The 1,083,231-nt window shown below is 44.6% G+C and overlaps 7 protein-coding genes and 4 pseudogenes across 18 annotated transcripts; 7 read left to right on the top strand and 4 right to left on the bottom strand.

Annotated features, from left to right (window-relative positions):
- The first annotated feature begins 24,960 nt into the window (after positions 1-24,960).
- LOC311621260 (protein SGT1 homolog) lies at positions 24,961-26,047 on the top strand (annotated as a pseudogene). The gene has a single exon. The product of its transcript is annotated as a protein SGT1 homolog (transcript).
- Positions 26,048-37,469: 11,422 nt separating this feature from the next.
- On the bottom strand, positions 37,470-49,542 carry RSL1D1 (ribosomal L1 domain containing 1). Its single transcript, XM_084881138.1, has 9 exons — positions 49,339-49,542; positions 48,477-48,616; positions 46,082-46,220; positions 45,162-45,310; positions 44,709-44,810; positions 42,957-43,050; positions 42,746-42,871; positions 41,969-42,268; positions 37,470-39,945 (listed from the first exon to the last, which is right to left on the bottom strand). Exons 1-9 carry the CDS (start codon positions 49,456-49,458, stop codon positions 39,622-39,624), a joined length of 1,494 nt encoding a protein of 497 aa, XP_084737264.1. The 5' UTR covers positions 49,459-49,542; the 3' UTR covers positions 37,470-39,621.
- A 40-nt stretch (positions 49,543-49,582) lies between these two features.
- On the top strand, positions 49,583-172,146 carry TNFRSF17 (TNF receptor superfamily member 17). Its single transcript, XM_084881178.1, has 6 exons — positions 49,583-50,054; positions 100,299-100,396; positions 167,644-167,780; positions 167,920-168,043; positions 168,395-168,526; positions 170,485-172,146. The coding sequence occupies exons 4-6, from the start codon at positions 167,926-167,928 to the stop codon at positions 170,766-170,768; spliced, it is 534 nt and encodes a 177-aa protein (XP_084737304.1). The 5' UTR covers positions 49,583-50,054; positions 100,299-100,396; positions 167,644-167,780; positions 167,920-167,925; the 3' UTR covers positions 170,769-172,146.
- Positions 58,324-102,584, bottom strand: GSPT1 (G1 to S phase transition 1). Of its 4 annotated transcripts, none has more exons than XM_084881132.1 (15): positions 102,163-102,584; positions 84,669-84,710; positions 84,510-84,551; positions 83,552-83,770; positions 82,075-82,108; positions 78,560-78,637; positions 76,231-76,411; positions 75,328-75,482; positions 75,024-75,164; positions 73,870-73,963; positions 71,786-71,866; positions 63,505-63,678; positions 62,582-62,671; positions 62,246-62,414; positions 58,324-58,810 (listed from the first exon to the last, which is right to left on the bottom strand). In XM_084881132.1, the coding sequence occupies exons 3-15, from the start codon at positions 84,529-84,531 to the stop codon at positions 58,758-58,760; spliced, it is 1,491 nt and encodes a 496-aa protein (XP_084737258.1). In that variant the 5' UTR covers positions 84,532-84,551; positions 84,669-84,710; positions 102,163-102,584; the 3' UTR covers positions 58,324-58,757. The 4 variants fall into 4 exon arrangements, with proteins under 4 accessions (XP_084737258.1, XP_084737259.1, XP_084737256.1 ...); XM_084881133.1 differs by having other exon boundaries at positions 83,552-83,767; positions 102,163-102,199; XM_084881130.1 differs by lacking the exon at positions 102,163-102,584 and adding an exon at positions 101,489-102,130.
- On the bottom strand, positions 117,063-117,944 carry LOC311620847 (small ribosomal subunit protein eS4-like). Its single transcript, XM_084880540.1, has one exon. It carries the CDS (start codon positions 117,923-117,925, stop codon positions 117,134-117,136), a length of 792 nt encoding a protein of 263 aa, XP_084736666.1. The 5' UTR covers positions 117,926-117,944; the 3' UTR covers positions 117,063-117,133.
- Positions 172,147-173,977: 1,831 nt separating the features above from the next.
- Positions 173,978-593,886, top strand: SNX29 (sorting nexin 29; the record flags this gene model as incomplete). Of its 3 annotated transcripts, XM_084881120.1 has the most annotated exons (22): positions 173,978-174,089; positions 176,218-176,307; positions 200,306-200,370; positions 203,167-203,219; positions 221,322-221,446; positions 238,729-238,909; positions 241,476-241,546; positions 242,633-242,881; positions 245,363-245,729; positions 252,296-252,414; positions 256,172-256,247; positions 257,937-258,019; positions 297,137-297,200; positions 299,774-299,902; positions 349,104-349,186; positions 398,518-398,624; positions 448,273-448,389; positions 471,773-471,828; positions 475,789-475,870; positions 525,364-525,504; positions 549,913-550,052; positions 589,300-593,886. In XM_084881120.1, the coding sequence occupies exons 2-22, from the start codon at positions 176,289-176,291 to the stop codon at positions 589,427-589,429; spliced, it is 2,457 nt and encodes an 818-aa protein (XP_084737246.1). In that variant the 5' UTR covers positions 173,978-174,089; positions 176,218-176,288. The 3 variants fall into 3 exon arrangements, with proteins under 3 accessions (XP_084737246.1, XP_084737248.1, XP_084737247.1); XM_084881122.1 differs by lacking the exon at positions 589,300-593,886 and having other exon boundaries at positions 549,913-550,056; XM_084881121.1 differs by lacking the exon at positions 176,218-176,307 and having other exon boundaries at positions 173,991-174,089.
- CPPED1 (calcineurin like phosphoesterase domain containing 1) lies at positions 557,284-732,368 on the bottom strand. 2 transcript variants are annotated; one of them, XM_084881152.1, is made up of 6 exons: positions 732,194-732,368; positions 707,216-707,434; positions 659,724-660,146; positions 613,889-614,009; positions 558,759-558,876; positions 557,284-557,537 (listed from the first exon to the last, which is right to left on the bottom strand). In XM_084881152.1, exons 1-5 carry the CDS (start codon positions 732,261-732,263, stop codon positions 558,774-558,776), a joined length of 936 nt encoding a protein of 311 aa, XP_084737278.1. In that variant the 5' UTR covers positions 732,264-732,368; the 3' UTR covers positions 557,284-557,537; positions 558,759-558,773. The 2 variants fall into 2 exon arrangements, with proteins under 2 accessions (XP_084737278.1, XP_084737277.1); XM_084881151.1 differs by lacking the exons at positions 557,284-557,537; positions 558,759-558,876; positions 613,889-614,009 and adding an exon at positions 626,427-629,990.
- A 3,819-nt stretch (positions 732,369-736,187) lies between these two features.
- Positions 736,188-736,395, top strand: LOC311622234 (DNA-directed RNA polymerases I, II, and III subunit RPABC4-like; annotated as a pseudogene). The gene has a single exon. The product of its transcript is annotated as a DNA-directed RNA polymerases I, II, and III subunit RPABC4-like (transcript).
- A 44,109-nt stretch (positions 736,396-780,504) lies between these two features.
- LOC311621744 (tubulin alpha-1B chain-like) lies at positions 780,505-783,248 on the top strand (annotated as a pseudogene). Its single transcript has 3 exons — positions 780,505-780,788; positions 780,830-781,890; positions 783,177-783,248. The product of its transcript is annotated as a tubulin alpha-1B chain-like (transcript).
- An 18,276-nt stretch (positions 783,249-801,524) lies between these two features.
- On the top strand, positions 801,525-1,082,866 carry SHISA9 (shisa family member 9). 2 transcript variants are annotated; one of them, XM_084881141.1, is made up of 5 exons: positions 801,525-803,247; positions 814,712-814,839; positions 1,056,291-1,056,446; positions 1,063,595-1,063,642; positions 1,080,063-1,082,866. In XM_084881141.1, the coding sequence occupies exons 1-5, from the start codon at positions 802,556-802,558 to the stop codon at positions 1,080,440-1,080,442; spliced, it is 1,404 nt and encodes a 467-aa protein (XP_084737267.1). In that variant the 5' UTR covers positions 801,525-802,555; the 3' UTR covers positions 1,080,443-1,082,866. The 2 variants fall into 2 exon arrangements, with proteins under 2 accessions (XP_084737267.1, XP_084737268.1); XM_084881142.1 differs by lacking the exon at positions 1,063,595-1,063,642.
- On the top strand, positions 1,038,801-1,046,082 carry LOC311621045 (EF-hand calcium-binding domain-containing protein 14-like; annotated as a pseudogene). The gene is made up of 3 exons: positions 1,038,801-1,038,889; positions 1,044,611-1,044,732; positions 1,044,820-1,046,082. The product of its transcript is annotated as an EF-hand calcium-binding domain-containing protein 14-like (transcript).
- Positions 1,082,867-1,083,231: the final 365 nt, after the last annotated feature.

Genomic DNA, 1,083,231 nt, shown 5'->3' with positions numbered 1-1,083,231 from the left:
TCAGCTGCCTCCTGCACACTCCCTACTGGGCATGTGTCCGCAACCAAGGCACATGCCCTTGACCAGAAGAGAACCTGGGACCGTTCAGTCCGCAGACTGATGCTCTATCCACTGAGCCAAACTGATTTCGGCCTGGGTTTTTATATATTAGAATTACTGACTATATTCCCTATGTTATGTGGCAACTGATATTTCTTAATCCCTTCACCTTTTCCACCCAACCCTTCAACCTGTCCCGCCCCTTCCTACCATCCATCAATTTGTTCTCTGCATCTATGAGTTTGTTTCTGTTTTGTTTGGTCATTTATTTTGTTTTGGTTTGTTTTTAGATTCCACGTATAAGTGAAATCATATGGTGTTTGTCCTTTTCTGACTGACTTACTTCACTTAGCATCATATCCTCTGGTCCATCCATGTTGTCGCAAATAACAAGATTTCATTCTTTTTATGGCCCAGTAATATTTCATCATATATATGTATCTCTTCTTCTTTATCCATTTGTCTAACAGGGAACACTTAGGTTTTAACAGGGAATTCAATATCTTGGCTATTGTAAATAATGCTACAATAAACATAGTGGTACATGCTTCTTTTTGAATTAGTGTTTTGGATTTCTTTAAATACCCAGAAGTGGAATTGTGGGGTCATATGGTGTTTCTATTTTTAACTTTTTTTTTTTTAGGAATCTCTGCACTGTTTTCCATAGTGGCTGCATCAGCTTACAATCCCACCAACAATGCATGAGGGTTCCCTTTTCTCCACATCCTCACCAACACTTACCATTTGTTGATTTGTGTGTGTGTGTGTGTGTGTGTGTGTGTGTGTGTGTGTGTTTTATGATCCCCTGCCCTGGTGCCAACCAATCAGTCAGCGGAGACCAAAACCCTGAACGGACACATCCTTTGTGGTTACTTTAGGCCTCTGAGGATGCAAGGCTGCCATGCAGGCCTTTCCTGAGCTGGTCAGGTAAGTGAGTATGTAGCCCCCTTTTTGTCCACAACACAGAGACCAATGTCTTCTGTGGGAAGGAACAAATGCCCTAGGCCTTGCTTCTGAGATCAAAGGGACAGAGATCTGTCTGGCAGGTCTGCATGACAAGGGGCCAGCTCCAGAGCAGGCCGTGAGGAAAACGATGAACACAAGTTAAGCGCTCCGTGGGGCTGGCCCAGCTCTGGCAGAGAGCATGCTGAGGTGCGGTGCTCTGAAACACAGCGTGCCCTTGGAGGCCAAAGGCAGCCCATTACAGCTGTAAATGATCGGGGCTAGCCAAGGAGGTGTGCCAGTGCAAGGTTGCTGTGGATTAGACCACATTCAAATAGCAGTTTAATAGCATTTGCTGTTTGGCAAGCTGAACTGGCTGGTGTGGGCTGAGCTGGGCTGAGCTGGTTGGTTTGGTCTGAGCTGGGTTAGTCTTGTCTGGGCTGGTATGGGCTGGTGTGGGCTAGTCTGGGTTGTCCTGATCTGGTCTGGGTTGATCTGGGTTGGCCTGAGTTGGTCTGGTTGTGCTGGTCTGGTCTGAGCAGGCTGGTCTGGTCTGGTCTAGGCTGACCTGGCTCAAGCACCAGTGGTCAGTTGCTGGATCAGCGGGGCTGTCTGGTGTAGGAAGGCCTCTGTTGGATTGCTAAGCTATGTTCTATGGGGCCTCCCATTCTCTAACAGGGTGGCCTAGGCTTATTCTCAGGCAGAGATAGGCTGTGAGAGTGAGGCTTGTAGGCTTGGCACTGGCACAATGTCATGCCTACGGAATTCTACTGGCCAAAGCAAGTCATATTCACAGGGTGGGGAAATGGACTTCCCTCCTTGATAAAGGTGTGGCAGTCACATAGCAGGACAGGAGTGCACAGGGTGTCTGTGCAAAGCTGACCACCAGTACTCGGCACACAGCCCCGAGGCTGGGGGCTGGGACACAGTGATAAGCAGCGAGAAGACATGGCTGCTGCCCTCGGAGTGCAGTTTTTGGAGCTTGGGGGAGGACACTAATGCAGGCCCAGCGGTGGGAAAATAGGACCAAAGGATTTCTATGAAGAGGATCGGACTGGGGTTGGAAGTGTGTGTAGGAGTACACTTGTGGGCAGTAGGAGCAGGGCTCCTGATTCCTGGTCCCTCCTGAGCCTGGAGGCAGAAGGCAGAGCTGAGGAAGGAGGGGAGCTGGTGCTCATGCTGCAAGCATTCTGGAGCCCACAGTCCAGCACAGGCTCTGTGTGTTGATTTATTGATGACAGCCATTCTGACAGGTGTGAGGTAATATCTCATTTCAGTTTTAATCTGCATTTCCCTGATGATTATTGACACTGAGAATCTTTTCATGTGTCTATTGTCCATCTCTACGTCCTCTTTGGAGAAATATCTATTCAGATCATCTGCCCACTTTTAAATTGGATTGGTATGTTTTTTAAAAAAGTGTTAAGTCTCTCTGTCCCTCTCTATTCCTCTCTTTAAGAAATCAATAAAATATATTTTAAAAAAAATAATAAAATTTTAAAAATAAATAAATAAATAAATAAAAAGTGTTAAGTCACATGAGTTTCTTATATACTTTGGATATTAACCCCTTATTGTATTTATTATTGGTGAGTATGTTCTCCCATTCAGTAGGTTGTCTTTTCTTTTTAAAGATTTTTTAAATTGACTTTTAGAGAGAGAGGAAACAAAGGGAGAGTGAGAAAGATCAATGTGAGAAAGAAACATTGATGGGCTGCCTCCTGCATGCCCCGTACCGAGGATTTAGCTCACAATGTGCCCTGACAAAAATCAAACCCGGCAGCCTTCCAGTGCGCAGGATGATGCCCAAGGAAACGAGCCACACTGGCCAAGGCCACTAAGTTGTCTTCTCATTTTGCTGGTTTCCTTTGCAATGCAAATACTTTTTAGTTTGATGTTTATATTTTTTGTTTGTCTCCCTTGCCTGAGGAGACAAATCCAAAAAATTACCAAAAGCACCTCAGCCTGTTTGGCTTGGTGGATACATCATCGGTCTGTGGACTGAAGGGTCCCAGGTTCAATTCCAGTCAAGGGCACATGCCCTGGTTGCAGGCTCGATCCCCAGGAGGCAACCAATCAATGATTCTCTCTCATCATTGACGTTTCTATCTCTCCCTCTTTCTTCCTCTCTGAAATCAATAAAAATATATTTTTAAAAATAGAATAAAAGCAACATCAGAGAGTTTACTGCCCATGATTTCTTCTAGGAATTTTATGGTTTTGGGTCTTAATTTAAATCTTTAACCTATTTTGAGTTTATTTCTTTAAATGGTGTATGAAAGTTTTCTAGTTTCTTTCTTTCTTTCTTTCTTTCTTTCTTTCTTTCTTTCTTTCTTTTCTTTTCTTTTTCTTTTCTTTTTTCTTTTTTTTGTATGTGGCTGTCCAAAATTTATTGAATAGATTCTCTTGATCCCAATATTCTTGCCTCTTCTGGCATAGATTAATTGACCATAAAGATGTGGGTTTATTCCTGGGCTCTGTTCTAGTTTATTGATCTGTACCAAGCGGTTTTAATTACTATTGCCTTATGGTATAGTTTGCTATTAGGTAGCATGATTCATCCAACTTTGTTCTTTTTTCTCAAGATTTCTTTGGCTATTTGGATCTTTTGTGGTTCCATATAAATTTTGGATTATTTGTTCTAGCTCTATGAAAATTGCCATTGATATTTTACTAGGGATTGTACTGAATCTGTAGGTTGTTTTGGGTAGTGTGTACATATTAATGACATTAATTCTTCCTGTTTATGAGCACAGTATATCTTTCCATTTATTTGTATCTTCTTCAATATCTTACAGTTTTCCAAGTACAGGTCTTTCACTTCCTTGGTTAAATTTTTTCCTAGGTATTTTATTCTTTTTGATGCAATTGCAAATGGGATTGTTTTTTAAATTTATGATAGTTCACTGAAGCCGGTTTGGTTCAGTGGTAGAGCATCAGTCTGCGGACTGAAAGGTCCCAGGTTTGATTCTGGGCAAGGGCATGTACATTGGTTGCGGGCACATCCCCGGTAGGGGGTGTGCAAGAGGCAGCTGGTCGATATTTCTCTCATTGACGTTTCTAGAGCTCTCTCACTCTCTCCCTTCCTCTCTGTAAAAAATCAATAAAATATATTTTTTAAAAATTTATGATAGTTCATTATTGCTATTTTAAAAATGCGACTAACCCTAGTTGGTTTGGTACTGTCTCATATCAATGTTTCTATCTCTTCCTTTTCTTTCATCTCTCTCTAAAAATAATCAATGGAAAAATATCTTGGGTGAGGATTAACAACAACAACAAAAAATAACAAAACAAAAAAGTGACTGATTTCTGAATATTTTGTATCCTGTTACTTTACTGCATTAGTGTATTAATTCTGTAATTTTTTGGGTGGAATCTTCAGGGTTCTCTATATATGTCATCTGTAAATTACTGTATGACAGTTTTACTTCCTCCTCTTCAATTTAGATGTCTTTTATTATGTTGAGGTATATTCGCTCTTACCACTTTGTTGAGGTTTTTATCATAAGTAAATGTCATGCTTTGTTTAATGCTTTTTTTGCCTCTATTGATATTATATGGGTTTTATGTTTTATTTTATGTGGTGTATCATATTGATTTGTGGATATTGAACCAACCTTGCATTCCATAAATAAATCCCACTTGATTATGATATATTGATATTAACTTATTAATGTATTGTTGAATTTGGTTTGCTAATATCTTGATGAGGATTTTTGCATCAGGAATATTGGCCTATAATTTTTTTTATAGTGTCTTTGTCTGATTTGGGCATTAAGGTAATGCTGGCCTTATAAACTGAGTTTGAGTTTGAGATTTTTTTCCTCCTAATTTTTTGGAATAATTTCTTTTTAAATATATTTTTTATTGATTTTGTACAGAAAGGAAGGGAGAGAGATAGAGAGTTAGAAACATCGATGAGAGAGAGTCATTGATCAGTTGCCTCTTGCACACCCCCTACTGGGGATATGCCCGCAATCAAGGTACATGTCCTTGACCGGAATCAAACCCGGGTCCCTTCAGTCCCCAAGCCGACGCTCTATCCATTGAGCCAAACCGGTTTCGGCTTTTTGGAATAATTTAATTCTTTGAACGTTTAGAACAATTCACCTATGAAGCCAAGGGAGATATGATTTTAAGGCAATGTGCTTACAGAGGAATCTGCCTGGGCAGCAGGGGAAAGAGGAGGCACAGTAAATCGGAAAATGGCAGCGGGAGTGCCTGTTTGAGGTTAGTCGTCATGGTTTGAAGGAATCTTTACTGTGTCATTTCTCAGGAGGCTTGGCTTCTTGGCTTTGTAGTATACAGCTTGGATAGTCCAGTGAAGTTACCAGAATCTACAGGAGGGTCTGAAGGGTACGAAAAGTTAGGAGCCCATGAGGGACAAGAAGAAAGTGAAGGGCTCTGAAAAAGTAAAGAGGCAGTGGCATCTAAGGGTTGGAGAAGTCCATGACATCTGAGAATTGTGACAAGTGAAAGGCACAAGATATATTTTCTGAGTAAAAAGGGGGCTGTGTTGTAATGGCTGGGATGTCTGCAAGGAAGTTTTGGGGACCTAACAAAGTACAGGACACTATCATGGGAGTAAGTAACTGATGGGGAAGAGAAGAACAGGACTTTGCAGGTGAAGAGGGCCATGAATCAGCACCTGTTGTCTTGGCTTGGTCACCTCTCTGCACATTACAATGTACAGAAATTGATGTGAAGAGCCAGAGCGAGAGGCAGAGGCCAAATTTTCAATGATGGTAAGATGAGAGCAAGAAGATGGATAGTTGCAGCAACAGGGAAGAAGAAACTGGTTCCTTCTTCTTGAGAGAGCAAGAATTTCTGGAGAAATAGAGATTTCACAGAAGCAACAAGGAACAAGCACATTCCAAAACCAGATAATAAGATCTTTACAAGCCAGAGTTTATTTCTATTTAAAACAATGCGTACATGGGGTCTAAAGGCCCAAATTATTTGGGTTTAATAAAAGTTATAGTCTAGTGCCTGCTTCCCATGTGTCCATTTCAAAATCGATGTTTCTGTCCCTCTGAGTGTTTCTCAGGTTTGATGATTCTAAGGTGAAAGATGAGTTTTGGCGTGCTTCATACAAAGTGAACATTACAACAATAGCAGCAAAAACAACTCCAGTAACAGTCATTATCATTGCAAGAGAAAAAGGTATATAGCTTGCTAAGAAAGCTTCCACAGAAATTCCCAGTAGGAGTATGATCAATCCAATATTAAACAACCAGATGCATTTGTAAATATCCTGGGGAAACCACCCCTCCCATATTCTCAGCAACCAACTCCTCTGGTTGGAAGCTTCTGGAGAAGGCGGGATCATGATGAGTCTTATCTGCAGAAATTAGAAGGAAAAACAGAATAAAGTCAGGTAAGTCAGAGGCTGATTAGAAACCTATAACCCCATTTAGCATGACACTACTTCTAGCTGAAGTTTTGAAATCCATTCACTCTTAAGTTATCACGTATCCTGATGATGTCAAACAAAGGGCTATTAGCTAGGACTGTGGTCGGCAAACTGTGGCTCTTTGAGTGTGGCTCTTCCACAAAATACCACAACCTGGGCGAGTCTATTTTGAAGAAGTGGCCTTAGAAGAAGTTTTAAAAAATTGGCTCTCAAAAGAAATTTCAATTGTTGTACTGTTGATATTTGGCTCTGTTGACTAAGTTTGCCGGCCATGGGGCTAGGGTAACTGAGGAAGGATGCCAGGAAGTCAGGGATAATTGGTATATATCTTTTAAATATTTTTAAAAATTGATTTAAGAGAGGAAAAGAAAGGAAAAGAGAGATAGAAGCATCAATGTTGAGAGAGAATCATTGATCAGCTGTCTCCTGCAAGCTTCCCACTGGGAATTGAGCCCACAACCCAGGCATATGCCCTGACCAGGCATTGAACCTCAACCTCCTTGTTCATAGGTCGATGCTCAACCACTGAGCCATGCCACTCCTTCTAAAACCTTCATGAAGCTATCATAAATTTCTGAAACCTTTACAGAGAGACCAGTATTAAATTGGGGTATTGCCCATAGTCCAGAAGTTTGTCTGGGGATGTATAAAGAGTTAAGCTATACATTGCATTTTTCAGGAGTGTCAGAATTACCCAAGAGTGAGTATACTAAAGACTGTTATACTAGTTCTAGGATATGTGTTATGGAACACAGAAAAAGGGCCCAATTAATTCATTTAGATTCAGATATAATATAATAGAAGCTGAAAGCAACATGCACTTGAGACAAAGCCTAACAAGGGAAATTTAAACTCCCACCAAAGGTTCTGTTTTTTGTTTTGTTTTTTAAATATGTATATATTTTTTTTATTTCAGAGAGGAAGGGAGAGGGAGAGAGAGATGGAAACATCAATGAGAGAGTATCACTGATTGGCTGCCTCCTGCCTGCCCCACTGGGGATCGAGCCCATAACCCTGGCACGTGCCCTTGACAGAATTGAACCTGGGACCTTTCAGTACACAAGCTGACACTCTATCCACTGAGCCAAACCAGCTAGGGCAAAAAGGTGCGGTTTTAATAACCACATTCTCATCTGAATAGAGTTACTCCTTCTCCACTCTTGGAAATTAGCTGGCGTGTAACTCATCTGATCAGTGAATCCTGCTGCTGGGCACATTTTGTTACCCTTTAAGAGACATTTCAGAGGCAATGTGTTACCACAAGATCATGCAGTCCTATGTTGTTTTTTAATATGTTTTTATTGATTTCAGAGAGGAAGGGAGGGGAGAGATAGAAGCTTCACTGATGAGAATCTTCTACTGGCTGCTTCCCGCATGCCCCCTACTAGGGATTGAGCCAGCAGCCTGGTCATGTGCCGATTATGATTCAAACTGTGACCTCCTGGTTCATAGGTGGACACTCAACCACTGATCCACATGAAGTCCTAGGTTTTGATCTTATTGTTATTCATTTTAATATATTGAGAATTTTTCTATATTGCATGAATAACCAACTATTTCTCTACCGTCTTTCCCCATTAGTTTGAAATGCCAGCTGCTTCATATTAAACAAACCTATTCCCTTGGCTATGCTTTGACACACTACTTCCATTGCCAATTCCCAATTGTGCTGATTTAGAACTACTTTTATTGTCTGGTTTCAGGTGTTCCTCTTCAACTCATCTTTCAGACTTTCCGTGGCATTACCCTCAGCACACAGATATGTTGGGGGGGGGGGTGTTTTTTGAAATGTGGGAAAATAATTTCTTTGGAAGACATTATATTTTTATAATGCTGTTATCTTCCTTTTCAGAAAATGCTCTCTACTAATTGAGTTCATCTTTGTATTCTTCATTATAGTTTTATTCTTATTTTCCATTTACTATTTACAATTATGTTCATAGACCTTACATATGATATATAAATTTACACAACTGCAATTAGATATATCATATAATTTTATATAATTCATATTATATATTATAATAGGGGATTTTATCAGGTCTATTTCAACAGGTAATTATATTACACAGGAAAATTATTAAATTTGTTTACTAATATTTGCAGCTAGTCACTTTAATTTATTATAATAATTTAAAATTTTTAAATATGTTTTTATTGACTTTTTAGAGAAAGAGGAAGAGAGAGGGAGAGAAAATAGAAACATCAATGGGCTGCCTCCTGCAAGACCCTACTGGGGATCAAACCCACAACCTGGGCACATGCTCTGGGAATCAAACCAGCAACCTCTTGTGGGGATGACCCTTAATCCTCTGAGCCACTTTTTAATTAAGATTCTAGATTTTCTAATTGTACAGTCATTTCCACATACACACAAATAATTTTTCCAGTAGCCATACCATTTTGTTCCTCAATTTTATTACCTTATATTGGCATATAATTATAGACTTAACTTAAAAAAAAAACAAAAAACTTCACCAGAGGATATGTTCATTGATTTTTGGGGTAGGAGTAGCCGAGGTGGGGGAGGGGAGCAGAGAGGGTGAAACATTGATTGGCTGCCTCCACAGTGCCCAGATCAGGAATCTAACCAGAGTGATGTATGGGACAACACTCCAACCAACTGAGCTACCCAGCTGGGCTAGACTAACTTTGAAATAATTTTTTTATCTGACTATATCTCTCGTCTCGTTCAGGAAATGCTAATAATTTTTATGGGATTGCCATAAAAACCTACCACTTGTCACTTTTCTAAGACGTAGCTTTTAGTTCATTCCAGCAAGAGTGGATTTGTTATTTTAGGTTTTCCTTATTAAAGTCCTCCATTTCCAGGTGTGTGTGTTTTTGTTTTGTGTTTTTACTAATTCCTCAGATTAAATATATGTTTTATTTAGTTTTGGTCTTCTCAAAAATGTGAAATCCATATTTCATTTGGAAAAAATGAGACAGAGACACCACATGGGAAAAAGGGGGAACATTGTAATACTTTCAACAATAAAGATAAATTTAAAAAAGAATAAAAAAGAAACAGAGACACAATAAAAGAGAAATATTACTTTCATAATGTAAGACACATTACACAAAGTTTTGGTAGATGTCAGTCTAGAATTATGTATTTTATACACATAGAAGACAAAGAATTACTATGCTTATAGTTTTTAAAAAATACATTTACACATAATGAAATAAAAACAAGAGAAAAACAGAGTATACCGAGAAACCCACTTCTGAGGAATTGCAATGGTCAGTGAACCTAAAAAGCCATCCCTGACCTCACCTAGTTATAAGAAAAAGAGCATCTTTAATGACTTCCAAACACACCGCTACTTTTATATATAAGAAAAAAAATTGTAGCGTGCTTTACCAGGTATTAAATGCAGCTCTTGGACAACAGACACCAGCAAACACCCTTCAAGATGAAATGCCAACACAGCTCTTCGTGTTGCTTTTATAGGAGAAGGGATCTTGATTGAAAGCTGTAACAACCTGGGTCTCATGGAGAGGCATTTTCACCCGTCAGTGTAGCTTTCTCTCAGTTAATCCAATAATCAAGGCCTAGATGCTGGGGAGCTGAGAAAACTCCTTAAAGGAGAGACTGGTGACAAGCACTTGTTATATGGTAGTTAATGATCAGTGTCCATGTTAGAGAGAGATCTCATGAGCTCGCTAGGAAACAAATCCTCATTTGTTTTCCCCTAATGTCGATGGTGGAGGTTTCGTCTGGCTTCACCTGATGATAGTTTGGTCAAGATGAGGAAAGCCTCCTCCTCAGCTATCATCACTTTATACCAGTTTCCCAGCCATTCCGGGCTCGACAAATTTGGGGGCTCTTGTTGAAAGCACAGTTCTCCAGGTTCTTTCAGGGAGCATCAGCTTTCCACAAGCACCCCAGGAGGATCTCAATGCCAGCAAATACTGGGGGGATTATGCTTTAAGTCATTCACTCTGAGCTTCTTCAGTCACATCTTCACAGCTATATAAACAAGGTGCCCAAATAGCACATACCCTAACGGTACACTTCAGTGATTTTTGGCATATGTATATTCCCAAGAAAGCTATAGTACCATCAAGACCATGAGCACATATCACCTCCAAAGTTCCCTTTGTTCATCCAGGCCTTCTTCCCTCCAACCCACAGGCAACCACTGGTCTGCTTTCTATCCATTGCTTAGCATTTTAAGTATATTTTTATTGATTTCAAACAGGAAGGGAGAGGGAGAGAGAGAGATAGAAATGTCAATGATGAGAATCATTGATTGGTTGCCTCCTACATGCCCCCCTCCCCTGCTGGGGATCGAGTCTGCAACCTGAGCATGTGTCCTTACCAGGAAATCAAACCTTGACCTCCTGGTTCAGAGGTCGATGCTCAACTATGAGGCCACACTGGCTAGGCCTTTACTTGGCATTTTGTATAAAGGATACTGCCAAAACCGGTTTGGCTCAGTGGATAGCACATCGGTCTGGAGACTGAAGATCCAAGTTCGATTCCAGTCAAGGGCATGTACATTGGTTGCAGGCACATCCCCGGTAGAGGTGTGCAGGAGGCAGCTGGTCGATGTTTCTTTCTCATCGATGTTTCTAGCTCTCTATCCCTCTCCCTTCCTGTCTGTAAAAAAAATCAATAAAAATTTTTTTTAAAAAAGAGTACTGTTTAGTCTAGACACGTCTGTTTCTGACTTATTTCACTCAGCATAAATATTACGAGATTCATCCATAATATTTAATATAATTATGGATGAATCAATAATTTGTTCCTTTTCCCAAGCTTTTTTGAAATATATAATGGACAGATACAAATCGTTTATATTTAAGGTACTAATATATAGCTTGGTGATGTGAAATGTTGGTAGATGTAGACACAGCGGGGAAAAAAGCTGCTTTCTCTGTCCTGTATGGAGAGAGGCCTTCTCTGGAAGAGATTTCACAGAGGCAATAGAGGAGAACATTACAACCATCAGAGTAGCTTTTAAAAACCAGTGTTTATTTTGCAAGTAAAATGCTAAAAAAACTTAAAAAAGGTCCAAAGGTCTAGGGATATCCAAGTCTCAATAAGATTATAGGCAGGTGCTGACTGCTGGCTTCCCTTTACTAACGCCTAAATCTCTATAAACTCGATTCTGTAGTTCCAGGATTATCTTCTTGTTGGGAAATTACTTCCTCCGACTCTCGCCGGCGTACATCAACATCCACCACCATAAGAACGATCAGGAAAACAGTGGCGGTAGTCATCAATAACATTGCCAAGGGAAACATTCTCTGACCCAGGGAGAAACCTGCCACAACAATTCCAAAAATCAAAATCGTTAATCCAGTAAAGGAGGAAAAGCATTGTCTGCAGGATCTATATGAACACTTTCTTCGGGTTATTCTCTGCAACAGAGTCCGCTGATCATAAACTGGAGGTGTCGCCATCATGAAGGGTCTTATCTGCAGGGATTAGAGGAGAAAGAGGTTGAGGTTAGATAAATAGGTGGTTGGCTAAGAACTTATCCTTGCTCTTGAGGTGGCATTGCATTTATTTGTTTGTTTATTATTGACTTCATAGAGGAAGGGAGAAGGAGAGAGATAGAAATATCAATGATGACAGAATCATTAATCGGCTGCCTCCTGTCCACCTCCTACTGGGGATTGAGCCCGCAACCTGGGCATGTGCACTTGACCAGAATTAAACCCAGGACCTTTCAGTCCACAGGCCAACACTCTGTCCATTGAGCCACACCAGCTAGGGCTGGCATTGCTTTTAGATGAAGTTTCTTATTCCATTCGCTCTAAGTTATGGAGTGTCCTGATGGGCTCGTGGCTAAGATAATCTACCAGTTGACCTCCAAGGAAAAGTTGCTAGAAAAATCAGGGAAAGTTAGCATATATTTCTCATATACTTTAAGATTTTTCTTTCAATAACCTTCATGAAGCTATCGTAAAATTCTGGATCATTTCCAGAGAGACCACCACTGAATTAAGTATATCATGTAGCCCCAAGGTTTGCTGGGGGACATATAAAAACTCAGAATACACATTGAATTTTATGGAATATCACCATTACTTGGTGGTATACTTAAGATTGTTGTATTAATTTAGATGCAAATGAAAGGGGACAGAAGCAAGAGCTCTGTTCACTAATTTAGGCACAGATATTATGGAACACGTGCACGCCAACGCCTAACAAGGGGACTGTGAACTCCCCAGCACAGTGTCCTGCTTCCCCTCCTCTGCCAGTGGGAGGACCTGGGTGCAGTTTGACACTAAGAGGGAAGAAGCTTCCAGGTGTTTCCCACTGATGCCCTTGCCCTTGCTCTTGCCTGAGTGAACTGAGGGGGATTTTTAATATATAGATATAGATATAGATATAGATATATATGTTTTATTGATTTTTTACAGAGAGGAAGGGAGAAGGATAGAGAGTTAGAAACATCGATGAGAGAGAAACATCTATCAGCTGCCTCCTGCACACACCCCCACTGGGGATGTGCCCGTAACCAAAGTACATGCCCTTGACCGGAATCAAACCTGGGATCTTTCAGTCCGCAGGCTGAGGCTCTATCCACTGAGCCAAGCCGGTTTTGGCTGAAGGGGGATTTTTAAGCTCATCAGACTTGAAAAGGTCCACTTGGGAGGGGCAGAGACAGCCAGCAAGTAGCTCTTGTCTTGGCTGACATTTTCAGACAGATGAGCTGCCTGCTATCTCAGGATCATGCAGGACCATCTGCGGATGGACATGGTTTCTAATTAACATGGTGCAGAGCCACAATTTCAGCTAAGTCAAGGGGGTCACCTCTACCCTTTATTATTATCCTATTTTTCAGGCTTATGACCTTTTGATGAAAAAAATCCTGGTACTGGGCATGTTTTGTTACATTCCAAGAAGCATTTAAGAGCCAATGTCCTGCCTGTTCAGTGTGGCTCAGTTGATTGGAGCCTTGTCCCATACACCATGAGGTGGCAGGTTCGATTCCCAGTCAGAACACATACCTGGGTTACAGGTTTGTCCCTTCAGTCCCCAAGCCGACGCTCTATCCATTGAACCAAACCGGTCTCAGCTCCTTTTCCTATGACTTTGAATGTCATCTTTATCATATTACATAATTACACATTTGGACACATTTTGAAGTATTTTTTTCTTATTTATCCACTCTCGCCATTTCCAGATTGTACTGATTTAGATCTTGTATCTGGTTGGAGTATTTCCCCAACAACTTGTCTCACAGACTTGGCCCAGTACTGTCCTCAGTGAAAACAGGTAAATTGGGTTTTTATTGAAATCGCAGCATAATAATCTGTTAGAAGGACATTATATTTCCATTATACTAAGTCTTTCTCTTTGGGAAGAATTCTCCATTCATTAAGCTCATCTTTTTTTCCCCTTTTTCTTTTTTAAAAATATATTTTTATTGATTTCAGGCAGGAAGAGAGAAGGAGAGAGAAATAGAAACATAAATGATGACAGAGAATTATTGATTGGCTGCCTCCTGCACGCCCCCTACTGGGGATTGAACCTACAACCCAGACATGTGCCCTTGACTGGAATTGAACCTGGGACCCTTCAGTCTGCAGGCCAACACTCTACCCACTGAGCCAAATTGGCTAGGGCCATTATGCTCATCTTTGTATTCTTTATTATAATTTAAAATTCTTCAGTTACATCCTGGATTCTAACTACATGGTCATATCTGCAAATAGTGATTTTCCAGTAATTGAACTACTTCATTTTTCCTTTTTGATGATTGTCTAGAGAACAGTGGTCTACAAGTGGACCTACATCTACCCTGAGGGACACAGACTGCTCAGGTGGCTCATGGTCAGGGAGCTCCGTCAGGCTCCATATCCTCAGCTTCCTGCGGTCCTTCCTAGCGCTGCTCTGCCTGCCGTCAGGGCAGCTCTGTGCCAGGTGCCTCTCTCCCTCCTCTCAGAAAAAAGGCATCTCTCTCATTCTTATTTTGCTGTGGTGCATTGCACCAGGATATTAAAAAATATCTGGGGTGCCCTGACTGGTTTGGCTCAGTGGATAGAGCGTTGAAGGGTCTCAGGTTCGATTCCAGTCAATGGCATGTACCTTGGTTGTGGGCACATCCCCAGTAGGGGGTATGTAGGAGGCAGCTGATAGATGTTTCTCTCTCATCGATGTTTCTGACTCTATCCGTCTCCCTTTCTTTCTGTAAAAAAATCAATAAAATATATATTTTTAAAAATATCTGGGGTGCCAAATGTAGGGACAATTCAAAATATAGGTGTCTGTCTTAAGAAGGTGAATGACTAGCAACTGAATTACAAATAGTGTTACAAACAGTAAAAGTCTCATATTCTTTGTTGCTAGCAAAACAAAACTGCAGGAATTCATGCACTTGTCAGCTCAGGAAAAATAACTCATAAAATATCATTTTGTGATTTGATTTTTCTTGCATGAAATTAAAGAACTTCAAAGATCAGCCACACTAAAAATAAAACCCCTTCCCTTCTTTTTCATGTACGTGAACATGCTTTCTTTTGCTTTTGCCTGCGAAACCTACCAGAACTGTGTTATACCTCTTATTGCGGAGGTGATGGTTTACATTCTATGACAGGAGGTGCTGTTCTTAATAACTTTTCCTCTGCGTTTTTAATAACAAATTTGTAATATGTTTGCCTTCGACCCTTTGGACTGCTTTAACAAAACACCACAGACTGGGAGGCTTATAAATAGCAGAAATTTATGGCTCTCTGTTCTGGAGGCTGGGAGCCTGAGGTCAAGGAGCCAGCACCGTCAGGTGGGGGCCTCTTCCTGGTGGCAAACTTCCTGTTTTATCCTCCCTTGGGGAAAAGAGCAAGGGTGCTTTGTGGGTCTCTTTTAGAAGAGATTAATCCCATTCATTAGTGCTCAGTCCTCAGATTGAATCACCTCCTGAAGGTCCCACCTCCTAATACTATCACCTTAGGTGTAGGATTTCAACATATGAATTTTTGGGGGAACAGAAACATTCAGACCATAGCAATGTTGTTTTGGTCTCCTGTATATTAATTGTAATTGTAATCCAGTTCAGAAGAAATTTTATAGTTAGAGCATTATAGTTAAAGAATTTTCCTTAAGCAACAATTCCAAAAACCAAACTTATCAATTCAATAAACATTTGTTGTAGAGAAAATTACATAGATGAACAAAAAAACACTTTCAAGCATAACATATTAAGACACAATTCATGAGAGATTGGATGGAATAAAAAAACAGACTAAAGAAGAAATGAGGAAGGTGGGGGCGACCGGGAAGAGGTCAATGGGAGGAAAAGGAGACTTATAAGATACTTTAAATAATAAAGAATTTTTAAAAATGAAATGAATTTTTGACAATTAAAGAAGAGTTTATGTGTATCTTGGATGGTGGTGGTCAAGATTCAGATTCATACATACATTTAAAAGTGGAGAAACAGTTCTTTTGTTTTGTTTTTTTCTTAATCCTAACCCAAGGATATTTTTCCCATTGATTTTTAGAGATAGTGGAAGGGAGAAAGGGAGAGAGAGAGAGAGATTGAGAGGGAGAGAGAAAGAAACATTGATGTGAAATAGACACATCGATTGGTTGCCTCCCAACAGGGACCAGGAATGAACCTGCAACCCAGGTACACCTTGACTAGAAATCAAACCCAAGACCCTTCAGTGCCTGGGTCCATGTTCTAACCATTTAGCAACACTGGCCAGGGCAAGAAGCAGGTTTTGAAGGGTCAGCATTTGCAGTATATCAGAAAGTGCATTCTTTGCGACTATTTTAATATGATGGAAACCTATGGAAGTCTAATTACCGTGTTTCCCCAAAAATAAGACATCCTCCGAAAATAAGACCTACTTACAGGTTTCCTTCTGAGTGAAATATAAGGCATCCCCCAAAAATAAGCCCCCCACCCCTAGGCTAAACATGAGAGATCTGGTCCACTGATTCTGAAAGAAATGGAGTCATAGGAAATTCACGAGTTGGATTGTTATGATATTCCAGAAGATGATGACATGATTGTCATTGAATAAATGAGTAAATTCTTGATACTGTAGGATTCACAGTTTGTCTGGTTTGTGTTGACAACTACCGTACTACCGTACCGTATACAGGTGATAAATTTCCTTTATTTTCATTTAACAATAAATGTGTACCGTATTCTTCTTCATGGAAAAATAAGACATCCCCTGAAAATAAGACCTAGCGCATCTTTGGGAGCAAAAATTAATATAAGACACTGTCTTATTTTCGGGGAAACAGGGTAATATGGAAGTATTGAGTTGTCTCCAAAAATATTATGATGTTTGAGATGAGATCAAAGGATAACACTGAAAACCATCTGGCCTTTAGTGAAAGTGCTTTGGTTACTTCATTGTTTCTTATGTTCTTTGCTATTTGCTGATACTCCCTTTTAGAATCAGCATTTCTATCCTCTGAGAAATTGTTATCAGAAATTGCTATAGAATTTTGTGAAATGCATTTCAGCATTTACTGGTAAATGTGACTTTCTACTTTCTTTTATTAATTATGATAAAGTTCATTGATTTTTTTCCAACTTGAATCCATCCTTGTGTTTTTGAAAAAAACACTCATAGACATCTTTATTATATTAAGCTGTATAGATCATTTTTAAGCAAGGGTAGGATTCAGTTTTGGTAGGAGAATGAATACCTTTCTTTACAGGAGATGAAAGTTCAAGTATTTAGGCAAGAACTACATAAAGTCTGCCACTTACTCTCCAAAGATTCCGCAAACAATAACAGCAATAATAATAAATTACATTAACATGCATCAAGGTTTCTACAAAATGTTAGTTTGTGGAGACTAAGAAAGGTAAGTGAAGGTAGTGTTCTTTGGATTTTAACCTTTTACACACTTGCAAATTGTGATTAGAGGCTTTAAAAAGATAAGATTTATTTTCTCATTATGTTAGGAACTTTAACATGTATATTGTAAAGTTAGACCATGCCCCCATTTTGCTGAGGGGATTTTTAGGGTAACATTTACGTTGCCAAAAGGTACCTTTGCAAAGCTTCCAGAGCTCAAACCAACAGGCTATTCAGGCCCTCCTCAGGTGGAGGCATCAATATACTCCTCATCTAGAGTGATTTGTCTGCTCATTGCAAGTTTCCATCACTTTTTGATCCAATTTTGGCAACTTTTCAAGAAAACTATCCCTTTAACCTAAATTATTAAATATTTTTACATAAAGTTGTAGGTTACCTTTTTAAATAATTCTTCATGACTGACTATATTTCTTATATTGTTCACAAATGCTCTTTTAATTGTCTTAACAGAGTTGATCTATTTGTCAGTATTTCCAAGAACAAGCTTTTTGTTTTACCCATCAGTCCTAGATCTGTTTGATTTATAATTTAATTTAGGTTTTCTTATTAAATTCCTCCCCTATTCCCATTAATTTAATTTATTTATAGTTCCTGAGATTGAATGCATGTTTTGAGTCTTGCTAATATAGAAAGCACTTATGTTTTATTTAGAAAAATTAAAGAGACATGCCTTAAAGAAAACAAATCTCTTGAATGGCATCATAGACAAAGTTATGATAAGTGACAGATTAGGAGAACACACAGGGTGTCTCAAAAAATGCACATACACTAACATCCGAGAGCTCAATTTTGAAAATGAAATGCATTTTAGTAAACACTGTCTTTGTAATTATTCAAAGTGTGTGTGTACATTTTTTGGAATACCCTATATTTTACACAGATAGAAGAAAAACGTTAATATCCCTCATAAACAAAGAGCACAGACAAATTAGGAAGAAAGTAAGGAAATAGACAAAGGGCATAACAGGAAATTCACATCTGAGGAATTACAATATAATGGTCAGTGAATCTAAAAAGACATCCCTGGTCTAATTTAGGAATAAGAAAAAGAGCATGTATAGTGATTTCCAAGCACATATAATCACTACAGTTATATGTTAAAAAAGAAAAAAAAAAAGTAGATTCCTTTACCTAGGTTAATGCAGCTCTTGAATAGCCAGAAAAGTCAAACGCCTTTCAAGACGAGATGCCAAACACAGCTGTTTGTGTTTCTTTTATACGAGATAGGATCTTGGTTGGGTAATTGCGATAACGTGGGTTCTCATGAAAGGCCATTTTCACCCATCAGCATAACTTTTTCTCAATCAAGCCAATGATTATGATCCTGAGGGGCTGAGCAAACTCCTTAAGAGAGAGACTGGCCCTCGCCGGTTTGGCTCAGTGGTTGGGGCATCGGCCCGCAGACTGAAGGGCTTGGGGTTCAATTCTGTTCAAGGGCACGTGCCTCAGTTACAGGCTTGATTCCCCTGGTCAGGGTGAGTGTGGGAAGCAACCAATCAATGTGTCTCTCACACATTGATGTTTTTCTGCCTCTCCCCATCCCTTCCACTCTCTAAAAATCAATGAGAAAAATATCCTCATGTGAGGATTAAGAGAGAGAGAGAGACTCGTGGACACCTGTTAGATGATATCAATGATCATGTTGGATGTTGGTCTGGTCCAGCCTCCTCAGCTGCCGCCACTTTATACCAGAGTTTCCCAACTTCTCTCAGCCTGAGAATTCTCTGGACCCTTGTCCAAAGCACAATTCACCTGGTGCTTCATGGAGCACGCAGCAGCAGAACCAGGGGCATGTATTTCCCAGAGCACCCAGGAGCTTCTTTATCAGCAAAGGTTGGGGAAACACTGCTTAAACTCATCATTCTGTGCTTCTTTATTCACAGCTTCATGGAGTTGAGTTTTAAAAAACTGCAGATATAATGTGTACACATCAATGAATTTGACATCGTATGTATCCATAAAATCATCAACCTAATTAAAAAGCACATCCATCACCACAGAAGTTTCTGTGCCTCCCTCCTCTCTACCCCAGGCAACCACTAACAGGTTTTCTTTCTCTGTAGATAATTCATCTTGCTCTACCTACTTTTCTGACTGCTTTCACTCAGCATAAATATAGGGTGTACAAAAAAAATGAATACACACACTTTGAATAATTATAAAGGTAGTGTTTATTAAAAATACATTTCATTTTCAAAGTTGAGCTACCCTGGCCCTCACCAGTATGACTCAATGGCCACAGATTTGATTCCTGGTCAAGGGCATGTTCCTGGGTTGCATCATTGATCTCTGGCCCTGGTTGGGACTCGTGTGCAGGAGGCAGCCAATTGATGAGTCTAACTCATCTCTCTCTCTTCTTTCCTCCATCCCTTCCACTCTATCTAAAATCAATGGAAAAAATAGCCTCAGGTGAGGATTAACAAGAAGAAGGAAAAAAAAGCTACCCTGTATTTTGAAATTGGTCTATGTGGTTTTGAGTATCAATAGTTCATTTTCATGTTGAGCTGCATTTCATGTTATGGATATGTCACAGTTTGCTTATGCATTCTCTTTTTGATATTCAGTCTGTTTCCAGCTTGGACCATTACAAGTAATTTTAGATAATTAAAGAGATACAATGAGGGAGTGATTACTTTTTCTTTAAAACAGTTTTATTAAAAAACCTTGAAACTATAGATGGTAGGGGGGAGGAGGCAAATCCCTATGCATATAGAAAAAGATAGAAAATATACCATCTTTATGTCAAGAAGTGGGCCTTTGGCCCAGCCAATACGACTTAGTGGTTGAGCACCAACCTATGAACCAAGAGGTCATGGTTCGATTCCTAGTCTAGGCACATGCTCCAGTATGGGGCATCCAGGAGTTAGTCTAGGGGTGTGGAACTCAATCAGAGAAGGGGCCAAAATCTAAAATCCAGCCTAAATCGCGGGCCGAATGGTTTACTGAACAGTCATAAACTGACAATGTCATAAACTGACAGCGGAGTGCAGTGATGACAGCACGGTGCGGGCTACATTGCAAGGCCTGGCGGGCTGGATTTGGCCCGCGGGCCTTGTGTTTGACACATGTGATAGTCAATCAATGATTCTCTCTCATCATTGATGTTTCTGTTTCTCTCCCTCTACCTTCCTCTCTGAAATTAATACAAATATTTTTAAGGTATGTTTTTTCTGTTATATTGCTCCCTGCACTCTGTGTTCTGCAGTCCTCTGAGTGTGCAGATCATGGCAGATGCATTCCTCAAAGGCTCTAGTTTCTGGGCTCTCCCTTTATTTCCAGAGTGAGGCATGAGGGGGCGGGGGGCTGTTGAATGGGCTTATTAATGGGTAGAATGTCTAGGAGGAGTGGGAAGCATAGTAAGTCACATTTCATTATAGAGTTCCCAATGTCAATTAAGGGAGAAGGAAGGACTTTGGCTGGTTGTCTCAGGAAAGAATCTGAGCTGAAAGAATGAGAGAGCCAGCAAAAAATGAGGCACAGCCCTGACCAGGTTGGTTAGATAGTCTCCCAATATGCAGGTTATGGATTTGGGTCAATTCCTGGTCAGAGCACATACAAGAATCAACCAATGAATTCATAAATAAGTGAAACACTACTTGATGCTTCCTCTCTCTAAAAATCAATAAAAATTTAGCTCTGGCTGGTGGGGTTCAGTGGTTAGAGCAGCGGCCTGTGCACCCAAGGGTGGTGAGTTTGATTCTCAGTCAAGGGCATGTACTTAGGTTGCAGGTTCCATCGTTGTCCCCAGGTGGGGCTCGTGCCAAAGGATAACCAATTGATGTGTGATGTGTGTCCCTCTCTCTTCCCCTTCCTCCATCCCTCCCTCTCAAAAAGTCAATGGAAAAATATGCTTGAGTGAGAATTAAAACAATAAGACACATATTCTGCACATCCCAGGACCTGGTGCTTTTCCTGGGTAGCATTTTTGGCTCAGTAAAACCTTTCAGAAAAACTTTCTGCCTCAAAGTTTATTGTTTAACAAGCATGTGGCCCTGGCCAGGTAGCTGGGTTGGTTAGAGCTTTGCAGAGATACACTAAGGTTTCAGATTCAGTCCCAGATCAGGGCACATACAAGAATCAACCAATGAGCCGAAACCAGTTTGGCTCAATGGATAGAGCGTCGGCTTGGGGACTGAAAGATCCCGGGTTCGATTCCGGTCAAGGGCATGTACCTTGGTTGCGGGCATATCCCCAGTAGGGGGTGTGCAAGAGGCAGCTGATCGATGACTCTCCCATTGATGTTTCTAACTCTCTATCTCTCTCCCTTCCTCTCTGTAAAAAATCAATAAAATATATATATATATAAAAAGAATCAACCAATGAATGCATAAAAAATGGAACAACAAATCAATGTTTCTCCTTTTTTCCCTTCTCTCCTTTCCTCTTTCTCTAAAAATCCAGGAATAACATTAAAAAAAAAAAAAAAAAAAAAAAAGGAGGCATACTCACATGAGTCCATTCATATTAGAGATTGTGATTTTTATGGAAATCTTGTCAACTTATATGATTTATTCCAACACATTTACCTTCATGGACTCATGTACATGACAGTTTGTCATGTTTAAATGTGACCACACAGGTAGAATCTTAAGGGGGTAAAAGGTGAGTATTTCAGAGAGAGAACCCAAAGGGGACAAGGAGAAAGTCAAGGTGCTGTGAGATAATGAGATGAGCTTGGCATCAAAGTGTCAGAGAAATCCATCATATTGGAGAACTTTCAGGTGGGAGATATAGGAGGAAGGGATGAATGACAACTGCAGTGTGGTAAGAGAATGGGGTTCTGGAGCATGTTTTGAGGTCTCACAGATGGCAGTGGTGACAATGGACAGGATACAACCATGGAACTAGAAAACTTACGGGGAAAAGAAGAACAGAACACTGCAGGTGGGAAGAGCTGTGAGCTGGGGCTCCTGTGGTCACCTCTGTGCACGGTAAAATCTGCAGCAGTAGCCCAGCCGGTGTGTCTCAGTGGTTGAGTGTCAACCTATGAACCAGGAGATGGAGGTTCAATTCTAATCAGGGCACGTACCTACCCTGTTTCCCCGAAAATAAGACAGTGTCTTATATTAATTTTTTCTCACAAAGTTGCGCTAGGTCTTATTTTCAGGGGATGTCTTATCTTTCCATGCACTAGGTCTTATTTTCGGAGGATGTCTTATTTTCGGGGAAACACGGTTGTGGGCTTGATCCCCAGTGTAGGCATGCAGGAGGCAGCCAATCAGTGATTCTCATTATTTATGTTTCTATCTCTCTCTCCTTCTCCCTTCCTCTCTGAAATTTTATATATATATATCTATATATCTATATATCTATATATCTATCTATATATCTATATATGTATTTATATATAGATATATAGATAGATATATATAATTTTTTTTTTTAATCTACAGGAGTTGACATAAGAGGCAGAGTGAGACAGCAGCTGGATCTTCAATGATGGTAGAAAGAGAGCAACAAGGGTGGGAGGGGCAGCAACCAGGAGAAAACTACTGAGCCAAATGAATTTTTTAAAATTTTATTTAGAGGAGACATAGGAAGGGGAGAGAAAGAAACATGGACTTGTTGTTCTCCTCATCTGGGCCCTGACTGGGGATCAAATCGCTAACCTTGGTGTAGAGAGACGATGCTCTATAACCAACTCAGCTTATGTCTGTGGGTTATATCTGTGGGTTATATCCCTGTCAGGGCCATGACATGAGTTTGAAAGCAGGAAGAATTCTCTCAGAAGCAATAGGGAACAAACCAGAACATCCAAAAGCAGACCAAGTTTGTGAAACCCAACTTTATTTGTTTAAAAATGCTCAAGAGACTTTAAAAAGGCCCAAAAGCCCAATGGCGTCCAGGTTTAATTTCAGATCATCCTGACTTGGAGTACTTCCGCTTCTTCTTTTGTGCAGCATCGATTTGATCCTTGTCAATGAGACACCTTGGCAATTCTAGTTGGATCGTGGCGTCATCTTGTGACTCCCAGTATCTGTCATAAATGGCCATCAGGTTATGAACGATGAGAAACGTAATACCAGAAATAATCACTGTCAACGAAAGAAAGTTCTATGACTAATAGAAAGCCATCGCAACAATTCCAAAAACCAAACTTATCAATTCAATGAACAAACCGAGACGTCTGCAGATTTTACTTGAATATCCTTTCTGAATCATTCTTTTCAACCAGGCCCATTGATGATCAATTTGAGTAGGGGAGATCATGATGAGTGTCACCTGCAAAGACTAAGGCACAAAGGAAATTAAGGTCAGATAGGTCGAAAGGTTGACTATGGATCTCTCTCACCATTTGATAGCACGGTGCTTTTAGATGAAGTTTTTCATTCCACACATTGTGAGTCATCAAGTGTATCCTGACAGTACAATATAAAGGGCTAATGGCTAGACAACCTGGAGATTGACTTTCAAGGAAGATAGCTAGAAAATCAGAGATAATCAGTATATATTCTTAATTTACTTTATTTCATTTTTATACACATGTTGAGATTTTTAAAAATATATTTTTATTGATTTCAGAGAGGAAAGAAGAGGGAGAGAGAGAGAGAATCATTGATCATCTGCCTCCTGCACCCCCCCAAACCCAGGCATGGGCTCTTGACCAGAATCGAACCCAGGACCCTTTAGTCCACAGACTGATGCTCTATCCACTGAGCCAAACTGGCTAGAGCTTAATTTACTTTAAATACTTCTTTCAATAACCTTCATGATGCTGTCTCTTACAAGCACCTCGATTGTTTCCAGGGAGACCACCTCCGATTTGGGATATAACCCATAGACATAAACTCAGGAAAACATTGCATTTTACTGGAATATCTATCTATAATACTTGTAGTATTTTTAAGACTATTATACCAATTTATATATACCTGGACTGGAACAGAAAGCAAGAACTATGTCAATTTAGACACAGATATCATGGAACACATGCTAAAAGCAACATGCACTCCAAAGGATAACAAGGGGACTGTGAACTCCCCAGCACAGGGTCCTGCTTCCCCTCCTCTGCCAGTGGGAGGCCCTGGGTGCAGTTTGACACTAAGAGGGAAGAAGCTTCCAGGTGTTTCCCACTGATGCCCTTGCCCTTGCTCTTTCCTGAGTGAACTGAGGGGGATTTTTAAGTTCATCAGATTTGAAAAGGTCCACTTGGGAGGGGCAGAGACAGCCAGCAGGTAGCTCTTGTCTTGGTTGACATTTGCAGACAGATGAGCTGCCTGCTGTCTCAGGACCATCTGTAGATGGATGTGGTTTCTAATTAATGTGAAGAGCCACAATCTCAACTGACTCAAAGGAGTCACCTCTTCCCTTTATTATTATCTCTTATATTTCAAGCATATACCCATTGGACCAGTGAAGCCTGGTTCTGTGTAAGATTTATTTAAAGAAACAAAACATTTCAAGAACATTTCAACAAATTTTTTTTAAGTAGCAATGCCTCATCACAAGATTATAAAGTGCTGTGTTCTGATACCTATTTTGTTCATGTTAATCCATTGATATTTATCTCCAAAATAAATAATCAAGTATTTCTATCCCACTTATGAGGTTTTTTCCCCCCAGTATTTTGAAATGTCACCTGTGTCATATTAAAAAACTGTAATCCTTGAATACATTCTGAAATATTTTTATTTAATCATTTGCTAGCTCCAAATTGTGCTGATTTAGGTCCTGACATATATCAATATATATTATTGATTTCAGAGAGGAAGGCAGAAGGAGAGAGAAAGAGAAATATCAAGGATGAGAGAGAGGTAGTAGCAGCTGCAGCAACACAACATTGACTCGCAGAGATGGCGGCAGCTGCAGCTAAACCTGCAACAACCCAAAGGTTTTGCCCGAGCTTCTCAGATGCTCTGATTGAGAGGACCCCCAGGCGGCCTTAGAGGAGCTGACTAAGGCTTTGGAACAGAAACCAGATGATGCACAATATTATTGTCAAAGAGCTTATTGTCACATGCTTCTTGGGAATTACTCTGATGCTGTTGCTGATGCAAAGAAATCTCTTGAATTTAATCCTGATAATCCCACTGCTATGATGAGAAAAGCAATATGTGAATACCATTAAAAAAACAAACAAACAAACAAAAAAAAACTATGCTGCTGCTCTGGAAACATTTACAGAAGACAGAAATTAGATAGTGCGGATGCTGATTTTATTGTCTGGATTAAAAGGTGTCAAGAAGCTCAGAATGAGTTACAATCAACGGCATCTGTATCCCAGAGGAATTCTCAACCAAAAATCAAGTATGACTGCTATCAAACAAAATCTCAAGTAATCATTACACTTATGATCAAGAATGTTCAGAAGAATGACGTAAATGTGGAATTTTCAGAAAAAGAGTTGTCTGCTTTGGTGAAACTTCCTGCTGAAGAGGATTACAATTTGAATCTGAGACTTCATTCTATAAAACCAGAACAGAGCATGTTTAAAGTTCTTTCAACAAAGATTGAAATTAAAATGAAAAAGTCAGAGGCTGTGAGATGGGAAAAGCTAGAGCGAGAAGAAGTGCCTAAGCCAAAACAGTTCATAGCAGATGTAAAGAACCTATATCCATCATCATCTCTTTATACAAGAAATTGGGATAAATTGGTTGGAGAAATCAAGGAAGAAAAGAATGAGAAGTTGGGGGGAGATGCAGATTTAAACAAATTATTTCAACAGATCTATTCAGATGGTTCTAATGAAGTGAAACGTGCCATGAACAAATCATTTATGGAGTCTGGTGGTACAGTTTTGAGTACCAACTGGTCTGATGTAGGTAAAAGAAAAGTTGAAATCAACCCTCCTGATGATATGGAATGGAAAAAGTACTAAATAAATTAATTTGCTATTACTGTATTGCATACATTCACCTAATGCCCATTGTGTATTATTAATATTGCATTCTTGAATTTTGAACACTGAGTATCTTTTTCAAAGACTATACCTTTTTACCTCTCTGTGCTTTAGAAATTATTTTCCTTCAAGTGTTCAAAGAGTCTAATGAAGAATATAGGTCATATTTTGCTGAGACCGGTTTGGCTCAATGGATAGAGCGTCAGCTTGGGGACTGAAGGGTCCCAGGTTCGATTCCGGTCAAGGGCATGTACCTTGGTTGCGGGCATATCCCCAGTAGGGGGTGTGCAAGAGGCAACTGATCAATGACTCTCTCTCATCGATGTTTCTAACTCTCTCTCTCCCTTCTTCTCTGTACAAAATCAATAAAATATATTTTAAAAAAAGAAGAATATATAATAGGTCATATTTTATCACTCTATCCTTAAGGATTTTAGACTTGCTGAGATGGAGTGAGGTATCATTTGCTACTAGATAGATTAGTTCTATCTAGTTGTGGGAATGGAGAAATTGTTCATTGGGTATCTTGGGTCATTGCCCTATTTTTGATGCAGTGTTCTGTTAATAATTTATCAGACTTGGCAACTTTGGGTGAGCATAGATTTTTCAACTTCAGTGTTATATTGTTTGCTTTAAAATTGCTTTTGAATTGAATTGTAAATACAATTTTTTTCTGTGAAAAAAAAAAAAAAAAGGATGAGAGAATCATTGGACGGCTGCCTCCTACATGACCCCCCACTGTGTGTGCCCTGATCTGGAATCAAACCATGACCTCCTGGTTCATAGGTCCACGCTCAACCACTGAACCACCATGGCCAGGCGAGGCCCTGTTTTGTGATCTCATTGGAAGTGCCCCCATTACCTTGTCTTTTAAACTTTGCCTGCACCACCTACAGCATATTTAGGTAAGTTTCAGTTTAAATTGGAATTACAACAAAACAATTTCATAGGAAGACATAGTATTTTCATAATACTTAGCCTTTCTTCTCAGAAAAAGCTCTTCACTAATCGAGTTCATCTTTATATTCTTATTTACCTCTTTATGCTTATTACCCATTTAATATCTATGTCTCTGCTATTTATTTCAATTTATACTATATAATAATTTTATTATATAATCATAAGTATTATATAGAATAATAACTAGGAATTTTATAAGTTCTATTTTTTACTGATGATTTATTCCCATAAAAAAAAAAAAACTAAATGTTTTGTTTGTTTTGTTTTGTTAATCCTCACCCGAGGATATTTTTCCATTGATTTTTAGGAAGAATGGAAGAGAGAGAGAAAGAAATAGAAACGTCAATGTGAGAAAAACACATCGATTGGTTACCTCCTGCACAAGCTCTGAACAGGGCCCGAGTGGGAAAGGATGGGAATTGAACCCGGGACCCCTTAGCCCACAAGTCAGCGCTCTATCCACAGAGCCAAACCATCTAGGGCACTACTAAATTTTTATACATTATTTATCACTAGCCATTTTCATTTTTGACATTCTAAAATTCTTCAATTACATCCTGGGTTTGCAAGGTATACTGTCATTTCCACAAATAATCATTTTTCCAATAGACACTATTTTCCTTCCTTAACACATTATCTAACACAGCGGTCTTCAAGTGGACCCACACCTACCCTTGAGGGACACAGACTGTTCAGGCGGCTCATGGTCGGGAGCTCCGCCAGGCTCCACATCCTCAGCTTCCTGCGGTCCTTCCCAACACTGCTCTGCCTGCCTCAGGGCAGCCCTGTGCCAGGTGCCTCTCTCCCTCCTCTCAGAGGAAAGGCATCTCTCTCATTCTTACTTGCCTTGCTGTGCTGCACTGCACTAGGGTATTAAAACATATCTGGGTGCTGAAAGTAAACTACCTATATTTTGACTTGTGCCTCAATTAAATACCTAGCAACCAGATAAAAAGTTTGTCATTGGACATCTTATGTTTTGCAGTTAACAAAGTGGAGGAATTAATAGCGTTGTCAACGCATAAAAAAAATCTATAAAAAGCATTGATTTTTGCGTGTAACCTTGAAGAAGTTCAGAGAATTCAGAAACACTGGCCTAATGAGACTCCATTGTCATTTCTAATGCAATGTGACCAAGATTGCATTTGCTCCTGTTTGAAAAAAAATGAAAGTAGCGAGAATAGATGCTGCACCTGATCTCATTCTAACTGTGATAATTCTTCATGTACATGTGCACTAACAGAAAAGGAAAAAAAAAAAAAAAAAAGAATAGAGCAAAGGAAAGAAAAGAAAAAAGCAGTCACATCGCATGACAGGAGGAGCAGCTCTGAACCAAAATTTTTCTTTCATGTTTAAGAACATTTCTTATATATTGTTTGGATCACTCCACACTAATTGTAACTGTAACTTAGTTGAGAAGAAATTTAACCTTAGAGCAATATGCTCACAAGAAATTTTGAAATGAAAATGTCGCATGTACTTTTGTTACCAGAGACATGATATAGTGGTCAACAAGAACTTAAAGCATATTATATTAGGATACATTCTGGGGAGAGTGAATAGAATGCATCCAGGAAAGCAAGAAAAACAAAGGGATGAAAGTTTCAGAGTGTGAAAGAAGAGCTTGTTCAGGTGTATTTTAAGTGGATAATGTCATTAAGAGTCAGACTGAATGCATACATTTGAAAGTGGTGGAGCAGTTATCTATGAGTTTATTTCTGTTTATTATTTTTTAGATTCCACATATAAGTGAAATCATACAGTATTTGTCTTTTTCTGTTTGACATATTTCACTTAACATATACCCTCTAGGTCTATCCAAGCTGTCAAAAATGGCAAGATTTCATTTTTTTATGGCTAATATTTTTATATATCATATCTTCTGTAGCCATTCATCTATCAATGGACACATCTTGATGGCTGCCAGATGAAAGGGGATTGGGGGATGGATGAAAAGGTGAAGGGGTTAAGATGTATAAATTGCCAGTTACAAAAACAGTCAGAGGGCTGTAAAGTTCTGTATAGGGAATATAGTCAATAATTTTGTAATAATTATGTATGGTGTCAGATGTGTACTAGACTTATCTGGGTGATAACTTAGTAAGTTATATAAATGTCTAATCACTATGTTGTATGTCTGAAACTAATATAATGTTGAATGTCAAATGTAATTGAAAATTTGACAAGTAAAGAAAAAAAAAAAAGTGGAGAAGCCGTCACTTGGAAGTGTATTTACAATATGCCAGTATTCTATCCTTTTGACTATTTGAATTTATGATGAAAACCTTCAGAGGACAATATAGCACATACATAGTAATGAGTTGTTCCCTCGGAATATTATGGTCCCTTTGATCAGCGACCCTTGAAGGTTTCAAACAGAATGAAAACCACAGAGCTTTGCATATTTCTTTTATGGAAATGCTGGGATTATTTCACCATTTTTATGCTATTTACTATTTTTTATTCTCTTTTGCACATTTAGCAATTATTTATTTGAGAAATTTTAATAGGAAATGGCTAGAGAATTTTATCAAATGCATGGTCAGCATTTGTTATAAATGTGACTGTCTCCTTTTTAAATTAACATAGAGTTCAATCATTTTCCTAATATGGAACCATCCTTGGGTTCCTAAAATACACTCTTCTAGGTATGTATTTATTGATATTATATTATTTTTTAATTTTTTAAAAATTAAATTATTATCTTTGTACATATACCATTGCCCACCCCTTTCCATACATGCCCGCCCTCCCCAGAGTTTTATGTCCATTGGTTGTACTTATATGCTTGTATATAAGTCCTTTGGTTGATCTATTATCTCCCCCAGATCTCCCTACCCTCCCTGCTGCAATTTGACAGTCTGCTTGTTGCTTTATGTATTTATTATATTAAACTGTACAGGTAATTTTCTTACACAAAGGTGGTTCTGAATTTTTGTAGGAGAATGCCTTTCACTGTAGGAGATGCATATTCAAGAATGTCATGATGCCTGTGACTTACTTTCAAACAATTAAGCAAATTACAGTGATAGTAGATTATATGCATGTGTGCCAGTCACAACAAATGTTAACAATTTATTGCATCTGATTGGAGAGCAGGTAGGTGTGTGTGTTTTTTCTAAATTGTCTGCATAATTAAATATTGTGATGAAAGATTTGAAAAATTACAGGATTTTATTAGCTCATGTGTTAGGAATTTTTGCAGTCATGTATTTAATTTAGAAAAGACTCCAGTTTTGTTATGGGAATTTTTTGGGCACTAGAGCTAGGTAGCACCTTTGTAAGATGACTTAGAAGCTTCCAGAGCTCAATGTGATTGGTCTCTAAGGCCATTCTTATGTTGATCTGTGCATATGTGTTTTTGTCTTTCAGCAAAATTAATCTGACTGAAATTTTTATCTCTTGAGGTGATTTTGATAACTTTTGTTTTCAAGAAAGTTTCCAATTTTGTGTAAAATGTTAAGTGTATTGAAATGAAAATGTAGTCTTCTTAATAATCTTTTTATATCTAATGATATTTCTAGTTTCATTTAGAAAATGCTAATTTTTCTTGGTTTGTCAGAGATTTAGGTACTTGGCTTCTTTTCAACAACACACTTTTAGTCCTGGCCAGTTTGCTCAGTGGTTAGAGTGTCAGCCTGTGAACCAAAGGGCCAGGGGTTCAATTCCCGGTCAAGGGCATGTACCTAGGTTTCGAGTTCACTTTGCAACACAGGTAGGAGTGTGTGCAGAGTCAATGCGTCTCTGAAGGCACATAGATATTTCTCGCTCGCTCGCTTTCTCCCTTTCCTCCCCCTTTGCTTCCCCTATCTTCCCCTCAACTCTGAAAACGCAATAAGAAAAAAAAAATCTTCTGCTGAGAATTAACAACAACAAAAACACACCAACAAAACAAGCTTTTAGTTTTATCCACCAATGGAGTATTTGCTTCCCAATTTGTTTTTACATTTCCTTATTCAATTCCTCCTCCTTTTCTATTGGTTTTATTTTTTGTAGTTCCTTAGATTGAATGCACATTTTGTGTATTTTCAGACTTGCTAAATAGAAAATAATATTGAGTTTTACTCCTCTAAAAATGATTTTTTAAAAGGACATTTTTATCCCTTGAATGCCCCAAGACATCAGAAACAAGATATAACTTTGTCAGTGATAGATAAACATATTTTATATACAAAAAAAGACAAAAAACCCAGTTCACAAAGAACATTGACAAATTAAGAAGCAAGCAAGCCAACAAAAGTGCATAAGAAGAAAAATCTGAGAAAACGCAATGGTCAGTGATTCTAGAAAGACAAAAGGAATGTCTTTAAAACACACCATTACTATTATATCAATATATGTTTTTAAGAAATTATAATACTGTTTACCTGCTATTAAATGCAGCTTTTTCAGAAAGAAAATAGCAAACACACTTCAAGATGAAACAGCAAATACAGCTCCGTCTTTGTGTTGCTTTTATAGGAGACAGGATCTTGATTAGATAATTGCAATACCATGGATTCTTCATAGATTGGTTTTCCCTCAGATGTTGATGGTGCTGGTATCATCTGGCTTCACCCAATGATGGTGTGGTCATGATGAGGGAAGCCTCCTTCTCAGCTGACACCCCCTTCATCCCAGAGTTTTTCAACCTCCCTGACCTTGAGAATCCCAGGACACTTGGTGAAATTATAACTCACCTGGTGTTTCACGAAAAATCTGGCAGTAGAACCCAGCTTAAGTCCTACAACAAATGGGTGTTGTGAAAAAGTGTGGACTTTTCACAGCACCCAGGGGCTTCTTAATATCAGTAGAAATTGGGGAAACACTGCTCAAACTCATTCACTCTGTATTTCTTCATTCGCAAATTCATAAAGGCATATAGGAGACACAAAAAATAGCACATATTTAAAATTTACACACACACACACACACACACACACACACCAATGAAAGCATCAGCACAAATAAGACAAAAAATACACCTACTGCCCCCACAAAGTTTCCTTCTGCCCCTTTATAAGCAACACCTCTCTCCCTTCTATACCCAAGCAACTATTGATCCACTTTCTGTTACTATAGATTATTTTTCCTTTTATGTAAATAGTACCAAAGATAACATGCTTCTTTTACTTAGGGCCATGGTTGGCAAACTGCAGCTCGCGAGCCACATGCGGCTCTTTGGCCCCTTGAGTGTGGCTCTTCCACAAAATACAATGGCCTGGGCGAGTCTATTTTGAAGAAGTGGCATTAGAAGTTTAAGTTTAAAAAATCTGGCTCTCAAAACAAATTTCAATTGTTGTACTGTTGATATTTGGCTCTGTTGACTAATGAGTTTGCCGATCACTGACTTAGGGTATTCATTCTTTAGAGATTTGACCAGGTTGTTTGGAGTAGTAATAAATTGCTCCTTTTAATGTTGAGTTGTACTGCATGGTTTGCATATATCACTGTTTGTTTATCCATTCCCTCATTTATGAATATTTAGATTGCTTCCAATTTGGGGCCATTACAAATAATTTAGGTAATTAAAGAGATAGGATAAATGACGGTTTAGTCTTTTTTCATTGAAAATAAAATTTTTATAAACAATCCAATCAAAAAAAAGGGCAAAGGATCTAAATAGACATTTTTCTAAAGAGGACATAGAAAAGGCCAAGAGATATATGAAAACATGTTCAAAGTCACTAATCATCCAAGAGATGCAAATCAAAATGGCAACGAGGTACCATCTAATATCTATCAGAATGGCTATCATCAACAAATCAACAAATGGCAAGTGCTGGTGAGGATGAGGAGAAAAAGAAGCCCTCTTGCACTGTTGATGGGAATGCAGACTGCTGCAGCCACTGTGGAGAACAGTATGGAGTTTCCTCAAAAAATTAAAAATGGAACTTCCATTTGACCCAGTAATCCCACTTCTAGGAATACATCCCAAGAAAACAGAAACACCTATCAGAAAGGATATATGCACCCCTATATTCATAGCAGCACAATTTACCATAGTTAAGATTTGGAAACAGCCTCAGTGCCTACCAGCAGATGAGTGGATTAGAAAACTATGGTACATCTAACAATGGAATACTATGCGCTGAAAAAAAAAAAAAAAAAGAATTCTTACCATTTGCAACAGGGTGGATGGACCTGGAGAGCATTATGCTAAGTGAAATAAGCCACTCAGAGAAAGATAAACATCTCATGATCTCACTCATCTATGGAATATAATGAACAATATAAACTGATGAACAAAAATAGAACCAGAGACACAGAAGCATCGATATACTGTCCAATCTATGAGGGAAGGTAGGGGGTAAAAGGGTGAGAGACTAACCAAAGGACTTGTATGCATGCATCTGAGTATAACCAATGGACACAGACAATAGGGGGCTGAGAGTATGTGCTGGAGGATGGGGCGGCTGGGGAGAGGTCAATGGGGGAAAACGGAGACTCGTGTAATACTTTAAACAATAAAAAATTTAAATAATAATTTAAAAAAAAGAAAATTAAATTTTGATTATACCAGTTCTGTAGGATAAGGGATAGGAAAAGTTAACATCAGATAAATCAAAGGTTGACCAGGAACCTAGCTCCCCACTTGGCATGAACTGCTTTTAGATCCAGTTTTAAACTATATTCATTGTAGCAGAAACCGGTTTGGCTCAGTGGATAGAGCACAGAGTCGGCCTGCAGACTAAAAGGTCCTGGGTTCGATTTCAGTCAAGGGCATGTACCTCGGTTGCAGGCACATTCCCAATGGGGGGGGGGGGGGCCAAGAGGCAGCTGATCGATGATTCTCTGTCATCGATGTTTCTAACTCTCTATCCCTCTCTGTAAAAAATCAATAAAATATATATTTTAAAAAAATTACATTCATTGTGAGTTATCAAGTGTCCCAATGGTGTAATACAGAGGGCTACTTTCTGGACAACTTGAGAGTCAACATCCAAAGAAGATGGCCAGAAAATCCAGGAGGAATATATATCCTTAATTTCCTCTATTTCTTCATGAAGCCATCCATCACAAACTTCTGGATCATTTGCCAGAGAGACCAAGACTGAACTGATAAATCCCGTAGACTGGAGGTTTGCTAGAGGACATGTAATGATTCAAGATTGCACATTGCATTTTACTGGACTATCAGCATTTCGTGGTCCCCTATTTAAGATTATCATAGTAACTCAGGTATAGATAAAATGGAACACAGCCGAGACTGGTTTGGCTCAATGGATAGAGTGTTGGCTTGGGGACTGAAAGTTCCCGGGTTCGATTCCGGTCAAGGGCATGTACCTTGGTTGAGGGCACATCCCCAGTAGGGGGTGTGCAGGAGGCAGCTGATCGATTGTTCTCTCTCATCGATGTTTCTAACTCTCTATCCCTCTCTCTTCCTCTCTGTAAAAAATCAATAAAAAAAATTTTTTTTAAATGGAACACAAAGCAAAAGCTATGTTAATTCTGACACAGATATCATGGAACACATGCTAAAAGCAACATGCACTCCAGACAGAGGATAACCAGGGGACTGTGAACTCCCCAGCACAGGGTCCTGCTTCCCCTCCTCTGCCAGTGGGAGGACCTGGGTGCAGTTTGACACTAAGAGGGAAGAAGCTTCCAGGTGTTTCCCACTGATGCCCTTGCCCTTGCTCTTTCCTGAGTGAACTGAGGGGGATTTTTAAGTTCATCAGATTTGAAAAGGTCCACTTGGGAGGGGCAGAGACAGCCAGCAGATAGCTCTTGTCTTGGTTGACATTTGCAGACAGATGAGCTGCCTGCTATCTCAGGACCATGCAGGACCTCTAATTAATATGGTGAAGAGCCACAACCTCAACTGACTCAAGGGAGTCACCCCTTCCCTTTATTATTATCTCTTATTTTTCAAGGATATGACCTGTTACCAGCAAGTACTGGTGCTGGAAAGGTTTTGTTACATTTCAAAAAATATTTAAGAGGCAATGTTCTGCCTCAAGATTATGAAACCCTGTTTTGATACCTATCCTATTCATCTTAATCCATTGGGAATTTTTGTACATTGCTCAAATGGGAATCCATATTTTCCCTCAAATGAATAGGTGATTATATTAAGAAAGTGAATGACTAATGACTGGGTGACAAAGGCTTTTACAAGATGTGTTATTCTTTACTGTTAAGAAAAAATGGAAGAATTAATGGAGCTGCCAGCTCAATAAAAATAACTCAGCAAAAGATTACATAACTGCTGAAACCCGTTTGCCTCAGTGGATAGAGTGTCGGTTTTCAGACTGAAGGATCCCAGGTTCGGTTCCGGTCAAGGGCATGTACATTGGTTGCGGGTACATCCCCAGTAGGGGGTGTGTGTAGGGGGCAGCTGGATGATGATTCTCATCAATGTTTCTAGCTCTCTCTCCCTTCCTCTCTGTAAATATATTTTTTTTAAATATTATATAACCTTTGCATGTAACTTTGAAGAAGTTCAAAGAACTCAATGACACAGCTTTAATTAGAGCCTTTCTATAATAGTTTCATGTTTTGTTATGTGGACAAGATTTGCTTTTGCTTCTATAAAAATAAGAGCAATGGTCAGTGACTCTCTTTATCTGACTTAACTAGTAAAAAGAAAGGACACTTTAATAACTTCCAACACACCACAACTTATATTTATAAATGAAGTTTTCTATACCTGATTAAATGAATCTACTTAAAAACAGCCAAACAACTCTCATGATAAAATGTCAGTTACCTTTTTGCATTTCTTTTATAGGAGACAGAATCTTAATTGATTGAAATAACATTTATTCTCATTGGCAGCAGTTTTAATATAATTAATCCAATAAGGTGAATGCTTTGATTCTATAGATTTGGAAGAAATTCTTAACGTGGAAAGACTGGGGCCAAAAGCATATAGTTCTCTTGGAGGTCTATAAAAATCCTATCTAATAAAGAGGGGATATGCTAATTGAACCTCATGCCATCACAAAAGATGGTGGCACCCACAGCCAATAAGGAGGGAATATGCAAATTGGCTGCCACATCTTCAAAGATGGTGGCGCCCAGTCCCCTCAGCCCTGCTGGGGCAGCAGGCAGGCCCGGCCGCTCTGCGCACCTGCCTCTGGAGTCCCCCAATCCCCTCAGCCCCCCAGCTGCCCAGGGCCACCCAAGGCTCAGGTAACCAGGGCTGGCCAAGGCTTGTGCTGCCAGCAACAGAGGTGTGATGGGGCGTTGCCTCCTGCCCCTGAGGTCTCCTGGGCTGTGAAAGGGAGCAGGCAGGGCTGAAGGACCCCCCTACCCCTCCAGTGCATAAGTTTTCATGCACTGGACCTATAGTTTGAATAATAGAAAATAAAAGAACTGGTTTACCTACTTGCTTTTTATTTTATTTTTATTTTTTTTAATATATTTTATTGATTTTTTACAGAGAGGAAGGGAGATAGAGAGCCAGAACGTCGATGAGAAAGAAACATCGACCAGTTGCCTCTTGCACACCTCCTACCGGGGATGTGCCCACAACCAAGGTATATACCCTTGACCGGAATCAAACTCGGGACCTTTGAGTCCGCAGACCGACGCTCTACCCCTGAGCCAAACCAGTTTCAGCACCTACTTGCTTTTTAGTTGGCTGCTTCACTTGGTTTCACCAATGAATTTGATAAAGTTGTTACTAAATGGAGGCAACTTTGAGCTACCACAATTTATACTAGTGTTTCCCACCCTCCCTGAGCAAAGAACTCACTGGCTGCTTGTTAAAAAGATTCCTGCTGAAACCGGTTTGGCTCAGTGGATAGAGCGCCAGCCTGCGGATTGGGGGGCTCCCGGGTTCGACTCCAGTCAAGGGCATGTGCTTTGGTTGCGGGCACATCCCCAGTGGGGAGTGTGCAGGAGGCACATGACCAGTGTTTCTAACTCTCTATCCCTCTCCCTTCCTCTCCATAAAATTTAATAAATTTAAAAAAAAAAAAAAAAAAAAAAAAAAAAAGATTCCTAAGTCCCACCAACTTAGGTCTGCAGTGGGACCATGGCTGTGTATTTTCCAAAAGTGCCACCCTATCCCCACCCCAAGAATTTCTTAAAATCTTCTCTTTTCTTAATGAGAGACATTTAAAGGAATAAAGTGAAGGATGGCTGGCATGTGTTCATTACAAAATAATTTCATTAAGAACACCTTGGAGAATACAGACTGGAAGAAAAAAGGAATACTTATGCATAGAAGATATACTGATGGCAAATAAGCATATTCCTTATCAGTATCATCAGGGAAATGCAAAGTAACACACACCTATATGAATGGCCAACACCAAATGCTGGCGAGGATGTGGAGCAATAGGAACTCTCACTCATTGCTGTTGGGAATGCAAAATGGTAAGGCCACTTTGGAAGACAGGTTGGCAGGTTCTTACAAAACCAACATATGAGACAGTTGTTAGCTTTTTAGCCCCACAAATCATATGAGTATGTCCCATACTCATATGATTTAGTAATCATATCCTTAGTGTTTATCCAAAGCACATAAACCTGCACACAGACATTTCTAGCAGCTTTATTAATAATTGCCCAAAACGACAGACAATATTATTCTGTTTCCAGCACAAAAAAGAAATGTGCTACCAAGCCATGAGAAGAGATAGAGGAATCTTAAGTGCATATGACCAAGTGAAAGAAACAGTCTGAAAGGGCTACATACTGTGATTCTAACTATATGACATTCTGAAAAAGGCAAAACTATAGACAGTAACAATCTCAGTGGTTGCCAGGGGCTCTGAGGATGGGGTGAGAGGGATGGATAGCTGCAGTACAGGTGACTTTTTAAAGCAGTGAAAATACTCTGTATACTGTAATGGTAGGTACATATTGCTATTCATTTACGCATGTGCTTAGAATGTATAGCACTAAGCGTGAAACCTAAGGTCAGCTATGGACTTTGGCTAATAGTGATGTGTCAAGGTAAGCTCATCGGTTGTAAACTTACCTCTCTGGTTGGAGGATGTTGATGTGGGGGTAGCTGTGCATGGGCGCAGGTGGGGAAAATGGGAAATCTACCTTAATTTTGCCATAAGCCTAAAACTGCTCTAAACATTTTAAGTCTTAAAAACAAAAAACAGAAGGAAGCATTTGAGATCGTTTCCTAGCATGTCATTAGTTTGGCTCAAAGAAATTCATAAAAATTCTTTAAAAACACACACACAAACAGAACACCTACATTTAAGAATTGTCTATGTGAGCTGAAACCAGTTTGGCTCAGTGGATAGTCAGTCCGCAGACTGAAAGGTCCCAGGTTCGATTCCGGTCAAGGGCATGTATATTGGTTGCGGGCACATCCCCACTAGGGGGTGTGCAAAAGGCAGCTGGTCAATGTTTCTCTCTCATCCATGTTTTTAGCCGCCCTCTATCCCTCTCCCTTCCTCTCTGTAAAAAGTCAATAAATTAAAAAAAAAAAAAATTGCTATATGTAAAAATCACTTGGTGCTACAAAATCTTTTACTTGGCTAGAGGATGGAATTAGAAAACCTTAAACCCCCAAAGTTGTCACATAAACCACATTATCTGATTGTTTCTTTGCCCTATGCAAAACAGCACTTAGATCTTCACCTTTGAGTAAGTGAAACAAGTCTATCTGAACACCTTCCCACAGAACCTAGTCTCCATGGAAAATGTTTCCATTAAGCTACACCCCTACAACACACACTTCTATTCATTTTTAAAAGCTTTTATAAAGTCAGTGGACCTACACATTTTTTTGTATATTAGAGCCTTTCATGATTTAAAAAGTTAACATTAGTTTAATTTGTGGGGCTAAAAAGCTAACAACTGTCTCAACTTGCCAAGAACCATCTCAAGTTTTATTTTGTTTCTGAACCAGCTGATATTTGGAAGCATGTCTCATGCTGACCTTCCCATACTACAGTGAACCAATCACTTCCTACTAGCAATGTGTACCCCAACTCCTATTTACGGAAAGGCTGTGCACCTGAGAAGTCAACATATATTTAACAATCACCCAAATTTAAGTCTCCACTTCCAGGCTTCCTATCATAGAGGTGCCAAATCTAAGTAACTCTATATAGGGTGAGGAGTAACCTGGAGGAAGATTGGAAGGCTGAAGGATTTTCTTGCCTCTAGAAGGCAGGAATCAATTTGGTGCCTTTATGAATAAAACCATGTTAATTTTTCTCATTAAACATATGCTAACTGGTTTATAACCTTGGCCAACCACCACCTAAGACCCATCGAGATATACCAGCTCAGCATGATGAGCCAAGAAACTTGAGGTGTTCCATAAATTCCACAGTTGATTTGCATGTAATGAGCCCACCACTGACTTGAAGACAAGCTTCGGAAATGTTTGCACAAACTGCTGTTCTGGAGCCAGAAAAGGAAAAGGTTGACCACAGGCATTCAAGTAACAAGATACGAAATAATTTACTCAGAAGCAAATGTTACACTTTAATAAAAGCACTGTAATTTCTATTATATTAGGTAATACATAAAAAAATTTTTTTTTTTTTAAATGGATTTAAACTACTGGTTCTTACACACACGATACATCAGAGTCACTTAGAAGGTTTTAAGGCCAGGTCTCACTCATGGAAAAGGCTGTGACAGGGGTCAGGACCTGGGTATTTTTCAAAAGCTTTCCAGGCAGCTCCGATGTTTCCTCCTGGTCAAGTCACTGACTTTAGGTTGACTGGGGCACTTTGGGTCTTTGGCCCATTTTTTGGGGGGTACGAGCTTTTTTTGCAGATTTATTAGCTGTAGTGAAGAACTTGGCCTCTGGCTTTTTGGGCGTCTGTTTTGGGTCTTTTTTCCCCAAAGAAGAGTTTCTTTGCTTCTCCACTTCCTCTTTGACTCGTGGCTTCTTCCCTGGGCCTTTACCTGGGGTCTTGGGCTCTGGTGCTTTCGGCATCTCCAAAGCTGGACAGGCCTTTCTCTTCTTCCCACGAGGTGGGTTGGAACCTGGACTCTTTACTGGAGACTTCTCTCCTGTGGCATGTTTTTGCACCTAAATAAAAGAACAAAGTTAGATCTGGAGAAAGCCAAGTGACAATATGACTCTAAGAGTTACTCTTTTGAAACCCAAAGGTACACCTCGGCATGATGAAATGATGAAAGGCAGCTGTATTCCATTAGTCATATTATGCTAGTAAAGAAGATCCTGGCGGTATTCTGGTCCAATCAAAAGACAACCATCTTTCCCAATGGCTGAGTGTAGGGCCTCCTGGAAGCACCTTCCGGGAGCATAGTAGAGAAACATGTGACCCAATCCTGACTCTTGGTCACCTTCAGCTGTGAATTCCTTGCACATGGGTTAGGACATGAGGTTCCAGAACTGTGTGTGTAAAAACCAACTGGGCTGCCTGTTAGAAAACCCAGTTTGATTCAAGGCTCCCTGGGGCAATGTGTTACAGGCCAGGAATCCTGAATTTTCTAAGCACCCCAGACAACTGCTGAATATACAAGAACATTCTAGCAATGGGCTGTCTAATATAGAAGTAGGTTATGTAAACAAAAAACAAAAACCCCAACCACCAACAAAACTGTTTCCAATAGATTATGGAAAATCTGAAAAAACATCAAGATGCAAAAAAACTCACTAATAACCATCACACAATGTTTACTATTCTTATCTTTCCTCCACCCTATGTAATAAAGTGGAAATATGCTAATTGACCCTCACACTGTCCCAAAATTGGCGGCACCCTCAGCCAGAGGGAATATGCTAACTACTGCCCCGCCCTCAAAGATGGCAACACTCACAGCTAATAAGGAGGAAATATGATAATCACCACCACGCCCTCAAAGATGGTGGCCCCCCATAGCCACAAGATGGCAGTGCTTGGCCAGTACCAACAAATGGAGCAACAAGTATTGGAGAGATTGTGGAAAAAGGGAACCCTCATTCAGTGCTGGTGAAAATGTAGACCAGTACAACCACTATGGAAAGCAGTCTGGTGATTCCTCAAAAAATTAAAAATAGAGCTACCATACCAACAATCCCACTCCTGGGTATATACTAGAAAAATTCAAAATCATTTCTATGCAAAGATATATGCACCCCTATGTTCACTGCATCATTATTCATGGTGGCCAAGAGTTGGAAACAGCCAAAGTGCCCTATGATAGAGGACTGGCTAAAGAAGATGTGGTACATGTAGTGTACTTCCAGTACACCATGGAGTACTACATGGCCATAAGAAAGGATGAAACAGTGTCATTTACAACATGGATGGATCTTGAGAACATTATGTGAAGTGAAATAAGTCAAACAGAAAAAGCTAAGAACTATAGGATTTAACTCATATGTGGAATATAAAACTGAAACATATGAACACAAACAGCAGTGTGGTGGTTGCCAGAGGGGGTAGGGGGAAAAAAGGTTCCTAATATGAGGTGTTCATATTGACTAATGTCAACACCAATAAAATTTTAAAAATTAAAGTCACTTTGGAGGGGAAAAAAAATTAGTCTGCTATATTTGGTCAAATATTTAATTAACTCAACCCTAATACCTTGGCAGAACCAACCAAATGTTATTATGAGACTTAAAAGGCCTTTGGGGGCCGGAAATTCCCCACCCATTTTAAAGGATCCACTGCCTCCATTCACCTCTGGAAAAGCTCTCTGACCCTCCTCTTCTACTAGTTTAGGTTGGGTGTCTATTATATGTCCAAAAACCCTCAATTTCCTCTTTTGTGGAAAAAAAATAAAAACTCCAAGTATTATTCCCTTTTCCCAATTTTTTTATTAGTATTTTCTAAGAACTGTTAACTCTTACCAAACATTATTTCAAATAATTTTACAAAAACTATTGGTCTACCAAAAGGTCTATAATTCATGGTAACCATCTCCTGGGTCCTTAGAGTTAATCCTAGTATTTTTCTCTTTTAGTTCAAAATCTTTGGTAGAACACGTTTCCCTAAAAACAGTGTGCCTCCCATCTTACATTCACCACTCAGCAGTGCCTGCAGGACACACAGTGACCACTGAATCAATCCACTGTGAATATTAAACATTAGCAAGCATACCTCTACTTTTCCTTTGGCAGGAGTTTCTCCTATTGGGACCAGTAATGGAATTTCTTCTTCAGATTCAACTGGCACTTTATTTTGGGCTTTGATTTTGCAGGTCTCTTTCTTCTCAGGCTGAGGGGTCTCTTTCTTCTGGGGTCCAGGGCCCTTCACTGGAGAACCACGAGTTTTTGGGGCCGTCTCCTCTTTAGGTAGGGCTGATGTAGACTTTCTGCCCTGTTTCGTAGGCTTTCTGTTTCTTTTCTTTTCCGCTTGTTTCTTTCTATGTTCTTTTTGTTTTTGTAATTTCTTTGCTTCCTACCAAAAAAAAAAATGTAATTTTTGTAAGAGATATTTTCCAACTAAGGCCAATGTTCTAACCCTGAGCTCTGGGTAGGGCTCTTTCTTTTGCAATAGTATCTATTAGCACCAAAACCTTACAAACCAAAAACAAGAGGTACGTGTTAGCCTGATAGAATCTTAAATTTTGCCCATAAACACAAATGAACTAAATTTTGGGTTTCTTCTCTCTTAGCTCCTCTTGCCAATAAATAGGCCCTTTAAAAACCTAATTAGACCTTTGAAGAGAAATTAAAACACCTACCTTATCATACATGTATGTCCTACTGTACTTTATAAACTAATCTCATAGGTAAAGAGGGAACAATGAACATAAAACCAGTCACTAGAAAACTACTGCAAGACAAAAGCCAGGCAGAATGACAACCTAATTCTCTCTTCTGGGCAGCATTTACATCCTTGACTAGTCTACCCAGTACTTAAAGTTCTACTTACTTGTTTCTTCAGACTAGAAATGTTCACTCCTTTAGCTTCATCCCAACTGCTGACAAATGAAGAAAAGATAGGAAGGGCAACTGATCTCTCAGTTTTCACGTACAAGAGTTTCACACTCTCCCACTTCTGAAACAAACACAAAAAGAGTAATATAACATATGCTTTGTGTCTTTTAAATGAACGATCAATTGATGCATCTGCAAGACCATACCTCTGGCAATTTCTGTGAAAGCTTTTCCGTGACAGCAACAATGTTTTCGATGATGTGCTGAACCTGCATTCCAGTGTGACCAACGCGGATAGTGCTGAAATTTAAGAGTTTCAGACAAAAAAGATTTTAAAAAATAATTCTTCAAAATAAGGCATAGGCAGGTATGTGAGAAATAGAAATATACAGGTTCAGGAATCAATTCATGGCTTTTTCGAGGACAATTACCTCTAGTAGTGACTGTTTTGAAAGGAAATACTCCTGGAAGGGTTGCTTGCTTTGTTGATTTTAGAGTTCCACGGCCCTAACCCAGCTGCCTAAAACCAAGAGCTCTCCTCCCCACTACAGTATCAGTTTTCTGGCCAAGAGCAAGACCATGCCTTCATTTGAAAGAGTGCAGACGTAAGCCAAGTGGAAAGCCCAGAAGTGCCGGGTACTCAGCCACTGAGTCCCTTTCCCTGCCAGTCCCCATCCTCCCTACCATGGGAGCCAATAGGGAGGCGTCTCAGAAGCAGGATGAGACAGGGGCTGGTGCCCCCACTTCCCTCCAGCCAAAAGAAGGGGCTTTGATCACTCTCTCTGTCTGCTGCCACCTTCCTACAAGCATATTCTTGGCCTTACAGATGGAAAAATAGTAAGGAAGGAGGGGGAGAGGAGGGAGAAAGAGGAAGGAGGGTGGATGAAGAAGGGGAGGGTGGGAAGGAAGATAGAAAATAACTGTGTTAGGGAAGGGTAAGAACGGAGATAAAAGAATGATTGTTTTTGTATTATTTTTATTAGCTGTCCACAATGTTTCTTAAGCTCTGGATTTGGCTTGGGAAAACCTGAGAGGCAGATTTCTACTCCTTTATCTGGATGCATGGTGCTGTCCCCTTTTCATAGCTACTCATTAATCCCCTGAACCAGGCCTCAGACCTTCTAGCTAACTGCTTGCCATAAGCCACTACTCATGGCCTGATGAACAACTCTTCTCAGTTACCTAATGATACTCAAGTAAAGGACTTCTCACCTGAAAGCAGAGGGCAACACCAGAACTCACATGTTTTGCCCAAATTCCATTCTGCCCTCCCTGGAAACACTCTGCCAAGGACTGCCCTCCCTGGCATGTGGTCAAGAAACCCTGATGGTCCTATTTCACCCTGTGACCACTAGCTACACATGGGCTCCTGGGCATCTTTGGGAGAAAGGATCATACTCCACAGCTCTACAATACTGGCAGCGGCCCATCCCACACCACAGATGCCCAAATCAGCAGACTAAGTATTTTATGAAATGATTTTGAATATGTTTAAACCAAGACCGAGGTAGATCTTCACATTAAAGGATAATATGATGCTGGTCAACATGAACGCCCAGAACTACATGGATGTTTTCTAAGCATTAATCTTATTCTCTCTGCTATCCTTAACCTAGAGGTGCCCTATCCAATATGGTAAGCATTAGTCACTAGCCACACATTAGTGTCTATTTAAATTAATTAAAATCAAGTAAAATTATAAATTTGGTTCATCAGCTATAGTACCCACAATGCAAGTGCTCACAACCACATACGGCTAATGACTCCTATAGGAGACCATCTCCATCTCTGTAGAAAGTTCTATGGGATAGCACTGTTCTAGAGAACTGAATATGTCTAAGGAATGGATTTTAGTTTTAATAGAACGACCTGGTTTCATTAGCACTATCTTATAAAACCTTAAAAACGTTTATAAAATCATTAAGTATAAGATTAAATACATATATACATTTACCTACCTGCAAGAACCACTTTTAGAGATGTTTAAGACAGTCCCACCTATTGATGTGTTGATCTCTTTGGAAAGATTCTTGGCTTTAAGATTTACAGGTATTGGAACTCTGTAACGACACAGACATTTAGAGCACGCACAATGCATATACACCTATAAATTCTTCTTTTTTTAAAATTTTCAATCCTTTCTTTACAGATTACCTAAGACCTTTTTTTTAAATTGATTTTTTTACAGAGAGGAAGGGAGAGAGATAGAGCGTTAGAAACATCCATCAGCTGCCTCCTGCACACCCCCTACTGAGGATGTCCCCACAACCAAGGTACATGCCATTGACTGGAATCAAACCTGGGACCTTTCAGTCCGCAGACTGACGCTCTACCACTGAGCAAAACTGGTGGATAGGGCTATACTTATAAATTCTGTACTGCTCAAGTCCAGTCATTGATCAGAAACTTACTTCTTTCTCTTATAGAAATGTCTTCCGAGGTGTGAGGGTAAGAGCCGTCGGATTCTTGCATCAGAAAGGAACAAGTTGAAACTACCCAGGAGGCGGAGCTTGGCCTCATAGGCTTTATACTCCGTTTTTAAAGTTCGGAAGGGAATAATCTAGAAAACAAAGAGCACAATACTCAAGCAACAATTTGTATTCAGATTTTAAAATGTTCTGGAGCCAGTTTAGTGAACACTTGAGTGTCTAAAATGGACCAGACAATATGCTAAATGCCACGAACATGGAAACAAATGAGATGGGACAACCTCAGCTAAAGAAATGACACCAACAACTGTCAAACAGGATGAGAAATGCCACATCAGAGGCAAACACAGAATGCTCCAGAAGTTCAGAGTAAATGACCTAATAGAGCAACTGTTTGTAAAATCTTCAAGGAAGCTACTAGTGTACACAGTGAGCTTGTGGATCAACAAACCTGGACAGCTGAGCCATCAGATGAAAAATGGAATATGTCCTACCTAAAGCCAAGGAGAACTATGTTAAAAAGAAAAAGTTAAAATTAAAAATTAAATTCTTAGGAGAGGAGAGAAATACTAGGTGATACAGCAATGTATTACTTTTCGCTTCAAGTGAATCAAAACTTTTTAAAAAATATATTTTATTAATTTTTTTTACAGAGCAGAAGAGAGAGAGAAAGAGAGATAAAGAAGGAGAGAGAAAGAAAGAGAGAGAAGGAGAGAACCATCCAGCTGCCTCCTGCACACCCCCCACTGGGGATGCGCCCTCAACCAAGGTACATGCCCTTAACTAGATTCGAACCTGGGACCCTTCAGTCCGCAGGCTGAAGGTCTATCCACTGAGCCAAACCGGTTTCGGCATGAATCAAAACTTTTTAATTATCTTGAAAATATTAACCTGCTCCCTACCTGAGAAATGGTTTTTATTCCATGCTTTTTTAGAAGCTTCTTATAAAATTGTTCCGTCTTTTCAGGTGTTACATTGGGTTCGTCCTTAGTAAATAAACAGACATCTGCTAAATCTGACCGAATACCATGAGGCAAGGACCTGCAAAATACAGAAGGAACCACAGAATAAAGCATTATTATACAAAGAATGTGTTTATACTCCATAGAATATACAATCAATTTACTGTCATTTCAGGAAACTTCAAACAATTTAAGCAAACTATATATAGGTGCTTCCCCCAAATGTGAATAATTATAAAGGCAGTATTTATTAAAATAAATTTAATTTTCAAAATTGAGCTATCAGCTGTTAAAGTGTATATATGTTCTTTATATTGAGAACATTTAAAAAATGTCTGATTTTCGCCAAGACCGGTTTGGCTCAGTGGATAGAGCGTCGGCCTGCGGACTGAAAGGTCCCGGGTTCAATTCTGGTCAAGGGCATGTACCTTGGTTGTGGGCACATCCCCAGTAGAAGGTGTGCAAGAGGCAGCTAATCGATGATTCTCTCTCATCGATGTTTCTAATTCTCTATCCCTCTCTCTTCCTCTCTGTGAAATATCAATAAAATATATTTTTAAAAATGTCTGATTTTCAATGGCACAGAAGAGATTTAAGATGGAAGTCACCACAAATACACATAGGTAAATATCAATTAATATTTGGAACATAATAAGAGTTCAAATACAAAGACACTCAGAATAGTGCATATATAACTATTATTTCACATGTTACTATATGTGTACACATCCTATAATGTGCTAGAATCGATTTCCAACAAGGCAGATCTGACTTAGAACCTTACCTTGGAGAAAACTCTGGGCTCCATAAACACAGAGCTCTTAAGAACTGAAAAGAAAATATGGAGCAAACCAAAGGGACCAAGAGACATGCCATGATTACTAGGTTGAGTCTTAAAAAGAAAAAAAGATTTAATGCACTTTCTAGGCCTATATGTTCTAAGGAAACATTTCCTTTGTTTAAGATGATAGTAATACACATAGTAGCATGACCTGCCAAACGATGTGGGAAGAGCTGTGACGCTGGTAAGTGGCAGAAATCACCAAAAAGGTGAACAGCTGGCGAAAATATTCTGGAGAAAGCAAGAGGGCTTTCCAGAAGGGAAAACTGCCTGAGCAAAGGTGTGGAATACAGAATGCAGGAGTGATACATAAAGCAATAACTAAGGGAAGCTGGCTGAGGCAGGTTTGTAAAATTACTTATTGAAAGGTTTGAGGACCAAAAGGGTCTTTCCAATTTGTAATAATTCTTGGTCCCTCCTTCCGCCCCCCCCCCCCCTCCGAAAAGAAACTAACTACCTTATACACTGATTTACTTTTTTTTATTTTTTTTAACCTTTTCTTATATTTTATTAGCTTACAGATTCTGTCAGTATGTCTCACATATATATTATATATATTTATATATCAGTACAATGCCTCTCTCTAGGGGACCCCCCAGAGGCTTAAGAAGCCCCTCAAGAATGGAGTCCCTATACACTGATTTAGCATAGCTGGCTAAAGGAAATATACTCAGGAAATGAGGGACTCCACGGAAAGACAGTGTTATCAGATAGAACACCCAGTTACATTTTAATTATTTTTTAAATACGTCCCAAGTATTACATGGGACTTACTCATACTAAAAAATTACTTGTGTTTTTATTTATTAAATCTGGCAATTGCAGAGGTGCATCTCTGACCTAAAAGTCCTAGCAATAAGAATGTGTAATTGCCATTGGTTTCTTTAAGGAGTTCACTGCCAAGTTTTAAATAGTGTCTGTATAAAGAAGCGAGTTCAGCCTGGCTGGTGTTGCTCAGTGGTTGAGCGTTGACCCATACACTGGGAGGTCACTGGTTTGATTCCCAATCAGGGTACATGGCAGGGTACAAGGGGCTGCTGATCAATGTTGATGTTCTCTCCCATTGATGTTTCTCTCTTTCCAAAAACAATAAAAACATAGTTTAAAAGAAGCGAGTCTGGGATCTCAGGGGTTTTAGCTTGAAAGTAGTTTGACATGAAAAGATGACAGGTTCTATTAAAGTATAAAAGCTGTTTAATTTATTCTAACTTTTATTCTCTCAAAAAAACCCCCCACAAAAAACAGGTTTGTATTCAATAGAATGGCTTTGGTTAATTGTCCACCAAGTCCCAAGAAAACTGGTGAAATTTCTAAAAAAAAAAAAATGTAAGCTTGTCTGAATTCCTCTGTGTTTTTTTGTAAGGTACAACTATTTATATCAACTCAGATTTTTATTTTGAGTTTACAAAGTTTACACTAGAAATTAGATCACGACTGTTAACGCTACACAGAACTGACTGATTAAAACAGCTAAGGCAGAAAACCAGAACTTACAATCTGACCCTTAGTTCTTTACTTGGGATTTTCCACAATATCACCATTAAAAAGAAATTTTCGTTCTCATTCAAAAGCAATCCATTCGCGTTTTTCCTGGACTTGGAATGTGTCAACAGAGCTTCCACTGCCTTTTTGGCCTGCAAAATGAAGATAAACAGATTAAATCTCAATCCAATTTAGCATTTGCCCTCTTCCTTACTACTGCTTTTACCTTTTTTTTCTGCCCTATTTCTAGTTTAACAGGCAATCTCCAAAACCATTAACTATTAGGATCCTACTATTTGCAGTCACAGGAATATAAAACTCTTATCAGAATCACCTTAATGTATCCATTCGTCCGGGAAAAAAAAAGGGGGGGGGGGGGAACCAGACGGAACATGCTTCCCCTGCCCGCGATGTTCAATGAAGGCCGTAACCCCAGTAAACGCGCACCACACCGCAACTAGCATTGAGTGAGCGCTTACTGTATGCCAGGCCCTTGGCTACAGCGCTTTGCGCGCCTCACCTCCTCTAACCCCGGAGAGCGGAGGGCAGCAGAGGTAACCGAGGCTTACAAAATTAAACCACGTGGCCACAGTCAAACGTGGGGAAGTAGAACCAGGTACACTGCGCTCAAGAATCCCAAGCTAGACCTGCATTCTAACTCAAGAGCGCCAGGCCGCGCAGGGTTGGGGTAAGCGAGCACCTACTCGTGCGCATAAGAGAGCGGGCAGGCTGAGAGTGAACCTTCAAACCGCGAATCAGAGACCCTCAAATCTTCGGGAGAATCGAAGGAAGCGCGAGCCCGTCTCCCGCACCCCCGCGCATCACCGGGCCAAGGCCGTCTCGCTTCCCAATCCCCCTCCCAGAGGCCTCTCACCTGTTTTTTATCCAGCTGCCCCACGGCAGCCGGGGTTGCTTCCGTGGAGGCTGGAGTTGCTGCGGTGGAGGCTGGCGTTGCGGTGGAGGCTGCGGGCGGGGATAAAACGGAGGCCTCCATTTTTTTTCTCGCCGCGTGCGAACTCGCAAGCGGAACCCGCACGACTGGCTCCTCCCGCGCCTGCGCGAGCCCAGGCCTGCAGCCGGAAGTTAGGGAGCGTGGGGGCGTGTCCTTGCGTCACTTCCGGGCGTCGCGCCGGAGAGGTTTGGCGGGCGCGAGCAAACTGTGAGTGTGGCTCCGCCTGCAGTCGGAGTGTCTGAGGTGACAACTCCCCGTGTTTCCGTGAGGCTTGGGGAGCAACCTGGCGACATTTTGGCCTCTCTCCTTTCACAAAAGACATCGAGCAAGCTCCGGGAGGCGGGAGAGGAGGCCTGTCCATGCACCCAGCGAGGCCACCCGCTCTCCGTGGACCCCGCCTTTGGGCAGGCCCCGAGGGGCGTGAGGAGAGCGGGGAGTTCTGGCCCCACCACCCACCTGTCTGTCTGGTGACTTTGGGGGGAACCACTGACGCTGCCCAGCCAGCCTCCTCCAACGCGAAGGCCGCGGGAACCTCCCCACCGCTGGCGAGAATTCCGTGGAATCAGGCGCGGGAAACACCACGCGCGTCGTTAAACGGTGGGGGGCCCCGAGCGAGGAGCCAGAGCCTGAGGTGGGAGGTAAGCATACAAACCTGAGCGTGCAGGCTGGAATCCGGCGGAAAGCCTCCCTCCTGCCTCACTTCCCCAGAAGGGACCACTGTCACTTGGAACCTTCCAAGGGTATTCAAGGCATGTTTACGAAATAGTTATAATTTCTCTCTCTGGATACGGCTGGTATCATTTTTTTCTCTCTGTGTGTGGCTGGGTTTAAAAACAAAACAAAACAAATGGTAGCCAACTATACTTATTAGTCTGTACGTTGACTTTTTCTCTTTCTCTCTTTTTGCATTGATGTGAGAGACACATTGACTGGCTGTCTCCTGCGCGCGCCCCTAGAGCGAACAGGCAACCCAGACCCGGGTAGTGAGTTGCCCTTGACCTGGAAGACCCCGCGACGCTTTGGTGCGCGCAGCTACGCTCTAACCACTGGGAACACGGGCCTGCGCGGTTTTTCTCTCAATGTATCTTGGAGGTTGCTCTACCTCAACTGTTTTAACTCGGAATCTCCTTCCTGCATGTAGATAAAACAATAGTTTATTTGGGAGCTTTTCTTCGTTTTGTTTTGTTTTTTCTTTCTTTGTGTTTTTGTTTTAGGAGCTTTTTCAATGGACCTTCAGGATGGTTGTAGTCTTTTTGGAACCAGCTATGGAAATCTTTGAGAGACAAGGAATGAGAGGAGACTTAACCTATCAGTTGTTTTCCCCCAAAATGCTTCTTGCACATTGCCAAAGGTGGAGGAATGGGTATTCTGCTGATCTCTAATAATGACTTTGTCTTTGATCAGTTTTTTTTTTCTTTGATCAGTTTAAGAAGAAATTTTCTTAAATCTCTGTTGCTTACTCTCACGTATCTATTCTAGAATCTAGTATAAGGTGAAACTAGTTTTAGCACAAGATTATGAATTGTTACGTTCGGCTTCATTTATCATTTTTTCTAGTATGTGTTAAGAGCATTAGGAACTGTCAGATGTGTCACCTGAGTTCAAGTTTGAGAACCAGACTGGTAGGCCAAGGGAATGGTATGAATTCAGGAGAAGGTGCATGGCGATGTATGGTAGTAAGTGGCTAGACCAAGAATGTGCAGAGGGGAGGAATGGGAGATGAGGCTAGAAGAGTAGGTTAAGGAATTGATTATCTAGCTAAGGGTTTATACTTTGGAGAAATCGTACAAAGTTTTTGAACTGGTGCTAAGAAAAGGTGTGATGAACTGGGCTTTAGGAAGGTTAATAATTTGGATGTGGTATTGTGGTTTAAAACATGTCATGCTCACAGATTCTTTGATACTGAGTACGGGCTGGACTTAATGACTTGCTTCTATCAAATAGATTATAGCAAAAGGATGTCACTTCTGAGATTAAGTTATAAAGACTATAGTTTCTTCCCTGAGTGTTCTTCTTCCCTCCATCTCCTACTCTCTCTTGACTTCATATTACTTGCTCTAAGTGAAATCAGCTAACATGTCTTAAGGCTACTCAAGCAGTTTGCCAGCAACACGTGAGTGAGCTTGGAAGTGGATCCTTCCTCAATCAAACCTTGAGATAACTGCAAAGTTTTGAGAAACCCTGAGCCAGACCATTTAGCTGTGTTGCTTCCAAAAAAAAAAAAAAGTGTCATTGTAACTGCAGAATCAGTTCAGACATGCTCTGTCCTATTTCTAACAAGATATTGAGTTGCTTTTCAGAGACACAGACCAAAACCACAAGTCATGCAGCTGAAGCATGTTCAAAGGAGACAATTTGACCTCCAGTTGCACCCAGAACCAGAGCCGCCCTTCCCCCCATCTTCCAGAACAAAATGACTGGGACATGACCAAAACTTGAACACTGGAACCCTTTCAGAAGCAAAGGGTCAGTTGTCCCAGGAAGATCTGGTGCTGAAGCCCCTTTCCATATCTTTCCATAAATGGCCAAGGTCCAAAGCTCTTCAATCAAAACTTGCCCTGCCAGTGCTTTTATATACCAGTCTTTTTTCTCCTAACCTCTTAAAACTTACCTGGGTTAAAAGATATTTGAGCCTTGTTTTCCGTCTCCTTGCTTATGATTTCATAATAAAACCTTTTCTCAAAGCCAATGTCATAATAATTGGCTTCTGTATGCAATGGGCAGCCAGTCCTTGTTTAGCAACAAGATAAAGTTTTTTAAGCCATTGAGTTTGGGGTGATTTGTTATCCCTCAACAGATAATAGAAATTTGCAGACCTCCATCTTGAAACTCATCAACTGTTGATATAGAAGTTCTATTAGAACTTCACACTCAGCAACGCCCCACTATCTTGCCTTCAAACCTGCTCCTTCTGTTTTCTCTGTCATTGGCACCCACAACAGCCTAGTTGCCCAGAATATGGGAGTTATTGTTTTTCATTCCCCCAAATATAGTCAATAACAAAATCTTGTTTATTCCTTTTAAATATCTCTTGGATTTATCCAATTATTTTTATCCCTTCTACGTGGTAGTACAGGGTATCATTTTTTCCCTAAAGGTAGTTTTGCCCTACCTCCAGTTTTGCATCTTGTCCATTCTGTCCTTCAGTTGGAATGATCTTTGTAACATTCAAAGTCATAAACAGTGCTAGTAAAGGAATACTACAGATATTTTAGAGCCAATGGTGATAAAGGAAAATTAAATACAGGGAGTCCCCCCAAAAATTTACACACAATTAAGTGCTGATAGCTCAATTGATGCTTCTATCTTCATATTTAACCTGTTGGTATATATACATTTTTGGGGAGACACCCTGTATAAGTATCTTGAATCAAATATGTGAATTACTCTTGTTGTTATTCCTATTCTGAGGATATTTTTCTATTGATTATTTTCAGAGAGTGGAAGGGAGAGAAACACAGAGAAGAAACATCGATGTGAGAGAGACACATTGATTGGTTGGCTCCCACACACACCCCGACCAGGGCTGGGGATCAAGCCTGTAACTGAGGTACATAGCCTTAACTGGAATTGAACCTGGGACCCTTCAGTCTGTAGGCTGATGCTCTGTCCACTGAAGCAAACTGGCTATGGGGAAGTATTTTTTTTTAATCCTCACCCAAAGATTTTTTTAAATTGATTTTAGAGAGGGAGGAAAGGAGAAACATTGATTGGTTGCCTTCAAGATGTGCCCCCACCTGAGATCAAACCTGCAACCTGAGTGTGTGCCCTGAGTGAGAATAGAACACGACTTCAGTGTACTTAGGATGATGTTCCAAGTCACACCAATCAGGGCATGAATCACTTTTCAAAAATTAATATGTATGTATTAAGACTCTTGGGAAGAAAACAAGGTAATTAGAGCATACATTTCTAATGGCCATCATTTATTCTAGGTTGGGAGGTATATAGTTCTTCACAACAAATCTATAGTATCCAGCCGAAACCTGTTTGGCTCAGTGGATAGAGCGTCGGCTTGGGGACTGAAAGGTCCCGGGTTCGATTCCGGTCAAGGGCATGTACCTTGGTTGCGGGCATATCCCCAGTAGGGGGTGTGCAAGAGGCAGCTGATCGATGACTCTCTCTCATCGATGTTTCTAGCTCTCTATCTCTCTTCCTTCCTCTCTGTACAAAAATCAATAAAACTATATATTTAAAAACAAACAAACAAACAAAAAAAGACAAATCTATAGTATCCAGACTATTTTTCAGAAAAAGTCTCTGGGTCAAGAAGTATAAAATTATCTACCATCAGTTTTCTGCCCACTGCTATATATTGCCTATGTATGGTTGGATGCCCAAACACACTTAAGAAAGATGTTTTTTCAACAATGTTTGATGGACTGGGCTGGAGGGCTGGTGATTGAAAAGTGTGGGAAATGTCAAACCATTTATTTAGAACTTTCACATGAACCCCTGCTTTCATGTCAAACTTGCTCATAAAAATTCTGAATAGAAGTTTGTAGTTTTGGCAGAATCATTGGTGTTTCCTCAATTCTGTTCACATAAACCACATACTATTATATAGCTATTTATTGTTAAGCATCTATAACTTCCTATCAAGTTGCTGTTTTAAGAATCATGCACTGTATAAAGACCTTGTATACTATGATATATGCAAGCAGACCACGTTTGTAAATTTCTTATGTGACAGAGCTTATTAGATCCATCTAATTAGATCCATGCTGGTAGATGGTTCCAATACTTGATACAAAAATAAAGGATTGTACAGAAAATGGATAAATACAGGTAATTATAAACAAACAGACAAATCCTTCAAAAGGGTAGGTGACAGTTTTTATTATTACAAAAGCAAGTATTTTTAAACTTGTCATTTGAATAATTGCAAGAGCAGACTAAGGGCTTAATCCTCACACAGGCACCAAGTCAGGCACAGTAGGTAGCTACAAATCATAAGAAAAAAGTTTCTTTACCTTGGATTTCCCTAATTCCTACCTATAGCATTTTGCCATGCTTTGGAATTAAGTTTTTTTAAAAACCAGCAAACCTAATTAGGCCCCTACTCCACTCTTTTTTAAATGAGAACTAGGTATTAACCTGCTGTCTAGTGGAAACTAGACTACACCTTGGCCTGAGAGAGATCCGCATTTCCTTTAGAACAAACAGAAGAAACTAGCTAAGATGTGTTGATTTGAGAGCCCAATGCAAGTTCTTAAAATGCAGACCTCCTAAGCTCAGACCTGTTTTACCTAATTCATGTGGATGATCACCTGAGGAATGCAAGAGTTCCAGCTCCAGCACAAATACTCTCTCCCAGGGCAGCAGGAAAGGAGGTAGCAGGGACTTGGGTTGACATCGGAAGCACTAAGCTAATGTGCCTGGCAAAGGGGACAAACCTGAGGTTTCCACGTTAATTTTTAAATGGCACAGTGGCATGTGTGACAAGGCAGAAAAGGTAATTGCCACCCCAAGAGTTGTTTAAGAAATTCTGTGTAATTTTCTGCCTAATCAGACATGATGCCTCTGCTTTTCCCTTATGTTGGAGAACATAAAAGTTTTAATCTCCATTTCCTCCAGGGCCCTTGTAACATTCCTTAGTAAACAACTTGCTAGCATGTTATTGTTTCAAGGAAGCATAGGATTAGAGGTATGTGAAAGTGTATTTATTGAAGGGAAGACTTAATACATTCTAGGATATTGAAAATTAAGAATATCCTAGAGCCAAAACCATTACAAGTTGAACCAAATCTATTCTGTCTGAATTTCAACAGTAAATTGGTTCAAATGGGGTCCACCAAACTACTACAGGAATATAAGAACACTTCTATTCCATTTACTATCAAATCTATTATCACCAACTGACTACTAAATTTAAATCTAGTCTTTTTGAGTTGTGCTATGTAATTACATTTAAGTTGCTGCCATGGCGAGATTTCTAAAGAAACAAGATTGTGAATGTATTAGGTGCCATCTGTTAAAATCACTGAGAAATTTGCTGGAGGAAATAAAAGCTGTATTATTTGGAGACAGAAAATCATCCCCTAAATCCTATTGATTGCTATCTACCTTATATATGTCTGAGAGAGGATTGATAGCACAGTTTATTCTGATTAGATAGGCCAACACTGAACATAACACTTAACCTACAATCAGAGCTATAGTGCTGGAACCAGAATGTTCACAAAGGGTTTAAAGGTTGAAAGTTGCTTGGTGTTAAGAGCTGTAATAAAAACTATATTTGTCCCTTGACTACCTTAATCCCTACCGAAAGCAATGAAGCTACCATCCATGAAGCAGCAGTCAATGAGGAAGTCCATGCCAATGAGGAAAGGTGCTAGACTGCTGTCAGTGGAACAGCCATCAAAGATCACCGAGTAATTAGTTATAGTATTCCTGAAGATTGCCAGGGAGTGTAGCTGACTTTTTTCAAAAGTTCATCATGGAAGCAGTTTTTGACCATAGGTTCACCTTTTTCTTGGGTTACAAAACTGCATCTTGTTGAAACTATGACCCAAAATATCTGCAGCACTTCAGCTGATAGGATGCTGGTAATCATTCAATGGCATCACCTCAAAGTACATGCCGTATTGTAAAAGCAGTTCTTGTACTTTATATAACTAGCAGACAAGTATTAATTACCTTGTTACAGTGAACCTGGACTTTTTTACAATTTACAAAGTTTTTACATTCAATTATCACATATTTCAAGACTTTCAATTCAAACAAACAAATGTACATGGGCTTCATTATTCAACAACTTTACTATTTGTTTACATAAGTTCATGGCAGTACATACTCGGTTCAACTCTTGATTTTACATAGATTTTCACTGAATAAGTCTTTTTTGCAAATTAAAAGCAAGGACTAGTTACCATACCAGTCCCCCACAGTAAGAAATAAGGGTTTAGAATAGCAATTACTTAGACATTTATTTCAATATCTTTCTTCTCTTAAATTCAGTTAATTTAAAAAACTATAATTAAATAATCTAGAATGAAAGTTGTATAAACATCAGTAATGTAAAAAGATGCAAAGACAACTGTTCTAACACATCTATGCTAAAGATGCAATATTTAGTTCTGTAATCTCCCAAATCTATCAATTGTCCTCTATTTTTGCATTGTCAAACATATAAACAAACCTGCACTTGCAGAAGACAAAATGACAGCATAGGAATCTGTATTGCTTAAAGGTCCAAAATCGCCACACACTGCCAGTTTATTTCAGATATTTATTTCCTCATCTAAATAACTATTCATTGTAATTAATTTAAAATGCAGCAACTTTAAGAATAAATCTCTAAAAAAATGTCAAAGCACATAAAGCATATGGTATTGGTTAATTTAACAATGAGGTTGTTAAATAATTATTTGCACAAATGTGCAAGAATTCATGAAATTTTTTTCATAATTACATTTTAGATGTAGGCCTTTCAGTTGATAGCCATGTTTTACTTAAAAGTGTTGGCAACATGCACATAATCTAAAAATGTAAATGTCTTAATAGCAAGCATATAACTGGTTTTTAAAATGTGTTCAATTTAAAAATGGAACTCTAGAATTAATTTTAAAAACTCTTGAATTTTTAAAGATTCATTAAAATCCAAGCAATTACTAGTATTTTGTTATTAACTTGAAAGTACAAAAAGTTATTATGTACTGATTAAAATTCCCGTATCTCCCAGAAAAATAAAAGCCCAGAGATGTGCAGACATAATAGAATTAAAATTCATGCAATTTAATAGCCATGAGTATAGTTACAGGAAGCTGCAAGAGAATAATGTTGCTTTCCTCATAAAATATAGCCCATTCATGAAATGAATGGGATTTCTATAATTAAAAAAACAAGAGTTAAATTAAGTATCAGGTTTTATGATTGGAATTACAGTTTGACTAGGCTTTTCTTTTCTAGGGAAGACTACAGGGAATTAAGTGTCATTAAATAAATAATTACAGAGTATCTTATTTAGAGATAAATTATAATGTGAAAGAGGCCAAGTCTTTAAATGGCAACACTCAAAATCAAGGGGGGGGCTTCCAATAAACAGAAATTATCTTACCCATTTCCCATTTGTTCTCATTAAAAATTTCAAAGTCATGAGTTGTACCAGAAAGTCATCCTTCAATCTAAAACCATCATAATGCTACATTGTGGTTCATCCAAATCAACATTAACAAATTCCAGCTTTAAATTTAAGAACACAATTTCAAATAATTGAGAAAAGCTTATACTGTGCTTGAATCTACTTATCACTGTTCATTGTAATCTGTGCAAATTCTGATGGTTTCTAAGTATGTGTTCATTTAGTTGCTGGATAAAATTTATCGTTAACCAGCAAGGAACAACCAATGTTTAAAACCAGTGATACAAATATTAAAATGAGTAATTTGTAGATCTGGCACTTCCAATTGATAGTCTTCATACTAGATGCATGCAGCTCTTATAAATTCTAAAGGAGGCATTTTTGCCAGGTCTCAACATGCTTTCTTTATTGTAAATTCCACTAATTTAACATGGTAATGGAATTTTTTGTAGGGGTACAATTATGCTTTCTTATAAAAACTACAGTATGCTTTTATTTTAAAACAATTTACTGTGTTTAAGAAATCATGTTAAAATATAAATTGGCCAAAAATAACTGATCTAATAAAGCAGTGTCAGTTACAGAAAGTTATTTAATTATTATATGTATGCATTACCATCAAAAAGGGGTCAAACTGATTCTTTCCTTTAATACAAACTTGAATACTGTTTGTAAATGCCTCATTTAAAGTAGTGGATAGGGAAAGAGTTTAGAAAAGTCCAAGTAATAAAATGTATTCAATTACTTGGTAACATTAAAAAGCTAATGCAACAATGTTATATCCAGATAAAAAACATTATTCAAAAGCAATTCAAATACCGAAAAGGGTTTCAAATTGAATATTTTATTAACATGGTAGTTGTCTTTGTAACATGTGCACACACACTCGCACACTCAGAATGATCTGCCTTGGGGGGAAGACTATGTATGCCTAAGGGGAAAATGAAAAATTAAAAAATTTCTATAGGTTTTCATTATTGTAGGCAATTATGTCCACATCACTTACAAAGCTATTGCCAAATCTGTCCAAGGAAGCAGTTTGAGAGGGGAAGAAAAAAATATTGGGAAAAATTCAACAGTGGCATAGCAGAGCTCTCAATATGAGAAAGCTGACATAATGTGGACTTTTGCTGTGAATTTTGTCTTTGCAAAATATAGGGAGAGGTTTGTCAATGGGCAGAAAATAAGAAGGCGGTGTGAAGTAGGCTTTTGCAGTCAATTTTCCTCACAGTATTGTGCAGGGTCATCAAGAAAATGCTTAGTCTTTCTCTGGAACCAGTTTCAGAACTTTTCCAATTGCAATGGTCTTACCTGAAAAATGCAACAAAAACAAAAATTTTTGTAGTCAACAGCAAAGCCACGAAAGGTATTTAAAGCTTATTAATTTAAATCTTAATTTTTACAACATAAAGTATTAACTTCAGTTTTGGATCTGACAACTCTTTCATGCTGATACCTCAGCAGGACAAAAAATGTTTTGCTGACAAAAAGGCATGATTTCTGATTAAGAAGTCTTAATAAGTGGATCTTTTTTTGGGGGGGGGGGGGCAACAGAGGAGGAGGGCTGAAAAAAAACCAAACATGATTTCCTATATAAAAAATATCTTGCCCTGCATGGTTTGGTTCAGAGGATAGAGGGTTGGCCTGCAGACCTAAGGGTCCTGAATTTGATTGGGTCAATGGTGCATACCTCGGTTGCAGGCTTCTCCCTGACCCAGGCCCTGGTCAGAGAGCGTGTAGGAGGCAACCAATCAATATGTTTCTCATATATTAATATCTGTCTTTCCCTGCTGGCTCAGTTGGTTGGAGTGTCATCTCATACACCAAAAGGTTTGATTCCTGGTCAGGGCAGCACATATCTAGGTTGCAGGTTCTATGGGACAAATACGTGAGGCAAGTGACCTATGTATCTCTCTCAAATTGATGTTTCCCTTTTTCCCCTGTCTCAAAATAATTTTTTTAAAAGCCACCCTCCAGTAAAGATTTAAAAAACACACACACACCATAATAAGTGGAATATACTAGACACTGAAGACCACAAATTTTATGTTCTATTTATATGACTTGTTCAATAAGGCAAATAGAAAAAAAATGTTGTGATTGCCTAGGTCTGGAGGTAGGCGTAGGAGATAACTAAATAGGTATAAGGGCTTCTTTTTAGCTATAATAAACATTCTAAAATTAGAATGTGATGGCTACACAACTCTGTAAAGATGTTAAAATTCATTGCACTGCACACTTAAAAACAGGTCTATTTCATAGAATGTGAATTATCTCAAAGATGTTAAAAGGGGCTCTCCATCTTATGGGGGGGGGAAAAAAACTAAATACCTACCTACTACATTGAAGCCTAATTTCTTGAAGGTCTCCCATATTGAACAATTTGTTTCTCAACCAAGTTGTTCACAGAAAAAAAGTCTGGGTTTTCCACCTGACAATCCTTTCATATTGATACCTCAGCATGACAAAGAGTGCAAATGTTGCCAAGGGTCTGAAAGTGCTCATGAAACAGCACTCACAGGCAATTGAATAGGCAGAAAAACAGCTGATGATTTTGATAAGCAGTTAGCTGGTGATAGCATTTCACAGGCAGTGATATAGGAAAAATTTCTTTAAGGCTAGTAGGAGAAGGTTTGACAAATTTAAGATAAAAGGTATTTATTTACAAATTAAACATATACTGTATATAAGAAAAGTTGAAACAGAATCATTTGGGGGTTTTGAATGTATTGATTCAATTTACATAATTTCTAATGGGAAAAATAATTCCGTTTTTGAACGAATCGATTCTTGAGCAGCCTTTTGAAATGAATTAAATTTGAGAAACAAGGTTCCACTATATTTAGGAAAAAATAATTCTTAGAGTTAAAAATGTATGTTACATTAATTTCCTCTGTGACTTTATCAGGTTAATTCTGTTACATATAGGTATATTTTAAAATATATTTTTATTGTTTGAAGGAATAGGGAGAGAGAGAAACACTAATGATAAGAGAGAATCATTAATTGGCTGCCTCCTCCACTGCCCACAAAGGGGATCTAGCCTAAAACCTGGTTATGTGCCCTGTGTGGGAATTGAACCATGACCTCCTGGCTCATCGGTGACATTCAACTGCTGAGCCATGGGCTGGTTGGGTTAACTTTGTAATATTAATAGGACAACCCAGTAATCTGCGACTTTCACTAACACAAAGCAGATTTTTTTTTAATATATTTTATTGATTTTGTACAGAGAGGAAGGGAGAGAGATAGAGAGTTAGAAACATCGATGAGAGAGAGTCATCGATCAGCTGCCTCTTGCACACCCCCTACTGGGGATATGCCCGCAACCAAGGTACATGCCCTTGACCAGAATCGAACCCGGGACCTTTCAGTCCCCAAGCCGACACTCTATCCATTGAGCCAAACCGGTCCCGGCACAAAGCAGATTTTTAAAATAAAAAATTTTATGAACTCTATAGTGTCTTTATAAAGATTTCTCTGAACTAGAACTAAAGTGCAAAAACTATATCCTATCTAATAGAGAGGGAATATGCTAATTAACCCTCATGCTGTCACAAAGATGGCGGTGCCCACAGCCACAGGATAGCGGGCACCCAGAACACTTAGCCCCCCAGCTGCCCAGGGCCGGCCGAGATTTACACTGCCGGTAGTGGCAACAGAAGTGTGATGGGGCGTCGCCTTCCCCTGATCACCAGGTCACCCCTGAGGGCTCCTGGACTGTGAGAGTGGGCAGGCCGGGCTAAGGGGCCCCCCCTGACCCTCCACTGCAGTGCATGAATTTTCATGCACCAGGTCTCTAGTATATCATCATATTTCCAATGCTAAGCACAGTTTTTGACTTGCAATACAGTCAATTTTTTGCTGAATGGAATTAGAACATATAATTGTATTCTATATTTCAATTAAATCAAAGTTTCATGTAAATTTTCCAATCTTAAAATAGTTACCTAAGTTAACGACCCATAGAGAAATGTTTAGCAAAAGTCATTTTGTTTTCATGATACCAAAGAATTTCATGGCCACAAGACAGAAAAATTACAGCTGTTCAGATTAACTAAAGAGCATGACTATTAAATCTTTAAAAAAAAAAGTTTTAAAAGGCAATCAATCTATATATCCCTTTTATTCCCACCCTCATATCAGTGCAGTGAATATATTATATTTAATTTTTAAATTATTTCCTCTGAGGCCAGGACCGGTTTGGCTCAATGGATAGAGCGTCGGCTTGGGGACTGAAGGGTCCCGGGTTCGATTCCGGTCAAGGGCATGTACCTTGGTTGCGGGCATATCCCCAGTAGGGGGTGTGCAAGAGGCAGCTGATCGATGACTCTCTCTCATTGATGTTTCTAACTCTCTATCTCTCTCCCTTCCTCTCTGTATAAAATCAATAAAAAATATATTTAAAAAAATAAATAAATAAATTATTTCCTCTGACCACAAAAATGATAAGATATATACCTCAAGCCCACATTGCAAATCTTAAGAGGGCAAGATGAGCTTTAATCACATATATTACAAAGGATTACATCACAGAAATCTTGTTTATAGTAAATAAATGGCTCTCAAAACCCACTACTTACAAAATATCAAAATTCTTCTAGAGCATTACTGCCAAAATGCAGTTAATTTTACCAGCTGTCCAATTCATTTAACTTATAAAACATGCATCCAGTTCTCTATGAACTGTACTCAGGTGAAGAATCTATTTTAGACATACTACTAGACATCAATTTAAAGGCTTACCCTCATCTCTCAAAGTAAATCGACCCATCTGAGGGAAGTCTTTAAAGGTCTCAAGGCAGATGGTTCCTGCTGTCCTTAAGCGTGCAATGCATACTTGATCTTGTTTCACAAAACGGGGTCGAGTTTTACTTTTTTCTCCTGATTTTTTATCTACCAAGCAAATTAAGGCCTATCCAAGATAAAAGGATGAAAAGACATCAGAATAATGCCAAATAAAAGAATCATTAAATTAATAGACATGCAAATAAGAGTGCATCACTATTTTTGGTCAGAAATTATCAAGATGAAATGGTCTTAAAATACACAAACAAAACCCCCATTTATCTTAATACTCACTGTTATTTCAACTTCCTCAATACAGGTATGAATATGCAGCACCGCATTATAACCTGGGCAGATGATGGATTTGTGCTCTATAATCACTATCTGTCAAAAAAAAAAAAAAATTTCACACCTTTATACCAAGGGCAAAAAAATAATTGAATGTGCTAAAGTGAATATAGTATCACAAGAATATATAACTCACCATCTTAAAAGTTATTTTTGTGTTACAAGTGATAGGTCAGGTCACTTGACCTCGAAGAACGAACTCTGATATCCTTAACCTACTGATCTTCTTGGCAAGTGCCCAAACTTTCAAAACAGTAGGCAAACTCTTTCCCCTCAGGGAAACCGTTCCCTTAAACCTCCCCCAAGGAATCTTTCTGCTCACATGCTACTCCCCACCCCCACATATGAACTTATCATAGTTTTATCCATTTTTTAATATGTAAGGTCCAGTAAAGGTAAACAACCTTATACCTGGCATCAAAATTTAATTTCATTAGTTATTCTACCTTGTAAAATAATAGAAAAATCCTGTGAGCTACTCCAATAATTTACTGTCACTCTCCTGGGGAGGGCAGGTTACTAATATGAAAAAATTGGGCATGTTTTTCTGTCTGGAGAGTTATTTGTGCTAAAGGAGCAGACAAACCATGACTTCCAAAACAATTTGCTTTAATTAAAGTGAAAGACACTGAGTAATGATATAAACAGATTAGAAAATAAGGAATTTACAAAGAATACTATCTAATCAGTAAGAAGACCTTATGTTGTAAGATACCTTATGGCTGTTGTAACACACACACGATTTATTCTATTTCAATTCCCCTTCTATACATGATGACATGTCATCAATAACCTGGACAAAGGACATTTAAATTCATATTTCACTTGCACAGTAAAGGTCAGTGAGATAACTATAATAACGGGTTTACCTGGGCATCAAATGTGCGTCCAGAATGACAAAGATTATTAGGATCACAAAGTATAAATCCTGGAAGAATCTCCTCTTCTTCAATTCCTTTCAGTCTGATTTTAAGGTTTTCACCTGGTGCTACAGAATCAGTTTCTACATCATCAGAAAGGATTCCAAGAACTTCCACGTTGTGCTTAAAAAGAAACCGAGATTGGAGGTTTTCTGACACATTTGTATGATGTGAACTTCATTATTGAGTTGTGGCATTTTTCTGTGCTTGTTGATTATCCAAAATACTTACTACATTTGTATGATGTGAACTTCAATGAAAATCATAACTTGACCAACAACTGCCAATTAAAATGACCTGTTATCCATTTGCACCTCCTGGGTGCCTGGTGGACAGCTTCAGATCACTCCAGATTACAACTTTACTACATCCACCAGCATCACTCTCAAGGAGCAAACTCAGTGAGCACCAAAGCCCTACTGAACCAAGTCCTGATCCTAGGGGTGTTGTCTGCACAGCAGCTCTTCTTTTGTAGTCACAGCTGGTTCTCACATACAATTTGCTTGGGGGTCAATACCTCCCAGAGATAGTAACACCCATCAAGGCTCAACTACAACAGGGCAGTGCACACAGCCCACACTGGGGCATACCTAGTATTGCCCTGCTCAAGTGACTGAGTCACTGGACTCTACAGAACATCTACTACACAAGGCCACTCCATCAAGTCCAGGAGACATAGCAGTTCTCCCAATACTTAGAAACAAACACAGGGAAGCAACCAAAATGCAGAGATAAAGAAACATGTCACAAATGAAAGAAAAGAAATTCCAGAAAAAGAACTAAGTGAAATAGAAGCAAACTACCAGATACAGAGTTCAAAACAATGATTATAAAGATGCTCAAGGAAATTAATGAGAGTTTCAAGGAACTTAGTGAGAATATCAAAGAATTTACTTAGAACATCAAAAGCATGAAAAAGGGACCAGTCAAAAATGATGGATACACTAAAATGAAGAATAATTTACAGTGAATCAACGGAGTAGAGGATGCCAAGAATCACATCAGTGATTTGGAATATGAGGAAGCAAAGCACACCCAATCAGAAAAAAAAGGAAAAAATATCCTAAAAGAAGATAGTGTAAAGAGCCTCTGTGACAACTTTAAGTATAACAACATACGCATCACAGGAGTGTAGGAAAGAAAAGTAGCAAGAAATTGAAAACCTATTTGAAGAAATGATGACAGAAAACTTCCCCTACCTGATAAAAGAAATAGACCAGGAAGTAGAGAGAGTCCTAACAAACAAGATAAACCCAAGACACATGCCTGCAAAGGTATTATATTGAATTGAAAAGTCAGATAAAGAGCTTCACAGACAAAAAAAAACTAAAGGAGTTTCACCACCAAACCATTATTACATGAAATGTTGAAAGGTATTCTTTAAGAGAAAGGAGAAAGGGAAAAGAAGATAAAAAGTATGAACAATAAATATCAACAATTGAATCTAAAAAAAAAAATCAAACAAGGAATCTAATTAACAGAATAAACTGATGAGTAAAATAGAACCAAAGACATGGAAACATGGAACAGACTAATGAATCTCAGGGAAGGGGGGCAATGGGAAGAGATGAACCAAAGAACTTATATGCATACTAGAGGCCCAGTGCCTAGATTCATGCACCAGTGGGATCCCTCTGCCTGGCCTGGGCCCTCTCATAATCCGAGAGCGCTTGGGGTATATAGTAGTGTGAGAAGCGGCAGGCAGGCGAGAAAGAGCCCAGGCGGCATAGAGATTTGCACAGCCACAACTGCACTCGCCAGCGGTGAGCCTGGTGTTTGGTGCCTATCAGCTGAGGGGCGCTCCCACTGTGGGAGTGCACTGATCACCAGGAGGCAGCTCCTGCATTGAGCATCTGCCCCCTGGTGGTCAGTGCATGTCATAACTACCAGTTGGTCATCTGGTCCTCCAGTCTCTCAGGCTTTTATATACCCCGTTTCCCTGAAAATAAGACAGTGTCTTATATTAATTTTTGCTCCCAAAGATGTGCTAGGTCTTATTTTCAGGGGATGTCTTATTTTTCTATGAAGAAGAATACGGTACACATTTATTGTTGAATGAAAATAAAGGAAATTTATTACCTGTATACGGTACGGTAGTTGTCAACACAAACCAGACAAACTGTGAATTCTACAGTATCAAGAATTTACTCATTTATTCAATGACAATCATGTCATCATATTCTGGAACATCATCATAACAATCCAATTCCTGAATTTCCTGGTGAATTTCTTGTGACTCCATTTCTTTCAGAACCAGTGGACCAAATCTCTCATGTTTAGCCTAGAGGGGGCCTTATTTTCGGGGGATGCCTTATATTTCACTCAGAAGGAAACTTGTAAGTAGGTCTTATTTTCGGAGGATGTCTTATTTTCAGGGAAACATGGAATATAGATAGATAGATATGCATTACCGATGGACACAGACAAGAAGATGGGGTACATGCCCTTGACCGGGAACCAAACTCACAACCCTTTGGTGGGCAGGCCAACACTCTAGCCACTTAGCAAATATGGTGAGGGCAAGAGTATACTTTTTAGAAGTTGTTTGAAGTAAGCTTAAAAGAATATTGGTCCGCCTGGCCAGTGTGGTTCAGTTGGATGGACTGTCGTCCCATACGCCAAAGGGTTGCAGGTTCCCAGTCAGGGAACATCTCTAACCCGTGGGTTTGATCTCTGGTCTAGATATATAAGTACAGGAGGCAACCGCAACTACTTGATTGTTTCTTTTTCTTTCTCTTGCCCTCTCCTTTCCTCCCCCAAGATTCCTCTCTCTCTAAAATCAATAACCATGTCCTAAGGTGAGGAATAAACACAACAACAAAATAATATTGAATGTTTAGATAATATTTTGATGGTTGCAAGATGGGAAAGGACTTTAAATAAGCATACTGATTAATGATTACAGGTTTTCCTTTTGGTGTGATAAAATATTCTGAAACTAATGGTGATAGCTGCACAAAAATGTTTTAGAAAGATATACAGATGGGGAAGTGGTAAAAGCAATACCCACAAGTATTCCCATTTGTGCCCTTTGAGATAATTCAGATTTTTAAAACATCAACCAGAAAACTGCCCTAGTTGGTATGGCTCAATTAGTTGAGCATCATCCCATGTACCAAAAGGTCACTGGTTGGATTCCCAGTCAGAGCATGTGCCAGGTAGTAGGTTAGTTGGCTGTGGGCAGGAGGCAACTGATCAGTATTTCTCTCGCACATGTTTCTCTCTCTCCCCCCTCCCTTCCTCTCTCTAAAATCAAAATAGGAACAAAAATATTTTCAAAAAATATATACCAGAAAACCAAACAAAATAGCCCTTCAAGACAAAATTGAATTTCCTTATGACAGATGAACAGTGAAAAATGCAGAATCAATATATTCCATACCAGAATGCTACAGTCACTTGCTAAACTCTAGTACCTTTACCCCTCTCCCGCATAATGATATTCTTTCCCAAAAGGTAGCTTATGCCTTAATGATACCTGTTCTACTGAAATTCATCCTAAGAAGTGAAGTAGAGCCATATTTTGTTAGCTAAGTTCTTTATAGTAACATTAGGATAAAGGGGTAGAACTTAGCAGTTCCACCATGTACAAACTATTATTCATTATATTTTTGCCCTAATAACCCAACATAACAATCCGTATGGCCTTATATTGCTAAACACAATAAGAGCTGGTGTAAGATTAACTTAATCCACTTGGTAATCTCAGTCAACCTTTAAAAACAGAGCAGGCAGCCGAATCTGGTTTTGCTCAGTGGATAGAGGGTCAGCCTGCAGACTAAAAGGTCCCAGGCTCGATTCCAGTCAAGGTCATGTACCTTGGTTGTGGGCACATCCCCAGTACGGGGTGTGCAGGAAGCAGCTGATTGATGTTTCTCTCTCATTGATGTTTCTAACTCTATCCCTCTCCCTTCCTCTCTGGAAAAAAAAAAAAAAAAAAAAAAATCTATACTATAATAATAAAAGTGAAACATACCTCCATGATGCCCACCAGCCAATCAGGAATGAATATACAAATTAGCCCAACAAAGATGGTGGGTTAATTTGCATGCATAGGCACCAAGCAGCTGGGGGAGAGACACTTGTCTCACTGCCACGACGCAGGCATTTCGCACCACCCCAACCGCTCTTGGCTGGGACAAAAGCGGAGCCGGCAGCCAGGAGAGGGAAGGCCCATTCTCGCACGAATCTTTGTGCATCGGGCCTCTAGTAAAATATATTTAAAAAAAAAAAAAAAGAGCAGGTGGACTCTATCCCCTCTGGAAAGCCTTTCCTTTATACTCCCCCCCAAAGGAATCATTACTGTTCACCGTAACTACTCAAAAATTAAGATTAAGGCTAACAACTTTTCTTAGTTTATAGTTTATGAAAGGTATTAAAAATAACTAAACAGCCGAAACCGGTTTGGCTCAGCGGTAGAGCGTCAGTCTGCGGACTGAAAGGTCCCAGGTTCGATTCCGGTCAAGGGCATGTACATTGGTTGCGGGCACATCCCCGGTAGGGATTGTGCAAGAGGCAGCTGGTCGATGTTTCTCTCTCATTGACGTTTCTAGCTCTCTATCCCTCTCCCTTCCTCTCTGTAAAAAATCAATAAAATATATTAAAAAATAAAATTAAAAAAAATAACTAAACATTTCCTTATTCTCTAGAGATCCAACATGCAGCTGTGCAAAGGAGTGATTTTAGGCTATATTTAAGCAATTTGGCAGGGATAAGTGGTTAACATTTCTAAGTAAAGGATATCTGCAATTGTCTTCCTAGATAGATGCCCATTGTATTGACTGGGGTACGATACCCTGTCTTATCAGTTCAAAAAGTTTTGGAGACAAGCCTGCAATGTGTTTACCAATTATATAGCACATGATCTTAAATGGCTGAGTCCACATTCCTACTAACATATGAGCTGGAGTTTATACAATATCCTTTTGGTATCTCAAATTATCAGAAATGAGCATTCAGATTACTGCACTGAAGTGTGGGGGAAGCCACTTTGCACTAAACTTGCAGATTCAGTTAACTTTGCATACAAACTTAAAGCCAATTTGTAAATATTAGAGCAATATTCAGAAATTCCATCACAGAGTTTATCCTCCAACATGATTTATTTTGTTTTGCTTTACTGCTACAGCCAAGCATAGGATGTAGAAGTAATGCAGGCAATGGAAGCACACATAGGCTCCCAAAGACTCCTTAAGAACCAGAAGTTAACAAACCAGCAATCTAAAAAAGGTCTAAATATTAATCTGTACATTAGAACAATTTTGTAAATAGCAAAATAAAAAAAGACCAATTTTTAATTTTACTCATTAATTTTTAAATACTTTTTAAATATTATGGTAAAATTCAGATCATAAAATTTATCCTCTTGAACATTTTGTCAGTCCTGTAGTATTAAGTACATACTGTATACAACCAATCTTGAGTTCTGAAAAATTTTCATCTTATAAAATTGAAACTACACAATTAAACAACTCCCCATTCTTCCCTCCCCACAAACCCTGGAAACCACCATCTACTTTGCTTCTATGAAATCTGAGGACTACTCTAGGTATCTCATAAAACTGGAATCATTGTGACTGGTTTATTTCAGCATAACGTCCTCAAGGTTTATCCATATTGTATAGCATATGTCAGAATTTCCTTTCCTATGGTTGAATAATAATCCACTTTTACATATGTACATTTTGTTAATCCATCAGACACCTGGGTTGCTTCCACCTTTTGGCAATTGTGAGCAATGCTGTTATGAACATGGGTGTACAAATACCTCTTTGAGGCTCTGTTTTTAATTTGGGGTGGGGGGAGGTACATACCCAGAAGTGAAATTAATAGATTATATATATGGTTTTATTCTATTTTTATTTTTTGGGGGGAAACGTCATTACATTTCCCACCAATAGTGCATAAGGGTTCCAATTTTTCCATATTGCCAACATTTGTTATTTTCTGTGTTTTTTAAAAAAATGTTTTTTAGAATTCCCACCCGAGGATATGTTTAATTTTGAGAGAAAAGAAAGGAGAGAGAGAGAGCGCACGCAGTTGCCTCCCATACCCACCCTGACCAGGGATCGAATCTACATCCTTTTGGTATACAGGGTGACCTTCCTTCCAACTGAGCTATCTGGCCACAGCTAATTTCTGGTTTGTTTTCTTATAGTGGCCATACAGATGGGTGTAAAATATTTTCTGATTATGATTTTGATTTGCATTTACCTAATGATTAGTGATGTTGATCATTTTTTTCATGTACATCTTTGGAGAAATGTAAATTTAAGCTTTTTGCTTGTGTTTTTAGTCAGGTGGCTTGATTTTGTGAGTGTGTTGAGTTGTAGGAGCTCTTTATATATTCTGGATATTAACCTCTTATCAGATTTAGAATATGCAATTATTTTCTCCAATTCTATAGATTGCCTTATGCATTAATTTTCAAATGTAAAGCGGTATGACATCTGTATCTTTTAAATATTTAACTCTGTTCCAAAAAGACAAAAGTAAACTGAGTTTTTAAGGCTCACTTAACCAACTATAAGATATGCTATACCTGCCCAGTAAGTAATTAGTATAAAGTGACAGCTTCCACAGAGAACAGCCACTCTGTAACAGGGGTGGGGAACATTTTTCTGCCAAAGACCATGTGGATATTTATAGCATCATCTGTGGGCCATATAAAATTATCAACTTAAAAAAAAATTAGCCCGTTATATTTGGCCAAACATTTAATTAACTTGCCCCTAATGCCTTGGCAGGGCCAGACCAAAACTCACAGGCTGGATATTCCCCACTCCTGGTCTATAGCTAGTATGTTAAGGCTCTTGTCTATAGTGAATTGTACTTTTCTTTCTGTGGTGGTAAAATACCACATAACATTTGTCTTTTTAAATAATTTTACACTGTACAATTCAGCGGCATCTACAATAATACATTCACATAATGTCCTATAATCATAATTACTATCTAGTTCCAAAACTTTTCACCACTCCAAAAGGAAACCCTGTACCCATTAAGCAGTCACTCCCCATTCTTCCTCCCCCAATCCCTAGCAATCACCAATCCCACTTCCATCGCCCATGATCAGCAATATTTCTAATGACTACAGACAAAACTCGGCAAGAATTCAAACCGACTATTATTTTCATTCAGTTGTCACTGACTTACAAGTTGCAGAAAAAGTAGGCTTTAAAACAGAAACACTTTAGGAAAAAAAATACTATGGTGGAATACTCTAATCCGCAATGCATGAGGCATCAAGAAACCCCAGAGTATAATTTATAAGGTGTCAATTATACTTAAACACTACATTGACAATAGACATCTTTTCTAATTCACTGAGCCTGAAATTGAGCATAGTAAAGAAATTCTCATTTAAATCTAATAAAATCTCTGTCATGAAGATCTGATGATTCAGGTATATTTTCCTACATTAAACAACATATTTGGAGATTTTAGAGAAGTCCTCTCTGGAAAACGGGTAACTTTCTTAGTAACATGTCATCTATAAATATCACTAAGTGAGCAGTCACAAATAACACAAAGGAATAATTCAGAGATATTGCATGTTTTAATAAAACCCCCTCCAATGATGAAGAAATCACAATAAGTAGGAAAGAATTAAGACATATATATGCAAAGTGTCCCCTCGGGAGTTTGACCAACCGGGAATTCAATTGCTTGCTTAACTATGCTATTACTACCAGGAGGAGGCGCAGCTGGCAGCCACTAGGCACCCTACCCAGGCACAAATTTTATGCACTGGGCTCCTAGTTTATGATAAAGATAAACACTTTATGCTTAAAACAAATTAGGAACATAGCTTAGACATAATGTTATAGTATCCAATGAAACCACATACAAAAAGAGAAAGAAAGCTAACTGTATCGTAATTAAACCTGAGTTTTCATCCTTGGCTCACTTATTAATCCAGTATATTAATGGAAGCAAGTCACTTAATCACTCCAGATCTCTCCCATCTTGTAAAATAAAAGAGTTGAAGTTCTTTTGGTGCATCTTTTAGCTCTACCACTGTGCTAACATTGATCTCTCCCCATTTGTCAATGAATAACACCACATTTTTTTCTTAAGTTTTATATCTGACATTAATAAGTTTAATCCTGAATTTTAAAAGTTAAGTTTATTTTTGTGGAAATCCCTAAACTTTTGAAAAATTCTGGCTTCTTGCTAAAATTTTCAAGAGAAAAGCTAAATGAGAAAGAACATCTTTACTAATTCTTACCTTGTTTGGCATCATCACAAGCTGCTGGCCTTTACTAATAGATCCTGATTCCAGCTTTCCCAGGACCACAGTGCCCATATCCTGTTGAAATTGTAAATTAAAAAAGTTTCAGATTTTTAAAAAAATATATATTTTATTGATTTTGTACAGAGAGGAAGGGAGAGAGACAGAGAGTTAGAAACATCGGTGAGAGAGAGTCATGGATCAGCTGCCTCTTGCACACCCCCTACTGGAGATATGCCCGCAACCAAGGTACATGCCCTTGACTGTAATCGAACCCGGGTCCCTTCAGTCCCCAAGCCGACGCTCTATCCATTGAGCCAAACCGGTCTTGGCAAGTTTCAGATTTTTATTACCACTCTACAACAGTTCAACAAACCCCATATGAAATCTTGCAGGGCTTATTCATTAAAAAAAAAAATCATTAGAACAAGTGGTATAATATTTAAAATTAATCTTAAATACAAGATAGGTAAAAAGTAATCTATAATACCTGCATCATAAGCATGTGCACAACTATAGTACCAATATATAAGTATGCCTAACTTTTAAAAAGAAAGCATGGTACAGGAAATGGCACAGAATTTTGTTTGAAGATCTGAATTATTTGTTCAGGGTCTTGCAATCTCTGAGTCTGTTTCTTCATCTATAAAACTGAAAAAGCAATACTTGTTCAAGAACTCCTGTATGGAGCTCTAGCTGATGTGGCTTGGTTGGAGCATAGTCCTGTACACCAAAAGATCAAGAGCTCAATAACTGGCAAGGGCACAAACCCAGGTTTCAGGATGATCCCCCAGGAGGAGGCAACCAATCTATGTTTCACTCTCACAGTGATGCTTCCTTTCTCTCTCTCTCTCTCTCTCTCTCTCTCTCTCTCTCCCCCTCCCCCTCCCCACCCGTTCCTCTCTCTAAAATCAATAAAAACAAGTCCTCGGTGGGGAGGGGAGGAAGATCTGGGGGAGATAATAGATCAACCGAAGGACTTGTGTACATGCATATAAGTACAACCAATGGACATAAAACTCTGGGGAGGGAGGGTATGTATGGGAGGGAGGGAGGGGGGCAAAAAAAAAAAATAAATCAATAAAATATATTAAAAAAATAAATAAAAAATAAAAAAAATAAAAAATAAAAAAATAAAAACAAGTCCTCGGGTGAGGATTTAACAATAAAGTATTTGAGGAAAGGCAAAACATTACACTGACATTGCAGTTAAAAATAATGATGCTTTTTTTTTTTTTTTTTTTTTAAGTAGAACATCCAGTTAGGTGAGGTGGTAAAACTAGCACTCATATACTCCTGGTAACAATATAAATTAGCATAGTATTCTGCAAGGTTGTTTGTCAATATGCATAAACTTTAATGTGCAAATCCTTTTGAGTCTAGCACTTTCACTTGTATGAGTTTCTCTCTAAAAGATGATTGGCTCGCCCTGACTGGTTTGGCTCAGTGGATGGAGCAGCGGCCTGCAGACTGAAAGGTCCCAGGTTCGATTCAGGTCAAGGGCATGTACCTTGGTTGACATCCCGAGTGGGAGGTGTGCAGGAGACAGCTGATTGATGTTTCTCTCTCATTGATGTTTCTAACTCTTTATCCCTCTCCCTTCTTCTCTGTAAAAAAATCAATAAAATACTTTTTTTTTTAAACATATTTTATTGATTTTACACAGAGAGGAATTGAGAGGGACAGAGAGTTAGAAACGTCGATGAGAGAGAAACATCGACCAGCTGCCTCCTGCACCCCCCCCACTGGGGATGTGCCCGCAACCAAAGTACATGCCCTTGACCAGAATCGAATCCGGGACCCTTCAGTCCGCAGGCCGACACTCTATCCACTGAGACAAACCGGTCCCGGCAAAATACATTTTTTAAAATAATTAAAAACATAAAAGATTATCTGCTCATTGGGAAACAGATGAAATAACTTAAGCTGGTTGAATAAATTATCGTCCATACCACAAAATAATATGCAGACATTAAAAAAGAAACATCTATGTTGTTGTTAATGATTTCATAATTTAAAACAAAACACAAAACAATTATTTCATATCCCATAAAACGCAATTTCTTGAACATTTTGGGTACCTTGTATTTATCCACAATTGGCAGCCTGATTGGTCCATCAACTGATCTATTGAAGTTTGGCAAATTATCCAGATATGGAATAAATGGTAATCCACTGAGAACATAACAATATCCATTAAAGAGAGTCAATATAAATATCAAAATATTGTTACATGTCTGTAACTTTATGCAAAAAAATGATTATGTTTTCATTCCACCCATGTACTCGTCTCATTAATCCAATTTATTATTTAATTTGTTTCATTTTATTCCTGAGAAAATTAAAAATAACAAAGTAGCTGAATATAATATGAAAAACCTTCCCATAAACATGAGATTTAGAAAAATATTTTATAGCAAATAGCCCACATGCTGTAATAAATGACTGCACTCTTTTTCTTAAATTTTATGGACTTTTCCAGTTTTGAAAGGAAGATTCTATAAAATAATTTCCCCTTTAAAGCTACACTTTATAGGACACATAAAATACTGTCAAGATGGCAATGCTCTCCAAACTATCTACAAATTCATTTCCTGTTGAAATCCCAGGTGCCTTTTTTGCAGAAAATGTCAAGCTGATCCTAATGTTTATATGGAAATTCAAAGAACCCAGAATAAATGAACAATCTTGGGGAAATAACAAAATTCAAAGACACTTTCCAATTTGAAAACTTACAAAGCTATATAATAATCAAGAGTTTACCTTATTAAAAATGTAGGCAAAAGTGGGGGGGAGGGGATATGTACAAAAACAATAATTTAATTAAAAAAATATATTAAAAAAAAAAAAGTAGGCAAAAGTGAAATGCACACCTAAATGTCAATATTAGGGTTCTAACACTTCCTAACTGGATTAGGCAGTTTTCCTATGTCTGACACCAAATGTACACTCAGCAAAAGAAAAAATTTAATAAAAAATAAAAACCTTTTATGCTTCAAAGGACACCATCAAGAAGGTGAAAAGATCTCCCACAGAATGGGAGAAAACATTTGCACATCATATATTTGATAAGGGACTTGTACCCATACACAAAGAACTCTTACAACTCAATCAGAAAAAGACCCAATTAGAAATGGGCAAAGTTCCTGGTATTTTTAAAGCCAAAGTTACATTCATTATTTTCTTAAATTACTAATTAAGACATAAACTCTTAAAGGAAAAAAAGATTACTTACATGTACCAAGGACAGAAATCTGATTGCTCTTTAAGATTTGCTCCAGTCAGTCCTGAGCAGGGCATAAAGTGAATATCCTTTTTGGGATTGAAGCCAACTTTTTTCAAAAATGGCACTAGTTTCTCTTTACATTCTTCATATCTATAACATTTATAAATAATCCAATTTTAATATAAACCAGTTGAACTCTAGTTTCATTTTTAAAAATGAGGTTTAGAAAAACCACAGGAGAAAAACATATAACAAAAACATCCTTTATTTCACTAACAAGTCTATAACAAACCAGTAAGGTATGTAAGCTTACCTCTCATTGCTCCAATTCACTGTTGGATCATCCATCTTATTAATGAGTACAATTAAGTGTTTTACACCTGCTGTCTTTGCCAACATTGCATGTTCTCTTGTCTGTCCTCCTTTTTCAAATCCAGTTTCAAACTCTCCTTTCCTGGCAGAGATTACCTATTCCCAGAAGTCAAACAGTTTATTCTTCACACTCAGGTATACCCTTTTAGCAATAAAACGTCTTTCCTTTCAGTTTTATCAGAAGCTTTCTAACGATCAGGCCAGGAGTGGAGGGCAGTTGGGGGCGATTAGGCCAGCAAGGGGGGAAGCAGTTGGATGTGAGAAGGCTGACAGGCAGAGTGCTTAGGGGCAAGCAGGCAGGTGACCAGTTAGGGGCAAGCAGTCCCAGATTATGAGAGGAATGGCCAACTGCCAAGGATCAGATTTAAATTGGCAGTCAGACATCCCTCAAGGGGTCCCAGATTAGTGTGTGCAGGCCAAGCTGAAGAACACCCCTCCCCACCACGCACAAATTTCATGCACCAGGCCACTAGTATTTTCATAAGAAAACTAAATTATAGACTTCTTGCACAAATCAGCAAAAAAAAGTTAAAATTGTAACCATGTATATTACTGTTCACCACAACCTAAATTCCAGCTTTTACAGATAAACTCAAAAATTTAAGTGGGACCCAACCGGCATGGTTCAGTGGTTAAGTGTCATGGCACATGTCTGGGTTGAGGGCTTTATTCCCCAGTGTGGCGCATGCAGGAGACAGCCAATCAATGATTCTTTCTCATCATTGATATATCTATCTCTCTCCCCCTCTTCCTTCCTCTCTTAAATCAATAAAAATGTATTTTTTAAAAATTTTAAGTGGGGTTGCTAACAAATATGAAGGTGAATTAGAAATGTCTTTCTTACCAATACAGCCAAATCAGCTTGAGAAGCACCACCAATCATATTTGGGACAAAACTCTTATGGCCAGGGGCATCTAGAATCGTGAAATGCTTTTTTTCTGTTTCAAAATAGGCACGACCCACTTCTACTGTTTTACCCTTGTCTCGTTCTTCTTGATTTGTGTCTAAGGCCCAAGACAAGTACCTGAAATAATTTTAAAATAAGAATAATACTGATAAGAACAAGAAAATTTCCTAAGATATTCTTCTACCATTAAAGGTGTAATTGATGACATCTAGCTTTATGTCCAGCATACAACATTTAAACCAATAACAGAACTAGACAGAATTGAAAATTAAGAGAATAAAGTTTATGTTAATGTGGTTCAAACACTTGGAACTTTCACATATATCCACAGTCAACCATTTCTTCTAGAAGCAAACATTATTTATGAAAATAGCTGAAACACACACAGAAAGACTACTTTAAGTACCAATGTTAATATCACCATCTATAATAATAAAAGCGTAATATACTAATTAGACTGGACAGCCAAACAACCTTTTGGACGATCTTCCAAACCAAGCTAGGGCTGCGAGGGCTGAGGCTGCTTTGAGGGCCGAGCCCCTTGCATGGATTCCATACATCAGTCCTCTAGTCTATATATATATAAACAGGGAATATGCTAATTAGCTGGGTGTCACCACTCAGGAGGAGCTGTGCAGGCAGATGGGAGGGAGAGGAATGCATGCCGCCCCTAGCCCCAGCAGCCACAGGGAGGCTGGAGCTGGGGGCAGGACAGAACGGACACACAACACCTAGGAGCACCTGCCTCCACCCGTGGACACAACGTGGCGGCCGGCCCCATGCGGGGTGCTTCTTTGCACTATTTCAATCTCACATGAGCCTCTAGTAAATTAATAAGTTCCTCTATATTTCATTTTTATAATAATCTGTCACAAAATGTAATACAATTAATGGCTGTCTAAGGATGTCTTTTTAACATGAAGGCTGTTAACGTGCCACCTGGGAGCAACAGTTACTTGCTAAAATTATTTCCATATTATTTGCCATGTAAAAATTATTTAAGATCAATTCATCCATAATAGTAGGCATTATCTGTATTTCATAGTATATACTCATTAGGATTTTTCCCTTTACAGAGCAAGATAACAACTAAAAACACACCAATGCCCCATTCAGATAAGCTTAACTTTTTAAAATATAAAATAGATAAGGTTAGAAAACTGAAAAATGTTGACCTTTTCTCTCACTATTCAATGGAATCATTGTCAATAATTCCTTCAATCGTCAAAACCGGTTTGGCTCAGTGGGTAGAGCGTCAGCCTGCAGACTGAAAGGTCCCAGGTTCGATTCTGGTCAAGGGCATGTACATTGGTTGCGGGCACATCCCAGGCGGGTAGGTGTGCAGGAGGCAGCTGATTGATGTTTCTCTCTCATCAGAAGTTTCTAGCTCTCTATCCCTCTCCCTTCCTCTCTGTAAAAAATCAATAAAATGTGTTCATTTACATTTGAATGGCTATGCCTTTTGATAGCCTAAGGGCAAGTTTACATGTAAACAAGTTTGCTTCTCAGTTCCCAGGGCAGAAAAAACAAGGTTTAAAATTATTAGATTTAAAATTTATTCTTAAAAATATAAGTTTATTAATTAAAAACAAACAAACAAGGAAATTAAAAAACCTGATGAACAATATTAACTGTTGATTATAATAGAATCAGAGATACGGGAGGGGAGTGGACTGACAATTCTCAGGGGAAAAGGGGAGTGGTGGATGCGAGAAGAGACTGAACATAAACTGTGCACCTATGGATGAGGACAAGGTGGGGGGGTGGTCCGCTGGCAGCAGAGGGTGGGGTGGGAACCTGGTGGAGGGGGGGAAGAAATGAGGAACCTTTGTAATAATATGAACAATAAAGATTGATTTAAAAAATAAATAAATAAAATATATTTTAAAAAATAATAAAAATTAAAAATAATTCCTTCAATTATTTTTCTCAATTGTTTATTTACATAGTCAATGATCATGTCTTAAGTACTATGCTGTTTCCTGCTTTCTCTCCAAATTCCACTGTAACATATTCTATTCCTGGTAACTTTAAATGCAATTTTATAGTGGTTAGATAATGGCCCAATTAGAATATATTCAACAAGCCTTTTATTATTGGATGTTTCCAAACTTTCTCTGTGCAAGTTTTGAAGTCATTGGGAAATGATCTACTATGTAGTGTGAGGGGAAAGAAACTTCTTTGTTACACCATTTCAGTAGACTACAAAAACATTAAGTGGGCAGCATTTCCTTACAAGTAATTTATAGTATCATAAAAGTATACCAAGTTTCTCTGTTTTTCTCTTTAGCTTCTCTTTCATATTTCTCAAGTGTCCTTTTGTCAACCATTCCAGTCAAATACCTGAAAACATTTAAAGAAACACAAGATACTCAATGAAATCAGGAAAAATTTAAATCACTTAAAAAGGAATTTCAACTCTAAATATAATGAAGTAAAGGTACTTCTGGTGGATGCATGAATCAGGAAACTTTCAGTAGAAAAGTTATTTGCATAGTCTCAAATTATCTCCCACAAAATAAAGAGGGAAAATCATAACTTTATGGTGGAAAATCCTGGTAACACCTTAATTAAGTAATTTTTAGCAAACATCACCAGTAATAAATAAAACATACTGAATATTAATATCTTTTTTTTACCCTAACAGAATGCCCTAAGAAGAGCACAACATGTCTTTGATATTCTTGCCCAAAATGCCCAACCTCAGTGTGACTGTAAAAAACATCAGTTAACCCCAAGTGAAGAATATCTATAATAATAAAAGCATTATATGCTAATTAGACCAGACATCCTTCCAGATGACCTTCCATATGAAGCTGGGGCTGTGAGGGAAATCCTGGGTGCCAGAGGATAGCTGGTGCCGGCAGCTGGGGGAAGGAAGGCCTACTCTTGCACAAATTTTGTGCATCAGGCCTCTAGTATAATAAAAGAGTAATATGCTAATTAGACCGGACAACCTTCCTGACAAAGCTGGGGCTGCAAGGGAAGCCCGGGTTCTAGGTGCCAGAAGGAAGCCGGTGCTGGCAGCTGGGGGAAGGAAGGCCTACTCTTGAACAATTTTCGCCCATCAAGCCTCTAGTCCTATAGAATAAAAGGCTAATATGCAAATCAATTGCACGGCAGAACAACCCATAACTATGGCACGCACTGACCATCAGGGGGCAGATGCTTAATGCAGGAGCTGCCCTCTGGTGGTCAGCACACTCCCACAGAGGGAGTGCCGCTCAGCCAGAAGCCCTAAGCAGGGCTCACGGCTGACAAGCGCAGGATCAGTAGTAGGAGCCTCTCTGGCCTCTGTGGCAGCACTAAGGATGTCTGACTGAAGGCTTAGGCCTGCATCGGACATTCCCCGAGGGCTCCTGGTCTGCAAGACGACGCAGGCCAGGCTGAGGAACTCTTCCTCCCCTTCCCCCCATCAAGTGCACAAATTTCATGCACCAGGCCTCTAGTATCCTATAAAATAACTGAATAGCAATCTTCAAATTATGAAGTTTGGCCAAAACCCGTTTGGCTCAGTGGATAGAGCATCGGCCTGCGGACTGAAAGGTCCCGGGTTTGATTCCGGTCAAGGGCATGTACCTTAGTTGCGGGCACTTCCCCAGTAGGGGGTGTGCAGGAGGCAGCTGATCAATGATTCTCTCTCATCGATGTTTCTAACTCTCTATCCTTCTCTCTTCTTCCCTGTAAAAAGTCAATAAAATATATACTTTTTAAAATTATGAAGTTGGCAAGACTGAGAAAATGTTGCCAAGTTCAAGAGGACAAAAGAGACAAAATAATTAAACACAAAATAGAATTCTAGAACAGAAAAACATTACTGCAAAAACTGGTGTAATTCAAATAGATTTGTAGTTTAATTAATAGTATTATAGCAATATTAGCTTTCTAATATCTTAATGATGATATACTATAGTTATATGTTTCCATTAGGGCAGGCTAAGTGGAAGGTGTATGGGAACTGTGTATTGTTTTTACAACCTTTCTTTAAAGTCTGAAATTAATTCAGAATAAAAGTTTATTTATTTATTTTATAATAGTTTATTTTTAGAGAGAGAGGGAGAAGAAACATCTTTGTGAGAGCTCAACATCAATTGCCTCTTGTATGCACCCTACTAGGAATCCAGCCCACAACCCAGGCATGTGCCCTGACCAGGAATCAAACCAGCAATCTCTTTGCTGCATGGGATGACACCCAAACAACTGAGCCACACTGGCCAAAGCAATAAAAGATTCTTTTAAAAAGCAAATGTAGCCCAAACCAGTTTGGCTCAGTGGATAGAGTGTCGGTCTGCAGACTGAAGGGTACCATGTTTGATTCTGGTCAAGGGCATGTACATTGGTTGCAGGCACATCCCCAGTGGGGGGTGTGTAGGAGGCAACTGGTCAGTGTTTCTAGCTCTCTATCCCTCTCCCTTCCTCTCTGTAAAAAAAAAAAATCAATAAAATATATTAATTTTTTTTAAAAAGCAAATGAAAATGCTATATAAAAATGATTACAACAGTGTTGTCTAGGCAATTAAATCTTACTAATACACTTCAATATTTAATATTTTAAATATATTATTTCTCAAAGTGAGGTTATTTTAAAATAATTCCTTAGGAATTCCAGTTCTGGCTTTCATCTCTATGGGATTCTCTGAGCATGTTTAGTGTATATCTATAGTGCATGTTTCTAACCATTTGATTATAGAATCCCAATGAATTACCAATGAAAAGTATAGCCCATAAGCAAAAAACGTACATTCTTCTAAAACACATAATAAAATGGGCCAAACACATCTATCCTTAGAGCCTTAGAAGAGGACACTTGTTTTAGAGTCTGTTGGGGAAGCTTCAAAAGTGAGAATTGGCAAGATTATCAACAATTAAGATTACTTAACAAGGCAAGACAATGATATACCCTCTAGATTAGGGGTGTCGAACTCAATCAGAGAAGGGGCCAAAATCTAAAATCCAGCCTAAATCGCGGGCCGAATGGTTTACTGAACAGTCATAAACTGACAATGTCATAAACTGACAGTGGAGTGCAGTGATGACAGCGCGGTGTGGGCCACATTGCAAGGCCTGGCGGGCTGGATTTGGCTCTAGATCCTCTGATGTTTGACACATGTGCTCTAGATCCTCTGATGACAGCTTTAAAAAATGGATCTAATCTAAGAGGAATTAAATATTTAGGACCTGTGAATTTAAAAGATTTTTCAATACTAGAATATGTTCCTGGAGGCCAACCATAGTGTCTTCATACCTTAATAGCTTATATACTATGATAAAAAATTATCTTTGCATGTTAGCCAGACTAACTTAAATTTAATTAAATTTAAGGAGTTGATGATAAGGAAAAGCCAGTTCTCTTCATGAACCAGGTTCAAGACCAGGTTTTTATTATTTTTAAGAAAAGTAAAATTTCCTATAAGTGAGAGTTGGTTCTTTATTAGTTTTTATAAAAAATGTAAAAGGCAATTTTCAGAAATATATTTAATTCATGTTACATGAGAGTCTGACAGTGATAATGAGAGAATTTTAGCGATGGCTTATAATCCATCAGAAAATATTAATGATCACATTGCAAAAATTACTACAGCCTTCTCTACAGATAATGTCATTTTATTATTAATTTTTCTTTTTTTTTTTTTCATTAAGAAATTTTATTTCATAATACTGTTATTATTAATTTTTCTTAACTTGGGGTGATCTGTTTTATCTCCTTTGTATTTTATGAATGTTGACAATTCCCAAAGTTCATTCAATTGAGTTAACTCTATAAGAAAAAATATACTTACATTATTTGTCCTCCAATGGTTGACTTGCCAGCATCTAAAAGTAATAACATCAACAATATGCAAAGCATAGGTATAAAAAATATTTTAAAAAGCCAACCAATATATACACGTAACAGAACTATGAAGATATGGTTTAGCATATACTATATAATTAAATTGTGCAAAAGCAACAGAAACTGTAGGAAACTATTGGTTAGTTACCTCTTCTCTTGGAAAAAGGAGCTACTAAGTCCCCTAACAGCTTGATAATGATTTACAACTACTTTACTGATAAAGAACAAAAGAAACAATTTTTAAACAGCTTACTCCCTGACCTTCAACTAAGAGCCAGGCAGCAAATGAATATAAATTACCTAAGGGGAGCCCTGCCAGCATGGCTCAGTGTTTGAGCATCTACCTATGAAACTGGAGGTCACATGCCTGGTCAGAACACATGCCCAGGTTGTAGACTCAATCCCCAGTAGGGGGCGTACAGGAGGTAGCCAATCGATTCTCATCATTGATGTTTCTGTCTCTCCCTTCACTTCTGAAATCAATAAAAATATGTATTTAAAAAAACAAAAACAAAAAAAAACCTACTTTAAGAAAAAAACAAAAAAACCCAAGGGAGCTTTAGAGGACAGCAAAAATAGCCAAGAGCTGTGACTACATTTAAGTAGTCTGCCTTTCACTTTTAGTAGACAATGGTATTCCTATACAAATTTCAAAGGAGTTCTTGCTACTAAAAAAGTAGAATGGTGTATCATCATATTCAGGGGAAGGCAGGGATAAATGGAAGGAAAAAAAGGACACATATTATTTTCTTCTCAGAATGTTGAGGATAGATAGGTTAAATATCTAAGTAAATCAAATGGGTGGGGTTTTGGGGGTTGCTAAATCAGCAACCTATTACTAATTCTCATATTCCACAACATTAAACTACATAGTAAAGTTAATACAATAAAATTAAGTTCACACATAGAAAAGGCACATTCCCTAGGATAGTAAGATATAACATGCTCAGCTATCATCAAAGGCTAATTTACACATTATATAAAAACATACTGGCTTCTTTTCTTCCAGCTTCCATGCCATTACAAAACTGTTCATCTGTCCACCCTTTGAGAACAAAGTGTTTGTCGACAACTTTCTGCCAGCTAAATCTAGCAAATCCCGGTTCAGTTTCACAAAACATCTACAAGTTATTTTAAAAATGTTGTTTGCCCTAGCTGGTTTGTCTCAAGGATAGTGTCAGCCTTTGGACTGAAAGGTCCCAGGTTTGATTCCGGCCAAAGTCACATGCCTGGGTTGGGGCTTGATCCTCAGTAAGGGACGTGCAAGAGGCAGCCAATCAGTGATTCTCCCACATCATTGATGTTGCTATTTTTCTTTCCCTCTCCCTTCCTCTCTGAAATCAATAAAATATTTTTTTAAAAATAATAATTTTAAAAAAAGATATTCTGTTTTATGTACTCAATCATAGCTATGAGTAACTTACCTACATGCCCAATGAATACCACATTTACATGTTCTTTTTTAGGAGCACCTGGTGGTGCAACCACAGACTTAGGTTTTGGTATTTCCTCTTCCTCCTCCATCATTTCTTGGGCATTTTCTTCTGAGGGCTTTCCATCTCCACCCCCTGGCTCTGCTTCACTTATTTCTTCTTTGTGCTCCCATGATTCTTCTGGGGACATTTCTGTCTCTCCATTTTCTACTGAAAGAAGCCATTTTAATTCAGTATTCTACAGAAGATCTGTAACATATACAGGTACTTTAAAACATAGATACTTTCAATAAATGGAACTTTGCATATTTAGCTCCATTTCCTAATGTCTAGTGACACGTAAGCAAGAAAATCTCTTTCACAACAGAAATGGATAATAGCTTTCAAGCTGGCCACACTCCTGACATCACAGCTTGACTCAAGATATTATGAGAATTGCTATTTTACCAAAGTTTTATTTTCATTAGGACAAACAACATGTAAGCAGGAGATCTAACTTTCTCAACAGCCCTGTTATTCCAGTGTTAAGATGTCCAGACAGAAGAAAGATGGGAAAATTTTAAATCAGAACATAGGAAAAGTGTGGAAGAATTTAGAAGATCTTTTTCCTCTGCAAGTAATAACTTTGGCTTCAAGTTTATTAATCACCTTGCGAATATGAAACCCTTAAGAGTAATAAAGTTACAAAAAGGAGGAAAAATTTTCACCAACTAAATAGAAGAGATACAACTATTTAAACTGACTTTAACATTCCTCCATTCAATTTTTTTTATATTTGCAACACTAAATTTATCACAGCAGTATTAATGTCCAAATCTTCATAGCAAAGACTCAATGTCAGTTTTAAATGTAGACATTATAATAATCATAACACTTACATTTGCACCTTAAATCTTGAGAGTGAAAGAGTTTCTTATTACTGTATTAATATGGTCAGAAATTTTCTTACCAACAGGTTCTGAAAGTTCCATGCTAACAGCTGAATTTGAACCTAGACAAGAAATTGAGATATAATATATATTTACAAAACAATATCTAGCTTTACACACCATTACACAACTTGTTTTCTCAAATTAAATAGTACAAGAGTCATATCATAGAAAATTACCTTCACACAACAACTGTTCCTCTTGAGAAGGTTCCACAGGTGCTGTTTAATAGAAATAAGTTCTATTAAAAATTAAGATCTATGTATCCATTTTACTTACATTTTTTAAAATAAAAGTTCAAAACACAACAAAAATCTCAATAATTCAGATTAATGACTAACTCAGGTATTCCAATTAGACGTCTCTGTTTAACCTACTTAAAAAAAAAAAAAAAAGTAACTGATATATATTCATAAAAGAATACTTATTCTTGCCGAGACCAGTTTGGCTCAATGGATAGAGAGTCTGCTTGGGGGACAGAAGGGTCCCGGGTTTGATTCCGGTCAAGGGCATGTACCTTGGTTGCGGGCATATCCCCAGTAGGGGGTGTGCAGGAGGCAGCTGATCGATGACTCTCTCTCTCTCCCTTCTTCTCTGTACAAAATCAATAAAATATATTATTAAAAAAAAAAAAAAAAAAAAAAAGATGCCGAGACCGGTTTGGCTCAATGGATAGAGAGTCTGCTTGGGGGACTAAAAGATCCCGGGTTCGATTCCGGTCAAGGGCATGTACCTTGGTTGCGGGCAAATCCCCAGTAGGGGTGTGCAAGAGGCAGCTGGTCGATGACTCTCTCTCTCATTGATGTTTCTAGCTCTCTATCTCTCTCCCTTCCTCTCTGTACAAAATCAATAAAATATATTTAAAAAAAAAAAAAAAAAAAGAATACTTATTCTGTTACTTTGCTCCATAAACTTTTCCTTCACAGATATTATAAAAGCAATCTGTTGCCCAGGACAGATCAAATTTGTAAAATTTTGCTCAACAAATATACATTACTTCTCTAAATTCCCTTAGTAAATTCCTCTAGCCTAAGGCTATGATTAGCCCCTTTTAATAATCTATAATCACATTATCATCTAGATTCTCAAATAGAAAAATGAAACCAAGATGGTGGCATAGGTAAGCACCTAAACTGCTGCCTCACATAACAATCTCAAAACTACAACTAAAAGACAGAATAGACATCATTTCGAACCACAGGAAAGCTGGCTGAGTGGAAATTCTACAACTAGAAGGAAAGAGAAAAGCTCACGAAGAATCAAAGGAGCTGCAAAGGGCTGAGGTACGGAGACACGTGCGCAGAGAGGAAGGGTGGCTTTCTGTGGCGGGAGGGAGAAGGAAGATCCCGACTGCAATTGAACCCCAGTTCCAATTGCACTGAACCCCAGTTCTGGGTGCGACCCTGTGGACCCAGGCTCATATGGGGGGAGCCTGGACTGTCAGGTAGAGAGAAAGGCATACAGAGACTCGAGGGAGTCGCAGAAGGCAGGGGTCTTAAGGCACGCGTGCGAGTGCGTGCAGAGAGGACTGACTGCTGAGGTTGCCGCTGGCTTTCCCTAGCAGGAGGGAGTCAAAAGCTCCCAGCTGCACTAAACCCCAGTACTGGGCGAGCCCTGAGGACCCAGGCTCTTATGGGGGGAATCTGGACTATCAGGTAGAAACTCAGGGGAACCGAAAAAAGCAGAGGTCTGGAGGCGCGCATGCAAGTGTGCCACAGAGAGGACTGAATGCTGAGTGTGCTGCTGGCTTTCTCTAGCTGGAGGGAACTGGAAGCTCCCTACTGAAATGAACTCTAGTTCTGGGCGAGAATCTCGTAATCTGGATTCATTGGGAGAGAGAAACTGGACTGTCTTGGCAGTGGGTGAAACTTGAGGGCGGCTTTCTCTCAGAGGTGCTTGCAGCGATTACCAAGGGACAATGAGACCCAGGGGCCTCATAGGGCAGGGCTGACGGGAAGCCAAGGCTATCTGCTCAGCCCTGAGACTCCGCCCCATCCAATCTGAGCACAGAGGCTTTTGCAATTTTGCAAGTCTTCTCTCATAAGGCTGTCTCCAGCACAGAAGTTCTCCTGGCATAGACACAGCTGATCCTCACAGCCAACTAGCCTGTAGGTCAATTCCTCCCAGTGATACCAGCAATAATCAAGACTTAACTACAACAAGGCTGTATACACAGACTACAAAGGGGTACACCAAGAGTGTCCAACACAGGGAACTGGGGTGGCCGAGCCACTGGGTCATATAGGACACCTAGCACACAAAGCTACCCAAATGGAAGCAGCCAAAATGCAGAGACAAAGAAACCAATCACAAATGAAAGAAATGGAGGAAAGCAAACTACTGGATATAGAATTCAAAACCACGATTATAAGGTTTTTCAAGAATTTCCTAGAAAAGGCCAATAAATTTAACGAGACCCTCGAGGATATGAAAAAGGACCAACTAGAAATTAAACATACACTGTCTGAAATAAAAAAAAATATTATACAAAGACCCAATAGCAGACTAGAGGAATGCAACAATCAAGTCAAAGATTTGAATACAAAGAAGCAAAAAACACTCAAATGGAAAAGCAAAAAGAAAATCCAAAAATTTAAAGAAAGTGTAAGAAGCCTCTGGGACAACTTCAAATGTACCAACATCAGAATTATGGGGGGTGCCAGAAGAAGAGAGCAAGATACTGAAAACCTATTTGAAGAAATAATGACTGAGAACTTCCCCCACCTGGTAAAAGAAATAGACTTACAAGTCCAGGAAGTGCACAGAACCCCAACCAAAAGGAATCCAAATAGGACCACATCAAGACACATCATAATTAAAATGCCAAGAGCAAAAGACAGAGAATATTAAAAAGCAGCAAGAGAAAAACAGTTAATTACCTACAAGGGAGCACCCATTGTCAGGTGATTTCTCAACAGAAACTGCATGCCAGACTGGAGTGGCAAAAATATTCAAAGTGATGAATAGCAAGAACCTACAACCAAGATTATTCTACCCAACAAAGTTATCATTCAGAATTAAAGGTCAGATAAAGAGCTCACAGACCTAACCAGTGTGGCTCAGTGGATAGAGCATCAGTCTGTGGACTGAATGGTCCTGGGTTTGATTCCGGTCAAGGGCATATACCTTGGTTGTGGGCACATCCCCAGTGGGGCCTGTGTAGGAGGCAACTGATAGATGTTTTTCACTCATCAATGTTTCTAACTCCCTCTCCCTATCCCTTCCTCTCTGTAAAAAAATCAATAAAATATATATTTAAAGGTGTCTGTCCATGATCTCATACTTAAAAAAAAACAAAAACTAAAAAAAAAAACCCAACAATTCCCACCCCCACCCCCGCAAAAAGGAAAAAATAACAAAAAGAGCTTCACAGATATGAAAAAGCTAAAGGAGTTCATCACCACCAAACCAGTATTATATGAAATGCTGAAAGATATTCTTTAAAAAGAGGAAGAAGATAAAAATTATGAACAAATACATATCAACAAGAAAATCTAAAAATCAAGTGAATTAAAATTTGAGGAACAGAATAAACTGGTGAATATAATAGAATCAGGGGCATAGAAATGGAATGGACTGATAATTCTCAGGGTGGAAGGAGTGTGGGGGGTGCGGGAAGAGACCGCACAAAAATTATACATCTATGGATGAGGACAGTGAGGAGAGGTAAGGACAGTGTGGGGTGGGAACTGGGTGGAGGAGAACTATTGGGGGGGGGGGGGGCAGGAGGGGGGGAAGAACCAACTGTAGTAATCTGAACAATAAAGATTTATTAAATAAAAAAATCCTCAAATTATATTTGATAACAAAATAAAGTACTTCAGATAAAATCCTCCAACTATATACAGGCCTTTACATCTCAGAAAGGCAATTACAAGGACGCCAATTTTGCCCTATGTTAGATTTCTAAGGTCAAAGCACAATCCCATTTCCACACCACAAATCTACCTATGACATCACTAGAAGAGATATATACTGTTCCCCAACTATGCTTAAACTTATTTTACCTGCTAAACTTAAATGTTACTGTAATATGAAAGTACCCCTGCTTTAAAGAACCTGCAAAATACAAAAAAAATCAAAGAATTTGAAGTCACGTGAATCCTACACACTAAGTAATCTATATATATAAGGGAAGCTCAGGTCCCAGGTGCCAGAGGGAAGCCAGTGCCAGCAGCTGGTGAAGGAAGGCCTACTCTTGCACCATGGGGCCTCTAGTAAAGAAGAATTAGTCTGGCTGGTGTTGCTCAATGGTTGAGCATATCTTATAAACCAGGAGGTCACGGTTCAATTCCCAATCAGGGCACTTGCCCGGGTTTCGGGCTCAATCCCCAGTATGGGAATATACAAGAGGCAGCTCTTCGATGATTCGCTTCATTGATGTTTCCATCTTTCTCCCTCCCTCTCTGAAATCGATAAATATATTTACTTAAAAAATAATTAATTGGTTCAGTGGATAGAGCATCAGCCTGTAGACTGAAAGGTCCCAGGTTCAATTCCGGTCAAGGGCATGTACCTTGGTTGTGGGCACATCCCCGGTAGGGGGTGTGTAAGAGGCAGCTGATTGATGTTTCTCTCTCATTTATGTTTCTAACTCTCTATCCCTCTCCCTTCCTCTCTGTAAAAACTCAATAAATATATTTTAAAAAATAATAATTCATATCCAGCAAAACTCATTTTAAAAATCACTACCGGGAGGAAGGGGGTAGAAGGTAAAAGGGGGGTTAAATGGTAATAGAATCTTGACTTGGGGTGGTGAATACAATACAATATACAGATGATGCATTATAGAGTTGTACCTCTGAAACCTATACAATTTTATTAGCCAATATCACCCCAAGTTCTAATAAAAAAATAATAAAACCACTGCCAGAAAATATTAACACCTATAAGAGTCAAGAAAAGGTATTGGACCCAACCTTTATTAACAACAAGTGTTGAGCCGAGACTGGTTTGGCTCAGTGGATAGAGCGTCGGCCTGCGGACTGAAAGGTCCCGGGTTCGATTCCGGTCAAGGGCATGTACCTTGGTTGCGGGCATATCCCTGGAAGGGGGTGTGCAAGAGGCAACTGATCGATGATTCTCTCTCATCAATGTTTCTGACTCTCTATCCCTCTCTCTTCCTGTGAAAAATCAATAAAATATATTTAAAAAACAAACAAACAAAAAAAAAACAAGTGCTGAAGAAAGCAATTTTCTGTCCCTAAAAGGTAAAGGGCAATCAAGGCTTTCTGACAGAAGTGACATATGGAGTATCACATGGGAAGACTATTCTATGGTAGTATATAGAAGAACTAGAGAGGGAAAGACACTACTGGCAGAGAGACCAGCATCATTACTACAAGGAAGCATGCCATTATGATAACTGAGCAATAAAACTAGAGGCGGGATTAAGTGCACAGATAATGGATACAATATCTAACAGAATTAGGAAGAAAGAGGGAAAGGTTTAAGATGACCTCCAACCTATGTCACAGAAATGAAGTGGGAGTGGAGGGGAGCAGAAATCATTTCAATTAGGTTTAGAAGGGATCAGGAATTGTACTTCAGACATAAAAGAGATTAACTTTTGTTCATTTTCCTATTTTAAAGCAAAGTTTGTGGATAAGGAAAAAATATTCAATTTTGAGATGAAGCCAGGCAATGCTAAGTGAATCAAGTTCATATGCCACCTAGAGATGGAAGAGGTAGCAAGCATGTAGTAGCAAACAAGGCTAAAACTGAGCTGACTCCTCACTTAAATCATAGTTTGTCACTAACAAGTTGTAAGAAGCAATTATTTCATTGAAATTATGGAAATTACATGCCAATCACCTGACAGGATTATTGAACAGATTAAACTGAAAAAAAAGAAAAAGAAAAAAACAAAAAACAAAAAAAAAACCTTTGTTTAGTGACAAATAACTTCTGGCACCTATCAAATATTCAACAAATGACAGTTTTCATACCCTAACATGTATTGACTATCAACTAAATTTTACCAGCATATACTGAGTATCTATTATGGCCAGAACAAGGGATACCAAGCTCTCACAAATCGATACAATGCTGGATATTGGGGTGATGCTAACGCCAACTAATGTTTTTGTTTGTTTGTTTATCTTCCTTGTTGAAAGTATTACATTCCTGCCTTTTCCTCCCCTTCTAGCCCGCTTCTGTCCCCAACCCCAGGCCTTCACCACACTATTTGTCTGTGTCCCCACCCACCCACTTTCCCCCACCTTCTCTGAGATTCCAATCTGTTCCATGTTTCCATGTCTCTGGATCCAATTGTTCATAAGTTTATTTTGTTCATTAGATTCTACATTTGAGTGAGATCATGTGATACCTGTCTTTCTCTGACTGAATATCTCATTTAGCATGAATACTCTCCAGGTCCCTCCATGCTATCTCAAAGGGTAAGAGATCCTTTCTTTTTACTGCTGCATAGTATTCCATGGTATAAATGTAACACAGCTTTTTTATCCACTCATCTACTGATGGGCACTTGAGCTATTTCCAGATCTTGGCTATTGTAAATTGTGCTGCTTTTAACATAGGGGTGCAGACTTTCTTTCTGATTGGTATTTCAGGTTTCTTAGGGCACATTCCTAGAAGTAGGATCATTAGGTCAAATGGCAGTTCAATATTTAATTTTTGAGGATACTTCATACTGTTTTCCATAATGGCTGCACCAGTCTGCATTCCCACCAGCAGTGTACTAGGGTTCCCTTTTCTCTACATATTCGTCAACACTTGTCATTTGTTGATTTTTTTATGACAGCCATTCTGGCAGATGTGAGGTGATACCTCATTGTTATTTTGCATATTTAATTTGCATCTCTTGGATGATTAATGACTGAGCATTTTTTCATGTGTCTATTGGTCTTCTGTATGTGCACTTTGGAGAAGTGTGTATTTAGATCCTTTGCCCATTTTTTAATTGGTTTGTCTTCCTTTTGTTAAGTGGAATTAGTTCCTTATATATTTTGGATATTATCCCCTTATGCCTTATCAGATGTATCACTGGCAAATATGTTTTCCCATATAGTGGGCTCATTTTCATTTTGTTGATGCAGCAGCTTATTGTGATATAGTCCAATTTGTTTTCTCCTCTGTTTCCTTTGCCTTAGGAGATATATTAGCAAAAATACTGTTTCAAGAGAAGTTTGAAATTTTGCTATCTATGTTTCCTCTAGGATTTTTATAGTTTCACAACTTACATGTAAGTATTTTTTAGTTTATTCTTGGGTATAAGTTGGTAGTCTAGTTTCATTTTTTTGCATGTACCTGTCCAATTTTCCCAGCACCATATATTGGAGACTGTCTTTACTCCATTGTATGCTCTTGCCTCCTTTGTCAAATATCCTATCTAATAAAAGAGTAATATGCAAATGGACTGTCACTCCAACACACAAGATTGCTGCTCACATGTAGTCAAAGATGGCTGCCCCCATGTGGACACAAAATGGCCACCACAAGATGGCCAGCAGGGGAAGGCAGTTGGGAGGGATCAGGCCTGCAAGGGAGGGCAGTTGGGGGCGATCAAGTCTGTAGGAAAGGGCAATTAGAGTTGACCCAGCTGGCAGAGGAGAGAAGTTAGGGGCAATCAAGCCTGAAGGGAAGGGCAGTTGTAGGGGACCCAGCCCTGAAGGGGAGAGCATTTGAGGGGGTGGGGGGATCAGGCCTGCAGGGGATGCAATTAGGAGCAAACAGGCTGGCAGGGGAGCAGTTAGGCATCAATCAGCCTGATAGGGAAGTGATTAGAGGGTGATCAGGCTGGCAGGCAGAAGTGGTTAGGGGAAATCAGGAAGACAAGCAAGTGAGCAGTTGGGAGTCACCAGTCTTGGATTGTGAAGGGGGTGTCGGACTGCCTGTTAGGATCGGGCCTAAACAGGCAATTGGACATCCCCCAAGGTATCTCAGATTGGAGGGGCTGCAAGCTGGGCTTAAGAGACACAACTCCCCATGCCCGAATATCGTGCACTGGGCCTCTAAGTTAATTTATACGAATTAATATTGTTGGGGTGTGGTTTTGTTTTTTGTTTTTTTAACTTTTTATTAATCCTCACCCATGGATATTTTTTTCCATTGATTTTCAGAGGAGTATAAGGGAGAAAGATAAAGAGAAAAAGATAGCCAGGTCCGGTTTGGCTCAATGGATAGAGCGTCGGCTTGGGGACTGAAGGGTCCCGGGTTCGATTCCAGTCAAGGGCATGTACCTTGGTTGCGGGCATATCCCCAGTAGGGGGTGTGCAAGAGGCAGCTGATCGATGACTCTCTCTCATCGATGTTTCTAACTCTCTATCTCTCTCCCTTCCTCTCTGTATAAAATCAATAAAAAATATATTTTATAAAAAAAAAAAAAAAAGAGAGAAAAAGATAGAGAAACATTGATGTCAGATAGACGCATGAATTGGTTTCCTCCCTCATGCACACCAACCAGGATAGGGATTGAACCTTTGACCCTTTGATTCACGGGCTGACACTCTAACCACTGAGCAAACCAGCCAGGGCTCTATTGAACTTTTATGTGCTGTTTGCTCTCTCATTTAAATTCCATCAAAACCCTATGAAATACTGTAATCACCACCATCTAACATTCAGACATAACAGACTCAGCTGGGCTTTTCCAATTTATACAAGACCCTTTCCTCAAACAGCCTGTTGAAAAATCCTTCCTATATAATAAAAGGCTAATATGCAAATTGTACCTATGAGCCGGAGTCTGGCCAACCACGAGTTACATGTGTGCTGACCACCAAGGGGTGACAAGGAACATGGCAGGCTTTGGCGATGGGGCCCACAGCCAGGGGAAGGGAGGCCCCAGCCTGCAGCCAGCAGCCACTAGGGAACCTACCTGTGAATGAATTTCATGCACTGGCCCGCTAGTAAGTCAATAAATGTAAACTAAGTTATGATGTACAAGTATTTTAAAACAGGAAAAAGATTGAGACAGCTAGTATGGTGGGCTCCCCCTCCTCACCTAGTAAGATAGCCCCCAAATTGTAAGTGAACTTTTCAAAATGAAAAAGTACATACAACTGACCACCTAGTTCTAGAACCAACTCTTAGATTTACAAAAATGCAGTATTTTATACTTTACATGAATAAAGCTGTAAAGTAAAGTACTTCTTAGAACAGAGACATAGTCATGAGACCACCTCCACATGGCTGCATAATGCAGTATAATAAAAAAAATCTGTTCCATTTTATTTTCCAAAATATCCTACATTTATAATGTTTAAGTTTGTAAAACTCATAGAGGCAAAGAGTCAAGTAAGTACCACAAGCAATGAAATGCTTAATATACTGAAAAGTATACTGAAACATATATTGAATGTAAACTGTAATGGAAAAAAAATAAACCTTAGCCAGTTTGGCTGAGTGGATAGAGCTTTCGACCTACAGACCTAGGGGATTCCGGTCAAGGGCATGTCTTGGCTGGAGGCTCTTCCCAGAGCCCTGGTTGGGGCCATGCAGGAGGCAACTAGTTGATGTGTTTCTCTCACATCAATATTCCCCTGTCTTTCCCTCTCTCTAAAACTCAATGGAAAATACCCTCAGGTGAAAATTAAAAAAAGAAAAAAAGTTTAATTTACAGGTAGTAATGACATTAAAGGACTCAAAAGTAAGAAGTTAACCAGTTTCTTTATGTTTGAAAAAAGCTTTCCATGTATTAAGATGATGGATCACATTTATAAAACTTAGCAATATTTGTCAACTGATGTTTTTGGAATAATGAGCCAGAAAAATAACAGATACAGCCAAATTTTTTTAAAATGTAAACTTCTCAATATAGTTATACCCAGTATTCACAAATGCACAAGCAATCTTCTCTTGTTAATTCAACTATGGTCTTATTTCATAATGCATATGACATCCAGATTTTACTGCTACTAATGAGCAGGGGTGTTGAATTCTACTAAGCTCAAAGTCATTGTTCATGGTTAGCAAACAGATGACCACTCTAATATGAGATTAACCTACCAGGTCCTGCATGGTTCATATCTGCTAATGAAAGAGAAGTTAGTAAACCTCATGAGGAATGAAATTATGGTTTCACATTTCCAGTGGTATCTCTATGCTCAGGAACACATCCTTATCAAGTATTCAAACAGGAACAATTCTAATTAAGTGGAAAAGTTATCTGAGTGTGGCAGGTTTTATTTTTTTTTTAATGTATTTTTATTGATTTCAGAGAGGAATGGAGAGGGAGCTAGAGACAGAAACATCAATGATGAGAAAAATTGATCAGCTGCCTCCTGCACGTATTACTCTGTGGATAGAGCCTGCAACCTGGGAATCTGACTGGGATTCGAATTGTGAATGAATATGAACTCCTGGTTCATAGGTGAACGCTCAACCACTGCGCTATGCTGGCTGGGCTAAGTGTATCAGTTTTGAATAAGACTGCCATACCCCAAATTGAAAAGAGAAACTAATACTACTGTTTATGATAAAGGAAGACTAATGCACTGGCTATTACCAATGAACTAGGTATATTACCACAAATTTTAAAACAAGAAGTGCAAAAATTTTAACATAAGACAGTCAGATAGTAGTTTAATACAGATGGTAATCTGGATTTCTAAATGGTTAGTTAAAATTTGGTCATAGTGCCCTGACCAGTTTGGCTCAGTGGTAGAGCGTTGGCCTACAGACTGAAGGGCCCAGGTTCAATTTCGGTCAAGGGCATGTACCTTGGTTGCAGGCACATCCTCTGTACGTGCAGGAAGCAGCTGATTGATGTTTCTCTCTCATTGATGTTTCTAACTCTCTATCCCTCTCCTTCCCTCTCTGTAAAAAATCAATAAAAATATTTTTTTTTTAAAAGAAAAGACGCCCTAACCAGTTTGGCTCAGTGGGTAGAACATTAGCCTGTGGACTAAAGGGGCCCACGTTCAATTTCGGTAAAGGGCACATGCTCAAGTTGCAACTCGATCCCCAGTGGGGAGAGTGCAGGAGGCAGCCAATTAATGATTCTCTCTCATCATTGATGTTTCTATCTCTCCTTTTTCCTTCCTCTCTGAAATTAATAAAAATATATTTTGAAAAATGGGAAAATCCTTTTTTAAAAAAAGGAGGAAAATAGATAGATCCTTAGTTTATCATTAGGGTGACAAGATTGAAATTATTTACATAAGGAAATCTGTGAACAATTATTCTTTACAGCTTTGAAAGCCCTCTGCACCCTTTGTATGGCCCTCTTACCATGCTGTGTCTTCCATTAAGAGTAAATCTGATCCCTTTCTAGACTCCTTGGGAACAATTTATTCATCTTGGTGCTGTCATTTCAAGTGCCTAGAACAGCATCCTGCATTCTGTAGGCAGTTCGTTAATTGTTATACATATATCTGAGCAAAACCAGATTCACATCTCAAAAATTTCCATTCTAATACTGCTAACTCACCTAGAAGGTTATCCAGTCTCTTTTTTTCTTTTTCTTCAATCAGAAAAACAATACTATTTCAACACTAAGATATTTCCTCCCCAGCAAATAAAAGCAAGCAAAACAAAGCTTACAATCTGTCCTTTATAACATCTCCCTAACTTGCCCTGATAAACTTTAATTGCTGCCTTTTCATGCAATATGATTCAGAAAAAGTGAGAAATAAAGGACAAAATAATGCAAAAAGCTCTATACTCACTGCACTACTAAATAAAACTTGTTTCAAAGACAGTTTATTCTCAATCAAAATTTCTAACAGTTTAAACAACTGCTCAACATGGCGCAGCACTTGTTTCCTAAATCCTCCTTGCCCAAGTCATTCAAGCATATAAGGGGCCAAATTCAATAACCTAATAATCAGTAAGCCAAGATTGGGGGAGAGGGAGGGAGGAAAGGAGGGAGAGAGTGAGAATAAGAGTGAGAGGGAGAGGGGGGCGGGGGGAGGGAGAGGATGAGGGAGAGCGAGCACTGCCTGGGCTATGCAGTGGTTAGAGTCTCGGCCCTAGCCACCCAATGATTTGAGGATTCAATTCCCTGTCGAGTTCAGGTACCTGAGTTACATATTCGATCCCTGGCAGGAGATACCCATGCAGGAGGCAACCAATTAATGTCTGTCTGTCTGTCTCTCGCCTTCCCACCCTTTCTTAAAAAAAAAAAAAAAAAAAAAAAATCAATAGTAAAAATATCCTCAGGTGAGGATTAACCAACACACACACACACACACACACACACACACACACACACAGTGTCATATATACACATATGATACTCCAGGAGCAATAGTTTCCCCTGATCTTTTCTGTCCACTCTATTCTATTGTATTTACTGTCCCACAGAAACCTGAAAAATCCTGTATATTAGAACTGTTAATGCAGGCCATTTCAGTCTTAGAGGAAAAAGAAAACAAATCTAAAGTCAAGAACCTTATTTATCCAAACTTATCTATCAGTCAATAGGTAATGTTTAATAATAATAATTTTTAAGAGTTCTTCCGGAGGAAACAAGCATAACCAGTTTTATTCTGTATCTTTTCTACTCTAGGGCCCCAAAGACATTTTTTGAGACTATTGAGTGATTAACAAGCATCCACCAAGTAACAAGCCTTCCAGGGAAGGTGGATGACACTTTGTTGCATAACTTTGTGAATATACCAAAAACAACTAAACAGTATATTTTTAAAATGTGAATTTCATGCTATATTAATATCTCAATCATTTAAAAAAAAAAAAAATCCCTTCCCAACATACAGGCAGTCAGTGAAAACCAAGCACTACAAAACAAGTATTTCTTTTTAAAATTCAAGTTCCACAATATAATGTGCTACATTTTGGGGCTAGATCTTCCTCTGAAGCCTGCTGGTTTTATTCTATACTTATTTTTTTAATGGCAGAGTTTTGAGAAATGTTGAGGGTGGAAAAGTGGAAAGAGCATTACACCATTACTTTAGAAGCTAGGCTGCTCTTAAATCCAAGTGCTATAGTCTGAATATTTGTGTCCCACCTATACCCCCCCCCAAATTCTTAAGTTGAAATCCTAACACCTGAAGTGATAGTGGTAGATGGGGCCTTTGGAGGGCCCTTGGTCATGAAGGTGGAGCCCTCATGAGGGTGGAGCCCTCATGAATGGGATTAGTGTCTTTACAAAGAGCTCTCTTGCCCCTGCAGCGGAAAGAGGACACAAGAAGCCAATAGTCTAGAAAAGGGCCTTGCTCAACCAGGCTGGCACCCCATCACAGACTTCCAGCCTCCAGGACTGTGAGCAATAAATGTCTATTTTCTATCAGCTGTAATATTTTGTTATAGTAGCCCAAATGGACTAAGACACCAAGTAACTAACCCTGACTAGTAACTAAACCTGTTTCTCATTTACTGGGGGGAGACTGAACTAGATGCAAACTGGAGCTTAAAGTACATTCTACCATGGAAAACATTTGTTGTTCTGGTATATATAACCCTTGTCTTCATATTTTCATTCATTTTAGGACCTCTACTTTAAAGAGCAATTACTTAGCCAATTTACTTGGCTCTGTACAGAGTACTGAACTAAAATGAATTACACCTAATGGGTTCTACTTAGTCATGTTTTTGGAACCCTATATTAAATTTTCAAAGAGATCCTAAGTCAACACTGAAACCTAAGCTGGGATGGCTGGAAACAGGAATAACCAGCAGCCTTCTAGAGAAGGTGGATGACACTGTACAAGTGCTCTCTGGTATCTAGTTTAAACACACACACACACACACACACACACACACACACACACAGCAAATTTCAGCTATGGCTTCACAACAAAAAGAAATATGTTAGCCCTACTGTCCATTTCCTTAATATAAAAAAAATTGCAAACTTTATGATTCCTCCTTTGTAAACTCAATTTACAATTTACAAAAATGCTGTTCCCATTTTCTCCCCTACTTCTTCCAAGCATAGTTTCCTGCTCTGATGGTATTTTATGGACTTGAATGGGCTTGGAACATGCAATCCAACAGTCCCACATAAGTCAGGACCTCAATTTAGAAAATCTATTCTTTTTCAAATAAATATCCTACAAAGGATAATTTTTAAAAACATAACTCACATTTTGTAGAAGCAGCTGGTAAAGTCTGTAACATCAAAATAAGTCTCTGATAAAAAAGAAAAAAGTTGACCATAAGGTAGGGACTTCCCTTACAACCACTTCCCTACACATTTTTACATCTCTAACTCCCAGTAGGTCACAGAGAAAAGAATTAAAACTGCAAATGAGCAACTATCAGGAAGAGGAAAAATTCTCGTGGGTAAGAGTTAATGCCTAACCCAGAACTCATTGTTCAGTATGAGTTTTGATACATATAAGAAGGAACATGATACCTAAAATGCTGGTTCCTTCAGGACTATAGGATTAATCATTTAAAAAAGCACAGAATATCAGGGAAATATCAACCATACTGCTTTAGTATTTTAATTTTGATGTTGATAAAACTGTAATAAAGACGACTTCTTTTTCTCATTAGCGTTTTATCTTAAGAACACAATATCTGGATTTATGTCTTATTCTTTAGGTATTTTGTATATCCCGAAGATCTATACTGTTCTAGGGAGTGACAGCTTTGGAGTGAAGATGATTTTAACTTATTCGTGTTTAGAGGGTATCTGAAATTAAATGAGGCTGATCCATCTACTCAGACCCTAACCATTGCCTAAAGTAAATTTGCTTGAAGAAATCAGTTCCCAACGATTATAGGTGAAGAGGTTTTTTTTTGTGGTTTTTTTTTTTTTAAGTATTTTTATTGATTTCAGAGAGTAAGGGAGATAGATAGAAACATCGTTGAGAGAATCGTGGATCAACCTGCACGCCCCCTTAGTGGGGATCGAGCCCTCAGCCCAGGCAGGTGCCCTTGAACAGAATCAAACCTGGAACCCTTTGGTCCGCTGGCCGATATTCTATCCACTGAGCCAAACAGTCCAGGCCGGCCTAGGTGGAGAGTTTTTGATGTCCATATTCAAGTGTAGATCAAAGAAGCTCAACTACAAGGATTGTGGACTGAGTGAAATGACAACTGGATTGAGCAAAAAAGGGATGACAATTAAGACTCAAATTCAGGATTCCAGTGGAAGGACTCAGACAGAACATGTGAAATTCCTTAAATAAAAATTTATTAACTTAAAAAAATAAAAGTGTTAATCCCTAGTCTGCCTAGTTATTCAACAATTGACTACCATTCCAGACCACTGCTCTAAGGATAGCTGTCCCTGATTACTGATGGCTGTCCCTGGATGGCTAATAGGTAGCTAGGCTGGAAATAGGTCTTGCTATACTGTTGCTGATGGCTTCAGACTGAGGGAGGACCGAAAAAGAAAATGTCTGGATAACAGAGATCCTTATGATAAGGCACTGGAAATAGGCACTTTTAGGAGCTGTTAAGTGGATTTGTTTAAGTAGCCAAAATGGCTTGACATAAGCAAAGAAATAAAAGCTAAGTAAGCTTCCTTGTTCAAAAGGAAAACATCAAACACCCACACAAGCATAAGAAATACCAGTCAATAAAACAACCAAATCCAAACTGTGCTCACATATGTACATACTTGCAAAAGTATTTCTCCAAAGTCTCTTTTTACCTCTAGAGAGAAAATTGTAGCAGAAGTTTCTGAAGAAACTAAACTTTTATGGTGTCCACTTATCTAAAAAATACAATATAGAACTTTAAAGAGAAATCAACAATCTGCTCTCACAAATTGCTGGGAATAACTATGATTCAGTTCCATACCCTCACTAGAATGCAAGGACATTCAGCCTTTCCCTTTTTCTCTCTAAGCTCCTAAAATAAGCAACTTTTATTTATTTGTTTGTTTATTTTGTTAATCCTCACCTGAGGACATCTTTTCCTTTGCTTTTCAGAGACTGGGAGGAAGGGATGGTGAGAAAGACAGAGAGAAACCTTGGCCGGGAACCAAACCCACGACCCTGGAAGGACCAATGTTCTAACACGGGACAAGGTAATAAGCAACTTTTATATAAGAATACTTAAGTTCACTCATTTGATATTCCTACAAAATCAGTACCTGAAAGCATGCTATTACTGAAGCAGCCCCCTAAATACAGGAAGGTTATTAAAGACCGAACTGAACTTGAAACATCTGAAAGTTTGTCTTAATACCTAAGGTCAGAACCGCACATGACTACTATTGTTATAACAAATGCTCAAGTGTCTGAATAGGCTACTTAACTGACACATAACATTAAAAAAGTGAGTTATACCCAACAACCTGAATAAGGTAAACGATTTTGACACACTGAAAATTCTAAGCCTGTCACTGACGGAGAAAGTCCAAGTCCCACTTAAGAAAGGGAGCACACAAATTAATGTAATTTCCTATCCATATTAAATGAGGTACTCTAACTTTGTGACATTTTGTGAACTTTACAAGCTTACAAAATGCGAAGGGTGAAAAAGATCTTTGTATTGATAGCCAACAGTTTCTGTCGGATCACAAGACTGCAATGCATCTTGGGATTCCTTTAGCCGGTTCCGTGCCACAGATATTTAACACGTAATTACAGTTTCAATAACAGAAGTTGCAGCCAAGAGACACTCTCTCCTAGGCCTAAGGTGAAGAGAAAACTCGATTCGTCCTCCCCAACTCCTCGGACCTTTCAACGCCCACCTACCTACAGGCTCGGGATTCCATCTGCCCTCACTTCTGGGCCTCGTGTTACTGCCCTGCCGCCGCCCCTCTCCGTTCCATACGGTTCCCACCTTAAGTGGTAACTGGGGCCCCCGGCCCCGGCCCCAAGCCCCGCCAGTGTCCCCAGCGCGCTTCTCCCACCCCGCCCGGCCCTCCGCCGCCGCCACCCCATGAGGCCGACTTCCCGGCCCCGGACCGCCCCACCCAAGACTGCCGGCGCCCGACTCCGCTGTCAGCGCCCCACGTGCCGCCGGGCCCCACGTCCCCCGGCTCTGCGGGGCGCACCGCCTCATCCCAGCCCACCCCAGCCCAGGTGGGCCCAGACCCCCCCGCTGCTGCTCCCGCCCTCGCAGCCCCGCTGCCTCCCGCGTCTCGGGGCTGCCCCGAGTCCCGACCCTTTACCCGAAGAGCCTCCCGCGCCGCTGCCGGTCCCGTGGTTGTTGGCCGAGGCGCCGGCTGAGGGTGGCGGCGGCTGGGGTAGGCCCCGCAGGAAGGACGGCACGAACTCGGCGGCGTGGACATTGGGCACGAAGGGTTTGGCGTTGACGTTGAGTTGCCGGCTGAAGGCCGCACTGAGGGGTTCACCCTGGGCCTCGGCCGCCGCCGCCGCCAAAGGGCCGCCAGAGCCACCGCATGAGCCCGGCACGGGGGCTTCCATGTCCGCCTGGTCCCAGCAGTCGGGCGCCGAGTCGCAGCTGCTGCTGCCGCTGCTGCTGCTCCCGCCGCCGCCGACGCCGCCACCACCACTGCCCGGATCCATGATCGGGGGGGCCGTGTGTGTGGTGAAGAGAGGGCGGGAAATGGAGGCGGGGGCGACCGGCGTGGAACAAGCAGGCCGCGCTGACCCCGGGAAGCGGCGAGGCAGAAGGGCCGAGGGCTAGCGACCCAAACTCCAGCGGCGTCGCGGCGGCGGCGGCTCAAGTCCCGACTCCGCACTCGCGACGACGGCGGCGGCGGCGGCTCAATCCTCCTCGTGTAAGCGAGCGGATCTCCTCCCACCCAACCCCAACCACCTCCGACAGCCTCAGCGCCAACCCCACGCCCGGCACAGGTTGACCCCTCGCCGCCACCCGTACCTTCGCCTTGGTAGTTCCCGGCCCTGTGCGTTCCCGCTTCCGGCTATGAAGCGCAGCGAAGATGGGACTACGAGTTCCGGCAGCGTCCGCGCGACCCCGCTGCGGTTTTCCCGGGGGCTGACGGGAGTCGAAGTTCTGGAGCCCGGAGCAACCGGAAGCGGCTTGGGCTCCCGGCAGGCAGCGCGAGGAAGCTGCGATCTGGTGGCGGCTCAGCGGCCTCACCTGTCACGGAGTGGGGCGGCCAAGGGTCACCGAAGCAAGACCTGGCGCGACTTGGCGAGTGTCTCAGCCTGCACTCTGGTCCACTCGTCCTGTTAGGCACAGGATACGGAGGAGAAACTCAGCTCCTGAAAATTTCTTCCCTTTCATCACCTTGTCTGCCTCTCTGAATCCCTACCTGTTCTCTTTCTTTCCACCTTCCTTCTCCCCTCCCCCAGCCAGAACATCTGCATTTCAAGCCAACGCAGAGCGCGTTTCATTTTACGTATTCATTTGGTGGAAGAGGCAGTAAAACCATGAGACATTACAACTTAAACTGTGATGTGGCTCGTAAAGCTCTTGGGCCCAGGCTCTGCCCCGGCAGAGGGTATTATTAACTGGAAAGTTTCAGTGACTCACTGTTTGACTAGTCATTTAAATCCTTCACCCAAACTTTTCCATCCCCTCCTCCTCTGGCCGGCCAAGGGCTTTGCAAATTGAACGGAGGATTGCCATATTCCTTGATGTATCCAACTGTACCCAACTAATAGGGTTATTTTAGTACATTCAGCTTCTTTTATGCACCATTAGTTCACGTGGTTTTGTTTTGAATGGTGGGATTCGCTCAAGTTTATTTCCTTAGTACTTTGTTGACTGCATCTCACACTAACAGACAAGCATGTGAAAAGAAAAAGACAAAAGACAAATAACTATGAAGTAGGGAAGTAACAACATGGCTCTGAGGTCCAGTTAATTTTTCCTGTAATGCATCCATGTTCAAGCAGAGAAGAACATACTGGTGATATTTTTCTTCAAGGAGTCCAAGTGCACCTAATCTATTTAAAGAATAACGGCTCCACCAAAACCGGTTTGGCTTAGTGGATAGAGCATCAGCCTGTAGACTGCGGGGTCCCAGGTTCAATTCTGGTCAAGGGCATGTGCCTTGATTGCGGGCATATCCCCTATGGGGGGTGTGCAAGAGGCAGCTGATCGATGATTCTCTCTCATCGATGTTCCTAACTCTCTGTCTCTCTCCCTTCCTCTCTAAAAAAATCAATAAAATATTAAAATAAATAAATAAATAAATAAAAATAAAGAATAACGGCTCTGATACACAGAGACTAGATATGAGTTTTAAACACGTGTAGTTTAAAGACAAAAGAAAACTCAGCTTACATACACAAGGCCAAAAGGCTTATGAAAAAAATGCTCAAAGTTACTAATCATCTGAGGGATGCAAATCAAAATGCCAAGGAAGTATCACCTCACACCTCTCAGAATGGCTATCAACAAACAAGTGCTGGTGAGGATGGGGTGGAAAAAGGAAATTCTGGTACACTGCTGGTGGGAATGCAACTGGGCAGCTTCTGCGGAAAACAGTATGGAGTTTCCTCAGAAAAATTAAAATTGAATTGCAATTTGACCCAGTAATTCCACTTCTGGGAATATATCCTAAGAAATTGGAAACATAGGATACATGTATGTATCCCTATGTTCATAGCAGCACAATTGACAATAGCTAAGATTTGGAAATAGCCCGGGTGCCCATCAGCAGATGAGTGAATAAAAAGACTTTGGGCCAAAACCAGTTTGGCTCAGCGGTAGAGCGTCGGTCTGCGGACTGAAAGGTCCCAGGTTCGATTCCGGCCAAGGGCATGTACATTGGTTGTGGGCACATCCCCAGTAGGGGGGTGTGCAAGAGGCAGCTGGTCGATGTGTCTCTGTCATCGATGTTTCTAGCTCTCTATCTATCTCCCTTCCTCTCTGTAAGAAAATCAATAAAATAAAACAAAACAAAACAAAACCTTTGTTACATTTACACAATGGAATACTATGCAGCTGTAAAAAGAAAGAATTCAGGGGGATGGAGGGGTAATAAGAACACATGTAACACCTTAATAAAGAAATTAAAAAAAAAAAAAAAACCATTTGCAACAGCATGGATGGACCTGGAAGGTATTATGCAAGCAAAATAAGCCAGTCAAGAGAAAGTTAAGTATCACAGGATCTCACTCATATGTGGAATCTAATGAGCAAAATAAACTGATGTACAAAATAGATCCAGAGACATAGAAATATTGAACAGACCGAGGAACCTCAGAGGGAAGGGGGCAGGAGGAAGAGATCAATCAAAGAATTTATATGCATATATGCATAACCCAAGGACACAGACACTAGGGTGGTGAAGGCCTGGGGTTGGGGTAGGGGTGGGCTAGTAGAGATCAATATGGGCGGGGGAGGGGGAGAATGGGGACATATGTAATGCAACAATAAAGATTTTGTGTGTGTGTGTGTGTGTGTTTCAAGAGAGAACTCACCTTAATGAGACAGGTCAAAAGCAAAGCTGTCAGTTACCTTTTAAAACAAGTTCTACATTAATGTGATTTGAAATTGTGTTTAATGTTAAACTAGCAAATTTTCTGTGTGCTTTTTTCCTTTAACCCATAACATTTGGAAAATGTAAAGAAAGCAGATATCTCCATTATAACAAGTTTCTTATCAGGTCTGTGGTCCATGCTCCCTGAAATCTTTTGGACACTTCCTCCCCCCATCCTTCCCTCCCCCCATCCCCCAAATAATGTATTCTTCTGATTAATTCAAAGTTCTGGTTACAACCTAATATAGTTCTCTGAAGACCCAATTATATGTTTCTTAAATATGTCCCACTTTAAAGTTGGTATTAATTGATTGCCCTCAGGTTTACAGAGAACCTACATGGGAGACCTGCATTGCTATTGAATGATAAATATTTTTATCGTACATTCACAAGATGAAAATACAATGTGTTTGAAATAAAGTGCCTTCTCACTCAAGATTTGCACTCCCCAACCTATTCCTAAAAAACTGTCAATACAAGCAGATGGCTCAAGTAGTGAACTACTCTGTCCTCCCATCTTGTCATTGGATACCATAGGACACTGGATGATCGCTCCGATGGATTGATTCTTCACATCTAATTAAAGTTTCTTTGTACCTTGTGCTTTTCCCAGGGACACAGACAGAAACTGCCAAGACTGCAGCTTAGAAAAGCAGTTGATGTCATTAACTTGCATACCCTTGAATAGGATAATTATGGATATTCAGGAAAGAATCCACTCCATTGGTTTTCAAAAGCCTTGACCAGCCAGGGTGGAGGCACTGCTTCATCCAGAGAGTGAGAAGCTCTTCTTAATTACCATTGAGCTAAGACTGAGCAACTGAGGTCAGGGTCTTTTCTTCCTCTTTTTATATTCCCAATGCAGAGTAGAATGGCATTGAAGCTTAATAAATGTTTAATGAATGAATGGGTGAAGCAATAGGGGGTCTGGGATGGTACTGCCTTCTTTAAAAAAATTCATTTAGGGCTGTTGAGGACTACCAAGTTTTTCCAAGGACGTGATGCTATTCTTTGTGACACCCAGGGTGAGCTTAACAACAGCTGTACTTCATAAAGCGATGCTCAGTTCAAGGTCTGAGCATTTCACAACGGATAATTCCCACCTTCCATTGCAAATTCCACCAGCTGGCATTCCTAATGGTTTCTGACTTTTGTTCTCTGCTTTCTTATTCTTCATTAGTTATCCCTCCTTTAAGCTGATGTGCCTGTTTTAGTCAACTACACAGTACTTTCTTTTGTTCCTTTTAAGCTAAAAGTTTGTCTTTCATGCTTCCGACCATGAGGATGCTAAGAAAGTTCATGCCTCTCCCAGGGTTTTAGTGGGTGAAAACGCAAATGAACACTGATGTAGCCATTCCATTCCTGGAAATGGTTCTACCGAAATATGAGCACAAGTGTGAAAATCTGTTCTTTCCTGCATTTCTGCAATAGCTCCAAACTGGAAACATTCTAAATTTCACCAGCATGGAAATGGTTAAATAAGGGATGTTATATCAATATTATGGAATAATATGTAGCTATCAAAAAGAGTAAAGTAGCCCGGCCTGTTTGGCTCAGTGGTTGAACGTCGATCTAAGAACCAGGAGGTAACAGTTGATTCCCAGTCAGGGCACATGCCCAGGTTGTGGGCTTCGTCCCCAGTAGGGTACGTGCAGGAGACAGCTGATCCATGATTCTCTCTCATCATTGAGGTTTCTTTATATATATATATATATATATATATATATATATATAATTGATTTTTTTTTTTTTTTTTTTTTTTTTTTTACAGAGAGGAAGGGGAAAGGGAGAGAGAATTAGAAACATCCATGAGAGAGAGAGAAACATTGATCAGCTGCCTTCTGCACATCCCCTACTGGGGATGTGCCCGCAACCAAGGTACATGCCCTTGACCGGAATCAAACCTGGGACTGTTCCACAGGCCAATGCTCTAGCCACTGAGCTAAACCGGTTAGGGCATCATTGATGTTTCTATCTCTCTCTCTCTCTCTTCCTCTCTGAGATCAATAAAAATGTATATTTTTAAAAGAATAAAGTAGATCAGGTGCCAACATGGAAATTCATTTTTAATATATGGTAAAGTCATAGAAAAGCATGATATCTAGTGTGTGTAGAATATATCGTGGATCTATGCATCTAATACAATCCTATTTCTTTAAAAGTACCTATTTTTCCCTCTCCCTGGTATGTTCTTTTCCTGCATCAACTCTCTAGGTCCTTGTTATCATTCAGCTCAAATGTTGTGTCTTTATCTCAAAGTCACCCTGCCCTCTACCAACCCATATCCCTCTCTGCCCTCTTTACCCTGTCTTAGCTTTTCACAGCGCTTACCATGATCTGAAGTTGTTCATTCCCATACCAATCTCCTGCTACTAGACAATCAATCCCTTAGTCTGTTTTATTCACAATTGTGTTCCCATCATCTACAGTGTTTCCCAAAGTGTGTTACGTGTACCCCCAGGGGTACGGGAAGAGTTTGGTGGGGGTAGGCGTTGCACCAGAGTTTGGTGGGGATATGCACTGCACCGTGCTTAGCTGCACCTAATTCTACGTTCTCATGAGTACAAGGGGTACTCAGTGTTACAAAAATTATAGAAGGGGTACACATATGTCAAAAGTTTGGGAAACACTGATCTACAACATTGCAAGTGGATAAGGTGTTCAGTAAACATTTGGGAGAGGAAGTAACATATGTATCTCTTTGTATATTCTAAAACTTTAAAAGGTGTGAACAGTTACTACAATACATATCGAACAGTTAACAGGAAGGTATACATGCAGGGTGGGATTGGATAGGGAGAGGAAAGCAGCTGGGAGAAGAAATTGAATTTTATTTTACATTTTTTATGGCTGAATTTTTCTACAATAAGAAAATTGCTTAAAATTTCTTTTATTGAGATGAAATTCACATAATATAGAATTAACCACTTTCAAGTGAACAGTGGGATTTAGTGCATTCACAATGTTGTGTAACCACATGCTTCCCATTCTCCTCTTCTTCCTGCCTCTGTTAACCACTTTTCTATCTCTAAAATTTACCTTTTCTGGTTATGTCATATGAATGGAATTTTATAATATATAACCTTTTGTGTATGACTTTTTTCACTTAGCATAATATTTTCAAACTTCATCCATCTTGTAGCAGGTATATCAGTGCTTCATTCCTTTCCTATGGCCAAGTCATATTCCACTGTGTGGCTATACCCATTCTTGTTTATCCATCCATAGATGAGCAAATTGATTTTATAGCTTCAAGACATTAAAGAAAATAGAAAGGTTAGACAGATGAAATTCCATTAAGGTGTAGAGTCTACTTACCTGGATTGTAGCAATGGTAACTTTCTTGTTTTGTTGGTGTTACTATAGATATGTAAGATGTTACCATTGGGAGAAGCTGGGTGATGGATACATACATAGGATCTCTTGTAATAGTTTTGCAATTTTTTATGTCCAAAATTATTTCAAAATAAACAGTTAAAATGTTAAAAACTCTAATCTTAATGAAAAGCCATGTTTTCTGAAATTTTACAGCCCACTAATAATTATGCCCTGTTTCCCTGAAAATAAGACAGTGTCTTATATTAATTTTTGCTCCCAAAGATGAGCTAGGTCTTATTTTCAGGGGATGTCTTATTTTTCCATAAAGAAGAATATGGTACACATTTATTGTTAAATGAAAATAAAGGAAATTTATTACCTGTATACGGTACAGTAGTAGGGTAGCTGTCAACACAAACCAGATAAACTGAATCCTACAGTATCAAGAATTTACTCATTTATTCAATGACAATCATGTCATCATCTTCTGGAACATCATCATAACAATCCAATTCCTGAATTTCCTGGTGAACTTCTTGTGACTCCATTTCTTTCAGAATCAGTGGACCAAATCTCTCATGTTTAGCCTGGGGGGGGGGGGGGGCTTATTTTCGGGGGATGCCTTATATTTTACTCAGAAGGAAACCTGTGAGTAGGTCTTATTTTCAGAGGATGTCTTATTTTCGGGGAAACACAGTAGAGACTAAAGCCTTGGTTCCCATCTTTGCTAAAGGTTTTTTTTTCTGCCTTCCTTAAATAAATTTGTTTGGACTAGGGGTAGCACTGAGGAAGGATTTTTTTTTTCCATCTTTGAGAATTTTGTAAGTATAGAATAGTACAAAGAATCACAAACACTCACATACCTACACAGAGTCCCAATCCTGTAAATTGTTATCATCACATTATCTTGTTTCATGTTTTAAGATCAGAAATAAAACAATTCCAATACGTGTTGCTTCTTTTACTGCCATCCCATTGCCATCTACCCCCTCAAAAATGGCAACCACTATCATACTAGTATATTTAATGTGATCCATTTAATCTATTTAAAAACATATTTACACCTTAGCCGATGTGACTCAGTCGGTTAAGTGTTGTACAGTGCACCAAAAAGTTGCTGATTCATTTCCCGGTCAGGGCACTTGCCCAGATTGTGTCTTCTGTCCTCCATCAGGGTGTGTAGAGGAGGAAACCGGTTCATCTTTTTCTTTTTTTAAAAACATATTTTTATTGAATTAGAAAGGAAGGGAGAGGGAGAAAGAGATAGAAATATCAATGATGATAGGTTGAGGCTCAACCACTGAGCCACACCAGCCGGGCATCTAACCTCTCAGAGTCATTCCATCTATGTTTATACCCCTTTTTTATTTACCCATTTCCCTACAGATAGGCCTTTAGGGTATTTCCAAAATTTTGTTATACTAACAGTACTTGTACAAAGTGTCAGGATACTTTCAAAAGCAAGTTACAGAAATTTCCACTCAAATTGGATATAACTATAAGAAGTATTTTATCTTACATAACTCTACATTCTAAGGTAGGACTGACTTCTGAGACCATTGGTTCAGTAGCTTCATTACATCATCAAGGACCCACAGCTTTCTACCTGTCAGCTGCCCTGGCTGTCAGCTTTATCCTCAGGCTGGTCCCAAGAACGCTGCAGAGTTTCAGATGAAAGCCAACATTCCAGATGTTGGGCCCAGAGAACCAAGAGTGAGCATCTCATCCTGTAGTTGTCTTCTGAGAATGGGAAGTTCTCTTATGGTATCTCCTCCCGTATGGTTGGCCTGAATTGGGTCACATACCCATTCTTTTTTTTTTTTTTTCTTCTTTTTTATTTATTTATTTATTTATTTATTTATTTATTTATTTATTACATATTTTCTTGATTTTTTTTTATTGCCCCCCTCCCTCCCTCCCACACATCCCCTCCCTCCCCATAGTTTTATGTCCATTGGTTGTACTTATATGCATTTATACAAGTCCTTCGGTTGATCTATTATCTCCCCCTGATATCCCTACCCTCCCCACTGTAATTTGACAGTCTGCCTGTTGCTTTACTTTCTCTATATCTGTCTCTTGGTTCATCAGTTTATAAAGATCTTTATCATCCACCGTTGTGTGAGGTCATGTGGTGTTTCTCTTTCGTTGATTGGCTTATTTCACTCAGCATGATGCTCTCCAATTCCATCCAGGTTGCTGCAAATGATGAGAATTCCTTCTTCTTTATGGCAGCATAGTATTCCATTGTGTAGATGTACCATAGTTTTTGGATCCAATCATCTGCTGACGGGCACCTAGGCTGTTTCCAAATTCTGGCTATTGTAGATTGTGCTGCTATGAACATAGGGGTGCATATATCCTTTCTGATTGGTGTTTCTAGTTTCTTGGGATATATTCCTAGAAGTGGGATTACTGGGTCAAATGGGAGTTCCATTTTCAGTTTTTTGAGGAAACTCCACACTGTTCTCCACAGTGGTTGCACCAGTCTGCATTCCCACCAGCAGCGCACGAGGGTTCCTTTTTCTCCGCAACCTCGCCAACACTTGTCGTTTGTTGATTTGTTGATGTTGGCCATTCTGACAGGTGTGAGATGGTACCGCATTGTTGTTTTGATTTGCACCTCTCGGATAATTAGTGACTTTGAGCATGTTTTCATGTGCCTTTTGGCCTTCCTTCTGTCTTCTTTTGAAAATATTCTGTTTAGGTCCATTGCCCATTTTTTAATTGGATCATTCATCTTCCTTTTATTTAGTTGTATAAGCTGTCGGTAAATGTTGGAGATTAAACCTTTATCAGTGGTAATATTTGCAAATATGATCTCCCACACCGTGGGCTTTCTTGTTGTTTTATTGATGGTTTCTTTTGCTGTAAAAAAGCTTTTTATTTTGAAGTAGTCCCATTTGTTTATTTTCTCTTTAGCTTCCATTGCCCTAGGGGCAGTATCAGTGAAGAAGTTATTTTGGCATACGTCTGAGATTTTGCTACCTGTGGATGCTTCTAGTATTTTTATGGTTTCCCGTCTGATGTTTAAGTCCTGTATCCATTTTGAGTTTATCCTTGTGAATGGTGTAAGTTGGTGATCTAGTTTCATTCTTTTGCATGTGTCTGTCCAATTTTCCCAACACCATTTATTGAAGAGACTGTCTTGACTCCATTGTATATTCGTGCCTCCTTTGTCAAATATTAATTGAGCATAGTGATTTGGGTTGATATCTGGGTTCTCAATTCTATTCCATTGATCTATTTGTCTGTTCTTGTGCCAGTACCAGGCTGTTTTGAGAACAGTGGCTTTGTAGCATAGTTTGGAGTCTGGTATTGAGATCCCTCCTACTTTACTCTTCTTTCTCAGAATTGCTGTGGCTATTCGGGGTCTTTTATTGTTCCAAATGAACTTTTGGAGAATTCTTTCTAGGTCAGTGAAATATGTCGTTGGTATTTTAATGGGGAGTGCATTGAACCTATAGATTGCTTTAGGAAGTATGGACATTTTGATGATGTTGATTCTACCAATCCATGAACATGGTATGTTCTTCCATCTCCTTACATCTTCCTCTATCTCTTTTTTCAGTGTCGTGTAGTTTTCCGCAAATAGGTCCTTTATTTCTTTAGTTAAATTTATTCCTAGGTATCTTAATTTTTTTGGTGCGATGGTGAATGGAATTGCTTTTTTAGCCTCTGTTTCTGTAGTTTCACTGTTGGTGTATAGAAATGCCATGGATTTCTTGGCATTAATTTTATATCCTGCTACGTTGCCAGATTCATTTATTAAGTCAATTAGTTTTTTAATGGAGTCTTTTGGGTTTTTTATGTACAATATCATGTCATCTGCAAATAAGGATAACTTTACTTCTTCTTTTCCAATTTGGATGCCTTTTATTTCCTCCTCTTGTCTAATTGCAATGGCTAGTACTTCCAGAACTATGTCAAACAGGAGTGGCGAGAGTGGGCATCCCTGTCTTGTTCCTGTTCTTAGAGGGAATGGTTTTAGTTTTTGCCCATTGAGTATAATGTTGGCTGTGGGTTTATCATATATAGCTTTTATTATGTTGAGGTATGATCCTTGTACTCCCACCTTTTTAAGAGTTTTTAACAGGAAAGGGTGTTGGATTTTGTCAAATGCTTTTTCTGCGTCAATTGATATGACTATATGATTTTTATCTTTCAATTTGTTTATGTGATGTATCACGTTTATTGATTTGCGGATATTGTACCATCCTTGCATTCCTGGAATAAATCCTACTTGGTCATGGTGTATGATCTTTGTGATGTTCTTCTGGAGTCGATTTGCTAGAATTTTGTTGAGGATTTTGGCATCTATGTTCATGAGGGATATTGGCCTGTAATTCTCTTTCATTGAGTTGTCTTTATCTGGTTTTGGTATTAGGGTGATGTTGGCTTCATAGAAGGAGTTCGGAAGTGTTCCTTCCTCTTGGATTTTTTGGAATAGTCTGAGGAGGATAGGTTTTAGTTCTTCCTTGAATGTTTGGTAAAACTCTCCTGTGAAGCCATCTGGCCCTGGGCTTTTGTTTGCTGGAAGCTTTTTGATGACGGTTTCAATTTCTTCCCACGTCACTGGTCTATTGAGATTTTTAGATTCTTCCTGATTGAGTTTTGGCAGTTTGTATTTTTCTAGGAATATGTCCATTTCCTCCAGGTTGTTTAGTTTGTTGGAATAGAGTTGTTCGTAGTATTTTGTAACAATCTGTTGTATTTCGGTGGGGTCTGTTGTTATTTCACCTCTTTCATTTCTGATTTTGTTTATTTGGGTCCTCTCTCTTTGTTTCTTGGTTAGCCTGGCTAGAGGTCCATCAATCTTGTTTATCCTTTCGAAGAACCAGCTCTTGGTTTTGTTGATCTTATGTATTGTTTCTTTGGTCTCTATGTCATTTATCTGTGCTCTGATTTTTGTTATTTCCTTCCTTCTGCTTACACTGGGCTTTTCTTGTTGCTCTTTTTCTAACTCTTTGAGTTGTAGAGTTAGTTCATCTGTTACCATTTTTTCTAGTTTTTTGCAATAGGCTTGTAAGGATATGAACTTCCCTCTCAAAACTGCTTTTGCTGTGTCCCATAGATTTTGGATTGTTGTGTTTTCATTGTCATTTGTTGCCAGGATGTTTTTAATTTCTTCCTTGATTTCTCTGGTAACCCAGTCCTTGTTTAATAGCATGTTGTTTAGTCTCCATGTATTTGATTTCTTTGGATTATTTTTATTGTAATTAATTTCCAGTTTTATGCCACTATGGTCTGAGAAGATGCTTGATATGATTTCTATCTTCTTGAATTTGAAGAGACTTTGCCTATGTCCCAAAATGTGGTCTATCTTTGAGAATGTCCCATGTGCACTTGAGAAGAATGTATATTCTGTGGCTTTGGGGTGGAATGTTCTAAAGATGTCAATTAATTCCATCTGGTCTAGTGAGTCGTTTAGGATTGATATTTCTTTGCTGATTTTTTGTTTAGATGATTTGTCGAAGGGTGACAGTGGGGTATTAAAATCTCCTACTATGATTGTATTGCTATTAATCTCTCCCTTAATGTCCTCCAGCAGTTTTTTTTATGTATTTGGGTGCTCCTGTATTGGGTGCATATATATTTACCAGGGTTATTTCTTCTTGTTGGATTGTACCCTTTAGTATTATGAAGTGGCCTTCATTATCTCTTGTTATGTCCTTCACTCTGAGATCTAATTTGTCAGATATAAGTATTGCTACCCCAGCTTTTCTTTCCTTTCCATTTGCCTGGAAAACTTTTTTCCATCCCTTCACCCTCAGTCTGTGTGCATCTTTTTTTCTGAGGTGGGTTTCTTGTAGGCAACAGATGTAAGGGTCTTGTTTTCTTATCCAATCTGACACCCTATGTCTTTTGATTGGAGCATTTAATCCATTTACATTTAAGGTTATTATTGATAGGTACTCATTTGATGGCATTTTTATTCTATACCCATGTTCCTTCTTCAATTCCTATTTCTTTATTTTTACAGTAGACCCTTTAGCATTTCTTGCATTGCTGGTTTGGTGGAGATAAATTCCTTCAGTCTTTTTTTGTCTGTGAAGCTCCTGATTTCCCCTTCAATTTTGATTGATAGTCTTGCTGGGTACAGTATTCTTGGATTCAAACCCTTCCTTTGCATGACTTTGTATATTTCATCCCATTCCCTTCTGGCCTGATATGTTTCTGTTGAGAAATCAGTTGCTAGTCTGATGGGGGTTCCTTTGTAAGTAACTTTCTGTCTCTCTCTGGCTGCTTTTAAGATTCTTACTTTGTCGTTGTTGTTTGCCACTTTAATTATAATGTGCCTTGGCGTCTGTCTTCTGGGATTCATTTTGCTTGGGACTCTGCGAGCATCTTGGATTTGTGTGGGTTTTTTCTTCTCTATCTCAGGAAAGTTTTCTGTCATTATTTCTTGAAATACTTTTTCCACGTCTACCTCAGTTTCCTTTCCTTCTGGAACCCCTATTATTCGAATATTATTTTGTTTTGTAATGTCCCAAAGCTCCCGTAGGCTCTCCTCCTGCTTTTTAATCTTTTTTTCTAGAAGCTGCTCTAATTGGGTATTTTTTTCCATCTTGTCTTCTAGCTCACTGATGCGGTCTTCCGCTTCATCTAGTCTACTCTTGATGCTTTCTATTGAGTTCTTCATGGTAGCGATGTCATTTTTCATTTCTTCTTGGTTCTTCCTCAATTCCTGATGGTTCTTCCTCATTTCTTCTTGGTTATTGTCAAATTTCTCTTCCATTCTTTTTAGCCAACCAATAATCATTATTCTGAACTCTTGCTCTGGTAGGCTGCTTGCCTCTGGCTCGTTTACTTCCTTTTCTGGTGATGCCTGCTTTTCTTTCATTTGTGGGGTGTTTCTTTGTCTTCCCATGGTATCTCTTTTCAGGATGTCTGGTTATGTGGTGTTCTTTCTCTTGCGTTAATTTATAGGTGCAAAATACAACACTACCAGGTACAACACGAGAGGCACTTAACAGGAATGTATTTACAATATTAATAACCTATAATAAAGGTAACCCCTAGCGATAGGCAAATTAGGGTATAGGAGAGAAGGAAGGAAGGAAGGTAAAAATAAAATAAAGAAAAATTAAAAAAAAAAAAAAAGTCAAAGAAGAAATAAAGTAATGACAAAATGAAGTTAGAAAACAGGGAGAAAAAGAAGAGAGAGTAAGAGAGAGAGAGAGAAAGAGAGAGAGAGAGAGAGAGAGAGAGAGAGAGAGAGAGAGAAGAAGCAAACTAAAAAAATGGGAAACAAACTATATATATGTGGAGAAAATTGCCATAGATCAACCACTGAGCCCAGCCAATGCCGGTAACAATACTTGGAGATTAATACAAACTACAATACAATATCCACTATTATTAAGTAAGGTTATGATATACAGAAGTCAAAGAAACAAACAAAAACAGAGGATTTAAAAAAAAATACAAAGCAACAATAACAACACTGGAATAAGCATAACAATTTCACTGAAAAGCACAAATATTCACAATAATCAACCTTCACTCAAACAATGAGAAAAGGATAGAAAGTAGAACCGTTTTTTTTTTTTTTTTTTTTTTTTAAACTAGTTAATATAGTGCAGAGAGTGATATTTATACACTTGTATCAGGGGTTGGAATTTAGGTCTATGAGTATAGTGAGAGCTTTAGCAGGGGGTATACAGAAAGAATAGAGGAAAAACTAAAGCCGGAAAGGGATAGGATAAACTGGAGACTAAAAGGTTAAAGTTTAGTAAGAGAGTGATGGGGTAAAGGTCGAATTGAGATAGGGTTGAATGATGCTATAGTAGAGATTAAAATAGAATGAAGGTTACTCCCAATGTAAAATAAAGACGAAGTAAAATGGTACTGGGGAGGAAAAGAAAAAGAAAAAAAAAATTGCAAAATAGCAGTAGTAATAGTGAAGATAGAGATTGAAAAATGTAATAATTGAAAAGGTAAAATCAAGTAAGGAAAAAAGAAAAAAAATCGTTTCTGAAGTAAAAGATGTAAAAAATGAAAATTAAATAAAAAATGTAAAAAATGAAAATAAAATAAAGAATAGTATAATTAGCATAAAATTGTCCAGTAGAGTTCAATCACTTCCTCTGTTATTGTATTTGGTATGCCTGGTTCTTGGATCAGAGAGTCTTGCAGTTCCCAGCTTTCCACTGCACCTCAGTTTTGTAAGGTAGTCCTTAATTTTAGGTAGGCTATATCTTAGTTATTTGTGTCCATTTATTTTTGATTAATTAAAAGAAAAAGAAAAAAGAAAAAAAAAAAGGCAGTTTGTAGTTCAGCCCTTAGGTGTCAGTGTTACTGGTTTGACCTCCCAGTCTTTGGTTGTTCTGGCCTTCTTTCTCTCTGGGGGCGGGCCCTCGCAGCTCTCCTGGGCTATAATATAGGCGGGGCCGCGGCCGCACTGGGGGCGGGGCCTCGCGGCGCTCCGGGGCGCAGCGCTCAGGACCGCACTGGGGGCAGGGCCTCGCGGCGCTCGGGGCCGCGGCACTCAGGGCCGCTCTGGGGGCGGGGCCTCGCGGGAGAAATGGGGCTATTGCAGCCTGAACTCTCAGCCTAGCCACGCAAACTCTGACCTTTCTGTGGGTGGTTGAAGAGCTTCCTTGAATCCACGCGCTTGCTCCGATCGGGGCGCCACAGGTGCTCGATGGACTCCTCGGCTGTGGGTTTTCCAGGCCTCAGAGAAGCTGCTCCCTTCCTGGTAGGGTGACGCTGCCTTTGCGCCGAGCCCGGAGCTCCGGGAGAAGTTGGGAGTGCTGGCCGCTTGGTCAGGAAAAATTGTCCAGCGGACACTTCCTTACCTTCCTAGAGTGATCCGCTGCCCCTTAGCTGCTAATCAACATTCCCTGAGCGACTCAGATGTTGCTTCTATCTGTTTTGGGACCGGGGTCAGAACAAGTCCATCTGTTCGGTCGCCATCTTCAAGCTCCGCCCCCACATACCCATTCTTGAAAAAGAGATCTTTTTCTTTTTATTGTGGTAAAATATAGACTTACCACTTTAATAATTTTTTTTTCATGCTGTATTATCTTTAATAAAGTACAAAGACTTTTCCAATCATGTCACCTAGAGCTCACTTCACCCATTGCTCTGTTTGGCCACCAGTCTCTTGTCTCTCTCTTCAGCAATGGTGAGGCAGATACCCTTTCCACAGGGTAGGGAAATCCATGGTTTGTTGCCTTTGCCAATTACAAAAATGTTGGAGAGCCGGGTGGCAAAGCTGTTGCCATTGGCATCTTTCACACGAACTACGTCAAAAGAACCAGGGTGCCTCTCCCTGTTGGTGATCATGCCAATTCTTCCCAGGTTAGCACCCCCAGTTACCATGCACAAGTTACCAGTGTCAAACTTGATGAAATCAGTAATTTTGCCAGTCTCCAAATCGATCTGAATGGTGTCATTCACCTTGATGAGGGGATCAGGGTAGCGGATGGTGTGAACGTCATGGGTTACCAGATAAGAAATTCCTTTTGTGCCCACTAAGATCTTCCTCACTTTGCACAACTTGTACTTGGCCTCCTCAGGTGTAATACGATGAACAGCAAAGCGGCCCTTAGTGTCATAGATCAGGCGGAAATTCTCTCCAGTCTTGTCAATGATGATGACATCCATAAAACCAGCAGGGTATGTTATATCGGTTCGGACCTTACCATCAATCTTAATAAACCGCTGCATGCAGATCTTCTTTACTTCATCTCCTGTTAGAGCATACTTAAGTTTGTTCCTTAAGAAAATGATGAGAGGGAGACATTCTCTCAGCTTGTGGGGACCGGTAGATGGCCGAGGAGCAAACACACTGGTCAGTTTATCCAGCATCCAATGCTTTGGAGCTGCTACACGCTTCAGATGCTTCTTGGGACCACGAGCCATGGCTGCTCTAGGCAACGAAAGAGGCCACTTTAATAATTTTTTAAAAAATTCTCACCCGAGGATATTTTTCCTATTGATTTTTCAGACAGAGTGGAAGGGAAGGAGGAGTTGGAGAGAGAGAGAAAAACGTAGATGTGAGAGAGACACATTGATTGATTGCCTCCTGTATACATCCTGACTGGAGCTGGGGAGCGAACCTACAACCCAGGTACATGCCCTGACCTGTAATTGAGCCTAAAACCCTTAGGTCCTCAGGCCAACACTCTAACCACTGAGAAACTGGCCAAGGTTTAATTATTATTTTTTAAAAATATATTTTATTGATTTTTTACAGAGAGGAAGGGAGAGAGATAGAGAGCTAGAAATGTCGATGAGAGAGAAACATCGGCCAGCTGCTCTTGCACACCCCTACCGAGGATGTGCCCGCAACAAATGTTCATGCCCTTGACCAGAATTGAACCTGGGACCTTTCAGTCCTCAGACTGACGCTCTATCCACTGAGCCAAACTGGTTTCGGCTGGTTTAATTATTTTTTAAGTGTGTGATTCAGTGGCATGAAGTGCATTCACATTACAGTGTAACCATCACTACATCCATCTCCAGAACTTTTTCATCTTTCTAACCTGAAACTCTGTACCTATTAAACAATGACTTTCCATTCTCCTCTCTGCCAGCCCATAGAAACCACCAGTTTACTTTCTAGTCCATGACTTTGACTACTCTAGGTGCTTCATACTACCCTGGAGTCCCGTGGTAACAAAAACTGCATTTCACTTAGCATGGCTGTCCTCGAGATTCATCCATGTTGTAGCATATGTCAGAATTCCCTTCTTTTTAAGGTTGAATGATATTCCATTGCCTATATATACTACATTTCTGTCGTTGGACCGTTGGGTTGCTTCCACCCTTTGGCTATTATGAATTATGCTGTTAGGAAAATGAGTATACAAATATTTGCTCAAGTCCCTGGTTTCAATTACTTTAGATATATACCTAGTAGTAAAGTTGCTGAGTCATATGGTAATTCTATGTTTAATTTTTTGAGGATCTCATATATTATTTTCCACAGTGGCTATACCATTTTACATTCTCACCAGCAATGCACAACGTTTTCAATTTCTCCACAACCTCACTAGCACTTGTTATTTTCTGGTGTTTTTCCCCCCCTTCTTCTTCTTCTTCTTCTTCTTCTTCTTCTTCTTCTTCTTCTTCTTCTTCTTCTTCTTCTTCTTCTTCTTTTTTAATGTATTTTATTGATTTTTTTACAGAGAGGAAGGGAGATAGTTAGAAACATCGATGAGAGAGAGTCATCGATCAGCTGCCTCTTGCACACCCCCTACCGGGGATATGCCCGCAACCAAGGTACACGCCCCCGACCGGAATCGAACCCGGGACCCTTCAGTCCCCGAGCCAACACTATCCATTGAGCCAAACCGGTTCTTTCTTTTCTTTTTTTAATCATAGCCACTCTACTGGGTGTGAGGTGATATCTCTTTGTGGAAAAGGGATCTCTTTAACCGGTGGCTTGCACTATTGGCTGCACATTAAAATCACCTGGGGGAACTTTCAACCTAATCCATCTCTAGATTTTTATTTACAATAATTAGTCTTGGACAGGACCTGGGCATTGATACATTTTAAATATATCTAACGTGAGACCTCTATGTGAGGCCAATTTTGAGAACCACTGGTCTAGAGACAAATTATCCAAAGCAAAAACTGGATGTTGGAGAATCGATTCCAGTGTTCAATACTACTCAGAAGTGAAACTCCTGAGTCCTCAGTAGAGTTTCTGTACTTGCTAAGTACAGCCAACTCTGAATTATTCATAGAAATTTAGAATCAAAGTAGCATGTTAGCCCAAATAACTAGAATGGAGAGAAAATACTAGTACCATTGCTGCTTAATTTTTCACCCAGCACAACCAACACTGTGGATAATCAACTGCTTCTCACTTTGGCTAGACTTTCTTTTTGCGTGTGGTTTGTTTATTTTTTAAGTTTATTGAAATTTAATTCACATGCCATCCAACTGTAGATGAAAGAGGCCACATGTTAACCTGACAAGCTCAGGAAAGGCCTAGATAGCAGTCCTGCAAATTCAGAGACGGAAAGTAACCACAAAGGATGGTCTGAAATTAAATGTTAATTAAAAGCAGTTATGGTAGGTAGTTAAGTCCTAGGCTACTATCTTCACTGACAAGGTCAACCTTTACCTTAACTGAGCCTATCTGTCTTTTTGCATCTATATTAACACTAGTGGCCCGGGGTATGGATTAGTGCACATTAAAAGGAAATTAATTAGCCGAAACTGCCCACAACCAATGTACATGCCCTTGACTGACGCTCTTGCGACGGTCAAAGGCAGGCACATCCCCAGTAGGGGGTGTGCAGGAGGCAGCTGATCAATGATTCTCTCTCATCGATGTTTTTGACTCTATCCCTCTCTCTTCCTCTCTATAAAAAATCAGTAAAAATAGCCGAAACCGGTTTGGCTCAGTGGTAGAGTGTTGGTCGGCAGACTGAAAGGTCCCAGGTTCGATTCTGGCCAAGGGCATGTACATTGGTTGCGGGCACATCCCCGATAGGGGGTGTGCAAGAGGCAGCTGGTCAATGTTTCATCGACCTTTCTAACTCTCTCTCCCTCTCCCTTCCTCTCTGTAAAAAATCAATAAAAAATATATTTTAAAAAAAGGAAATTAATTAGAAGAAATATTTTAATATCGCTATTTGCCCTTTCTCTATAGTAGAAGTTTCAACCAAATTCACAATCGACAAGGACAGATCAAAACACACACGTGCAATTGGCGCCAGCGAGAGCTTTGTATGTATCATGCAAGCATGAATCAATTTAGCCTTTTATGTATATAGAATAAACTTGTTTAATTAGGTCTGCTTTCGGGCATAACTAAACATTTTCCCAGCCCAGTGAAGCACCCCAATTTCTCTTTCAGGTAATCGTCAGCAACTCAGCAGTAAATATCAACACAAAGCAGATTATTGTTGTATATCACACAGGGAGAACAAAGGGTAAAATATTTAACTGCAGCAGTGTTTGACTATACTCTGTGCAGTGAGAAAACCTGAAATCATTTTCTAGGTCCAACATTTCTTACTTCTTTTCAGTTGGGTCAAGTTTCTAAACTTTCTAAATCTCCATTTTTTGGTGAATGAAAAGAAAATAGGATTCCATCGAGTCTTCTATCTACCTACTCCAAGACTTCTGTGAGGATCAAATGAGATAAGGCAAAGGAAAACGCTTCACAGACATTTGGTTACAGTGTGTAACGTTCTCACCTGGTTATAAAGCAAGTCGTGTTCCTGGGCTGAAGAAACTGTAAGGAGGCTAGTTGTGGCTAGGAAGAGGAAGCCAGGCATTGCTATGTAACATCATTACCTGGTTCCTACAGTGACCATTTCCATGCTGGGGTGGGCTGGGCTGGACTGTGGGCCACATTTTGCACAATGGGGTCTTGGCAGCATTGGATGCGATTTGGTGGGCTGTCACTTCGGGTTGGTGGCGGGCCCCTGTTTCACTTGGGGGAAGCTGTTGCTTTGTGGGTGCTGGGTCCACAGTGCCATTTCTCTGTGTGCATCACGGCAGCTCCTGTGTTGAGCATCTGCCCCCTGGTGGTGATTGCATGTCATAACGGCTGGTTGGACAGTTGGGAACTTAGCATATTAACTTTATTTTTTTTAATATATTTTATTTATTTATTTATTTATTTATTTATTTATTTTTAAATATATATTTTATTGATTTTGTACAGAGAGGAAGGGAGAGAGATAGAGAGCTAGAAACATCGATGACAGAGAGTGATCGATCAGCTGCCTCTTGCACACCCCTTACTGGGGATATGCCCTCAACCAAGGTACATGCCCTTGCCCGGAATCAAACCCGGGTCCTTTTGGTCCCCAAGCCAACGCTCTATCCATTGAGCCAAACCGGTCTTGGCTTAAATATATTTTATTGATTTTTCACAGAGAGGAAGAGAGAGGGATAGAGAGTCAAAAACATTGATGAGAGAGAATCATCAATCAGCTGCCTGTTGCACACACCCTACTAGGAATGTGCCCACAACCAAGGTACATGCCCTTGACTAGAATCAAACCTGGGACCTATCAGTCCGCAGGCCAACGCTCTATCCACTGAGCCTGAGCCAAACTGGTTTCAGCATATTAGCCTTTTATAGATATAGATATTTTTGAAATGTCTGGGTAACTTGTAACTTCCCTTTTTCCAGACCCTTTGGAGCACAATCTAATGTGCCTAGCCACCAAGACAGATACCACAAATTCCTTCATTGTTATCATGTTAATTGTTTCTGTAATTAACATGATAACTATGTCTGTGTCCATCATTTTCCTTTTTATCCAATCCCAGGGTTTCCCTGCTTTGTTTTCTCCCGCCTCTCTAGTCTATCACCAATGGATTTAATGTAACCCACCTACATCTCTTTTTTGATCATAATGCCTAAAAATAGAGAAAAACCCACCATTCTCCAGAGCATTATCCTAATCCGTTGGGATTCTGCTTCCCTGAAATTGTCAATAGTTTGGCTTAAATTCTTTAATGTTGTGTTTTGTGGGGTTTTTTGTCATTAACACAATTCACCCATTTTTACTGTACAGTTCAAAGGATTTTCGTATTATCACTGTTGTGAAACCATCATCAAATTCGTGGCATTTGTTTGTTTGTTTTTTAAGTCTGGGTTAATGAAAACGCAGTTTGGAATGAAATGACTGAAGAGACAACATTCAGTGAAAAAGAAGTATGAAAAAGGGGTCTCCATGAGTCACGAAATGCATAAACAATTCTTCACACACACAAAAAAAGACTATTGGGCAAGATAAAAATGATAATGAAAGACAATCGCTAGCAGAAGATGCTGCTAATTGTGTTAAAGCTTGGTGATGCCAACGCGAGCACAGTGACATTCAGCCTGAGAGCTCTTTGTAAGAAAACAAAACATATTTTATTGATTTTTTAACAGAGAGGAAGGGAGAGAGATAGTTAGAAACATCAATCAGCTGCCTTCTGCACACTCCCCACTGGGGATGTCTCTGACCCGAATCGAACCTGGGACTGGAACCTGGGACCCTCCAGTCCCCAGGCTGATGCTCTATCCACTGAACCAAACCAGTTAGTGCCTGAGAGCTTGTTTTAAGGAGTCAATGGACCAGTTCTTTGGGCCAATTGAATTGGCTTCTTAAATCAGCTCCTGTGGGCTAACCACCTTTTCCCCCATGAATTGGAGATGTTTCCATGAGTAAATCTTGGTCACTTTACAGGCCTCATTCTCTCAGCCCACCCATCTGGAGGAAATGTTTAGCCAATGTAATCCTGAGTGCCCTCTGTGACTAAAATCCAGGTTTATTGATCGCTGACTCTGATGGGTTTCCCTGTAAATGGGTTTGTCTCCCAAAGTAGAGGGGAACCCCCAGGACCACCCTCAGAGCGGCTTCTTTGCTCAGCCAGCTCCCTCTGTTAGCACAGCTTGGCCATTAACAGTTGTCTAAATACCGCAGGCCCCAGGATCCATTAGCTTATTGATTTACATTTGAATTAACTGCCTCTTTGTAATGATTATCTCATTACATCCCTTTGTGAATGTAAAAGACCCATAATAAAGAGCACAGAGGAAGTCTGATAATAATCAGTTGACTCAGATGAAAATTTGATTCATCCTGTCAAAATCAGGGTTCATTATTCCTGAGCTATTAAGATATTGCTTATTATGCTTCACACCTAGGAACCTGGCACCTTTCTTTTCAGGGTCCGGCACATTTGTACAGACCACTTGATGGGGACGGTGGGCAGAGGAAAACTTCAATTAGGTTCAGTAGTGTTAAGCTGCATAGCTAGCCTATTAAATAATGTATAGATTATACAAATATATAATAATAATAATTACCTCATTACCTCTGTTTGTTTTACTTTAAGAAATTATGGTAGCCCTGGCCAGTATAGTTTGTTGGTTGGGCATCATCACATGTACCAAAAGGTTGGCTGTTTGATTCCTGGTCAGGGCTCATGCCTGGGTTGCAGGCTCAATCTCCTTGTAGAGGGAGTGCAGGAGGCAGCCAATTGATGTATCACTCTTATATTTTATGTTTCTCTTTCTCTCCCTTCCTCTCTCTCTAAAAGTCAATAACAAATATATTTTTTTAATTATTGTGAAATATGTCTAACAACATTTACCATTAATACATGTACAATTCAAGGACTTAAAAGTACATCCACATTGCTCTGCAACCATCACCACTGTTATCCATATGTTTCGCCCAGACTTCGTGATCTCCAAGGACCACCAGGGAGCCGAGTCCGATGCAATAAACAAAAGAGCCTTTTCCATGCTAGCATGGGCTCTCTCCCATTCATGCTGATAGCATGGCGGAAGAGCGTGAATTTCGCTAAGCCCTGGGGTTTTACTCTGGTGTTGATATCACTGCTTTGGCTGACCCTGATTGGTTGGTTGAGGGCCAGGTTCCAGTTACACAAAATGGAGGATAACTCTGCCCAGCCCCACAGTGGAGTCAGGAGTTTATCCTCGCCCCACCCTGCCCTCTCACCACCATCCATCTCCAGAGCTTTTTATCTGCCTAAACTGAAACTTTATGAATAAGAACTCCTCATTCTCTTTTCCCCAAGCCCCTAAACACACGAGGCCAAATGGGGTGCAGAATTATTAATTTACTAGAGGCCTGCTGCACAAATTCGTGCATGGGTAGGGTCCAGCCAGCCAGCCCAGATCTGGTTGATTGGGCCTGGCTGGCAGGGGGAGGGGCCGTGGGCAGTTGGTCAGCTGGCCCCACCCCCTGGTCAAACTCCTGGTCAAAGGGGCAATTTGCATATTAGCCTTTTAGTATATAGGCCATCTGGATACCAGATGGGCTGAGCCCAAAATGGCACCAGCCCCCAAAGACGGGGGAGTCAGAAATTTTTAAAGGACTCTAGGTGGGCTTTTTCTGGGCAGAGAATTCTCTGTGCAGGTCCAGATTCTAGGAAACTCTGGAGGGGAGAGATAATGGTCTTAGCAAGTGGAATGTGGTCTACACAAGTGGAATGTCCATTGTGAAGTTCCCAAAGGAGGAGATATCAATTCAATTATTTGATCAGACCTAACACTAGTAACCTCTAGTTTCCATTTCTATTAATTTGCTTATTATAGTTATATCACAGAGTATGTATTCTTTTGTGTCTGGCTAATTTTACTTAGCATGTTTTCCAGGTTCATCCATGTTGTAGCATGTATCTGAACTTCATTCCTTTTTGTGGCTGAGTAATATTTCATTGTAGGTGTATACCTCATTTTGTTTATCAGTTCATTCATTGGTAGACACTTGGCAGTTTTCACCTTTTGGCTATCTATATATATAAAAAGCCAGTGTCTGTGACGACCGTGATGACCAAATGACCAGTCACCATGAAGTGCATTGAGCACCTCTCTGTTCCCCCTGTCCCCCTCTGTCCTCAGGGTGGGGCAGGCCTGGAGACTGGTGAGCCGGCTGAATGGCTGACCTCTTGGTCCCTGCCCCAGGCCCGCAGGTTCTGATGGATCAGCAAGGGTGAACGAGGGAATCAGGGTGGGTAGCAGGTGGACCGGGCTGGCTGTGCGGCCATTGGTATCACCAGCTCATCCCCGGCTGCTCAGGGGTTCAGGCCTATGTGAAAGCAGGCACCGACGAATTCACCTCCTTGCACCAGCACCGGGCTGGCCACTGATGGAATGCGCTGCCCACTCAGGGCCACTCATGCCAGGGCAGGTAGGTCATGGGTGTGCCCTGTAGCTTCCATCAGTACTTTAAGCCCCAGCAGCAGTGGCAGCGGCAGCGGTGTGAGAGGCCCCAAGTGGGCAGTGCATTCCATCAGCGACTGGCCCAACACACGTGCATGGATGTATGTTTGCCAGTGCCTGCTTTCCCGCAGGCCTGAGCCGCCGAACAGCTGGGGATGAACTGGTGATCCCAATGGCCGGACAACCCGGCAGCAGAGGTGGTGTTCAGCTGGGGACTGGCGAACAAGCAGAAGATGGCCCTGATCAAGGAGGCTAGGCCCTGGGGACCCTACCTGCACTATTTTGTGCAATGGGCCTCTAGTTATAAATAATGTTGCTGTGAGCATTGATATATAGGTACCTTGAGTCCTTTCTTTCAATTCTTTTGGAATTACTGGATTACTTGGTTATTATCTTCAATGGAACTTGAAAATTTATCTACCGTTAATGTTACAACAGCCTTGGAAGTCTTTGTGTATTGTCTCCATTGTCAAGTGAGGAGGGAGGGGAGAGGGAGGAGAGAATCAGAAGTTCAGAGAGAATGAATGACTTGAACCTGAGGTCTGTCAGACTGCAAACCCAGTGTTCATTCTCCATATCCTCACACATAGAATCTTAACATTGCTGGTGTGTCTTGCATAGGATACACTCAGAAAGTGTCCGAGGCAGCACCTGTAAAGAATGTCTTCTAAAGCTTTATTTTAACAAATAAGGTGATTTCTGATCAGTTGGATTAAAAACAAATCTCTGGTTTAAAAATATCACCGATTCCATCAGGATGGCTGAGTGTTCTAAAATGTCACTGATTCCAACTCCTATCAACTTCCAAAGAGGATTGAAAGCATTTTTTAAATAGAACTCTAGAGACAATAATACTGAAAAGCATAAAACAAGAGAGAAATCAGAAACCAAAATATAAAAAGAGGAGAAAAGGGGGAAAGGATATAAGATTTCTTGGTTGAAGAAGGTTATATTGACTGATCACAACAATATTTAGTTTCAAGCAGGGAAAAGAGATTATATGCCTTTCTTTGGTACTAGAGGACACACTAATTAATCCATCCATCCATCCATCCATCCATCCATCCATCTATCCATCCATTCATTCATTCACCAGTTTAATCCTTTTAGATACATAATTCCTCACTCTTAGAACAGAGTTCCCCTTTCTGGTTCTCAAGGACTCTGTTCTCAACATACATTAGGGCAATGGCTCTCAGTTTTTGTTTTGTTTTATATATTTTTATTGATTTTAGAGAGGAAGGGAGAGAGATGTAGAAGCATCAATGATGAGAGAGAATCATTGATCAGCTGCCTCCTGCATTCCCCCTACTGGGGTTCAAGCCCACAGCCCAGGCATGTGCCCTTGACCAGAATCGAACCTGGGACTCTTCATTCCACAAGCCAGCGCTCTATCCACTGAGCCAAACTGGCTAAGGCAATTTTTGTTTTGCTTTTTAATCCTCCCCTGAGTATATGTTTAGAGAGAGGAAGAGAGGGGGAGAGAGAGAAACATTGATATGAGAGAGAAACATGGATTGGTTGCCTCCCTTATGTACCCCTACAAGGAATCAAACCTGCAACCTAGGTATTTGCCCTGACCAGGAATGGGACCACCCACAACCTTTTGATGTATGGGACAATGCTCCAACCAACTGAGCCACCCGGCCAGCCTCTCAGATTTTAATACTATCAGATTTGTCTGTAGGCTTGCTAGGTATACAGACCTGAGCCCCCCAAAGACACTGGTTTAAGGTAGCTCATTCTAGGGACAGAAATAATGTCAGGAAGGGAGTGGGGAAAAGAAGGGTGGGACAAGGGATAAAACGAGAGGAAAAGGAAAAGTCAAATCCTACAGAGCCTTAATGGTAGCAGAGGCTGTCTAGCAGAGCTCCCACTTCTATCCTGGCTTCCCCCATCTGATCTCTGCACCAAAGTTTTTGTCATCCTCAGTGATTCTTCTACTCAAAATGCTATCAGAGGTTGTTATTGGAGAAGAGGGGTATGCCTTTCCCCACTGAATGTTGGGGTTGTTGTCCATGCCTTCTCCTGGTGCTCCCTCTCCCAGAATCTCCACATTTCCACTAACCTGGAAGCTCTCTGAGCCTCATACTCTTGGGTTTTTATGGAGGCTGCATGCATAGTCATGATTGATTCAATCACTGGCCATTGGCTGCTACTTCAGTCTCCAGCCACTTCCTTCTCCTTGATGAATGGGGGATGGGACTGAAAGTTCCAACCTTCTAACTACAAGGTTGGTTATCCTGGCAGTCAGCCCCATCCCATGTGGTTCAGAAAGTCACCTATTTGCATAACAAAATACTAGTACACCTTCATTACTCTCAATACTTAGAACATTTCAAAGTTTTCTGAGCTGTGAGCCAGAAATTGTGGATCATGATCCAAATTTGGTGATAAATATATTTAGTGTCCTGAATAAGTATATTTCTTATAAATCACAAGATCACCCAGAGTCTGAACAGCATACCAAACATTCCTTTCACTTCCTCTCAAGGCTCTGAATCCAGGGGGAGCTGCCCATTGGCCACGCTCTTGTCACATTCTTCTCTCCAGCTGATGTAGAGTAGGGAAGGCACTCCTGGGGGCCGGTCCCAGCAAGAGAAAGATTACCCACAGAGGTATTTCCCCAACCAGGAACCGATGTGTTATTAGAAAGAGGGAGTGGATGTGGGATAGCCAAAAGAACAAATGCCAGGACAGGGACTCTGTGTGACAAGGACACAGCATGACAAACACCGGGGCATGAATATCACATGACAAATGCTAGGACATTTGCCCATTCCAACTAGAAGAACGTCATCCTTCCTGCTTAGTCATCCATTTAACAAATGCCATTTCACATCTACCATATTCAAGATTTAAATAGTGCCGAGGCCGGTTTGGCTCAATGGATAGAGCGTCGGCTTGGGGACTGAAGGGTCCCGGGTTCGATTCCGGTCAAGGGCATGTACCTTGGTTGCGGGCACATCCCCGGTAGGGGGTGTGCAGGAGGCAGCTGGTCGATGATTCTCTCTCATCGATGTTTCTGACTCTCTATCTCTCTCCTTTCCTCTCTGTAAAAAATCAATAAAATATATAAAAATAAAAAAAAATAAAAAAAAAATAAATAGTACTAACGTGCTTTTGGTTGCACAATGAATCCACTCTTGCTGTTTACAGACCTCAGAAATATTAACAAGTCCTAGAGACTGACTACTGATTCACCTTGTACAGGGCAAGGTATGGGGAACTTAAGTAGATAAATTACCCAGTTGTTTTTTATATAGGTGAATCAGGTTATTGTGACCATCCATAAAGGAGAGATTATATGTTTGAGAAGAGCCAGGGGAGGAAAGAAGAACACAATAGAAAGAGTCCATCTTGGAATTAGATAGACCTGTGTCTGAATCCTCCTGTAGTATACAGCTGTGTGACTTAAATATATATACTTTAAATTGACTTTTTACAGAGAGGAAGGGAGAGGGATAGAGTTAGAAACATCCATGAGAGAGAAATATCGATCAGCTGCCTCTTGCACACCCCCTACTGGGTATGTGCCTGCAACCAAAGTACATGACCTTGACTAGAATCGAACCTGGGACCCTTGAGTCCACAGGTTGATGCTCTACCCACTGAGCCAAACCAGTTAGGGCCAACTATGTGAGTATTGACAAGTTACTTAACCTCTCTCAGCCTTTTCCTGAATGCTCTTAGCATATTGCGTGTCCTCAGAAAGTGATAATGTGTTAAAGGACATGATTGTGATGGTAACTTCCTTATGTTATTATTTAAGTGAAGACAACAGATTTAGGTTACACATCAGGAAGAACTTCTACTGTTAGCAAGCCCAAAATAGAGAGAGAACAGGGTCTGAGCTCCTGGGGTAAATAGTCAAGACTACCTGGGAGGATCCAAATAGGTACAAGCTAAGGTAAGACCATAGGGATGGCTTGAAGGGAGCCCCTTACCTAGAGGAAGATCTGACTTTTATATAGATGATGGGCCAGTATCTGTGTGGACCTTCACGATCAGCCCACCAACAAATACCCTTCTCCCACTTCATCTTCTGCCTTTCTCCCCATCACTGGCTTCTCTGTACAATTCAGCTGCTCTGACCTCCTTTCTGATGCCTCAACCTGCCAAGCTTGTTTCCTCTTCAAATTCTGTATTGTTGTTGCTTTTATGCCCCGGCATGCCGTGCTCCCTAAACCTCACATGCTGGCTACTTCTCATCATTTAAGACCCAACTGAGATGTTACCTCCTCCTCTGAGAGATTCCCAATTGAAAATTGACCCCCTTCTTTCTCACTATTGCATCGCACTCATTTATGGTGGATCTTCATTATATTGTATTTGTGAATTCATCTACACCCCTGAATTTATTTGGAATCCCTGAATCAACACTTGCAGGGCTTTTCGAGGTCATTCTCAGATGTGTGCAGAGTGGCAAAAATTTCAGTTATCTGAGCTGCATGTTCCCTCTGAGTTGGAGCCACCTTACTCTGCCTTCTTGCTTTCGCTCTCATATTGTAAATGACTGTCCTTTTCAGGAGGAGCTCAGGCACAGACTATCTCGAATTGTCCCCTGTCTCTGTGTCTTGTTTATTATTGCCCATCTCTGTGCTTTGGAAGTGCAAATTCTCTGAGAGAGCCAGCCTGGGCTTCCACTCTCAGGGCTCTCTCCCCATCCCTGCCCCCTACCCACAATGGGCACTTCGTATTTATCACAACAATAAACGTAATGAATGAAAAGATCAGACTGTCAGAATTCAAGAGGGAGGGTCAAGACCTGGGGAGCCCAATCTAAACAAACATAACAAAGAAACAAAACCAAAACAGACTCATAGATACAGAGAACAAACTGAAGGTTGCTAGAGGGTAGGAGATGAAAGGAGGGGTAAAAAAAGTGAAAGGGAATAAGAGGTACAAACTTCCAATTAAAAAATAAACTAGATGCCTGGTGCATGAAAATTCATGCATTGGAGGGGGGTACCTCAGCCTGGCCTGCCCCCTCTCACAATCTGGGAGCCCTCAAGGGTGGGCGGTAATCTGGAAATTGGGGGAAGGTGATGCCCCCATCACACCTCTGCTGCTGCCACTGTCGGGAGCGTAAGCATTGCCCTGCCCTGGTTACCTGAGCCTCAAGTGGCTCTTGGTGGCTGGGGGGCTGAGAGGATTGGGAGACTCTGGAGGCAGGCACATGAAGTGGCTAGGCCTGCCTGGGGGTGGGCCCAGTCGTGCTGCATGCCTGACACCCCAGCAGGGTTGAGGGGACTGGGTTCCGCCATCTTGTGACTGTGGGCACTGCCATCTTTCAAGGTGTTGCAGTCAATTACCATATTCCCGCCTTATTGGCTGTGGGTGCTACCATCTTTGTGAGGGTGTGACAGTCAATTAGCATATTCCCTCTGTATTAGGTAGAATAGGTCATGGGGATATAATGTACACATAGGGAATATAGTCAATGATGTAATCACTTTGTACCATGACAGGTGGGTACTAGATTTATCATGGTGGTCACAATGTAAGTTATATAAACGTTGAATCATTGTGTTGTACAAGTGAAACTATTGTGACAAAGGAGGCCACATGCTAACCTGACAAGGTCAGGGGAGGCCTGCATGGCAGTCTTGCAAACTCAGAGACCTAAAGTAACCACAAAAGATGGTCTGAAAATTAAATATTTAACTACAAATAGGTTATAGTGGATAGTCATGTCCTAGGCCAGTATTTTCCCTGACAAAGATCAACTTAGATCTATACTGAGCCCATTTGTCTTTTTGCCTCTAAGATAACATATCTGTGAAATGTATGGGTAACTTGTAACTTCCTTTTTACCCCAGACCCCTCAGGGCTTAACAAATGGCACCAGAACATTCCCTCATTGTTATTATTATCAAGTTAATCGTCAACTTTAATTATGTTAAACTATCCTGTATCCCTCTATGTAAAAGAAGCATATGTCCATCATTTCACTTTTTTACCCTATCCCAGAGGCTTCCCCACTTTGCTTTATCCCACCTCCTTAATCTATCACCAATGAATTTCATGTAACCCACTTGCGTATTTTCCTTTTGATGGTAAATTTATGAAAACAAGGAATGAACTCCCCATTCTCTGGAGAATTATCTCAATTCATTGAGGTTCTGCTTCCCGGTATATGTCGACAGTTTGGCTCAAGTAAACTCACAAAAAATCTTTACAGGTTTTGATGGTTTTTTTATGTTTACACTACTATAATATCTATGTCAACTGCACAATGTATCGATAGTACTGATCTGGGAGCATCTTTTTCTGGGTTGGTGGGATGGACCCTTACATGGTGGCCTTCTGAGTGTTTACCAAGACACCAGTATGTCATCTGGAGGTAGGCGGGGCAACAGTCACATCAGTAACTCCCATTGAGTGGGCTGCTTTTATGAGTTAGTTGCTGAGCTTGGTGCTTCACCTCTTCTAACCCACACAACTACTCTGTGTGTGGGAGGGGGGATTCAGGGGAGGGGGGGTTATCACTCTAAACAATTGAAATAACTGGGTCACAGAGCTACCAAGTGGCAGAGACAAAATTCAAACTTAGGCCAGTCTGGTCCCTTACCAGGACTCCTTAGCTGCCACCGCTGTGTGTCGCAAGCTTCAGGCTTCCCATTTTTGTCATTTGAATTTATCATCTGGATTATTATTTACTTCACACTTTTTCTTTAAACTGACACAGTTTTTCCCCCCACCAACTTTATTTTCAAAGGAAACTTTATTGCTATAGTAAATGTAAATCAGGCATCCCTTACCTTGAAAAAAAAAAAAAGATAATTTTGAAAATAGATACCAAGGACACAGAATAATATTACATTTTGGCCAGATCCGGTGGCCTGCTGGAGGCCCACCGGGGCTTTGATCAGAATTCAGATTAGCAGGCATTGGAGATATGTTAGATAGTAGAATTCATCTGAGACCGTCTTCTAAAGTGAATAAAAGGGTGGCTGATCAGAGAGTGCTGTCTCACTATGTGACTCGACATTACTTGGTGTACCATGTCTCTTTACCACACACAATCTTCTCATACTCCTCCTAAAACCAACACATGTGCCACTCTGGTCTTTGGGAAGCAGACCTTTGTGGCCGTTTGCCCTGCTGAGCATCCTCTCTGAACACGTGAGAGGGGCAAAGCTTATGTTATAGAAAGTTGAAGAGGGAATTTAAGGAGCTGTAAATGCAACTTCTTCCCCCCACACTTGATCCCGTTCCAGAGAGCAGGGGGAGGGAGCAACAGCCCCAGACAATGAGAACGCTGCTGTGCTTGCTTTCTAGGGAGGCATGGAGGTCATGGTGTCTGGCTTTGTGCGGGTGATAAAGGTCCCTGGAGGAAATAAAAATTCATACCAAGGGCACAGTAGGGACGGTAGTAATTGTGGAGTGGTACACAGCCCTCCATAGGTGGAAAGCCAATTTAACAGATGGACATAATGAGTCTGGCTCCCACTGTAAGTTTTCTTTGCAGGCCTTCTGGAAAGCAAGTCAGTTATTTGATGTGCAACGAGGAAGTGAAAACATACCCAAACAACTAAAGCAGAGAGATGGGGGTGTCAAGCTGGAAAAGCTATAGGGCTCTTCTCAGAGCCTTAAGTTACAGCCTGATCGTAAGAAGTGATATGGGAGGATAAGATGCATTTGTTGTAATATACATGAGGTAGCCTGGGGCTTAAATCAAATGATATCTATGGCATCTCAGCTTTGGCAGGTAACTTGGATAATGGAAGGGAGAAATTGCTAAAGCAGCTATTTGGAGAGAAGAAGGAGGGTGAGTTGTGAAGGCATACACACTGTCTATCTTCCTACGTCTTTCTCTCTCTTCTGTACCCTTCACCCTTAGAATGAACATATCTTCAGTCAAAAGGTGGGATAAGGAGATTAAGGGTTCTCTATCAGTGTTCCATTAAAATTCAATTATTTAAAAAAAAATTCAATTATTTAGCAAACCATACTTGTCATTGTGCTGGGTACCAGGCCCCTGTAGATGAATGAGACATGCTCTCAAGGGCTTCATGTAAGACCTGTCTGAGTTTGGTTCCTGCTCTTGTTCTTCAAGTTGTGCAAGTGACTTTACTTCTGTGTCTCAGTTTCCTCATCTGTAAAATGGGGAAATCAATAGTGTCTGTTTCATAGGGTTGTTTGCAAGGGTTAAATGGATTTATCAAGATAGAGCACTTGGCACAAAGTCTGGAATACCATACGGAGAGCTCCATACCTAATTAGTACTATTACTAATATGTTAATAATTATTACTAACATTTTAATCAACAAAGTAAAACATGAAGTATATAGAGGAGGGAATAATTCTATGGGCAGCTGGGGAGGCTTTCCTGGAAGAAATTATGGTTTCTAGCTTGAGCTTTAAAGAATGAGGTTCTGCAGGGCCCGCGATGATTACAGGGCATGCTGGGCAGATGGTGCAGCATGCATGCAAATGCACTCTCTCTTATTAGAAGAGAAAATATGGAAAAGGCTATGTTGGTGCCTTTAACCTGATGTTTTTCATCATTACTGCATATAATTTCTCCAACTTCCCAGCTCCACTTCTTACCAGTGTTCTCCAAGGTCAGTCAACAAGAGAATCCATCAAGGTCTTAATGAACAATGCAGGTGCCTGGGCACCCATCCCGGAGGTTCTGGCTCAGCAGGCCTGGTGTGAGGCCCAGGATTCTGCTTTTCAAAATAAGCATCCTTTGGTCCAACTGTCACACTTGGTAAACCTCTGTCCTAGGGTTCCAATTCTCCACTGAGAAACAGTCCTCAGATCTATAATGTAGATCACAGCCAAGTCCCTGAGTAATATAATCAGACTAGGCTTTGCCTGTCTACTGAGACCATCCCTCTGAGGATCCACACACCAGGTCTCACTCTTAGCCCACTTTCCCTCCAGCAGCAGAAGTGCTTCCTGTTTCTTTAGTTCTGTACTTGGCTATGTTAGGGGCCCAAGAGGTAACCCCCAAAATGTATATTCACTAGAACTTTCTGTGATGATAGAAATGTTCTATATCTATATGGTGGCTATTAAGTGCTTGAAATGTGTCTACAGAGACTGATCATTTCATCTATCATCTATCTATCTATCTATCTATCTATCTATCTATCTATCTATTTATCTATTTTTAGAGATAGTGGGAGGGAGAGAGAGGGAGAGAAAGACAGACAGACATTGATCTACCACCTCCCACATGCTCTGATTTGGGATCAAACCCATCACCTCTTCGTGTAACGGTTAACACTTCAACCAACTGAGCCACACTGGCCAGGGCCTGATAATTTTATTTTGATTAATTTAAAAAGCCACATTTGACTTACCACATTGGACAGCTGGGTTCCAAACACTGGAATCAAGCTAAGCACAGAGCACTCACACTTTAGAAGGCCCCTGGATGGAGACTGCCTCAGGGACCAGCAGGTGTGTCTTCTGGCCTCACCCCCTGAAACCTATGTTTTGTTTTTTTTAAATATATTTTATTGATTTTTTTTTACAGAGAGGAAGGGAGAGGGATAGAGAGTTAGAAACATCAATGAGAGAGAATCATCGATCAGCTGCCTCTTGCACACCCCCACTGGAGATGTGCCTGCAACCAAGGTACATGCCCCTGACCGGAATCGAACCTGGGACCTTTCAGTCCTCAGACCGACACTCTATCCACTGAGCCAAACCGGTTTTGGCAGAAACCTATGTTTTTTGAAGAAAATGGAGGACAGAAACTCCTCCATTGTTTCAACAGTGAATCTCTCTTTCCTGTTTGCATGTATAATTGGGATTACTAAATTTACAAAGATGTAAAAATGGCTCCACTGTGTAGGTTTTTAAAAATAACGTTTTTATTGATTTTAGGAAGAGAGTGATAGAAACATCAATTGGCTGCCTCCTGCATGCCCCCTACTGGAGATGGAGCTTGAAACCCAGGTATTTACCCTGACTGGAGATTGAATCGTAGACCTCTTGGTGCATGGGACAACACGCAACCAACTGAGCCATACCGGCCAGGCTAAGTTTTTAAAGCATACATTCATGATCTGTTTCTTTCTGTAATTTATAAAAAATTTTTAGCCTAGCTGGTTTGTCTCAGTGGATAGAGCATCACTGTGTGTTCTGAAGGGTTCCGGGTTCGATTCTGGTCAAGGGCATATGCCTGGGTTGTGGGCTTGATCCCAAGTAGCAGGCATGCAGGAGGCAGCCAATCTATTATTCTCTCTCATCATTGATGTTTCTATCTCTCTCTCCCTCTTCCTTCCTCAATAAAAATATACAAACAAATTTAAAAAAATTTAAACCACACAGAAATGGAGAAACATATTATAACATCATATATTTGACATGTGATTTATATCTAGAAAATATATGGAACTCCTATAATTCAACAATATTGACATAGCAACAAAAACAATCCAATTTATTTTAAAATTTTCTATTTATTGATTTTAGAGAGAGGAAGAGAGAAAGAAGCATTGATTTGTTGTTCCACCTATTTATATATTCATTGGTTGATTCTTATATGTGTCTTGACTGGAAATTGAACCTGCAACCATGGCATATTGGGGTAATACTTTAACCAACTGAGCTACCTGGCCAGGGCAGAACAATCCAGTTCAAAAACGAGCAAAGGACTTGAATAAACATTTATCTCAAGAAGATATACAAAATGTACAATAAATACATGAAAAGATGTTGAACATAACTAATTATTTGGGAAATGCAAATCAAAACCACAGTAAGAAACTACCCCTTACCCAGGGTTATATGCCCAAAAACAGTACACCCAGAAAATCATAAGTGTTGGCAAGCATGTGAAAATTGGAACCCTTGTGCATTGCTGAGAATGTAAAATGGTGTTGTTATGGAAAATGGTAAGATGATTCTTCAAAAATTAAACATAGAGCCGAAACGGGTTTGGCTCAGTGGATAGAGTGTCTGTCGGTCTGCGGACTGAAAGGTCCCAGGTTCAATTCCGGTCAAGGGCATATACATTGGTTTTGGACACATCACCAGTGGGGGGTGTGCAGGAGGCAGCTGATCAATGTTTCCCTCTCATCGATGTTTCTGGCTATCTCTTTCCCTTCCTCTCTGTGAAAAATCAATAAAATATATTAAAATAAATAAATAAATAAATAAATAAATACACATAATCTTTAAAAAAAAAAATTTAAACGTAGAGCCCTAACTGGTTTGGCTCAGTGGATAGTGCATCTCTATCCCTCTCCTTTCCTCTCTGTAAAAAATCAATAAAATACATTTAAAAAAAATTAAACATAGAATCCTTATGATTCAACAATTTGACTTCTGGTTTATACTGAAAACAAGGTAAAGCAGGGACACAAACAGATGTTTGCTTTCTCATATTCATAGCAGCATTATTCACAATAGCCAAATGGTAGAAGCAACCCAAATGTCTATTGATGGAAAAATGGATAAGCAAAATGTGAAATATTATTCAGCCTTAAAAAAAAAGAAATTCTGACACTACAACATGGGTGAACCTGGAAGACATTATGCTTGAGGAAATAAGCCAGGGACAAATGGACAAATACTATATGAAGCCGCTTCTAGGAGATGTCTTGAATAGTCAGGTTCCATATAGACACAGGTAGAATGGTGATTGCCAGGCGCTGCGGGGAGTAAGGGTTGGGGAGCTATTGTTTATGGGTACAGAGTTTCAGTTTGAAGAGATGGATAGTGGTGATGGTTGCAGAATGATATGAATGAACTTAATGCCACTGAACTGTATACTTAAAGTGACAGATTTTGGTTATTTACCAAATAACCACAATAAGAATGATAAAAGAAAAAAATGAGGCAGTAAGATCTTGACGTTGCCTCCGTACTTTTTTTAGTTACCACAGCCAGCAGGAAGGATGGAGGAATCCTAGTCTAAAAATTCCCCCAAGTTGAAGTCCACACACCTTTCCCAGTCTCTGTCTAGGGTGGATGTTATTGAGTTACATCTCTGGCAGACAGAATGCATTACTGAAGATGAAAATCCTTGGAAATAACATTGCATAGAGTGGTTATGTTGACACTATTGATAAACTGTTCCCTATATAAGTAACATATGTGAATCTTGAAGTGTAGCCACAATCACAGTATAATCGTCTCATAAACACTGAATAGTCAAATCATTCTTGTGGCAACAACCTTAATTGACACTATTATTACTCAGCTCTACAGGTAGGCTGAAATTTTTATCTATTTGATGATAGCAACCACCTTCATTTGGTCCTAAGCCATATTCTGGTTTTGTTGAATTTTTTCTGCCCTGTCAGTTTCAGCGTGCTTATAGTAGCTGTAATGAGTATAATGAAATACTGTACCCTACTTTTTGCAAAAAAATATATGGTTGGCATGGCTCAGTTGGTTGAAGCATCGTCCCAGACACCAAATGTGGCAGGTTTGATCCCCCTCAGGGCACATACCCAGAGTTCAGGTTCCATTCCCAGTCCGGGCACATGCAGGAGGCAGCAGATCTCTCTCTCTCTCTCTCTCTCTCTCTCTCTCTCTCTCTCTCTCTCTCTCTCTCTCTCTCATATCAATAAAAATAAATAAATATTTATTGTTGAAAGTATTACAGATGCCCCATTTGTTTATTTGTTTTTCCTTTGACCCCCCTCTCCACAAAAACATACAAATGTCTTAATATTTAAGTTCACCCCGCCTCTCAGAGATTCTGATTCTTTTTTTTCTAGGGGGACTGGTGTTGACATTATTTTATTTTACTTTATTTTATTTTAAAAAAATATATATATTTTTATTGATTTTTTACAGAGAGGAGAAGAGAGGGATAGAGAGCTAGAAACGTTGACCAGCTGCCTCTTGTACACCCCCTACCGGGGATGTGCCCACAACCAATGTACATGCCCTTGACCGGAATCGAACCCGAGACCCTTCAGTCCGCAGATCGATACTCTACCACTGAGCCAAACCGGTTTCGGCATGGTGTTGATATTATTTTAAAGCAGGTGATTCTCAAATGGAGTCAAGGCTGAAAACCACTCTTTGAATGAGCCTGGTTTTACACTGCTCCCCGCCCACAATCCTCTCTTCTTGGCTGCTTATCATATGAGCTGAGGCTCAACTGTCACCTCTTCAGAGAGGCCTTCCCTGAACACACCATCTAAGGAGGCCTCATCTCTTTCCTTAGATTCTCTCTAATTACTCTCTTTTATTTTTATAGCACTTTCTCATCTGAAATTATAGCTGCTTTATTTCCTGGGATAGCTCTCTCCACTAACCCTCGAAAGCAGGCGTTGTTTCTGTCATTTACATGTGGCATCCCCAGGGCTTGAAGTGTTCCTCACACATGGTGGATGAATAATTAATTAGTAGTTTGTTCGTTTTTATTCTCAGGTGGATGATATTCCCTGATCACTTTATTAAAATTGGTATTTCTCAAGTCTTTATTAGCAACACATTTACAAACTATCTTGTGAGATTCTTTTATCTGGCTAATTTTATATGCTATATCTATATTATGTTAAATTTTAAAGGTTGTACAAATATGTGTTCATTATAGAAAAAATAGAAAGCAAAATCTCACAATTAAAAAGATTGTGTCCAACTAGCCTGGCTCACTGGTTGAGAACCGACCTAATGGGTACACCATTTTAGAGTCCCATCAATAGTGCATAAGGGTTCCAGTTTTAAATCCTCATCTACATTTGTTGTGTTCTGTTTTTGCTTGCTTGTTTGTTTTAAATAATAGCATACGTAATAGATATGAAGTGGTGTCTCTCTTTGAAGTTTCGATGTGCATTTTTAATGACTAGTGAGTGCTGTTAAGCATTTTTTCAAGTGCTTGTTGGCCATTTGCATATCTTCTCTGGAAAAACATTCTTATACACAAATCTTAAAGTGCCTCTTCAAGTCACATAACTTTGTTATGCGTCAGAGTGTCTAGTTCTGTAGCATCTTTTTCCATAGCTATGTATTACCCCACAGTATAGATGTTCTATGTTTGATGAAACCAATTTCTCATGGTAGGAGGCTTATAGAAAAGATTCTTATTGATTTTTAGAGAAATAGGAAGGGAGAGGAAGAGAGAAATAGAAACATCAGTGTGAGAGCAAACATGTTTCCTGCACAATCCCGGACATGTGCCCTGACTGGAAATCAAACCAGCAACCTTCTGGTGTAGGGGACGATGCCCAATTCACTGAGCCACACTGGCCAGGGCTCGTGGTAGGAGGCTTTTCACTATTTTTCACAACATGGTGATGAGCATGCTAATAACCAAATCTTTGAAGGCCTCCTTAATACTGTAAAATAATTTCTTGGATGTAAACTTTTGGATCAAAGAATATATATATTTCAGAGCCTTTCAATTTACATTGCCTAAGGTGCAGGAGTACTGCCTAAACTGCCACCCACGTTGTAAAAAAGAGCTATATTGCATTAGTTTAGTGGTCAGAAACACAATTTAAGCCTTTATCCCTTATAAATTATAATTATGTCCTGTTTCTTTGAGTTTTAAATTGCCTTTGCCAGATTAGCTCGGCTGGTGGGTGCTAATCCTTGCATCTGTTACTAAACACTACTAATATTACTAAGCTAATACCAGCACAGCATTATACTCAGGGCAGTTTGCCTTTCATATCCAGCCAGGCAATTAAAGTCTGTTTATAATTGCTTGGTGCAAGGACTGGCTGATTTCCAATTTTTTGTTCATGTACAATAAACTCGGTGTTTCCATGATTCAATTTCCAATTAAATATAAAGTCAGAGATCATTTGTCTGATACTTTGTGAATAAATATTTGCACGCTTGTTACTTAGTGATTCAATTTCCAATTAAATATAAAGTCAGAGATCATTTGTCCGATACTTTGTGAATAAATATTTGCACGCTTGTTACTTAGTGATTTTTAAAAATATATATTTTATTGATTTTTTACAGAGAGGAGGAGAGAGGGATAGAGAGCTAGAAACGTCGATGAGAGACAAACATCGACCAGCTGCCGCTTGCACACCCCCTACCGGGGATGTGCCGGCAACTAATGTACATGCCCTTGATCGGAATCGAACCTGGGACTCTTCAGTCCACAGACCTACACTCCACTACTGAGCCAAACCGATTTCGGCTACTTAGTGATTGTTTCTGAAGATGCACTCGATTGGTCCCTACTTTCCCATAGCCTTTCAGCCTTGAAGTGTTACACAGAAGACTGTTACAAATGGCTTGCATAGATCTGGGCAAAGATATTCAAATGACAGAGGCTTTATCACAGTGCATCAGCGAGCGGGGTGGGGGGGGGGGGGAAGAGAGAGAGGGAGAGAAAGAGAGATGAGAGAGACACACTGATCAGTTGCCTTCTGTAGGTGCCTGGACTGGGGATCAAACCTGCAACCCAGGTATGTGCCCTGACAGAGAATTGAACCGGCAGCCTTTCAAGGTACGGGATGACGCTCAAACAACTGAGCCACTCTGGCCCAGCATGCTCGCACTTTTCTTATGTCTATTCCATTGAGTTATCTATCATTAATGGATGTTCTAGTTCATGTGACTTAAACAAGTAATGAACTCTTTCTATGCATCAGCTTCATATTTAAAAAAGGCATAATAAAAATAATAATAGCTTCCTTTTAAATAAGAAAAGGAATGTAAAAAATGCTTAGCATGTGCCAGGAATATGACTAGTTCCTCAGTAAATATTAACAAATATTATTGTTGTCATCATTACATCATTTTTTTTTCATTGCCTTTGGGATCTTCCTGTGGAAATTTCCAGTAGAACATTTAAGAACAAAGCTGTATTAAGAGAATTATATTTGTGGAGATAAAAAAAATGTTCAGGTCTGTTAATGTTTTTGGGTTCTAGCCTCCCTAGGGCAGAGACAATTGAACTTGTTTTGAACTTTATCTGGGCTCTCAATTCTGTAATAAACGCATCTTACCGACACATAATCTTTACGGGGGTTAAGTAGAGTAGAGTAGATGCATAATAAATATGTATTGCATATTGCCCAGGAATTTAGCTATTGGCCCTAGGGGGTCATATTTATACCAATTTACTTCACCTACTTGCCAGGGATGAGTGGACCAAGGTGGGCACCTGGCTCAGAAACTGCGCTTCTTTGAGGGAGGAGCCCCTCTTGGCCGCCATGATAGTCAGCAGTCTTAGCCTTCCTTGGCTTGTAGATGCATCACTCCATCTCTGTCTTCACATGGCCTTCTCCCTGTGTGACTATGCCTAACTTTCCCTCTTATCAGGACAGCAGTATTAGGGCCCATCCTAGGACCTTGTCCTAACTCAATTTTATCTGCAAAGACCCTATTTCCAAATAAAGTCACATCACAGGTCCTAGGGGGTTAGGGCTTCAATATATCTCATTCTAGGGGGACATAATGCAACCCCTAATGAGGGGTTCACGCTGCTATTTCGGGTCAGGTGTTCTGTGGGGGGCAATTGACAGAGACGAGGGATGGGGGGCTCCAGTCCTGAGCTTATTCCGTGGTAGAGCAGTTTGAGTCCAGGACAGGGCTGAGGCCCTCCCGTGGGAAGGAGTTGGCTGTAGTTAGAAACAGCTAAGAGGACAGTGTGGCTGGAGCAGAGTTTAAGAAGGAGCTGAGTTTAAATATGTCATGGGATGAGGGACCCAGACAGGGGGTCTCAGGCCTCCTCTAATGGGGCAGGCCCTTCCCCTAGACCCCACTGTGGCCTAAGGGCAGTTCTTGCCCAAGACTACCAAAGCAGCCTTTTATTTTTTTAAGCACTTTTTTTTTTTTTTTTTTTAAAGAGATGCTAGAAATCCAGATTTTTAAAAATGTGCAATCTGCCCTAGCAGTTTGACTCAGTGGATAGAGTGTAGGCCTGTGTATTGAAGGATCCCGGTTCAATGGTTCAATGGCCCCTTGATGCCACCTCAGTTGCAGGCTCCATCCCTGGAACTGGTCAGGGTGCATGTGAGATGTGTCTCTCTCACATCAATGTTACTCTCTCTGTGTGTGTGTCATGTGTCTCTCTCCCTCCTTCCCACTCCCTAAAAAAAAAAAAAAAAAAAAAAATTAATGGAAAAATATCCTTGGGTGTGGATGAACAACAACAAAAAATGTGCAATTCCCCAATTTTTAAATGTTAATAATGAATTCACATTAAAACAAAATTTCTTTGAGGCTGCCAATTGTAGGGTGGATTTGGAGAAGAGAGGAGAGGGAGTCAGAAGAGGTCTCAGAGAAGGTTTCAGATGGTGAATAAAAAATAAAGGACAAGCCCTAACAGGTTTGGCTCAGTGGATAGAGTGTTGGCCTGCAGACTCAAGGGTCCCAGATTTGATTCTGGTCAAGGGCATGCACCTTGGTTGCAGGCACATACCCAGCAGGGAGTATGCAGGAGCAGCTGATTGATGTTTCTCTCTCATTGATGTTTCTAACTCTTTCTCCCTCTCCCTTCCTCTCAGTAAAAAATCAATAAAATATGAATGAATGAATGAATAAATAAATAAATAAATAAATAAATAAATAAATAAAGGACAAATAAAAATGTGGAATGAGGTGGCTACCCTCCTCCACCCCCACCCCCACCCCAGCAGTGGCCTTTTCTGTTTCCCTCTTTTTTGGACAGCTGGCGTCTTTTCAAGTATCACCACTCACCAGCTCTGTGATCAGGGTTAAGTCATCCAGCCTTTCTGTATCTCAGGTACCTTACCTGAGAAATGGCTCAAGTCTCTTAACTTCTCTGGGCCTCCCTTTCTGCTCTGAGAAATGAACTACCGTGGAGGTGGGTTAGGGGCAGCAGTTGTGAGGATTAAAGACTATTCAGTGTCTGATCCACACTAGGTGGTTAATAAAAGCCAGTGCTTAAAGCCCTCCTCCTCTTCACAACCCCATCCTCGCACCCCATCTCCCTACCCACTGTGCAGTGCTCATCAGCAACCCAGAGTCAGCCCCTGAATGGAGAGCAGCTGTCTCCTACCTCTGCCTCCTTGGGAAGCATTTAGGTATGACATGGGGACCCGGCATCCTTGGGCAGAAACTGGTGGAGGAATTTCTTAGCAGTGCCTTGATTGGCAGTAGTCCCAGCAGCTCCGCCTAGTGGGCTGAAGAAAGACCAACCCTTGCTGGGCGGGGGAAGAGGGTGAGACTGAAGAATGGATTCTCAATTACTCCTATTCTATGTGGATGACTCCTGGGCTCTGTGTGTGTACATGTATATACACGTGTGTACACTTGTGTGTACAAGTGTGTTACTCTGTCATTTAGTGAGGCTCCTAGATGTGGGAGGAGGAACACCAAGGCCTAGCCACAAAAAGGTCAGAAAACCATGCAAAAAACGGTTCTCAGTCATTAGGTCCCCCTCACTCCTATGTCTTTGAAAACTGTATTCATTGTGAAGGTTTCTTTTTTGTGTCAAACTGAGAGGACCGGATATTTGCTTAACCTTTGTTCTGAGCCCAGCTGGCGTGGCCCAGTGGTTGTGCGTGGGTAGGGTCCCTAGGCTGGCCGGGGGTCAGATCCGATTGGGGCTGTCCAGCTGCCAGCCACAGCCTCCCTTCCCTTCCTTTGTTCCACACCGCCCCCTGGTGGTCAGTACACATCATAGCGAGTGATCGGTCTCCTGGTCAAACTCCCATGGGGACAATTTGCAATTAGGCTTTTATATATATAGATAAACCAAAGCTTTGAAAGAGGTCCAGTAACTTGCTGGAGGTCGCACAATTAGTAACTATCAGAGCTGGGATTTGAACCCAGGTATCTGCAATGGATAGATATAGCCTGAAACCCAGGAAACAATAGTGGTTTTGCAGGGAGAATAAGGAAGATTTATTTATTTTTATTTTATTTAAAAATTTTTAAAAATATATTTCATTGATTTTTTTTTTTTTTTTACAGAGAGGAAGGGAGAGGGATAAAAGAGTTAGAAACATTGATGAGAGAGAAACATTAATCAGCTGCCTCCTGCACACTCCCTACTGGGTATGTGCCTGCAACCAAAGTACATGCCCTTGACTGGAATCGAACTTGAACCCTGAGTTCACAGGCCGATGCTCTATCCACTGAGCCAAACCAGCTAGGGCGATTTATTTATTCTTAAATCTTCACCTGAGGATAACTTTTTCATGGGTTCTAGAGAGAGGGATAGCAGGGGAGAGAGACAAACATCAATCGATTGCCTCTTATATGATCCCAGACTGGAGATTGAACCTGCAACCTTTTGGTGCACAGAATGACACCCAACCAACTGAGCAAAACCAGCCAGAGCTCCTTTGCCCATTTTATAATTGAATACACTTAATCTAGTTTTCTTACCAATTATACACTCCACCCACTGTGGTATCCTGATTCACAGTGGGTGCACTTCATGAAGTCCATGGCCTGGATATGAATCCCAGCTTGGCCACTTATTAACACACAACCTTGGCCATTCTCTCTGGAAATCAGTTTTTTCACCTATAGAGTGAGGTTAGAAATAGTAGGGTTGTTATGAGGATAAAAAAAAAAAAAAAAAAAAAAAGACAGTGTATGTCAAATGCTTTGTAAGGCTTAATAAGGTCTCAGTGATGACATCACTTGCTAAGCTTTTTATTTTATTTTATAATGTGCACATAGTTGATCTCATTTACTATACCTGGCAGCCTTGCAAAATAGGTATCACATCTCCATTGTACAAGTGAGAAAACTGAAGCTCACAGAGATGAAGGAATGTGTCCCAGGCTACATAGCAGGTAAGAGGGAGAACAGAGGTTCTTACCAGATCTGGATGACTAGCTAGTCTCTGGAAAGATTTTAGCCCGAAATCTGTGTTTCCTCATGCGGCTTCTGCTATTCCAATACAACTGTAATTAAGCAAAAGCTATCAGAAAGGAATCAGAGAAGAACCCAGTAATGAAATCGTCAACAGCAAGGGTCTCCCATCGCTCCCTCTTCCAGAACTATTTAGGGTTTCTGTGTAGTTCCCCATAGTGACATTGGGTGTCACCTTTGAGTTGCCTTTAGAAAATTTCCCCCAGATCCTGACAAAAGGCATTGTTTTCCAAGTTTCTGGCTCTCTAAGACCCACTTTGGAGATGTTTATTACTAGCAATTCTGCCCCCAACTCAACCTGGATAATCTGATTCTCCTTTATAGGGCCAAACGCTGTCCTGAAAGAGGAGGGCTCCTTGTAGGCAGATAAGCTTTGAGTTTGAAAATGGGCTGCATGGCCATGACTTTGCAACCAACTTCTGTGAAAGGGAGGTGATGCCATAAGGATGAGAGATGGCTTATGCAAAACCCCTACCAACTAGGAGCCTTTTTCTCCCAGAGTTCTCTGCAGTGTCCCTTTTCAGAAAAGTCATCTGCTCACACATCTGTGTCAACAGTAGTCTATGAGCCACTTGGGAACAGGGACTCCCTCCTTTCCTCCCTCCTTTTCTTCTTTTCCATATATATTTCTTGAGTACATATTATATACAAGACACTGGGAACAAAGGGAACAAACAGCAAAGTTCTCTTCCTTCATGGAAGTGACATTCTAATTTCTTATTTATCTGTATGTTCTCAACACCTAGCACATAGTAGGCATGTAATAGTTCAGTCTATTAAATGCTTTAATGGCTCAATCTATTCTCTTTTCCCCCCAGTTTTAAAAAATATATTAACATATGTATTGTATATGATATCTACATTTTAGATGGAAATAAAATCACCCCTTAATACTATTCTATGACATTTCCCCCCACTTAATGGTGTATTATGGCCATTTTCCAAGCTATTATAGAACATAAAACTGACTTCTGTGGCTCAGTTAGTTGGAGCATCATCCCATATACCAAAAGGTAGCAGGCTCGATTCCCAGTAAGAGCATATACCTAGGCTGTGGGTTTGATGCCTGGTTGGGGTGCCTATGGGAGGTAACTGATAGATGTTTCTCTCTAACATCGATGTTTCTCTCTCTCCCTTCCTTTCTCTCTAAAAATGCTCTGCTGGGCATGCCATCATTCCTATTTTACCTGAGAAGAATAGGAGGCTCTCAGAGAGATTAAGGAACTCACTGAAACTTATATAATAAGCAGGTCAAGAAACCATGCTTTTGAATCCAGGTCTTCAAGCTAGAATTTTGACTCTAAGGCCCTCATTCTGATGTTTTGATGTGTTCTCTCTGTGTGTGTGTGTGTGTGTGTGTGTGTGTGTGCGCGCGCGCGCGCGCGCGCGCGCGCGCGGGCGGGCGGGCCGGGGGGCTTTTTAAAGATCCAGTAAATCAGACAGAGGGGCTGCCTAATAAACCCACTTCTGCCAAAACCGGTTTGGCTCAGTGGATAGTATTGGCCTGCGGACTGAAGGGTCCCAGGTTCGATTCTGGTCAAGGGCATGTACCTTGGTTGCGGGCACATCCCCAGTAGGGGGTGTGCAAGAGGCAGCTGGTCAATGATTCTCTCTCATTGATCTTTCTAACTCTCTATCCCTCTCTCTTCCTCTCTGTAAAAAAAAATCAATAAAATATATTTTAAAAATAAAATAAAATAAACCCACTTCTGAGGCACAACCTGGGGAATCTAAGAAAAGTAAGATCAGGTGGGAGGTAACATGAATATTGACCAATGATACTTTTCCAGGTATGTGTCCAGGTGATGGAGCCTTCCAATAGGAAGATCTGTAAGCAGCAATGAGGAGACTTTCCAGCTCAGTGATGGGGAGCCTGGGGCCTTTGGGATGTTCTCACATCACAGCCTATGCATTTATGTAAAGTCAAGATGTTTGTCCAAGCAGAGATGCTGGGGCTGGGGTCTATTCTGTCTATACCATCAGCCCCTAGGGAGCTATAGAATGCTAACAAGGTAGAAAAGAACTCTTTGAAGGGTTATGTTTGATAACAAGAGAAAGGATTTTGTTATTTCCTTACTCTCTGACCCTCAGGTGAAAGGTGCCCTCCGTATACCTGGAGGGTAGAAAGCATCCTTATCACCTGAGATAGAGAATTTAGGGCCCAGAAGGCTATATAAACAAACCTTGTAAATTCTTAGTGTTTACTACCCCTAGCCTAAATCCTCCTGCCTTACCAATTCTTCTTCTAAAAGGTAAAAAAAGTCCCTGCTCTGGTCACATCTTGGAGTCACATGTCTTTGTGGTGCTCCCATACATACATACATACATAATTAAATTTGTTTTTCTTCTGTCAATCTGTATTTTATTACAGGGGTATCTCAGCCAAGAAGTTAGAAAAAATTTTTTCCCTCTTCTACAACATTTAGCCCCATTAAGTAAAGGTGGGTGATGGGGAGATTTCCATGTGCAAGCATTGACATGTGGCCATGCTCTGTCATCATTTTGCACAGAGCTGCTCCTCCCCCACCAACCTCCGTTAGTGAGTTTGTGACATCACCCTTCATCTGTGGCTCTTAAATAAAAACCTCAGGCTCATCTTCCCTCTCTCATACTCACCGTGGCCAATCACTTACCATTGACTTCTCCAATTAATTCTCTCTCTACATCATTTTAAACTTTCAGTAAATTCTTCAAACACATCTTATATCTGTTGACTCCCTGCATGACTATTTGACAACACCCTGGTTTAACCCCACCTTGAGGGAAGGTGGGTTGTAACCAGACAAACAATGGGTCCGTGCTGCCTGACACTACAGGAGCCAATTAAGCAGAGATAGGGTTGAATCACATATGAGCTTTTATTCCAATACTAGAGGCCCAGTGCAAGTGGGGTTCCCTCAGGGTGGCCTGCGGGGATTGGGCCCTCAGCCTCACAGCCCCACAGCCCTGCATGGCACCCCACCTTGGCCTAGCATTGCCTCCTCACTGGCTCCACCATTCTGCCTTTGGGGCAATTGATTGGGGCCAGGCCCCCTGCCCGGCTCCCTCACACCCTTACTGGGAATTGAACCTATGACCCTTTGGTGCATGGGATGATGCTCCAATTATCTGACCCACACTGGTCAGGGAACAATTCCAAAATTTAATGTGTGCAAGTTATTCATATGTTCATAATTTTATTATAGCACATGAGACTTTGGGAATCAAGAGCAGGGCAAAGGGAATATTCATTAGCTGCTTTAAAAAGCCCATAAGTAAAATGAATTTAAATATTTTAAAATATATATTTATTGATTTTTTTACAGAGAGGAAGGGAGAGGGAGAAAGAGTTAGAAACATTGATGAGAGAGAAACATCTATCAGTTGCATCCTGCACACTCCCCACTAGGGATGTGCCCACAACCAAGGTACATGCCCTTGACCAGAATCGAACCTGGGACCCTTGAGTCTCCAGGCCAACGCTCTATCTACTGAGCCAAACCATCTAGGGTATGAATTTAAATGTTGTAACTAATTTCCTATTAACTCATAGTTATTGCCAATACACCTATTTAATAAGATTGGAAGTTCTCATTGACTTGAAAGGCTGAATTGATGAGAACTTTCCTTTTTTTTTTTAAATTATTATCTGTGTACATATTTAACATTGTTCCCCTCCCCCCCCCCCCAGAGTTTTGTGTCCATTGGTTGTACTTACATGCATGCATACAAGTCCTTCGGTTGATCTCTTATTTCCCCCAGATCTCCCTACCCTCCCCGCTGTAATTTGACAGTCTGCTTGTTGCTTTAGTATCTTTATATCTATCTTTTGGTTCATCAGTTTATAATGGAGAACTTTCCTTTTTTTTAAAAGCTTTCCCCCCCCCCCCCAAAAAAAAAAAAGTTAGGCTTTCTGTAGAATTATTATTTTTTTTTTCCATTTTTTATTTTTTATTTTTATTTATTTTTTTTTAATAAATTTTTATTGTTCATATTATTACAAGTGTTCCTTCCCACCCCCCTCCCCTTCCCACCCCACCATCTGCCCTTTCCCCACTCCCCATTGTCCTCATCCATAGGTGCACAGTTTATGTTCAGTCTCTTCCCACATTCCCCTCTCCCTTTTTCCCCAAGAATCGTCAGTTCACTCCCCTTCCATACCTCTGATTCTATTATATTCAGCAGTTAATATTGTTCATCAGATTTTTTTTTTTAATTTCCTTGGTTTTTAGATTCACTTGTTGATAGTTACGTATTTGTTGTTCATAATTTTTATCTTTATTTACTTTCTCTTCTGAGAGAACCCCCTTCAGCAATTCATATAATTCTGGTTTGGTGGTGATGAACTCCTTTAGCTTTTTTTTATTAGTGAAGCTCTTTATCTGACCTTCGATTCTGAGTGATAGCTTTGCTGGGTAGAGTATTTTTGGCTGTAGGTTCTTGCTATTCATCACCTTGAATATTTCTTGCCATTCCCGTCTGGCCTGCATGGTTTCTGTTGAGAAATCAGCTGACAATCGTATAGGGGCTCCTTTATAGGTAACCACCTGCTTAGCTCTTGCTGCTTTTAATATTCTCTCTTTGTCCTTTGCTCTTGGAATCTTAATTATGATTTGTCTTGGTGTGGTCCTCTTTGGATTCCTCTTATTTGGAGTTCTGTGTGCTTCCTGGACTTGTAAGTCCAATTCTTTCCCCAGGTGGGGGAAGTTTTCTGTCACTATTTCTTTCAGTATGTTTTCGATATCTTGCTCTCTCTCATCTTCTGGGACCCCCATGATTCTGATGTTGGATCGTTTGAAGTTGTCCCAGAGGTTTCTTACATTATCTTCAATTTTCTGGATTCTCTTGTCTTCTAGCTTCTGCACAGGAGTGTCTTCTGGCTCTTTATGTTCCAAGTCTTTGACTTGATTCTTGCGATCTTCTATTCTGTTTTTAGGACTCTGTATAATATTTTTTATTTCGGACAATGTATTCTTTATTTCTTGTTGATCCCTTTTCATATCCTCATAGGTCTCATTTATTTTATCGGCTTTTTCTAGGATACTCTTGAAAAACCTTATAAGTGTGGTTTTGAACTCTATATCCAGTCGCTTTTTGTCCTCCATTTCTTTCGTTTGTGATCTATTTGGTTTAGGCATTTTCGCAGGCAGCTTTTCTGATGGGGCGGAGTTTCAGGGTGGAGCCTACAGCCTTGGCTTCCGTCAGCCCCGCCCTATGCGACTCCTGAGACTCAGGGTCCTTCAGTACATGTTGCAAGCACCTCTGAGAGAAAGGTGCCCTCGATTTTCGCCTGCTACCAAACAGTGTAGGCTCTCCCGCAATGGGCCCGAAACTGGGGTTCAGTTCAGTTGGAAGTGGAGTTGGAGATGGCGTTCAGAGCAGTCTGGAGCCTGTCTCCTTCCTGCCAGGGCAGTCCTACGGCACAGCCGGTCGGCCCTTCTCTGCGCACACGCAGTGTGCTCGCCGCCGGGACCTCCTTTCGCCACTTCCCCGGGTTCCGCCTTACAGCCCAGCTCCCTCTGTGTGAGCCTGGATCCCCGGGGTCTGGTGTAGAACGGGGGTTCAGAGCAGTCGGGGGCCCAGCACAGTCGGAGTTTTATCTCCTTCCCGCTAGGGAACGCCAGCCAGGCACTCGGCCTCCCTCCTCTCCGGCTCCTTCCTCTCCGCGCGCCGCGTGTCTCCGTACCTTGGGCTTTTACAGCTCCTCCGCGCTTCCTTCTGGTTTTCTCCTTGCTTCTCGTTGTAGAATTTCCAGTCAGTCGACTTTCCTGTAGTTCTGGGTAATGTCCATTTTATATTTTAGTTGTATTTTATTGAAATTGTTGCGTGCGGCTGCGGCTAGGTGCCTACCCGAGCAGCCATCTTGGATTCTCCTTCGGCTTTCTGTAGAATTAAACCAAACTGTGATGTGGTCAGCTGCTTTTCTGAAGTTGCTTCAGTTTGATTGGAAAGTTTTAAAAATAGTGCCAGCAAGGAAGGGAGTAAATGATTGAAAATGGAAATATGAACATGCCTTGATAGTATAGCTAGCCCCAGGGAGCTCCCAGCAAAATGAGTGTGCTGTTATTTATTAAAATTAGAAATTCTCCTCAAAGTTAGTAGGAGAAACAGAGAGGCTTTTGGTCAAAGTGCTATAGCCCGAGAGATAAAATTGATGACTTAGGCAGCTACCTCCCCAAGCAGCACACTCCGCCTGTGATGTATCTATTTCTGGACACAAACCAGCAGTAGTTACAGGTCCTTGGGATCTTAGAGTCACTCAGAGGAGGCAAAGACTGTTTGACAGGAAGACTCTGAGATGATGTTGCTAATCTGGGGAATGTTCCAAACCATGAGAATCAAATAATGACCTGGCCATGCCCGGTAGGAGAAGGAACTCTCTCTACTGTTTTAGTTTATGAGAAAGTAAAATCTTCTGAAGTGTTCTCTACACAAATATACCTTCCTTTGTCTCCAAAATCAATAAACATATTTATAAGTATGAATCTATTAAAAACAACTAATTTAAGAAAAAAAAAGTTTAAGAAAATACTATGTTTGCCAGGTTGGTGTGGTTCAGGGGTTGAGTGTTGACCTATGAACCAGAAGGTCATGGTTTGGTTCCTGGTCAGAGCACATGGGCTCGATCCCCTGTGTAGGGTGTGCAAGAGGCAGCCGAACAATGATTCTCATCATTGATGTTTCTATCTCTCTCCCTCTCCCTTCATGTCTGAAATAAATAAAAATATATTTTAAAAAAGAAAAGAAAGTACCATGTTGACCTGTGTTGCCATCTTGACTGGAAGCTCTATGCATTTCCTAGCATACATCCTATATAATAAAAGCTGGTCAACTGGTCAGCTGTTCAGCCAATCAAAGTGTAATATGCTAATGATATGCTAAGTTTACTCAACCACTCACTATGACGTGCACTGACCACTAGGAGGCAGACGTTCTGACCAGAGGTTAGGTTGGCAGCTGGGGAGGTTGGACTCCAGCAGCAAGCTGGATCTCTCCCCAGTACTGATTGTGCACCAATGGGTCCTTCAGCTTGGCCTGCGCCTCTTGAAATTTGGGGCCCCTCAGGGGATGTTGGAGAGCTGGTTTTGACTCAATCCCACAGGGGGTGTGCCACTGTGGGATTGAGTCAGCCAGAAGCCAGGCTCATGGCTGGCGAGCACAGCAGCAGCAGTGGTGGGAGCCTCTCCTGCTTCCACGGCAGCACTAAGGATGTCTGCCAACGGTTCCTGGACTGTGAGAGGGCAAAGGCTGGGCTGAGAGGAAACCTCCCTCCCTCTGCCCCCGCCCCCCGAGTTCACGAATTTTGTGCACCAGGCCTCTATATAGAGTTAGTACATCTTTAAAAAATTTAAATTATAAGATCAAATTGTTGTGCAAGACTTTTATGAAGAACAGCATCTATTGGGTCCTGAGTGTTAGGTACTGAGCTACAACAATGTCTGTGGCAATTGTCCACAATGTCACTGAATAGTCTTTCCCTCTGAGCGGATCACTCCCACCTCACAGCCCCCATTGCTGGTGTTCTAAGTATTATCTCATTTAACTCCCACAACGACTCCTGTGATAGGTGATATCATAATTTGTTTCTCTTTTACAGAGTAGGTCATCTGACAAAGTCATGTGACTACTAACAGGTGCTTTGCCAGGATCCCATGATGCGATGACTCTAGGCAGAAATACTGCCTTTGGTTAGAAGTTGCCCTTGCATTGAAACGAGATCAAAGGTTAGGAAAAGAAATGTATTAGAAGTTGAAGCAAAAGAAGAAACATGCCGTGTACCTCCGCCTCCTGTGTCCCAGAGAGAGGGACAGTCACCTTGAGTCAGGGCAGGAATTCATGCTGCACATTTGGTTGGAGGCATCCGTTCCAGGGTGCTTTGTGACCCAGAGGAAATTTTGAGGGAGTTGAGTGTGATAAAATCACAATGCAGACCCCATCACAGACATAGCCACAAACTGCTTGAGGCTTCAGAGTCCTTCTCAAGGTTAATTTCCTCACTGCGATTTCTTTTTAAATCTTCACCACAAAGAAAGCAAGAGTGTCTGTGGAAAATACTATTGCTTTCAGATGTTCGAATGACTTCACAAAAGACACTGAGTCTGCTTAGGGGCCTAAACAACAGAAATTTATTTTCTCACAGTCCTGAAGGCTGGAAGCCCCAGACTAAGGCCACACAGGCTGGTTCCTCCTGAGCCTCTCCTGGGCTTGCAGGTGGCCGCCTTCTCACTGTATCCTCCTCATGGGGCCTCACTGGTGTGTGTGCATCCCTGGAATCTCTGTTACTAATATGGCATCATTCACATTGGCTCCACCCTAATAACCTAATTTTACCTTAGTAACTCCTTTAAAGACCCATCTGCAGATAGTCACATTCTGAGGGTGCTGTGTGTGTGTGTGTGTGTGTGTGTGTGTGAAAACTTGAACATATAAATTTGAGGGACACAGTTCAGCCCATAACACTCATTATTTAGATCATTTCACATCCTCCTTTGCTTCACTCCCTCGTTTCTCACCCTTGCTGCCCTGTTTGCATGTTCCAAATAAAATATTAACACATTCATTCTTGCCTCAGGGAATTTAGACTAATGTAGTGTAAGAGGAAAAAAAAACAAATTCACAGTTTAGCCTCAGATCTACATTCCATGTCACAAAGGAGTTAAGCGAAATAGTTTCCATCCTAAATTGGGTCATAACATTTCCTTGTTTAAAATGCACTGATGAGCCGAGACCGGTTTGGCTCAGTGGATAGAGCATCAGCCTGTGAACTGAAAGGTCCCGGGTTCGATTCCGGTCAAGGGCATGTACCTTGGTTGCAGGCACATCCCCAGTTGGGGGTGTGTAGGAGGCAGCTGATCCACGTTTCTCTTTCATCAATGTTTCTAATTATCTCTCTCCCTTCCTCTCTGTAAAAAAAATCAATAAAAAAATTATTTAAAAAAAATGTATTTTATTGATTTTTTACAGAGGGAGAGGGATAGAAAATTAGAAACATTGATGAGAGAGAAACATCGATCAGCTGCCTCCTGCACACTCCCCACTGGGGATGTGCCTGCAACCAAGATACATGCCCTTGACTAGAATCAAACCTAGGACCCTTCAGTCTGAAGGCCGATGCTCTATCCACTGAGCCAAACTGTTCAGGGCCAAATGTAAGTCTTGAAGCACCTTGTTCCTTCCACCCTACTTAAAGGTATGCAGCCATGAAAATGAGCTTCTCAGATCTCCTGCTGTGGCTGAGGAGAGTGGCTACAGGTTCAAGCCTCGGACTAATGAGAGGGCACAGTCCTCTCATGGCAGAGCCATGTGCAAGTCCGAGGGCAAAGCCATCCCAGCACAATTATAGCCAGAGGCTGTAGTTGTAAGCTTGACCTTATGGTCTGAACCAGTGGTCCCACGTGGCTGAGTGAGGTGGGCTTGATAAGTTCAGGTGCATGTAATTGAGTAGATTAGAACATTGTTAACATCTTGACTACACCCTTACTTTACCTAGTGGAATCTGGCTATAAAATAAAAACTAGGCTTGCAGGCAGGGTTGCTGTCTCTTCATCAGAGAAGCAGTTTTTATTCTCTTGCCTGTCTTTTCTAAATCCTTCACCGCCCCCACTCAGGTTCACCCTTGGCGATGCTGGCTTGGCACAGTGGCAAGTGGGATTGATGGCCCTGCTGCCAGTGGGTCCTCACAGGGCCCAGGTTTATCCTGACTTAGTCTGAATATGACATGGCCTTTCCTACTGGCAGATTCTCAGTCAGCACCACTGTCTGGAGGCTATGGAATGCCCAATCCGTGGGCACGGAATCCCACATGACAGCATTTAACCTGGGGATCTGCTTGGCAGTGAGGGAGACCCAGGAGTGGGCCCAGGACCACTGATCATGATATATTCTGATTCATAGGTCGACACTCAACCATTGAGCCATGCTGCCAGGTGCTCATGTTATATTCTGTACCATCTGGAGCATATGGCTCGCGAGCTGCAGTTTGCCGCTCTGTTGACTGATGAGTTTGCCGACCACTGATCTGGAGCAGCTGTCCCATAGAGAGTTGCATGGCTGAGCCAGCTGACATGCTGTGCTCTGAACGACGGGCTATCATCCTCCAGGAAGCAGCACGTGCTTTAAACCAGAGACCGCTCTGTGGTCCAATAGGAGGAGTGCACAAGTCCAGGAGCCGAGGAAAAGAAGCAGGAATGATCCACTTAGCATCACTCGCAATGATCCACTGGAGATGCAGCAAGGGTCTCGTTGAAGTCCAAGCTGTTCCAGGACACGTGGGCCACCTGTCCCCAGGCCAGCAGGAGAAAAGGGAAAGCACCATACAGTGGGGGTAATTGGTGCTGATCAGCAGGCAGAGGCAGGGCTGCTCCTGAGCATCAGGGCCAGGGAGGAAGCCCAGGTGATCTACTTGGGGCCTCCTGGCTCTCCTTGCCCCATTGAAACTGTGGATGACCTGTGCAGTGACTGCTCCTTGGAGGACCCCCAACTAACAATGGGTTTCTTTTCCCTCCCCACTCACTGACCTTATTTCAGTTTGTATCTGCGTGCCATGCTTTTTCTGTAACAGCACTTTCATAATTGTCTGTACTTTATTAATTATTTCTTCTGTTTCCACCACCACACTGTAAACTCCATTAGGGCAGGAACTACATCTGAAATAAGCTCACTGTGGTACCTCGGTGCCTGGCATGGTGCCTCGTATGTACTGAGCACGCGATTGATTCACACTTACGAAATGGGAGTATTGGTCATCTAATGCTGCCGACACTGCTGTCAGCATGTTCTCTGTCTGTCTTGTGATTGTTGGTGTTTAGAGTGGAGACAACAAGTGTCACAGGGAGGAATCAGTGAACTGAAAAACAAGGAAGCAAACTTCCCTGACACAGTGAGCAAACACCCTGAGATCAGAAGGAAGCCACTTTGAAAAAGTCTAAAGAGCTGACTGAATGTGGCACTTGGGTTAGGGCCTAGAGGAAGCAGCTCAGAGGAAGCACCTTCAAAGGCAATCTTCCTGGAAAACGAGCAGAGGGCCTGAGACGAGGCCCCAAATCAAATTAGCCTTTTCATGTCCACGGGCAATCAAGGCTTCTGAGGGACGTGCAGAGATCTGAGTATCGGGGAGGGAAGGAAGGTCCCAGATGTTGGCATTGGAATCTGCCAGTGCAGGGCTCCTCAGCGGGGCTTCTGAGCTCTTTTGAGCTCTGCACTTTATTAGATTTTGGCTCTGAGCTGTTTCATCTCCTCCAGCTCCCCTTAGCACAAGGCCTGACTCCTCCCTCTTCCCCCCCACCATTTCCAGTTGAAGAAGAAACAAGACCATCTGCAGTTTATGGGTATACCCGAGGGCCAATGTTTCTGGCTTAGTGTTTGCTGTTCCTTTGTGCTCTTGTTAGTTCTGTGTTCTTTTGCGTTTCCTTTCATTTTGAACTGCAGTACACTAGAAAGGACTTGTTTGCTAATATCTAGTTCTCATAAAGGAGTTTTTAGTGGCAGTGAAGAGGCAGTGTGGCTTAGTGGTTAATACTATGGCTTTGGACTCTATCAGTCAGGATAGACCAAGTCATGCTGCAGTAACAAGTAACAACCAAATCTCATACACACAATGTGTCTGTCTTAGCTCAGGCTGTTAGACAAAATATCAAAGGCTAGATAGCCAAACAACAGAAACGTATTTCTCACAGTTCTGGAGGCTGGAAGACTAAGACCAAGGTGCCAGCAGATTTGGTGTCTGTTGAACGCCCTGCACCTAGAGCCTCTTCACTGTTTCTCCCAAACTGTCTGATGTCTCTTCTTGTATGGGCACGAATCCCAGCATGGGGCCTCCCGCCCTTCTGATCTCATCTAAACCTAATCACTTCCCAAAGGCCCCATTTCCAAATATCATCACATTGTGTGTATGTGTGTGTGTGGGGGGAGGGGTTGGCGCCTGAACATATTAAATTTTTTTTTGAAAAACAAACGTTAAGACCATAATGGTGTCCCTCCTGGGCCAGTCAGTTCCTCGCTTCATCCTCCTCCCATTGAAACCGAGGCCGACAGAACTGTCATCTGGGGCATTGCCGTTCACCATGACAGAAAGAAAGAGAATGTGGTGAATCAAGGACAGGTCCTGAAAGCTTCTGCCTTCACGTCAGACATGCCCCTCTGCTCCCATTTCCTTGACCAAAAAGCAGGTTGCACATCCACACGTAACTTCAAAGAGGGCCATGGGAGGAAGGTACAATCCTGCCCTGAGCTCAGGAGAGAACTGTATTATTGGGAACAGCTCCGGATCACCTGAGTCACACAGTATTGATATTGCTGTGAAGGTATTTTCTAGATGTGACTAATAGTTAAGTCAGCAGACCCTGAGGAAAGCAGATTGCCCTCCATAATGTGGGTGGGCCTCATCCAATCAATTGAAGCCTCAAGAGCAAAGACTGAGGCTTCTCAAGAAAGAAGGAATTTGGCCTCAAGACTGTAACATGAAGCCGAAACCGGTTTGGCTCAATGGATAGAGCGTAGGCTTGGGGACTGAAGGGTCCCGGGTTCGATTCCGGTAAAGGGCACGTACCTTGGTTTCGGGCATATCCCCAGTAGGGGGTGTGCAAGAGGCAGCTGATCGATGACTCTCTCTCATCGATGTTTCTAACTCTGTATCTCTCTCCCTTCCTCTCTGTACAAAATCAATAAAATATATTAAAAAAAAAAAGAAAAAAAGACTGTAACATGGAAGCCCTAGGAAGCCCTACTTGAGTTTCCAGACTGCCTGGCTTGCCCTGTGGATTTTGGACTCAAGATTGCAATATTAACTCTTTCCAGAATTTTCAGCCTGCTGGCTTGCCCATTATTTCAGAATTGCCAGCTCTCACAATTGCATGTGCCAGTTCCCTAGAATATGCCTGTCTGTCTGTCTGTATGTATCCATCTATCTGATCTCCAATGGGCTCAGCTCTCCTGTAGGACCTTTAAAAAAAAAAAAAAAAAAAAAAAAAAAATATATATATATATATATATATATATATATATATAATTGATTTTTTACAGAGAGGAAGGGAGAGGGATAGAGAACTAGAAACATCAATGAGAGAGAAACATAGATCAGTTGCTGGGGATGTGCCTGCAACCAATGTACATGCCCTTGACCGGAATCGAACCCGGGACCTTTCAGCCCCCAGACCGACGCTCTATCCACTGAGCCAAACCGGTTTCGGCATGTAGGACCTTGACTGGCATAGTTATATCCCAATTATAGAACTGCCCTCACACTATGCCAACATCCAGTCCAGAGCAAAGCCCATTTCCTTGAAACTTCTCCCAAATCACCTAACTCAAGTCCAAATCCTATAATAAGGACTTTCTAACCTCCAATGGATCACCTAGGATGCTTCATGACTTTTCAGGCCCAGGGAAAAATGAAAATGCAGGGCCCTTGTGAAAAAATTACTAAGAGTTTCAAGATGACAACAGCAGAGCATTCAATTTGAGTACAAGACCTGTGACCTGTTCTATTGATCCAGCCTGCATGCTCTCACAATCCAGGACTGCTGGCTCCCAACTGCTCACCTGCCTACCTTCCTGATCGCCCCTAACCACTTCTGCCTGCCAGCCTGATCACCCCCTAATCACTCCCCTGCCAGCCTGATTGATGTCTAACTTCTCCCCTGCCAATCTGTTTGCCCCTAACTTCTCTCCTCTGCAGGCCTGGTCACCCCTAACTGCTTTCCCCTGCAGGCTTGATCACCCCCAACTGCCCTCCCTTGCAGGCCTGGTCCCTCCCAACTGCCCTCTTCCACAATTGTGGGAGGAGCTGGGGAGGTGAGGACCAGAGGAGTCACCTACCAGTTGATCTGAGAGATCAGAAACATTCAGTTGCTAACATGGGGTTGTGAAGGGAACTTTTAGAATGGTCCAGGTTTCCATGGTGTAGCTCTGTGAATCAGGAACCAAGCGATTTGGTGGTGGGACTGGGGCCACTATTGGTCAGCAGGGCCAGCAGTTGGGAAGAAAGGCTGGAAGTGGAGCAAAGGAGGTTGAGCATATACTTGAACCTATGAGACATCTTCGTGACCATCCATCACTGCATGCAATGCTGTCCTTCAGAGAATAGTGGGTGCTGTTTCCCACTTGTTTTCCAAGTCTCACATGTGTTTCTCTTTGTCCAACTCTTTCCTGAAACCATACAGAGATGGCGATTTGGGGAGACACAATTCCAAGAGTACTTAAGTGGACATAACACAAATTAGTACAGAGGTTATTCAAAGAAACTAAAAGAAGGCAAGGCTTGGATGTGTAGTCAAGGGTCTTGGGAATGGTTAATTTTATATGTCTACATGGCTGGTCCATGGGCTGTCCCGTTAGTTGGCCAAACATTATGTTGGGTGTGTTTTGGATGAGATTAACATTTGAATGGCTAGACTGAATAAAGCAGATTGCCCTCCCTAAGGTGGGCGGCCTCATCAAATAAGTTGAAGACCTGAATGGAATACAGAGGTTGACACTCCCTTGAGTAAGAAGGAATCCTCCTGCCTGACTATAGAGTTGGGACATTGGTCTTTTCCTGCCTTTGGACTCAAACTAAAACACTGGCTCTTGGACTAGAAAATACACCATTGTCTACCCTGGTTTTTGATCTTTAGACTGAGACTGCAGCTACACCATGGACTCTCTCTCTCTCCAGCTTGCCAACCTTAGATCTGAGGCCTTCACAAGCCTTCAAAATTGTGTGAACCTATTTCTTGTAATAAATCTCATTCTCGCCGAGACCGGTTTGGCTCAATGGATAGAGCATCGGCTTGGGGACTGAAGGGACCCGGGTTTGATTCCGGTCAAGGGCATGTACCTTGGTTGCGGGCATATCCCCAGTAGGGGGTGTGCAAGAGGCAGCTGATCGATGACTCTCTCTTATTGATGTTTCTAGCTTTCTATCTCTCTCCCTTCCTCTCTGTACAAAATCAATAAAATATATTTAAAAAAAAAATAAATCTCATTCTCTCTCTATATATACATCCTATTTCCCCGGAGATCCCTAATACAGGCCTTTCTGAGTAAAAGAAATCTACTTGGAAGTTCTTGGAAGAAATTGTGTACTTTTGGTTTGGATTTAATTGCTAAAGGTCAAAGCATGCTGTTGTGGAAACTTGCTTGTAGTTGAGTCATTTTGGAAAAAGAATCTTTTAGTTGGATGGAATTTTCCTTGCAGAACATGCTAATGGCTTTGGACATTTGAGGCAGCATATCTTTGCTTCTTTGGAGCTGTGAGTGCGTGCTGAAGCTTGAAGATGACGCGGGAGGCTTTCTTTCCTCTCTGTTCTGTGAAGAGGGAGGTCAAGCCTCGCACCCTTTTGGTGATGTTATTACATGAACACACGCTTTCATGAAACATGTAAACATCATTTTTTTAAAAAACCAGGCTACTTCTGTTTTACTGTGGTTCTGCTAAGTCCCAAAATTACAGTCTTTGAGAACTGGAGGGAATCATGGAAATAAAGTTGTCAAAATTTTTCCAAATTGTGTTCCATAGAACACCTATTCCTAAAATGCTCATAGGTGGACCTTGAAAAAAAGGGATTCTATGACCAAGTAGGCTTGAGAAGGGCAGCGCACACTCCCCTTTTGGAGAATCAAACTGCACATTAATAAAGTTTGAATTGAGTCCGGCCAGCATGGCTCAGTGGTTAAGCATCGACCTGTGACCCAGGAGGTCACGGTGGGATTCCTGGCCAGGACACATGCCTCTGTTTCAGGCAAGATCCCCAGTGGAGGGCGTGTAGGAGGCAGCTGGTCAGTGATTCTCTCTCTCATCATTGATGTTTCTATCTCTCTCTCCTTCTCCCTTCCTCTCTGAAATCAATAAAAATATATTAAAAAATAAATTAAAGAATAAAGTTTGAGAGACCTCTTAGTCTTTGAGGTGGAGACGTCAAGTTAGGCCATGGGAAGTGGATCTGGATTTCAGGGGCAAGGTTGGAGTTGGATACATAGGTTTTGAATCTAACGTGTTTAAAACCGTGAGAGCAGATGACATTTCTCAGGAGAGTTTAGAAGAAATAAGAGTATGTGAGGTCTGGAGATGCCGTAGCTCGCAGGTGAACGTGAGGGAGGACCTGAGGATGGAGCCAAGACTCAGAAGATGGCATTGCTGAGCCAAGTGACCAAGAGAAACCAGGATACTGTTGGCCCTAACTCAAGCCACTAAAGCTGACTTTACCATTGAACGTGTCAGCTACAATGCCAGAAAATTCTTTACGTTTTTATGTCACATCTCATGGGAAGAGTTCTGACTACTAGGACATTTCCCAACCTCTTTTGCACCTTCATCTCTGTCTCCTCCTAGTGTCTGTCTCCCCATCCGCTTGCCTGTCATGGAGGAGAATCAGCTGAACCTAAGATGTCACCCCACCTCGAGGTGCAAGGGGAGAGCACATCTTACCCCAGCCAGCGTCGATTGTCAACATTTCAGGGATGAGTGGAGGAATCAGTTAAGAATTGGGTAACGCAGTTAAGGATTTTATTTTTACTTTTGGGTTGTTGGCAACCAGCCAAAACCGACTGGCTAATTTAAGCCAAAAAAAGGGGATTTTATTGGGTGATTCACGAGGCTGCCCCACAAAAATCAAAGACAGAGCTGAGCAAGCCGCACAGCAGACTGGAGATGGGCGGAGCCAGAGTCGCTTGGGGAAGCTCTCTGGGCCATTTCCAAATGGTGTGGCTATAAGGCCAGCACTCTCGGTGTTCAAGTTTGAGATGACCAGGACAGAGAATAGACTTGAGGGGTGACAGGGTATGGCAAGGAGAGAGAGAAGGCAAAGGCCTTTGGCCTGGCTCCTGCCAGTACACTCTGCATGTCTGAAAGGCTTAGGGACTGGCCAAGAAGGGTCTTCTATAAACTCTGAGGAAGGAGCCACCCCTGGGCCTCTCCAGGTTGCCTATGGCCTAGAGGTGATGAAGAATAACCTCTGTGTCCAGCCAGTGTGGCTCAGTGGTCGAGCATCAACCTATGAACCTGGTTACGGTTCGATTCCCAGTCAGGACCTATGCCCAGGTTGTGGGCTTGATCCCTAGTGTGGGGTGTGCAGGAGGCAGCCCGTCAATGGCTTCCTCCCATCATTGATGCTTCTCTCTCTCTCTTCCCTCTCCCCTCCTCTATGAAATCAATTAAAAATTAAAAATTAAAATAAATAAAAAGAATAACCTCTGTGGGCGTCAGTGTTCTTAAGGCCCAGTGAGTGCACCTGGGGAAAGGCTTCCTTCAGTGCTTTTGGTGTTCAGGCATCACGCTGTCCCAGATTCTGCCCAGGCTGGTGTTTCTGACATCTTTATTCTTTTTATTTTTTTATTTTATTGATTTTTAAAAATTTTTTTCAGAGAGGGAGAGGGAGAGAGAGTTAGAAACATCAATCAGCTGCAACTACTGGGGGTGTGCCCACAACCTGGGTACATGCCCTTGACCGGAATTGAACCTGGGACCTTTCAGTCCGCAGGCCAACGCTCCATCCACTGAGCCAAACTGGTTAGGGCGTGACATCTTTACTCTTTATTCTTTTTTCCTTAGTGTGTGCTTTCAGCCTTAGGAAACCTTCTGAATCCCGGAGAGAATCCAAGATGGCAGCATAGGTAACACCTAACTGCAGCCTCACATAACAATTTCAATAAAATACAACTAAAATACAAAATGGACATTACCCAGAACTACAGGAAAGTCGACTGACTGGAAATTCTACAACGAGAAGGAAAGAGAAAACCAGAAGGAAAATCAGACGAGCTGTAAAAGCCTAAGGTACAGAGACATGGTGTGCACTTGGGGAAAGGACAGAGCCAGAGAGGAGGGGGAGGCTCAGTGCCTGGCTGGCGTACCCTAGCAGGAAGGAGATAAAAGCTCCGGACTATGCTGAACCCCAGATACGACAGCACTGAATCCCAGTTCTAGGCCAGACCCTGGGGACCCAGGCTCATACAGGGGGAGCCTGGGGTGTTAGGCGGAATCTCAGGGGAGCGGCGAAAGGCAGTCCTGGAGGCGCATACATTGCACGCAGAGGACGGACCATTGATTGCTGCTAGATTGCCCTAGCGGGAAGGAGACAAAAGCTCCGGACTGCACTGAACCCCAGTTCCAGGTGCATTGGGGGAGAGCCTAGACTGTTTGGTAGCGCGCAAAACCAGAGGGCACCTTACTCTCAGAGGTGCTTGCAACGAGTACTGAAGGACCCTGAGGAATACTGAGACTCAGGAGCCTCATAGGGTGTGGCTGACAGAAGCCAAGGCTGTAGGCTCCACCCTGAAACTCCGCCTTATCCAAGCTGAACACAGAGACTTTTAAGGCTACCAACTCAGGGAAGCTGCGAAAATGCTGAGACAAGGAAACAGATCACAAACAAAAGAAATGGAGGACAAAAAGCGACTGGCTATAGAGTTCAAAACCACGCTTATAAGGTTTTTCAAGAATTTCCTATGGTAGATAAAATAAACGATACCTATGAGGATATGAAAAGGGATCAACTAGAAATAATAAGGGATCAACAAGAAATAATAAGGGATCAACAAGAAATAAAGAATACAATGTCTGAAATAAAAAATATTATACAGAGTCCTAAAAACAGAATGGAAGATCGCAAGAATCAAGTAAAAGATTTGGAACACAAAGACCCAGAGGACACTCCTCCGCAGAAGCAAGAAGACAAGAGAATCCAGAAAGTTGAAGGTAATGTAAGAAAACTCTGGGACAACTTCAAGCTAACCAACCTCAGAATTATGGGGGTCCCAGAAGAAGAGAGAGAGCAAGATACTGAAAACATACTGAAAGAAATAGTGACAGGAAACCTTCCTTTTTCACTCCACTTCCTTTTGTCCTCGAAGTTCCCACCCGCTAGAGCCTGAGTGTTCGTCCCCACCCCCCAACTCATGTGTTGAAAATTAATCCCCCATGTGATGGTAATGGGAGGTGGGGGCCTTTGGTAGGTCAGGGGGGTGGAGCCATGATGAACTGGATTAATGACCTTATAAAAGAGGCTCCAGAGAGATCTCTGCTCCTTCTGTCCTGGGAGGTTATAGTGAAAAGATGGCTATGCAGTGGGCTCCCACCAAACACTAAATCTGCTGGTACCTTGACTTTGGACTTGCAGGCTCCAGAACTGTGAGAGATAACTTTCTGTTATTTCTAAACCACCCAGTCTGAACAGACTAAGATACCCCCCTCCCCCCCTTTAAAAAAAGGATTCTTATTTTAAAAATAATCCTTATTATTAAAAAATAATTATTCAGCTGAAACCGGTTTGGCTCAGTGGTAGAGCGTTGGTCTGCGGACTGAAAGGCCCCAGGTTCGATTCCAGTCAAGGGCATGTACATTGGTTGCGGGCACATCCCCGGTAGGAGGTGTGCAAGAGGCAGCAGGTCGATGTTTCTCTCTCATCGACGTTTCTAGCTCTCTATCACTCTCTCCTCCTCTCTGTAAAAAATCAATAAAATATATTAAAAAAATAATAATTTATTCAGTCCTGGTCAGGCAGCTCAGTTGGTTAGAGTGTTGTCCTGATATTCCAAGGTTTCAGGTTCCAATGAATGCATAAATACCCTGTTTCCCCGAAAATAAGACAGTGTTTTATATTAATTTTTGCTCCCAAAGATGCGCTAGGTCTTATTTTCAGGGGATGTCTTATTTTTCCATGAAGAAGAATACGGTACACATTTATTGTTAAATGAAAATAAAGGACATTTATTACCTGTATACGGTACGGTAGTACGGTAGTTGTTAACACAAACAGACAAACTGTGAATCCTACAGTATCAAGAATTTACTCATTTATTCAATGACAATCATCTTCTGGAACATCATCATAACAATCCAATTCCTGAATTTCCTGGTGAATTTCTTGTGGCTCCATTTCTTTCAGAATCAGTGGACCAAATCTCTCATGTTTAGCCTAGGCGGGGGCATTATTTTCGGGGGATGCCTTATATTTCACTCAGAAGGAAACCTGTAAGTAGGTCTTATTTTCGGAGGATGTCTTATTTTCAGGGAAACACGATAAGTGGAACAACAATGTGGTGTTTCTCTAAAAAAAAATCAATTAAAAAAATTTTTAAAAAGTATCCAAATAGTACCAAAGATTTTTCAATGCAGTCTTTTCCCTGTGCTGCTTCCTATCTCTTGCCAGAAGCAATTACTATCAGTGTGTTGTGTATATTTCCAGATGTAGCTAGCCTATGTCTGTCTCTCTATATAAACCCAGCTATTTTATTTGTAAACACAGAAGAGCAGATTATACATACTGTTCAGTACCTTTCATTTTCTGCTCAGTAATGTGTCACTCATATTGATACACATCTGTCTCACCCTCACCTCTGTGGCTAAATAGTTAGAGTGTTGACCTGTGGACTGAAGAGTCCCAGGTTCAATTTAGGTCAAGGCCATCTACCTGGGCTGCAGGTTCATTCCCTGGTCCTTGTTGGAGTGGGTAAGGGAAGCAACCAATTGATGTCTCTTTCACGTTGTTGTTTCTCTCTCTCTCTCTCTCTCTCTCTCTCTCTCTCTCTCTCTCTCTCTCTCCACTTCTCTTTCTCCCTTCCACTCTCTAAAAAATCAATGGGAAAAATATCCTCAGTTGAGGATTAATAAAACCAAATGAAAAACCAAAACACTCTTGTCTCATTCTTTTTGATGGCTGTGTAGTATTCCACTTCGAGGCTCCCATTGACGGGCAGGCTTTTGAAAATACAAATGATACTGCAGTGAACACCCTTGTACCTGGTACATGTTACTTCAGGCACCTAAGTAAGCACATCTGTCTTACTTAGTATTACATATGTCTCTCTCTCTCTCTCTTTTTTTTTTAATTGTTTAAAGTATTACATAAAGTATCCTTTTTACCCCTCTTCCCCCAACAGTGCTTTCTTTTCCAAGAGTTATCAAAGCTTTGTTCTTCCAGTTTCCACCAGACTTCCCAGGCATTGCCCACATTGACTGCCTCCTCTTGTTTGTTTTTTTGTTAATTCTTACCCAAGCATATTTTCCCATTGATTTTTAGGGAGAGTGAAAGAGAGAGGGAAAGACAGAGAAAAACATCAATGTGAGAGAAACACATTGATTGGTTGCCTCCTGAATGAACCCTGACCAGGGCCTGGGCTGGGGAGGAGCCTGCAACCTAGATACATGCCCTTGACCAGAAGCGAACCCGGGACCCTTTGGTCTGAAGGCTGATGCTCTATCTACTGAGCCAAATCGGCTGACTGCCTCCTCTTTCTCTCTACTTTCTAAATATATACAATATGGTTTCTATCCGCTGACACCCCCAAAGGCTACCAATGACCTTAGAGTTTCACCTCTGACTTTTCTATAAACTTTGACCCTCACTACTCATCCTGACCTGAAACTCCCTTTCTGCCTGGCTGTTTTGGCGAGACAATCTTTGACCTCCTCTCCCTCTAATCATGCTTTTCCTGTGAGCCTTTACCTGCTTTCCAAAAGTCCCATTTTCACTGGTGCTTGAGGGAGGGGAACCTGCTGGGCCAGTTCTTTCAGCTTCTGGCTATCCCACACAGGCTTCTGCCTGGACCCCAGAGGAATGGAGGTTTTGATCAATGCCCAAGTCCAAACTCTCTTCAAGGCTCAAGTCCTTCATAAAAAAAAAAAAAAAAAAAAAAAAAAAAAAAAAAAAAAAGGTGCTATCCCGGCCAGTGTGGCTCAATGGTTGAGAGTCATCCTATGAACTAGGAGGCCTTGGTTAGATTCCCAGTCAGGGCCCATGCCTGATCCCCAGTAGTGGGCATGCAGGCGGCAGCTGATCAATGATGTTTCTCTCTATCCCTCTCTCTTCCTCTCTCTCTAAAAATCAAGAAAGAAATTTAAAAATACTCCAAACATATCTTTCTCTTCAACTCTCAGGCCAGTTTAGCTTTTTCCCGAGACTTCCCTCTTTCGGTCAGAATTCTGGAATTCTGCCTATGTTCACAACCTGGTAGGCATGCTTGATACCCCTTTTCCCCTTTCACACTCCATCAGTTCCAACTACGCATTGGGGTTCCATGTGTGAATTTCGATCTCCTCTGTGAGGGGCACAGGCTTTGTCTTACCCAGCACCCTGGGGCCTGCCACACAGCTCCGCTCATAAACAGATGCACCGGAACATGGTTATAGAACCTTCTGCCTGGTGCTTCAGGCTTATCTATGTCTTGCAACTGTCACCTGGCTGAGACCTTGTCGCTATAAATAAGCCGTTTCTGTTTCAGGTACGGCTTGCCCTTGATATTGACGCGCCATCTCGTCCCCACCCAAGCCTCAAACTATGAAAAGGGAATGAGAGTTGGTATTCAAATCCTTGGCTGCAGTACAGAAAAGCATCCCCTATAAGCCCAGAGCCATCGAGGTGAACTTCTTTTATTTCCTCGAAGTTGTTGGACATTGTAGCTACTCTCCTTCCACTGGCTGGGGAATTCTCCAAGAGATTCTACTTGTCTTTCCATGCGGTTCTCTCTGTGGTTTTTTTGTTTCTTTTTGTGATCAAGTTCCAGATGGCTCAGCAGTGCCTCCAAAATGAATATTTTGACAGATTGCTGAATGCTTGCAAATCGTGTCGCCTTCGGTGTGCTAATACCCCTCCTCTCATATGTCAGCGTTTCTGCAATACAAGTAAGTACCACTGCTTGAACAATTATTCGTTGGTGTGCAGTAAAGTATTCTCTCTATACTGAGTGCTTATTCAAAGAATAAACATTACAGGGAAGGGGGTGAAATATTGTGAATCCAAAAGGAGAAAGGTAATGAGGCCGTTATTTAAATGCCAACAGGAATGATTATTCAGAGCTGAACTCAAATTTTATTCAGCACTGTTAGCAACCCCGTATTTTATCAACTCTTCTAATTAAGTGTTATTTAGAATTGGAAAGTCAATGCTGATGAATGAGGGGGAATTGGGTAGCAAATAATCTTTACTTGATGTTACCAGTTAATTCTCTCTCTCTGACATTGCTTTTAACTCAGTGAAAGGAACAAATACCATTCTCTGGACCTGTTTGGGCCTGAGCTTGCTGTTGTCTTTGACAATTTTCGTGCTGATGATCTTGCTAAGGAAGATGAGCTCTGAACCTTCAAAGGACGAATTTAGAAGCACAGGTTAGTCTGGTGGCCAATCTTAGAAATCTGTTTCTCAGAGGTGGCTTTTTCGAGTTTCAGTTCCTCTTTCTTTTTTTACATTGAAGATTTTATTAGGTTGGAGCCCTTTTGAGTGTGTCAGAGGACAGATATGTCAAATGCACTTCTTGGTTGAAGGGAGCTGTCTTCTCTCCTTGTTTACACCTTCTTTGCAGGTGTCCTACAGTGTCAGTCTTCTCCCGCGTTCTTCCCTTGAAAATCACTCTTTTGAATTACCACAGCTTTCTTGGGAGACGTCCATTTTTTAAAAACAGTATATTTTATTGATTTTAGAGAGGAAGGGAGAGGGAGAGAGAGATAGAAACATCAATGATGAGAGAGAATCATTGCTTGGCTGCCTCCTGCATGCCCCCCACTGGGGATTGAGCCCGCATCCCAGGCATGTGCCCTTGGCTGGAATCGAACTTGGAGCCTTTCAGTCCACAGGCCAACACTATCCATTGAGCCAAACCATCTTTTTGATCAAAATTCACACATTGACTAAATGTTACTGCTAGCCAGGTCTGCTACTACCGTATCAGGAAAGGTGTATTTGGCACGCTCCGTGGCCACATGTTTAATATGAATATGTGCTATTTGCTTGGGTGAACATTTTACTGTTGAAAAATGTTAGAACTGAATAACCAGTTGCTCCTGGATTATGTAAGCAATCACCTCAAAGATTAGCATCTTTATAATCAGTAGAGAACCAGCCCCAGAGGACTGAATGTTCCGGAGAAGTGATTGTTCCTTACACCCTCAAGGTCTGAAGGGCTTCTTAAGATAAAACTACTTCTGCGGCACCTTTGCTGACAATCTGATTCTCAAACACTCTGCAGCCCTTGCCCTATTTCTTTCTGCATTTTTGTGCATAATCTGCAAAGCATCCACCTTATTCACTCTCCTGTGCATAAGGAGAGGTAAATGGTTGTCCTATATAATGTTACTCATTTTTATTTTTGTTTTGCTTGGAACTTGAGAAACAGGTGGGGAAGAACTTCTAAGTGTGGTGTTTTGGAAGATTGAATTACACTGTGGAAGGTTGGGGAAATAGTAAAACATCTTCACAGGCATATGGTGGGGGCATAATGGAGACTCCTTCCTTATGTGATCATGGAGAGTCATTACACTTTTTTATGTTTTTATTTTTATTTATTTATTTTTTAAAAATATATTTTATTGATTTTTTACAGAGAGGAAGGGAGAGAGAGAGTCAGAAACGTCGATGAGAGAGAAACACCGACCAACTGCCTTCAGGGGATGTGCCCGCAACCAACATACATGCCCCTGACTGGAATCGAACCAGGGACCTTCAGTCCGCAGACAGACACTCTACCACTGAGCCAAACCAGTTTCGGCTCATTACACTTTTTTAATCTGACACAAAATGTGAAAAGAGAAGCATCTTTACTTGGAATTCTAAGGTGTTCCTATAGGCTGATTTTGGTGTGCTGTAACAGATGGTAATTTGTGTAAAATAAGATCAAGGCCAGTCTAGATTTGTATGCAAAATCACTTGATTTTTTAAAATACTTTAATTTTTTTTTAATTCAAGAGCGAGATCGAGAAAGAGACATTGATGTGAGAGAGAAATATCTATTGATTGCCTCCCGCACACTGGGAATTGAAACTGCCACCTCTTGGTGCACGGACAAGACTTCTCTACCAGCTGAGCCACATGGGCCAGGGCAATCCCTTGATTTTTAAATGTGGGTCAACATAAGCAAACACATAAAAACACTCTATGCCCTAAAGCATGTCTTTGAGCCTCTTGTGTCCAGTGGCCTGTTAGTTCCTGACTTCTAGAGTAGGACATACTCATTTGTTTTGTAGGGAAAGATTTGTCTGGCACGGCTTTCGGCCTGAGGTGTACTACTAAGACTGCCATGACCACACCCCCTGGGAAGTTCAGGTTAACTTTTCTGTTTCTGTGTAATCAGGATCACCTCTTCGGAACGAGGCAAATGCTGACCTGGATGGTAGAGAAGATAGCAGGACCGGTGAGGAAATTTTTTCCAGAAGCCTGGAGTACACAGTAGAAGACTGTACCTGTGAAGACTGTGTCAAGAGCCAACCAAAGGTCGACTCTGACCATTTCTTTCCGCTCCCCGCAATGGAGGAAGGCGCGACTATCCTTGTCACCACAAAAACGAACGACTACTGCAGTGGCCTGCTAGCTGTTGAGAGTCTCACAAGGATGGAGAAATCCATTTCCACCAGATAATTAACCATTTTGAGCCATGCAGAGCTACTTTGAGAATCTTTTGTCCGAGGAAAGGATGGTGTATCAGGCCTCTTTAGGATGGTTATCAGTGGCCCATAGAGCTTTCTGTCCTCTAATTCTAGAAAATCATTGTGTTAGATATATTTCTCTGTCTTACTGTTGGGAGCTTAACCGCGGAAACATTATTGGTTTCGATGATTAAATTCTTGACTCACTGAAAAAAAAAGGACTGCATTGTGTAGATCCCATAGCGACACCTTTCTGCGGCTGGACCACTTCCCTCCTCTACAGGCACAGATGCACTTCAGAACAGACTGAATTTTTCTCTTTATGGTAAAGGCAAACAAGGTTATTTTGCGTACTTCTGTAGACAGGAGAAGCCTAGAGTCAGCTGTGCTAATTCAGTGTGCAATGACCTTGTGAGTTTCCAGCCTACTGGAGGCCTCAGGCATTATTATAATCATATAAATATGGGTAGAATTACAAACGGTGATAGGTATACTTTTTAGACCCAAATGCAGGTAATGATGATTGCTAACACTTATATAGTTGCTAACGTGCAGGGACTGTTCTAAGTGCTTTACCTGTACTCACTCATTTAATTGCATTCAACAAACTACAAGTGGGCGGACCACCATCATCTCTATTTTACAGATTATGACAGAAACGAAGGGAGAGCAAAGTCACATAGCCATTAAATGGCAAAGCCATGATTGAAACCCAGACATCTTGATCTATTTTTTTTTCTTTTTCTCTCCACATCAACCTAGTTCCATGTCTGAGTTCCCCATCTGTTTGGGTTACAGTCTTAGTCATTATAGGGGGAGGATTTCTCTTTTGGGGTTGAGCAAAGGTCTTGGGGTTGTGCACAGCTCCTTATGGAAAGGCTATCCAACAGGTGCTGCACTGTGATCATCGATTGACTTTGATCATTAACATGCCCACTGACACCACAGCATAGATCTTTAAGGTCTTGGGGCTCTGTGGCTTTTGTGTCAGGCTTGGGATATGGGGAACCTTGGCGGGATCTTTTTACCCATTTGGGACTCATCGTGGCTCCCTTTCAAGCCCTTGAGGGCCACAGGAGACAAACCAGTATAGTGGTTAAGGCTCTGGCTCTTAGAGCCCGACTGCCTGGGTTTGAATCCTGGCTCTGTTAGTAGAAGGTGATAGACCTTGGGTGACTATAAGAAAGATACTTAACTACTGTATGTTCCATAAACACACAACATTCCCCCCCCCATAAAAGTATTTGGTTTATAATAAGCAATTTGGTTAGTCACACTGCTCTGATGATTTTTATTAGTTCCTTTGAGGTTGAGTCTCTCTGAGGGCAGGCACACACTCCTTTACTATTATATTGCTCTTAATCCCCTCAAACCTGTTATAACCTCCTCAATGAATTTAGATTTTTCAAAAGTTGATGTTAGGCTTTTGATTCCTGGTCTTCCAGCACCAAGTTAAAGTCTGGGTCGAATGGGAGTTCCATTTTTAATTTTTTGCATCTAGATAACATACCTTTGGAATGTCACCAGTAACTTGTACCTTCCCTTTTTCCAGACCCCTGAGGGCACAATCAATGTGCAAACCCCTTCACTGTTACTGTTATCCTAATTGTTGACTTAACTATCCTATGCCCACCTATGTAAAAGAAACATGTGTCTATTAGTTTACTTTTTTCCCAATCCCAGGTTTTCCTGCCTTGCTTTCTACCACATCCCTAATCTATCACCAAAGGATTTCATGTAACCCACTTACTCTCCTCCTTTGATGGTAATTTATAAAAATTAGTGAAAAACTGCGATTTTCTGGAGCATTAGCCCAATACATAGAGATTCTGCTTCCCAGCAGTTGTTGAAAGTTTGGTTCAACTAAACTCATAAAAATTCTTTACAGGTTTGAATGTTTCTTGTGCAAATACTACTTAAGAGTCAGGTTGAAAAGTTCAAACAGCTTACAATGGCTTGCAAGGTCCTCCATCCAACTCTTTTATTTTTAAACTTTATTGTTTAAAGTATTACATAAGTCCCCCTTTCCCTCCCCCCCCCCATCATCCCCACTACCCGCAACCTCCGCCCCAGGCCCACACCTCCCCACTGTATGCATCCATGGATTATGCATACATGCATAGAAGGTCTTTAGATGATTACCTCCACCAACCCACCCGGCCCCACCTTCCCGCTGAGATCCCAGCTTCCATGTCTTTGGATCCACTCCCTTCATCAGCTTATTTTGTTAATTAGATTCCATAGGAATGAGATCATGTGATACTTGTCTTTCTCTGACTGACTTATCTCACTTAGCATACTACTCTCCAGGTCCTTCCATGCTGTCTCAAAGGGTGAGACTCTTCTTTTTTACTGCTGCACAGTATTCCACGATATAAATGTACCACAGCTTTTTTATCCACGCATCTGCTGATGGGCACTTGGGCTATTTCCAGATCTCAGTCTATTTTGTCAGATATGAGTATTGATACTCCAGTTTTGATTTTTTCCCCCCCAACTCTTGACTCTGACTACCCCTTACTCACTCACGCTCTCCCTCCAGCCAATCCCTCTAGGCAGGGCCTTTTGCACTTGTTCCTTTCCTGCAGATCTTCCCCGCTGTCTCCTTAATCATGCAGGTCTCAGCTCTAAAGTCGTCTCCTTAGCCGAAACCGGTTTGGCTCAGTGAATACAGCCTCAGCCTGAGGACTGAAAGGTCCTGGGTTCGATTCTGATCAAAGGCATGTACCTTGGTTGCAGGCACATTCCCAGTAGGGGGTGTGTAGGAGGCAGTTTTCGATGATGTTTCTCTCACATCGATGTTTCTAACTTTCTCTCTCTCTTCCTCACTGTAAAAAAGCAATAAAATATATTTTTTAAAAAATAAAGTCGTTTCCTTAGAGAGGCCCTCTGGGACTGCCCGTCTCCCCTGTCCCCATGCTTTGGCCCATTAGTCTTTCCCCTTCTCCGCTTATAGCGCTGTCTGGCTTTGTTCCCTCTCGGGCCTTCCTTGTTTACTGTCTGGCTTTCCGGCAGAGGTGTGAGCCCCAGAGGGCAGGGAGGCGTCCAGATCACCCGGCTGTACCCCAGCACGGATGGACCACCACGTGTCTCCGAGGAGGTTCCAGTCTGCCGGCCCCGCGCCGGCGCCGGTGTTTACGTTCCGGGTCGGGGGGCGGGGCCACAGCGCCGACACTCCAGTTCCGGGGCGGGGCGGGGCGGGAGGACGGGCCGGCGGGCGGGGCGGGGCGCGCAGTGGCCCGGCCTGTCGGAGCTCCGCGGCGGCAGTAGCGGCGAGGCGCTTCCACCGGCCCGGGGAGCGGCACCATGAGCGGTGAGTGGCGGCTCCGCCGCTGTCACCCGCCCCGCCCGCCCCGGCTTCCGCCGCCTCAGCTGCACACTCCGACCCCTGGTCCCCACGTCCCGCTCCCGGACCCCCGTCCCAGCGCTCCCAGGACACTGTCACCAGCCCAGTTCTTGCCTTGATTACCTGCAGTTCTCGGGCGTCCCGAGCCCAGGCACTCCTAGTCCCCTGCCTCCTGTCCATCTCTGGGAACCAGCCCTTCGACACCTGTACCCCAATCCGCCAGCCCTTCCCAGCCCCCCTACCCCTTGCCCAGTTACCAGACCCCCCGGTTCTCAGACCTCCTGTGTCTCAGTCCCAACTAACTCGTAGACTTCCTGAGTCCCGGTTCCAATTCAGGCTCCCCCTGCTCCTCGGTCATCCGCGTCCTCAGGCCCTCGGTGTCCAGTCACTGCAGTCTCCACACAGGCTGAGCGTCCTCTCCGAACACTTAGTTTGCTGACCCCTGAACCCCGTGTCCCCGTAGCTCCGATCCGCAGAGGACTAGGAATTCTCCAGCCTCTTTGTTTTCCCGGCTCCTCTTATTCCTCTGCCCCCTGTCTTTGCTGTTACAGTCACCGCTGTTCCCAGTTACTTTGTATCCCACTTTGGTCCTTGGTTCTTCTTCTTTTTTTTTTTTTTGTACTCCAGCCCCTTCATTTTCTTAGATCATTTGAGATCTCCCTTGTCCTGTCCTGCAAGCCTTCCCTTGTGCAATGTTGAGCCCATCTGGGGACCATTGCTTGCCCTGCCCAGTCCACCCCTCTCCCTCCCACGAGGGGAGGAGGCTGGTTTTGGTGGGGAGCTTGCGAGGGGGAGGGAGTTTCCCGGGAGGTAGTCCTCAGTGTTTCTGAAGTTTAGTCCTGAGACTTGGCCAGGGATCCTCAGTGGTTTCCTCTGTTGGTGTTTTGGTGCTAAGTCATTCCTGGGTGTTGCATGTGGAGATGGGAGTGGCTCGGGGAAGCCTCTCAGCTCACCCTAACTGGGATCTGGATTCACTTAGGAGGACTCTGTTTTCTCTTTCCTGAAAAGTCCAGCCCTTAGCCCTAGCCCCTTCACCCAAGCATTTTCTGGAGGTCAGGAGTGGGCAAGGCTAAGGCAATCCCTCTTTTCATCTGTAACTTTTAAATGATCTCTGTGGAATGTTTTCCAAGTAATGTGCTTTTGTTTTTGTTATTCAAGAGTAAGATTTGTGAAATTGATGGTCCTAATGAGCGAGCTGGGGGGGGAGGGGGGGGGAGGAAGCTGCGGGGGGTGGGGGGTGGGAAAGGAGTGGGGGAGGGAGAGATTTCCCTGGGAGACAGCCCATCTTCTGTGTCCAGATTGAATGAATTTTAATTAAACTTTCTGGTCCTTGGACATGAGTAATACCACAACACAGATGAGCTGGTTTCCACCCAGGAGGTAATCTAGTCTGGTGTAAGCGCAGGCCCTGGAACTGAACAGCCTGGGCTCAAACCCTGGTGCTGCCACATAAAGCTGTGTGATTTAGAGTAAGTTGCTTGATCATTCTGCAAGTCCTAGCAAAATGGGGATGAATAATGGTTCCTGTCTCTAGGCTTGTTGCAGTGACCAGATAACATTACTCAGACGAAGTGAGTGGTACTTTGCTCCTCCTTTCAGGGGTCTTCAAACTACGGCCCGCGGGCCACATGCGGCCCGCAGAGGAGTCTGATCCGGCCCGCCAGGTTTTTTGGGCAGTGAGCGCAGCCGAGGTGTTACAGTAGGAATTAGTAGTTCATATAGTCCGGCCCTCCAGCTCTCTGAGGGACCGTGATCTGGCCCCCACTTTAAAAAGTTTGAGGACCCCTGTTGGTATGTAGTCAGGAAATTAGCGCTATTATTGTTTCCATAAGGACATGGGGCTCAGGTAGGGTTGCTTTGGCCCTAAAAAAATCTCTGTGTTATTGTGACCAAGGAGGCTCCAAGGCTCACAGTTCTGCCTTCCTCAGAGGAGTAAGTGAAATTGACAAGCCAGGGGGAAATGAATCAATGTATCTTTTAAGGAGCAACTTAATATCACAGATGAGTTATAAAATGTACTTAAAAATAATTAGGTCTAAGGCAAAACAAAAGGAAACCAATAAATGTGTTTTTTGTTTTGTTTTTGTTTTTGAAGGAAAAAGCATTAAGAATGAAAGCCTTCTTTTGGAAAGATTGTAATTGAGGCAGAAAGAGTGGTTGCTGAGGATGGCGGGGGAAGTCCAAGGTATTTTTCAATCGTTTCTTTTTTTGAAAGCAAAACTCTTTATTTCCTCAAATTGTAAGTAATACACATACAGGTTTCCATCAATCATTTCTTGAGAATACAATTGAAATAGGGTTTTCCCACCGTTGAGATTGATATACAACAAAATAACATGACATGGAAATATTTTCTTTCTTCTGTTCTTTTTATTAAGAGAAAATTTCAAACATCAGGGAAGTGGGGAGAATAGTTGAATGAGCAATTATCAACTTATGACCACTTTACCTATTTACTTTCTACCTCTCTCCAAAGTTTATTTTGAAGCAAATCCTAGAAGTTGTATCGTATCACCAGTAAAAATTTTAATATGTATTTCTAAAATATAAGTACTCTATCTTAGCTGGTTTGGTTCAGTCTATAGGCACATGTGTCAAACACAAGGCCCGCGGGCCAAATCCAGCCCGCCAGGCCTTGCAATGTGGCCCGCACCGCGCTGTCATCACTGCACTCCGCTGTCAGTTTATGACTGTTCAGTAAACCATTCGGCCCGCGATTTAGGCTGGATTTTAGATTTTGGCCCCTTCTCTGATTGAGTTCGACACCCCTAATATAGAGCATCGGCCTGCAGACTGAAGGGTCCCAGGTTGATTCCGGCCAAGGGCACATGCCCAAGTTTTGGGCTTGATCCCCAGTAGGGGTGTGCAGGAGGCAGCTGATCAGTGATTCTCTCTCATGATTGATGTTTCTGTTTTTCTCTCTCCCTCTCCCTTCTTCTTTGTCTGAAATCAATAAAAAATATATTTTAAAAAATATAAAAAAATACAGGCACTTCTTTAAAAACACAATTTCATTTCTATAACTATAAGAAATTAGTAATAATTCATTAATATCAGAGATTCAATGTTCAAATTTCCATACTTGCTTTATAATTCTACTTTATAGTGTATTTTTAAAAATAAAGTTTACACAATGCAAATTGGTTTGTCTTTTAGGTCTCTCTCTAATTCTTAAGTTTGTTATTTTTTTAGTGTTCAGTATATATACAGAGTTCTGCAAACATCATCATAATCAATTTTAGAACATTTTCATTACTCCCAAAGAAACCCTGTACCCATTAGCAGCTATTCCTCATTCTCCCTCCCTTAAGCCCCAGGCAATCACTAATCTATTTTTTTTCTCTCTCTCTGGATTTCCTATTCTGGATATTTCATATAAATTAATCATACTGTGGCCTTTTGTGTCCAGCTGTTTGCACGAAGTATGCTTTCAAGGCTCAAAATGTAGCGTATTATCTGTACTTCATTTCTTTTTATGGCTGAATAATATTCCATTATATGGATATGACACTTTTTTTGTGTGTGCATTGAAAGGAGAGACTATTCAGGTGAATAATCTGCAAACCAGAGAAGTGCAGCCATGGGCAGAAACTGAAAGTGCATTCCACCGAGACAAAGGGGAGGCCCCTTATATAAAATGCCCACAATGGTCACTGATTGGTCCATTTTTATGCAAATGAGGAATCCAAATTTGCAGTTTAATTGGTTCAAATAGTACTGTCCAGTAAGTTGGAATTGCACATTCTGGTTGGTTGCTACGGATCTACTGATTGGTCAGTAAAGGTGCAAATGAGGCTCTAATTGTGCAGCTCTAATTGCATGGGGCAGGTCTCCGGCCCATTGGCCAACGTACCATCCCGGGAACTCCTTTATAAGTCCAACTCTGCTGGCAGAAACACAGTGCAGGAGGCTGGCCCCTCAGTCTGTGGCTTTTCCCTGAGATGCAAGACACATGTATGGCCTCTATCAGCAATGGCTACTAGACTCTGGTGAACAATTTGGACCCAATTAATTGCTAGGAAGTTCTTTTCTGCAGGTATGTTCCTTCTTGGGGTCAACAGTTGTAATACAAATAGTGAATATTTATTGAGTGCTTAGTCTGTCATGCACTAAGCTTCATCTGGATTACATTTTTAAATCCTTTCAAAAACATTATGTGGTAGTTATACTGTAATCCATCGTTTACAAATGATAAAACTGGATCACGGGAAGGTGAATAACGTGCCAAAGTGTACACACCCAGCATTTGAAAAGGAGTGTTGTGTAGGTGTCAGAGGGAAGCAGTAAGGCGGAGAGGATGTGCCATGCCAGCGCGGGTCACCTAGAACAGCAGCAGAGCTCTTTTTGGACTTCAGGGCTTAAATCCAGATATGCACAGAGCTTTCAAAGCCTGTTGGCGATAGTGGCACAATTTATTACATTGTTAGGAAGGTTTAGAGCCACCTGAAAGAGAATAAATAAGAGGATGGACTAGTAGTGACCAGGAAGAGGTAAACCAAAAGGAGATGCCCCAGTGGGGAGTGTGCAGGAGGCAGCTGATCGGTGTTACTCTCTCATCAATGTTTCTAACTCTCTATCCCTCTCCCAATAAAATATGTTAAAAAAGAAAAGAAAAAAAAAAAACAAAAAAAAACAGAGGGAAAGCAGTAGCTTAAAAAACCTGTTAAGTTTCCTCTTAGGATGTGTTCACACCACAGGTCAGTAATTGTTCCAAAAGGCCTTGAGCAGAGACCGGGAGAAAAGCATTTCCCAGTCTTCACCTGCTGCACAGGATTTGGCCAACAAACTGGAAAGCTTGCACATAGCAAGGATTGGATTAGCTTGACCACGCTGTGAATCTCCTGATGGCAGATGAGGTGATGGTGTGGATGAAAGCTTTTCCACTTACTGCACTGGGGAGGCCGCTCCCCGGAGGGCTTTCCCGGTGCTCCACACGAAAGGAGTGAGGAGCACCAACTGGCTTCTCTCCCCTGTGGGTTCTCTGGTGCTGGATGAGGCTGGCACTCTGACTGAAGGCCTTCCCACACTCATTACCTTCATAGGGTCTTTCTCCAGTGTGAATTCTTTGATGTTGAATGAGTCCTGATCTCTGAGCGAAGCTCTTCCCACATTCATCACATTCGTGTTGTATGGGGTTTCCCCAGGGCCCTTCAATCGGAGCCTTATGCTCACCAGCTTCTCCATGTTGGGCATCCTGGTGTGACACCTCCCAGGTGTCTCCATAAAATATCCTCCTATGTCGCTCAGGATTACTATCTCAGGACTATTTTCTTCGCACCACTCTCCTTCCTCAGTCCTGGTCAGTCTGTCTGTCTCTCCAATAGGGTAGGTAGGCTCCCATGTGAGTAGGGGCTCCTCCAGGGATGGAAGGCCCAGGGTGCCTGCTCCTCTGGAGCCACTGTCTCTCTTTTAAATTAAATATATGTTTATTGATTTCACAGAGTAAGGGAGAGGGAGCGAGAGACTGAAACATCAGTGATGAGAGAGAATCATTGATTGGCTGCCTCCTGCACACCCCCTACTGGGGATCGAGCCGGCATCCCAGGCATGTGCCCTGATGGGGAATCAAACTGGAGAATTGAACCGTGACCTCCTGGTTCATAGGTCAACACTCGACCATTGAGCCACCACGCTGGGTGCCAGTGTCTGTGTCTGCAGGCTGCCATTTCATGCTGCGGTTCATTGAGCTCTTTCTCCAGATCCCCCAGCAAAACCATCGCCTGCTCCCCACTCTGTGGGTGCTGCTCTTGCACCCAGGCCTTGGATATGCCACATTTTGCTTCTTCCTTTATTAGTAGATGGACATTTGACTTGTTTGCACTCTGGCCATTATGAATAATACTGCAGTGAACACTCACATACAAGGTTTTGGGTGGGAATATGTTTTTATTTTCCTTGGGTGTACACCTAAGAGTGGAACTACTGGGTCCATTTGAGGAACTGTCAGACTTTTCCAATGTGGCTGCACCGTTCTCCGTTCCCACCAGCACTGCATGAAGGTTCTGGTTTCTGCAGTCTACCCTTCTAGTGGCTGTCAAGTGGTGTCTCTTTGTGGTTTTGATTTGCATTTCCCTAATGACTAATGGTGTTGAACACTGTTTCATGTGCTTATTGGTCACTTGTATATCTTCTTTGGAGAAATGTCTGTTGAGAGTCTTTGTCCATTAAAAAAAATAAATTATATATATATATATATATATATATATATGTATAAAATTTGATTTTTTACAGAGAGGAAGGGAGAGGGATAGAGAGTTAGAAACATCCATGAGAGAGAATCATCGATCAGCTGCCTCCTGCACACCCCCTACTGGGGATGTGCCTGCAACCAAGGTACATGCCCCTGACCGGAATTGAACCTGGGATCCTTCAGTCCACAGGCTGATGCTCTATCCCCTGAGTCAAACAGGTTTCGGCTCTTTGTCCATTTTTTAAGAGGTTGTTTTCCTTTCTGTTGAGGTATAAGAATTCTATATAATTTGGTTATAGGTCCTTTATCAGATATGTTGTTTATAAACATTTTTTTCTCCTTTTATGGGTTGTTTATTCCTTTTATGATGGTATCCTTTGAAGCACAGTCTTTTTCTTTTCTTTTCTTTTCTTTTTTAACTACGGATTCCCCTTTCATCTCTCTCTTTTCTTTTTCACCTCTTACAGTTTTTGTTGAAGGAAGCATTTTATCCTGTAAGGTTTCTTTGCAGGATTTTGCTGATTACATCCTTTTGGTGTGGTTTGCTATGTTTCTCAGTCTCTTGTATATCCTATAAATGGGCAATTAGAATCTGCTGTATTTTGAGTTGGAAATGTTTGAGTGAAGTTTGAGGTCAAATAGGTTCAAGGCCAAATACATTAAGTGCAAATAACCAGGAAGTGGAATGGCTCTAGGAAATGCATACATAATATAAATGGGTATCATGAGGCAGAAACAAGATGACCATTAATAGGGGAGTGGATAAATGTATGTGGTATGATCTCATGATGAAAAACCTCAGAGACGTTAAAAGGAAAAAAATGGACTTTTACACATCATTAACATTAATGTCTTCTAAAAAAAATAGTGCAGAATGACACCTTTTAAAATATATACCTTGATGCACATCAATACATGCACAGAAAACTGTTTTTGGATTCATATATGTATGTGGAAATAAGCAAATTGTTAGGGTGATAGTGGCCTTTATTTATTTATTTATTTATTTATTTTCATTAAAAATAGTGGGGAAGAATACTTGATTACCAGCTTCTGCTAGCTAAGGAATTCTGATTTTCAGATAATACTTTTGCTGTTATTGGGAAAGTAAACTTGTAGGGTCAGAAAGGCAAGGTTCTCAGGCATTGTTTTTTGTAAGACTTAATCTTTGAAGTTCTTGATGCTCTTTTCAAACAATAATTATTCTGTAAAGAATTCTTAAGTTAGAAACACACTGAAACCCCCAGTTCAAGGATGGGGAAAGCCAGACCCAGGGAAGTCAGGTAATTTGTGGAACAGACAAGCTGTAAGGGCTTGATACACTAGAGTTTGGGATTAGTGGGAATTTGCTGCTGATCTTGCCGCATGTTTATGCACATTTTGGCAGCTTCTTATTTTCTGGAATGTCGAAGGTCATGTTTCCTCTTTGGCTTTGACTGGGTCATCTCCATCAGTGGCTTGTATTTGGAATAAAGAATAAGTGAGCCCTGGCTGGGTTGTTCAGTTGTTAGAGTGTGAACTGCAGGATTGAGGTTTTTATTCCAGGTCAAGTGCATGTACCTATCTCAGTTGCAGGCTCAGTCCCAGCCTGGGTCAGGACAAGTGTGTGGGGGGGCAGCCAATCAATCCCCCTCTCTCTCTTTTTCTCTTTCTCTCTCCCTTTTTCCTCCTTCTCCTTCCCCACTCTTCCCTCCCTTCCACTCTCTAAATATCAATGGAGTCGACCACTGCCCTGGCTGGTTTGGCTCAGCAGATAGAGTGTCGGCCTACGGAGTGAAGGGTCCCAGGTTTGATTCCGGTCAAGGGCTCAATCCCCAGTGGGGGGTGTGCAGGACGCAGCCAATCAATGATTCTCTCCCATCATTGATGTTTCTATCTCTCTCTCCCTCTTCCTTCCTCTCTGAAATCAATAAAAATATATTTAAAAAAATAAAAATCAATGGAGAAATATCCTTGGGTGAGGATTAAAAAAAATAGGGAAAAAAAAGAAGTTGAAAATCGAGTGAACGGAAAAAGGAATATTAGTGGTTTTCATTCAAAGCAGAAAAAGTGATGGTAGCACACTTTCTTTTGTCCTTGTTGAAGGCAATGGGTTGATTTGGCAGTTAGTGAGAAGTAAGAGCTCCACCACCAGCAGATATTTGACCATTTCCTTTGCGAGCCAAGTGGCAATAGACATTTGACATTGACATTGACCCTATTGACATCACTCTCCTGCTTCCTGTTGCATGACTGTGCCTGGGTAACCGATAGAAATCAAGTCCTCAGAGCTCTTAAAATATGCAACTAAAATGTAAGACTTTATGGGCTTCCATGAATTCTGGCAATGTGGACATAATTCCAGATAAAGCACCTTCCCTCCTGCCTGCCAGCATCTTGTCCATACGCATGCTCTGCATCCTCCACAGGTGATCGCGCCCCTGAGGGGTGTGCACATTTTGTTGTTTTGTATAAATCACAGATATGCAAGCAGTGTATAAACAGATGTAAAATATGTCTGTGGCACTAAATTTTTTTTTTTTTAACATAAAATAGAAACTAATTTTATTTCTCTGGAAGAAGCAGGTATCCATAGCTGGGGCAGCGACTTTGGTGACAGAGACTGGTGGGAAGAGGGAACAGCACAGGGGAAGAGCTGGGTCAGAGGAAGCTCTAGTATCCCTCCCGGGAAGCTACCCCTTTGGTCTCCTTCCAACCTGGGGCCGTGGGCCCTGGTCCCTGCCAGAGAACAGCTGGCACCGATGTTCTCTTCCTGGGCCACTGCAGTCTATTTCCAGGCACAGGATCCTGAGAGCAGCCAAGTCCCAAACACTGTCTACGGTGAGGCCACCGTTACCTCCTGTCCGACACCCCAGAACCCAGGGGCTCTCTGGACAAGGGCCCAGCCGCATGCTAGTCCACCTTTCAGGGTGGCCAACACACCCTCCCGCCCAAGGCCTAGCCTGGCTTCCCCCTGGGCAGGACGTGGGGACACACTCCAGCGGCAGCCCCACCAGGGTGGATGCACCAGAGGCACGCCAGCCGCAGGCCTGCTGAGGCCACCCCCGTGCGAGCCTTCACAGCAACGTCTTGCACCTCAGCCCGGCCCAGGGCCCGTGGGCTGAACCGAAGGGATGGTGCTGGGTGAGGGAGGGACAGGCGAGGCGGGGCTCCCAGCCGCCTGCTGTGTGGCACTAAAATTTCACTGAGGGGGTGATAAGAAAAAAAGTCTAAAAAGGACCCTAAGGGAGAAAGTAATAATTAAAAAAAGGTTACAAAACACCTATATAGGTTGAAGTAATTTTATTTTTATCGCATAAATTTGCACTTTATTTTTACCCATAGCATTTCTGGATAAAACTTGAACATGTTGCTAAGTGGTCTCCATATTATTCACTTTTATGAATTTCATAATCTATCATCAATCCATCATCTTGCGTATAGCATAATTTAAAAAAATACTTTTATTTATTTCAGAGAGGAAAGGAGAGGGGGAGAGAGAGATAGAAACATCAATGATGAGAGAGAACCGTTGATCTGCTTCCTCCTGCACGCCCCAACTGGGGATCAAGCTCGCAACCCAGGCCTGTGCAATCCTGTCTGCGTGGTTATAGCATCCACCCCACGCACTGAAAGGTTGTGGGTTCAATATTCCTGGTCAAGGGCACATACTTGAGTTGCAGGTTCAATCCCCAGTCAAGTAGGGCTTTATGCAGGGGCAACCAATTGATGTGTGTCTTTCTCCCTCCCCTACCTCCCTCTCCTTCCCCTCCCCACTTCCCCCCTTCCTACCTCTCTCCCACCTTCCCCTCCCCCCTTTCCCCCTTCCTTTCCATTCTCTCTAAAAAGCAATGGGAAAAAATCCTTGGGTGAGGATTAACAACAAAAAGCTACCCATAAGAGTGAAGGCTCTAGTGGCAGCAGAGCCAGGCCAGAAATTCAGGATTCAACATTCAGGAGACATTTCTTTGATGACAGTTTAGTGTGTCTTCTGTCACTTAGCAAAGGGCTGTACTGTTGATGTCTGTTGAAATGAATTGAATGAACTGACAAAAAGTGTTTTATTGGAGTAATGGTTGTGTTAACCAGGACTTTACAGTAGCATGTGGCAGAGGCTTATTTCAGGACTGCGGGGATTTAAAGTGTTTTATGATGACCCTGGCTAGGTGGCTTACTTGGTTGCAGCGTCATCCCATATACCAAAAGGTGGTGGGTTCGATCCTAGGTTGGAGTGTGTACAGGTGGCAACTGATCAATTTTTTTTTCCTTCCCTTCCTCTCTCTCTAAAGTAAAAACATATCCTTGGGTGAGAATGAATGAATGAGTGAATAAATAAATAAATGAAGTGTCTTATAATGGACACTGAACCAGATAGACTCAGGTGCTTAGAGAATCATCAGGACAACCTTTCTTCCCAGCTTACAGCTCTACTTTTTTCTCCGTTGGCTTCATATTCAGGCAGCCTCTCCTCTGTGGAGGCAAGATGACTACCAGCAGCTCTTGGATCACATCCTACAATGTAATAACACCCAAGCAAAGAGTGGACCTCTTTCCCAATGGCCCGGCATAAGTCCTAGGCTGATTCACAACAGTCTTGTTGGCCATGTGGTCATCCCGGACCCTACCACTGTGGCTCTGGTTAGCAAGGTCTAAATCTTATGCCCAGGCCAGGGCTTAATGGTGCATCGGACTTGTTTTCTGGATAGATGGGGTGGGGAACGTTTGGGAAATTATTTGGTCTGGCCCTGCCAAGGCATTAAGAGGGAGTTAATTAAATGTTTGATCAAATATAGCAGGGTAATTTTTAAGTTGATAATTTTGTATAGCCCACGAATGATGTAATAAATATCCAATTGGGGCTGGCCAGCGTGGCTCAGTGGTTGAGTGTTGACCTATGTACCAGGAGGTCACGGTTCGATTCCTGATCAGGGCACATGCCTGGGTTTCGGGTTTGATCCCCAGTGTGGGGCATGCAGGTGGCAGCTGATCAATTATTTTCTTTTATAATTGATGTTTCTATCTCTCTCTCTCCCTTCCTCTTAGAAATTGAAAAAGTAAAAACTAACTGAATAAATATTCAAATGGTCCTTGGAAGTAAAAAGGTTCCCCACCCCTGGGATAGAGGATAAATTGAAGAGGAGGGCTATAGTAATTTTGAATGGGGTAATCAGGGTAGACCTCACAGGAAAGGTGGTATCTGAACAAACCTGAGGGAGGGAGGAGTGATTCCTTTTTTTTTTTTCCCTCCTGGGCAGCTAAAAGGGAAGAACTGCCTTTTACTGAGGTAGGAAAGGCTGGGAGAGGAGCAGGTGTGGGTGTGGGGTGTAGCAGTGTGAAACCTCCAGGGGAGTGAGGACCCATTCCTTGGGCCTGATCTCTGCTTGCCCATCCAGGAGCCTTCTCTGACCATTGGGAAGCACCCTGCTGAGCCTGTGTTCCCAGCTTCCTGCAGGGAATCTTGCCCATTCCCATCTGATTTTTCCTTGCCTGCATCTGCGTATCTTGGAATTTGCTCTTCCCCATCTTAAAAAAAAAAAGTGAAGAAGACCCAAAATGCCATTAATGACTATTGTGAAAACAGAACATACATATACATATGCCTTCCTTGCACATTAAATATTTACATTTTTAGGTATTCTGCTTTTTAAAACATTTTTTAAGAAATATTTTTGTTGATTTCAGAGAGAAAGAGGGAGAGAAAGCTAGAAACATCAATGATGAGAGGGAATCATTGATCGGCTGCCTCCTGCACATACTCCACTGGGGCTTGAGCCCATAACCCCACATGTGCCCTGACTGGGAATCGAACAATGACCTCCTGGCTCATAGGTTGACATTCAGCTACTGAGCCACACTGAAAATACTGTATTTGTTCAAAGCATATGCATTTTATATAATTGCATTGAGTCTACATTTGAATCAGTGTTTTCAGTGAGGAAAGTAGGTTTATAGTTGTTTATCTGGAAAAATATATAATACTAGAGGCTTGGTGCACAGATTTGTGCATTGGTGGGGTCCCTCAGCCTGGTCTGGGCTCTCTTGCAATACGGGACCCTACCATGGCCAGGGAAGGACTGCGGGAGGGCTCTAGGGCATATCCGGCCCTCCTTGCCCAGTCCCGATCAGCCGGACCCCAGCAGCAAGATAACTACCAGTCGGAGCGTCTGCCCCTTGGTTGTCCATGTATGTCATAGCAACTGGTTGGACAGTCGAATGGTTTGATGCTTATCGGTACATCAAGAATCTACATATATAAAGCCAAGCAATTAGAACACTGGAACGACCAGAATGACCAGAATGACCTGTCGCTATGACACGCACTGCGGTGGCCAACTGGCCCGATCGGGCCCCCCCAACCTGACACGGCCCCTCCCCCTGGCCGGCAGTCCCGGGCAGGGCCAGTCATCCAACTGCCTGCATTCCCCTTCCCCCCCACTGGCCCAGCCTCAATCAGCCCTCATAGGGGCAGGCCGGCCTGACCCCACTCGTTCATGAATTTGTGCACCAGGTCTCTAGTAAACAGTAATACAAGAATAAACTATACTTGTTATACTTAAAATTGTCAACTTACTATATTATAGTGTTTATCCATGTTCCTTCTCTTCACAATGATTAGAAATGACCGCATAACATTTCATAAAATTGAGTTACTCCAATTATTTAACGTTTCTCCCATTGTAGGAAAAGAACGTAATTCCATTTAGGATGTTCTGGGATGAAATTGGCAAACATTTTCTGCAAAGGGCCAGATAGTAAATATTTTCTGCTTTGCAGGCCATCTGGTCTGTGTCCCAACCACTCACCCCTTTGTTGGAGGATAAAAGCAGCAAATGGAAAAACATGGCTATATTCCCATAAAACTTTATTTAGACAACAGGCAGCAGCTGGGTTTGAGCTATAGTTTGCCGACCCCTGCTCTAGGACACTAATGGAAAAATCTGCACAGCTATGACGCTATGCTTAGGCCGCCATTGTGGGAAAAACACTACTCTGGCAGTCCTGGCTTTCACTCCCTATAGAGCGAGGGCAATTCTCTGCCTCCTGATTCCCTGGTCAGAAGATGGAAATGAAAGAGAGAGATGCACATGGAGGCCTTACTCAGTGCCTGGAAGATAGAAGGGCTGGTGAAATATAGTTACTTGTTCCTTTTCTCGTTTCCCCCACTCCTCCTCCGCAGCTTAGTTTCCCATGCATCGAGAGTATTTTGTAGCTTTTGGTACGCTCTGCCACACTGTTTTTCAAGAACTTACTACCCCAGGATATTGTTTACTGGTGGTGTGTACCTTTTCTTCCAGCACTGCAGAATTTCTTTTTAAATGTTTCTCGGCCAAGTTAATAGTTACTTAATGATCACATGTGGAGGTTAATTTTAAGTAAGAATATAATTTGTATTTCTCCAGCCCTGGGGGAAGATACACATTCTCTTCTAAGTGTTTGCCAACCACTGCCATTTTAATGTTTTTCCTACAACAGAGATTGGCACACTAGGCTGGCTATCTATTTTGTAAATAAAGCTTTGTTGGAACACAGTCCCATTCATTCTTTTACTCTTGTCTATGGCTACTTTTACACTATGATGGCAGAATTGAGTAGCTGTGACAGAGCTGTAATGGCTTGGAATCCTAAAATATTTACTGTTTGATCTTTACAGAAAATGTCTGTTGATCCTGCTCTAGAGTAAACTATTTGCTCATTTATAAACCTGCTGTTGACTCCGCCTTAGACATCACACATCCACTTGGATGGCCTGAGTCTCTCCTTTCTATTGTGTGGTCATGGACAGTCTGTCCTTTTATCCCGGCCCAGCTGGGCCACTTTCCTCCACAATCCTGGGAACCAGCGCCCTGACTTTGGGGAGTGTGATTGTTCATTTTATCTGTTCACATGCTAGTGCTGAGCAGACAAAACTGCTGCTTCCCTCTGCAAGTTACACATGCGAGGCTGCTGCTGTGGCCTGGCTCGTCCCTGTCCCTCTGTTTAAAGCTCCTTGGGGAACCATGGAACGTCCCTTGGAGTCTTGATTCTATAATTGTTGATTTCCTTATGTTTGCAGAAGGCCTAGGGAATTTTGGACCGTTTGCCTAGGTGGCCCCAGTGTGAATCCAATTGGAGAAAGGTGTTATAATTAAGGTTCCACTCTGGGTCCAGATCTCCTGATTGTCTAATCTATATTGTGGCCATCCTGTATTGCAATAGAAAATGAGCATTTGGGTCTAATTTTGTCTCATAAATTGAGGGCCTTAACAGTCTTTAAAAGGCAGGTGAATTTTTGGGAGGGGTTGAGATTGAGTTGATTGTAGGAGGGAGAGCCACATAGTGAGAGGGAGAAACCAAGGATGGTTGCTGCCCCCTTCCGTGTGTGGAGACCTATTCTAGAGGGTGTCCCCACCAGAAAAGCTTAGTTTCGGGACCCAGAGTCCCCTGGAGGCTAGGGGCAAATAGAAACATCCTTACTATTAATTGCCTGGTAAACTGCTGGTTGGACCCAGTGCTGGGATTCATGGCGAAATCCTAATGTGACACGACCAGCCTGTGAGTGCGCTCTCTCCCCTGAAACGCCAGAATTGACAATGCCGAGACTCACAGTTCCCCAAATACAATTCTACAGGGTGTTTTGGGCCAAGGCTTTGCGCAAATGTGTGATTTTCCATAGTGTGCCTCAGTTGCTGGGACATTTGCTTGAAACCGGAGAGCTGCCTAATGCAAATGTGCCTGTTCCGAGCCTGGTGAGTCTGGTTTATCTTATCACCGGAGTCTTTTAGTGGCAGCCGCCCTAGTGGGTTGTAAGTGGTTGACCTGTGCCCAGAAGTGGTGGCCTGGGGAGAGCTGAGAGTCTTGTTCCCTAGTGCCCTTTTCCAAAAAATGAAGTGACTCACCTGTTAGTAGGAATCAGGAGGCCTGACCATCTGGCACTCCTGCCACTGCTTGGGAGTCCAGAAGGACTTGGTTGGTGCTGGACCCCAAGACTAAGAGTCTCTAGGGGTTGAGGAGGCAGCGAGGAGAGGAGTGGAAGCTTCTCTTACAGATATCCCTCACGGGCCACCAATGTGGAAGGTTAAAGTGGGTGGTGTGCCGGAAGGCTAAATAGCCATCAAGATGAAAGGAAATTGAATTTATTTAACGAAGATGGGGATATCTAAAAGAAAGGCCTGCCGGGACCGGTTTGACTCAATGGATAGAGCGTCGGCTTGGGGACTGAAAGGTCCCGGGTTCGATTCCGGTCAAGGGCATGTACCTTGGTTGCGGGCATATCCCCAGCAGGGGGTGTGCAAGAGGCAGCTGATCGATGACTCTCTCTCATCGATGTTTCTAACTCTCTCTCTCTCTCCCTTCCTCTGTACAAAATCAATAAAAAATATTAAAAAAAAAATAAATAAATAAAAGAAAGGTCTATGCAGAGAAAAAGGTGTTAGCCAGGGACAAGCTGTCATTGCCCATTGCTCCCTTACTTTCAAGTCTCATGGATTCCCCTACAGCAGTGGTGGGCAAACTCTTTAGTCAACAGAGCCAAATATCAACAGTACGATTGAAATTTCTTTTGAGAGTCAAATTTTTTAAACTTAAACTATATAGGTAGGTACATTGTTATTAACTTAATTAGGGTACTCCTAAGCTGGCCTTTGCTCAGGGCCAACCAAAGAGCTGCATGTGGCTGAGAGCCGCAGTTTGCCGACCACTGCCCTAGACGTTAGGGAATACGTGCCTGTTGGGGAATGGCACGGACATGCTCCTTGGAGGGAAATCTCTACTTGATCCTTTGTGCTTGAGGGTGTTTATCTCTCTCTTGCAGGTGGACATTTTAGGGGAGGTCTCAAGGGAAGGTCTTAGTAAAATATCCATCAGCTTTCCAGGTGCGCTCTTTCAGGGTCGTGGTCTCCACTGATTGGTCAGAGCCAGGTCACTGCAGGCGGTCCTGAGGCAGACATAGGGGCACATGTCTGGTTTTGCTGCTTTTCTGGGCCTGGAGCTAAAACACAACTGAGGCCTAGATGTTGTCTTTAGGGAGGAAAAGGTCTGGGAGTCCAAACTGCATGACCAGGCATATGCTGGGGAAGGAAGGGATACCCTGGGGGCAAGGTTCTTTAAAAAAAATTTTTTTTTTTAAATTGATTTTTTACAGAGAGGAAGGGAGAGGGATAGAGAGCTAGAAACATCGATGAGAGAGAGAATCATCGACCAGATGCCTCCTGCACACCCCCTACCGGTACCATGCCCGCAACCAAGGTACATGCCTCTGACCGGAACCGAACCTGGGACATTTCAGTCCACAGGCTGATGCTCTATCCTAGGTAATGAGCCAAACTGGCCCCGGCATGGGGCCAAGGTTCTTGTTTTCCCAGTTTCGCCCCTTGATACTCTCTGCTGTAGGCATTAGGCCAGGATGTGGTGTGGCTGGAAGGATGAGGAAGCACAGTTCAGGGGGCAGGTTATTGTGCCCATTGGGGATTCTCGGCAGGAGGGTTTCTCAGAGAAGGTGGCATTTGAGCCAGCCATTAGGAGGAGGAGGTTGGTTTGTCTTTGTTGGCCCTTCCCGAGGAAGCCCTTTTTCTGTCTGAAGTTGAACTGCCCAAGGTTACCTGGTTTTGTGGGGGTTGGAAGGCATGGGCTTTGGGTAAATGTTGGGTCTGTCACCTCTTAGCTGTTTGTTGGGCAAGTGATCAATGTCTCCAAGTTCCGTTCCTTTATCCTGCACCCAGCTTACAGGTGAATATAAAGGTTTACTGTGTACCTCAGAATGGAAAATGGGTAGCAGATCTGGCCTCTGGGTATATTATGTTGGTTAATGCAGAGTTGGCTGAAACACTTCCCTAAAAAGAGTATAATTAGGGGCTGTGGATAAAAGGGGCCATATGCTAACCTGACAAGCTCAGAGGAGGCCTGCATGGCGGTCTGCAAACTCAAGGACCTAAAGTAACCACAAAGGATGGCCTGAAATTAAACTTTAACTAAAAGCAGTTATGGTGGGCAGTTACATCCTAGTCCGGTATCTTCCCTGACAAGGTCAACCTTTACCTTAGCTGAGCCTATCTGTCTTTTTGCATCTATGATAACATGCTCTTGAAATGTCAGGCTAACTTGTAACTTCCCTTTTCTGGACCCCTTGAGGCACAACCTAAGGTAATGTGCCTGGGCCTTAGGACAGACACCACAAATTCCTTCATTATCATGTTAATTGTTCCTGCACCCACCTAAGTCTGTGTCTATCTTTTTACTTTTTGTCCAATCCCAGGGGATTCCCTGCTTTGCTTTCTCCCGCTTCTCTATCACCAATGGATTTCACGTAACCCACTTATGTCTCTTTCCTTTGGCTGCAATGTACACATACAGATGTAACCCGCCATTCTCCGGAGCATTAGCTCAATTTGTTGAGGTTCTGCTTTCTCATATATGTCAACAGTTTGGCTCAGATAAACTCACAAAAATTCTTTACAGGTGTCAATGGTTTTTTAATTTCATGTCAACTAATTGATATGAAAATCTGAATTTCTGGCTTTTTAAAAAAACCTGGGAGATGGAGCAATGCTGTACTGATGTTTCCGAGAAGTGCTGTCAGCTAGAGCTGAGTAGCAGCTGCCATCTCTACAGGGGCATCTGTCTTGGTCCTGCAGTCTCTGCCTCCCCCTTCTTCCCTGCCACATCACTCATTTGCATTCTCCACCTGATCCACAGGACTGGAGGGGTTCCATTTTGGTCAGTACATGCATGCCTCTGGAATATGTCGGACAACCCTGTCTGCTCCCCATTCACTCTGTGTTCTTTCCATCTCTAAATTCGAAACATGTTGGAAAACAATAGCACTAAACTCTCCATTGGGTGGAGAGCGCGGGGCATCCTAGATGCCTACAAATGAGACAGTACAAATTCTCCAGTGGTAAAAGGTGATGTGATGTACGTGACCCCTGCAAAGCTCTGAGACGGGGGTGTTGGTTATAGGGAAAGGGACGATGGCAACATGACTAAGATGTAGCCTGGTTTACTGCCTGCTGGGGGCGCAGAATATGTCATTGTCTACTGCAGGGTGGCTGTTTAATCTGGAAAGGTAGATAGTTTCAATTTTACTCCCTTCCCCCATTAGAGATGCTGGGCAGTGGTCTGCAAGCAGTGCTTGGGGTAAATCCAGCCCAAGGCCTGCCTTTGTAAACAGCCCTGCCGATTCATCAATGAATTGTCTATGCTGCTTTTGAGATACAAGTGAAGAACTGAATGGTTAGTGACTGACTGTATGAACCGCAAAGGCTAAAGGTATTTACTGCCTGGCCCTTTATAGCAGAAGTTTGCTGACTACTGTTCTGTGGTACATTAGAGGTGCATGTTTATTCAGTGAAAACCAGAAACAAATAATCTGAGATAGTGCACAACAAGTTTATGCAGTGAAAACCAGAAACAAATAATCCGAGATAGTGCACAACAAGTTAACGCAGGGCTTGATGAAAATGCCTTGTGAACTACAACATTGTGGGGTGCATTGAAAGAATCACGTAGTATCACTGAGTGCACCATGTGTTTGCTCTGTAATATTAATGATTCTCTATGAGTATTCCAGATGTTACGGCCACTGTGTAGATAATTCAGTGCAGGTGAAGGAGATGGGAGCACAAGGGCATGGGCCAAACTTGGAACAGTAATGCTGGCAGGGGTGGCTCTCAGAGGAAGCGCTGCGCTGGACAGGGCAGCAGAGAAAGGGATTGCAGTTGGAAGGACATGTGGGAACCAGGCACGGCTAATATTAAATTTGGGGGAGATAGTACAGTATCCTTGTATGCTGCAGGAATTTTGTAAATGAGGGGGAGAAAAAGTAGACAGTGGGAAAAAGAGGGACAGTTGCTGGGAGTATGTCCTTGAAAAGATGAGAGGAGATGTATTCAGAGCACAGTGGAGGTTTAAGTTATTTAGCCTTTCTGAGTCTCAGTCACATCATCTGTGGAATGGGATAATCAAACCTACTTTAGGGTAGAATTTTTTAATTGCCACTCTTGACATTTAGGCTAGATCAGTGGTCGGCAAACCGCGGCTCGCTAGCCACGTGCGGCTCTTTGGCCTGTTGAGTGTGGCTCTTCCACAAAATAACACGTGTGGGCGCGCACATACAGTGTGATTGAAACTTCATGGCCCATGTGCAGAAGTCAGTTTTCAACCTGGGCAAGTCTATTTTGAAGAAATGGCGTTAGAACACTCAAGGGGCCAAAGAGCCGCATCTGGCTCGAGAGCCCCGGTTTGCCCACCACTGGGCTAGATGATTCTCTGTTGTGGGGCTCTCTTGTACAGAGTAAGGTGCTTAGCAGTATTCCTGGACTCTACCCACCAGATGCCAGTAGCATCCTCCAGTTGAGCCAAAAATGTCTCCTGATATTGCCTACTGTCCTTAGGGGGTGTGGAGAGTGACATCACCCTGATTGAGAATTGCTTACCTATATCCTTTCTTCAGTAGAGCCCCTTAAAGTAAACCTCTTGAACTATCTGTATTTGAGTGTACCTGTTTCCTACTAGGAGCCTGACTGAGGCTGGAGTTAAGGACCTCCTAGTGTCAGACAGACTGTCCCCTCAGTATCATCAGAAATCTGAAAGGGAAGTGAGTGTGGGTCGCTTTTCTACTCGGTTGTTCAGGGTTGGGGCTGGGTACTATCTGGAATTGCCTTGTTACACCCACCCTTTGGAGAATCCTACCCTAGGTGTTGCTTTTGCTTGGGGGTGGGATTGAAGAGGGTGGTACTCTGGGCCAATACCTACCTGCTGCAGATATTTTTTATTGAAATTCACATAGCATAAAACTACTTATGGGTTTAATATAATTAAAGCAGCTAACAATTGTTAAATTGTAATTTTAACAATTATAAAAATAATCATTTATAAGTGAACAGCTCAGTGGCATTTAGTACATACAACCACCACCTCTATAGTTCCAAAACATTGTCATCACCCCAAAAGTAAACCCCGTGCCCATTAAGCAGTTGCGTTCTGTCTGTATGGGTTTACTTATTCTGGTCCTTCCCAGCATTTAAAGCACATTTCCTCCTTTTTTAGTAAACCCCCGACCCCCAACTGGATGGCAGTGTGGCTTGTGGAAAGAGCACTGGGCCGAGAGTCAGGCAGACCAGGGTTCAGCCTCCCAGGTAGCACTTCTTTGCTGTTTGACCTTGGGCAGAATTCCCGGGTCCCCAAAGAACGTTCGTTCGTTGCCTTTGTTTTCTCTTCTACCTTATAGTGCATTGCAAGGGTTAGCCGTAGACCAAAGAAATGCCTGGCTTCACTTCACTTCTGCCGTTGCATGGAGAGGCAGGGAAACCCCACAGTTTAAATGTATGTGTGGCCTTGATCAAGCCACCTACCTCTTCTGTGATTGGAAACAATGGCTACCTGGACCTCCAAGGATTATAGAGTGCCATTTGCTTGTTTTTCCCTCCCCAAATGCCATGGACCCTTTTCACATTTTTATCCCCCAGGGCAGTGGACACAGAAGCCTACACTGTATTGGTTTGCCTTTGCCTTGGAGAGAAGTTAGCCAGTTGAAAATAATTGTTAGAGCTGGAGGTCTTAACGCCAATAACAACAATATCGTAGCTAACATGTATGAAGTGCTTGGTCTGTACTTAGCACTGTGGTAGATGTATAGTAAGCAGCCACTATTGAGCAGACCTAGGAGGTGCAGAGAGTTTAACCTTTTGCACTCCGCTGTCTCCTCTCAGGGGACATCGGAATTCTAGCATATCACTCGGATGTCCCCTCTCAGGGGACATTGCAGTTTATTAGTGATTACGGGGAATTGAGTTATTTCAACGCAACTTTTTGAGACAGGCGTCAAACCACTTATTACTGTCAAACATGCACTAATCAGCCTGCAATGCATATTGGGGAGTGTTTCAAAACTTATCATACTGTACAAAATTATAAACAATAAAATATTATTTTTTTTGCAAATATATATTCCTCGATGTCACCCAATTCATATAAGTCCAATATCATTATAATACGTTACTTGGTTCCAAAATTATACTAAATAATACGAGGGTCTGTAAATGCCCGTTTCCGCTGCAAAGTAGCGTCGAGAGTAGCTGGTAGCCAATGTCCAGAATGGTTCGGAGTGCAAAGGGTTAAGTAACTTGCCCATGGTCATAGCTGGTGGCGTAGGATTTGAACCTGGGCTGTCCCATTCTTAACTCCCAGGGGCTTGTGGTAAAAATGAATCTAGAGGCCTAGGGATGTTAGACATTCCAGACCACAGGGATGCACCTGGACCAGGTGAATGATTTTCATGTGCACATGTGATTTCTGATTTTGAGCCCTAGGAGATCACTGCATTTCTGACAGGTTTGGGGCCTCTGGCAATATTTCCTTGGGTGGCTTTATATATTTTATTTTCACTCTGATGGGGAATCTCACAAATTCAAAAGAATCCTGCTCTGGCTGTTGATGAAGGAAGGAAGCAGGAAAGTGGGCTTTCACAGAGGAGTCATTCCTGGCCTGGCAGTGAGGCTGTAGCTGCAGGTTTGTTACGGGGGTGGAGAGTGAGTGAGATTCAGAGGTGGCTGAGCCAGGAGCCAGTGGACTTGAAATTGAATCCCTCCTCGAGCACTTCCCCTGGGACTGGCCTTGGAAGAAGATCTTTCCCCTCTGAGCCTCAGTGCTCTGGTGAATGGAGCCACCTTTCCTTCCTTGTTAAGGACCAAAGGATGAAATGTCAGTTGCTTAATGGCTTAGACCACACTTGAGGCTCAGCAGGTGGGTATGGGTTTGAGACTGGAGAATTCTTCCTGGCCCTGGCAGGGGTGCTGTGTTCTCTTTTTTGTCTCTTGAAGAAGATAAAGAGAGTGGTGGCTTTGAGTCTCTGCCTGCTTGTCTCCAGCTGCAGAGCGAGGAGGGCATGAGCTCATGTAGAAACCATGCACAGGGAAGGGAAGTGGCTGTCCCTGTCACATGCAGCCTGGCCGGGATGAGGACTCATGATACCTTGTGACTTCCCACTGGTGCTCCTCCCACTGTCGGCTATGAGCCTCTCCGACATGTTGAGTGCTCCAAACGCTGCCTGTGCTCCCTCCACCCTATGAGAGCCCTTCTCTTAATCCTCATTCACGGCTAGGATGGCCACAGGTGCCTGTCTGAGGTCAGGGTTGTCTCACTCAAGTGCGCTTTTCTCCTGTAGAGAGATGGCAGCCAGGGCGGGGGTGGTGGGCTGAGACCTGCACAATGTCAGGTTGTTTCTCTACAGAGAATGAGCTTTTCTTCCTGCCACAAGAGAGGCATTGATAAAAATTATAATCATGGCCCCACAACAACAACAAAAAATTAAAAAATTAAAAGAGCATTGCAAGGTAAGACAGGGCAGTCTGTTGACATCCAAGAAAAGCAATGGTGGCAAGATACCTTAGAAAACATCTAGGATCATTGTGCGTGTCATTAAGGGTAGGTGCTAAATCACATGTGTCAAACACAAGGCCCGCGGGCCAAATCCAGCCCGCCAGGCCTTGCAATGTGGCCCGCACCGCGCTGTCATCACTGCACTCCGCTGTCAGTTTATGACATTGTCAATTTATGACTGTTCAGTAAACCATTCGGCCCGCGATTTAGGCTGGATTTTAGATTTTGGCCCCTTCTCTGATTGAGTTCGACACCCCTATGCTAAATTCTTGCTATTCAGATGCTGGTCAGGAACCAGCATCAGCATCACCTGGGAGCTGTGAGAAATGCAGAGCCCAGGCCCCACCTCAGACCGGCTGAATCTGAGCCTGGCTTTTCACAACACCCAGGGGGTTCCTGTGCACAGGGCAGCTTGAGGATTGCTGCACTAAAAATGGATCCTAGTGAGATTTTTATTTTCTTTGTACATTTACGACCAAAAAAAAAAAAAAAAAAAAAAAAAAAAAAAAAAAAAACACACAAAAAAACCAGCAAAGGCATTTATTTTGGGGGTTGGGGGGGACCTTCTCAGGTTTCCAGCTGGCATTGCTCCAGGGCAAGTGGGGTTGTTGGGTGCAGTACTTGGGAAAAGGAAGAAAGCAAGCCTGACTTCCCTATTCTGGTGTTAGAGAAGAGTAGAAACTAAACCTTGTGCTGAACAGAGAGCAGGACTTACTGATAGACACAGGTGTCAGGAGAGAGGTTCCAGGGCCTTGGGCGGGTGGGGTCTCCGTCTTGAGTGACACTTCAGGATGGCCTCTTGTCTGGTGGGAATGATGTGTAGGCTGTCCTTCCTCAAAACCTCTTCCCATAAAATAACAGTGGCAACATTTGGGAATCATCTGTCTTACTGTGTCCACAGAGTATCTGGTTTTATCTCCAGGCCTGTGTTTTATCTTTAACTCGGGCTTTTGAGGGGCACGGTCTTGAGTCAAGGTCACAGTTCCACCAGTTAGTATCCGAACTTGAACAAAAACTGATCCCGTTATCATGATCCACAAGACCCTTTGTGATTGGCCCCTGCCCGCCTGTATGGCCTTTACTTCCCTTTTTTGCTTTCGTTACAGCAGACTTCCTTCTGGGCCTGGAAAGCCAGAATCCAAGTGTGTTCCTGCCTTCTGGGCTCTACTCTGGATGTTTGCTCTGCCTGGAACCCTGGTCGCCCATACCTTTCCATGGCTGCTCCTCTGCTTGCTCAATGTCATCTGGGCAGAGGGGCCTCCATGACTGCCGTGGCTGACATGGCCCTCTAGCTTCCTCCCTGTGTCATCAGCCCATTTGGTTTTTCTTCCTGGTAGGACTCTAACATCATCTCATATATGTCTTTACTTAGGTTCTACTTGTTCATTCCTAATAGAATTTTTGCTCCATGAGAAGATGGCTCTTTTATAGCATTTAACTCCTGTGTCCACAGCCCTATTGCCTGGCACACAGTTGAAGGTAAATACATACTGAATGAGCCAATGCACACAGTGGTTTGTCCTCTCTGAGCTCCAGTTTCCCCATCTGTGGTATGGGGATCTAATACCTGGCGCGCAGGGTGGTTGTGAAAATTATGACATAGTGAATGCAGAGTATTCAGTTGAGTGCCTGGTATACAGGAAGTGCTCAATAAAGTTACAGTTGTTATCCACCTGGTGGCCCTGGGATGACTCAGATGAATCGCTGACCACGTCTGAGGCGATGCCCTGCTGGTGCTCCCTGGTGAAGCCCGAGTGGAGCTGCCCAGGGAAGAAGCAGCTTGGTGGCAGCTCAGGACCTGCGATGGGGAGCATCTGCTCCTGGAACTCTGACTCTGAGCCTCCTTTGAAACAGCTGCATTCTGTGTGAGGTGTATCATATAGGCGGTGTGTCTCTGTTAGTTGGAGTCACTGGGTCTCCTGTGGAGGGTCAGATGCAGCTCTGACTATGTCCTGTCTGGGACTTGAGGAGTCCTTGCCCAGACCTCTCTGAATGAAAGTTCCATTTGTGCCATGTGTATCAGTTGTGAAAGCTTTTGGCTGCAAGTAACAGCCCAATGTGTTTTGAACAAAAGGAGGTCTTCCTTGTGTTAGAGTTAGTAGATTTCTAAAACAATGACATCAGGGCTGGTGTCTTTGTGATTCTCTTGGCTTTCCCTCCAGGATTGTTGTTTCATGGCAGCAAGATGCTACTGGGCCCCACCCAGTGTGTTTATGATTAGCATAAAGGATGGAAGAAGGAAGGAAGCCATTAGTATCTTTTCTTTTATCAGAAAGGCATAATTTTCTCAGAACCCTCCCAGTGCACTTCTGCTTACATCTCATTAGTAGAACTTCTTAAGGTCAGCCTTTGAGAGGCCTGGGAAGGAGTAATTAGGATTTGCAGTGGCTTGGGAAAAGGGTGCTGGAGATGATGGTGAAATCCACCAACAAGCAGTGCCTGCATATACTTGGAAATACACATATATTTCCAGGTATATGTATATGTATATGTATATGTATATGTATATATTTAAATATATTTTTATTGATATCTGAGAGGAAGGGAGAGGGAGAGAAAGACAGAAACATCAATGTTGAGAGAGAATCATTGACCAGCTGCCTCCTGCACTCCCCTTATTTAGGATCAAGCCCGCAACCTGGGCATGCGCCCTTGACTGGAATCAAATCCTGGACCTTTCAGTCTGCAGGCTGATGCTCTATCCATGAACCAAACCAGCTAGGGCAGGAAACCTATATTTTAAATTAACCATTGGTTCTCAACTGGGGATAATTTTGCTCCCCAGAAGCCATCTAGAGGCATTTTTAAAAAAGTAATATATATATATATATATATATATATATATATATATATATATATATATATATTGCTTTTTACAGAGAGAGGAAGTGAGAGGTATACATTGACCAACTGCCTCCTGCACGTCCCCTGCTGGGGACTGAGCCTGCAACCCAGGCATGCTCCCTAACTGGGAATCGAACCGGCAACTTTTTCGGGCAGGAGGATGACACTCAACCAACTGAACCACACCCACCAGGGCTAGTGACGTTTTTGTTGCCACAACTAGGGTGTGCACGTGTGTACGTGTATGTGCATGTGCACACTAATGTATTTAGTGGGTTGAGGCCAGGGATGCTGCTAGTCACCCTACAATTCATAGGGTAGCCTCCACCATCTGGCCCACATGTCAGTAGTGCCAAGGTTGAGAAACCCAGAGTTAGACTGTTCTAGACACATTCTTCAAATTTGGGGACCATGGTTTAGATCACATGTGTCAAACACAAGGCCCGCGGGCCAAATCCAGCCCGCCAGGCCTTGCAATGTGGCCCGCACCGCGCTGTCATCACTGCACTCCGCTGTCAGTTTATGACATTGTCAGTTTATGACTGTTCAGTAAACCATTCGGACCACGATTTAGGCTGGATTTTAGATTTTGGCCCCTTCTCTGATTGAGTTCGACACCCCTAGTTTAGATGCTTTCCCGGTTGCAGGGACCGAGAAATGGTGAAATTTCATTGTGATAATGTAGATTATTGGGGCCGGTCTAGATTTTATTAAAGAGAAGGTTGATCCTAGTTGGGGACAGCTATATACTATATGTCAGAAAGTCTTACTAGAAGTCTAATGTCAAACAGAACTAATTAATCTTGTTGTATTTCAGGATCACAGAACAATGACATGAAAAGACAATTTCTGCTAGAGCGACTGCTGGATGCCGTGAAACAGGTAAGAGGAAAGCTCATGTTTGACCTTGAGATCTAGTAATAGTGTTAGAGAATTAATGGAGTAATCGTTTCTGCCCTTATATGTAGACAGACTTACTCTCATGTTGTATCTGGGAACAGTGAGGCCAGTAGTTCCCCGCCGCCCCCCCCCCCCCCCCCCCGCCCCCAAAAATGAGAAAGCAGGGAAGGCAATCAGAGGTAGGGACAGAGAGGTTCCTCTCTACGCCCTCTGGGGACCCCATCATTTAGGGGTGTCCCTTAGAGTTGATGTGTGTTTCAACTCCTCTGGGTACGTACCAGCCATGGTGGTTGGGTTAGGACTTTGTGAGCATGAAACAGAGACGAGGAGGAATGAACCATGCCCAGGATCAATGGTGTGGATCCTTCAGGTGGGCTCTACTCTGGTTTGTTGATGCTATTTTAAAAAAAAAATATATATTTTGTTGATTGATTGATTTTAAAATATATTTTATTGATTTTTTACAGATAGGAAGGGAGAGAGATAGAGAGCTAGAAACGTCGATGAGAGAGAAACATCGGCCAGCTGCCTCTTGCACACCCCCTACCGGGGGATGTGCCCACATCCAAGGTTCATCGAACCTGGGACCCTTCAGTCCGCAGCCTGACGCTCTACCACTGAGCCAAACCAGCTTCGGCCTGTTGATGCTATTTTGATGCCTGGTTTTTGGCTGGGTGGGAAGTGAGCTTTGACATGAGCTGGCTTAAGTTTGCTTATCTGCATATACCACATTCATCATTTATTGCACATTCAACATGTGCGAGGACCTCTGCTAAGTGCTTTACATTTAATCCTTCCAACTACCCGTGAGGTAGTTCCTACATTTATTTCCATTTTATGGCTAAAGAAACTGAAGCTCAGAAAGGCCGAATAACTTGCTTAAGGTATCACAGTTAATAAGCAAGCAGAGCTAGGATCCAGTCCTGGGAATTCTGGTAGCTCACATTTCAGAAGGGGTGACTGACAATCATATGCATGTAATCACAGTATAGGGAGATAGGAGATAAATACTTTAATAAAGGTGTGTGTTACGTGTTGATTGTGTTAGGTGAGCTTGGGAGACTTCACCATCTGCCCAAACTTCAAGGTGTCCTGTTACAGTGCAAACAACACAGGCCCAGGTGTAGCTGAGTCAAAGGCCAGTTTCATTTCTTCCCAGCTGTGTGTGCTTGGGCAATTCATCTAGCGGCTAGATTCTAGCCTCTCTGGGCATTCTTTGCTATAATCTGCTCACTGATCTCCACAGGGCTGTTGAGCAAATTGCGTTTATTAAGTAGGTAAAGGCCTGGCCAGCTCTTGGTCCACTGTAAATTCAGAGCACACATATTTGTTTTTTCTTTCTTTACTCCAGAAATGGAAAATATGACAAGAAGCTACTAGCCAGTTTGCTCCATGGATAGAGCATCGGCCTTCGGACTGAAGGGTCCTGAGTTTGATTCTGGTCAAGGGCACATGCCTGGATTTCGGCTTAATCCCCAGTAGGAAGCATGCAGGAGGCAACCCATTAATGATTCTCTCTCATCATTGATGTTTCTATCTCTCTCTCTCCCCCTTTCTCTCTGAACTCAATAAAAATATATTTAAAAAAATAAAATATGACAAGAAGATGTGGAGGCAAGTGGAACCACTTTAAGTGTAGTTAAACAGAAATAAATTGGAGCTTATGCCCAGATCTGCCATGATTGGTATTATTATTTGGGGGGAGCGAAAGTGTTGTATATGTATGCCTTTTAAACATCAACTTTATTGAGGTATAATTTTCATACAGTAAGATAAACCAATTTTGAGCGCAAAGTTCTATAAGTTTTGACAAATGTATCATTGAAAAAAATATATAATAAGTTCAGAAATCTTGTAAGCCTGCTACCCACGCTTTAAAAGAGAAGAGTGGATAGTAGTGATGGGTGCACAATATTGTGAATTGAATTGTACAACTAGAAATGGTTAAACTGGTAATTTTATGTTTTCTATATTTTACTGTAATTAAAAATAAAAGGAGAATAGTTTGCTTTTGTTTGTACCCACCCTGAGAAAATTGTCACTCAGCACAATCAGACGACTTCTTTGGAGTGTAAATTTTTTTTTTTTATTCTCACCTAAGGATATGTTTTTATTGATTTTAGAGAGAGGAAAAGAAAGAGTGGGGGTGGGGGAATAACATTGATGTGAGAGAGACACATTGATCAATTGCCTTCTGTACATGCCTCGACCTGGGATTGAACCTGAAACCTAAGGATATGCCCGGACCAGGAACACACAATTGTGAGCACACAATTTTTTGGTGTATAGCACAATGCTCCAGCCAACTGAGCCACCTGGCTAGGGCTGAAGTGTGGTTTATACTGTCATAATTTCCTAGCCATTCATAACAACCTTGGGCCCTGTCAAAAGGGACCCATCATTGCAGATTTGTGGAAGTTTTAATTATTGCCTATTAAGAGCCCTGTGTTATGGACAGCCAGCTGCTGACACATAGAGTTTCCTAGATAATGTGCAAAAGTTGTGTGCTTCTGTTTTCCTCTTAGCATTGTTTTCCCACAAGGCTCACTCTGTTCAGTGGAAGGGAGATAAGGACTTCCTTTAAGTGGAGGCTGGAAGGCTGGGTGTCCACTGTCTTATGTCTTGGGCTGACACCCAGGGCAAAGGGACGCCCTGACTCTGCACCCAGAGTTTCTGGCCCTGTGTCTCCGGCTGACCCCGAGGCCTGTGTGGACTGTTTTATGACAGTTGAGGGCCCCATCCCAACAGCTGATCTCAGCGGCTTCTTTTTCTGTTCAGTGCCAGATCCGCTTCGGAGGGAGAAAGGAAATCGCCTCGGATTCCGATAGCAGGTAAATATGTTGCTTCTACAACCATTTTCCTTTAAGAGCATAAAGGTGGCTAGAGGTGACCAGCTTCTGTGTTCGCCTCTGCAGCCAGTGAGTGAGTAAGTCTGGGTGGCCTGTAGCCCGTCTGGGCAGTGATTGCTCTGACGTACTCCCAGCTTCCCACAATTCTCCTTCTTGGAATCCACTGAGGGAATTACTTGAAATACCTGCTGCATAAAGTTACTTGCAGGGAAATTTATATTGATGAAAACTTGGAAATTTAAATGCTTGACAGTTGGGAAATGGTTAATAAAGTATAGTGTATCAGTAGAGTAGAATATTATGTAGCCATTAAATTGATGTCTGCAGAATTTTTAAACAATGTATTTTTATTGATTTTAGAGAGAAAAGGAGAGGGAGAGATAGAAGCATCAAGAATGAGAGAGAATTATTTTTAAAAATATATATTTTACTTATTTTTTTACAGAGAGGAAGGGAGAGGGATAGAGTTAGAAACATCAGTGAGAAAAACATTGATCAGCTGCCTCCTGCACACCCTCTACTGGGGATGTGCCTGCAACCAAAGTACATGCCCTTGACTGGAATCAAACCTGGGACCTTTTAGTCTGCAGGCCGATGCTCTATCCACTGAGCCAAACCATTAGGGCAAGAGAGAGAATTCTTGATCAGCTGCCTCCTGCACACTGCCTACTGGGGATTGAGCCCACAACCCAGGCATGTACCCTTGACAGGAATTGAACCTAGGACCTTTCAGTCTGCAGGCTGATGCTCTATCCATTGAGCCAAACCAGCCATGGCTGTGCAGAATTTTTTTTAAAGCAGAAAATGTATAGGTAGAATTAAAGATGATATATTTAGTAAAAATAATGTGAGCAGGATACAAAATTATATGGATACAAAGTGAACAACTCTGGCAAAAAAATGTACCAACATGTGAACAGAGGAAATATTGGAAACCTTTATATTTCCTGATATTTTTAATATATTTTTTAAAAAGGAGAGTCATTTACTTATTTTTAAAATTTATTTGTTGATTTTAGAAAGAGGAAGGGAGAGAGAAAGAGAGAAAAACCCTTTGTTGCACTTATTTATGCATTCATTGGTTATTTCTTGTATGTGCCCTGACTGGAGATAGAACCCACAACCTTAGAGTATTGGAACAATATTCCATTTGACAACTGATCTAACCGGCCAGGATCTGTTTTTCATATTTTATACTGTGATTGTGTTTCTTTTATAATTTAAATAAATTCCTGAAAGTTCCCATTGACCTTCGTGATCCAGGAAAGGCTGACATAATCACATAAATTTATAACATTGGGAGGCGACACAGAGGTTTGGGCAGCGAGAAGAGGCATTTCCAGCATTTGCTGGAAAGGCTGTGTGAAGTCAGCCGCGCTGACGCATGCCCTGCAGCGTGGAGAGGCAGGAGGCACGATCCCGCAAAGGAAGCGAAGGGAAGGGGACGCCTTGCTCAGCGCTCATCTCATCCTGGAGGATTCCACACCCCGCACCCTCTTATCCCGACCCACCCAGCTCCCGCTTCTCTGTCCTCTCACACCCTTGTTCTCTGTGACACTTAGAGAGCATCCTAATAGAGCCGTGGGACCATTCGAAACTGGTGCATATTTAAGATGGTACCCTGTCCCTTATAAACCCGTCCCTCTTTGTTTCCCCCCATAACACGATGTGCTTTTCTATTCCCGTACCGTAACGTCAGCTCTGTGTGGGCGTGTTATTATGCTGTCTTGTTCACCGATGTAGTCGCAGTTCCTAGAAACATCTATTGGGTCGGCAGCTAAGTAATTGCGGATTTTTTAAAGAAAATCAAAGACAATTTTTTCATGGAACTAAATAACTTTATTCTGTAATGTATTGCCCATTTTGATCAATGACCTTTTGCCATCTTTCAGGCAGCATCATAATCCCACGTTCAAAAAACTTCTGGTTTTTATTAGCAAAAAACTGAATCAGGTACGATTTGACATCATCATCATTATTGAAATTTTTACCATTCAAGGAGTTCTGTAAAGATCGAAACAAAAAGTAATCAGATGGTGCAAGGTCAGGACTATATGGTGGATGTGGCAAAACATCCCAACCAAGCCCCATTAATTTTTGCCGAGTGACCAAAGATGTGTGTGGCCTTGCATTGTCATGATGGAATACAACACCTTTTCGATTTGTCAATTCGGGCCGCTTTTCTTCAACTGCATTGTTTAATTTCGTTAGTTGTTCAATGTAGACATCAGAATTGATCGTTCGGTTGGGTGGTAAGAGTTCAAAGTAGACAATTCCTTTGTAATCCCACCAAACTGATAACAAAACCTTCTTTTGATGAATATCAGCTTTTGATGTTGTTTGAGTTGGTTCACCTGGCCTGCTCCACGATCTTTTCCGCTTGATATTGTTGTAAACAACCCATTTTTCATCGCCAGTTATCAGTCGTTTTAAAAATGGATCATTTTCATTACGTTTCTTTAGCAAATCGTAGCTGCTAATGCGTTGCGTTAACTGTGATTCTTTCAGTTCGTGAGGAACCCATGTATCGAGTTTTTTTAACATAGCCAAGTTGTTTTAAGTGATTTTCAATGCATGTATGTGATACATGAAGCTTCTCTGCAATCTCACGTGTTGTACTGTGACAGTCTGAATTGATTATTGCTTTGATTAGGGCGTCATCAACTTCAACTGGACGACCAGAGCGTTTTTCATCTTTGAGTGAAAAATCACCAGAACGAAATTTGGCAAACCAATTTTGACACTGCCGTTCTTTTAAGGCTTCGTCACCATAAACAGCACATAACTTTTTATGAGCTTGCGATGCGTTTTCCCTTTGCGGAAATAAAAAAGCAAAATATGACGAAAATGTTCCTTTTGATTTTCCATTTTTCAACGAACGCCAAACAAAAACTACAAAACAGATCAAAAAACTTTTTTTACTGATTAACAGCTGAATAGCCAACTATCAAATACAAAATGTGTTTTACATTTGTACTACGTCTGAAAACCTAAAAATTCAACTGAAGCCATATATGTGTGAAATCCGCAATTACTTAGTTGCCGACCCAATAGAAAGTGCTCAGTGAAGATGCGTGGTCTGGTTGAGTGTGTACATTGCATAGCACCATAGTGAAGTGTTTAAATAACTGTGCCACCACAAGCTTTGAGGGAAGAGGGCAGCCTCTCCATTTTTTTAAATTTAATTTTTTTTTTTTACTTCTCAGCGTTTTGTACAAACATTTTATGCCTGTCATGCGTTAGGTTCACAGTGTACGTTGTGGCATTTAAATCATTAGGTATGGCGTCAGTTCTCCCGGCGGGCTGTTAGTGTGCCCTGGCAGGCTGGCACAAGAGTGCCTGGGCTCTCAAGGCCGGGCTTTGAATCCCGGCTCCTCCTCTCTTCAGCCGTGTCCCTTGCCTTAACCTCCCTGAGCCCAAGAATTATGTCTGCTGTGATACTGTGATTTATAAGAATGACAGACATTTGTTCTTTGTCCCCATTTCTGGTACTGAGGTCCTAAAACCCCTGGGATTTTCAAAATGATGATATCCATAAAGGTGTCCTATTCTTCACCATAGTGACTTTTGGAAAGCACTGAAGATTAGGGACTGGTTTCCAGGAGAACCATATAATTAGAGGGTTGGAACTTCAGTCCCATACCCCTCTGGGGGAGGGGAGAGGGAGTGGAGATTGAGTTCAGTTGTCAGTGGCTAGTGATTCAATCATTCATGCCTGTGTGGTGAAGCCTGGTGCGGGGAGAGGGTTCCTCTCTGAGAGAGCTGGTAGCTCCAGGCCCTTCCCACTCACTTCACCCTGTGTGCTTCTTCCATCTGGCTGCTCCTTTCCTAATAAACTGGTGATCTAGTAAGTAAGATGTTTCTTCGAGTTCCGAGAGGCCCTCTAGCAAATTAATCAAACCCAAAGACGGGCTCATAGGTACCTCTGAGGTACATAGCTGGTCGGTCAGAAGTACACATAATAATCTGGAGTTGCATCTGTCGCCTGAAATCAGGGGCTGGTACAGTCTTGTAGAACTGAGGCCTTAACCCGTGGGACCTGACACTGTCTCCGGGTAGATGTGTCAGAATTGAGTTGAATTGTAGGACACCAGTGATGTTGGAGAATTGCTTGGTGATATGGGGAAAACCCAAACATCGATATCTACCTAACCAGTTGTGAGGATTAAGTTACATGCTGTGTGTAAAATGCCAGAGACATGTAGGAGTGTTACTTTTATTCCATACTAGAGGCCCATGCATGAAATTCATGCACAGTAGGGTTCCTAGGCATGGCCGGTGATCAGGGCTGACTGGTGTCTTCCGGCTGTCAACCAGGGCCTTCTTTCATTCCGTGCAGTGCATGTTATAGCAGCGATCGAACTCTGGTCTCCTGGTCGAGGGGACACTTTGCACATTAGCCATATATATATATATATATATATATATATATATATATATATATATGTAGATAGATAGATAGATAGATAGATAGATAAGGAGGCCCTTGCCCCTCAGGGAGTGAAGTCTGGGTGGGATAAATGTTACTCAGCTTGTGACCCCTATCCATGCAGGTAGTAGACTGCAAATAGGTGGAAGGGCAAAAGTGAATTCTCAAGCTTTGTTACTGTTCTTTTTTGTTGGTAAAGGAACAATTGAAGATGGATTTCTTTCCATGTACCTCTGGGCAGAGTTCTCAGTCTTTGGAAAATGAAACTTGTTCACATGTTTCTTCCCACATTATGTCCTCCAGGAATCTAAGTCAGTGTGTCCACTAAGATGATAGAAATAACTGGAAGAGGTTTTCCAAGAAAGGCCAAGTGTTATCTTCGAACGCATTTCACATTTACTGCCTTAGGAAGAGTTTTAGGCAGGATGTGAGGTGTTGGCTAGAGAGCACAGCTGGTCGGATGGACAGCAGTAGGAACCTTTGAAAGAATGTCTGCCAGGGCTCAGTGGTAAAAAGCAACAGAAGTCTGCTCCTGTTGTGGATATTGTGACCTTAGGGAGTTGATGGCAGGCCAGGTTTGGGAACAGGAAGGAGTCAGGCAGCTGTGGAAGGCTAGAAGCTGGAAATAAGAGTCCAGAAATGGTCTAGAAGGAATGGTGACCCAATTAAGGCCACCATTGCTGTAGTGAACACCAGCTGTTTTCCGACTCTCTCCTACTGCTCAGGGTTGGCATTCCAGGAAGGAAGCACCTGATGGCTCAGTCTCATGTCACTTGGCCACCTCCTGGCCACTGGCAGAAGGATCCGGCTGAAGGAGTGTCTTGGGACCCCGATGGCTTGTGTAGTGCAAAGATGTCTACTTGGGTTCACCATCCCATCAAGATAATGTCCAGAGAAGAAGAAATTAATCTTCAAAATGACATCCGGGTGCTGTTAGGAAGGTGGATAAATACAGGGTGGCCAACATACCCAGCTGTTGTCCCCTGTTGCTGCTCTTACGGAATGATAATCTTTCTGTGACAGCCTTGTCTGGTTTAAAAATGCTGGTGTCTGTGTCACCAGTCTCATTTGTTCCTCAAAAGAACCCAAGGAGAACGAGAGGGGGGTTCGTTTTCGACTTTCACAGGCAGACAAGTTTGGAGGCTGGTCACTGGTGCAGCATTTGTTTGCCATTTCCTGGGCACATGCCTTGTTCGGTGGGTCGCATGGTTGGTAGGTAGTAGAATGGGACTTCATGTCCCAGTGTGGTCCTTGCTCACTGACACTATATCCCCTTTTGTTTTTCTAGCAGAGTTGCTAGCAAGTACTTAGCATTATTTTAAGTATTAAAAAAGTCACTGCATTAAATTCCTTTCAGTTGCCTAGTGGCTCAGTTACTAGTATTTTCCTTTAAATTCTCTTTGTCTTACTGATATTGGGGGAAAGACTTGGTTTGGTGTTGATAATATTAAATTGAATTAGATGAAATTGCCAGTATTTGATTGTTTTGACCTATAAAAATAACAGCATTATACAGTTCAGAATTATAATAATCTCTAACAGCCCTTTCTCTTCAAGAAAGTGTGTGGGTTCCAGGCTCAGTCTCCCTTTAGGGCTCTCTGGAGCCCATCATGTGGGCTTTCTATTTGCAGTAGCAGTAGTTTTCCTTGTAAAACAGGTATATGTGAAAAAAGTGTGTGAAATTCAAGACAAGTAACTAATACATATTCTGTTTGTGACTGGAGTTTGGGAAGAGTGCTGGTAGGACTGAAGCTGATGTTTGGTTTTCGGTCCTACGTAGTGCACATTATTTAGCTGCTAAAACCAAAATGGCAAGTGTGAGTGTGCAGGCCCTTGTGAGAGAAAGATTTCTTTGATCTTGCAGAGTATGGGGCAAGATGCAGCTGCCTTCACCTGAGTGTGAAACAACATTTGCATGAAGGGTAATGACAGGCAGGGCTAGCTTTTTCCTATCAGATTTTGTCCTTAGAAACCTCAGAGGAAGTGGCAGCAGGCGCTGGGCTCCATGATGCATGTTTCTCTTTGCCCTTCCCTTCTTTTCCCCCACCCTTCTTCTTCCCCTCCCCTCCCCCCTCTCTTCCCCTCACTTTTCCCTCCCCTTCCACTTTCCTTCCCCCTCCCTTTCCCTCCCCTCCCATTCTTCCCCTTCTCTTCCTCCTCCCCTTCCCCCTTTCTTTCTCCCTCCCTTTCCCCTCCCCATTCCCTTCCCTTCCCTTCCTCTTCCCTCTTCCCTTCCTTTTTTAAATACTGACTCTTCACAAGTTTGGTGTCATCCTTGTGCAGGGGCCATGCTAATCTTTTCCCTTTCGTTCCAATGTTAGTGTATGTGCTTCCGAAGCCAGCACTCTCTTTGTCCTTTTCTGTTGGCATTGTTTTCCCCTCAGAACAAAGGCCCATTCTTGTGCTTCATTAAAATTACTCACATTCTGTCAGTCAGCCTTGGCCTGTGGAGAGGCTGTACCATATCTCTTGATATAACGGCCCAAGAACTTAGCAGGCCCTGGGTATCCTCAAAGACTAGGTACTTATTGTTCCACAGAAGCATCTTCCTCCCACGTGGAATTACAGAATGTGATCTGGAAGTTTTCCTTTGGAATTATAAATAGCAACCCAAACTACAGGGCAGAAGAATGAGCGTGGACTTTAGAATGCAGACTGAATCCTGGCATTGCTGACCTGGTTCGTGTTGGACTGTGGGCAAGTTTCTGGCCTTTTTGTGCCTCAGGGTCCTCATCTGTAAGCAGGGATAGTAATACTAACATTTACTTCATATTGCTGCTCCGAGTTAGTTCACGTTGGAACAGGGCCTGGCAGCTAGTAAGTTCCAGCTATTGTTATAGTCATCAGAGTTTTATGTCTTGACACTTGGCAAATAAATATTCTCTGCACGCTGGGTCTCTTTGCCATTATGGCTTGGGGGATGCATTTCAGAGCATTTAGAAATTGTAAGTTTTTGTGACCCTTTCATTTTACTGTCGGAATAAATCAGAGAAGAGCATTTTTCTCCTTTACAAGCCTGCCAGGGAAGAGGGATTGTCTTGGTGATTTTTCTGTACCTGTTGAGGAATTAGGAACATTTTTGAACTTTTTAGAAGGAAACCAGCTGCCCTTTGCTGTTCCCTGATGTCATTCTTAGCTCAGTGTATTTGTTGGGAAACTTATGAAACCAGATGGCTTTTCCAGGCATTCCTTTGCCTGTGATAAATGTCTCTGGATCTTCATCATGTGATTTTTATCTTCGGTTGCTACAACTTCCTTTTTTTTTTTTTTTAAATTCTTTAAAAAAAAATATTTTTATTGATTTTTTTTTTTTTTTTTTTTTTTACAGAGAGGAAAGGAGAGGGATAGAGAGCTAGAAACGTCGATGAGAGAGAAACATCGACCAGCTGCCTCCTGCTCACCCCCTACTGGGGATGTGCCTGCAACCAAGGTACATACCCTTGACCAGAATTGAACCTGGGACTTTTCAATCCGTAGACCAACACTCTATCCACTGAGCCAAACTGGTTTTGGCGCTACAACTTTCTTACCAGCCTCTTATTAGTGTGAGGTGTTGACTAGATGTTCTGATTCTTCTTCGCCTGGTGGAAAATTCTGAGGGTCATTGATTAGATTCTTTATTCTCCACCCTGAGTACTTTATTTCCACTTCGAGGCTCTGTAGTAGATGATTCTATACTGCATTTTCTTTTATTTTACTATATTGATCAAACAAATTGACTTTCCTTTTTAGGAAAAAGAGTATTTTTAGCAATTAGGTAACTCTAGGGCAGTGGTCGGCAAACTCATTAGTCAACACAGCCAAATGTCAACAGTACAACGATTAAAATTTCTTTTTAGAGCCAAGTTTTTTAAACTTAAACTTCTTCTAACGCCACTTCTTCAAAATAGACTTGCCCTGGCCGTGGTATTTTGTGGAAGAGCCACACTCAAGGGGCCAAAGAGCCGCATGTGGCTCTCGAGCCGCAGTTTGCCGACCATGGCTCTAGGGCATTTAGCAAGTCTGAGCACATTTCCAGGCCTGAATTTTAATTAATATTTATATTGTTTATATTGATAGTTGTTGAGAGCAGTGCTTGGCCCATTGAAAACAATATTTAAGCACTGTCAGCACCACCCTGATAGTGGAGAGAGGCTGTGAGCATGAAGTGTGAGCTTTGGTATCAGACAGACTTGTCTATTGCCCACATGGCCACAAACCACCGTTACCAGCTGTGGAATTTGGGACTTACTTCTCTAGACCTCTGTTGCACCGTTGGAAAATCAGATGATGATCATGTTGCTTACTTCCTGGGGTTGGAGTGAGAATTAGATGTAATAATGTTTACTTGGCACACCCAGTAAGAACTTAATACTCAATATGTTTTCTTCCTGTGTCTAGACATAACCAGTGTTTTGGCTGATTTGGAAACCGAAGGCTAGAATGATTGCTCATGAGCTCCTCCATTCAACAGATAATTACTTATAGATCACTATGCTGGCATTGGGGATGCAAACTGGATGAGATGGTTGCTGTCTTCAAGGAACTCAAAATTGAGTCAGGGAAATAGACATGTGAATTGTGGGCAGTCCTGGTGGCCTGTAGTAATAATTCCACAGCCCAGATGTGAGAGGTGTGAACAGGGTCCTGCCTCACATGGGCAGAAGGGCATTCCAGGCAGCAGGAATAGCAAATGCGAAGGTACAGGGATGAGCAAGAAATTGGCGGGATCATAGGTGATGTGCCCTGTATGTTGAGGGATTGGCTGGAAAGTCATTACTAGATTCTTCTCTTCCTGTCATGGGAAAGTTTTGAACTTCATTCATTAGGCTATTCTTTATTTAAAAAAAATTCTTGAGGATATGTTTTATTGATTTTTTTTCTTAGGGAGGGAAGGAGGGGAATGAGAGAGAGAGAGAGAGAGAGAGAGAGAGAGAGAGAGAGAGAGAGAGAGAGAGAGAAAGGGAGAGAGAAACATTAATTGATTGCTTCACAGGGATCAAACCCATTACCTAGGTATGTGCCCTGACCAGAATCAAACTCCCAGTCTCTCAGTCTGACCAACTGAGTCACCCAGCCAGGGCGGAGTACTATTTCTTAAATTATGGTTATTTGTATACCGTTTTCACAATTTTTTGCCATATCTGTATACTATCTGAGCCGGAGATTGGCTTGAGGTGGAATTTCAAGGATTTGTTTTCTCTGGTCTTGCCATAATACCATCAGTAACTTCAAAGATTGATGGCTGGTTACAGTTTTATCTTTACACATTGAAATGATTAACACAAAAATTATTCATCTCTGTTCCCCCTAAAATCATGTCATGCACTGTATACACATAGCAAGGTGTGGTGTGGGTAAGTAAGAAACAAAGACAGATAAGGCCATGACTTTACATTTCAGGAGGCTAGCTTCTGTTGAGGAAGCCAGGGGGTTGAGAGGGGTGGGATGGGTCTAGGAGAGCAGCGAGAGGTGGCTGTGCAGTGGAAGTGGTTGTATTGGGGGAAGACACAGGACTGAGAAGCCTTAGGACTGAGCCCTGATAAGACTGAGTGGTGCTGGATTTGGCCAGAAATCAGGACAAGTGTCTGTTGTTTTGGACTTTTTTTTTTTAAGCAAGCTTTTGGTGTGGAGTTTTTTTCTCCTAGGCTATGGACTCCAGTCAAGCGTGGAGATATTGGCCAATGACTTAGTGTCACTTTTATGTGTCCTCATTTCCCATTTATTCACTCCTGCATCTACGACTCTTGCTTTTCTCTATGCTCTTTCCCCTTTGATTTACCAGTAGAACATTTATTTGATTTTTTTTTTTACATGCCTGTTGGCCGTCCTCTAACCTTTATACTTACAGTATCTTGAAAACTACTGCCTTGTGAATTTTCACTATTATCAAGTTTATTTTTCTGTCTACTTTTTGTTTTTTGGTCTTTTTATTCACTACCGTATGTTCTTCTTCCTTCCTTTGGGTAACTGAAGTTAATGATGAGGAATAGTTTTATTCCTCCCACCCCCCATGTTCTTATAGTCTCTTAAAAATAAGATATACATGTCTATACATACACAAATTTTATTGACCGTGTTTTATAAAACTTGAATTATGTTTATAAATGTTCTGCATCTGTTTTATTTCCCTTAGCATTACCCTGTCCAAATCTTTCCAAGTTACAGTTCTAATAATTATTTTTAAAAGGCTGCATTATATTATACAACGCACATGTGCAAACAGTTGCCAATGAAGTAATAATTTGTCTCCAATTTTTACTACTATAGACAATGATACAATAGACATTCTTGAGCATCTTTTCTTATATTTTGAGTATTTTATTTCTTTAGCTTACATTTCCAGGATTTTGGGTTGCTTTGTCAAAGAAAATATGTGTTTATTTTTATTAGTTGTGGTCAGGTATTTTTCTAAAAATTTCTACCAGCAGTGCAGGAGACTACCCTTTTTCTTTCTTGCTAAGGATAGTGTGGATGAAAGGAGCCACATGCTAACCTGACAAGCTCAGGGGAGGCCTGTGTGGCAGTCTTGCAAACTCAGAGACCTAAAATAACCACAAAAGATGGTTTGAAAATTAAATATTTAACTACAAACAGGTTATAGTGGGTAGTCATGTTCTAGGCGGATATTTTTCCTGACAAAGATCAATTTAGATCTTTACTGAGCCCATTTGTCTTCCTGCCTCTAAGATAACATATCTGTGAGATGTCTGGGTAACTTGTAACTTCCCTTTTCCTGGAGCCCCTGGTGCACAACTTAATTGGTGGGTTCCAGGACTGATGCCTCAAATGCCTTCTTTATCATGTTAATTGTTCCTATACCCACCTAAGTATGTGTCATTTTACTTTTTATCCAATCCCAGGGGTTTCCCACAGCTTTGCTTTCCTGCCTCCTTAATCCATCACCAATGAATTTCATGTAACCCACCTGTGTCCCTCCTTTGATTGCAATGTATACATACAAATGTAACCCGCCATTCTTTGGAGCATTATCTCAGTTCATTGAAGTTCTGCTTCCCAGGCGTATGTCCACAGTTTGGCTCAAATAAACTCACAAAATTCTTGACAGGCTTCAATGTTTTTTTTCGTTAACAATAGTTTTGAGTATTGTTTTGTTTAGCCTGTTGGGTAAAAAGTGTGGCTCACTGTTACTTTAATTTGCATTTCCTTGATTCTAATGAATTTCATTATCTTTTTTAAAAAAAGTTCTTTTCCTCTTTTTAATCCTCACCTGAAAATATTTTTTCCCATTAATTTTTAGAGAGAGTAGAAGGAAGTGGGGCTGGAAGGAGGGAGGGAGAGGGAGAGGGAGGGAGAGGGAGAGGGGGGGGGGGGGAGAGAGAGAGAGAGAGAGAGAGAGAGAGAGAGAGAGAGAGAGAGAGAGAGAGGGAAACATCATTGTGACAGAGACACATCGATTGGTTGCCTTCCACATGCACCTCAATGAGGGGTGGGTATCGGTGTGGCAACCCTGGTATGTGCCCTTGTCTGGGAATCAAACCCACAAGTCTCTGACACTCTAACCACTGAGCAATGCTGGCCAGGGCTAGATCTGTAGTTTTAAAAATGATTGTCCTAAATTGCTTTCTTAGTATTGTGGTACTTTCTTGGCCATTAGTAAGGTTGAATGTCTTTTCATATGTTTATTGGCCAACTACATATCCTTCTTTCATAGTTTGTTCATCTTCCTTAATTTATTTTATTTTTTGAGTTTCTTGTCTTTTTTCTTATCCATTTGTATAATAGAAAGACCTTCATATACTATAACTATCAATTATTTTTCAGTTATATGTGCTGTAAATGTTTTCTCTGTGTCTTTCATTTATTGTTTTACTACATTTGTATTATCTTTTTATGTGTTTGTTTGTTAATCCTCACCCTAGGATATTTTCAGTTGATTTTTAGAGAGAGTGGAAGAGAAGCGGGGAGAGGGAGAGAGAGAAACATTGATGTGAGATATACATCGTTTGGTTGCATCCTGCATGTGCCCTGATCAGGGCTGGGGATTGAGCCTGCAACTGACATATGGGCCCTCGTCTGGGAATTGAATCCGAGACCCTTCAGTTTCTGAGCTGACACTCCATCCACTGAGTTATTCTGCCTGGGTCATATTTGTGATATCTTTTGCTATGTAGAAATGTAAAAATTTTATGCAATTAATTCTATGAACCTTTAAAATTTTGGTTTTAGAGTATCCTGTCCTGAGATTCTTTTGTATTTTTCTCTATTATTTTAATACTTCATTATTATTATTATTATTATTTTTTAAAAATATATTTTATTGATTTTTTTACAGAGAGGAAGGGAGAGGGATAGAGAGCTAGAAACGTCGATGAGAGAGAAGCATCAACCAGCTGCTTCTTGCACACCCCCTACCTGGGATGTGCCTGCAACCAATGTACATGCCCTTGACCGGAATCGAACCTGGGACATTTCAGTCCGCAGATTGACGCTCTACTACAACTGGTTTCGGCCACTTTATTATTTTTTGATGTAGATCTGCCTGGAATTTAGATCTGTCTGTGCTTTGAGATATAAGTTTACTCTTATTTTCTTTCAGCCCTATAGCTACTGGTGTCAGTGCCATTGATTAAATAGCCTACTCTTGCCCATTAGAATTGAGGTGCTACCATTATTATTATATATAACATTTTTATATTTATTTGGATATTTGGGAGTCTCTGTACTGCTCCATTAATTTGTTTATCTTTGTACTAAAGCCACACTGTCAAGGCCTTCTTGTAATTATTTTTGGAATTGTATTAAATTTATACATTAATTTGGGGATAATTGATATTTTAATTTTATTTTTTTCCATTCACAAAAGTGGCATTTATATTTATTTTGATCTTTATACTTTTTTTTTTCTTTTTTTTATCATTTAATATATTTTTATTGATTTTGCACAGAGAGGCAGGGAGAGAGATAGAGAGCCAGAAACATCGATGAGAGAGAGTCATCGATCAGCTGCCTCTTGCACACCCCCCACCGGGGATATGCCCGCAACCAAGGTACATGCCCTTGACCAGAATCGAACCCGGGACCCTTCAGTCCCCAAGCCGACGCTCTATCCATTGAGCCAAACCGGTCCCGGCTGATCTTTATACTTTTAAAAGAACATATTATGGTTTTCTTCATTTAGGACTTGTATCTTTCATGTTAAAAATATGATTTATTTTAATTTTTTAATATTGTAAATGTAATTCTCCTCTCCCACTTTGTCTACATGAAAATGTCAATTTTTAATGCTATAGTTTTTTGAGTTGTAATATTTTTTATTCATGAGTTAGAAACATTTTTATAACTTTTTATAGGTCTGTTTTTTTATGTATCATTATAATCCAAGCTTTAAAAAATTGCTATTTCAGATTCTCTATAAACATTTTTAATAGTTGCATGATTTTTCCTCACCGTAACTTTTAAACCATAATTCTTCATTTTTTATCTATAGCTCAAAGTAGCAGTATTTCTGCTTCTTGAGTCGTGGATTCTTTTAAAATATTTGTTTTAGAAAAAGTGTTAATTTAGAAAGACATAGAGGTAAGAAAGATATCACCAGTAATTCTTTTACCAAGTAGCTCTTAATTTTTTCACATACACCCACAACATTTTGGAGCTAGTTAGGGGTAATGGTTGTATAGCACTTTTTAAATAAATGTTTTTATTGATTTTTAAAGGGAGAGGGAAGCGGGGGGGGGGGGGGGAGGGGCGGGGAGGGGGGAGAGAGAGACAGAGAGAGAGAGAGAGAGAGAGAGAGAGAGAGAGAGAGAGATGGAGAGAGAGGAGAGAGAAACATTGGTCTGTTGCCCTCCGTATGCATCCAGACCAAACCTGAAACCTGGGCATGCGCCCTAACCAGGAATCGAACCAGTGATCTTTCGATGCACAGGAGGACACTCAACTAGCTGAGCCACACTGGTCAGAGCCTTTCAGATTTTTTTTTAAACTTCCCTCTTTTATTATTTTAAATTTTTTTTTATTATTTTAAAATTTATTTCAGAGAGGAAAGGAGAGGGAGAGAGAGACAAAAACATCAATGATGAGAGAGAATCATTGATCAGCTACCTTCTGCACACCCCCACTGGGGATTGAGCCCGCAACCTAGGCATGTGCCCCTGTCTGGAATCGAACCTGGGACCCTTCAGTCCACACACGAATGCTCACTGAGCCAAACTGGTTAGGGCTATTGCATTATTTATCTTAAATATTTGTCTGACTTGTAGACTATAGCCTAGGATTGATTTCTGCCAGTAAAATTCATGGTTTAAAGGGTGTGAACCATTTTAAAACTTAATTTATATAACATAAATGTAGGCATGGTCCATTTCAAATGATCATAATGTAATGGCCTTGCTTTAGCAAGGCTATTCAATAATTGTACTCTCTTAAATCTGATTTTCATGGGTCCATTCCAGGTGACATTGGAGCTTCCACTGTGGGTAATCTAGTTCATTTTCATGCTTATACTTAGTTTTTCCCAAAAGGTTCCAGTAAAGCTGTAACGTAGAAAAAGGATTAATTTGAAACATACCCTTCTGTCACAAGATTCATGAGATGCAGTTCGTAAAAATACAGCATTTATTACTGATCCTGTCTGTTCTAAAAAAAAAGCAGATTGCCATAATAAAAAGCACAGTATCCTTCAGAATCTCATTACAGACTAATGTGGCAGATTTAGTAGTCTTAAAATATAGGACAACGCTCAGGAAAACCAGTGCTTACAGAATTTTATCAGTGAACTAGTTAAGCTCGTGCTGTGTCCAGCTGTGCTGGTGGATACTTTTATATTCAGCAGGAGGGCGTTATTTCATTTTTTTTGTTTGTTAATTCCTTCACTCCTTCATCAAACCTTTACTGGGGGAGTTTCTTTTTTTTTTTAAACAACTTTACTGAAGTCTGATTCGCATACCATAAAAATCTGCACTTTGTAAGTGTACGATGCAGTGATTTTTTAAAAATGGTAAACTTATAGAATTGTGTAACCATTTCCACAATCCAGTTTTAGAACAACATTCTCATCATCTCCAAAGTTCCCTGATGCCAGCTTATCCTTGATTTCATTCCTAGCCATGGGCAATTACTAATGGACTCAGTTTCTTATATTTACCTTTCCTCAACATTTCGTGGAATCATAGGGTCTGTGCTTCTGACATCTTTCCCTTAGCATAGTATGTTCAAGGTTCATCCATGTTATGGCATGTGTCAGTACTTTATTCCTTTTGTTGCCAATAGTATTCCATTGTATCGATACACCACCTTTTATTTATCCATTCCTCTGGGAAATAGCTGTATGCCCTAAAAACTTAAAGTGATTTCCTTGCTTTGGTGCTTTTGGAAAATATTAAAACATTCACTGTTGATTCAAGTGCCCCACTTAATTAAAAAACATGCCCCAATTCATTAATGTCTGTATAATAAATGCCACGGAGGCAGCCAACGCCCCACAGTAATGCCAGAGAGCGTTCTTGGAAATAGGAGCGTCTAAGATGAGGGAAGAGAGCTCCACAAAGTGGGTGCCCCTTTCATTGTGAGGAATTACCATGTAACTGAATAGATATGAGAAGCCCTGGCCAGCTTACTTTGTGGTTGGAGTGTTGGCCCATGGAAGGGTTGCAGGTTCAATTTCCTAGTCAAGGGCACATACTTTGGTTGTGTTTCAATCTGATCACATTGGGGCACATGTGGGAGGCAACCAGTTGAGCTCTCTCTCTCTCTCTCTCTCTCTCTCTCTCTCTCTCTCTCTCTCTCTCTCTTCTCCCCTTCCTCCCTTTTACTCTGTCTGAAAACCAATAGGAAAAATCTCTTCTAGTGAGGATTAAAAAAAAAAAAGGTGAGAAGAAATGAAAAACCTTAAGCTGACATGGTTATAAATCAGCACCTATAGCGTGCTCACCACAAGTTAAAGGACTGTAGATTCATGAGGTTGGACATGTGTGTTCTCCTTGATTCACTAGTCTTAATTGACCTGGATTTGTAACCCAAATCCAGGTCAATTAAGATCTGCCTAGGGGAGAAGTCACTTTGGCCACATTTACCACAGTCGCCAGCTTTGATCGTTGACTGGGGTGGATTAGTGATGTGTGCCACAGGCACAGAATTGAGAGGAAATGTTGGTACTTGTTGACTCTGTGCTAGTGTTTTCCGGTATAGACAGATGACCTGAGTAAAGGTTGGGTTTATGAGGGAGAGGACTTTTGTCATAGGAATAAAGCATGTTTGTCTTGGTGCTATGGGATGTAGCAGAAACTAGCTGGGGTCAGCATGGGGGTGGGAAGGGGTGGAATACAGATGGTGCTGCTAATTACATACTTTATGTATGCTGTCTCTTAAATGTCTTTAAGCCTCAGTTCCTTTATGTGTAAAATGGAGATGATAATACCTATATCAGAATGTTGATGAGAGGAGCTAATGAATCCGTGGTATGAAAATATTTTACCACCCACAGAACTAGAAACTCTTGGAATGTTATTATTACAGGTGTGGGGGTAGGCGGAGCAGGAAATGCCTGCAGTTAGGCAAGGTTGGAAAGGATGTGGTGGCCTCAGGGCCTTTGCATGGGGCCTCTGCCCAGCCTGCTGCCTCTTGCCACATCCAGGTTTTAACTCCAAAGTTACCTCCATTCAGGCCACATCATTTAAGCTGGTTCTTGCCCTCTCTCCAGTTACCACCTCATCCTGTTTTATTTTCTTCAAAGTTCTCATCAACTAAAATGGTTTGGTTAGCCTACTTGTTTGTGTGTCTTCCCGGTTAGAACTGTGCGAACGTGGTGAGGCAGAGACCTTGTGTGTCTCACTGTGTATCATCAGAGCCTAGAATAGTGCCTGGCACATGGAAGCTCAGGGTTTCTTAATGTTTGTTGCACAAGCAAATGGAAGAGTCTCTGAAGTCCACAGACCCAACTGGGCTGAGGGCCAAGGAGTGCTGGGAGGATTAAGAATAGAGTGTAGTTGCTCAGACCTCATCTCTTTGCAGACATGGTCTTGAATCTTCCATTTCTTTGGTTATTGAGAAATGAATTCAGTTAAGTCCACAGTAATTACAACTTTTTTTTTTTTTTTTTTTTTTTTTTGTAGAAAAGCAAGCAGAGTAATTGTAACTTAATTGAAAATTCCACTAACTCTGAATCTGATTTCAAATGTAACCTCTTACAACAAAATAAAGAACAAGAATCAGAATTCATATTATTTCTTTATTGTATGTAACAGGCCATGAAATTACACAATGTTTCCAATTTGTCAGGCTGGTGAATTCAATCTCTTAAAAGATAACCGTGTTCCTTAAACTACCTGTGATATGAATTTGAGTTGAAACGTGTAAATTGGATACAATTAACTCCCACCGCTCCCCACAACAAATGGATTTGCTTTGAAATTGGCTTTTTTCTCTCTCCTGCTGCCTGGCACCAATTCCATGTTCCCTTGTTTCTTGTGAATTGTTACTATGCTTCCACCAGTCTAATGACTATGGTTAGACTGTGTGGGCTTCCCTGAGTTATGTGAAATAAACAGACATGGGGAGGGGTGCGTGGAGCGGCCAAGGCAATTACCTGCCTGTAAGCCCAGGCGTCTCATGGGTTCCTTCACACCTGGTGACGTACTGGCTCCCGGGCGATGCGGGGCCACTCTGGTGGTTTCTCCCCTTCACAGTGGACTGATGATTCACTGGTTCTCTCACAGGGTGACCTGTCTGTGTGCCCAGTTTGAGGCCGTCCTGCAGCATGGCTTGAAGAGGAGTCGCGGGTTAGCACTAACAGCAGCTGCGATCAAACAGGCAGCCGGCTTCTCCAGCAAAACGGAAACAGGTACTGCTCGGCCTCAGGTGGTGGCCCAGAGGATGCTGTCTTTCCTCTCTCTGTTTATTTTTATTTAATAGCGAGCAAGGCAGTCAACGTGTGGGACTGCTGCGGGGGTGAGGTGGGGCAGGGCAGGGTGGTGCAGAAATTACGGGTAAGGATGTCTGACTTGTCGGTCATGGTGTTGTCTGGCACCTTAATTTAAGTGAAGTCATCCTTTGTGAGGAATCCCTAGAGCCATGTGTTTAAGGGCTCGGACGCCTGCAGCGGAGCTGCTTATTTCACAGTGTGGTGAGGCAGTTGCTGGGAAATTAATAATCTGTTTTAATATGATGCATGGGGATAGCATGATGTTTCATAATTAAATCTGTCTTTAATAGCAGCAAGAGACCACACAGGTCTCTGAGCGTATACGTTCTGCTGCCATCCGCTTTAAAGTTGCCAAAGCATTTCCCAAGCGCCATGCGCCTGTCTGAATGACAGAGGTGATGCTAATAATAATAATAATAATTGCTAACACTTGCAGGTATTTACCTAGTGCAAGCCTGGCACTTTGTCTGTCTTCTGTATAAATGAACTTGTTTAGTTCTGACAACAGCCCTGCGATTAGTAGGCACCTTTATTTTCTCCACTGCACAGATGAGGACACCGGTGAGAGTGATTTGCTTTGGGCCTGAACCTTACAAGGGATCCCATCATGTGAAAACCATCCCATACTGTTGTTCCAAACAAGATTTAAAATATTCAGACAGTTGCTTGTTAGTTGGTTTCTAACTAACCAATTCAGTGAATTGGTTATGGTTATCCAGCTACAAATGTTGCAGCCATGCAGTCACCTGGGCATGATTTAAAAGTATTTACTGTTAAATGTGATACCCACCAAGAATGAAATAGAACTTTATGGAAACTGTGCAGTTGTGTGCATGTGTGTTTTAAGTTCCTTTTAACGTTGAATATTGTCATTGAATGAAATGGGTCAATGGATTGAAGATGAGGTGTTAAATTCAACCATTAGAATCACTTTTGGCATACCAAAACATGACAAATTATGAATAAAACAAATACACATAAAAAACAACAACACCCCCCCAAAAAAACTGTCCTATGTCCCCCACCACACACCCCATTTTAAAGAGCACGCTCTTTTAGACTCTGCTTGTGGTTGTTACCTATAATTCCCAAATCTTTCTCGTTATTGTGATATTAGTGTAAAATGCGTCATTTTTGGCTAGTTTTCTTCTTTTCATAGCTAAAAACCACCTCACTGTGGTTGGTGAAGTTGTTGGTGGAAATTCTCTGCTGACTGAGCCTTTTGCCGTTCTTTCTTTCTCTTTTGTGTTGGCATGTCTCCCTTTTCTTTTCTGCCCTTCAACAAACCTTTGATTCCTGTTCATCTCACCGGTTGCTCATCTTCTCAAAGTATTGTGATTCCTGTTGGGGTCAGAGGAAGCTGCCAGAGGGATTCCTGTCACTGCTGATTTTTCTCCTGTGCTCCTGGGTTCCTCCTTTAAAATTAAGTCATGGACGTGCGGGGCTGGTCCAGAGAGACGTCAGCCTCACTGCTGTCACCTCAGATGTCAGTCCTGTTGTCTCATGTCCAGAATGCTTCCCTGGGCCCCTGTATGGGGGGGGCTGAGGGCTCTGGGCTGGTTGAGAAGCTGTTCAAGGACATTGCTTTTCCCACAGTCCCCTCGTTTCCATTGTCCGAGGGGCCGCTACCTTTCATGATCATATCTCCCCACCAGGTAAGTATGAGGGGGAGCGACTGTAATGGCACTGGCGAGGCTCAGGCTCTGCTTCCATCCAGTCAGTGGCAGCTGCCGGCCATGGCAGAGGCAGCCTTGGGTTTGGAGTCAGACTGTGAGGCTAAGTCTGGTAGGGCCCTGGAATATTCAGAGTTTTCCTTGTTTTCACTTGTAAAGAAGAGTAGTCTCGTCTATTTGGGGGCTTGTCAGGAGGATTCAGTGAGAATCTCATGTGAAGATCTGCTTCCATTCATAACCTAATAAATGTTGAACCAATTGCCATCTTTCCTCAACACTCTTACCTTTAACCTCTTCCTGCATCTCATCTCCCTTAAGGCTCCCTGACCTTTTAGCCATGAAGAGTGGCTCTTTCCATTCCAGCCAGACCAGAATTCTTGTCTTTTTGTTACTTGGTCCTGATAATCAGAGAGGTGCCAACACATTTGCATTTGCAAGGCATTTCCAGCACATGTTCTTGCTACTTCCCTGTATTTTAAGCATGATTTCTGTACGTGCTGGTACATCCCAAGGAGGTGGATGAACGGGTCTCTGGCTCTGTTCTCCTCTGAGGAGGAGGTGCTGGCCTGCCTCTTAGACTCTTAGAAGCGGGGAAAGACCAAACTGGGTTAGTGCTTGAGTGGCTGCCCCGGGCTTTTGCTGTCACTGTCAGCAGTGTTAATGAACCGTTCAACGGTGCAGAATAGTCCTTGACTGATGAAAACCTCTTTCCTGCTGTTGAACGTGTTGATTAAAAGCCTCACGAGAGAAGGGAGCCGTGGGCTTTCAACTAAGCGCTGGGAAAGATCAGATCGGTGGCTTCTTGAGGCTGTTAGAGCCACTGGAATGACCTTTCAGGCAGAGTGAAGCAAATGAGATCTGGTGGAAACGAGCATCGTTCTCTTCCTTCGCCCCTGCTGGCTGCTGGCTAGGCCCTTTATGTGGCTTAGCAGCTTATATCAGACTCTGCAGTCAGGCGACAGAGTTGAAATCTCTCTTCAGTGACTTGTCACACGTGAGGTCTCTGGAACCCCCTCCCCCCATGTTTCCTCATGTGCAAAATGAGGTTAATAACAGACTGCCTTGCAGGTGACCCCCTGAGAAAGTGCCTGCAAAGCCCAGGCCATGGTACAGAGCTGCTGGAGCTGGTGCTTGATGGGAACTTGGCAATTACTTTCCAGAGTAGATGACGGTGTCCTTATTTCTCAGAGGATGACAATGAGGCTCAAATAAGTTAATAAGCTGCCCAAGTTACCTACCAAGCTGGTAAATGGCAGAGCTGAGGATTCCAACCCAGGTCAGATTGATGTCAAGCTCTTGGCTCTTCCCAGCTGCCCCCTCCTCTGGTAGTGGGCCTGTTGCCCACTGTTGCTCCTCTGCAGACCACTCTAGCTCCCTTAACTGAGTTGAAAGTAACAGGAGAGAATGATAAGGGTGAATTAATCCACAAGGCTATTGCATTAGCTCTGTTTACAAACGGGCGACATTACCTTTTGAAGAGAGAAAAGCTGAAAAAGTAATGGCTGACTAAAATGATGTTGAAAATCACAGTACCGTAGATTGTGCTGAGTCTGCCAGAGGCATGACTGCATTTGGTCATCTGGGGTTAAGGTGCGTGCGGGACTGAGTTTGGAAACTGGTGCCCTATACAGTATACGTAAAAAAAAAAAAAAAAAAAAATTAAAGTTGCCAACGTTTAAAAAATATGAGATATTATGTTGAAATATGAATTTCTGACTTTTCTTACACTTGAAGATCTGTGACTCTGGACACACATGTGCTACTGATTTTGATTGGAGCCTGATACTCCTGCCCTCCATAGGTTGGGAAAAAGTACTCTAGTTCACCATGGTCTCCATCTCCCCTGATTGCCCTTGACACTTGAGATAAGAGTGTTGGTTGACATTTATTGTTGAACTTTTGTTCCTATTTCCATTGTTCCTATCTAAAATTCAGTAGTTTTTGAGTGTAAACATCTCTCAGATATGTCTTTGAAGTCAGTTTCCACAAATGTTTTGTCTTCGTTGTCTAGTTTTAAAGTTGCTTTTTGGGAGGGGATTTGTTAATCTCACTTGGCTATAGCCAGAAATTCCTTATTTTTTGTTATTGTCTGGATTTTGAATATATTGTTGTCTTTGTAGATGCCTGGTATTTTCGACCAAATACAGATGTTGGGTATGAAGGATTGTAGAGTGATTTTGAAGCTTGAGGTGGTGTTATCTTTCTTCAGAAAGGATTTGCTGTTTCTTCTCAGGCAGGTAGAGTAGAGGGAAATCAGTTTAATTCAGTCAAGGATTGGGCCAGTTCACACCTGGGCTTCCGCATTTGTGAGGGCTCCTGTATTTCTGCTTCTGCCTTATTTCCAGGATATAGTTCTTTGAGCTTTTCAGTTGTTCAGAGCTTCCGTACAAAATTTCCACACCCTGGGTGGCTTAAAAAACAGGGAGAAATTTATGCTCTCGCAGCTCCGGAGGCCAGGAGTCCAAAGTGTAGGTGTCAGCAGGGTTGGTTCCTCCTGGATGCTGTGAGACCGCACGTGTTCTCAGCTTCTGGTGGTTGACAGCAGTCCTTAATGCCAGCAGTCCCTGGTGTTCTTTGTTTGTAGCTATATCACTCCAGTGTCTGCCTCTGCCTTCACACGGCCTTTCCTCTGTGCCTGTCTCTCTGTGTCCTGCCCTCACCTCAGAAGAACACGAGTCAGATTGCATTTAGTTCCTACCCTACTCCAGTAGGACCACATTTTAACGAATTATATCTGCCTAGAGTCTTTTTTCAAATCAAGTCACATTCTGGGGTTCCAGGTGGACATGAATGTTTTGGGAACACAATTTAGTCCGGTGCACAGCTGCATCCTTGAGGCGATTACCAGTGCTCTTTCTCCTCGCATGCCCCAAACCTAATTTTCCTCTTGGCCCCTGTGGGAATATCGAAAGCTCAGCTTCCCTCCTCCTGTGGGGAGCTCTATGGGGAAAAGCCTCGAGGGCAAAATAAGGCTCTAAATGTAGGTCTCATGTCTATGGACTTCTCTTCCCTACTAGAAAAATGTTGTCTGGCTTTTTAAGTTGCTCTTTGTGTCTAATCCAGGCTAACCTTCCGTAGCTGAAAGATGTGCCACCTTGTGTGTGACCATCTCCAGTTCCTGCTCTACAAATCAGGCACCACGTTTTCCTTCGGGGAGGAACTGTAGCCTGGGAAAGGGTTTGCAGGCAGTTTCCTTCAGTTTTGGGATGATTTCCATCAGTGCCTGCAGATGTCTCCCATTTCCTGGTTTGTTGTCTGCTAGGTGTTTTGTTTTATTGGTTTTGGTTTTGGCTTAGCATTCAGATTTCTTTCTCTCCCTGACTTGGAGAGTTTTGTCCTAAGCATCCCTCACTTAGGAAATGTTGGTAAGGCAGACATGATTATAAGCAGATAGGTCATCAACTCAGCTTTGTCTTGTCGAGTGTTTGGTGGCCGGGGAAGCAGCGTCCATCCCAAACAGAGATCCCTGGAGCAGATTGCCCAGCTAGTTGGTTTCGAAGGACCCAGGGAAGTTTGGGATGAGGTCACCTTTAGGATTCAAGCCCCAGTAGTGAGAATCTGCCCTGTCAGCGTGCGAGCTTGTTTCCCCATGTACTTTTGGACGAGTGACTGGACTTGTCCATACAAGTGGTTGATTTGGTGATGGTGAGAGGGGATCTGCATTTTCAGAGTCTGGTCCTGCAGTTTGTTTAAATGTCCCCTTCCAGTTAGTGTGAATAATTACAGCAGACACTGGTTTTCCCCACCCAGCAGTTCTGTCTCTTCTGTCTTGCTCATGGAACTCTGATTTTGTAAAGATGCTGGGTGGCCAAGAGCTTCGGTGGAAGCTAGCCCCAGGGCAGTGAATCTGGGTCAGAGCAGCCCAGCCATCAGAATTATCCTGCCAGTAGCTGGTTTAGGAAAAGGCAGGAGACACAGTTCTGACCAAAGAGAAGGAAGAAGTCTGCTGAGGGACTTCTAAGATGGATTCTTACTATTCAAACAGAGTCACAAAAGAAGGCTTATTTTATGGCCTTGGGTTGTTGCCTGAGACGGAGATGCTAGGAGCTGTGGCAATGATCTTGCCACCTTGCTGGGAACAGATCTGAGGACAAAGCCAGTACAGCAAAGAAGGCAGCCCAGGGAGGTGGGGCGTACCTGGGTCTTTCCTAACATTATTGGAGCTGCCCTACTTCCGGACTTAAAGTGATGCAAAATAATACATTTCCTAAGGTTTTAAGCCATTTTGAGTTCAGTCTTTTACTTGGATCCCAAAACATACTAATTTAAACTATAGAGAAAAGTAAGACAACTTAAAAAAAAAAAAAAAAGTCAAGTGCGCAGGCCCACAGTGGGAGGATAAATGTGATTAGCATATCAGTCTTGGAAATGACACCTGGATGTTTTCTGCTCTTTCTGATTAATGGGCTGAACACAGATGGGCTTTCTTAGAGTTTGCTGGATACTCATATTGAGCAGCTCCTGTGACCCAGGGGATTTGTTAGAGTCTTCATGTTCATTATGCCATTTTATTTTTGAAATGACTCTGCATGGTGAATGATAGTGCCCCCATTTTACAGATGAAGCAAACAAAGTTCAAAGGAATGAAATAAATGCCTTCCTGTTTTAGAGCTAATGTGTGACAGAGCTGGGATTTCTACTCAGATCTTTATGATTGTGATTCCTAAGCTTCCACTTTTATTTAATAACTAGAGGCCCAGTGCACAGATTCATGCACTGGTAGGGTCCCTTGGCCTGGCCTGCAGGGGGAATGTCCGAGGGAGAGGCTCACACCACTGCAGCTGCGCTAGCCAGCCGTGAGCCCAGTGTCTGGCACCCGTTGGTCAACTGAGCAGTGCTCCCGCTGTGGGAGTGCACTGACCACCAGGGGGCAGCTCCTTCATTGGTCATCTTCCCCCTGGTGGTCAATGCACGTCATAGCTACCATCCAGTCGTCCTGTTGCATAGGCTTTTATGTATATAGACTAGAGGACTAGTGCACAAAATTCATGTATGGGTAGGGTCGCTAGCGGCTGCCAGCAGTTGGCCGGGGCAGGGCTGGCTGCGGGGGAGGGCGTGGGCTGTTGGCCGGCTGGCCCTGCCCCCTGGTCAAGCTCCCGGTTGAACTCCTGGTCGAGGGGACAATTTGCACATTAGGCTTGTATTATATAGGGTAATGGCACATTATTTCCAGAAAAAGGACTCTCTGAAAGATCAGGATTCCCCCTATTTGAATTCATGAGTAAACTAAGCATCAAATTTTGAGTGAGTTATGATCACTCAGAGCAGAGGTCAGCAAACTATATCCCCCCACCTAGTTTTGTAAAGAAAATTTTATTGGAACAGAGCCACATGCATTTATGTACCTACTGATTATGGCTGCTGGCTGCTGTTAGGCTGAGTTGTGTCTGAGATCATCTGGCCAAACCTGTTTTTTAAAAATATATATATTTTATTGATTTTTTACAGAGAGGAAGGTTGAGGGAGAGAGAGTCAGAAACATCTATGAGACAGAAACATCAATCAGCTGTTTTCTGCACCCCCCTCACTGGGGATATGCCCGCAACCAAGGTACATGCCCTTGACTGGAATAGAACCTGGGACCCTTGAGTCCACAGACCAACGCTCTATCCACTGAGCCAAACTGGTTAGGGCCAAACCTATTTTTTTTTTTTACTGTCTCCCTCGATGGTCAAGGTCTGAACCATCCTTGCTCATCCAGTGCATTGCAAGGTTGCTGGTAACTAAAAAACTATGTTCAGAATAATGACTCAAGGACCCAGACTTCAGGCCATGCTGCTCATTCTCTTGGGCAGTCGAGCCCCACTGTCTGCTTTCTGGACATCTTCACAGTCCATTGAAAAGCAGGTGATATTAACATGCCACATCTGTAAAATTAGAAAACCAACTTCCTTGATCGTCAGTGGGGATTTTTGAAAATGGTTGATTGCATTTCACTCAAAGCAGAATTTACATTTTGCTTCATTGGTTCACCTTGGGTAACAATTTCATTTCTGTAGAGAGTTAATTTTGGAGGAAGCTGCATGTGCCAGGGGAACCCTGGGCTCCTCCTTTTGATGGAGGGGAAGTCAACTCCCCACCCTCCCGTCCCTACAATGTTTTCAGTTCTCTCTTTGTGTTTCTCTGTTGTATTTGTGAACTTGCAAATCAGCTACTTCTGGTGAAAGAGCCCTTGGAAGGATGTCTGTGGAAGGTGCTGAGAAAATACTAAGTTCTGTCCAGGGGTGTGATGAACATGTTAAACAGCTGTTAGGGAACTGCTAGCCTTAGGGAGTGAGCCAGAAGCCAGAGCACCGTCCCCCGACTTCTGTGTTGACCTGGGAGGTGATAGATTATGGGGGTGTCCACAGGGTCCTGGAAAGATCCTTGGTAGCTGGGAAGCCTGAGGGCTTGGGCCAGTGGCTATTTACTAAGGGGCATGAAACTGTCCCAACCAACTTATTAGGATCTGTTATTGCTGGACTCCTGCCTCTTGGCTGAAGGTGACCTTTGGCTATTTCAAAGGTGTTTGATCCTGGTGTGTTGTAAATTGAGACCCAGATTTGGCCTCATAATTGTCAGTTTTCAGTCCATAATTATCCAGCTTTGTTGGTTCCATGGGTCCTTTGCTTTGCTCCTGACAGCATGAAATGGCTTTTCAGCAGAGGATGGGGTACTACGTCCTAGAGGGAAACAAGATACTTTAAAAGTCCTGCTTCTTTGGTGCTAGAGAAGATCCCTGCTTTTTTATAAAGAAGCTGCTGAAGATTCTCGTCTAATGTGGGTGAATACCAAGTGGGTTATCCTGAGGTATTAGAGTTAGGGACTCAGACCTCAGATGCTCACAGGGCCAGACAGATGGCAGAATGAGTGAGCCAGGCCTGTGACAGGCACCTGGGGGGAGAGGAAACTGGTAGAGCAGTCTGAGAAAATAGTCTGTCTGGTGGTTCAGGAAGAAGGGAGGGTAGATTTGGATGACCAGCTAGCAGTCTGCCACAGGTAGGAAGTTTTGCCCTTCTGTGCAGAGTGGCCAGACAGCCTCTTTCTGGGGACATTTGAATAGAGACCTAAGGAAAAGAGGGAAGAAACCATATTGTTATTGGGAGAGGAATTCCAGGTGGTTCACCAGTTCAAAAGCATGTACCAGCCTGATGCTCTCAAATTTATTTATTCTCCGTCCTTCCTTTGCGGACTCTCTTTCCCAGGCTCTCTTCCCATTGCCTTCCATTTTGGTTTGGCCTGTAGGAGGTGATGATGAGTTTAGAAGGTGGGACGAAGAGGGAAGCTAGACTATTTCTTCCTCTCACCTCTGCCTTAGGTGGCATCTCCAGCAGTGTCTGTGCTTCCTCCATGGTCCGTGGAGGTCCCACGTGACCTGCTGTTTAGGTCTCCTCTCCTCCCTTTTCCTCCCAGGTGCCTCTGCCATAGTCCAGCTGTTGCCTGACAACCCTACCTGGTAACACTACCTTTTGTTCCTCTGGCTTTAGGGATGGGTTGGCTTTCTACATTGTTGGTCTTTAGGTGGCCTAATTATCTCCTATTTGGCTGGGCAGGCCTGTCGGAGGAACAACCAGCCCAATGAGACTGTAGCAGGGTGAGTGACAGTGAGAGTGGAACGAGGTGAAAGCAGGGAGATAGGGGAGGAGCCAGGTGACATATGGGCCGGGCCATCAGTGGCAACTCATCCTTTTTTCCTTGCTTTAGTGATCTCCATCTGCTCCTACTAAGATAATTGGCCTTTGTTCTATAGAGTCCGTAGGGATGTTAATTTAAAAATTTAAATCTATTGAAGTCTCCCAAAGTAATCCAGTATTTCAGATTAGTGTGCCTTTATTCAATCTTTTAAAATATATCAAGTTTTGAATTACGTACTTTAAAATGATTAAGATGGTGAATTTTATGTTAAGTGAATTTTACCACAATTAAAAAGACAGAAGTGTGCAAGTTACCTATAATCGGCAAGTTTAAGTTTTTTTTTTTTTTTTTTTTTTTTTTTTGTGCAGACATAAGTTTTTATTTATTTATTTACTTATTTTTTTAAATAAATTTTTTTTGTTCATATTATTACAAATAAGTTTAAGTTTTATCTAAGTTTAAGAACTAACTGAAAGGGAATTTATTTTTTTTTATTTTTAAAATACCTTTTATTTTATTGATTTTTTACAGAGAGGAATAGAGAGTTAGAAACATTGATAAGAGAGAAACATCGATCAACTGCCTCCTGCACACTCCCTACTGGGGATGTACCCACAACCAAGGTACATGCCCTTGACCAGAATTGAACTTGGGACTTTTCAGTCCGCAGGCTGATGCTCTATCCACTGAAGCAAACTGGTTTCAGCTGAAAGGGAATTTAATAACACTTAATTTCAGTTGCAGAGAATTAAAGTTAGTTTTATCTCCACACAGACAAAAAAGTATCAATGTAAAATGGTACAGAATCTGTAGAAAATAGTTCGGTGGATCCTCAAAAAGTTAAACAGTTAACCACATGTTCCAGCAATTCTACTTCTAGATGTTTACCTAACAGAATTGAAAACAGGAACTCAGATAGTTGTATATCTATGTTTATCTGAAGCATTATTCATGATAGGCAAAAGGTGGAAATAATTAAAATTGTTCATGGCAGATGACTGGATAAACAAAATATGGTATAGACATACAATGGAATATTATTCAGTTATAAGAAGAAATTAAGTACTGATACACACTATAACATGGATGAACCTCGAAAACATGCTAAGTGAAAGTAGCCAGACATAAAAGGACAAATATTGTATTATTTTGCTTATGTGAATTACCTAGACTAGCAAAATTTCTAGAAACAGAAAGTAGAATAGAGGTTACCATGGTCTAGGGAGAGAGGAAATGGGGGGAGTTATTGTTTAATGGCTGTGGAGTTTCTATTTGGGATGATGAAAAAGTTCTGGAAATGGATAGTGATGAATATACTTAATGCCACTGAATTTTACACTTAAAATGATAAATTTTATTATGTATATTCTATAATTTTAAAAAAGCAAAAAAGTATCAAGTTTCTATATTTTGTACCAATCTTTATTATGCACTAGAGGCCTGATGCATGAAATTTGTGCAAGGGGCCCAGCTGTCGCTTTGTCCGGAAGGTCATCTGGTCTAATTAGCATATCATGCTTTTTTTTTTTATTATAGATGATTCATGTTTGTTTGTTTGTTTATTTATTTATTTATTTATTTTTATAGATGATTCATGTTTAAACCATAGTCCCGGTGTTCTAGTTCCAGGAGGCAGCCTTGTGGCTGGTTGGGAGATGGCCAAGTGACAAAGCTATAGTCCTGTTGAAGCTCTGCGCTGCCAATGCATTTGTACCTTGTAGTCAGGCTCATCCACTGTGGGAAGTGACTGGGATTTGGGAGTGCCTGTGCTCAGGTCTCAGGCTAGAATACTGAAGCACTTGGTTTGCTTTTTGTTCCTAGAAATGTTGGTTCTATTTCCCACCCAAAACCCGTTTCCCCTTTCTTCTTTGGCATGGTAGACCCTGATTTTGATGGTGGGTGAGATCTCCTTTTCTAGGTAATGGATTGCGAGTGATTAAGCCAGTCGACATTCTTTTCTTCACTCTCTCCTGGGTTTCTGGGATTACTTATCCCAGGGTGACAGAGCTGGCTTTATCTTGTTCTCTTTCTTCGGGCTTGATTGTGGTGACAGTCCTCTGAGAGTGAGGTGAAGGTCAAGAGTTTGGAGCTTCTGCCTGTGACAAAGCCTTTGAACCAGCTGTCTACCTCTAGGCTAGGTATGTGAGACAAACCAGCCTTTCTTTGTTTACAAGGATTCTAGCTCCTTTTAGTTTTGTAGTTTGTTTGTTTGTTTCTTGTTGAGCAATTATTTTTGATGTTGTTGTTTATTTTTGAGCAATGCATCTGCCCCTTCAGCGCACACAGGCATTGCTCAGTGCCTGGCCTGTTGTCAGTCTCCATAAATGATTGTTAGATGATTGAAGAACATACCCTCTCTCACTGCATTAGGCTTCTTCTTGTTATGAGTGACAGCAAGCCACATAGACAAAGAAAAAAAGGGCACGTATTGATTCGAGTAACTGAGAAATTGAGGGCTGGAGCTGGTTAGGGGCTCAGCACCACCACATCTTTCTGTCTCTCTGAGCCCATTTTTCTCTGGGTTGGCATCTTTCCTAGGTGGGCTTGCTCTCCCTGATAGGGGGAAAATGGTCCCAGGTAGCTCCAGGTTTACAAGATTATAGAGTCCTACTTCTAGAATAGTGGTTGGCAGACTTCTTCCTTAAGGGATGAGATAGTATTTCACACCATAGGTCTCTCACAGTCCTTAGCTCTGCCGTTGTAGCAGGAAAGCAGCCACAGATAATATATTAACAAATGGGCGGCTGTGTTCCAGTAAAACTTTACCTACCTAAATAGGTGGTAGGCTGAATTTGGCCCTTGGGCCATCGTTTGCTGACTTTGGTTTTGGAAGAAGAAATATTGGGAACTAGTTGTGGTTATGGGAAATATTAATCATGCTCTGTTAACTGTGATTGCTCTGTTCTGGTTAAAGAAAGGACAGTCTAACCTGGCTGGGGATTGTATGCCCTTGGGACCCGGAAGTCAACCTTGGGCCTGTGAGTTAACCTTGGAATGCTGTCCATCCTCATTCAGGAACTGCCTGTTACCATGGAAAGATGAAGAAATTTGATGCCCACACAAATGCGTCCCAACCCAGTCTGCATGTCCTACTTCCTCGTGCCTGTAATCTCTACTTCCCCATTATAATCTTTGTCCTACCCTATAGAAGCAGCTGGTTTATGGGATTCTGCAGAGCAGATTTTTGTGGATGACCTGCTGCTCTCCCATACTGCTGACATTATTGGAATAAATGGTCCTATATGAATCAGCCTTGTCTCTGCTTAATTGGCTTAAGTAGGCAGCCCAGACCCATTGGGTGTCTGGTTTCACTGTGACTGGGATGAAGCCAATCAGGCACTCACTTTAGCCACAAGATTTATGGGAGTGTTGTCAGTGGAAATAGGGTTTTTCCGCAGCCAGGAGAAAAGCATTTGAGGGACTCACACCTTGGAGAATGAGATGTAGTGGTAAGATTTATTGGAGTGAAAAACAAATGACTGTTCCCTATGTGCTGGGTGTCTCCACACCGGGTGGCCTAGCTCTATCTTGCTGAAATAAGTCTTGGGCCTGGGGAGCATAAGTATCAACCAGGAAGGCCAGGACCCAAACTATAATGTCATCGCCCAGGGCTCCTTCTGCGCTCAGGCCTGCTCTTGGAGCCCCACAGATGATACTCCCGCCGACGAATGGGTGAACACGTGCTACCAATAATTATATTACCTCAGGCTCAGGAGAGAGCAGGCTTTCTTTCAGACTAACCAGTCTCTTCCCCAGCCCTTCTTGGGCTTGTGCTGGGTCCTCCCCCATCCAGGTTGGTCCTTTTCTCAGAATTTCCAGTCTAGATGCCGCCCTTTATGTCACCATTTTGCCTACTGCTGTGTCTTCCTCAAAGTTCTGCTTCATCATCTGGTTTCTGCTGCCCATGCACTAATAAAGGAGTTTCTCCCACTCCGCCCTCAAACTCCCAATAGCGGCTGTCCCAGGGGGATTCTTCCTGCCTGCTCTGGAATTAAGTCCCCTTGGTGGAGGGTTCGGCGTTCCCTGGGGGCCTGGGTGTGCTGTGGCTTCCCAGTGAATCAGGCTTAACATCTGAGTCCATTTGTTCCCTTTCTTAACTAGCAACCTCGCTAACAGCAAGCAAGATAAGTAATATCTATCTTGCAATATTTTAAAAACCAAGATCAATACAATAGAAATCCCTATGCGCAAAATATCAAACAAGGCCTGGATGAGGGTGGGCTTGTGAGGTGTGCCAAGGCTTAGGGCCTGCGATGGCCAGGCGATTGCCAAGCCTGTGTTACCTGCTCATCTAGGTAAGGATGGGAAGGCTTATAGTGTCCGAAGGCAACTTCAAACAGTCCCTTAGGATAGAGGGGTGCTGCTTTTAGAAGAAAGGGGTATTGTTTGTCTGCCCTGGCACTAAGTGCTTTTACATGCATATTTTATTTTCTTACTCTTTTTCCCTCATAGCAAACCTCACTTTATAATGAGGAACATGAAGAACAAAATAAGGTGCCCAAAGTCACACAATCTTATGTAGAATCTGAGGCTAGGCTTTGGTCCTCTTTGGACTCCAGAGCATGAATTCTTAGATTTTTGGCATCATCTAAAGCCGTGGCCTGTTAGAAACTTAGCCAAAGGCCAGAGCTATTAGTTGTCCTCTGTTAATGAGTGGCCCCAGGTGGCTAGTCTCAGTAACCCCTTCCTGGCTCTTTGTTCTGGTTGACAGATGGCTTTCAGAAGTTGGGAGAGCCAGAAGCCCTCACCCACTTTTAGAATTAGCCCCTTGTTTCAAAGCAGCAAGAGATCGGTGCATATTTCCAAATTAAATTACAGACACTGCAAGCGTTAAGTGGCAGGTGAGCTGCACTTTAAATAGATCACATTAATTCTGGCAGTGGAAGCGGAGCCCTGCTGGGATAATTCTTATCATCAACATCGCCCTGGCAAGCTTTAGAAGGATTCTGTAGCGGTAAGCAATTTGGGAAATTGAGAGGTGAAAACACACCTTCAAGTGTTCCATGTGCATTCAAGGTCAGAGGGAGGTGACTGCAGTTTTCAAGAGAGATGGCGGTGAAAGTCACTTGATGCTAAAGGTGATGGATATCCGGATGGTTGTCTGGTGGGCCCACTCAGAGTACTGCTCTCACCAAATTCCCCCTGCTCCGGTTTCCGAGAGGCTTCAAGTGGAGAGAAGGCTGTTAGCACACTTATGCAGTTTGGGTTTGGGAAAGGGATTAGTTTCACATTTAGGCATCGAGACAGAAGATCGTCCTGAGTGAACTCCCCTGTTGGTGGTTTTTCCAGTCATTCTCGGGACATTTATTGTAAATGATCCCAGAGGTTGGCATGATCCATCCAAAAGTATGTATGCACACTCTTCCGTACATACTCATTTAGATACTGTTAACAGAAAAAGGGAAAGAAGAAACAACCCAAAGGCTCTCATATGAGAAGGGTAAACGATGGTTAGATATCATGGACTATGTACTGTGCTTAGTGCTTGACCGCCCTTTTCTCCAGTTTCCCCAGTAACCCGGGTATTCTGTACTTGGGACCTTTTGTTAAGGGAGAGGAATCTAAAACATATCATGTTTAAGTGACCTGCCCATGATTATTCAACTGAACAATCTTTTCTTTCTTTTTTTTTAATTTTTAATTTTTAATTTTATTGATTTTTTAGAGAGGAAGGAAGAGGGATAGAGAGCTAGAAACGTCAATGAGAGAGAGACATCGACCAGCTGCCTCTTACACACCCCATCCCGGGGATGTGCCCGCAGCCAAGGTACATGCCCTTGACCGGAATTGAACCGGGGACCTTTCAGTCCGCAGACCGACGCTCTATCCACTGAGCTAAACCTGTTTCGGCCTGGACAATCTTTTCACCTGTTGTTCTGCCCACTGGTCTGGAAGTTTGTTGGGGACGAGTCCTTCTAGGCTTTGCCTTGTAGGCCATCATCTCGCCTACTCCATGGCTCCTGGTTAAATGGTAGTCGATGCAGCTGAGCTGAAATATCAGAGTGAACATATTAACCCGACGCCCAGTGTGTGATGTGTATATGCGCATCCTTCTGGAGGGAAGATTTACAGACCTTGCCACATTCTCAGAGGGGTCTTGGGATCTGTTATGCTCCTGGATTAGAATCTTTGTCTAGTAGCAGACTCAGTATTTCCTCTCTTAGTATATTAAGCATTTGTGAACATGATCATTTTAAAATATATTTTATTGATTTTTGACAGAGAGGAAGAGAGAGGGATAGAGAGTTAGAAACATTGATGAGAGAATCATTGATCAGCTGCCTCTTGCACACCCCCTACTGGGGATGTGCCCGCAACCAAGGTACATGCCCTTGACCGGAATCAAACCTGGGACCTTTCAGTCCGCAGGCTGACGCTCTATCTACTGAGCCAAACCGGTTTCAGCGAACATGATCATTTTAAAGAATGTAGACACCCTCCTCACTTGGCAAGGCAGTGTGGTTTGTAGTTCGACAGCTCTGAGTTCCATTCTGCTGTATTGCTTACTGTATATTGCTGCGTGAGTTCCTTCACTTATCCAGGCCTTGGACCTTACCTTTGACGTGGACTTGACCTTGGTGGTTATGAGGACTGAGTTCAGATATAAAATGTTTACTACAATGGCTGGTGTATACTTAATGCTCAATAACTAGAATTGGCTGTTGCTGTTACTGTTATTGGCAGTAGGTAAAAGTGTTGATGTGAAGTAAAGAAAATTGATCACAACATTAGAAAATTGATCACAAAATTGATCAACAAAATTGATCACAACATTGATCACAATATACTAGAATTACAACTAGGAAAAAAATCTGTGTGGGCATGGATAAAAAAGGGGGGATGTGAGGAGGAACTATGACTATTTTATGGATAAAAACAAACTTTCTTAGCTTTCCCTTAAAGCCTTAAATCTGTTCCTTTCTCAGACCTAAGGAACTCTCCCCTAAGAAATTGGAAATGAGGACAACTAGTTATGTACAAGGATGTTCAAAGCAGTATATAGGAAAAATTGGTAATATATCATGTTCCCCGCTGTAGAGAAACAGTTAAATAACAGGGAAGCCATCAAAAATCATATTTCCAAAGATCTTTAAATGTTATAGGAAAATGTTCATGATATAGATGAAAAAAAATAAATGAGGGTACAAGACTATGTGTTTATTTGTATATATATGTATGTATACATATGCACCCATTTACCATACACACAATACAATGGTATATGAGTTATTTGCTATAACAAATTACCACAAAGCTGATGGCTGAAAACAACATAAATTAATTTTCTTATACTTACGAAGGGCTTAGTTCAAAGGCGATTTCACTGGATTAAAGTAAAGATGACATCAGGCTGGTTCCTTCTGGAGGCCACAGGGTAGAATCTTCTGGCTTCTGGCATTCCTGGCTGTCACTGGCTGCATCATTCCAGTCTCTGCTTCCCTAGCCCTGTCACCTGCTTCTCTTCTCTCCGACCTCCCTCTTATAAAGATAATTGTGATGATTATGGCCACACAGACTGCCCAGAAAATCAATGTCCTCTCTTTCTCAAGACCCTTAATTTAATCACATCTGCAAAGGCCCCTTTGCCATATAAACTAACACTCACAGGTTCCAGGATTAAAATTTGACTATCTTTGGGGGTTATAAGTCATCCTATCACAGATGTTGATTTTGTATAAAAAAGAAAAATACAGAAAGAAAGAGTGGAAGGAAATACTTGAAGATGTCAACAATGGCCATCTCTGGATGGTGGACTTGGGAGTCATTTTAATTTTCTGTATACTCTTTGGTATCTTTCTTTTCTGTGTTAAGGAAGTAGCTCTTTTACAGTCTTCAAAGATGCTCAGGGAACATTAATAAAGGTGATGTGCACCCAGGCAAAATGCCACAGGGCCTGTCCCGCTGTCTCCCCAGAGCCCGTGTTCTGGTTCTACGTGAAGGAGGTCCTCAGCAAGCACGAGCTCCAGCGCTTCTACTCCCTGCGCTACATCACCTCGGACGTGGGCCGCGGCCGGGCCTGGCTGCGCTGCGCCCTCAACGAACACTCGCTGGAGCGCTACCTGCACACGCTCCTGGCCGACCGCAGCAGGCTCAGGTACCCGCTGGTGGGGTTCTGGGAGGGGGAGAGGGGGTGTAGACGAGTGGTTAAAACCACAGAACCTGGAGTCAGAAGCCTGAATTTACATTCTAGGTGCCCCCGTCCCTCCCTTCCCCCTTCCCACCGCTCACCCTGCTCACAGTCCCATTTGTTACACGGGAGAAGGCCTGTAAAAGGCTCAGCACGGCCCCTGCATATAGCAAGCACTTAAATGCTTATTATTCTTAAGGCTGCGGTGTGGAGAGGTCTATGGTCATAGATCGCAGCCTGCTCCTCACTTCATGGAATTTGAATTCGGGCTCTTTTCAAGGTTCAGAATTTCTTTCTTTCTCTTTAGATATTGGATGTTTAGTGCCCAGTTTCAGGTTTTGTCTTACAACTCTTTCTGTTTTCTTTTTTTGTTGTTGAGGTTAATCAGTATCAGTACCAAACGGCTGAAAAAAATGTGGAAGTTTTAAGTTAGGAAGAGAAGTCATTTGTTATTAAAAAACAGGCCCTCCAATTTTATTGTATTTTCTTTTTTTCTTGATCATAAAGTTCACTCTGTCAGGTAGCACAGGCCAGGTTGTGCTGCCGTAACAAACATGAAGACCGAAGTGGCCTGAGACAGCCGAGTTTATTTCTTCCCTCTGCTTCATGTCTCTTGTGGGTGAATAGGGATTCTCATCGCAGGGACCCAGGCTGATGGAGGCTCCATCTTTTTAAAGATGTGGTTGAACTAAGCACTGGCTCTTAAAGCTTCTGCCCAAAGTGATGCTTCACCTCCTCAGGGTAGGGAGATGTGGTTATGCCACGGTGATGGGGAGAGGGCACTGAATATGCTCAATGATAATACAGTCAGCCACATTTTCTTCAGAAACATTGACATTCCTATAATTTTTCCTGTGCTCATGATGTTTATGATGTTTTCCTCTCTCTCCCAGTCTCTCTGACTTGGGCTATTGTTTTTCCTTTGAGAATGGTAGACCAGACTTGTAGGGTTGTGGTATTTTTTTAATTAATTTATTTATTTTTTATTGTCACCTGAAGATACAAAGGGACAGTGATCAATCCTGCCCTGGTCCCTTGAGTAACTTCTGCATCAGCAGTGCCCGCGTCCTTATCAGTGAAGTTCCATTTAGCTCAATAAGTTGGCATTTCATTAGTGCCGTGATGAGTTCCCTGTCTCAAATCTCTCCCCAGTTTCTTTTGCCCCTCGGGTCACCTCTCCTCTGGAATTTATTAGGCATTCAGGGATCGTGTGCTGGGGCCCTCACAGATACCTTTGAAGTTCTCCCATTGATGCTACCTGGGGTGCTTTGTCTAGTTCTGTGCTCAGACCCTGTGGGTCTGAAATAGGAGGGGTAGGGCCAGGACGCCTGGTGCTGCCTGCATCTGTGTGCTGCCTGGGTCTGAGTTGAATATCTCTATGTACCTCCTGAGCATTAATCAGCATTAATTAAGGAGAACATACTCATGTTCCTAAAAATGGATTCTAGTCAAGGTCTTTCCACCACATCATTTGAAAGTGGCTGAGTTGTACACTCCACATCAAAGTTGAATTAACAATGAGCAGTTGAAGTGAATCCAGATGTTAAGAATCATAGTTTAATTTACCTAAATCACTAGTCACTTTAATCTACTTCAATGTGGGAAAACCAAATTCATTTACATACATGAAAACTGACTCAGATATTTAAAGAATCAGAATTTGGGGGATCAGAGGTACTGTTGCCCTGCCAGCTTAGACCTGTGGTTTGTGCTTCCCCTGCCATCCTGCTGGCCCATGTACTGAACACACATGTCCTTTCTCTTTCTGTTAAGTTGTATTCAGTCACTTGTGTCCAGCCTCCTGCTGAAGTACAGCTCACTCCCAACTGACTGTTTTAGTGAAATTTAGCTCTGACTCCCCTCATCTAGAGTTCTCTGACCTGGCGGGAAGTCAGATGGTTAAGGGTATTTGCTTGTTACCGCTTAGCAGGGGGCTGGATAAAGAGCTGGGAACTGGAAGGGGAGACCTGCTTTTGAGCTGCATTTATTGCTGAATGACCTTGGACACACTCTGTAGGCCTCTCTGGCCCCTCCCCCACTTAGATTTGTGGGGTCTTTTTAGCTTCCCAGCCTATCTTGGGCTTTTGGGTCCATAGCCCAAGCAGATATTACATACAAATGCTGTGGTTGATGGACTGTGGGCTTTATAATTTCTTTCTGAAATGCTTTCTTCTTGTGTTAGCCCCGCCTGGACTTCCTGCCTGTCTTTTGGAGATCTTGCTTGAGTGGCAGTCACCCCTCTGTTTGTGCCCATCTGCTGCTTCATAAACACCACATTTACATCTCCTGCCTATTTCAGTGCTGTCAAGCTCTGGGGACTCTAAAGATCTCGGGGGACCAATGAGGAAGTCGTAGGGTCTGTGTAGTCAGTCCTTAGTTTATAACCAGAAGCTTCATCCCAGCAGAGACTCCTGTCTTCACTCTGCGGTGACCAGGCGTGGCTTTTCCAGGAAGCCAGATAATGGAACTGTCTGGCTAATGGGCACAGAGAGCCACTACTTAGAGCCTTTTCCTTTTCTCTTTCAATTTGCAGCACTTTTTATGAAGACTGGTCTTTTGTGATGGATGAAGAAAGGTCTAGCATGCTTCCTACCATGGCAGCTGGTAAGCCCGGGCAAGGCCGGGGTGATGGGTCCTGGGAGAAGAAGAGGGGTTTTCCTTATTCCTCAGCAACTTGAGGCGCTTGCCACCGTCCTTCCTCTAATGGCATTGAATTTGGTACCCTGGCAGGGAGAGCACGGGGTTGAGGGTTTTTGGCTGTGGCTTTGCAAGTGTAATAGAAAGACCTGCGGGTTGGAGACAGGAGACCTGCCTTTGAAGCCTGGTCTGACCCCTTACCAGCTGGGGACCTGGGGCAGATGCTGTTACTGTTACTTTCCTCCTCTGCAAGGTGGGGGTCCGGATGGCACGGCCATTGTCATATAGGGTTGTGAGAGAATCAAATGTGATAGTCATGTACACCATTTGTCAACATGCAAACCTGGAAAGATGCTTTTTTTTTTTGTGTGATTTATTAAATTGTTTATCATTTGACTCACTCAAAAGGTGAAACAATGCAACAGAAGTGGGCAACTTTTGCTACTTTCTTCTAAATCCTCTGTTGCCTCCTTTTTCTTTTTCTTTCCTCAAAGTTTATACCAAGTCCCAAATATTGAGAGTTACGTTAGCTTAGGCCATTGATGAGGAAGAGTCAGGGTTTGGCCATGATTTCCTGTGGGCCATAGGATACCAGTGCAAATTTTTCATAAGTAATTCTACTAATGATATTGGTGTACCTATTGTAATTGCTTACTGAGCTGAGTGTTTTTGGTGGGCGATGGTCTTCATAGTTAACCCGTGAAAGAGATATTGTGTCTCTATTTTACAGATAAGGAAACTAAAGCTCAGAGAGTTATAAATGGCTTGACCAAGGTCTCGTAGCTCGTACGTGGCAGTGCTGGGATTCAATCCAGGCAGTCTGACCTCAGAACCTATGACTTACCTTCCCTCTTGACAGAGAGGAAAAGAATTTGGAGTGACTCAGCTTCTGTGGTAGCTGCTGTTCACTGACCCCAGTTGTGGGAGGTTTCAATCAGCATTTAAGATCAGTGTGCGCCCTCCTGTGTACTGTACTGTCTGCAGCTCGTTTGTCGTGTTGGAGGCGTTACTGTCCAACAGCACACACTCCATGCTTTTCCTTTTGTGCGCAAGGTCTGAACTCCATACTCTTCGCGATCAACATTGACAACAAGGATTTAAATGGGCAGAGCAAGTTTGCTCCTACTGTCTCGGACCTCTTAAAGGAGTCAACGCAGAACGTGACTTCCTTGCTGAAAGAGTCCACGCAAGGAGTGAGCAGCCTTTTCCGGGAGATCACGGCGTCCTCTGCTGTCTCCATCCTCATCAAGCCTGAGCAGGAGACCGACCCCCTGCCCGTCATGTCCAAGCATGTCAGTGCAGGTGAGGCAAAGCGTTTGAGGTAGAGCAGAGGGGCCAGGTAACAGGTGTCAGGCCATGGCCGAGGTGGACACACCTCATCACCTGAAAGTGCCCAGGGGCCTGAATCTGACGCATTTGCATTCTCAACTCACATTTGTTCTTATTCTTTTATAACCTTTGGATAAAAGTGCTTAGAAGAACTGCTTAGAGGAACAATTTTAACATTTTCTTTGTGGCATATTTTTAAAATTACTTTTATTTTTTAAAATTTATTTTTCAATAACCCTTGACATACAATATTATAATAGTTTCATATGTATTGTTAACATGAAAACCATCGTGGCATATTTTTAAAATTATTTTTATTTTTAAAATTTATTTTTCAATATCCCTTGACATACAATATTATAATAGTTTCATATGTATTGTTAACATGAAAACCATCGAAACCTGTAAAGAGTTTTTGTGAGTTTATTTGAGCCAAACTGTCGACATATGCCAGGAAGCAGAACCTCAAGGAATTGAGATAATGCTTCAGAGAATGGAAGGTTACATCTGTATTTATACATTGCAATCAAAGGAAAGGGATGTAGGTGGGTTACATGAAATCCATTGGTGATAAATTGAGGAGGTTGCATAAAGCAAAGTAGGGAAACCTCTGGGATAGGATAAAAAGTGAAATGATGGACATATGCTTCTTTTACAGAGATGGATATAGGATAGTTTAACATAATTAACAGTTGAAAATAAACTTGATAACAATAACAATGAGGGAATACCCTGGTCCCATTTGTATTGCCCCTGAGTAGTTGGGGGGGGGGGGGGGAGGAGGGAGCGGGAGGAAGGGAAGTTACAAGTTACCCATACATTTTGCAGATATGTTATCTTAGAGGCAAAAGCAAAAAGACAAATGGGATCAGTAAAGATCTAAGTTGATTGTTGTCAGGAAAAATACTGGCCTAGGACATGACTACCCACTATAACCTGTTTGTAGTTAAATATTTAATTTTCAAACCATCTTTTGTTGTTATTTTAAGTCTCTGAGTTTGAAAGACTGCCATGTAGGCCTCTCCTGAGTTGTCAGGTTAGCATGTGGCCCCTTTCATCCACAATGTACAAAGTGGTTAGATATTTATATACCATAAAGTGATCCCCCCTCCCCCGTAAGTCTAGTACCTATCTGACACCATACATTGTTACTATAATATTATTGAGTATATTCCCTATGGTGTACTTTATATCCCCATGACTATTTTTATAACTGGCAATTTGTACTTCTTAATCCCTTTCATCATTTTCACACATCTCCTCACCTTTCTCCCGTCTGACAACTATCAATTTTTTCTCTGTATCTCTGAGCCTGTTTCTATTTTATTATTCCTGTTTTTTAGATTTCATATATGAGTGAAACCATATGGTATTTGTCTTTCTCTATCTGATTTACTTCACTTAGCACATAATACCCTCTAGATCTATCCATGTTGTTGCAAATGGTCATATTTCATTCATTTTTCATGGCTGAGTAATATTTCAATGTATATATGTACCACATCATCTTTATCCATTTGTCTGTTGATGGGCACTTAAGTTGATTCCATGTCTTGCCTATTGTGAGTGATGCTGCATTGAACATAGGGATGCATATATCTTTTCAAATTCGTATTTTAATTTCTTCATATAAATACCCAGAAGTGGAATTGCTGGGTGATATGGTAGTTATATTTTTTAAATTTCTGAGGAATTTCCAAACTTTTCCATAATTCCTGCACCTGTTTATAATCCCTCTAACAGTGTAAGAGGATCCCCTTTTCTCCACATCCTTGCCAGCACTTTTTGTTTATGGTTTTATTGATCATAGCCATTCTGACACATATGAGGTGATATCTCATTGTAGTTTTAATTTGCATTCCCCTGATGGTTAGTGATGTTGAGCATCTTTTCATATGTCTTGGCCGTCTGTATGTTCTCTTTGGAGAAATCTCTGTTCAGGTCCTCTGTCCATTTTTAAATTTGATTATTTGGTTTTTGATGTTAAGTTGTATGAATTCCTTATATATTTTGGATATTAGCCCCTTACCAGATATATCATTGGGGAATATCTTACTCCATTCAATAGGTTGTCTTTTCGTGTTTTTTTCTTCTTCTCTCTCTCTCTTTTTTTAATTGTTTGAAGCATTACAAATAGTAGTACATATGTCTCCTTCCCCCCCCCCCCCCCCTTGACCTCCCCACTGTCTTTTCGTTTTTTTATTGTTTCCTTCACTGTGCAAAAACTTCTTAGTTTTGGCTTAGTCTCATTTGTTTACTTTTTCTTTTGTTTCCCTTGCTTGAGGAGACACATACATTTTTTTCAGTCTTCTAACAGATATTTTTCCAAAGGATTTAAGAAAGTCTGAATAGTAGTAGAGTAGGAGAGGATTTTCCAAGATCTAGAGTCAATATGGCTTGATCACCTCTTTATCTTGCCTATTTTTTCTTATATCATATCTTGTCTTTTACTAGATGCCAAATGTAAAAAGGAACGGAAGAAGAAAAAGAAGGTGACCAATATTATCTCATTTGATGATGAAGAAGATGAGCAGACTTCTGGTGATGTGTTTAGAAAGATACCTGGGACTGGGGAGAGCTCAGAGGAGAACTCCGACCGCTCCTCGGTCAATATCATGGCCTTTGAAAGCCCCTTTGGACCTAATTCCAATGGAAGCCAGAGCAGCAGCTCATGGAAAATCGATTCTTTGTCTTTGAATGGGGAGTTTGGGTACCAGAAGCTTGATGTGAAAAGCATTGACGATGAAGAAGTGGATGAAAATGAGGATGACATGTACCTGTCGGGAAGGAAGCGCACGGGCCACTCAGAGTCGCCTGAGAAGTAAGTTCCACTCTAGGTCTTAACGAAGGTAGCACATTAACTGTTTTCTCTTCCTGCAGAATCGGGTGAAAGAAGGGTGCAAGGTTTATATTTGTTTAGGGCATCTTTCGTTTTTCAGATCTTGATTTAGGAGGAAGGAGCATTATTAGCTTGTCGAGAACTAAGAGAGGGGAAGGGAGTATATTTAAAGGTACGTATTCCAAAATTAGTGTCAAGATGCGTGCCTTGAAACTTTTGCTTTACATATCCAGCTTTCATTTTGTTTTCTAGCTTCTCCTCCCATCTTTAGCTTGCCGCTAGCATAGGGAGCTCAGGAGAAAGGCAGGGTTATTCTAGAAAATAGCCATGGGCTGGTGATGTTTGTGTTTATCCGCAGGATGGTGAACAGCAGTGATTTGCCTGCACCTGCTGCTTTACCACTGGAGCTGCTGTAGACTTATGCCTGTGGAAGGGGCTTGACACATGAAGGCATAAAGCAAACAAGTATAGTAAAGAGCTTGGATTTTGGAATCGAGACAACCTGGGTCCTCGAGTACTAGCTCCCTGGCTTAGATTGGAGGAGGTTGGACAAGTTACTTCACCTCCCGGAGTCTCAGGGCTCATCAGAGACCTGGGAGAAAAACAGTACCTTCTGAGTAGGGTTGTTGTCAAAGCAGTGAGCTGCTCCAGGTGGGCCGTCTGCACACTACTATTGTAATAATATTCCCGCGCTTGGTTTTACTCTTCATGCCAAATAAATCAGTTTTCATGTAGGCGTTACGGTGGTTAATGCTATCCTGATCACTCTGACTTCAAAACCAGCCCATAAGAGTGAAACAGAGATTTTGAGATCCCATGGTATGACTGAACAGTATGTCTTAGCCCTAAACTTTCCACTTTCATGCTTTAATAGGAGGTTTTTTTTTTCTTTCTTCTTTCCCTTTCTCACGAGATTGTGCCTGCTTTTTGTCTTTGATTGTTATCCTGGTCCTCATTCACATGAATACCTGTGTATTAGAAGTATCATCTGATTGACCATCTGTGTGACATGCCAGATACTACAAGCTATGTATATATTATCCTAATTAATAGGTTAGTGGATACCATCCCCACGGGACGGATGAAAGAATGGGATTTGTAGAGAGTTGAGATTTGTCAGAGCAATGGGCAAAGCTGGGTTAAGTTTAGATTAAGCTCATTGTACTGTTGAATACTTTCCATATCATTCTGAATATCGATTGGTTGATGTTCAATTAGATCAATATGTCATGTTTGTTAAAGGTTCCCCCATTGTTGAGTATTGGCATCTTCCTGATGGCAGCTTTGTCTGTTGTCACTTTTGGTTATCAGCCATTGTGAGAGCAATATTTTCACGAGGAGGTTTTGTTCTCCTCCTGGAGGATTTGTTGGAGTAGCGTCCCTGTGGCTTGTTTTGCTGACAGGCCGTGAATGTTTTGGTTCCTGGAATCCAGGTCTTGTGACGGGCTGTGTTAGTAAGGCTTTTCCAGAGAAACAGGATCAAGAGGGTGTGTGTGTGTGTGTGTGTGTGTGTCTCTCTCTGTGTGCATCTATCTGTCCTGAGAGACTTATTTTAAGGGATTGGCTTATGTGATGGTGGAACTTTGACAAGTTCAGAAACTGGAGGGTGGGCTGGCAGGCTAGAGACTCAAGGGAGAGTTGCTGTTTGAGTCCTAAGGCAGTCTGCTGGCAGAACTTCTCAATCTTTTTCTGTGAAGGCCTTTAACTGATTCGATGAGGCCCACCCAAATTATGGAGGGTAGTCTGCTTACTAGTACTCAGTGTCTGCTGATTTCAATGTTCATTTCATCTGAAAAATACTTTCCCAGGAGCATAGAATAACATTTGATCATATCTGGCTACTGTGGCATAGCCAAATTGACACTTAAAATTCACCCTCACACTTGCCTTTAGTCTTAATCTAGGCCTTTCAGGAAACGCCACTCATGTTCTGTGTCTCTGCAGGTGAGAGCAACTGAGTTTATTCACTTCATCGGTTCTCATTGGCCTCAAACACAGTCATTTCTCTCCCTAATGACCAGTGCCATTGAGGGAGTCTGGAGAGGAGGCCACCTTGCAAGCCAAGGCGGCTGCCAGCATTGTGATGTGTGAGGCACAGGACAGTGCAGGTGACCTTCACAGAGCTGGCCCTTCGGGGCCATGGAGCCTCCTGCAGATTCTGGACAGCCTCTCCTGTGTAAAGGGGGTCTTGAGTGAGCATTCGCAGAGCATCTTGGGAAAGAGCAGAGGAATGATGAGGTGGCTTATGAATAATGCTTTTCCTTTAAAAAATTTTTTTAAAATTGATTTCAGAGAGGAAGGGAGAGAGAGAGAGAAAGAAACATAAATGTGAAAATCATTGATTGGCTGCCTCCTGCACGCCCCCCTTCTGGGGGTTGGGAGTCTGAGCCCGCAACCGGGGTATGTGCCCTTGGCTGCAATCTAACCTGGGAGCCTTTAATCCGCAGGCCTTGGCTAGGGCTGATGCTTTCCTTTTGATTGTAAGAAAATGTTCATATGTACGGTCTCGGAACCTGAGGGACAGAACTTGAGCAGTGTCACAGCACAGCTGGGTTTGTGAGGGGAGTGGTGGGCCAGGCCAGGGGGGAAGCACACTGTGGTCTGTCACAGCCTCTGGCAAGGTTGGTGCTCTGAGGGCGTTGAGATGCTCCGTTGGCCAAAGGTTGAGTTTTATGCCTCTGTTTGCTAGCAAATAAACCACTTATTTGATGACTAAGGAAAATCTTGCCCCTCAAGATTTTGGCTTTGCTTTAAAAAATTTTTATTTTTTATTTTTAAGAGGATAATACCTTTATTATAGAAAGTAGTTTTCTGTCACTTAATATGTTTTCTGTGATGCCAGTAGGAAGGTAGAGTGAAAACAATTTCAAACGTGTGGGAAAATGTTGCACCTCTCTAGCAATTAAGCAAATGCAAAGTGAAAGCAGATAGTACCATGCTTGCCCGTTCTATTGATATTTGCCTAGAGCAGTGGTCAGCAAACTCATTAGTCAGCAGAGCTAACTGTCAACAATACAGCGATGGACATTTCTTTTGAGAGCCAAATTTTTTAAACTTAAACTTCTTCTAACGCCACTTCTTCAAAATAGACTCGCCCAGGTGGTCTATTTTGTGAAAGAGCCACACTCAAGGGGCCAAAGAACCGCATGTGGCTCGAGAGCCACATTTTGCCAACCCGGGGCCTACTAGCGTTAAAGTGAGAACTGGGAAAAGGCAGGCCCTGCTTAGTACCCCGGGCCTGGCCTGCACTTGGTGTGTCCTCAGGCTTGGTTTGCTCCAGGCACACAGTAGGTGCTAACTGTGAATGAGTGATGTAAGGCGTCCTCCGTTGCTGGTAGTGTTGGCAGCCTTCTAGAAAACACAGTGTCAGCAGCCTTAACATTGTCGACCTCACTTGATTTAGCAACCCCACTGCCAGAGGGATCTTCTCAAGGGCAGGCTCAGGGAGCAGGCTGCTGCGTCAGATAGCAAAGTCCTTACTTAGAGAAGCAGAACTTCAGAGCCAACCGACAGGTGCTACCACAGAGGAGGGGTTAACAGAAGATCGCATTGCGTGAACCTCAATGTCTTAATGTTTAGGACCTTAAACCTCTCACATGAGAAGTGTAAGAAAGAGCATCCAAGTAGTTTGAAGATTAACTTTGTGAGCTTATGCTGAATGAAAAAAGGCAAATATAAAATCATATTTAGTTTCATTATGGCCTTGTAGAGAAAACTGTGCAAGAAAGAAAAGACATACTAAGAGGAGATAGTGTCTAAGTCAGTTGTGCTTTGGGTAATGTGGTGTTGGGTGTAATTTTCCCCCATTCTTTTTAAAAATTTTTTTCTTGGTTTTACAACATGTTTTACTTTTCTAACAAAAAGCAACACCTGTTCTTACGTTAATAAGCCAGCGGTGGCACCATATCCTGAATTGGTCTCTGCCTCAGGAACCACTTTGGTATAACTCAGTTTTGAGGTGTGACCCGTGGCCCCGTTAACGTAAAAACATTGAAACCTGTAAAGAACTTTTGTGACTTTATTTGAGCCAAACTGTCGTATGCCAGGAAGTAGAACCTCAACGAATTGAGATAATGCTCCAGAGAATGGCGATTTTTCATCTGTTTTTATACATTGCAATCAAAGGAGGAGTCGTAGGTGGATTACATGAAATCCATTGGTGATAGATTAGGGAGGCAGGAGAAAGCAAAGTGGGGGTGGGTTGGGAGTGGGAAACCCCTGGGATTGATAAAAAGTAAAATGATGGACACGTACTTAGGTGGGTACAGAAACAATTAACATGATAATGAAGGAATCTGTCCTGGAACCCAGCACATTAGGTTATACCAAGGGATCTGGAAAAAGGGAAGCTACAAGTTATCCAGACATTATTCAGGGTACATTATTATACATGCAATGAGACAGATAGGCTCAGTTAAGGTAAAGGTTGACCTTGTCAGTGAAGATACCTGCCTAGGACATAACTGCCCACCATAACTGCTTTTAGTTAAAGTTTAATTTCAGATCATCCTTTGTGGTTAGTTTAGGTCTCCGAGTCGGCAAGACCACCATGCAGGCCTCCCCTGAGCTTGTCAGGTCAGCATGTGGCCCCTTTCGTCCACAGCCCCTTTTGCTTGGGTCCCAAACCTCAACTGCTAGAGCCTGGCTTCCCTTTGCACCCCCATGTGTTGCCGTGAAGTGGCAGGATTTCCCCTCAGGAACAGCAGCAAGAGCAATGGTGGTTGTGCTTCCTTCTGAGAGGTGCCCTGACTGACTCTGGGTGTCTGGGAGTCCCTCAGTCACCAGCTGCTGGACTGGAGCCCCAGGAGGGCAGCTCTCTACAGGTTCTAGGGCCACAGCCCCGTTCATTGAAGAATCAGCCTTCCTCTCTTGTGCCCTAGAGTGCCATCTGAGAGTCTCATTGTGTGTGTACCTGCAGGATTAAATGATACATTTTGCAAATTCTGTAGACTTCTGTTTGGTGCCAAATGCATGAGGACTGAAAGCAGAATTTCTACGTGATGATCTCTAAAAGAAGGGGTGTCCAACTACACCTGCTGGCCAGATCCTCTACACAGCTGAGAAGGGTGGTTAAACAAACAAACCAACAAACAAACAAACAAAAACAAGGCAAAGCAAACAAACAAAAACCAAAAGAAGAAGAAGAATGGCCACAAGGCTTAAACATTCTGCTATCTGGTCCTTTATAGAAAAAGTGTTCGGCCGAAACCGGTTTGGCTCAATGGATAGAGCGTCGGCCTGCAAACTGAAAGGTCCCGGGTTCGATTCCGGTCAAGGGCATGTACCTTGGTTGTGGGCACATCTCCAGTAGTGGGTGTGCAAGAGGCAGCTGATCGATGATTCTCTCTCATCGATGTTTCTAACTTTCTATCCCTCTCTCTTCCTCTCTGTAAATTAATAAAATATATTAAAAAAAAAAGTGTTGATCCCTGCTCTAAGGAATGAAAGAAAACCTCTATGCATCATGCCATGGTAGGCAGGAGCCAGGAGAACCATTGTATCTGGGTTTGGAAGACCTGTGCTTGAGCCCCCCAGAAGCCTTGGTTCTGTCCTTAAGGCTCATGACCTTGTACAAGTCAGAATCTCTTGAGTTTTTCTCCCTCTCTCCCTTCTTCCGTCCTCTCCTCCCCTTTCTTTGTTCTTTCCTCTCCCTCTCCACCCATCCCTCCCTTCCTCTGTTAAGTAGGTGTGATTATGATCTGCTCTGGTCCTCACAGCTGAGTTACAGAGTGAGTTTGTAGTCTGTGAAATGTGCTGTGGGCAGTACTTTCTCAAATCAGTTGAATTGAGCCAGCCTGGTACTACAAAGATCGTGCAGGTTAGTTCTGTACTTAGTGGATGCGGTGACAATATAACAGATCATATGAACTGGTTAATATTTGAGCTGACCCCCTTTCTTGGAAGGGACCCAGACATGGTCTGGTCTGATTCTGCTCTTTACTTGAGAGGGTTTGAGAACCAACAAGGCAAAGGGCCAGCCCAGGTCACATGGCTGCTGTCATTTCAGAGCTTGGAACACACCATGCTTCCTCCTTCAGCACTTTGCACATGATGTTCCCTCCCCTTCAGTCCCTCTTGTCCCTTCTCTTCACTCAGGTAACTCTTGTGCTTCCTTCAGCTGTCACCTCAAACCTCCCTTCTTCCAGGAAGCCTTCCATGACCTTCTGACCAGCTCTATGAGGATGAGCTACTGTTCTATACCATGTAGGGGGAATATTTGATTCATGTCTGAGCCCCCAAACAGGTGGTAAGCTCCATGAGGCTGGATAAACACTGTATGCTGCGTCTTTTGCCAGCACAAAATATATGTGCTGCACGCTGCTTGGCATATAGTAGGTGCTCAGTAAACAGTGGCAGAAAGAACAAATGCAAGGGGTCTGGCTCCAGTCTCTGTGCTCCCGACTCCCAGTCTGAATCTCCCACTGTGCCCAGCCCTGTCATGGTTAGTTGCCAAGAAGGAGCTTGTGGGAGGCCCAGCCGATGCGTGTGGTGACCTGAGTCCTCAGGGGCCCTTTGCCCTTTCACACAGCTTTATTCTTTCCTCACAGGCCACTGGATGGGAACACCTGCCTCTCCCAGATGCACAGCTGGGCTCCGCTGCAGGTGCTGCACGGCGACACCGATGTCCTCTTTCCGGTCAGCAGCGTGGGCTCCTTCAGCCCTGCAGGTGGGTGCTTCCTGACTGCTCTTTCCCTCCATTATGGCTCCGAGCACCGCAGGGGTGTCTGGGCCACTTCTGCCGGTGGGAGCGGGGGCAAGGAGGCCGGGCTCAGAGCAGGAGTGCTGCTGAGATTCGGAGGGACAGAGGCTTTAGCTTCACTTCCCACTGAACCTGGGTATTTTGAGATGCCCTCATCTGAATGAGTGTTGGGCAGAATGGCCTTGTAGGTCACCAGGGAGCCCCCAGTCTGCTTTTCTTCTTGCCAGTGATTTGTTGAACATGCACAAGCTGACTACAAAGAATGATCATTATTTTTGCCTCTTAGGAGAAGGGAGGTCACAGAACCCATAGCTGTGGAGGCCCTGGCACCCTTGGCAGCAGAGTGCTTGGGGTCAGGGAGCAGCTTGCTCAGTGGGTAGCAGTTCTGGCCCAGTCCCTGCTGCTGAGCACACTTATATGTGGTTTGTTATTGTTTTCTGTAGTGAGGGCAGGTCACGGGGAGAGCGGGGACGGATGTGCAGGATCCCAGCTGGCCTAGAGGAGTGGGAGTGCATGCAGCTGACTCTGCCTGGCATTTCCCTACAGCACCACCAGGTCCCCGAGGACTCAGAGCCTGGCACTTCCCCACAGCACCACCAGGTCCCCGAGGCCATGGTCCCCCCAACCCACCCCTGATGTCTTCCCAGGATTAAGAAACAGACTGGGCTGCCAGCTGCTCAGGAAGCTGCTGGCTTTCTGAGCTGGATGACACTGTTGTAATTGCCACTGTGCAGGGAGCACTGGAGTTTCTAGGGTTTGCTCGTGGCTTCCAGGTCACCACCCAGGTCCCCATTCACCTTGTCCTACTCCGCCTGGGGGCTCCTTTCGGTTGGGCTGTGAAGTATTGCTGGGCTGAGAGGTGCATGCACTGTGCAGTCTGTTTTGTTTCCAGTGGCTGTTTCATTTCCTAACTGGGCTCCTCTAAATGTCAGATGCTGGTCATTCTCCCTTCCTCCGGGCTTTCTGTAGACAGTGTCTCTAGGGGAAGTAGCCGCTGGCCAGTTCCAGCCTGGCGGATCCTCAGGGGAAGACATCCCCTGGCAGGTTGCCCACAGTCCCACCTCCGGCCTTTGTCCTCGCAGACCTGAGGCTGTCTTGTCACTGTTGACGGGACCCGAGCTCCAGCGCATCTGATTGCCCTCACTAGAGAGGCTGCCCAGGAGCCAGTCTGCCAGCTGTTTCCCCGAGCACAGTAATAGAGCTCTCAGCAGCCTTGGACGATGTGAAAGCCGAGGGACAAGTGCCACGGGAGCATGCATGGGAGGCAGATTCATCCAGGGCCACGTGGAGACACTGGGGAACCCATCACCCGAGTGTATGCCAGATTGCATCAAGTCCCTCCTGCATGATGCCCCGTTTCCATGGCAGGCATGTGGCCCAGGTAGCGCTGGGACCGGCCTACCTGCCTAGGTAACTTTCCCAGACTCCTTTTCTTTTCCTCCTTTTCTGACTAGTGCCCCTTCTAGTCAGTGAGTGATGCTAATATATTCTCTCAGTCAGGCCTGGAGCCATTTCATGTCGTTGGTGGTGAGTTTGCACACAGGAGCTCCTCCCTTAGACCTTCCCATCATCTTTGAAAATGTTAGTGCCTCTGCTGTCATCGCCTTTGGGGTATTAGAGAAAGGGAGGGAGAGCAGAGGATAAACGGAGAGAGGGACATGGTGGGGAAGATGGATGTGTTGGTAGCTAAGTCTTGGGAGGGAGAAAGCGGTGGAGAAGGGGACCCTGAACACAGAGTCATTATCCTTCTGGATCTTGGAAGGGGCGGTTCTATGGATCAGGGGCCGTGCATTGGGCTGCATTTCTGGGGTGAGGGAGGGGCTCAGCTCAGAGAGATGCCAGGCCAGGGCTTGGTCCCTAGTAGAGGGTGTGCAGTAGGCATGCTTCTCTATCCCTCTCTCTAAAATGAATAAAAAAGTCATTAAAAAATAAAATTAAGAGAGTAGTAGTGGCAGTATCAGAAGGGGTGTGGCAGATGAGTGCTCTGACTCTGCTCTGTGGCTCCAGGGCCTCAGCTCACTACAGCTGTCAGCCCATGGTCATGTATCATTAAGGGAAATCGGCTGGGGTCGTCGGTGTTGTATCCGGAATGCTGGTGGGTGATGGTGGCCTTCACTCCAACTACAGGTTTCCGTATGTTGGAGCCCCTGTCCTTGCTTCAGGGAGCATAATCTGACGGCTGTGTGAGTCAGGTTAGAGAGGGTGAGGTGACCTGAGGTGACCTGCTGCAGGACACCCCTAGAAGGTCTGGAGCCTTTGGATGAGGGTGAAAACGGTTGGAAAACAAGGAGTGGAAGGTAGCTAGTGGGGGCTGACAGGTCTGGGCACTACTAGCTCTGTGATGGGAGGGAGGGTGAATGCCAAGCTCTGAGGGTACTGCCAGTGGGAAGTGGTGACAGAAGAAGAAGATTGGCTTTGAAGGTTATGATCAGTTGGTGGCCCAGTGGGACATCCCAGTGGAGATTTCTGGTAGGCAGTGAGAAATGTGGGGCTGGGATTCAAGATTCACGTCCTAGCCAGAGGCAAGGGCTGAGCATGGTCACCTTCCCAGAATGGAGTCTGCAGCTAAGACCTGCTGGATTTATTGGGGACAGAAGCCACATAGCTGAGATTCAGGGACACCCTTGCTCAGGAATCAGAGAAAAAGACGGTATGGGAGGGGGACCACAGATAATTGCTATGAAGCCTGAGAAAGGAGTGCTTCAAGGAGGAATGTAGGAGGGGGCCGAAGGAAGTGCTCTTTGGGTCCTTTGAGGGCAAATCCAGTTTCCTGGGAAGATGAGAGCCCCAGGCTCACTGAGTATTCTCACTGAGTTTTACACATGTTACAGTTTAGTATGTGGTAGGCATTATGTGTTGTATGGTAGGCAGTAGAGTCATCCCATTTCATAGATAAGGAAACTGAGGCACAAAGAGCATAGGTCACTTACTGAGTTAAAGCTGGGATCAGGGCTTGAGCTCAGACAGAGCCCTCAATCTTAAACTAATCCCAATACTAACCCCAAATATGAGAAAGGGGAGGCGGTGAAGTAGACACTCTCTTTCCCCTTCGAACTTCTAGAAGGAAGTAGGAGTATGTGGAGTAGCTTGATGGTGTCAGCAGGGTGAAAAAACATTTTTTTCCTTTTAGAAGTCCCTTAGTTGAACTCCCTTAAGAGCTGGGGAGTCTTGAGCAGGACGACACTGGCATAAACGGAAGGAATGAGACTGAGGAGGCTGTCGTGGATGGCTTAGGGAACCAGAGATGTTCCCCTTACCTCTTCCAAATGCCTTTTCCACATGCCGCTGAATGCAGCAAGTGGCTTTTTAGAAATTGGCGGTCACTTCCTTTTGACCCAAGTAGACTCTGTCAGTAATTAGACTGTGCTGCCCTCTCGTGTCCATCTTGAGCCACTACAGGCAGGAGCAGTTTTGTGTAACAGAAAGCTTTGTTCCCCGATTCTGAGGTTGGCCGTGAATATGGAGTTGATGGGGAATTCCAGCTGGCTAAGGTAATAAGGTTGGGGCCTTCTATCAGTGACTGATGCAAAATCTGAGATGGAAAAAAAAAAGAAAAGAACTGGTAGCAGACAAAAACCCAGTGTAGTGATGAGGAAAAAATTTTAAAGTCAACTTGTCTAGCAGATGAGCCATTGTGCTGTCTGCCTTGTGTCCTCGCCTCATGGAGAAAGTGAGATGACAACAGAAACCTGACCTTCTCTCTGTGTTTGCTCTCTGTTCCCAGATGCCCCCCTCGGAAGCCTGGAGAACGGGACAGGACCCAAGGACCATGCTCTCCCGGAGCCCGGACCTCGGTACAGGTGGGTGGTCAGAAACCAGGTTGCCTTTGGGGTTGGATTTTATTCACCATTTTATTATTTTTTAAAGCTAGGAGGGCACCTGCGAGGATTGAAGAGCAAGGCCATATTGTGTTCAATTTTAACCTGACATCACAAAATGTGGGGTTGTCAGGTGTGGAAGGGCATGAGCGACTCTGTAAGAAATAGGATTTGCATATCATCTTTTCTTGTGCACTTTTGGGGCCAAATCTGGGTACCTGCTCTGTCATTATTTGCTAATTTTAATATTTGATCATGTTGAATAATTAATATTATATAATATTTAAGCCTCTTACATATTATATGTTTGTGAAGTGCTTACTTTGGCTATAGTAGTAAGCGCCGTATCAGTTTTCTTTTTTCAAATTAAATTATCTCAATACATTGAATTGCCCAAAGTCCTTGGCTGTGTGGTAGCACAGTGAAGTCTCTCTTATGTCTGGTCCTTGTTGCTGTTACTGTGTTTCCTTCTTTCTCATCGTGGTTTTAATTTGGTGTTTCATTTGTAAGCTCAGCTCCAGGCTGGGAGCCACGATGGCCCCACACCTTGCTTGGGGCTGTGGCCTCTCCCTGGGAGGCCGGGCTGTGCTCCCTGAGACCACACTGTCTGTAGGAGGTTGTACCCATCAGGACAGTGGCAGGAAGGATTGGCCTGACACATCCAGGACTTGAGTCATTTTTTGCTGTTTGTCTTAGAAAAATTGGAAAATGCAGCATGAAATGAAAAAACCACTTTTAACTCCCAACTCTTGTCTCATTGTTGATATTTTGGTTCTTTTTCTCCTAGTGGTGTGTGTGTGTGTGTGTGGATGCGAGCATATGTGTGTATGTGTATATGTGTGTGTGTGTACACGTATGTACATGCATGTGTGCTTTAATCACACTGTGGCCCTGCTGTTTTCATAAAAGATGTGCTGTTTTTCCACGTTGAAAATTCTTTGTAACTATACAGCCGGTCCTCATTATCTGTGGTGACTGTGTTCTATGCAGTCGCTGTGAAGGTGGAACCACTGCTCAGGAATTAGAAGACGGGGCTCCTGTGAGCCTCTAGGCCTTTTGTCAGCCCGCCAGTACATGCCTTTGTTTTCTGTCTGTTCCTGTTCTAAGACACCTCATTTAACATATATTGTTGACTTTTTGACATCGAACTCATGGCCAATAGCACTGTAACTCCTGCTTGAACAAAAGGTTACCTGACATGTACTTTCTCCACAGTGGCTATCCCAGCCTTCTCGTGGTTGGGAACACCAGACGGCCCTTTAACACCACCCTTAGGAGTCGTTTTAAATAACACAATCACCAAGAAGTGTGAAAATGTGGCGCTAAGTCACCCGCCAAAGGACACATTGGCAGTATGAGAGTTAAAGATGGAGGCAGAGCTCACCTTGTTGGTGCCAGCTAGGAGCACACACATCTGGAAACCCTGCCACATGCAGCAGTGAGCACCAAAGCACCGCGGTGTGGATTTTGGGGTTACAGATACAGTTAGTGGGCGGGTACATTTGCGGTCAGGAATTGCAAATAATGAGGACTGACTGTAAGCCCAAGGGCTGCCTTCTGTTCCTTGTAGTAGGCATAGCTAAATAAACTTAGCACCAGTTAGTGTTTGAATGGTGAGGTTGTGCGTTTGAAGTCACTGAGTGTAACCTCTTTCTGCCTGCCTTTTCCCAGCGTGGAAGCCATTCCTCCAGGCCAAGGAAGTCCTCTGAGCAGCCTGTTACCTTCCGCCTCAGTGCCCGAGTCGATGACAATTAGTAAGTACTTTCTGAGTCGCCTCCGGCAGTGCTGGGATGAGTCCTGGGCCTGTGCGTCCCCGTGGTGCCTCTGTGCCTGCTCCTACACGACTGTGCTGTGAAGTGTGGGGTCAGGTTAGGAGTGTGCATCCCTGGGGTGGATGTTGACTGTGGTGCGTGGTTGCATGCTCACTGAGCCGTGCTTGCACATGATGTGTGGACTTGTGCACACTTCCCAGGACACGCTCCAGGAGTGGGGCAGCGCTGGATTAGAGGGGCAGCCTTCTCTCATTCAGGGTTTTGGGGTTCGTCTCCTGGAAGGCTGTCAGCTAGAGCACCTCCTGGAAGGCTGTCAGCTAGAGCAGGGTTGATTGGTTGCATTTCCTTTGTCGCTCTGGAGGAGTCATTTTTCTAAGTGAGGAAGCCTGTGTCTCTCAAAGATTAATGAAGGTTGCTGGGATCAAGTTCAAACTTTCCAACCTCACCACCCAGAAAAAAGTGTCAGAGAAGTAGTAATTAGGAGGAGGTCTGAGTGGCTTTACGTAATCGAGACGAGCCTGCTTTGTCTTCATGAGCCAGGCAGGTCTGCCCAGAGGCAGGTGGGGCTGGCGTGGGCTCCGGGTGGGCAGAGGCTGGGACTCCCGCCCCCCTTTCTTGTCCCCGGGGCAGGAAGGAAGCGGGGGCAGAGGAGAAACCGCCTCCATTCCCACAGGTAGGATGCAATGGTATGAACTTACACGGGGAAAAATTACAGCTTTTCATCCTAGCCTATAAGAAATCTAGCATTTTCTTAATTGTGAAAGCAGCAGCAAATCATAGGAAGTGGTTAGATGCAAAATGTCACAGGCACCTGCAACAACTGTGGCATGAAAGAGTCTGAGTGTCATTTCTGCTTGAAAACATGGTAGTTTTTGAATGTGATAATAAAGAATCCTATATATTATTATTCCAGGTTTTTCTTTCTTTTTTTTTTTTTTGCATTTTCATAATTCTATTTCAATATAGTCTGTTTGCTTTGTAATCATGCGTCTTATTTTATGTAATTTAAAACATTTTTCCTGAGAAGAGGCCCTTGAGCATCACCAGACTGCATAGTGGGCCCATGGTACACAAAAGCTGCTGCCAGGACCCTTCCTAGAAGGTGCGCCGTATCCCACTCGGATGGCCACGTACCCCAGTGGCGTGGCCTGGAAGGCAGCGTGCCCCACCCGCTCAGGGCTGTCATTGCTAAGGAAGGAAGAGTGGCCTTTGGGGGCAGCCAGTGTCCTCTGACCTGGGGGTGAAGAAGGCCATGAGCAGATGCTGTGAGGTTGGTGTGGTGGGAATGACCTGCCTCCTTCTGTATAGAGAAAGCGTGTAGTTTTTTAGGACGCTCCGCAGCCTTAGATTCAGCCGAGCAGGTATTTATAGATCGCCCAGGATGTGGGACATGGGCTAGGACTGTCGTCGGCAAACTCATTAGTCAACAGAGCCACAGTTTGCCGACCACTGGGCTAGGAGAACACGAAGGTTGCTGGTTTTTAAATTTAAGTGTTTTTTTTTTTTTTTTAAACCACGGTACTATTACTTACCCAGTAATTCCTTTCTTTTTTTGAATGTACACTTGAAAAATGTGCAAGTCTTTATTTAAAGAGGTAAGTTTATATGATTAAGTGACTGGAGAGCCACAATGGGCTGACTTAAATAGCAGGTGGCTGTAAAGATGAAGACAGTGAGAAGGTAACCGTGTTATGAAGCTGACCTCAATGCTGCCTGTGCGGCTGGGACTGAGACCACTGTGGCAAAGGCAGGCCAGTGGGTGAGAGCATTGGGAGGGTGTAGGCTGTCCTCTGCTGACCTCAGACACTTCCTGGGAAGCAGTCGGAAGGCTTGGAGAAGTGAGGGGCTGGCATCTCTGATCACTGTTATGGGGCACCTTGTCCTTGCAGCACCGGATGCTCTCTGTTTCTGTGGGGACACCTCCATGTAGGGGTGAGGCGTGACTCTGCATCTAGAGAACACGTGTTTTGCCTTATTTCCATTTGTTTTGAAGAGGGCAGGGACCCCGAGATTGGGGACATGAATAGCAGGCTTCATGGCTCCTCATTCTAGGGGCCCAGTTGTCCCAGCTTTGGCTGCCAAGTAGGTTCCTGTTCTGCAGACCGAAGCCCCTCCTCTCAGGTACAGGGTTCGCTTTGTCACTGCTCTTTGGGGTGTACAGAGACCGCGGACCGTGGGTCTTCCTTCTGTCCCCGAAGGACTTGCTGGCCCTGCTCGTGTGTGTTCACTGAGGAGGCTGCTCTGAATGGTTTTGCTGATGGCAGGGCTGTAAGCCATTTTTCTTATTGTTACTCATGCAGTTTTCTAAAAACATAAACCCCGTTTTACTATTTCTTGCCATGTCCAGAGTGTACAGTTGAATCTCTGAGGAATAGGTCACTGTGTCCACATGTTGACACTCCATATCTGTCAGTGTGGTGTGTGGGGATTGCTATGTGGATTTGTGGGTTCTGTGTCCTAGGAGGCTGTGAATTTCAGGGAGCCGGATGGGGCAGCACTGTCGTCCATCCTGTGTGTGTTCTGGCTGAGAAATCAGGGTGCTTAGAAACTGTGAGTGGAGGGGCTTTTGACTTGTGTACCCCCTTCCTGCCCCACCTCCTGTGTCATCACAGGAAAAGAAAAGAAGAGCCGTCTGTCTGGGTAAGCAGGGGGCATTAGTTTGCTCGGGCCGCCATAATAATAAACCACAGACTGGCGGCTTAACCAGCAGACATCTGTTTCTCTCGGTTCTGGGGGCTGACAGTCCAAGATTGAGGTGTCAGTAAGGCAGGTTTCTGGGAAGAGCTGTCTCCTTGGCCTTTTCTCTGTGCACCTGCACCCCTGCTGTCTCTGCCTCTTCTTGTAAGTCCTGTGGATGAGGGCCCTGCCCTACGACCGTGTTTAACCTTAAAGACCCCTGAAGCCCCACCTCCAAATGCAGTCACATTGGGGGTGAGGGCTTCAACATGGGGATTTTGGAGGAATATGATTCAGTCCATAACATAGGGTGTCCCAGGATCGGTGTCCCAGAGTGACCCCAATTCAAATGACGTGCACATCCCAGCATGTGACACACAGGGTTCCACTCCAGAGATGCCTGACTCTTGCAAACCCCAGAAGAGCCAGGCAAAGAAACCTCGTAGCAGGGATTGTGACCCCACCTCCCACCAGTGGCTTCTCCAGGTCATTTAGCGCTCTGTGCCCGTGCCTGCCTGGGCACTGTCCTGCAGCTGAGCCTCTACCCAGCAACCCTCCCACCCCCGACATCTCTGAGCCGGCTCTGAAATGGCAGAGCACTTGGTCCTGGCGTTTGGGGCGGATAGTCTTATTAGCACCCAAAAGAGGATGGTTGAGCAGACCCCGTTACTGCTGTCTTTCTACCAGGCCCTTTGGTACTTAAGAGATCTATTTAGTGGAGCAGTCAAGACAGTTTTGAGCAAACCAGAACACCCACCCTCCTGCCTCAGAGGCACTTCGTTTCTGCAGTCTGGCTTTGGGTGTGAGGGTTGTGCCTGGCTGGAGTTGGCATGCCTGGTGCTCACTGGAGCAGCGCGCTCTCTCAGCCAGGCAGCCGGGTTCTGGGTTCGGCTGGGTGGCCTTTACCTCTCAGTGCCTTGCTGCCCTGTCCAAACGTAAGATGAAAACCCATCTCTGATGGCCATTGCGAGGATCAGTTGTGATGTTCTTAGAGTATTCGGATCAGAGCCAAGAGTCACTATTAGCTATTATCAATGTGCTTATTCTGTGTTCTGCTTTTTTTTAGAAATTAAATTTATTAGGGTGACATTGGTCAACATTAATGTGTAGGTTTCAGTGTGGGTTTCTGTTACAAGATCTCTATATTGACCGTGTGCCCATCACCCAAAGTCAAACCTTCCTGCTTTCTTACCATGACTTCAAAGAATCCTTTTCTTCTTCATCTCCTGCTTATTCTTTTGAATCACTACATAATAGCCTACTACTTTACTTATTACAATTTACCAGATTATTTTTTTGGGGGGGTCATCAGGTTTAAAAAATTTTTTTTTGCTGTGAGTTTTTTTAGTCATTGTAAATAAAAAGTGCGAAGCTCTAAGCTTGTAATAAGTGCATTCTAAGACTACCGCCCATCATCATTATTATTTTTTTGCACACCTGTTCCTCTGCATCAAATTCCTGGTTGTGGGCCAGTGGACCACAGTTCGGCCTGCCTTTCTGGGCTGTCTGTGAGCAGCCATTTATGCTCAGGTAATGTGTTGCCAGGAGTGTGACAGCTGCCAGTTTCTTTACTCTTCACCAGCCTTAGGTGCTAACATTTTATGCATTTTTGCTACTTAGAATCGGGAACATGGCACTTGGTAGCTGTGTGACTGCATTCCTGTGGGGTGTTCCCTGGTGTGAACTGTAGGTTTATATCCTCTGGTGTGGGGCCTTTTGCTCTCCCATCGGGTGTCCTGCTGATGTGGAGAGGACCTGAGAAGAGGAGGGGTGGGACTAAAGCAGGTGTTCTTTGCTGCTCATGTGGCTGTGTGGTTTGGCTTGGCGAGGAGGCTGAAAGGAGGGCCTAACACACCTTGTGTAAAAACAATACCTGGTAAAGTAATAATACTCTTCGGCAGAGTTCACAGGTGCCAAGGATTGTGCCTGGGTGTTTCAAGTTGCATTTTCTCATTTAGCCCCCAGCCATCTTGAGGTGCAGGTAATATTCTTTTTGTGTAAGAAAACAGGGACTTAGTGAGGTGAGGTAACTTATCCAAGACCTCACAGCTAGGATATCATTCAGCCAATATTTATTGAGCATCTACTATGTGACAGGCATGGTTCCCAGGTAGATTAAGTGGTGAAGTGTGTGAGGAACCTGGTTTTCTGATCTAAAACCTTCTGTTTTCTCCACTTCTAGATTACCTAAGGGGACATGCTTCACCATCACCCAGTCAGGGCATGCAGCCCTGTGCCAACAATGTGTGGGCATCCAGGCCTGGAAGCCTTACACTTATTGTTCCTTTTTAAAAAGTTATTTTATAAATAAAGGAAGGAATTCTCCTGAGTGAGGATGCTCGGCTCTCAGGATGAGCATACCAAACTTGCTTATTTTCAGGAGTATTTTTGGCTCTGAGTGTTTGTGTCCCTTCCCAAAATTCAGACTTTGAAATCCTAATACCCAATGTGATGGGATTAGGAGCCTTTGAGTTATGATTAGGTCGTGAGGATGGAGCACTTATGAATAAGATTGATACCCTGATAAAAACGGCCCCAAAGATCTCTCTTTTCACCATGTGGGGCATAGTGAGACGTGTGTGACCCAGAAGAGAGCCCTCACCTGACCACGCTGGCACCCTGATCATGGATTCCCGTCTCCAGAATTGTGAACAGTACATTCCTGTGGTTCGTTCATAAGCCGCTCAGTCTGTGATGTTTTGTTACAGCAGCTGAATAGACTAAGATTACACTGAGGAGTAGTGAGGCCAGAACCCTGCAGCCAGGCCTCCAATCCACACAGCCACTATATGCAAATGGCCGCATCTCCGCCTCCCAGTTCACCCCCTTCCACTACTCCAGAGATGCCGTCCCAGGTTACCGTGCCACCCGATAGATGGCCCAGTAGCTAGCCCTATAATTTCTCCCCACCACCATCTTTTCCCCGCTTAGGACACCTGTTTGCAATCTCAGTGTGTTTTTCATTGTATAATGGTTCAGGGAATTTTACCTGAGGTTGTCATTTCATATCTACATAAAACAAAAAGTAGTGATTATAATTTTTCAAATTCTTTTAACTTTCTTTTCCTTTTTTCATGTTTTATCTCAAACATCTGTATCTCTCTTTTATGAGACCAAAATATTAATTATAACGGGTAAATAGAAAATAAGTTTGCTTAATATTGAAACCAAAGAAAGTCATCTACTTTTGATGTGAAATTAGAGATAAGAAACCCACGTTGTTAGCCTCTAAAAACTTTGAAAATACCTGTGATTCTTCTCACGCCACCTTGGGATTGGCACAAAATAGCTCTTCATCATTTGCTGTTGACTTACTCTAAACATCATATGTTATGATGAATAAAAATTTCATTTTCTATTTCCCAATTCTGTTTAACTATTGGCATTCTTTTGAACTTAATTTATGGCAAAATTGTTTTAACAAAGTTTTGTATAAAATAGTCCCATGGTCCCAATCTGGGCTCCAGAGGGTGCTGATGGGGTGGGGGCGAGAGAAGTGATGTGAAATGCCATGGAGGAGGCGGATCCTGGCCCAGAGCATGGAGTCTTTTCAGAATAGCAAACGTGTCCACTTTTGGTTAGGAGTACATGGGTCTGTGTGACCAGCAGGCTGTGATAAGTCAGGGTAAGTGATCCTGAAGACTGACAAATGTGGTTCATGGGATGGCATTAGGGGGGCTCTTGGTGGCCGGTAATACTTATGCTAATGGTTAGTAGTCATGAGATGGTAAGGCAGCAGCCTTTGCTAGGTGCAGCTCCGAAGTCATCCTGGCTGTACAGGCACCCACAAGGTGCAGGCATCACTGGGCCTGTGTACAGATGGGAAAGCCTCTGAGGCAGAGGCCGAAGGTAGTGTTCAAGGCCGCACAGCCAATCTCCTGGGGCTCATCTCCCAAACCCAACGCTGTCCTTTCTTCCTCTTCTTCTCGGCATCCATGTGGTTGGGAAGCAGCGGTTTCTGCCGTTTGTGGGCTAACCTGGCAGCCTGGCTATTTTCGGTAGCTCTGCCACTGCCTTTGAAATGCTGGTGGAGGAGGAGCTGAAGGGCAGCGGCTCTAACGTCCTGCATTGGTGTCACCGCAGGGAGGTCTCTCTGGAGCTGCGAGCATTGCCCCAGCCTGTTCCGACCTTGTCCCTCGAGGCCTGGGATTGGGAAAGGCAGGTGACATCCCCACAGGCTGAGATGAGGACAGGCTGCGCCGAGGGGCATGTGCTTGGTCTTGGCAGCGGACCTGGTAGTGTCACTGTGCTGCCCAGCAGAAAGTCTCACGGGCTGCACCAGGTGAGTTGGTGGGGTCCATGCTGGGCGGCTGTGGGGAGAGTGTTAGTACATTGCCAGGGGGAGGTTTCATGTTGTAGGGGTCCCCTCTGAGGTCAGAAGGGTGCTTTAAGGGCCAGGGTGCTGCCTTGTGCTCTTGGACAGCCCTAGACACTTGTCCTGAGACCTAGAAAGGACGTCAGTCTTCAGTCTCCCTAGTTTGTATGGCAGGGCTTGTCCCCAGCTCTAGGGAACTGTCCGTGGTCATGTGGATGAGAGAGCCGATGCGTGGGAGAGAGGTGATGGCCTTTAGAATTCCCAGAGGAGTGCTTTTCTGCTCTTCTTTTAGACACTGATGGAGGTATGATTGACATACAAAATGCTGAGCATTTTTAATGTGTATAACTTGATGAGTTTGGAAATAAGCATACACCTGTGAAATCATCACCATGATCTATGCCATAAACATACACAGCCTCCTCCAAAAGTTTCTTCTACTGATTGACTGATTGATTGATTGATTGGAGCACCTAGCATACCATCTACCTTCTTAGCACGTTTTTGGGGAGTGCTTTTCTTGATGAAGAAGAAGTGCATTCTCTTTCTTTTTACTTTCTTTTTCTCTTTGCTGGGTCCTTTCTTCCATTCAGACACTGTTTACACCCCGTGCTTTCCAGGCCAATGGAGATGACAGGCAGCAGTGGTGTTAACAGGCATGTGAACTTGCCCTTGAAAATCTGTACAAGTGCTAGAAAGGCACAACATTGGGTGGGGCAGGGTGAAGGGTGGGGGGTGTTTGCTGCCTTAAGGTGTGTTACCAGGAAGGGTTTCTTTGGGTGACAGTGGAGTTGAGGCCTGAGGATGAGAGACTGCAAGTGTGGCTGGGCAGAGGTGAGAGGGAGAGCCGCCTGGGCGGATGCTGTAGAGGGCAGTGCGTTTGGACTTTATCCCGGTGCAGTGGGAAGCAGGCAGGGCCTGAAGCAGGAGTGATTGCTCTCTCCCAATGCTCTTGCCAGGCAGGCTGTTTTATCTGTTTCATAGTGCGCTCTTCAGGTTTCCTTCCTTCCTGCTGGCCTTCCTTGCACCAGTGGTTCTAGAAGGCCTCCCTGTGCCTCGCAGGTGGGGACTCCTGACCGTTTCCTGTTGGTGCCCTAAGTACCATGAGCTGACACCCATAGTTCATATAGATGTGCTAGGTGCTACAAGAGAGCAGAGGCAGGGAGGTTACCTGCGATGATCTGGACCCTGGAGCCACTGTCCTAGGATCAGGTCCCAGCTCCAATGCTTCCTAGGCCGGCCTCCCTCCCTCCCTCCCTCCATCCCTTCCTCCCTCCCTCCCTTTCTCCCTTTCTCCCTTTCTCCTTTCCTTCTTTCTTTTTTTCTTTTCAGATTCTGGGCCCTGTCTCCTTATTTGTAAGATGAAGACACACTGGCATCTTGAGTGCCATCCTGAGGGTTAAGTGCACTAACTCAGGAAGGCAGCAGACTTGTGTCTGAACCGGCACCATACGGGATTGGAGCCTTATCAAGTACTTAGAAGCTCCCACAGCTGGTGTGAGCATCAGCTCTCTTGTTCTTCAGAGTCAGGCCATCGCCCAGGGAGGCTGAGGACCAGGCCGAGGACCTAGGACAGTGAGAGAGTCAGTGCAAATGTCCAGTGTCCTCTCATCATCTTGGGGTGTGAGGCAGTGGCCTCATTCCAGGGAGGCCAGTTTTTCTGGAATCATTTCTGGAGATCCTCTTTGGAGATTAATTTTTGAGCCTGTTCAGTAGCCCTAAGGGTTCAAGCTGTGAGCCCAAATCCCTTGAACTCTAGAGCCTGGTATCACGTTTTCATCCTGGCTTTTTTCCAGATGACCTCTGCCGGTTCCCACATATCAAATCCACTACTAAGTTCATACCTATTTGTAGGGCAATTCCAGATTTTCCTTCAAGGACTGCTTGGAAGAGATGAATAATATGGACATCTCATTTAAAAAAAATACTTTTATTGATTTCAGAGAGGAAGAGAGAGGGAGATAGAAACATCAATGATGAGGGAGAATCATTGATTGGCTGCCTCCTGCATGCCCCCTCCTGGGGATCCAACCCACAACCCAGGCATGTGCCCTGAGCGGGAATAAAACCTTGACCTCCTGGTTCATAGATAGGTGCTCATTGCGCCACTGCAGCTGGGTGGGACATCTCATTTATTTTGCCTACTGTGAACCAGGCTTTGCCTATATTATCACTTAATTTCCACAGCACCCCTGCAAAGGGGGAATGTTGGCCTTGTTTTATAGTTGGAGACATGGAGGCTGAGAGAGGCTGTGGTAGAGGCTTTATGCTAGGATGTGGGGAGCTGGATTCAGACCCATCTCTCTGGAATGCTGAACCCTCAGGGGAGAGCATCCGAGTGAGCTAGAGTGTCCCTCTGCAAGGAAGTTTTCCTTCCCGAGCACTGCCCAAGAGGACTGGCTTCCCGGACCCTCATCACATTGCCCACTTAGTTCTTCATGTCGCAACTCAGGGCCCGAGGCCTTTATGACTAAGTATATTCCTTGTTTACTTCTCTGTCTTCTCGGGGATAGGCACTTTGCCCTCTATTCACTCTGTGTACCCGGTGCCTAAAATCCTGTCCGACATGGATTTGTTGGTCCAGAAACATTGATTGAAGGAATGAAGGGATACCTCAATGAACTAATGTTTATTCTAGTTCCAGCAAGCACGAAGTAATTAAAAAGTGTTCTGTGGGAATGAATTGAGAGTGAGCTCCTTGAAGGCAAGCTCACATCTGTTGTTCTTTAAATTTTTTATTTTTCAATTACAGTTGCCATACAATATTATATTAGTTTTAGGTGTATATCGTAGTGATTAGACATTTATATAACTTATGAAGTGATTATCCTAATAAATCTTGTACCACACATCGTTATTACAGCATTATTGACTATATTCCCTGTGCTGCACTTTACACCCCATGATTATTCTGTGACACCAATTTTCTCTTCTTACTCCCTTCCTCTTTTCATTTCCCAGCCACCCTTCCATCTGGTGACCATCCAAAGGTTCTCTGTATCTCTGAGTCTGCTTCTCTGAATATTTCTGGTGTCTTCCTGGTCTTGGTAGTTGTTCTGATGTCAGAGGCAGGCATCTTTGTCTCCCCTTGATGACTCTCTCCTGTGCAAACATGTTGACTGTTGAGTTGACTTTGGGTGACCTTTGGCAGGTGAGCTGGGTTCCATAAACACACTGGTTTTGACATGTGGCCCACACCGTTTTCTACTCTAGGCGCGGTGTTAGCCAATGTAGGAAGCACTGCTGGGTGGAAAGGGGTGGGATGGGAGTTGTGTGAGTGCCCGGAGGCTTGTGGCTGTCTTCCCGGAGTTCATAAAAGGGAATGGCCTTCTTTGTGAAGGCAAATGTCACCTTTGGGCTTTAATCCTCAGTGGCCAAACAGCTCTTACATTGTCACTGCCAAGTTTCTGTCCTCAGTGCTGCTACAGGAGTGACATGTACATCTTCTCTGTACTTTCTTTATTCTTTACTAGAGGCCTGGCACACAAATTTGTGCACAGGTTGGGTCCCTTTGCCTGGCCGGCGATTGGTGCTGATTGGGGGGAGGGACATAGGGAGGTTGGCCCCAGCAGCAAGCTGACCAACAGCTGATTCCATGAGGAATTGAGCTCCCTCCTTCCTCCTTCCTCCTGTCTGGGTCCGGGGTGCGGGTGAACCAGATTTGGGGCTGTCAGGGCTCCAGCAGCAAGGACTGGGTCAGTGCACATCATAAACTGCTGGCCAGTCATCCAGTCATTTGGTCATTCAGTTGTAAAGGCCCCTTAGACTTTTGTTTATATAGATGTTTGTAGGGCCATGGTGTAGGTGGTCATGGACACATTTGGTTGAGTAGGCAGCCTTTGGGATATAAAAAGCACTGGGGTCAGACATTCTATTCAAGAGCTATGTCACCTTGGCAAATGCCTTAACTTCTCTGAACTCAGTTTCCCTGTCTGTGAAATGGAGGTGACATTACCTGCTTGTAGGAGTCTCATGAGAGACATGGTGTGTCTGTTGTCAGGGGCTTCCTTGGAGGCCCACAGATCCAGAAACCTCAGAAGCTTTTCCCAGCTTTTAGAAATGCTTGTGTATTTGTGCTCACATGTGGATTTTCTTGGGAAGAAGGGCCTTTGCTTTTATTACTTTCCTTTAAGGCAGTGTTTCCCAAAGTGTGGTATGCGTTCCCCCAGGGATACTGGAAGAGTTTGATGGGGGTACGTGTTGCACCGGAGTTTGGTGGGGATATGCACTGCACCGTGCTTAGCTGTGCCTAATTCTACGTTCTCATGAGTACGAAGGGTACTCAGTGTTACGAAAATTATAGAAGGGGTACACATATGTCAAAAGTTTGGGAAACATTGCTTTAAGGGATTGGAGACCTTAGCAGAAGCCAGGAAACACTCCAGGCACTTGATTGGCAATAATTGCACAAAGTATCCTAGGAATTGGGCTCATTTTTTGTGGTTGCTGTTCTGCTCTCTGATGTTGCTACCAGCTAGACTGGCTGTGTCCTTAGCCACATCTCCACAGATGAACATTGGGGACTTGGATGAGTTACTAAACCTGTCTGTGCTTGAGTGTTCTAGTCTGTAAAATGGGGCTAATAATAGTACCCATTTAATAGGGTTGTGAGGGTTAAATTAATACATGAAAAGTACTCGATCCTTTATGTGTATTGTATATTGATAAGAAAAATGGAAAACACATACTCAGCAGCATGCCTCGCATATTAAATGCTCCCTAATTAGTAGGTGCTATTATTATTATTATTATTATTATTATTATTATTATTAACACCCTTGGAGGAGACATTGCTGAAAACAACATCCAGGCCTTCTTGTTGAACTGCATGTGGATAGACCTGGTTTACTGTTTCACAGACACCATCCCTCCTGGAGTTCCCTTTGTGAGGCCTCTATCCTCACTCTCCCCCAGTTAAGAGGAGGTTGATCTCCGCTCTCTTTCTGTGCCCGTGCGTGGAAGTATGATCAGAGAGAAAGTATTGCCACTGGACAGTGACAGTGTAAGGGCTGTTTGGCCATGGAGGATTACAACCTGAAGGTGACATGTGTTTCTTAGGAAAAAAACATACTAGTGAAGAGGCCTGTCTTCTCAACGGGGGTGATTTCAACCCCGAGAGGATATTTGGCCTTGTCTGGAGACATTTTTTGGTTGTTATATCTGGGATGGGGGTGCTACTGGCATCTAGTGACTGGTCCCAGGGATGCTGCCAAACTTCCTACTGCACACAGGATGGCCCTACAGCAAATCAGCCTCAAATGTCAGCAGTGCTGAGGGTGAGAATCCCTGAATAGGAGGGGGCGGCTGTTTTTCAGGAACCGTATTTTGTTTCAGACTTGTTTCTAAACCATCTGCCTCTTGCATGTCCCAGGGGATGAAATTTAGGAGTAAAACAAACCCAGGTGAAATGATAGATCCCAGGAAGTGTTTGTCCTCGTGTGTGTATTTGGTAGCTGTGTAGTTCCATCACCCCTGCAGTGAAGGTTATTTAGGGGGGCTGTAGGTGCTTAAGGATAAACACATGTAGAATGTATAGGAATAAGTGATCTCTACCTAACTGCGGCAGAAACATTCATATTCATCGTGTGAACTCATTGGTGCTATTTTTCTGGAACTTATTGAAAATTCCTTTAGTTGATATTTATTGGTATTCATGTAAGCCTCACATACCTTCACTTCCTCTTTCAAAATGAGTTTCTGTTCTTGAATTAATTTCTTTGTTTGACTCTATGATTATTCAGGAGCTGGAAGTTGTAGGCAAGTGGCTCAGCCTGCATTTCTACTGATTGCAGGAAGAGCAACATTGGGACCACCAGGGGGCGCTCTGGCCCTTTCTCTGCTTTGCTTCTGCAGCTGTGGGATTTTGCTATCTCAATTTTTGATGTCCAGCGCTGCTGCCCTGTTTTAACAGGGAGGTGAGGCAATGGTGTGGCAGGAGCAATGGTCTTTTCCAGGTGAAAAACATCAAGCCTGCACAGAACGCTTTATTCTCCACGAGCATAACCATCATTGCCAGTGGCTTTGAAGGGCAGGTACAGGTGTCTGGTCCCTTTTTCAAAAGGAACATATAGCTAATTAGAAAATATCTCTCCTTTGTCATTGCTTTTCATGAGCTGTAATTGATTGTCTGTGGATATTTACTCAGCATTGGAAATCTAATCATTGCTTTTCTCCTTTTTGTGGGGGTAGGGGGTGGATAGAGAGTGATGGGAGGTGGAGAAAGGTAAACCCAGATAATCACCCCAATTGTTTTCTTTTGATTTTGCTTTACTTTTGATCTTGAGCTAGAGCAGAGAGGGCCAGAAAAAACATCCTCAATGGTCAATAGGTCTTGTTGAACTGGTCCTTTTTGTTTCCGGCTATTATTGGAAGGGATTCTCAGTACTAGTGAGGATGTCTGGCTCGTTGCCTGGCAATGCAATTCCAAACATTGGGCAACTTGAAGAGTGCTGTAGTAATGCTGGAGGGAGGTGGCAGGGAGCTGGCATGGTCCAGCAGCCTGGCTGAGGGTGTTACACTGGTGGCACTGAGCCTCCTGTCCCTTAACAGAAAGGAGTGAATTGAGGTGATGCAGCCAACACAAATCCTCAAGTTGGGCAAGGTTTTTAAAGGGGAAACTTCCCACTGGGGTTTATCTACCAGACCTTCAGTGACTTGACTTGGTAATTGGAATGTTTCCAATGGAATTTAGATGAGCTCACTTCTTTATTGCTTTGTTTATTCAGTCCCAAAACATTTACCGAGCATCTGCCACATGGCTGGTACTGTTTTAGGTGAAGGATGTCCTGCTCTGCCACTCAGAAGTTCTGTGCCTCAGTTTCCCCATCATTAAAATGCAGTTATAAGAGCCAACATCAAAGGTTGTTAGGACTAAATGAGGTAATCCATACGACAGAGTGGGACAAAAGTAGGTTGACAATTGTGAGTAGGCGAAGCACAGTTTATTCTTGCATTATTATTTATTAATTCTTATTTTACATACAAACAACTGTAAACCTTCTTTTGCCTCCCCTGTCGAAAGTGCTTATGCTAATGCACTCAGTACTCTGTAGATGTGAGCTCTTACTATGCAGACCCTGCCCACAGGAGTTTAAGTCAAGTGGAAATAACATTGTGATAAGTACAGAAACAAAGGATGGTTGGGTGGGCAAAAGGAAGGCACCTGGGTCACGTGGAGTGATATATTCTTTGCTGCCAGTGGACAGACTGACCTCTGCAGTGGTCTTCGCACCCCCACTTTTCATGACTTCCGTGACGCAGAAATCCTAATTAGAGTTTCAGATCACATAGTGCAGCTTCACTCTTTATCTGGATCTACAGGAGACATCCCCCCACCCCCAACTTGATGCTGGGACTAACTGCCCAAGCCTGGAACCAGGACGGGGAAGGGATGAATGTAATAGAATGGGGGCTGTGCAGAGAGGTGTGGGAAGAGGGGAGAGCTAAGGTGTGGGTGAGGTGATTTAAGGAGCCATCACAGAGAGGGGGTGCTTGATAAGGAGAGAGGACACTCCCAGGAGAGAGGCAGCTGTGTGCAAAGGCTCCATGAAAAAGCAATCCTCAGGGCTCCTGAAGACACCCAGCTGGGTGGGGCAGGGGACTTTTCTTCTCCCATCAAGGGACCCCTGGGGAAGTGATGGTGATGCTGCCACTGTCCTCTGTCCTCCTGCCACGGTCGGTCACTGCTCTTCCTACCAGTCCCGAATGGGAGGGGTGCTCCTCAGTGGTGAAAGCACAGGGCAGAGCTGGGAGAGCGGGCTCAGCCCGGGAAGGCAGTGTTGAGCCTGGCCTGGGGACCCTGGCCCACAGTTCCCCGGGCACTTCCATGAGTAATTCTCTCTGGGTGACTGCCTGCTTTACGTTGGCATCTCTGCCCAGAGCTTTCCCTTGACTGGTCATGGGGTTGAATGAGCTCCCTAGCTCTCGGCATCATCTCTGTGCTTTCAGGATTTTTTTGTCTGACGTGATTTTACCACTTCTTTTTGGAATTTCATCCTTCCACTCAAGGCCTGTTACATTTCTGCTGACCACCCTCCCTCCCCCTTAAAAACTCAGATTCCTAATTTGCTTAGAAATGTTACAAATATTATCGCCTGAGCTAGGGTTGACTTTTGGTCACTTTTGGTCTTGAGCTTCCTGGTAGTCAGCCTCTGTGTCTTCCCCACCCCGCACTAGCCTGGCAGGTTCATAGGTAACAGTTTCATAAATTCAGAGCTGACCAAACAGGCTTCTTGCTCAGGGGACAAGGCACCTCCAAGAGTTGTTTGATTGAAATGCCAGCTTTGAGTGAAATGTCCCAGCCGAAGAGCTGGGCAGCTCTGTTTGTCGAGTTGCATGGGGGCAGTTTGAATTCCCCGGTGGGGTTGGGGGGTGGGAGGGGAGAAAGCTGGCTGGGCAGAGCATCCACTGAAACTGGGTTGGTCACCCTGTGCTGTGCTATTAAAGGGGCAGCCCCCGTTCCTGCAGCCTGACACATGGCTCATGTCATGCCTGCTTTCTGCTGGGTGCGCTAATCCCCCTCTCTGGACGCCCTGCTTTCTCACTTCTAAGAGAAGGTGAATAGCGCCCGCCTGTGAACTGCCGTGCACACTTGGCACAGATTGGTAAGTGGAGGGGGTGCTTACTATATGTCGTCGGTTCTAGTGCAGCTCTTCCTCTTCTTCTTCTTCCTCTCCCTTCTGTTCCCCCTTCTTCAACTCCTCTTCCTCTTCCCCTGCATCTTAAATATTAACTTTAAAACTTACTGTAAAATTGTTGTTTTGTATATGAATACATTTACACGGAAAAACTCAAAAGATACTAATGGGACACGGTGATGTCCTCATTTCAGCCACCTAGCTCTTCCCTCCCACTATGACTCTGACCTTTGGAGTTCAACATCTGGAAGAGCACAGCTGCCAGACTGAATAGGGGACAGAGTTTGCATCTGACTGCCCCTCACCTGTTGATGGACTGTCACTGCATCACAGCAGCCCTGAGCTCTCTGGGTCTCTCCACGCACCGTCAGGCTTCGTGTGCTCGTGCTGCTGTCCCCGCCAGTCCTGCCTGGAATGCCCGTTCCCCTCCTCCCTTTTGGCCTGGGTAGAGTCACCCATCCCTTTAAATTCACCTCTTCCAGACAGAGAGGTACCGATCAGACTGGCAGCTTCGTTATCAATAAAGTGACTGGAAAACAGAGCTTCAAACCTGTGGGCAGGTGGGGTTGCAACAACCGCCATCCATGAATTCACTAGTCAGGTGGAGACCCCCACTGGGCAGCTACTGAGCCTCCCCAGTGTCTGTGAGCAGTGGGTGAGCCCAGAGAGAGAACCACAGGGGCTGAGCTGAGCATGCCCCCATCCTCATGCTCCGGACTGGGACAGTTACCCCTCCCTGGGGACCCGCCAGTGAGGTGCAGAGACATGGGGGTAGGGAACTGGAGGGCACCTGTTCCATGTGGAATGGAAAGTCAGAGACTTGGCCATTCCCCTCTAAAACCGAGCACCCCGCTTGGGAAGGGAGATTTAGATTTCAGGCTGCTTTAGATACATGACCACAGGCTGGTGACTTTCCTGGGCTCTGTTTTCTCTTCTGCAAAATGGGATCAGTAGCCGCTCCTTCACAGATTCACTGGGAGCATTTGATAAAACAAAGCAGGTAAAGAATGGCTCCTGAACACACGAGGCGACCTGCTAAGGTTAAATCCGTGATCTGCACATTGATAGCGGGGCTTTATTTTATCGTGCCACCCTTCCAGATCTTTCTCAAAACCCACATCTCCTCTTCTCCTTGAAGCAAGAAGACCAGAGGCACATCGTCGAGTGGGGTGCATAGCTAGTAGCGGACTTGGGTTTGGTTAGGGAAGGGCCGGTGAGTTGGTGCTGTGGCGGCCTTGCAGCTCAGTATTCAGTGGCCCTGCATTCAGTGCCTCCTGTGTGCAGGTGCACGCGTGCTGGGTGTTTGTCGGGGAGAGAATGCCGTGACCTGGGTGGGTTTTGAACCGTTCCCCTCCCCACACATACACTCTCTCCAGCTGAGTTTTCTGACTTATTGAGCCAAGAATTCTGAGCATAGTGGAAACAAGGAGGCCCCAGGGAATAGCAGGAGATGCAGCCTGTCTGAGGTGGCTGTGCTCTTGCTTCCGGGTTTCTCTGGGAGAGAAAGCAGTGTCCAGATGTGCTTGTGCCTTCGGGATGCTGGCCCATCTGTCCTCCGCATCTCCCCCCTTCCTTCCCCTCCACCCCCTTTTCTCTTAGTGTCTTAATACCTTGGCACTTGAAGGTTCTGACGTGGGCTTTGATTGAGCTGCTAGTCATAGATCTGTCTCCGGAGTGGGTTCTGAGAGTGACCACAGGCACCAGGAACTGGAGGTTTCCTGCGTGCCAGCACTGTTGTGAACACGGTGCACTAACTCCCTTATCTAATCTCACATCTTCCACGAGGCAGGCCTCTTATCAGCCCTGTCTGAGTGATGGCGATGAAGGGGCTTGCCCAACATCACACAGGCGTACTTGATGGGTGTGCCTGGGACCTGTCCCAGGCTCATAAGCCTTGGGCACTACTGTTTCTGGCTGTTCATGATTTATTCAGCCATTCACTCAGCAAATTCTGAGAACCTGCTGTGTACCAGGCCCTGGGAAGGGCTCTTGGCCACGGGGTCTCGGCCTCGGCACTGTTGACCTTTGGGTTGGATCATTTTCTGATGGGGGGTTGTCCTGTGCTCTGAGGGGTGTTTACCAGCATCCCTGGCCACTTCCCACTTGATGCCGGTATCACCGCCACCTCTGTTCTGACAATTAAAAATGTCCCCAACTTTGCCAGATGTTCCTGGGCTGCAAAACCCCCCTTATATGAGAACTGCTGTTTTAGGGGTAGAGCAGGAAACATGGAGCTTACACTCTAGGGGGAGAGCAGAGGCCACAAACATACGTAAATCTATGAGGTGATGCTCTGTCCTCTGAGCAAAATGGGGGGAACCAGAGCATTGGTCAGAGGCTGACTGTCCTGCTGTCTGTGAGCCCCTCTGACCAGGGCACTCAGAAGGAGGCCTGCATGGGGAGAGGAAGGGAGCCAGGGGTGGGTATTGGAGGAAGAGTGTTTCCAGCAGAGGGGACCCCAGTGCAAATGGCCTGGGTGGGAGGTGCTGGGCTTGGCTTACACAGAATGAGCCAGCGTTAGTAGAGATGAAGGCAAAGAAGTCAGGGCTGGGGTTCACTTTAGCTTTACTCTGAGTGAGATGGGAAACCATTGGGGACTTTGAGCAGAGGAGTGACACAGTCTGACTTACTTCTTAAAAGGGCCATTCTTGCCACTGGGTGGAGTGTGGGTGGGGGGTTAGGAGGGTGGGTGGAGGACAAGCTGGGAGATGGCTGTTCGGTCCAGGCAGCAGATCCTGCCTCTGGGAGGAGGGTCTGGGACTCCCTGCTTATGAGGATACGTGCAGCATTTTTGAAATGTAAGTGATCGATACAGTACAGGTCCTTGGTTAAAAGACCTGGCCCTGCCCACCTCTCACTCCCAGTCCTGCTCCTCCTGGCACTAGGAGTGTGCCCCCAGATCTCTGAGCTGTTAGTTTTGCAGCTCAGAACTTTTCTTTAACCACCATCTCTTGAAGCAGCACTTTTCGGAAATTATTCATTGCTTTCTGCTAGAATGGGGAAGGATTGTGGCCATTCCACTGGGTTGAAGGAAACAACTGATTTTGTTCTCCTTTCTCAAGACTGTTTTTTCTTATCTACATCCAGCCGTCCTAAGGCAGTTTGCCCCATTTTGCCTTTCAGAACCTGTAATTGCTCTCTCCCTGTGTTCCTCCCTTTAGTAATCATGATTTATTGACCCCTAATTAATTTTAATCACTTTATATTGGCAACTTTAGTTAGTCATAGCTGTCCCTTGATAATAATGATAAAGGAAAGTGTCTCCTTAATGTGTCCTTGTTTCCATTTATCATCTCTCCATGGTGCTCTTGGGTCACCAGTAATGAATAAATCATTCATTTATTCATTCATTCTTAGAGGCCTAACCATGTGATTAGGGCGCTTCTAAAATTCACTGATAAAAAGGTGAACTATAGTTGAAAAAAAAAAAAGACCTCTACTCACTTCAGTTTCTTGGAATTGGAAACTCATATCTCAACCTCTCATTCCTGATGAAGCAACAAAAAAAATCAGAATTCATTTCCTTGAAACTATGGCTGCTACTTGGCCACAGACCACCCAACAGTTATGTGCCCTGTTCGAGGGTGAAGGTGTGGTTGATGCTTGTGGGCACCAGGCTCCAGAGAATCTTTTCCCGGGAAAGCAGACACAGACCCCCTTGCTGGAGTCCTCTGAGGCTGTGTTCTTAGAGAGTTCTTCCCTCCCTGCTTCCTGTTGCCTGGTGGCTGGCTGCATCCAGAATTGCTACGGTACCACTTTGGGTTGGGGTTGTCATTTTCACAAGGTTCTTTATAGCCCAGGAAATAGTGGTCGATCCTATCACCTGAAATACTGGAAATCTGCTGCATTTTTCTGTGCAAAACTTTGTTGCAGATAGTTGTCGATCCTTGTTTTTATTGCTGTATATGGTATTCAGAGCATTCTTTGCCTTCCAGAGATAGGTCCAAAAGACAGATTACACTGAGGAGGATGGGCTGAAGAGAATGCCAAAGGCTTGCCCAACTCCGCTGCCTCGAGTGTTTGCTGGGGACGTCTGCTGGTTGCACTCTCAATCCTCAGAGCCTGAGTCAACAGAATGACCAGTTAGGTAAACTGAAATCTGAGGCCAGACTGTACTAAGAATTGATTTGAAAGGAGCCTTTGGAAGGGGAAATCTACAAACGTACCTTTCATGAAGTTTGACCCTTTGGGCTAAATTAGTTCTCTTCTGGTAGCACTGAAGACTCAGCCCGGATGTCTTTTTTCAGGTAATATGTGAGCAATGGAAAACTCAGGAAATGGTAAACAATGCTGCCTGTGTTTGTGGGGACTCCTGTCCCTTCCCCCTCCCCTCTGGAAGCCCTCAGTATGGCCCTGTGTCTAGTGTGCCCCATCCCTGCAGTGCCGAGAGCCCTCTGGGGAGGAGAGCTCCGGATAGTTCTCTGTGCAGATATTAAGTTCAGGTGATTGAGCTGAGACATCCCAACCGTATTTCACGGAGAGCTCAGTGGTCGTGTGTTGTGTGGTCCGAGGGGAGGAGATGCAGAGTGATTGCTTTCCTGAGGAGGCCCTCTGTCATCCATCTTCACTAAGAGGGCACCTCTAGTGGGACCGAGCCTGCATCTCCATCTGTTTCCCGCCCAGGAGGGACACACTGCAGCATGGCTGGCGCAGCTTAATACGAGGTGCTTCACCAGAGACCCGAGAGGCCTCTCTTCTCTACATTTCATTTGCTCACCCCCGGCTTGTGTGGGCTGAGGGTGGGGCCTGAAAAGTCACCTTACATATGTGTTGGTGGCGTGTGGTAGGGTATTTATTAGGCAGGAAGTTGCTCTGCCTATTGTAACAAAGACCTGGAGTAAGACTGGTTTAAATGAGATAGAATTTCATTTCTTCCCACAAGATAGGTTGGAACTCAGTCCCCTTTTATCTGGTTGCTCTGTCATTTCTCAGGTGTTGCCCTTGTTCATGCTCCCATCACATTCACAGTTCTGCAGAGAGGAGCTCAACCCCAGCTTCCATGTCTCTTCCCGCTCTCCTCACTGTCACTGCATGTAATCACATGGCCATATCTAGCCGCAAGAGCAGGTGGGAAATGGTTTTTTTCTGAATAGTCATGTGGTCAGCTGTGAGGGGAGAGGAACACGGGTCCGAGGGTTGGCTGGGGCCGGCTCCAGGTGAAGACAGATCTCAGTATGATTGTGGCTCCTACTTTTCCCCCATATTATTTTTAAACTTTTTGTTTTGAAAGAATTTAAGCTTCACAAGGATTTGTAAAAAGTAGTAGAGAATTTCTGTATACTTTCCCCCAGCATCACCCAATGATGACATGTTACAAACCAGGGGGCATGGTCAAAACCAGGAGTGGACACTGCTGAGACCTTATCTGATTTCACCATTTTTACATGGATGTGTGTGTTCACGTGCATGTGTGTGCAGGAGTTAGACATTTTATAATTTATATAGATTCACGTAGCCACCACCATAGGTGACAACTTCAGAGGCTTCCCTTTCCCTCTGGGGTCTATTCCCAGGGTATTCTATGAACAGCCTCGTCCATGTGTAACTTCATCTCCTGCCAATCCTTGATCTTGAAACAAAATGTAAATAGTTGGCAGTTCTTGTGTGGTTACTGTGTGGTTCCTTCACACTCTGCATCTGCTTATACTCATAGTTTTCAAACTGGTGGTCCACAAAGGGTTTCGTTTGAGCTGCACAGTGGTTAAAACTTTTTTTTAAATTAGATGCCAACATTTAACCATCAGATGTTCTTGTTAAAAAAACAACAACTGAAAACACTCAACAATAAACCAAACCATTTGGCCTCAGTGGAAAAATCAGGACATCTGAGCCTTTTGTGTACAGCATTCAGCAGTAATAACCAAATAGTGGCTGCCCACTTTAAAAGGCCATTACCGGTCGCTCCTTGTCCCATCAGGCCAGTGTCCAGCCCATATCTCAGGCCAGAGCGGCAAACTACAGCTCTGTTGACTAATGAGTTTGCCGACCACTGCCTAGACCACATGTGTCAAACACAAGGCCCGCAGGCCAAATCCAGCCCGCCAGGCCTTGTAATGTGGCCCGCACCGCGCTGTCATCACTGCACTCTGCTGTCAGTTTATGACATTGTCAGTTTATGACTGTTCAGTAAACCATTTGGCCCACGATTTAGGCTGGATTTTAGATTTTGGCCCCTTCTCTGATTGAGTTCGACACCCCTAGCCTAGACTCTCAATTCCATTAATTACAGGATGTTGTTGTTCCTTGTGATTAAGTCCCTATCCCAGTGGTTGGAAAACTCATTAGTCAACAGAGCTGCAGTTTGCCGACCACTGCCCTAGGTAGCTGAGTGAGCAGTTTCGCATAAGCAGTTTCTCTGTTACAGAAGCATTACTCAATTTTGGGGGCCAGGTACCCCCTGTCAAGTCTGCATCACCATTTTCCTCAAAGGAAGCATTTCTTGACCCTGCCACCCCACAGGCATTTGGTGACATCTCTCTTCGCTTATCTCCGTTCAGCCGCACCAAACTTACCTGTTAGCCTGTCAGCATCCCTGCCGATCTGCAAGCTCTTTGAGAGCAGGGCAGGGTCACGGATTGTGTCTTTCCTCTCATCCATCTGTGTGCCTGGCACCTTGTGAGCAATCAGTAGTTGTTGGTCAAATGAACAGAGCAGAATCAAGGCAATTAGTAGGTGTCACTATATTGACTGCCCACTGCTTGACCTCGATCGCTATCCGAACTCATACTCCCATGACTCTGCAGGAGGCGTTCTTTTGTCCATCTTACAAATAAACTATGTCCCAAGCAATTAAAGAGCTTGTTTTCAGTGTAGAATTAGGTACTGAGCAAGCTATGAAATGACTTGGGCCATGAGCATTGTTTTTAAGGTCAAGGATTGATTGACAGCCCCCAAATGAAATGTGGAAATGTATTAGGAGTTGCTAGTAAAGCACAGGAATAGGGAAAGGTCAGTGTTGAACTACAGAGATTTTCCTGTCGATAAATCAATTGCTGTTTGCGCTCCTAAAGATGATCATTTTGCCATTCTGGCTGGGATGGCAGCAGGCTTGTTATTGGTGGCCAGCATCTTCCTGGATAGTCCTTGGGCACGAGAAGCCCTCTCAGTGGCCAAGGAAGTTGACCTGTGCTGACTCCCTGACACTCGTTGAGAAGCACTGATGGAAATGGGCTCTGGTGAGCCTGGGGAAACTGCCACCTTACTCTAGGCCATGGCAATGCCCCTCCTTCAGGGAAGTGCCATGCCAGGCCATGGTGAGACTTGGCCAGTGACTTCCATGAGAAAGGACCGCTGGCCTGGGTGGACCATGGCGACCAAGGCAGTTGAAGCACTTGAAGCACCTGGACGCCGGACCTGGCACCCCCTTACCTTTGGTCTTGGAAATGGCGTGTTGTCTCCTCTTTTAGGAGAGGGGCAGGAGCGTCCAGGCTTGCTGGGACCTACAGTGTCACTGTGCCCCTGTGTTGGCAGGAGCACACGGGTTTGTAGCCTGTGACTCACTTAGCTCCCCTGGACCCTGTGAGTAGACTGGTCATAACCTGAGTCCAGATGCCACCGCTGGGGTTCAGGAAAGCTCAGCGTGTTACCCAGAGTCACCCAGCTGGTGGTTGGTGGAGTGAGGATTTGAATGAGGCTCCATTCCAAAGCCTCTGCTTGGTCCGCCATGCCCAGCTGCTCCACAGTGGTCCTGACTGTGTTCACGCAGGTACCGGTGCACACCACAGAGCTGCTGCCAAGAGAGCACGGAGGGGGCCCCACAGGCAGGGAGCTGTCAGTTCTCCAGCTGAGAAGCCGAACACCAGACTCTAGGTTCCTGTGAGGAGGACGTGAATGTACTTGCAGGCCAGTCAGTTTCCAGTTTCCTCCTCTCTGAAGTGGAAGTGATCTCATCACTGCTTTCCTCCCAGGGCAGAGTGAATGTGGAGGCCCAGGGGCTGGGAGACACCTGGGAGCTGGAGTTGGCACCAGCGTGAGCCTGCCTGTCTCACCTGCAACAGATTTCAATGACTCTTCCTTCCCATGTCCCTGCGTGGGGACATGTTCCCCACAGAGGTTCCTGAGGCAGGATGGCGGGGAGAATTTTTTACTTCTGCTCAGCCAGTCCCTGTCCTCATGGGATCCTGCAGGCAGTCCTCCCCTGGGTAATATCTGTGCTGCCCACAATGGTGCCGTGTATTATTCTGAGAAAAGACTAATTTTCTAGCTCTCAAGATGGGCCTTGGCACCAACTTTTGTCTTCTTTCTAGATGAGTGGGTTACACGAACGCCTCAGCCGGGAGAGTATGAGGAACACAAACAGGCTTTCAGGGCCACTCCCCTGCCGACCCCAGCCCAGCGATGAGGACAGCACAGGGAAGCATGGGGAGGGGGGGGGTGTGAGAGGGAGGCTGGGCTGCTTCACCCCTCAATTGCCAGGCTCCCCTGCAAGACTAAGGCCCAGCCTTTAAAGAATAAGCACATGGCCCCATGTTAATAATTTTGAATGAGGCACTGGTGCCTAAATACAGCCTCTGTACTGTGACTCAGTTACACAGCAACTTCCTGTCTGATTCTGCAGACTCAGACCCTCTAAGACAGGATGCCAGCTAAGGAAGCAAACCTGGTGATTAATAGGAAACGGTATTTTTCCTTGGGGGCCACAGGCTTTAATAAAATGGGACCTGCACGAGGATTCCTAGAAAGTCAGACAGTGAAGGGAAGAACCGTAGTGAGACGTGGTCCATCTGGGGAGCAGGGCACAGGTGCACGTCCACGTCCTCTGCCTGCCTCACTTTCCTCCTCTGAACCCGGCAGGTGCCTGTTTCTCTACTTGGGCCAGTATCCGGGGCCTGCCACCTTCCTCCCTGTCTCCCCTCGGGCACTTCCTCCTCTATTGCCTGGAACGCTCTCCCTCCTCCCATGCCCTCTGCCTGCCGAAGAACTCCTATTTTGACATTTTACAATTTTCACCTTGGTTTCCTCTGCCTGTCCGACCATGCCCTCCACACTTAATTTGGTCTTTCTCACTCTTTTCCCTTCCTAGCATCTCTCAGTTTGTGACAGTTTCCTTTTAAAAAAAAATTTATTGATTTTTAGAGAGCAAGGAAAAGAGAGAAAGAGAAAGAAACATCAATTGGTGGTCTCCCACATGTGCTCCAACTGGGAATTGAATCCGAGACCTTGTGGTGTACGGGACAATGCTCCAAACCACTGAGGCACACCTGAGGGTCTGCACCTGAGAGAGGGACCCTGGGTCCCCACGGGCTAGTGCCATTTGTGGCCCCAGCAGGTGCTCGGAATAGCTGGTGAATGACATTGTGAACTGCCCAGGGCATGAAGGATTGAGATGCTGGAGCTGCCTCCTTGGAGAGGTGGTTGTGAACTTGCTCGTGAAGGAGGGCAGGGCTGGGAGGTGGAGGCAAGTGTGCAGGTCCAGGAGCACATGGTTTCTCCTCCCTCCTCCCTGGGTTTTAGGACCGGCCTGGGGCAGAATGGACTTGTGGCTGGCTGTGAGGAAGGAGCCTGGGCTGAGCGCTGACTAGAGCTCAGTTCTCTGTGTGGCATGTGCTGGGTGAGCCCCATGGCGTGTGTGCTGGGGTGGCACTTCCTCCTCCGTAAGGGTTGCTGTGCAGGTGGGAGCAGTGAGCACCCTCCTCCTGCCTAGTGATCATTCACAACACCTGGTTCCTGTCTCTCGAGTTTTTATGCGGGGAGGCCCACAGGCTTCAGGTCAGAGGCCTGAGTGCTCATTTGGCCTCTGTCCTACGGGCTTCATGGCGGTTTGGAGTCTCGCTGTGAGGAATCACTGTGAGCATTCAGTGTGGCCCAGGCTTTGTGACTCCTAACAGAGGGAACATCCAAACTGCAGGTTCCTGTGAAAAAGGGAGGCCTGCTGCCTAGCGGGGGATGTCCGCTAGCCCCTCGCTGGCACCTCCAGCTGGAGATGGGTGATGGGGCACCTGCTCCTGTCACCCCGTGAAAGCTGGACAGCCTTCCGCTGTGGCTTTGTAAGTCTTGGGAATGGGGAAGCAGCATGAGAGAGGGAGGGTGCTCTTTTGGATTACATTTGAGACTTTTGCTGCATCAGGGAGGACCATTTCTGCCAGGAACAGGATCTCAACCTGTTTACTCCGTGCCATGCTTTCCCTTCCTCACTTCTGTCGGGAAAGGAGGCTGAGAGGAACTTGGCTGCACAGACTTGGTGCACACGGGAGGTGGCTGTGTCCTTGTGCTTCCTGGGGGGATTTAATGTGGGGTGGTTTTCTCCCGGGTGGGGGCATGCATAGGAGGGAGTGGTTGACCTTCCAGTTCCTAGGGGTGCCTGGTGCGTCATTCATTCTCATTTAATCCCGTAACGGCCATAGGAGGTGAATATTGATTTCTCCATTTTACAGCGAGGAAACAGGTTCAGAGAGGTTAAATCATTTGCCTGAAGTAAGGAGCGGTAATTGACAAGAGCCAGTTGTATAAAACCTAAGCCCGCCTGACCAGCAAGCTGGAGTTTTTGTGCTGTGCTGCCTTCCAGGGAAATGAGTGAATCTTGAGGCTGTGCATGAGACTGTCCCACCCTTTCAAAGTACTTTATCTCATTTAGTCCCCGGGGCCACTCTGTGGTATAAGTAGTTTGATCTCTGTTGTAACAGGTGGGGACTCCAGAGCTTGGAGAGGACAGGTAACTTGGTTCTCAGTGAGATTTGGGTTCAGTGTGGGGGTGGTCTCAGGGCTTCAGAGGCAAAGAGGGTCAGTGTCATTGTTCACTTACAGGTGGGCCCGAGATGAGTGGGGGTGGTAAGTCAGTGAGGAATGCTTTCAGCTGCAAGTAATCAGAAACCCAATTAACAGCAACAAAGTATCTATACAGGCACACCTGGGTTCACTGCTCTTCACGGATTTTCTTTTTATAAATTGAAGGCAGAACCCTCTACCGGCAAACACTTTACAGCTAGCTTTATTGCACTACTTTATTAGTTTTTTGAGGTGGTCTGGAACCAAACCGGCAATGTCTCTGAGATATGCCTATATTTCTCCTATAACAAGGAGTCTGGAGGTAGTTGGTTGCTGGCTTGGTTTAGCAGCTCAGTGCCACTGAGGGTTCAGGCTCTTTTTGATCCAACTTCTGTAATTGTTGGCATTTATCCTAATGCTTGTTGCCTCATGTTTGCAAGATGGTTGCTGTTGTATCAGATACTAGATCCACTTTAGGCAGGAAGCAAGGGAGAGGGGTTGCACCTGCTCTCCCTTCTCTTTATCAGGAAAATAAAAGCCTTCCCAGAAGACCACATAGTGGACTTCCCTTTACATCTCAGGGACCAGAACTGAGGTGCATGGCCCCTCTAGCTGCAAGGAAAACTGGAAAGTGAGCTTCTGGCTTCCCAGCCTGTAAGGCAGGGGTCCTCAAACTTTTTAAAGTGGGGGCCAGATCACGGTCCCTCAGAGAGCTGGAGGGCCGGACTATATGAACTACTAATTCCTACTGTAACACCTCGGCTGCGCTCACTGCCCAAAAAACCTGGCGGGCCGGATCAGACTCCTCTGCGGGCCGCAGTTTGAAGACCCCTGCTGTAAGGGAAGGCAGCAAAGGAGAATGGTTGGGAGTCACTTTTGGCATAGCCACCCAATAGGCAGCTTAGTGTAGTGTGACAAAGATTGCTCAGACTGAACAGTGCAGGTGGCAGCTGGCAGGGCCATAATGCTGGAATGCCCTAGAGTAGGGGTGTCGAACTCAATCAGAGAAGGGGCCAAAATCTAAAATCCAGCCTAAATCGCGGGCCGAATGGTTTACTGAACAGTCATAAACTGACAATGTCATAAACTGACAGCGGAGTGCAGTGATGACAGCGCTGTGCGGGCCACATTGCAAGGCCTGGCGGGCTGGATTTGGCCTGTGGGCCTTGAGTTTGACACATGTGCCCTAGAGAGAAGCTTTAGACAATTTAGGAAAGCCCAGAGTGGCAGGTCTCATGAGTCTGCTGGAGGAAAGCAAGATCACCGAAGAGAGAGAGTTCAGGTTTAATAGTGTGGGGGTCACTCACTTCCCTGAGCCCACGTTTCCTGCTTCGGTTCCTCTGGAAGAGATGTGAGGGAGCGGGAGCGTCCAGTGAAGGTCTGGGCCATGCCCAGCATGGCAGGTGTCCAGTGTGCATTCTTTCTTTTTGGGGCTTACACAGCCACGCCCAGCCTGTGGTCACCATTCCCAGGGCTCTGCCAGCAGGGCGTGCACATAGGGCCTGAAGATCTTCGCAACGATTACAAGCTAAGGGACTTGGCCGAAAACGAGGAGTCCATGCAGTTTATTGTTCTTCCCTGCCCTTTGAAGCGTCTTGAACCAGAATAGGGGTGATAGCAAGGAGTTCTTAGTGAGGAGGCAACTTGGTGTTTTTTGGCCCTTGGGTTGCTGAAGCCATCTGTAATCAGGTACTGATTAAATCCAATTAGGGGCAACTTGTCAACTCTCCCTTCACCACCCATTGGGTCTCAGAACTCACCCTCTGATGGCCAGGTTGGGGGGGGGGTCTGAGAAGGGAGCCCCTGCTGCTGGTCCATAGTAAGTGCCAGTCATAAGGCCGAGGTACTTCCTTAGAGTTGGAACTGGGCTGAGAAAGCATCAGCTCTCCACCCTGCCTGGTGAAGCATCTTGAACTAAGAACAAAGGTTCTTGGTGAAGAGGCAGCTCAGTGTTTGTTGGTCCTTGGGCTGCCGAAGTGATCAGGTACTTACTTGGTCCCATCCACACACGTTTGCTAAGGTCCTGCTGTCAGGCACTGTGTTAGGCTGGGCATCGGAGGGAGACTCAGAGGTGATGGGTTGAATTCTGCTCACACAGAACTCTCCATTGAGAGGGAAGATTGTAAGATGGAGATCCTCAGGCTGCGTAAGGGGGAAGAATTGGCTTCATCTCACATAGCCGGAAGGCTTCCCGTGGGCAAGTGTCTGAGCTGCGTTTTAAAGGTAAAGTAGGAGTGTTAAATCCATGAATATTAAAGGGCACTGATGGTTCCATTTCCAATTACACACTCTTCCTCCAATATGGCTGGTGTAATGCAAAGAGCTGAGGTCCTAGAAAACCTCAGCGTGTTGCTTGCCAATTCCAAAGAAATAACCTGGAAGGACTGGCCATTAAAAACGTGGGTTTATTAGAATTTACGTGTGCACCAGTGTGGGGTGGGGTGTATGTGTGAAGTTTTCTGAAACAGAGGCTTTCTCAGTACAGAAAACAAAGCAAGCAATGCCTGCAGGAAGCACATGCTCTAGAGCAGTGATCGCCAACCTTTTGGACCAGGGGTCTTCAAACTACGGCCCGCGGGCCACATGCGGCCCGCAGAGGAGTCTGATCCGGCCCGCCAGGTTTTTTGGGCAGTGAGCGCAGCCGAGGTGTTACAGTAGGAATTAGTAGTTCATATAGTCCGGCCCTCCAGCTCTCTGAGGGACCGTGATCTGGCCCCCACTTTAAAAAGTTTGAGGACCCCTGTTTTGGACGGTCCACGGACCACCGGTTGGCGACCGCTGCTCTAGGGCACGCTGTGTGAGGTCAAAACCCAAGCTATAGACAGTGTGGACTCACATTGAGAAAAGTGTCTGTTTAGCCCGCCCGCTCGCCCTCCCTCCCTCCCTCCCTCCCTCCCTCCCTCCCTTCCTCCTCCCTCCCTCCCTCCCTCCCTCCCTCCCTTCCTTTTTATAGTAAAAGCTGGAAATGTAGTGAGGAACAAGCACAGACTCCCATGTGGGGAGAGGGAAACAGTTCTCTAACAGATGGCCATGATCATATTCCCACAGGGTGGGAGGGGCAGGTGGAGCTTGGGAAGGGGCCCTTCTCACCACACAGCTGGGCCTGAATATCCTATTCTTGGCTTAGGAATTGTCATTACCTGTGCTGGGGCGCAGTTTGATGACTCGTCTCCTTCCTGCTGCGTGAAGGGAACCCTCCTGTTTTCCATATGAGTTCTCAACAGTCAGGGCACCTGGAGGGGGTCCTTGTGGCACTCAGGGGCAGGGTGGTGGGCTCAGTGTCAGGAGAGCCAAGCGATTTCCATTGTCTCCTGGCCTCGTGTGTTCTGGTGTCTCTTGATTGTCATTCCCCCTTTCTTGGCCTCACTTGCCTTGACTATAAACTCGGGAGCAGCATTCTGTATTTCTTCCCTGATGGTCATGACTAAGTAGGTGATTGCTTAGCATTGCATCCTTTCTCTACAAGCACCTCATGCCCTCTCTCGAGACCCTTGACTCACCTGCATCATTTTGGCAGTAGATGGTAAGTGCCATCATGCCAATAGTAGAGGTGGGAAACTGAGAACCACACACATGGCTGCACAGGAGGTAAATAGCAGAGCAGGGACTAGAACCCATACTCTGTGTATCAGATTTAAAGCATCTAGGTGTAGCGCAGGAGAGCGTAGAGCTGGTGCCACTCAGCCTCGTGTGTGAGTTCTGCCTGTGTTCTCCCAGTGGCTGTGTGCTTCTAATTAATTGCAGATTATGTGTGTGGATCTGTCTGATTTAGAATTGCCCATACATATGATATCACAGCCTGAGGGTGGAAGAAAGCTGTGCAGCTGATGTCCTAATTATTTATGGGTATTTCACATGCAATTAATCTCCCTTACCATCCGTTAACCTCGCTACCCTGCTGTGTGTGAGGCCAATCGCAGCAGATGTTGGTGGCTCAGCCCTCGGGACCATGGCAGACCTAGGGCTTTAGGCAGGTCATGGTCACGTTTCTGCTGGGGCCCAGCCAGTGGATAGGTGCAGATGACGGGACGCCTAATATGCCACATTTGCTTGCAGGAGCCAGAAGCTAGACAGGCTCATTTGCTACTCCTGATGAGTCACAGCATCTCAGAGCTAGAAGGATCCTAGACAATCAGCTTGTCTAACCTCCTGTTTTACAGACTAAACATCTGAGACCCAAAGTGGGTGTGAAACGCTTAAAGCACCTTGCCAGTTAGCAGCTGAGCCAGCCAAGGACCTGGAGTCCTTATGGGTTACTTGCCGTCACATCGCACATCTTTGTGTATAATGTTATTTTCTCATCCTGTGTAAGCCCCACCTCGCTGGGCACAGTGACTCCAGTGCCAGCTTGGCGTGGGTCCCGAGTCACAGCATATGAGAGATGACACACTTGGTTGCAGGTGACAGGAATCCACTTAAGTAAAATAAGGGAGTGTTATCGCTCTCATTCCTCTAGCATCCAGGGGCACCATTGCGTTTAGGCAACACTGGGCCCCAGGACCCGTGGTAAGAGGTGTGATGAGGAGAAGCTGGGTGAAAGCATGCCCGTGCCCCCTGGCCAAGCTGACTCTGCCTGGAACCTGCTTAGGCTTTGTCTCTTGAGCATGTGATTTTTGGGGTAACATGCAGACCTAGCATGAAACTCTGGCAGCCTCTTTCTCAGTACCCACCATGGGGTTAGGGAGACAGTGTCATATGGGCATTATGGTTGTGGGTCTCAATGCCAAATGGCCTGTGTTCTGGTGTCTATGTCCTTTTCTATAAAATGGGTTTGATTCCAGCACCTCCTTCCTGTGGCTGTTGGGAGGGCTTAATGAGACAATTTATGTACAGATCTTCACCCAGTGTCTGGACATGGCATATACCTGCTGGCAGCTGTTATTAGGAAAGTCATAACTTCTCAGTTTTTTCCACCTGCAAAAGGGGAAGGAGACTACTTCCATGAAGTAAGGAACTCATTGGTTTCTGTAATACAGCCAAGCCCAGACCTATCCTTCAAGGTTGGCAGTGGGTGAACAATTGTCAGGTGTAACAGGGCAGCTAGAGCCCAAAGCCCTCTCTCTTCTCTCTTCATCTGCTTTTCCCTTTTGGCATGCTCCCCAGTCACTGAAACCCCAATCTCCTCGGGGGGCACTGTGTCCCTTTAATGCTCTAGCTCTGACATGATTCTCTGCTCCTCGTGAACACATCTGGGACCAGACTGGAGCATCTGATAAAGCTTATCTGAATGTTGGGGTACATGTATCAGTAACCTTTCCCCCATGGGGACGACACCTGCAGACTTCTCCAGAGAAGCCATTGTGGTAGATCAGGACCAAGGACAGAGGCTGCCTCCTCTGAGTGATCTAGGGACATAGCCTTTGTCCCTGCTTCCTGCTGCTAGTTAACGTCTCTGATTATAGTTTGGTTATCTGTAAAACAGGTATAGTGACAGCATGTACCTTGGGGTTATGGAAGGATTGACTGAGGTAACAATGTCTGTCAAGTTCTTTAGGCCAGGCCTGGCCCACAGGAGATTTTGAGTGCTCACTGCTGCTGTGCTGAGCCATCTTCAGCTCAGGGTCACCTGCCGCTGTGCTTCCCAGCCTGAATCAGCTGAGCAGCTTTACACAAAAACACTGGTGCCCTATCCCACCTTGACATTGAGTTAGCTTGTCTGTGATGTAGTTTGAGTATTAAAAAACACACATACGTGGTTTTAATGTGTAGCCCAGCCTGGCTGGAGAACCTACTGGTGTCTGGGCCATCTCTCTCTTTCTCATGTGGCGCTGCCTTACTCTGTCCAGACTGTGCCAGGTCCAGGCCCTGGAGAGGGAGACTGGGGAGAGAGTTTCTTTTTCCCCATGGCCGTAAGCCAGGAAAGTCACCTCCTTCAGCGCAGACGTCACTCTCTGTAGTCTAGCATCGGGCAGTGAAACCCCAGGCAGTGGTGGGGCCCGCCCCTCTCCCTTTTCTTACTGGTCAGAGAAGTCAGTGCTGTTTCTCTCCTGAAGCAACCTCTGAAGCTGTTTTTATTCTTCTGGAGATATCTCTTTAAGCTAAATGATGTGTTGATGACTTATCTAAATAACTTTAAAGAATAAATGTAGAGACTCCTAGACATAAAATACGTGGAACTGTCTGAAATTGAGAGATTCCCTCCCGGCCCGAGTTACTCCTAGTAACCTGATGACTTCACACACCCAGGTCTTTCTAGGCCTTTCTGAGGGGGACAGGGCGGGGTGCTTGGATCTTTTTAGTCCCTGAGTGAATCACTTTGAGCTGCCTTGGGGAGTTGCCCTGGGGAGCTGCCCTGGTGTGTCTAGCTCCCCCTTCTCCCCTCTCCTAGAGGTCTCGCTTCCATTACATCCTCTCAGGCTCCTTCCAACTCTGTGCTTTTGATGTTCTCTGATGTGGGGCAGAAAGCGGATTCTAAAAACAGCCATGCATGTGTGTGCTACTGTCTTGACATTTTGAAGCTGATGGGTGGTCAGAACTCAAACTTTAGGGCAGTGGGGTCTCGAAGTGGTGACCTAGCACCATAATCTGTTGTGCCTGCCTGGTAAGAACTTTAGTTAATACCTTTAAAAATTGATTTGTCTGAAAACATGGATTCTGGCTTGTCTTGAGGTGGGGGCAGCCTAGCTGGGTACACCCCCACCCCCTTCCCTCTGCCCCACATCCATCCAAGGACTGCAGTGCATCACTGTTGTTACTTCTGTGGCCCTGTTTGAATTTGCTTTTGGGACACCTGCCTTAAGGTTTGTACTGCAAATCACTGTAAGCACTGTGTTTGTGTATGTGTATGAAAGAGAGAGAGAGAGAGCGAAAGGGAGGGAGGGAGAGAGAGAATGATAGTGAGTGCGCACACAAAAATGAGCAAGAGAACCCAAATTACACATATGGAAAAGTTGATAAAAACCTAGAACTTTTCAAGGTAGTTTTCTTCTGTCCCTTGTGGTTTTCTTATAGTTCTCAGTCTGTACCCATGGGTTTTTCAAAACCTTTCTTCTCTTTCCAGGTCATGTTGAAACTGTAGCTTTAAAGCTGAGGGGTGTGCCAGGGGAGCAGATTGCTGATTTCCCCAAAAGAGGAGAAAGGTTGAGAGAGCGCTGAAGGCCATGCTGGAAGCTGGTGTGGCCTTGGGGGCCTTTCTCCTTTGGAGGGGACAGCTAGGCCTGGTGCTGCGAAGGTTGGGACAGGCTTTTGAGGGAGCCTGGCCAGGTGGGTCCTTGCCCTGCCTCCTGGCTGTGTGGGGTGGGGACTCACTCCCCTCCTCTGGGCCTCTGCTTCCCCATTCCTATGAGTGCAGTGATTCTTGTTTCTCAAGGAATCTTGTGAGAATTAAATGAGATTGTGTATCCAAAGTGCCTCTGCCTGGTGGGGCATACAGAAAACAGCTGACGCCTGGGAGCACTGGCCACCAGGCTCTTGGGGCATTTTTTTTCCATCCTAATACATTGCAAAGTTGAAATCCTGGGTGGACAGGGTGTTGAAGGGAGGCAGGAGAGAGAAACAACAAAAAGCTAGAATGGCCCAAGATTAGTTTTAAAAGTTACCCTTAGAGCTCAATATAGATTATCCTTTCTCTTGGAGATAAAAGGAAAGAGATTGGGTAGACAGAAAAAAGGAAGAAAAAAAAAGCAGACTGTTAAATTTGAAAAATGATGGTCTAGGTTAAATATATATCCACAGAAGAATGCTTTTATTTCTGTGCATGAACCCTCCTGAGCTCTCCCTTTAACTGTAACTGAGGATGGGCCCCAGGGGAATGTTTGTAAAGGCTCTTTTGAGGTTTTTGGAAAGTGATGCTATATAAAGCTAAAGAATTATTACCCAGTTCTATGTATATATAAGAGAAAGAGAGAGAGAGAGAGAGAGAGAGAGAGAGAGAGAGAGAGAGAGAGAGCGCGCACGCGCGCACACGCTTGCATACTTCCAGATGTATTCATCTCCCCCTCATTCTCATCTGGTCTCCTTCTTATTCAATTTGGAAAAGGAAGTTGAGATCAATTTACCTAAAAATAATTATTTGGCCCAAACCAGTTTGGCTCAATGGATAGAGCGTCGGCTTGGGGACTGAAAGGTCCCGGGTTCGATTCTGGTCAAGGGCATGTACCTTGGTTGCGGGCATATCCCCAGTGGGGGGTGTGCAAGAGGCAGCTGATCGATGACTCTCTCTCATCGATGTTTCTAACTCTCTATCTCTCTCCCTTCCTCTCTGTACAAAATCAATAAAATATATTAAAAAAAAAAGATAATTATTTGCCCTCCCTCGACTTAATATAGTACCTAATATAGCAGCCTCTGACGCCCATGGTCACTGTGTGAATGGGTGAAGGTTACATCTGTCGCGTGTGCTGTGGTGTGTTTGGGTCCCTGGGAGCTGGAGGTTGGTCCCTGGTCTGCCAACCCATTGGAAATCAGGGATTCACGATTCACATGGTGGGTCCTGAGGAGGAGGGGAATGGTGTGGTAGGCTTGTCCAGTTTTAGGTCATGGTAAAGCTTTTTGCCCCCTCCCTTCCATGTGTATCTATTCCCAGACACAGACTGGAAACAAGCTCTGTTTGAGTCTGACTCCGTCACCGGGACAGGAAATTACCGCTGTGAACCCGGTGGTTAGCATTCTCTGGTGTGGCCTTCGACTTACTAATAAGCGCAGCTGACATTTCTGTTCAGCCCATCTCACGCTCAGTTCCTGCCGACAAGGGGTACATTTTCCCAGTGGGTGCTAGTCATTCACTCGTTTGTTAGTTCACTTGTTCACCCAGTCTTGACTCCTGTGCAGTTTGTCTCCTCAAGGAACTCACAGGCCTGGGGGTGGGGCCTCAGTTGCCAGGCCTGCAGATGAACAGCTATGTACATGGTGGGTGGGAGCTTGGGCAAAGTGGGGTCCGGTGAGTTCTCCTGGCTTGTTCTGCTGTGAGGACTCAAGTTCAGATCACAAGGGCAGAGAGTGTCGATGGGCTCCCAGGCGCATGGGGGGAGTCTGGTGGGAGCCAGCAACGCTGGCGGCTCCTACGTTGCAATGCCTTCTAGTCCTGTGGCCACATGGTCTTGTGTGTTGCCCTCAGAGAGCTGTTTTGGCTATACTTGTGCCAGAGAAACCAAGTCAGCCAAAGGTGAGTTTACCTAATCGACAGGGGTGCTTTTCAGAGTCTGGGTGCCTCGGTGCTATTGCCCCAGGGTCAGGCCCATGTTTGACATTTAAGACACCAGCCAGACATTTTCTCTGCTAGGTGGGCTCCCCTGAGAGGTTTCACCAACTCCTGTCTTTGCTGGGCTTCTGCCCTGTGCCTGTACCTCATTTGTCGCAGCCTCTGCATCTGGTGATGGCAGAGCCCTGGCAAACTGTCCTCGGCCTGCCTTTCAGCAGGTGGATCTTGGTGGAGTGATGTGGACTGTGCTCTTGGGCGAGATGCACCAGCCCCCATCCTCCCTTCCATCTCTAGCATAGTCTTGGCCCATCCCAAATGCCTGGAAGACTCGAATGGGCCTCTGATGCAGCGAAATAGAGGTTGCTGGGGACTGAGGAGGGGATGAATAAGACAGGACAGGCCTGCTGGCTCCCTTATCTGCCACAGCCGGTGGGCAAAGATATTACAGAAGTGATCCCGACCCCGAAACTTGAAGGAGGCTCCAAGTAGGGGAGGCAGCCAGGCCTCCTAGGTGCTGGGACCAGCCTATGCAAAGGCACAAGAGAGAGCAGCGGGTTTGATGTGGTGGGAGACGAGCAGGAGGAGCAGAGGAGACAGCAGGTGGAGCCAGTGGAGGGCTGTGGTGCACACGGGCTGGAGCTCCGGTGTCTGCAGGGTGAGCCCTGGGTGTAGGTGCAGTGCTGCTGGAGGAAGAAGATCCAGGCAAGGAGGCTGAGCATGAGCAGGGGCCGCCGGAGGGACCAGAGGCAGGGCTGAGGGGTCTTGGGAGAGGTGTGAAAGGATCCATAGCGTCTGGGGCAGCAGCTGCTTGGCTGCCATTTTCTATCAAAGCCTGGTCTACAGTCTCCTGTTGGCAGCTAGCCAGTGGCCCTGCCCATTGGGCGAATGTCTGGCAGGCCCCGGGCCTCACCATAGAGAGCCACCCCCCTGAACTGGAGAGGGATAGCAGTGTGTGTGGGGGGCAGGGAGGTAAGAGCTTCTGGATTTCTCCTAAGACGGGTCGGTAAATCCTTCCTGCAAAGGGCCAAATGGGAAATACTTTAGGCAGTGCAGGCCACTCACTCTGTTATCACAACTCTGCTCTGCATTGTGGCATGAGAACAGCCACAAACAACTGAAAACATGGCTGTCTTCCAGGAAACTGCTGCTGACCCCTGCCCTGTCCCACGTGGTCGGCAATATTAGTACCATATTTTCAGCTGATGGAACTGAGAAGCAAGAGGTGGTCATTTGCTCAGGCAAGTGGTCGGCAAACTCATTAGTCAACAGAGCCAAATATCAACAGTACAACGATTGAAATTTCTTTTGAGAGCCGAAAACCGACTTCTGCGCATGGGCCATGAAGTTTCAATTGCATTGTACTCACGCCCTCACACGTGGTATTTTGTGGAAGAACCACACTCAAGGGGCCAAAGAGCTGCATGTGGCTTGCAAGCCGCAGTTTGCTGACCACTGGCTCAGGTCATCCCGGTGAGACTTGGGAGATCTGGGATTTGATTAGAAAACTTGTTTGCTACCCTGATGTTATTTTTGTTAGAGTGGCCCTTGATGTGCAGAAGTTATTTTCTTATCAGACTTGTTCTTTGCTTCATGGTAAGAAAGGCCTCTGCTGCCCCAAGATGGCATCAATGTTTGTCCACATAGTCATAGAGCTTTTATTGCTGCTTTTAACATATTTAAGTTATTTTGTGTGAGTTTATTTCGATACGTTGCAGAAGCAAAGGTTTAAGTCTTGTTTCTTGCTCCCAAAATGGTTTCTTGCCCTGGCAACATTTATGGAGGAATCTGTCTTTCCCACAGGGAATTAAAATGCTGCTCTGTATCCCATGTCGACTGCTTACAGTTAACATTATCCCATGGCCTTGACCAGATTGTTTGTTCCGTTCACTGAGGGCAAATCAGGAATGGAATTTGAGATGGGTGGTCCTTGGTGCTTCAGCCTGGAAGGTCGCCATGCAGCAGCCCTGCTCTGCTGTCACTTGCAATGTGTGCGGTGGCAGGTAACGAAGAAGGAAGTCACAGTGAATAGACTAAACAGATAATGGGATGTGTGGTGCTGGGGATGGAGAGAAAATTACAAGTTAGGCAGCGCCTCTGCCACTGAGTGTAGCCGCCTTGAAGAAATATAATATTTATATAATATATAGACATCAACCCAAACGTCACCTACTGGCTCTACTGCAAAGTGAAAGCATACAAAGTTAAAGTCTATTGAAACTTTTTTTTTTTTTTTTTTTTTTTGGGGGGGGGTGTGTGTGTGATACTAGGTCTGGGACCATGTCCTTTCCCACCATTCCCACCATTGTTCCAAAGGCAGCGTGGGGAAGGCAGAAGGGACAGTCGTCTGATATCCTGATTCCTGTGATGGACGTCACAGGATTCCTAGTATCAGAATACTGTTTTATTTGTGTCCTTGGTCATTTTTACGTTGAAGCAAATACAGGCTGTGGTCCTGGAGGCTGGAAATGCACAGCGTGGAAGGGAAAGGTTCTACCAGCATGATGGTGAGGATTGGTGTGTATTGGGTCATTGCTATTTCTGTGGCTTCTGTGGGCAGCACCATGAATTTCTTAGGTGTATATAAAGCATTAAGTGAGATAGTGCTAGTAGGGGCTTTGAACAGAGCTATACTTGTATAAGCGTTCAAATTTTAGCTAAAAGGAAGAAACCAACAATCCATACCGTTTTTCTAAAAAGGATTTGGAGCAGTGCATTAAAACAGATAAGAAATAAATTGAGACCAGTGGTAGGCAAATTGACACAGGTGGACATACAGGCTGGAGAAGATCAGAGCAGGGTTAGGGCACATCCTGGTTGGCACATGGCTAAGTACACTCATTAGATGTGTAAGTTTCTCTGTGAGCTTCCTAGTAGCCACACCAAGAGAGAAACATAGTTTATAGGGTTACTTAAGTGGAAAAATCCCAAATAACTCCAGGAGAAATGAGAAGCTTCTGGAATTGAAATCCGAGTGACACAGTGAACGATGTCTTGAGTGCATGAATGGGCAGTGAGAACAGTTGTGTGATATAGATAGGAAACTTGGGTGGTTATTTAATACAAAGGCATAGTTTCCTATGGGTGAATACTTCCTATGTAAAAGCTATCTAGGAGAGGAGCTCCTGTAAGCAATTATGGACTGTGTTTTGGGAATGCCCCTTTTCCCCCTGTGTCGCCTGTATGCTGACTATAGAAAACCAGATATCTTAGTAAACTTGAGGATTTCTATGTCAGTGTGGACCCAAGTGTCACTCGATTGGCTGTGTGATCTGCTGTTGATAGGCAGCTGTAACTGGGAATGTGCATTGTTCAGAACAGATGTGGTCCAGCAGCAGGGATCTGGAAGCACTTGGAAACCGCAAGCCTGCTATTTCCAGGCAGCTGAGGGTTTGGCAAAGAGACAATCCACACATATTTCATCCTGCCCTTCTGTTTTGTGTGGCTAATAAGAGTGAGCAGCTGAGCCCATTGGATGGATAAGTTAGGCTGTATAGTAATTACTTTTGAAGGGGAAAGGGAACTTGTGTAGACAAGTCACTATAAATAGCCCATAACCCAGATTGGTGGTTGGTGAGAGGACAGCAAATAGGAGAGTTCCCTGGACTAATGTGGATGTGCTTTCTTCCTAGGTGAACTGCGCCAAGCCATCGTGGCCATGATGAACCGGAAGGATGAGCTGGAAGAAGAGAACAGGTATCTGACCTCCAGGCTCAGGGCAGAGCCTCGTCCTTTGACATTCTAACTCTGGGACTGAAAAGATGAAAAAATTCTGCTTTATTGGCAAAATTGAATTGTGACCAATGATTTTGTATTTCTTTTGGTATGCAAATTACCACTTTAATATATATATATAGCAGTTTGAGTGAGCAAGGAATGAAAACCTCACATTCATGGCACCACCTTAGAATAAGCTTAAAATTTGGTAAAGCAATCTTTTTAAAACTTTAAAAAACAGCCTTACTGAGATAGAATTCATGTATCATATAATTCACCCATGTAAAGTGTACAGCTCAATGGTTTTATTATGTTCACAACTATATGAATCACCACCACAATTTTAGAACATTTTTATCATGTAAAAAGAACCCTATGTACCCTTAATGGTTATCCTCAGACCCAGTGAAGCAATCTTTTGAGTAATCTTTTTTTTTTAAATTTCTTTATTGATTAAGATATTACATATGTGTCCTTATTCCCCCATTACCTCCCATCCCCCCATTCATGCTCTTATTCCCCCCCCCCCCTATTGTCTGTGTCCATTGATTAGGCTTATATGCTTGAGTAATCTTTAATTGAGGGCCTAACTGCCATGTTCCAGGCACTTGGAATACTTGGCTTAAAGTTTTTTCCTCTAATGGGTACTTTGGGCAAGATGGTACTTGAATTTTTTTGACTTTCCCAAAAGCTCAGGTGCAGACATTGAGAGGGCAAAGGGCTATATCTTTTGTTCCCTGTTGAAAGCAGTGCTACATACTAGGCAGGCACCGTCTGTCTTGCTACCATCTGGCTGCCCGATGGGAGCCTCTCAACTGCCAGACCTTGTCTAGGCTGCAAGGTGGTCAGGAGAGGGATTTGCCTGCCTCTCTGGGTGTTGGGGTGGGTCAGGTGCCTCTATCTGTGCACGTCTGTGTGAACTTGTGCCCATGTCACTCTCTTATTATTATTATTTTTTTAATTAAAATTTTTTATTTTTTAAAAATTTATTTATTTTATTGATTATGGTCTCACATAATTGTCCTTATACCCCCATTCCCATCCCAAACCTTTCCCTACATATGCCCCTACCCTCCTGTTGTCCATGGACACTGGCTAGGCCCATATGCATGCACACAAGTCCTTTGGTTGATCTCTTCCCCTTACCCCCACCCTTCCTTACTTTCCCTCTGAGGTTTGAGAGTCTGATCGCTGCTTCTCTTTCTCTGGGTCTGTTTTTGTTCATCAGTTTATGTTGTTCATTATTTCTTCTAGATGTATGAGATTATATGATCCAAGAAATACCCTTGTAAAAACCTAAACTGCAACAAGCCATAATGGTTATGCTGAGAGGCAAATGAATCAGTCTGTAGTGAGTTCCTTTCTGGGCCAACAGTTCTTTTGAGTCCCAATTTCAATGTCAAATAGTTCCTTATGTGTACATGTCAGCCATGATATTTCAGATCTGGTTGGTGGACAAATGGTGGTAATGCAGGTCAGCCCATCTCTGGTTTGGTCCTGGGCATCCTTCAGCAACACGCAGTTGGTATTTGAGGCGTCATCAGCATCTTCCATCTCTGAATTGTGTCTGTTCTATCTTCATGGCTGGAGCGCTTTTGTCTATTCCTCTCTGTTACAGGATTCCAGATAGTCTCGGAGTTGTTTTAGCTGCCGTGATCAGAGTATCTTTGGATGTGGAAGTCTGAGAGTCTGCAGCTGGGGTAGCAGGATATTGGCTGGAATTGGTGCTGGGTCACGGGGCAGTTCCAAGGCCTTTCTTGGTGGTGGTGGTGATGGGTTTCTAAAAAAGGCAAGTGTCATCTAGATTGGGGAGAGAGATGCATCAGAATTAATAAATACTTCCCAGAAATATCCATTTGAGGTCAGTGAAGTAGGTGGTCAGCAGACCAGGCCTGGCTCACTCCGAGGTGCTAACTTAACAGTCATTTCTGGACAAGCTGCTGTCTAAGACCAAGCATGGCAGATTCACAAGTGCATGTGTTTTGGAGGGTTAACAAATTCCAGACATAAATCTAATATGACATGTGCAATGTCAAACTCTACAGCTCTATAAACTCTCTTTGTGCTTGTTTAACGTGGAGGTGGCTGGGGTCAGGGTCAAAGTGTGTTTTGTGAGTAGAATTGGAAATGAGGATAGACATCTGTCAGGTAACTGAGCCTGTGTTCTATTTTGATGGCTCAGGTTATTGTTTTGGTTTGAACTGCCATCCTTTCCAATGTGGCTGTGACACAGTGGCCTCTGTTAATGTGCTGCACCTTTGGGCGGGATGTCTGTGAAGGGGCTTGCCTGAGACTCGCTCAACTCACCATTTTTCTTTATTACAGCTGCCCACAGGTTATCCGGACATGGGGCTCATGCTAATTATTACTCTGAGGCTTTTGAGCAGAGTTTGGTGTCTCCTTAAATAAATTTATAATGAGATAGACTAGAATTATGGCTTATGCATAGCCTTGTGGAAAACAAATGATTAGGTCTTGACTAAATGACTGAGTCCTGGGCTCGATGGACTCTGGGTTCACAGCATCTGAACGGATGGGCCCTCCTCTTCCAGATCACTGCGAAGCCTGCTGGATGGTGAGATGGAGCACTCGGCTGTCCTCCGGCAAGAGGTCGACACCTTGAAGAAGAAGGTGTCAGAGCAGGAGGAGAGGCACATCATGAAGATCCAGGCCTTGGCAAGGTAGGAGGGCAGAGACACCAGGGGTGGGCCTGGTGGGCCTTATTAAAGCCCAAGCACACCTTTACCAACACTGTTTAATTAAAAGTGTTGTGACCAGTAGCAATAACATTTATGCATTTGAAATTTTAATATTTTATTGAATACATGTTGAATAATATATACACACATGATTCAGAATACAAAGCGTATAAATGGTTAAAGTGTGCAATCTTCAGTGACCACGTTTGCCCAAGAGATGGGCAATGTTACTGTTTCCAGAGATGTCCATGCATGCACACATCTCTGGATGTGTGTAACTTGCTTTTAATTTTCCTCCCTGCCTCTCTTTCTCCTTTCTCCCTTAATGCACAATGGTGGCGTGACTAATGCACACACACTTTACATCATGGAGATGGTTCTGTGTTGTGCACAGGGCTGCCATCTTTAGTAAGTCGTATTTCATTGTCTGACTGCACCAGAATTCATTTGACCGGTGTGCCAGTAGCCAGGCGTTAATGTGGTTTCCAGTCTTTTGCTACTTCTAATAATGCCACTGTGAGTAACCTCTGCGTTTGTTATTTTGCTCCTACATGACAATATTTGTTGGAAAATTTATGGAAGTAGAATAGCAGGTCAGAGTTCTGTGCTTTTCTCAGTGGAGAGATCCTCAACTTGCCCTCCACGGAGGCTGAGCCAGCCTACGTTCCACAGCAGCAGGGAGAGGGCGTGACCGAGCAGCCCACAGGGGGCGGCTCCAGCCTCTGGGCCTTTGATAGCATGCAGGTGAAACATGGTGCTGGCAGACTATTTTTCATTTGCATTTCCCTAATTAAGAGTATGGCTGAGCCTATTTTTATTTAAGAGCCATTTTATTTTTCTATGACTTTGTTTATATCTTATTATGAAAACTATATGGGGAAACTCCCAAAATCCCAGCTCCCATAAAAACACGCATCGCTACGGAATTTGTTCACATGGAAAGATACTTTTATGGGCTATATTTAACATCTATAGCCTGTCATTGCTTAGTTTGCCTCTTTCCCCCCACTTAAGCTTCTTGTTAACTGTTTCTGATGCCTGGATGTAGCATTTCACTGAATTAATGTCATATTAAATAAGCATTTGCTAGACATTTGAGTGGGTCCAGTTTTTCCTCCCATTTTAGGTAAGATAAACAGTTTATTGGTTGTTAATGTAACACTACTTTAAAGTAAGACCAGAAGATAAGTGTGTCTTGGGGACAGGCGAGGGAGGCTGGAGTTAGTACACTTGCAGCAGCAGCATTTATCATCTCTGTGCTGTCAGGGCGAGTGGCACTAATGTAATTGTTATGATGTGGAATCGAAAGTTGGCACCCTCATCCCATATTTAACTTTAATTTGAACTTCTCTCCTTTCTCTACATTTTAAAATGACACCTCAAGAGCATCAGAGACAGTTAAATGACTACAGCAAATGCCCAATTTGGCATTTTGTCAGCTGGGCCACCATTTCACCTGGCCCGGCAGGATTCTGTGGTGGAAGGTGTTTGCTCACAGTACAGGCTGCGGTCTATGGAGAGCGGTTCTGAGTCATCAGAAAGACAGACCTATATTCCCTGCCACTTTGGATTGTGTTAGGAGTCAGCTCCATTGTGTGAAGATGGTGAGCTCCTGGGTGAACTGCTTAATCTTCACAAGTGTGCACTTCCCCATTAATAACCTGGGGAGGCTAAGCTACCCACATGGGAGGATTGAGTGAGAAAGAGTTTGTGTGGAAGTATATAAGGTTCTGGACACCAGCGAGCTATTGTGAGCGTGTTTTACAAGAAGTGTATTTTAGCCTGTGATAATTCTTAGGAAAATTTTTTCCCAGCAATGGAGTAGAAACATTTTTCTTAACTAAGCAGTGTTATGACCTCAAGTCCCCTCATTTAAACAATGGGGGAGCTAAGCGTTTAAGGTGTCTGAAGGTTCACAGTTTGCAGGTAGAAGGAACATTTGTAAAAGAAGCAAATACTTCAGGAAAAAAGAAAAAAAAAAAAAGGAAGAAAGCAAACAGGGAGGCTGGATGTGTACGTTTTGAAAAATCCCGCTGCTGACGTGTTCCAGGCAGAGTTCATCTTTGCCACTTGCCAAGCTTTCTTCTTGCCACAGAAGGAGCAGCTGTCAGTGTTCTCAGGTGGTAACGGGTGGGGCATTGATGCTGGGCCAGGCCTTGAGGCTGGGCCAGGCCTCTGTGAGCACTGGGCCACCCTGTTCTCAGATCCATATGTGGCAGGTATCATAATGCCAGTGGTTTAGCCTAATGGTTAGTGGCGAGGATTCTGGCATTGGACTGTGGGGGTCTGACTGTGGCTCTAATGCTTATTAGTTGTGTGACCTTGAGCAAGTTACTTAATGTCTATTTCCCTAGTTTTAAATTTCGGATAAGAAAACTCTCTACTTTCTAGGGTTGTTGCACAATAAAATGAGAGACCATATGTCAGCTCAATAAATGTGCTTCATAAATGCTCAATAAGTGTTAACTATCATTATCATTTTTCTTTAGTATGGTAATTATATTACTAAGAAACCCTGCCACATTAAAAGTTACATTTTAACAGCAGGGGTGCAGAAAGAATTAAGTACTAGGCTATTTCGGACATAAAAAGTGAAATTATTTTTGCTGTAAGTATTCTAAGAGTGTGTTTGTGTGTATGAGTGTTTTACTGGTTCTGAGTATATGCCAGTTATAAAACTGAAACATCCCTGAACAAATGCATCATTTTATTACACATTTCTTTTCGCTCAGAATTAACAGCTTTCCTTTCATGCTGTCATGGCTTAACCATGATCAGGGCCATATATCCATATATCCAAGCGGCTACTTGTTTCTGAGGCAGCGGCGTTATAATCAGTGGCACCTCAGGGTGGGTGCGCCTTGCTCCCTAAGTAATTGATTGCCACATTTCCCATTGAATGAAGAGAACTCGGACTAGGAGACAGGTGTTCACAGAAAGAAGACACACGTTGACATGAGAGGTACCTTTGAGAGAAGTGGACGGGGTTGTGCATTACTGGGCAGTCATTTTTTCTTTCTGTTCATTGTATCAGTTATCTCTTGGTGCGTAACAAATTATCTCCAAACATGCACCTTAAAACAACAAACATTTATGATCCTCCAGGATTTCTGTGAGTTGGGAATCTGGGATGGCTCAGCCTGGTGGTCCTGCCTCTAAGTTTCCCACAAGGTTGTAGTCAAGCTTTGGCTAGAGCTGCAGTCACCTGCAAACTCCACTGGGGGTGGATGGGCCACTTTTTAATTTTCATTTTTTTTGATGTTCACCCGAGGAGTGAGGATATTTTGTCCATTGATTTTTAGAGAGTGGAAAGGAGGGAGGAGAGAGAGGAGCATCTGTGTGAGGGAGACATCTGAACAAACGAGAGGAGACCAATAACAAACTGGTTCAAGTTACAAAAGGAATTTATTGGCTCACATAACTGAAAAGCCCAGAGGAAAAATAGCTTCAGGAAAGATTGCATCTATTGGTTGCCTCATAATTGAACCCGTGATATTCTGGTGCTAGGCAGACACTCTTAACCACTGAGCAACGCCAGTTAGGGCTGGAAGGGCCACTTTTTAGTTCACTCGTGTGGCTGTTGCCAGGAGCTCAGCTCCCTGCCTTGTGGGCTTTCTTCACGTGGCTGCTCACAGCACAGCAACTGGTAACTCTAGAGAATACACCTGACATGGTAGCCACTGTTTCTTTTATAACCTGGTCTTGGAAATGAGACACGATTATTTCTGCTGCATTCCATTGTCACACAGATCAACCTTGTTCATGTGGGAGGGTCTGCACATGAGTGTGCATGCCAAGAGGTTGGGGTGGGGGGGTCATTGGGCGCCATCTTGGAGGTTGCCTACCACATCCACCATGCTTCTGTTTCACCTTGGGACAGACACTACCCTAATCTCTCCTGGCTGGTTCCTCCTCATCCCCATTCTGCACATGTAGTTTGGTGCAATTGACGCTACCACTGCCTGCCCTGGGTTCCAGAACAGGCCAGATGATCGAGGCCTGGCCGTCAGCTTGTCCCATCCCTTGACCATTATGATTGGGTTAAAGAAGGGTGTGTGGCCAGGCTGCTCTGAGGAGCCGATTTCAGCATTCTTGAGGGGATATGGTATAAGCCAGGAGCTGTTGGCAGCTGTCTGCTACTGTGTGGGAAGATGCTGGCCTTCCCATGGTGACAACATTGTGCAGAAATAGAAGGATAGATGGAGAGAGAAACCCACAGGTCCTGATCCCATTTGAGCTCCTGGACCCAGTCTTTCCTGAAGCTATTTTCCCCTCTGGACTTTGCAGTTATGTGAGCCAATAAGTTCCTTTTGTAACTTGAGCCAGTTCGTCACTGGTCGTCCTCTCTTTTGTATCTGGGGTCCTGACTAACGAGGCTTCCTAGTTGGAATGTTAGGGGATTGGAGCAAGTTGTGTTTTCTCTGTGCTTCCTCAGCAGCCAACCTGCCAGGTCCACAGAGAGACTTGCGATTTGTTGTGATTCATTATGGGTGTGAACACCCCCCTGGATTGTGCGACAGAGCACTGCTCAAGGCCTTTGCTTCCTGTTTCTCATGTCGGGACCAGCCTTACTGTCATTCTTTGTCACACTGGTGCACTAACAGGAACATGTCAGTTGTGTGACCATAGCTATTCCCTTTCCCCATCTGAGCCTCTGGGTCTTCGTCTGTTTAAAAATATAAGAGGAGGTGGGTGGCATGGGCTCCCTCCAAGCTTCATGAAAGGATGCTGTGCACTTGTGTCCTGACATAATAGTCTTAACTAATATGAAAATGCTTTTGGCAGTAGAAACCCAAACCAATTTAGCCTAGGTCAACAGGGGAATTTAGTGTTGCTATAACTAACTGATCTCTCTTCAGACGTCACTGGACCCAGGTGCTCTGTGAGGTCACACTCCTTCTCCCCTGCTCGTGGCTCTGGCTCTCTGCGTGTTGTCTCCTTCGTGGGCAGGGCCTCTGCACACAGCTGCAAAGATGGCCTTTGGTGGCACCTCATGCAGGATCCAGAGAGAAGAGACCCCCTTTCTCCTGACGCCTTCTAAACATTTAGGGAGGCTCCTCACTGGGCATGTTGTGGCCAGGAGGGAGCAGAAGGCATGGTGAACGGCCTCGCCAGGTCCCCAGGGCTGGTAAATCATGTGGGCAGATACATCATGCCGGTGTGCTTCCTCAGAGGATTGTGTGGAAGATTACATGAGCTGATGCTCCTCAGTCAGTGCAGCTTGGGTCTGTCATAAATGCTCAGAGGAAGGTCCCTCCTTCCCTTTTAGCCACTGCCTTGCCCGTGGGTGCCTAGCGATGTGGAGGCTAGGCCAGGTCTGTGGGTTCTTTCCTGTCCCAGCTTCCTTCTGCAACAAGCACGTTGGAACTTGTTGCCACTGGCCTTCATCTGACCTCAGCTCCTCGTGGTGTATTTTTCTAGTCCTGCCTGCCCAGCACATGTCCCTTTGTTTATATAATATTTCCCTGTTGGGCTGCTGAGCAGTGATCTGCTATGACAGGGTCCTGCATGTGAGACAGAACCATACTGCAGTTGTAAGGGAAGGCTGGACCAAGGGTCTTAGAAGCCCAGCGCACATCACTCCGTCCAGCCCCCTGGGAGGCCTTTATTGGCTTTCTATGAAGGCTTTAAATCTCAGTGTCTGCCCTAAGGCTCAGTCTCTGCCTTTAAAACATTTATTAGAGAAAAATGAAGGCTTGCCTTCTGTGAAAAAGGACAGTAAATTTCTCCAGTGTCCATCTATTGACATTGATTATGTTTCTTTTTTTATCACAAGAAGTGAATGGTCAGAGTTGAGAAAGTCAAACGTGGGAGATCCTGGCTTGGAATCTGAGCCTGTCCTGGGTTAGGGGGGGCCTTCGGAACCGAGAGCCTGGGCCTTTTCCCTGCCAGCTCCCCTGATGTAACACATGCTCCGCCGGGAGAACTGGTAGGCTTCATCCTGCTGCCAACGAAGACCAGAGTGGCTGCGGCTGTGGGGGTTATGGGACATCATCTGGGCTCAGCAAGAAGTGCACCCATTGATTAGCAATGTCTGCCGTGGACATGGGAAGAGGGAGTGGTGGGAAGAATGTACATCCCTGTGTTAGTGCTGGTGAGCTATGGAAATGGCTTGGAAGGCTCAGCGCCAAGGTGGCAGTGCTGCACAGGACACTGGAGAAGGGCGGGTTTGCCTTTTTTGAAAAGAAGTCCCCATTGTTCAGCTTTGTCTGGTGAAAGAAATGTGCTCTGGAGGAATACCTCAAACCTGTTCGTTTTGTTGTTATGTAAAACAAAATGAAACTTTGCTCTCAGGTTGAGTGGAGACCAGAAATAAGGCCCAGTTTTTATCTGTGTGTCTTTGAGAAAATTAACATTTGCTGTATTGTCTGATTCAAAAGCCCATGTTTGTGGATAGAGAGTTGGGGGGGAAGAGCAGGCTCTTCTGCTGGAAGAGGAGTTGCTGTAGTGGACACTGTACCGCCTTTCTGAAAGTCCTCTCCACATTTATCTCACACTGGGGGACCCGCCATAGCTTGATTTTTTTCTTCTTCAGTTTTCTTGATTGATGGCAGGGGTTGAAGTCTCCCAAGCACTGAGGTTCAGCCCTGATTTGTCTAATTTGGTCAAGATAATTCTGCCTCCTTTCCTCAGTGATTGTGGCCATTGGGCTCTCTTCAGACAAGGGGCATGTGGTCTAGTTCAGGCCAGGGAGACCTGTTTGGAGGTTTGCTGAGACTTTAGAGGAAGATGATCGCTTGGTCATGGGTGTCTGGGATGGCTTTATTTTCTGAACCAAAGCTGTGAGGGTGTAAAAGCTAGACCTGCTTTATTTATTTTGCCATCCTGAAATGAAATTCATAGCTAATATAACCTACCTACGTAACTAACTTTAAAAAAATGGGGAGAACACCCTAACTCAGGGGTCTTCAAACTACGGCCCGCGGGCCACATGCGGCCCGCAGAGGAGTCTGATCCGGCCCGCCAGGTTTTTTGGGCAGTGAGCGCAGCCGAGGTGTTACAGTAGGAATTAGTAGTTCATATAGTCCGGCCCTCCAGCTCTCTGAGGGACCGTGATCTGGCCCCCACTTTAAAAAGTTTGAGGACCCCTGCCTAACTCTAATATGAAAGAAAAGGAAAGTACTTTATAATAGAAAGCAGATTTCAGTATATATTGGCTGGGAATTCCTTTGTAGAAAACATGTGGAGGTTAATGGCTTGCACCTACTTATCATGCATAAGTTTGGATTTAAAGAAGGTAAGAAAATCGAAAGGTAAGAAAATCGAAGTTCTTTATAAGGAGTATAGAAAATGAAAGAGCAGAGTCTGGATGGACCCTAGGGTAAAAACTCTATAGTCAGTGTATAGTGAATGAAGTAGATTGTAGGCTGAGATTATGAATAAGTATTTCACCTACATGGAGAGCCATCAGGACAGTTGAAAGTATGGCAGGATGTAGGTTGCTCTTGGCTATGGGACTGCCTTGGCCTCTCAGGACAGTGAGTATTCCTGGCCGTACGCAGTGAATGCTGGGAGCACTCTGTCATCATTGTGATGTGCAATAGTGTCAGCACACCTCTGCCTTGCTTAGACTTTGCTGTGCATTACACTCACCAGGCGAACTTGTAAAATGACCTTGTCTACACCTGTAGAAGGCAGGATGGGTTTCCAGTGAGAATTCTTGCTTTTAGTTCTTTCCCCAGTGTTCTCATTTTCAACACTATTTGCAAATGTTTCATCAGAATTTTGTGTTTAGGAGCTTTCTGGTCCATTTTCTTTAATTTCATAGCTAATATAGCCTACCTACAGGGGACAGACATTTACACTAAAGGGGAAAATCAGGGGCTCCTGCCATCAGACAGGGCTGGATTGGCAATGGCAGCAGATGTTCCCTGCAGTGGGCTCATCTCCTCATCACTTTTTAAAAAAATGTGCTTTATTGATTTTTTTTTTAAGAGGGAGAGGGAGCCAGAGATAGAAACATTGATGAGAGACAAACACGGGATTGGTGTCTCCTGCAGGCTCCATACTAGGGATCAAACCTGCAACCCTGGGCATATGCCCTGACTGGGAATTGAACCGGCAGCCTCTTGGTGCATGGAATGATACTCAACCAACTGAACACACTGGCCGGGCATGGCATCTTTTCAGTTGCCTCACTCTTTTAGAGTTTTTAGTTAGAGACTGAACCCTGACCACATTATATTACCTGTTGAACTCCTATTGTGCATCCCAGCCCACTCTGATTCTCCAGTCTCTTACTTATCCTAGGGCCTGAAGCTTGTGCTCCTCTCAGGTGGCTGGCTCTCTTGCTTGGCAGAGTCTCCTTGTTGAGTGAGTTGTGCTCTTCATCACTGTCTAGCATGTCCTTCTCAGCAAGTGATGGGTCTCTAATGACTTACACCAGAACAGCCAAGGGGAGTTGAGTACATGGGGTGGAACTAGAATGAGTGCTAGACACATGTGGCAGGGCAGGAGACAAGATGGCTTCCGAGGTTTCCTGAAGTCTCATGCTACCCAAATTCAGTGAAATCAGATGGTTAGTTAATACTCACTTATTTAATGATCAAATACCTATTTCACAATAAACCTATAAAATCATAGATAAATAGGATGCAGCTGACTCTAATTTCTAGGTGTTGAAAGTCAAGAGAGGGATATATAAACACAGATTTTAATCGTTTGGCTGACAATTCCTTATGCTCCAGTTGAGGTGGTTATTGTTGAAGTGTAGTGTAATGATATGGGACAAGCCTTGGACTTCTCAAGGATGGGACCTGGGGAAAGGTGAGTGAGCCTGAGGGTGCAAAGTTTAAGGAGGCACTTTCTCTGAGGATCACGCTTGTGCTCCTTCGGGTTGTGTGGTGTCCGATGGTCATTTTTTCCCTAATGATTCTTGTCTAGAAAACTGGGATAATAGGTCTCTCCTTTATAGATATATGCAGGAGCTGATGCATGCAAAGTGCTAAACACAGGGAGTGCCCTGAGTAAGTGCTTAGTAAAAGCCAGCCATAATTATTATTGGTTTTGTGGAAGTAAATTATTCTTCTATTCAGGGCTGCAAAGACTCATTTTCTGCAGTTCATCTAGCCTGCTATTGCTCAGATGTAACTAACTTTCTAACAAAGAGTTCTCTGGGTTGAAGAACGAAAAGCCTTGCTTAGGCTTTGCTATACATTACAGACACCAGGGGAGCTTTTAAAAAGTATGTCTCAGCTGCCCTCCAGACCAATTAAGTCAGAATCTGTGGTGAGACCAGCGTATTCAAGTAATTCCAGTGTGCAGCAAGGTTGACAACTGGTGGTTTAGTGCAGCACTTCTCAAGCACACCTGGGATCCTGGTCCACTTCACACTCTGTTTCTGCAGGTCTGGGAGAGGCCTGGTAGGCATCTCTAGTTTAAGAGTGATGCTGGCACTGCTGGTTCCGAGACCACATTGGAGTCGAGAGGGCTCAAACAGAATGCTAATGATCTGAAAGGGTAAGTTCAATTATTGAGATCCCTGGGGCTCATAGGTGAAGGTGCTCGTGATATTTATCTCACAACTGAGTTGGTAGTTAGTGTTTGCTTGTTGGTTTGTTTGAAAAATATGGAAAATGCTGTGACCCAGTATAAGAATGAGCACTATTAACACTTGTCATTTTTATTTTCAACTTTATTTTCAAGTGGACTGTGAACAGCCTGTAGGCTTGCTTTTGGTGGGTTCCAAAGGATCTGTATGTGAGCTTTCAACACCAGCACATCATCCTGCACCTGGCTTTGCTCATCCAACACTTAGCTGAATACGTGCAGGTTAAGATCCACACAAGTGGGCTTTGAGGACAGAGGGCTGCCATGATTGGCCAGCTGGAGATTTCTCGAGAAAGCTCTTGTTTTCATGCTTTATTTTATTTTATTTTTATTTTTTATTCCAAACATAATAGTGTTTATTTTTCAAATAAATCTTTATTGTTCATATTATTACAAATGTTCCTCATTTTTTTTTTACTTCCATTGCTCCCCTCCACCAAGTTCCCACCCCACCCTCTGCCCTTTCCCCATACCACATTGTCCTCATCCATAGGTGCACAGTTTATGTTCAGTCTCTTCCCGCACCCCCCACTTCCCTTTTCCCTGAGAATCGTCAGTTCACCCTCCTTCCATACCTCTGATTCTATTATATTCACCAGTTAATACTGTTCATCAGATTTTTTTAATTCCTTGGTTTTTAGATTCACTTGTTGATAGTTACGTATTTGTTGTTCATAATTTTTATCTTTATTTTCTTCCTCTTCCTAAAGAGCCCCCTTCAGCAATTCATATAATTCTGGTTTGGTGGTGATGAACTCCTTTAGATTTTCTTTTATTTGTGAAGCTCTTTATCTGGCCTTCGATTCTGAGTGATAGCTTTGCTGGGTAGATTATTTTTGGCTGTAGGTTCTTGCTATTCATCACTTTGAGTATTTCTTTCCATTCCCGTCTGGCCTGCATGGTTTCTGTTGAGAAATCAGCTGACAATCATATGGGTGCTCCTTTATAGGTTGCTGCTTTTAATATTCTCTTTGTCTTTTGCTCTTGGGATTTTAATTATGATGTGTCTTGGTGTGATCCTCTTTGGATTGTTTTCATGTTTTAAACAATTACCTTTAACTTGTAAAACCAAGATAATAATCTGAAGTGGAGAAAAGAGCCCCGAATCTCACAACCTTAGCATGATGATTATTTCCACTGTTAGTCCATTTAACTACAATTTTTACATAATTACAGGACCATGAATGTTACATGCAATTTTTATTCAATTATTTTATGTTTTCTTTTTTAAAAAGTTAAAAATATTTTTATTGATTTCAGAGAGGAAAGGAGAGGTAGAGAGAGATAGAAACACCAGTGATGAGAGAGAATCATTGATCAGCCACTTCCTGCAAGCCCCCCACTGATCCAGCCCACACCCCAGGCATGTGCCCTTGACCGGAATGGAACCCAGACTCTTCAGGTCGCAGGCCAATGCTCTATCCACTGAGCAAAACCAGCTAGAGCTGGTGAGGGGTATTTTATCTTTTCTTGCACTTATATGTAGATTTCAAATTATGTCTAAATAGAGACTTTTTTCCCCCTCTCCAGAATATAAATGTACAAATTACAACCCACAACTCTGGGAAGAACAGTAAAGTTTAAAGAAGAAAATCATCAGGACACAATTATTTTTAAGGTGTTTTATTATTTATGATGCACTATATTCCAGCTTATGTATACATTCACTTATTCATATTACATGATCCAAGTCATTCTGAATCTATAAATTGATTATCTTCTTTGAAAAACAATATCATAAACCTTTTCTGATGTTGTTCTCTTGTATGGATATCACTTTGCATGGCCTTTGAAATTCTGTTCGGATATGTCTGTGTTTCTCACACAGTGGTTTCCTTAACGATTCCTCCCACCCACCCTTTTAGGAGAACTTTTCCTATGAAAACACACACACACACACACACACACACACACACACACACACACACACTTTAGTAAGTTTCCTTAATCTAGATTCCTAGAAGTGGAGCTCTTATATTAGAGTCGTTTGCCTCCTGTACACGCTTGGACCTGAGATCAAACCTGCAACCCAGGCTTGTGCCCTAATCGGGAATTGAACCTGCAAACTTTTTGGTGTATGAGACAATGCTCCCACCAACAGAGCCACTGGCCAGGACTAGATCTCATTTTAGTGGCTGACTAGCATACCACAGTTTACTTAGCAGTTTCCTCAGAGGTTAGTGTTTCTGTTGCTTCTGGATTTTGAGATTGTAGCAAAGGTTGAAACGCTCTCCTCATGTCTGTAGCTCGTTTTCCCTCTGCCAGTTTCATTCCTCAGTGTGTATTCCCAGCAGTGGGATCTCAGGGCTAAGTATGTGAATGCTTTAATGGCACACCCTGTGTGTGGTTCTGGCCCCAGGCTGAGGCTTGAGCCGGTTCTGTCATCATTCATCACCTCTTAGCTTCTGCTTTTTCCAAGTGTGAAAGGTGAAGGGATCCGGGGTCTGAATGATTTTCCTTATGTGAGTACAGATGTGGGAATCCCCTACAGGTAGGAGAATGGAAATGCCAGTGTGTTACCATCTGAACTTATATTTATGGAAGCACCTTCTCAAATGCCATGAACTGTGGAGAGCCGTATCACTTCCTCTACAAGCCTGTCAGCATTTTGCAACCAATATAAATTTCCTAGCTAATTTTTTATATGAAAGTGATGGACAGGAAAAGATAGAGTGGGGTCTCTTAAAGCAACCGTGTACAAGGGAGAAAGCCACGTGCTTGTTTATTTTCTCTGATTCCAGAATCCAATCAAAGACTCAGATTTTGTTGATGAACTAAAATTTTTAGAGAGTAAGCAGCAAGGTATATTTGCACGAACATCTGCATTTTGAAGCACGTGCCCACGCTGAGTGGTTAAGCGTCAGAGCCATTAGTAGTTGGTGCCAGATGTTTCCTGAAAAATGTGCACCAAACATGGACTTGGGTGGCTCATTAAGATGCAAAAAAAATACACAGCTGCTAAGGGAAGAGGGAGAAGGTTGTGTTTGAGACATTGTTTTAGCTCATCCTTTTCCCCATCAAAGCACGGAAGCAGGAGGAGATAAAATGATCAAAACCAATAAATATGATAAAGCACTCATTAAAAGGTTACAGTAAGTACCCATGGGGCAGGGAATGTGTTTATCATTCATTAATGCCCCATTTGCTGTCTTTTTCTAATGAGAAGTAGGTGAAGGAGTCTAGAGGAGTAAATAAAAACAGCAGAATGGTTTTGAGGGATAACAGAAGAGTCCAGGAAAGGAGGGCGATTAGAAGAGAGATGCTGCCACTAAGTGAATGTCGGGGTGTGTGCTATTTGAGAGAAATGGTTGAAATTAACAGCTGGTGTTAGCTGGGCCCAGGGCTGGAGCCCGTTGCTCATCTTGATGCCCCGGTGAGAGGCAGGATTTGTAACCTGGTTATTCGGAGAAAATAAGTTTTTAAACCTTGCCTTTCCGGGATGGTTCACAAGGTGGCAATTTCCATGTCACTGAACACGGAGCCTGGGTCCTAAATATAGCCAGCATGTGAATGCCCTGCAGGCGGTGACAGGGGCGATGACATCACTGCCAAGCAACTTCTCGTTATTTTGGAGCCAGAGCCGGAGCTGGGGAGGGGAACAACAGGAAGCTCGGCGGAGGGGAGATATTCTTGGCAGCTGCAGGAAAGCTGTTTAAAGAGCGACAACTGTCAAGTCTAGTGATTCTGGAAGTTTGCAAAGTTTTTGTTCACCGAGCAGACAAAAAAGTTCACTGAGTTCACACTGGGTGGCAAACATAGACAGTGCGCAGATATGTGAGATGCCCAGCCTACCGCCACACCACTGCCACTGCCAAACAATCTTCACATTCTTTATTTCCCGCAGCGGAACTGTTTCTTCAAATGCACTCTTACATGGATGCTCCAGGTGCCTTTACTGAGAGCTGAGGTGCGCAGGTCAGAGTGGAGAGGGGAGGTCCCAGCACACCCTCACTGAGCTGCAAACCCTCACTGCGGACCTGATAGAATAGGCAGTTTACTGTACGGTGATCATCTAGGGTGGACTGGTCTTCCTGTGAGTCCAGCTCTCTCATTTCTGGTGACGAGGAATAAGGAGCTGCTATGGCTTAACTCAACCCATGGTCTCCACATCTCGTCTCCCTCTCCTGAGGCTGTTCCCTCCCCAAGGTAGTTTCACTGGCGTGAAGTGAACGGCTCCTATTAGATGTTCCTGCACTCATCATTCACTCATTCGTTCCTTAAATTTTATAATGTGGTCCCTCCTTTTCCCCGCATTCTCAGCCCACTTATTTTTCTCCTTTTTTAAAATAGCATTTGTCATCTACTATGTTACTTAATACATTCACTATTACTGCCGTTTTCTCTTATGTTATAAGCCTCTGAGGGCAGGGACCTTTGCTCCTTAGTTTAGTGGTAGAGCTATCACAATGCCTGCCTGGTACATATTAGAGTTTAGAAATTTGTTGAGTGAACAAATGAGTGTTTGTCAATTACTTCTATGTTTTTGCTGTGCTGTGTTTGGCTTGTGTGTTTGTAAGGTCCTTTCATGGGCTAAAGACGGCTGCAAGAGCTCTAGCCATTCCATCTGCATTCTAAAAAGCAGGGAAGGGAAAAAGAAGTGTGTGCTTACGTCACTCAAAACAGTTTCTCTCACATTTTAGTGGCCTGAATGTCTCTACTATGGAGATGTGAGGAATGTATTTTTTGGTTTTTCGGGCACATTGTCACTCTAAATAAAACAGAAGAAGGGAAGAACAGGTCACCATGGTCACGGAATCAGCAGGCCCCAAGCCCAGAGTGAGGAGGTTTTCCTCGGGTCACCAGAAGGCTTATAGCTTGTGATTTTGATTTATTTGTGCAGATTGAGGCAAATCTGTTTTGACTCCATCTATGAAGTGGAAATTGCTCATCTGGGCAAGAGATGTGCCATTTAGCCGATTGATGCACTAGGATGGATGGGGTGAGGCAGGATTTGACCTGGGTTTCCTCCTGGTTCACTGCTAATAAGGATGTGACATTGGCTCCCAGAGGTCCTTAACCAGGCTAAGATGGGTTTCCCCTCTACCACATAGTGATAGAGTGAAACTTTAATATCTGTTTGCTTATATTTCTTTCTTTCTTTTTTAAAAAAATATTATTTATTGATTTCAGAGAGGAAGAGAGAAGGAGAGAGAGAGATAGAAACATCAATAATGAGAGAAAATCATTGATCGGCCACCTCCTGCATGCCCCCTACTGGGACCGAGCCTGCAACCCATGCATGTGCCCTTGACTGGGATTGAACCTGGGACTCTTCAGTCCATAGGCTGATGCTCTGTTACTGAGCAAATGGGCTAGGGCTGCTTATGTTTCTTATTTAACTTTTGTTTACTGTAGCATTTTCCTAATACATATGAAGTAGACAGAATAGTATAACAAATCCCATGTTCCCACCACCCACCCTTAGAAGTTATTAACATTTTATCACTCTCTTTACACTATTTCCTGCCACTTACTGCTTTCTTTTTTGCTAGTGTTTTTCAAAGCAAATCCTAGATATTATATTGTCTGTAAATAATTGGTTATATATAAAGCTCTAAAAGATAAGTTTTTTTTTTAAATAACCATATACAACACCATTCTCCCATTTAATAGAATTAGCAATAATCCTTGATATCATCTAGTTTCTAACTCCAAAGATCTTTAATTGTCTCACACGTTTACAGTGGTTTTGTTTGAACCACTTCTTAAAAGCATAAATCAGCCCATGCCACTCTGTTGCACTCAGAAAAGAAAGCCACGCTCCTTTCTGTGGCCTGTGAGGCGCTCGCAATCTGACATGCGATCTGACCTGCGCTGCCTGCCTCCTGCTGAGGCGCTTGCTGTCCCTTCTGCCTGGAGCATCCTGCCCAGGCCTCCATGTGGCCGTGCTCCTCACCTCTGCAGAGAGGGCCCCATCTCCTCTTCCTCCCCCGTTTTAAGTCTTGCACTATCTGTTCTTGTGCATTTCTCTGTGTTTTTGTTTGAAATAGACATCCTTCCACTGACTGTCAGCACAGTGAGGGCCGGAGCTAGGCCTGCGTGGCCACTGCTGTTTCCCCAGCGCCCACACACCGTGGCTGCTCAGCCAGTGCTCGCTCAGTGAGTGGCCAGCTGTGCAGCATGGCCCCCTGAGTCTGTGGTCTGGAGCCTGGGGCACACATCTCTTGGGGCAAAGTACTAACAAGGGGGTTTCTCTTCCTGTTTCCTTTCTCTTCTTTTTCTTCTTCCTTTTTTTCTTTTTTTTCTTTTTCTTTTCTTCAGTTGCATCATTGGCAGAAGTTCATGCTCTCAGAAGAAGGCATACCAGTGGTAGTTGTTATGTGTATAACCAAAACACTGTAGACTTCGCATTGTAGAATCCTAGGTTCATATAATTCTTTCCTGTTTAGAAGAGGTCCGAATCCTGTAGTTAAGCCATCACCTTCTCCATTCAAGCCAGGAAACTGGCTCACTGATTGGGAAGTCAGGACACCTCCAGGTGGTCAGGTCAAGGTTTTGCCTCCATCTGGAGAGGAGACTGTGTGGCTTAGTGGATTGTGCCCATGGCTTCAGAGTCAAACTCTTTGGAAACCCGGCCCTTTCCATGCTGTGTAACCCTGAGCCCATCACTTACCTTCTCTGGACCTCAGCTTGCTCATGTATAAAACAGGGGTGATTTAGCATCTCCAGGCAGTGGGTGGCAAGGCCTTCCCCCAGCTCCTTCCAAGGGTTCTGCACACAGAGACCGGTTTGTATTGGCGGCAATGTTTGGTGACAGTGCCGGGCTGAGAGGTAAACACAGCACACAGGCCCCTGGGACAGATGCTGCCATTAATTATGGGAAAAATGTATTTTTGTAGCTACCTTTCAATTTTCTTTTCAAAGGAGTTTTTGTGCCCTAGGAATTGTGCTGCCTCACATACATCAACTCGGGTAATTCTCCAGGAGCCGGTGAGCTGGGTACAGTGGTTTTCTCAGTTTACAGAAGGGTGATGCCTTGAGCAGCTTGCCCAGGGTCCACACACAGCGACAAGGCTGTCTGCCTCCAGACCCTGTTGTCAGGTCCCCTTGCCACCCACTCTTCATGGTCATCAGGAGGGTTTTGTGCTGTGTGATTGTCACAGAGTGCTCTGTGACAGTAGTGTCACATGGTGGTAAACTAGGGACATTCGGTTACAACTCCCCACATGGCTCATTAGCTCCATGCCTGTATGTTGATACATTCATTTTACAAAACGAAACTGAAACCTTACTTTGGAAATGACAATGCTTCTGTCTGTTCTTTGGGTTGCTGTGCGGACCTCTCCTGTGGGGTCAGCTGGTGATCGGACCTCTCCTGTGGGGTCATGATGGTGGTAAACTAGGGACATTCGGTTACAACTCCCCACATGGCTCATTAGCTCCATGCCTGTATGTTGATACATTCATTTTACAAAACGAAACTGAAACCTTACTTTGGAAATGACAATGCTTCTGTCTGTTCTTTGGGTTGCTGTGCGGACCTCTCCTGTGGGGTCAGCTGGTGATCAATGATGGTGGTAAACTAGGGACATTCGGTTACAACTCCCCACATGGCTCATTAGCTCCATGCCTGTATGTTCTGCTTCCAAGGGAACGTGTGACTTTATGGGGAACCTTATAATGAAGTCTAAACTTTGTTGGTGGAACCAGGAAAACTGCCCTCGTTGGCCAGCTCCATGCCTGTATGTTCTGCTTCCAAGGGAACGTGTGACTTTATGGGGAACCTTATAATGAAGTCTAAACTTTGTTGGTGGAACCAGGAAAACTGCCCTCGTTGGCCAGCTCTCAGCTGGTGAGGTCACTGTCCTCATTTGGAAATGAAAATGCTGTGTTGTTTTTCCCTGGCTCCCTGTCTCTCGAGAAATTGGATTCCAGTGGCCTGTGACTTTTTCTGAGAGCAAAAACAAGAGTTGCTTCAGGCAATGAGCCCTCTGGTTGTTGTTGTTATTGTTTTTGTCCCAGCCCTGGCTGTTTTCAGTCAAGGATAATGGTAGTTGACAAAGGGCCACATCCTTCATCTTCCTCTGTGAAGAGGGACTTTTCACCCTCTACACATCATCTGGTTCTGGGCCTTTATCTTGTTCCCGCTCAGTCTCTCAGCGGGCCTCACGCCAGGTCACAGCGTAGGCCAGAGCGGCTGCTCACGGACAGCCCCACCTGTTGCCGCTTTCTGAATCTCTGTGGGGAACTCCGAACGCAGCTTTTCCAGAAAGTTTTATGCAGCAGAACATAGTGACAGGAGGACAAATTGTGCAGCTCTAAGTGGAGGGAAACAGAAGGCAATTTGTCTGAGGCGCTCCAGTTCCGCCGCTCCCCTCCTCCAATGATGAGATGGTTTCCTGTTGCTCTGAAGGGAAGCTGCTGGGAGGTGTTTTATCGGGACCTGTATTATTAAAGCATTAAGAACAATTAGATGGAAAGCCCTTTTTTATTTTTTACAGATTTTGACATATGAATAACTGGAAGTTTGGCTCTCTCTCTTTGGCTCTTCCTTAGAAAAAGTCTAAAAGTACTGGGATAAAATGGATTTTAGAGGGAATTTGGCAGCAGGTTTACGGCAGTTGCCCGGAAAAGGAGAAAAGCAAATATCTTCTGGAGGTGGGAACTGATCCTCAGGCCTGTGTGGCTTGATAGGGCTGGCTTCCTTCCCTCTCGGAGACCCTGGAGATGGGGCAGGCTGTCCCTCTAGATCTGGCGGGCTTTTCCCCCTAGCATTCACTCCAGTTCGTAATCACAGCAGATCCTTGAATAGCGGTGCTGCTGTCACTGTCATGCCATCACAGCATTGATGAGATGCTGTAGGAACCTAACTTTTGTTGATGGTCTGTTGGCTTGTGGTAAAATGTCTCATTTTAAGTTTTTCTCCTCGAAGTCACAGGACTTACGGACAATGGTGAGGACTTGCTGAACAGACCTGCGTGCCTCTGGTTAGGGCCCGCTTCCCCTCCTGGACTTGGTGTCCCAGTGACAGGGAACCCTAGCTCTTTCTGTCATCTCTGGCTCTTTATCCTCAGGCCTGAACCCGCCGCTAACAATGGGCAGATGACTGGCATCTTAGAATTTGAAAAATGAGTGAATGTAACTTGAACAAAACTTGCCCTCTTACCCCCACAACCCACCGCTACATGCTCCCACTGCCGATTCTCACCGATGGCAGCATCCTGATATCCCCTCTTGTTGGTGCTGCCTGGCTCCCACAGACTCCACCGGAGGCCGTTATGGTCCTTGTTGCCACTGTGTTGATTAGAAGAGGAGGTTCTGCCCCGGGGGGAAGTGGATCTGGTTAGAAGGTGTATGACAGTGTAATTATGTGGCTGTGTGTGCTTGGAAATATTCTTCGTATCATGCTGCTAGAAAAATGTGTTAAGTCAGTGAATCTAGAAGAAGGTGCACAATTAGCAAGCCATTGGGAGGAACGGCTAACATGAGAGATTCCGAATGTTTATCTTGTTGAAAGCATGGGGATGAGACGAGCCAAGGATGAAGTCAGTCATTAACAGGTAGAGGGGAGGGCTGGCTTGGATTGAGGGACCCAGAACCCTCCAATGGCCCTTGAGTAGGGGCTTAGGTGGACTGAGCGAGGTGCTGAGGCACTGGACTTGGACTTGCTCTGGTTTGTCCTGCTGGAGAGGCCACACCAGCATGAAGAAACTTTGACTACAAGCCCTGTGGCCTCCCCTGTGCTATTGGAGATGCTGCTACAAGGAAGGCACCTGGGCCAACAGGCTCAATGCAGGGTACACTGAGTCCAACTGGGCTGAAAGGAGTCTTGTCCTCACTTCCTGCCATGTCACCTTGGGCCCTTTGAGCCTGTTCCTTCATTTGTGAAAGGTGTGTGTGGATGAACCGAAGCGAGCCCTTAGCCTCTTGCTCAGTACACAGTCACTGACCATAAGTCAGTGCCCAGCTGTTGTTGTTGATGTGATCCCAAGCAAAACAGTGGAGTTGTTTCCCCAGCCGGGGGGAGTGGATGGAGTGCCGCTGGCGACACGCCTCTCGCTGGTTTTAGATTAGCCCTCCTGCCAGGACAGCTCTGGAGTTAACAGCGTGTGAGTGTGGGTGGGAGCACATCTTGCTCATTGTCTTAGCAATTAGCCCAAATGCAGCTGCTACATGACCCTTGCAAGGGCACCAATCCAACAGAGGCCTTCTTTGGCTCCCAGCAGTGGCTGGCACCTCTGCAAGTATGTGACCATTCCCTGCCACGTAAATCCCAGGTTCTGCATAATCTCCAGTTCTGCTGTACTCCCCGCTGGCTCAGTGCACTGTGGGCTTGGCTGCTTCTCTGCACATAGGCCAGAGTGAATCCCGGCCACTGGAGCCCAGCCCTGAGCAGGCACGGAGGACCTGGAGCACTCACGCCGTTTCATTTGCTAGACTTGAGCTTCAGATGTTTTGGATGGAACTTTCTTCTCCTTGAAGATGATGCTGAAACTTCACCAAGCATGTTGGGCCACATCTCCTTGGAGACACAGTGATTGGAGTGTTGATTAGAGAAGGTGATCTCAGCACTGGGAAACTGAAAATCACTGCTGACTGGGAGGACTCCTGCCTGGGCTCATTGCCTGTGCTGAGCATCTGAGGGAGGGTGAAAGCACAGGGTCCTTTGCTGCTATTCCTGCATCCCTTGCTCATGGCAAGCATTATTCATCAATCCCCACAGTCTTAGATTAGCCCCAGAATCTTCCAGTTTGCTTCTAGGAAGCCACTTCAGAGTTGGTCTTTCAGCAAAAAGTCTATTCTTTACCTTTCCTGTCTCTAAACCCTAAGAAAGGCCCTTTCCAGAAAGGGTGGATGGGCCACCCCTCTTGAACATTTGGTTCTAAGGTCGCCTGGGACTGACCGTCTTTGCCACAGTGAGGAAGAGTACTGAGACTGGCGTGCCGGGCAGGCCTGGCAATGATGGCAGCGAGGCTGGCCATGTCCACTGCCGGCCAAGTTGCAGCTCTGCCGACCCTTTAAGTTCTGCCTCCGGGCGCTTCCTCACGGTGTTCGCACTTCAGGGGGCCATGCATCGCAGGAATAAATGTCAGGTTTTCATGTGAAGAGGCTCTTGTCTGGGTGGAGAATGTGTGGCCTTCATTTAGTTTGGATTTACAATCTGTTTTATTTTATCCTTGGAGTTTGCTTCCTGGGTTACGTTGCAGGGGGCTCACGCTCTCTGCTGACCAGCTTACCAACTTGGAAAGGTCCCAGCCAGAAGAACGGTCTTAAACAAAGCATTTAAAGCTAGCTTGATGCTCCAATATGATTCCATGCTTAGATGATGCCTAGAATTGGCAGGTGTATAGAGACAGAAGGTAGGTGACTGTGTGACTGTTATCAGGGACAGTTGGGAGTGACTGCCAATGGGTACAGGATTCTCTTTGGCGTGAGACAATGTTCTGGAATTAGTAGTGGTGGTTGTACACACTGGAGTTATACACTTTTAGTATATTGTAATCCACTCTTCAAAAGCGTATAACTCCATACTTTTAGTACATTCCCAAGTGTGTACAACCACCACTGATATAAAATCAAATGATATATGATCTATATCAATAAAAAAGGTGGATTTTAAACAAAGTCAAATAAAAATTTTAACAACAGCTGTCATTTATTGAGCTCTTAAACAAATAATGTGTGACGAGTGTCAGTGTCCCGTGCTCCCTGCTGTCTGCTCTCTCATTAGCGCATGGTGGTGGGTAGATAGTGGGCTTTCTCTTCTGGGTAATAGCAGACACTTTGCTTTCATTTCTGACCACGTGTAGGAAGCAGTTAATGTTTGTGGGATTTTGAGGTAGGCAGATCATTCTTTTTCTGGCTTTCCTAATTCCTTTCAGGATTGCTGACATGAAGGCACCCACCCGATTACACTTTGACAGAGAGGCAGGAATAATAATTTCATCCTTCATCTGCATAACATCTCTCTTCCATAAAGAGGAGGTGTATCTGGTACCTCACACATTCTGTGATGTTGATATTATTAACCCTGCCGATCCCCTCGCAGCTGCATTCTGACCCTCAGATGTACACAGGATGCCATGTAGACCGTATTGTCCTTCTGGTTTTATAATGTAGTCTCGTGTAGACCTTGTTCTGCACCCTGGGAAGTGCACTTGGTGAATTCTGTCACTGGTCTCCCTGTCCCGGCTCCTGGTGGGGTATGGCCTTTGTGGTCCATGTGAGGTCCTGGCAGAAGGCGGGCATGAGGCATTTACTCCACTGGCTCCCTCCCTGCCTCACCTCGGTTGGCGATGGCATGTTCCTGCTGTGGGGGCCACATATCCGTAATGTCCACCATGTCACGCTGGGTTCCGTACCTGCCGACTCCCTTCCCTCTTTGTTTCTGGAGGAGTGTTGGGGTGGCTTTCCACCATGGCCAGGCCCTGCGTCTGTCACCACCTTGCTAGTTTCTTGTCACCTTGAAGATCATTAGCCCATGATCTTCCCCTTCGATGGTGCCATCTGTTTTCTGTGGGCTGTGACTATAATGCTAGGCTTGGTCTAGCTTCATGGCTTTGCACTTGAGTGTTCCCTTCTTGGAATATTCTTTCTCCAGATTTCAGCTCGGTTGGTTCCTTTTCAGGATACCCAGGCTCATTGAAGGTGTCACCATTGAAGGAGGGACGTTGTCTATCTACCCTCCTGCTCCTTCTATCCTAGGACTGTGACATTTTTTTCTAACACTTTGACCTTGAAGGCATCTCTTACTTGGCTGGCCTGTTGGTCTTGTCCAGGGTATCTCCTCCCTCCTAAGTTGTTCAGGGGTTAGCAGACATTTTCTATAAAGGGCTAGAGAGTGACTAGTTTTCTATTAGTAGCCTATATCATCTCTGTTGCAGCCACTGAAGTCTGCCATCATATCAAGAAAGCAGCCACAAAGAATAAATAAATGAACAGGCTTGTCCATGTTCCAATAAAACTTTATTTACAAAAACAGACAGGGCAGGCTTTGTGGTAGGAAAATTATCTATAATAATAAAAGTGTAATTTGCTAATTAGACTAGACAGCCGAATGACCTTCCGTAAGTCATTTGGGACTTCCTTCCAGATGAAGCTGCTGTGGTGGGGGCCAGGGCAGAGGTGGTTAGGGGCAATCAGGCAGGCAGGTGAGCAGTTAGAGGCGATTAGGCAGGCAGCGGGGTTTGGGGTGATCAGGAAGGCAGGTGAGCAGTTAGGAGCCAGCAGTCCTGGATTGCGAGAAGGATATCGGACATCCCCCAAGGGCTCCTGGATTGCAAGAAGGTGCAGGCTGGGCTGAGGGACACCCCTTCTCCCTATGCATGAAATTCATGCACTGGGCTTCTAGTATCTCAATAAAGCTATTAAAGAATAACACAACAGGCAGCAGGTAGATCTGGTCTGTGTGCCGCTCCTTGAGGATATTGAACTGGACTGGCAGCTCCTGAGCTCTGTACCCTCTCTCCTTTACGCTGGGCTCTGTGCTCTGACTGGGGCCTGTTACACAGGTCAAGGTGTGCAGTACCTATTTCCTGTATGCAAACATGTATTGAATGCCTATCCATGTAGGTCATTGTGTCAGATGGGCAGCAATGGTAAAATAAGACGACATCCTAGCCCTTGGGGCTCTGAAGATGACAGATAGCGTGTGTTTATTGCACAATACTCTGTTGCTTCTGATGATAGATGGTCATGGCCATTTAAAAAAAATATATATTTTATTGATTTTTCACAGAGAGGAAGAGAGAGGGATAGAGAGTTAAAAACATCGATGAGAGAGAATCATCGATCGGCTGCCTCCTGCACACCCCCCACTGGGGATGTGCCCACAACCAAGGTACATTTCCCTGCCCAGAATTGAACCCGGGACCCTTCAGTCCGCAGACCGATGCTCTATCCACTGAGCCAAACCGGTCCTGGCGGTCATGCCATTTGGGCGCTCACACGTGAAGCAGCTCACCCCGCTGGGAAAGTTGAGGACTGGCCTCCATGAGAGGAATCCATGAGCCATATCTGGAAGGATGATTAGGGTTTGGCAGGTGGAACAAGGTGGGGTGGGCGGGGTGGCAGAAGGAAGGCCTGTGAGAAGGATGGGAAGGGTTAGAGAAGCGTCTTCATTTAGAGCCGTGGAGGGTGGGTCAGAGGGGCAGGCAATAGCAAGAGACGGGAAGACATTTGAGAAGCTACTTGTCCAAGAGTTGGTCTTGGTCTGGGGTGGGGTTTCAGGGGATGGGTATTCGTTAAAGCTGAATTTATGTTCAGTCAGGGCCAGGGACTGTTCTCTGCCTTGAATCTGGTGTGGGAGAGAATGGATGGCAGGCCGATGCAGTCTCTGTGTCTGGCTTTGTAGATGGTGTACTCTTCCCCGGTACAGTGTGAGCAGGTGCGTGTGTGGGGGTCGGCTCTGTTTGATTTAGACATTTGGGTGGGATGGGGAGGAGAGACAGACAGTAACAAGGAATTGAAAAATCAGCTTCAGCTAGCTTAAGGACCGGGAAGACAGGAAAAGATGTTTGACGTGAAGGTTGTGGGACATTTGGGGAGGAGCAGCTACTTTCCTAGTTAGGAAGGCCTTTTGGTGGGGGTGAGGCACAGAAGAGCAGAGGTTGGAAGGATGAGGAGGAAGGAAGGGGCAGACTGTGCCAGGTAGAGAGAAGGGCACACACAAAGGCTCTGAGATGAAAATGAGTGTGAGGTGTGTAAGCATGTCCCAGAGGCTGGTGTGACTAGAGCAGAGGCAGGAAGGGGAGGCGGTGAGGCTGCCAAGGCTGCCAGGAGCCTCACCAGCTAAGCCACTGGGAGAAGGTTGGGAAACAGAATTTTCAGCTAATGGAGGCTTCTAGTTAATAGGATTCTGGTTACACCAGTTAAGGAAATCTGCGATGGTGAGCTGGTATGTAAGGGAATTTACATTATGCACTTAGGAGTCCCTGCCTGTGTAGGTTGGAGGCCTTCAGAGGTTTAGCTGCTACACTTTCCCTTCCGGCTCAGCATCACAACGTTGAGAAGATTTAGTACTGTTTACAAGTGTGTTCCTTTCTGATTGATATTATTTTTTTAAACTTCACACTTCGAAATGGGCTGGCACTGAAAGCATATAAGCAGTCTGAGCATTTGCCTTGTTTTTAATCATGGGGTTGTCTTATTTTGGGCAGTAAAATTTGTGTGGAGTGTGTTGATTCCTGCCTCCTCCACTTCTCCCACGGCTGTTGTTGAATTTGCATTGTCACTCTCTGAATGAATTAAAACTTGCCGTGTCTTCGAGGGCCAGACAAGGAACACTTACCAGAACTTTGGGAGAGACATTAACTTCTCATTAAGTGGAAAAAGAGACGGTTTCACACTGAAGTGTGTGTGTGCACAGAGCAGGCCTGCATTTTTGCGGTGGCGTCTTTATCACTCAGCCTTGCAAACATGCCTAATGGGCCTGAAGCACAGAGCCGTGTGAGTGGCACCCTGTCTGCAAACGCCTTTGTCCTCATCACCCTGTGCTTTCTAGTTACTTGGTGGCGTGTGTATGGCTTGTCAGGCTACTCATCGATTTAGTGGCGTCAAGAGAGAACTTGCCTGTCACTTTTTGTTTCAGGTCAGCTCACTTGTGCCCAAGGAATGGGAGGAGTGATGCGTGTAGTCAAAAAACTGTCGATCCTTTCGTTTCTGGGTGCTGACTCAGCTAAGCAGTTTTCATCAGCCTACTTTTCTGGGCCTATTTTTATCATTCAAATATTAAAAATAAACTTTGATTCCCTGAGCACTTCAGGAGAGGCTGGGCCTCAAGTAGGACTCTGGATAGTGAGCACCAGAAAATTGGATGCAAATCGACTGAATCAGAAGGGGGATTCATGGGCTCAGAGGACCCAGGTAGACTGTGGCGTTAGGTATGGCTGGGTCTGTTACACTCTCTTCAAGGGTCTCGTTCCTTGACAGTTCCTCCAGGTAGCCATGCAGCTCCAGACCTCCTGTCTTCTCAGTTTACTGTCCACCGGGCAAGAAAGAGCATCCAGGCTCTCGGTAGTCAACTCTCAGGTTTGGTTCCATTGTCTCGTATTGGGGCCAAGTGTGTGCCCAGCCCTAGTTAATTTCTATTGCTAGGAGGCTGAAGGCCTTGTCAGCTTCAAACTGCACCCCCATTCTGGACGTGAAGGAGGAGTGAGGAGCTCCCAGTGAGCCCCCTGGGGAAATAGGTATGAAGGAAATACTTTTTCTGAGAGCAAAAACAAGAGTTGCTTCCTAATATGTGTCCCTCCTCCCCGCTGCACACTGCCTAGCACCCCCCACCTGTACTGATTAGATTTAGCAAATGTTCTTGCCATTCATTTGCAAATTTAAAAAAATTCCTTATTGTTTAAAGTATTACACATGTCTCTTTTTCCCATTGGCCTCTCCCCGGCTATTTCCACCCCCCAGCACATGCCCTCACCCCCCTACTGTCTGTGTCCATGGGTTATGTTCATATGCATGCATACAAGTCCTTTGGTTGCTCTGTTACTCCCTCTTCCCCTCCCCCACTTTCTCTCTGAGATTGTAATAAGTGGGTTAATTTAAAGAAAACTATGAAGGAAGTATTAACATAGAGCTTCAGGATATAGTAAACAGCTTGGGAGTGGCTCACAGGTGATCGATGTGTGCACAAACATGGTGCAGTAATGGTTTACAGTTTGGATCGTGAGTCTGGCTGCCCAGAGAAAGCCAGTTCTGCTGCACACTAGTGGTGTGAGCTTGGGCTCTTGTCTTGCCTCTGGGTCCCTGACCTTCTTGTGCTATAGGGCTACTTTGGAGGGTTGTTGGGACAAATGTAGCAGGACTGTATAAAGTGCTTACAATAGTTTATGGAACAGGTTTAATCAACATCAGCTGTCATTGTAGTAGGACAAGTAGTGGTAATATAATACACATGGCTCATAGGTAAAAACGTGGTTTAGAGATTCAACAAAGTAGATCTCTAATGAAACAAATGTTTACTGAGCATCTGCTGTGTGCCAGGCACTGAGCTGAGTAGTGGAGATGCAGAGGTAAACGGGCAGAGTGCTTGTTCTTGAAGGGCAGCCCGTCTAGTGGGAAAGACTCTAATGAGAGGAGGTAGAGTGGTGAGTGCTCAGAGGTGGTGTGGGAGCTGCTGAGGAAGACACCAGATGGTTATGGAGCCGGTCAGAGAAGGCTGCTGGGTGGGGCCTTGAAGCCGGGGAAGCCAGCAGATGAAGATGGTGAGGGAAGGGCTCTCCACCCAGAGGAGCTGGCATGTGATAAGGTGTGGGACACTGACAGCTAAATCTCCTGGCTGCAGAGGCGTGTGGCACTCCATTTGGTAGGGGCTGATTATGTCTTTTCATATAGTCACATCCTTTCCCCACCTACTTCCCAGGTGACTATCCTTTTAGGGGACCAGGACATGGGCAAATATTGGTGCAGCTACAGCTCATAGAAGCTCAGAGTCCTTTGTGCCCCTCCATCAGAGGCCCTCTGTTTATTTGAGAACTTCTATCAGTATCTTCAAACACCAGTGTGGGGTATGTCTACATATGTGAGAGAGTGTGTGTGTGTGTGTGTGTTTAAAACCTGGACATCATATTTAAAAAAAAAGACTTTTATTAAGTGATTTCAGAGAATCCATGGTCCAACTGAACACTGTGAATTAATAACTGCTGCTAATTATTGATCTGTGTGGGCTACTTGATACATTCATTTTACAAAACGAAACTGAAACCTTACTTTGGAAATGACAATGCTTCTGTCTGTTCTTTGGGTTGCTGTGCGGACCTCTCCTGTGGGGTCAGCTGGTGATCAATGATGGTGGTAAACTAGGGACATTCGGTTACAACTCCCCACATGGCTCATTAGCTCCATGCCTGTATGTTCTGCTTCCAAGGGAACGTGTGACTTTATGGGGAACCTTATAATGAAGTCTAAACTTTGTTGGTGGAACCAGGAAAACTGCCCTCGTTGGCCAGCTCTCAGCTGGTGAGGTCACTGTCCTCATTTGGAAATGAAAATGCTGTGTTGTTTTTCCCTGGCTCCCTGTCTCTCGAGAAATTGGATTCCAGTGGCCTGTGACTGTACCAGCTGCTTGACTGGCCCAGAGCTGGCCTCACCTAATGATCCTGTCAGAGCTCTGCCGTGGCAGCAGGCGGGCCGGCTGCTGAGAGTGACTGTGCTGGGCCACCTGCCTGGCCTTCCAGACTGTCCAGGTGTCAGATGTTATAGATCCTCTGTGGGCTCAAGTAGGGCTCTTGAATCTCCCACTCCTTCCCTGGGCTCACCCAGTTGCCTCCGTCCTTGTCATGGCTTCACCAAGGAGGGGAGCTGGGGCCATGTGATTGACAGGCCGACTAGAATCTTATGAAGGGCAGTTCCCAGAAGGAAGACATACGGGGTGCCCAAAAATAGAAGAGTTCTCTCCACCTGGAAACCTTGGCAAGTGCCCACAGCCCTAGGATCCCAGATTTTTCATGTCTTTGAAGCAAAGAGAAGAGAAATTTCTTCTGGCCAAAAGGGCAGGCAGCCTCACTTTTAGGCATTATACAGCACTTGAGTTAAATTCATGTTTCTCTAAAAACAGAGTTGTTTGACACCAACCTCTAATGTCTTTTGTATCCACAACTCATGGTGTGGTCAAGGACTTAGCTTTAATTCTGAGCTCTGTTCCTTTCCGGCTGTGTGTCTTCAGCCAAGCCTCTCTAGGGGTGTCCAACTCAATCAGAGAAGGGGCCAAAATCTAAAATCCAGCCTAAATCGCGGGCCGAATGGTTTACTGAACAGTCATAAACTGACAATGTCATAAACTGACAGCGGAGTGCAGTGATGACAGCGCTGTGCGGGCCACATTGCAAGGCCTGGCTGGCTGGATTTGGCCCCCGGGCCTTGTGTTTGACACATGTGCTCTAGACCTCTCTGGGCCTTAGTTTCAGAGGAGCGCCAACCCTGCCTACTTCATAGTCTCTTTGTGAGGATGAAATAAGAATCTCGACTCTTTAAATATATATTCTTGCTGCTGCTTATTAATGGTGTCATTCTGGGACACATTTTTTTCTAAATCACACCAAAAACTTTGAACCTTTTTTTTGCAAGTGTTATTCTCTCTGATTTGGAGGTTGGTTTGTTTGTTTTTTCTATGTAAATGTGAAGTTTTGAGTAAGAGTGAAATGCACATTGGTACCTGAAGTGGCTCTCATTTTGTTTGGCTTTGCTCACCAGCGGAGGAGAAGTAGGCTCTTGTTTGTTTCTTAAAGTGAACAAAAGATGACAGACTCTGCCTGGTGATCTAAGTGGGAAGAGAGTAGAAGGAAGAGGGGCAAGGCTGGAGGGGAAGTGTGGAGACCAGCCAGAAGGCGTCTGCTGGATGTGGGACTAAAATCTGCCATGTATTGCTCTAGTTGTCAACACTCTTAACACCCATGTCCCCAGGGCATGAAGAGAAGAGGTGGTGATGGTTAGGAGCTGGGATTGAACTCGAGCTCTACAGTTTTACTAAAGGTCTCATCTTGGTCAACATCCTTCACTTCTCTTAGCCTCAGTGTTCTCATCCATAAAATAATGTTAGCTTCATAATATTAGCTTCCTCATAGGGCTGTTGTAAGGATTAAATAAAATAATCCAGGTAAAGTGAAGGCATTAAGGGCTCAAAGAATTGTCTTCATCGTTAGTGTGATGCTGTAATTCCCAAACTTTTGACATATGTGTACCCCTTCTATAATTTTCGTAACGCTGAGTACCCCTCGTACTCATGAGAAAGTAGAATTAGGCGCAGCTAAGCACGGTGCCGTGCACATCCCCACCAAACTCCGGTGCAACGCATACCCCCACCAAACTCTTCCTGTACCCCTGGGAGTACACGTACCACACTTTGGGAAACACTGTGGAATGAGTTTGATTTTTATAACCCTTTGAGATATGAAGGACAGATGGTCATGCAATTCTCATTGTTAGGAGAATGGACACTGAGATTCAAAGATACAAAGTAACTCTGCGAGGTATCACAGGGCACATGAGTCAACAAACTTTTTCTGTAAAGGACCCGCTAGTAAATATATTGGCTTTGTGGGCCACGGTTCTCTGTTAAAACTACTCAACTCTGCCATTGTGGTGTGAAAGTAGCCATAGATGTCACATCAACTAATGATTGTGGCTGTGTATCAATAATACTTTATTTATAAGAACAGGTGGCGGCTGAATTTGGCTTGCAGCCACAGTTGCCAGCCCTGGCATAGCTGAGTTATGTCTTGCATCTGGGTTTTTCGGCTTTAAATTCTAGCCAGTCTCACTGTGACACAGCTTTCTCTACATGTGTATCAGGAGACGCTTGTCTGCCAACCAGGAGCCACACACCTGCCTCTGGAGCCGATTAGAGAAGGGAAGGCCTCATCTCCCAATTTGCCAGATGCCTGCAGTGATGTTTCCTCTCTGTGTCTTATGCCCCCTCCCTCTGCTGCTGGTCGACAGACCAGCAGACACGAGTCTGATCAGCTCCAAGTCTTTGTCTGGGATGGCCAGCTCCTGACAGGCCCATCTCAGGCTATAGAGGGGGGCCAGCAGCCTCCCTCATGCCCATTGCTACTGCACAGCAGCCGCCATCACCTCTGCCCAGGTAGTTGGACATCTGCTCTGTGCTCCTGTGCAGCAACGCAGTGGGAGGGACGGAGGAGTGAGACCCTCAGGAGATCAGGGGGCCCGCCATCCTCTGGCCATGCTGACTGCTGAGAGTCAGGGAGGAAGGAGGCCCCATCTTGGCAAGATAAGTCATTTGAGATTTTCAGCTGTGACCTCTGCTCAAAGGAAAGAGGGAGAGAATCCAGTTACTGCTGCCATTGTGAGCTCTGGGCAGATGGGTGGGAGAGAGACTTAGCGTTGGATTCAGCCAGCTCTGCAGCAACGCTAGCTCAGGTTGACCGGAGCGGGGTCGAGAGAGGACTTAACGATGACAAAACACCGCATGTTGCATTTATCACTGTTGACGGCAGCATTTGAAGAAGCACAAGAGGATTCTCCAAGCTCATTTAAACCCGAAGGAACAGGCTTATTTTCCACAGGATAAGGCTGTTGGTGCTTTATAAATAATGAATAACGAAAGATTAGGAGGTTACAAAAGGATATGTAAATGGACTCTGTTGAGTGGCCAGTTTGAAAGTTGCTAAGTTCTCCTCCTCTTAGCAATAAACAGCACATGTAAGAAGATTTTGTAGTTGGTGGTTTTGCTCTTTGGATTTTTAGGGGAGGAAAATGGTTCTATAAATTTAAAATATTGTTAATACTTTAAAAAAATATTGATTCTTTTGTTACTAAGGTAGGAGAGTTAGTGCATAGCTTAGTGTCCTCTCCTGAGAGGCCCAACAAAATTTAATTATATTTCATTTACTGCTTAGGTAAGTTCTAAAAGGAGATTGTTAGGAGAATAATCATTTGGGGATTATTTTATTTTTAGGGTTGATGTTCAAGGATTATCTAAATTGTTACTAATCTACTAATGGGCTGCATTTTGCTTGTTGCCTCTGTTACAGATTTGCAGCAGGCATTGGCCCCGTTAGAAGTGGGTCACAGTTTGTGATGGATTCAGTTACTAACTCCCCAAATTTGCATGCTAAAATCCCAACTCCCATGTGACTGCCTTTGGAGATAGGGTCTTTAAGGAGGTCATTAAGGTTAAATGAGGTCCTAAGAGTGGGGCCCTACTCCATTGTGCCTGATGTTCTTACAAGAAGTGGGAACATGTGTACCCAGAGGAGGGACCATGTGAGGACACAGAGAAAAGGCATTTACAAGTCAAGAGAGAGGCCTTAGAGAATTCAAACCTCCTACATTGCAGTATTAGGTTTCTAGTCTCCAGGACTATGAGAAATTTCTATTGTTCAAGCCACTGTGATCCAGTGGTATTTGGTTATGATAGCCCTAGGAGATGAATACACTATAACTGATGTCTCTTCTCCCAGCTTTGACAGGTGTAAGTTCAAATCCTGGGTCCAGTATTAGCTGTGAGTATTTGGGACAAGCTTATTAACCTTTCTGTGCCTCAGTTTCCTTTTCTGAAAAATGGGAATAGTGTATGCTCCAGAAATTGGGTATTATGTGTATATTGTGATGTTTTGGTGTGAAAGGGGTTGACTCTATGTCAGCCCTGCTGTGTAATTATAATTCACATGCTAATGTTCACGGTTCCTGCAGGATCCTGGTTTGTTATCAGCGACTCACATTTGTCATTGTTGAAGGCACATGTCTTACATAGGATTGGATTTGTGATCAAACTGGTGTGGTGTGGGGATAGATATGCTCAGGTTCTGGGGGCAGGCTACTTGGGTTTTTATCTTAGCTTTGGCTCTCTGTTGGGTGTGGCCACTGGCTACCTGTCTTCCTACTACTCACAGTCTCAGTTTGCTCAGCTGTAAAATGGAATAGGAATGGAGTTGGGCTGGATTTTCTTGGAAATGATACCAACTTGATTTTATGGCTCTGTTTTAGTAATCAAATGTGACTAGACTTCTCATGACTCTGTGGGTTTTCTAACTTAGTTTGTGCAGGGTCTTGATGAAAGCCATATTGGTCTTGAGAGGCAGACCTTGTTATCATTTTCTCATATCCTAGTGCTTTCCTCAGTGCCCGGTATACAGTAGATGCTCAATTACTTAATTATTTTTATTCTTTAACAACTTTATTGGGGTACAGTTGCCACATCATTATAATTTCACTAACCTAAAGAATCCAGGTTAGTGTTTTTTAGTACATTTACTGTGTTTAATTATTTCTCTGCCTTTGTGGAACTCACATTCTTGTCAGGAGAACACTGGGAGCCAAGACTTGGTAGTCTTGGCCTTCCTGCTCTGATGTAGCTCTCTCTAGTTATTGAACAGAGCTCCCCAGCGAAGATCCACAGTCCCTTTATCTTAGACTCATTGCCCCTGCCGTTCCCAGGTTGCTAACATAGGCTCTGTGTCATTGTAGATTTTCATCTGATGAGCTTTCTTTAAAAACAAAAACAATAAAAACCCAAAAAACTATTTTTTAAAATTGATTTTAGAGAGGTAGGGAGAAGGAGAGAGAGAGAGAAACATCAGTAATGAGAGAGAATCATTGATTGGCTACCTCCTGCATGCCCCTCACTGGGGATGGAGCCCAAAACCTGGCCATGTGCCCTTGACCGGAATTGAACCCAGGGCCTTTCAGTCTGCAGGCCAATGCTCTGTCCACTGAGCCAAATTGGGTAGGGCCATCTGATCAGCTTTTATCGGACATGGGAAGAGGACCACGGGCAGGAAATACAAGGCTGGAGGTTACATAGATCTGCGAGCTCCAGAGGAGGAGACATGAGGGGCCTCCCAGGAATGAACATCTCCTGGTCATAGGGCACTGTGGAGTGGTGGGTGACTCCTCTGGTCTATTCTGACACTGTTCCTCCCTTTCCCATGATCTGTGGGAAGTTGCTGTGTTGGAAGAGGGCTGGTGTAAGCTGTTAATTGCTGTGTGAAGAGATGGGAGGCTTGAGTGATACTCATTTAAGAGTGAACCTAGAGACAATCATTGGTCCCAAGGAACACAGCCCTCAACCAGGACACCAATCAGATTGCAAGATTCCACAAATCATCCCAACTGTCCTCTGCCTTTAAATCAATCCAGGACCACAAAGGGCTAAACCTCCTGAAGAAAGAGGCCTGTGGTCTAAAAACAAGATGGAACCCTGCACAAACAGGAAGTTCGTTTAAAAGGCATTTTTGTCTTTTTATTGTGGAGAGGATAACGGCAGGTACTCAGATGCACCAGGGACCCGTCAAAGCAGGACTATCCAGTGTACAGTTGATCCTTGAACAACATGGGGGTCGGGGCGTTGACCTGCTGCACAGTTGAAAATCCTTCTATAGCTACTGTAGGTGGGTTTGACCCTTGAACAACACATGAGTCAGTTGAAAGAAAACCACTTATAAGTTCAAACCCATGTTGTTCCTGGGCCAACTGTATACCATGGGGTCCTCTCCTTTACTTTGTGATGGGGGTTACCTGCCTTTATCGACCCTGAAATTACATCCAAGTCATAGGAAGGAATTTGCAAAGTTCAGACTAACTCGAATGGTGTTTAGTTTTCTTTGTAAAATTGGGTATTTGTATATGCATGTGTAACTTCGGTGGAGCATATTTGCCCTTGCTCTCTATCTATATGGGCACACGGACTTCTTGAGTCCCTACTCTTAACAGTATTGTTGGCATTCTGAGTCTGTTGTGTATACGCTGTGGTATAAAGCACCTGAGTTTTTTATGGTATATACTAATCATCCTGTATAATCTTAATGTCCTTCACGTGAGGAGAAAAGCACATACAAATGTAATATAAAAGAGGCTAAATAAAGAGCTCTGCCATAATGAATTGGCAATAGCATTGCCAATAGTGACATTTTATCTTAAAAATGTGTTTGTATAGCCTGGTTAGCATGACTCAGTGGTTGAATGTCGACCTATGAACCAGGAGGTCCGGGTTCGATTCCCATGGGGGGCACATGCCTGGGTTGGGGACTTGAGCCCCAGTGTGGGATGGGCACCAGACAAAGTACAAAACATCATTAATGTTTCTATCTTTCTCTCCTTCTCCCTTCCTTTCTGAAATCAATAAAAATATATTTTAAAAATGTTTGTGTGTATATCTATAGATGTTCCTATATGTAAATAATCTGTAAAGTCTCAGATAACACCAGTCATACTGCAACAATATAATTGCTGAGGATAGTTACAAATTTTCACATATGCTTTCCCCATTCTTCTTTATGCTTGAAAAATATTCACTCTATCTACATGACCTGAGAATATAGTCCAAACAGACTTTATTTTTTCCCTTTAGTCTTGTTTATTTTTAGTTCTGTAAGTTTGATATAAGTTATATAAGTTTTCCCACCAATTCTGTTGCTGTCTTGTTATCATTTTGACTACTTCAAGCTTATTTTTCTCTGATAGATTCTTTCGGGAGGGCTTATGGGAACATATTACCCAAGTTCTTACATGTTGTACTAGTTTGTGCTTTTCTTGAAAATCAATTTGGTGGTTCTAAAATCCTTAGCTCACATTTTCTTGAGTATCTTAAATATGTTACTGCATTTTGGGGAAGCATTGCTGTCAAAGTTGGATGATAATCATTTTTCCCCCCTTAGAAGTCATTTGCCCAAAGGAGTTCTTCTCTTTCTCTGAAGTTCAGGAATTCTGCTAGATTGTGTCTTGGTGTTAGTCCTTCAGCATTATTATTCTCAGGTACATGGAATGCTCTTTCAATATATAGTTTCAGATTTATTTCAACACCATTTTTTTTGAATCATGGTTTTATATCTGTTCCTTTCCTCTGGTTTTTCTCTCCAGGAGCTTCTGTTTTCTGATGTTGGATCTTATTTGCCTGTTTTTAATATTTGTCACTTTCTCTCAAGTCTTTTTTATCCCTTTTTTAAATTTCCTTTTAGTCTTTTTTTTTTAAGATTGTTCTTTTCACCTTCTAGGTGTTCTATCTCGGTTGGTCTTTATTTCTGAAATGTTTTCTTTAACTTTCCCGAGTTTTATCACCTCTTTATTGAGTTTTTCTAATTCTGGTTTATGTTGTTTCATATTTTGTATCATTTCCATATTGTCTTTTAGCTTGGTTTGAAATAGAAGGTTACAGTTACATGGGTATTTCTGGAATGCCCTCATTATCCGTAGATATATTCTACTTGTTATTCTCTTCTTCTTATAACTTTGTCTGGGATTTTATCTGGATACATCCTTGTTTCAATGTAGTAAAAAAGCTAAACTTTAAAAAAAATATATTTTATTAATTTTTTTACAGAGAGGAAGAGAGAGGGATAGAGAGTTAGAAAGATCAATGAGAGAGAATCATCGATCAGCTGCCTCTTGCACACTCCCTACTGGGGATGTGCCCGCAACCAAGGTACATACCCTTGACTGGAATCGAACCCGGGACCTTTCAGTCCACAGGCAGACGCTCTATCCACTGAGCCAAACCAGTTTTGGCAAGAAGCTAAACTTTTAAAGGGAGGTGAGTTGACGGCAGCTTTTACTAACTTCACAGAGCTTCCCTTCTGTTGTTTTCATGTAGTGATCAGGTTTATGGCAACCCATTTGCTGAAACTTCTGCCTCTGTTTTCCTCCTCTTCCTTTATCAATAACCTTTCTTTCCTTCACCTCTCGTGTCTCTGTACTTCACAGTTATGATTCCACTCAAGCAGTTTTTCCTCTTTCACTGAAACGACTTTCAAATAGGATGGAAAATAGTCCTGGATGTCCTAGCGGGCCAGGTTTGAGAATAATGGAGGCCAGCTGTGTTAGTCCCTTCAATGTTACATATAGGACCCTTGCACTCATCAGTAGTCTGACTGTAGTTCTTCACTTGGCCCAGCGTGTTTTCCTTTCAGGGAATACCTGTTGGTGATTTGGGCTTCTCTTCTCAGGATATCTCATCAGATGCCCTGTGGCTTCTGTATTCTCCTGCACAGATGGCAGTGCCATATAGACCGTGTGGCTATTGGTTTGTCCTTACTGGTTCTATTTTGGGGTTTGTGGGGATAACTTGTTACCTTATCTATAGGCTTTTGGTTAAATAGGAATTTAAAATAATGCTAATAAACTTCCCCATAATACCATCCCACCAGACAAAGAACAAAAGTAGAAAGCTACAGTGAGGGTGAAATTGAAGGTGAACTGTCAGCTGGTAATAGGCAGATTGGTTACTGTGGATCAGAGCTCATTTTGCTTCACAAAAGTGATTACGCTGATGGCTCCTAACAGCCTTCGTTCATTATGAGCAGAGCTTCCCAGCCAGACTGCTGGGGAGGCGCGTGGGCCCGAGAGTAATTGCCTCAGCCCTCGGGGCTGCCAGAGGGCCGAGGTGGCAGGAGTCTCCAGCCAGTTGCCTCCAATCTGAGTGGCTTCATCTGTTCACCCTCACTGGGGCATAGAATTGTCATTTTGAGCTTTGCTTATGGATTTATTTATTCATCAAACATTTTATATTTTTAAAGACATTTCCTAACTTTTTATTTTGAAACATTTCAAACCTACGCAAGACAATGACCTTGGGTACACGTACCCTTCACCAAGATTCACTTCATACTTTGCACACCTGTCTTTATTTCTAGTCTTTTATTATGAACACACACACACACACACACACACACACACAAAACTAGGTATTTTTTTCTGTACTAACTGAAAGTTGTTTCAGGATTTGTGATTCTTCACCCCTAAATCTCCCTATTTATTTCCCAAGCATAAGTCTCCACAATATTGTTATCATGCCCGAAAAATCAACAATCATTCCCTAATCTAACATACAGTCCATTTTCACAATTCCCTAATTGATCTAAGGTCTCTCTTTTAGCCATTCCCCCTACATTAATGGTCCAGACAAGGTCTGTGAACTTCCTTTGATATGGCGTCGGACCATCCTTCAGACTGAACACTGTGCCAGGCCCTCCCTCCGCAGGATTTGGGGAAACGCAGACTGCGCAGGGCCAGGTTCCTGTTCTGGAGGAACTCATGGCCCAATAGCCATGTTACAAATACAAGCAATCCGGACTCGGTCAGGCCTCCTAGACCTTCCTGCTTTATTCTTAGGAGTTTTATTCACCTTTGTAACAGCCAGCATCCAGCTCCCTCCCTCCCACACTCACCAAGCCCCGCCTGGTCAGTTTCCTGGAATCATAGGAACCCTTTCAGGTTTGGGCACTGACTTGATTTGCATAAAGGCAAGTGTGCTTTTTTGAGGAGGCCAGTGATAGTTTTGTCGTGGTTGCTGAACCATAAGCCACATAGATTTTTTGGCATGTGCTTGCATTGATCCTGAGGTTCTTATCCCATAGCTGTCTCTGGAATTTGTCAGAGTGTCAGGGTTCATGTGCAGTAGTGGGTCTGAAACTGGAATTCCTTCAGGGGCCAGGTGGGCAGTGGAAGTGCATAAAGGAAGCACCTGTGCAAAAAGGGGGTGGGGTTCTTGGGGAACTGGACAGCACTTGTCCTCTAGTGGCAACTAGTCAGTGCCAGCTGCTGCGACCTCAAGGGCATGTTGTGTGGTTAGGCACTAGAAGTTTTGACAAGGAGTTGGAAAACTAGGCCTTTAAGGGGAATGTCTTGATTTTAATTATTGTCACCTAATTAAAAGCCACATCACATCCACATCCACATTCAAACACTTTGAGGATCAACAGAGCACGTCTGCAAGCCAGACACTCCTTGGGGCTTGGAGGAGCGGTATCCCCCCTCCTGTAGTAGCCCATGTCTTGCTTTCACTCTGTTTATTGGCTTCCCTGTTGTTACCTTTTTATTTTTGCTTCATTCACAGTCCACATTTTCTGCCTGAGGTCTCAGGAGGCTGGGATTTGATGAGACTATTGTGACTTGTTCCAGAGCTAAATTGAGTTTTCAACTTGGTATTCAGATGTGGGATGTCTCTCTCCAATGCTGTGTCTGTAACAATAGCTCCTCTACAGCAGATCAAGTCCCAGCAGCAGGCCGCCTCTTTGGAAGAAAGGGGCCATTCTAGGCCCAACCCCCTTCCCTCCTGGGCAGGCGGCGGGTTATAATAGTGACTACACCCCTCACTCACAGACCCGAGTGGAGTGTTTTGGGCTCTGTCTCAGCGGTCCTGCTTCTCACAATGGAGATGGGCAGGTTTTGTGAGCTGCATCCCTCTGACTCTGGTATTTATCAAAGTAATAGTAGTGGCTGGGCCTTGGTGTTCCTGGGTACTATTTTATATGCTGTGTTTATATTTACCAAACTCATTTTCTTAGCTTTTCAGTGCCAATTACGAGCTATTTGGCAACCCTTTCAGTTTTCTCTGTGGGTTGTTATAAACCCATATTTTTGTTGAGTGGGAACCTTTCTTTCTAAAGAATTTATTTAAAAACTTTTTATCTTGAAATAATCTTAATTTTGCTGCAGAATTGTAATAGTAGTAAAAGAACTCCAATGTACCCTTTAGTCAGATTCATGAATTGTATTTTGCCACATTTAAGATGGATTTATCAACTTATATTTTTACCCATCTAAACCTTTATCCTATTCTATTTAAGAGTTGTAAACATCATGACTTTTTACCCCTAAGAACTTGTATTTCCTAAGAAGAAGGGTACTTTCTCACAAAGCTACAGTGCGATGGTAAAATTCAGAAAATTTAACACTGATGCAGTATTATTATGTAGAGTAGAGCCCATACTCATATTTCACCAATTGGGCCAATTAAGCCTTTTATGGCCATTTTCTTTGCCTGATCCAGGATCTGGGCCAGAACCAGGCACTGCATTAAATCATCCGGCTTTTTAATCTTTAATCTGGACCACTTCACAGCTCCGTTGGTTTTCACGACCTTGACTCTTTTGCATTTCTCTTCTGGCCAGGTGTTTGTAGAACAGCCCAAATTTGGGTTTGCCAGCCGTTTCCTCATGCTTAGGTTCAGGTTAGGTGTTTTATTCAGGATCTTGAAGGTTTTACCTCTATTTCCTCTTGGCCTAATAAAGGGACACTAGTAAGTAGATTTCTGGTCTTACAGATGGCAAAGCTTGATACCAAGAGGTGAAGGTTAATGGCGGAGGTGGCACTCGTGGCCCCAGGCAGAATTTGTCTCACAGATATAGTTATGTTAATCCGTGTTTTTAAGACCTCAACATTTCACAGAGAAACCAACATTTCCAGCTGGTCTTAAAGGATGTGAGAACGTGAGTCAGGGATGTCCCCTTCAGATGGGCACCCACTCTCTGCTTCACTGTAACTTCCACCCTCACTTGATGCCCAGTGTGCATTTCCCGGCCTGCTTCAGTCCTTTGTTGCCTGGCTGGCTCCTGCAGCCTGTGGCTCTGAAACCGCCGGGTAGGCTTGCAGCTCTGCAGTCTGTATTCTGCTCCTGTACAGCGTCTGGTTCTTCGTGGGGCCCATCAGGAGTCAGTTTGCGCGTCACATCTGCTCCTCTTGCCTGTTCTTTCTTCTTGGGGAGGTGGCCGCTGGGAGTCACTCTTATCTCCCCTGCAGGGATACTACTGCATGCACTCTTCCTCAGGGCAGGTGTCACTTGGAGGACCTTAAGGCGCTACACACTGGCTCTCATGGAAGCCCAGTTTGGTGGGAGGCTCCTTCAACTCCCAGTTAATGTGGGAAATGCTACATCCCTGCACCAGTCTAGGGAAATCAGACGAGTAATTCCTGAGGAGTTGAGGTTGAATTCTGGGATGCATCGAGGTGGCTAGGGGACAGGTTGGGGGAAGAGGACTCGGTATTGGTGCCAACCTGAAAAGACTTTCAGGGATCACTCCAGACCTTCCCTAGTCCTTCCCTTACCTGGAGAAAACAGACCTCTTTGGGTTGGACTACAGTGGGATCCTGATTTATAATTTATGACTAATGATAGCAGTAGTAGTGATTATAAAAAATAATAGCTAATATTAGTACTTACTATATGCCAGACACTTTACATGTATTTGTATTTATGTGCACTCACCAATATACATGTGTTTGAATTCTCCCTGTAATTTCTGAAGTAGGTATTTTTATCATCCAATTTTAAAGGTGATAAAACCAGGGCCCAGATAGGTTAAATGACTTGCAGAAGATCACACAGAGGCAGAGCCAGCCTGTCTGACCTCAAAGCAAACACTCTTTTTTAAAAATATATATTTTTATTGATTTTAGAGAGGAAGGGAGAGGGAGAGAGAGATAGGAACATCAGTGATGAGAGAGAAACGTATGACAGAGAACCATTGATCCGCTGCCTCCTATACTTCCCTCCTGGGGATCGAGTGCACAACCCAGGCATGTGATCTTGACCAGAATCACCCAGGACCCTTCAGTCCATAGGCCAATGCTCTATCTACTGAGCCAAACCTGCTAGGGCTCAGAGCAAACTGGGACGTTTTGGCACAAAGGACTGAAGCGAGCTGCCTTCTTCATATACAGATGCCCCAAGAAGTAACTTGAAGGAGCTTGGAGGAGTGAAATGACAGTCAAGTATGCTTCCGCCTGTTATTACTTGGAGCCCTGCAATTTTCCTGTTGTGTTCGCATATTTTGGGTGTGTGTCATCTGCAATTAATTACCCTCCTGCATTACTGGCGTTGTTTGGGCTGTTTCCTTGGCTCTTGATATGAAATGTGGGGGCCAGCATGCCATTCTGAGTGGAATTTACCAGGTGGCTAATGAGATGGGGATTATTAAATAGTGAAATGATGGGAATGGGGAGTGAGCACTAAAAATCAAACAAGCTTTTCATGGCTTCCCTTTCCGTCTCCTCTGCTCCAGTTGGCTGATGAGACACCACACAGCTCAAGTCACCTCACATCCAACTTGCACTGATCGTTTCTTTTGCAAAATGATTGAGTCCAAAGTGACTTGTTGCGTTTAGTTGTCACGTTTCTTCCGTCTGGAACTATTTCTTGCTTTCCTTGACTTTTGTGACCTTGACCTTTTTGAAGATTACGGGCCAATTTATTTTGCAGGATGGCCCCCAATTTGTTGGTTTACTATTTCCTTGTGGTTTGATTCTGCGTCTGCATCTTTGATAGGAATATCTGTCCTGGCGGCTGGTGCACAGTGGCTTCAGTTGTTTCATTACTCATCGTGTTAACTGGTTAAGGTGGTGTCTGCCACCCTTCTCCACTGTGAACTTAATCTCTTTTCTTTTACAGTTAAGTATTGTGCAGGGAGGTGGTTGAAGCCTTTGTAAATATCTCATTCTGCATTAGACTTTCCATTGATTATTTATGGATTTGTTGATTTCTATTATATTCAGTAGCTCATAACCCATTGTTGTCACTATTTTGAAGTTCAGATCGTCCCAGTTTTGTCCAGGGGAGCTTTGTTGCTGGCATCTCTGTCCTTTTGAAATGCCCTATGAGTTTACACTGAACCTTGAACTCCAATCTAACACCATAGTGTTGACCTCTGGCTTTCTCACCTTATTTGATCACTCTCCCTGGCTTTGGATGGAACTATTCAGGAAGGGGAAGAGCAATGCTGTGGGGGAGACGGGATCTTTGAATGAGCCCCCAGGGGATTCCATTGTAGGAGATCCTCCATCCTCTGACCACATAGGAAGAACCCTGGCCTTGTACTGAAGGTGTGGACTTTGGGGTCACCCAGACACTAGTCCAAGGTCCACTTCAGTCAACCAGCCCCACTGAGCCCCCATTCCTCATTGGATCAAGTGTGGATTATGGTAATATTTTATGATTATGGGCTAAAATGAGATAAGTAGGGCCTGAGACTCGGCATTTCTACCAAGTGCCCTAGGGATGCCAATTGTGCCAGACCTTGGACCACACTTTGAGTAGCAAGGTCTGGGCAAAGGAATGAGCCAGGGCAAAGGCCTAAGACCAGTCTGCACCCTGGAACTAAGGGAAGTCGCTAATGCTGGAGCGGGGCGGGATGCTGGAGCAGGGAGCGGATGTGGGGAAATCCTGAGGAGCCTGAGGCTTGGAAATTAGTGTAAAGTTTAAGCCTGAAGGGCACCCAGTTGCAAGGGAATGACATACTATGTGGGAAAAACAAAGAGTGGGGGAGGCGTGGAAACAGGCAAGTGTGCAGGCCAGAAGGCAGCTACTGTAACTGAGCACCCACCCAGGCAAGAAATGAGGATGGCCAGACTGGGAGGGCGGGTACAGGGGAGACGAAGAGAAGTATTCACACGTTCATCTGAGGATTCCAGAAAGCCTTGCCAACTCCCACCCTCGACCCAAACACACCTGCTGGCCACCCTGCCATTTTCTTTAAAAGCATCAGGAAAGGAAGCAAATCATGTACCTCTCAAACAGCTTCCAGTGACTGCAGTAATTAATGTTTGTAAGTCAAAGCAATTATGCCTGCCCCAATGTCAGAACAAACAACCCTTAATTCCAGACAGCACCACTCAAAGGATAATTACTCAAAACCAGCGACCCTGTGAAGTGCGTTTGGTAATTCACAGCCATCAAAATATTACAGTTAATTCACTGGTTTGGACATTATATTTTGCCAAGCAGTAATGTAAATTATAACTGGTTTTGATGATTCCAGGTGCATTGTTTTCTAATTTTTCATTAAGATTTAAACATTTAATAAAAGATGTTATGCTTGTGAAAGTTAAGGATAAGTTCTGAACTTGGGATCCTGTTACAGTGTAATAAAATTTGATATTATACACATTTTCACACATACATAAGTGACATTACTGAATGGTCATATACTGGTATAAATGTGGAGGAATCTGTGAATATATAATTGAGTTGAACCTCAGTTAACCAAATTAAGGTTAAAAGTGAATTATAAACTTTCTAAGTAGTGTTATTTACGGAAAACTATCCTCTATTTTGGCTCTTTAAACAGATAAGTTAAGTATAGAACCCCACTTTATCTGTTTTTTTTCTAGCTAGAACTCCCTCTCATTGTCCAGAGGGGTGAAGTTCTACAGGGCACAGCAGTTATATACAAAAATTATAAGATTGGTACTTGGTCCGTCTTTTATACATATTTCAAAAATTTATTGTCTATTGTGCCTTAGCTCCCCTTTCAGAACCACAATATACTTACACTATCCTCAGGGTCCCAAATTATAAATACCATCTAATTTCCTAGTCAAAATTTTCCTTTTCCTCAATTTTTATCTGCCATTTTCCCTATATCAAACCATAATGACAAAACAAAATAGTACTATTTTCTTGTTTATGCAAATGAACCTGAAATCAAGAGAGCAAAAAATATATTCATGTAAAATACGGATAACAACTAAACCTACTTCATAGGGCAGTCATAAGGATTAACTAAGTTAATATAAGTGTTTAGAAACAACACCCAGAATATAACTATATATCCAACTCTTAACATTATCACCCCAAAATGGAATTATTTTCAAATGATGCTAAGTATAACGTTTTTTAGAGGGATGCAATCTAAGGACTATAAGAACAGTAAAGGAATTCTAAACTTCAAAAACAAAACAGAAAACAAAAACAAAACACATCACAGTAATATACAACTACAGGAATTTGCTTTCCCAACCCAGACTCTGGCGCGAGGGAGGCACTATCCATAACTGCACCTGACCACTGTCAGAGCACGGCTAAGTGACCAGGCTGTCTGTAAAAGTGACTGTCTGTCCCTCGCAGCCGCCAACAAAGGCAGGCAGGGAGGCATAAATCTCCTGGCTTTATGGTATGGACAGCAACTCCCAAATATTCAAGGTCATGATCACTGCAAAATACAACAGTCAAAGCTGAAAAGTCATTTTCCCCAGACTGCGTGTTCCCCTCCCACTTTCCTCAGGCCGCCAGCTCCGGCCCCATCACTATTTCTGAGGTGTTTCACCTCTCAGCCCCGTGCCAGGATGAACGCTGCACTGTCTCCCACAGAATGTGTCTGCACTCGCAGCCTCATTCATCTTCACCACGACATGACACTCGCAGGAGCTGACTGTTCAGCGCTGACTGGAGAGAAGGGAGGGTCAGCCAGGTTTGTAGATACCCACAGACACAGGTACCTACAGGGAGTCTCAGCAATTCTCTTGGCAAATGACAAGGGTGACAGGTGGCTTTTTGGGAGCAGTTTTTAGATTTACAGAAACATGACCAAAACAGAGAGTTCCCTTATACTCACTCCTTCATTGCCTTCTTTCCCAGTTTTTCTTATTAACATCTTGCATTGGTAGGGCACATTTGTTATAATTGATGAACCAATTCTGATACATCATTATTAAAGTCCATAGTGTACATCAGGATTCACTCTTGGTGGTGTTCATTCTGTGGGTCTGGACAGATGTTTAATGACTTGTGCCCACCATTATTGTCTCAGATTAATTTCACTGCCCTAAAAATCCCCCATGTTCCACCTATTCATCCCTCCCCACAACCCCTAGCAACCACTGACCTTTACAGTTTTGCCTTTTTCAGAATGTCATATAGTTGGATTCCAAGTTTATAGTCTTTTCAAATTGAATTCTTTCATTTAGAAATATACATTTTAGTCTCACCCCCCTGTCTTTTCATGGCTATGTAGATAATTACTTTTCACCATTGAATAATATTCCATTGTCTGGGTGCACCACAGTTTGTTTATCCATTCACCTATTGAAGGTCATCTTGGTTGCTTCCGAGTTTTGGCAATTATGAATAAAATTGCTAAATATTGTGTGCAAGGTTTTGTGTGGACTTAAGTTTTCAACTCCCTTGAGTAAATACCAAGCAGCCAGGTTGCTGGATCACATAGTCAGAGTGTATTTGGTTTTGTAAGAACCCCCAGGCTGTCTTCCAAAGTGGCTGCGCCATGTTGCCTTCCCACCAGCAGTGAATGAGAGTTCCTGTGGCTCCACATCCTCGTCAGCATTTGGTGTTGTCCGTGCTCTAACAGGTGTGGCTTTAGCTTTTGTAGTCCTCCCGTGAGGCAGATGAGTGATTTGCAGCTGAAAGACGAAATCTATGGGGAGAGCACAGCCATTGACAGATGTGGGCCCCTGACTGGCCACAGAGCAGAGGGTGGGAAGTACATCAGCTGTCCCTGTGGCACTAGTGATGACTCGGGGATGGAGGTGGAGAAACGGGTTGAACCCTCAGGACTCCCAGGAAGCCCATTTTGGAAGGTCAGCACTGATGGTTCCTTGCAGTGTTTCCCAAACTTTTGACATATATGTACCCCTTCTATAATTTTCATAACGCTGAGTATCCCTCGTACTCATGAGAATGTAGAATTAGGCGCAGCTAAGCACGGTGCAGTGCATATTCCCACCAAATTTCATCGCAACACGTTCTCCCACCAAACTCTTCCCGTACCCCTGGGGGTACGCGTACCTCACTTTGGGAAACACTGCCAGTAACAGCGCCCCTTCCCCCAACTTTTCTGGATGGTTTTTCAGATGGACTCTTAATGAAATCACTCCGTTAGTTGCAAAAAGAGCCAGGTGTTGTAGGTGATCTTCTGCTGAGCCAGCACACCTTAGGGCCAGAGAGGAGGCAAGTCCTATGAAATAGGAAGGAAAGTTGCCCTACAGGGGTCCTCAAACTTTTTAAAGTGGGGGCCAGATCACGGTCCCTCAGAGAGCTGGAGGGCCGGACTATATGAACTACTAATTCCTACTGTAACACCTCGGCTGCGCTCACTGCCCAAAAAACCTGGCGGGCCGGATCAGACTCCTCTGCGGGCCGCATGTGGCCCGCGGGCCGTAGTTTGAAGACCCCTGCCCTAAGATGTAGCTGACAGGGCGCCAGCCATCTGTGCTTCCTTGTTCAGAGGTCTTGTCCTCACAGGCTCACTCACTCCCCTGCCACCAGTGTAGACGGGTGTAGGAGGGGAGATGCCTCACCAGAGAAAGAGAAGACCAAGGGATGGCTGCCCCCCAGTAGCTTCATAACCCGCCAGATGTATATAACCTTCTGGGCTCTGTTGCTCTCACTCTCTCATACATGTGCACATGCATGTAAACATCCTCCCCCTGACACACAGGTGCAGCACAGTGTATAGTGAAGAGGTTAGGCGCCCAGGCTCTGAAGACAGAGAGCTGGGCTAAGGTGGGTGCTGATGGCACCAGAGCCCTGGTCAGGTTTGGTCTTGTTGCTCACCTTGCCTCTCACCTATTTAGACTGACAGACTCCTGGCTCGTGACTTGTGCTGGGTCGAAGGGCTCTGATGAGATGGGCCTCAGTCATTATTGTAATTCTGAGGCCTTCCATAGGTAGGATGTGCTTAATTAATTGATCCATTCTGTTGTCTCATGAAGTATCAAATGAAAAGGCATTTTTCTTTGATAATCACAACAGAGACCTGGGTAATGATAAGAATGATGAATTCTGTACTTCTGTTTCCAAATTAAGTCTGGTTGCAGATTAGTTGTCTAGAGCCTAGGAATTATTTTCTTGGGGCTAAAATATCTCTTGATGGGGCTCTGTAGTTTGCCAAAGCCGCCCATCCCCTCTTCCCTCTTTTACTTGTTCCTGGTTTGCTTTACTCGTTGCTGGACCTGCAGTGGTCCTTTAAGTCTGTGTTCCATTGTATGGGTGTGCTGGGCAGAGGACTGTTATGCACTTGATAGGACCATGCACACACGTTGTCAGAGTTTCGTTTGCCATTGCCCCATAGTTACATAGGGTGTGACCATAAGGCCAACCTCTTGCTATTGTCTTAGCAATTTCATGTGAATCTAAAATTACTTTTTTTTTTTTTTTTTTTAAAAAAGGGCCTCATCCTGCTGCAGGATGGGAATCAGGAGCCAGTTGCCTTTTTGGAGCAGCCAGTGTGTCCTCCAGGTGTTTGAGTTTTATTCAGAAGCAGTTCCAGGCACCTGGAAGTGTTCATTTCCCCCAAAGGCAAACAAGTTCATTCATACAAACTGGGCTGGGATGAGTTTATGGCTCTCAAAGGTGTCTGACCCAGTGGTTTGATATATCCTACATGGTTCCTCCTCATTTTGATGGAAGTCAGATTTATATTAAAGATCTTGGGTTTTATCTGTTAGGTGTGATATTCACACCTTAAGACATTCAGATAGTCTTAAGACTCTATTAAAAAGATTGATCCAAACTGGAAGACAGCAGCCCTTTTTTATTTCAGTGCTGAGTCGAAGAAGAATAAGGGAGCCGAGGGTCAGCCTGTGTGGTGTGAGCAAATGAGACAGAGAAGCCAGATGTAGATGTGATGCACCTTGTCAGCCGACTGGAGTGAGCCTGCCAGCCTGCCTCTTGGGGGATGCTCTGCCACAAACCATGTTAAATTATACCACATAGAAGTGCATATAAATGTCCTTTCCTTAGTTTTCAGGTCATATGTGACTTGAATTCACATGAGGAGATTAGGGCTAGCCTGGGATAAGTGACAAAACTCTGGTTAAGGAACCCAAGGAAACAAGCTGTAAATCCGCATACATCAGGGAATATTTTTTTCTCCCACAGGCCTTTTCAGGGCCTGTTAGTTGTTGAGTTTCATATGTTTGCTATTCATATCACAGACGGAGAAAGTGCAGATACCTGTAGGAACACCATGGCAGGCTGTCTAGGGGGAGGAAGCTAATGAAGGGGCTCCTCTGTACTTTTCCTCTAAAGCTTCTGAGATGAATGTGGAGTTCTCAGGGGACCCCTGAGTATATGGTAGTGTCTGCAGTTGGTGCAGATGTTCTTTCTGCCAAAGTAGTGCAGAAAAGCAAAATGCAAACATAGCATTGTCTTTGCGGGCGAAGATATCATCAAGTGCACTGAAAGCAGACGGCAGAGCCAGCGATGGGCGGTCTCAGGCTTTCCCCTGAGTAAACTATGCTCTTAAATGAGGCAAACCCAGTTGTAGAAAAATTTATAATCCTGTTTTATAAAGGCAACTACCTGAGTATATCAGGTGTGTAGTTAGTGACTGAGCATGGAGGGCAGCATTAATATGTATATCAGGTTTTTAACATTGATTACTATGGGGAATGGTGAGTGGAACAGTAAACAAGGGAATAACACTTCAAACAGAAAAAAATTAAAGGAGTGTGAAAGATGTTTCATCCACATAAAATTATATTTAGGAGTGTGTGTGTGTATGTATGTCTAGTGAGGGGTATGATAGAAAAATTATAAAAATGTTGGGTTTATTTTCAAGGCTGTGGATTTTCAGCTGATTTTCGCATTTCTTTTTTAAATGTGTTCTAATTGAGTATTTTAAAGTGAGCATTTTTACTTTTAAATTTATTTTTATAAGCATAAAAGAAACCCAATCTTACAGCTATTTTGCTGTGAGGAAATGCTCTAGCTCATTCAAAAGCATTCAGGCATAAGGGCTTTGAGGGGAGGAGCAGAACAAGAAATGGGGAGGAGGCACCTCTGTCTGGGGTAGCTGGTGAAGCAGCCAAGTCCAAATCCTACAGGAGACAGAGAACAGCTCTCCTGAGCCTTAGGTGCCGACAGACCTGGGTTTGGATCTCTTTAGTGTGCCTTACTTGTGACTATGGTTGGAGACCTAATCCATACCCCAATTCTCTGCTATAACATGGGAAGAATATGATAGTGTCATTATGCCTGGCATATCATAGGCATTTAATAAACATTTTCCCACTGAATGAAGAATGAATAAATGAATGAGTGTGTGCTTGATTCATCAAGGTCATATATGTATAGTCTGAGCTATGTCATAAATACTCAACAAATGGTGGTTTTCTGCCCCTGATCCCCATATTCTTTTTCTTAGCCAGTGTACCTGGAGAGGAAATTGAGCAGAGTGGGGTCTTTTAGCCTGAATTCCATGCTTCACAGCATGATCTTACATGGGGGGTGGGATAGACTTTGTCCACTGCTTCTCCTCTTTATGCCTCATCTCTAAAATTGATGTCCTGATAATACTTGGAAGGATTAAATGAGATACCTAAAGACTTCATATGATGCCTGGCAAATAATGAATATCTTTTTTATAATATAAAAAACATATATTTTATAGTTAATAAAAATATTAAGAGTATTCCCCAGGTTGAATATACAATACTTGGCTTGTTCTTCTGTAAATGGAGAGTATATTACAGAGTGCCTGGCACAAAATAGTTACCTAACAGATTGATAGATTCAAATTACCTGAGCATAGCACATCAGCATCCTGATTTTATGTGCACTGGAACCAGTTAGCTCATTCCCATCATGAAAGAACAGTTCTTGAAGGCATTCTGCACATGTGCCTTTGCTAACTCATTTTTTCACACAGACCCCTCTCCTAACCCCGGCCTTCAGTCTAATTGCCAATTTTTAAAAATATCTTTTTAAACATTCTTCTACCTACAGGGAAAATGAGGTGCTCAAAGTCCAGCTGAAGAAGTATGTAGGAGCTGTCCAGATGCTGAAAAGAGAAGGTCAAACAGCTGAAGGTGAGGGGGAGACCAGCCTGGGTGGGAGGGGGCTAAGCCTTTGCATTTTATCACTCCTGTGCATGGCACATAGTAGACACTCAACAGGTAACCAGTGCATATGCAGATGAATTAGAAAAGCAGGATTCTGAAAAATTAATTAGATGGAAAACCCTGCTGTGTATTCTTGTTAAGCTAATATTGTAAGACTTATTTGCTAGATTATTAACAGTCATATCAATTTGTGTACTTAGGGGATTTTAAGTCTAGAGTCTTAGGACACCACTTATAACCTAGCAGCATGATTACGTTGCATTGGCTAGGGGTGGGAGCAGCAGAATGCCAACACGGCAGAGATCCAAGCTCTGGACTTAGGCTGATTAGCTTCCAGCCCAGCTCTGGTTAAGTTTCCTAATCTCTCTTCACCTCCATTTCTCATCTATAAAATAGGACTCATTGATAATGTCTATCTCATGAGGCAATCCATGTAGACAGCATACCATAGAGGAAGTTCTGAGTAAATGTTAGTCATTACTAATATTATTAATCAAGAATACAAGTAGATAGAAAAGTGATTAGCCTTTCTCCAGATTGTCAGTTGCAATGGAGGAGTTGTCCATTCACTGAACCATACTTCTGCCCCAGCACTACTGCCCTAGGACTGTTCTCAGGAGGCCCCTCAGTAGCTACAGTCATCACAGCTCTTGGTGAAGGGCCTCTATCCTGGGGCCATGTGCCTGTGAGGAGACCTCCACCACAGTAATGCCTTCAGCCTCATTCCCCACCTCCTACCTGATTGCTGAGATTCTCAATTGGGTAGAGTGATGCATTACAACAGCATCCTGATTTTATGGGCACTGGAACTAGTTAGCTTACTTCTATCATGAAAGAACATTCTGCAAATATGCCTTTGCTAACTCTTGTTGTAGTGGGCATCTGTGTCCTCTGTGGCACCTGTCCCACTTGCTCCGGTTTTCATATGACCAGCATCCTCAATCAGTGTCAGAGGTGGGGCTCCACCCTCTGTCCTGCACTTGATCTTAGCTGGTGCTCTCGCTGGGTCTCAGGCTCTGGTAGGCCACAGGAAGGGTTCTTCCTCTCTGTTGGGCCTTGGAGGCTGTGGATGAGGCCATCACATATAGAGAGGAGCTGAACTGAGAGGCAGAGAGGAACCAAGTCTGATCAGGTTCTTTGAGGCCTTGAATTCAGCTGTATCTGATGTGATAGTTCAACTCTGAACTTTTTATTGATTATAACTGATAGTTCAACTCTGAACTTCTTGTTGATTATAACAATAACTGCACCAATCCCCTGCCTCTGTTTTCCAGCTTGAGTTTCTTTTTGAAAGCTTATATGGTCCTGACCAACTGTTAGTTCCTTACTGGATATGGCATCCATTCTGTCCTCGGGGAGGGCGGTGTTTCTCCGGACTCTGTCTTTCCAAATGTGCAGTGTCTGCTGCTGCTGCTGCTGCTGCTATGTGAGGCTCATCCTCTCACCCTCCCTCTTGTTGGGTTCACTCCTCTGTCATCTGTCCCAGCCACCACAGGCCCATCCTGTAGTGATGGATTTAAGGCTGCAAGCTCCTGTTGGCGTTCCCCTTTAATTAATCTGCCATAGGCTCAGGGATAGTGGGAGAAGAAATGGCCTGTTGCCAGTGGTGATCAGAGTAATTGGGAGATTTACTGGAAGGAACTTGACATTTCAAATGAGGGAGGCTTGGGAACAAATTCTTTAACAGTTTGCCACTGCACGTACTTCATGCTCTCACTTCAGGGTCTTGGTTTTCCTGGGCTTCAGAAAAGATGACTTGACAGTCAAGGAAATGGTTGATCATGGGTGAGAGGGTTCTGGGGACATTGTTTCAGCCTCAATTATGTAGGCCTTGGGCTGTCTCTTCTTGGTCAGCCTCATGTTCTTGCCCCCAGTGTGCACAAAGGCAAGGACATCTTTATTTGAAGCCAGCTTCTTGAGTCGTAAGGAAAACTAGCTCATGACTGTGTGTGTTTGTGTCTGGTTCTAGAGGACTATTCAGCCTCATGGGATGATGAATCAGATCCAATCACTCCGCTGCTTAGAACCCCATTGCACACTCTTTGATGGTGGCCTCAGGCTCTGTGTGATCTGGGGCTTCCCCATGCTCTGGCCCCATCTCTCTCCACCCTCCCCTTGCTGTCACACCCCGTCATACTGGCCTTCAGGCTGATTCCTCCCTCAGGGCCTTTGTTCCTCCTCTGGCTGCTCCTCCCTGTCTCTGCATGGCTGAGCCTGCCTTGGCCAACAGGTCTCTTTCAGATGCCACCTCCTCTGCCCCCCCTGGCTGTGCCTTCTCCTTCACTCTTTATTCCATCACTTCCTTTATTGTCATCACAGCACTTGTCAGCACCTCAGAGGCTCCTGGTTGTGGATTCCCTTCTTTGCTGTCTGTCCCACCCTGACAGTCCACAAGGGCAGGGGCCTTGCCTGTGTTCCCTGCTGTGTTCAGAGAGCCTTGCGTAAACTTAACCCCATGGCACTCCATTCATATTTATAATTCGATGAGTGGAAACCTAAGAGCAGCTGTAGTAGGACCTGTCCTCCTGCATTCAGGTGCCTGAAGGTCCATGGTAGCTAGGAGAGCTCAGCAGTGCCACCCAATGATGTGCCATGATGTGCCCCTCATAACTACTGCTTTCTGCTGTGCCTCTGACCAGATTCTTCAGTTCCTTGTGACTACCCTTAGCACATGACTTTATTCTCCCATGGTTCCACTATTCTTTGGTGACAAGAGTCATAAGATTCACTTTACCCCTGCTTAAACAAAACAGAAGTCTTGTAGTTTCCATATGCAGGGACGGCTTGATCCAGCGGCTCAAACAATATCAGTATATTTCTCCCGCATTACTCAGTGCCCGTCCTCCCTCCCTCCCTCCCTCCCTCCCTCCCTCCCTCCCTCCCTCCCCCCACTCCCTTATGTATTGGCTGTGTGTGCTGGTAAATGTTTAACATCCAGCCCTCAGGGAGGAAAGGGTGCTTGCATGTTCCCATGGTGTGCATGCGCCCACTGTGCTGATTGCAGGCTCATGGCTGTGTCATGAGTGCAGAGTGGGAAGAGCTGTGTACACACACACACACACACACACACACACACACACACGGTTCCTTGCACTGATGCCCAGGTCCGTGCCCCACTGTGTGTTGGCTCAGGCAGGTGATCTCATGCTGGCAAGAGGCTGCCAGCAGTTCTGGTTTAATCTCAGCAACCTGTCAAGACAGGAGCTGCTCTTCCCACTAGTTTCCTTATAAACCATCTGCCCTCTCTCCCATGTAGAGCCCTGGTTTTTAATCTTGGCTTCACATTGAGTCATCTGGCTTCACATTGAGTCATTAAACATCCCAGTGCTTGGCCCTTGGAACCACAGCCTTGGAGGAAATCATTTCCGAATTAATGGCCTTTAGGGTCAGCCAATATGTTGCAAATGTGCCAACATTCTTCAATTCTCCGCCAGTAGTAGCTGTCTCAAGTCAATCAAGGTTACTTTTTTTTTTTTTTCCTCTCTTCTTAAATTCATATTTGGTCTTGGCACTTGCTTCTCTAAATAGGTCCCACCAATTAAGAGGACCGGGTAGGGCGGCAGGGAGTGCAGTGGAAGCTGTTCACCATCACTGTATGAGCTAATGCGGTGCGTTCCCTGGGCCCACCCACCATGGGATTCCATGGGATCTGAAGTGAGTGTTCACACATTTCGCCTCTTTACCTTCCACCGAAATGTGGCCTTTTCATCTCTGTCCAGCACCCTCTCCCTCCTCATCATGAGGCTCCATCGCAGTCACACTTGTCTCCCCACCTGACCACTTTCTGATCCTCTCTGCTCATCTGATTTCTTCTTCTGGAAATGCCACTCCCCTTAGCCTCATCAGCCCAGATGTTGCATCTATTGTGAGAGCCAGCTCTTCTCCTCAGTTAATCTAATCACCCTAGACCTTTCAGTTTCCTAAGCTCCTGTTACGATGATGAGTAGTAGCCAAGGTCTAGAATTCCACTGTTTGCTCTCACAGGGGAGTTTGCTGTCCTGTCTTGTGTAGGTAGTCTGACCACACAGAGAGGATGAACTGTCTTAGTGTGTGTTGGTCAAGTACACAGCTGGTGTTTAATCAAAACCTGTTGCCAGATTCTATCCAAGTCCTCTGAAGCATGATTTCAGAGTGATAGCAAGTTAATATAGATGGGAACAGCATTCTCTGAGAAGGAACAACATTTGGGGAAGTGATATGACAATACTACATAGGAGGAAGAGGATAATAATTATTGTTACTCCCCCCTTCTACCAGAAGTGACCCACACACTCTGCTCATGATGCTTCAGTGAGGACTGGTCATATGGTCCCACCTAGAAGCAAAGGGGTATGGGGAGGGCTGTGTTGGCTGGGGCGCTGCTTTCCAGCAAGAATGTTAATGCCATGATAGGCAGCCTGTTCATGCTGCTGTGCTGGGCACTCACTTCAATGCATGTGGTTTCTATCTTCTAAGCCAGTTGTGTGGCTCCTTAGACAGGAACCTCATATCTACCCAGTACTCTTATTTTTGGATTTGTGCTCTAGGGTCTCAGAAGGAACACCCAGTAGTTTGTAAGGGTCTGTAGTAGAAAGAGTGTCTAAGGATGTGGCAAAGGTATGTCTGTCAAAAATAACCAATTTTCTAGTCAGTCATTAATTGGGATGAAGAGACCATGTGGTCGCCAAAACTGGTTTGGCTCAGTGGATAGAGCGTCGGTCTGCAGACTGAAGGGTCCCAGGCTCGAATTCGGTCAAGGACATGTACATTGGTTGCAGGCACAAACCCAGTGGGGGGTATGCAGGAAGCAGCTGGTCAATGATTCTCTCTCATCCACATTTCTAGCTCTCTATCTCTCTCCATTCCTCTCTGTAAAAAAAATCAATAAAATATATTAAAAAAAAGAGACCATGTTGACCTTTTCCCTTTTCTGAAAGGCGTACACACATACAAACACCCCAATTCATACACATGTACATACACACACATACATGTATATACACACAAATATATGTATACACACATGTATATGTCTGTCTATTTATCTATATCTATCTATCTATATCTGCCTATCTATCATCTATCTATCTAGGGTTGATTGACTTTGAAGGAATTGGCTCAAGCTATTGTGGATGCTGAGAGCTCAAAAATCTGTGGAGTAGACTACAGACTGGAGTCCCAGGGAAGAGTTGATGTTGCGACTCAAGTCTGGAGGCAGACTTCCTTCTTCTGGGGACCTAAGTGTTTCTCTTAAGGCCGATTGAATGAGGCCCACCCACATTATGGAGGGTAGTTTGCTTTACTCCAAGTGTACTGGTTTAAAAGTTACTCATATCTAAAAAATACCTTCTTGGTGACATCTGGACTACTCAGTGACCAAACATCTGGGTTCCAAATATCTAGAAATGACCAGCCATATTGACACATGAAATTAACCATAGCAGTCATCCGCCTCGCCTAGAAGTCAAGCCAAAATCACCCCCTGATCTACATAGTACCTCAGAGGTGGTGTGTGACTGCTACCCAAGGGATGCTTGCCTGGGTGGGCGGACTCTGCCTGGGCCAGGTGACTTGACTGCCTACCATCTGCTCCTTGACCTGGTCTCAGGCAAAATCCATTCCCCTCTTCTCTTTGGGCAACTGAAATCTAATCATGTGCCAGCAGCCACATGGGGGCGAGGACTGGGTCAGTGTGAGGGACTCGGAACTGGACATCAGATTGGGGACACATTCCCAGTCGCAGTGTTGTATGTAGGCAAGTCATGCAGGTGACATTTTTTCTTCTTCCATGAAGGCTCCTCCTTCCACAGTAAATGCGAGAAGATGCCCGAGGAAGGGGCAGTAGAGCGTGGAGGCAAAGGCAGGCCCAGGTTTTCCAGTGGGTGAGCTGGTGGAATCTCAGCTCTGCATGTACTACCTCCCAACTCTGGAATAAGTTTTTATCTCTGAGCTCCAAAAGTTTCATTTGAGGAGCAGACATAATAATGCTGACTTGATAGAATTATTTGAAGTTTCAAAGGGATGACAGGCAAACGTTATTTTGGATTGGTGGTGCATTTTGAAGGGTGTCTAGGCCGTGGAAGGTTAAAGCACATTAACCGAACACCTGTACATCAATTTCTGAAAGTGAGTGAATAATTATGGTGGTAATTATAGAGTAAACCTCTTTGCAACTTGCAGTCTATTATCCTGGTGAAACAATATTTGTGTGATTAACTAGTTTCCTGATCTTTTAATAAATATCTGAACAGGTTGCCTCAGTCCCTGGCTCTTGTTACTGCTCAGGAAGGCACAGTAACCCATGCTCTGTATTTTTAAAAAATTAGAATTTACTGGAAAGGTCCAGGGAGTAATGTACTCAACACCCATAATGTGCTCACCACTAAATTTAACAGATAATTTTCCATATTTCTTTCAGATTAATAAAAAGTATTAAAAGTTATAAGTGCAGTTGAGGGTATCCTTCCTCCTTGCACCCACAGGTGTTTCCAGATTAACTCTGATTGGCCCAGCTTGGGTGGCATGTCTCACTTTTGCTAATCCTGGGATCAGAAGGGGGTGTAAGCCAGGCTCACGTGGCTTCTTCCTGGCAGGGGGTGATTGGGAGCAGCCCCATGCAGACACACTGGACTGGAAATGGGAGAGGGGCAGGCCCCCAGAAACGGGATGGGTTCTGACACGAGAAAAGAGGATGTTGGGAGCAAAAACGCAGGTGACCATGCAGCCAGAGTAGCAAGGGAAACAGTGGTGGCTCCAGCACTTTTATATACAAGAGGTTTGGTTGTTGTGTTAGATAGGGGGTTGGGGGGCCTTTTCTTGACACTGCCTCTCATAGCATGCCTTTGTTTTTATTGAATTTGTAAGTTTATTCAGGCTTGTGTATCAGGTGGACTAGGTTTGGCTGCATTAAAAAGAAAACCCAAAGAGCAGAAACAAGGTGTTTCTCTTCTCTAACGCTAGCCCAGAGGTAAGTACTTTAGTCCAGGGCTAGTGTGATTTTGTGGTCGTTGGGAACTCAGGCTGCTTTTCCCTTTTTTGCTCTAGCACCCTTAGTGCATGGCTTGTTATCCTCATGATTCCCTCATGGTACCCAAGTAGTGGCTGGTGTTCCATCCATCCCGTCTGCATTTCAGGGAGGTAGAGGGGGAAGTCGAAGTGCATTTCACAGGTGGATTCTATAAGGCTTTAACACTGTAAGGAAAATAAGCTCACTTTTAAGGAACTTTTTGGGACCTCCACTTCGTCCCCTAATGACTTCTACTTACATATAGCTCTTGGGGCTCTCAGTTAGCAAGGATGCTGGGAAATGTTGCTTAATTGGCACATAAGAAATTGGCTGTTGGATAGGTGGGCAGCAGTCTCTGCCCCAGGTGGCTTTGGGGAAGGTGAGGCTGATGGAAATTTTGTGGGAAGGATCCCCCAGCCACGACTTAGTGCCATCACTACTGGCTCTAGGGTCTTAGTTGCCAGAGAATCCACTCCGTGGCCCTAGAGGTGATCCTCTCTCTCTGGAGACCCTGACAATGGGTGATGTTCTATTCGCTCCACCCGATTCTGTCCCCCACAGCATGCTTTCCTCTCCTAAATCACTGCAAAAGCCATTGTCTGGAAATGCCAACTGTCAATCCACGATTTCTGTTCGTTTCCTTTTTATTGTTCTATTGTTCCGTAGGAAACAAAGACCCAGAGACAGAACAGGAGCACCTGGGCGCTTCCCATTCTTCTTGGGGCCTGGGCCAGACACGTATTTATTATCCGTCATCCTCACTTTAGAGCTGTCTCGGCTTTGTGCTGACTGTCATGCGTTTGTCAGTCAGCGTCCTGTTCAGCTTCCTTCCTTCCTGGGAGCAGACAGGTGGCCTGCTGTGTTAAATGCCACTTTGGTTCTGAAAACGGCTGTTTTAAGTTTCTAATTACAGCTTTCATAGGCGGCGGGTCGTTTTGCTTTGCTCAAGTGGGTAATGATGCTGGTTACCTCAGCTGACGGGGACTTGTCTAAGTTGTTTTCTTGGATTGAACTGAAAAGTAGACTTACTTACTATACAGAGAGAAAGCCTGTCTCTTGGCCTGAGGTTAAGGCCTCACTTTCCTTTTTTGCCTTTTGGTAGAAACACACTGCCTCTCCCCCTCTGTCTTCTGCTCACTCTGTCTGGAATCTCTGACTGCTCGTCACACTCCTGTTCACAGTTGCTACTGCCCCAGGAAGCTCTCTGTGGTTCCCACCATCATTCCCTAGGTGTCACTTACAGATCTATAGTGTTGCTGCTTTTTTTTTTTTTTTAATATTAATTTCAGAGAGGCAGGGAGAGGGAGAGAGAGATAGAAACATCAATGATGAGAGAGAATCATTGATTGGCTGCCTCTTGCACATCCCCTACTGGGGATTGAGCCCGCAATCTAGGCATGTGCCCTTGACCGTAATCGAACCCAGTCCCTTCAGTCCCCAGGCCAATGCTCTATCCACTGAGCCAAACTGGCTAGGGCATGTTGCTGCTACTTTTGTATATGAAATGTTTATTTCCCCTGTAGTGAGATATTTGATCAATATTGATCAGGATGTAAGCTCCATGAAAGTAGGGACTGACCTGGTTTTGATACTGTTGTGCACCCAGCTTCTGAAACTGATACCTGACAGCCAGTAGGAGATGGATGAGTCAATGAACAAATGAATTTGCTGAGTACTTTATATTGTAATAATTGATAATATGGATAATATGCCAGGCCCCGTGCTAGCTTCTTTTAATAGGCAACCTTCCTGTGAGGTCAGTATTATCATCATCCTCACTTTACAGTTGGGGAAATTGGAGCTTAGAAAGGTCAGTGAGAATGTGTAGTGGGGCCAAGTGGTCTGGATTGCAGTCCCTGCCATCCACTGTGTGAGTGTCAGCTTGCTGTGGCTGTCGTTGTCCAAGGCACACAGCTGGTGAGTGGTGGGCTGGTGGATGGTGGATGCCCTGATGCAGAGGTGAGTGACATACAGTATCTACACCATAGAGCTTACAGACTGCATGTCGATAGGGACTGAAACCTGTGCTCCTGGAATGGGTGAGCAGAATAGGTGAGGATGTGGACTTGAGCCATGCAATCAATGTGCTGCAGGGTGCCCTTGACCTGGGTTGGGGGAAGAGGGTCGGGCATTATAGGTACATGCTGTACCTCACACTTCTCACCTTGACAGCCTCCCCCTTTACCTTCCCATTTCTCCCTTCTCTTATAACCTCATCATTCAGGGTCCCAGTTCCTCCAAAAGAAGCCCCTCCTTCCTCCAGGTGGAGCCAGTTTGGCCAAACTCAACTCTACCTTTGATTCTTGTCATTTGCATCTGGTTTGTCTCATTGTAATGCCATTAGCAGAGTGCAGGGGTCCCCTTGCTGGGCAATCCCCTTGCCTTCTCCTGTGGTCTCGCCTTCTTTCTGAGTAAATGAAGGCTTGGAATTGGCAATAACCAAACACACCCAGGGACCAAAAGCAGTCTGCCTTGAAATTATTTTTCAGCATCTTCATTGTTGGGAAACAATTTGTGTTTACATTCCTTGTTAAAAAATGAAACCATATTCATTCTAGAGAATTAAAGATAGAGACAAGCAGAAAAAGGGGGAAATATCATTTACACACCCTCCAGCATTATTAGAATTTAGCACTATATTTCCCAGATCAGTATAGATCTTTGCTCTGTGAATTCTGTTGGGATAAACACCCCCAGCCTGAAGGGCTTGGAGACCCCTTACCAGTCATTTGATACATACACTTCATGAGCTAAGAAGAAAGCTGATGGCATAAAAAAACCCACAAAAAATTGTTAAGATTTTTAATAAGAAAATCAGGTACAACGTGAATGTAAATTATGTCAAGTGCCTGCTGGCAACATGAGCCAAGCTGACTGAAAGCGGGGTTTGATGGGATGTAAGGTGGCTGTTGCCTTTTGCCTCCTTCCTCACCTCTTTTCCAGAGGAGAAGGGTCAGCATTCGTGAAGGCAGCCTGCACTGGGAAGTGTTAGAGCATGAAGGTGTGTAGACTATGGTTTGGCTCTGCCCTTTGCCGTAAGTGTGACCTTGGGCAGGTTACCTAGTCTTTTTCTTTTCTCCCTTTTGGTATGTTTCATCTTGGATAGTTCTATTGCCAAGTCTTCAAGTTCACTAATCTTTTCTTCTGCAGTTTGCTTGTGACAGCTTTATGCAGCACATCTAGTTGCAGGGGATTCTGGGGAGCACAGTCTTGGTTTTCAACCCAGCCAAAATCTGGCATTTTTCTTGTTAAAGAGGAAAGAATGGCTACTAGAGGACACTAGCTGTTTCTGCCACACTTCTCAATTATAATAGCAGCTACTCTGCTTTTATTGGACAAGTGGGAGATGTGGTGCTGGCTTTGCTCGCGATGTTGGTAATGGAGTTCACTGGAGAAATGGGGAGAAGTAAAATGTGAACATTGGTGTCAACTCAACACGTTGAAGTTCTCTCCCTGTTTGGGTGATACAGTCATCCTTTTATTTTCAAGAGGTAACGTAATCAGTTTTTTGTATGTCCCAAGCTTAATTTTCCATGTGAATCTGGGGTGGCCTTGCAGCATAAAGGATTGGATTTAACATGGGCCTGTGCTCTGTTGATCAGCTACTGGTCAGTGCCCAGAGCATTTGATTAAACTAGATTCAGTCCCACATCTACATCTCTGCTCTCCGCTTCTCTGTCATGTTGTCTTGGGATGGCATGGACTCAGCCAGTCCACATGTAATGTGTGGACAGTAATGGAATGGCATAAACTCCGCTAGTCTGTGTGTAAGGTGTGGGCAAGTAACTCGATGGTATGGACTCAGCCAGTCTCTGTGTAAGGTGTGGACAGTAACCAGATGGTGTGAACTCCACCAATCCATGTGTAAGATCCACACGGACAGTAACTAATTACCTGGTTCAATTAACAGTGGAGCCCAGGCTTACAACCTTAAGCTTTAAGCTACTTTTATATGTCATTTGGTCTCCCAGAGGAGAATACAAATTTTCTTGGTTTTTCATGACTTATTACTTTTCCTACTTTGGACCATTTTCTAGGTGTAAAATTTTCTTTTAAAATTTTTAAATCTTTATTGTTGAAAGATTACACATGTTTCTCCCCCCCCCCGCCCCCCCCGCCCCCCCCCCCCCCCCACACGCACCAACCCTCTTTACCTCCTTGACCACCCCTCCTCAGGCTTTCACCACACTATTGTCTGTGTCCACAGGCTATGCATATATGCATAAAGTTGCTCGGTTAATTCCCTTCCCCCCAACTCCCACCTTTCTTCTGAGATTTGTCAGTCTTTTCCATGCTTCTATGTCTCTGGTTCTATTTTGTTCATCAGTTTATTTTGTTCATTAGATTCCACATATGAATGAGTTAGATCATGTGATACTTATCTTTAGCTGACTGGCTTATTTTCCTTAACATAATACTCTCTAGGTCCTTTCATACTGTCTCAAAGGGTAAGAGATCCTTCATTTTTTTTTAAAACACACACACACACACACACACACTGATTTCAGAGAAGAGGGAGAGAGAGATAGAAACATGAATGATGAGAGAGAATCATTGATTTGGCTGCCTCCTACAATGCTCCCCACTGGAGATGGAGCCTGCAACCCAAGCATGTGCCCTTGACTGGAATCGAACCTGGGACTCTTCAGTTCACAGGCCAGTGCTCTATCCACTAAGCTAAACCAGCTAGGGAAAGATTCTTATTTTTTATAGTTGCATAGTATTCCATATATAGTTCGTTGTATGATAATTGGAATCCAATTAAATATAAATTATATAAAGTCTCTTCTGTTATTTGCATGGGCAGGAAAAAAAGGTTAAATAACTGGTTGGTATGGCTCAGTGGTTGAGCATTAACCCATGAACCAAGAGGTCACTGGTTTGATTCCCCATCAGGGCATATGCCCGGGTTGCAGGCTTGAATCCCCAGTAGGGGGCATGCATGAGGCAGCTGCTGGATGATGTTTTTCTCTCATTGATGTTTCTATCTATCCCTCTCATTCTTTCTCTAAAAGTCAATAAAAACATATTTAGAAAAAAGGTTAAATATATGAGAAAATTGATGTTAGTGAAAGCAATCACTAGTTAGCTTCTATTTTATGTATTTTCTATTATTTAATATTTTATTGGAATTTTAAAATAGTTATATCTATTCTTTATAACAAGCCCTGCAATACAGAGATGTATAAAGAAGTTAATAATTTACCTCCATTGCTACCCATTTTAGACAACCAGAGTTAATTGATGTATGTAAACTTATGCAAATCTATATTTTATATACATATGTTTCCTTTCTTGTTCTACCTAATTCTCTCCCCACCCCCCAAAATGGGATTGCAGTTTCTATCAGAGTTGGCAAACTATAGCTTATGGGTGTGTCATCTGTGTTTGTAAATAAAGTTTTATTGGAACACAGTCATACCTATGGATGTATTGTCTATATGTGCTTTCTTGATACAAACAAAGAGTTGAGTACTAGTTCAACAGAGAACATGTAGCCTGAAAAACCAAAAATAGATACCATCTAGCTCTTCAAAGAAAAACTTTACTGGCCCCTGATCTATTTTGCCTTTTTCCAGTAATAGTGTATCACTTAACAGTCATGAATCTTCCTTCAGATCAATAGATACAGATCTAAATCAGTCTTTTTATTGTTATTTCATTTTTTTAATTTTTAAAAATTAGTCTTTATAATATCAGCATACTAGAGTCCATCATGGCTGTGCTCTCATTAAAAAACCATTCTCCTATAGATGCCCTTTAGTTTGTTTCTAGGTTTTTGCCACTATGAACAGCATTGCAATAAGCCCCGTATACCTGTCCTTATGTCCCAGGAGCTCCATTTTGGTGGGGAAAACGTTTGAAAGAATCATCATCACTCAGTGAAAGCATGGGCTCTGTGCCCATTTGTTGCCTTTTGGTTTGAAAACAACATGTCATCAAATGTCCTCTCTGATCTGATGTATAATATTTTCTTTTGATCTGATGTATTTTCTTTTGGTCTGATGACACCTTTTATAAAAGTGGTTTTCAGTCCTTTTTGCCTGTGGCTCACAGTAGAAAATAAACTTTTAAGCTCACACATTTGTGTATGTATCTAACTGGAACACAGTCTTCCTGGAATAACACTTAACCTTTATGACATGTAAACATTCTCAGGCTTTATATCTTGTTCCATTTTATCAAACATCTGTTGTGACTCACTGAGTTATTTTTGCCACCTTACTAAAGGGATACAACCTGTAGTTTGAAAAAAACATCATTTTGTTTTCTTCTGGAATCATGCGGTTTAGTTAGGAAGTTGGATCTTTTGTCTTTTGGTCAAGACCATTCCTCCCCTATTTAAGGTCTAAACATTATTTCTCTTTCTGAAGAATCTTTAATGCACAGTGTTTTACAGTTTGCAAGCTGGGACACAGACCTGTTTCCTTTGACATTAGGAGTGGTCCTTTGGTCATCGTGTTTTCCTGAAGAGAGTGCCCTTGGGGTTTTGCCACGATAGACACATCTCACAGGTGTGTTTTCCCAGGTCTAGCCCAATCGCTCATACACACATCCTGACCAGTGCAGGTATGGCTGGATGCAGGTGTGCGAACAGTTTATCAGGACGATGTGTCTCTCTCACTCTTGGTTCTGCTTCTAGAGTAGGTTTGTTTTACTTTTCAGACAGGTTTACTCCGTCAGAGAGAGGAAGAGGGGAGAGACAAGCCTGGGAGACAGGCAGGGATCAGATCAAGGAGCATCCATGGGACTTGCTAAGAGGCATGGGTTTATCCTCAGGCCTGGGGGGACCTGCTGAGAAACTTGAAGTGGGAAGTGATATGAGCCGATTTGCATGTTCCATCCCCTCACAAAAGATCTTCCCCTGTGTTGTGTTGTTTCTTGCACGTCAGAAGCTCCGCTCTGCCTTTAGAGGGATGGTTACTGTTCCATACCTAAAATATTTTTCTTTTCTTTTTTTCCCCCTGAAATTTCTGACATTGTTTGAATTTAATGATTCATATTACGAATTATTCATGAAAATGATCTTTTAAGCTTCTTATAATAGCTGAAATTATCCTTCATTAGATACTGACAGTTCCCGTGATGGGTGTAATTATAAAAAACATTCTTAGGCTAGCTATATTCTGCAGTGTTAAAATTACGCAAATGAGCAAGGGATAAGAATAGAAGCTGAGTAGGATGGTCAGATTTTATGGGGAAAGGAGGGTAGCAGCATTGAAGATTTTCTAAAAATGAATAAATATGTGCTGTACACATTACATTTTTATTACAGTCTGCCTCGATGCTCACTCTCTCTTCATTGGCAAGTTGGCAAGGGAGCGAATTAATTTTAGCGCCCTGAATTGTTTGTAGCTCCTGCCCATATATGACTCTCATAAAAGGGATTTTTTTTTTCCCCTTCTCCTCCTCCATTCCACTCAGCATTTTTCTGCCAGGAATGCTGTAGTAATTTCTAATAGTTCTGAGAATGGCAAGCTCTTCACTAACACAGAGAAGGGCGATGGGAGGGCTGTGGCCCAGTGCCAGGGCCGGTGTCTGGGTGACTGGGCCTTGGAAATCAGGGCCTCTTCACGTTCATGTTCAAAGGATGGACGTAAGGGATGTTCATGGCTTACAGAGGCCACACTTGCTAAGGTTAACCTCAGCAACATCATGGGGTAACACGGGTGAGAAGACTTGAGCATCATCTGTTATAAAGCCACAGAGTCCTGGGTCCCACTTGGCCTGGCCCTGCCTGCTTCTCTAGGACCTCTGTTAGTGGATGCCTCATTTCTACTGTTCACTCAGGGGGTCCTGTCCTTCCTTGGGGGCTCTAAGAAACCCTGAGAGAGAGGGTTGGTTAACAGGGAGCCATCACTGACCACAGAACTTGCAAGCAAAGCCGATGGAGCGGACTCTCCCATCTCCCTGTCTGAGCTGAACCACGCAGCAGCATGTTCGGTGGACGGGTGATAAAACAGCTAACGTTCATGGAGTGCTCACAGACTGTGCCAGGCACTATTTGAGGAACTGTCCACTTACTCATTCAATCCTCACGTCAATCCTATGTGGTAGGTGCTCCTATGAGCTCCCTCTGCCAATGAGGAAACCTTATCAGAGCTGGCCATTCGTCCAAGATCCTATAGCATGTTAGGGAGGGGGGCTGCTGGTAAGTGTCCATTGATTGGTGGCCGCAGTGCTGGGAGAAAGACCTGCTCTCCATCTGAGAGAGACTCAGTCAAGTGTGCATTTATTTGTGCAAACATCTCTCCTTTCCCTGATACCTGTTTTGATCTTGCCCTCTTTCCCATCTAGATTTCTGGGCACCACCTACTTCAATGTCCCAGTTTGGTGTGGACCCAGCACTCTTTGCCTAGCGTGTCACTGTAGCATGTGATGGCTTGGTGTTCTCCTAACTTGGTATCCAGGCGGCCCTCTTGGTGTTTGGCTTTCTTTCAAAATGTGCACAAACCTCATTATGCCTTCAAATGACAAGAAGTAGATGTTGACCTTTTATTATATCTTAGAGCCAGAGGTTGGCAAACATTTTCTGTAGAAGTCCAATTGTAAATATTTTAGATCTTGAAGAGGGTCTCGGTCTTCTCATCTTCTTTATTTCCTCCTCTTCCTCTGCTCTCTGCTTTCCCTTCACCATCACCATCACCATCATCACCACCACCTTTTCTTCCCAAAATGTAAGGTGATTACAGTAAAATAAGGTTCCACTCACAGAGTATAGTTTGCCAATGCATTGCAGATATTTTTTGGTCTTAAACTCATCTTAAAATATGTAACTGCCCTTCCTGTGGGCTTGATTTTCAGTTCAGGTTGTCCTTCCCGCAGCAATGATGTCTGCTTACTTGGCTCTGGATGTGCGTAAACTTTGCAGTCGGCGTCTGGGTCAGCCCAGGTGCAGAATGCGAGGCAGAGGTAGCATGAAAGGTTACAGGTCACTTTCTGAGTGTTTTGAATATCTGGAAAGCTGACATAGGGATCTGACCAGATTTCAGCAAAAAGTTGTCTTTTTCCTAGTTGTAAACTCAGTAAGCCATCCTCGATCTACTAAAAAAAAAAAATGCATTAACTTTGGCACCCTCATTGTAGTTGACTACAGTAAGACACTGGAGTTAACAAAAAGGTCCCTGGCTTTTAACTAACCCGTTAGACAGATGAAGCAATTGAGTTCAGTATTTTACACTGGGAATCCAGCTGGCATCCAGCCCCTATCCCTTGGCATTCTAGCAAGAGGCAGATTCACCAAGATATGGAATCCCTTGCATACAAACGACTTCTTTGCTGTCCCACTCATTCCTAGTAATTAATCCTGGTGATGATTAATCTTTTAGCTCTCACGTTATCTAAAGAACAGTCATGTTCAACATTCTGTGACCTGAAAAGCGCTGTATGTGTTTAATGTTAATAGGCAGCCACTCGGAAAGGTGCAGAATAAATTGAATTAATATTGTCTGGGAGTCTGGGATGCTGTAACCAGCAGAGGCCCACAAGTGAGGTGTATGCTGGGGGGAGCATGAATCACCACTCGGCAACAGGAGTGTTCTCATGATTTTTTAATGGCCCCCTGAAAATGAATGTGCACTATTAAGGTAAGCTCTTTAAAAATTAAGGCTTTGGTAATTCTGTGAGTTTAAAAGTGAGAGAGAGCGCGAGAGAGCGTGAAAAGAATTTGTAGCCTATGACTTCTAGGAGGCAGGCAGTTCTTGGGGTGACTGGGCCTGAATGCAGCCACTGCATGGGTCCCTGCTGACTTTAGAAAGGGAACCTTGGTGTCCAGTGATGCTGAATGCCTTGCACTGAGCCCTCAGGCGTTAGGCACATTTATTTAACACGGAGCCCACTGTCTAGGTGATTCCATCTGCAGGCAGCGGGTCTGGCTGCGATCCTTGATTCCAAGCTGATTGGATCTGTCTTTTGGAGGGAAATTTGAATTTGGCTGCTGCTCATGTTTAGTTGGGATTATAGATCAGGACTGTGGTGAAGAACAAACACTGGATGCAAACTCCCCTCTGGGGCTTTTGTAAGAGCCAGCATTGCTGTCATGATGCAGCACAGTGGGGGCCCAGCAGGGGGCGCAGTGCCACTCTTCTGGGGACCTCACAGCAGCAACTCTTTCCTTACCTTATTTCCCGCCATTCCTCAGAGCTTAACCCTGTCTTCAGTTCAGTCAGGATGAGGTTGAAACTCCATAGATGTACAACGCATACATGTGATGTTGGTCATATTCTACGGTGATGCTTTTTTATGGTCAGCCACCTGGGATTTTTGGAGTTCTTTTTATAGCAGTTGGTGCCTGAAAGTCACCAACACCCCTCCACCCACTCCCAACCCCAGCACAGTTCATGAACATTTGCTGAGTATCCGTCTGTGTCAAGCCCGGGAGTGATGCCCATCCTGTGCGAATCTTTGGGGGGAAAAGAGTAATCCTCTAGATCACATGTGTCAAACACAAGGCCCGCGGGCCAAATCCAGCCCGCCAGGCCTTGCAATGTGGCCCGCACCGCGCTGTCATCACTGCACTCCGCTGTCAGTTTATGACATTGTCAGTTTATGGCTATTCAATAAACCATTCGGCCCGCGATTTAGGCTGGATTTTAGATTTTGGCCCCTTCTCTGATTGAGTTCGACACCCCTACTCTAGATCCTTGCTGTCCACAGTGAGGTCTCTGGACCAGAGCATTGGTCTCAACCCTGGGAAAGTGTCAGCAGTGCAGACTCTCAGGCCAGCCCCACTCTTCCAGATTCTGCACTTTAACTAAAGGTCTCGGGGTGAGTTGCACAGATGATAGTGAGAGAAAGCATTGCTCGAAGTTCCTCTAGACAGACCGAGGACAGAGATTGACACACACTGCTGCTGTTCCTCTCCTGTTGCTGTGGCAGGCATCACTAATCAAACTGGATGCTTTCCTCCAGTGAGCCCTGTCTACACTTCATAATACATCTCAAACAGTGTTCTGGGTAATTGCTTAGAGCAGACACTTGAGATCGAGTTCAAGCACTTTACCGCACCTCCACCACAGCCCATGGTTCTTCCTACAGCAACATCCTGGTCTCCCTGCTTCCATTCTTGCCCCTGCTCTTCCCCATTCTCCACAACATAGCCATATTTTATTTTATTTTATTGTTATTTTTAATTTTTGTTAATCCTGAGAATATGTTTTCCATTGATTTTTTTTTTTTAAGAGAGAATGGAGGGAAAGGAGGGGAGAGGGAGGGAGGGAGTGAGGGAAAGAAATAGAGAGAGAAAGAGAGAAAGAGAGAGAGAGAGGTGAGAGAGACACATTGGTTGGTTTCCTTCTGTACATGCCTTGACCAGAGCTGGGGATCAAACCTGCAGCCCAGGTACCTGTCCTTGACTGGAAATTGAACACACTGACCCTTGTCTGCAGGCGGAAGCTCTAAACACTGAACAACTGTCCAGGACCAGAGCCATCTTTTAAAAATACAGTTGTCCTTCCATATCCACAGTTTCTGCTGTGTATATCTGTCCATTCCCAGACTCAACCAACCCCACAAAATATTTGAAAAAACAAACAAAAAAAAAACCCCAAATGAACACACCACTCTTAATGTTGCTGACATGTACTAAGCAGTTAGGCCTTCCATAGTTGTTCTTTGCCAAACATGCAGACTTTCTTTATCTTGTCGTTATCTACACTAATAAAAGAGAAAGATGTAAATTGACTGTACCTTCGTGATGACACCACCAAGCCAATCAGGAGTGAGTATGCAAATTAACACAAAATGGCAGGTTAATTTGCATACACAGGCGCTGAGTGGCCAGCGGTGGGACGCAGGCGTTCCACACTGCCCCATCTGCTCCGGGTCTCTGGGCAGCATGGGAAGGTGGAAAGGCAGCTCCGGGGCAGATCGAAAGTAATGTTGGCAGCCAGGGGAAGGAAGGCCCATTCTTGCATGAATCCTAGTGCATCGGGCCTCTAGTTCTGTAAATAATACGATATAACAATAGTTTATGTAGCAATTACATTATATTAGGTATTATCAGTAATCTAGATAGGATTTAAACTATAAGAGAGGATGTGTATGGAAATACTACACCATTTTACATAAGGTACTTGAGCATCTTAGATTTTGGTATTAGCAGGGGGTCTTGGAACCACTCCTTTGTGGCGTACAGAGGGACGATTCTACAAAACTTCCCTGCTTAACACTCTTCGGTGTCTTCCCGTTGCAATGAAAATAAAATCTGAATTCCTTCCCATGACTTGTATGACATGTTTGAGTTGTTCTTGCTCACCTTCTACCTGTTTTGTGCCTCCCTTGCCTCCTTGCCTCCTTACCAGCTATTCTCTGGCCTCTGGCCTCTTTAAAGTTCCTGGAGCAGGCCCAGCTCTTCCCTCCTCAGAGCCAGGACAGACCAAAATCACAGTCTCCCTGAGTCTCCCCACTGTGCTGTGAGAAAGCTGAGGAGCACAGAGCTTTGATCTGCCTGAGACCACATGGTCACTCAGAGCCAGAGCCAGTTCATTGCAAAGCCAGTGATAATCACATACATTACCAACCCCAGTGGACTACACCAGGGAGGCTCCAGTGAGTCCTCTGAGTCTTTCTGTATTTCCTGTGTTTAGAGTGCTCGGGGGCGGGGGCGGGGGGTGGAGAAAGAGGGGAGAACAGAGAGGGGACAGTACTAGCTTCTGCTCCTCCTTCCTTAGGACTGGCTTTGCGCCCATCACTTCTCTGGAGAGGCCCCCTCTGGCTGTCTTGCCCAAGCAGCCTCCTGTCTTCTCTGTCTCAGCATTCCAGTTAGGTTCCCCAGAGCACTTCACCTAATTTGTGATTATTTGTTGTTTGGCTTGTTTTCAGTCTCTCTGCTAATGCCTAAACTCCATGGTTGCAGGAATCCTATTTGTGTGCTATTGGCTGCACACCCAAAGAACCAGCACAGTGCCTGGCACATTGTAGATGTTCAATAAATATAATTTGGAGATGTGCATGAATGAATTATGGAATGGAGGGCAGTTTGCAGGCTCTTATTCTAAGATGTCTAAATTAAGAACCAAAACACTTTAAAAGTTAGATAGCTTTCGTTGTCCAAACTTGTTCGCAAAGTGCTCCAAAAGATGGCTTTGAAGCTGCTCTTTAGACTCAGGAAGTGGTTCTTAAACCTGAGAAACATTGTTTTTGGCTTCCTCTTTGGGCAAAAAGTCAAACAATGATTTACCAGTTGCAAAAAATAGTTTTTATTTTTCAAATAAGCAATCACATTTTCTTCATTAGTAATCCATCTGCTCAGCCCTCTGCAGTACCAAGGAAGATTCCTTTGTAAACACAGCAAGCAAGACTGCATAACTCAGAACAGCCCTCTTTCTGTATTGTGTACCCCTTTTCCCGGCACTGGCCTGTTTGGTTACCGGTCCCTAATCTTTGCCCAGGTGCTGGGAAGGCCCATTCCACATGAGTGGAAATGTCAGTATGCTTCAGCCGAATAAATTTGAAGATCTAAATAACTTTATTACAAGATTCATGAATTGGGCAGCATCCTATCATGCAACTAGAAGGCACTCCTAGGATTTGTATAAAACAGAAAGATTTTATAGGAAGAAGGATGGGCAAGGGAGCTATTAGTGAAAGAAAAGAAAGGGTTATTTTGGGGCCTGAATTCCCTCCCATCCTCTTCCCTATCCTTCCTCACATAAAGATATGTCTTTCATTGATTTTAGAGAGAGAGGAAGGAAGAGAGAGAGAGAGAAAGAGTGAGAGAGAGAGAGAAACATGGTTAGGTTGCCTTCCATATGCATCCTGACCTTTTGCTATTTCTCTGTTGCAACTTTTCTTGGAACCTGCAACCCAGGCATGTGCCCTGACCGGAATAAACTTGCAACCCTTCAGTGCACTGAATGACGCTCCAACCAGCTGAGCTTCTGACAGCTTTTCTTTGTGGAAAGAGAGAGAGAAACACCGGGAGCGGCTGGCACTGAGTGCATGACCTGTAACCTTTGTGTTTGGTCTTTTTCATTTAGCTGATATTTTCAAGATTCATCCATACTCTAGCATGTATCAGCACTCCATTCCTTTTTAAGACTGAGTAATATTCCATTGTATGCACAGACCACATTGTATTTATCCATCAGTTGATGGACATTTGGGCTGTTTTCACTTTTTGGCTATTGATAACATTGTTACAAATGCTCATGTACAAGTTGTGTGGACACATTTTGCATTTCTCTTGGGTGCATAGTTAGGCTACACTGTGGTCCAAAACCACACCTCCCAGCAGCAGTGATTCCACAGCCCCGCCACGTTTGTTAATCTGCCCTGTTGTGACAGGCACTCTAGTAGATGTGAAGGACACCTCACTGTGGTTTTAATTTGCATTTCCCTGGTGACCATTTTGCATGTGCTTACTAGCCTTTTGTATATCTTCTTTAAATCCTCTGCCCATTGTAATTCCATTGTCTTTTTTATTGCTGAGTTGTGAGAGTTACTTGTGTATTCTGGACATTAGGTCCTATCACATATATGATGTGTGAATATTTTCTCCACTCTCTGGGTTCTTTTTCCATTTTTTCTTTTTTCCACTTCTTTTAAAAAATATTTTTATTGATTTCGGAGAGGAAGTGAGCGGAAGAGAGAGAAACATCAATGATGGAAATCATTGATTGGCTGCCTCCTACGATGCCCCACAGTGGGGATAGAGCCTGCAACCTGGACATGTGCCCTGACTGGGAATCGAACTATGACCCCCTGGCTCACAGGTTGGTGCTCAACCACTGAGCCACGCTGGCTGGGCTTTTTGCACGTTCTTGATGGTGCCCTTGAAATATACATGGTTTTAATTTTGATGAAATTCAATTCAGCTATATTTTTCTTCTGTCACTTGTATTTTTGGTGTCTTACCTGATTTGTTTTTAAATTAATGCTTTTGTCAAATTTATGTCACAAAATGATTTGATATTTAGAGATTGAACACCCTTTGCTCCAACCTAATGATTTTGGGTGTCTTTTGGATAAAGAGCTATCTATTCCTTCTCTGGACTCAGCTCTGTGCTGTACTGAGACAGCTTTTTATTGAAATCACTTCGGGGATGGCCTCCCTACTAAGCATCATAGTAGGTGCTCAGAAAATATCTGCTGAGTGGATGATGGAATGACCAACTTCCTGTTTTGATTAAAAAAATGTTTTTATTGATTTTTAGAGAGAGAAAGGGAGAGGAATGGAGAGATAGAAACACCCATGAGAGAGAGAAACATCACTGGTCAGCTGCCTCCTTCACACCCCCTACTGGGGATTGAGCCGTAACCCTGGCATGTGCCCTGACCAAGAATCTGCGCCCTCTTGGTACCTGGGTGGACGTTCAACCACTGAGATGCACCTGCTGGGCTTGTTCTGATGCTTGATTTTCCATGATGCACGTGTCATTGGTTCTTTTGCTATTTCTCTGTTGCTACTTTTCTTCCCCTTCTCTCTTTGTCTCCCTGAGTGTGTATTTATGTGCATCTCTCTCTTACTCCCCTCTTCTTCCCCTCCTTTCCCCCCTCCCTCCTTTTGGGTTCTCTTTCTGTCTCTCTCTCTCATTCTCTCTAGCCCCTCTGGCAGTCTCTGTATCTCTCTCTCCTGCTTTCTTTTTGTCTCTGTCTTTTCATTTTTCTTTAACTTTTTCTTCTGAGCAGCTTACCCTGTTAAAGGATCAGAATTAGCCAAAGTAAAACCAATGAATTACTTAGGCAGTATGAATAAAATTTACTATGCACACATCAAAAAGACAGTTTGCAAACCGGGAGCACTGAAACCAAAAGATGGACTGAGATTCGAGGCAGAGATGTCCCAAAGCAGCTTGTATAGCGAGAAAGCATGACTGTTGGTTCTTACAGGGATTGACTACAATGTCAGAATTTTCAGAGATTACCTCATAGTGACCTTGGGAAACAGTTCAAGTTCTGCCATGCTTTCCAGAGGCATAAGCACGACATGACCAGGGTAAAGTTAGTCTTGTGAAATAAGTTCACTAAGCTTTGTATGACCAAACTGGTTTTTGCTCAGGGGACCTTCCAGGTTGGCCTCCATTGGTTCTTGATCCTCATGATCAACAGAGGATCTTTGCAGGTGATTGGAAGCCGACCTGCACCCTCTCTGTGTCTTTTCTTTCTCTCTCTCTGGTTGTCTTTGGTGTTTAATAAGCTCAGGGAAGTTATAAACAAAATGTTAAATTCCGCTTCGTTGGCAGACACCACCAGGAGCAGCTGGCACTGAGCGTGTTGCGGCTTCAGGTTTCCACCTTACTGGGTAGGAGCCTGCCCCTGCCTGCAGGATTCAGTTTGAATTTGGCTAGGAAGCCACAAAGAAGCATTATCACATTCTGAGGTACATTGTTGGCCTGTCAGATCGGAGCATTGCAGCTAAAATGTTCTCTGTGCACTCCTGCCAGAGTTTGGCAGGAGTTTTATTATGGAAATCACTACTTCTGCCTTTCCATTTTCCCATTACTTTCCTATATTGATATATTTCACCTGCTGCACGTTGGAATATTCTTCAGGGTTCTTGCTTTCTGATTCAGTAGCAAGACTCAAAATAATGCGGAGGAAGGAGATGGAAAAACCTCTGGGTAAAAAATATTTGCACTCCACACTTTTTTTATTGAAAGGAAAATTAATCAGCCTTTTGAATAGAAAACTGAAACACAATAAAAGGTGGATGAAAACATAGGTTATAAATTTGATCTGTGTGTGTATTTGTTTTTGGAGTGCAGATTCTGATTTATAATCACAGTTCTTTTTGACAGTGTCTGAATACCTCAGGGGACTGAATAGTAACAAGAAAGGATTCAGAAATAAATAACACTTTGGGGTTATTGGAAAGTACACTTTTCTGTTTCCGTGGGACTCGTTGCTGCCTGGAGAGGGGATGTATGCGACATAAAACCCGGCCTCTCTGTGTTTAGTATATGCAGCCTCTGGTTGCACAGAGAGCCCTGAACTGCTTTGCATGTATCTTTCCTAACACTGTACGTTTTGATTATATCTCTGGTTTCTTCATACCAATTTGACACAAATCTTGTTAAATAAATGTGCATTTCCTGGCCATTGTGTGTCAGTGGTTGGATGTCAATCTATGAACCAGGAGGTCATGATTTGATTCCCAATCAGGGCATATACCTGAGTTATGGGTTCGATTTCCAGTGTGAAGTGTGCAGGAGGCAGCCAGTCAATGATTCTCTCTCATCATTGATGTGTCTATCTCTCTGAAATTAATACAAATACATTAAAAAAATAAATGTCCATCAACTAACTGTTCCAAAAGTTAATAAATCCTGTTGGTTGAACCAAAAAGTTGGGTTGGAGAAGGAGGTCAGTAGGTTGCAGTCTTCAGGGACATGTTCAAAAGCCTTCATGTGAGAGCAGGACAAAGCAGAAGGGATGGAAAGGGCTGCTGTCTGACCTTCAGTCAAAGAGATTCCTGGAATTCTCATCTCACAACTTGAGTCTACATCAAGCATGTCAAACTCGCTGCTGGCGGGCCACATGCCTCATTTAAAGTATGTGGCCCGTCGGCTATGAGTTTGACATGCTTAGTCTACATCTTACTGGTTAGATTTAGTGGTGCCACTTGAATGTAAGGGGCATAGCCTTTCTGAATAAAACATGGCTTCTGGCGTGGAGGAATGAGGAGGGAGGGACGCCAGCAGGCTGCACCACGATGGTTACCTGGTTAGTGTCGGCAGCAGCTGATGGTCATTGAGTGGTCTCTACATAGGAAGTGCACCGCTAGAATTACACCCAGCACAGTAGGTGTATTAGAGATGGCATGTGGGTAAGCAGTAGAGCTTACGTCGCATCAGCATTTAGTGTTTGGTTGGCTTGTAGATTTTTGAATCATTCAGCACCTTTCCTGGGCTGTATCTAGCTCACTGGGCTGGAAACTCTGAGTACTTGCTTTTGTCCCTCCAAGTACCTAGCTCAGTGCCGTGTACCTAGGAGTTGTCCACCAAATGTTCACTTATGAAACCTAGGCTATTTCTAGTGAAAAGTGTGTGTGCACGTCTCTCGCTGTGTATATGTATTTTCTGATTATAAAGGGCTATATATTTATTAGAGAAAATCTTTAAAATAAGGACTAGGTCAAGGAAAGGGAGGGAAGTCACCTTTAATCTTATCAATTAGAAATTGCCACTGTTATGCTTTTTGAAGTATCTATTTTCCTTCTTTTCCCATTGCATTTGAATGTGTCTGTGTAAAACAAGTTTGGATCATTCTGTGCATATTATTTTCTATTCTCTCATTCCACTTGGGATTATGCCAGGAGCGGTTTACATGGTAAGTATTTTTTATTAGCAGCATTAAGGGCTTTGTAATCCTTCATACTTGGCTATGGCTGGGCACTGAGTTGTTTTTATTGCTATGCAGTGTTTTAGTCTGTGATTCTAATGACTTCTCTGGGGCTCACTCCTATACAGAGAAACATTAGGCCATTTAAGGCTCTTGACCAAGAGCGCACATGCACCCCTTTTTCTTCACCCTCGCTGGTTTTGAATGTTGCTATTTTAACTGTTTGCTAATTGGAGAGCAAGTTTTGTTTTATATTTCTGCAATGGCTGGATTTTTCCAGATGTCTTGATAATTTGTTGTTTTGTTTGTTTTTTACTATGAAGAGTTCGTTTATTGTCAATCTTGATTTAATTCCTCTCAGAATTTTATCGTTTTCTATTTTTGATGTGGTTGTGCCTCTTTATTTATAAGACCAGCAACAGTTGGCCATTTTGGTGGCAAATAATTTGTTTTCCTTTCATTTTTCTGTGTAATGTTTTTAGACCTATAACCGTCTTTAATTTCCACCAAATCAAATCTGTTGACTCCTCGTGATTTCTTCCATTGATTTGGAAACTTCTTACCTGTCCTGAGGACTAGTGTTTTCTGATTTGACTTATGTTAAATGCTTATGTCGCTGTAGTACATTTAGAGTTTGTTGTCGTGTAACGTAAAGAGAGGTCTGACTTGTCCCACGCCCCCTCCACTCACGCATTAGCCGATTATGTTGTTGGGCCTCCTTTAGTAACAGCTCTTCTCCCTCCGTAGTTTGTGACACTGCTCTTCTGTTTTTGCCATGACATGACTCTTTTCCCCTTACTCCCCACCCCAGCATTTTAGGGCCTCTCTCTGGTTGTCTTCTGTTGCATTGAATCTGTTGGAAGACCCTTGTATCAGACTGTTAGTTATTACAACTTTGTAGTAGAAGTATTGTGACAAGTCTCAATTTTTTCCCCCTTGTAAAAGTGTTACTCTTTATTTGCTCACTTTCTAGAGAAGCTTTTAAATTGGGTCAAATTAGAAACAGTTAACTAGGATTCCAATTGTAACCTCATAAAAATGCCTCCGTGGCTTATAAGAGGATTCATGATTATTGAGTAAAATTCTTATCTGGCTTGGCCTAGTGGTCCCTTTAAAGTCATGGTTGTAAACACAGGGACACAATAAGTTAATAGTGAGGCAAGGAATCCTAAAAATTAGTAATCGTATTTTACATCAAAAGGGAATTTGTTGATTAATGTGGCAAAAGTTCCTAGGATCAGGCAGTGCTTGATCAAGGTAACACAAAGACCTAATCTGTCTCTAGGTCTGCCCATCTGCCTCTGCCTGTGTGTACTTAGATGCCTGTTAGTTTCTCTTGGTTTCTGTTTCTCTCCTTTATGTCCCTGTCTCTTTTTCTTTTCAGTTTTGCACTCCTTGATTTGGCTCCATCATCAGACAGGTCAGTCTCCCTGCATGACTGCCTGTAGGATGGTCGCAGCAGCTCTAGGACTTGGATTTTGTATAGTTCAAGTCCAGTGTGGAAGGGGAGGAGCCCTGCACAGGGTTCCTGGAGTGGCACTGACTCCAGCATGCCTGTCTCAGAGCCAATGGCTGGCCAGGGAAATTGCAAGGCTCTCTGGCCGGACTCGGGTCACATGCCACCCTGGAGCTGGGCTGGAGTCAATCCTGGGGTAGAGTTAGTGGTGTTGGAAATTCGGGAGAACTTCCTTAACAGAAGTTGGGTGAATGGAGTTCAGGCTTCTAATATATAGCAAATGTCTACAATAATTTCTTACGAGTGGTGGAGGGCTCACAAGAAATGCACCATAGGAGAGTGAGGGGCAGGAAGGGGCGCTGTGGGAGGAAGCCACCAGTGTCCTGACTTTTTTCAGGAAGGGTTACATTTAGTCTTGATCTTGAGTCCTGTGAGTGTTGCTGTCTACAGGCCTTTGTGTGTGAGTGGTGAGCTCTGTCTCTATCTGTGGTTGGAAGAGCACGAAGCTGTAAGTTTCACAGTGAATCACACCAAGAAATGAAGGTCCTCTTGCCACGTTTGTAGCTAGCTCTTCAGCGGCTGACTTCGTGGAGGGTGAAGCAGAGCAGACAGTAGTTATCAGAATGTGGGTGGTCAGCAGGAAGTTACACTGGGGCCTGTGTGGGGAAGGACATGTGCAGGGCTAGGAAAAGCAGGTACTTTGAAGAAGATGGTAAATACATGTTAAAGCAGTAGGTTTAGTGGAAATATGTTCTGTTGTCAAAAAGCACTGCTCATCTTATTTTCTTATTGTTTGTCTTTCTCCCACACATCGTTCTATGGCCTGGGTGGCATTTTGTCTTCCGTGAGAGATCTTGCCGAGCTTGGAGTAAGTGGCCCTGGGATGGAGTCATCAGTGGGCCCCAGAGATGCCTCTTGTCTATTCCAGAATGCTGCTGGCCTTTTTGGGCTTTCATCCCGGCCTGGACATCTGTGGGGCATTTAATGAGTTGAGTAGTTTGGTTGGGTTTCAGGGCCAACCATTTAGAAAGCCTTCAAAGGCTTTGATTGTGGGCTGGGTTCTGCACACATGGGATCTCAGGGGGGTCTTCAGCACCCCGAGTACCAGGCTGTTCCTCTGTTCACATGTAAGAGGCCTGGTCACACCTGCATCAGTGTGCCATGTGTCTGTGAAGACTTCGCGTCACTACGTAAGTGCGTTCCACACACCAGTCAGTGCTCAGTGTCCAGCCTCAGGTCCTCTGCTGCTCTCATAGAGGCAAGGATGGGGAATTACTCTGGGAAACCCTTCAGGAAGGCACAATTCTGTAGAGGCTCCTTTCGCCAGCAATGCTGTTTCTGAAGTCAAACACCAGATGAAGTGGCTGTGGGTACTGAAGAAGGTTGTTTTCATTCTCTTTTCTCTCTCTTCCCCTCTCCCTCTTTCCTATAACCTCTAAGTTCAGCCATGGCTTCATGCTGGGAGAAGCCCTTGGCTGCTGGGACTCCCTGAGGTGAAGCTGCAGCTCCCACGTCTGCCTCCTCATGTCCAGGCACCAGGCTCCATGAACAGGACTGTGGGCCCCACACAGTATTGGTGTTTTTATCTCTCCTTCCCACCTCTTCCTGTATGTTTTGATGTAGGTCTGCTGTCTCTCATGCACACCCATGTGCATAGTTGAACATGAATAAACTAAATGTGCACTGATGTCATTGTAAGGCATGTGCCGGATGTGGCCTGGCTTCATGCACTGCACGTGCCTGAGCCCCTGTGCCCGAGCCTGGGCTGTCACCCGCTTGTAGAGGGAGTATCATCTGATGCCTTGGGATGAGTTTAACGCCTACAAGCACATTGGGCTGAGGGGCTCTGGGGTGTGAGGTTGCAGGATAACTGTCACTAGATCCTGGCTACTCCTGTCCCCTCGGGATGGAGAAGGGAGGGCTCATGAACCTCATGTGCTGAATGGAGGGTTCTTGTGCTCCTAGATGCAAAATCATCTTTTCAGCGCTGATCTGGGCCTGGTGTTACCTAAAAGGAAGAAGGATACCATCTTTGAAAGACCGTTCCCCTCCCTGAGAGCCGTCTTCCTCGGGTGGTTAAAGGGAGGATTGCTGGCTGGTGCTCAAGCACAGATGTGTGCTGCTCCCAGAGTCACATTTCTCACCATTTGTTACTGTTACCTAATTTGAAATGACAGTTTTGTGTTCTCAAAAGAACAGTCACGTTTCTGCTTCCAGATTTGTTGTGGCAGTTTATTAGTGGATCTAATTATAATGCTTGTTCAGTGAGGCCTCAGGTAGGACCCACCTAACTGGTAATAACACTGCTTTAAAAATAAGACTGAAAGGGCATGTTTTTCTTACAATGACAGAGAACATTGATTTATTTTTTTCCTATAAAAATTGTTCCTCAGTGGTAAATTGAAAAATGATGATTCCCTTTTTGTTGGATTGGTTATGTGGTGAGTGTGAGCCTGGGCTCTGGATTGGTCATCCTTACGGCAGAATCCTAGCACCGCTCCTTCTCAGCTGTGTGACTTTGGCAGAGTGGTGTGACATGGTCTGGTCACCAACTGTCAAATAGTGTAGAACAGGGAGCTCTTCACAGGGTTGATGGGATGCTTGCATGCTTGTGGTGTGCTGTGACATACCCGGTTCTCCCATGCTGTCGCAAATGTTGAGTTCTTTCCTTCTTTCTCCCTTTCCCTTTCCCTTTCCTTTCCCTTTCCCTTTTCTTCCCTCCCTCTCTCCCACATAGTAACCCATTGTGCAAATGTGCCATAGTTTAAAAAAAAAAAAAAAAAAAAAATATATATATATATATATATATATATATATATATATATATATATATATATATATATATATATTGATTTCAGAGGGGAAGGGAGAGGTAGAGAAAAATAGAAACATCAATGATGAGAGAGAATCATTGATTGGCTGCCTCTTGCTTGGCCCCTCCGCCCCCCCCTCCCCCTCCCCCCCGCCACTGGGACTGAGCCCGCAACCCCGAATTGAACCCGAGACCCTTCAGTCTGTAGGCAAACGCTCTATCCACTGAGCTAAACCAGCTAAATGTGCCTTAGTTTTCTAATCCACTCATCTGCTGATGGGCAATTAGGCTGTTTCCAAATCTCAGTTGTTGTAAATTGTGCTGCTATAAACATAGGGGTGCATATATTCTTTCTGACTGATTTGACTGATTTCTTTTAGGGCAGTGGTTCTCAACCTTTTTAATGCCGCGACCCTTTAATACAGTTACTCATGCTGTGGTGACCCCCAACCATAAAATTATTTTTGTTGCTACTTCATAACCGTAATTTTGCTTCTGTTATGAATCGTAATGTAAATACCTGTGTTTTCCCTGCCTGGGAACCTCCCCTCCTTCCTTCTGAGCATCTTTCTGTCTCAAAGCCCTTGCTTTTGCTGCCCCTTCACCTGGAAGGTTCTATTTCCAGACCTTTGTATGGTTTTCTTCCCCTCTTCCTTAGACCTTTGCTTCAGTAGCACTTTATCAAGAGGCCATCCTATCTAGAATGGCACCCCTGACATGACTTTGTTTTCCATGTACCTTATAACTCTTGACATAAAATTAACTTATTTGTTGGGTTGTCTGACTCCAATGTCAGCTCCCGGAGGGCCAGTCTTTGTCTCTTCCATTCTCTGCCAGATCCTGGGCTCAGACAGTAACCAGTGCGCATGTTCTCTGTGAGTGTCGGTTGATGAATGAGAAGCACCTAAGTCCTCCCAACATTGTCAGTGGGCTCTGTGACTTTTAGCAAAACAAGGTGTGATGAATAGACTAATGGATATGATAAACAGGAGTTAGGTTCTGTGGTATCAATGTTGTAATGAAACCACGATGAAATAAATGCCATTATTGGAGGCGCTGCTGTGCCCCACTGGGTTTGCCAGAACTGCCTCTGAAAGGGGGTATCGCTTCCATTACCTGCTTCTGTGCCAGAGATAAAAAGCAGATGGGTCTGTGCACAGGCGGTTGGAGCCGTGGACTGAGGCTGCTCCAGCTGCAGCACGTGTAAGTGGAGCAGGCAGAGAGGTGGGCTGTTGTGAGTAGTACAGGGCAGGCTTCCCGGAGGAGGTGACATCTGAACTCAGTGGGGGGAGACCAGCAATGATTTTTTGAAAGCATCCTGTCTGCTCCCAGAGACACTGCCGGTGGTGTGGCTTTCCTCCAGGAGAAGTCAGGGTCTCACAGTCAGCCTTAGGCGGGTGGACTGTCCCAGGAGACTGGTTACACCAGAGACCTGGGGGTGCTGGGCGGATGGCACAAGAGAGCCACCTGCGGCTCCTCCTCAGAGTTTCCTGCCTGACGTCCAGGGTGCTGCCTGATGACTGCTCGAATCTCCCCAGAACTCAGCCACAGCCCCCTTCATCACCAGCTGGCTTCTTGGCCTCTTGGGAATGTACTGTTCTTATCTCCAAAATGGGGAGTATCTGTACTAAATGGGAGTAATAAGAGAATTAAGTGAGAGCTAATGTGCCCTACTTTGGTCATAGTAAGTGTTCAATAGATGGTTGTGGAAACAATCCAATAATCCAATAATCAATAGTAACTTTTTTATGATTATTAACTCTCTCTGCGAACATGTGCTCATTTCCTGGCTCAGGACCCTTTGTTCTCCCTCCTGTTCCCAAGGGCCGCCTCCCTGCCCCTGCCTTAGCGCTGCCACATCCTGGTGCTGGCAGCAGGGCCTCAGTCCTGCGGGTTCTCGTTGCAGGGGATTCTCTGCTTCTCTGCTCACACCCCTGAGAGGCAGTCACCAATGAGGGGCGCTGGGTGCTCAGCCATGCAGAGCCTTCGGTGGGCCACCAGCTGCCTCTGCACGTGGCGCAGTGCCCCCGGCGAGGGAGCAGCTGCCTCGTCCAGCTGTCTAATTATTCACCAGATCCACATGAGCACCAGCTCAGCACATTCCTTCCTCCCAAGCCACCTTTCTCATGATCTGGGCCACCAAGCCTGGGTCAGGATGGAGGGTTTGTGTGTTGGGTTTGAGGAATTTTCAGACCCAGAAGGAGAAGCTGGTGGTGTTTGGGTCTCTGGGTCATTGTGGGCCTGGTGGTCCCAAAGGAATGGTCATTTATTTTCTTATTCAACAGATGTCTTCTAACTCCCACCCTGTGCCGGACAGATGTTGAGATGAGAGATAAAAAGATGGCAGCACACAGTGATTTGGCCATAACCCATTGATAATGGGCATTCACCTTGAAGTATTTCATTCCTTTTTTTAAAATAAGTATTCATTAAGCACCATAACATGGCCAGACACCATTCTTGGCATTTGGGCTAATAGTGAATAAGACAGATAAAGATCTCTGCCCTGGTGGAGTTACATTCTCGTTAGGGGCAGACACATGATAATCAACAAACATGATAAACAAGGAATGCATAGCATGTTGGAGGGTGGTAGTTGCTATGATGAAAAGTACAAGCAGAGCAGGATCGTGGGGGAGATTATGAGTATGGGTTTCACAGAGAAGGTGATATTTGAGCACAGACTGGAAGGAAAGGGCGTGGCCTCCAGGGGGGAGAATGTTCCAGGTAGAGGAACCAGCTTGTAAAGAGCTAGGTGGGCATGTGCCTGGCATGTCCTGGGAACACCCAGAAAGTGAGAGGGAGAGGAGGAGGAGGAGGAGGTAAAGTCACAGCGCTCCACGGGTCAGATCCACTGTTAGGTGCTTGGGGATCTGTTTCTGTGTCCTGAGTGGAGTGGGTCATCACAAGGATTGTGAGAGAGAAGGGATACCATTTGACTTAGATTTCCAAGCGTGGCTTTGACTACTCTGTGGAGACTAGAGTGTCAGGGGACAGGGCTAGAAACAGGGAGGAGAGTTAGGAGGTTATTCAGCCAAGAGATGGTGGCTGAGACCAGGGTGGGGCAGTGAAGGTGGTGAGAGGTGGCAGGGCCCTGGACTAATGTTGAAGTTGGAGCTGAAAGGATTTCCTGGAACATGGGTTGTGAGGAATTTGCATTTTAATACATATGTGGGATGGTTTCGATGCACACACCAGATGTGTATCAGGCAATGAGAAAATGTCCTAAGACAAAGAAACTGGGAAATGGGAGACCAAACTCAACAAGGACCCTCCTCTAGCCCACAGGAGGCCCTCCAGCGCAGACCCTTCCCACCTCAGCACTCCACAGCCTCTGGGCAGGCACCCTCTTTCACAGCTCTTACCAAGGCTGCTGGCACACCCACACCCAGCACCACCAGGGCCTGTCCAAGCTGCAGGAGGAAGGACGCCATGTCAGCCCGGGAACTAACCAACCCCACCAAGCCCACACTGCCCCCTCCCAAAGAGGGGATAGAAGAACCAGGAGGCCCAGCCTTGACCACGGTGTGTTCTGACCGAGTCCCTGGGCACCTGGAAGCTGAGTGTGCTTCCTTCCCACGTGAGAAAGGGACCTTGACATACGTGGAAAACATGATAAATGACTAACCACAGGCTGTTTCAAACAGCCCAGAGATACTTTTTCTGAGCATCTCACTGCTACGAGCTTGGGTCGGGCCACAGCCATCTCTTGTCTAGAATGTTGTAGATGCTCCTAACTGGGCTTCTGCTTCATTCTTCCTCTTTTATCTCACAGCAACTAGTGAGTTTAAAATAAGCAAACAAATCACGTTGCATATCTCCCCTGCTGAAAGCCCTCCAGTGGCGTTGCCTGCTTATGAGAATGAGATGGAAAATTCTCCCATGGCCCGAAAAGCCTTGTGGGATCTGGCTGCCACCTGCCTTACCATTCTCATCTCTCACCACCCTCTTCATCATGCTTCACCCACTGGTCTTTCTGTTCCTTGAAGATACCTTCCACAATCCTATGCCATAACATTCTCCAGCCCCCTTGCCAGAATATTCTCCCCTCTGATATTTCCATGACTGACCTCTCCTCAGAGAGGCCTAATCTCTTTTCTAAAGGAGCTCCCCAAGGCACTTCCTCCAGGGTATATTTTACATAGCCATTGTTTCCATCAGAGGTTATCTTCTTGATTCATTTGCTCATGTGCCACAAACCAGCTGTAAGTGCTTGGAAGGCAGCAGCCTAGCGTGTCCTGCTCCCCTTGGGATCCAGATGTCTGAGCCGTAGCACTACTTACTGTGTATGCGCTGGGTAAAAAAGCACAAGTGTGGCATCAGGATTCTAGAGCCTTTTTGGAAGGTGAGTTGTATTTCTAAAATAAAAATAAAAAAACAAACCACCTTCTTTTACTCTGCTCACACTTCTGACACCAAGTGTATGGAAATTTTTTCCCACACCAACCAGTTTTCCAAACTTATGGATGCCAACCAGGTGCCCTACAGTTCAGCACCATTCTTTTTTTTTAAAATATATTTTTATTGATTTTGTACAGAGAGGAAGGGAGAGAGATAGAGAGTTAGAAACATCGATGAGAGAGAGTCATTGATCAGCTGCCTCTTGCACACCCACTACTGGGGATATGCCAGCAACTAAGGTACATGCCCTTGACCAGAATCGAACCCGGGACCCTTCAGTCCCCAAGCCGACGCTCTGTCCATTGAGCCAAACCGGTCTCGGCTAGTTCAGCTCCATTCTAATACTGACTGGGGTAGTGCAGATCCTGCAGGTTAAGAGCACAGCCCCACAGGCCTGCTCCCACTTGGACACCATTGCAAGTTCTAGGTTACAGTTTGAATTTCTGACCAACCGGCTGTAAATCGGGGATTTCCACAACCTTTTCCTTAGGCTCAGCAATTTGCTGGAACTGATCATGGAACTCAGAGAAACACTGACTTCCATTTTCTAGTTTATTACAGAGAAGGTCCCAGATGAACAGTCAGGTGTGGAGGTACATGGGGGTGAGGTCCAGAGGGGCCCTGAGCCCAGGAATGGCTTTTCTGTGGAGTTGGGCTGCTTCGTCCTCCCAGTGTGAAGCTGTGCTCACCAGCATGGAAGTCCTCTGCCCTGTACGTGAGGGATTTGTGGAGGCTTCCTCGCAGGCATAATGGATCATTAACTCAATTTCCAGCCCCTTTCCCCTTCTAGGGTGGGGTGGGCTAGAAGTTCCAAATTTCTAGTCATGGCTGGGTCTTTCTGGTGACCAGCCCCCTCCCAGGAACCTACCTAGGCTCCTGGTTGGAACAATAGGCTCTCCTGTCATCCAGGAAATCCCAAAGGACTTAGGGGATCTGGGTCAGGAACCAGGGTCAAAGACGTGCACACACGTGTACATACATATAAATACACATACTTGGATATATGTTTATCGCATATATATTCCTTATTTCACAATTTTAGCTAGGAGAGAGAAATGCTTTCCATCTGCCCATGTCTCATGGGATTTGTAAAGTTTTGGGACTTAGATGTCTTCTCAGAGGTGCCACATGTGGAGAGAGTGGTTATTTTTAATCTCATTTACAGTCAGACACCTGAGAGGATGTCCAGCCTCCCTTGGGAAATGTCCTTGACTCTCAGGAGGAGGGGCCTCTGTCTCCCATTGTTATCTGGCTGTAGTAGTCAAGTGCAAAGACCATGTGAGCAGACAAGAGACAGCCCGTCAGCGCGGAGATGGAGAGGTGGACCCAATCCCCATTCGAGGCTCCACTTCCTTCCAGATTCCTCCTGCTCTGCGCCCTCCGCTCTTCCTTGCTTTGGCTTCTTAGATATAATTAAGATTTTTCTGGGGAGTTGTCAGAGCTGCCGAGTATCTCTGGGCTGTTTGAAACAGCCTGTGGTTAGTCATTTATCATGTTTTCCACGTATGTCAAGGTCCCTTTCTCATGTGGGAAGGAAGCACACTCAGCTTCCAGGTGCCCAGGGACTCGGTCAGAACACACCGTGGTCAAGGCTGGGCCTCCTGGTTCTTCTACCCCCTCTTTGGGAGGGGGCAGTGTGGGCTTGGTGGGGTTGGTTAGTTCCCGGGCTGACATGGCGTCCTTCCTCCTGCAGCTTGGACAGGCCCTGGTGGTGCTGGGTGTGGGCGTGTCAGCAGCCTTGGTTAGAGCTGTGAGAGAGGGTGCCTGCCCAGAGGCTGTGGAGTGCTGAGGTGGGAAGGGTCTGCGCTGGAGGGCCTCCTGTGGGCTAGAGGAGGGTCCTTGTTGAGTTTAGTCTCCCATTTCCCAGTTTCTTTGTCTTAGGACATTTTCTCATTGCCTGATGCACATCTGGTGTGTGCATCGAAATCATGCCAGATAATGTATTAAAATGCAGATTCCCACCCCCTCACTTCCACTGAAATAATTTCTGGGAACAGAGGCCCAGGAACCTGCATTCCAACACTTCCCACTCCTACCCATCCTTCTCCAAGTGATTCTGATGAGGATGGTCTCTCTCTCAGAACCATGATGATCTAATGGGCCTCTCTGCCACAGTCACCACCAGGTCCACGAGCCCTGTCCTCCATCCTGGCCAGCAGCCTTCTCGTTCCTGCCCCCTGCACTTGCCTCTGGCCTGGTGAATGCAGCCACTCCGACCTCTGCTCCTCCCCACCAGCATCCACTTTCCTTGTTCTTCTCTCCTGTCCCCTCTCCTTTGCTTCCATGTGGCCCCGTTTTTCTTTCCTTTATTACCTGACCCTGTGGCGTTCTTTAGAATTCATAATTGTTGTGGGCTTTGAGCTTGATTTCTTTTCTAACCCAATCTCTTCTCGCCCCTCTGTACCTTAAACGTCACCATGACCTTGGCTTCAGGGATGGTGATTTTTCTTTCCCTGCCTGGTCCTGGGGGCTCCGTTTCAGCCTTGTCAGTTCTTACCTGTGGGTCCCAGGAGCAGGACAAATTTCTAGTTTTCAACACGAATTGTGTGACCTTTATTTTAACCCCTCCTCTTGACAAAAATCACCCTTTTTAGTCTTAATCTCTCTGATGGCTGGCTTTCATTTACTGCCTTTGTGCTGTCTGGCCTGGCGCAGACAGATATGGGCGTCAGGTGGTGGCTGTCCTTGCATTTGGCCCCATGTACTTGTTGGATAAGCCACTTTTCAGGGTGCAGACCCCTCATAGGAGGGAGGGTGGGCATGTCTCTGCATGCAGCTTGCGAATCCCGTGGCTTGCCATCCTATGTTGTTGAGGGATTTTCTGCCTTCTGGTGTCTTTCTCCTGCTGGCTGAGCTCTCGCAGCCACACACCCTGTGCAGCGCAGTCCTGTGAGGTTTGTATATTTTCTCCAGTTCCTCTCGACCCGTTCCAGGCGTCCTCTCGATCTTGTGGTTTACAAAATGAATGTTAGAACTGAAAGTCCCCTTAGAAATCTTTGGCTGGGTTTCATCAGCGAGGATGCTCAGGCCTGTGGAAGTGAGGTGGCTATTCAGGTCATAGGACATCCTGGGGAAATTTCGGGCTGGGGATCATTTGTTAGCTATCCAGATTTAAACTGAGCAGGAGCGGCAGGTAGGAGCTGCAGGTGGTGTTAGACTGTGGGTTTTGGCCCAATCCATGCAGGCCACCCAGAGAGACTCTACTGTGCATGAATTCATGTACCGGGCCTCTAGTATATATAAAAGGCTAAGTGTCTGTCCATCTGACTGGTAGCTATGATGTGCACTGCCCACCATGGGTCAGACGCTCAACACAGGAGCTGCTATGATGCCTTCTGGTCACTTAAAAATAAACGGCACCACGGACCTGCTCCTTACAAAGCAACACTTGGCTTTCCCCAAGTGGGACACAGGCCCTGCCACCACCCCCATAGCAACACCCCACCAAATCTCAGTCAATGCTGCCAAGACCCCATGGTGCAAAATGCAGCCCACAGCCCAGCCCAGCCTGGAAACAGTTGCTGTGGGCACCGGGTAATGACATCATGTAGCAAAGCCTGGCTTCATCTCCTTAGGGACTATCTTCCTTGGAGTTTCTTTAGCCCAGAAACCCAATTTGCTTTATAGCCAGGTGGAAACATTTTACACTGTAACCAAATTCTGTGAAGTGTTTTCCCATGCCTCATCTTATTTGATCTTCACAGAAGTCCTGGAATATGTAGATAGGAGACTTGGTAGAATCCTATTTTCTTTTCATTAGCCAGAAAACAGAGATTTAGAAAGCTTAGAAACTGACCTGACTGAAAAGAAGGAAGAAATGGTGGGCTTTGAAAATGATTTTCAGATTTTCTCACTGCACAGAATACAGTCAAACACTGCTGCAGTTAAATATTTTACCCTTTGTTCTCCCTGCCTGATCTACAATAATAATCTGCTTTGCGTTTATATTTACTGCTGTGTTGCTGATAATTACCTGAAAGAGAAGTTGGGGTACTTCACTGGGCTGGAAAAAATTTAGCTATATCAGAAAGCAGGTATAATTAAGAAAGTTTATTCTATAGCTATAAAAGGCTAAGTTGACTCATGCATGTGAGATACATATAAAGCTCTTGTTGGCGCCAATCGCATACGTGTGTTTTAATCTGTCATTGTCCTTCGTGAATTTGGTTGACACTTCTATTAAAGAGAAGGAGTGAATAGCGATATTACAATATTTCTTCTAATTTCCTTTCCAATATGCACAAATCTGTGCACAGACACTAAAAATATAAAAATGGATTTGTCTTTTCTGCAGTGAGCATGCATTTTATTTCTTGTTAAAGAAATGAAGGAAAACATAACAAGGCCCTTGAGCCCTGCTGGCCATGCTCTGCCACTTAGATGGCCTCTCCAGTGAGACGGCACGTCTTTATTGACCAGTGTTCTCAATACGTTGATCCATTTCAGACTCAGAGTGGTATTGGTCAGTCAGGAAGTATAGAGAATCTAATTTATGCCCTTTTGATTCTAAACATTTTGTGGATTCAGAGAAACAAGAGGGAGCCTTTGATTTTAAGGTCCTTATAGTCTAAGTAGACAAGGTCGAGATTTTATGTTTTATTCGTTACCCCAACGGCCAGTACCACCATTGCCATGTACAAAGCATGCTTTCTGCAGAAGGCCTCTGCTACTGCCTCTCTGTTCCTTGTCGAATTATCTGTCCTGCAAGACAGTTGCAGTTATCCCTTCTGTATCGAGCAGAAATCCTTGCAGAAGGTGGTGGAGTTGGGATTTGAACCCTTAGGCACTGTGGCGTCCCTCTCATTCTTCTGACGCATTTCCTGCTTGAACCTTACCACATCCAGCTGCCTGTGGTATGGCGCAGCCCTAGGATTGAGGCAGTTGAAAGAAATCCTTCTCCCGGGCGTTTGAAATTCCAGAGCATCTTCTTATGGGCAGGCTGTACAGTGATTTCCAAGGTGGGTTTAGATTCCCATGAACCCAGGGCTTACAGATGACAATTTCTGCCTCTGATGTGGGTAGCTCTGCTGCTTTAGGAATGAATTGCAAAAGTCGCCCATGCTTGTTGTTTGGAACAAAATGATCCCAAGGTTTAGAATGAAAGCAGTGCTTGTTATCTGCTGCTCTCCACACCCAGGTTACCAAGGCCAACAGCTGGGGGTGCCCTTTGTCCTTGCTCAGACCTCTAGATACACATCTGGATTGTGTCCTCCTCCTTCCCTCCTTCCCGTACTGCCCCCCCCCCCCCCAAAAAAAAAAATAGAACCACATCACACACATTTCTGGTAGTAATTTCAATCTCGAACCTGAGCACATCTGCAGTTTGGAATGAGCAGTTTTACAAGCAGCATTTGGAACTGTCCATGCCACCTTGCCCCATTGTGAGTAAACTGCCCTCCCTAGGCTCAGAGGTCTGCTCAGAAAGCACTTTCCACAGAGCCTCTGCTAGGCTGGCCACAGGAGCAGGAGAAACGTGCCTGCGAAGGGAGTTATGACAGCTTTGGTTTTATGCAGCAGCCCTTCCCAGCTGTCCGTGTGTGTGTGTGTGTGTGTGTGTGTGTGTGACATATTTAGCTGATCTCTTGGAAGAGAGAAACGGATAAAAACAGGTAAATGCTTTTCCCTGGAAGAACGGGAGGAGACGGAAACTTCTAATGAAGAGGCTTTCTGATTTGAAAAAGAAGGTGGACCGTCACTTTGCATTTGTCTTTTAAAAATGATATATTTGAAGCTTGGAGTGAGAATAAGTAGTTTATATTCTCCTTGTGTAATCCTTACAAGAAGGCCTATCACCACCATTTTATAGATGAGGAAACTGAGGGTCAGAGAAGTAAAGTAATGTGCTAAGTTCTCACTCCTGTTAGTGACAGAGCCAGGGTTTGACCCAAGGATGCCTTGTGTCTCGGCCACACTTTTCATACCTGCATCCTCGTCAGTTATTAAAAACGGTCCCCTCTCGATCCTGGGTTCCTGGTTCTGTTTTTTGTTTTTTTTTAAAAAAAAATATATTGATTTTTCACAGAGAGGAAGAGAGAAGGGATAGAGAGTTAGAAACATCGATGAGAGAAAATCATCAATCAGCTGCCTCTTGCACATCCCCTAACTGGGTATGTGCCCGCAACGAACATCCATGTTCTTGATAGGAATCGAACCTGGGACCTTTCAGTCCGCAGGCCAACGCTCTATCCACTGAGTCAAACCGGTTTCAGCCCTGGTTCTGTTCTTGAGGAATGCAAGTGAGTCTGTAACTGTGGATAGGTTGGTGACTATCACCTGTTAGGACATCCTTCCGGTAACGTTTTCTTAGCTTGGCTACCACATGGCCCTTCTGGTAAAACCCAGAGAACTGTCTCCCTGTGAGATGGGTGGGTTTATATCCAGTGTTTAAAGAATTTGGTTTTCACTTTCTGGAGCGTTTGACATTTATGATGCTCTTATACTGTGCGTAGGCAACCCAAGCTGTAAGGGTCTGTGTGAGTGTGTGTGTGTGTGTGTGTGTGTGTGTTCGATGCATGTAGGGAAGTGCCATTCCTTTGGGGTCTTCACTTGTGCTTCTGGCAGCCTGTCATAAGTGGACATCGGGACTACATTGGAGAGTGGGCTTCAGACGGAAGGAAGGCAGTGTGGTGAGTTGGGAAGAGTGTGGCATTTTGAGGTCAGGCATACTGGGGCTAGTATTACTGGGTCCAAAATTTACAGTGTTAAAAAAATAGTCCAAACCTCTATTTTCTGCTCCCTGCAGTGGCGACATGGAGCCTTAAATAACATGGTCTGAATCCTAAAGCTCAGTGAGCAGTAGTTTGCTTGCCTCTTCATTGCTGCCCAGAGATGTGTGGTGTTGGAGAGTAAGACGTGGGCAGGGAGCTGCCTCCCCTTTTCCATGCCACAGTCTCTTGTGCGTTCTATCCACCTTATTCCCCAAGTATGATGGCCTGGCTTCTCCTGAGAACTCTAGGTTGAATGAAGGTGTCTCAGTGTTGGGGGACTCCCTTCCCCAAGGTCGAAGTTAGCTGAGGAGCAGCCAGAGTTCATCTGTTGCCCCTTCCCTACAAAGCCATACATGCTCAGTGCTAAGTCACAGGTGACACCAAGTGGGCAGGTGGCATGGTGTTCCATCCTAGGGCTCTTTGGAGTGAGGGCTGTCATTATTATCGTTTTGTGACAGGAGGAAACTCAGCTTCCAAAGGTTGGTGATCTCACCTAGTCCTGTGATTCCTCTCCTCTGGAGCTATTGACTTCTGGTTCCATACATCCAGTCCTAACTTCTGGTTCCATACATCCAGTCCTAACTTCCACTCACAGGCTCCAGCATTTGTGCTCTTTCTCAGATCACTGATGGTTGTACCAAACAAAACTTGTCTGAAAGCCATACTCCTCGTGGTCATCACCTCTTCTCCACCATACCTGGTCCTTCCCCAGGCTGCCCAGCCCGTGGAATGATAGCTCCATCCTTCCAGGTTCCTGAAGCCAAGAATCTTGGTGTTACCCAGATCCCTGTAAAACCTCTGGCTTTCTCTTCTTGCCTTCTTTCACTCCTTCTCACACCATTGCTGTCACCAGGATGCAGGCCAGCACCATCGCCTCTGGCCTGGACACTGCTATAGGGGCCTGACCAGCAGGGTATGAGGAATCCTCTGGGAAGCAATGCCAAGACAAAGGGAGGCAGGAGCTGTATTGGGGGTAGTGTCTGTGAGAGATGAAGGAGACATGTGGCTGTGGGCAGGGAAAGCTTCAGACTTTGTTGCAGATCCAACAGTTTTGCTCACCTGGCCCAGTGGAGAGATCTGGGCAAAGAGTGCCCATCAGCGGGGTCCCACATTGGGCAGAAATACCTTTCTGTGCTCAGGCATTGGCAAGGACGGCCCAGGAGGGCCCTGGACCTGGAGGTTGCCAACTACCTGCACTGTCTGTACAGAATGGCAAGTCCTTCCTTGCAGGGAGGCCTGAGCTGTGTGCCTCCCCTCCTAACCCCTGTACCTTCTCTCCCGGGCCTCCTACTTTCCCTTTCATATAGCTGGTAGAATGATCTTTAAGAAAATATGTCTGATCAGACTCTTCCAGGGGCTTCCTGTTTTGCTCAGAATAAAATACCATAGTCTGAAAACCCATGCCATTTTCTCTTAGGTCTCATTTCTTGTCCATCTCTCTCATCTGTTATCCTTTAGCCACACTGGCCTCCTTGCTGTTCCGGGAATACATTAGGCCTGTGCGTACCTCAGGGCTTGGCGCTTGCATTTCCCAGGAATGCTCTCTTCCAGGGCTTCGCATGGCTCACGTCCCCACTTCATTCTGGTCCCTGCTCAGATGGTATCTCTCTAGTGCGGCCTTTCCTTGCGTTTTATTTAATTAGTATTCTTCTGCCATCATTTTCTCATGCTTTCACCTTCCCTGAGCACTTCTCACAGCCTGACAGGATGAGTAGTTAGTTCTTTATTTTGAATTCCCCTACTTGAGTGTAAGCTTCATACTGGCATTCACTTTTTCCACCCCTGTCTCTAGCATCTAGTGCCTGGCATGTGATGAATCTTCAGCAGTAAGGTGTTGAGGCAGTAAATGAGAGACTTTTCAAGTCTCTGCCCTGGTGAGTGGTGGGCAGACTTTGGCCTGGTATCTGTCTGAGAGCAGAGCGCTCACTGTCTTGTTTGCCATGCCCATAGAAAACAAGGGCTGCTGTTATTGTGGAGACAGGGCCCTTGGCTGGAACAGCTATGGGTGCCTGCTGTCCTGTAGGGTCCCTAGTCATCTCACCAGGGGGAGCCTTTCTCCTCTGGAACCTGAAACTGCCCTAGATTTCCCACCACACCGAGCCTGGCCTGCTGTCACAGGACCATTAGGATATTCAAGGGAACTGTCTCTGAATTAAAAATGGTTCTTTATTCTCTTTCACCATTAGCACCTCCCACTGTGTGCATCTGGGGTCATGCTAAGCTTGTTCAAATGGAAAGCAAAACAGTAACCTTATCACACTGTTTGCCATGCTGCTCTCCATGGTATTTGAAGTTTTGTTTAAAAGAATTTAGGCAGAAAACTCCATGTGTTCTCTGTGCCTTGCTAGTGAGACCCGCATAGTGTCTACTTATTTCAGATGACTTATCGCAAACACCTCCAAACTGTAATGGCGGCTGCAAGGAGCTGAATAACTGTGTCATGTTCTCTGCATTTCAGTGACCTGCTCATGGTGCTGACAAACCCAGAGAACATGAGAAATGGTTCTGATTTAAAGTCAGTGTTTGTGCTGCTGCCAACCCAGTTTTAGTGTCTATTTGGATTTAAAAAGAGAAAGCTTATTGTTTCTGCCAGATTTTTCCATTTGGAATCTAACTTCTGTAATTATGCCATCTTGGAAACATAGGAGAAGATAGCTGATTAGTCAGAGTGTTTGCAAGTTAACCAAGTGCAGATTTTCCAGCGAGTTATGTGGATGTTAACCAGATGGGTTGGGTCAATGGAGCATCCTGTGTCAGACAGGTAAGATGGACATATTCACCTTGGGTAAAGCCTATGATGGCCAGGCTGAGTTCAGCAGGCCAGATTCCTTGTGATGGAAACTTGGAGGCACGTTAAGGTTCCATTGGAGAAGGTTCCTCCTGGGTCAGCGGACACTGATGCCTACAAGACAGCAGTTCACCAACAAAACAGGCAGTGTTCATAACAATGCTCCAGTGAGCTGGTGCAGTTGAAGATGCTTTGTAAACTCTGAAGTGCTATATAAGCTGAAGCAATGTCTGAGATACTAGCAGGGGAAGGTTGACTGGCTAATTTTTAAGAGATCTGCTATAAATTCCTGACTGTCCAGGTCTGTCCCCAGTTGTGAGGTTAAAAATCTGATCTATATATCTACCTCCTTCCGTGCAGAAGATCATGGATTTCTCTTACATGTACCCACTGAAGCCTGGGGCCTGAGGGCAGAGGCCAGTGGCTTGATTTCCAAAGACATGTGCAGACATCCCGCATGGCCGTCTCTTTCTGCCCAGCAGACCTGTGGTGGAGGAAGGAAGCCCGGGTCAGGCAGGATCAGAAGGTCTGGTGGGCAGCATACTGGTCTGTGCTGTGTGTTACACACCAGTTACTCCTTCGATGGGCCTTAGCACCAGGTTCTGCTCACCGACTGCATCCAGCTTCATGGTGGGGCGCTCTGAAGGGCACTGCTGTTATCTTAATGAACTTTGTAAATCTCATTTCTTTGTGCCGCCTCCTCTCAAATTCTGTTTTCTACTTGATGCCAAATTTAGTTAGCTCATTAAAAATCAAACCTTTGTATATAACTTATTGTAAAAGACTTGTTGCTTCTAGCCATCACCCTTTCCCATTTCCTACTCCCACAAGCAACTGCTATAAACTCTTTTTTGGTTCTGTTTTGTTAATCCTCACCTGAGGATATTTTTTCCATTGTTTTTTTTAGAGAGTGGAAGGAGCTGGGGAAAAGAAAACAAAACATCTATGTGATAGAGACACATACTGATTGATTGCCTTCCACATGGGCCCCCACTTGGGTCTGGGATCGAACCAGCAACCCAGGTACATTCCCTTGACTAGAAATCGAGCCCACCACCCTTCAGTGTGTGGGCTGAAACTCAGTATGCTCACACTGAGTCACACCGCCAGGGCACTGCTTTAAACCTTTCAACCAATTCTTTTGGTAGTTACTTTGATATCTCTGAATAACATGTCTGTGGCCACTTGTTGATTTCTCCACTGTAGGTGCTGTTTATCGATTTCTCTCTGTGGAAGATGACGATTAGCTTTCTTTGATCTTTCCGCCCCCACAAAACACATACACACACATCCTCCGGCACAGACATATAATCTTTTCGGTTCAATCCCTGGTCCATGATTACATTATTATGACTCTGAAAATGCCATCCAGCTGAGCTGTGAGGTACATAATCATTATTTTTGCACAGCTTTTTATTGCTTTTGAGTTAATACTTATCATTTTACTTTAACTTGGTTGATGTTCTATGTACTTAAAACTAATTCATCTCCAAATGCTCTCTTAGTTATGTAGATTTCCTCAGTATGCTCACACTGAGGCGGCTGTCACACCTGGAGTCCTCTGGTCTCTGTGGCTGGAAGCCTGGCCCCTCTGTAATTCTGCTCCCCCCACTTCACCGCTGCCATTGCCACAGGGGCTGCTGCTCCTCCCCCGCTGTATTCAGATACAATTCATATACCATGCAAGTACCCATTTGGGGGCTTTGGTATATTCACAAGATTGTGTAGCCATCATCACTCTCAAATTTCAAAACATTTTAACACCCCCCCCCAAAAAAAATGATTGCTAATGAGCTATGGTGCTCATTAGCAATCATTCCCCATCCCTTCTTCCCGTCCCGTCCCTGGAAGCCAATATTTTTTTTTTCTCTTTTTAAACATTTTGTATAAATGGGATCATGAAATAGGAGCTTTTTTTTATTTGGCTTCTTTCACTTAGCATGATGTTTTTAAGGTTCATTTGTGCTGTAGCATGTATTAATACTTCATTCTTTTTCATGGCTGAATAGCATTCCATCATGTGGCTAGCCCCTATTTTCTATATCCATCAGTCACCTGTGATGGCTGTATATGTTGTTTTTACTTTTTGGCAGTTATGAATGATTTTCTCACTCATGTTAGTGTTGGGTCCCCAGTTTCTTGGGATCTCAGATTTCCTGTATCTAGATTTCTTCTCTTTTCAAGTTTTTGAGAGGTTGTGTATCTGCAAGTGGGTTGACCTGCTTCTCACGTGGTATGGCGTGGGCATCCTCCTAGCTCAGAAAGTCTTCCCTGGAGAATGGCAACGTGTCACTCATTGCTTTTCAGCCCACGCCTGCTGTTCAGAAACCCTGTGCCATTTCTCCTTTCTCTCCGCTGCATAATTCCGCTTTCACGCTGGGCTCTGTGCCCTCTCTTTGTCCAGGCTGAGACTTCACCGAGAGGCATGAGAGCGCTGTGTGTCCTTCTGCTGGCCGCCCTCAGAGCTCCCCCAGCTCAGCTCTCCTGTCTCCTGGTTCCGGGGCTTTTCTGGAATTATATCTTTGTTTTCGTCCTCTCTGTGTTATGTCCTCCCCACCCCCACTTTTTATTAACTCTTCTCATGTGGTAACTCTTCATTTCATTTCTTCTTTTCCGTTTTGTACCCTTTGGCTGTATTTTCTGGACATTTTCTTACCTCCCCGTCTTTATGTCTAGTGTTCCTTTTGGCTATCACAGTTTTGCTCTCCGGAAGAGCTTTTTCGCTCTCTATTTTTTTTTCTCCTTTTAAAATAAGTGTCTATTATTGTTTCTCAGCTACACCATCTCCTCTCTCTCCGGGAATATTACCGATAGCTTGCTCTTGAAGTGTGCTTCTCCCTAAATTGTGTCTTTCTCCGGTGAGTTATTTTTCTCTGTCTGGTTATTCTTGTCTTTCCACCTTAGGCGCTCGTCTCAAGTGGAAGGTGATTCTGGCTGTCTGTCAGAGGCAGGTGTGGGGACTGAAACACTGATTTAGAATCTTTCATCATTTCCTGGGGGGTGATCTGGCTCTGCTCTTTCACAGGAGAGGAACCCGCCCCCCAATTGGTCTCCTCAGATCTTTCCCCTCCAGTTAGTTAGATTTACAGGAAAATACTTTCTCTTCCTTTACTTACAAGTATAGGTTGGCTGCCAGCTATTCTGGGAATGGGAGGCTGGGTAAGGGGGGGGAGAAAGTTGTAGAATCTTGAAATCTGTGTGTTTCATTTATATCCCTGTTTCCATAAGCTACCTTTGCCTTTAACTGGGTCCAAACCTATGGTTTTACCTTTCCTGGAGCGGGAACCCTTAGTCTCCGGTTACATTCCTTTGAGCCCATGCTCCTTCCCGCTCCCAGAAGAGCCTGGTGCTAGCGATCGCTCCGCCTTTTTCGAGTTTTTCTGTTTTTATCAGAGGGTGTTTGGTGTTGCCCACTCCCAGCTAAGGACATTTTCTCCGTTCCATCAGGTTACTCTCACAGGTTATCTACTTGCTTCTTAGCTTCTAAAATTCGATAGTCTTGTTTCCTCTCTCATTCTCTTTCTCCTTAAGGCCTTTAGAAAGGACTTTTAAATTGGTATTTTAGTGGGATTCTGAGAAGATGTGAATGTAAGTTAGTGTGTCAGTCTGGCAACTTGACCTGGAAGTCCTTTTCAGTTTTTTAAAGCACCTATTTCAGGCCTCAGGTTGTGGTTTGGTCACTCCCTATGGTAGGGGTGGAGCTGTAGTCACCACCCGGTGGGAACAACTTAGGACTTCATCCTTGTGTGCTCCCTACTGCCACTCAGGGACTTGCCGCCTCTGTGGGCTCTAACCAGCTGAGGTCCGGGGGAGGCTTAGCCAGGGGCTGGGGCGGAGCCACTGGGCAGTTCAGGCTCAGTGACCCCCATTGTTTTTTTTTGTTTGTTTGTTTTAATATATATTTTATTGATTTTTTACAGAGAGGAAGAGAGAGGGATAGAGAGTTAGAAACATCAATGAGAGAGAAACATCGATCAGCTGCCTCTTGCACACTCCCTACTGGGAATGTGCCCACAACCAAGGTACATGCCCTTGACCGGAATTGAACCCAGGACCTTTCAGTCCGCAGGCCGACGCTCTATCCACTGAGCCAAACCGGTTTCGGCAGTGACCCCCATTGTTGTTCAGCCTTTGCCCACTTTCACTGTCTCACTCCCTTGGTGCCACTGCCTTTTACCCATCCCCTTGTCTCTCAGATCCCGGTCACTGCAGGGCTGGCCTTAGATCTCCTTTTGCCTCACAGCCACCTCATCACACTGTGTTGGGCTCCCGAGGGCTTCACTCACAGACACCCGGAAGCTGGATCTGCACAGTCATTGCTGGTTTCCGACTTGGACTGGTCCACGTTCTTACTGCCTCCACTGCATCTTTTGTTCTACTTTTATTGCAGTTATCTGGCTCATTCCCAGCTTTCATTTATTTACTCTTCTCTATAGAGTAAACATATATGGGTACTTACCTAAAAGTAGAAATACCTTTTGGTGTCAGCTGTTTTATTTTAATGGAAGTTTTTCTTTTAATTTTTAAATTTTACACAGTAAAGCCCTCCGGGTTGATCCAGGCTGTTCAGTTGGCTGTTTAGAGAGCACGGAGCATGCTGTGCTCAAGAGCATTTACTGAATTACTTTGTTTTGACTTAGTCTGTGCCCAAGTCAAATCCTCCCTTGAATCCTTTGTCTCCCCTGCTTTCAATGTCCAACCTCTGCAAAGGCCTAATTTTAGTCTCTATTGTATCTTACTAATGCCGCATAGTATTTTCTTCTTACCCCTCCATCTGTCCTCTGTCTAGTCATCGCACGCATCAAAATATTTACTGAGAACGTACCACCCCCTACATTACCTTAAGACAGACTCAAGTTTCGCCTCTCCGTCATTCAGTCTTCCTGAAACATTGTTCTGTAAACATCGCTGCACATGCATAGCCTTCAGTGCCTATTCATTAAAGCCACAGCTTCTTAACCTGACCTCCATGTCCTTTCCTCTTCTCTCAACCTCACCCGCCAGTACCCTGCCGGCTCCTGTGCTCACCTGGGAGCCAGTCCCTCTAAGACAGTGGTTAGCAAACTCATTACTCAACAGAGCCAAATATCAACAGTACAATGATTGAAATTTCTTTTGTGAGCCAAATTTTTTAAATGTAAACTTCTAATGCCACTTCCTTAAAATAGACTCCCTCAGGCCATGGTATTTTGTGGAAGAGCCACTCTCAAGAGGCCAAAGAGCGGCATGTGGCTCGTGAGCCGCAGTTTGCCCACCATGGCTCTAAGATGTCTATGCATTGCCATTGTGCACTGGGGTTAGAGTTTTTCCAGAAGCTGCTTTGCTTTCATTCTAAGTACAGTTTATCAGTGCCAGCTCTTATTTGTTCCACATGCACTCTGACCCCCACTGCCAGTTCACTTGGCTGTAGGCAGGCACAGCCTCAGTGGAAAACTTGTTATTGGAAAAAAAGACATTTGACTAATGTAAAGAATTTAGGTATAGGCTTTTCCGTCTTCCAGCCCCTGGGATATGCATCTGTTTCTAGGACAATTCTTCCATTTTTAAATATGTGTTATCATTCACTTTATTACACTGTTCCATTGGGTGGAAATGTTGTAATGTTGAAGTAACTAGTAATTGTGATTCTTTTTCCCTCTTAAAAAGAGATTTCTCCCTGGAGAAGGTACTTGGAAAACATATATATATACACACACACACACACACACACACATGTGTGTGTGTGTGTGTGTGTGTGTGTGTGTGTGTATGCATATATATGTGTGTGCAATATATATATATATATATCTCCATCCATCCATATCCCCCGGAAGAATAATGTTTGATTACTGTTAAAATATTTATTGAATGTCTTTCTTTCCCCAAAGTGGTACCCAACCTTTGGAATGTCGATGGAGAAGTCACTGTTGCCGAGCAGAGGCCGGGAGAAGTTGCTGAGGATCTAGCAAGCTCCTATGAAAGGAAGCTCATCGAGGTAAGGCTTGGAGTCTGTGCCTTTATTGCTGATGCTGACTGCCGTGGGACTTCCCAGGCATAGGCGCAGCCTGCTACACATATGTTAGCAGAACAGTCACAGCACTGCACTTGGTAAAGGCAGGTAAGAGCTGGTTCTTTGAAACATATTATTTACTTGAAAATGTGGGTACTTTTGGCCAGGAAATAAGAGAGAAGACATAAATATGTAATGTTAAAAATAAGAAAATATATCTACCCTGAGTTTGGAGAAGATTAAAAACAGGAGAGAATGTCACATATAACTTTGGGCTGATAAATGTGAAAATATGGACTATTTTATTTTCTAGGATAACATTTCTAAGATAACAAAATTTATTGACGATGAGGCAAATTGCTGAAGGGTACCAAAAAACTGGTGTAAGAAAGTTATAAAAGTAATTAAACAACTGTTTCCCTGGAAGGTAGCAAGCCTGGGTGGTTTTATGGTGGTTTCTAGGAAGCCCTCTAAGTCTGCCAAAAAGCCCTTTGCTGTTTATATTTCTTTAAGGCGTAATCTATAGGTCTATAAACATATCTCTGTATCTTGGTTCAAGTGTGCTTTACTTTGATATAAAAATCCTACAAAGATAGTCTAAGAAACAATACTACAGACTCACCTCATTTGTACACAAATGCATAAAAATTCTAGAAAGATATTACCCAATCAAATTCAGTCACACATTAAAGGAACAATCCATATGAAAGTAGGATTTATATAGGATTTCAAGGATGGCTTAGTATGTTAGGAAATTCATCAGGTCGGCTCATTTGATAGGTCAAAAGAAAAAAAAGCAGATATTGATCTTGATGGGTGCTGAAAAGCCATTTGATAATATTGATTGTTGATATCTGATAAAAATATTCTTTATAAATGAAGATTAAAGGTACTTCTTTGATATGATAAAGTTGTTTATTTTTAAAAATCAGAGACCATTAATTATCCCCATATTCAGTGGGAAAGCTGGGAGGCTAGTTTCTGATTACATAACTGGTATATGAAATATACAGAGGTGTGTGTATATATGGTGGTCACGTGGTTGTGTTTATTACAAGTCACTTATTTTTGCATGTGTACATACATCTGAGAATATAGTCGTATCTTCCAGTTACTGTCAGATCCACTTGCATGTGGCTCCTGTTAGCTGCCAGAGAGTGAAATGCTCAATTCCACTGCAGAAGGAGCAGTGGGTGGGTGTAGAGCAAGCATGTCAAACTCAGAGACTAACACAGGCCAAACAAATGAGGCATGTGGCCCGTGGGCCTCAAGTTTGACATTCTTGGTGTAGAGATTTCTGTGTTTCTGTGACTTTCTAATGCCAGGAGCAGTAGAGTTGATGATTATCATTAATGAGCTGAGATGTTGAGGCTGAAGCACAGCTGTTCCTTTAGTGGAATATACTATTCTAGATTGATTTTTCTTTATTTTGGTTGCAAAGTGTGGTTCTGTCAGTGATCTTTCACGTATGAATATTAGCATTTCATTGCAACAAGACTTTTGTGGGACCCTCTCTGTTAGTATTAATTGAGCTCTTTATAGTGTTTTGTGTGATGCTTGTCTTGTCATTCTATTAATGAGTTGGCTTTTGCCAAAAAAGGGTTGTAAATACGTGTTGGAGTGGAATGATGAAAGAGTGTGGGAGAGAAGTTGATGTAATTTTCTTTCCATTTCAGAAGAAGAAACATCTCAATGTAAATAGCATGACTATTTGAAGTACCACAACCTTTTAATTACTCTTTTGTGATTCATCCCAATCAAAAGGCAGTTCCTGAACATTCTTTTCTAGGTGTCTCTCAAAGCATTAAAACCACCTTACTCGCTTGGCCAGCATGGCTCAGTGGTTAAGTGTTGACCTAGGAGGTTACAGTTCTATTCTTGGTCAGGACATATGCTTGATCCCCAGTGTGGTGCTTGTAGGAGGTGGCCAATCAATGATTCTCTCTCATTGTTCCCCTCTCCCTCTCCCTCCAAAATCAATAAAAAATATATTTAAAAAAGCTTACCTCACCCATTTGCACACAAGCCCTGAACACTACACATTCATGCTCAGTGACCAGGCGTCTCGCATCCGGTCAGCTCAGAGCCCAAAGTCAACATGAAGCCATTGTTTGTTAGCTGGTGTGTGTGTGTGTGTGTGTGTGTGTGTGTCAGGAGCCAAGGACTGGAGGTAGAAAGATTGTTCTTGATACCCTGTGATGGTTAACTTTTGGAAACAAGTGGCAGGTAGGTTAATATGGCAGGGGAGAAACGTTAGTATAAACACACTAATTATAAACCAGCTACTGTAGTGCCAGTGGCCAGCTGTGGGGTGCACACTTTTATTTCCAGGCACCATGCACCATGCTAAGGCTTTTACAGAGATTGACTGCTGCAGTCGTCAGCAGCTTCCTGAGAGGAAGATACTGCTCACAGATAGCGTTTTGGGAAGTTAAGTAACTTGCCCCAGAGTTTCCAGCTGGTCAGAAGCAGAGCTGGATTCAAATCAGCCAGGCCATCCAGCACCGGAGCCCAGACTCATAACCCTGTTCTGCTCCGGAAGTGAGCTCATTGAGGAACCGAAAGATAGACTGGACAGCAGAGAAGGCTCATCACCATTAAGAAAATGGAAGGAGCCGAAACCAGTTTGGCTCAGTGGATAGAGCGTCAGTCTGTGGACTGAAAGGTCCCAGGTTCGATTCCGGTCAAGGGCATGTATATTGGTTGCGGGCACATCCCCGGTAGGGGGTGTGCAGGAGGCAGCTGGTTGATGTTTCTCTCTCATCGACATTTCTAGCTCTCTATCCCTCTCTTTTCCTCTCTGTGGAAAATCAATAAAATATATTAAAAAAAAAAAAAGAAAAAAAAAGAGAGAAAATGGGAGGAGCCGAGGGGAAAGCCAGCCCTTGACAACAGCTTTGAAATGGGCCCCTTATACCCTTAGTTATTACAGAAGAAGGGAATGGAGATGTCTCATATGATTGGAATTACCTGCTTCTGAAGCAGATTGTGGTAGAACACTAGCTGGGAGCTCATTGGGGACTGGGAGCATTATCTTTTTAATTGCATATTCATTGACTGACACAGCTCCTGCATATGGTGGGAGCCCCATAAATATTGAAGGGAGTGGCAGTTGATTGAATGGATTCAGCTGTTCAGAGTAATGGTTGAAGAGTGACAGGTCTGACTCTGGAACCCCAGATTGAAAGAGTTGTGCTATGGCCTTACCAGGGCTCGGAGCATCCTAGTGGGAGGGACAGGTATCTAATAGGAGGAAACATGGTTCTTTAGAGGAGGCAGACCTTTCCTGGCTCTCAGTGTTAGGGGAAAGTTTAGTTTGCAGAGGCTGGAGATGACATTGAGTAACAGACAGACGGATGCTACCAGCTCATTTAGCGCGTAGTTATTTAGTGCCTTCCAGGTGCCCAGCCTTTAGCTTCCTTTCTCCACCTGCAGTGGCTTTCTATCCTGGGAGATGGTTCTGGGGTATGAGCCACAAAATGTGTGAGGTCATAGGAGATGCCCCTCAAATGGCATTTACCTCCATAGGTGGAGTTCTTTCTTTGACTGCAAAGGCATTGATGGTTCATCTATGAATAGCGTTCGCTCTTTGTTACCCAAGTCTGGTTCTGGGTTATAAGGATGAACCACACACCATACCTGTCTTCAGGGAGCTCCCAGCTCTCAGGGGTTAAGTAGATGTGTCTGCCATGATCCTCAGGAAGCAGGGTGAGGTGCAGACACCTCCTTGGGTCCTAGCGCCATGTCTGTAACAGCAGTTCTGCAGAGTAGTGCACTTAGCTGGAGCTTCTAGAATGTTCCTCCCTTTTTCTTTGGGATTGTTAGTAATGATACTTGGAATTTCCTTTGTAAAGTTCTCCTCCCTCTTGTAGCTCTAGACATCAGAGAAAATGGATTTGTTGTTACCGTGAGTTTTGAAGATAAAAGTTATTGGGCACTTCAGGATAGAACTGTTCTAAGATTTTCTTTACCTTTTGAAGCACAGTTCCTTTGCTTTAGACTCATCTCCAGAGATTTTCTATTCTTTCCTAGCAGTAGTGGTCAAGAAGAATGTAAAATGTAGGCAGCCTTTTGCCTGCCATCCTGCATCTCTTTGCTGCCACCTTCTGCAGCTGGGTGGCTTAGAGGGCACACGATACCCTGCATCAGGCAGACCAAGCTCAGTTCATCACTAACTGCCTCGTGTTCCTGGGCAGGCCACGTGACCTCTCTATGCCTCAGTTTCCCCACCAGTAAAAGGTAGCCAATAGTACAAACTCGTAGGGTGGCTGTGAGAATTAAGTAGAGAGCATCTGGCTCAGTACTTGTGGTAGACAGCAGGTGCCTCGTACCTTCCTGCCTCCCTTCAGATCTCCTTGGGAGGAAGGCCTTCCCCACTTTGCTTGCTCTCTTGGTGAAGGAGTGAATCTGAGTCCCCTGCCCTCCTTTGGCCCAGGGCTGACCGTGTGGCCTGTGCCGGGGACTTCTATAAGAAAAGCAGAAATGCGTGGGAGGCTCCTGGGCTCAGCCGGTTCCTGTGCTGAACCTGCCGGAGCTGCTCAGGATGCAGTCCTTCTCTGTGCCCGATGCTCCCACTTTCCTGACTGGCACAGCGATTCCTGTTTAGCTTAGGAGAGAAGTGTGTGTGTTACCTCCAAAGCCCCTGGCTCATCTGTGGCTTGTACATGCGTGTGATCGGTAGATGTCATTTCCCTCAGTCCCTTTCCACCCTTGCTTACCAGGGCTGCTTTGTCCTGCCTTCTTCATTGCCATCCCCCCATGCCACCCTCCCGCCCCCCTCCATCCTGCTTTGCCCCTGCTGTGTGCTCACCTTGGGCCTCTCTTCATGCAGCCAGTCCATCCTCTGAAGACAGATCTTGACTTTCTCCCAGGTGGTGGGACTCAGCTAATTTGTTGATTGATTTTTCAAATTTTAGATACTTATCATTTACCCTGTGAGTGTATTTAGTCCCTGAATTTTTGCTCAGGGGTGACATAAATGGTATATTAGCAATGTTTATTCTCATTATGATGGCAGAGTTACTATTAATGGAAAAGTAAGCTTCAGCATCAAGCTCATAAAAAATACATTCATAATCACACTGTAGATAACGCAATGTGATCATCATTTTAATAAAATGTGAAAGTTTTAAAGCAGCCGGGGCCTTGGGAGCAGTTACACTGCCAGCACTTGCTTTGTAATTGGCACCAGTGGGTTCCAACACTCTTGATGCATCTGAGAGTCATTTTTGTGCAAAAGGAGATGGGCTTTAAATAAAATACCAGATTCAGGATGAAGGCTCTGAGCTGAGAACAAATTGAACTTATACTCAAAAGTAAGATGTGAGCTTGTTTTTATTTGTTCCTTTAATCGCATCACGCTGAGTGATTGAAGCCAGGCTCTGACCTTGTGTCAGGGGAGAAAGGTCTTCTCGCTGGGCAAACAGCGTCTACACGCTTGCTAGGATGAGTGAAACTGGTGAGGAGTTCTCTTTTCTAGAGGGCTAGTTGTAATTCTCACTGAATCATGAGTAACAAACAAGGCTAACCCTCCAAGTAATTCTTAGACTCTTTTTATTATGGAAAAGTAAAAAATGTGGAAAAATAGAGGAGTGATAGATGTGGCTTCCAGAACCCCATATTGAAAGTGAATTGTACCACCACGGCTCAGAGCATCCTGCTGGGAGGGATTAGACTTCTGATAGGAGGAAACGGGCGCTTTAGAGGAGGGAAACGTTATGATGTGCATTAAACTCAAGGGCCAATGATAAGGGCCCTAAAGTTTGAAAAGCCAATCAACAGCTAGCTGAGTCCTTCCTGCCACCTGGGAGGAAGTCACGATCTGTCGCAAAGGAGGACTGGCAGTATTAAAGCACAGGCCCAAGGAGAACACACAGCAGGGGTAGAGCAAGACATGGGGCAGAATAAGAAGGCAGGACCAGTGAGCCTCCACCGGCCCATGTCTGGGCCAGTCTTGCTTCATCTTGGTCCTGGCCCGCTGCTCAGTCTCTCGTGGTATTTTGAAACAAATCCAAGATTTCACATTGTTCCATTTCTAAATATTTCAGGATATCTCTGTAAAAAGTAAGAGCTCTTTGAAAACAAAACAGAACAAAAAAACACCCCACATTAAATATCATTAAAAAGCTTTTCAAGGAGGCCCATTCCTGTTCCAGTGAATCTCAGATAGAATGTCAGTGAGGGTCACCTTCTTTCAGGGGCCCCTGCTCACCGCTCGTCGTCTTCACCGCTCTAGCCTTAGCATCTAATTCATGAAAGGTGAACGGGCCCAGGTTTTGTGGTTGGTTTTTTGTTTTTGTTTTTGCCTCTCAGTTCTGCTCTTTGCTGGACTTCATACATCGACTCAACCATATCCACACTGGCCTTTGGAAGTTTGGCTAAAAGGAGGTGTGACCACAGCCTGCAGGCCTCCCCCAGCGTGGAGGGTGCCAGGCCTCCTGTGGACCCTTGTTCAGAGATGAACTAGTTCCCTAATGACAGCTTCCCATGGAGAAGAGCAGGCTGTCTCACAGGGGACTCCATCAGTGTTTTAAGAAACATTTATATTAGGCATACCTCAAATATATGTACCATAGACAGAGGAATATGATGAGCTTCCGTGTAATCCTCTCCCAACCGCAGCAGCTGTCGACTCAGGGCTGGGCTTACTCCGTCCATGCATCCTCCTACCTTCCCAGCTTCTTACAGCATTTTGAAAGCATTGATTTTATCCCCAGATATTTTGGAATATCTCTCTAATAATGTCTAAGAACCCCATTTTCTAAAAAGAAAAAGCCTTAAAATATCAGTATCATACCTAAAAATTAGCATTAATTCCTTAATATCATCAAACATCTGGTGAGTGTTTGAATTTCCACTTCAAACAAGTGTTTGAATATGTTTCTAAATGGGGGTCTATCTGCATGTTGTGATTGGTCAACTGACCTCCCAAGTCTCTTAATTTTTAATCTCCCATTAAAGTCTCCAGGTTCTCCCATTAAAATGTCCTTTGCTCCCTTTCTTCTTTACTGTAATCCATTAGTTGAAGAAACTGGGTTGCCGGTTCTAGAGAATTTCCCACCAGTGTTTTTTGCGGGTCTGCTTTGTGCTTGGTACACTGTGACCCACTAGGCTTTTGGTGACGTCTATTTAAAAACAAGCAACCATCAGACACTGACGATGGTGATGATGAAGGTAGTTAGTGTAAGTTGAGGGCTTACTCTGTTTCTAGGTCCTGCACTAATTGTGTTACATGGGCTTGTCTAATGTAACATCGCTGCATCCTTTCGGATGTTAAGTCACCTGCCCAGGGTCACAGGGCTCGCATGGGGAACCAGGATGGCACCTGGCTGGCCGGACTGGCTCTGGAGTCAGCACTCTATGGTTCTTCCTGGCTGGCTGGAAGCAGGAGTCAGGCCTTTCTGGCTGGCTTTAACTTTCAACTCTAGGCGGAACCAGGACAGTGAAAGCAGTGAAACGCTATGAGCTTGTCAAATCCAAGGGAATTATCACGGGGATAATAGAAATAAATTCTAGCCGACAAACCTGGTACCAGGCATAAACCATTTTGATGTAAACACACCTGAGTGCTTGCTTAGTGGCAGGCCTGTGCCCATGGGATGCCCCCACTCTGTTCCTGTGTGCTCAGGTGACCCACCCGGTGCAGCAGAGGAGAAGGTGCCACCAGTGGCAGCTGTCCCTTATCCCCGGGCAGGCCTGTCGTTCCTCTGTCCACTCAGCCTTTCATGGCCATTGCACGAGGCAGGGCAGGCACAGCTGCCGGTGAGCCCTGCTCCTGTGAGGGACCTGTTAACGTTTGCCCCTGCCCACCTTCTGATTTGTATTGTGAGCCTGGGGCCTCTTGTTTTCCAGGTCACGGTGGGCTGCACTCTTTGTTGATGGAGCTGTTTGCTCAGTGTCACCAGCCCTTGTTTTGTTCTGCCTCTCTTTCTATTTCAGCCTCGTTTCCAGTTGTGTGTCTGAGCTGGGAGTCAGAACCAGCAGATGGCCTTCCTGAAAGAGACCCTGGGAAAAGGGCCCAGGCCATGTTTAAGGCGATACATAAAAACCTTTGTAATTATGGTGGCTGGTTCTCAGTGTCTCAGACTCACACTATTTGGGGCCTGTTTTATATTTGTTGTTCTCCTAAAGGCAGGAAGTGGCTTCTTGAAGCTAGCTCTGGGCCTGCAGAAGGAGTTTCCCGATCTTGATGGGAGTGGGTACGGGAGCCTGTTCTCGCGAGGTTAGAGGCTCAGCATTCAGGATGCGGCAGGTGGAGGGACAGGGTGCCGTGTGCCACATGAGCCCACCCCACCAGGCACGTCTAGCAGGTGTCACTAGAAATGCGGGTCAGGGAGGCAGGTTGACAAAGGCCCAGTCAACTTGGGCCATTTTCCTGCTCAACATTCTCGAGAGGCTCACCTTGCCCTTGGGTTCATTCAAACATCACACATTTTTATATGTTAACACCAGACCCTGTATGCTCTGGCTCTTGCCTTCTCAGTCATACTTCCCAGCACAGGCAGAGCCGCACACGTCTCACTCATCCCCGGAGACAGCACAGGTGTTTCTACCCGGAACCCTGTCCTTTGTCCTCCTCCCTCCCCTCCCCATGTTCCCTGCAGGTTTGCCTTTTATTAGCAACATCCGTTCGCCATTCCCGTTAGAGCCTTTCTTCTTTCAGGTGCCTCGGTCAGCATTTCCTTTCCTGCAGTGGTACAGTTGGAAAGGTCCTTCGTTCCTCTGCCCTTCCTCTCTGAGTGTCCCTGACAGGCACCCGTGGGCGGCCACACCTCCCACCCCCTCACTCTCGGCCATCTGACAGCGCTTCCCTCTCAGTTCTGACCTGCTCACGAAGACACGGCTTTGCAGGTCAAGCCAGCGCTGCCGGGAGACTTCTGTTTCCGGCACAGCCTCTGCAGCTCGGTCCTGAGGGACAGCCCTGGGGACCTCCAGTGGGAATGCTTAGTGGCAGCTCGCTGGCTGTAATTGGGAAACACCTCGTGAAGAGCATTGCCTGAGGGTGCGCTGTCATCTCAGAAATGGCCCTTGATATGTGATAGTCAGGCTTGGGATTTTGCTTCTCTTAGCTCAGTAGTTGGCAAACCTCAGCTCGAGAGACACATGCGGCTCTTTGGCCCCTTGCGTGTGGCTCTTCCACAAAATACCATGAGCTGGGTGAGTATTTTGAAGAAGTGGCATTAGAAGAAGTTTAAGTTTAAAAAATTTGGCTCTCAAAAAAAATTTCAATCATTGTACTGTTGATATTTGGCTCTGTTGACTAATGAGTTTGCCGACCACTGTGTTATTTGTTTTATCTAAAGGGGCCACACCTTCCATCGCCTGCCTGTTCTCCTGCATTGAGAGGCTGGCACAAAGCACAGTGCTCTGCTGATAGGCTTGCAAAAGCCAGAGGTGCTCTGACCTGGTCCAAGCTCGTGTAAGAATCACGCTAATATCCACCCGAGCATCTTTTTTGAGTGGAATAAGTTGAAATTTTCCCCACAGTGTCTCACCTAGAAACAAATGAATGAATTATGAAATACAAATTATGCAGCTGATACCATCTAATAAGCACTTACTGAGTGCCACAACCCAGACTTGGGCATACCGTGCATTCTCTCACTTAATCCTCACAGCAGCAGGCTGGGAGCCTGGAGCTCAGAAACACTGGGCAGGATACATCCCAACCACCCATGGGGAAGCGGGAGAGTGCTGTTGGCCGGCTCTGACGCAGCCGTGGCTGGGGTCCTGCACCTTGCTGTACAGACAGTGCCTTCGTTTGCAAAGGTGTCACCGAGATTTGATGGCTCTCCTTGGAGGTTAAGCTCACCACTTCTGTTTCCTGACACACTGTGTGACTCTCGCTGTGGAATACTTTTCTAGTGCTTGAAATAGAGGAGAGATTGGGCTTGGAGCAGCACTGAGGTTTTGTCGTGTCTCCTGGCTTATTACAGTACAAATTAATCAAATGAATTACGTAGCTCAGCGAATAACTTGTTTTGGTCCAACAGCTCTGTAAAAAGAAGTTGAACATTTTTATTAATCCCCTCTGAAGGCATGTTTGAGTGGATAAAAAAATAAAAAGCAAGAAGAATCCTTTTTAATAATTAATTTGGAGCCATTCCGTTCTTTTGGGCAGGTATCTCTCAGTAATGTTAACCTCCTTGTCAGGCTGGCTAGCTTGGTTTTGTTCGGCCGTACCCTGGGCCAGGCGTTTCTCTGAGCCCTCGATTGATCTTCCTTGTTCCTTATAGTCATTCGATGTGGTGGTACCTCTCTCAGCCCTGTTGTGTAGGGACACTGAGGCACGGTGAGGGGGTGATGTTTAGGGTCACGTAAATAATTGGTAGCAGAGCTGGGTGGGAAACTCCAGACCTGACCTCATAGCCACTCTCTGTGGAAAGAACCTTAAATTTAAACTACAGGAGAGGGCGGGTATGAGGGAGGGTACGAGGGCTTCAGTCTCGGCCTGAGGTGTGTGCCCTGGCCCCATGACCTAGCCTTTGCAAGCCTCAGTTGTCCTTAGCTGTAGCCTGGGAATAGTCATTTCAGGTGTCATTCAGGCTGAATGCATTGCTTCCTGCCACAGTCTCTCCTCCTTGGCGGTGTGCGGGCTCTGGAGAAGGGCTCTCTTGTCTTATTTACCCACTGGGGACAGACATGTGCCTCCTGAGCTAAACAGCCTGGAGCCCCACCAGGCAGGGTGTAGCTACAAGACTGGTCTCCTCGTGGGCCTTGGCCTCTGATGGGCTGAGAGTGGCCTGTTGGGCTCAGTCAGGGAGAGGGGGTCATTCTGATTTCTGAAGGCACCTCTTCCCCCTGAGGCCAGGGAAGTCCAGATCCCACCCTCTGTGCAGGGTCTGGACAGCTTCGGGTTCATGCCACGCAGTACCACCGCGAAAGTGTCATCTCTGCTCCCCCGCCTCTGCCACCCCACTTGGTCCTGGCTCCCTGCCCTGATCCTCATCTAAGGGGTGAGGACACACCTCCTCATGGGGGGATTCAGTCCCGTTCTGTCACTGCCCGGCCCAGCCTTCTCCTCACCTCCCTCCTGGCTTGTCTGAGGGCAGCTTGTTCGCCGCCAGAACTGCTCTGGGCTCTGGGTCCTCGAATCCAGGCCCAGTGCAGGCAGGGCCCAGAGGAGAAAAGTCTCTCCATTCTCACCTCCTTGGTTCTTCACCTCTGCCTGTCCTGGGGTCGACTTTACCAGAATGACCCATGGGCTCTCTTTAGTGAGGACCCCGTCCAGACGGTGAGGTCCACCTTCTCATGAGGAGGAATCCACTGTTACCGTCTGCGGTTTTCAGCTCCGTCACAGGGTAGTTCGGAGAGGCAGCCAGAGTCCCTGGCCTTCCTCCTCTTCCACCAGCCTGAGAAGTTTAGTTCGCCAAGTTGCCCACAGCTTTCGTAGTTTTATTTCTCAGAAAACAACTCTGTCTCACAGCTCCTTTGTGACTAATTTCCCCAGCAGCAGCCTGCTTTTCCCGGAGCTTCCGTTGGCGAAGGTAAGTTCTACCTCTGGAACAGGAAGCGAGGAGCCGAAAGCGCTCTGCTCCTTCCTGTGACTCACAGGCTCTGTATTCAGTACCCAGACCCAGCTCTGCCAGGCAAACTGTCAGCCTCTTTCTTCACAGTAACAAGTACCTTTTAAAAGTTTATTTTGCCAAAACCGATTTGGCTCAGTGGTAGAGCATCGGTCTGCAGACTGAAAGGTCCCAGGTTTGATTCCGGTCAAGGGCATGTACCTTGGTTGCGGGCACATCCCCAGTAGGGGGTGTGCAAGAGGCAGCTGGTCGATGTTTCTCTCTCATCGATGTTTCTAGCTCTTTATCCCTCTCTCCTCCTCTCTGTAAAAAATCAATAAAATATATTTTAAAAAAATAAAAAAAATAAAAGTTTATTTTCTCCTTCACGGAACTTAAAATGCCCGATTCACCTATTTTTCTAGGTCATGCAGGCAACTCTGCGGCCTGCTTGGGGCAAATAATGATATTTCTGTAGCAAAGGAGATTGAAATTGGGTTCTGTTGATTCTCCCTCCCGGCTCCCATAAGACACCTTTAGGTGGTTGAAAAGAAAGATCTGTCGCCCATCTTTAACAATGTAAAGGTTGGGCACGGAGAGCAATGTTACAAAAACCTGAAAACTTCTTTCTACAAAGACCAACTTCTGTGCGCCAGCGCTGTCATTTCCAAGTGCTGGGATTGCTGCTTCTGAAAATGAGCCTTTTAAGCTCAGGCCTTCTCCCCTCAACGAAATGTGTTCTGTGGTAACAACCCAATTCAAGCTATGTTGTACGTAGAAATTATTTTTCCTTTGTGACAAAAACTGGATTTAAATGCTAAAATATCCCCTTTTTTGTCTTCTTGAAAAATCTGCCTTTGGTCATGAAAGCTTTTGAAACTAATGGGAAATTCTCCGATCCCCTTTGCTGTGGCTCAGAGGGAGAGCAGGATATCGGTTTCTCTGTAAATAGCATAACTGCTGCCTTCCCGGTGTTTGAGGTTTGAACTGCTTTGATGGGATATATTTTCAAACAAAAGTGGTGGTCAATTTGGATGAAAAGTGATAAAATTGAGTGGATTAAATTGGCTGTCAGCAGTTGAAATGCTGTTTTTGATCTGAAACTTGGTGCCAGCAGCCTTTATGTATGTAGGGAATGAAATGTAAATTTCCTACAATTTTTTTTCTTCTGACACATCAGCATTATAACAATTCTCTTGTATAGCACTTTACACTTTCTAGATCATGGGTCAAACTTTTTTCTGTAAAGGACCACATCGTAAGTATTTTAGGTGTTGCAGGGCACAAAATGGAGCTTCTCGCCTGCATGGCAGCACTAAAGCCGCCCTGGGCAGTTTGTAAGAAAGAGGCCTGGCTGTGTTTTAGTAAACCTTTATTTACCATTCAGGCAGCTGGCTGTGTAGGTACTAGTTGTGCCAGTCTCTGATCCAGATAGTCCTCCTCCTCCATGATGGTGGTGGTGGTGGTGGTGGTGGTGGTGGTGGTGTCATGCTGTCAGTCAGCCAGGGTTGTGAGTGCCTGTCTGGTCCAGGCAGTCTGCATTGTTAATGCGCATAAATCCCTGAACAAAGGGTGTGGGTGATTAGTGCCACTTCACAGAGCAGTGAAGTGAGGCTCAGCTGTGTCCTTTATGAAACCTCATTTTCATAAAATGAAAATAAAATCACCTTCTATAGTTAAGGAGGCATGCTTCTAACATTTTTTTTTTAATATTTTTTTTTTTTGTACGGACCCTGTGATTTTCTGTGTGTTATCATTAATGATCTGCCCTTCTGTCACTTTGGGAACTTTCTGGTAGGCCATGCCTTTTACAAAGCACAGGGGACTGTCTTGGAGCCATGTGTAGGGGGAAAGAAGTCTATCGCTTTTTAAAAGCATTCCTAGTTCAAGAGGAGCCTCTCTTGGTGCTTTGGGAGAGCAGTCATTGCAAACCAGAGGTAACTGGGTTACTTAACATCCTCATGGCACAAGGAATAAAAGCAACAAGATTTCTGGGAAAAAATACATGTAAGTAGAACTTTAAAAAAAGAAAATCCACTTGCCTTTCACCCCAGAGATAATCACTGTAGACACTGGGGTCTATTCTGACATTTTGTTTCCATGTAATTATCATATAAACTAGAGGTCCCCTCAGCCCAGCCTGTACCCTCTCCAATCCGGGTCTCCTCAGGGGATGTCTGACTGCCCGTTAGGCCGATACCTGGATTTGGGCCTAAACCGGCAGTTGGACATCCCTCTCACAATCCTGGACTGCTAGCTCCTAATCACTCACCTGCCTGCCTGTCTGGTCACCCCTAACTGCCTCTGCATGCCAGCCTGATTGCCCCTAACTGTCCCCGCTGCTGGCCTGGTGACTCCAAACCGCCCCCCACTGCCAACCAGGTCATCCCAATTGGTCCCCCCCACCCTCTTTTGGCCTGCTTGCCCCACACAGCCTGTTGTTCAGTTGTTTGGTCATCCCTCACCCCCCTGCTGGCCTGGTCATAGGCATCCATCTTGTGAGGGCATTAGGGTTAATTTGCATATTACCTCTTTATTATATAGGATATGTCTTCCCTCTGGACATGTGTGAGTGTGAGGTCAAACTTTATGCCATCCAAAAGTCTGCAAAACTCATTTTTTAAGAAATGATATTCATGAATACTTGTCTGAAGGTCATGTGGTCTGTCCACGAAGGACCCTTTTGTCTTGAATTAAGCTAGGTCCTGGGAGAGCCAATGCAGCCTGAATTATTTTATGCTGGTAGAATCATTCTTTTGCAGTTCACCATGAAGCTGCTTATAGAATTATTCTTTTGTAGTCAGCCTGTGTTGCTGCAGAAGATCAGCAGCCAATAGCATCCAGCTCTTATTGTGTTTTTCTTCCACATAGAGTTTGTCCACATAATGCTCTCTTTAAAAAGTATATTTTTATTGATTTCAGAGAGGAAGGGAAAGGGAGAGAGATAGGGAAACATCAATGATGAGAGAGAATCATTGTTCGGCTGCCTCCTGCACGCTCCCTACTGGGGATTGAGCCCACAAACCAGGTATTTGCCCTTGATTGGAATTGAACTTGGGACCCTTCAGTCTGTAGGCCCGACGCTCTATCCACTGAGCCAAACCAGGCAAGGTGATGCTCTTTTTAGCCCCACCCTAGAGAAACACTTGCCCCATAGACCAAGAGAGACTCATACAGACAGCTCTGTCCATCACATTGATCATAGTGGCAAACATTCAATACAACACACAAATATCAGTCAACAAGAGAGCAGATAAAAAGGCATAGTATAGAAATCAATACAGCAATGAATAAATATCCATAAAATGTAGACTGGAACTGAAGATAGACAAGGAATTCACACATGGGATAAACTATTCGGAATAGCAAGGGGATTGTAAACATAAAAATCAGGGTAATGATAATGGAGAGATTCTCAAAAGTACTAGAAGATTTATGTCTTAAGGGATACACAGGAATTTGTTTTATTACTGTTATTTATTTCCTACATGTATGTATGTGTTACATACTGTTTTTGTATGCTTGAAATAGTTCACAATTTAAAAACTTGGGTTATGTGAAAGTGTTAGGCCCATGTTCCTCTAGAAGCTATGCAAACTTCAGTTTATTACAGTCCTTAGCTACCTACTGGCCCCGCCTATCTCACTTAGTTTTAGTGCACTTGAGCTTTTGACCCCTGGCCTAAAATCACCCTTGTGCCCTGGCTGGTTGGTCTCAGTGGTTGGAGCATTGGCCTGTGGACTGCAGGGTCACAGGTTCAATTCTGGACAAGGGCACATACCTCAGTTTCTGTCCCCAGCCCCTGTCTGGTGCGTGCAGGAGGCAACCAATCAATGTATCTCTCTTACATCAATGTTTCTCTCTCTCCCTCCTTTCCACTCTTTCTCTCTAAAAAATAAAAAAAATAATTAAAATAACAAAAGGTCAAAGGAAAAAATATCTTCGGGTGAGGATTAACAAGAAAATCAATTTAAAAAATCCACCCTTGTATTTTCTAAGTCATGTAAATATGGATGTTGTTGACTACACATGTTGTGTGTCATGTGAGTAATTTCTATGTGAGAGAAATTTCTCTCAGGTGTAAGTACCAGGAATGGTGTTCTTGACTAGCCAGGTCTTTTGGATGCTGTGAATGCTCACTGATCTTCTTTCCTTGGCTGCTAGGAAGCTCAGAGGCAAATGAAGGCTCATCTTAAGCTAAAATGCTGATATTGTGGCATGTATTTTCAATATTTCAGGATTCATCTGTTTTCCTGACTCTTTTCTTTTGTAATTTTAAAATACTACCCCTTATAACAATTGATTATTACTATTTTTTGGAGAAAGAGATGATATAAATTAAAACGCTTCATGCTAGGGTTTGTGAGAACATTTTGGAAATCTGAGCTTTTTCCCGAATATTTTATTCATAAAGCTGCTTTGTTCATCTATTTCAGCCATGTGAGTTACTGATTTTCCAAGAATGAGAATATAATTAAAATACACTTAACGCTAAAATGCAACTGCACATAATTTGATCTTCGATAATTTAGAAAGCAGTTAAGGAACTTGCCGTTCCTCATGGCCATAATTACGAACATCAATTATCATAGTGTGACACTATAAAAAACCTGGTTGTTTCAGCTTCCTGATTATTTGAAATCTGTGGGAACTAGGATTTAGAGTCTCTGCACGCAGTGTGTATATAGGTCTTTCAAGCCCCCACATATGAAGAGTTCATATATGAGTATCAAAAGGAGAGGCAGGTAGGTCTCAGTGGAAAGGGCTCTTTTCTCCATTTATCCGGTAGCGCCTACCATGTGCTGATTGCTGGAAAGGTTGTTGCCTTTTGGTTCAGTGCAAAAGACAGGGATGTAAATAATATAGTTGTTAAAACTGGTGAATGAATGCCTTGGCCTCTTACTTCAGCCCAGAGGGAACAGTGAAGGGTCGCTGTGCCAGGAAAGAGCATGCCATGGGAGCCGCGTGTGGGTGGACTGGGTGTGGAAGGTCTAAGAGGGCCTACAACAGGGGCTTTTTGAAGGGGCTCATCTCTTTCCACATCCTTACCGTCCGGTGGTGGAGGAGATGGTGTTCCTGTGGAGGTGATGGGGGAGGTGGGGACGCTGGTTTCAGCATTAATTGAGTATTTCTGTGCCGGGCACCATGCTGAGCACGTTACGCATACTGTCTCATTTAGTCATCATGGCAGCTCTAGGAGGGTAGAAAAGTTTTTGTTTGCCACTTTATTATTGTTATTTTATTTAAATATATTAACACAATATATTTAATAAAATACCATATTAGTTCTTTTAGTTCTAGGAATATAATGTAGTGATTTGACATCTTTATGCTTTATAGTGTGATCACCCCACTAATTCTAATAATCAGCTGTTGTGGTGAGGACATTTGAGGTCTGCTCTCTTAACAACTTTCAAATGTATAGCATAGTACTGTTAATTATAGTCACCATGCTGTACACTAGGTCCTCAGAACGGATTTGTCTTGTGACTGGAAGTTTGTGCCCTCTGACCAACTCCTCCCCGAGTCCCCCACGGCCCAGCCCCTGGCCACCACCACTCCGCTCTCTGCTGCTCTGAGTTTGGCTCTTCTAGACCCCACCTGTGAGTGCGAAGGGCCTCTCTCCTGGGTGTTTTGGTGACCAGTGGCAGGTGATGGTGGCAAGCCACCTCCCTTTTCTGGGCATGTTTTACCATCTTCAGAAAGAGCAGCAGTGCCCTGGCCAGTGTGTTCAGAGGTTAGAGGACCAGGTAGCAGACCAAAAGGTTCTCAAGTTCGATTCCTGGTCAAGGGCACACACCTGGGTTGCAGGTTTGATACCCACCCTGGTCGGGGCACATGCAGACAGGCAACCAATCGATGTATCTCTCTCACATCAATATTTCTCTCCCTCCCTCCCCCCCTTCCTCCTTTCCTTCCTCCCTCCCTCCCTTCCTCCCTTCTTTTTTCTCTTCCCCCCCCCCCCCTCAACTCTCTCTGAAAATCAGTGGGAAAAATACTTGGGTGAGGATTAACAAAAAATAAAACGGGAAGAGCATCCCAGCCATATCAAAACCTGAGGCAAATAGAAAATCGGTTATACCGATCCTATCTATATTTAAAATGTTGCTGTTTTGTTCATTATAGGTGTTTTTTTGTGTGTGTGTTTTTGCATTAATTTTGATTTTTCCCAATTTTGCATGAAAACATTACTTCGGATGGCTGAGTTTTTTTGGTACCCCCTTAAGTTTTCCACCTGACTCCTGGTCACCCCAGCCCCACTCTGAAAAGCTGATTGCTCTGGACATGAGGCCTCACCCAGGCTCAGAAAGCCTGACACAGTGCAATTTACAGTTTCCCAGTCACCGGTCTCTGGGCTTTGAATAGGAAAAGACAGGGTTTTCCTTCGGGTATTGGGTCAAGTCACTTGTCCTTTTCATGTGGAGAGACAGAGTACTGACAAGCTGTAACCTGTCCAATCCACAACGGGCCTCCCAGTACACCTGGGGCTTTGTGGAGCTAGCAGAACCTTAGGCTGGGGATTAGTGTATCACAGAACCTTTGAAACCTCCGTTCTGTTCAGGCCAAGCCTGAGCGGCTGAAAGCCTGCGAATGCACATTTCATTACCTTCACAGCCGCCTGCCCTCCGGCCGAAATTGAAGGCCCCTTTGGCGTTTAATGATGATGGCTCCCGGTAAGCCACTGCTGTCGGCAGCGCCCGCCGCAGCCTGGTCTTCGGGGAAAATGGCACCATATTTAATTTTGCTTCCTCAGCACTTCAGAGGTTCTTCAAAAAAGTTATCAGGGATCTGACAGCAAGGGACGGACTTGTCGCTGAGCTGTCCTATTGAACTAACTCACTGGCTCACCAGCGGCCAGTGGAGGTGGGGGGAGGGGTAGGCAGGCAGAATCACCGTTTTTCACAGCTTTGTCCGAAGACCGGGCTTTGGGGGTTGCGGGAACAGGCACGTACCCGGAATGTGGCCACCTGGGAATGCGGCTTGTGAAGGGAGGGGCCTGAGAGAGCACAGTGTCCGCAGGACCCAGGCTGGGCTCTGAGCCCTGGCCCTCTGGTGGGGGGGCGGGGGGAGGGTTGTGTGTGAGTCAGGCCCCTCCTTGTCTCTGCACGTCAGCTTTTCTGGGTGTAAACTGCTGATGAACAGGCTGCTCTGCGGATGGGCTTCAGAGTAAGCTCAGCAAACCATAATGGCTGTAATCTCAGGGATTTCGGTTCAGTTTCTGGGTGCTCTGCCCACTCCAAGTCTGCGTTTTCTCCTCCATCAAACAGAATAGTGATGCCAACTGGGTATTGTCCTGAGGATGGATGGTTACATAGACCAGTGCCTGGCAGGCAGAGGCTGTGGGTAAACGGTGTATTATATGGTTAAGGAGATGGAGGCATTTGTCTGCTCTATGATGTGAGGAGGATATAGTTCCTGTCCAAAATGAGGTGATGTCAGGAGCGGCGTGAGGAGCAGTCCCTGGCACGCGGGGTTGTCACCCATCTCGTGCTAAGGGAATGTTGAGCAGGACCGGTGTCTCCCAGGGCTGCTCTGGACCTGTTCCTCACCATTTTATCCGCATTTCCTGGCTGTCGGCAGCTCGGTAGGTATAGACGTTTGGTGGATGCACATATAAGCCAAGAAGAGGCAAGAAGCTGTCCATGGTAGAATCCACGAGATCCCTGGGATCCCCTGGGGTCCATGTGTGTCGGAGCTCAGAGTGGCTCTGGTTGTCCCGGAGCCCTGTCTGCACTGTGGTCGCTGCCCTACTGCCGCTGCCCGGGCTTGGCTTGAGCCTGGCATGGCTGTGCTGGTTGTTGAAGTGGTGAAATATGCTCCCACCGTCAGCAGTGCTGCCACCAGCAACCTGGGTTCATACTGTCCTTAGTCCTCAGGCACTCCTGCTAGGTGGGTACTGTCATTATCTCTACTTTGTTGACATCCCACAAATACTCTTAGAGTACCTACTATGTGCCAGTCACTGCCTGGGTGCCAGAGTTCAGTCTAAGTCGCCGTTCCCTTGTTCCCTGCCTGTCTCTCCTTGGAAAACGAGCCCCGTGGAACAGAGACTTTGGCTGTCACTGCTGTGCCCTGGCGCCGGGCCGGCAGGCAGCATAGGTGGGGGTGGTTTTAATGAGGGCGCTGATTAAAGGAGTTACCTGAGATGAAGAGGTTACAGCAGGGCCTGGCTGGCATACAGGAAGCACCAGTAAAGCCTTTGTTTAAAACAACTAAAATTGGGTCTCAGTGTCTTCTTCCCTGTGAGCTTTTGAAATCAAGGTGTTTTTTTTTAAACTCTAATTGAAGTCATGATTGAGCAGGAAGAAAACCGCTATAAGAGGAACAGAAGCCAGTCATGTCTCTGGCCAGCGATAGATCTTGGTGGATAAAAAGTGACACATATGGTGCCACTTTGCTTCATACCAGACGGCCTGGGACTCCAGATTTCCCTGTCTTCTGAGCAGTCTGTGAGTGGTTTCGGAATTACAGTGGAAGGGGTGGCAGCAAACCATGTGTTCTACCAATCACTGTGGGGCTGTCAAATTCGGTTCCCTAATTTCCTGGGCATATCTTAATTATGACTCATGGGCTTGCGTTTTTCATTTTTTTTAATCCTCACTCAAAGATATGTTTTTTTTATTAATTTTAGGGAGAGAGCAAGGGAGAGGAGGAGGAGGAGAAACATTGATCAGTTGTCTCCCATAATCACTGTGGCGGGAGATTGAACCTGCAACTTGGGTACGTGCCCTGACCCGGAATAGAACTCACAACCTATTGGCTGGGATGATGCTCCAGCCAACTGAGCCACACCGGCCAGGGCTCATGAGCTTGCACTTTCAATTTCTAGTTTCATATTCCAGAATCTTGGGAGGCCATTCTAGCTGACTCAGGGGAGTGACAAAGCCACTGATGATTATGAAGCAAAATGAAAGATTCTGAATGCTTTGGGCTGGACTTCAGTGGGTATTCTAATGGAGAGTCATGCGGAAACAAGGTCACTGTGACACCTTAACCGTAGTGGGAACCTTGCTCTATGCAAACTTACAGGAAGGGCCAGATAGTAAATGTCGATGCTTGGCTGATTGGGTGGTCTGGATTGTAGGTAGTCAACCCTGCCGTTGTGTCATGAAAGCCATCAGAGACCGTGTGAAACACAAGTGTGGCTGTGTTCTGTAACACCCTGAATCATGTTCCCCTTCCCCAAGTCCCCATGTTGAAGCCCTAGCCCCCTCAATGACTGTGTATGACCTTTAAGGAGACAAATAAGGTGAAATGAGGTCAGAAGGAGAGGCCAATGGATAGGACCGGTATCCTTATAAAGAGAGGAAATGTGGGTTCATAAAGAAACACCTGGGTTGTGTGCCGAGAGGAGAAAGGCCACATAAGGACACCACAAGAAGGTGCAAGTGGGGCCTTCGGAGAAACCCATCTTACCAGCACCTTGAACTGTAAGCAATTAATTTATGTTGTTTAAGACTCCCCCATCCCCGTCTGTAGGATTTTGGCAGCTCTAGGAGATGTATATAGTTCCAATAAAACATTATTTACAGAAACAGGTGTCTGGCAGTCTTTGGGCCATGCCTTGTAGTTCATTGACCTTGCTGTAGGGGACTATCTACACTGAATAACCAATAGGAAGTTTTAGCACAGGCATTCTGGATTGGGTACTAGGTGTCTAAGAGAATAAACTAGGCACAAGCTCTTTGCTGGGGTGGAGGTCACCTGCTCATGAGGGAGATGGTCAACAAATGGTCAAATATACAGTCAAGCTGATTTCAGATAGAGAGCCAGATGTTCTGAAGAAAACGCTGGATGATGTGATCAGGGACTGTTGGGGGGCGGGGAGGGTCTGGGAAATGGTCTGTTGGGTCCCCTGACGAGGTGATGCTTAAAATTCAAAGGTTGAGTCATGGAGTGTCCAGGGCAGAGAGCCAGCAAAAGTCAAATGTCAGAGGCAGGGGCAGGCTTAATAGTTTGGAGGAACTGGCAGTAGCCTCAGAGGTAGGAGAGTTTGGAGCAGATTCACCAGGGGCCAGCCTGAGTGGTATCTAGGTTAGTGTTATGTACAAAAGCCCCTTTTACTGGAGTCAGGGTCGTACTCTCTGCCAGTCAGGGACCATCCCTGCCCACCTATCACTCCTTCCACACCCCAAGCTCCCCACTGCTGCACTATCCTGGCCATACAAAGTCCCGCCCACTTTGGGCGCCTCCTCCTGACTCCTCTGCATGCTTTCCCTTCTGGCACTTCCCTGCGGCCTCCTGTGATTCCATAGGGTGACCAGGCTGGCTGGTGCACAGCGACTTGGGACAGTGGCAGAAAGTGAGATCTTCCGAGGCCCTGTGGGTAGTCTTTGGAGGGCTTTGAGCAGAGGCAGGTTTTTAAAGGCTCATTCTGGCTATTGGGTTGAAAAATAGAGCATGAAGTGGTGGCTCGGCAAGGCCCCATGTCCCGGGGGGTTAGAAACATCACATTTTATTGTGGTTTTTGTTTGTTTGTTTTTATTAGATGAAACTTGACTTGTACTGTTCATGCCAAGCTTGCTTCCTACCTGCTCTGTTTGGAGGAAATTGAATCATAGTGGTTTTTCCCCCTCTTCTCCCAGAAGTTTCTCTTTGTACATGAGCTTTCTGCAAGAACTACGGCTTCTTCTGGGAAGTCTGGTCTGCGGTGCGTGGGGGTGGCTGCTCCTACTGCTTTATAACAGGCCGGTGCAGGCGGGGGACTCTGCTGGGCTGCCCTTCCCTCCGAACACAGGCCCCAATACAGGAGGCGGGAGCTCAAATATCGTCTTTATCACTTCACTCCAGTGCCTCAGTTTTTCCATCTGTAATATGGGCCTACCGCACAGGGTTGTTGGGGTGAAACAGAGTCATATTTTTCCAGTGTCTTCACATGAAATATGAAATTGATAAAATGCAAGCCTTTGTTATTACTGGTTTGAGTTGTTATTTGGACTGTCCTGTGCCTTTTAGCAAATGCTTTTAATTTAAAAACATGAAAATAGAAAAAGATTTTAAGTGTTTACTTTTTTTTTTTTTTTTTAAAGCAAATTGACCCCACAGTTTTTCCGTGGAACCTGAGATCCCATTGATCTGCAGAGACCCCAGTTGAGCCATCACAGGGTTATTTACGTTTTCTCCATGTGAGTGTAACTTCCTCAGGAGTCTGTTTTCTTTCTCTGCTATCCTCAGAGCAGCCCACCCCCACTGGTCCCTGGTTGCTGCGTTGGCAGGGCTCACCAAGTCAGATGCCAGAGCCTAGCCTCATGGCGATTGCCAGGAACGGAGCACCTGGGCAGGAGTGTCCCGAGGATGCCTTACTCTGCTCCGCTGTCTCTGGCTGTTGCTTGTCGGTTTACATGGGGTGAGCAAAGCCTGTTTGCAGTCTCAACCCTGAGCCCTTCTGTTAATTGGTTCTGTTCCCCTCCTTTCACCCACATTCCTGACCTTGAAACTCCAGGCTTGGCTCTTCATTTATCTCATATCCTCTTTGATGGTAGTCATTGCCAGGGACACAGCTCTGAGCTGACAGACAGTCCTTCCTACACAGGAATCCATTATTGGGAAATTCCTGAAACCTCCCAAGCTACCTAGACATCTGTTTCTAACCTCCCCCCCCAAAACAAACAAACAAACAAACAAACAAACAAACAACAACAACAACAAATACCACAAAAAACGAAACCTCTGTCGATAATGAAAGATACCCAGGGAAATTAGAGCTGCAGGCACAATAGTGGGGAAATTTCAACCAGGACATAGCTCTGAGCGACTTCACTCAGGAAGCCTTGTCTCTCTCCCTCTGGCCTTGTCTGCAGTCCCCGTAGCAGAAGGTGCATTACAGCGACATGGCTGCTGGTGGAAGACACCGAAAACCTGTCGCTGTTCCAAACGCTTAACTGACTCTCCTTTGCACAATTTTGCCCTTCACTAGCAATTTATCCCATTTCTGCAGTTCTGAGGGCCTTTCCCTGACGGGAAGAGAGAATAAAACTCTAAAATGTCTACAATGTGTAGCCATTCCAGTCTGCTTCCTCTGAAAGGCATTTGTAAGGAGATGAACGGCATTGGTAGAGTGTCACAAGGCATTTATTTGCAAGGTATCGAGCAGGTTTTAATTTGACAAGGAAACTGTGCCCAGGAAGGATTGGAAAGGTGATTTGGAAAAGGTTTGCTTTGTAAAAATTAGTTAAATGCATTTGGCAGCTCTTCTTTGAAGGTTAATTGTGATACTGACTGTTAGGGAAAACCCAATTAATAATAACAGGGGGAAAAACCTGCATTTCAGTAATTCTAGGTTGTGACAAGCAGTTTATGAAGCCAAGAATTCAACATTAAGGCTTAGCGTTGATCTTCAGCCTGTGGCCCATTGTTCCCAGGTAGTGACACAGATAAAATGCATTAATTAAATATTTGGGAAGCACCTTGCTGCTGCTTCTTATTTATTATCTTGTGTGAGGTTGACATCGGTGCAGTTTCAGAGAACAAAAAGATTTGCAGAGAATTAGGTTTGTTCTTTATCAGTTGGATTATTATTTAAATATATTTTTTAACTTGCATTTCATTTCCTCTGTTGGGGTGCGAGGGACAGTCCGGGTTGGGGATTGTCCCAGAAAGGCCAAACTGGGTGGGCATGTGTGGGGGTCAAGAATCTAGAGCAAGGTCCTCAAACTTTTTTTCTGAGAAGGGCCAGATAATAAATAACTAAGTTCAGCTTTAGGGACACAGGGTCTCTCTTCCAATAAAACTTTATAAAAACACAGAGCTAGATTTGGCACACAGGCTGGAGTTGGCCAACCCCAGCTGGAGCTGGAGCCAAGCAGCCAGGGTTTCAGTCTAGGCCACTTCTAAGCCTGCCACTCCAGACAACAGTCTCTGTAGGTGTCTCAGAGTAAAATGGGGCCAATCATAGTACCTGGCCTCCTGGCGGGTCAGTGAGGGAGGCACCGAGGCCCAAGAGTGGAGAGCATGAACCGATGATCACTCCTGGTGATGGGTCAGTGGAGGCAGCCCCGCTTGGTTGGAGGACAGTGTGGTGATGACTGGGCCATTGTCAAAGACATTTGAGAAATCCCAGCTGCTAAGGGTGGGGAGAAATACTTGAGCCTTCCTGTTGGGCTGATGGGACTGTGGGCTCTTCCATTAGAGTCTGGAGGGGGATCTTATAGGACCCCATGAGCAGCTCCTTGTGGTCATGTCATAGCCAGCCCATGGGACACCTCTCCTTTCCCCCGGGGCCAGGAAAGCGGCCCCCCTCACTCAGGGTCTCAAATCTCTCATGCCAGTCACACTCATCTCTTGGTCAGTGATGATGAAATAACCCAGACAGTTTTCTTTGCAGATGATTGGGGTCCTTTAAGCTTCTGAGCAGCTTTCAGCTTTTGCAGCAGGATGGGAGTTTCTGTAATCTGAGATCCCTGTCCACACCACTTCTGCCATCCCTGTTTGCCTTTGCTACCAAAGGATTCCTTAGCCACTTCTACACACTGGGAATGGCTCACTGCCTCATCTTTTTCAGGCCTGTGATGCCAACTACAGCTCCTCCTTGGTTTCCAGCTTGTTCCTCTGTTTAGCAGGGTGCTGTGGCTGCCTCCCTGTGCGTGTGGGAGCTGGCAAAGTCAGGCCCAGATGCCCAGATCTTCTGAATGTGCAAAAGAACCTTTAATTTTACCTTCAGCTATTGCTGCGTGGAGTATAAGAATTCATTTCACACACACACACACACACACACAAAAAAAAAGCTCTAAGCAGAGATGGTCAGTAGTAATAAGGATAGCGACAGCTAATGCTATTTGCATTCTTATTGTGTGCTAGGCAGCATGCTAAGTGCCCGATCCATATCGTTTCAATTATTTCTTGAAGTAACCCCGTAAGATGGGTACCATGATTACCTGTGTTTTCCTAATGATGTCAGGGCCCAGCAATGGTCACTACATGCTCAAGGTCATACTCTTCACAACTGGCAGGATCCGGATTTGAACCTGCAGTCTGACTTGACACCTCCATGCCCTCCTGCCTCTCCCGTAGATTGAGGTACATCTGTGAGACAGTCTTTGTGGGTCTGTGTGTATAACAGTGGCCAGGACACTTTATGTCTTTGTTAAACCATGATCATATTTGAAGAAGAACCAGCTGTTATTTAGGGAGGTAGAAAACATATTTCCATTTTAATTCAAATTAAATCAGACCCTAGTCAGAGACCCAGAGGCACGGACTGTTCCCAGAGTAGCTAACAAGGTTGAACTCTAATGTTGCTGTCTTTCAGCTCCTAGGGAGAAAGTTTTGGATGTAACACGGTAGGGTCGGGGTATTCAAAATAGACTCTCAGTCAGCATCCTGCAGCGGCATGAGAGCCATAAATAAATGTGACTGCAGAGCAGTTCTTGGCAGGAATTTAAAAAAAGAGCAAGCTTTCAGCAGGTGACATGAAACTGCTCGCACTGCCCTGTATCTGTAGGACGCTGATGCTGCGCAGGACGGCCTGAGCAGGTCGGCACGCGTCACTGGCTGCGCCTTTTGTTGTGGTGACTCTGATACCTTAAGGTCCTACCCTCTCAGGGAAAACTGTGTTTTCTCTTTGTCCAAGGGTTTTCATTTAGACGGGAGACATGTGGTCTTCTTCTGTATCTGAAGGGAAGGCAGTGACAGGTGGTTTGCTCTCTCATTTTAGAGCTCGAAGACCGAGGTCCGAGGAAGTCATGTGTTACCTTAGTTATCCACTGAGTCTGGCACCACAGGAAGCGATAGAAGGCCAAGGGACTCAGCGTGAATTGAGCACACCATTGAGGATTTTTTCTTGATTTTACCTTCTTAACCATCCTAGGCAGCAGGTAGCAGTGGGTGCTTTCATAGACAAGGACACTGATCATAAATTATGTTACCTGTTCAAGGTCACCCAACTAGTAGGTGATAGAGCTGGGGACAAAACTAGATTTGTCTTCCTTCTAAAAGCCCTGTTTCTATAACAGAGCCACCCCACCCCAAAGCTGTTAGATGGAGAAGTTTGAAAGTGCCCATGAGGTCCCATCTGCTGTGGCCATCCCTGAACCAGAAACTCAGGATGGGGTGGCGTCACACTTGCCCCTGGTGAAGAATGGGAGAGGGACCCATTCACTTGGTAATTTGTAAAAGCTGTGTCATCTTATTACAGAAATATGTTCCTTAGATTGCCATTTGCTTCCTGCAGGGCTGGCTACATAATTTGCAGGGCCCAGTGCAAAATGAAAATGCTGGTCTTTGTTCAAAAGTTAGTATAAAAATGCCTTCCTTCCTTCTGCAGTGTCTCTCAATCAGTCAGGGTGTTTTTCAAAATTCTCTTTGCTATTTGAAGTCGTGCTCCCTGGAGCATGGAGATACTTGCAGGGCAAGTGCACACTCTGGCAGGAGCTGCCCTGTGACCTGATGCATGGGGCCCTGTCGTGGGTAGAACATGGCAGCACTTGCTAGATGGAGTCAGGGAAGCCACAGCTCAGAGCCTGTGGCCGATACTCAGGCACATTCGCCGTTGCCCCATCAAACTTCTTTTACAAAGCACACATTGAGAGAGAAAATTGTTACGAATCTCAAGATCAAGAACACAGAGCATTAAGCCTCAAGTGCAAGACCCACCCCTTCTGAGCTCGGGCCCTGTGTGACTGCATGGGTCATGTGCCCAGGAGGCTGTACTGAGACCATTGACTTTACTTAAGGTCATTTCCTTACTAAAGCTTTGACTTTTTTATATTGTTAAGCATGTCCATTATTTATTTTAGTTTCTGGGTTTTCAGGTTTTGCAAAGGCAAGTATGGGTTCTATTGCAAGAAGGAGGAATATGAGCAGGGCAGTAAGTAGCCCACACCCATTACTAGGAGATGCTTATGGCAGGTTAGAGTGTGTGTGTGTGTGTGTGTGTGTGTGTGTGTGTGTGTGTGTTGGTGTTATCAAGGAGTCAAATGAGACAGCGATATTGGGTGACCTTCAAGTTATTTTTTGATGTGATAAATCTGGGAAATTACTTCATTGGAGAGCCCCCTGAGAGGTTCTACAGTGGGACTCCCCACCTGGGGGAGAACGGTCATGAGTTATGGGCCAGTAAGAACAGCTGCCATTTGTTGAAATGTGCCAAATGCCATCCATGAGCTGTGTCACCAAATCCTCTCACCATCAGCCAGGCATCAAGTCTCCCTCATTTCACCATATTAAGCTGCCACCATATTAGCTCAGAAATGCCTGTATCACTTGAGCAGTGTCCCCCAAGGGCACGGCCCTTGGCATCTGCGATATTTTCTTCACCTCAGTCAGCTCTTTTCAGGCTTCCATCCTAACAGTTGAGAGAAGTTCACACCTCCTTTAGCAGATGAGAAAATGGGCAGTTGGTCAGGCCCTGGTAGTAAAACACCTTCCCTTCAGGCAGAGGCCCTGTGGAGAGTGGCTCCCCCTCACCAGTCAGCCCATCCCGGCACCCTGGCTGTGGGGGTCAAGGTGAGAGCTTCCCCGCCCAGCCCCATCTCCTTTTTAACCGCTGAAACCCATGAAAGTGTGTGTGCTCACACTCCTTGTAAAGCAGCAAGCTGTTTTATAGACCTGCTTTATGTTGGTTTCTGGATAAAGTTACAAGGCCACACATGTATGTATTAGTCTGTGGATACCGAAACCACGTGTCAGTTCCTTCCCCGAATAGCCTGCTCAGAGGGAACATCTGTGAAGTGGCCCCCACTGTCCAGACTAGTTTTGCCAAAGCAGTGATTTGAGGCTCAGGCTTGTGTGGAGGGAAGCAGACAGACCTGGCCCAGAATCTGACTAGCAGGTGGCCCTGGCCTGGCGCTTCAGCTCAGTGCCCTCAGCTGTGGAGTGAGGGAGACTGATGGCTGGCTGGTGGTGAGGGGATTCGGTGCTACAGCTCATGGATGGTGCTTGGCACATTTTAACAAATGCCAGCTATTCTTGTAGCCCATAGCTCATGAGCATTCTCCCTGAGGTGGGGGACCCCACTGCAAACCTCCCAGGAGGCTCTTCCAGGAAGTAATTTTCAAGCATGGCTGGTATTAGGACATTCTAACACTGGATGGGTGGGATCCAAACCTTCTGAGTAACCTGTTAACTGATGTAGAAATTTTGTTGATTTTTTTTTTTGTCTTGTCACAAATATTGAGTGCCTTTGCCAGGCACTGGTCTGTGTGTGTGTGTGTACCTATGTGTGTACATGTGTATGTATGTGAGCACATGAAGCAGACTTGGTCCTGCTTTTATGGAGCGTCTGTCTAGCAAAGGGAAGAGACTGTAAATAAGCCATCAACAACCAACTCTAGGTGCATTTGTTACCTATTTCTGTGCAACCAATTACTCCAAAACTTGTAGGAGAACATTTTACTTCTCGTTGATTTGTGGCCAAAGTTCCCCTCCAACCTGACGTAGGAGTTCCCTTCTGGACTCCATCCTTGGGCATGGCCTGTCCACTAACTTTGGGAAGCTGGCATCATCAGGAGGAGTTGGGCAGAAGCAGAGCTAATGCAAGACAGGCACTGGCCCACTTGTGAGGGCTCCATGCCCGTGGCCTCATCACTTCCCTAAGGCCTCATGCCCTAACACTGTCCCATTGGGGATTAAATTTCAACACATGATTTGGTCGGGGGACCTAGCATTCAGTCCATAGCATAACTTACATATAAACCCTAAGTGTTCACTCGGGTTCGTGTGACCTCAGGCCCTGCAGCATCTAGGGGTCAAATGATGTAAGGTGGGTGTTCTCTTCCTGCTGCTTGTCTCTGCTTTCTTCTCTGTGGTCTTTTCTCAGGCAGGGTCTCATGATGGTTCCCAGCAGCCCCAGACTTCCAGCTTATGATCTTAGCAATTCCAGTGGCAAGAGGGTTCTTTGCTGTTAGCTCCAACCAGGCTCTTGGAACTGAGTTGCATTGGCTTGAGTCTCCTGACATCTCTGGGCCAATCGCTGTGGCGGGGATGACATATGCTGGTTGGTAGGGCCAGGGTACATGCCCACTGGGCATTGTGAAGGGGGAGTGCAGTCAGACCCCCCAGATTGTTTGAGTTCAGAGTGACGGAGGTGTTTCCCTAAGAAAAAGCAGGGTGCCACTAGCTAAAGAAAAGGGAAATTGATTCTGGGCAGGGAGAAACAAGAGCTGTTTGACCTGAGGACCACTGATAAGGGGTCTTTGAGCATCAAATGAGGAATTAAAAATCCCTCTGTTAAAGTTCTTCTAATTTAAACTGTAATGAGCAGGGCGAATTCTTAGCCAGAAGTGTCTTCATCTTGTCTTCATCTCCTCCGCTTTCCTGGGATAACTAACTACTGGAATGGAGTCTGGCTGCATGGAAGCCCAGGTCGTTTCCAGATGCACAGTGGGAAGCTGCAGAGGAAGCAGAGTTTCGTGGAAACCTCACCTTCCTTTGAAGCCCATTCCCTGTGACTGGGCACATGCATTCTGTCTTTTGGTCAATAAGCACTTATGACTTTGACCTTGGGCACTGCAATGAAATTCAAGTGAGGAGGAGATTTTTGTCTGTTCACTACTGTATCCCCAGTGTCTAGACTAGGGGTGTCTAACGCAATCAGAGAAGGGGCCAAAATCTAAAATCCAGCCTAAATCGCGGGCCAAATGGTTTACTGAACAGTCATAAACTGACAATGTCATAAACTGACAGCGGAGTGCAGTGATGACAGCGCGGTGCGGGCCACATTGCAAGGCCTGGCGGGCTGGATTTGGCCCGCGGGCTTTGTGTTTGACACATGTGGTCTAGACAGTACTTAGCACATAGTAGATGCGCAGTAAATGTTTCCGTGTTATATGGATAGATGGACGGGTGGGTGGGTGTGGGAGGCAGAGTGGGACGAGCATGATTTTGAGCTCAACAGACCTGGGTTTGAAGCTGGAGTTGTGGAGCAATTGATCTTTGATTCACCTGATACGGAGTGGCCACTCAGGGACATTGTGTGGTCATTATCAGTCACTTGTTCCTGGTTGCCAGGTAGACAAGAGATACTCCCCACCCTGCCCCCTCCCGCACATGACAGGAAGGAGCTTCTGATTAGAGCCCTGGCCAAGTAGTATCTTGGGCTCTGGAAGGCCAGGTCCTCTGACAGGGACTGTTCCTGAATCTCCCACCCTATAGCTATTTGTGTATAATAACTTCCTTTACCTCTATCAAAGGAACCTATACCTTTGCCCATCTCTGCCAGCATCTTTCCTTTATTTATATCATCATCACATTGAGAACTGTGCCCATAGTCTCTTTAAGCCTCTATTTCCTTACCAATAAAATGGGGGAAATGCCTTAAAGAGATGTGAATATTTTAGTGCAGGAATGTTGATGAAGGACCTAGGAGAGTGTCTGGCACACAGAAAGCATCTAATCTATTGTTACTATTATCATTGGAGCCCAATGAGAGAGCTGTCTTATATTTGGGACCCTCACAGATGTGAAATATATTAGAAAGTGCTATTTGGGCCCATGTAGTACACGGACTATAAACTTTGGGATGGACAGATCTGGATTCAAATTTTGGTTTCATAACTTGTTAGCTGTATAACCTTGAACAAATAACTTAATTTGTCTGAGTCCAGTTTCTTCTAAAGTGAAAGGGGGAAGAAATATGACATGGTGTTGTAAAGGCAGCCTCACACAAAGATGTCAAAGATGTCTGTGCCATTCTGCATACTTTCATGTCCACTGTTGGAGAGTCAGGGTGATACAGAGTTGCAAAGCTGAAGGAACCTTGAACAAATAACTTAATTTGTCTGAGACCAGTTTCTTCTAAAGTGAAAGGGGGAAGAAATATGACATGGTGTTGTAAAGGCAGCCTCACACAAAGATGTCAAAGATGTCTGTGCCATTCTGCATACTTTCATGTCCACTGTTGGAGAGTCAGGGTGATACAGAGTTGCAAAGCTGAAGGATTGCTTTAGCTAGGATAGGCTTGGTTCTGCTGCAGTAACAAACAACCCTTCAGCTCAGTTAACTGCCCAGTCATGCTATGTGTCTAACGTGGGCTGTCCTGGGCCAAGGGTGGGATGTTCTGCTCCATGTAGTCACTCAGGAATCTGGCCTAATGGAAGCCCCCCATTTTTCAGCCACATCATCTGGAGAACCTGGCTTTCTCTGTGAGTGTGGTGAGAGAGGGACAGCTGCAAGGCCCCCCCAGCAGCAGCCCTGTGCTGAGACTCAGAAGTGACACACATAACTTCTGCCTGGAACCCTCTCTGGCCAGAATATTCAAAAGCCTGTGGCCAGTGTGCATAGGGGGCTGGGAGGCGTAGAGGGCAGATGGAATGCTTGTCAAGCATTAGTGTCTCTGCTGCGAGGCCCCATTTGTTGTCTCTGTAATTTCCTGTTTAGGGCCAGAGCAACTATGGGCTCTGGACTTCACAGCCAGCCAGGTCGCTCCCAGGCCAGAAGGGAAAGAAATGTAGGCCTAATCTCCCGAGCTTGATGGATGCGGCTGAAAATGTGAACTCCCTTTGACCTCTACCAGATGCTGGGAGGTGGGTGTGGTCTTATTGGGCAACTGAGTTCTCAAACACTAGGAAGTAGAGGACAGTCACATTTGATAAGCCACTCTTTGGGGGCCAGTTGAGGGGGTGTGGAACACTGTGATATTGTTGCATTTATCTTCACTAAATATGCCACAAAGCCTTGAATGGTCCAGAGAAAAGTTGTATTTCTTGGGGCCCTCTGGGGCAGGAAGAAAGGTGACTGCTGTTTGCCGAGGGCCAGGCCGCACTCTTTGTTGCTGAAATGTAAGATTTCAGTTACATCCCGCAGAACCCCTTTGAGAGAGCAGGTTATGATCTCAATTTTTCCAGTGAAACAGTGAGTCTTAGAAATGTTCAGAATTGTAGAGAGATAATAGCTTTTCCCATTTATGGAGCATCACCAGCTAAGTGTGGTCCCAGGTTCAAACCCAATCTGTCTGCCTTTAACATCCATATTCTTTTTATTTTTATTTTTTAACCATCACACTCTTTTTCCATTGTGAAGCCCATGGAGGCTCAAAGCAATTGAAGAGATGCACATGTTTTTGTTTGTTAATAGAAGCTGTAAGAATCCAAATCATAATTGCAGTATTGTTTTTTGAACCCTAGTTTTGTATCAAATCATTTATTCCTCAGAGCAACCCTATGATATATGTGATTCTGCTGCTACCATCTTTAGATGCAGAAACTGAGGACTAGAGAGATTGAATGACTTGCCCAAGGTTACCCGGCAACTTAATGGCAGATCGGGATCCACTTCTGGCCTCCTGCCTCCAAGTGCATTCTCCACACCACGCCCCACACTGCCCTCATACATCCTCCACACCACGCCCCACACCGCCCTCATACATCCTCCACACCACGCCCCACACCGCCCTCATACATCCTCCACACCACGCCCCACACCGCCCTCATACATCCTCCACACCACGCCCCACACCGCCCTCATACATCCTCCACACCACGCCCCACACTGCCCTCATACATCCTCCACACCACGCCCCACACCGCCCTCATACATCCTCCACACCACGCCCCACTCTGCCCTCATACATCCTCCACACCACGCCCCACTCTGCCCTCATATACCCTACACACCACGCCCCACACCGCCCTCATACATCCTCCTACCACGCCCCACACCGCCCTCATACATCCTCCACACCACGCCCCACTCTGCCCTCATACATCCTCCACACCACGCCCCACACCGCCCTCATACATCCTCCACACCACGCCCCACACCGCCCTCATACATCCTCCTACCACGCCCCACACCGCCCTCATACATCCTCCTACCACGCCCCACTCTGCCCTCATACATCCTCCACACCACGCCCCACTCTGCCCTCATACATCCTCCACACCACGCCCCACTCTGCCCTCATACATCCTCCACACCACGCCCCACTCTGCCCTCATACATCCTCCACACCACGCCCCACTCTGCCCTCATACATCCTCCACACCACGCCCCACACCGCCCTCATACATCCTCCACACCACGCCCCACACCGCCCTCATACATCCTCCACACCACGCCCCACTCTGCCCTCATACATCCTCCACACCACGCCCCACACCGCCCTCATACATCCTCCACACCACGCCCCACACTGCCCTCATACATCCTCCACACCACGCCCCACACTGCCCCTCATACATCCTCCACACCACGCCCCACACCGCCCTCATACATCCTCCCACCACGCCCCACACCGCCCTCATACATCCTCCCACACCACACCCCACACCGCCCTCATACATCCTCCACACCACGCCCCACTCTGCCCCTCATACATCCTCCACACCACGCCCCACACCGCCCTCATACATCCTCCACACCACGCCCCACTCTGCCCTCATACATCCTCCACACCACGCCCCACTCTGCCCTCATACATCCTCCACACCACGCCCCACACCGCCCTCATACATCCTCCACACCACGCCCCACACCGCCCTCATACATCCTCCACACCACGCCCCACTCTGCCCTCATACATCCTCCACACCACGCCCCACTCTGCCCTCATACATCCTCCACACCACACCCCACACCGCCCTCATACATCCTCCACACCACGCCCCACTCTGCCCTCATACATCCTCCACACCACGCCCCACACCGCCCTCATACATCCTCCACACCACGCCCCACTCTGCCCTCATACATCCTCCACACCACACCCCACACCGCCCTCATACATCCTCCACACCACGCCCCACTCTGCCCTCATACATCCTCCACACCACGCCCCACTCTGCCCTCATACATCCTCCACACCACACCCCACACCGCCCTCATACATCCTCCACACCACGCCCCACTCTGCCCTCATACATCCTCCACACCACGCCCCACACCGCCCTCATACATCCTCCACACCACGCCCCACTCTGCCCTCATACATCCTCCACACCACACCCCACACCGCCCTCATACATCCTCCACACCACGCCCCACTCTGCCCTCATACATCCTCCCACCACGCCCCACACTGCCCCTCATACATCCTCCACACCACGCCCCACACCGCCCTCATACATCCTCCACACCACGCCCCACACTGCCCTCATACATCCTCCACACCACGCCCCACACCGCCCTCATACATCCTCCACACCACGCCCCACTCTGCCCTCATACATCCTCCACACCACGCCCCACACCGCCCTCATACATCCTCCACACCACGCCCCACACCGCCCTCATACATCCTCCACACCACGCCCCACTCTGCCCTCATACATCCTCCACACCACGCCCCACTCTGCCCTCATACATCCTCCACACCACACCCCACACCGCCCTCATACATCCTCCACACCACGCCCCACACCGCCCTCATACATCCTCCACACCACGCCCCACTCTGCCCTCATACATCCTCCACACCACGCCCCACTCTGCCCTCATACATCCTCCACACCACACCCCACACCGCCCTCATACATCCTCCACACCACGCCCCACTCTGCCCTCATACATCCTCCACACCACGCCCCACTCTGCCCTCATACATCCTCCACACCACGCCCCACACCGCCCTCATACATCCTCCACACCACGCCCCACACCGCCCTCATATACCCTACACACCACGCCCCACACCGCCCTCATACATCCTCCACACCACGCCCCACTCTGCCCTCATACATCCTCCACACCACGCCCCACACCGCCCTCATACATCCTCCACACCACGCCCCACACCGCCCTCATACATCCTCCACACCACGCCCCACTCTGCCCTCATACATCCTCCACACCACGCCCCACTCTGCCCTCATACATCCTCCACACCACGCCCCACTCTGCCCTCATACATCCTCCACACCACGCCCCACACCGCCCTCATACATCCTCCACACCACGCCCCACTCTGCCCTCATACATCCTCCACACCACGCCCCACACCGCCCTCATACATCCTCCACACCACGCCCCACACCGCCCTCATACATCCTCCACACCACGCCCCACTCTGCCCTCATACATCCTCCACACCACGCCCCACTCTGCCCTCATACATCCTCCACACCACACCCCACACCGCCCTCATACATCCTCCACACCACGCCCCACACCGCCCTCATACATCCTCCTACCACGCCCCACACCGCCCTCATACATCCTCCCACCACGCCCCACACCGCCCTCATACATCCTCCACACCACGCCCCACTCTGCCCTCATACATCCTCCACACCACGCCCCACTCTGCCCTCATACATCCTCCACACCACACCCCACACCGCCCTCATACATCCTCCACACCACGCCCCACTCTGCCCTCATACATCCTCCACACCACACCCCACACCGCCCTCATACATCCTCCACACCACGCCCCACTCTGCCCTCATACATCCTCCACACCACGCCCCACTCTGCCCTCATACATCCTCCACACCACACCCCACACCGCCCTCATACATCCTCCACACCACGCCCCACTCTGCCCTCATACATCCTCCACACCACGCCCCACTCTGCCCTCATACATCCTCCACACCACGCCCCACACCGCCCTCATACATCCTCCACACCACGCCCCACACCGCCCTCATACATCCTCCACACCACGCCACACACCGCCCTCATACATCCTCCTACCACGCCCCACACCGCCCTCATACATCCTCCCACCACGCCACACACCGCCCTCATACATCCTCCTACCACGCCCCACACCGCCCTCATACATCCTCCACACCACGCCCCACACCGCCCTCATACATCCTCCTACCACGCCCCACACCGCCCTCATACATCCTCCCACCACGCCCCACACCGCCCTCATACATCCTCCACACCACACCCCACACCGCCCTCATATACCCTACACACCACGCCCCACACCGCCCTCATACATCCTCCACACCACGCCCCACACCGCCCTCATACATCCTCCACACCACGCCCCACTCTGCCCTCATACATCCTCCACACCACGCCCCACACTGCCCTCATACATCCTCCCACCACGCCCCACTCCGCCCTCATACATCCTCCACACCACGCCCCACACCGCCCCTCATACATCCTCCACACCACGCCCCACACCGCCCTCATACATCCTCCACACCACGCCCCACACCGCCCTCATACATCCTCCACACCACGCCCCACTCCGCCCTCATATACCCTACACACCACGCCCCACACCGCCCTCATATACCCTACACACCACGCCCCACACCGCCCTCATACATCCTCCTACCACGCCCCACACTGCCCTCATACATCCTCCACACCACGCCCCACACTGCCCTCATACATCCTCCACACCACGCCCCACTCCGCCCTCATACATCCTCTACACCACGCCCCACACCGCCCTCATACATCCTCCTACCACGCCCCACACCGCCCTCATACATCCTCCACACCACGCCCCACTCTGCCCCTCATACATCCTCCACACCACGCCCCACACCGCCCTCATACATCCTCCTACCACGCCCCACACCGCCCTCATACATCCTCCACACCACGCCCCACACCGCCCTCATACATCCTCCACACCACACCCCACACCGCCCTCATACATCCTCCACACCACGCCCCACTCCGCCCTCATACATCCTCCACACCACGCCCCACTCCGCCCTCATACATCCTCCACACCACGCCCCACTCTGCCCCTCATACATCCTCCACACCACGCCCCACTCTGCCCCTCATACATCCTCCACACCACGCCCCACTCTGCCCTCATACATCCTCCACACCACGCCCCACTCTGCCCTCATACATCCTCCACACCACGCCCCACACTGCCCCTCATACATCCTCCACACCACGCCCCACACCGCCCTCATACATCCTCCACACCACGCCCCACTCTGCCCCTCATACATCCTCCACACCACGCCCCACACTGCCCTCATACATCCTCCACACCACGCCCCACCCTGCCCCTCATACATCCTCCACACCACGCCCCACACCGCCCTCATATACCCTACACACCACGCCCCACACTGCCCTCATACATCCTCTACACCACACCCCACACCGCCCTCATATACCCTACACACCACGCCCCACACCGCCCTCATACATCCTCCACACCACGCCCCACACCGCCCTCATACATCCTCCACACCACGCCCCACACCGCCCTCATACATCCTCCACACCACGCCCCACACTGCCCTCATACATCCTCCACACCACGCCCCACACCGCCCTCATACATCCTCCACACCACACCCCACACCGCCCTCATACATCCTCCACACCACGCCCCACACTGCCCTCATACATCCTCCACACCACGCCCCACTCTGCCCTCATACATCCTCCACACCACGCCCCACACTGCCCTCATACATCCTCCACACCACGCCCCACACCGCCCTCATACATCCTCCACACCACGCCCCACACTGCCCTCATACATCCTCCACACCACGCCCCACTCTGCCCTCATACATCCTCCACACCACGCCCCACACCACCCTCATACATCCTCCACACCACGCCCCACACTGCCCCTCATACATCCTCCACACCACGCCCCACACCGCCCTCATACATCCTCCACACCACGCCCCACACTGCCCCTCATACATCCTCCACACCACGCCCCACACCGCCCTCATACATCCTCCACACCACGCCCCACACTGCCCCTCATACATCCTCCACACCACGCCCCACACCGCCCTCATACATCCTCCTACCACGCCCCACACTGCCCTCATACATCCTCCACACCACGCCCCACACTGCCCTCATACATCCTCCACACCACGCCCCACACTGCCCCTCATACATCCTCCACACCATGCCCCACACCGCCCCTCATACATCCTCCTACCACGCCCCACACTGCCCTCATACATCCTCCACACCACGCCCCACACTGCCCTCATACATCCTCCACACCACGCCCCACACTGCCCTCATACATCCTCCACACCACGCCCCACTCTGCCCCTCATACATCCTCCACACCACGCCCCACACTGCCTCTTAGGCATCTTCCACGCCACGCCCCACACCACTGCTCACACCATGCCCCCATCAGCACTCGCTCTGAGCACTGCCTTTCTTCTGAGCAGGTGTTGGTGTCCATGCTCATCTGGGATGAGTCAGGACCATGTGCATCCTGGGGAGCAAGGCGGTGCTTACTGAAGGGGTCTCTTTAAGTGATGCTGTTTGATATGAGAGACGGACTCTGTGGCAGAAAAACATTTTTTGATGCTCATAAAATTTAATGTTTTTCACTACTGTCTTTCTTTTGAAATGTGGGCATAATTTATTGAGCTGTGTTTAAAATATTCAGGAGGTCTCTATGTATTCCTTCTGCAGAAATGTGATTAAAAATGTACACTTGGCCTCCCCTGATTTCTGGAAGACATTAGAATATGACAGAGGGCCACATAACTTCAGAATTTACATCTTTATATGCGATTCTGTGCTCTCCAGCACGCAACACAATAAATATATAAGCAACACTTCAGGGTGAAATATTTTCTGGAGAAAATGGAATTGGGGCATCATTGTGATATTATAACACTTCCTTGTGCAGCAGCCAGTTCTCAGGAGTAAGCAGCAGCTGCAGCAGGGTGAGCCCCACTGTGTGCCAACCAGGGGCTCCGCGGTCAGCACTGGTCCCACTGTGTGCCAGCCAGGGGCTCCGCGGTCAGCACCGGTCCCATGTGGTTTTCCACCAGCCTGCCTGCTCCACATGATGGATTCCCACTTTGTAGATGAGGAGACAGAGCAGAGGAGTGCGGGCTTGGAAGGGGCGGGCCTGGGTTTAAACTTGCTCTCCAGTCTCCTGCTGGCTCATCTCCTTCCACCTGCAAGTCAGCTCCCAGCCACGCCTGGAGCTCTCCCCTGGCCCCGGGTTCCCCTGGCCTTGGTGCTCCTGTGCCACTGGCACCCTGCGTGGGAACTGTCAGGGTCTGATCCCCAGAGACAGGGTGCTCCTTAGGCATCACCACGATGCCCAGCCCAGGGCAGGGCCTGGCCCCTGGGTGAAGGAAGAAGTGTGCAGAGATGCAAGTGCCATAGATAGGAGGGGCTTTGTAAAGTAATGGCCCCGGAGCCGAGAGCGGACACGTGGGAGGCGTGAACATGGCTCAGGGTTCAGATCCCAAGCCCTCTGTTTATCAGTCTTGACCAGGACTAAAGCTGTGCAAGGACCCAGCCCTCTTCTGCGAATGGGGTCGATAGCTGGAACATGGAAACCACCAGGGTAGGGATGCTTCTCTCTCTAGTTTGCCATTACATCCACGGTGCTTAAAGCAGGGCCCGGGAGATGGCAGTTGCTCAATAGGAATTAGTCGAATGAATGGATCTGAGAATGTTCAGATACTGAAGATGGGTTTCTAAGGAAAAGAATATGGTGTGGACAGGCCTTATAAGGTTGCTTGAGCATGAGCTAATGTAGGGACAATGCGTAGACTGGGGCCAGCACAGAGTTTGTGCTCAGTAAATGTTCTTAATGATGGCCCTGTGCCCTCCTCCCTCCTGTATCCATCCCTGCCCCCTCCTTTCCCTCCCTCCTCCCCAGCTGCCTTCCCAGCAGGCTAAAGAAGGCTTCTGTGCTGGGGAGGCAGAAGGCCATCGTAGGATCCTGGAGATCGATAGTCATTTCTGGGAGCAAGCCTATAGCTGCAGTGCTTCAGAAAGGAGAGGCCAGTAGGGCCCTTTAAAGTAATTCTTGACCCATTTTCACAAGCCCAGCCAGGCACAGTGCTTTGTACTTGTAATGGAGTATAATTACAGCCATTGTGTGATGCCAGGTAAACCACCTTGTCTGCTGTGTTAACAGAGGAGAATCTTTGCCCTCGCACCCTCCACCCCCCGCTCCATTGATCCAGCAGAAGTAATTAGCCCCAGAGTGTCCTGGCTTGTCACTGGCTTTGGCAGCCATCCACGTGAGACAAGTGGAGTCGGAGAGACCTGTGCTCGAGCCAGGACTGTGAGCTGCCTGGGACAGCGTTGTCTGCCGGGTGCACAGCGCTCCCACCGACCGGTGTGTGTCTGCTGTCGCCTACTGTAATCATCTCTGTGTGACTGTGGGCAAGCGTTATGGCCTCTTTGGACCTGTTTCCTCCCCTGTAAAATGGGACAACAGTAGTGCCCAGCAGTGTGTAAGCCGTGGGTGTGGACTGTATACCACACAGCGGCATGTGCATCAGCCTGGGGGTTGGGTGGAGGTCAGAGGGGCAGCAGATGGCAGGGCAGGCTGTGGGAGTGGGGGTGCTTCAGAACCAAGGCTGTGTGACAGGGATGGGGAAGAGGGAGCAGATCTGAGAGATCAGGTCACCTGTCAGGAGGAACGAGGACCAGCCTGTGTGTGAGCTGTAACAGTTCCCTAACATCTGTTTTTCAGAGGCGCCCCATTATTAATTGAGCTGTTGTTAGCTCAGGGTGTTTCTTTCTTCCCACCGAAGTGTAATCCAGCCCAGTGTTTTTAAGTAGCTCTTCTCTCAAGCTCTGCATTCTGAGCACAGAGGGGCTTGTTACAGAGGCGATGAAGGGTCTCTTTTGCATGGGAACGTATTGCTGGGGCTTCCGTACAAGCACCCACTCAGCTCAGCACTGTAGATGGAGCCCGCACAGCACCGTCTCGGTGGCACTTCAGGATGGGTCGGCCTCAGGCTTCTCATGAGTGTCACTTGGCGGCTCTACCAGGTGATGTTGAGGAGGATCAGGCCTGAGATACCAGGGCTTCTGCCTCAGCAGGACGAGCCTGAGCCTGAGCATCCACCGGGGTCAGTCCCACGTGCAGCTTAATGAAAGCCGAAGGCAGGCAGACTGCAGGAGCAAAGAAACCTGGCGCCGGGAGGTACAGGGCTGTGAGCTCCCAAGGCAGACGGACCCCTACTGCAACTGCTGACTGGACAATCGCTTTACCTTTCGCAGCCTTGCCTTCCTCATCGTAAAACGGGCATACAGCTCTACCTCCAGGTTGCTGTGTGTGCTGATGTTTAAAGCACCTCGAATGTTGCCCGACCCCAGGAGTGCTCGTTATGATTATTTTGGGATCATTGTCTGTGGCAAGCACTGGGTAGCTACCCAAACTCTATTATTTCTTTGTTCCTCACGGCAAACCAGTGCAATAGAGGACAGTATCCTCATGTGACAAAGAAGATAGAAGAATCGGCAACTGAGATTATTTACTCAAGGTCACACAGCACTGAGTAGACAGGACCTGGGATTGACCTTCACGTTCCTCCTTTTTCTGTACCTCAGCTGAGGCCCCCCACGGAGATGGCTCCTGATGCTGAGCATCTGAAGTAGTACCTGTCAGTCCCCTGGAATGCCTTCATGTTGGAGTTGCCATTTAGAAACTGGTTTCCAAAACGCCTTCACTTGAAGCAAACCCATTTTGAAGAAGGTTCCTCTTTGGCTGCCGGAGTTCCCAATCTTCCCTGGTTTCTCCTCTGGCCCCTCATCCACAGGAGGCCCGCTATGCTGGGTGCTCCCCCCTTACTGGCAGCGTGCTCCTGAGGAACATGCTTGCAAACTGATCTGCACCAAGCCACTGGGCCCCCGGTGTCTCAGAGGGCAGAGGGGGCAGCCCAAGACGGCGCCTTTTCTGTGTGTGTGTGTGTGTGTGTGTGTGTGTGTGTGTGAGAGAGAGAGAGAGAGAGAGAGAGAGAGAGAGAGAGAGAACGAACACACATGCTAGAGCCCCTCTTCATCTCCTTCAGGTCCTAGGCTGGTATCTCGAGATGCCTGCCCAGCATCAGCATGCTGGTGAAAGGTGTATGCTGAGAGGCAGTGTAGTGGACCTAGACATTGGAATCCCAGTTCTGCCGCTAGCTTGTGGCCTTGGGCAAGGTATATACCTGTTCTGTGCCTCAGTTTCTTCAGCTGTAAAACTAGAAACAGCACTTAGCTCCAGGGAGCTGGAGGGTACCAATGAGGAGCTTCTTGGAAAAGGCAGAGCAGCCCCCACGCAGAGTGATCCTCTCCGAGCCCGACTTCCCTCCCACTGCTGCTGGACAGACATGTTTCCATTTCTCTCCTTTTTTTGAGAGTCTTATGGCCCCCAGTGGAGAAGCAAATTAGATTTGAAAGCACGAGACCTGGTCTGCAGCCCTGGCTCTGTGAGGGAATAAACTGTGTAGCCTTAGACCAGTTACTTAGCCTCTCTGAGCCTCAGTTTCCTCCACTCCCAAATGGGCAGTGTTTCTCGTCCTGGGTTATTTATTTGTTGTCTGATGGGTCACATGATATAAAAGACACAGGCTTTGGAGACATGAAAACTAGAGTTTGGATTTCAGCTGCCACTTGTGAGCTTTGTAAATTGGAGCAGTTTGTTACCTCACTTGCTCCTCTGGGAAATGGGCATGATCAGGCAACTATTGCGGCAAAGAGAGTGATGGTAACTATACTTCTCCAGGACTTCTGTGACCTGTGTCCCTGTTTAGGACTGGACCTGGACTATTTCACTGATCATTTTTAATTTTCTTAGTCTTCAAGACTAAGTGACATTCTACAAGGAACCAATGAAGCATTGGTTCTATCTTCTTTTTCAATTATCTTATATTTTATCCAAAATAGTCATATTCTGGCTTTCTTTTTTCATCATTGTTTATCATTGCTTCTAATAACGAATACAAAACATTATGTCAGAAATAGCATATGCATTGTGTATAGTTGCTTCTCAAACGATCTATGCTGAAAAACCAACTTTAAAAAAAATTATAATTCATTACAACTAAAACTTTTGTAAAATAATTTTAAAAATCTAGAAAAATCAAGGACTTCCTGGATTTCACAGCATCTTGAAATTGCTTTCGGTGTTTCTAAGTGCTTCAGGTCACTGTCAGTGCTTGTCCCAGAGTGGAGCCAACAGCATGCATCCCAGCCTCAGTTCCCGGGCCCCCTGCGGGCAGCTCTGAGCTCTGACTTCTGGGCTCGGTGAGAGGAAGGTCGCACATGGCTCAGTTGTCAAGGCTGCTGGCGGGCAGGCCTGCGCAGTGTCCTCTGGCTGGTGGCTTGTTCAGCTCAGTGAGAACTCGTTAAGAACTGACTAATAGAAGCGCTTCTGTGACATCCCTGGTTTACAGATGAAGAACTGAAAAACTGGCTTCTAAAACTGGGAATGGCCCCATGCATTCAGGCCCAAATGTGTGAAGTCCTTCCCCGTGGTCTTCACCAGTGGGTCCTGAAGCTGATGCATCATCATAGCCACTGGGCCTCTGAGTCAGAGTTTCTGGAAGTGGGGCCCGAAAACCTGCATTTCTCAGAAACCCTCCCAGTGCCTGATGATCAGCTTGCTCAGGGCACCCTGGGCCACACCGCTCTGCTTTCCTCCTGAAGCCCTGAACCCCTGAAGGGCTGCCTTTCTCCGCACCCTGAGATGGGGATCGAAGAGCACAGACAGGACTATCCCCGTCCTGCTGCTTCCTGACTCTGAGCCTCTGGCCTCATCCTTAGGAAGGCAGGCCCACCTTGCAGGAGGGTCCCAAGGCTCACATGAGCTGCCGGATGTGATGCCTGGAAAAGTTCTGGCATGTGGTTGGTGCCCCCCCCCCCCCCCCCCCCCCCAGTATGTGAAGGCACGTGGGCATTGGTGAGGTCTAGTCTTCACCGAGGCAGGTGCAGTGTCGTCATCCGAGGAGGAGGTACCCGGTCCCTCCACAGCGGGGTAAATGGGCCCAGCCCAGCTGTGTGTTCTGTCAAAGGGGGTTGATTTTGAGGCATCTAAGTGTGAACATTCTGGAAGAGTTGGGTACATGACCAAGAAGAGCTTTCGTTGCTCTTAAAATTAGGGAGTGGGAGTGTCTTGATCTAATTAATCTGGAAGTGTCTAATTAGGAACTGAAGGAGGGCCATGCATGCTTTGCTGGGATGATTAGATAGAACATTCTATATGAAAGGAAATGCCAGAGGCATTCTTTTTAAAATTTATAATCCTTTCATGATTTGGCAGGTAATTATGATAATTCTGGGGTTTTCACAGACTTAAAAGCTTTTTCACAGCCACATGATTTTTAGAGATCGTCTTCCCTGATGCTCCAGCTGGAATGATTGCTCAGTCACTGAAGCTCCAAAGGCCTTATCTTCCTAAGCCCAATTCAGATGCCGCCGTCTTGGTGACGCCTTCCCTCCATCCTTTATGCCAGGGACACCAAATGGTGTTGTCATCTGAGCCAGCACACGGGGGCTACCTGGGCGTCTTCCTGAGGAACGAGTGCTGCGGTTGACTAGTGATGTCTGCCTGGGCCAGACCTTGCACAAGGGAGCTGAACCTCATCTATTTCATCCCTCCCCAGTGGCTGGGCATTTGGGTAGGTTCCAGCATTTGGAACTAAACTCCTGCTCTGAGCACGTGTATAAATACAGGGGCAGGCTAACTGCCCAGCAGAAACTTCCCAAGTCACAGATGAGGGATTTTAAAAGTTTGATAGATGTTGCTAAACAGCCCTGTGACTTAAACTTCTTAAAAATTTTTTTACCATCTTCTCACCAACCTAAAGCATGAAACCCAGGTGGTGAGTGGTAAGCATTTACACTGTATGAATTATGGGGTGTGCACTTGCCAAGCACAACTCGGGAGCTTGCCTTCTGCCAGCCAGGTGGTCTCTGTGGGCCGTTGGGAGAATCAGGGCTCCGTGCTTAGCCCTTTGGCACATGCTGGTCGAGGTTTGAATCTGCGTCAGCGGAGATTAGTAGATCTCCCCCTGGTATTTGCTTTTGATTTGTCATTGCCACTGGTGTTGCCAAATGGCACCTCTGCCTAACTGCTTTCAGATTAGTTTTCAAGGGAATAAAAGTGCTGAGAGTAGGAAGAAATATGGCAGACTCTCAAAATGGCCCTGAGCATCGGTGGTGTGGAGCGCAGTGAGTGCCTAAAGTGAGTTAGGGTGCAGAGTGGCCAGGGAGGCTGCCTTGCATGTGCCAAGGCCGACTGGAGAAGTGGCTGCTCAGTGTTTCCTCCAGGGAGGCCTTCCCGACCCCCGTCTTCCTTCCACATTTCCCTCTCTCCCTGAGCTTTACCTGATATGACCTTCAGGATGTGAAACTGTGACTTACTTCCCCAGCACCAAGAGCAACGCCTAGCATATGGCTCACAGTCCTGTTGGTGGCATTTGCACTTTGGGGACAGTGAGTCTGCAGAGCTGCCCCAGCTCCTTGGTGCGGCACATATGGTCCTGTCCCTCTGGCTCCGGAGCCCTGCTGTCCTTCTCCATTTCCCTTTATGTGATCACCCAGCATGCAAACCAACTCTCGTTCACAGGTATTTGCCAGGCCCAGACATGGTGCTAGGCCTGCTAGTAGCTCATTTCCGCCACACAGTGGCCTAGGGAGTTGGGATGGTTTTATAGTGAATAGCATGGGCTCGGAGGTTAGTGACTGGTACCAGGCACATGGTGCTGTGATCAAGCACAGCCTTGTCTTGCACCAGAGTCTGAGTCCTTAACCACCTATGTCAACTACCCCCCTATCAGCCTCAGAGCCTGGGCACCGATCTTTCCTCTGCTGGGTGCGCCTTTCTCCTCTATCTCCTGGGTGACCTGCTGCTCAGTGTGGATATGGAAGATAGGAGACTGAGTGGAAGTCAGTGAGACACAGAGGGAGGGGGCAGAGGGAAGGTCAGAGAGGACGGTGCGTATCTCACAGGACTCTTATGGCCTTAGGACAGTGGGAAGCACTGAAGGTTTTAAACAGCAGGTGACAGTATCCAACCTTGTTTGGGAAGATTGCTCTGCCTGCTTGGCAGAGAATGAATCTGAGGGCACCTATTGCCTCTGTCTGTTCCCTGCGATTCTCTGTAGCTGTTGAAAATAAGGAATGAGGTCAGATGACACCTATACTTGCCCTCAGAACTGAGTAGAAATTACAGCCAGCAGTAGTGGTGTAGCCTGTCTTTATTTTTGTGACAATAGGAGCTATTTGTGATCTCAGATTCCTCTTCCAAGGCTCACTCTGAGTTTTGAACTCATTTCTAGTTATTCCAGAATTTGGAAAGCGTTATTTGAGGACAGTGAAGTTCAGTACAGTTTTCTAAGATGAAAGCTGTTTATGTCAATGGCTATATGTAGGGATATGTGGTATGAAAATTCAGAATCTCAGAGCTGAGCTTAGTAACAACGAGCACTGCAGGCAATGGCTGCTGGAAATGATTTCATCTCTGTGTCTGCAGTGCCATCGGTCCACCCCATTCCCTAGCGGAATGAAAGCCCTCCCTGACGTGGTCAACCCACTTTCCCACCTGCAAACGAGAAGCAGGGTTTTGACAGTTCACCATAAACACCACGGGAGGCTGAGATGTTCTGATGTTTTATGCATTTAGGGAAAATTGTTTTAACACACTGGCTCCCACTGAAAAGCAAAGTAAAAACAAAGCAGAAGCCTGCTTTGCATTGGAAGTAAGAGTGGCATTTATTTAAAGCTTGAATTTGGGGGGCATAGTAGCAGGTAGTCAGCATTAATAACGCCAGTCGTGTGTTTCCTGCTAACAGGGAGATAACTGGATGCTCAGCCTGAGGAAGCTCACGGAGGGTTATGTGGTTACCGCGTGGAGAACCACACAGGCATTGTTAGTGATACTGTATTTATTTGTGAAAAGCCCAAACAGGTCTTGTTCAGCTGCTTTTATACAGAAGGAAGAAGGCAGTGGAGAATATTAATGTTAGGTCTGTGCAGTGAAGAAGGCTCTGAGCAGGCTCAGCAGCTTGCTCTCCCTTGCTCATTGCACAGTCTTGCAGTGCCTTTTGTGCATTTCACAGGGATTTGATAGGGGGCGCCTGAGGGGCAGCGGGTGCCTTCCCAGAGTGGGGCTCCCAGAGCAAGTGTGACGGCCCCAGGCTTACAGCCGGAGCCTCACACATTTCACACTGGTTGCACGGTGGCTCCCTTTGCTTCCATGTGAAGAGTTTTAATTCTTAATTCTTTCTAAGAGTCTAAGTGGTAATTCTGGCTGATTAATGAAAGAGTGAACATTATTAGCAAACTAAAAAGTAAGGAGGAGTAGAAAGAATGCACTTTGACGAATGTTAATATTCTGATGTTTCCTTTTTTTGCCTTTTATCCTTTATATCACATATGTCAAACACAAGGCCCGCGGGCCAAATCCAGCCCGCCAGGCCTTGCAATGTGGCCCGCACCGCGCTGTCATCACTGCACTCCGCTGTCAGTTTATGACATTGTCAGTTTATGACTGTTCAGTAAACCATTCGGCCCGCAATTTAGGCTGGATTTTAGATTTTGGCCCCTTCTCTGATTGAGTTCGACACCCCTACTTTATATATATCAACCTATCCAAAGAAAAGGAGGGTTCCCTTTTTCCTCCTGAGGCATTAAGACTCAGGTTAACAATCCCTTTTTAAAAAAAATACATTTTTATTGATTTCAGAGAGAAAGGGGGAGAGAGAGAGAAATTTCAGTGATGAGAGAGAATCATTGATCAGCTGCCTCCTGTACGCTCCCTACAGGCAATTGTGCCTTCAACCTGGCATGTGCTGTGACCGGGAATGGAACCATGACTTCCTGTTTCATAGGTCCACCCTTGAGCTATGCCAGTCAGGCAGCAAGCCTTTATTTTAAAGAGCTTATTCTAAAATTCCTTCTTAAGTCTGATATTACATTTTCTATGTTATATAAAGTACTTGTTGCAAATGGTTTGATATTTACTAGTATGCATTATTTAGAGTATCTATTGTAAGTGCCTTGACCATGTAGGATATCTTTGTGCTTTTTGTAAGTCACTGCTGGAAAGATCTGTTGTTCATTTTGTACATCAGTCATAGGTTATCTTATGGCTGCCCCCATTTTAAAAACATTTGGGATCAGCTAAGAGTATTGCATGAATGTGGAAAAATTTGAGTGCTCACAGCAGACCTGGTTGGGTTACCTCTGGGCATAGTGAATGGCAGGATGTGGCAAGTCGCCCAGTGGTCAGGAGCCGAGGCTCCAGAGTCAGCCCTTTATTAGCTATCTGACCTTGGCCCAGTGCCTTAAACTCAACACATTTCTCTTCCTAAGGCAGGAATAGCAATCCCCACCCTGTAGAGCTGGTGTGAGGAAGAACATGCAGTGCATAGCATGCAATTTCCTGGCTTAGGAGAAGCAGTGACTGAAAGGTAGCTGAGCTGCCACGTTGTGTCTGTCACCTGCACCTGCACCTACACCCTCTCCCTCACCCGCACCATCTCAATAAGGCTCTAGTTCTGTTTTCTTGTTTTTCAGAACCCAGGCCCCGATGGTCAGTTATTCTAATTGTGCCACTAGTGGGACATAACTCAGATTAGAAAGAAAACTTTGGCTAGAAAAGTGTTCATACTATCTAATAAAAGAGTAATATGCAAATTGACCATCACTCCAATACACAAGATGGCTGCCCCCATGTGGTCAAAGATGGCTTCCCCCATGTGGACACAAGATGGCCACCACAAGATGGCCAGCAGGTGAAAGTAGTTGTGGGCAATCAGGCCAGAAGGGGAGGGCAGTTGGGGGCGACCAAGCCTGCAGGGGAGAGCAGTTGGGGGCAACCAAGCCTGCAGGGGAGGGCAGTTGGGGGCGACCAAGCCTGGAGGGGAGGGCAGTTGTGGGGGGGGGGGCGGGCAGGCCTGCAGGGGAGGACAGTTAGGGGTGACCAGGCCGGCAAGGAAGGAAAATTAGGGGCAATCAGGCTGGTAGGGGAGCAGTTAGGGTGTGATTAGGCTGGCAGGCAGAAGCAGTTAGGGGCAATCGGGCAATCGGGCAGGCGAGTGGTTGGAAGCCAACAGTCCTGGATTGTAAGAGGGATGCCACTGGGATCGGGCCTAAACTCGGGCAGTGTCCCAAATTGGAAAGGGTGCAGGCTGGGCTGAGGGACACACCCCCTGTGAACAAATTTTGTGCACTGAACCTCTAGTTACTAATAAAAGCTTAAGGTGCAAAAATGACTTGATACAACAGTGTTCTGACCATAAATTGTAGACTGTCAATTCCATGGTGTTTAAATCAACCAAGTAAATAAATGTGTTCACGCACAGTTGGATTATGTAGCCCATGGTTGGCAAACTGTGGGTTTGCTGCTCTGTTGACTAATGAGTTTGCCAACCACTGGTGTAGCCCATAGGTGACCAGTGTTACTCTCCAGCCCAAAGACCTCCTGATGCCTTGCTGACATGTGTGGGCCCAGAGGAGCTGTGTGATTCCTGGGGAGGCCCTGCCCTCGGAGCCTCACTGTCTGGGCTTGTGTGTTCCAGGTGGCGGAGATGCACGGAGAGCTAATCGAGTTCAACGAGCGCCTGCACCGGGCCCTGGTGGCCAAGGAAGCCCTTGTGTCCCAGATGAGGCAGGAGCTCATCGACCTCCGGGGGCCGGTGAGTGACCTCAGGATGCCCCAGCCACGGCACTCTCCCCCATCTCTGTCTGACCACCCCGCCCTTCCTGTCCACAGCCCCACTGCTTATTCTGTTCATTGTTAGCAACGTGAAGGGAAAGAGACTAATTTCTGTGCATTAACCTTTAACACTTGCTTTTCTTTTTTTAGGTAAGATCAAGTAAATAAAATAAATGCTACAAATTCTGTTGAAGCCCCTTTGCAGTATATCATGCCCCTGCCCTTGATGTCAATGATCTGAGGCTGACATATAGCCTTTCCTTCCATATTTTTATACTTGACTACATAGATAAATTCCCATGAGCAGTAAATAGTCTTGGTTTTGTGTAACTTTCACCTACATGCTATTACTTGTACATATCTCTTTTTGCCCCTTGTTTTTGTTTGTTTTTAATTCAGTACCATGGTCTGAGGAGTATATAGATGTGATATAGAGATTTTAAACTGCGCCTCTCTGGATAGTTTGGGCCGTATGCTTTTTTGAAGGGGGTGAGGGGAGGGGTGTTCTGTGTATTGTGGGATGTTTAGCTGTATCCCCAATCCCTACCCACTAGAGGCCAGTAGCACCCCACCCCGACATGGAACCAAAGATGTCTCCAGACATGGCCAGCTGTCCTCTGGGGGGCAGAGTCACCCTGGTTGAGAACTCCTGATCGGGTTCATTCACTTTTTTGACTCTAGTTCTCTGCTGAATGAAATACCACATTATTTTTAATCCAGTCTCATGCCCACTGACATTGAGATTCTTGCCAATACTTAGCTATTACAAACCATGCTGTTGAGAGCATTTTGTCCTTTCAAACCCATTTATAATAGTTTTTCATCTGGAAACTTTTTGTTATGTCAAGTGTTAAATGCCCAGAGGTAGGAGATTGGTATAATGCCTTTTACATATCCATTGTATGTACTCATTTATAATAAGTTGAATTATTATTAATCTGGCCAGTTTTTTTGAAGCTACCTATGCCTGCTTCCCCTTTCTGTATTATTTTGAATCAAATACTGGATATTTCATCTATAGACTTCTCTCTCTTTCCCTCCCTTCCTCCCCCTCCCTTCCTCCCTCCCTTCCTCCCTTTTTCCTCCCCCTGCCTACACACACACACACACACACACAAACACACACACACACAACCATGATATCACTGTTTTTCCTACATTACCAATAATTCCTTTATTCCCTCAAATATCACGCTGGCTGGTGTACTCAGATTTTAGAGCACACCTTGCCCTTAAGCCCACTCTGCTCATCTTCCCCATCAGACAGCTGGGGCAGAAGGAAGGAAAAAATTTCAAGTTCCATTACAGATCTGGAGCCTATCTTCCTTCTAATTGTGAGAGGCACTTGTCCTGGGAGTCTCAGCCTCTCCTCCCTCTGTTTCCACGTGGCCTGGCTCTCTGCAGACCCTGGATTAGACTCCCTCCCAGAATGACAGTGTTTGAGCGCCTCAAGGGCAGAACTGTGTCTCTTTATTTGGAAACCCCAGTTTCCTCTTTGATCAATGGGGAGTCACATGGCAGCAGCCTCATTGGGCAGCTTGTTGAGGTGCTGCCAATAAAACAACTCTGTGGTGGCCATGGGTCAGCCCCGCCCTGCCTTCATCTGTGAATCCCCAGTGCCTAGCACTGTGTGGGTGCTCACTTAATGTTTGCTAAGTGGAACTTTATCTCATAGAGCGGAAAAGGATGGTGTAGACCACATAATAGTCTTCCTTAAAGATGGGCAGAGGGAAAGTTCCTTCTCATAGACATTTAAGCTAAAGAACTTATTTTCAAGGAGTTTGGGACTTAGGATTGAATTTTTTCCTTTTCTTTCTCTGAATATATTTTTAGAACTCTCGCCTCGTTATTTTCTCCCTCCCTCCCGCTCCCTATAAGATGTGAATGAGTGTGGAGTTTTTTTTGTTGTTTTGTTTTGTTTTTACCTTTTTAACAAGATTTGATTACAGCCCTGAAAATTCTCTGGGACAAGAGCTCCTATTTTGCATAATAAATGGAGACAGGGTAATAGAACCTGTAAGACATAGAAGTCAATTAAGGTCACAGCACAGGGAGAGTGGAAAACTAAACAATTCACTAAATGGAGGTTGGTCTCATGGGGGGAGCAAAATATAATTGCAGTGCATTCCTGTTTTCTCTGGTGGGTCTCTGTTCCCACTACCTTCACGTGGCTCACTCCACTTAAGCGAAGAGATGGCTGATGTGGTCTGATCTGAGGTTTCTGTGATCGCTGCCCTGACTCAAAGCATCAGCCCATCAGTCACTGCTCTCCCCGCTCCCCTCCCATGCTTGTTTGGGGAGGGAACCACCTTTGTTAGCCACTTACCGTGTGCTTGGGCTTGGATGCATTTTTATCCTCTCCTCCTCAGAATAACCCTGTGTTAGTTATTAGATCCATTTTTCAGCTGAGCAAACTGAGGTGCAGGTTGATTTCAAGGCATGACTTGCCTACCCCAAGGCATGCAGCCTCCTGGTGGCACCAGAATGCTTTAACACCATGATGCTTACTCCTCTCTCTCTCTCTCTCTCTCTCTCTCTCTCTCTCTCTCTCTCAATTTCAAGGAAAACTTAGTGTCTATTTTGCTCTAAGCACGACACTCTGGGTGGTTTTAAAGATTCAGATCCCTCATGGAACAAGATTGAACATTCTGGATTGAATGGTGTTGAATAGGTTTCTCTGCTGTGGGACTTCCTCCCGAGAGTGCCTCATGGCTCTCTGAAGGGGTAGATACAGCATACATTGTATGTGTCATTCCCCACAATTCCTTCCCCAAGGAGCATCATTCCTAAGATGCTCTCCACGGTGTGCATGTGGGACAGGTAGGGCTGTGTTGCGTATCATGTCAGTTCCCCATGCTCCGGCTGGCAAGGAGGTCATGGAAGCCTGCTTTGTCTCAGGAGCCTGCCTGGTATGGGATCCGCAGGGCTTGGAAGAGGAGGTGACATTGTGTGGCTGTGGGGTGCAGTGAGCATGCCCGCCCTCCACTGGAGGTGACAGGCTACCTTCAGTTGGGGTCCAGCTGGCCTGGGTCTCAGTCATGTTTGCAGCACCGCACCCCGGGCACTTGGGGCCTCTTCCACGTTGCCTCTCAAAGGCCAGGTGCTTCTGGGTTTCTCCATTGTGCCCTGTTCTCCTTCTTGCTCTGTTTCTCTCTGTGTGTTATCTGCCTTTTAGTTTCTTCTATTGCCTCTGTGTGCTTTTTTCTTTCTAGTCCTCTCTCGCTACCTACCCCTCTCTCTGCTTTTCTTTCTTGGCCTGCCTCTGTCTGACTTCATTTCCGGCTCTGCCTCTCCCTTCCTGTGTGTGTGCTGGCCTTTGTCTGTTTCTCCCCTCTGCCTGAATCTTTCTCTGCGCCTGTTTCACTGTCTTTTCCCTTCCCATTGTCTAGACTTCCATAAACTTATATCACTCTGACAGGATGATAGCTGCTGTTCATTGCAGTGACTTGGAGAAACCACACGTCCTTTCATTTCTTCATTGCCCAAGACTTTGCGTTTTGCACGCAGTCCTGTGATGGGACTTTCAGTGGAATCCACTCCCACCAGCGAATGCCTTTGCAGACCTCCCCACGGCTGGCCCGCACCCGTGTTCCGTGCACTTTGCACCCCAGCGTTTGTCGCTCTGTATAACCATGTTGTGTTGAACTTCCTGTGGGCCGAGGACAGCTTCGCTGAGACAGCGACTGTGTTCACTCCCCTCCTCTCAGGCTGGCACACGGGCACGTGCAGGTTTGATGTATGAGCCTGGCCAGCACCTGTAGAGTCTGTGATGACACTGTCGGCCACACATTTGCTGACCCAGAAAGGTGCCTTCCTGGATCCTGCTGGAGAGGAGACTTGGCATGTCCATGGGTCTCCTTCCCGCCACGGGTGAAATGACTGAGCTGGTGGGAGAGAAAGACAAGTGATTAAAAATTCAGGAGTGAGATTGGTGAAAAAAACTCATCCCAACTCTGTGAGAAGGTTCATTTGGGGAAAAAATGTTTCCTGGGACTTTCTTGGTATCTTTAAAACCTTCAGAGGGAGCGGGCTCACCTGAAGGCTGATGCTGTTAAGTCGGGATGATAAGAGATTTAATAAGAGATGTATTGTTCAGCTCGTGGCACCTGTGGACTATCTGGCGATCAAGCACCAAACTGGCTGTGGTCCCACCGCAGCTCAGCACCATGTTCCAAATAACCAGGTGGCTTTGTAACCCGGCCCCTGACACTGTGTTCCGATTGCCTGCTGTCTTGGAGGAGATCATTTTCAAAAGTGTCGTTAAAGAGCGGCTACTAAAACTATGTCTCACATAGAGGCTTAGCTCAGAAATTCTCATTTTTGACACAAATCACCTGGAAAGGTTCTGGCAGAACGCATTTGGGCCCACCCAGGGTTTTCTGTCCAGGGGCAAATACCCCACATGACCACACCCCCCTGGACGGTAAAGCAGATATGTCCTGTACCTCGGAGGGCTCCTGGGTCACAGATCTTTCCTCCCACATGTGCTTGGGATGCACTCTCGTCCCATTTATACCTGGCTTGCTTGTCACCATGGGTAGCTGGGCTCCACTGGGGAGCTCGGGGGGCTACAGTGTAGAGTTTGGGTGGGCAGAGCCTGGCTCCCCAAGGCTTATGGGTATGGGACTTTAAAATAAAAAGACAGATATAAAGACAGTAAAGCAACAAGCAGACTGTCAAATTACTGCGAGGAGGGTAGGGATATCTGGGGGAGATAAGAGATCAACCGAAGGACTTGTATACATGCATATAAGTACAACCAATGGACACAAAACTCTGGGGAGGGAGGGTATGTATGGGGGGGGCAATGTTAAAATATGTACACAGATAATAATTTAATAAAAAATAAAATAAAATAACATTTCCATTAAAATGAGAGTTGTGTGCCTATTGGCAAGTGCAGCGTGTTCTAGCTGCTCACAGCCGGTCCCCCACATTGCTGCAAATAGGAAGCACTGGCAAGGGACAGAGTTATCAGGGTTTATACACTCTATGCTCCGTGTGGACCAGATGTGGGGCGAGGGAGTAATTTCTGCATTGGCTTAGTCTGCCTGCTGGCCACTTGTGTTTCTTGTGGTGACACATACGAAGTGTGGGATACACGGTAGGGATGTGGCAGATGTGGAGAATGTGGACTCTACCCTTGACTAAATAATCAAAGACCAGAATAAGCTTGGTGTGATTTGCGTTTTTTCACTTTGATTGCATGTGACTAGGCTTGGAGACTGAGGTCTGGAAAAGATACCCCTGAGACCTATCCTGTCACAGATTCTGAAGAAGCAGAGGCTGGGGCTATAAGACCACCCCTGGAGCCCCACCAGAGGAGAGATGACAGGTGGTAGCAACCAGGATGCTCGGGGGAATCACAGCCCTGTGCTCCCCTGTACTTACCACCAAGTCATTCCGAGATGCACTTGCCTTTCCTTCTTTTGTTTTCACCCGACCCAGGTGCTCAGATTCGGATGATTCTAAATCCTGATCTCATGGCACACAGTCATTGGTGTGAGCAGCGTCTGCTTTTACTCATTTGATAAGTTAGCTTTGATCTCTCTCTTTGCCTTCATGGAAGATGCCCCCAGACCCCCCTCCCCCCCATGCCCCGCCTCTCCTCAGGTAGTGACCTCAAGATCCTCTAGGTAGCAACCTGAAGACCTGGGTTGCTTGGCTCCTAACGCTGTATATTTGATTGGCATGTAGGTTTCTCAGAAGTTAGTTATTAGCATGAAAAGTGGTTCCTGTGTCTGGGGCAAGCACGTGTGATCCTGTGTAGGTTGGTCTGGGACTGGACCTCTGTCGGTCTCAGACTGCAGCACTGTCCTTGACTCTTGTCCATTTGTCATCATCTGAATGCAGACTCTCCCAGCCCGTTCATTCTGTCTCCACCCTGCCTTGTAAGTCTTACGACCAAGACTATTCATCTAAATCCTAATCTAACTTATTCTACTAAATTAGCACACAGTATTTCTTGGGATCCACAATAACCACATGATTATACTTATAAAAGCCTTCTAACCTAACTAAATATATTTTTTACTTTGTATTTATTAATGATAATTTCTACATGACAATAGAGTTCCATTCTGGTTAGTCTTACCTCCTCCACCAATTGCATGTGACTTTTTACATTCTGTTTTAGATTTCTTCTTCTTTTTAAATAGCTCATCTCTACTTCCTTCTCTTCTGGCCCATCATTACCTTAGGGCCCATCATTACCTTGGGAAGTGAGTGATTTTAGTTGAGTGACATTTGCACATCAAAAGGATCATACAATTTATTCTGAAAGCTATCCTCAACTCCGTGACGTGGGTTTATATATCTTCAGTAAAAAAAAAAAAAAAAGATGTTTTTGCTGTGTGTTTCATGACAGTTGTGTGCCTTTCCAGCTGGTTTATGGAATCCAGAACCCATCGTGTATACGTTATGTTGCTGTCTCTTCCAGGAGACCAGCCGGTCACATGGTTGCATTGGAACAGGTGCATCTTAGTAAAGGGATACCCGCTTAAGGGACAAAAAGCCAAACAGTTGACTCCCCCTTTGTGTTCTTTTAGAAATGCCCTCTTCTGGAGGGATGAGGACCCTCTCGGAATTGCCCGTGAGGTTCCTAAGCCTTCTTGCCCCGGGGTCTACAAAGCTGCTGCTCTGGTTTTGAGGACAAGGATTTTGTTGACGAGGGTTTGGATGGTATTCTCCTAGCCACTGAAAATCTAAGGGCCTTGTCCATGCCCAGGTGGGTAGTTGTAGCTTGCTCTGTGACTGATGTGACCAGGCAGGCATCTGAGGTCTGACTTGGCCAGAAAAGCCTCAGGTCCCCTTGGATTTTATTTCTGGAAAAGTGGCTTTTTTTTTTTTTTTTTGGCTGTCCAGGAGTATCATCACCTTTGCCAGCATGAGTGTGTGTGTGTGTGTGTGTGTGTGTGTGTGTGTTTTCTCCAATGGGACTCGTCTCTCACTCTGTTACGCAGGGCTCACAGCCAGCTGGTGCTCCCAGTGCCTCGATGCAGTTCAGAAATGTTTTGGCTGCGTTTTAAAAATCTGGCAGATGCTGGAGCAGGACCTGACTCGCCCCTTCCTCACCTCTTGCTATTGCCCCTTTGGCCTTACCATTGCTTTTCCTTCTACCTTTGGTGTTTTGTTTCTCTTCCTTTTGCCTTTCAGAAGATGTGCTTTAATTTTTTTTTCTAAATTACATAATCTATTTTTGAAAGAAATAATGTGCAACTGAATAGAGTACAAAACATGTGTCCCTCTCCCAGAGAACCCTATAATGAAGACTTCGGTATGTGTCTTAGATATTTGTTATGCATTTACATCCAGAGAGGCATGCATCTTCTTTATTCATGGCACCATTTATACTGTTCATGTTGTTGAGCTTGGTTTTCTCCATATGTTGGCTTCTACTCCCCACTCTTCCCTGTCCTGCAAAGTCTAGCTCCGTGGTCGGCAAACTGCGGCTCTCAAGCCACATGCGGATCTTTGGCCCCTCAATTGAGTGTGGCTCTTCCACAAAATACCATGGCCTGGGCAAGTCTATTTTGAAGAAGTGGCATTAGAAGAAGTTTAAGTTTAAAAAATTTGGTTCTCAAAAGAAATTTCAATCGTTGTTCATTTGATATTTGGCTTTGTTGACTAGTGAGTTTGCTGACCACTGGCTCTAGCTCATTCTTTAAGAAAGTCCTTAGGGCTCTGTCAATACTAAGTTGTTGTTGTGATTTTTTGTTTTGTTTTTTTTTTAAGATATATTTTACTGATTTTTTACATAGAGGAAGAGAGAGGGATAGAGAGCTAGAAACATCGATGAGCTGCCTCCTGAACATCCCCTACCAGGGAAGTGCCCGCAACCACTGTACATGCCTTTGACCAAAATTGAACCTGGGACCTTTCAGTCTACAGATTGACGCTCTATCCACTGAGCCAAACCAATTACAGCAATACTAAGTTGTTTTTATTTTGAACTTCCTCTAAAACCCCCTAAAATCTCTTTTTTCCTCTGGACTACCCATTTTACCTACTTTCTAAATGTGGCCCTTAGGTACTAATTAATTTGCTCTGTTGAACTATACCCAGTTAATTTTCTCCATCCCCAAGAAGTTTGTTGTCCTGTGGGGGACACAGACAAAGTTAACACATGTTTGCCATGGGGTCTGATGTGGGTCTGCCTTTTGAAACATATTTGTTGAATGAATGAGTGAGTGAGTGAGTGAATGAATGAATGAATGAATGAATAAAGAAATAGAGTATGTCAGTTATCAGGTGGAATGGTGACACCATGGTGTCTTAAGGAACTGCTGGGATTGGTCATGGAAGGCTTCAAAGAGGAGATGGGGACTTGGGTCTTCAAGGATGGGCCTGTTAGGCAGTGGGATGATGTTATAAAGCGGCATGGTTTGTCATGGGTATTATCAGCCACTAGTTTCATGGGTGTATCTTTTGGCTTCTCCCTCAGATAATGAAGTCCTTAAAAGTGGGAGTGGCATTTACGCTCCAACCTGCAGCAATAGGTAACATTAATTGAATGCCTATTACGTACCAAATGCTTTCCCAGGGGTTTTATATGGAGTAGCAAGCCCATGAGTCAGGTACTCCTGTCCCATGCAGAGATGAGGAACTTAAGGCCCAGTAAGATAATGCCCCCAAGTCCTCCCACCTAGTAAGTGCTGGAGTTGGCAAGTCTCTTACTTTTTCGGAGTTTCGTGCCCTCATCTTTAAAGGGAACTGGTGGTGCTCACCAGAGTGAATTGTGTGAAGTTTGAATTAAACGAGAAAATGCCTCTAAACCATCCAAAGTAGAAGGTCAAATACCACCTTACCGAGCCCCTGAATAAAATAGCCCCTGCTTTATTTTTCCTCAGAGCACTTATCACTACTTAGTATAGAGTTGTTTATTTATTGTCTCCATCTTGGTCCACTTTTATACTTGGCTGTGTCCTCCGGGCCTGGTAAAGAGTTTAAATTTTTTTGTGGAATGAATGAATATTAGTACCTACTTCTCACCATAGCATTCAGACTATGGATGCCCAGAAAATACTTGGTGAATTTAACTGAAACAAAATATTCTGTGTCAATTCCACACAGGACAAGGGACCATGAATTTATTTGTCACAAGATAATCAACTTTGCTGTTTTCATTTTTTATTTGCTGTCATGTGCAAGGAGCTATCATATGTCTCCCACCCTGGTTTTCCTGATGTCTCCATTTAAATGCTTTCCAATTTGGGTATGAAATTACCTGTCAGTCACTGAGAGGCTGTGGCTGTCGGAACAAGCCCGAGCTTATTTAGAGGAGCTGTTGGTGGAAGAGCAAGGGCTGCCTAGAGAAGACTTGCCCCGTGCCCAGCCCCTGTGGAATATCACTTCTGCTCTGGACAGTGGTCTGAATCTTACCCATACCCTAAGACCCAGTGCCTTGGCCCCTCATTTATGTATTCACTGGATGCAGACTTAGCATCCTCTTTGTTCAGATGCCGACCTGCACCCTGGCAGCCAGAGAACAAGCCTTGGACTGTCCCCTGGGCCCTCACAGTCTGCAGTGTGGGGGAGGGGGGTACCCACCTGAGCCCCTGCCCGAGCCATAATCTACGAGTACCTACTGTCAGCATCTCTGCGTTCTGAGAGATCACACAGGCGGGTTTCCCAGGGAGATGGTCCTGCTGTCTCAGGTCTGTGTTTCCTGAGGTTTTTAGGCATGGAGCCTCGGTTGGGAGGGAGCAGGATGGTTGCAGGCGGTCTGAGAGTCAGGTGTGAATATGTGGACTCTGGTAGTGAGGAGAGGATGCTCCCCCTTCAGTTTCCGATCAGCAGTGCTGGTGCAGTCTCAGGCAGCACAGATGCCCTGACAAGCGAGTATGGGCTCAGGGTGAGGGTGCCAACCCATTAGGATGATGATGTATCTGAAATGTGTAACATGGCCTGGCACCAAGTAAGAGGCCAAGAACTGTAACAAAACAACACATACGTGCTCTCTAACAGTCTGGAGACTAGAACTCTGAAATTAAGGGGTTAGGAAGGCCATGCTCTGTGTGGAGGCTCTGGGAGGATCCTTCCTTACCTCTTCTAGCTTCTGGTGGCACCGGCATTCCTTGGCTTGTGGCCACATCATTCCAATTTCTGTGTCTGTATTCACATGCCCTTTTCTCTCTGTGTGTCTCCCTTCTGTATGTCTTTATAAGAACACTTTTCTTTGGACTTAGGGCCCATCTGGATAATTCAGGATGATCTCATCTCGAGATCCTTAACTTAAGTACATCTGCAAATATTGTTTTTATAAGTAAGCCACATTTACAGGTTTTAAAACTTGAGATGTGGATATAGCCATTTGGGGGCCACCATTTAATCAACTATAACTGCTATTAAAAAATGTTTGAAAGGTACAAGTCATACCTGAATACATTCTTAGTGCCAACATTCGGATGCTAAAATCCCCTTGCCGTCACCCTCAATTCCATTCCCCACCCCAGAGATAACCATCCTGATGTTTTGGGTGCTTACCCTTCCAGATGTTTCTGTTCAGATAGAAAGATAAATGTCATCATGGATTACTACCCTGTTGCCAGGCACCAGGACAGGCCCTGGGCATTGTGCAGTGAGTTAGGCACAGCCGGGCCCAGTGAGCTGCAGCCCTGGAGGGAGTGGGAAGTAAGCCGATGCCTCCATGCAGATAGGTGGTGCTGGGGTGGACACCACGCTCAGTGCAGTGGCAGCGTTCAGCTCCCTCTGTGAGAGGGGATGTGAGGGTCAAGTGGGGGCACCTTGTAAACTGTGAAAGGTGCATGTGTGGGGAACTGTGTAAGGAAGGAACCAGGAGTGGGCTTAGCCACACCAGCGGCAGGAAGCGAACCTGGATGTGTATTTCCTGAAGGGTGTTCCCGAGGATTGTCATTCTGGGGAACTGGATCCGTAGTTACCGGCCCCTGATAGGGAAATATGGGGAGGAACTGGGTTCAGGGACTGGAAGTGCAAAAGTGAAAGAGCCACAGTCTCTGTCCTGGAGGGGTTTTCCCAGTGACGCATATGCCCGTGGGAGCTCAGGAGGGGTGTTCTGTTTGCAAGAAGACAGCATTTGAGGTGATGGACACGGCGATACCTTCTGTTGTCCTTGCAGTCTGAAATCTCCCGCAGATCAGCCCAGATAAGCCAGAGCCACTGCTGTCTGTAATAACAGGCTCCTCAGACCCGCTGCCTAAACATCTTTGACACCTTAATGCTCTTACACACTGCTCCCTGCTGATTTCTAAGTGACAGTTCCAGTTGTGTGGGCAGTGTTTTGAAGGAAATCCTGCATTTACTCTATAGTTACAACACAGTACTAGTGAGAGCGGGTTTGGATTCTTGAATTTGCTATGTTTTTTGGCATCTTTGGTTGCTCGGTGCCTCAGTTTCTCTGGTTATTCTATGGGACTTAAGGGTGAAATGAGAGTGAATGAGGCAGCTTAGTGTTTTCTAAACTTTCCCCCCCTTTAAATAAATCATGCTTGTGTAACCCTTAAGAGTAGCTCTTCTCAGATGGGTATAGGGTCAGAGTAGAGCCAGAACCTGTTGAAGCCAGGCATTAGGGGGACAGGGCACTGAGCCCCTGGGTAGGTCCTAATGTCCCTGGGGGTCTGTCAAGAGCAGGTAAGAAGCCCCTTCCCCATGGGGCGAGAAGTCTGCAGCCAGGAGACCCGACCACTGTGAGGTTGCTACTTCATCCTCCGGCCTTGGTTTCATCATCTGTGGCAGAGTAGGAGTGGATTAGTTAAACGCTCTCAACTCGTCCTTATAGGCCCAAGTCTTTCACTAGAGATTGGCTGAAAATTCATAACTTAAGAATAACTTTATATTAGCAACTTAAGCCTAGTGAAACTGTAGACAGTTGTTAATTAGCACTTTTCTTACAAGTAAGCTTTAGAAAATCTGTTGATGAAAGGTGATGGGCAGGGAGGTTGGCATATTATCTCGTGTGCATAGTCTACCACATGTGTCAAACACAAGGCCTGCGGGCCAAATCCAGCCCGCCAGGCCTTGCAATGTGGCCCGCACCGCGCTGTCATCACTGCACTCCGCTGTCAGTTTATGACATTGTCAGTTTATGACTGTTCAGTAAACCATTCGGCCCGCGATTTAGGATGGATTTTAGATTTTGGCCCCTTCTCTGATTGAGTTCGACACCCCTAGACGGTGTGTGTGTGTGTGTGTGTGTGTGTGTGTGTGTGTGTGTAGCAGCCTCCTGGTTGTCCCTGTTGCCCTGCTCCCAGTGGCTTTTTGAAAGATGAGCTTGCCCGTCTCTCCCTGCGGAATTCCCTGCAGTGGCTCCCCTGGATTTGAGCGGAGGTGAGGGACTGGCTGTTTTCCCCATGCTCCAGCCTCAGCCCAGCCACCTTCCCTCCAGGCCGAGTTCCCGTATCCCTTTGGCAGCCCCTGTTATCCAGCTCCTCTCTGAGACTTTCCCACGGTGACATGAAATTAATTGTGTGAATCCGGCACTGAAAGGCACCTCTCCTGGGGGATTGAGTGCTTGTGAGCCCGGCTTTGTCTCCATTCCCTGCGGCCGCCCTGGTGCTCCGTGCGAGTCTGTGAGGAGCACCCGAACACCGGGAGAGCCTGTGCATGTGGGGGATGGAGCGGTGGCCCCCACTCATGGGCGAGGGCTGCGGGGGGCCCCCATGCCGGTCTGTTCTGTCCAACACCCTTGCACTCTGTCCACAGATAATGAGAGCAGCTGCCACTCACCAAGCAGCTGCTTCTGCCTGGCACTGGGCAGGGGATGGTCTTTGCAGGATCGTGTGGAAGCCTCACAGCAACCCCACAGGGGCTGCTTCACAGGGGGACGGGCCCAGAGAAGGGTGGCGGCTTGTTCTAGGCCACGCAGCCACATCCGAGCTCAGGCCCAGTCCCTTTTCTACAAAATGGAAGCACTTATTTAGAATGGGGAAAGAAATCACAGTACATTACCATTTTTAAAGAGCTGATAAGTACCACCAATATCTCAGAATCCAGATAAATATGACAGTTTTTAATATATATATATATTATTGATTTTTTACAGAGAGGAAGGGTGAGGGACAGAGAGCTAGAAACATCGATGAGAGAGAAACATCGACCAGCTGCCTCCTGCACATCCCTACCGGGGATGTGCCCACAACCAATGTACATGCCCTTGACAGGAATCGAACCTGGGACCTTTCAGTCCGCAGACCGACACTCTATTCACTGAGCCAAACTGGTTTTGGCAGTATGACAGTTTTATTAATTAACCATCTGACACATATCCACTGCTTCCCCCACGTTGAAAACTGATAACCTTAAATACAGAGGCTGTGCTCTGCTAGCCCTGTAATAGGACACTGATATTATAATATCATTTTCTATGCAGAGACTAGAAAGACATTTCTGTTGTTTTCTGCATGGTTGATCAAAACATATTTTTCCATTTTATCTGGAAAAATTTGAAATAGTTCTATGGACAGCTTTCATGGCAAGCTCCGCGTCCCCATCCGCTGGGCGCCGCCACTGACATTTGACGGCACAGGCCCCCCCCCCCCCCTCCCTCCTGCGCCCACCAAGTCATCTTCTTTTTCTGATGCAAAGTAAGCTGCACATTTTAGTTTTCATTTTGTCCAAAATACTAAAGTGTGCATTCTGGAGTTTAATATTTTTGTTTGTAGTTTTTTCTTCGTTTGAGATAACATTTATATACGTTGAAATGTACGTGTTTTAATTGTGTGGCCACTGAATGTTGACAAGGGCACAAGTTTGTGTGGCCCGCATTCCTCTCAAGGCCTCATCCCAGAACGGTCCCTTCCCCACTGTCCCCACCCCTTTCTCAGAGGCAGTCACTGGGTGTTTTCCCCCGTCTTAGACATAACACTTCTTCTTTTAATTTAAAATGTCAAGGTTGTTACACCTATTTTTCAGAAGGGTAACAGCTCAGTACATGGTAAAAATGTAGAAGGTATGACGTTTTACAGTAAAAATAAACCTTCCTCTTGCCCCTGTGCCTGCTTCTCACTGTCCTTTGCTCACAGCAGCCACAGTTGGCAGTTTCCGTGTCTCTAGAAATGCTAACTGCACATCCAGTCGCATGAGTACCCACCTCCCAGCTGCTTCAGGAAAATAGGAGCTCATCTGACACGCTGTTTTGTGTCTGGCTTTTGCCGTTTGACAACAAACCTTAGAGAACACCCCCAGGCAGCAGCGATCTGTGCTCTCCCTGCAGTGGCTGTGCAGGCCGGCTCGCACTGGAGCCGTATCTTAGGTAACCATTCATTGTTGTTCCCAGGCTGTTATTGCCACGAATGATGTTGCAGTAAATGCCCTTGTAAAGGCATCCTTGTCCGTATGTTGTTCATGTATCTTGACTACCTGGAAAGAAATGACATGTCCATCTTAGTAAATTAGGTGATTTCCTCACATTCCTTCCCCTCATTCTCCTCCCATTCATTGATCCACCTGTTCATCTGTCTGTCCATCCACTGGCAACATTCTTTCAGCGATCAGTATGTCCCTAGTTTGTCTTGGGCTCTGAGAATATTGTTCTCAAAGACTCTGTCTTTTGAGAAAAACAGACACGTGAAAACAAAGTCAAGGAGGTGTGATAGTCTGCCTTTGTGCAGGCTTCCAGGGCTTCCCAGAGGTGGAATAAAAACTTTAAAATTCCTATTTGCCAGTTCTTTATGCCCAGCAGAAAATCTTAGATCTCAGCTGACTTTTAAACCCCACGTGGCTCTGACACCTCTAGTTGTACATCTGTAAAACAGAAGAACAAGTGAACAGACATACACATGGAACCCTGGAAGTGGTCCAGACCCAGGCCGGCTGCCTCTGGAGGCAAGGGAAGCCCAGGCTACTTGATGCTCACAGCAGCCACGCTGGACCGCAGAGCCATGCCATTCACAGTTTGCTCCTTATTGAAACATGAGATGAGAAAGCAGGGGCGTTGGCGGGATGGGAGGTAGATTTTTGCAGTGCAAAATGAGAGCTGATTGCTTAAGGCAGTGGTTGGCAAACTGCAGCTCGCGAGCCACGTGTGGCTCTTTGGCCCCTTGAGTGTAGCTTTTCCACAGAGTACCACGGCCTGGGAGAGTCTATTTTGAAGAAGTGGCGTTAGAAGAAGTTTAAGTTAAAAAAATTTGGCTCTCAAGAGAAATTTCAATAGTTGTCCTGTTGATATTGGCTCCATTGACTAATGACTTTGCCGACCACTGGCTTAAGGGAAGGCTAGTTGAAAAGGGATGAGTGAGAAAGTGCTTTTGGAAACATAGATTGGGGTATGATTTCACAACTGGGACAAAGGGTCGCTGCTTTCACGCCTGCCTGTTGCCTTTCCCTTGAACAGTGAGCCCTGTAATTAGAAGAGGGACTACGGTTCACTTTCTGGTTATTCTGATCTCCGAACTAATGTATCCTTATCATGCATGGAGATTGGGGAAGTACTACAGAGCAGTGTACGAGTGGATGACGTTTCCGTGTGGAAACATAGCTCCCATTTTATCATTCGTTCCTTTAACCAGCCGCACATGCTCATTCCGTGCCCACGGTGTGCCAGGTGCTAGGCAAGGATGGCATGTGTCATGATGAGAATAGACGTGGGAGTTCCCAGGAGGACCAGTGTGCCGATAAACCAGAATGGAGTCGTTGCCAGCTGAACAATGTGAGCCATGAAGGTGGCAGTGTTTAGTTTTGTTGGTCAGGGAAGGCATCTCAGGAATTCAGTTTCAGCTGGGACTGGGAAGATGAGAGAGGAGCCAGCCATACAGAGAGGCTGGGGTCAGAGGGGAGGGACCTGTGACTTGCGATCATACTTGCTTCATAGTATCTGAGGATTAAATGCATGAATACTTCGGTACATTGTTGGTGTTTGACACATGTTGGTCCCTTTGTTACTCTGTCTAGTAGGACAGTCTGAGGCTGGTTGCCATGGGGTAGGCGAGGAAGACACCAAGGTTTACTGGAGCCGGGTGACTAACAGTGGGAGCCTGGATTAGAATTCAAAATGTATGAGCCTCCATTCGTTCCCTCAGGATTCAGCTCAGAGCCTGGAGGGTGACCTGTGTATTTGGAAATGGGGAAGGAACCAGGCTTCCAAGGAACCAGCTGCTTTGGACTGGGCCAGGTCTGCACCTTGGCCTCCAGGCCTGGCGCCTATCAGAGTCACTCTGGTGACAAAGACAGGCTGTGAGATAGGCGTAGGCTGACACCCACTTGTACACTGTGCACATCTGCTCCTCAGCGCTTGCCCTCGACACCAGCTGAGGCTCTGCGGTAGGATCTGGGTAACTCCGTCTCTGAGCTTCCTAGTGTGCAGGTGCAGACACAGAGCACGGGGCTTCCTAGTGTGCAGGTGCAGACACAGAGCACGGGGCATCCTAGTGTGCAGGTGCAGACGCAGAGCACGGGGCCTCCTAGTGTGCAGGTGCAGACACAGAGCGCGGGGCTTCCTAGTGTGCAGGTGCAGACACAGAGCACAGGGCTTCCTAGTGTGCAGGTGCAGACACAGAGCACGGGCCTCCTAGTGTGCAGGTGCAGACACAGAGCGCGGGACTTCCTAGTGTGCAGGTGCAGACACAGAGCACAGGGCTTCCTAGTGTGCAGGTGCAGACACAGAGCACGGGGCTTCCTAGTGTGCAGGTGCAGACACAGAGCGCGGGGCTTCCTAGTGTGCAGGTGCAGACACAGAGCACAGGGCTTCCTAGTGTGCAGGTGCAGACACAGAGCACGGGGCTTCCTAGTGTGCAGGTGCAGACACAGAGCACAGGGCTTCCTAGTGTGCAGGTGCAGACACAGAGCACAGGGCTTCCTAGTGTGCAGGTGCAGACACAGAGCACGGGCCTTCCTAGTGTGCAGGTGCAGACACAGAGCACGGGCCTTCCTAGTGTGCAGGTGCAGACACAGAGCACGGGGCTTCCTAGTGTGCAGGTGCAGACGCAGAGCACGGGGCCTCCTAGTGTGCAGGTGCAGACACAGAGCACGGGCCTCCTAGTGTGCATGTGCAGACGCAGAGCACGGGGCTTCCTAGTGTGCAGGTGCAGGTGCAGAGCACGGGCCTTCCTAGTGTGCAGGTGCAGACGCAGAGCACGGGGCTTCCTAGTGTGCAGGTGCAGACACAGAGCACGGGCCTTCCTAGTGTGCATGTGCAGACGCAGAGCACGGGGCTTCCTAGTGTGCAGGTGCAGACACAGAGCACAGGGCTTCCTAGTGTGCAGGTGCAGACACAGAGCACGGGCCTTTCTAGTGTGCAGGTGCAGACACAGAGCACGGGCCTTTCTAGTGTGCAGGTGCAGACACAGAGCACAGGGCTTCCTAGTGTGCAGGTGCAGACGCAGAGCACGGGGCTTCCTAGTGTGCAGGTGCAGACACAGAGCACGGGGCTTCCTAGTGTGCAGGTGCAGACGCAGAGCACGGGGCCTCCTAGTGTGCAGGTGCAGACACAGAGCACGGGGCCTCCTAATGTGCAGGTGCAGACACAGAGCACGGGGCTTCCGAGTGTGCAGGTGCAGACGCAGAGCACAGGGCCTTCCTAGTGTGCATGTGCAGACGCAGAGCACGGGGCTTCCTAGTGTGCAGGTGCAGACACAGAGCACGGGCCTTCCTAGTGTGCATGTGCAGACACAGAGCACGGGCCTTCCTAGTGTGCATGTGCAGACGCAGAGCACGGGGCTTCCTAGTGTGCAGGTGCAGACACAGAGCACAGGGCTTCCTAGTGTGCAGGTGCAGACACAGAGCACGGGCCTTTCTAGTGTGCAGGTGCAGACACAGAGCACGGGCCTTTCTAGTGTGCAGGTGCAGACACAGAGCACAGGGCTTCCTAGTGTGCAGGTGCAGACACAGAGCACGGGCCTTCCTAGTGTGCAGGTGCAGACACAGAGCACGGGGCTTCCTAGTGTGCAGGTGCAGACACAGAGCACGGGGCTTCCTAGTGTGCAGGTGCAGACACAGAGCACGGGGCTTCCTAGTGTGCAGGTGCAGACACAGAGCACGGGGCTTCCTAGTGTGCAGGTGCAGACGCAGAGCACGGGGCCTCCTAGTGTGCAGGTGCAGACGCAGAGCACGGGGCTTCCTAGTGTGCAGGTGCAGACGCAGAGCACGGGGCCTCCTAGTGTGCAGGTGCAGACGCAGAGCACGGGCCTTCCTAGTGTGCAGGTGCAGACGCAGAGCACGGGGCCTCCTAGTGTGCAGGTGCAGACGCAGAGCACGGGCCTCCTAGTGTGCAGGTGCAGACACAGAGCACGGGGCTTCCTAGTGTGCAGGTGCAGACACAGAGCACAGGGCTTCCTAGTGTGCAGGTGCAGACACAGAGCACGGGGCTTCCTAGTGTGCAGGTGCAGACACAGAGCACGGGGCTTCCTAGTGTGCAGGTGCATACACAGAGCACGGGGCTTCCTAGTGTGCAGGTGCAGACACAGAGCACGGGGCCTCCTAGTGTGCATGTGCAGACACAGAGCACGGGGCCTCCTAGTGTGCAGGTGCAGACACAGAGCACGGGGCTTCCTAGTGTGCAGGTGCAGACACAGAGCACGGGGCCTCCTAGTGTGCAGGTGCAGACACAGAGCACGGGGCCTCCTAGTGTGCAGGTGCAGACACAGAGCACGGGGCCTCCTAGTGTGCAGGTGCAGACACAGAGCACGGGGCCTCCTAGTGTGCAGGTGCAGACACAGAGCACGGGCCTTCCTATTGTGCAGGTGCAGACACAGAGCACAGGGCTTCCTAGTGTGCAGGTGCAGACGCAGAGCACGGGGCCTCCTAGTGTGCAAGTGCAGACACAGAGCACGGGCCTTCCTAGTGTGCAGGTGCAGACGCAGAGCACGGGGCCTCCTAGTGTGCAGGTGCAGACACAGAGCACGGGCCTCCTAGTGTGCAGGTGCAGACACAGAGCACGGGGCTTCCTAGTGTGCAGGTGCAGACACAGAGCACAGGGCTTCCTAGTGTGCAGGTGCAGACACAGAGCACGGGCCTTCCTGGTGTGCAGGTGCAGACACAGAGCACAGGGCTTCCTACTGTGCAGGTGCAGACACAGAGCACGGGGCTTCCTAGTGTGCATGTGCAGACACAGAGCACGGGGCCTCCTAGTGTGCAGGTGCAGACACAGAGCACGGGGCTTCCTAGTGTGCAGGTGCAGACACAGAGCACGGGGCTTCCTAGTGTGCAGGTGCAGACACAGAGCACGGGGCCTCCTAGTGTGCAGGTGCAGACACAGAGCACAGGGCTTCCTAGTGTGCAGGTGCAGACACAGAGCACGGGGCCTCCTAGTGTGCAGGTGCAAGCACAGAGCACCGGCCTTCCTAGTGTGCAGGTGCAGGTGCAGAGCATGGGACTTCCTAGTGTGCAGGTGCAGACACAGAGCACTGGGGCTTCCTGTGGGAGGCAGTACAGCTCAGTGTGCAAAGTGCAGACTCTAGAGCCAGAACACAATCATTGGGAGCCCACCTCTGTCATTGTCTAGTTGAATGACCTTGGACAAGTTACTTTTTGGGTTCTCTATTGCTATATGTCAAACTACCTCAAAACTCAGTGACTTAAAAAACATATCCACTTTCTTATCTCATGATAGTTTGGGTTGATTGGGCTCAGCTGGGTGGTTATGCTACATCCTAAGCTCATTCATGTGGCTGTTGGCACTGGCTGCCCTCTGGGTCTCAGGTGAGGTTGGTGGGCTTCATCACCTGGAGTCACTGAGGCTGAGGCCCTGGTTCCTGGGGCTTCAGGAGGCCACGAGGGATGTTGGTGGACAGTATCAATGTATTGTAGAAAATTATGTTTCTGATAAAGCACCCTCTGCTCCACACTGAAGTGAAGTATGGAGCGGAGGGTACTTTTTGGACAATTGTTCCTGGACAATTACTGTAAACCCAGATGATGGCTAGTACCCAGCCAGGTGGACAGCATTTCCAGGTGGAGAAGGGTACAGTGGTACAGCCAGTGTCTTCACAGTCCCTCCTCCGATCTGTGTTCTCCATTCCATCCTCTCAATACGGCAGGAGAGACGCAGGTGCTGAGGGGAAGCTCGGAGGACACCAGAGGCCGAGAGCCACCTAGACCCACCAGAGAAGGCTCAAGAGTCCCAGCCTTTCCTATTGGTCTCCCTCCGTCAAGAGGAGAGAGTACCTAGAAGGTGGTGAGCCTTCAGAGCCTTCCTTTGTCCTTTTCCATTCCTGATGCATCATAGAGTTTGAAGGCAAAGTCCCTTCCATCTAGCTTTCTGCATTCTAGCAAAATGCATTGGGGGAAGGAGTTGGAAAAAATATAATTTATGAAGCACACTTAATACACAATGTGGCTACACAATTAATGCATCCTCATTGTGGAAAGTACAGAAAAGTTCAAATATATAACCAAACTCATCTGGCCTCTCAGCCAGCTCCCACTGTCATCTTTCAGGTCCGTTTCATTCTGACTTTGCCGACACACGTGCACTGTGAGTTATTTTGGGAATCACAGGGCATTTGCAGTCCTTAGCAGCTTTTTATTAAGCAGAGAGCAACAGCTTTTTTCTGTGCCATTAAAAATTGATCAAAAGCACTCTATTGGTGGGGTTATACTTTTTAATTTAAATCTTGGGGTGGTAGTACGTTATTTCAAAATTCAAACGATATAAAAGGCTGTACACTAGCTTTCTGAATCTCCACCTCCAGTGCCCAGAGGTGCTCTTTTGGAGTCTTAAATTTCATTGCTACAGCTTCTCAATGCAAAAAAAAAACCAAACCCAAACAACCAAATGCAACCTGATAGTCTCATCTTACTTTTTGCACATGGTAGTGGGTAAGACCCACTGACTACACCTGCTTTTGCTGCCACTCGATCATCGGTTTTGGAGCTCTTTTCCAAACAGCACATGGAATGCTATCATTTTTTTTTAAAGTGCGTTTAAACTTTTTTTTTAAAGCAGTTCATTCAAAATATACTTTTAAAAAAATCTTATAGAAAGATAACAAATGAAAAATATGCCTTTTTCTCCCCAACCCTACTCCTAATCTACCATCAATGATAGCCACAGTCACTATGCTCTTAATATACTTTTCTAGAATTATGTTATGCTTGCACCCTCGGGAATATGTGTACCTCATCCTTAGCTTGGCCATCTCATGTGGAGATGCCACAAGTTCTTGAATCATTCCTCTGTGATTAGACCTTTATGTTGTTTGCGCCCCCTCCCCCCCACCCCCTACTTGTCTAAGCAATGGAAAGAGAATGATGTGAATGTTGGTCTTTGGTTGTTTCTTCTAGAAAAGCTCTTGGAGTGAGATTTCTGAGGCAAAGGATGTGGATGTTTTGGGGATCTTGGGACATGGAGCCTCGTGGCTTCCCTAGTAGATTATACCACTCTCCTCCCAGCCACCCACATGAAAATGACAGTCGCTCCAGCAGCAAGGCCACTGAGAAGTTCCTGATCATTTGAAAATGAAGTGTTTTCCAGTGGCTTGCTCAGCAGGTTTCCTCCTTGTTGGGCTTGAAGGAATTTCTCAAAAGCAGCTTCTTAGCAAAGTCTGCTGCCTAGAGCCCTGTCTCACTGCATAGCTCACACCTGCGGGCTCCAGCTGAGTCACTCTCACCTGGGCTGCCATATATAGGTGAGGTGAGAGACACCCCTTGGGCCTGCAGGACAGATTCCTGTCTAGTGTCAAGGATAACAGAACATCCTGCTCTTCCTTCTCAGTAACTGTCTTATTGTTATTATAGCGTACAAGTCAGTTATTGAGGCCTTTCTAATTGCTAGGCACTGTTTTGCATACTCTATAGGTGTTGAATCTCTTTATCCTCTGAATAACCTATGAATATTACTCCCGTTATATCCATTTTACAGACTAAGTCAGTGGGACACAGAGAAATTGGGTGATTTGCTCATGACTCTACAGTCAGGAAGAGGGGGAGCAGGGATTGGATCCGGAGCCTTGAGGCCCCAGAGCACAGGCTCTGTAATCACTGGGTTCTCCTGCCTCTGAAGGGAACCTACTGTTTCTTTAAGGGGGACCTTCTGAATGCTCTAAGGCAGGGGTCTTCAAACTACGGCCCGAGGAGTCTGATCCGGCCCGCCAGGTTTTTTGGGCAGTGAGCGCAGCCGAGGTGTTAAAGTAGGAATTAGTAGTTCATATAGTCCGGCCCTCCAGCTCTCCGAGGGACCGTGATCTGGCCCCCACTTTAAAAAGTTTGAGGACCCCTGCTCTAAGGGCAGAGCTTCTGGCTACGTCTCACCTTCTCCTTTCACCTGTTCACTGGTGTTTCCTCTGTCTGCGGGAATTTGTAGCAGAAAAGCCTTTGAAGTTGTACAGACCTGGACTCATGTCCGGTTTGTATATGTGTGACTGTGGGCACTCCTGTGGCCTCCCTGAGCCTCAGTCCATCTGTAGAGTAGTAGGGGGTGGGGGTCAGGGAATCCACCCTGGGACTGTTAACCAGACTGAAGGTGGTCGTATAATATGAAATCTCTGACAGGTGTGCAGTGTGAAGTACAAGTTCTCTTTCCCTAACTACCCCACACCCGTCTCTGTTCCACTTGGTTCCTCTTAGTTCTGATCTTCATTCTTTTAAAAAAGTATATTTTTATTGATTTCAGAGAGAAGAAGGGAGAGGGAGAGAAAGAGATAGAAATATCAGTGATGAGAGGAAATTATTCATCGGCTGCCTCCTGCACACCCCACACTGGGGGTCAAGCTCACAACCCGGGAAAGTGCCCGGACCGGGATTTGAACCATGACCTTCTCTGGTTCATAGGTTGATGCTCAACTACTGAGCTACACCAGCCAGACTGATCCACATTCTTAAGCTCTAACCAGTTCAGATTCGATCAGCTTACAATAGGAAATGTATCCCCAGGTGTGATGATGTGAGCACCATTTATTGAGCAGCCACCAGTGCCGACCGTTGTGCTGTCTGCTTTACATAGTGGCTGCCATCACGCAGGCAGGCTCGCCTCACACTCAGCCATGTCCTCCCCTGTCCTGCTGCCTGGGGTTTTCTTATGAGGGGAAGGATGGGGCCACAGAAGGCAGGCATGGGCTGTGTGTGTTTATGCTTCGGTTGTGTCTGTGGTGTGATGTTCATCATGGCAACAATGGATGATTTTTTCTACTGCGCATTTGATATCTTGCATCTCAGATTTTAACTAGGCCTTGATAGCTCCCCAATTGCACGCTTTTATATGCCTGTGATTATCTCGGCAGGATGATTAGCCCCTTTTCTGTAAAAAGGATTGAGATCGCTCGGGCATATTTTTGTTCCTGTAACATCATCTCTAGCCATCCTTGCACAGAACCTCATTGTGTTCCAGCCCTGCTTTTCCACCTCCATCTGAGCAGGGGATGCTCAGGGGTCACGAGAGGCAGGGTTCTGTTGTGATGATGCAAACCATGGTAACCACGATGCGTTCTCTCTCCCTTCTCCTCTCCTAATGACAGGTGCCTGGAGATCTGAGTCAAACATCCGAAGATCAGAGTTTGTCGGATTTCGAAATGTAAGTCCACTGCATCTGCTTGGGGGGCCTTTAGAAATAGGATTCTGTGGTTTGGCTTGAGTCCCAGAAGGACCGCACGGGAAAACAGAAATCACTGGTTAAGTCCGCACAGGCTGGTCTGGTTCTGGTAGAGGTGGGGAGGTGTTCGCCTGCAGCCCGAGTCTGGCCTTCAGCTGTGTTTTATGTTTCCCCTTCAGTATTGAAAAACAATTTATTTTTTATTTTTTGTCTGACATTTAAGAGTTGGAATATACCGCATAAAAGTGTGTAAATTTCTCTATTTTCTTTCAAAGAAGAAAATCCTTGCAAGGCCATAGTCTGAGCTGAGCAGCAGCTTCCTCCTTCAAAAGGGCAAGTGCTCATCAGTGGACCGCAGTCCGCACTCCTCCCTGTTGCCTGACTCTGGCTCACCATTCATTCCATTGACTGGGTGTCTCCATGGGGATTTGAATCTATAATCCCTGGTTGTTGGAAAGAACAATAGCTCAGTGCGTTGCTCTGATTTTTTATTAGATTCAGTTCTGTCTGGTGTCTTTGCTGATAACTCCTAAGGAATTTGGTTGGCCTTTAGACTGAATATTTCTGATCAGGTTGTCTTGGTTTTTGGACTGATAATCCCCTTGGATTATCAGTAAAGAGTGGAGTGGGCCCTGGATGAAGGCAGCAGAAATCCCCTCTTGTCTCATTCACTTGCCTGTGTGGAAGAAGGTTTGGCCTCTGAGAAAAGGTGTCATCTGGGGAGTGTCCACCTCTGGAGAGAGGGCCGGGCGGGGCAGGGAAAGAGCATCTTGTCAGAGCCATGCTGGCCTGTGCTGACGTCTCAGCTACAGGACTCACATTGGTGTGACCTCGGGCAAGCACTTAACCTCGCTGGCCTGAGTTTTCCATCCGTAAGAGGAAGGTTATGATACCAGCCTCGCAGGGTTATGGGGGCGATTGAGTGGGATTATGAAAATCCTGGGGGACATCAGGAGCCTCTCGGTGCCTGGATAGCTGAGGCGGAGGCGCAGGTGGCAGCCAGGTTGGTAGGATAAGGAGGCCCCCTTGGATAAAGAGGTGAAGCATGAAAACTAAAGGTGAGTTGCTTCCTAGGGGTGGGGCAAATCCAGCATGAGGAGGATAATGGGATAGGCGCCTGGCAGAGGGCCAGGGGAGCCAAACTGGGAAGGCAGGAGAGAGCTGGACAGGAGCATCCCAGAGACGTGTCAGTTGTGACCGGAAGGAAGTCCTTATTAAAGTAAGAACTTAGCGGGCACCTGCTGCAGGGTGGTGTCATGTCAGGCCCTTGGTCGGGGGGGATGAGTCGCAGTCCCTGCCTTAAGCCGCCTCTACCAGGTCAAGTCGGCTCATCTCCTCCCCCGAGGTGTGCAGCCTCCTCCGCAGGTGTGCTTATCTCCACTCATGCCAGAGGGATGCGCTGCTTCCCTCTCTCATGTTGGAGACCCAGATCTTCCCTGTGGTGTGCCCAGAAGGCCCTTGCTGACCCTGGTTCCTTCCCCGCCCGCTCTCATCCCCTCCTGCACACAAGCCACCCCACCCCGGCCAACAGCACCGCTAACTCACTCTGTCTTCCCTGCTCAGGACCATCAACTTATTTCCTGAGCCCACGCAGACACAGCGTTTTCTCTGCGCTGTTCTAACTCCATCCCTCAACAACCCCCTGACATGGCTGCTGGCTACACAGGACAGATTTGAGCAGGATTCAGATCCGGGCAGTCTTGATCTAGACACCATGCCCGTCACGAACTTTAATTCCTTGCCAGAAACAACCTTTCCTACCTTCAGCCTCTCCTCCTCCACTCGGCTAACTCTCAGTGTTCTCCAAAGCCCTGCCCAAACCTTGCTTCCTGAAAGAAGCAGGACCCCCCGATGTCCACTCTCCTTAGAGCCGGTGTTCCTCGGGGCCCCGCAGCATGGATACTAAATAATGTTTGTGTAAAAGTTTCAGACATAAATGCACCTAACAACAGAGTTGCAAAACATTTCATGTAAAACACCGACAGAAATGAAAGGAAATGGTTTTATCATGATAGTTGGAGACTTCAATACCCCACCCTCAATGATGGGAAGAACTAGAGGACTAATAAGGAAACAGGACACTGGACTCACAGAGGAAGGAAGGCCTAACAAACGCGCATAGATACCACCAAGCAGCAGCATTTGCACATGGCACATTCTCCAGGATAGACCACAGGCGAGGCCACACAGCAGTCTCAGTAAATCTAAAAAGAGGGAAGTCATACAAAGTATCTTCTCCGACCACAGCCGAGTGATTTTTATGGGGATTTGCCTCTCCCTCATTAAAGTGCACACTCCACGAGGGCTGGGCCTGTGTCTGCTTTCTTCATTGCTCGCGCTCTCATACCTGGAATAGTATCTGGCACATAGTAGGTTCTCAATAGCTACTTGTTTCATGCATGAGTGAAAAACAAAAGGATGAGCAAATGAACTAATATCTAGGAGGGAGAGGGCCGTGCAAACAGGCAGTTCAAATGCAGTGTGGTAAGTGCTCTGAAAGGGAGAAACCCGGGAGGTTATCTGGCCTTAGCAATGCAGGAAGGCTAATGGAAATCAGGGTGTTAGCTGCACTTCTGCACCCCCCCCCCCCACACACACACCCTCCCACCTCGACATAAATGAAAGGGGAACACTTTGGGCACGAGTACAATTTGGGGGACCTTTACAGGAAGACTATCATTAGATATACAAACCAATTTTGTGGCTTAGAATTGCAGTTTGTACTTGGAGCCCTGGGGAAATGATCAATATTTTGCTCAATGAACTAGGTCAGCACCTCAGAGCTTAGAAGAAATGCTGCTTAGGAGAGGACCATTTCTGTGTGGAAATAAAGTGCACTTTATTCTAGAGGTGGTGAGACATCCTGAGTCATGGACTCTTCCATGATCAACATCTCAAATTCCCAGACAGGAGAGAGCAGCTTTGTAGGAGCTCTTTGGCGAGAAGGAGGGCTGGTGGGGAGGGGGGCAGGAGGGACGTGGAATAGCTCTAGTGGGGGAAGGCCAGAACCTTCCAGGCATGCACAGTGCTGGTTGGATAGCTCTTATGATTGGTCTTGATGTTTCAGCAACAGTTAGCTTATCAGCTCCTCATGGGCTGGATCCAGCCTGGTGGGAGTGGGGTGGTGGGCTGGATGGTGAAAGAGGGGGTGTGTATACCCAGTGACTCATAACTTGAGTTGAAAGCCTTCAAGGAGGCAAGACTGTCACATGACCAAAATAACCCTTGAAAGTTCCTTAAATAGCCTATGAGGATTAGCTGAGATAATATGTATAAAAGCATGGAGCCATAAGTTGTTGGGTACTTGGTAAGTGATTTTGTATTTGACTTTAAGTCTGGTTTTATGTGAGCCATGCACAAAGTTTTTGTTCCTGGCTCCCTGGTATCCTACCTCGTCGTTCTTTGTTTCCCCTCCCCCACAGCTGTTGCTCTCACAGTCATGGCTGCTTGTCTCCTGAGCTCTCTTCTCATGGGGTCTCCTCTCAAAACAGGGAGAGGGTCTAAAGTGAGGAGGCAGCATGACTCCCCTGGGTGCTCCAGAGACCCTGGGGCCATTACCACACGACCCTCTGCAGTATCTTCAGGGGCTTCTGGTTATCCTCCTCTTCAGAGGCTCATATACATTATGAATGTGACACTCAGAACTGAGAGGCAGCTTGTTCACATTCCAGAAGACAAATTGAAAATGTAAATTTATATATATATATATATATATATATATATATATATATATATATATATATATATATATATATATTTAAACTAAGCCCTTTAAAAATAATCTTTGGGGACCAAGTAATGCAACTTAAAACTGGCCCTTTACCGTTAAGTTGTTAGAGACGTTGCCATAAACGTTTTGCACATGATGCATCTTAGAGGAAAAGATAATCTCCCCATTTTTGGTAAATTGAAATGACCCATTTTGATCTTTTCTTTGATCAGATCAAACCGGGCGCTGATCAACGTCTGGATTCCATCCGTGTTTCTCCGGGGCAAAGCAGCGAATGCATTCCACGTATATCAGGTAAGCTCCTGGCTGCCAGGTCGGCAGCTCTGGGGGAGAGCTGACTCGTTTGTTGCTCTGGTCTTGGCCTCCTGGCCGTAGTGTGCTGTGCTGTGTTGTTCTGCGAGGCCACAGCTGTAGCCATTGCACTCTGCGGCCAGCTCCCGGGGAACTGGTCCTCAGTCCACAGGAGGGGGCCAGGTGGCTTCTCACACTGGTTAGCCTCTCAGTGTGGCCATGGGCCCTCGGTTCACACAGCGTGTGAGGGGCGTTCTGTGGCTTCTGTGAGAACTGAGGAGGCCAGGCGTGGCTCTGGCCTCAGGAGCGCCTGTCCTGTGTCTAAAAACCTGACCCCCCGTGGTCCTCTAATGAGGCCCCCTTTCAGGCTGTTCTCTGATGGGTGAAGAGATTGCTCCCAGCAGTGCTGACTCTGGCCTCCGGGTGGTCTCAGTCATGTCACCAGCATTTCTCATGGGTCTGTCTTGTATCTCAAGCCTATTCCTTCACCTTGGGATTGGGTGATGGGCTTCTGTGATTGGCCAGGTTTGGACCATGTGACCACTGCTGTCACTGGGGCTGGGGTAGATGTTATCTGACCATGTGTCTGAGAGGGGAGACGTGGCTCCCACATGTAAACTCGGGTACTCTTTCCAAAGAAGGGGCAACAGATGGTTGACAAACAAAAACTATAGATGTCTCCTCTTTTTCTTTGGGGTAGAGCAGGCCACCCACTGGCTCAGGTTGAGTGTCTGGGACCCTGAAACGTTTGTCTGTTTTGGAGGTAATTTTGCCTCAACAACTGGGACCCCAATTTTCCATCTTTTCTCTGATTTTCTGATGCCTCTTCCAGCCCTGCCTCCTTATCCTCTCTCTATCTTTCTCTGTCTCCCTGGATCCCAATGTCCAGCCGTCGGTGTTCACCTGTCCTGGCACTGTTTTGTTCTCAGCTCTGACTTGTAGCTGTTTCTGGTTCTGCTGGCTTCTGGTATCACAACAATGTCCACTGAGTTTTGTTTTTATTCCCCTGAGCTCTGTGAAAAGCCTTATGTTTTGTTGCCATTTTTCTTGGTGGGGAATTGACCCATTGAAGAGTCATCTCAGATATTAATATACTAGAGGCCTAGTACATGAAATTCATGCACGAGGGGGTGGTCCCCTCAGCCCAGCCTGCACCCTCTCCAATATGGGCCCTCTTGGAGGATATCCAACTGCTGGTTTAGGCCAGTTCCGGTAATCAGACATCCATCTCACAATCCAGGACCATTGGCTCCTAACTGTTTACCTGCCTGCCTGCCTGATTGCCCCTAACTGTCCCCCCACACTGGCCTGGTCACTCCCAACTGCCCCTCGGCCAGTGTAGTCATCCCCAACTGCCCCCTCCTCTGCCGGCCTGGTTGCCCCTTACTACCCCCCCTGCTGGTGTGGTCACCCCCAACTGCCGCCCTCCCCATCAACCTGGTTGCCCCTTACTAACCTCCTATGGGCCTAGTTGCCCCACACAGCCTATTGTTCGGTCGTCCGTTTGGTTGCAATGGTTGTTTCAGATAGCCTTTTATATATATAGATTTCCTCCAAAGGAATTTTTTTTACCTTCATATATATATATTGAAAATAAAACTCTGGCTTCAATTTTATGGCCTTAAATAAACCTCAGCTTTCCTTTGTGAAATGCAAATAGTAACTTAACTTGGAATGCTCTTACCCGCATTAGGATTACATGGTGCCCAAAGGACACATAGTTTCTTTCTGGTCTTCAGACATGACTATGTGTTTGGGCTCCGGGGAAGGTCTGGTGGTGGACATCTGGTACAGAGGTTGGAGCATGAGCAGGGCACACACGTCTCACCTAAAGTCTCAGGGACCGATGATTTCACAGGGACACTCGCACCCGAGAGTCATCTTTGCTCCCCATTGAGCTGGGCAGCAGTAGCACTCAAAGTGTCAGAGACGCTGGGTGTACATGTTGCTCTCAGCTCTGACTTAAAAAGGGGGATTAGATAGGACAGATTTCTCAATATCTCCTCTTTCTTTCTCTTTGTATCCCAAACCCCAATAAACACATTCTCTTCAAGTCCTGCCTCCAAGTTGTGGTTATCAGAAAGCCGGGGTGTTGCCCTGGAGGATGAAGAGTGAAGCGATAGCTTTTATTCTGAGCGAAATGAAAAGGTGATGTCCCTGGAGAGGTGTCCTTGACCTTCCATTTTAGATTCTTTCCCCCAGCTCACCCCGTGGCAGGTTCCAGCTTCTGAAAGCCAGTTATGAAATGAGAGGGACACAGCAACTATGCCGTTGCCTGGGAGATTGTCGCCACAGCGGTCACAGTGGCGTTCCAGCCTCCCTCTCCCCGTGCACTGTTACAAGAGCTTCCCAAGGGGTGGCCCAGCCAGTGCAGGGGAGGGGGCGCGGCCCGGAGTTCATCTAGCCACCGCCTGGCAGCTCCCAGCACCCGGGCAGCTGCAGCCCTCACCGTGGGCCGTGAAACCTCTCTTGATGTTGGAACGGGGGAAGCAGCACCTCTTGAATGCATTGTTTACTCCTTTTTGCTAATGATGCTTCTACTTGGTACCTCCAGAGCAAAAACTGAGCCAAGTATGACGCTGGACCATTTCCTACAGTGATCATAGCAACATGTCCAGGAAGCAGCTGCTGCTGCCTCTCACTGGTCTGTGTGAGTTCCATATAATAAATAGCTCACTCAGTCCTCACAACTCTTATCTCCATTTTATGGATGGGAAAACAGAGGCACAGAGAAGCATCTCATCCTATAACATGTTTTTCAGTCCAAATAGCATTTTCTGACAAGATATCAGTTTGCAGATTCTATGAATGAGGGAGGGTGCAGTCTAGCTCTTTAAGAATTGAAGAAAGAGATGAGGCAATTGCTTCATTCTGAAAGGCCAGGCCCACCCTGACCAGGATCCTGCATCCCTGAGACGGTGAGCCAAGGGCACGCGTGGGGCTGAGCCAAGCACTTTCTGAGTCCCCTGCAGACACATTGCCACCCACGCCCTGCCAATCCCAGCACCGCCCTGGAAGGGCTCAGGGACATTCCCTGAGAGCCTTTCATTTGAGTGACATCAGGAGGCTTTGCCGAGAGTCTGCCTGGGAGATGCCCTGGTAAATGCCAGAGGAATATGATCTGTAGGCGCAGGGATTGGCCAGAAGTGCCGTCCCTTTGCAGGACTGCAGGTCGGGTATTAACAAAGGTCCGCACCTCTGAATACAGGCTCCCATGCTCCTCGCCTGTAAATTGACCAATTTTCAGAACAAGTAGAATTGATACCCAGAACTTTCTAATTCAAGTTTTTTGTCCATAAGCATTTCTTACACTTCTAGCCCCTGCTAGTGCTTGGCTGCTGGCAGACACTTGCCAGAGAGAGAATGATTAAGCAGCAACAAATAAAATGTCAGGAACAAGACTCAATCTATTAACTGGTCTTATTTCTTTTTCGCTTCCTCTCTCTGTGCAAACACAGATGTGCTTGCAGGTTTGATCTCCATCACTTCCGTTACATCCATGTTAATCAACTAGTTTCTGGTTTCTATCTTTGTAATTGTTTGATGTTATTCCCCAACTGCCCTGACTTCCAAACAGGTCTGCGGTCCACCGAGTTTGTGTCCTAGTGCAGTGTTTGCAAAGGCCGCTAGACCTTAAAGCAACCTGCCTGTTTTTATCTTAAGCAAACATCACAGCCACTAAGTTGGTCTGAGCCCTTTGGTCTTTCCCTCTGAGAAGAGCCATTCTCTGTGTGTACAGCAGGAATGGGGCCTCGGTGTGGGTTAATAGCAGCCTTGGCATTCAGCCACTAGAACCACTGGCTGCTTACAGTATCCCATTTGCACAGCACAAGTAATTAGGGCTCCTTTGTGGAGAGGTTGCATTGTTTTAGCAAAGCCTTTTTCTTCTAGAATGAGTCCCCTTTGTTGAAAGCCCTGCTTGGCTGGAGGAGAGGTGGTGCCCCAGGAAGACCCACTGCGTGTGGGAGGTCTCCCTCCCCCAGTAGGGAATCCTGGAGCCTGAGCCACCCCCTCCCTGGTGTGTTCTGGTGCAGGGTATTCACCCGTGAGATGCAGGGAACGCCCATTGTTCTCTTAATCATAGACCACAGGGCCCAGGTGGGCTGAGGGTGGTTTGGGATTTAGGTGATGTTTTTTGCTCTTTGCACTTTGGGTTTCTCGGCTCTTCCTTTTCATCTTCTCTTCTATTCCGCAGTGCAGTAGAGAGAGCCTCACCCCCCACCCCCCACCCCCCCTTCCCTCTGAGTTATGGGCGGGCAGCAGGCTTTAAGGGACATCAATGCTGGATGGGCCTCGGGCCTGGCACCACGATCCTGCCCTTCTTAGTGAGCTGTGGCTGTGAGCGCTGCCTCCTGGCAGTTGACTTCCTCACATACTGTTTTTAAGGGTGGTGTCAAGTGAGGCCGGAGGTGGGTGATGACATGGGAAGGTAAGAGGAGTGTTTGGGAGGCACTCAGTGCAGTGCATGAAGCTCGGCTCAGAGCCCTCGTCAGCGTGGTCGCCGTGGCCCACCCTCCCTCCGCCACTGGAGCCGCAGAGGCCTGAGGAGGACTAGCTTGGTGGAGGTCATCACCTGGGCCCCGTCAGAGGCAGCTGGCCCTTTCCTGACACCTTGTCTGCCAGGAGATTTCCGGGGAAAGTACAAGTCCCAACAAAGACATCTTCCTGCCTGGCTATTGCTTTTTTTAAAAGCCTGAAGTTTTTGTTTTTTAAAAAGAGACTTCTTTGTGTTTTTGTTGGCCGGAGGAGACAGGTGGGGGCGGGGAAAAGGACTGAGGTGCCAGGTGGCAGGGCACCAGGTGGCAGCACACCAGGACGGAGGCCTCGGAGTCTGGGCCCCAGGCTGGGCAGAGCTCTAGCCTGCCTTGGGTGGTGTGCGGCAGAGAACCCGGCAGGACTCGCAGACTGGCAGCAAGCGTTCCAGCGTCTGCAGGTTGGAGGCACGCTCTGGGCTGTCAGGCACCATGCACTGTCCTGTGGGCTGGGGATGGGGGTGGTACCCTGTGGTGGCCGAGACGGACTTCCCCACCAACTCGGCAGGACCATCTTAGAGTCCTGATTGGAATGCCATCAACACGCACTTCTGGAAGCCTTGCCTTTGACACCTGCCCCCAGCACCGAGTGACATGTTTCAGTGAGCCTTGTAATTACACAGGAAGTCAGGCAGCACTTCTATCCCCTCACCTGCATAAAATATAAAAATAAATTAAAAATCAAGATGAATAGTTCAGCCGTGAAGGTCTCCTCCCAGGAGAGGAGGGTTGCTGTAGGTTCTCAGGATGCTGCACAATTGGAGGCCCAGTGTCTGCTTCCATCAGACCTTCCCTTTGCCAGTGACAGGCCCACCTGTCATCACCTGAGCAGGAAGGATGCGGTGCTCAGCCTCCCAGGACATTATCTTGCTCCGTCAGAGGATGAAATAGGCTGGGACCGGGGACCTTGGTCAGGGCTGACAGGTAGATGGATTCTTGTCCCCATCCAGTCCCCATGGAGAAAAGATGGCACATTCTATAAAGTACCACGTGGGCCCTCATGCTGCCCAGCCCAGGCCAGAAACGCCCAGTTTTTCTTCCCTTTACTATGTCCTGAGTGGTCGGGTTGTCAGATGGGGTAGTGAAAGCGAAGGCCATGAACCTCACATCTCCCTTGGGAGGAGCTCTGGCCAGAAGCCAGGACAGGACAGGAAACTCCCGGGAAGTTTGTCTGGGAGTCTTGGTGATGGAGTATCTCTGCGTTTCTAAACGTTTCCCCCCAGTCCACATAGCACAGAGGCCAGCAGAGGGAAGCCCAGGAGCAGGAGTCCCAGCCCAGTCATTTATTCACTCATCAAACACTTGCTGAGCCCTTCTGCATGTGGGTGGGTACTCAGATCAGATCAGAGGTAGCATGGGCCCTCACTCGGGAGAGTGCCAGCCCAGTGCCGCCTTGAGTGCTGGAGCCTCCTGTTCCCCATGAGACAACCCTGGGCACTGCTTTCTGCGCCACGATCCAGTCGCATCTCCTTTGAGGCGGCTGCCTTCCCCCAGCTGGTCTGCAGTGCAAGTGCTCTGGGTTCATGTGCTGAGCCAGTCCGTGCCCCTCAGCACACCTCTTACATTCAGAGTCCAGAGGGCCCCTTACTTGCTTCCTTTGAGCTGTCTGGCTGTGTCTGAGGGCCAGCAGGTGGCGCTCTCCCTCTGGGACGTTGGGCAGGAAGATGGACTGGGAGAGCAGAGTGGGGGCAGGGGTCTTCTCATTTTCTTCTTCTTTGCTCTACAATTCTTTTCTCATCGTTCTCCCCTTCTTTCCTAGTATTTTCCTTTCTCTCATTCTGCTTTCCTCTTCCTTCTACTTTCCTCCTCCACCTTCCTCTTACCTCCCCTTCCCCTCCCCTCTCTGTTTTGTGTCTCCTTTCTCTCCTCCTCACTTCATGCCCTCCCACCCTTCTTCCTCCCCTTTCCCTCTGACTTCTGCCCACTCTCCATCCTCACTGCAGAGAGGAAGCAGGGAACCCTCGATATCTGCCCATCTGTCTCATGCCTGGAAGGAGATGTTTTCTGCCTTCACTCATCAGATGGCTCTTGGTTTCTTCTTTCTCCTGTTGGACTGCAGGCTTTCTTAGAGCTTTTGGGAAGTGGAGGTGGGAGGGATTAGGTAAAGTGTTGGGGGGAGGGGCATCTTTTTCTCCTGGAGCCCGAGTCAGCCTGCTGATTGACAGCCCAAGCTGCCTGCCCTTGCGGGTCACTTGACAGCAGAGGACCCAGGGTGCTAGAAGGGGGTCCCTGGCACTGTTACTTGCTCACTCCTAATGATATTTGCCTGCAGCTTTTTAATGACCAGTTAACATTCTCATGCAGACTTGAAACAAGTGTTAATTGGTCAGTGATGTTTTTGTTCTTAAAATGGGAGGGACTTTATTGCTTTTCATCATATGCTCCAAAGCAGTGGTTGCCAACCTTTTGGACCTCACGGACCACCAGTGGTCTGTGGGCCACCCACTGGTTGGTGACCACTGCTCCACAGCCATATGCCATTGCCCACTAAATTTACCTGATCAGCAAAGAAAACAGATCTCCACTTGTAACAGGAATCAGATGTAGAATATTTTTATTGACGATAATCCTTTTATCAAAAAATTGTTTTCCAAGAAGAGTGAGTAGGAAGAGAAAGGGGGCCTGTTTTGTCTGGCTGTAGTCCTGGAGTTTCCTGGCATGGCTTGGTCATCTGCACTGGTTTCTGGGGTTTTCTCTGGGTATCTGGAGGTTTCTCTATACACCGGATAATGATTTTGGTTCTGAAACTTTGGCGTCTCCTGCTCAGTCGGTTCAGATGTCCCTTCTCCAGGACACTTGCCTTCCATCACCTGGAGCAGCCCTTGTAAACTGCCTAGACTTGTCCCATGTCTCTTACAGGACCCAGGCCAGAGGGTGGGGTGGATGGGGGATGCGAGAGGGCTGGGGATGCTGCTTGACATCCTCTGCTGCACAGACAGCCCCAGCAGCGTCCTGGCCCCGCGTACCAGCAATCCCGCAGGCAGGAAGCCCTGCTCAGTCGTGAGTGATGAAGCGAGTTTCCTCCTAATGCTTCTGTCCTTGTGCTTTTCCCGGGGGGCAGGTTTGCTCAGGGAGCTGTGTCTTGGTCAAAGGGCTGGTGTAGCAGTGGAATCTGTGCAGCCCTGGACACATGGACAGGCAGGGCCCTCTGGATGCAGCATCTCTGGCAGGACCCAGCCTGCTCCTGTGATGTGATCCCGGTTCACATCCAGCCAGGGCTCCTCACATAGGGGCAGGGTGGGGACTAGCTGACCACCGATTCTGACCGAGATACTAATTCTGACCTACACCTGTTTTATTGTTATGCATCTCTGCACCAGGGTTATGCATCGCATGGGTGAAGGAGAAATAAACCTGGGTCAAACTGGCATAAGAAAAAAGGACCCTCATTAGCTGCCTAATGGAAACTTGGTGGCATGAGGACTGTCTCCCAGCTTTGGAGAGAGCTGCTTGGCGCTCTGTGATGGCTCTGTTCCCAGCCAGGCTGCAGGCAGGACGGCGCAGGCAGCTCTGGTGGATATCCCTTCGGCTCAGCTGCCTCGTGGAAAAGGCCTCTTTCTCCCAGTGTGGACAGCAGTTCTGGAGTGGATTCTCATGGCCTTTCTCTCGCATGGGCCATGCCCTTGTCTACACTAATCACTGTGTCCGGACGAGCGCTGTGTTTGCAGGTCATATACCTACTCCCCAAGCAGAGGTTATCGGGAGAGGAAAGTGAGGATGAGCTCACCCTGCAGGAGGGGGACTGGTGTCAGGTGGGCCCAAGCAGCATGTGTCCATGGAAGCCCCCAGGAGCATACAGCCCGGCTTGGCTTGGAGCCGCCTGGTGACAGTTATGTATCTCTGCACCAGGGTTTCTCGGCTGTAGCACAGTTGGTATTTGGGGCTGGACAATTCTTTGTGGTGGGGCTCACATTTGCACTGTAAGATGTTGAGCAGCATCCCTGGCTTCTTACCCAGTTACTTCCACACTCCCCTTAGTGGTGACGACCCAGGGTGTCTCAAACATGGTCAAATGTCTCTTCAGAGCACAATCACTCCAAGTTGAGAACTGCTGCTTTATATGGGAACCCTGAATACTGGTGCGGTTTTCGTTTGTTCTTTTGGACATAAATGGGATCACAGAATACATGCCTTCCTCCTCAGTATATTGACCTCTCCTCCTTACTTTCTTGAGTTTCTACAGAGGGGTTCCTTCCTGGTATGAGAGAAGCATCATGTATGCAGCAATTCTGATGATGGATGCTTAGATTGCTTTATTTCTGACAACTGCAAACCGAGAGCTGCCAGAGTTATCCTTATAGATACCTCTTTGCACACGTTGCAGGCATTTCTTAAGATAACTAGAAGGGGGCTTGCTGAGGGGAGGAGTATCTGTGCTTCTTATTTTAATAGGCTCAGCCACATTGCTCTCCCAAATTGCCGATATTGGCCATTACCAATCTTTTAAACATTACCAATTTGAAAGAGAAAAAAAAATATTTCATTGGTGTTTGAATTTTCCTGATTATTTGTGAGGTTGAGCATACATCTGTACTTTAATTTGTCATTAGCATTTTTTTATTTGGTGAATTGCCTACTTATGTCCTTCTCCAATTGTTCTACATATTGTTTGTTATTTTCTCATCAATTACTGTCCTTTCTTGTCAATTATTCTGTTTCAGTCTCCTGCTTGTCATTAATTTCCCTTATTATTGAGTGTTCTTTTGTTTCCTGGTCTCCAAATCTTGGGGAGCAAGGCGTTTTGTGACTGACCTGCTGAAGAACCGTGTCTTATTTCATTTCATTACTGCAGTAGACCTGAGCTTTTGTAGACATTCTTTCCATTTTAGAGGTGGAGAAAGAAATGCTCAGAATGGTCAGTAAATAACTTGTCCAAGGTCATACAGCTCAAAGACGTCAGAGCCAGAGTCACTGCTGGTCTTCTCACCCCGAGGGCAGAGTTTTTCGCTGGTCTCCCAGGGCCTCCAGAGGACGGAATGGAGACCAGCAGGTGGGAGTCAGAAAGCATGTTTTGGCTCATCTGTCTCTCTCTTATATCCAGTCATCCTGCAGCGGGCTAGGTGGGGTGTCGTTGCGAGGATAGACACAGTCTCGGTTATTGACTTATTTGATTTAAGAAAAATTGAGCGTGGAGAGCTGTTCAAAGGCAGGTGGTCTTACCACGTACTGATCTTGCCCTCAGCCACATATGACCTGAGCTGTGGTCTGGCGCTCTGAGCTGGTGCTGCCAAGCGGAGGTTCCTCTTCTGAACAGGGCGCTGCTGCTCACCCAATGCTCACCCTCAGGCTGTGGGAGGCAGCAGGTAGAAACAGTTTGCAAGCAATTAGGCAGCTGTTCAAATGTCAGCTATTATGATTTATGTTTACGTGATGAGTGTTTTCCCAAGGCCTGTGGCATGGGAATAATAATTACTTCATTTCTGTGTATAAAAACAACGGCCCTGTGCATGGGTGGGTAAGGGCCTCTCCTCGCTGGGTGAGCTCCATTACGATCTTCAGAACCTGGATGGTGCTGGCCCGAGAGGGCTCTCGTCTGAACAGGGGTGCACACCGCTAGTGCTTTGGTGGGGGTTTTGTCCCCAGTTCTGGCTTTGAGGACTCATAATAAGGTAAAATGGGTGGGACTATTGCTTTAAGCTTTGAGAACTTTTTACCAGCCCTTCCAGATACAGCATTTTGAGTCCAACCTTTAAAGGTTCTCTCCTTGTGCTGCCAGTAGACTCATCTGAGACTGTGAATTCCAGCTCCGTGCCAGACTTCCCAGCGAGCGACTCTGTCAGACTCTCTGGCTGTGTGAGCTGAGGAAGCTGCTCCAGCTGGCGGTGTGCAGAGGCTGCTTTGTAGAGCCCAGTAGAGAAGAGAATGTGAAAGATGTGTGGTTGCTCTCAGGTCCAGGAAGTCTAGGGAAGCCTCTGTTCCTACTGCCACACAGGACATGGAGCTTGGCAGGAGGCACCTCGCTTCTGGACTTGGCGCTGTTGCTGGTCAGCTGTGGCCCAGACAGCAGGAGGCAGGTTGGAGGCAGAGAGCCAGACTTGGAGGGAATCAGGGTTTGAACAACTCAGTTACCAGATGATGAGGAAAGGAAAACAAGCTGCATTTTGCAGCATGTGATTTATTGTAGAAGAAGCTACAGGCTGGGCTATGGAAGTAACTGAGTCATGTTACCCAGTCTGCCCCTCCCCTGCACATTTTCACATGAATCTATTTATGAACAAAGGACTTGGGAAACATGCACTGATATTTATTGAGGCTTTCATATACATAAATTTGATTCCTTGCTACCACCCTGTAAGGGGAAGTATTTTTATCTCTATTTACAGATGAGTAAACTGAGATCCAACGTAACACAGCTAGTGAGTAGCAGGGCTAAGCTACAAAACTAGGGCTAGATGACCTTCTAGTTCTATAATCTTTAAGAGAACAATGTGCCTTGTTCGTACCCAAGTTTCCCTAAGGAGGAAAGGAGAGAGAATGTGAAATAAATATAAGGATGTTGGATGGTTGGTCAGGGAGGAGGATGGTGATGGTTGGTGAAATAATGATAGTAATGGTAATGATGGCTGTGGTTGACAGTTGATGGTGATGCTTAAGGATGAGAATGATGGATGAGGATGGTAGATGATGATGGTGACAGTGATAGTAGATGATGATGGTTGATGATGACAAGGATGATGGATGGATATGGTGGATGGTTTTATCCCCTTAACCTCTCACAATGCTCTGATGGAAGAGTTCTAGTTACAGTTGTAGGAATAAGAGGAGGCTCGTGTTTTCCTTAACTATCCCATCTGTTTTAAGGAAAATCAGATTTAAAAAGATATAGGATTCCTTCCACCATTGAGAGAAAATTTTCTACACATCACAGTGGGGTTTTAGGTATTCGTGATTAAGGGCTTAGCAGGCTCTGGGAACTGAAAGGCCTGATTAGACCCCAAACCTCCTTTGGGACCTCAGTTTGTACTCTCTCCCTGACCTGATTTTGGCTTGGACTTGTTAAAGCACAAAGTGGGCTTGTCTTTGAGGAGTAGCACCCATCACTTTGGACTTCTAGGTCTTTTTATGAAAAATAAAGGCACCGTGGCTGGCTTGGCTTCTGTTAGTCTGGTTTTTAAATACCTTGGGCTTTGGAGCCTTAAGAATCAGGATGCAGGACCCATCTCTCTTACTTAACAACTGTGTGACCTTAGGCAAGGTGAGAATTTTCTGTCTCATTTTCTTTGTTTGTAAAATGTTAACTGCTGACGACCTCATGTCTAGGGTTGACGTAAGAATCAAGTGAGATATACAGGAAAAACGTCAAGCACAGTAACTGGCACATAGTAGATGCTTAATACACACGTGTACCTCCGTGTTTCCGTCTTGTCAAATGGCAGCACTGCTGTTTATGTGCTTGCTTGTTTATCATCTCTCACACCCTCTCCATGAGAGCTGTATTATTTTTCTGCTGTGTCCTGGTACCTAGGCCAGTGCCTGTTGATAAATAGTTATTAAATGACAGGACAGGCAAACATGTGTATACATGCATTAGGGAAGCAAGTATCTTCACTAGGAGCCAGTGGATCTGGGCAAAAGATGAAGCTAGGTAGGCAGGGCCTTGTGTCTGGGCTATTCATAATTTCCCCATAGAGCGTGAGCTCCACAGAGGGAAGTGTCAGGTACTCTTCTGAACTGGTAGGTCAGAGGTAAGCAGGACCACCAGTAGCTCGGCTTTGCATGTGTTTGGGTTAAAGTATCACAGGTGTGCGTTTCAGGTGCCAGAAGCCAACTTCTGTTTCCACATGGCAATGTGGTGACTTCATCTGGTCAACCTCCATCGACGGTAAAGGGAAGAGTCCTTCAGGAGTGGAGTGTGGGGTCTGTCTAGGGTCTAACCACTGCTCAAGGGTTGAACCCTTGCCAGATGGCCCTGTGATCACTTTCTGTTCTCTGTCTTGTGCAGGAGCATGTGTGTGTGTTTGTGTGTGTGTGTGTACACGCATGTGAGAGAACCCACCCTCCTCTTGCTGATGTGTGGTTTTTGTTTTTTTGCAGTTTTACAAAGAAAGTTGAAAAGATAATTAAATTTTACAAAGAAAGTTGAATAGATAAATTGTGAATGGTTTTATCTCTTAGATGTATTAATAATATAAAGACAATAATGTTCTGTCTTAGGGCATCTCCTAAAGCAACTAGAATCTTGTAAGCAGCCTACTTTGAAAGCCAGAAACTTCTGGTATTTGCAAATTATTACTAATAACAGCTAAATATCTTTATTGGCAATAAGAGGTAGGAATTGTATAAGAACCTAAGGGCATAATTTAATGTGAATATGCAGAGAGAGGGGCTTATAGCAAGCAGGAATTGGGATATTCTTTAACCTGATTGTTGAAGCAGACCTTGTATTTTATTTACGTTTTAAAAAAAATGGTATTGATTTCAGAGATGAAGGGAGAGGGAAAGATAGAAACATCAATGATGAGAATGTATCACTGAGCAACTGCCTCCTGCACAACCCCGACTGGGGATCGAGTCCACAACCCAGGCATGTGCCCTGACTGGGAATCAAACCGTGACCTCTTGGTTTATAGGTCGATGCTCAGCCATCGACCACACTCTCTGCACCAGTCCTTGTATTTTAGGCTGTGGTCCTATCTTTGGGTACACTGGTAACATGTATTCCTTCCATTCTTCCCCCTTCTTTCCTTACTCCACCCTCCTCCTGTCTTCTGTTATGGATCAGGTGCTGTGTTAAAGATTGGATTGCATCATGGGGACATGTAGACTAGATTCTAGTCATCATGAAGTTACAGTCTAGTGAGGGGAAAACAAATATTAACCACATGAATAGGTGCAAAATAACAGACATGGCATGCGCATTCATAGAAGAGTGTATAAACCAACTATGGGATGTATGTTCACACAGTAGAACACTAGACAGCAAGGAGAATGAAGATCTGTAACTGCATGCTGTGATATGGGTGAATGAAAGAAGCTAGATGGAAAAAAGAAATACATACCAGGGGATTGCATTTATCTAAATGCAAATGTAGGCAGGACTGATTCATGCCATTAGAGGTGCTGATTGTGGTTAACAGGAGAAACAAACTATACCACTGTGCCATTCTGAAGTTCCCCTGACTACCGAGTCAGCCATGGAGAAGATAGAAAACAACAGTACATTGTGCTCACTGTGGATGTCAAGGCCAACAAGCACCAGACCAAACTGGCTGTAAAGAAGCTCTATGACATTGCCATGGCCAAGGTCACACCCTGATTAGGCCTCATCAGGAGAAGAAGGCATATGTTGGACTGGCTCCTAACGCTGGTGCTTTGGATGTTGCCAACAAAATTAGGATAATCTAAACTGAGTCCACCTGGTTAATTCTAAATATAATGTGGGTTGCTTAGGTTGGTAGAGGGGCCAGGAGAGCGGAGAAAGCTGGATCACCAAGCACATGTTGAGAAACCAAGATTAAAGCCCGGAGTGGCAGATGGATTCCAAGGAGGTCAGACAGAGTGAAACTGTTACTAGTCATTAGCTCCACAGATGTCCTAAGCCACAGTGTCCCCTCGGGGACTCCAGTCTCTGCATTATCACCCATGCATTTTTGATGGGGGAGCAGCAAACCATTTTGGCTCTGAGACCACAGTTCCCACGAAGGAGAAGGACCAGGAGCCTTGGTGCACACTTTCAGTTCAAATCGAGTCTACTCTACTTCATCACCCAGTGGAGACAGGCAGACAGAGATAGGGTAAGAGAGAGACACCTGGCCGGGTTTGCATCCTGGGGAGGCCTGGCCTGGTTCTTCCAGGGCACGTGCTCTGGAGTGTCCATGAGCGGCCTTCGCGGCAGGGACCGCTCCTCCCTGGTCAGGCTTCCTTCCTAAGTGCCCTGCATATTGTGAACATCTGGCTGCTTACAGCTACGTGTTTTGGGAGACTGCTTTCCTCCCCTCCTGGGCACCACTGACACAAAGAGCCATCTGTGTCTCAGCCACAGAACCTGGTATGTTTCTGCAGTGCCAGTCTGGACCCTCCTGTACGGGAGCCAGTGGGCACCCAGAGCCACTGCCCTTCACATCCTGCCCAGCCCTCCAAGGCCAGGCTTGAGCACTGGTGAAAGACCTTTTCAAAGGGTTATATGTAATTTTTCTAGTTATCTAAAAAGTGCTTTAACCCTTTAATATATCAGTCAGCTGAGGCTAAGTTATGCCTTTGTGACCATCTCCAAATCTGTGCACCTTCCAGCACTGTGTATTACATGTCTATTCCCCGCTCATGCTGCACGTCCACCCTGGGTTGGTTTTGGTTTTGCTCCACGTGGTCTCTGCCAGGCTCCAGGAGAAAGACGCTGCCCCACACTGGGGCTTCCTGCTCTCTGTGGCAGAGAGAGAAGAAGAGATGGCAGACCGTGCTTGGTTCTGAGGGCTTCTGCTCAGAAGGGACACTCATTGTGGGCCAGGAGGCCTTGTCCTCCCCTGAGGAGGGGCCCTGCTGAGAGGGCACCTGGAATATCTGGTAGAGTAGGAATCCATGTGCCTCAAAGTGACACTCATTATAGAAAAGTCAGGAAAGATAGGGCAGTATTACGGAGCCATGATGTTGATGTAGATCCTTTATGTCAGCTTGGAAGGTTACTTCTCTATATGATAAAATAAGAAAAAACAGGTATTAACTAGGATATGTAGGTTAGTCCTGTCAAAGCAGTAATCCCCAGCATTTAAAATGTGTTTGATATCTGCAGAGCGCAGGCAAGAGACGAATCAGGTCAGCTACTTCTCAGCGCCAGCTGGTTGTCACTGAGCAGGACTCTTTGTCCCCAGATACTTCAGGCTTTAAAAAAAATGGAAACCTGGATTTAAATATTAAAACCCCTTATTTTTAAAAGTTGGCAAATAATTAAAATTTTTAATCTGCATGGACTGCCATTTTTGCAGCTTCCGATATGAACCCAAAATGATTTTCTCTGGGTGTTGAGATTTTGTATGTATATGTGTTTTTTACCCTTTTATATTAATATATTTTCTAACTTTACCAAAAAAAACTGGGCATTTCTTTGTGACAAAGAATGATGGAGACAAAGAGGAAAATCATTAGTAAAAGGAAAAATATGTTTAAGCTACAGGAATCACTTGACTTTGTAACTCACTATTTAGTTGGCGGTTAATTTTTTTAAAAGTGACTTAAAGCATTGGCTGTACTTGAAACTGCTTCATGTTAATAAAACTGCCAAGGCCCCACGCCTGTGACCAGGTGGTCAGGGAAGGCTGAACCCCAGGAGTCGCTGGGAAGAAGGCTCAGGAGTCCTCCTTGTTGGCTTCCTTATCTCAGCTTAAGGACTCTCTGGGCTGGCTTCCCTTGCCACAGAGCCTGATGATGTGTCCTACTGGAAATGACGCCAAGCCTGGGAGACCAGAGAGAGGCCAGCTATTTCAGTGGGAGAAAGGAGAATGCTCTGAGGGCAGAGCTGCTAAGGAAATCCAGTGAAACTTGGACTGCCATTGAGCAGTTATTTAAAGTGCAAGAATGGATTGAAAAGCTGTGGTACATGGAATATTATGCAGCTGGTAAAAAAAAATAAAATAAAAAGGATCGATTACCCTTTGAGACAGCATGGAGGGACCTGGAGAGTATTATGCTAAGAGAAATAAGCCACTCAGAGAAAGACAAAATATCACGTGATCTCACTTATGACACAGTAAACTGATGAATAAAATAGAACTAGAGACATGGAAACATGGAGAAGACTGAGAAATGTGAGGGAATGGGGGGCGGGGGTAAATAAAGAACTTATATGTACATATGCATTGCTCTTGAACACAGACCATAGAGTGATGAAGGCTGCCTGGGGTGGGGGCAGGAACCTGATGGTGGGGGACAAGGGGGAAAGGGAACATCTTTAATACTCTCAATAATAAAAGATAAAAAAGTATAAATGTACACTATAAAAAGTAATATTTGAATAAAATATCAAAAGGAAAAATAAAATGCAACTGTTTGCAGTCGCTCTGTTTACCAAATTGCCGTTAAGGATGCAGGAGATGGCTTAGCGTGGGAAAGAAGAGTTGTTGGATGGGAAAGAGAATGTGAGCTTTAGATTCAGTGCAGGCTATTGAATATTCAGGGTTTGCTGGTTTTTTTCATTTCTTTTTCCCTAACTGTAATTCCCTGCTTCATCACCCATCATGCAAATGGGGTTCTTATGCATTTTCTAATGTGACTCTTTCCCTAAACAAGTAATCAAAATAAGGTTTTGAGCTGTGTTTGAGCTGCAAATAAGTTTAGTATAAAATGCAATTATTCGCCTCAAAAAACCAACAGGGACAATTTGGACACTTGAAAGGCTTGAATTACCCTTAATTAGAACTCAAAATGGTGTCCATTCCAAGGATTAAAATAAGCTAGGACTCAGCGCTACTTGATAATAGGCAGTTTTTTTTGTGTGTGTGTGTGTGTGTGTGTGTGTGTGTGTGTGTGTTTTAAAGACAACTTGAAAAATGCTAAAAGTAGTACATGTTGATTATAAAAAATTTGGAAAATAAAGGAAGTTAGAAAAAAGGAAAACAATGACTCATCATCCCACTACATAGATATAATCACAGTGAATAGCTTTATCTAATCTTTTCTCTCTGCATTTAAATCTCTTCTCATCTAGTTTTTGCTCTAGATGGAATTATCCCACATATGAATTTTGTGTCTTCCTTTTTAATTTGATATAATTTTTCCATGTTACTCTACAGTTTACATCACAATCATCTTTCACAGCTATACACTATCCCACCATAGTGATGTAATATAATTTCTTTGGTTATTCTGTTAAAGCATAAAGGCATATTAACATTTTTCAGAGTTTGAGTGACCATTGGTTCACATTGGGCAATACAAGCAGAAGTGGTTAAAGCGCACCACTGACCGGAGTCAGGAGCAAGGATTTTAGAGCAGAGATGCAGAAATTGAATTCAGTTCCTATAGCTTAAGTGATTGTATTATTTGAAAAAGCCTCGTTGGCTGTTTGTGATTGGTTCTTCTTTTTTATTAAATTCATTGGTGTAGCATTGGTTAGTAATATTATATAAACTTAAGGTGAATAACTTTATGATATGACATCTGTATACTCTATTGTGTGCTCACCGCCGCAAGTCTAGTCTCCTGTCACCACGTATTGGACTCACTTTACCCTCTTCCTCCTCCTCCCACTCTCTCCCTCCCCAGTAACCACCATTCTGTTGTCTCTAACTATGAGGCTGTTTTATTGCTTGTTTGTATGTTTGCTTTGTTTATTTGTTGCTTCATGCTTTATATCCACATGAGTGGAATCATATGGTTCTTGGTCTTTTCCACCTGCCTTGTTTCACTTAGCATGATACCATCAAGATCCATCCATCACAGATGGCAGTGTTTCATCATTTTTTATGGCCGATTAGTAGTCCATTGTTTATATGTACCATATCTTCTTTATCCAATCACCAACTTAGGTTGTTTCCATGCCTTGACTATTATGATTAATGCTGCAGTGAACATGGGATTATTATCAATAAGGCAAAAAATGTGTTGGAGAGTATTTGGAGAAAAGGAAACCCTTGTGCACTGCTGGTGGATATGTAAACTGGTGTAGCCACTGTGGAAAACAGTACAGAGGTTCCTCAAAAGATTAAGAATGAGAACTACCATCTGACCCAGCCACCTGTCTTCTGGGTATCTACCTGAAAAATTTGCAAATACTTATTGGTAAAGACATATGGTGGTTCTTCCTAACCATGAAGCGTTGACAGGGTTCACTCTGGCTTAGGTTTCGGTTTGCTTCTGTAGGTGACCAAGGCATTAGAGCATCTCAGTCTAATGGCTTCCATGACTGATTAATTTAACAATTCTTCTTCATCAGCAGTTAGGTTTCTTCCAATTTCTCAGTGTCCTAAACAATCACAGTGAACCACATTATTCTTCAGGCCTAATCTGTATTTTAGATTCTTTTCCCAAATAGGTCTGTGGCTGGAGGAGGAGTGACTCTGTGATCTAGTAGAATGAGCATGGACTTCTGAAAGGACTCATGTTCCAACCGTACCATGACCCTGCCATTTTCATGCTTTGTGACCACAGGCAACTTATCCAGTTGCCTATGCCTTACCTTCTTCATCTGCACACGGGGAAAGATCACCCAGACCTGCAGGTTCATTCTGAAATTTAAAGTAAGGACTGGGAAGTACCTGGCTTCTAGGGAGCAGTAGATAACTTGATGTGCTGGGGGCTGTAAGAACGGATGGCCTGATCTGCAGTGACCTTGAAATCAGACACACTGGCTCTGGAATGGGATCATCCCTAAGTTTACATCTCAGCCATGCCCTGAGAGAGCTGGAACCCTGGGCAAGTCACATAACAGCCCCGAGCCTCAGTTTATTCACTTGTGTGAAGCTTACAAAGGGGTTATGAAAATTAAATGATATTAATAAAATGAGATTATTCAGCACCTCATATAGTACCCAGACAGTAGTTCATACTTAGTTCATGAGGATGATGATGATGATGATGATGATGATGATGATGATGATAAGTGCTGTAAGTGAGCTTTACAAGAGCTGCTATGGGAGAATAAGGAGAGCAGAGGGACCTGTGTGCTTCCAAGCCCAGAGATGGGAACAAACTAGGGATGGCTGGGAGAAGGGGTGGTCAGGGGAAAGGCCAGGACCCCAATCAAGTGCCAAGGCAGAGTAGACTTCTGAGAATAGCACCCTAACTAACTAACTGAGCCATGGAGGTTTGGAGGAGGAGAGGAGGCGAGTATTTAATTCTTGCTGTCTCACTCGTCGGGGATGGAGCCTTCATTTATTTTCCTACATTGCCATTATTGATCCGCAGTGTCTGAGTGATGCCCTCTAGCTCTGCGGTGTAATGAAAAAAACTCAGCTTTGATGGAACACATTGGAAAGTGAAATACTCGTTCCCCCTTAAAAAATTGAACTTTTAAAAGAAAGTTTCAGAAAATGGGTCTGTGTGTGATGTGACGTGCCCCTATTGTTTTTTCTCTGCGTTGAACAAAGTCAAGAGATAGTGAAGTGAATATTTTATGCTTCCGACTGGCAGGAACTCAGCAGTGCTGCTCCTGTGCCTGTGTCTTCCAAGCTATTAAACACTCGGCTGGCACCGTGAGATCCAGGAACGCTCACAACGTAAGGGTAGCTCACGTGCGCCTTCCTGGAAGTTTGGTCACTCATTAATTCATTTTTCCAACCAACCAAAGAGCCTACCAAAAATTACGTATTGAGCACCTTCTTGTGTCAGAATTTCTTCTTTACCATGGGGATGAACTCATGAGCCAGAAGGATACGATCCCTATTCCCATGGAGCAGATAGTCTAGAGCAGAAGTTTAGTAAACAAAGAAGCAAACACTGAAATTTCACTTAGTGGTTAGTGCTTGGAAGGAAATAAAATGTGTGATGTGGTGGAGGGGACTGGGGATATTCAGGTAGAAGCTGCTTCAGATACGGAGTGAATTAGTCTTCCCCATTTACAAATTCACCCGGCAGCTATTGTTACTTATACCTCTTTGTATGTCTTTGTTTTCTAAGACTTGACCCTTGTCCTCAAGAGAGCTTTATGGCCTGGTAGAGGAAACAGGTGCATTTTGGGTAAATGCTGTCATTGTAATGTCCCGTAGTAAGTGAGGGGGGAAGAACAGGATTATAGAAGTTCAAGGTTAGGGCACTATGCTCAGATAGGGTGGGGAGTATTCAGTCAAGACACGTCTTTGGCAGAGAGATGCTTGGCCAGGGGGAGGATGATCAGGCCAAGAGGGGTGGGCAGGACCTGGTGTGGAGGGAATGGCCCCAGAGTAGGAGCTAGGAAGCAGCACTGTCAGGAGCAGCGTTGCTGTCCCCACGACTGCAGCTCACAAGTTCCAGGCCCGAGTCAGACCCTCAGTTCACTGTGAAGTCAAGTTCAGGGCAGCCTTAGTCTGGATCCTGTGCTGGCCAATCACAAGATGTTGGTCAGTTTAAATGTTGTTTTTGTTTGTTTGTTTGTTTGTTTTTTAAAGATGGTCTATTAGTTTATGCATCTGGGAAAATACAATAGAAGTTTAGTAGTCTAATCCTTGAGCCTAGGAAGCTGGACCCACCTCCACGACTCACTGTCTCTCTCCTCATGCTTCTTCCTGGGTTAGCAAGGCCAGAGGGCAGAGAACTTTGTCCAAGGTCCTGACTGTGTCTCCCTCTTAGGGGAGGTCTTTGGGTGGATATGGCCAACCCATGGACATGGGACATGGGACATGAGACATGTGGCATGGGATAGTAGAATTGGCCAGGCCTAGGGCCATGTCATGGGGCCGAGGGTATGGGTCAAGGCAGTTCCTGTGGCAGTGCCTTCAGATTGACATGGAACCTGACCTGAGGAAGGGCCCCCAAGGGGACAGAACCAGACACACTCCTCTGAAAAGTGTGTTTGCCCCATTCCTTCCCGACCACTGCAGGGGCCTGCTCCCACACGGTGATTACGTCTTGGTTAGCTACAGTTTGGGCAGCTTTGGTCAATTAGGAAAGGAAAGGGGGAGAAGACAGAGTCTACAGAATCAGCCTCCTTCCTTCATGTTGTTGTTTTTTATTTAAATATATTTTTACTGATCTCAGACAGGAAAGGAAAGGGAGAGATAGAAACATCAATGATGAGAGAGAATCATTGATCGGCTGCCCCCTGCACACACCCCCAATGAGGACTGAGCTTATCACTCAGGCATGTGCTTTGACTGGGAAGTGAACCATGACCTCCTGGTTCATAGGTTGATGCTCAACCACTGAGCCATGTCGACCAGGCCTTCCTCTGTTTTAATGTCCACTAACTGGAATATGCCCTTTAGTAAGTCTTCTAATAGGAAAATAATGAGGATTGCAGAGGTCACAGACCCCATTCTCTTCCCTGGTGTGTGTGTGTGTGTGTGTGTGTGTGTGTGTGTGTGTGTGTAACCATTTCCAGCCCCCAGAACTATGGCAGAACTGGGATTTAGCAACTCCGCCCACTCTCTCTGGACTCTTATTCCAACCATATTGTTTTCCTCCTGTTTCACTCGCCTGCCCCTTATTTTGAGGTCCTCATATTGGGCATCCTTTTTCATATCCCCCCAACTCATTCCCTGGGTCAAAGGTGATGGGCCAATTTACAGGGAACCATTTATTTCATGTCCTTTGAGATGCTGGGCTCTGTATCAAACGCAGTTTCACAGAGTGGATTCCTGTGTGTGTGACCTTGGGCAGCTTATTTGAGCTCTCCAAGCCTCAGTTTCCTTTTCCATAAAATGGGGACAGCTTTGTAAGAGAATGTAGTGTTAAAAACGGAGTGTCTGCAACATGGTGTTCGTTTTTCTGTTTAGTCCAAATAGGACCCCCAATATCAGGGCCCTGAGCACAGCCCTGTACCCTGAGAATAGTGGGGCAGGGCGTTTGGTGGTAGGAGGGTGGGTTTGAACAGAGAAGGAGGGGGCACTGCTGCCTTTATTCACTAGAGGCCTGGTGCACGAAATTCATGCATGGGTGTGGTCCCTAGGCCTGGCCTGCAATCAAAGCATGAGTGTCTGGCATGGAAGGGACCCCAGAGAGTACCAGGGCCCCTGAGCACACTCCCCTCTACCTGAGCCATCGGTCCCCTCCTGCCTCCCTCAGTGCCTAGAAGCCAGGTGGTGGCCCTGTGTCTCCCTCTTCCCCCCGCCCACCACCACTGGTTGTTGTCTGTGGGGCAATTGGGCCTGGCTCATACCCGTCTTGGCCTGGTGCTGCCCGCTTACCTACTTCACCATCCTGCCGTGGTCCTGCTCTCCTTGGGGCCCGCCAGGGCTGGCAGAGCCTCCACTGCTGCCCACTGCCAGCATTGCATCGCTGATGCCCGCCATGTTTCATGCTGCCCCCTGTTTGTCGGTGCACATCATAGTGAGCAGTTGAACTCCCAGTGGAGGGGACAATTTGCATATTTTTTTTTTAATAGGATTCTTCTTTTTGTGCTCGATTTCACAACTAGAGCCATAAGCCCAGAAGTGCTCCTGAACCCCAAAAGCCAGTCCCTCTGAGTTCTGGAGACCTTTGACTAGCCACCCAAAGTGCTAAGGGCTTCCTTGGCCCTTCACTCTGTGACATGTGGCCTGTGCCTGGCACCATGGGGCAGGGGAGCTGGTCTGCTCCGGGCCATGATAATGCTGATGTTAACTATGAGAAGGGCTGGAACAGGACGCCCAGGCTTGGCATTTCTGCTGTGGCAGGGACATTCCTCCATGCTGCCACTTAGTGGCTTCCGTTGGAGAGAAGGAAACCATCCCACGTGTTTTTGCTGTCAGTCCTCCTGAGGATTAAAAGGGGGTGAGGCGACCCGTTCCAGAGGAGGAGGCTGTGACCAGGCAGCATTCCCAGGCCCTGGGCAGGTGGAAGGAATCTGTCTGCCCTGGGGCCTTGCAGGCGTTCCTTGGTTAAAGAGCACAAGGCCTCCGGAGAGAGATCTGCTCAGGTAACACCTGCTGGCAGCCATGTCTGTAACACGGGGACTTTGTAGGAAAATGGTCTGCCTTACATCTGTTTATTAAAATTCTAAGGTGTTCTTTCTCTAGCTTAGAGAAAGATCCCATTTATTAAACCAAGAAGCACAAGGTGGTCAAGTAATTGAGCAGGTCAAGAAAATTAGGAAGACATGCTGCAGGAGGATCTGCCGGAAACACCATGTGTAAGAATGGGCCCTCCCATGAATACCCGCGGAACCATTTAGGACACAGTTTAGAAAGCACTGGTTCAAGCACATATTACCTTCTTGATGAACACAGTTCCTCCAGGGGCTCCACTTAGCACCGCCTGGGTCCTCTGCTGTGACTTTCCTTCCCTCGGCTCCTGGAGGTCCTGGCAGGGATGGTGGCTGGTGAAGCCACCTGATCATAGAACTTCGTGCTGGAGATGGCCACTGCGTATTGTGGACCCTCCTGCTCAGTGCCCGGAGCCAGTTTCGGGGTCTCAGTTTCTGGGTCTCAGACCCCCCTTGCTCACAGCAGCTGCTAGGATCAGTGAGAAGTGGGTTCATGAGCTTAGTCAGGGGCCATGCATGAGCCAGGAGTTTTATACTGATCGCAGCCATTTCTCAGGCTAGTTTTTCAGAGGCTTGAGGCTGTTTTCTTGGAAAGCCCTGGTGTCCTGCGCTGCCCTGCGCCGCCCTGCGCCAGCCCCTTAGCGAGTGGCACCGGCACAGGTAAGGGCTCGCCCCCCGCTTGGGCCCAGGCTGTGCTCTGGAGGCAGCAGGGTAGGAGCTCACAGACAAGTTTCTATTTGGAGAGAAGGAAGGAATGAAGGCAGGAACTCGGCACCATTTTTAGTACAAGGAGACGTGACAGCTTGTGGTAAGCGAGATACGCGCCACCTCCGTGTGGAAGGTGTTCTGCCGCCGGTGGAGTGGGGAGCGGGCACCTGCTGCTTCCTCCCACCAGATGCCATTTCAGGACGATGCCAGGGTTGCTCAGACAGGCTTTTGCCTCTCCGACTGCTCGGGTGCCGCCTGGCTCAGGATGCGGATGGCTGAGGGGCCTCTCTGAGCTCCAGTTGTACCTGGCACATCTCAGGTGAGCCACTGGCCTGGAGTGACATGGTCATCACCCCGGGGAGCCTTCTGCCTGGGTGACCTTGGCTGTGCCTTTCACTTCTCTGGGCCTCCCTTCCCTTGTCTGTGAACTTGAGGGTTAGGTCGGGGCCACACCTCAGAGTATGTGAAAAGAGTGCAGTTACTTTACCTCTCAGAGCCTCAGTTTCCCCCTTTGGCACGGCAGCAGTGATGCCCCTTCACCACCACAAGGGGGCAAGAGCCCTGGGACGGCTAGTGCACAGTAGGCGCTCCCAGACACCTGGTCCTGGCTTCCCAGTCTTTCCCCGTGCCGCAGGCAGGCTGCTGAGAGCACTGGGGACAGGCCGCTGGCTGGCTGGCTGGCACGGCCCGCTTGTGTGGGTGCAGTGGGCATGGACCAACACCCCCTCTGCCTCCTGGGGTCTCATGGCCCTACAGCCTTGCCTCTCAGAGACTCATGGGCATGAAGGCTACGCCATCACCTCACCCCATTGTTTTGAGGCTAAATAAGCTGATGTCTTGAGTGCCTACGCCAGAACACGGCACAGAGCAGGGTCAGCAGCTGTTATCTCTTCTTCCCGCTGACCATTTCTCTTCTCTCACTTATAAAAAAATTGGGGGGGAAATTGAGATGTAATTCACATATAATAAAATTTACCCTTTTAAAGTGTACAGTTGAGTTACTTTTTAGTGGGTTCACAAGATGGTGCAAAACCATCACCACTTCCTAATTCCAGAACATTTTCATCGCCCTGAAAAGAAACCGTGTATCCATTAGTAGTCAAATCTGCATTTGCCAGGAATCAAATTTCTTTCTCTACGGGCTCTCTAGAGGTTTGTCTTTTCATGACCGTTCATGTAAGGGGAATCGTACAATCACACAACCTGTGCCTTTTCTATCTGGCTTCTTTCACTTCACATGTGATTGAGGGTCATCAGATTGCAGCAGGTGTCAGTGCTTCAATCCTCTTTATGGCTGAATGATATTCTATTGTGTGGATGGACCGCATTTTGTTTATCCACTCATCCATTGATGGGCATTTGGCTTCTTTCTACTTTTTGGCTGTTATGAATAATGCTACTGTGAGTATTCATGTACAAGTTTTGCGTGGATATTTGTTTTCTAGTCTCTTGGGAATACATATGGAAGAGTTTTATATATACTGTTTTAGCTCTTACATTTAGGTATTTTTGTTCCTTTTTAAACTTATCTTTTGTATATTGTATGAGGAAAGAATTCAATCTCATTCTTATATTTGTGGATTCAGTCATACCAGCACCATTTGTTAAAAACACTATTCTTCCCTTCATTGAATGGTCTTGACACTCTTGTCAAAAACCAATTTAGCATAGATGAATGGGTTTATTTCTGGGCTCTGTGTTCTTTTTTTTTTTTTTTAAACTTAAAATATTTTTTTTCAATTACGGTTTATATTCAATATTATTTTGTCTTAGTTATAGATGTACAGCATAGTGGTAAGACAGTCATACTCTTTATAAAGCATCCCCCTAATATTTTCAGCACCCACCTGGCACCATACATAGTTATTACAATATTATTGTCTATATTTCCTATATATATATATATATATATATATATATATGCATAACCCATGGACACAGACACAGACAATAGTGTGGGGAAGGCTTGGGTGGTGGTGGGAAACGGGAATATCTGTAATACTTCAACAATAAAGAAACATTTTTTAAAAGTCATTTTTTTATTTTTTATTGATTAAGGTATTACATGTGTAAGTATCTTTCCATTGCTCCCTCCCCACTCCCATACATGCCCTCACCCCCCAGTGTCTCTTGTCCATTGGTTATGCTTATATGCATGCATACAAGTCCTTCAGTTGATCTTTCATCTCCCCACCCCTCCCCAACCTTCCCGCTGTAATTTGACAGTCTGTTTAATGCTTTACTGCCTCTGTATCTATCTTTTTGTTCATCGGTTTATAATGTTCTCTATTATCCATAAATGAGTGAGATCATGTGGTATTTTTCTTTCATTGACTGGCTGAAAGAGGAAGTGAGCTGTCTCTCAGGGTAGACACAGCCTACATATATGCTTGGTTTGGTCTGTGGTTTTGGCCTGGACAATGTTTTACATTAAAATTAGTTATCAAATAAACACAATGAAATTTTAAATATATATGGTTGACTTAATTTTTATATCTTAATTTATATATATATTTAAAGTTTATATACCATTCTTAGTCTGTAGACCATACACAAACAGGCAGCAGGGATGTCAGTCCCTGTTTGAGAGGCATGAGTCTTGAGGGGGGTGTTTCAGAGGAAGGCGGTGAGTCCCCCTTAGTCACGGTGGCCCCGGGCCTGTAGGTTTTCTCTATTAGCACCCTCCTCACAGACTCCACCCTTCCCTGTGGAAGCTGCTCGGCAGACCCTGCTAAGGACAGTAGCTCTGCGCCGAGACCCCAGAGTGAGGGACTTGTGTGGATCCCAGGAGCTGCCCTGCGGGACAGTCCCTGCCTCCTGGCTCCTCCTCCAGGGGGGTGTTTGGGAAGCAGAGAGCCCTGCCCCCAGGAAGCAGAGAGCCCTCCTGCAGGCACTCATACCAAGACTGATGGGAGCCAGCCGCAGATCTCCCTTCCCTTCTGGGAACACACAGGCCTCCTCGCACCCCAGCTGACCGGCTCTGAATCTACTCAGGAACACGAATTTCAGAGCCCGTGTGACTCTGCCAGATGCTGTCTGGGGGGGAGTTAGGTCAGGCTAGCTATCCTGTTGTTTCCTCGCTTGTAAAAGGAGGTAGTCATGCACATTCAGTTCCTCACACAGTACCTGCTGCTGTTACCACTGTGTCCCTGTCCCTCGTGGTGAGGGTGGTGAGGGGTGTGAAGGTAGCTGTGTGCAGCAGGTGGCAGTCCCCTGACCTGTCTCCTCATCTCTAACGTGCATAGGCCCAGATGTTCAAGCTCTGGCCATGGATCCAGGTGAGGGAGTGGGTGCTCACTCCTCTTTCCTGACCTGAGCCGGAGCAGGAGGGTCGGGGGAATTCTTATTCTGTCCAGGGGCCTGCCTCTCACTCTGCCTATGTCGTTTTCCTGGACCTTTTGAGTGAGGGCGGACATGGTTTCTCCCCGGCGCTGAGCCTGACTCCCAGGCCCCAGTGCTTTCCTTTGTGCCTTCTGGGCAGCCCGGGCTCCAGCCTGCATGTCTTCCCAGAAGCTCATTCTAGATCAAGAGTTGGCGGACTATGGCCCATGACCACACTGGCCCCTGACAGTTTCTGTAAGTCACGTTTGATTAGAATGCAGCTGTAGCCACTCATTTACGCCTGTGGCTGCTTTTTGCCACAGTGGCGGAGCTGAGGCCGTGACCGAGCCTGCGACGTTCACCACCTGGCCTTTCACAGAAAGCGCTGGCCGCCCTGCTCTGGTGCCTCCCTCCTGGGCTCTCACTGTCGGGACGTCCTCGTTTCCCACTGGTCCTGCTGTGCGTGACTGTCGGTCTATTCCTGTGTCTGTCCCTCTATCAGATTCATGCACTGAATCTGGGGTTCTTTCATCCCCAGTCCCTGTCTCTCTCGCAGCACAGACACACAGTAGGTGCTCCGTAACTATGAGACAGATAGCTGACTGGCTGGCCTAATGAATGAAACAAGCAGGAAATAGTGGACTGAGGTGGAATTCTTCCTGGATGAACCCCAGCTCAGCCCTCTCACCTGCAGAAATAGGATCTCAGTGCACATTCGGTCCAGAGATTCGCTGTCCCTCTCCAATCCTCACAATGAATATGTATCACAGATAAAGTGGCTGACACTCAACAACACCTACTGTGTGCCAGGCTTTCCTACTCAGTGCTTTTGGGATATTAACCAATTCCAGCCTAGGATAACCCAAGGAAAGAGGTACAGTTACTATTTCCTCATTCTGTAGATGAGGGAATCCAACATTGGAGGGGCTGAAAGCTTCCCCAGGATACCCAGCAAGTAAATTCATGTGAGAGGGGAGGGGCCATTTTCAGACCCATCTGTCGAGCCCTAGACTCTGTGCTCCTTGTGATACACATCCTGCCTGGTGCAGCCCTAGACATGCTATTGAAGCAGTAGCTTCTCATTCCACTTGTTTTAAGAAATTTCTTTCAGCTCCTCTATTTCAAATCTTAAAAGCACAGCGCAGGCAGTAATTATTCTTTATCATCTGGTGCCGTACTTACCGCATTCACCTCCTTTAATTGAATGGGTAATTCAAGATTGATCAGGCACTCCAGTAGCACCATTGTGTGCTCGGTGAGCAGAGAAGAGAGTGGAAAGCTTGTCAAGAGCGTTTCTGAAAACAGGAGTTGCAGGAGTTCTGTTGGAAAGGACCAGCGCTATGAAGGGGACTCCTCCCAGGTTTCATGGCAGCAGTGCTCCCACAACTTCTCAAAGAGCCCAAAGGTTCTCTTTCTGGAGGTCTAGGGACAGGACCCTGAAAGCAAAATCGGGCTGCTTTAGCCATAGAAAGCAGGAGTGGACTGACAGGTGAGGAGGGGTGGGATATAACAGCAGGAGTGGACAGCTGGGAGGGGTGGATATAATAACAGAAAATATAAGAAAAATTTCTCCTGCTATTATTGCCCTAGGACCTGAAATTCTGAATCGGTATGTGTGCATGCACACAATCAGTGCATTTTCTTACTCTTTTTAAAAGATTTTTAAAATTGATTTTAGAGGGGAAGGGACTGGGAAGAGAGATAGAAACATCAGTGATGAGAGAGAATCATTGATTGGATGCCTCCTGCAATCCCCATACTGGGGATTGAGCCCACAAACTGGACATGCGCCCTGACTGGGAATTAAACTTTGACTCCTGTTTCATAGGTCAATGCTCAACCACTGAGCCTCACCCACTAGGCCTCATTTGTTCTTTTGTCCCTTTATTTATTCGGTAAATATGCTGATTACTGTGCTAGGTGCTGAGTATATGCCAGTGGGCAAAAGACTTATCCTTTGCCTGCGTGGAAACTGGCAGAGCACCCCGGGAAGTTAGATCCTAGTGAGAAGGATTCTATGGGTTGAAACTCGAGGCACCATTAGATGGATGCCATGCCATTGACACCAGGCTAAGATAGCTGATGTTTCATCTCACAATAGGGAGGGCTTGCCAGTGCAATCCAAACAGCCCAAAATCTGTTGGCAGAAACTCTGTCTACCAGGACGATGCAGGGATGGGCCACACCAGTGTTGGTCCTTCTTAGGTAAGTGTTGGGTTGAACTATATGAAAGTGCCGTTTTTGCAGGTCAGAAGGAGCAGATGTCGGCCTTCCTTGTGGGTCACCTAACTTACGCCTTTACTTGTGGACTAGGCTGGTCTCACAGGCAGGCAGCACCTCTCTTTCTTGCAGGAGGCATGCTGAGCTCTGCTTACACCTGTCTGGGTGGCTTGCACTCTTGAACTTCCTGTGGGCAGCCTCCTCTCCCAACTTCTCATATACTTATATTCCCTCATGCTTCTCTGGTCTCTTTAGAATTCAGATTCTCCCTGCCTGGATTGTCTTCCCTGCTCCTCCCCTCCCCACCTGTCCTCCAAAATCCAACTAGCGTCTCCTTGCCTGGCTAGATGTCATCTCACCCGCTTCCCTGTCCCCATGACATTGTTTGGACTAGCACTATCCATGCTTAGTCTTAAGTGGCACTGATTTGAGCTTGTGCCAGGCAAGCAAGCAGGCTCACCAAACCATGGCAAGTCAAATCAAGTGTGCTATGGCCAAGGAGTAAGGGAATGAGCTAATGGGCTTAGGCCTGGGCCATAGAAGCCAATCTGAGCACACAGTGTGAGACATAGGAAGACGGTGGCTCCTCAGAACAGTAGGCCACAGTAGCCAAGGAGTGTGCCACATACGCCAGGTGACTCAAAGCCACCAAGTCCAGCACAGGTCGGCGAGCAGGCTTTGTGTGCTGCACCGGGAGCCTGGGCATTTCCCAGAACATGATGAGGAGCTTGCAAAGCCTTTCACAGAAGTGACACATGTGATCAGTGATTTAGGTCAGTCGTTCTAGCAATAGGGAAGGTCAAGTTGATTAGAGGCTCCTTGAGGATCTGGCTCTTTCCAACAGAACAGCTCCTGCAGCTCCTGTTTTCAGAAATGCTCTTGACAACTCCTGGAATTGAGGATGGACTGAGCTCAGGAGTGGAGAAGAGGGAACTGGTCCAGAACCCAAGAGGCGGTAGAGTTGCTTGGTCTGATAGGCCTATGGCCTGGGGAGAAAACTGAGTAGGGCCGTACTGAGCAGCCCCGCCGGGGCCTTGTCCTGGGACATAACAAGGCCTTTCATCATGATTTCAAACTGAATACTTACCTCCACAGACCAGGGAGAAAGTTTACCCACTGCCAAAGCAGTAGCTCTCCCAGAGTACTCACTGCTATTTTTATTTCTTCAACAGCCCACTAGTGGCCCCCAAACTTTTGAGATTGCTTTCCTCCTTATTCTTCACCTCACTCCCCTCAAGAGCACATTAAGTTCATAAACGCCACTTCAGGGCTGGGAGAAAGTGGAGATGGACCGTGGTAGAAAATTAGCTCCCCTCAGTCCCCTGGGTCTAGATTTCATTGCCTTTCACAGCATTGTTCTTGGTGGGGGGCTCAAGCCTCAGGTTAGGCATGTTGATAACTAATCATCACGTGGCAACTGCCTCCTGAGGCCCATCATTTAATGATCTGGGTGGCCCAGTGTGCATGGTGACCTGTGACCCTCTCTGCCAACAGAAGAGATTCTATGGCGCAGCCTTTCAGAACCTCCACAAATAGGAAAGATGCTCAGGCAGGATTGCATTGCTCCAAGAACAGATGGTTTCAGACCACCTGGCTTTGCTGATACCTCACTCTTCCTGTCCTAAACAAGGGGAAATGCACCTGACCATGACCATGCACCAGCGGTGTTAGCCATACTGGTCCTTTGGATTCTGTTCTGGAAAAGGCCAGTTCCAGCTGTCTTGCTTTGGGCCAATTATTGAGCCTCTCTCTCTGAATATCAGTTTTGTTCAATGGGCATGTTTTCACCCACTTCATCAAAGGTTGTGAGGCTTAAATGAGATACAGCTTTAAGGTGGGTTGCTGAATAAATAACAACTTTAAGGTGCTTTAGTGCAATTCTAGTCATGTGACCCTCAAAAATCTCAAGTCTTATTGAGAGTTATTGGGTTGTTGAGAAAATAAAACTTTAAGGTACTTGGTGCAAGTTCTAGTCATGTGGCCCTGGACTTCCCTGATTCCCAGTGACCTCCCCAGGAGTAAGGTTGCCCCTGAGGGAACACTTGGCAGCACCTGGAGGTGGTTTTGTTTGTCACAACTGGAATCTGAGGCCAGAGATGCTGATAAATGTCCTGCCGTGCACAGCACGGCCCTGCAACAGAGCTATCTGGCCCCAAATGTCAGTCCGGCTGAAGTTGAGAAGCTCTGATGTACAAAATGCTGAGCACAGTGCTTGGTGCTGAGTATGTTCTCAGTAAAGGGAAGCTGGAATGTGGGAGCTCTGTGCCAGGGACTGTGCTGAAGTTAGAGAGAGAGAGATCCAAGACACCTATTCCCCTGCTGGTGGTGATAACGTGTCAGAGCTCAGCGGAGAGCCCCCTACCCAAGCCTGGTGGTGGGGGTGGGGTAAGGGGGTGCGAAAGGGCTGCAGGATCACAGCATGGAGGAACCGAGTCTTGAACTTCCCATGAATCCTTTTCATGCCTCCATTTGGCCTGGTTGATGTCAGAGCTGGGGCCCCAGCCCTAGAGACAGGGGTGCAGAGTAGAGACAAGGTGGCCTGCCCCTGTGACTCCTGGGCCCCTCCGATGTGAGTCACGTGGACCTGTGGGAATGTGGAGAGGGGCCGGGTGGTGGGCTGTGAGCAGACATGGAGCTCCAGGGTGGGAACTGTCACCTCTGCTCCTATCTGCGATCGATCGCAGCTCTGTCCTTTCAGAGTTGGGGTTTAAAATAAAACTGCACCTTGTTCTGACTGTAGCTGTCACTTCTTTTGTTACTTTTGAGCTCTTTGTTAGTAAGATGCATAATTTAGGGCTTGGAGGTGGCCTTCATTTTGGCAGGTTGCTAAGCACCCACTTTCTCGAGGCACAGGGACTCTAGATGCAGACAAGAATCTTAGCGAGACCTGGGGCCATCTCACCTACTGGCAGCACGTGTCTCCTCCCACCCTCCACCTCCCACCTCCTGGGCAGGCGTAGACACCAGAGTGCAAATGCAGCATCTCCACAGTCCAACAACCACAGTCTCTTAAACATGCATATTAAACACATGGCTCTCCCCTGACCAGGTTCATGGCAGACATAGCTAATCAATCACACCTTTCCTCAGTGAGCCCACACCCATTCTCAGAATTCTGCTTCACACCCACCACCTCCCCCTGCCCCACACACCCACCACCTTCTCCTGCTCCATACCCATCACCTTCTCCTGAGCCACCAGTAGTGGACTAGAGTAGACAAGTGACACTAGACCTGCAGGTCAACCATCCTTTCTGAATCCTTACTGGCTTTGTGGCCCTGGGCACATCATATGACCCTTCCAAGTTTGTTTCCTCTTCTGCAGAATGGGGATAAAAATACCTACTTTGGCCGGGACAGGTTTGGCTCAGTGGATAGAGCGTCGGCCTGCGGACTGAAAGGTCCCGGGTTCGATTCCCGGCAAGGGCATGTACCTGGTTGCAGGCACTTCCCCAGTAGGGCACGTGCAAGAGGCAGCCGATCGATGATTCTCTCTCATCGATGTTTCTAACTCTCTATCCCTCTCTCTTCCTCTCTGTGAATAAATCAATAAAATATATTTTAAAAAAAATACCTACTTTGCATGTTATAAACATTAGAGAGGTAAAAATATATAAAGTGCCTCGCAGAGCCCTGAGTGTATAGTGAGTGCTCAATAATTTTTAATTGCCTTCCTATTTGCATATGACTTATCCTTCAAAGACTGCAATGAACTTGTGGTTCATTTTATTTGCACCTGATATTGTCGTTTATCTTTTCAGCCTCATTTTTCTTAATCCTCAATTGGATTGTGGGCATTGAGAGAACAAGAATGAGGTTGTAGGATTCTTTTAGTCCACTGGCCTTCTGTTAAGATATGGTAGTTGGATATATAGGAATGCAGCAATGGTTGCTAGTTGGCTCACCCAAAATATTCATTTTCGACTATGTCTTAGTTACAGAGCCCTGGGCAGTGCGCCTAAGTGGAAAACACCAAATCTTCCCGCTTCCCTTGCAGCTGCATGTGGCCATGTGACTAAAATCGGGCCAGTGAGATAAGGTCAGATATGTTGGGTATGGCTTGTCCTATTGCCTAAAATTTAGACATGATAGCTGAAACGCCAGCAGCCATCTTGGTTCTTGGGGTGGCTTTGAGGAAGACCGCTGTGCAGTGAGATTGGTAATATAGAAAGATGGAAGACCCTTGGTCCCTGTTGACTTTGTGGAGTAGCCATTCCAGTCCTGGACTGCCTCCTTCCAAACCGCTGCACATGAGACAATAAACCCCAGATGACTAGGCCCTTGGTGTTCTGGAACCAAGTGTACTTCCTAACTGCTGCCAACAGGCCTCTGAAAGAGGTTGAGAGAACTGCATGCCCAGAACCGTAGAGCCGGTTGTAGTACATGGCATTTAGGGATCTGAAGTTCTTTCATTTAGTCAACAGCTGTTTATGAATTTCCATAAGCACTGGTTCTGCTCAGTGGTATGGCTCATTGCTGAGTTAAAGGGAAAGTAGCCAGAGAAGATTAGTTTTTAATCCTCACCCGAGGACATACTTACCTGAGAGGAAGGGAGAGGAAGAGAAACAATAACTGATTGCTTCCGTATGTGCCTCAGCTGGGGATTGAACCCTCAACCCTTCCAGGAATTGGACTGGCAACTTTCCAGTGCATAGGATTACACTTACCCAATTGAGCCATACCAGCGGGTTCAGAGAAGAATATGAGGAGAGAGATAAGCAAGAAAAAAATCTTTCTGTGCCCTTTAAGCCGTGTCCGAGAATTTAGACTCAAACTTGAGTGTCCATCAAAGGACACCAGTTTGTGCTTTGGAATTGCCTCTCTGGCTGTGGTATGGAGAAGGGAGAGTGCTGGTTTCATCCATGCTGACAAATGTTTCTTCTTTCTCCTGGAAGACCTGAGCCATCAGTCAGCTCTGAAACCCCTTTTCACACTAGAGCTCTGAGTCTTACTTGGGCGACCACTCACACTGGGGTATATTTCTGGTGTTTTCTATAACACCCACAGCCCTTGGCATTGTGGGCTGGGCCTTCTGGATTGTGGGTCTCTCCATCTAAGGCCTTATCATTGAGAACTTCCTCCGTTCCTGGTCAGCCACAGGCCAAGCAAACAATGGAAGAGTTTGGCCAACATCCGCCTTGTCTGTAACTGACCTGTAGGTGGTGGTGGCTGCCTGCTGCGCTGTGGCTGTCAGAGCCTTGGCTACCAAAAATCCTCTTCCCTTCACATTAGCCAGTGTTCCTATCTCTTCCCTCCCTGAGTTTTGGATCCAGGCCCCTATCTCTTTTTTATCTTACATGCTACCCTTTTGACTTCCCCAGTTCCACTGATGCGAATGTCCTATATCTTCTTTACAAAGTCTTGATTCACACAGTGGGCTGGTGGCGTTTCACACAGAAGTTTGTATACCCAGACATTGGTCCTGCCTGTCAAAAGTAGCAGTCCATTTCTCCCTATCAGTCACCAACAAGAATATGTGTATTTATGAGTACACTAGAGGCCCAGTGCACAAAATTTGTGCAACGGTAGGGTCCCTAGCAGCTGCCAGCCTCCCCCCCTTTCACTGGCCACTGCCCCTCCATCCCCCCCAACTCCCGGTTGAGGGGACAATTTGCATACTATGCTTTTATTATTGTATATAGGATAGGTGACTGGATGCAGTGGGTGAGTAATATGCTTGCCTGCCCTCCCTCCTGTGTGCCTTTTTCATTTCCTTCTCTTTCTTCCGTTAGTCCATTCATTCAAAGATCCAATCCTATCCTTCTACCTACCCACCCACCCAGTACCCACTGAGCACCTCTAGGCACTGGGGCTCCCAGGAGCATCTCACCCATGGGTTCTTGCCCTCAGACAATTACCTCATGGTATGGATAGAAAGACTTGTAAAAGGCACCAATGCAGATGAATGTTCAGGTGTTATTATTCATTCACTGAGCAGCGTTTACTGGGCATCTGTTATTTTCCAGGTGCCGGTCTGGGAACTGGAACATAGTGAATAAGAATTGTGGAGTTGACATACTAGCTGAGAGGAGACAGGGAGCAGTCAATAAATAAATATGTAAGAAATTTTCTGATTATGCAAAATGCTAGGAAGAAACCTAGGGGAATGTGGTAGAGGGTCATGTGGGGTTGGAGATATAACAAAGTTTCTACAGAGCCCAATGGGAAATCTTTGGGGAGGGTAGCAGGAGCTGAGTGAACTGTCTTGGGAAATGTGGGGGGTTTGGCCAGGCAGATGGATGAGGGAAAGGCATTGCAGGCAGAGGGCCTGGCATAGAAAAGACCACACCCAGTGGAGCACTTGGGTGGGGGCAGGGACAGGGGAGCATTCAGGGGTCCCTGGGGATGTGGCCATGGCTACAAGGTGGAATGTGAGAGAAGCTGGGGCTGCCGAGGCAGGCAGGGAGGAAAAGGGGAGGGCCTTGTGTGCTCTGTCCAGGACTGTGGACCTGATCTTCCGTCTGGGTGCTTTCTGGTTTGGGTTTGTGTTAATCCAGCGCTCCACTAAGGTTCCTCAGATCCACCTGGGTAGAGAGGGACAGTGGGGCCCCAACACCCTCCTCGCTTTGACAGGAGCTGCTCAGCCTTCATCTCTATGTACATGAGATCTTCGCATAGGATTTGGCCTGAAAAAGAGGTTTGGAAGTAAAAAGCGTTCTTGAAAGCTAAGAGTGGGAGTGGGGAGAGGTGTTGAAGATTCCTAAGTTATGTGTGGTTATTAACCATCTGGGGTTTTTGCTCTCAGATCTGGTTCTCAGAGCCAGTTTATTTGTAAAATAAGGAACACAATCGTCCCTGTCTCTTGGCATTTTTATTAGGATTAAATGTGGCGTACAGTGCAGTGCTTAGCACCAGAGCCTGTGACACTGTTGGTGCCAGGATGTGATAGTGTTGTTTCAGAGTTCATGTTAATCCTCACATTTTTTTATTTTCCTACTTCCTCTCCAGTGTCAAACAGTCAATAAATTAACATTAGTTGACATTTTTCATCTTCCAGCCCAGGATCCCATGGTAGTAAATAGAGATCATCTCTTTATTCCTCTTTCACAACCAACACGGTGGAGGCTGGAGGGAGGAGTATAGCACCGCGGCTAACACACCGAGGCTCAGGGTCAGATAGGCAATCTAGCTGTGTCCTGTAACTCCTCTGAGCCTTGGCTTCCCAGCACTTGGGATGGTTAAGTAAAATGTGTGGAAGGCCGTTAGTGCAGTGAAAACCAGGGGCCATATCATAAGTGTTCGATGGAGTGGCTTCATATGTGTTCAACTTATCCAGTTTCACCTATTCTAGCTATCACCACAGTAATCTGGTGTAACCAACAACCCCCAAATTTAGCAGCTTAACACAATTTATCCTTGCTCACACATCTGTGGATTGTTTGAAGGTTAGCTGGTCTAGGCTGATGTGGTCCAAGGTTCAGTCAGTCTGCTCTCTGCATGTCTCTCATCCTCCCTGTCCAGCAGGCTAACTGGGATGTGCCCTCCTGGTGCAGGCAGAGGTACAGGGACACACCCAGCCATTCAGTGTATGCCAAGCTCTGCCTGCGTTGAGTTTGCTTATTTTCTGTTGGCCAAAGCAAGCAAGATGGTTAAGCCCAAAGTCAGAGAAGGTACAGTCTGGCTCTAGTGAGCGGGATCCCAAAGACACATGCGAGTGGCATGGGTATGTGGAGGGGAGAGGAATTGGGGCCACTAATTCAATGTACCACAGGAGGCAAAGGGAAAACAGAATTTTATTTTATTTTATTTATTTATTTATTTATTTATTTTAAATATATTTTATTGATTTTGTACAGAGAGGAAGGGAGAGAAATAGAGAGTTAGAAACATCGATGAGAGTCATCGATCAGCTGCCTCTTGCACACCCCCCTACTGGGAATATGCCCACAACCAAGGTACATGCCCTTGACGGGAATCGAACTCGGGACCCTTCAGTCCCCAAGCCGATGCTCTATCCATTGAGCCAAACTGGTTTCGGCGGAAAACAGAATTTTAAATAGTCTAGCCATCCTACCCTTCTTTCATTAAGTACCCTCAAAGAAGCACACGATAGGAGACAGTCTGTGGGCCCTTTCCTTGGTATTAGATGTAAAGCTGCTCCCAGAGGATAGTGTTAAAAGATCTGTCACTCAAGTAATTGCATTTTGCATATAGCCCTTATAAATTCTGTATTACTGTGCGCATTATACATTTATATAGCCAAATTACTGTTGGTGGTACATACCAGACCAAGTTTTCTGTACTTTATGGGCAATTTAAGAGATTTCTAGGTTGTAATTTTGGCCTTTTGTTTCTGTGCGGATTTTCATAAAGTTCAATTTCATTTAAATAGACTCTTTTATTGAAGGTTCATGACCCCGTATTCAAAATTATTGAGGCTAAAATTTAAGATACATATTTTCATTTCTTTTCCTTTTGGCTTTTAGAAAAGAATACAGCCATAATAAGCAGGTCTGGGAGCACCCTATAATCAGACATTCAGTATTTCCACAGCGAAACAGGAGCGTTCACACCAAGTGGGCCGAGTTGGTTTTAAGGGGCAGACCCTGTAATCAGACGCTTCAGTATTTCCATGGGCCATTCTTTAGCCCAGTCCTTTGGTCAGCAGGCCCCATGCTTCGGTTATCACACGCCTTCTTGCAGACAAGGCCGATCTGTCTCTACTGGCACTGTGTGTGGCTCAGACGTGGATTGGGCAGGATCTCAGGAGGAAGCTGTGGGGAATGACCCCCGGTGCTCAGTTGCTGCATCACAGAAGGCTGCTGGGCCATCTGCTGGGTTTCCTGGCTGCCAAAAGCACAGGCTGTCCCTCGGCCTCAGCCTCTGTGCGGCTTGTCTGCCACCATCATGGGCAGGCTTGGGTGCGCGTTAGGATCTGGGAGTGAGCGGTTCCTAGAAGCGGGCAGTGTCTGTGTGTGGTGGGACCCTATTGCAGCCAGAAGCGCCCTGTCTCCTCTCAGAGGGTGTCTCCCTCTCTAAGGTGAGTGTGACACTGGCCCCTGGGTTTTTATAGCAAGGAGTCCAGGACAGTGTGCTGGCCCACATGGGGTGCTGCAGCTGCGGGTCTGCAGGGTGTGTGACTCAGGAACTCTACCGTAGTTCTCAGACCTGGACAGTCACCGCTTCCTCACATTCTCGAATGAGTTGAGACCATCTGTGAATGTGTGTGCTGGTGGATGCATTCACCCGAGGGTGTGTGTGATGGCCTTTTTTCCAGGAGAGAAGCACTGCGCTTTCTGAATGTTTTCAGGGGCCCATACCCCAGGAAGGATTCCAGATATGGGGAGACAGGCCAGGGGAGACAGGAGCTGCTCAGGAGTTCCCCTGTGCATGAACTCCTGGAAGACAGGCAAGTTCATCATCCTACCTGCCTCAGGTGTCGAGGGAAAATCCTTTGGGTGTCTCAGTGCTAACAGAGTGTTTGGATCAACTCCTCTGCCTCCATGCCACCCTTGTTAGTGGGCAGTAAACTGATGTATCAGGTAAGGCCTTTTTTTTCTTTCTTCCTCATACCAAGTAGCGATACAGGCATAGAAAATCAAGTCACATCATGTATCCATCTAACACTTAATAGATTACCTCACAAATTACCACGGATAACATGGTAAGCATGTGTCATGCATGCATTGTGTCATTGGGCCGTGACAACAACCTGTGAGGTAGATGCTAGAAGTACCCTCATTGTACAGATGCTAAAACTGAGGCTCAGAAAAATTAAGTAACTTGGCCAAGCTGGGGCTTAAAAGAGGCAGCAGATTCCACAGACTGGTGTTTTAACATTTGTTGCCTGGAGTGGGTCCTCCCGTGCTCGCTTTTCTGAGCATTCAGACACACAGTGGGTCTGCAGCAGGGGTCTTCAAACTACGGCCCGCGGGCCACATGCGGCCCGCAGAGGAGTCTGATCCGGCCCGCCAGGTTTTTTGGGCAGTGAGCGCAGCCGAGGTGTTACAGTAGGAATTAGTAGTTCATATAGTCCAGCCCTCCAGCTCTCTGAGGGACCGTGATCTGGCCCCCACTTTAAAAAGTTTGAGGACCCCTGGTCTGCAGGATGCCCACAAGCTGCTTTCTCTGGGGCTGGAGCTCCTTCCCTGCTGTGTGGGTGTTGAGGGAGGAGAAAGACAGATTGGGAGCTGGAAAAGACAAGAGTTCAAGTCACATCTCCATCACAGCTGGCTTCGGGCCTTTGGGAAAACCCCATTCGCATCATTTAACACGCACCCTAAAAAGATGCAGACAGGACCAAGTGATATTCGTTAAGCACCTACCTTAGTGCCATGCATGTGTGAGAGGTGGAAGAATGTTCATCACAGCCCCATCTTGGGCATCCGGAACTGTTTTTAATGCTGTCCTGGGCAACATTAGGAGGGGAAATAGTTGCCAGGGGCGTAAGAGCAGCATTCTGCATGTGGTCTGCCAGCAGGCGCAGTCCGGTTGTGTGGGGAGATAAAGGAGGGCTCTTCCTGATGACTAACCCGTCTCTCTGATCGTGCCTTAGAGAGGGAGGTTGGAGTTCTCCTGTCACACTGAAATGTCCTATTGTTGTGTTTGTTTTTCATTACTCTGAAGTGATTACTGCAAAAATTCTTAAATTGGCTGCTTTTCCAAGAGGAGGACTGAAGACTGGGCACAGGCTTGCAGTTGTGTAGGCATGGCTCTGGGTGGAGCTCCGGCCGCTTCACCTTGGGCCCTGGATAGCGTGTGAAGGAGCGCCCAGACTCATCACGGGCACATCTGCCACGGTCCTTCCACAGGCCTGCCTGGAACTAAGTTGGCATCTGGTAGCTTTTCTGCCCAAGCTCAGTGCTGTCTTCTTGGTGTTACTTAAGGCCTCCTGGATGCATTTTGATGGGGAAGGGTCCCCATAATGCCAAGACGAGGCTGCCGAGGCATCCTGAGGGGACGCAGAGACCTTGGAGGAGTGCAGGGGAGGAAGGGAAATCCGGTCCTGATGCGCCCGCCCAGTCCCTGTGCAGTCCTGCTTCAGTGACTGTGGGGAATTGGAAGCCGTGTGATTACGGATCAGTTCTTGTTGGAAAGTCTAAATGTATTACCCACATGCTGCTGCTGTTAGAAGTCAGCACTAGTCCTGTCTCCGGAATGGGGAGGAAGTGTCTGTGTCCTGGTGTTGGCTCCCAGGTTTCCAGCCCACAGTTGCCAGAGTCACTGCCAAGGGGGCCAGAGGAGCTTTGCTCTGTTGTGCAAATGAGTTAAAGGGTCCATTAAACCCAGAAGGGGCAATACCCTGGGCACCAAGGAGGAGGTGTCCTTTGGGTTATTTACCAGGCTACTCTGAATGTTTTATATTTGGATAGAAGGGGGTAGGTTATGTGCCGTTTTCCCAGTGCCCACCAGAATTCCCACTCACTTGAAAAATACCTTTTACTTTTTCTGTCACTAAAGTAATTATTTAATAGACAAAAGAAATTTGGGAAGCTCGGACAACTATAAGAAATCATAGCTCTAGCCGGTTCGGTTCAGTGGATAGAGAATCAGCTCATGGACTTAAGGGCTCTGGGTTCAGTTCTGGTCAAGGGTACGTACCTTGGTTACAGGTTTCCTGGCCTTGGTCAGGGTGCATGCAGGAGGTAACCACTTAATGTATGTGTCTCATATTGGTGTTTCTGTCTCTCCCTCTCCCTTCCACTCTCTCTAAAAATCAATAGAAAAATATCCTCGAGTGAGGATTAACCAAAAACAAAAAACAAAAAAACAACTTGGCGTAGAGCTGTGGCCAACAATTAGTCATTAGTCAGCAGAGCCAAATATCAACAGTACAACGATTGAAATTTCTTTTGAGAGCCACATTTTTTAAACTTAAACTTTTTCTAATGCCACTTCTTCAAAATAGACTCACCCAGGCTGTGGTATTTTGTAGAAGAGCCATACTCAAGGAGCCAAAGAGCCGCATGTGGCTTGCGAACTGCAGTTTGCCGACCACTGGCTTACAGTAGAAGTTTTGTGGGGGAAATCATAAAGATAGTAAAAAAAATCAACCAGCATTCATAAATAACCACTGTAATCTTTGACTTGTCTTATTTTGGGGGATAATATTGCACACATACTCACATGTGATTGAAATCATACTTATCAAAATATTTATGGATATAAAAGCCTAAGCAACCAGCCAGTAGCTATGATGCACACTGACCACCAGGGGGCAGATGCTCAATGCAGGAGCGGAAACCACAGGCTTGGAAACATGGAATATACTGATGAATCTCAGAAGAAAGGAAGAAGGGGGAGTGGGAAGAGATTAACCAAAGATCTTATATGCATACTAGAGGCCTGGTGCACATACATTAACACAGACTGCACCGGTGGTATCTTTTGCCCTGACCTGCAGGGATCGGGCCAAAACTGGCTTTCTGACATCCCCCAAGGGGGCCTGGATTCTGGCCAGGATGAGGGACCTCACCGGTGCATAAATCCGTGCACTGGGCCTCAAGTATATCACAAGTATTCATCCCCCCACACTCAGAAGACTTGGCTGGTATTTATATCAGTGAAGAGGACTTTTCTACTTTCCAGTGAGTCTAAAACTCTGTCCATAATTTTGGTGCCACAAGCAGAATAACCAGCTTTTAGCAAATGAACAACTGTTGCAGTGCACACGGCTAAGGGGGTAATGTGCATGACTCAGATATCCAGGCTGCAGCATGTGATGCAGGATGAAGTCATGTTTCCTTTTAAAATTCCCCAAATGTGACCATTGGATCCCCCAGCAGCTTGATTGCGGAAATGAACTCCCATCAAAGGCTCCACCTATTTCTGACGTGCACTCAGGGACCTTGTGATTTTCTCCATGGCCCCTGATGCTTCTGGCAGCCTACCCCTGGGCACAGATGCCCACGAGTTGTGGTTGTTGCTCTGGCTCAGGATGGGGGAGGGGTACAGTGCTTTCTCTGATTCGTCCCTTAAACCAAAGCATGACAGCTCTAGTGGATAGAGAGTTTCTCATATTTCCCAGCTCAGTTGAGAGAACCAGGCCCTATCTCTGTGGGAATGGTAGGTTCCTTTGTGTGTTATTTGCATTAGATCGGCTGTTTGGTTAGCAGGAGTCATGCCTGATTTTGTTCTCCTCTATGTCCCAGAGCCTAGCCCTGAGTTTGGCACATCAGAAGCACTGCCAGTTACAGGGGAGGGAGCACCCAGTTCTGCTTGGGTTGAGCAGGGTCTCGAGTGAAGAGTAGAGGCCCCAGTCCCAGTCTCCAGCTCGTGTTGCCTCCCAACTCGCCCGGTGCAGCCTGTGGGAAGGTGGCCGTGCACTCTCAGAGGAGCTGAGGTTGGCGTCAGACATCGGGTGGCAGTTGCCCTTGGGCTGTGAGTGTGGGGACCCTGGATCTTCCTGGAGAAAGGTACGGATGGGTTAGCACCCCATTCAGGGAGAGCTGACGGGGCTTCTCTGTCCACTTCTAAATCACACATCTGTACGCTCCTTTCAAAGGTGTGGGCTGGGGCTGGCAGTTCTTACCCAGTCTGCTCATTTCTGTGACCCCGTGAATGGAAAGGTCCTTCACTGGCTAAGTTCTTCATCTTGTGCTCGGCATTGCTGCAATGCCTCCCCTCCCTTGGCATTCCTACATTAAGTCAGGCAGTTTGTTCTAGCAGCGAGGACACTTAGAGTTAATAACACGTGAAGCCATTTCATTAAGAGCAAAGTTCTGTTAGGATACATTAACACAGGCTGCCAACCAAACACAAATCATTTCATTCCTTGGGTACGAAGGAAGCTAAACGCATTAGGGACCTACAGCATGTTTAAAGAATCCCTGTTGTCCTGACTTCATCTGACCATATCAGTCCATTTGCAGGGCGTCGGAGTTTGGAGTGTTTTCCTGAGGTGGGCGGTGCCACGTGTGCCCCGGCAGCACTACACGGGCCGGTTCTGGTTCTCCTCACTGCCCAGTGCACATGTCTCCCCATTGTTCCAGTCTCTGGCTTAAGGCATGTGAAATCGCAGGGCTTTTGTTAGAATCATAGGTGAAATGTCTGGCACGTGAGAGGTGTTGCTAAAGGGCACGTCACCTCTGTAAGTCCCAGGGTGTCATGGAGGTGACTGCCAGCTCTCACCCCAGGCTGTCACAACAAGCATAATGTGCTCGGTGCCGAGGTGGAGGGGTTTGGGTCTTCAAAAAGTCGTCTGCTTTTTGAAGTGGAGAAGGATGAATTTGTTCTATGCTGCAGGAAGCAGGGGCAGCCCAAAGTTTTGTGTCCAAGCCAGGTTTGTAAATGAGCATCTATCCAGCGCTCCTGTGCATTCAGTCAGCAGGGCACTCTGAAGGGTCTGGTTCTCGCAGAGTTTACAGCATCCATCGAGTGTCTGCTGTGAGGTCCCTCAGTGCTCCTGTCAGAGAGCCCTGGTGCCCGTGTCTCGGGGCAGTATGAACACCAGACCAGCCTACAGCGGATCGAGGTGCACCGAGCTTGCTCCGAGTCCCAGGTTTTGTTTTAGTTCTTGAGCATCCACCCAAGGAGGTCATTTATGAACTCTGCTGTTTCTGTTGGCAGTTTTTTGGAAGAAAGGGATGTTTAACTGCCCAGCCCACAGACTGTGAATTCTGTTTGTGTTTCCTCGCCTGCCTAGCATTTGACAATTAATTAGGCATGGTAATTACCTGCTTTAATTTTGTGATTGCACATCCTATAATTACCCCTAATTCTGTAATAGGGAAGTTCATGTACACAAGGCAGATGACGACGAAGGTGAGGGGCTTACAATATGAGCAGCTGCCGCTGCCTACTGCCTGCCAAGCAGGGCCGCTCATAACCACCCAACCAGTTGGTATTTGTCCCCATTTTACAGATTGAGACGCTGAGTCTTGAGATGGACGGAATATCATCCCCAAGGTCACAGCTGTCAAGGGGAAGAGCTAGACTTGAATCCAGGCTCCTCTCCCTGCATACCCCTTTCTCTAGGCCATTCTGCCTCTCACATGGTAGGCCTCAGGTGTGCCTAAGGGCCAGCATATTGCTGGCTTAGAAAGCTATGCCTGTGCTATGCAGACCCTGAGAACAGATCCGGGTCTTAAATTAACTTAAAACAGTGTTTAAATGATCATTCTCCTCTTCCTGTATCTCTCACTTTCTCCTTTTCCTCCTGTCTCCCAGTCTTGATTGGTTGATAAATACATAGATTTATATAGGTGTGTGTGTCTGTGTGCACACGTGTGTTTGCGTGTGTGTTTCAGAGGTAGATTGTACTCAGGAACATGCAACATTTGATGATTAGACATGGTAACAGATGTAAAGAATGTTGTCCTGCCCAGCCAGTATGACTCAGTGGTTGAGCATTGATCTATGAGCCAGGAGGTCACAGTTCGATTCCACGTCAGGGCACATGCCCAGGTTGCGGGCTCAATCCCCAGTGGGAGGCATGCAGGATGCTGCCAATCAGTGATTGTGTCTCATCATTGATGTTTCTATCTCTCCCTTTCCCTTCCTCTCTGAAATGAAAAAATATATATTAACAACAACAACAAAAAGAATGTTGTCTTGCACCATACCAGTTGCTCAGTGGTTAGAATGTCAGCCTGTGGACTGAAGGGTCTTGAGTTTGGTTCTGGTCAAGGGCACACACCTTGGTTATAGGCTCAATCCCTGGCTCCAATTGGGGCTTGAGTGGGAAGCAGCCAATTTCTCACATTGCTGTTTCTCTCCCTCTATTTTCCCCCCTCCCTTTCACTCTTCCCCTTGAAAAAAAATCAATGGAAATTATCCTCTGGTGAGGATTAGCAACACACACACAAAGGGATGTTGTCCTGCACAGAATCACACAGTTTTCCTCCTGCCCCACGGAAGCAGCTGCCAGGACTGCAGCTTAGAGCGGGGAAATAATCCAGATCACCTGGCTAGCAAGAGGTGGAGCTGGATTTGAAGGCAGATCTACTGAGGCCAGAGGCCAGCCTCTGGACCCCTCTGAACGCTGACATCTGACTGTGTGTCATGTCCAGGTGGATTATCACTCACTACAGTCCACTTTGGACATCCCAGCTCCAGGGATTAGGATAACAGCTCACTCTCCTGAGGATAGTGAAGGCATGGTGTTTTGTTTTTCTTCCACTTTTGCTTTTAAATCTAACTTTCATATAAACATCAGGTGCATATCTCTTAACTTTTTGGTTCAGTTCAGTTTTACTTTAGTATATACCTGTGTAACTACTACCCAGCAGGATCTTGGTGCCCTTTTATATTCTGTGTAAGAATCTTTGTCCACCCCAAGGTCATTAAGGTGTGTTTTCTTCTAGTAGCTTTGTGATTTTTACTTTCACATTATGGTCTATGATCCCCAGAGAAATGAGTACAGAAGCCGTGCTGCCTTACCCAGAATGGTTCCAACGGAAAGCAGCCTGACTCCCTATCCCAGCAGGATGGCTAAATAAATTGTGGCTAATTTGTAAGTGGAACACTGTGCAGCAGGGAACAAGGACAGGTGAATACTCTGCACAACATTATGAAGACACCTCACAGGCACAGTATAAAGCAAAAGAAACCAGACACAAAGGAGCACACTCTGTTTGAGTCCATTTAGATTTAGTTCAAAAACAGATGAAAGAAACCAGGGATGGAGCGCTCAGCAGAGCAGGCGAGGAGCACGAGTGCTGGCGGGAATGCTCTGGCGGATGTTCTTATTCCTTTAAGAAAGCATTTCCCAGAGGCCCTGTCTACACAGAGTTTGTCCTGGATTGGATTCATCAATGGACTAAGGTCTTGCTATTTCTCCCTGCTGACCTGTCCTTATGGGAGTGCTTCACAGGCATTACTGGGCAATTCTTCCCAGTGGAAAAGAAACCTCAAGATTCGAACTTCCTTTTAAAACAGAAAAGAGGGTGTGCCCCCATTCCTGATTAGAGATACTACCTATTTTCTTTCTCTTTTTTTTTCTTTTTTTAATATATTTTATTGATTTTGTATAGAGAGGAAGAGAGAGAGATAGAGAGTTAGAAACATCGATGAAAGAGAGTCATCGACCAGCTGCCTCTTGCACACCCCCTACTGGGGATATGCCCGCAACCAAGGTACATGCCCTTGACCGGAATCGAACCCGGGACCCTTCAGTCCCCAAGCCGATGCTCTATCCATTGAGCCAAACCGGTCTCGGCAAGATACTACCTATTTTCTTTTGCTGAGTCAAGAAGATTGACTTGAAATGGCTTTTTAATGCTTGTTTTAAAAGAGAACTTGATTTTGCAAGAGGAGGTCAACTCTTTATATTGCTCCAAGGAATTATCTCTGTGGCTCATTTGCAAATTTGGATGCTAAAAGCATTGCCATTGAGAGTGGAGCGGTGAGGTAATTCTGGGCCATCTTAATAGCAGTAGGTTAGGAGGGAGCTACGTAAGTGAGAAGCGTGACTAGAGACTGTCCTGAGGATAGGTGCTCTGCCCAGGAAAGGGGCAGTGGGGCCGCTGGGATCTTGCAGGGCATTGCTGGCTTCTGGAGCCCTGGTTACTGCAACAGTGTGCTGTCATAGAGAGCACAGACCTGGTTCAGTCCTTTATTCTCCAAGTGGACAATATGGGACAGGGAGGGGGTATTGGGCACACCAATCCATGGCTTGTAAAAGGAAGGGCTGACTAATGGTTTCTGAGCTCCTTTCTAACCAATGTCCTTCCATTCTGAGTTCTTGAATGGCTGCTGTCACCCACAACAGGAGCAACAACACAAGAGAAAGTGCAGAGGCCACAAGTGCTGCTTCTAGGACAGGACAGTTGGTCTGATCGGAACGTTTTATAGAATGTTTTAAAGAAAGGCAGGCAAATTGACACCACCCTGGCTGTAAAGCAATTTTAAGAATTTAAGAAATTAAAGGATTTTAAGGAAAATGGGCACTCTCCTGGGTGCCACAGAAAAGGTCGGAGCTGGAAGTAAGATGGCTATGACTGATGTAAGAGCCCTAGGGCCATGGATATTTGTGTAGGAAGGAGAGCCCTAGGTAAGACCTCCCCTTTTCAGGAGAGGAGGAGGTGCCCTATGGAAGGCCAATGGGGACCACCGAAGAGCAGGATGGGCTCAGGCATCCCCAGAGGGGAGCGCTGGCTCTTAACTGACTGCGCCATGAGAAATGTAGTGTGATTCATCGCATTGGAGATGCTGGCTTTTGTCACTGTTAGGGTTTTTTAAGTAATGTGTGTGCTGACATTCCCTGGTTGCAGATTGCCACAGTCATTTGTCATTGGAGATTTTATCCTCTGGGCTGTTCTTAGCTCATGTAATTTCTAAAAATGCACTGGTCCCTCTCCCGCTTCTGTTTGCCCTCACATGCACCCTGACCAGAGCCAGGGATTGGACCTGCTACCCAGGTGCGTGCCCTTGACCAGGAATCAAGCCCATGACCCGTCTGTCCATGGGCTGATGTCCTAACCACTGGGATACCGGCCAGAGCTACATGGTCGTTTTTTAAATTTTTTTATAATACATTTTTATTGATTCCAGAGAGGAAGGGAGAGGGAGAGAGAGAGAGAGAGAAGCATCAGTGATGAGCCGAAACTGGTTTGGCTCAGTGGATAGAGCGTCAGCCTGTGGACTGAAGGGTCCCGGGTTCAATTCCGATCAAGGGCAGGTACCTTGGTTGCGGGCACATCCCAAGTGGAGGGTGTGCAGGAGGCAGCTGATCGATGTTTCTCTCTCATCGATGTTTCTAACTTTCTATCCCTCTCCCTTCCTCTCTGTAAAAAATTAATAAAATATATTTTAAAAAAAAAAGAACATTCAAAAAAAAAAAAAAAGCAGCATTAGTGATGAGAGAATCATTGATCAGCTGCCTCCTGCATGTCTCCTACTGGGGATTGCACCCACAATGTGGGCATGTGCCCTTTGACTAAAATCAAACCCGGGACTTCAGTCTGCAGGCCGACGCTCTATCCACTGAGCCAAACCAGTGTTGGCATTTTTAATGGCTCTCCCACATTATTCACTTAGTTTGAATTTACTGAGACCTGTAAATCTTTGACCCTCAGGCTGCTGCTGGGCTCTCTCTCCCCCACCTTATACTCACGATGTTAGTTTTTTTAATTTTATGGCTGGTCCTGACATTGAACTTTGTGAATTTCATCACATTGGATTATACTCATCCTTCAGGCCAGATGAGGTCACTTGATATATGTCATCCAGTGTATTTGCTGTCTCGCTTAGCTTGGAGGCTTCTCATAAACTCAATAGGCCTCTGTTTCTCCATCTAATTCCACTGGAAGCTTCTATTCATTTGCAATTCTTTGGTTTAAGTCCTCCTTTCTCTGTCTTGTTCAAATATTGTGAGAGACCCTGTTAGTCGCCTAACCAAACTGCAAGTACATGATGTTAGCATGCGGGATGCTGGTGGTTTTCATGTGGGGGCAGAATTTATCATCACATTGGCATGCCTGTTTTTATGGTTAAATAGGTCTTAAGGTGTATATTGACATTTGCTGATTGCAAATTACATTAGCCATTTATCATCCAGACTTGACTCTCTGGCCTCTTCTTAACTCATATAATTTTTTAAATGCACTATCCCTCTCCCGCTTCTGTTTGCCCTCGCAGGGTCATTACTGTGTGTCCCTGGAGGGTGTTAGGCCTGCAGAAAGCTGATGAGACAGCCCTCACATTTTGTCCCCCCAGAGTGTTCTCTTGGGAGTTACAGCTTGATTAAAATAATGATATTTTGTGTCCCTGTTGTGTTTACCCATGTGAGCATGACCTTCCATCCGAGTGGGCTTATCTCTGCCCCTCCCTCCTTCCCCAAATTGGTTGGTGGTCTGCATGGTCCCAGGCGCAGCTGTGTTGCTTCTGTACCTGAGTGCCGTGCACGAAACCTCCGGAGGAGGTGCTGTTAGTCAGCTCCGTGTACAGGTGAGGACACCCATAGCCAGAGAGGCGGAATAGACTCTCCCAGTAACTTGTCGTTGCTGCAGCGTGCATGTGACAGAAATATGAGTAACGCATCGCTGAGATTAATTGGGGAAATGATATACAGTGTGTTGTTCCCATAACCTGCCTGATTCATCTTTCACATCCCCACATGTTCACTTAGTAATACTGAGTCCCTGCTCTGTGCCAGCACTGGGCAGCAGTGGCCCGGGAGACAGATGTGGCCCCTGCACAGATGTGGGTGAGCACTGCCCAATGTCATGGGTGGCACACTGCCCAATGCCCACCCTTTGCAAAGAACTTTTAAAAAAAAGTCTCCATGTTCTTCTTTTCTTCTCTTGCCAGGTCTACATCCGGATAAAAGATGATGAGTGGAATGTCTACCGGCGATACACGGAGTTCCGGAGTCTGCACCACAAGTTACAGAGCAAATTCCCGCAAGTGAGAGCCTACAACTTCCCACCCAAAAAGGCCATTGGAAACAAGGTACGGTCCCATGTGGAGCCAGGCGGCTGGGCACTGGTGCCCACATTGAGGCTGACTTTCTTTTCCTTCAGTTTATGATTTAAACATGTGATGTTGGGGTTCAGGGGCCTGGGGACCCAAAGGTGTGCGACCCACTGTGGGCTCTTGGCTTCATGCAGGGAGGAATTCAAATGGGAGCCAGCAGAGAGGGAAAGTGAGTGTTAGTGAAGCAGTGACACAGAGTGGCTGCTCCACAGGCAGAGCAGCCCCCCTAGCGGGTTTACTTCTTTTATTGGGGCTCACTGAATCTAGGGGTAGGGCATTCAGTAAAGGGGAGGAATATTCAGGATTTTTCTGGAAAGCAGGTGGAGATTTCTTGGAAGAGCCCATCAGCCATTTTGGGTCCTCACATGGGTTTTCCCTTCTGATTGTGGTGCGCAGGGTGTGTCGTTTAGGATGCTAACACATTACAGTGAGTGTATAGAGGCTAGGGGTCACTTCTAGGTGAAATTCGTCTCTGTGTTGGATTGAGCATAAGGTTTTAAGCCATAAACCCTTTGAGGGTTAGGCTTACTGTCTGCTTGATAATCCCTGGAAACCTTATTGGTTATAGCTGTTTCACCACATACCCTATCTCACATGCTCCTATAAACACACTACTCCAAAGCTGGCTAATATAAGAAGAAAAGACAAAAGAAAGTGGTCACCCATAATTTCACCACCTAAAGACAATCACATCCTCTTATGCCTCTAGGGACCGGGTTGGCAAACTTGTTTTCTAGACCAGAGAGTAAATATTTCTGGTTTTGCAAACCACACCATTTCAGCTGAAAATACTCAACTCTGCCCTTATAGTGTGAAAGCAGCCACAGTGTGGACATAACTGGGTGTGTCTGTGTGCCAATAAAACTTTATAAGAATGGGTGGCAGCTGGATTTGGCCTGTGGGTCATAGTTTGTCTACCCCTATTCTGGTCTAAGCAAATGTTTCCTAGTTCTTGTCCATCGGAGTTATATGTATTTGGACTTATGTGTGTGGTGTTATTTCCCAAGCAGAGCCTTCTCAAAAGAGCTTCTTTTATCATAGGCCACTGCCCTCGTGAGGCTTCACCATTTATAAGGGCATCATTTGTTTCTCACCCAGGTACCCTGGAGAAGGGAGGTGCTCGCCTCTTTAGGTTTGCAGTTTGATTAGTTTTCATTCATTCAGCAAGTGTTTATTGAGCACCGATCATGTGTCCCGGTGCAGGAGGCAAGAGCCCAGCACTTCAGAGGACAGGCCCGGGCTTAGCGTAAGGCCCTGTTGAATGTCCGTTCTGGTCCGCTGCTTAGAGTGACAGTTCCCCATCTTGGCTGCACTTTGGGTCACTTGGGGAGTTTTAAAAACTTCTGGGTGGCTCGGTTGGTTGGAGCATTGTCTCCTGCACAAGGGGTGGGGTGATGGGGCGGGGTCAATTCCTGGTGAGGATGTAAGCAGAAGGTCTCCAATCAATGTTTCTCTCTCACATTGATGTTTTTCTCTCTCTCTCCTTTCCACTCTTTAAATATCAATTTTTTAAAAAAAGATTTTTTTAAAGTACTGAGATTGGCTTATCCCCTAACCCCACTCTGATTTAATTCATCTGGAGGGAGGTCTAGGTCCCGAGGGGGTTAAAAGTTCTCTGTAATTCCAACATGCAGCCAAGCCTGGGAGTCAAGTAGGCCATGGAGATGCTTCAGCAATCACAGTGTATTCATTAGCTTGGCAGGATAGTTCACTCAGATGAGGTAAGGTCCTGACTTTTCTCAGGACCTGTGAGAAATTGGGCCCTGTGTAAGAGGGGTTCCTCCACTACCATGGTTCTCAAAGTAGGGACAGCATCACCTGGGAGCATGTTAGAAATACAGATTGTCAGGCTCCACCCAGACCTACAGAAATACGAGCTCTGAGCTGACATCTGGGTGGGGCTAGTGCTTGAGGGTGTGTGAGAACCATGAGCAGTCTTGTCCTGACCGAGCCCTTGGCAGATTCCACATGAGACCAATTTCCTACTTTCTCTCTTGAAGAAGTGGCTTGCTGGGACCGGTTTGGCTCAATTGATAGAGTGTTGGCTTGGGGACTGAAGGGTCCCGGGTTCGATTCTGGTCAAGGGCATGTACCTTGGTTGCGGGCATATCCCCAGTAGGGGATGTGCAAGAGGCAGCTAATCAATGACTCTCTCTCATCGCTGTTTCTAACTCTCTATCTCTCTCCCTTCCTCTCTGTACAAAATCAATAAAATATATTAAAAAAAAAAAAAAAAGAAGAAGTGGCTTGCTAGGATTTCCTCCCCCCACCCCCACTTTTTTTTTTTTGCGATTAAATTTTTTTTTTTTACTTACAATTGATGCTTAATATTATATTACTTTCATGTGTGTAGTATCGTGATTAGACATTTACCTTATAACTCTCTAACTGAACTCCTGATAAGTCTAGTACTCACCTGGCTTCATACATGCTTATTGAAACATTATTAACTATATCCCTACACTATACTTTTCATCTCTATGACTGTTTTGTAACTGCCAATTTGTACATCTTAACCTCATCCCACTATCCCCTTCTCATGCAAGCATCAGTCTGCTCTCTGTGTCAGTGAGTTTCTGTTTTGTGTGTCATTTATTTTAGTTACACCTTTAAGTGAAAGTATATAGTGTATGTCTGACTTATTTCACTTAGTGTAATACCCTCTAGGTCTATTCATGTTGTCACAAATGGCAAGGTTTCGTTCTTATTTATATCTGAATAGTAGAATTGTATATACATACCACATTTTCTTTATCCATTCCCCTCCTTTCAGTGCAGCTCTGTTTACAAATAAATGAGCCTGGGAATTGGAGGTACCATGGACACTTAGATCGCTTCCATATCTTGGATATTGTAAACAATGCTGCAAAGAATATAGGGGTGCATATATCTTTTTGAATTACTAGTCTTTTGGCCTTCTTCAGATAATCCCAGATGTGGGATTACTGGGTCATATGGTAGTTCTATTTCTAATTTTTTGAGGAATCTCCATATAGTTTTCTTTTTTAAAAAAAATAGTATTTATTAAATTGATTGAGGTGACCCTTGGTTAACATGAGCATATAGGTTTCATCTGTGCTTTTTCTGTGTTACAACTGCCATACTGTTTTCTATAGTGGCTGTAGCAGTTTACAATCCCAACAGTGCACGAGGGTTCCCTTTCTCTACATCTTCTCCAACATTGTTTATTGATTTATTGATGATAGCCATCAGACAGGTTTGAGGTGATATCTTATTATGGTTTTAATATGCATTTCTCTGGATTTCCTTTAAACTTTATCTTAGAAAACCAGAGTAAGGGTTTCCATAACCTACTCTCAATACTTGGAAGTTCCGTAGGGAAAGCCGTTACTGTCATGTTTACATATTCATAGATTGTGTTGTTTAAACTAGATTAGAAATCTAATCACATAAGGACCTGTTATATCTTAATTTAAAAAGTTATAGAGCAGTTTATCTCAAGCCCAAAATTAATGTGTCATTCCATTTTTTTCTGTTGAAGAAAAGTGGAGTTAAGCCCATAAAAAATGGAAGACTTAAAAATTCCACGCTTCTTCCAGCAAGGAGTACAATAATTCTTATGAAAAGAGGGGAGGGAATTATATGCTGATTTAATCTAATGACTCGTAGGCTCATACAAATCTTGGGACCCATCCAGAATGTCTTAAAATGCCATAAAACAAAACCCTGCCCAACCATCCTGTTATCATTATAAGACGTTCTCACTTGCAAAAAGCCTTGCCCCGAAGCAGCCCTCCCATGACCCTCCTTCAGGGCTGGCCTGTCTGCAGCTTGAGGGAAATAAGTCCCAGACTGCCCTGGGCCGCTCACATGGTGAAATGTCTGCATTGTGTGGTCACTTCCTGTGGCTGCTTTTATACGTGGCCACACAGTTATGGTCCAAAACAACACAGAACTATTATCTCAGAGTTCTGGCGGACAGAGGCACAAAATTGGTCTCGCGCGGCTCAAATCAATGTGTCGGCAGAGCTTCCTTCTGGAGGCCCCTACCTTCCTTAGCTGCGGGCCTCCTGTGTTGCCATAGCTGCAGTTACATGGTGGGCCTCTGCCTCGGCCTCTGCCAGCATGGTCACAGCCCCTTCTCGGACTCTGGCCCTCGTCCTCTTTTGAAGATCCTGTGGATTTACCCAGAGAATCATGGTTAACTCCTGTCTCAAGATCCTGAACTTCATCACACCTGCCAAGTCACTATTAATTAAACCCTCCGGTGGCTCCGTGGCAGTTAAATCCGTGACTCTACTGCAGTCTGCGAGGTGTCTCTGACTGCCCTCCACACCCTCCCACCTTCTCTCATGCCCCACTCCTCTCCCTCCACACCAGCCACACTGACCTCCTCACACTTCCATGCTGTTCCCTCTGCCAGGAATGGCTTTTCCCGTCTCTGTCTCTGCAGGGACAGCTCCTCCAGCTCCTGAGAGAGCGGCCTTCCCGACCCCTCCTCATTGCCGCCCTTCAGTTACTCTCTGGCCCACTCGTTTTTGCTTTTCTCCTAGCGCATCCCATGAATTGAGACGTTTATTGTGTGCTTGAGTGTTGTCTGCCTCTGCACTGGAATGGAAGTTCACGAAGCGGGGCCTGTCTGTGTCTGCTCACTGCCCTCTCCCCAGCTCCAGAACAGTCCCCGGACGCTCATGGCCTGAATGATCGAATAAATGAACAGAAATCAAGTGGAAAAGTTTCCCTTGTATTTCCGTCTTCCATTCACTGCGTTCTCAGCACAAGTTCAATAATATCTAAATTCCATAAGTGAGCAGAATAACTTCCAGGTGACTTGGGAGTTGTTCTCATTCCAGTGTTGAGTGAACACTTTTTACAGAATGGGCAGGCGGCCGCGAGCCTCTGGATACAGGAGAGAGGGCTCTCTAGCAGTCCCAGGAGTTGCCTGGCCGGCTGCCTGTCCAAATGGACATTGCCAGCATGGGCTTAGATAAAAGTCTCATTTTGGTTAAGCTACTAAATGTGTACTTATTGCCCCAGAGCAAATGAGGATAGAGAGACTGTCATTCCTTCTTAGTCTAATGATGTCGGTCTCCCAAAGTTCATCTGGCATTAAGGCAAGGAGATCACCACCCCGCCCCCAGGCCACGGAGAAGGCAGCTTGTTGGAGAAATTATGCATTAAACTCTCATTAAAAATCCATGCACTAGTGTGTGGTAGGAGCCGACGGACACTCACTGAGCCGCGGAGAGCGCCTTTGCTGCTCCCTGGGAATCACCGATTTAAATGCAGCCCTGGGGGAGGCCAGACCTCGGCAGTGGAGGGTGCGCACAGATGGAAGTGGGAACCAGTGGCATCTAGAAGAATGCTAAATGTCCAGCGTTCAGGGCCACGGTGCTGGGGATAGAGGTTACAGAGATGATTTGAAGTTCATGGTCTTGTAGGGAGAAAGGCGAAGGAATCAGTTCTCCTGGAGGGACCCCTGTGCTCTGGAGAAGAGGGAGAGGGAGGCACAGCTGCTTTCTGCAGGAGGGAAATGCTTACAGGGCCAGCCAGAGCCTGAGTTCTCTTCCAGGTGGGCCAGCAGGCTCAGGTCAGGGACACCATTTCCTTCTGTGCACCTGTTTCCTCCGTGCATCTTACATTAGTTTCCTATTGCTGCCAGCACAAATGACCAGAAGCCTAGTGGCCTTAAATGGCGTGTATTTGTCACCTTCTAGGTCAGTGGGTCAGAGTTCTGCTTGGGTCTCCCTGGGTAAAGCCAGGATGTCAGCAGGGCCGTGTGCCTCCTGGAGGCTCCGGGAGAGTCTGCTTCCTGGCCTTTCCCAGCTTCTGGTAGCTTCCTGCATTCCTTGGCTTGTGGCCCCTCCTCTGTTTTCATCGCTGCATCTTTCTGACCATTCTGTGGTCACAGCTTTCTCTGACCACACAGCAAAATCATATCCCACACATTTAAGAAATATGAGTAGATTGGGTCACCCTTATACCCCAGAACGATTTCTTCAACTTAAGGCCCTTAACTCAGTCCCCTCTGCCATGTGAGGTAACGTGCACAGGGCCTGGGGGGCAGCATGTGACTGTCTTCAGGGAAGAAGTTATTCTGCTGACCTCATGTCTCTCTTTCCTTATCTCACTTGTCGAAGGCCCTCTTGCTTGGCCCTGTCCAGGCTGATGTGTAGGCCTAGGCAGATGGTCTGCGGAGCGCCAGCACCTTTCACACACGGAGGCCTCCACAGAGCACCCTGGGGAATGGGTGAGAAGATTACGTAGCCATTGCCCAGCTGATGGACATTTCTGTTGCCTCCATGAGGCAGTTCTGTAACCTCACGGTGTGGAAGTCTCATGGAACCAGGCCCTCAGATTGCCTCTCCTTCTATTGAACCATCCACCCCTCACACCACCTACTCTCTCAGGGGCCAAGTTCAGAGCTAGGAGTTGCAGCCTCCCCCCCACTCCTCCACCCAGTCCCACCAATCTGCAGGCCCATAAAGTTCCCCGGTAAACCTAAGCATTCGTTCATTTTGCATTTATTCATTAACAGGATTTTGTCAAGTAGGAGAGTAAAAAGTAAAAAGCAGAAAAGGAAAGAAAGGAAGGTTCCTATTGCTTTACTCGCTCTGTGGCCTTGAGCAAGTTACTTGATCTCTGTGTGCCTCAGTTTCCCCTTCTATATACCAGGGATGGACTGGTAATGAGATGGAGCATGTCCTTAAAGGATGCTGGGACACTGAACCCGGGCAGTGGACAAGCCTGACATGGGTGGTCCATCGGAACCCTCCCACCCTACATTTCTGTGTGCAGAATCATGTGCCCAGCCTGTCAGACACACCGGAGGCTCCGTATTCATTTCTCAACAGTCTTGTCAAGACCCATATAAAATGTCTCAGAGCAAACCTAGTTCAGAGGCTGTGAGCATCCTGCCCAAGATCCCGTAGCTTGTGTGAGGAACTGAGTAAGACCGGTGCTAATCCATCTGGGCGTCTGCCCCTTGGTTGAGAAGCCCCTTAGTCCATACCCAAGTCTGGGAGCTGGTAACGCAGTAGGTCACATGTGACTACACGTTTCTATATGGGATTCTGCCAGAAACACCCTCATATGGAAGAAGACCCAGAAGACAGTGCCAGACCCCTGCTCCCCTACTTGGAACAGAAACACGGGGAGCTCAGACACCATCCCCTGAAGATGAAAGCTTTCCAGAGAGGAAGTTGGGAGAGAACCGAGCTCTAACTGAAGGATGCCAGAAACCCAAGCTCGTTCCTCATCTGACTCTCTGCCAACCACTGTGTAAATGGTACTTAATGTATTAAACAAGGAGGAGAGAGAAATCGGGCTCATTATACATCGCACATTTGTGTTTCTCTTTAATATGGTAAAAGCCTGTAAGATATTTGCCAGGAGAGCAGTTGCTAGAGTCATCTTGCTAGAAAAATCATCTCGGGAGAGACAGTGACGCACCTCGAGCCTGGAATGTGTGTTCATGCATCTGTGTGTATCTGTATTTAACGCGTGGGGCCTTCTTGTGAGGACTTTTTATAATATCAAGTTAATATCCAATTAAAAAATCAGCCATTTTATAAACAACCTGGGGCCACACCTGGAACTGTCTATGCTGCTCTGCTCCCCCCCTGAGTGTTTCTGTGTGGAGCACAGGGAGGCCTCTTGGTCTCTGGTCATAGACCTTCATGTGACACCTCTTCCAGGCAGCCTTCCCTCAACACAGAGTGGTAGCTGTCCTTCCTCCCAGTTCCCTTCTCGTATTCTCTTGGCTGCTTTTGATACACAGTTTTCTCTCTCCCATTTCCCCGTCAGTTAGAGAGCAGGACCAGGCCTGTGGAGTCTTTGTCTTTTCAGCATCTCAGGCAGTGCCCAGAGCACAGTAGGTGGCGAGGAAAATGTGTTTGATGAACAAATGAACTCAAGCTACATAGACATTGCTGTGTGGCATCAGGGTACCAATCCCACCCTCCCCAGTACCCTTCATTACCTCAACTTGTTCGATAATTGTTCATGGGAAGATGCTTAGGCCTTACCTACACAGTGGATACCGACAACACTGCGAACATTTGCAGGAGGTTCTGCAAAGGCTTTGCATTAGCCATGCCCGGTGACAGTGATGAGTTCTTGGACACAGCTGGGTTCTGGCTTTCCCGATTTCACCAACCAGAACTGGCCCGCTCCCCTTGTTTCCCGCATCTCAGGCTGAGCAGGAGGCCTCCCGTGAAGCCGTGTTGAACCCATTGGCTGGAAATTGACATGAATTATAAAACACTTGACTCTCTGCTGGGCATGAAGTGTTGTCCAAAATATTTCTGAGCTGTTAAGTTGCTTGTGTGTCATTATTTAATCTCTCCTAGCTCCGAAGGCCTTCTGAATATACTTAACATTACATCTGTTTTTCCCTCTTGCTTTTGGACAGCTGATTAAAATCACCACCCGGAAGAGTCCTTCTCAGCTCTTAATTCTCTTTTTAAATAATTGAGAATAATTGCTACCTTCCCCTTTAGTGCTCCCATTAATATGGAGAGTTATGTATTACAATCTTGGTTCATCTAAGCAAGCTAGACGAATACATCTTCAGTGTCTCAGGATGCCGCCCTTTTGATTACTTTCCTATTACCAGGTCTCTGGGGTGCAGACCCCCTCATTCGTGTATGGAGGAAGTGGTCCCTTCCCTCTGACCTTCTCTGCAGCGTGGTGGTTCCCACACGTTTCTGGGAGCTAGGCAGTGTAGCTTCTCTGTTGCCAGAGGCGCCTAGGTTAAGAGTGTGGGCTGTGGCATCTCACTGGCCTCACTTCAGGTCCTGTCGCTGCAGCAGTGGCTGTGTGATCTCCGACAAGTCCCCCACCCTCTGCGATGCTGTCATCCCAGCTGCCACCTGGGGCACGGGTGCTGACATCACGGGCTCTTGTGACAATCCAATGAGATGTTGTAAGTTGTTGAGCATGGCACTGGCATATCTGGAACCCTCCAGTGCTAGTTTAAGTAACAGGTCAATAGAGACACCTCCTAATTTGGTCTCCATTCTTTTGTCATTTGTGGTGACTTTTATATATGCCTGTTACTCTCTTCTTCCCTTCATTTCTCTCATCGTGTGGATGGTGGGTTTTATCTTTTACCCCCTTGTTTGGTTACTTCTTAAATCCAAGTATAACATGCCTCCAATCTTCAGTGTACAGCTTGATGGATTTTCACAAAATGAACACAGCTACACAGACAGCATGGGGCCCCAGAAGCAGGCCATTGGCAAAGCTCCAGCCTCCTCTTGTCACCCTCTTCCCACTAGGGCTCCACTATCCTGACATCTAGTTTGGATAGGTGAGTTTGCCTGCTTTAGGGCTTTACACAAATGGGGTCATATAGCATGTATGCCTTTGTGTCTCTCTCTCTCAGCATCACATCTGGGATAGTCATCCATGTTGTTGCAAGTGGCAATTGTTTCTATTGCTGTACAGCATTCCATTGTATGAGTATACCACAATTTTTTTTTTTTTATCTTTACTGTCGATGGATGTTTGGGTGGCTCCCGGTTTGGCTCAATCACATGTGCTGTGGTTAACATTCTTTTCTGTGTCTTCTAGTGGCTATAAGCCTGGCTTCTGTGGGTTTATGCTAGGAATGGAATTGCTGGGCCACGGGCTGTGTTCCCTCTGGTAGGTTCTGCTGAAGAGTTTCCCACGTGGTTATGCAGTGATGTGTGCGTTACAGTGGTGCTTTCTCAGAGGAAGGGAAAATACAAAGAATGAAGATAATAAGCAGATTCCCATTACCTAGCATTAACAGCTATTCACATTGTGTCATATTTGCTTCTAAGTTCTTAAAATTTTATTGTAAAATATTTCAAAAGTGCCCCAGAATATACACAAAAACATAATGAACACACATGACTGATTGTCTGGTTTAGTAAAGGTCAGTGTTTAGTGTTTAGAATTAAACATTACAGATACAGCGGGGTTGTCTTTGTCCTCCTCCCAGACGGAGCCATCCTGTGGAGTGCGGTGCGTCCTTCCTTTCTGTGGTTTTGTGCTTTCATACATATGATTCCAAGGGTTGGGTTTTGTTTTTTTTAACTTCACATGAATGATATCAGTCTTCAGATATTTTTTCACACCTGTATTTTTAAACCAGTGTTGCCTTTCTGAGATTTGTATATTTGGAGGCATGGCCTCCTAATTCATTAACTTCAACCACTGTGTTACTGATACTCAGCTGTATGAATATTCAGTGTTGTGTTTATTGTCCCTGGATGGGCAGCTAGGTTGTTGACTCATTTTCCCTATTCAAAGTGTTGCAGAGAGCACCCTGGACACATCACCTGGCACACATTTGATACCTCATTTCTCCAGGGTGTGTCGCAGTGAATGAGGTCGGTGGCTGATGGGCATGCCTGGCCCCAACTTTCCCAGCTATTTCCAAATTGCCTCCTGAGCCAGCGCCATGCACTGCACACACTGGGTACACACAGTGGGGCACATGGCACATGAGGAACGGACTCAGAAGAGCCAGGCAGGGACAGTCACCTTGCATACTTAGCTGAGGAGTTTGGACTTTGTCCTGAAAGCAAAGAAAATGGCATGGTTTTAAAAAATGGTTTTGCATTAACCCATGGACACAGACAATAGGATGCTGAAGGCTGGGGGTGGGAGGGGGGTGGGAGTCTTGGAGGGATTCAGTGGGGGGAAAGGAGGGATATATGTAATACTTGGAACAATAAAGACTTATTTAAAAAGTGGTTTTGCACTTTAAAAATAAAAGTTCCCTCAGGAAGCAGAGTGAAGGGTGAATGGCAATAGGAGAAACCAGCCCAGAAAAATGCCCAGAGGGCTACAAACATATTAAGAGGAACGTCATCTACTCACACAACCATTTATTCAAGGAAATTTTCTTGAGCACCTACTATGTGCCAGCCACTGAGAATTTAGCAGGGAGCTAAACAGATAAGTCCTGTTTACATAGGGCTTACAATGGAGTGGGACAGATGATGTATGGAGGTAATTTTTAATAAGTATGGAGGTAATTTTTAATAACTTTGAACAGCATTAGCCAGATAAGAGATTTCACTCTAGAACTATCCTGGGAAGATTACCTAGGGCATAGGAGGGGTTAGTTATGAACTGAACAGTATGGCATTTCTTCAACCTGAAAACTTTATATATATATATATATATATATATATATATATATATATATATATATATGCCAATTGCTGCCAACCAAAGTAAAATGATTTAACTTCCTTTGAAAGACAAGGGTAAAACTAGAGAGTTAGTACATTTCCATCTAGCAATGAACTATTGTTTGGACTTGACCTGCTACTGCTTGATGTTCTATGTGCCTCTGAGAGCTGGGAAATGGATCCGTAGTTCGATTTGGACAGGTACATAAATATTGAGGGAAAATAAAAAAAATGAGCCAGCCCAGCAGACCTGGCATTCTGGATTAAATGCTTAATCCCCATTCCCACCTTTTATCTCCCCCCTCGCCCTCTGTTCATTCCTCCCTTCTGTGGAGGGGGATGCCGCAGAAAGCTCACACTGAGTTTTGCATAGGCGTTCTTCAAACTGGAGCAATAAGTAAGGGGTGGTTTTGCTTTCTGGGGCTTTCTCGTCAGTAATATGTTAGTGTTCAGACAGGTCTGGGCTGTCCTCATGCCTTTCACCATTGCTTTGGTGACAGTTGATGTCTTTCCTATATTGATTTTGGAAATAGTTCGACAACTTTTCCCTTTTCCAATGGGTTAGGACTCACAGCCATACTGCAGGTGGGTGTGCCAGTGATGCTGGTACCCAAGCAGCAAATGTGGCTCCATCTTTTCCAAAGTCTCAAAGTGGTCACTGACTGACTCTCAGGCATTCCCTTAATCAGTACTTAGGCCACAAGGCACAGGACTGTTCAGCACCACGGACAGTTCCGCCTTCCTTTCTGGGTGTACTGGAATCCTTGTGTTTAAACATATTCTGGTGCTCAACTACAGCTGGGGGTGGGTATGCGGGGCAGAGGAGGAGGGCCGATGGACTTGGGCTGGAGCCCTGACACCAGTGCATCCTCATTGTAAAGACACTAGTCTCTCCCTTTTGAGCTGCTGCAGGGTTAAGTAAAGAAAGGTGCCAGGCTGGGGAAGTGGCCTGGCCAGGGACAGCTCGGGAGCTGCTCCTGGTGACATTCCTGGGTCTTGGCCAGATTATCTTCCAACACCATCCTTACTCCTCACCCATCCCCTTCCCCCAGCGGGCAGGGCAGCTTCCCAGCCCGTTACAGGTGGGAAACCGACTCAAAGTGACCCACCTGGGAGCTCGGCATGGTCCGGCCCAGGAGTGCACATATCTTAGGGTTTGAGGGTAAATGATGAAAATGAAGCAGAGTAACTGCCATTTAAGTGATACCTAGCTGCAGCGAGAATGTAGGCAACAAGCTACAGCAGTGGCGGTGGTGTCTGTGACTTTGTCCCCAGTGGAACTCAGTCTTGTGTGTTCTCATGTCATCTGGCAGTTGCTGCTGGTAGTTCCAGGTGTCCTTAAACCTCTCCACTGCTTAAAATGACATGAGATCTTGTCATTAATCCCTCAGCAAAGGAACACTGGCAATGCTTTATCACAGGTTTGATAACTGTGCTTCAATAGAAGTGCTTTTCTTTCTAATCCCATGTTTTATGAATTTAGAAACAGTTCTGATAAGGAGATGGGTGGGGAGGCTTCACCAAGGCCTAGGACAAACTCCAGTGCCCTCCCCCTCCTCGCAAGGTCTCTCCCCCTGCTCCTAGGGCCCTCCTCCTCCTCCCAGGATCTCTCCCCTTCCTCCCCCCAGGGCCTTCTTCCTCTTCCCAGGTTCTCTCCCCCTCCTCCCAGGTTCTCTCCCCCTCCTCCCAGGGTTCTTCCCCTCACGTGGCTATAGCTCCCTGCCCTGCAGGGGGGTGGGGGGAGCACTCCCACCATAGCACTTTTCAGCTGCTTTACTCTTCCTTAGTCCTCCCTGCTGAGTTCCTTTTTGTGTGTGAAGCAGGTGGCAGATACATAATTAATAGGGTGGGAACATTTGCTGGAAATAATGCAGCTCATGTTTATTTTTAAGCAGCTGAGTACGGAGCCCTGCTCCAGGTGCTGTCGAGGTGGGGGAGTGTCTGGCTAAAAAGAGGCAGGTGAGGTTGAGGGGGTGCCGCCATGGAGAGAGGGTTTTCAGAGAAGCCTGTGCGTTGGGAGAGTTGGGGTATTCGGGGCAATGGGGGGCTCCAGGGTGGGAAGCCAGTGAAGGGAGGGTGACCTGAACAGTCAGAGTGGAGGATGCCAGAGAAGAGCCAAAATTTCCGTGAGGAACTTAGGAGAAGTCCTCCCACATGGACAGGCACAGAGGGTATGGATGTGATTGAAGGGCAGGAACGGAGTGAGCTTTGGCTCGGTTGGCCCAGGTTCCTGTGACCCATCAGCACCTGGTCTCTCCCTCTCCATCCCCACCAACTCCTCCCTCTCTCCTCTGCCTTCCTCTGTGCTGGCTTCATCTCAGACAGGCTTTCTCCAGGTAGAGCCCCTGGCAGTGCCATCCCGAAAGCAACCCCAGGGGACAGAGAGTGCCTTTTCCCAGCAGTTTCAGCAAAAATCCCGGGATCAGTCCTGCCTGGGTTATGTGCCCATTCTCTCCTTTCTTAAAACAGCTTTACTCTGCTTTTTGTAGAATTGCCTATTTGGGAAATTTCACATGGGTAGGATCATATACTATCTAATCCTTGTGACTCACAAAATCATAATGTTCCCATGCTATGTTGTAGCATGTATCAGTACTTCTTCCTTCCTATTGCCAAATACTATTCCGTGTGTGCACATGCCACACTTGTCTATCCATTAATCCATTGGTAGACATTTGGGTTGTGTCCATTTTTTGGGCTGTTAATGAAATATTGTTCTGTGGACATTGTGTGCAAGTTTTTGTGTGGACATGTCTTCATTTCCCTTTGGTTTCATTTCATTCCACCCAGGCGTGGACTTGCTGGGTCACGTGGTAACTTGGTCTAGCAGTTGGAAGCTCTCTTCATTCTCCTGAGTTCTGTGAGCCATTCTAGCAAATTACTGAACCCAAAGAAGGATCTGGGAGCCTCTGATTTATAGCCAGTTGGCCAGAAGTGCCACACTAGTGTCTGAAAGGGTGGGGAATTGGTGATTGTTGTGCAAAAGGAACCCACTGGTGTAGAAGTATTGCAGATAAAAATGGGTCAGGTTTGCATTAAACTCAGGTGGCCGAAAAGATAGGGTTGCTGTCCTCCACATCTCTCATCCCACCAGCCCTCGCCTGGGGGCGGTTCAGTTACGGTTTTTGAATGGAAAGAAAGTTTTGTAAAGTCCCCTATAAACCGAGGGGCAGTGTGGGACAGCGAGTACTGGGCCTGGACATTCCAGCTCTGCCCATTCTGGTGTGACTGTGGACACGTTATCCTGTCTGTAGAGTGGACCTCCCACCCGCCCTGAGAAGCGTCTTTGAGGTAAAAGGCTACATTTGAACATTGAGGTGCGGGTGGATGTGCTGGGCATTCTGTCTGCAGCAGTTAGAATTGGGCAGCAGTCTGGGGAATGGCACCGTAGTGCCATACCTGCCCTGCCCCGGGGCAAGCGGGCGGCACCCCCTCCCCGGTGTCTGGGTCATTTCTTAGAGGGTGCACGGCCTTCGGAAGCAGGGACCCCTCACTCCCTCTCAGTAGCAGCTCAAACTCCCACAGAGGCCGGGAGCTGCTTGCAGAGGCCAGTTTTTCAGTGAACTACCCGTTTCCTGGTGCTTCTGGTGGCCTGTAGGTACGTTTTCTTTGCTCTGCGCCATGATGTTTAAGCATTTAAATGAGCTGCCAACTGATTTGAGAGTTGAGAGCTTTAACCTAACAATGCAGACTTGCAGCTTCCCTTGGACAGCGGGAGGAACTGGCACTATGGCTGCACCCACCCCCCTTTTCCAGGGTCTGCTGGAACGTTCTGGGTCTTGTCCATCCTGCTCCTTGACCCAGCCCTGGGAGAACAGGGTGTGGCTTTGGGGGCGGGGGGGGGGGGGTGTGTGTGCATCTGTCCACTTGCCCTAGGGAGGGATGCAAGGCCTCCCACCTCCTGTCTTGGCTTTGGAACCAGCTTGCTCCTCCCAGCACCTTGCCAGGGCCTCCCTGGGCATGCGGGCTCTGCAGGGGAGGGCGGTGGCTCTGGGACAGCCCTCTCCTGGCTCGGCCCCTCCTCCACTGTGTGGTTTGGGTCACAGTACTTTCTCTTCCAGCTTCATCTGGAATGTTACTAGGATTAGAAGTAATACTCATAAGAGCCTGCACTCAGTTCCTGGCACCCAACACACACTGGCTGGTGCTAACATTCTGCTGCGATTCTGCCACCTTTCGCCCATCCTGCCATTCAGCCTGTGGCGTCCTCGTGCAGAATGCATACTGATCGCACGTGGCAATCAGGACAGTTTGAGATGGTGGCACATAATGCTGCAGCCACTGCCATTAAAATCTTCGCGAATCTCGAAACCAGACCCCGAATGACCATCACGTCGTCAATAGACTGTGAAATGAGGGAGCTCGCCTGTCTCTAACGAGGGTGGCATGTGCGAGCCATCTGTCAGCCACAGCCAGTGCGGGTCCAGGGCCAGCACAGCAGGATGGATGCATAGAGGGGAAGGGAGTGGGGTCCAGGGCGCCTGGGGAGGGGGGAACCTGAGCACAGTGAGCACCCTGCACTTCCCCTGCGGTGTCACAGCTCGGTCTTGGCCCTGGACTTGGACTTGAATCTTTGCCAAGGCAGAACACATCTGCACCAGATCCCTCAGGGTCTTTGTGTCTGATGGCATACGCAGGTGCCGACGGGAAGCACCCCCTCTCTCCCTTTCGTTCCCTCTTTGGACCTCAGCTCCTGAGACATGGGCTCCTCGGTCACTGAGGCCTCAGCCCTGTGTTTCTCTCTCATCCTGTCTCCTGTTCTCCCACCACAGCAGCTGTGCCAGTGGGTCCTTCCCTTCTAGTGTTTTTAATTTAATGTATGTGGTCTTGCGCAGCAGTATTTTTTTTCTCTCGGCTCCATTCCTGTGGCCGTGTGCCTACACTTTGCTTCTGTAACGGTTAGCTACATTTTCAGGTGTGCGTCCACCACATTTCACTGTCCCTTCCCAAGTGGCTGCTGGCCCCTCACCATGCCATCCATAGTCAGTCTCCTGTGGGACACTGGATGGAATTGCAGGTCATGTAGTCCATTATATTTATATTTATGCTCACCAAATATTGCCAGCTGGCTGAAAAATCCGGTCATTTTAAAGGCCCAAGGAACCTGAGTTGTGCTTGCTTCTAGAAAGGAAGTTCGTTGCGTGTTTGTGTTGAGTGTTTACTGTGTGCTGGGAGCAGTCCAGTTTTTGCTTTACAAGCGTGACTTTGCACAGTAATCCTCTGAAACAGGCACTACACCGGCCTTGCTCCGAAGCGGAACTGAAGGTCAGGGAGGTGGAGTAACTTGGCGGAGCAGCAGCTGGAGCTGAGCAGCTGTGGGTGACTCTGGGCACCGCGCTGCTTCCCTACAGACTCCACCCCCAGCCCAGCCCCGGGAACTTGTGGAAAGCGTCCTAAGCTAAGGAGCGTGAGATAAAGTGTCTCAGACTGGTGGCTCCGTGTGGCCTGCACGCTCTGTTGTCTTTGATCCACCTGGTCTTCGTTTCTTTACAATTATTTTTCAGTGTTTTTACCTGAGATGTCACATCATCTAGGCCAGTGGTCGGCAAACACATTAGTCAAACAGAGCCAAATATCAACAGTACAACGATTGAAATTTCTCTTGAGAGCCAAATTTGTTTTAACTTAAACTTCTTCTAACACCACTTCTTCAAAATAGACTCTCCTGGGCCATGGTATTTTGTGGAAGAGCCACACTCAAGGGGCCAAAGAGCCAAATGTGGTTCTCAAGCCGCAGTTTGCCGACCACGGACCTAGGGGATCTGGCAGCACTTCCGGGATTGAAGCAGTGGCTGCTCCTTTCCAGCTGGCCCTGCCCAGGCTGCGCCCTCCTTTGCCCGTGTCTCCCTCTGCCCCTTCCAGCTCGGGGCCTGCAGCTCCTGGAGGACACTTTTGCACATGGGCAGTGTCTTGTTTCCTACCTGGTTTCTTCCCAAAAGCGCCTGACCCAGCTTTTCCCTCCTCCCAGAGGTCCAGCCTGCAGTTCCCTTGGCTACAGAGCCTGCTGCTCTCCTGCCACGAAATCCTTTGTTGTGTCCTCAGAGGCCCAGCCCGTGCCGGCCCAGTGGTGCAGAAGAGGCATCTTAGACCCGCTCCCCCTCTTCTCCCCCTGCCCCGCGCTCCCCCCCCCCCCCCATGGGGGACAGGCCACCGTATCCTGCCTGTTTAATAAACGAGGCTGCCAGGAAGCTCCGCACACACTCCACCTTCCCAACAGACAGGGTTCTGTTGCTATAAAGACAGGAAGTCACCTAGCCGTAAACACTGCTGTGCCAAGAGGAGTTTTCAGAATTACGGTGTTTTGTTCACGCTCTGTGACCTGCAGGACCTGTTTGTTTTTCACTTCTGTTTTTAGCAAAGCTGTAGGTCTCCTGTGGTTGTTGATCCTAAGAGTCAGGACCTCGTCATGGCTATGAGCTTAATCCAGTGGACACGGCTAGAAATCCAAGCTCTTCCTCGCCTGCTGGGTCCCATAGAGAAGGCACTTAATCTCTTGGAGCCTTTATTTCTTCACCTGCAAAATGGAGATATTGTATGCAGTTCATAAGTAATGCCAGTCAACATTTCACTTAGTGCTTGCCCACAGGAAGCCCGAAATAAAGGGTATCGTCGCTGTCCTCACTGGGGAGAGTGTAAATGTACCTCAAACCCCTCGTGGGCCCTCTGTCCTTTCCTAAAATGGAGACCTGCGTTTGCAGTGAGGTTTGGGGGTCCGCCCTCACTGCAGGTGGGTCTGCTCTGACAGTTAACACTGCACGGATATCTGTGTGCGGCTGTCCAGGTTTAGCTCCATCACATGGTGTGTGTCCCTAAGCTGCTCAGTCCTGGGGGCCTGCTCTGTCGCCCCCATTTTTGAGTAAGACCTGTAAGCAGTGAGGATCACCTGGGACAGGCTGAGTAGGAAGAGGAGGGTGTTTGGACCCCAGGAAGAGTGCATTGGAATTTAGTGTCGCTAAGCCCTATGGCCTTCTTCATGGGAAAATGTGGCGAGGACGGGGTCTGCGATGTCCTCTTGAGTTGGCGCTTTGTCTTCCCATCACAAACTACACTTCACCTGAGGCCGCCAGGGCTGTGCTGCCGCAGTCATACAGCTCAAGTGTGCCAGGTGGGAAGTCCTGCCTCAGATGTGACAAGTGAGGCGGGTTTCCAGTGCCCCTGCCTCCCTGGGGGCAGTGGACATGCCATTGATGGAGTGGAGGACCTGGGTTATATGCCAGGTCTCCAATTTGTTAGATCCACGCTTGGGTGAGTGCTGCTGCTCCCTGCACGTCCGATTCCTCACCTGGGAGATGGGGATGGTAACAGACCCTCCTTAGGAAGTCATCTGGAGGATAAACAGGTAACAGGAGCAGCGATGAAGACAGAGTGGCCTGTGGTAGATGTGTGGCTGCTATGGTTAGCATCATTATTTTACTAGTAGAGGCCCAGTGCACAAAATTTGTGCATGGGGGGGGGGGGGGGGGATGTCCCTCGTGTCCCTGCACCCTCTTCAATCTGGGACCCCTGAGGGATGTCTGACTGCCCAGTTAGGCCTGATCCCAGTAGGATTGGACCTAAATGGACAGTCAGACATCCTTCTCACAATTCAGGACTGCTGGCTCCCAACTGCTCGCCTACCTGCCTTTCTGATTGCCCCTAACTACTTCGGCCTACAAGCCTGATCACCCCCTAACCCACATGTGTCAAACACAAGGCCCGTGGGCCAAATCCAGCCCTCCAGGCCTTGCAATGTGGCCCGCACCATGCTGTCATCACTGCACTCCGCTGTCAGTTTATGACATTGTCAGTTTATTACTGTTCAGTAAACCATTCGGCCCGCGATTTAGGCTGGATTTTAGATTTTGGCCCCTTCTCTGATTGAGTTCGACACCCCTACCCTAACCACTGCCAGCCTGATTGATGCCTAACTACTCCCCTCCCAGCCTGATTGCCTCTAACTGCCCTCCCTTGCAGTCCTGGTCACCCCTAACTGTCCTCCCCTTCAGGCCTGGTCACCCCTAACTGCCCTTCTCGGCAGGCCTGGTCGCCCCCAATTTCTCTCCTCTGCCAACCTGATCACCCCTAACTGCCCTCCCCTGCAGGCTTGATTACCCCCAACGGCCCTCCCTTGCAGGCCTGGTCCTTTCCAACTGCCCTCCCCTGCTGGCCTGATCCTCCCAACTACCTCCCCTGCTGGCCATCTTGTGACAGCCATCTTGTGTCCACATGGGGGCAGCCATCTTGTGTGTTGGAGTGATGGTCAATTTGCATATCACTCTTTTATTAGATAGGATCATTCCTGCTGCTGCTATCAGTGCCACTCTTGGGAGGATTTTTTCAGTGCTGTGAAACTTTCTGTTCCCCATTAGGAAGGTGGGGTTCATGGTTTCTTTGCCTTCAACCACACAGTTTGTTCTACACAAAACAGAGGGAGGAAATTCAACCACTGAGTTACACCGGCCAGGCTGTCATAGCTTTTTAATCCACTCCTCTACCGATGGGCACTTGGAATATTGCTAATTATCCATTATGTCCTGAGGCTTAACGACCAACCACATAATGACCACCAGTTCACAGATCTGCAGGAGGATGAGGCAGCGGGGGAAGGGGGAGGGAGGAGGGGAGCTGGGGAAACTACAGGAGGGCGGGGCAGCAGGCAGAGAGCTACAGGAGGGTGCAGAGCAGCAAGCTATAAAGGTGGAGCAGGTGGGTGGGGAGGGGGTTACAGGAGGGCAGCAGCGACCTACTGGCACACGGATTCGTATGCAGGGCTACTAGTTGTAAATAATGCTGCAATGAACATAAGGGTGCATATATTCTTTTGAAATAATGTTTTGGGTTTCTTTGGACATCCTCTCAGAAGTGGAATTGCTGGATCCTAAGGCAGTTCCATTTTTAATTATTTGAGGAAACTCCAAACTGTTTTCCACAGTGGCTGCACCAACCTGCATTCCACCAGCAGTGCATGGGGGTTCCCTTTTCTCCATCCTCACCAACGCTGATTGTTGATTTGTTGATGACAGGTGTAAGGTGACACCTCATTATGGTTGTAATTTGCATCTCTCTGATGGTTAGGGACATTGAGCATCTTTTCATATGTCTGTTGGGCATCTGTGTGTTCTCTTTGGAGAGATGTCTATTCAGGTCCTTTGCCCATTTTTTAATTAGGTTGTTTGGGGGTTTTGTTGTGTTGAGTTCTTTATAAATTTTGAATACTAACCCCTTATCAAATGTATCATTGGCAAATATGTTCTCCTGTGCAGTGGGTTATCTTTTCATTTTATTGATGGTTCTCTTTGCTGTGCAAGTTGTTTAGCTTGATGTAGTCCCATTTGTCTCCCTGCCCAAGGAGACATATCAGAAAAAATACTGCTACAAGAAATGTCCGAGATTTTACTGTCTGTGTTTCCTTCTGGGATTTTTGTGGTTTCCAGTCTTACAGTTAGGTCTTTAACCCATGTTGGGTTTATTCTGTGTATTTCCTGCCCCTCAGCCTGCAGGCCTCACCCTCCACAGGACCGCCTCCTAGGCTGAGTCTCCTCCCTCCTCAGGTTCGCCCACACCCACTCCGCCCGAGCACTGGTCACTTTGTATCCCTGCCCTGCTTTTGTCTCCTCTCTCTGCTGGACTCTGCTCCTGCAGACAGGGCTGCATCTTCTGCCGAGTGCATTCCCTCAGGCTTGCTGCGTGCACAAGGCAGGCACGTGCAGCCACACTGAGTGAGCTGCTGTGTATCAGCATAATTAGCACAAGTGCCTCTCACACGGTGGCATAAACATGGACTTGGCTGTCAGCCCTGGAGGCACTTCTCATTCATGTCACAGCCCCAGGCAGACCAGTGCCTTTGGTCACCCTCCTTCTTTCCAGTGGTTCTGCCTTCTCCACATGTAGCCTCCACACGTTGCTGCAGAGGGAAGGGATTTCTGAGCAGGTTCCTTATCGTGGCTGCCTCACCCCCACTCAGGTCGAGCTGGTCGCGCCTGGTTTGTGGCTCCCATCCCACTGCAGACACTGGGAAATCTCATCTTCCTTTGTGCCCAGTCTCATCAGAACTGGGCATGGAGGGAATCTCATAGTCAGAGGGCCTTAATGCCTGGCTCCTGGGTCCTCACCAGTGTTCTGGATGCTCTAGCCAGCGACATGTTTTTGATCCGCTGACTCCAAAGTTGCCGTCTCTCCTCAGGGCCGAGCTGCTTGCTGCTTCTGAAGGAGGGGGCTGGCCTCTACTTGTTTTAGGAAAACCATGTTTTTCTTTTCTTTTCTTTTTTTTAAATATATTTTATTGATTTTTTACAGAGAGGAATGGAGAGAAATAGAGAGCTAGAAACGTCGATGAGAGAGAAACATCTACCAGCTGCCTCTTGCACACCCCCCAACGGGGATGTGCCCGCAACCAACGTACATGCCCCTGTCCGGAATCGAACCCGGGACCTTTCAGTCCGTAGACTGATGCTCTACCACTGAGCCAAACTGGTTTCGGGTAAGAAAACCATGTTTTTCTTAGCTGAAAGGAGGAAGTCTGGGGATGTGGTCCCTGGACCCATCTACAGCTCATGTGAAGGGCGGCTCCTGGGGAGGCCCCTTGGAGAGGGGGCACACGGTTGAGAAGGTGCCCTGGGCCGGATAAAAAAGTTGTAATAGTACAGGGGCCAGCACCTGGGCACTTGTCCTAGAAACCATAACTTGTCATCTTCTTCACAACACCCTGCTGTTTCAAAAATAGTTATTCTTAATATGATGGTGTCTTATCTTCTTGAAGCTCAAAATAAAATTAACCTTTTTGGAGGGGGGAAAAAAAATGCTTCCATTAAAATAGCCCTGAATGTTGTTTTGTAAGGAGAAGACTCACTCTCAGTGCTCTCCATTCCTACCTGTAAACCATAACGGACAGAAGTATTGTGTGGGGATGCACACAGAATGGCAGCAGGCCATGGCAGCGAGGGCCTCCAAGCGGTCACAGAGGGCCTGGCAGGTCCTCCGAGCCGGGCTTCCTCAGTTCCATCGCTTCTTGTGCCATTTCACTGCAGCCCCAGGAGCTCAAGCAAACATATCACGAACACCCATGGCTCTCCCAGCACTGCACGCCACCCAGCGGGACAGGTTCCTACCCCGGTGCTGCTCTCCTCTGGAGCCCCTATGACAAATGGGGTGTCTGAAGGACCAGCTCCCCTCGCTGTCCGTGGCCTGCTGCCGTTCTGTGTGCATCCCCACCGCTATATTTCTTTGCTCACTTATCATTGGTCTTCTCCCTTTGTTCCCTGCCCAGAGGATTTGGGACCTGGGAGCTGGTCACAGGCCAGCCTTCTCTCCCTCCCACTCCATGGTGGGCGTCTTTGCCATCTCCTGTTTGGACTTGGCAACAGCATCCAAGCCATTCTCCCTGCTGGCTGCCTGGCTTCCCCTAAATCTACCCCCACATTTATTAGTTCTTGCAGCAAATACTTACGGGGGCTCGTGAGCCCAGCACTGTGCTGGGCTCTGCAATGAAGGGGTGAACAAGACAGCTAAGGTCCCGCCTTCCTGCAACTTACCATCGAGTAGAGGAGGCACATGATGAACTATGAGCTCATTCTAGGCAGCGGTCAGGCTGGGCCTGGCATTCAGGACCTGGAACAGGGCCTGGGGCCCTACTGTGGGCCGAGTGAGGGCCTGTGGCTCCACTCTGCCCATTCTGAGCATCCACACCGCCCTCCAGGCCCCCTCCTGCCCCCCTGCCTGGGACTGTGCCTGCATGAGGGGAGTGGCCCTCACACTGTCCCATGGCTGCCACTGGGGGGGAGGGGAGGGGGGCAGAGGGAAGGTCCCACGGAGGTGTCACCAGGGAGTGGCTCTGGGCTGGAGGCCTTGCTGTGGCCTCCAAGGGGCCTGGCTCCTGCCCTGCGTTTCTTCCTCCCGCCTGTGCTCAGGGGCGGCCAGGTGAATGCAGGGCAGCCAGTTACATTTTCATCTCAGATAAACAATAATTCCCTGGTTTCAGTGTGTCCCAAATAGTGCATGGAAAGGTTTTATTGTGTGGTGCACAGTGGAATGATGAAAATTTATTGAATTATGAATTATTGAATATTGAATTATGAAAACTGAAAAAGGACTCACTGCTTATCGTAATTCACATTTCACTGGGCATTCTGTGTCTTTCTTTGCTAAACCTGGCACTTCCTAAAGCATCTCCCTGCCATACTGGTGTCCTTGGCAGGGCCTTGGGGCGCTCTCAGAGACCAGGCCATCCTGGGTGGGGCCGGCTCTGTGCTGACCCAGGGGGTGGGGCGGGTGAGGCCCCGGTCCATCTGTGGGACCCTGTGGATGCGCCACCCGGTCCTCTCTCAGCCGCAGTTTCCTTGCTTGACATGGAGAGTCATCAGAGTGTGCTCCTCCTCCTCTTTGGGATGAGCGACCCTGCCCTGTGGCCTCCCTCTGCTCTGTCTTGCCCGCCGTGGCCTCCAGTATAATGGGAGCCTCGCTGGAGAAAGCCTTCCCTGCCCCTCGCTGCAGGATGGGCTACAGAATCTAAGGGGCCCCATGTTCTAAGATTATTAAGAATTTCAAGACAAGGACAGCAGATGATGACACAGATCCAAGTTCTGACCCCGAGAGGCTGCAGGGGCTCACACCTGGGAAGCTGGCCCGGTGTGGGGGCGGGGCGTATGGGGGGATGAGCAGGGATCCAGAGCAGTGAGGGGAGGGCCCGGGCCTGCGCTTGTGGGGGCCACACTGGGAGGATTGTGCTGTCATGTCTCCCGGCTTTTCAAGAGAAGGTGGAATTTATCAATGAAATCTGTTAAGTAGTGGTAATAGGTTTTTATTCAGGAAAATTCCTGTGAAGGCAAAATTAAGCACCCTCTCTCCAGGGTGGCACTTGGTGTGATTAACAATTACACACTGACTTGTGTGGTCACCGGTTTTATCTGTGTGTGTGTCCCCACCTCCACCCCCACTGGCCTGGGACTCCACCAGGGCCACACTGTGTGTTTGCTGGTGCACCCCTGGTCCCTGGCACCACATCTGGCACATGTCGCGCACCCGGTAACAGAGTCCAGAGTTGCTGAGACTTCATTGGGCTCTGGGAACACACTGAGGGAGTTCGCTGGGCCTGCGCCCACACCTAATTTCATGAGCATCATCCCTTTCATTAAATGATCACACGTGTAAAGCCTGAGACGCCCTTTGCATGTGTGATCACTCGATAAACGTGAGCTGTCTGGCGGCGAGGGCCCGGTGTGTGCTGTGGGAGTGGGTAGGCGAGGAGGCTTGACGGAGCACCTGTCTGTCTCCCCAGGACGCCAAGTTCGTAGAGGAGCGGAGGAAGCAGCTGCAGAGCTACCTGCGCAGCGTCATGAACAAAGTCATCCAGGCCGTCCCTGAGTTTGCCGCCAGCCCCAAGAAGGAGACCCTGGTTCAGCTGATGCCCTTCTTCGTGTGAGTACCATCCATGGGACGCGCTCGGCCGGCCCGTCCTTCCCTTTTCCATGGCTGGCAGCAAGCAGCCTGTGTCCTAGACACCCTGGGCCCAGGCGCCAACAGAGAGACTCGGGCCATGGGCTTTGGAGTTCCCGAGGGGCTCGTGAAAGTCTGTAAAGGAGCCGTTAGATTTGAGTCTGCAAATGAGCGCGGGCCCGTGTGGTTTCAGACGTGCATAGATTGCGAGCACAGGGGCATTCACGCTCCCTGCAGCCCACAGGCGGTCAGACTCTCAGCTCGGGGAGTGAACCCAAGGAGAGTTCTCAGGCTTATGTGGTTTTCATATTAACGTTGCTTATGTATGGGCAGACTTAGAATTAATATAAATTCCTTATTCTTACACCTCCTTGAAAGAGTAAGAAGTTAAGGATGCTTACAAGTTAAGCCCTTACAGGATGGTCGCAACTCACAGAGGCAGGTGGCAGGTCTTGTCTTTGCGTGTGCCACGCCAGTGTCTGCCCCTGACCTCTTCCTCCCCGTGGCTCTCGGGTCACAGGGCCTGGAAGCACCTGCTTGTGTGGCACCTTGAAGCAGGTGGCTGTCACGATGAGTTCTCCTTGTCCTGGCAAGTCTCCTCCAGCCTGAGACATTCTCCTTGGATCTGGAGATCTGGAGCGGTGAAGCAGCCCTTGTTATTCAGTCTTTAGATGGTGAATGTAGTTTCATTCCTTCTAACATGTTATCATTGAAATGGAAACAATAGCAAGGCCGTGGCCCCCCGAACGGGAGTGGGCTTTCTCATTGAGAAGCACTGGCCAGAGTCTGTGTCTGCTGGGATAAACGAGTTTCCTTTCTTCGAAGCTCTCTCCATGGTGGGGACCTGATCCGTTCTAACAGTGCGGCCGTCACATAACAGGGGGCCTGTTTCTGCTTCTGAAGGTGGGGGTGCTGCTTTGGGGGCGCCCTTCCCAACATTTCCAAGGTGAATTTCCAGCACCGCCCCTCTTCCCTGCATGGGGCCTTTGAAATTGTAGCCACGCTGGCTGCTAACATTTTTCTAATTGTCTTGGGCTTTTGTGTGGAGGTGTGATTGTGTCATGCTGCCTGTGATGGAAGATGCCCCTGTCTTCCAAGTAGAACTCACTGGGTACCTGGGATGCCAGGGCCAGAGCTCGCTGCTTTGAAAGTGCCGCCCTAGCTCACGGAGGCGTCCTGCCCTCAGAAAGGCGGCCGCCCATGGTGTGTGCTGGAAGTTAGCCTCTCCCCGAGTCCTGTGCGCTTGGCTACATTCCCTGGGGAGCATCGAGTCAGAGCGCTGGTCCTTAGGCCCTGATGCTGAGAAGGAGAAAACACTGCCCCGCACAGGCACGCGGTGGCCTTCCCGCTGGCACGGCCCGCGTCTGTGGTCGCGCCTGGCATTAGCAGACATGGGCCGGCAGCGTTGTGAAAATCGTGTGCTAATGAGAGCGTCTCGGTGAGAGGCGCAGCCTCAGCCCGCTGGTGCCATTAATCAGAGGCAGGAGAGAACCTTCTGTGCCTGATTGGCACAGGAAATGCAGGTTCAGTTTCACGGGCTTTAACAAAGGGTTCAGTCGGGGATTGTGGCAAATGACACAATATTGACATCAGATTTCTGGCTGAACGTTGGTCTGGGCTGGGCCCCAGATGAATTCCACAGCGTTTCCCTGGTGGCTTTCCTCGCAGTTCCAAGGCAAGCACTCCTCTCCGCCTGTCTTTTTGAGTGAGGGGGTTCCAGGGGGACATGCAGACTGCTTCTCGTGGGGGAACGGGAGGGGAGCGGGGGAACTGCCGCATGACCATTTCCGGTACGTGCACCCCGAACACCAGTGAGACTACTTCAGCGCCAGACCTTATCCTAAGAGAGCTCCAGTTTTATAAAATCTCCCTTGGCTAAGGAAATAAACCTGGAAAAGCATTTTTTTTAAAAATAGATCTTGACAGATTTCCTCAGCTCTTTCAAAGGATGACTCAGGACCCTAAAGATCGGCTGTAGCTGCTGAACACGCATGGTCATGTTTACGGGGCATGTGCCACTCCCTCCATACCTGCGTCCGGTGGGCACGTGCTGTGGGTACTGGCTGAACGTTGGCCTGCCTGGTCTCGCTGAGGGCCCACCCGGTGGGCACCGTGTCTCCATCTCCTTAGGTGGGACCTTACAATTTTGTCATTCAGAGGACAACTTCATAAAATTCCAGTTAGTACCGGTGAGGAAAGTGAGGCACTGAGTGTGACCTGACTGTCCCCAGGGTCACTCATCTGCACATGGCAGCCTGCGCCATTTGGTGCCAGGGCCCATGTTTTGGGGTCTGGGTGACAAGCCCACAACCTGTGGATTGAGCCTGGCCCTTGGACCTGCTTTATTTGACCAGTCCAGTAGGGTTTTGTTATTTGTTTTTCTTAATTGAAATATTGCCAACAGCAAACATTAGGTATCAGATTTTTAAAAATCAAATATCAAGCTCCTCTTGAAAATGAGAATTGGTCACGCTTTGTTATGGAGTGGGTGTTTGTGCACCCCTCCCATTCATATGTTGCAGTCCGGATGGCATTTGGGGTCTTTTGCGGTGACGGGGCCTGCTGCCATAGTGTCCCGTGAGAGGAGGAGGAGACGTGAGGGCACAGTGCCAGGCAGCTGCCTGCAAGCAGGGAAGGCTGCCCCCTTCTCCGGGACCCGGCTCAGCAGCACCATGACCTCAGACATCAGCCTCCAGAGCTGTGAGGAATAATGCCAGGTGCTTAGCCAAGTTACTGTGTGGTGCGGTGTTCTGGCAGCTGAGGCAACAAATACCCACAGCCATTCTCACTCCACCCCACTGGCCACAGCCCCGCCTGACAGTGCTGCCCTGTCCCCTCGGAGCCCACCTTGACCATTGGACTCAGAGCAGAGCCTTCCTTGTGAGTCATCACTCAGTCACATCGCCTGCAGCACTCCTCTTACGCACTGCGCAGACGCCTCTCCTGCAGGGTTTGATGTGAGGCCCAGACTGTGCATGTTCCCCATGATGCACTTGGCTCACCCTTGTGCTCCCTCGCATGTTCTGTGTGCTAGTCCACTGCTACCTTCAGGAAAGCTGTTCCCTGTCCAGTTTTTGGTGGGAGGGGGAAGTTGGGCCGGGGATAGAAGCCTGTGGTAGGGTTTCCTGTGGTGGTGTGTGGGTTGTTTTGATTTTCTTTTTTCATAAATATTCCTTAAAACTTTCAGGCTGTGCAGCCTAGAATCCAATCTTAGATGAATTTGCTTTTGCACACACCTTCCAGCTCATTTTTTTTCTGTGTCAGTATTTCCTCTGTTCTGCAAGGGGCACCAGGACTTCCCCGTATTGTGCCAGCCGCACAGATCTGACTGTTGAAGAATCAGCAGGTTGAATTTTTTTCTCCAAATCTCTCTGCCTCCCATTGCCTTCTTGCTCACACCAGCCACAGTCTGCCCTGGAAAGTAGGCCAGTAGGAAGTGGCTGCTGCTTTTCCATTTTGAACTCTGTCCATCAGTGTGGCCCAGGTGGGCACCAGCGTCCGCCCACCACAACGGGGAGTGGGTGGATGGCAGGCCCCTAACACCTTCTTCTTCGGCGAGCCCCGTCTTCTTTGCGTTGCCCTGGCGTTCCGGAGGAAGGTGTCCACTGAGACGTGCCACGTGGCAGATGGGAGCAGGCGCTGAGGGAAATGTCCGGTGTGCTTCTGAAAGCACCATAATGAAGGGAGGCTTGGATTCCAAGAACTCGTGCTGGGGACTGGCCCACAAATCAGTGAGGGCTGGAATGATTTGCTGTGCTGTCATTCGGCGTGTTAATAAAACGGGCTTTCTCCATGTGGGGAGGCTCGGGGGGACCGATGCCTGGGAAATGGATCATGTTCTGCCATTCTTGAGGGGAGAGTGTCCGGGGGTGGAGGGAGAGTAATGTAGGTCACTGCACAGATCCCCAGCTGGACCGGCAGAGAAAGTGTGGTGGTCGTCTTCCCCACGCCCGCCCTGCTGTCACATCCACTCTCACAGTGGAGATATGTGTGTCCTGCTGAAATATGAGCTGCCGTGTTCTCCCAGGGAGCAGGGGTTTAGCTCGGGGTGAAATGGCCTAGCCTGTATGGAATTGAAGGGCATCTATATATACTGGTAAATGTGAGTGACTTTCAGTGAGATAATACCCCCAGTCTGGCCCCTTTCCGGCCTCTCCCCATGGCTGGGGTCCCTGATTCACACCAGCAGGCTGGCCCTCGCAGGCAGGTGAGTTTGAGACCCGTGCCAGCCAGATGGAAAGTGTGGTGAGGCAGTGTCAGCCATAGTCCCAGCTCCGCCGCTGAGCAGGTGATCTTGGGCCAGGATTCGCCTCTGAGCCTGACTTTCCTAGTGAGTGGAGGGAGAAGGGCCAGCATCCCTGATTTGTTGGGTAACTGTTATGCATGGATTCTTCTGCAAGCCCGTCCCTCTCTCCCTCCATCCCCTACAGTTTCTCCAGCTCTGGATGAAGTGACTCAGGGCCTACAGCTGAGCTCTGGCTCCCAGGGAGGTGAGCCGTGGGCTGGCCAGGATGGCAGCCTCCCTCTGAGGGGCCAGTTCTCTCTGCAGGAAACATCAGCTCCTCCTTCCTTGGAAGGTCCTTACAGGAGGCCCCTTCCCCTATTCCCCTGTCACCTGGAGGGATGACATGTAAATGGGCTACGAGATGCATCGGAAAATTCATTCTCCAGGGTGCTGGCCCCCGATCCACAGGGCTCCCGCCCAAGAAGATTGAGATGAATGACTCCTGAAAGTGATGAGGTACAGCCCTCCTCTCTAGTCCTCAGGTAGCCTCCTGTCTCCTAGGCAGCCCATCAGTCACAGGGATTGTGTCTTGTTTCCGCCATTTCTTTCCATGGGGGTGATGGCAGGAGAGGCCACTTCCACAGAGAGGGGGCCGGGGAGGAAGAGGGTGGTGGGCGCGGCTTTTACAATTTCCAGAAAGAGGGAGGGAACCTGGTACATCTCCAGAGCAACTCTGCTGAGTGATACATGGACAGTTCCCCCAGAGGGGCCTGTACTCAGCAAACAGCTCTTCCATCCAGCCACTGCTTTCTGAGCACCTACTAAGCACTCAACAAGTGCCTGGGACATAGCAGAGAACAAAACAGAAAAAAGCAAAAAATCCTCTGCCTTTACACTAGGGGGTGGAAAATGGGCACATAAGCATATGATATACTGATCAATGAATTTGAAGAAAAGTCATGGACTATTAGAGACTAGAGAATCACACGGGGTGTTTCCCATGATGGTTAGGAAAGGCCTCTGAGGGAAGATCCTGTGGTTTTCTTGGGAAAGGGCATTCAGACAGAGGGAATAGTAAGTGCAAAGGCCCTGCGGCAGGAACAAGCTGAGTGTGTCAGTGATGTCAGTGTGCCCAGAACAGAGAAAGCAGGGAGTGAGACAGGAGGCCGCCGCCAGGGCCAGACCGTATGTATAGGTAGGGCCTCAGAGGCTGTAGCAGTGACGGAGATTTATTCTAGGTCAGTTGGGAAACCACCAAAAGGTTTGGGGCAGGGTGCGACATGGCCTGGTTTATGTCTGGGTGTGGGATACAGAATGGAATTGGAGGGGTGGTTGCAAGGGGCTTTTTTAGGGTCCTGGCAGGAGAAGTTGGTGACTTGGCCAGGGTAATGAGAAGGCAGTGTGATGAGCAGTTGTGACGAGGACTGGCTGCCAGGTGTGAGAAAAGAGGACTTCTAGGACCTGCAGCCTCCTGCTAGACCAGGCAGAGATACAGATGTCTCAGGCTGCTCGGTATAAACTGTATTCAAGTCAACAAGCATGCATTAAGTGCGTACTCTTTATAGGGCCCGGGTGACTAAGCGTGGGCCCGACACTCAGGGGCCAACATCTGCATAAGGTCATGATACCACAAGGCGGCACATCTTTCCTATATCCACAGGAATTTGCAGAGTGCCTAGTTCTGTGTCAGAGTGCCCAGTCTGTACCCAGCCCTGCCATGGACTAGCTGGGTGGCCCCTAGAAGGTCACGTGGGCTTTCCGGGGCCTCGGTGTCTTCACCTGTACAGTGGACACATCAGTAGCGGCCACCGGATGGGGTGGCCGTGAGGGTCACCTGAGCAGTGTGTCAGGCTCTAGCAGCCCTCCCACATAGTACGCTGTGTGTGTAACTGTCTCCACCAGCAGAAAGGGAGCCCGGGGGAAGGAGAGTCCAGGAGCAGACGTTTTGGGGGAAGTGATAAACTTACGGTATTAAAAACTCTGAAGCACTGCAGAAAGATGTAAGATGAAATCCACGTCACACGCCCTCTGCTGGGCATCGTGCCCCACCCCCACCCGTGATCAGCGCCGCTCCCTTATGTAACTGCAGAAATTGCCGATACTTATGTAAGCCAAAGCCGCCCTCCGCACAGTGTTCTGTGGTTTGCCTTTTGATTTATAAAGCTGACTCATTCTTTTTGAAAACGACATAGTATCCACTGCAGTGGCTGTTTTGTAACTCGTTTCACCATTGCTCTCTTTGAACATTTAAGATGTTTTCCCCTCTGACAGGGCTGCCAGGAACATTTCAGTAGGTACAGGTTTCCGCAGGTAGGTCTGTAGGACTGGGTCTTAGGAGTGATTCTGGCTCCAATCGCATGTGCCATTTTAAATTTTTCAGGCATCAGAAACCCCACCAGCCCATACCAATATGGTATGCAGTTTTCAGAGACAAAGATGGGGAGCTGTTCTTTCCAGATGTGCAGAACAGCTGCCAAGTTCAAGGAGCTCATGTCATCCTCTACCGTGGCCAGGGAACAGGCACTTCCCCTGTGGTCAGGCTGTTCTGGAAAGCAAGGCGGGGCCCTGAGGGTGGCAGGTCCAAGGGCATTTCCATCCTGGTCTCTGAGAAGGGAAACCCTGGCAGGCCTTTGAGAGCAGGTCTGCGCTACAGGGGGCTCGCACTGGCAGCTGGGGTGGAGGGATGGAAGTTGGGTGGGGCCTTTCATAGTAGCCCAGAGAGAAGGGGCTGCTGCCAAGTTTCTGAGGCAGGACGTCTAGGCGAATGATGGTGAAGAGGGTGAGGGGAACTGGTTTGGAGGCAGGGGACATGAAATGAGGGGTTGGGTTCAGGAACTGGTCTCTGTGAGGCCGTGAGGGCAGGTTGGGAGCCCAGCATGAGAGAGGTGTGGCGGGCGCTAGGATTGCATACTCTGAGCTCAGCATCAGGTCGTCAGGTTGGAAACATGATGTTTCCAAATCTCAGGAAAATCAGTAAAGAAATCAGGAAACAGTATTATAATTCTGTGAAAATCAAGTGCAGTAACCAACATTCGTGGTTTGAAGGAATCCACACGGAGGAGAGAGACGTGGGAGCAAGGAGAGCGGACAGAGTTGGAGGCGAAGGCCAGCATTTCCAGGAACCAGGACAGGAGCTGTAGGAGGGAAATGGTCACGATCCCATTAGTCAGTCTTGCTTTTTCCGCTGCTGCCCTGTTACCAGTGTGTGTTCTGGCTCTGTCTGCTGCAAACAGTGAGCCTTCCTGCAAATAAAATAAATACTAATAAACTTACGTGCATGGCATACTTGATGTGAGGGGTAGTCCAAGAAATAGCAAGTTTTGGATTATACGATTTCTATTTGGACAAGAGGTTCTGTGCGTTGTCATTTGAGAGTACCCACCAGTGTTTCCCAGTGTTCGAATATTTGCTCCAGGCTACGATTCTTTGCAAATACCACCAAGCTAAATATTTCCTATTTGTTAAGCAAATCATTTTAGTTTTCCACAATAATGAATACAGAGTATGAAGAACGTTGGGAATATCTTCTAAATTATGACTTGGGGAATTCTGACTTTGTGCTCTCAAATCCCAGAGTCATCTCTTTCAGGAATTTGGGATTGCACCCACTCCGTGGGGTACAATTTCCTGACATAAACTTGGGATTGGGGGGTGGGGAGAGAGCCCAGGGAATAAGGGAGGGGGGATCGGGTGGCAGTGTGGCACCAGCCCCGCACAGGGGGGGAGGAGAGGGGGGAGGAGGAGCTGGAGGGAGCTGGGTCAGTTGTGAGGGGAGGTGTTTTCCAGAGAAGCCTCCAGCAGAATTAGCAGCTAGTCTCAGAGCATCAAGAATAGCAAGCTGTCCTCCTTTGCTGCCAAGTTGGCTGGGACCACGGAGCAGGTGGTAGAGCACAACTGTCACCCTCTTCGCGTGAGAGCACTGTGCACCCGTCACTGAGGGCTGCGGCGGGGAAGCAGAGCCTGGCAGCCTTAGCCCATGCCTCCCAGTGGGAAGGGGTTCGCTCCTCTCCTCCCCCCCCCCCTTAGAAGTGCCCCCCCTCTGACAGGCTTCCCAGGGGCTGGGCCTGCAGGTGTCGGAGGTGATGGGTGGGGGGTTTGTTCTGTCAGGAGTGCTGTGCACAGCTCTGCCTGGACATTCACGTCAGTGGCAGGAACTGTAGGCACTCGGGTCTGGGAAAGCTTAGGTCAGAGGCCCTTTTCTGATGCGTTGGTGCTTCATTTGGACACGACAGAGGGCCAGGCACGGATGCCTCCCCCACGTCAGGGGTCCGTGGACAGGCCTGTGGAAGCTGGAGAGGAAACCTTTTCCCCATCGCAGCCTTTTCCACGAGGCTTTCTTAGCTCCCAGCCTTACCCCACCTTTATCAATCCGGTCTGCTGTTCGGGAGAGGAAGCAGCTTCCACCAGGACTGACACCCCTCATTGGCCAGACTTCCCCCGGGGGGGGGGGGGGGCCTCCTGACCTGCTGCGTGATCCTTCAGCATCTTGCTGTTGATGCTTGGCACCTTCCCAGCATCTGGGTCGGCAGAGCAACATCCAGGTGTACCCCTATGGACTGGGCCCGTGGCAGACCCAGGCGCCTGTAGGAAAGAGGCGGTCATTTAAGGGGGGGAAGCCTGACGGTGTGACAGCAGGGAGGGTGGGCGTGGAGCTCACAGAGCCTGTCTGAGGGCCGGCACTGCTCACCCAGGCGATGACTGCTGTGTGTGCATTTTTCAGGAGAGGGCAGATATATACGGTTCCTAGATATAAACTCTGGTTTTAGCAGGAGTGCCCACAGCTCATTCTGGGCCCCTTACAACCAGGGCAGACCTTGGAGTGTGGGAAGACCCTCACTGAGGGCATTCGGGAGACAGTATACATTTCCCCACGAGTCTCCCACCATAGTCATTCCTCTTCTCCCCACATTCAGTCAGGCTGACCGGGAGACAGGCTCTTAGATCTCATTAGCTTCAAGGTGGCATCCCCGTGGCCAAGCCCTGCATTGCTGAGCCCAGAGACCAGGCTGCAAAGTGCCAGGTTCCACCAACATATTGGACCTTCCTTTCACCCCAGTAATTGTTCGGGATGACGGACAGTCAGGTTCATTGTAGCAGGTAAGCCAAAGCTCTGTTACTGATTTCCTTATGATTCAAATTGAAAGCAAGACTTTGAGTCAGACAGATCTAGGTTCAAATGACAGCTCTGCTACCCAGTGGACTTGTGACCTTGATTTCTCCACGCCCCAGTTTTCCTGTCTATAAAAGGGGGCCAGGAGCACAGACCTTGCCAGCTTGCCGAGAGGATTACGTGAAATGTCACCTAGTGGGAGCGTCTCCCAGCGGGCTATTTCAGCTGCAGGCGCATTTCCCTTCTTTGTTCAGACCCTCACTTCAGTCTCAAAATTATTTGAGCAGAAAGCTCAGGTATTATTACAATTGCTTGCCCTACTTCATGTTGTATATTTTTAAACATTAGAGCATCTGAAAACGCAGTTTGGAGCCTGGGAAGCAGGTTGGGCTATTTTGGGCACAGCAACCTCTGTCCTATTTCGGGTTAGTAAAAGAAATGGTGATAACCCTTCTCTAACAGCAGGGGGGTGAGGCTGCACCCCTATCTCATCCCACCAAAGTATAATCCATCTCCGAAATAGCTTTCTTCTCAGCGGGCCGAACGATTTCACAGGATCCAGCATTGCCCTCACTTTTGAAGGCTGTCTAGGAGTGATCATGGGAACGGTTACTGTGTTGGGTTATGTATCAGTTACCTACAGCCCCTTCAGTGGTCGTAAACCACTGTGTGCTCGGCGACATCCAGTAACGAGGACATGCTGCTCATGCATTGGGTGGTGGGCTGAGGGCTCAGCTGATTTGGGCTCATTGGCTTCCATGTCTGGGCAGCAGCCACCTGTCTACTGGTCCAGGAGGGCCTGGTCCAGGCCCAGTGGGCGAGCCTGGGAATGCGTAGCAGAGAGTAAGAGCCGGGGAAGCCCAATCATTGAATCACTTTCCAAGCTCTGACGATGTCATGTTTGCTAACATCCCATTGGCCAAGGCAAGTCCCAAGGCAGAGACCAGGGTTAGGTAGGAGGGCACCTCAGAGTCACATGGCCAAGGACACGACACAGAGAGGGGTGAGTAATTGGGGCTGGTTTTGCAACCACCACGGATGAATAGCTTATCCTAAGTAGGGTGTGAAAGGGGATGGGTGGGTGGGGTGGGGGCACAACTGTGAAATTCTGCAAATGATATTTCAACTAGTCAGAGATGGAAGGAAGGCTAATGATTGGAGCCTAGATGGTTCGTAAATCAGCAGTGGGCTCAGAGAGGGGCCACACCACTATGTTCTCGGAAAGGCCACGTTAGGGCCTTAATATATTATTGGAGTCCTGCCTGCCTTGACTCATCAAAAGACAAAAACACTTCTAGCAGATAGTAAAATGGACCTTTTTTTGTGTTCAGTTCTATGCATGCTAATACACGTATAGATCTGAGTAACTGCCACCTCATAGTCAGGATGTAGAACAGCTCCATCACCCAGACAGCTCCGTGCCTCCCTGTGGCCACACACTCCCCAGCCCTGAACCCTGGCAGTGGCTGATCTGCTCTGTTGCTACAGCTTTGTCTTCTTGAGCATGTCATCGCATGGAGTCATACAGCAAGCAACCCCCTGCTCTTCTCACTCAGCACAATTCCTTTGAGACTCATCCACGTTGTGGGGTGTATCAGTAGTTAGTTCCTTTTATTTCTGAGTAGTATCATATTATGTGGATAAACATATGGATCTATCAGAGTTTGTTTATCCATTCACAAAGATACTTAGGTTTTCCTAGTTGTTGACAATTTTGAATCCTATATAATAAAAGCCTAATATGCTATGTGTCCAGTCATCTGTTCAACTAATCAAAGCATAATATGTTAATGATATGCTAAGAACGCTCAACTGCTTGCTATGATGTGCCTGGACCACCAGAGGGCAGACACTCTGACCAGTAGGTTAGCTTGCTGCTGGGGTGCTGCTGATTAAGACTGAGTGAGTTGGGCCAGACATGCCCTGTAGCCCTACCTCGGCCCCTCCCTGGCTGGCCAACCTCCCGTGTTCCTCCCCGGCCCCTATCGTGTTCCAGCAGGGTCCTTCAGTCCGGCCTGCACCTTTTGCAATCTGAGACCCTCGAGGGATGTCAGAGAGCTGGTTTTGACCTGATCCCACAGGCCAAGCCAAGGAACCCCACTGGTGCCCAAGTTCGTGCATCAGACATCTAGTAGAGCTAATAAAAGTGCGTAGTTTTATTTCTCGGGGGTAAATACCTAAGGGCAGGGTGGTAAGTGTAAAAACTGCCAAGATGTGTTCTGGAATGGATGTTCCATGGCCCATTCCCACAGCCGATTCATGAGAGAGCTGCAGATACCCTGCCCCCTCCCCAGCATTTGGCATCTACTCTAATCATAACCTTATTGGCATTTCCCTAGTAGCTAATGATATTGCTCATTTCTTCATGTTCTTATTTTTCTTAGCTCTGTTATTTTGGGGAAATGACTATTCGAGTCTGTGCCCATTTTTAAAAGTTGGGTTGTTTGTTGTTTTACTGTTGAGCTTTGATGGTTCTTTGTATATTCTGCATACAAGTCCTTCATCAGATAGGTGATTGGCACATATTTTCTTCCCGTCTGTAGCCTGCCTTTTCATTTTTTCTTCACGGTGTCATTTGCATAACAGAACTCTTTGATGTTGATGAAATCCAACTTCTCAGATTTTCCTATTATGAATCATGCTTTCGATGTCTTATCAAAGAATGCTTTACTTAAACCAAGGTCACAAAGATTTTCTCCTGGATTTTTTGTATAAGATGTGAGGATTGGGTCAAGGCTAAATACTTCCATGACTGCACCCCTGTCCAGGCCCAGAGGAGGGTAACAGAGAGGAAAGGGGACCCCAGCTCTCTGACTGGAGAGGAAGATTTCCCCCATAGTAGATTCCTGTAACAAACCACCACAAACCTCGGTGGCTTAAAACAACACGAATTTATTTTCTTACAGTTCTGGAGGCCAGCTTCCAAAATTGGCACTGGACCAAAGTCAGTGTCAGCAGGCTGATTCCTCTGGAGGCTCCGGCCAAATCTCTTTCCTTGCAAGCACTCCAGGTCTGCTTCCCCCAGCTCTGTGACTGACCTCCTCTTTCTTATAAGGACCTTCTTGATCATGCTGTGTCACCCGGATAATGCAGGGCAATATCATCTCAAATCCTTAGTCACACCTGCAGAATCCAGAGAAAAGGGGAGGGGCATTCAGCCCCTCAACTCATGGACTGAGCCTATTTCAGGAGGGGGTTGTCCCTGCAAGGACACACAGGTCCCCTCTGTGGGTCTGTTGGGCAGCTGTCAGTAAAAACCACAGCCAGTTGCTGTGGCCGCTTTTGAGTAAGAGGTTGTGCCATCTCTGGCCCAGCCTTCCCCATACCCCGAGCCAGGAGACCATGCTTCTGTGGGGAACCTTTGCATCCCAGCTCCTTTCTCCCATGGAATGGAAGAGTGCCTGACACTCCTGTGGGCGTAGCCTGTCTTTAGACTTGTGTCCGCCTGTGTGTGGCAGGCAGTCCAGCGGTAGAGTGTTAGCCAGGATACAGTCATGAACTGGGGGTTGCCTGCTCTGACTGCTCGTGGTGATTTCTCAGGGGCCTCATATGCATCGGTCTCCTCCCAGCTTGTGGGTGGAGACTTTGGAGGCCTCTGTACTTGGAGGAGAGAGGTCTAGGATGAGAAGTCCTCACCCCTCTGCAGGAACTCTCGTGTTATTCGTCCTGGGTGCCAGACATAGAATCAGGTGCCTTCTTGTTACACAGGAGGGCAGGGCCTTAGCCAAGGTCACGTGAGCGAAGGACAGAGGCTCTGGGCTTCAGACCCAAGCCTGATGTCCCATTCCAAAGCCACAGAATCGCTGTTGCTCACGTCATTAGGGGCAAAGGTCCAGGTTTGGCTGCTGGAGGCTGTTGTGGAGAGTAAGTCCACAGCCCCAGCTTTAAAATGCAGTTTCGTCATTAATCAGAACACAGGCAGGAAGGACGGGGAAGCGTGTGCATCTGCCAGACTGCGGCTCACTGACCCACAGACACAGCCTCAGACTGAGACGTGTCTCCTGACACTCGGGCAGGTCCTGAAGGTGGGCTTGGTTGCCAGTCATGAGGCAGCAAACATCCAAAGACTGGTGGAGGGGAGAGCTGGCATGGGACAGTGGGAGGGGTCATAGGACTGGTCCAATAAAACCTGAGGGGCGTCATCACCGGTGGCGACTGGGAACTTCCTTTCTACCCCCGTCTCATTCTCAGGAGGGGCCGGGTCCCTCACAAGGCCCTGGAGGGAGTTCTCAGGTTGTGTGGCATAGGGCGTCCCCAGGCCAGCCCCGCAGGGCTTGGTTTGCTCAGCAGGCATTGATGAGACAGGTGCCCTTCCTGATTCTGTCCGGCCCTGGGGCCAGCAGGGAAATCTGTGTATTTCTCACAGCGGCCCTTGAGAGCTCTATCACTAGAATTATCCTCCTTACCACCCTCTGAAGAAGGGCAGGAGAATTAAGCCCCGAGAGGTAAAGTGACCGCCCCTGGGCCACCTGGCTGCCGGATGGTGGAACCGAGATCCAGGGAAGGGCATTTGTGGGCAATCAGTTGGGAGTGACCAGGCCAGCAAGGGAGGGCAGTGGGGGGGGGAGGCTTGCAGGGGTGGGCAGTTGGGGGGACCAGGCCTGCAGGGGAGTGCATTTGTGGGCAACCAGCTCTGAACCAGGCCAGGCCCTGGCCAAGGGTGTCAGCAAGGGCTCATTGGGAGATGCCTGGGCTTCCATGGGAGGGTGATGTTTGTATTTGTTTTGAAGAATTCAGAGCAAGGAGTGTTAGCTATAGGGAGGGGTGATGTGTACTCTCTTGCCATCTCTGCTGCTATAATTATTAATACCAGGAGCATGGACTCGGCATTAGAGTGTGGCCCAAGTCTTGGTTCAGTTGCTTGATAGCTGTGTGAACCTGGGTGAGTCCCTAGGCCTCACTGGACCTCTGTCACCTCCCTAACTAGTTCCTTCCTCTCGGGGTTGCTAAGAGTATTGAGCTGGATTATTTGAAGTCCCAACCACATGGCCAGGCACAGGGCTATGCTCCAGAAGTTAAAGACACAAGAGTATTTATCATGAAAGAGTTGGATTTTGTTGTTTATTTTGAATCGATTTATATGGTTGTGTTGGGGATGTTTTTTGTTGTTTTTTTCTATTTTTGAACAGTTTTATTGTCACTGCCCCAACTCATAAGACAGTTTGTCTCAGGTTATATGCTGGATGTTCCTATATATAGCAGGCACTTTACTTAGCAAAATATGTGTTTTTAAGCATTAAAACAACAACAACAACAAAAAACAAACTGGCATTTACGAGTTCAGCATGAATACTTTTATATAACTGGGAGAAAATATGCCACAAATTTTAAAAATAAATCCATTGAGAATAGTAATTTCTTGAAAGGAGATTTACATTATCACGTGACTATTATATTTCATTCACATCAGAACACTCATAATTGAAGTTTTTAAAATGTATTTTGTATACAAAGAGCTAGCATTGTTTCTGTGGTAAGGTGATGTCTCAAATGACCCATTCAAGGAAGTATACTCAGTCCAATTTAGTGAAGCCTATATCCTGTTTCCTTCATACTGATGGAAACACTGGGGCATATATAGAGGACATATTTCTGGATCAGACCATGCAAAAACAAGAATCTTGGCTGAATTTTTTTTTGGAAGGCTCCAGTGGATCTGCTGGTCACCTCTCTTGCTTTCCCAGATCCAATGAGGCAAAAATCAACATGACCGTGTTTGTTTTTTCCTTCTGTAGTTTGGTATATTACATTTTTTATGTTGAACCATCCCTGCATTCCAGGAATGAATCCCACTTGGTCCTGGCATATATTCCTTTTATTATGCTGATGAATTGTGTGCTAGTGTTTTGTTGAGGATTTTTCATTAAGTTCTCAGGGATATCCTATCTAATAAAAGAGTAATATGCAAATTGACCATCACTCTAAGACACAAGATGGCCACCCCCATGTGGTCAAAGATGGCTGCCCCCATGTGGACACAAGATGGCTGTCAGGGGAAGGCAGTTGTGGGCAGTTGTGAGTGACTAGGCCAGCAAGGGAGGGCAGTTGGTGGGGGGGGGGGGCGGGGAGGAGAGACCCAGGCTTGCAGGGGAGGGCAGTTGGAACAACCAGGCTTGCAGGGGAGGGCACTTGGAACAACCAGGCTTACAGGTGAGGGCAGTTGCGGGGGGACCAGTCCTGCAGGGGAGTGCATTTGTGGGCAATCAGGCAAGCAGGAAGGGCAGTTAGGGATGGCCAGACCAGCAGAGGAGGGCAGTTGGAGGAGACCAGGCCAACAGAGGAAGACAGTGGCAGGGGCGGGGGGGGGGAGAGGGAGGGCGGGAATCAGGCCTGCAGGGGAGGACAGTTGGGGTGACCCAGGCCTGTAGGGGAGGGAAATTGGGGGGGAGTGGGGGAAGAGACCAGACTAGCAGGGAAAGGCAGTTGGGGGCACTCAGGCCTGCAGGGGAGGGCTGTTGGGGGAACCAGGCCTGCAGGAAGGGCAGTTGGGGGTGACCAGGCCAGCAGAGGAGGGCAGTTGGGGGCGGGGGGACAGGACTGCAGGAGGAGGACAGTTGCGGGGGGCAGGCCTGTAGGGAGAGCAGTTAGGAGGTGATCAGGGTGGCAGGCAGTTGGGCTGGCTGGGGAGCAGTTAGGCATCAATCAGGCTGGCAGGGGAGTGGTTAGGGGGCGTTGATCAGGCTGGCAGGCAGAAGCATTTAGGGGCAATCAGGCAGAGGCAGGCCAGTGGTTGGGAACCAGCAGTCCTGGACTGAGAGAGGGATGTTTAATTGCCTATTTAGGCCCAATCCCAGGCAGTCGGACATCCTTCAAGGGGTCCCATATTGGAGAAGGTGCAGGCTGGGCTGAGGAACACCCCCCTCCCCTGCCCCCCGTGCGCGAATTTTGTGCACCGGGCCTCTAGTGGGTCTATGTCTTTTCTTGTAGTGTCTTTGTCTGGTTTGTATAAGGGCAATGCTGGCCTCACAGAATGAGTCAGGAAGTTTTCCTTCCTCTTCAGTTCTGTGGAAAAGTTGGAGGATGATTGGCCTTGGTTCTCTAAATGTTGGCAGAACTCACCTGTGAAACCATCAGGTCCCAGCTTTTCCTTGGTCATGAGTTTGATTATTGGTGCCATCTCCTTACCCATTACAGATCTATTCAGGTTTTCTACTTCTTTGCTTTAGTCTTAGTTGGTTTTGTGTTTCTAAGAATCCATTTCATCTCAGTTATCCAATTTGTTGATAGATAATTGTTCATGGTATTCTTATTCTTTTTATTTCACTGGAATCGATTATAATGTCTCCATTTTAATTTCTGATTTTAGTAATTTAAATATTTTCTCTTATTTTTAGTCCATCTAGCTAAAGGTTTGTCAGTTTTATTTATTTTTTGATGTTTTCAGAGAACCAACTTTCGATTTCATTAATTTTCTGTTGCTTCTTTGTTCTCTATTTTATCTCCTTTCATCTTTATTATTTCTCTCCTTCTGATAACTTTGGGTTTAATTTGTTCTTTTTCTGGTTCTAAAGTTGTAGTTAGATTGCTGATTTTAGATCATTCTAGTTTTTTATATAAGCATTTATGGCAGATTTCCCCTTTACACTGCTTTTTTTTACTTGCATCCTGTAAGTTTTGGTGGGTTGTTTTTTGTTTTCATTCCCCTCACCGCATTTTCTTATTTCCCTGTGATTTCTTCTTTGATCCATTGGTTAAGAGAATGTTATTTGATGTCCGTAACAATTTGTGAATTTTATAGTGTATTGATCTAATTTCATCCCACAGTAGTCAGAGAGGAATTTTGTATGATATCTTTCTAAATTTGTTGAGACTTAACTTGTGGCCTAACATATGGTCTATCCTGGATATGTTCCATGTGTACCTGCAAAGCTGTTATTGGGTAGCGTGTTCTGTACTAGTATGTGTTTGTTAGATTTAGTAGGGTTTTTTTTGCTGTTAATATCTTCCCACTGGTGGTTCTCTCCATTACTGAGCAGGTTATTGAGGAACTATCTATTTCTCCCTTTAACTGTCAAGTTTTTGCTTTATAGATTTTGATTAGGTAGATAAATGTTTATAATTATTTCTTCTTGCTGTATTGAACCTTTCATTAATATACAATATAATATCCTTGTCTCTTGTGACCTGTTATTTAAAACCTATTTTGTCTCATATTAGTATAGCCATGACAAGGGTGTAAGGCGAAAGGAGACAACATTGCCCCTGCATTGAGATTCATGCCTTTATTTAAAAAACATTTGTTCATCCTCTCCTGCCCCTTTGTAGCACTGAGCAAGGCTTTAGGAAGACAAACAAACAGTCTCAATCCTCGGGGAGCTTCCAGGTCAGCCTGGTGGCTCCATATGGGGCAGGAGGCATAGCTAGGGCAGGTGTCTGTATACAGGCCCCGCACTGGGAGTGGGTGTCATTGGTGGCCCCTTGGCATTGCCGTCATTGGAGTGAGTGAACCATGCCCCCCTGACCCAGGAAAGGGTGTCAGTTCTGCCTGAAAGTTTTGCAAGGGACCCATGCCAGCTGCTCTGAGATGTGACACTGGAGCCAGAGGGTGGGGGCTGTGGGCCAGGGTCAGGGGTGGTAGAGGGTGAGATCAGAGTCTAGGCAGGGCCTCAAGGATATGACGCCTTCCAATTCCTGCCTGAGACCAGGTACAGCCTTTGGAACCAGCTCTCTTCACTGGGCTCGCGGGGGCTCTTCTTAGCTTCCCCATCAGACACTGAGTGCTGTTCTGTGTGAGGTCCTGCACACACCAGGCCCGGTCTCCTCCCCTGCACAGCAGCCTCACCCAGGCCCTGACCCTGCTCTTCCAGCCTCAGCCTAACACAGGGTGCCTGGCTTCACCCACTGCACCCTCCCCAGCCACTGCCTTCAGTGTGTGGTGCTGGGCCAGGTGGAGCCTCCCTTATCACAGGGCCTTGGAGGGTGGGGGGGTAGAGGTGGTGGGAGAGCCTGAGCATCCCAGGTATGTGGGGATATTTATTTATTCTGCACTCGGGGGGAGATAAATAGTAGTTTAAGAATGGGGCAGTTTGGGTTCAGGTCCCCAATCTGTCACTTGGCTGCGTGACTTTAGACAATTTGTTCTCTACAATGCATCCCATGTTTCTTTATCCATAAAAGGGGACTAATGACCCAGACATCACAGCATGGTGACAAGGTGAATATAAAGCAACAGGGAACATAGTAGGTGCTCAATTCCACAAGTAAAATTAATTTCCCTTCTCCATCCTTTGTTCGACCCAGATTAAGTAGAATATAAATCCTAGATTGATCTATTAATAATTTTAGACAATTATAAAGAACAAAGGGGAGAATCTTTATTTCTTAGAACCACTGCGATTCAGGCTGTTGTTTTGACTGGAAAACTAAGCAAACATGATGAGAAAATTATAGAGACATTTGCACAGCTGCCTCCGATGCATGCATTTTTTATTAAAGGACATTTTAAATATAAACTATTAGGAGTGCTTTCAAAGTACGTAAAAATGAAGATTGAATTATTCTAAACACCTGAAGGTAAGAGGCTGGCTTGGTTCTCCCAGGATCTAAGTTCCGGGAGGGAGCACAACTGCTTTTGGCGGGGCCAGGAGAGCAGCCAGGATCCAAGCAGGCATGGTGTGCAGGAATTCCTCTGTCCATCCCTTTCCCCAGCACATACTTAACTGTGCACCTACTGTGTGCGAGGCACCATTTCAGTTACTGATAGTTCACCAGTGAATAAAACAAAGTCCCTGCCTTAATGGACATTCTGGTGGGGGAGATAGACATTAAACAAATATATGTCAGGTGGTACATGCTAAATAAAAATAAACAGGGAAGGACATCCTGAGGTGGGTGTGTGGGGTTGTGCTATCTAAGGTTGGGTAAGGCCACAAAGAGTTTGACACAGTGTGGAGAGCAGGGAACTGAGTGGGGCAGAGGAAGCAGCAAGTGCGAAGGCCCTGAGGCAGTGTGCGCAAGAAACAGCAAGAAAGCCAGTGCCGCAGGAGCAGAGTGAAGGAAGAGCAGTGGGGGTGAGTCTGGGGAGGACTGTGGGAGCCTGTTGGATGAAATGGGAGCTTTGTTGTCAAGGATGATGGTGGCTGAGTGAGGCTGGGAGGGGCAGTGGTGAGCAGCAGCCAGGTTCTGGATGTATTCTGAAGGTAGAGTGGACAGGATTTGCAGATGAGCCGATGTGGGTGTGAGGGAAGGAGAGGAGTTGAGATGTTGGTGTAAGGAACTGAAAGAATTGCCATTTACAAAGTAGGGACAGCCAGGGGTGTGGGGGAATAAAAAGGTGAATAAAGCAACAAGGTACATAGTAGGTGCTCATGTTCTATTTGCAGTGGGAAGATTAGTCTGGAGTTCAGATGGAGGTCTGAGTGGAATAGAATCTCAGGAGTCATCACATTAGGTGGCACTTAATGCCATGAGCTCACGTGAGTCTGCTAAGGAGAGTGGAGGGAGGCCTGGGGGTGGGGCGTGCAGGGCCCTTGTAGATGCTGGTCCCTGAGAGGAACAGCAGGGCAGCCAGGGAGTTCTGAAAGGAGAGTGAGCCCGGGAGGAGGGCAGCCACAGTGAGCTGTAGGCTCTCCCCACCAGGAGGATCCTCTGAACTTGGTCCAGAGGCTGCGATGTGGTGGTGAGAGCATGTCTGGGAGGCAAACAGCCTGAGCTTAGATGCAGTCACACACTCTGTAGCCAGGGCCTGATGGACATTTCAGGAGGGTTTTTGGGGTGGTGCCTCAGTCCCACACAAAGTCCCACACTGGCCAGTGGGGTCCAGTGCAGTCTCTGACCCTCTGCTTAACCAGCTGCTCCAGCAGACCTGCCCGCAGGACTCGGAGCTGAGTGTAGCATGTGGGGGAGGAGCTGGAGGGAGAGCATGAGGCTGGCACAGTCTAGTCCAGGCCCAGAGGACCATCCATGTGGCTGCCCGCCTCGCCTCGCCCCGTCACCTTCCCCCTTTCACAAATGGCACCTGGACCTGTGAACGCAGCCGCCGGAGCAGTAGGATTGGGCTCTGTGGGCCGCATTCCACCTTTTCAGCTTCCAGAATATTCGAGGCCCTTTCCTAAGCCAGGCCCTGGTTTGCCGAGGGCAGTGTGTTCCTGAAGGCAGGTGAGGAGCCAGGCAGGAGCAGGAGGGGTGTCCGTGGCCGAGGAAGGCTGGATCCTTGTTAAGAGAACTTGGCCTCACTCTCCGGTGCCTCACCTTGAGCAGGTGCAGGCTTTGCAAGGGGGTGAAGGAAGTGAAATCTCTTCCTTGGGTCTAAGGACACTTTGGCCTATAGTGACTGAGGTACCGTCAGGCAGGTTTCGGGGGAGGTGGCTTTGGTCCCAAAGTCGCTGCTTAGGCCTGGAGACAACCCCCCAGGCAGAGGCTAGGAGACCCTTCCTGTGCTAACCCCACGATGGGGCTGCATTTGCTGTTCACAGGAGGCAGGGTGAGGCTCCACCAATTAAGTGACTCACCTGAGACTCCAAACCAGGTCTTCCTGGTCCCTGCTCAGCTCCTCTCTCAACAGGGGCACCCCAAGGTCTGTGAGGGCTGCAGCCTGTTAGCCTGCTCTCTGTATAGGATGCGGTCGACAGAGAAACCTCCTTTTGACTGACTAGCAAGTCCACTGTTAGGACCCGTGCAGAGAGCGAGAAAGTGCACCTTCCTTTGCCTCTTTCCAGCTAAGTGTGGTGGCCTCAGTACTTCTCCACAAAAGGCTCTGAGGGGACTTACCATTGTGTATGCCCATTTAAGAGATGAGGAACCTGAGGCTCGGGTTGCTGGAGTAGCTACCCCAAGGCCCCTCAGCAGGTATGGGGGCCAGGATTTGAACCAGGGTGGCGGCTGCTCTCCCTTGCGCTGTTTTCTGCTGGCCCCATGTACCTGGTGTATCCAGAGGAACTGTCAGAAGCAGGGTGACAGGCGGCATGAAGGGAGGGGTTGGGGGGGCGTGCCAGTGCTAAGTTGTGGGATCTCAGTTCCCTTCTCGAGTGGGTCCTCATCTCTAAAACATGCTATTGCAGCGCCTCCTCTCAGCACCTTACATGTAGTATCTCATTTGAGCCTCACAAGTTTGGGGCAGTCACTCACCTAACAGATGAAGGCACAACAGCTGGGTCTTTTTCTGTTATTTTTTTAATTTGATTTTTTTGTTGACAGCATTACAGATGCCTCCCCTTTTCCCCCCTGTACCCAATCCCTGCCCCATGCCTTCCCCATGCTACTGTCTGTGTCCATGGGTGATGCATATATTCTTTGGCTAATTTCTTCCTGTCTCCTTCCCCACCCCCACGATCTGTTATTCTGTTCCATGCATCCATTCCTCTGGACCTGTTTTGTTTGTAAGTTTATTTTGTTGTTTAGATTCCATTTATGAGATCATATGATACTTGCCTTTCTATGACTGGCTTATTTCACTTATCATAGTGTCTCCAGGTCCCTCCATGTTGTCTCAAATGGTAAGAGATCCTTCTTTTTTACAGCTGCTTAGTATTTTATGGTGTAAATGTACCACAGCTTATTTATCCACTCATCCACTGATGGGTAGTTGGGTGTTTCCAGATCTTAGCTATTGTAAATTGTGCTGCTATGGACATAGGAGTTCATATATCTTTTCTGATAGGTGTTTCGGGTTTCTTAGGATATATTCCCAGAAGTGGGTCAAATGGCAGATGCATTTTTAGTTTTTTTGAGTTAACTCCATATTTTTTTCATTAAAAAAAATATAATTGATTTCAGAGAAAAATAGAAACAACATTGATGAGAGAGGATCATTGATCAGCTACCTCCTGCATGCTCCCTACTGAGGATCAAGTCTGAAACCCAGGCATGTGCTCTTGACCAGAATCAAACCCAGGACCATCAGTCTACAGGCCAATGCTCTATCCACTGAGCCAAACTGGCTAGGACCATACTGTTTTCCACAGTGGCTGTACCAGTCTGCATTCTCACCAGCAGTGTACTGGGGTTCCCTTTTCTCCACATCCTCACCAGCACTTATTTATTGATGGTAGCCATTCTGGCAGGTATTATGTGATTCCTCATTGTAGTTTTAGTTTGTATCTCTCTAATTATTAGTGATTTAGACACATGAAAAGATGCTCAATTGGTCATGTTCTCTTTGGAAAAGTGTCTATTCAGGTCCTTTGCACATTTTAAAATTGGATTGTCTTCCTGGCGTTGAGTTGTATGAGTACTTTATATAGTTTGGAAATTAGCCCTTTATCAGATATATCACTGACAGAGTTCTCCCATATGGTAGGTTCCCTTATCATTTTGTTGATGGTTTCTTTTGATGTGCAGGAGCTTTTTATTTTGTTGTAGTTCCATTTGTTTATTTTTTCCTTTCCCTCACCTTACACCACATATTGGAGAAAATACTGCTATGTGAGATATCTGTGATTTTACTGCCTGTTTTCTTCTAGGATTTTTATGGTTTCTCGACTTACAATTTAAGTCTTTTGTCCACTTGGAGTTTATTCTTGTGTATGGTATAAGTTGGTGGTCTAGTTTCATTATTTTACTGGTACCTGTCCAGTTTTCCCAACGCCATTTATTGAAAAGACTTGTCTTTGCTTCATTGTATGTTCTTGCCTCCTTTGTCAAATATTAATTAGCCATATTGGGGTAGGTTGATGTCTGGACTCTCTGCTCTATAACTCTATATACCTGTTCTTGTGACGTATCAGGCTGTTTTGATTACAATAGCTTTGTAGGAACCAAAAAAGACCCCAGATAGCCACAACAATTTGAGAAAGAAGAACAAAGTTGGAGAGATCACAAAGATATTCATAGGAATAAGGCAAGGCAAGTATCATATGATCTCATAAATGGCACCTAAATGACATGGGTGCTTGGGGACAAAGCAGATGGAAATCCTGGGGTAGAGTTTTACCTTACGGTACAGTTGCTTTCAAGTTGTGGTCTCAGCTGTGGCTTGCACACTGGTTCCCTGGCTGTGCTTCTGGCACAGAGCAAGCCCAGATCAGCACAGCGAACAAAATCTTAGGTTTGAGCAGAGTGCCACACTCTGGCCAGTTTCCCCAGTGGGATGGCTCAGGCACCGTGTTGAGACTGGACTAGCAGCAGGCAGCGTGGGAGAGCAGGTGCCACAGTGGCACCTCCCACTTGGCACCTGGCAGGACCTGAACAGATGCCACCAGAATTAAAAACCCAACATGCTTTCTAATGAGGCAGGCTCCCCGTGTCCTCCCCTGCATGTCTGCGGCGCCATTGGCTCTCTCGTTGGCTTGTAGGACCCTTTACACCTGCAAGCCATTTCACACCTGCCTCCGCCCAGTCTGTCCGCTGTCTGAGGGAGCCACAGTGCTCAGCTTTTCCTCCGCGTATTTTTGCCTGTGGTTAGAGGCCTGCCCACTGCACACCCACCTGGACGCCCCTTTATGGTTCTCTCTGCTTGGTTGGTCACTGCAGCCTGATGGGACGAATCTGGAGGCGGTTACTGTTCTTATTAATCTTATAAAAGTATTATCTCCATTTTGTCTGAGAAGCAAATGTGGGGAAGTCCTTGGACCTCACATATGAATGGCTCTCACAGTCACAGGCGGGGGCCCTGCAGGGTCAGGAATTCAGCCCCGGGGGGGTTCCGAGGCTCACATCCCAGCATCACAAACCACCTCCTGCTCTAAGCCTGGCATGTCCCAGGGATGGTCAGACCAGGGACAAGGTCAGTGTGGTCCCGCATGGCACGAACGGTTGGTACACCAGCCACAAATCAGGCCTGTGGAGTGAGCCCAGAACTGAACACAAGCCCACCCTGGCTGGAGCTTTGTGATGGGGAGCACTCCGCAAGGGGGTTTGGCAGTGAGCACCATGGAGACTGATGAGGTCTGGCTGTAAGAAGAAAGTGAGGACTGAGAATGGGGCATGGTCCCATGAGGAGCTGGCAGGGGCATTGGAGGAGGGAGCAGGAGAATGATCGGCCCCTTTTTAGGATGGCCGTTCAGGGGCCGGGCCTTAGCCCAGAAGACAGGCGTGCACAGACCATCTGCCATGTCAGCCGTGCTGGCTCAGGATTCCCTGACACCACTTTGGACAGAGGCTCCCAGCCGGACCCCGTGCGGCCCACCAGCTTCAGGGTCACTGAGGATCTGAACCTCACCGTGTGCTTTGTGGCCACGGCATACTCAGAGCTGATGGCAGCTGGTGGCAGTGCAGCATTTTTATGGACTTTTACAGACTTACCCTCTCTTTCCTGGCAAACCAGGCCAAGTGCATCTTTACTTTTCTTACCAGCATAACTCACCAAGGGACATGCGCACTATGCCTTCAGCCCTGGCACTGCCGCACTGTCACTCTCTGCACCTTTCCCTCCAGTCCAGCCACTCCTGTGGTCCGGCCTCCAAGCACAAACGAACCCTCCTCTCACCTCCCCATCCACCTGATTATGGTGCCCTGGGGTTGCTCTCCTTCCAACACCCGTGGTGCCTCACTGCAGTCCTGCTGCATCCCTCTGCCCCACCCCCTCAGCCTGGGAAAGATCTGACCTCAGGATCTATTTCCTGCAGCTGGACCCACCCTACTACAAAGCTCCGGTCCCTCCCGGCCCCACTGGGGATCTTTACACCCGTCCATCCAGAGCAGGCCGCACCCTGATGGGCCGCAGGGACCCCCACGGTGGCCCTCGCCCGTTCCTCCGGCCTCCTTGTCAGAGAGCCCACCCCACAGTGTCGTTTCTCACAGCCTGTTTTTCAGATGGTGTCAGTAGAGATTAAAAGACTTTTCTTAGGATGTGGCTAATCTAATAATTAAGGTCATTAAAGACATTTCTTAAATAGACAATGATACAGGATATATACAAGTGGGGAAAATCATGAACAAACAAATTGAAGGCAAGTAAAGTCATAGTCAAAAACTGCAGAACCTCCCCACACCTTTTAGGCCATTATTTTTGTTGTTTTTGTTTTCTGCAAATGCTGCTCTGTCACTGGCCCCTTAGCCCAGAGGATGAGAACCTGCTGCCCAATGGGCCCAGCTTGCTTCCTGCTCTAACCTGGGCGGTAAGGGCCCTGCACCCGTCCTACACCTCCAAAGCCACCCTGGCAGTGACTCCATGAAACAGCCCTCACCTCCTGGGTGGGTGGAGGGAGAACTAGGTAAGAGGGTGACGGGCCTGCACCTGCCACACAGCCAGCACTCCAGATGCCGCCTGCTCTAGTTATAGACCGTCACTGTCACCTCCGTTCTCAGGCCCTCTCGCCAATACCTGTGCATCCCTGAGCAGAAAAGGAACATCCAATTTCAAGGCTGTATATATAGGAAACCATTTTCACTTGGAAAGATGAAAAAGACACACAAAATGCCGCGGGGTCACAGGCTGTTTCTCTTCCTTCCTCTTATCTTTGTGTCATTGTTTTTGTTTTGTTTTCCAACAATAAGCCTGCATCACTCTTCACCTTGTTTCAATGATGACAGAGGCTTCTCCACATTCCTCTGCTTCCCTTTTACCTCCATTTAGGTTGTGCTTATGGGATAGTAGACCTGCTGGAGCTTGGAGTAGAAAAGCTTAAAGCTGAACTATTAGAAACTTCAGCAGACGTTCACGGGGCACCATGGAGAGCGCACTCGGAAGATGAGAGGATAACACCATGTAGGTGGTGGGGTTTGCACTCACCTGGGGCCAGGTGTGCCCTCTGTAGTTTGACCTGTCCCATTTTCAAAGGCCAGGACGTCGCTGTGGAAAGCATTCCTGTGCCTGACCCAGTCCTGCCACTTCCTCTTGCAGTCACATTCCTTGCAGCCCCCCTGGTTCGGGTCAATCCATGTGATTGAAGCCTCGCTCAAAGGCTCATGCGGACACTTCCCACAATACCCTGAGGTGGCCAGCCTCTCCGTTCTCCGTCTACTCCCAAAGAAGTGGTCCTTAAACACTGAGCTCATGCCTGCTGTGGCCTCGCTAACTGCGAGGTCTCGTTGTGGCTCTGGGGTCACACTTCACATTCAAGACTGGCCTCTGCTCCTTCCTGCTGTGGGGCCCTGGGCAAGTGACCAGCCCCTCTGCTCTAATGTCACATTGTAAACCTGAGATGTCTCACAGCACCTCCTTCAAGGCCAGAATACAGGAGAATTTGTATAATTTTTAGCCCCAACCTTGACAAGCAGTGGCCTTCTTTGATCCATCCAGAATAACTAAATCACCTGGTGCCCTTTGGGGTCAGGAAGTGTGGGATCCAAAAAAGAAGTGGACACAGTCCTGCCTTTGGGGAGCCCTGTTACTGTCAGAGCCATTTCTGGGTCACGTCTGGATGGTGAAAGTCTTGGGATCCGATCAAACCACAGGGCAGGAAACAGGAAATGCTGCAGAAGTCTCCTCACCACCCACTCAATGGGGGTCGCAGAGAGAAACCGCAAAGATGTCAGAGGAGAGATGGGCAGAGTGGGATCCTCAGGGTCCTGAACCCTGAGTGAGGCCTAGGAGTGCATTCACCTGGACCAACCTGTCGCTGCAGCCCTCACAACCAGCCTGCGTGGGGTAGGGCCAGGCCGTCCCCCTCACCATGCAGGTCTGAGGGCATCAGACAGCTGGGCAGCACTCCTCCATGGTCTGCACATTCTGGAGGCAGCACCATTCTCCAAGGTCCCCAATCACAAATGTCACCCGAGAGCTTGGTCTCGGGGGACAGTGACCACAACCCTTACAAATGGGTGAATTGGCTGCAACCATATTGGAGCACCTGCTGTGCAGGGCTGACCCCACAGAGCAGACATTGCCTCGGTTGGGCTCTGGTGCCCGATGAGTCTGCCTGTTGAGAGTGTCGCTTGTGGAGGAGGTGCACACCGCTGGGTCCCGCTGTGTTCTGTAATCCAGCCCAGTAGCAGGCAGGGCCAGTGCAAAGTTCCCCCCTTAAACCTCCCCCCCCCCCAAGCTGCATAAGGCAGCTCCCAGCAAATGGAATATTGACTGGCCTTCGAAAGCCAGTTGGTAAGTGAAATGAAAAGCCGATCTCCCCCAGTGGCCGTTTTCACTGATGAGTGGTTGAGATCATCAGATCGATTGTTCCCGCATGCCGGAGCCTGGGACACCATGGCAGTGCCCAGCAGACTCATTAAGAAGAACAGCCATGTCTGGGGCTCCTGGCAGGGGCCACTTCACACACATGGACACCCTTGGTGGCTTGATGGTAGCTCACAGCAGGGAGAGACTGATCAGACCAATGAGTTTCCAAAAATGAGTGCTGAGCTAGCGCCTCAGAAGCGGAAGATCTGACGGGGAGGGGCGCACTGCCTCATCCCTGCTGGAGAGGGAAGACCCCCAGTGGGGCACGGGGCCAGCTCCTGTGACTGACAGTTCTCAGGAGACTAGCTCCTATGGCCCTCCAGCTGAGGGCCAGGTGCAGAGTGCCAGCCGTGCGATGTGATGTCCCAAAGACGTCCCACAGCCCAGGGAGGCAGGCATCTTCTGAGCTGGGAGAAGGAAGCCTCTGCATCACTGCTCCCTGTTTCCTGCTTATTGATTTGAACGGGGTCTCTAGACCATCCCCTCGTGGACCCCAGAATGGCCCCCGCAGCACCAGAGTCAAAGGACAGGACTTAGTTATCACCTGGGCAGTTTCCTCAGAGAAGCCTGAGCCGTGCTCATGCTGCAGGTGGCCAAAGCCAAGTTCAGAAGCAGTGATGGGGGGCAGGGGGGCATTCACTAAGAACCCCCTGTGGTGCCGTGTGGTCCTGGCATTGAATGTCATCCCTCAGCTTTGCCACAAAACCCACCAGAGAAGAGCCTTTCTTATTGGCTCGTGCCACTTTTTTAAAACCCCCTTATTGAGATATAATTCATATACCGTATACAATTCACCCACTCAAAAAGTACACAAATCAGTAGGGTTTAGTATATTCACACATGTACACAGCCGTTGTCATGGTCAATCTTAGTACATCTTCATCACTTCAAAAAGAAACCCAACCAACCACAAATGTACCTCCCATCTCTACAGACTTTCACATGAATGAAATCATTTACATGTGGACCTCTCAGGCTTAGTAAAATATTGTCAAGTTTCATCCCTCTCGGGTTTTTTTTTTTTTTTCCCCTGGGCCTAAGAATTAAAATAATATAAAACAGAGTAACAGGAAAAAGCATATAGATTTATGTGCTTGTTACATGACACAGGAACCCTTGTAAAAAAAAAAAAAAAAAAATGGAGACACAGCCTTAGCCCATTTAGCTCAGTGGATAGAACGTCAGCCTGGGCACTGAAGGGTCCCAGGTTTGATTCTGGTCAAGGACACAATACCTGGGTTGCGAGCTCAATCCCCAGTGTGAGTGTGCAGGAGGTACCCAATCAATGACTCTCTCTCCCTTCCTCTCTAAAATTAATATATAAAAAAGAAATGGAGACACAAAGAAATGGTCTCAGCATGTCTCATAGCTCCTGCCAAGTGGTCCCAGCACAAGTAGCAGCCATCTGCAGATCACTTTGTAGCTCATGCTGGGTGGCCCAGGGCAGGGCATAGGCAGCAGCTGACCTTGGCCTGCATCTTCGGGAGGCCCCAGAGCCAGCATAGCCAGAGGACAGTGATAGCCATGCCAAAGCACCACCTAACCACCTCCACAAGTGACACACTGAATGGGCAGAATCATCGGGCACCAGAGCCCCACTAAAGCAATGTCTGCTCCGTGGGGCCTGTCCCTGCACAGCAGGTGCTCCATTGTGGTTGCAGCCAGTTCTCTCAGCTGATTGGCCTGGGGGTAAATACCTTCTTTGGATGTGCCAACAGCACTCAGGACTCAACTACAAAAGGAAGGGGCACACACCTCAAGTGCCTGGCTCAAGTAACTGAGGAGGCTGCACCAGTGGGCCCTACAGGACACCTACTACTTAGGCCACTCTAATGGACTAGAGACATAGCAGGTCCACCTAATATAAAGAAATGCACAGGGAGTCAGCCAAAGAAACAACAACACATGACCCAAATGAGAGAACAGAACAAAACTCCAGAAAAAGAACTAAACAAAATGGAGATATGAAATCTGCCAGATGCAGAGTTCAAAACACTGGTCATAAGGATGCTCAATGAACTTAGTGAGAACTTCAACAAAGAGATAGGAATATATAAAAACAGACATAGAAAATATAAAGAACCAGGCATAAATGAAGAATACACTAACTGAAATGAAGAATGCATTACAGGGAACCAGCAGTGGAGTAGATGAAGCAGAGGATCATCAGCATTTTGGAAGATAAGAAAGTGGAAAATACCCAATCAGAACTGCAAAAAGAAAAAGAATCCCCTCCAAAATGGAAATAGTTTAAAAAAACCTCTGGGTCAACTTCAAGAGTACCAACATTTGCATCATGGAGGGAGAAAAGAGAAAGAGCAAGGAATTGAAAACCTATTTGAAAAAACAATGACTGCAAACTTCCTTAACCTGATGAAAGAAATAGACTTACAAGTACAGAAGTGCAGAGGGTCCCAAACAAGATGAACCCAAAGAGACCCACACCAAGACACATCATAATCAAAATGCCAAAGGTTACAAAGAGAACATCTTAAAAGCAAGAGAAAAGCAGTTAGTTACCTAACAAGGGAGCACCCATAGGACTGTCAGCTGATTTCTCATAAGGGAGAGGCAAGAAATATCCAAAGTGACCTACAACCAAGATTACACTACCCAGCAAAGCTCTCATTTAGAATTGAAGGTCAGATAAAGAGCTAAAGGAGTGCATCACCACCAAGCCAGTATTATAATAAATGGTAAAGAGTATTCTTTAAAAAAAAAAAAAAAAAAAGTATTTTAAAATATAATAAAATGACAATAAGTGCATCTCTATCAACAATTAATTTAAATGCAAATTGATTACATATTTCAAAAGACATAGGTAGCTTAATAACAAAAAAAGAGCCTTCCATATGCCATCCACAGACACACTTAAGAAAGAAAGACACCCACAAACTGCCGAGACTGGTTTGGCTCAGTGGATAGAGCAACGGCCTGCAGATTGAAAGATCCCAGGTTCAATTCCGGTCAAGGGCATGTATGTTGATTGCGGGCATATCCTCAGTAGGGGGTGTGCAAGAGGCAGCTGATCGATGATTCTCTCTCACCGATGTTTCTAACTCTATCCCTCTCTCTTCCTCTCTGTAAAAAAAAATCAATAAAATATATTTAAAAAGAAAGACACTCACAAACTAAAAGTAAAGGGATGGCAAAAGATATTTCATGAAAAAGAAAATGAATAAATAAGCTGGGGTTGTCTATACCAGACAAAATAGACTTTAAACAAAGAGACAAAGAAGCGACCCTGCAAGCCCACTTCTGGGTATTTAAAAAACCCAAAACACTAAAAAAAAATAAAATAAAAAAAAAGACACATCCTTATGTTCATTGAAGCATTATTTACAAGAGCCAAGATATAGGAGCAACATGTGTCCCTCAGTAAAAAAGTGGTGCGAATACGCAGTGAATGTGACTCGGCCATTTTAAAAGAATGAAATCGCCGACTGCAACAACATGGATGGACCTAGAGGGGATTGTGCTGAGTGAAGTCAGAAGACGACAATGCCATAATTCCACTTATATGTGCAATATAAAAATAAATGAGTGAACAAGCAGAACAAACAGACTCACAGATATAGAGACCATTTTGATGGGAGGGAGCTTGGGGGGATGGGTGAAAAAGATGAGGGATTAAAGTACACATCGGTAGTTAGTCACTGGATGGAAAGTACAGATAGGGAATAGTACCGTATTTTCCCGAAAATAAGACATTCTCCAAAAATAAGACCTACTTACAGGTTTCCTTCTATGTGAAATATAAGGCATCCCCCCAAAAAGAAGGTCCCCCTAGGCTAAACATGAGAGATTTGGTCCACTGATTCTGAAAGAAATGGAGTCACAAGAAATTCACCAGGAAATTCAGGAATTGGATTGTTATGATGATGTTCCAGAAGATGATGACATGATTGTCATTGAATAAATGAATAAATTCTTGATACTGTAGGATTCACAGTTTGTCTGTTTGTGTTGACAACTACCGTACTACCATACCGTATACAGGTAATAAATTTCCTTTATTTTCATTTAACAATAAATGTGTACTGTATTCTTCTTCATGGAAAAATAAGACATCCCCTGAAAATAAGACCTAGGACATCTTAGGGAGCAAAAATTAATATAAGACACTGTCTTATTTTCAGGGAAACAGGATAATAGTGTAATAACTGTATAGTGCCAGATGGGTATGAGATTTATCAGGATGATTACTTCACAATATATATATTGTAAATGTCTAATCACTGGGGTGTACACCTGAAACTAATAATATCTAATAATACTGTATGTCGACTGTAATTAAAATATAAAAATTTATTTAAACAAAAAAAGCAGCTGCACCCTTTTACACTCCCACCAGCAGATTTTTCCACATCTTCACCAATACTTACTGTGTGACCTATTGAGAGCAGCCCCCTAGCGGGTGTGAAGTGGTGGCTGATGACTAATCATGTTGAGTATCTTTTCATATTCTTATTGGTCATTTGTATGTCTTCTTTGGAGAAATGGCTATTCAAGCCCTTTGTCCATTTCTAAATTGCCATTTATCTTTTCACTGTGATCTCGTCATATAAGTGAGCAATTGAGTCTGGTGGTGCATCAGTGACCTGTCCCCAGCGCCCTGCTCTTTCTACTCCGGGAAGGAGAGGAAGAAACATCTTGCCTATTATATGGGGATATGCCGATGTGGGGAAACAGGAAGGAGAGCATAAGAGATGACAGAGATGGAATCTGGGGACACTGTGCAGGCCTTTATCACAGCCCTGTCCACTTCCATGATTAGAATGCTGGCCTCCCCTTCACCCTGACCTGGGGGCTGGAGGAGCTTCCAAGTCATCTGGACAGTGGCTCTGAGGATCCTGCCTGGCCTGGAGCCCGTCCCAACAGCCTCTTCCATGTGAAGAAAGTGCGAATGCTAAGGGAATGGTCTTTATTCTGAGAGTGAGCTTATATCACGTCGGCATCAGTGACAGTGCAGGTGGGGACAGCTGGACTGTGGGCTGTGTCATGTCCTTAGTTGGCAAGTGTGGCACCTACAGTGGTTGTTGCATGTTGGTCACAGAGGTGACCCAGTGACGGGGAAACTGCCTAGGTCTGAACGTCATGGTTTTGTTCCCATGGAAACACTGAGCCCCGCTCACCACTGGCTGAGTGGTCTGCACCTCTGGGAAGTGGATCAGCAGATCCTCACCTATCTGCCATCTCATGGCCTTCCCGGCCCATGGCCCATATATTGCCCTTCAGCCAACAGCAGCTTCATCAACATAACCTGTCCTCCTGGAGCCTGTTCCAGGCTGCCCCTCTGCCCGGAAGCCCTTTCCTTACCCCGTCCTCACTGACCCTCCTCATCCCTCCGTGCTCAGTCCTCCAGCTCCCTCTGTCCCCAGCGCTGTGCTTGGCTTGTGTGGCCACTGTGTTCCCTGCCCACCCCCCAATCAGGCCCCTGGTCTGAGCAGCTTGAAGGCCAGAGCTGAGCCTAGGATCTCCCCAGAGCCCAGCACAAGGCCCAGCCTGGCCCGGGAACGGTGCTGGTCACCGGTCTTCACTGTGGCAGGTCCACGGTTCCCTCACCCTCATTACTTACAAGACACGTCCTAAGGCTGACTACCCGTTTGTTCGCCGACATTTCTTCGCACTGTCTCCAAACAACCCACCAAATACCACCTCTGTCCTATCTCCGGAGCTCTGCGGGCCCTGCTGGGAGGCTGGTTGTGTTCCAGAAAGACAGGGATGGGATGGTCCCTCCAGGGCTCGAAGCCACTCCCCCCACCAGAGGATGGAGGGCATTGAGGAGGTGGCTCTGGGGAAGGGGGAGGGGAGGTTTGGGAACTCGCTGTATTTCAGTAGTTTGTAAAGTGTTTGTAAAAGCCTCTACCAGGTCCCTTGATATTCTGATGGCATGCAACCCAAGTTCCTAAGGTTCTGCTAGACTTGCTGTGCTGCTCACATTCTTGTCAGTTATCTCAGGGCCTCGGAAGAGCCACCACGATTCCTAACGCTAAGACGCATGTGCCAGCGATACGTGAATGGCAGGCAGGACCGGCACCATCCCCACTTCACAGTCAGAGAACCGAGTCTTGGGAGGGTCATGCGTCTTCCTCCAAGCGCCTAACCTGTGTAACTGAAGGAACGCTGGTTTTCTGACTCAAAATATGAAGTCAGTGACTCCATGGTCTTTGGAAATTCCTTCTGTGGAGACAGGGCCTTTCCTGCCCTCCAGGCCCCCTTTCTTGCCTATAAAATTGGGGCAGACATGGCCACTGCATTGGAGCAGCCAGGAGAGTCAGGAATGAGCGGTGCTTGGCTCACCAGCTCGGTTCTTGCCCGGCCCCAGAGCCACAAGCCCACCTTGTCCCGGAAGCACAGGCTGCTGGGAAGGGACAGCTAGCTTCTCCTCGGCCCGTTGCTCCAGGCACTGTCCCTGGGTTTCACCAGGCGGGAGGCAGGGAGTTGGTGCTAACGCAGGCTGTGAGGAGTGAGAATTTAATTTCAAAGACAGAGAAGGTAATGGATTGGAGGCAGCGGCTGCAGGGCTCCAGTGAATCTTAGTTAAATAAAGGCCATGATTTTTTTTTTTTTTTTTTTTAAGTTTGTTCTCATCAACTTGAGGTCTTTCCTCTCCTTGGAACCTCCCACACATGCCCTGGGCTCTGGGGGTGCACCTCAGGCCCCGGCAAGGCTCCTCCCCTTCCTCCGTCCCAGACCCCTCCCCACCAGGCTCCACACCCCACAACCCCATGCCTTCAGGTACTGCTTTTAAACCAGGAATTTAACACGCACTCTACCCTCCTGGCAAATCTTAAGCGTACGTGGCTGTGGGCACCGTGCTCTATGGCATCTCTAGAGCAGGGGTCTTCAAACTATGGCCCGCGGGCCACATGCGGCCTGCAGAGGAGTCTGATCCTGCCCGCCAGGTTTTTTGGGCAGTGAGCGCAGCCGAGGTGTTACAGTAGGGATTAGTAGTTCATATAGTCCGGCCCTCTAGCTCTCTGAGGGACTGTGATCTGGCCCCCACTTTAAAAAGTTTGAGGACCCCTGCTAATCAACAGCCATAGGGTTTCAGTTGAGCAAGAACTCCCCACCCTCATCTCGCCCACCTCTAGTAACCACTTCTGCAGCCTTTGATCGTGAGTTTGACTCTTAGGTACTGTGTTGGGGTGTTTGTCCTTCTGTGACGGGCTCGGTTCACTCAGCAGTGTCCTCTGCGGTGTCACACAGGCTGACCGCCCCACTGTGCGCACACACCACACTTGCTTCATCCACTTGCCCACCCCGGGGTTGGGGGGTTTGCGAATCTCGGCTGTTGTGAATAATGCAGTGAGTAGGAGGGCAGATATCTCAGATCCCGGTTTCAGTTTTTAGGATAAAACCCAGAAGTGGGATGGCTGGGTCGGAAGGCAGTCCCTTTGGTGATTTTTGAGGCGCCTCCATACTGTTGGCATGGGCGGCGGCACCGTTTTGCTTTTCTAGATTCCTGCCATCCTGACAGGTGTGAGGCGGTGTCACTGTGGTTTTGATTTGCATTTCTCTGATTTAAAAATAGGCTAAGGTCTTGAATAGACATTTTTTTCAAAGAAGACATGCAAATGGCCAACAGGTCCATGAAACTATTAGATGGTTTTTGACCTGGAATATGAATGTCAGTTTCGTGTGGTTTGGCCTCATACATGCTAATGAGTCCTGTTCCCACTCTCTTCTCTCCAGCTTAGTGCTTTGAACAGAACCAGCCCTGTGATCAGCTGCCCTGCCACCCATCACCCACTAGTTATGGGCCTGCCCCAGTGTCTGCCCTCAGCTGGCCCAGCTGGCTTATCTTCCAGAGAGCCTCGGCGCCATCAACTCTCCCTTTCCTGGGACTTTGTGTACAGCAGTCCTGCCCTCTCACTCCCAGCCCCAGGGGGCTTAGCTCATTGTCACTGCTACTCTGGCCTTTAGACTGAGCTGTGCCTAGCACCCCTAGGCCTGCTCCAGCTCTGATGGACTGGCACCCCGCCCCATTCCAGTCCACCCTGCGTACCCGCCGCACTCACTGAGTCAGCCTTGGGTGTTTGACAGACGCCATCTCAGTGGCTTCTCCATGCAGCCGGAGGTCAGTCCTGCTGCCATGGAGGGCAAGTCGCTGGGCCCACACAGCCACCACAGGGCCGCCTCGCCTGCCTTCATGCAAATCTAAAGAGCCACTCACGGCGAACCATCCAACTTCTGTTGCCCATCCTTCTCGCTCTTCCCTCCAGGAAGCCCTCTCACTGCCAGAGCTCAGCACCCTGTGTGCCCGGTGTGAAGCAGCCACCATGTTCCACTGTCACAGTCTGCTCTGGGCCCACCCTGCCCCTCTCCAACAGGCTATAGGCTCTTGGGACTCCTGTTAATCTCTGTACACCCAGGGCCTCGCTGGCACCTGGCAAAGCCCACAGGCAGGTGATTACTCCTGCCAGGTACTGCCCAGCTTTATCCACATAATGCTCAAAACCACCCACCTTAGTTACAGCAGCAAGAGCAAGGACCTTATCTAAGGAAATGCAGCTGGCAGTTGGCTTTGTGTGGGTTCACGCACTGTTGAAAACCCTTGTGCACTGTTGGTGGGAATGCAGACTGGTACAGCCACCAAGTAAAATAGTATGGAGATTCCTCAAAAAACTAAAAATAACACTTCTTATGATCCAGCATAAGAATACACTTCTGGGTTATTTATATGAAGAAATAGAAAAGACATAGTACGCACCCCTATGCTCACTGAAGCATTATTTGCAATAGCCAAGCTGTGGAAACAACCTGAGTGTCCATCAGTAGACAGATACAGAAGAGATGGTGCGTACACACAAGGGAATAGGACTCAGTCATAAAAAAGAATGAAATATTGCCATCTGTAATAGGGATGGACCTAGAGGGTATTGTACTGAGTGAAATGTCACATACAGAGACAAATACCATATGATTTCACTAATATGTGGAATCTAAAAAAAAAAAATAGATAAACAAAACAAACACTCATAGGTACAGAGAACATATTAATAGTTGCCAGTGGGGAAGGGACTTGGGAGAAAAGGTGAAGGCATTAAGATGTACAAATGGCCAGTTATAAAAGCAGCCACAGGGATGTTCATACAACACAGGGAATACAGTCGATAATATTGTAATAGCTATGTATGGTGTCAGGTGGTTGTAGACTTATGAGTGAGCACTTCATAAGGCATATAAATGTCTAATCACTATGATTTACACCTCGAACTAATATAATACTGTATGTCAACTATAATTGAAAAATAAAAAAGTTATAAAAAGAAAATGCACAGATTAGCACCTAAGCCACCAATGAAATATTTTGCTGTACTTTAAAGTGTTTTAAACCAAAATATTCACAAAGGTTCATTGAGTAAGGACTGTTTAGCAATACAAAGTTAAGGAGTAACAATAAGTGCTGTGAAAAAGGAAAGGAGGGAGGGAGGTAAAGGGGGAAGGGAAGAAGGAGGAAGGAAAGAAACATCTGTGCTAGGTAGAATGGCCCCCAAAATGCCTTCACCCTGCTTCCTGGGACCTGTGAATATGTCCCTTTCTGTGGCAGAGGGGACCCCTCAGCTGTGACTTGGTCTCAGAAGAGGGAGGTTATCCAGGCCCGGTGCAGTCACAGGGTCCTTAGAGGAGGGAAGATCTGGGTTACTACACTGCGGCTTTGGCGATGGAGACAGCCAGTTGAGGGGACGGAAAAAGTGGGAAAACAGATGCAACCTGACTTCCGCCCTGGCAGTCCCATTCTAGGTGTCTGCCCTCCAGGACTGTAAGTCCTAAGCCACTATATGTGTGGAGGTGTGTCACAGTAGCTGTAGGAGGTCAGAGCTCACAGCCACAGCCTGCCCTCCAGCCCACCCTCTGCCCAGCACACAGGAGCCACTTAAAACACAACCAGATTGTGGGCTCCCCACCGGAGCCTTCAACTGCACCCTTTACTCCCTGTCCCTCTCAGGGCACTTCCTGCCATCTTCAGGCAGCTTGCCTCTGGAGCTCACAGGGATGTTAACATGTCATCTATGTATATAAAAGCCTAAGCACACTGTTTCTTCTTTATCTGCACCCGTTGGGTCCCCTAGCCTGGCCTGTACCCTCTAGCAATCTGGGTCCCCTCAGGGGATGTTGGACTGCCAGTTTCAGGATTGGGACTGTTAATCTGATATCCCCCAAGAGACGCAGTAGTGCATAAAGTGGCAGGAGGCCAGGGAGGAGCCCAAGTTGGGCGCCACGCCACTCCGTCCCGGCCCCATTGTGCCTGCCACTGCTGCTGCTCAGTAGTGCTGCAGTGGAAGCGAGAGAGGCTCATGCAACTGCTGCTGTGCTCACCAGCCATGAGCCCGGCATCTGGAGCCTAACCGTCAGCTGAGCGGCACCACCACTGTGGGAGTGCACTGACCACAAGGGGGCAGCTCCTGTGTTGAGTGCCTCCTGGTGATCAATGCACGTCATAGCAACCTGTCAAATGGTCATTAGGTCGTTCAGTCACTTAGGCTTTTGGCTCAGTGGATAGAACATCAGCCTGTGGACTGAAGGGTCCCAGGTTCGATTCCGGTCGAGGGCATGTACCTTGGTTGCGGGCACATCCCCAGTAGGGGGTGTGCAAGAGGCAGCTGATCGATGCTTCTCTCTCATCGATGTTTCTAACTCTCTATCCCTCTCTCTTCCTCTCTGTAAAAAATTAATAAAATATATATTTTTTTAAAAAGGCTTTTATATATATACATATATATATATGGCACGTTAAAATCCCTGTGAGCTCCAGGGCCAGGAGAACCTGCCTTGTTCCCCATGCCATCCTCAGTGCCTGGGACAGCGCTTCCCACCTGGGATGAGGAAAGCATGAACGTCCTTCAGGGTTTCCCTTACATGGCAGGGTGTGCCCTCCCTGAAAGAGTGTTTTAATTCCTGTGCTTAGAAACGAGCAGATCACAGCATGGCGCAGGCCCACTCCACGCTGCCTCGTCCTGGCCGCCCAGAACTACGATGTCAGCTGTGAGAGCTGCTGCACGGCGCCTCACGTCGTTTTTATCCACGTGTGCACCTTTTACGCCCTTTCCTCCACATGAATCCACGGCCCTTTTCCCATGGGATACACCACGCCTCCAGGGCCGGGCGGGAACACGGACAGCCTACGCGGTGTCCTAACATCACCACTCTGTGTGTTCCGTTTCCCCCATCTCCACCTCGCATGTGTTCCTGGAGAAATACTGTGTTTTCCCTTCCCCGTCTCATGACAGTGTCCTGGCCACGTGCCCAGGTCACGCACAGGCCAGCGATCTCTTGAGAACCATGCAGCTCTCTCCCTCGGTCTGCCACCGAGGATGCCCTGTAACCCGGGCCCTCAAATTCTGCTTCTCTCTCCTCTACAATCCACTCTCCGGTCTTTTCTGAGGCTCCAGCCCAACCGCACAGGGAGGAGGCCCAGACCCCCACTTTGTTTTAGCCGAATCCTCATCACACCTCTGCGGGCGGGTCAGCAGATGCGCTCCTCTGTGGCGTCCTCACCCCCGCTCTCTGCGTAACCAGTATCAGCGACCCCCTTATTCCATGCTGGCATCTGCCCCGACTGCCCTCTTAGGATGAATCCTGCAGCCTCCCGGGTCTGTGCGGCACCTCTCGTGTCTGCAGTGTGTTCAACGCCTTCTCTTCTACCGGAGCGTGCCTTTGCGGAGCAGTGAAAGCGGGGGAGGCGGGTGTGGGAGGGGTGAAGGCTATGGCTGGTCCCTTCTCTCACAGCCAGAGCTGGTGGCCCCACAGCTGTGCTGGTGCTTTGGAAGGGAAAGTGTACTCTGTGTCTCCATGTTGCATCACCAGCCAGCTGGGAGCAGCTGTCCATGAGCCCCGCTCCGGAGCCCGGTCCCTGCGTTCGGAGCCCACTTATCCGCTCTCCCCTCTCTTACAGAGACGCCGCCCCGCCCGGGGAGCCGCTGAGCAAGAGCAGCCGGCCCAGGGCGGCCTCCCGCTTCCCCAAGCTGTCCCGCAGCCAGCCCAGGGAGACGCGCAACGTGGAGCCCCAGAGCGGTGACCTCTGACCTCCGTGGACGCCCAGGCTCAGCTTCCGTGCTGCGCTGCTGCCTCCCGGCCTCCTGCCCCAGTCCGGCCATGGCAGCCAGACCTGCCACCTGGAGTGACGGCCACACGCACCGGTGACCTGAGAGCACACCTTCCCACCGGCCGCACGGCACCGATTAAACTGGTCAGACGTGGACACGTGGGCACTCTCCCGGGTCTGCCCAGCAGCCAGGCCTCCTTTCCTCCCTTCAGGGACCGGCGGACAGGCCAGGCGGGCTTGGAGCCCCGGTTCCCTCAGAAGCTGCCTCTGGCTTTTCCTGCCGGGAGCAGTAATGACTGTTACTCCTCTTCCTCTAACTGCCTGCTGCCGCCTATGGCCAGTGGGCGGGTTCCTTTCCATTTCACTCTCCCCAGTAGCTGTTGGACCGACCCCTTGTTAGCGCCCCATGGCCAGCCTCCACTCTGCGGCCTCTCCCACAGGGACCCCGGGCCTGCGTGCGAAGGAGCCCGTGGGCAACGCTGAACTGTGGCTCCCAGGGCCTGGCAGCTGGGAGGAGCGGGCCCAGGAGACCAAGGCACCTTCTCAGGTTCGGGGGACCTCACCCACCCAGCCAACCAGCCATCAGTGGCAACCTGGTGCCCCCCCGGTGGAGATACCAGGGCTGCCCGGTGAGAGACGCGGTTCTGCAGAGGCTCTGAGGCCCTCAGCCTACAGACCTGGCCCCGAGCTCTGTGGGCTGCCCCATGGCTCCTGTGAACTGGGACATGTGTCCACCTGGAACAGATCATGGTCATTCCCTAAGACAGACTCGAGGGCACCCTCTGCCCCCACGTGCTCGCAGGGGAGCAGGACCCTGTGCCCCTGGACAGATAAAGGGGAGAGCGTGGCCTCACCCGGCTTCCCCCAGCTTCCCCCTCAGACCTCCAGGGCCAGGGCACCGGCTGCACACAGCCATGGACGTGCCTCTCCCCTGGGCACGGGCACTGGGATGCGGAGGCCGCATTTCTGGGAGACACTAGGAAGCAGAGGTGAGGCTGTGACAGTGTACGGGGATGAGGGAAACGGAGGACGGATCATAGGGAACAGGATGACGACGTGTGAAGGACGGCAGTGGAGCTAACCACCTCCGTGTCCCAGAGCCCTCAGCTCCACCCAGACCTCGGCCCAGGTGGGCTGTCCCCGGAGGAAACCCTGTGCAGGCATTCCGGGCGCCACCAGGGACTGGAGAGCCACCTCCTATGGCAGCCCTGCACAGCCACAGGCCTGAATCCCTTCTGAGGGGACAGCCAGCTGGGCCGAGGGCCTGCTGTTCTCGGGCTGCGGCAGAGTGAGTGGCAGGGACCCTGTGGTCAGCTCGGGATGAGAGGACCCGAGAGACGCTGTGTCCAGAGAGGCAGCATCTCCTTCCTTTGTTTCAACTCCCAGCCCCACTGCGCCCCGGCCGCTGCGCTGCTGGGATAGCCACCCTCCGAAATGGGCAGGATGCCTCGCTCCCTCTGCCCCGCACCCCCCTGTCTGCTCCACCTCCGTCCTCGTGACGCAGCCGAGAGACCGTCCAGCACTGCTGTCCGGACAGCGGGGCCTGCTCCCGACGCCTCTCCTCCTGGTCGTGTTAGATACAGAATGGAGCGCCCACCTCCAGCGGCCTTTGCCAGCGCCTGCCCCGAAACACGTCCAGTGTGAACCTCCAGGAGCCTGCTCTGACAGCCAGGCGGACAGGTGCTCAGCGGGAGAAAGTCCCCTCAGCCTGTATTCACACAGGAGGAGCCTGCCTTCCATCTTCCGAAGCGGAATCATTCGTGGAAAATGCGCCCCTCTCCCCCACTGGTTGTAAAAGCACATTCCTGGGGCTGCGCAGAACTTGGGCTGCTTGCTCTTTGCACCCTGTTTTGTGATCATGCAGAAACCCTGAAATCACCTTTCACATACAGACCACCCCTAGTTTTAGCTCAGATATGCATGTGACATGCGCATCACAGCAACTCCTCAAAGCCTTAAGTTTGGAAACATGGAATGTTCTGCAGTGATTCAGTCCATTCAGTCCATTCAGACCCTGGCCCTGCTGTGCGTGTGGGAGGAGGGGCTTCCTGTTCCCAGAGCAGGACAGACCCTGGGCCCAGCCAGGTGCACAGATGCCTGCCCCTCGGGACTTCTCCTACCCTTCAACCTGGGTCCAGTCCTGAGGGCCGGCCACTGGCCTCCCTGCGCACCCCTCAGCCCCATGACCATCACGGAAAGGACAGCCCGCAGTGGGCTCAGCCTGGCGGCTCCCACTTAGCATCCATGCCCGGCACATGGCTCCCGTGAGGAGCCGGCAGTGAGACCGGCCCAACGTTTGTCCAGTCAGGCCCTGGGGAGGAGGTGGCTCTCCTTTAATACCTAACAGCTGGGCACACTGGGGTCACCCGATTGAGTAGTGAAGACAAGATATCGTGTGAAACCTAGCAGGAGGTGCTAACAGCGAGAGCAGGGGATGTGGGCGTGACCTAATCACTGCACTCAGCTCTGCCCGGCTGGGAGCTTATTAAGACGAGTCCGTCATAACCACTGGAACTTACTAGGGAGGCAGGTTGTGTGTTGTGCCTGTAACACAACAGAGGCAATCAACACTGTTCACATCGTAGGATCGATAACACCGTTGTCACCGATGTGAGAGGACACAGGACACAGGCGCACTGCCCGCCCACCCGCCAGCCAGGTGACGAGACGAAGCACTACCTGCTTCCCATCACCGGCTGTGGCTGGCCAGCTGGTGGCCTCCTTTCTCTCTTGGTATCACATGAGGAAGTTTGCCCACCTGAGCACCGGGCCACAGGTCCCAGGCCTCAGCCCACCCCACCTGTTTGTGAGAGCAGCCCAGAAGTGCCCGCTGCCCCTCACCTGGGGTCAGGCCTGTTCTCTGGATCCCAGCAGGGCTTGCTAACCAGTCCCTCTTCCTTCCTTCTGGCTCCTCTGCACCAGCCTAGCGTCCTCACCGTGGCACTCACTCCAGCTCACCTTGGCAGCGTGTAACTGACTGTAAAGAACAGGCTGGCTTTCAGCCTCGCCCTGAGGATGGGCGGGCCCACCTGCCTGAGAAGGGCCCTGCCAGGGCCCCACCTGCCAGCACAGCCCGGCTAAGGCATATCCTGGATGGGCACCCCTCCTGTGCGGACCTCTCCCTGGCGGTTCCTCTGGGACGTGGTGCACGCTAGATGGCTCCCCAGCCTGCAGGCCGGGCCTGGCAGAGGCCTTCCCCGGGCAGCGTCTGCTTCTGAGCAAGGGGTTCGCAGCGATCATGTTTCAAATATTGTGCATTGTTTCATTAAAGCTAACATTAAATATTTGCTGTTCGGATTAGCTTCTGTGCTATTTTTGCACAATTGTAGCACTGTATATTTTATCTGATTTCTGTGCCAAAAGTTTGTTTTCATGTCTCTGTAGCACGCGGTCTTGATTATGTTTCTAAGCTAAAACGTCAGCTCCGGGATCGACAGGCATGAGGGTGGAGGCCGACCAGCCCGAGCTCTGGAACCCCCTGCTCAGCCCACAGTCCTTCTGTTTCTGCCAGGACACTGCCAGTGAACTCTCCTGACTTCAGTCACAAAGCCCCAAGGCCATGCGGAGTGGCTTCCCGCTGACACAGTCAGCTTCTTTAGGAAAAAACCTGATTTCTTTCAACGGTGCCTGGACAACCATCCACGGTAGAGCATGCTGGAGTTGTTAGCATTTCGATGTCCAGGGGTCAGTTCTACGGCCCGTGAACATGTTTCCATGGAAACTGGAAAGCCACTAGCTGGCCTGTCCAGGCTGCCACCTGCCCACGAGTCTGCTCAGGCCACCTCTGGCCACGTGAGCTGTGGAGGGAGAGGCCACGTTCACCCTGGTGACTTCTTCCACCCAGAGACCAGACAGGAGGTGCCACTGCAGAGACGGGGGTGGGACGCGGGAGGAGAGCAGAGTGCTGACCACTCGGACATGAGCCCGGGGACCCGGCTTTCCGGGGGTGAGGGGCGGAGCTGACTAGGGCTTCTGTTCTCTGGATTCATCCTGACCATCTTCACCTCTGCAGCCTTCGCTCCACCCCCTGCACAGCTGCTCAGTAAGCACTGCTTGACTCATCAGATACTTCGGGGAGGGGGGGGCTGTGGGTCAGGAGCCACATCCACCGTGGGAGGCCTCAGCCTGGCGCAGTCCCCTCGGCGGGGCCCCGGATTGGTGGTCAGGGATAATGTGGCCACGATGTGGAGTCTAGGCTACAGTCTGTGCCCCAGGCCTGGACGTGGGCCGGGTCTCTCTGAAACGTGTAGTATTATCGTAACTACCCTGTTATGTTAAGGTTTACATGATAGAATTTTTAAACAAATGTGTTTAATTTTCTAAAATCTCTTGTATTACCATTTTCTTTTGGAATAAGCTGTGGAAATTTTGTTACAATCTGGAGGAGATCCACCTCTTTACAATGGCAAATAAAAACGGTGACATTTTATACATTAAGCACTCAGTCATGGCCTCTGTCTCTTCGCCTCCTTCCCTTCCCGCAGCGCGAGGGGAGGGGCTTGTGTGTTATAAACAAACACCTCTGGAAGCCACTCACCAGGTGACACGATGCCGGGGGGGGGGGGGGGGGGGGGGGGGGGGGGGGGGGACAGGATTTGACGGGATGAACACAGTTTAATTTGAAGTGTAGCAAAGTTTCACGTGATGCATTAGGCAGAGCTGTCCAAGCTGGACAGAGAAATACTAGTAAATCCACAGAGAAAAACCCTCATTACAGGTTCCTTCTCACTCCAAAACCGGCAGTCATTGGGCACCGACTGTATACCAGGCATCGTGCCAGCACTGGGCATGCGGCAGTGACCAAGACAGAAAAGACGCCTGCCGTCTGTGGACTCGCCTAGGATGACAGTAAGATGATTTCCCCCCAAAATGTCAGCCATCCAGACCCTCGCGGACCGCAGGCAGTGCCAGGAAGGACTCCAGTGAGCGGGATGGGCAGGAAGAATGGGGCCCAGGCGGTCTCACCCTCAGCCCTGCGGATGCATGGGCGGGGCACCTGCCGCCAGTCCTGTGCACTGAGGGCCGGGGGTCACAGCATCCCTGGCCGCCTCCCACTAGATGAAGCCAGAAATGTCTCAGAGAGGCCCCGGGTTCCCCCATGAGGTGGTCCCCAGTGAAGATGCGTTGGCAGAAGTGACTGGCAGTTAAGCTGTGACCTGCAGAATGAAAAAGAAATGCCACACCCTCCCTCTACCCCCCCACCCCCCCAAAAATGACCTTGGCTTAAAAATTCATACTGACAGCAAGGGTCTTAACTTTTTAACCTAATCATGGGAACTGAGGAGAAGAAACAGATTCTCAGCTGAGAGCCCAGGTGTGAGGCAGTCTAATACCACCGAACCCGGCAGGGTCTGATCAGGGCTTCATGGAGGGGGTCGGCACTGGCCCGAGCCCAGCCTGCCGCAGGGCAAACACTGCATTTAGGGGTGTGTGTGTGTGTGTGGCCAGCCTCCCATTTACCTAACCCAGTGTTTCCCAACCTTCTCTCATGATGAGAATCACCTGGTGGAGTTGTTAAAACACAGATTCCTGAATCCCAACTAAGAAGTGCTAAACTAGAATTTTTGGGAACATATAGGTAAAATTGTATACTTAACTAGTGCTCTAAGACAGATTTTATATACAGAGCACTAAGTTAGGTATGCAATTTTACCTATATGTTCTCAAAAATTCTAGTTTAGCACTTCTTAGTTGGGATTCAGGAATCTGTGTTTTAACAACTCCACCAGGTGATTCTCATCATGAGAGAAGGTTGGGAAACACTGACCTAACCCCAGACCACCACTGAGAAGCAGGCCCTTGCTCTGTGCTTGAGCAGACGAGAGAACTGCGTACCGATGTGTGCCGCCTGAGGCCCCCAGCCTGGGTGTGACAGCCCATTGTCTGGGCCACAGCCTAGTCTGTCCATCCCCCCCTCAGCTCTCCTCGTGGAGCCTCAGCTCCCACACAGCTTTCCCCACTCCACGGACCTGCTCCCAAGCTCTCCCAGGTACAGACTGTCTTCTTGTCCTCCCCTAATCCACATTTTAACTCTCGTTTCCCTGTTTTAAACCACTCTGCCTCCTTAGAAACTCAATTCCTCTGAAGTTCATACACCTGCCTGTAACCCCTCTGTTCCTGTGGACCTGTGAGCTGCTTCTCCTCCCTCACCAGGGTCGGCACCCACTTCCCAAGGGTCAGCGCGCTGCTGCCTGAGGGAGGGCACCCCTCTCCTCGAGGGTCGGTGCCCCACTCACTGGCCTCCTCCTGCTGGTCTCACTTCTCTGAGCCCCCCTCTCCGAGGCTGCTACTTTGTTAATATAGTACCTTTAGGTGCCTTTTAAATGTATTTTTATTGATTCAAAGAGGAAGGGAGAGGGAGAGAGATAGAAACATCAATGATGAGAAAGAATCATTGACTAGCTGCCTCCTGCACACCCTACACTGGGGATCTACCCTGCACCTTGACATGTGCCTTCACAGGGATTTGAACTGTGAGCTCCTGGCAAACAGGTCGACACTCAACCACTGAGTCATACCAGCCGGGCTGGAGGCTGTTTCCTAAAGCCACGTGAGCCTCTTCCAGGTGAGGGCAGCAATCCCTGCGCCTCTGAAGGCCTGGCATCAGCTCCCCTCTGCCCCGTCGCTGTCCTTACAGTGCATGGCAGCAATGCTTCCAATTCATCAAGACCTTCATCTGTCAGTGAACGCACACACCTGCCCTAGCCTGTTTGGCTCAGTAGATAGAGTGCTGGCTTGCAAAATGAAGGGTCCAGGTTCGATTCTGGTCAAGGGCACATGCCTGGGTTGTGGGCTCAGTCCCCAGTAGGGGGTGCGCAGGGGGGCAGCCAATCAATGATTCTCATCATTGATGTTTTCATCTCTCTCCCCCTTTCCCTTCTTCTCTGAAATCAATAAAAATATAAATACAGCACTGAAGTCTCCCAGTGTGACAAAACTAAAAAGAAAAAAAAAGGGGGGGGGGAATAGCCTAAAAATATATAAAAATATAAAACACATACACCTGTCCTCACCCTCTTTCCCAGCACTGGACCCCAGGGCCATGACACCAGGGCTCCTCCCAACGCCCCGAGCCCCTGTCCCGCCTTCACACCTGGTTGGCACAAACCCAGCCCTGTCAAAGCCCAGCCACATAACTAGGGGATCAGTGCAGTTAGAGGAACTCTTAGTTGATGTCTGTGCTCAATTATAAAGATGGGAATTTGTGACGTCAACCACTGACTGGAGTAGGAACAGCTGTAGGAGCAGTGTCTGTTAGGATGATAAACTCAGACACTCATCACTGACAGGACGTCAGGTGTAATCACAAGGGAGGCAATGCCCATCAGTGGGCACAGACAATGGATTCAGCCATCTGCAATGCCATGGGCCCAGAGTTTTTGTGCAGAGTGAACTAAGGCAGACAGAGAAAACAATGCCACATGATTTCACTTATATGTGGAATCTAAAAACAAAATTAATGAACAAACAAAACATGAACAAAGTCACAGATACAGAGAATAAATTGATGGTTGCTCGATGGGAGGGAGTTGGGGAATGACAATAAAAGGAACAGGGTTAAGAAGCACAAGTTGCCAGTTATAAAAAGCAGGCATCTATATACAGTACGCCCCTAGGTTACATCGGAGATCCATTCCTACAGTGTGACGTAATGCAATTTTCACCGTAAGTAAGAACCCACCTACACAAGCACCTACGTCCCTCACATGGAGCACATGCACAGCAGTAATGAAGTGAAACAGTAAAATAAATTAAAAGATAACAATTCCTGACCTTTTCTTGTGGTAAATCCTATCTAATAAAAGAGTAATATGCAAATTGACCATCACTCTAAGACACAAGATGGCCACCCCATGTGGTCAAAGATGGCTGCCCCCATGTGGACACAAGATGGCTGCCACAAGATGGCCAGCAAGGGAGGGCAGTTGTGGGCAGTTAGGGGTGAAGCCAACAGAGGAGGACAGTTGGGGGTGACCAGGCTGACAGAGGAGGGCAGTTGGGGAGAACAGGCCTACAGGGGAGGGCATTTTGGGGGGACCAGGTCTGCAGGGAAGGGCAGTTGGGAGGACCAGGCCTGCAAGGGAGGGCAGTTGTGGGTGATCAGGCAAGCAGGGAGGGCAGTTAGGGGTGAGCAGGCTGGCAGAGGAGGGCAGTTGTGGAGGACCAGGCCTGCATGGGAGAGCAGTTGGGGGGGGGATCAAGCTTGCAGTAGAGGACAGTGGGGAGGACCCAGGCCTTGAGGGAAGGTCATTTGGGGGAGACCAGGACAGCAGGGGAGGCCAGTTTGCGGAGACCAGGCCTGCAGGGGAGGGCAGTTGGGAGGACCAGGCCTGCATGGGAGAGCAGTTGGGGAGGACTAGGACAGCAGGGAGGACAGTTGGGGAGGACCAGGCCTACAGGGGAGGACAGTTGGGGAGGACCAGGCCTACAGGGGAGGGCAGTTTGGGGAGACCAGGCCTGCAGGGGAGGACAGTTGGGGAGGGGGGGGGAACTTGGGCCTTCAGAAAAAGGCAGTTGGTGGTGGGGGGTACCAGGCCTGCAGGGGAGAACAGTTGGCAGGAATCCAGGCCTGCAGGGGAGGGCAGTTAGGGGGGGACCAGGCCAGCAGAGGAAAACAGTTGGGGGATGGGGTGGGAGAACCAGGCCTGCAGGGGACAGCAGTTAGGGGCAATTGGGCCAGCAGGGGAGTGGTTAGGGGGTGATCAGGCTGGCAGGCAAAAGCAGTTAGGGGCAATCAGGCAGAGGCAGGCCAGTGGTTGGGAGCCAGCAGCCCTGGATTGTGAGAGGGATGTCCTACTGCCCGTTTAGGCCCGATCCTGGTGGGACATCCCTCAAAAGGTCCCAGATTGGAGAGGGTGAAGGCTGAGCTGAGGAACACCCCCCCTCCCATGCATGAATTCCATGCACCAGGCCTCTAGTAAATAATAAACATAAAGAACATATGTACATATGTCAAAATGACAGAACTTTTTTTTAATATAAATAAATGGGAGAATGCACCATAACCACAAAATGACGTACATCAAGTCCGACATAACCTGAGGACTGTCTGTATTATAAAAGCCTAATCAATCGAATGATGAAAGACCAGTCGCTATGATGTGCACTGACCACCAGGGGGCAGACGCTCAATGCAGGAGCTGCCCCCTGGTGGTCAGTGTGCTCCCACAGCCAATCTCCCATAGCCGGCCAACCTCCTGCAGTCCCTCCCCCAGGCCAGCCAGCCCCATTCGACCCCTATCAGGACTGGGTGAGATGGCCCCAATCGGCCCCGATTGCTGGTCAGGCCAACGGACCCCACCCATGCACAAATTCGTGTACCGAGCCTCTAATGTGGATATAAAATACTAGATTAGGGGTGCTGTAATGAGATGGGACACGCAGAGGGAAGGCATGTGAGACTCAAGCCAGGAGCACCAGGGACTGAGAGAGGCCACCAAGAGCTGGAAGAGGGAGGAAGGATTCTCCCCACAACCTTCAGGAGGAGCTCTGCCAACACTTTGACTTGGGACTTGTAGCCTCTAAATTGTTAGAGAATAAATTTCTGGGGAAAGAGGGCATTGTTTTGTTTTTTATTGATATCAGAGAGGAAGAGGGAGAGAAGAGAGAGAAGCATCAATTACAAGAGGGAATCATCAGTCGGCTGCCTCCTGCATGCCCACCACCGGGGATTGAGCCCACAACCCGGGCATGTGTTCTGACCAGAAATTGAACCATGACCTCCTGGGTCATAGGTCGCTGCTCCACCACTGCGCCACACTTGCCAGGCAAATTTCTGCTATTTTAAACCACCAAGTTTGTGGTAACTTGTTATAGCACCTCAAGGAAAAACACACTAAATCCATGCACTCTCCACCACTCGCCCAGGGACCACCAGCCTCACCTGGAGCCTCCCCACACCTTGTCTCCATCTGTCCAACACAGGTGCATGCACACACACACATGCACACACCCACACACTTACATACACACACATACATACACACACACATACATACACACACACACACACTTAAACATAGTATATTGAATCATGTAGCATGCGTTCGTTGTATCTGGCTTCTTGTGCACGCATACTCTCAGAGACTCTCAGAGAGTCATCATGTGTTGTGTCTATCAATAATGTATCTTCTTTTACTGCTGACTCGTCCCACTGGACCAAAGAACGTTTTAAAAGCACAATCAGATCATGTCAACTTCGTGCTTAAAACTCACCCACTCTCCCGAGGGCTTAGGCTGAAACACGACCCCTGACGTGGCCACGGGCCTCATGTGGCCTGAACTCAGCGACCTGCACTGTGGCCTCCATCCCTCCTCACACATGACTAACTCATCGCTCCCGGGCCATCGGTGTAAAACACCCACCTCACATACCCACCCCCATTCTTGTTTATTACTCACTATGTTCCTGTTTACGCATTTGTGATTGGTCCACCTCTTGCCCTGCGAGCTCGGGAGGCCAGGTCTTGGCCTTGCTTACCGGTGCGTCTCAGCCCCTGTGTGACATCCCTGAATGAACTGCACGGTCAGCTGCAGGCTGTGCTTTTTGTGTTACTCAGCGGTGCCTCTCAGTGACAGCCAGCCCCTTCTAGGATGTTTACCATTAGGTGTGGCCGTGGAGTGTGGAAGGAAGTGATATGTGTGTTTCCGGATGGAAGCTTGAAAGGCTGGCACACAATTCGCCTTCCCATCCCTCTGCCCACGGTGACCGAGCAAGTTCATGTTGAGAAAGGCCTTCTCCGGCCAGAGCAACAGGGCAATTCCAATGACTAAAGCCCTCTGTGGACCTATAGTAAACACATTATAAACAACAAACTGCTGCTGTACAAAGACAGTGACTTCAGGGGATGTTTATTACCACAGCATCACCTTTCCTATCCTGACGCAGACAGTCCTCTTCTCGGATGCACTCTCCACATTCCTCTCCTCCACTCTCCTTGAACCCCTTGGATCTGGCCTTTGCCCAGCCACTTAGGACATTTCTGGTCAAGATGGCAGAATAGGTAAACACTGCTCATCTCCTCCCACAACTATGTAAAAAATACCACTGAATTATACCACTGTCCTCTAGAACCACCAACACAGACACCTCTGTCTTCCTGACAAGACAGCCCCAAGCAGGGCACAGTGGTGGCTGATCTTGACCTCCAGAGCCTCTCCCAAGAGATTCCAAAAACAACACACCTGCTGGCTGGCTTCCGACCACACTAGGGCACCACCCAAACCAGCTCTCAAGTGACATGCCGGAAGGGCTGACTCCGCTGGCACTGGAGCCCCACTAAAGCAGCTCTCCTCCCTTGGGTCAGGTGCCAAACAACAGCTTACCCACTGCAGTCATGGCCAGTCCTCACAGCCAGTCAGGGTGAGGGTAAAAAACACTCACCACTGTTGTGCCAACAACAATCAAGGCTCAACTACAACAGAAGATAACACAACCCACACAAGGGAAACCCCTGGAGCAACCAGCTCGGGTGACCAAGGAGACTGTGCCCTGGGCATAATAGGACATCTGCTACACAGACCACTCTGCCAAGACCAGGAGACATACCAGGTCCATGCAATGCATAGAAGCAGACGCAGGGAGGGAAACAAAATAAGGAGAAAAACAAGCATGTCCCAAATGAAAGAATACAACAAACTCCAGATAAATGAAATGAAATGGAGACAAGAAATCTGCCAGATGCAGAGCTCAAAATACCGATTACAGGGGAACTTAGGGGAAGAATAGATAACATTTGTGAGAACTCCAACAGAGACATAGGAAACATAAGAATGGTGATAGAAAACAAAGAATCAGAAATTAAGGATACAATAACTGAAATGAAGCATAGATTAAAGGAAGTCAGCAGCAGATTAGATGAATCAGAGAATCAAATCAGTGATCTAGAAGGCAAAGTAGAGAAACTGTCCAATTGAAACAGCATAAAGAGAAAACAAATACAAAAAAATGAAAATAGTTTAAGAAACCTCTGGACAGCATCAAGCATACCAACATTAGTATCATAGGTACCAGAGGAAAAAAATACAGAGGACTGAAAAGCATTTGAATAATGATTGCGACCTTCCCTAACTTGGTGAAGGAAATAGCCAATCAAGTATAGGAAATGCAGAGTCTCAAGCATGATGGACACATAGAGGTTCACACCAAGACACATCATAATAAAATGCCAAAGGGAATGATAAAGAGAGGATCTTAAAAGCAGTAAGAGAAAAGCAGCTAGTTATGCATAGGGAGCTCCCATAAAACTTCCAGATGATTTCTCAACAGAAACTTTGCAGGGCAGAAGGATCAGCATAAAATAAAGTGGTGGGGGGGGGGGGGGGAAGCAAAGACCTACAACCAAGATTACTCTACCCAACAAGGCTATTATTTAAAGGAGAGAGAAAAAGTTTCTCAGGCAAGAAAAAGCTAATGGAGTTCATTACCACTAAATCAGTATTACAAGAAATATTAAAAGTGTTAAAGGGACCTCTTTAAGTAAAAAGATCAAAAATAAAAATAAGGAAATATATGATAGAAAAAATGCTTACTGACAAAGGCCAACACTTAGTAAAAGCCGTGGTTAATTACTTTAACCAACTATAAAGACAGTACAAGGTTTAAAGGCAAAAGTAGGGAGATCATGAGTAATTACAACAATCAATTAAGAGATACACACAAAAGTGTGAAAAAATGACAAAAACATATATGTAGAGAGGGTGAGTAAAAACTGTAGTGATTTTAGAAGTGTTCAAACTTGAGACCATAAACTTAAAATAGGCTCTCATGAACATAGCGTGGTATATAGCAGGGGTGGGGAACTTTTGACCAGCAGGTCATACTACAAGGCCTGAGATACCATTTGGCCTGGCCCTGCCCAGTCATTAAGGGTGAGTTAATTAAATGTTTGACTAAATATAGAGGCTAATTTTTAAGTTGATAATTTTGCATGACCCGTGAATGATGTTATAAATATCCAAATGGCCCTTGGCAGAAACCAAAAATCTCCAAGAAATAAACAAGAAATGAAGAGAAAGGAATCTAAACATAATACTATTGAAAGTCATCAGCATTAAAAAGAAGAGAGTAAGACAATAAGGAAAGAGAGAAGAACTACAAAAGCAATCAAAACAATGAATACAGTGACAATAACTACATACCTATTAACAATTACTTTAAATGTAAATGGGCTAAATGCTCCAAACAAAAGACTTTTGGTGGCTAAGTGGATAAAAAAAGACCCATACATATGCCCATACAGGAGCCCCATTTCAGATGAAAACATACACAGACTTCAATTAGAAGGGTGAAAAATAAATTTCATACCAATGGAAATGAATAAAAAGCCTCTGAGGTAGCAATACTTATAGGAGGAAAAAAAAAAATTGACCTTAAAACAGCCATAACAAAATATACAGAAGAGCATTTCATGTTGATAAATAGATAAACCCAACAAGGGAATATACTGTTGTAAACACCTACACACCTAACACCTAAATACGTAAAGCAAATATTGACAGACATAAATGGAAAGATTGACAGTAATGCAGTAATAGTAGGGAACTTTACCACCCCATTGACTTTATTGGATAGATCATCCAGATAGAAAATCAATAAGGAAACAGTGGCCTTAAATGACACATTATACCATATGTATCCAAATGATATTTATAGAGCATTTCTCCTAAAAACAGAATACACATTCAAGTATGCACGGAACATTTCCCTGGATAGACCACATATTAGGACACAAAACAAGTCTCAATAAACTTAGGAACATTGATACATCTCCAGTCACAATGGTATGAAACTAGAAATCAATTACAAGAAAATTAAAAAACACACAAACATGTGTAAGCTAAATAACATGCTACTAAACAATGAATGGATTAATAATAAGATCAAGGAAGAAGTCAAAAGATATTTTGAGATAAATAAGAATGAAAACAACCCCAAATCAACACAACCAAAGCAGTTCTAAGAGGAAAATTCATAGCAAAACAGGCTTACATCAAGAAAAAAGAAAAATCTCAAATACCAAGGAACTAGAAAAAAGAACAGGGTAAGTAGAAGGAAGGAAATAAGTTCAAAGCAGGAATAAATGAAAGAGTCTAAAAAACACAGAAGATCAATGAAACCAAGAACTGGTTTGATGAAAAGATAAACCTTTCATTACTCATCAAGAAAAAAAGGGAAAGGCCCCAAGTAAACAAAATAAGAGATGAAAGAAGTGACAGCCAACACCACAAAAATACAAATTATAAGAAAATACTATGAACAATTATAGGCCAACAAATTGGACATCCTAAAATAGATAAATTCCTATGTACAGAAGGACATTTGATAATGGTGAAAGGATCAATCCAAGAGGATATAAATTGTAAACACCTATACACCTAACACATACAATCTTCGCAGATTGAATTAGGATGAAACATAAAATCTGAACAGATTGATACCTACCAATGAAATAAAATCAGTAATCAATAAGTTCTCAAAAAACAAAAGTCCTGGATCAGATGGCTTTGCAGGTGAATTTTATCAAATATTGAAAGAAAAATTAATACTTATACTTCTCAAACTACTGCAAACAACTAAAGAAGAGGAAAGGTGCCCAAACTTTTATAAGGTTGGAACTAACCTGATATCAAACCCAGACAAAGACACTACAAAAATAGGGCCAATATCCCTGATAAACATAGATGTGAAAATCCTCAACAAAATAGCAAAATCAATTCAGCGTTAAAAAGACCATACACCATGATCAAGTGAGATTTATTCCTGGAGTGCAAGGTTGATTCAATATCTGCAAGTCAATTACCATGATGCAGTACACAAGCAAAATGAAGAATAAAGACATGTGATTAGATCAAGAGATGCATAAAAAAAAAATCTGACAAAATCCACATCCATTTATGATAAAAACTTTCAGCAAAGTGGGGATAGAGGGAACACACCTCAATGTCTCAATATAACAAAGGCCAAATAACATCATGAAGACTGACAGCTAACATATCAATGGTGTAAAGCTAACAGCTTTTCTTTAAGATTAGGAACAGGACAAGGATTTCCACTTTCACCACTTTGTTCAACATAGTATTGGAAGTCCCAGCCATAGTAATCAGGCAAGAAAAATAGATAAATAGTATTGCAAATGATCAGAACTAAAATGAATTCAGTAAAATAGCAGGATGCAAAAATTAATATTCAGAAATTGGTTGGATTTTTATACACCAACTAGAGGCTCGGTGCATGAAATTTGTGCACTTGGGGTTGGGGGGTCCCTTGCCCAGCCTGCACCCTCTTGCAGTCTGGGAGCCCTCTGGGGATGTCCAACTGCCATGGAGGCCAGAGAGGCTCCTGCCACCACCAGCTGTGAGCTGTAAGCCCAGCCCACAGGGGGAGCGCACTAACCACCAGAGGGCAGCTCCTGCATTGAGCATCTGCTCCCTGGTGGTCAGTGTGTGTCACAGCAACTGGTCGTTCCACTATTCAGTTGATTTGCATATTAGCCTTTTATTATATAGGATAATAAACTGTCAGAGAAAATTTTAAAGAAACAGTGCCATTTACAATTGCACCAAAAAGAATAAAATACCTAAGAATAAATTTATCAATGAGATAAAAGACCTGTGCTTGAAAAATTAAGACACCGAAGAGAGAAATTGAAGAAGATACCAGTAAATGGAAGGATATGTACAAACGAAACAAACTCAAATTCAGAGAACAAATCGATGGTTGTCAGAAAGCAGGGGTTGGATGAAAAAGGAGAAGGGATTAAGATGCACAAATTGCCAATTATAAAAACAGTCATGGGGATGTGAAGTGCAGCAGAGGAGATATAATCAATAATGCTGTCATTATGTTGGTGCCAGATAGGCACTAGACTTACTGGGGTGATCACTTCATAAGTTATATAAGTGTCTAATCACTATGCTGTACATCTATAACCAATATAAAACTTGTATACCAACTATAATTGAGAACGTTTTAAAATGATCCATCATTTTATACATGCCGAAACTGGCAAATGTTAAAGTCCAACAAGTTGTGATAGGCAGACAAATGGCCCCCAAGATGTCCATGTTCTAATCACTAGACACGAGTATGTTCTGCGAGCTGCATGGAAAAATTAAGAGTGCTAGCCCGCTGGTCTTGGACGGGGTGGAGATCTGGGCCAGGCTGATGTAATCCAGGGCCCTTCATCACGGAGGAGGGAGAAGAAGAGGCCAGAGGTGCAGTGTGAGAAGGACACTACCTGCTGTCATTGGGCTTTGAAGGAAGCGGAAGGACCACCCACCAAGGCTGCAGGTGGCTAGTGACTTCTGGAAGCCTGGGCCTCCACATGGGAACGTGGCCCTGCAGACAACTTGGTGTTTAGCTCAGTGTGACCCAGTTGGGGTCTGACCTACAGCATTCTAGATTAACTGTGAGGCTAAGCCCCTGAGGGTGTAGTGACAGCGCAGCAATGAGACACCAGTACATCCAGTACCTTCCCTGGCACACAGGAGGCCCTGGGAGCTGTGAGAACACAAGCTCACCAAAAGCAGGCTTGGGCACCAAGGAGACTTTCTGGAGGAAGCAGTGCCTGAGCTAACTCTCGAGGTTGAAGCCACGGAGGAAGGGGCCTGGGTTTTGAGAGACCCCGTGGAGCCCTGAGCTGGGGGTGGTGCTGGGAGGACTCGGATGGAGCCTAGCAGTGGCCACGTTTGCCCTGTGCCACGCCCACCTTGGCTTTCCTGAGAGTGGGAGGGAAGTGAGCCTGGAGGCTGGCAGACCTTGGAGAGAGGAGCCCAGCATCCTGGCCGAGGCTACAGAGGCCCGGGCCAGGGCGCTGGTGGAGGGGAGACAGGGCCGAGGAGGGGTCTCGGTGGCTGCTCACCGTACTCGGTCGGGGTGAAGGAGGTGTGTGGGTGTCTTATGTGAGGTCTGGCACATGTTTTTACCACATTCCTTCCGCCACATTCTACTCTGCATCTCTAAAAGCTCCGTGCTCCTGCAGCCATGCCAGCTCCTCCCTGTCCCTGGAGGAACGTGTGACACAGAACAGGGGTCACCCTCTGCCATCTGCTGAGAGGCATGCTCATGAGGAAGGGGTGGGAGAGGAAGGGAAAATGACCACCATCTGCTCCGGTGCTTTGGGGAGAAGGGAAGGACTAGGTCGGGGAGATGGAATTGGTGACCCCCATTTAGTTCAAAGAGCAGCAGTCTTGAGGTCCCAGCTGAAAGGACCAGGTGTCCTTGGTGATGCCCTTAGCAGACAGATGGCTTCTATGGTCCCGGCTGGTGAGTGGCGCCGGCTTTCTCAAACAACCCGGGCCCAGGGTGTGGGCCGTCTGCACTGGGGCCGTGGAAAGTGCCCCTGGGCGGGGATGTGACCAGAGGTCTGAGGAGGGACCTGGGTCTGCAGGCTGGAGGAGGGGGTCCGCACAGGAAGTGGAGGGGCAGGTGAGAAACAGGCCTAGGACAGACCAATTCTGGATGCACCCCTCACACTCTAAGGAGACACCGGTGTCCAAGCAAAGTCGGGATCAGAGGTGAGAGGTCATTGTGTAACCCAAATACTATAGGAACTGAACATTTCAATAACCCATTTCATCTTTTTTCTTTTCTTTTTCTTTATTTTTTCATCATCATTATTTATACCCCCCCACACACACACACACATACCCATTTAATCTTTACAATAATCAAAATGGTCATTTGATAGATGGGGAAACTGAGGCCAGGCAGATGGAAAGGGCAGAGCTAGCCAGCGTGGGGTTGAAGTTCTGGCGTGTGGCCCATGTGCTTCGTTTCCCCGGACAAGCAGGCGGGAGCTCCCGAGGGCAGGGCCAGGAGTGAAGTGCCGGGACCCCACCCAAGCTCCCCCAGCCCAGCCCCCGGCGCTGGTCCTCACTGGCTGAGGTGGTTGTGATCATGCCTTCTCCAGCTCCGCCCGCACAGGCGGATGGAAGCCGAAAGCCCAGCTTGGAAAGAAGCTGTGGCTACAAGTCAGGGGTCCGCTGACTTCTCCTGCAAAGGGCCAGTGAGTAAATACATTAGGCTTCAGATCCTTGTCTACTTGCTAGCTGGGACATTAGATCCCTGTTTCTAACGACTCAACTCGGACACTTGGGCTTGGCTGCGTCCAAATCCCACTTTATTTACAAAACGGTGAGACCGGATTTGCTGAGCCCCACATACTATTACTCAGAACCAGCTTTGGGGGTCACAGGTAGGCCTCTTCTGTAGGGGCAGCTCTGTGGAAGCAGCAGTCAGTCCCCACCAGGCAGGGCGGCTCAAGGCAGCCCCCGTCTGCTTGACCACCTCACCCAAATAGAGAACTTGGTTAGAAACATAAAATCAAAGAAGAGGTCATGATGGGAAACCTCTAGGGGTTTGGGAAAACTTGGGAGGCACATTGAGCTTCTCCGTCCCCTGGAACAGGGGTTTAAGCCCTTCTCTCAGGGGCTGGGAGAGACCCCCTGCCATTAGAGCGCCAGCCCAATATCTGTAACACAGAAAAGGAGCTCTGGCTGAGATGGGAGGTGACAGGCCCTGGAAGCTGCTGCCTGCATTGTCCCTTCTTCCCGAAAATCACTGGAATAAGAGATGATTTAATTAGAGTCTCCTTTAGCCTTGAGATTTGATCATTATAATGCAGGCTGCACCTTAGCTGAACACCACACGCCGGCCAGACTGGGTGGATCAAGAAGGGAAAGAGCAGCCGTGGCCACGCTCCCAGGTTAGCCACACAGGCCAGGAGCTGTTAATCGCTTGTTAATGAGCTCATGCGTGGGTGTGTCTGCCCTTGAACTCAAGGACTAGGAGGGTTTGTGTTCCTTTCCTTCCCACCCCGGCACCAGGGCCCGAGTAGGGCAACTCTAGGAGGAGAGCCATAGAGAGAGAAGCTGCGGTTGGCACGTTTGCCTTCCTGTGGGGCTCACTGGCTGGTTGTGGGGAGCGTTCTGCAGTAGCAGTGTGCAGCTTGGAATCAGCAAGAGCCCCGATTCTGGAACATAATGGATGTTTAACTGCATGTGAGCCCAGCTTTCTCATTTTATCGCCAGCCAACTTATTTCACACACACACACACACACACACACACACACACACACACACAATGTGTATGTTACTAAAAAAAAAAAAAAAAACCCCCAAAAAACCGAAACAAAAGTAGTAACTGTACATCTGCGTGGGATGTTGCTCAATGAAAGATACTCAATGGAGGAAGGAAGGACCTGGCAAAAGAGGTCACGGGTCCAAACGTGATCTGTCCCTTTCTGTCCTAAAAGACTGAAGTAGCAGCGATGGTAATAGCTAACGTATCCCAGATGCACTGAGTGCATAAATACTGACAGACATAAATGGAAAGATTTTTTATTCCCACAGCGTCTGCCAGGGCTGCCCTGACAAAGCACCACACACGGGGCGGCTTGTACCTCGGACACTGGTGTTCTCACAGTCCGGAGGCCGGGAGTTCAAGGTCAAGGTGCCTGCAGGGCTGGTTTCTCTTGATACTTCTCTCCCTGTGCTCACATGGCCTTTCCTGGTGTCCTTGCCCGCCTTATCATAAGGACATAAATTCTATTGGATTAGAGCCCCACCCTATGACCTCATTTAACCTTAACGACCCCCTGAAAGGCCCCTTCTCCAAGTACAGCCACGCTGGGGTTAGGGCTTCCACATACGAATCTAGCAGGGAGGGGCAGGCTTCGATTCACAACTCATGGACTATCTTCATCGTCACCACTGAACTCCAGGTAGGCACCGTAACATCCATTTTACACCCACAGCTGTGGAAGCTGAGGCTCACAGTGGGCAGAATGATCTGCCTCTCACAGGCCCAGCGTGCTCCCTGTACGCAGACCCGAGGAAGCCTTCCCGGCCAGACACTTAGAAAGCTGTCTGGGCAGTGCAACCGTCAGCCCATGTGAGGACCAGGAATTAGGAAACACAGGCCCTGCCTTCCCCTAAGGCCTGTGCACTGAGTGGCTGCACAACATCCTAGCTCACCTCCTCTGTCCAAAGGGGGGACTCGCCTCTGCAGTGCATGCCTGTGACAAGCACATCAGGTGACTTTCATCAGAGCACTCAAACCATGAGAGCTGTGCAAGCACATTCCATCATCAACCTCATGCCGTTTTTAAGAACAGTTAGCACTGAGACAGAGTTAGAAATCGCACAGAGCCGTGCCTGGAGTCCCAGGTCCAGGAAGAGGAGAATGAGCTGGAGAGGTCCCATGAAGCGCAGCACTGGAGGCAATGAGCGGCACAGACAGACAGTCCATTTGTGTCCCAAGCAGAAGGAACGACCAAGATGGCAAAGGAGATGAGAATACCTCTGGAGGGTAAGAGAGACTGAATCTTAAAACCGATGGTTTCCCAAGAAATTAAAACAGAAGGAGTAAACAAAGCCGAGGCTGAGGAAATTCTTTGGCATTGAAAAAATGTTCTTAAAGCTTTTATATTCTGAGGATAAAATATCCAGGAAAAATACATACAGGTTCACCACAGATTTCCTAGGGAAAATATCAGAATCCAATAAAGCAAAAGCTAGAGAAATCTGAGAGTAAAAGCCACAAATCTGACAATTTTATGTCCAACAGACCTGCTGCTCGTGCTTACGGTTGAGAAAAAGACACTCTCAGAAGAGTCAGAAAGCAATGCCAGTTAAAGAAAATAATGAAAAATAATGCCCGGTGGTGACTAATCTATCTTGGTATTAAAACAATAGAAGCTGCAATAAATATCTCGTTACTGTGCTAAGGATTAACCCTCCCACCAATGGAACTAAGTTAATAGCCTCAAGACAGACCCCATTCTAATTTTGTACAAGTTAGGGGCATTGCAAAGATTCACACTATCACTGCTACTTTTCAAAATTTTACTGAAGGTTATAGCCCACATAATAAGAAGTATAAATATTATAAAGAGAAATACGAAACTATTTACAGATGATATAATAGAAGATATCCCCTACAAAATTCTAAGAATATAAATTGACAAATCACTGATAAAAAAGCAAAAATGGTCAGCTATTAGATCAACATAAAAATAACAAGAAGGTATACTAGGAAATTTTAAAAAATTGAGTTAACAAATAGCAACAAAATTGGCTGTATAAGAAATAAGACATTGATGGAGACAACAGCAAAGCCTCCCTGAACAAGAACTGTGTAGAAATGGGGTGATTTACCATGTTCATGAATAAGAAGACTCAATAGTATAAAAGTGTTTTTCAGTTTTTCCCAAATTATTTCATAAATTAAATGCAATCCCAATCACATTTTTCATAGAATTTGAAAAAGCTTATTCTGAAATTCAGAAGAAGCAAGACAAATTTTTTTTTTTTTTTTTTTTTTTTGGAGGGAGGGGAGGAATACAAAGGAAGTCTTCTCCCACCAGATGCCAAAAATATATGACAAAGCTATTGGGATACAGAAATGAGTCAATGAAGGAGAATACAGAGAATATGGGTAGAAATGAAGGTTTAATGTAGATTAAAGGAAGTATTTCACATGAGCAGAGAAGAACTTTTCAAAGATTTGTGTTAAAACCATCAGCTGTGCACTTAGAAAAAAATATAAGTTGGATCCCCCGCTTTATAAGACACATAGAAGTAAATGTTAGTAAAAATCAAAAGCTATTACATTATTACAATAAAATAGGAGCAAATGCTTTTCGTTTGGGGGCTTTAAAAACCATAAAGGAAAGACTGATAAATCTGAACATACAACAAATCCTGGAATCCCATCGTGTTATCAGGTTGTTGAGGTGCTGTAGGCACTTCACTCTCATTTACATCAATTAGCAACTAATTATTAGCAGTGGTCGGCAAACTCATCAGTCAACAGAGCCCAATATCAAAAGTACAAGAGACTAAAATTTCTTTTGAGAGCCAAAATTTTTAAAATATATATTTTGTTGATTTTTCACAGAGAGGAAGGGAGAGGGATAGAGAGCCAGAAACATCGATGAGAGAGAGACATTGATCAGCTGCCTCCTGCACACTTCCAATTAATTTCCTTCCAATGTGCATGAATCTGTGCACCGAGCCTCTCATACATATATATAATTTTGGGGCAGTGGCTCTAAGTGAGCAATTCCCAGAAAAGGAAATATCAACACCCGATGAGCACATGAAAACATGTTCCACCTCATGAGTAACCAGATAAATGCAAATTTAAACAACAAAATAACATTTCCACCTTTTAAATTGTCACAAACTTAAATAGTACGCCGATGTGCTTTCACACAGTGCTGCCGGTACACTGCTGTGACCATTCTGGAGAACGTTTTGGCAGTAACATATGCACAGAGCCTAGAATGGCGCAATTCCAGGCCTCAGCTCCTCTGCAAAGCATTTGCCCACATCAACAAGAAAGCCGAGTGAGTGTGTTCATCGCATCGTGTGTGTAACAGCAACGTCGGGAGACAACCCAAATGCCAGCTCCCGGGGGAATGACACCCACAGGAACAGCTGCCGATGGTGCCGGTGTTAACACGCAGGCAAAGGGCTGAAGACACATCGCCCCAGAGGATGGAGCGGACTGGCGATCTGCCTGTGGCTAGCGTCAGAGAGCCCTTCCATCTTGTGAACAATCGAAAAGCCTGCAGGTTGTTCAGAACGTCCTTTCTTAAAGGCAGTGAGAGTCCCTCACCCGGGTGATATATTTAATGTCTTGAAAAGGATCTTGAGAAATAGCTGCCTAAGGAAATGGGCCACGGATCCGAGCAGGGGATGGGACTCGGGGAGGTGGTGGCTGGGTTTGCTTAACCGGGTAAAGCCATCTCAGGAGTAAATGTCCTGTTTGTTCAGGTTCCGGGAGATTCACTTACTAACCCAGCGTGTCCTCGGGCCCCAAGTGCCACAGCCGTATCAGCAACAAAATCAGAACTCCTGCTCTCCAGTCCCAACGCCACCACTTCCACAGCAGCATTCTGTGCACAATCCTTTCTGTTTTAGTCCCTACCCCAGGATGTGCTTTTCAGTGGTTCTAGAGAGAGGAAGGGAGAGGGGGAAGGAGAGAGCAAGAGAGAGATGAGGGGAAAACATCCATTTAATTGCCTCTCATATTAAACCTGCAGGGATTAAACCTGAAACCTAGGCGTGTGCCCTGACTGGGAATCGAACCTGAGACCCTTCTGTGCAGGGGATGAGCCTCCAACCAACTGAGCCAGCTGGCCAGGGAGGGGCAAACCTTTTGACATCACTGAGTCTAGGACCTCCAAATCCCTACATCCACAGAACATGGCATGTCCCAGCCACCTTCCTGGTATTCTGAGACGTATACAACATGACATAAGCAGAGTGCTCTGAAAGCTGTCATAAAACCACAATGACAGACACATTGTGACTCCCCCAAGTAACAACAAGCACCAGGATAAAGTATGCACATCCTCATCAAATAACTGAAACCGCATTTAAAATAGCCATTTGCCCCAAAATTTCTCATCAGTTCAATAGCTCATATCACATTCTGAAATAAAACCCAGATGAAATCATCAAATAGTAAAATAAATAAATAAATAAATAAATAAATAAATAAATAAATAAACAAACAAAATAAAACAATATGGTTCCTGAATATAAAGAAAATATCTGATCACACAAAAAAATTTAAACTTCTTAACATCAACTAATATAAGCAAGCATTAAAAGGTAGACAACAAACCTTCAACACAAGAAATACCACATTTTATACAGAAATATCACTCAGAAACCACTGTGAGAAATGCAATTCTCTAACAGAGAACAGACAATTTCCAGAATTATATGCCAATAAATTAAGAAAGTGTGTGGCCGTGGTGAAAATCAAGAGAAGGGAAATTAAGAACAAATGTGATACCATTACTGAATACCACGTTGGACAAAATTGCAAATACCAGCAACACTTAATGCCTCAAAATGGCGTCCATGGACCCTGGAGACAGTGCTGGCCAGGGAGGTGCACACCCCATGCCTGCCATTTAGGGCTTTCTAGGTCCCATTAAAAATAAATGGGTCGGATCAATCTGTTGTTCTACATCAAGGGTTATTTTAACTTGCTATAAATTATTAGTGAGATATTTACATTTTGGAAAGAGTATGGTTCTTTGAAATTTAATGTGCATTTTATTCTTATAGCATCTTAATACAGATGCTCAGTTTTTATTGGAAATATGTTTTAAGTTTCTAAAATTTTCGGTTGATAAAGGCGATTCACATACTGTTCCAAATGTCCGTTTTTCCCAGTGACTGAATTGAAGATCATGTTTGAGAATTTATCCTAAATTAAAATGAAACACAATTCAGAGCCTTGGTTTCTTGGTTGCACCAGCCACATTTCTCATACTGGCTACTATATGGACAGTGTAGTTCTAGAAAAATCTACCTGCCCCACCCCAGGCCAGCCCTAGGCAAAGGCTGCTCTCAGCCTCTGGAAACCTAACACAGTGGCTCTTGGATCATTACCCGTGAAATTTGCAGACTCACCACTGGGTCCCATGCAGGTGCCTTCTTCCTCCGGTGGAAATGCCCATGTCCTTGTCTGTTCCCACAGTGACTGGTTTCCCAGGAGACCCATCCTTCATAAGAACATGTGAGTTCTCACGACCTAAATGTAAACAACAATGGGAATAATAAGGATTAATGTCGGACGTTGGGCGTCATTTAACACTGGTGGGTCTTGATCCAGCATCTAGAAAGGTTATGGAATCTGGAGAGGGGACTGTGCTTAGATTAAATAAAAGTATAGAGATGAATTTTGAAAGGCATATTGGGGGAGGCAGAGGAACCTGGCTGAAGAAACCAAGTTCTCATCGTCTCAGGACCCCTTGCTTTTTATTAACACAAATTGTCCTAAGGCAAGGTGGAGATATACACTTCAAAGGGTATGGTTTGTATGAAAGCACTGTCAGATTGGGGAACTGCCTTCAGTTGTTCAGGTGTTTGGCCAACAGGAGGCAATAACATGTAGATTAAGATGCCCTGAGCTGTCTGACAGCAAGCAATCAATTTAATGCATCCTTTTCAGGTTTGGGGAAATGCCTTTAGCCATTCCAGCAGGTGATAACATATGTGACTCAACCCTTGTTGAGTCCTCAAGTTCCATCAACCTTTTGAAGAAACTTGCAATTATGACATGCTAGAACTGGCTTCCAGAAAAGAATGATAATAAAAAGCAATAGGTCAGACCATGGCATCAAATGCCCAAAGTTCTTTATTAGTAGCCTGTGCCCAGGCAGGAAACAGGCTCCGAGAAGGAAAGGAACATGCAGCCACACTATCGGTAAGAGGCAGAGCCCTCACTGTTAGAACCACAGCTAAGAGGCCCTTCCCCGTGTTCTCTCCTCCATGCTGTTCCCTGTTCTGTTTGTGAGCTGCCTCCCCTCCCCATGTGCTCTCATCTCTCCCCAGTCACAGCAAGAACTCCCTGCACCCTTGCTGGAGCCACCTGGCCACCACCGCCAGCAAAGGCCTGTGGCCTGAGTGCTGGGGCTGCCCTGGCCACCAAGCCCCACTCAATCCCAGCGGCCATGAGCTTAGGTGGGACATTCCCAGAGCAGGGCTGTCAGCAGACTCGGGTTAGCATCCTGACCCACCAGCCAAGGGCCCCAGCCCCCTGCCTCCTGGAGCTGAGCCTATGCCAAGTGCCCAGCCCAGAGCAGGTGCCCAGAAAATTACGGCGCCAGTCACCTGTCTGCACAGATGCTGAAATTCTGTGAAATGTGTGCCCCCTCTCAGTTAAGAAATGTGAGGCCAGCAGAAGGGGGTGGATGGGAAGGAGTCAGGGGATCTGTGACCCCAGAGCCAGGACGCCCAGATGGGGACCTCACTGTGGATTCCCAGGCTGCTCCTTGGATATTGCTGAACCTCAGTCTTCCCATTTGCAAAGTGGGAATACCACAGCAACCAGTTCCGGGGGCTGAGGAGAGCACTTCATGAGGAAAGGCAGAAACGATGCTTAACTTAGCACCTCACAGCCCATGTTCATAGAGGAGGTGATGAGGATGAGAGGTGGTGAAGGAGGTAATACCCTGTTCTATGCCCTTTATGGAAGCCGCTGCTCTCACCTCCCTCTGGACACGCTAAGGCAGTGGGTCTCAAAGAACAATCCCCAAACCTCAGCATCAGCACCGCTGGGGGGCAGGGCAGCGCCCCTTGGCCAACCATGCAGCCTGGGTCCTGCGCTCGGAACGGCCCCTTGCTTGGTTTCAGGCTCGCTGTCCCCATCTCCAAAGTCTCCATTTGAGCAAAGGGCCTGCACGCTGCAGCCAGCCTGCCCGGAGCTCCTTAGAGATGCAGATTCCCAAGCCGCTCTGAGGGCGGGACCCAGCAGCTGTGTTTAATCACTGAGGCCTGCGGCCCGGGGAAGCCTACGGAGGGATGGGACCAGCAGTCCTGCTTCCTGCCCCAGCCTGGGCCTCCCCTCTGCTGGCCCCGATTGCTGTCTAATAGGAAGCTAGTGACACCTCCCTCGCATGCAAGGCCCCCTCCAGGCCCCATAACGGACTTCCCATCCATAATTTGTAATCTTTTCTTGAAGAGGCCCAAGTCGTGTTATGCTTCAGCCCTGAGGCACCTCTGGCTGCTCAGTAACTATGAGGGTGCTCCTCAGGCCTCAGGCACCGCATCACCCGGAGGGTGTGATACAACCAGATAGCTGGGCCCCACCCTCAGAGCCCAGCCGGCGCATTTCTGTCCGTCTCCCAGGTGATGCGGATGCAGGGACCACACTGTGAGAACCCTGCTCTGTGGGCCTTCTTCCCACCCCCATCTGCCCCTACTCTGCCCTCCACCCAACTTCATGTGGCTAAAGCTGCTCCTTCTCCCAGCACATGCCCTTGACTTCAGCCTCCGAGGCTGGGCCCATCCTGCAGGCTGCACTAAGCCCTCTCTTGTTCCTGAGCAGGCCCCAGCAGACCTGGAAAAGCTGGCCTTGATCTGGATTTCCCGCACCCACTCTACACCTGCCGCCGCATGCTCCCTCTTCAACCCGCCAGGCCCCACCTGCCCCAGGAGCTCTGCTCAGGGTCACAGGAGTCTGTCCGGCTCCCCAGGAGGCCTGGCCCTCAAGGGGACTTTCTACACCTCGCACCCCCCCACCCACACCCCGGGGCAGTGCATGCTTTCCGGGGAGACACAGGTGCGGAGGAGCTGGGGACTCAACCTCTGCCTCCAGGAGGCGTTAATACCCGGAGGTGGCGGCTGCTCCCAGCACTGCAGTCTCTGGAGCTGCTTCCTAATTAGGTCACAGCCAGCAGAGGGGACAAAGGGACGAGGGGACGCAGGGACGGGCAGGGTGCCGGTCTCCTTCCTGCTCACCCGCCCTTCTCTCCACCGACACAGCCCCTACGTGCGGAGCTTGTGGCTTAAAGAGCCTCCAGCAGCACTTGGTCCTCTCCCAGCCAGTCTGTCTGTCCTGCATCCCCACAGGAAGGAGCTGGGCCTTCTCCTCATCCTGTCCTGTCCCCGGACGTCCAGCCCTCGTCCCCTGGCCATGCCCCTGCCCCACGCGCAGCTCTCCTCGCTCACCTCTCTTCTCCCCTACACTCAGCGGTCAGCGGAGTCCCCAGAGGGGGGTGAAACCTCAGAGGCCGGGCCACCGGCCGGTCACCAGGGACATAGACGTACTCGTGAGGCCCCGGGGCTGCCCCAGCCGCCCCTGTTCGCCCTGCGAGGGAGGGGAGGAGGGGGCTGCTCACCTCTCTGGCTTCCAGAGGCCTCCTCCTGGGCTTGCCGGAGACTCGCAGAGACCCAGCACGGGCTGCAGGGCTGTGGGGCTGCGGGACCTGGGCCTCAGGCTGGCTTAATGTGCCCACAGCTGCGGGCCTTGGGCAAGCTCACTGCGGCCTCCGGGAACAGCTTGGGGAACAGCCCTGGGGTGAGGGTCGAGGGGGGGGGGGGGGGGCGCTGCATTTTCAAAAGCAACACCCAGTACACAGAGGGAGGCCTGAGGACCGTGCTCGGGGCCTGCTGTTCTGTGGGCCTCCTCAGGCTTTTATACGGAGACCCGAGGGGCTTCAGCTGGGCCGGTTTTCTGCTTTCCTCACGTGAATTTACTTCTATTCTCTTAACGAGCCAAGGGGAGGCTCTGCAGAGAGAGACAAGGAGACAAAGTTTTCTTATTACAAACCCCTGGAGGGGATGTGGAACCTCCCGCAAATTAGAAAGTTCAAGGCCTGCGCGCACCATGCGCTGTGTCACCTTAGAAATCATCTCGGACTTCTCTGAGCCTCTTTCCCGCGTCTGTGGAGGGTGAATAATAATACCCATCTTTCTCAAGGGGCTGTAAGTATTAACTGAGATCATCTTCATTGCGAGTTCATTAACTATCAGCTGTTTATTTCATTAACAAACATTCATCGAGCGCCTGGTATGCGCCAAATCCTTGGCTAAGATCTGGGGATTAAGAACATGTTTTAAAAGGTCACTAAGCAGTGACCTTTTGAGATGGTCTGTGCTCTTCAGTAGTTCAGTCTAACAGGAAAAGGATATACACTGCTCTAATAGTTGGCAGTTTATTTTCAAAATGCCCCAGACTTATCTTCCTTCATGTTTTTTGAGCCTCTGAGGTGACTAGTATTGTGGATATTTTCTCGACGAGGAAAGGGGCTCCAAGGGGAGCAGAGCAGGGCTGGGATGAAGGGGGCTGCCTGGGAAAGCACCACGTGCCCTCCACTCCCTCCCTCTCCCCTTCCCTCCCCCTCCCCCCTGCGCTTCTGACAGGGTCCTCACGGCCCTCGCCTTCCAGAATCAGTCTTCCCTAAACCCCCTGTAGAACTCAGTACCTCTCAGCCATCTGTCCAGCCCGGGAGGCAGTGGAACTGTCCGTGCCCCTGTGAACGCCTCCTACCATCGGCTCCTTTCGGGATAAAAGTAGAGACTATTGGTTAGGGATTCACCCACACCTCCATGCATGTACTCCAAAACTGATGATTCCAGGCTTGTGAGATGTGAGTCATCTTCCCTTTTTCTCAAGAGCAGGGGGTCATTACCAGCGGAAATGGAAGGACCCGCTCTGTGCCCGGCGTCTGGCGGTGGGGCGCTGGGAATAGCCTGTCCCCTGGTGCAGAGGGGGCCAGGCCATCAGCATCCCCGGGCTCCGCTGCTGGAAGGAGGCCAAGCCTGGAGCGCCCTCCGAGCCGCCCACAGCCCCACCCCCCCCTTCCCGCCCCCTCCCGGCACCCCTGCCAGCACGGAGCACCAGGCTGGGGGCTGACCCTGGGTGCCGTTCCAGACAGCTCTGTAATTATTCTTCAACTAAGCAGCGACCTCTTGGCCTTCTCATTTGGGAGCGTGTGTGTTTCCGATGTGTCTTTCATCTTGGCCTGATGCCCGAATAATTTTATTTCCTTGTCTTTTCCGGGGTTATCCTTTAGACACAACCCCAGAATGTCCAGGCCGACTTGGTTTCTCTTTCCTTCTGCTTTTTCCTGTTGTTGAATTACTGAAGGAGCCCACCGCCTCTCTGACCCCAGTGGCCCATTTGTGAAAGGAAACGCTGTGATCGGATCATAACAATTAGTCATAGAAGTCAGGACTCAGCTCACCACGTTTCTGTCACCTGCTTCTGTCTTCCTCCTCTGTCCTAATCAGGGCCGTGACCCTAATGTTCCAAACGGCACCCCAGCACGGCGGCTTCCTGGGGGGCGCTCTCTCCCTGGTTTGCGGATGCCTGCCTTCTCCTGCGTGCTCCTGTGGCTGAGAGAGAGGGCGAGGGAGGGAGAGAATCAGAGGAAGAGGGAGAGCGGGAGAGAGAGAGAAAGAGAAGGAGAGAGAGATGGAGAGGGAGAGTTTGAGCTCTGGTCTCTTCCTCTTCTAATAAGAACTCTAAACTAAGGTGACCAGACGTCCTGCTTTTGGCTGAACAGTGCGGATTTTTAACAATTTGTCCCGCGTGCCACGTCCCGTGTTGTTTTTTAAAAAGTCCCGATTTTCCAAAAATTGGGACTTTTTAAAAACGCCATGGGACGCGGGACAAATTCTTAAAATCGGGACTGTCCCGCCAAAAGCGGGACGTCTGGTCACCTTACAAACCCAAAAGAACCTCACACTCATGAGCTCATTTAAACCTAATCACGCCCCTCACAAGCCCCGCCCCAACACCATCCCATTGGGGTGAGGGCTTCACCATGCGGACTTGGGGGTATGAACATGCAGTCCACCGCACACCACGACGGGCTTTCTTCCCATACAAACATCTCCTGAAACTCAGTGCTCCGATCAATCAATCCGCCTCTCCTCAGGTGAAAGACGTCAATAAGGAGAAATGCTGTTGTGGCATCAAACAGCTGAAAATGAACCAGGCCGTCCATTCATAAGCTGTAAATAGAATCGATTTTGAGAAATATAATAAGAGTGTCTATTCTGTTCGGCAGAATAAAAGGCACCCATAGAAGGACATCGGGGTTTCCATCTGTTTGATGCCTCAGCGGGCAGGGCAGCCACGGCGCCGGTCGCACAGTGACAGGAGGGTTTTGATCTGATGGACAAGCCAGGGGCGTCCACCCCACTTGACCCTAATATTCCAAATGGCACCCCAGCACGGGTGGCTTCCCGGGGAGGGCTCTCTCACTGGTTTGCAGATGCCTGCCTTCTCCTGCGTGCTCAGTGGCTGAGAGAGAGGGCGAGGAAGGGAGAGAATCAGAGGAAGAGGAAGAGGGAGAGAGAGAAAGAGAAAGAGAAGGAGAGAGCTCTGGCCGCTGCTCTGTCCCTGGCCGGGAGAGGCTGACGAGGAGCAGGTTCCCGCTGAATACTGCAGAACTGAGAGTCACGAAGGGGTGTCTGGGATGTGGTAGCTCGGTCCTCCGAGTGAGATGGCCCGATCTCTGGCTTCTTCCCTGAGCCTGGCTGCCTCCTGATCCATAGAAAGTGTTCCTCCCTGGCCTCACCTATAGTCCCCTCCCCCAGCGCAGCTCTGGCTTAGAGGTGGAATGGAGAAGATGATGGGGGTTGAGATTGCCCTATGGGATGTGTCTTAGTTGGGCCCCTTGGCTTGCAAACAACAGAAAACCGGCTTACGCAAAGAAGGAGAGCTGTTGGTACATTTCACCGAGCATCCAGGCTTCAGGTACGGCTGGATCCAGGCGCTTACTTGGGGTCCTCATCTCTTCTTTCGTGTTCTCTCCCCAACTCCATTTCTCTGCTCTAGTTTCCTCCTGATGCTTCCCTGCCAGCGGGGTTCTCTCCCAGCAGAGTCTCTCCTCTGAGTCCTAAGACTGGCTGACGTGGTCACGTGGCCCTCTGCACAATGGCACCAAAGCCAGGCCCTCTGACATGTCACGTACACCCCTACGTCCACCGCGGCAAAACCCAGGACCGGGTCCGACCCCACGTACACGACAGGCTGCACAGGGAGAGGCAGCCCCCAAGCAAACCAGACTGAGCAGTGGAGGCTACACAGGTACAAGAAGCAGAAGCTGTGGCTGTGGCGGTTCCTGTGGCCTGGGGTCACCTGGATGAAGGCTCGCTTTGTGTGAACAGGAAGACTGTGAATAGGGTCCTAACACCTCCCATGAAAGACGGATGAGCTGGCAGCCGGGAGATGATTACAGTGGGACTGAGCTGTGAGATACACAGAGTGGTGGCAAGAATTTGCGGAAAGGACATAAGAAGGAGCGAGAGGCATAGGGGAGCGTGGGCTGGAACACACGTGGGGTAACTGGGGGCACACCCCCTCATTTAAGAGGACTGAGGGAGGGGACTCGGGGGAGGGGGCAGCTTACACTCAGAGGGAGCTGTAGGCACAGCAAGGTCCCACCTGGTCAGCCATGTCCCGGGGGCGGGCAGAGCCAGAGCTCAGAGAGGAGGCTGGGAAGATGGGAGTTGGGGACTGACCCAGAGAGAAGGGTCAGTGGCCACATCATCAGACAAACTGAGGAACCGTGCCTCCTCCGGCCTCCGATGGGGCGGGGCTTCTCCCTCACAGGTTTCCTGGAACCGAAGGCAGCGGTGCCAGACTCGCTCTCACGCTGTAACTCACTCTGTTAAAAGTCTTTCCTTCTCCAAAGCCCCTCGGAGCCCTGCCACTGGGGGATTCAAAGGACTCCCCTGCTTTTCCCTCTGAAACAAAAGCACGTGGTGAAGTTTATCAGAACCAGTTACGATCTGTATCCGCTGTAACCCTTTAGGCCAGTGGTCTGCAAACTGCGGCTCTCGAGCCACATGCAGCTCTTTGGCCCCTTGAGTGTTCTAACGCCACTTCTTCAAAATAGACTGGCCCAGGCCGAAAACTGACTTCTGCGCATGGGCCATGAAGTTTCAATCGCACTGTATGTGCGCGTCCGTACGTGGCATTTTGTGGAAGAGCCACACTCAATGGGCCAAAGAGCCACCTGTGGCTCTAGAGCCGCGGTTTGCCGACCACTGCTTTAGGTACTGACCATTTCCCTTTCTGCCCGGTTTGATCTCCAGACAGCACCTGGTGCCCAGGGCCCTGGCTGCACCGGTGGGTTATTTGTTATTTAATCCGCACGCCGGGTGCTCAGCGGGACCCACCCAGCGCAGCCAGCCAGCTCAGGGCCCTGGGAGGACCTAGCCAGGCCAGGGTCCACAGGTTCCCCGCCAGGGACGCAGAAAGGAGGCCCCGTTCTCCGGCATCTGTGCCATCACCTCAGAAAGGCCCACCTGGCCCGGGAGATGCTGCTGAGCTGTCCGCACACCAGAAAGCTTGTTTCCCGAAGTGACCATGACAGCGTCTCTGCAGGGGGCCGGCTCCCGGACATGCCCTCTGAAATCACTCCCTCCGCACAAACAGCCAGACGGGCAGCGGGCAGAGGCCGCCGCTAATTAGACGTGGCAGCAGCGTTTACACCCCGCTGGCCAGGTACATGGGGAGGTGAGAGCAAAACTAATGACACTCCCTTTTCCTCTGCCAGGCGCTGCGGCCCCGGTAGGGGTGCAAGGCCGGCCCAGAAACCCCTCTGCTGGAGCTCTGGGTGTGTGTGACTTTATGGCTCCAATTCCTTGGAGAGAGAAAAAAATAAAAAATAGAACCAAACAATCCTACTTAACTAAACCGAGTCATTTTAAAACTAGATAAAACTTGGTTCCATTTGTCAGAGGAGGCATAATTTTGGAATGGAAAGAATTTGCTTCTCAGTCTAACTCCGAGGTGAGCAGAGGGACCTCTGTGTTGGATGGAAGACAAACTGGGACCTTGGTTGGTAACACGGCCCACCCTGAGCAGCTAAGGTGGCTGCAGGCATGCCCTGGGGCCAGGCCCTGTCAGGCTACCTCTGTGGAGTAGGAGGTAGAGACACACGGCCTGGGTTTGAATCCCAGCTCTGCTACTTGCAAGCTGTGTGATCTTGGGCAAGTTCCTCAATGTCTCTGTGCCTCAGTGTCCTCATCTGTGAAATGGGGACAGTAACAGTACTTACTTGGTTGGGTCGCTTTCGTAGGGGAAGCACTCAGGAGAGTGACTGGACATGAGGCTGGCTTCCCGGTGGCTCGGCTGTCCTCTCCTGTACGGATCGGGGCAGCTGCTTTTTTCCTTTCGAGGCTGAATTATAAAAATACTGACTGCTGCTTGCTCTTCATTGCACCCCCCCTTCTCTTGCCCCTTTCTTGGTTGCCATGGCCATTCTCAGGGCCTTTGGTAATTATCACCAACAATCGTATCTTAGGAATTCAGGAATATAAATCTATTTTTAAGGAGCCAACGTGGAAGACTCAGCACATGAGAATAGTTGTCGGGGAAATAGTGAGCTCCTTGTGAGGTACCACAGGGATCTGTCCTTGGGGGCAGGGTGGTTTGTGAAAAATCAAACGTGTAGTGTTTGAGGACAATCAGCATCATTATTACTTATCGTGTGCATAATCTGCACCGAACACCATGCCAGTGCATTAAGAAATAAGCTCAGCTCTAGCTGGTTTGGCTCAGTGGATAGAGCGTCAGCCTGTGGACTATGCACATTCCCGGGTTGCAGACTCGATCCTCAGTAGGGGGTGATTCTCTCTCATCATTGATGCTTCTACTTCTCTTCCACTCTCCCTTCTGTTCTGAAATCAATAAGAAGAAAGAGAGAGAGAGGGGGGGGGGGGAGAGAGAAGAAGAAAGGAGTTCATTTAAACCTTAGGGAAGGTACTATATTGTACCTATTTTATAGATAAAGAAACCTAGTCCCCCAAACAGGCCATTACCTGCCCAAGGCCACAGTTATTGAGTGACAGACGGGATTCAGTCCCAGACAAAAACTTTTTCTCCTACATCCCTTCCCTGCCTCGCCTCCTCCCTCCTTCCCTGGCTTGGATGTGGGGAAACACAGCAGAGGCAGGGAGACTGGTTTGGAGGCTGCAGCAATGGCTCAGTGACCTGGATGACAGCCATGCTATGGGGATGCCATTTACTGAGTGCCCACTGTGTGCCTGGCACGGGGCTGACGGCTCAACAGGCAGTCACTTCACCCTCACCCAGGTGCCACTATCTTGTGCAGAGGGGGTTTGCAGAGTTTCAAAACTTGCCCCGAGATAGGCAGCCACAGTGGCCCAGATGGGATTTGGGTTCAGAGTCTGTTTGTGCCACGGATCCAGAGCACTGGGCTATTCCCAGTGGTGAGAGATCAGACATGGCGCATGGGGCAGAGGAAGGGGTGGGATGAATTTCCAGTTCAAGGCAGAGGTGCAGCGATGTCACTTGTCAAGAGGGAGAGAGAGAAAAACATTGATGTGAGAGAGAAACATCGATGGGCTGTCTCCTGCACACCCCCTACTGGGGATCGAGCCCACAACCTGGGCATATGCCCCGGGAATCGAACCAGCAAATCCTTGGTGCATGAGGTGATGCTTAAAGAGTCACACTGAAGGGAAGGGAGGGAGGGGCAATGTTAAAATATGTACACAGATAATAATTTAATAATAATAATAAAAAGAGCCACACTGGCCAGAGCTCTCCTCACAAATGGTTTATGCAGAAGTTATCATCACAAAAGTGCTAATTAATGCCATTGGTGTCAAAGCATCCCAGGGACAGCGGGGTCCTGAGAGGGCTGCTTGGGACATAGGAAGCATCAATATTTTAATGCTCTCACTGAAGTCAAAGGGTGCTGTTTGCTGGGGCTTGGCAGGGTCTTGGGGATGGAGGAATAATCAGAAGGAAGGCTCATGATCTGGGAGGATCGCTGAGTGGAGTACATCAGTTGGGAGTGAACAGATATTTATAAGCCGTTCCAGGCCCGGAGAAACAATGCTGATCCTGCCCGCAGGGGCCCGTGGCTTGTCTGAGGAACGTGGGAGCCGGAGAAGTGCAGACTGCGGGACAAGTATGGTGCAATTCCGTTTAAGTGGCTTTTCAGGAAATCCGGGACAGCTAGGATATGTAGTTGAGAATATGATGTTGCAGTGGTGGTTTCAAGAAAAGCAAATTCAGCCGAAACCGGTTTGGCTCAATGGATAGAGCGTCAGCTTGGGGACTAAAAGGTCCCGGGTTCGATTCCGGTCAAGGGCATGTACCTTGGTTGCGGGCATATCCCCAGTAGGGGGTGTGCAAGAGGCAACTGATCGATGACTCTCATCGATGTTTCTAACTCTCTATCTCTCTCCCTTCCTCTCTGTACAAAATCAATAAAATATATTAAAAAAAAAAAAGAAAAAAAAAAAAGAAAAGCAAATTCAATCTTTCAAAGACCGTAAAGAGGCAACACTGTCTAATTTTTCTGTGAAAGTCTGAGAGGACCGTTTTAAGATCCAAGGAGAGACTTGCATATGGCAGGGTAGTAAGCCACGCCCTACCTCTGCTCTTTCAGGGTCCCCAGCACACCCGGCGGCGGGGCTTCAGCCAGATGGCCACCCGTTCTCTAGGGATGGCCACCTCTTCCATGTATCTTAACTCACTTTATTCCATATTCATTGCCAAGTATGCATAGAGCAGCTTCTTGGTGCCCCAGGCACAGAGCTAGGCACAGACTGGGAAGCAAGCACATGAGACAGACAAGTCCTTGCTGTTCTGGAGCTTACATGCTGGTGGGGGATACACACCGAGAGTCTTCATGATGCCTCTGAGGGAGTGCAAGGGAGGGGTGAGGTGCTGCCTGGGATGAAGATCGGGACCACAGACCACAGGGTGGTGAGGGATGGCCACTCACAGGATTGATTTTGAAATAAGATAAAAAATGACAACCAGAAGCTAATGTCCATCAGAGGAAACACCAGTGCAAAGGGCAGTGGGACGGCCAGCAAGGGCCAGGCGGCGTGGATGAGGCTGAGAGGCAGAGTGAGGCAGTGATGGGGCCTGGAAAGCCATGGGAAGGAGTCTGGACTTTAGGTGAGGTGCAAAGTCACTCTAATGAAGAAAATTACCTTTTAAAGACAAGTATCAGAGCAGAATAATGAAGAATGAAAGGTATCTGATAATTATTCATATTCAATAAACTTTATTTACATAGATAAAACCTAAAGGAAAAATCGGTCTGCACATTTTGTGTTTGTATGGTCACTAATGTTAAAAAGAATAATGGAAACAAAAATCAGTGAGAGGAAAAATAAAATTAAGTAAATCTTTTCTAGAAAGATGCTAGAAGTCATTACTCTTAGCAACCATATAAGAGCTCTCTGATGACATAAGACAGTATTCTGTGAAGTTATAAGAAAAATCAGTATCACATGTCAATTACTATCTTTTGCACATACAACCAAAACTGCTAAGGTTATCAGAATAAGAAATCCCTGGTGTCTATTACACAAAGCTTTTAACAGAACTTGCCTTGACAACTTATTCCTAATCATCTCTCCCAGCTTAATACAATATTGCCACTTCACTTCATGACTCACATAGCTCTTGTAGGCACTACTTGGGGAATAAGTTTTAAGAGTTCAAGTAAATGCAAATGATGTTTTGCTATCTTTTCTCCAAAGATTTCATGTTAGAATATAGACTATAACATTAAACTATATTATGTATATATAGTTTCTACTGATAAGCACTTCAAACAGCATTTAGAACAGAATAAACACCCCAAAACCTTAGTACTGATGACCATGTGACCATGTTTTCTTGTTTTTCACAGTAGAGGGCACTTGTTTACCATCCTTCTTTTTTTTTTTAGAATCTCGTAATGCTGAAAAGCACAAGCTAAGATGAAATGTTCTGTCTACTTGTTCCATAAAGTTTACTGGATTCACCCCACCCCACCCATTTTCCAACCTCGGGAGAAACATCACTGAAGACTAGCGATAAACTTATTGTAAAAAGTGAAGTAGTTAGATGATCATCTCCCCACTGGGCCTGCAAAGAGTCTTGGCCACCCAATTTTAAGTCACTTTAAATGACCTTCCCCTGTGGCAGCCTCCTGTCTTCCCCCCCAATTACAATGACTCATTGGGAGGGGGAGCATTCAGTGGCACTCCTTCCTTGGAGAATGCCAACTTCCCTATCCTTGGGGCAGGAACAGTAAACAGGAAGTGAGGAGTCATCTGATAGCATTTACCACTGTGGGCAGAGCTGTGTCCTGTGGCCTATTATAGTTCAACTAGAGGCCCAATGCACGAAATTCGTACACTCGAGCAGGGGTGGGGGGCGCGCTCGGCCTGGCCTGAGCTCTCTTGCAGTCCAGGAGCCCTTGGGGATGTCCAACTGACTGCTTAGGGGCCTAAGTCTTCAGTTGGACATCCTGTGGAGGCAGGAGAGGCTCCCATTACCGCCACTGAGCTGGCCAGCCAAGAGCTTGGCTTCTGGCTGAGTGGCATTCCCCCTGTTGGAGCACACTGATCACCAGGGTGCAGCTCCTACATTGAGCATCTGCCCCCTGGTGATCAGTGCATGTCATAGCAACTGGTTGTTCTGCCATTCAGTCAATTTGCATATTGGCCTTTTGTTATATAGGATTCTGTTTTCCCATCTCTTCCAGTGAAAATTCTTCATCTGGAACAATCTGCTCCTGGGGCAGGCTATGCCACCACGAACCTGATGCAATTCAGTGAAGGGGCTCTGTGAACCCCAGATGAAGTCCCAGGTCCTCCAGCTAACACTGGGTTCTTGCCCAGGAGAGATGGTCAAAGATGCCAAATATTGTAGTATTACCAAGGGCAAATCTGGTACATTTAAAAAATATTGATTCTACAGAGTGAGGAAGGGAGATACAGATAGAGAAACATCAATCAGCAGCCGCCTGTATGATCCCCACTTGGGGCTGAGCTGGAAACCTGGGCACGTGCCCGACCATGAATTGAACTGGTGACCTCTTGGTACATGGGACGATGCCCAACCTACTGAGCCACTGTCATCATTAAAAACATTTTCCAGGAGCACAGGCTTAGCAGTCGGGCTGCTAGCTTCTTGGTCCATCCTATCCCAAGGAAGAGCTGTATGACCTTGGCCAAGTGGCACCGCCTCTCTGAACCAAAGCACTTCAAACAGCATTTAGAACAGAATAGACACCCCAACACCACAGCACTGATGATCATGAGTATTTTCTTGTTTTTCACAGTTGAAGGCACTTGTTTACCTTTTTTTTTTTTTTTAAAGAAAAAGGAATAAAAAGGAATGCATTGGTACTTATTATCAGAATGACACATGTTTATTTACAAATTCACTTCCTCACTTCTTCCTGAACCTCTCACCATGAGAATATTGCTGTTTGGTTACTTTAAAAATGGTGAGAGTTTCACAGGATTCCCTATTGTTAGCATATTCTTGCTGTGTTTTGAATCAGTTCTTTTACTTACTAGGTTTTTGGGAAGGAGGCTTAGTAAATTTAATTTCTGTTGCTTTTAATTATCTCCGTATCCTCCACCAAAACTCCGGTGCCACAGGTCAGAGCGTTTGCACCCGTGACACCACAGAGACGGCTGGGTCAGCCCACTGTGCTTAACCTCTGCCCTTCCCGGAGCCCACGTCTGCGTTTATGGTCCGGGCACACGATCCTGGTAGCTAATCCTCAGTGTTACCACCTCCCACGCCCACACGTGTGGCTGTTAGTTACACCACTTACTGAGTTTCCTTTTCCTGAACTCATCTCCACACCTGTTGTAAAAAAAAAAAAAAAAAAAAAATACAAAGCAAGAATGTAGCAAAATCCTCAAACAAGGGCATTCTAATCTTGAACATTTTTAATTTTCCTGTGCCACATAACAATGAGCTATAGTGTGTCACCTATCTATAGTATAATTAACTTCTTGTCTTTTGTTCCTTATGAGTTTACATATCCAATTATCTTTCTATTTACTTTCTCATGGCTTTGCTACATTGACTAAAACTTTTTAACGAGACAGTCTTAATGGGTTTTGCAGTTCATTTGTAAGCAGGCAGTTGGAGGCATTTCAGGATGAGGGAGTGACACTGTGAGGTGTTCCTGGCAGGACTGGCATGCCCACGTACCCTGCCCATCAGGACGTCTGCAGAAGCAGACCCCGTGGATGAAATAACACAGTGTCAGGAGTTGGGGAGGAGACGCAGCAAAGCAGACCGCATGGAAACAGCCGATTTCACCATCCTCGCTCCTCTGCACTGGGGCAGTGAATCAAAGTCGGCACCAATTCCACTAAAGTGGCTGAAAGCAGTTTTTGCCCCACCGAAATTTCTGCTTTGATTCGAGAACTTTCGTCTCATTTCCCACTTTTCCTGTCAAAGTCAACACGGTGAAGAGTCTCTGGAATGGAGAGTCATTCTGATGGCATCGGACAGCAACCTGTGGAGTTCCTGCAGCATCAAGCGTGAACGGAACAAACTCAGAATGTGCGCCAGGCGACTTTAGGGCTCCAGTCCTGGCCTCTCGGATGAGACTTTTATAGATGGCTAAGTTATGCGAAAAGGTGGCTTTCCTAGTCACCAAGAAGGCAAACTCAGCTCTGACTTGTACCAACTGCATCACCAGCAGAGGCCTCGGCATCTGACAGCTCCGTGTTGAAGTGAGTGTGCCTACACAGCTCGGGTAGGAGGAGAGCTGTCTGCTTTGTTAGGAGGGAAAGGAGATGGCCTTCCTGTTGCCAAGCATCGGAGCCATGACTACAATTTAACTGACCAGATGCAGTTTGTTCGAGGAATTACCCAAGATTACACTTGGATACCAGTTGGGATTGAGGTCCATAGGTAGACACTCACCATACCTGCGAGAAAGCAATTTGATTCAAAAACAGAGAATTTGAGATAGTTGAGAAACACATCATTAGGAAAGTTTATTCAAACACCAACACAGAGATATTCCAGAATCGTTTATTCTCTTATTCCCAGGCCCCAACCCTCATCCAGCCCCTTCTCTTTCTTAAAATATAATTGAGAATAGGACCCAGCTCTCTGATTTATACAAAGGGCATAAATTCACACACCTGCCTGGATACTTCTTTATCCAGAAGTGACTGTATGCAGCTGCGGTTTCTGGCAAAATTAAAAGACAGTGGAAGTGGAAGTGACTGGATCATAACGGCAATCATTTTTCCTTCATTAAGTCCATCAGGTCACCTTCTATTCCCCTCTCACTCAGCTCGTCCAAACTGTAGTACCGATGAACGATCTTGTCAGCGGTGACCACCACGACTCGGACCCCGTGGGTATCGTTGCCCAGCTGGCACCCGATGGCAGATGACACCACGACATCCATGTTCTGGTAGGTACCCCCGGCATTCCTGTGGTAGTGGCCCGAGAACACAGCTTTGATACCTGCAGGGAAGGGAAAAAACATTAGGGGGCCAAGGATTTCCATTTAGGTAATTGAGGGCTCCATTGTTTTCTTGTTTGGACAGTAATGTATTATTATATTACACACATACTATTATTCAGCGTACAATAATTAAGAGGCAGCATACGTGACATCCAGAATCTTCAAGGATAGCTCATACATAAAACTAGAGGTCCAATGCATGAAATCCATGCATGGGGCTTGGTCCTCACAGCAGGGGCAGCTTGCCTTGGCTCTCACAGCCCCACCTTCATCAGAAGGTCGTCCGGCCGTCTGGTCTAATTAGCATATTTTGCTTTTATTATTTTAGATGTTATCATATTTGTCCTAATAACTGGCCCAGGAAGGTATTAGGGAAAAACAGACAAGGAACAGAGGTGAATGATGGATAGAGATGACGGAAGCTGAAGGAAATCTTTTGAGGGCATTATGAGAGCCATCCGATCGAAGTTATATGTCTATGAAAAATAATGTCGATGGAGTTCTAGTCAAAATAGAACAGCATGTTCAATATTTAATGTACATCTTCCCACCTCAAACTTAAAGCAATGAAGGATAGCACATATAAAAGAAAACCGAAGGACAGATGAATAATGCTATGGACCAGAAACAAAATAGGAGGGCAGAGCAATGAGTGGGGTTACTTTGCTTCAGGGAGTTATGCTCTTATGGTAAGATATCGAGACTAAAAGCACTTTCTGTGAGAGGAGGAAATGAAGCCTGACCCCTGTTTGAAATAGAGGTGGCGGGAGTAACTGTTTATAGGAGGAGACTGAAGAAAACTGCTGTTGCCTGTGGCCCGATGCCTGGGGCCAGGGCAATGCTGTGCTGGTATGTTAAACAAGTATTTTGCACACATGCACATACACAAAAAAGACCTGCTTCGTAATGTTTCCTAATCTCCATGGCTTGAACACTCTTATCATAGCCATTTTCAAATGACCAACGTGATGTTATTGAACCAGAGCAGGAAGAGATGCCTCGAGCACCATGCTGTAGTGTTTCCCTATCCGGACACAAAGGCTGAAACCCTGAGAGCATGGATGTTAGTAAAGTATGGCAAGATAATTAGAAAATGCTAAGTTTTAAGTATTTATTACTTTTACTGTTTAATATAATTTACTTAATGGTGAGTTCGTATAATTTAAACAATGGCTGTTTAACACCCAGCTCACAGGATTCCTTAAAATTTAATCACTGATTTTTGTGAGTTGGTAGGAGCTTTCTCTAGCACACCACTGGGCTAGGGCTTACAGCAGCCCATGGTCTAGGAAGGAAGGAAGACACAGGCTCAAGTCTAGGAACTGAAACACATTTTCCCAATAAATCACTATATTATAAGGCCTGGTCCTGGATGGTGGCTGGGCTAAAAGTAAATGAAACCATAGTCAAGAGAGAAAGTAGGAGAAAAACAAAACAAAACAAAAATCTCTTACTCAAACTGAACCTGAAATGAAAAAATTCCACCACCTATGAAGAAATCTCATGCTAAGTAAGATGGTCTATGAACTCTTCAATTAGGAACACAAATTCCTTCCAGATTAAATCAATGATATAAAACTGCCTGGGAAATATTTTAAGTAAATGGGCCAATTTAAATAAAGGACTAATATCCATACTTGTTAAGAAGCAAAATAGGCATAAATTGAATGAGGATAGTTGATAATAAAAATTTAGAAATGGCGAACATTAAAGACATTACCATTAAAATTTAAAACAAAAGCAACTCTCAACAAGTGGCATACATTCTAGACTTGGCACTAATCAAAGATCTCATGTAGTATTAGTGAATTAAAAGGTAGAATTGAGGAACTGAACTGAAGACGACATGGAGACCCAGATATCAGTGATATGAACAAGCAGTTCAAAGAACCTGAAAGATCAATTAAGAGGTATCAATGGTTCTCAAAAGAAATTGAACAGGAGAAATGAGTAAATAGTAGTAAGACTAATTTGAATAAATATAGCCGAGAGTTTTTCATACCACAGTAAAATTGTAGAGCATGAAAGAGAAAAAAGCTTAAGATAACATGGCAAAATATTACAAAGGAATGATAATTAATAAGGGCATTGGAGCAATAACAGAATCAAGAAGTTATATCTTCAAAATATTGAGGGCAAATAACTACACACCTCAACTTTTATACCTCGCTAAACTATCATTCAAGTTTAAGGACAAAATAAATACATGTTTAGGCACATAAAGACTAAAAGTTTACCACTTCCAAACCTTCACTAAGAAGATATAAATAAATGGAAGGCAATACCCACTTGTGGAATGAAAGGATTAATATTGTTAAAATGTCTTTACTATTCTAAAGCAATATATAGATTCAATATAATCCCTATTAAAATACAAGTGGTATTCTTCTTCTAAGAATTAGAATAACTAATCCTAAAATTTATATGATACCATAACAGACCCTGAGTAGCCAAAGAAATTTTGAGAATGATCCAAGTGGGAAGTATGATGCTCATTGATATCAAACTAAACTATATCACTACAATAATCAGAACAGCATGATACTGGCATAAAAACAGATATATAGATCAATGGACTAGGAAAGAAAGCCTAGAAATAAATCCTTGCTTATATAAACAATTAATCTATGATAACAGAGGCAACGATATTCAATGGGGTAAAGACAGTCTCTTCATTAAGCAACTTTTGGAAAACTAGACAAATACATGCAAAAAAGAAACTAGATCACCTTCTTATACCATATAAAAAATAGACAGAAAATAAGTGAAGGACTTTAATGTAAGACCTGAACCGCTAAAACTCCTAGAAAAAAACATAGGCAGTAAACTCTCTGACATCATTCATAGCAACATTTTTTTATATGTCTCATCAAGCAAAGAAAACAAAAGATTAAATAAACAAAAAGGACTTCATCACACTACAATGTTTTTGCACAGTGAAGGAAACGAAAAAACAACTTACTGAATGGAACAACATATTTGTCAATGACACATCAGATAAGGGGTTAATATCCAAAATATACAAGGAACTCATATAACTTAACACTAAAAAAAAAATCCAATCCAAATAAAAAATGTAAAGTGTACCTCAATAGACATTTCTCCCAAGAGGACACACAGATGGCCAACAAATGAAAAGATGCTCAGCATCACTAATCATCAGGAAAATGCAAACTAAAACCACAAGGTATCATCTCACACCTTTCAGAATGGCTATCATCAATTAACCAACAAATAAGTGTTAGCATGATATAGAGAGGGAACCCTCATACCCTGTTGTGTGTGGGATTACAAATTGGTGCAACCACTGTAGAAAACAATATAGAGTTTCCTCAAAAAATTAAAAATAGAGTTGCTGTATGATCCATCAATTCCATTTCTGGGCATTTAGCCAAAAAGACAAAAACACCTATTCAAAAAGATATATGCATCCCTTAATTTATTACAGTATTACAAGTAATTGCCAAGATATGAAAGCAACCTACATGTCCATCAATAGATGAATGGATAAAGAAGATGTGGATAAAGAAGATGCAATTAAATATTATTCACATATATAAAAAGAATGAAATTTATCATTTGAGATAACATGGATGGACCCAGAGAGTATTATGCTAAGTGAAATAAGTCAAGCAGAGAGAGAAAGAGGGAGAGAGACAGACAGACAGACAGACACCACATGAAGGAATGGGAATACAAAAAAGAAGCATTTCATGTAAATATAATGAATTTGCTTTCATACAAAATTTTAAAAATTGGAAAAGAACATTATCAAGAAAATGAAAAGATAACCCATGGAAGAATCTAATATCCAGAAAATAAAAAAGAACTCTTCCAATTCAACAATAAAACATAACCAGAAAGGCTTGAGGCCACCATTTATGTGACAGAGAAAGCATAGGCTTCTAGAGGGGGATTAAATCTCGACATAAAGTATCCAGAAACCAGCTAAGATAGATCTCAAAATGATAACCTCCCCACCTTCTATGTGTTTTGCTTTAAGTATAGGCTTTAATAATGTGTTCAATTTCTTTTTACATTTAAAGAAACATAAAGATTATTTATAAAAGATTACAACTCTTTTAGGAATTATTTGATTTTGCACATTAAGAGGTCCATACATTTATTAGCTCTTTACAACCTTCAGTTCACAATCTATTGCAGTGCATAACAGAACATGCAACTACTTTTAAAATAAAACATAGCTTTGAACCGAGTAGGGAAGTAAATGGGATTTCTTACCCTGGTTTATCTTGAGGTGCTTTAAGTATGATGTCAGAAGCTTTTGTTAGGTCAACAAAAATGGAGAGCAAAAGAGAATGGAGACAATTGACATGGAGCTCGCATCTGCCATGGCCTAATCTACCTTTGATGGCTGGTGGGATAATGTTGGAAAAAAGTTTATGAAACCTCTGGACATATTTTGCTCCACTTTTCCCAGGATTAAGGATTCTGGGAGAACATTAAGAATGAGATTGCAGCCGAAACCGGTTTGGCTCAGTGGTAGAGCGTCAATCTGTGGACTGAAAGGTCCCAGGTTCGATTCCGGTCAAGGGCATGTACCTGAGTTGCGGGCACATCCCCAGTAGGGGGTGTGCAAGAGGCAGCTGGTTGATGTTTCTCTCTCATTGACGTTTCTATCTCTCTATATCTCTCCTTTCCTCTCTGTGAAAAATCAATAAAATATATTTTAAAAAAAAAAGAATGAGATTGCAATAGAAAATTGTCACTTTGAATCTTATTGATTATTCAGAAATTCAAGCTGATTTGTTTTTATAAGTAGGATTCTATTCACAATATACACTGAGTGGCCAGATTATTATGATCTCTGAATACATAATAATCTGGCCACTCAGTATATAGCCTATATAATAAAAGGCTAATATGCAAACTGTTACCTCGACCAGGAGACTGACCATCAGGCAGGCCGGCCAACCGCCCATGTCCCCTCCCCCTGGCCAGGCTGGCCAGACCCCACCCATGTACGAATTAATGCACTGGGCCTCTAATACACACACACACACACACTGAGTGGGCAAATTATTATGTATTCAGAGATCATAATAATCTGGTCACTCAGTGTAAATCTAATTCATTCTTCCTTTTAATAAAGGAATTTTATTTAGGCCTATGAAATTTCTTCATTACATTTAATAGTTGTCCTATCCCTTCCACCTCCAAAGCATTTTTTTCTTGTCATTGGGGCTGAAGAAAAAAAATTTTTTAATTACTTTTTTAATCTTTATTGTTGAAAATATTACACATGTCCCCCTCACCCCCATTGACCCCTTCTAGCCATCCCCCTGCCTTAACCACCCTATTATCTGTGTCCATGGGTTATGCATACATGCATACAAGTTCTTTGCTTGATCTCTTCCCACCTACCACCTTCCCTCTAGGATTGTACAGTCTTGTTTCATGTTGTTATGTCTCTGGATCTATTTTGTTCAACAGTTTATTTTGTTCATTAGACTCCACATGTGAGTGAGATCATGTAATATTTGTCTTTCTCTGACTGACTTATTTTGCTTAGCATAATGGAGATAAACATTTTCACACACACACACACACACACACACGCACACACACACACACTCCAAAATAACTAAACTGCTAGATGGGCAAATAATTTTAACAAACAGTTCTCCAAAGAAGGTATACAAATGACCAATAAGTGCATAAAAAGATGTTTAGCATCATCAACCATCAGGGAATGAAAATCAAAACCACTAGATATCACTTCACACCCACTAAAATGACTAAAATAAAAAAGATGGAAAATAATAAATGTTCGCAGGGACTTGAAGAAACTGGAACACTTATACAGTGCTGGTGGGAATATAAAATGATGCAGCAGTTCAGGAAAAACACTTTTGCAGTTCCTCAGTTAAACATATACCACATGACCCAGCAATTTACTCCTAGATATATAAGTCAAGAGAAATGAAAATGCCCATTATTGTCAAAAATTGTACATGAATATTCATAACAGTATTATTCACAATAGCCTAAAAGTGTAAACAAGCTAACTGATGAATGGATAAACAAAACGTGGTACAGCCATATAGTGGATTACTCAGTCATAGGAAGGAACCAAGTACTGACACATGCTACAACAGAAACATTATGCTCAGCAAAAGGAGTTAGATACAAAAGGCTACATACTGTATGACTCCATTTCTACAAAATGTCTAGAACAGGCAAATCCACAGAGAAAGGAAGATTATTGCTTGTCAGGGGCTGGGGAGAGAAAGGGAAGGTGACTGACTGCTCACAGGCACTGCATTTCCTTACGGAATGGTAAGATGTCTGCAATTAGACAGTGGATGGCTGCACAGCCTTGTGAACATATTAAAACCAGTGAATTTTATACTTTAAAGGAGTGAATTTTATGGTGTGTGAATTATATAGCTCAATTTAAAAAAGGCAGAAAAAAGGTAGGGGGAAGGTAGGAGGCTAGAATGATGTATATGGCAATAGATTAGAGTTGGACACATCAGAATGAACTCATATTTAGCTTAATATCAAAGCAAATGGTTACATACGGAAATATTTACAGATGTGTAAACACACAGGCTAGCATCCAGACACACATTTCCTTGCTCTGTTGGCGGGGAGTGCCTGAGAAGCAAGGCCACAGATTAGCAATGAGCACGCTATCCAGGGCTGGGTTCTCACACCATTCTCCAAGACAGATGACGGATCCATGGAGAAATGGCTGACTGGCGGGCTGGGCAGGAGGTTTACTAGCTGAGCCTGCGGGATCTTGCAGAGTCGGGGAAATAAGCAGTATAAAAATATCTAACTAATGTAAACGATTAAGTAAACAAATACACGTGGGAGACAGATGCAGATCTCCCCTACTGAAGAGTAACAACGAATTTATAGATGTTCTGCCCGAGGGTGGGGCATATTCCCCCGCCCTCAGTGTGAGGACTGTGCGTAGTGGCCGCCTTCTGAGAGTATGTTCCAGTGGAGACTGAACACCATCAGAAGTGATGATAAGTCATGCTGACAGATGTGTCCCTGATTCGACTGTGACTTTACCCATGTAGTCTTCCCCAAATTCATGACCCCAGCATGAGGAAAACGTCAGACAAATTCTATACGTGCTGACCAGTGCTTCTCAAAGCTGCCAAGGTCACTAAACACAAGGCAAGTCGGAGAAACGGCCACAGCCACGAGGAGACAGGCTGTGTGCGGTATGCCAGATGGGATCCTGGGCAGAGGGCATTAAGGAAAAATAAGGGAATCTGACAATGGACTCTATGTAATATCTATCTGCATAAGGTATTAACAGTATGGAAAGTGGGTATGGGGTATATGGGAATTCTCTTTACTGTATTTGGAATTTTTATTGTAAGTCTAAAATTGTTCCAAAATTTAAAATTTATTAAAACACACACACATATAATTTCCAAAAGGACAGAAATGGAATATGTCGCTTTTAATCAGCAAATGGGGGGGAGGGAGAAAGGAAACCAACCGAAGTATTTTAAAACGTTACTAACAGGATCGCTGGCTCTGGTGCAGAGGAACTGAACATGACTATGGTGAAGGAGGATGTGAGTCGGCAGCCACTCTGGAAAACCGCCTCGAAGGTTCTGAGAACTCGGAACATGCAACCCCCATATGACCCGGTGACAGAACTCTCAGATACGTGTCCAGACACACAGAAACTATGTCCACTCAAAAGTCTGTCCCTGGAGATTCATAGCAGCCATATGTGCACCAGCCAGAAAATACCCTGCATGTCCTCCAACGGGTGGATGGTTGAATTACCACATTCACACTAGGGAACACTACTCAGCGATACAAAAGGAAGGAACCACTGATACAACTACTTGAATGGCATCAGGGAAGCATGCTGATGAAAGAAAGCCAAAAAGATTTCATGCTGTGTGATTCCATTTGTATCACATTCTTGACATGACAAAACGATGGATATGGTTGTTGAGGTAGGAACAGAGATGGAAGGATTGGGTTGGGGTGGCTACAGGAGGGTAGCAGGAGGGACCTTTGTGGAGATGAAGAGTTTTGCATGTGACAATGATTCAAAAAAGCAGAGGAAATATGTTCAAGATGTTTACAGCTGCTGCGGCTGGTTAGTAGGATTCTTGGAGACTTTTGACAGCGCTCACACCATAGCTGCAAGCACGTGGCAGGAACCTGTCTGCCAGGTGAGATCCAGAACTAGGGGTGGGAAAGAAGGTGACCCAGGTTTCCCTGCAGCTGAGGGTGGGGAGACATCGCTATTTCCATGAACTATTATTAGATGCAAATAAATACAACACGTTTCAGAGGGTAATGAGATGCTCTCTTCTCACTTTATTGTGCTCTTGCCCCAACAGCACCATTTTTGCAGAAATGTATCCTTCAGAAATACCCAGTGAAGACTCCTCAGATGTAGAGGTGCGGGGTCTGTGGGCCGAAGTTACAGTACAGTGTCCACTGAGGCACTGTTTGTAATGCTCATGGAGAGGAGACTGGAGAAGTATGTATGTTCATAAAAGAGGCAGACTAACATACACTGACATTGAAAGGAACCAAATATTCAGTAGGAGTAGGAAGATGTAAATAAGTGTTGTATGATCCTGTTTTTGTAAAAATAAATAAATAAATAAAGATGGCGTATGTTTAAGAGGGAATGTGTTTGTAGCCACAACTGAATGGGAGAGAAATACACGCAACTCCTCATAGTGGTGATTTCAGATGAGAGTGTGTGGGGGGGATCAGGAGGGACAGCACTTTCTACATTTTCACTGCTGTAATGTTTGTCATGGTCAGGAACTGACCTGGTGATCATGAACAAAACACTAAGGTGAGATGAGCAGCTGAGAGGCAGCATGGCCGATGGACCAGGGAAAGATGACAGAAGCGCTGGAGAGGCCACCACTCCGAGCCCGAGCTGTGTGCCCAATGGGTCCTCGTTGCAGATGGAGACACGAGCGGCTCCTGACCACTCTGGCGGAGCGGCTGAGGCAATGACTGCCTCCTCCTCGGCCTTCCAGGCTTTCAGAGCCTGCGGCCAGCAGAGACCAAACGGGCATGTGCTATTAGTGCCGCCTCGAGGAGCTCCTAATGGCCGGTGGGAAAGCACTTAGCAGTACAATTCTGTTGTATGCTAAATTATGTTTATGAAATTTGGCTCTTTATGCCTAATTCATAGTTGCAAACTGTACTATTCTGGAAGGAATGTTTGGCAATTTTGAAAGTTGCTCCATTAGCTGTAATTAGCTGTAAAAACTCATTTACGTTCAAATTTCACGCCATATCAATCGGCATTTGTGGAGACAGGATCATTAATGGGGATTGTTTGAGGGGCGGGAAACTTTCAGAGCTGGGCTCCTCTGCAGTGTACGGCCCCATCCTCTTCCTGCTCCGGGCCCCTAGGGCTCACCATTTATTAAGGTCCCAAACCACAGAAAACATGAGAATTCTTACAGGAGCAAAAATGCCTGAAGGGGCCTAGGAAAGAAGCTGAAAGAGGGGTCAGTGAGCAGAGCCACTGTGTCCAGACCCTTCTCCCACCCACACGCCCAATACCAGGGACTGGACACTGGGAGTCCTAAACAAGGACCGATGCAACTGTGATGAGTGAACAGAGGGAAGGTCAGGCAGGATTCCAAACCCCACAGGGCCTTGCAGACTGTTCTGTTCTTTGGAACCTCTGGCAGCTTCCTGAAGCTTGTGAGCCCCGATTTCCTCATCTGTAAGATGAATAATGACACCCGTCTCATGGGTGGCAGGTTTGGAGGAGAGTTTGGGTGTCGCCCTCACCACCCGCCACCCCTGACCCTCCAATGCAGGGCCAGCTGCTCACCGCTGGAGTGGGACAGACTCCACATGCTGGTGCTACAACGTGCTGGCTCCGTGACATGCAGGCTGTTGTCTGAGTTCGGGTCCTGCCCCTTTTACACCGGCAGGCCACAGGGACTTGTAAGAAGTTTTACCAATCTTGGCTTTCTATTAGCTTTTGATAGGAAAGCAATGATTCACGACTCAGTGGAGGCAGAGAATGTATTAATAAGTCATGGTTTCCCTCACGGGGGATTGATTTTAGCCGTGTTTTCCAGAGTTGTGCAGAATTTCCATTCAGCTGTCCATCAGTCATCTGGCCAACATGCCTCTGTGAGTCCTTAATTGAGTGTTACGTATAGGCTGTTTGTGAATTATGGACTGCGGCACGGAGATGGCAAGCACCTTCTCAGATGACCACTAGATGAATTCCTGGTAAAGGCAGCCTCTGAATCAACTGAGGACAACTTCTGTGGCATTAGCTTCATGTTTATTTCTCCACGATATCAAGTCATAAAGATGCTATAAAAGCTTTTTTAAGCTATCTTGATTCAAATTCATTTCAAATCAATCAGAAGATTAGGATGCAATTTAATATTCTAACTAGAGGCATAGTGCATGAAATTTGTGCATGGGGGTGTCCCCTCAGCCCAGCCTACACCTTCTTCAATCTGGGACCCCTCTGGGGATGTCCGACTGCCGGTTTAGACCCAATCCTAAACTGGCAGTCAGACATCCCTCTCACAATATGGGACTACTGGCTCCTAACTGCTCACCTGCCTGCCTGAATCCACGTAACAGGCCCCCCCCCCCCCCCCCGCCGCTGGCCTGGTCACCCCCAAATGTCCCCCCACCCTGCTGGCCTGGTCACTCCTTACTGCACCCCCTGCTGACGTGGTCGCCCCCATCCCCCCCAACCTGGTCACCCTTCACTGCCCCCCCTCTGCTGGCCTAGTTGCCCTCACTGACATCCCCCACAACACACCAATCTGGTCACCCCAACTGCCCCCCCTGCAGGCCTGGTAGCCACATGCAGGCTGCTGCTCAGTTGTTTGGTTGCCCCTCACTAACCCCCCTGCTGGCCTGGTCACCCCACACAGCCTTTCAGTCATCCATTCAGTTGTTTGGGATGCGATGGTCGCTTAGCCTTTTATATATATAGATATTGGAATCTGCCTTGAATCAATCAGGAAATCGGGATCTATTGTACCTCAGGACAATTTTGATAGTAAAAGCTGCCTTCTTAAGGCCTTTGTGTGACTTAGGCCTGGACAGCTTCTACCTTCTTCCTGCCTGGGTATGCATTTGTGAAAATCCCATGTACCTTTCCATCACCGTGAAAACTCTTGTTGTAAATCATTAGTCACCCAAATTCATTGTGTCTCAGTGGTAAGGAATAAAAAGTGACTCATAAAAAAATTCTGCCACACAGGAGCAGGTGCAATAACCCTTTCTGCAGAGAGGAATCTTCCTCAGCAGGCAGCCAGGAGGCCGAGGACAAAAGGGAGCAAAAGGTCAGCCCACAGACCATATACTATATAATTCCATTTATATGAAATGTCCAGAATAGCCACATCTATGGAGACAGAAAGATTTCTAGGGCAGAGAGAGGGAGGGGGTTGGGAAGGAAATGGGAGAGTGACTGCTAAAGGGACAGGCTTTCTTTATAGGGTCATGAAAATGTTCTCAAATTGACTGTAGTGATGGATGCACAGCTCTGGAAATATTCTGAAAACTGCTGAATTGTACACTTTAAGTGACTTGTATGGTACGTACTGGTAAGGCATGTCAATAAAGCTGTTATGGGGGGAGTGGAAAGCAAAAAAAGGGAATAATGACCATAATAGTAAAAGCTATCATTTGTTGAAGATCTACGAGCCAGGAACCATAAAGAAGCCTAATGACATGTACTATTTTAAATTTTTCATCATTCCTACCGATTACTGTACATGGGGGCAGGGGATCCTGTGCGGTAGGCTCTGTGCTTTGGAGCTCTGAGGAGAGGCTGCAGTCCAGCCCAGCTGAGCACATCTTTGCCTAGTTTTGGTCCTTCCTTGCCGTGTCCTACAGCCTTACATCCCTGCTCCCTAGAGGCCCCTTAGGTCCTCCAAGCCCCTGCCTGGGCTCTGCTCCCAGGGGTCCTGACCCCAGGTACTCTGGAACTCCCGCGGCCTCGGTTACCCTATTTGTGGGGCAGAGGCAACCCAGGGCTCCTGGCCCGACTCCTCCTGCTGCCCACCCACTTTAAAAAGAACAGGCTTTCTATAAGAGCTTCCTCTTGCTCTTTTCTGTGGTTTTTACATTTTCTTTCCACTATTTATCTTTACTGCTTTTCTGCCTTCAAACGTAGAACAAGCTGCAGGAGAGTAGCTAAACTAACTAGAGTGAGGAAGATGGCCAGGAACTGATAGGGAATGAATGCCCCAAAAATCATGTGAATAAAGTGCAAAAAAAGATACAGTGGCCTTCCTAATGTGTAAGAAAAAAAGGGAAAATAGGAAAACACACATACAATGCATGCAACTGACCTTAGATCAGAAAATATATATATATATATATTGCAATATCTTTCACAAAATAAGTAAATAAGTAAATAAAGCAACTGGGGTAAAATGGCAGATAAATCTGAGGCATAGAGACAGGTATTCTTTTTACTTGTAGCTTTTCTGTAAGCTTAATAATATTCCTGAATAAAAAGTTAAAAGAAAAAAAGCAATGACTGCTTGTTAAAAAGTAAAATCAAATGTAAAAACACAGAGCACTCAACAAAGGAGGGTGAGAGACATCTCTTCCCATTTTAGCAGTTCAATGTGTATTGCCCAGATAATTTTAATGTCTCTATGAATAATACAGATATTAGATATGTCTATAGAAATACACATAATTTCACAAAAATGAGGTATGTTATCTATGGATTCCTTTATTCTCCCTACACTGCATGATCTAACTGTTCCATTCAGGACATTCAGCTCTATCTCACAGCTACCCTGTTCAATCCTGAAAACTATTTCCGATATGTAAAATCTACGCTGGCAGATGGCCATTCTCTATTTTACACTGGGAGGTCAGGTGGGTTTGGAGATTTTCAGCCTTCAGACTGCGCAGGTGGACGGGGCACTCTTCTGAGAAAGCCCTGAAGTCTGGGGCAGGGACGGCTCCGGGGAGGAGGCCAGGTCTAGGGGAGGAGCCATCTGTTCCATTAGCTGCCGGATCATCAGCACGAGAAGAGACTCGGGTTATGGAGCAGCTGAGTCGAGCAGCCCTGCCTCTGTGTGACTGACCTGGGGGAGGGTGCGCTATCCCTTAGGGAGCTGAGCCTGCCTTCTGAAGGGCGTGAGCAGCCACAGGAGGCTGACAGGGCTTCACTGCCAGGGGCCGGGTGGCCCTGGGCTGGGTCACTGCTGGGAACCTGGGTTCATGCTTCTCCTGTGGATGCAACACCAACATCTGGTCACCTCAAGCATTTGTTCAGGTGCCTGGTCCATGGAGGTGAAACATTGGGCTTGTGTTAAGAATTCACAGCCATCCCTTGAGATCCTCTCTCTTCCTCTGTATTTTCCCCCCCCTTTTTTAAATGTTTTGCTTAGGTAGGAAGTAATGGCTCAGTTGTTGAAATGGCCTGACCCAAGGCCAGATCATATTCTATAACCTGCTTTCTTTCCGTTCTTTTAAAAATATGATTCCTCCACTTTCAATCCTAAAAACAAAAACAAAAACACACACACCAAAAACACACACACAAAAAAAACTATGGCCCTAGCCAGGTTGCTCAGTGGTTAAAGCACTGGCCCAAGGATTGGAGGGTCCCTGGTTCGGTTCCAGTCAAGGGCACATACCTTGGTTGCCAGCTCGATCCCTGGCCTAGTAGGGGCTCATATGGGAGGCAACCAACCAATGTGTCTCTCTCACATGGATGTTTCTATCTGTCTCTCCTTCTCCTTCCCATTCTCTCTAAAAATCAATGACAAAATATCCTCCGGTGAGGTTCAACAACAACAACGAAAGCCATATAAATTACACTTTTCTTGCCTCACCTAAATAACAGTCAATAAAAATTATATTCTTCCCTTTCAAGGCTCCTGTTCATGGAAACTATAAGAAGGTGGGAGAAGGGTTGAGACTGCGATTCGTGATGGCAGAGAAGTGGATCGGGCTGCGCACTCAGCGTCATCAGGACGGAAGTGGTTCTGCAGCAAAAGTCCCGCAGGAGAGTGGTGGGGAGAGACTCACTGGACCACTGGCCGGCGCCATGGCAGCCAAGAGAGGCTGTTTCTGTTTCCACTTCTACCACCACACCCGGTAACTAATCACAAAGGACACCAGCCTCCCCAACTTTGGGGTCGGAGCTCCCTCCGGGGCCTGGAGGGCCTGTGACTGCCCTGCAGCCGGCTTCTCACCAGGGACTCGGGATTAGTTATGCCCCTACAACCGTCTCTTTTCCCCTTGTTTTCTAGATGGGAGGCTGTGTTCAACTTGTACATGTAATTTTCCCCCTTCCTGATGACTTGGAAACTCAAAACCCGTGTGTGTATGCCAGAGGAAGGCTGTATTTTATTTGACCAACATTTGGCTGCCAGAAAAGCAGTGGCAGCTTATGGTACGGGCCAGGTGACAGGAGCTTGAAGCTCCACCTGCCCCTGCCAAGCTGTGTGAGAGTGGCATGTCCACCAACCTCCCTGAGATGGTTTCCTCGTTCGGAGGCAGGAATAACGTCGGCCACTCCTCGGGTCCCTGAGCTGCGGCCAAGGTCACACAGCAGGAAGCTGCACGTGGCGTGCTCAGGCGGCGCTCAGTAATTATACCTTCCTTTCATCCTTTCCTAAGTCTCTAAGAGATCTTTTCTTCATTTGCACAGATTACATCTTTTTCGCTATTCATAATCTCCTCTTTAGGAGAAGGAGCGTGAGGCACATATTAAGGTTTCTATCCAGAATGGACAATTTTCTAGATTTCCATCACCCGTTTCCCATGGCCTATCTTAAACACAGCTGTCAGGACAAGAGGCTCATTAAAAAGATTGTTTTGACTGATGGCATGTTCATGGATCAAATTGGAAATCCATCCAAAAATACTCGAGGGAGGTGGACAGGGGTGGCAGCAAGTCACGGAAGGCAGTTTTGCAGAGCCGAGGATGAGATTTACTAGGGAAAGGGGGTCTAAGTGGGATGCGCAGGCAGGTCCCAGAAAGAGTGCTGCAGGCATGGAAACGGCAGCCAGCTTCATTCTAGTAACTGGGGAGAACAAAGCTCTGAGCAGGCAGAGGTCCCTTACAGAGCAGGGTGCTCGCCAACTCGGCCCGCCTCTCCTCGGCCCCTTACAAGGTGGCCTCCCTGCTCACTGGAGACCACAGCCCCCCTGTCATAACGCAGCCCCCCAGCGGCCCACGAGAACCATCCTTCCCAGCCCAGGTTCAGTGCAGGGCCTCTCCTCCACACATCCCTGTAAGCACTCCTTCTGCCCCATGCCTGACTCTCCTCCGGTGGACCCCCTGCTGGCACGGTTGCCAGGACTCCCTCCCCTTTGCCTCCTCCCCCCCTCCTCCTGGCCATGCAGCCGGCCGTTCTGCCTGAACCCACTCATAGCCCTCTGTGCCTGGTCTCCTCCTTTCTATCCCAGATGTGTCAGGACGTTCAGCTGTCAGTGGCTTCACCCAGTGAAGGGTGTGCTTGTGTCCATTTGTGACTGCTGCTCCATCCCACAGGAAGAAAGGAGGCGGGCAGCCAGGAGGATGCAGCTGTGTGAGACTTCACCAAGGACCCGGGCTCCTCCTGTCTCTCTGCTCTGCACCCTCAGCTTGTGGCTCTGTCCTCAAGGCTGCACGATGGCTACAGGGTTTCCAGACACCGCGTCCACGTTCCAAGCAGAAGGAAGAGCTTTCCCATAGCCCTGCTTGCTAGAGTCCAGGATGGGGTCACGTGGTCACAGGCAGCTGTAACCGGGCCTGTCACACTGTGACCCACACGACACCCGGGAGGGAGGGAAGAGAAAATTCATCCTGGACAGAACAAGCAAGATTGTCTTTCTAAAACGCAAAACCCAACGGTGCCACTTATCCACAGCTTTTCCTTGCGTCCCATCACCTTGGGCTCCTGTTCCATGTCATCCAATGCTCGAGCCCTACTCTAGTCACTGACTCATGCCAGCTCCAGGTCACACTGGCTGTTCAGTGGCTCCGGTCTCGGCCCACGCACTGCCCTGTTTCTCGAATGCCCTCTTCCTTCCCACATCTGTGTGATGAATTCTTATTCATCCTTCAAGACCCTGCTTGCTCCTCTCCTCAGCAAAAACATCCCAGGCCAAGCTGGGCCAAACTGAGTCTCCTTCCTCCTGAGTTTTGAGCATTCCTCTATTTTAGTCTTGTGATTTCTTGTCCCTACCTTGCGGCCTCCTACCGGTATGTGAGGGCAGAGACCAGATCTAGTTGACCGAATATCCATTTCCAGAATCAACAGAACAGAGCTGCTGCCCTAAGAGTGACTGTTGGATAAATGCATAGAAGGGTAAATAGATGTATGAAACTGTGGCAACTCATAAGCTACATTTTTAGTACGTGTCCATAGGACAAACTCAATCTCTCCTCTTCGCCAATAAATAAAACCTCAATGCAACGGACTAATTCGGGCAAGGGGGTGTCCGTTAAAGCACAAAGTCTATTATATAATAAAGTAGGTTTTCCAAATGTGCATGTTGAAAACCGACAAATTAGTTTACCTGTTTTCCTTATGTAGACATGATTGTGTAATTGAAATTAAATATATATGAAAAGTTTAATCTCACAAGAAAGTTTCCTATATGTATTACAGTAATTTTAAATGTATACTGAATAGGTCTAATAAATGCCTGCATTCACCAGTCACTGCAAGTAAACAAACGAACACAGCTGGGGCATGGCTTAGCACGTGGGAACATCGGCCAGCCGGCGTTAAAATCACCGCAGAAAGTCATGCCACGAAACAACAGCTCACCTGCCGAACATTGTTTATGAGCAGTGACTCCTGCATTTCAATATGCAGATTATAGTTATCAATATGTAATATTTACTTATGTTGGCAAAATTACTACAGTGTTTTTCCAACACATGGCCTATTTACTAAAATTTGTTAAAAATAACAGTGAATTAATATCAACAGCAACAAAATAACCTGTTAACTTAATTACAAGCAAATCTTAATTAAAAGCGTTTTAGAAGTAGCAGGGTGTTAATTTTCACATATGACATATGGATGGGAAATTTTGTCTTGTGAAATCTGAAGTCCATTAAATCCAGCTCTGCAAATGCAGGGTTTACTGTATGATCTAAGGAGCAGGTGTCTAGTACTATCTCATGTCGAAAAAGAGTTGCCATGTTCCTTAGGTGTCAGCCTCCCCTGAGCAGCGTTAGGCCCCCTGGTGGAGGGAGGTCAGATAGAGGAGTGAGCACTGACTGAATCCTGTCTGTTACTTAAATGCCCCAATGACAAGCTCCTCTATTTACCGCCCCAAACTCCCACTTCCTTGGTCTTGGAAAGGGTCTGGTAACACTTCCTCACGGAGCTGCTGAGTCTCAGAGACATGTACTGAACCACAGCACAGCTCACTGCTATGTACGGGGATGTGAGGCTTTTTTCCACTATTTTTAAAATAAGGATTGAACAGTGGGGTCCTTGCTTCCTTGCCCAGGGAGAAGTGCAGGTCGCCTCCTCGTATCACACCTTCTTTCTCTTTGCTAAAAGAATCCTGATCTTGTCCTGGTAGGGCCCGGTCCATCCTAGAACCAGGACTGCGGCCGCTGTGGCAATTGTCCTGCTGTGGCCACGCAGGCCGGGAAAGAGCCTGTGGCCCAGGTCTGCAGAGGAAGCTGTGGGAGCATGCCTGCAGGAGGTCCGGGACAGGGTGTTCTGTCTCTGGGGTTGTCAAGTCTGATGCTACATCCAGGATATCCAGAGCTTGGCAGCCACCTGGGAAGGGCTGCCCTAAGGAAGGGCCATAGGGGAGCAAGGGCAGAATCAGGGCGAGATCCTGGTCCCTGAGTTAGCCCACCCGAGAGCCACACCACCACCTTCTATTTACATGGGATGACAAACTTCCTTATTCTCTGAGCTGGGGACCTGGAGCACAGCCAAATGGATGAACACTGCCCTGTACATTTTAGAACAGTAACTCTTTATGGGTGACCACTAATCTTTTTTTAATATATATATTTTTTCTTTATTAAGGTATTACATGTGTCCTTATCCCATTGCCCCCCCACACACACCCTCCTTACGTCCTCACACCCTAGTGTCTTTGTCCATTGGTTATGCTTATATGCACGCATATAAGTCCTTTGGTTGATCTCTCCTCTTCCCCCTACCCTCCCCTGCCTTCCCTGTGAGGTATGATGGTCTGATAGATGCTTCTCTGTCTGTTTTTGTACTTCAGTTTATGTTGTTTATTATATTCCACAATGAGTGAGATCAAGTGATATTTATCTTTCTCTGACTTATTTCACTTAGCACAATGCTCTCCCCCATTTGACCCAGTGATCTCACTTCTAGGAATATATCCCAAGAAATCAGAAACACCAACCAAAAAGGATATATGCACCCTTATGTTCACAGCAGCACAATTTACAATAGCTAGGATTTGGAAACAGCCTACGTGCCCATCAGCAGATGAGTGGATTAGAAAACTGTGGTACATCTACACAATGGAATACTACGCTGCCGTAAAAAGGAAGGAACTTCTACTATTTGCCAAAGCATGCACTGATCCACTCATCTGTTTTTGAAGACTCTACAAGCCGGCCTTTGGAAGCTCTTTCAAATGAGGCCGCAGGCCCTCTCCTTGACAGAGTGGGCTCTGCAGGACTCCATGAAAGTGTTGTTTGTTCAGTGACCTTCTGGACACCCTTTATGCTGTTTGTGAAACTGCTTTTGGAAACATCATGCATTCGACATGGCAAGGCCCAGGTCCGAGGCAGTGCTGGGGCACAGAGGGGGAAGGTGGCTCAGTCCCCCAGGCCACGTCTATGTGACAACTGGAAGTGAGAAACACACCCTAGGCAGAGTGTGCGTTATTAAAATACCTAAAACACGGTCACCAGAAAGAAAAAAATCTTTTCCTCTCTTCGATTTTAGACTTCTACTTGTGGCTAGATGAGATTAAGTTTGGAAAGTGCTAAATGGCATAAATTTTTAATGGTTTTCCTTAAATATGAGCGCTAGCAATGACCAGGGGTTAGCAAAGCACAGCCCATTGTCTGTTTGCTTATAAGGAACCTGAGCTAAGAATGCTTATATTATTAAATCGCTAAATTTAGGTTTATACAAAACCAATGTAATATCCTCAATTTTGCCTCTGGCCCACAGTCTAAAATATTTACTATCTGGCCCTTTGCAGAAACAGTCTGCCAATACTGGCCTAGACCTCATTAAAGGGATTCTTTTCATTACTCTTTTTTTCATTTTTTTGAGAAACTTAGAATAAAATGAGCCCCAAAAGTAATATAACATTTATATTCCCACCACCCACAGATAACGAATATTAACATCAGTAAGATCTGCTTTCACAGTTTTTAGGAAAGAAAAAATTATGATTATGTAATTTTTATACAATTACCAAGTCCCTTGGACTGTCTCGGGCTGTCCCAGAGGCGGTCAGCTTTACCATGATAAGGAGTGGGCACCTGGCCAGAGCCTGACCTTGACAAGGTTAGGATGGCTATTCTGTGACTCTGATCTAAAGATAGGAAATGGGGCACTAATCACAATGCTTCTGTGTACTGATGAATCAATCTCCCCAAAAAGATTTCTTTTCCCTGAAAGTGGTCTTTGCCTTGATGTCTGGGTTTGGCACAGAATAGGCAACTCCATATCTACCGAATTAACTGAATGGGTACCCCCAAAGCACACATTTGATGGAGTGATTACATGCAAACACTCCATGAAGTAAAGGCTATTATGAATTAAAGTAAAGGAAGGAAGAAAACAAATAATGAAGGAAGAAGAAAGGAACAGAACAGGAAGGCAGATGAAATGTCCTTGATGTGGAGGTCATCCATGGCAACAGGTCGGACACTATTCACACGCCCCTATCCAAACAGGTAGCTAGCAAAGTAACTGCACATTGTCAAGTAGGATTTATAAAGAGAGAAATTTAAATACGTAAATAACTAAAGTGTCATGAAGTCCCCACTCTGAGACTTCTATTGATACATTGATAGGGAGTCTGGTTCCTTCCCGGATTCTGAGCTTCTTGAGGAAAGGATTGATGATTGCATACCTTTGTTCCCAGTTTCCAAATGCAGAGAGCATGCGCAGTAAGTGTTCACCAGTGCACGGATGAATGTGACAACAAGCAGAGTACTCCATCCCAGCAGCAATAACCCCTCCAACAAAAGTGCAGAACCTCTTCAATAAAACACGATTCTCATCACACTGAGCCTTACCAAGATCATTTCAGGCATTTGCTTTATAAACTTAAAAATGTACAAGCAGCCGAAACTGGTTTGGCTCAGTGGATACAGCATTGGCCTGCAGACTGAAAGGTCCCATTCAGTCCCAGGTTCGATTCCTGTCAAAGGCATGTACCTTGGTTGCGGGCACATCCCCGGTGGGGGGTGTGCAAGAGGCAGCTGATCGATGATTCTCCCTCATCGATGTTTCTAACTCTCTATCCCTCTCTCTTTCTCTCTGTAAAAAATCAATAAAATATATTTTTAAAAAATGTACAAGCAGCTTTATTTTAAGATTTGGGCTTGTTTGTACATGAAGAAGTTCATGACAGTAATCTTTATCAGAAAAAAAACGGTAAACAGCTTGTGTACTATAATATAAGGAATTCAATGAATGTGGTACATTTATGTGTTTTGTGGTTAAAATGACACAAGATAATACTGTGTATGACATACTCTTATGCTTCTAAAATGCTTATATGATATGATTTCTATTGTATGAACTTCTTAGTAATAAGAAAACGTTCATGAATGGATTGTTTATAAACCAAGCCACCTACTCAAAACATCCCAACCAGGCAGACGGCACCTTTGTGTTAAATGACAAATCATTTTAGAGACGCAGGATTTCATAAAGCCAGGCAAGTGACACTAGGGAGCTGTGCAATTATGGGGAAGTCACCGACAAATAAAGCTCCGGCAGAGTAAACACCCGCTGGAGGCAATAATCAGATTATTGACGGATTCAGAAACAGGCCCTCAGGAAAACTGATGAACCGCAATCTTTCCTCTTACACAAATGACCCTCAATGCTGCTGTCAGCACCAAGTGTAAAATGTAGGGGTGCTGTCAGACAATTATTTCAGACAACTTTGGCTAAGGAAACAAAGCCAACATTTGACTTATTCTTTGTTCATTCTAAGAGTTGGTGCAAATGCAGTAGCAACCAATACTTTACCAGGTGGACACAGACTGGCTGCATTAATTTATCTTTTTTATCAAGATAATGTCTCAAATCAACCTTAATTTTATTTTACCATTATTTTCAATGAGCTACGGTTCCCATTTTTTAAGCGAGCTTTTGCAGGGGCTTGTAATTCTCAGCTAAGAGCCAAATTGAACTTGTACCCCTGGGGAGCCCTTCAGAGAGTCTGTAGGGTGGCACAACTCCCTCCCTGTTTCAAGAAAAACAACAGAAACAGCATCTTCCTGGCAGAAGGCACAATTTACACACTCAAGGTGAAGGAATGAACTCAGAGGCTTAGTCTGAAAGGAAAATTGCTCGTTGCTGAGGCCAGAGGGGAATTCCACGCCCAGAGGTCTCCCTGGGCCCTCACTCTGCACCTTCAGACACTCCCATTCTGAGCATGGGTGTCTGGCTGGGCCAGCTCCTTCTCTGAGACAGCTCTTAAGGGTGGGTGCCCCAACTCAAGCTGGCCTGGCTCCTCTTTTCTTGCTGCGAAGAAAAGCCCAATGCACACTTTGCTCATTACCCTGATAGCAACATGAGAGCTAGGCCCCAGGTCAGAGTCCTGGACGTGAGCCCAGCTGTGTGAATCTGGGTACGCTGACTGGTCTCTCTGTGCCTCCGTGTCCTTGTCTATAAACACACAATACTACCTGTAGTTTCATATTATTAATGGGTGGTTGGAATTATCATATTAATAGTATGTTAATTGTGTTTTAAATGGCTTTTGGAGTAAAACTGATGGCAGTTGGTTACCCTGTGGTTTTTAGCACCCACCGGTGGCACAACATGGGGCTATCCTGGGACATGGCAGAGGAGTGGCAGAAGACATGTTCACAAAGACTTGGATCCAATTCTGGCAACACTCTGGCAACCCAGCAGTGGGTCAGAAGTAGGGTCTCATGGAAAAAGAGAAAATATACTTCTTACACATCAATTTACCTAATGTTGCCATTTATTTATTTGTGTATCGATAATGATAACAGTAAGATGGAAAATATAAACAGCACTAATGACACTGTGTCAAGGTGCTGGGTTATTGCATGGGATCCCTTCACAGCTGTGCGACCTGAACAGGTGACATGGCCTCTAGTACCGGAGTTTGCTGGTCTTAAAGTGCAGAGTGCCAACATCCCGTAGGCTGCTGTGCAGGCTGCGGTGACAATGAGGAAGCCACTGACACTAAGGGAGTAACAATAAGACTGGACATTAGCCAGTTGCCTTTTCAGAAGGAAAACTGCTCTATTAGGTACACCTTCAGTGGTACACAGAGGAAGTGAGGTCACAGCCCCGAGGGAGACAGAAGAGCAGACCCCACCCAGGCGGTGGCCCAGTGGAGGCTCGTGGCTAAGGCAGCACCACAATGGCTCCAGACTAGGCCCCTTCCTCCTGGGCGTTACTGCAGGGAACTCCTCACCTGGATGCCCAAAGGTGTATAGGACAGTGCCTACATGAAGGAGACATCTAAGAAAAATTATTTTCCTTCCTCTTGTGTGTCTATAATTTCAATTGAAGAAGGACTCAGGAGCCAGAGAAGCTGCTCCTTCCTACTGTGTGCTGAGTATCCTCAGCGGCCCCACAGACGGTCAAAATACCCTCCGGGCTGTGACCAGGGGCATGAAGAGCCATGCCTGCACTAGGAGGCTTCACCCCAATGGGTGCTATTCCTTCACTTCCAAATGAATCAGCAACAATCATTTTTGTTAAGTAAAACAGAAAAATTAGATTAAAGCAATTTTTAGCTTATGTTACACTACAACATCCTCAATTTGTATTTACACTGTTATACACAATGGGGGCAAATGCCTCTAATGTGAAAGCAAGTCTAATAGATACAAAATAGAAAGTGAGTGTTCAGCTGGCTGAGGGATATTCCAATTTGACAAAGAAATCCCACTATTCATTTGAAAGTGACACCAACTGCTGTTTTTAAAGTGTGACCTATTAAGAGAGGAGGTAATATTTTGACTTGATAACCTTAGACACAGCTCTTTCCCATGCACTTTTGGCTCCTTTTGGAAATGTTGCAATGGGATTTTTCAACAAGATTGTAATTTTCAGAGTAAGAGTGATCCACAGTACAGAAGGACGGGTCTGTGTTGTTCATGCCTGTCCTCAAGCCTACCTCCCGCCCCAGCTATCTGTTGAATGAATGAATGTTGACTTAACTTGGGGAACCAGCAGCACACACTTACACATGCCAGATTCTCAATTTATAAATATTTACCATCAGGACTTGATTTTAGTTTTAATTAGTCCAACTGTTAAGGGTACCTCCAAAGTGAGAAATGTAATCCATCACATCGCACCAGATGTAGCTTCGGCAGTTGGTCTTTTATCTAGTTTTATATGAAACACAGACTTCAAATGACTAAAGCAGGATGTTTTATGGTGAATTGTCTGGGAAAATAAGCTCAAAACCAAATCATAAAAAATAAATCACAGAGGGTAAATTCCTCAAGCTGATATGCCCCAAGAAACTCCTGATTCTACAAGAGCTTAAAAAAAGAAGTTTGTAAGCTTGACTTAGAAGTTGATTAAAATGCATTTTAAACAGAGGGCACATAAGATGCTCACCATTTCCTTGTGAACATATTTGCTAGATTCAGAAAAACATGACTATGAAGTTATGCATTCAAAGGTGTGTTTACTAATACATTAATTGGCAAGGTATGTACTTTAAAAAAATAAAGTCAAATTCTATCATTCCATTCCATTGGAATTGTGCATTTAGTTCAGTGATTTCCAACCTTTTAAACTAGTACATCCTTTAGGTAAACCTAAAAATCACATACATCCGCCATCCATCCTGAACCACCTCAGATTCCCTGTGACTATCTTCCTAGGAGCCACGAGATTTTTGTCCAGCTTCTCTCACTGTAGTTTGTATTATGAAGAGTTGCTAATTCCTTGCTTTTTCGATTTATAACGTTATGCTAGTACATTGCAGGCATGTCCCCAAACATGCCTGACCTCACCTGCAGTTACTCACGTGCACCCTACAAAAAGACCCTGGCCCTCCTCACCACAGGGTGAGAAGCCCTGCTCTCACTAAAGGAAGAGCCGGACCCACCGAAGCACATTTGCCTGCCAGGGGCTCACAACATATAACCACAAACCATCTTTATCAAACACATACTATGTCCTAGGCACGGTGCCGATGCTTACACGCCACACTCTATTTGACTGTCATACCAACCCTCCGGGTTTGGATGATACTCCTCATTTAACTAGTGAGAAGCCAAGGCGGAAAGATATTCGCCAACTCATGTTCAGCCACTTACCTGGGGGGCAGCCCTGCAGGATGTGAAGCTAGGTCTGTCCAAAGTCAAAGCCTGTCTGTGCCCCCTGGTGTTGTATGGTGTTACCCATCTTCCACGGTCACAATTTCTGCCTGACCGGCATACTACCCCTGCTGTTATTTACCTAATATTTTTCTTCAAATTGATGAGCTAGTTATATTTTTCCTAGCACATGTTAAACACTCAAGAGTTGGATTTTAAGTGCCCCCATGTACCTTCCCATCTCCACCCCCACCTCCAATTACATCAGGGGCCTCCAGTGGGACGTGCCTCGCCCACTCACACCCTCCCCTGAGGAACTGGACACATGCACAGTGCAGGCAAGGCCCGGGAAGAGCAAGAGCTACACACTATAATAGGAACATTTCTCTAAGCCGAGGAGGCAAAACCATGGCTTTGTAAATTGTTACTGGAGCACAGCCTGAGGAGCAGCACGGAATGATCCTAAGCTACGGCATTTGCTTAGGAGTCCTCTGTAGCTGCTTTCATGCTCGGAGGCACAGCTGAGTAGATGCTACAGAGACTAGTCCAATGTTTCTTGTTAGAGAGTGGGAATTTTTGAGCATGCTTCCTCCTAGTCAACTTGGCCATAAATCCCAGCTACAACTAACAAAACAGCCTTACAAGATAGATCACTGTCAACTTTCCTGATAACGGGATGCAGTTACTTATTCCACCAGGCGCCAAGACCCCATATAAATGGCATGTTGACTTTACCTAAGAAAAACTACTTTGTTTAAATTGTTTTAAATTGTTTGCTCTACAAAAACAGGAGGCAGTGAATGGGTATAAATATGGTCGGACACAAAGGGTCGGGGCTGCGTGGAGAGAGCAGTCAGCCGGCTGGCTCTAAAAGGCTCCCTAAATTTTAATTTGGTCTGGACTCCAGTGGTGGTTTACTCACGTTCGCTCCACAACATTCTGACCCTTTGCAGAAAGTGTTTATCAACCCTTGCTCTAGGTAAGGCATTTCCCATCTAAAAGTCAGCGGGTGGACACCAATCCACAGGCAACATGGACATTACCTATGATTCTGCTAATAAATAGGTTTGATCAAGTTTAAATCCACCCCACTAACCAATATTTATTTATTAGGGGCTACTATGGGACAATCTTGGCTAGCTAGGGGCTGGGCTTACAAAGGTGAACAAAGTTAAACTGGGATTCCACTTCATGCAAAAAAAAAAAATCAGGATTTAAAATAATTTCAATACAATGTAATTAAGATGTTAGAGTATGATTTCATGTCTTACTTTTCCCATAAAGTGAATTGTAAGATGATAACATTGGGCTAAAAGCTCTCTAGTTTTTTTGTTTGTTTGTTTTAAGCATAAATACTAGAGATGAAACTATAATTTTGGGAAATCACTGATCAAATTTGCAGAAAAGATTAACTTACTGATATTTTTTATAACTGTCAAATTCACTATTGGCTCTCTACTACACAGTTCTGATCTCTCTGCCGTAAGTGAAAAAAGCAAAGGTATCGAGACATTAAAGCAAACAGTTAAAGAGTTAGACTTCTATTTTTTAAGATTGAATTTTTAAATTGGAATCCGTATTAGCTGGTTCACACATTAACCTTCTGCTAGAAAAGGCACGAGGGACGGAGACAGTGGCCAGGTTCCACCAAGATTTCATTATCTGTTACCTATCTTTGCAACTCCAACCAGGTATCAGGTGAATTGTGGGGAAAGCCAATTTCGACATCCCCTAGATGAGATGAAATTGATTATCCTCAGGCAGAGCAAAAAGAAGACAGAAAATAACAGCCGCTTCACAGCTGTGCATCTGTCCCGCCCTGATAGCTCTTTATTTGTACTGGCTATTGACAACGCTTTTTTTTTTTTTTTTTTTTTTTTAAATCATACTAAGGTTTTTATTGAGCTTCAGAAAGAGAAACTGAATGCATCCGTTTCTAGGGAAACCTGTGCCGGGAAGCCCGCAGGCTCGGATTCAGAGGCGGCATCCCTCCACACAAGGTTGCCCGTTGTGTAGTAACACCCCTCCTCCTCATTTACCTCCTCCATTTAGAGATTACTGCAACAATGTGAGATGATTGTTGATGCTCGTTATTAAATCATTTATTCATCCCACACAATGACTCAGAATTATTCATTAAGCTTGCTGGGAGGAAGCGGGGTTTTACCTCCAGAGTGGTTTGAGGAGGGATGTGCTCTTTAAAAGGGTATTTTATAACAACACAATTATCATAATTAAAAGCTAACCTGGATATTCTGATGAGCTTCTGACAAATTTTCTGTGGCATTTTAACGCAGGAGATAAATGAGGCTGCAGCAGGAGTAGGGAGTAATACTGCTGTGGGGAAAAGCTGAGGCAGTATTAAATACCATCACCACCCCCAATTTCATCATGGTCTTCAAGTTGATTTTACAAAATGTCACTAGAACTTCTGGCTTCCCAAAATGAGTTCAAAAGACGTTGCTGTGATGGGGCCATCCCCTGCATTACTGAGCCGCAGAGCAGACATGCCCAGGAGAGCCCACCTACCTGAGCTTCCCCACCAAGCAGGTCACTCGGCCTGCCAGAGCTGCGTCCACATCTGACGCCATCTCTTCTCCATGCTGCCTGTGGCTTGTTCTGTGTCTGAAAGGCCCTTAAGCAAAGGGCCTGGCTTGGTTAAGCCACTAAAAGTGACAGGGACTGCAGTTTGAGCACCCATCTCCCTGGTTTTCCCTGTAAGCGCGTCTAGGGGAGATCCTGAGGCAGTAGCCACGAGGACGCCTTCTCACAGGTGAAGGTGGTGCCTGGCAGGAAATTTGGGGCCAGCTGTGAAGTGAGAAAGGCCTGCTTGTGAGCCTGAAGAGCCAGCATGCGGATCAGAGCAGAGGATGCACAAGACCAAAGGCCTGGAGGCCCTGTGATGGGCGCTGACACGCGAACACCTTATGGAAGGCTGTGCCAGGAGCTCTGAGAAACCTGGACTTGGTCTGCTCTGCGGCCGGCATACAGCGATGCCAAACAAGGACACGGGCTGTGGATAGTCGGTCAGGGTGGGGAAGGAGTCTTAGTTTCAGCCATTCATTGTCCTACAAATACTGATGAGGAATTTATTATGTGAGCCCAGAGCCAGGCCTCCTGAATGCAGGTGACTACAACGATGGCTCTGTTTGAGAGCTGAGTCCAGTGGGGGAATCAGACAAGGCAAGACATACAAATCGGCTGGGATCCAGGAAAGCCAAGAAGGGGGATGGGCTGGGGCACCTCATCCTGAAGGTGTCTGAGTAGAGCAGCTGGTGGCCAGGTGAAGTGGAAGAGGGGGAGAAGGACTGGAATGGGGAAGAATGGGCCCGGGCACCAGGTCAGAGCTGTGCCATGACCTGGATGAGAGACATGGACAGGATAGAGATATCAGGAGGCAAAACAAAAAGGCACATGACATATCAGAGTCTCCCTGGGCAAGGAAGCCCTGCTGGGGACCGTCCGTCAGGTTCTGGAGCCGGAAGTACTGAGAGGAATAAGAAACGCACCCTGCTCTGTCCCCTGGTTAGCAAGCAACCTCCAGATAATTTGGAGCCCCATCGCGCTCTGTCTTGGGAAGAGACTGTGCTAGGGCTGAGGGGAGGGTTTTAGTCTCACACTGAATCATTTAATTGGAATTCTGGTGGTAGATGTTTGTTTCTGGGAACGCGGGCAAGTGGAGTCCGCCTCCATGGCAGGCCAGCCCTGGTGTCCAACCAATCCTGACAGGGAGGTGGCCGGCACAGCCCAGATCTGATGCCTTCCTGGCGGTGGGCAGCAGGCTCCCCGAGGATGCCCTGTCAGAGCTGCGGGCTCTCTCTATAAAATCCACAGGTCTTACCATCTGGGGTGCTGGTGGCCGCATGTGCTCCACCCTTCGATGGGAAACCCCGAAGCACATGCCACTCAAGTCTGGGATTGACAACAGCAGAGAACAAAGAGCAGCCACGTGGATGGCATCTGCATCATTTAACATTTGATATGAAAGGAATCATTTGAGTGGCATAAAATGTTCTCTCTGGCGTTATTTTTTGTTAAAAAAACAGTCTCCATGGTGGTGCTGATGCCATCTTGACACTTTATTTCCTTGTCACCAAAACTGTTTTCTACACCAACTCAAGCTTGGCACAAAATTTCAAAGACCTTAATAGTTTCTAACTTCATCTCCATGGAACAGTTGGAAAATGTCTCCAATTATGCAAGCTTTTTATAAAATGCCTCAAAAATACAGAAGGGCCTATTGTACTTTTCACCAGTGAATGCGAACTCATTTAATGATCAAAGATGAAAAGAAGAGTGTCAGGATTTTTTTTTTTTTTTTTAATTCTAATGAATGATTGCCACTTGGTTAGGCCACCTCCCTCTCCTTAGCTCCTAACCGACACATTTACATTTTAGAAAAGTCTGATAAAGTGCACTCTGGAAAGATCTAAATAGAGGCATTAGGACCAAAACAAGAGACACAACAGCTGTCAAAACTGGAATCCTGCCAGGTCTCTGGTACCTGGGGGCAGCTCAGATCACACCACTGTTCACGAGAGGAATACTGCAGGTGCTACCAGGGGCAGAAGAGAGGTGTGTGAGCTAGTGCTGCACAGAGTGCCACCAGAAACCAGAGCCACAAAGGGAGCCTCTTCATGCTATGTGAGTGTGCACACACGTGTCAAATGCATGACCACTTAAAACATACAGTAACATTTAATGTTGAGATCACACCATGTACGTTTCTCTCTCCTGGTTCTGGAGGAGACATGGTCCTTCCCAAAGGAGAGCCAATGAGGCCCAGGGCCTGCCCACGGCAGCCCACCCAGGACTCCCCGGTTAGACCTGAGGGAGTGGGAAGCTTAGCTCTTACAGATCATCTGCCCGTGGCAAGTTCCTGCTCCTCAGAGAAAGGAGAAAAGGTGCCCTGGCATCTTCCCTTTGCAGGGGCACATGTAGTCACACTCAGACCCTGCCCCAGTACCCCCTACCTGCAGCCCCCTCCCCCCAGCTGTGAGCATCTGTCACAACATTAGTGCCCATAGACAAGGAGCTATTCTAATGCTTTCAGCCTCTTCTCATTTAATCTCACAACCAGCCTATGAGGGCTCCTCCTGCTGTTCTACTTTACAGATGAGGACACTGAGGCAGCCTGTCCCAGGCCTCACGGCCAGTGAGTGACGGAGCTGAATCAGAACCCCTTTGCCAGGCAGTGGAGGGGCAGAAGGATCTGGAAACCTCCCCTTCGGACCACCCTTCCACCCAGACACTGGGGCCCGGCTGCTACCTGCTTTGGCGAACTTGTCTGCCATCTCCTTCCGCACGCTCTTGGTGAGGTTGAAGTAGTCATCGTCCTCGTCGATGCTCTGGAGGAAGAGGGGGATGTGCTGGAAGACGATGGCATGCTGGCACTTCTGCTGCCCCGCGGCGCTCAGCTGCTGGTCCAGCCACTGGTCCTGGGCCTGCTTCAGGGCGGGGCACCGGGAGGCGTTGTACAGAAACTGGGAGTTGAGGACGAGGAACAGGACGCCCCCGACCCAGAAGCTGAAGTAGTCGTCCCCCCACGTCTCCTGGAACTCGGCGATGGTCTCGGGCGTGGGGACGTTGCCCACGTCGTGGTTGCCGCTCACCAGGACCAGCGGGATGTCACTGTCCACGTTCCTGAGCACCCGCTGCAGGTCCTTCGTCTGCTCCTTCCGCCAGGGCATCCCTGCAAGAGTGAGGGTCACGTTCTAAAATGGCCGAGGTCGTTTGACACTTATTCACATGAAATAAGAGGGGATAATCTAAAAATTCATTCAACCAGGCAGAGAGAAACTGCAAAAGCAATCCTATGCTAAAAGCAAATCAGCGAGTTGGAAACCACTGCCCCCTGGGTAGAACTGTCCTTCCCTCAGGATGCCTTGGATTTCAGTGACTAAGTGGCATCTGACCCAACGTGTCAACTGAAGGATGGTGGAGTCACTGTACTATTAAATGCTAGTAAAGCTTGGTTCCTATCTTTGGTTTAGATGGAAAATAGGTATAGGTACAGTGGTGCCTCACACAACGAACTTAATTCGTTCCAGGAGCAAGCTTGTTATGCAAAAAGTTCGTTATGTGAAACGCGTTTTCCCATAACAATACATGTTAAAAAAAATAATTCGTTCTGTAGCATAAAATATGCTAAGATGACATAAAAAAAATATGCTAAGATGACATATTTTTATTTAGATACATCTAAAAACATAATTTTTTTTTTAAAAAACACACATTTTTTTTAATTTTAAGACAGACTAAGTAGAGTGTACCGAATCTTGCACATCTTCATCCATTTTCTGCTTTTTGGCCGATGGTTTCATGAAAAACCTGTCCAAAGTTTGCTGTGAAAGGCATTCGTTATGCGAGGCACCACTGTAGTTGAAACTGTCCTGCCCCGTCTCAGTGGGTCGTGCTGAGCACCCCTGCAGTAGTCCCAAACTGAAGCGTTTCATAATATACACACGGCCTTGCAGACTGTGTGAGCACCTCTATGGGAAAAATTCTTAGAGACCGAATGGCTTGATCCTGGCACATGCACCTCGCTAAATGCCCCCCATGCAGAGAAAGAGGTTTTTTGTTTTTTTTTATATTCCATTAGTGGTGTTTAAAAGCTCAAATGCTCAATGTCTTAATATTAAGTGTGCCCCCCTGGCAGAGGATTCAGTTTGGAGATGATTATTTAACTCAAGGTGGGGAAGCTTTGTTCTGCCGAATGCCATTTGGATATTTATAACATCATTCGCCATACAAAATTATCAACTTAAAAAGTAGGCTGCTATATTTGGTCAAACATTTAATTAACTCCCCCTAATGCCTTGGCAGGAACAGACCAAATGACATCTCAGCCTTATACGGCCCACGGGCCAGATGTTCCCCACCCCAGATTTAGCTTCAGAATTGGAAAGCGTGTGGAGACCTGACTCCCTCAGATTCCTGGCTTCCACACTTGATATAATAATACATCAAATCTTTAATAGATGGGTTCTAAAATGACCAATTCAAACCCACATCTGTTTTTTGAGCCCCTCTATGCTAATTTATTCAACAAATAATTACTGAGTGCAGACTACGTACAAGGCTCTGATTTCGTTCCCGGGAGCCAGGTCTTCCCTTCAAACTGGGGAGCCAGGTAATTTGTCAAGGACGTGACAGATGCACCCATCTGTTTCAAAAGTTATGAAGCGTTATTAAGAAAAGCCAAGTGGGGGAAGGCCATGCTTCCCGCGCCAAGTTAGTCCGGACGAAGATGCTTAGTATCGTGCAAAGACAGCACGAGAAAAAAAGATGAGAAGAGCTGCCCAGCTTCCTGGGGGGTGATGAAAACTCACCTGGAAAAGGTTGCCATAGCGGATGAAAATTACACCCATCATTTCATTTCCATCATGAATTTAAAGGAAAGCAGAAAGTCTTTATGAAGCAATTACAGCTAAGAAAGACCATAAGGCAGAAATGAAGGAATTCATCTAGATCCTAGATGGTCGTAACGTAGGCAGAGGTGAAGTAGCAACTGGTAGAAATAACTCGGGAAAGAAACGGAGGGACACACAAGAACATCTCATAAGTTATAACTACAAAGGGAGTAGCAGTGGCGAGATTCCCTTTACAGCCAAGTGTGCGCCAGTTTCCCTCGCGTCCCCTGTGAGCATATGAAGAAGGTGTGTTCTCCAATTGTTGAACACACAGCTCCTCATATTCCCACGCAGTCACACTCGTTCGTGGTGTGACACAGAGATGCTCTGCCATTATTCTTTGTTTTCACCTATTGATCTGCACCCATTTCTGAAAGATTTGGTTAAGTTGCCACAGTTATCGGTTGGATCCATTTAGAAATTCTGCCAACTTTTATGTTCATCTACTTTTAGCTACCTTCCCTAAGAGCTGAGAATTTCCATATGTCACTGAAATGTTTTATGTTTAATCCTGATAAGGTAAGTTAGTAATAAGGAAGACGGAGAGCCACTCTTTTGCATGTGGACATCCAGTTGTCCAGCAGCATTTGTTACAGAGACTGTCTTTCCCCATTGAACTGTCCTGACAATCTGATCAGAAATCAACTGACCTTAAATATGGGAGTTTATCTGTGGGCTCCATTTCTATTCCATTGATCTATATGTCTAACCTTATGCTAGTACTACAGTGTTTTGATTACTGTAGCTTTCTAATAAGTTTAAAATCAGGAAGTGTGAGTCCTCCAACTTTGTTCTTCTTTTTGCAAGGATCCCCTGAACTTCCATATGGATTTCTGGATCAGCTAATTCAAGGTCCAACATACAAAAAGCTACAGCCTTTTCTTTTCTTTTCTTTTTAAAAAATATATTTTATTGGTTTTTTACAGAGAAGAAGAGAGAGGGATAGAGAGTTAGAAACATCAATGAGAGATAATCATCAATCAGCTACCTCTTGCACACCCCCTCCTGGGGATGTGCCCACAACCAAGGTACATGCCCTTAACCAGAATCAAACCTGGGACCTTTCAGTCTGCAGGCCAACACTCTATCCACTGAGCCAAACCAGTTTTGGCAAGAAGCTACAGCTTTTTAGGAAGGCTTGTCTGGGTTTCTGCCACTGCAGACACACCCACCACCTGGCTGTTCTCGGATGGACCATGGCCCAGCAGATGAAGTGTTCTTCTGAGAGTAATGTCTGCCCACAGGAGTCACAGGAGAGGGAGGCAGCGGGGGTGTGGGAGCCCTGATATGTTCTGAGAAGAGTTCATGTTAAAAGGACTCTGTCCTCATAAAGATTCTTTGGCCAAAGGCAGAGGAACTGGCAGAGAGGTGATTTTATGGTTTCCAGCAGGAGGTGATAAAAACTAGATCATCATTGTGATATTAGAAAAGGAAAGAAAAAAGACCATGTAAATATGTGTAAGCCTTGTCCTGTTGTCATAAGAAAACATAGAGGTGAAAATATGTAAATGTCTGTCATTGTCTGCACCTGTCACTGTGGGTCAAGGTCGTCCATAAATTATTTCCCCCAAAAAGTGATCATCCCTCTAGTGTTTATGTTCTTTAAAGCCAACCTTGGTGTTATTATAAGATGTGTACATGCATGATGATGGGATACTCAATTTAACAGAGTACTACTAGCACTTGGCACATGGAAGTGCTACATGTACATGGAAGACATTGCTCAAGGCTGATGCTGACAAGAGACATGCAACGTCCCGGGACAAAGTTCCAGGACAGTTATAAGCAGATTCACCTTTGGAACTGGCAAGTCCCCTCAGGGGAAGGAATGACCAGTTCATTTCTGTTCAGAGCTGCTGGGGGTCAGGTGCGTGAAAAGATCTTAGTTAGAATGACTGCCTCTTTTTACTCTAAGGCTCCATTTTATGATTAGAACTCTGGCACCTGGGGCTATGCTCCCAAAATCTTTATATTAAAACAGGGTTTTAAATATAAAACATAATGAAAAATTAATAAAAGTTTCACAGTTAAACTCCAAAGAGAGTCACTGCTTTTTCAAAGCCAGAGGCAAAATCTACAATGCCCCAGTTATCACAGGGCTAGAGGAACAGAAATTATTTGTCTTCAGCTAGGCATTTATTCAACACACCTGCTGACCTACTGTGTGCTGGGTCTTGGCCATACCAACAGAAGGAAGGGAGATATTTTTGTTCCCATGGAGCTCAACATCTAGAAGGGGAACCAAACATAGGAAAGGGAATGACCATGTTGTATTGCACAAGATGGGAAGTTATGTGACGGGCATCAGGCCCCGAGAAACCCACACAGTCGAGAGAGCCTTCCCAGAGAAAGCAACACTCCCGTCAACATGAAAATTTTAGGGGAACTTAGGGCCTTCTGAAAAGGAAGCAAGCCTTCAGAGGCAAAGAAACAGCAGGGTGAAGCCAAGGTCAGAAAGAGGATCTGGCACCAGGAGGTGGGGCAGTACAAAGTTGCAGCCAGAGTACTAAAAAGCGCACACTGTAGACTGCTGACTATGTTCTCGGCACTGAGAGAAGCACTTCACACAGATGGTCTCATTCCTACAAGAACCAATGCAGAATTAATAACACAAATGGGGAAACTAAGGCATGGGTGACGCCCTCATTCAAGGTCACAGAGCTTGTAAGATGTTCACTGGGTTTTAACCCAGATAGGGCTGCCAGATGAAATATAAGATGTCCAATTATAAGGAATTTCAAAAGGATATTTTAGTATTAGTACGCAGTATTTGTGTTCCTGTATTTTTCTTTGCGAAATCTGGAAGCCCAAACGAGATTCAGATTTCACCTTGGTTATCCCAGCCTGACTCCAAAGTTGGTGTCCTCAGTGATGAAGGGAAAGATACAAGAGCCAAGAGCAGATGCAGAGTGAATATGAATCCATGGGGAAGGGAGAGAGCACTGCAGGCAATTCCACGAGTTTCTATGTTGAAGTGTGAGACTATGATTTCAGGTCCAATCACTTAAACAGTTAGCTTGGTCACATATTTCTTGATGTGTTACCCATCTGTTGGCAACAATCTAAAAGTGTTGCTAATACAATTTGTTGGTCAGGGTATGGGGAAACAGACAATGTTTAGTGTTGGCTGGAGTGTAAAAGGTTTTCTTTATTCAAATTTTAAAAAGCCACATACACCTTGATTCCCATGTTTTAATACCTGGAATTTTCTTCAACAATAACGTGTGGAAAAGAAGTACAAATAACCATTTTTATTGCGGCCATTTGTAAGAGCAGAGCAGGGCTAGGAGTATGATAAGGGGAGTAAGTAGAACATTTAAAAACCTCCCTCTTAGGTTTGTGCAGGCGCTGGCCCGGCATGTGCACGACCCTGAGAGTGAATGTCTCTTTAAATTATGTTCCCTGGACACCTCACTTGCTTCACACACCCCCAGTGCTGCAGCAAATCATAATAGATAACCTAAGTGAACACATAAGGTCTAGCCAATCAGTGAAATACTATGTAGCCTCATAAAAGAAAGAGGAAGACTATCAAGGGGAAAAAAGCAAGATCAATATAGGTATACATCAGAGATACTGAAGGTTTGGTCCAGACTGTTGCAATAAAGCTAGTACTGCAAGTGATAATCTTTTTGCTGGTGGAAGGTCTTCCCTTCAATTTGTTTTAAAAAAAGAGGGGAAAAAAAAGGAACTTCTGTAAGCACAATGAAAACAAAGTCTGGCTGTACATTGTACATAGTTTACTACCCACCTTTCATGTAAAAAAAAAAAAAAAAAAAGGAGAACTACACAAAATATGTGCACACACCATCTTTGGTAAATGCCTTCAAAAACTGGATCTATGTGCTGCCTCTAGGGAGAGACACTGGGTTAAGAAGGAAACATTTTCTACATTCTTTATATTCTTTTGTAACTTTTGAAAGTTGGTTTCTATTAAAAATGTAAATAAACATTATGAAAATAAAATATAAGGAAGAAATATGAAAATTACTTATAAATGTATCTGGGAAAGATACACAAGAACCTGGTAGTTGTCTCTGGGAGGAAAACTGGCCCCTGGCAGGTGGAGGGTGGCAGAGAGGATTAGGGGGAGCAAACTGATGTACCAAGTGCCTACCCATATACAGAATTTGATTCTCCCTTGAAAATAAAGACATATAACTAACTACATGAATGTTCACACACACACACACACACACACACACACACACACACACACACACATCACACTGTATGCACACACAGGCATATGTTGTTATCAGACCAGTGTTAGAACTGAACAAAACTGGATGGCCTTATATAATCATAGCCATGCCCAGACAAGAGCCTGGATGTCTCTGCTTGGCCCATGGCTTTAGGGGATTTGGTCTTGGTTTGGCAAGGGGCATCGTTTTCCTCCTCAGGGGATGGCACCGCAGAGAGAATGCTCCAGCCAAGCAGGACCAGGCTCTGTTCCCTTAGAGAAGGAATCCTTTGCCCTCAGACACAGGAAGGTCAGAGTCTCTGAGTGTTCTAACTGCGCCTGAAATCAGACCCGGTGTAGCTTAGCCTGTGGCCAGCAAGCTTTTCTCAACGAGGTGTTGCTTCCGTGCGCTCAGCCCTCTTCCCCAGGGACTCGTGTTTCAACGAAGGAACCTCTTCTCTTCCATACGTTGAATAGCAACATGCGTTTTTTATCTATCACAGGTTGAAGCTCAACACGATTAAACAAAATTATGTGCTGTTTGTATAATAAAATTCCACTGCCTGGCTCATTTATAGAATTTATTTAAACTCTTTGGGGCATAGATTGAAAGAAGACACCAGAGTGAACCTGGGACAGCTCTTCATGAAACACTGCCATTGTGTCTCAGCAGCAATGGCGAAACCCTGGGAAGGCTGAGATGATCTTGGCCATGTGGCTTTTCTTAGGATTTTATTGCTTATTGAGAACCCAGGTGGCTACTTCATTCCCAGGGACATGGTGTCCAGGTTACCACCATTTCCACCCGCTTAGGGCTCCATCTTCTGAAGGGAAAATAGTCCCTCCGTCTCATGTAAAGCCCATCTCAACCACCAAAGAGGCAGGCAAAACCACACACATGCAGTGCTCCCAGCCACTCACAAAATAATCTGATGACACATTTTGTCTTCCCCTTTGGGGGTAGTGGAGAATGTAACCTGGTTATAGAAAACATGGACCAAGAAAGGAACAGCGAACCCGTGGGTTTCCTTTCCTCTTAACCAATACTCAGCGAGGGCAAAATCCCACCAGCAAACTGCTGCTAAAAACCACCCACCTGCACAACCTTCAAAATATTTTCTCTTTCCTGTGGAGGTTGTCTAAACAACAGATACCGCAAATAGATTTCAAGTATTGCGACTCTATTTACTGCTTTAGTAAGAAGTTGTTTTTTTCTTCTTTTTAAAACAAGATCAATGTTCTCTGTAGCAACTGGACAAGGAAGAATGTTGCATAGAGAAAACAAGTGTTCTCTGTTTCCTAGTCCCTGTAGGCATAAGAGCTCTAACGAGAATTGATGCGGATAAATTCAACCACTGTCAGGAAAATTTAAATTAAATAAATAGTGGGACAGCCTCAGTAAGAGAGACACAGTCAGGGTATGTAATGAGCTGCTCATTCCGGGAGATAGAGAGTGGGTTTCCAGGGTCAATACATTTAGCAGTTTAAAGAACAACAAAATCAATATGGCCCACGAGTAAGCTCACTCTGAGCAGTTACTTGCAAACCCAATGATTTCTCCAGTTGAGGCGGTGAAGGGGGGTGGATAACAGTCTGAGGTGGGTTAGAATTGCCTGTCCTAAAAATTGCTGCTGTACTTTGTCAGATGCTTTCACATCACACAGCCTTCTGGGCCTGCCCAGCTCAGAAGGGATGGCACAGGGACCTGGCTTCACCCCCCCACCCTACCCCACCCCACCCATCACCAGGCTGTGCAGCAACGAGCAGTCTCCAGCAGGATTTTCTTTGTGCAAGGAAGATGCTCTGGAGGTGTGTGTGGATTTGGTCTAATCTGGGATCGGCTAAGTGCAGAAATCAACCTGAAGACATTAGAACACACACAGGACACCCATGTCTATTCCTCCTTCCCTGGTTTCATAGTGGGCCATCAGCTGGGCAGCCTCAGGCCCTTCCTCCTCACTCCAGACCTTCTGACAAGAACAGAAGGTCCAGCAGCTTCTCCACATACACACCACCACCGTCCCCACTCCTCTTGTCTTTTACAGTCTCTGCCCTAACTTAGCTGTGGCCCATCTTTAGGCAGTTAAAGGTACAACTTGTGGCTTATTGCAAACTACATGGGTAGTAGCATCTGCCTGATATGAATCTCCCCCCGCCCCAATTCATATATTGAAATCTTAACCCCCAGAACTGTATAGATTGAACCTTTCCCCAGAAGAGCTGATCCTCTTCAATGCCCCTGTACCCAGCTCCATGGCATCGCAGAACTGCAGGCCCACATTTCTTCTTTCCCCCTCTCCCCCAGGTATAGCTCACTGTCTGCAGGACCGCATTAACCTCTGACTGGCCCCTCAACCCGTTCCCACACACAGCCACCAGCACGAGCCATTTCAGTGGTACCAGCCTGTCATATCACTCACCTCTCTCAACCACCATTCAAAGTTACATACACTTAATCTCTCCTTCCTATATGTGCTCCCAGCTCCCTCACATCATCCCTCTGGTGGAGCAATGCAGAGAGGGTGTTTGGCATATTATGCAGAGGACATCATCAGAAAACCTAACCCAATTCAAAACACGCATGCTTCCTAACTGCTCCTGAGACAGAGTGGCTGTGTGCCAGCTGAAGTCCCCTGCCATTTTGCACGAGCACATTGAGGGCTGTGCAATACTCATCATCAGCTTCGAGAGGGTGCAGGCCGGGCTGAGGGACAGCCCCACAAGTGCACCAATGTTGGGCACTGGGCCTCTAGACAATTATAAGCATGCCCCTCACTATCACTAATAAGTGTCTCTCTGCCAGGGCACCAAGGTTAGCATTTCACACATTATTTCATTGTGTCAGCAGTCCTGTCACCATGACACCATTTTGTTCTTAACTGTGTGCTGCCTCAATTTCTCCAGGCATTGAGCAGTCATAGTTTTTTTCAACTAACAGAGAAAAAAAACAACACCAATGATGCTGAGGCAGAATAGTAAAGCTAGGAAAATTCCTCAGGTAGCAGAAAAGGGAAACTAACTGGGACGAGGTAAGTAAACAAGGCCAAACAACTTAACCAACTAACAGCCAGTGAAATATAAGACCTTATCTTCCCCAATCAAGGACACCTAAGAGGTTTACACCTCTCCTTCCTGACAGGGGAATAAGCAGCTTAAATCACTTTGCTTATTGTCATTTAAGCAAATGAGGACTGAGATAGGTAACAGAGACCTGATTAGTGCCATTTGTGTCGGCCAACACCAAAGATGGATGAAGTCAGAGAAACAAGTAAAAAAAAAACCCTCATTAGAGCCAGACAGACCTAAAATAAAAGTAAAACAGAATAATCCAAAAATCCCCTATATGGTATGCTGATTTTGATGTATCAGCATATTAAAACACACCTGGAAAGCTGATGAATATTCTGCTGACCTCCTCCCCTAAGATTCTTGCCCCCTCAAAACAAAGAATGCAGGCCCAGGCTTGCTCTAGAACATGCCCGTGCCTGTTCTCGGGCACGCACTTTTTAACTTTCCTTCTCCTAAACCTAAGGGTCCCCATGAGACATGCAGCCAGGTGACAAGCAGCGGCAGCGCATCCCGGGAGTGAGGCCTCAGAGCCGAGCTACACAAAGCCATGGAGGAGGACAACCTGGAACTGGCTGGTCAGTGGGGTCTGAGTGGGGTCTCTGACTTCCCGTGGAGCTGACAGCAGCCCACCTTGGCTCACTTCTATCCTAGAATGTTTCTAAGGAGCCAAAGCAGAGCACTGTGAGGCTCCTTCCTGTTACTTCTGACACCCTAGCCCTTCCTTTGTTCCACGGTCCTCTGCTCTAATAACCGTGCTCTCAGACTCACCTGGATCGTGCTGTGAACCCTTTACTGCATGAAGTCAAGAACCCATACACTACCACCGGCCCTAGGCAGACCGCTCCGGGCTCAGTCCTCATCTGGTGACAATGTCATGTGTATGCGCCAGGTGCCCAGGAGAGTGTGAGGAACGAGGACACTGTCCTTCCCCATGAAGCTTAGAATGTGCACACAGGCTGTGCCAGAGATGCCCTCACAGCTCCGGGCAGTGAACCGCTGCCTAAGTGACGATAAAGAGCGAGTACCCCTCACAGGCTTTCAACAGTGAACAACCTGACCCTGATTTACAAGGCACAGGAGGTATAACCAATTGAGTGTCGAATATAGGGGAGGCCTAGACTTGTTGAAATGCAGCCAAATTAATTATTCAGACAGGCATTCTAGCTAGTGGTAATAGGGAACACATAGCAGCAAAATTATTTGACCAAATTGTCTGCCAAAGGTTTCAGGGGTCACTGAAATTGCAGGGCAAATTCTGGGCATCAAAGCCATTTTTCAAGCATTCCATTCTGACAGAGTAATGTAAAGTCCTCAAATAAATAGAAGGCTTTAGAATTTCTAAATTCATTGTAATTCTGCACTTAAGAACATTGTAATATGGATTTATTAACTTGAAAAGGTTTGTTGCTTTGTAAATTATCCCCTTAGAGAGCATCCAGGCGTATTAAAAGAGAGAAACACTACAATTATAAATTTTTTAACCTCTTAGAGTGGTGTTTATTTTACAGATTATTGTGTGCAAAGTTTATTCATAAATAGGCTGCTAGGAAGGCAACCAGGGTTTGTCACAGAAACAGTTTAACTGGTTGTTAGATCTCAGGCTAACTCACAACAACTATTCACTCTACCACACAGAGGAATGCCCTGATTCAAGCACTTAAGAGGTATAATCAAGCTCCTTTTTCCAGATGCAGTGTTTATTTGCCCAGCAAAAATTTGAGATTTATTACTGTTTCCAAATTTTGTAACCTATTATCCTTTAAAAAATGCATAGGAACGTAGCCACTATTTATACCCATAGGTAGCAATGAACAGAAGGGAATTTAATATACTGGAGAGAGATATAATATAAAGCAATGTATATTAAATGCATCTGGTTAGAGGGTCAGTAAAGGTATAATTTTGTAGTTATCCATACTTAGAAACATTATTTGTTACATCAATAGAAGTATAATGTACTATACTATTGGCTTTAGGATAATATATCTCTAATACTTGAAGCAGGGGAAATAAAAATAAAGGGTTTGCAGATTGATTATATTTTTGAGATCCCAAAGAAAAAGTGATGTGACCCAACGTCACCATTGGAGTTTGACCAAATGAAGCAAATAACCCTTCTGAGTTACTCAGAAGCTCACTATATAGGAAGAATAAACATGCTGGCAGCTGTCACTCATGGAATCCTTACCATGTGCTAAGCACCTGCACTACTGTATCCTGACAAGCTACCTGGGTGGCTGCCCAGGTGACTTGGGCCCTTCCTCATGGCAATATTATTCTGAGAGAAATCCACATGGAATGAAATGCACTGATCTAGCTGGTTCTGTGATGCAGGCAAGATGGGCAAGGAGGGGTTAAATAGAGGACAAAGAGTCAGCTCTCCAAGGAGGGGCCCGAATGATAAACAGATGGGTCCTGCAAAGTCTGGGACCTCAGAGCATCCCAGGCACCAAGTGTGCCTGACACCTCGGCTGCCAACAGAGGTGTCACCACTGTGAGCAGAAAAGGTGTCTGGGACTCCTCATTGCCATCTCTTCCCTGCCTGTCGCCTTGTCTGCAAAGAAAGGAGGCCCCTAGAGGGAACCTAGGTGATGGGTAGGATCAACACACACCACTGACTCTTTGCGGAACACGACCTGACTTCCAATTCAGGACTCCAGATGTTCCAGTCCGCCTCCTAGTCCCACACCAAAAGGGGTAGAGGTTACAGGACTGAGGGCAACCCCTGGGACACACACAGGATATAACACAGTTAAGTGTTGGGATATTCACATACACCTAGACCTGGACATTATTTGATCAGCTTGAAAATCCTAAATGCAATGGTATACTGAGGGTTTTTGCAAACTCTAGGGGGTAGGAAGGGGTGGAATTAAGGGAAAGAATTCCACAAACTATACCTTCAGTCTGCATTCTGTATCAATTCTGACTTAGATCAGAATTGTCTTGTCATTTGCTGACAATACAGCATGTAGAAAACAAGGGATAGCTGTGAAAGGCTGAGAGCAAAAAAATCTTGTTTTAATAAAGCCATTAAGCAGAAGTGACTCAGAGAAAACACAGGGTAAGAATGTTTGGTGAGAGAGTTAAAGCCACCTTAAAGTCATAATAGAGACTTCCAATTAAAAATAGTGTATTGAAAACTCTTTGCTCTATTCCTTCCACAAATCTTACTGCAAAGATAGTGAACTCTCAAGGACAAAGATAACGGGAAAGAAGAAAACCACAGAAATATGAAAACTAGGAAACAGATGAACAAGTGGGAATGGGCTTAGCCAGCTTAGAAAGTTAAGTATTCAGCTAGCAGTGAGAAAGTCAATAAGCGACTGGCTTGGTAGAACCACTTTTGAAAACTCTTTGGAAGTATTTCCCAAAGTTAAATCTACATCTTCCCAACAACCCAGCAATTCCACTCCCAGGCCTGTAACTAAAGAAATGAGTGTGCAGCTTAGCTAAAATACATGACAGGAATGTCACAGCAACTTTATTCATAGTCCCAATGTAGAAATGACCCAGAAATCCATCACTGATGAATGAGTATATAAGTTGTGACATAATCATTAGGTGGATGAAGAACATCCCAGGCACTGAATGTGCCTGTCACCTCGGCTGCCAACAGAGGTGTCACCACTGTGAGCAGAAAAGGTGTCTGGGACTCCTCATTGCCATCCCTGCCCTGCCTGTCGCCTTGTCTGCAAAGAGAGGAGGCCCCAGAGGGAATCTAGGTGATGGGTAGGATCAACACACACCACTGGCCCTTTGCGGAACACGACCTGACTTCCAATTCAGGACTCCAGATGCTCCAGCCCGCCTCCTACTCCCAAATCAAAAGGGTGTAGAAGTTATTGCTGCTGCATGGACTAGCATGGATGACTGTCAGACAGAATGCACAGGAAGAGAAGACTGAAGACTACCTACTGTATGACTCATTTTTATGAAATTAAAGAACAGACAAATCCAATGACAGTGCATGAAGGTTACTGACACAGAAGAGGCAGGAGGGAGCCCTCTGGTGTGTGTATCTTGGTCTGAGTAGTGGTTAAGGGTGGATTTACACCAAGCTCTTCACTTCAGATTACTTGCATTTTTTACTTTATAGTAAACCTCAATTTTAAAAAAGTAAAGAAAATTAATTTTAAAATATCTGCTTTGTATCGTAGATGCCCTAAAGGCCCAGGAATTTGTGGTGACAGGTAACCTTGGAAATGGGGGTAAAAGACCTAAAACAGAGAGATGGCATGGAATTCCATGAAACTGGCCCACTGTCCTCCTCACTTTGGCAGAAGGCAGTTTTGGTTTTTGTAACAAGTAAACAGGGGATTCTGAGAGAGAGCCACCAGGTAGAGTTAGGGACGAAGTGCCATGGTGAAGACAGGAGGATCAAGATGAAAGGCATTACCCTGACTTTGTGAACACCGCCTTGTTCCTCCGTTTGCATCCTAGAGCGCTCCCAATGAGAGCAGCCACGCAGAGCTCTCCAGCCACAGGCAGGAAGGGTCTCCTCTGGGGCACCTGAGAACCAAAATGACCTGGAGACACCGGGGAACAGGAGAGCCTCACCACTATGGTGCAAGACCCCCTCACAGCATCCCATCAGCTTTGTGGTGCTGCATTCCTTTTTCACTGCACCCAGGCTGGAGCAGCTAACCGAGGATCATTAGATGCTTGAGGAAAGTCCAATACGAAAGCCATGCCAAAACAATCAAAATGGGAGAAGACAGAGGCTATTTGGGGAGAAGGGGGGGGGAAATATCAATAATATTCTCAGAGAAAGAAGATACTGCACTCATCAAACAATTACAGGATGTTACTTTTTTAAAAATTAATGACCAAAAAAGTTCTTGGAATTAAAACTATGGTAGAGGAAATGAAAATCTAGTAGAAGCTTAAAGATAAACTTGGGAAATATCTCAAAAAGTAGAATAAGCAAGGAAATGGGAAAAAGGAGATAATAGTTGAGGACCAGCATAGAAGCCCAATATCTGGAGAATATGAGTACCAGAAAATACAGAAAAACTCACAGAGGAGAATTACCAATGAAATAATTCAAAAATATTTGATAGCCATGACTTTACTAAATGGATTAAGCAGATTCATACTATGGTTCATCACTGTTATTTCAGAACCCTGGATACAAACATAAAATAATCCAGTCTTATAAAAGGATGAGGAATCAGAATGAAACTGAGCATCTTAAAACCCTATTAACAAGCAAAAGCAAGGAAGCAAACCTTACAAAATTCTGAGAAAAATTATTCTTTACCTAACATTCTATACCCAAATTACCAATAATCAATTTAATGTCAGGGTCAAATGAAGATATTTTCCAATGTAAATTCTTCCCCAGAAGCTACCAGAGGATGAGATGCATCTGAAAAGGAAGGGAATTGGGATCCGACATGAGAGAGAGGGGAAATCAGTCCCTAGAATCGGGATGAAGTCCCCAGGTGATGGTGTTAGCAGGCTTAGAGAGGAACGTTAGTCAGGGAACAGAGGGCCCTACGAGAAATTTCTTCAAGAAGCTGACACTGACAGAATGCCTAATATTTTTAAATTTATTGACAGGAAATGTATGCACTTATGTCTTTGGAATTAGTACATTTTAAAAAATAAGGTTGAATTAGTAAATTTTAAAAAGTGAGACCTTTTATTTTCAAAAGGCAAATAAAATTTCCAGGAAAAATAATCACGACACATTACATAGCTCAGTTGTGAACAATGCTTAAAATAATATATATATAAACTATTGCAAATATTAATACCTATATAACCCCTATTAGGCTTTAACAAAGATGCAAACCCAATAAATAATGAGATCTAGAAGTAGCAACATGAGCACAACATGCAGGTGATTATCAACAAAATTAGCTAAAATCGTTGAAGGAAGTGAGCAAAGGACAGGTGAGGAGCTATAAACTGTTGCTTCTCAACATTCTGTGTATAATTATGTGACTCATTAATTTGCTTGCATATATAATGCTGACAAAAATTAAGAACTAATTCAAAAAAGCAAAATTTTATCATACTATTTTTGTTTAGTATAAAATAGCAATTCCATAATCTATATAAATGATTACACAATAGTCTTTATAATTTAAAAAAATCACTTTGCTGTCCACATGTGAGCTAAGTCTTGAGAGTAAGATAACAAACATCTGGAGGAGGAGCTGGAGGTCAGGGAAGAGATGGAGAGGAGCTGGAGGGAACAGTTTCTAGCAAGAGAAACAGAATGTGTGAGAACAGTATGTGAAAGGAACACAGCCAGTATGGTCAGAGCCCAGAGTGGTCAGGGGAAAGTGAAACACCTCGGCAGGCCGGCCTGATCCAGGAGAGCCTGTGGACCACCATGGGAAAGGGTCTGACTCCTGAGAGCAGCCCCTGAAGGGTTTTAAGCAGCGATGGTCACGTTCAGGGCTGAGGTTTCACGTAATCTCTGTCTGCAATGTTCATGTTGCCCACACTATTTTCAAAGAATTACCAACGAATTCTATTATTCGCGTGAGGCTGTAGAGGCCTCCTACGCCATGAAAGAAAAGAGATGCTGGAGGGCAAGGATGAGGCTTGAGATCACTAGGGCGATGGCCCGACATGGAACAGTAGAAGGGGCCAGATGGAGGGAACACATGAGTAATTTTCTGTCTTCTTGGTCCTCACCCTCTCAGCATCAGGGGGCATGACACATACTTGTAAGACTAAAGGATATGGTTATTTTTTAAAATAAAAAAACACTAGCATCTTGTTCTATCAAGGAAAAGTATGACAATAAGAATGATGCTTGTCAATGATAATTTGTTTGATAGACCTGCTAAGATAATCAGAATTTGGATTATTCTTCCCTTAGAAATGATAGCAATTCAAGGCTCACCATAACATCCATGAGGTATTCTAAATGTCCATCAATAACAGATGGCATGATTTTTTTTTTTGGAGGGGGAATGGTTCTTTAAGTCATGAATATGAAATGGCACTCTTCCATCATAAATAATTTTCTATGGGGAGCCAGATGTGGAGTTAAAGGCAGGAATAAAGGAATGTGCAGCTCAAAGTTGTGCTCGTGTTCAATAAAGACTAATCTACAGTCACCATCAAACTACCCTCTAGCACCCACAGCCTTTTATTCACAACCTCCTCCACACAGCAGGAGAGGAATGCAGGGCTGGTTGGTAGTCACATTATTCTCTTTTCAAGACCAGCCTCTTGAAAAAGCCTGGCATCCCCACACAACAAGGCACTGCAGAGCAAAAGGGAAAGCAGCCTGAAGTTCCTGTCAATGCTTTGTTAGAACTGGGCTGGAGGACAGGACTCCCATGCACAAAGCCAGGGAAGACTGGCAGGCTCTCTGTTAATGGACATCTGAGCTGCCTGCAGAGAAATCCTTAGACTGAGTCGCTGTAATGTAGCCACTATTGCTGTGTTGGGAAGAGCCATCTGCAAACTCCAGACTCACTTTAGGTTGTTTGACAATAGTGATGCCATCATACGCAGGTTAATATAGGTACAGAGAAAGAAAGCGAAAGGTCAGAAGCAAGGGCTTGGCACTCACTGGAAGGAGAACACAAGGTACCAGCACTATTAAAATTTTTTTTAAATATTTTTTATTAATTTTTTTTTTAAGAGAGAGAGAGGAAGGGATAAGGAGAGATAGAAATATTGATCAGCTGCCTCCTGCACACTCCCTACTGGAGATCAAGCCTGCAATCCTGGAATGTGCCCTTACCAAGAATCTCACCAGTGACTTTTTGGTGCATGGGTCGACACTCAACCACTGTGCCACACTGGCCAGGCAAGGTACCAGTTCTTAACTCTTCGTCATAACATAGAGTTGGAATACACTCTGCAAATAAAATGTAGCAGCAGATTGCTAAAAAGTCACTTCTTAAACTAGACATTCAACATAGAAGGGAATGCTGTCTTTTGAAGGAAATATATGAAATATCCTTATCTAAAAAATTTTAAAGTCTCTCCTCTAATAAATTCTCATATTTGTAGCATATATCACATCACAGAGTAGAACAGATTATTTTCCAGGTCTTAAACCACAGAAATAAAAGAAACACAACAAAAAATATTTTCCCCATACTAGCTTTAGGATCAGCCCCAGCCATGGAAGAAATTACAGCAATGCCTTCCCCAAAACGTGCTGCAGTTACTCAGAACCCGAGTGGCCACCAGCGTGGTTCTCTGCAGCTTCTGGGTTCAGAAGCTTGTGAGTCACCCTATTTGGAGGCAGTCTGATCGGAAGGGTTGGGAAGAGGAAAGGAGGAATGAGGATGGCTCAGTAGGAGACGTGTCTTTGCACTGTTGTCCTGATAAATCTGGACTTGATGTCAGCACCTAGCTTGCTGGGAAGGAGGAAATCAAGATACAGAAGATGAGCCAGGGAATCAGGAATCCATCATGGTGAACCACAAAATGAGAAAGATGATGGACATTTAAAAAGAGAAAAAACAATGCTGGAGTAAAGGAGAGTTTGGCAGAGAGGGAAGTGTAGATAGCTTGGTATGCAAGCACACAAAACATTTACAAAGTCTTAATATTAAGAAGCTGATGCTGAAGCATATCTACCAAGAAAATGTTTCCAAAGGAAAAAAATGTTTATATCGTAAAGTCTATAAAATAACACCGGAAACATTTTTACTTCAGGTGCGATGTCATTTTAGTGAGCATTTCACAATTGGAAGGGAGATGTGTTTTTAATGAAGGGACACCATGCAGTCATTCACAATGATCCTTGTAATAACAAGGAGGCTTGTTTATGTTACAGGAAGAATTGCAGCACACAGAACTGCAAATAATTTATGAACTCATCTATGCAAAAAATGTATTTTTTTTAAGATTAGGAAGGAAATATGCCCAAAATGTTACTAGTTATTATCTCTGGGTGGTATAGAACTGAATGATTTTTCTTATTCTTATTCCCAATTTTTTTTTTCAATTAAGCATCTATTACTTATATAATCACAAAAAAATCCATACATATTATTAAAAAAAAAACACAACAACACACACACACACACACATCGTGGTGCAGAAATAAAATCTCTCTGAATATTTTAGTTCACAAATATATAACTGTAAGTTGTGGACATGAATATAGATCACGGTTTCATTTATTCTAAAACAAGAATGAATGCTGGGATTGTCGGGAATAATAAATGGCAAAAGCTCCTGGCAAAGTTCTCTACCTACTTAAATAGGAAGAAATCATGCAAATTATTTAGAGTGCTGAGAGTATGACCTAACTGCTGGGTAAATGCTTATTAAGTAGCTTACATACAGGGCCCTGGACTAAAAATTATAACCCTGCTCATAAAATGAATGTCACCTTATTAGAGCCCAAATACAGTTGCAATATTATCAGCAAACTGATTTTGCCAACAGGTTTAAGGGAGAAGCTAAATTCCGGCAGGCTAAAATTACTGTCCCTGGCAGAAACACGTCAAATGTGGGAGCTTTCACAGGATCAGACATGGTTGTTCCGGGAGACAGTGACGCATTAGGGAAGGCAGGAGGAAGGGCGTTTGAGTCTGAGTCCTGGTTCTGCCCCTTACATAGCTACACAACCTTAGGCAAGTCATTTACTCTCCCTGAGATTCCGTTTCTTACCCCCAAATAAGTATAATGTCTAAATTGCCAGGGCTGTCATGAGAGTGTGTAAGTAGAGAGTGACTAGCCGAGAGCCTGGCTCAAACCAGACAATCAATGAATGAACAAATAATCAAAGCAGGTGAGCTTTCCTCCTTTTTGGTATTGTCTACAGATACCAAAGTACTTGTTCAGTACATGCTAGAAGAACAGTGGTGGGACAGAGCCCTACTGGTGGGCCAGTCCCACTCCCATTCCTCCCTTTTCCACCCCCAGTATAGACTGGAAACACTACACACGGTTCCCCAGACTCCTTTCTAGCTAACGGTGACACTAGCAGAAACTGGCTCAGGGAATTCCCAGGAAACTTCTGCTATCTTGAAAAGGGGGTCAGATGTCATTGGTATTGCCTCCCAACCTTCCTTCTTCTCTTAAAGATGGAGGAGCCTTTACTATGAGAGAAAAATAAGTTCCACTTTATTTAAGCTACTTTTTGTCTAAACTTGCAAACACATTGCCGACAAATACATTCTGAAAGAATACAAACCATGAATATAATTAGGGCTGGTCTTTGCTCTCATGAGGACAATAAAAAGGGCTCACAAAGAAATATAAAATTATAATGTACTATTAGTGTTATGAAGAAGGGGTACTTGACATTCTCTCCTTCATATGCCAGGGGTTTTGAACCAGGGTGTGATATAGTGTATGAGAAGAAGAGAAAGAGAGAGATTGAGAATACATATCTATGGTCAGGAAAGCTTCCTGAGAGATCACAGTGATACTGGGGAAGGAGGGGGACCGGTGGGGAGAGAATTCTCAGCAGAGTGAATGGCAGGTGCAAGGCCCTGCGGCAGAACTGAAGAGTGTGAAGTGTGAGATCTTGAACATGACAGCAGCTGCTTCACAGAGGGCAGGAAGAAGTGTAATACAAGATCAGACATGGGAGGTGGGCAGGGGCAGACTTCTTTCAACCTTGTACTTATTTTAAATATTTAGTTGTCTTTCCCCTCTAAGAGCAAGGAGAAGCAACATAAGTGAGTTTGGCAAAGAAGTGATGTTTTCATTTTGGATTTGGGTGTAATTTATCTGGTGGTGTGGTGCATGACAGAGAGAGATTGAGGATACATATCTGTGGCCAGCATGGTTAACCAGATAGCCAATATCTATTCTCCCTTCTTCCTTGCCACTAGAAACCAGATTTTGTTTGGGGCAGCCATGTGCCATGCCCGGCTAAAGGGCTAAGACTGGTCCAAGCCAATAAGCACATTGCTCTTCCCTTTTTCCCCAAGACTCCCTGGAGTCCAGGAATGGTCATGTAACCTGGATCTGACTGATGGACCTCAGAAGTCCAGTTGGTGGTGGGGTGGGGGTGAAGGTGTGTATATAGGACACAATCTTAGGGAAGTGTTTGCTTTCCTGATAAGAGGGGCCCATGTGACCAACACAGCCATTCTGAGAGCATGAGGCAGCCCACAGGAAGATGAGAGCCAGTGTGCTAAGGATGATGAGGCTTCAAGTCAGGAAGACCCCAGGTCCCCAAGGTACGGCTGGGAGGTGAACTGAGGACGCCTATTTGTTTAGGCTGCCAACGTGGGCGTGGCCTGTTAGCTGCAGCCACACACCTTCCTAAGTGATGTGCAGTCTTTTCTCATTTGGCCAAAGGAGAAAAGGCTACGCATCCACAGTTCACCGCGCCTAGTAAGGAGTGTGCTTAGCAGCTCTAAGGAGTCGGCACTGTCCTGGGTAACATTCCTTTCCAAAACCAGAACTGCCTGACGCATCAACAGAAAGGGAACCAATTATGAAAAAAAAAATATATGACTAGAACTAGCTGGATGGTACTTATAATGGAGTGGGCAGGACACCAGACGAGGTAAATCATCAGAAGAGCTGTTCTGCCTCATAAATGGCACCAGGGACACTCAGAATGGTTTTATTCCAGACTTAAAAAATGGGCTATAAAATGAATCTTCCTTCGATGCTTTTCTATAGAATAAGTGAACTGAGACGAACCTGTTGATGGAGAGCTGCGGAGAATCACATGTGAGCATGAGAAGGGGCAGTCATTACAAGTGATAAAGGGACTCCATTCACTGGGGTGCAATTTAAAGTGTGCTAAGCTCAATTCAGAGTTTTTGAAATGGGCATGATTATTGCTTCCCTTTATCAAAGGAAGAAATTGGTTGGACACTATTGATCTGTTCACACAAGCCACCAGAAAAAATCACTATGGAAAAGCAGGTAGGGTATATGAATTTCTACGGGACAAGAGACACTAATGCCCAAATAGGACACCTGTTGGAATTCTGTGAGTGGGTTCAGTTAACTATGCTGCAACTTAAAATTTCTAGTATACAATGCCAATCACTGTACGTGTGCTTACCTATGGTCAAAGTGACAGTATTTAAAAATGTGACAAAACAGAGACTTTCTTATAAACACATGAATAGAGAAATATGTAAAAATGACCATAATACTTTAGCAAGAATATTTTAAATGACTGCAGACAAGCCTTGAATTTTAATAAAATCATTTATCAAATGATGAACTACTACCTATTACATGAATAAAGGCAGCTAGCTGAAGACCGGGCCTGCAGCGTCAGAAATCAGACAGTGACACGTGCCTACCAGTTCGGGTTGCTATGACCCAGTGCCACAGGCTAGCTGGCTTAAAAACAACAGAAATTGATGTCTCTCGGCTCTGGAGGCTGCAAGTCTGAGATCAGGGGCCAGCAGGGAGGGGTTCTGGTGAGGCTCTCTCTCAAGGTACAGAGGTTTGACTTCTTGCCGTGCCCTCCCTGGATGGACAGAGAAGTGAGAGCTCTCTAGGGTCCTTTTCATAAGGGCACTAATCCCAATCATGACGTGTCACCCCTATGATCTAACCACCTCTCAAATACCCCCACCTCCTGATACCATCACATGGGGGTTAATGATTTAAACACTAAAATTTTGGGGGAACACAAATATTCAGTCCATAGCATGACACAAAGGCAGGAATGCTAAGTATATTAAATAATTCTGGGGTTTTACATTCTCAGCAAGATCAAAATATCATAACTAAGGATATCAAAGGAACTATAAATAGTCCAAATAATTTTAAAAAGTCATGATTGCCAATCTTAAGTAGATATGGGTAAATTTATTTAATGATTTTCAAAAACATAAAATATGCCTGCCTAAATATGTAACTTTCCAACAAATGAGTATTGTACTTTACCTGTTTCTTTCTTATGGTTATTAATGACCATTCATTAAGTGATAAAGAGTGTATGCCAGGCAGTATATAAAACACCTGGAAGAGGATGGGCATTTAGATGTTTTAATGAAGAAACTAACATTTAGGAATAGTTAGAAATACTGCTAATATCTACATCTCAGGACTATTTTGGTATCTTCAGGGAAAGAATAGTATGCTGGGGTCTCCAAAGACCCACCCCCTGGTTTGATGACTCATTGGGAGGACTCATAGGACCCAGCACATGTTACTCCTGGTGTGATTTAACCCAGCAAACGACACAGACCAGGATCAGCAAAGGGTCGGGTGCATGGGGCAAAGTGTGCAGAAAATCAGTTGCCAGCTCCCGAGAGTTCCTTCCAGTGGAGTCTCACAGGATGTGTTCCATTCCTCCAGCAAGGAGCTGTCCACCAGGGAAGCTCACCAAAGACTTCTTACTGGAGGCTGGTCACAAAGGCAGCCTCTGCCTGGCATAGACCGACTACTCATTAAGTGGTGCTAGGGAAGCTGGTAATCCCAAAGGAACATAAAATAAAATAGGGTCCCTATTGCTACCATACACAAAAGTCAGTTCCAAACAAATTAAAGATATAAGTATTAAAGACCTTTTAAGCTTTTGGAAGAAAATAGAGTATCTTAACAACCTCAGGGTAAAGAATGATTTCCTAAACAGAGAATGCACTGAGCATAAAAGAAATTGGACTACATTAAAACTTAAAACTTCTGCTCATCAAAAACAAAATAATCTAAAAAATGAAGATAGTTAAATCTAAGAAAAGTTAGTAACAACCAATATAAGCTGGCAAGAGATTAATCCCTAAAACACATAAATAACTAAAGAAGCATCTATATCTCAAGAGGGAAAAAAGGCTGAGATGAACAGGCAATTCATGGAGGAGGCCGTCCACAAAGTCAAATGACTCCACATGTGAAAAGAAGTTCTTTGGATTTTCTGTCATATGCCCTTAATGCCTAACTGAAATGCACACGGGAGGCTTCAACAGTACTGCTCATGTTTTATTTTGTAAGGTGGCTGTGTACTCATGTTATTAATCTTTAGCCTGTTTCTTGTGTTCTTTATGTTTTTCAGTTTTTTAAAATGCTGAAATATTTAAAACTTTAAAAATATGTAGCTTAATACATAATTCTCAGTAAGATTTTGAAGACTCATTAGTAAAATGTATGAGAAATGCCCTCGGTAGGCAACTCAGTAAATAAACTGAGCTGGAAATAGTAAGAAAACTTCCTAGAGTCATCAAGCTAATAGAAAGTAGTAGACCAGAATTCAAACCCAGTTTTGCCTGCCCTCCAGGGCCAAGCATTTCCCATTATACCCAAAATTAACGAGGAGATGAATACAAATTTGCGTTGAAGATAAAGTCTTTTTATAATAAACTAGTTCTAGTTTGTAAAATCAAACACAACAGGAATAGATAAGAGGTTAAAGACTATTTTAAAATAAAAGGGTTTAATTTTTCTTTAAGAAAATCTATTAAAAGAACGTCATAGATTGTAACTGAAGTTTGATGAAAAACATCCTTTGGATCTTAAAAAGCCTACCTGATGCCAGTTTATGACATAAACGTGTTCCAATTGCAATGAGTTGCTAGGCTGGATAAGAAATGCTCATGTTACCTATTACTATCACACAAATAGGGCAGCTTTGCTTCATGCTGACAGCCCCGACTTAATTCTAGCTAAATGCCTTCTGTTCAATCAGTTATCTTCAGATTGGTGGGGAGAAATCAACTTGTGTCAGTTTTAAGTAGATCAAATTTATTAAACTCTGAAAATCAGTTACTTGAGGGCAATGCTGGCAGGCAGATATATATATATGCCTAAGTGACCCAACAACCAGTTGACCGGTTACTGTGATGTGCAATGACCACCAGGGGGTAGACGCTCAACACAGGAACTTCCCCCTGGTGGTCGGTGTGCTCCCATGGCCAATCTCCCACAGCGATGGCCCCAACTGAGGGGCTGGCTGGCCAACCTCCTGGCAGTCCTCCCCCCTGACCCTGGGGCCCCCCATTGGACTCAATCAGGACTGGGTGAGACTACCCCAATCACCCTGATCTCTGGCCAGGCTGTGGAACCCCACCTGTGCATGAATTCTGAATCCATGCACCGGGGCCTCTAGTAAATTAATAGAGATTGTATATAATAATATGTAAAAAGTATGTGTGTGTGTGTGTGTGTGTGTGTGTGTGTGTGTGTGTCTGCCTATGTATGAATACCAACTCCAAATTCTCTTGCCTTGCAGAGTTACAAGCTAAAGACAGACACCAAAATGAAATTAAAGCAAATTCAACTAATCTGCACCATCAAAAATCTATACAGTGTGAGTTTGTTAAAATTTTTTATTATTCTATTTATATGTCAACTACCAATAATATTTCTTTGAAAAATTTCTGAATTTTTTAAAAAACCTTACGGACTGAAAGTTTATGCTCCTATCCCTAAATCATATGCTGAAATCCTAACCCCGGCTGGATTTAAGAGAAGTACTGGTCATGGGGTAATTAGATCATAAGAGTGGGGCCCTCACCAATGGGATTAGTTAGTGCCCTTTAAGAATAGACCCAAGAGAGCTTGTTTCCTTTCTCAGCTCTCCACCATGTGGGGATCAAGATAGTGGCTTTGTGCAATGTAGGATGAGGGCTTTCAGCAGATACTGGATCTGCTTTATCTTGGACTTCCAGCCTTTGAAATTGTGAGAAATAAATGTCTTGTTTAAGCCAACCAATCTATGATAATTTATAGTAACAGCATAAACAGATTAATACACATTCTAAAAATGAAAATGCCTTAAAAAAGATACCATACTCCTGATTATCCTCAGGGCTTTCTTGCCTCTGCATCTTGTTCATGTGGCTCTCTGAGGAACTGTATTAAAGGACAGCAGCATTAAAAGGTTGAGAACCACTGCTCCAGGGGGTCCAGGCAGCAGAGGTGGCATGAGTGAAAAGCAGTTTGCCTTCAGGCAGGCTTCACTCCTTCAGGATAACCTACTAAACCAGTCCTAATGCAAACAGTATGACAAGTCCTCCTAGCATGCTGTCAGATGACAGATTCCAACACTGAGTACTTATTTACAGGAGATGATGGTGTGTCAGAGCATTTGGCTGAAAAGACCATGTTTCCAAATCAATTTGGTATATAACTAGGGCTTCTCTAAATCATAGCAAAATATATGGCAACGAAAGGCAGGAGAGGAACTAGTCATTTAGGCAAACCGTGTAATCAAACATCCACTTCTCTTCATAAGGCTCCTGGCTGTTGCTGATTTTCTGTGCAAGCTTTTGAGTATTTTGAATAAGAGCTGGAAAGTCAAAGAAAGAAAAAACACATACAAAGCCCCCCTGTTCCTCACATTCCTGTTTCCTTCAGGATAGAGACAGTACTACTATGTGGTCCAGCATGGTGTCACCTGATAAATGAAAACACTCCACTCCACCAGCACCAAGGTCTGCCACAGGCCTGTAATTTATGATCCTGTTTAATCCTCCAAACATCCCAGGAATAAGGATATCACCCCCACCCCTGACTTCCAGATAAGGAGGTTGAGGACCTTGCCCAGGGTCAAACAGCTCCTAAATGACAGTTTCAAACTTGGGTCTGCCTGTCTCCAAAAGCTTATATGAGCACCTATGCTTTGAGCACCTACTATGTGTCAGATACTGTGGTAGCTCTGGGATATTAATGGATAAATAGCAGAGAACGTGCCTTAAAGAGGTTTACAAGTTGGGAGGAAATATAAAAAGCAATGCCACTAACAATTATTACAGTTACAGAGGGCTTATCAGGTGCCAGATATCATGCAAAATGTTTCCCAATCCATATTTCAGTTAATCCTCCCACTATCTATTGATATAGCTATTATTTCCCATGTTTTATGGGTCCTGAGGCTTGGAGAAGCAAAGCAACTACACCAAAGTCACAAGGTTAATTAGTGATATTTCTGATTCCAAAACCCAGACTATTTAGCTAGACTGACAAATGCAGCCCACACATAGTACCACATTAATGAAGTAGATGGACAGCTGAGTTTACAAGTAGAAGGAATCACTAAAAACCGAAACTTGTGGAGAAGTTTTCAAGAATACAGGAAATGGTGATGAATCCCAAAGGAAGATGTGGTGACCGCTGACCATGACAACAGCAACAACTTGAATGTGATGGGGAGGGAAGACGGTCAGCCACCATTTCTTCAATGATTATTTTGTGCCAGCCCTTTCACGTTCATTACCTTACCCTATCCCATAAAAAGCCTCTGGTGTAGGCACCATTATTAGCTTCATTACATAGAGGAGTGGCTGAAAGTCACATGGCCATACAGGATAGAGCTGGGACTCGAACCCCTGCAGAAAAGACAGATGATATCGCTGTGCTCTTAATTACCACATCATTCTGCCCCTTTGTTAATGCAGTTGAAGAAACAAACATGAGGAAGCACACTCTATCTCCCAATGGGAAGGCCTTAAAGTCATGTTACAGGGTGAGAACACGGGGAGGGTTTGGCCTACTAAACCAGTCCTAATGCAACCTTTCCAAACATTATAACAAGTCCTCCTAGCATGCTGTCAAATGATGCCAGATTCCAACACTGGGTACTTACTTACAGGAGATGATGGTGTGTCAGAGCATTTGGCTGAAAAGACCAAGTTTTCAAATCAATTTGGTAGATAGCTAGGGCTGCTCTAAATCAGAGCAAAATATATGGCAATGAAACATAGAAGAGGAAGTAGTCATGTAAACAAATTGTGTAATCAAGCCAAGAAAGAATATGACCATCCTGTCCAAAATCTTAGCATCACTGTTTTAGACTATGGCCATTTTGTTAGAACATTACAGGGGTGATAAGCCAAGCACATGACACAGTGACGGTGGGACAGGTGGACAATGGAAGGGACAATGTGCGAGGGGCCCTTCTGTAGGTAGAAGGCAGCTGGCCTACATTTCTAGGGCTAATAAGGCTACAAGGAGGGTAGGCAGAGCTTGGCAAGGGTAGTTGGGGAGGAAAAATATCTCAAGAATGAATCCAGATAGTTCCCATAATTATGACTGAGGGAATAATATTACCACCAAACAAAAAGAAATCTCCAAAAAGGGACTGAATTTGTTTTCACATAATGAAACTGAGGGGTGAGTGGAACAACCAGGCAGATGTGCCTAGGGAGAAGCACAGAGTGAAATCTGGGAGGCAACTAGAAAAAGTGGTTGTAGAAGCTTCCTTCAGTCAGTTGCAAACAATTGACTCTGGCCAGATAAAGAGAGAAGCATATTAAAGGATTTCAGGTAGCTGTGAGTTTTAAAGAAAGCTGGAAAACCAGGTTTTGAGGTTGAAGGGGCAGAAGCCATACCTCAAATCACATGCAAAAATGCTTCCAGGCAGAAACACTGACCTAAGCACAGATCACCCCACTCCCAGCCTGCCCACTGTCACTGTGATGGCGATTGGATGCTGCCGCTGTGGATGGGTGGATGTACCTGTGAACTCCCTCAGCGGGATGAATCCTGCCTTCTCTGTGTCAACAACTGAAGATTTAAGATCTGCTTCAGGTGTGCCTGCATGGTCAAGACCAGGTCACATACCTGAGTCTAGCTGCAAGGGAAGCTGGAAAGAACATTAGGGCATTTAGCTTCAATCACAACAGGTAGTTTCTGCCTCCCTCCAAGACACATATGGGAGGGAAAATAGAGTTCAATGGTACTAGAAGGTCAAGAATGATAAATGTCCCTTGCAATATCTGTTCTCTTCTAAATAATTGCTTGTTAATTTTACATGTCTCCGAATGAACAGAGTTTAAGATGGCAATGTTAGTGGAGTAGAAGCTGCTATGCCGAAGGAATTGATTTTTCATGCTGTGGGGGAGCCAGTGGTCCCAGGATGGGCTGTCAGCAGGCTGAGAAAAGCAAATCTGTCTTCGGTTCCGAAGTGCAGCAAATCTCCTGTAGCATGTGGCAAGTATGGGACTCTGGGACCATTTTTAATTTACTGATAAGTGAAATTTTAAAATGTGACATCTTTGAGTACTGCTGCCCTGGTCTATTAAACAAAGAGAAGCAATTCCCATGCCAATATCACCCAATTAACTTCACCTGATAATGCTGATGGAGGCCAGGGCTGTCAGGATGGCCTAGATTGCAACTGAACAGCACCTGTTTCCACTTCCAGACACATGACTTCACCCTTACACAGGGGCAGAGACAGATCATTTTGAATTTTGTAGATTTATACCCAGAAGCACACCTGGGGCCGGCTGTCATCAAATTCTAGTTGGGAACCTTGTCCTTCCACTTCAGCACCCTCTCTCCCTACTTTCTGTGCAGGCGTGGCCGTCGCAGGGCACGAGTAAAGGATTCACTCTGGCAGGGCTGTACTCTCCGAGGGTCCATAGAGGAGTCCTGATGGTGGTGACTCCACAACTCCGTAAATATACTGAAAACACTTCATTATACACTTTATGTAGGTGAATTAAACAGGGTGGGGCAAACGTGGTTTACATTGTTTGTGTTGAAAATAATACAATAACTGATAAATAATAATATAAGAATAAATGATTTCACATATTCAGAACTGTACACCTACTTTGACCACTCTGTATGATATGGGAATTACATCTCAGTAAAGCTTTTATTGAAAAACAGCTAGTAGATGTAATTTTAGTTATTGGATCGTACTAAACGCAAGACTGTTTTAAGCATTTTTTAAAAGATTTATGAGAAACCTATAAATAGGTACCATTATTACCTGCATTTTACAGATAATAAAACTCAGCTGCGAAGAGATGAGGTAGTGTGCCCAAGGTGACAGGGATCCAGGATTTCAATGTAAGCAATCTGATTTCTCAGCCATGTTCTGAACAGCTACACATGTACCGAAGTGCAGGCTCAGACAGGGGCCCGGTGTCACTTGTCACAACAGAACACGGGACACACATAAATGTCCACCAGTCAGGAACAGTTCGAACACATCCAGTATCCTGTCCACTGAAAAGAGGGAGGACCTGTGTATGTGCTGCCATGGAGAGACAATGGAAACACGTAACCAGATGATGTGTCTTTCTTGCTCCCATCTGGGCTTTTTACAGAACACTGTATGTACAGAAGCGTGACAATTTTTTGTCATCTTTCATGAAAAACTAATAACTGGTTTTCTCTGAGAAGTAGGTCAGTGGTGGCAGAAAGTCTAACTTTTTCTCTGAATACCTTCTGTTTGATTTGACTTGGTTTTCCAAACTCTGAGCATGGCAATCCTACTCCAATTTCAGGGAACCCTTCGCAAACCCACCAGACCAGATCAGGGCCCCACACTGCATCTCCTCATCTCACCACTTACCACACTGGGGCCACTTGCTCCCAGTGTCACTCACAAAGGCCGCCATTTCATTCCATTCGCATGGCTTTTTCTTTCCTCTCTCACCAGCCTCTAAGCTGCCTGCAGACAGGCACTAAGCTGGTTTCTTACTAAGCAGTGCCAGGCACATAAGCAGACCCTCCACAATGAACTGCTATTATCCACAGACAAACAAATGAGTAAATGGATTAAAGTCAAATTATCTGACTTCAACCATCACAGTCCAGGGCACAAGCAGTGATTGATGGATCAGTGGGCACTAGGACTAGAGACACAATGGAACAAGCAGCCTTGAGTGGAACTTAAGAAAAAAATTTAGTATTTTGATTACAAACATGTACTTTCACCCTGGCTCCTGTGGCTCAGGTGATTGAGTGTCGTCGGACTGTGTACCAAAAGGCTGCTGGTTAGATTCCCAGCCTGGGTACGTGCCAGGGTTTCAGGTTCAATCTCCATTAGGGGGTGTGCAGAAGGCAACTGATGGATGTTCCTCATATCAATGTTTCCCTCTCTCTCTAAAAATCAATTAAAAAACATATCCTCGGGTGAGGATTAAAAAAACCACATCTACTTAAAAACACATACACATTTACTTTAAAAAGAACATTCACTTTCATCTACTCCCATATAATTTATGGAACCATAGTCCTTTCCATTTCAAACCCTTTCCATTACCTTTTCCTAATTAACTGAGGTATGTAAATTCATTGATCTGAAACCTTGCAAGTATAAACATTTATTCACGTAGTGATCCAGGACCCATTGCTAACAGATCAAGCTTAATCAGGTTCTACAGGTTTTTAAATTACACACGTTATTAAACAAGATCCATTTAATTTTGCATCTACCTGCTACAGCTTATTACATTGGCTGCTCTCAGACATTTAGAGCAACTCACTGTTGAATCTGTACTATGAACGACCTTAGGATACAATTAATAAAGTAAACTGTTTGACATAACGGGGCTCTGATATGATATAAAATATACTTTAATGTGCTTGGGGAAGAAAGATTAAGGAAGGTATATTATCCAAATGAAATTTCTAAAGATGCTACTTTACATATCAGTATAAAATTTCTTCACAAGAATATTTATGGATTATGACAGCAGTATTTCACCCAAATAATTGTATTAAGAAAGAAAGTAGTAAACTTTTTATAAAACCCAAATAATATATATTAAAAAGAACCTGCCAACAGTTCCACTAAACTATTTAGGAACTGGAGGGAACATCAAATTCCAAACATGCGGCGAGTTTCTACATTCTGGCGGTTGCACAATGGGTGTCCTCAGCTGTCTGGGCACTTAAATGTGCTCCATTTTCCATCCTCATTGTTTTTTTTCATTTCACATTCTGATCACTTGACCAATTACTTGATAATTAAACTCCTTTGGGATCATGCTCCTTTTTAGCATTTCATTTGTTGCAGAAAATAGGCCCATCAAAGAGGTGAAATGTTCCAATTCTAGAAAATGAGTGTTCGCAGAAAAAACAATGCGAGGAAAGATGTAAATATTCCCATCAGCTAAGCAGAAGCTGGAAAGACAGTAGTTTTGTCTACACTATATCTGTTTGTCAGGAGATCTGCAAGTTTCCACAGGAAAGCGGGGGGAGGGTAGAAGTGGGCTCCAAAGCTATTCTGCTCTGAGGGCTGGCCAGGCATCTCTAAGCAGACTATCACACATTCTCTACCAATGTCCCCTACAGTCCGATCTGTTCCAAGGAAAAGCATCCCTAGATGGGAGTTGAAAACAAGAGCACTGAGATCATCAATGATTTTTGTTCCTTGGCTCCTCATCCTTCTTTTGAGTCACAGAGCCCTTAAAAGATATGATGAATGCTATAGATCTTTCCCCCACCACTCCCCAAAGTATCTATGCAAATACACTGGATTTTGCCCAGTTTTATGGATCCCCTAGCCGGATGGAGCCTATTCATGGACCTGGAACCCAGATTAAGAAACCTGCATCTAGAATTCCCCAGTTTGATATTATATTTCTTAGTGCCCCAGAAGGGAATCCTCATAAAAATTGTCTTTTAAATCTAAGATTTTCTATGAAAATCCGTGTCTCTCTTAGATATGGGTATAATTTTGTTTCTTTGACAACTCTCTCTTTTCTCCCTGGCTAAACTTGCATCTTATCAACCACAATGGCCCTGTGTGCTCTGTCTCCCTCCCTCTGTCTTGATTTCCTATATGAACCTATTATATATTTTCTTTGGTCCTGATTAGTCGATTCTTATATTTTTCCACTGTGTGTTTCTGTTCATTTTAAGCCTTCTCAAATGCCCCATGGAACAAAAACATAACACAAGGATCTCTCAATTTTCAGTTTTTGATCCAAACACTAGAAACTGAAGAGAAAAAATATGGAAGGTGTTGTTTTTCTTAATCAAAAGACAATTGTTAATTACCTGCTGTTATTCAGCTCCAGTCATTTATTTTCATTAAATAATCAAACATCCACATTTTCCTAGCTACAATTAAGAAGCTTTTAGCCTTTAATTAAAAGTAGACTTTCTGCATTAAGTTTATACTTTGGTCAATTATAATATCCACATATTGACTATAAAGAGACAGCTCCAACAAGTCAAATAAGAGTGTCCATATGTACACACAGAAAGGGCTCTTACCCTGGGGCATGGGGATCTGTGAATCCAGATGGGAAAAATCCACATTTTCACTAACCTCTAACTCAGGGGTGGGGGACCTTTTTTCTGTCAAGGGCCATTTGGGTATTTACAACATAATTCACAGGCCATATAAAATTATCAACTTAAAAATAAGCCGCCCTGCCCTGACTGGTTTGGCTCAGTGGATAGAGCATTAGCCTACAGACTGAGGGATCCCAGGTTCGATTCCAGTCAAGAGCATGAACCTTGGTTGTAGGCACATCTCCAGTGGGGGGAATGCAGGAGGCAGCTGATCGATATTTCTTTACTCATCGGTGTTTCTAACTCTCTATCCCTCTCCCTTCTCTCTATAAAAAAAAAAATCAATAAAATATATTTAAAAAATAATAATAATAAGCCGTCCTAGCCGGTGTGGTTCAGTGAATAGAGCATTGGCCTGGGAACTGAAGGGTCTTGGGTTTGATTTCCAGTCAAGGGCACATACCTGGGTTGTGGGCTCCATCCCCAGTAGGGGGCGTGCAGGAGGCAGCCAATTGATGTTTCTCTTTCATTGATGTTTCTATCTCTTTCACCTCTCCCTTCCTCTCTCTCTAAAGTCAATTAAATAAATCAATAATAATAATAATAATAAAAGCCTGTTATATTTGGTCAAACATTTAATTTACTTACCCTTAATGCCTTGGCAAGGCCAGGCCAAATGATTTCGTGGGTCTTCTACGGCCATCAGGCCAGACATTCCCCACTCCTGCCTAGCTTAGAATTTCCTTTTACTATGACTTGGGCAAAAAAACAGAGCTGTATTAATGCTCCTGTGACTTTGTCACCAGCAGAAAGCACAGGATTTTTCCTGTCCTATTACAGCTATTGTAGTATCTCAAAATATTGTTTAAGCTCAGCACCACTTTGGAATTATCACAATTATGAGCCCCGTCTTTAGATTGTGTTATATAACAGATCAACAAAGAAGCATGTATATCACTGTATTGAATAATTTTTAAAATATTTTGATAACTGTATTTCAATATAATTGGTTTCCTTTGAAATCCCATGCATTTTATTTAAGCATTTAAAAACATCCTGAGAGGTAGTCCAAAGGCATTACCAATCTGCCAAGGGGTCCAAGCTGCCCCACTGGGAACCAAGAGGTGACAGCCAGCAGTGAGTGCAGCCCCTCAGCCACAACGCCATGTGGCAAATGCTGGTGGGGAGGGAGAATGAACACTGATGCCAACGACACTGTTTCTGATGGCACACCTAATCACAAACAACTTTTCAAGTAATGATCCAAGCTCTCTAATTAGCAATATTAGGTAAATGAGCTCAAACCACTTTCAATCAGCATCAGCAGAAGGGAGGTAGTGTCGCTGATTGCCTGGCTGCTTGAACAGAGCTTATAATGGAAATGGAGGAGCCACGGAGCCACAGGTCTGGCTGATTGCTCCCGGTAACACACTCAGCATTTGCCTGCACAACCTGCAGGAGGGGCCCAAGTGGGCAGCCCCCGCCCATTCCAGGCATGTCACTTTCTGGTACTCACATACCCCCCTTTATGTTTCTGTACATTAAACTGTACACCAAATTGTCTTTAATTTTGCATTTCTTTGAGCCTAGAATAGGCACTTAAAAAATAAAAACTCAAGGCTAATTATACAGCTGAGGAAATGAACCTGAGCTAACTAAGCTTCTTTTAATAACAACAAATCCTACTGTAATAGGGACAAAAGGTTTCTGTTCAATGGAAACTTTCTGAGTACCTACAGTGTGGTAGGCATGCAGGCCTTATCACTTACATGATAGGATTGAGGCACTGGTTGCACAAAAGACACAACATGGATGACCTCCAGGGAACTGGCTAGTGCTCACTCAATGCAAGTGCCAGAGCAGATCCCAAACCCAGCCAAGCCTGAGGAGAAACTGGCCTGGGACACCAGAAGAACTTCTAAAAGCAGCTTGGTTTCCATTAGCTCCCACACAGGGAGATTAGCGTGCCTACTTCTGGCTAAGAGAGAAGATTAACGAATTCTGATATTCCAATCCATGGACTGCAATATGGTTGTTAATGAAAAAAAACCCAAACAAACAAAAAACAACAACAACATTGAAACCTGTAAAGAATCTTTGTGAGTTTATTTGAGCCAAACTGTTGACATATGCCGGGAAGCAGAACCTCAATGGATTGAGATAATGCTCCAAAGAATGGCAGGTTACATTTGTATGTATATATTGCAATCAAAGGAGGGGCATAGGTGAGTTACATGAAATTCATTGGTGATGGATTAAGGAGGCGGAAGAAAGCAAAGCGGTGGGAAACCCCTGGGATTGGCTAAAAAGTAAAATGATGGAGGTGTACTTAGGTGAGTGCAGGAACAATTAACATGATAAAGAAGGAATTTGAGGCATCTGTCCAGGCACCCACCACATCTGGTCGTGCCCCAGGGGCTCCAGAAAAAGAGAAGTTACAAGTTACCCAGACATCTCATAGAAATGTTATCTTAGAGGCAGGAAGGCAAATGGGCTCAGTAAAGTAGATCTGAGTTGATCTTTGTCAGGTGAAATATTGGTCTAGGAAATGACTACCCACTATAATCTGTTTGTAGTTAGATATTTAATTTTCAAACCATCTTTTGTGGTTATTTTAGTTCTGTGAGTTTGCAAGACTGCCACGCAGGCCTCCCCTGAGCTTGTCAGGTTAGCATGTGGCTCTTTTCCTTCACACCGTTATTAGAAGCCTGACATAAACCTCTATGTATCAACATAAAAGGATTTTTCCAGACAGATGGAAAGGGAGAAAGTCACAGAACTAAGTGTACAAAATGATGACACTGACATAAGACAAGTTGCTCACATACATGCCTTTAGCTATGGTGACCTTCAGAAGGACTTGGGGGTGGAACATGAGAGGGCAGGGCGGGGCAAGGATGGGCTCCTGACTCCACTGTGAGGCAGGGCGGAGTTATCCTCCATTCTGTAATTGAACCCTAGCCCTCACCCAACCAATCGGGGTTAGCCGAGGCAGTGACATCACCACCGACTGGAGTAAAACCCCTGGACTGGGCGAAATTCGCTCTCTCTTCCGCCATGCTGCCGGTGTGAGTGCTAGCGTGGAAAAGGTTCTTTTGTTTATTGCATCGAACTCGGCTCCCTGGTGGTCCTTGGGGATCACGAAGTCTGGGCGTAACAGTGAGCATGGGCTTTACAGTTTATTCTAGATATAGATTTGAAATCTTTACAAAGAGAATCTAGTCACATATTACTTGTATAATTTAAAAATCTAATAAAATAACAATAAATCAGATCTATTGCCACCTGAGTTTAAATCCTACCAAAGATTAGAATGAAAATAATTTCATGTTTCCCTGTGTCATATTTTTTATTTCTGGATCAAACATGGATTTTTGTCTGTTTTACTCACTGATGTAGCACAAGGTGAGCATTCAATAAAGATTTGTATTAAAAAAAAAATGAATTACTCATTTAATCCAGAACTTTGTACTAAATGCCTACCAGGTACTAGCTCCTTGCTTGCTCTCTTAGGTCATGGGAAACATAAAATGATTTATTTGACCTGCAATCACTGAATACCTTTCGTGTGCCCACAGTGTTGGGTACTACTCTATTTCCTCGAAAATAAGACAGTGTCTTATATTAATTTTTTCTCCCAAAGTTGTGCTAGGTCTTATTTTCAGGGGATATCTTATCTTTCCATGCGCTAGGTCTTATTTTCGGAGGATGTCTTATTTTCGGGGAAACACGGTAGATGAAAATGCACATTGATACAGATACATACACCCACTGCCCTTTAGAATTTAGAATTAAGCTTGGGAAGGTGAACTTGTAGAGGGTTGGAGGAATGAGATAAGGCCTTTTGTTCACCAGAGCCTTAATCCTTCCTTTGGTTTTCGAAAATTATGACTCTGAAGCTTTGCTTATCTTAGTCTGCCTTGTACCAGAATTATGTTCATGCGTTTGTGCCTGCCTAGTTGAGGAAAATGAATACCAACTTTCCTGATCTGTATGAACAATGAAAGGACAAATGGCTTATTCTTTGCCTGAAGCCCAGGGTACCAAAGCACTCTATCTTTGCTCGGTGACTTTATTCCTCAATTCTGTCCACTCCTAATAGAATTAGAAATCTCCAAGTGGGGAAGGAATCTTAATGGTCATTTCACCAGCCCAGACTACTCTTACATGGACCTTGGCCCGGCTATTGAGGGTGAGGGGCTACCCAACTAGAAGAAATGGAACTTTTCAGGTCTCACTTGGGTCTTTTCAGAAAACCAAAATGCCATTTATTAGTACTTCCTATAGCATCTCCCAATCCTAACCACCACTCCATTGACTCTCTTCCTCTCCCTGCTTTGCAGCCATACCTGCAGAAGCCCAGTCCTCCTCTGCCTGGGAGTTAAGACTTTCTACCTCAGTAGATTGTTTTCCACTTATCTACAGCATTCACCTCTGTGCACACATCCTCTCTTTTTTCTTCCCCTCCCTCCCTCCCTCCCTCCCTCCCTTCCTTCCTTCCTTCCTTCCTTCCTTCCTTCTTCCTTCCTTCCTTCCTTCTTCCTTCCTTCCTTTGTTTTGTTAATCCTAATGCAGGGACATTTTTTTTTTTTTATTGATTTTTAGAGAGAATGGGAGTTCAAGAAAGATAGAGAGAAACATTGATGTAAGAGAGACACATCGATTGGTTTCTTCCCACACAGGCCAGACCAATCCTGGGATTGAGCCTGCAACCAAAGGACATGTCCCTGACCAGAATTTGAACCCAAGACCCTTCAGCCTGCAGGTTGATGCTCTATCCACTGAGCCAAATCAGCTAGGACCATTCCCTCTTTTTTCAATGTTTCAGAATCATTTTTTAAATCCAATTCCATTTTTTTACTTTGGTACCAACAGAAATGGTCCCAAAAATCCTATATAATACTATATAATAAAAAGGCAATATGCAAATTAACCCTCACACCCTCACAAGATGGCTGCCTATGACCAGGCCAGCAAGGAGTTAGTGAGGGATGACCAAATGATGAACAAGCAGGCTGCATGGGGTGACCAGCTGGCAGGGGTCAGCTAGAGATGACAAGCCAGCAGTGGGGGGGCAGCTAGGTGTGATAAGACTGGCAGAGAGGGTCAGTTGGAGGCGACCTGGCACCTAGGGGCAACAAGGCTGGCAGTCGGGGGCAGTTAAGGGCAACCAGGCAGGTGAGCGATTAGGAGCCAGTGGTTCAGGATTGAGACAAGGATGTCCCAGATTGGAGAGGATGCAGGCTGGGCTGAGGGGACCCCTCCCCCCCCCCATGCACTAAATTCATGCACCAGGCCTCTAGTTCAAATATAAGATGGCCCAGATCATTTTAACTTTGAAACTAAAATGGATTCTGTGTTAACACAGAAGCTAACTTGGGAAGCAATATTAAATCAGAGGGAGGATAAAGACTTCTGCTTCTAGTGATCAAAGGTTTCTTAATCTATAAATCCAAAGAGTTCAATACTGAAAATTCATATTTTCTTATCCAAAAGGATCTGTGCCAAATAGCATTTGAAATTTGAAGTTTTTCAAACTTAAAAATACCAATACTGGGCATAGGGCAAATAACAAATAACACCTGAGGCTGTGTCTTGAGTATTATTTCCCTAGCAAATATATGAACATATGAATATTCTTACTAAGTAGGATAGAGACTATAAATAGTCTCATGCCAGTACAGGTCAGTTTTGCTGCCAACTGAATTAAGTTTCAAAATTAGGATAAACCTCTTAGTTTTCAGAGCTTTCTGAATTCAGGAATGGCAGGTAAGGGATTATGCATGTATATATTACACAACACAAAGAAGCAGGTCTTAGTCTCCTGACAATTCCACATAAAGATCCTTTTAAAGCAAAAATGTTTGTTGTCTTCCTCTATATTTTCATCAAATTCTGTTTAGGAAGCCCTGAATGGCAGAAGTCCCTCTGATTTGGTTAATTCAAACTGGTTACAAAGCAAAACAAAACCTACAAACTTAAAAGCATTTCCCTTTGAAAGCTGAACATGGTAAGACTAAAATACTGATAGCTTCCTTGCCAAACACCATTATCTTTAACAGTTGAAAGGACTTTTCACAAACCACTTGCAAACACACAAAAATTGTACATAATACATTTGTTGGCAGAGAAATGGCACCAGGTGTTAGACCAGTGGAGTCAGACCAGACCTCGGCCAGCAACTTCAGTACTTGCTGACTAAGAAAGAATTCAGAGCCAAGTCTCAAACTACAGGAGAAAGTTTATTTAGAAAGTCACAGAGGTAGAAGTGAGCATAGAAGAAAAGGGCTCAGGAAACAAGTTACGGAGGCAAAGAAGGACCCTTGGAGCTTAGGAGAGAGAAACAAGGAAAACGTGCCTGGGGAACAGGGTGGGGAAAAGCTCAGGCATAAGAGCCTCACCTCTTGAGGATATTTATCTGGAGGCCTCAGGGGAGGACCCCAATAGATACGCATCATCTTTCCAGCTGTGTCTGCTCTGGGCCTTGGTCTCTACTGAGTGGTCAGTGCCAGGGCAGGGGGTCATTAGTCAGTGCAGCTGGTCCTGAGGGTAGCCAAGGTGTCACTAACCTGGTTTTGCTGTTTTTGGGACCTGGTGCTGAAACTTGAACTGAGGCCTAAATGTATTTATATCATTGTCATGGGGGCTTAATTCTTAAGGACTGTTCAAATATCATTGTCATGGGGGCTTAATTCTTAAGGACTGTTCACCAGCCCCTTTTTTGTTCCCCCCTCGAAGGGGGTCTAACACATGACTAGCAACATACTAGGGGAGGAAAAGTCAGGAGAGGGTCCGAACCCCATGACCAGCGATATGCTAGGGGAGGAAAGGTTACCTTAGCACAGTGGTCGGCAAACTCATTAGTCGACAGAGCGGCAAAAGGCAGCTCAAGAGCCGCATGTGGCTCATGAGCCACAGTTTGCCGACCACTGCCCTAACATATCGCTGGTCCTTGTTTTCCCAGTTCTGCCCATTGCTAAGTACCAGAGCTTTCTGCCCTGGTGACCTTCTGCACCTGGCCTATCGTCTTTGCTATGCTCTTACTGTCTAACTGCCTGCCACACATTAAGAAGCAAAAAAAAAAAAAAAAAAAAAAAAATGTGGCTCTGTGCATTTTAGTTTAGTAGTTGCTTCTCAAACTTGACTGTCCATAAGATTCACCTGCAGATCTGTTGCACTGCTGACTATCTCACTGGGTCTGGGCAAGTGTTTCACACAAGCTCCTGGCTGCTCTCTAGGGACCACCCTTCTTGTAGGTGGCTGCTAGGAGAAATGCATGAAGTTTGGAAATACATGGACTTGAGTTAGATCCTGACTCCACCATTGACATGCTGAGTGACCCTGGAATAAGTACTTCACTGCTCTGAGCCAGTTACCACCATCAGTAAAAAATGAAAACAACAGTGACACCTCCTTTTCATGACTATAATGAGTAGATGAGTTAGCAACAGTTCCTGGCAGATAACAGACCTTGAGGTTCATCCTAGGCCATCTGTGGCAGGCTACATATGGGCCCCCAAAGATGTCCAGATCCCATTCCCAGAATCTGAACGTGTTATCTTACATGACAAGAGGGGAATTGCAGATGTGATAAATTAAGGATCTTTAGATGGAGAGATTAGCCTAGGTCAGTGGTCGGCAAACTCATTAGTCAACAGAGTCAAATATCAACAGTACAACGATTGAAATTTCTTTTGAGAGCCAAATTTTTTAAACTTAAACTTCTTCTAACGCCACTTCTTCAAAATAGACTTGCCCAAGCCATGGTATTTTGTGGAAGAGTCACACTCAAGGGGCCAAAGAGCCACATGTGGCTTGCGAGCTGCAGTTTGCCAACCGCGGTCCTAGGTTATCTGAATTGGCCAACGTATTCACAAGGGTTTTTATCAAATTAAGCAGGAGTAATAGAAATATGAAAGAATGAAAGGCCAGAGAGAAGATGCTCTTTCTGGCTTTGAAGACGAGGGAAAGAGCCTAGTGGGTAGTCTCTGAAGCAGAAACCTTTAGAAGGAAGGCTTCTTGAGGATCCACGTGAGACTTCTGACTCTCAGCATTTTAGGAGGATACATTTTTGTTGTTTTCAGTCACTAAGTTTGTGGTAACTTGTCACAGCAGTCAAAGGAAACGAACCCACCATCTAGGGATAATGCTAACACAGGTTTGCTTCACATCACATAATAAAGGATTTTCTGAGGCTGAGTCACCATCTGAAAGGAAATCAGGTAACAGTTGACCACGTGGAGGTCAACACAAAAAAAATTCTTCAAGGGGACTTTACATCAAGGGAAGAATTCCTTCCACATTTTCTGTTTTGACTGGTTATGGCTATTTTTAATAAGCAGGGCTGGACACGTGCGTTAATAACAAACTATACTAACGGCAGAAAGGAATCTCTTGCACTGTAATTGTACCATCCTGTTCCCACTTGTCAGCTTCCCACATAATTGCTGAAATCTAACAAGGTTCCTGGGGACAGTATCAGTGGGTCGATTCCTTAACATCAGGAGGACCGAGAAAGTAACCCTGGGCTTCAGAGTGAAGGACTGAAAATCAATGGTCTCAATATTTGAACAAATCTTCATTTGCTATTTGTAACATGGCTTCTCCCATAGAGAAGCTTGATGAGAATAAAAAAATACCAGGATAACAAAAAAAGATGTCTGCAGAATGAAACATGTTTTGCCCTACATTCTTCAGCTCCAACAGCTCCTTATAGCATCTCTGATTTTGCATTTCCCGTACCAGACTCTGAGCTCCATGGAAGGATTTGGGTATCCTTTTTCCAACTATCACATGCGCAGCCTCTAGCACTTAGTGTGCATACAATGAAAATTTGTGGATGAATAAATATTATGACAGATATTTGCAATGAAAAAGCATATTATGACTTCCATTAGGAAGAGAATTACCCATAAAGTTCTTTTTTTCCAGTTTGAACCTAAAACTACTTGGCCCAAGATATTACTTATGTGGAATTATAAGTATGTTTTCTGATTTTATTTGCCTATTAATATATGCATTTGATAATTAACAATGTGCTAAACAGTCAAAGCAAATAATTACTTTTCTAGTGTCTGCCCCTGAATAAAAACTAAATGAGGAGGAAGTCACTAATTGCACATTTAAAAATGATAACTAGTTTTAAAACATTCTGTTTAATCTCAGACCACAACACTCAAAATGTCACAGTCCTGTCATTGGCTCAGTTACAACCCCACAAGGCAGCCCAAATCTTCAGAACAGATATACATTGCTTGGGTTGCACTGAATATAAAATATATATTCAAATCAGTTCACATTTACGAGGTCTTCTGACCAACAGTAGGGCTGATCATAACAGCCATACACGTCCATTTATGGGGCTTCCTCATAACCAGGGGGTCCCCAATCACCAACACCAATCTCATTCTCAAGCTCCTTCAGGCCACAAGATTCCCTAAAGCAGCAGCAATAACCCATTGCAAGGGGCATCAACCTGATACAGGACTCATTGCTCTAGGGAGCAAGGCAGACAGGGAGGCGAGAAGGGCAGCCACACACCAGCCTGCAGAATCCCGGTTCTTAGCTATGCCTGCTCTTAACCCCTCCTCCGCCACTGAGGAACTCTCCTGCCTCACACAGGCAGGAGCTGTTTGGCAGGGGCCTGGCTCACCACAGCAGGAAACTAATCCTCCCACAACACAGACACCCAAATCCTAACCCAGATTCACAACTCACTCCACGTAGGATACAGGCCTTCCTTACATTCCTTCTCCCCCTAATCACTTGTCCCCAGATGGCCACACATCTCAAGAACATAACAGTCAATGTTCTACTTGCTCTCAGACCTCTCCCCAGCATGCCCTCAATACGCCCCCATCTTCTCCCACTAGCCAGGCCAGAGAACAGGTTCCCAGTCAAGATTGGGAGGTTGACTATACACACACACACACACACACAGACACACACACACACCCAAAGGCGTTTCAAGTACCTACTAACCTTTGTAGACACTTTCTCCGGGTGGAGAGAGGCCTTTCCCGCCACCTCAGAAAAGGCTACCAACCAGTTAAGGCCCTCGCTGAACATCTTGGCCTGTGCACCTCCCTACAGTCAGATAATGGTCCGCCCTTCATCTCTAAAGTCACCCAAGGGATTGCCACTGCACTAGAGATCCACCAAAGTCCGAATATCCCTTACCATCCTCAATCCTCTGGCAAGGTTGAGAAAATTAATTCAGTCCTCAAACAACACCTCACTAAGTCTTGAGGTCCGAGAAACCTGGGTCACCCTACTGCCTTAGCCTTCATTTGCATTCGATCAGCCCTTCGAGCCCCCACATTCCTGAGCCCTTTCGAGCTTATATATGGCAGACCCTTCCTACTCTGAAACTTCCCAATTGCCTCTAGCCCAGTGGTTCCCAACCTTTCTTAGGTCATGTTCCACCTAAGCATCTCTAAAATCCTTATCTCCCCCTATGACATATAATTCTTATTATTCAAAAAATGAACTCCTATTCACATGAAGGAAGCCTAAAGCGCCATTAACTTGGTCTAAACAAGCTTCCAAAGAACATGGCATCCATGAAAAAATATATATAAAAGAACTAAAGGACAGTTGAAATACTGAGGAAGAAATCACTAAGAAATTATTAAAAATTAATAATATGAAGTGATATGAAAAAATAGCAAATAAAGTTTTAAAATATGAGAACTGAAATGCATAAATATGTTACAATACATCTTAAATGCTATATATGAGGCCCCCAGAACCATAAGAAATGCAAAAAATTCACTGTTAATAATTCTTGAATTGTGCCCCCCTTAAAAATCAAATTGCCCCTTTGTGGGGTGTGTGCCCCACATTGGGAACCTCTGCTCTAGCCCTTTGAGAGATTATCTCTGCACCCTCAACCTCACTTGATACCTAATTCAGCAGCATGCCAGCCAGTTCTTCCCAGGCCTACCACTGACTCTCCCCTTGATCCTCCACTACAGTCGGGAGACTGGGTATTTCTCCAGGCATCCTACAGCACGGGGACACTAAAACCCGAAAGGACAGGTCCACACCAGGCACTCCTGACCACACCAACAGTGGCCAAGCTACGGGAATATCCATCCTGGGTCTACTCCTCCAAGTTGAAGCGAACCCCTGCACTGCAGACTCTATCATCAACCAGCTTATAGCTGAGTGTCAGCCTCGGACCGACTAGCCTCAAATTGACAAAAATTTCTGAGGAACCGTAAGCCCTGGACCCTTACTCTTCTCCCCTATGAGCCAGGCTTCCCCCAAGGCTTATTCAAACCATTCACATTTACAAGGTCTTCTGACCAACAGTAGGGCCGATCTTAAAAACCGTATCTTTCAATCTACTGTCCGGTTTGTGCTGGTCCTTGTCTTTTGGCCCCTGCCCTGGCCAGCTCCCCCCTATCCCCTCTTCACAAACACACACACACACACACACACACACACACACACACACACCACTGCAGAACACTTACCCTATCCTTCCTCAAAGAAGTCCCTTCTCCTTTCTATCCCAGGACTGAACAAAGTTACTGAAGTTCTTGTGGGATTGTTATCTACAGGGAGATTTCAAAGACTTTTCCTGGGACCAGATAAGCTGGCTAGAAGTCAACTCTGGAGATTAACTTAACTAGAATTTAGCCTGGGAGGCCCTTACTCACTCTGTATTCTGGCTGGTAGTACTCCTGAGTCTCCCTTGTCATTTTTTATTTTTTATGAGCCACTGCCTTATATACCATCTGATTGAAATTACACCCATATCTGTCAGCGTCTACAATGATCCCCCAAGCCTTCTCCTCCTCTTACTGTGTATGCAAGTCCACCCTATACCTCTTAAACATCTAAGTCTTCACTATCTCTCTCGAACCCTCAACCTAACACATCACCTCCTCAACACCACCAACCCCACTCTCGTGCAGGACTGCTAGCTCTGTCTTCCCCTCTCATCAACGAGCTACATGGCACCCCAGCCTCCTTATACACATGGGCCAACTCCACTGTAAAGTACATGGAGGCCCCTGTCCCAACTCGTGTGCCTCAGTGAATTTTATAACTTCCAACGCACAGAAATGACAAGAGGAATGCTCACAGGCAGAGCTGTTCAGTCACTCCAGTCATATTTAAACAACAAAACTGAACTCTCATCCAACAGTCTCCATCTTAGGACCAGTTACAACCAACACTGTCCTGGCATATCAGGCACCTCTTTGCATGTACAGAACACTCCCTGCAGGAAGTTTTGGGATGTCTTGATCAACGTTTATGCAACTTTACTTTCAACTTTCAACCTTCAGCCTTCTTCCAACTGGGCTATTTCATAACCCAACAGCCCCTTTTCTGAACCCATGTGCCTCCCCATTTGATTATCAGCCTGGCCCATCATCTCAGCAACCTTCCCAACGACCCATACCTCCCAGTTATGTTTAGATCGACCCCTTTCCTGCGCTAGCTATTTCACATGGCAGAACTGCAACTCTCAAGTACAATCTAACTGCCGTCAACTTCCCTCCCACAGACTCACAGATTCTAAGTTTTGGATGGAGACGGAGAGGAAACACATCTTTTTTGAGAACACCACCACTGGGGCTACACAGGTCAATCCCAAAGGCCCTTTCCAGCCCCTTATGGCGGCAACCTTGGCTGGAACTTTGTCTGGGAAAATGAGAACAACAAGGTCACTAATCTCTTCACCAGTGAGAACACTTTCTGCTTAGAAAATCACACAGAATCTTTTTTCTGTGTGACACCAATACCTGTCTTCCAGCCAACTGGACTGGGACTTGCACCCTAATCTATCTTGGCCCAAATTAGACATCGCCCCTAATAATCAGTCCTTTAAGTTTCATCTCACTGCTCAGTCCTGGTCTCTTCTGGTGACAATATGACTGAATACATTAATATAAGTCAGAACAAGTAGTAAACATCTACAAGAACATGGTATATAATTCTAGCGAGTCCCATAATACTCTATTTTTTAAAGAAAAGAAACCAGACTGTCAAACCTCAGAAGGAAGGCAGGGGTGGAAGGGGGTAAGGGATCAATCAAAGGACTTGTATGCATGTATATAAGCATAACCAATGGACACAGACAGTAGGCGGGTGAGAGTATGTGCTGGGGGGTAGAAGTGGCCAGGGAGAAGTCAATGGGGGAAAAAGGAGGAATATATATTTTTAACAATAAAGAATTTAAGTATTTTTTTAAAAAGAAAAGAAACCAGACATAAAAATGTTAAATTCAGAATCTGATTTTCAAGTGTCCAATAAAAACAGAAATTTGCTCACTGTGTGGTCCAGAATGAGTTCTCTAGCTGATGCTACAGTGCTTATTGATTCCAAAAACACAGCTAACTGCAAATCAGACCATTTGGAAGTAGCATTAATCTGTCTGATCAACGAACACTTTAAGTCCTGCTATGACTTCTCTTTTAGAAACTGAGCACTCTATGGTCACTTTAGCACTGTACAAGCTCAGCACCTAGGAATCCTTGGCCAAGAGTCACCAGGTGGAAAGACACAGGCAACTAAGATTTTACCTCTCTACAGAAAACTCACCACCTTCCTATAAATGTGTTTCTGAACCAAGCTGCTAAGATGTTCAGCAGCTGATTGGAAGTACAGAGTCAGTCATCTGCCACTGTACTATACAGCCCCAGGCTGTTGAGGTTTTAAATTCTTGCTGCCATCAACGGCTCTTGGTTCAGAAACTGAGGCCTCAAGAAGGTAAGAAGTGTGTCCAGGATAACCCAGTGCCTCAGGAACAGATGTGGAGCTGAAGTCCCAGCCACTGAGCCTGAGTGTTCAGGTTTTTCTCCGCTAGGTTTTTCTCCCTCTTCTCCATCTGGCCACCTTTGTAGAGGCCCAATCGCAGGACAAGCTACTTCTCTAGAGATTACATCACTGGATTCTACCTGCTGGGAGTGGATGATGTGGGCATGTGCACATTGATGAGTTTGTGTAAAATGCTAATAAACAGATTAGGGAAGATCTGAGGGTTCTCCCTGCTGATTACACTGCCAGGAGAGCAATTCTGGGCAGCCCCTTTTCCATTCTTTTATATTCCTTCTGGGATTGTTTTGCTGAGGTAGGATGGAAGACAAGTGAGCCTTGATGGGGAGAAATTAGTGCACCTTGGCTTACTGTGAAGGAATCTTGGCTTCTAAAGGTGTTAGACATCATTGCAGGAGTCTTGGTTTACAAATTAATACCAGATGAAAATAAACACCTACAGCCACTGCAGTATTCTCTGCAATAGACCTTGGTCATTGCTATTCTAGCAGAGACCAGGACCTAGATAAGAGTGGCCATGGATGCCTGCTCTGCCTCCCTGAGGGGCAGGGGCACTTTCCATTTGCTTATACTTACTCATTGGGCTATCAGAGAAGAATATCAGGGAAGGGGAAGAAAAAAAAGGACATGAGTTCTAGGAGGCATCTATTATTTTCGTATTCCCAGCATCATACTCTTCCTTAGGGGACCCATCCTGTTCTTCAGACCAAGTGGCTGCAGCGGACTGGACTTCACACCCTGGCTTCAGTGGGCCACATGAGCTGGATGGGTGTTGGTCTGGGGCTTTGACTATACCACCAAGAATAAGGTACTTTCTTTCTGTTGTGGCTTCTGTAAGAAGGATATAAACCTACAGCCCCAGGGACAATTACCTAAAGTGAGCCTACATGAGAATGAAGTCAAGCCAGAGGAAAACGGGGCTGAGCAATGGAGACTCCAAGTCCCAAAACAACCTCTGAGTCTCTGGATCCAGCCATGCCTGAAACCCAACTCTACCTCTGATATTTATAGTGCCATTAGGTAATACCTTAAAAACAATTAATCCAGTTTAAGTTAGAGTTCTGTCACTTGAAAATAAAAAAGCACTAACAAATAAAGATAAAACTGGTAGAACAGACAATTACATTTATGGCTATAGTTATCTGGAAGCAGTTCAAGTTTGTCCCCTGGAAATAAAACAAGGTGACACATGGGGATCTGCTCCATTTTTTCATATTAAGCTCAGCTCATCAGAACTGCAGCTCTGCCTAATTACTGTGATTAATCTCACCAAATTCTAAATATAAAACGAGTGTGCATTTTTCTGATGTTTGATGATACTGCAACAATCATGAAGAGAAGAAATGAGCCATTACCAAATAAAGACCACTTTTAAGAGAAATCTTTTTTTTTTCTTTTTCTTTTTTTCTGACCAAATGCAGTTATAACTGGGCAAAGGAGAAAAGGTCATGGCGATCTTACCTGGCATGGCATGGATGAGGTCCCCACACAGAACAAAGAATCTGGGCTTGGGGTTCAGCTTGTTGATGGCCTGAATGGCTTGCTCAGTTAAACGGATCTCCTGCTCCCACTCATCTCCACCATTGTCACAGTCCCCAGTGGACCAGGCCTTCATCAGTCCAAACTGTGGGTCTGCACCCTGGATGAAGTAGAAGGGGCCTTTCCATTCCTTTTCCTGTTCTTTAAAAAAAAAAAAAGGAAAGAGGAGAAATATTATTAAGGCTGCTAGGGAAAGCATCCAGGTTACCATGCAAGTAGATATGATATTTTTCTTAAATTAAGTAGGTCATTTTAATAAGCTGCTGTTCAAATATACCATTATCCTGTCATAGTCTAGAGGATGTTGATTTATACTAATTATGCCTGGGACCTGGAGTTTCCCAAAGGCCAGGACAAACCACGTGGGCCTCACAGCCATGCAACAAGCTATTTGTTTAAAAGCCTGCTGGCCAAAATGGGGCTCAGAGGCACAATAGCACACTATAGAGGGGATATTAATGTTCAATAATAGGTTTTTAATTAGAATTTAAAAAACCCAATTGAAAGCTGCCAGAAGTATTATATTTAAATTACTAGGTGAAGTACTCTCAAATCTTTTAGCCAGGCTTAATGGCACAATTTGCACTGTTTCAGGGGATGTGACAGAATTTCAATTATAAAACTTGGAGCTCAGAAGCTCTGGCTATCTGGTGGGATATGCTGTGCCAGAAATGAAATGTTGAAATGAGTTAGTCGATGTGAAAAAAAAAATCGATGCTAACATTTCAAAGGCAGCATGATGTGGGCATAAGTGAGGTGTGATGATGGGGAAGGGAGTAGGGGAGGGAAGAGAAGGGAATCTTGGAAAAGGGAGCTAGGTCACACGCACTGAAATGATCAGGGTTGCTTTCCTATTGGTTCCGCCGGCCCAAAGCTTCACCAGCCACAGGTATGTACCCTTTTCTGCCAAAGAACCACAGCCAGTGCCTGCTTTTTCAGAGCTGGAAAGACCATTGATGGGCATGAAATCCCTGTGGATTGCAAACTTTTTCTTTCTTTCTTTCTTTCTTTTTTTTTTTTTTTTTTGGCCACACGGTCCTTTCTTCAACCAAAACCTCAGGTGGCAGACCAATGCTGTAAACATGGAGCTGTCCCTGTCCAACTGGGATCTGGGGATGGCCCAGTCTGAAGCCCCTGAGAGGAGACCTCACCTGCAGCCCTGATGTTTACCCTCCAAGGGGACTGAAGCCCAGAGCAGTGACCTGCCTGGCCCAATGGCCCAGCAGCAATCAGTGACACGGATAAAACTACCCCACTATCTTAAAACTGTTTTCTTTTTAAAGATAAATTAATGTATTTTCCATGTTAATCGAGTAAGTGGCATTTCTTTTGGAAGTCACGAAAATGTTATAATTTCTAAAACTCATTGGAATAATCTCACGTCTCCATGATCGATTCATTCATTTACTCAGTAAGCACTTACCGAGAGCCTAGTTTCCCAGGCCCCATTCTGGGTGCTGACCATACAGGAATGGACCAAAGACTGGTGAGGTCTCCTCTCTGGGCTTAGTTCTCATGGGGGAGATAGACAAGGACATAAGCAGAGAACTGAGCCAGAACGTGCCAAGGACTATGTGAGAATGAAGAAGGAAGTGATGGGTAATTTAAATTGAATGGAGGGGGAAGGCCTGAGGTGGTGTCTTTAAGCTGAGATCTGTACAGCAAGAAGGAACCAGTTGTATGTAACCTTTTAAAATTCTCTCACCCACCATACTTAGCTTGCTATCATCTTAAAGTGGACCTCTGGCTTTAGGCTCTCTTTCCTTCTTAATTTCTTTATCAGAACTTACAGTCAGCCATGCAAACAAACGTAACCACCTGTACATACTTTACAGAACAAAGTGTACATGCATGATAATCCACCAGTTCTTGACCTACAGCTCAGAGTGTTATAGCAGCTGCTTGGTGAATCACAGCCAACCTGAGCTCAATCTGAACAAGGACTGAGGGAAACCCTGGTGTCTGCATCTCCCTGCTAAGGACAGTGAGGGATCCTGCAAGATAATGGATTCAACTCATTCGCTGAGCCCTTACTATGTGTCACAAAGGCCCCAAAGACCCCTGTGTCATCCTTGTGCAGTCCCTCCTCTTGAGTGTGGGCTGGACCTGGTGACTTCCTCCTAATAAACAGAATACGGTGATATTTTATTAAAATAAAAATTTCATTATTACTTGTTTATTTAGTGAAATCTTAGCTAGAATCTCAATTTTATGATAATAATGTACAAAATAGCTTTGACCTAAAATGTATGATAACTCACATTTCACTATTCCATTTACCTTATGTCCTTAATAAAGGAAATTTGTATTTTCAAAAGCACCTGGATTCTCTTAAGATCCCTGCTATAGAAGCTGGTGGTCTTTGGTCTCATCTTAACTCTAATAAAGACTGAATTAAAGACATTTGAAGCCTGTAATCCTTAGTTCTAAAAGGAAGAATATTTTGTATACATTTATACTTCCCCCAATCCCTCAGAAGGGCAAATTTTTATGAGAACAAATTAACATTTGCATTAAATTATTTCACCAAAGTCCAGAGTTATCTGCAGAGCAGGGCATAGGTATTAGTTAGCTGACATCTACAAGCGCCCGAGGAGAGCTGTGATGCTTTCCCTTCCAGGGCAGAGCAAGTGTCTGCCCCTGGAGGAGCCCAGGTGCTCTCTTCAGACTCCCTGAAGCACTGTTCTGACAGTTCAAGCTGTAGAGTTCGGATATACTGAGGTCCCTTACTAAAGCACCTTGATACACCATGAGCAGTAGAAAAGGCACTTTAAAGATCCAGTAGAGGGGAAAGGGTAGTTTGTTTTTTTCCTAGTCAACTTCAATATGAGACTGCCTGGTTAAAGAGTAATGAATGACCATCTCAATTAAGCAGAACTGCCTGGAAATGGAGGCAAAGGCAGAGAGAAAAGGCAAGGGAGACAGAGTGACAGTGAAGCAGGCTGCACTGGGGCCCAGAGGGTGGGACTGCGCTGACACCTCAATCCTCAAGGTGTGGCCAACAAACCAGCAGCAGCATCACCACCACCGGGGGAGTTAGTTTGTGGTAAAGGCAGAATGTTAAGCCTACCCCAGAATTTAGAATCTGCATTTTAACAAGTCCCATGTGACTGAATGCAAATCCAAATATGAGAAGCACTGGCCTGCAATTAATTAAGGAACTGCTTTAACATGTTCATAAGACACAGAAGCAAAGTGATTTTTGTTTCCCTAAATTGAAATAATGACTTGGAGGTCTTCTGTGGTAAAGTTTTTATGGCTTTGTGTTATTCTGTATATGTTCCTATTCATTTTTAGGTCCCTGTCTGTGACCAGCTCAGGTATTTGGTCCTAAACATTTCTTAGTATTATTAATCACTATCTAATCGTCAAAATTGCCTGTACCACTAAGCTAAGTGAGCCCTTTCATGGCAGCCCATCCTGGAAGGCCAAAGCCTTTCCTTACAGAAGCCTACCTTTTCCCAATGAAGAACCTGACATTGTCAGTGATGGGAGGTTCACAAAGTTACTTTAACCAACCCTCTCATTTAACTGAGGCCCAGCTAGGGATCTTAGTCATGGCTCACGTTCAAGGTCACACAGTGAATAAGCAGCAGTTTTCATTGTTCAGAATCTCAGTGCAGCCAGGCCAGTCTGAAGAGGAGATAGCCATAAAGAAGATGGAACGTGCCCGAGCTGCCCGGAAGTTGTCTGCCTCCATGAGGACACTTTTGTTTCCAAAAAGTCTCCTTTGAATGGAACATTTTGGTAAATAAGAAGACTGGACACAAAGATAATGCTGGCAAAGGCCCCAAACAATTTCCTGGTCCGCTGTGATGCTCACAGTTCCTGCCAACAGCACAGGGCTGATACGGAGTACAGGCTGGGGGCCGGCACACTCATCTTCTGTGGGATGCTAACTGGTGATTTCTCCAGAGATTCCAAACTCCAAATCTTTGGATATGATCTGGCTAGCAGATGTGTTCTATTTGGCTCATACAGGTTTTATAAAATTTCAAATTTGTTGCCAAGATTTTTTTTAAACGTTTTTTTTTATTTTTTTAAGGGAGATAGAAACATTTGATCAGCTGCCTCCTGCATACCCCCTACTGGGGGTCGAGCCCACAACCTGGGCATGTGCTCTGATAGGGAATCGAACCAGGGACCTCTTGGTTCATGGATTAATGCTCAACCACTGAGCAACACTGGCCGTGGTGCTGTTGTTGCCAACATTTTTAATCATGAGTTTCACATATACACTGAGTGGCCAGATTATTATGATCTCTGAATGCATAATAATCTGGCCACTCAGTATATATCCTATACTAGAGGCCTGGTGCACAAAATTCGTGCACAGGGGTGTGTGTCCCTCAGCCCAGCTTGCACCCCCTCCAATCTGGGACCCCTTGAGATATGTCCGACTGCCCGTTTAGGCTCGATCCCAGTAGGGCATAAGTATTAGTTAGCTGACATCTACTGCCCGTTTAGGCTCGATCCCGGTAGGGCATGGTATTAGTTAGCTGACATCTATTGCCCGTTTAGGCCGATCCCGGTAGGTGTTAGCTGACATCTACAAGCGCCTGAGGAGAGCTTGTGATGCTTTCCCTTCCAGGGTAGAGCAAGTGTCTGCCCCAGGAGGAGCCCAGGTGCTCTCTTCAGACTCCCTGAAGTACTGGATCAGGCCTAAACAGGCAGTCGGACATCGCTCTAACAATCCAAGACTGCTGGCTCCCACCTGTTCACCTGCCTGCCTTCCTGATTGGCCCTAACTGCTTCTGCCTACCAGCCTGATCATCCCCTAACCACTCCCCTGCCAGCCTGAATGATGCCAACTGCTCCCCTGGCAGCCTGGTCACCCCTAACTTCCCTCCCTTACAGGCCTGATCACCCCTAACTGCCCTCCCCCGCAGGCCTGGTCACCCCTAACTGTCCTCCCCTACAGGCCTGGTCTTCCGCAACTGCCCTTTCCCTACAGGCCCGGTCGCCCCCAACTGCCCTCCCCTGCAGGCTTGATCCTTCCCAACTGCCCTCCCTTGCAGGCCTGGTTTTTCCCAACTGCCCTCCCCTGCTGGCCATCTTGTGGTGGCCATCTTGTGTCCACATGGAGGCAGCCATCTTGTGTGTTGGAGTGATGGTCAATTTGCATACTACTCTTTTATTAGACAGGATAATAAAAGGCTAATATGCAAATTGTCCCCTCAATCAGGAGTTCGACCAGCAGGCAGGCTGGCCAACTGCCCATGTGCCTTCCCCCTGGCCAGACCCCACCCATGCAGGAATTCATGCACTGGGCCTCTAATATATATATAGTTCAGAGATCATAATGATCTGGTCACTCAGTATAAACCTGGCCTTGTGATTTCTTGTGGAAAATGAGCATATCAGGCCCCATTGGAGTGTGCCAATATCTGGCTGGGGCTGAGCAGTGGCTGCCCCTCTAAAGAGGCATGCACTTTCAAATTCACCACGGTCCACACCTAGCCCAATTCCCCACCGAACCCCTGTAGATATCTGTAATGACAAGCCGTTTATCTACAGTAACCCTTCCCTTTTGCTCAGTGGTGTGGAAGAAGAAACCAAGCAAGGTCAAGAGTAAAGAACTTGATGGAGATCAACAAGGGGCAGAACCAGGCCTAGTATGCTCCAGAACCCCAACTTCAGAGCAGGTGATCACAGAGGGGAAATACAGAGAACTATCCACCTAGGAAAACTGGATGACAAGCCAGAAAAACAAGCTCTGAGTTGCCATCATACATTACCATAATTTATTACCATTGCCTAGATCAAACAGTTACTAAATCCAAATTTTAAATTAATTTAAAATTATTTTTCAAAGAAAAAGCTGGTCTTAGAAAACTTTGATTCAACCATCATATAGAGGACAACAAAATTTGGCCACTTACTGATAGAGATTGTCATAGTAACCATCTTTCAAAATTAAGGGATTAAAAAAACAACAACAGTGAATTTGGGGTGGCATTACACTATGGATAGAAAAGGCTCTGAGTCTTCTTTAAGCATGATCAAGTGCAAAACAATTGCATACAGAGAAAAATCTTAAACACCTTTAAAAATTCACACAATGCCTTATCAATCCTTCCTATGAGACTATTTATGTGCCAATATCCTGTCTGAAAGATAATCAAATTGTAATCACTCTTTGCATTTGCACTTTTAATATCATGAACTAATTGTTTTCTCAAATTTGTCTCTGCCAATATATTTCCTCTCATGTTTATTATACCTTTTGGGTTTTTTGTCAATTGTTAATGAAAGCTGACTTCTTAATATATACCAAGAATTAGAAATTTCATTGATCCTTTCACTATTACCAGTTAATCAATGACTAACTATAATAAATGTATACTCCCCCAAGCAAATGAATCACTGCTTTCATCACCCAACTAGAAAAAGGCCTATGGGAGTTAGTCCTGTCATTAATACCTAATACTGTAATAATTTATGCTCTCATGATGTGCTAAATCTGTTACTCTATAGGTAACTTCAAATACTTCAAGGTAAATGCAATGAAAATTTAATTTTTATAAAGAAAAGCCTCATTTTCTACATCTAGTTTGCCTTTTGGAAGACAGACTTAAAATAATAAGATACTGGTTAGGACATTTAATTAGCAGGCAGTCTGGTTAACAAGGTGCTGTTGTTACAATACCACATTGTTGCACTGTAAGAATATTTCAAAATTCAATGTTTTTGTTCCTATTAACTAATCTGACTCCAAATAACACATGAATTGGGATTCCAGGGACCATACTTCTCCATTTGACTAGAAGCCACAGAATTAACAAGGAAGTAGAGTAGGAAGCAGTTTTTTGTTCTTCTGGCTCCCAAATTGTTAGCACTTTAAAGTCAACATTCCCACAAGCAAATTTATCATCTTTACTTCAAAACTGGCTCCTTCTCCTGATAACCCAGATTTTGACACCATGGTCTCCAGTCCACCAATCTATAGATATTAGGATCATGTGTTACTGTGTACCTTTAGCCAACCAAGTAATGCTGTCCACAGCATCTCCCATACTGATCCATCCTCCCCATTTGCAGAGGCACCACCTTTGGCCAGGTGTTAATCACTCCCACCTAGGGCTATCAGGACAGCTCCATGCAGTGCCCCCACTCTGATCCACCCCAGGCTATCTATCACACCAGTGCAACTATTCCTGAAACCCTTACCCATATCATCAAACTCCCTTGTTAAGGGCCACAACCCTCTAATCTTCCTGAGAAAAGCCCAAGTGTGCTTTCCTTTTCTAGTATATTGTCAGCATGTTGCTTTCCCTTTCTAGTATAATGTCCCTGGCATGTGGGAGACATTCAGTAAACATTTGGTGAAGGGATAAATGAGGATGGCAATGATCCTCACTCATTCTGGCAAGTGGGGCACAAACGTAGCCCAATAGCCCCAAACTTCCCCAGATGTACAGATTACTGTTTCCCCTAGACCAGTGGCTGTAAACCAGGAATGATTTTGATCCCCAAGGAACATTTGATGTCACATCAGAGGGGGATGGAGCTTCTGGCATTCAATATAGAGAGGGCAGGGGTGGTGCTAAGCATCCCACACTACACAGGGTAGTCCTGCAACAAAGTACAATGCAGCCCACATGTCAATGCTGAGGTTGAGAAAGCCTGCACAAGATAGCACAGGATGCCTCCAACTGGATTCTTATCTGCTCCTCAAACACAACCCATGCTTTCCCACTCCTTCCTCCAGGGATGCTCTCCATTCTACCAACTCTTTCCCCCACTCAGGTACCAACAGCCTTCCCAGCCCAGCTCAATCACTACCTCTGCCACAAAGCCTATCTACCTCTCTTGCAGCTCTACCTCCTTCCCCCATTCAGCAGTTTGGTCTGAGCACCCACCATATGACAGGGGCCACACTAGTCACCAGACATTCAACAGAGCAAGGCCACAGGTCCTATTCCTTAAGACCTTATAGAATAAAGAGGAGATGGACAATAAACAGGTCAATAACTAACGTAATCACACATGTGCTCCATATGACCACAGAAATAATCAGGTGATCACAGGCAGAGCTCGGGTTGGATGGGGCAGCTAGGAAACAGGGAAGCTGAGATCTGAAGAATGAGAAAGCCAGGCATGGGGAAGCTGTGGGGATAATCTCCAGGAAGAGGGCAGGCAAGTACCCAGACCCTGAGACCAGGGCAAATGGTAACATAAGGTGGGAAAAATCATACCAGGACATGAGGGCTTGGGGAAGGGCTTAACACCTCGGGACCACTTTGGGCCTCCATCTCCTGAAGCCCTAACTTGGTCCCAGTGTAGCCCAGACTCTGAGGCTTGAGTGTCAGGTTCAAATCCCATTTCCATCCTTTACCAACTAAGTGACATGATGCAGTTCCCTCAACCTGTCTGTGTCGCAGTCTGTCTCCTTATACATATGTAAAGTGAAGAATTGACGAGCTCATGCATGGAAAGCACTTGGGCCTGGCACACAATAAGCAGTCAAGTGGGAGCTTCTGTTTCCATGACTAGTACTCATGGGAACTCCTACCCTTGTCTGAGCCTAGAAGAGCTATCAAACCTTACCCATTTCTTTGTTCTCCATAGCACCAAGTGGGGTTCAGAGAATATCTGATGATGGAGCTACATACATAAGTATACATGATGGGGTAAAAGTAGGTTTACAGTTGTATGTGAAATGCAGAATTTATTCTTGCATTATTATTAATTATTATATTATTTTCTATACAAACAACTGTAAACCTACTCTTGCCCCACCCTGTATATATAAACACACACACACACACACACACACACACACACACACACGCACACGCTTTTGGCCTTCACGTCTTTTCCTTCATATATTGTGAATATTGCTTTGCTTATAAAATGGCAAAAATGGGTAGCCTGCAGGCTTTCTATCTAAAGAACAAATGCCAACAAAATGCAATTTTTGCAGTTCCTCACTGTAGCGATCTGCACAGTGAATCATTACCTAAATGTCTTTGGCAATATCCTTCATCTTCTCTGGGGACTAATCTTATTTGAATGGTAAACAAAACAAAAAAACAATAGCAAAACAATCCTTCACCACTTCAAGACTCTTTCTGGTTTGACAACCCTAATGTCCCAACTGTAAAACTGCCAGAACTCAATGCAACAGTTAGTAGTGCCTTTCAATCGTGGTTGCCTGGGCTGGGAGGGTGGGAGGGGTGACCACTAAGGGGTGTGGAGTTCCTTCTGGAGTGGTGGAAGTGTTCTAATACTGACTGGGGTGGTGGTTGCACAACTCTGTGAACACAATAAAAGCCATTGAATCATTTGCTTTAAAAGGGCAAACTGTATAGTACATGAAGCTGTTAAAGAAAACGAATATCCTTCAGGACCCCCTCCTCCTTAAAAATAACTAACTATAACATCAATATCCTTAAAGTCTCCAAATCATATTTCCTAAGTACCAAGTGAATTTACCCAGTTTCGCTTCTCCTCGCCTAAATGCATCCAAAAGGTAGTCTCTCGGATACACAAAAGCTTCTGAGTCATGGCTTGGCTGCCACACTTGCCACTTGGGAAGGAAGGACCTGCCAACAACTTATCTGCAGCCTTTCAGGGATGTCAGAAAGCAGATGGGCCAGGACAACTTGGCCAGACACTTTCGGCATCACTGGCTTTGGCCAAAGCTGATCCAGACAACAGCTAAAGGGGGAAGAAAAGCACTTCCTGAAACTCTCTCACTTTTCAGAAGCAGATCTCCACTTGGGGTTTGCCTGACTTGGGTGGCTTTCCCCCACCATTCCCCATGTTCCCCAAGCTGCTAGCCCAGGTGGTGCATCGGGGAGAACTGGAAGAAGGCACTCTCCCTAGGCAGAGGCAGCTCTGCTCTGTGGGAGGGCACACCCTGATTACAAGAACGTCCTCCAGAAGATGTCTTTGAGTAATTCACAAACTCAAAGATTTTCATGAGCCTCAGGGTGGTTTGCAAGGGTCCTATTGATTAGTTCAATATGCTGGTTTCTGTTTTGTTTTGTCCAGAGAACACATGGTGTGTTCAAGCAATGGGTTAGGTGGATACACACATGTGACCCAGAGGTGGTGTATTCACTCTTTCATACACATAACAAATGGCTACTGAGTGTCCACTACTGCTAACACTGTCCTAGTCCAGGCTTCCTGCCCTCCAGGAATTTATGGTCTAGAGACAAGAAAAGACCTCAAAGTCACTAGAATAAACACACAACTATAAGGAAAAGAACGAGTGGTGGTGAATGACAGGGGAAGGGATTAACACAGTATATCACTACCTAAATGATTAAGGAGAATGGAGAAATCAACAAAGGTTTCTTTTAAACTGTGACCTGAAGAATGAGAAAGCACAGAGAAAAAGAGAGGGTCAGAGAAAAGCCATGTAAAGGGATGATGGACCCATTTTTTTGTTTCAAAGAGATGACTCTGAATGCTGCACAGGGAATGGATTGGAGGGGCAAGTGTGGAACCAATGGCTGATGGAACTGACCAGGTGAGAGATGGGGTGGTTGGGGGTACGGTGGTAGGAGCTGAGAGGAAGGTGGACAACCTCTGGAGGTTGAAGAGACAGTTGGAGGACTGGGACATGGAGAGGAGGAGAGAAGCTTAGGTCAGGAAGGACTCCAAGGCTTCTGGTGGAAGAGGCGAGTGGGGGAACACGGGGAAGGTGCAGGTTAAGGAGGAGAAGGAAGATGAAGAGCTCTGTTCTGTTCCAGTGTGTTCCGGTGGCAAAGCCAAAGGCTGGGAGCCAGGAGAGCTGCTGCATTTCCTTCCTGGTCCTCCCACTTAGCAGTCTGAAACCTGAAATCAGCCAAGTGCACAGTGCCCTCATGCAGATGAAGCCAACACATACATCAACACGGCTGCACCTTCACACAGACCTAGCCGCCACTCTGCCTTCCTTTTACAGATGCGGGCCTGTGGCATTAGCACTGCGTTTCTTCTTTTTCTTTCAAACATGGCTACCTCGGGGGTTTGGGCATTCTTTCACTCAACAAGTATTTCCCCAGTGTCTGGCTGCTCATCAGACTTGGTTCTGAGATTGGCCGGCAGCTCTGGGGCTCCTGGAGTCTCCAGTTATCTGGTACCAGGTCATTGGGCCTTCCTCACTGGAGGGTTTGGCAAAGCTAAAGATCATGTTGCACAAATAAAAAGTTGACTTAGCCTTCTCTGTGAAGAAGATGCTCTCAGAACCACCACGACTCGACCGATGAGAAGGGTTTTCCAGCACTCCCAAGCCCTCTATAAAGGCACAGACAGTCCCTAGGGCAAGCTGAGCCCTCCCATGCTCAAGAAGGGAACTTTGGGAAGACTTAATAAAGACAAGCTGGTGAAAATAAAATACTATTAAATTAGGTGTTAAATAGACAAGGGTAAAAGATTTGAAGAAAAATAAAGTATAAACCTAGAAGAATTCTTCACTCTGAGTGCTCTCCAGTGATTTTTCACTGACTACTCCACTGGAAAGAACCCAAACTGGAAACGATTCCTTGTGGGTGTTTATTCGAGAAAGGCTACATGGCAGCCCTACCTACAAACCCACACTCCAAGGCACATCCTTGGCTCCCCCTCAGAGATTGGTAAGTGAATGTACATTTATAGTTTACGTTAAAATGAAATGTTAAAAGAATGTGTGGTATTTTTATGATTGCCCCCTTGAACTAAGTTTTCTACTCATTGGCTAAATACCAGAAATCTATTGTTGTTTTAAAAACCTATCTTACATAAAAATTAACTCACTATGGACCTAGGCCTGAATGTAAGAGCTTAAACTACAATACTCTTAAGAAAACACAGGAGCATGATTTGGAGTGCAAAAATTTCTTACATCAAAAGCACAAGCGATATAAGAAAAAGATGATAATATGGCCTTCATCAGAATTAAAAACTTTGGTGCTGCAAATGATATTGTGAGAAACGGCTCACCTGTCCAAATTTCAGATGACGGACCAGGAAACAGAAGCATGGTGAAAATGAGACTTTTAATAACACTGCGGGGAGGGGGGACTGTATAGGATCACACATGGGGCAAGGAACAGAGCCTATTTCTTTAGACCCTCCTCTAGTTCCTCATGGGCTGAGTACTATTTGGACACTATTTTCTAATAGGTGACCTGGGTCTTGCTATCTCCCATAGGGTTATTTTAAAAAACGGGCTGGGGCCTTTTCTAGTCTCCACCTCCCTTTGTCTAGGCCCTAGAGCAGAACAAGGATGACTCTAGGGGAATATTACTAGGATATGTAGAATATGTACTATCAGCCACAGGTACAGCTCTCATCCTCTCTCCCCACCCCCACATCCTGTTTGCCCTGGGAAAATTCAATAGGCGCCTGGCCACATGCTGTTTCTTTTCTATTTAGATAAATCTGAGGCATGTTTCTTACAAATTTCCCCTTCTTTTTCTTACACTGATTCTATCTTCATTAGCTGTTCTAAGACTTGTTGGCTTTCTTAGAGGAAAGGAAAAGGAGAATCTACACAGGTCCCTTCATTTCTGGCTTCAGAGCAGATGTAGTAAAATGCACATCTCAGGGTTGGTTCATCATCCTTGTTCTGCTCATGTCTGTCTAACTGCCTACCACATCCCCTCAAGGATGCTGGCTCTGAATTCTTTCAGGGAAAGGGGGTGTCGGCAAAAATTACTGCTTCCATACTGAGTGTAGGTCTGATAAAATAATTGAATCGATACCTTTAGGCCACTTCACAATGGACATTCCACTTGCTTAGACCACATTTCACTTGCTAAGACCATTACCTCTCCCCTCCGGAGTTTCCCAGAATCTGGACCAACACAGAGAATTCTCCACCCAGAAAAGCCCACCAAGAGTCCTTTAAAAACCTCTGACTCTCTGTCTTTGGGAAGTGGTGCCATTTTGGGGCTCAGCCCATCTGGATAACCAGATGACCTATCTATCTATATATATAAAAGCCTAAGTGACCATCGCAACTGAAACAACTGGACGGATGACCAAACAGGCTGCATGGGGCGATCAGGCTGGCAGGGGGCTGGGAGGGGCAGTTGGAGTGACCAGGTTGGCAGGGAGGGAGCAGTGAGGGGCAACCAGGCTGGCAGAGGGGGGGGGGGGGGAGTGAGAGGTAACCAGGATGGAGAGGGGGGGCAGTTGGAGGCAACCAGGCTGGCAAGGGGGAGGGGAGGCATTGGGATTGACCAGGCCAGCAGGAAACAGAAAACAAAGAACCCCCTCCTGAGTCAGTTAGAAGGGAAAGGTAAATTGTACCTAAATGCCTGGTCTGGGTGGTGTCAGTAATTGCCCATGTAGCTAAGCTGTTACAGTCTTTGTTTATGGCCCCTTTGTAAATGGGGGGCAATTAGGAAAACAGGTCTTGCTATTCCAGTTTGTGGAGAAAGGGGCAGTGACTTATTCATAGGCTATCAAAAATGTACAATAGTTTACTGGCACAGATTGATTGCTAGCTCCCCCCAAAATATCTTATTTTCCCCACCAGTTTCAGTAGCCTGTTATTTCAAAATACCTAGTATTGAAAATATATGTATTTTTTCACTATTTAACCCAGCATACTCCAAAGTTTTAAATTACTAAAAACTTTGGAAAACTAAAAAAGCTTTATCATATAACCTTTATTTTTGTTATATATATATAACAACCTTGAGATTTTAAAGCCAATTATTATTATCCAAGGCATTTTCTTGGCAAATTTTGTAATAGGGATAACTCACCAGCCTTCAGTGGCTTTAATGTGAAAGTACTATTTTATTTTATTTTCCTTTATAAAATAGGAGTGCCTCCCCCCTCTCCCCCCCCACCCCCCTTCACTGCTAGAGGGTACTTCTACAGATGTGTTCCTCCCAGTGTTAAGGGCAAAAATAGAACATTGGGGACTAGTTATGGTTATGGGAAATATTAATCATGCTCTGCTAACCATAATTGCCCTTTCTGGTCAGAGAAAGGACATACCAACCTGGCTGGGAGTCCTAAGCCCCCCCAAGACCTGGGAGTTAACCTTGAAATGTGGTCCATTCTCATTCAAAAACTGCCCATTATCATGGAAGCATTAGCCTTGTTGCCCAAACAATGGATTCCCAACCCAGTTTACTTCCCCATGTTTGTAATCCCTACTTCCCCATGTAATCTTTGTCCCTATATTCATAAAGCAGGGAAGAGCAAACTGAAGTCCCCAAAAGAAAGAAAGCTAAAATTATGTTACAGACACACTGACAGAAATCTCACTAGCTAAGAGTTTCGGGTGGCTGATGCCCTGAGAGGGAGAGCAGGAAGAGTCCCTAAGATTAAGAATTCCTGGCAGCTGCTAAAACATTCCTGCCATCTCTGTCACAAAGACAATCCAAAGAATGGCAGAAGATACATTAGCAAATCATATACTTGTTAAGGATCTTATATCCAGAATATATAAAGAACTCTTACAACTCAATAATAAAAACACAAATAATCTTACTAAAAACTGGGCAAAGGATCTGAACAGACCTGCAAAGATTACAAATGGCCAATAAGTACATGAAAAGATATTCAAATCATTAGCCAATCGGAAAATGCAAATCAAAATCACAGAGATTCCACCGGTCACACCCATTTGGCTGATAATAAGAAAAAGGCAGACATTGATATGTTAGAATTTTAAAAACCACGGTATTTTTTAATATATTTTTTTTATTGATTTCAGAGAGGGAGAGGGAGATAGAAACATCGGTGAGAGAAAATCATTGATCAGCTGCCTCCTGCACACCTCCCACAGCGGATTGAGCCTGAAACCTGGGAATGTGCCCTTGACTGGAATCGAACCTGGGATCCACAGGCCTCGACACTCTATCCACTGAACCAAACCAGCTAGGGCAAAAAACACAGTATTTTCAATCCCATTCAGACTTACATAAACAGGTCGTTTTGAGAATAGTTCTTAAGTGAAAAAGGAAAAAGATGAAGTTTGTTTTTAACAGAGACTCTATTTATTCTTTGCATGTAAGAGGGTTTCTGAGGGGGACAAAGAAATATTCAGGATTAAATACAATTCGGTTCCTCCCAATCAGCTGCTGAAGTTTCAATGTCCAGGGAAGTAATGAGCCTTTTTAAGAAAACCCCATTCTCTAAGGGGGAGGAAATATCCTGGCAGTAAAGTGACCTGGTGAAACAGGAATTTTGGGGGTGAAATAGGACAGGTTTAGAAATTTTGGAAACTAAGGGGACTGTGAAAGAAAAAAGCCACGTGCTAACCTGACAAGCTCAGGGAAGGCCTGCGTGGCAGTCTTGCAAACCCAGAGACCTAAGATAACCACAAAAGATGGTTTGAAAAATTAAATATCTAACAGGTTATAGTAGGTAGTCATGTCCCAGATATTTTCCCAGGCAAAGATCAACTTTGATCTTTTTACTGAGCCCGTTTGCCTTTTTTGCCTCTAAGATAACATATCTGTGAGATGTCTGGGTAACTTGTAACTTCCTTTTCCCAAGCCCTTGGGGAACAACCAAATGTGGTGGGCACCAGGACAGATGCCTCAAATTCCTTCTTTATCATGTTAATTGTTCCTGCACTCACCTGAGTACACCTCCATCATTTTACTTTTTATCCAATCCCAGGAGTTTCCCACCGCTTTGCTTTCTCCCGCCTCCTTACTCCATCACCAATGAATTTCATGTAACCCACCTATGTCCCTCCTTTGATTTCGGTGTATAAATAGAGAAATGTAACCCGCCATTCTTCGGAGCATTATCTCAATCCGTTGAGGTTCTGCTTCCCAGCACATATCGACAGTTTTGGCTCAAATAAACTTATAAAAAAATTCTTTACAGGTTTCAATGGTTTTTTTCGTTAGCAGGACCATGGAGGAAGCACAGGGCTGCAGAGCAGCAGAAGGTATATTTCCATAGAATGAGGGAGCTGGAAAGCTGCAACAGGTACATTTTTAAAGAATGAGGGAGCTGGGAACAGCAAAATGTCTATATTTACAAAATATAGAGAAGGAAGCCCTTCATCCAGAGGGAGAAGAAAACTCAAAGGGAATAGGAAAACAGTAAGGAAGGGGGTGTGTATGTGAAGGGGGTGTGTATAATATGTGAAGAACTTCACATGTCCCATGTGAGGTACAACCTTTGAGCCCAGGAGTTACTATAGTAACCAGTCCAAGAGAATAGTGACCAATCAGAGGGGATATCAAGGCACTAGGATCTGCAGCCTTTATAAGCCTTATGGAAGAGGAACTCAGTGGGACCCTTTTCCCCCCACCCCATGTGGGAGTCCATCCTGTGGGACTCTTTCCCTCTCCCCACGTGGGAGTCTGTTCTTGCTCTTCAATAAATCTCCACCTTTGCTATACCACTTTCTGTCTGTGGATTCATTCTTTGATTCTGGCGGACAAAGAATCCGGGTTCCAGTCCAAAAATTCCATAACATTGGAAAACCAGGTTAGGACTGGAAAACAATTAAATATAATTTTTAAAACATATTTTATCTTGATATTTCTCTTTGATCATTTCTTCAAAAGATATGTTGTAAACTTTTCAGAAAGACAGTGGTTTGCTAGGAGAAAGTGGTCTTAATGAGGATGTGTGCCAAGGAAATATAATTACCAATTTGCCTGATTAAAATTAATATTTAAACATGCCTGAGGAATGTGAGCCTTCTCAGGTGTAACATGTACCATTTACTTTTTGTAAACATCTGTTGGAAGAGCCTAGCAGATGATGTTAACAGGAAATGGATGACTGAAGCCAAGTTTCACCTATAATAATGTGGAAAGAAATGCCTGGGAATATTGTTTATGTAAATCATGAGGGGGGGGGGTACTAGGTGTACTGGTTAATAATGCGGATTTTTTTCAATAGATAGAGTTACATATGTTGATATATACATACATATATATATATATGTGTGTGTGTGTGTGTGTGTGTGTGTGTGTGTGTGTGTGATTTGATATGTATGCTATTTTGTTGTATTGACAACAAGTTTCAAAACTTCAAATGTCAAATTTGCTGGAGGTGTTAACATCATAGATATTTTTACACTTAAAAATGTTGAATTTCATGCCAAAAAAAAGAGCATTTGTGGGAAGTTTTAATTCATTACTTTATTTTGAAGAAAGGTGCTGCTGAATACTTCACGAAGCTTATGGTGAACATGTTCCATCTCAAGATACTTGTGAATGCTGGTTTAAACATTTTAAAAGTGATGATTTCTATGTAAAAGACAAAGAATGTCCAGATTAACTAAAAAAGTTTGAAGACCAACAATTACAAACATTATTTGATGAAGATGTATGTCAAACTCAAAAACAACTTGCAGAAAGATTAAATGTGGCTCAGCAAACAATTTCCTATTGTTTACAAGAATTGGAAAAGATTTTAAAGGAAGGAAAATGGGTGCCACATCAACTGAACGAAAGACAAATGGAAAACTGAAAAGTCATCAGTAAAATGTTGCTTCAATGGCATGAAATAAAGTCTTTTTTTCATCAAGATGTGACTGGCAATGAAAAGTGGATTTATTTTGAGAATCCCAAATGCACAAAATCATGGGTTGATCCAGGTCAACCATCAACATCGACTGAAAGGCCAAATGGCTTTGGAAAGAAGACAATGCTCTGCGTTTGGTGGGATCAGAAAGGTGTGGTGTTTGATGAGCTTCTAAAACCAGGTGAAACTGTTAATACTGATTGCTACTGACAACAAATAATCATGCTTTGATCGTGAAATGACCAGAATGTGCCAGAAGACACGGCAAAGTAATTTTGCTTCATGATGATGCGCCATCACACACTACAAAACCAGTTAAAGACACATTAACAGATCTTGCCTGGGAGGTATTAACCCACCTGTGTATTCACCAAATCTTGCTCCTTCACATTACCACTTGTTCCGATTGATGGCATACACACGTTCTGAGCAGCACTTCAAAACATACAAAGAAATAGAAAACTGGGTCTCCAAATGGTTTGCCTCAAAACAAGAAATGTTCTATTGGGACAGTATCCACAAACTACCTAAAAGATGGGGGAAATGTGTAGCTGGCTATGTACATTACTTTCAATAAAGTACTTTTGATGGTTCTTTTGAAATTATCGTGCTTTCTTTGATTACAAAATCTGACATTATTAACCAGTATACCTAGTAAAGTACTTGCTAGAAGCTGAATATCTGTGTCCCCCTCCCTTGAATTCTTAGGTTGAAACCTAACCCCCAATGTGATGGTATCTGGTAGTGGGGGCCTTTGGGAGATTACTAAGCCCCCTTAGGTCTTGAGGGCTTAGTAATGGGGTTAGTGCCCTTACAAAAGATACCCTCAGAGAGTTCCCTCATCCTTCGGTCACAGCAAGAAGACAGCCCTCTATGAACCATAATAGGGTTCTCACCAGACACTGAATCTGCAGGTGCCTTGATCTTGGACTTCCAGCATCCAGAACAGTGAGCTAGAATTCCTGCTGTTTATAAACCACTCAGTCTATAGTATTTTGTTACAGCAGCTCAAACAGACAAAGATAGTGCTCTTTCATTCACTTGCCAGACTTCACTTGAGAAACCAACTGTTTAACTGCTAATTCTAGAAGGGGCTTCTAGTAGTGCATGAGAGTTGTCAGGGATATGATGTTAGGTACTGTTGCTTGAGTTAATTGAATGTCTTTGATGGGAAAAGCCAGTTCCTTCCCTTTCTCTTCTAGGCTTGCCCTTGGGGCAACTCTACCAGCTCAAGGTTCTACCTTCTAGCACAAGCATGTCAAACTTGCAGCCATAGGCCGCATGCAACCCACAATAAGTATTTTTGTGACCCAACCTATAAAATGGTATGTAAGAAACATTGTTAAAAAACTTTGTAATTTTTACAATATCCTGTTATACATAATTATTAATAATGAACTACAATGTTCGCTAATGACTGATTAGTATAATTGTGTTGCATCCATTTCCGTTACATGCCTTATGCGCAGGCACACCATTTCTCTCCACTAATATTAGCAACAAATATTTTAACAGCCTTGATTGTCAAGTCATTAGTCTTGAACTGACTTGTTTGGTGTGTGCAATAGGAAATATTTTGCTTTTGGAGAACAAGAAAAATAGATTTGTGTTACACTTATTAATTTGTGCAGTTTTTCAGTGTCTGGTAAGTTAATGTTCAAGAAAAATAGTTTTATTAAGATGTTCTATTATTTTATGTTAACGATTACTCATTTATTTCAGCCCTTTGTATTCAGCATGTCTCTACTGAAATACACCTATGTTTCTATGAAAATTGAAGCTTTGTTTTTTGCGGCCCACATAAACTTAAACCTGTGTATTTGGCCCCATTAGCCTGAGTTTGACATGCTTGTTCCAGCAGAACCTGGATGGACAATGAACCTTTCAGGCATCTTTCAAAGTCACCAGAAATGCTAACAGGGAACTAGAACCCGAGGAAAGTCAGTGACAGCGTCAAAGGCAGCTTAGGGGTGAATTAGGGATTCAGCACCTAGTGAGGTAAACCAAGACTAAGGATTCCACACCTAAGCCTTCAAGGACGAACCTCTAAAGCCCTGTGCTGTATGATCCATACAGGGCATGCCCACCGGGACTGCCCAGCTCACAGGGGAGACCAAGTGCAAGCCCCACTTCTAGAGAAGTCCAGGGTCATGTTCCCTCTTCTTATCTCATCAACTTCTAAGTCTCTTTCTGTCAGCCCCATTCTTTTCCAGACCAACAACTCTCTTGTTCTCTGGTCTTACTGGCAGCCTTGTGGCCGCTCCAAAAGGCTACGGAGGTTCAACACCTCAGCACTCTCATCATCTCATTGGAAGCCCCCCACCACGACCACAAGCACCTCCAGTTACAGAAAATAAACAGTGTGGTCTATGAAAATGATGCTCCTAGACAAGTACTTGAGCTCCAGCTCCCAACCAGATTGCACCCAAGTTCCTTGTAAGTAGAAATGCTTTTGTTGCCATTGCTGCAGCCATCCTTTCCAAAATGGACATCTGATTATGTGTCCCTGTTTTTTTTTAATGTAGTGCTTAAACCCTTTTGATGCTATTAGGCAAAAACAAATCCAACTACCCCACCTCACTCTCCAGTGCCCGCCCATACCACACTGCTCCACACTCAATGGCTTTCTTCCCTCATCCTTCCCTTTCCAGTCCCACCATGCCAGACTTTCAAACTTGCTCTGCCCGTAGTCACAAAGGTCTGCCCTCCTTTCAAGCCCAGTTAACTCCTAATCGTCCTTCAGCAATCAGATGATACATCCCTTCCTCGAGGAAGCCCCCGCTAAAGGTCCTTACTAACGCTCCAGTGAGAGGCTCATGGAACCAATCCCTCAGTTCTCTGACATTTGCCACAACTGGAATTTCCATGGTTCGTGTGAGTGGCAGGTTAACGTCAGGCTTTCCAAGTAGCTATGTGGCAGAAGAATTACATCTGTTTTTCACTCACTGCACTCTGGCATCCAGCACCATGCTGGGGCAAGGCAAGTGCTCTGTACATTTGATAAGTGGACAAATGAATGATAGGTGAATAGACAGACCGAATGAAGAAATGGGCATATGGTGAATAGATAGTGGATGGATGGCCTGGTAGATAGATGGATGGACAAACAGTTGGACAGATAGATAGACAGAAGGATGGAGAGATGGTTGAAAAGTACATTTGATCCCTGAGTCAACCCCTCTTCCCAAGCCCCTGATCCCATCTCCAGAGCTATTATTCTGTCTTTTGCATTTTCTTTTTAAAAAAATATATTTTACTAATTTTTTACAGAGAGGAAGGGAGAGGGATAGAGACCTAGAAACATTGATGAGAGAGAAACATCGACCAGCTGCCTCCTGTACATCCCCTACCGGGGTTGTGCCTGCAACCAAGATACATGCCCTTGACCGGAATCGAACCAGGGACCCTTCAGTCAGCAGGCCGACGCTCTATCCACTGAGCCAAACCAGTTTCGGCAGTCTTTTGCATTTTCAACCCTAGATCTATCTTATACCAATTATATGACCTTGGGCACGTTGCCTAATCTGTTGAGCTTGATTTTTTTTTCCCCATTGTAAAAAGAGGATAATCATAACAGTTACCTCAACAGGACTGTTTTGGAGATTACATGACATAATCTACATACAACCCAGAGTACAGTGCCTGGCTGCCAGAAACACCTGATAAATGTTAGATGCTCCTATTGTTCTTATCATTATTACTACTTCAATCCCTTCAGCCTTCCTTCAGCATTGCTCCTCCCTTAAGCTGCTACTGGCCTAGGTCTACCTTGCATCACCAAATGGCTCCAAACAGAATCCTACCCTCACTGACTTCACATCCTCACCCTCTGCCACTCCCCAGACACTGTGTACAGGTGTCCTTCTAGAGCTCTACTGAAATTGTTCTCCTCAAGGTGACAATCAAACCTGGCATCCTCTGCTCCTGGTTTTCTCTTCCAAAATTTCTGGTTGTTTTCTGCTCCGAGTCCTTCAGTGTACCTTTTCTTCTTCCTGCCCCCTAAGCACTGGCATATCCTAAGACTACACACACACAGACAAATACTGTCCACTACTCCACACTTTCCCCTTAGCAATGTCACTGACTCCTACAGCATTACTATCTCCTTTCTGCGGTGGAACCCACACCTTCATCCTCAGCTGTGTACTATGCCCCACAAGTTCCATCATATTTCCTGGTGGCACCTCAAAGTCAACACTTCCCAAATCAATCCCATCAAATCTTACCCTATTCCTTATTCTTTGATTTTAGTTAACAGACCCAACATCAGCCAAGACCAACGCTTAACAACCCAACTCCTCCCACTGCAGAGGCCCACAAGTCCACCAGTTGAGAATTATTTTTTGTGCCACAGCTCTGTGCCTTGACTATGAGTCCCTGAGGGCATGTAGCTTGCCTTTCTCCCCCCTCCCCCTCCTTCTTTTTCTACTCTCCACAAGATACTAAAGGATGCAATAGGAACCTAATAAACACATCTTGAACTGAAAAGAGATACCGAAAAGAGTAACAAGGAACTCTCTCATTCACTGCTGGTGGATATATCAATTGGTGCCAGGGCTTTGGAAGGCCATTTATGGTAAAGCTGGGGGTGATTATACCTTATAACCCAGAATTTCGCTCCTGGATATATGCTCTGGAGAAATTTCCCCACGTATCCACAAGAAGATTTGTACAAAAATGTTCCTAACTGGGGGGTGGGAACGACCGGGAAGAGGTCAATGGGGGGAAAAGGAGACATATGTAAGACTTTAAACAATAAAGAATTTTTTTTTTAAGTTCCTAATGGCACTGTTACCAAGAGTGAAAAACATAAACAACTCAATGTCCATTATATCAGGGAATAGCTGGCATACTAAAAATTAGGAAAATTAAAGGAGGGATTAAAAATAGATTATTTGGGAGAAGTTGAGTGTAGAAAAACTACAAAAGACAATTTGGTAGCCCAAAGATAGAAAAGCAGAGCTGCCGCCTCCCCTACATCTGAAAGGAGGAAGTGAGTGGTTACCCAAATCTGAAAACCAAGACCCAACGGAAACACTATCTTGAAAGCAGTGAACTTCAAGCAGGGAATATAACTAGCTCAAAGCAAGTCCACAGGGAGTAAACTGGGGGAATGAACACCCTGATTTTGGTTCCCCCTTCCTCGGCTCTCTGATGGGGACTCCCCATTGGCTGACGCCAGTGGAAAGCCAGAGGATCAGGAGCCTCTGAAGCCCAGAGAGGCCAACATCCTGGAGCACAGTGGAGATTCGGAGGGACAAAGATACTCAGCATATCCAGCAACAGAATGCATAGAGTAAATATTTATACAATAGAATATTGTGCAGCAGGAAAATTGGTGAACTAGAGCTACCTATATCAATATTAGAGGCCCAGTGCACAAAATTTGTGCACGGGAGGAGGGGTTGTCCCTCAGCCCGGCTTGCACCCTCTTGCAATCCAGGACCCCTTGGGGGATATCCATCTGCCAGTATAGGCCCAATCCTGCAGTGGAATCAGGCCTAAACCAGTGGTCAGCCATCCCTCTCACAATCTGGACTGCTGGCTCTTAACCCCTCTGTTTGACTGCCTGATGGCCCCTAACCACTTGCCTGCCTGCCTGATTGCCCCTCACTGCTAACCTGCCTGCCTGATCACCCCTAACTGCCACTGCCTCTCCCACTGCCCCTATGTCCATGGCTTCATCTGGAAGAACATCTGAAATGATGTCCAGAAGTTTGTTCGACTGTCTGGTCTAATTAGCATATTACCCTTTTATTATTAAAAACCTCAAAAATCTTATGATGGGCAAAAAAAGGCATATTAAAATATTTAGAGAATGGGCACTACAGCAGATTGAGTTTCCCAAAATCCACTACAGCTATATTCCTGGCCCCCATGTGCTCTTCCAGAATCTTGCCACTCCCCAACAGGAGCTGCAAAAAAAAGAAAAGAACAAGGTTTTAGGACAGAATTACAGGAGAAACCTACTTTAGACAGAGTAGCCAGGGAAAATCTGAGAAATAACTTTAAATAAGATGTGAAGATTGAGAAAGAGCCAGGCTATTAGCCATGGTAGCAGGGAAAGAGCAAGTGCCAAGGTCCTGAAGAGAAAGTGATGCTGCAATTGGCTCCTTTAAAAATGCAGTTCAAGAAAACCAGTGTAAAAAAGAAGAGGAAAGCCAGTGTGACCCTGGCCGGTGTGACTCAGGTGGTTGAGTGTTGTCCCCGTGCACCAAAAGGCTGCCAATTCCATTCCTGGTCAGGGCCTATGCGGTGGTGTGGCTCAATCCCCAGTAGGGTGTGTGTGATGTTCTGCTCTCATATCGATGCTTCTCTCTCCCTCTCTCTGCTTTCCTCTCTAAGAAATCAATAAAAATCTTAAAAGAAAACTAGTTTGGCAGGAGACCTAGGCTAAGGTGACCAGATAGCCCGATTTTTAACAATTTATCCCACGTCCCGCGGCGTTTTAAAAAAAAAGTCCCGATTTTTGGAAAGATTCGGAACTTGTTAAAAATCGGGACTGTCCCGCCAAAAGCGGGACGTCTGGTCACCTTAACCTACCTAGGCCCAGGAAAGAATGGAGCACGAAGGAAGAAAGGTGAGCACCAGCAGATCCAGCAGGGCACTAGTGGCTCCCCTTGGGTTACAAAACTGGCGAGTGCAACGGAAGGAATCTGACTCCAGGAAGCAAAATGCCACCGAGAGAATGAACCAAGGAACCAGGGACAGACTTCCCTCTCCTCTTCCAGCTCTGAGGCTAACATTCACTTTAGCAGCTAGTCTGTGTCAGGCACTGGGTTTCAAAAACAAGTTTCAATCTGTTAAAAAGAATAATCGGGTTAATCTGTTACCTATCAGAATCTTCACCAACCCATTTTTTACTGCGAGGCAGATCACCTACATCCAAAGTCCAAGCGTTTAATTCTGCCACGACCCTTGACTGCCTTGCCTCTCTGCCGGGCACGGCGAACATTTTGGTGGATGACTCATATTATAGTAAATAACCATGATTGCAGCGTATGAAACACGTCGTGGTGAATGACCACAATAAAAGTAACGACATCTAACGTGCACCAGCCGCTTGTCGAGTACCACACGGAACTTCTCTGTTACTGTTCCGTTTTACAGATGGGGGAACTGAGACCAAAACTTGCCGAGCAACGGGTCCTAGACAAGGCGTGGAAAACCAAACCCAACCGGAGAGCGAGCCCTCGCTCCTGTGAACTGCTTTGCCGCCTTACTCTGCTCTCAGGGAAGTTAGGTGGAGGCCAGGGAAAAAGCTCCAGCACCGGCCTCCTCGCGCGGCCACTCGCGTCTCCATGGCGACCGAGGAAGCCTTTCGGCGCCGGCTGTGCGGACCTTATTTTGGTCCCCGACACCGACTGCGGCCCCGATGGGGTCCGGCTGGAGGTGCGCGCGCCCAAACAGAAGGTTCCCCAGGCGGAAGGTTCCGCAGCCCGAAGTCCTCCCCTCCCCGAGTACCTGCGGGAAACGCGTCCAGGGTCCTGCCCCGGGCTCTGCGGAAAACACCCCCCGCCTCCGCTGCGGACATGGCGAGCGGGTTCCTGGTCCCACCAGAGTGCACTGCGTGGGAGGGAGCGGCGCCACTTCTCACCGTCCAACTGTCCGCAGGGTCAGGCCCGCTGGGGGCGGAGCCTTCAAGGCAGGCGGGGCGGGGCGGGGCGGGGCGCTCGCGGGCCTTGGTTGCTCGGGGCGCCGCTAGTGCTGCCTGGGCGGGTAGAAGCTTGAGCGGCCCCTCTGGGATGGACTGGGGCGCCTGGCGAGCGGAGGCCTCCGAGTGCGTAGCGGGGTGTCTTTGGGCTCAGGCTGGGAGCCTAAAGGGAGGGTTGGCAGGTTTAACCAATAAAAATACGGAGTGCCCAGAGAGGCGCCGATAAGCTTGACCCAGGCACCATTTGGGAGACAGTCCTCTAAGCAGCTGGAATCTATACAATTAATCACCAGGCGTCTTCAGCTTCCCTGTCATCATCATCATCATCAACGTCCCATTAACAGCATCGCTAACTCCAATTCAGACCCTGCTCCAAGCACTTTGGGAGCAGCGCACTTAATCCACACAACAGCCGTGGGCAATGGTGCTGTGGCATCTCCCACATTTGTCAGAAGGGGAAACTGATGCTCAAAACGGCGGCGAGGCAGTTGGCACAAGGGGACAGGCATCTAGAAAAGTAGCAAAGCTCCAAAGGAGGGTCTGTCCCAGCGAAAACCATTGAACTGAATTGCACAAGCCAGTGTTTGCCAAACTGGCTAAAATACAAATTCCAGGGTGGACCTAGTGACACGCAATCTTCAGGAGAAGGGTCTGGTTTTTAACTCCCCCAAGAGTTTTTGTTTTTTGTTGTTTTCTTTTTAACATATTTTATTGATTTTTCACAGAGAGGAAGGGAGAGGGATAGAGAGCCAGAAACATCAACCAGCTGACTCCTGCAACCCCCACCGGGAATGTTGCAGCAACCAATGTACACGCCCTTGACCAGAATCGAACCGGGGACCCCTCACTCCTTAGACCTATCCACTGAGCTCTATCCACTGAGTCAAATCAGTTTTCGGGTCCCCCAAGAGTTTTTATGTTCTGCCAAATTTGAGAAATTCTCTTCTTACCTGGCTGCCTACATCTGAAGCACTGTTTGGGTGGCTAAAACGACTAGGAAGACTGTCCTCCAATCTTAGGCAAGAGATAGTAAATCATAGTGGTTAGGGGCTCAGGGGAGTCACCCCAACATGTGCCTTAATTTCAAATGCATGAGAGACACTGCAAAAACAGTTATTCTCCAGAGTATTTGAGCTCTTGCTCTCTGGCATATGTCATCTAAAAATTCCCTACAGGTTTGTTCCTTACCTCTCCACTCCCCCACAGTAAGAATATTAAGTGCCTAGGAGTTCTGGAGTCAGACTGCCTGATGCCACTTGCTGGCACTTTGATCTTGAAAATTCCTTCGTTTCCCAAGTTACTTAATTTCTAATCTCCCAGGATAGGGCTGCTGGGAGGCTTAAATGGCTTGGTGCATCAAAGAGCTGAAACACAAAAGTTCTAATAGCAAATGGTAGGTAGTACTCAAAGAATATTAGCCATTACCATTATATTATTGTTAATCACTATATCCCTATTCCCTGGGTATGGCCTGGCGCAGCGGAGGATTCTTAGGAAATGTTTAAGGAGGAAATGAATAAATGAGAATGAAAAGTCCTAATGGTGGCCTCAAGGCCCTCAAGGCAGAACCCAGCCCATTCCTACCTCTCACCCATTAACTTTGCAGCCACATGTCCTCTTTCAGTTCCTTAAACGTGCAAATCTATTTGCCCCTGTGTGGTTCCTTCTGCTTGGACTGTATCTGCTCATTTGAACATCAAGCCTCTGCTTAAATCACACTTGCATGGAAAGGTCTTACCTAAACACTTGCACGCTTTTCCGATCTAAACTGTCTCCCTCATTCTTTTCATAGCACTCTGCTCTTGTCCCTCAGCCCCTTGCACAGTTGCTAATGATATGTACAGGTAAAAAGGGGGTTCTATGGCAGTAATCTCACAGGGTGATCTGAACATAAATTCCTGACTGAGTAGGTCATGATGGGCAGTCATGTCCAAGCATATAATTTCTTTTTTTCAAAAATGCTTTTATTGATTTTTAGAGAGTGAAAGGGAGAGGGAGAGATGGAAACATCAATGAGAGAGAAACATCAACATCACTCTGTTGCCTCCTGCATGACCTCTGGCTGGGGATTAAGTCCAAAACCCAGGCACCTGCCCTGACCAGGAATCAACCTGCAACCTCTTGGTACATGTGTTGATGCTCAACCACTGAGCCACACCTGCCGAGCTATAATTTCTTTAGTAAAAGGTTTGAAGCCAGCCCTGTCCATTGTTCTTGTGCATCTAGGTTAACACGCCTTTGAAGACCAGAAGTAACATCCCTCAAAAGGGGTAATAACCCTCGAGAGAGCACAAACCAGTAATCTTGTTAATTATCCTGTAATCCAATCCCACCTCGCTTCCTCCCACCTCCAGGTAATCTTCCTTAGTTCCTCCTTAAATTCAAATGCATAAAAAAAACCCTGCCAAACTGTTATTCTCTGGAGCATTTGAGATCTTGCTCCCCAATATATGTCATGAGTTTGGGCGCAAATAAACTCTTATAGCCCCAGCTGGATTGGCTCAGTGGATAGAGCATCAGCCTGTGGACTGAAGGGTCCCCAGTTCAATTCCAGACAAGGGCATGTGGGCCCCGTTGCAGGCTCAGTCCCCAGTAGGGGATGTGCAGGAGCAGTCAATCAATGACTCTCTCTCATCATTGATGTTTCTATCTCTCTCTCCCTCTCCCTTCATCTCTGAAATCAACAAAAATATATTTTAAAAATAGTAATAAAATAAACTCTTATAAAAATTCTATACAGGTTTGGACATTGTGTGTGTGAGAGTAGTAATGGCTGCAACTACACCTTGTGCACCACTGGGTCCAGAAACCTCTGAACAACATTGCCTGCTCTATTCTCCCCTCGTCACTGTCCCGATTAGTGGTGCCCCTCTCTGACCATGGTCTTTTAGCTGTTTGCCAGGAAGGTTAGAGGAGGCAGCATGAAAGGAGCATATTCCTGCACATCAGGCCCAGCTGCTCCACCACTTCCCAGCTGGGTGACCTTAGGCAAGTCACTTAATCTTTCTGAGCTTCATCCCAAATGAACTCGTATAATTTTTATGAGGAGTAAATGAAGCTGTAGGCAGAGTTTCTGGAGCATACTAAGTGCTTGATACATTTTTTGCTGTAGTCCATATTGTTAATATTGTTGTTGTTGTTGTTGAAATACCAATCAAACTCATTCTTTTCTGGTCAAAATTCTATCTTCTTTCAAGATTCTGTTCACCCATTGTATTATGTCAGCCAGTATCATTTCATTGCAATGAACTGAAAATCAGCTCATATAGGCTTAATTGGGGGGAGGGGAGGAATCCATAGGCATGTATCAATTACAATCCCAAGGCAGCTTCGGTTGAGTTTTGACCCAGCCTCTCTGCCTTTTGTAACTTTGGCTTCACCTTCAGTATCCACAAAGGACTCCCCCTCATCACTTGGCATCTCCAGGCTCCCATCCACAGGAGGAGAGTGGCTACAGCAGTTCTAGAACACATCCTCCTCAGACACCTAGCAGGAAGACAGAGGAAGGCACTATTTCTCACTAGCCCAGCAAACATCCCCTTGCATCACTACAGTGCCAGCTTGGATACGGGCTGCTCTCTGAAGCAAAGTCAAAGGGTAAAGAGCATGCTTCTATCTGCTAATGTATAGGACCACCCCTGGAGGAGTGCTATCAATCGCACCCATACTGCATGCTTGAGAATAGAATGCATAGATGTTTTAAAATGGGTTCAGGATACCATTGTCCTGAAAGGGGGAAATGGCTCATTAAAAAAAAAAAAAAAAAAAAAAAAAATTAGGAGGTGTTGGTGCTAAGGATTAACAATGGACACCCAGAAGGACATCCAACCTCCAAAGCAGCAGCCAATGTGGAATGGCTGTGGAAAATGAAATAAAATCCAGGGATCCAATCAGATGCAGAGAATGTGGATACAGAATAATGTACAAGAAAAGGACTAAAAGATTGGTGGTTTTTGATGCTCAGTGAAACGGAATTCATAAGAATATCTTTGTTTGCATTTGGATTTGCTGTTATTGTTGTATAGTTTTTTATGAGTATACTTATCTTTATGAATACAACTATATACGCATGATTTCATTTTAAAAACCATATTGTATTTAGGTGTCTATTATAAAGCCTGTCTTTTGTTAAAAAAAAAAAATTAAAGAGCCAACAAATAACCCACTAAATCCCTCATGTACAAGTGAGCATTTGAGGGCAGAAGAGCATATCAGCTACTGACTATCATGATCCCTTCTCAACGCTTTAAAAGCTGACTTTTTTTTTTTTTAATTAATCCTCAGAGGAAGATATTTTTCCATTGATTTGTAGAGAGAGTGGAAGGGAGGGGAGAGACAGGGAGAGAGAAACATCTATGTGAGAGAGACACATCAATCACATCAATTAGTTGCCTCCTGCATATGCCCCGACCAGGGCCAAGGATCAAGCCTGTAACCAAGGTATGTGCCCTTGACCGGAATCAAACCCAGGACCCTTCCGCCTGCAGGCTGACACTCTAGCCACTGAGCCAATCCAGCTAGGGCGAAAAAAGTGCCCTTTTCCTTTCATCCCACCCCTTGTAACAGCTAAGCCAAGTGTGCTGTTATTTAGAGACCCAGGTATATTATTAAGAACAGCAGTTGCTATACTGGGCTGTATTATAGCCTCACTCCAGGAAGCGAGCCGAACAATTTGTCTCAACATTCAAAGGCCCTAGCAGCTGAGCGTTTACAGTTCTGTCTACTTTTTATAGATCTCTGTCTCCTCCTCACCGGCAGGCTGTGAGCTGTTTCTTCTCACTGTTTCTGGCATCTGCCTCTAGCAAGTACTCGCTCTCTATCTCCTTCCCTCATTTATCATCTGCCCAGATTTGTGAAACTGGATGGCAAAGGTTGTTAGGATTATGAGCCAGGTTTGTCTTAGGGATGTGAGCCAATAGGCCGGGCCTAAGAGCCCAAGGCCTCATTTAGGGGTAAACTGTTTGGGCTTCACTCTAATGAGCCTAGTCGTTCCTGGTTAGATTGTGTGATGGTTAATTTTACACATCGACCTGGCTGGGCCCTGGCATCCAGGTGTTTGGTTACACATTATTCTGGATGTTTCTGTGAATATGTTCTTTGGACGAGATTTACGTTTAAATCAGCGGATTGTCAGTGAAGCAGATTGCCCTCCATAATGTAGTGGGCCTCATCCAGTCAGCTGAAGGTCTGAACAGAACGAAGGAATGACCTTCCCCCAGCAAGAGGGAATTCAGCCAGCAGATGGCCTTTGGACTTGAAATGCAGCATTGCATTGGCTCTTCCTGGGTTTCCAGCCTACTTGCCCACCTTGAACATTTTGGACATGCCAGCTTCCATAATTGTCATGAGCCAATTCTTTAAAAATAAATCTCTTTCCGTATATCTACACATCCTATTGTTTCTGTTCCTTTGGAGAACCTTGACCATTACAGACTATTGGCTCCTCATTGGAGGTGACAGAGTCCCAGAGCTGGGCTCATCATTCAGGTTGGTATCATCATTCTGCAGGGAAGGATGGTACTCTGACACAACCACATGAGCAGCTTGTAACTCATGAACCTGCCCGCTCCTTCTTTTCTTCTGTCCAATGGCACGTGATTGGCATGAGAACCATGGACAAGCAAAAGGATCCCTCGCTGCTATAATAAAATTCTTGGCCTTGGATACAGACTCTACTAATAATTCCCATTCTTTTTCATTCAGAAATTTAAATTTAATTTCCTCCTTAGGCTTTCGTTCACCCATTTATTTTCTTGTCTCACTCTCCTACATTGCTTAACACCCTTCGCAAGGGGCTTCCTTTGACTTCCTAATTTCATTTCCTTCATCTGAGTAGTGAACTCAGCCTTCTGAAGCATTTAAATATTTCAGTTACTCAGTTTGGGTTGTGAAAAATCATTTTTTCCCCCTCTCTCAACAAGAATAAGGGTTTTCTTTAAAGCTCCAATCAGCCGAAACTGGTTTGGCTCAGTGGATAGTGCTTCAGCCTGCGGACTGAAAGGTCCCAGGTTCGATTCTGGTCAAGGGCATGTACCTTGGTTGCGGGCACATCCCCAATAGGGGATGTGCAAGAGGCAGCTAATCGATGATTCTCTCTCATCGATGTTTCTAACTCTCTATCCCTCTCTCTTCTTCTCTGTGAAAAATCAATAAAATATATTTTTTTAAAAAATAAAAAAATAAAGCTCCAATCATCTCAATCCAATTGTATATTTAGTGTACAATTTAAGCTCCCTGCAGAGATGTAAGTTCCCCAAGACATCGATAGATAAATAGACAGATATAGATATCTGTATGTATATCTCCACTGGATTATGCTGGGTGTCTAGAATAGGATCTGATACATAGGAAGCCCTCAATGAATACATGTTGAATTCAATTGAATTTGCTTCTCAATTAAACTTACTCACTAATGTTGAGAGTCTTCAAAAATTTTTTTTTATTTATTTCAGAGAGAGGAAGAGAGAAGGGGAGAGTGATAGAAACATCAATGATGAGAGAGAATCGTTGATCTGCTGCTCCCTGCACGCCACGTACCAGGGATCCATCCTGAAACCTGGACACGTGCCCTGACAGGGAATGAAACCGTGACCTCCTGGTTCATGGGTGGATGCTCAACCACTGAGCCACACCGGGCAAGCTATTTCAATTTTAAGAGCAGATTTCAATTTTTGTTCAGTTTCTCCACATGCCCCAGTATTATTAAGTCAGCTCCCAATGAATGATGAAAACAATAACAAATTTCTGCATACTTCAACGCCTGCCTCTTGAATTGTGCTTTGCTTTTATTTGTCATGTGTCCATGCAAAGTGGCTGCAGCTGATTCCCAGCCCTGTCTGGATAACATTTCTGCCATTGGAGCTCAGGATCAAAATGAAAACCTTTGATTTCACTGGGAAACACGATAGGTACACCCAGCCCTCCCTTTGCTTTGTTTTATTTTTCCATTTTCATCACATTGGGCACTGTTAGGTTGAAAGGAAAACCTGACATGGGAATGATGCTTTGTTTCCCACAAGAAGGAATGACAACACATAAGTCTGGTTCTGACACGTTTTACTGGTTTTGATCTTCCCAAAGCACTAGCCTGGCTTTTTACTGAGCTAATGTTCCGGAGAAATAGGGCCGTATCCAAAGGCACTCAACATGTGAGTCTGGGTTTCATCTCTTGGGACTCTGACCACATTAATCTCAATGAGTGGTTCTCAACCCTGGCTGCAGGTTAGATCAATCATCCTCTTTTTATCCCAGGCCTGCCGACACCTCGGGTTTGGACTTCTGACCTCCAGAGCGGAGAGTCTATTTTTGTTGTTTTAGGCCACTCAGTGTGGGGTAGTTTGTTATGGCAGTCCTAGGAAATGAATACAGATTTGCATTGTTGCCATTTGAGAGATGAGAAAACTGAGGCAGGATAAAACATACCAAGCGCTCTGGCTTGTATGGCTCAGTTGGTTGGGTGTCATCCCGGGCACTGAAATGTTGCTGATTTGATACCCCGTCAGGGCACATGACAGGTTTCAGGCTCCATCCATGGGAGGAGGCATGCAGGAGGCAGTCCATCGATCGATGTTTTGTTCTCACTTTGATGTTTCTCTCTTTTCCCTTCCTCTCTTTCTACAAATCAATAAACTATTAAAAAAACAAACAATAAAAAGAAAAGAAAGATACAAAGCAATGAGGCATGACCCCCACCAACAGAAATTACACTGGGGCTATAGGAAAGCATCCCGTGTGGATTGAGAAGTTGGCTCTGGAGGAGACAGACCTAAGTAGCATCTCAGCTCCATCACTTATTAGCATATGACCTCAGGCCAGTCCCCAAGCCTCTGAGATGCAGTGCTCTCGTCTTCAAAACAGAATATTCCATAGAATTGTGGAGAGAAGTAAATGAGAAACTGTAGGAAAAACACCTTGACTTGCACGTACATGATCAGCTCTCAAAAATGTTAGCTGTTATGTTTGTCATTCTTGTTAGTATTAATAATAGCTAAATCTGGCTAGAATGCTTTCAAGAAGAGGAAGAATCAGAATTTATTTCTAATTTTGTGTGAAAGCTTCACCCCTTAACGTGGCTCAATTGTCTTTGGTCAACAAAGTCAACTAGAGGTAAGGGAGGAGGGTTTTGAGCTCCCCCTAGAGGTGATTGCGGGTAACAAACTGTATGGGCAGACAAAGGAAGGGAAGGGAAGAAACACATTTGTGGTCCGAATAGGAAATAAGACTGGTTAGGTGGGGCCAGATGGAAGAATCTTGAATGCCAAGCAGAGAAATTGATTTCAGACATACCATCGTTCTGATTGGAAAGGATTGAACACGAAGTGAGCAACAGACACCTGAACTGGCTACGTGTAAGGTTTTAGCAGTCAGAATGGAAAAGAAAAAAATGCAGGCAGCAGTGCTATGAGAGGACCAGGATAGGCATCGAAGGCTTGGGCTTCTAGCCTGAAAAAATAGAAGAAAAATTGGGTCCCCTCTCAGAAACAGGTTAGCTGAAAGGGAGAGCCAGTTTGAGGAAGAAAAAGAAAGGGGGACGAGTTAGTTTAAACAAGGATAATCTGAAGAAATTTGGAATGAGAAAACCTGGCTTCTGGTTAGAACCGAGCCAAATGTTAACAATGAATCCATCATGTACCCTTTCTGGGCCCAGTCCCTAGTCTTTTAAAATTGAGGGCGTTGCCCTAAACCAAAGTAGGGAAACTGGTGGCAGATGTCGTTTGTTTATTCTACAAGGGTTTCACATTTTAATTAGCTACCAACATTTCAAAATTGGGAGATTTTACAGAAAAGCCCAGATTTCTGCCTCCAGCAGTTGGAGAATACTGAGCGTCCATCCGCTGCCTCCTTTGAACGGGACACAGACGCGTGGCCCCCACAGCCTCTACCATGCCTGCCAGTCGTCCTGACACAGAGGCCGCATACCAGTTGTCATCCATACAGCCTGCTTCACAAGTAAATTACCTTCCCGGTCTCCCCTGGGCAACTGGATATGAGACTCCTTGGGCACAGGCTCTCTAAATTCCCCCTTAGTTCAGTAAATCTACATTTTTAGCTTCATATTCAGTTGGGAATACAAGTCAGTGAAAAGTCAGAGTTAGGGGTACACAAGTGGGGATCACATGAGTAGAGGTGGTAGTTAACCCCCTGAGAAACACCAGGGGAGTAGATGGGGCACATTTTCTAGGAAATAGGAAGCAGACTCACAATGGGGCTTGGCAAGGCTGCCCAGGGGAGCAAGGCGTGGCTCTGAGTCTCTGATAAGAGAGTTCCTTTCACTGGACTAGCGCTTCTCAAGCTCCAGTTATTGGGAAAGAGCCTTTAACAGTTCTTCTCATATTTGCATCCTTTCTAAACTACTTACTTACTAAACATATTTTTAAAAAACAAGTGCCTTTTTAATCTTAAATGTAGAAGCAACTTCACAGTCAATATTGAAAATGGAAAACTCATAATAGAAGGTAATTGTCAAAAACAAATGTAGGGAAAGCACTATTGGAATCCAGGTAGCTACCTTGTTCGCTAAAAGCTCTGAACCTGAGGGCTGCTGTCGGGTAAAGAGGGAAGATTAGCAGGTGTTAGAAAGGTGCCAAAGCCTTCTCCTGGATGTCCTCAGTGTAACTGAAAGGAAACAGAGATGGGAATAACATTCTATGTCATTGGACGTAATTTGATGTTGGGGTATGTGTCCCCTACACAGATGTGAACTAATCCCAGAACCAGTGAATGTGTCACCTTCCATAGGAAACAGGAAACAGGCTTGGAAGATGTGAATGAATTAAGGATTTTAAAGTGGGGAAATTGTCCTAGATGATGTGGGTGGGCCCCATGTAACCACACAGGTGCTCCTAAGGTGGAAGTGGAGAAAGAGAAGGTGACTGTGGGAGCAGGGAGAGAGGAAATGTGACAACAGAAGCAGAAGTTAGAGACCCAGAAAGGGCTGGCTTTGAAGATGTGGAAGGAGACGTGAAGCAAGGAGCCAGCTGACCCCTAGAAGGTGTAAAAGGCAAGAATACAGGGTCTCCCCTCGAGCCTCCAGAAGGCATGCAGCTCTGCCGACACCTTCACTGGGGAATACTATTGGATTCCTGACCTCCAGAACTAGAATTTGTGTTGTCTTCAGCCATTAAGCTTGTGGCAATTTGTTATAACAACAAACGTAAATAGTAGCCTGTGTGACATGGAAGGGGCTTCTTTAATTTTCCAGGAAAGACCAATTACCTAAGAAAAAGCATCGTCTTTGTGAAATGTTAAAGTAGTTAAGAAAAAATGATAGGGTTTTTTGTAGTATTTTTTATTTTTCCAATACATTACTACAATAAATAGTTTGCCATATATGTCCCAACTTTTAAATGCCTTCAGGAATGTGTGTGTGTGTGTGTGTGTGTGTGTGTGTGTAAAATTCCACTGTCCCACATTCCATTTGGGTTCTGGAGTTGTTTCACATTCTCTTCTTCATAGATCAAAAAGAGTCATACTTTCCTGGCAGGGGACGTACCATGATCACTAAGGTGGTTTTCCCAGGGCAAGGCTTATCCATTGCACTCCAGATGTGCTGACCCCTGCGACTCCCCGAAATGTGGGAAAATCGACCGCATAATTTGGGGTAGTGGGGAGGCTGAGTTCGTGCTCTCCCCTAAAAAAAAAAAAAAAAAAAAAAGGAAAGAAAGAGTCAAATATTGGCAATTTCATATGGTCATGTGATTCAACTTAATATTTATAAGCAATAGTGCAATGGACAGCTTAGACACATTGGTGTGCTTTTCAGATCATTTCTTTAGGATAACTTCCCAGAAATGAGGTCATTAGGCTGATGAGTATATATATGTAAATATGTAAATGCTGCTATTGTTTGCCAGAGTGCCCTTTATTCCCACCAACAGTGTATGAGATGCCCCTGTAAACCGCCCCCCCCACACACACACACTACACACACACACTTGCCAAACTAACTGCTAAGCCGTGGATAGACCCATTCACTCTCATCAAGTACATGTGCGTGCCTCTTCCTGACAGATTCTTCTGTGGGGCTTCTGTATCCAGCTGTCTCTCTCTGGAGTCTTCTCTGGCATATATTGATAGATGAACAAAGGACTCCCCCAACCCTCACTGCCTAGAAATTAGGAGGCAGAAACCTGAACTTGGCTTTCTCTCTTGTCAACTGTAACAGAATGTCCTGAAATGTGATTTCTCAAAAACACTGGCTTATATATTTAAATCATTGCATTCATTAACTTCTGAGATGGGTGTACGTTGTGAGTACAGAATGTTATGAATAAAATAAAAGTAAGCATACCAGGTGCCAGCCACAATGCCAAGCATTTACTTATCGAATCCCGAGAGGTGGGCATCGCAATCCCCACTTGTGGAACTTGAGTTCAGAGAGGCTTAGTGGCTTGCCCAAGGTGGCGTAGCCCCAGTGTTAGTTATCTGTTGATACATAACAAATTACCCCACACTTAGCAGCTCAAAACAACAAGTATTCAGTATTTCACAGTGCCTGTGAGTCTGGAGTATAGGTAGAGTTTAGCTCATGGGCTCTCACAGGTTGTGAACAAGCAGCAGCCAGGGCTGGGGTCTCACGTGAAGACATGAATGGGGAACACTCACATGGTCAATTTTCTTTTCTTTTTTTTTTTTTTAAATTTCTTTATTGATTATGGTATCACATAATTGTCCTCATCCCAAAACCCCCATTCCCATCCCAAACCCCTCCCCACATATGCCCCTACTCCCCTGTTGTCCATGACCACTGGTTAGGCTTATATGCATGCATACAAGTCCTTTGGTTAATTTCTCCCCCTTTCCCCTCACCCTCCCTTACCTTTCCTCTGAGGTTTGACAGTCTGATCAATGCTTCCCTGTCTCTGGGTCTGGTTTTGTTCATCAGTTTATGTTGTTCAATATTTCCCCTAGATGAATGAAATCATGTGATACTAGAAACACACTTGGTTTGGCGGGACTCAGTTCCTTGGCATGTGCCCTTTCCAGCATGGCAGCTCACAACATGGAAACGTATTCCATCATGCCAGGGGGAGAGAATATTCGAGCAAGACAGAAGTCACATCTTACATACCCTCATCACTGAGGTGGCCTCCCATCACCTTTGCCAGACTCTGTTGGTTAGAAGCAAGTCACCACGCCAGCCCACACTCAACCGAGAAGGTTACATCAGGGCACAAATACCAGGAGGTGGAATCCTTGGAGGACCTGCAGCCTGCCACAGGGATTAAGTAGCAGCACAAAGATTTGAAGCAATTCTTTCAAATGCCAATGTTCCCCACAGTTAACCACTATGCTCTTCTGTCTTCTCAGACAAATTAACCTGATTATTTCTCAGGCAGATTAATCTGGTTTTTCTCATATGGATTCTAGTATTTTCTCAAATGTATTATCCTTTTAGATTTAATCTCCCAAGTGGGAAGCTGAAAGATCCGTCCAGAGTGGGAGAATTAACTAGTTCTGTGAACGTTATTTAGGGGTAACTTTAGAAAGTAAGGCTAATGAACACAAGACTTCCAAATCCTTGCTAAATCCTGACCCTTTGATACTGCACTTAAGCCTTCTCATATGGTTTTCAGACCAATTTGCATAAGGATAAATACAAATTGGGCAAATGATTGGATTCAAAGCAGATAGAGCAAAACTTCCCGGGGAGAAAGAATTTATTTGGAATAAATTTGGAATCTTGAATCTGTAACTGAATTCAGAATTGTAATAACTTGCTTTAATAAACATCTTCGGACTTAGCCATACATCTGTGTGTAATTTGGTTTTGGGGAGAACAGAAGAACTGGTTCATGGGGGCATCTTTGTAGGCAGAGAAATATCTTCACTTATTGAAATGTTCCTAGCAACAGAAGTTGTTTTCTTTTCTCGCCCCCAAATCCTCAAAGCAGACACAGGCAAAATGATAAGAAATGTGGAAAATTGTAGATGTGCCTTAGGTTTTGTAGCATACAATTGTGTTGTAATGATATCTCATTGCATTTGCCCACACAGAGTCATTTAAAAAAACATTTTAATGACAAACATGGGCTAATGTGGGCTATTTTTTTTTTCTTTTCTCGAAAGCTAACTTATAGAACAGCAGGTAAATGCTATCATATTAGATTGCTCTGAGATTGCTTTGGCATTTTAATTGCATTTCTCTTGCATGACAATTTTCCGTTGGCTGTTTTTATATTATTCAACTCTGTGCATTCAGAACCTAATCAGCTCAATTTCTTCTGGAAGTGACAACAGTCACAACATTTGTTGATACGTTTTATTTAACACTTAAGCTCCGCATTTTCCATGCATTCTGTCATTCTTTCTTCATAACAATTCTAAAAAGTAGTCACTTATCCCAATTTTACAGACAAGGAAAACAAGGCTTGAGACTCAGAGAATTTAAGCAATGTACCCAAGGCCACACAGCTAGTAATCTGTGGAGCAGGATTTGAGACCATGGTCTTCAGGCTACGCTATACTGCCACCCCAGTGTTTGGGCATATGCAATGGATGAACAAAGGAATGACCAATGAACTCTATGGCAGCAGGCATTTCCTCTAATGGTACGAGCAAAGCATATTTCTGCAACTCTCCCACCTTCTCTTGGCAACATGCGCGACATAATAAACCCCCAGGCTTAATGGGAAGAGCGTAAACCCTGAAGTAAAACAGAGCTTCCTTCCAATTCAGGTTTGCCTATTTTTGGCAATGTGACAACATATATAACCTTGCGAAGGCTCAGTTTGTTCCCACAGAAACCGGGAATAATGAGCGCATTCACTTATTACAGTTGATATTACATTTTGTGAGGAAATGCCAATCAGGAGTTTAGCACAATGCCTGACATTACAGATAAATGTTTACTCATTGGCAGTTAACATATTATCACATGGAGTTATGGATCTGTCACTTATTAATGCTGTGACCAGGAGGAAGATTCCCAACTGTGTGAATGGACACCACCCTCTCTTTGACATGAGGGATTGTTTAGTAATATCTGGAAACATCCCTGGTCATAATTGAGAGGGGGTGCTACCTCTTACCATACCCAGGACAGCCCCATGACAGAGAATTGCACGGCCCTAAATGTTAACAGCTTCAAGGTTGATGATCCCTGTTGAATGGGCACTTTACAAAAGACCTAGTGCCCGAAAAATGCTAGCCATTCTTATTTCCTGTCTCTTTGAGCTTCCATCTCAGCTGGTGTTATTTCCAGGAGGCTTTACAGCTTTAAAATTCTCTGATTGAACATAATGTGAAACTCAGATAGGACTACATATAGAAAACATGGAAGGATATGAACATTGTTTCTGAGTGTCAAGACCTGCTGAAAATAATGACCTACTTTGGTAAAATGGAAAATTCATTTCTTTTTGTTATTTGAACTTCTGTAGAAATCTTACTTCAGATTAACCATTGAAAATAGGCCTTATACATGCAGTTTCCCCCCTATTTTATATCAAAAGAACAACTCTAAAGAGGAACTCTTTGTTCTATCACCCCATCTCTATTTACAGGGGCTTATAAAACTCAAGGCTTTCTGAGAAAGGACATGTCCATTTCTTATGGCCTATTTTGTTCTGAAAAGTTGTGGTTATGGGCATATTTGTCTATTTATGTTCTGAGAGTTAAAATGGTTTCTGGTCAAGAGGGCAGGGTAGGCAAATGGGATACTTGCATCCTCTAAGAAAATAAAAATTACAGCTAAACTACAGACCAGCCATCATTCAAAACATCCTGAAATCAGTCAGCAGAAGGGGAAGAGATGTGCAACGGGTCCTAAACCCACAGGTAGCAGATAAAAACCAGGAGAGATATCTCTGCTGCAGAAATACCCCCTGATGGGTGAGGGGGTCCAAGCCCAACACCAGCCCCCAAACCCCTCAGCCTAAGGTTTCAGTGCCATGAAGAAAAGTCCCCATAGCTTCTGGCTATAAAAACCAGCGTGGATTGTGGCTGACTGAAATAGATGGCTGCTGGAGTCTCAGGCAGTACCTCTTAAAGGGCCCATGCATGGACTTAGTTGGACTTACTATCTCTGAGCTCCAGAGCTAGGACAGCACTCAAAAGGCACCAGGGACATGTGGGGAGGAACTGAAGTGTCTGGCATCAGGGTAAGAGCTGGAGGAGTAGCTTTCTCCAAGACAGAAGTGTTGGCAGGGGCCACTTGTCAAGTCCTCCTCCCACAGAACTGGCAGGTGGCTGCCATATCTGAGTTTCCATGAACTTGGCTAACAAAGTTCACCAATTTCTACTAATCTCTTGAGACCCTGCCCCACCCAATTTTGGGGCCCACACAAGCTGCCTCCAGTGGCTTTTCCATATGAATGTTTCAGACTTTTTTAAAATCACTAAAACAAGCAGCATCTGGCCTTGGTGTGCCCCATACCTCTAACTGGCCCCATGCCTGGCACTGGTGGCAGCCTGCCTTGGCCTCTCCTGGGCATCTCCAAACCCAGCACAAGTTGCAGCCATGAAGATCACTTTGTGACTGCCAGATGGCCCTAAGTAGAACACAGGTGGTGGTCTGAACCTCCAGGGAGGATAAGGCACCCAGTGGAAAGCTTCAGACCATATCGAAGAACCACCCAACCACCTCCACAAGCAGCACACTCAAGGGGTGGACTCAGCAGGCACCAGAGCCCCGCTGAAGTAAGTCTTGCTCTGTGGGGTGGGCTCCTGCACAGCTGGTACTCCACAATTGTCAAAGCCAGTTCTTGCAGCTAAATGGCCTAGGGATACACCCTTATTGATATGCCAACACCAATCAAGGCTCAACTAAAACAGAAGAGTGTATACAACTCATTTGGGGGGACACACCTGGTATGTCCAGCTTGGGTTATCAGGGAGGCTGTGCCACTGAACCCTACAGAATACCTACTGCATAAGGCCAGTCTCCCAAGACCAGGAGATGTGGCAACAATAAACAATATTATATTAGTTTCAGGTGTGTAACCCAGTGATTGTATCTGACACCATACATAGCTATTCCAGTATTATTGACTATATCCCTATGTTGTACTTTCCATCACTGTGACCATTCTTACTCACCAATTTGTACTTTTTCATCCCTTCACCTTTATCACCTATCCCCCCAACTCACCTCCAACAGCAACCATCAAAATGTTCTCTGTTCCTATTCTGCTTGTTCATTTATTTTGTTCTTTAGATTCAATTGTTGATAGGTATGTATACCCAAATAAGTATTATACTATGTTGGCACATTTCTGCCTAATGTTCTTTCTCTAAACATTTCTTTAGACAATTGAAATACTATATAAAAATTTTTAATCTTACCTTTCCCACTTAACATCACAGCATAAAAACTTTTTCGTATTATAAAAATACTTCCTAAACATTTTGAGAGCTGCAGAATGTTTCATTATATTAAAACCTACTTTAAATTTTATACACACTTCTAAAAACATTTTGTGACACAATAAACTACTTGCAAAATGTCAAAGATATGTAACTATACAAAATGCAAATTAAACATTAACTTCTCACCCCTCTGTAAATTCTTTTCCCACTTGTAAGTTGTGATTTTTAATAATTCCACATGTATCTTACAATGAGGTTTTCTGGTAGTCAGTTTTATTATTTGCAAAATATTTCCAGTTCTACATTTTCTAGGTACATAATATAATTGCAGTTGATGGTTAATTTATTTCTTTGGTTAGACCATGTAACTAGTTCTGGCCAATGAGTTGTGTGTATTTAAATGCTGCTGTAAGACCTTGGGACTTTTATTCCTTTTGCCATGCCAACTGGCAAAGCTCTAATCAGTAGTTGTTTCATCAGCCAAGTTCCAGAGAGAAGGTGACACAGAGCAGAGTTCCCAGACTACTCATGATGGACATGTAGAGTAAGTGAGAAGTAAGATTGTTTTACTTACGCTTGTTGTCTGTTATAGCAGTATAACCTGTCATATCCTGTCATATAGGATAGAGTATATCCTATATGATAAAAGCCTAGTATGCAAATTGTTCCCTCGGGAGTTTGACCTCTCCCTATGGCAGGCATCAGCAATGTGGTGTTGACAGCAGGCTACAGTGAAGGGGTTGCTGGCCCAGATGGGCCCCAACAAGGGCAGGGCTGCAGTGGGATATTGGAGCAGGTAAGTGGTCAGGGCCAGGCCAAGGTGGATGTGAGCAAGGGCCTGATCACTCGGCCCGGGGGTGGGGCTGCTGCTCGGCTCCCAGGCACTGAGGGAGCTGGGTGTGGGGAGGGGAGAGGGGAGGGGGAGGAGAGGGGTGGCTCCAACCCATCGCCCCCCAGGTGGGATGGTGGAGCAGGTGAGGGGGCAGCTCCAGGCAATGGTGGGGTGCCAGGTGGGGCTGTGGGGCTTTGAGGCTGGGGCGCAAGCTGGGGTCCGATCCAGGCAGGCCACCCCAAGGGACTTCACCCATGCACAAATTCCAATCTGGGATCTCTATCACAATACAGGACTTCTGGCTCCCAACCACTCACCTGCCTGCCTGCCTGATTGCCCCTAACTGCTTCTGCCTGCCAGCCTGATCACCCCTAACCCTCCCCTGCCAGACTGATAGATGCCTAACTGCTCCCCTGCTGGCCCTATTGCCCCTACCCTCCCCTGCCAGCCTGGTCCCCCCCAACTGCCTTCCCCTGCAGGCCTGGTCACCCCTAACAGTCCTCCCCTGCAGGCCTGGCCCCTCCCAACAGCCCTCCCCTGCTAGCCATCTTGTGGCGGCCATCTTGTGTCCACACGGAGACAGCCATCTTGTGTGTTGGAGTGATGGTCAATTTGCATATTACCTCTTTATTATCTAGGATTATTATATAGGATATATATATATATAATGCAAATGCAGACACACATACATAAATCAACTGTAGTATCTACATTCTTTTATTGCCTGATGTTTCCTTATGCTAAGGAATATATCAATAGTTGTTACTCAACAGTTGTTTATTGAACATTTACTATGTCTCACTGCTCTTCAAGATGTTGATATTTGTCAGTAAACAAAACAAAACAAAAAAGCCTACTCTCAATGGAATTTATTTACATGGCTATCTTTCCATGTTTGTACACACATATTTATTTATTATTCTACAGTTGCTTACTATATGGATGTATCACAATCTGTTTAATAATACTTCTATTTATGAATATTTAGGTTTTTCCCAATTTGTCTCTTGTTGAAAAACAAGGCAATGATACATATTAACATAGATCTATTTGGAGTCCTGTGTAACACAGGTACACTGTGGATACCTCCTATTTTACTTAAACATTATCCTATAATTAGACACATGAACCACTTCAAATTTTTTTGCTATAATACATGCACTGGTTTTATAGTTAACATCTATTTGTTTGAAACTTTTGGGGGTAGTTGGGGATTATTTCTTTAGGATAGTGACTCAAACATGTTACTGCTGGGTCAAAGGGTTCTGGTATTTTTAAGGCTGCTAACACATGTTGGCATGCATAACTCTTTTTAATGGATTTCCTACTTCAGCAGGGATTGTCCTGCCATCTCTGGTAATTTTACACATAGGGAGTAAGGGGATCTGAACCTCCCACCATCAACTTTTCTTCCTCAAGGCCATCTGAAGAACCAAGAACAATCCAGCCAGGCATGAAAAGCTCAGTTAATACAGGTGGGGAGACTAATTTTTTTGTTAGTAATTAGCATTTTGCTTTATTTTCTTTCCTAGGAATTGATGTATTTCCTTGCTGTTAAAAGACATAATGGTCTGGCTGGTATGACTCAGTGATTGAGCATCGACCCATGAGCCAAGAGCTTACCGGCTCAATTCCTGGTCAAGGCACATACCTGGGTTGTGGGCTCAATCCCTGGTTAGGGTATGCGGGAGGCAGCCAATTGGTATTTCTCTCTCATTGATGCTTCTCTGTATCTTTCCTTCTCCATTCCTCTCTCTCTAAAATCAATAAAAACATGTTTAAAAAAACCCCACAATGGTCATTTAACATATTTATATGACTTCGTTCTTAAATTGGCCTTAAGTCTAGTAGGGCACATCTACTGGGCTTCCCTGATGAATTCTCTTTCCTGCTCTCCAAGAAAATACTTTCTTCCCTCATCTTCCTACTACCATCTCCCTCTCCCTCCCTCCCAGTTATAATGTAGAGACAGACTGTGACACCCACAGAAGAGGTTCCTTCTCTTGTGCACTGCATCCCATCATCCCATTCCCTCTTGCCTGCTAGGAGGTAGAAGTTCTCCTTGCTACTCTGTCATTCACTTCAGTATGCAGTTGTGGATTGATGGCTGTTATGGTTGAAGTTTAGCCACTCAAGTGCCTGGTCGTTCTCTCTGGATCAAGAATAAACAAAGATGCAAAGGGGAACATGTTGTCAGATTTTCTAATCAAACCAGCACTCCTCTGATGTGATGTGGGGACAGCTGTCTTATCCCGGAGGGTTTGCCTGTGGGACAGACCAGCTGCTGCCTGCACTGCAGAATACCCCACACAAGCTGTGAGTTTCTAACTGCTCATGCTTACTCTATTTCCAGACCTAGAGTTGTTGGTGTGACATTTAGGATCCCTAGCTTGCATTCAGTCAGTAGAGCAGATGAACTGAAAAAAACTGAAATGCTACGGTCTCACTCGTGATACAGTACTGCCATAGGCTCCCTCAGTTAAACAAATAAATAGGCAAAAGTTAGGTTGATGGGCAAGGAGAGTGTCCCTTGTTTGGGACATTCATTCACTTGTTCTACAAATACTGATCCATGTCTACTTTGTGCCAGGCTCTGCTTCCGGGGCTTCGGGTAAATAAGTCAATAAAACAAAGATATCTGACCCTGACTGGTTTGGCTCAGTGGATAGAGCGTTACCCTGCAGACTCAAGGGTCCCGGGTTCGATTCCAGTCAAGGGCATGTATCTTGGTTGCGGGCACATACCCAATAGGGCAGCGTTTTTCAACCGCTGTTCCGCGGCACACTAGTGTGCCGCGAGATGTTGCCTGGTGTGCCGTAGGTGCAGACAAGACAAAAATTTTATAATTTTTCACTATTTTGTTTACTTAATATTTCATAATAAAGTAATTATAAAATACTTTCTTTGTGTTTATTTGATTCCTATTCAAGAGAATTACTTTATATATAGTCAATATAGGCACAGAGTTAAATTTTTTAACATTTTCTAATGGTGGTGTGCCTCGTGATTTTTTTCATGAAACAAGTGTGCCTTTGCCCAAAAAAGGTTGAAAAACACTGCAATAGGGAGTATGCAGGAGGCAGCTGATCAGTGTTTCTCTCTCATCGATTTTTCTAATTCTCTATCCCTCTCCCTTCCCCTCTGTAAAGAAATCAATAAAATATATTTCAAAAAAAGATATCTGTCCTCATGGAACTTACTTCTGGCAGGGGAATTCAGACAATTCATATAATAGATAGATGATAGCGTGTGATAGGGGATGATATTTAGAACAGAGCCAAGGGGACCAAACCCTGAAGGGCAGAAGAGAAGGCAGTTTTCATAATTAAGTAGGGTTGTCTGAGTAAAAATTAAGAAGGTAAAACTTCCACCAAGATTGGAAGGATATGAGCAAGTTAGCTGGAAGAAGAGTGTCATAGCAGAGAGAAGACCTGGAGCAAAGGCTTCAAGGGGATGGGAGGCGTGCCTGGAACATCAGGGAGCGGCAAGGACAGGAGTGATCCTGAGCAGATGAACAAGGGAGAGCAGCAGGAGCGGTCAGCGGCTGATGGGAGCACGCCACAGGAAGTCTTTGCATGTCATTGTCAGAGCATTGGCTTCACCTTGAGTGAAATGGGAAGCCACTGCAAGATTTTAACCAAAGGTGTGACATGCTCCAAGCTACTTTTTTTTATTTTTTTTTAATCCTCACCTGAGGATATTTTCTGTTGATTTTTAGAGAGAGTGGAAGAGAGAGGGAAAGACAGAGGGAAATATCGATGTGAGAGAAACATATCAATTGGTTGCTTCCTGCACACACTCCAGCCATGGCCCAGGTTGCAATCGAGGTAAGTGTCCTTCACCAAAGTCGAATCTGGGACCCTTTGGTCTGCAGGCCGACACTCTATCCACTGAGCCAAACTGGCTAGGGCTAAGTTACATTTTAATATATATATATATATATATATATATATATATATATATTATTGATTTTTTACAGAGAGGAAGAGAGAGGGATAGAGAGTTAGAAACATCAATGAGAGAGAAACATGGATCAGCTGCCTCTTGCACACCCCCTACTGGGGATGTGCCCACAACCAAGGTACATGCCCTTGACCGGAATCGAACCTGGAACCTTTCAGTCCGCAGACTGATGCTCTATCCACTGAGCCAAACCGGTTTCAGTGCAGTAAATCTTTTTATTCCTTTTCTTCCTCCCCAAACTACTCACAGAATGCTTAGCACACAGTAGGTGTTCAATAAATGTTTCCTGATTCATCACTCACACTATCCTCCCCTCAGAGGGTGACTCGCTTCTCTCCTCACTCTGCTGCTATATGCATATGATGGCTTCCATAACACAATCACTACGTGGCATGACATGATCTGTTTATCTGTCTCCTGCCTGCCTCCTCCATGAAATGTAAGCTCCAAGAAGATAAGAACTTGCATTTGTTCAATCCCTCTATCTCTAGTGCCTAGGACTGCCTGGCTCGATAAATATTTATGGAATATATTAGGAAATAAATGAAGGCTGTGAGAAAACAAGCCAAATCTATCATTTTAACTTCTATTTATTGTTTGATTTTAGGAAGAGAAAAAAGAGAGAAACATTGATTTGTTGTTCCATGTATTTATGCATTCATTGGCTACTTCTTGTATGTGTCCTGACCAGAGATAGACCCCACAACCTCAGCTTATTGGGATGACGATCTAACCAACTGAACTACCTGGCTGGAGTCCAACTTTATTATTTTATATACAAAGTGAAACTTCAAAGATCACCTTGAAAAATCTGCTGTCAGAGCACAGCTCAGAAGAGGGCGGTGGGAGGAGGTAAGAATGACGAGGCACTTACTTTCCCTACAAACCCTGTCTGCATGGAATTCCACTGCTTTGAACTGTTTATTAATACACAACACAAGCCATTTCCCTATTTAGATGGTTCCACTGGGAATTCCACACCAGCTTTCAAGATTTTATTCCTGGATTTCAGACACTAAATGACCTTCCTACGTCTGGTGAGACGGCAGGTCGCCTGTTCCTACCTGTGTGCTCCAGGCACTGCGAGGCCGATAGCATCAGCGTGTGGAAGCAGCTCCATTCACACAACTAGCAACTGGCTGGAGCCAGGCTGAAGGGGCATGGGCGGCAGAATTCTGTCAGAACCCAGAGCACCCACCCCAGGGTTGACTGTAGACCAGGATCCAGGATTTTCAGGTTCATTCCATAGATCAGTTCTCTTCTGTCTGTGGAAAAAGAACTGTCTTAGTTCTACCTAGATGTCACAAGGAGTTAAAAATTGCTCTCCTAAATGAGAGAAGAAGATAAAAGCATGAGGATCCAAATCTCAGAAGAACCAGGATCTACCCAACGCTACCCTCGTAATTCTTACCCTTACTCAAGCCGCTGCTGGATGTTCACAGGTGGTGGAACAGGTGTTCAGGGTTCTAGAAAAATCCCAAGGCAGTTTGCTCTGCTCTGCCTGGATTCCCAGGCTGATCCCGGTTAGGTCTGCACGGGCCTCGTGCCCCAGGATCTAGAAGCCCAGGGTCTTCGCTGCTTTTTGCCATCTCCTGGGTGGATGATCCCAGGCTAAGTGTGGGGATGATGGTACAGCCAGAATTTGGGGCAACTACTCACCTCTCTGCTTGCTGTTACTTTGAGGTTGGCCAGGCCCTGTCACCCTCCTTGCCTTCAGCCCACCTTTGTCCATACTTCTTAAGAAGTAGCGGATCTGCCCTGATCTCTGGACCATGACTGGACTTCTCTACTGATGGCTTCTCTCTGTGGGAAGTCTCAGCCTCCCAAGGATGAGACTCATAATTGCTGAGAACAAAATAAAATTGTTGCTGAAATATCAGCAAATTGAAGAACAAAGAGAGAGAGAGAGAGAGAGAGAGAGAGAGAGAGAGAGAGAGAGAGAGAGAGAGAGAGAGAGGAGAAAGGAAAGTAGGAAGGAAAGTAGGAAGGGAGAAAGGAAAAAAGATCTGCTCAAAAAAGGGCAGAACTGACATTATTTTCAACACTAAGACGTTACAAATTAATTGATTTTTCTGACTCATTTAGTGTGGGTTTCAACCATTTATCTGAAAAGGCCATAATATATTTTTGAATTACTCTAACAATAAGAGACACCGACGATGAAATGATGAATTAAACACTTAGTTGAGCCATCTCTATCAACCCCTGGCATAGATTGCCTCTCAACATCCCCTCTGCAGTGCCAGCTTCAATGCACGTTTGGTTTTTCTGGGGACCAGTGAGATGAGTCTCCCCCTTCCCCTCCCAGCGCCTGTGAGAAAACTGCAGTCCTGCCCTTTGGTGACATCACCTACTTTCAGATCAGGGGCCTTTGTCAGAGGCCTGCCAGAGCTTCCAAATAAAGCCGCTGCTCATCTCCGCCCTGGTGTGCCATCCACCCCTGCAATAGCAATATTTAATAACACAGAGAATACAAAGCTTGGCGGGATGAGTCACTGTTGTAAGTGACCAGACAAATGGAAATCTTCTTTTTAACAAAAAGGCCTTGAAATGCAAGGATAAGGACACACTGCTTTAATTTTCAGCTTTAATGATCATGCTATGCATTTCCAGGGTCAACACCTACATTTTCTTTCCTTCCTGTTGGATTTCATAAGATCCCTCTGCATCTGAATTAGGGTCAAAGGTCTTTCTTAACTCTGTGTACTGCATACTTGAAGCATTTGCATACCATCTTCTCTCATGTGCTTTGCCCTGTCTGCATACCACCTGTATTACTATTTACCTCTTAGTTTTCTTTACTGTGACTCATGTTTGTTACTTAAATACCTTTGTTTAAAAGAAAAACAATCTCCCATCTTATGATTCTGGTAAACCAGCATCTCCTGCCACAAGTAGACAAATAAAACTAGAAGGGAAAACCAAATCATATCAATGCTTATTAGGCCATTTCTGCTGTTTGCTGAGGACTCTGAACTAGGGCTTGTAGATGTCTCTGATCAAGAGGGAGAGTGGAAAATATTAGGTGTTAAAGAAATGGTGACCACCCTAGCTGGTTTGGCTCAGTGGATAGAGCATCGGCCTGTGGACTGAAGCGTCCCAGGTTTGATTCCGGTCAAGGGCACATGCCTGGGCTGTGGGCTCAATCCCCAGTATGGGGCATGCAGGAGGCAGCTTATCCATGATTCTCTCTCATCGTGGATGTTTCTATCTCTCCCTCCCCTTTCCTCTTTGAAATCAATAAAAATACATTAAAAGAAAAAAGAAATAGTGACCGCTGATGAAGACATGCTCCTTGAAGTCATGAAATGAATTGAAAGGGACTACAGAAGAGGAAGCTCCTTTCTGGAGGTAAAATCTAATAAGAAGATAGTTGCATTTACCAGACTTCGCAATCCTCAAGGATAGTGTGTAGTATTGTTAGAAGCACGTAGCCTTGTGGTAAGGAGCTTAGGCTCAGGGTTCCATCAGAAGTGAGAGGACCTCTAATTCACTCTATATTGGGTAACAATCTTAACCTCTCAGAGCCTACATTTCTTTGGCTGAAAGTGAGGATAATAAAAGTATGACACTTGCATCTCAGGGCTTTTATGGGGATTGTATAAAATCAGTCAGGCAAAGCACTTAGCACACTGCATGCCACTTAAGTCCTCAATAATTATTTGCCTTATCTTCTTTATCATGTTTTTTTCCTATTCTTCTTCCTCTTCTTATCATCTTCATAAAAGTGGGCTGAATTGTGCCTCCCAAAATGACCTGTTCAAGTGCTGACCCTCGTACCTATGAATGTGACTTTATTTGGAAACTAGGTCTTTACAGATGTAATTGAGTTATGATGAGGTCTTACTGGATTGGAGTAGACCCTAATCCATTGATTTGTGTCTTTAAAAGAGGGATATTGTGAGACAGAGACTCAGAGGAGACACAGAGGGAAAAAGCTATCTGAAGATGGAGGCAGAGATTGGAGTTGTGCTGTTATAAGCCAAGCATTATCAGCATCCTCCAGGAGCTAGAAGAGGCAAGGAAGAATTCTTCTCTGAAGTCTGCAGAGAGAGAATATGGTCCTGAAAACACCTTTCTTTCTTCCTTCCTTCCTTCCTTCCTTCTTTCCTTCCTTCCTTCCTTCCTTCCTTCCTTCCTTCCTTCCTTCCTTCCTTCCTTCCTTCTTTCCTTCCTTCCTTCCTTTCGTTGATTATTTTATTTAAAAAAAACACACCTTGATTTTAGACTTCTAGTCTCTAAAACTGTGAAAGTATAAACCTCTTTTGTGTTAAGCCATCCAGTTAGTGGTAATTTCTATGGTTATCACAAACCATAGAATTTGGTACTGAGAAGTGGAGTACTGCTATAATAATGTTGAAGTGGCTTTGAAATTGGATAATGGATAGAGGCTAGAAGAAGTTTGAGGTATTTGGTAAAAAAGGCCTAGCTTGCCTTGAAGAGACCCTTGGTAGAAATGTGGACTCTAAAAGAAATACTGGCTAGGGCTCAGAAGGAAGCGAACAATAATGAAAGATGTTATTATCTTAGAGAATACATATATTGTCACAAACAGCATGTTAGTAGAAATATAAATGTTAAAGGGGCTTCTGGTGAAGCCTCAGAAGGACATGAGGAAATCAAGAAAATTACTGGATTCTGGAGGAAAAGCAATTGTTATAGAGGTAGAAACCTGTTTAAATTGTGTTCTGGTGTTGGGTGGAAAATAGAACTTATTAATGATGAACTTGGAATTCAGATAAAGAAATTTCCAAACATTTGAAAATGGTCTGGTTTCTCCTTGATATTTATTGTAAAACTAGAGGCTCGGTGCACAAATTTCATGCACAGGGAAGGGGTCCCTCAGCCCAGCCTGCACTGTCTCCAATCTGGGACCCCTTGGGGGATGTCTAACTGCCAGTTTAGGCCCAATTCTGGGAATCAGGCCTAAACCAAAAATCAGACATCCCTCCCACAATCCTGGACTGCTGGCTCCTAATCACTCACCTGCCTGCCTGCCTGGTTGGTCCTAACTGCCCCTCCTCTGCTGGCCTGATTGCCCCTAATTGCCTCTGTGTGCTGGCCTGATAGTCTGTAACTACCCTCTCCCCCCTCCTCTTGCCTGGTCGCCTCTTACTGCCCCCCCTGTCAGCCTGGTCACCCCCAATTGCCCTCCTCTGCTGATCTGCTTGCCCCTAACTGCTCCCCCACTGTCAGCCTGTCACCCCCAACTGGCCCCCTGCTGGCCTGATCACCCCAACTGTCCCCCCCCCCCACTCCTTCCGGCCTGGTCGCCCCACACAGCCTGTTGTTTAGTCGTTTGGTCTTCCCTCACTAACCACCCCTGCTGGCCTGGTTGTAGGCAGCCATCTTGTGAGGGCGTGGGGTTAATTTGCATATTACCTCTTTATTATATAGGATGCAAGAAGAAAGAGATTGAGGAAGAAACTATCGAGCAAGAGGGAACCAAATGTGATAATCTAGTAAATTCTCGGCCTATCTATAATGCAAAAGATGCTAAAGCATGCTTTTGAGAGAATGTCAAGAGTGTGACTAGACAATCTTTTGCTAAAGAGATTGGATGTATGACTAATGGATACAAGCAATTATCTCAGCAGAAGCTAGGAATAGAGATGAGGTTACCTAGATCTATATCAAAGTACCTTTGAATGTGACCTTATTCAGAAATAGGGTTTCTGTTTTAAGATCATACTGGATTGGGGTGGGCTCTAGTCCCCTGACTGATGCTTTTATAAGAGGAAGATGGATATACAGGCAGAGGAATGACATTGGAAGAAGACAGAGGCAGAGATTGGAATTGTGTTGCCACAAGCTAAGAAACACCAAGGATTTCTAGTAATCACTAAAAACTAGAAGAGGAAGCATGACCCTGCTGATACCTTGATTTCAGGTTTCTAGCTTCTAGAACTATGATACAATACGTGTTGGTGTTTTAAAGCTACTCCCAATCTCAGTTTGTGGTAATTTGTTATGGCAGCTCAAGGAAACGAATACAATTGCCATTGTTATCTAACCAATCTTTGTACTCCCAGTATCTCAGTTTCTACAATGTTATCACTTAAAATACTCCACAGAGTTCTACAGAAAGCCAATTTAACTGGTATTTACATGCATCAAGAAGAACTAGCATTGGGGAAATACTAACTTTATCTCATTTACTACTCTTTTAAAAATGTACTGATTTGAGAGAGAGAGAGAAACATCAATTTGTTCTTTCACTTATTTATTCATTTATTGGTTGATTCTTGTATGTGGCCTACCCAGAGATTGGCCTTGCAACCTTGGTGTATCAGGATGATGCTCTAACCAACCGAGTTCCCCAGCCAGGGCTAACTTTACCTCATTTCAAATTAAGAACAAGTGCGAGTATTTAATTTACTCTAAGGCATAGTTCACTTTATGACATGATGTCATATCTGGAACTAGAACTCACTTCTCTCTACAACTCCATCTTAATAACAACAGTTGAGCCACACAATTTTATCTGTCAGGACTTCAGAGCTCATTTAGTCCAAATTCTTCCTGAGAAAACAGATGCCCAAAGATAAGTGCGTTCCCAAATTCACAAAGCAAGCTACCGCATTTTTCTTACATGCACAAAATGTGCACCCAAACGAACCTGCAATCAATGCAAAATAATAGATGCCGCTGCTCCTAGAGGCAGAACTCTGCAGTACAAACCTTCGCAGCACAGGTATTGTCAAATTGCTTAACGACAACAACAACAAAAAGTCAGGGACCACAGAGCTTATCAGAAGTAAAATAAGGTTAATTATTAGATTTCAGTTTATGATTACTCTTCGGTATGTAGACACTATTAATTATTGATAGGGAAACATTTATTTTAGCTAATTTTGTATCTTTTTACCTGATTTAGTAAAATATTATTGCACATATAGAGCTAATAATTTTCTGTTGGGGTATTTATCCTCACTTGAGGATATATTTATTAATTTTAGAAGGAGAAGAAGAGAGAGAGAAAGAGAGAGAGAGATGTGCCCTAAGTGGGGATTGAACCTAAAACAAGGTATGTACGCTGACTGGGAATCGAACCTGCAACCTTTTGGTGTACAGGATGATGCTCCAAGCAACTGAGTCACCCGGCCAAGTCTGTTGGATTTCAATACATAGTAAAATGTACTTAAATCAACCAAAAGTAATGTGTTTTCTCCAACACAAATTACTGTAAAATCACTTTCAATACATGTACAATGAAAAAAATTTTTACATTTCCCCCTAAAAATGTAATGTAGAATTGGGATATATATCTTACACACTCACATGACTTATGTGCCAGCAAAAATGATAGTAACAACGAAAAGCTGTTTTTAAAAACTGTATGTCTCACTGGGAATCTTCGTTGTTTTTTTTTCTTTTAAGTCATCTTGTCCTTAACTTCCTAGTCAATACACTTATGAATTTATACGAAAAGGTGATGGGCAAACAGGGTACTTAAAGCCCCTCCTTCTGACCCAGGTGAGGAGTTGATCCATTCATACATGCATGCAATCTACTGTTTTGGGGACCACAGAAATAGAACAGTTCCGAGGAGTTTTTCTTCTGGAAAGATCAGAAAGTGCTCATTGTCTCAGGTTCTTCAGCTATAGACAGGGTCAACCAAGACTAGTTGATCACATATTTGGGAAATAATTTCAGAAATGAGCACAGTCCTAGCTCAGATCTTCCTGTGCTCTCAGAAATATAGTAACAATGCCATTGGGCCAAAGGGAAGGAATGAACCAGTTTATGTTGATGCTGCCGTGTGTATCTTTTCTCCGAGAAGAGGAAAGTTGAAAGAAACCAACATTTTTTATGCCAGACAATCATTTTCAATATTTCCTCTTTTAAAATCTAACATTCAGTACATGTGAGAAAAATGTCAATCCCACTTTATAAATGAGGAACCTAAAGCTTGAAGAGGCTCATTTGTCCTTGGTGTTACACTGTCAACTGGCATTTATTGAGTCTTCGCTATGTGCCAGCATCTGTCAAAATTGTTTATGTGTATATTCTTTCCTTTAATCTTCAAAATCTGTGTGGCATCATCCTTATTTCCCAGAGGAGGAAATTGAAACTAGAAAATGCTGAAACTATCAGGGGACTGTAAAACCTTAGCTAAGGTTTCCTGGAACAAACTGGGAAATAAGAGACAGGAGTCAAAAACATGGAGCTCAAAGCACCATGGGAAAAACCAGAGGCCAAATGGACATGTGGAAGTCTCCTCCCAACATCTCACATGTCCAAGGCCACAGCTCATAAGCAGAGAAGGTGGAATTTGAACTCTGATCTGAGTGGCTCCAAAGCCCAAACTCTTATCTATCATGCTGCCCTGTCCTTATTCTTTCTTTCTTTCTTTTTTTTTTTTTTTTCAGAGAACTAATGGGAAAACAAGGACATGCTACAAAACAAGTTTCATCCTTTCAAATCTTGGTTCACTAAAGGAGATTTTAGCTACTGCCATGAAATGGTTAACTAAGAGTAATGAGTACTTCAGTTATTTTCATTATAATCCTTGGAAATGAAAAATCTATTGAAAAGTGGTCCTCTGCCTGATTTACTGGTAGCAAATGACAGGAGCACAACTGTAACCAGCTTAAGCAAAATTATACACTTATTAAGGACTCTTGGGAGTCACACACAGAAGAAAAGGGTTGATTCAAATGAGGAGAAAGCAGAGATGCTGCTGCGCTGCCACCTGAAAGTGACAAGAAGCAAGATCTGCCAGAAAGCCTATCCTGGCTTCTCCAGCAGCAAGGGAGTGTATTAGCATCCTATTGCTGCTATAAGTGTCACAAGCTTAGTGGCTTAAAACCTCATAAATCTATTATGTTATACTAGAGGCCCAATGCACAAAATCCATGCAAGAGTGGGCCTTCCTTCCCCCGGCTGCTGGCACCAGCTTCCCTCTGGCACCTGGAACCTGGGCTTCCCTCACAGCCCTGGCTTTGTCCAGAAGGTCATCCAGAAGGATGCCTGGTCTAATTAGCATATTACGCTTTTATTACTATAGATTTCTGGAGATCAGTAGTCTGACATTGGTCTCACTGGGCTGAAATCAAGATGGTAACAGGGCTGTGTTCCTTTCTGAGCTCTGGGGGAGATCCATTTCCTTACCTTTCCCAGAGGACACCTGCTTTCCTTGGCTCATAGATATCTTCCTCCATCAAAGCCACCATGCTGCATCTCTCCTTGGATGTTCTGGTTTTCACCTCTTTCTCTGACCTCCCCCTTCTGCCTCCCTCTTCCTTTCTTAAGCACCTTTATGATGACATTATCACCTTCTCCACAATCCAGGGTAATCTCTCCATGTTAAGGTGGCTGATTAGCAACCTTAATTCCACCTGAAACCTTAATTCCCTTTTGCCATATGCCATAATATATTCATGAGTTCTGATGATGAGGGAATGGACATCTTTGGAGGGCAATCATTATTTTGCTCAACATAAAAGGGGGATATACCTGGATTACCAACTAGCAATTCTGAACACAATGAATGAGGGTAAATTTGCAAAAGAAAATTTGAGTTTAAGGAAGGGAGGAATGGTTTATAAATGGCCAAAAGTGACAAAAGTCCTCAACTGATGGGGAGATCGGTCATTCCAGACAAAGGAAGGGCTGCTGAGTAGACACCACTTGTGGCTGTCTACTACAAAGCAAAATTACTGTTAAATCTCTTTTTGATGATCTATGCTCTCTCAATTTCTCAAGATTGGTTATGACTGCCACTGAACAGAGTACTAACAGGAAATACAAGTCAAAGTGGGTTTGTATTGGCTTGTAAAATACTCTGAAGTTAAAAAAAACAAAAAAACATTCTGCCTAAGTTGTCCTCTTATTGCTTGTCTTTTTCTTATAAAAGTGGGATATAGAATAATGTAAAAATGATTATGTGAGGGCTCCAATGCATTGAATTTTTATTCATCTGTGTTTAATAAAATAAAAAGACTTAAAAATAAATAATAGCAAACTTTTTTTTTGTCACTTTAAGGCATTAAACTTGTTCTCATATCTATTAAGATAGAACCCACACTTGCTGAATGTTCATGGCCAGCAAACACCTTTGTTTAAACTCTGGCCTGCTCATTCCATTTTAATAGGTAACTACAATTTAGTTTGGTGTATGTATTGTTGGCCTATTTCTTGCTGAGGAAGAATTTATACACCTGTCTTTTTGTATAACGATTTTAATTCATTCCTGAAAACTGCTGCTAAGCAAAAAGCCATTAAATGGAAAAAATGTTTCCATTACTTTTTAATAGGGAAATTATGATGCTCTCCATAGATATTTTTCTATGTATTTGTATGTAGAAGCATACTATAAACATTTCACTTGATATTTTTTCTTCCTCATATCACAGTGCTCTTTAGAAAAACATGGTAGGTCAGGCCACCTTGTTCTTTGAAACAGATCACTACAGGATCTTGTGAATGTTTTGAAGAATCCATCAATATTTATGGGTAAAGTTCCAATATTTTAGAAGTTGGCAACTAGTTTAAACATGTCAGGAACGGCGTGAAGACTTAACTGAATGTGCCTGTAGGCTTGATCCATTCTGTAAATGACTACCCTGCCTTGGTAGAACCTGCCAAAGTCTGGAAATAAAAGATAAAGGACAGCAGACTCAGACAGTTGAGTTTGAGATGATGCTATTTGTCATGAGAGAATTATGCTTCTCAGTTTCCTTGACATTCTGTAAGGCTGTGTGACTAGTTCTGGTCAATGGGTTGTGGGCAGAAGCAACCAGGCTGCTGTGAAACACTCTCACTCTGTGCTTCCCCAGAAATTGTGGAAGCACATCCTAAAGAGGAGACTCCAGCATCCTGGGTCCCTGAGTGACTATCTTAAGAAGAGACTTTTCAATAACCCACATCCGATATTTGTGTGAGTGAGAAATAAACCTTGTTGATTTATGATTCAGACATACTGTTGTTTTTAAAATATTTTTAATGACAGCATGATTTGGTTTATTCTGTCTGACTTGGAATATATTCATTTTCTATTGCTATATAACAATTACCATATACTTGGCAGCTTAAAACAACCTTCTTTTGTTTGATCACTGTTCTGTAGGTCAGAAGTCTGGCATAGTGTGTCTGAACTCACTGTTAAAGATGTAACAGGCAGAAATCAAGGTGTTCATTGGACTGCATCCTAATTGGGAGGTTCTACTAGGGAAAATTCTGCTTCCAAGTTTGATTAGGTCATTGGCAGAACTCATATCCTTGTGGTTGTAGGACTGAAGTTCCCACTGACTTGCTAATTGTTGGACTGGGATGATTCTGAGCTCTTCAAAGCTGATCTCAGGCTCTTGTCATGTGGCTCTCTCTCAGTAACCAAGAATCTCCCTCAAATCAAATCCTTCTCATGCTTTGAGTCTCTATGACTTCCCTTTCTACAACCAAAGAAAACTTTCTGCTCTTTAAAGGCTCATGTCATTTGATCAGTCCCAACAACATAATCTCCTTTTCATAAGGTCAACTGTGCCCAGTAACAATTTAATCATGAAAATAGAACCCCTCACCTTTTTAGTCTTGGGAGTATGCAGGGCAATTACACCAGGGGAGCATAATATCTTGGGGTCCGTATTAAGATTTTGTTGGACACATGTGGAGAAAGTAAGAAAGAGCAAGTGAGTGATAATGATTACTTGTTGGCCTATTTCTGCCAGAATCTATATACCTGTCTCTTGTTTAATGATTTTAATTCATTCCTGGAAACTCTTCTGCTGAGTAAAAAGTTAAGTGGAAAAAAATATATCCATTAATTTTAATGGGAAAATTATGATGCTTTCCATCTCAATCTAAAATATCCTCACAATTCTCAAAGACAAAAAAATATATTAATTGTACAATGAAAACACATTTACATAAGTAACATATTTAAAATGGAAAGTAAGTAAATATAGTTTGTACTTAAGTTAAAATGTAAAGGTTTATCACACTTGCCTAAGGAGGAAGTTAAGACTTAAGTGTGGAGGAGGTGTGGAAGGTAATTAATCATTCTTTGAATGGTGCATTTTTCTTTCTGCATCGTTTTCTCTGGTAAATTCTGAGCCATTTGAGGGCTGGTGGGTTAGTTATCTTGCACTCAAACTTTACACACAAATACAAACATAACAGCAGACCTCAGATAAACACCTTTAGGACAAAATAAGCCTAAGCATAAGAGTGCTCATGGGAATGATACTGGAGTATAGAAGAAGCTGCCTCTTTCTGCCCTTTCTCTTGGTGTATATATGCAGAGAAAATTTGGGGGGATCATGCAAACATGGCTTGCCATTCAAATTTGTTCCACTTGATATTTTCAGACTGTTGTGCTGGTTAAACTGGAGAGTATGTCTTTGCCTGAAGCCATAGTGTCAAACTATCACTTCTTATAGTATATTCACTTAATGTATTTTTGGGCAAAAACATTGGTGTTAAAAGAAAAAAGAGTGGTTGTCCAAAAGGTAGCATAACTTTGCAAAAGCCATTATGACAAAAACTAGAGGCCCAATGCACAAAATTCGTGCAGGAGTAAGCCTTCGCAGCCCCAGCTGCTTCGGTCCTCGAAGCCTGGGTTGCCCTGAGGCCCTGTCCACTGGTTGTTCTAGAAGGTCGTTCCACTGTCTGCTCTAATTAGCTCTTTATTATAAGATTGGCTGAACAACTATCATGAGGTCTAACATTTAGATTTATTCTTAGGGTAGATTGTTTATGGCCCCTCTGAAATCCATGTCATTGGCTTCTGTTTGCTGACTATTGTTGAAAATCACTCTTCTTCCCATAGTTACATTGAAAACAAAGTCATGTATCATAAAGGAAAAAAAATTGAAATTATATTGAGCCAAAATGACCCATTTGGAGGTCATCACTAATTAGCAATTGCTAGAACTATGTTTAAGAAATGAATGTAGAGCTTAAAATAGTTATTGGCTTTTATAAATCTTTTCATGTAATTTTTAAAAGGAAATTTCAAGCCTAAATGTTCACTTCATATTTCAGAGTGCTATTTCCTGTATCATAAAACTGATAATGATAATATAGTTTTTAAAAATCAGCACAAAAGCAGTAATAATGAAATCCTGTTATCTTCCTGTAAAACATTTTAGTAGAAACTGTTCATTTATGATATCATACAATATCTCTGTTTTCCAAATACCATGTAGGGTACTTTTTTAGGATTTTGAATGAGGTAGAAAGGCTGTAAGCCTTAGCTTTTCCCTTGTTGTTTTTTCAAGTTAACCTTACTTTAAAATTTCCTGGGCATAAATAAATATATCTTTACCTAAAATGAACAAAATAATTTTCTTAAAGCATATGAAGATTGTGATTTAATTTTTTTTTTTTTTTAATTTCAGAGAGTAAGGGAGAGGGAAAGAGAGATAGAAACATCAATGATGCAAGAGAATCATCCATTGGCTGCCTCCTAAGCACTCCCTACTGGGGATTGAGCTCACAACCCGGGCATGTGCCCTGACTGGGAATTGAACTGTGACTTCCTGGTTCACAGGTTGATGCTCAAGCACTGAGCCACACCAGCCAGGCTAAACATTATTTTACATGTATTATATTCTAGACAGAATTTCCTTAACACTTTATTTTCTACTTTTGAACCATTAAGACTCTTTACTAAAAATATTCTTTTGTTGCCTGATCAGTGATTTTTCTCTCAATCACTGTTTCTATCTCCCTCCCCTTGCCCTTCCACTCTGAAATCAATAAAAAAATGTTTTTAAATCATGCTTATAAAAGATGTTTTGTGTATACCCTTAATACATACACAGTTATGATCCAAAACTATTTACTTTGCTTCACTTCTGATATTTCTTAATAGGCCTATTAAGAACCAGCCCACACACTGTACTTATGGAGAAGTAAGTAGAACACTTTTTCCTGACCTCTCTTCCGCACATTCCATTTTCATTTATTGCGTTGAGCATGAATGTTAAGCAAAGTGAAGAGGAAGTTGATAGATACTTGATTTCTGTGAGCACTGACTCTCGATGTTTACCACAAACATCAGCACCAATTGTCTCAGGAAGAATTCCATTATCCATTCCCTTTGAACAAGCTATATTTATGGGTATTGCCTTACGCAACCTGATTCCTCCCAGATTTTTTGAGGTGAAATTGTGATTGATTTTAGTTTTAGGATTTCTTTTAAAAAAGTGATGCCAGATTGGAAGGCATTGTGTTATAATCTATAATAATAGAAGCGTAATATGCTAATTAGACTGGCCGTCCTTTCAGTTGTCCTTCCTTTCGGACAAAGCTGCAGCGGGTGGTGGCTGAGGCAGAGGTGGCAGAGGCCCCCAGCCACGGAGGTGGCAGGAGGGGGCCGAGGCAGAGACGGCTGCCTCAGCTGTGGGGGCCAAGGGCCTTGCACAGATTTCATGCATCGGGCCTCTAGTAGTATAATAAGACCAAGATGTGCTGCAGTGAAATCCTAATGTTAACTGAAAACAGTAGAAATGTCTTTCTTGTTTCATATAAATGAAGTCTAGAGACAGGTAGTCAGGGACTTATGTTCTTTCTGTACAAAACACATGACTTTTACATCATTGTCCAATTCAGCTGCTGGTGCTTCAGCCAATAGAAAGAGGAAATGAATGAGGACAGGCAAAGGCTGCAAAACAAATCTCCCAGAAATGTTTCCTAGAAGCTGCTAACGATTGCTTCTCAGAAATTAGTTACATGGCCATACCTAACTACAGGTGAGGCTGGGGTGTGTAACCTTTATTCTGGGTGGCTATTTGCCGAAGTAAAAACTTGGAATTGTATTACCATACAAAAGGGGAGAGTGATCTTGGTCTGTGCCACTAGGAGAAAGAGCATGGTTTCCTGGACAAGAAAAAATGAAAAGAGTTTGTCACCAACAAAGCAGTATTACAAGATAAATGGATAAAGAAAAAAATCTTGCCATCAGCAACAACATGAAGGGACCTAGAGAGTACCACACTAAATGAAATAAGTCAGACAGAGAAAGACAAATGCCATAATTTTATTTATATGTGGAATCTAAAAAACAAAAGCAATAAACAAAACAGAAGCAAATTCATAGATACAGAGAACCTTTTGATGGTTGCCAGGTGGGAGGAGGGTTGGAGATGGGTGAAAAAGGTGAAGGGATTAACAAGTACAAATTAAGTAGTTACAGAATAGTCATGGGGTGTAAAGTACAGCATACACCCTATAGGCAATAAACTGTACACACACACACACACACACACACACACACACACTCTGAGTGGCTAGATTATTATGACCTCTGAACGCATAATAATCTGGCCACTCAGGTATATCCTATATAATAAAAGGCTAATATGCAAATTGTCCCTTGACCAGGAGTTTGACCAGCAGGCAGGCTGGTCAACCGTCCATGTCCTCTTCCCCTGGCCAGGCTGGCTGGACCCCTCCTATGCATGAATTCATGCATCAGGCCTCTAATATATATATACTATATACATATACATATACATATACATATACATATACATATACATATACATATACATATACATATATATATATATATATATATATATATATATATACCTGAGTGGCCAGATTTTTATGCATTCAGAGATCATAATAATCTGGCCACTCAGTGTGTGTTTGTGCGTGTGTGTGTGTGTGTGTGTATATATATATATATATATATATATATATATATATATATATATTATGCAAAGTGTTCCTTTGGGAGTTTGACCTGGAGAATGGGAGCTCAAGCGCTTGCTATGACATATGCTAACCACCAGGGGGTGGCATAGAACATGGTGAGTGACCAGCAGCAGTGGTGGGGCACTGAGGGAGCAAGGGAAGGAGGAGGTAGGGAGACAGGGAGGTGGGGGTTGGGGGAAACCGTGCAGTGACAGTGCATGGGTGGAGAGGGAAGGAGAAGGTGGGGAGATGGGGAGGCGGAGAACCTGATTAGCCCTAACAGCTGACCAGGCTTAGGGACCCTACCTGTGCACAAGTTTCGTGCACTTGGCCTCTAGTATTGTAATAACTATGTATGGTGTCAAATGGGTACTAGATTTATCAGTGTGATCACTTTGTAATTTATACAAATTTCTAATCACCATGTTATACACCTGGAACTAATATAATATTGTATATCAACAATAATTGAAAAGTTATTTTAAAATAAAAATATTCTGATGCACTAAAAAAAAAAAATCCATGGTTTTTTAAATCAGGCACATCTAGATTCAAATCTAGCACTCATTAATCTTGTGAAAGTTATCTTGAGAAAGTGACACTGTTAGGCCTCCATTTTAAAATTTAAAACAAGGATGATACCCCCAAGCTATTGTGGTTACTATGGCCTGCTTTCTTACTGTCCATGCAGTATATCTATAAAGTAATAAAACTCTGAATCCCAATATGTGCACTTTATACTATAACTTCTAACACATTCAAATATCTCTGGAAAGAATGCTTTTAAAAATTCCTTTAAATTTTTAAAAGCATTCTTTTAAATCTCATTCAGTTTAAATGTGATTCTTCACACAGACTGTATAGTAAATGTGGACTGAAAGAATAAATACATTTTAAGAACATCCACATGAACCCTATTATACAACTGTTTAATTAATATTGATTGGGTGACAAATTAAAGAGAAATAAATAGATTCTTTCATTCTTTATTTCAACAAAAAATCTTGAGCAAGTTCAGACTCTGGATGAGCCCTTCCCTGATTCTACCCCTATTGTGAAGAGAAGGACATTTTTAAAAATTAATTTTTTATTACAAAAGGGTATTAGGATTTTGCAGAGGAACAGAACCAATAGGACACACACACACACACACACACACACATTTGTTAATCCTCACCTAAGGATATTTTTCCATGGATTTTTTATTTTTTATTTTTTTAGAAGGAGTGGAAGAGAGGGGGATAGCCACACAGAGAGAAACATTGATGTGAGAGAGACACATCGATTGGCTGCCTCTTGCATCCGCCCCAACCAGCACCGGGGGTTGAGCCTGCATATGCCTTTGACTGGAATTGAACCTGGGACCCTTCAGTCCCTAGGCCAATGCTCTATCCACTGAGCCAAACCAGCGAGGGCACAAATCTATACTTTACCTATATCTCTATTTCTACCTATATCCACATCTAGAATGATGTTTATTGAAAGGAATTGGCCCCTGTAATTATGGAGGCTGAGAAGTTCCATGACCTGCCATTTTCAGGCTGGACACTTACTGGTGCAGTGTGAAGGCCTGAGAACTGGAGAGTTGATGATGGAGCTTCTAACCAGGAGTCAGTCCCAAGGGTAGGATAGAGCGATGTCCCAGTTCAAACAATCAGGCAGAGTCAACTTCCTCTTTCTCTGCCGCTTTGTCCTATTTGGTCTCTCAATGGATTTGGTGCTGTTCACCCATATTGGGGAGGGTGATCCACTTCATTCACTCCATCAACTCCATTGCTAAGCTCTGGAAACTCCTGCTCAGACACACCCCAAAATAATGTTTAACCAGATGCCTGGGCATCATACGTCCCAGTCAGGTCGACCCAGAAAATTGACCGTCACAAAAGGTAACAAAGACATTGGTTGCAAAAAAAATTTGAAGTGCAGAAAAGTTTCAAATAAAATATTAAAGCCCATCAATATCTTCATTTTTAGCCTCATTCTTCCAAGATAATTGCCATTTATGGTATGAAATTTTTTTCTTCTTGGTATTTTTTTTTTTTTACTATATACTGATATATATTCAAATGTATAAATATAGAAATAATGCCAACCACATTATTATGCAACTTACTTTCATTTTCTTTACCAATACATCTTGTCATCATTTATAAAGGTTGACCTCATTCTTTTTAATGGCTGCATACTATTCTACGGTGTGGATGTATCATAAAATTCTTAAATAGTGTCCACATGTGAATTTTTAGGTTATGTCCTATTTTTCTCTGTGACAAACCCTGGTGCCAGGAATATCCTTGCACAAATGTCTTTGTTTACATCTGTTGGGGAAATTCCTAGACATGAGATCACTTGACCTAACGATATGCTCATTTGGCATTGAAATAGAGAATGCCAGAATGCCAGAAAGCATTCAGAGATCTTTTGTTTGCCGTTACCTTGCTGGTAACCAGATTGAAAATAAATTTCCCATTGGATAGAGATATTCGTTCTCTCCTATTCCAAGGCCCACATCTTACCATCTCACTCTCCCAGAAGCCCAGCAGGTTGTTTAAGCATTCAGTGACCACTATCATGTAGGCAAGAGTAAAACAAGTCTGTCTGATGTCTTCCTAAAATTCAGGTAGCGTTTTTGAAAGCAGAGATAATGCTTAAAATAGACGGTCTCCCTTAGATCAGGGGTCAGCAAAATGGGATGTGTGAGCCAAACCCAGTCACCTTCTCTTTTTGTACAGTCCACCAGCTAAGAATGGCTTTTACATTTTTAAATGGGGAAAAATAAAAACATAAGTAATATTTGTGATATGTAAAAATTATACAAAATTCAAGTTTCATGCCCATAGTAAAGTTTGATTAAAACACAGCCACACTCAATTCATTTACATGTTGTCTAAGCTGCTTTCATAAAGCAAGAATGGAGCTCAGTAGTTGCAACAAAAACTACATTTAATTTGGGCTTTTCATTAAAAAAAATATTTTCCAACAACTTCTTTAAATCTGCAGTGTTATTTTTCCTTTTGTGCTATTCTCATTTTTTTCTTCTATACATTTTTCTCTAGAATTCTCTGTTACTTCTCTTCCCCCCCCCCCCACACACTCTAAAGATAATAATTCACATTAGCAAGATCCATTTTAATAGTGAATTGCATTTTCCTACTTGCCAAGTGTCTGAAGGTAAAATATATTTTCTTAAAATATATTTTAAGAAAATAAGGAATAATGATTTCAATTTTGGTCTAAAATTAATTTGGGTCACAATATTAACATAATATTAATGAAATTCAGAACAAAGAGAGGGAAAAAGAATTATAAAACACAGCTCTGAATCTTTCTAGCCCTACCTTTCCCCTAGAAAGACCAATTTAATTTTAAGGTAGAAACTAGAGGAACTGCTACCCCTTCATATTTGGGATTCATCAAAACACAAATTGTCATTAACCCTTTCTGAACCAGAACTGGGCAGAGACTGAACAGCTGCTAATGTATCTATGGAAAACTATTTCTCAGCTCAGGGATTTGGGGAAGGACTTGTTTGTGTGTGTGTGTGTGTGTGTGTGTGTGTGTGTGTGTTTTTAAGACGAATTTCCTGGCTTTCTCCTAATTCAAGTGGAGAGAGTAGCATTTAGCATCAGAGAAGAGGGTTGAGAAGGAATTCTGGGAGCCCCTCTCTAGGTGGGCTGTGTTGGGCAGTGAGATGGGACTGTGGTTAATGGGTGGCTAATGGGGGCCTCACCTGTGGGAGATGAGATGGCTCCCTAAGAGATGATTAAATCAACAGATCAAAGTGTCTTTCTGGGGGCCAGTTCAGAGGACATTCCTTTCCTTGGCTGCCTCCCTTGCGCTCATTAATAAAATCTGTCTGGAAATTTTAAAAGAAGAAGAAGAAAAAAGAGTGTGTTGCCAGACCAGCAGCACTGGCATCTCACCTGGGACGCAATACGAATTTGAGTTGTAAGGCCTCTACCCTAGACAGACTGACTCAGAAATCCCAGGGGTGAGACCAGTGATCTGTGATTTGACAGCCGCCAGGTGATGCACACTCAAGGTTTTGATAACCCAAGTGTTTGAGAACTTGAGAAGCGGTGTTTCTCCCAGGGCTGCTAAAATGGAATTTTTCTGGGTGTTGGTTGGTTGTTTCTGCTAATGATGACTACCACTTACCTAGTGCCAACTGTGTCTCAGGTTCATATTAAAATAACAATAGCTAGCATTTATGGAGTGTTTAATGTGTTCCAAACACTGTTCTAAGTGCCTTATTCTACCATCTCACTCATTTTGAGAACAATCAAATGAGGTAGGTGCTGTCATGACTGCCATAGTAACGTAGATGAAGAAACTGAGGTTATTCAGAAGTTATGTTCTTGGTTGAAGGTCATAATGGCAGCAAAGACCTGGGATATGCACCAGGCAGTCAGGCTCCAGAGCCCTCACCCTTACCACTAGGCACTGTCATTAGTATTCTGAGATGCATGAATTAATTTAGTGCATCGTTTAATCCCTTCCATGTCACTTTGAAAGTGAAATCTATTAAACAAATTTTACAGCTGGAGACACAGAGTCTCTGAGAGGTCAATTAACATTTCTCAAATCACACAGCCCATTTGAGACTCAGCTGGATTTCGATCCTGGCCTGTGCTCTTCTGTGGCGTGTTCTCTGAGCTATGATGTCATTCTCCCTGGTCCTGCCCGTTCTGATGCTGTCAGCCATTGATTCAGGGACTTAGAACCTGTTTCGGGGCAGCTGGACACATTCTCTTCTTGTTGTTATTGTTTTTAGTTGATTTCAGGGAGAGGTAGGGAGAGAGAGATAGAAACATCTGTGATGAGAGAGACTCATTGATCAGCTGCCCTTTGCACACCCTCCACTAGGGACTGAGCCCACAACCCGGGCATGTGCCCTGACCAGGAATCGAACCATGACCACTGAGCCACACCTGCTGGGCATTGACCCATTCTTTAGTGAATAAAAAAAACAGCTCCTACCTTCACCCCCAAACTGAACACCACTGGAACGAGCATCCTCAGGAGCCTCCTTGAAGCCTGCTGTCCAATGCAGAGAAGGCAAGACCTGATTTGAGTACAACTCATTTGAACAGAGTTTTCATTAGCAAATAAATTGGTTGTGTGTGTGTGTGTGTGTGTGTGTGTGTGTGTGTGTGTGTGTTGGGGAAGGGGGAGAGATAGATTGATTAGGCTATGTGGCTGAAAAGTCAGGAATGCACAGAAAGTCCTTGTGCCTGGAGGAAATCAGCATGCTGCATTAACACTAATTAAGAAACACAGACTATCTTTTCCAGACTAAATGAGGCTCAAGATTCCGGAATAGTGTGTAGGAAGTCTGTCTGCTTTCAAGTTTGAGCCATTTGGTCACTTCATAGTATCCAGGCTCAAGTCCTCACCCTCCTGGGCTGGGGAGGGTGAGGCAGTCTTCCAAGTTCCTGGGCGCTATGCTGGAGGCTGGTCACAATGGCCAATCTGTCTGATTCCACCTTGCATGGATTCACTATGCTCTCATCACTCTGAGAAACTTTCTGCTAAACTGGTCCAAACACAGACCCTTTGCCTGCTCTCCCTCCACCCAGGATACCCTTTCCTCAGATCTTTGCTTCATCATAACATTCAGGGGTTGGCTGAAGGTCCTTATCCTTAGAGAGACCTTTTCTGGTCACATTCAGGGGTTGGATGAAGGTCCTTATCCTTAAAAAGGCCTTCTCTCGTCACCCTCATGTCACCATGGATGTTGAAACCTTGTGTCCTTTCCATTCCAGTTACAGGAAATTAAAAAAAGAAGGAAGAAGGCTACCATAATAAAAATCAACCAGAGCCCTCCTGAACCAAGATGGGGCTGAATCTAATCTCCATAAGAGCCTGAACCTCTTTATACACTGATTATAATACACTAGAGGCTCAGTGAATGAAAATTCATGCATTGAAGGGGGGGTGGGTCCCTCAGTCCAGACTGCCCCCTCTCACAGTCTGAGAGCTCTCAGGGGTGGGAGGCGACCTGGCGATCAGAGGAAGGTGACACACCTCTGCTGCTGCCACTGCCGACAGTGCAAGCCTGGGCCAACCCTAGTTACCTGAGCCTCAGGCAACCCTGGGTGGCTGGGCAGCCATTATTCGAGGCTTGTCTGTGCCTCAGGCTGGTCCTGGGTGGCTGGGGGATTGAGGGGACTGGGGGACTCAAGAGGCAGGTGTGCAGCAAGGGCTGCAACTTGCCACACGCCTGCCTCCCCAGCAGGGCTGAGGGGACTTGGTGCCACAATGTTGTGGCTATAGGCACAGCCATCTTGGAGGGTGAGGCAGTCAATTAACATATTCCCTACTTATTGGCTGTGGGTGCCACCTTCTTTGAGGGTGTGGCATTCAATTAGCATATTCCCTCTTTGTTAGATAGGATTAGCATGCTAACTGACACACCAATGGCTCCAAGCAGGTCCAGCTTAGATTATATAAGGGTGGGAAAGGGGTGGCCCCCCAATCTGCCAAGCGTCCAGCCCATTCCCTGGAAAACTAATACATATGCCTCCCTTTCTCCCAGACTTCTCTAGAACAGAAAGTTAACCTGTGAGTCTGATTGCTGCTTCTCCATTCTCTGGCCATTGGATACAGCTTGTACTGCTGAACGCTCAGCTTTGGTTCCATTTTTTGGACTCAGGACACGGAACAGAGAAAGGACTCTTAGGAGGACAGAGATAACGCTAATATTATTCTCCTCACTGCCCCCACTCTGGGCCCATCATTAGCACACCATCCTAACTGAAATCACTCTTGCTCACCCATCACCTGCCCTCTGCCTCCCCTCTTTGGAACCTCAGCAACTTGAAGCAAGGCCTTGCCCATCATGCTCACCACAGCATCCTCAGAGCCTGGTAACCAGCAAGTGAGCCATACTTACTGCTTCAAGCCTCCCTGGGGGGAAAATTCCAGATTCCTCTCATTTCGTCACCTCCTCCTGCTACCGTGGAATCAATCTAATATCTGATGCTGGGTTTGTACCAAGTGCCCTGCCCCGTGTGAGCGTTATTCTGTGCAGCCTTGAGTCTGCACAGCCCTGCTGTCCCCTGGAGAGCAGAGCGGAGGGTGGAAGAAGCAGGGTTGCCAGCTCAGAAGCTGCCTTGCTCCAGGCTTGCAAGGAACTGGTAACCAGAGCTCACCTTCCCAGCCTAGAGGCCTTTTTGGTTCAGATGGTGATTATTTGAATGAGGCGCTTTTAACTGCACAGTCTGACAAGGGCTTCTTGGCAGGGGACCCATTAACACCGGCCTAAATGGGAGTCACCTGGAGGGAGTGAAGCCCCAGGGACTCTTCTTGAAAGCTTTAGCAGAGCATGTGGCCTCCATGGCCGCGGCTTCCCCAGGCAATTAAATGGGCAGTGCACAACATTGCTCATTTAGCATCTCAGCCTCGGTCTCAGACACTGCCAGTGACTGTCTGCCCTGCAGCCTGCAAATCAGCCACCTGCCAACCAGGCTCCCAGCCACCCTCTCTCCAGCTTTCCTTCTTCCCTTCCTCCACGCTCCTTTTCTTATATCTTCCCCTCCCTTCCTCCCCTCAGAAAGTTATAAAAGATCTATGAATTCCCCAGCTCTCACCTCTTATCCTTGGCTGTTGGCTCCACCCACTCCATCCCTTTCTCTTGTATTTCTCCTGCCTCTAAATCTGAACTACCCAATGTGACCTACTTTCGCTTTATAAGCAAAGGCTGTGGAGCTGTGGGCTAGATGAATGAGAGACGTGGACTGAGGCACCCAGCTGGCGAGAACTGAGGGGCCCCACAGGTTCTCTGGTGGGGTTGGGGGTGACTGCTTGCAGGTATAGATTTACACCTTGAGCAGCGTTCATACACCTGGAGTTGTTGACCTGAAGCATTTTAGGGCAGTTCTTTTGGTAGTGAACTGAACAGAAGCTGAAATTTCTATAGCCAGTGCTATGTTGGCCCTGATTTTCTATGCTACCACCACTGAGCTAACTAATGTGATCCACTGAGGAATAATTGCCAGTGCTTTAGAAGGCAAGCACTTGGCACATAGCATCTCATCTGAAATCTCCCCAAAAGCCCTGTGAGGTGGGGATGGTTTTGAGCCCATTTTCCAGATGAGAAAACTGAGGTGCAGGGAGGTCAAATTGTGCTGCTTCTCAATTTACCACATCTCTGTTGAGATGATAATTATAATCCCCATTTTATACATGAAAACCCGAGCTCAGGGGTAAAGATCACACTGCACTCACCAGCAGTGCCCTGATTACAGTGCACAGATAAAACGATACCATTTGCAACATTTAAAAACTCAGTTGCTAAGAGAATCATTGACTCATTTCCTGGACACCAGTATCAGATAGGTATTAGGCTCGGTCTGAGGGGAGGTGGATTGCAAACAGGGCCACACACTACTCCCTTCTCCTTAGCCACACCCCTTCACAACGTGACTTCGTAATTCTCTCATCAGGAGGTGGAGCCTGTGGTCCCGCCCCTTGCATCTGGCCTCCTGAGGAGCTCTGAACAATCAAACACTGCTGAAGTGCCAGTCTAGACCTCAGGAGACTTGCAGCTTCTGCTCTCTCTCTCAGAACACTCTGAGCTCCAGTGGGGCCCAGTGACCTTTCACAACAAGCCCTCCAGGTGATGGTGATGCACACTAACATTTAAGAACCACTAACCTTTGTGGAATCTAAGGAACAAAATGAATTGACCAACAAAATACAACCTGATGCACAGAGGCATGGAACAGACTGATATACCTCAATGTGGGCTTGGGGGAATGAGAAATAAACCAAAGAACTTGAATATTTATTTGCATAGCCCATGGACCCCCGGCCACAGGGTAGTAAAGACCTGTGTGTGTGTGTGTGTGTGTGGGGGGGGGGGGGGTGAGTAGGGACTAGAGGGAGGGGTGTAAAGCAGGGGGAATGGGAGATATCTACAGTACTATCATCAATAAAAAATATATTGAAAAAAAGAACCAGTAACCTAAATGCATGGTATTATTGTAAGCCACTACTTTTTGGGGTGGTTTGTTACCTAGCAGAAGCTAACTGATACAGGTGTGGAAGATGAACTCACCAATGCCCTCAAGATGATTAAAGTTCATTAGGAGAGATAACATATTCTTAAACACAAACAATCTATAATGTAGAAGGCCAGATATTAAAATTATAAACCAATATCAGGTTGTACAACAGTGATAATAACTAATCCTATATCTTATATAATAAAAGCCTAATATGCTAAGTGTCCAGTCGGCCTGTTGGCCATTCAACCAATCAAAGTGTAATAGCTAATGATATGCTAAAGTAGCTCAACCTCTCGCTATAACATGCACTGATCACCAGGGGGCAGACACTCCAACCAGTAGGTTAGCTTGCTGCTGGGTCTGGCTGATCCGGACTGAGCGAGACAGGCTAGTCATGCCTTGGAGCCCTCCTGCAATTCCTCCCTAGCTGGCCCTCCCTGGCCCCAATTGTGCATTAGTGGGGGTTCCTCAGCCTGGCCTACACCTTCTCGCAATCCAGGACCCCTCAGGGGATGTTGGAGAGCCGGTTTCAACCTGATCTTGCAGGCCAGCCCAAGGGACCCCACTGGTGCACTGGGCCTCTAGTATTTAAATAAGTGCTTACTGTGTGCCAGGCTGTAAAGTGCTTTGCATTCATTATTTTACTTCATCCTAATAGGAACCCTTTGTGATCAGTGCTATTTTTATGACCATTTTATAGACAAAGAAACTGAAGCCTAAAGAAGAAAAGAGCTTTGCCTGAGGCCACTTAACCAGCCAGTGGCAGAACCAAGATTCTGACCTAGGTAACGGCTTATACTGTTATGTGTTGTGGGATCCAAACTCCAAGGACAGCGCAGAAAGAGTGCTATGAACATGCAGAGGGGAGCCTCACACTACTGCTTAGGAGTCAGGAGAGGATTTGTGCAGAGGGAGTCCCTAGGTTGAGTTCGAAGCCCAGGCAGGATCAGGACATGTGAGCTGGAAGAGAATGAGACTTTCAGACAGAGGGAATAAGCAAACTTCAGGAAGAGAAAGGAATGTCACTGACAGAGGAAAGTGTTCGGGCAAGAACTGCGGCAGGATTTTAAATTCAGAGCATTCCAGACATCCAGCATTAATAATCATTTTGGGCACCAGGTGTGGAAAGGTTATATTTGAAATATTAAATTATGAAGCCCAGCATTAACAGAATGTCTTCTGCATTTTAGTGTGGCTTCTGAACTGATTCACTGCTGGACTATATACACAGTTGGAAGATGTTAGTCTGGAAATGGTAGAGAAATATTTTGCTGGTTTTTTTTTTTTAGTTTATTCTCTCACTAAGAATTTTATGCAGTTATTATTTTTTTCTTAAAACCACTTAGAAGGTACCACCCTTCTCTTTCTGCTTTTGTCTTAGTGCATAGCAACGGTCAAAAGCAGGAATTCTTAGGTGAGCATCCACAAATGCTGTATGTGCCCAGCATTTCAATTCTGCCATGTTCCCCCAAGGTAAGATGCTGCCCTGCTCCCAAGGAACTTAGCAAGCTAATTGGACACTAAAACTCTGTGGCATGAATTCTAAGGGCCATTAACGACGAGAAAGAAAAAAAATCAGCGCAGAACTGGAGGAACCAGGAAGACCTCCAGGGAGAAGCCAGTACCAAAGTGAGAGGAAAGCACTTGAGTTCCATACTGGCATCCAGTATTGTTAAAACCATCTTCAGTATCAACTAGAATATTCGCTCATCCTATAGAGGAAAATAAGAAAGGACCTTTCGCCTAAAAAATTTCTTGGTGCTTTCTCAATCTGAAATAGCGAGTGTTTCACTTCTTGGATTAATTCTGCTTGAAGTGCTCACTTAAAAAGGACTATGCGTCTCCGCCAGCCTTCGAGGAAAGGAGTGCTGAAATCGATTAGTGATGCCTGTCACAGATATGGGGACAGTGAGAGAGAACATCCTATATACATGACTTCTCTCTTCCTCACTTTCCCCTACAAATTATAATGAAATTTCTATTTCTGTGTACCAAAATAGATGAAATCTTTAACTAACTGGACTCCATGCCTTACTTTTTACTTTTAGGACAGAGGCACATAAAAAAAATTAAACACATTCTTAAAGAAAATACCCCCATACATTTCTGTTTAGTTAGTTAAATTTTAAACTTATACCTGCTCTCTACTTAGAGGATTGTATTCCTTTATATTCAGAAAGATGATCTTGAAGTATAGAAAAATCCTGAATTATTAAGTATAAACTATAAAAATTCTAAGCTGTGTTTTGTTGAAAATATATGTTCTTGAGTGGATTACTTATCTTGACTCTTAGTTTGTTGGGGATAGTAACCCAGACCCAATGTCTAATCCAGTGTTGCCTGCACCTGCTCACCCTCAGCCATGCGTGAGTGCCTCTCCATCTATGTTGGCTAGACTGGTATCCAGATGGGCAGTGCCTGCTGGGAGCTCTACTGCCTGGATCATGGCATCCAGCTTGCTGATCAGATGCCAAGTGACAAGACCACTGGGGAAGGAGGTGACTTCTTCAACACCTCCAGTGAGACAGGTGCTGGCAAGCATGTATTTGTAGACCTGGAATCCAGGGTCACTGATGAAGTTCACATTGGTACCTGAACAGCTCATCATATATAAGGAAGATGCTGCCAATAACTATAATTTCCCCTGCAAATTATAATAAAATTTCCATTTCTATGTACCAAAATAGATGAAATTTTGGTATACTACACCATTGAAAAAAAGGTCTTTGACCAAATTTGGAAACTGGCTGACCAGTGCACAGGTCATCAGGGCTACTTGGTGGGGGAACTAGTTCTGGATTCACCTTCCTGCTGATGGGATGGCTCTCTGTCGATGATGGCAAGAAGTCCAAGCTGGAGTTCTCCATCTACCCAGAACCCCAGGTTTTCACAGGGATGGTTGATCCTAACAACTCTATCCTTATCACCCACAACACTCCCGGACACTCTGATTGTGCCTTCATGGTTGACAATGAGAGAGGCCATGTATGATATTGAGTGCCCAACCCACACTAACCTAGACTGCCTTATTAACCGGATTGTGTCCTCCATCACTGCTTCCCTCAGGTTAGATAGAGCCCTGAATGCTGATCTGACTGAATTCCAGACCAACCTGGTGCCCTATCCCCACAACCACTTCCCTGTGGCCATGTGTGCCCCTGTCATCTTTCCTGAGAAAGCCTACCATGAACAGCTTACTGTAGCAGAAATCACCAATGCGTGCTTGGAACCAGCCAACCAGATGTTGAAATGTGCCCCTTGCCATGGTAAACACATGGCTTGCTGCCTGTTGCACCATGATGATGTGGTTTCTAAAGATGTCAATGCTGCCGTTGCTACCATCCTGATCAAGTGCAGCATCCAGTTTATGGGCTGCTGCTCCAGTGGCTTCCAAGTTGGCATTAATTGCCAGCCTCCCGCTGTGGTAGCTGGTGGAGACCTAGACAAAGTACAGCGAGCCGTGTGCATGCTGAGCAACACCACAGCTATCGATGAGGCCTGGGCTCGCCTGGACCACAAGTTTGACTTGATGTATGTATGCCAAGCATGCTTCTGTTCACTGGTACATGGGTGAGGACATGAGGAAGGAGAGTTTTCTGAGGCCAGTGGGCACACGGCTGCCCTTGAGAAGAATTATGAGGAGTTTGGTGTAAATTCTTTTGAAAGAGAGGATGAAAAAGAAGGAGAGGAATACCAATTAACATTCTTTCAGCCCTGTAACATGGCATACATGTTAAAAAGCTTTCTGGTTAGATTTTCTTCTATTTTACCTGTGATCTGTCTGTCTGTCTTTTTCATATATGCCTACAAGATTTCCCCCTCATGTTTAAAAGTAAAGGCACTGAGAAAGAAAAGAAAATGTATGTTCTTGGTTGGAAATCTATTTGCATTAAGATGGAAACACTCATTTGAGGAGGCAGGTCCTTACCAGAGTGGTATTGGTGATTCTATAGTGTCCAATTCTAATTAACTTTAGATAGCAACTCTAGATTTTGGAGGATAGACATCAGGAAGAAAAATGGGTCACAGAGAGAAATGTGTTTTTTTCTTCTTGATTAGACAACAAAAGCAAGAGGAATAGAGATGGAGGTTATTAGGGCTTGCATATTGTGACAGTCTTTGTGAGGCCATTTGTGACACAGTCTGTGAGGCTGTTACAGAGTTCCCGAACAATCAAACAATGCAGGAGAGTTTGGAGAGATTCACTTTATTCACCGTGGTGGGCTTAGAGAAAATGAATTCAAATTCTAAGCAAAGGTACAAGCAGAGCTTCCCTTTTTATTAAGGAGCCAGCTCTCTGTGCAATTAGTGGTTATCTCACTGCTGTCTTCGAAAACAAACACAGCTAAATTTATGGGCATACCTAGTCTTGACCTGCAAGGTCAGACAGCTAATTTTATGATCCTCATTTTACAAGAGGCTAGAAAGCAAACATTTTTTTTTCTTTTTAGAATAAGAGGCCATTTAAGAAAAACAGCAGAAAATTCCAAACAGCAGGTTTTTTTTTGTTGTTTGTTTGTTTGTTTTGGTTTTTTTTTTTACAAAACAGGGGTTTTCCTTCTCAAGGCCATTTGTGACACAGTCTTTACAACATAGTGAATGGGACTCCTAACATTGTGTTGTGCAGTCTAAGCCAATTTCAAGTTCAAATGCCAATTTCAATACAGCTCAATATTTATTAATATTTCCCAAATGTATTAGGATTCTCCAGAGAAACCTAATCATACACACACACGTTACATATATTATATGTATTATATATAATATATATTACATATGTAAATTTTATATATATTATGTATGTGAATTTACAGATATACTTTATATATGTGATATGTATGCTACTGGACAGTCCCCTGAGTCGGCTCTTGTCAATCTTATGAGAAAAAACAAGTGACAGACAGCAGGGGTTGAAGCAAAAGCAAGTGAATTCATTAAGAATAGACTTTGCATAAAGCACAAGCAGGCAAGTCAGCTGGTCTGAGCATCCCATCTAGTGGGGATTTAAGGGTCTTATACTTTCCCCCCTTACAGATTTCCAAGCTCCCCTGCCAAATATCTTGGGTAGCTGACAAGGTTTCAAAGTCCCCTTCTACATTGTTGTGACTTACATTGGAATGCTTGTACATACATTTGGTCATCTTGTTTGGCAAGTCTTAAGACTTTTGTTTAGTCTTAAGACCCTTCCCTGCCCTAGCAGTACCTTTCCTGCCTAATATTCCCCAAGTGATACCATTCAAATGCTTTTGGGGTTTTGTTGTTTGTTTCCCAGTCTTTATTTTTCCTGGCACAGATGACATTCACTGGGTCTTTGTTCTCTATTTTTCCCAGGCCAGGGTGATTTAAGCTATGTAATCTCTGGTTAGGAAGGAGAGGTATAAACCATTTGTTCTCAAGTGTCCTTGGGTGGAAAAGATAAGATCTTGTGATTCACAAGCTGGTTGCAAGCTGCTCAAACTGTTTGGCCTTGTTTAATTTTCTTGTCTCAGTTTCTCCATGCCACTTGCCCAGGAATTTTCCTAGCTTCTCACTATCCTTCTACATATATATATTTATATATAGGAACTGACTCACTTGATTATGGAGGCTGAGAAGTCCTATGATCTGCTGTGTACAAGCTGGAGACCCAAGAAAGCCAATGATGTACTTCTGTTCTAAGTCTGAAGGCCTGAGAACCAGGCGCACCTATGGTTCTGGACCAAGGGCAGGAAAAGACTAATGTGGCTCTAGAAATAAGGAGAGAGAAAGAGAGAGAAAGAGAGAGAGAGGAGAGGGAGAGGGAGAGGGAGAGGGAGAGGGAGAGGGAGAGGGAGAGGGAGAGGGAGAGAGAGAGGGAGAGAGGGAGAGGGAGAGAGAGAGAGAGAGAAAGAGAGAGAGAGAGAGAGAGAGAGAGAGAGAGAGAGAGAGAGAGAGAGAGAATTTTTCCTTCTCTCCAGGGTTTTGTTCTATTCAGGCTTTCAGTGGATTGGATGAGGCCCACCCACATTGGAGAGGACAATCTGCTTTACTCAATCTACAGATTCAAATGCTAATTTCATCCCAAAACACCCTCACAGACACACCAGGAATAATGTTTAGCCAAGTTATCACTGGGCATGCCATGATCCAGTCAAATTAATATATAACTTTCACTGTCACACCAAGTGTCTGGCATTATACTTAACACTGGAAATATAGAAATAAATAAGAAAAGGTCCTGTATCTCAGAGTGGGGAAGGGGACTGGCCATTATAATACAGCATAATGTATATTAGTACAGAGAGAACTAATGGTGATATGGGGGTACGAGCAAAGAGTGCCCAGCCTAGCCAGATGGTGGCAGGGGAGTAGATTGGGAGCAGTGAGAAGCATATTTTCCTGGAGAAGATGATGTTTTAAGTAGAGTCTTAAAAGATGGGTGAAAGTTTATGCAGAAAACAAGACTTGGGAAAGTTGTTCCCGGCAGTGAACAGCATGGCTGAAGCCATGGGGGTGTGCATGGTGTGCAGTGGGAACTGTAAGCCATTTGGTATTGCTAAAAAAGGGACGTGTAGGACTTGGTGTGGCTGGCAATTTGACTTGGGAGCCCATGAAGGACTCTGGTGCTATTATAAGGATTCAGGACTTTATCCTGAGGTAACAGAGTCAATGCAGGGTTTCAAATTTTGCCCTTCCTTTTGGCTAAATGACTCTGGTGAACAATGCCAAAGGAATGCAAGAATATGAACAAAACAGAAGGGCCCCTCCCTTCTTTATGCCAAGTGATGGGGAAAGAATAGAAAAAGTTAAGGAAAGAGCCCTGAGGGCTTTGACCTCAAATACCACTGAATGCTAAAACTTGAAGCTACCACTGGAGGTGTAGGTGTGTTTTGGAAGCTTTATGATTCTAATGAGAGATTTGGAAGAGTTGCTTTTTGTTTAGCCTCAGTCACAGATGCCAAGTTAGGTTCTACAGATATTTTTGATCTAAAATTTGGTGAAGACATACCTTAGAGAAACCTGTGCACTTGAGCTTAACATTCATGATCTAGAATATTCATAGGAGCATTGTTCAAGATACCCCCAAAGTGGAAACAGCCTAAATGTGCGTCATTAGTAGACTGGATGAAGCATTGTATATTCATGTAACCCATGATATATTCATGGAATACTATACAACAGTGAAAAGAAACATAGTAACTACATGTATGAATCTAAACATAATACTGAGCAGGGGGAAAAAAAAAAAAGGAGCAAGACACAAAAGAACACATCCAGTATGAATCCTTTATATAAAGTGCAAGAAAAAAGAAAAATTAAATTGTGTCATTGAAGGATGTATCTGTTAATGGAGGGGAGAGGGCCTCGGCTCCTTGGCAGCTTGTTGGGGTGGATTTCTTGTGATACCCTAGGGAAATAAATTTTCTGAGATTTGTACAGGAGAACGAGTCATTTTTATTTGTGTGGAATTTTATTCCTGAGTTTCCCAAAACCCCATTTTCCTTAGTCCAGTCATAGAGGAAGTGTAGCTGGGGCTTCAATAGCACTAAAATCACAGCCAGTGTCCAGCATGTCTTTTCCATGTTGGAGCTGAGCCCAGTCAAAATCAGACTAGCTTAGCTTGTGTTTCCCATAGCAGCTCAATAGTCCATTTCATGTGGGGTCTGCATGGCCGTGGGCCATAGCAGCGAATGCGAGAGAGCCAAGAATCATAAGAGTCATGAAACAAGTGTGCCAAGAGAGCAAACTATTTTGTTTAGGAGATTATGTGTTCTCAAATTTTCATGTGCTTGTCTTGGTCACACCCATTCTGGCCAATAATGTTTGTTCCCAGGTGTGATTGACAGACAAGTACCTTCCCTAGGTCACCCCAACTTTACTGGGCATAGGCCTCTCTCCATTGTTGGATCCCTTCCCCCGGTGTTTTGCAGGGAATAGCCAGCGATGTCCTGGAAAGTGCAAAGTTGCAGCTTCCCCGTGAAGCGGCCCAAATGACACGCTTATCATATCTGGCCTTAACTTTGCTCCTTTCTTATTAATAACTAGCTAATTATAATGGCATCATGCCTATGGGTTGTACATCTACAAAGGAAGGCCAGAAAGACTTACCTCAACATTCTGGGTGGAGAGTTGGTTTATAAAATGGCCCCCTACAGGGAGGGCAAAAATAGACTGAAGAAAAAGGCAGGCTAGTCAAGGGGGGCAGGTTTTAACAGGTAAGGGAACTTACAGACAAGACTCATGTTGGGCAGCTGAAAGATGAGTACATCTCTGCACCACCCACCAGAATCTTAAAAGTTTACATAGAGGCCATTCAGTCAAATGTACAAATGGTCTCAACAAAGCCTTATTGTCGCAAGGCTATGTCTTTGAAATGGTGTAGGCCACGGGAACGTGGGTGAATGGTCCTTCCAAGGACAGGAGAGGATAGTGAGGAGCCCCTGATAGCCTGGCTCCAGGAGTCATGTCCTCTCAATGATCTTCTGCAACAGACTCTCAGGTATTTAAACTATGCCGAGGATCTAGACACCACCTGAAGGTGGCGCCATATATTCTAAAGCTTGGTGCCTAAGAACCTCTCAAAGATTGGTCCTCCAAGTTCGAATTTCCAAGGTGATGACAGATTCAGAGCTATGAGATAAAGACTCATTGTTGTTTGCCCGATGTACTGGGAGAGGGGACAAAATCACCCCTAGTTGAGAAATACTGCTCTAGAACAGCACAATACAAATATATGCAAGCTTCCTCTATCATTTTAAGTTTTCTTAGAGCTACACTAAGAATGTAAAAGGAAACAGGTGAAATAAATTCTAATAACAATTTGCTTGATTCAATAATATGCAAAATGTCATTTCAATAAGTCATCAATACAGAAAGTTGATAGGCTTTACACTCGTTTTTTCAACACTAAGTCTTTGAAATCATGTACTTTACACTCAGAGCACAATTCAATTTGGACGGGCCACTTCGCAAGTTCTTAACAGCTCATGTGGCTTTTGTGGCTGCCATATTGGATGGTATACTTCTAGAACATAAACCTCATGAGGGTAGAAATTTTTGCCTGTTTTTTTTTTTTTTTTTTTTTTTTTTTAACATTGTTATATCTTCAGTGCCTGATACTGTGTATAGTAGCACCTAGTAGACCCTTAATGCACATTTTTTTTTAAATTTTAAAATTTTTATTTTATTGTTTAAGGTATTACAAATGGTACATATCTCTCTCTCTTCTCTCCCCCCGGCTCCCCACTGACCTCCTCCTAGCCTCCCCTAATAGATATTTTTAAATAATTGATTAAATGAGTATCCAAATCTATTTGTAAGGGAGAGCAGGCATTCTTTTTTTTTTTTTCTTGTTCTTTTTTACCAGTTTTATTGAGATGTAATTGACATACAACACTGTAAGTTTAAGGTGTACAGCATAATGAGTTGACATACACATACTGTGAAATAATTATCACAGTATGTTTAATTAAGATCCATCTAGAAGGACATTCTTATTTAGACTGGACACTTTAAAAGCAGTAAGGGCGTGCCAAAGCAAGTTGAATAATCCCATCACTTGAGGGCTTAAATCTTACACAAGACAAAATTCATAAAATCACCACCAAAGACGCGGGTTTGCTGGTAGGTAGATGAAGGGTGTGGGTGGAGCCGATCCACGGGCTCACTGTCTCCCACACTTCCAATGAGATGCTGAGTTGTCCTCTTTTAAGCATCCTCCCCTGTCACACCCCTCCCGGAAATGTAGTTTGGATATCTATATCATTGTTGCAACACTGCTTATTTTTTCCATTGGTTTCTAGAGAGAGTGGAAGGGAGGGAGGAAGGGGAGAGTAACACATTGACATGAGAGAAACACATTTATTGATTGCCTCCTGCACTAACCACTACAGGGACTGGGGAACCTGCAACCGAGGTATGTGCCCTAGATGGAGAATCGAACCTACAACCTTTCTGTCGGCAGGCCAATGATCTAACCATTGAGGTGAACTAGTCACCATGTTATTGCAACCTTATTTTAATGGCTCAGACACTGTGTTAAGGACTACATATTTCTTCTAGCTCTCTGATCTAAAAAACAAAAACAAAACAAAACAAAAAAAACAAATACTGGCTGGCCACAGCTGCATTTGAGATTGAACTTTTAAAACTGGCAAACACCATGATCTCCTGTGTATGTGTAGGCAGTTAAGTGTGCTATTAAAATGAGATGGTGTTTTTTCTCTTTACCTATGACATGCTGATGCAAGCAAACTGGCCACAAAAGACACAGGCAGCACCTTCTCTCAGCAACTTTTCCCACGTCTTCTCCCAACATCTTGCTTTACTTTCCAAAGGAGACTCCAGGCCCTTTAGGGTCTTGGATCAATATTTCCCCCTCCAGCAGTAGGAGCAGTATGACCATGGGCAAGCTAGTTGTATATGATGACACTGGATTTCTTTCCTGGACTTTTCTTCATCCACCCTCCCCAGCACTGATATAAACATGCGCATACAGTGGGACTAGATTTTTTTATTTTAGATCAAGAAAGAGATTTTTCTCTGTTGACAAAATATCAAGACAAAAACCTAGCTGGACTAGCTGAAACACAATACTTTAAAAAAAATATATTGTATTATTTTTTTACATAGAGGGAGAGAGAGGGATAGAGAGTTAGAAACATTGATGAGAGAGAATCATTGATCAGCTGCCTCTTGCACACCCCCTTCTGAGGATGTGCCCAAAACCAAGTACATGCCCTTGATGGGAATTGAACCCAGGACTTTTCAGTTCACAGGCTGACACTCTATCCACTGAGCCAAACAGGTTTTGGCTGAAACACAATACTTTTGCACCAAGAAATCATCTATATTCGAATTGGATTTCCCCTTTTCTACAACACTGCCATCTGGCCTGGGTTCCTGTCAGCACATCTCCGTGGTAGATGTCACACTAACCTGTTATCTCCCCGGAGGATAAGCAGACACATTTTCCTGAAGCTCCTTCTAATAACAACCTTTTTGCTCTCTGTTCTGTGGTGACAGTCCAGGCTTGCATTCTCTGGTTAACACGGTTTACAGAAGAATAACCCCTGGCTGAACCACAGGGACCATGTCCCATCCTACTCTATCATTTTTATATATCCCTAGGCAGGTGAGGCAAGATTTGAACTCTCCAGTGAGGGCATATAGGTGGTTTTGAGTCTTTCTGAGTCATTTTGAGGTAAATGCATCCTGAAGTTTACCACAACGACAAATATGGGCGATCATTCGCATCATTTGAAAGACTTTTAAAGCACGCAGATTCTGGTTTCAGTGAACAGTCCTCTGGCAATTGTGGCAACAGGATCCTTATTTTTTTGGGGGAGACCCATTTACATGGTTTAGGTGGAGTCCACATTGATATAGCTGCCACAGGGATGGACACATGACTCAGTCTCACCTATCAGAGCACTATATCCTTCTGGTTATTGATTGGTTAAAAGGTGGGCATGTGACCCAAGCTAGACCAATCAGATATCTCTCAGAGACTTTTGCTAAAACCACCAGGAAAGCAATGTGTTCCTATCTTTGTTGAGGATCACTTGCATAAAGACAAGGTGAGACTAGAGCTGTTGGTGGCTAACACTTTATCACATAGGAAACTCATGAATGAAGCTAGATGAGAAGGAATTGGAAGGAAGAGAAAATCTTGAAGGCAGCATTTGAGACCCTGAATCTAGCCAGGTCTAAACCTAACTTTGGACCTTTTAATTTTATGAGTCAATAAATACACCCACTCCGCCCTCCCCTTTCTTTAGCTTATGTTAGTTTCACTTATTTTCAAACAAAAATCATACTTATTATCACATTCCTATTTAAAGGATGTCTGTAGTTGGAAATAACTAACTGATCAGTGAAAGTGATTTCTAAACTTCAGAATGCATGTTTTACAAAATACTGATTTCTTTCTTTCCCATAGATTCTCATTCAGAAGGATGGAGCCAAGGAATCCGTTTGTAAGCACTCCAGGTCTTTCTGATGTGGGACCACCAAATTGCAATATTCTTATAGGCCACATATCAGAATGAAGAAAGGTAATTGACTGGGTGCCTCCCATGAGCCAGACCCCTCAAGTAGGTTCTGTACTTAACTCATTGAATCCTTAGAACAACCTGGTGAAGTTAATCAAGAAAGAAATAAGATCTGTCTTCTTAGATTTGCACAAATGATTTTGGATCGAAGTAGAATAGCAACCCCATTCATTTAACAAGAACAGATAAATGCAAGAAATGAAATAATACACAAAGTTTTCATTGATGTTCCAGATGTTAACAGTTCCAAGGATATATGAAATTAGAAGTTAATAAGGTTCTTAAATGAAATCTATTAATCTTATATATTTGTTTTTTCTAGTTATTTAGCCAACCTCTTCCTGATGGACATTTAGGTTGTTTCCAACTTTTCACTACCACAATGTTTCAACAAACTTCTTTTCATCTCTAGTCTTACATCCAAGGATACCAGTATCTTTTTATACACGTGTGGGCAAGAGAATATGATGCTTCTTCCAACAAACAGTCATCAGCAAGTACAGAGTCTGAGTGGCACATACTAGAGGTAAAGCTATGAGAAACTGTCGTTCCATCAGCCATGCTTAGAATTCTCCTGCTTTGTGAAAACTCACAACTGGACTTTCCCACAGCTGGTCTTACATCAGTGGTATCTGCACCTTTTGTTTCTGGTTTTGAATTTGAACTTATACATATGAGGCCAAGTTCTTCCAAAGGAGACCTTGAGATGAGAATTCATAGGCAGTTGGTTTGTGAAGGAAGCACTTGCAGGAGAAACCCACTTGGGAAGCATAAGAAGACAAGCACATTTAGTGTGATTTCAGGCAAAGTTCCACAGAGGGGGCTCCAGCCTGATCCCGCAGAGGACTCTGGAGTTTAAGGTATACCTCGGAGTTTGTTCTGACCCGAGGCAAGGGAGCTGGCATTTCATACTCCTGCACCCAGAAGCCATGGACTAAAGGCTCTTCTGAGGCATATAACTTTTGAGCACAACTGGTTCAGAACATCCAAGCAAATTTGCTCCAATAGCCTGAGACATCTCTCTTCCTCTACAGAATTACTTGAGCATGGCAACAGAAGCGAAGCAAGCAAGGGACACAAGAGATTATCAAAGGGATCCAAGGGGACTTGGTTAGAGCCTAATAGTGTTTGGGCCAATAACACTGATTTTGTTGCTGACTTGAAAATCTAGTCATTTTTATTCATTATATTAATTCACCAATCGACCACTAGTGGATGACAGAGTTTGGTCTTATAACACAGCCCTGATCTAATCTTAGACTAAAGGATTAAGAAGTATCCTGCAGGTTGCCATCTTTTAGACATGCCCAGATTTTAATATTTTTATTACCCCAAACGTGCATAAAAAGGCCTAGCCTTTTTTTTTTTCATTAACATTGTTTCATTCATTAAAATGGACAATCCTAGTTGAAAAATACACATATTGTCCATGGGAATCAATAAAGCAATCTTTGATTAAAGAAAATCATGGATTTATTAAAATTATAAATTATCACAAGAAATCAAATTAGAAATTAAAAAAAACACACACACACAAAACAAAACAGAAAAATCTCTCTCTTAAGTAGCACAGCCCAGAGATAACCATATTTTAGTGGTTTATCCTATTTATTTTTCTAGTTATTTAGCCACCCTCTTCCTGATGGACATTTAGGTTGTTTCCAACTTTTCACTAATACAATGTTTCAACAAACTTCTTTTCGTCTATAGTCTTACATATAAGGTTACCAATATCTTGTGCACAAAGATAGACGCCTTGAAGGAGTATTATTGATACCAAGACTCATGTATTAAACATTTTAAAAGATGGAGTCAAATGTTAACTCCCTATCCCATCTTACAAATGGTACTAATGTATATGTTCTCCAACAAGGATTTAAGTGCTAACTTCTTCGGGTATTTTAATCTTAAACGAAAACAACAACAACCACCCATTATATATCATTACATTTACTGAATTTCATCTTGTGCATAAAACATAGTACTTACGCACCAAACCTCATCACTGTCAGTATAATCTGTTCCAGAATATGATTTTGCCCAAACTAAGGCTCGAATCATTTTCCTCCCAGATTTTTAAAGTGCAAAATTCATTGGCTTTTTATACATTCACAGTGTTGTGCAACCATCACCACTCTTTAGTTCAAGAACATTTTCATTATCTCAAAAAGATAATCATTTTAATGACCATTGTATGGTACTGAGTAAATGCCTATTGGATGTTTTGGGAAGGGAAGAACGGCATATTTTGAGTAGAAAAGTGACAATTGTTGAGGTTAGAGATCAGATCATCTTTTTTTTCTGCTGTGCTGTAAAGTTTCTAGGAGTTCAAGGGTTCTCTCAGCATTCCTCTTTTTAAAGGATCCCCGATGGCCTGAATAATTTAAAACACTGACCTGGGGTCTTGGGAAGAGATAATGTGGTGTACTTTCATAGTCTCATAATACACTTGTCTTCCACTTCATAGTACCATGTAGCCCTTCATTCAGCCATGCTGACTACAGTCATTCCTCCTTATTCATGGGGAGACCTCCCAAGACCCCCAGTGGATGTCTGAATCCACAGATAATACCAAATACACCATGTCACAGCTCCTGTCCTCATGCAACTTTCAATCTGTTTCCTAAGCATTCATGTAATAGGACTCTTGGCCTTTACCCTCTCCTAATCTGTGTTTCTTAGTTCAAATTCTTGAGGGCAAATCGAATGTGCTTTTGGGCAGTACAGTGGTGCCTCACACAACGAACTTAATTTGTTCCAGGAGCAAGTTTGTTATGCGAAAAGTTTCGTTATGTGAAACGCGTTTTCCCATAACAATACATGTTAAAAAAAATAATTCGTTCTGTAGCATAAAATATGCTAAGATGACATAAAAAAAGATAAATTTTTTGTTATTATTTTTATTTAGATACATCTAAAAACATAATTTTTTTAAAAAAAAACACACATTTTTTAAATTTTAAGACAGACTAAGTAGAGTCTACCGAATCTTGCACATCTTCATCCATTTTCTGCTTTTTGGCCGATGGTTTCATGAAAAACCTGTCCAAAGTTCGCTGTGCGAGGCGTTCTTTATGCGAGGCACCACTGTATTATAATTGGCTGGACCCTCCCGAATCAAGCACCCGGGTCTATCTGTTGCCTGGCTATAGAGGGTGGGAGAGCAGAGACTTCTCTGAAGAGCTTCAAGGGCTGAGGAGGCACCCAAAAAACCATTCTCTTCTACATGATTTGGAGATATGTCATTTGTGATTCATTTTATATCCTTCGAGGCACCCAATTTCAAAGACAACTCTAATAAAGAAAAAGCCATTTGATATTATGCTGCTCTGGGAAGCCAGGACAATTACTGCTTTAATGTGAAAGGAATTTCTGCCCGAGCAATTAGCTCTGTCAGTGAATATTGCAGATGATTTGGGAAGTTGGGACCTTAGAGAGCACCAAATCCTGCTGACCTATTTTCCAGATGGAGACACCAAGGTGCAGGGAAGGGGAGTCATTTGGTGAAGGTCACAGGGGACTTGGGAAAGGAAGTCAGGTTGTTGTTGAGCTGTTTGATGCTCTTCCTTTTCTTTCTTCTTGTCATCTACCCTCACCCATTCCTCCTTTTCTTATTCTTTCCTTTTCAACGAACTTTAATCAGTTACTTGTCTTGAACAGCTAAAGCATGCAGATGGTTTAAAAAGAGTACACAAACATATGCAGGGAAAATTAGTTCTCCCTCCCCTTCTAGTCCCTGTCCCTAGAAGCCATCCCTGCTCCAAGTATATCTTTCCAGAAATAGTCTATAAATTCTAATCATAAGTACGTTTTTATTTCTGTTTTGCATTTCCTCTCTATATCTTGAAGATTACACACATATATAGATATACATATACATACATATATATATCTTAAAGATTATAATCATGACTTAAGCCCTGCAGATATTATATAATATATAAATATCTACCTATTTATATGCTATATATATATGTATATATATATATATATATATATATATATAGAGAGAGAGAGAGAGAGAGAGAGAGAGAGAGAGAGATGGAGAGAGAGAAAGATACACACATATATATCTTGAAGATTATAATCTTGGGGGGAAAATTGTACTTTTTCACCTAAAGGAAGACTTCATGGCTTAATTCAAGATATATATATATATTTAATGCATCCTGGGGATCTGTAAGGCAGTAATACCTAAACTGAATTCCAGATTTTTTAAACTGCTCATTCATTTTAACTGCTTTGCAAATTTCTCATGTGGAAGTAAGATGAGCTATTTAGCTGATATCTCACTGATGTAGAGATCTCTCCCTGAGATCACCAGTCAGAGCCAGTGTCTCATTAATGGAGTTTGTTTTCAGTCCTTTACTATTACAAACAATGCCATAAAGAACACTCTTCTACACATGTCTTTGTATATGTATGTGAGTCCACCTCTCTTTCCCCTCCCCCCTCTTTCCTTTCTCCTTCCTTCCTCTCTCCTGCCCTGCCCTTCCCTGTCCTCCATCTGGCCAACTCATAGAATTGGGGAGGAGAGAAACCAAATGTAACAGTTGGTGATGATGTGATGAAGGTCTGAGTAGAGAAACTGGAGACAGAATATCTTGGTCAGAATTCAAAAAGGAATCAAATTGAGCAAATGTAGGCAAAAATGGAAGGAAGATAGGAGGACTTCGTTGGAAGAGCCAGGAGAATCACACTGAACTCCCAAATCTCAAGAACCAGAAAGCCATCGACAATGTAGTCATCTCTCTTTGTCTTGTTTCTGCTTCTCCCTGAAGATCTATTTTCCCTTTCTGCTTCCCAACAATTTTGTCCCTCTGTGTTTATGTAGAGGCAGAGGGAGATCCACAACAGGAAACCAGTATGTAGGTTCTGAGCCCAGAAAGGTTAACTTTCTCTGGGTCTCAGATGAGTTATCAGGCCCAGATTAGCCGGCAAAGTGATCCTGAATCCCAGTGAACATATGAACATATGAACCCACTAAACATATGAACCCCTCCCCTGGTCCCCACAGGATGCTCTACCTCTCCAACCATAGCATCTATTATATGTATTACAATAGTCTGTTGTGTCCAGTACTGGTTATACACACACCAGTTCTCTTTCCTCCTCTGAGCACATAGTAGGACTGCATTTCCCATCCTCCTTTGTGCTTAAGTTGGGACCATGTGACTGAATTCAGCTAATAAATATGGTGGGAATGATATATGCCACTTCAAGGCAGAGCCCTAAATAGCCTCATTTCATCCTTCCTGAACTTTCTTCCACATGGCTCAACATGGCTTCCACACAGTATTCACATGGAGAGAAGTAAATTATTTTGATCGTGGAGCTACATGATAAGAGAAACTAGATTCTTAAGTCATAATTTTTTTTAAAAATGTGTTTTTATTGATTTTAGAGAGAAAGAGAGGAAAGGAGAGGGAGAAACATCAATGAGAAAGAAACATAGATGAGAGAGAACGTCTTGCACACCTCCCCACCCTCCCTACTTGGGATCAAGCCTGCAACCAGGACATGTGCCCTGACCAGGAATCGAACCGGTGCATGGGGCAACGTTCAACCAACTGAACCACATCTGCCAGGGCTTAAGCCATAATTTACTATGTTTAGCCACTTTGATTTTTTGGGGGGTTGTGTATTATGGCAGGTCACCTATCCTGAGTAAAAATTGTTTTCTTATTTCCTTTACCTCATTGTAGGTTCTACCTTATTTTCTGTTGTACCCACCATCCCTAGCACAAAGTTAACATTCAATACAAGCTTGTTAAGTGAATAAAAGGCAATTGGATTTGGGGGTAGGAGTGGTTAGGTGAAACTATGGGGAAATGTAATTGTCACTGTGAGAAGTGAAGGTTGAACTAAGGAAGTGATGATGGGGATGAAAGAAAGGATTGATATTTACTTAGGAGGGAGAATTGGTCAGAGTTGGTGACTGATCAGTGGCATCAGACACCTTCCAGTTTGCTCGCTTGGACACACGGCTGGATAGGGGTGCACTGAACTTTCAAATGTTCAAGGGTTGTTCTGAATATGTAGGTGAAAACACAGTTTATGTAAGTCAATATGACTGTTGCATCTTTGATTGCAATATTATTCACATGCATCAGTGTTTCCTTGAATACTGTTGGTTGGGCAGTTTGGCGATGTGGAGATTTTCATTCTGCCTTAGTGGATAGTAATGGGGTTTGAAGTGGGTGATAGGTTGATGAGATGGTTTGACTGTTTTTGTCCTCTCCAACCTTCATATGTAGACCTTCTAATGCCCAATGTGATGATATGAGAAGGGGAGTGCTTTGGAGTTACTTAAATCATGTGGGTGGAGCCCTTAGGAATGGGATTAGTGCTCTTATAAGAGAGACCCCCTCCCCTAGAGATCCCCTGCCCCTCCCACCGTGTGAGAACTCAGTGGAAAGGCACTAGCCAGGAATCAGGAAGAGTGCTGTCACCAGAAGATGACCATGCTGGTGCCTTGATCTTAGACGTTCCAGCCTCCAGACCTGTGAGAAATACATTCCCATAGTTTATAAACCACCCAGTCTATGATATTTTGTTATCGAAGCCTAAATGGACTAAGACAGTTGATATAAAAAATGTCATTCACACATCCCTGTATACACACCCCTTTTCAATGTGACTTTGCAGCTTTTCCTATCAAGGGAAGAAGTCTATTTCTGCCCCTCCACCCCCTACATATGGATTACCTTTATGGCTTGCTCTGTGCCTATAGAATGTGGCATGAGTGATGGTGTGCCTGTTGTGACCCTGGGTCTCAATAGAGCTTGCATGCTTTCTCTGTTTCTCCCTGCTCAGCCACCACAGGGAAAAGCCTGGGTGAGTCTGATGGTCATGGAGTGGAGGGAAGCTGTCCCTGCAGAAGGCTGATTCAGACCAACCAGCATCCTGGGGGCTTGGGAGTTCATAGCAAATGCAGAATAAATCCTGACAAAACCAGAGGAACCACCCAAGAGAGGCCAACCCAACTTGCCAACCCATAGAACTGTTTGTTCAACAAACAGTTGTTGTTTTAAGCCACTAAGCTTTGGGATGATTGTCACATGGCAAAAATGGACACAATCTGTATTGTTACGCATGTGAGCAGAGAGACAGGAATCTTGGGAGTAAGCAGCTGTGGGGGTTCTATCTAGTCTCAGCTGATTCCTGGGGATATACCTACTTATTTTCATCAATGCAGCTGGCTGGAAAATGCATGACCCAAAACCGATTTTGGTTTGACAGTAGAGTTGGAGGGACTTAAATTATTCAGATAATTGCTTCGACTTACCACTTTACTGGTGAACAAAAGCTACTGTGGAGTTTTTAAATTACTCATCTAAGACTCTCAGATTTCATTTATAGTAAAATGACCAAAAATTGGGGAGAATAGTTTTGCCAATCTTTTTCCTGGGAAGGAATATTTAAAAAAATATTTTATTGACAGAGTGTCAGAAACATCAATGAGAGAGAAATGTCGATCAGCTGCCTCCAGCACACCCCCTACTGGGAAGGTGCCTGCAACCAAGGTACATGCCCTTGACCGGAATTGAACCTGGGACCTTTCAGTCCGCAGGCCGACGCTCCAACCACTGAGCCAAACTGGTTTCGGCTTTATTATTTTTCTTAAATTGACTTTAAATTGATGGACTTAAAGGATTCACTACACCTTAAACATTTATGCCCATGATGCTATGGCTGGATGCATCATTATTTTTTTTCCTGATATACATTGAAATAAATATAAAACTATTTTAAAAAATCTTTGTTGGGGTACCACCAAAAAACAAATCACGTTCCACCTGTAATCTGGGAGAGCTATATTGTAGACTCACTTCCCTTCTTCTATAAGGCTTCTCTTGTCCCTTTAGAACAAAAATAATATAATATCTTTACATTTAATATATATAGAGGGTGTTGCTTGAACCTGGCAAGGTGCTAGGTATATGTAGGCTTCTGTGAAGAGGTCATTGAGAGGCCATGACCAGAGGTTGACCCTTGAACTAGACGCTGGCTATTGGTGGCTGCTCACCCCTCCCCTGTCTTTGAAATGTACATTCTGCTCACTGTTCCTGCACTTTCAAGGCAGGAGTAAATGTTATTGAGACCTTCTGGATGGTGCACGTGATGGAACCCCAGTGAGTCCTCTATTTGAACTAGTGGGAGGGTGTGGCAATCTCCTCACCTTGGCCTTGTAGATAAGTTCTCCTGCTTGTGAAACCTGCCACCCACTGTTGTGGCTCAGCCTGCCTTTCTTCTCTCTCTCCTTGCCCAGTTTCAGATTTCACCCATCTTCAACAGCTTCTGTTTATCTTTTTTCCCCCCATCAAGGCTAATAGTTGCTTAGGAACCTCTTTGAAACCCTCAAAGCCATCTGATGAGGAGATTTTGAGGGTCACAGCACAAATGATCTAATTTGTTGAGTTGCTTGTAGACAGTGGTTGCAGGTCCTGGTGAGCACATATCCCTTGTCACGTGGCTCTCTCCCCTAATTGCTGGGGAGTACAATTCCGGTCTCTTTGTAACATGCACTGTGGCCTGACATAATTAAGGCTCGAGCAAGTGAAAGAGTCTTCTTTGGATAGTAAGAGTGCCCGTGTTGTAAATAATAATGTTATCGTCTCTTTCTTAGAAAGTACTTTCATTAAGAGCTGCATTTTAATTTCAACACATTTGCATGAATTCATTTGGATAGTGGTGGGGGGTGGCCTTTGATGATGATTTTTCATCTTCCATGAACTGGCCAGGTGTTTCAATTAGGAAGTTTACTCCCTCTCCACTACACCCCCCCCCCCCCCCCCAGCTCTGGAAGATGTTTCAAATGGGGCCATGTTTCCACTAACCACACATCTATGAGGAGGCAGTGACTCTTTATTGACCAGAAATACCCAGAGGATATCGAGTTTTTTCCTTTGAAGAGTAAAATGAACCAAGATGATTCCTCCCACTTTGAAATAATTTTCAAATGTTTGGGAAACAGGGCCCAGCAACATCCCAGGGGGCAATGGCAGCCACAATAGGCAGGGCCAGAAGGAATTTGATTCGGGGCAAAGCTCAAGGGATAGAAGGTTGAAAGTTTGGAATCTGGCAAATAAGCCAGGAAGGGTGGATCTGGTCGGCTTCTCTGAAGTACAATCCTGCACTCTCTTTGTCACAAACAGGGGGCAGTCTCTGTTAATTAAAGCGGGAGCAGCAGCTACAGCCAGGCTCCTCTGAGGACCTGACTCAAATGTCCAGGTGACAGGCAATATTTTACAGTGACTGGATTTCATTACAGTTTTTTTTAATTAAAATTATTAATGCCTTAAACCCCCCAACTCTCGTGGGAAGGTGTCTATGACCTATTCTTCTAGCAGGTTCTTGCCCTTGGCTCTCAGCCCTGATGCATGCTGGGAAGTGCCAGGGTGGAACTGCAGTGAAGTGGGATGGCAGGATGCTAGAGATGAGAAGTCTGGCAGGTCTGTATCCAGCCCTGGCTGTCCCATTTGCTGCCCTTGTGACCTTGGACAAAGCCCTTAACCTCTCTGAGCCTCAGCTTCCTGGGCCTTAGCAAGCCTGCTGGGGCAGCTCTTTCCGGTTCTGATTTAGCACGTAGAAATATGCCAACCCCTCTGCAGATGTCATAACAGCAGAAACTCTAGTCTGTCCCTGCCTCGAGTTCTTTTTTAAAATTTTCACCGGTGGATATGTTTTTATTGATTTTAGAGAGAGAGGAAAGGAGAGAGAGAAATATCCATGGGAACTACATCTATTGGTTGCCTCCCGTAAGCTCCCTTACCAAGGATCAAACCCACAACCCAGGTATGTGCCCTGACAGGGAATCGAACCTATAACCTGCTTCAACCAACTGAGCCACCAGGCCAGAGCCTGTGTTTTTTTTCCCTTGGTTTAAGACAAGGTCTTGCATGAAAGATCTTAATTAGTTTATTATTATTATTATTATTATTATTATTATTTCAGTGCTTTAGTGCTTCCCTCTGTTCTAGATGCTGCAAGGGTCAGGGCCATTTCTGTCATGAAGTTACATTTCAATGTGGGGTGAAAAAAAATAAATGCATTACCTAATGTCAGTGGATGGAGCCTGGAGGCCTATTTTGCATGGTTAGAATACAGGCCCCTGAGTCAAATTTCGTGGGTCAAAAGCCAACGGCACACTTCCTTACTGAGCTACCCTGGGCAACTGGCTTAATTGCTTTGGGTCCCCGTCTCTCCCTGTGTTGTGTGGGCCTGGTAAGACTGCCTGATGGATAGAGTTAAATGAGACCCGTCACTCAGGGCTGAGCAAACATCCCCAGATCGTCTGCTATATGCTAGGCACCGCTCTAAGCATCTGCGTGGAGCAAGCTTCGTGGGGATGTCGCAAGCACTGAATAAATGTCAGCTATCAATAACTCTTACACACCAGAGCTGTGTTTGTAGAGAGTCACACGGTGGTAGTGGGTGTGGGTCCACAGACATGCCACACTGTCTTATTTTGGGGACCCCGTCATGATGCATCGGATGAATTTAGACGCACAATCTCACGCCTTGTCTGGGTGTGTTTGGGACATAAGACAGCCCCATGATTCAGTGAGTCTGCCAGGACTGATAGACCCCTGGCTATGCTCTGTCAGTGTTGCCCGGGTGCATTGTTGCTGGACAGGGTCACTCTTTGTAAGTCTGAGAAGACACAGATGATGTGTCTTCAAAGAGTAGAGGCCATTGGCTCGCATCCCCCAGAAAACTTATGGTAGAGCCCCATGCACCTGCTTGCTTTTCCAATGAAAGGGACCTCCGTATGTCATTGTACGGCCCCCAACTTCCTGAAAAAATGCTCTGAGAGGAGCTTGATGGCAGCCACATGGAGAGGAAAGGGGTGGAAACATCTTATCGCTGCAAATAGCCCCGCTGACTGCAAAGTGTATACTTAGTTAATGCAATTAAAAAACAAAACGCAGGGGCGTGTGTGGAAGTCTAAATTTGGTGTAGCAGTGTTGGTACAAATGCTGTTTCGGAGGCTACTGGAGTCAAATTCAAGCAGAGGAGAGGAGAAGTGAGAGAAATGGGAGAGGGCTGACGATGGCTGGAATTGGCCGAGTTGAGAGAGGGCGACGCAAGGCTGGAAGCCCAGGAGCAAGGCCAGCTCCGCAGCCCTGGGTGAGGAGGACGGGGTGTGGTGTGGCCGGGGCTTGGTGGGATGGGGCCAGTGGAGTCTGGAGACCGGTGCGCGGGTTCCAGGTCCGGGAGGGAGGCGAACATTGGGTAGACGGGCCTTGCACTGCTCCGGATCTGGGCGCACCGAGGCTGAGCTGCTGTGAGCCCTCCTGTGGAGCGCAGGGAACTCTACTGGGGGAGGGGGAGGAGGGAGGGATAGCCAAGTGGCAGGTACGGGGGCCTGGGAGAGTCCCAAGGAAAGACCTTCCGAGAAATGCTATAGCTTCTGTCTTGTCGGCTGTGTCTTTGACTTTAGTTTAGCCCAAGTCCTTCTCCCGGGGTCTTACTCCGGGCCCAGGGGCTTGCCACACCGCCTCCCCAGCTCGGCCGCGGTCCTCACCTCCGCCTTAGGAGTTGGGCCATCCGATGGCGTGTCTGGCTGGAGCAGGAAGGGCACAGCGGCCCCGCGCACCTGGGAGGGGCGATCCCGCTCAGACCGAGTCTCTGTTGGGAGTGTCAGCCACCTAGCCTGTCCCTAGCGCCTCCGAGGCACCCTTTCCCCGCTGGGCAGATTCGATCGGCAGCTCCGGTGCCGCCGGCATCCCAGAAAAAAGCAAGGGGCGGAGCCGCTTCTGCACCGGGAACAGGTCTGAGCCGCGCCTCCAGCCCGGAGAGGGCGCGGGGGTCCCACTGTCCTCCTGCACCTGCCCGGAACCCCGAGCTGTTCCTGCAGCGGCTGCGAAACTCCCTTCTCCCCGCCCGCCCGCCCGCCAGCCGGGCTCGGTGCCGCACGCCCCCAACTCGCTCCCTCCCGCCCGCCCGCCCGAGTCACCTCTCCCGCGCCCCCGCCCCTCTCGCGCTCGCGCCCGCCTCCCCACCCCGCGCCTCCTCTGCCCGCCCTCCTCCCCCTCCTCCCTCCTTCCCGGCCTCCCTTCATTCCACAAGTGTCGCTTCGCTCTCTCCGGCGCACTTGGCGAGCCGAGGAGGTGAGAGGGATCCTGCGAGCGGGCTCGGGGCAGCGAGTCCAGAGCCGCCGGCCGAGGGGAGGCGCGGGCGGGCTGACTCTCTCTCCCCTGCGCTCCGGCCCCCGCCTCTCCCGCAGCCAGCCGGACCTGCACCCCGCGCTTGCCCCCGCTCCCCCCTCCTCCCCGCCCGGCCCCGCGCGCTCCTCCCCGGCCAGCCCCTGGGCGCGCGGCGCGCTGGAGGCGAACACGGGCTGCTGAGCCGAGCGCCGTGGCCGCCGACCCCCGAGCGCCCCGCGCCGCTCCCTGCATGTGCGGCCCGCGGCGGCTCCCGGCCCCCGGCAGCAGCCCCGGCAGCTTCGGCCGCGCTTCGAGAGGCGGCTGCAGCAGCGGCTCCCGCGGCGGCCCCACGGCCGAGCCCGGGCCGGGAGACGACACGATGCGCCGCGTCCTCCGGCTGCTCCTCGGCTGCTTCCTAACCGAGCTGTGCGCCCGCGTGTGCCGGGCGCAGGAGCGGGCGGCGGGGCACGGGCAGCTGGCGCAGCTGGGCGGCGTGCTGCTGCTGACGGGGGGCAACCGCTCCGGGGCCGCCGTCTCCGGGGAGGCGGGCGAGGGTGTCTCGGACGCGCCCCCGACCCGGGCGCCCACGCCGGACTCCTGCCGGGGCTACTTCGATGTCATGGGCCAGTGGGACCCGCCGTTCAACTGCAGCTCGGGCGACTTCATCTTCTGCTGCGGGACTTGTGGCTTCCGGTTCTGCTGCACCTTCAAGAAGCGGCGCCTGAACCAGAGCACCTGCACCAACTACGACACCCCGCTGTGGCTCAACACCGGCAAGCCGCCCGCGCGCAAGGACGACCCCCTGCACGACCCCACCAAGGACAAGACCAACCTCATCGTGTACATCATCTGCGGGGTGGTGGCCGTCATGGTGCTCGTGGGCATCTTCACCAAGCTGGGGCTGGAGAAGGCGCACCGGCCCCAGAGGGAGCACATGTCCAGGTGGGCTACCCTCCTCCCCTCGCTCTCCCCTCCCAGCCCCGTGCTCCCTTCTCTCCCCTTCCACCTTCCCTAAGCAATGGCTCAAACCTCCCCCCCCTCCCCCTCCAGGCTCTTTGCTGAGGGATGCCACCCGGGAGCCAACTTCCATTCGGAGAGGGGGAGCTGGGCTCCGCACAGGTGTGCACAGGAGCGTGTGTGTGTGTGTGTGTGTGTGTGTGTGTGTGTATGTGTGTGTATTGAGGGGGGGGTCTCTCCCTCCCCTCCCTGCCTTGCCGCACCCCCTCCCCGAGCATAAGGTTGCCGCGGACCTTAGGCACACCGCTGGGAGCCCTTGGCCTCCAAGTCTCTGGTTTTGGGGAGCGGTCCACTCTGGGGTTCCAAACACTATAGCCAAGACAAGCAGGGGCCGGCGGGCGAGCCGAGAGAAAGGGAAGGGGTGTGTGTGTGAGAGAGCAGGAGCTCGCGTGTGTGAGGGGAGGAGGAGGAGAAGGAGGAGGGGAAGCTGTGTGTGCCGCCTGCCACTAGTGCGGCTCGCGGAGAGGAGGCGAGGCGGGCGGAGAGCCCGGGGAGGGCGAGAACAAAAGCCTCGCTCGGGGCGGCCGCCTCGCTTTCCCGAGCTGAGCTGCAAGGTCCTTGGCATTGGGAACTTGCTGCCTGCCTCTATGGTCTCCCCTCTCCCCTCCCCAACTCCCTGGCTCCGCTTTACTGTCGCCACCTCCCCCTGGACCCATAGCCCGGCTGGCATGGACTTCAAAGGCCAGAGCCCCCGCCCCGCCTGGATACTACCCCCCACCCCCTCCCTGACACCCCGGTTCGCCAACTTTCCCGTTTGCCTCCATCGTTATGCAAGTCCCAGCACGAGGAAAGTCGCAGCAGATGGAAGGAGGCATTGGGGGGATTAATGGAGCTATTTGCCTTTTGCTTGTTTTATAAGTGTTTACATGGACTCGCACAGCCCAGTAACTTTGGAGGTGAGGACGCAGCTGCCCGGTCCCCGGGAGAGCCCGGGGGTTGGTGTGAGGTCCCAGCAGGTGGGGTTGGAGAGCGCCAGGCGGCCTGCGCACTGCTGGATGGATGGCTGGGCGCACGCTCTGTCCTCTTTCCGAGTGTGGGTAACGGAGTTGCCATGCATCTCCGTCTCTATCCCCCCTCCTCCCCTCTGCACACAGACACATGCACACACACGCACACCCCACACCTCCGCCGGGGGCCTCTGTGTGCCCGTGTGTATGCATGCGCTGGGGAGCCTGCCTAAAAAAATCTGAACAAAGAGCCCCAGAAAAAAACAAAATAGGAGAAGGAGCATCACCACCTCACTAGTAATTATTTCCTATTTGTACGAATAGTATCCCATGACTTCTATTTTTTCTTCCAGAGGGGAGGACTTTGCAGGGGGAGGGGGGATGGGGCGCGGGGAGGTGGAGAAGTGAAGTTCCTCTCGGGTTGGGTCCGCAGGGAGGTGTGGTGAGAGGGCTTGAGGAAGGGAAGTAAGCTTGGAGGGGATGCTGACCTCCCCAAAGAGTAAAGCGCTGGCCCCGCCCACCTCCTGCCACCCCAAGGTGCCCGGTCCCCAGCCCCATGGGCCGGGTGGTCTCACTCCCTGCGGTGCCCGCCATCGCGGTGCATTCTGAGGTCTGCGCTAAGGTGAGGGTGAGGTACGCAGGCAGGACTGCGGCAGCCCTGTCGCCTTGGTAGGGTGAGATTCTCCCAGGCATAGGTAGGCTGCCTTGCAGATGCGGGTTAATTCCTCTGCTGAAATCTTCACCGAGCCCTTTCCTTGCAAACCTGCGCTGAAAGAAGCCCTCCTCAGTGTTGGGGGGTAGGGGGGTTGGGGAGGAGGGAGAGGGGTGGGTGGAGAGGTAACGGGAGGAGGCAAAGTGGGAGGAGAGCTAACCTTTAGGTACCTATGGGAGAAAGTGACCCTGGCTTCAGCCCCTCTTTGATCCGGGTTTTCCTGTGGAAACCAGGCACCTTAGAGCCCAGCAGGGACTCAACTTCCTTGCCCAGCACCTTTGCAGCTCTACTAGGGGGCCAAAGGATCACTCCAGCTCAGAGTGTAGCTGCCACGTTCTTCTGCTAGTATCAGGAAAAGTCTGCTAGAAGGTGGGATCCGGGGGTACCCCGTCTTCTGTAACAGCCTGACTATAGGCTCTCCTGGTGAGATATGCATTTTGGGAATTCCAGAATGGAGAGCAAGTGCATACACCTGAAGAGAAAGAGTTGATTTTTTTTATCCCCTGGCAGCTTCCCAGGTGTGGTTTTCAACCTTGGCTGCTGTTTAGGTTCACCTGGAATGCTATTTAAAAAAAAAAAAATCTCTACCTTGGGCCTCCCCTAGCCAAAACCTTTAGGGTAAAGACCTGAATGTCTGTACATTGGTAAAGCACTCGGGGTTTTACAGTGCTCTGCCAATCACTGCTAAGGAATAGGCAATCACATTTGCTCAGTGCAGTTCAGGGCTCTGAGTGTCCAGCACTGCTCTAGGATGTGTGTGTGTGTGTGTGTGTGTGTGTGTGTGTGTGCAAACATCCCTATAGTTCTCACAATTATCCTGTGAGACAGGTGCTATTCTAATTCCCTCTTACAAAGTTGGGTGGCTTGCCCAAGGTCACACAGCTACAAAATGGTGCAGCGTCTACTCCCCCGGTTTCCACTGTGTCCGGGACAGATGTTTTCTGTTGGGGTGAGCATCAGAGTTGGAGGGAGCTTCCTAAAATGCACATTCTTGAGGTCTATATCCAGAGAGTCTGAATCAAGAGGTCTGGGATGGGCTCCCCAAAATTTGCATTTAACAACTTTGAGAATGATTGTTCTTGGGTTTAGGAAGACTAGTATTTTTACAAGGCTGGGATAAATGAATCAATCAAAGGTGACTCCCTTATTTGCGTTTTGTTGCTTGTTTTCTGCATGTATGTAGTTTTAATATGTATTTCTGTGGTGCTGAGGCTGCCCCAAGTCCCCTCCAGATGCACCTTGGGCTGCTTATTCAGGGAATCGTTTTTAGTCCCAGCCATGGACTCATTAGCTTGCAGGGGCTCAGGGATGCTTGGGTGGGGCGGACATGCCAGGCTTGGCACCAGCAGGTGGCTTCCAGGTGAAATTAATGTGCTGGCCACAGCCTCTTAATTAGTTCTGTCTCGGGCTGTGAGGGTCACTGAGATGAGGGATTTGTTCTCATCTTATCTATAAGAACCTCCCCTTCAAAGACTAGAGCATATTACTGCTCCCATGTCACAAACTGCTCTTGGTGGCCAGCACGCTTGTGTTTTCCCAGAAAAGGCATCTGTGATGTCAGTTTTTAGGCCCGTAGTCCTGCCTGGGCACACTGCCTGCTTGCTTCTGGGCTCATTAGGACTGGAAACAGGAAAAAGATAGTAATTTCAGGAGGGGTGCTTCGCACTCGATTTTGTAAGAACCATACAGAGCTCATTCAGCAGCTGTAACAGCAGCTACATTCAACCACTATTTAGTGGAAAAAGTGGCTGCAAATGGCCAGCTCTGGTTACCCAACCATGCAGACATGTTTTGTTTGGTCTGCAAAATATTTCTATGTATGTACTTATATATTTTTAAAGTTTTTTTTTTTAATTGTGAAACATTTTAAACCTACAAAAACTTGAAAAATGAATCAAAAGGAACTTCAGTAGACCCTTTATCTAGACCAGGTTTCTCATTCTGGGCACAACCGGCACTTGGGGCTGGATAATTCTTTGTTGGGGGCTGTTCTGTGCCCTGCAGGATGTTTGGCAGCATCCTTGGACTCTACCCACTAGATGCCAGTAGCATCCACTGCACAGCCCAGTCATGAGAGGAAAACACACCCTCAGACATAGTCAAATGTCATGTAGGGGCAGACTCATGACTGAGAACTACTAATCTAGACTAAACACTTATTAGTATTTTGTCATATTCGCTTTATTGTTAATCTCTTTCTCTTCAAATATTTCTTCCTTATTCCTTCTCTCTCTCCATCCCTTCTTTCCCCTTTGTTTTATGGCTGAAGCATCTGAAAATAAGTTGCAATGAGGTACTTTGTCCCTAAATATTTCATCATGGATCTCCTAAGGAAAAAGACATTTTTTTTTTTTTTACATAACAATTCCAGTAATCACATCCAAGCAAAACAAAAAAAGTTTCATAATATCATCAAATATCCAATCATATTAAAATGTTCCCAGTCATACTAAAATATGTCTTCTAGAATTTGGTGTTTCAAACCACGATCCAGTCAAGACTCATTGAACTGACTGCAAAATCTCTTTAGTCTCTAGTATATAGGTTGTTTTAAAACCAACTTAGAACCAATTTTCAATGTTTAAAACCCCGGACATTTCACACAGAAATCCAGATTGAGAAATTGGTAGGTCTGGCCATTCTGGATGTGCATGTTCCCATGGCAACTATTGGTTGCTGCTGAGTGGTGATTGTCCCATTTAGGAAAGTCTCCAGTTCACCTCAGTAGCCACGCCCACCCAGTTCACTTAGTGATGTGACCTGCAGTCCCTGGAAACCAATCTTAACAGCATGGCTTAAGTCAGATGGCTCCCAGGTTCAATCCCAGCTTGGCCACTTACTAGCTGTGTGACCTTGAGAAAGTTACTTGACTTCTCTGAGTCTCAGGTTCTTGACTATAAAATGAGATAATTATAATCTTTATGTAATAGGTTTGGGTGAGGATTCATTGAGACCAGGTTTGGAAAGCACAGGGCCTGTCCATATGGTCACTACTGAGTGACTATTACCCTTCTATAATCATTCTTATTATTGGAGTTTGGTATTTTTTTTAAATATATTTTTATTGATTTCAGAGAGGAAAGGAGAGAGAGAGATAGAAACAACAATGATGAGAATCATTGATCAGTTGCCTTCTGCATGCCCCCTACTGGGGATCGAGCCTGCAAACTGGGTACGTGCCCTTGACGGGAATCAAACCCAGGACCTTTCAGTCCATAGGCTGACAGACACTCTTTCCACTGAGCCAAACCTGCTAGGGCTTGGAGTTTTCTATCTCTTGTTTACTGAAAGAGATAATGTTGTAGTCTGGAACTCAGTTCTTGCCTTTGCTCTGCTATATCTATTTAGCTGAGTGACACTGGCCAAGTCTTGAAAATTCTCCATATTTGTATTTAATCTTAGCAGGAGGGGGGCAGGTTCAGAATAGGAGAGAAGATCTACCTACAACTACAAAAATGCATTGCAAATTGTTGGTCTAGGACCTATGTAATGTTGAACCCTTGCCGTTTTTGAAATACCTGGCTTTGCTATTTTGCCATAAGCTTGTGTGCAAATTCTCATTCACTTTCACGTCGCTCCCCAGGGAGGTAGGCCCTATGGTGATCTGCCTTTTAAGACTCAAAGATTGCTTTCCAAGAGGGTGAACAAGCCTCTGGTGCATGGCTGGGTTGGATTGGAATTCAAACTCAGTGTGCGGTCAGAGCACAGGTCCTTGACCATTGGGCTGTACTGCCTTAGAGCACAGACATGCAGGACTTCAGGCTTCTCAGATCATAAAGAAGTACTCGATGCTCTGCAGATCCCAAACATGCATCGGAGCCAGTTCAAGGAGCCACTGTAAGATCAAGACTAGCAATGTGTTCTACGTGTGCCCTTGGCAGGGCCAGTGCTCTTGGAGGAGGTACTGATGAGAAGTGACCTTGGGGGCAGGAACGCGTGTTTGAAGCTCTCTACACTTGAAACCAGTGGGGAACACATGGCATTATTTTGCCTCCCTTCAAACAGAATCAGAAATCCAAGTACAGATCATAGTGTCCTGTGTATATTTCAAACATGCTTCAGAAGAGCTGAAGTCTCTTGCAAAGAAATGGCATCAAGTAATAAATGTCCCTTCTTCCCTTGACTTTTCTCTCTTCTTCTAACTTTCCTTCAACTCTCCCTTCTTCCCCAGGCTGGGGAAGGCCATCCATGCACATACTGTTGATCACATAAAAGTCTCTCAAGTTATTTTTCCTTGCAGGACATGGTTGCTTCTCTTTGGGCACTAAGTTCTTGCATTTTAAAATCACCATCCTTGGGGTAAAGTCGACACAATAACATGCACACACTTTAAGTTGATAGTTGGATGAGCTTTGACAAATGTCTACAGTGTGTAACCACTATTCCAGAAAGTTATCTCATTATTTTTCAAGAATGGCTCTTGCATTCTTGAAAAAAAAAAAAAAAAGATGCTTCTGGAGCAAGGGGAAATACGCAGGAATCCTCTTCAAGTACTTAAGTGTCAGAATATAATTTAGACCCTAAAGACCCCCTTGAAGCTATGAAGCAAGAAGCTAGGACTCTGAGCTCCGTTCCACTGCAATTGAAAAGAAGAGAGATGCAGCATTTTTTTTGGTTATTGTTGCTCCTTAAATAGGCCAAGCTCATTGCCACTTTGGCTCGGCTCAAATTCTCTATCTGTTGGACTTCACATGGCTGGCTCCTCCTGATTGTTCAGGTCTCAGCTCAGATGTCATCTTTGAGAAGCTGTCTCGACCATCCAGGCTTAGTTACTGCTGTCCCTCACCCCTGCTGCCCACCCTTCAGTGTTACTTGCTTTGTTTCACATTATGGTCTAAAATTACTAATTTACTGTTTTACTAGTTTATTATCTGTCCTTCCATTACTCTTCATAAGGAGTGCAAGGACACTAACAGTCTTTTCACTGGCCCATGCTGAGTGTCTAGAACAGTATCTGGTGCATAGGGGCTCTGGTTTCTAAATGTCCTGGTTTACATGACATAAGAAAGTAGTTCTCATTCATTCATTCATCCATCCATTTTCTTTTAAATATATTTTTATTGATTTTTACAGAGAGGAATTGAGAGAGATAGAGTTAGAAACATTGATGAGAGAGAAACATCAGCTGCCTCCCGCACACCTCCCACTGGGGATGTGCCCACAACCAAGGTATGTGCCCTTGACCAGAATCGAACCTGAAACCTTTCAGTCTGCAGACCGACGCTCTATCCATTGAGCCAAGTTGGTTTCGGCATCCATCCATCCATTTTCTTATTCATATATTCAATAGTGTTTATTAAGTACCTATGGTATACACACCACTGTGTTGAGAGCTATCATAGAATAGTTAACAGTTCAGACACAATCCCTGCCCCCCACAGAGCTAACAATCAAATGGCAGGAGACAAGTCACACACGTAAATCTACAAGTAAATTGATACTAAGCTGAACCTCATGAAATTGCCAATATTCAATCAACGTTGACCTCAAACATGGCAATATTTCAACATAATTGTTCTGTTGTAGTTTCTCCCACAAGGTACCTGTATTAATTAGCCAGGGTTCCCCAAAGAAACACAACCTACAGTACTTATACATAAAGATATTTCTTATATGGAATTGCCATTGACAAATCCAAAATCTGAAGAGCAAAGGTCCCCAACGGTTTGAGTCTGAAGGCCAGCAGGCTGCTGTAGTCCCAGGAGGAGCCTAGTCTCAAACTGGAGCTCATGAGATGGGAACATTCTCTCTTACTCTGTAGGGCCCAGCCTTTTGTTCTATTCATGCCTTCAACTGATTGGGTAAGACTGATTGGGTACATTATGGAGGACAATCTGCTTGACTCGGTCTACCAATTTAAATGTTAATCCCATGCAAAGGCACACTCTCAGACACATCCAGAATAAAGTTTGACCAAACATTTGGGCACCCCAGGGTCCAGTTATGTTGACCATACAATTTACCACTCCAGTACCTTTAGGATCTTGCTACTTGGAGTGTGGCCTGTGGACCAGCAGCATTTCCATCACCTGGGAGCCTGAGCAGAATCTCAGCTCCTGCTTTGATTTATTGAAACATAATCTGCATTTGAACAAGATCCCTAGGTAATACTAATGTACATTAAAGTTTGAAAAGCACCCACACTCTGTGCCACAAATAAATGCCAAATGTTTGAGAATTCGGCTTGCAGCCCATGGTTGGTTCTTGCCATTGTGTAATTCATTAAAATTTTTGACACATCCCTATTTATAACATTTTTTGTAGCATGCACCCCAGTATATGCCACATTTGTTTTACCTATACACATACCAGTGAATAATTATTAGGTGTATTATAAAGTATATGAAGGACAGAGATTTTAAACTAAGCTGAAGGTGAAATAAATTTTAAATTTGTCACTAATCATGATGACTTCCTGCAGTCATTAGCTACAATCTCAGAGCATGATACACATGGAGGATGTTCATCATTAATAAATAAATCCACATTTTGATTATTCCTCATGAGAGTTTTAATTATTTTGGGCTGACTTCATGTTGATCTGAATAAACCATCATTATTTTAACCCTGTGAGAAGCTGTTGACAAGCGGGGGAGAGTCAACTCTATTGTTTTCTTGTACTTTGCTTTCTCAGTATTTTTTTTTCAGGCTTGTTTTGTTAAGAGGGATGTTTTAAAGTGACATGTCTCCTTACTGATGGTTAGCTTAGTTAAAACTCTATAATTTGGCCCAGCTGGTGTGGCTCCATGGTTGAGCATCAATGTCAATCTGTGAACCAGGAGGTCACTGTTTGACTTTTAATCAGAGCATATGCCTGGGTTTCGAGCTTGATTCCCACTAGGGGGCGCTCAGGAGGCAGCTGATCAGTGATTCTCTCTTATTATTGATGTGTCTATCCCTCTCTATCTCTCCCTTCCTCTTTTTGAAGTTGATAAAAAAACACATTAAAATAATAGATAATTTATCTGCCTATCCCCTTTAGAGGTGCACAACTGCAATACAGGCTTCTGCCTCATTTGGTCCAAGATTCCTGATTCTCACCACCTGATGGGGGCATTCCAATGGAGGACACCAGCATCAACACATGTATCAAATAGATTTCTCATTTTAAAGACCATATATAGAGATTCTCATATTTCCTCCCCCGCTGGCAAATCATCTTCTGCAGTCCCTGGACCCTGGAGCGAGGGAACCGCACCTTGAAGACTCCTTGTCCAGACAGGGAGACCTCTAAAAATCATGGTCTCTGCTGCATGCTCTGAGAAAGGCTGCCTAGGGGAGAAGTGTCTTTGGCTTTGGGGCTAGATTTTCATGGGTTTTGGCATTCAGGAGAAGCCCAGGGGATCTAGAGATGGTCAAGTTCATGGTACCTGTCCTGATTATTACTTTGCTATCCTCTGGAAAGCCTGAGTATCTTGGAATTTTTTTAATTTTAATTTTTGGAGGGGAGGAAGACGTTTTAGAGGATCTGGTGTAAGCGATGGCTTCTTGTTCCAGAACAATGCACACATAAAATTTCCATTCAATTCCAGAAGGGTACAGAATTCCCCTGAAGCTCATGATGAACCTGTTTAGAAGTGAAAAGGGCAAATTAGGTTTGGGAGACATCTGCTCTTGGTCTCAAAGGTTCCTGCGCAGCAGCCCCTTTCCAGTTCAGATCCTGGCAATTGCACAGAGGCGAGAAAGGGCCTGGCCTCTGATCTCAAGACACTCAGATTTGCATCCGAGCCCTCTGATGATTAGCTGGGTTAACTTGGGCAGCTTTTTATTCTCTAAAGTGGGTTTAATAATCCTCACCTCGTCATACCGTCCTCCTTATGTTGACCTTGTCTGTCCCTTAGATAACGGAACTCTTTCCTGCCTCAGGGCCTTTGTATTTGCTGTTACCTCTGCCTGGAATTTTTATTTTATTTTATTTGAATCTTTTTGTGACCAACTCCTTTGCATCATTCAGAGCTCAACTCAAATGTTGCCTCCTCAGAAAGTCTTTTCCTGATCTCCCCATCTCTCTCTCTTTCTTTCAGTTTATTTAGAATTTTTAAAGAAGTGTGCAATTCAGTGGTTTGTGGTACATTCACAAAGTTGAGGACACATCACCACCATCTAATTCTAGAACATTTTCATCACCCTAAAAAGAAACCCCTCAGTCATTGGCAGTCACTTGCCATGTCCCATAAAAATCCACCATCTTAACCATTTTAATTTGTACAATTCAGTGCGTTTTCACATCTAATCATCATAACTCTCACATTCCTGAACATTTTATTGCTCCAAACAGAAACTCCATATAGAACAGTCACTCCCCAGTCCTCTCTCCCTTATCTCCTGGCAATCTCTCTGTCTCTATAGATTTGTTCTATTTCATATAAACGAAATTATACAGTATGTGGCTTTTTGTGTCTGGCTTCTCTCACTGAGCATAATGTTTCCAAGTTTAATTCATGTTGTTGCAGATATCAGTACTCCATTTTTCATGGCTGAATAATATTCCACTCCCTACAACCCATTTTTGCTTATTCATTCATCTCTTGATTTGGGTTCTTTCTGCTCTGGGGCCATTGTGAATAATGCCACCAAGCACCAGTTTCTCTTGATCACGTTACACTTTTTTACTTATTTAATTCTTGTAGCCCATGTATATTTATTTAACACACATGTTTGTATTTTCTCCCCTAGAAAATAAGCACCAGGAGGCAGCGGTCTTGTCTGCCTTGTGCACTGCTGTTTCCCCAGGGCCTTGATTAGTGCCTGGCACAGAGTGGGCAATAAATAAGTGTTGAGTGAACGACTGACTGAATCAATAGGAGCTATTGTTATTGTCTTGTCTCCTAGCAGACTCAATCTTTTCCTCTAATTCACGTGGGTGCCTTGCTGTGTTGGCCTGTGTCTCTATCACATCTGACGTTTTTCACCAGCTGTGGTTCCAGGCGGCTGCGAGCTGGGGGAATGGTTGCTCACAGGGCAATGGGACAATGGTAAGTGGAAGGCACTTGAAACATTGCTGGGGCCCCAGGTTCTATGTTTTCTCTCCATCCCCAACTACTGATGAAGAGGGGCCCTAGCATGGGGTGTGTACGGATTACACTACATCCTTCACAGCTGCAGAAAAGCCCATGCACACAGTGTTCAGGGCTGTGGATACAGATTCTCTCATTCAAATCCCTGTGCTACAACTTACTGGCTGTGTGACCTTGAGCTGGTTAATTCACCTCTCTGAGCCTTGGTTTACTTATCTACAAAGAAGGAGTAATGATCCTCATAAGGTGTTTATAAGCTGCTTACTTGAATTAAGGCATATAACGTGATTAGCATGGTAAGTACTCAATAAATAGTAAGTACTCAATAAATGTTATTTGTTACTAATAGGGGCCATTGCTGTACACGAAGTGTTGGCATCTATTTAGATATAAGGGGAGACTCAATCTATGGGGTGCAGATATATTACATATAGTCATCATTTAGTCCTCTCAACAACACTGTGAAGTAGCTGATACTGCCATTACACAGGTATTGTGGGAAACTAGTGAGCTGTTCTGCATGAAGTCCTATGTGCCCTCTAATTGCACTGCTCTTATTTACTTACTTCTGTCTTCCCCCCGCCTCATCTCTAACTAGAATGGCGGTTCCATGCAGTGAAGGATCTTGTCTTCTGTTTGCAAGTACAGCGCTCAGAGCACAGCAGATGCCAATTGTATTTTGAATGAACAACTTCAATTCTTTCCTCTTTCAGGGCTCTTGCAGACGTCATGAGGCCGCAGGGCCACTGCAACACCGACCACATGGAGAGAGACCTCAACATCGTGGTCCATGTGCAGCATTATGAGAACATGGATACCAGAACCCCCATAAATAATCTTCGTAAGTAGCGCCGTGTGATCCATTTCCAGTCCCACTTGGGGACCAAGGCAGTGGTCATACTTCCAGACTTCTTGGTGTGTGTTTGGGTCCATTAAGAGCTCCTCTTCACTATAGAAGTTTTATTTCATCTCTCCTGAATGAAACTGTGTGGCATCCTCAGAGTTTACTTAGTTTCTTTCTCCGTGAAAGAGGGATTCACTCGGTTGAGTTCTCAGGCTTGGTTCTTCTGTTAATTAACAGACCACTTGGTGGGCTCATCTTGGCTGGGTACTTAGCTAACCAGCGGATTACTTGGTTGGTTCATTGTAGGTAGTTAATCTGTTAGCCAATGACCCATTTTGTTGGCTTTTCTTCTGTTAAAATCCCTGGGTAATTTGCTAAGCGATGGTCCGTTTGCTTATTTGTCTGCCTCCTAAGGTAGACCAGTTGTGACTTTTAGGTTTTATACTGTTTTCAATGAACAGATACTAGTTCAGAAGAATTAGATCTATTTTTCATAAAACTAGAGTTTCATAAAAATAATCCACAAACTACTTTGTTGTGGGTGTGTTTGCGTGTGTGCGTGCTCTTGCACCTTTGTGTGTTGGGAGTTATAGTTATGTTGTTTTGGGGTGTGTACATATGATTCCACAGTAGCAAATTTCATTCCGTTGTTCTTTCAAGAAAAGTTGCATTTGGTATTGTGTTTTATTCTCTAGTGGATGGAGCCTACTTGGGGATCATGGTTGCCCCTAAAGATTTTCTTTCCTCCCAAAGGTCTGTATATACAACATATATTATGGATTTGATACACTGACTAATGGGAGTAGGGAAAAATAGGATTAATTTTTTGACAATAGTGTACTATCATATAGTGGTTATTCCTAGTAATTATGCTTTCAAGACCCCCTCCCCCCAACACACACACACACACACACACACACACACACACACACTAAAGTGATGCAGAGGGTTTGGTTTCAAATAAAAGCCAGACATTTTAAAGGATGCATTTAGTTGTGGCTGGAGGTTCTTAAAAACAGAAATGGTTCTGTCATTGAAAATCTTATAATCTGGGCTACCTTCACTGAAGCTCTGCTAGGAGCTGCATTGGTGTTTTATTTGTTGAATCATAATTTAGGACTGTTATGTTACAAATTTTTATTGATGTGTAGAGGGATACGTCAGTATTTGACATAGGTGAGGTGAATTCTCTGGTTCTGCATGGTGATAATTTTTCACGGCCTTGGAAATGTTCCAGTACATTCACAAAGTCAATGTTTACACGGTTTGAAAATGGGTACCAAGTAGAATGTCTTAGGCTTCATTGTTTTAAATAATTCAACGTTATTTATTCATGAACCAGGTCATAAAATGGTATGAGAAAAGCCACATTTTAGAGCAAAATATACCAGCAGCTGGAAGTTTTATGGTCACATCTCACAGCCATAAAAGATATGTTATATTGCACAAACTCTGACACGGCAATTGCTGTGTCCAATTCTGGCTTCGATGGAAATGAGAGCATCCTTTTAGATGGCACAGGAAACAAGCTGAACCTACGTGTCTGGGGATCCTGAACTTCATACGTGGGTGAACGTGATCATGGCATAGACAGAGCTGACATGGGCTGAGTACCTGGTTGTAAAAGGTGACTGTTAGGTTTCTTGTGTGACGTTTCAATCTTTAGGATGATTTTTGAATCAGCACTCACATGAAATAACGAACTTCCTGAAATCATCCACATTTCATCATTCCTTTAAGTGAAGGGCAGGACACATCAATGAATCTTGCTTAATAAGGGACTTTTATTTTAAAGTTGCACTGAAATAAATGATTGCTTAAAAATGGGTGTCCAGGCATGGAGTAATTCAGAAATCTCTTATAACAGGCTAACTTGGTTTATTTATAATTCTTGGTTTTAGTCTATATTAATCTCTCAATAATCAGTGATCTTTTCTACTAAGAAAAAAATGTGTCTTGTAATATTCTACAGGATAGTACTTAGGGGAGAATTTCAGGTATAATGTCACAAAAATTGTATTCTCACAAGAATTACCACCAATGTTAATTTCACATAATTCTGCTGGATTGATTTAATCCTTATTTCCTAGAATTCTAGGAATTATTTGTAAAGTAAGATGCATATAGCTTTCCCACAGGTTTACATTAATAAGTTTAATTTATATAATGAATCCAGTAGTTGGTAGTAATAATAGGCTTTCTTATAATGCCTTTATCTTTTTATTGACTTACTAGAGGCATGCCTAGTCTGCACCCTCTCCAATCTAGGAACCCTCAGACATCCCTCTCACAATTCAGGACTGCTGGCTCCCAACTGCTCACCTGCCTGCCTTCCTGATTGCCCCTAACTACTTCTGCCTGCCAGCCTGATCACCCCCTAAACACTACACTGCCAGCCTGATTGATGCCTAACTGCTTCCCTGCCAACCTGTTTGCCCTTAACTGTCCTCCCCTTCAGGCCTGGTCACCGCTAACTGCCTTCCCCTGCAGAGCTGGTCCCCCCCAACTGCTGTCCCCTACAGGCCTGGGTCTCCCCACCCAACTGCCCTTCCCTGCAGGCCCAGTCACCCCAACTTCCCTGCTCTACTGGCCTTGTCCCCCCTAACTGCCCTCTCCTGCTGGTCTGATTGCCCACAACTTCCCTCCTCTGCAGGCCTGGTCCCTTCCAACTGCCCTCCCCTGCTGGCCATCTTGTGGTGACCATCTTGTGTCCACATTGGGGCAGGATCTTTGACCACATAGGGGCAGCCATCTTGTGTGTGGGAGTGATGGTCAGTCTGCGTATTACTCTTTTATTAGATAGGATAGAGGCCTGGTACATGGGTGGGGGCCAGCTGGTTTGTCCTGAAGCATGTCCTAGATTAGGGTGGAGGTTCCCTTGGGACGTGGGGCAGCCTGGGCCTGGGGCCCTGGTATTGGGATTTATTTATCTTCTATAATTGAAACTTTGTAGCCTGGAGCAGAGCCAAGTCTCCTGCTTGCTCCGTGGTGGCAGCCATTTCTGTTGGGATTTATTTATCTTCTTTAGTTGAAACTTTGTAGCCTTAAGCAGAGGCCAAGGCAGGTCAGGGAAGGCAGAAATCTTGGCTTTCTCCATAGCTGGGGACAACCCTAGCCTTCTGCTCTCTCCAGCTCCATGGCTACCACCATTTATTGATATGTTGGGATTTATTTATCTTCTATAATTGAAACTTTGTAGCCTTGAGTGGAGACCTGGGCCCGCCAGGGTGTGTGGAAAGCTTGGCTTCTACCATAGCCAGGGAAACTTAAACCTTTTTCCTGCTCCCTCTTTGGCCACAGCCATCTTGGTTGGGGTTAATTTGCATACTTGCTCCTGATTGGCTGGTGGGCATGGCTTATGAGTGTAACAGAGTGATGGTTAATTTGCATATCACTCTTTTATTAGATAGGATAGAAGCTATTTACATATTATAGACAAAGGAAAAAATTTGCATGTTCAGAAAAAATGATTTTTTAGTTCATTAAGAGGATAGGAATAGATGAGTTATATTTATCCATTATTAGGGGTTTAAGAAGCTAACCACTAACCCAACCTCACTTTGAATGATAGAGAACTAGGAAATAACAAATTTATTCTGATAACTGCAGAGTTAGACCAGCTCTCGGTGCCGGAATTAGAATGAATTTATTGATTATAAAAGAATTTTTTTGGGACATTATAGAAGCTACAGAGATTTACTATTACAAGAAATGGCAAGAAAGATGTCTGCTTGTGATATACCAAGAAGGGGACACATCACGCTACTTTCAAGGTGTTCTTCACTAAGGATCCAAGTTACCAGATTTGACTGGGAACTCAATAGCCCCAACTTAAATATTCTCATTTCTATTCAATCACTCAACATTGCTTTAAGAGAATATGTAATTATCTCCATCTATTTCTCCTCATCTTCTTAATGTTAATGCCAGGTCACTTTCCGGTCTTTCCTTTAAGTTTGGGCCAAATGCTAAGGGAATCAGTGTAGATGTCAGATATTTAGAAGGTGTGGGGAGTGGAGAAGGACTAGTGTGAAGTCAACTAGGAAAGAGAAAGCTTCAATTTGGGGACATTTTTTTTTTTTTGCCAGCTTTTCTTTATAAATTTCCTGTGGTTGATTTTTCCTGTGATAGGACTTGCCTCTTTATCTGAAGATGGATTTTTCTTCAGCCAGTGCTGTTCATGTTCCTTCCAGGCATTCAGTGACATTGTCTAAAAATATTTAGTCTGATAATCAAAAGGGCTTTGACCTCTTTGATGAACAGGATGTAGATTCAGATGAGATTGTGATTTTCTGCAAAATGCTCCTTGGCTTCTGTGTAATTATAGTTTGCTTTTGAAGGCATGTGCTATGAATGGACTCTGTCTCCCCCACCCCAGCCTCCCTTCCTGCCAATGACATCACCCTCCCCCTTTGAGAGAGCAGAGTAAATACAGGTCCCCTCAGTGTCAAGGATGGGAGATGTGAGTGAGGGACTATGGACACAAGGAAAAATTTTGCATGTTCAGATGAAATTATTTTTTTTATTTCTGGATCAATGTTTCTTAACTCCTTTGTGTGAATAGCACACTTTAAACTTTATTGATTGATTTGAGAGAGAGAAATTTGTTGTTCCACTTATTTATGTATTCATTGGTAGATTCTTGTATGTGCCTTGATTGAGATTGAACCTGCAACCTTGGTGTATCGGGATGATGTTCTAACCAACTGAGCTACCTGGCCAGGGCAGCACACTTATTTTTTTGAAATAAAATTTTAATTTTGAAATAATTTTATACTTACAGAAAATATGTAAAGAGAGTACACAGAGTTCTGCATATTCCATATCTTACATTACTAGGTACACCTGTGAAAACTAAGAAATCAATATGAGCACACTATTTTTAGCTGGAATGGAGATATTTGAATTCCATTAGTTCTTCACTAATGCCTTTTTGCTGTTCCAGGATCCAATCCAGGATACTACATTATATTTAGTACAGTAAACTTGGTAGTAGAATTTTGGTTGTGCTGCATTGTTTAATGAGGTAGTAAAGACTAGAAACACTACTAAACAAGGAAACAGCAATTACAACGCCTTTATTGCCAGTGTATAAAAAAATGGCCACCCGGTGTCAATAAATGCATCCACATAAAATCATTCACCTGGCCAGTGTTGGAATGGAACCTGTGGTGTGACTGTGCTCTTACTCATACGCCCATGGGACAGGCTCCATGATTGTAGGGTTGATGTTACATTGTTTATTTTACAGCCTAATCTGAGCAAGTGAGGCCTCCCCCCAAACTGAGGAGAAATGCTGACTTGATATTTTAGGTCACAGAATCCTTCAGGAAGACCAGGCTATGATTTCAGCCTCCCCCCCCCCCCCCCCTATTCTGCTAGGATCATTCCCAAGAAATGATCCTAGCAGAATAGGGACTAACAAGGAACTAGATGAAAAGCAGACCCGCAGTTAAGTTTCTGAAGATATTGCACAATTTGTATCTAGGGCCAGATGAATTTTCGTTCTTTTGTCCGTATTTACCAAGGCACTAGGATATCCTAGACTTGACTTTTGGAGAGACTGGTAGGAATATTTTCAAATATATATATTTTTTAAATTGGGGGGGAATATCCTAATCAGGAAAGGCAAAAGGGTAAATGTAGATAAGAGTGTATAAGAGTAAAAATCATGTAAGATAGTGTAATATTAACTGTAAGTTAGCATTTTAAACCCCCAACACATCGAATCTTCAAAACCTTATTAGGTTAATACCATTATTTTTACCAACACAAGGATGGGAAACTGAGGCTCAGAGAGGTTAGATGGCTTATTCAAAGTTCATACAGATACTAAGTGGTGGAGCTTGGATTTAAACAGAGTAGGTAAGACCCCAAGGTTGGTATCTGTAAACACTGCACTACACGACCTCTCTTTGTGGTATAGCTGTTTTCAATATGCGGAGTGAACCGAAAGATCTATCTGCACATTAGGAAAGAGCTGTTTCCAAAATGTACCCCAGGGTACCTACTGTCTTGTGATGACTTCTCTCTCAGGTGGAATAATAAGTAACATTTATTGAGCATTTGCTGCTTGCCGGGCATTGCCAGCTAAAGCTTTGAAGGTATTAGCTCATTTATACTCAGAACAACTCTCAAACAGCCTGGCTCATTCCCACCTCAGGGTCTTAGCACTTGTTGCGCTTGCTGCCTACCGCACAGTGCTCCCTTTCACAGCTCACCCCCATTGCCACCTCATTAGAGAGGACTTCCTTGTCTACCTCTGGCCTCCAATTTCCCTCCATATTCTTTGGTTTTCTTCATAACTTTTGTTGTTTCTGATATTGTCATACTCATTATTTATACCTCTTCCACCACAATGTAAACTTCTGGAGAACAAATGCTTTGTATTGTCACAGCTGCACCTCTTACGGCAGGAACTGGGCTAGCTCATTGCAGCAGCGCCATAAATTTTTGTCCAATGAGTAAAAAATCCCATGGAAGAGGTAGCATTATTCCTGATTAGGAAGGAGAAAACTGAGATTCATGGAAATTAAAAAGGATCTAACGTGATGGCTGAGATTTACTTTAAAATCTCCAGGAAAATATAAAATGGAGGGGAATGGTAAATGAAACAAAATGAGGAAAATACTATTGCAGCCAGTGGCCAAATAGAATTATTCTGTTCTATCTTTGGGTATATTTAAAAATACCCACAATAAAATAAAAAATCAAAGAACTTGTCTATGATATCATAATTAATAAATAAAGGAGCCAGGATTCAAACCCAGGTCTGTCTGACTCCATAGTCGGGATGCACATGGGTTATCTTCTGGTGAATGTCCAGGCTCAGGAGGGATGGGGATAAGGGACTTCAGTAGAGGGGATGGTTAGAGGCAGAATCCCTATCTTTTCTGTACTTCATTTGCTCAATCTCTGTGTCCTTCAGTTTATATGATCCAGAGAGAGAAACTGATTGGTTCTGACCAGCCAATGGCCTGGCTTGCTCTGGATCAGCTGTCTGACCTTGGTTCAATCGGTTGGGTGTGGTGCAGACTCTCAGGACTACAGTGGGACAGGTTTTCCAACACGGTCAGAAAGGTTGCATTTGTTTCATTCACTCCTATATCTCCAGTGCCTAGAAATTACAGTGTCCCATGGATGTTTATTGAGTGAACAAATGCAAGCATACATGAGTGAAGCTCTAGCCAAATTCCATAAGAAGCCTGGTGGAACTCATTAGCAGGACCTTGGGATTTTGAGTTTGAGGGAACTTGGCTAATTCCAACTCACGTGAGGCTTTAACTTTCTTCTTTGAAGCCTCAGCTACCAACACTCTTGTTTTCCCCCCCACAGTTGGGCAGGCTAGCTGTTCCATTTGAAGATCTCTGACTGTAATAGTGTTGGCTCATGGGTCAGTAAGTTATAAGATAAGTAAGAGTTAGAGGGAGGATCTGTACTGGATCAGCTAAATACATTTGTAGGTTCATTGCAGTAGCCTGACTTGATTGTGCTTTTAGATCAAGAATTCTGGTTTTCTCTTTAAGTAGTCAGTGTCATAGGCGAGTCTCTGACATGTGGACAATGTTCACTAAATATGTCCAATATGTCTTTGAAATAGTACAACAAGAGAATGAGAGATATGGGCTATGGGGATAGAAATAATGAGACTGGGTATCTTCTCTATCACCTATTAGCTGTGAAATTAATTTAATTCTCTGAGCCTCAATTTTCCATTCTATAAAAGGAGTAAAATAATATTTCCCTTACAAGATTGTTGTGAGGATTAAATGAATGAACAGATAGAAAGAACTTAGCATGATGCCTGGTGACATAGTGTTGGTGGTTGCTATTATTATTTGTGGAGTGAGTGAACATTAGTGCTAAAGTGGTCTGTCCACCAGGGGACATTGGCCCACATCAGCATGAATTCACTATGCAGTTGTCTTCACAGTGGAAATGTTTTCATTCTGTGTGCCAGCCGACAACACAAGTTGTGTGTGTGGTGTGTGTATTTGTTACTACTAATGTTTTTGATGCAAATGAGATCTGGAGAAACTGTCCATTTCTTCCCAAGAAAATCGCTCTCATGGAGCAGCTGTCCCATTCTTAGCCATTTGTTCCTCTCGTCTGTTTTTCTTTTAATCCCATTAAAAACCCATGAACTTTAGTTCTGCTAGGAATATTTTAATATTTTATTTACCCTGGAAGACCAGGCCAATAGGAACACATGTGGCTTCATACATGTGTTGTATTTCTACCCAGAAAATGAGGTGTGTGTGTGTGTGTGTGTGTGTGTGTGTGTGTGTGTATGTGTGTGTGTGTGTAAACATGCAAGCAGAGCCTGTAAAAGAAAAGAAAAATCACCACTCTCTGAAAAACTCTTTTAAAAAATTGTTACTAATGCTGGCCACATGGCATTGCCTAATTAGATTTACATTGCCTTTGCAAAGTTTTTGCCACCAGCTGCAGGACTATTTGTAAAGAAAGCCTAAGTGCTCATCACAGTGTCTGGTTTCATTTAAAAGATGCCAAGTTCTGCTCCTTGCACACTTGGACAGAGTTCCTTTGGGAGAGCATTTCTATTTATGTATCAGGATTCAATGGTGCAGCATGCCTACAATGTGATTGACACTGTGGATATAAGAAAGAGTAATAAAACAGAATAACATTTTCTGCATCCACCACAAGGATGCATTTTACTTCTCACAACTCCATGAAATAATCGAAAGAGATATTTTCACCCACATGTTATAGATGGGTACACTATGGCTCAGAGAGTTCAAGTAACTTGCCCAAGGCCTCAGAGATATTTGGTTTACAATTCAGATTCTTTCTGACTTTAAAACTTGTACTCTCTTCATGACCTTTCTCATGCCTTTCCCAAGGACCCACCCTGCGAGATGTACCAGATTATGTGTCTTCTTCCCCTACATATTGATTTCCACTACGAATCACTGCATTAGATTACACTCACCCTTGAAAATGGATGGGCTGAGACAAGGTCGCCATTTCTGTCCTGGAGGACTCAGGTTTTAGTTAATTGTTCACTTACTTGTCATTAATGTTTCCATTTAGTCAATCAACATTCAAGTGATAGTTATTAAAATCTTGGTACATGGAGGTAGGAGGATGAATGAGATCAGATAAGGCAATATCCTCTTGGAGCTCATGATACATCAGGGGATGGAAGAGTGGACAGTCATTGCAGAGCAGCAGGATAGGAATAAGTACTGGATGCCATGGGAGCATGCAGGTGGCTTCCTCAAAATACCTGAGGCTGAAGGAGAGGGAATATAGATTGGGACAGATTTTCCTTAGAAAGTGAGGTTTTGTTCTGGAAGAGAAATATTCCCTAACAACTTTTGAATAATCGGAGTGAAAGGAAGCAGAAACTGTTCATGTCCTGGCTTTTCTCATCTTTGAGAGAGGGGAGAATGATCAGTCTTAGAAGACAGATCTCTCTTGCAGATCTGTTTTATTCAAATTATAGAAAGGGAGAAGAGGACTTTGTTTCATTAGGTTTACAAGGCTTTTGGTAGGAAAATGAAAATGCTATGTCTGACCTGGAAAGATCAGAACTTCATGGCCAGCTATCAGGAGTTGAATAGTCTCTTTTCAGAGAACTCTTTTTATTTAGTTAGCTTGCTGCTCTTCAAGATTAGCATTCACTTTTTCCTTCTTTTAAAAGTAACAGCCAATATAAAATTAAGCAACATAGTTTAATACCTTAATACACATATTAAAATAATTTATAATAAGGTTTGAGGAAACTGCTTAAAAAATCCCAATAAGAATTCTCAATAAAGTTAATTACAAGCTGAAAAGGAAATCCCATTATGTTAGTCTGAGAATGAAGTTAATGAAACTAAGTGTAATCATAATCTAAATATTTTAGTAAATGGAGACTTAGGCTCATTAATTTAGGTATTATGCCTGGAGTTGTGCTTGCATAAGACTGCCCTACTAAAAACAGTGACTGTATTTTATGTATTTATGTATTTATTTTTTAAAAATTTTGTTATTGATTAAGGTATTATATATGTGTCCGTATCCCCTCATTACTCCTCCATCCCCTCCACTCATGCCCTCACCCCCATTGTCTGTGTCCATTGGTTAGGCTTATATGTAAGCATACAAGTCCTTTGTTTGATCTCTACCCCTTATACCCACTCTCCCCTACCTTCCCTTTAAGGTTTTATGGTCTGATAGATGTTTCTCTGTCTCTGGATCTGTTTGTGTTCATCAGTTTATGTTGCTCATTATTTTATTCATTTAAATTCAACCCTTTGTTCAGGGATATAGACTAGCACCTCGAAGATCTGTCCATGGTTCTGAATCACACCCTGAGGGCAGTTACACAGTTCAAACCAGTAAGAAAAAATTATCTCATAGAATTTTGGAGCTGGAAGGAACTTCAGAAATCATCTTGTCTTTGGTTTACCACACATTTGGTTTCAAAGATGATTAAAAATAAAAAAATAATTAAAGAACTGAGGAGCCAATATTGTATGTTAACTTGAAAGAAAGGTAAATAAGTAAAAAGTAATCGCAAAGTACTGTTACCATAATTTCAGAAATGATGTAGACATTTTAACACTAAATATTTAAATAATAAATAGTTCTAAAAATAAAATACAATTCATTAATGAAATGAAAGTAGCTTCATGAAAAATTCATTCCACCATTCTTATTATTTGTTTTCATTTATGTTTTGACTTTCAATTAATGGAAAAATGAGAACATGGAACTCATGTTTGGTAATCACTGATCATATCTTAAATAGTTTGGTCATTGAATGTGTATTTATTGAGCACTTACTAGTGGTAGGCACTCGGGGGTGATTCTAGGGGCACAGAGATTAGTATTGTTTATGTCTACATGTATGTGCATATGTGTATATAACTTCCTAGAGATTACAGTCAGTCCATTCTCTGCATTGTAAAAATAATAAAACTGAGATCCAAGAACGTGTGCTTTTCTTAAAGTTATACAACCATGAAACTTGTCAGGTTAATACTATTTAAAAAGTATTATTGAATATTTAGGACACAATTACTGGTAACAAATACCATTTGCCTTGCAATTCTCTGCAGTTGACTTAAAGATGTGAAAGAAGGGATACACTTCATAGCTATTGGTGCGGCACTGCTTTAGTTTGATGCCTCACCAATTATCCAAAGGAAGCACTTTGGAATATTAAGATATTATTTTTTAAAAAAATATTAAGATATTCTTGTCATTTTAACAAAATATTGACTTTCCTAAAATCCATGAATTGGAAGTTGTGCAAGAGCAGAATGTGGTATTTGATTTCCTTTATTGTGTGGTATGGAGAAAACACTTCATTTTTTAGAGAACTTATTTGAAAATTTTTAGTGCATATATTCAAAGTCAAAGAAGATCATCAATCAAACAATATTTGATTATCAAGAACATTGTATAAGCATGCTTTTGAAAATTGTTTCTTATGAATATTTTTGTTCTGCTAATCAGCTTAGAGATGGCCAAGTTCAGATTCTGGTACTGCTTCTTTAAAACATGTGTTATTATTTTATTTATATGAATATTACATACATGCATATAAGTGTAAAAATCTTCACATATTCAGATCCTGGTACTGCTTCTTTAAAACACATATTTTTTATTATTGTAACTACATGACTATTACATCCATATGCATAATTATAAAAATCTTCACATAATATGATGCTGAAAACTTTGCTGCAGCCATTGATAATGATCTCTTTATAGATACAAACATGATTTCCAGTCATATAATTATTAATTTTGTGTAAATTATAGTATTTATTTAAACATGAACTAGGCTCATAACTTTATTGTTGAACTGTTGGAAGGGAAAATTACTTACTGCTAGGGTTTCTAGAAGGATGGACACCTGGAGCTGCTATCTGATGCTACCAAGGGGAGAATGTGCCATGAAATAAAGATACCGCTAAGAAAGGAGAGATGGAGTAAGTTTAGTTCTGATGATATTGTTTGAGTTCATGGACCCAGCCATACTTGAAGCCATGTTCTATACAGTGACATCAGAGCATGAATTTCTGGGGGGCCCGAGATGGCAGTGGAGTAGGTGGAAGCTACACTCACCTCTTCCCAGGACCAAACTACAATTAAAATGAAAGTATAAAGCAATCAACCCAAATAATCAACTGAAGACTAGCTGCAGAGACATCTATAACCAAAAATTCCCAGAAGAAGCCACATTGATACCTGTTGAAAGGGTGGAGACTTGAAAAGGGCTGGCCCTGTTCCCCTGGGAAGTGGTTGAGATTCTGGAGGAATATCTCAGCCACAAAGGTTTCCCTGAAAAGTGTGGGTTCTCAAACTCAAGCTGGGCTTCCCAGCCCAGGGCACCAGAGCTGGGAAGAGACACTCACATAACATCTGGCTGTGAAAATCGGCAGGGATTCTGTGTGCCAAAGGGAGAATCATCTGCCAGAGAAACTGATGTCTTTTTAAAGGGCCAGCACACAAAATCTTGCTCAAGCAGAGGAGGGCAAAGTGGACTAGAGTCATGTGAGGGGAGACTCGATTTTGTGGTTCTAAAAGCAAAAGGGACAGCTGCCAGGATCCCTGTGCTGAGTCTGTCTCCCACACAAAAGACACCTTCTTCCTTGGGTGGAGCACTCCCCTCCATATGGTATCAACTTGGGAGAACTCAATAGCCTCACCATCTGGACTCCCTGTCTTCCCACCCTGTGGAACTTACACCCTGCTGAGGAGTCAGCTCTGCCTTTCCTGGGGGTATTCTGGTAGATGTATGGATAGACTTAGGGGGTGCCAGTGACTGAATAGTGTGGCTTTCAGGCAGGGGCCATTCCTCCCACTTTCCAACAAACCTGACTGGTGTCTCACTCTCATATATCTTCAAAGCATTTTACCCAAATGTAGCAGAGTATACATCTTTTTTCAAGAGCACATGGATCATTTCTAGGACAAATCACATAGTTAAGCCACAAAATAAGTCTCAAAAATGTAAGAAGATTGAAATAATATCAAGCATCTTCTCTGACCATAGTGGTATGAAACTAGAAATCAATCATAAGAAAAGAACTGAAAAATACACTAGCCCACGGAAGTTAAATAACATGTTACTAAACAATAAATGGATTAACAACAGGATTTTAAAAGAAATAAGAAGATACTGTGAAACAAATGACAATGAGGACACAATGACCCAAACTCTATGGGATACAGAAAAAGCAGCCATAACAGAGAAATTCATAGCATTACAGCCCTATCTCAAGAAACAAGAAAAATCTCAAATAAACAACCAAACTAGAAAAAGAACAACCAAAAAGCTAAGGTGAGTAAAAGAAAGGAAAGAATTAAGACCAGAGCAGAAATAAAAAAAAATAGAGTCTTAAAAACAATACAAAAGATCAATGAAACCAAGAGCTTGTTTTTGAATAAAACAAAAGCATTATGCTAAGTGTATAAATAAGCCAGTCAGAGAAAAAAAAGTAGCATAATATTTTACTTATATGTGGAATCTAATGAACAAAACAAACAAAATAGAAAGAGACGTAGATATAGAGAACAGACTGACCGATGTCAGAGGGGAGCGAGTTTGGAGGGCTGGGTTATAAAGGTGAAGGGATTAAGCAAAAAAGCCGACCTCATGCCGAAACCGGTTTGGCTTAGTGGTAGAGCGTCGGTCTGCAGACTGAAAGGTTCCAGGTTCGATTCCGGTCAAGGGCATGTACATTGGTTGCGGGCACATCCCCGGTAGGAGGTGTGCAAGAGGCAGCTGGTCAATGTTTCTCTCTCATCGACATTTCTAGCTCTCTATCTCTCTCCCTTCCTCTCTGTAAAAAGTCAATAAAATATATTTAAAAAAAAGACGACTTCATAGATATAAACATCAATTTGGTGATTTTCAAAGAGAAGGGGGTGGAGGAGGTAGAAGAGGGTAAAAGGGGGAATAAATGACTTGGGGTAGTGAACACACAATACAGTATACAGATGATAAATTATAAATTGGTACATCTGAAACCTATATAATCTTATTAACCAATGTCATCTTAATACATTTAATGCAAAATAAAAGAAGAGAATGCATTTTTTTCAAACTTAGTTTGAGTTGGGACTCAGTCATTTACAATGCTGATTTCTATAAGCAAAGCTACCAATTATAAATTACCCACAGTTTTCAAAGCATGTATCTTGTCTAAATCTTACAAAAATCACCTGGAAATATCTATAGCCTCTTAGCTAGGAATACCCAAATCTGACTCTGTCGTGATTTTATCCCTTTAGACTGTGAGCTCTTTGAGGTCTGGGATTATGCCATTTTCTGTGTAGATTGATTCCCAGCATTTAGACCTGAACACAGTAAGGAACTGTAAATGTTTTGTAAATAAACTACTGAAGCCCTGCCACTTAACCGGTTGTGATTGGTCTAAGTCAGTGGTTGGCAAATTCATTAGTCAACAGAGCCAAATATCAACAGTACAACGATTGAAATTTCTTTTGAGAGCCAAATTTTTAAAACTTAAACTTCTTCTAATGCCACTTCTTCAAAATAGACTCGCCCAGGCTGTGGTATTTTGTGGAAAGGCCACACTCAAGGGGCCAAAGAGCCTCATGTGGCTCTGAGCTGCAGTTTGCCGACCATGAGTTTAAGCTAACAGAGCTAGATAAGTGGCGTAACAAGGACTAGAACCCCAATCTCCAAACTCCAGGTGTAGTGCTCTTGCTTCCCACCTGGCATTTGGGCATTGGACAATTTGGGGGTACAGTGACATTTGGATCTTTATCTTAACTTCATTATATCATTTCATTGCATTATTTGTTTAAAACCGTTCACTTGAGCTTTCCATTGTTCATTTCCATTGCAATAATAACAAACACTAAACTCACATGCCTACAAGGCTTTACAGCCCCTGCATGAGCTCTTGTGCTTTTACTCTTTATTTTACCCACTTGACCACAGCGAGTTCTCTCTTTTCTTATTTGGACATGACAGGATGGCTTCCACCGCAGGTTTTGCTGTCCCTCTGGATCAGGGGTCTTCAAACTACGGCCCGTGGGCCACATGCCACCCGCAGAGGAGTCTGATCCTGCCCGCCAGGTTTTTTGGGCAGTGAGCGCAGCCGAGGTGTTACAATAGGAATTAGTAGTTCATATAGTCCGGCCCTCCAGCTCTCTGAGGGACCGTGATCTGGCCCCCACTTTAAAAAGTTTGAAGACCCCTGCTCTGGATCTTCTCAAAGCATGCTCCTTACCATCATTTAGGTCTTGGTTAAACAGTTATCTCAGTGTGGAAGCCTTCCCTATAGAAAATAGCCATTTAATATGAGGTATCTCACCACCATCTCTATTAGGTCATTTTATTTTCATCATGGCTCATATCACTACCTAAAATTGTCTAGTTTACTTATTAAATTTGTATCTTCCCCACTAGAATATTAGTTCCACAAGACTAGGGATCTTGTCTGTCTTGTTCCCTGCTGTATCCCCAGTGTCTAGTGTAGTGCGTGGCGTGTAGTAGGTGCTCTGTAACAGTTTAGAAATGCTGTCAAAATACAATACTGGGTACATTTTCCTCAAGTAATTGCTACTATTAATTTTCTTCTGTCAATTCATTGGTATTTTATTTCTTGTGGACTAAACCTTCAGTGTTGTTGTCAAATTTAGCAAATGCCAAAAAAAGTTGCGTACATTTAGATCATGAATACATGGTCTGCACTACCTGAGAATTATGAACTATCACACAAAGGCAATGTTTTCAAAATCAAGTCCACCAATTTAATCACAATTTATTTTATTTCAATAGCATTTCCTCCCATTTCATTTCTTTCAACTTCTCTGTAGCATACATTGCCTCATAATGTCCCTATCCATACTAACTCTCAACTTCATTAGCATGAAAGAAAATAAGGAGGGAATTGGGTGTGTTTAATATTTATGAAATGACTGTTGTGTGGATGTGGATAATAAAAATACCTTAACTCTGGTGAGGCAAAATAACCTTAATAATCCCCTGCTTAGGATCAAAGTATTGATTTTAATGTAATGCCAAGCAGACTATTAAATCTTCAACAGCTATGTTCCACATTTAACTATTATTAAAAGGAAGTCTGAAAACCCAGAGGGAGGAGGTGTTGGGTGCAAAGAAAAACACAACAGATACCTAGATCCATTTCCTATCCCATAATTGGGCAGTTATCCAATGGTAAACCCTAAGCCCTGGTTTATCTCTGGTTGTGATCAACCATTTACCTACCCTTTGACTTTGAATCCCAAAATGCCCCAAATATGCCAGCGGATCTTAAAATCCTCACTCTGAAGCAAAATCTGGTTGAGCTAAGAAAAGCACTTAAAACAAAAGATGTAGCCTCTGGATTTTAAATCATGAATGCTCTGAACATCTCCTGCCTCCAGGATACTTTTTAGGAAAAGCATGAGAGGAAAATGGGATAAATCATGCTGTGGATAGAGGGGATGAGAGGAGATGGATATGTGGCGATTGCTTGATAAGGGCTAACAGGAACAGAAACCTTGCCCAAGCCTCACTGGGGCAAAGTAAAAACACCAAGTTAGCATTTATTGGATACTTTCGGTGTGCCAGGTGTTTCCAATGTATTATCTTATTTAATTCTCTTGACAACCTAGCAGGTGAGTAGGATTTTCTGTATATGACATAGTAAACAGGCTTAGGCAGTCCATCTGGTACATGGATTCAAACACAGCATGGCCTGATCCTAAAGCCCATTGTTTTCTTCCACCCAGAGTAGGCACATATTCCTTTTGGGTGCTGTCACTGATGGCTGGTAGTGGCTGTTTGAATAGAGTGTTGAATTCAAGGGATACTGAGGTAGTAGTCATCACTCAGCGGACACCAGTGCTGAGATGGATTAGCCATGCCTGTTGTAAGAGACGGTTAGGAGAGTAATGTTTGTGTGCGCCATAGTTACACCCCTGTTTCTGCTACACGCATGATCAAAGCCTCTCCAAGGACTTATGATTTTGTAAATGAGGGAAGCTAGATGTAATATAAAATAAGGGAATATAAATCAAATTGATGGTTTTGGCAGTCCTTGAGTGCAGAGTGCCTAACATATGGTGTTTGGATGTGTGGTAGGTGAATAGCTTATCTTCGTTTAATGAATGAATGAATACATAGATGGATAGTTTGAGGCATATGATAATCTTTTGTCCTCCTAGATCAGTGGTCGGCAAACTCATTAGTCAACAGAGCCAGATATCAACAGTACAACGATTGAAATTTCTTTTGAGAGCCACATTTCTTAAACGTAAGCTTCTTCTAATGCCACCTCTTCAAAATACACCCACCCAGGCCGTGGTATTTTGTGGACGAGCCATACCAAGGGGCCAAAGAGCCACTTGTGGCTCGTGAGCCGCAGTTTGCCAATCACTGTCCTAGATTCTCTAAATTATTTTTGTGTATCACCTCAGACCACCATTAATACGCACATCAGAACTGCATTCCTTGGTTTGCTATAGAAATGCTTACCTGGGACTGTATTTCCTTGATTAAAAAATAATATCATGGTTATCATAATAAAAGGCAATATGAATAATGCATTTGTAGTCCTATAAATCTGCTGTTGAAAATGGGGCATGTTATGTTGTTCAGTATCCTTTATATAAAGAATGACTACATTACACATACATTCAATGGATCTTTTTCTTGTATTATCTAGTTAGGCACTGTGTTAATGGAGCAAAAACAAGCCAGGTCTTTGACCTCTAGAGCAGTGTTTCCCAAACTTCTCTCATGATGAGAATCACCTGGTGCAGTTGTTAAAATACAAATTCCTGAATTCCAACTAAGAAGAGCTAAGCTTAGAGCACTAGTTAAGTATACAATTTTACCTATATGTTCCCAAAAATTCTAGTTTAGCACTAGATAGTACTTCTCAGTAGGTGTTGCACTGAGCACTAGTCCTTTGAGATGCTCTGTGAGATCTTGGTTAAAAATATTTGGGAATACTTTCATGCTCTCTTCACCCCTTGGGGATTTTCAATATATAATTAGTATAATAAAGAGTGAGGATAAATGCAATAAAGCCATTGACAATTGTATTCATTTCAGTGTCTTTCAAAATGTCATACTATCTATTAAATATCTTTTTGTGCAACAATTAATGATATATAGAGGAAATTATATTCCAGAGAGTTGACGTTGAAGAATGCTGCTGAATTAGTGTTTACTTGGCTCTACTTAATCATCGTCTCTGGAAGTAAACACATTACATCCCAAGGCAATGCATTCTGCTTTCAGGTGGTCCTTCATTGATAGAGTTTGCCTTATGCCTGTTCCAAAGTTATCAGCTAAGCCCCTTAGATGGGGCTAATGAAGTGGAGGCCAAAGCTACTAATACTGCTGTTTCTTCCCCTCTCTGCACTCTAATATTTTTTAAAAAGTATATTTTTCTTGATTTCAGAGAGGAACAAAGAGGGAGAGAGAGAGAGAGAAGCATCAGTGATGAGAGAGAATCACTGACCGGCTACCTCCCGCACACCCCACATTGGGGATCGAGCCTGAAACCCAGGCATGTGCCATGACCAGGAACTGAACCATGATCTCCTGGTTCATAGGTTGACCCTCAACCACTGAGCCATGCCTGCCAGGCTGCACACTAATATTTTTCATTCTTCTAGGCTCAGGGTAAATAGTCCACATCAGGGTATTTTGGTTACAAGCAAAAGAAATCAGTGCTGTGTGACTTATGCAAAAAAAAAAAAAAAAAAAAAAAAAAAAAAGGAATTCTTTGAAGAATATGAATTGGTAGAACTGGTGAAACATCTATGAAACAAACCTTGGGATGGCAGGAATCAGGGCAGCTCTAACCAGGTCTGGTGGCATGAAATAATATGTGGTCTTATCCAAGTTCCCCTGCTGGTAAGAATCACTGTAACCACTCTTTGTGTCCACTGCACTGAGGTTTGGGGGGTGGGGAGGGGGAGTCTATGGGCTTCTATTGAGTCACATATGACCCTTGGCTAGGGAGGACAGGTGCTTTGATTGACAGTTTAACCAGGATGGTATAGAGCAGTGTTTCCCAAACTTCTCTCATGATGAGAATCACCTGGTGGAGTTGTTAAAACACAGATTCCTGAATCCCAACTAAGAAGTGCTAAACTAGAATTTTTGGGAACATATAGGTAAAATTGTATACTTAACTAGTGCTCTAAGACAGATTTTATATACAGAGCACTAAGTTAGGTATGCAATTTTACCTATATGTTCTTAAAAATTCTAGTTTAGCACTTCTTAGTTGGGATTCAGGAATCTGTGTTTTAACAACTCCACCAGGTGATTCTCATCATGAGAGAAGTTTGGGAAACACTGGTATAGAGTGAGGAAGAAGAAAGTCTCCAAAAGATGACTGAGATGTTGATCAGAAGTAGGGAATGGATGCTGAGTACCTAAAAGAGAAACAAATACATCTCAAAAGGTATCATAAATCCGTCCTCTGTCCACTTGCTCTTCTGGATGCTCTGCCATCTGTCCAGGTCCCTTCCAGATCATTCAGTTCTGCCAACACCTGGCTGCTGCCTGGCCATCTTCCTGCATGGGTTTCTTTGTGGCGCTCTTTAACTGTGGGGAAGTGTTGGCATTGCGTCTCTACTTAGGCCTAATAATGAAATGTATAGAATGTCACCAGCAAAAATAGGTGACCATGGGGAGGTCATTCACGGGGAGAGAAGTCAAGGAATTAGATGGGGAAAGATGAGGTGTGTGCTACATTGAGGGAGGATGGTATGGATGGTAAGGAAGAAGACGTGAGCGGAAACAGGAACATGTGGAGGAGCATGTTGATGGAAGGCCACCAAGGCCGGTGGAAAGGAACTAGCCTGGCTGGAGCAGAGGGGCTGCCACCGGGAGTGAGATGAGATGAAGCCGACGGGCAAATGGGAGGCTTCAGAGTCCAGTTAAGGAATTTAGAGCCCCAGTAAGTCCTGGAGCAGAAGTGATGTGCTTCCTTTCATCACTTCTCTGACTCAGGTGTCTCCTTGGGATTTGGGGAAGATGGACCAGAAGGGCCTTTAAGACAATTTGGGGAAGCTCTCAGCAGTCTCAAAACACAGCTGCTACTGTCTTACCCAATCCTTCACCAAAGTGTTTTTGAGGGTTGCTAGGAAACCGGAGATGCTTGAGCAGTTGGGATCTGATTATAATAATCCTCTAAGTTTCCATGATTGGAGGAGGAACCAGGTCAGTCCAATATCACATTCCCTCACCTTACTATGGAATTCTGTGTGGCATGTGCCTTTGAGATTTGTGAATTCATTGCTGTGATCTCAGGTCAGGGACAGGGAGGAGCGAATGGGAGAGGGGGGCGGTGAGAAAGAGAGAGAGCACAACATAAATAATACAAGTATTTCTGCTCACCATTCCACACAATGAGCATATGCTGCAAGTGAGACGGAGACATGACTCTGCTTTTGCCTCAGACAGACTCACTTCCCACGAGCTTCTCCTGAGTGTGATTCTAGCATTTAAAGATATGCATTCTTTTTCATATATCTTGGCCCCTAAATGCAAGCCAGTTACTTCATCTGGTGCTCAGTCAGAGAAATCATGGATAATTTTGGCTGAACGTGGTTTTAGCTACTCTCTCCGACCTCAGATCCCTGCACAAGACAGGACTGCAACGTCTCATTCTGTGAAACCCCTACCTGGTGCCCATGAGTCATGCCCACAACTGTCCCCTTGCCCACCCCTTGGCACAGTGTGGCCTGGCTGGAGGGCAGTGGGGCTGATTTATTTGTTCCTCACCCTAATGATGTCTCTTTGGAGATCACAGTTATAATGTGGAGCAGAAAATACCCCAGGTACCCACGTATAATTTGTTGGTCCTCTCACCAAGTTCCCCTGCTTGTGCAGCAAGCCCATCACTGGCCTAGCACTGCACATTTGTTTTTCTGTTTAAAATCTCAGATGGGTTGTGGAATTGGGGATTTCCAAGAAGGACAGCTTACTCAGGCCTCTGGGCAGTGTCTTTTGCCATGTACATATAGTACATCTTTTTTTTTTTGTTTTAGTATTTACTTATCTGGATAGGTCAATATGTACATGGTAGAAAAAAATCAAGGGATTTTTTTTCTGTAAAAAGTTTATTTTTTCTTCTCCAAAAAATAGTCTATGCATTTATTTACTTTATAAACACGTTTTCTCCTTGCTCATTTAATTTAATAGTAGATGTATAAATCTGCTTGGGCTACTGTAATAAAATACCACAGAGTGGGTGGCTTAAACCACAGCAGTGTATTTTCTCACAATTTTGGAAGCTAGGAAGTCCAAGATCAAGGTGCCATCCAATTTGGTTCTGAGTGAGAGCTGTCATCCTGGCTTGCAGACAGCCATCTTCTCCTTGTGCCCTCATATGGTAAGGAGAGGGAGCTTGATGTCTCCTGCTTTTTTTAAATGGGCATCTTGTTCATCGCAGCGTTATTTACAAGGGCATGGAAACAATCTAAGTGCCCATTGACGTATTATTGGATAAAGAAGATGTAGTATAGATAAGCAATGGACAACTACTTAGACATCAAAAAGATAAAACTTATCATTAGCAACAACATGGATGGATCATGAGAGTATTATGCTAAACAAAATAAGTCAGATGGAAAAAGATAAAAAACTGCCTTTCATTCATATGTGGGATACAAAACAAAAATAACAAACTAACAAAACAAATAAAAACAAACTCATAGATGCAGATAACAGAATAGTGGATACCAGAGGGGAAAGAGGGTGAGGGTTGGGGGAAAAGTGGGTAATAATGTTATTCACCAATGTTATTCCAATACATGTAATTAAAAAGGCACCAGCCCTATTGATTAGGGTCCCACTTTTATGACTTAATTTAATTTTTATCACCTCCTCATAAGTCCTATCTCCACATACAGTCAACTGGGCTCTAGGGCTTTAACATGTGTGAATTTGGGGGTGACACAGACATTCAGTCCATAACAATGGATGTTGGAGATCGTTCCCTATTGGTACATTTAGACATCTTTTGCTCATCCTGGAGGCTGGGAACTGAGCCTGGAGGATTGATAGCAATATGATTTTAGAAGGTGAGGAGTAGAGGACACAGGGAGATGGATGAAATCTACCCATTGGTACCCTGGAGGAGCATTTCAGAGATCTTAGCAGGAGGGCACATTTTCTCCTGGATGGGCTGATACCATCCTTTTAGGGTGGATAGTAATGAGGCCAAAAAGGGGTTAATGAGAAAGGAACAGTCTGGTGCAGGTGTTGGAGCCCCTCCCAAAATTAATATTTTTGGGTGGGTCAGGCTTTAGTCTTCCAGAAACTCAGCCCATTGGGGCAACTGAGGCCATAGTGAGGCTATCAGTGTTCTCCTGAAATGCGCTTTTCCTTTCTCCCTAGACAAACCTTATACTTCCTGAGAACTTCAAGACCATGCTCAGCTCCTTTAATCTGTCCTTTTCCTCAACTCCATGGCTCTTATTCAGGGCCATGCTCATTTCTCATCTCTCCAAATCAGCTTAGACTTATTGATTCCCCAGTACCAAATCTCATTCTGCCTTTTGATCTTAATTGTCCTGTTGCCTTTGATTAGATCTTTGAGTATAATTTAACTTTTGTAGGAGTATCTATTTTTTCTCTAACTAGGACCTGAAGACACACTGAGGGCAGTAAATACTTCCAAGTGTTCCTCTCCATGTCTACTGTGCACCATGCTCTCAGTAAGCACTGGGGTGGTATTGATTGAATTGATACATCCAGATGATGTTTTGCAGAAGATTCAAGAGCAAGTTCCATATCCCTGATTGTCCCATAATGACCCTTCCCAGGCTTGTTGTTGGGGTAATACACATCTTGTATTGATCAAAAGCTCTTTTCATTAACCTTTGGATGGAATCTGATGATTGACTAAGAGTGATCATTTACTAAGCATCTACTATAGCTCTCATTGACTATTCAAGTCAACCCCAGGGGACACTGAGGCTCAGGGAGGCTGCATAGGGGTTTTAATCCCTAAATATGTCTGGCTTGTGTTTTCCTTACTTGGACTTTTCTTAACCTTCTTCCCCCTTCTCTGCCTCTGCCTGCCCTTATCATGATATTCAGTGAAACATCACAGAAATGGTGGATACCATAAGACACCTTGCATATACCTAGAATAAAGCAGTTTCTCTGTTTACATAAGTTTCCATTGCTGAGCCTCATTCTCTTAGGGAAGAGATGCTGAGAAAGCAAGTCTGGGCTTGGGACTGGATATTTACCCATTTAACAGGTGATTTTGTTGTAGATGGTGATTCTGTTGTAGATGGTTCTGTGGCCATATTTTGAGGTTCTGTGGCTTTAGGGTTCTAATTAATCAACCAATAAATTCTTACTCTGATGTAGATGGCAGATACTCAGTTCAAGCCTACAACCTCCCAGATGCCATTGTGATTCACATGTGGATCTAGTGGGAAGGAAGGCATTTTTGATTGGATGAACCCCAGGGATAAGGGATTCCTTTGCTCACGCATGGTTCCATGATACCCACCTTCCAGGGTCTGAGGCAGAGGTTCTTTAGACATAGGTTCAGATTTATGGGTTCTGCCTCTTACAAATGTTGTGACTTCGGGCAAAGTACATAATGTCTTTCTCCTCCCATAGAATATGGTGTTACTATCCATTCCTTGGATCACGTGAAGGTGAAATGAAATAATGCATGGGAAACTCTTGGCAGAGTCCCTAGGGCACTGAAAACAAACTAACAAACAAAACAAACCTTGTCTTCCCCAGCCTTACAGTTCTATAATACTTTGCGACAAGCCTGCCTCTGTCCATGGTGCTGGAGCGAGGCACACAGTTGGAATGTGCCTCATCAAAGCATCACTACTCCAATACAAATTTGGGGGCACAGTGGCCATTCTTTTTGCTTTGTAAGGACAGGGAGCCCGGAACAATCTGTTACTTGGGCTGGAGCCATTTGAGATCCTCAGTGCCGTGACAGCCGATGGTAACGTGAGATTCCAACAGCTTGAATTAATCATGGAGACAGGAGGTGAAGAAGAGGGAAGAAAGTTCTCAAGGACAGCCCCCAACTCTGCAGGTGCCTCGGTGCAGTTCTACTCAGGGATGAAAGGCAAGAGTTTCTAATTATCTCATACTTCTCTCCTTGGTAGAAATCATCAGACGTGAGTACAAATTAGCTTATTTCTGAGAACAAAAGGGCAGAAACGGGATAAAAATGAGCAGTGACTGAAGTGTTTTGGAACCAGTTCCAGGAATGTTCACGTACATACTCAGAGCACACGGTCTCTCTCCTGATCCAATGGAATCAAGTTGGCCAACCACATCTCAGTAATCCATCAGCATCCACAAAAGAGTCTGTAAACAGCAGCTTAGTAATCCCATTATTGCCTTTGCTGAAGGTTGTCAGTCAATGAGGACACCATCCTCCATATCTCACTATTTCCTCCCACAAAGCACACATAATGAGAACAATATAACAGACCAGCTTTCCCTTTTCAATTTGGCTACCCAGAATCACACTGTCAATTTAAAACACACATGGGCCCTCATCTCCTGCTCCTGAGTTTCCATTTTGTTCTCAGCTTGGCATATGTCCTGCACATTCAAGTGACAGGAAATTGGTACAAACAAAAGAAGAATTAAGTGGGCCGTGTCACTTAGCCTTGAAGCACAGCGAGGTCTCAGCAAATGTTCTCAGGGCTCTGACTGTCTCTCTAGATTTGTGTGCCTTCCTTGGCTTAATTTTCAGATGGGCTCTTCCCATGGGAGGGCAGGATGGGTACTGGCAGCCCTAACCCAACATTGTCCTTAACGGTCCAAACTCCAGAGTCTTGGAAAAAAATTTGGAGAGCTCTGTTATAGGTCCCAACCCCATCCCTGGATCAGTCACTTTGACCAGGGGAAGTGATGCTCTGATTGGTTAGTCTGGGATGATCATGTGCCCACTATTGGATGTGGGTGGAGTCAACTCATTCAAATCCCACAAACTGAACAAGATCACTATGGAACAGGGTGTGTGTGTGTGTGTGTGTGTGTGTGTGTGTGTGTGTGTGTACATGTAGCAGATTTGAGGGGGAGTTCTTCTGAGAAGAGATTTCAAACAAACAACCACCACAACAAAACACCCTCCACACCCCTTCTAATTTATGTTGTCCCTGTTTTTGATGTGTGATTGTTTATTTATATTTTACTTCACTGCCTCAAACCCTTTATGAAATGAGGCGGAATAAATGAATGATGCGTTGTGTAAACTGACTGAATAGACACATCGGTGCATCCCTCCTTACAAAAGGGGGGCGGGGCTGATTCACAATGACAGCAAGCTCAGCACCAGGTTGAGCTCTGGAATAAGCTGGAGGTGGAAACTTGTCTCTGGTATCCCACAGTATATGGCCAAGTTCTCCATTCTGTTATAGGCATGCCCCTCAAGAATAACCTTGCCTCCATATAATATCAATATCTTTTTACAGGTTGATAACAAAAGCTAAGAGCGAGACACTAGCTCAGGGCTCACATTTTGAAATTCTTGGTTTAAATAATTTTTGTTATTCTGTGTTCTTCTTCCTTTATTACAGGGTTTCTCAACCTTGACACTTTTGACATCTTGGGCTATGTAATTCTTTGCCACAGGGGGGTGTCCTGTACATTGTAGGATGTTTAGCAGCTTCCCTGGTCTTTGTCCACACAGGTCAGTAGCATACCGCCTGCCTGCCCCAGTTTTGACAAATAAAAATGTCTTCAGAGATTGCCTAATGTCCCCTGGGGAAGGGAGGGAAGGACACCAAATCATCCTGCTTGGAAGCCACTGTTCTATTAGAATGTGGCTTCTGAGAGAACAGGAACCTTGTATGGCTTGGTCCTTGTTTAACTCCTTTACACAGCACATTGCCTGGAACTTCATAGATGCTCATTAAATCTTTGTTGACTAAATGAACTGGCCCCCTTTGAAGTTATTTCTAGTTGCTCTTGACCTCCAAGCAGCCATATTTCCTCTTGTTAGGAGAACTCAAAGAGATACATGACAAACACTCAATAAATGTAGCTCCTAGAATTACTATTATTATGATTATTTTCTTCTTAGACTAGAGCCAAGATGAAAGCCAGTTGGTTATTTCATCCTAAAATTCATTGCTGTGTCATGAACTGCAGGGAGGGACTGGACTGAAATACCTGGAGAGTGTTTGAAGGGCTTCTGGGGGTAGTTCTCCGGAAGATGACCTGGCCATGGACTTTTCTTAGAGCAGAGGGCTCTAGCTAAAATGAAGCTGTGGACCTAAATGTTTTCTTATGCAAAAATACTACTACAACCTCCATGAATCAGTATGGGTACTTGAAAACCAGTAGGAACTTTTTAGGTGCCTGGAAAAAGGTTTTGGTTTGATTCTCCCAGCAGAACCCGAGACAAGGCTGTGAGGGCCAGTCGTGTATTTGGGAGGTGATCCTAGAAAGCACTGTTAGGTGAGTGTATGGGAGGCAGGAAGCCAATGAAGGCTTTCTTATCAGGCCATTTATCCCTTGGGCAACTGGGGCTCAGTCCTGCTGGGGACTCTAGGGGAGACTGTAGAGTCCTTGCAACTGAGGGACAAGGGAGCTGGGGATTTGATCCACCAAATCCTCATTCAACATAAGTTGAGGGCTGCTTCCAGAGGCATTAATGCTCTGGCACTGGTCTGCCATGTGGGGACTAAGTGTGTTTTCTAGCCAGAGCAAAGGTGTTCAGGCAGAGTTGCAGTGTTTGCAGCTGGCAGTGCTGAGTGCAGAGATGAGCACTGAAGGATGCTGGGAGGGGACCATTGGGGCTAAATAGCCTATAGCACACAAGGCAGACTCTCACAAGGGAGAACTGCCCCGCCCTGAGTGCCAATAGACATCTCTTTGAGAAACATGATAAATGAGAATGGCTATTTCCTTTCTCTTTGGTTTCCTGGAAGAGAGAGTTCTTTTTGTTTGTTTTATTTTTATTTATAAAACCAGTCCTTCTTATTTTTTTTCTGGCTATAAATATAATAGGTGCTCTTTGCAAAAATGTGAAAAGTACCAGGAAAAAATTCCTGAAAGATACACAGTTTTGTGTATTGCCTTTTTAGTCTGTGCACAGGCAGCAGATGTTGTGGTTGAAAAATAGGGTTGAAAGTCAGATAGTCTCGGGTTCAAAGCAAACTCCACCACTTAGTAGTTGTGTGGCCTTGAACAAGTTAGTTAACCTCTTTGAGCCTCAGTTTTCCCAACTAAAAGTGGGAGTAGAAAGATCTTATAGGGTTGTTTTCAGAAATAAATGTGATAATGTATGTAGGGTACTGGACTTATAGGAAGCACTTATCAAATATGACATCTATATGTATATATATATATATGTATATCTATAGCTACATCTATATCCATACCTCTATCTATCTATCAATCTATCTATCTATCTATCTATTTATCTATCTCCTTCTAAAAATTAGAATATTGCCCTAGCTGGTTTAGCTCAGTGGATAGAACGTTGCCTGCAGACTGAAAGGCCCTGGATTTGATTCCAGTCAAGGGCACATGCTCGGTTGTGGGCTCCATCCCCAGAGTGGGGCATGCAGGAGGCAGCCAATCAATGATTTTTTCCTCATCACTGATATTTCTATCTCTCTCTCTTTCTACCTTTCTCTCTGAAATCAATAAAAATTTATTTTAAAAAATTAGAATATCATTAGCCTGTTATTAGCACACAGCCATGTTCATTTCTTCATGTATTAGTACATGCTACAGTGGAAGAACTGGGTTAGGTATGAGACCATATGGCTTTCAAAGCCTAAAATATTTACTATTCCCAGCAATTAATCCAGGAGATAAGAAAAGAGACGGGGATTAAGAATAATCAGGGGTGAGGTTTGGGTTAGTGGTGAGCAATTAGGAAGACCTTGCAGGACCATAAGGTTCAGATGGGTACAGGGGAAGGAAACACACCCAGAAAAAGGTGGAAGACTGTACCAAGGGGGCCACGGGATGGTACAGAGATGTCTCTCCAAGGACCACGTGGATATCTGGGACAGTAGCTTGTTTAAATGAAGAAATCCACTTAAGGCTCATTTCCAGGGGAGAATTCCATTTAGAAACCCTTAATCAGAGAAGTGCATGGTCTGGGGTGTGCTAAATGCAAATGCTTTCAGACATAATTATTTGGAGCAGCTATAAACAAGCTGGTCACTTAAGATAAAGATGTAAAGCGCACCCTTTGCCTCCCTGGGAACAGCAAAAGGAGAAAAGGGTGTCTCAGTCTTCGGTGTTGGTGGGTGCTGGGCAGGGCTTCCTTCCGCGCCGGCAGACATCACGTGCTGGCTATCAGGGACATCGGGACAGCAGCTCTCGAAACCCACAGACTATTTTTGTCAAAGGAGAATTCGATGCCTTTAGGATACCTCATCTATCACTGGGCCAATTTAAGTCTCATTAATCATCTGAAGGACAAGGAGAAAGAACTCCCTGCCCAGGGGAAGCTATTAGTGTGCAGCCGAGAAATGGGAGCCTATTTCCCCTGAGAAATGGGTCTCCAATGGCACGATTGTGCAGAGATGGGAGCCAGAGTGTTCCCCCTGAGAGGGGACTCTTCCTTGACTCAAAATTGCCAATTGTGGGTTCCACTGCAGAGCCTGGAGCAATCCAGATTGAAAGGGATCTGGAGGGTTACACTTGAGGACTCATGGAATAGGATAAAGACCATGTAGGCAATATACTAAACACATTTTTTTTGTTTTATTTTGTTAATCTTCACCTGAGGATATTTCCTTCATTGATTTTTAGCGAGTGGAAGGGAGGGAGAGAGACAGAGAGAAACATCGATATGAAATAGGCACATTGATTGGTTGCCTTCTGCATGCGCCCCCACCAGGGCCAGGGATCAAGCCTGCAACCAAGGAATATGCCCTTGACCAGAGTGGAACCCGTGACCCTTCAGTTTCTGAGCTGACACTCTAATCACAGAACCAAACCAGCTAGGGTTATGCTAAGGACTTTTAATGCAAATCCTCATAATAACTCTTTGAGATATATGTCATTGTTTCCCTTTTACAGATGTGAAAATTGAGATTGAGAGACATTAACTCATTTGTCCAGGGTGTTAGAACTTGAAAGTGGTAGAGCTGGGATTTGAACCCTGGTCTGTTGCCAAGTGAATCAAGCTCTTTAATAGTTATGTTTACACTGCACTCAGGAAAAGCAAACATCTCAGAAAAGCAGTCCTTGCTCACTTGAAAAAAACTGGAAAATACAGAATTATAAGAAGTAGAAGAAAAAAAATAAACAACCATTAATTCTAATTGCCCAAAGTACATTATCGATCACATTTTATATATTTTCTTCTAGGCTTTTAGAAAATCTCTAGATTTAAAAAAACACTTATATTCACACAGTGCATTTTATCTTATTTTTCCAAATCAACATTAATGCCATAAGTGTTTAAATGTTTTTACATACCTTTGTAAGTATCATTTTAAATAACTCCATAATATGATTTGGCTGGATATGCTTATCTGTGTTAGCTTCCTTATCTTTAAAGTGTGGCTAATATTTCCCACCTCATTGCTTTGTGGTGAGATGAGATTACAGTTACTAAGTGTCTGAAATGACAGGTACTCAAAAAACATTTGTACTCTTTTCTCCCTGCATTAGGACAAGCTCTCTAGAATGAGAGTCTGAGATGGGGATTCTTGCACAAGTCATTTATTTTGGGGGTGCTGTTCTGAGAGGCTTGGAAGGGAGTGATGGTGTCAGGAACGGGTAGAAGAGCAAGTGAGGCAAGAATGTGGGGTACACTGGAGCCCAGCCACATCCTGATGCCATGGAGAACTCTGAGAGCATGAATTTAACCCCAAAGCTGGTGTTAATGGAGGCAATGGACTGACCTTTCATATCTCCATGGTAGCAGCTGCCTTTGGCTGTGTTGTTGTGTAGGGAAAACTTCCTCCTGTGTGTTTCTCCTTTACTCTCACACTACTACCACACTCACACTGACATGTGTGTGTTTATTTTCCTACATCAAGCGATTCTCTGTGATTCCAGCTGGTTGTCCTAGGATTCTATTGGATTCTGCCTCTAACCACAGTTAGCACAGACCCCACAGCTTAGGGACTCAGTCTCATAAGGCTGTGCTCCCACTCCATCACCTGCACTTCTTTTAAAAAAAATATATATATTTTATTGATTTTTTTATAGAGAGGAAGGGAGATGAATAGAGAGTTAGAAATATCAATGAGAAAGGAACATCCATCAGCTGCCTCCTGCACACCCCCTACTGGGGATGTGCCCACAACCAAGGTACATGCCCTTGACTGGAATCGCACCTGGGACCCTTGAGTCCGCAGGCCGATGCTCTATCCACTGAGCCAAACCGGTTTTGGCCATCACCTGCACTTCTGATCTGCTGGCAATAAATCAGTGTTCCCTAGTTGGGTTTGCTATTTTTTCTAGAATGGCTTATAGAACTCAGGGAAATGCTTATGTTTACCATTTTACTGTGAAAGGTTATGATGAAACATGCCCATAAGCATTCAGACAGAAGAGATACAGACATCTGTGGGATGGGGCACAGAGCTTCCACTCCCTCTCCCGTGCACCACCCACTCTCCTGGCACTTCTACGTGTTCAGCAACCTGGGAGCTCTCTGAACCTCCTACCTTTGGGATTTTTACGGAGGCTACATCACCTAGGCATGATCTGTCATTAACTCAATTTCCAGCCCCTTTCCCCTTTCTGGAGGACAGGCGGCTGAAAGTTCTAAGCTTCTAATAATGGTTTGGTGTATCTGGTGACCAGGAGCCCACCAAGCATCACCTCATTAGAACAAAAGACAAGCTTATCATCAGCCAGGAAATCCCAAGGGACATAGGAGTCATATTCCAGGAGTCATGGCCAAAGACCAAATATTTTAACAAAGGATCTCCTAGTGGTCTTATCACTTAGGACTTTACAAGGGTCTTAAAAGCTCTGTGCCTGGAACTGGGGGGAATTTTATATTATTTCATAGGTATAAATTACTTCATGTCTCCTATTCAACCAGAGACATTCTAGAGCAGCATTTACAACATGGTAGCCCGTAGCCACATGTGGCTATTATGCACTTGAAATGTGGCTAGTCTTAATTGTGATGTGGATGTGCTATAGGTTTAAAATAAAAGCCAGATATTGAAGACAGTATGAAAAGTAGATATCTACATCATTAATAATTTTTAAAAAATGACTGATTGTATATTGAAATGACAACATTTTGAATATCCTGGGTTAAAATGTTACTAAAGTCAATTTTACTTGTTTCTTTTAATTTATTTTTTTAAATGTGGCTGCTAGAAAATTTGAAATGACGTATGTGGCTTGTCTTTGTGGCTCTCATTTTGTTTGTATTTGACAAGGTTATTCTGGTGTAGGGGTGGCAAACTTTTTCTGTAAAAGGCCATATGGTCTCTGTTACAACCACTCAACTTGGCAGCTGCAGAGGGAAGCGGCCATACACAAAACATAAATGATAAATGGTCATGGCTGTGTTCCAATAAAACTTTATTGATAAACACAGGTGGTGGACTGGACTTGGTCCATGCCCTGTTGTTTGCTGACCCTGATCCAGAGAAAAATATCCGAGAATGGTTAGCCAGTGTTCACACCAGCTGGGGATGGTGGTGGTGCAGGTGGACCGGTGGACCAGTCTGGTAAAGGGCATTTGGGCGAGACACCAATAGTGTGTCTGTCATCTATACTCCCATATCTCTCCTGTTAGGAATTTCCCAAAGATTTTCCTCTGCCTTTGCTACTGAGCTCTAGATATTTTGTCTCTAAAGGAGGAAGCTTTTGGGGAAAACTTGACTTCAGGAAGCTCAGACTCTGAAATTCTCCTGCATCAGAGGCTAAAGACAGAGAAGAAATATGCATAAAGAAGGAAAACAAGGGGAAAACATTTATTTCCATCTCAGAATTGGGAAAGAGGAACATATGCATGTCAATATGGCATTTGAAGATGGTACTTGGTATTCTGAAGGTCTGTGCAACTGGTCTACCCTGGAAGGTGGAGCGTGAGTGGGTCATCTTGGGAATTTTAAGTGTATTTTTTCTTTGTTTTTATTGTTGATATTATTACATTTCCTCTTCCTTTGTACCTCTCCACCCAGTATTCCCCCCCCCCCTCCCTCTGGCCATCACCACATAGTTATCTGTGTCCATGGATTATGCATATGATTTTTGGCTAATCCCTTCACCTTCTTTTAAAAAGACACAACAGCTCTCCACACCCCTTCCCCCCACTGTCAGCCCCATCCCCCAGCTTTTGCCAATACAAACATAAACATGGAGTTGTGGTTTGTTTTTTTTAAATCAATCAACAGCTTTTGAGAGCAATTAACATAGAATGCCTTAGGCCAGAAAATAATTAACACAAAATTCTAGGGAAACAGCAGCTCTAGAACTCCTGCTTTCCAAGGTGGAATCGCTCAATTAAAATGATACTTTGGCCTCCAGAAGACTTTCTGTGACCTGTTTAGACTGGACCTGAATGTGTCCATGGGCTCTGTGCATTTCCTCTGGCAGTCCCATGGCCCTGCCCCTTGTAAATGCTGGAAATCTTCCAGAGGCCTTTGCAGCTGGTTTGCAATAGATTCATTCTTTCTCCCACTTCACCCCTCCCTTTTTCTTTTCTTTTTTTACCTATTTTTTACCTAGTGTTAGGATGGCCTCCTGCCTTTAGTCTCCTCCTATCAGAATCCTCTACCTTCAAGGTAGAATTGACATATTCCTTCGTATCCTTTTTTTCCTTTCACAAATGTCTACTGAACACCTATCTAATGTACCAAGCCTGTTTTAGGCATCATGTAGTAAGTCAGGCTTAGTATGTAATGGAAAAGAATAATCATAAATAAATGTAACTAAATAAGTAAATAACACAACTTCAGGCCCTAGCCAGTTTTGCTCAGTGGATAGAGAGTCGGCCTGTGGACTGAAGTGTCCTGGGTTCGATTCCAGTCAAGGGCATGTACCTTGGTTGCAGGCTTCTCCCTGGTCCGAGCCCTGATCAGATCTCATGCAGGAGGCAACCAATTGATGTGTTTCTCACATTGATATTTTTCTTTGTCTTTCCTTCTCTCTTCCATATCAATGGAAAAATATTCTCAGGAGAGGATATAAAAAATAACACAACTTTAGGAAATGCTAAGGGTTGTTAAAAAATAAAGAAGAACAAATAGAGAGCAATGGCCTGTATGGTGTTTCAGGTAGGGTGGGCAGGCAAGGAAGGTCTTTTTGAGAAGGTGGCATTTGAAAGGAGGCCTAAAAAGGGAATAAAAACAGTCAATGCTCATATAGTGCCTACCTTGTGCAAGGCACTGTTTGGGTAGATGAAAACCTGAAGCATGAAAAGATGAAGTCATTGGCCCACAGATGCCAAGTTCATCAGTGGTAGGATGGAGCTTGAACCCAGGTCCCAGGCTCCAGGTACTCTTAATCATCCAAAGACATTAGGACATAGATATAATGAATATTTTATTCATTAATTTATTCTAATCTCTTAGTCACAGAGGACCTGATATTGAAGCATCCATCTTATATAAAAACTGCTGTTTGAAATTTTAACTCTGCTATTTGACTTCTGTAAATACTTGCTTGCTTAAATAATAAGGGACATGAGACTAATCCCACTTCAGAGAGGCCATTAAACCTTTCCCAGACAAAATTAACAGTGCTGGCACCAGGCCAGGCCTCTGGTTGAGGTCTCAAGGCCCCAGCACATAGGGGCTCTTTAAGAACTTGCAAAAAGGGCTGGAAGCACCCCATATTTGGGAGACAAAGAAGGTAAAAACATATAAATAGGGAAAATTCCTCCATGTTGGGGCCCAGAATTTGAGAGACATTTTCTTCTGGACCCTCGAATCATAAAGGTAACTCTCTCTCTCTAAGTATTGCTTGATTCTTCTCCTGTTTTCTGTAAGAATATGGGCCAAGTCGACATAAATAAGACCTATTTTTCTTACTGCCTGGGGGTAGAGAAAGCCTTGGAGTGATGAGAATATAATCTTGTCTGAGCTTGGGATGGTGGAGGAATGATCATGGAGGACCATTCAAAAGAAGTGACAAAATGTATCAAGACTTGAAGGATGAGTTTTCAGGAAGACAGTGTTGGACTGGAAATGTAGAGCGTGGGAAAAGATGAGTCAAAAGGCCATAGTAGATGGAGGAGACAACCTGTGGAAAAGCAGAGTCATGGTTTGCTCAGGAAGTAGAAGCACTTAACAATGGCAAGAGTACATATGGGAAACAACAGCTCATGAGACAGGAAATGTGAGCAGAGTTGGGTTTTCTCATGAGGGCAATGAGGGGTCATTGAATGACTCTGAGTAAGGGGTGGCATGGTTGGATTTGTGTTAGATCACATGTATGTGTGTGTGCGTGGTGGTTTGACAGGGGACCCATAATCTCTTGACACCTCATCAGCCCAGTAAAAATGGAACTTTCTCCTTAATTCCTAGATATTTTAATGTGTAGTAATACTGGTAATTTTTACTGGGCACATACTAAAGGCTGAGTAGATTCTATGCTAAGTGCTTCACATTTTTTTATTTTATATAACCCTAAAAACATTCTATCAAATAGATATCAGTATCATTTCTATTTCCCAGATGAAGAAACTGAAGATTATAGAGCTTACTATAAATGGAATTCAGAACCATTCATTGACAAAGCAGAGATCATAGTCTAGGTTTTTACAGAGGTCATAGCAGAAGGCAGTATCCTTTTGTCACCCATTGTGTCATATGCACATGGCCTTATGTCCACACCTAGAGGGCAGGGAGCGCATAAATCATTTACTGAGCATTGACTATGCACTACATGAGTGGTACACAATCTGCACCTATTACTTGTGTTTTTTTTTTCATAATAACCTGGTGCCATGTGTTTCCTTTTAGCAGACGAGGAAATGGGAGTCAGGAGGTGTAGATTGTCCAGTGTTTCCAATGGTTTATCCCCGAGGGCTTCACAAGGTGCATTTTCAAGTCTCCTGCATCTTTACCTCTAGTTCCTGTGGGATTGTCCACACTCTCTTGGACAAGGACTCTAGCCAATGGTCACATTATGGTTAGCTGGGTTACCACCAATCCTGAGACACAAGTTTTTCCCCTTTCCTTCACTTCATGGTCACGGCTTCCTGGCTTCCCCACTAAGTGACTCCAATCATCAGCAGCCCTCTCTCTAGGCTGGTCTCATACATCCCTGAGAATAACCAGTCCATGCAGGCTTCGGGCTGGTGTGTGCCTCCCGGTGTCTGTTCCCACTGGCATGCTGGGGAGGGGAGGAAGGATTATATTTCCAAAGACCCTGAGTTCACTTTCTTCATGATGCTATGACATAATTATTTTAGACAAAAATGTGTATTTGTCTATTTTTTATTCCTAAAATAATATATGTTCATTTTAACATTTAAAATGTTTAGAGAAGCAAAAAAAAAAAAAAAAAAAAAAAGTAATCTAAAGTAACTTTTAACCTTACCATCCTATATAATAAAAGCCTAATATGCAAATTTTCCCCTTGACCAAGAATTTGACTAGGGGGTGGGGCCAGCAGTGGAGGTGGCAGGTGGCCCGGGGGAAGGGAGGCACCCTGGTTGGCAGCCAGCAGCTGCTAGCTGCCCTACCCATGCACGAATTTTATGCACTGGGCCTTTCTAGTCTAGAGATAAACACTACCAACACTTTGGAACGTACTGATAGTCCTTTTTCTTTTCTCTCAGGCTCTTTCTCTTTTTCCTTTTTAATTACAAAATAAAGTCATACTGTAAGTGCTATTTCATAATTGGTCATTTTTTTCCCATAACTCAGCAGAGGCACCTTGACGATCTTCTCCAGTGATGGTTTTCGGACTTGTTTTAGCAGCTCCTGAACCCTTTCCATAAGCACAGTCATTGGAAATGAAATTTGTAAGACAGATGTTCTCAGTGCGTTGGGCTGCTATAATGCAAACCATAGGCTGGGTGGCTTCAACAACAGCCATTGATTTCTGACAGTTCTGGAGCTTGGGAAGTCCAAGGTCAAGGTGCCAATCAATTCGGTTCCTGGAAAGACCCATTTCTGGGTTTATAGGTGGCCACCATCTAGCTGTGTCCTCACAAGGCAGAGAGAGAGGGAGAAAAAGAGAGAGAGAGAGAGAGAGAGAGAGAGAGAGAGAGAGAGAGGAAGAGAGAGAGAGAGAGAGAGAGAGGAAGAGAGAGAGAGAGAGAGAGGAAGAGAGAGAGAGAGAGAGAGAGAGAGGAAGAGAGAGAGAGAGAGAGAGAGAGAGAGAGAGAGAGAGAGAGAGGAAGAGAGAGAGAGAGAGAGAGAGAGAGAGAGAGAGAGAGAGAGAGAGATTGATTGTGAAAGTGAGCTCTCTTCTTCTAAGGGCATTAATAACCCCAGCATGAGACCCCAGCCTCCTAACCAAGACTCCACCTCCTCATTCTATCAAATCGGAGGTTAGGGCTTCAACATATGAATTTTGGCGGTGGGCACAAGCATTCAGTCCATAACACAGATAAAAGCAGAGGTTCTTTGATCAAAGCAGTAGCTGAGGGGCTGAAATTTCTCCCTGGTTGCTTTGTTCTCTGGCCCAAATTGACTTCTGAATCACCTCCGTGGGCCTTCCAGGTTTCCAAGAAGCATTATTTGCCCAAACATTTGTCATCTGCCTTTATTTAAAATGGCCATATTGTATGTCATTGTATCGATGTGTTCTGTCCCTTATTTCCATCTTTCATCATCATGAACAGAAGTATAATGAAGATCTTTGTGCTTCCAACCTTGTATGTTCCCATGATCATTTCCCTCAGATAATGTCTCAGAAGAAAAAGTGCCTTTTGACATGTGGCTTGTGGAAATTTCCCCGCAAAGCCCAAATCTTTGTTTGGCAGAGCAGTCGTGAGGGCCTTGGTTCAGAGTTTTGTGTGTGCTGGACACAAAAATCTGTCTTCATAATAGACGGCTGGTATTGGCCTGCTGAGTCATGCTGTGTTGTCAGGACAGCAACAGACTTTCTCCTGGGTCTGGGCTGGCAAGTTTGATGCTGCTGATGCAATCTCATATTTATAACAAACTTTAACATTTTTCCACATCCTTTTCATCTGTTGTGCCACAGACACCCCATGAGGTAAATAGGGGAAAAGAGGAATATATGTTTAAAAAATTTAAAGCATACTGAGGTTCAAAGGGGCTAAGTGAGTTTCCTAAGAGTGTATCTAGTAAGTGGTAGTACTCTGTTTTAGTCAGCAATAGTTAGGGCAATAAAGCTGCATAACAAATACCTTCCTTTTCCAAAAACAAACAAACAACAACAACAACAAAACCCCAAAAACCCAAAACTCAATTGTTTTACATCCACAGTTGTGTGTTTTTTTCCCCTTTCTCCCACGATAGTTGGGTCTGAATGTTGGGCTGTCGTTTGGATGGTCTTAGCTGGGCTGCTATCGCTGGGCATAGGGGGTAAATGGGATAGTGAAACGAGAGAATGTCACAGAGGAAGCCTGGGGCAAGACTTTAAAGGCCACGGTGAGGGGTTTGAATCTTATATTTATTGCAACTGGAAGACACTGACAGATTTTTAAGTGGGGAAGCAATGTGATCTCATTTATGTTTTAAAGGATTATTTGGATTTGTTTATTGAATGTTAGATTTTTTTTTTCAGTGCCTGGTTCATAATAGATGTTCCATAAATATTTTATTGGATCATAATGAACCTGGTTCCCAGAAAAAGCAACGCAGAAGAGTTGGGTACAGTTCCATTCTGTGCCGTGTGCTGGTAAGTGGGTCGGCTTCTCTGGACAAGACGTATTAATTAGCTTGTGTATTCGCGTATTCATTCATTTCACGAATCCAGGCAGCATTTAGGAGGTGCTTCCCCTGCCGTGTCCACACCAGCAGAGGAAAGACTGGGACTGTCAAACTCTCCAGAGACCCCAGAGGAAATCCTGGCCTGGTTTCTCTGCTGTCCTTTGCTCCTGGGGAGGAAAACCTCAGGGCACCTGGAGAATAAGAGGGGCGCAGACTCCTCACTGGACTCCGCTAACCAGGGCAGCGGGAGACAATCATAGTGAGGGCTGACACACCCTTCCTCCATCATACCATTCAGCTCCATTCCGAGGAAGAGGAAACTGAGGCCTGATGGGGGCTGATTACTGAAGACACCCGGAAAACCTCACTTCTGCACCCCACCCCCCTCACCTTTCACTCAACAATTTAAACGCCCTAAATACAAGTTTGGGGAAGATTATAATGGTGCTTATTTTGAACTAAAATGCTTCGTTTAAATTAAAAACCACTCCCCTAAAAATAGTTTACATTTAAAATGAAATGTTAAAGTGCAAAGGTCTCCTTCAGGAATAGGAATTATGGCTTCTTATTATATAGTCTTTGGGACTACACATTTAGGGAACCTTTGAAGAAGTACGTTATAAATAGGTCAAAACAGGCCTCAGTCCTTGTGTGTTTATTTGTACGGTGTGCTCTTTTGGCATTTGGCCCTGATCTTGTGTAGCCTTGAACTCTACAATCCTGCAAGCAGGATTTTTTCCCCTTTCTGTTTATTATTCCTTTAATCTCTATCATAGCATAGTGCCAGGTACAGGGAGTTTGCTTAATAATAATTTCATCCCCCTCCCCTCATTACCCCTCCCTTCCTTTTTCTTCCCCTCCCCTTCCCTCTAACTGTCTTCTTCCTTCTTTCCCTCCTTCCTGTCTCTTCCTTCTCTTCAGTCCCTACCACTCCTAACCCCTGCCACCCCTCTACTCCTCCCCCACCCCCCACCTTCCCCTCTCCTTTCACAGACATTTCTGGAGTAAAACAGAACCAAGCACTTTATAGGAATTGGGGATTCAGCGATGAATAAGGTGAATGAATTTCCTGCTCTCACGGAGCTCTGAGTTTGGCTGTGGACACCCAAACACCAGGCAGCTGGAAGTGCAGTGACTTGTAAAATTCCATTTGTAATGCATGGAGTAGAGAATGGACCGCAGGAGAGCATGAGACGGGGCATTTGGTCAGGGGTCAGGGACCGCTTTCCCCAGGAATCGCTGTTTGAGCTGAAACCTGGAGGAGAGGAGGGATGCCCAGCCAAGGGAAGGGGGTGGGTGGAACAGCCATCCAGGCGGAGGGAACTGCATAGCATTGAGAAAACCGTGAGGTGGGGAGTGGCCTGGGTCTTTGGAGAAATACAAGGCGACCTGCCAGGCCAGGGCAGAGGGCAGAGGGAGACAGGGATTGATGAGCCCTGCAGATCACACAGCGTCGCAGAGGCCCTGGGGAAGGTGGTGGCATTTTTCTTGAGAGCAGTGGAAATTCACGGAAGGGATTTAAGTGAGAGACAGACACAGTCCGAAGTTTGTTTCTGGAAGGTCACTGTAGGCCACAAGCATAGGTAGCTCCATGGGTAGGGAGAGGAGTAGGTTAGATAAACAGGTGCGTCCCCACAACAGCATGTCCTACAGATGTCATGAAGAAAAAGCATGATCTCTGCATCCTGGTATGGAAATATCCCCAAAGAATCCTCAAATGGCCAAAGCCAAGGTGTAGTGCAGTGTCAGAATGAGGGGGACGAGACGATTCCAGTTTGCAGCTATTTGCATAAAGAATCACTGGAAGGATACCGAAAACAAGAACTAAAAATGGCTGTCTATTGTGTGTGTGTGTGTGTGTGGGGCCAGATGGATGGGGGCAGGAATGGGGGCGACAGACATCTCCATGTGTGCCTTATTATATTGTTTTGACTCTTGAGCCATGTGTACGGCTTATTATTCAACATTAAATAAAAATAAGACGAGCTGGGCTCTGACAGCAACTGTTGTAAGTTTGGGGGCGGGGCACGGGGAATGGGATGTGGGCTATTGATTCTTGATGGGAAACGCCGGCTCATTTCACTTCATCTCCGCAGGTGCTTCTAAGGCTGATATTGATGTTTTAATCATTGACTCAACAAACAGCCCCTTGATCTGACACTTCCTACTCTATCAAGGCTCTTGTCTTAATAACAGTCATTCATCAACATTTTACCTTTCACAATTATTGAAGAGTTGCCCCAGTCGGAGGGTAATGTGCTCTACGCCAGACACCAAGTGTTCTACCTATATTGTCACATTTAATTATCACAACAACCTAGCACCACCTTTCTGTGGACAAGAAAACTGAGGCATAGAAAGAGGAGGTGGTTTGTTCAAGGTCACCCTTAGAGGTTACCCGGAGAAGGGCATTTATTAGCATGGGGGCTATTTGCAGAGTGTTATATCTGCTATGTGCTGGCATTGGGTTAGGTGCTAGGACTGTGCTGGTGAATAAAAAGCAGCTTTGCTTTCACAGAGTGCAAGAAGGTGGGACAGAACTTCCACACATAAGCCAGATACACACAAGGCCCAAGTGAAGTACGAAGGAATAGGGGAAGGGAATCAGGGAAGGCTTCCTGGAAGAAGAGGCGATGCTTTAGCAGGGTCCTGTGATATGGATAAGAGTTTGCCAAGCAGCCGGAGAGCGGAGAGCATTTTAAAGGGAGGGCATTCCAGAGAGAGGGAATGGAGTGTGCAAGGCCACAGAAGCAGGGATTCGTGGATCGTGATGGTGAAAATGTAAGCGCTCTGGAACTGACGTGAGGGGGAGGAGCTATTGAGATGGAGGGGATAGATCATGCAGAACCTTGAATGCTGTGCTTGGGCTTTATGTTGGTGTCTCCAGCTAACCTATTGCTGATGGGCCCTTTCCCTGCTATCAGTGTGTCCCGTTGCCTTTATAATTTGTATGTATTCGGCTGCCAAGATTCATTACTTACTTAGCTGAGCAACTGCTCAGAGTCAACCTTGGAGTTAGGGTGCTCAGTGGTAAAAATGATGAGGTGGTTGGTGCCTTGGATGAGTCAGGTGTGGAAATGGACAATTTCTATTTCACAACTGGAATAACACAAGGCATCCTGGAGAAGGGACATATAATTAGAGACAGGAGGTGATCAAGGAGGGCTTCATGGAAGAGGTGACCCTTGAGCTAAGTTGTGGTGGATGAAGAGGAATTGGTTGGGGCGGGGAGGGAGAACTGGTGTAGCCTTGGAGTACAGGGGACAGCAGGAACAAAGCCCAGAGGCATGATGAAATTACCTGAGTATGTGGGGCCAGCCGAGTGACCAGAAAGAAGACTGAAGAGATAATAGGGGCCTAGGAATTAAGCACTGAAAGCTAAATAGGGTGTTTTCCAGGTGAGAAGGGAAGGAGGAAAAAGGAAGAAGGGTTAAGAAGGGTGACAGCATCATATTCCAAATGCTAATGAAACCAGGTGTGATCTTCCAAGAGCAACCTGTAAATCAGCCCCAGGAGCACAGAACACATGGCTCTAGAATGCTCTCCACACCCCCCCCCAACAGCCCCCCTACAGTAAGTTTCTCACAACAGGTCAGGTTTCGGCTGAGCCCTACACATCGGGTGGCTGTGGAGTGTGATCACACACACCTGCTGCAGAGCTGGCCTCTCCCTGCTGGGGAGTGACATCTTGCAGCGCGGCTGACACTGAGAACCCAGGGGCCAGCACCTCAGGCCTGGAAGAGTAATTAAAATGGGATCAGCAGGCCCTGTGGTGACAGCAACATCAGCGCTCCCAGCATGGAAGTCTCTGGCCATGACCGACTTGCTTTCTGAGGACTGGCGTCTTGCCCGCCTTGCCCGCCGTGCCTGCTTTGCTTTCTGGTCAGGCTCACGCCAGCCCTCCGGCCATCATGTGCTGGTGCTGCGTTGTCATTATGCCATACAATTGGCCTCAGAATCTCAAAATAACAGCCTTAGGAGGAAGGTAGGGGAAACTGAGACTCAGAGAGGCCCATGGAGTTGCCTACGGATGGAGGGAGCCAGAGTCAGGACGTGAGCCCAGGTCATTGAGCTGCTGTCAGTTCTGGGTTTTCCAACTTCTTCACCATCCTTTTCAGAGCCCCAGTTGTGAAGATGATGCTTGCCATGTTCCCTGTGTTATGGACTGAATGGTTGTGTCCCCCCATCCAGCCTGACCCTTAGTGTGATAGTATCAGCAGGGAAGGCCTTCGGGAGGTGATTAGGGTTAGAGGGGGTCATGAGGGTGGGGGCCACCTGGTGGAAATAATGCCATATAAAAAGAGGATGGGGTGTCAGAGTTCTCTCTCTGCCATGTGAGGACATAGCAAGAAGGTGGCAGTCTGCAAGCCAGGAAGCTTCAATCAGGAACTGAATCAGCCAGTGCTTTGACCTTGGTCTTCCAGCCTCCATAACGGTGAGAAATAAATGCCCATTGTTGAAGCCACCCAGCCTGTGGTATTTTATTATACAGCCTGAGCTGACTAGGACAACTTGCATCTCTCCCCTTTTCTTAAGGCAGTGATCAGCAAACTGCGGCTCGAGAGCCACATGGGGCTCTTTGGCCCCTTGAATGTGGCTCTTCCACAAAATACCACGTGTGAGTGTGCCCATACAGTGCGATTGAAACTTCATGGCCCATGCACAGAAGTTGGTTTTCAGCCTGGGCAAGTCTATTTTGAAGAAGTGGCGTTAGAACACTCAAGGGCCCAAAGAGCCACATGTGGCTCGAGAGCCACTGTTTGCTGACCACTGTCTTAAGCCATCCAGATTTCCATTTGAAGAATTATGTTCTCCTCACCAGCTGAATTTTGTTGGGACTGACCAAGGGGTGGCCATGTGATCACACTGGGCCAGTCAGAGTTCTCCTCCCAGGGCCTGGCCTCTACAGTAGAGTTTTACAGTCCAGCATATTCCTCCCACAGGGGTGCTTAGGGAGACAAAGAGGGAGCATGGGTCCTGTCACCTGATCCCAATCTGACTTTCAAGCGGGGTGCTCCACCTTCCTGTTCACTCTGTAAGCTTCCTGGTCCCTCCAGTCACTTCCCTTTCTGCTTGGGTTTTCTACAGGTTTCTGTTGCTTGCACCCAGAGGTGCTCAAGGACAATGGTAGCTGGGTCTGGGCACTTGATAGCCACTTTTGTGAGTATGTGTATTTTCAATAGCATTATCAACGTACTAGAGGCCCAGTGCACAAAATTTGTGCACTCAGGGGTTGGGGAGGGGTCCCTCAACCGGGTCTGCTCCCTCTCGAAGTCCTGGAGCCCCCGGGGGATGTCTGACTGAGAGCCTATGGGGAGCAGACCTAAGCTGTCAGTCAGACATCTTTAGAGCTGCTGTGAGGTGGGAGAGGCTCCCACCACTGCCGCTGGACTCACCAGTCAGAAACCAGGCTTCTGGCTGAGCAGTGCTCCACCCTGTGGGAGCACACTGACATTGAGCGTCTGCCCCCTGGTAGTCAGTGCACATCATAGCGAATGGTTGAGTGGCCTTAGCATATCTTTAGCATATTATGCTTTGATTGGTTGAATGGATGACCAGACACTTAGCATATTAGGCTTTTATTATATAGGATAATTTACCATAAAATTCACCTTTTGAAAGTACACAATTCATTGCTTTTGGTCTATTCCAGAAGGTGACCATCCATCTCCACTCTTTCGTCTGAGAGCATTCTTATCACCCCACAAGAAAGCCCTCCCCATTAGCAGTCATTCCTCATTTCTTCCTCCCTTCAGCCCTGGAAATTACTACTCTGCCCTATGTCTATGGATTTTTCTATTATGGACACTTCATAGAAGCGAAATCACACAATATGTGACCTTTGTGGTATTTTGTGGCTTCTTAAACTCACCGAATTTTCGAGGCTCATCCATGTTGTAGGAGGTATCGGTACTTCACTGCTTCCCCACACTGTTTTACTGTGGTTTAAAAGAACAAAGAACTGTGCTCTACCCTCTTAACAAATTGTTAGGTATACCACACATTACCATGGACTCTAGGCACACATGGACAGCAGATCTCTAGAACTTATCGTCAACTTTTTTTAAGGAGCGGCCCTATGCTGTACAGTGAATTTCCAGGACTTTTTTCATCTGATAAACTGAAACTTTATACACATTAAATGCATTTTTCAAGGGTCAGCTGGAAGTGTGTCCTGAGAGCGTGTGCAAGTTATGAGAAGACGGGCTGGAAAGGAGGGGGTGTGCAGTATGCCTCTGCAGGACCCAGCCTGGGGGTGAGAGGAGACATGTGTAAGGCAACCCTCTGGGCCCAGTCCTCCTGTACCAGCTGGCACCAGGGGTCAAAGGTGCTTGCAACAATGCAACAGGACCGTGGCCTTCAGAGCCTCAAAGGGTAGCAGGAGAGATGTTGTTTATACCGGGGCATAAATAACCACAGTACCAGGGTGAACGTAATAAGAGGAAGAGGAGGATAAGATGGGGAGCATTCAGAGAGGAAAGAGATGGTTTATTGTTTAGAGTGTGGGATAATTAACAACAACAACAACAATAACAGTGATCATAAGTAGCATATATTGAACCTTTATTATGTGGCAGGTGCCCTACTTAATGTTTTGTATGTTTATGTCATTTAGCCCTCATAACAACCCTACAAAATAGCTGCTGCTGTTTCTCCCATCTTCCAGATGGGGCGATAGAGGCACAAAGCAGTTATACAGCTGGCTTAAGGTTACGGGGCTAGGAGATTGCCAGGATGACAAGACCATGGTTTCCCAAGGAATCGCTAGGGTGGAGACTTTTAAGTCAGTTGTGAAAGGTGGGCTGAGCGAACGTAGCCCAGAGCCAGATAATACTCACCTCAGGCAGAAGGTATTGAAACAACCCCCCCCCCCCCCCCCCAAGTTCTGGATGTTGTAGCAGAGAGAGAAAAATCATTCATTTAATCTCTTCCCTCCACTCCTCACCAAGGGGCTTCTGGAGCCCTTCAAGCCAGAGCCTCATAATTAACTAAATGAAAAGCTCCCTGCAAACAAGAAATCTCCAAAGGACTGCTGTTCGCAGACTAATAACACTGACAAATCACGGTTTTCTTCCTAACAAATTGCTGCTGAAGTTGGACAGGCCTCAGGTCTGCCCCAGATATGTTAAGAATCTATAATTCCAGACCCTGGACCTGAGATGCTGGGTTTGAAAAGAACTTGGAGCCTAGAGACAGACAGAGCTGCTTTGGAAAGAAACAAGAATGTGTTCACTGTCCTCAGGCCCGGGGCCTTGGCACACACAGCAGGCACTCGATAAACAAATATTGTCTAGCCAAATAAAGAAGGATCAAGAGAAATTTCATAGTGATGTATAAGTCAAGACTTCAGGGTTTTCTGCTTTTTGTGCAACAGAAAATTCAAAATGACTTCAATAATAGAGAATTTATTGGCTATGCAGCTAAAATGTCCCAGGGTCTGGTGGCCTTCAGGAAAGGTTTGCTCCAGCGCGGTCAATGCCACCAAGCTATTGTTTTTGTTATGAAAATTCAGCCCCCTGGGACATTTAAGGGAAGCTGTCTTTATGCTTCAGACTTGTTGGAAGTCTGATGTTGTGGCACGGTCAAGGGTAATTCAGGGTGGGACAAAGTAGGTTTTCAGTTGTTCATATGGAAAATAAAACAAGAATAAGCTCCGTGTTTCACGTACTTGCAACTATAACCATACTTTTGCCCCACCTTGTATTTTACAGACACTATCAGGTCTGAGATAGAAAGAATTCACTAGATTGTCAAGTTTTTATGAAGTACAGAGAAGCAGATCAATAGAATTCGAGAACATGACAGAGAATGGAGGGAATTTCTAGCTGTGCAAACCTCAGAAAAAAAAATTTTTTTAAAGGTCCCTAAGGCTTATTTCCCTGAAAATTAGACATCAATAGTGATTTCTGCCCAGTTTATTTCTTGGGGTTATCAAAAGACTCAATTAAGAAAATACATTTGTAGAATTCTACACAAATGAACAACTATAATTAGTAGTCATGAGGATTAACTGATTATTTGATAATGGTGATTTATTCTAGTAGGTGCTTAGGCAGATTCATTTACTTATTCATTGATTCATTTTTATTTATAGCCTTCAGGAAAGGTTTGATCCAGCAATGTCACCAAGTTTTTATTTTTGTCTTGAGAGCTTAGCCCCTGGAAGATTTAAGAGGTGATACACTTAAACTAAAGCCCTATTTGAAGTTTGAAATATATAGGTGTGTGTGTGTATGTGTGTGTGTGTGTGTGTGTGTGTGTGTGTGTGTGTTTGTGTGGAACCATCATCGCTATCTAATTCCAGGACATTTTTATCACCTCAAAAAGAAACCCTATACTCATTAGCAGTCACTCCCCATTCTCTCTGCCCCAGCCCCTGGCAACCACTAATCTCCTTTTGTCTGTTGTTTATTGAGCACCTGCTGTGTACAATGCACTCTACAGATGCTGGAGATATGATCATGAGAAAATTCTCCCAACTGATTTGGAAGTAGATGAACAGACTATAAATTACTCAGGCAAAAAATGAATGGATCTGGATGACTGCCAATGTCACTTAGGAGGTGACTACCTTTTCAAGGAGGGGCAATATAGGGTGGAAGATTTTACACCCCCTGCCAGACTTGGCAGCCATGTGACCTTAGTCTCATAGCACCTCCATTTTCTCATCTGTAAAATGGCACATACTTCCTAGTGTTGTCCTGAGGATAAAATGAGAGGATACATGTAAAGTGATTAGCACAGCACCAAGCACATAATAATTGCTCAATAAATGGTAACAATATTATGCTTGAGATGAATGACAGAAAAATAATGTAATTTTTATTGAGGAAAATGGTAAAGGGAGGTGAGTGCTTATCTCAGGTGCTGAAGAATGGGAAATTTTTCTTAACAATTGCTACAATCAAACTGGGGTCTCTTAACCTTCGAACTGTTGCCACTGTGGACTGGAGAATTCTCTTTTGTGGGGCTTCCTGTCTATTGCAGGCTGTTTAGTAGCATTCTTCAGTCCTATGCTGGATGCCATTAGCATTTTCCAACTTGTAAGAGCCAAAATGGCCTCTAGATATTGTCAAATGTTCCCTGGAGAGAAAAATAGTTCCTAGTTGGGCACCACTGATCAAAACTGAGCACTTCAAGTATTCTCTGAAGAATACTTTGCTTTCCTGCCTCTATGATTTTGCTCACCTCAGGGAATTCCATTTCCCTAGAGTCACAAGGTCCAAATCCCAACTTGGACCTTTAGGCCAAACCCAATGCCAGCTCCTTCCTGTATCTCCCCTGTTGAAAGAGTTTCTCTGATTTCAGACCCCTAAAGCACTTTACTTCTTGTATATCAGTGAGTGCCAACTGGGTGCCAGCTTATAAACCTCACAATCCCATAAGGAGGGCATCACTGTTTTCGTTTACACATCAGGAAGCCAGGGCTCAGAGCAGCTATGCAACTTGCTCAGGGTCACCTAGCTGGTCAGTGACAGAGCCAGGACCTGTTTGCGCACAGCAGTTTGTATGTTTCTTCCCCCACTCCACAAAGTCTGTGTGTGAAAAACCCCTTTCTGCTTTGCACCGGAGTGATATGTACGTATAACTTAGTTCCTGTGAAGACTAGGATGCCTCTGTCTCATTCATTTCCAGCACAATGCTTGGCACATAGCAAATGCTAACAAATATTTATTGAATGAATAAATGGAAAGAAGAAATCTCAGAGGAGGTTGTCAGGGGAAAAGACTCAGATCTACCCAGGATGGATAAGGATTCATCTTCCTGATGGAAGGCTGTTGTCTTCTCTCTCTCTCTCTCTCTCTCTCTCTCTCTCTCTCTCTCTCTCTCTCTCATTTTATGAGTCAGTGAACAGGATGTTCACATTGATAGGCAACTTTATAGATGCAAATACTTTAAACATATGATTTTAAAAAATTGATTTTAGAGAGATAGGAAGGGAGAAGGGAGAGAGAGAAGCATCAATCTATTGTCTCCTGTACATGGGATTGAACTTGCAACCCAGGCATGTGCCATCACCTGGAATCGAACCAGTAACTTCTCAGTGCATGGGCTGATGCTCAACCAACTGAGCCACACTGGCCAGACCTGGATTATGTCTTGAATTCTTACCTGACTCTTCATTCAGCAGAAGTTTCCTGAGCACCTCCTGTGTGCCAGGACTTGTGATACTCTCTTGGGGTCCAGCAATGAGTAAGATGTGGTCTCATGGACAGAACTAGTTTTGAGACTGATTTGGAAACATCTAGGATAGTAGAGATACTAATATCCTCTGAACCAGCAATTTCTCTCCAAGTGGAAATCCTAAAGGAATTGTTGGTCATGGCCACAGAGAGACATGCAAAGGTAATTATTGCAGTGGTTTTGATAAACATGAAAAAAAAAGGAAACAATCTAATTCAGTGTTTCTCAAACCATGTCTGCATGTCAAAATCACCTGGAGATTTTTCAAAAATTCCAAAGTTCAGTGCACATATCGTATCAAGAAAATCGCATTTTTGGGGTGGGAAATAGCCATCCTAGCGCTATTCTATATACTAGAATCACACCAGGTGATTCTAGTGTACAGACTAGTTTGGGAACCATGGATCTCAATATTCATTAACAGATGAATGAATAAATAAATCATGGAATACTAACCTAATGGATTACCTCCTGTAATTACAATGAATGAATGACACTGAAAGCAAGTACAAGGATGCTTATGGCAACACTATTCATCATAGCTTCAGTCTGAAAACAACCCAAACACCCACCAGCAGTAGAATGGATAAATTATGATGTGATCATAAAATGAAATATCGTACATCAGCGAGAATGAATAAACTACTGTTATGCATGTGAGTCTCACAGACTGTTGAGTAAAAGAAGCCAGACCCAGAAGTGTACAGACTGTAGGATTCCATGTATGTCATGTCCTAGAATAGGGTCAGCAAATGTTTCTATACAGGGACAGATGGTAAATATTTGGGGCTTGAGGGGGATGCAAGCTGTGTCATTGTAGTGCAGAAGCAGCCATGCACAATATATATAGCATGAGTCCAGCTGTGTTTCAATAAAACTTTATTTATAAAAACAGGTGTTGGGCTGGATTTGGCCAACCACTCATAGTTTATTATAGTTTGCTGATTCCTATTCTGGAGTGAGCAACATTAACCTGTGGCGAAACTATCATGAAACCTGTTACCTTAGGTGTTGAGTAGTGAATGAAAGGAAGGGCAGCTGGTGGGATTCAGGAAATTATTTTTCCCTTTTATTTGGCTGCTGTGCTACTTTGTGGAAATTCCCCATTCTGTGCACTGAGGGTGTGTACCCTTTTCTGTGTGATATTATTCTTTAATGTTAATTTGCATTAGAATCAGCAAATAAACAAAGGAATGAAAATGCTATGCATTAAATCAGAATATGCAAAAAAGTGCATTTTGGAAGATATATACATAATATAAAATGTAGGCATGACAACGTAGTAAACTGTTCAGGGGCCATGCACTAGATTAAGATTAAGAAGATGTTTGCTAGAATGATAACCACCAAATTCAAGATAGCGGATGCCTTGGGGAAGGAAGAGGGAGGAGAGGGATAGGGGGAGAGGTGCAGAGGGTTTTTTGTGTAGTTATAATTTCTTATTTCTTGAGCTGAGTGGTGAATAAATGGCTTTTTCATGTGAGTATTTTCTTTTATGTGTTTAAATATTCAAAACAATATCAAAAAGAAAAACATAAAATCTCCCTAGTTTCCAGGGACATACAGTTTTTTATAAATTAAAAAGTTTTAAATTACTGTTGACAACAATATTATATTAGTTTCGGGTATACAGCATAGGGATTATATGTTTGTTACCTTACAAAGTGTTTTACAGTGGAGTCAGAAGAATGTGGGCCCAGGAGGGCAGTGGTTTTTATCTCTAACTCATTATTCACTTCTGGTGCCTAGATTAGGGCCTGATGCATAGTAAGCACTCACCAAATAGTCCCTGAATGAATGAGTGAATCAAACACTCATTCCCCCAGACAGAGGTTGACCGAAGGAGACAGTTTGGGAGAGTCATGGGAATTTGGAGAGAAGGGAAACTGGAGACTCTTAAGCCCCACCCTGGGAGTAAGACAGGTACTCATTTTTCATCCTAAATGACAAGCCCAAATATTGAAGCAAATATTTCAAAGGTGACCGCTGCTGATCTCGTCCCCCCTCCAGGTGCTGAGTGTGCACAGGGAAGGCTGTGCTTCCCAGGCCGTCTAGTAAGTCCTGAAGCCTTTGTCAGGAGTGAGGAAGCCCAGGCTGCCTCTGACCTCGGGTGGGGAAGAAAGTGAATGGGAGAGACGGAGGCTGTGCCCAGCCTGTGGGAGAGGCAGGCAGAAGCCTGAGTGTCTCTTGGCAGGCTGCCTGGCCTTGAATGGGTAAAAGGTCTTCCCATGAAGCATGAGTCAGCCTCTGAAGCTTGGGGAGGGGGTGAGGGGAGCTGTGGCCTAATTTGGTGCATAATTGTGAAGGCAAGCACCCTCCCCTGTGCTCTGGAGATGCTGTTGTTTAAAAAATTCATGAATCTCCTTACTCACCCTGTGCTGTTGTGTGGATCATCCCTCTTTAGGAGGATGAGCCCTGAGACCCATGCGCGCTGTACCCGATTATTTCTGTGATCGCCATTATTTTTAATGCCATCATCGTTGTTCGTGGGGTGGATCTGTGAGGCAATTAATCAAAGCAGCCTAAGTAAAGAAAATCCTATAAAAATGAAGAAAGCCAGGATTTGGCAGACTTTCCCTAGCTCCTTTTCAGCTCAGTGTTCAGCCCAATTTTCATGGTGCCCATGGAGTTATTCGTATTAGCTTTCTCTTTAGAGAATTGCTCCATGGATTCTGGCCTGTTTTGCATGATATTTGTCTATTGATTCTACAAAAAATTTCTCTTGAGTCCTTACTCTATGCTATGGCATTTTTAGGTTACTCAGTGTGAAAAGTATTTGGAACTAAGAACTACCTCTGCATCTCTATCTCTGTATATCTCCTCTATCTATATCTCTATCTCCCTCTATCATCTCTATCTCTACATTGATATCTATATAATTTGTATCTATCTCTCTTTATGTAAACTTTGGGGGTTGCTACAGAGTTAGCTGAGATTCAGACTGTACATTATTCACCTATGTGTACAATACTTTCATTCATTCATTCATTCATTCATGCATTCATTCACTCATTCATCCATCCAACAGGTATTTTCTGAGCACTTGTGGCCAAACACCATGTTTAGTGCTGGAGCACAAATTGTATAAGCTATAGTGCCTACTCTTGAGGAGTTTTGGGTTAAGTGTGTTGGGGGCAGGGGTAGGTGGATGAAGAGACAGATGAACCAACAAATGAATTAACAGAGACTCTGATCAAAGCTATTACAAACATGCACACAAAGTGTCGTGAGGGTTCAGAGTTATCAACTCTGTCAGAATAGTTGGGGTTTATGGAAGTTTAAGGATTATTAGAAATATTTAGGTAGTGATCACAAGGGAAGGGCATTCAGGCCATGCTAGCTGAGGGGTAGAGGCATGGGGTATGAATAAGCTATTGGTGAGTTTAAAATAGAGTTTTTGAGTGAGGAGCCTGGGAGGAGCTGGATGATGACCTCAATATTTGACAAGATTCTTGGTCATCTTTGAGGGACCTGAAGTCAAACTCGCTGGCCTGCCTTAGAAAGAAGGATAATAGCTTCATTTATTTGAGCAGCATTTTGGGCAGGGAACATTAAACCAATACAAATTTCTAGTTAAACTTAAATTCATCAGAAAAGCCGATGACCCAGGGCATTCTGACGAATCCGAGTTTTACTGTGATGCTCAATTACGTCCACTTGGCTACAAGTTCAAACCAGTCATGAGGTGCCTTCCCCACTGATTGCTCAGGGAAAGAAACGCATTAATTTTTGAAGAGTGTGGCCCTGTAGATTCCTTCTGTCCTTTTGTGGTCATTGCATCATCTCTTAGCCTGAGAGGTCTGAGATTCAGCAACTCATTCTGCTACTGTCTCAACTGATGCGGAGATTTGGAAAGATGCTTAATTCCTCCAAAATTCAATTACCCTATATGTTTGGACCAAAGCTGTTTGCCTCATTCTCAGAATGTCTCTGAATCATCCCAGGTGTGCTAAACTGTGGCTATGGCTTTCTACCGCAAAATGCCTTTCCCGGGGTTGAGTGTCAAGTGGTTTTTTGGGAGCTGAGCATCACGGTGGGAGACAGTAAGATCCTGTGGCTGAGTCAGACAACGCTGGCTCCAGGTCTGACTTTGCCTAGACTGTCCCCCTCGGAAGAGAAAATGAAATTGTGGGGTGGAGGAGGGCAGATGTCTTGGGACCTCAGAGGAGAACAGCTGGAGGTAAGCCAGTGAAGGCATTTAGAAAGAGGTGCTACTTAAGATGACCCAAAAGAACACCTAAGGTTTCATAGTTTCTCTGGAGGAGCGTGAGTAATGTAGGAAAGGAGGGAGAAGTATGGGCAAAGGGCATGTTGGACATTTTTCTGGCATCAGACTTGGTAGGAGGACTGTGTATTGGTCACGATAGTTTGTTATGCCACGTAACAAATACTCCCCAAATCTCAGTGGCTCAAAACAAAAGGTTTATTACTCACAAGTCTATTGCATGGAGGTTGTGCTCCAAGTTGCACTGTCTCAGCTCATCAAATTGCACCAGCTCATCAAGGCCTCCATTATCTAGAATGTTGTCAATCCCCAAGGCAGGGGAAGAGAAATTGGCAGGTCATGCAGTGGCTCTTAAAGGCTTCCACTTACATGTCATTGGCAAAAGTAAGTCCATAGCTATGCCTGACTTCAAGGGGGCTGTACAGTCAGGTCCTACCTGGAAGGAGGAGCCTGAAAAATGTTAGGGTGCAGAGGGAGCGACTACAGAGCTCTAACATTGGTATGGAATCCTTTGGTTTTGTATCCTTACATGATGATATGTTGATGATTTTTGTGCTGGATGACTGATGATAATTATAAGGCTGCCGGTTTTACATGAATTAGAAAGTGAGTCTTCACAGCCTACTCCACATGGTAGATTTTTATCATATCCATTTAATGTATGAGGGCACTGAGGTCCCAAACGGTCAGTCTAATTTTGCCCGAGGCTATACGTTGAGGAAGTTTTGGTTTCATGACGTGGATCCAGATTTATCTTGTGTCTTCCCAGTTGATAGGAACGTGGCAGCTCCTGACATGGGCCTATGTGGGAGGTGGTGTTCCCACTGTGCTATGAGCTCCATGAAGGCAGGACATTTCCTTTCTCATTGACCACTGTGTCCCAAATGCCTGAAATGCTCCTAGCAGATGCCCAACCAATGTCTTATAAATGAATGAGAAGCAGAGGATTTTGTACTAGGCACTGGGCAGGGAAATGAGAGAAATGGCCCTTGCTCTCAGGGAACTCATGCTAGAGGAACGCTTATGGTGGAGAACACAGTCCAACTTGTTCAGATAAAGCTTGTTGGGAGCTCATACTTAAGCAACATTGTGAAGACTGAGAGGGAGTTTTTCATCTTCTATGAATAGGGTGGAGAGTGAGGAGGGTAGAGGGACTGTATGGTACAGAGACAGAGGATGGAGAGAAAGGAGGAAGAGAGAAGGAGAGTATTTAGAAATGGGCAGATGACACAGTGATAGGATACTGTTCTCCAGAAAACAAAATGGAAGCCCTAATTTGGCCTACAACTAGATCATACGTTCATGAGCCAAAATGGCACCTACTTGCACTAGGAGAATCAGACTGCTCACTGTTTATTCTGGAAGAAACAAACCTGACTTCTGTTCTCCCCTGGGGGAAGAATTTTCATATATGCAGCCCTCTTTCATCAAATTGTGATTGCTGATTTATATAGAGGAGGAAGAGAACTATGTAACTCAAGGAGTGGATGTTGATTATAAGTGACGTCTGAGTATTATTTGAAGTACTCTGAATTTAATTATGCTCCATGTAAATGGTAAATAATTTGAAACATTAGGTAATGTCTGTATTTCAAAGCCCCAGATCAAATGCCAGTGATGCAAATTGCCACCTCCATAAACCTCCCATAAAGAACAATTAAAGACAACAGTATTTGTTTCCAGAGTAATCTCTTTAATATCTAATGTGAATGACATTATAAATAGCCTCAAAGGAGTGCAGCTACCTTGAATGGGGTGTGGGGTGTGGTTTGATTCATTGCAGAATAGTTGGTTTCTATGTTTAAGGATGTGAGACATTTTCTGTTAAATTTTTTTTCCCCCTATTGCAAATTGACAGAACCTGTACCTGAACCCTCTGCTTTTAAAAAAGAAAAGATGGGCCTGGCCAGTGTGGCTCAGTGGTTGAGCATTGACCTATGAACCAGGAGGTCATGGTTTGATTCCTGGTTTGGGCACATGCCCCAGCTGTGGGCTCGATCCCTGGAAAGAGGCATGCAAGGAAGCAGTTGCTCGAAGATTTTCTCTCATCATTGATGTTTATTTTCTTGCTCTCTTCTCTGAAATCAATAAAAATATATTTTAAAAAAGAATGAAATGTTTAAAAAAGAGAATAAAAAAGATGGGTTGATGGGTAGCTGAGAGACAGATAAAAGGAAAGGTGTGTGTGAGAGAAAATATACCCGTGTTAATTGTAAAATCTAGGTGTGAGTGTGTGGGTGTTCACCATGCAATTCTTTCAATTTTTCTGTATATTAGAAAGATTCTGTAATAAAATTTTGGGGAAATATTGGTAAAACAGTATATTTGAATTATGGGATGGTTTGTGATCTGTTTAGGGACCACACTTTGAGTAGGACCTAGGGACTTGTAATTCTCTGTTTTTATGAATATAATTTCTCATTTCATTTGGTGTATTCTTTAAAGACAGCATCAACTTTCCCAAGGCATTTGATCATCTACATCTCAATCTTCTGGATAACTTGCCTTTTATTTAGGTAATTCATTAAAAATTGTTTTCTGTGTAGAGCATTGTGTGACAAAACTCTAACGTCTTTCATGCCCCAAAATATACAACCTTGATTCCCCTTCCCTCTCAATCCCCATAGCTAATAAATCACCATGTTCTGTGATTTATTAGCTATGGGGATTGAGAGAGAAGGGGAATCAAGGTTGTATATTTAACATTACATTAAATCATAATGTATTTGACATTACATTAAATCTTCAGATACCAACCTCTCCTCACCTGTTCCCATTATTTCTGCCTCCATCAAGTCTTGTCTGGGTTATACAGCCACATCCTCTTTGCTGGTCTTTATCTAATCCCTCTCTGATCCTTTACACTGCTGTCAAAAATAATCCTCAGTATTTATTCATGAAGCACCTTTTGAGTATCCGCTATGACCAAGACCCTGTGCCCAGGGATTGGACCTCAAATGCACAAACCTGGACTGATCATAATCTTTGATTGATAACACTCTCATTGTTCCACACAGGATTTGCTTTTGTGTAGTTAATAATGTTTAATAGTTATAGCTCATTATTATTTTAAATAATGTAATAAGCACCTTTGAACTCATGCCCCAAACAAAAGCTAGAATATTGACAATAATGCGCATCTAATCACAGGGTTCTGTACCCCTTCCCTGGCTTGCTCTATCCAAGTCAACCACCATTCTCAGTCAGGTTCATCCTTTGATTTCTTTAAAAAAATATATTTATTGCTTCAATTTATGTTTCTAAATGTTTATATTTTAAATACTTGTTGCTTTTAGTTTTGTAAAATGTGATGATGCTGTTAATCTTTTGCAACTTCCTTTTTCCCCACTTACTAAGATTTATCCATAATGTTGTTATAGTTCATTTGTTTTGGCTGCTGTTTATCCATTTTAATTTATTGTACTATGTTTTACATTTTTTATCTTTAATTCTTTTAAAAAATATATTTTATTGATTTTTTACAAAGAGGAAGGGAGAAGGATAGAGAGCTAGAAACATCGATAAGAGAGAAACATCGATCAGCTGCCTCCTGCACACCTCCTACTGGGGATGTGCCCGCAACCAAAGTACATGCCCTTGACCGGAACCGAACCTGGGACCCTTGAATCCACAGGCCAACGCTCTATCCACTGAGCCAAACTAGTCAGAGCTTATCTTTAATTCTTGCTCTCTTTTTCAAAAATGGATGTCTCTATCCCCCCTCTAATAAGATAAAACCTAACATGTTGTTCCATTCTTTTGTGTCTTCCTTCCCTACTACATTGATATTACCTAGATTACCGCTTCTCAAACTTGAAAGTGCATTGAAATCACCTGGGGATTTTATTAAAATTCAAAGTCTGTTTTAGTAAGTTGTGGGTGGGCCCTCAGTTCTTGCATTTCGAACAAGCTGCTGGTTCAGGGACTACACTTTAAGATCTTTTAAAGACTTTTAATTCTGTGTTTTTATGGATATAATTTCTTATTTTCATTTGGTATATAAAGAAAGCATCAACTTTCCAAAGGCATTTGATCATCTACATCTTTATGTCCGGTACCATCTCCTGGATGGCTTATTTTTCATTTGGCTAATTCATCCAAAACTGTTTTTTCTACATGGGTCACAGTGTGGTAAATCTTTGAGGTTTTTATGCCCGAAAATATACATATATATGTGTGTTTTTTAATCTCTACCCGAGGACATGCTTAGAGGAAGGGAGAGAGAAAGAGAAAGAGAGAGAGAGAGAGAGAGAGAGAGAGAGAGAGAGAGAGAGAGAGATTTATGTGAGAGAGAAACATCAATCTGTTGACTTCTGTAGGCTCCCAATGGGGAATCAAACCTGCAACCCAGGTAAGGGAATTGAATGAGCAACCTTTCAGTGCACAGGAGGAGGCTCAACCAATGAGCTACTCTGGCCAGGCCTAAACTATTTTTTTTTTTTTATCATATCTTCATATTTGAATGACAGCTTTATTGAATATAACATTTGAAGTTATATGCTTTTTTATTTAATTTCTTGAAGATATTACTTTATGTCTTTTTGCATCCAACAGTGCTGAGGAAAATATTCTGACGTTAATCTTATTCGTTCTTTTTAAAATGTCATTTTCTCTTTCTCCTCGGATGCTTTTAGAATTTCCTCTTCACTTTTGATAATTTTTAAACTTTACTAGAATGCGTCTAGATGTGGGTTTTGTTCTTGTTTCTCCTTTTATAAAAAACTGTTTTAGATCCCTTGTTAAAAAATTCTGAGAAATTTGTTTTCAGATTTCTTCAAATATTTACTCATCTCTATTTTTATTTCTCTTATTTGGAATCTTCTTATTTTGATGTTGGTGATTTCTTCTGTCTTCCATAACATTAAATTTAAAATATTTTTTTTTTTTGCTTTTTCTTCTTTTTCTCTGGAAGATTTCCTCAACCTTGTCCTCCAGTTGATTAATTCATTCTTTAGCTTTATTAATTCTGCATTCATTTATCAGTCCATTGTTTTCTTTATTTCAGCCATTACATTTTTCATGTCTGATATTTCAGTTTGGTTCTTTGAAATATTTTCTTGATTTTGTTGCATTTCGCTAAAGCCTTCTTTAATCTCCTTAATATGTTTAATAAAAAGCTGATTTTTAAATTCTAAGTCCATCTGTTCTAATGTTTTTGCTGCTGCTGGAATCTGTAACCCAGTGTGTTTTTCTTTTAAAATCATTGTACTCCTCAAATGTCTTGTTAATATTGGCTTGTGAGCTCAGTAAACCCTGGATGTATTGGGCAACACTAATGGGCAATATAGAAGGGCAAAGGTCAGAGCCCAGGTTAGCTCCATGTGAGCTCAGAGAGAAGAGGGTGGTTGGCCTTAGGGTGGAGCACCCCAGCTACCAGCAAACCACAGTCAATCACTGCTTACCATTCAATATAGCTTTTCAGACATCACTTTTGGACCCCAAGGGAAGCAACATTAGGAGGAGACAGTTGGGGTTACTGAAGCAGTGGTCCTGACCTCTATTTGAGGAAGCAGTTTCCCTTGCTTTTCTCGGCACCTCAAAAGTACACAGCTCTGCCCTGCCCTAATTTTATCCTGACAGCATCTGAACCAGAGGCCTGTGTTGGGCTGTGGGGACCGGTGCTGCTTGCGCCAGAGCAAAGGTAGGGGAGCACCATGGCCAAACCCCTTCCCCCTTCCGGTTTAGCCTCACACATCCATGCTGGGCAGCTTCTGCCTCAGATCCCAGTCATTCCCACCCACCCCAGTCCAAAGCAGCCCCCAGCCACTCTAGCAGCTCCGCCCCAGTCCTCTGCTTTTCTTGTTGGTTCCTCCAGGGTGGGTCATGAGGGAAGGATCCAGCAGTCCAGCCAGCTCAGGATATTGGTCAGAAATAGAATAGGCAATCTTGATTTTGAGTTTTCGGAGTCTTTCTTATGGGACCAGTTTGCCGACCCCTAATATGTGTAGGTTCTACCTCCAGCACTTCACCACGTGACTGTATTTGGAAATAGCATCTTTAAAGGACTAATTTGTTAAAATGAGTCAGACTGATGTCTGTGTAAGCACAGGAGGTTAGGACATGGTCACACAGAGGGAAGGCCATGCGAGGCCCTAGGGAGATGGCCATTGAGAGCCAAGGAGGGAGTCCTCAGAGGAAACCAACCCTACTGACACCTTGATCTTGGACTTAGATGCTCCATAAATGTGAGAAAATAAATTTCGGTTGTGTAAGCCACCCAGTCAGTGGTGCTTTGTTAGGCAGCCCTGGTGTATAGACCACCACCCTCCTTAACACCTCAAATTTTCCCACCACCTTCTGAACTACACAGCTGCTTACTGAGCGATTCTGTACACGAGACACCCCTCCAACAGCTTTACAGGTTTCTACTCAATCCTCACAGCACTCCTAGGAGATACACTATTACCCCATTTCCCAAATGGGTACAGAGAAGTCAAGGAACTTCCTCAGAGTCACACAGCAAGCCCTTCGTTAGAGCCCACAGCTTAAGTGCTAGATTCTGCTGTCCAGTATGGCAGCTGCTAGCCACACGTGGTTCTTTAAATGTAAAGTAATGAGAATTAAGTAGAATTAAGAGTTCAGTTCCTCAGTCATACTAGCCATATTGCCAAGTGTGCAATTAGTGGCTGCCTTTTGGGCAGTGCAGATTTAAAACATTTCCATCACCATGGAAAGCTCGCTGCTGCGCTGGACTCTATTGCCTCTGGAGCAAATCATTACATTTCTCTTCTTAGCACAGGTCCCTGGTAGACTAACCTTTGCTTACCTTTTGAACCTCGTTTGCTGCTAGTCCTTCACACTGCTTTCCCACTGCTCCCAGTTCCAGGGCATGCTTTTCAGGTGTGCGCTGTGCTTTGTACAGTGGCTCGTGCCTACTCATCCATTCAGACTGAGTTCATGCCCTTGCATCTTTAGGACCTCTTCTCTGATTTGTTTTGATCATGTCTTTCTCTGGGAAGCTGTGGCACCTGGAAAAGTATGAGATGCTCACTCAAGAAGTGTTGCATGCAGGTGAGTGCTATAGGCACCCGTATTTTCCCTACTTACACGTAGAGAAGTTGCCACCCCACGCACTAGCTGCCCTGCTGTAAGGTGAGATCTTGCCCATCCCATCACCACATCTGAAGGGATGAGAAGCCAGTTAGACTTTTTACTTTTGAGAATTTGGACTAAAAGGCCCAGGCGTTCTCACTGGGTGCTAACAGCTGCCTCTGAGTGTAGTTATTGATATGGGTAGGCTCAAGTCTCCCATCCTGGAATTTTCCTCCAGGTGCCATTTAGAACCAGATTTCAGAGGACCTTTTGCCCTTCTGTAAGCCTGATGAGACCGGAAGAGCCAGCCTGCAGGAAGATGCTTTCAGAACACAGTAGGCTGAGAGAGATGCGGAGACAGAGCTCATGTGGCTGGTGGTAGAGGGGAGACTTTGGAGGACAGGGTGTGGATTGCATTTCTTACTTTGTTAAATTCTTACCGGAGGAGGATATTTTTTCCCATTGATTGTTTTTTTTTTTTAGAGAGAGTGAAAGGGAAGGAGGGAAGTTGGGAGAGAGAGATAGGAATATCAATGTGAGAGAGACACATCTATTGGTTGCCTCAGCATGTGCCCTGACTGGTGCCAGGAATTAAACCTGTGACCCAGGTACATGCCCTTGATGAGGATTCAAACCCATGACCATTTAGTGTGCAGGCCAATGCTCTATCCACTGAACCACACCAGCCAGGGCAGGGTGTGAATTCTAATTCTGCCACTTGCAAGCTGTGAAACCTTGAGAAACTTTCTTACCTTGGAGTCACAGTACCTGTCTGAAAAATTGGGATGCTTGAAACCCAGAGAGTTTTTGTGTAGGTAAACTGTGAGATAAGGCAGGCAAAGCATTCAGCACAGTTTTTGAAACATAATAGGACCTCAGTAAACATTATATTCTTTAATGCGGTGTGAGGAGAGAAGGATTTCGCCTTTTAACTTTCCAGTTATTCAGCCTTTTGAGTCCTATTTTCTGTGCCTGATTCTTTTAATTAAAGTTCTCTTTAGCACAACCTCGTTTGAGTGGCTTTCTGCTTCTTATAACCAAATGGTACATGATTAAGATAATGAGTGCCTGCTAGCTCTCGGCATTGGATCCTGTTCATGACTCCCATATTGGCCCCTGTTCCCCTCAGCTGTTGGTGTTTTTAATTTAAACACTTGGTAAGTAACATTGATTTTGAAGCTCAAGACCATCTTGGACTCCCCAGATGGGACATGGCATTCATGCAATCCCAGCTTTCCCAGCCTGGGGCCCCTGTCCTTCTTACCAATTTGCTCTTGTCACTCCATTGCCATTACACTGATTCCCATCTCTTTAAGCTTCCTCAATATTGGAGCCTCAAGCGTCAAGGAAATGAACAGAGGTACTGAGCAGCAGAAAGAAATGAAAGGCGCATTCAATATCCTTCCATGGTAAAATATTGAAGCCCTGTAATGTATTCAATCATTTTTCTTATAGAAGGATTTCATATGAAATCTCAGTGGCCTTTCATTTTGCCCCCAAATATGAGCTCAATGTGCCAAAGCTTGCTGAACAGACAAATTCTTATTTTCTGGGTTGTGTGTGAATAAAGCTGAAGTCCCAGGGACAGGTTACTGGATACATCTCCTTCTCTGAAGTGGGAATGGGATACTTTCCTTAGATTAAAGCTGCGCTCAGGTAACCAGCTTTTGAAAATGGCTTTCCAGATGATCTTTAGAATATCAGGAAAGGAGATATACCCCACCCATGGAGTAGGGAAATGGGTACATGGAGTTTGAAGGCTAGGGTTCTGGAAAGTGCTGCTGGCCTGAGATAAGAATGATGTATGCGTGCTTTGTCTGGATCTCCCTTGGTTCTTTGGGTGTGCTTCTGTAGGCTCTGCTTCTCAAGGTCTGCTCCTCGGATTCTCTTTGAAGGACCCCCTTGGGTGTCTATGTGCCCTGCATACCTGAGTGGTGCAGGCTTATGAGAGCCCAGTTCTTTCTTTCTTTCTTTCTTTCTTTCTTTCTTTCTTTCTTTCTTTCTTTCTTTCTTTCTTTCTTTCTTTCTCTTTCTCTCTCTCTCTCTCTCTCTCTCTCTCTCTCTCTCTCTCTCTCTCTCTTCCTTTCTTTCTTTCTTTCTTTCTTTCTTCTTCTTTTTTTAAAAAAAATATATTTTATTGATTTTTTTACAGAGAGGAAGAGAGAGGGATAGAGAGTTGGAAACATCGATGTGAGAGAATCATTGATCAGCTGCCTCCCGCATACCCCCTTCTGGGGATGTGCCTGCAACCAAGGTACATGCCCTTGACCGGAATCAAACCTGGGACCTTTCAGTTTGCAGGCCGACGCTCTGTCCACTGAACCAAACGGGTTTCGGAGAGAGCCCAGTTCTTTTACATCAAGTTGAAGCTAACCCTGAAGCCTGATTTATGTGTAATCTAGAGCTGGACTGGGATCAGGCTGACACGGGCACCTTCCCTAAAATCAACCCTTGCTCTGTTTATTCCCCTTCCCTGTCCTGCTTCCCCCACTTCCTTACTAGTTTCTTCTGAGAGCACTGCCTTTGTAATACCTTGCACATAACCCCAATGGCACATACATCCTCATCTCAGGATCTGCTTCTGAGTCGTGTTTGCATCAAAAGCAGGTGGTGCTGAGTGGGGGTGGGGTTTGGAAAGGACATGAGCTGTGGAGTCTGGCAAACTTGAGTTTTATTGGAATTCTCTGTTACCAGTGATCTGCTGTGAAGTCTTTTCCAAGTTTCTTAAACTCTTGGAGCCTCAGTTTGCTCATCTGTAAAGTGGAGAGAACATGACCCCGTTGAGAAGTTGTTGTGAGGGTGGACATGGCATCTGCGTTGATCCAGTGTGAGCTTCCATGTATTTTAACTCTTATTACTGTTTGGGATCAAAGGGGATGGGACTGGAGGCAAGGAGCTCACCCAGAAATGAAATGTCTAATAAGAGAAATGTTGAGCACCTGAGCAGGGACCCCCTGAGACCTTAGGCCCTATACTCATCATTTGTAAATATTTCTCTCCCGCCTAAGGATTTGAGCTCACATTCAACAGGTGTTGTGGACAGTGCCAGTGCTTCACTGAATATCTTTAAAATTTTATTTATTTATTTATTTATTTATTTATTTATTTATTTATTTATTTATTTATTTTAACCAATTTTAATGGTCTCCAACATTTGATTTTCCTGGGCCTTTGCTTCTAACAGACAGTACCGGTGGCTCTTTCTTGTTCGGAGGACTTCCCAGGTTCCTCCTGGAGCTTCTTTGTTTTGCTTTGTCTCCTGTGCTCAGGACGGCCCTTCACTGATGACTTCCCGTGCAGGAAAGCCCACTCCCTGGCCTCAGATCAGCCCAACAGACTCCCCTGTAGGATCAGGTTGAGGTTGCCATCTGTGGATCTTTGATTAAAACCCTCATCCTGGCTGAGCTTCTTTCTATTCCCTGTTCTGATTAAGTGGCTTCTTTATAATTTTGTTTGTTTGCTTGTTCCTCCCTCCCCCCGCGCCTCTCCCCCCTCCCCCCCCAACAGTTTCTTAATACAACACCCACATACAAATCCTGATCTCACTCTACTTCTAGGGAACCCTGTTGCACCAGAGCACCCCTCAAGGGTATTAAAATATTGAGACACTTCCATGCAGGTTGAGAAATAGCCATTGTTGGTATTCCAAGTGTCTGCTTGCCACCCTGGTGCTTCTCTTGGATTCCCTAAACCCACGACTTTTTAACTAAAAGGAGATCAGCAGGGGACTTCCAGAACCTTCTCCAAAGCTATGGTCAGTGTCCATTCTGATTGGTCAGTAGATGCACCGTTAGGGTTATTAAATATGTTGTCTCTCATACTGTCAAATAGGCACACATGGGGTTACTCAGAAGTGTGTGTGCTTGCTCGCGCGTGTGTGTGTGTGTGTGTGCATGTGCATGTGCATGTGAGTGTGTGTGTGACTGTGTGTCCCAGGAATTGAGAAGAGCAGGCAGGCTGGCCCAAATTTATCATTTTTGTGGTGGCATTTCTCCCAGACATCACAATGCCTCCCTTGTTCAACAAAGCCTCAAGCACTTTGTCTGCCCAAACATCCAGGCTCATGCCAGGGAAAAGGGAAAAGGAAGAATTGGCTTCTGTTGGAAATCAGCACAAGAGAGTCCATTCAGCTGCAGCATCACCCAGGGTGACCCAAGGGGGCTTCTGGGTGAGCAGGTGTTCAGGCAGAGGAGTCGCAGGGAAGACACCTGCCTGTTCTGTCAGATGAGCCTGGGAGTGAGTGTGTTCAGGTGTCCAGCTCTAGTCCTTAGTGCCCATCCTCAGGAAGGCCTGCACTAACCACAGTGATTTTCTCACCACACTTTCCTGCTCCTATTAAAGGGCTACCTTCCTTCTTCTGTCCCTCCCTTTCATTTTTTTTGTGGGGAGATGGGGAAAGTGAGATATTGTTTTTAGCCATGATTTAGAGTTTCCTTTCTCTTTAGAAAATGGATGAATTATTCTTTACAGCCACGAGTCTTTTATGGTTTTGGGAGGAGGTGGTAAAAAAAATAATGGAAGTGTTTATCTCGATTCCCGAGAGAGTTTCCTCTAGATCTGGGTGGTGATGATGTGGGACATTCAGTCCTGGTGAGATCATGAGTCCTGAGGGCTCCCCGACTGGATATTGGAGGTGATGGCTGAATCACTGTAAGGGTCTCACCCATCTGCAGGTCAGAGAATCAGACTTTCTTCCCAGGACCCATACATCTCATCACTCAGACTTTAATCGGGGTAATAGCTAGTATTTATTAAACACTAACTGTTGTTCCAGGCCTGGTTCTAAAGGTTTCCCCCTTTTTTGTCCTGCCAACAACCATATAAGGGAGAAGCAATACGATTATTATCTACATTTTACAGGTGAAAATTCTGAGGATGAGAGAGGTGAAATGATCAGTCCAGGTTCTCATGGCTTACAAGATCTGGAGTTAAAACCAGGGAGCATGGTTTTAGAGTTTGAGCACTAACCATGACCTGATGATAATGCTTCCTCTTCTCACTTAGATGGTATCACACCCAAATGACATGTATCTGTGTCTTTCCTATCTACCTTCTCCACTGGATTCTGAGCAACTTGAGGCCAAGGGACTATTTATTGGCCATCTGTGTCCTTAGTACCTACTCAGGACCTGGCACAGGTAAATCAGTGCTGAGGGGAAGAACATGGCGGTCAGAAGCATTGTGCTAAACCCTGGACCACCTGACAGGTCCTGATGAGGATGAAGACTTGCCTTTCATCCTTTGTGCTGCTGTTCCCTGGTCTGTTCCATATTCAAGATTTCAAAAGGACTAATTCCTCTTTGAGGAAGGTTCTAGTTCTATGCTTGGAGTAATATTTTGAAACAGCAGTTGGGGCTGCCATTTCCTCTAGTATTTGCTGGGTGCTTCCTGGCACCATTCTGAACAGTTTGCACATTACAGATACTATCACGCACCTCTCCTACATGTGTAGGTCCCCCTAGTCAGTAACTCGCCCAGAGTCACAAAGCAAGTATGTGGTGGACCCAGGATTCACCTCGAGGTGATCGGTCCTCAGTTCTTGTCTGATGCAATAAACTGTTCTACTTGTCTAAATACATCAATTCTCAGAGACCCAGAAAGGCTAGGGAACTGGGAGAATGAGGCAGCAAGGTCTCCACATTCTTTGAGCTCATCACAGTGGCCTTACTCACCCACAGTTCTCTTGGGTTCACCTCCAATGACCTGGGACTCCTGGCTCTCCAGGCTCCAGTCCAAATGGACCATAACACGCATGGCAACATTTCCAGATCAGACTCCCAGAAGCTCTTTTTAATTTATTTTTAAATATATTTTTATTGATTTCAGAAAGGAAGGGAGACTGAAAAGGAGAGGGAGACAGAAACATCAATGATGAAAGAGAATCACTGATTGGCTGCCTCCTGCATGCCCCGCACTGGGCCCTGACTGGGAATTGAACCATGACCTCCTGGTCCATAGGTCAACGCTCAACCATTGAGCCACACAGACTGGGCCCAGAGTCTCTTTGTTAGAGCCTTCGTTGAGAGCTTAAACTGGCAGGCATTTAAATTCTTCATGGCTGCTGACACCTCAGTGCTCTTGACTTGAAGCTCTCTCAGTGTCCTGTCCAATTCAAATAATGTTTTCCCACATGTTGTCCACTTCTGCCAAGTGGGTTTTTCACCCTGTCATTTTGTCACCAACTCCCAGTGCCAGGTTCCCAATCATTAGCCATCACTGGTGCTTGAGCCACGTCTCTGTCCTGAGAAATCAGATAAGCTCCTTCATTGCGTATTTGTTTTCTTTTAAAAATATTTTCATTAAAAAGGTGGCACCGGTTAATGAGAACTAACCTTGAAGTAAATACTGACAACCTACTGGATACCTTGCTAAGCACATTACATGAATTATCTCATTGACTTTGTACCACTCTTTGCAATAGGCATATGGTTATCCCCATTTTGCAGAGAATTAGTAAATTGGAGCTAGAAAGTAGCAGTTCTGGGATTTAAAGCCATGTTTTTCAGACTAGAAATTTATTCTCAAATGGATGTTTGGAAAAAGAAAAGAAAAAAACTGCTTTTTATCCTACTACCTACAGATTATCGCAGTAGACACTTGCTTTATTTCTAGTCAGTCTGTTTTTCTAAGACTATGTGGCTAATTAATTTTGTCCTTTGCTTTTTTTCACTTACCATTTTCTTATAATTAGGTTTCCATGTCATTAAATACCCATTACAAGCAACATTTTAAATTAATACATAATACTTTGTCATATGAACAGACCGTAACTTATTCTTTTGTAAAAAATAAATTTTATTATAAAATTTTATTACACTTACACATTTAGGTGGTTTTAATGTTTTTATTCTTAGATCAGTTGTTCTCAACGGGGATTTTACAATGTCATTGCAAGGTTGAGGAACATTTGCCAGTGTCTGGAGACAAGTTTGATTGTCATGACTGGAGTGGGTGGGAGTGCTCTTGACCTCTAGTGGGTATAGTGGAGGGATACTGCTAAACATCCTACAATGCACAAGATAACCCCTCAACAGATAATTGTTTGACCCCAAATGTCTATAATGTTGTGGTTGAGAAACCCTGACCTTAGATATACCATCATGATGGACATCTTTGTCCATTAAACCAAACATACTTGACAGACAGAACTATGGTTTTCTTATATTTGATTTCCAGAAGAGGAATTGCCAAGTCAAAGATTATAATCTCTTTGAAGGATGTTGAAAATTGATATCAAATTGCTTTCCAGAAATGTAGAAGCTCCATTCTTCCAACACCAGAAACTATTTCAACCCACTTTAGCCTAGCATGGGAAAACATCTATAATAATAAAAGCGTAATATGCTAATTAGACCCAACATCCACAGAGGCAGGGGCCAAGGCAGAGGTGGCAGAGGTCCCTGGCTGCCACTGCAGCGGTGGGGGCCAGAACCCTTTGCACAAATTTTGTGCATCGGGCCTCTAGTTATGCTCTAACCCTTTGTTAACTTGAAACCTGAAAATATAAGTGCTCTCTTTTTTTAATTTGCATTTTTTTGACTATTAAAGAGTGATCCCCTTTTCATATGCTTATTGGTTGTTTGTATTTCTCCTCCTGTGAATTATCAGTTCATGTTCTTAGCCCATTTTTCTACTGAAGTTTTAGGCATTTTTAATTGATTGGTGGGGAAGTATTCCTTTTCAACCCTCCTTTTTGGATTTCAAAGGCAACTCAGAACATATATTTTTGACTCATTATGCATAACTTATGAAACCTTGTTTGGTAAGAGCTGTCTAGTATGATGGTTGTGGTTTCTTGGGAGCCTTTTCTCTGTCAGATAGAGAGAAGTCATTGAAAGTTGATAATAGTCTTTGAAGATGAAAACATCTTCACCTGGGTGTAAATGAACTTCCTTTGTAACCGAAGAGAAGGAGATGAAAGTGCCTGAAGTTTGGAGTGTGAATTGAAAACGGAGAACCAGGAAGCTCAAGAATGTTCTCAAACTGACTGACAGAGCCCTGGTCTCTGGCTGGGAAACAAAGTTGTTGTAAATACTCAATAATCACGCAATTGACATCACTCTGTTCATTGCTCTAGCAGAGTGGGCTCGCAGAGAGAAAGATAAGCTGGGTCAATCTTCTCTTCAGAGGAGTTCAGAAGGGGTCTTAGATATTATCTAAGGCCTTGTGTCCAACAGCACCCAGCTTACAGCACTGAGATTATAGGTAGACATTAATGGACCCATTTCCTCTTAATATTTGTGCATTTATTTTAATGTACATTAGAAAAAAAGACATTATCTTATCAATTCCATGGATATTATTGATTAGGTTGGTGATAAAGTAGATATTAAAAAAAAGTCATTCAGAACAGTGCATCAATGCCCAGAGGAATGTCTGGGATATTATAGGTGCCCAAGACATATTTGCTGAATAAATGGATATAAATAAGAATATTTAAAAAGTAGCATTATGGGTGGTATGTAGATACTTCACAGTAAAAACAGTGAAAGTGGTTAGGGAATGAAAAGTTTGAGAAGTAGTGCTACTAACATCCTTGACTTTAGACAAGAAAACAGCCATCTGAGAGAATAGCATTGCCCAAGGTAGTATAGCCAGACCCAGAATCTGGTCTTGATCCCGAATTTTCTGTCTCAAAACCCAGGGCTCCTTTTGTCATAATAGAAGTTGTTTCCAGCAGTTTTATCATGAAATTTCCTTCTTCATCATTATAACTGGAGTATCTACAGGTGTCACTCGGTCCTTTTTGTTTTGGAAAATGACAAGCTGTGCCTTGCATTTTGCAAAGGGCATGCCTTCCAGGGATAGCCAACAGTACTGAATGCTCACCATATACCAGGCAGTACTTGAGCACTTCACATGCTTTATCCTGTTGCTTCCTTTCCCACATCACTCTGAGATAGATACTAGCATTACTATCCCATTTTACAACTGGGAAAACTGAGGCACAGAAAGATCGCATCGTATTGCTAGTGTAATACTGCCTGTACGATCTATTTGGCCCTTATGCAGGCACTGCCTGTGACATAATCCTCATTTCCATCTTGGATTTTTAAGGAATTTAAATTCCTTAAAGAGATGACATGTTTCATGTTGGGGGTTGGGTGGAGGGGAGAATGGGACAGCCTCAGACGCTCCTTGAGCCCTGCTCTGTGCCTACTCTCATATGTGTTTTGTGCAGGAGGAAGGAGTTAATTTTCTCGTCTTTGGAGCTGGGCTATGTTGCAAATAATGGTGTGTGACAGGTTTTCTCAGGATTGGAGAAATTACCTTTGGGTTTCCTCTTAGAAAGCAACATAACACAATAGTTAACTCTTGAAATAGAGTGATTTGTACCTGGGCTGTGATTTTTCCTAGTGATGTGACTTTAGGCACATTACCTTTCTGAGCTTCACTTTCCTTGGATTAATATCCCTGGATCAGGCAAGAGGATGATATAAAACAACAGAGAAAGCACTTAGGTGCTCAGTAAAAGGTAAATTGGGTATTTGTTCAACAACCAGTCATTGAGCACCTACTGTGCAAACTGTGTCCAACGCTGGTGGCTTGGTTATGGGTAAAAGACAGCCCCTCCCCACATGGACTTCATCGTGTAGCAAAGAGACAGACATCAAGCTTATAACTGCCCAGCTATAATTTCAATTTGTAATAAACATAGGTTATTTAAAATTTGTATAAGGAGTCCATTTAGACTAGGCAATCCCTTGCCATTCTTGGTAAGGGTATTTTAGCTTAGATCTGCAGGGTTAGTGTGAGGAAGTCTAGGTAGCAAGGAGAATGGGGAGGAGGAGGGTTTCAGGTGGAGGGAATGGCAGGTAGAATTGCTGGGAGATAGAGAAGACAGTGGTGAGTTGTTGGAGAGGTAGTGATGAAGAAAGGCAAGGGAGGCTGTAGCATGAATGAAGGCAGAGAGAGAAGGAAATGAAGTTTGATATCCTATGGGGATTCATGTATTAGACTTGCAGCTTTTGTAGGATCTTAGAGATTGGGATTTTCCCTGAGTGCAATGGGAAGCATTGGAGAGTTCCTAATGAACTGACCAACACTGTCAATAGGTCCTGCTTGCTCCTGTGTGGAGAACAGATTATAGGGGTCACAGGAGGCAGGGAAACTAGTTGGAAGGCAAGAGATGATGGTGACTTGGACCAAGGTGGGAGCAATGGTGATGTAGAAAAGTGGATGGATCTAGGATATATTTTGGAGGCCATGAGAGACTATATCATTGTTCAGCAAATATTCACTTTCCCCTCTGCCATGGAAAGAATGCACTTCCATACTCCACTGTTTTTTGTCTTGGCCACATGACATGCTTTGGTGACAGAGTAGAGTCTGAGAAGAGGACTCATAGGTGTCTGTAAGCCTCTTGTGTTCCTGTGATTTGCCATGAGGATGGCAAGCCCCAGATTGGTGGTTGTGGTGGTGCTGGAATGATGAGATACATGCCATAGACCTGAACTTGACCTGCATCTTGAGAATAAGCTTAGCAGAGTCAGGCAGAGCTCCAGCTGACTTCCTGAAGTTTTCAACTACTAAGATTTTGGAGTTGTTTGTTACTGCAGCAAATCTGACCCTTAAAGAAGTAGAACAAGTATGATCAATGGATCAGGGTTAGAAATATGATGTCATGGATGAGGAAGATAGAGGAGTCAAGAATGATGCCCACATTTCTGAGGTAGGCATCTGGATGGATAGAGTTGTCCATTTACTAAGATTAAGATGATCAAGAGTTCACTTTTGTTCTTAATTCAAGATATCTGTGAGGTACCCAAGTAGATATGTCAATTCTTGGGGTCATGATAGCATTCTGGGATAAGGATACACCGTTTCTTTTCTAGTAGCATGTAAACAATATTCAAAGCCACATGAGGGAGAAGATCCTTTGGTATGTCTGGATCTCTTGAGGATGCTTGCTGAGAAAGCAGGTGCCTTGGCAGCACCCATAGCGATTCTGACTCCGTAGGCACTGAGCAGGACTCAGGGGTTTGCATTTTTAGGCATCTCCTGAGGTGATTCTATGGGAGGGAGTCTGTGGACCACGTTTGAGAAACATCGGCCTGAGGAGGGCTGCCTCAAATCCAAATGAAAGTGCATTTTGAATGTTCCCTTAGCATTCAGCCCAACAAAATCGATGCGCTTTGTTTCTGAATTTCTCCTGCTCTTTCCTGCTCCTTCATTTGGCTTCCACCTTGACACCATTAGAGTTCCTAAGCCTCAGAGGATTGCTCAGAGTAATCACATGGAAGAAGGGCTTGAAGAGAAAGAAGATGTTTGCATTCATTTCTATTTATTTATTTATAAAGTCTGCCTTAAGATGATCTAGTATGCATTTTAATTAAGCAGTTTTGTCTTGTTTATTCATTTGACAAAACTTGGCTGAGCTGCAGAGGTTGGGATCTGCATACCATAGTTTTGTAATTTCCACCTTCATAATGATGGTCACTCAGGAGCATCAAGGGCTAAGGGGTGGATGGGCATGCAGGAAGCAGTACCCACAGCTTTCACTGTGCTTCTCGAGTTGTGGTTTGTGCCCATGTCTCTGGTAATGCCAATTGCATAATTCTCTGGGGAAATTGTAGGAAGGTGTAAGTGAAATCTCCTGGCTCTCGAAGCTTGGAAAGCAGGCAGTTCTAATTCCTGGGTGTATCGGGACATGAAGGGGTGACACACACATGCCTCTTTGCATATGTTATCCAGAACTCAGATGTTTTTTTGATTAAAGTCTTGACCCAGAAGCTGCCAATTGGTGACTTAGAAGAGTGGATTTGTCTTGCAGATATGTATAATTTGAGCTACACAGTATTTTAAAAACAAATTTAATTCCCAGCGTTGAAAAACTGGGAGCCTGCATAGGAAATCCAGATTTTTGGCTCTCTTGAAAAAACTCAGATCTGGCAGTGCTGAGCCCATCTTCCCACATAGCAACCATCAGTCGGAGGTGAGTAGCAGCTGTCCTCTTCTCCCAGGGCTGTTTGCCACAGGCCCAGCCACACCCTCCTGAGCTTGATGCTCTGGCTAAGTGGTAGTTACTGTTAATGTTTATCATCTTTTCCAGGCCTACTTGACTTGTGTTGCCAGGATGGCCCTGAGGACCACTGAATTGCTCACCTCCAAAGGATGACATTCACATCCTAGCCTGAAAGTGTGCAGTGCTCAACTGTGCAACTGAACTCAGCAGCCCTGCTGGCTCCTGGGATCAGAGTTTTCAACCGGTGGTCCCTGGGCCCGTAGGGTCTGTGGATGTGTCCCAGGGGCCTGGTAGGGTGGAAGGGAGGCCCTTGAAGGGACCTTCAATTGCTTATCTCCACTTCAAACAGAAAATCTTCCCTTGGGTTTATTATTTTTGAATGCTGAATAATATTTTATGTTGAAAAAAGAAAAAGATGTGTGGCTAAGAAAATTTGAAAAAGATGACTGCCAAAGTTAGCTTTATATAAAGCACGCAGTGCTGAGTGCACTGGGGATAAAACCACTCAGCATGCGTGCAGTGGCTTCTGTAGTCCCCAACTGCCAAATCCTTAGCCTCGAATTTGTTTTAATCAGTGTGATTTTCATAGCTTAAGTGAACAATTCAATGAGTTCTGACAAATGCATATAGCCCTGTAACTAATTTTCCTATCAAGACGAACCTTTCCATCATTCCCTAAATTCCCTTCTGTCCCGTCTGTCAACCTACCCATCCCTAGAAGGAACCACTGTTCTGATTTTGTTCACCATAGACTAGTTTCTCATGCTCCTGAACACTGTATAAGTGGAATCACAGCATGTGTAGTCCTTTGTGTTTGCTTCTGCTCCTCCTCCTCCAGCTGACCAATGCCAAGGGCCCATGGACCAAACATCAAGAAGACTTTCTACTACTCCCTGGGTTCCCTTCCCTCTTCAGAGATCCCTTGTGTGAGTGCATTTACCTAGGCATTTGGTTCTGAATCTCGGCTTCACAAAGAATCTTGCATTTAAAATTGCAATGCCCCAAACTAATGTGTGGCAGAAAAAAAAATCGTAACAGTAGATGATTCTGGGGAGTGGAGGTGGGGGTTGACTGAGGAATGATCTGCAGGAATTTTCTGAAGTATTGATAATGTTCTATGTCTTGATGGAGGTTGGGGCTACATGGGTGTCTGCAATGTTAAGCTCATGAAATGGTATACTTCAGACTTTTGTATTACATTCTAAATACATTTTAGCTCAAAAGAAAAAAGAACATAAATAGATATTGAACTTTCGTTTAGACATGGATGCTGAAGTATTTAAAGGAAAATATGCTGATATCTGTAATTTATTTTGACATACCTAAACAATTAGTGTGGATTGATGGGTGAATAAAGAGATGGATGGATGGATAAATACGCGATAAAACAAGAACAGTGGAGTGTTAAATGTAGAAGTTAGGCTGTGTGTATATGAGTGTGAAGTGTAAAAGTATTTCAATTGTTATGTGCACTAGACATTTTTCATAATGAAAATGTTTGGATACGTGCCAGTGCCCAGGACCTGCTCACAGATTAATGGATTTAATTGGACTGGGATAGGGCCTGACCGTCAATGCTTTGTAAAGCTCCCTGTGATGGAAAACTACTGACCTGACTTAGAGTAATAGCATTTGTGTCTTATAAAGTGTCTACCATCTATACACCAGGACTTTGACATACAACATCTCATTAAATCTCACAATAGCTTTGGGTGATCCGAGAGGTGTCACCAGTTCATTGTTATACATCTACTAACTGGAGGAGCCAGGCTTGGAAACACCATGATCCATATCCCCAATCTGTGATCTTAACATATTCTAGGCATGAAAATAAGCCTGCAGAATCCCACTGCTTCTTCCTACAATCATCCCAGGAGTTCATTATGATTATCCATATTGTGAAAAAGCAGAGTCTTAAAGTGGTTAGATCACTTATTCATTCTGTTGGTAAAAATCTATGTCAGGCACTGTGCTAGGAATGAGCACTGCACTGGGAGACCATCAGTTAGTTCCTGTCTTCAGAGAACTTATACTCTACTAGGAAGGTAGGCTAAAAAATGCATCTCGACTAAGTACTTAATGACAATAGAGATATAAGCTACAGAAATTGAATTAGGGGGTATGAGGGGCACCAGACCAAGCTTTGGGGATGGGAAGACCATCAAAGAAAGAGTCTCTAAGAGAATAACATTTAGCCTCAATCCGAAGGACTAGTTAGAATTGGCAAGGGGATGCCATTCCAGGTGGAGGGAACAGAATGTGCAAAAACTTCCAAGTGGGGATGATTTCAGGAGCAAGAAGGCCAGTGTGGCTGAAGCAGAGAGAGATGGGAGAGGTGTGGTGTAAGAGGAGTAGTAAGCTTCCAGATCATTCAGGGTCTTAAACACCTTGGGAATAGCTTGGGATTTCAGCCCTGAGTCATTGGTGAACAGTGGAAGGGTTTCATCCATGGGAAAAACATGACCCATTTTGCTCCATGTTACATAAGTTACAAAGTGGCCAAATCCAGATTTAGACTTGAATCTCTCTGCTCTCGAAGCCGTTGTTCTACTCCCTAAACTTAATGGGATTCTCAACTCTTCAAATGCTGGTGTATTTCTAAGAATTGGCTATTTTTGCCATGTACAAAAACCGAACCTGCTCAACTGGCAAGAAAAATTCTCTCTATTATAAGGCAGAGGTTATAAAATCAACTTACCAATACCACTAACAATAACAACAAATAAAAATCAGAACAACACTCACAGTATTGGTGTGGCAGGACAAATTAATGCATGTTGGATGAGACATGGGCTGGCCATGCATTCTTTATGACTTCTATGACAGATGTGTCCTGGGAGAGTAAGGGGTTGGACCCAGCAGGAAATAAAGCAGGGAGGTAAGGGTGGAGGTGTTTCACATGTTCCCTGCTTTATAATGTTCAGAAGGGATCTGAGAAGAGGACTGTGGGTCTCTTCTTAAGCCTGCCTCATAGGGGCCATCGGTAAAATTTCAGCTTTCAACAGATCTGGAAGGGTTCCTAGTGATCATCTTGCCCATTGTAAAGACCCAAAGGAGGGATGCCATGGGTTCAATGCTCAACAGGGAGCCTATGGTAGTTCAGGAGCCAGAAACTAGGTTGTCTGATGGTCAGGTCAGTGTGGTTATATCTCTAAAGTCAGGGCCAAAGACATGGTCAAGGGTGAGGTCAGAGGCCTGGGCTGGACAGTTCATGCTCTTTGTTTGGGCTAAGGTAAGGATTTTGATTTTATTCTAAGAGCCCCGGGAAGCCTTTGGGAGGATTGAAGCAGGGGGAATGACTTGACCAAATTTACATTTTACAAGGATATCTCTATATGCCTGGTCTAGAGAGGATTGGCACAGACAGCCAGGTGGGAAGTGATGGTGATTGAGCCTAGGGAAGAATGGAAGAAATGCTGAAAATTGGATAGTTTTAAGAAATATATAGAAGGCACAAACATCAGAACCTAGTGATGGTTTAATTATGAAAATGGGAGAGAGTATTGAAGTATTGAAGATGCTTCGGATTTTTGGGTTGGGTCATTGAGATGAATGGAGTTGCTACTCTTGAGATGAAGGTGACTGGTTTGTGGAGTTGGTGCAGGGAAGGCTTGCTGAGTTGAGGCACTGTTAAGTTTGGGATGCTTGAGAGACATCTAGACAAAGATGCCAAGTCAGCTGTTGGATAGATGAGATTGGAGTTCAAGAGAAAGATCAGGGTTGGAGATTCATGTTTGGGATTATAACACAGATGAGATCAGATGCTGAGGGAATGTAGAGGGAGAAGGGCCTGGAGTATGGGTGAAGGACTACCAACATTTCTGAAGCCACCTATTATGTGCTAGGTCATCTTGCACTATGCAAACACCAAATGGGTACATGCCCATTTTGCCAATGAGGAAAATGAGGCTCAAAGATGTTAGGTCATTTGTCCATGGGCACTGGTATTGGCCCACTGACGCCATGGCTGGAAAATGGGGGAGGGTAGGAGCTGTTACCAGAAGAAGGAGGACAAAGAACAGGTTGTTCAGTGCAAACAGATACTCTGTCCCTAGGGCACCCGCATCCCAGGGACTACTGTCTGTTTTGAAAAGCATTGCCACCACATGGTGGTTCTTGGGTGACCTCGGTTTGTGAGCAGGGGACGGTCTGAATCAATGAGAGGCTCTTATTTCAGAGACGTGAGCACAGAATGTTGGAGTCCTTTTAGATTGCAAAGTCACCCACAAAGGCATATGTCTCCCTGAAGCTCAGACTACAGATGGGCAGTGGAGCCACACACACAGGCACACATGCACGCTCTGAGAGACTGATTTCAGACAAGCTTTTATTAGCCCGCATATCATCTGTGCAAAGAAGAGACTCACATTTGAGCATTTGCATCCTCTGAAGGAAAGAAAATAAGCCTGCCAGACTGTTTCCTTCCTCCCTTCTCGGAAGGGCCTAGAGTGACCTCAGCAACCTGGGTGGGTATGTTTAGCTCTGAGCACATGACTCTTGGTTTGTTTTCTAAACCTGGAAGGGTAGAGGTCAAACCACAGCCATCAACGGTGAGAGAGACTCGGGCGGAAGGATAAGGGTCCTGTTCCCTCTCCGCTTCCTGCTAACCATAACATAGCAGTCAGCCAGTGACACTCGGTCAATATTCATCCGGCACTTCCTCTGTCTCTCCGACTTGTGGCTGAGGGCAGAGAGGATGCCAGTGAAGCATGACTCAGAGTTTGGTCCTCAAGGACTTTGTAAGAAGTCACGTGGAGACTTGATGTATTCATCCATTCATCAGACATTTGTATATGTCTTGTTTATTATTACATCCAGTGGCAGTACCTTGTGCGATGCCCAGCTCACAGTAGGTGCTTAGTAATTATTTGTTGGATGCACAGTGAGGGAATAAATAAGAAAATGAACAGTATCAGATCCTGTGATGAACATACTGAGAACCTGCACATTAGGAGGTCAGAGGCATGCATGGTCAAATCTGATGTACTCTCCCTCCAGCCTACTCAGCTACACCTACCTCAGGCTTGATCCTATTGGCCATCCTCTGATCTTTGAAATCCTTCATTGAATCCCTCCCTCAAACCCCACCCTCAATTCTCATGCTCTGCTCTCTCCTCAGATTCCCTCCCACCTCTCAAACCATCTAGCCCAGACTACCCTTTCCCTGCCTGTCCCTAACTGCAGGTGTCCATGGCTCTCTTTTCGCCACCCTGCATACCTCTGTACACCTGCTACCCCAGGGCCATATCTATGCCCAGGAGTCCTCTAAATCATTCCCTTATTCAACCAACAGATGTTAATGGGGTGCTATTCTAGAGCTAGAAATGATACAATAAACAACACAGACCAAGTTCCTTCCCTCAAGAACGCCCATCTCCCACCCTAAACTCTCTTTGTTGAGCTCCAGACTCAAGGTGGCCAAATGTGTGCTTGACATTCCATTAGGCATCTGAAAGGAAATTCATCGTTTCTCCCACAGACCAGCCCCTCCTCCTGTTTTGTGAGTCTTAGCAGATGGCTCTTCCCACCAACTAGTTAGCCAAATCAGAGAATGAGGACTCACCCTAGACTTTGCTTTCTTCCCACACATCCACACCCAATTGGCCCCCAGTCCTGCAGTTCCTATATCCTGCACATCTCCCATGCCGGCCTCCTCTCTCCCTTGTCCCAACTCTGTGCTCTTTGTCTCTTGTCTGTATGTATTGCCACGGCCACCATATTGGTCTCCATGTCTTTGTTCTGGCCTCTTCCAACTTACCTCCCAATAGCATCACATGTCTCCATTGCTCAAAAACTTGAGGGCTTTTCATGGCTCTAGGGTGAGAATCCAAGGTTATTTTTATTTTTTATTTTTTTATTTTATTGATTTTTTTTACAGAGAGGAAGGGAGAGGGATAGAAAGTTAGAAACATCGATGATGAGAGAGAAACATCAACAGCTGCCTCCTGCACACCCCCCACTGGGGATGTGCCCGCAACCAAGGTACATGTCCTTGACCGGAATCGAACCTGGGACCTTCCAGTCTGTAGGTCGATGCTCTATCCACTGAGCCAAACCAATTTCTGCCCAAGGTTTTTTTTTTTTAATTTTATTTCTTTCTTTTCTGAGGAGAGGAGACTAGATTGTCTGTGACCAAAAGTTCAAGTACAGGGAGCTTCCAGCCTCTTGGGTCCTGATGGTCAGGCTCTAGGTGTGGAGCCTGCTGCCCCAGCAACAGTCTACACAGGAACCCAGGCTTTTAAACTCGACCTGCCCCCTCCATATACTTACTTCCCCAGCCTCAGCTCTCAGGTGGCCCATGTGGATCCGCAACCCTTTGCCCATGCGGATCTTTCCTCTCTGCAGCTGTTTCTCTCTCCCCACCCCCCGCGGAGAACTGGTGTCTCCATCCCTCAAACCCCTCTTGGGCCCTGTGTTCTCTCTGCTCCTGCAATTCTTATGCCTATGCTTGCTGACACATCTTCTTATCAGATTCCCCAGTGGAAAGCGCAGTGTTGGTATCACCAGTGCCTGGCACTTAGAGGTGACCTTGGCAGACACTCTTGGTGCCCTGCCCTTGGCCCTTTGTATCCCCTTTCCCACACAGGCTGCAGGCTTCCTGCTTTCTCTGGCCACAGGAGCCTGTCCGGGATGTGAACGGGGCAGGGTGGAGGTGCCGGGGACTTAGCACTGTAGGGAGCACTTCGGAGTAAGTAGTAATTAAAGGACACCTTAAATAAGAGTGGGAATTGAAGGATTCATAGCCCAGCTTCTGTATCCTTGGCTATAACACTCAAACGTTTTTTCGCCCTCTCCCTGAGGCCCCCGTTGTGAACGTGTCCTGGTTGTGTCAGTGGTAACTGCTTGTTAACACAGCCTTCCCCCATGTCACCTCCCGACTCCTTTCTAGGGACTTCCTGGAATCATCTCCCAAATAAACCACTGCACCCAAATCTTCTGCGGGACCCCAGCTAAGATAGTGCCTGAAGCAATGTTTGATGACTGAGTAAACAATTGTAATGCAATTACTATAAGCTTTCCATAAACAGTAAGCAAGTAACCCAAGGCAGCTTATAGCCAACCATCAGTAGTTCTAAGCCTTTGTAAGTCAGAGAAGGTGCCAGGGCAGAAATAAAACTAACACTCAGTGGGCATCTACTGTGTCCCAGGCTCCCTTCCCTGGGTGTGTGTCTGTGTGTTTTCTTCTCATTTAAAGGTCTCAACAACTCATAGAAGGTGCTATTTATAATCCTGCTTCACAAATGAATTAAACTGGGGCACAGAAAGGTGAAGCCCCAAATTTCACAGCTGCAGGTGGAGGAGCTGGGAGTCAGCTCCAGGTTGTCAGCTGGATTCTGGACCCCTGGGGCTTGTTGAGGGGGTGAGATTTGATCTGGGTCTTGAATGCGTGCAAGGCCTTGGGAAGGATATTCCAGGAGGCAGGTCAGCAGGAGAAAAGGCAAGGAGATGAGGACGCACAGGCCCTGCTTGGGGTCATACATCTTAGGGGGCCGAGGGGCGGGAGGTAGTCTTTATTTGCTGGAAGGATCTCATTTCCTCCCCATTTCCCTGCCCCCTTCCCTCCCACCCCCCAGATTATTTTCAACACCAGAGGACGTGGGGAAGGCTGAAAGCCAGAGCTGGAATCAGAAACCTCAGAGGACCTGGCTACAGTGCAGCAGCAGATTCTCTCTGTAGCATTACTTACTGGTACTCAGAGTTTGTGAGTGTCTCAAACGCATCCTGGAACGTATAATAGATTCGAGATCACAGGATCCGGAGCCTCATGTCCAAGGTTGAAACCTCAAATGCCTGCAAGAAGCAGGGTGCACAGTGGAACCCCTGGAGGTAATAATAAGGTCTTGCCTGGAGGAGGCAGGCAGCACCCAGTTGCACCCCCATGTTGCCTGGTGGGAGTGGAAGCTCAGCGTGGCTGGTTTCTCCCTTCTGTGACAAAGGAGAGGCCACAAAGCCCATTTTTAAAAGGTGAAACGCCTCAAGTTTTAAATGTTGACGATAAATTAATATTTTAAAAGCATTTTGCAGGTGACATTGAGGAGGTCAAACAAAACGTGTTAGTGGGGCTCACAAGCCCCATATTGAGATCCACCATGGTGGACAATAGGATATTATACTTCGAGGACAGACTCCTGGACTCAGAAACTTAGCTTCAGAATTATTAGTATTGCAGATTCTTAGACTTAGAACTACTATCTCTTAGATATGATACTGAGCACACAGAATCGTTTGAATATGAGGCTTGGAATTTTAGCCGTTCTATAGAATCAGAATAATGATTGTTTTTCTTTTTAGTCTGAATCTTTACTCGTTTACCTCTAAAATATTAGAATCAAGCATTATTGGTATCAGATGCCTTCTACATTAAGTATCTGGCCTTTAAGAAACACCAGTTGAATAAATATACTTGCTAAATATCTGCTGGAATGAAGTCCCCTGTCTCCAAGATATTATTTCTTTAAAAATATATTTTATTGATTTTTTTTACAGAGAGGAAGAGAGAGGGATAGAGAGCTAGAAACATATATGAGAGAGGAACATTGACCAGCTGCCTCTTGCACCTCCCCTACTGTGGATGTGCCCTCAACCAATGTACATGCCCTTGACTGGAATCAAACCTGGGACCTCTCAGTCCGCAGGCCAACGCTCTATCCACTGAGCCAAACCGGTTTCGGCTCAGAGATATTCTTGTTACTGTCTTCTAAGAATATTTTTTATTGAGCACCTGATGGGGGCATCAGTCAAACAAGAGAGACCACAGGCCTGCTATAGTGCAACTGATATTCTTGTGCAGGTGGGCAGGCAGTAACAAGATTATTTTAGACAGTGATCATTTCTAAGGAGAAAGGGAACAGTAACATTACAGAAAGTGCCATGTTGGGGTGAAAAGATGGGGCACCTCAGACAGGTGCTCAGGGTGGCCTTTACTGTGGAGGTGACCTTTGGGAGGAGACCCAGATGATGAGGACTCAGCCAGGGGACCATCTGGGAGAAGAGTTCCCGGCAGGATGAAGCGCAGTTTTGCAAAGGCCCTGAGCTAGGGACACGCTCATGTGATTCAAGTGTAGTACGAACCCTGGTGTGGTTGCAGTACGGTGAGTGGGAGGAAGAATGGGAGATGAGAAATTATTCATTTCAAATAAATAATGAGAAACTTTCGGTGCACCTGTGTTTAACCTGCTGCCCCCATCCCTTCCCATCTTACGTAAGTGCTTGCCGAGTGTTTTTGGATGTGAGAAACCAGGTCACAGAGAATGAGGTGAGGGTTAGCGCTGTGCTTGTCCATAGCATCATGCAAGGGTCCACTGTTGTATTTCCTCAGTGCTTTGGCAGGCATCCTCGTCTATGCTTGAACCGCTTGCTTATCACAGCTGCCTGTGACATCCCCGCTTCCCTGGCCCTACAGTGTTGGGGTCCTGTGTCTCCATCAGGGTGTGTGAAAGCTGTCACAGCCTCTGCGTTTGCTATCTCCATGGTACCCAGGCAGGGGGACAATCTAATTAGGCTATTTTCAGCATCCAAGAGGGAGGGGGAATGAGGGAGAGAGAGCTGCCTGTCTCTCTCTCTCTCTCTCCCTCTCTGAAGTTATTATTGATTAAAAGGTCAGGGGCCAAGGAGGCAGGACCTTTCCATGCTCCATGCTGGGATCAGAGGAGGCTTTCTGGCGATGCAGTGGGACCCCAATGCTGGCAGGCTGCCAGGCGCCCGGTGCTAATGAGCTCCGAAACCTACTGCTTTGACCAGAAGCACGTTCCCTGCAGGCCGTTTGTCCTCTGCTAGAACTGGCTGCCACCAGCTCCCTCTGGACTGATGGGCCCAGAGACAAGGACTGGCAGCTCTTTGTTTCTTCGCCTGAGGCTTGTGTTGGCCTTCAAGGCTTTCGGCTGTGATATTTGGAGCCTTGGAAGGAAGCTGGCTTCCCTTTGCCTGGAGCACAAGTGGCCAGTGGCTCCTAGAAGGGACTCAGGGGCTGTCGAGCCCATGGAAACCCACTCCACTCTGTGTTCCAAATGGCCAGGGACCACGTCCGGTCTGTTTGCCCCATGACCCAGCATCTAGAATTTATTAGGTGCTAAACATTTATCTACCAGACATTCTGCTATGAGCCTGTCAAATGCTGGTTCTAAAGGACTTCCTTCTTGAAGGCACCTCAATTGCTTCCACATCACCTCAATTGCTTCTGCTTTGTTCAAACTCTGCCCAGGTCTGCTGGATTTAGACGCTAATGTGGTCAAATCAGGTTGGGAAATAATTGATACCTTTCAAGTCCTCACTATAGGTAGGACCTGTGCCAGGTGAACCACATGCATCATCTCAATTCAATCCTCATAACAACCCAATGAGGGAGGTGTTTTTATTGTCCCCATTTCATGGATGATGAAACTGAGGTGCGGAATGGTTCAAGGAACACATCCAAGGTGATGTAGCTGGTGTCAGGTTTGGAGTTAAAGCCCAGGTTTGCCTGACTCCAGAGCGAGCCTTCCAAGGTAATCCATTTAAATGGGATTTCTGGCTTCAAAATTCAAAGGAGTCTTTAACAGGCTAATAGGAGTGATGAGTCAAAGAAGGGGCATTTCCCCCAATCCTTTGATCCTTGCCTTTTATTTTCTGGGCACACTTGTTAACATCTTCTGACAGCAGCCAGGGAACGGCTGTTTGGAGGTAATTTAACAGAGCAAGTGATAATGTCCTTAATTAATCCAATTCACTCTCTTTCATTTGTGCTTATTTCCTTCTATTGGCAATCGCTCCAACAGGAGGTCTGTAACAATCAAATCCCCGGTTATCCCTCCCGACTCCAGAAAAAAGCTTCAACACCAAAAAGGGCATTTTCAAAGAGAATCTGATCTTGGGTTACTGCGTTGCACCAATCTGAGATGCTGTTGTCTGGCACAGCAGAGGCCTGGCATGCATTCTGAACCAGAGTTAAGGCAGGTGCATGGGCTTGTGTGTGTGCGCACGCTGCCACCCCCCTCCTGCCCCTCACACTCCTTTACTATGATTAATCAGATCTTTGCCCTTTTGTTTAAATATTAGGGAGTCACAGGACTTCAAAGTCATCCCTCTGCTATATTTCCATGGCTGTATTCCAGTCACCCATGACTTACTTTTTACTCGGTGTGTGAAAATGCCTTTCAGGTAGGAGCCTCACCTATCTGCTGGCTCTCTCGCTCCTTCAGTGTCAAGCCGAAATTGTCAACAGATGACTGGTTGGTGGATCTTCTGCATTCATCACCATTGCTATCATTATCCTCCTCCTCACAGCTACCATCTATTAATTGTCTTCCATGTGTAGACATGAGTTTTCATGCTGTAGAGCCAGGAGTCAGCACAGCTCACAGGCCAAGGTCATCTGGCTGCCTGCTTTTGTAAAGCAAGTGTTATTGAACACAGTCTCAACCCCATTCCTGCATGTATTGTGTGTGGCTGCTTCGGTGATGCAATGGCAGCGGTGAATAGTTGGGGTGGAGACTCTATGGACCTGCAAAGCCTAAAATACTTACTATCTGGCCCTTTCCAGAAGAAGTGTGCTGACCCTTGCTTTATAAACACACACAAGGACTTTTAATGCTTGAAAGGCAACGTACCCATTTCACAGATGCGAAGATCAAGGTTCAAGGAGGTTAAACAGTTTGCCCAACTGATAAGTGGTAGGTCCAGGGTTTGGACCCAGTTTGGCATCTCCAGAGCCATCGCTCTTTACTTTGTTCTGTGCTCCCCAATTTACTGCAGAAAATTGAGAACAGACTAAATGTTTTCATCTTCTTTTTGAACCAAGTCTTCTGAACATCCTGGGTTGATTCCACAGGGGGTTGCTAGGGCACTGCTGACCTAAAATCGCCCGAGAAAGCAGACTGGATACCTGGGTAGTTTGTAGCTGGAGGGGACTGTTGTTCTCCACATGGATACACAGATTCCCTTCTGGAGATCAAAGGTGTCTGAGCAGCTGATTCATCAACACTTTGAAGTCTGGTGCCAATTTGACAACAACAAATTAATTTCTTTAACTTCTCAGCTGCCGGTGGCATCAACACTCTGGTTCTTTCAGCTGGGAATCTTCTCTGCCTTTCCTTACAACCCCGATCCCTGGACTGTCTAATCTTTGGTGACTTATCTATGCAGGGGAGGAGGGGGATGGGTGAGGAGGCTCAGTTCACAAGCACCTGTCCATGTAGTGACTGTGTCAAGGGCGGTGGTGAAGGCAGTAGGTATTTTCGTCTCTGAAAAGAAGATTCAGTTGCACTAGCCTCCCAGTTGTAGCATTTTCCCCATGTACATTTATGTTAGGCACATCTTGCAAGGCTAATAACCAAACCCACCCTTGGAACATTTCATTTGATTGTTTGATTGATTGGACCTGTACCTTTATACAGAAAGTATTGCATAAACATGGCATTATATATTAAAAGATTGGGCTTTGTGGAAAAGCATAAAGTGACATGAAATCAAGGGACACGTTGGAAAACCAGGGACACGTCTTTTTAGGTAATTTAAGGTATTCCTCAGGGACATTTAAAAGCATAGTCTCCCAGAAAGGCAAGGCAATTTTGACCTAGTGAGCAGCCTATGGTAATAGGAATTTCAAAGTACGTGTTGAAGGGAAGAGCAGGAACCTGGAGATGTGTGTATGTGTGTGTGTGTGTGTGTGTGTGTGTGTGTGTGTTGTTGTGGGACTTTGGTCCTCTGAAACAGTGGGATCTTGGATTCTGTGCAAGGCACTTTCTAGAAGTCATCTTGTTGAAGCAACATACACAAACAGCTTTCCATGTCAGCATAATTAGTCCCATTTTGTAAAAGAAGCAACTGAAGCTCACAGTTATTAAGCAGTTTGCTGAGAGTCACATGGCTGCTGGCTAAGCTGGGAATCCCATTTAGGTCTGTTTTATTGAAAGTTCTTATTCTTTCAAATAATGGTATCATCATCATCAACAACAACATTGTCAGCATCATCAACAACGTCATCATCAACATCATCATCATCATCATCATCATCATCAACAACAACAATAATAGTGGATGATATAGACTGCCAACTACATTCCAGGCACTGTAGTAAGTACCATCCATGATTATTTCATTGAATTCCCACAGTAACCTTACAAGGTAGGTTATATGTTATCTATTATCCCCATTTTACAGAAAAGAAAAACCAAGGTTCAGGACAATTAAGGAACTGGCTCAAGACTCCCAAGCTTGTAAATACCAGAGACAGGGCTTGAATAAATGACACCAGGGCTTGTGTGATGCCAGTGGTGCAGGGGTATGAACCAGGCTGATTTCTGTCCCACTCAAGCTAAATCACTTCATGCATCCAACCCAGAATGTCTTTGCCTTAGGGGGCATCTCATCCAATTCCCTCACCCATCAAAGGATCAAATGGGACTTAATGAAACCCTCTCATGTCCCTACTTTCTTCCCCAAAGAGAGATTTGTGGCTATTTAAAGGAGAAAGCTCTAGACCAGCCCCTCTTTCTTATACTGGCCAAGACCATTTACTTTGCAAGACCTATGTTGTTCATCACCGGGAGGCTAGCTCAGGGCTCCAACCCTTGCCTGGTCAGAGGCAGTCTCAGCTGGACCCTGCCCAGGCCAGCCTTTGCTCTCCACCCTTTCTGCCTGTGTGGAAACACTCACCATCAGCAGGCCTCCAGGGTTGGGAGGGTGTATTGAGCTACTGCTGGCCTGATGCTTTGCACACAAAGCACTAGCCCCAAGACTGGAAAAGAGGGATCTGGTCTCCAATTTGAATTTAGTCTCATGCTAGTTGGCCCCACTTCCCAATGAAGCCATAGACAATGGTCAGTAAAGACAAGATTCTCAGCATTTTTTGTTTCCTTCCTGGTCTTTTCGCCTAGCCTCTGTCTATCTACCCTCCTTCCTAGCATTTGGCCAGCACCCAAATCCTCCCTTACTGTTAACCCTTACAAACCATGCCTTTGAGCAAGGTGGGGGGAAGAATCCACAGAGATTGCCTAGGGGGCTGGCCCTTGGGGAGAAGGCAGGGTGCAGGGTAGCAGAGGGCAGAATCCCAGGTGGAACTCGTGGAGATGTCCCAGCGCTCTCTCTGCCTCTGTCACTGTTATTTCCAGCCAAGGACAGGCATGCACCTGGAAATATTCTAAAACCTTCAACTCTCCCTAAAATCCTTTATTGAATCCTGGTCATCTATCAGCTTTGGCTATACAATTTTAATGTGTATAACTATCACCTGGTGAAAATGCAGATCCCTAGGCATCCCTCTCAGTAGATGTGGGTTATCCGTATTTGCAAGAGCCTCGGAAGATTCCATTGCAGATGATCCAGGAGACAAACCTTGGAAAGCTTTGGCCTATAGGACAGAATCCAAACTCCTTAGTAGGTGTCTTGGTCAGCTTGGGTTGCCATAACCAAATACTACAGACTGGGTGGCTTAAACAACAGAAATTCATTTTCTCACAGTTTTGGAGATTCAAAGTCTAAGATCAAGGACTCTCCTGGCTTACAGATGGCGCCTGTTCACCATGTCCTCATGTGGCCTTTCCTTGTTGTGTGTTCAATCTCTACTGTCTCTTCCTGTAAGAAGGTGGATCAGGGCTCCACCCTTATGGCCTCATTTAACCTTAATTTCTTCCTTTAGACTCTAAAGTTTAGAGGCTCCATCTTCAAATACAGCTACACTGGGTGTAAGGCTTCAAAATTGGAGGGTTTTTTTTGGGGGGGGAGGGGGTAGGGTTAGTGGGCTGGGGAAAGAGGGACACAATAGTGTCCATAATACTAGGGCACTGAAAACTCTTTAGGACCAGATCCCTACATGCCCTTCACATCTCCACCATTCTTTCTCCTTTGCACAATATGGTCTAAACCCATAAAACTTCACTAGACCCTGATATTTCAGAGGACTCAGTTCTCAGACCTTTGCAGTTTTACTTGTCAGGCATTCGGTATGCATTTGCTACCCTGTCACTCAACCATCTTTGAAGGAATTATACACAAGGACAAAAATATCTGTCTTTTATTTTTAGCTGCAAACACCTAATATCTTCCCTGTTCTGGGCATATGTGGGGCAAGAAGCTCAGGCCTAGAGACCTCAAATAGGGTTTTCTACTTCTGGTTCTCTTGAATTCAGAAGGGCTTGGTGTGTTACCAGTATGCTGCACTTCCTCACTGAACCTCAAGGACAAAGATGATGATGTCCTTCCACCCTCCCCATGACAAAACTCGTGTGCTCTATACTCCTCTAGAGCAGATGTCTCAACCAAGGATGATGTTGCCTCTCCTTCTCCCCCAGGGGCTTTGGCAGTATCTGGAGACTTCCCACCATCGGTGGAGGGCATTGCTCTTGCATCTAGGAAGTAAAGGCCAGGGATAGTGTCCAATATGCTACAATTAACCGAACCTCTTCCCCTTCGTACACAGGTGACAAAGCATTGTTCAGTCTAGACAGTAGTGATGAGGTTGAGAACTTTTGTCCTAGAGGTCCTGCTGAGAGTATGTTTGCAAAAACGGTCTTCCATGTATGAAGGCAAGAAGCTTGGCTTCCGATCTTTAAGGGTAAAATGTAAGTCAATGAATGGAACTAATTTCCAACAGTCTGCTGAGCAACTTCTCTCCCTGTGGGAGATAGGAAGACTGGGAGCTGGGATGAAGAAGAGGCTGGAGACTGGAGCGGCTGATCAGTTTTGCCCTCTGTGGGCTGAGATGGAGAAGGTGCATTAGGTTTCTGTGTATGCCGTGACAAGTTATCACACATTGCATGGCTCTAAAAGAACGGACACTTATTTTTCTTACAGTTTTGGAGGCCAGAGATCTAAAATTGGGGTGTTGGTAGGGACACACTCCTTATGAAGTCTCCAGGAAAGGATGATCCCTGCCTCTTCCAGCTTCTGGTGGTTCCAGTTGTTCCTTGGCTTGTGGCTGCATCACTCCAACCTCTCTCTGCCTGCCTTCACATGGCCTTCTTCCCTCTATGTCTGTATGTTTCAAGTCTCCCTCTGCTTTTCTCTTATAAGGACATCTGTCACTGAATTTTGGGCCCACCTGGGTAATCCAGGAAATATGTCATCTTCAGATCCTTAACTTGATCACATCTGCAAAGACACTCTTTCTAAATAAAGTCATATTCACAGGTTTGGGGAATTAGGACCTTGGACAATCTTTTGGGAAGATGTTATCCAATCCACTAAGGGGGTAACACATGAAGATGGGACAGGACAAAAGCACATCATGGAATATGACTTACTGCCTAAAATTCAGAGAAAGAGGCTGAGGAAGAGAAAGAAGTCAGAGGAATAGGATGTCTCGTATGTGCCAGAAATTGGGCCAAAGCTCCCCACTTCCCAAATCTATTAATCCCAACTTTTGAAGGATTGGTTAGCTTGGTTCCAAAGATGGTAAATAGAAGCTCAGAGAAAGTAAACCAGCAGCCCAGACACATACAGAAATTGAACCCCAGGCTGCTGATTCCAGAGCCCGTGCTCTTTCTAGGACAAAGGAAGCATTTGCACAGCCTCACACCAGCAGCTGCAGGGAGAAGCCAAGTCCAGAACATCTATTTTGCAAAAGAGAGGCTGTCATTGCTCATTTTGGGCCTCCCCCAGCCTGGCGTTCACCTGCTTGCCTTTGGCACTCAAAACCCAGGTGCCCAGCAGCGCAGCTGGCCTGAGCCTCCTGGGGGCGGGTGTATAGAGGAAGATTTTGGCTGGTTTAGAGTCAGCACCCTTTTTGGAGCCCTTGCCTGTTTGGCACTGCAGAAGAGCCCATCCCAAAGATAAATATGAAAGGGTTGGAATCCCTACTCCCTCCAGTGCTGGGATTGGAGCAAACCAGACATGTATCAATATTCATTCTTTTTATTGATGAGAATGCTTCCATTGTGTGGATGCAGCACAGTTTGTTTATTCATTCTCCTGCTGATGAACATTTGGGTTGTTTCCAGTTTAGGGCTATTATAAATAAAGCTTCTATGAATATTAGTGTAGATTTCTTTGTGTGGATATAATTTTAATTTTCAATTATCTTGAGTAAATACACAGGAGTAGTGCAGTGTGACAGGAAATGGATGTTGGAATGAGACAGACCTGGGTTCAAATCTCATCTTTGGCAGTTAGCAGCTGTGTGACCACAGGTGAGCTATTTCAGTTCTCTGAGCCTCAGCTTTCTCAATTCTAAACTCAGGAGGGATAATACCCATGTTCGCAGGGCATGCCCATAAGCATCCTGAACAATGCCTGCTACACAGCAGACTCTGCAAGTTTTTGAGGAGCCTCTGCTGTTTTCCATAGAGACTATGCCATATTACATGAACTGTGAGTCAATTCTTAACTTCCTTAAGCATCAATTTCCCTCTCCGTAAATATGAATAATACTAATGGGAATCTTCTCACAGGATTATTTATATAAATTACCCACATAATGCATATAGAACACTTGCAATAATGGAAAACTTTTAATTATTTATGATAATTACTGTTAGCTCCATTTTATAGGAGAAGACTGTGAAGCTCAGAGACTTTGGCCAAGAAAGAGGAAGTCAGTTCTTCTCCTGGATCAGAATCAAACTTTACATCTTAGGGTTGAAAGCCTTTGGCATTGCCTTCAGGGTACCATAATTATCTGGAGTTTTGTGGTTTGGAAGACACTTGAAGAGACTCCCTCTTTCCACCTCAACCCCAGTACCCAAGTCTTTGGGGACTATTGCTCCTTTATTGAACAGCAGAACTGATTTCTGTCCTCAATATTGAGTTGTACTCTTGGTTGCCAAGTGTTGGATGAAGAAACTGGCCAAACACTTATGGATATTATTACCTGGAAGATGGGTACCTTCAATATTATTCCACTTATAAGTAGCAGTAAAACCTGTGTCAAATTTGCTTAAACAATTGATAGTATTTTTTGGGTCATGTAACAAAATTCCAGGAATCCAGCTAGATATAAGTGCTCAAAAGAGGTTGCTAAAAGTCTGCCTTTTGTTTCTTATAAAATGAAACACAAAATTCAACACACATTTATTTAGCATGCAACACAGAAATTTCACTCCTGTGTATTTACTCAAGATAATTGAAAATTAAAATTATATCCACACAAAGAAATCTACACTAATATTCATAGAAGCTTTATTTATAATAGCCCTAAACTGGAAAAACCCAAATGTTCATTAGCAGGAGAATGAATAAACAAACTGTGCTGCATCCACACAATGGAAGCATTCTCATCAATAAAAAGAATGAATATTGATACATGCAAAAACATGATTGAATCTCAAAATCATTAGTTGAGTGAAAGAAGCCAGGCACATATTGTATTACTTTATGAGATTCTAAAGAGGTAAAACTATTGTGATAGAAAGTAGACCTGTGGTTATCTGGGGTTGGAATGGAGGAATTGATTGCAAATAGGTGTGAGAGACCTCTTGACTTTATATATGTGTTACAATTTATCAAACTGTACACGTAACACATGGGTGCATTTTACTGCAGGTAAATTATATCTCAAGAAAGTTTATATAAAAAAAAACCTGCCTCTATCTCTAGACCCTGCTTACCTCTATGTGTATTCATTCTTGGGCAGCCTCTACCAGGTGGTGGCAAAGACATCTCTTAACAGTTTATGGCCCTCAGTTCAGGAACCTCAAGGGATAGGGAGGTTCTTATTATATCATAGATTGTCATTGGATTAGCTATGGTCATATGACCTTCCTTGAACCAATCACTGTCTGGGGATGGTAGTGGAATTAGCTGATTGGTTAGGTCAGGAAGTGGAGTCAGTCCTCCAAACTACAGAGTGTGTGGGAGGAGTCCTGTGGGTGGGAAAGTAGAGACTTCTAGCTTTTATTAGAAGGTGAAGGAATGGGGTAAATGCAATAGAGGTCTTCTACATAGACCTTCCTAGATATAACCTTTTTGGTTAGGTACCCATCTCTCAGACCTCTTACTCTCAAAATTAGACAGATCCACTTTTGTGATATCTGCCAGCATGAATAGTAGAAAAGCAAAGGCATTGGAGTCAGATACATGTGGGTTCAAATCTCAATTCTGCTTCTTCCTAGCCCCTAGCTCCTTTGTGGTATATTTAAGCTCTCTAAGAATCAGTTTCCTCATCTATGAAAAGAGGATAATCGTAATACCTACCCCATAATGCTGATGTGAGTAGTAAGTAAAATAATTCCTATCAAGTGTTTACATAATGGCTGACACACAGTATGTACTTAATCAAGGTCATCTATTATTACTGTTTTTAATACCTTAGCTTTCTTTTATGAAAGGAGTATTTATCTATGACCAGGTGTAGCAGACATATTGAAGCCCTGCCATATGCCTTCTGCACTTCCCCCCCATGTACACTGATGGCATCTGACTACCAGAACCTTCCACTCATTCTGTCTGAGGGCTTTCTCTGGACTGTGCGCAAGGGGACTAGAAGTTCTGAGAGGTGAGGTTCCTAGGAATAGCCCTCAGTCAGTGATGGGCACCAGCTTTATAGTCTCTCAGGAGACATAACTCTGAGACACATTCCACAGCATCTCCCAGGGGTTATCCCTGCCTGGCCCCCACCTCCAGATTGAGCCTCAGTTGTCCCCTGCAGTAACATGCCCTTTAGCACTGGATTGGCTCACACCCCTTCCCCATCTTGCTTTCCTGCTCATTTCTACCCACCACACAAACTATTTGCACCCAAAGTTTATTTCAGAGCTTGCTTCTGAGGGAACCCAATCTCAGACCCAGACCTCATAAGCGAGTTGAAACATCATGTTTTTCTGCTCATGGCTGAAATCACAATAGTGTGTAGTGTCATAGTGTAGGGTAGTTCTCTTCTGCAGGCCAAAGACATTGACTGGAAGCTCTTTAAGTCTTTGATGAATAAAATATGGTAGAAAATAATTAATTACTTCTGTCCTGGCCAGGAGGCTCAGTTGCTTGAGCAATGTCCCATATACCAAAAGGTTAAGGGTTCTATTCCTGGTCAGGGCACATACCTAGGCTATGGGTTCGATCTCCAGTCGGGGCCATGTGGGAGGCAATGGATTAATGTTTCTCTCTCACATTGATGCCTCTCTCTCTCTCTCTCTCTCTCTCTCTCTCTCTCTCTCTCTCTCTCTCTTTCTCTCTCTCTCTCTTCCTCTCTAAAAATCAATAAAAACATATCCTCAGCTGAAGATAAAAAATAAAGATTAAAAAAGGATTATTTCTTTTAAAAAAATATATTTTATTGATTTTTTACGGAGAGGAAGGGAGAGAGATAGAGAGCTAGAAGCATCGATGAGAGAGAAACATCGACCAGCTGCCTCCTGCACACCCCCTGCCGGGGATGTGCCCGCAACCAACGTACATGCCCCTGACCGGAATCGAACCTGGGACCTTTCAGTCCGCAGACTGACGCTCTACCACTGAGCCAAACCGGTTTCGGCAGAATTATTTCTTAATAAATGCAGTTTGCCGGGTAGGCAAACTCTAGAAAAACAATTATCAGAGAGGAATGCATTGGAGGAAATGAATCCCCAAAGAGTCTTTTGTAGCAAAAAGGGAGGGAATCACTGACAGGGGAGTTCTCAATAAATATTGGTTCTGTGATTGATTAGCCTGGCTCCTAGCATAAGGCTATTACTCATTGTCAGAATAATGGGCTGTGGGTTTATGTATAGCCAAGTGACTTTGTAGAAATACAAGACTTGGAAGGCTGAGCACATACCTCTTGGCCATTCCTGTAGCTCTGCTGTATTGACAGATAGGGGCTAGTTTGAGTAAACAATGGCTAAACCAGGTCCCACTGGACACCATGGTTATAATGGATCTTACTCCAGTCATATTGGACATGACTTTTCTAGAGATCCACAGTCCTGGATTTTAATCCCTTTCTTGTCACTGCTTTCTTATGTGGCCTTGGCCCTTAGTTTCCTTTTCTGTCAGATGGGAGTGTGATGAATGAAAAGCCCCAGTAATTTATGTTTTGTGAGCCACATGGGCACCATTTTCTTGTCAATAGTGTGGTTGGCCATTGCACTTTCTATATGACTTGGATGGGTAGCACAGAGACACAGCTCCACTTTACAGAAGGAATAACAGGTAGAGTGAGCCATATGATACCACTACTTACTGTGCCAAGTTTTAAAATACAGAATGTAATTTCTGAGACTTGGTAAGAAGAAACTAAGGGTAAGGCAAGTTATGCATGTATCAAAGGAAACACTGGTGTTCATATAGAGCATGCTGGTATGGAAAGCATGTGAGCACTAGAGTTTGATAGACACAGCTTCAGATCTTACGGGAGCTGGGCCCCTCTCTGGTTCTCTGAACCTCATTGTCTTCACTTTTAAAACAGGAGATATAATATCTATGTCATAAGGTTAAGGTTGGATTCATGGGAGTTAGTTGTGCTATAACACTTGTTCCCAAACATCTATCAGATACCTGAAGTATGAGCACACCCTTTATATCTGGTATTAAAACCTTCCATCTGATTTCAGACAGTTCTACCACTTCACAATCCGTCAGCTGCAGTCCTTCCAACACCCAACTCCACAAGCCAACTTCAGACTTTTCTGAGGTTAAGTTTCATATTTATTGTATTTTTAAACCACTTAGCGCATGTAAAACTGTACTACCATTTTTGTTAGGTGCCTGTTTGTTTTTTTTTTTTTTCTAATGTGTCATTGGTGAAGTTTTTGAATGTTGTGCCTCAACCCATTTGCCCAACAGCTTTGTAGTTTTTCTTGCACAAGATTCTATGGTGCAATGGATTTCAGAAACACATATGTGGTACTATAGCACAGATGACTCTATAATGAAGTAAGGTGCCTTGCACAATGAAAGTACAGAGTAAATATTAGAGTCCCCTCAATGGCTTATTTTTTAAAAATATTTTTATTGATTTCAGAGAGGAAGGGAGAGGGAAATAGAGATAGAAACATCAATGATGAGAGAAAATCATTGATGTGCTACTGCCTGCATGCCCCCTACTGGGGATCAAGCCCGCAACCTGGGTATCTGCCCTGGACCAAAATTGAACCTGGGACCCTTAAGTCTATAGGCCAATGCTCTATCCACTGAGCCAAACCTAGTTAGGGCTCAATTTCTTACTTTTTATTCTAATATGGTAACAAGTAGAAAGACCTGAATTGTGACTCTTGATTGTTAGTAGGTAGAAAAGAGGAATTTATTAGAATTCTATAGGTATCTCCCATAAGTAGGGATGTAGCTTGGTTTCAGGAAGTCATAGTTATGGCCTTCAGTTGTAAGAAACAGAAAACCCAACTCATACTTGTTAGGAAAAAAAAAGACACAAAAAACACACACGTTATTTTGGCTTGTAAGTAAAAAATTCCTTGAAGACTTGCCTCCGTCACAGCTGGACCAAGGAACTAAAGCTGAGCTACATCACTGGGACTTGGTTTCCATCTCTCAGCACTGCCTTCTGCTGTGTTGGCTTTATTTTTAGGAAGGCTTTATCCTCGTGGTGGAAGATGGTGGCCAGCAGTTTCTGGTTCACATCATCCAGTCTCAAGTCTGGTGGAAAAGAGAGAGGGCTTCTTTCTTTTCATACCATCTGCATAAATCCTGAGACTCACGGCTCTAATTGGGTCATATTCCTAGTCCTGGAATTATAATTGTGGCCAGAGGGATGCCATGTTCTCATTTGGCTAGCGTGGGTGTCATACTCTCCCCTAGGGAGGGATATGGCCAGTTCTTATGCAAATGACTGGGACTGAGAATGGTAAGAGGGATGGTTCTTCAAAGGAAATTCAAATATTAGTACCTGAATAAGGAAAAATGAACATTGGACAGGCAAACACAAAAATATGACCTACACTGGGGATATGAAAGTCATTTAGGTTTTCTTTACTACTTTATGCCTCATTGTTTTTCTTTTTTCTGAAACTTTCTTTTCTATGCTTTTCTGATCATCATGATCTTAATAATAGGCAGAATCTGACAAACCTACTTCCCAAACTCTTACAGAGCCAGCCACTGAAGGGAGTGACTATCCCAAAGTTTAAATTCTTAAAGAAGGATTCTGACCTAGCTTGGGTCAGGGGCCCACTTACATTCATATGTCCCGAACCAGACATGTGGTGTTGCTGTTTTGTTGTATAAATAGATTGCCAGGAGCCTGCTTTTATAACCACAGATGGGTGGGGAGACCAACAGGCATGGTCCCTTTGAGTTGGATAGACTACCTAGTAGGTATCCATAACAAGGAACATCTTAACTTACTCCAATCTACCTTTCCTGTGTTCAGGATTCAAGTCCAAGAGGTCTTAGCTCTTGGTTAGTTAAGTGAAGGAGGCTTATTAAGACACCTCTGCCTGAGGCCAGAGTCTTCACTTTCCCCAAGCAGAGAGGTGGTCTGCTTGACTCCTTGCAATCAGGCCCATTTAGAAGGATAGAGGGGAACCCAGAAGAGTGGAGTTGGTATTGAGTAGAGACAGTCAGCACCATCAGCATCTCCTACAAATGACCCAGCTTCTCAGCTTTTGTTTCACCTCCTGGCCCTGAGAGACTTGCTAATGAACAGTGATGCTGACTCACACCTTAAAGAAGTCAGGTCATTGGGATGTTCTTTTTTCCTGGGATGAGGGAAATTGGATCATAGATATTCAGCCTCAGCCCAGAATTCATGAGATATGGGAGTGGGAAGTAATTTACATTTATCTTTTTGGCCCACTTGGAGATTGTTTTGTGTGGCAGATTGGCACGATACACTCAATTCTTCAGTCCTCCATATACGCACACTCTTTCCCATATGACTTTGCAGTTTCTATCACTAAAGATATGGAGCTATTTTATCATCTCCTGAATCTGGTCTGGCCTGTGATTTTTCTATAACTGATTGAATATGGCAGAAATGGCTATGTGCCAGTTCTGGATGTAGAGCTAAAGAGCCCTTGTGTGTTTCCCCTTACTCTCTAGCACTTACACAATTACCCAGGGAACATGTTTAGACTAGCCTGCTGGAGGACAAGAGAAGAGATGTGAAACAGAGCTGGGATACCCAGGAACCCCATTGGAGGTTATCTTAGATTAGTCAACAGCCAGCCAATCTCAGATGTGTGACTGAGGTGAACTGAGACTAGAAGATCTAGCTAAATGATCCTAGCCTAAATCAGTGATCACAGACCTGGAGGCTAAATAAATGCTTATTAAAAAAAAAACAAAAAAACTATAGTATTTTTTTTTTCAGAGGGCTTAAAGCAGCATTATTGTGACAACATAAATCTTGCATGTTTGGGATAGAACCAATAGGTTGAGTTATCTACTATGTCACAGACACTTTATATATACTGGCTTCAGTGTTCCTAATACATATAGGTAGGTTACACTTTGTAGATAACTGAGATGAGAATTATAGAGGTTAAGTAACCTTCATAGGGCCAACCAGTTAGTAAGGGATTGATTTGAGATAAGATAGACATGTATCTTTATACTAATTTGCCTACCTGACTGTGGTAAATCCACACTCAGAATCCCATGCTGACAATAGCTGTTAGTCCAAAGATTTCAATAATTCAGAGTAAAGGGGGGTGGGCATTAACATGGACTTTGTTATCCTGAAGTTGGTTATATTTTTCTGTAACTCTCAGTTTTAATAATTTCTACTATAAGGACCTTGAATTTGTTGATAGTATTAAAATAATACTTAAAAGGCTAAAGATTTGAACAGATAGTTTTCCAAAGATGATAATGAAATGGCTGAAAAGCATATGAAAAGATGCTCAGCATCATTAGTTACCAGGGAAGTGCAAATTAAAACCATAATAAGACATCACCCATTAGAATGGCTAAATTAAAAAGAGTGACAATATCAAGTGATGGCAAATGTGTACCAACTAGAATTCTCACACATTGCAGGTGTTAAATCGTATGAAAAAGAGTTTGAGAGTTTTCTAATAAAGTTAAATCTACACTTACCAAATGACTCAAGATACATGTAGACATGTCCATGCAAAGACTTGTACACTGATGTTTGTAGCAGTTTTATTCATAATAGTGCTAAATTGTAAACATTCCCTCAAGTCAATCTTAGGTGAATGCGTTAACTATTTGTGGGATGCTACTTAGTACTAAAAACGAATAAATGACTGATTATGCATTAATGTGCATGAATTCTGAAAAAATTATGGTGAGAGGAACGAGGCAGATATAAATGAGTACTTACTATGTAATTCCATTTATATGAAGACTAGAATTGACAAATCAAATCTTATAGTGACTGAAGGCAAATAAGTGTCTTTCTCTGGCAGAGAGTGGGGCATTTATTAAGATGGGACCCAAGGGTGATGGGATTATTCTATGTTTGAGTGGTGGTGGTTAAACTGATGTATAAATTTGTCCAAAGCTATCAAAATGAGCAATTAAGATAGGTGCATTTAGTATATTTTATTGATTTTTTGCCGAGAGGAAGGGAGAGGGATAGAGAGTTAGAAACACTGATGAGAGAGAAACTTTGATCAGCTGCCTCCTGCACCCCCCCCCCTGGGGATGTGCCCACAACCAAGGTACATGCCCTTGACCGGAATCAAACCTGGGACCCTTCAGGCTGCAGGCCGACGCTCTATCCACTGAGCCAAACAGGTTAGGGCAAAAATAGGAGCATTTAAATTGTATAAGTTATACCCAGTAAAGTTGGTTTTTTAAAGATACTTAAAATTATGTCTTCAGGAAGTCATATGGTTAGGAGTTCTTGGGAGAAGTGGATGGTGTGGAGTAATCAGCTTCCTGAGAGTAGGAGAAAAAAGCCCCCAGCTGCCAAAGACAATTCAGGACCACGGACAGTGCCATGGTGAAAGCTAAAATGCTGGGAAAGGAGGAGTCTGGCAATGGAGCAAGCACACACTACAAGGCAGTTCAAAAATCCCTTTAATGAATGCCTACTATGTGCCAAGTATCACGTAAGATCCTATTTATAGGCATTATTTCATTTTATTCTCACTAGCCACTATTATTATCCTCACATTGCCGCTGAAAAATCTAGCGGTTCCTTAGTGCTATTTTATAAGGAAAAGAAAAAAAAAAAAAAAAAGCAGGGAACAATGAAACACACACACACACACACACACACACACACACACACACACACACACACACACACACGCTAAATTTTAAAATGTTGGTCCCAGGTCCTGAAAGGAGGAAGGGCATTGTTCTCGGGAGTCTGAAGGCAGAGCAGTCATTAGGCAAGCAGGTGTATGTGTCAGTGTGTGGAGGAGCTACAGGTACATTCCCCCAAGCCTCTGACAGATCGTTTTTACATACAAAATTACTTGTCAGGCAGATTTTTTTCCTCCCTTAGTTCTCATAGGGCAGAAACAAGAGTGTTACATAACACTCATCAGCCGGGTTGGTTTTTGCAGAGCATCTGATCAAGATTGGGGGGTGGGCAGCAGCAGCAAGAGCAGATGCACGTTAGAGCCTCAGAGGCTGAGGTTCAGAGCAGGAGGCTGAGGGAGAACACAGGGCAGAGATGAGCTCATCTTATAGGGGTTGGGCAAAGGTCCAAGCCAGCAGCTCCAAAAATGAGTCCTTGCCTGCCAGCATCTTCCCATCCACAGTGTTATCACTGTAGTTCCCATCTCTCACCTGGACTCCAGATGTAGCCTCCTAACTGATATTCCTTCTTCAGCCTTTCCCTGTGTTGACCCTAGAGCTTTGTAGACATAGGTATCTGAGTTTTTCACTGCTTCCTATCAAATGCATTAGACATTCCCCCACATTGAACTTGCTTCATAAGCATCAAGAGTCAATCAAAACCTGGGCTCCGCTCCTTTACCCATCTCTTTTCTTGCTTCTGTGTACCTACTGAACTATTTGAATGTCCCTGACTGCATCAGGCTGTGCTGAACTCTGCGGATGTGGTTCCTTCTACCTAAATGCCCTTTCCTGCCTCAAATATCTCTCTAACTCCCACATTGCCTCAAATCAAGAACTCAGGACTCAGCCTCTGAGTCTTCCTCAGCTTTCTTCCCCCATTACATTTCCAGCTGGATTAGAGACTCCTTCTCTGTGCTCCTGTATTATTTTTATTCCAATCTCCTATTAAAACTTTCACAAGGAAATGCACTGGTCTGTTGAGTCATTCTATAGTTTGCCTTCTTTTGTCTACTCTCTCCTTTTCCTGCATCTCCTTCAAAGCAACTGGGATAACTGTACGATGACCCACACGGTTCTGTACAATCTAGCCTCTGCTCCCATTTTAGCCTCATCCTATCCTCGACCCCCTACTCTTGTTCACTCTGTTCCAACTACTCCGGCTTTTGTTCAGATCCTCCAACATGCGCCATACTCCTCCCTGCCCCAGGGCCTTTGTGTATGCTGTTCCTAGTGACTGGAATGCTCTCATCCTTCCCCACAGTTACCCATCTCATAGTTAATTCCTATACATCCTTCAGAGTTCAGCTCAGTCCTTTCCCCTGGGACACTTCTGAGCTTTGCCATCACCCTGCATGTTTCTTTAAATACATGTACTAGCAATTGAAATGATCTATATGCTGATGTGGTCATTTCCTAATTCTCTCCCCTACTAAGACTATAGTCAACGTGGAGGCAAAAACCATATGCCAAATCTTTTCTACCCACCTCTGAATAACTGGTGTCTGGCACATTGTAGAGGCTCAATAAATATCTATTGAATGACTGAATGGCTCTTTTTTACCTTATTCACTTGTTAAAACTAGAAAATTCCTCTTATTAACCATAATGTCACGTGTTGCAGTTCAGGAATTATTCTGAGATGCAATGTCTTATTTGCTCCTTCTTGAGCTTTCTGAGCCTGACAGCACAGGGACATCACCCTGTTTTCAGATGAGGACTTTCAGGTTCAGAGAGGTGAAGTGACTTGCACAAGGTCATACAGCTGTTCAAGAACATGCACCTCCAGCTCTCTCCATGCTCCTACCCCCCACCTACATTGCTTGGAGAAAGACATGCCTGGATGGTGTGCCAATGCCATGGGTTTGTTTATTCCCATAACTCATAGAGGAGGTTGTGAGTTGAGGAAAGGTGGCATATTCATAGCACAGAGAAAGCAACAGTATAATCCAGGCCCTTATTACATTACCCATCGGAGGATGAATCGATGCTGCCAAGCATTTGCCTAAATCAATAAGCAGTGTGGCATTAACTAGTGTGAGGTTCATGCTTCCTCCCCAAATGAGGAGCGGCTGGCGTACAGGGAATGTACAAACCCCACACACCTGTTCCTTGGCAATGACCGCAAGAACAAAAGCTCCATAAAAAAGAAAGCAGAATGGAGAGAACACAGGGGCTCCAGAGCCATACAGACCTGGCTTCAGATCCTGGTCTCTGACAGTTTCCAGTCATGGCACCTGGTCCTCAGTTTTCTTGTGTGAAAAATGGGGATGAGAAAGCCATTTATAATTTTCCCCATTGTTTGTTGGTCTTCTTGATTTCTGTCTCTCCTGAGTCCTGTCAACTCCATCTGTATAATGTGTCCTGAATCTTTCTGCTTTTTGGCACCATTTTGGTCCAAGCCATCATCATCTCTCTGTTGGGGGTTTGCCATAGCCTCCTATCAGGTTTCCCTAATTTTTGTTCCCTTTACATTCTATTCTCCACATAGTAGCCAAGATGGTCCTTTACACAATCAGATCATCATCAAATCATCCACATACAAACTCCTCACTGTGCATTGCAAGGTGGGCTTGATCTGGTGTCTGTCTCCCTTTCTTGTTCCTGTACTTCTTCCTCTGCCTTTATTACTCAGTTCCAATCACACTGGCCTCCTTTCTATTTCTCAAACACATGACACTTGTCCCCCCGTCCAGCCCCCACCCTGGCCTTTGCACTTCTTGTTACCACTGCCTGGTGTGCTTGCTACTCTCTCTTGTGTTTGCACAACCATCTTCTTGTCATTCAGATTTCAGCTCAAATGCCACTTCTACAAATGGCCTCCTTTTCTAAAAAGCTTCCTGCCCTGCCAGTCTCCTTCTTTTGCATCTCCCTGTTTAAATTTTTATAGCATTGATCACATTCCAAATGATCTCATTCATTTGCATGTTTTTATGTTTATGGCCTGACTCCCTCATTAGAATATAAACTTCAAGAGAGAGGGATCTGGCCTATTTTTCCCCCTGATATACCACCAGTGCCTTACACAGTGCCTAATGCATAAAACATCCCAACAGAAAATTTGAATAAAAAATATTGAAAAATTACTTAGCGAAAAGAGCTTCTTTGCTTTCTTCCTATCATGCTGAAGTTTGAGGACTCTTAGAGGTAGATATCTGGGGGGCAGGTGAATAACAAACATAGGATTTTAAGAGTCCTAAGCAAATATTGCTTGTCTTAAGCTGCCCTACTAAGCTTCACAAGCCCCCTTTCTAGAACCAGCCTGGGAGAGAGAACACAGGGGCTCCAGAGCCATACAGACAATTGGAATGGGGAGCAAGTATGGGATCCTCCACTTCACCCCAATGATCCCTGACCTTGAAATGTGCACCTCTGCTATAGAGGTGAGTAGCAGATATCCCGTAGAAGACACAAAGCCCTTCATCCATCTATCCATCCATCCATCCATCCATCCATCCATCTATCCATCCATCCGTCCATCACCTATACATCCATCTATTCAATAAATACAGTGTTATTGCGGGCAGGCTCCGTGCCAGTCCTGGAAGAGGTACCCTGGCCACAGCATTAAACAAAACACACATCTTATCCCAACAGCTCATAGCCAGGTGAACAGTCTCAGTGATGGCACTTGATGAGAGCAGTGTAGCTATTCACAGAAACAGTGCATGCCCCCAAACAAGTTCCCGTTCATCATCATCTCTTCCTTGGCCAAACTGAACCTGCTTATTCGGCCAACCTGATTTCCAGTTTACCTTTCTCTGGGCCATACCTGACCTCCCTTAGCACCTTGGGCTCCTGTTTTTGTTATGGCTCATCCAGACTTACGACTCCAGAATCTGGCTCCACTCTGGGCTTGGCCATTATCAGGCTCTGACTCCTTCCCCATGTCCAATGTCAGGCCCTGGTCTGTCTTTGGCTGTTCTCTTCCCTATGAGAGCCAGGTAGCCCCAGATATGGCTTCTGTATACCATCCAACCTCACCAGCTTCCTGATGCTTGGGGTTGCAATCAAGGAGCTGTATGCAGCTCTGCTCTGATTTTGTACTTTGAAATCCTGACTAAGAGTTTGTTATAAGGTAGGGTTCCAAGGCTCTGATAAAGTTTCAAAACCACTGATCAGATCAAATGAATGCACAAACCACAGATCAAATGAACGCACAAACCAGTTTATTCTCATTTCAGCAGAATGTCCAAGCAGTGCCTAGGCCAGCAGTCCTCAGAGAGTGCACGAGGTTTGTTGAGAAAGCTGATAAAAATACCAGTTCCTGGGCTTCACCTCCATGGACTCCAGTTCAGTATGTATTTGATGGGACTCAGAATCTTCAGTTTTAACAAAGTCCCTGGGAATTCTTATGTAGCTCCAGGGGTTAATATCAAGAATATTTCACACATGTTTTAAAATATGGTAACATGAGCACCATCCAATCATCCAAGTCTTGGAGCATCTTATCTTCCCATTGCCAAGTGCCTGGCTTGATTTCTGGATTGTGAGTAGGTCTAGGGGACTTGGAAGGAGGGAATGTAGCATCTGGACAATCAGGAGGATATTTAGGGTTATCAAGGCAGTAGCTATTACCAACCAGTGTGGAAGCATTTCTGTATTTTAATAACTGGTATTACTGCCAAGCTCTTCCATGATCTGCTGGGCAGAAGATCCACAGAACACAGTTTGGACACAGGCTGGAAAGAAAACGGGTAATCTTGGACCAGTTCCCACCCATAGCTCACCTTACAGCTGTGTGTCATATTGACTAGCATCTGGAAGGGGCTTCTTACCTGCTTCTAGGCAAAGTTTTAATAATACCATGCTTGTGATCGCTTCCTGCTCATTGATAGAATTTATTTCTATGGGGACTGGTCTATAAGATGAATAAAATGGCAGAGTTGCTTTGACTGTGTTTAATGGGAATCCAACAGCAATTTATAGGACAAAATAAAGCAGAGCCAAGCTCCCCAAACATAGACACAGTTGGGAGCATCTGACCAGGCTCTGCAGGAATGCCCCAATTGTTCTCATCAAAGTCTTCCCAGCCAAGGTCATTTGGCTTCCACTGAGTTGGATGTCCAATTTTTTTGATGAAGGGGATCTCGAGTGGCCCCTTTCTTCACAGTTCTATGGTCCTCTAGTGTCTAGATTGCTGATGGGTCCTGAAATGAGATTTTATGTTTTGGAAAAAATGATTGTTTTTTTTTTCAGGGTAGGTCCTCCTTGCCTTTCTCTCTAGTTGCATCATTTTGTTTTATTGTCTTTATAGCTCTTAGCACAGTCTAAAATGCTCCTACTTGCTTACTTATTTACAATCTGTCTCCTCACACTAAAGTTGCATAAGATACAGAATCACTATATTACTAAATCCTAGAAGCATCCAGGGCATGTAGTTGTTGCTCAAAGGATATTTGTAGAATGAATATAATTTCAGGGATATGTTGGTCTAAGTCATACTAGCTTTCAGAACAGATACGTCCCAGAATCTTAGGGGCTTCATTTAAAACAGAAATTTATTTTGTATCCACATAAATTCTGATTATGTGTGCCTGGAGGGCCATTGAGGGTGGAGGTAGGGATGGGATGGTCTGCTCTGTGCAGTCACTCGAGCACCCAGCGTGATGGAGGAGGTTCCAGCTTCATCACATGGCTTTCAAAGTTGGCCTGGGCATCAATATCTAGCCAGCAGGTGGTGGGGAGTGGCATAGGCAGCGAAGTGGAGGATCCCCTGGGAGATATTAACAGGCAGACCTAGAAGTGGACATTTCAGTTTTGTCCATGTTCTGTGGGCCGGAACCTGGTCACATGGCCACATCTCACTGACAGGGAGCCTAGAAATGTTGTCTAGCTGTGCACTGCAAGAGGAAAGTGAAAAGGGCTTGCTAAACAGCTAGCCACGCCTTATCGCAGGGGCTTCTGGTTTAATTTCTAACTCCTGAATTGGACTTAGGATGCTTCTGTCTCTGTGCACCCAAAAGTGACATCTCTCTTCCTGCAGCATGAAGTCCGGATTCCTTAGCCTTCCACCAGCTGAACTCACTGTTTCAACAGCCGCCTCCAACGCCGCATCCCTCTTTGAGCGCATACTCTATAGAGTCTTGGGCCTTACACAGTTACACCTCAGGGTGTTCGCTCTTCTCTCTGCCAAGAGTACCTTATTAGTTTAGGCTTGTTGAAATTATGCTGATTGCTTCTTCAAAGCACATCCCCCAATCTCCTCCCCCTTCCCCCCCGAAAGCCCCCTTAGCATTCCTCCCAGTAGAACCAAGCTCTGTCCCTCTGGCCCCAGCAGTACATGGCTTGTTTCTCTGCTTCACCTCACTGCGCCCCCTGTCCTTACTTGTTTGCCCAGCTTGTCTCCTTCTAGACTATTAAGAGTTTTGTATCATGCTCCAGAATTTATCCTGGCCAAAGAAATATATATTTATGATCTTTGATAGAAAGGAGAGGGCCCTATTTACAGTTTGCTTGGAACCTGACTCATGGGATTTCACAGACTCAACCTGTGATCTGTCTCACCAGGTGGAATCTGAAAATCCCGCTGAGGGAAGAGGTTGAAGTCTAATGTAGTTCCCCAATTTCTTTCTTTTAAAATATGTTTTTTATTGATTTCAGAGAGGGAGAGAGAGATAGAAACATCAATGATGAGAGAGAATCATTGATTGGCTGCCTCCTGAATGCCCCACACTGGGGATGGAGCCCACAACCTGGGCATATGCCCTGATCAGGAGTCAAACTGTGGCCTATTGGTTCATAGGTCGATGCTCAATCACTGAGCCAAACCAGCTGGGCAGTTCCCCCATTTCTGGAAGCCAATTTTCAGATCTGCATGGCACTTATGGATATCTTTGTGGCAGAAAGAACTTAGATCCGGAAAGACACAAGTTTGAATCCCAGCTCTGCAGTTTCTGGGCTGTCTGACTTTAGGCAAATTGCTAAACCTCTCTAAACGTTGGTTTTCTCATGCATTAAATGGTTATTTTAACAAAACAAATGCTTACTGAGGGCCAAGTGTCAGGCCTGAAGTAGGTGCTGGCTATAAGGGGAAGAATGAAATGGATGTAGATCTTAGGATCTAGGGACCCCAAACCAACGACTTCAACAGTTATGTCTATGGTGTCAACACACAGAGAGGACTTCAAGGGAAAGTGTCCCCAGGAAGCTGTAAGGATGAGACTGGAAGGTAAAAATCACAGACGAAGGGTTACAGCAAGATTACAAGCAGAGGCAATACTATAGGTGAAGGCCAGAGGTAGGTGGGAACCTAGGCAGTTGGGGGATTAAATGAACTGCTAGGATTTCTCAGCATGCGGTGACGGACACACTGGAGGCTCCCAGGGTGATGCTAGGGTGGTAGACCAGTGATTACTTAAAATCTCTTTTTGATAGTCCTCTCTCTACTTTTTGCATATTTAAAAATTTCCATCATAAAATGACAAATAAAAATTAATATTGGTGCTGATGCTTACAATCTCTAATTGAAAAGCCAGGTGAGTGCTCTGTGGGGCAGGTAAGCATATCCACGCTGGAACTCTAATGTCCATTTAAATCCCTGCTCTGTGATTCCTAGCCCTGTGACCTTGGGCCAGTTCCTTGTGCCTCTGTTTCCTGATCTGTAAGATGGGGATAATAATAGTACTTATCTCATTAGGTTGTTTAGATATTTGTTATTGTTAATGGGAATAATGTTTTAACATGTATTTAAGTCAAAATTGTGAGTCAAAATATACATACATTTGTTTGAGTACTTACTAAGTATTGTTCTATGTATCTTACACACCCCACTGAATACTTCTTGTGAGATGGGTGTTATTAACCCATTTTACAGGTGCAGATAAGTTGTTTGCTCTGGGTCATTCAGTTAATAGCCGATCAAGGATTTCCATGCTATCAGCCTGCCTCCAGTCCCCGCACCACACACCATTACACCAAACTGTCTTGGTTTAACTAGTATAGATGGTGCATGAACACAATATGAGTAATGAAAGGCTGTTCACTCATGTTTTCACTCAAGTAATATTTATTGAGCATCTACTATATGCCTAGCTCCATTGCAAATGCTGGGGTTACAATGGTGAACAATAGGTCTCCTGCAGCGCTTCAGTTTACAGGAGATAAATCAATAAACAAAGATGCAAGCCAAATAATTCCAGACCCAGATAAGTGCTGTGGAGGAAATAAAGCCTGGTAATGGGAGAGGCCACACGGGCCTGGAAGGGAAGGCTTTGTTGTCTTCTCCCTGCTGCAGCTTGTCCTTCTGATAAGCCAGGCCACGTCACTGTTATAAATTCAATCCAGATCTCAAGACGGTCAGGCCTATTAAGTCAGACCATAGGACCAGTGTGCAGCACACAGATTTATTATATGTCAATGTTTGTTTAAATGTGTAACTCTCTCACAGTGGAATTGAGGAGGCAGGCTCCAAATAAGCATCAAATGCAATAGCATATTAATGAGACATCCAGAAGCTGTGGTTCGGAGGTGAAGCTGATCTAAGATACATAGTTTAATCTCCCCTCACCTCATCTCCTCCTTTCTGGGAGAGTCAAGTTTTGCTCTGTGGCTGGTACTGGACATAGTCTTGTGTCAAAGAGAAATGCAGAATCACAGTGTATTGGAGCCAGATGGGAGCTTATTGAGGGAGGCTGTACCTTCTGACCCTAAAGCCAGGTCTTATCTGGGCTGACAGAGCATTTTTTCTTATTGTTAATTTTTTTATTGTTTAAAGTATTATAAATAATAGTACATATGTCTCATTTCCCCCCAATTGATCGTCCCCAGCATCCCTTAACCTTCCAAGCACATTCCCTCACTCCCCCCCCCACACAGTGTCTTGCATCCATTGGTTATGCTTATATGCATGCATATAAGTCCTTTGGTTGATCCCTTACCCTACCTCCCCCCCCAAGCTTTTCTGCTGTAATTTGACAGTTTGTTAAATGCTTCTCTGCCTCTGTATCTATTTTTTTTGTTCATCAGGTTATAATGTCCTTCATTATACATAAATGAGTGAGATCATGTGGTATTTATCTTTCACTGACTGGCTTATTTCACTTAGCATAATACTCTTCAGTTCCATCCATGCTGCTGCAACTGGTAAGAATTCCTTCTTTTTTACAGCAGCATAGTATTCCATTGTGTAGATGCACCACTGTTTTCTAATCCACTCATCTGCTGATGGGCATTTAGGCTGTTTCCAAATCCTAGCTATTGTAAATTGTGCTGCTATGAACATAGGGGTGCATATATCCTTTCTGATTGATGTTTCCGTTTTCTTAGGATATATTCCTAGAAGTGGGATTACTGGGTCAAATGACAGTTCCATTTTTAAATTTTTGAGGAAATGCCATACTGTTCTCCATAGTGGTTGCACAGTCAGCATTCCCACCATCAGTGAAGGAGGGTTCCCTTTTCTCCTCATCCTGTCCAGCACTTGTTGTTTGCTGATTTGTTAATGATAGCCATTCTGACAGGTGTGAGGTGCCAACAAAGGATTTTTGAGCTCCCTCTAAGTGTGAGAGGCATTCTGGATATGGAATCCAGACTCACAGTGAGAAGAGTCTCTGGATGGTTTGGGGCTCTGTGACCCAGAGAGTTTCCTGGGCCTGCCCTGGGGGGCCAGGATGGATTCTTACTATGATTTTGTCATCTTAACTTGATGACATCTTCAAAGACTCTTCCAAATAAAGTCACATTCACAGGTACCAGGGGTTAGGACTTCAAGGTGTCTCTTCTCATCTCCAGAAAACAGAGATCAGGGAAGATATGACTTACCCATAGTCACACAGTGAGTTATTGAGTGAACCAATATTTCTGGAAAGGCAGTCAGGTCATGCTTTATGAAAGGGAACATACCTGAGTCTTCTTCTGCCTACAGCTCTCCATGGCTCCCCATTGCTTTAGCAAGCACCGTTAAACTCCTTACCTTAACCCTCAACACCCTATATGATCTGGCCCTGGTCCATTTTTACTTCTTTTCACTCCCCTCCCTCCTCAAACTTTCAAGACATAGATCAAGAGCTTCTTCAGTAAGTTCCTTAGACATTTTAATCTCTTTTTCATCCCCTAGTCTTTGATAGTATTATTATTTTTTTCTGTCAAAAACACACTATCTCTGCTTCATCTGGCTAATTCCCACTCATCCTTCATGCTTCAGTTGCACCTTCATTTCTTCTAGGAAGTCTTCCTGGAACCTCTGCGTGAGACTAGCGTCTCCTGTTCTGCCTTCTCATTACACCGCGTACTCCTTTCACACACGCCTCTGCCTAGCACTGGATGCAGAAAAGAAACTGACAAATAGCACTAATGTTGAAAACACTGGCTAGTGTGCACTTCTCCTTCAGTGGGTCTGATTTGCTATTTTCTGGAAAAATAAACTGAGGAGGACTACAAGTTTATTTCATGAGGATTCCCCAACTCCCAACTCTTCAAAAAGCATGGTTCTATTGATTCCAGAGAGAGAAAGGGAGAAGGAGAGATAGAAACATCTATGATGAGAGAGAATCATTGATCAGCTGTCTCCTGCACGCCCCACCCTGGGGACTCAGCCCGAAATGAAACCTGTGCATGTGCCCTGACCACAAATCTAACCGTGATCTCCTCATTCACAGGTCAATGCCCAACACTGAGCCTCACTGGCCAGGCCCAACACCCAACTCTTTATCCTTTATCCTTGCCTTGAGTTAATGCCTCTGGGGTTAGTGCTTCGAGTCTCACTCTGGCAGTTTTCTCATAAATCCTTCTCTGCCCCTCCTGCCCATCATGGGAAGAAGGGAGCCAGCTCACTCATTTCCTGCCACTGGCCGGAAGGCTGCCTGTCCCTCCATCAGTCAAACCATCAGTGCATGGTGCCTCATCCATCCTGTGGAAAATCAGCAACTTTTCGTGGAGTCTTTGGGGACCGGGACAGGGCCTCCAGCTGTGGCTTCCAGTGCTGGGACACATTCAGCCCCAGATTTGCTGTTTATATTTTAAACAAACTTTCTTAGGAAACAGAGGGAGGTCTAGCTTTGTGATAGTAGCTTTCTGGAGTTTGCCTGGATGTTTATTGCATAATGGTCCCTCCCTTCAGGAAAAGAATAAATACAGAATATCCCCAACAGGGCCATCTGGAAGAGTGACACGAAATAAACATATATTAAGTACCTTCTAAGTGCCAGAATCTATGCTAGATTATTTACATTTTTTACTCCACTCGAGACTCGCACAATCCTATGGGCTTAATACAACAGATAATGTTCAATAATAACACCGCTTAAGTGTACTGAGCACTCGCCATCTCCCAGACCTGATGGTGGGTGCTTAAAATGTATCATCTTGTTGGATCATTACCACCTGCCTGTAAAGTGGAAGCTCTGAATGTTCCTTCATGTGGAAACATAGAGAAGCTAGCTTTATATACTGTCTGCAAGTGGGATTCAAACTCTGCCCAGCACACTCCAAGGCTCAAGCCATTTTTGGCATCCAGTATTCCCCCAAACAGTTAGCCGGGCTTATCACCCACCTTCTGAGGGCTTTCTGATGGATTTCACCCCCACACCAGGAATTCCTTGAGATGGATTCAGAAGGCTCAGCCCTGAGGTAGTATGTCTACAGGATGTGCAGGCTCAATAACTCATTTCTTATTTGTTTTCCCACACGAACTCTGTTGTTTTGACAAATGGCATATCTCAAAGTATAATGATGAAGTACTATGTGATTTCTTTGATTTTGTGTAACTCGGGATCAGATGGGATTATCGGAGCTCCTGATCAGCATGATTAGGGGGCAGGCATTTATGTCAACCAAAGCGCATGCAGACATGTCTGGAGTTTGCAGCTTTTAATACGCTTTTTGAGGCACTGAAAACAGCTTATGGACTTAGAGCATTTTGAAAAAAGCTCTTTAATGGGCCTAGCAATTTAGAAAGGAAGCTCTGTTGTTCGACAAGCTTTGGACTTTGAGAGAATGTCATAGTGGCTGGAGGTCATGAGGTCTAATTGATCAAATATGCGTGGGTGTTATTGAGCAGATAATTCAGACATGAGTTAATTATTCAATTAGATGCATTCACGCATTCATTCAATATTTAATTTCTTTTATTATTTATTGATTGATTCTGCCAATCAACTCTTGAACCTTTTCATCATTCAACAAACATTTCTGGTGTGTGAGGTGCTGGATTCTCCAAAAGGATAAGTCACCTTGTTGGGGAAATACTCCAAGCTGAACTATAAGGAGGATAGGGCCGAGAGACCAAAGAAGGAGGCAGACAACTCCAGAATTAAACAAAGAGTTTATTAAGGGAATGTACAGAATGATGCAGAGTCTATAGTGGCAGCAAGAGAGTGAATTTCCACACCTGAAGGGGATGAAGGCTTGATATAGACTGCCTGCAGAAACACAGCGCTTGTCCAGTACTGTATTCCAAATCAGTAAACAACTTAATGGGTCTACTTATCTATGTAAGAACATTCCCTTCAGGTGATAAGGGCCTGCCCCTACCTGGGTGAACTGGTGGTCCCTTAGAGAAGTGGTCTGCAAACTCATTAGTCAACAGAGCCAAATACCAACAGTAAATGATTGAAATTTCTTTTGAGAGCCGAAAACTGACTTTTGTGCATGGGCCACGAAGTTTCAATCGCACTGTACATGCTCACCTGCACGTTATATTTTATGGAAGAGCCACACTTAAGGGGCCAAAGAGCCGCATGTGGCTCGTGAGCCGTGGTTTGCTGACCACTGCCTTAGAGCAACTTGCTTCTTAAGATAGTATTGATCATGTCAAGCACTAAAAACCATTTCACCTAACAAACCTCCTAAGAAATCTACTTTTTATTTCAGGCTTAGCAGGCACTAGCCAGGAATTATTGGCAAATCGAAGCCTTGAGCAGACATTTGCATTTTTGGTTAGGAGTGTGTGTGTGTGTGTGTGTGTGTGTGTGTGTGTGTGTGTGAGCGTGCAAATTTACAGGCTTTCTCTTGGTATTTTGCTAGGTAGGTTTCTAAGAATTAAGAAAGTGTTTCATGGCTTAGGAAAAGAAAACGGCAATTGATGAAAAGTCCCAGACAGCTCTGGTTAGAAGTTAGCATGCCTGAGCCATGGGACAGCCCTCTCCTTAACAACTGTGTCATTTCTGGTGAGTTGAGAAACAGTTTTAAGTCTCACTTTCCCGATCTGTGACATGAGCAGGTTGACCAGATGTACCCAGCCCTGTGCTCAGCATGTGGTCAGAAACTGGGTAGGTAATCCCTTCCTTTGCTTCTCTTCCTCCAGGTTGGAAATGAGGATTCATCGATCAGTGACCCAGTTCGGCTTTGCTCTTCACACACTGGGGAGGAAAATGTGTCCTCTCTGTTGTTTTTCCCACTGAATTGTTGATAGCGGTGAGGGAAATGGAGACTGTGGGACCAGCTGCAGGTGTTGTAACTAAACCAAGAACAGCTCTTGGCAGCATGAATTTCTTCTGTGTCCATACCTTAAATCTCCCCTGTCAAGAGGGGAAAATTAGACAGAGGAAAAATTCTGAAAGGATAATGAGTCCTCTTTCCTCCCTGATGCTTTTTCTCCTGGGACCAGCGCAGTCAAAATGTCCTGGCTTTCCTCTTCCCCAAATCAGCATATGCTGCAGCTGATGTCACGTTGGCAATCAGTGTTCATATTGGAGGGAGGGGGACATGGGGTCAGATTGCCCCTCTCACTGGCTCAGTACAGCACCTGGAATCCCACTTTTGATATTTTTTCTTTGATATTTGTTTTCTCATTTATCCCTATACCTATTTTATGCATCTTCTCAAAGGAAGAAATAACTTCTAGAAATTCATTCTGAGGAAATCAGCCAGGAGGAGTCAAACTAAATGCCTTAAAAAGAGGATATTCCATAAACAATATATTATGTTACATATGATATTGACCTGGAAAGATATCTATGATGTATTACTAATTTTTTAAAAAGTCTAGGTACAAACTTGTAGGAATAATATGACTCTACCTGTGATATATAGAGAGATAAAGATTTATTGATATAACAAAATGTTAATCTCTGTATGATGACATTATGGATACATTTCCCCCCCTTTTATACTTCTCCATAGTTTTATAATTTTCTATAATAAATATATTTTGAATTTGTAATGACAAGTATAGTAAATATTGTCATGGAACCTAAGTAAGGAATCAGAGCATAGAGATGTTATCTGTCTTCCTTTAGTCTCTTCAGTCTTTCTGCTGCCACGCTCAAATTCTTTTCTCAAAAAGAATGCACCAGAAAGATCCCAATAAATTGCCATGTCTCTCCCATGAGTAAATCTCTAAGTGGAGAAGGAGTAATAACTTAGTGTGCTCTAGAGGTCTGTTTTACCACTCTTTCACTGTGTGACTTTGGGACTCAATTTTGTTTTCTGAAAAGTATCTTGTAGGGTGTTTGTGAAGATTCTATGAGATGATGTTTCTAAATAATGCTTAACACATTGAATACCCGTTAGCTACTATTGGGTACACTCCAGGTTGGGGTTCAGAAAATATAATGTCTATGCCATTAGCTTTTACTATTACCAGACAAGGACTGGGCCCAGAGGGAGTCTGCCTCGGGCTGGCTGGTAGTGTGTGGGTTCTTGACTTCGTGCAGAGAAGATTTCACAGTTTGAGTCCAGATGATTTTGAGAGTACATTTATTACAGCTAGGGATCGTGAAACAGGGAAGGGCGTAGGGAAGAAGAAGCAACAGGAGAGAGCCAAGGCTTTGGCTTTGGCTTTTTAGAAATGTTATAGGAAAGAAGGGAGCTACACTGGGCTGCAAGAACTCACTGAGAAGTAAACCAATGAAGTAACAGAAGTAAGCCAAGGCATGGCTGCTGTTAGCTCACTGGGAAGTCAGAGAAAATGGGCGCCTTGGAAACAGGTGCAGGGGGTTAGTCCTGCAGAGCTACCACTGCCTGCTGCTCCCCTGGTTGCAAGTCTCACAGGGACCCTTAGAATTTAGGAGAAAGAGCAGAGATACAAGTTGTGAGTTTGCTCTAGGGAGGTCATACCTTGGGTTCTTTGTCTTGAGGCTTTTTAATTTTAGCTGTCTGGAATCCTAAGGGAGGTCTCAGAGGAGGGTCTTAACAGAATCAATATGGTGATTCATCAAAATGTGTATATAGAGGGTCAGGATTATTTTCTGGTTTTGTTTTCAAAGAACATCATCAAAGAGGGACTGGGATCAAGGCCAGTCTGCTCAGACAGGGTCTGGAATGTGTAAGCCATTTACTCCTAAATGTCCTTGGTTCGTGAAGATAAAACCTTGTGATTCATTAGCTAGCTGTAAATTGCTTGTATCGTTTGGTCTTGTTTAATTATTTTGTCTCACTTTTCCTTATTCCCCTTGTCAAGGAATTTCTCTAGCTTCTCACTATCCTGCCTCATTACTACCCACCTTATTTTATCTGCCTTATCTCTTTCTTTTTTTTTTAAGATATATTTTTATTGATTTCAGAGAGAAAGAGGTAGGGGGAGAGGGATAGAAACATCAATGATGAGAGAGAATAATTGATAGGCTGCCTCCTGCACACCCCACACTGGGGATGGAGCTTGCAACCCTGGCATATGGTCTTACTGGGGATCAAACTTTCTGGTCCATAGGTTGTTACTTAACACTGAGCTATGCCGGCTGGGCCTGCCTGCTTTCCTTTTTTTCCTCTCCTCCTCTCCCCTCCTTCTCCTCCTTTTCTTCCTTCTTCTCCTACTTTTAGTGGCATGAGAAGTAACTGTGCTGGAGCAGCATGGTTCCAGTGTTTCACAAAGTGTGGTACGCGTACCCCCAGGGGTATGGGAAGAGTTTGGTGGGGATATGCACTGCATCGTGCTTAGCTGTGCCCAATTCTACATTCTCATGAGTACGAGGGGTACTCAGCGTCATGAAAATTATAGAAGGGGTACCCATATGTCAAAAGTTTAGGAAACACTGAACTTTAAACAAAGCGAGCAAACAAAGGAAAATGGTGGCAACACATCCCTATTTCTAGAGGGAGGACTACTCTGAATTAGAGCTAAATTTACTCTCAATCATGTCCCCGGCCAGTTTTTTGAGTTTTGAGGGAGGACTACTCTGAATTAGAGCCAAATTTACTCTCAATCATGTCCCCGGCCAGTTATTTAAGCATTTTCAGACTTTGAATCCTTCATTGCAAGCCTTAAATTCTTGAGGAAGGACCAAGAAAATCTACTGTACCCACCGATGTTAGAAATCCCGTCATTAAAAAGTAATAATAAACCAAAAAAAGGAAAGAAGAAAATAAGCAATATTGTACAAAACTCCAAATTGGAACTCAATCTCCAAAGGGCTTTATGTTTCCATCAAAGATGTAGAGATTTTTCTCTCTTTATTCTGAATACACTTTGGGCTGTGGAAATGAAATAGGTTTTCTGTAATGACTCTTGGTGAACATGTCACTCGAACTGTTTGGCTCTAAAGATGATGAAAGATTTTGTGTGAGGGAATGAGGCTATCAGGCCAGGGAGCTCTTTTGTCAAGCTTTGTCTTCTGGTACTCTACAGTCATTGTTAGGGGGAGATCCCTTCCTTACGCCATCCTGGTTGATGGGTAATGACTCACCCACAGCTCTTAAGTACCCAAGGTTGCCAATTGCACTGAAATCATGGAGTCTTGAACCCAACCTATGACAAAAATACAACTGACTGACACACACAGTGTGAAAACCCTATTCAGAGGAGTTCACTGAATCAAGAAATCCATATGGCACCAAGTAGCTGGAAAGTCATTTCTGTTTTTCTGGATCAAGTGCAATTCCTTTAACCATATGTTGCTCTTTTCCAGTGCAGCCAAACCTCAAAGACACTAATGTAAAAACAGATTTGTGTTTGTTTTTTTTTATTGCTACCTGAGCCAAGTCCTGCACGAGGCATGTATTTGGGCCTCCCAGCCCCCTTCAACTCATAGCTGGGGAAACTGAGGCTCAGGGAATTTGAGTTCCTCAAGTTGATGCAAATCAAGAAATACTTTAGGAATTCTTTCCCTCCCCACTCCCTGCATCCAGTCCTTCAGCAGATATTGGCATCACATCTCCATGATATAGTTTACACCTAATTACGTCCTTTCATCTCTACTGCTTCCACCTGGCCCAAGTCTCTATCACCTTCAGTCTACTCCCATTGCAATCTGTTCTCATTGTTTTCATTTTTAAAAGATAAGTTGGGTTATATCATTCCATTATGACACCAGTTCCACTGTTTTTCCTCCCCCTGAATTAAACTCCGAACTCTTCTCCATCACCTCTCTCTCTCTACTTTACCTGGGATAATTCCTCCCTTTCTCAGTGTGATCAGCCTCCCTCACATTTTTTCATAGATCTTAAACCCACCAGACCAAGTCACTTCTCACTTGCACTTTCTCTTCTTTCTTCCTAAAACACTCCGCCTCTGATGTTGGACATCACTTCACGGGCCAGGTCTCAGGTCACATGTCACCTCCCTAAGAGGTCCTCCATGGCATTTCCAGCCAGAGAAGTCTTCTTTGCCCTTCACAGGGAGATCCTCACCTCTTCACCTTCAGTCTTTCTCTTTCACAGAACCTGCTTTATCTTCTTTGCAACCCATATCTATCTCTGAAATTATTTTGTGTAATATAGGTTGTTTAATTTTATGTCATCCTAGTTAGACTATAACTTACAGGAGGACAAAAATTATGTTTCTAAGAACCATGCCTGGCATTGAGTCTGAGTTCAACATCATTTGATGACTGAATAAGTGATTCCATTCTTGGGTTTGGAAAACATGTGCCATCAATTCTTTTTTTTTTTTAATGCACTTTTAATTTAGAACAGTCTCAGATTTACAGAATTACAGATGATGAAGGTAGTACAAAGGGTTCTCATGTACCTTGCACTTAATTTCACCTACCTATTATCAACATCTTATATTAGTATGGCACATGTGTCACAATTAGTGGACCAATATTAACACATTATTATTAACTGAAGTCTACACTTGATTCAGAGTTTCTCATTGTTCTCACAATGTCCTTGTTCTGTTCTAGGATCCCATTCTGGACCCCACAGTACATTTAATTGTCATGTCAACATAGACTGCTTTTGGTTGTGACAGCTTTTCCTTGCTTTTGGTGACTTTGAAAGGTCTGGGGAGGACTAGTCAGGTATTTTACAGAATTTTCCTCAATTTGGATTTGTTTGATTTTTTTTTTCCTCTCATGATTATACTGGGGTTATATATTTTTGGTAGAAAGCACACAGAGGTAAAATGCCATTCGCATTGCATCATATCAAGGGTACTTGCTATCAGTATGACTTAGCATTGGGATTGGCTTTGACCTTTTGGCTGAGGGAGTGTTTGTCAGGCTTCTCATTTCCCCTCCCCTTTCCAGACTGTTTCTGAAAAAAAGTCACTATGTACAGCCCACATATAGGGATGAGGAGTGATGATCTCCCATTTAAGGGCCAAGTATCTACATAAATTACTTGAAGTTCTTCTTCCTGGGAGACTTGTCTGTTCTCTACCATTTATTTATTCATTCAATAATTTGTTTATATAACTGTAGGCTCACAGAGAGTAATTTTATATGTTGAGTTATAATCCAGCATTACTTTATTATTATATTTTGTTCCACCTTTGGCCACTGGGAAGTCTCATAGCCGACTCTGGTGTTCCATTGACCTATCCCCACCAATGTGGGGTTGGTTGCTTTTCAAATTCTTCCTTTCTAGTTCTTCAGCCACATCTTACACCTGCTCTCATCCTCAAACCAGGCACTTCTCCAAGGAGCCCTGGTTCCTTTTAATGGAGAGTGGTATGATAAGCCAAGACCTGGGTGCTAGCTCCTAGGATTTTTGAAATATTGCCTTGTGTATTACTATTGAGTAAATGTTTGATGCAGCTTAATCCCTTTAAGTTTTTAACCCAGCCCTCTAAAAACCTCTCCCTTATGACAGCTGTCTATTCTCTGAATCTATGAGTCTGTTTCTATTTTGTTAGTTTGTTTTGCTCATTAGATTCCACATGCAAGTGAAATCCTATGGTACTTTCCTTTCTCTGACTTGTTTCTTTCACTTAGCACAATATTCATCAGCTCTTAAAATTCTTTATTTTCACCTGACTTTAAGTTTTAGGAGTATAAGCAAGTTTGTCATTAAACAAGGTATCTCCATGCCCAGTAATGTTATTCATTCATCCCAAAATTTGCTCAGGACCCTGCCTCATGAGAATTTTCCTGGATGCTTTGGCATGGCAGGGCGGGTGAGCAACCCTTCTGGTTTATCTAGGACTAGGGGATATGCTTGGATGTGGGACTTCCCACGTTAAAATTGGGATAGTCCCAGGCAAACCTGCAAGGTCGGTCACCCTACTGAGAGGGGACAAGCTAACCTGAGCATCCAACTTTTACCCGTTGCATTGTATATCTTCCTCACCATGACCACTAATTAAGGGCAGTAAAAATGCTATAGAATCGAGCTTTTGGTTTAAACACTAACCTTATGCAAAAACATTTAAGGATCCTCAGTTTTGTCATCTGTAGAAATCCCCACCGATCTTTACCTTCTAGGGTTGGCATGAGGACAAAGTAAGAAATGCGTTTGCAGAGCCCACTGCCAGCTCAGCGCTGGGTGCACAGTTGGCCCTCAATGAATGTTACTCCCTTCCTATCCTTCCGCCTTTTTGTGTAACACTGAAGTTTCCTAAGCAGCAAACGAACTGTTCTATTTTAAACTTCTCGATATTTCTGGGAACCAAGGAGCCTTGTAAGTCATTTGACTACACACACACAGCCATAGAAATTCTTATCGGCAAATCAAGGAGAATGCCTTTCACTTTTCATCATAACCTCCTTTTAAAAATAGCTGACAAATTTGACTTATTTTCAGGGTAACAGTAGCATTTTACTAAGGGGGTTTGTGAAACGCCTCTGGAGATGATTGTTCAGAAGGCAACTAGGGAATTTGCCTGGTTTGGGAGGGTTTAGACTTGCCTCAAGGCCAATGCTTAGATAAGAGAGAAATCTTCAGCATGGGCTGCCTCTGTCTGGCCTCTGGAGGCATCTCCATCCCCATCTAGGCCTATGTTTCCTTCACTCTCTGCCTTTCAGTTATGCCAACCACCTTTCAGTGCTTGGAAATTTCCATGTGTTCTGCCACAGGGACTTTGCGCATGCTGTCCCCTCTGTCTGATTCATTATTCTCTAACCCAAGTTAGCTTTTACTTGTCCTTCAAATCTCCATTCAAATAGCTCTTCGTTAGGGAAACATTCCCTGATGTCTTCAAATCCTACACACTTGGTGCCTCAATGATCACAGACATAAGTTTACATTTATAACGATGCTCCTGGGCTTGCAGTGGGGCTACATCTCAATAAACCCATCATAAGTTGAAAATATCCTAAGTAAAAATGTATTTAATACACCTAGCCTACCTTAACTGTGCTCAGGACACTTACATAGTTGGCAGTTATCTTGAGTTTTATCTCATAAGTAATCACCTTCCTCTCCTTCTCACAGGAAGCAGGCGACACAAATGGGTATTTTGTAGACATGATGGGATGCAAAAACACAAGACATGATATCCAAAAAACACTGGCAACACTGTGCACTGCCAAGTATTGATTATTCACCCTTGTGCTCACTGGCTGGCTGGGAGCTCTGGCTCGCTCCTGCTATCCAGCCTTGTGGGAGAAGAACTTACTGCAGAGCACTAGCCTGGGAAAAGATGAGAATTCAGAATTTGAAGTATGGTTTCTGCTGGATGTTTATTGCTTTCACACCAACATAAAGTAAAAATACCATAAGTTGGAAGCCATTTGTATGTAACACTGTTAAATTAATAGTCCTCCTGCCCCCCATTTGGCCATATCATCATCATCATCATCATCATCATCATCATCCACACTTTTAGAATTCCTTCGCTGTGCCTGGCACTAAGACGCTTCTCTCATGTTAGTTTATATAATCTTCATAACAATCTCAGGATGTAGGTTATGCCCATACAATAGATGAGGAAATTGAACCACATAGAAGGTTAGTGATTTCCCGAGACCATGCTTGAAACAAATAGAACTGGGATTCAAACTCAGTCATCTTTGTTTTAGAGTCTGTGCTGGTAACCTCTGTGCTATTCTGTTTCCTTGAGCCCAGTGGGAGGATGACCATGTTGATTTTCACACCTCACTGCCTGTCCAGTTTGAGCACAGAGTCTCTCTCTCTCTCTCTCTCTCTCTCTCTCTCTCTCTCTCTCTCTCTCTCTCCTGGGGCCTATATTTTTGTAGTCTTGCTGATGACCACAGGAAGGTCTCCTGATTCCCAGTTTTATGAGAACTATAATGTGAACCATTGAAAAATGAGTCAGCATCCCACTCTGATTCACAAAAATTGAGCATCATTCTAAATTCACCTCCAAGCCTGCTTCCTTTACAGCACCTTGGGGGCTGTGTGGCCCCCAGGGAAGCACTGAAATACATTCTTGGGCATCAGTGAAGTCATCAGAATAGCCAAGGGTGCAACAAAGTTAATGTTCTGTTATTCACTCTTCAACTAAAGTGTGTTTTAGAAAAAACATTTTTGGGGCTCAGCTGAGAGAGGCTAAAAAACTACCAACTGTCCTTGGTAATAGCCATTGAGCCTTTGCTAAGTGGAGGTCTCAGGAGTTGCTATCTAGACCTGCAGTCTCCTGCTGATGCGTAACACATGGTTTTCATGGTGCTTGGGACACAATGTGCTTACCAGGAGGCAGGTCTGTCTTCCCCCACAGTAGACCATGAGCTTGAGGAAGGCAAGAGCTTGGCATGGCCTCTGCAGGGCACCGGTCAGGGCCTGGCATATAGCATGTGATCAAAAAATACTGTCAGAATGGATGTGTGAGATAGAGAGCTCATACATATAAATGGGTAAACTCTGAATTCCTTATACCTTATAGCAGGGAAAGCATGTGTATGCATTACTCAGCACCGAGTGTCAGGAAGTGTGCCGGGAAATGTTCCATCTGAAGGAAGAGGTGGTGGCAGGAGGAGGAGAGAAGTGGGGTCAGATTGGGCTTTGTCTAGGGGAGGTCCAATCATTTCATAGAAGCCTGAATGCAAGGAAATAAAAGCTCACCCCCTAAATCCACTTCTCCTGCTCCATGGGGTCCGTGTTGGTTCATTTATGTTGGAATCACTTGTTGACTTCAAGGTCAAACTTGTAGACACCATTAGATATGGGAAGGGACTTCTATTTAATGGGTAAAGAGAAGACTATATATATATATATATATATATATATATATATATATATATCCTGTTTCCCCGAAAATAAGCCAGTGTCTTATATTAATTTTTGCTCCCAAATATGCGCTAGGTCTTATTTTCAGGGGATGTCTTATTTTTCCATGAAGAAGAATACGGTACACATTTATTGTTAAATGAAAGTAAAGGAAATTTATTACCTGTATACGGTACGGTAGTTGTCAACACAAATCAGACAAACTGTGAATCCTACAGTATCAAGAATTTACTCATTTATTCAATGACAATCATGTCATCATCTTCTGGAACATCATCATAACAATCCATTTCCTGAATTTCCTGGTGAATTTCTTGTGACTCCATTTCTTTCAGAATCAGTGGACCAAATCTCTCATGTTTAGCCTGGGGGGGGGGGGGGCTTATTTTTGGGGGATGCCTTATATTTCACTCAGAAGGAAATCTGTAAGTAGGTCTTATTTTCGGAGGATGTTTTATTTTCGGGGAAACACAGTATGTGTATATATATGATGTTTTACAGAGAGGAAGGGAGAAGGATAGAAAGTTAGAAACATTGATGAGAGAGAAACATCGACCAGCTGACTCCTGCACACCCCCTACTGGGGGGACGTGCCTGCAACCAAGGTACACGCCCTTGACCAGAATCAAACCTGGGACCTTGGAGGAGGATCTTTGTGGCTCTAGCATGTTCATCCCATCATCAGATTTCCTCCCTTGCTTTGCTCATCTGCAAAATGGGAGTGATATGAACACCTATTATGATGGTTGTGAGAATAAATAAAAGGAGGAGCCTTGCCGGCGCTATATCAACTGAGCCAAACCGGTTAGGGCAAGGCTCCTCCTTTTATTTATTCTCACAACCATCATAATAGGTGTTCATATCACTACCGTTTTGCAGATGAGCAAAGCAAGGGAGGAAATCTGATGATGGGATGAACATGCTAGAGCCACAAAGATCCTCCTCCAAGCCCAGTATAGCTGTAGGTATGAGCTTGTGGGAGTGGGTCACCAAAAGTTTTTCACATGTTCAGCTGCCATTCACCAGGCTGGCATTATGACATGGCTTGCTAGTGTGTGTGTGTGTGTGTGTGTGTGTGTGTGTGAGAGAGAGAGAGAGAGAGAGAGAGAGAGAGAGAGAGAGAGAGAGAGAATATCTCCTGCTGGTAGTGAACCAGGTCAGGACCAATACAAACCAGCACCATTGCTAGCTAACCAAGTAGCTCACCAAAGGGCATTACATAATCCCAGACCATTTGGCCAAGATATGTGATGGTTGTGTGTTTGGAGATGGCCATTTGGGAGGGCATTTCTATGTATATTATCTGTGTTAATAAAAAAACATTCTTATGAGGTCATGTGATGGTTTAAATTGTGTCTTCCCTCACCCCAAATTCATGTGTTGCCGTCCACAGTACCTCTGAATACGATTTCATTTGGAGACAGGGTCTTTGCAGAGGCAACCAATTAAAGCAATTAAAGTGATGCCCCAGTTTCAAACTTAAAAAAAAATTAAAAAAAAAAATAAAGTGATGTCCTTAGGTGGGTCCTGACCCAACATGACGGTGTCCTTATAAGAAGGGAATTTGAGTACTGAGGTAGGTATACCTAGAGAGAAGAGGACATGGAGAGACACGGAGAGAAGACAACCATCTATAAGCAGAGGAGAGAGGCCTGCAAAGCACTCAGAAGGGAAGCAGCCTGCGGATTCCTAGCCTCCAGAACTATGAGAGAATCCGTTTTGATGCTTAAGTTACCCAGTTGATGGTACTTTCTTACTGCACCCTATCAGCCTAATATAGGAAGCAAGTACTATTTTCATCCTCATTTTGCAGGTGAGGTCACAGGATTCAGAAAGGTCATGAGCCTGGTCCAGGGTCACATGGCAGTGAAGTGCATTTGGCTACACTGAACCCCGAATGAGCCTGACCCCGAAGTCCAGGTGCTCTTCACTGCCCCGCTGTGTCCCCTGCCACATTACTGAGAGTAAAACGGACATTGTCCCTGGGAAATCCACTTAGATTCCTGTCCCCTCCTTCCTCTGTCTGGGCTGCTGTAGAGGCAAAAGCAGTGATACTGACCAAGCTGTCATGCCTGCCTCTGGAAGGTGCAGACCAAGTTTGAAATCCCCTGCTCTGTGCCTTGTTAACTGGAAGACACGAAGCAGGTTGTCTTAACCTCTCTCTGAGCCTCAGTTTCCTTCTCTGAGAAGTGGGGAGAATGGGACTGATCATAGAGGGTGATGGCTAGGATGGGAAGAAATGATGTTGGGAAACAGCCTAGTTCAGCGCTGGGCATGGCAGGCTGGGATTACCTGGAATCTGGTGGCCCTTTAAGTCCAGGTGCTTGTTATGGGGGATGGGGGCTTTTGGTTCCAAGGCTCCTAAGTCCACCAGGACCAAAGCACTGGCATGGCTTGCTTATCACCCTGCCCCTTGGAAGCTGGTTCCCGTTATGCATAGTAAACAGCAGAGGAGTTTTTCTCCTAGGCCCTTTCACACGGGGCCTGATGTGGCTACAACAAGACCTACTAGAATAGGCTTCGGAGGCCTCTGCATATGCTCCGTGCTGCAGCCGGAGGTATAAATATGCCTCACACACAGCGTTAAAAGAATCATTCCGCAGCCTACACAGATGTCAAAATAATAACAGGATGATGTTAGGCAAGGAAATATTTTTGATGACTATTCCCCCCGATCCAGAGTTATATAATACTTTTTTTTTTTTGGTTGTTATTGTTGTTCAGGGAAGTAATCTGAAGGTTGGTGAGTCTGAAGGTCTAGGAGTATCCAATATGGACAAAGCCTTTGAACTTGGCAGGTGTAGGCAATGTCCTGGCATAAAGCGAGTGTGGATATGAGGTCATGTTGGAGGATGCTTTGGAGACCGGCAAGGTGCTGCTGAACTGGGGCTGCTCAATGGTTACACTGACTCGACACATTTATTCATTTATTGAGTGCTTGCTAAGCGTTGGGTGCTGTGCTGGGTGCTGGGGTGGAGATGGGAATGGATGGGCTCAGCAATCCCTTGAAGAGAGGCAGCCCTGAGGTGAGGAACTGGCCCCGGGGTAAAACCATTGCAGGTGGCGAGTCCTGCTGTGCAAGAGACAAATAAGAAGCAGAAAGAGTGAGAGAAAGGGGGTCTGAGGTGATGGGAAGGCTTCTCTGAGGAGGGAGCATGTAAGTCCAGACTCAAAGGACAGGAAAGCATGAGCCACTGAAGAGTGAGGGAGGAGTGTTTCAAGCAGACAGAGGGCCTGGGTAAGGTCTTTCAGGTTGGAAAGTGGACAGTGTCCCTGAGGAACAGAGAGACAGAAAATAGGGCTGGACTCGAGTGAGGGAGGGAGCAAGTGATGGCACGTATGTGCTCAGTTAAGTGATTATTTTTATTATCTTCTTCTTATTATTTTTCTTTTTCAGAGAGAAAGGGAGAGGGAGAGAGAGATGGAAACATCAATGATGAGAGAGAATCACTGATCAGCTGCCTCTTGCGTCCTCACACTGGGAATGGAGCCCGCAACTCAGGTATGTGCACTGACCTGGGATTGAATCGTGACCTCTTGGTTCTTAGGTCAACACTCAAACACTGAGCTATGTGGGCTGCACTACCTGATTATTTTTCTTATCCCAAGTCTGTTGCCAAATAAAATACTTTTATAGTCATAAATTTGAATTGCAGGTATACAACAAATAACCTTTTACTCTAAGTATGTCCCAAATACTGCATGGGGCTAATACTACAAATTATCTAATGTTTATCTGAAATTAAAATTTAACTGGGTGTCCCGTTCTTTTATTTGCTAAATCTGACAACTGTAGCTAGAGTGACCAACTAACCCCATGCAGACCGGGGAAGACAGTGAGGTATCCAGGTAAATGTTGTGGGCAGAAATGATGGTTTGACTACAAACAATGGACTAGTGAATCTTTTATAGAGAAGAGAACTGAATTCAAGACTAAGACGTTGTCTGGGCACAACGGACTGAAACTAACTCTGGTCATATGAAAAGAACACACTTGTTCAGCTACTTGATGTAAAAATGATAGCTTCAGGCATCCAGATGGACTTTTGCCTATGTTTCTAGCTCTCTCTCGGGTGGCATTTTCCCTCTTTTTGAATGCTCTTAATGTTCTTTGCCTAATTGAACAATTCTGTTGCTATGGAAGGGCGAGAAGGCTTGCCATGTCTCCCACACCGTGGCTCTCCTGTAGGCAGGAATAGAGAAAGGACAAAAAAAGTTTCTGAACTGAAGTCTTTGAATTTTCCAAGAAAGGCGAAGCCGTAACTGTTATCTGGAGCTCATCTCTGCTTGTCAGGATGACTTTGTAGGTCTCTCATCACTCTGAATTAGGCCTTGACGGTGCACTGGCTTCCACAGCTCAATCTGCAAGTCTTGTTCTGTGCACCTGTGGTACGTGCACTAGCTTTTGTGCCAGGGCCCACTGATAATTCATCATAGCAGCCTGTCCCAGTGAGAACGTGTGGGCTTGTGAAAGCTCAGGGTTCAAATCCCAAGTCCTTCCATTTTCTATTCAAAGGCCTTCTTAAGTCTCTACTCCACGTAGCCCCCTCAGTGACTCACTGTCATTGAGGGAGACACAGGAGGACTGCTCACAATACTTTCTTCTGCACCCACTCTTAAGTTAGGAGTGGCCATGTGACTTGATGTAGCCAGTGAAATGTGAGCACAATGTGTCCCTTCTCAGTGGAAGCTTTAAGGACTGATGTATGGTTTGGAGATCCTGCTGAGATGGAACATACATTGAGATGAAGCCTGCATCTGTCTAGTACATGGTGAATTCAGTGTCTGCTTACATGCATTTGACATGTAGTATGAGTGAGAGTTGAGTTAGCCACTGAGACTTGGGAAGTGTTTGTTACTGAATCATAACCTAATGGATCCTGACTGATACAATACCACCTTTTAATTTGTTCTTTTTCCTTTCTAGCACTTATCACCATCGTCATGCTTAGTTATGTTTTGTATGCTTATTTATTTCATGTCCCTTTCCTCTAGAACAGTGTTTCCCAAACTTCTCTCATGATGAGAATCACCTGGTGGAGTTGTTAAAACACAGATTCCTGAATCCCAACTAAGAAGTGCTAAACTAGAATTTTTGGGAACATATAGGTAAAATTGTATACTTAACTAGTGCTCTAAGACAGATTTTATATACAGAGCACTAAGTTAGGTATGCAATTTTACCTATATGTTCTCAAAAATTCTAGTTTAGCACTTCTTAGTTGGGATTCAGGAATCTGTGTTTTAACAACTCCACCAGGTGATTCTCATCATGAGAGAAGTTTGGGAAACACTGCTCTAGAATATAAATTCTATGAGAACCACTTTTTTTTTTTGGTTTGTTTGTTGGCGTTCAAAGGAGTAACTTCAGTATCTTGAAGAGTGTCTCATACATACTATATGCTTATTTAATATGTTCCTCATCTCTAAAATGGGACTACATGCCTCATAGGGTTGTTTTGAGAATTAAAGAACAGTGAACATAAAGCACCAGTACCATGCCTGACATAGAGGTGTGCAATGCATATGTGCTGTTGTTTTTGTAACAATTGTCAATCCAGCAGACCAAAGAAAAAATAAATAAATAAATAAAGGGCTTCTGTTGTCATTGCCTTTGGCAGATGTATTTTACACTGTGCCTCAGACTTATCCAAGTCCCTCAATAAATAGGTGACGTTGTTTCATTGGAATCAGGGTCCTCACTCAGCGAGTCTCTAGAAGGCTTGTTCTAAGTGTTTGCTTTTAGTTCACAGGCTGGACATGGAGTTTTGGGGAAAACTCTTCTACATTGGGCTGGAGCATCATCAGGCGCCAAAGGGCTGGGCTCTGGAGTTGGATGGACTTGACTTTTTTCCAGATGAGTGACTTTGGGCAAATGGCTTCTCCTTTCTGTGCCTTGGTTTCCTCACCTGCCATCCTGGAGAGAATCAGATGAGATTTCCTATCACTCCAGCTGCACTTACTCTTTCAATCTGTTCTTTTGGCTGAAACCAATGTGTTCTAAGAGGCAAAACTGATCCTGTGAGTCCTTTCCTAAAGACAGAATCTTCAATGGCTTGGGGTAGAGCCTAAACTCTGCCTTCCAGCTTAGGCCCTGCCTTCACTGCCTTTCGCCCACCTTTGTAATGGCTGCTCTTGCCAGAAACTAACTCCAACCATGCTTTATAATAAGCCTTCACACCATTTCTTACCCTGCTTGGCATGCCCCATGCTCCTACATTCCATCCCAACTTCCTTCCTCCCACTAATTCTTCCTCAGATCTCACTTTAGATGTTACTTCCTCAAACCCCCAGACACCAGCATTAAGTAACTGCACAATCTCCGAATGTCAGGAGGCTGGGATGGGGCCGTTATTCTGGGAAGGCTGAGTAACTGAGGGGTTCACACATGGAGTCTAAGAGCAGGCACCCTGGGCTTCAATCACGGGTCCATGACTGAGAGGTGACAGTCCTCAAGCAGCTTTACCATCCCATGGCTCAGTTTCCACATCCATAAAATGGGCTGACAGCAGTCATTATGAAATAAGACAACGCATGTAAATGGTGCCTGTTGCATGGGAAATGCTTTATAAATAGTGGTTATTTTCACCACTTCCCAGTTCTTTTGTGGACTTGGAAATAAAAAAGGTCCATAAAAGTGTGTGTAAACACACACACAAGCACCCCTACACCCATCCTCACACTCCTGATCACTAAGGGACCATAAGGATAGTCCCCTCAAAGTACCACACCTTGCACAGCAATCAGGCTAGTTTAGGGGCGGCCTTGCTTTTGGATGACGAACAGGACTGGTTGTCTTCCCAGGCTCTCCTTCTGCCCCATCCTAGACCTCCATAAGTAAACTGACTTTGAGGCATGGCTTTGGCAGACTTCCCAAATGCCAACAAGTACCACTGTGGGGCTGTTGGGAAGCCAAGCTTCCCCTGTGTCTTGGAACGAGAAAAGTATTCTAGGATCTGTGTGTAATTTTGTATATGTGTGAATATATGTGTACGTGTGGGTTAGTGGGTATATGTGTTTTTATGTGTGTATATGTATGCATGTATATGTACGTAGGTGTGGATGTGCATTCACGTATATATGTGTATGCGCATATGCATATATGTACATGTGTGTGTTTGTGTGCAAAAACAGCAAAACAAAAGATGAAATTTTCTTTTGTCCCTCCTTCTTTTCTTCTTTGTTTCTTCCCACTGTGTCCCTGCCTGTGCCACTTGTCTCTGTCCATTGTCCCCTGTCCCTGACCCTTGCTCTGCAGGTCTGCCACTCCCTGGGTCTTTCTCTGTCTTCCCCTTGGTGCCCCTCTCGCCCAGCACCCAGTCTCTCTGTTGGCAAAGGAGTACCAGTTACCTAGGAAACCACTGCAGGGTGATCACATGTGATTGGCCAAGCTGGGGCCTGACTCTGGGTTGGCAGGCAGATTTTTGGGGTGATTCTTGTCCTCAGTCCCCTTTGAGGGAGGGGCATTCTTCAGAACAAGAAGGGAACCTGAGTGTGTGATGAGCAGAGCCCCTTCTCAGGGGGAAGGAATTCCTGTCCTAATGAGGACTCAGAATCGCAGCATGAGGCCACAGGAACACATTTCCAAAAAGGCATGCTGTGCAGAAGGCTGGGGGAGGAGGGGAACTAGAATAATGATGATAATAGCTAACACCTACTTGCCACTATTTGCTCAGCTCTTTAGGTTTGCTAGCTCATTAGCAAATCTTTGCAGGAGGCTATCTTTTCCTCCCCATTTTACAGATGGGAGAGGGAGGCTGACAAAGACCTTGGCCATGGCTACGCAGCTGGTACTGCAGAGCTGGGACTGATCCCAGGTGTGCCTTGTACAGCCACCTTTCCTGGGGATTCCAGAGGAGGGATGGGAGATGTGGAATCAGTGCTCCTAGAGGCAGGAGGAAGGATGAGATGGCTTCTCAGGGTCACTCAAGCCCACTCCTCATCCCCATCCTTTGAGCTGATTTCTTCTCTCTTGACTAACTAGCCTAACACCTCATCTTTGAAGAAAGACAAGGGGTTCTGCAAATGGATGGTAGTGATGCCTGCACAGCAATGGGAATGTTCTTAGTGCCACAGAAGTGTGCAGTTAAAAATTGTTAAATGGCCGAAACCGGTTTGGCTCAGTGGTAGAGTGTCGGGTCTGCAGACTGAAAGGTCCCAGCTTCGATTCCGGTCAGGGGCATGTACGTTGGTTGCGAGCACATCCCTGGTAGGGGGTGTGCAAGAGGCAGCTGGTCGATGTTTCTCTCTCATCGACGCTTCTAGCTCTCTATTTCTCTCCCTTCCTCTCTGTAAAGAAAAATCAATAAAATATATTAAAAAAAATTAAAAAATAAAAATTGTTAAAAGGTAAATTTTATGTTATATACATAAAAAAAGAATGAGAAGGGTCCTATGCATGTTCAATTGGGTCTCATGAGGCTGTGCTTCTGACCTGGTGCTTTTCCCATAGAAGGGAGAAGAATCAGCTAGCAGGGTGTCTAGGGGCATCTTCTTTCTGCTAGTTCGGTGCGCTATTAAACACTGAAATGTGAATTGTTTCATGAATCCTCCCACTATCCTCTGAGGCAGGTTCTCTTAGAATCTGCATTTCATAGATGAAGTACTCGAGAGCCCGCCAAGTTGAGGAATTGCTGGAGATGACACGGGTAGCGAGGGATGCAGCCCTGGTTTAAACCCAGGCCTGTTTGCCATCTCCTGAATTGCATAAGACCTCCTCACTGCTCTACCTATGCGGGCGGGGATGCCAACGAGAGCCTGCTTCTCTGCAGTCCCTAGAGATTCAGCGATTCTCATCCCTGGTTCCAGCTCAGTTCCTTCTGAAGGCTTGAGTGCACTTTAGTCTCCTAGCTGGCAGTTGGATGGCCTCGGCCATCTCCCCAGTGTCCTTAAAGTGTCAAAGTGATGTTGCAATGTGGTGGCTGGAAGTAAACCCTGGGATTCAATGAAGGTAAGCCGGCCAGATCAAAGCTAATGAGGCAAATCCTCAGGGAATGCAGTAGAGGTGGCCAACATCTCCTGTGTTTGCCTTCCATCATCACTGCTGAGAACATGGCTGGGCAGTAGTGTGGCGAGAAGGAAAGAATTCAGTGCTCTGCAGGGCCAGGGGAGGAAGTAATGGGGAGGGACATACTCCCTTCCAGCCATTATATGGCAAAGTGAGAGCCAGAGGCCTTTCTGCTACCACGTGTCTAATATCCATCAGCGTCTAGGACACTTCTCAGCCCTGCTGGCTTGCTGAGATGTTTAGCTGCAGCAACAGCTATGTTACCAGTGGAACTAGGGCTCTTCCACAGTCACAAGAACAGCATTTCGGGGACCCACATGTAGGAGGATGAGGTGTAGTGGTAAGATTTATTGAAGTGAAAGCAATAAATCTGTGTGTCTCATCCATGATCAGGTGGCTTAGGTCTGACCCGCTGTGGAAGAAGTCCAGCCTTGTCTTCACCAAGCCCAGAAGAAGGGCCATTACCCAGCATCGGCAGGGCATCCGAAGCTGCCATAATTCAGTTTAGTCCCTGCCAAAGCTTAGTCCAGCTCAGTCTCTGTCCCCATCTGGCCAGCTTAGTCCCTGATTCTGGCTGCATTCTGGCGAGCACCGCGCTGCTGCACCCAGGCGTGCACGCGGAGCTGCGCTTGGAGGTGTGGCTGCCAGGCCCACAGGCTGCTTTGCAGAGAGAACGAGCAAAGGAATGGGTGAACTCTGCTACCCGGAGCGGCCTTTGTTAAGCTTTGATTATATTACCTTGAATTGGGAAGGGGTAAGCGTTCTTTCAAAGTAACCAGTCCCTTTCCTTGCTCTTCAGGGCTTGTGTTGGGCCCTCTTCCTATCCAATACCTTTCCTAGATCTTTCGGGTTTCGTGCCTTTCTTCTCTCTGATCCTTTTCCAGTCTACACACCTCCCCTTTATGGTCACCCTCTAGGCTTCTACTGCACATGCGCCCAACAGAGGAGTTTCCCCTTCATCGTTTTTCCTCCACCCATAGTCCATGGGTGTGGACCAATTGTACCTTGGGGAGATTGGAAAGCTGGCCCTTCCTATCTACATGGGACAAAAGGGTGATAATATTTTTGGTGGGGATTTGGTTATCCCCTGGAGCATCTGAAGCCATAACTTCCAGACTTGAGCCTGATTAAATGTAATTTCCAAACTCAGTCAGGCCCAGCCAATCTAGCTCTCTTTTCTTTTGTTAACTCCTAGCTGCCATGTATGCCTCAGTTGACGGCTCAATCTTCGTTAAGGGGGCATGTAGGAGGCAGTTGTTCATAGCCAATTGATGTTTCTCTCTCTCTCCCTCCCTCTCTTTCTCTTTAAAAATAAATAAAACATATATTTAAAAAAAGATTCTTATTTTCATTTTATAGAGGAGGAAATGAAGGGTCAAAGAGATAAGATGGTTCATCCAAGCTCGCATAGCTGGCAAGATGTAGCCAAGTCTGGCTAAGCTCAACCCCTCCTTTTTGTACAACGGGGCTTATTGCTTCTTGAAGATTAATTGGGGTTACCAGGGGTCAGGGAAGGGCCTTATTAGGTGGTCAAAGATAAAAGATAGGGGCAAAAGTCTGCCATCTTTCATAGTTCTGTTCAATGTAGACACGTGGTATTTGTTAAGTCAGAACATCACATCTCTTGGATACGGAGTATTTGTCAAAGGCAGTGGTCCTCCCAGTGTGGTCACTGGAGCAAAAGCAACAGCATCACTTGGGAACTTGTTACCCATGCAAATTCTGGGGTTGGGCTCAGCCATCTGTTTGATTGGTGGCCCCTCAAAACTTATGTCCACCTGGAACCTGTGAAAATTATCTTATTTGAAAAAACAAAACAAAACGCATTTGCTGATATAATTAAGGCAAGTTTGTGAGATGAGATTATCCTGAATGAATATGATCCCTAAATCCAGTGATATGTGTGTTTTTTTGTTGTTGTTAATCCTCACCCAAGTATATTTTTCTATTGACTTTTTAAAGCCAATGGAAGGAAGTGAGAGAGACACAGAGAGAGCGAAACATCGATGTGAGAGAGACATATTGATTGGTTGTCTCTGGCATGTGCCCCAACTGGGGCCAGGGATCAAGCCTGTAACTGAGGTATGTACCAATGACCAGAGTGAACCCAGGACCCTTCAGTCTGTGGGCTGATGCTCTATCTACTGAGCCACACAGGCTAGGGCCAATTACATATCCTATCTAATAAAGAGGGGAATATGCTAATTGACCCTCAGGCCATCACAAAGATGGCGGCACCCACAGCCAATAAGGAGGTAATATGCTAATTGAATGCCTTACCCTCAAAGTTGGCAGCACCCAGTCCCTTCAGCCCCCTAGCTGCCTAGGGCCAGCCCGAGGCACAGGCAAACTTCCAATGTTGGCTGCCCAGGGCCACCTGAGGCTCAGGTAACCAAGGCCAGCCGAGGCTTGCACTATCAGCAGTGGCAGCAGCAGAGGTGTAATGTGGGTGTTGCCTTCCCCTGATCACTGGGTTGCCTCCCTGAGAGCTCCCGGACTGTGAGGCTGGGCTGAGGGAATTTTCATACACCGGACTCCTAGTGTTTATATATATATATATATATATATATATATATATATATATATATATATATATTTGATTTTTTACAGAGAGGAAGGGAGACAGATAGAGAGCTAGAAACGTCGATGAGAGAGAAACATCTACCAGCTGCCTCTTGCAACCCCCTACCGGGGATGTGCCCACAACCAATGTACATGCCCTTGACCGGAATTGAACCTGGGACCTTTCAGTCCGCAGACTGATGCTCTACCACTGGGCCAAACCAGTTTTGGCCCCATAGTGTTTTTATAAGAGGAGAAAAGAGAAAAGAACAGAGAAGGAACTCATATGAACACAGGCTTAGATTGGGGGGATAAGCCAAGAAACATCAAGGATTGATGGCAGTCCCAAAAGGTCGGAAAGAAGCATGGAATGGATCCTCTCCTAGAGCCTCCAGGAGGACCCAAGCCTGTAGACACCTTGATTTCAGACTTTCAGCCTTCAGAACTATGAGAAAATAGGTTTCTATCTCAAACCACCCAGTTTGTGGTCATCTGTTACAATGACCTGTTAGCTATAGGAGCTAACACAGGCCTCCAGGTGAGTCTGGTGCACACTAAGTTTGAGAACCCCAGCTCAGAACGGTGCCCCTTCCCATGTGCAAATACATGAGCCTCATCCCTGGCCCACCCAATCAAGATGAGCCCAAGGATGTATATTTCTTCACAAGCTTCTATGTGAGTTTTATGCACACTAAAAATTGAGAGCATTTAGCCTTGAGGAGTGTTACATTGTCAGTAAATAACCTTTTGTATTTTCTTTCCTGTCTGGCCAAATGAGAGACATCCTTCTTTAGCCAGCTCAAAACACTTGTAGGAAGTGTTCTTTTTATTGTTATCAACACCATGTTCATTCTTGTTGTGAGTTTTCTTTAATTCTCTGCATTTGGCAGGTGAAGAAAGCAAACCACGGTAGCGACACAGGCACCCATATAGGACCCAACATCTGCCTTGTGCCACAAGTGCACTCTGGCATGCTGCACAAAGCACCCCAGGGTCTGATGGGCAGATAGCAAAGCTGACAGGCATGCGGATCCACTCCTTGGTGCACAACTCAGGGCAGAACCACCAAGCAAGCAGAACGGGGATGTGGACATTTCCTAATCATGTGCGTGGATGGTGGCATGCAGTCAAATGCCACCTAATTACATTCTTGAGAACTTTCCATTATTCACCATGTTCTGCTCTCCAGCCCCGGGTGTCTGCCCCTCCAGAGACAGAGGGACTGCATGGCAAGATATTCTTGCCAGGCCCTCTAAGTCCTGAAACCATGTCCTCATGGCCTGAACCCTTGGGCGGATCTTTTGAATCCATGGTGCTTGGCCGCCCACAAGAGACAGGATGATGAGGAAACCCACAGAGCTGGGCTGGGAGAAGAACCAGCTAAGGTTCTGGGCTTCCCAAAGATCCCTTTGGTTCTGAAAGCAGCCTGGAAGTTTCTGGAGATGCTGAGCAGGAGCAGCCTTTAAGTCAGTAATATCTAGTGATAGCTTTGGTTGTCTCCTCTATGCAAGGCACTGCATGCATATTTTCTTAGTTAACCCTCATCAAAGCTCCATGCTGAAGGTATTATTGATTCCCATTCTATAGAAGATGAAGCAAGGCCCAAGGAAAACAGCCTGCCAAAGGCCACACAGCTGGTAAGGCAGAGCCAGGATTTGCCTAACTCGTCATTCCTTGGTACTGTTGATAATTCGGGCCAGATTACTCTGTGTTGTGAGGGATGTCCTGTGCATTGCAGGATGGTTAGTAATTACTCTTGCCTCTACCCATTAAATATTACTAGCACTTCACTACGTCTCCCCAGTGATGACAACCCAGAATGTCTCCGGACATTGCTGCTGTCCACGGGGAGCAAAATCACCCCCAGCCCCAATTAAGAACTACTGGTCTGACTTCAGATCTTGTGTTCTTTCTTTAAAGCTACTGGGCCTCAGCAAACATCAAAATCTGAACACCTTTGTTTCAGGCACTGCACCAGGGTATACCGTTGTATGTGATACACCTTGTTAATGTCAAAAGTTAAACCCTTTTCCAAACACACACACACACACACACACACACACACACACACACACACACACCCTACTGTGCTATTGTAGAGGTGCAGAACAACACAGATGTATGCTGACTTGTTTTAAGGTCAAACAGCTTGCAAGTAACAAAATCAAGGCTAGAGCCCAGTCCTGCAGCCTTCATTCAATTCTTTCCTCATTTCTCCATTCTCTCCTGCCTGCATCTCTGGAGGCCTGCCTGTTGCTTCTGCAGAAGGCTGGGTGGGCTTCTTGAGCATTTGTTATATGGCATTAGCAAAGCATCTTTCTTTCCTTTCCCTCTGTTCTTTTCCAAGAATATACTTGATTGCTATTTCCGCAGATGAATGGCTCTCTCTTGTGTGTGACACTGTACCCAAATGCCTGTTATGGTGGCTCAGCACATAGTAGGCCTTCAGTAAGCATTTGTTGAATTGATGAATAAGACACTTTTAGGGTCATTTCCATGAATTAAATCACAAGAGCATTCATTAGCTCTTAGTGTCGGTGACCGTTTATCTTAGTCACTACTGGTTTCGAGGCAAGAAGCAGAAACCAGATAAAGGAAAAGGGCTTATTGATTGGCAAGATCCAGGGAGAGGTCGCAGACTCCAAGGGCAGAATCCCAGCCCAGCTTCACGAGGCACCAGAGCCAGGAGCCAGACACCCCTCGGAGCTCAGGCCGTGCGCGGCCTTTGTTTCTGTATGAAGAGCTTCTCATAGCAGGTGTGTGTTCAGCAATTGGCTTTATCTCTCTCCTCCATTTCCTCTATTATTGCTTTCCTCCTTTTTTTTTAACTTAACTTTTTAACCTTTTTATTTCATCTATGTCTAGACCAGCTTTCCCTACTTTATCCATATAACAAGAGATGACCTCCCTAAATTGAAGTCTTAACAGCCCCAGTCCCCCCACATTCACTTGACTTTAGTTCCAACAAACACCTAGACCAAGTTTTCAGATTTCAAATTTTGAAGCATCAATTTCATATTTTCAGGATAAAGAATGTGATTGGCCCAAATTAGATCAGGTGCTTATCTCTGGTCCAGTCAGGGATGGCCAGGAACTAGGTAGGGCTTGCTTAATATAAAAATGACACCAGAGGTCCAATTTTCCATGTGTGGGGAACAGCTCTTAGGAAGGCAGCGGCTGGGAAAACACCCCCAGTGGCCTCTACTACACCTTCTCTGCCTAATTGAGTAGTAGTTCCCCTGCCCTGGCAAAGGGAGGTGCTCAAGAAGAGCCCTTTGAAGGTGGGAGAACTGGGTGCTGGCATGTCAGTCTCAGGTGGACACCAGACAGAAAGACTTCCCCTCCTGGGCACGGTGGAATATCACACACTTCCCCTCCCCACTGCTGCCACTTCTAATTACAGCCAGTCTTAGTCAATTTGGATAAACAGGGGGTGGAAGTCCAGTGTACATGAAAGAAAAGCTTGATACATATTCTGTTTTGATTACCTGAAGATACACAGTAAGTTATAATACAGTCATCAAAATGTGGCAAAATGAGTAAAAAAAAAAAAAAAAAAAAAGAGCCAAGGAGGATGAATAGAAGGATAAGCAACAGAAATCTCAGGGGACCTGCTTTATTGAATAAAACCGTAGTGGCTGTAACGAGCACATCAACAGTTGGAACGAAAACAGGAGCTTGTGTGATTCTCTTAAATCATAATAATGATAAGAAAGAAAAGTAGCACATGATGTAAAAAGCATTTACTGAGTCAGACGCTGTTCTAAGTGGGTGATAGATTATGTAGCAACTCAGTTAAGTCTGCAGCAACTCGATGATGGGGGGGCCTCAAGGGTGGGAAACCTAGTGTGATAGACGCTGGAGGTAGGGGCTGTTCAAACTCTCCAAAAACATTTTAAAAATTATTATTATTATTTTTAAAATATATATTATTGATTTTTTACAGAGAGGAGGAGAGAGGGATAGAGAGCTATAAACGTCCATGAGAGAGAAACATTGACCAGCTGCCTTTTGCACGCCCCCTACCGGGGATGTGCCCGCACCCAATGTACATGCCCTTGACCGCAATCGAACCTGGGACCTTTCAGTCGGCAGACCGACGCTGCTCTACCACTGAACCAAACCGATTTCGGCTAAAAATTATTTAAAGAGAGTCAAGGGGGAGGACATGTCTAAACTTCTCTAGAGGAGGCTAACAGAGTGGTTAAGAGCTGGGACTTCACAGGAACCAGGTTTAAAATATTTTATTTATTTTAAAATTTTCAATTAAAACTTTAAAAAATACATATTATTTTTGTAAAATAAAATAAATATTATTTTGTGTTGGTTTCAGGTGTTCAGTATAGTGATTAGACAAGCAGATATTTTAAAGTGTTCCTCCTAGTATTTCCAGCACCCACCTGGCACCATACATAGTTTTTACAGTATTGTTGACTATATTAACTATGCTGTACTTTATATCCCTGTAACTATTCTGTTACTACCAATTTGTACTTAAAAAAAGTATTTTTTTATTGATTTCATAGAGGAAAGAATAGGGAGAGAGAGATAGAAACATTAATGATGAGAGTGAATCATTGACTGGATGGCTCCTGCATGCCCCACACTGGGGATCAAGCGTGCCCTGACTGGGAATCAAATGATGACCTCCTGATTCATGGGCTGATGCTCAACCACTGAGCCACCCTGGCTGGGTCAATTTTTACTTCTTATTCCCTTCACCTCTTTTTCACAGTCGCCCAGACCTCCTCCTCTCTGGCAACCATCAGTCTGGTCTCTGTGTCCATGACTCCTTTCAGTTTTGTTTGTTCATTTATTTTGTGTGTGTGTGTGTGTTTTTAAGATTCCACATATAAGTGAAATCATATGGTATTTGTCTTTCTCTGACTGACTGATTTCACTGTGCATAACATCGTCTGGCTCCATCCATGCTTTAGCAAGTGATAACATTTAATTATTTTTTTATAACATAGTAATATTCCATTATGTATATGTACCACAACTTTTATAACCACTTGTCTATTGATATGTACTTTGGTTATTTACATATCTTGGCTATCTATTTATATAAAAGGCTAATATGCAAAGTGTCCCCTCTGGTGTTTCATTGGGAGGCTGAGATTTTCGTTGCTTGCTATGCTGTGACCACCAGAGGGTGGTATGGAATGAAGGGAGGTGCTGTCTAGCAGCTAGAAGTAAGGACCCAGCAGCAAGGTCTTGATAGACCCTGATCCCTGGCCAGGTCTAGGAACCCTAGCTGTGCACGAATTTTGTGCACCAGGCCTCTAGTTGTAAATAAATGCAAAGAACATAGGGGTGCAAAAATTATTTCAAATTAGTGTTTTGGGGTTCTTCAGATAAATACTCAGAAGTGGAATCTCTGTTTCATAAAATGGTTCCATTATACATTTTTTGAGGACCCTTCATACTATTTTCCAGGTAGCTGCACCAACCTGCATTTTCACAGACAGTGCATGAGGGTTCCTTTTTCTTCACATTCTTGCCAACACTTGTTTGTTGATTTATTGATGATAGCCATTCTGACAGGTGTGAGAAGATATCTCATTGTGGATTTAATTTGCTTTTCTCTGATGATTAGTAACATTGAGCATCTTTTCCTATGTCTATTGGCCATCTGTATGTCCTCTTTGGGGAAGCAGACAACCTGAGTTTGAATCTCATTGAGGGACTTAACTTCTCTGAGTGTCAACTTCCTTTTCTGTAAAGTGGGGATAATAAAACCCACCTGAGGTGATGGTGATAAGGACTCAATGTGACATAGAACCTCTCTGAAATGCCCAGCACTGCTCCTGGCACATGGAAGAATTTAATTCATTCACTTAATGAATGAATTCCATGGTGTTGAGGATACAGGTGTTGAGGATCTAGGTTCCGGAGTCCAGCTGTGTATCTACCAGGCTTGGCACACTTGGAATCACTTCTCACTAAGCTTCCATGTTCTCATCTGCAAAACATGGTTGATGACAGATCCTGCCTTGGGGAGTCTCCTGAGGGAGAATTCAGATAATGCAGGTAAAGTACTGAGTGTGGTGTCTCACATACGGTAAGTTTTCACTGCATGTTGCTATTGTTGTTAGCATTCTAGGATGATGCGCTAAAGAAACACAAAGAAAAGGGCGGGTCATTAAAAATGACAACATAAAACCCGTTCTTCTGTTAAGTGGTTTGCTCTGTGCAATTAGTAAATTACACTTGATTTTTTTTTTCAAAAGTGCTTTATGAAGAGGAGGACACTTGTGCCAATCATGCCACCCCATAAACAATTCTTTTCTCCTGGGAAATCCATTTTCTCCTGACAGTGCTTGTTCCTGACAGGCATTTGCATTTCCCATGATTTGCCTAATTTTAATGAGACTTTAGATCAACATCACAAAAGCTATTTCAGATTATTCTGGTTCCTAGACAAAAATTCTGTTGTCATGGCATTATTCGGCTTATAACTGGAGACTTTTTGCTATTGATTTCCAGGCCCAAATTCTTAAGTACTGCCAATGCAGGTGTGAAATGGTTAATTTTTTAAAATATAATTTTGAGGTTTTAAAAATTCAGGAAATAGCTTTATGGAGTGTAACCACTATACATTAGTGTTCACTGATGCAAGCAGCCCAAACCTAGCGTGGCTAATGTAAGTAAAATGAGAATACACTGGATGGATAAGAGAAGGGAAGGCTAGGGAACCAGGACTCAGAGGATCCAGGTATATAGGAAGCAGGATAATTGGACAGTCTTATCTAGACACTGCCACTTGATTGCATCCAATCTTTATTTCAACTTTGTATTGTTCCATTTGAGGGTTGAGATTCTAGGAAGAGCCTCATTCGTTTAGCTTGGATCTTATGTCTGCCCCATAGGCTGCATAGAAGAAGGTGAGACAGGATGGTTTACAGATTCACCAAGAGCAGAGATGTTAAGGGAGAGGAAATTTCCTAAAGGAAGAAGACCAGCAATGGTTGGGGCATGTGAACCCAGATACAATTTTTTAAAAAAAGTTGTATGTGATATATTATAGAATTGTACACTTGAAGCCCATATAATTTTATTAACCAATGTAACCCCAATAAATGAAATAGAAATGTTAAAAAAAGATTTTTTTTCATTGTACACAAAAAGAAAACACAAATCACTCTGGCTAAATAATTTATGCCATTTATTGACTAAATCCAGGGTGGAGAATGTCTGGCTCATGAACTGTATAAGGACTGAGAAGTCATTTGGTCTGGCCCTGCCAAGGCATTGGGGTGAGTTAATTAAATGTTTGACCATATATAGCAGGCTAAGTCTAAAAAAAATTTTTTTTCTTATTGATTTCAGAGAGGAAGAGGAAGAGAGAGAGAGAGACAGAGAGAGAGAGAGAGAGGCCATGAATCATTGATTGCCTGCCTCCTGCATGCCCCCTATTGGGGATTGAGCCCACAACCCAGGCATGTACCTTGACAAGGAATTGAACCATGACCTCCTGTTTTATAGGTTGATGCTCAACCACTGAGCCACACTGGCTGGATTAGCAGGCTAATTTTTAAGTTGATAATTCTGTATGGCCTGTGAATGATGTTATAAATATCCAAATGGCCCTTGGGAGAAAAAAGATTCCCCAAGCCTGAACTAAAGCAACAGGAAAGGCAAGAAATGATGCTCAGTTCAGGTGGACTTGATCTGGAGGCTTAAAGATCTGATTTCCTCTTACTTTTCATAGCAAAAGCTTCCTTCCATTTGTATAAATGGAATCTCCTTTTCTTTAGTTGCCACCAGAATTCCAGCCAATGCTTCACAGTGATGGATTAATGTCCAATTTATCCATGTATTGCCCATCACTGGAGGTGTAAAATAGACATGCTGTGGGAGTTGCTAGATTATGGAGGATGAGGATTTTCAAGATCATTCCTTATCTCATTTAATTTAATTCATGGACTTCTTTTCTGTACCCAAGAATGGGTAGAGAATATGATCCCCAGAGATGGAGACTCTTAGAGATCTGGGCATTGCAGTCATTGAATATGGGAGGGAAGGTATCACCTAGATTTAGACCTGGAACTGTGGGAAGGAATCATTTAGCACAGGATGAAGAAGAGAGAGGAAAGACAACGTTATAGCGCTCTTTATCACGAATATAATAAGGTCAGATGAGGCTGACAAGCCAGTCCTCGCGGCCACTGTGAACAGGCTGAGGAAAGTTGGACTGAAATTGCAATATGAATTATTTAGGTAGAAGATGAAGAAGGACTTTCTGGCTGCAAGGAAAGTTAGACATCGTAGCAGACCTTTGAGGTGTGGTTTTGATCCAAGGTGGCCATTTAGTGCGGATTTCACCCCTTGGCTTCTCACTGCTGTATTTGTGATGTATATCACCAGGTAATCACAGCACTTCTTCTGGACAGCCTGGGATTTCAGAATATTTCTCAACCCCTGTACGCAAGGTGGCTTCTGCTGATGAACTAGATTAGCAAAGGGGTGAAATGAGAAATCATCAAATGAATAAGAGAAGGGGAGGCTAGGGTGACACCATTTACTGCCCATCATCTATTGATAGATTCAGAATGGAGATTATGAGTAGAAATAGGGGCTGCACTAAATAGCTCTTCAATGTTTTGCCATTTTGACGAGTTACTGACAATTCATTAGTAATTGCCTAGGACATTAACAACAACAGAAAAACCCCAGGGGAAGCAGAAAAGGGCAGGGAATCCAGGAGGGGTAAATTCTATGAAGCAGAAGTGTTTAACTCCATTGAAAACACGGAGTGGATACCTACCATTTAAGATTTTTTGCATTGTACACAAAAAGAAAGCAAAAATCACTCTGGCTTAAGCAACTTGTGCCACTCATTGACTAAAGCAACAGGAAAGTCAAGAGATGAGGCTCAGTTCAGGGAGGGGTTTGATCTGGAGGCTTAGGGACCTAATTTCCTCTCTCTTTGCCTTTCCGAGGTAATAGCTCCACCCCCAGGCATCTCTTTGTGGGTCATCAATAGCTCCATGCTCTTTTCTTTTGGTCAGAAAACAACTGCAGCAGCTGCAGACTTTGCATCTCCAGCTCACACTGTTCAAATCTCTTCAGGCACCTCTTTCTCAAATCCTGGGATTTGCTCTTTCTCATTAGCCGGAATTGGGTCATGTGCTCATCTCTGAACCAGTCACTGGTTGGGGGGTGATTTCCTTACAGTAGAGGGAAAGATCAGGTCTGTCCAAATGATGTGGCGGAGATTGGATGCAGGTAAATTTCCCAAAGGAGAAGCAGGCTAAGATTGAAAGGGAAGGAAGAGTGGGTAATGAGGAGGCAATAAAACACACTCTATGCAGCGGTAGTTTGTGTGGGTGGATAGACGAGGGGCTGAAGTCTGTTTCCTAAAAGCCATTCCTTAACTAAAGTGAAATAAGGAAAAGATGGAAAGTTCATCATGTCCAGAGGCTGTCAAGGTGCACGTTTAGAGGAAATCCTTTCCTTCCCAAAGGAGTCCATCAGCCTCTTCACCACCTCTGGATATGGGAATTGTTTGGAGCCAACTTTTCTACTGGATTGCTCCACCAGCTTTGTTTGGAGTTTCGCCTCCCTCACAAGCCTGCCAAGTGTGTGTGTACCTGGCTCAGAACTGATGTGCCAGGTGAGCCTGTGCTTTCCCAGTGCAGAAGGATTCAGAGGCAGGCAGCCAACAGTGGGCCACTTGTTAGCTGGCAAAGGGGTAACCTGAGAAGTACACACTATTTCTCCTTCTCTGACTGTCCTTGCTTCCAGGCTAGCTACTCCATGGGGCCGGTGATGGAATAGAATAGGGAGATGCTAAGATTCAGGCTTGGACAAGTTGTGCAATCTCTCTTGGTTAGGGGATGGTTGTGCAATCTCTCTTGGTTAGGGGAAGAGCCATCTATGCAATGGTCAGAATGAGTGGGTTATTCTGAAGACTGCTGGAGGCATTGCATGCGATGATGTATGCAAAGCGTCTCACTTTGTGTCTTAGATTGAGTTCCATAGAAACACTCTGAGATGGGGATTCCCCTCCCCCCCTTTTTTTAAATTAAGGTATTATATGTGTACATATCTTGCCATTGCTCCTTGCATCCCACTCCTATACATGCCCTCACACCCCAATGTTTTGCATCCATTGGCTATTCTTATATGCATGCATTTAAGTCCTTCGGTTGATCTCTTATCTCCTCCACCTCTCCCTATCTTTCCCCCTGTAATTTGACAGTCTGTTTGATGCTTTACTGCCTCTGTATCTACCTTTTTGTTCATGAGACGGGTTTTTTGTGTAAGTGATTTCCAGGAGTGTTTTCGGAGAAGGGTGCGTACAAGAATAGTAAGATGGTGCGGGGGGAAGAGCTCTGTAAGGATGGGTGGTCTCAGCTGGTCTTCTGTCTCATCCCGTGGAGTTCAATTGCATCTCACAGCTGATGCCACTTTTGAGGCAAGGGGTCTGGCCTCCTGTGAGCCCATGTTCTTCAGTTATTGACCATGGGCTGCTCCAAGGGGCCGGGTGGTATAACCTTACGGGCGAGGCAGCTCCCATTCAGCTGGAGCCAGTTTTCCAGAGAGGAGAGTGAGTGTGAGCCATTAGCAACCATCATTCACAGCAGTTAAGGGTGGGGGCCCCTCCTAGTGAAGGTGATCTGAGCAGGGCACCGATGGGGTTCACCACACCACGCTGGATAACATCTGGTGACAAAGGTGGGGGAGAACTTGACTTTATAGATATGGGCACTGAAGTAGAGAGATCAGGTGACTTACTTGAGCCCACACTGCCAGGAAGCATTCATTAGAGGAGGAACAGGGATGGAAACTTCTGGCCTCTTGCAATGAGATTAATCCTGCCGTCATTTTCTTTTTCTCTAAAAAAACACAGCAGTTTCTCATGGGTTACCTGGACCAGTCCCTTTACTTTAAAGAAACAACAAGGAAACTGAGGCCAGAAAAGACCAAGTGACCCAAATTCATGTGGAGCGTAGAGCAGGCCCAAGACTCAAGACTGCATGAACACGTCCTTCTTTCACTGAGCCAGCCTCCTTCTGCTGCTGCTCTTTGAAAACAGGCAACTCAGGAAGCCGCTGTTGCTTTGTGGAAAGATGTTCCCATGAACTCGGTGACCCCCGCTGCTTAGAAACGCATTTGGATCATGTGGCGAATAAGCCTTCCCGACAACGCTGCTCTTGCTTCAGAAGAGGCTTGTGGGAAATGCAGGGAGCTCAGGTGCATGTTAATACGGGTGACAGGGAGGACTGGCGCCAGGGCACTCGCACTTATTTGACAAATATTTATTGTGCTCGACAGTGGGGTGCTGCATTGCCCAGTCCAGATGGGTTCTTCCTTCTGGGGCTCACATTCCAGTGGGAAAGATGAACGTTAAACTACTCTGTGCAATAAAATGGCAACTGTGGTGCACGCTATGATAATGTTCAGGGTAATGTGTGAACATATAACCACAGGACGTGACCTAGTTTGGGACCAGAAAGCCTTTCTCTGTGGGAGTGATGTTCAAACTGAAATCTAGGGAATGCAGAGAAAGGAACTAGGAGTGAGGAGGGGATGCGAGGATATTCCAGGCAGTGGGAGCAGCTTGTGCAGGGCCTCCGAGATGGAAGGTCTGTTTGAGACCTGTTTGTCTGAGAAAGGCCAGGGTGGCAGGAGAGTAGCGTGAATTGAATGGGTTTGCTGAGACTTGAGGATGGAGGTTTGGCTCCTCAGACAAGGGGAGGACATTAAATAAAGGTAAGTGGGAGTGAGGGGGTGTGGGGATGTGTGTAGGGTAACAGAATAAGATTTGAATTTTATCATTCTGGTAGTTATTATATAGGGGGACTATACTTAGCAATATGGTAGACTCAACCGGCATAGTCTCCTGCCTTCTTGAAAACATATAGAATTATTGGAGAGATATTTATAATATGTAGTGTAAATGTTATATAAATACATTAATATATTATTAATGTTAATATTAATATATAGTTGCATCTGACACTTCAGCATAAAGCTAGAACTCCTCCTCCTTTATTAAAGGATTAGAAAAACTCTGTTCACAAGTCCAAGCAAGGTTGTAGCCTCTCAGGCTTCAAGGTTAAAAAAGAAAACCTCCAGTAAGAAAGGGGTCGGCTGAATCTATGTTAGGTGTGGGGGTACCTACCTGAGGTAGAAATTCTAAGGTGAGGAATTAAGGTGTACTTAGTAAACTAATCTAGGGCCAAAGAAATACCTGGAGAACAAGACCCCTTTGTAAGGTAGCTTCTGCATCCCTTGACTGACAGGATTTAACAGACTAAAGAACCTCTGTTGAAGATGATCTCCTAATTTAAAAACATTCCAAGCCACATCATTAGGCATTTCACATAGGGAAAGTGTAACAGGCATAATGCGTAGAAATAGTATTGCAAAAACTTGAGGCAATAGAACCATTTGGAAGGTACTATAAAATAAGTTTGTTTAAAATGATCCAAGAGATAAAAGAAGGATGAAAGATAATAACAAAAGCACAAGATATTGTATAAAAAGAGGAAAATTTGCTAATGTGGCTCTGTGATTGCCCATTGACCTATGAACCAGGAGGTCACGGTTCAATTCCCCGTCAGGCACATGCCTGGATTGTGAGCTTGATCCCCCATGGTGGGGCATGCAGGAGGCAGCTGATCAGTGATTCTCTCTCATCATTGATGTTTCTGTCTCTCCCTCTCTCTTCCTCTTTGAAATCAATAAAAATATATTTAAAAAATAAAAAGATTTTTAAAAAGCCACCTAAAATGTATAGAAATCAAGGATATTGTCATTGAAATGAAGTACTTGATATCAGAGTAAAACAGATTAGTCATAGCTTCAGAGAGAAGGAGTGAATTGAGAGATAGATCAGAAGAATTAGCCACAGTGCAGAAAGATGGAGTTGAGGACAGACTGGGAGAAGCCAAGAATAGATTCTGAGGATGCTCCGATTATAGGTCAGAGATGGTTGTGATGTCCTGGGCAAAAGGGCTGCCGGTGAAGAGGGAGAAAAGTGGATGGATTAGAATGAAATTTAGGAATCCTTATATTTCAGGATGGAAAGAAAAAGAAAAAATATCTCAAAGGAGAAGTGTGCTTGTCCCTGAGGGGAAAACAAAGGCCAGTGATGGAAATTGCAGACAAGTTGATTTTCACACATGATAAGCAAGTTTTACTTTGCTAAGAAACAGGCTTGGACAGATTATGAATTATTATGAATTCTAGAGATGGGAATATGAACCTAGTTCTTTGTAACACCAAAGCTCATTTGTGGAAATACAGACCTGGGAGGAAAATGGATGCAACTTTGAGGCTCGGCTAGAGAACAGAGTCCTGGGTCTGGCTGACAGCAGTGAAGTTGGAGGGGAAGCGGAACACAGAGCAACCACTTTTTCTGGGTCTTGGCCCAGAACTTGAGTCCAACCTCAGGTGACAATATGACATGGACAGGAGGAACATTGTTGTAGATCCTGCCTCTCTCTAGAATAAAGGGGTTCAGAAAAGCCCAACTCTGCTACTAGCTGTGTGGTCTTTGTCCAGTTGCTTTCTGTCTCTGGGCCTCTGTTAATCTGTAAAGTGGGGATGCTGATAAGACTCATCTTGTAGCATTTTAGACAAGACTAACCAAGTAATGCGTGCTACGGCAGATTGGTTATAAAATTTATAATACATGTTAGCAGAATACGGTTACCCATGACTATTTCTAGATACAATTCACAGTTGGAATGGGAAGGGTCCACAAAAGAGGGGACCTGGGAGCATCAGCTGTCTTGATTTTCAGGCAAGGATGGAAAAGAGTGACTTCACTGTTAAAATTCAAGGTATGACATGTGCATGCGGGAGATGAAGGGAGCAGGCAGATTATAAATCAGAGAAAGCTTGGCCTCTGGGTAAATCCTATTTCCCCTTGGGTAGCAATTGCTCCCATTCAGCCCTTGATATTCCCCCCCCCCCCCCCCCAGGTGCTAAGGTGTGCTTTGAGAATTTCCTTGGGAGTCTGGTATTTTTCTCCCTCCCCCTCCTGCCACCTTCCTATCACTTTGTATCTCCACTGTGACAGGCCTCTTCCTATACACAGCGTGGTACTGTGGAGAATATATATATAGTGCCAGGGCAAATCAGTTCAGATGAAATTGTCGCTCACTCAGATATCCCCTCCTCTAGCAGAAGAGGGCAGTGCCCTAGGATTTAAATAGGTGTGGCTTTCCCTCCTCCTTCCTTCTGCCTCCTCCCTCTGACTTTTGCCTTTCCTCTGCCAAGCTCCAGGCCACACCCACTAAAGGCATGCCCATTCATAAGTTTCTCATTCCCAGGAGGCTCCCCAGGTCCCTGCATGTTGGTACTTTTCCATTCTCTCCTTGTCCTTTGCCAGGGCGCCAGCAGAAGAGATTCTGGGAGAGAAAATATTTTCATTGTCTCAAGAAAGGAGAAGAGGTAAAATGTGACAGATTTTTTTCCCAGTGTGCTCCTTTCTTTTGGGATGAGGGTAAGAAGATGCACCCTTCCTTCCCTCCCTTGGAACTGCATGAAACAGTTGGAAAAAACAAACAAACAAAAAACATGCAACAGAACTTCCCAATCCTTGGAAGATGACTTTAAAATAGACCATTAGACAAAAGTAAGCTAAGAACCAATTTAGTGCTAAATATACCCATTCTTATAAAATCTGCTACTTTTGAGTTAAATGTTGCGGAAATTACCGAATTTGCATTTAATTATTTTAATAGATCTTGTTTACAAATGACTAGGCAAAAAAAAAAAGTCCCCCAAATTAATTCACTTTGACTGCTCAGGTTGTAACTATGCCTAAAATAGAAAAAAAAACAACAACACATACTCAGAATATTTTCTCAAAGTGAGAGGGAAAGCCAACTTTAATTTCATGTTGTCTCAGTGTCAACACCACTCGTATTTCCCTCTTTAAATGAGATTTGTACTTTTGAGGGTGGGGATAAAATACGTTTTCCCAGGTGATGGGCATTTCTGTACTGTTTTTTAATTGGCTCATAGACTTAGCTTTGGGTGTAACAAGGAATAATGTTTAGTATAATCAACAAGACCATGGTCTTTGTGGTCAAGGATGGCTACAGTAGAATTCTAGTGTTGCTCCATAATGGCTGTGTGTCCTTGGTTAACTCACTTAACCTCTGGGAGTCCTGGTTTCTTCTAAAATAGTTATTAATTTAACTGTGTAAGAGTGCCAGAAAAATTAACAATAACTTATGTGTAAAGCAACTAGCATGGTGCCTGGCACATAATACATGCTCGGAAAATCCACATTTCTTCCTTATCCTCTCCTCCTTTTCTTTTTAAATGTGATCAGTTTTCCCCCTCCTTGAGAGAGCAAACTTTCTAGGTTCAATGATTTGTCAATTACTTTCCGGGCCCTAGGGATAACTCTCAGAGGGAAGAACAGAATTTCTTCAGCAATCATTGTTTGTGGCCATACTTGCAGGCACCTCGTGTTTGGAACATGTTTCTCGGGGGACTGGCAGGCATCTACTTGAAATGCTTTTCATTCCTATTTCTATCTTGGGACCACATGACCTATTAGCCCAAAATGCACACTTTTTTTTTTGTGCTCTCAAAATAAGTTAAGGATGCTGAGAAATGGTCAGCTTTGTTGTTTTGTTTCTGCATTGGTTGATCCCCTACATTCTGCAGAGGTTACACATCTTAATTAAATGGGGGATTGGAGAATGGGTGAAAGAGACAAATTATAATTTCTCAAATGTGAGTATTAGACAGGGGAGGGAAACCAATAAAGAAAGTGTTGGTGGCTGCCAGCATCCTCCTGAGGACTGTTCTAGCTCGTCTGGACTTTTGGCACAATATTCTCCATGTAACAAGGAAGAAGATTGTGGTCCAGACAGCTCTTATTTTACAGAGCCCTAGCCTTGGAGTTACAAATATGATGGAGTATAACATCCATTCAACAAACACTGGACCATCATCCTCATAAAGGCAGGAACTGGTGATGGTCTTTTCTTATGACCATATTCTCAGCATCTAGTAAATACTCAATAAATAATGAGTGAATTTATACTGCTAAGCAATAAACTCTAGTACAATGGTTCTCAAACTTAAACAGGTATCAGAATCACATGGAGGGCTTGTGAAAACATAGATGATTGAGCTGTAAGGCTAGAGCTTCTGATTCATTGAGTCAGGGTTGGGGCCTGAGAACTTACATCTACACTAATAAAAGAGAAAGATGCAAATTGACTGTGTCTTTGAGATGCCCACCAGCCAATTTGGAGTATGCAAATTAACCCAACAAAGATGGTGGGTTAATTTGCACATGCAGGTTCCGAGCAGCTGGGGATGAAGCGAGGCACTTGTGTCGGCAGGTGTTCTGCATTGCCACGGCAGCTCTGGGCCTCTGGGCAGTGAGGGAAGGTGGAAAGGTGGCTATGGCTGGAGCAAAGGCAGTGCCAGCAGCCAGGGGAAGGAAGGCCCATCTTGCATGAATCTTTGTGCATCGGGCCTCTAGTTTCTAATAAGATCCCAGGTGGCATGATGTTGCCGGCCCAAGGACCACATTTTGAGGACCACTGCCCAGGTGGTCAAGATGGAAAGCTTTGGCAGCAGGAACATTTGCATTTGAATCTCTACTTCACTAGGTATTAGTGGGGTAACTTTGAGCAGTTCACTTAACTACTCTGAGCCTCAGTTCCATATCTATAACATGGGAAAAATAACAGGCAGGTCTTAGGGTTTTTGAGAGTGTTAAATGAGAGCCTGCACTTAACATTAGTGCATGCCCAGATCATAGTAGACTTCAAATAATGGAAACTAGTTGCATTATATAATGAGCACCTACTGTGTTAAAGATCCTGAGGATTGCCATGGGAAATGCAGAGACAAATATGATAGATATGGCCCCTGCCCTGAGAAGCTTATAGATGGCAGAGGGAGATAAAGGTTAAATCTAAAATTTTCTATCACAACAAAATGTGACAGATGTAGGCTACTATGGGAGCACAGAGAAGGGCACCCGACCCAGCTGGGGCTGGGGGTTCAAAGAAGGATCCCTGGGCAAGGCTGGTGCCCAAGTTGAATTGTAGGAAATGTAGAGAAGATAGGGAAGGTTGTTCCATTCAGAGATAACGCTTGGGTGGAGTTGAAATCACCCATTTGGTGTCTTTGTAGACACCCAAGGCCTTTCATGCTGCATGAATCTGATTCCTTGTAGTCAAGGCAAGTCCTTTCTTGGAAGTTAATTTTCTGAACCCTTTCCAGGTACAGATGCCCCCTCACTTGCTTAGTTCCACCCTCTCTGATTTTCTGATGTTCCATGAAACTCCAAGCTTGTTCTGACCCCAGGTTTTTGCATCATGCTGTTCCTTCCACCTAGAATGCTCTTGCATCAGATCTTCTCATGGACAACTCTTTCCCTACAGAGGGAGACCATTATTATTATTATTATTTTTAATATATTTTATTGATTTTTTTACAGAAAGGAAGGGAGAGGGATAGAGAGCTAGAAATACAGATGCGAGAGAAACACCAATCAGCTGCCTCCTGCATACTCCCTACTGGGGATGTGCCCATAACCAAGGTACATGCCCTTGACCGGAATCAAACCTGAGACCTTTCAATCCACAGTCCGATACTCTATCCACTGAGCCAAACTGATTTCGGCCAGAGGGAGGCCCTTATTGACAGCTGTTTGTAAGTTACCCCTCTATCTCTTCACTATATTCTTACTCTGCTTTATTTTTCCTCAACGCACATATTGCTCCCTGAATATATATGAAAACATATATATGAGAAAACATGTATATATTTCTCATTTATATTCTCTCTCCTTCACTAGAAGGCTAGCTCCATAAAGTCTTGTACCCTAAGTGCTTAGTATATACAGAGCACTTGAGAACTCACTGTTGAATGAATTTATGGATGATTGAAGCAATGGATGAATGAATGAATCCTTATACAGAACCCTACAATGGTCCTAAGAGACTGTCTATTTCTGTTCTTTATGTTGCAATGGAGAAACTGGGGCCCACAAGTGTTGGCTGTATGGGAGAGCTGGCCCATACAGCAGGTATGATTTGTTGTACATGGTGTTTAAAAAGACAAGCTGAATCACTAGTGAACATACAGGAGAGCCAAAACAGTGAGTTGGAATTAGATCTGGCCTTGAACACATGACCCTGGGGTCCTAGAACAGTGCTTTTATCTCTTCTAGCCCAAATAGTGAACAGGCACTTTTTGGGATGGGCCACTAGATGGTGGAAAGTCCTACTTTATGGTGGCATTGTCTGGTTGTACAGGCTTCAGGGCCCTTGACTTTGGTTGGAGTAACCTTCCTATACAGATTACAGCTTTATAGTAAAACACTGGATGAGGTGGGTGGGGTGAGGAGGAGAACATCGAGTTCATCAGGTCATTCCTGGCTAATGATGGGAACCTTGTGATTGTGGAAATTAGAGCAAAGAAGCTGGTAGTGATGGTAGCACTAGTTTCAGCCCCAGTACTAGTAGTTCTGATGGTAACTGCAGTCAACATTAACCAGGGGCTCACTATGTGTGAACCACTGTGCTTAGTGCTGTATATAGGAACCTTAACAACCTGTGGCTCAGGTACTGTGGTCAGTGTCCCATTTCACCAAAGAAAAGGGAACCCAGAGAATGGAAGTCCCCTGTCCAAGGTTCTGAACAAGGGCTGGTGAAGGCCAGAGCATGCGCTGGGCTCTCAATATTGATGCTGAAGAGGCATATAAACCCTGGCTTAGATCCTGACTGTGGCTCAGGAGCTGTATGATCTTGAGCCAGTGGCAACCTCTCTCATCCTGGGTTTCCTCATGTGTAGAAATGGAGTAAAAATACATTTCTTGTTCAGATTGTCAATGTATATAAAGTGCTGAATGAATCCCTGGTGTATAATTGGCACCCAGAAATGCCAGCTCTTAAATTAATGACTGCTACTCTTTTCTTTAACTAATTTGGCATTAGCTGTCCTATCTTGCCATGTACCATTTAAAGGCCCAGCAAGTCAAAGGGTCCCTGTTTCCCTCTCTCTCGCTGGCCCTGGGCTTTTATTTAGCCTTCTGAATTTCAGAATCCTGTTCTCTGCAAGTGAGAAGGACCCTTTCTCTTTGTGGGTCAAAGGAGCCACTTTCAGGCTACAGAGAGAAAGGCAGGTGGTTCTGGAAAAGTGAGACCTGGAATTGCACCCAGGACTTGAGCTGCCTCTGGAGGATGCCTGTGGCAGAGTGTCCAGATTCTCTTTCAAGACCCGCTGTGGGTTCTCCTTCACTCTGTGCCCTGGCAGCTGCTGCCTGGAGACCTGAGCTCAGCGCGGAGGCAGATGGAGGTGGGAGGAGGCTGGGTGATTCTGGAGTCAGGCGCCTGGCTCTGCTACTTCTGGGCTCTGTGATCTGGGACAGCTCCCACTGCCTCTCTGAGCCTCGTTTCTTCACCTGCGGAATGGGGTGGCTGGGAAGAGTAAACAAAAGGACAGCTCGTTCGTGAAAAGAAACTCATCTACATGTAAGGGACTGATGCGAAAGTGGCCGCAGTCATTGAACAGATGTTCACTGAGTGCACACCTCGTGTCTGTGGCACCGTTCTAGATGCGGGGGCCGCAGGCCAACTCCAGCTGTGGCTTATTTGTGTAAGTAAAGTGCTCCCAGGACACAGCCACATCTGTTTGCTTCGCATCATCTAGGGCTGACTTGTGCTATAAGCACAGAGTTTAGTTGTGACACAGATGATGATAAGGGCCCACAAAGCCTAAGCTATTTACTCTCTGGCCCTTTACAGAGAATGTTTGCCAACCCCAGATCTAGGCAATAGCATGTAGACAGTAAACAAAACACATATACATCTCTTCCTTCATGTAATGGGACATCCTATTAGAAGAAGGGGGAGAGGTAATAAAAACTAAATACATAAATATTAAAATATACTAGTATTAGGAGTAGTGAAAACAATGGGGAAAAATAATAACCATGGCAGGTGACCGGGCCTGCTGGGGAGGGAAAATAGCAATGAGTTTGAGTAGGCTGGCTGCAGCCAGCTTCCCTGGGAAGGCTGCATTTTGGCCTTGACTTGAGGAGGTGAGGGCATGAGCAGTGAGATATCTGGGGAAAGAGTGCTCCAAGTTGAGGGAATAATAACACAAAGGTCCTGAGGCAGGACCATGTGTGGTGCATCCTAAAAACAGTGAGGAGTTCCATGTGGCTGGGGCAGAATGGTCAGGGGGAGAGAAGCGGGGAGAAGCAGACTAGGAATACTTGTCCTGGAGGGAGCGGTTGACTCAGACTTTGTGGGTTCTTCTGAGGACTCTGCTTTTTACCCTGAGTGAACTGAAAGCACAGCATAGTGTTGAACAGAGAAGTGACATGACCAGACTTAAACTTTACAAGTCCCACTTGGGCTGCTGTTTTTAAACTGGGGCAAAACCCAGGAGTTTGGAGAGCTTGGGGTCTCCATGTGGATCTCTGAGTCCTTTGTCCCTGACCATTTCCCCTCATACCTAAAGACTGTCAGGAACCTGGGTACGGACAGGTGTGATTCAGCAGGAAGCAGGGACACATGGCCATCATGGGATGGCTGCTCTCAGGCTCCAGGTGGCTGTCCCTCTGGGGGTGTGAGCTCAGTGTCCCCAGAGCTGACTCCTTAAGAGAACTCAGAAATGCAGGTTTGAATATCAAATCTTTCAGTTTTTGTGATTCAACTTGTCTTTTTAAACACCGTGCACAACAAATCATACCTGCTGTATCTTTCCAGCATAAAACCAAATGTCAAACTTCGAGTTTACAAAGTCTTCATGACAATTTGGACTGTTGGCTTTGTTTCTTTTTGTGTTTGTGGGGGATTTGTTTGTTTGTTGTTTGTTTTGCCTTAAGGGGGCCATTTGGGACCTGGCAGTAGCAAATCATTGCTTCTATAATGTGCCCAAGCCAGGACACAGATAGGGCCGTGTGGGGTGGCATGCCATACGAGTATTAGGAGACACAGAACTTGGGTGCGAAGGTCCCTTTCTGGCTTCTGATACTTTGAGGATGTGACTGACACAGCAGTGATGCAGGCTGGCCAGACTCATTCACCCTTCAGGACTGACCCAGTGCTCAGGACTGTCCAAGAGACTGAGAGGGGACAGCCTTGCTTTTGCCCTCCCAAAGCTTCCGCCCAGGGTAGCACAGTTGTCCTTGATAATGGGACACTGGCTGGTGCCGGCTGCAGGCCCTCAGCGAGAGCTGGCCAATTGTCACACTTGGTTTGGTTTTGCACAGTTTTTATATGGATAAATAAACACTTTTAAACTAGTTGCTGGTTTTGGAAAATCAGTCATTTTACAGCAAATTCCTGATTTGGGCTTCTCTTAGAATTGTGGTCGACAAACTGGCTCGCGAGCCACATGCAGCTCTTTGGCCCCTTGAGTGTGGCTCTTCCACAAAATACCATGGCCTGGGCGAGTCTGTTTGGAAGAAGTGGCATTAGAAGAAGTTTAAGTTTAAAAAATTTGGCTCTCAAAAGAAATTTCAATCGTTGTACTGTTGATATTTGGCTCTGTTGACTAATGAGTTTGCCGACCACTGTCTTAGAACATCAGAGATCCTGGCCACATCAGGTCTCAGTGCCTGCAGGGACGATGTGGTGATGCCGAGGATGGCTGCCGCCTTCAGGGGTGTGTGTGCACCCGGTTCTTCTGCTTCAGGTCCATTTTATTCACAAAGTTCCCTGCCTATCCCCTTCCTGCCACAGGCTTTGAGTTTGAATCTCTTGAAGTTGGGGCTACAGATCTGAGTGAGGCTCGCCTGGGGCTCTGATCTGTCGCCAATAACTTCCATGCTGGTGCCCAGGACTCAGAAACTCATGTGTTTTCAATGACCAGTTACTATCCCCAAGCACCTAGCTCAGTGCTCCAGGCTCAACCTCTAGGGCAGAGCACCCTCCACGAGAAACCGCAAATGGGCGAAGGGGCTGCTATTTCAGTGGAGTTCTCACCTGCCTTGTGTGTCTCAAGGTAGGCTTTCTTTCCCCCTGCCACGTCCCTCTGCCATCACCTGGTGGCCCAGGTGCCCCCTTTCCTGCATGTGGCCTCGGGAGCCTCTGCTGCCTCTGAAAGTTGGAGGGGCGAGATTGAGGACAGAATTTTTCCTCCATCCCATCTGATGCCCCGGTGGAGCTCCTAGGCAAGTTAATCACACGGCAAAGTCAGGGTCGCAGCTGGGCCTTGGGAAACATTGAAATTGATTTTTCTCCTTTTGTCCTCCCTGCTGACCCCCCTCTCACTCCCCCTGTTCTCTGCTGCTATGACGCTTCACTGATTCCCCTTGACATTTGGGGAGAATTCACTCTCCATGACTTGTTTTGGCCCTGCTAATCCCCAGTCAATATGTGGCATCCAATATAGTCGCTGTTCAGGGAAAAGTAATTATTATTCTGCCTGGCTAAAAGTCATCTTGATTTAAAGGATGAATTGCTATGTCAACTTCCAGATATTTCTTTCTTAAGGGAGACAGGGCCTGGGTTGGCAGAGGGAGGCAACAATTCCTGGTAGACTATTCATACAGTAGCAACCCCCCCTTTTTAAATCTTGCCTTATTTCTACTTTTATTGAGGGCCTACAACATGCAAATCTCTTTGATTATGTTTTTTTTAAAAAATATATTTTATTGATTTTTGTACAGAGTGGAAGGGAGAGAGACAGAGAGTTCGAAATATCAATGAGAGAGTCATTGATCAGCTGCCTCTTGCACACCCCCTACTGGGGATATGCCCGCAACCAAGGTACATGCCCTTGACCGGAATCGAACCCGGGGCCTTTCAGTCCCCAAGCCGACGCTCTATCCATTGAGCCAAACCGGTCCCGGCTCTTTGATTATGTTATCCCTAGGGAAACCAAGGCAAAGAGCCTGCATGACTTATCCATATAACTCTTTAGTGGCAGAGTTTGGATGGGAACTCAGGTGTGTGAGAGTCCAAAGCCCACGCTGTACACTGAGGACGGGGACCCTGGGGCCTCCATTCCCCTGCCCTCCTCCTTGTCCTTCCCCCAGGTCAGGCTGAAAGCCCTTTTTCTCAAAGCTCTTCCCCTGGTAGGAGTTTGATGCTTTATCTTTCTCCTTCAGCCTGATTTATGGAGTTTTGGTTATTCATAGGGGAACGTGATACTGTTTCTGGGATGAATTATTGCACATTCAAGGTCACAGAGTATCTTTAATGTATCATGAGCAGGTGAGTGGGAGAAGCAAGAGAGGATGGGAAGGAAGCCGGGCATGCATCTGCTGAGCAAGAAGCTTCTCAGGTGAGAACCAGCTCTCCATTGAACATGTAACCCAGCCTTCCCAGCCTGTGGGGAAGACGGAGACATCCGGACAGGGTTTGCCCACATCCCGGCTCATATCAGCATCACACACACAGGACAATGCCCCTGAGCTGTTTCCCTCTGTTATGCCTGAGGAGTCCTGTGGCTGGCTCGTTGTGTATTTGCTTTTGTCCAGCTGTATTCATTTCACAATGTCCACCGTGATTGTTGTACTTTGGCCTCATTGTCAATCTTTGCCTCTTGAGAAGCTCTTGGTGCTTCCTGAGGTTGGTGCCCATGTACCACCAAGCCACAGGCTCTGCCTCACTATGTTCACCAAGGTGAGGGCTCCAGAGCACCGAGAAGTCATTTCTCCCCAGCTCTGGGAAGACTCTACTACCCAGGCTCCAGAGCTATCCTAATCGGGCTGTGCACTAATGTGTCTCAGGAAAACAGAGCTGGAGGCTCTCCATTCACCCCCTCTCCAGATTGCTCCAGGCCATGCACCTGGTTCTTGCTCCATCCCTGCCTCTTTCTCTTGGGATAATGAAGCCACTTGTTTTCTTCTTCCGTCTCCAACCAGCGTCATCGTAGAATACACTCATGTAAAGCACTACCCCAGGGGCCAGCTCACCAGCTCACCATCCTCTCAGGCTTGGATGAATTTCAGTTTGGCTTCAAGGTAGGCTATGTTAATATTTAATAGTATGGGCTTGGACGGGAATATAAGAGTGCAGCAGCTTTGGGAAAATGGCTTGGCAGTCACTTAAAAAGTTAAATATAAACTTACTATAGGACCCAGCAATTTCACTCCTAGGAATCTACCCAAAAAGAATGAAAACATATGTTCACACAACGACATAGTTAGAGTTATGAATATTTATACACAAGGATTATTTATAATAACCTCAAAGTAGAAACAATCTAAATATCCATCACTTAGTATGCATATGAAAAGTGGTATATCCATACAGTGGAGTATAATTCAGCAACAAAAAGGAATAAAATACCAATAAGTGCTATAGCATGGATGATCCTCACAAACATTATGCTACTAAATGAAAGAAGCAAGATGTGGGCTACATTTTGTGTGATTTTGTTATGAAATGCCCAGCATAGGCAATTCTATAGAGACAGAAAGTAGATTAGTGGTTGAGGCTGGAAGTGGGAGCAAATATTAACAGCAGTATTGGCATAAGGGACTGTCCTGGGGTGCTGGAAATGTCTAAATTCAGAGCGTGATAATGACTGAAATTCTACACATTTACTAAAAACCACAGACTGGTATACTTACAACAGGTAAATTTTATGGCATGTAAGCTATATCTCAATAAATCTGTGTTTTCTTTAAGTAAGTGTGCTCTGATTCAGACATACCTTTATTGAATTCTCACTTCATTGCTTACTACCGTGTTTCCCCAAAAATAAAACATCCTCTGAAAGTAAGACCTACTTACAGGTTTCCTTCTGAGTGAAATATAAGGCATTCTCCTGAAAATAAGGCTCCCCTAGGCTCTGTCTCAGAATGCTATTACTAAACATGAGAGATTTGGTCCACTGATTCTGAAAGAAATGGAGTCACAAGAAATTCACCAGGAAATTCAGGAATTGAATTGTTATGATGATGTTCCAGAAGATGATGACATGATTGTCATTGAATAAATGAGTAAATTCTTGATACTGTAGGATTCACAGTTTGTCTGGTTTGTGTTGACAACTACTGTACTACCGTACCGTAATAAATGTGTACCGTATTCTTCTTCATGGAAAAATAAGACATCCCCTGAAAATAAGACCTAGCGCATCTTTGGGAGCAAAAATTAATATAAGACAGTCTTATTTTCGGGGAAACAGGGTAGTTATACCACCATGGATTACTTAACTTAATGGAGCCTCAGTTTCCTTATCCGACAAATGGGCATAAATACTACTTCATTAGGTTTTTGTGAGGATAAAAAATTTGTTAGAGAGTGAGAAGTGCTTAGCATCAACAAACTATAATGAAATCAAAATCAAACATAAAAAATAAACTTTTCTGTATTGTGCACTTAATACGTTCTTTTTTCATTGGTGCTGTCCTTCCTTGATGCTAAGATTTTTTTTTATATTATTAATGCTAACCAGAAAATAAAAGGGCATTTTAGAGTAAGAGGCAAACAAGTATTTCTTTGACATCTAAAGAATAGCTATTTGGGAGTCATTAATTCAGGCAGAAGCACAAATCATGTTCTGATTAGGAGACAAGGCAATGGCACTTATGCAAAGGGAATAATTACATTAGTAGAAAGAAGGCGATTCTATCGGTACAGATAACATAACATAGTGATGCTAATTCTAAACAATGTCTTTAATTTTTAGTCCACTGGTTGTAATATCTGCTTGTCTTGTTTTCTTTCTTCTTATCTTGTTATATTTGGGACACAAATTTGCTTCGGCCCGGCCCAAAGGTGGCTTGGCCCATCTTAACAGTCCAAGGTTTGAGGTATAAGAGGAGTAAGGCAGTGCCCCTGCCATGCACTCCGGCTCCATTTTTATGTGGCTCCATTTCTATTATTGTTTGGGTCAACATTTTTGAAACGGACCTTAAGAGTGTACAGCTAGCACAGTAATTGGGGTTCTCTTTTCCTTGGAAAGCGTTTCTGAAGGCACGGTGCGTCTGTGGATGGAAGATGTCAGAGAGGGGAGGAAATGCTGCACTATCATTATTGCCTGTCCCGTTCAGTCCCATCTGAGGCTTCTCCGGATGCATTTCAGGCCACCAGCCTCCTTCCTCCTTGCTTACAACAGGTCTTCCGCTCTCCCTGGGCTCCCGCTTCCTATTTTTGCAAAGCATCTTGTAGGGATGCTTAGAAGGAGGATGGGCAGGGTGTCCCCGTGGGGCTTCCCATAGCAGCCTCCCAATTAGAGTAGTTGTGGGGAGATTCTGGAGGAGGGAGGTCTGGTCTCCTGCCAGCAGGATGGCTGCACGTCTGGGGAGAGAGAAAATAGAGCACAGAAAGGGAGCTGGACTTTCTGCGCAGCCCGTTTCACCGTGGGCATGGCAGTTGCTCGTGCTGTCAGGAGGAATCAAGCTCAGCTGCTGAGGAGAGCTGCCAGGGGCCCAGGCACTCCGTCCTTACAGGCTCCTGGGCTCCTCTTGGGCTCCCTGAAAACTTGGCACCACCTGCTGGGGGATGCAGAGCTTCCGTGGGGGAACATGGAACTGAAGTTGAGAGCGCAGTCTCCAGGAGTCAGTGGCATTCCAAATCTCCATCACTTGTCTTCTTCCATGGACACCTTTCACTCTTGCATCTCACTCTCTTGTATGGTTTGATTTCCAGATAATGACGTTCTTCCTCGTCCTCTTTGCCCTTTCCCACAGCTTACTCCACTTCTTCTTTCAGATGAGGAAAGTGAGCATGAGAGAGATCACACAGCTTACCCTAGGTCACATGGCTAGTAGATGCCAGGGATGGAATTAGAGCCCAGATTTCATGACTCAGGAGCCCGAGACCTTGGCTTCTAAGCCCTCTTATCTCCCCAATTTTGATGTGACATAGAGCACATGTTATCACATTATATCATAACTGTGTGCTGGCATATTTGCTTCCTTCTGCAAGACTGCAGGTTTTCATCCCTGTATTTTCTGGGTGCAAAGGGGCAAGGTTGGTGGATGGGGAAGTTTCTGAGTCAGAACCTGCTTTCACCACTTCCCTAGCACTATGGCTTTGATGACTCATTTTAGCTTCCTGAGCCTCAGTTTCCCCCGTAGGGGATGACAATATTTACCCAGGGTGTGTGTGAAGATTTGGTATGGCGATGGATGTATGGTGTAGTGGGCAGACTGGGATAGAGTGGGTTTACTTCACGGCTGAGGGAAATCTTAACTCTGAGCCAATCTGTCTTGTGTGGTGTTGTTTTTAAGCAAGCCACATCCAAACTTGGGCATATTTTTCATAATCCGAAAGGACTCCCATCACAACTGATTATAACCCAAGAGAATATCAGGAACCTGAGGTAGAGAACAGCTCATCCAGGTAGAGTCCACTTTTCAGATTTCTCCTAAATCGTAGTGTCCTGAACTGACGCAAACCTCCCAGAGCGCTCTCAGCAGCATCGTGCGAAAGGGGCAGATGAGATTGTGGTCTCCAGGCCTGTGACAGGTACGCCATGAGCCAGGCTGACTGTTTTGACCTGACCCAAGAGTTACTTGATGTTTACTAGTTTTTTCAGAATGCTGAAAATAAAATCATTATCTTTATTATTATTATTTTTTAGTTACCAAGTAAGTAGCTATCAGACACCATAGCCCATTTCCAGCCTTTAGGGGTAACCTAAACACTGGCCTCATATCTTACAGAGTCTCTCCATGTATCACATGTTTTCTGATACATTTATCATTCATTAATTTAAAAAAAATATTTGATGGCTTTAAAAGAACCCCAACTTGCCCTAGCCAGTTTGGCTTAGTGGATTGAATGTCAGCCTGCAAATTGAAGGGTCCTGGGTTCGATTTCAGTCAAGGGCACGTACCTCATTTGCAGGCTCCATCCCCAGCCCCGGTTAGGATGCATGCAGGAGGCAACCAATTGATGTATCTCTCTCATATTGATGTTTCTCTCTCTTTTTCTCTTTCTCTCTCTCCCACTCCCTCTCTCTAAAAATCAATGGAAAAATATTCTGTGGTGAGGATTAGCAAAACAAAAACAAAAACAACCTCCCCCCCGCCCCCAACTTCATGGAAGTATAATTTAGATTCACCCATTTTAAGTGAATAATTCAGGGATATTTAGTAAATTTAGTGACTTGTACAGCGGTCACCATTATCCAGTTGTAGAACATGCTCATCACACCAATAAAAATCTCATTCTTGTTCTCATTTCCACCCCTAGGCAATCACTAATCTATTTTCCTTTTCTGTAAATTTGACAAATCTGGCTATTTGATATCATTGGAATCATACAATGTGTGGCCTTGTGTGGCTGGCTTCTCTTACTCAGCGTATTGTCTTTAAGGTTCATCCATGCTATAGCAGGCATCAACACTTCATTTCTCTTTATAGCTGAATAATATTTCATTGTACGGAGAGACCACTCTATGCATCCACTAGTGGACATTTGGGCTCCTTTTTCCTAGGGGAGGGGATATTGTCACTATTGCTGCTATGCATATTCTCTTGTGTTTGTAAGTTTTCATTTGTCTTGGGTGGAAAGGTGGGGATGGCATTGTTGGGTTATACAGTAAGATGGTATTTCAGTTTTCAAGATACAAGCGGCTTGGTTTCTAAGCCACACTTACATGTCCTCCCAGCCACTTTCAAAGGGCGGTGTCTGAGTGTCCCTTGTGGCCCTGGATGTCATGAGACTGCCACGGAGGAGCTTGCAATGGCATTGCCAGGACTTCCCATGCTCCTCCCCTCACATTTGCTGGAGGTTCCACTCCCTCCAACCCCCACTCCCAGGGGCCCCTCCAAGCATCCCCTGGCTGCCCCAGCCAACCTAGCAGAAGAGGGGACACAAAGATGGCCATGGCTGTGTGAACTCAGCTATTTTTCCAGAGCAGACCATGCAGCCTTGTAAAAGCAGCTGCGATGTTTCCCCGCTGAAAGGCCTTTTCATGCAGGAGACAAAAAAGACGAATGTGGTGCGAGAAAGATGAACCTCGGTAGCTGGCATGAAAAGCCAACGATGTCTGCTTCTTGTTGCTCTGGAAGCCATCAGTTTGGAGAAACAGTCTCTTTTCTGCCTGAGCTGCTGCTCGGGTCTCTTGTAACATCCAAAAACACAAAGTTAAGACTCTAAGGTTGCTGGAGACCGGGTCCTGATGGTGTGGATATAGCTTGTTAGCCAGCCAAGGAGCCATGATGAAGAGAGAGCCGGAAAGGTGATAAAACATATTCAAAATTAGGTTCCCAAGATTTAATTGCAGCTCAGGCTGTAAGCTCAGGGGTGCGAGAGGTGCACCTGCCTTGCTTGGTGGACCCCAAGCAGAGATCTTGTGGATTGCTGGAGTTCAGATCCTGGTTGGAGAAGATCATTGTACTTCCACGTTCCTGGCTTTCCTCATCTATAAAATGGGGCTGAAAAGAATACCTCCCAGTTTTGAGGATTAACTGAGATAGCTATGTAAAGCACGTAGCAAAGTGATGGATACATAGTAAGATCATAATAAAATGTAACTGGCATTATTGCTACTTTTAAACTTATGTTTTGTTACTAAGGTAATTTTCTCTTTTGAGCCTCTCTTCTACCAGGTGGGTGAAATTGAATCTTGGTCTATTCCAGGCAATCGCAGGCAATTCAGTATTGCATCTCCCCAAAGATTTTGATTCTGTAAGTGGGTTGTATTTGAAGCAGGACAAGGGAGAATAGGATTATCGCTGGCTGGTCTCCAGTTATTCTCTGTCCGGGTTGCTATCTATGGAGGTCCATTTTATCATGTATTTGCAGATTTAGAAAATGAAGCTCAGAGAGGTTAGGAAAATTGCCTAAGACACCCCCCTAAGAAATGAGCCTGAGATTCAAAACCAGGTCTGTGTGACTTCTACCATTTATCTTCTAAAAATGACTGCAAAGCCCTGTTCACCCTAGGTTCAGATAGTCACCCTATTGAAAAACAAAGTAATGAAGTGGGTTTTTTTGTTTTTTTGTTTGTTTTTGTGGAGTAATATATATGATTGCCTCTTGACTGGGCAGAGAAAGGCCTGGGGATTAACTTGAATCACCTGCCAAATAATTTGCTATATTTGGAAAGCAGTCTGGGTTTTTAGTTAACAAGATATATTCAATGTATATTTGTTGAAATGAAGGAAAGAGGGAAGGGAGATGAAAAAGGTGATGTAAAGAGAAAGCAAGAAAAAAAAGGAACATGAAAAGGGAAGAACAGAGGGGAGAAGGAGGGAGAGGCTTGGTTTTCACTCATGAGGCACACCTCTGAGTATATGAAATTGGGGGGGGGGCTTTATCGGGGGTACGAATGCCTTAGCATCCCCAGAGGGACATTTTCAAAGAAAGTGTTTCAGAGCCACATCCCACACCTCTGAGTTGGAATTCCTGGAACCAGCAGTGGACACATAGGCACAGGGCAGTGTAGATGGCACCTCTCATTGAGAACTGTGAATCTGTAGTTTTCTGTTTGGCTGGTTGTTTTTAAATAAATTTAGGGTCAGTTGAGGCTTAGCAAATGATTTGCTTGGGTTGCTGGGTCTGGGCAGGTTGTGGCTCTGTCTCTTACTTGGACGTTTCCCAGTGATTTCCATGTGGGGTATATGCAGTGATGACCTTCAGAGTCCCTTAAAGGGTGTTTGTGGGTCACAGCTCCGGCTCAGCTTCGGAAAGTCCAAGGAACGTGTGCGGTAGACATTTCCCCTTGAATCAAACCCTGTGCTAGTTGGCACGAGGGTCTCTTTCGCCCTTATCTCACCTAAACTCCCAGATGGTAGAACAACAAATCTGAATACATCTTCCTGGTTTTCAGGTCTAAATGAACCTAAACCAAAAGTGTTTTCACTAGTTGTAGAGACGATGGCTCTGGTGCTTCCCAAATGGGTGAAATAATACAACACTTACTGTGTGTTTGGGTCTGGGGACTCCCACAGCCCGTTTAGGGCAGAGTTAGGTCAGGGTTGGATTAGGGAGATCTGTTTGTCCAGGGAAATTCTACTCAGTGTTCACGGATGTATCCCCTCCCTTGGTACCGAATTTCGGGATTAATTGGCTGCTTCTTTCAGGACTTGTAGGAATCACCCATTGGACAGGCATACCCATTGAAGCCCCGAGAAATTTGTCCTGCCTGAGAGGCTCATTACTGCATCCAGTACAAAGGAATTTGGGCAGGGAGGTCAGAGTTAATGTATCTAACGTTCAGTTGCCACAGGGACCCAGCCAAGGAATTGAGACTGTCCTGAAAATTACAGGCTCATTTGTTTCCATTCTCTGGCTGCGTTTTTGGAACCCATGGTGGAGGGAGGGCTGAACACAATGGAAACTGGAAATAGGCCCAGGCCAGTATTTTAGGAGGAAAAGCAATTTGTGTCCATAGCGAAGAGGCCATTTAATCTGATTCTGATACAATGTGAGACTTACACTATCTAGCAGTCTTCCTCCCTCCCTTCCTTCCTTCCTTCCTTCCTTCCTTCCTTCCTTCCTTCCTTCCTTCCTTCCTTCCTTCCTTCGTTCCTTCCTCAAACATTTACTGAGGATCTGATGTGAGCCTAAAATTTTGCCTGGAAAATTGGGGGAGATTACCTGTGTTGGTTAAAATATTCCTAGGAATAAATGATTGTTGTCCCCAGAGCATAGAGACTTAATTAGCAAAGCCATAATATTGAAGTCTCTCCCACGGCCAATGGTCTTCTTAAATTATAATTTTTATTTTGAAGAAATTAAAAATGATACAAAAAAGTACAAAGAACTGGGTAACAATTGCCCAGCTTTTCACCACTCAGAATCCACAATTGGTAACTTGGGATCATATTTCTTGGGATATTTATTTATTTATTTATTTATTTATTTATTTATTTTTTACATCAGAACCAGTATATGACAGATGATACTGAAATTGCCCCTTCTCTAATGCCATCTATGGTATATTCCATCCTCTTCGAGCCAGGGAGTCAGAATCATACATTTTGTGTGTTTCTTTTTTATACCTAATTCTAATACCTTTTAAACTTTGGTTAAAAATTATTCATTTTAATGTCCTCAAGGTTCATCCATGTAGCATGGGCCAGAATTCTTAGGCTGAATGGTATTCCATTGGATGGATAACTCACATTGTGTTTATCTATTTATCCATCCACCCATGGCCACTTGGGCTGCCTCCCCCTTTGGACTACTGAGCATAATGTGTCTATGAACAAATAGTTGTTTGAATCTCTGCTTTAATCCTCTGAGTTATGTGCCCAGAAGTGGAATTGCCGGTACTTATAGTAATCCTATGTTGAATTTTTTGAGGGTCTACCTTACTGTTTTCCATAGAGGCTGCACGCCATTTAACATTTCCTTCAGCCTGGCACAAAGGATCTAATTTCTCCACATCCTCACCAACACTTGTTATTTCCTGTTGTTTTTATTTTTCTTTCTTGTTTTGATAGTATCCATCTTAATGGTGGTGATACCTCATTGTGGTTTTGATTTGTATTTCCCTGGTGATTAGTGATTTTGAGCATCTTTTCAGGTGTTTATTGGCCATGTGCATATCTTCCTTGTAGAAATGTGTATTTGTATTCAAGTTCTATGCCCATTTTTGAACTGGTTGTTCATTTGTTGCTGTTGCATTTTAGGAGTTCTTTAAACCCTTATCAAATATATGGTTTGAAAATATTTTTTTCTCCTATTCCTTGGGTTGCCTTTGTACTCTGTTGATAGTGTTCTTTGATGTACAAAAGTTTTTTATTCTTATGTACTCCAATTTATCTATTTTTCTTTTGTTGTCTGTGCTTTTGGTGTCATATCCAAGGAATCACTGACAAATCCAATGTCAAAAAGCTTTTTTTCTAAGAGTTTTATAGCTTTAGCTCTTAGGGATAGGCCCTCTTTTTACTTTTACTTTTAGATTTATATTTTCAATGAACAGCATACAGTGTTTTTATATGTTTTAGTTTATGTGCATTATATCATAGTTTACATTTCATTCTGCGTCTCACTTTCCCCCCCTTCAGTCAACATTATGCTCTGGGGCTATATTTATGTTGCTCTCTAGCTAGGCATTATATCCTGCTCCATCCATCCACTTATTATCTATCCATCTAGCTCAGGGGTCTTCAAACTACGGCCTGCGGGCCACATGCAGCCCGCAGAGGAGTCTGATCCTGCCCGCCAGGTTTTTTGGGCAGTGAGCGCAGCCGAGGTGTTACAGTAGGAATTAGTAGTTCATATAGTCCGGCCCTCCAGCTCTCTGAGGGACCATGATCTGGCCCCCACTTTAAAAAGTTTGAAGACCCCTGCTAGTCCTATATCTATCTATCTAGCCACTATTTACCTTCCCAGTCATTACCATCATCATCATCACCACTGTATTTTCTTACTTATTTATCTTTCTGGTTGGCTATCTATTTTAGACCTGTCCTATTTCAGTCACCCACTTATTCACTCATTGTTCTTGCCTCATTCGTGTAGAAGGGTAATACTCAAAATATTTAACAGCCCATATGCCCCAGATACTAAGTAATAAAAACCTGTAATAGCCCAATCACACTAAATTTGGCCATGAATAGCTGATAAACGTATCAGACTGGTTCATACTCGCTTACCAATAGCCCTGCCTGTAGGTACTTGTGGTTTGAACTCTATACTAGCAATGCTTGCACTTCTTCCAGTGCTGACATTTTTGTGAACAAAATTCTCTGACTTCCTTCTTCAAGCACACCCTTTTTCTCAACTACTGACATTCCTCCCTGATCTCTGTTTGTAGAAATCTAAACAGCCTTTTAGGCCGAGTTCAAATACCACTTTCTGCATGAGTAATTACTCTAGGATCTCCAAGACGAATTTTTATTTTGATTCTTCACCCTGCCTTATTATTGGGGTTAAAGCTGTAGTATTGTCTGTGAGCCGAATGTTCCAGGGTCTCTGAGTTTTGTGAACCTGGGACTGTACCTTACTTACTGGTCTGTCTGACCTTATTTTGTATTTACTTCTCCATAATCATGCACCCCAGTTTGTCCCTGGGGTACTTCACAAACCCTTGTGAGGTTAGCAAGGAATGAATGGTAGAGTCTACTTGGCTTGGAGTGTTAGAAGTGTGTGTATGTAGGATAATATGTAGATGGCAGGTTCTCCAGTTCTCATTCATATGAACTGTCCAAGGTGGTCCCAACTGTAAGGGGCCTTGACTCTGAGAAAGCTTGTTAGGGTGTCCTGGTTGATGGTATGGCAGAATGACATTGCTGAAGGTCTCAGGAAGAAGCTGAAATTTCAGATGGGAAAATGCTTGGAGAAGATGGAGCAGAGATGTTGTCTGAGAGCCAGGCAGTGGGCAGAGCACTGGTTTCGGAGCATGATGCCAACCTCTCGGAGCCTGTGCCTGAAAAAGTCTTGGAAAGTGTGCATTGGAACCCAGACATTACTGGCACGTGGCAAGCACTCGGGAAATATTTGCGGAGTATATGAGTGGAGCCAGAAAGCCCTGTGGTCCAACTCTGGCTCTGATCCTTGCCCCTATCTGTGGGATTTTGGACACATTTCTTATCTGAAATGAATCTCAGCTCTTTGTCCGAAAATGGTGATGATAATGTCTACCCTTCAGTGTGGCTGGACAAAGGAGATTCATAGACATATAGTACCTGTCACAATCACTGCCTCATAGTGTGCATGCAATAAGTACATTGCACTGAGTGTAGGCACTTGTATATATTAGGACAAACACCCAGGAGACACACAGGTATATATATTTGTCCCAATGCTATTTTAGCAAATAGACAATAATAAAAAATACTGGGAAGTTTTTTATTATTGTCAATTTTTTTAAAGATGCTCAGCTTCAGTGGGTAGGCATTAGCACAGTAGACTTCTTTTGATAATACTATGACATGGTGCAGTGTGCCGAATGTTGGCCCTCAAGAAAATATAGCCAAGTCCTAATCCCGGAACCTGTGAATGTGACCTTATTTGGAAAAAGGGTCTTTGCAGATGCAATAAAGTTAAGGTTCTTAAGGTAAGGGGATCATCTTGAGTATCTGCCTGAGCCTAACTCAGTGACAAGTGTCCTTGTAAGGGACACACAGAGGAGGCCATGTGAGCTCGGGGGATGAGATCCTGGAGCCACAGGGGCTGGAAGAGGCAGGAACAGATCCTTCCCTAGAGCCCTCAGAGGGAAGGCAGCCCCTTGATTTCAGACTTGTGGTCTTCAGGACTGTGAGGAAATGTACTTCTGCTGTTTTAAGCCACCAGGTTTGTGGTGGCTTGTTACAGCAGCAATAGGAAACTAATACAGACAGTCCCTGTGCTAAGTTTTGTTTATGTAAGAACCTTTGCACACCGCAGGTGCTTACTGAAATGCCCTTGAGAAGCTCACAGTCTAGGAATGGGAGGTGAAACCTAAACCCACAGTTACACAATAGAGCAGGTGGAGGCTGTGACAGAGGGAAGCACAGGAAGGGCAGGTAACCCAGCAGGGAGCGAGGTGTGTAGGGGTTTCCAGGAACATTTCCTAGAGCTTATCTAAGCAGAGATCAAGGAGGAGTGGTCCAGACAAGGAAGAGGGGAGAGCATTTCGTTAGAGGGAGCTGCACAGAGGCATGAGGCAGCAGAACAGGCAATTATTCTTTTCTTCCTTTCTCTGGGAAGGTCACATAGCCTTCTAGAGTGGTGCATCTCAAACATTGAGGTGCACAGGGCTCACCTTGGGGATCTTGTTAAAATGCAAATTCTGCTCAGCAAGTGTGGCTCAGTGGTTGAAGGTCAACCCATGACCCAGGAGGTCAGGGTTCAATTCCCAGTCAGGGCACATGCCCAGGTTTTGGGTTCAATGCCCAGTAGGGAATATGCAGGAGGCAGCTGATCAATGATTCTCTGTCATCATTGATGTTTTTATACTTCTCTCCCTCTCCCTTCCTCTCTGAAATCAGTAAGAACATATTTGTAAAAAATGCAGATTCTGATTCAGTGGGACTGGGATGAGTCCAGAGATTCTGCATTTTTTTTTTTTTTTTTTTTTTTTTTTACAATCTCCTAAAAGATGCCTACGCTGCTGATCTGTGGACCACACTATGATGAGCAAGGCCTGAGTATTCTGAACTTGATAGCACTTTCCCCCATTCCTTCCCACATGTGAGCTTCCTTGGAGAGAGCCAGGTCCTCCATCTGCAGCTGAGAAACTGGAAGCTTGAAGAGGGGGGTGTCCTTCCCAAGGTCACACAGCTTCAACCGATAGGTTTGATTTTAGAATCTCAGGGTTTCTGACTTTGAGTGCAGGTGCTCTTTTAAATGACTCCCCATGCAGTTTATTCTGCCATGCAAATGAGGGCTCCATTTTGATTTTTTTGACCCAGCCTGAGAGTCTTTTCCTGTCAATAGATTGTTTTATCCTATTTCCCCTCATAGATATCACAGGCATGTTTGTTAGGTGTCTTCATTTGTCGGTGATGTTCTTGTGTTTTACACATTCTTGCAGTTGCCTTTCCCTCATCTTTCGCTGTACAGTGGTGCTTCCCAGCGTTAGCCACACCCTGGAACCACATAGCAGAGCTTTAATGAATTCTGAGGTCTGGCTCCCATCCCCGGCAGATTTATTTGATCTGGCATGTGGCTTCGGCATCAGGATTTTGAAACTCTTCCCCAGGTATTCTAGTGAGCAACCAAGCTTGGGCATCACTGATCTAGACAAATTTTAGCCTCAGTCTTTCCCCTTCCTTCTTGCTATTACTATAATTTCTATAGTCAGTTTTCAAAGTCATTCTGCTGGTTTTTAACTATTACATTTAATTTTTTTATTCACTCATTAGCAATAAAACTGCAGTGGAATGTTTTAATTCTTTATTGGAAAAAAAATGTAGATGTTCACTCACACATACATCTCTTCATTGTTCCTCCTAGTCCAGTGAGTCATCCTTTCCATTTATTCATTTATTTACTTATTTACTTGTTTGTTTATTTATTTATCAATTAAGGTTGACAGTCAGTATTATTTTACATTAGTTTCAGGTATACAGCATAGTGATTAGACATTCATATAATTTATGAAGCGTTCCCCCCAATAAGTCTAGTGCCCACCTGGCACCATACATCACTATTATACTATTATTGACTATATTCAGTGCTGCCCTTTACATCCCTGGGACTATTTTGTCACTACCAATTTTTACTTAATTCCTTTCCTTTTGTCCAGTTTCCCAAATCCCCTCCCATCTGGCAACTCTCAGTTTGTCTTCTGTATCTCTTGAGTCTGTTTCTGGTTTGTTTCTTTTGTTCTGTAGATTCCACATAAAAGTGAGGTTGCATGGTATTTGCCTTTCTGTCTGACTTACTTTACTTAGCATATACCTTCTAGGTCCATCCATGTTGTTGCAAAGGGTAAGATTTCCTTCTTTTTTATGGCTGAGTAATATTTCATCACTTTCAACTAAATTAGTAACCCAGGTATGTGTGTGTGTGTGTGAGTGTGTCCCAGGACTGTAGGCAGTTTTAGTTTTATGTTTCAGTGGTTTCCTTTGTTAAAGTACTTTGAAGAAGCTGAAAATGCTAGAGGGATAGAAACAATTATTAGTAATTTTATAATAATAATAATAATAATAATAATAATGCCACACACCAGGACATGTCACCATCATTACCTATAAACTAGAGGCCCAATGCACAAAAATTCATGCAGGAGTAAGTCTTCCTTCCCCAGGCTGCTGGCACCAGCTTCTCTCTGGTACCCAGGACCCGGGCTTCCCTCCTCTGGCCCATGGCAGGCACTTGAGACCTGGGCTGCCTGCCTTCGTCAGGAAGGATGTCTGGAATGATATCTGGAAAATATCCTAATTAGCATATTGCCCTTTTATCATTAACAATCACGACATCTTACTAATTAGGGGCTGGGAATTTAAGTGCCTTGAATCAGTTAGTCAGTTAGTGTTGTGTTTTTTTTTGTTTTTGTTTTTTGGTTTTTTTTTGTTTGTTTTTTTGGTGTGTGTGTGTGTGTGTGTGTGTGTGTGTGTGTGTATGTGTGTGTGTGTTATTTATTTATTTATTTTTTATTATTGACTGAGAATCGAACCGGCAACCTTTTGGTATATGGGACAATGCTCCAAACACCTGAATCCTGAACCACACTGTCTGGGGCAATGTTTTTTTGGTTTTGTTTTTCATCTAGAAGATTCATAATAGAGGTTGGTTTTATTGTGTGGGTTTGTTCAGCAGGAGATAATGAGTTAGGATTCATTTCTTATGGTCTTTGTCTAATCGTGGAACCAAGATTATACTGGCATCATAAAGTGACAAGGGTAACTGCCCATCTTTCTTTCCATGTTCTAGAACATTCTAAAATAAGAATTATCTGTTTCCTGAAGACTTGTTATAATTTGGCTGTGAAACAATCTTGGGATAGTGCCTTTGTATGAGTGTTGTTGTTTTTTTGTACTTAGACTTTTTATTTTGAAATCTGACAAATGTTCAACTTACAGAAAAATTGAAAGAGAAGTACAATAGAAGCTATTTAAATTTTTAAATGGCTTTAGGTCTACTGTGGCTTTCTACTTTTTCTTGGGCCAGTTGGGAAATGTAAATTGTGCTTGAAAAATTGACCATTTTACCTAGATTTCTGACTTATAGCAACACTTTTAAATAATATTCTTTTGTCATTTTGCTTATCTCAGTTGTGTCTGTAGTTACAACATTGTTTTTCTTACAATAGCTTGTCTAATCCCCATATTTACGAGGCAAATATCACATATTATTGTCATTTTATTGATAAGGACACTTCAGTGACTTGCCCAGGGAGAAACAGCTAGTGAGAGATAACGCCAGGGTCTAGATCAAGTTTCTGAGCTTAAAGTCCAGGCTACAGCAGCTGTGCCTTCAGAGCCTCCTGGTTTGTGGTCCTTACTTTAGGAACAAGGCCTGAGTATCCGGAAGTTTATAGCATCCCCCCTTCCTTACCTGGAGAGAGCCAGGGCCTCAGTTTGCAGCTGTGAAACTGGAAGCTTGCAGAGGTGAGGTGCCTTGCCCAAGGTCACACAGCTTCAAATGACATCTTTGATTTTAAAACCCAAGTTTTTTTTACTTTGAATACAGATGCTCTTTTTAATAATTTATCATACAATTTCATTTTAACATACAAAAAAGGGCTAGATTTTAAAATTTTGATCTGGTCTGGTAATCCTTTTCTCTTAATAGATTGCTTATACCCTATTTCCCCTTATTGATGTAACATGCATGTTTGTCATAAATAATTACATTATATAATTATCAAATAATGATTACTAATGAATGAATATTAATTACAATCCATCAATAATTATATTAATGACCATTAAGCTGCCTCTTTTCATAGCCTCCTACAAGGCAGAGTTTGCTGTTTCCTTTGGGGAGAGAGACCCGGTGGGGTTTGGGGCTGAACCCAAAGCAGTTTTCGCTCTAATCAGAGCCTTTGAGGATTGTAGTGTGGATTTTAAGCTTAACTCAGGCAAATGTGCTATTACTGAGTTTTTTGGCTAACTAGTTATAACAAGTACTGAATATTAAAAGGGAGCTGATGTTTTGTTGTTGTTCAGGATTGCATGAGATTTGAGCTACCGTGCACGTTCACTGACAGCAGCAGCACTAAGCAGGAGGTGCAGTTTTTGGAAGAAGGATGGTGAATGACCTCGGAAAAAGGGGAATGGACTCCAGGGAGGATACATACATGGCAGAGAGCCATACAGGGAGAAAGACAGTGTAGTCTTAGCGGTCAGATGAGAGTGGGATGACTACAGCCAACATGGCCTTAAAAATGGCATGATTATAGTTGACCACAGGATGAGCAGAGAGTTTAGGCATGTCTGCAGGCAGCACTGAGAATGAATTTATGAAAGGAAGGGTGCATATATGCAATTATACACACACATACACACACACACACACACACACACACACACACACATCTACTAGAGGCCTGGTGCACAGATTCATGCACAGGTGGGTCCTTTGGTGTGATCTGTAGGGATTGGGTGGAAACCGGCAGTCCAACGCTGCCTGCGGCTCCTGCCTGCTGCTCCCATTCATCCTGGCCCCGCTGTGCCTGCTATTGGCTGGTGCTCAGTCAGTCCCGATTGAGAGAGGCTTGTGCTGCCACAATGCTACTTGCCAGTCGTGAGTCCTGTGTCGGGCACTGGTTTGTCAGCTGAGTGGCTTTTCTGCTGCATTGAGCATCTTCCCCCTTGTGGTCAGTGCGTGTCATAGCAACTGGTCGACAGGTCATTGGGTTGTTGGGTCATTTGATCACTTAGGCTTTTATTATATATATATATATATATATATATATATATATATATATATATATATATTTATTTTCTTAACTTTGGTCAAGCAAGTTTGGGTGCACTGAGGGAATTTGCAGGGAGCTATCTATAATTATGCTGTGAAAGCTGCTAAATTCCATTTACAACTTTGGAGCTCTTGGCGTATCAGCAAGGACCTGCTCCAGGGGATTGCATGTCAAACACCTGTCCTCCCCGGGACTCAGAATGAAGTTGGTGGCCCTGGTGCTCCGCCAGGCTGCATGGAGGCCCTGTCACAGTGCCCCAGAGGCTCATATGTGAGGTGGAGAACACTAGGGACTAGAGAACATAGTTTCGTTGTTGGTTTTTTGTTTTTGTTTTTTACATATAAATATTTATGTCAAACCAGCTCTGCTAAGAAGGTGGTGAAACAAGGCATGAAATGAGACAGTGCAGCCTGACATTTTGCAAATACTTCTGAGTGAGGAAAATGCTGAGGGAGAGAAATTCCCCTAGAAGGTTGGCAAAGAAGGAAAGAGAAACATCAAGGTTGTCCAAAGCTGTGGGAAGGCTCCTTTGTGGAAGAAAGAAGGAATACAGGGCAGGGATGTTCAAATAAGGCTTTTAGGGAGGGAAAAGTTGACAACTTTTAATTTGTGCTTTTAATCTCTATAGATAGTCACTTTGCTATAAGCACATGAAATTCTTTAAAATAGGCATTAATAGCCCATTTTATAGGTAGGGTTACTAAGAGTCAAAGTGATTAAGGGGTTTTTTCCAAGTTACTCTGCTAGTAAGGGAATTCCATTCACATAGAATTGCTGCCATCCCCATGGTCTTTCTGCCACTAGACTGTAGCTGCTTGACTCAGTTCAGGCCTGGACAGTAGTGTGATGGGCAGAAAGAATCTGTATCAGCATCCTGTGCATTTCCTATGATAACCATTATTACTTTTTTAACCCAATTATAAACATTGAAGATATTAATGCAAAAACTGTAATAGAAGAAAGGTCTACTCTATGAAGAATTGTATTTCAAATGCCTTTCTTTGGCATAGGCAATGTCTTCAAGTATCTACACCAAATGGTGTTGGTGATAATTTTAGCGGGGAGGGCAAGAAGGAGAATGTCAACTTTAATATTTCATTTTGTCCATTTCTGTTTAAACATTGTGACTTTTTTAGTAGATCACTAAATTAAACAACACACACACACACACACCAGGTCTATATAACAGGCATATCCTTCTCTCCCACCCTCAGTTTCCTCTTCAGTAAAACGATGGTAATAAATTTTCTATTTCATAGGATCCTCTGAGAACTGAGTGAAATAGTCCTCCTAAAAGACCTCAGTGCCCAGTCCATTGGAAACTCTCTATCCATGGCAGATGTCAATATCGTGTTTCTCAGCCCATTGAAGAAACCCATGGCGTGGTGGTCGGTGGCTGTAGCACATGTCCATTGTAGGGGCTCCATGCGTTTGTTGTTGTTGAAAAGCGAAGAAATTCCCTGGGACTGACAATGGTGTGAGGGCAGGAGCCTCTGTGTTGGGCCCGATAGCTGTAGGCACTGGAAAGCTAAATCAGAATTTGTTTTCCATCCAAAGGTCCTCCTCTCCTGTCCCTTGAGGGCAGAGCCATTTCTTGCAAAGCCACCAGCATTTGTTTCTGCCTTTGCCAAGTGGTTATCTTCAGGTTGACTTGAGAGTCTTTTTTTTTTTTTTAAATGCTGGAGGGAATGGAACAGAAAATTCTCTGTATCTTAGGAAACTAGCCAAGATGTGGTCGTGGAGAAGGAAGGAGATGCCCCTGAGATATTTGGGCATTTTCTTAAGAAGACGTTGGAAAAGAAATATATCGCCTGGATTTATAGATTTGCTGCGTTTGTGTTAATTCAGCACCAGTTTTCTATAAGGAGCAAATAGGCACATTTAATGATTGTTGGTTTGTGGGGAAAAGGGAGAAGTGTGTTGACACTAATGGGCTGTGTTTGGTGCCATGTGTATGCTTTCTCATTTAATTTTCGAACAATGCTGCAGGAAGGATAGCATCATGTGTGTTTTATAGATGAAGAAGCCAACTTGCCTACGTTCACAGAACTCAAACAAATGGGATAGAACTGGGGTTTGAGAACTAGAATATCTGTCCAGATCCAAGTCTCTGGAAGAGTACGTGGGATGGGAAAATTAAAAAGATGTGATAGTAAAGGCATACATCAGAATACAGTCAGTTTGACTTTCTGCTTTCTTGGGAAATGAGGCAGAAAGAAGAGATTTTGTTATCTGAAAAGGATCAGCTTGATAAATCCACTCATTTACTTAGAAGCTGTGAATGGCTTAGACCATTCATGGAGAGAGCCTAATCTGTTCTGTTGATAGTAGCTACTCAGTGGGAAATTGATTAATGATGCCTGTATGGATGCAGGATGGGGGGATTAGTGACCCGTTTGCTATTTCTCTGATACTTACTCATGAAGTAGAGACATGGCTGTTCTGAGTAACACAGGAAGACACACTTTTTGAATGGCATACTTAAGGGTGGTTGGTTATATTCTTGTAAGAAGAAAGGAAGGAGGTGGATGGTGAGCACAGCTGGCAGATACCAAGAACTTAGTGAGAATGGACAAAGGTCTCTGTTTTATAGCAGGAGATGGTGAACTTCTACTAGTAACTCTTTTACTGAGTCCAAGAGAAGCAGCCCAGTCTGGACAAAAGAGGGACTAGGAAAATCCAGGAATTCAAGCCCTACTTATGCTAAAGCAGGGGCTAGCAACGGGACTTTTGGAGCTAGTAAGATCCCATTTCTAATCCTGGCTTAATAGTTGTGTGACTTGAGGTTGTCACCTCTAGATTTTGCCCACAAAATGTGAATACTACTTGTGACTCTTGGTGTTATTCTGAGGATGAAACAAAATAACATGATTAAAGTGCTTTGCATACAGCAGGTACTCAATGTGTGCTGGTTCCCTTCTTCACCCAATCCATCATGCCTTGCAGTTGGTGAGGAAAGTCCTCATGGAAGGGCACTAAATCTTGACCCGGACTTAGTCCAGCTCTTGGTGTATAGGTTTCTCTAATCCCTTCCCATGACCGAACCTCAGAACCCACTTGGCTTTCCCCTATTACTATTAATGGAAACTGTGTTCCTAATTCTCCTCTTGCTGTGCAGTCAATTTACCTCTTAATGCCCAGCAGAGGCAGCATGCAGAAAGATTGACAACACTGTTCACACTGTTTAAAGGTTCCACTGTGTGTTGAAAATTGTCTAAATGGGGGATAATGAACAATCACCAAATTGGAGCTTTGTCAAGCTGAGAGGGTAGAAAGGCTTTGGAGAAGGGTTGCCACATGGCCAGAGTTATTAACCAGGGCGAGGAGGCGGAGGGAGATGGCACCAGTCCCCCAAGCCCAAAAGAGGTTGGACCCTCGTGACACATTTGGAGTCTGTCACTGTTTGCAATTTTCCTGGTGACTTTCCAGGGGATGCTGGGATACGAGGGACGGGTACACCCTGGGCTCCACCAGCTGCACGCAAGTTCATAAAACTGTGAAGCCATTGTTGTCCTCCACAATCTGGCCTGACTTGACTTATGGGTTCAGCGTTGGTTTCCTGATGGGAACTTCCCTGCAGGAGCGGGAGATCCTGGGTGGAAGGATTGTGTCTCAAATTCTAGCTTTCACCTGTATTGGCAGCTGGTCTTTGGGCGGGTGACTTCATTTCTTTGAGTCTCCTCTTCTTTCCTGAAATGCTGGGTTGATGATATATCCATCTCACAGAACCACAATAATGAGCTGTAGTCATGATACTTAGAAATTCTAAGTGACATCTACCATGTTCTCATTTTATGAGGGAGGAGACACTGTGCTAGTCTCCAATACGATTAACAGTCCTGGAATGTAGGTATTGTTATCTACCCTGTAAAAATGCAACATTGAGTCTCATTGAGCTGAGGTTTCTCATCCAAGACCTCATAATTAGGAACCCAAATTTGTCTGACGCCACATAGGATACTTAATCCCATGTATACAAGACTTCCTCAATATGAGATGCTTACTATTGCAAAACCACCCAGAATGGTGCAAGATCATAATAGTTGCTCAAGAAATATTTATCTGTTCTCATGAACACTGAGCATTGGTCAGCTCTGAGGTAATGTTAGACATAAGCAGGTTAAGATCTGACATTATCTGACTATTGATCATTACTTGGGACAGAGAGCAGACAGGTGGATAGCAGACCTTTTTCCCCCCTTTTCTTTTGACAATGACTATGGCTATTTCAGCAATAGCCAGCCTACTTGATATTGACAGGATGTAAGAAAGGGTCCAGTTCCATGACATTCTCACTGGTGGTAAGCCCTTAAGCATTGTGTTGCACAAGTTGATAAGTCAAAGACCTAAAGAGGCGGGCAAAGCCCTGGCAGCCACATGTGCCTGGGTGGTGACATCTTGAGTTTGCACAGCAGGGTCGACAGTGATGTAGAGGCAACCTTTAAGAGAAAGCCTTTCCTGGGGCTCTCTTTCATGCTCCCAAAGCTTCTAGTCCCCAATTCCCTCCATCATATTGCTCACCTCACTGCTGCTGTTGTCTGTTTTGGTTTTTGTCCCTCCTCCCTATCTAAGTGTGAGTTCCTACAGAATAAAGACAATATATAATGGATCTGCCTGTTCCCAATGTGTTGCATAAGGCCAAGCAAAGGGTAAGCAGTTAATTAATGAGAGAGAGAGAGAGAGAGAGAGAGAGAGAGAGAGAGAGAGAGAGAGAGAGAGAGCGCACTGGGGGAGGAGCTGATGGAGGGAGAGAGAGACTGAGGAAAAGACATTGAAGAAGGGAGAGAGAGAGAGAAACAAGAAAAAGAGGGAAGAAAATGAAGGACAGAGAATAAAGGAAGAAAGTTAAAGAGGAAAAAGGAAGGAAGGAATGGAAGAAGAGGGAAGAGGAGGGAAGGAAAAAGGGAGGAGAAGGAAGAGCAGAGTTTATAGGACAATCCTGCAGGGTTCTTTTGGCCCTTTTCCAAGACATGAACTCTTAAGCTATAAATGTGAGTGATTTCCCAGGACACTGGGCTGCAGGGTGAGCTTAGGAATTTTGTTCCAAAAGACCCAGCTTTCTCTAAAGCGAGACTCACAGCCCCCAAAACATGGGAGACTGGAGTAGAGGTGAAGCACTTCGGAGGTGGAGAGTTCTGAGTTCAGACAGGAAGGAAGGGATTGTCCTGGGAGAGCCCAGTTTCCACCATGGCCTGTTGGCCTTTTCTTTTCTAAGTATTGCAGTTGTTAAAATATTCTAATGGACACTAGTCTCTGCCTTAATAGGCCCGTACCTGAGAACAGGACCTTACCTGGGATGCACCAAGACTGTTTTGAATTCTGCATCATTAAGATAATTAAGCACCCAGACAGAGTTTCAATATTATTAAGGTTTGGTGCACACTGGCTGGCCCTGGTGGTAGAGTCACTTGGGGACACAGCCTCTCTTTGCGGCAGTTTCTGGAGCTCAGAACCCTGACTAGGACAAAATGGGTCTCCTGGGCAAAGGATAGGAAGGGTAAGGGAGAGGGCAGGTTACTGAGCTGCTCTAAGTGCCAGGTGATCTGCAAGGAATCCCAACTGCATTGTCTGATAGAACTTCCATCCTCCCAATAAACGTTATCAGGTGTGTGTAGTTGCTCTTGATGAAGACACCGAGTGCTGGAAGGGTGGAGGGATGTGACCGGGGTCAAGCATCTAGGCAGCTGACCGTGAGCACTTTCCTTCAGCTCTCTAAGCCTGAATTTGCCGACTTGAAAAATGAAGATAATCATGATACTTCCATGTACGGCTGATAAGAGAATTAAGTAAGATGGGACATAGATAACACTTTCATCACAGTTCTGAGCAGTTACAAAGAAGTTAGTATGAATTAACATTGATAGTCATTCCCAGATCATCTGTATTCAAAGCCTAAGCTTATGCATGACTCTGTGCCCAGCTATGTCCCCCTGGGAAATGGATGTGGGACCCACATGGACATGAGGTCTGAAAGTCCCTTCTTCTGTCTAGGACATGAACACTTTTGTCCCCATGATGCTGGAAGAGTGCAGCCATGCTGGGTCTGTACCCATGTGTGCACCATTATGCTGTAAGAACTCTCTGTGCCTGTGTGTGCGCAAACCCACATCTGTGGTAATGGTAAACATTAATATCTGTACAGAACTTTGCTGTTTACAGAAGAGCAGTTTGTATGTATGCTTTTATATATTCTATTCAATGATTTTAGGTCATCAGTTGCTGTTTATCTTATCCTCACTTACTAATATATTTTTGTCTATAAATGTTTACCACGTATCTTCTTATGTCAGACTATACTAGAGAGATAAAGGTGAATAAGTTCTTGTCTTCATGAAGCTTCCATTTTCATGGCAGTAAATGTATAAAGAGGAAGGAAGTGAGATACTTTATGTATTAAATAAACAACCCCAAACTCTCAGTGCATTAATATAATCCATGTTTATTTCTTATTCACATCCCAGTGAGCTCTGCTCCATGCAATCATTCAGGGACCCAGGATTCTTCTATCTTATGGCACCACCACCCTCTTAGGGCCTGGTAGTCCTCCACTGGGTCCCTGGCATCTGACTAGCAGACTAGGAGAGAGTAAGACTGGGGAACAGGTGGGAGGCTTTCCCTATATGAGGACAATATAATTTCTACCTACTAGGTCCCTTTGGCCAGAACTATTGTATGGCTATATCCAATTACAAGTGATGCTGGTGAATATGGTGGAGTAGGTTTCTCAGGAAAAAGAGGGAACTGGTTTAATTAAAATGCGCACACCCTCTCCCACAGTGTACATGCATGCTGTATTGTACATTTGCAGTTGCATGGGTTTCTTTGAAAGGGCCCAGAGAGGCTCCTGTCTATAAGAAAAGGAGGCATCCTTGGTGTATGTGTATGTCGTGTGTGATCTCATAGAGTTCAACAGGAGAATTGTGACCTCCAGGCCTGTCTTTTTCACATACTCCTTCCCTCCCTTTGCCGTCTCTTATCCCTTGGCCTATGCAGTGCTCAGATCTATCTAGTGTTCTACTTGTGTGCCTTCTTTTCTTCTCCCTTTCCTGAGTTAAGCTCTTCCACTCTGTGAATCCTCTTCCACCAACCCTTGAAGTCTTCTCACAACTGGGAACCCAGGTCATTTCTTGAACATTTGAAAAATTCTTAGCCATTGGTAGCATTCATAGTAATTCTACCACTTAATTTGAATGGCCTCACCATGTTCAAGTAATTTTTATGTGCTGAAATTTCTCGCTCAAGGTTGTCTATTCCACTAGACCGCAAGTGCCAAGATGGTGGTCATCAGTTGCTATTTATCTGTCTGCGCATAGCTGGACACCTGATTACTGCCATAGCTCCAGGTACGCAGTGGGGCATTCATTTGACATATTCAATGTACAAATGAAAAAGCTGTTGAGCATATTTTATTTAATACTTCCAGCAACTTTAGAAATTAGGTATAATTATCCCCATTATGCATTATTCCCCTTCCCTGGTTTAATAATGTTATCCTCAGTTAAGAAAACTCAGACTCAAGGGATTTAATAACTACTTCCAGATCACAACAGTAATAATTGGGTAGATTTGGATTCATATTCAGGTGTGCTTGCTTCTAAATCCCATGCTGTCTTCCTTCCTTCCTTCCTTTCTGACTGTGCCACATTACATCCCCATCGTTTACTACAATACTAATACCACTATGCATATATTTCTTAGTATTTTTTCAAAGAACTTACACACATGTCATTGCATTAGTGTAGCATGACATTTCAGTGTAGTATGCAGCATAGGTATGAGGTTTTTCCCCCCTACTACACAGATTTGGAAAGAAAATCTACAAAAAGATAGCACTACACTAGGGCTCACCCAACTTTCTCCATGAAGGGCTAGATAGTAAGTATGTTAGGATTTGTGGATCACTCAACTCTGCTACGGGAGCACAAAAGCAGCCATAGGCACTGTGTAATAGTTGTGTGTGGCTGTACCCCAATAAAACTTTATTGACAAAAACAAGTGACCGCCATATTTGTCCTATAAACTATAGTTTGTCAACACCTATTCTATAAAGAGCTAAAATGGAAAATACAAAAAACAAAACTCAGGCTTGAGAGCTTACATAACTTGCCCAGAGTTCCACAACTTATCTGTGGCAGAACTGTGCCCCGAATCTGGCTTCTTCCTTCTTGAAATAATGTTCTTTCCACTACAACAACCTCACTCATTAACCACTATGGTGGAAATAGAAACCGGTCTCATACTCACAGATCTGCCATTTGTTCCCCCCAACTGCAAAAGCATTAGTCACTGTTTCGTTTTCAGTCCTGACATCTCCCTTCCTCCCAGTCCTACACAAGTGCAAATTCTGCTTTGTTGTGTTTGAAACTCTGCCTCAAGCACAGGATGCTGGTCTCTTACCTAAAGAAATGAATCCAGAAGCAGGACAGGAAACCTCCCTGATTTCAGTTCACTAAAGTGGCAAAGAATACAGATTTGGAGCCAAACCACTGTGGAGGGAATAGCATCTCTGATAGTCTCTAGCTGGGTGAACTTGGGTGCCTTGGTTTCCTCATTAGTAAAATGGGGATGGTACTCTTCCCGGCCTCTAAGGGCCATTGGACGAGGACTGACAGTTAAAGTGTAAAGCACTTAGAAGAGTGTCTGCCATCTAATAGGTATTTACTGCTGTTGTTAGTTATCATTCTCATCACCATTATTCTTCCTAACATGGAATGTGTGACTTCCCATACCTGATGCTTCCAATGCTACTAATGCAGAGCTGCTTCTTCTTCTTCTTCTTCTTCTTCTTCTTCTTCTTCTTCTTCTTCTTCTTCATCTTCTTTTAAAATATATATTTTTATTGATTTTCCACAGAGAGGAAGGGAGAGGGATAGAGAGCTAGAAATATCGATGGGAGAGGAACATCGACCAGCTGCCTCCTGCACACCCCCTACCGGGGATGTACCCGCAACCAACGTACATGTCCTTGACCAGAATCGAACCTGGGACCCTTCAGTTCACAGGCAGATGCTCTATCCACTGAGCCAAACCGGTTTCGGCAATGCAGAGCTTCTTATCCTGTTGACATTTAGGGCTGGATAATCCTTTACTGTAGAGGCTGTCATGTGCATTTTAGGATGTTCCATAGCATTCCTAGCTCTCCATTCTGGGTTGAGTGGCATCTTCTTCCTCCAGTTGTGACAACCAAAAATATGTGCACACATTGCCAGAGGTCCCCTGGGTGCTGAGGGCAAACACTTTCTGAAGTTGAAGACCACTGCTCTAATGTCACTGCCTCTTCCTCATGACTATTTGTCAAGTCCTGACATGTGCCTTCCTCATGAAGAGAGGAAACAATAGATGTTCAGAAAAAAGTATTGAAAGCGATTAACCCCTAATGGAGACCCTCTCACTGATAGGACCACTTGAAGGTCATTGGAGCCAACTTTGGGGGGGGGGGGGGAGTGAGCAGCTTGTGAGAAACATTTCTGATTGAAACCAAACACTTTGGGATTTGTCCCCTGACCCACATATCTAGGTCCTCATGGGGAGGATAATGTGTGTGACCAAGTCCATCTCTAGGAGAGAGTCACCAAGCTAGACCATGACAGAAAGAGGCAAATCATCCTTTACTCACTCAACAGACTAAGGGCCCCTTTCATAGCACTGGAAGCAATTAGGAATGAGGTAGCATTTCACATTCCAGAAACGTACAATCTAGCAAAAAAGACAGGTAAGTAGACAAACAGGTGAGCAGTCTTAGACTGAGACTATAGAGCTAAGTAGGGTCTTAGACAAGTCCTTTATTTTTCTGGATCTTGATTTCATCCAACATAAGGGGATTCTGCATTGATGTGAAAGTGTGGGGATGTTGAAATTCCCATCCTCTGTTATGATAAAATATCCATAAAATTATCCCCCAAGGACCAAGAAACAGAAGTTAATGATAAGGAATATTTGTGAATTTTCTTTCTCTTTTCCCGAAGGAGTAACAGTTTGGCGAGCCGTAGGCTGTGGAAACTTGAGTCATTGCCCAATAATGTCTGTACAACGTCAGGTTCCAGATTCCTTCCTGAATCCTTCTTGCATTTTGCAGCTCTAGTCACTGGCATAGGCAGGGTCACCAAGGGGAGATATTTCTCTCTCCCCTCACCTGATGTAGCTGGGTGATGGCAAGCCATTAGGATTTGCAAAGTGGATGGTTTTTATTCTCTCCCAGATGTCAGGCCCATCCAGCTGGGCTGGATGGTTTTCCCTCAATTTTGCCCACATTTCCCAAGGGAGGCAAAATGTCAAACAAGGCTATGGGCTTGGCTTTAATTGAAAGTCATGGAATTAATTGGCTTGTTCTCTGTCAACTGCTGCATCTTCATGATTCTCATTATCATTGATTCTATTAACTAGTTCATTCATTCATTTAGCAACCATTTGGTGTTGTATCAAGTGTGGGGGGAGGGGGGGAGGGTGTGAGAGATGGAAAGGATCGAAGGATCAGCCTTGGCAGGGAAGATTATTTCATCACTGACATGGTTTAGAATTGCTAGTGCTTGGTGAGAATACCAAGTAGATCAAGTTTTAGTTGGTCTATTTATACATTTTCATGGCCACTATACTCCCTCTATCTCTGCAGTAGGGCCAGATCCCTCCAAATATGTTGACCTGATACATCCTTGCTACCACTCAGTAAGAAACAGTCCACTCTGTGTAAGAAACCTCTTTTACAATCTGGGTACAGGTGAATTGCTACAGGGTAGCACAGTGGATTAGAAGTAGGTGGCAGAACCAGAGTAACTGGTTTTGCCATTGCCAAGTGCCAACTAAGTTTATTATTCTCTCTGATCCTCAGTTTTCTCATTTGTAAACTAGGAAACATGAGTAATGCCTACTTTACTTTAATTTAATTTAATGTAAATTAAATTAGATAATCTATATTGAGCACTTAATGCAGTGCCTGGCACACACTAATACCTCAGTATATATAACTATGATTTATTCCAACAAATATTTATTGGGCACCTGCTGAGTGACTGATCATGTGCTAGGCACTGGGCAGGGATTAAGAGAATAGGTTCTACCTAAGCCAATGGCAAAGATTGGAGGAGTTGTTTCTGCCCAGGGTGAAAGGATGAGGGAAAATTGCATAGAGTAGAGAACATTTGAGCTCAATCTTAGAGAAGGGGAAACAAGATTTTCAAGAAGAGAAATGGGTTTGATGTGGTTGAAGCAAAGCTAGGAAGTGAGGCATGATGAGAGACTGGAGAGATGAGCAGAGGCTGGATTATATTAAGCCTTGCTGAAGACCAGGGGCTTTATGTCTTGCAGGTGATGGAAGGTGTTTCAGTCAGACAAGGCTAAAGTTATGCTGCATTAACAAACAGCCCCAAACATTTAGCAGCTTGAAACAACACAGGTTTCTCCCTCACTCATATGCATGTTCATTGTTGTAGAGGCACAGCTTTTGCTCTGTATGCCTTACTCAGGAACCCATTCTGAGGCTGCAGCCCCTGTGTGAGACATCCTGGACTCTTAGCAAAGGGAAGAAGAAGAAGAAGAGAGAAGATAACACACATGTAATGACTCTTAAGGCTTCTTATCAGGAATGGTACATATCGCTTTCACTCATAGCTCATTGGTCAGGTCAAGCCACATGACTGACCCTGTTGTCATTGGAGCAAATAATTCTTCCATAGGGAAGATCAGCACATATTTTGAACAACAATAAAATCTACTATAGCACAGCATGATCAGATTTGTATTGCAAGGAACAAATGTGCTAACAGATATGAAAATGCCATACATTGTAAAGCTCCATTCAAATATCAGTAGTTTAATGTTAATTTTGGTAAACAGAGATGCACCATGTGGGTTCTTCTTCAAAGAAGGACTTGCTGTCCAGCCACAGGGAGCGTGGTCAGCAGGTAGCCTAGAGCTGTCAGCCCTTTCCGGTCCATCGTAGCTGTGGACAGCTACATCATCACATTCTTCCAGTGACTGGCTGAGGCAGGTTTGTAAAGGCTGGACCATCTTGGCCAAAGGGGAAACCCTGATGGTTAACATTGTTCCCGAGCTCCTTGCTGGGTGTCCCAGGCTTTTCTAGAATGATCGCAGTTCAACTTCTCCCTCTGCATAGTCTTGTGCCCTCCCATTCACAGCTGTTGATCCCCAGTAACCATTGTGCACCCTAAATTCCATCTGGAGAACCCAACCTATGGCACTGTTATCATGGTGATAATTATAACAATGGAATTATTGTAATATACAATGATATTAACAACAGGATTAATGTATTTATTTAATTATACTCCCCATAAAGGAAAATAAGCCAGGTTGCAGAATTAGTAATTAAAACAACAGATCATTCCTTTGAGTTTTATCTGATAAAACCACCATTTTGGTCCTTAAGGATTTTGTGTTCCTGGGGTAAACATGCCGGGGTCACACTACCAGGTCCTTCTGGGATCAATCAGCAGCTGAAGTTTGGGATACACAGCATCTGAAACTTAGAGATTCTGGGCCAGCAAGGGCCCTTTAAGAGAACCCACTGGCTCTTTTAACTGCTGAGCTCTCTAGGAAAAACCACACTGAAGCCCTTGCTAGTCTGTGGTCTTGTTTTTTACATCGATATCCTATCTGTGGTGCCTCTGTGTATTAGAATCTACTGTAAAAAGACCCATATTTCAAGCCAGAGAGACCTGGGCTTGAATTCAGGCTCTCCACCAGCTGTTGGAGAGCAGGCAAGTCACTTAAGGGCTCTAAAGCTCCTCTCTAGAGTGTGAATAACAACATTTATCCCATATGGCTACTGTACAATGAGGACTAGATGAACTATTCCATAGGAAAGTCCTTAGGAATGTGTATGAGACATAGTAGGGGCTCAGTAACTGTGTACTTCCTCTTCTTTCTCCCCCTTGGGTGAAATATGCAAACACCATATCTGAATAGATAGTTGGTCACCTCACCTGATGACCCTGGAATAATGATTCTTCTTATTGAGAAATGCATACTGTGGGGGAGGGGAAAGGATGCTTGGTCCTTTTTCTCCTGTGCCTGGTTAAAATACACATTTTGACTAATGTTCTCAGTTGGCCAGGGATGGTTCTCAGTTGGTTGAGGTGGTTTCTGAGATAGTATCTGGGCTAAGCAGGAAAGAGAACAGAAATCGATTACTGATGTCTGTCACAGGAACAGAATGAAGTGATGCTGGCACACATGCCATATACATACCCTCCCATTTATGTATTTTATTATACTCCCCATGGTATAATACATCCACTTGATATATCCTTCTTTTCCCCTCTAGGAGTTTTCAGGCCTGTCTCAGCTCCTGGGAAATTACAATAGGTCCAGCTTTGCCTTGGAAATGTTGTTGACTTTCTGTCTGGTCAAGCGAATAAAAAATATTTGTTGGTGCTGAAATAGGAGGCAGACCATGGAGTCTCTGATAGATGCGGCTGTATGAAGTTCAATGTTACCTCTTTCTTTGGGACTCAGTTCAAATAGATCCCCAACCATGCTGCTTCTCAACTGTCAGCATGTGTGAGTCACCTGGAGAATTAAGTAAAACTCTGATTTCTAGGCTCCACCCCCAGAGATTCTGATTTAGCGGGTGTGGAGTAAAGCCTGAACATTTGCATTTATGCATACTCAAAGGGATGCTGCCGGCAGACCATGTGTTGAGTGGCTCTGTTCTCGGACTTAGCTTCTCCATGTCTGGGCTGTGAGCCAGCGGCTTCAGCATCATCGGGGAGTCTATCAAAATCTGAGGCCCACCCCAGGGCTCCTGAATCAGAATCTGCCTCTGCAATGCCCCAGGGAATTCATATGAGATTCAAGCTTGAGAACACTGGACTAGAATCTCTTCTCTGACTCTCCTTTGCTGGGAGAGGTGTTAGCACTTTCTTCCCATCATCCCTCTCCTACGTTCTGATACCCCTTTATCACACATTATTATAATCAGGATAATCTACCTATTAGATTTTGAGCTTTTGAAAGTGGGCGCCACATTTTCATGGTTATGTGTCCATCTCCTAGGATAGTACCTGGAATATAGGAGGCTTTCGGAAAATGAATGTTGAATGAACAAATATGGCAACTCCCCAGACCTTAGAATCCACTGACCACCCCAACCCAAGTCTTATTCAAGTTCTCTTTTGTACAGTCTTTGAGGAGAGATTTTTTCTTAGTGATTCAGGGTTATGGGTGCCTTACAGGGGGAATATTTGAACCACTTAGCAGGACAAGGGATTTCCAGACACACACCAGCTCTTATTTACATGCAAACAGTTGCTGCCCTAATTATGAATCATTTTCCTCTATTTATGTGAGCAAGTCATGAAGATTTTCTATTTGGCAACATCTTTTTGCTGGATTCATGGCTCATGAGATGGCCAGAGAATCTAATCTCCTATTTGAAGTTTTTAATTTCCATGATACCACCTTTGCTTTTGTCTTCATGGGTGTGCTGGACGTGGCACATTTGTTAGGGCATCCTATTGCATTGTGGGATGGAGGGGAGGAAGATGTAACTAATGGAACTTCTGTCTTTAAATGTGGTGGACTGAATTGGGAATGAGAGGATGAGGGTTGTCATCATAACAGTGGCACCTCCTTCCTTTGTAACCTCAGAAACCTCACTGCTCTCCTGAGTCTGTTTTCTCAGGACAGATTTGGATATTATTAGTAGTTCCCCCCCTCTTCCTCCTCCTCCTCCTCCTCCTCCTCCTCCTCCTCCTCCTCCTCCTCCTCCTTCTTTCCTTCTCCTCCTCCTCCTCCTCCTCCTCCTCCTTCTCCTCCTCCTCCTCCTCCTCCTCCTCCTTCTCCCCCTCCTTCTCCTTTTTTCCTCCTCCTCCTCCTCCTCCTCCTTCTCCTCCTTTTTTCCTCTTCCTCCTCCTTCTCCTCCTTCTCCTTCTCCTTCTCCTCCTTTTTCTCCTCATTTTCCTCTTCTACTTCCTCCTCCTCCTCCTTCTTCTTGTTTCTCTTCTTTAACCTTCCTCCTTTCATCACTCCTTTCATCCTTTCCCTCAATCCCTCTTATCCATCCTCCCTCCCTCCCTCCCTCCCTCCCTCCCTCCCTCCCTCCCTCCCTCCCTCCCTCTCTTCCTTCCTCCCTCCCTTCCTTCCTCCCTCCCTCTCTCCCTCCCTCCCTCCCTCCCTCCCTCCCTCCCTCCCTCCCTCCCTCCCTCCCTTCCTTCCTTCCTTCCTTCCTTCCTTCCTTCCTTCCTTCTTTCCTTTCTTCCTTCCTTCCCTTATTTATTTTCTTTCTAGGTTCTTCTTTTTCTCTTTCCCCTTTCTTTGTTGTGTCTCTTACTTCTTTCCATCTCTCTCTTCTCTCTTTCTTTCCCTTCTTCTCCCCCCTTCACCCCTCCTTCCTTCTCTTTATTTTATTTCTCCTTCCTTCCATCCCTACCTTTGTTTTTGTTTTCAGCAGAACCATTTCTTCAAGAATTTCCTGTGGAGTGCCAGCACACACTCCAGTTACAAATGGAGCTGCCCAGTTAATGTGCCCGCTATGTGGTCTGTGGCACCAATCTTCCCCACATTCCTGTTTGCAAAACAGCTCTATAGAACCCCAGATTTCAGTGAAATGCAGTTTACAAACCACTGGGTTTGATGATCTCTGATGGGTATTTTATTCCTAACAATATGAGAAACATATGAGTAAAGGACAAGTCAGGTTAGAATCTCACAGCAAGGCAACTTTAAAACTGTCCCCCTGGAACCTCAGAAGGGGCAGCCCTTGCTTCTTAGAGTCACTCACACTGTTTCTGACTCAGGTGAGGTTCCTGGTTATCTATATCCCTGTGCCTTTGTCAAGGTTCTACCCATCTCACCTGGCTTCCTAGCTTGGCTCTGGCTCTCTGCTTTGGCTCTTGGTCAATAATTAATCGTTTATAAATAGATAATGGTCTCTTCTGGGGGTAGCCAAACAGCTGCTTATGTGTCCATTCACTAAATCCACTCAACAAAGATTTATTACAGCGAGTTCCACATTCCAGGCACTGTACTAGTCCCTGGGGGCACAGTGATAAATTAGACACTATGCTGCCCTCCGTGATTTTGTAGTTAGGCTAACATGTGAACACATCAGTACCAATCACTGTGATAAATACAATAATAGACAGCTGCATATGGCAGTGAAAGGAGGGTGTGAATTCTGTAGGGAGGCTTGGGGGAATGGTGTCAAAGATTGTTTCCCAAGAAAGGTGATATTTCAGCTAGATTTTAAAGGAAACATCCAAATATGAGACTAGGGAGGAGGTAAGGCATTTCTCAGTGATTCAGGGTTATGGGTGCCTTCAGCCTTCTAGTCTCCATGGGACTAGAAGGACAAAGACTCAGAGTTGTGAAACCACAGAACATTCTAGGAAAACTGTTGGATTTTAGAATTATTCAGAAATACTATTTAAAAGAGGATGGGGAGTGGTGAAGGATGAAATTAGAGAAGCAAGCTCAATATGAAGGTCCTGGTATATTAAGCCAAGCAGCTTTTTGTTGTAGATGGCAAGGCAACAATGAAACCCTTTTGCAAACTTCTTTTCCCTTAAAAGTAATGGTGGAAAATTTAGAAGACAACCAACAATTAAAGTAGGAAAAAACCTCCACCTTATCTCCACTCACCCTCCAAACAGCTATTGTCATTCTTGGTTATTTTCTTCCAGTGCTTTTTCTATGTGGTTTTGCATTGTGAGGTAATACCGATGGAGAGTTTTAAACAAGAGTCACACTCAAACTTGCCTATTAGAGCAGCAATCACTGTGGGCTGAACCCTACACTGAATCTCAAAGAATTAGAAATGTTTAATAGTCTTGTTTTTTAATGTTTTTAGAATAGTTTAGATTTATAGAAAGTTGCAAATATAGTCTAGAGAGCTCCTGTGTATCGTCACCCTAGTTTCCCACTTAACTGCCTTTTAGTTAATTGAGGTTTATTGCCATTACTTGTTAGTTAAATAAGAAAATAGGCAAGACATGGGCTTTGTCTAAAAACATAATGGCTGTATGAAGCCTCCCATATCCAGTGCAGCTGTAATGCTGGACATGGAGAGTTCACATAGACAATCCTGAAGGGACACATTGGTGGATCTTCCACACTGAAGCAGGAGATTACCCCCGATGATAGTAAGGTGCTTCACCTCATAAGCTAAAATGAACATAGAGTTTGCTAGTCTACCTGCAATAAAGTCGCAGTGTCCCCATTCTAAGAACATCTCTGAAGCTCATCCTTGAACTCACAGCCAGTTGGGTTCAACCCACAGCGCTATTGGGTTTGACTCTAGGTCTTTCTTGTCTGGGTGCTGCCTGGGTGAAGTGGGAATCCAGAAATCATTACATTGTAATAAAAACAGGTGTCTAGCATGCCCAGGCTGAAGTATAATATACTAGTAAACCATCATGAAAATGTATCTCTTACCACCAAAGAACAGAATCAGCCATCAAGCAGATGATGCTGAGGCAGACAAGTGAGGTCTCCCTCATGAGCCAACCACATGGGAAGCTAAATTACAATCAAAGGATTCCTGAGGCATGACCACCAGGGATGGCAGAGCCCACTTGTTAGATCTACAAGAACCAATTGCACTCCTCTCTTCCCAAATCCACAATGGGTTGTACACATCTGTATGCAGAACTATATATATACATCTCTTCCCAAATCTAGGTAATATTCATGCTGGTTTCTTACAAAAGGCTGTGATGGGAATATCTACAGCATGACAACTGGCAAAGGTTACAAACTAGAGCTTTTCTCTCCCCAAGAAATCTGGTTGTTAAACACTTACCAGCATACCAGTTGTCCTGTGACATCTGCCAAGTTGGTAAGACAGTGTATTCATGTCATGGACAGTCTTGGGAGGGCAGCATGACCAATGTCTCCTTTTATTGTCCTTGTGTGTGTGGCTGGGTAAGAGCCCTTCTGATGGATGGATCAACTGTTACATCCTAGCCTGGGTGATTTTTATTTTCAGTTTTTCTAAGCTGATGTTACTTATCTTTACTTGGCTATCCATCTTACATTCTGTGGATAACCCGGTTTCTAAGTTCCAAATTCTTTGGAGCCACCTCACTGTTGGCACTGTGTACACTACTGGAGAAGGAGTGGTAGGACGAAAGAGTGAGGAGAGGGCCATTGCCATTTTTAGTGATTGTTCCCATCTATGATGCAATGTCTTTCCTAAAACAAAGGCAATGGATTTAAAGGAAACTTCAATTTCATGCCCAAACTGGCCTTGTGCTGATCATGGGCCCTAGTTTGGACAAATGGAAAGCAGCAGAAGCTACCACTAAGTGGATTTTGCTCTTCTTAATGAGGGCTATGGTACCAATAAAATTAAGTTTCTTTCATTAGTGAAAATGAGGCTCCTTCATCAACTTGCACATTATACAAAGAAAGAAGGGTGGGGGGAGATAAGGCAGCAAAAGAGGGAAGCAGCTGAGGCAAGGTAAATAATTATTTCTGATTTATTGAAATAATAAATTTCTGCAAGAAGATAGAGCTTTTGGCAGAACAAGCAGCATCTTTCTTAATTAGTGTCATGAATTTTCGGCAGTTATTGACAGTGAGGTTCCTTCAGCCCTATTGTTTCTTTCCCGCCAGCCTTTCCTTTGTGCTCCTCACCGTCTCCTTTGGGGCTCCATCAGAGGGATGAGAGGGAAAGAAGATGCTCTGCCTCCCCCAGGGAGGCTCAGGAGTGCCTGGATTGCAGCCCAGCTCAGGGTTAAGCCAACCTCAGGCTTAGATCCCAGTTGTGTCACTTAGCAGTTATGTGGCCCTGGGCAATTTGTTAACTTCACTGGGTCTTAGAACAGGAGGTTTGCTCATCTGTAAACTGAAATAATCAGACCTGCTTCATGATTTTGTTGAGAGAATTAGAGATGTGGTATGGACCGAATTGCACTGCTCATGTGGAAAGTGGCAGTTGTTAATAATAGCAATGATTGGACAGATTAATTTCTGCAACTGCTGACAGATACAGTATTCATTATCCTAAGAAATACTTCCCGAGCACCTGTGTGTCAGAAACTGTTCTAGATACTGAAGTTATATTGGTGAACAAAACCGACAAAAGATGTCCATGACCTTGTAGAGCTTGTATCTTAGTACATTATTACAAATTCTTTATTTGACTAAAGAAGATGCTGGATGCCTGAGCTAATGGACAAAGCTCTTGACTGAAGCTATATTCCTGCATTCAGAAAACAAAAGGGGCCAGATCTAAGCCAACTGGGAGGAAGTTGGGTGCAACTTTTTAAAAAAATATATATTTTATTGAGTTTTTACAGAGAGGAAGAGAGAGGGACAGAAAACTAGAAACATCGATCAGAGAGAATCATTGATCAGCTGCCTCTTGCACACCCTCTACTGGGGATGTGCCCACAACCACAGTACATGCCCTTGACTGGAATCAAACCCAGGACCTTTCAGTCCGCAGGCAGATGCTCTATCCACTGAGGCAAACCAGTTTTGGTGGCGCAACTTTTTTTTTTAAGAGTATATTTTTAAAAAATATGTCTTTATTGATTTTAGAGAGAAGAAGGGAGAGGTATAGAAAGACAGAAACATCAATGGCATGCCTCTTTCATGCCTCCCAGTGGGGATTGAACCTGCAACCTGGGCATGTGCCCTGACAGGGAATTAAACAAGTGACTTCTTGGTTCATGGGTCAATGCTCAACCACCGAGCCACACTGGGCCAGACAAGGGTGCAATTTCTTAAAGCTAACATTTATTGAGCCCTTACAATAAGGCAACATCTCATTAACCTTTTGAGGTAGGCTTGCTGCACGAAGCAATTGAGACACAGAGACTTTAGGAAATTGGCCCGAGACCACACATCTGAAGGTTGGCAGAGTCAGGCTTGAAACCCAGCTGGACCTAGTCCTGAGCTCATGCCCTGAGACACTGGCTTGATGGATGGGGTCTTTTCTTCAAACTCTCTTTCTCTCCAGTCGCAGGCACAGGCTCTGGGACTTGGTTTCTGGACAAAAGTCTGATTTCAGTTCATCTTCATATATAAGCTTTACAAGGGCAGGGAACATGCCTTTTTGGCTGGTGACTGTATTCTACAAGCTAATTAAGTTTCTGAAACTTATTAATTTCCCCAAAAATATTTTGAATAAATGAGTGACTCATTCAATGAATGGTTTTGGTAGGATGTATCCTTTCTGGTCTTTGTTGGTCTTTCTGTAGAAGAGAAGACAGATGAATTATATTTACTCAGCGCAAGGATAATGGCTCGTTTCTCTGTGCTATAACATTGCCTTTGATGAACAGCCAGCAAATTGGTGAACTTAGAAGGTCTGATGACATAGAAGAATGGCAGGACATGAGAAACTAGTAGGGGCAGGCCATGCAGGATCTTGGATGGCATGCTAAAGTGACTGGACTCTAAGGGCATAAGGAGCCAATGAAAAATCGTTAAATGTATAAATATGGGGCTGGAGTGGTTAAACGATAATACAAAGATTCTAGAACCAGGAATAGGAAGGCTTTGCCTCAGATCAGACCACAGTATAGTGACAGAGCAGAAAACAGATCCCCTGAAGCTGGAAGTTTTCTTCTAAGTCACACTGTGTTTTCTTAATTCTTATGGGAAATTATGAAGTGATCTTTAACTCTAGGCTATTTCTGCTCAGGACAGGCTTTTTGGTTTTGTTTGGATCATCACCATCAGGAGGGGAAATCTGCCTGTAGACTAGGGTTTGAGAGACTCACCTATGTACCAGTAAATGCTAACTGCTTCAATACCTCATGCCTGGTCAAAAGGGTAATTAGGGGCTGGGATCCCAGAGGGGCAAAGGAGGGCAGTGGGTCAGCATTCTGGAGAATACCTGCCTACTTATCTCTGGGAATATGTGGAGGATCTAGATATTTTACACATTGGGGAGGGTGCTTAGGACTCTGTGACTAACTTTCCTGATGTATCAGCCATGGTGTGCACGTGTACGCATGTGCACACACACACTCACAAATACACATACACAAATAGGCACAAACCCCTTCCAACACATATAATTCAACAGTATGCATGTGGGGGTAGGGCTAGAAGTATGAGGCTGAACTCATACTTCTAGCCCTACCCCCACATGCATACTGTTGAATTATATGTCCCACATAGCCCCATACAATCTGAATACACCCAAACACACGTTACCCACATTCAATGAAATATATCCTCCACACACTCACATAAGCAAGAGCACATACAATGGCTTAAGTTCACACACCCTTATACGTACCTGCAAACACACCAGCATTGCACCTGCCATGCACAGTTTCAACAACACCCCATACAACTCACACTCTCAATTCAGAAATATACCACACTCTGTGTCAAAACCTTCCCACCCACAAAGTACACACTCCTCATGCTCACCTACCCACCCAAGTCACACTGACACTCATTCTTCTACACCTCACCACAGCCCATATTCTATATTTATATAGCTACTTATAACCATATATTTCTCTACCTCTCTATATTTATCCACACACACACATACACATTCTTATCACAGGCATGCACACACACACACACACACACACAAACATGCCACAATGACTCCACATATATATGCCATATTTATTTCCTAGGGAATCATAATTCAACAGTGAAAAACTTGCCTGGGGCCAAACACAATCCTCACCTAGAATCGCTTTATTATTTAAAGCCTTAAAATTTTATAGGGAAATAAAATTCTATTTGCCTATTTTTAGCTCCCCTGAGGTTAAATATGGCCTTATTCCATGCTCAAGCAGCTCCTGGGATTATGTAACTCCAACAGCTCTGACTTTGACGTCAGCGCCTGCTCTACCCTGGGTGCCGGGAGTGCAAGGCCCTTTCATGCACCAGCGGCAGCAGCAGGTGTTCCAGGCAGAGGATATTAATGCTCTGGTTAAAGGATAGAATATTTGGGGGGAAGAAATGCCCTCAGGCGGTTTGCTGAGCTTCCTGGATCACAGTAAGCCCTGATCAGTGATGACAGAGGCCCAGACCAACAAAGGAAGAATGGTCTATTCTTGACATATCCCCTACTTTCCCCTAAGCTTCCTTAGTGTGAGACAGATGTCCTGGGAAAAGAGAGGTGACTCCAGCTGACCAGGCTCAATTCTGGGCCTCAGTGTTGAAGGGCAGCTGGGAAGAGAGACTGTGGTTTATTGCCTTGTGCATGCTCACAGAGAGTTTTCAGACTCCACCTCCTGGTAAAGATGGAGTACACTGTAGCACCAGGTTGGGTTAGTGCAGCATAATGGTTAAACTCGTGGTGCCTGGAGCCAGGTACCCTTGATTCAAATTCCAGCTCCTTTATCTATCAGGTCCTTGACCATGGACAAGCTATTTTACTTCTCTGAGACCCACTTTGCCCAACTCTAAAATGGGGATTGTTGTGATATTCAAAAGGGATAATTATGAAAAGAGCTGAGTACATTGCCCAACACAGGAAGCAATAGCCATCACCATTTTCACTACTTAACAATCCAAGCCTATTTTCTCTATGTGTGTCAACTTTGGCCACACTGAATTCTCAGGAGTCCCTGCTCTTTTTTTTATTTTTCCTTTGAAGTCAACACCTTACTCTTCATCCATCTTGACCTTTCAGTAGTTCCCCAAATATACTACCTTTTCTCACAGCTCTATTTCTCTTCCCATGTTGTCTCATCGCCATATGCTGCCATCCTCTCGCTTGTTGGTTTGGCAAACTTTTACTTACCCTTCAGAGGTGGGTTCAAATATTATTTGTCCTGTCTGGTCTTCCCGGGAGGAAGTTTTTTTGTTTGTTTGTTTTTTTCTGCTCTCCCACGGTACCTTTTGTCCTCCCCACCCCCACCCTGGTCTTCCCCTTGTGACAGTCTTGGTCCTCTTTGGCAGCAGCAAGGGCAGGGAGAGTAGCTAAGAAGGAAGATTCATCACAATATTCAAGATAATTAGATCAATCTACTCACAGCCTTATTACTCAATGTATGTTCTGGGGAGTCATCCTCATCACCACAGAGCTTGTTAGAGATGCAGAATTTCAATCCTACCCCAGGCCTACTGAATCAGAATACAAATTTTAATAAGGAGGTGGTTCATTTGCATAATGACCTTTGAGAAGCACTCTCTAGGGCTCCCCCATGCAGTGAAGGTGATGAGCAGGGCAGGTGAAGTCATGGGCATCCATGAACACTTAGTTTATTTAGTCTGGTTTCAACCATGACCATGGAAGAAACCACAAGAAGATATCATATGTGTATGCAAGATGCAATCAAGTATACAATCCTGGTCTATCCCTTTTATTGAATCCCTAAATCTTTCTCCATGTTATCTTTATTATTGTCTTTAAAATTTTTTTAAGTTTATTGGGATAACATTGGTTAATAAAATTATATAAGTTTCAGGTGAACAATTCTATAATATATAATTTGTAAATTGTATTGTGTATTTACTACTCCAAATCAAGTCTCCTTCTATCTGCTCTCCCAAACTCTATCCCAATATTTCCAAGGTAGAACTAGCAGACTATGGTTTATCCTGCTCCTAAATATTAATAGCTTTCCTTGCACATGGATTTTCTTTTTAACTTATCATTAATGTTAGGAGAAAGCTCCACAAATGGGATAACTAAGAATGGCACCCGCCTTCTTTGAGTTTCAGTGGTCTGAATCTTCTCTGTATTTAGCTGAACAACAGACTTCAGTTTCTACTTATGGTCACAAGAATATGAAGACATTGTAGCTGTCTCCTCTTTCTATATCTTATCCACCAAGACATGCTCCCTCGAATCTCTTCAATTAGTTACCTGCCTCTTTTGTTTTTCACAAAGAATATTCCAAATTTACATGGCTACATAATTAAATCTTTGAAAACTCTTGAATTAATTATGTTTGTATGCTTATTAATTAGCAAATACACATCTCTCATTAAAAAAATAGATTTCCCTGTTGATCATTCTGTACATCAGCACATGCCTTCTTTATAGCCTTTATCTCTAGACTCTAATCTCCATGAAAACAGCACTGTGAGTAGCTGGCAGCTCATAAGTATGCTCAGGAAAATTTTCTTATATTAATGAATAAATAAGACTTGTGAACGCAGGGAGTCTGACTTCTTCATCTCCATAGTACCAAGGTTCCTGGCACAAAGTAGGTATTAAAGTCTCTCTTAAGCAAGTGAATGGACTTGAAGAAGCAGCAGTCAGTTCCTCAGCCTTTGCCTAAAGGGATCAGCATGGCTCTCTAGATGAAATTATGTGAGAAAAAGACCAGAAACCTTTTTCTGGAAGGAAAGAGCAGAAACCTTATTCTATGCATATTATTATACTGCTTTTTCATTTAGTGTAAACAAAAAGGGCTAGTTCCAACAGTGGAACTGTGAAAACACTCAGAGATTTATATAGTAAGTCTACCACTCCCTGGAAGTAAATTCATCTGGTCCAGCTTTTTATTTCACACTAACTCTCCCCCATCCCCTTTCTCTAGAATAAGTATGGTGTCCTCCATATGAGTTAGGAGAGGTTGTCTGTGTGTCTGCTTTATAGTTAGGCTCTGTGGGTTTCTCTACATGTCTGTCTTTGAGTCTGAATCTCTCAGGACTTGTGGGTTGCATTCAACAGAAACCACTTACTAGTATAAATGACTTAAACAAAAGATCTATTAAGAAAAAAGTGGATAGCTCACAGAATTGGAGGAAACACTGGGGAACCTCACTTTAGGGAAATTTCAGAGAACTGGAAATAATAGTGTCTTTTCAGTACACTCTGTCATTAAGATGATTGAACTTCAACCATTTTCCACCATTGGTTCACTCAACCCAAGATTCAAATTTCAGTGTCTTATTAGCATACTTTGGGTCACATGTTTAGTCTTTTAATCAGGCAAGAATAGAATAGAAGTTTGATAGATTGGTCCATACCGCATCAGAAGTAGAATAGATAACAAGGTTGGCAGAATAATGGTCCCCCAAAGATGTCCACATTCTAATTCTAGAAACTGTGAATATGATATGGAACGTGGCAAGGGGTATTTAAGGTTGCTAATCAGTGGACTTTAAGATACAGAGATTATCATGGGTTAATCAGAGGGGTTCTTTAAATGTGGACAAGGTAGGCAGACAAGTGTCAGAGTGGTGCATTATGAGAAAAACTCAGCTAGCCAATGCTGATTTTAAAGATGGAAAACTATGAACCAAAAATGAGGGAAATCTCTAGAGACTGAAAAAAGTAAGAAAATAGTCTGCAGAAAGTTGAAACTCTGCTGACACCTTGATTTTAGCCCCATGAAACCCATTTTGGACGTTAACCTCAAAATAATAAATTTGTGTTGTTTTGAGACACCAAATCTGTGGTAGGAAATGAGTATGGATATCAATCAGGGGAAACAACACATGTCAAAAACAGGGTCAGCTCTTAAATGTTTGTTTGCTTTGAACGGCAAGTGTAGTGGCTGCAGTCTACTCAGGGATGGAGAATCAGAGTTTTATTTTAAGAGGAGGTGCTTGATGAATGTTGGTTCATACATTGATATAGCCAATGGAACTTTATTTCTCTTGGTTCTCCCCAGTGTGGTATCTCATGGATGGTAGAGGTATTTGGTGCCCATCATTCTAGAACAGTGGTTCTCAACCTTTCTAATGCCACGACCCTTTAATACAGTTCCTCATGTTGTAGTGACCCCCAACCATAAAATTATTTTCGTTGCTACTTCATAGCTGTAATTTTGCTACTGCTATGAATCATAATGCAAATATCTGTGTTTTCCAATGGTCTTAGGTGACCCTGCTAGTAGTTCTCAACCTGTGGGCCACGACCCACAGAGCCTAAGACCATCGGAAAACACAGATATTTACGTTACGATTCATTAACAGTAGCAAAATTACAGTTATGAAGTAGCAACAAAAATAATTTTATGGTTGGGTATCACCACAACATGAGGAACTATATTAAAGGGTTGTGGCATTAGAAAGGTTGAGAACCACTGTTCTAGCACCTTTTGGTAGAACTCCAATGTATGACTCACCACAGGGGAGGGGAGAGGAGGGGACCCTGATCAGGCCCTGTTTCCCACCAGGTCTTTAGATAAGGCAGAAACGTGCCCCAGAGTATATATTCCACCTATCACAAGCTCCAGCAAGCAGGGATAGCTAGTCCTCTGAGGGGCCAAACCTCATGTTCCAGGACGTCTGCCAGTCTTCTCTGGAGCCTGAGAAAATATTGTACTTGAAGATCGTTCATTTTGATTACACTTCTGCTCCGGGGTGTGTGGTACTTTTTTTCTGCAATGTTTGGGAACGAAGCATCTCTGGGCATTGGTCTATGCCCATCAGAAATCAGTGTTGTGATATAATTACACTTGTGAAGCAGATGGATCATCAATGAGCACGTGGCTGAAGCTCCTGTTGCAAACAGAGGCAACAGATCTCAGGGCTGGGCTGGGGGTGGGGGTGGAAAGCTTCTCTCTGTTCCCAGAGAATAACCATCTACTGTGTGTCTCTGGTGGTTTTGTAAGGAGGATGGCAGGGAGATACATACAGGGGCTTTGGGGAGGGAATTTATATGAATTAAACACCTACTATGTGTTACATTCTTTCCATGCCAATCTCATTGAACATTTACAATGGAGCTAAGAAGTAGTCTTTCATTATCCCTGTTTTGCGAGTGAGGAAACTGCAGTTCAAGGAAGCTAAGTTAGGAGCCTATAGCCACCCAGCTGATGTGGTGATCATTAGAGTTGCCCATCAAATCTTTCTAGTTCCCCTTGCATGCACATGAGAATTTCTTCAGTCTTTATCTTCTCCAAAGTACAATTTCTTTCTTTCTTTCTTTCTTTCTTTCTTTCTTTCTTTCTTTCTTTCTTTCTTTCTTTCTTTCTTTCTTTCTTTCTTTCTTTTTTTTTAATATATTTTATTGCTATTTTACAGAGAGGAGGAAGGGAGAGAGATAGAGAGCTAGAAACGTCGATGAGAGAGAAACATCGACCAGCTGCCTCTTGCACACCCCCTACCAGGGATGTGCCTGCAACCAATGTACATGCCCTTGACCGGAATCGAATCTGGGACCTTTCAGTCCGCAGACCGACGCTCTACCACTGAGCCAAACCAGTTTCGGCAAAAGTACAATTTCTCTTCCCTGACTTTCAAATGTGGATAGAAGCAATGACATGTGAGCAGAAATGAAGATATCTTCTGGGTGGAAGATGTAAGAGCCAATCGCCATGTGCTGTCTACCATGGTGATGGGTCGTGTTCCAGATAGAGGTTGCTCTGCCAGCTGGGTCTTGGCTGTGAGGAAATCATGCAGCAGGGCCCAGCCAAGGAGTGAGGGACATGAATCATTAATGACAAATAAAACTTTATTTTAAGCCACTGAGGTTTTCAAGGCAATTTGGTATGGAACCCTGCTTAATGCATCTGCTAAGGCAAAGGTCCGGAATTTGACCACTTGTTTGTGTGGCTTTGACTCCTCATGGCACCAAAGCTGTCATGGCTTCTTATTCATGATCTGTGCAGAGTTAGAACATCAGGGATTTTGCCCATGATTCTTGATTCCCCTTGGTCTGTGAAGGCAGACAGGGTTACATGGCTCTTACACTGCTTTTGTAAGGTTATTTCAGTCTCTCCAGGAAGAGTTCAAGATGGGGTCTGCTCCCTCTCATATTCCTCATGGCCATGGGGCTGCTCACATCACAGATGCTGAAGCAAGACTTCTGGAAGGAGTGACAAGAACATATTGAAATGGTTAAGAAGACAATGAAACAATGAAAAGGATGGATTGGGATAGAATGACATTAACTGGGACCCAGTGACTTAAAATGGGGGAGCTTGAGTTGCAATGGAATGAGATGAAATGGAAGTCGGTTAGGACAGAATGGATTGAACTGGAACAGAATGGGATGAGTTGGAATTTGAAGAGATGGGACGGCTGAGTTTGGAGTAGAATGTGTGGAATGATGTGTAGTGACATATTCAGGTAGGATGGAATGGAGAGAATTGGGTAAAACAGAATTATTTATTGGATTAAAGGAATATATTGGGTTGGATAGAATAGATTGGATTGGGTTATCCCCACCCCCTACTACAGGGGGTATATAGTCAACATACTGTTGAGAAAATGCCTTTGTTAAAAGATGCTCCTCTCCTTCTCCTCATTAGATCCAGCAGATTCTTTCAAGGAGGCATCTGGTCTTTAATACTAGGCACATGCATTAGTATTAAAGTGGGATGGAGGATGAACCCAGGTGGGGTACCCAGACAACAACCTTTGAACCAACTAGCAATTACCAGGCATGGCAGAAATATTGCTGGGTCAGGGGGCCTTTGGCCAGGTCCATTTGGGAGAAGTGCATCTTACTATTCCATCAGCTTCTCTGCCTCTTCCCCACTTCTCTCCCTCATTCCTGTTTTGTGATTAATCTAAAGAAGGGGTGGGGAACACGCAATCATTTGGTCTGGCCTGCCAAGGCATCAGGGGTGAGCTAATTAAATGTTTGACCAAATAAAGCAGGCTACTTTCTAAGTTGGTAATCTTACCTGGCCCACGACTGATGTTATAAATATCTTAATGGCCCTTGGCAGGAAAAAGGTCCCCCACCCGTGCTCTATAGCGACAGAGCCTTTCTCTTCCTTTTCCTTCCTCTCCCAGAATGAGGGAACGTGCTTGGAAACAGTTGCCGAGGGAGCAATCTTGTTTTTGAAAGAGAAACTATAAAAAAAGGTGTTTGTGGGGTTGCCAGAGTGGAGTGAGCCTTATTTAAGTGAGTGGAGTGGTGGGAATGTGTTTACACAGAAAGAAAACGCAGACTGGGTGTCTGCTGTTCCTTAAGTAGATGGTATTTTGAAAGGCCTTCATGATCTATCTTTTAATTCATTGTTACTCCTTCCAGCCCCAGAAAGGGTGCCTTCCTGGTGTTATTCATGTCACTTAGGTTAATCAGCAGAAAATTGACAGCCAGTCTGAGGCTGTGCTTACCTAACAGCAATCTGTGTGTGCAGCTCAGCCAGTGCCGTGCACATGTGCATAACCAGGTACTTCCATAACCGCTGGGGGATTAAATGCGGTGATATTTGCAATGTGTGCAGGACAGAGCTTGGCACGTAGTAAGTGCAAATGTGTGTTAGCCCATCATTAGCTGCGTGCACACGTGCGTATGCACCTGATCCTACAAATATTCATTGGCACGTCCAATATAAAATTAAATCCTTGCACCACTATACCCAAAAGCTGAGCATACCTGTGGGATTCTGTGTATACATGACCTCCTTACACATATCTCTAATGATGTGTATAAACAACCAGATGTAGTCTTATATGTACCCATGACTCCACACTGTGTGCATCATCAAAGTGTGAAGGCACAAAAGAAGGAGCTGAACATTTGTGGAGTGCTTTTTGTAATACAACAGGTTTGCAGAAACCACTTATAAAAATATCCTTTGGAAAATTGGCTGAAGGCTTTTCAAGCATGCATCAGAGGATCCTCATTTAGAGCCTTGTTTCTATTTTTTACTCTTACTTGGTTCCAAATTGCTCTTTCCTCACCATCTCTTTGCTACCATTTGAGTCTTCATCTTTTTCGTTCCTACATTCGTTCGTTCATTCATTTATTCATTCCCCTAACGTGTTTTCTATGCCGGTTGCAGGCTAAATATGGTGCTTGGTGCTGAGCTACAAGGCAGATATGTGTCTTCCTTCTTAGAACTGCTAATCTATCTTGGCATCAAGTGAATTGTTTACTAATGTGTGTGAAGCAGTTTACAGTCGCGAAGCTCTAGTGCATCCTTTGTCATACTTGGTTAGCACAGCACTGAAGACCTTTGATTTTGGAACTAGAATACCTGGGTTCATGTCTTAGCTGTACCAATTACTTGCTGTAGGTGGACAATTTCACCTTTCTCTGCCCCACTTTCTAATCACAAAACAGCGATCACAGAAGTATTCAAAGTGTTGCTGAGAGTTGGTCCGAAGGTTGTGGGTTATTGTTAAGCTGATTATTGTTAAGCTGATTAACAAAGTGTTGCTGAGGAGTGAAAGAATTCATATACAAGAACCCCTTACAACAGTGGGTGGCACAAACCAAGTGAGTGCTACAGGTTGTTCTAAAATTACTACTGCCCATTGTAACTGTCAGAAAGACCTGTACAGTTAGTGGTGTTTTCCCCGTTTTGCACATATGGAAACAGGACTAGAGCAGCTCAATGTTGCCCCTGGATGACTGTTCCTGACTCTTAGCTGTCCTCCTGCTTGCTCCCAGGAGGGAGACCATCACCCCCTTCACCCCGGATAATCATTCCTTCTCTGAGTTTCCCAGGATTGGTGGTGACTGCAGATTTGAATCTTGCTCTGAGAAGAGAGCATCAGAAACAGCTGCTTAAGGTCCAGGGAGCCCCGACCTCTCCATTTGTCTGCTCTCAGCACACCCCTGCTTCTGATCATCTCCAGGATCTCATTCCCTCTAACATGAGCTCCTCAGTTAGTTTGAAACAAGAGTTTTATGTTGGGAAGTGATGGGATAGAAGGTGAATTGTGGTACATTAGAGGAACCAGAGGCTTGGAGCTCAAACCTGGGTTCCAGTCACTTCTGTGCATCTGTAAAATAGGATCAGAGCTTTTTGCAAAATTTCTCCTCATGGCAGTGTAGAAATAGTGAAGAAAGCATGGTTTTGCCTTCAGACTGATCAGATCCAGTCCCAGCTCTGTGCCACATCATTGGGACTTGCTTGTCTTGTCTAAGGCTGAATCAGCTGGACTTCTTAGTTGCAAGCAAAAGGCCCAACTCTGAATGATCCCAGCAGAAAATGAATTTACTGAAGAGATAAAAGGGAGCTTTTTTCCAGTGTGTCTGAAAACTAGCTTGGAAAACAAGCAGAGACAAAGAAACACAGTAGCCAAAACCACCACCAAAACCATACTGTCCTACAAGGACTCTGCTAATGCCCTCCATGGGACACTGGATGCTGCTACAGTATTTCTTCCCCTAAGATGACTTCTTCACCGTCCCTGTTTCTTGGGCCATCAGTTTCCAATTCAAATATTATGGCTGACACATCTGATTGGCCAAGCCTGGGTCACATGATCTTGCCTGAGCAGTAGGGGAGACTGGGAAAGCAAGTATTGGGTGGTTTTTTTGTTTGTTTGTTTGTTTTTTCAATTTCTGGAGTAGGTCCCTTGGAGGAGAGCATAGGCTTCTGGGGGTGGTCCAAATAACTTCTCATTCTCCAAGGCCCAGACTCAAGTCTATCTCCTGGGTGCAGCTCTCTGTGACCATTCAGTCTCCAGAAATGTCTCCCTTCTATGAATGGTCCAGTAGCTAATATTTCTTATCCCTTTTTCTCGATCTTGTTCTTCCTTCCACACATATTTGCTGAGGGCCTACTATATGCCAGGCCCTAGAGATAAAGTAGATAATAAGATAAAAAAAAAAAAAAGCAATCTGTTCTCAGAGAATGTTCATTTTAGTTGGAGAGAGAAAGTAAACAAGTGAAGAAATAAAATAATGTCATATTGTGGAGGGTGTTAGCAAGACTCAGGGGAAGTTGGGAAACTTTCTGTGTGGATGTCAGAGATGTCCCTTCTAAGGAAGACCGAGCCATGTGAAGACCCTGGCGAGAGAGCTCCAGGTAGAAGGACCACAATGCTCAGGCCCTGAGGTAGGTTTGAGCTGGTGTGTTCCAGGATTAGCTAGAGAGTTGGCTTGGCTAGAGAATGGTGAGGAAAGGACAGAGAAGTATGCATGGATTCATTAGTAAACATTTAAAACAAATTAGACTTTATATAGATGACTTTAATAAATAAGTTATTTAGGTAATTACTTCTTATCTTGGCAGATTTAATGGTGTTTCATGCAATTAAACCTATCTCCTACCTCTTAGTTTCTGCCTGTTAATTATGACTAGAGGTACTTAAAGTTTTGACACTTCCTTATTGATATTAGTTCCTCCCCCAGTTGTATATTATGCTGCATAGGTGGCCCTGGTTCCTTTAAATTGTTATGTTCTACAAAATACTAGTGAAGTCAAAAGCAGAAGGTCATGTATGAGGTTCTAAGGGGAGTATATTAGGGGGTGGGGAGAGTGCAACTAATAAAAGTTGGGTCATGTTTTGCCAATGCAGTCAAATCAGGAGGCCCAAGCTCGAGTATCGAATATGGGAACCAAAGTCTGGAGAAGAAAATTCTAGCATGTGCTCTTTGGGGACAGTTTTCACATGTCCTTGGGCTCAGTTTAGAGATACGGCCCTCTGAACTTTACAGCTAACAACCTTCTTGTCACATAAGTACGCAGGCCCATCAGAACACTTCTGCTGGGGTCTTTGCAACAGGAGGAGACCATTGTGCCTCCCCGAAGACTCCTCATTCCTCAGCCTCTAGCTGAGACAGTGTGGGTGAGATATCTACTCTCTGTCACCTACTGGCATCAAGGAAACAAGCAGATGTTTAGCTGTGGTGTTTAGATATTGGTGTTAAAGTGACCCCACTTTTTCTCCCTTATTCCATTTCCCATGACAAACCAAGTAGAAAGGTTGGCATTTGAACCAAAGCTTTACAATACAAATAATTCGCTGGAAAAGGCAAACCTCGGTTAGAGGCAGAGACATATGTATTTCAAAGCAGCCATAGAAATTCTCAGGATTTTCTGCTCTGGCTCCAGGGGATTGTGAGCAAAGAGAACTATAGGCACTCCAGGGCTTTTCTGAGGTCTGTAGAAAGTAGAATTTCCCAGGATGGTCACAAGTCAGGGGAGGAGGGGCTTCTGCTAAGCTGGTAGGCCACTCTTTGTGATGTTACTGAGGGTATCTTCCCCAGCTGCCTGTGCCTTTATGTCATCAGACTCAGCTGTTGATGTAGAAAGTTCCACATCAGACCTGGATCCTAACCTCCTCTCAGCATGCCTTCTGAACACTTCCCTTAACCTCTCCTCTAACACTTTCATGGCCAGACTCTGACCCAGTTAATCAATCTCTGTCATGTTGATGTTCCCAGCTCAACCTCAGCTGACCCTACTGTTAATATGCCGTGTCCATACAAACTTGAAGGCATTTTTCTGCCCCCGCCATCCTGAGTCTCCTCTTATTGGCCAAGACCCACTAGTCAGTAATGACCAATCTATCTTTCTTGTCTCTGCATTCTGTGTCTTTCACACCCTGAGTCTTTTATAGGTAGCAGGTCCTTTGGGTGCCTACCACATGCAAGATAAAATTACTTGTGGGCTGGGGTTGGAGAGTTCGTATTCTGCCCCATAAGAAAAAACATTTCTGGTTCTATTCCTTGCCAATGCTAGAAATGGGGAGTTTCTAAAGATTTGTTTTCCTCAAGACTTTGTACTGGGGAAGGGAAAGTGTGATGATGACAGAGGTAAGCCTCAGCTGTGGTTGGTAAGAGATGAATTAATGCATATGGCTCCAGTATTCTCAGCTAGGTAACAATGTTTTAGTACAAATAGCCAGAAGAGTGGATTTGGAAAGAAGCGGAGGAGAGCTATTTGTTGGGGATAGGAAATATGCATATTAGTCTTGGGTTCTTTGGCAGCCTAGTGGGTGTAGAAGAAATGAGCATAAGTATGAATTTTTAAGATTTATGAGTGAATGTAAAATGGTATAATTTTTTTTTTTTTTTTTGAAAATAGGTAAGGCAGGTACTTGGTTGAAGATAGTAGTCATTAGATACAAATTAAATGAGAATTTTCAGGTGATTCTTAAGGGGCAGTTAAGGAAAAACACAGAGGTGAGGATGTTCTTTTCTCTTGCATTAGCATCCATCACTGTGCTAGGCATAGAGCACATCTTTAAAACTTGGAATTGATTGCTAGAATGATAAACCAGACTCCATTAAAACAAACCCAAGGCTTGTCCAAATTCTTTTCTGTGATAGAATGGGGGTATAGCAAATGGACTCAGAAATAAGTAGGCCACTACTGGGCCTTGATGGTGTGTTATTCATAGAATTTTCTTGTAATGCTATTTGACATAGTAGGTGACTGTTATCATGCAGTTATATGATCACTGTCATAAGAGAAAATGAAAATCTCAGCAAAGATGTCAGAACACTTGAAAAAGATTTCAATTGCAAGTGCTCTGGAAAGGAACACAAATGAAGTTAGTCATTTACATGATAAAATCCTGATGCAAGAAGAGGAGGAAGTGGATTTGAATACATCCTGTTTTATCATCTTGGAATAGGTGTTCTCTGTCAAAAGATAGCACTTGCCCTGGCCCGGTGGCTCAGTTGGTTAGAGCATCATCTTGTACACCCAAAGGTTGCAGTTTTGATTCCTGGTCAGCGCACATACCTAGGCTGCAAGTTCAATACTGGGTTGTGCACATGTGGGAGGCATCTAATTGATGTTTCTCTCACATCAATGTTTCTCTTTCCCTCTAAAAATCAATGAAAACATCATTGGGTGAGGATTGGAAAAAAAAAAAAAAAGGTCTTCTCAATCCTAATTCTTAAGGTGAATATGTTATTTATAATGTTTCTATTCATCAGGAAGAAGAGATATACAAATAGATGATAGATAGGTAGATAGCTAGATAACTTTTTCTTGAAGACCAAGAATATGAACAGAACTTAAGTGACCCTGAGCAAGCCCCTTTACTTACCTGAGTCTCAGCTTCCTTGTCTGTATGGAAGATAATAATGTTAAACTTTTAGTGTCATAGTAAAGATGAAATTAGAAAATGTGTTTGGAAGTAACTACCTAGAATAAGTTCTGAGGAGAGGGACAAGATGAATGCCGCTAGTCCCAAATGTCATTTATGGGAGGAGAAGAGGCATGATCTTCATTTGACTTTGGGAAAATTATTTAACAGCTCTAAACCAACTTTATTCAACTTTTCAAAGTTGCTTTGGCTATCACAGATCTTTTGAATTTCCACATGAATGTTAGAATCAGCTTGTTATTTCTATAAAAAATCTGCTTAGATTTTGATTGCGATTACATTGAATCTATGTATTAATTTAAGGAGATCTGATATCTCAACCACACAAAGTCCTCTAAACCATGAACACAGTGTATCATTCCATTTATTTAGGTCTTTTTATTTTCTCTCAGTAAGGCTGGCTTTGTACTTTTCAGTGTATGTGCCTTGCATATCTTTTGTCAAATTTATTTCTAAGTATTGAATATTATTTGGCTATTGCATTGTTTTTACCTTTCAATTCTAATAGTTTATTACAATTATATCAAAATACAATTGAGTTTTGTATATTGACCTTGTATTCTGCAACCTTGCCAAAATCTTATTTGTTGTAATAGGAAGGGTTTGTTTTTTATATATCCCAAAGAACTTTCTACACAGGTGATTATAAAGATAGGTTTAGTATTTTTCAACATGGATTCCTTTTCTTTTTCTGCTTTAATGGGTTTTCTAGAACTGCCAGTATAATGTTGAATAGAAATGGTGGAAGTGAATATATTCTTACATTGTTCCTGACTTTAGGGGAAAATATTGGGTATCTCACCATTGAGTATGATATTAGCTGTACATTTTTTCATAGAACCCGATTGTCAGTTTAAAGAATTCTTTTCTATTTCTAGTTTGCTGAAAGATATTGAATTTTATTAAATGATTTTTTTGATCCATTGAAATGATCATATGGATTTTCTTTTTCAGATAGTAACATTATAAATTACATGGAATAATTTTAAAATGGTAAACTAAATTTGGACTTACGGAGTTATTGCCACTTGGCCAGAATGTATTAATTTCATTTTATTGAGAGAGGTAAAGTGATGTGCTCCAAATCACTCAGAAAGGAGCAGAAGCAGGAGAATTCAGGCAGTCAGATTTCATAGCCTGGAGTGCTTACCTTTCTCATGCATCAGCTCACGGTAGGATCTACGTACTTAGTTGCACATAAGAAAACTTTAGGGAGTCCATCAATGCATTTATTATAATTTTGATTACAATCTACTAGAAACATATAACTGGCCCACCAAATCTGCAATTTTGCAGGTGTTACTGCTTGGACTTAAGCAAAGGTAGAGATATCAGACTTGCATTTAAGAAGAGTTATTTTAACAAACAATATTTAATTAATTTGTTATTTAATAAATAGGAAGTGGGCAAATTTGGCAAAAACCATGAACATGTCACAAGCTTAGGAAACCTTGTTTTGCATTCTATATCCCAGGGGCAGGGAACATTTTTTCTGCCAAAAGCCATTTATAATATCATTTGTGGGTCACATGAATTATCAACTTAAAAATTACCTTGTTAGCCCAGCTGGCATGGCTCAGTGGTTGAGCATCGACCCATGAACCAGGAGGTCACAGTTTGAGTCCCACTCAGGGTACATGTCCAGATTGTGGGCTCAAGCCCCAGTGAGGAGCATGCAGAAGGCAGCCGGTCAATGATTCCCTCTCATCATTGATGTTTTTAGCTCTCTCTCCCTCTTCCTTCCTTTCCCTGAAATCAGTAAAAATGTATTTTTAAAAATTATCCTGCTATAATTAAACAAACATTTAATTGACTCATCTCTAATGTCTTGGCAGGCCCAGATCAAGTGATTTTGGGTTCCTTATATGGCCTGCGAACCAGACATTCCCTACCCCTGTTTATCCCATTGGATAGATCAGGAAACTGAGGTTGAGATGGGTTCAGATTCCTCCTACTGTGAGTAGAAAAGGCACTTTCCAGTCTTTCCTCTCTGCCTCAAGGTTTACCATTCCTCCCACCTGCCCTTCCCACAGCAGGAGGAGAGTGCACCCGCTCTCCCATGCTGATTGGTAAGCGAAGGTCTTTCTACCGTGAATTTATTAAGATTAATTTACTAAGGAGGTTGTCGGATTTATCGAGCACTTAAAAATGTTAATGGACACAGTGCCCCATAAATCATGTCAACAGATCTTTATAAAAACAGGAGGGAGCTTTCCAGCAGGGCCCAAGAAGCAGCACTGGCTCCACAAGGTGGATTCGTACAATCTTTAAAGGAAATGCCAGGTATTATCAGCCCTCAGTCTGGAGTGATTCTCTAGCCACGGAATTCTCGGTGGGAAGCCATTCTCATAATAATGGCTGTCATTTGTTAATGCCTAGGGTTTGAGGGAAACTGTGCTTGGGATTTTATATATGCTCTCTCTGATCCTGAAAATGCCAGTTTTATTATCTCCCATTAAATAGATGTGATGATCCTGAGAAGGGAAGGGACTCGCCCATGATTGTTGGCAAGTCCTGTCTCACAGCTGCAACTGTCAGACTATTTGCAGTTCTTTCATGCCTCTAGGCTTTTGCACTCATTGTTCCTTCTGTCTGGGGCACCCTCTTGCTCCCTCTTTAGGCAATACTGGCCAATTTGTCCTTCCCATTCCAGCCCTGTCACTTCTCAGCCATCTGGTCATGGCACTCCCATGCCTACCCATCTTAGAACATTCCCTACACTTTAAAACCCAGTGGACACTTCTTAGGATGACTAGAAAGGCAAGGTTGGAGAGGCCTTTCCCAGTGAAATCTCTCTTCCTTCTCCCTCCATACTCTCTTTCTCTGATCCCACTTTACTTTTCTCCATAGCCTCAGTATTACCTGACATTATACATATGCATGTTGTGTTGCCTTTCTCCCCTACTAGAATGTCACCATCATGCAGGCAGATATTTTTGTATCTTTTGTCTACTGCTGTGTCCCTACTACTCCCTTAACTGTTGCAGAGAAGCTGTCACAAATGAGGGCAAAGGAAAGGTCATTGGTTTGATAAGTGGGAAACCAATGGGGATTTTCTGAGGTGTTTCTGAGCAAAGAAGACAGACCCTGAGGAAGGAAGTAGGGACTTGGAGGTGGCAATGGGTAGAATAGTCTGTTAAGATTTTTTTGATTTTGTTAGGACAATACTTTTGCATTCTCCTTTTGCTGCACTTCTTAGCAGCTTTTGACCTAATTGCCCACTCCCTTCATTTCTGGCCTCCTCTTGGTCTCGTCCCCTAGATTTTCTTTATTGTTTTATTTACTTTAAGTATATATTCTTGCTCTTCCCATGGCTGATGGCTTCTTAGTCAGGCCACCTCACATTTCTGTGTAATAACCATGTTTTCTAGTTTCTGTATTTGATTGCTTTGACAACTTGAGGCCTTGCTGAACCTCAGTGGGACTGCTCATCCCAGGGTAAGCCTCTTCCTGGAGATGGTAAAGGACTTGCCTCAAGCATGCCTTTCATATGCAAGCCAACAAATCCAGAGCTATGCTGCCACCCCGGGGACTACAATTCTCCCCCCACCCCCTTAGTCACCCAGGTCCAAGTAGGAGACAACTTGGAGTAGCTCCTGTGCCACAGACCCCACCAACGTTATCCAGAGTAACCTCAGCCTGCCTACCCCATCTCTCCCATCCCTTCCTGCAGAGCCCACATTGAAGGCCCTGCACATGTTTCCCCCTTGCTTCTCCCTCTGCCTCCTGGCTGACCCTGGCACTTCTCCCTGTGGCCCCCGTGGTATGGCATGGCCCTCCTCTCAGGATCTGTGAGTAGAACAACTTATTTTTTCAATGTTTGTTTCCTGATCTGTTGGCTTTGCCATACCTGAAAAATAATAAAACCTACATTTTAAAAACAATGTCATCTCCCCGAAGAGTCTTTTCCTGACTCCCTATAAGACTCAATCCAGGCAAAGTGTTGATTTCTTTTATGGAGAGTACCGTAAGTTATAAGTATTTAATTTATGTGTTCATTTGTCTACTTATCTCTTTACCTCTACCAGACCCTTTGTATTAGTCAGAGAACCAGAACCAATAGGAGATACATCTACTTCTGCGTGTATAGCAACATCTATATCAATATCTATATCTACCTATAGCTGGTGGAAGTTCCAGTACAAAAGCCAGCACTCTCAAGGCCCAAAGAAGAGCTGATTTTTCAGCTGAGTCCAATGGTAGGAAAATTCCAATGTCCCAGCTCAAGTAGTCTGGTAGGCGAAGTTCCCTCTTACTCAGCCATTTGTTCTCTTCAGGTTTTCAGTTGATTGGATGAGGTCCACCCACGTTGGGGAAGGCGATCTGCTTTACTCAGTCAATGAATTAAAATGTTAATATCCCCCAGAAACACCCTCACAGACATACCAATAATGTTTGACCAAGTATCTGGGCATCTTGTGCCCCATCAAGCTGACACATAAAATTAAGCATCACAGAGATCCAGGACCATGTCTGCCTTGATTGCCATTGTGTCTCTGGCACCTTGTATACAGGAGATGCTTAATAATGCCTGTTGATTGAATGCAGAATAAAGACATATGATTATTCTGTGCAAGGATAGTCAATTAGGTAAGGCTAGGCTGTGGACCAGAGATAAATAAACCTTGACATCCATAGCTTAATACAATAAACCTCTATTTCTTATTTACACAAACTCTGCTGCATATTGGGTAGCCCATTTTCATCTTGTAGCAATGCCATCCAAGCATAGGACCTCCAATATGACCAAAATAGTGGCCTGGAAATGGCTTAAATTACTTCTGGCAATTCTCCATTGGCCAACATTTGATCACATGTCCCTGTCTACCAGCAAAGGAGACTGGGAAATGTAGTCTTCCTGTGTGCTCAGCTGTGGTGAACTGCACAGCATTGTTTCTCTGTACCATACCAGAAAAGGGAGGAGGAGGCCCTTGAAGAGCTGTGAACTCCTGCCATGGAGAAAGCTGCCCAGGAAGCAGTGAGAGCTTAGGAGTAGCTAGAGATCTTGGATTTGCTCCACATCTCATCAGCACCTGGTTTCCTATGTTTTCATCATCCCCTGAGAGGCTCAGAGCCCAGGATGTGAAATTAGAGGGGCATGATGCACATCCACTTCTGCCATTGACCAGCTGTGTGGCTGTGGGTGAGTCACTTCACCTGTCAGTGTCTTTATCAGCAACAGTGGCATCCATATCTGCTTCATAGAGTTGACGTGAGAATTGAAGATTACACATGCATTTTGTCTGACATGAACACTTTACTTAATGAGTGATTGTCACCATTATAGCTGTTTTTATCTTCTCCATAAGGATAGTGACATCTAATGAGACATGGCCCCTACCTAGCATCGAGGAAGTGGCTTCCAGCTTTTGGGTTTCCAACTCCTTGCATATGGCGACTCCATGGGAGAACTCACACCTCAGAGAAGAGACGTACCCTGCCCTGGTTTGGGCCATTTTCTCTGTCTTAAGTTGCCACATGATCCGCACCCCCTGTTGGAAGGTCAATTGCAGTCCAGCCCTTTTCCAGGGTAATCAGTTTTTTATGTAGATGCAATTAGTGAATATGGAATTGATTAGTTCATTATGAAAATACTGAGAACAACACCATTTGCAGTGTCAGAGCCCTGGGAAGACAAATGTGCTCTCTTTTCATTTTATCAGTTGGGTCAGAGTGCCGAGAAAGTTAACATATTTTACCATAATATTAAGCCCTTTTAACACTGAAAGGCCATTATGTTAGAAAAAAATACCTCTCTGGGGTATTAATTAGAGAGATAGAGCTTAAAAAGTATCATCATCTCATTAAATTCCTTTTATACTTACGTTCATAAGGAATCCTTAATGTGAAATGTGGATGGAAAAACGCAACTCTGGCTGAAGAATTTATGAGACACAACAAGCACCCTATCTATCATTTTTAACGGAGAGGCAAAAACAAAACATTTTGTCAGATTCCTGGCTTTGGGTTTCTAAAACAATTACGAGCAGCCTGGGCCAGGAGTCAGAGAATAACGCAGTCTTTGTAGCACAGTCTCTAGCCTCCCCAAGACTAATGATGATGGATGAACCCTCTGGGTGGAAACTGATGCTCCATGTTCCAACTCTGAGTCACTCTTTTCTTGGGGCTTTCCTGGGTTGCACTGTGTCTCATGCTGGCATCATGATTTAATTCTGAATTCTTACACATGTACTTAAAAATATAGACATTTAAAATACATGTTAATTTGTTCATGTATTCATCACTGTGGTAGATATCTATTGAGCCACCCTGGGTGCCGTATGCTGGGCTAGATGCAGGGGAGACAGTGGTGAATGGAATAATCCCTGAACTGGATGCATCTAGGGCAGTGGTAGGCAAACTCCTTAGTCAACAGAGCCAAATATCAACAGTACAATGATTGAAATTTCTTTTGAGAGCCACATTTTTTATACTTAAACTTCTTTGAACTTCTTCAGAAAAGACTCCCCAGGCCATGGTATTTTGTGGAAGAGCCACACTCAAGGGGCCAAAGAGCCACCTGTGGCTCAAGAACCACAGTTTGCTGACCATGGATCTAGTGTAATGGAGGTCTGCACATTAATAAGTCACAGAGATTGGTAAGACATTGCAAGTGGGATAGATGTAATGCATGTGGGAGGTATTTCATGCTGAGGCTGCTGATGTCAGGGAGGGTCAGGACAGGCTCCCCTGAAAGCTGACATGTGGGAAGGGAGGGGTTAACTAGGGAGGGCTGAGTGGATGAATGGGGGTGTTTGGGGCAAAGGAAACAGTGTTTGAAAAGGTCCAGCCCTAGGAGAGAAAGACACAGGAGATTTGGGAAACTGAAAGGAGGCCAGGTGCTGAAAGTGTGAGTTGGGGGGAGTGGTCTGAGGTTGGAGAAGTGGGCAGGGGCAGGCTAAGGACTGTCATCTTATCCTCAGAGAATGGGGAACCATTGGAGCGGTTTAGGAGGTGACATGGTTGTTTTACAAATATGTGTACACATAGATGCCCATACATGCCATAAACATGCAACATTAACTATGTGATACTGAGTGAACTGCTTTCTCTATCTGATCCTTTTCACATGTATTAAATGATACTTAAAATAAGACTTACATCTCATTTTAGTTTAGCTATTATATGAAACTAGAGGCCCAGTGCACAAATTTGTGCACGGGTGGGGTCCAGCCAGCCCACCCTCATTGAGGCCGATTGTGCCAGGCCAGCCAGGGGGAGGGGCTGTGGGTGGTTGGCTGGCCGGCCCTGTCCCCTGGTTGAACTCCTGTTTGAACTCTCAGTCGAATTCCCTGTCAAGGGGAAAATTTGAATATTAGTCTTTTATTATATAGGATAATCCAAGTTCAAATGCTACTCTTAGTGTTTGGTATGCTGTATGTATATAAGAAAATTTCCTTCCTTCCTTCCTTCCTTCCTTCCTTCCTTCCTTCCTTCCTTCCTTCCTTCCTTCCTCTCCCTTCTCTCTCTTTCTCTTCCTTTCCCTGTCTCTCTTCCTCCCTCTTTCCTACCTTACCTCATTTCTTCTGCCTTTATCAACCTAATATTCCTGGTGGGGGGTGGGAGGTGGGGGGAACAACACAGCTAACCGAAGAATATATTTTGCTTCTTTTAACTTTTGGGACTCAAGGCTAATTTAAAAAACTAAACAACAAAACCAGGGACTCGGCCTTGCTTATTGCTCTTATTAAATCATTTGCTTTTCAAATTGGTTGATCAGTGAATATGAACTTGGTTCTACAGAGATGGCCAGGAGACTGGACAGCTCCCTCTTTATAACTTCTGTGCCTCTTTATAGCACCAAGTGCTTAGGCAGCCCTTATGTAAACAAACAGGTGGCATTAGGAATACAAGGTTGCCCGAAACCAAGTAACTCCCTGATTGCTCTTCCCCAGGGTAATTTGAGTCCAGTCATTAGTCCCGGCATCAAATCAGCATGCAGGGCCACTTCAAAGATGCACAGTCTCCTTGATTACGGTGTGCACTGTTCTTCCTTCTTGTGGCATCACCCATGGCCCCTCAGTTCCTTTTTGTGGGAAATAATAACTGAAACATCATTCACCACCAACAGCAATCATTCAGCCTTCCAGCGACTGTTTTTGCCTTTCTCCCAGGCTCTTAGAAAAGTGTTAAAAAAACAATCATACGACTTAATCACAATTCACTTATCTTGGTGATTTTTTTTTGGTTTTGGTTGGGTAAATAATCTTGCTGTAAATTCCTGGTGGGCTATGAGAGAAGAGGCAGGATTTTAATGAACTAGCGATGAAGTGGAAATATTTTGAAACACCAAATAATGTATTTTGCTTGTCACCTAATTACTTATCTTCCAGTTAAGAGCACATTTCATAATATCTTACTTTCCGATCTGTTCATCTGGCAGTAAAAATCCCTCCTTGTGATTGTCACGTGCTCCCAAGTAAAGATCAATGCATTAGGAGCTCAATATGTAATGATGCTTTAATGACCCGATAATGTCTCTGTTATAAGAAGGGTTTTCTTGTTTCACTGCACATTTATTTTCTTCTCCAAGTGAAATTGTCTAAAAGGGAACTGTTATCAGTCAAAAGAAATGTACACACACACACACACACACACACACACACACACTCCAGAAACAAAGGGTTGTTAATTCTGACTAGCTAGTGCCAACATTTTCTGTTCCCTTTGCTTTAACAATGCAACATAAACACACAGAAATGTGGAATGCATCCCAGAAGAAAAAACAATCTTGTATCCTTTGACAAATCATTTTGAAAACCATGTGGGAATGGCATGGGCAGTGTGTGTGCATGTACACACACGCACATACTCCACCCCCCCCATAGACACACATTAATCATAAGTGTAGACTCTGTTGACCGCATCAGAGGTCCTGTGCTGCATAATATAGTATACAAGACAAGAGGATACTCTTTCTGGCCTCAGAGATCTCAGTCTAGATTAGCAGTTATCAACTGCGGACAATTTTGCTCTTCCACCCTCCCTATCACCCCAGGGACATCTGGCAATGCCTGGAGACATCTTTGTTGCCACAACTTTATGGGGGAGGGGTCTGCTACTGGCATCTAGGGGGTGCAGACCGAGGATGCTAGGAAAACATTCCACAATGCTCAGGGCAGCCCCAACAGCAAAGAATGACTTGGCCCAAGATGCCAATTGTGCAAAAATTAAGAATCTGTGATCTAGTGGAAAAGATAAACAAAACAAACAAACAAACACCCCCCCCCACCCCACCCCAGTAGTTACAATAGAGTCTAATAAGTAAATTCGAGGCCTGAGGAGGCCCAAAAGTCTGTTGGCACAAAGGAAGTAGAGCTAATCCAGCTTGCGAGTTCAGGGAAGGCTTCCTGGAGGAGGTGATGGATGTAATGAATCTTGAAGGGTGAGAAGATATTAACTAGAAAAAGAAATGGGAGAAAAAGATATTCTGGGAAACATCACGCTGTCTGCAGAGTGAGAGATGTGGCAGAGCCCACGGGCTGGCTCATGGTGTTGTCTTAAACATGCGCCATCCCCTCCCTGGGTCTCAGTTTCCCACCTCTTCCCTCCACCACAAAATGAGAAATTGGGACTAGATGATTTCCAAAGTCCTTTCTAATTTCGTGTTTATCATTCTATGCCCCTGGTTTGCATCCGTTTGTAAAATACAAAATCAATTTCTGCTTGTTTTTGTGTTTTGTTTTGTTTTTACTGTGGGGCTTTCTCATAGGACAACCTCCAGCCTCCTGTTTGTTTGCCCAATAACAAATGACTTTTCCCTGGGCCCAGCCTCAAGCTGGGTTCTGAGAACACAGACATTTCTCCTCCTCCTGCCACCGAAAGTCTGGCCATGCAGTCTGCTCAGGGACGCTTCCCTCCATCCTTGCCATAGGCTTGGGCATCTCCTGTGGGTTGAAGAGCTGGGAGCCTCTGGGCACCTTTCCTCTTTTCTGAGCGGTAGTCCCAGGAGATCTGGCAATGGCAGGAAACAAACTGGAACTGGGGACGTGATATTTGAGGAGCATTAAAGACAATGATTAATAGGGGTTGTCTGTCATTAGGGCTTGGGTGAGAGGATACCAGGAGAGAGAAAGCCGGAGGCTGGGACTTGGATGGTGGGTGAGTGGTGTGCCCTCCTTTCAGAAAAGGGAGGCATAGCGGGAAGAACCTGGTTTCAGGTGAAGATGATGCTACAGGTTCTGTCTCCTGGTCAGTGAGCCAGGGAGGCCTGTGGGAGCGTGAGAGGTCCTCAGGGGCCAAGGAGAGGGAGACAGCTCTGAGGGGGGGAAAGGAGGACTCCTCATGTGGGGAAAAGTCACACTGTGCTCCCCAAGCTCCAAGATGCTATTCCTGACCACATGTAACAGACCAAGACCAAGACATGAGGAATCTGTGGCTGGGTTCCCGATTCAAAAGAGTGTTGAACGTGGAGTAGAATAATATGAGCTCCATTCCCAGATCTGTCTGTGGAGTGTTTGCTCTGGGGCTTCACTTCTCCCCTTGTAAAGGGGGAGATAACCCATCCTGTATCCCAGAGATGTTATAAGCAGTGAATGAGAGGCCGGATGAGAAGAGTTCTTTGGAGGCTGCAAAGTTCTGTGATTTGGGTGGACATGCTCAGTGCTGCGTGCTGAGGTGGGCATAGACTCAGGCAGAAGGTGAGGGCTAGATGGGACCCGTAAGGGAGGCAGGGCTGGTTAAAAGTCATTCTCCAGCTAGTCTTAAAGGGGCTTGGGATACTTCCACTGCTTCTCAGTGGGCCACTGTCCACATACTGGGTGTGATGAGTCCCTTTGTGGGACCTCACACATTCAGCAGTCTCAATTCACAGTGCCCATAGCCTCTCCTTCTCTCCTTTATCATGTTCGCAAAAAAAAAAAAAAAGAAAAAAAAAAGAAAAAAATGACCTCTCCCGCCCATCCACATGCTTCCAGGAGTGGGTGGAGTGAGAGCCACTGTGATTAGAATGTCACATATAGGAGAACCAAGTAAGAGAGAGCAACTAGTTGAAGCCAAAGCCATATAGCTACCCCGTGTTTCCCCCAAAATAAGACATCCTCCGAAAATAAGACCTAGTACATGGAAAAATAAGACATCCCCTGAAAATAAGACCTAGCACATCTTTGGGAGCAAAAATTAATATAAGACACTGTCTTATTTTTGGGGAAACAGAGTATCAAGTGGCAAAACTGGGATTCAAACCAAAGTATGCTCTTCATTCTCTCTTTCTTTGAAATGCAAATATACATACATACATACATACATATATACATATATATGTAAAATATAGAAATCATATGTAAATATGAAATATATTTATTTAATATGTAAATAAATTAAATATGAATCTATTATATATAATATAATGAGTAAAGGTTATATAATTATATTAAACCAAAATTAAGCTAAGATATAAATATAAGTAAATACATACCTATTTTAATGTATACATATGTATATAAATAGATGCACATATACACATATACATATATACATATATTTATATTTATAATTTAGCTTAATTTCTGTTTTAGGTTCTTATTCTTCCTAATGTTAAACACATCAGTTAAATAAGATTTCCTTACTTAATCTATTTTACCTCCCTTTTGTCCCCAAGATCGCATCTAGACTCGGAAGAGGCTTACATGTGGCCTTGATTATGTGTCCTCAGTGGCTTCTACTGATGGATACATCTTCTGGCCTAGTTCTTGGCTGACAGGAGGCATCCATCCTAGCACCTGAAAAGGTGCTCATTCTCTCTTTCAGCCCCTGAGTGTGGGGTCCATGCCATTCCTGCTGCTCTGCCTCTTTGTCCTGCCCCAGGGTCTGTCCAAGTTCTAGAGTCTCCTTTCAGAGTCCAGATCTCAGCCACTATCTCTCTTGGGTCTGGTTGTTCTATTCCAGCCAGTATAGGGCCAAGGCTGCTGGGAGGCCTGGCCCAGGTCAGCCAGACAGACAGACCCCAGAGCGTGGACTCGCACTGGGGTTTCTGAATTTAGCCCAAAGGCTTGGGCCCCTCTCACTTACGTAACTGGTGGTGCCAGTTACATCTGTAAGCTGGCTTTTTGACTCAACACTATTTTTTTAACAAGTAAAATATAATTGCAGGCTTATTGTTATAGTATAACCTCAGATGGAGGAGTGGGTGGTAGGGTGGGCTGAAACTCAAGACAGATAATGGCCTTATAGGGCTGCAGCTCTCAAATCACCCACATCTCCTCTTCTTCCTGCTTTTAATCTCTGGCTGAGACAATAGCTAAGCCATGATGTTGAGTTGGTGTTACTCATCTGTGTGGTTACTCCAAGGCTGGGAGGACACCAAATTCCAATTATAGGCCCTTCGCCATGCTTTGATCTTTGAAGACTCAGGGATAGGGAGCCTCCACATTTGCCGTCGGGGAAAGCCTGATTCTCCTTGAATCTTCTTCTCCCTGCCCACAAGCTAGGACTTTCTGATCCGGGGCCAAACTCTCCGATGTGCTTGGGGATCTGAGCTGTGGAGATCTATGTTTCATTCCTACCATGGGCAGCAAACAGAACCCTGTCTCAGAGAGTATATACCAGGGGTCTTCAAACTACGGCCTGCGGGCCACATGCGGCCCGCAGAGGAGTCTGATCCGGCCCGCCAGGTTTTTTGGGCAGTGAGCGCAGCCGAGGTGTTACAGTAGGAATTAGTAGTTCATATAGTCCGGCCCTCCAGCTCTCTGAGGTACCGTGATCTGGCCCCTACTTTAAAAAGTTTGAGGACCCCTGTTATATACCCACAGCTAATCAGTTGCTCTCTTATCTAACTTTGTCCTCTCCTATAGCCCAGAATTCCTCATGCTTTCTGGGCCAAAAACCAGAAACTAGCTTAGCAAATGCTCATCCATCATATCAATGCTGTGTTTTGAAAAGCAACCCTCCTGGAATTTAACTCCTTTCTTGTCTGTTCCTCTTGTGCAAACTCTTCATGGGACTCTGGCTGCCCTATGGCCATCTGCCCAGTGAGGAAGGGTCACTTCATAAAAAGAATCATGGGGGTGTGTGGCAATCAGCTCTTCATAATACCCCCCCCCCAACACACAAATTAGGCACAACTAGTACCCAATACTTTTTCTACAAAAAAAAAAAAATATGGACATAATTTGTAAGTATATATCCATTCTTGGGATTTTCTTTTTGCCTAATATCCATCCTGCCCACTAAATTATGAGGCAGGAACTTGGTCCATATTTTCATTGATATATTCACAATGTCTGGGATGACACTTTGCACATAGAGGCACTCCAAAAATACCTATTGAATGAATGAATGAATGAATGAATGAATGAACAAATGAGCGGGCAGGTCTGTTCAAAGAATTTATAGAGAGGATGAAGTGCTTGCCCTGGAAGAACAATGTGCACATAAAGAAGAGAACTGGGAGTTTTATTGTCAAGTTCTCAGAGAATCTTCTCCAGCCGTGGTTAGGTGTAGGTTAGATCAGGTGTATGTGTGGAGAGAGAAGTAATGTGGAATTCTGGAGACTTGCCTCTCAGCTGATCCCAGCACTAAGGTACTTTTGCTGAGTGACCGTGGACAAGCGTACTTCCTCTTTAGGTCTTGGTGGTTTCCATTTTTTAATTGTTTTCCATCTGTAAAATATTTTAAAGGACTGGAAGAGTATTCAGGGTATACAGTTCTACAATCTCCTGAGGAGGCTTCTGCCATGGATCTAGGGCCTCACGCATTGTAAGTAGCTTTCTCCAGTCACTCTCCAGGCTCCTGACACAGCAGATGGGGCTGGTGCCACTCATGGCTGACAGATGAGCCTCATTTACAGCCCTCAGCATTTAACCACTTGGCAGAGTCATTAGCTCTGAGATTCTGGGGGAGCCCTCCTGTCCCCATTCACACAGACAACTTCTCACCCCCATGCCTCTGTCTGTGTTAGAGACCTGGGAACATGGAAGAGAGGAGCCAGCCCCCAGACATGGTTTGATGAGGCCTTAGAGAGAAGCCATGTTTGAATCTAGCAATTTTCCCAGAGAGCAGAAGAAGATGAGGCGGTCTCCAGTAGAATATTAGCTGACTTAGTCTAATTCCGAGTCCAGTTCCTCAGAGGCCAGCTGGTTATTTTTGTTGCCCTATTCAGTAACCATATCAGCCATTCCAGAAAGGCCTGATACTGAATATAAGGTGGCCTGAAAATTGAAACAAACTTTGTTTCTCTCTCATTTGTTGACATTTGAGGCTTTGAGTGGCCAGTAATTTCCATGACAATCACAATTCCCTAATATCTATTGAGTGTTGACCAGGTGCTAGGCATAAACATCTTTACAGGCTTTATCTTATTTTATCCTCAGAACATCATTACAGAAGAGGTACTATGATTATCACTGTTTTATAGCCAAGAAAACAAGGAATTGGAGACATTAAGAAATTTACTCAATCATACAGCCTCTCAAAGGCAGAGCCAGGATTCATACTCAAGCAAACCTGCAATGCCTCTCCTTTTCTCTCAAGTAATTAAAGGAACTGCTCTGTTAAATAAGCATGCCTGCTGGCCTCAGCCCAGTGATGGGAAGGAAGGTGGGGCTGGAGAAAGTGCAAGTTTTCTCCTTCCTGTGAATGAATAGTTTTAGATTCAATAATTCACGGCCTAATTGGAAAATTAAAGAATGAGACAAGGCCATGGGGTGGCAATAGAGTCCTTTTGCTGTAAAGAGGACCAGTCACAGCGCATACCTCCCTCTGCTACTTCTTCCTGACGGAAGGATGTGTTGGGAGCAGGATGGAATAAGGGGGACAAGACTTGAAATATTTGTTTAGATTTCTTTCTTTGGATTGATGTTGGCCTAGAACATCGATCTTTATTATATGAGGGAGTTGCTGGTCAGTTAGAAAACTTTCCTAAGAGCCTTTAGGCAAAGGACTCTGACTAACTAGTTGCTTAACTTGGATTGGCCAGGAACCTATGACTTAGAGCTCCAAAGGACGATTAGGTCTAGACATGTAATGTCCCTGAAGTGTTTGTTGAATGAATGAAAATTGTTTTTAATACTTTTACACTTTTACCTCTTGGCTCCCACAAAGAAGTATAGCCCTAGCCAGTTTGGCTCAGTGGATAGAACAGTGGTCCACGGACTGAAGGGTCCTGGTTTGATTCAAAGGCATGTACCTCAGCTGCAGGCCCAATCTCCTGCCCTGGTTGGAGCGAGTGCAGGAGTCAACCAACTGATGTGTCTCTCTCACATTGATGTTCTCTCTCTCTGTCTCTCCCCTTCTCTTCCACTTTGTCTCTAAAAATTAATGGAAAAAATATTGTCTGGTGAGGATTAACAATAACAAAACAAAAAAAGTATAAATATATTCAAGGTGTCTTCTTATTATCTAACTTTTAAAATAAATTCACTACCCAGAGCTCTGTTGAATTGTTTGTGACAATTCTTTGAAGAAGCGCAGAGTTTGGGGAGAGGAAGGATGGTTTGGGATCTACTTGTGTAGCAGCTACTTCCACTGCCGCACAACACTGACAACTTGGCAATCCCCTCTCCCCTTCCAGTTTCCAGAACCCACCACCTCTGGGATGTTTGAATCTGTCCTCTGCAGCTCTCCTCTCTGGCTCAGACTCCATTTTAAATCTAATCCCATTTTGATCCCATGTTTCAGAGATTCCTCACAGTTTCTGATCTGCCAGAAATATGCATTATTTCTTAGCAGGGTGATGTCTTTCCATATTTTGAAAACCTTTAAACATTTATTTTACATTTATATTCAATAACATCAATTCTTCTTGGTGAACGGTTGTATGAGTTAGGACAAGTGCATGGAGTCATGTAATCACCACCACAGATGACACATGTGGTTTCATCTCCCCAGGTCACCCCGAAATTCTCTACAAAGACTGCCCTTTTGTAGTCACCCCTCCTGCAAACCCCTAGCAACCACAGACCTGTTTTCTGTCTCTCCAGTTTTGCGTTTTCCAGAATGTCTCATAAATGGACTCACATAGGATCTAGCATTGGGCACCTGCCTTTTTTCATTCAGCATAATAAGTGCATGGGTAGGCCATTCCTTTTTATTCCTAAGAGGTATTCCCTAGTATGGATGTTCACAGATTGTGTGTCAGTCAGCAATTGAAGGACATCCCATTTGCTCTTTGTTTCTGGTGATATGAATGAATCCACTTTACATAGCATGCAGGTTTTTTGTGTGAGTGTAAGTTTTCATTCCTCTTGCTTAAATATCTAGGAGTGGGATTGCTTGGTTCTATTATAAGTATGTGTTTAACTTTTTAAGAAACTGCTAAACAGGTTTTCCAAAGGGGTTGCACCATTTGCATCCCTCCAGCAGTGTGTGAGAATTTTAGTTGCTCTGCATCCTCACCAGGACTTAACATCCTCAGTGTTTTTGTTCTTGCTGTTCTTATACATATGCCATGATGTTTCCTTGTGGTTTCATTTTGCATTTAAAAATATTTTGATAATAATTTTTAAAAATTTGGTATAGGAGGGATGACTCTAAGGTATGCCCGATCTTGAAACAGAGGTTGCCTCTGATCTTTGTACCCAGTTTTAATATCACATGTGTTTTAGGGAAGTTGTCTCCTTGTCTGCTACCCCATTGGACTGTGAGCTTCTTAAAGGAAAGGGTTGGTTTTATTCTTTTCTCTTTCCCTGGTCCCAGAAAGATGCCTGGCTTAGGATTGGACATGGTGATTATTTGGCAAGTAGGTTATTCAATGAATAAGTGTGCTCAACCTGTAATTAGAAGGGATTTGGTTATTCAACAGTCTGAGAGTCCCTAGAGAAATAAATGATTAGGTTGTTTTTATTGGGCTAGGATATATTTTTTTAAATGGTAATATTGCCCTGGCCAGATAGCTCAGTTGGTTAGAGCATCATCACGATACGCCAAGGTTGTGGGTTTGATCTCCAGTCAGGGCATATACAAGAATCAATCAATCAGTGCATAAGTGGAGCAACAGATCGATCTCTCTCTTTCTCCTTTCTCTCTCTCATTAATAAATAAGACATTTTAAAAAATGATAATATTATGGGAAAGAGGATTTAACATTATAGACGCGTGTGTCAACCAGTAAGGCTAGTGTTTTCAGGACATGACTTGTTTTATCCTTTCCCATCCTGAACTTATTATAAATAATCAGATAGGATGGAGACAAAAGCACTGGCTTTTGGGCTTTGTCTCTGCTGCTTGTGATCTTGAATAAGTAGTTCAAAGCCTCTCTTTGCCTCAGTTTGTTCATCTGCAAAATGAGCACAATAACACCTAATTTATAGAGTGGATTTGGGTATAATGAAGGGCATGTGGATAAAGCATTTGATATGTGTGGAGTTTTCAAATTCTGATAAAGAATACATAGCATAAAACCACCAGCTAAATGTATAGTTCTGTAGCATTAAATATCTTCACATTGTTGCAAAACCAATTTCTACAACTTTTTCGTCTTGCAATACTGAAACTCTCTACCCAGTAAACACTAACTCCCTATTCTTCCTCTCCCCAGCCCATGACAACTATCATTCTACCTCTGTCTCTATGGATTTGATTACTCTAGGTGCCTCATATAAATGGAATCACATGGTATGAGTTTTTTGTAACTGGCTTATTTCACTTAGCACATATCCTCAGGGTTCAGGTTGTGGTGCCCATCAGACTTTCCTTTATTTTTGAAGCTGAATAATATTCCATCAACAGACACTTCTGCATCTTGGACTTCCATGAGTATGTGAATATCTCTTCGAAATGCTGTTTTCAATTCTTTTGTTCACTTGTGTGCTGCATTTGATGAAACTTACTTTTCCATTTCCCCCCTTTTTATATGCAATGAAGACAAGTACCAAAGGTCAATTAATTTGCCTAAAGCCTTACAGCTGATAGATTTAAACTCAAGTCTTCTGTATCTCAATGATCTATTCTATCTCAATAACCTTGCTTTCCTCTCAAATCGTTCTCAAGAAGAGGGATTGGCATTTTGAGTGACAGAGAAAGCTATTGGCAGAACTTGAGGAGATCTGGAAGAAGAGTGTCCATGACTGTGAATATCATAATGGTTCACTTATACACTTTGTGACAGGCCCTTAAAAATGGAATTTCCAAGCTAAGTGGGAGAGATTTGCAGCTCAATTAAGTGAGTAATTTAATAGACAATTTTTTTGAGGCTGATAGGTTGATGGGGAAATCAGAGTAGCATGCCTCTGTGCATTGTGAATCTTCAACCGAAGCATGAGCTGAAAGCCTTTTTGGTGCATGCTGAAACATTCCTCCAACAGTCCCTGATGTGAGACTGTCTGTAGCTCCTCCAACTCCTCTGTAGAATCATCTTTACCTGAGATTTGATGGAGGCATATTTCATCTTCTACCCATGGGCACGAGTGCCATGTTCTCACGTGGAGGATACACAAGTGAGCAGTGTAGCATCCTGAGTGTCAGGAGGAGCCCAGTTTTCTCATTTGTTATATTGCTTTGCTTTTTGTTGTTGTTATTATTTGCTGTCCCAGGCATCAAATGGTCCATAAACAGAACACTTATCCATCGCGTATCCAGTCAAAAAGATAAAAACAAATTTCAAAGCAACTAAAATGGCTGTTGCTAAGCCAGCACATAGAATGCATTTTTCTATGTGACTGCCTGTCACATAGCGGGTAACTGAAAAATGGTCCTTTTCCCTTATCTTTTCCTCTCTTTGAATTCATTCCCATGCAAGAACTAGGCTAGGCCCCAGGATGGAGGGATAGGAAGGATAAATTCCCTGACTTCAGAGGTCTGGGACAACAGGTATTGAAAACAAATAGCAGTATTCATATGGATGAAGAAGGGAGTTAAGGAGTGTTACATGCTGAATTGTGTCCCCTCCCAAATTTATATGTTGAAGTCCTAGCCCCCCAGGATCCCAGAATGGACCTTGTTTGGGAATAAGTTGTTGCAGGAATACAATAGGCCCAGTTATCTGTGTTTTTGCTTTCTGGGGTCTCAGTTACCCATGGCCAACTGCAGTGTGAAAATATGAGGAGGGGAGAATTCCAGAAATAAACAGTCCATAATTTTAAATTGCAACTGTTCTGTGTAGAGTGATGAAATCTCCGGGTGTCTCATTTGTCATGTGAACCATGTATTCACTACCTACACTGCTCCCCAACCTTCAGTCACTGAACAGCCATCTTGGTTATCACATCTGTTACGATAGGCAGTGCTTCTGTTCACATCCCCTTTATGCTATTTAATAACGGTCACAAAGGATAAGAGTAGTGATGCTGGCAATTCAGATACATCAAAGAGAAGCCAGAAAATGCTTTCTTTACCTACAAAGGTGAGTACAGTCCAATTAGATACTTCAAGAGAGCGATAGAGAGACAGACCACATTCACACAATATTTATTACAGTATAGTGTTGTAACTGTTCTATTTTATTATTGTTGTTGTTAATATCCTACTGTACTTAATTTGTAAATTAAACTTTATTATATGTATGCAAAGGGAAAAGCATAATATACATAAGGTTTGGGACTATTCACTGTCTCAGGCAACCACTGGGAGTCTTAGAATATATCCCTGCACATAAGGGGATATCTAATTGGACTGTACTCACTTTTGCATGTAAAGAAAGCATTTTCTGGCTTCTCTTTGGAGTATCTTAATTACAATTACAACAATATCCTATATAATAAAGAGCTAATATGCTAATTAGTCAACAGCTGATTGACCATACAGATGCCTTCCAGATGAAGCCTGGGCTGCTAGGGCTGGCCAAGGCTGCAAGGGGCTGCTAGGGCCAGATGAGGCAGCAGGTCAAGGGCATGTACCTTGGTTGCAGGCACATTCCCAGTAGGGGGTTTGCGGGAGGCCCGAGCCCCTTGCATGAATTTCTTGTACAAGGCCTCTAGTACTGTAATAAACGTTGTGTGAATGTGGTCTGCCTCTCTATCGCTCTCTTGAAGTATCTAATTGGACTGTGCTCACCTTTGCATGTAAAGAAAGTATTTTCTGGCTTCTCTTTGGCGTATCTTAATTGTACCGTGAATAAGGGGGAACTACTATAATTAATTCGGATGAGGTCATACTGGAGTAGGGTGGCCCTCTAATCAAATATGACTTATTAAAAAGGGGAATTTGGATACAGATATGCACACAGGAAGAACACAACATGAAGATGAAGAGACAGAGATGGGGGTGGTGTATCTATAAGCCAAAGGACTCTAAAGATTACCAACAAACTACCAAAAGCTAGGCGAGAGGCCTGGCACAGATTCTCCCTCACCTTTTTCAGAAGGAGCCAACTCTACCGATACCTTGATCTTGGCCTTCCAGACTTTTTTTTTTTTAAATATATTTTATTGATATTTTATGAGAGGAAGAGAGAGGAATAGAGAGTTTGAAACATCGATGAAAGAGAATCATCTATCAGCTGCCTCTTGCACACCCCACCTTGGGGATGTGCCCACAACAAGGTACATGCCCTTGACTGGAATCGAACCCTGGACCTTTCAGTCTGTAGGCTGATGCTGTATCTACTGAGCCAAACCGGTTTCGGCTTGGTCTTCCAGACTTTAGGACTGTGAGAAAATGAACTTCTGTTGTTAAGCCTTTTTTTCCCCCCTCTTCCCCCCAGTCTGAGATATTTAGTTATGGCAACACTAGCAAACTAGTACAGAAACTGCCGGTGTATTTAGGATACAGTGGGGTTAGGAAGGTCCCTTGGAGGGCATGATGTTAAGCTGACACTGGTAATATGACTCAGAGTTACCTTGGAAAGATGTAGGGAAAAAAAAGGAGAGCATTTGCAGAAGAAAAAAAATAGTATTTTTTCCACAGGCTAATTGTTACTTTAGAGTTTATTCTAACAAATTGGGTATCTTGTTTGAAACCTCATAACATATTAGGGCTTGAAACAATGATATGAGAGGACTGGCTGCTGCTCACTGTGCAGCGGGTAGAGCAGACTCAGCATGATGGAGGAGAAAAGAAACAATGATTAAATAGATGGGATTATGAGAAAGAGGACCCAGGGAAGAGAAGAGACTGAATAAGCACGCCCCTCTGGGGCTACTGAGTGAAGGGGCAACCTCCCACTATTATGTGACCCGATGAAATGGGCCACTGTGAGCATAGACCGCCTTGTGTATTTATAATGGTGATGCTGGGCCACCAATGGCCTTAGCCACCTTAGACATGTCCTGTTTCCAATAAAGGAAGCGAAACCAAGAAATCGTAATTTCTTAAACAGACATGCAGTGCCTCTCTAAATTAACATGGTGTCCTCTTCGTGTTACTGTCTTTGACAGTCTCCCTTTTACACAGTGCGGATGAAGAAGGCTTTCTAAAACTGGGTTTGGTACCCTCTCTTTCATGCTGTCATAGAGCTCTGTGCGTTGCTGCTTCATAGCACTAGCCACAATGGTTTTAACCTCTTCCATTTCGCCTGCTGTATTTCTGGTCTGCCTTCCAACCTACACTGTCCTCTCCTTGGAGCACAACCTGAGATTTGAAATGTATCTTCATCCCCCAGAGCCTGCATAAAATCTGGCCAAAAGCGAACATTAAGCACATATTTATTTAAGAAGCTCAGTTTTTAAAAAATTTTCCCATCTTAAGTGATGAGAATATATATATTTTTTTTTGCATGCCCTTGGGTAGCACAAAAGCTTCATCTGCCAAAGGTTTTACAATGATATATGCACATTTTGTTCTTCATTGCAAATCCCTGCCACCAAGATTCAGTAAGACAGGCTTAATTCTTTCTCTACATAAACCTTTGCTGATGAGAGCCTTGCCTGTTATGTTGTCCTCTGACAAATTCAAGGTAATTTTGATTTTATTTATTTATTTTGTTGCTTGCTTGTGGCCAGAGAAAAATCTACATGGCGTAGCAAGCTATAATTTTCAGGGTTTCTCTTAAAAAGGATGCTGGTCATAAAGGGTTTGGAACGAATAGAAAGGAAAATAGGACTGAAAACCAGAGCTCGGTTATGATTTCTGAAGGTCTATTCTCTTACCAGTGAAATGGGCTCTGAAAGAACATCTCCTGCCTATTTGCTCTCATTCTTCCAATTCAGACAGAGACCAGGGAATAATCTGGAACGTGTTCAGGAATCTGAGTCCGGAAGGGGCCTTATGCAAACCTAACACCCTCTTCTTCTCATGATCACCCCATCACGTTGTCTTGGCTTCCTGGGCAGGAAATATACAAGATGAGCCTGAACCATCTTGCAGGACATGAAAATAAAGTAGTTCTCAAAAAAAAAAAAAAAAGTGATGTAGGTATGTCAAGGGGACATGAGAGCCGACTAAAAGAGTTTACAATTGCCAAATCTAGAACGATTTGAACAACAAAACAAAATAATTAGCATTGGATTATAACCCAAAGTATAAAATGCATTCTTCATATGTCCAAATTGATATAAATAAATGATTGAATAAACAAGTAAATGGGGAGGAAGACGAATTCAAATAATTGATACAGATACTCCATCCTTACATGTGGGCTGGTTATAGTGACTTCACTCCAAGGAGTATGATGTGAAGAAGAGGGAAACAGTAACTTCAGTGGAAAAACTTGGTAAACACTGGCCAGCTGGTTTGAGTTCCTGTCAATAGTGCTAAGTCACCCTAGTACCTATCTCTGATATGTTATGACAAGAATGTCCCTTTATTTCTATGGTTTTCCTCCCCCACAAATCCATAATGCAGGTTTAATCATGAGAAAAACATCATACAAATTTCAGTTGAGGGCCATTCTAAAAATACCTGACCAGTACTGCTCAAACAAGGAAAGTCTGAGAAACGCACAGCCCAGAGGAACCTAAGGAAACATGACGACTAAGTTGAATGTGGCACCAGGATGAGACGCTGGAACAGAAAAAGGACAGTAGTAAAAACCAAGTGAACTTGAATGGACCAGGGCTTTAGTGAGCAATATTTCTGCATTAATTATACCAATAGACGATATCAGTAACAGGGGGCTCTGGGATAGGAGGGAGCTTTCTATACTATCTTTGCTGTATTTCTGAAAATCTAAAACTGTTTTATAATAAAAAGTGTATTTTAAAAAAGATATTGCTTCTTACTGGCCAGAGGCAGGAGCCCATGGCCACCTCTGCTGCCCCCGGAGTGGCCTGAGTGGAAAAGGCACATGTGAGTTACCCAGAGTCCCCTGGTGCCAGAACACCTAGCCCTCTGGGCAGGAGCCCTTCAGATGGGCTGAGCTGCCTTTGCCCCTCTGTGCTGAACCCCCCCAAACCCTGACAGCAAGGCTGGGTCTCCCCGGATGCTGGACTGACTCTTCAGGCCGAGCCCTCCAAGCCGAGCTAAGCCCTGGGTCTTCCTGGTCTTAGGCTTCCTTCAAACTCAGGACAGAGGCTGGGGGACAGTGAGCACCCTGGACACGAGCATTTTCTTGGGGCCCAGGCTGTATCTGGGTTGTAGCAACTGGGAGCTCCGTCCTGCTGCCACCTGTCCAGCTAGGGAGAGGCTGGCACATTCCCACTGTCTCCTTCTGCACCTCTCCCTCTCCTCCCATCCAATAACAGGTTTCTTTTCCCCTTCCCATTGGAAATCCAGCCTCAGAAGGACACACGACCATTTGTGTCTCCTTCCCCCTCTCCTGGAGCACCCTTAGAAATATTACCTATTTATCAGGGCTGAGGGTCGCTCATTCTTGACTAAGCTTTTCAGCCCCTTTGGGAGACAAAGGTTGTCCCCTTCACAGGCTTTTAACTGACCCTTCATGCCTAGCACCTTGTTCATTTGGATCACCAGCTCCCTGGCCACATGTATGTGACTTCCCCCATCCATGAGTGCTATTGGCCTCTGGTCTCTAATACCCAGCTCCCAGAACACCTGGTCAATTTCACCCTTGGGTGGGAGTGTCCTGGGGGCTTTGGCCCAGGATCCCTCACCCTAGAAGGCAGCTCCAAGGTAGCGAGAGAATTGGGCACCAGGTGCAAACAAACCTTGCAGCTCCGGAGTGGATGCTCCACTCACCCCACACAAGTGGATGAAAAAGCAATGAGCTCGCTGCATTGATTGGCTTGCCTGGGGACAGTCAGAGAAAGAATCCCAAGAAAGGCTCAGGCCACTGCCCGCTTCATGCTGAGCCTCTGCCTCAGATACTGAATCCAGCTCTGAGCAGGAGGAGGAGGAGCAGGAGGAAGAGGAGGAGGAGGAGGAGGAGGAGGAGGAGGAGGGGGAGGAGGAGGAGGAGGAGGAGGAGGAGGAGGAGGAGGAGGAGGAATTCGGGGTAGTTGCAAATCACCCTTGATTTGTCAAGGGCCAGTTTACGATGCAGCAAAATCTGTCCTCCGCTTTGTGCTTTTGCCATCCTAGCTGCCTGCATTGGCTTTTGCCATCCTAGCTGCCTGCTGTGGATGCCCACTGCTCTGAAGGAGGATCTGGATGCCCTCAAGGAAAAATTTAGAACAATGGAATCTACTCAGAAAAGTTCATTCCAAGAAATTCTCAAACTTAATGAAGTATTCAGTAAACAAAAAACAACTAGAGAAGATTGAATTGGAGAGCTGGGCTTGAAGACAGTCTGGAGAAACATCAAAGCCACAAATAAGCAGATTTCTCTGTTGAATTCTGCAGCAAACGCCCTCAAAGTCAATGTTAAGTCAGCGGCAGATTTAATTAGCCTGCTTGCCACTGTGGTGGGACTTCAGAAGAACGTAGCTTCCATTGGCAATACCGTAAACAGTGTCCCTCCTGCTGTGGAGACAAAACAGAAAACTGTGGATGGACACAAGAAGCCACGGAGTTACCACAGAGTGATATGAATCAGCACTCCTTGGCAGAGACCAGGGGAAGCAACAAGATTTTTCCATTGCCTTTAGCTCCATCAGAACTCGACAACAAAACCCACAGTGAGAAATTGAAACAGGATGTCCTGTACCTTCGCAACTCTTTAGAGGAGGAGAACAGTCCCTAGGCGGGGTACCAGAGACAGAATAATCTTAAACTTGAGGGGATGAATGAGGCAGTCAGTAATTTTACCCAGAGTCAACTTGGTAGAAAGAGATCCGGTTGCTATGGGCAAGGTAGAAAAGCAAGCAACTCTCCTTCAGGAAAAAAAAGAGTGTTTGCATTAGGTGACCAGATACAGAAAAAACCCAAAGCATCAAGAGGGAAGCTAGCTCAGATTCTCGGGTGTGTAAGCTAAGCCGGAAACTACAGCTGGTCAGTACTCTCACCCACAAGCTGAGAGCAACAGATCTCCAACAAAGAGCAAGTACAGAGTTTCAAAGCCATCAGCATTGCCAACATTTTCACAGTCTCTGGGAGATCATGTTGAAAAAGCTGCCCAGCTAAACCTATCTCCCTACTACGAGTTTCTAGCATCCGAGAACTTCAGGATTTATTCCATAAGACTGGCCAGAACGTGGATGGGAAGCTGACCTCCCAGTAAATTGGAACTCCTTAGCTTTTGCTATGCCAGCACCAGAGAGTTTGAGAGAGTTTGATGCTGACAAAGATGGATGATAGTCATTCCTAGAGCTAAGACTAGCATATTTAGAAAACCTTAAGTTTGTTTTTTCTTTATATGTTATTCAGCTTGGTGTTGGCTAACTTTGATTTTTTTTTCTAGAGACATCAAAATTGAGTAAAAGCAAGATGGAGTCTTTTCCCATGAATGTGTCTGCTTATCTCATTGTGGCTTATGTTTCTCTCTCCTTAAAAACATCCCCCCCCCCCCCCCCCCCGCCCCAACTGAGCTATTTCACTTTCTTGGAAAGGTTAAAATATAGTATATAAAATTAGCCTGGTACTTTAGGTAATTTGAAGATTACTCTTCTGGTTGTCTTTCATCATATATATATATATATATATATATATATATATATATATATATATAATATCTCCTGATGGATTTTGTAACAACCAAATAACATTCTAGCAATAAATTGAGTTATACTGCTATATTTGTATATACTGTACCATAGGCAGTATATCTGTACCTGGAAGGTTTTTTTTGGAGAGCTAATTTATATGAGCTATATTTGAAGGTGATGTAGCTTGTCCTTTTTTAGTTTCTAGTTTGTATACATAGGCAGACACTTTGAGAACACCTTAACTCTTTGTTGTAAGTGCGTTTCTTTTGCATTGGATAGCTATCTATGGAGGAGTCTGTTCTGTTTTTTAGCTTATCATCTGTTCTCATCTCAAGCTTGTCCTGCTAGCATCATCCCTGAGCAGATATATAGTTCCATCTTTTCCCCCTACTCATTTTGGTAGAGGTGTTCCTACTGCACTCTCAGAATAGTGAATACCCTCGTCACACAGCCTGGGAGAGTGCCCTATCTCCAGGCACAACGAGGTCATCGCGAATGCCTTTGTTCTAAGTTTATCAGATTCATTGGCTTAAGAAGAGCCCGAGAAGCCTATTCTTCAATATTAATTCTGGATTTTTCTTTGTAAATTATCTTAACTTACCCAACCTGGGACTTGTGTGTAGCTATCTGTAATCAAGACTCGTGTGCCACATCTCTGAGAGGAAGGTCAATGGTAGTGCTGAGTTTTGTTTTGGTTTTTAATACTTTGACCTTTTCCCTCTGGCAGTCAGTACTGCTGCTTTCCTAAATTACCCAAAACACTGCTTCTTAGACTGTATTTTCTTTTATTCTGTACCATCTGGCATACTGTTTACTTAAAGGGCCTCCTTATAAATCAGGCAAAAAGGTTGGTAGGAAGAAATGAATCAAAAGAAGAGTGAACCCAGATTAGGGGATGGCTGTGGTGTGGTCTTAAGGGAAGAGATGGGCCTGGCACTTAGGAATGTGCCCAAAATATCAAAGCTGAAGACTGGGCACTCTTCCCTGGTGGCCACGCCCATTGGGGTGGATGGCTCTCAGTGCCCCTGCTGGTCTCCTTGGTCACAGTTGAAGATTCTGACTGTGATGGGCTCATGTTCATAATGGCCTGCTGTTGAGTTGTTTTTAGTGACAGTTCAATTTGCTACACCTCTCATCAGCTCTCTTACCAACACCAGCCAGATGCGTTCCCTTCTTTTATTTCCAAACCAGAACACATTAGGGTATTTCTGACTTTATAGAGCATGCATTGTTTGTTATGTCAACCTTTAGGAAATGTCCATCTCCTTTGCTTTAGTGGATCTATTTTAATAATGTATAAGCAGTTTTAGTTTTATATGGGGAATCAATTCAAGGTTTCCATGACTTGATTTGAACTTTGATTAGTTTATATCAGTATTATAACCATTTTAATTTATCTAAATTAAACATTCCTCCCCCCAAAATATATTGTTCTTTATCACTCCCCAATAGAGTTAATATAAGGATTAAAGGAAATAGTGCATAAAAGTTCTTTTTAAAAATTATTTTTAAATTAATTTTTTTCAATTATAGTTGACATGCTATATATATATATATATATATAAGGCTAATATGCTAAGTGTCTGACCGTCTGACCAGTCACTATGATGTGCACTGACCACCAGGGGACAGACACTTACTGCAGGAGTTGCCATGGCACGCACTGGCACCACCAACCTGGTGCCCACAAAGCAACACTCAGCTTCTCCCAAGTGGGACACAGGCCCCACCACCACCCAGGAGAAACAGTCCACCAAGTCACAGGCAAGGCTGCCAAGACCCCATAGAGCAAAATGTGCAGCCTACAACCCAATCAAGCCCAGAAATGGTGGCTGTAGATGCCAGGTAATGATGTCAGGTAGCATCACTTGGCTTCTTCTCCCTAGTGACGACTAGTTTCCTTGCAGTTTCTTCAGCCCAGGAACATGACTTGCTTATTGCCAGGTGGAAACATTTCATACTGTAACCAAATGTCTGTGAAGCGTTTTCCCATGCCTCATCTCATTTCATCCTCATAGAAATCCTGGAGTAAGTAGATAGAAGACTTGGTGGAATCCTATTTTCTTTTCATTAGCCAGAAAATGTAGATTTAGATAGTTTAGAAACTTGACCCAACTGAAAAGAAGTAATAAGTGGTGGACCTTGAAAATAACCTCTGGTTTTCTCACTGTGCAGGACATAGTCAAACAACGCTGCAGTTAAATATTTTACCCTTTGTTCTCTCTGTGTGATCTACAATAATAATCTGCTTCATGTTGATATTTACTGCTGTGTTGCTAACAATTACCTGAAAGAGAAGTTGAGGTGCTTCACTGGGCTGGAAAAAGTTTAGCTACACCAGAAAGCAGGTCTACTTAAGCTAGTTTATTTTATATATTTATATATTTAGACTTATATAAATATATAATAAGTATATAAATATATAAAAGGCTAAGTTGATTCACACATGATACATATAAAGTTCTTGCTGGCGCCAATCGCATGTATGTATTTCAATCTATCATTGTCAATCGTGAATTTGGTTGATGCTTCTATTATAGAGAAAGAGCAAATAGCAATATTAAAATATTTCTTCTGATTAATTCCTTTTCAATGTGCACGGATCTGTTCACTTGGCCACTAGTATTTTATTAATTTCAGGTGTACAACACAGTGCTTAGACATTTATAAAACTTACAAAGTGATCCATACAGAGTTATTACAATATTATTGACTATATTCTCTATGCTGTACTTTATATCCCCATGGCTGGCCACCTTCCTTCCCATTTATATTTGGAAATTTGTACATTTTTATCTCTTCTTTTTCACCCATTTCTCTACCCCACCCCCAAATCTTGCAACCATTAAGCAGGTTCTTCAAAACATTTAAACTAGAACTTTACCATAAAACCCAGCAATCTCACTTCTGGGTATTTATCTGAAGAAATTAAAAACACTAATTTGAAAAGCTATATGAGCATCTATGTTAATTAGAGCATTACTAGTGTTTACAAGATATGGAAGCAAACCAAGTGCACATTGACAGACAAGTGGATAAAGGAGATGTGGTACATATATATGTGAACCCTGAGGAAAAAAAGACACCTACTAAGAAGAGCTCCTGGTGGCTAACTGGGCTCAAATTAAAACAAACAAACAAACAAGCAAGCAAAACAAAACAAAAACACACAAAACAGAATCTAGCAGCTATTTCTGCACAAGGACCACTCATGCAAATTGCTCTTCCAGCAGTAGCCTGTGCTGAACTCCCTGTCTGCCATCTGAGCCTGCACTTATAAAAGGGTTCCTGGAACCCTATTTCAACCAATAGGACCGAGGCTTTCCTCATGCCATCAGAGCTGTGCAGTTCCTACCAATCGGAATGATTCTGTTCTGATCAACTAGTACAGTGACTTTTGGACCAATCAAACTATGAGGATTTGGAGTCCTCATTTGCATGAGGCTGGTCCAATTATGATCCAAGGGTGAGGACTTGTGTTCATGTACGCCAGCTCCCCTCTGGCTCTGGTAGCTCCCTTTACCTTTCCAGTGGTGACTGATGACTATGTCTCCCTGGCTTAGCTGAAATACCAAAGATGTCTCACCAGAGTAAAGCAGAACAGACCAGTGCAGCACAAAGCAGACCTGCATGGAGCAGAGCAGACCATTGAGGAGAAGAGCAGAGCTGTCTAGCCAGAGAGGGGCCTGGTCCAGGGCCACCTCATAGTGCATATATTTTATAATTAAGCTCTTTTGCAATGAATAAAGTTTCTGTCTTCACTGCACCATTAATTGGGGGTTCCTGTTGGCATTGAATTGGCACCAATGACATTTGGTTGACATATCCAATGGGATATTACTCAGCAATGAAAATGAATGAAATCTTTTCATTTGCAACAACATGGATGGACCTAGACGGGATCATGCTAAATGAAATAAGCTAGACAGAGAAAAACAAATACCATATGGTTTTATTTATGTGTGGTATCTGAAAACCAAAACCAAACAAACAAATAAATGAAGAAATAAAACAGAAAAAAAAATATAGATACAAAGAAGTTCTTTATCCAGTGACTGGCACATAATATATGCTCCACAAAATAATATTTCACCATCTTGTACCTTTCTGGGCTATTCTTCCTTGTGATATGCCTTGAAAGACGTTCTGTCTATCTATCTATCTATCTATCTATCTATCTATCTATCTATCTATCTATCTATCTTTATATTCCTCCTCTCAATTGGCAAAGGCAGGATGTGCAGATTATAACCTTTCCTACCAGAAGATCCAGGTTGGACTAGTTTCTGATAGTTGTGGTCTCCTGGACTGAGAAACCTGGAACACCATCCCTGAGCTTGTAACTGAGCATTTTTACCTTAACTGATCTTATCTGAATGGCATTCATTTCATTTATCTGTTTGGTGACTAAGATATACCACGTAATAATGACACTTACACAGTGGTTACCTTGATGTAAATCTGCCAGATGCTCCAAATTAGAGTGACTGAATCTTAATTTTATTTGAAAAAAATGTTGGTGAAATACATGAAATACATGAGGCCCCTCTTTTCTCCTAGGAAGGAGAGCATAAGGATGCTCTCAACTTTTTGTTTGCTGACTGAGGGTCTTGATGGATTGCAGCATCACAGGACATCAAATTCTTATTAATTATATCTAAGCTTCAGAATGAGTTGCAAGATTACAATGAGGCAGGGAAAGTCTTCTTGTGGCTTTGGGTAGGAAGTCCCTTTCTACACAGGTGAGGTGTCTAGAAGAGAAATGATCCTGCTAAGAACAAGACACGTTGGTCTTACCGAATTCCCTTTATGGTCATGACTTATGCAAAAGGCATTCTATATATCTCTATATACATCTATTCAAACATATCGATATCTATATAATACATATTCAAATCTATCTATCTATCTATCTATCTATCTATCTATCTATCTATCTATATTCCTTCTCTCAATTGGCCATAGTAGGATTTTCAGATTATAACCCTGATCTTATCCACTCTTCCCTCACCTTATTGTTTTATTTTCTTGGATGCCAACTGGGTTTTCTCTCCATCTACACTTTTGCTTCCCCCGTGTAGCTGGATAAACTAGTATTTGTGGAAAATTCGCAGAGAAACTGAGTTGTGAGGTCCTGTTTAGTAAAATGAAATAACATTTTTAAAAAACCCAGTCACAAATGTCTGTTTAATAATTCTTGATTGCTGGCCTGAGACTGGTTCCAATATTTCTGAGTATTCAATGCCTGGAAGCTAGCATAAAATGATGATCTAAAACCACTAGAAATTTGCTTCCTGTGGATCTGAATATGAAAGCAGAAACTTTGGGGTAGCCTCCTTTTTTTCCTTTGTGAGGGATCATTTTGGTGAGCCCTCTCCATCATACCCACTTACATTAACTACTTTCTGCCCTTGAGGTAGCTCAGGGCTTGGGAGAGTCATCCAAAAGCAAATACTTTATAATGGAATATTAAATATTCTGTTTAATAATATAAAAGGCTGCCCCAAGTGGTGAGGAACATTTATACAGATTTCTATTTTCTTTAATGAAGTGTTTAGCATTTCCCCTCACCTGCCTGGAAATAGGATTTGTGTCTAGTGTGTGGGATCTGGGACTGAGGGAGCAGAGATGTGAAGAAGGGCTCCCATTGGCTGATGGGATGAGGAGGTCAACTCTGAAACTAGACAGACTAATGTTTGGAATCTATTTCCAGGGGGAAAATGGGAGGGGAGGGGACTTCTATTAAGATATTAGTTAATTAACTTATGAATGTCCTTGAGAATTCTGTATGCACTACTAAGGCAATTTGCTGTTTGAAATATCTATGGAACTCTCTAGAAAACCCAGGGGTATTGCCTTTTGTATCTGACACAATCATTAGAGCCACATGGTCAGCCTCCCTTTTGGTCAATTCCAGATAACAATCACACTGGTCAGAAGTCTACCTTGCAAGTGACAGTAATCTCAAAGCATACTAGCGTATTTAGAAAGGAGCTTCCCTCTCTCCTCTGCTTCTTCGCCCATTGTCCTTTATTTCTTCACAATGAAAAATGCTTTCATCCATGTGATAGATTCTTACTCACTTGACTTCATGCCTCCATGACACCAAAGGTTCCAAATAGAAAAACTCAGGGAAGAACTCTGATTGGCCCAGCCTAGATCACACACTCACTTCTGGCCTAATCACTCCGAGAAGAAGGTGTTGTGATTGGTCTGATTTGGGTCATGTGCTCACTTCTGTGGCCAAAAGGGTGAGGTACTGGCCTGATTTTCAACTGCCAGCTCTGACATCTCTGAGTAAGAGTTTCTCTGGCCACTACAGCTCACTCTGCCGATGAGCAGGGCACATTGCAAGTGCTGAGGAATAACTGTCTCCTGTTCCTCAACCAACGACTAATGGGAGTGAATGTATAGATACTAAGGTGTTCCCTTCTCCTGGGGTGACAGGATTCTGAGACACTCTACACCAACATACCAGAATTCTAGAGTGGAATTAAAATCCAGTTTATCACAGTTACTTCTTGCTTAGCATTGCACTCTCTATCTGCTTATTTCTCTTCCCTGTTTCACTCCTCCACTTTACCAGTATTTCCTGAGATCATCTCCTCTTTATGCTTCTTGCACTTGAGTCCTTGTCTCAGTGACTTCTTCTGGGGAAACCCAACTAAGGCAGTTACCATGATTGGCAGCTCATCCAGAGACTTAAATGGGATGGGGAAGTGCCAGAGGAAGTGGTAACTCGAGTAAACAAAGCTGTCCACTAGAAAAATAAGTCATGAGGAAAAGCACAGAATGAGAACTTACAGTAAGCCATTTCCAACTGGACCAACATTTGGGCACAAAACAGCTCTGAACAGATATAACCAGGGCAAGCAGACAGACCTCCCCAGCAGGTTGCTCTGGAGAGGAAAATGTCAAAGGACCTTGGGGTCTAGGGTCCAATGAAAGTTATATCTTATGTAATATCTTTTCCACCATTAATTCATTAATCTTAAGCTTCTCCTGCCCTACTGAATCCTAGCCAAAAAGCTATCATGGAGAAAGATAGGGCTGCCTCCTCAGATGCTGGCCAGAGGCTGGGCACTTGGCTTATGTTTGATGACATTTCCATTAGACAGTTGGGCTTGTGTGATGGCCTGTGCATGTGCAGTGATAAAAATGCTCTCCTTATCTCTGTGTCTCAGCTGTGAAATCCCTGCCTCTTTCCATTCGGGTTTATTGGTTTCTAAAGCCCAGCTCTTCCATGCATGTCATGGGATGAATTGTCTAGAAGCAGCATTTAAGAGGGGTACAGGGCATGAGACTTGAGAGAGTGCCTGTCAAGTAACACACACACACACACGCACACCTTTAAGGCTGTGAGGAAAACAAAATGTTGAAGATAAAGGAGGCACACATAAACTTGTTCCAACCCCTGTGAGCTCTGTGTTATCTATTGCTCCATAATTCATTCCCACCTGAGACCAAGGCTGGTCTTTGGATCTTAATGTCAGCTGGACATTGGTCACTGGCCACCCCAGGTGGTGAGGGTGGGGTGCATTAAGCACACTAGCACTTGGGTGGTGGCTCCGGTCAGCTTAGAGAGCAATTTTCCAGATACTTGGAGCAGCTGTGAGCTGTTAGCGGCTGACACAGCAGCTGGGAAATGGGTGCATGTCTGGGAATCTTCAGGGCACCGCCAGCAGCCCTGCCATGTTTGTCTGGATCTGCACATGTGCTTCTTGAAGTTGGAGAGAACCTGTATTTCCTGCCTGAAATGAGGCCATAATTATGTCACCTAGACTCCTGTCTCCCATTTGATTCTTGCCTCTTGTTCATCCATCTCATTGCTCTCAGGGTGAGGAGGAAACGCTTAACAAGGTCTAATAGGTCCTGCCAGTCTCTCAGCCCCACCTGATCCCACTTCCCTCTTACCCTGCTCTGCAGCATGCCTGGCTAGTGGCCACGGAGCATTCTTTCAGTTTCTGAGAATGTACTGTTCCCTCCAACTCGGGACTTTCATCCGTGCTGCTTCCTCTGCCTGGAACGCCCTCCCCAACACCTTCTATTTCCCCAGCTTGACTAACATCTAGATCTCCAAATTTCAACTCAGAGAACATTTCCTCAGAGAAACCTTTTGAATCGCCCCATGAATCTGATTTCACATAAGTAACCACTATTCAGTTTGTGTGTCTTGACATATTTTTTCTTTGCAAAACATAGCACACAAAAATATGCATAGATTTTCTTTTATTCAACAAAAATGCAATGTTCTTTTAAAAAAATACATTTTATTGATTTCAAAGAGGAAGGGAAAAGGATAGAGAGAAACATCAATGATTAGAGAGAATTGCTGATCAGCTGCCTCCTACATACCTCACTCTGGAGTTGAGCCCACAACCTGGGCATGTGCCCTAACTGGGAATCGGACCATAACCTCCTAGTTCATATAGGTTGATGCTCAACCACTGAATCAAACCAGCCAGCAATAATAAAAAAAAAGCTATATTCTTTTCTTTTTCCTCTTAACAATATAAAACCATAGGAAACTATTCAGTTTGACATGGTTAACTGATTTTTAACTTATTATTTTCTAGTGGATGAATGATATTCCATCATATGTATGTATATATCACATACATTATTTGGATGAACAATAATGTATTTAAGAATTTTGTAAGCATGGATTATGTTCTACCCTGTTTCCCCGAAAATAAGACAGTGTCTTATCTTAATTTTTTTCTCCCAAAGTTGCGCTAGGTCTTATTTTCAGGGGATGTCTTATCTTTCCATGGGCTAGGTCTTATTTTCGGAGGATGTCTTATTTTCGGGGAAACACGGGTAGTACCTAAGTTGGCTGATGGGTGAATAACTTGCATATGTGTGTAGGTATATTTGCTATTTATCAATTACCTCATAATTAAATTTAAGTAGTGAATAGAAATAAGAGAATGAACATGCTCAAAAGAATAAAGTAAATTAAATGAATGTTAAAATTAAAGAAAGCATTTCCATATTGATAGTTCAGATAGTTTCACTATGAGTATGTGTGTTTCCACTTTATAAACAACAGTGCAATGAACATCTCTCAATGAATATCCTTACATCCTGGTGCTTATATTTCTGAAGGCTCAGTCCCTAGAAGTGGAATTATTTGATCAACATGCACATGCACTTTAAATTCAGCACCCACTCCCAGATTCCTTTTCACAAATCACACATCCACCATCAGTTGATGAGACTGCCCAGTTTCCAGCTTCTTGGCCAGTATTGGTGTCTTTCAATCTTTTCAATATTTGCCCGTCTCTTGGCAAAGGAGTGGCTTCTTATTGTTGTTTAGACTTGCATCTTCTTGACTATTACTGAGTTGATCATCTTCTTATTCATAGATTGTTTTGATAATAAAAGTAACCCCTATAAGTCCTAGCACAGTAGCTCAGTTGTTTAGAGTGTCGTACTGATATGCCAAGGTTGTGGGTTCGATCTCCAGTGAGAGCACATACAAGAAGCAACCAATCAATACATAAGTAAATGGAACAACAAATTGATGCCCCCCTGTCTCTCTCTTCACACAGAACCTCTCTCTCTGTCAAATCAATAAATTAAAAAACAGCCCCTACAATGATAGGACCTTGTGTTAATTTATGATGGAGGTGGAGACTTTCTGAGTGTGTCCTTTGCCTTTATCCATCTGTCCTCACCTGCTCTCCAGTGAAGACTGTGCCCCCTGGTTCCTGATGTGCCCGAACGTCCTCTGCTGTTCTCTCATGTCCCCAAAGGGTCAGCAGTTTTGGTCTCGATGAATACGGCAAGATGGTGGGGGTTGGCAGAAGGATTTGCACTGCTGCTGACCATCTTCCTCTGTCTCTCCATTTCCAGACTCTAGCCAGATGAACAACGCAGTGCCCACCTCCCCTTTGCTGCAGCAGATGGGCCATCCGCATTCGTACCCCAGCCTGGGCCAGATTTCCAACCCCTATGAACAGCAGCCTCCTGGCAAAGAGCTCAACAAATACGCCTCCTTGAAGGCTGTCGGTAAGTGCTGTTTCGTTTCTCCTCTCCTCTTTCTTCTCTGCTTTGCTGTTCCATCCAGATCTTTCTCTCTCTCTCCAACTTTTTTCAACTCCTTTTTCCCTTCTTCTAATTTCTCCCTTTCTTCATTTATCTACATCCCAAAATCTCTCTCTTCTCTTTGTCCTGTATCTACCTATCTATCTATCTATCTATCTATCTATCTATCTATCTATCATCTATCTATCATCTATCAATCATCTATCTATCTATCTGTCTATCTATCTATCCATAATTCTACCTACCTATATATTCTGGATTTCTCTACCTGGGATATAGTTCACTAAGGATCAGACCCTTCAGCTGCTTTCTGTCTGACCGAATGCCTTGCCCTTTAATAGGCAGCACTCATCTACACACAGTCATTCTATCTCTGAGAAGTGGGTGAGCATAACGTTCCCATCTGAGTTTTTATCAAGTGTGAGACATTGCACTGAGCCTTTGACTCTGTCTCATTTGAGCCTTTGACCCTGTCTCACAGTGAGCTAAAGAAGAAGGCCCAGTTATTGCCTCAATTTTCTGATTAGGAAACCAAGACTCAAGGAGGCTAATTGAACTTGCCCCAAATCAAGCAGTGGTGGGCGACAGAGCTGAGACTTGAACCTGTGTTTTTATTACTCTGGAGCTTATGTTCCTGTCACTACCCTCCCACAGTCCTTCAGTCCATTCCCCAACTGGGACATGAGGGAGTGTTACAGTGACCCAGGATCTTCAAGAATGTACTCATGACAGAGTCCTATTGGGTGACAGCAATAGCCATGGTTAAGTCAGACTTTGGGCAAATGGACGACCCACGGACCATGTGCTTTCTTTTATTATAAGCTTCTTTTTTTTCTTTATTGATTAAGGTATTACATATGTGTCCTTATCCCCTAGTTGTCTCCTCCCTCCCCCCACTCAATCAGACCATCAAACCTCAGAGGGAAGGTAGTGAAGGGTGGGGGTAAGAGAGAGAGATCAACCAAAGGACTTGTATGCATGCATATCAGCCTAACCAATGGACACAGACACTGGGGGTTGAGGGTGAAGGTATTATCAGCTTTTCATCCCCTTTTCTTCTCCCACTGCCAAGGCCCTCATTAGAGATGGAGTGGGAGATACTTGCCGATCAATTCCAGTGTGAAATATCCTAATTCCATTATAGAACTCATACCAGAAACCCAAGCACAGGCACTGTCACGTGTCTATGATGCTTGTGGTTGCCATGGTCTACAAACATCAGAGTCACAAAACAACCAAATTGGTACCCAGCAGAGAGCCAGGCACCTACTAGGAGCTTAGTAAGTGTTTGAACCAGACTCTTTCTTTAGGAATTCTTGTTCCCCGATCTCCCAGGACTTCCAGATGGAACCATGCAAAGAAGGGTTGGGCCAAATTTGTAATACCAAGGCCTCAGGCTGTGCAGGCTGACTCGGGCTTTTCTAAATCTGAAGCTTCGTAAACCCTTACATACCAGTCCCCTATGCTTCATGTTTAATTTCTTCACCCAACTGAACCCTCATCCACATCACAGATTCCTCAATTCCATATTGTGTGTTTGCACAGCACATGCATCTTAAGCATGTTCAAATAGACTCACATATCACTAGGAAGGGTGGAAGGCTGTTGCCTAGGAGAGCAAGAGTCAGGGCATCTGTGCTAATGTAACTGCAGAAGCCTCATACTCTATTTGACAGCCTGCCTCCCGTTCTGAGACTTGCATTTAGGTCATAAATTGTGTCCGCTCTTATATTTGATTCTTCTATTGGTAGAGAAAAAATCAGTCCAGATGCTTTATCTTTTGGAACTGGTCACATTACCCTAAATAACTCATTTGTTCAACTTAGGCCCAGCGCCTCATCCCCCCTCAAAATCCAGTCACTCTTTGGGTAAATAATGGATACATATTACCACAGAATTTCTTGATTTCAGAGTTCAGGATTTATGCATCGTGCAGAGCAAATGTCTGAAGTGCATTTGGAATTAAATCTGCAGTATGACAATTTATTTGACACTCTTCAAATAAACTTTCTTTCTCAAAGGAAGAACTCCTAAAATGTTTGTTGAATGAATGAATGAGCTTGTATTTGACAGGAATCAAAGAATAGCTTAGTAGGAAGAGATCCACACCTCTATATCCTCTAAAACATGTGAAGGATCTCACTTGGGGAACACTCCCTAATCCTGGATATGATTAATGTGCCCTCTTGCTTCTTCCCTGACTATTGTGGGGGTTCACAGTCTTTATGTGAGTCACAGACAGTTTTGGGAATCTCTAGTGAGTGGAGGTCCACTGAGGAGCTGACTGAGGAACTGCCTGACTCAGTGATTACCCAGGAGTCCAGCGTCTGCCTACACAAATGACATGCAAATCCCATAACAAACGTTATTTCAAGCGTTCTTTATTAAGTCATAATGTGACCATGGTGTGAATGATGGGATACATTTCATTATTGAAATCATTAATACCCAGGAGAGAAGTTGTTTAAAAAAATGCTTTGCTGTTAAAAGCTCAGCAACCTCTGATAACCAGACTTTATAAAAATGTCAATTCAGTAAATATGAGGAGACTTGGACAGATTTTAGGGTAAACTGCCACGTTTAAAAATGCCGCTGAAAAATAAATTTCTCCTGGTGGCTTTAATATCCAGAACATCAAGTGGGTTAGGTGGTCCCTGAAACCCTTTGACCCAAGTTTCTGCATTTGAAAAACAGGAGGCTGAATTATACAGTCTCCAAGCACCGCTCTAATTTTAAAATTAGAAACTTAAACAATTCCACTCATTCTAGTTATTACAATATCTGTGGGCCATTAAATTGTCCCATTCATTCACTTCCAACTCGGGGGGAGAAGAGGGTAGTAACTGTTGGTTATTCCTTTTATTTATTTATTTTTGGTTTGCATGTTGAAAACACACTCACTTGTGTTTGAAGGAAGCTCTTTTCTCTCTGTAATTCAGGAATTAGAACCTTTGCTTTTATATAGCACGTGACTACTGACACATCTCTTTTCCCAAGGGATTCACTCACTGCCCAGTTATCAGGAAAGATTACCACATGTTAGGGAAATGTCAGAGGCTAAACATCATTGGACTAATTGGACTCTATACAAGAATGAGAGATGGAATTGACTTATCATATATTCATTCATTCACTCATTCATTCACTCATTCATTCATTCACTCATTCCACAAACATTTAATCTGACACCCCTTTTTTTTATAGGTTTCATTGAGGCATGAACCAAAGACTGCCCCATTCATCAATGTATCCATGGAATCTAATGCCATGTGGGGAGTGATCCCATGTGATTAGTGATCCCACTATATTTTTGTAAAACTGGTGAATAATACCATGTAATCCCACATCAAGTCAGGAGCAGGAGGTGATGAGCAAGATGGCAGAAAGTCATTTGCAACTGGTCAGGACTAAGTTTAAGATCTAGTTCAGACATTTATCAAGTAATTGAAGAAATTATTTAATCTCCTCAGGTCTCAGTTTCCCCATCTATAAAATGGAGATTAAAAATGTACAGCTAATGGTTAGTTGGAAAATTTTAATGATACAGGGCACAGAAAGTGCTTGACCTGATCCAGAGTCAGTCCTCAGTAAATTCTGCCACATATTTGTTTGTTGCTCATATTTTCCCCTGAATCTCTAAGATACACTCGTGCCTTGATTAACATACAATTGCCCAGATTGCATTTTGAAGGAAGTAGATAGATCTAGTTGGATGGGAAAGACGGGCCTGAAAGCTAACTCACTTTGGGAATTTCATAAAACAAACAAGCAAGTAAGCCAACAGCAGATGACTTTTCAGAGGACCAGTAAAGAGGCAGCCCAAACCTCTTTGCTTCCCCCATCTTTCTCCTGGACAACGAAAACCCACACCCAGGTGAAGGGCTACGGTCTATCAAAGAAGGATTCTATCTATACTTAAGTAACCCTCTTGTTAAGGCACAAATGTGGGTTCAAGCATTTTAGAAATATTTTCTCCAGATTGGAAGTCAAGAGGTGTGTCTGATGATAGACTGAGCCAAAATGTGGCCTAAAAATGTAGGTAAGCACCCAAGTTCTCTGACCTGAGCCACCCTTTCTTACAAGACGGAGGTGTTTGTCAAAATATCCCTAAGCATCACCTGATAGTTCAGAGAGGGGTGAATCCTGCCTCTGGAACTAGAAAAGGCCCACACTTTTCTGCAATTCCTGATGGATTTTGCCAACAGAAGATTGCCCCCACCTTGGCATTTATCTCCCATTGGCCTCAAGTCCAGCTTCTCCTCTAGATGCCTGAGGGTTTAAATCCTCACCAACCAAAGGTTCCCAACCACGTGTCCTTTAGATGCTTCAGTGCAACTTTGGTTGCCTAGTGAGAGAGACAGGATGTACCAGCATGATTGATAGAATGCTGTGTGCGGTGCCTTTGTTTTTAATTCAAAATTTTAATAAGAAAATATTTTCTCTGTTGCTGTTTGACAGACGATGGACTATGTTTGCTGGAACCGTGTTACATTTTCCAACAGCACTTCTTAAAGCCACAGTAACAATGCATTTAGACACATGAAAATTCCTTTTTCACTTTTTTTGGTGTGAAAACCCTAAATGATGCATACAGGCCTCACCTATGAAATGACTTCTGTTAGTTTATTTTTGTCTAAAATTATGGCAGAAAGGGAGCTAATATCGTTGAACACCCAAACAATATACCTGTGTGTTGTTCCAATGTTTTACAGATGGGGAAAGTGAGGCTCCATATAGTTAACTGATTTTCCCAAAGTCACACTTTTTTAGATGACAGAGATAAGAGTCATACTTAGGATTTCCCGATACAGAATCCTATGTTCTTTCCACAAAATGACGCTGTCATCCAGAGAGCAATTTCTGGCAACAGAAGAATATAACCAGCCAAAAGAAAAAAAGAAAAAAAAAAAAAAAAGGCTGAGAAGACCAATTCTCCTCCTTTTGTAGGGTAAGAATTAGTAAAGTGTTAATTGTTTTTCATTGTTTGAAGGCAAAAGTTGCCCTGTAATGCTGAGTATAATTGAAATATATTTAATGTGTATTATATAGTTGAAGTATAACTTACACATAATTAAATACGCAGACCATAATTTTACAATAGTGTGATTATTAAAATATACATACACTAGGGCAGCGTTTTTCAACCGCTGTTCCACGGCACACTAGTGTGCCGCGAGATGTTGCCTGGTGTGCCATAGGTGCAGACAAGACAAGAATTTTATAATTTTTCACTATTTTGTTTACTTAATATTTCATAATAAAGTAATTATAAAATACTTTCTTTGTGTTTATTTGATTCCTATTCAAGAGAATTACTTTATATATAGTCAATATAGGCACAGAGTTAAATTTTTTAACATTTTCTAATGGTGGTGTGCCTCGTGATTTTTTTCATGAAACAAGTGTGCCTTTGCCCAAAAAAGGTTGAAAAACACTGCACTAGAGTAACCAACATCCCAGTAAAGATAAGAAATATTTTCATCTCCCAGAAAGTTCCATCATGTCCTCTTCTTCTCAATGCCTTAGTCCATTCCTTTTTAATAAGAACTTAATTTTTCACATCCAAAATACTTATCTAATGTCCACTAGTGCCAAGGGCATAGTGAAATCATACCTATATGTTTTGATAGCCTATGTGCCCTCTGAGTAAGTGTCCTTATTAACAATGGATAAATGAAACAAAATTTGTCGGAGCCATGCCCTGTCTTGGGTAATGGAGACAGAGGGGACTGCAGCATGGTTCCTGTCTTCAATGCAAACAGTGAGGACTTTGACTGGGGGTGATAGGGCTTCCTTGAGCCCAGTGGCTCAGTGGCTTGGCCAGGCTTGTGTCCACCCCCCAGAGGACCACTGGGGCCAAGTAACTGTTTCCAGGTGTCAATGACCCCGGCTCAGAGGAAAAAGAAACAGGAAGTCATTCCGGGCGGGTTCCACTTAATTTTAGCTTGTTAGTCTTCTCCTGTCACTCCAATGTCCCCTCTGTTGTGAGTGATGAGTGGGTAGAGTTCAGATCCACAGGGGGAACGTGGCAATTTGAGTGTCCTTTGGAACGCCTGTGAGGCCAACCGGAACTATTTAAATTGGGACAGATTTGTGCTCTGTAATCATTCAAATCACAGACTGTTCCCTGGTCTCCTCTCAGCTGACAATCTGATGTGTCTCTGGGAACTTCAGAGACATGTTGAGAACTTGGTCTTCCCTGGTAGATTCCTAAGAAAGAGAAGCAGGTGGTGCACACTGATTGGTCAGACCTGTAGCCTTGGGCCAAGGCTGCTGCAAAGACACATGGGCAGGTTTGCCCCGCTTTGAGTAAAACCCAATCTTACAGGGAAAGCCTACCAAGGACAGGCACAGGGTGTATAGCCAATGCCATCTTTTACTTTATGAAAGGGATCCTCTGGAGTTCTGCTAATACTGTGAGAGTCCCCCAGCGCTCATTCGGAACCTCTGAAATGGAATTCAATTCGGAGAAATTGATTTATAATAAAAATTCTGGGCATTATGGAATTCTCAGTTCACCAGCATAGCTTTTAAGGGAATTTCCATACCTTAGGAAAAGTGACTCCTTGGAGAAACTTGAATTCATTCATTCATTCATTCATTCATTCATTCATTCATTCAACAATATTTTTCAAACACAGCTGCAGTCAGCAGGGTCTGCCCCTACCTGGAATTTGATGCTAATAATCCACACAGAAGGGGGATTACTGCAAAACAGGATCAAAATGTATCCCTTGTCAACACCGTGTTGTCATTAACCAAAGTCACCTCATCTAAACAGATTTTTCTGTTTCTTAGCGGGTTGAGATTTAGAGCTACTCACTGTCTAAGAATTCTCTCTCCCTTCATGCTACTGGAAATATCTAGACCTTTTGCAGGGGGCTTCTTATGATCCTCTGTGGGCTTTGTCTTGAAACTGCTTCAAGGCCTTGCCGAAAGAGATGCCCACATCAATTCACTTGCACATTTGGTCCTTCGCCCTGTTCCCCGTGTCCCCTGAGGCCTGTCCCCCTTGGAGGCTCCAGCTGGGGCCACCAGCAGCACCTGGATGTGAAGACACAGTGAAACCGAAGCAAGAAACAGATCAGCATCTCTCCATTGTTATTTTTTAGGAAGTTCTGATGGTGACTGGGCAGTGTCGACACTTAAGTCACCAAAAGGTACCGAATGGTGTTCTGTAGCTTGTTTGTACAGGTGTTGTCAGACTTGACATGAATCAGTGAAGACACAGAGAGTCCTAGTGTCTATGTACGACCCAATGCAAACGTGTGTCTGTGTTGGGTGGACCTGCAAGTACGTTTAAGCGTCTAGGTTCTGGTGTATAGATGTTGTGTGTGTGTGTGTGTGTGTGTGTGTGTGTGTGCGCGCGCTCTTGCACGTCTGGGGCCCATTGTTGAAGAATTACTACTTATTGCTTTCCAATATATACTGCCTGAAGGAAAATGTCACTCCCAGAAACCATCCCAAATAAGACCTCCGGGAAATGATGCTTTGTCTCAGACAACATGGCAAAACACAAGGTAAATTAATGCAGGAAGAAACACAACTTCCGAGGGAGAGATAAACAGATAGATAAACGGAGAGAAAACATCCCCAGGATCCTTGGGAATGATTAGGCTTTTAGGGAACAGAATGCTGTTTTCCACTTTCCTGAGGTAGCATCAAAAGTGAAGGAGTTGGTCTACTTGAAACTAGCTGGGTGAGCAGGAGGCGGATTCAGCTTGTTCCCTCCCTACTATGTGCCACACAGAGTGATTTGTTATCATTTAATCCTCTCATGTCCCAGCGGTGTAGGCATTGTCAATCCTCTTTAGAGGTGAGGACATGGGGGCCTGAGCGAGGATGTCTGGTTTGCCTACAGTCGCAGGGCTGCTAATTGGTAGAGCTGTAATTGGCACCCATGTCTCTCTGACTGCAATGCTTAAATTATTTCTCATGGTGTGATGGGAGCAGCTCTTTTCAGAACAGACTGGAACCTTGGTTCTCTTCTTTCTTCACTTCAGTGCTTTGTTGAATCAATAGTGGGGAGAATGGAGGTGACCCAAAGAGGTTGAAGTAGAACTCTTTCATGACCTTGAAGAGGGGGACATTTGAAGACATAGCAGGGCTTTAGGCAGGATCCTAGCACCACCAATTTTGCATTCTCAAAAGCTAGATCTGGTTTCCGAGTGGAGACTGGATTAGGAGAGAGTGGACTGGCATTGGAGACACCCACTGGGAGGCACCTGCCATCACCCAGGTGGGCGGTAACCTGAACTGGGGCTGGTAGAGGAAGGAGAGAAGAAAACGGAGTAGAAGGGTAATTAAGAAACTGGAATTCAGTGAATGAGCGCATGTGAGTGGGAAGGAGGGAGTGGTGGGTCCACCAGTAGTTCTCACATTTGAGCCATTTGAGGGCAAGCACATCAGCATAGCTTGGAGGGTTGTTAAAATCCAGATTCCTGGGCCCCACCAGAGATTCCTATTCACTAGCCTTGGGTGGGTGGATGTTGATGCTGTTAGTCTGAGGACCACACTTTGAAAATCACTGCAATTGGAAACTAGACCCTTTGATTAGGTTTCCAGGTATCCTGAGGGCTGAGGGTTCTGAAGAGAGGAGCTTGACCAGGGCCCCCGAGGCTCAGAAACAACCTGAGCTCTGACGGGGAAGGGGGGCTTGAGAGGGGCTGCACTGCATTCCCTTATTAGGAGCCAGAGCTTCAGATCCTTGTGTCGAATGAGAATCCTTTGGCGACTCAGTTGTTGCCTTGAAAGAGGCAGATTTCGGGTCTTTCGTTAGATAATAACTAGTCACATGTCAACATCCATTTATAGAAATGCAAACAATTTGGAACACGACAGACCTACTAATTTGAGGCATAAACTTTTTTCCTCCCCTGTGAAAAACAAAGCCATTATGAGTCCCGTGACAGCCTTCGGAGGCAGTCAGCATCCCTGTCCGTATTATCAGCCTGTTGTCTGATGCATTTAGAAAATAGTTCAAGCTGGGTCAAAAACAAGGCTTGGAAGCTATTTTTCTCTGCAAACTGAGCTAATTCCACCTGAACTGCTAAATGCATCTTTATTTATCCTGGCCTATCTAGAGAAGAGAGAAGGGGGTCCAGAGAGGGCCAGATCGAGTTCCCTGGGGGGTCACTGATCTTCCTCTAGCCTGTAGACCCCACGTCCCAAGTCACCATGAGGCGTAATACCAAGATGGGGGAGATTGTTGTCTCCCACACTTGCCACCTTCTCGAAAGGAAGACATAAGTGGGGAGTGATGAGCTTAGCCTCAGACATGCCTGGGTTTCAAGTGTTGCCCCTTTGATTGGTATTCTTGTTACCTGCAGCAAGTCGCTCACCCAGTCTAAGCCCCTGTTTTTTTGTAAGAATGAGATGAGACATCATGTACAACACATGTCACAGTGCCTGGTATGTGGGAAGTCAATATGCATGAGGGCCATGACTGGTATCATTATTGTTACAATCGGGGGAACTAATGAAAGGTACTGAAATATCCCATGTCATAAAAGCACAAACTTGGTATAAAACCACCATTTTCTGACCAATTCCTATGTCTGATCTCTTCTCTCCAGGAAAACCAGTTAGTATTTTACCATCCCATGGCAGGAATGTTGCTAGCAACCCACTGTGGGAACATAGGCAATGAGCCAATGAGAAGGCAGAGGGGTGAGTGTCACGTGGGGAGGCTGGATAAGGAAGGGGTAGCTGAGAAGGAGAAAGGACAAGGTCCTGCATTGACTGTAAGTCCCTTTGGAGGGGAATCATATTTGCCAGCATAGGAAATGACAAACAGCACACCAGTTTGCACTATTCACTTATTGCTCCTTAAGGTCCCCCAGGCAGGTCGCCCCCTAGTGGTCCTGCTATTGATCCACCCATGCCCAACCCTGGGAAGTGTTGGCATATTCTTTTAAAATCCAGGACAGAAGGCACCACCACCTCAAACCCAGGGGACTCTACTAATCACAATAGAAAGGAACGTCTTTTGAAATCTGTTTATTTTGCAAAATGAATCCTCGAACCTGACACTGAACTTGGGGAAAACTGCCAGCACAGTACTGTGATTCGATCGCTCTGGCTCCAATTAGAATCAGGCTGTACGCTCTTGTGCAAACCATTCACATACTCAGAACATCCATTTCTACCATTTCCAAAGCAGAGGCGATGATAACATCCACCCTCCATCAGGGCTGGGAGAGTAATTTTATGAGACAATGCAAGTAATAGACTTTGATGAAGACAATGAAGAAAATACACTTCACTCAACCTTTCTGCTTTTACAGATGAAGGAACTGACATAAATGCGATAAATGATGTTGCTCAAAATTACACAGGAAAATTACATCACGCCTAGGACCAGGACTCAGACTTCAAAGAGTGGCTTAAAGACTCAATCCAAAATTACTGGAGATGCTTGTGAGAAGTGCAAATCTTACACTTGGATGAGGCGGGCCTCCACATTTTCCCTTCACTTTTTAAAGTACACCTTCTCGATAAGTCTGTACACTAAAGTTTGGACCTGTTCTTTCTAAGACCCAGCCATGGATACAAACACCATTTCCCCTCAAACACCATTTTGTCACATGCAAGCCTTCCTGCAAACATAATTACTTTTGGTCTTTGCTGAAGTAAAACTGTTTTCGTAGTTGGAGTTTGAGCTGGGGCTAGAGCTGGAAGGAAAGGATGCTGGAGATGGACAGTCTCAGGTTAGCTGTCCTGCTCCGCTACTTATCAGCTGTGGCAGAACAATTTGGCAGCCAAGTTACTTTATATCTCTGGGCCTTCGTTCTCATCTGTCACAGGGAAAAATGATACCGTCTTGCCACCTATCTTAAGAGGGTTTAAGTGAGATAATGCTGGTGAAATGGCTAAAGCAATGTCTAGTACATAGTAGGTACTCAATAAATCGTAGTTATTTCCTTTTCCCCCCAAGAAAACTGGTATAGTGTAGTGATAAATGTGCATCTAAGAGATGCCACAGAAGGCGCAAGGCAGAGAGACTGTGTAATTTGGGCTTCAGTTCTGCTGGAGTGCACATCTCTTGGGGGAAGAACTCACCTGAAAGCAGCCTTAAAACATTACTTCATGAAATTCAAGCTTTTGAAATTTTCTGATTTGGATTGTTAGTTTGCTTGTCAGCGGAAGGGTACAGAGCAGGTGGAGGATAGGAAGGTGATTTTCTTTTTTATTAAATAAAAATCAAACCCCACCAACTCCTGAGTTTGGCCTCTTCTGAAAAGCACACAGCAAGCACTGGAGTTTTGATGAGCTTCCTTGGGAACCTTTAGGGGATGAAATGAGTCAGTGGAGAAGATTCTTTGCTTTGCAGAAAATTCCATTGCAGCAAGATTGCAACAAGCATCTGAGTAGTTTGGAAGTCAGTCTCTCTGACGCTAAGCCAACTAGATCATGTCATTTCAAACTTCCCCAGCACCTTGCATGGTGCCCATAGCACATTGATGATGCTCAGCATATACTTTATTAGTAAACTAGAGGCCTGGTGCAGGAGATTCATGCACCAGGGGGCGGGTCCCTCAGCCCAGCTTATGCCCTCTTGCAGTCCGGGAGTCCTTGAGGGATGTCCTCTGGGGATCGGGCCTAAGCCGCCAGTCAGACATCCCTCTCACAGTCCAGGGTTCTTGAAGTCTGGGACCCCTCACTCCTTACTGCCCTCCTGGAGCAGAGGCAGGAGAGGCTCCTGCAACTGCCACTGCACTTGCCAGTCATGAGCCAGACTTCTGGCTCAGAGGCACTCCCCCTGTGGGAGTGCACTGAGCACCACGGGGCAGCTCTTGTGCTGAGTGCCCACGGGTGGTCAGTGCCCATCATAGCAACCTGTCCACTGTTTGGTTGATTTATTTGGTTGGTTTATTATATAAGATTGTTAAGTAAAGCTGGGCATCCTGTTGTCTTTTCTGAAGAGGTGCTGGGATATAGCAGGAAAATCAACTGGATAGAAGTCAGGAGAACTGTATTATAGACCCAGGGCTGCTTTTACCCAGTTGAGTGTCCTTGAACTCAGAGCTTCAGTTGCCTCTACTATAAAATGGAAAGTTTGGATCACTAATCTCATTAACCCTCTTTATGTCTGAGTAAAAATGCTAACCTTTGCTTTGATTAGTTTGCCTTGTCATGTGCCTACCTCTGAACAAATTGTTATGGTAAGAGCAATGAGATGATTTTTTTTATATAGTCATTGGGGAATACTTAATGGGTAGGGGAATGGAGAGGTATATTCATCCAGACCACATGGACTATGAATAAGGGAGAGGTAAATCCTCTCTGAAAACTGGGCTCTTCCTGGAAGTAGGGTGAATGAATGACTGGTATTTGTATCAGTAATCTATTGCCACAATAGTGCTGTGTAACAAATGACATCAAATCTCATGCCTTAAAAATGATTTTGTTCAGCATTTATTGAGATCAAGAGTCTATGTGCCAGTGATTTATGCTGATGTGAGAGGTTCTTCTGGTCTCAGGTGAGTTTTCCCATGTATCTGAGAGTTGGTTCAGTGTTGGCTGATCTAGGCTGGTTTTAGCAAGAATGACTAGGATAGTTTAACTCTGATCCAGGAGGCTTTTATCCTCAGAGAGTGTAGCCTAGACATGTTTTCACCATGTTGGCAAAGGTGCCAAAGAGCAATCCAAAACCCAAGCACCTTTTCAAACATCTGTTTATGTCATATCTACTAACATTCATTAGCCACATGGATGAATTCAGAATCCAGTGATGAGGAAACAAGATCCTCCTTTGTGGGGAGTGAGTTTCAAAGTCACATAAAGAGTGTGGATACAGACGGGACCTGTTTGGCTCAGTGGATAGAGCGTCAGCCTGCAGACTGAAAGGTCCCGGGTTCGATTCTGGTCAAGGGCATGTACCTTGGTTGCGGGCGCATCCCCAGAAGGGGGTGTGCAAGAGGCAGCTGATCAATGATTCTCTCTCATCGATGTTTCTAACTCTCTATCCCTCTCTCTTCCTTTCTGTGAAAAATCAATAAAATATATTTATTTTTTTAAAAAAGCGTGTGGATACAGAGAAGGGTGAAGACTTGAGGTTATTCATCCATTAACCTAATATAGGATTCTGAATCTTAAAATCATCTACTTGGAGATGGTCTTTTGCTACAGCACATTGGAAGGAGGTACATAGGATTTAGTGTAGTTAACCTTTATTTGCTTCATTTGAAAACCCACCAGTTGGATAAAATTTTACCAGCTGGGAAAATGATCAGAAGGCAAACCACACAGTGAACCTGTGGAACAGCAATGCAGGATGCATGCAAAGGCAGTGAATGAGCATATGGTGTCCATCTGGAGCCTTCTGTGTGGAGGGCTCTGTGGTCAGCTGTGGCGGGAGCATGCGATCATCCACCTTGTTCAACAGCCTCTCAGAAAGTGGTGATTGCATAGGGACCGCCCAAGGGAAGAGACAGAGGGCTGGAAGTTTCAGATGCCTGTCAGTAGCAGACATTGGCAGAGGGCTCCCTGCAGCCACAACAGAAGGGCTCATGGGACAGCCTGGACAGCTTCAGAACAAGGCTCCTGCAGGCACTGATTCAGAATCCTCTCCAGCTAAGGCAGAAACACCTTACGATAAAAAATGGGCCAGGCTCCTGGATTCCCCTATCAGTTTTCTCTCTGAGACATGGCTGCAGGAAAGTTACAGGCCCAGTGGAAAAAACTCAAAGCCCTGAGTTTCATTAGAACCTGGTTCAAATGTGATTTTTCCAATGTGTGTCTCTGCAGCAAGGCCCAGGACCAGGGGAAATGGGGCTAATTCACCCTAAAGATGAGTCTTTTTGTCTCCTCCCCAGCCTTCTCTTGCCTGGGAAGCTAGTCTTTGTTCATGCCTTTCTTGTTTCTGCCTGCTGAGACAGCCTTAGGAACCTGCATGGCTTTATAGAATGCATTTCAAAAGAAATGAAAAATACCCGGGCATTTCTTTTAACAACATGAACTGTCCTCCCTTTTACTTCCTAATTTAGCTTGTGAAGGAGAGAAAAACATTGAGACCCAAAAAATATTCCTATATAAGTAAAAAGTAAACACTGCCCAACTGTCCCAAGAGGCCCCGCAAAAACAGTGCCTTAAAGGAAAGAAGTGTATTTCTCTCTCGTGTAGTAGCCTCCAGGGTCCAGGTTGGTGGGCGGCTGTTCTGCTCCATGTCATCAATCAGGGAACCAGGTTCCTTCAACATTGTGGCCCTACCTGTCTCTACCTTATCCTCTTCTGCATTGTTATAGTTGGTTGTTGGTATAGCCTGTGGAAAGGGGGAAGAAACCATCTAAGGCAACCAGTTTTCTTTTAAATAAGAAAGGTGAGGTGAAAATTGGATGCATCAATTTTGCTAACATTCCATTGGTTAGAGGTTAGCCAGCTGGCCAAATTTAGCTTCCAAAAACATCATGGTGTTGATCTATATGAGTCAATTGAAAAAAAAAAAAAAAAAATATATATATATATATATATATATATATATATATATATATATATATATATATAAATGTACCCGTGCAGTTCAAATCCATGCTGTTCAGGGTTGACTGTATACATGTATTATTATTTATATATATTATATTCATATATGTCATATATGATTAATATGAGCTATGTGCTATTGGTTTGGTTGAACCAATATTTCAAAATAGCTTTTTATGTATGTATATATATCCTATTACTCATCTATATGAATATTCATATAGGATATATCTCTACTTATATTTTACATATATGCATAAAAGGAGGTTTATTATGAGGAATTGGTTCATGTAATTATGGAAGCTGAGAAAGTTATCTATTGTCTGCTAGTTAGAAACTCAGGAAAACCAGTGGTGCAATTCTAGTCTGAGTCTGAAGACCTGAGAACCAGGGGAGCTGCTGATATAAATCCCAATCCAAAGGGCAGGAGAAAACAAACACCCCAGCTCAAAGAGGCAGGCAGGAAGGACATGCTTCCTCCTTCCTATGCTTTTTCTTCTATTCAGACCCTCAAAGGTTTAGATGGTGCCCACCTACATTGGGGAGAGCATCTACCGAGTCTACCATTTCAAATGCTAATCTCACCCAGAAATATCTTCACAGACACACTGAGAAATAATGTGTAATCTGGAAAACACATGGACCAGTCAAGTGGTCACATAAAATTAGATGTCACAGGCTAGATAATCAGAGGATGAATCCTCCTGCCCATTTATGATGTTTTAGAAAATGTCATTACAACTGAAATGCACCTGATGCTTTCCTTCATTCATCAGATGCAGATTATTGTACCCCTACTCTGTGCCAGGCACTGGGTTAGGTGTTGAGGATACAGTAGTGAACAGAGCAGATATGATCTCTACTCTGATTGGAGCTTATATTCTAGTCAAGGGAGACAGACAATACGCAAGTAACTAAAAAAGGTAATTTCATATAATGACACAGGTTAAGACCATAAAAAAGAAAAAATTCTCATCCTTTGCAGCAGCCTGGATGGAATTGGAGAACATCATGCTGAGTGAAACAAGCCAGTCAATGAAAGAGAGACACCACATGACCTCACTTATTTATGGATGATAAAGAACATTATAAACTGAAGAACCAAAAGATAGATATAGAGACAGTAAAGCAACAAGCAGACTGTCAAATTACAGCGGGGAGGTTGGGGAGATCTGGGGGAGATAAGAGATCAACTGAAGGACTTGTATACATGCATATAAGTACAACCAATGGACACAAAACTCTGGGGAGGGTATGTACGGGAGGGGGGGGGCATTGGTATATGTACAAAAATAATAATTTAATAAAAATATATATTTAAAAAAATAGAGAGAGGTGATAAAAGCAACTAGGGGTGGAGATTCTCTGTTTTGATTGGGTCATCAGGAGGAATTTTCTGAGGAAGTGACCTTTGATCAGAGAACCAGATGACAAGAAGGATGCAGACATACAAACAAAAAGAAGAGCATTCAGCAGAGAGAACAGCAGGGACAAGGCCCAACGGCTATGAGATGAAAAGCTTGGTGGGCTCAGGAGCAGACAGGGATCCTGTGTGAACTGTGTTGAATAGTGTCCCCTCCAACCTGTCTCTACTCAAAATGACACAATGTGACCACACTTGGCAATAAGGTCTTTGTAAAGGCAAACAAGTTAAAATGAGGTCATACTGTGTTCATGTGGGTTCTAATCCAATGACTGGTGTCTTTATAAGAGGAGGGACATTTGGACACATGGACATATATACATGGGCCTGGGCCAGGTGAAGACAGAGACAGAGACTGCATGATGCAGCTACAAGGCACAGAATGCCAAGACACAGAATGCCAAAAATCACTGCAGCCACCAGAAGGTAGAAGTAGCACGGAGAGATCCTCCCCTAGAGACTGCAGAGGGAGCATGACCTTGCTGCCACCTTGATTTCAGACTTCTGGCCTCCAGAACTATGAAAGAATACATTTCTATTATTTTAAGCTGCTCAGTTCCTGATAATGTGTTATGGCAACCCCAGGAAACGAATGCACTCTGTGATGGGTTCATAATAAGTGTGGGAGAGATGAAATGGACACATAGCCAGAGGCCAGGTCATGCAGACCTCGGGGAGCACTGCAAATAACTTGGGTTTTATTCGTGGGGGTGATGGAAAGATTAATCACTTCATTCCCACACATCCTTGGACCCAAAACAGGAGTGGCGACAGCTTTGGTTTGCTTACCAGGTGAAATCCATCACCGGAGGCCCAAGAATATCACCATGTGAGAATGAGCGGTAGGAGCCCCTCCTTAAGATATCTTTGGCCCAAGGAAAGAAGGTAGGTGGGAAGCCACCTGCTGAGACCCTCAGATGTGCAACTTGTTTTGAAAACTGGTTATTATCCTGACTCTCTTCGTTCCCACTGAAGCAATGCCCCATCCTGCCCGGCACCTGTACAAATAAGTGTCTGCTGCTAATTAAGAGAGAGACAGATGGAGGAAGGTACAGTTTAATTTTACAGCCCCTGTTCCTTCAAGGCAATTAGGCTCATTGGAAGGAAAGCACCTTTTTTATTCTTTCTTCCTCTTCCTAAATTAAGAAAAATCAAATCAGAGAGGACCAGTGTTGTTGAAAGGCTCACACATCTGTTTCCTGGTCGGCTTGTCAGCCATCTGCCCACGAGGTAGCAGGGCTGATTAGGTTAATGCATTTATTAATAGGGCTTACAGGGCTGTTCAATAAAGTTGTTATTTTTTCCAAAAGGAGCTTTTTTAATATACTAAGACAGGGGCAGTCTGCACAAACTGAGAGTGGCCACGTCAGCATTTCTTTCCTCTGCTCCGGAGCCCAAGCAGAGGCGACCAGAACACTGGAGAGAGGGTGTTAGGAAAATGGCATTTCCTGGTTATGGAGACAGTTCACCCACCGCCAGCCACAGTATTGTTGAAATGCTTGGGAAAATAACTCTTTGAAGAATAGTTTTGTGTCCCAGGCGACAAATCTGTGCCTACTCTTCCCTTCTCTGAAACATCTCAGAGTCTAGTGGAGGGAGGGTGGTAAGACAAGCAGGTAAATGATCTAGGCTTGCCTACCAGCTTTAGATGATCTGGGGGCCCTTGCTTTCTTTGCCCCACAGGTATCCCTTCAGTTTCTTGACAACACCATGTTCCTTCCCACCTCAAGGCTTTTGCAAATGCTGTTCTATAGCAGTTAACTAGTTCCGTGTAACAAACTACCCAAAGTTTAACGGCTGAACATAGCAAGAAGTTATTGAGCTGATTCCGAGTCAGCTGGGCAGTTCTTCTGGTTTGGGCTGGATTGGTTGGTCTCAGCCAGGCTTACTCAGTATTTGGAGTCAGCGGGCAGGTCAGCTGATGGCTGGTGGTCTAGGATGGCCTTGCTCAGTATCTGGTGAAGAGCAGGCTCTTGGCTGTGGTGATCATGGGCAACTTGCCTGCAGGTGTCTCATCCTGCAGGAGGCTAACCCGGGCTTCCTTCTTCACATGGAGGCAGGATTCCAAGAACTTAGCAGCAGAAAATGTAGAACTTGTAAAAGGCCAAATTGGAGACATGTGTGACATCAAAGACAGTTACAAGGGTAGGCCAGGTGCAAAGGGAGGAGAAATAGACTCCATCTCTTGATGGAAGGAACCACAAAGAAGTATCGCCATCTATTAGAATAATAATAAAAGCATAATATGCTAATTAGACTGGACAGCCAAACAACCTTCCAGATGTCATTTCAGATGTCCTTCTGGATGAAGCTGTCACAACAGGGTCCAAGGCAGAGGCAGTTAGGGGCAATTAGGGAGGCAGGCAAGCAATTAGGAGTGCTCAGGCAGGCAGAGGTGGTTAGGGGCAAGCAGGCAGGCAGACAGAGTAGTTAGGAGTGATCAGGCAGGCAGCTGAGCACTTAGGGGTGATCAGGAAGACAGGTAAGCAATTAGGGGCTATCAGACGAGCAGAATGATTAGGGGTGACCAGGCAGTCAGGCGAGCAGTTAGGTGCATCAGACTGGAAGGAAAGTGTTTAAGGGTGATCAGGCAGGCAGGCAGGTGACCAGTTAGGAGCCAGTGGTCCCAAATTGCAAGAGGTCAGGCTGAGGGACCCCATGCATGAATTTCATTCATCTGACTTCTAGTTTTGCATCACATGTTTTGAATCACATGTTCCCTCTCCTGGAATGCTGCTTCTGTGACTGTTCAGCTCTAGATGGTAGCTACAGAGCACATCTTTGAGATGCTTTCCCTAAAGAGATCTCCATCCCAAACAGACCAATGCCCCTCTTAACGCCATTTCATAGGGCAAATTAGGTTCTCAACACACATGGGGGTAGAGGGAAGCAAAGAGAGAAGGGAGAAATGAAAGAGAGATGGTTGGTTTGGATGCATGCCTCCTTTGTGCTTAGCAGGTGGCCTGGTACAAAGTGAGTGCCCAATAAATATCTGTTGGATCTAGTCCAGTTCTTTCATAGGCCAGGAAGCAATATAAGTTATAATATTTCAGAATTGTGCCATGTAGCTTATATATCTCATATAATTTATTCCTCATTATAAACTGGAGTGTCGTTTATATTATCTTCACTTCACAACCAAGGAAATGGTTTTAAGAGGCTAAGTGACATTCCTGAGGTCTAAGAAACTCAATTGTGTTGGATCCCAGACCTACAGACTTTCCTGTCCACTCCACTCTTATCCCATGTACTAAACACTTCCTATGTTCAGGGAATACCCAAAGCCCAGTTCACCAGGAGACCAATTCAGGGTTGGGAGTGGAGAAGGGTGTAGATTTTCCCTTTGGAGCTCCATGATTCCTCTTACGGGTGGCTTCTCCCCATGCTTGCACTGATGTGGCAAGCGTGGAAGGCCTCTCTGACTATTTTTCTTTTGAACTTTTGGAGAAGACATTACGTATCTCTGCTGTCAGAGCATCTACTTCATAATCAATTTTCTCAGCTTGTCAGAAGCAAGAACCCTTGAAGGCATCCCTTGCTCTGAGCAGACCTTAGACTAATCCGTTGTCTGGAAAGGGAAACATGGGAATGAATGATTGTGGACCATGTCTGGGGACACAGTGACCAAGAGTGAGGCTTTCATTAAGACACTGCCCATTAGAAGGAGAGGGGAAAGGAGTATCCACTGCAACAACTGCCCTGGTATTCTCTATTCCGTTATGTTATTTTGCTCATACATCCATTCACTGATTATTTATTTATGGAGTATCTAATAGATGCTGGGAACGAGGCTGGACATGGCCTATGTAATGCTAAGAAAAAATCAGACCTGGCCTTCTTTGCCTTCTTGGAACCCTAGTGGGAAATGTCTGTGGTATATCGCTAAAGAGAAAAGCAGGTTGAAGGCGTTTGAAAATTACAGCCCCATTTTTGTTCATTTAGAAAGTGTTTGCATTGAAAATTGACATCAGAAAACTGACAGCATATAAAATGAACTGCATAAAGAAGTGTGAAATGGCAAAGGCATGATCAGTGCCATGGACCAGAGCCTCCAAAGATTGGATCTGACCTGGTCAGACTTCCTAGAAGGGAGGGATACCTGACCTGAGAGGCAGTTGGGGTAACAGGAGGAAGATGGGAGGTTCCTGCCTTTTAGTTCTTTATAAAAATCGATGCGCCGGCACTGTGCTAGATGCTGGGCTCAGCCTGAGAGTCTCAACTCTGCCTGCACATTAGAATCACCAGGGGGTGGGACTTAAAAAAAATTCTATGTATGAGCCAAACCTTCAGAGATTCTGATGAAATTGTTTGGGGGGTGGGGCCAGGAATCTGAAATCTTTAAAAGCTCTCTCATGGGATTCCCATGGACTGCCAAGGGTGAGAGCCACTGACTTGTACAGATGGAAAGATAGGGCCCCCCGCTATCGAAGCACTCATGGTCTAGTGGGAGGACACTGATGGGAAAATGGAAACCTATAAAGCAGTATGGACAGTGCTGTGATAGAGCTGCGGTGCCTTAGGGAGCCTCAGGGAATCAGGAGGCAACACTTTGGCTAAGTCTTGAAGACAAATAACAGAGTCCTACATAAATGAAGGGATGGGACAGCTAAGCTCCAACACCTGGTTCTCAGATCAACTCAATGACTTCATCGTACTCCTAAGACCAGATATTCTTCATGGCACTTATCATAAAACCATATGTAACCATTATGCAATTTGTGGGACTATTTCGTCACTATCTGTCCTTCCCTCTGAGGGCAGGGATTAAGTGTGTTTCTGAGTCTGCCTTATATTTCCCGTATCCAGGGCATGCCCCACACCTACGTGATGCATGACTAAATGACTGAGCAAATTGCTCGAAGAGGTTTTGGAAATGAGTGACACGGTTGGTTTTGCATTTTAGAAATATGCCTTTGATTGAAGTGTGGAGAATGCAACCTGGGAGGTGACACCCGAGGTAGGAAGTGGAACAATATTCAAAGTGAGGGGAATGAGATAGGTTAGAGAAGTATTTGTTAGGCAAGGCTAGAAGGACTTGGGGGTTCAGCAGTTGTGCTGTGGGAGAAGAGGAGGGTTGAGTCAGCAACAGCGCCATGTTTGTGGCTTGAGTTGGTGTTTCTATGCCATAGAGAAGGACGAGCCTGAAGAACAGATCCAAGTAATGTTGATGGGCTCAGGCTGGGCCACCTGGAGAGGGAGATGCCAGTGAGTCTGTCCTGGATGTCACTGGATATGTGAACTTGGAAGTTCAGGATGGAATCAGCACATCCGTCTATGGAAAATTCATGGCATTGGAAACCTAGAATTTTCCTCTGGAAGGCAGAAAGATAGAGATCTAATCTCACTCATGCCGCTTTAAGCAATACATGGCATTTTGTGAATGTGCATGTGCTTGTAGCATCTTCAGTAGCAGACACCCAGGTTCCTTTTGGCTCTGGCATGCTGTATCTCCTTACAGCTCTAGGATTTATGGAAAGGAGGACTTTCTCTTGAAAGACTGTGTCTGTCAGGGTTATTTACATAGACAGGAACAGAAACCCAACTTAAACTGTAGTAAGCCTTGAAAGTCAACATGTGCCTTCCTGCGGTGTCGAGTTGAGAAGGCATCTGAGTGGAGACCACACTTGCCAGGAAAGAGCCCTGCAAAGAATGGGTGATGTCTACCATGGATGTGGAGGGGCAAGTGGAATGCATTTTTGTCCACTCAGCTCTGAAACCAAAGCTTTCCCTCGGGGCCTTTCAGAAGCATCACATGATGTCTATTGGAGTTAGGTTCTACCCTGGCTCAGCCACTAGCTATGGGCAACCTTCATTAAATCATTTTACATCCCTGAGATGGACAGTTCATAATCCAGCAAGCAGGGGTTAAAATCAGGGTTGTTGAAAGGATCAAATGAGATAAGAAGCATGGAACTAGGGTGAGCCCCATGAATTTAAATGAATTCATGTGTGTAATAGAAGGGGATGTTGTGAGTGTGGAAGAAAGAGCAGCAGATATTTCTAGTCTCCCAAGAGATGTACATTTGAAGATGTATAGATAAGACATTAACTAAAGAAGTGTAGAGGATCTTATAATGAAATAATTGTAAGAGGAAATAAAAAGAGGTATCACAAATATATCAAAATATATCAAATACATAGGGAAAATATATCAAATAATAAATAGGGAAAGGAAGAAAGAAAGTGAATGAGAGAATGAGAGAGAGAGAGAGAGAGAGAGAGAGAGAGAGAGAGAGAGAGAGAGAAGGAAGAAAGGAGGAAAGAGGGAAGAAAGGAAGGAAAGAAGGAATAAATGAAGGAAGAAAAATGAGAAAGGAAGGAAGAGAAAAAGAGACAAAGAACAAAGAAGAAAGAAATAGTTAAAAAAAAATAAAAGAGAAAGGGGGCAGAAATCAATGCTGGAGAGTGTGATGAAATGGAGTGGAAATTGATATAACTCTTTTGTAGCACAGTAGGCAATATATATCAAGGGCCTTAATAATGTTCACACCCTTTAAAAGTAATTTCACTTCAGGTAATTCATTTCAGGGCTGGATAGTAAATATTCCAGGCTGTGGGCCAGGCAGTCTGGGTCACATGTACTCGAATCTACCACTGCAGAGCAAAAACCGCCACAGGCACGGGGAAATGAATAGGAGTGGCTGTGTTCCAGTAAAACTTTATTTTCCAAAATAGGCAGCGGCTGGATTTGGTCCATGGGCTGCAGTTTGCCATCTTCTGATGTAGATTAAGAAAATATTTTTAACATCATGCTAAATTCAAAATTCTAAGTGCAAAGAGAGCTTTAATCCAGAAGATTTCATCTCAGCTTTATCTTTATTAGCAAAATATTGGCACAATTGAATGTTCATCAACGAGGGCATTGATTAGTTTTTAATAGTTGCATTCAATAAAATATTATTTGGCATTAAAATATGTTTATTACTAGTTAATAATAAAGGAGGGGGTGCTTGATTGAATACTACCTAAGAAATCAGTTATTTATAAGGATAATGATAATGGTGGTGACTAATATCTAAGCATTTTACACATGTTGTATCATTTAACCCTCCAAACAATCCTATTGAATATACTGTTTATTGTGAATATGTGTCTTATGCAGAAACCGATGATAAAAAAAGTTAAGTCATTTAGCTATAGTTAAAGTGCTAGTAGTTGGCAGAGTTGGGATTTGAACACAGGTCTGCTTGACTGCTAAAAGCAAACACACCAACAAAAATTCCCAAATAATTCTGTTGATTGAGAAGACCAGGAAAAGATACACTCAGGTGTTGATACGTGCTCTCTTGAGTGTGGGGATAGACACGAATATTTCTCCACATGTTCGATATTTTCTCTAAGAGAATGCATAATTTTAATAACGAAGAAACAACTCTTGCATTTTATAAGAAAACCAAGGATAACGGAGCATTAGGGTTAAGTGTGGTGGGGATTGTTTATTTGAAGGGGTCCAGAGGTGCTGTCCGGTCCTGCTCTTGTCTGTGAGAAGGACACGGCCCTGTCCTTCCTTCTGTCTGTTCCAGGTGGAGTTTCTAGTGTGTGTGTCGTTTGGACTGTGGCCCACTTTGATGCCATTTTCGGGTTGACTTGCCAGTCCCTAACTGTCTCTTTCTCTCTTCTCTCTCCCTCTCTCTACTTTCTCCTGACCTTCTCCGTCCACCTGCCCCACGCTCCAGCCGACAAGGCCAATGACGACTTCTACTCCAAGCGCCGGCACCTGTCCGAGCTGGCGGCCAAGGGGAACCTCCCTCTGCACCCCATGAGAGTGGAGGATGAGCCACGGCCCTTCAGCCCTGAGCACGGCCCCACCAAGCAGAACGGACAAAAGTCTCGCACCAACAAGACATCCTCACACCCCCTGGCCTACAACTCCAACCCCAACTTCAAGGGCTGGGACACCGGCGAGCATTCTCTCCGGCGGCAGGCCTACAGCAGCAAGGGCAAGCTGGGCACTGCCGAGTCAAGCTCCAGCGATCCCCTGGGAACTCGCCCCCAGCACTACCCACCCCCACAGCCCTACTTCATCACCAACAGCAAAACAGAAGTGACTGTCTGAGCCGGCACCACACCGAGCGTCCTGGAGACCACACTCAACTGAGAGGCAAAAAATACCCCGGCCTTCACTCTCCCTGGCCTCACCCTACACAGCCACCCACCACTCACTCTCCACACCCACCGACCAGAAACCCACTGGTGACACGGAATCACACTTGTCCTGGGTCATGCCTAACACGTGTTGGCGGGCAGCTGAGCAGACATGAAGCATGGTCGTCCAGCAGTACTGCAAAGGGGAAACTGAGGCACGCTCTTTCGGCCTCAGGCCCAAGGTTGCCAACTCAACGTGCCCAAACCGTGGGGCTAATTGTTCTTTTCCTCCTAACTTGAAACTAAAATCCCTGATGAAAAATAACAGTAGCACAATATAGAGAAATTGTCCATTTGAGCACATACGCCATTGGCCACGAGCTGTCCACTTCTGGGTGAATGAGCCAGGGCGGAGGGCGGATAGAAAATGTACCAGTGATGAGTGCACTTAAAAAGAGGAGTCATTTTGAAGGAATCTGCACATTAGAAGCATTTTCTAATCCTAAGAAGTGGTGGTGTGGACACACCATTTTGACGAACGTGAGACAGTAGCTGGACCCGAACCATTCTATTTCTAGTTCTTTTCATATCATCCACGTCTGAAGCAAAAAAAGAAACAACCTTCAAACTCACAAAACGTGAACGACCCGGAACCCACTAACAGTGACAGGGAAGAGAGAACATTTTAGGACTCCCATTAAGACCATGACTATGGAAATGGGAGGAATGGGCTTTGATGGCAGGGAGAGGGTCCAGAGAATATTCAATAACTTTTCTTTATAAAAAGAAAAATGAACTATAAGTCCACTACAACACAGAGAAGAACAACAAACTCATTTTCATCCCAAATCTTCAAGGCTTAGGAAATCAGCGGTGACATCAAGAACAATTCAAAGAAAAATCACAGCTGAAAGGTCAATGGGAGGCAAGAAGGGGACACAGGTGGCGGGTTTCTGGCCTGTCCCCCTGGCCTCTGAGACCAGACAGAGACACACTAACCAGGCCTTCACTACCCGTCAGTCCCCGGCTCCCCTCCCTTCAGCCCGTTGCCGCCGCTGCCACCACCAAATTTCAACTGCTTTGGACTGAAAATGTCATACGCGTGGGTGGTGCCTTCAGTGTTACTGTTTAGTGACAGTCTCATTTCCCAAGTGCAACCTGTGTTCTTTTAGCCTCCCTCCCTCCTGTGTTTCTGCAGTGGTAGATGTTTCCATCGGCCCTTTATTGGTGAGCCCACCCCATCACCCCCTCTGGGGGCGCTGAGCAGTGTCAGGGGTACCTAAACACCAACACCCCCCTATCTCCCACCCTGCCCCAAACCCATGCTCTACCACTTTCTAGCTCCCCAAACCTCTCAAGCGTTTCCAGTCCCATAATTCCCAGGGACCTGCAAAACACCTATCTAGACATTTAAGTGTGTTCATCTCCCATCCAGAATTCCCTGAGGTGGTTTTCAGGTTGGTTCTCACAGCCAATGTCCCAACAGAGGCAGTTTCTGTGCTGGTTCTATTTGTTTTATGGAAGTCCAAAGAGGGTTGTTGAGAGAGAAGAGATCTGTATTTAAGCTGAGATGTTCTCAACCAGTCCCCAAAGGTCTAGATCTTAGCTAATTAATAGGAATCTTTGAGAGCCCCCATGTGTTCCTGTGTCAGAAGCTGTACATGGTCCCAGCAAGCCTCAGAGCACTTCCTAGGATGCTGAACTCCAGTGCTTTGCCTCACCTATCCCTCCCTCTGATGCCACAGAGTCAGGAAGACCAGGTGGTCCTTCTCCTGCTCACTCCCAGCTGGCCTGTGGACATTGACAATACATTTCATCTATCTGGGCTTTAGTCTCTGGCCTAAAGCATGAGGAACTGAGGCCTGATCAAGCTTTTCAAACTGTTTGAAATAGCAAAACCTCTGCCATTAAAAAAAAAAAAAAAGAAAATTGTGCACAGAAGCCACCAGGTAAGATTCCTCTATCAGAATGAGGCTCTGTGCTGGATGAAGCAGGCATGAGAGATTCAGTGCCCACTTTCTCAGCCTCTTTGCTGGGACCCCAGCGCTCCCCAGAGTGGAGGAAACACCACTGGGCTTGGTTTCCTTGACTTACTTACCTGTAGCCCTACAACACACTTTTGGTATCTGTCTCACCTTCCCAGTATTTGTATCTAAATTCATTTACTTTTAATATGGTTAACCTTTAAAAGAAAAACTTTCTGCCATCATCACAAATAGAAAACCAGTATCAGTCACCATAAACAGAAAGTAAGTATAAAAACCAGTACAAAGGCAACAAAACAGCAATTGTCAAGTTCTAGCTAGATACCATTGCTGTGGAAGGGTCTGAACCTATAGTAGCCTGGCATTTGCCTCCCTCCCTCTCTCTCTCTCTCTCTCTCTCTCTCTCTCTCTCTCTCTCTCTCTCTCTCTTTCTCTCTCCCTCCCTCCCTCTCACCATCTCTCCCCTCTCCTTTATAAATTAAAACAAGATTAGCGCATGTTAAAGAATTGTCAAAGATATACCAGCCTCTAATGAAGACTTTCTCCTTGAAGTAACCAGATCTATTGAGAAAAATGCAAATGGAATCATTTCCTATGTGACTCAAAGCTAATTAGTGCCATGCCCATGTACTACTTACACTCATTTGCTTATGCTAGTGGTACACAGCCCATGCTTCAGAAAGCACTGGGCTGGCTTATCTGGGAGGTTCCTTCCAGCTCAAAAGTCCTGCAAATTCTAGTCTCCCTCTTAGCTCAACTTGGCTCTCTGCCCTCA

This window comes from Pipistrellus hanaki (genome assembly GCF_964339955.1).
Source record: "Pipistrellus hanaki genome assembly, chromosome: 4".
NCBI classification, from domain to species: domain Eukaryota; kingdom Metazoa; phylum Chordata; class Mammalia; order Chiroptera; family Vespertilionidae; genus Pipistrellus; species Pipistrellus hanaki.
This window is presented reverse-complemented; position numbering and strand designations above follow the sequence as displayed.

What these genes read in the sequence shown, in the direction of transcription:
- RSL1D1 (XM_084881138.1), bottom strand. Translation starts at nt 49,458, where the DNA reads ATGGAGGCCTCCGTTTTATCCCCGCCCGCAGCCTCCACCGCAACGCCA. An exon ending in GGCAGCTGGATAAAAAACAG is followed by an intron (nt 48,617 to 49,338) that starts GTGAGAGGCCTC and finishes TTCATTTTGCAG; the next exon opens with GCCAAAAAGGCAGTGGAAGC. An exon ending in AAAGAACTAAGGGTCAGATT is followed by an intron (nt 46,221 to 48,476) that starts GTAAGTTCTGGT and finishes TGTATTTTGCAG; the next exon opens with GTCCTTGCCTCATGGTATTC.
- GSPT1 (XM_084881130.1), bottom strand. Translation starts at nt 101,846, where the DNA reads ATGGATCCGGGCAGTGGTGGTGGCGGCGTCGGCGGCGGCGGGAGCAGC. An exon ending in GGAACAGTTGTTGTGTGAAG is followed by an intron (nt 84,552 to 84,668) that starts GTAATTTTCTAT and finishes TTTCTTGTCTAG; the next exon opens with GTTCAAATTCAGCTGTTAGC. An exon ending in CAATTGTGGATAAATACAAG is followed by an intron (nt 71,867 to 73,869) that starts GTACCCAAAATG and finishes CAATTTCAACAG; the next exon opens with GATATGGGCACTGTGGTCCT.
- LOC311620847 (XM_084880540.1), bottom strand. Translation starts at nt 117,925, where the DNA reads ATGGCTCGTGGTCCCAAGAAGCATCTGAAGCGTGTAGCAGCTCCAAAG.
- TNFRSF17 (XM_084881178.1), top strand. Translation starts at nt 167,926, where the DNA reads ATGGCTCAGCAGTGCCTCCAAAATGAATATTTTGACAGATTGCTGAAT. An exon ending in TCAGCGTTTCTGCAATACAA is followed by an intron (nt 168,044 to 168,394) that starts GTAAGTACCACT and finishes CTTTTAACTCAG; the next exon opens with TGAAAGGAACAAATACCATT. An exon ending in GGACGAATTTAGAAGCACAG is followed by an intron (nt 168,527 to 170,484) that starts GTTAGTCTGGTG and finishes CTGTGTAATCAG; the next exon opens with GATCACCTCTTCGGAACGAG.
- CPPED1 (XM_084881151.1), bottom strand. Translation starts at nt 732,263, where the DNA reads ATGTCCGCAGCGGAGGCGGGGGGTGTTTTCCGCAGAGCCCGGGGCAGG. An exon ending in CCTCATCCATGCCATGCCAG is followed by an intron (nt 660,147 to 707,215) that starts GTAAGATCGCCA and finishes TCACTCTTGCAG; the next exon opens with GGATGCCCTGGCGGAAGGAG. An exon ending in AGACAAGTTCGCCAAAGCAG is followed by an intron (nt 629,991 to 659,723) that starts GTAGCAGCCGGG and finishes CCTTCCCTGCAG; the next exon opens with GTATCAAAGCTGTGTTCTCG.
- SHISA9 (XM_084881141.1), top strand. Translation starts at nt 802,556, where the DNA reads ATGTGCGGCCCGCGGCGGCTCCCGGCCCCCGGCAGCAGCCCCGGCAGC. An exon ending in CAGAGGGAGCACATGTCCAG is followed by an intron (nt 803,248 to 814,711) that starts GTGGGCTACCCT and finishes TTCCTCTTTCAG; the next exon opens with GGCTCTTGCAGACGTCATGA. An exon ending in AACCCCCATAAATAATCTTC is followed by an intron (nt 814,840 to 1,056,290) that starts GTAAGTAGCGCC and finishes CTCCATTTCCAG; the next exon opens with ACTCTAGCCAGATGAACAAC.